The sequence below is a fragment of the Harmonia axyridis genome, chromosome 3 (genome assembly GCF_914767665.1).
Source record: "Harmonia axyridis chromosome 3, icHarAxyr1.1, whole genome shotgun sequence".
Taxonomy (NCBI): Eukaryota; Metazoa; Arthropoda; class Insecta; order Coleoptera; family Coccinellidae; genus Harmonia; species Harmonia axyridis.
The window spans coordinates 5,433,661-6,433,296 of record NC_059503.1 but is presented as its reverse complement, the minus strand read 5'-3'; the positions used below and the strand labels follow the sequence as shown (position 1 = coordinate 6,433,296).

The following is a 999,636-nucleotide window of genomic DNA, read 5'->3' as shown; positions in this document are numbered from 1 at the left end:
TCCTTTAAAGTCTCAAATTAATTCTCTAGGATTGTTCGCTGGATCGGAAAAGTCTTTTTTCTTTTCCGTGTGATTTTTTCGGAAATATTTAGTTGTATAAAACTTCTCATGACAGTGATGAACACAACTGAAAAAGAATAATCCAATTTGGCGCAGTCGTTTGGACGTGAAGCCTCTACATAATATACATAGAATAAGAGAACTTTTCATTTCTCGCCATTTTCCAATCTTCACTTTTTGCATTAAAACAGTTGAAGATATGAGGTTGAGGTTTTCAACCAAATTAATTATCTCAAAACTCGAGCCCGAGAATGTGCCAATCATTCTTTTATAAAAAGGGATTTTGAGATCCCCTCACTAGACAACGAATTTGGGACACCCGATACAAAATTCTTAGAATTCAATTATAAATCAAAATAAACAGAAAATGCGAAAATAAATGCCAATTAATAGTTCTTTGATACGATTGAAAAAATTGAAGACAAATAATTATTCAATTGCTCTGTCTTTACTTAATGGAATAGTAATTTACGTAACAAGTCCGGAAAATAGGGTTTTTTTGGACGAATAGACAAAATTCCAGGACGAGCGTAAGCGAGTCCTGGAAGTCTGTGAGTCCAAAAAAACCATTTTCGGTCGTGTTGCGTACAATATTTTTTCGGCAACCATGTAAAATAACACTATCGCTGCTGCTTTCCATATTTTATTGCGATTGCGATAAAAAAACATGCAAATTTTTGACAACTAATTTCATATGAACTGTCAGCCGTTACCTCGGTTGCTATGGATTCTATCATTGTTTAAGGAGAAGATAGTTGGTTACTCGCCCTGCAAAGGGCATTGGATGTGCGTATGTGGCGGTACCTATTAGAATTATGTGGCAAACTCAGAATTTTTGGGGTCCATCCTAATGCGCCCTCTAGGCGGCTATTTCTATAATCATTTGTCGGTAAAGAGGTTTCTACATTGGGTACAAAACTTGACGTGAAGAGTAAATAATCGGAGCCAAGTAAAGTAGAAACACTTCGATGTTTATGACCCAGGTTTCGAGCTTGGGATTTTATTGCTTTGGTCGTAACGGGGTTTGTTTTTGTTATCGGATTTCGCTCATTCTTACATACAGTTAGAAGGCTTCAAAAACACGGATTTTCAAGAATTTTTTTCGCGCAGACTATTCAATTTATTAATTTGAAAATTGGTGTACATACCTATTATAATAACCTTATAATATATTAACATATTTTTTATTTGTCAAAATAATCTTCGCGAATGTTGCTATCGCCGATCTCCTAGAGCTCCGCAAAAAAAACCAATTTTGCGGTGATCACAATATCTCTGGACCGGATTATCTGAAATGAAAATCGTGAAGGGAATGTATGATCTGATTTGCGTTTGAAAAGAAATACTGTGATTGGAGAAAAATAAGTATAAGACTAGTTTTTAGTTTTTCGAAAAGAGAATTTTAAATTTAATTAATTGATTATGTAAAATTGTTATCAGTGAATAGTTTCATGTCAAGGTTATCTACCTCAAATAGGTAACTAAAATATTGGAATACTGCCAAAAGAAAAAGAAAATTTGATTTAAAAAAACTATTCTCTTTTTTGTGAAAATCTCATTTGTTTTGTGATAGGACGTGAATATTTAATTTATGAATATACATATAAGACTTTTTCAGCTGAATATTTGATTCAAATTATATCGAATTTTGGTTTGCAAAGAGATTTTTCATGAAAAATAAAATTATAAAATTCCATATAAGTTTCCCCTCTCAGATCGGCGTTAAGCATTGAATAATATTGCTCAGGGCCCCCGCAAGGGACATCAACGCCCGCGTGCGGAACATATTTTGGCGCCCCTCGAAGGGGGAGGTGGAGAAAAGTACTACTGTATAATCGGAAATTTTTTTTTAAAGTTTTGTTGAGAATTTAGTATAGAATGGTTGAAAATCTATCAGCAACCTTCATTGTCTTAAGAACTTTATGGTGTTATTTGTGACATAATACATTTCAAATGTGTTTCAAAACTTAAGCTGTATTCTTCTATAAATTATTCATAAAGGCATAAACATTTAATTAGGATCAATCCAGAAATTGAATGGATGTTTTTCTAGATTTGGCTGCTGCAAATTCTTTTATATTATCAATCAATCAATTTTATCGAGTATCTCTTGCTCTATATCTAATTAAGATTGCTAATCCAGAAAATCTTTCTTGAGACATGGTAGACTTCAAATAGTTTTTAAAAATTTTTAATTCAGTGAATGATCTCTCACCAGAAGCAACAGACACAGGACGCAGGTAAAGTGAGAAGGATTCTTGAGGCAATACTAAGATTCGGTAGAGAAGAAGTTAGATTATTTTCAAAAATATATTGTAGAATTTCAAGAGGATTTTCGCTTCAGATAATGAAAACAATCCTAGGGCTCTTATCTCGTTGAATAAATCATTTTCTTTCATTTCAGTCTCTTTTTTTCATGTCATCAGTTAGCTTTTGTTGAAGAGCATGACAGCATTTCAATAGATATTTGTCATTTAATTTAAGAATATCACAAATAAAACAAAAAACGTTAACGTTATCTACTATTTAAGGAACTAAGTGTTTGATCCATTATTTTCTAAAAGAAATTTATTTTAAAAGCGATTTTTGGATCTTCCGTCTGTTCATAATCGAACAATTTTGGTTTATACTTTCGTCTTACAGTATATAATGGAGAAAAATCTTGAGCTATCTCAAGAACAGCCGCTAGTTTTCCAGCTCCCGCAAGTTTTTCCTCGAGAACATTATCATCCCTACAATTTTTGAAATGATCAACTAAATTCTTCAAATGGTTTTGGCACACTTTAATGTCAATCGCTACACTTTGCATCATGTTGCTTACAATATTAATCTGGAATGAAAAGTCATAAGAAATTATGATACTTCAAATAAATTTAAAAGAATGAATATTTAATAAAAGAGAACTTGCTTTATGTCTAGTTTTTATGTTGAAAGTATCATTTTCTGTTATTTCTAAAAGGCTATCACATATTTGAATAAAATGAAACTTTAGCATCGATTCTACTCGACCATCTAGTATCACTTAGGGGTTTTAGACGTAACTGAGGCATGGGCGCCCGCAGAAATTTTTCTCAGGGGGGGCAAAATGAAAATTATTGAAAAACGACCAGGCGTCCATGATTGTCGTAGGCGACATCAGTATTCCGTTTCTTTCTATTTCTGTATTTATATTTATCACCAGCGTCTACTCTCAATTTCAAAAGATCATTAAAAGTGGTACAGGGTGGACAAAATACAATAGTTTCGTGTGTGCTCATTAAATAACGCATAACATTCTTTATTAGTTAAATTAACAATATTATTAAAACTTTTCACGAAATTTATCCGGCAAAAAAGTGACTATACTTTTTTCCCGGATATATGTATAATCTTTACACTCACTTTTTTCCCGGGAAAAAAAGTAATTTCGAGAAAGTTATATTTTGTTACCTGTCAACAGAGATAGAATGTCTAATTTTTTTCCCGTGCCAAATTTTTTTTTTATTTCAGTCTGAAGGTAGGGCGACGAAGCTTTTAAAACAATATTATGACCAAAAATACGATTCGAACAATAGCTCTACCCTCAGAGTAAGAAGTAAACAGTTTACTTCTTACTCTGAGGCTCTACCCTTTTTCATGCAGCTAGCCGGCATGCGGCAAGGGTAATAAAAATGTATTGCGGCCAAGAGAATTTCTTCCAATGCCTGCTCGACGACAGAAAGATGAATAAAGATTGAACAAGAAACGCACTAGAGACATCTGTTGTTCACCATACCCAAAAATTAATACTCGTCTGAATTTTCAACATTGCACATAGGCAACCCATCATGTTGGGCCTCTTCCGGAGTGGCGCCCTCTAACGATATTGCCCAATTTCCTCCAATGATATTTGAACCGAAGTAACTAACTATCTTCTCCTTAAACAATGATTCTATGATTCTTTTCCGGCCTAGTCCGGGAAGTACGTACTTTCCGGACTAGGCCGGGAAATGCTACTTTCTCAGAGAAAAAGCGTCCGGGAAGTAAGCACTTCCCGGACGGTTGCCGAAAAAAACATTATCGAATGAAATAAAGACAAAATTGATTTCAACAAATTAAATAATGATGCATCATCGTAAAGGTCCACGTACCCCTCAAGTTACGTTATCCCGAGTTATGAAACCGTATTCCCCAGTAGGAACACATAAAATCGAGGAGATCTCATCAAATAAAGAAAGAAGGCAACCTAACTTACATCATTCGAATTTATCCACCTACCGCCATCTATAAACGTTACCCCCTACTCTTTCGTTCAGCATGCATCCAATAGATGGCCAACATGCATCAAATCCAACTGTTGAATATAAATTATTGATTTTCAACTCTTCCTCTCTTATCAAACCACCCTCACAATCGATATCATCCATTACGTCACAAACAGCCTCCTTCGTTCCTGATAACATTTGGAAATTCGAGCCCTTCGCATCCCTTCTTGAGGAAAATTGAAAGGAAATCTACCCCCTCTTCCACGAAGAAGAGGAATTTTCCTCAGCGGGAAATTCGAAGGGTTGCCGAGGTATCTTCTGGGGAAATTTTTCGAATAGGATTGCAGGAGCTGTAAGAGGTGTAGGAAATTTCCACCCCAGCAGGATCGATAACAGCCCTTATCTATGAAATTGCTTGTTATCAAATTAACAAGCCGGAAAATAGGCGATCAAATTAGTTCACCTATTTAATCTACCTTTTAAATATATAATCCTTATGGCATGTGGTTTTTTTGTTATCGTGAACATTGTTCCAATTTGTAGGAATTTTTTGAGATATTTGTTCGATATATTGTCGATTTATTTTCAATTTTCGTAAACTTTATGCGTTTTTAATTGGGGGATTATCATGCTGATTGTTAACGCCTGTTGAACAGCAATTTCGCTTTAAATGGGATTTTAAACGTTCTCCCCGGAAGTTAGACAATAGCTTTGGGATAAGGGATACAGAAAATGGAAGAAGTTAGGGAAAACCTCCATCGATTTTCCCGCAAAAAGGAAAGCTGACAAAGGAAAGAGTGAGCCCATTTATCTCTCTCTTTCAAGTGAGAGCCTTTCAAAGTTGAAAGAAAATATTGTTGCCTTAACTTAAGTGTTTTAATATCTTGCAAATACCTCTGATTAATAAAATTGTAATTTTCATCAACTTGATTTAATCAAAAATCAATCCTGCACATCTTAACATCTTTTAATTTGTGTAAGTTGGACAGGCTATTATTTAACACAAATTTTCGAACTCTGATGACGATATTGAAGAAAATTGGAGGTCAAAATCAATTATGTTCGTCCGTCGGACTGCCGTGTACACTATAACTCTCCAACGGAAATACTAGATACAGAAAACTTTCAAGGTTCAAAATCCGAATATGTTGGTTGTTATTGGAAAAATCCGATATAAAGGCTGTTTTTTTTTAGAGCTATAGAACTTTAAATTGCAATAAAACAACGATGGATTATTCGATTGACATGAATTTTATATATCCGCAAGATTATCTTGTGGCATTACATTTTAAATATGATTTCGGGCATATGACCACCACGGTTGGCTCGGATGTAGTCCATTCTGGACGTCCAATTTTCGATGACTTTTTCCAACATTTGTGGCCGTATATCGGCAATAACACGGCGAATGTTGTCTTCCAAATAGTCAAGGGTTTGTGGCTTATCCGCATAGACCAATGACTTTACATAGCCCCAGAGAAAGTAGTCTAGCGGTGTTAAATCACAAGATCTTGGAGGTCAATTCACAGGTCCAAAACGTGAAATTGGGCGGTCACCAAAGATTTAGTGCCACACTTTCAATGAATCGATTGTGTCAGCTTAGAAAAAAGTTTTCGAGGACCTCCGAGTATTCACAAATGAGCAATAATTTCGATAAAAAAATTGTTGAAGCCTGTACCTTTCCATGATTAAATGACATAACCTACTGAACACAAATGACATAAGAAACGTCAAAAACAATACACAGTGTTGCCATTTAATTCCTATACGATAGAGAAACGAAAGAATTTAAAAACAATAAACTATCCTTCTATTTCAAAATTCTCCTATCAATGTATGAATCTTTTTCCGAGAAAAATAGTAAAAACGAAAATAAACTATTGTCATAGCCGTACACTCCCTAGATCTCGAGCACTTTATGTCTTCAACCTGAAGTAATTTCACTTTTGCACTCCACTAAATTGGCTCGTTCAATATTTGCTCACCTAATATACTACCTATATATCACAGAAAAATTCGATCCAATATTTCCATTCAGAGAGAACCGAGTCAGTTCATTCTCGTACTGTAATACAAGGGCTCGATAAATTTTGATCGAATTATTGGAGCCAATAAATTGTTTATTTTTCAAAGAACTCAAGCACTATGATAAGTGCTAAAAATGGTGGATGCACTATGCTTCTCTCGAATCGATGTGAAAATTTATAATGGAAACCACAACTTGAACTCATTTACTGTAACTGTAATAATCATTAAAGATTTTTCAATGATGAGTTCTTTCGGAAAATTCTTAGAAAAGTCTAATGTGATTATTTAAAAAAATATTCTCAAAAGGGTAAGTATAAAATATTCAAGAATTCTTATAATTTATTAACGACTGAGTACAATTTCTGCAAGATCAAAACTCTTCAGATATAATGCATATTTCAAATTGTTTTCGAAGTCTTTTCTCATTTCAAGATCAAAACTCTTCAGATATAATACATATCTCAAATTGTTATTGAAGTATTTCCTCATTCCAGAAAAAACTTAAATTCGATTTATGGTGGATGCGCTACTCAAGATTTTTCTCGCTTGGTTCTAAAATCTTAACCTATCCAACAGATTTGCACTTCTTTCTCGACCACAACTAAGTTGATATTCCGTGACTATTTCAACTATTATTACACCTGATAACGAACAATGGTAATATCGGGTCATTAAAATGTGGAAATTGCTTACACATCGAAAATTTTCCAATATTATTGTACATATCAAATGTTCTTTCGAGTTATCTTCAACATAAATTGGAGAAATCTGCTATGACTAGCGTTATTTTTCTCTTGTACAGTCATAATTGAAAGATATGGAAAAATGTGATATGTGAATGTTGGAGGGAATGTTTGATTTATTTCCATTTATGTGATTGAATCAGAGGTGAGAATTTCAATTTTTTTGGTTTTAGAACCAGCTTTCACTCACATCTTCAAATGAAGATAACTTTTCTTACATTCTTTACAGAGAAAATTTGACTAAAATAGTTCTTGTGATTTGTTATTTTTGACGCCTATTATATGGCTGAATTCCAATTATTTTGTCACCAAACCTTTTCGTGTGGATAAAATTCATAGCGCATAAAAAGTTACTTTTTCAATCGATCCCAATTAAAGATTAATGATCCGTGAAAATTTCAAATAAAATATCCCTGCTATATTTCCAGGTTTCAATGAACATTGCATTGATTTCATTTTCACGATCATTAAAATGAATTTGGTCTTTAAATTTGAGAACAATTATTAATTAACCGCATCTGAGTCTGAATTTGAGTGCTTAGCATTTCTGATGTATAAAATATAAACATTTATTGATAAGAACTGGCTATTACCGCAGAGAGTTTGTTTTTAGTTATCGTTGGTCAAGTGTAAACTTATTTCAAAATTCAGTTATGGATATCATCATAGCAGAAAAACATTTCTGTTACTATCAGTTCAGTATCAATGATGGGAACCAGTGACACACATAGGAAATCGGTCAGTGCAGATGAATCTGTGGAGTTCGATGAAGCCCTGGTGCTTACAGGTAAGTACCTTGTCAACATTTTCGGGAAAAATAAAAAAAAACCCTTTTTCCAAGTTAACAATATCTAAAGACCTATGCTTCAGTTTGATGAAAAGTTTGGTCACTATGTTTCTTATTTTGAAGAAATTTACCAATAGACATGAAGAAGGGTGTGTTAAAATATATTCCAATAATTATTTTGTTCTTAATTCTGCTGATAGTTTTTTTGTTTGAAATTTCAGTTTTGAAATATTTGAATATTATGAAATTTGCAAACACGTCATGAAGAAGATACGGTTGTGATTATCAAGTAGATTAATTTTAACATAAACTATTGTGAAATGTTAATTTCCTTAATGACTATCACTATCCATTGAAAAAAAGTGCAATTCGAATGTTTCCCAATTTGAATGTCAATTTTTCATCAATCTCTTATTAAATTTGAGTGTTTTATTTCATTTTAATCTATTTCCGAATTTTTTTTCAATTTTCATTATTATTATTATCGTTTTTCTAATAAAAAATTCTGAAAGTGCAATTTCGTTTAAACATCGATTATTATTGTCAACTTGTTAAGAAAAGTTTGAATCGAACCATGGACCCCTATAACTTCTTTTGCTCTTATCACATCGAGGTTATCTCTTAAATTATTTACATGACAACGGCAGTTGTTAAGGCCTTCAAAAATTCCACTCTAAGAGGAAATGCTGTTGATTCTCACGAATTTTGGCATTGACAAAGTGCCATTTCTTATCTAGCGTTCAGATAACCAGCTTCCGCTAACCTACCTACCTATATTTCCCTCCATTTTCGGGATTCTAATTCTATTTGAGGCAATTGAGGGCAATATTATTTTTCCAACTCGACCTCTAAATATATCGATAAATTTGGTAATCTTAACATGAATTAGTTTGGACAAATTACACACGTAAATAATTTTGTTTTGATTAGCTCTTATAGTGTCAATGAAAAGTTATGACTTAACACTATATTGCCCCAATTCACTACAATAAATACTTCAATAATCAGAAAGATGGATTGTTTTTCTGAGTTAAGAGAAAATATATCTTACTTGCTTCAAGGCAATACATACAGCCTATCATAGAGCTTCCCTATAGAAGGCAACATATAATTCCCTGAGGCAATATATTAACCATTCCCCAGATGATTCTTGTGTTGAATCAAGAGTAAATTTAATTCCTTTGCAATCCAGCAAGGCAATATAAAAAGCCTTATATATAGAGCGTCGTCCCTGTAGCAGGCAATGTATAAATGCCCTGAGGGAAGCTATTAACCATGCCCTAGATATATAAGAATCAAGTGAAAATATAATTTCCTATCATTCCAAAAAGGCAATATATAAACCCTATTATAGATCGTCCATGTAGCAGGCAACGTATAAATGCCTGATGTAATCTATTAAATCCCCTGATAGATGGATGTATCTACACGAATCAAGCGAAAATATAATTCCTTTCTCTTTATCATTCCAACAAGGCAATATATAAAGCACCCCTTTCGTTGGCAATATATTATTGCCTGAGGCAAGCCTCTAGCCACGCCCTATTTCCCAGGCACTCTATATGGCCACGCCTTCTCTGAAAACGTTTATTAGCAACCACATATTCTTACATTTTAAGGAGTATTTAATTGAAAATCATCTTTTTCAGGATATGGCAGGTTTCACATAGAATCCCTAGCTGCCTGTGCCCTTGGAATAATAATTGTGGGTTTCCAAAATGGCATAACGAGCTATATCTTTCCAGCAGCACAATGCGAGTTGGATCTAGCGTCTTCCCAGCTGGGATACCTCAATGTGGCTTTTCTTATTGGGGGAATGGGCAGTTGTTTTCTTTGGGGAAGCCTTGCAGACGCCATAGGAAGAAAATATGTCCTGATATTGAGCCTGCTGTTGGACTGTGTAGTGATATTAGTGCTGACAGTGTCTAATCACGTGCTGTGCTTGACGATTTGTCGATTTTTGAACGGTTTTTTTGCAGGTAATTATTAGGTATACAGGTTGTGAATTGGGTTGCGTTCCGTATCTCAAAAGCTGGGGTTTCGATGAATATTATTCATCGATCTTTTCTCATCGGCTTGAATTAGCTCTTATTCTTTTCCATAAATCTATAGGGCTATATTTCTTGTGCAACAATGTCCCATTTTTTTCAGTAAAACTCTATTGTGGTACGCCACTGGTAGTTTAAAAAAAAATTATAGCTATTATACCATTATTGATACGTCGAAATTCCCTCTAGCGGCTGTTATGTGATCCAGTTCTATTAGCGCATGAATAAAGAGCGCCCAAAAGCTCCCAACTTTTCGTCAGTGCATTCCTCTTTGTTTACGATATCCTGCTTGAACGGTCTACGATTCTGACGAAACTATCAACACGAAATTTTTTATGAAGCTTGAAGTTATAACTTCATACCTAAAATCGAAATTTTAACCTTATCGAAAATGTTATCACGGAAAGATTGGGTGTTTTATTTTCATTATTTTCATGAATTTATTATGGTTTTGGCGATGAGATCAGCTTTAAATTACGTACAAAGCTTGAAATTGTTGATTTGAAGAGTTTTCCAATGGGACGTTTCGTTTTGATATAGAAAAAAGTGATTATGTTCTAAGAGGAATCAATGGATGTTCATTTCATTGTGAAGAGGAAGGTATGTCATTAACGATGGAAAAAGATATGAGCCAAATTACGGTTGTAGCACCATATCCTATTTATGAAATTTTCCATGACAAATCCGCACATTTGCGGATGTAAAGGGTGTTTTTTTTAGAGCTATAGAACTTTAAATTGCAATAAAACAACGATGGATTATTCGATTGACATGAATTTTATTTATCCGCAAGATAATCTTGTGGCATTACATTTCAAATATGATTTCTGGCATATGACCGCCACGGCTGGATCGGATGTAGTCCAATCTGGACATCCAATTTTCCATTACTTTTTCCAACATTTGTGGCCGTATATCGGCAATAACACGGCGAATGTTGTCTTCCAAATGGTCAAGGGTTTGTGGCTTATCCGCATAGACCAATGACTTTACATAGCCCCAAAGAAAGTAGTCTAGCGGTGTTAAATCACAAGATCTTGGAGGCCAATTCACAGGTCCAAAACGTGAAATTAGGCGGTCACCAAACGTGTCTTTCAATAAATCGATTGTGGCACGAGCTGTGTGACATGTTGCGCCGTCTTGTTGGAACCACAGCTCCTGGACATCATGGTTGTTCAATTCAGGAATAAAAAAGTTAGTAATCATGGCTCTATACCGATCACCATTGACTGTAACGTTCTGGCCATCATCGTTTTTGAAGAAGTACGGACCAATGATTCCACCAGCCCATAAAGCGCACCAAACAGTCAGTTTTTCTGGATGTAACGGTGTTTCGACATACACTTGAAGCTTAGCTTCACTCCAAATGCGGCAGTTTTTTTTGTTGACGTAGCCAATCAACCAGAAGTGCGCTTCATCGCTAAACAAAATAAAATGGACGTAACTATTATTTTCGAAATAAAATTGCACTATTTGCGAGCGTTGTTCAGGCGTGAGTCTATTCATGATGAATTGCCAAACCAAACTGAGAATAAATCACTTGACGGCTGTTAAATCGGTCGCCATCTTGAACAGTAGTGCCAACTTAAAGTTATATACCTCGAAAAAAAAACACCCTATATATCCTAGTTACCGAATTCCATCATTAAGGTCTTTAAACGATTGTAAAACATTGACATATACCTTATCTTTCAGGTGACCCCAAATAAAAAGTCTAAAGGTGTTAAATCACAAGATCTCGGTGGCCAATTGCAATCACCACTTCGAGAATTAACACAGCCAGGAAACTTTTCTTACAAAATTTATATTGTTTGGTTGCTTGTGTGGGACGTAGCCCGTTTTGTTGAAAAAAAAAACGAAAACCACGTCAATATCTTCTATTTTCGTCCATAAAAAAAATTAATTATAGCCTTATTCCCAAGATCAAAGAGGAATTGTCAAACCTAGGTTTTCGTCAACACTACGGTCTACACCTACAGCATCAATTCTTAGTTGTTTTTGAGCGACGCACAATGTTTCGGTGCTTCACATCACTAACTTGTCCCAACAGCTCAAATTTACTTCCAGTTTCACTTCTGCTCACCGAGAAGGTGCTTCATGACGATTTTCACCATTTTTGTAGTGAATTTTAACAATTTCAGTGTGTTGTTGAAGCGTGTGTCGATCCATTTTTAGTAATGGCGTAGTTTTTCTTGTCAAATATCAAAAGATAACAGCCACTAAATTGGCAGCTGAAGCGGTCTATTCAAAGTGAAACCTCTTATTGGAAAACCCTGTATTTTTATATATTTCTTTTTATTTTATCTTATTCTGATGATGCGATCAACATGCAGTTCTGCATGAAGCTTGATATTGTTATCTTACATCTATGTAAATGCAATATTTCTCTCCGTAAATTTGTAAAACAAAAATATTGTTGTTTCTTTTAGGTGCTCCTGGTAGTGTGCTACTGTCCTACTTAGGTGAGTTCCAACCACCAAAACTAAGATCTGGAATTATATGTGGTGCTGGCTTATTCTTCACGTCCTCCTGGTTACTTCTACCGATCCTTGCTTGGTTCATTCTGCCTTTGAACATCCACGTGACCATAGGATCCTGGTTCATAATATCACCATGGAGGTTGTACCTTATTTTCCTGGCCATCCCTGAAGGTATCTTAGGATTATGGTTCATGAGACTGCCAGAAAGCCCGAAGTATCTTCTAGCTATAGGAAAGAAACACGAGGCTCTGGATATTCTCAGAAAAATGTTCGCCTTGAACAAAGGGAAGTGTCCAGAAGACTATCCTGTGAAAAGTTTGTACTGTCCAAGTGTTGCAAACGAAGGATTAGACGGGAAAACAGGATGTATGGGAAAATCATCAAGGATGCTGCGTGACATGAGATCCCAGATGAAGAGTCTCTTTAGAACGCCGCTGCTTTTTATTACGTTCTTATCCTGTACAATCATGTTTACAAATATGTTCGGGTGAGTTGAATATCTATACAACTAACGTAAGTCTCCACCAAATGCTCAAAAAGTGAAATTAGGTGTTCACCAAACGTGTCTTTCAATAAATCGATTGTGCCACGAGCTGTGTGACATGTTGCGCCGTCTTGTTGGGACCACAGCTCCTGGACATCATGGTTGTTCAATTCAGGAATAAAAAAGTTAGTAATCATGCCTCTATACCGATCACCATTGACTGTAACGTTCTGGCCATCATCGTTTTTGAAGAAGTACGGACCAATGATTCCACCAGCCCATAAAGCGCATCAAACAGTCAGTTTTTCTGGATGTAACGGTGTTTCGACATACACTTGAGGATTAGTTTCACTCCAAATGCGGCAGTTTTGTTTGTTGACGTAGCCATTTAACCAGAAGTGCGCTTCATCGCTAAACAAAATAAACTGGATGTAGTGCGCGATACGTATTCCGAACAGAACCATTATTTTCGAAATAAAATTGCACTATTTGCAAGCGTTGTTCAAGCGTGAGTCTATTCATGATGAATTGCCAAACCAAACTGAGAATAAATCACTTGACAGCTGTTAAATCGGTCTCCATCTTGAACAGTAATGCCAACTTAAAGTTATATACCTCGAAAAAAACACCCGTTACAAGAAAGAGTTTCAGGAGAAGGAAAAAGAAACACTCTGGAGGCATCTTCCTGTGTTTGATCATTCCAAATGTATCTTCGAAACTTACATTTAGAGATCCAAGAATTATCTAGATCTTAGCAAGAGTTTACTTCACCTCCTCACTGGATTTCCCACAGAGCACTGTCCTCATGAGATGGGTCTAGTAGAAAATAAAAGTGCAGATTCTGTGAGGAGGAGGAAGAAACTCCACTTGGTGACGGAATGCCTCACCATCACTAGCCAATGCAAAATCTGCTTGGACAAGAAACTTGTAGAAGGGAGGAATTAGCCTTCTTGAAGCCATCCCAGATACTGGAGTTCATTAGAACTCTGGAACTGGAAGGCGAGCTGTAGATGACGCTATGGCCAGAATATGAGATGAGGGCACAATAAACCATTAGATCGCAGTGAAACGGAATCTCCTTAATTAAATCTTAATCTTAACGGATGTCCCCACAAATTTCTTGATGAAGTTCTAAAAAGAAAACATACCTAGATCTAAAACTTTACAAGACAAGTATCATTTTTTGTTTTTTTTTCATCAAAGGATCTGAAAAAGTATCTCAATATTTAGTGCTTCGAACTCCTCATCCTTCTTTTACCTACTAATAAAAACCTAAACATTTTCTCTTTCTCAGGGCTTTTGGTCTTGGACTCTGGCTACCCGAGTTATTTGTACGCTTCAAGCAATATGTGGTACTCCACCCCAACGAAACCATATCCTTAGACAAACTGGTCGTTTTGACCGTCGTCAAGAACAAAACATGCGACTCAACCTTCGACATATCTGTGATACAAAACACAGTTGCCATGGGAATGACATCTTTGGTGACCAGCGTTTTCTGCGGATACATCTCCACCAAGGTGTCCATAAAGACAGTACCGCTAGTCTGCATGCTTTTAGGAGGGTTAGCAGCAGCTTCAATATACTGGTTGAGGTCGGCTGTCCAGTATTTGGTAGTGGCATCCACTTTTCAAGCCACCATGATCGTAGCAAATATGTCCCTCAGTGGTGTTGTGGTAGAGCTGTTCCCAACAAGTGTTGGAGCTACTGCAATCTGTTTGGCGATGTTCATGGGTAGAATGGGTGCTATGACTAGCAACATGGTCTTCGGACTCCTCATGGATGAACACCCAGAAATACCCATATTTGCCGTTGCTATAAACGTTCTTTTAGGTGCCCTTTTGTGTTGGGTTATTCCTATAAAACAAAGTGAGGAGAAATGCGATAGAAGCAGTTATGTGGCTGGTAAAACGGTTGAAATTTCATTGGTTTCCTTGCCCAAAAATGATTATAACCCAGGGATTTGAAGTTCTAGTCAATATTCAACAAGTGCCTCTTTATTTTATGTGCTGAAACAGTATCAAGCGATACTCCTTCAGAAGAGCACTCTAAACATATATTTTTGTACATAAATATTTCGAATTAGGTTATTTTAAGACTACGGAATGCATTTTTCATATGTTTTGATTCGTTTTGATTGAATTCAATTTAGTTGAATCGCAAATGAGTTATATTTGATAAAATCTATAATTGTGATAATAAAATATTACCAATAGTAACAGCTCATTTAATTATCATACCAATATCCAGAAGAATTACATCGAATGCATTTTGTCTTTCGATTTAATAGATAGTTCAATTTCCCGGCAAAAATCATACTGCGACACAACGTCATCCATCTATCAGGAGATACCTGAACTAACTAGTTCGATGTTTTATCTATAGATGTACGTCCTGGCGTATCAAAAAGGTACCTACTACTGTTTGTTTTGCCATCTTCGGTAGAACTCCTGAACTAACGTTCGTACGGTAACTCATTAATAGATGGCGCGACGATGGTCAGATTTTGGTGCTATCTTGTGAATAATTCCCAAACACCAATTTTTCAGCCATCAATAAATAAAGGCGATGTAGAGCTCTATCACCTGTTGATTAAAAATAGAACTGGTTTTTGCTGAGCAATACCACAAGATGGCACAAGAAAATGTATGATTCAATAATTAAAACAAGGTAAATTTTATGGTCAAATTGGCTATCACAAATTGAAATAAATAGTAAATACAAAAGTTCTCTATCAAATATCAAAAGGACCTCTTATCTATGATCAGATCCTTCGGATTATTTTTTTGCAATTACAGATTAAACGTATAATATTCAAATAAATCAATTCTTCATTGAGCAAATATAACATAGTACGGTCGAAATGAGTTGACAAGACCTATTAATATGTTATTATGTTACTTATAAATTTTCAAACAGGGATGTTGCCAATCACCATTGTTTATAGATAATCTAAATTATTCAATGATATGATCGATATATCTGAATCTCTACAAATGTAATAAAGTACCGGTAAAAGTGCAAAATCTATTTCGACATTTTTTAGAATTGAAAGTACACAGCAGAAGCAGACCAGCTGGTACACAACATTCACCACATGTCCACCGGGTACATATCAAATCATTTAACATTATTTATCTTTTATTCTTTTGTGTTGTAAGTTGATTTTATGTTTTACCATAGATTTTTTTATGTTAGGTTATAGGCTGAGGTGCAAACAATTTTCTTAACTCGAATTTAAATGGATTATTCATGTAGACCGAAAGATCAAGACTGTACAACTTCATTATTATCTCAAACTCCTTGTCAACTATCGGTAAAGCATTACACCTAACAAATAATATTGAATTGTACTGTATATACATATTTTCTTTTGTAGATAAATAATACCGAGTATATCCTGAAAACTCTTAGAGAACTCTATGAAGATCAGCGATTTTTCGATATTTTCTTAAAAGTTGGTAATAAAGAATATGGGGCTCATAAACTGATCCTCAGTGCGTCAAGCGATGTCTTTCAGGTTAATTTTTGAATGAATATTAGTCTAATTCAACTATTTACACTCATATTGGATTTATTTAGGTAATGCTAATGAATACTAATTGGAGTGAAAGCCATAAAAAAGAAATAAATCTCGTGGAAGAACCCCAATGTCAAAAATGTTTCCACTTATTTTTGAAATACATGTATACTGGACAATTGATGATAACACACACCAATGTACAGCCAATTTTATCTTTAGCTGATAAATATATGGTCAAGGTGAGAAAAATTGGACATACAAGTTGAACACATATTCCATCAATTTTTTAAAATAATGGAGATATGTAATAATTATTTCAAATAATGAATTTCATTGTTTTATTTTTATTATTTTTAGAGTTTATCCCGATTATGTTTGCAATATATGTACGATCATGTGTCACATGCACCATCTCACAATCAGTTGTTTTCCTGGCTACAATACCTTCAATCAAGTGGTCATGAACAAATGGCCAGTGTTTGCGAAGAATTTATCAAACTAAACTTTCAAGACGTTTCTGAATCAGCAGATTTTTCGAATTTGGACATTGAAAACATGATGTTACTTTTGAAAAAAGATGATTTGGTGATTCATGACGAAGCTGCACTCTACAACTGTGTCGTTAAATGGTTAAAATTGCAAAAATCAAAGTTGGAGGAAGAAAATATAAAATATGAGTTGGGAAATGAAGATCTAGAAATGAAAAAAGGCTTGGAAATTGCAGAATATATGAAATATTTAGCTGAACTGGTGATGCAATACATAAGATTTCCCATGATGAAACCAAGGGAGATTGCAAATGTACTGCGTTGTCCGTTAGTGAGAAAATATAAAGATTTTTTATTGGACAGGTTATCGATGGGAGCTGAATTGCATTGTGGAAATAGAGAAAATATCACCGATGCTTGGCTTGAAGAGAATAAAGAACTTATTCAACCTCGTTTATATACTTCTGAAAACTGCAGTGCTATTATATGGATTGAAGATTATACTCTCCTTCCTAAATTTCACAAGATATCTTCTCAGTTTCAGTCCGACTCTACAGTATTTGAAACTCGTCAGTTGCACAAAAATGGGTGGGAGGCGTTTTTTTATCCAAAAGGTGTTTTGTACGATCCCTGTTACCTACTCGTTTGGCAAGGACGATTTGAAGTACCAGAGAAGGCTGTGTCTACAGTAAGAATGAGGATATGTTGTACTAAATTGGTCAAGCCAGGGAAGTTCAAATTTTCAATTTTAGTTTTCGGAGTTAAAGAAAAGGTTGAACATATTATAAAAGTTAAAAGTGAAATCCACGATATAACTGATGTAGGTACAAGCATTAACATAGACGAAATCGTGCCATTTGAAGTGTTAAACCCTCCTAATAATGAAAAACAGAATAATCCCAGGGATTCATTCTTGATAGGTATGCAAAGTAAAACACTGAAGGTTCAGGTTATCGTGATGCCAGTTCATCCATTGAATTTTACAAAAGTTGTATAAATATTTGGAGCATTTAGACAAAATGTTGAACATCTCATTATTTACATTGAAGAAATTTGTTTATTATTTTTTGACTATATTGTATTTGATACAACAATAATTGTTTTTCATTTGAGGTTGTTTGAATTGATCAAAATTTGAAATCATCCTGTTGGAGCAACGTTCATTAAAATTTAATGCCGTCATTAAAATGTTAATCCTCCACTCGAAGTCTATTGGCTATCTGCATCACTTAATGGAGCATTGAAATTTTAATGAGCGTTTCTGCAACTTGGTGTTAATCAGTGCATTCTGGGTTGGGACAATTTCATAGAAAAACATTTCATTTTGAAGAATTTATTTATTGAGGAGCAATGCCTAATTTTTGCAAACATAATAAGGCCGCATTTGCTTTTGCTTCTTTCTTGTTTGGGCTGGCAAAACTTGGTTGGAATTCCATTCCATTGAGCGTTACCTGAAATTAACAAATTTCATTTAAAAAATGAATAAATTCGATAGCAATAATCATTCATATGAAGCAAGCATATTCACTAAGATCTATTTCACAGATCTCGAAAAATTTTCTCAAGTTATCCACATAAATATTTTTCAAAAACTAAATTCAAAAAGACCGCTATTATACGAACGTGACGTCACTTGGAAGTATAAACGATCTAGCGCAATTAACAGAAAAGCGTGGCCTCTAGCCCCAACAGAAAACAAATATGAAATACATTTTTTGTTAATTTGTGTCCATCTGAAAAAGGTCAACTACTACATTCAATTAAAGCAAATTGAAAGTCGATGTATGGTTCATTCATTTGAGCAATGGCATGACGTCAGCTATCTTAGGAAAATGTTCCCAAACTCAAAACAATCCTTTTACTGCTTACAAAACAAATTTTGAGATTATATTCCGTAAGTTCCATAGTATACTGGAAAATTGATTACGTATTATCCATTTGTATTCTTAAATTATTAGCAGATGAAAATTGAATTTGAATTCTAAACCAATTCAGAATAAATACATCAGGACATAGCAAAAGGTCGACAACACCAACTTTTAAAATTACCCGGTTTTCTTTGTTTTTATGGTTGATACAGTCGGCATCTCCGATTTGCTATCTCTGATGTCATGCCGTGCTAAAATAATGTTTTCAGTTAAGATATATCGAAAATCAAATCTACCAAATTTGAGTTTCAACGACTAAAAATTCCTAAAACGTTTAAAAACAACTCACTTTGAACAAAAAATTTTTTTTATGATCGGGACCGCATTCGAAGCACAGATTGTAGGAAGGCGCCCCCAATTTATTCTTGCAAGCATATTCACCCAACAGAGACACAGGATGCTTGTTATTGGGGTTTTGAAGTGGTTTCTGTACTTGCTTTTGTTTCTTTTTTCTTTGTGATTCTTCAGTGGCGACCAGACCTCTTTTATCCAGTTTGACCTCGAGGAGTAAGGGTTCCAGAGCACCTGTTTTTTCTTTACCTAAACCTTCACCGGGCTTCCAACCCATTTTTTGGAGTAAATGCATTCCCATACCGCCAGAAACAGGAGCGGCAACTTGTAGTTGATCCTAAGATATTTCGATGGTAAGTTGGACTTTCTTAACTTGGCGAAAAGAAGTGCAAACATTTTCAGTAAAATTAAGAAATAGGAATATACCTGATATTGATTGAAAGTAATAATTTTATTTCTGCATAATTTATTTGAAACAACAATTGTTCAATCAATTATCTTCTTCAGATGAGTATGGTTTTCTCAATCCCCATATAGGTAGAAAAAAAGTGACATTTTGGAAATTCCATGGTTTTATCAAAAAAAATTGAGTAACAATGATCTGTTCAAATTGAGTGTAAATAAATATGTAGAAAGAAAGGCATGTTTTGTTGACCTGAACAGATCATCATTACATATTTTTGAATAAAAGAAGTGAACTTATAGTTGACGAAACAATTGTTGTGTTGAATTAATTTTTTAGAAATATATTTATATTACTCTTAAAAATCAAATAACGAAATTTAATTGCCTTAAAGCAGAGGCTAAAATAATCAAACAATATACCTGTCTTGTACTATTCATAAATGCAAGTTTGAATTTTGCAGACACAACACACAGGAAAGAAATTGCCAAAATTTTCACGGGAAGAACAAACTTGGGGAAAATATAGAAGAATCTAGATCAATTTTGTTGGACTTGTGATTTATAATTTCACCAAATTATTTAAATATAAAGTTTTAACTCGAAGCTTTATTTCGAATATATTTTATAGTTCAAAAATTAAATTGCAATAAATGCATAATACTTTACCCATTGTTGTGTTAGTTTTCTCAACATCATCACTTAACTTACCAATTCCAATTACTCTATCCATTGAAACCGTCTTTCTCTTGAAACCTTGGCCCAACAAACTGTCACTGTTCGCCTGAAACAAATTCTCAGGTGACAGGGTCATCAGTTAAAGAATATATATGATCTTTAACTGAAGACACCTTAATGCTACTCAACTGTCAACAGATATCAACCAGAAAAACATTTCATGTTCTTATAATGAATTTTTCACCCCTTATCTCACAAACGAACATGTTTTTTATTAATTTTACTACTTGAATTCATGCAGATCAAACTACTCGAATATTGACGTTCAATCGGAAAACATCCTTTACATTCCAAAAGGAATTGATTCACGATGAACAAAAATTGTGGACTTCATTTTCTCAGAGAAATTTCAATTCACTAAATAACCTAATCTACATCTGTGACAAATGCAGTACCATCATCATCAACAGACACAGATTCCACCTCTAAACCCCTTATTGCACTATGCCTATTTTATGTCTATATCTGGGCTAAATTTCTTATAGATGGCTGAAAACCGTAAAAAAAAATTTGAGGTTATGTTAAGGTTACATTTTTGATAGATTAATATCAAATTTTCTGTTTAAAACAATTATACAAGCAACTAAACTGAAAATTGTAGAAAGCGTTTTTTATAACTGTTATTGACACTGTCCTTCCTAATTCCTATTGTGTCAAGTCGAACTGTTACAAATTATGTTGGTCAACCTGCATTTTGACATTTTATGCCTGATGGCGTCAAAAATAGGCATGAAGGCATGCGCATTTCAAATATGGAGCGTCAGACTGAGAAATAGACAGGAAAAAAGCTAAGTATAATATGGGGTTGATAATTAAGAAATGGTCTGAGCCTGCCCAGATTCATCGAATCTAACCTGAAAATTTGCTTCATTAGCACATTGTGAAATGTTTAAAATCTATAAGCTATACCAATCAGCAAACATGCTGTAAATGTCAAATTAAATATGTAATTACATTAATTCTAAAAGTCTTATGATAATTTTTCATTCAGGATTGATATTAAATAGCATTACTTTTAAGATGATGTATAGCATATATAGTTTTTAAATATCGTTGCGTTTCTCATTTATTGGATGAACAGAATTCTGACAGCCAATGAATGATAGTGAAGCTGAATAGTCTTACAAAAAAATGAACAAATTACCTTTTTAGCCCATGCTTGATACCCGGATGATAATTCCGAATGGGTCAGAAAATTTCCTTCAACCGCTCCAGTAAACTGACCTGGCTGCTGTTTACTTTCAGCCCAGGTTTGAACCTTGTGGAAAAAATTAATACAATAGAAACTTCACAGCTGTATTTCTATATTTTTACCTCTTTTGTAGACTGATACATTTGGGAAAGAGCTTGTACATCGTTGGGATTTTCTTGAAGTTTCCTCATTGCACTCAATCTTTGAGAAACGATTGCTCCAATGTCAATTTGTTGCTGTACCGACTGCAATGATAAAAAAAATAACGATTTTGTGTACATATGGTGGTTATTTCAAATTTAATCCATGATTTTTATTAAGTACATAAAAAGTCTATGTAAACTAAATTTTAATCCAATAACCCAATTGTTCAGTTATCGTAAGTTTTGTTCATCACGTAATAAGAGGTTAGGTTATGTTAGGTTATGCTATTCCAAATTCAAATACTTACTGGAGGTATAGGTACTGGCGCAGGTACTGTTGATAAAAACTGAGCACTACTAGTTGCAGGTACTAATGGCGTAATAGGAACCATTTCCTTGGTTAATGCAATCGATGGTTTTGGTGCAGGAGTCACATCTTTTTTAGATTCAACTGGAACCCACTCATTCTCATTTTTACGATGATGCTGACCACTGCTGACAGGAAACTGCATTCTCAGTTCTGTCGTTCTTTCCTGAGTACTTTTGACAGGTAGAGGAACAGAATTCTATGAAAATTCAGAGAGAGATATGAAAAATTAATATTTAAAAAATAAAGAAAGCTTGCTTACTTTTATATTCATTGTTATCGTAGTAGGCCTATCTTTGATCTGAAAAGGATGATTGAAAAGTTTGTCATTGTCGCTATCACTAGCCTTGTCATCTTCCACTTCTGATAATTGTCCTAAATCTTCTTTGGTAGCAAGGGTTTTACAGAAATCAGTCAATTCCTCTATCGTCTTACCACCAGCTTTGATAGCCGCAATTACTTTCTCCTGCGCCTGTGGTCCCAAACTCAAAGCTCCCGGTAAATTTCCTGATTTCATCATTTGTATGGCATTTTTTCTTGCAATCTCTAACAATTTTTTCTTGTCTATATATGAAGAATCATTGGTTGAAGAATATCTTCTGTCTCTATATTTACTGTCCCTACTGTGCTCCCTTGACCTGAAATTAACAAATAAAATATCTTAGTGTTTTTTTTGACAAAAAATCAACACCTACCTAAACCAACTATCATCCCTATTTCTGTCATTACTTCTACTTCGATAAAAATCATCCTTATTACTTCTATCATAAGATCTATCTTTATCACGAACTTTATAAAAATCATCATGCCTGCCAAGTCGATTAGACCTGTAATCTGTCTTATGACGTGAATCAGAATATCTGTGAGGTGAACTGCAACCATCTTTATGACTAGAACTAGAATGCTTATGTACATTTTCTTTAATTTTTTGTCTCAAATCAGAATATTTATGAGGGGACCGAGATCTGTTGCGTTCACTTCTAGAATCATCTTTATTTTTATAAAAATCATTCATTTCTTCCTTTTCTTTGGAACTTTTATGTCTTGAAGTACTCCTATGGTGGTGTTTTTGTTTAGAAGAATCAGAAATATCATCTGACAATTTATCTGAATACTTTTTTGTTTTTTCTTGTGATTTGTCTTTTTTATGTTTATGTCTTTTGCGTTTCTTATGCTTCGAATGATGTTTAACTTCATCATCAGAAGACAACTCACCATCTTCATTATCATTCTCCTTAGTTAACTCATCAATATGTGGTTTCACATCCACTTCCTCTTTTGGTTCTGTTTCATGTATTTTATCCAAACTCAAAGATAATTCAGTTCCTTCTATTTTAATTTTTTTTTCGGCAGACTGTTCTCGCTTAACAAGAAGTTTGGACAAATCAAAATCTAATTCACTAGAGCTGTTACTGCTACTACAACTTCTACTATGTTTCCTCTTCTTGCTTTTTTTCTTATGTTTTTTATCCTTACTTTTGTTCTTTGATTTCTTTTTATGTTTTTTGGTGCCATTTGATAATTCATCTTCGATTAAAACCGGTGGGTCAGCATCAAATGTGCTGAATAATTCAGAAAGTATTTCCATTGAGGACTTTGTTTCTACAACTGGTTTTGTGTCTTTTTCGTCCTGCTCCATTTTTTATTATTATTTCTAATATTCAGATCAATGACCACACTTTTAGTATAAGATAACTGATGTTTGAATATTTGATGTATTTTTGTTTTTATTTATTGAAGAAAATTTTCTAACCTAATTAAAATTTTTCATCAAATCTGTCGAAAACATAGATGTAAATAATTTAGTTTTATTCTTGGCCTTCGGACCAAAGTTCAACAAGAAATTCGCATTATTTCTTCAATTAACAGTGATATGTATTGAATCCCACTTATTTTTCCTAATACTTTTTTGATTACATCTAGAAAAGTGTTTGTTTCTTTGGAAATGTATCACTATTGGTTTTTTATCTTTTCAGAGTAATGAAATTCTGAATTTATATCTTCCAAGAATTCACTAGTAATATTCAATAACGCAGAAATATAATTCCAAACGATAACTCCATCCCAGAATTATATCTGCTTCCAAATTTCAAGAATTTTGACTTCCTCAAGCTCCACTATTTTTTATCTTTGTTCTGCGGTTGTGGCCTTGTTGCATTACTGTCGAATAACGAATACTGATAAGTGATAGGAGTTGTCTGGCAGTTTAAAAACCGGCCTTTAAGATAAATTTCATTGAAAATTTGAAATAAAAGATTCGAGTCTGAGAGAAATGCAGAAACCAAGAGTTTTGATTCTTGGAGGTAAGCTTTTGTTGCAAATTTTTTTTGAATTCCTCTTTAGGTGAAGAATTTCAGGATGTGGTTTTATTGGGAGGAATTTGGTATCATATTTGGTGCAGGAAGAGCTGACCAGTGCAATAAGAATAGTTGATAAGGTTCCTCCCCAAGTTGCGTGGCTAAATAAAGTTCATCAAGATTATCTCAACAATCCAATTGTTGAATTTAGAAGCGCTAATTTAATAAATTCAGGTAAATTCAAATCAATCTCACGAAAAATTATTTTATGTGCGATTTAATTTTAGATTCTTGTAAAAATGCGTTTTCAAGTGACGCATCTTGGGATTTTGTTGTTAACTGTGCTGGAGAAACAAAAGGTTCCCAAACTGATCCAATTTACAACGAAGGAATTCTCAAATTAAGCTTAAATTGCGCGAATGAATCTGCTCAAGGAAATGTTAAACATTATGTGGAATTGTCTTGTGGTAATATGAGTTCTTCAGAAAAGGTGCCTCACACAGAAGATGGCCCAATGGAGCCTTGGACTAATGTGGCTAAATTCAAAGCAAAGGTAACGTGATAAATTTCTGCTTAAATTGATATTTAATGAAATTTTTATTCAGGTTGAAAAAGAACTTAAAGATGTGCCCGGTTTAAAATTTACTGTGCTTAGACTACCTACAGTTTATGGATCTGGAGATAGGGGGTCAATGGTTCAAAGAATAATGGTAGCTGGTATATATAGGAAGTTGGGGGAAACTATGAAATTATTATGGAATGCTGGTTACAAAGTGAACACAGTCCATGTTGAAGATGTATGTCGTGCTATTTGGTTCGTGTTGAATAGGGATGATACAATTGGAGAAGTAAGTTATTTATCAATCATTTGGTATGTTTTTTCAATCTATTGTGATTTAACCCAATTTGGAGCAAGTCATTTTTACATATCCCAGATAATTGTAAATCTATGATGACATATGAGTCATATGACCCTAAAATTTATTATCAAATTGAACTCAGATTATGTTTCATATATGAACAATGAAATTGTTTATATAGAACAATTGGCTGAAGAGGACCTCTGTCCAATGAACGACACTTTTTAATTCTCCTCGAATTTATGATTAAGAAATTCAAAATTTTGTTATGTTAATTTTCACAGATTTACAATGTTGTGGATGACTCAAATTCAACTCAGGGCTCGATTTCCGAACTTCTACAAGAACTTTTTGATATTAAAATCGATTATTATGGAGTTATGCTGAGTGCAATGGTAGATTTAACAAATGCTGCAGATGAAGCAAACGATAAACATATGGACCCATGGGCGAAGGCTTGTCGCCAAGATGACGTCCAAAATACACCCCTTTCTCCCCATATGGATGCAGAGGTGCTTCTCAATAAACACTTGAACATAGACGGGACAAAGCTAAAGAATTTAGGTTTCGAATTGAAATATCCTAATCTTAACGCCCAAGTACTTAAAAACATTATGAATGAGTTTGTTGAAATGAAAGTATATCCTGCATCCTTGGCTCCTTAATGTATTTTGAGGGAGGTGGAACTGCTACTTAAAATATTAGTAAATTACAAGATGGAGTTTCTAGGTGCTTGAGAAAGAACATGTTGGCGTAAATGTATCAGTGTTACCAGTTTTTTTTAGATTAAAATTTCAGGTTTATTACTTGTATTTATAATTCTGAAATGTTTATGAAAAGGTGTTTTACAATTCCTATGTGCCATATTAGGGTGGAGATCCAAAAACACAGTTTCAGCTGCAGTGCAATATTTCGACTGTGCATTGATACATTTATCGAAATTTCTATTAAAATGAAATCAGTGTGCTTAAATAAATATTTTTCAGATGTACTTATTAATCTATTCATTAAGTAAAACAAGGAATTGGTCTTTTTGTCATGTTCCTAAAGTGCCTTGTTCTAGGTTTCTAATAGAGTTTCTACAGATCGAATTTTTGTATTTTATTTTCTGTGGTATTTACGAAAAATTGAATTTATACGAAGAAAAACAATGTTTATATATCTGATTTTCTGAACTTTATACTAAAAAAGTTTTTGAACTTAAACTTCCAACAAATAAGACTTGACTTCTGGAGTAACAAACAATTTAATTGTTTTCCAAGCACAATGATCTCTGTTTCTATTATGTTACTCATTTTACTATGTTGTATGTACTTATTACTGGCTTTTGCTATTCTTGTGCTTCTTTATGTCAAATATAAGACATAGGTGATATAATGGAACATTCCAATTGTTTATTGTAATCACTAAGATTTGTTATACTTTGCATTTTTTGATATGCTCAATCATTGAAGTGATGTGGATCATTTACTCGATATCCAATCGTTAATAAAGTATATGCTTACAAATCATTGTTTTTCTAACCTTAATCCAATTTGAAAGCCAAACACTATTTCTGTCTAGCTCCAAGTAGAACACGAATTTATTTTACTTATAACTAAGTAACAAGATAAAAATTATATCTACAAAATTTCACATACAAAATATTGTATGAATGTCTAATCATAAATATCCAATAAGATTTGGAGATTCAATATAACTTGAATATTCAAATTATAAATGCTTATTTTAATATTTGTTAAGAAATATACAGCTTTAAGGCTCTTTCCATGAATTATTGAAGTAGCGTAAGTCATTGCCAGTTTTGTTACGAAATAACTTTTGCAAATATTCAAGACACTGTTGGATTTGAAATAAGTTTATAATCTAATGGAATTGAACCAATTTTAAGGAGTGCACTGCTATGAGAATTTTTAGAAATGGAATTGTTATTTCAATATCAGATATGACAATCAGTAAAAATAAGATGCAAAAACAGTTGTCACACAGACAATGGTATCGTTCATGAAAATATCACTTGTATACCCATCAGTTTCAGAGTCCCAAACGCACCTAACAACAGACTTCACTCCAGCTCCTTTCAATTCTCCCAGAATAACTTGAGCAATGTGTTTATATCGTCGCATTTTCATTTCTCTGCATCTTTTATTCACTTCATTAACAATTTTTATACTCCACTTCTTTGCGTTATCTGCCGAGTATGACTTGCCAGTTAAAACTTCAGCTTGTACAGTTCGAATTATTTCTTTCACTGGTGTAGCTTTGAATCTTTCGAGGAGGGAAGGTTTGATTTGATAAGAATGAAGAGCTGGGATTGATTCATAACTTTGTTCTTTAAATATTTCCATTTCTTCAGTTTCATTTCCTTTAGTGAGATCTGTACCTTCAACAGATATAGCATCGCTTGCTTCTACGGATTCCCTTTCAGCCATATTTTCAATATCAATTTTCAAAATCTAAAATAATAAAAAATGTATTGTCATAATAATATTGGTATCCTTAGAAACAAAATTCAAATTAACCACGGCCACTGTCACTACTACAGAATATTTCATATAAATATTGTTTTTTTTTTTAGGAAACAGATTCTCTTGAAAATGAGTTCTTCCAACTGCAAATATTGGCTTTATAGTAAAATATTGCGCTTTTTTCCATCATTCATAAAAAATTAATTTCGTAGTTGAAATTGAATCGAAAATCATTATGGTTTCCCTAAGTTTGGAAAACAAAGAAGAAGACAATAGTCTCTGGTTGAGTGTTCTACGTCTATGTTACTTAACCTCTTTTAAGATGCATAGAAAATTCTATGCATCTATGATTCAATGCATCTTAACCTCTTTTCAGCTTAGATTTATTTTCGTGTATTGAGTGAGAATTGAAGTGAATATGGCTAAAAGAAAAAGGTCTTCGATAAATAAAAATAAGGCTTATGATGCAACACAGGCCAAAAAAAAGAAATTATCAAAGGATAGGAGTAATGAATATGAATTTGATCCCATACCAAGACATTTGGTAACGGCACATTTGAAGAATCAAGAGAAGCGCCTAATAGTTATATTGGAGAATGCACAATTGGAGACTGTAAAAGTGAGTAAACTGTTATTGAAATCGTAAAAATTATATTTATTGTCTTATTTATTTTCTAGATTGGTCAGAAATTTCATTTGTTGAATGGTGATGATCATACGAATATTTTGAGAAAAGAAGGAAGGGACGTAGGATCTTGTAGGCCAGACATTGCATATCAATGTTTACTGATGTTATTCAACAGCCCCTTGAATCGCGCTGGTCTGCTGCAAGTATATGTTCACACAAGTAGTAATGTGCTTATAGAAGTGGACCCTCAAACAAGAATACCTGATTATTTCCCACAGTTTGCTCGAATGATAGGTTAGTATCCAACTGGTATTTTCGTTATGGTTGATTATAAAATTATTAATTTTTTCAGTTCAATTACTACACAAATTCTCTGTCAGATCGAAAGAAGGAAAGAAACTCCTGAAAGTTATTAAAAATCCCGTCACAGATCATTTACCAATTGGTGTTAAAAAAATTTGTATGTCTTTCTCATCTCAAGAAGCAAAACCATGTAGCCAATTGGTGCCTAACAACGAAGAACCAATCGTTTTTGTGATTGGAGCAATGGCTAGAGGAAAATTAGATGTAGATTATGTAGAAGAAACTCATTCTATAAGTAATTTTCCATTATCTGCAGCCATTACTTGTGCAAAAGTTTGTTTTGCATTTGAAAAAGCATGGAGTGTTGTTTGATATTCATCTGATTATGAACGCTATGTTAGAGATCATATTCAAATATTGTATATAATGTATATAAAATAAATTTTTTATTTAAATTTTTGTGTATTTCATTTGGTGATTGGATATTGGGGAGAGTGGAAATATGATGAAAAATGTTGCACTTTAAAATAGTTTATTTCCTAACATTACTACTATCATTCAATGACTCGCTTCAAAAATATAAATCATACATGTCTTATAGTACACATCATTGAAAAATAAACATCGTTGGAAAATAAGAGTTCACAAATTGCAAAATTCTCAATGAACAATGCTAGTTTGGCTTTAATTCTTTAACCTGAAACACACCTGGATCCTTACATACAAAATTTTATACCAAAGAATTTCAAGCCAATGCACAAGTTTACACACTTAAAAATTTAATAACAGGTATTTAATCAGAATATAAATTCATCATTCATAAGAATATTGCTTGAAATAATGATTTTTTTTCTTTAAAATTTTTCCCTACAAATTTATTCACAATGTTTAATTTGATATCAATTAGAACATGATAGGAAAGTAGAAGATTATGGACAGAATTTATCGTTAAAATGTAAATTGGATCATTTCCGATTTTTGAATGTTATTAATTCAATTTGGAATTTAATGCCTCGAGTGTCCAAAAAGAACTCATCTTCTGCTTTCCAATTCAAATGAGCAGAATAAAACCAAGAGCTGTTCAAGTTTAGATGATTTAAATCTAGTTGTAGAAAAAGATCAATAGAAACATCAAAAAACGAACATTAACTTTTTCAAAACCCAAAAAGAAAAAATTTTCTACTATGAAACAAAATATTGAATATTTCTTTTCAAATTGTGCTGATTTTTACATTTATTGCTGAGAAGCGTCCTTTTGAACAGCTCTATGTATTAATTTATGAGCCACCCAATAGAAAGTTTGACAACAAAGAAACTCAAAGGAATTAATTAGTATACAATTTATTTTGGTGAAAACAATTAAACTTAATAAGTTTATACAATCACTTCAATATAAAAATTATTCCATTGCATGAAGTAGACACAACTTTTTTGTACAATTCATATATTTTTTTTTTATAAATATCTATACATTATAATTTACAATAATCAACATATTATTAAACAGATTTTAACTAAAAATCATCAGGAACCAATCTCATCAATAAAGAAAGATCGATTTTCACTGTTAAAAAAATTGAGTACTTTCAGAGCACATCAAAGATATTGGGTATTTTGTAAAAAGTGGACAGTATAAAATTATTACTAAGTAGAAATAATTTGATCTTCTTTATTTAATACCCAAAAAACTATTTATATATACATTAAATTCAAATATCACTAAAATTGGTAATTCATTTTCACGGCAAAGAAATATGTGGACCATTCAAAGTTAACTGAATGGAAGAGAAAATCTCACATACTTGAGTTCCTAAAAGTGAGGAAGACTAAAAATTATGCAACTAAAAGAAAGAAATGTGGAAGCAAATTTTAGAATGATAGATATACACAGCGAAAACATCAATTAAATGCGACACCATTGCAAAAATTTCAACTCTGAATTAATTTCAGAAATAAATCGTAAAATATTATCCATAGGAATATAAAATCGAACAAACTGTAAAATGATTCTTTTTTGCTGAGGTAATAATTTCAAAAATTCATTCAATTACAATAACAAAAATTTCAATTAAGTTAATAAATAATTTGAGTGAAATTAATGAAAATATAATTTTAATATGAAAAGAATCGTCATAAAAGATTCACTTAGTAGTTAGGAAAAAAGAATTGCTAATACCTTAAGAAGGTTCAAAAATTTCCCGAAAATAATTCTGAAATAGTTAATTTAATGATGCACTTACATCATTTTAAATAGATTTTGTTGAATATCGATTAAATTAATAGTTTCCCAAGAAACTAAATTATATTATTAGAAATGAAGTCTATGTACATATAATTATAATCTACAATAAGTTATATACATAAACTTAGAGTAATGAAACTACAGTTTTATAAAGAAAAACATGAGCTACATTACATTTACTAATCAGTTATATTCCAACTTCTGAATAGTAGGTCAATGTTGGAAGCGTCAACGTAATTTTTTTTTTGAGCGATCAAATTTCTTTGTAGTTTTTCTGTTTTGGTAGAACTGAACTGCAACACCTTTAATACAAGTTCTTTTTTACATTCGTTACTGCAAGTCATCTATCTCAAACACACTTCTCACAGTTCTTATTATAATGAGCCTTCGAATGCAGCCATCAAATCACTTTGCATATTCATGTCTATTTTATTCGCCATCTGAAAAGAAAGAGATTATTTGAAAATGCCGATTAAAAAGTAGAATATTATAATCATTGTTCTGGTTCTGAACTATACAGGGTGGTATATCAAAAGAGGTGCAAGGTTGGAAATATCTATACTATTCAATATTTGGTATTTAATTGAATAAAATGTCAAAATTTGCACCTCAACACTGAACAAAAATGCGAATGACATGTGTTTTTACTTCAAATTGACGTCATCGAAAGTTTGCCTAATCCATTTCGTTTCTAATCACGTGATAATAGGTTTGAATTATTTTTATAGCTTTTCTTCTGCATAGTGAATAATATATTTTTTGTCAAATTAATGAAAAAGATTTTACAATATGAGGCGTCATTTTGAATAGGGAAATATCTGGGCTGCTGTCACTTTTGAAGCTGTCACCTCTGGAAATTTGACAAGTAAAAACTACGCAATCACTAAAACTAAAAATGGAAATTTTGGTGGTGATGTGTTTAGACCAAACTCATTTGAAAATGAGACTGGTGCATTTGTTGCAGTGAATGGATTGCGCTACCGAGCTATGATTAATAATTTTTTATGGCCGGAATTGGAAGATATTGATGTTGACGAAGTTTATTTTCAACAAGATGGCACTACGTACCAAACAAGTAACAAAACAACAAAACAATGGCAATTTTGCAAGAAAACTGCCTTGTCGTTTTATTTCTCGAAGAGATGATCACAATTGGCCATCGAGATATTGTAATTTAACACCTTTAGACTTTTTTCTTTGGGACCACGTGAAAGATAAGGTCTATCTCTATGTCAATGCTTCGCAATCAATTGAAGACCTTAAAGATGGAATTCAACAGGAGCAGTTGATTTTTTAAGAGTAGGCTTGTAGGTATTGATGATACTCGACTGCGCAGGACAACTTTATGGAAACTTACCACTTCTCTACGTCTTCTTTCTTGTTCAAGCAATCTTTGTCTTTCCCTATCTATATTTCCTGACACTGTAGCTTGTGCCCCAGGAGATAGGTTTCCGTCAGCAGGAGAGGAAGCAGACCTCAATTCTTCTACCCTAGCTACAGGAATGGGCTGTTCTGCTACAGCTTTCCTATAAATTGAAAAGATGTTCAGAGATCAATTTTCAATCAAAAATTCGAAATAGGGTTTCAAATTGAGCCATAAGAGTACTAGAAAGGGGTGGGAGGTACAACTATCCTACCCTTGGATACTTTCTGTATAGGCGAGTTTTAAAGTTGGAAGTTAAATTCAACTGTAGATTCCTCTCAAAAATTGATATTTGAAATTTTTCCAGATTTGGTTCATGTTAAAAGTTACAGGCTGTTGAATTTACAAAAAAATTGTTTTAAACTGGTCATTTTTTTTCCAAGATCTCGTAAGGATATATTTTTTCAATGAGAGTTTTTTGTAGGGTTCGAAAACCATTAAACCCAATTCAAAACTCACCTTGCTTTCTCTAACGCATCCTCCTCTTCTCTCTCTTTCCTTCTTTCGAGTTCAGCCCTTTGCCTTTCCCTCTCCGCCTGTTCCTTCTGCTGTTTTTTCAATTCCAAGTTCTCTAGACGTTGCTGTTTCTCTTTGGCCTTATTCTGGAACGCCTTAAAGCTATCTATAACGGCCGATTGCTGCTTGCTATTACCTGCGGCGTTCTGAGGAGAGTTCACCTTGCCTAAACTGCACCAAGAACTGGCGTTCTTGATATTCTGGTCCTGTTTGGCCTTGAAGCTCTGCCCGTACACCGGAGCTTTCAGCTCCATCGGCTTCTTGTCAGCGGCCATCTGAGCCGACATGGCGTTGACATAGTCCTCGTGCTTCATCTGGTCTTGCTGCTCCTTCTTGTGCGGCATGCTGTTCGGCTGCGGCAGTGGATCAAACATAGAGGGCATCACCATGCCCATGGAAGCCATACCGTTGTTGTTGGTCTGCATATAGTCGTGCTTCATACCATAGCCGTTGTTGCTGGCGTGCATCATGTTCGACTGTGTGGTGATTGGATGGATCATCGAGGTGGGCGGGAGATCGGACTGGTGGTGGGGATCGTGGAGCTGCGACATTGGGTACAGTGCATTGCTCATAGCCTGGAGCTGCTTGGGTTCCATTTGTTGCTGCTGCAACATAGGAGGGTTAGGAACTTGGGGGATATTTGGTTTCATCATGGGGTTGCTAAGGGAGGGTGGCATTTGCGCGATGCCAGCTGCCATGCTGGCGGTCGGTTGGTTGCCGGCTATGATATCATGCTCAAGGCTGGCCAACGATTGCTCCAGCGGGTCGGTGTAGGTGTTTGGCATTGGGTCCAAAGCCATTTTGGGCTTATCGGGAGATGGCGTTGGCATAGGTACAGTCTTAGGACCCTGCGGGGCTGCCGTCAACATTGTATTCTGTATCGGCACGTTGGTTACAGCGGTAACCGGTGGTTTGTCGTTTTGGACCTGTTGCTGGTTGCGGTGAATGCCGATGTCACTCGGTTTACCGTTGGTTTGGTTCAGCATGTTGGTCGGTGGCACGCTAGAATTTTCTATGGACTGTGGTGGTACCGGCGCCGTCAGTGGTTTCACTATGTTCTAATTTGGAGAGAATAAGCAATGAGTTCCGCATCTTTCATAATAGAACAATAGATACTACTAATTAATGAATGGTGTATACTTAGTCCTCTTACTTTTCGAACACTATTCGATATAGCTTCTAAAATTTACACGAATCGATAACTAAATCGATTTAGGAAAATTCAAAAGGGGGTACTTTACAGGGTGTTCTGGATTCAATATATTGTAGCAATGAGATGTTGAACGCAACATTTGGTAGATTATGGAAATCATGAAATCTAGTTGCGTTTTGAAGAAAAAATGAAAATAGCACAAAATTTAAAGGGAGAAACACGTTGAAGTACTCAAAAGTGATAATGACGACCCATTCTGAATTTTCCAATTTTATTTGGTTATGCATGAAATATATTTCACTTATAATAGTAACTATTAGGTACCTCTCGAATATGAGAGTCTACTTCTTGTTATTATTCAATTAATTACTACTGCTTATGAGAGAAAAATAAAAAATCCCTGGTTAGTACTGAAATCTTCTTTTGCCTTTTACTTCCTAAAGAACTGTCCGATTTCTTTTAGAGACCACTGTTTCAATATTATCTGATATTTATCTGCTCTTTATTTCAATACCGCTCAACCATCTAGTGAGTTTGAGTACAGTTGATACCTCAACAACTAAAAGAATTTTGACAGTCCCTCCAAATTGGTTTTTCGAATCATCAGTGTCCGGAATAAGCTTGAAAAACTGACATCTGTCTCAATTTTCTTATTAAAATGTGACTTGCTGCAGGCTTTTTGGCAGTATATTTCTTGATAGTGTACTTCAGATTTGATATTATACATTAAATATGATATCATACTACATAAAGTTTAATCTACAATTGTTACTTTGAACTATTCTGCTATAAGTTTCTCAACTATACTGTTGATGAATGCCCAAACTAATGGCACTTTTATACTGCTCTATTATGTCTCTTTTTCAATAAATGAAAGACTACCCCGCTTGTAAATTACTGTACTCACCATGGGGTTTGTTACGATATTTCCAGCAGATGGATTAGGGGATTTCTTACTTTTCTTTTTGGGAGGTCGACCTGGTGTACCTATAAAAACTCTCACGCTAAGTAACTTGAATGACGCTTAAACTTTAACCTTGAGTGCATTAATTATGTAGGAGAGGTCTTACCGAATGAACAATCAAAATACAATAAATTCATATTCAATTTATTCGACATCAGTAATTATACTAACATCATTCATATACTTTGATCAAAACTTTACAGCAAAGGTGAAAAAAAAAAAATTAGAGTGGAAAACAGGGCGACACCAACTACAGAAAGGCATGAATGAATCATAATCACTTATGTCCTTCAGAAAAAAATATATATTGTGTCTTTCTATTTACAAGTTTTTTTTTTAGCGTTTGTGCATTATTATTTACATATTTTCATTTGCTTTTCATCAAACTCTAAAAATAATGGGAAAGCAATGCCCTTTTTAGTTTATAGAAGTGTCATTAAAGAATAAATAAAACTGAAATGCGAAAAATATATATATGTATATATATTATTAAAATTATATCAGTTACAAAAAAAAACAAAAATATAGGTCTATCATATAACTCAAAAAAAGTTAAACAGTGCACAATATAATTTATAGAGTGCCGGTATGTACAACCATACCATAAAAATAACTAAACTTATCACTTTCATATAGCAAAAATCTGGTTTGTCTTTAAGTAAATGATAAAACCATATATTTCTCGAAAAATATCAATTGTCTTTGTGAATATACACTGGAATTAATCACAATGTTTGAAATACGCACTTAATTTCTACATTTAATCTCAATGAGACCTAACCTGACTCGATTCCTACATTATGTCTGATAAAATTAAACAATAAAGCAGTTTCACCTGAGTGCAAACAATGTGATTGGAGGCCAGCAGATTGTTCAAACGATAAATTATCATCATCAAGTTATGACCAATCGTAAACCATACAATACTACCATACCATAAATAATGTCATACTTTTCAAACCTGCTACATTTTAATTTATTGTAGACTTTTGCAGGGTGGAATCAACACTTATTTTTTTTTTTTTTAATTCAAAATTAATTAAACTAATAAAGCTTTTTCCTACGGTTTAGAGCCCTGAAGAAGGGTGTTCCGATGGGGTTGAGTCCAAAAACGCAACCGTTACAACACTGTTTGCACCCACTTATTAAATATAACTACTTGATAAATTTAAGAATGTACCAGGCTAAAAACTTACGGCAAAAAAATTGAATGGCATCAATCCTTCTGGATAGATGGGGAACCCAACCAATCAGGCGATGCCATTCAATTTTTACGAACAATGAGAAATGTTTACTTGCCACCACACACATTGTCTGCATCAGATGTAGTAGCGCTCATAGAGAGAAAAAGAAAAAATAACGAACGTAAAACTTTAAAACTATATCACCAACGATTACAACAATTATTTATTGGTGTGGTAAGACCCCCCATGTATGGTTTGTCCGCAGCTGGCAGACTCCACACAAAGTACTGCACTCAAGGCTAAAATACTGATAATTCACTCCAGATAAAAATGTTCTCGAAGAGATAAAGGTTGAAATAAAAAAAAAAGAAGATTAGGCGCGCATCAAAGAGTATGCAAAGAATTTCTTGTTTTCAACAAGGATAGGTAAAGGCAAACCGATTATAAACTGTCGACCAGATTGTACACTTCTTCCAATGTCTATCAATTTTATGCGAATTCCTTTGAAAGAATTTTTATTACTTTGAAATATATTGCTATTTGAATATATCCAGCGTTAATTCCAAAAAGCGGAATGTTAAGCGTAATTTTGTTCAATTGAATTCGAAATTTTATAGCTTTAGACATAACTTTTTTTGGCAAAGCCATTACTAAAAGGATTTAGGCCGTAATATCTTAATTGAACATTAGATATGCGATATCAATATCATTTTTGGTACTCATGCTGGAAAGCTGAAGTAACCACATTCTTATTTCCTTCAATTCGCTTTAGACACACGATTCGACAACAAAGCTTACATCATCACGAATTATAGGTTACTAATTAAACTACAGAAACATACAAAAAGGTTATGGTGCCACACTTAGCAGAGATTCTAATCTACCTTACCGTTGGCTAAAACTTTTGTCAAAATTGTTGTTGTATAAAATTTTAATGGCAATAATGACATAACCTCTATTGAAAAATAATCAAGCATATGTAGTTGTAGTAATAGTAGCATAGGTCTTAATTACTGGTGGGGGTAGCAGCACTCTTACCATTTTAAATGTTTTAGCAATTTAGTTTCTAACCTGTAGTTTTTGGTGATCAACTTTGTTGTCAAAAAGTGCGTCAAAAGCAAATTAAAAAATTCCGTCAACAAGCGTCTGGTTAATTCAATTCTCAAGTAGAGTACCAAGTCCACAGATATTATTATATTTTCGTTACTTATATTCATAATAAGAGTATAAAAAGGTTGAATAACAAATGGATGAGTAGTAGGAATTCGCATTTTCAACAGGTCGACGTTTTTGCCATATTGCAACGGATATTTTGAGTCATTTTTTCTAGTTCTTTACAGCACAAAAGAACAGACGAATCATATAAACAATCATAAATAATCTAAAAACAATTACAAACGTTTTGAACTGTAATTTCACTATTTACAATTTATACTTTCATCAATTTCGTTATATTCAAAATACTGAGTCCATTGCTCGTCTAGAATTTCACTTGAAAACACTTCACGATAAATAATTACTTCATATAATGAACCAACATATTGAAATGATGACTTTCTATCATTACATCGTTTAAATGATCTGTTATTTAATTTAATCGAATGGAAGATCATGTTTAGGAAACTGTATGAAAAGAATTCAAACTTCTTTTAGTAATCGTGAGAACAGCACTTTTGCCTGTTGCACTCCGATGTTAATGCACTTTTGTTTACATAATTATTTACAAAAAAAATTCATCCTTAATTACTAGTGAAGATGAAACGAATCCATCTCGGGAGATATTAACCCCTCACAGGGTCTCAGATCGGGCCTGATATCCTGAAGTCATGGCACATTTGATCAAATGCAAAGGCCGAATGACGGTGACGATTTTCGAGAATTTATTTCTCCTTCGAAAATTATATACCTGACCATTTTACCGATATCTATCTACTTCTCTGAGTACTCGCAGTACCGAATCTACAAACGTTTATTTTTTTTAAATATTTCTAAGCCGCGTTTTCGAAGTCAATAAAAAGCTAACCTGCTTCGCTGTCACTTGAATCGCTGGAGCTGCTCGTCAAACTAGAACTGCTGCTGTCAGAATCTGAGCTGCTGGAGCTCGATGAGAGCCTACCGGATGGCCCACCAGCACTCGAATCCATCTTGCCAGCATCTTCTGGAACAAAGGTGAAATCGGGATCAATTAATGTAGATATAAAATAAAATTGATAAAGAGAAAGTAAAAGATATACACTCGGTCAGAAAGTACAGGGAATTGGGGGAAAAAACCGACATGAAATCAGGAATTCACTTTTAGTTTCTGAAGATAACAACAACGTTATTGAAACGGAACGAAAAAAACAGGCCGAAGTCCAAGATAGATGTAAATTTTTTTTTTATTGCAAAGGTGAGCTTTCGGAATTCTTGCCAGGTGAGAAACGGTTAAGAAAGAATGTCATTCCAGAATATCCCGTTACTTTTTTGACAAAGTTGAAAAAAAAAATCAAAGATGATAAACCAACCTTTTTTGCCTCCCTTCTTAGAGTTTCCAATTTTATCATTAACATCTAACAGTCTTTTCTCCAATTCCTGTTTCTTTTCAGCAATTTGTTCGTCTTTCGACTTGCCAGGCATCTTTTTATCTGCAAAAAAAATTTATATCTAAGCCTAAATATTCAAACTTCAATGCCTGAAAAGTCCCCACTATTTAATTTAAACCACATACCAAATTATATAAAAAAGCAAAATTTGTATAAAAAAAAATTAACCATAAGCTACATCTAAATTCTTGAAAATTTTAATAAGAATTAAACTAAAGAGAAAATCATTACTAATATAACTAATAACTATTTTAATACCCTACCACCAAAAATTCAGCGTTGATAATTGTAATCGCCATTTGAATTACACCTTAGATGGTAGAACATGCTGCTAGTAAGTAAAAGAAGTTCAATAATAATACTACAACATGAAGAAATTTTAATCAAAATACAGAAGAAAATTGAAATACAGAATATAGAAAACGAAGGTCAAAATTGTGTAGAAAAAAGAAGGAACAGGGAAATTAATTCACTGATGTTAATGTTTATAAGTTATATCGGAATGTAAGGGTTAGTAACGGGTGTTTTTGTCGAGGTATATAACTTTAAGTTGGTATTACTGTTCAAGATGGCGACCGATTTAACAGCTGTCAAGTGATTTATTCTCAGTTTGGTTTGGCAATTCATCATGAATAGACTCATAATTGAACAACGCTTGCAAATAGTGAAATTTTATTTCGAAAATAATGGTTCTGTGCGGAATACGAATCGCGCACTACGTCCATTTTATTTTGTTTAGCGATGAGGCGTACTTCTGGTTGAATAGCTGCGTCAACAAACAAATCTGCCGCATTTGGAGTGAAGCTAATCCTCAAGTGTATGTCGAAACACCGTTACATCCAGAAAAACTGACTGGTGTCATGTAATGCCACAAGATTATCTTGCAGATAAATAAAATTCATGTCAATCGAATAATCCATCGTAGTTTTATTGCAATTTAAAGTTCTATAGCTCTAAAAAAAAAACACCCTTTATAAATTCCAAAGCGAAGATATTAAGAGCAGACAAAAATTTTTTTTAATGAACTTAATTTGGAAAATAATTGTAACATATAGAGGCTACAAATGAAAACTTGACGTTGAAGTTTTATAGGTTATCCAAGCCACGTTTTCATTAAGTTCACCACACAATTATATGACATGTTTCAACAATTGACGTAGAATACTGTTTCAACAGGTAATCCACTTTCATTTGAAACTTCTTGCACTTACAAAAATTAGATAAAACACAAAGCTCATTCCAGAAAACCTCAAGAACCAAAGCTAAAAAAAGACCTGAAAACACCAGCAACTTCTACCATGCTTAAAAAAAAAAATGTGTAGTTCCAATTACAAACGCCACATAGCAGAGCTCCCACTGATATTTTGGGGTTATCTGCTACTTTTCGGTGGTCTGGTGCATTTGCCAACCGTTAGACGTTGAGTAACGGAACTTACAGTAGGGCTTACGTGGCTTTTTACGTAGACATGAGGCAACATAGCTTTCCAATTCCCTGAGCGTGGAAGGTTTCAAAGTCTCGAAGTCTATCTCTATTTCATCTGGATTCGAATCCCTGAGTGAGGGTTCCCTTGACTGGATTATATGTACAACTCTACCTAATTTATCGCCTATAACAATAAGATATAGTTAACTACGGAGTAAATGAAGTATTTCTAATGTATACGGGAGGGAATATAATGGGAAGTATTATTTTTTTTCGACAGAAGCTGGAACTCGTCATTTCACCAAAAACTGCCTTTATAAAATAAACAAAGATAAGCGTCAACAAATTTTTTATAAATAATATAAATAATGAAACTTTGGTATATCGCAAAGGTGAATACTGATGATTGAGACATCTCACTGAACTAGACTGTGAAGTTAGTCGTGGATAAACAGATTTTAATGTTGCTGCTTGTAATTACTCATTTAGCACTCCAGGCAACATGAAACTAACAATGAACACTTTCAACAACATTTGGAAAGATAGGATATGCAACAATCAAAACCTATGCGTTATCGAATAAACAAGTGTTCTCTTTCAATGTCCAAGTGGGGATAGTCACAGCACGGCCTGTGCTAGCGCTTGAATATTTGTTTCTCCAACCGTGATATGGATTATAACAATTTTCTTCCGTTGTATACAAGAAATATAATTGCGACAATTACAATTAACGACACAAATAATTTCTCCTGTAAAAATGAGTACTTAGATTCTTTTTCGCCATAACTGATTTGAGAATAGAACAAATTCTACAGTTGGAGAGCGACTAATATTCAATCTGCAGCGCTAACGCAGGCCGTAACTCTGACCCTCCCCACTTTGCCATTGAAAAAAAACACTCGTTAATTCAATATCGAATGACTCAGATATTTTGATTGTAGCATTATTCCACCAGAAATAAAGTATATAAGAACTAAAAAAAACTTTAATATTAAGCTCAAGTTGTACCTGAAAGATTTATTTTGTTTAGTTTAACTTTGTTGTTGTTTTGAATATTATATAGTATTAATTTTTTGTATATTGTTAAATAGGCCTTGTCACCAGTACTTGTACTGTATTAGAGGTCAAGAATAAAGAAGTAAATAAATAAAAATAAATAAAATAAAATAAATTCCACTAGTCCCGAAATAACGTTGAATATCGTTTCTTTCCGAGTACCTGTTTATTCCAGGACATTTGAGAATAATTTATCTGAATAATGAAAACAGGACTCACCTGGCAATTTATTAATATCCAGAGACAGCTGGCGTTTCTCATCGTAAGACATTGGCTTGGCATTATCCTCGTCTTCTGAATCGAAAGGCAAGGCTACTGCCGGAGCCGCATTCTTCTTCCTTCCAGCACCAGTCTTGTTATTAGCCTTAGTTCTCTTATTTGGTGCATTCGGGGCCGCAGCCGGTTTGGCACCACGCAATCCTTTGCTCTTGGGCGGTTTCGCGTTGGCATTCGGAGCTGGTGCAGCGTTGTGATGCATGTTAAGCGACGACTTGCCAGCGGAGTGATGAGCTTCACCAGCCATCTTAAGATCGGCACCGGATACAACACTGGCTATGCTATCATCCACGCTGTCCGACATCACAGAATTTGATTTGTTAGCGTGAGATGATGGTTTACCCATACCACTGCTGCTACTGTTTGGAAGAACCTTCTTATTAGGTTTCTCCTTCGCCTTCTTCTTCTCTTTTTTCTTTTTCGAACTTTCTTCTTCAAGACTCTTTATTTTCTCTTGTATAGCGAGAACCTGTAAGCGAATTGAAAATTACTATTATTTCCTCTTTTAAAGCGTGTAACGAAGAAAATTGGGTTTTTTAATTCATTAATTTTGAATTTTTTCCTACAAACAATTCCAAAACCAAGGGCCCACTGACCTGTTTCTCCAATAGCTTAAGCTTTTTCCTCCGATCTTCCTCTGAATCGTCTGTATCACTCGAAGAATCAGAGCCAGATCCAGAAGAGCTAGACTCAGATTTCGTAGACATTCTACCTATGGGCTCATCAGGTACCTTGGCAAATCTACAAAAAAAAAAAAAAAAAATAGACAAAGAACTAATGCAAAAAAGCTCTGACCAAAAATGTTGATTGCTCAGAATATGATTACTAACCTTGTTTCAAAAATTTCCTGTAGGACCTTCGCCATGGCAACAACGTCGTGGTCTTCAGGGTTGTATTTATAGCAATTTGTAAAAATCAGTCTAATATCGCCGGCAAATTCTTGGGCCGTTCTATATTCCCTGTTATCCATTTTTTGTTTGACAGTGCCTAGATCCATCGGTTTTTTGATTATGTCGTGGTAGTCGTGAAGGCCCAACAGTTGTGCATCTACTGGTTTGTAAAAAGGCCATGCGTAACTCTGTAGAAACCACCGCAAAAGTTAGTCGGCGTATCAATTTCGTTTATTTCCAATTGGATTGAGAAGAATGAATCAGTGTTAAAAAGCTCATTTTTGTCAACCAACATGAGTTTTCTGGACAATAAGATTTCATCATGAAATAAGTATTATGTTATATTCAAAGTCAATTATGTCGAATGGCATGCTAGTGGTTCCCATGTCACTCTGTATACAGGGTAGGTGTAGTGAACTGATGACAACCAAGATAGACAACTCTAATGAATATAAGAACAAATTTCCTGCAAACTCAACCTTATTTATTATGGGTCTCATTCCTGATTTTTTCATATCACCTACAGAAGCTTGTTAATGGTTAAATAACTTTGTTACGGCAGCACAAAGTGGCAACAGCGCCTAATAGCATAATTTGTTCAATCAAACATAAAATATGATATGACAGATATAGAATCTGTGCTTTTCTCTTAGTATTCCTTGATTGTTGGTTTCTACTTCAACAAGTGCAAAAAGTGAATGTTTATTGCACTCGACATGATGTTGGACAACACGTCGAGTGCAATAAACAATTTTTGCACGAGTTGCATACAACATTTTTTCTACGTTCATGCAAAAAGCAAAAAATGATTTATTGAGGTGCGGCACTAGATGTAGGAAAATGAAAAGCGCAACTTGAATACTTTATTATTAATATCGATTTGCATTGAAACAGGAACTAATACTTTACGAACAATTTAACTCGAACTTTATTTTTACCCTCAATGTTGTGAATGAACAATTGGTGCAATTTTCAATATGAATATTTCGTAGTGAAGTACTTTTCAAATCCATTTCTTGATTTGTTACTGCTGTAAATGTACTAGTACTAGGTAACTGTACATCGTTATTTCCTTCAGGCTGAAATATTTGTTTGTCATGATGACAGCATGTTCAAGTAGAATGACAGATGAGTGCAATAAAAACTTTATTGCACTAGTGCAATAAAAAACTTCTTTTTCCACTAAATATAGTTCAATAAAGTTTTGCTTTTTGCATGAATGTAGAAAAATCAAATTACAACTCTCTTTGTTTACCTAATCCACATAACAGATTTAATGTTCTTTTTTACCCATGTGATCTGGAGATGATGTTGCCATATTGTGCAAATTTAAATTGTGACGTTTTAATAATATTCCATAACAAATTCATAATTTTCGTTGGAAGGAGAACTCCCCATTTCAATTCAGTCAAAAAATTAATGAAAATGGTGTTCAAGTTGGGAATAGCCGTTTTATCTAATATACCTAAAATGTTTAGGCAAGAAGTGTTAAAAGTTTACTTTTAACAAGCAGTGTGGATGTCTTGAATCGCATCGAAACATTTCCTGCCATTTTCATATTATTGCAAAAAACTAGTTATTCTTTCGATCTTTAACACCCTCAGTCTTAGAAATGAAAAGAGTTAGGACCCATTTTTGCAGGAAAGCCATTCTTATTTTCATTTGAATGTACTATCCATCAACACAGAGAGTGAAATTGACTCTGAATACAGTGGCGCAAGTCTTGTCAGTTCCCAATTTATTTATAATAAAACATTTCAGGAGAATCTGAAATAATTTAGTTCAGTACTTACAGAATGCTTCTTCGAGAACAACTCCTTGAGGATTTCACTACAGGCCTTCATCGATTCCGACAATTTGCCACGAGACTTGTGGGATGCATGTTGCGGTACAACCTGAGCGTTAGCGATGATTGGTGGAATGCCAGGCTGATGATATGGCACCATGCCATCTAATTCGGGCCTAGTGGGCTTTTTGATCTGTCTGCCAGATTCCCTCCTAGTTGCAACTTTGGCAGGTGAAGGTTCAAGGGCGGGGTTGTAGTCATAAGCAGTTGCAGAGGGCGTTGTTGTATCCGCCTTTCTTTTCACACCTTTTTTCACCTAAGATAAATCTCAGTTGAAAAACAAAGGATTCGAAAGTACTCAGTTTAAAATACCTATGTTTACTTAAAACTGAAAAATATCACCGTATACTTTAATTTGGAAAGTTATATTCGAAATCAGGAACACTCAAGGTGAATCTGATTTCGGTGGTTAGTAAATTCAATTTTGACCCAAGTATTAGTAAATTTACATAAATATAAAAATTTCTTTGAAAAAAAAAAAGGAATCCAATTCCACTTGCTTTAAATTCGTATTAGAATTAGAGCTTTTGGTATATGCAAGACGACTTTATTCATTTTGTAAAGAAATAGATGTCTAGAAAACAGATTTTGCAAAACATCAGTTTCGTTCACGAGTAACGCGAAGATTTTAATGAACAATAAATAAAAAATTATAAATTCTAGTTTATTAATGCAACAGGTATTTATATACATAACTTTAGCTACATCCTAACTTTCCTTTGATATCTCAATCTACCGTGTGGTTAATAAAATAAAATATTGTAAACTACAATTTTTGAATTAATAAAAAAAATATCCAGTTGAAGCTAAAATAGGCTATTTGACAAGTTTAAAAAAAATGAGATGTATATAACAATTTTATTATTTAAAAGTATTTCATTGTAAGAATTACTTTGATTCATTACATTCTTACTACAGCAATCTTTTTTCAGTAAGAATTCAATGTTGTTTTAAATGCCATTATATTTTATCCAAAAATATTTAGAAATTTGCAGCGAAAAACTGAACGTGAAAGAATTAAAATATAAACACACATGTTCATCGCAAATTGACGTCATCGAAATTTTTTTTTGTCAAATTAATAGAGATCGTTTTTGAATTTTCAATCTATAAAAATGTTAGGATAAAGAACAGTATTTCTCTAATTCTGTTCATTCTTCCACATCTTGTAGAACAAAATCGTGCGAGAATATATCAGAAACGCACAGTTTTCATGGTTATATTTTATTATTCTATGTTGGTACTCCGAACTTTCCGCCACGTCTTTATCTGTCAATTCATCAATTTGCCTTAAAGAAATCAGTTCTGCCAACCAACATTTTTCAATGCAAAAATCACTAAAATATATTTATGGAAATATTTCATTAATTTCAATGAAAATGCAATGAAATAGAGAAAATAATGTATAATACTCGTACAGAAGGCTCATTCTACCACTCGTTCATTCCAAAACTCGCCACTTCGTGGCTCGTTTTTGAATTTTGAACTCGTGGAAGAATATCAATGCCTTCTGCACTTGTATTATAAATAACTATTTCAATACTCTCAAATAGCCTATTTAGTCTGTAACTGAAATTAACGATTATCTAATTTTTACAATAAAAGAAAATATAAATAAATGTATTAAGTTAATTTTTTCTAGATATGCTATTTATCGATGACTACAGATACTACAAGGATTAAATGTTAATAGCCCTCAAAAGTACAAATTCAGAAAGATGAAGTTGTTGAATAATTTTGATAAAACCTTGATTGAAAAACGATATGAAAAACTTCAAAAACATTTTTATGTATATTTTATCTTTGGATTAAAAATAATTTACCGTATTTCAAACAGATATCAATTTTTTTTCTTATTGCATACATTATTTGTAGAATGTTTAAATCTCTCTTTCAACTTGTTTAAAACAAATTTGATTGAAATCGAGCCCCACGTGCATTTAATTTCTCAACATTAAAGTACACTTTTGAGCTTTTGGATGAAGAATAGCCGATGAATCAAAAATTTATTATCAACAAATAATAAACCTGAACAAATTCAATATTTCTCTACTGAACTTTAGTTCAGATAACTTCCAAAATAATGCCGATGTTTATGCATTCAGAGCGCAATAAAAAAAATATCGAGTTACTTTATCAATCAGTTTAAAACAATGGATTTACAAATTGTTATCACAGCACAAAGCTTATCTTCGAGATTAAAATGACAATATTTGATTTTCCAAGAAATTCAACTGGAAGATAACGTTCCCAGAAGTAAAAATGCAAGGTATCAAAAACAGTCAAAACAACATTCACCTTCGCAGGTTGTGAGGGAGGAACTACGTTGGGCAATACAGAATTATTGCCATCTAGGTTGTTTACCGGCAAAGCAGCAGCATGATGCCCTGCAGCCGAAGGTGCTTGAGATTGAAGAGAGCTAGAATTTACCGAGGGTATTGTGGGGGTTGCTGTGCTTCCAGGAACAGACGCGCTTTGGCTCAATGGCAGTCCGGACGAACCTAAGAGAAGTGAAAATCCATTAAAAATCATTACCATATCATTCTTTCCCTTTCTACTTATAATATATGAAAAAAAAAAAAAATTTTTTTTTTAAATTTTTTCCAAATATGAGTTAAGTACAAAAATTTTTCATATCCCCTCAAATTAAGTCTTTACTTCAAATTGACGTCATCATTAATTCGCCCAATACAATTAATTGAATTTGTTGAGTTTTCAGAAATTCAATAACATGGTTTTTTGTCAAATTCTCAAAAGTCTAACCTATGAGAATGTCAATGAATAGGAATAATTTATATTGTCAATTAACCCAGTGCTATGTTGGGTTAGAAAGACAGAGTTACAATTAGAGTTTAATTCATGAAGATGTTGAAAAATTGAAGGGAAAACTAGAAAGTGTGGTATGATTTCGTAGGTGATGATAATACATGTTGGATTCTGAATCTTACCTGTGGTAGTACCAACTGGAGTTGGAACAGTTGATGAGACAGCAGCCGGGGGCCTACCTCGCCCTTGGCCGGTGGCACCAGCAGCGTTCTTCTTTCCTTTAGGACCTTTGACTGGGGGCGTTATAACTATTTCTTCTTTTGGCATGTTCGCAACTTCAGTCAGAAATACCTTTTCCAGCGATTGAGCCATCAGAACGACATCTTCACCTGGTTTATTATATACATAGCAATTCGTAAACATTGTGTTGAAATCCTGAATGCATTCTTTTCCTGAATAGTAATAATTGTTTTCCAGTCTTTTCTTTATTGTGGTCAAATCCATAGGAGTTTTGATAATTTTGTGATAGTCCTAAGTAGAAAAATTTTTAATTATAAATGAATCATGCTATTCCCCTCCAAGTAATATAAAGAATTACATTGTGCTCGCGATTTTGTTCGCTTGAAGAACTATATAATTTAGGATAACAAACACTGTATAGTTTTGATGAGTTTTGAAAATGAAGCATTTCTTATATTATATCACTCACATTAAATTTCTGACTGAAATAATGATAGGTGAAGAAATCATCTTGATCAAAATTTTTTTGAAGTATGAAAAAAATTACGAGACCAGCATAATTTTAGTAACCTACTTATGAGACCCATTATTTTTACATATTTAATGGATTCAATCCATTCTTGATGAAAATTCATTATTAAATGAATTAGAGCAAACTGAATTTCCACAAATATTACATTTGTGAAAATTAATTTTGTTTCATTCCATTCATTATTTTAACAATGCCAATATCTATTTGTTAGTAACATTTAAGTCTCAATCAACCAGATTTCATCACCAGAGAAGCTCGGACGCAAAATCCATTGAGATTTGTGTTTTAAGGATAATGAAGGAACCCTTCTTCAGAAAAGAGTGATCTACATTTCTAAAAACGATCTAGTATGAATACAATACTTCAAATTGAAAAACATATCAAATATAACAAAATTATTTACTTCCTCAATTATATTGTTTTATTATTATTACTATGAATTTTCATTCAAGTAAGGATGGATCAAATCCATTGAATACTTAGAATTTATGTATAATTCGAAAAGAAGTTTTCTAATAAACAAAAAAAAATTATTTAAGGCATAATATAAATTATTCTTCACTGAAATTTTAGTTTCGCCACTCCAAAAGAGAAAAAGTAGAGCATATTTCTTATGCTATCAAAGTATAGCTAACTTTTTTATCTGATCAATATCAATCAACATTAAACTTGTTCTTGGAGATTACACCAAGAACATTTTGATATTTATCAAAACACTTCCAATTTTAAATTAGAATATTTTTTAGTACTTGATATTCCTTTTCTGGGAAAAAAATTTTGATCTTCTTGTTTTCATGCAAGCAAACTTATTTATATAGACAATATTATCAATGTAATTCTTATGAATTTATCATTCAAAATAATTTTGAATGTCACTAACCGGTAATCCAAGTTTTTTGGCATCCACAGGATGCTGGAATGGCCACGAAAACCGATGCTTCCATACTGCTTTGAAAACGGTCTTTTGCAAAAATTGCAGCTGGTTTGTCACCGGCCCTGGCTTATCCTGAGGCGGCTGAACTGGGGGTTGCACTACTCCGTTTATAGGCTCCATTGCTTCAATTCTTGATGTTTGTTGGTTACTGTCCAGAGACTATAAAACAAATTGTTCAAATGAATCATTTGAAATTTGTAGACGTTATTCATTAAAACATGCATATACTATGCAAAGCTCTGAACTTCTGGAAGCTTTTATGAGAATGCAGAAATATCAAAAATAAGACAGTGAATAAATCATGAAAAATTGTTTCAGACAGAGAATATTTTGATCATGATAAAACATGATCAGAGAATTTCTAAAGAAATACATCAAACCCCAAATACACTTCCAAGCATCTATATAAAAGCAGGTGAAATCAATTGAAATACCAAAGAGTCATATGAATGGAGTACTGCGAGTAGTATCAAACTCAATGCTTGAGGATATAATCATGTAGATGAAAGAAGCAGTTTCATAGATTGCATACCGTTTTACTTTGGACAGAGGCTTCACCTTGCTGCATTGTCACCCTTAAGCCTACGGAATATTACAATATATGATTTTAACGAACTTTAATCTATTTTTTTCTTACCAGTAGAGAAAAAATCTCATGTGACCCAGGCCTAATAATCAGCTGGACCAAAAACAGCAGTCTTCAAAATGAAACCCCATTATTAGGGAATCCATTTTAGAGTGCAAAACGCATTGTATTGTATCCCCGATCTACAAAAAAAATAAGTATCCTTAGATACATGCTTTTGATGCTCATTAATAATGGATTGTTTATGCATTTATATTTTGAGTATAACAATCGCAAAATACCGCCACACCCTCGATTTGTAAAGAGCGGGGTGTTTGAGAATCCTCCACCAAATAGTTTACTCAAAAAACATCAAAATAAAGGCAGACCTAGATTGTCCTCTTTATTTATGAAGGAAGGAGGTCAATGTGATAAGTTGATATAATCGTGTTTTCGATTTTCACCTGGTCACATCTAATAATTAATAATAATAAAGTATTGCACAAGTTAAACTACGAGATTCTCTAAATTGTGAAACGACTCTATTCGCAGCCGCGGATTATTTCTCGATTACGATAGACAACGGACGCTTTGGAATGCCTCGAGACATATATCCAACCGTTAAACGCGGGAAAAACATGAAATAACCTAAAATACTCATAATTTTAACATTTCGGTGTTGAAAAATACAGAAATACTCATTCAAACATCATTTCAGAACGTTAAAATCGAATAAATCGCTTATTTTACAACATGGCGGTATACTCGATCAGTTCACTAGTGAAGCCAAGATTTCATTCAAGTTATCTGAATTAAATCTCGTATATACGTCCTAAAATATATTTCTGATATCTTTCCCAAGTTTTAAACTAAATTTTACAACTTACTTTGTTATTTTGATGTTTAATCCACACCAGCAGAGTTAAAAAATTTGGATCAACACAACACACAGCACCTAGCACAAACCCGCTTGCCAAGCTAGGCGCATCTTGTGATGATGGCCGACTTCATGTAGAACTTGCTGGCGATTTCAACATTTGCTCTTCTTTATTTTACTTCACAATTGCTTCCAGTAATGAAAAAACGTTACTACCGTATTCGAAAATTGAGAATTGTTGATTGTCTCGACTTAGAAATTCGAAAATTCTAAGAAAAAGTGAAAATTCTTGATAAACAATGCGTCATATATACGAATCCAAAATGGCTGCTTCAGTTTCTATTTCGGATCTTCATTCACTGTTGTATTCCAACTTCCAAAGAGATTTTAGGTATCAATTTCTCGTCGAAAACTTGTATGTGAATAGTAAACACAATAATATAAAAATGCTTACTGAATGTTTATTATTTATATGTTCTTTAATTTTAGGAGATAGACTTGATTTTCATCAAACGTCATTGATTAACCATTTTTGCCCGCATTACGCTTGCGTTGCGCAGACTAACATGTGTAATCAAATCTAAACATGAAGTTTAATTTAGTGTAATAAATATATTGCAACTTTCTACAAAACACATCACTCTTTATTCAGACAATAATGATACGTACACCACATACTAATTGAAATTTCGTCACAAAATATTTCGAAAATACTCGACCATTTTCGAAAGACTTGTCCTTAATTCCACGTCATGTGACTAACTAACATCAAATTTTTGGTAGAAGCATAGAACTTTTAGTCTTATTTATTTTATTCTTGGCCTGCTACATATTGATTTTTTTTCAGAATAATAACTTTTTGATAAATTTTCCTTAACTTTGACTAAAAACGTTATACGTTCATCCAATTATTCTGTTCTCACTTTTATTGATTACAATTTCAAGAAATATTCAAAAAATTTGAAATAAATAGCCGAAGGGCAAAAAAGAGTGTCATCCATTCAAATTCCATTGGCGATTCAAAGATGTCACAATTAAGATACATCTTATGGTGGATTTATGCACCGTACCTAAGAACTATGAATTAAGAATAAAACCTGAGAATTCAGTGGCGTTTATGCACTCTTTTGTTAATTCTTATTTATTGTGAAAAAATTAAATCAAATTTTTTCAAATATACCTTATAATTTTCATCAATAAACACGAATAAAAAACATAAAATGATAGAAACTGGTACTCCTTAATATTGAAATTCTATGCAGCGCACGCGCATTTCTATATTTTACCTGAGCCCTTAGTTCTTAGAATGCACAATGAGTCACTTCACAATAGAAATATTTAAGCTGTACTCGATAACGGAAATTCCTAGGAGCATTCAATTAGGGCTTATCTTCAACTCCAATCGACAATCATAAATCAAACTTTCTAATAGATCTCTGCCAGACAATTGTTGTCTTGTCTCTGAGTAGTCTGTCAGTTGAAACCTACCTCATAAATAATGTCGTTGAAGAGAAAATCTGCAGAATGACTAATCCTATGCTGAGTCCTAAACTAATGGGATGTTTTCAAGTAAAACTGTTATTTTTATATCCCTTTTATGTTGAATATATTTCTGTTCGTATTTCCAGTTTAGAGGGACCCTCTATATTAGACCTAGGGATGGGCAAAAATATCGATATTTTTTCAGAGAATGTTTGATAAATATCATCGATATTTTCAATACTGATATTATCCATATATGTATATATTTCAGAGTATCAAATTCCATATTTTTTAATTTTTCGCATTATGATTTCGACCTCACGAAACATATTACCTCCTAGTTCCATTAGTCGAAATTCCTGATTTAGCAGACTCTAAAATAAAATTGAATATTTTCGATATGTAGCAGTTTTGAAATTCTACACATCGAAAATAAAAAGTTATGACTCAACCTTGCTAAAACCTCAAGAAATAAATAGACACAATAAAATTGGAATATAATTAAACCGCCGTTTTCAAATATCTTTCTGTACTCTGAGTCCTAAACCATTTATTGCTAGAATTCCCAAGATCCCTTATACCCACCCCATATTAACCAATACAATAAGTAGTATTTTCAGTTTTGAAATTATACATAATAAAAATATGCACACTACTAAATATCTTGTTTTTGTGCTAAAGGACCTTGGTCGATTGCCCTTTGATAATTAGTTATCAATAAAGATCAGTTATTATTGTTATTACCTTGTTTTCAACTAAATCTGGAATTTCGACTAATGGAACTAGAGCCTAATATGTTTCGTGTGGTCGAAATCATAATGCGAAATATTAAAAAATATCGAATTAGATACCCTAAAATAAATATCGACATGTAGAAACTGAAATTCTGCATATAGAAAATATTCCATAAAAATGGAAATAAACTACAAAATATGTCGTTTTTAACTAAATTTGGTCACAATAAATCAGGATTTTGGACTAATGGAACTATAGGGCATAATATTTTTCGTGTGGTCGAAATTATAATGCGAAATATTAAAGAATATCGAATTTGATACTGAAATAAATATCGAATATTTTCGATATGTAGTAGTTTTGAATTTCTACACATCGAAAATGAAAAGTTATGACTCAATATTTCTGAAAGCTCCAGAAATAAATAGACACAATAAAATTGAAATATTATTTAACAGCCGCTTTCAAACATCTTTCTGTGCCTAAAAGTCCTAAACCATTTAATGGTTATTGCTGGAATTCCCAAGATACCTTGTACCATAGTATAAAGATTCTTGCTTCGATATGTGACAATGAATGAAATATGGCTCCATTTCACTCCGGAGTCCAACCGACAGTCAGCTGAGTGGACTGCACACGATGAACCGAATCCAAAGCGGGAAAAAACACAACAGTCAGCTGGCAAGGTTATGGAATCAGTATTCTGGGATGTGCAAGGTATAATATTCATTGATTAACTCCAAAAGGGCCAGACCATCAAAAGCGATTATTATGTAGCGTTATTGGATCGTTTAAAAGACGAAATCGTTAAAAAACGGCTTCATTTGAAGAAAAAAAGGTGCTGTTGCATGAATTGGACTTAGAATTGGTTCTGCAACCACCGTCTCTTCGCCAGATCTGGCCCCCAGCGACTTTTTCCTGTTCTCAGACCTCAAAAGAATGCTCGGTGGAAAGAAATTTAGCGCCAATAAAGAAGCAATCGCCGAAATTGAGGCCTATTTTGAAGCGAAAGACAAATCGTACTACAAAAATGGTATAGAAAAGTTGGAAGATCCCTGTATCACCCTCGAAGGCAACTATGAATAATAAAATCGAATTTTGCCAAAAAAATGTGTTTTACTATGGTAGACCGAGGATTTTTCAATTGGCCTGTTAAACTTGCTTGTAGCTTTATTTCAACTTCAATACTTGGATCACACTCAAACCTAATTTTTGTATGAAGTTTCAATTTGAAATATTTCAGCCAATATTCACACAGGACATTTTCTGCATATAGTGTAACAGACACTTTTACACATCAAATTGTTTAATGAACAACTCATTCCAGATTATTCAGCGATAATTGTTAATTTCATTATAATGTATGAATTTTTATTTTGATAGAAATTTAAAAATAAAACTCATTTCATTTATTGATTCAAAAAAATATAAAATTAAAAACATTTTTTATCAATTTTTCTTAACATGTTCACTGCAACAATAGATTTTGCCCATTTCAAATAATATGTGGCACATGACCCCGGCGGAATGTCACAGTTCATGATTACTGAGCGGCAATGACCCGGTGATACATGTGTAAAAATTTTTTCCCATTGACTTTGAGGCACTACTCATGCTGCAAGAGATAGGTGTCGTAGTGAACATGTTAATTGAGACTTGATAGTGAAATAAAAAATTAATCAGTTTAGGTGATCTAGAATTCATCATTCTCAAATGGATGATGCTTATGCCCTTTTCCTCTGAAAACACCAAAGAAACAAATATTAGAACATGAACCGATCAGAAATAAACTCCAATAATATACATTTTCACAAAAAAATGAATATTTGAGCAGAATAGAACTTTTCTTACCCAGTCATGGGGCAAAATCGTCCATTGCAATCCAATGAATCTAGGTACTGCATATCTTTTGGTGTCAACTGAAAGTCCCATATATCAAAGTTTTGAGCAATTCTTGTTCTTGTCACTGATTTCGGAATTGTAATAACACCTCTCTGCACTTGATATCGAAGGAGAATTTGGGCAGTGGTTTTTTTGTGTGCTTCAGCGAGGGTGATCAGTTTGGGGTCATTCAATAGTTGAGGATCTTCAGGTTTCGCCCAAGGTCTATCTGGAGATCCTAGAGGACTATAACCAGTCACACTGATATCTTTGGATTTGCAAAAATCTATCAATTTCTTCTGGTTCAAATAAGGATGACATTCAATCTTGAAAGAAAAATATATTATTAATTTGCACAATTTAATCAAATAGTATTGTTTCACCTGAAGATTGGCTGGTTTTATTGTTGCAATTTCTAAAACTCTTTCAATCTGCCTCTTGTTGAAGTTGGATAAACCAATGGATTTGGTTAGCCCTTTTCTTGAAACCGCTTCTAGAGCTTTCCAAGTATCCACATAGTCTACGTCACTGAATACTAATTTTCCATGTTCATCGGTTGGAAATACAGCGCCTCCCTCCTTCAAATAATTTCTGGGTTATAAATGAAATACTTAGAAAATTAGTTTTACCTTATAACCCAGGGGCCAATGGATGAGATATAAATTGACATAATCAACACCCAAATTATTCAGTGTTTCTTTCAGAGCACTCTCAACAAGCTCAGGTTTATGGAATGTGTTCCACAGTTTGCTGGTAATGAAGAGATCTTCTCTCTTCACCACTCCTTCTGCTATTTTAGCTTTTATGGCTTCTCCTACCTCCTTTTCATTGCCGTAAATATAGGCACAATCTATATGCCGATATCCTAAGTCAATGGCATCTTTCACAGCTTGAGTTACTTCACCAGGTTTCGACTGAAATTTAAATTAATTTCTGTTCTCATATTAATGAACAATATAATCGACCTCAAGGTCATTGTAATAAAGCGCATGTTTACCAGGTATCATTTTTTATATTACAAAATATACTCACTTTCCATGTCCCTAAACCAAACACAGGAATTTCTTGTCCATCATTGAATTTGACTGTAGGAACTTGCGGAGTCATGTTACAAAACTATATTTGTTCAATTCTTCCTGAATGACTGAATTACAATGGCTCGACCTCTAGAGATACTTGTTCAGATCAACAATTTTATCTCTGGTTGCAGCGATAAATTACGTACATTATGTATACAATTAATTGTTTAGAAGTTTCCATTCATGATAAGAAGGAAAGATTGACAGGATTCTTGAATATCAAATGTTTTCATATCCAGTGTAATGCAATTTATAGCATTCATTCAAAAGATTAACATTATAATCAATAAATATTATTTTTTTCATGGCTATTTTTTATTCTGACAATTTTCAAATTTGAAATTTGCAAAATCACAGATAGTAAAGAGAGTGATTATATTTTGAATTTTGCTTAAAATATAATTATATCCTCTATGGATAAAAATTAAACGTCAAAGTGACAGATCACATAAATAAAAACAAAATTTCAGTTAAAAAAAATAGATTTCTCAGTTATTGATCCGATTTTTCATTCATTGTACAATTCCCGAAAAGTATGATAATAAATTGAAAGAACGAATCATAAAGAAACTTATGAAGTCCAATTTTTATGGTGAATTTCCTTGAATGGTGACTTAAAAATGGAAAAGGGTTATACTAATTTTGAGTTTGAATGGGCAGAACATGCGAACGTATCCTGGTGTTTAAAGGATTGTGATTCTATCGCAAGTAGAGATTCCGTTCAATATTTGTTTGATATATTAGTTCAAAATAAAGAAGTCCGCCTGATTCCTAACAATGCTGTAACCTGCAATGATTTCCAAACACTTCCATGCTTTCAGTATGAAAGTCCTTCCAATGCAGACCTCAATCAGTATATAATCAGCTTGTTAACTTCTCAACTTGAATTAGCTAAAGAGACATGCACAACAACAAGTTTCGCAATTACCCTCCGACAAAGGGTTTTGATTTTAAAGAGGATTTATCATGCAATTACAAGAAAATATCACAACTCTGATAATTTGGAACTTCAAAAATCTGAACCCATTGTGGGAATACTGCCAAAAGATGATAATTTTACGGCTTCAAATGCTATTTTAGAAATTGGACTGAAAACTGGTTTGAGTTTAATATTTTCTCTTCTGAGACGAGATTGGCAAGTCAGCAGTTTATTGAAAATGCCTTCCATATCAGAGACAATGCTGCAGACTGCTTTCGATTTGGTAAAAGGCTTACCACCTCTATGTATGTCAAATGACACTGAATTAACACAATTAGGAATCTCATCTATTGAACAAACTTGTGTATTTCTCAAAGATGCTGTATTAAATGAACTAAATGTAGATATACGCTCAAAGAAGTTATCGTGTGAATTATTATTAGGGATAGCAATGCAAAGGGGCTCTTTGAGATATTTATTAGAATGGATTGAAATGGCTCTTGAAGGCGCAACGAAAGATGGTGAATTAATTTCCAGTTATTATTTCAAAAAAGTAATGTGGCAGTTGGAAACTACTAAAACAAGAATGAAATTAGAAAACAGTGATGATCAAATGAATATATATGATACAGCTTTACTGTTGATGGAATTGGTATCATCTATGGCTGTTGATTTTGGAGGTGCTTGTACTTCAATTGAAACTTCAACATCTGATTTAGATTCAGGGGTTTTACAAAAAGGTGATGTTTATGTTTGGGGTAGTAACTCTGCCAACCAGCTAGCAGAGCCTAGGAGCCTAGAAAAAATATACCGTCCTATTTTATCCAAAGTATTCACGCAAGTTAAACAAGTGAGTTGGCAGAATTCGAATATCTTCTTTGGTACTAATTTATCTCATGAATTTTATAGATCGAAGCGGGGCAATATTGTACTTTCATTATACATTGGGATGGACATGTTAGTGCTTGTGGTAAAGGTACTTATGGCAGGTTAGGTCTTGGAGAGTCATCAAATCAAAGTTCTCCAAAACGTATCGCATTAGAAAGCATCATCACAAAACTCTCCAGTTCTAGAGGGAGTGATGGACATACATTGGCTTTGACAGATAAGGGAGAGGTTTACAGTTGGGGTGACGGAGATTACGGTAAATTAGGACATGGAAATTTGGCAACACATAAACAACCAGAAAGAATCACTGGACCTTTCCTGGGGAAAAAAATCAAATATGTGAATGCAGGTTCGTTTTCTCTCAGGATTACCTAGGGAATCTAAGTGTCAATTGTCAATATTTTTAGGTTATAGGCATAGTGCAGCTATTACAGAAGATGGCAAACTCTACACTTGGGGTGAAGGCGATCATGGAAGGTTAGGGCATGGTGATGGTAATGGTAGACAGATACCGACTCTTGTCACTAGTTTGAACGAAGTAGGATCTGTGGCCTGTGGCAGTTGTCATACACTTGTCGTTTCTCAAGACGGAAAAAACGTTTGGTCTTTCGGTTCTGGCGAGCATGGAAAATTGGGACATGGCGAAATTGCGAAAGTGTTCAAACCGAAACTCATAGAGGCTTTACAAGGATTGAAAATACTGAAAGTTTGTGCTGGTACCACTTTCTCTTTGGCACTTACAACAAGCGGCCGAGTAAGCATACAGTTTTGATTTGATATCAATTATATCAGTATAAAAATAGTTATTTGTCTAATACTGTAGCAAATCCGTTCATTCTATCAAACCTTGTAGAATGAAATCGTGCGGGAATATCTCAGATTTGCCACATAACTAGAGATTTATTTTTTTTCTATAGAAATGTCATTGAAAACTTAGGGTCAATATTGAATTCTAACCTGAAATATATTGCTTTATAAGAATGTAATGAACCAATGCGAATTGCTCAATAAATATCGCTGTGAAGATTTGAACGATTTGCTCAGTGTATCGCCTACATTTTAGGTGTACGCTTGGGGTAGCGGTCCAATTCTTGGTATCGGTTCTGGCGATGCAACATATCTCCAACCTATCCTTGTTGAAGATTTGGCACAACATAGAGTAATCGATATATCAGCAGGGGATGCACATTGTTTGGCGCTCACAGAGGATTATGAAGTATATGCGTGGGGTTTAAACACTATGGGACAATGTGGTCAGAGTCATTCTTCTATACCTGTTACTAGACCCACAAAGGTGATGGGACTAGAGGGCATTAAAATTAGACAAATAAGCGCAGGTAGGTGAAAAACAGAACAGAAACAGAAACAAGATCAATTCTAATTTGAATTGATTAATTAAATCAATTTTTTAAATTAATATTAATTAATTAATCAATTCAATTTATTCCAAATTATTTTTACAAATCAATTAAATTCTTTCAATTTGATTGAAATTTAATGTAATTGAAAATATATTTTTTCAAATATTCAATCTGATTCAGATTAATTCAATTAATCAATATCAAATTTATCAATTTTATTAATCTAGTTTATTTTTCAGATTAAGTTTATTAGGTTAAATAGATTCTTCTATTTCAAAGATCTAATTTGATTTTTACTAATTCGAATGAATCAATTAATCATCATTGTATTTATTGAATTCCTCTAATTTAATTTAATTTTAATCAATTAAACATATAATTTTTCAAATATTCAATCTGATACAAATTCATTGAAATGAATTTAACAATTTCATTAATTAGTTACAAATAGATTTGATCAATGAATCGATTTAATTAATTTTTTAAAATTTACATTCCAATTTTAATTCAATTAAAATTTTTCAAATATTCTACTCGATTCAAATTCATTAGAATTTAATTCAGAATTTCAATTCATTTTTCAAATTAATTTAATTACTTCAAAAAGAGTTTTTTCCATTTCAAATATTCAATATAATTCGAATTAATTTTCGAGGTACTTCTCATTCGATTGCATGGACGTCAATACCCAGTGAATGCCCCATGATATTGAGACACAAAATCTTCTGCTTGGATCTGCATGAGAACACATTCAAACTCTTCAACAAATTCCTGGAGAAGTATACAAACACTTTCAAGTACGAAATGCCACCAGTACCTTTCAAGACAACATCGGACCATCAGAGATTTGTATTGTTGTGTCTTCGACTTCTTTGCAACCATTTGAGTCTGTGCTTCAACGGAAATTTAGGACATAATATGTTGAGGAAACACTCGAAATCGCTGAGAACAGTTTTATTTAGGTAATTCAGCTTTGAGATGAGGTATTATATCGGGTAGGCTCACTTCACAATAAAAAATAAATAAACCGTGAATTTTATAGAATTTTCAAGACCAACTCGTATTTTTCAGGAAAGCTCAAGCAAGATGTCTGTTTCAGGTTGGTTGATATAGAATCTCCGCCAGAAATTCATTCTGCTGTCACTGAGCTCATCAACGTCGGAGCTTGTCTTCTTCTACCTCAACTACACGAACGTCTGGAACTTCTTGACATATACCTAACCAGAGGTTCTAATCTAACGCAAGGGGAACAGATGCTGCTCAGAATTATGCTGAACAGTTTGGAAGATCCAACGCACATAGCGACCCTACTTGGCTACAGAAATACTACCGAAAAAATTAATCCAGCCGATTGGAATCTCACCGGAAATTTGATGAATACGTTGTTGGTTACTTTCACGAAACACACGGTAAGTTCTGGGAAGAGTGTGAACCTGTAAGTTACATTTGTGTTTTGCGCGCTCGTTCCAAATGCGTGTAACTTTTGAATTTGGTCCCAAAATGGTCTTTAATAAGTGTGTTCGTGTCGATGATGAAGGTATCTCAGAATATATTCGACAGATTTCACTGAAATTTTGTGTGTACATGAAGTTCATCCATAAAGGGATGCTAAATTCAGCTGTGTAGCTTCTACATGGAAAAAAACATCAAGTTTTTCAAATTCGATGACCCTTTGAACCAAAAAATTTCTTTTGGAGAATAGACAAATCTATTCATTTTTTTTTGGTAATTTGAAAATAGGTTCGAAGAAATGACTTGAGAAAAGATGCAAGAAGATACAAGAAGAATTGGTTAGAATTCTTTTTTTCAAAAATATGTAAACTACAATGAAAAGATCGATTCAATCAGAAATAGAATAGATCGATTCAATCTAAAATAGACAACTTCAAGACTCGGCATGTACCATCTATCAAGGTCCTCTCTGTGGTTCCCCAGGGATCTCATATGGGGCCGGTGTTGTTTAATGTGTTTGTTAATGACCTTCCAAATGTTATTACCAATAGTTCCTTTCTGTTGTTTGCTGATTTTTTGAAGATGTTTAGAACGGTTCAATCCATATCTGATGCTGGGAGTTTGCAGTCTGATTTAGATAACCTTTCAAGATGGTGTGACATTAACTTGCTAAAACTGAACTTGGCTAAGTGTCAAAAAATAACTTTTTCACGTAATTTTGAGACTATTGATTACAGTTACCAAATAAAAGGCACCAATTTATCAGTGTGCAATAAAGTCAACGATTTGGGGGTTATTTTCGACTCAAAGATGACCTTTAAGAATCACATAGTTGAAACCTCATCTCGTGCGCGAAAAATGTTAGGCTTTTCTCTCCGTTCAGCAAGAGATCTGTCTGTCAACTCTCTCAAGATTATCTATGGTGCACAAGTGAGGTCCATACTTGAATATAACTCTGTCATTTGGTCGCCACTTTATAAAGTTGATATTGAACTCTTAGAGAGTACCCAAAATAAGTTCTTGAGGTACTGTGGCTATAGCTTGAGAGTGAATAGAGATGAATGTTTTTACCCACGAATGCTAGAAACTCTGAACTTGAACACCTTAACACATAGAAGATTGGAGATCGGTCTGGTGTTCCTCCATAAGATTATCGATGGCTGTATCGATTGTCCTCAAATTGTTGAACTTGTCCCGCTATCAGTAAATGTTAGAAGAAATAGAAATAGTGAAATTTTCAAGATTCCTTTCTGCAGAACAAATTATGGACAAAATGAGTCTCTCAATAAAGCAATGAGATCAGCAAACGCTCACAGCAACAAGCTTGAGCTGTTTGATTCACCCTTGGCTTCCTTTAGAAAAGCTCTTGGAAGGCTGTAATTGTTGTTTTTGGTTTTTTTTTTTTCATCCTATGATTACATTAATGTGTGCACGTGTATTTTACTTTGTATCTTTCTGTTTAATTGTAAATTGGCTTGCCGTTTAATAAATAAAAAAAAATATCAGCACCAAATTGTGGAAGAAGATTATTATACATTCAAAGTTGTCTATTTAGACGAAATTTCTTAAAAAAAATTACACACATTCAAATTTGAACACTGCTTTCCTAATTTTTTTTTTTGGTTACTCTAGGAGGAAACCCTGATCGACATTACGGACCACCTGAGCTCTCAGAAAGAGGTCAAATGGCAAAACGTTGAAGATCCACATATAACAGATCTTCGCAAATTACTGTCCTCTTTTCAAAACCATCTTCTTGCAAACCTGGCCATTCCCAGAGACGAATGTCAATATGGCCTCGATGACACAATATTGAAAGATCATCTCACGCAGTTAATTCCTTTAGCAATCGATATTTTGACAAAGAGCTCTGCCGTTGTCGAGGCTCATCCTTCTAGTTTGGAGTTACTTTATAACGTGCTGTTGGAATCCGCTACTGGCTCTATGTTGTTCAAGATACTGAATTCTTTGTTGTTGTTGCCTTCATACTTTGTGAGGAGCATTTTGACGTTTCTGGTTGATTTGCTGGACCCTTTGGAGGACTTCAACAAACTTTTACCGTTAGTTATTCGTGATAATGAGAAGGAATCGAGCAGTGAGTATTTTATGATTTAAGGAATTTCTTTATTGTATTTTTTGATATAGGATTATAGCCCATATTGCGTTTGCACACCTATTTTGACACAACCTATCAAATCTATCTATAATTATGGAAATTATATTAGGAACCTTTATTTCGTTTGACAGTATGAAACAAAATAATAATAATTATAATTATTTGAAAAATCTGTCAATTGGTCTATTGTTAGTTAATGGATAAAAAAAAAGGTTTTTCATGACTACCATGGTACCAAAATATAGAGATGATTCGGTCAAAATTTTTCATTTATTCGAAACCATTTCGTAGTTAATTTGCAATTTTTTTTACTCCCTCTATTTCTATTCTTTATTTTTAAGTTTTTTAGGATTTTTGCACAAAGTCAACTTGAAACACATTGAGAATTCCCAAAAAGGTAAAAACATACTAGGTGTACCATTTGAAAAAGGAAGTGCTACTATCACTCTGAATATTCCGGATATTCAATTTTTAGGTTTTGATTGGATACCCCATATATGTTATAATAATTTGGAATAACTGAAATATTTTTCATGCTTTTAGGTTAGTCTGTAAAAATAACTTAATTTATGTTCTATCAAAGCACAGAATTTCGATGATATTACACTAATTTTTTCAGGATCAGAAACTCCAACATTTTCCGAGCTTGCCGACCGATCTTGGATTTGGTTGGTAGAACTGCAAAAAACTTGCTCTCTACTCATCGGACAGTGCTTGGGTGAGATGCTGATTGGTCATCCGTTAACCGACAAAGAGATATCTAGTAGACACTGGCTTTCCAACGAATTATTTTCCAATGGAATCGAGAGCAACACCCCAGACATAATATGCCTTATGCAGGCGTCTTTGGTTGTCTGTTCCAACATGCTGAAAAACCCGATAAAGGAAAGTTGTTTCACCAGGGGCAACATCAAACTGTTCAAACTGGCCTTCAACGTCCAAGACGATCTGGGCGAGACTTCTAGTTCTTGCTCCGACCAAAAAAAAGATTTCTACGGAACTATGATGTCCACCAACTGTGATAATTGGGAGTTTGAGAACGAAGACGGCAAATTAGTTGAGAGGGTGATTAGATGCTTCCTCATAACGATACTTAAACATACCGGTTACATAAACGAATCTCCGAATCATGAAGCGGTTAAGGAGCTTTACAAATGTGCACATAGACTCAGGCGGAAACTTATAAACTTGATGTGCTACACGTTGGAGAACACCCCTAAGAACTGTCCGGGTACTGTAACTGAAGAGTTCGCTAAACAGAATGATTTCTTTGGTTTATTGAACAATTTGAATGAGGAGAATAAGTTTTTGGAGTGTTGCGAGATGGTGATACAGAGGTGTCTCTATCTGATGGAGTTTGTGAAAGGTGAGTTTTTGTGCTTGCAAGAAATTTTTTTTCAGTTCATTCAATATTTCGGGGAATATCTACAGATAAATCAAATAATTTTTGGGAGTGAAAGATTCATTTTTGTAGTGAATTTTAACAATTTTAATGCGTTGTTGAAGCGTGTATCGTTCCATTTTTAGTAATGGCGTAGTTTTCACTTGTCAAATGTCAAAATATGACAGCTTCAAAAGTGACAGCTGCCAAATTGGGTCTTATTTAAAATGAAAGCTCATATTGGAAAACCCTCACTATAATACAATCTTTTTACATATTTTCTGTTTTATGCTATCTACGAATATAATTTTGGTGGGTTTATTTCGCATTTCTCATTACATTTTGTCCGGAATAGTGACCTAACCTAACCAAACTGGAAGTCACCTCCCTTTTCCAACCTAATCGAACTGAGTATCAACCCTATTCTCCTCTTATTTCAGAGATAGACGTCGAAATGTACGAGAGCAAAAACAGCGGCTGCGAAGAAGAAATAGAGGACGAAAAACAATACGTAGACGCCTACGAAAACGAACAGATCACGCGATTCGTTGTACTTAAAAAAATCGGCAACGCCTGCCTGAACTTCGTGTGTAACGAAACGACAGGCAACGCCACCTGTCTGCATAAAGCCAATCCGAAGGACGGATGGAACACTGAACCTCTAGTCATAAATGCTGCCCTCTTGAGTCAGAAGAGGAGGGCGGAGTGTAGATTGGAAGCGTTGGAACACCTTCTAGTCTTGCTCAAGAAGGAAAACGGGGACTTGTTGTTGAACTGCATGCACCAACAGGTTTTGGCAGGTTGTTTCGGGTTCTTCTCCGCGAAATACGGCGATAATGTCACCTACTTACAGCATTACTTGGACGATATCAAATCTGCTCCGTCCGGTTTGCAGGAGAAAATTAGGACAGTTGTGTACAGCATAAGGGAACACCTTGCCAAGTCCTTGAGTAAACAGATCAGTCTCAATTCCGACAACAACTTGTTACTTCTCATAACGATTTTTTCACTGACCACCCAGTTTCAGCCAAACGATCTGAGTTTAGCTATTAAGGACAACCTATTCTCTATGCTGCTGACTTTGATGCAGTCTGTACCTAGAGGCCACACCAAATGTCACTTAGTGAACATCTCCGTCTCAAGGCTGGTCAACATAATGTCGATTTCATGTTCTCTCCACGCTAAAAAACTAGATTCATCAGCCTTAAAGACGGTAGTTAGTAAACTGCAAGACAGACTGTGGTACTTAACCACAATTTACAACGTCTGTTACGGTGGGTCTCAAGTGAGCTGTTACACTTATACCGAGAGAATTTTGGGAGACTTTCTTTTAGTCCTTAGGATTATATCTTCGAACCAAGCCATACGGAAGCTGCTAGCAACGAAAAAGTGGATATTTGCCTTGTTGTCGGTGATGGATACACATGACGCCAAACTTAGCGTGACTGCACAACTGTCCTTGCTTAGGCCGAAAATGTTGGTGTTACAGATTCTCCAAGGTATACTTCCCAAGTTGAAACCCGATGACATCGACGATGAGCTGCGCAAACATATAATCAATAGGCTCTTTGAGCAGCTTGGGAAGACTGTGTGGTATCTATCGAGTACAGTGGAGTTACTACCTCAAATAAATTTCAACGAGAATAAAGAAGCAATAGATAAAATGAAGGAAATTATGGATAAAATCTGCGAAAGCGACATACCAATCCATGATATGGGTTTCGATTCGGAGAAATGTATGAATTGTAGCGTTGAGAGCAGCTTGACTCTGGTCCATGGCATCGGTGGCAGAGGTTATGGTCTCGTCAACCAAGTCATCAAAACTGGTTGTTACCAGTGGAAAATATTGATTGTTAAAGAAAACAGAGGCAATGAAGGCTGTTGTATTGGTGTATCTAAGTTCCCGATTAAAGATTTTAGTCATCGATCCACCAAAGATATGTGGTTGTATAGGGCTTATAGTGGAAGTTTATACCATAACGGAGAAAAGGATAATATACCCAATTTTCCAAGTTACACTCAGGGGGATTATATTACGGTGGTGCTGGATATGGAGCTTAAGACTTTGAGTTTTGGAAAAAATGGCGAGGAACCTAGAGTGGCCTTTGAAGGTATCGATGCTACGGAGCTATATCCTTGTGTTATGTTTTATAGCACAAATCCTGGAGAGAAAATCAAAATTACAGACATGAAGGTGGGTGAATTTGAAAATGATTGATGGTCTAGTTTTAATAAAAATAACAAAAAAAATACTTTGAGTAATGCTAGGTTTTTTTCTCAATAAATTCAATTCAGCTCAACTATTCAGGAATTTTGATTAATTTTTCTTGGATTCTCTAGGTCCATGGAGCACAGAGAGAACTACAACCAGGAGAGCCAAATTTGGCACCACTGGGTGCAGTATTGAGTGAATCATTCCTCACTTTGTTGAGAAAACTGCACGATTCAGATACTTGGACATCAGAGGTAAATAAATTATACAGGATGCGCCAAAAAAATTTATTTAGAAGGTAAAACTTTTATTTCAAGATTTGCAGTCGTAAAAAGTATTTCAGACCATCAGAATAACTTTGGTTCTGTTTCTATCTATCAATCTGTGTCAGTTAGTATAATATTTATTATTATTATTAGGTGAACGGGGCCCTGGTTGCAAGACTACAAAGGATAGAAAAGCTTTTCCCTGTAGTGCAGTCGCACAATAACGACTTGATGGTTAATCTTGAGAATCCTGAAAACCACAACGAAAAGAACACAATCAACACCGACGAGTTGTGTTTGAACGTTTGGCCAGCACTGGTAGTTATTGGAGGTTAGCCCAAGATCACTTAGTTTGTCCTCCTTTTTACATCGAATGTTTTTAGGCTTGGACCGAGGCTTGAAAATGGGAGGCTATTGCAGGCATAGGACTACCGGTAAGAAGGGAGTTGTGATGGGCGTTTTGAAAAAGGGTATCACAACTGTTAATGTGCAATGGGAAGGTGAGGCAGAAGTTGGTGAGGTTTCTGTGCCGAATTTGGAAAGTGTAGAAGCTCAACCGTTTAATACGGGTAAATTTATGGGTAAGTATACCGTTTTTTGGTTTCTGTTTGTTAAAATTGATGCTATAGCGGTGCGTGCCATCGTTAAGCTGTTGAGGTTGTAGTGAGGTGGGCGTGTTCTCATCCGAGAAGGGCGGGTCTAACGTTTTGGTCCCGCCTTTGCTTGTTACTGTATTTTGAAACAGTCAGAAACGAGCGTTGTTGCCACGTATAGGGTTCGAAATATTGGAGAATTCCAGAACCTTCACTTTTTATACAGGGTGTGCCACGGTCGATGCTAACCAAGGTACGATTTTATTGAAGATTTGGTTACTTGAGTGGGAAAAACTGCTCTATCGATCTAGAATATTTTCAGGTCTGGGATGTTACCGTTTGTATAAATAAGTACTAACAACTTCGATATTTCCTGGAACACCCTGTATATTATAACAAAATTTATTTTTCCAGGATTGACATCCACCTTACTCTACCACGTAACCAGACTATCAGGCATATCGGACGAGATCAAATTCCCCAACCACAACCTAACCGAAGACGAAGAGTACCTCCTGAACAACGAAGCGTCCAAAACCAAAAAACCCCAAAGGAAGACCAACCTCACTAGTCCGGAGTCTCTTAGGTCCTGTTCCGATTCCCAAATATCGCATCAGAGCAACGTGGACGCCCAACACGCCACGCCCAGGACTATGGAAGCCCTCACCAATGACATGGTGTCCAGGATCATGGGGGAGGTGACACGTATTAGCACAGAGAAGATCCTTGGTTCACAGAGCGACTCCACCCTGAAGGAGATGAACGAAAACGATAACGGACCCGGTGGCAACAGCTTCCAGCTGAAGCTGTTGGAGAAGAAGCTGTCGGAGATGGAGGGCTTGTGCCTGAAGTTGACGTCGTTGCAGTTCGCGGCGCTCAAGGCGCTTGGAGTCCTCTTGACTTCCAGCACCTATTCGGAGATCTTCTTGATCAACTACGACACGGACAAAAAACAGAGTGAGACGGAGATAAAACACGTCATCCAGTTCCTTGCGGAGAAGAGCGTGGACAAATGCAAGTTGAAGACCATCCTGAGCCTGAGCGAGATAGAGAGGGTGGAGGGGATATTGCATTTGAACTACATCAAGAGTAGGTCTGTTGTGAATAGCAATCAGTCTTTGGGTTTTGAAGTCAGTGAGGTTTCGAATGAGTGTGAGATTTCTAATGTGGATTCTTCGCTGCAATCGGATGCTGGAGCTAGCAGTTCCAGGAATAATTACCCTCCGCGTATATCGAATTCTTTGTTCACTCCTTATGGACTGGGAATGCAATCAGGTGAGTGCAATTTTTTATTTTTGGTACAGTAGATTCGGCCAAACTGAAAATAGTCTTCATTGAGAACAATAGCTTTCTAGTGTCCTAAAGTATCTGGGATCTGACAGACAACTGATGTTATGCCTTGTTGAACTACACAAAACTCCAGTATTGTAGCAGTTGCCCATTGCAGTTTTTATTTTTTCAGATTCAGAAGCCAACCTGATCCAGAACAGAAGGGCCCCTCTGCCCCCTGTGATAACTCATCTCTTAGAAATGGGTTTTACAGAGGACCAAATCTTTCGAGCGGTTTTAGAAACTAGAACCGTTGCCGAACTAAACGCTGCTACTACCATAAACACTCTGGCCTCTTGGATGCTGGAGAACCCTCAACCGGACAGCAGTGAAGATCTCACCTTAAACGCTTCAGGCTCTAGGGTGATTGATGGGAGTGATCTAATAAGACAGCAGGTAATGAATATAAAAAAACCCGCTTTTTTCAATTTGACCATTTCGGCCAAGGTTGCCCTTTTATGTAATTTTTGCCCATTTATTTTGCCCACATAACCAACCTAACCTAATTTTGACTATGTGTAGAGTCTGGAGAGTACCAGCGGTGAGTTTGACAACCTAAGCAGAAGATCTTCGTTCAATCCAAGAAGAAGGGCCCATTCTGAACTGAGATACCTAATTGTCTCACAAGCATGGAATGATATACATGAAAGGAGAGAGAGGCAAGCAAGAGAAATGAGGCACAGACTCCGTGTTAGAGGAGACACCCGCGCTATGCTGAATGTACTATCTGAAAGGGAAAGAGAAGAGTCTGAAATGTTTTTTAGTGAAAATGATTTGTTCGATGACAACGAAGAAGGAACCATGCCTGTCGATTTCATATTCAGTGCTGGATATACGAATGTAAGAAGGCTTTTTTCACTATCCGTTATACAGACTGGTCCACATAAAACTCAAAATTTGACGTTTTTATCCTACAAATGGGTACATAATTTCCCTTGAATCTCATTATTCAATTTTCTCAGGTAACCAAGCAGCTGGCTGTTTGTTCTTACTGTGGTATTATGTCACCTAACCTATTGGACCACATGTTAGGTTATCATGTAGGATGTAATGCACCAGTTGGTAGAGGCTTTTGTGGTGCAACGTTAGGTAAGGTTTTGTTAACTAAAAAAAGACCAAAATAGCATTGTTTGTTTTTAGGAGATTATTATATCTTATGCAAGCTCTGCAAGAAGAAGTACACTAAAAAATATTTGAAACTCATTGCTCCAGATATCATTTTTGATGAGAATGGTAAGGAATTTTTACAATCGATATAATATGCATTATTAATTTTGAGATGATACGTAAGGAAAATCTAGATTATTGTTATATTTTACTTAGCTCTCATATCATCACAGTTGTACACAGTTGTTACCTCAGGGTGAATAACTCACAGCTTTATTTTCTGTAGTTTATTTTGTATTTGTACTAAATAAACTCTATTCTATTCTATTTTATTCTATTCTATCAAAATAAACTCTTCATTACTGGTTATTATCTCACTTATATAGAATAAGATATATTCAACTTCTTGATTTTTGTATTTTTAGATACCACCGAATCTAATGTGCGAATCATAGATGTCTCGAATTACAACGATTTGGAAAAATTGAAAAACCTCACCAGCTTGCAATCTATGGATCCTGAAGTGGAGAGTATATCGATGAGTCCACATGACCCCTTAGGCAGGGCTGCGGTTCCACAAGTCCCTCTCGAGAACTCCTCAGAAGTCGATCAACAACTCCGTTTCGTAACCAACCAAGCAATGTTCCTGACCACTTCCTTGGACAGGATAACCGCTCTGAAGTATATGACAACAAGTATCCACATATTGCTGTCCAGGACCATAATACTCAATATCCTGTCGCTTTTGTCGATCAACACGAATTCCATCAGTCTCGTGAGCTGTTTGGAACACATAGGTTTATCGGATATAAGAAAATTCATCCAGTTGATGACGTTGGTAGCAATGAACCGGGTGGAGTTGTCTCATGTGCCCACCGTTGGGGAAATCCCTAGTTACCAGTTGCCGAAGGACTTCTTCCAATTGGTCAGCAACTTGCCGACAGCTTCCACAGCTTGCCTGAACTATCTCAGTGTGATAATAGCTGCCCTGGCTCAAAATGACGTCGAGTCCTCCAATCTAGTGGTTAATCTGTGCACCAAAGACCTTTTAGAGTCGGCCAGCGGGGTCAACATACCTACATCTGCCTTTCCAGTCACTCAAGCGTTGATAAACATTCTGTCCACCCACGGAGGTTGTTCCATGTTGGATATACCTAAAGACGAGTCTTCTTTGAACTCCAGTTTCGATTTCGACCAATTGACAGTCGGTCCTCTAACGTTAGTGAACGCTTTGTCGGCTTACATAATGTCGAGAAGGATAGATTCGACGTACAAGGAGTGGGCCGCCCAGAAACTGTTCAAGAGCTTGGCCACCAAAGTCCAGATGATGTCCGGTCCCCATTTGGAGCAAGTGAACTTCGCTGATCTCTCCAGCTTCCTTAGAATCAAGAACGTATCGGTTCCGGTGCCATGTCACAACGAAAGGGTGACTTGTGTTTGCTGGATCGATGGAGAGAGGACGCTGGCCACTGCTGGTAATGACGGTAGCATGCGATTCTGGCGCTTGGACGAGGACAGCGAGCTAGTTCTTGCGTCTCTAGCTGTGTTCCGTTCTTCATCGTCTCAGTTTTGTAGGCTAATGATGGACAGGCCCATCGAGCACTTTGTATCGTCACCGTATGGAAGATTGGTAGCAGCTAGCGTGGGCAATACGATCAACGTCTTACGTTATATAGAAGTAGAGGGCAATCCCATGTATTCGGAGTGGGCGATTGAACGACAAACTAATTTTGTTACTGCTTTGGCTTTCCCGAAGTTTAAAGATCGCGCCAAGTGCGATGTTAATCACTTGCTCATAGGAAAGATCGATGGATCTGTTACCAAGTTTTCCAATAATAACAAAGAGAAGAATGTGGAACAGATGGTGAATCTGTCTATGTCACATTGTGAGTACTATTACTAATTATTTATTAATTGCAAAAACATTCTCGGAGATAAAACGATGTTATACGATAGCATCTTTTTAGCTTTTTTTTTATTGTAAATGAATGTTGAAGTATCCACTCAGCTTCTAATTTTTTTCCAGCTGTCACCCATATCGACTGGCATCACGAAGAAGAAGCCTTCGCTATAGCATACAGAGACGGCACCTTAAAACTAGGCTGGCTCGATCCCGACCTCAGCATCATAACGTTGAAAGCGCACGAGACGTCGATATGCGGCGTCGAATGGAATAGCACCGGCGAACTGTTGGCAACCCTGTCCACCGACTCGACCTGTAAAGTGTGGATGTTCGAGGACAAAGAACTCAAACTCCTCCTAACCTTATCCCAACCTTACGAACCGGTGACCTTGAAATGGTCCCCTTTGATTGGAGACAGCGACACGCCCCACCTACTGGCCGTAGGAACCGTCTACGGAACGGTGGCGGTGTGGACGTTTTCCGTGATGGACGTCGAGGATAAGGAGCCTCAGTTGGTCATGCATTGCCAAGGTCACTCTTACAACCCGGTGACAGCGCTGGCTTTCAATAACAGCGGCCTCCTTTTGGCCTCAGGCTGTTCCAAAGAACCGACAGGAGTCGTCAACATTTGGTCCATGCACAACGGTACCTTGGTGTACAGTTGTTTGGGTAAAGGAGGTTTGAACCCTAAGGGAATACGGTGGTATGGCAATAAGTTGATGTCCACCTTTTCACGATCCGAATACGTGCACATCACCGACTTCACCATGGAGCATCTGAAGAAGATAAGCGCGTTAAGTGCCGCCAGGTGCGCCCTGATGAAGAGGGGAATCAGAAACTTCAACAACGTGCAATCTTTCAAGCAACTGATATGCCTACTACCGACCATAATTCTCGACCAGTACAACAACCGGGAGAAGATGCTCGTACAGACTGGTTACCAACTGATGCATTCCGCCTACCTGAAGTCCCTGGCCTCCTTGGCCATCCTGTTGGACATCGACAGCGTGCTCTGCTACCCGCTCCTCCCGTTCAACAACAAAAACGACAAGTTCGAGCCCCAGTACCACTGGTTGTACACGTTCAGCGTGGGCGCCATGATGGCCGACAGTCTGATCAAGAGGACCGAGCTACCTGCCCAAATAATCAAGCAGGCGCGCGTGGTAGACGGCGACGTCAAACCGTCGGCGGTGCAGAACATCTTCTGGACGCTCAAACAGGACGAGCAGATCATGCAGTGGGTGGTGCAGCGCCCTCAGGATTGGCAGATCGGCGGGAAGTGCGACACCTACCTGTGGGGCTCGGATCGGCACGGTCAGCTGGCCGAAGTGGGCTACAACGCGCCGTCGCCGGTGCTGGTGAGGTCGTTCGAGTCTGCGCGCAAGATAGTGTGCGGTCAGAACTGCACGTTCGTGATCCAGGGCAACGGCACGGTATTGGCTTGCGGCGAGGGGAGTTACGGTAGGTTGGGCCAGGGCAACTCGGACGATCTGCACAGTCTGACCGTGATCTCGTGTCTTCAAGGGTTCGTTATTACCGATATGGCGTCGTCGGTCGGTTCGGACGGGCACAGTTTGGCCTTGGCCGAGAGTGGAGAGGTGTTCTCGTGGGGCGATGGAGATTTCGGCAAGTTGGGGCATGGTAATAGCGACAGACAACGTAGGCCTAGGCAGATAGAGGCGTTGCAGGGTGAGGAGGTGGTACAGGTGGCTTGTGGATTCAAGCATAGCGGTGTGGTGACTGCGGATGGAAAGCTGTTCATGTTTGGAAACGGCGACTACGGGAGATTGGGACTGGGATCTACGTCCAATAAGAAGCTTCCTGAGAGGGTATGTCATGGTGGTAGGATAGTTGTGTGAAGGCAGCACATCAAATCCTTTTTTCTAATTACAGGTGACCGCCCTGGAGAACTACAAGATCGGCCAGGTGGCCTGCGGCCTCAACCACACGGCCTGCGTGTCCCAAGACGGCATGAGAGTGTGGACCTTCGGCGAAGGCGACTACGGAAAGCTGGGACTTGGCCACACCACCGCCAAATCTCAGCCGCAGAAGGTGTCGACGATGTGCAACATAGGGGTGAAGAAGGTGGGCTGCGGTACCAACCTGACCGTGTTCTTGACCAAGGATGGCAGGGTGTTCGTCTGCGGCGTGGACAGAGTGCCGTGGCAGGCCCACTCGAGGGAGAGGACGGACCTCAGGCCGCACCAGCTGATGTCGCTTGCCGAGTACAACATCGAGGACTTCGCCATGGGCACGGAACACGTGCTGTTCCTCAGCGCGTGCGGCAAGGTGTTTGGCTGGGGCATGAACAGCGAGGGACAACTGGGCGTGCCTTACGGGTTGGTTATAGCTCCTCCTACTTTGATATTATCATTATTTTTTAATTCTACTTATATCATAGCCTTTTTTTGGTTCAAATAAAAATGTTTTGATCATTAAATTGAACCGACGTTGATATATTCCATATTGATTGAATGTGATAGTAAAAATTGAAATGTTTGTTCCAGTAGTTCATCTATAAATCCTAATTCTGTATTCCATCATCGCAGATCGTTTGTGAGGGAGCCTGAAATTATACAGGAACTGAGCAACAGGGGTATTAGGCAGATATCGACCGGACGCACCCACAGCGCTGCCTGGACTGCGCCACCGTTGCCACCGAGAGAACCGGGCGTGACCAGATCTCTTTCTTTCGGCACGCCTACCGAGATACCCGCCCAGTACGATCATCTGGCCGGCCTGCCCATACAGAACTTGCGGGCTCGTCTTAAATTCCTGTACAACTTTTCGGACATGCTGTATTCCTGCTGGACGTTCATGCCGCTCAGCGACCAGCAGGGCGAGATGCAGATGCCTCCGCTAGAGGGACTGGTGTCGGCCAAGCTGAGACCTTTGCTGGCTCCGAAGGTGTATACTTTGCCGTTCGTCAGATGCATAGGCAAGACGATGGTGCAAGGGAGAAATTACGGACCGTTGATCGTGGTGAAGAGGATTTCAAATGAAAGTGAGTGTGATGCATGTTTATGTGGGAGAAAACCTCGTTGAAAAAAAATATCTACTACGATATGGGATTACAATCCAATATCTTTTCTTAATACTTGAATTAAAGTTCCTTATTTGTTTTCAGACCGAAGATGCAAGCCCATCTTTGTACAGATAGCAAAACAAATAGTTAAATTCCCTCCAATCGAGGTGAGATTACCGTCCAGAGCTTGGAAGGTGAAATTAGTAGGCGAAGGTGCAGATGACGCTGGTGGAGTCTTCGACGACACCATCACCGAGATGTGCCAGGAGCTAACAACCGGTGTAGTTCCTCTACTTATCCCCACCCCTAACTCGGTGAATGACGATGGCTTTCAAAGGGATAAATACTTGTTGAATCCGCAGCTGAATTCACCGCAACACATGACGTGGTTTAAATTTTTAGGTTAAATCAGAATAATATGGAAATGTTTTCGGTTTTGACATAATTTATTTGCAGGTATTTTATTTGGTGTAGCAATTAGGACCAAGAAACCCTTAGCGATACCTCTGGCTCCCATCATATGGAAATTGTTGGTTGGCGAACCTGTGTCTGTTGAAGATTTAGAAGAGGTCGACTGTATGTACGTGCAAAGTTTGAGAAGTATTAGAGACATTCACATGTCGGGAGTCACTGCTGAAAACTTCCATGAAGTTATACCTTTAGAGAACTTCGAGGGTACTAGTTGTACAGGAAAGGTATGTTGGTACACATTGTTGACTAATTATTAAAGCAATATCATTACATTAAGCCTTTTCCATGTCTTTTTTGACGTCTATTTTCACTCTGGCTTGTTTTCCGACACCTGTTTTACGTCTTATTGGAGCTTCAAACTTATAAATATTTGAAACATTAATGCCACATAGAAGTTGTGTTGGTAGACTTGCAATTTGACAATTGGGAAAAGAGTTGCATACATCAAGCATGGACTGTCAGACTCAGAAATAGACATGCAAAAGGCCTAATTCAATGCGGGATTCAGAGCTATCAATTGATATTCTATTATTATTTTTATTTTAGACTGTTCCTATTATTTACGGGGGAAAGAATATACCTCTAACTTTCGAGAATCGAAATCAATATTATGAGCAGGCTATCAAATTTAGGATTCAAGAATTTAATGCTCAAATAGTAGCAGTTAGAGATGGTATGGCAGGAGTGATCCCAGTGCCTTTGTTATCTCTTATGACTGCCGAACATTTAGAAAAATTAGTTTGTGGCATCTCGCATATATCCATTCCATTGCTGAAGAAAATAGTTAGGTGAGTAAAAAATGTACAGAGTGTTTGATGAAGATATGTCAATAATTCTGAAGGAGATTCCTTGTTAATATTGAGGTCTTGTGTTCCACAAGTTCCATGAACCTTTTTTGACTTCGCCATCCTCTTTCCCTATAAAATGATGGATAATTCTTACTTATCTTTTAAGGACTGTAACTTTGAAAGGATGTGGAAAAATTTTAATCAAGGAATCACCTATTGAATTTCACAAAACACCCTATATATACTCTTTACATAGTACTCTGGCATTGAAAACTTTTTAATTAATTGTTCCAGATATCGAGAAGTGGAAGAAACCCATCAGTTGGTTCAATGGTTATGGAATATTTTAGAAGGATTTTCAGATAACGAGAGAGTTTTGTTTATGAGATTTGTCTCAGGCCGTTCTAGATTGCCAGCCAATTTGGCCGATTTGTCACAACGTTTTCAGGTATTAATCTCAATCTTGTATTACACCATGCTTTTCTCGTATCTATTTCTGGAACTGACAATCCATGCTTGAAATATGCATGTCTTCATGCTTATTTTTGACACTTGAAATGTCAAAATGCAGGTTGACCAACACAATTTGTGACAGTCTGATTTGCTAGTGTCAGTCATGTATCAGAAATAGAAAATAAGCGCCAAAATAGACGCGAGGAAAGCTTGATGTGATTAGGAATCAACAATCTTTGGAAATGAAAATTTTTCAATGACAATTTTTTCTTAGATAATGAAAGTGGACAAAGCGGTCAATGGTTTACCTACTGCCCAGACCTGTTTCTTCCAGTTGAGATTACCACCGTACACCTCTCAAGAAATAATGGCTGAGAGACTTTTGTATTCAATTAATAACTGCAGGTCCATCGATATGGATAATTATATGTTGATAAGAAATGTTGATAACGGAGTTGGATCTGATGAAGAATACTAATGAAGAGATCAAAGTGATATAGTTAGGTTATTTCTGATAAATAATTGTGATTAAGAAGGCGATTAAATCGTGTGATTTTTATATTTTACGACATAAGGCTAGGATTTCGAATAATTGAACAAATGTATCTCGGTTAATAAATAAAGACTTTTAAATTAGCATCAAAAGAGCTACTGTGTTTTAATTTTTGAGGAGACCTCAACTATCCCATATTTTTTGTTGATAAAAAAAATTATGTACTGAAGTGAAGTAGAGATACTTGCTTGAATTTTTGCATGTACATTTCAATTTTATCGGATGAAATTTAAAAATTGCAGTTATTTGGGCAAAAACAGAACATCGTAGGGAAAGTAGAATGAGTAATCACAAAGCATACTTTATTTTCTCAGGATACCAGGATTACAGATATAAATAATATATTTTATTAATTTCTAATTGTAAAAGTATCAGATCAATTTGATTATTTGATTACCTAAACGTGCATAAGTGTCATCAGTGTGATCCGACTTTACTTTCTGAATTGAGGGTGCCGACCTTGGTGTTTTTGGACATTTCCATTCTGATTTATTAAATTTTGGAAAAGAAAACATAGCTTCAATCTATACTCAACGTTCTAAAAGAACCTTCCATTCCAAATGACGGTTTTTTGCTTTCATTGTGAGCAGAGCGTTTTGACTCATTTACAGACCATCTGGATTCATCTGTGAGGTATTCTTTGTGTTCCATAACCCTTTTCAACCACATTTCCTTCAAATCTTTCATTTTTCCTATAGATCCACCATATTCTTCTGGTAACAACTCTTTTGGAACATAATCGAAGAGTGTTGTAGAATTTGGAGGGTGAGTGTGTATCTACAAAAGAAAAATTAATTTCTTCTCTGGTACACAATGTAATGTAGCATACCATGGACAGTATCTCGCTTTTGATGAAGGGCCTCATCATAGCCATAGCTCTGTCCAGAAAATTCGGAGCATTTACAAGGTGAATTTCTTTAAGTTTGATCGGATGGGCTTCCTAAAATAGTGTCAATTGATTTTTCTTGTAGAATTGAAACTGAGTTGTCTTACTTGTGAATAAACCATATATTTCTTGACTATAGGCAGGGGCATTTTGGTCATGTGTTTCCAGCTCATTCCAGCCATGTCAAAAATGGGCACTTCACCTTCGGGAAACTCCTTTTCAACTAACATTCGAACATCTGAGACCATGTAAAACGACTTGACAGAGTCTGCATACATGAATTTTTCAGGATCTGTGTCTACAAATCGGTACAAGAGTAACTTGTAGTTTTTTCCAGTCAGTTTGGGTAAAGGCACCATATCTCTAAAACAATGCAAATGAAAATTTTGATTATGTTAGCAAAGAATTTTTTTATCTTCTAATTAATTTTTTGAAGTATAATTTTCGACTAAAAACTTTCGCATTTAATTGGTAACACCCTGTGTAATGAACAGAATATATATATAAATGAATATAAAAGGTGTCATCAGCGGGACTCTCTCCCGATTCGAATCTATATCGAAGATATTTGTAAGTAATTAATTTTACTGGCCGATGAACTTTTAAAATCGAAAAATGAGGATATGCAACTCACATTGCTTTGAAACAGTCTTGAAGTGCAGATTGTGTAGGATCTCTATTGGAAAAAAGTTCTGGTGCTTGTGAACGAATTGTATAAAATAGTTCAATTAATGTCTTAGTCTGCTCAATACTGTAGTTACATGTATGTAAAAATCTCAACAGCATCGTATCGTCTGAAACAAAAATTCAAAATTTGAAAACCCCTAAAATTATACAACACGAAGGTAAAAAATTAGGAAAATATTTACCTAAAGTCAGAAGCTTTTGAGCGCTCGTAGACAATTGCGCCCTTGGAGACCACATAACTATAGGAAAAGCTCCTGACTACACTTCCTTACAGTGTCATAATGCTCATTATGTTTCTATATTCTCCTTCAATTTTTTATTATTATGATTGCGCTATTTCAAGTTTTTAGATCTTTCCGTTCGAAAGTTATCGTATATACGGCCGGACAGAATCGAATTTGAGAGCGAATTCGTCATTTTTTTTCTATTCCTTAGGAATTAATGAGGTAAGTTGACGAGGTTTTTATAGTAAATCATCAAAAGAAGTTGAGGAATGTGAAAGGTGTCTAGTGAAATTACAAAGCCTAGAACCTCGATAATGTTTGTATTTTCATAGCAGGTATGTCTCGGGATGAAAAAGAAATACTGGGAGTGTTGAAATTCTTTTCGTCAGTAAGTTGAAATCATCCTATCCTTCATGAATTTGTTTCCGGTGATTCATTCAGACAGATTATTTGTATTTTTCGAACTATCACCAACAAACTTGAAATTTTTGAAGTACGTTTGAATACGCCACTTATAGGCAAGTTAATTTTTCTCGTTTTTCACAGATCTGAAAATTTACATAAAACTTGAAACTGTTATTTTACATATAGGTAATTTCAAAATTTTATCTCCATCAAATATCTGTAGTTTTGAAATTATTTGGAGAACACACAATTTTGCACCTACTCTGAAAATTTCAAGTATCTAGAGACTTTTTGTAATCTATCTTGAATTTTTAACCTTTGAAATCAATTGATCTAATTCTCGAATAACGAACGGATGCTTTTTATTTTTTGAATTTAAGCGAAATGAAAAAACTAAAACTATGAAAATTGTTATGGAAAATGTTTCTTTTTTGAATGGTTACACAGGTTTAAATTTGAAAATAAGAAACATTGATTGATGCTGTTTCCTTCAGTTATAGATGACAACGATGAAACTTAATTGTGGAGTACAACTTGAGTAAAATGTATTTTCAATGTACACCAGAAGAAGTGTAAAATGTTTCAATCTTCACGGAAAATCTTTTTGAATAAAACTTGATGAATTTTCGTTTTTATCAAAAATTGTGTTACTTACGAATATTTTGTGGAAGATGAGGTTGTTTCGTAATCCATTCTCTGAGAATTTTAACATCTTCTTCCTTCATGGCTACTCTTCACAATATTCAACTCTCTTGTACTGCGCTTTGTTCAATGATAATCAACACTGATCGTTAGAATCGCTTTAACGTTCTACTTTCACAGTTTACTTTCACAAAAGAAGCCAAATAGAACCTCTAGAAAACTGGTATTAGCTTTAATGAAGTAAATCATTGTTTTTTGCAATGGAATTAGAGAATTTTATTTTGATAATTTCCTAGAAGACTTTTTCAATGTACATATATTAAGGGAGTGCATCATGAAGGTCGATTTTGAGATTATAAACGATAGTTTAGACAGAAGGACAGCGGAAGCTTCATTTTTTTAAAATTTTCTATTATATTGCAACCATTGTAACGTACGAAAGATTTGAAAGTTTATTTTTATAAAGCAGGGAAAATGAAACCCTGATCTAAAATAATTTTTAACCGCGCATCCACCATTTACTATAAAATTTCAATGACATGAGTTTATTTCACATTTGGGAAACAAATGATTGAATTTCAAAAACTTTGTTGGAGAAATGAATGTTTTCCTTCGGGATGTATACATTTTCTGTATCATTTATCATTTTTATACATAAGACCCAAGAATCTAAGAAAAAGAAGACTCTTTGTAGCTTAACCTCAGAATCAAATGTCAGCTATCTTCAAAATATTCAAAATTAGTGATGTCTAATGATGTCTATACAGGTAGTAGGAACTATTTTGAAGTTAACGAGAACGAGTAGAAAAAGTATTCCTCAGTTTCTCAGGAATTTTTCTAAGAAAAATGACAATGAAGACCCATACCAATACGTGAAACGTAAACGTTTCGGTAGAGATGGCAAGTTATCAACATTGCAATCAAATTGATAATTACATCAGTCTTTTATTTCAGGACAGGCTTTGGTCTGGAAAGATCCAAATTTTGAATTATTAGCTTCAACTTCAACCGTTGATTTTCCATTTTATCTTCCTGGTAACATTGGTTTAGCATGGTTCGATAAACAAACTACTTTGCGTACTCCTAATCATAAATTTGTGATGAAACAGGTCAATGGAGTGAGTTGAAGAATGCAAGATTTTGTAGATACGCTCTCAATCAATGAATACAATAATATAAAGCTTTTTATCTTTTAGAAAGATATAAGTGGTGATGTTCTGTGTAGTATTCAAGAGTGTCCTAAAGTTCTGCGTCAAACCGTATCCGATTTATTTCCTACTCGTAACTTCGAAACATCGGATTTATCTATAGTAACATTATCTTTGAAGACTAATTTGAAACTCATGAGACAAAATAAAGAAGAAGAAACTGAAAAATTAGCTCAAACTGTGAGTAGAATAAGCATTCATGGATTTTGTCTGAAGTTGATGTTTTCATTTCAGTTCATTATAGCTGCCAGAACAATTTGTGATAAAATAAGGAAAGCAGGATACTGGGCGGATTTCGTCAATCCCTTCTCTGGTTTGCCTTATTTATCTAGAGAGAGAATAAACAATGCTAAACTATATGAATCTAATGAGAAATTCAGGTGTTTGGACTTCCAAATTTTTGAAATTGAGCAATGCAAAATAATTTCAAATGAACATGAAGGAAATGGAAAACGATTCATAGGTGAATTTGATTCATTGATTTTTTATCAATTTTTCGGTGTCCAATGAAATGTATTATTTAATTATTATTTTTTTCAGGAAGTCTGTTCACTACTGCGCCCTGCATGGAAGAAAATATAGTCTCTATCTTTGTATAATAACTACTTCATTTCATTATTGGTGAAGTGGAAAGAAATAGAGAAATATTATTTAATTTCAGACATTTGATTGCTTTTTATTTCCCATCCCATCATCATTTTTACGAAATCTATTCAATTGAATTGAATGAAAAAGTAATTTTTCAGAGGACAGTTTTTGAAAATATCCTCTCTCCATCTTTTGAATAGTTCAATAGATGGCTCACGGGTATAGAGATTGAAGAAAATTTCTATAATACCGACTCCTAAAAAAATATTAGTTTCTAGACATGACCATAGATGGCCAAATGGAATTAAAGTAGGATTCTTTTCTTGGTCTCAGTTTCTATAATACCGACTTCTAAAAATATATAAGTTTGTAGACATGACCATAGATGGCCAAATTGAAATTAGAGTAGGATTCTTTTCTTGTTTTCAATATTGAGGGAATGGAATCAATGAGTAAATTGAGTTTTTATTTACGATATAAAAAATTCATCAATATAGAATTCAATAAATGTTATAATTTTATGCAAATCTACTGAAGAATAGATTTAATTTTGTTGATCAGAGGGTATTTTCCACCTCCACAGATTCCATTGAAGTCATCTGTGTCAAGGGACCAAACTGCTGCACCACCAAGACCCAACTCCTTGACCAGCTTGGCTTTTTCTTCAACAGAATTCACGTCCTCCATTCCAATCCATTGATTGCCATTTATTATATGTGGCACTCTTGTTTCCTGGTCAAAAACTCGTGGCCAGAGGCTGTCGAACTCACATGCCTGGAAAAAAAATAAGAATTAAATTCAGTTTTTATCACTTACGAGTTATTAATAGTGCTATCATTGTTTGAATAGAAACAAATGGTGTTAATTAAGAATAGAAATATTGGTTTGTCCAGCTGTACTTCCTATATTTCCGTAGATAGCGCTTTATAACAAAATTAACTATGGAACATAGATTGTTTACATCTATGTTATGGAAACAAATGGTCATAGATGTAAACATATCTATGTTCCATAGTTTATTTTGTTATATAGCGCTACCTACGGAAGTAATGGGAAGTTCAGCTGGACAAACCAACATTACTCTATGCTTTATATCTATGCAAACGAAAGGCTAGCGCCATAGAAAATGATAAGGGAATTTAACTGAAGCAAAATGAATAAAAATAATCCAAGAGTAAACACTTTTTGAATTTAAGACGGCTGGTCACTACAAAATTCGGCAGTCTGATTTAAATCTTTTTAGGAATTGGAAAAAATCAAAGGAGCATGAAGAAAATTGACAGAATAACTGATATTCTATGACAAATATTCATAGTTGTCAAAGATGCGTAAAATTGATAGCTTCTGTTTTCAAATTTGAAACGGTGCACATCTTCATTTACCTCATTGTATCCCATCATACCAGGTTCTTGTGTGTAGGGTCCAGCAGCAGATGGTCCTTGGGTCGGTGCATATAGATCAGTTTGAGCAGCATCTCTTAGGGTGAACCCCCTTCCGTAGGTGACAATGCCCATGTTCAGTTTTGAGGCTGGAGCTCCCTTTTCAAGCCAGTGGTGTATGGTAGCGTTCTGTTTGAAAGAAACGGGGATATGTTAGAATTCTTCAATTCAAACTCTACCGGTGTAATGAAGAATTATACTTACTACATTCAAACCTAGAGCTGTGATTGTGACGTCCTTGGATGAAGCATAGAGAGAAGATGCATGGCCGACAAAACCATCGTAGGAACCGCGGTAATCGTAGGACATAAGGTTGATCATGTCTACGGTACTGAAACATTGAATAAAATAATTATCCTAAGAAAACCTCACAGATTTTATATTTTAGAGGTGGATTTCAAAGGATTTGGAAAGACGAACATGCTACATCTCCTTACTGGCATTGTCGTCTCAAAAGAATAGGGTGATCAGTAACTAAAGAGTGCAGATTCTGTGAAGGGAAGGAAGAAACTCCTGATCATCTGGTGAGAGTATGCCTGGACATCGCAAGCTCACACAAAAATATTTTGGACGAATTACTAGCATGATTGAGGATGTAAGCTCTTTGGAGATATTACAAAACTGGAAGGTAACCTCTAGATGGTGTGATGGCGTAATAGATCTCAACCCTTACACAATTAATTCAGGTGAGTTTTGGTTTAGATTTTTTGATTGAAATAGTGGCATGCGGATAATGCGACCAAGCTACCTATACTCTGCCTCTTTCTGCTATATATTAATGTGCAATTGGAAATCGTAATTCAAGCAGAAAACATTTTGTGCCATAAATTGTAACACTTCAGGCCATGAGTCCTAGGCTTAACCAGTGGGAACACATTTTTTTCTTGAAAATTGGACTTTATTGGTCAACATATTCATCTTCCAAGATTAGAGCCAAATTCCTTCCTAGGGAGTAGGTATTCTTTTGAGGTTTCGAAGAAGCAGTAACCACTTGGGACTAGATCTGGAGAATAAGCTGGGTGGTCCAGTAGTTGAAAGAGAAATTTGTTCAATTGGAACATTTTTTCTTTGATAACTGAGGACTTTTTTCCTAATTTCTATCCATGGTACTTCGACCACATTTAAAGTCATCAAACCACCTTTCAATCGTTGTTGCCAATGTATCGGAGTTTGAATAACATTCATGAAGACATAACTCTGTTTGTACAATATTTTTCCCATAAAAAACAGTGCTTTATCAATACACGAAACTCGTTTTTAATCATTTTTCGAACAACAACAAATGTAGCGTCACTTAATCTTCAATATATCGTTCTAGACTTAACTCTACGTTCCCAAAAGTTGACAACCATCTTTCGAAGATTGGTACTATCGAAAACAAAAGGGTGGTATGGCACTGGCTGAACCATATCTGTGCTAGGCCCGAACTTATTGAGTTCTCATTGGCTGTTGGGTAAAATATTAACAGTGATGTGACTAAAGTGACCATGAGACACTGTAACAAAGCCTACTGAGAACACAAGTGGTTCTACTAGCTCGTATAGTCTCTAAGCTTCTGAGATGTCCCTCAGAGGCCTAAGAGAATCGGGATAGAAAACATAAAATATTTTGGCAAGTCTTTCTCGAGCCAAGTTACGAGGTGCACCCTCTCCCAGGGCGGACTCTTCAATACGCTCTATTAGTGATGTCGTCACACACCGCCATTTTAGTTCTCCTGTCAGTGTTCGGAATCCAAACAAACAAATTGTCATTCAAATTAGTAGGTAGTCGTTGAAGAAATTGGCTGATTTCAATAAATAAGATTATTTAAGGAACGATTTTACATTAATTGATATACAGAAGGCACGAGATTAATTCCAGTAAGTTCGAACTTGAAGTTCAACTAATAATCACGGCTTATTACAAAATCTGGGGAATGATACAGGATTCAAACTTACTGGTATTAACCTTGTTCCTTCTGTCTATCAATTAATACTGAAATCGTTCCTCAAATACTCTTATTTATGAAAATAAGCCAATTCCTCCAACGACACCGTACTAATTTGAATGACAATTTATTTGTTTGGATTCCGAACACTGACAGGAGAACCAAAAATGGCGGTGTGTGACGTCACACTAATAGAGCGTTGAGCGTATTAGGAAATTCAGCCTCTCACACCATCGTGGAGAGGTGACTCTGTAGCAACGCTATGACCTCTATAAATCCGCCGGGGCGAAAGTATGTGTGGCGCGAAAACCCATAGCGCCATCTGTGAGCAGACAGAGTCACTACAACAAAAACCCCTCGCTTGTCACTCTTTGTTTTTGACGAAACGACGTAAAGAATTGCTTTTTTGACGTGACCCACCGACAACAAAATTTGTTATCTTCTTTCTTCAAATTTTATTCAAACAGTTACGTTAAATTCATTCCCGTTTGTGGAATTACCATCCAGAACACATAAAATGTCGCTAAACTTCCAAATTTCCACCCGAGGTCCAGACGGACGTGAGTCAAACGTCCTCAGATCCCCAGGGATCTATTTCGAATCGAAATTGGGGCGATAAGTGTGGAACTTCCGAAATTTAATAAACAGTCGGCTGTGTTCGAAGTGGCCAGATCGCAAATCGAATACGTAAACGTTGTTGTAAACCAACCTGAACACGGCAGGCGAACATATTTGTCGGCAACGTGCCCCAGGGTTCCATCTGAACCCTTTTTTTTATTGATATAGCTCCCCGTCTAATCTGGAGGCCGAGAGGATATGTCTGGATCGAGGCAAGTCTAGCGTTCTGCGTTACATCTTCGCCCAACGTGAATTTCGTGTTTCCGGATGTTTATGTTGGCATGCCTGCGCCTCCGTTTTGTCCGTAGGTATTTATTGTGTAGGGATACTTTGGGGATTTCTCGTTCTGCTTGCATTATTCGAGGTTAGGTCGGTCAGTCTGCACTGTTATTAATTGATTTGCCGTTGTTTTATCACTTTGAAGATCTGCACTCTTGGGAGAATGAAGATAAAGGGTCTAATGTTAGGTGTAGTAAAAAGAAATCCATTATTTTTGCAATAGATGGCTTTAGTTATCTATATCTCTCATTGTCGGAGTTGATGTATTAAAATTATATTTCAATTTTCAATAGACGGTTGAGGCCAGCCAAAAAGGAACAAGAAATCATTAATGTGTAAGTTCTGTGGTCTCAACTCGACCTCACCGATCGTTACCGTCACTCAATCCTCTTTCACATCCCTGATTTAATGGTAGTGTTGTATAGACAGCAATCAGCTGACATATCATAGAAATACAGTCCACTTTGGTTCATAACCTATTTCATTTTCATCGTTGTATACTGTTATTGTTCAAATATAAGTATAAAAACCCAAGTGTTTTATCAGAATCTAAGGGTATCCCAATCCGTGGTAGAAATAAGAACAAACTTTTGTATTCCACAAAGTTGGTGCTTTGATAAGCGTACCCTTATCACTCATTGTATAAGTAAAATCGGATTTTATTAGGTAGCGTTAGAAAGATGAGATTTCGTACTACGAAAACCTTTGTGACAGTTTTGTGATTAGCTGACTCAGTTTAGTTTGAGCGCGGGTCAAAGATGGACACTAGCAAAGAGAAAATGCTCGATATTTCACAGTTTTTCTTCTATAAAGGCGGAAATGCAAGCCAGCCGGCTGAAAATGTAAATATCACACGCAATTTTGGTTTCCTCGATTTCGTTCCGGTAATTTCGATGTTAAAGAAGCACCACGCATTGGAAGGCCATTTGTGGAAAAGTTCGATAAAACATTGGACATTGTCGGGTACGTTCATCATGTGAACACTGTTTCGATTATCCAAGAGCTGAAGATTGCTCAAAAACCGTTTGGAACCATTTGCATAAGACTGGTATCAAGGAGAAGCTCGATGTATGAGTACCACACGAATTAACGCAAAAAAACCTCTTGGACCGAATTTCCATCTGCGAATCGCTGCTGAATCGCAACAAAATCGACCCATTTTTGAAGCGGTTGGTGAATTTGATGAGAAGTGGATCATTCACGACAACGTCAAGCGAAAACGGTGACGGTGAACCAGCGGAAAAGATGGCCAAGCTAAGATTGACCGCCAGGCAGGTTTTGCTGTGTGTTCAGTAGGATTGGCAGGAAATTATCTACTATTAGCTACTCCTCTACGGCACAACTGATAACTTAGAACTGTACTGTCAACAATAGGATCGTCCGAAGGAAGCAATCGCCCAGAAGCAGCTAGCTTTGGCCAATAGGAGAGAAATTGTGTTCCATCAGGACAATGTCAGGCCACATACGTCCATAGACACTCGCCAGAAGCTCCGGGAGCTTTAGTTGGGAGGTTCTTATGCATCCACCTTATAGTCCAGACTTGGTACCAATTGATTACTATCTATTCCTGTCCATGGCGAGAAATTTTGCTGGTGAAAAATTCGCTTTAACAGATGCTTGCGAAAATTGTCTGTCTCAATTTTTTGCCAATGTGGACGAGGGCTTCTATCAGAGAGGCATAATGATATTAGCTTCAAAAAGCAGCAATTTATCGAACAAAACGGCGCATATTTGGCCTAAATCGGATCAATCTAACTATGGCAATTAAAGCCTTGTTTTGCATACAAAAATAATGGATATATTTTTACTACACTATAGTTCATGGAGACTTTTTCGATAATCCTAAATTTCTTGCAACTCAATGAAGGACACTTACTTGGCAACGCTTGGTACATCGTAAGAAAGGTCAATCTGCTGTATGAGACCTGAACCAGCAATAGATAAAGTAAGATTGCCCATGCTTGCTTTGAGCTCCTGAAGGAACAGCACCAGGTTTTGGGCATCGGAGGGTACTCCCCCTCTACCGTTGGGGTATTCCCAGCTGAGATCGAAACCGTCGAAGCCGTATTGCCTGATGAAGGCCACAATGTTTCGGACTAGGTTGGTTCTCAGAGTTGGGTTGCCTGGAAAAGTGTTATAAAAATATTATTTTGATACCCTATTTTATATATTTCAAGATTATTACAGAGGTATTGAGCTTTCTAAAAACGCATCTAGATACTAATGTATATTCCAGTGGCCTACCAACGCATTTTACTCACCGATAACATTGGAGTATGTGGTTGATCCTTCGTTCCAACCGCCCATGCTGACAAGAATTTTGAGGTCTTTGTTCTGTTGCTTAAGGTTGATGATGTCGCTGATTCCGTTCAGATTGATAGCTTCCCATTCGTCTAGGATTCGGACGTTGCCGTCAGTGGACAAACCAACGAAGGCGAATAACACATGAGAGCAGAGATTGGGGTCGACATTCTGTGGTACGAATTTACCATTTCCATTTCTGTAGACGGTCCAGCTGTTGAAGTAGCAGACCACATTCGCTGAAGAAGAATTTTTATGTCAATTATTGTTGTTCTGTGGTTTAGTTTAAACATATGCATAGAATATGTAATGAAGTACTTTGAAGTTAGTTGTAATAACACTTTACTGTTCTACCTAGGTACTATTCGCAAAGTTAGTATTCCTAAATTCTTTATCTTGTGATTTATCTTCTTAATTCATATTTTTCCAGAAAAAATGATGATTTCGATTGACATCTGAATATCTATGTTCAAAAATGTTGAAGTAAGATGTCAAAGTGACATCTTATTCATTCATTGAAAAAATTTATCAATTATTAGAACAATTGCTTCAGAAAACATCAAGCTGGAGTTGTTTAAGCGAAGCGAATAGGATTTCGTCGTGCTTTGTCATGCTGTAAAATCACTTTATCACGTTTCTCGTTGTATTGCGATCGTTTGTCTTTCAATGCTCGGCTCAAACGCATTAATTGCGTTCGATAATGATCGCCTGTGATTGTTTCAGTCGGTTTTAACAACTCATAATACACTACGCCGAGCTGGTCCTACCAAATACTGAGCATGACCTCGGAACCGTGAATATTCGGTTTGGCCGTCGACGTGGAAGCATGACCGGGATATCCCCATTATTTTCTGCGCTTGGAATTATCGTAATGAACCTATTTTCCGTCTCCAGTCACAATACGATGTAAAAACCCCTTCTGTCTTTGCCTTGCAAGCAGCTGTTCACAAGCAAAAAACGCCGTCCAACATCTCTCGGCTTCAACTCGTACGGCGCCCAATTTTTTTGTTTCTGAATCATTCCAAAGACTTTCAGGCGTTTTGAAATTGCTTGTTGCATCACTTCCGATGATCTTGCCAATTCTAATTGCGTTTGACACGAGTCTTGAACAAGTAATGCCTCCAATTCTGAATCTACGAAAACCATCTCTCTTCCACCGCCATGCTGGTCTTCTTGAAGAGTTGGAACCAATCTCGACACTTTCTTTCACTAATAGCGGCCACACCATTGGTATTTTAGAGCATTCGATGAGCCTCAGCCGAAGATTTCTTTATATTAAAGCAGAAAATTAAAACCTCACGCAAATGGGTAGAATATGGCTCGTAAGCTGACATGTTTAATCGAGAATAACTTTATGATGCAGACACAAATCGACAAATATTTCGATGGCGTTATGTTAACAAATACCTCAGCTTATTCTATGACATCTACGATCAATTTATTTCAACTACCAGCCATCTATTGCGAAACGGCGGAAGCAAAGTTGTACACCTAATAGTTTGGTCCGATATTTTTTTTGTGAAGTGTTATTTTGCAAATATAACTACAAAGTTTCTATTCGAGTTATTTGAGAAACTGTGTCGTACAGGAATGAGAGCAAGATTGGAATGATGGTTAGATAATTTCAGCATAACCACTTTGGGAATGAAATTGGAGCTTAAATTGAAATATAAAATCATCCACCCACCTGCGTAACTCTGGGCCACGAAGGCGAGCAAAGCACTCAAGCACAGAAAAACTCTCATTTTTGCGAGAAAAATAACTGAACTGACTCTTTTCGAAATCGAGGAAATATTTATATACGAGATGAAATGGATTATCTTCGATATCTTTATTGTTTCAGATAGCCGAGATTCAAAATTTGTTTATGAACAATCGCCGATCACTGGAAAATATGATAGGATTTCCCGAATTCAATATATTTTATTTTTAACTGGAATTGATTCCAATTTCCAATTCACTCACGAGGAGCACTCGTTTCCCGAACAGGTCATTCTTCGAACACTTTCTTAAGTAAATGTGAAGTTCTGGGAATCTCAATATTGCGCTTTCTTCTTTTTAATTTTGATTAGATATAGGTATACGAATTTGGATTTGAGGATTTTCACAGGAATTTCACATTTTGTAACATATCAGAATATCTATTTCTAAGGTTGAAAGATTATACGATAATAAATTGAAAAAAGAAAAGAAACTAAACATGAACAGATTTCATAATTCTGCCAATAAGTCAAAAATCTTATGGTCAATTATTAAGGAGAAAACAGGAAAAAATAAAAATCAATCAGACATTCGCATGTAAGAATCTTCAGATATTCTAGTTGAGAATTTTAGTTGTTATTTTTCCACCTGTAGCGGAAGCACCCCTTCTTCTGAGACTGCAAAAAAATGCTTTGGTTCTAGAAACAACAGTATTTTATTTTATTTTGATTTTGATGAGTTTGAAATTTTGAAAATTTTTAAAATAATAATAATAATAATAAATTTTTATTCCATTAAGACCATTTACATGATATTGGAAAAGTAAGCAGAGAAAAAATATACATAAAATATGTATATATAAATATAAAGTTTAACATGAACAAACATATAAGGAAGTATAAAAGTGTTAAAAGCTACATTCCATAAAATCATCTAGATCATAGAATGAGTATTAGCTTTCCCTAATAAGAAAAGTTCAGGTATTGATGATATAGCCATAAATGTGATAAAAAAATCAATTCAATTTATAGTTAAACAACTTGAATTCATAATTAATAACAGTTTTACAGAAGGGATTTTTCTTGACTTACTAAAAACTGCAATAATCAAGCCACTGTATAAGAAGGACGATCCTAGTGAACTGAAAAATTATCGTCCTATAAACATTCCAACCAATTTTCTAAGATCTTAGAAAAAATTTTGAGCGGCAGATTATTGAATTTCTTCAAGAAATTCAGTATATCAATGAAAGAAAGCACTGTTACGCCAAAGGCAGAAACACGGAGACTGCAATGTTTGAGCTTCTTGAGAATATCATCGACTCCTTTGAGGATGAGCCTATTCTATTGGGCATATTTAGAGATTTCACAAAAGCATTTGATTCAGTTGTACATGAAGTGTTACTCAATAAGTTGAAAAATTATGGCATTAGAGAAAAACAACTCGATCCCTCAGAAGTTATTTGAGGGATCGATCACAGATCGTCACTACAAATCATGGTGTTCCGCAGGGAAGCATTCTTGGACCCATTTTGTTTGTTATATATGTCAATGATTTGCCTAATGTCATTTCCTGCTGGCAAGAATTCTTCACCAATATTGCAGACGACACTAATGTCTTGATAAAGGCCAAATCTTCAGATTCATTGAAGATTCTTGCCCAAGATATCATTTTCTCAATGGATGAGTGGTGCTTAGCTCATGATTTGCGGATCAACATTACAAAGCCCAACCGAATTTTGTTTTCTCATTGCCGTTCTCGATCTGTCTGTCGACATGTCTGTTTTTTCCCCTGGGGAACTTACGAAACAGACCAGGTTTTTGGGCCAATCAAAATAGTCCATTCGTGGAATGATATCTAACGATTTCACTGAATTGCTCCCATAAATTCAAAATGCAGTTAGTTTGCAACACACTTATCTGATATATATCTTATCAGTGTCGAAAAATACTACCGTATCTAACCTTCCATGGGGGCAATTTGAGAGAGCACTCAAAATTTGACAATCTTTTTTGAGAGCGTTTTTCGAACTTTGATTTAAAAAATCTTAAAAAACATAAGAGCGTATACTTGTTTGGAAAAGTTGATAGGTATGGAAAATAATATGATTACTTCTAGATTCATCGCTTCTAATGACGTATGTTAATATTATTATTCATTGAGAGATTGAATAAGTAGAATGTGCTATCAGATATATATGTTTCCACTTCTGCTTTTTTTCCAATTTTCATTAAATACTCGAATTATCTCTGTTCATCTGGAATTTTTATTTTCTGGAGTTTTTTCGGACACTATTGTATCTTACTGAATGCAATTTTGTTCAAAAATCTATTTCTATGTGGTATTGTTTTTTCTGGTTTGAAATTTCAATATGTTTGTACACTATGTATATCTGAAAGAGCTGAAATTGATATGCTTAAATTATTTGGCAACTCTAACACTATAATCATACCAAGTTCAATCGAAATCTGGTAAGAATTGAAGAAGACAAGGCGGCTACAAGGATTTGCGGACACACAGGCAGACAAACACCAAACCAAAACCGTTCGATATGATTTTCGAAATGGATTTTGCGGTTGAAGATTTTCATAGTGTAATAAACATAGATAGAAGGAAGAACACGAAATTTTACATGTCCCCAACATGGTTAGATTACGTTGTCGGATTGTGATATATTTTCAAATCCACAATTTTACTATATCGTTATGAATGTGTATTATATTGAATGAAATATATTTATTTGAGTGATTCCCTATTAAATAAGCAAATTTGAATATTTGGAATCCGATATTTCTCCTAATTGTCGAATTCATAATAAACCGAATATTTATTATTTTCTGTATCTACCTGCTGAAATCCAAGGTTTGGCAACTTTTGCTCTCCTAGTGTCATCGGTTGTTTCACGTCGTTTGGCGAGTTTGAAGTTTGTTTTCTTAATTTCTCATATATTTAAGTATTTAATTCAATATATTTTGAGTTAATATGAAACGTTGATTCACTAAGGGACATAAGAAGTGCGTTCTTTGTGGAGAAATTCGCGAATTGAGTGAAATATCGTATCACTGATATGTTTTCAATTCCGCGCGCTTGATGTCAAATTTGAAAGTTCATGTTGGGGACAAAATTCGCTTACTGAAAATGACATATGCTCCCTCTATCTATGTTTATCACTCTGAGGAGGTATTGAAATCATAAATCGAACACTCGCAAGCAACATCGGACTTTCCCAATGAAAAATTAGGCCAGAATAATTCATTGAATTCTTACCGATAGAAGTTGAAGCAACGATATGTTACAAAACCCTCGGAAGCGATTACATCGAACGTCCAATATTTGCCGAATTGCGGTAAGCTCGCATAATCGATCTTACAATTTTTTTTTTCGCCACACCGCGATAGGTTTAATTTCTTCCACTGTGATTTCTCACGCGAATCTCAATTAGGACGGTAATTCGAAGTGCTCGTTCCTGCAATCGGACGGATTGAAGGTGCAGATGGAATACACGAAAGAGGTGATTAGCATAAAGTGCAATCGTCAAAGAGGCCTCCTATCTTCGCGCCAGTTGATGTTGGAAACGCATTAAGGGGGTTTCACGTGTTGCTTGATTGATTGATTTCGTCGGTGAAATGTTTGGCGTTGAGTGGAGAAATTGTTTATTTTCTTGTTGTTTGGAGTGCGATGGTGTATAGAGGTGTTTTTCAGTGGAGTTAGTTGGTGGCGTTTTGGGCCTTTTTTTGTGGTGTGTAGCGGGATGTTTTTGGTGAGTTTTTGGATTGGTATTTTGGCATCGAGCTCTGGATTTTGCTGTGTCTTTACAGTCCAGTTCACATGTTTAAAAATGTGATACCTACTCAATTTATGAATCTGCTCGTATAAATATGGAAAAAAATAGAAATTATTACGATCAGAATGAGTATATTCGAAAAATGTTTTCGAGTTTTTCTCTGTAGCGATCTATTTGGCAAATTTATTCGAGGGTTTCTCATTTCATCGGGAAGACTGGGAGAATAAGGAAATTTGTTGAAATCTGTCTGTCAGTGTGTTGTAATGTCTATGTTCGTTTTTGTAGAATGATATTTATTTTTTTTTCCCTTTCCTGATTCTGTTAAGAAAGGTGTAATGTATATTTCGTAAGTATTATCAATTTTTATTGAAAATTAAAATTTATAACCCTTGTTTTTTGGAGTATCTTTCTTCGGATAATTTTCTGGATTCTACCAATATTTGCTTCTGGAGTTTGGAAGATTTTCCTGGATTGAGACAAAGTTGTATTTACTCTGGTTGAATGAAGACATTGAAGTTGTTGAGTTCAAGGAACCATATGACGAATATCATCAGCCAGCACCCCAAACCAACTAGAGAAGAAACAACAAGAAGCTCCAGTTTTGTATATACATATGTGTATATATTTTCTAATTTTATCTGTGATAATATTTGCTCAAATTCATTCTGTTGCCAGATTGTGAAGAGTTTTCCAATAAGAGGTTTCATTTTGAATAGCCCGCTATTTAGGAAGCTGTCACATTTGAAGCTGTGGTCTCTTGACATTTAACAAGTGAAACTACGCTATTTCTGAAACTGGAACGATACACGCTTCTATAACCCAATGAAATTGTTAAAATTCAATCCCAAAATAATGGAAATTTTCCAGTCATAGTTCTCAAAACGTAAACACATTTGGGTCATCGTGAAGCAACTTCTCGGCCGGCATAGAAAATCTGGTGGAAAATTTTGAGCTGTTCGGACAAGTTAGTGATGTGAAGATTCTAAACCGCTCGAGAATAACTAAGAATATTGCTGCTGTAGCCCGTAATGTAGACAAAATCGATCTTGGAAATAGGCCATTGCCCAATCGACATAACACCGTCTTCTGCATAAAGATTCAGGTCTTAAGGCTCCCAAACTTCAGTTGAGAAGAGAACTCAAGTCGGTCGATCACCAGCAACGTCGTATCTTCGCTGATTGAATTCTTGAAATGTATCAAAATGATCAGGATTTCATCAAATAATCATCTTCAGTGATGAGGCCTATTTTTACCTAAGAAACTACGTTAATAAGCAGAATTGTCGCATTTCGGGCTCGGAAAGTCCAAGAATGATAGTTGAAAAGCCTCTTCATCCTCAATATGTTAGTGTTTAGTAACTGTGTGAATGGATTGAGCTACTGATTTTTTGTGGCCAGAATTAGAAGAGTGCCACACAAGAAACGAAATCGTAGTTTTTCAAGAAAAGTTTCCTGGTCGTGTTATTTCTCGAAGTTCTGGCCACCGAGATTTAGTGATTTAACACCTTTAGACTTTTTTCTTTGGAACCACTGAAATATAAGGTCTATGTCAATGCTCCACGTCTCATCGTTAATGGCATAAGTACTTTCTTCTTTACAATGAAATACACATTCAGAGATTCATCTTAAAATATACTCTTCTTCTTCCAGCGTCTTTTTATGTCAAAACGGAATATTTTATTGAAAAACCCTTTATTATTATTATAATTTTCTTACCCTGAAAATATCCAATATTATTGAGTATATTTTATGAAACCGAGATTATTTCTCAATGAATTATTTTCAAATTGAAAAATTGATAGAATTCATCGTTTGCTATTGGGCACGAGTTCCTTTCTCCAGAATGATCTTCCGTCTGGACCTCAGTGACTCTGGGAATTGATGTTATTGCAATTACTTCCAGAATGGCATTTCGTTTCGTGAACGATCTAATTGGAAAGCTCAATTGTTTTCGAGTTTCTCTCAGATTGCTGTTGTTCTCTTGGCCCCGATAGTCGGAGGAATTAATTTGGAAGTCTTGAGTGGGCCATTTTCCTACTGCATAGTGTCGTTTACTTTTATATCGCCATTATCGTTCGTTGTTTCGACTTTGGACCAAGGATGGGCTCGATGCGGTTTACTTTTCTTATTCTAATCAGTTCTGATAATTTCGTTTTGTAAATTGTGTGTTTTTTTAGAGCTATAGAACTTTAAATTGCAATAAAACAACGTTGGATTATTCGATTGACATGAATTTTATTTATCCGCAAGATAATCTTGTGGCATTACATTTTAAATATGATTTCTGGCATATGACCGCCACGGCTGGCTTGGATGTAGTCCAATCTGGACGTCCAATTTTCGATGACTTTTTCCAACATTTGTGGCCGTATATCGGCAATAACACGGCGAATGTTGTCTTCCAAATGGTCAAGGGTTTGTGGCTTATCCGCATAGACCAATCTTTAGTCTTTACATAGCCCCACAGAAAGTAGTCTAGCGGTGTTAAATCACAAGATCTTGGAGGCCAATTCACAGGTCCAAAACGTGAAATTAGGCGGTCACCAAACGTGTCTTTCAATAAATCGATTGTGGCACGAGCTGTGTGACATGTTGCGCCGTCTTGTTGGAACCACAGCTCCTGGACATCATGGTTGTTCAATTCAGGAATGAAAAAGTTAGTAATCATGGCTCTATACCGATCACCATTGACTGTAACGTTCTGGCCATCATCGTTTTTGAAGAAGTACGGACCAATGATTCCACCAGCCCATAAAGCGCACCAAACAGTCAGTTTTTCTGGATGTAACGGTGTTTCGACATACACTTGAGGATAAGCTCCACTCCAAATGCGGCAGTTTTGTTTGTTGACGTAGCCATTCAACCAGAAGTGCGCTTCATGGCTAATGGACGTAGTGTGCGATACGTATTCCGCACAGAATCATTATTTTCGAAATGAAATTGCACTATTTACAAGCGTTGTTGAATAAATCACTTGACCGCTGTTAAATCGGTCGCCATTTTGAACAGTAATGCCAACTTAAAGTTATATACCTCGAAAAAAAACACCCGTTACCAACGAAAAAAAAGTAGTATGGCGCGTTTTATGTGTAGATGTCGAAATGTCGACTCTCAAACCTTTCCAAATGAAAAACCACTCAATTTTCCACATCAGTCATAAACGAAACCGTCAAAATAGAGTGTGACATTCTATGTCGCGACGAACGATCATCGAAAATCTAGTCGGCAGCTTTCGATGAGCAATTTGTGGCCGTTAAAAGACATCTAATACGCGATCAATTGGACGCCACAGGGTATTATGCGTAATCACTTCGATTAATTAATACCAGAACGACTTCATTACCTGTTTCGTTCGCACGATCGTTCTGAATCTAACCGGAGGCTGATTCTCTGTTGTCGATTACAAAGATTCGAATGGTCTGCAATTTGGTTCCTTTTGTCCTGCATTTCGCCATAATTCCGGCTTGGATTTTCTGTGATCGATATTGCGTCATTGAGATCAGTTTCAGTACAATTTCGAAAAAATCCAGGAAGGCGAAAAGGAAAAAGAATTTTAGTTTTTTCTGTGATTCCCAGAAGTCACAGACTACTCCACACAGTTATAAATTGCTGTTTTCCTCATTTAAAGTTCTTCTTCGATAACTTTTAATGTATTCATTTCAGAATAAGGTTTACTCAAGTAACCCCAATATTTTTGTACGTAGAATCGACTAAAATAATAAAAAATATAGGTTCTAATTTGAAAATCTTGAGTTTTGATTAATTTGAGTTGTCCAAGTTCATGATTTAATACTAGGTATTTGTTAAATTGTTAGCGATGAAGCGCACTTCTAGTTGAATGGCTACGTCAACAAACAAAACTGCCGCATTTGGAGTGAAGCTAATCCTCAAGAGTATGTCGAAACACCGTTACATCCAGAAAAACTGACTGTTTGGTGCGCTTCATGGGCTGGTGGAATCATTGGTCCGTACTTTTTCAAAAATGATGGCCAGAACGTTACAGTCAATGGTGATCGGTATAGAGCCATGATTACTAACTTTTTCATTCCTGAATTGAACAACCATGATGTCCAGGAGCTGTGGTTCCAACAAGACGGCGCAACATGTCACACAGCTCGTGCCACAATTGATTTATTGAAAGACACGTTTGGTGACCGCCTAATTTCACGTTTTGGACCTGTGAATTGGCCTCCAAGATCTTGTGATTTAACACCGCTAGACTACTTTCTGTGGGGCTATGTAAAGTCATTGGTCTATGCGGATAAGCCACAAACCCTTGACCATTTGGAAGACAACATTCGCCGTGTTACTGCCGATATACGGCCACAAATGTTGGAAAAAGTCATCGAAAATTGGACGTCCAGATTGGACTACATCCGAGCCAGCCGTGGCGGTCTCATGCCAAAAATCATATTCAAAATGTAATGCCACAAGATTATCTTGCGGATGAATAAAATTCATGTCAATCGAATAATCCATCGTTGTTTTATTGCAATTTAAAGTTCTATAGCTCTAAAAAAAACACCCTTTATGTTTAGTATTCTATGCTCTACACCTATCTCCGAAAACTTCAGCATTAACGTCTGCTTCATTTCCACGACTGGGCGTTTTATCATATGGCAATTTTCTATTCAACAAGCCGTGAGGGCCGCACTACAAAACTTTCATGTTATCGTCCTGGGTAACTAGAGGAGGACCGATTTTCCGAGTTGATGGTAACAATGCACTTGTGCATCAGACACGAGAAAGCAATTTAAATTCGCGATTCCAGTGCTACATGAAATTTAAATTAGCCGTCAAATGGAGTTTTCACCGAGGTGTACCCCCCTTCCAGTAGGTTGAACGAGTCTTTATGGTTGTTTCATCTTGCACCGTTTCCCATGAGCGTGAAAAACCTCACTGGCCTATCAAACGCATCGGCGGAGGACAATTATTGAATAATTAAGTGTACATAATTAAATTGATGTGTACGTTGAATATTCTTCTACAATAGGGATGTTGCGCGATATAATAAAATCAAATGAATTTAGGTTTTCCACATTAAAGGCCGTTTTTAAAATACTAAAGTTGCATTTTCATTATCTTATTTCTCGAATTCAATTTAATAAAATTGATTTGAATTGTGCTAATTCTTATCGACTAGCACGTGACTGCGAACGCCAATCAGGGCAATTTGACATCAGGGCAATTTGACGTCATGGCACTGAAACGTTTAGAACATAGACAAACTAATCTTATCTAGAACTAGTTTCTCTATGGTTCAGAACGTCAGATGATATAATCAAACTGACTTGACTGTCAATATCAGCTGATATTAGTTCAGTTTGACTGACCGTTAGCACGTGGAGATCATAGATAAACTATTTTGTTTGTCTATGGTGGTGACTCTTTTATACAGTGACGTCACCATAATACCGTGACAGAATGGAGCGTTTCAGCGGGAATTTTGAAAACTTTTTTTATTTACGTATTTTTAATTGGTACTTTCTATATTTTTCCATGAGATTTTTTTTTCGTGGTTATATTGGGCTAATCTACAAATTAAAAGCAATATCAAAATATAGGCAACTTTTGACGAACATCCACACAAAGTTTGAAAAATGGGAAAAGCCCTGACTTGAAGTCCGGAAATTTTGAGCGCTCGTCCATTCATGCGTCAATTGTACCCTAATAAATAATCTAATATCTATATAATCTATCTATCTATATATAATCTATATAATCTGTAATAAATTCTGCTATGAGCGTTTCGAGCGAGTAGACGTGCTATTGAGTCGGCGCTTTGACGTGAACCATAATTGACCAGCAATTATCAATCAATTCATCAAATAAATTGATTTAAAATTTTTAGTATTGAAAATGGTATTTACAAAGGATCAAAGATCCGATATCAAGAAAATAATTTGCGAATGTTTCCAAGATAAAAAGTTCATGGAATCGATAGCTGACAAACTATCAGAATTGGTCTCAGAGAAGTTGTCTGAAAAAATCATCGAATTGGAAAGCAAAGTCGACATAGTGAAAATGGATATGTCACAATTAGCTGATGCAAATCGTAACTTGCAGTTGAAAGTCGATCAATTAACTGAAGAAAATCATAAATGCCAGGCTGAAATAGATGACCTTCATCAGGTTAAAAAATTGTCTAATTTGAGAATTTATGGAGTCGAGCAGGAAAAAGATGAAAATGTTGGAGAAATTGTTCGAAATTTATTCACACGAAAACTTTCACTACAACTGTCTGATTTTGAAATAAAAAACTGTTACCGAATAAATGCTAATAGTCAAATTGGAAATAAGAAGCATTGTCCAATTATTGTGAAGTTTTCATCGTCCGATGACTGTGTCAAGATCTTATCTAATAAGAAAAAGTTGAAGGGATCTAATATCACTATTACTGAGGATTTAACTAAGTCAAGATATGAAGTTTTCATCAAGGCAAGGGGGATCTGCGGAAGACAGAATGTTTGGTCTCAAGGTGGAAGAATATGTATATTATTTGATGGTAAAAAACATTATTTAAGAAGTTATGCTGAATTCAGAAAAATCCTTTCATTATAGATTATCGTCTCGTTGATTCATTTTGCACTGTTCAAATCTCAATTTTGAATACAAACTTGTTTGTTTATATAGAGTTTTAGGTTAAGTTTTCTATCATTTCATAAATTTTTGCGGGGAGGAAGAAAGAAACAAAGAGTATACTGTAAACGTTCTTATCTTTTACCATTTGTCATTGTTTTTTTGCCTACCATATTGTTTAGGAACGTTATCTAGTGTTTGTTTTTATACGTTAACTGGCTGTACATGTTGGGATATTGTATGATATTTGGTTGAAACATATTCAATTTGAAAATAAAATATAATTTGTTTTGTTAATATTTGTATCACTGCTACCTTCTTAGTATTTAAATTGGAATTCATTGTTTGGGGAGAAATTGTTACGGTTTACTAATCATTCATTATTTGATTTACGTTCATTATTAATTCTATTGTGGTAATTAGAAGATGTGGGATGGCTAGAAATTTTAAGTTGTGTCATTTGAATATCCGTTCACTTTTGGCTCATTTTGATGATTTCAGAACATTAATAGATGATTTCGATGTCGTGGGTGTTTCTGAGACGTGGTTGGGTGATGGGGTTGATGCGGAGGCCATAACCATCGATGGTTTCACTTTTTATAGACAAGATCGACAAACCAGAGGCGGAGGTGTCGGAATTTATGTATCAAATAAAATCAAATCCATATCATTAATTTCAAGTAGTATTAACAACCATTGCGAACAGATTTGGATCCGGATAAAGATAAAAAATACCTCCTTTGCGGTCGGTTGCGTCTATCGTCCCCCTAAGGGTAGTCTACCTTCTTTCATAGAGTCTCTTGACGATTCCTTGTCCTTAATTTTTCCCACTGTAGATGAGTTGATTTGTTTTGGGGATGTTAACATCGACTTGCTCTCAAACGGGATCTTGGTTAATTCTTTGGAGGCCTATGGTCTCGAACAGTTGATAAATGAACCGACAAGAATATGCGGACGCTCCATGACATTGTTGGATCCAATTTTTATAACTAACCCTGAATACGTATTAAGTTCTGGTGTCATGGATGCAAGCAATGTGTCTGATCATAATTTAGTTCATTGTGAACTCAGCTTTAGATCGTCAGTCACGGAGCCTAAAATACACTATTATAGAGATTTCAAAAACTTCGATGTTACCTTGTTTCAACAAGACTTAGTACAAGAATCGTTCAATGATATATTTGCTATAAATAATATCGATGAAAAAGTTGATTTTTTCTCCGGTTTGATTTGGTCCGTGTTCGAGAGGCATGCTCCTTTGAAAGCGTCTCGTGTGACGAAAAAACATGCACCGTGGTTGACCTTTCCCGTCAAAATGATGATGAAGGAGAGAGATTCAGCTCTAGCAAAATTTAAAATATCCAAAACGCCTGATGATTGGGATTGTTACAAGAAAATACGAAATTTCACTCTGTCGTCTATAAGACGAGAAAAAAAAGCTTATTACGATGGTATATTTCGGGCACGAGATTCTAGATTGTTGTGGAATAGTTTGAGGAGGATAAGTCCCCAAAAAAGTAATGTGCGTTTGCCGACCAACCTGGAGCGACCGGAGCTGGCTAATGATTATTTCAGTTCCGTTTTTGTTGATAAGCCAGTTGATGACAATCTCTTAAATTTTTACGCTACAGAAAAATTTCCTAACTTAACAAGTCCTGAAACTTCTTTTAAGTTTCGATTTATTACTGTCGATGAGGTCGGAAAGATTATTTCGAGCATAAAATCAAATGCTGTTGGTTTGGATGGTATAACGATCAACATGCTTAAATACTGTGGTTCTTCACTTGATAAATATATAACCCATATAGTTAATTGTTGCATTGAAAAGAATTATTTTCCACAATCATGGAAGGTTGCGGTGATAAGGCCGTTAAGTAAAATCAATGACCCCAAGCAGTTTTCAGACCTCAGACCTATTAGCATTTTGCCCGCGATGTCAAAAATACTTGAGAGGGCAATCCATCGACAGATAACATCATATGTCACTGACAACAATATTATTCCCAATTGTCAGGCTGGTTACAGGGCTGGACATAGTACTTCATCTGCATTGGTGAAGGTGGCTGATGACATCGCCAGGAATTTTGATGACGGAAATGTAACAGCTTTAATAACCTTAGATTTTTCAAAGGCATTCGATACCATCAATCACACATTACTTTGTCACAAGCTAAAATATTATGGGTTCTCTGAAGATGCACTTTCTTTCATCTTCTCTTATCTGAATAACCGTTCTCAAAAGGTACAAATTAACAATATTTTGTCTTCTTCGCGTTATGTTATCTCTGGTGTACCCCAGGGATCCGTTCTGGGACCTCTACTTTTTATTATATATTCAAGTGATATCCTAACATCAATTAAATATTGTAAGTGTCAGGCCTTTGCTGATGACACTCAGATATATTGTGACTTGAATGCGGGTAACTTTTTTCAAGCTCAGGATGGTGTAAATAGTGACCTCGAAACGGTAAATAGATTGGCTGGGAAACACAATTTGAAGTTAAATGAGAGTAAATGTCAGGTGATTTTATTCGGAAATAGGAGCTTGAGGGAGAATCTTTCACAGAGACTTCAGGTGAAGATTGATCGTTCAGTCTTGCCCATCGTTGATACCATCAAGAATTTGGGTATAACGTTTGATTCTGACTTGAAATTCACTTTTCATGTAAATACCCTGCTCAAGAAATCATTCTGTATTCTCAAGATGATATACTCGCACAGACATTGCCTTAACTCTTCTATTCGTAGGATTCTTGGTGAATCATTGGTTTTATCTTTATTCAATTACGGGGATGTTGTTTATGGAAATTATTTGACGAAATTTGAACAGCACCGTATTCAGAAAGTACAGAATTTTTGTTGTCGTTTCGTTTTCTCTCTTAGAAAGTTTGATCATGTTTCGCACAAAATAAGAGAGCTGGGTTGGCTTCCAATGCATATTCGAAGAAAATATAATTTTTGCTATTTTTTATACAAAATAATGAAGTACAAAATTCCCGTGGAACTCTATAGTAGACTTGTTCCTAGGTCGGCTGTCCATTCGGTCGCGGTAAGGGGTAGAAATCACTTGAGCATCCCTCGTCACTCCAGTGCTATGTTTCAGAAATCGTTCACCTATCAGGCCGCTAAGATGTTCAATACATTTCTCATTGATTACTTACATATCTCCGAATTTCGGATGAAGCGTGTTCTGAGAGCTAGACTTCTCGAATTATCGGGTTAGTATTTAATATGGACTCTTTTATTTTATCTGTCCTGTTATACCCTTCTTATCATATTGGGTATGTTGTTTTGATTTTTGTTTCATGAAACCTATTGACATGTTTTCTTTCTTTTCTTCTCCTCTCTAGAGTAAAAAACGCTATTGTAATATTTGTATGTATCGTGCTGCACAGGTTAAGTGTAAGAATAGCCTGAGGCTAAACTTCGCCTGTGTTGTACTGAAAAAGAAAAATAAAGACGTTTATTATTATTATTATTATTAATAGATTACATAACTGTTATTACACTTCAAGGGTGCAATTGGCGAATGAATAACCTTCACGTTGGCGCTTTTCGATGTTTTTCTCGAATTTTTAATAATTCTGATGACTGTATAGGAACGTAATTTTGCAAGAGGCTTGAAATTGTAAATTTTTATATGATCGCAAAATTTCAACTAGGTCAGGAATTCTCGTCATTTGCGGGAGGTCTTAATTTTTTGCTTTAATATGAATAAATCTGCGGCTGAGGCTCATCGAATGCCCTCAAATACCTATGGTGAGCATGTTAAATTTTCGTGAAATTTTCCGTACCTAATCCTTAGAAAATTGAAGAAAATTGAAAGTTCTTTCATGGAAGTATTGTATCATTTTGTTAATTGGTTCGATTATGAAGATCACGAAAATGCTTGCAATTGGGTAATCAGTACATTATTTCAGAAATTAGAGGTAAAAATCTGAAATTTCCAAGAAAAAAATTGATAACATTTCGTAGGCTGCAACTTCTCCTGGACGATAGATACGCCCTTGAAACGTCAATATGTCTTAGATGGCAACTTGATGTTTAGAAACGTTTTTATTTGAGGGATCTGTGACGAATAATTCAGGAGATATTACGATTTTTCCAGGAAAATTCAATTTTTTCCCAAATTTCGAGTTCAATTTTTTTTAAAACTGTAAGGTCTACGCAAAATCGGTGAGCGGTGCCAGAATTAATCTCTGATGAGTCAAATTTCGATCTCACCTAAAAAATTTTCTGTAAAAAAATTTTCGCAGAAATTTCCATATCCCCCTTAGAAAATTGAAAAAAAAAATAAAAGTTCCTACATGGAAATATTTTACCATTTTTTATTGATTCGACTATGTGGATCACGAATACTACATTATTTCAGAAGTTATAGGTAAAAATCTGAAATTTTCGAAAAAAAAAATGGATAATATTCCCAAGGCTGCAACTTCTCCTGGGCTTGAGCTACGCCCTTGAAACCTCACTATGTTTCAGATCAGAACTCGATGTTTGAAAAACGTTTGAATTTGAGGGGTCTGTGACAAATAATTTAGGTGATATAGCGATTTTTTCTGTTTTTTCTACATTTCGAGTTCGAATTTCCTCAAAACTATTAGGTCTACTTAAAGAAAACGCGGGATTCGTACGCTGTCCAAAAGATGGGGAGAAAGTAGTGACCAGCGATGAACAACACTTTGAATCATAAATTTATAACCAGTTTTTAACAATAGAGCCTCGAATTCCGGAAAAAAAACGAAACAATTTTATGAATTATTTTTTCTGCATGCAGTTTTATACATCCCCAAAAACATTCACATATTCTTATGGATGAGAACAAGTTGTCGAATTCTATTTGGAAACACTTGAAAAATCTTTAATTTCGAGATACAAGATCACCCAATACGCAGATCTCTCCACTCAAGACCAAGAAACGGAAAAAAGCCAGAGCAACTGGTGTCACAGACTAATCATGCCATCTCTTCCTGGACTACTAAGTGAAATGAGTCATTATTCAGAGCCTCCTAACGGCATCGGTTCTTGAGATGGGCCTGGCTTGCGCACGAGGACCCCTAAGGACAATTCGGGTCCAGAGCAGGACTCCGAAGCCAGTTGTATGGCGGCAGCAGACAGAGTGGCGTCACATCAAATTGCTGCCGCCACGTGAGATCAAGACGTGCTCTACTATGGCTGAGGAAGAGGACCTCGAAGATACCCGACGAATTTTCCGGATTGGTAATTCCAAATTTTCGCGAGACGAAGTTTAGTTTTTTTTTTCGGCTGAGTAAATTTTTGTGGTACGGTGGTTCGATGTGTGGTTGAGTTTTGGTTCAGGCTGGGGACCAGGATTTAGGAGTTACGAGGTTGGAAGTACTTTCGTCTGTTAAGGTATTTTTTGAGTTTTGTAGTTGGTAGAGAGATAAAGCACCCAAAAAAGTTGAGATCGGAAGATTTAGTGTAACAATGTTTCACCCAATTTTGAACAGATCGATGACCACCAGGTGAAATCCATTTAGAATGCTGGTGCACAACCAACCAGAAAATTTCGGGAGTTTGTAGGAAGCAGTGGGTTGGGGAATAGATATATAGCTTTTTATTTCAGTTGATACAAGGTTATTTATATTTTTTAACATTTTTTTTTGGGAATATCGGGTACCATAACTTCTACTATACACAACTTGCTCTTTCAATCATCATCAAGGCAAAGACTATTGAACATTTCACATCTTCAGTTTTCACAGTTCAGATTCGATACATTATGATTAAGAATAGATATACATTCTTTTAGACCAAACACTTCTGTCTTAATATGGCTCAAATTGATCAATTAAAGAGGGAGTTGGGTTTTTTGAAGGAGCAAAATTCTTGAGTTTGTATTCCATTAGACTCTTTCATTATTTCTTCATTGTCCAGTATCTAATTTGAAACCTATTATGCATATGGTTTTCTTCATGTAGTATATGACATTCACAACTTTCGTCTGAAAAGGTACACCCACAAAAACTGAGATCTGAAGGTATCCGAAAGACTCAGTGCAACAATGTTTCACACAATTTTGGACAGATCGATGACGACCAGATGGAACCCATTTAGAATGCTGGTGCTCACCCAACCAGAAAATATAATTTGGAGAGTTTGTAGGAAGCAATGGGCTAGGAAATAGATATTTAGCTTTTCATTCCAGTTTAGCCAGTATTCGATAAGCTGTGCATTCGTATTTTTGAACGTTAGTGGAAATTTTCGGGTACTATAACTTCTATTATGACTCCCACTGAACAAAACTTACTCTTTCTAACAACATTAAGGCCTTAATGAAGATTGATTTTGAGTTACCACAGTTCAGTTTCGTAACATTCTTCTAATATGGAGTAGATATAATTGATACATTCTTTTAGACCAAACACTTTTGCCTTAATATGGCTCAAATGTATCAATTGGAAGAGTTAGGGTTTTGTGAACATAACTTCTACTAAACATAAGCTCTTTCTTTCATCATTAGGGCGTATATTATTAGACAGTTTATCTTTAGTTATCTCTCTCAGTTCCGATTAATTACAATATGGGGTATTAAAGAGATTCTTTCCTTTCAAACAAGATAGAGTTAAGTTTTTGTGAAAAAACAGAATGGTGGTTTTGAACTTCAGTAGACTTTTTAATTATTCCCTCATAATCTACTAGTCTGAGTTACGGGGTGAAGAGGTCAGGGTCAAGGTCACAAAATGTGTTTTTGAATTGTGATCATAATCTTTTCACTAAGATGATGATTGTGTATATGGTCTTCTCCATCAGTAGAAGTTGAATTGACATACACTATTATGGCTAAGGAAGAGTTCAGCGAAGCTTTATTTTTGATTGAAAATTACAAAATTTTGATGATGAAGATCTAAAGATAATCGAAAGACTTGAACAACAATGGGTCACTCAATTCTAAATACAAAGATGATCACCAGATGAAACTCAATTTACGCATTAATATTCTTGAAGAATTTTTGAGAACATTTCAATGCTTCAAATCTTCTACCATGAACAGTTTGGAAAATATGATTTTTCCAAACCTATCTCTACATTGAAAAGTAATTAGAGGGGCGTTGATTAAGAATATGAGATCAGATATTTTTAAAAAAATCAGTTTTTCCCTTTATGACGGTTTGAAAAAATTAAAATTTGGACCTTCGCGGGAAAAATCATATTTTCCATACTGTTCATAGTAGAAGATCGAATGTTAGACCATTAGATTCACAAAAGATCAATCTATCTGTAAAAAATGAACAAACAACTATCTAGGATTATTATTTAAGAGATACAGCAGCTCAAAGTAGTGCGAAATTCACGAAAATTTGCCAAAAAAGTTGATTTGGTGACAAACTACTGGTGGAAAAAACTCCTACTAAACATAACTTTTTCTTCATATCCTCAATTGAGGCGTAGATGTTAAACATTAATCTTCAGCTACCATCATTAGTCATAAATAAAGTGGAGTATATTACGCGTAGAATGGCTATATGTTAGATTTATAGGTTCAGCAGAGGATTCACTAATACACAGTTAATGTTTTAATAGTTTAATATAATATCTAGAATGTCTCTCTTCGAGCAAGCTCGATGTCGAATAGACTCATATCTTAGTTAGACCTCTGTCATTCGCTCTAGATCATTGAAGATCTATTCTTGTTCTTTGCCTCGATGGCCTTGTCACTCGCTTTACGCTCGCAGCGCCGCAGTGACGATATGAGGTAATACTATAATTGGGTAGGGTGTAATGTTGGTTGTCTCTCTCGTAATTTGTTCGGATGAAGTAATATTCTAACACTATATTCAACTTGTAACTTTACTCATCTTTATACTACTGGTATAGTGTATTACATATTATAGTTATTTGAACTCTCAAAGGCCATAAATACTTTTTGTATCATAACCTACAAAATAATGAATAAACGCGTTTGTGATTTTGTTCACTTACGAATCTCATCGTTCCCTTCGGAAAAGCTGTCCTCAAAAGCCCCCCGAAAGAAACCTTCTAATATCTCGTAAACTTTGTAATTGGACAACCCTGCGGCAACTTCCTTGTGCGAGGAACGCCTCGCTCTATCTGATACACCCTCTACTCCCTTAAGACCCAACTTCTCATAATCACCTAGGTTTAATTTCATAACATTGGACCGCAGCTCTGCGAGACAATAATCCGTCAAATTTTCGACTCCCAGCATAAACGGTCTCAAGGGTGTTTCATCAAAGGAAATTGCTAACAACCCCCCGGTTATCGGGGGAAGACCCCCCTCTGTGTCGGTATCCAACAGCGAATTCCACATTATATGAAGATAACTGGAATGGATGGCTATTGAAGAAAATTGAGTGCACTCGAAAGAGATTAATCTTATTTCGTTTATGAGAATTGTCTGAAAACTGTATTAGATTGAATGCGGGGGTTGATTTACTGGAAAGCAGGATACTTTCATAATTTTTTTCGTTTTTTCCTTGCTCAACAATTCTAAGTTCTTGTTTGTCACTTCGCGATGATTTTGAATTGGCTATTCCAGAAGTGCACTTCTTAGGCACAATCTGTTTTTAGCTCTTTCAATATTTTCTTTGTTGGGACTGCAAATTTCATCTGACGCCTTATGCCATACAGAAGGTACTTATACCAAAAATGCCTGTCAGTAATTTCCATATTTAGAAGCTGAGCTCGTAGCAACTGTATAAGCTTCTTTATGTATGATGGAGAAAACTCCTCGAATCTTTTCTCCAGAGGATTCTCCTATTTCTAAGTCTCCGTTGCTGACTTGCTGCCCTGTAGTAGAAATGGTCAGACTAGATGCTTTTTATGTTCTCTCCGCAATTTCATTGCTTTTGTACTTCAATGCCCTGGAATCCATAGCAGTCACTTTGTTATCTATAGCCATATATTCCTTGGTATTACGGGTGTCCAATGGTAGCAAACAGCATAACTTAATCTCAGTGTTCAAAGCACTCAAAGACGTCTTTGACTGTTCATTGAGTCGCATGGACCAAGGTTTTGCAGATTCAATTACTTTTCTGGCGAGGGAAATTTAGACTAAGAGATTAGAAAAAACAGATGACTTCTTTGAAAGAAGAAACTGCTGCATTTAGGTAAACAATATGGTAACATGTCAATTGTAGACAGTCTAGTTACTACTACGCCTTGGTTCTGTTCGCCAGCTACATTCTTTGAGATAGTGAACTTGAACCTGTTCTCTTCTAGTGTCCTTTTTTTTATCGATGGTGTCAATCCTGGCTGGACTGAAGTCTCGTAGCCTATTGTACTTCTTCATGACATTAGAGAGACTCAAATCAGAAGATAATAGGCGCACAGATGTCACCGCCAACGCTATATCGCTTTTTGTTGTTTGTACCAAGCGTCAAAGGATGCGTATCAAATTTCGAATCATGGAGTTTCGATAGAGATCAAGATATTGAAGATCAAAGATGTTACATTGTTATTCAGACTATCTTCCATGGACAACAACAGTTAAAAGGGGCTCCAGAGAAAGACATTAGGCTTTAATGAAGAAGGGATTGCCGAGGTTGGAGCCTATTTCGAAAAGAAAGACGAATCATCCTACAAAAAAATAAGCATTGAAAAGCTAGAGGGAGCGTTGGATGCCATGTATCGCTCTTGGAGGTGACTATGTTTTTAGGTTAGTCCTGGAACTCGTTGAATGAAGTGTTACATCGACAAGAAAGAAAGAGTTTTCTATGGTGAAAGAGACCGCCTTCCACCAAAGGAATCGCTGTTTGGTTTCCTAGGTGTATTGTCCTTAACTCAGTAAGGTTAGCACTGTCGAGCAGTAAAGGTTCAATAGTTTCAACTGTACTTCTACACCAACGTTGCTTAATAAAGCAACTAGTTATTCCCATTCGGAAAACTAAAACCCACTGACCTATTTTATATCTTCCGAATTGTAGAGGAATAAATCGCAATTGTCATTTACAATTCGGCCATAAACTTGAATCCGTTACCTACACTAACCCTGCAGCCTGCATATAGGTTAATCTAGCTCGTATGTGTATTTTCCAGCCCATAATTCTAGAGAAACGACCGTATACGTGTCATCTAAAAGAGAATAATTCCCTTGCATTGAAAGCTTCGTTTCGAATATTGTTATCGAAGTCATATTCTAGTTCTGCACATGGAACGTGAGACTCGTTAGGGTCGTGGAAAGCCAGTTTGAATTATTTATATTTTTACCGGGCTCTTTAGGGGATGTACATTTTTATAGAGTTTTTTATTTTATTTACCCTTTCAGCTTGTTTTCTCGTAGAAGAATCTTCGTTAGAGTTCTGAAGATCAGTAAAACAGATATTCAGAAAACTCGGCAGTTGAGTATTCTATCTTACCTCTGACCCATTGAAAAACATAAACAAATTAATAATAGGAATAATATTTCTCCAGATCTGGTTTCCAGTGACTTTTGGTGCATTGCAGACCTCAAATGAATGCTCCAGAAAAATAAATTTGGCCCTAATGAAGAAGTTATTGTCGAGGTTGAGGCCTATTTCGGAAGCAAAGACGAATCTTTTCACAGTAAAAACATATTAAAAAGTTGGAGTACACTCGAAAAGTCTAACTTGGAAAGGGTTAGGCCGCTGTCTGAGTGTCTTTCAGGTAGAGCTACTTGCAATAGAAAGAAAACCTAGAAAACCTAGCGAGAAACTATCAGAAATGTGATAAAGAGATACATTCTGATAGTCAGGCTGCAATTGAAGCACTGAGCTTACATATAATCGATTCTAAGATGGTATTGGAGTGCCGAAAAAAACTCAATGAAATAGGCAAGAAAAACAAGGTCTTTTTGGTCTGAGTTTCTGGCCACTCTTTAATCAGAAGGAATGAAGGGGCCAACACACTTGCCAGGAAAGGAGCACAAACCCCTTGCATCAGCCCAGAACCTTTTTGTGGTATAGGCAAATGTACCTACAAGATTCGTCACAGGGTATTGTCGCCTTAGGAAACGCCTCATAGAGTGAGTCTTGCAGAAAACGACGAGTGCAGAATGCCTCACCCATCACTAGACAACGAAAAATCTGTTTTGGACAAGAAACTTGCAGAAGTGAGGAATTAGCCTCCTTGAAGCAATCCCAGATACTGGAGTTCATTAGAACTCTGGAACTGGAAGGCGAGCTGTAGATCACGTTATGGGGAGAATAGCTTTGATATGGGGCATTAGGTCGCAGTGAAACGGAACCTCCTTAATTCAATCTTAACCTCTGGGCCCGTAACTTATTGTGCAAAATGTTATCACATTATAATTCACTTCTTTCGTCCTTTGTACAACAGTTTCACATCATCATATTATTCAAATAATTCTGACCCAGTGGGGCCCCTATGATAACAAAATCAACATAGCTGCATAAATCCGGTTAAAACATGAATGCAGGCCTCCATCCCTGATGGCAGCCCCTTTTGTCGTTTAATTAACAAAACAGGAATAAATCAAAACATAATAATGTTCCTGCAGATTATGAAAACAATGTTCATCCACTTATTCGATTATGGCCCCTGAAGCGTCAAAACCTCAGCTTTGATTATTGCCGTTTTGGCGATATTTCCTGTTTGTGGAACGCCCCCGTTTTATTTTGCGAGCGGAGGGTGAAACGGAAGCTGCGAAATGAAGTCGAGATTTGGTTTATTTAGCCCCGAATCGTTTGACCTTGAGAAAAGTCGAAGAAAGTGACGAGATAGGTGGCAGGTTTAATTTTGAAATGAATTTTCATTCGATTCAGATAAAAAAAACACTCCAAAATTCACATTATGGTTCATCAAGCAGTTACAACAATAGTGTTGTTACAGATACCGCTCGACAGATGGCACATCACGTAACAGTGTACTCGAAGGGTTCTCCTCTGAATGAACCTTATAGAAAATTCAGAATTTCATTTCATTCGAATAGCGGAAGGAACTGAGTATACGAAGGAAATAATGACATTTTCAAACTGCATCCAGTGTCTCGACCTGGGGTTAAGGAACTCGAACAGATTAATCTATTTCAGCGTGATGGCTGGCTTAACTCAGAATAGTTTGCCCAAGTTTAAACGTACTTCACGATGTTATTCAGAATTTGTCTCTTCGAAACAGTGAGAAGAAATAAAGCCGAAAGATATTTAAAGTTCGTTGCTGGGGATACAACTCTAATTGGATCTTACGATAGTATCAAGGGGTTTCAGTTATTCTCTTCGTTGGAATACATTTCGTACCACGATATTCGATTACGTCTTTTACGAAAAAAAAAAGTATGGAATTTTGTGGTGACACAATAATAAATAAAACGGTTGATATTTGGAAATGAATGATGAAAAGAGAAAGAAGTACAATTTCCAATAGTGTAATGATATCATACGATATTAATTATCTATCTGGTTAATGTATCAGCAAAATGCCATCAACATAACCATTGTCAGACAGAAGATCACCACGCTATTACGTAGGAATCATAATCGAAAGTAACCCAAGGAGAATGCATGTCATCAAGGGAGAATAGCGATATATCGATTTCATCCTTATTAGGGATCATCAGTACCGCATAACTCTACCCAAGATGACAAACAAACGAAATAGCAGGTACCTTATTGAACGCGTGGAGGAAGTAGTTAGGTTTTTGTCCGCTGGGTGGCGCACCGCAGTAATTCATAGCGTTTGCCAGCGTTCAATAAGGTACCTGCTATTTCGTTTGTTTGTCATCTTGGGTAGAGTTATGCGGTACTGATGATCCCTAAAAAGGGTGAAACCGGTATATCGCTATTCTCCCTTGATGACATGCATTCTCCTTGGGTTACTTTCGATTATGAATCCTACGTAATAGCGTGGAGATCTTCTGTCTGACAATGGTTATGTTGATGGCATTTTGCTGATACATTAACCAGATAGATAATTAATATCGTATGATATTATTACACTATTGGAAATTGTACTTCCTTTTCTTTTGTGGTGACACCTTCTTCAGCACCATAAAATATTCAAGAAGAATATTGAAAAATGCTAAGGAAAAACCTGACTTGAATTCATGTGTTTTTGTTCGCTCGTCTGTAATCTCCAAGGGTGCAATTGTCGCATCAAGGTGCTCGTGCCAGCAACGAAAATTGGAAAGAGAATGCGCCCCTTGCATCCTTGTTATTGATACCTCCTTCATGAATTCGGATACATGTGTTAGTTTAAATTTGGCGTCACGAAAAAAAATCGGATATTCTGTGTGCCTTCGTGGGTGGAAGAATGAAACGGGAGATTTAGTATTCTGCCATCAGCTCGCCTCTAAAACCGGAAACAATAACCTCAGGCTGGCAAAAGCACCTCGTCACCGGTTGATTGAAATTCATTGGACCTTTCAAATATAATCCAACGTCCTCCAGTTCATTTATCCAGTTCAGGACGAGAGCAACTTTGAAGATAAAGTTACACACACTGTCGGCTTTGACAACGCCAAAGCGATATTTTTATCTCGCAAACGAATCACGTTCGGTTTTCGACGTTGAAAAAAAGGTATTTCATCAACGTTTTGCGTGATTGGATTTGTCGTTCGTACAGAAATGATTTTCCTACTTTCGACGGCCTAGAGGGAAGAATTTCAAATGTGAAATTGAATCTACTAATCCACTTTAATTTCAGTGTGGTGATAGATCTCTTGATGAATGAATTGAATATTTTTAGCGCTCATTATAATAATAACGGGTGTTTTTTTTCGAGGTACATAACTTTAAGTTGGCATCACTGTTCAAGATGGCGACCGATTCAACAGCTGTCAGGTGATTCATTCTCAGTTTGGTTTGGAAATTCATCATGAATAGACTCACGCCTGAACAACGCTTGCAAATAGTGCAATTTTATTTCGAAAATAATGGTTCTGTGCGGAATACGAATCGCGCACTACGTCCATTTTATTTTGTTTAGCGATGAAGCGCACTTCTGGTTGAATGGCTGCGTCAACAAACAAATCTGCCGCATTTGGAGTGAAGCTAACTCTCAAGTGTATGTCGAAACACCGTTGCATCCAGAAAAACTGACTGTTTGGTGCGCTTTATGGTCTGGTGGAATCATTGGTCCGTACTTCTTCAAAAACGAGGATGGCCAGAACGTTACAGTCAATGGTGATCGGTATAGAACCATGATTACTAAATTTTTCATTCCTGAATTGAACAACCATGATGTCCAGGAGCTGTTATTCCAACAAGACGGCGCAACATGTCACACAGCTCGTGCCACAATTGATTTATTGAAAGACACGTTTGGTGACCGCCCATAATTTCACGTTTTGGACCTGTGAATTAGCCTCCAAGATCTTGTGATTTAACACCGCTAGACTACTTTCCGTGGGGCTATGTAAAGTCATTGGTCTATACGGATAAGCCACAAACCCTTGACCATTTGGAAGACAACATTCGCCGTGTTATTGCCGATATACGGCCACAAATGTTGGAAAAAGTAATCGAAAATTGGACGTCCAGATTGGACTACATCCGAGCCAGCCGTGACGGTCATATGCCAGAAATCATATTTAACATGTAATGCCACAAGATTATCTTGCGGATTAATAAAATGAATGTCAATCGAATAATCCATCGCTGTTTTATTGCAATTTAAAGTTGTATAGCTCTAAAAAAAACACCCTTTACTAATCCACTTCAATTGTAGAGTGGTAATAGATCCCTTGGCTATTAGACAGACAAAGATGAGGAAAGCAATGACTTGGATATTTTCAGCGCTCATAATAATAATATAATATTAACTGCCTATCTCAATTTTTACTGTTTGTCAATAGATGTTTCCAGTTTTAAGTAATGGTCTATTTTGACATATCCGAAACGTCATGATGCAAGCTAAAGGTATGTTTTCGTCGTACAGATTCCGTCGACCGCGCCGCGTTGTGACGTCTTAATCTGGCCAATCGCAATTCTTGCAATCGCGTAGCTGGGCGGAGCTAAGCATTTGCGATTGGTTAGATTGAGTCGTCGAAACGTGGCGGTCGACGGAAACTGTTGTGGTAAACAAACGAACAAAACGGCGGCTGAAGCGCATCGACAGCTCCCAAAAGTTTACGGAGATATTGCTCTAAGTGCACCAATGTGCTGTGATCAGTTCCATCGCTTGAAATACGGTGATTTCGATGTTGTCTACATGAAGGAAGGCCAAAAACCTTCGAAGACGTTGAATTGGAGGTATTGCTCGATAGGATCCATGCCAAACGCAAGGAGAACTTTCTTCAGCATTAGAAGTTACCCTCCAAGCTATCTTAAAGCGACTTCATGCGTTGGAAATGAATCAAACACAGGATACTTGGATATCTTATGAATTGAAGCTAAAAGACTTGGAACGACGTTTTTTCGACTGTGAAACACTGCCTCAGCGGCAAAAAAGGGAAGGTTTTCTTCATCGAATCATATGATAAAAAATGGAACTGTTACAGCAACCCAAAGAAAAGAAAATCATGGGGACTGCCAGGTCATGCACATGGTCTGGCTCATCAGCAGTTCCACTCATATGAAGACATCAAAAAATGGCTTGATTCGTAGAGAGTCTCGAAAGATGAACACTTTTACCCTAACGCTATTCGAGATCTACCAGAAAGATTGGAAAAAGTTGTAGCCTACAATGGGCAATTGGCAATACTTTGAATGATTAATTTCTAACCATTTTTCACAATGAATTTGCATTTTCATCAACTTAGTTGCGCACTTTATAATTTCGGTAGAAGGTTTGTTCAGATGAGCCTAACTTCGAATATTTTAGAATCAAATTTTGCAGATTCTAGATAATCCGATATTGGGGCAGGTGAGTTGGGTGGGGACCTGGAACCCAGAAGTTTATAATCCAAAGGGCTGAATAATGGAAAGCAGCCATAGAGGGACAATAGTACACCTAGTACATTAGTGGTTAAGCCGCGGTTAGGTACGTAATCAATTTGTGGGGGAAAAGTTTGAATTGGCTAATCCCGAAATGTATACGTGTGATCTCCTGTAATAAATAGGAATGTTAGTTTGCACTCGGTGATTATGTGGTTTCTGTTAGTTTGCCGTTGAAGCTGTCGTTGTGTAGTGCTTGCAGAAGGACTTGAAGGATTTCGTTCATCATAGAGAAGGGAAGATGAGATACAGATAAGGTTGGATTTTGAGTACATATTTCATTTTAGTAAACTCTGCGTTGAAATTGAATTTTGATGTCGTTCCTGTAGCACAATTGATTTCGAAAATGATGAACATGTATCATCACATAATTCCATTTTTGAAAAATTCACATTTTGTTAATTATCTGTTGAAATGTCATAATTATATGAAATTCATAAGACTCTTGAATTTCGAAATCCCAAAATTTTATATAATTATTATAATTCACAATTTTTTTCGAATATAGAATAACCTTTGAGGATCTGTTCTATGATCGATAGCTATCATAATAACTGACCTCATCTTATTTAAGAGGCCAATTGAAAAGTCCCCGCTCTACCATAGTAAAACACATTTTTTTGGCAAAATTCCATTTTATTATTCAACATAGTTGTAGGGCGATACAGCGATTATAGCGATCTTCCAACTTTTCGATACAATTTTTGTAGTACTATTTGTCTTTCGCTTCGAGATAGGCCTCAGTTTCGGCGATTACTTCTTCATTGGCGCTAAATTTCTTTCCAGCGAGCATTCTTATGAGGTCTGACAACAGGAAGAAGTCGCTGGAGGCCAGATCTGGCAAATACGGTGGATGCAGAAGCAATTCAAAGCCCAATTCATGCAATTTTGCCAATATTTTCATTGATTCGTGACACGGCGCATTGTCTTGAAGAAACACCAGCTTTATTTCTTCAAATGGCTCTGTTTTTTAACGACTTCATCCTTCAAACGATTCAATAACGCTATATAATAATCGCTGTTGATGGTCGGACCCTATTAGAGGTAATCAATGAATTCTATAACCTTGCGCATCCCAGAATACTAATGCCATAACATTGCCAGTTGACTGTTGTGTTTTTCCTCGCTTTGGATTCGGTTCATCGTGTGCAGTCCACTCAGCTGACTGTCGATTGGACTCCGGATGAAGCCATGTTTCATCCATTGTCACATATCGACACAAAAATTCAGGTTTATTGCAGTTAAACATCTTCAAACAATGCTCTGAATCATTAACACGTTGTTGCTTTCGATCGATTGTGAGCTCACGCGGCACCTATTTAGCACACAGCTTTCTCATGTACAAATAATCGTGAATGATATGATGTATACGTTCAGATGATATCTTCACAAATCTGCTATCTCGATCAACTTCACTTGACGGTCATTTAATATTATTTTGTGAACTTTTTCGATTTTTTCGTCGGTGTCAGACTCTTTTGGGCGTCCACTGCGTTCGCCGCCTTTGGTGCTCATTTCACCACGTTTAAACTTAGCATACCAATCGATAATGGTTGATTTTCCTGGTGCAGCTCTCATCTGAACTCTTCATCAAACCAAGATTTTGCTTCAACTGTATTTTTAACTTCAAAAAGCAATATCAATTTTTTTTCCATCTTTTTCAAATAACAAAAGTGGCTACACTCACAACGCAATATCTCACAATCTAAAGGTTGGACTTTCCCCAGAGGAGGAGGGACAAACATAATCAGCTACGTTGTCAGAACGATTGAATGGGCAGTAGAAGTTAGGAATATTACAATAGATTCAACTTTACGAGCATTTTTATGAATTTTCACAAAATAAGTGTAGTTGTTATAATATTTATTTTTCTTCATTCGCAAGTTGAAAATATTGAAAAACTACTTGGTAGATTATTGTTTAAAGAAATCATGTAAAAACCCCATACAAATCGGTGATTTGTAAGAAGAAACATCGTTTAGAGCTGAGAAGCCACGCGGTGGTGTTCCCTCTTAAACGCCACAACTGAAATAACCGCGATGCTGCTGAAACGCACGAATTGATTCTCGCCCCATTAGGCTGGGGGGATGAAAACGTAGCCCCTTGGGGGATACCAGCCCCCACCTGCCCCATATATGATGAATAAAATTGAAGTGGCGGTCCAATTTGGGAACGTTTATGGCCGTTCATTTGAAAAATGGTACAAGCTACCAGAATTAGCAGCCTCGGGGTCGCATAAATCAGCCTGGCAAGGGTGACCGTTTTCGAACAACCCCCCCACCCCTTCTCCCACTCTAACCGACAGTTAACTCTGTCGGAGAGATTCATTCGTTGTTCTCATTCACATGTTGATTCGACCGGAGGGGATGTAGGTCGGATTCCGAACGGTTTTTGGGGGTTTGTGCAACCCCCAGGGGGTTGGGACGTCGAAAAGTTTACGGTGGAACAATTAGCGAAACAATCTGTACAGGGTGGGCAAATAAGCGAGGTAAGCGGCTATATTTCAGGATCCACTCATCGTAGAGACTTGCGGTAAAAATTTTACCACGAAAGTGTAAATAAAATACACTGGAAATTGTTTTGAAGTTCATACCTCTACCGCTAGGGGGCGTAATAGCTATCGTCGAGTAGAAAAATGAATTTTACTCGAAAATGTTTCATATGAAGTTGAAGAAAAAATATCATCACTGTAATCCTTGGGAAATTCTCTGTCTTTTTGAATTGTCACTTTCGATTTTACGACATCAAATAAGGGTAGGTGGAAGGGAGAAATCTGACTGATTGAAATGTCTGTAACTTCAGTTTGGCTCAACATTTTTGAGCAAATTAGATCTCGTCTGAAAGATAATATCTTGTTGATTGAGGACAAAATATACTCATGACAAATTTGTTTTTGCTGCTTTCGATAGGGGGCGCTAAGTCAGAAGTCATTGTTTTGTTCATTTTACTCCGAAATGTCAAATGTAATGAAAGGATTTTCTTAACAGAAACAGAAATTCCATCAAATTTGCATGAAAAAACCTAAAGGTCGCAAAGCGATAGTTTCAGGCGTTCTGGAGCTATGGCCGAAAGAAGATATTCTTCAACTGATGCACTGCGAAAAACCAAATTGTGTCCCCCCCACCTGCTTTTGATCGATTGTGAGCTCGCGTGACACTCATTCTGCATACAGCTTTCTCATATACAAATATTCGTGAATGATATGATGTACACGTTCAGATGATAACTTCACAATGTCTGCTATCTCGATCAACTTCACTTTACGGTTGTTCAAAATTATTTTGTGAACTTTTTTGAATTTTTTCGTCGGTGATAGGCTCTTTTGGGCGTCCACTGCGTTCGCCGTCTTCGGTGCTCATTTCACAACGGTTAAACTCAGCATACCAATCAATGCTAGTTGATTTTCCAGGTGCAGACCTCGGAAACTCTTCATCAAGCCAATCGTTTGAACGTTGGTACTAACTAAAAATCATATGAATTTAATACTAGCACCGCCATCAGTAGATCAGACCGGGGAGTTGGCCTAATATTATTTTCAGAGCAGATCAAATTGAATTCTTTGATATACTACAACAAATTCTTTCCAATACAAATATTATTTAATAGGGGAATATAGTTCGTATTTTTTGTTTGTTTTCCTTTCAGTGAGAAATACCCATCCTGTTTGTATCGAAAATTTAATTTTAAATTGAATCCCTCAAATCAGAAGATTCTATATGGATCCCAACGCAGGTAAATACAAATAACGTTTCGTGAAAGTTGAAATCCTAACTTTTTCGATTCGAATGTTTACATTTCGAACTACCAATCTCGTTTCATTTTATATCAAACGGGCTCTGCTATAAACGTTTATCTATCATATTCCTCACTATCAAGAGGAAGCCCGATAGAAATATTCAGGTGTAATAAGCCAGTTTATCTTTGCCATTCTGGATTTAACGGAGTTTATGTGAAAACATTCGAAGGATGAAAAGTCGTTAAATTTCAGGAACGTATCTGATATGGAAGACTCTCTGAAAACAGTTCATTTTTTCTGGGAAATAGAGAAATTCGTGTGGTTTTTCTCACACAGATTGCTTTTTGAAGGAAAAAAATACAGTTGGAGCAAAATCTTGAGTTTCCAGGGTCTGCACCAAGAAAATCAACTATCAATGATTGGTATGCTGGGTGTAAACGTGGTGAAATGAGTACCGAAGACGGCTAACGCAGTGGACAACTAAAAGAGGCTGTCACCGACGAAAAAATCAAAAAAGTTTACAAAATAATGACTGTAAAGTGAAGTTGATCGAGATAGCAGACTTTGTGAAGATATCATCTGAACGTGTATATCATATCAGTGTTTGAAGCTGTTTTAGTTCGATGAACCTGAATTTTTGCGTCTATGTGTAACAATGGATGAAACATGGATCCACCATTCCACTCTGGAGTCCAATCGGTAGTCAGCTGAGTGGACTGCATACGATGAACCGAATCCAAAGCGAGGAAAAACACAACAGTCAGCTGGCAAGGTTATGGCATCAGTATTCTGGGATGCGCAAGGTATAATATTCATTGATTACCTCCAAAAGGCCAGACCATCAACAGCGATTATTATATTGCGGTATTGGATCGTTTAAAGGATGAAACCGTTAAAAAATGGCCCCATTTGAAAAAAAGGTGCTGTTTCATAAGGACAATGCGTCGTGCTTCGAATTGGTTCTACATCCACCGTATTCGCCATATTTGGCCCCCAGTGAGTTTTAACTGTTCTCAGACCTCAAAAGAATGCTCGCTGGAAAGAAATTTAGCGCCAATGAAGAAGTTATCGCCGAAACTGAGGCCTTTTTTGAAGCGAAAGATAAATCGTAGTACAAAGATGTTATCGAAAAGTTGGGATATCGCTATAATCGCTGTATTGCTCTCGAAGGCAACTATGTTGAATTATAAAATCGAATTTGGCCAAAAAAATGTGTTTTACTATGGTAGACCGGGGATTTTTCAGTTGGCCTGTTACGTACCTGATTTATTAAGTGGATAATATTGAACAGCTTGTTTATTTCGAGAATCCGTCAATATCCCCTAAATTAGTTGATTGGTTATCGCATCACTGAAATTGCAACCCGGCCGATGGAAAATAACCAGGCCTACGCCAATGGCGATAATAAACCTGATACATAAAATATAATTCCATGGAGAATGATGAACGAGAAGGAAACTTCTTGAGTGACATTTGATATTTCCCCAGTGTAATCTGGTCATAACTAATAAACTTCGGCGTGAATAAGTATCCTTAGGTCTCGTTTGGGATAGGCAACCCCCAAGAAAACTCCCTGAAATTACCCACACCCTGGTCAAATTTCCTGGGTTCATTATAGGTTTACGAAAATTCGAAGGTCTCCCCTTTCAGGATCAGTAAATGAAGAAAACTTTTGATTGAGTCCTGTAATGAGTTCGAGACACTGACACTGAGATGAAACGAAAATTCATCTCCTTTTCGCCAGTACGTCGATTTCTGTTAATTGAATTGTGTTGTTCGTCGATGAATGAGAGATGGCTCTCTTTTGAAATGAGCAGACGCCAATCTTTTCTCTGTCGCCTGCCTGCAGAGCACCTTTATGGAGGTGTTTCACCTGACCTAGATGAATTTGAAAATTACGTTAAGATTCCATTAAAACTCGGTTCTTTATCATGGAACGATTTGAATTGAAACAGTTTTAAATGCTAGTTGAGGATAATGGAGAACAATTGTTAGAGAACTGCTATCAGTTAACTGTCTTTTTTTTAGTCTAGGCCTTTATTTGTTCATGCAGAAAAGTTAGAAGAAAAGTTGAGTTGAGATAATTATTTTCTCTAATTCTGTGGTTATTCCGTTCATTCTTCCACATCTTGTAGAACAAAATCGTGCGAGAATATATCAGAAACGCACAGTTTTCATGGTTATATTTTATTATTCTATGTTGGCACTCCGAACTTTCCGCTACGGCTTTATCTGTCAATTCATCAATTTGCCTTAAAGAAATCAGTTCTGCCAACCAACATTTTTCAATGCAAAAATCACTAAATTATATTTATGGAAATATTTCATCAATTTCAATGAAAATGCAATGAATTAGAGAAAATAATGTATAATACTCGTACAGAAGGCTCATTCTACCACTCGTTCATTCCAAAACTCGCCACTTCGTGGCTCGTTTTTGAATTTTGAACTCGTGGAAGAATATCAATGCCTTCTGCACTTGTATTATAAATAACTATTCATACACTATACGCTCTATTACTATGACAACACACACCGCCATTTTTGGTTCTCCTTCAGTGTTCGGAATCCAAACAAATAAATTGTCATTCAAATTAGTACGGTGTCGTTGAAGGAATTGGCTTATTTTCATAAATAAGAGTATTTGAGGAACGATTTCAGTATTAATTGATAGACAGAAGGAACGAGGTTAATACCAGTAAGTTTGAATCCTGTATCATTTTGTGAAAAGCTGTGTTTATTAGTTGAACTTCAAGTTAGAACTTACTGGCATTAATCTCGTGCCTTCTGTCTATCAATTGGTAATAAAATCGTTCTTCGAATAATCTTATTTATCAAAGAAGCCAATTTCTTCAACGACAACGTACTAATTTGAATGACAATTCGTTTGTTTGGATTCCGAACACTGAGAGGAGAACTAAAATGGCGGTTTGTGACGTCATCACTAATAGATAGTATTCCTACCAATATACATAGATGTCGATACCAATATTCCCAGTTGACCTTGAGCGACGCACACGATTAAGAATGTTTACATCACTAACTTGTTCCAGCAGCTTGAATTTTTCCACCAGTCTCACTTTTGCTGGCTGGGAAGGTGCTTCACGACTAGGGATTCACGGCTTGGCTTGATATTCAAGCTACTTGGCTCAAGCTCAAGTTGCTTTAGCTTGACCTGAAACCAACTCAAGTTCAAGTCAAGTAGTAGTTTTTCAATCTCATGTCAAGTACTTAATAAATAAATACTTGACTTGACATTGCATAACTACTACTTGACCTGAACTTGAGTTGATTTCAAGTCATGTTCAAGCTACTGGAGCTTGCAGTCGCAGTTCTCAAAACTATAACACTTTTGGGTAGTCGTAAATAGGGATCCATGGATTGACTTGGTATTCAAATTCCTTGGCCCAAGCTTAAGTAGCTCGAGCTTGACTTGAAATCAACTCAAGTTCAAATCAAGTGGAAATTTTTCAATATTAAGTCAAGTATTCATTCAAATAAATAGGTACTTGACTTGACATTGAAAAACTACTTCTTGACTTGAACTTGAGTTGATTTCAAGTCGAGCTTAAGCCAAGTAGCTTGAATATCAAGCCAAGCCGTGAATACCTTTTCACGACTACCCAAAAGTGTTTTGAGAACTGTGACTGCAAAATAAATCAAAAGTGGAGGTTCCATTATTGTTCGCTCCCTACGCTATCGAAACATTTTTAACTGATTCTGGTACCTCTTTTTGGATATATGCCAATGGCAAGTTTGTGAAAACCCACCCTTTAAGTAGCTTCCTACAGAAACAACTCAGAGACCTCTATTTAGTGGAGTATATTTCCAGTGGAAATAGATGAAAATGCAAATATTTTCTTTCCATACACTCCGTTCCACTTAGCAAAAACAGAGTCCTCCTTTTAACGGCTTACGTACCAGACCAAGTTGTCCACTAGATCCACCAGCTTCGCGAAAACAAAATTCTTCCCAACCTTTAAAAAAATTCCTTTCGACCTCAGTTATTTCAAGTCATCCGTTCCCCGTCAAAAAACGGCCGAGCCCAGGATGAACCGGATGGAAAAACTTCCCATAAACAATCCAATTTTCCAGGGCATTAACAGAGCCGCCGAAACTTCAGGCGAAACTAATTAATAAACCCCGAAAAACGAAGCTTCATAATCTACCCTTTCTCCATCATCGTCAGATCGAAGGATGCGTTAAAAAAAGCGGCAGAAAAAACCCCTGAGCGAACGCCCACCCTGTTCGGTATAAGTTGCGATTAAATTATGCACATCCCGTTCATAAATTTAAATTTGGCACCAGGGAAGGGACGGAGAGTTGGTGGGGGTGGGGGGTAGTTTTGAAATTGGCCAATGGGTCATGCATAATGAACAAGTACACTGGGGAGAAGCGTTACAGTTTGAAAGGATGAATTTAACTCATTTCAGCACCTGGAAAATTCATTTCCGGGGCGCAAGTGCCAATTACGCAGGACCTTGGGGTTCCGTTTCTCGTTTTGAGAGGCGATTTGGTGAGTAGGTTGTAGATCACACCGGTACCCTTTGAATAATTAATTTATAATTGGCATTGATACTCATTTAGAATACGGATATTAGTTCTGAAATCAGCTCACTGGAGCCATTGGTTATTCTCAACATTTTTTCCACTTCCTTTTATGGGAAATTTTCTTTTCAATAAAGTCTTCCAAATTCAATGAAAGATCAGATGATCCGCTAAGAAACGATGAACATATTTCTGTTCACGTAATCGAATAATACTCTCTAGATGCTCTCGGCATTCATATATAAAGGGTGTTTTTTTAGAGCTATAGAACTTTAAATTGCAATAAAACAACGATGGATTATTCGATTGACATGAATTTTATTTGTCCGCAAGATAATTTTGTGGCATTACATTTTAAATATGATTTCTGGCATATGACCGCCACGGCTGGCTTGGATGTAGTCCAATCTGGACGTCCAATTTTCCATGACTTTTTCCAACATTTGTGGCCGTATATCGGTAATAACATGGCGAATGTTGTCTTCCAAATGGTCAAGGGTTTGTGGCTTATCCGCATAGACCAATGACTTTACATAGCCCCACTGAAAGTAGTCTAGCGGTGTTAAATCACAAGATCTTGGAGGCCAATACACAGGTCCAAAACGTAAAATTAGGCGGTCACCAAACGTGTTTTTCAATAAATCGTTTGTGGCACGAGCTGTGTGACATGTTGCGCCGTCTTGTTGGAACCACTGCTCCTGGACATCATGGTTGTTCAATTCAGGAATGAAAAAGTTTATAATCATGGCTCTATACCGATCACCATTGAACGTTCTGGCCATCATCGTTTTTGAAGAAGTACGGACCAATGATTCCACCAGCCCATAAAGCGCACCAAACAGTGAGTTTTTCTGGATGTAACGGTGTTTCGACATACACTTGAGGATTAGCTTCACTCCAAATCGGCAGTTTTGTTTGTTGACGTAGCCATTCAACCAGAAGTGCGCTTCTTTGCTAAACAAAATAAAATGGACGCAGTGCGCGATACGTATTCCGCACAGAACCATTATTTTCGAGTCTATTCATGATGAATTGCCAAACCAAACTGAGAATGAATCACTTGACAGCTGTTAAATTGGTAGCCATCTCGAACAGTAATGCCAACTCAAAATTATATACGTCTAAAAAAAAAACACCCATTATTAAATTCGCAACGTATTCGTCACTTCAAGTTCTCGGTCCGCACACCACAGAAAAGAGCCAATTACATCTACTCCGCCATTTTGCAACCCGCTAAATGCTAGGGCCATTAAAGCCGAACCTAGTTTTCGAGGTCGAAATGTGGAAAGTGGAAAACGGAAACAGAGATAAAAACAAACAAAGACATGATTTAACGGCGTTTAAAACAAACGCGGAAGAATGTTTTTCAAACCGGAAATCGAATGGGTGGCCGAGGTCCAGTCGGAAAATGATCTCGATTCGGTGCTCGGGCCAAGGACAAAGCTGCTAATTCACAAAGAATATCCGGACTACAAAGAGGGCAATCTAGGATTTATGGCTTTGGCATATAGGCTTTTACGCCATTGTTGGACTGGGCTAATAAGTGAAGATGGAGTTCGATTGTAGTCCACATGTGGTGACCCGGAGACAATAATATTTCGAGGCAATTTTTCGATGGTGGTTTTCAAATATCTATTTGTATGACAACTACAAGTGGAAAACTTTTCAGGAATTCATATTGATTTACAGAATGAGCTTCATCTATTTCCAAACAGAATCTTTTTCACCCTTCCTTTTCACCAAAAGGAGTAATACATGTTACAGTTTCCATTACATTGATTTAAATGAAGCAGTGCTTTCAAAAAAAAGAATCTGAAACTGAATGGATAGCTTGGAACTCAGTTTGGGGTATGGCGTTTTTGTGGGATTATTAAAACACTGATGGATGACAGATGAGAACTTTATTGTGGTACAGAACTTGGAAACATCCTTGAACACTCTACTAACTAAACTGGTCATCACCTCGTAACTTACTCCACTGAACTCTCCTTTTCCTAGTTTTATACCTAGGTTGTAAACATAAAATCATATTGTGCATCGTGAATTTCTTCTTCCTTTTCTTATTCTCTAAGTTGTATGCCTGCGCCACACCAGCAGTATTCACCATGTGGTCAATGGTTTCTTTTACGCTACACTTTCATAGTGGGCTTTCAATAGAATGCCAGTTGAAGAGCATAACATTGTAACGACCATGACCAGTCCTAAGTCGATTTATAATATTCCAAATTTTCCTAAGGAGATTGAAACCTGGAACTTTCTCTGAAGGATCAACGATAAGACCCTCGTTGAAGACATTACAAGAACTCCATTCCGAACGCCAACTTTCTTTGTCACTTTCATTAGATTGAAGGAAGGTATTAATCCATAATGGACGTGACTTTAATCTGGCAGTTCTAGTATCTAGGAGGTAAGATACAATTGGAAATGAGTTTGGGTAGAAATGAAATTTATCCCAAGATTTCTTGACTTGTCTACGAATATGAGGCGGAAGTATATGTGTTAGCACTGGTAACCAATGTTAAGGTGTAGATCTAACCGTTCCAATGATAATTCTCATAGGAACGTTAAGTTTCGCATCAATCTTATGAACATGAACATTATTAAACCAAACAGAATAACCGAATTCAGCAGCAGAAGAAACCAAGGCCGTAGCTGTCATACGAAGTGTGATGGCATCAGCACCTTATGAAGAACCTACTTCAATGTCATACGCAATTTCTCTAATGGACCTTGAATTTCAAAGAAGAATCAAGTTGAACTCCAAGATATTCAGCAGTAGAATTAGTATTCAAGACGAAATTATCGAAAGTTTATTTCAATTTGAGATTTATCTTTAAAGTAACTTGTTGCGGATATCTTGGGTGCAATAAGTGACGAATGAGGAAATACTTACCTTAATGCGTAAACCACTTGCGCTCCTCTTTAACATCAAAGACAGAAAGACCAGATACATAGGGCCTCTGAGATGGGGTGCGAAATATGAGCTTCTGAGGTTGATAATAGAAGGTAAGATACAGGACAGAAGATCGGTGGGTAGAAGAAAAAATTCTTGGCTGAAAGATTTGAGAATATGGTTCGGTTGCACCTCCACCGACAGTTTTAAGGCAGCTTTATCTAGAATTTTGATTGGCAGATATATCGCCAACCTTCGTTAGGAGACGGCATACTTAGAAGAAGATATTTTCTTGATTATTTAGCCTGAAGAAGGGGATATAATTCGCGTTGCTATTGAATAAAGTTTATATTATAATTATAATTGTTCTTGGTGACTGAAAATCATCCATCTTACTAATAAAAGAAACGATAAGAGCCATAGTGATCTGCTTCTGATGTGAATCTCATCTGCGATATAATGCAGCAACTGGCGCGCACAATGTTTGCTGCCCAAATCTGGATTGCCCGTACATAGGAAAATGTGACAAAAAAAAAGGTAACATTACGATTAATTCTTACGTGACGATTTCTGAGGATCAATACATACTGTAAGCCGTGTTACAATAGATTGAGAGCATAAAATTGATTCACCCTATTTAGGTGTGGTTTGCCACATTCGGATCAACCAAAGCTATAGGTTTCCCACGTTTCTCCACACAAATATTGACCAGAATTCGCGACAGAGTAACGTGGCAGAGCAGCAAGGCACGTGCGGTCAGATCGATCCAATCGCTTCATGACGCATACCACACAGACAGATTCCACCTTTTCCGTTTTGATAAAGCTGCGGTCCACGCGTCCAAACTTCAAAACGACACTGTCGATACAGGAATAGATTCGGCAGAACAAAGCCGTGGCGGCTCTTTTGTAGTTTGGGGCTTGCGGATAACAATATTACAGCTCTTGGCACACGGTCATCCATCAGGGAATTGTTGTTTCTGCTGCGCGCTGGAACAAACGATGGATTGTTTCCAGTTTGAGGGAAGTCTTGGTGGTCTCCATAGGGCGGTTTGTGTCGAACGCGCTTCGGTAACTGAGGGCGTTGATAGAGAATTCTACTTTGGTTAGGTCGCTTTGGTTGCATTGTGTGAGGTTTGTGTCGCTTTGTTTCTATGGCTTGCTAAATAATTCTTCATCTCATCAGTATATTGTGTAGGAGCATAGTACTAGGCATTGAACGCATGGAAAGACCTTTTAGTGGGCATTCAAGGGTGCGTTACCTCAAAATTGACTCGTTCCATTTATAAAAGTTTAAATAAAGGAGGGATATCCTGGCCATGCTTCCACGAATATTTACAGTTCCAAGGTCATGCTCAGGATTTGATGGGATCAGCTCGGCGTAGTGTATTATGAGTTAATAAAACCGACTGAAACAATCACAGGCGATCGTTATCAACCTCAATTAATGCGTTTGAGCCAAGCAATGAAAGACAAATGGGTGCAATACAACGACATGTTTATGTTTCATTAAACCTTGGAACCCTACACTTCTATTCGAAATTTAGGGGTTGTCTATAGCCCTAGGTTGAACTCTGCAAACTGAATACATATTATGTATAATAATCCAAGTTTTCGAATGACAATTCAGTTCTAGACAGTTCTACAGAACATAACCATCCAGTCTCGGAAGTGTCCGTTTCTTCTTCTTCCCCCTAATGTAATTTCCATGTCGCTGAATTCATAACGTTCTCATAACAATAACGGAAACTATTAAACTCGAACCATCAGTTCTATGAGGCGTGCACATTCGAAATGAAACGCCGACTGTCAAAAACGTACCAAACTTATTCCAAGTCAAACACTGCCTCGTATGCATTCCAGTTCACTCTGGCAAAGTTATCAGTTCATCGCTAACAGGAACCCCAGGTGGTATTTGCAGGCTTAGTTGTCTAACGTTCCATTGAAGCTGGTTTGAACCCTGATGGAAAACATGAGCTGTCTTCAGCAAACCCCATGATGTATAATATCATATGTAGGAGTGTTTGAGCATTGATCGAATAATACATAGATGAGCCCTTAGGCGATCATGCGATATATACATATGTTTTTTTGAGATAGAGAAATACATGAAGTAATGAACATAGATAGAGGGAGTATACGCAATTTTTACATCTCCCCAACATAGTTAGATTACGTTTTTGGATTGTGATATATTTTCAAATCCACAATTTTACCTTATCGTGATGAATTTATATTATATTGAAAGAATTATATTTATTTAAGTGAATATGCAAATTTCACAATTTGGGATCCGATATTTCTCCTAATTGTCGAATTTATATCAAGCAGAATATTTATTATTTTCTGTATCTACTTGCTGAAATCCAAGGTTTGACAAACTTTCTCTCGACGATCACGATTAGACATCACAAGAACTCCATTCCGAACGCCAAATTTCCTTGTCATTTTCATTCGATTGAAGGAAATTATTAATCCATAAAGGTTTCCCTGACTTTAATCTGGCAGTTCTAGTATCTGGGAGGTAGAATACAATTGGAATTGAGGTCAGGTAAAAATGGGATTTATCTCAATATTTCCTTCAACCTGTCTACAGATATTAGGCGGAAGTATATGCAACCAATGTAAAGGTGTAGATCTAATAGTTCCACTGATAATATGTTGTAGCTGATTCCAATCTCTCTTCGATTTTTACATGTTATTCGATCATTGAGTTTGAGGGCTGCGACATTTATTTCCAACTTCAATCTAACTCGGACATATTATTACCTTTTGAAAAATAAGTTATTAGCTGATACGAGTAAGCTACTAGATATTCTCGAGGATTAGCTAAACCGCTTGAAAAGGAAATCAGCACATCCAGATCGTGAAATCTCCATTATTTATTTTTCATTTGAAGAACGTGTAGTTCTGCTGATTCTTGAGTATTATCTGAGTTAATCCGTTCGGATTGTGAGGGCTGTTAATGTGGCACTATTGGTTGGGTTCTGGGCTTTTCGAGAACACACGGTCAGATTATCCTGAACACATGTGGGGACTTATAGAGCAGAATCCAATCAAAATAACAATATTGCTTATTGCTAGGGTGAGTTGTTATCTTTTGTCTTAGGAGAATTGTATCTGTATGTTATGTTTTATAATTATTGATTTTAGTTGATTCTTGTATTTTGTTGTTTATTTATTCATATGTCGAGCTAGAAATTGGTATGCTATAGCATTATATTTGATAACAAACGTTTGGACTCAGTATACGCTTCAGAGTTTTTAAAACGACAGAAAAATGCATCAATTAAAAATTGATTTCAATAGTTTGATTAGGACGATGCTTCTAGCTTCGATAATTTTGGAGATCAAAAAGTTCATTGAGATTTTGGAACCTAAAACATGATAAAACAGATTTTTTTATATTCTTCGGAGTATGAGTCATTTGTTGTGTATCCTTCTATTTCAATCATTTTTATTCCAATACCAACATTCCTAACTTTTCGTGCATTAGATATCTAGAAAGATTTCGTTTTTGTCCCTGCTATGAAGGTTGACAGCCATGAGAGCGATTTCCTCAAGTTTGCTCCCATTTCAACGTTTCCAAGTATGTTTTGTCTACTTTGGCAACATAGAGTCGAGCATTGTCATGCTGTAAAATCACTTTATCTTGTCTCTCGTAGTATTGCGGCCGTTTATCTTCCAATGCTCGGCTCAAATGCATTATTTGCGTTTGATAATGACCACCTGTGATTGTTTCAGTCGGTTTTGACAACTCATAATAGACTACGGCGAGCCAACCAAATACTAGGCATGACCTTGGAACCGTGAATATTCAGTTTGGCCGTCGACATGGAAGCATGGCCGGGATATCCCCATGATTTTGGGGTTATCGTAATGAACCCATTTTTCATCTCCAGTCACAATGCGATGCAGAAATCCTCTCTGTCTTTGCCTTGCAAGCAGCTGTCCACAAGCAAACAACATCTCTCGGCATCAACTCGTACGGTACCCAATTTCCTTGTTTCCAAATCATTCCCATGACTTTCAAATGTTTTGAAATGGCTTGTTGCGTCAAGTTCTTGTTGCGTTTGACACGAGTCTTGATCAAGTAATGCCTTAAATCAGCATCCTCGAAAACCTTCCGTCTTCCACCACCATGCTTGTCTTCGACGTCAAATTCACCGTTCTTGAATAGTTGAAACCACTCTCGGCACGTTCTTTCACTAATATATATATATATTTAATCATATTTAAGCAGAAAATTAAAACCTCCTGCAAATGACGAGAATTTGGCTCGTAAGCTGTCATGTTCAATCAAGAATAACTTTATGATGCAGACACAAATCGACTAATATTTCCATGGCGTTATGTTTACAAATACTTCAGCTTATTGTATGACATCTACGATTTATTTATTTCGACTACCACTCACCCCTACAGCCATCTATTGCAAAACGGCAGAAGCAAAGTTGTGCCCCTAATGTAATATTTCACCCTGCGCGAAGTTATATCTCACGTTCTTCTTGCAATGCATAAATTCCAGCCTCGTAAAATCCAGCATCAATCGAGGGGTAGTTCTCAGGTCGTCTTCCAAATCGTATGGCCCGGATTCCTACGTCGATACGGGTATATACGAAGGGGGATGATAATACGCCACGTTTTGGGTCACGTGCCAGTGTATAATCCTCACAGAATTGATACATTGTACGGAATATACATATTCAGTGAGAGATTTCGAACATTGGACGTTTCTGCGTCCAATTTGGATGGGAAATTCGAATTGAATTATAATTCGTGAAGTTTTGTAATATTCCTGGAGTGTCTGATCGATTTCGGGTCTTGTGGGACTTGAAAAAGGATCCTGCTCGAAGTTGAAAAGATCTCTTGGTCGGATTGAGGTGAATAATTTGGGGAAATTTATGCGAGGAAAATTCTTTCGAATCGGAAATTTTTATCTTACTTTGGGCACCAACGAAACGAATCTGAAGCGTCTTCATCAAGCAATGTATTGTTTGAAAAACGACAAAAAAATTTAGTGAGGCATTGTATATCAGCCAGCAATTTTGACAATCCAATGACGGTAGATTTTTTGATGTATTCGTATTCTTGGTACAATATAATTTTTGATATTGAAGTATAATTTCAGTTTGATTTAATTATTCTAGATTTTTGTGGTTTCGAATATTTCACCGAGAGTATTTCAAAGATGGAAGTTTACAAGCTTGTTGATAATAATGATAATAATGTTGATTCGATAATATAATTTATTTAGGTATGCTATGATTATAAAAGTTTCTTCAATAGAAATTATACAATTTTAAATGGTTATAAAAGGAACACTGCCTAATTGAAATTTTTTTTTGTCATTTGTGTTCGCTTCAAAAACATTTAGAAATTTTTGAATTGTTTTATCTACATTATTGCCTATTTACGAATTTGTCTACAATACCAAGAATAGTGAGTCGATTAACTGAAAAATATTGCCCATGAATTAATTTTATTTCTTTTTTCTGTTGTAACTACGGTTTTTCACTAAATAAAGAGTTATTATTTTTATTCACAAATAACCACTGATTTTGATAACACAATCCAACACTTTCCAAACTCAGTGGAATCGTACAATAACCAAAACTAATAATTGTGGAATGGCATAACCTGAACTCAAATGACATGAGAAATGTTAAAAATTAATACACAGTGTTGCCATTATAACCATCTTAAATTGTATCATTTCTATTGAAATGCGATTAACTGAATTATAAATCGATATAATGCGAAATAAAAAAAAACAAGATCTCCTCGTATAATCCAATTCCGCCAAGGGTTCTAAACGAGGCTCACAGACATGATTGACGAAAGTGAAGAAGAAAAAGAATACGCAGAGAGAGAGCGTGCTTGGCCTCATGATGTTATTTTTCTGTTCCTCGGTAAATATAAGAAGGATAGCAATTTAACATTTTCGAATGAACGCCTACCCTTTTTAAATCAAAGAAAAACAGGGAATGATGATTCATTATTCTCTTAATCTCAATTTCAACAGTTTTTTTTCTGAGAGAGTTGAGCATCTGAAAAATTCATTGTCTGAGGGGATTACATAGAATAATATCAGATAATGATGATCAGATAATATTATCTGAACTTCATTTCTTGGGAATTTATCAATGGAACTTTACTAGATGAGGGAAGCACTGACGCTAAGTTCATTCATATGTCAATTGTACCCTTGGATACACTCATAAACAATTGGAACTTCAGTGTCTTTCTGTTTCTTGTTTTTGATATTCTGAATTTTTTATGATTCTGATGACGCGCCCAACATGAAAATTTGGATAAAACTGACAATTTTTCTTACAAAATCTCAACTCAGTAGGATCCCGCCTAAAACAATAACAAAAAAAAAATTGAATACATTGGTCCTGCCATTATTCAGTGAGATTTAATCGAGTCTAAAAGGAGAATAGAACAGTGAAATTTGATAGTCCTGAATCAGGAAATCACGATATAGACAAAAAATGAAATTTATGACTTCTAGTTGATCCTAGCACCAAAAAATTCATTCTTGGTGAGTGTGGTAGGTTTTACAATAATAGGAAACTTCTGAAGAGCACTCTGAATACAATACTGTTATCAGTGATAGATGTTTCCCTAATAAAATTGAAAAATCATATTATTCAAACTTGATTTTCAATTTATCAAGTGCTACCAACACAACGTGCCGATAAATCAAATAACCTCAACGTACTGTTACATAATCATTTGGCACCTTCAGCTCAGAGATATGTTATCTAAGTCCTAGATTCCTTCGAAGGTGCCCAAACTAAGACTGCGGAAATCCATCTCCATTTCCCAATTCCCACCGAGACACGTGTTCCTTCCGGAACAATGGACGTTTTTCCGTTAACAGAGCGCCTAGCGGAAAGGAAGTTCGACGAAGGTTCATGAAATCCTCGTCCTCCTCCTCGGTTTAGCGATTCTTGGCGTGGTGGCATTATCGCCTTGTCGACCGAGGCATCTAACTAGGGTGGATTACAGGGAGTAAACCCGAAAAACAAAGTAGTGCAGCCTCCTATGTTAGAGGGAGCAGTGGCGGCTCGTTAGTTAGTCGTTAGTGTTTGTCCAAAGTGAGAATCATTAGAAATATGTTAGTGTTTTGGTTGAGAAGGTCTCAGTGATATTTATCACTGATGATTCAGAGTTTCAGATGTTAATTACGAATTTAATGAATATCCAAACTTTGTGTTCTCGCTAAAAATGAATGTGCTGCTCTTATCGACGTTATTTGCTCCAACTCTTACTCTTTTTTACATTCTTCATATTTATTTATGAGGAAAAATCTCAGGGATTTGATTTGATGATTGTTAAGTTTTGAAGCAAGCACTTTATCTGAGGGGGGAGTATTGAATAATTTCACGATTAGCAACTGTGTATTTTATATTGCATTTTCATAGGTATTATTCATTCCATGTTGGGAACACTATAGTTGCTTCGGAAAAGGAATGAATATAAGAAAAACAAATTGAAAATATGTATTCGAAGAGATATTTATCGGATAGAAAATGTCCCATTCCCCCACCTGCTGATAATACAGAGTTTCAGATGTTATTTATGAATTCATCGAATATCCAAACTTTGTGATCTCACTAAAAATGAATGTGTCAGTGCTTGGATTAGCTTGAACCCCTCGTGACGTTATTTGCTCCAACTCATCCTCTTTTTTACATTCTTCATATTCATTTATGAGGAAAAAATCTCAGGGATTTGATTTGATGATTGTTAAGTTTTGAAGGAAGCACTTTATCTGGGGGGGAAGAATTGCGATTTCACGATTGGTGAGTGTGTATTTTATATTGATTTTTCATGGGTATTATTCATTTCATGTTGGGAACACTATAGTTGCTTCGGAAAGGAAATGAATATATGTTGTTTACGAATGCAATGAATATCCAAACTTTGTGTTCTCCCTAAAAATGATTAGATCAGTGCTTGGTTCAGCTAGAACCTCTCGTTCGTGAACATGGTCTCGGGATTTGGGACTACTGATCCTACTGACATTTTTTGCTCCAACTCTTCCTCTCTTTAACATTCTTCATAGTAATTTATGAGGGAAAAATCTCAGGGATTCGATATGAATTTTGAAGCAAGCACTTTATCTGAGGGGGAAGGAGTTGTATGATTTCACGATTATATATTGCATTTTCATGGGTATTATTCATTTCATATTGATTACAATATAGTTGCTTCGGCAAGGAAATGAATATATGAAAAACAAATTGTAAAAATGCATTCGAAGAGATATTCATCGGATGGAAAATGCCCCATTTTCCCACCTGCCGCAGCCAGCACTGGAGTAGGGCGAGGGAGTTTTCTGTAGTAAAACGCGTTAGACCGAATCCTGAAACTGGGTCGGTCCAACAGGATGTTGAGAATTGGGTCAGGAAGCTGCGTTGGGAAGTTGCCGTTCCAACGCGCGCTCCTCTAATTTTCTGCGTTGGATGAATTGTTGGTTAGGTGGTTGGAAGAACGGGGGGGTTATCGAATTAGAGGTTCTTAGGTTGGTTACCTTGAGGGGCTTGTGAGATGGCGGATATGCCTGTCACGTGGAGGCTACTTTATTATTTCAGTACGATTTGAGGAGTGTTGTATATGCAAGCCTAGATGACGGTTCGTGTATGATGACCTTTATTAAAATCTGTTCATATGTCATATAGATATAAGCAATAAATAGTTCATCTCGAGTCTTGAAGATGTGCATTTCATTTCACTAATGTCTCACGACCTAACTTATCAAGAATTTACGAAAGTCGAATCGAACAATATAACAAGAAGCAATTCAGGATTTTGAAAAAATGATCATTCTGTCTTTCTTCTCGTAGTAAAGGGTGTTTTTTTAGAGCTATATAACTTTAAATTGCAATAAAACAACGATGGATTATTCGATAGACATGAATTTTATTTATCCGCAAGATAATCTTGTGGCATTACATTTTAAATATGATTTCTGGCATATGACCGCCACGGCTGGCTCGGATGTAGTCCAATCTGGACGTCCAATTTTCGATGACTTTTTCCAACATTTGTGGCCGTATATCGGCAATAACACGGCGAATGTTGTCTTCCAAATGGTCAAGGGTTTGTGGCTTATCCGCATAGACCAATGACTTTACATAGCCCCACAGAAAATAGTCTAGCGGTGTTAAATCATAAGATCTTGGAGGCCAATTCACAGGTCCACAACGTGAAATTAGGCGGTCACCAAACGTGTCTTTCGATAAATCGATTGTGGCACGAGCTATGTGACATGTTGCGCCGTCTTGTTGGAACCACAGCTTCTGGAAATCATGATTGTTCAATTCAGGAATGAAAAAGTTAGTGATCATGGCTCTATACCGATCACCATTGACTGTAACGTTCTGGCCATCATCGTTTTTGAAGAAGTACTTACGGACCAATGATTCCACCAGCCCATAAAGCGCACCAAACAGTCAGTTTTTCTGGATGTAACGGTGTTTCGACATACACTTGAGGATTAGCTTCACTCCAAATGCGGCAGTTTTGTTTGTTGACGTAGCCATTCAACCAGAAGTGCGCTTCATCGCTAAACAAAATAAAATGGACGTAGTGCGCGATACGTATTCCGCACAGAACCATTATTTTCGAAATAAAATTGCACTACTTGCAAGCTTTGTTCATACGTGAGTCTATTCATGATGAATTGCCAAACCAAACTGAGAATAAATCACTCGACAGCTGTTAAATCGGTCGCCATCTTGAACAGTAATGCCAACTTAAAGTTATATACCTCGAAAAAAAAACACCCGATAGTAGTATAATTCAACTGTTGACTATGTTGTTGAGCTGGCTAACTAATAACTTCCTCTCCTATATGTAGTCCCCATGCGGCATGGAATTCACAGCGCAAAAGCGAATCATCACGATTTCCAACGTTTTTCCAGGATATCCTGGAAATTGGATATCTCACCGAATTGCCCAGTACATCTTCGATTTTCCTCCAAGGCCTCCTCGAAACTCACGGGTTAATCTGTATAAAAAACGGGCGGAAAGTCCTCAAATATTTGCTGTACATCTCAGACGTGACTCCAAATGGAACTAGTTCGAACCATCGATCAAGGTGGGGAACGTCTTCAGCCCCAAACTTCCCGCTCGGTCCATATCTGCCGAGCTCATCCTTGGGGATGCTCGCCATTTGTGTCTCTCTCAGGAGAAATAATTGAATTGGTTTGAAGTTGCGGCACACCCGTAATTGGATAACGTCTGAGAGGGTGCTGTTCGGTTGGGCTTAACTTCAAGTGTTCTTGAACGATAGTTGTTGATAAGTTGGTGTCCAGGAATTTGCTACGGAAGAGCGGTAAGAGGCTTTGTGAAAATAAACGGTTTCGTTCTTCTGCAATTGTTCATTTCCAGGTTTATCTGGTGTATTCCACCGTTCTTTTCGTCTGAGATATGATGAGGATGATCCTGTTTCAACACGTACGAGCTTCAGAAAGGTCTCACAGATGTCTTAAAGATCGGGGACGACAGACGAGAACTTCATTGTGGTACAGCACTTGGAAACATCCTTGAATACTCTACTAACTCTACTGGTCATCACCTCGTAAATTACTCTACTGAAATCTCCTCTTTCCAGTTTTATACCTGGGTTGTAAACATAAAATCACATTGTGCATCGTGAATTTCTTCTTCTTTTTCTTATTCTCTAAGTTGTATGCCTGCACAATGATATCATGGTGCCTGCAGGGTAGGGAAAAGATATTATCTATTGTATCTTTCTGAGAACCCTATTAATGAGAAATTTGTATGCAAAAGTTCAACGAAAGACCATTGTTACACTAATGCAGGTACATTTATATTAAGTATTGTGACGACAATTTCGGCTAGACACAGACATTGTGTCTTATTGCTTTTTGTCGCCACATGAGAAATCGCCAATAAGAGGATTTCAATGTAAGAATTCCACTAAACTGTAGCATTCGACAATAGTTCTTTATTACAGAAATCTCGAAATAGACGAGATATCAAAAACAACGATTTGCTTACAATTTGTCAATTTAATAGTGATAAAATAAAGGTGCACCAGTTTTCACCACAAAAGAATCTCTCAAGCTTAAATTCAAGGTCATGTTTTTAGGCACTGAGCAACATAATATATTGCTATCGTTAATTTGAGATTATATGATCAAGAAATAAGCCGATTTGGCTTCGTGGATTCAATAGGATAAATATCACTCGATCTTCTCCTGAGATCGGATTATCCTCGATTGTTTTTCAGCAATTCAACTCGAATAAACGGATGTTAGATAAAAATACTTCATCTTCACTGTTGTGTTTTTATAAATCTAGTTCAATGTCCAAGTAATGAAAGTTAATCGATAAAAGTGTTTAAATTTTGTGCTTTTGAGTATAACATATTCCTCTCTCTCAAATTTAAGTAGACCATGTTTTCCGTTTATGAGCAATTCAACATATTAGTTATATCAAATTTGCTATCACATTATCAATGTGATAATGATTATCATCTAGCTCAAACAGCTGAATCTTAGTACGAGAATGGATAACTTCCAATTTTCAACTCTAACTAGATTTGATCTAAGCAGTTCAACTCGAAAAACTGTAATATATAGAAACACTCCAGATAACTCAATAATGTAGTCCATGAATTCTTCTTAAATCTCTCTCAGTATTCACAAATGAGCACTGATATTGATGATACAATTTCAGAATTCCATAACGTTGTTAAAAAGTATATTTTTCTATGATTGAATGACATAACCTACTGAACATATATAACATAAGACTCCAGATAACTCAATAATGTAGTCCATGAATTCTTCTTAAATCTCTCTCAGTATTCACAAATGAGCACTGATATTGATGATACAATTTCAGAATTCCATAACGTTGTTAAAAAGTATATTTTTCTATGATTGAATGACATAACCTACTGAACATATATAACATAAGAAATGTCGAAATTTAATAAACCGTGTTGCCTTTATAACCGTTTCAATTAAATCATTCCTATTGGAAACCCCTTCGCAAACACCAACAAACAGCAAGATTTCAGCAGAAACTCCAAAGCTTAGCTGGCTTTCACCCAAGGAATATGAACACGTCAACTGGTTAGTTGGTATGGCAGCAAACACAGAGATATATCTAACCCTCTCTCCATAATTGAAAGTTCTAGACAAGTTAATCCGGAGGAACTTTGAGAGGTAAATGATTTCATTTCAGGGAAGAACGGTTCATACTAATTTGTTCACTCATTATAGAAGTTGTGATGATCATTGTCCTACTTTCTTCTGTCAAATTAGTCTTTTGAGGTAGGTTAATCGTTTGAATCTCGCGAGGTTCGTAATAAAGTTGTTGAGAGCGATGAGATTAACTTCAGTCATTTCTGCAACGTTTTGCGAGTATATAGAGGTGTTTACACGTTTGAATTAATTAGTGGTGCGAGTGAGGAAAGATTAACGACAGGCAAACAGAAGTCTTTTATTAGCAATTTAGAACGTTAATAAATGGAACTACATTAACTCAAATGTATCTCATCAATGTATTTCAAAAAACTTACTGAATTTACAATGTTAAAAGTTGTATATTCATTTCACAAAATTGCATTTCAGGAAGCGTAGGCTAACTGGAAAAATATATAGAAAGACAACAATCTCAACAGGTAGAAATAGCTCTTGTATCTTACTGTTTTGTGAAATGAGTATACAAATATATATATATATATATATATATATATATATATATATTCTTTTGAGAAAGAGCAATACAAAATATTAATTTCAAACAATCAAGCATATGTGTCGATGAATCTCAGTATTAGCAGAGGAAATGTAACGGGGCATCATACATTTCAACGTATGATACAAGAGAACAGATAAAAACCTCAGCAAAAACTCTGTCTCCCCGTATCGGTGTAGTGACTGGTTTGTGTAAACGTTTACAGAATAAGCTGACATAATTTATATTGAAGGACTTCCTCTTCAACCAAAACAAAATTTCCTTTATCCTCTCTTTTCGGTTGACGACTCTATAATTTCCAATTGGATCCTAAAACAAAAAGAAAAAAGAAGCAGAAAGGAGTACTAAATATTAGTTTTCATTATATCGATTTGAAGTTAACTACCCATTCCAAAAAAGAATCTGAAACCGAATGGATAGCTTGGAAACCATCATGAAATTTATAAATCGGACAATCATTCACCAAGTGGTCAATGGTCTCTTCTACACCACACTCACATAGTGGGCTATCAATAGAACGCCATTTGAAGAGGGTACTATTACAACGACCATGACCAGTTCTAAGTCTATTCAAAATACACCAAATTTTCCTAGGAAGATTGAAACCTAGAACTTTTTCTGAGGGATCAATAATAAGACTTTTGTTGAAAACGTTAGAAGAAGTCCATCCCGAACGCCAAATTTCCTTGTCGCTTTCATTGAATTCAAGGAAGGTGTTAGTCCATAAAGGTTTGCGTGATTTCAATCTAGCAGTTCTAGAATCTGGGAAATAGGATAAAATAGGAAATGAGTTCGGATAGAAATTAAATTTATCCCAAGATTTCTTGACTGCAACCTGTCTACGAATATGAGGTGGAACTATATGTGATAGCACCGGTAACCAAACTAAAGGAGTAGATCTAATAGTCCCACTAATAATTCTCATCGAAACATTAAGCTGTGCATCAATTTTATGAACATGAGCACTATTAAACCAAACAGAACAACAGTATTCAGCAGCAGAAAAAAACAAGGCCAAAGCTGCTGTACGAAGAGTGTTGGCATCAGCACCCCATGAAGATCCTGCTAATTTTTGGAGGATATTATTCCTCGACTTCAATTTCAAACGCAAATTTTCTAAGTGAACCTTGAAATTCAAAGAAGAATCAAGTTTAACTCCAAGATATTTGGGGGCAAAATTATGATTCAAGACGGAATTATTGAAAGTTACTCTCAATTTTCTGTGTTTTTGTTGATTATTCAAATGGCAACAGGAGACTTCTGTTTTATTTGGATTAGGGCATAAGAGAGTATCAGAGGAACTATTATCTTCCGATCAGCCTACGGTTCCCAAAATTAAATTTTGTTAAATGAATTAACAAGTTTTAAGTAAGTAAGTTCAGTAAGTTTTTTGAACTGTAAAAAGCTGATGACGAAAAATTGTATTATTAATACAACAATTTCGAATCTTCCACATGCAGTCAAATATATTTTACCAACTAGTAATCAGATCCAATCTAATGGCTCAATTCCCAAACTTTCCCCAATGGCAACTCTAAACTCGTCCGTTATTTCCACCGGCAGGATCAACTCTTTCCGCCCCCAAAGTTCATCTTGGACAGCGTCAAGCTCCCGGAAGGTAATAATTTACTATAAGCCCGCCTCCCTCGGCCTAGCAATATGTCTCTAAGTAACGTAGTTAGACTTTATGAATTATTTCCTAGATCTCCATTGGAATATTAATTGGGAAATTAAATGGAGGCGGTATCCCCCGAGGGATTTTCTTGTATCGTGAATCGGGTAAAGAAACGTGACTGCTTTAGAGGCGGTTAGAGCGTTCTACTGGTTCTAGACACGTTTTGAGTCGACCTGGAAGGATTATATTCATTACCTGCGCCTCATTAATAATAATAATAATAATTTTATTTAATCCTTTAAGACACTACATGGTGTATAGGACAGGTCACAATAAGAAAACTAAACAACTAAGGAGTCACATAAATACTCATTTACAGAATAAAAACCTTTTTTTAAGAGAAGGTTCTTGATTTCTTTTTTGAACAATTTTAAATTCAAAGACTTCACAGATGGTGGCAAATGATTGTATAACTTAATACTTCGGTACAATGGAGAGCATTCAAATTTATGGGTCCTATGTTTAGGTAATAGAAAAATTTGCGTATTTCTAGTTACATAATTATGATGACTTGATAATTTCATCCATTTGTCTTCATTTTCCTTTGCGTATAGTAAGCATTTGAAAATGTATATCGAGGGTAGGGTTAAGATTCCATTCCCAATAAAGACTGGCTTACAAGACGCTAACATATTGAGGTTGAATATTGTACGTAATACTCGTTTCTGAGCTACAAAAACTCTGGACAAGTCAGGGCTACTTCCCCAGAGCAAAATGTTATAAGACAGATGGCTATATACCAGGCTGTAGTATACACTCATTACAGAGGACCTAGGTAAAACATTCCTAATTCTAGCGATTGCAAACACTGAATTGTTTAATTTTTTACATAACACGTCAATATGAGTAGTCCATCTTAAATTTCTGTCCACATGGATTCCAAGAAATTTAGTTGTTTCTGATGTTGTGATAGTGTTATCCCCACATTTCAAACTAAAGGTACTAACTTCATTATTTTTTATAGAGAAGTAAACGCATACAGTTTTATCAACGTTCACCATCAAATTGTTAGAGCGGCACCAGTTTACAAATTCCCACATAATAAATTCACAGGTGCTCCGAAGTTCCTCAGGATTCCCGCCAGAAACCACTACAGACGCATCATCAGCAAATAGCGTTATTAAGAAAGAAGCTAATTTTATAGGCAAATCATTTATGAATAATATAAATAAAAGGGGTCCTAGCACGGATCCCTGAGGAACTCCAAGACCAATATCGTGATTTTCAGAATAAGTAGATCCTACTTTAACAGACATAGTTCTTTCATTTAGGTAACTATGCAACCAGTCCAGGAATACGCCCCTAAAGCCCAAATTATAGCACTTTTCGAGTATGAACTCGAAAGAAAGTGTATCAAAAGCCGAAGATAAGTCAAAAAATAGACCTGCCACGGACAGGTTCCTATCCAAACACTCGTAAACGGATTCGAAAAAATTTACAGCAGCTGATTGGGTTGAATGACCGCTCCTGAAACCGTGCTGAGCAGGATGGATTATGTTAAATCTATTCAGAAAACACATCATCCTGGTGAAAACTATTTTTTCGAATACTTTGGAAAACACGCTCAAAATGGATATTGGTCTATAATTCATTATGTCATTCAGATTGCTCTTTTTTAATACTGGGATTACTATGGATTTCTTAAGAACATTTGGGAACCTTCCCGTTGTGATTGAAGCATTGATGAGATATGCAAAGTATTCACTAATAATTTGGCTTGCGACCTTCAAAACTTTAGCAGATATGAAATCGATACCAACGCTTTTTTTATTTTTTAAAACTTTAATGGCATCCTCAACTTCGATTTTAGAAACAGGATTGAAGAAAAAACTACTGTTCACCAAAGGAGTCAATGTGCAAGATTGTGATAACTGATCTCCATAACGAACCATCAATTTCGAAGCAGCAATTGTGGAAAAATGTTTAGCAAAAATACTAGCTAACTGACTTGAATCGCTACACATAATCTCATTTAGATGTACGGTGACATCATTTTGGCCACCACTTGATCTCCCAGTAAGATTATTTACAATATTCCAAACCGTCTTATTTTTATTTAGGGAAGAATCAATAGTTGAACTATAAAACTTATATTTCGAGGTCTTTATTAGTGCCTTATGTTGATGTTTGGCCTTTTTGTAATTATTATATGTGAGAGAGGAACCAATATGCCTATGCAGCCAATGAAGATTTGACAAGTTGCATTTACTTTGGACTATCTCAGGTGATATCCATCTTTTCACTGGACTGGCCGACGATAGTTTACATATAGGACAGGATTGTTCAAAATAGTATTGAATATTATCTACAAATGCTTCAAAGCACCTATCAATATCACTATAATAATAGAGATCAGCAAAATTGCATTTAGACAGAGAGGCCGCAAATTTATCTAAATTATCCTGACTAACATTTCTGAATGAGTACGTTTCTAACTTTTTTTTGTTTTCCGGTTTGAAATCTACCTCAAGTAATATTGCTTTATGATCACTAAGATGGGGTTCGAATACCACAACTCTATAGTTATTTGGATAGACATCAGTTAATATGTAATCCACTTTTGAAATACTAGTATGACCATTTATGTTAGTGAACTCTCTAGTAGCATGCTGAGACGTCACCTTCAAACCGAAACAATCTAGTACATCTTTCAATAATTTAAAATTTTTACAATTACCTTTTAAATAATCTATGTTCAAATCTCCACATAGAAAAATATGATCAACGTTTACAAAACATGACTGTAGTGCAGAAAATAGTCTATCAAGAAACAGTTCCAAGTTACCATTACACGGTCGATAAACACTAATGATACCTAGACGAATGCCTCGATCCGAAATCACAACACCACAAATCTCGATGTGCATTTTCACGGAGAACCTTGAAACTTTCAATTTATTGAATTTTAAATTTTCTTTAATATATAAAACACATCCACCATGTTCCCTGGGTTCATTATTCAATCTTGAGCATGCACGCGATGCGCCCAATTACCGGAAACTACTTTAATGGAGGGTTTTCGAATAAGAGGTTACATCTTCCTATCCAGGCAGCTATCGTCTTTCGGCATTCGACAGGTAAAACTTCACTTTGACTAGAAAAGAAACAACATACATTTCTCAAGGTTTTTTTTTTCTATAAGAACTTTTGTATCATAATGAAGCATCTTTATCGCAAATGGTATAGCAGGAACGTTTCTTTCAGATTCTCACTTTAGGTATATAACTTTAAGTTTGCATTACTGTTCAAGATGGCGACCGATTTGACAGCTGTCAAGTGATTTATTCTCAGTTTGGTTTGGCAATTTATCCTGAATAGACTCACGCCTGAACAACGATTGCAAATATTGCAATTTTATTTCGAAAATAATGGTTCTGTACGGAATACGTATCACGCACTACGTCCATTTTATTTTGTTTAGCGATGAAGCGTACTTCTGGTTGAATGGCTACTTCAACAAACAAAACTGTCGCAAGTGTATGTCGAAACACCGTTACATCCAGAAAAACTGACTGTTTGGTGCGCTTTATGGGCTGGTGGAGTCATTGGTCCGTACTTCTTCAAAAACGATGATGGCCAGAACGTTACAGTCAATGGTGATCGGTATAGAGACATGATTACTAACTTTTTCATTCCTGAATTGAACAAACATGTTGTCCAGGAGCTGTGGTTCCAACAAGACGGCGCAACATGTCACACAGCTCGTGCCACAATCGATTTATTGAAAGACACGTTTGGTGACCCCCTAATTTCACGTTTTGGACCTGTGAATTGGCCTCCAAGATCTTTTGATTTAACACCGCTAGTCTACTTTCAGTGGGGCTATGTAAAGTCATTGGTCTATGTAGCTAAGCCACAAACCCTCGACCATTTGGAAGACAACATTCGCCGTGTTATTGCCGATATACGGTCACAAATGTTGGGAAAAGTAATCGAAAATTGGACGTCCAGATTGGACTACATCCGAGCCAGCCGTGGCGGTCATATGCCAGAAATCATATTTAAAATGTAATGCCACAAGATTATCTTGCGAATAAATAAAATTCATGTCAATCGAAAAATTCATCGTTGTTTTATTGCAATTTAAAGTTCTATAGCTCTAAAAAAAAACACCCTTTACTACAAGATCAACAAGATCAGTAGATCAATAGAGTCTAACGTAAAGTAATGAGCATAGATAGGAGGAGTATACGCATTTTTTACATGCCCCCAACATGGTTAGGTTACGTTGTCGGATTGTGATATATTTTCAAATCCACATATTAACTATATCATTATGATGTTTATTACATTGAATGCAATAAATTTATTTGAGCGATCCCCGATTAATTATGCAAATTTGAATATTTGGAATCCGATATTTTCCTAATTGTCGAATTAATAATAAGCAGAATACTTCTTATTCTCTGTATGTACCTGCTGAAATCCAAGAATTGTCAATTTTTGCTCTCCTTGTGTCATCCGTTGTTTCACGTCGTTTGGCGCGCTTGAAGTTTGTTTTCTGAATTCCTGATATATTTAGGTAATCATCTCAATATATTTTGAGTTCATAGAAACGTTGATTCACTATGGGACATAAGAATTGCGTTCTCTGTGGAGAAACTCGGATTGAGTGAAATATCGTATAGTACTGATATGTTTTCATTTCCGCGCGCTTCATGTCAAATTTGATTACTGAAAATGACCCTCTATCTATGGTTATTACCAATGTTACGCATAGATTCACATCTTAGGAGGATGCTCTTAAAGGATCCCAAAAAATACGTGATTTATAGAACCTCAATATTATTGCAATCGATACAAATTGCAAGCGCATTCGCCATTTTGAATTATACCTCGTGTTCCTGAATTGCTGAAACCAAAATGACAGATTCCTCGGATCAATGAAAAAAGCCACATAAATATGAACTCATGAGCGCTTAGTTTTCGTGATACAGGGTGTTTAAGTTTGATTTTCTTTTTTTCTCATAGCACCTTCCTTTCACGAAATATTCAACTTAAATTTGGCATAGACATTTTAATTAGTTGGTTGTGATGAACAAATTAATTATTAGTTTTGGTACTTATTTACCAAATCTGTAGCGAAGATCAATAAAGATTCGATAAAATGGAATAATAATAAAAAAGAGGACTACAAGAAACACCCTGCCTATTGAAAACAAAGTGTTTGCGGTTCCATGTTCATAGGACATGTCCAGGGAATCTATCATTTTCCATTTACGTCTTATTTAGGACACAAGAAATAACTGTGCTTGAAACACACTGACTACTGAATATTAACCAACTTTCGATACAACCTTACTCTACAACAGTTCAAAACAGAAGAGTAAGGATTATAGAAAATCAAATAGATCACAGAGATCATAGATATATTGCTCATGTCACACATAGAATATAAAATTTTTCTTCGATTTGCGTACGAGGTATATATTTCAACACTCCACAAGTAAAATTGTAAATATTATCCTCAAAATTTCTTCTCAATGATGTATATCACTTTAAACTACATAGCCCGTTTCATTAAACCCAATTTGAAGACACCATAAATAAGCAAACAACATCAAACACTAACCGAATGAACTCCAACTAAAGGTACAGCTGTGAAATACCGACGCGATGAATAATATTCCCAGTATATTCAGCAGAACATCTGAATACGGTAACGTAAGTGATATATATTCCCCATCGTTCTCGACTCGTACAACAGATCCTCAGGAATAACATTACCAAGACAAACAAGTAACAGGTTCGGCAATCCCAAAGTTGGAGTATTTGAAGTGAATATTTCAGCAAGCACTGTGCTTTGATAGAATTTCCTGTTGAGCGAATGAAGTTTCGAAACTCTTTCACATTTCGTTTCGATGATCATTTGACATTTGTTGAATTCATTGTGATCAGGATTAGGATATTACTAACAGGCCAATTGAAAAGTTACCGGTCTACCGTAGTAAAACACATTTTTTTGACAAAATTAGATTTTACTATTCAACATAGTTGCCTTCGAGGGCGATACAGCGATTATAGCGATCTTCCAACTTTTCGATACCATTTTTGTAGTACGATTTGTCTTTCGCTTCAAAATAGGCCTCACTTTCGGCGATTACTTCTTCATTGGCGCTAAATTTCTTTCCAGTGAGCTTTCCTTTGAGGTTTGAGAACAGGAAAAAGTCGCTGGGGGCCATATCTGGCGAATACGGTGGATGCAGACGCAATTCGGAGCCCAATTCATGCAATTTTGCCATTGTTTTCATTGATTTGTGACACGGCGCACGTCTTGATGAAACAGCACCTTTTTTTTTTAAATGGGGCCGTTTTTTAACGATTTCATTCTTTAAACGTCCCAATGATGCTATATAATAATCGCTGTTGATGGTTTGGCCCTTTTGGAGGTAATAAATGAATATTATATCTTGCGCATTCCGGAATACTGATACTATAACCTTGCCAGCTGACTGTTGTGTTTTTTCTTCGCTTTGGATTCGGTTCATCGTGTGCAGTCCACTCAGCTGACTGTCGATTGGACTCCGGAGTGAAATGATGGAGCCATGTTTCATCCATTGTCACATATCGACGCAAAAATTCAGGTTTATTGCACTTAAATAGCTCCAAACACTGCTCAGAATCATTAACACGTTGTTGCTTTTGATCGATTGTGAGTTAGCGCGGCACCCATTTTGCACACAGCTTTCTCATGTACAAATATTCGTGAATGATATGATGTACACGTTCGGATGATATCTTTACAATGTCTGCTATCTTGATCAACTTCACTTACGATCATTCAACAACAATAAGCTACTTTTGAGCGTCTACTCTTCGGTGCTCATTTCACCATGTTTAAACTTAGTATATCAATCAATGATGATCAATTGATTTTCCTGTTGCAGACCCCGAAGACTCTCCATCAAGCCAAGATTTTGCTTCAACTGTATTTTTCCCCTCAAAAAGCAATATTTCTTCAGCAAAAGAAATTCTTTTTTCAAATAACAAAATTAGCCACACCCACAGCGCAATATCTCACAAACTAATGGTCGGACTGCTGTAAAATTTTGACATGTATCATTTGAAGGTTGGTACTAACTAAAAATTGGATTTAATAACATGGATTTAATACTGGCACCACTATCTGTGCATCAGATCGGGGTCTTTTCGATTGGCCTAATTTCATTCAAAAATGTTACAATTTGGCATTTTGTATGGGAATATTATAGAAAAGTAATGAGTGATTTTCGAGGACCATTATGAGGCAAGCGTTTGAATCCTTATTAATAAAATTTACATAATCGTGAAGGTAATTTCATGAAGGTGAACTTTGTCTTTACAAGTTTTTCATTTGGACGCATACTTTGAGGGGTAATGTGAAATTAAGACAATCACTATTACCATCGTCTATTACTATGAGTGAAGTGGATGTGGCGTGACCACTGGTTAGTGTATAAATACCAGACTACGCTCATCTTCATCCATTAGACGTAACATAAACAATGAACAAATGAATTTTCCCAAAACCCACCAGGAATACCGACATCTCAAAGCCACATCATATCGAATGAATTCAACAACACTTATCGACGTCGGAGCTTTCGAATTCGCATCCCGAACACCTTGAAAACTCATATTCGCCCCCTCGAAACCTCTAGCCGAAGGAAAAGCCGCAAGATCGGCGGAAAATCACGTTGTTTAGTGCGGTTAGGAAGTCGATAGACCAGTTTTCCACTGAATATTCGATTGTGCCATTTCAAGCATCGTTCTCTCGTTTGCCTTTGATGCCCGCCGATGAAAGAAGTCCATGGAGGCCTTGTCGGAACCCTTGGCTTGCCCATCCAAGTCAGGCCTCTTCCCCATCGATTTTATCCCGGTTTCTTTGTCGTCGTTCGGGATCGACAAAGTGGGGAAAGTGGCAGATTCGAGGCGTTTGGCATTTTGTAGCGACGCCATCGGATTGAATTATGAAGGGGTAAATGGGATCAAGGCTTGTTTGGAATGGCAGTTTAGGAATACATTCGGTATTTGCTTAGTGGAGGAGGAATATTGAACTTGGAAGAATGGTTATGTTCATAAATTATAAAATTGACAAAAGTGGTAAAGCCTTGAAGTAGAATCTGAAGTTTTTGACGGCTTGTTACATTTTTCTGTTAATTAAATCGGTACTTTTTACTAACACTTATTTATTTCAGATACACAACCATAAACAGATGATTTATTTTCACTACTACATTAATTCATTTCCACAACTTATATCAACTTGAGTGTAAGGCACTGACTGTCGTTTACGTCGACACTGCTCTCCTCTGCGGCTTCCATTAGTGATATACTGCTGGCATCTCTCTCCAGAAGGGACTTGATCTTTCTATCGAGCTCTCGGTGCGTCAGGTACCTTCTGGAAAGAGACAGTGGCTTAGGGTGTTACAATATGTCATTAGCGCTTTTGAAGACCACAATATACAGTATAACTAACGGATTGCGGGGTATCCAAATGGATCCTGTTATTGGAAAACCCTTTATGTGATAATTATGAAGTATGAAGGAAAGAGAAATTGGATAATTTTAAGAAGAAAAAGTGCTATAAACATGAGCTCGCAAACGCTTTGTTTTCGAGTTATAGGATGGTTCTTCTAGTCCTTTTTTGATCTTTTTTTGTGATGATTATACCAGTTCATCGAATTTTCATTAATTTCCATAGAGATTGAGGAAATAAGTAACAAAACTTATATTTAATTTATTCATCACAGCTTACTATCTGGATCTTTATAATGACTTGGATTTTCCTGATGATTACTAGAGAATTGTCTGAAATTTGTGTATCGAAATCAGTAATAGTTACAACTCAACTACATGAAACCAAAAATGTACTACTGAAACAGAGTTATTTCTCATATTTTTCTAAATTACCAGTGGTCCATTAAAAAAGTTCTGGAAGAAACAAGCGGGCACTGTTCTAGAAAATATATCACCCTGTAGAATTGCAATCAAAATTTTCATATGACTTTATGAAATCTGTATTGGAAAATATATGCCAAATTCAAGTTAGAAAGATGCTTGAGGAAAAACTTAAAATTTTTTTTATCTTGAACACCCTGTATCTCTCGGGCCCATGTTTATAGGCCTTTTTTTAATTATCCGATGAATCTGTCATTGTTGTTTGTACCTCCAATCAAAGAACACCCTTTATAGAAATACCAAATTAGATAACTCACTTCAAATCGATCGAACATTTTCAACCGATGTGGAAAAAATATAAATTTCACTCCCGACATCGACATCTGCATTTTCCCGGAAATAACGTAATGGAACAAGATAACTCTCATTGTTATATTCCGTAAAATACATCATAAGTTACCTCAGCCCGGGAAAATATCTTGCCCTCATCATCTACCGCTCAACCTACAGTATTGTGGAATTCCAACCTCGTTGGAAACGGACAAAAAATTCCTGGCGTAGCTTTGAAGGGTGCTCTCATCGAGATTTCAGTCATTTTAATAGGTATAATGAAATATCGAGGCACAAAGAATTTTTTTGAGGGGAAACGGTGGATGATACGTAGCAAAAACATGAGGATCGTAACAGTACAACTTGTTTTGTCGAGTTTGTGTCGATAAAGACTACGTAGTCACCATTTACTTTTTCAGTTGTTGATTTCAAAAGCTTTTCGTTGAATTCTTGTAGTAATACCACTCAGAATTATGAGGTTTTCGAATTGATGTTTTTGAGATTTTGGATACCGTTGATGCAATAGATTCTTATAATTGAATTTAATTTTCTAGTAATGATTATACAGGTTGGTTCACATGAAACAGAACAGCCGATTATTTCCGTAAGTGGACAAAATAAGGGTCGAGGAACACATGATTTTTACAAGCTACAAGCAAAAAATTTGCAAATTCAACATCTAAACGTAAAGTAAGCATAAACAAAATCTGCGACTGCCCAGTTCTTACATACGTCCTAGAATCGAGAGCAGAAACCAGCAAAACAAATCAAATGATAAGAACAACTGAGATGAGAACATTGACAGCTATTAAAGGAACTACCTTGTACGATAGGATAAGGAGTGATTTCATAAGGCAAAAAATGGAAGTCCAGGACGTCGTTAGATGGTCGAGCTCAAAGCGGACATACTTGATTGAGCACGTGGAGCGCATGTGTCCCAATCTAACTGCTGAATAGTTAAAAAACAGCCTCCCAACAAAATACTTCCCAAGCAACAGGGCAGCCATCAAAGAGATGGAGAAAATGATGGAATGATGGAGGTTCAAAGTCACAGAAGACCTATCATACAGAATGAGGAGTAGATAAACATCTGAATTCTTAGTATTCATTTAGAAATTCAACCAACGAGTGTTTTAAACGGATGCCAAAACAATTTGCTTGTCCATAAACTGTTTTGAACAATTTGCAGAAGGCTGGACTAAAAAAAAAGGTCGAATTTTGGGAGCCACACCTTCTGACGCAGAAAAAACTCATGGACAGAATTTACATCGGTGTATCTCTGCTAGAATCGCAACAAAATAGACCTATTCCTGAACTGGACATGAAAAATGGGTCACTTACGACAATGCCAAGCGACAAAGCTCGTGGTTGACAGCTAAAGAAGGTTGGCGGACTGTGACCAAGTCAGGATTGGTGTCCAGAAAAGTGTTACAGTGTGCTTGGTGGTATTCTAGTGGTATTCTACCGCTAGAATTGAGCGTTTGGCCATAAGAGAGCAGTTCATAGTAGAGTATTTCCTGACAATACCACTAAACACACAGCAACACCTTTCTGGACATCATTCCTGACTTTGTCACAGTCTGCACTACTTTTTTAGCTTTCAACCACGATCTCTAATACTCTGGAAAACTAGATTGTGAATGAAGTGGCCAGCATTGGTGAATAAGAGAGGTAGCTCGTTTCATCAAGACAAAGCTAGGGTGCACACAACTTTGATGACGTGCCAGAAGCTTCAGGAGCTTGGATGGAAAATTCTGGAAAAGTTGGATTATCGTTGGCAACTAGTTTTGGAACAGAACGTCGAACATTTCACTCAAATTGGAGGATTGTCACCTTTTTTGTGAAGCATTGAAATGAAGGGTTAAATATAGAATTACTTCATCCCTTATCTGATATGATGCCAGTCATGCCACTGTCTGAACCTTAAATTCAATGTTTTTTTATTCGGATTATATTGAATGGTTTGCTAGAATTCACATATCACAGGTGATATTCCAGTTATTCTAAGGTTGTTACCAAAGCTTTACATTGAAAAAATAGCTCTATTATCTCTATATTGCAATCACCGTTGTAGATATGCGTTAGTGTTCAATGTATGTTGTGATATTTTGATTAGACTATTGAAAACTAATGTTCTGGAAATTCTCAAGAAAGTCAACTGAATATTATCAATGTTTCACAGTTTTCTAAGATCGTTGGCTTTACTTCACCCAAGAATGAATGTGTCAATGCTTGTGTTAGCTAAAAGTACTCAATTAAGTGTAGCTTCAAAAAAGTAAGGTCTTCAATTCTTCTCAATTCAATGAGGTGTTTCTTAGTTATCGTATAGTATATCCAAAGTCACTTGGAGGAAGCTGAATATTTCGATTTTAGAAGGGTTGTCCAAGTTTCCAGAAATTCTTTCGGGGCCAGTGAATTTATTGCTTAAAAATATTTTTTAATAAACCCCGAAATTTAGTAGATCGCGGTATCCACTTCAAAGGGACATCTATCGCCAAATGTTTTTATAGAATAGTTCAAGTGACTTTGGATATACTATAGTACAATTCTACTGTGAGTTTGTCATCCATAGTTTATTAACAGCATTCATTTCCCAAAATTAATCAAATCCACCACTCCATCTTCCAAGGTGACGTCTAAAGTTAACTCCTGAGTTAGTAACACCTCTTATGAAGTTTTTCATCCAAATTCTCTCAACAGCGTCTAAGTCCTGTCGCATCAAAGGCTTGAATTAATTCAAAAGCAACCCTCTGACAGTGTCGTTCAATCAGTCGTTAGGTACATTGCGGGAGGGTGATAAGAAGATGGGGTTTTCCCTACCCTTAATGGTGATTAAAGATTACTGTCGACATTTTGATTAAAGATTGCGGGTTACTGGGACATGCTGATGCATTGTCCGCAAGTCTAAGGAGCGAACACTGGAGAAAATTAGAAGATTGGTCTCTGAAATGAGGGGGTCTCAGTTGCGAGAACAAGAAGGAATTTTTTGGGAGGATGGAAATGATGAAGGAAAGATTCTGTGAAGATTGTCGTTTTGATTTTTGATATCTGGTTTTTCTTTTGAATCTTTTGTGGAAATTATTACAGAACCGTGTGAAAGCATTTCCTTTTTGTGTTATAATATAATTGTGTGTTTGATTCAGAAAATCTTGCTTTTGAAAAAAAATTATTTCGAATACAGACAATGGTTGACTAACACGTCTAAGCTCTGATTCAACATCTAATCAATCTTACTGGACAAATAGATTCAGTCCCCTTTAGATATATTCTTACAACTTATCAATATATCAATACATTGTTATAAGCAGGACTTATGAAAAGAAGGAAATGATCTATTTATTCAGTAGGGGTTCACATTATATAATTTTATAGGGTGTTGACTCCGAATACTAAACATAGATAGAGGAAGCGTACTTCAGGAAATGCAATTTTGGAATTGATTTATTCACCTCGTGGTGTTATCATTTTGAGCACTGCTTTTTTTATTGATAATACTGTTGGGGAACTGTAGGCAACTTTTATTTTTCCAACAAGTGTTGAGTGTTTGGCATCCTATTATTTCTTAATTATGAAAATGAACAAATCTTCTATGTACATTGTTCATTTTTAACCGCTTTGAGAAATAATGAACAACAATTTTTTTTTCATCAGTGCTTTTCGGAATTTTTTATTTTTTTGCGTTTTGACTTCTAAACAGCTCCAAAATCGAATATCATAATTTTCGGAGAATCATTCAGTTTTAATTGGAGGCAAAACTCATCAAAATGATATCTATCGATCTGTAGGATCTGTCGTCATTCAAATATCAAAAGTTTTCACCCTTTCAAGCCGTCAGATGAATATTAAAAGGTTTTTCTGTTTCTGCTTCCCCTTTCTACACCTTGATTTCCAGAGGGCCCTGAAACAGGATTGATTTGCTGTCTAAATTATGGAGCAATTAATGACTCATTTCAGAGAACACCCCTGCTTCAGGGTACACTGAATATTAATCAAAATTCACCGATTGATTTTCCAAATTATAATGAATCCCGTGTAAAATGAAAACAAATTAGCCAATAAGAAACAGAGGCAAGTAATTGATGAACATTCTTCGAGATGAAGAGGTTAATTGATATTTCAGTATTTCAGTACAACAAAAATTTGAAACAAATCAATCCGTGTTCTAAATATATTCTGTGACTCAAAGGGAATAACATTCAAAATTTATTTCCATGAACGATTCTGGCCTTAGGAGTTGAAATGATCAAATCTAGTCAAAGAGAATGAAACTACTGGATCACGCTACCGAAGAGAATTTCAATTAACTCCATATTCTGAGCTATATGTTCGTATTATACAGCACCCTGCTCGGCTCTTTAATTTTCAGGAAATATCGTATTTTCCACGGAGAAACAGCAACATGGCGTGAAGAGACTTTGTTTCAGGCACCATCTGTTGTAGAATTTTCCTGATTAGATTGTGTAACTCGTCAAGGTTCCTTCATTTTTCTAATTTGACGTTACAGTAGAGTTGCTTAGTTGAAATGAACCGATGAGAATAAGTGAAGTTATTTGAAACGATGCGATGGGTGTTATTAAATGGAAGAATATGGATGATTACTTCGATGATTTAAAAAAAGTCTTAGTTTCTCGTATCATTGGGCAAAATCACACTACAAGGTCTACATCTAGAAAATTGGAAATAACCAAAACTGTATGTACAAATAATAAAGGGATTTTTTTTTAGAGCTATAGAACTTTTAATTGCAATAAAACAAGGATGGATTATTTGATTGACATGAATTTTATTTATCCGCAAGATAATCTTGTGGCATTACATTTTAAATATGATTTCTGGCATATGACCGCCATGACTGGCTTGGATGTAGTCCAATCTGGACGTCCAATTTTCGATGACTTTTTCCAACATTTGTGGCCGTATATCGGCAATAACACGGCGAATGTTTTATTCCAAATGGTCAAGGGTTTGTGGCTTATCCGCATAGACCAATGACTTTACATAGCCCCACAGAAAGTAGTCTTGCGGTGTTAAATCACAAGATCTTGGAGGCCAATTTACAGGTCCAAAACGTGAAATTAGGCGGTCACCAAACGTGTCTTTCAATAAATCGATTGTGGCACGAGCTGTGTGACATGTTGCGCCGTCTTGTTGGAACCACAGCTCCTGGACATCATGGTTGTACAATTCAGGAATGAAAAAGTTAGTAATCATGGCTCTATACCGATCACCATTGACTGTAACGTTCAGGCCATAATCGTTTTTGAAGAAGTACGGACCAATGATTCCATCAGCCCATAAAGCGCACCAAACAGTAGGTTTTTATGGATTTAACTGTGTTTCGACATACACTTGAGGATTAGCTTCACTCCAAATGCGACAGTTTTGTTTGTTGACGTAGCCAATCAACCAGAAGTGCGCTTCATTGCTAAACAAAATAAAATGGACGAAGTGCGCGATACGTATTCCGCACAGAACCATTATTTTCGAAATAAAATTGCACTATTTGCAAGCGTTGTTAAGGCATGAGTCTATCCATGATGAATTGCCAAACCCAACCGAGAATAAATCACTTGACAGCTGTTGAATCGGTCGCCATCTTGAACAGTAATGCCAACTTAAAGTTATATACCTCGAAAACAAACGCCCTTTATAATAATAAATTAACATGAAGACAGACGTTAGTTTCAGAATTTTTATATTTTATAATACATTATTTCCTCATCAGTACGTTGTAGTTTAAATTTTGCCAACTTACAACTTGTATATCTACTTCACATTCTTGTACGGCACTGATGAGGAAAAATTGTATTCTTGAATACAAAAATTCCGAAACGTACGTCTGTCTATACGCTAATTTTGTTATTCAATTTGTTAACCGTTTACTCTATTTGTACAGATTTGTTTATTTTGGAATTTCTTTCGATTGGTTATTAATATTTTGTCATTATTGGAATTGTATTTCAAGACAAAAACCTGAATATATTATAAAGATATATTAAATGGACAATATGTTCACAATTTTTCAATATTTGTATTGCAATTCGCCCTCATAAGAATGTCAATAAATAGTAATTCATTTTTTGTACTATCAAATAGTCTAATGCAATAATCATGTCAGAACAAGTAGCTCCTCTATCGAAGTTGGCCGCCGTAAAATTCAATACCCCTAATTTTTCACCTGAACCCACCTCAGACCTAATTCACTCCGCCTGACAGAAAAAGCTGCGATCTCGGAAAACTTTACCTCGGAAACTTCCAGCGTTGTTCCAGATCCTTGGAAAATTCGAAGTTGAGAATTATCGTCGTCCTACATCCAGCCTCAGCCCAGTTTGGGTCAGTTTGAATGTAGCGCGGTTGAATTACTTTGAGAATGATCAAAAAGAGCCTTTTATGCGGCCCCTTTGTGAGGGCCGGGAAATTTGTTTGAAGCGAAAAAAGAGGATTTTCGGTTTTCTATGGGAGATGTCACCGGAGGTTGTCTGCTTTTGGATGGAAATTAATATTTTCTATGCGATTTTTCTATGGGGAAAATGAGTTTTGACGTTTGTACGTTTTATGAGCCTATGGAAACTTGATGAGCAAAGGAATAAAACGTTTATTGTAATGTTACATTTTTGATGATTACATGTGTATACAAGAATTCCTATTTAATTTTTGAAAAGTTTCCGAAATTTAGTATATTCCAGCAAATTTCGAACAATAAAACTAGTTTTGCTTCCACATCAATCCACCTGGAGCCAAAAGTATTTCTGCTAGAAGATACGGTAGTTAATTTTCTAAAATATCCAGAGATCCGGATTGAAAAAGCCTAAAGGATTTTAAAGTTAAAGTTTAAACCTAAATTGAATTTGAAGTAGAAGCATGGGTTAAAGCAAAAGTTCAAACAAAAAGAGAAGCAAAAATTATAGCAGAAGATGAAGCAAACGTTGATGCTAATGCTATAGCAAATGCTAATGCAAATAGTTAAGCAAATGCTATATCAAATGCTGAAGGAAATGCTGAAGCATATGCTAATGAAAATACTAAAGGAAATGTAAAAGCATATGCTAAAGCAAATGCTATAGCAAATTTTGAAGCAAATGCTAAAGCATATTGCATTTCCTACAGCATTTGCTTTTGCATTCATTTTAGCATTTCTTTCAGCATTTGCTTTAGCATTTCTTTCCGCATTTCCTTCAACATTTGCTATAGCATTTGCTTTAGTATCTCTCTCTGCCACTAACTACGTTGAAAAATTTAGGGTGTGTCATTTGACAAACCCTTACTCCGCTTAAAAATGGTAATTAATTACTATGATTTGTTTTGAGTATCATATAAACCATAAAGATCAATGAAAAATCGTTTTAAATTTTTTCGAATATCTCGAACAGAAACCAAGATATAGCGAAATATTTGAAACATTCATTTTTCAGAAATGCCCTGTAACTTAAAAACGAATCAAGATATCTCGATCTGCTTTCTGATGTTTTTATTTCTAAAAAAGACACCGTGGTCCTTGGAAATTTTTTCTTCAAGTCTTATAGTTATTGAGATGCTTTCAGTGAGCATCGAATTTGGGACAGTCTGTACATAAATGTCTAAAACTCAATAAACGTTCTATAATGTTCTACCACAAGCACGTCATCTGCAAATCCTCAGCATATCTTTTGAGACAATCTGTGTAACCAAGTAAAACAGCATGAAGTTCCCAGTTTACCCGATATAATAAGAAACACTAAAACCAAAAGCGAAATTTCCCCCACATTTTCAAGTAGCATCATTATCCCTCACAATGTCTTCGTCCAAAGAACCGCAACATTATTCTACCATACTCACCTCCATAGACAAAACGACGTTATCCTGAGCAAACGAATGTTTTTGGGAACAAACAGCCGATTATATGCCGTGTCAACAAGGGTTTTAGCAAATTGTGCCCTGAGTCTCATCAAGAATTGATTCCTTTAGAAATCGACGTCAAGACATAAATACAATGAAGACGAAAGACCCGCGCTCTAAGGCCCCTTGGGGAGCTCGTATTCTCAATTTATGATATTGGCTGCTGAACGGAGTGGGAAGGAATTTTTTATTTTAGGGTTCCCCAGCGAGAGGATTCGTTGATTGGAACCGTGAATATTCGGGATGATCTCATGATAATCCAGTGCTCCAGGGGTATTTTTATCGATTTGAGATGGATTAATTAGGAAAAAAGTCTCGGACCTGGCGCACAGATCCAGATGGCACCTGCCTCTCAAAATTTCATGAAAACGAGAATCGCATATTGATCAAACACTGGTTTTTGATGGAAAAAATACTGTACACGCAAAGCAATGGTTTCAGGTGAAACTTTAGTCCTAATGAAGAAATACTTGCTGATTATATTACATTTAATTCATTGGTGCTGCCCACATCAGAGCAATTCTCATCATAACGTGATCTACAGCTCGCCTTACAGTTCCAATAAACTCCAGTATCTGTGATGGCTTCAAAGATGCTACCTCCTCACTTCTACAAGATTCTTGTCCAAAGAAGATTTTACGTTGGCTAGTGATGACGAGGTTTTCCATCACCAGGTGATCTGGAGTTTCTTCCTCCTGCCCCAAAGATCTGCACTCATCGTTTTCTTCTAGACTCATTCTAATGAGGTGTTTCCTAAGGCGACAATGCCCTGTGAGGAATCCAGTGAGGAGGTGTAGCATATTCTTACTAAGATCCAGATTCTTCTTGGATCTTGTAGAGTCAAAGTTTCGAAGAAACTTTTTGGAGTGATCCAGACCAGGAAGATTTCGCCAGAGTTTGTCTCTTTCGGTTACCTTCTTTTCCTGAAACTCTTTCTTGCAGTTGCATTTGTCTACACCACAGAAAGGTTCCGGGTCGATGAAAGGAGTTTGTGCTTCTTTTCTGGCAAGTGGGTTGGACTTCTCATGCCCTCTGATTCCCGAGTGGCCGGGAACCCAGACCAAAAAGACCCTGTTATTCTTTCCCATTTCATTAAGTTTCCTTCGGCACTCCAATACCATTTTAGAATCGACGGAATGTGAGCTCAGTGCTTTAATTGTAGCTTGACTATCGGAATGTATAGCTATGTCACATTTGTGATAGTTTCTTGCTAATTTAATTTCTACACATCTTTCTATTGCAAGTATCTCTGCCTGAAAGAAATTTAGACAGCGGCATCATTTCTGAGTAGCCAGGAACCTAGACAAATTATACCTTGTTATTCTTGCCTATTTCATTGAGTTTTTTTCGGCATTCCAATACCATCTTATGAAGACAAATGGACAAAGTCGTTCTTTGTATTGTTCATCTATTACTATTGTAGAATAGGACTCAAACCTTATTCCGAAACCAAAACACTCTAAAATTTCATACTGCGTACGTTTCTCTCATTATCAGCGAGGACCGAGAACGAAGCGAGATAAAAACCCTCCACTCAGACATCCGAAAAAATTACATTTCAAAGTAAACCTCGTCTAGACTTCCACCCATATCCAGAGATATGATTCCACGCCGGAGCTCAGATATCAAAAACGGAGCAAAAACGCGGCTAGCCACGAAAAAAAAAATCACATTCGCAGAAACACAATGGAAAATAGCACGAGCGTAAAAATGGACTGTCAGATCCACCGCAGCAGCGCCTTTTGTGATGTACGAAATCGGGGTCGGTAAAGAAGGAACCTACGTGGCGTGGGCGCTCTGCCGGAAAACTGCTAACATGTGGAAACTTCCGAGGGGGGTCAAGCGGTCCCCAGAAATAGAACGCTGACCTGTCTTGCCTTGATGAATCGATGATGATGTTTGGGGGCCGGACACGTGCTGTATCGGTGCAAAATTAACCGGTGCTATCTCTTGCAATCATCATCTATCAATTTATGTTAGTGATTCCTCGGTGACGAGATTAGCGAATGAACACAGAGCATAATTGAGGGCCAGGTTTGGAATTTCTGGGGTGGGATGAAATACGTCGTTGTTCAGATTGGAATTCTATGTTTGAAGGATAATTATGAAGTGGTTGGTATATTGTATTTCATGTCAAATGGGGAATTAACCAGCTTTATTTAATCATTTATGTTATCTGTACTATGTATCGATTGAGTGGATATTGAATGTAATCAAATTTATTTCCGTATTTGAAATTTGACATGTAGGGTGCGCCACAGCCAGGTTAAATGAAATGCGGAGAATTTTAAATAATGAATTCACCACAAAAGTTTTTTGATTAAGTGTAAGAATGGCCTTGGTAATTTACATATTTAGCCTACAGCTAAGAATCACTTTCCTTATCACTTAACCTTCAATATCTCGTCAACTGTATGCTCTGAAATTATGTACGCACATTGCATAGAGCATTTTGTGTCAGCGACCATGTATATATCAAGCAGCTCTATGAAAGCACATAGCTCTTGTAGTATTTCACATATGCTTACTTATGCGTTTCGTCCCTGGCATACACACCGGACTCATCAGTTTGACTTTGGTATATTTGTGTGTGCCGTGTCACAGACGCTTGGGGAATTTATTATTGTCGGGAGCTGCCGGGACTCGAACCCGGGACCTTGTCGCATCTCGGTGCGTGAGTCTACCTCTTAACGTCTAGGCTACCGAATGCTGTGTATATTGTTGCTATGTGGAGCTTTATGAGGAGTCGCCACACTCTCAAAACCTACTCGAAGTTTTATGGCATGCAACAAGAATATGGGTTTGAATATGCGAATAGTCCAGATTGAGTATATTCTACAAATATCGTTGTGAGTTCAAGGAGAAGAAAAGTCGAGTTAAAGTTAATCATAAGAACTTTCAGAGAATAGTGCTCGACGGCAAGAGAATAGTTCTTAACGAAAAGAACAGGTGAAGGTTGAAGGAAAGTAAAACCTCAAGACTTTCCACTCAAGAAATAAATTTGCTTGTTTGTTTATTTTTTGAGCTTGACTTACTTCCCCATTCTTAGTTCACTTTTGGTTTCGGAAATGCTCAAAATGATAGGTTCGAAAAACTCCTTACTCTGAATGTTTTCCAATCAACAAAATTAAAAGCAATCTAATCTCTCTCGTTTTCAGATGAAGTCAGAACTGGAAGGCCAATCCATACAGATGGGTCAACGAATGTAATATGTACAGGGAAGGAATGCGACTCAGAGATCGTCCCATCATGCTTGACAATACAGGTCCCCACCGTCCCTTCAACGTCAAAAGGAAATCTACCCTTCCCAAACAACCCTCTAGGTAAGTATGTTATAATAGGACCATAGAAATGATTATCCGATGACATTCCTCCTCTCTTTTTTCTTTAAAACTGATTCAGTGGTATTCGTGTGATAAAATTGATTTTGTCTAAAAATTCAGGAGGACCTATTCTCATCATGTTATTTCGAGTTTTTTTTTATCAACTAACTACACATCGAAACAGAAAGGTTATCGGGTATGTAGTCAAAATTGAACAATTTTAGCTTTTTATTGCTTCAGCCAAGCTTTCGGACAATACTTGTCCTTCTGAAAATTACAAAAAGTTGTAAAAAACACACAGAAATCAATACAGCAGAACTTACATCAATGTGAGTCTTAAATGTTAAAATTATTTCAATGTCCATATATAATATGTAACTTGCAAGGAATAACTATACTTTTCTCAATCTTAACAACAGAATTAAACAACTAGTCAAATCTTAAAAGACATATGAACGAATAATGTCAAAGGTTAAAAATATAGAAAAAACACTAAGACAAGAGACACAGAGAGGAATGACAACAGAGGACGAGTGACGTCACAAAATCAGGAATCATAAGGCGTTTTATAGTGAGGGAATTATCTGTAATGCATAATCATCTAATTTGACTCATATTAATCAATTGAACGATGTTGCAATAAATGGAATTAATACCATTAAAATCTGAATAGATATTTAAATTTGTTTCATGGCTCATGATTTCAACCGCCTCCAAAAACTCTCGTTTATATTTATTTCGCTCAGATCTTAAGCACCTAGACTCTGAGAACTTCATAGTATGCCCGGTTTCATATATACACTGTGCAAAAGAATTAACACACATTATGGAAATCTCAAATTTATTCTACAACTGAAGGTGTTCTCAATGATAATTATTTTTATCAGAATAAGGCATGCATATGTTATCCCCTTCAACGTTTTTCTTCAATACAGATGTTTTTTCCCAGCAGGAATAAAAAAAGATGAGATTATCAGATTTTGAATGTATTGGCTCCATTCTGAAATCAGTTGTTCTCGATCAATTCTAGTGATCAATAGTTTTTCTTTCGTTTGATTTTCTACACTCGATCGTTATGCAACGCGAAACACGCAATTTGACCCAAGAGGAATGTGCCCAAGCGGTAGTTTTGCGAGAAGAAGGGTGGACATACACAAGAATTGCAGAAAGGTTTGGAGTTTCCCATACAAGTGTGTCCAGAATGTTGCAGCGATTCAGGGAGACAGGTATGAATGTCCGAAGACCAGGACAGGGTAGACCACGGGTAACAATTGCCATTCAAGAACGTTACTTGAGAGTTTCTTCGTTGAGACAACGGTTTGCAACCGCTCGCCTCCTTCTGAATCAGCTTGAGCAAACTCATGGGGTGCAAATTAGCACTCAGACAATAAGAAATCGCCTCTGAGAATATGATTTAACGCCTCGTGTCGTGGCAAGTAGCCCAACTTCTATGCTATCGAATTTAAGCACTGAGATATTCATTCTTGGTGAGAGTGAAAGTTGACACATAGGAACAGCAGACAGTAAAAGATGAAGATAGCTGTGCAATACATCCTGAATTCTAGGAAAGTGACGATTTGAGAAACGAAAACTGAGGAAGGTAGTGATAACTGAGGAAGATTGGGTGTGGCAACCGCAAACTTCTAATGTTGGCTACCCTTCATATCCATGTACGTGCATGGAATGCCCAAATCCCTGCTCTGTTTGTTGACTGAACTGAAATATGGATTTTTCAGCCGTGCCCGAAAATTATCACGAGATTGTTTAACATAAATTGTTTTTTTGCGAGGTTGGATTGCTCCGATGGGATAGTGAAGCTGTCAAATCGAAACAACCATGATTTGTGTTGGCAGAATCGATAATTTCGCCAATAATTGAAATGTGGGCTGGTTTGATTATTCAGAAGTAGTCTTTTTGGATGCTGCGTGGCCTTCATGCTCGTTCAACAAAAGATAATTTGTTGAATCCGTTTCGAATAGGAAGGTAGGGTAGTTAATTCAAGGGGATGAAAGGAAAGAGGAAATTATTAATTCTTGTTGTTTTCCTTTTCAGAGTAGTGGGGGTTGGTTACGTTCTTGTTTCTGGAGGGTTTCTGGTGTTTGGTGAAGGCATTATTCTGAGGATTTGGTTGTAATAATTGAGGAATAAGAGGAGAGTTGCTTAAAGATTCGTACAAGTACCTATTTAGCGGGATGAAGAGAATTTTTCATCAGATTTTCTTAAATTACCACTTTATGATACTGGTTTCGAATGCCATGTCTATATCAAGTGGTATTAATAACTGACAAAAAACTGCAACACCTAGAAGGAACTGTTCAAATTTAAATTTTTTTTGGTGAAACATAGTATACCAAGGAGTAAATTATTGAAATTTGGAGAAAAAAACGAAGGGTTCACAATTTCTTTTAATACATTTTTCAATGATTTGTTTATCCACCGCCATTATCTATACACTACCTAACACGTCTCGGCATTGATGCAATAATATGGTATATTTCTTCTTGAGGGATACTATCCCAAGCTACCTGTACTTCATGTCTCAGAGCAGTCACAGTCCGTAGGGGCTGGGGTAAATTTCCAAGCCTTCTACCCATGATGTCCCATACATGCTCTATGGGCGAAAGATCGGGGGATCTGGGCGGGCATGGCAAAATATTCACATGGGTAGCTTTGAAAAAGTTTGACCTAACTCTGGCAACATGAGGTCGGGCATTATTTTGCTGAAATATTGGATTCTCAAGCCGGTTAAGGTGAGGGAGAACATATGGCTCCACTATTTCTCGAAGGTAACGCAGCGCTGTCATGTTACCTTGAATAAATACTAGAGGTGATCTACTTGCATGTGCAAAAGCAAAAGCACCCCATGCTCAATCGTCAGAGGTAACAGAAGATGGGGTCAGTTAGTATATATTGGTTATATTGAAAGTATAATTTTGGGGTTGGAAATTGATGATGCAGTCATTCATTTGGTACACGAATTAATCAAAATCAAATAAGTACACTGTTTTAAGAATTCTTTTTTTCACAGACAGTAACCTTAATTGCCTGAATTACTCATCAGTGAGTTACACCTTATTGGATGAGACCATTCCCATGTCAAAATTAAAAAATCACAGACCTTGTGACGAAATGATCTGTCTGGAAAATGAACGAACAAATTGATTAGAGTTTCGAAAAGCATTTTTCTACCCAATCGACCTTCACATGTTATCCAATTTGAGTGGATCTGTTCTTCAACGATCTAATCACGCTCACTATCTTTCTAGGACAGGATCAACCAAACTCACGATGCAGGACTTCGTGAGGATGGATCCTGGTTACACTCCAAACATAGAGCATCTTGTGTTTCCCACTCGAAAACGGAACCCTCAGCAAGTAGCACCCATCAACCCACCTGTCCAGAAGACAAGGTCTAGGCTGGCTGAGATGTTCGCCCTTAGCCGCCACCTTCAACAGAGGTCAGCAGACAGAGAGTCGAAAAATAGAGTTCCTGTGATCAACGTAAGTAAAAGAAGTTCGTACATTTAGTTTCTACATTTTTTGGAAAGTCAATACTTAGGTTTCGACCTTGCTCTTGGGGATTGAACCCAATTGAGTGTTACCTTGAAATCGAATACCCAAAGTTCCCTGCTGCTTTGGGGATGATGTTGTAACGGGTGTTTTTTTCGAGGTATATAACTTTATGTTGGCATTACTGTTCAAGATGGCGACCGGTTTAACAGCTGTCGAGTGATTTATTCTCAGTTTGGTTTGTTAATTCATCATGAATAGACTCACATCTAAAAAGCGCTAGCAAATAGTGCAATTTTCTTTCGAAAATAATGGTTCTGTGCGGAATACGTATCGCGCACTACGTACATTTTATTTTGTTTAGCGATGAAGCGCACTTCTGGTTGAATGGCTACGTCAACAAACAAAACTGCCGCATTTGGAGTGAAGCTAATCCTCAAGTGTATGTCGTAACACCGTTACATCCAGAAAAACTGACTGTTTAGTGCGCTTTATGGGCTGGTGGAATCATTGGTCCGTACTTCTTCAAAAACGATGATGTCCAGAACGTTACTACATGATTACTAACTTTTTCATTCCTGAATTGAACAACCATGATGTCCAGGAGCTGTGGTTCCAACAAGACGGCGCAACATGTCACACAGCTCGTGCCAAACCAAACTGGGAATAAATCATTTGACAGCTGCTAAATCGGTCGCCATCTTGAACAGTAATGCCAACTTGAAGTTATATACCTCGAAAAAAACACCCGTTAGAAAGAAAAACACCTAGTAATAATGAATTTGCTGAGTGTGTATTGGAGATGGGGAGGTGAAAGGTGAGATTCTCAATTTGCTATGGAAAAACAGAGAGATCTGCTCCCAAGTCATTACTGAAGTTTTACAGACGTTAAAAGAATGCTTAAGGAAATTTGGCTCTAATTCGGAAGCAAAGATGAATCTTTCTATAGAAAAGGTATTGAGAACTAGAAGGTGACTATGATGACGAATAAGGTGATATTCTTATTAACAAAAAGTGTGTTTTTACTGGTTAGGCCTGCGATTTATTAGGTGAATTTGGGAACACCCTGTAATATGTGCTGATTAGACATATCTCATAGTAATCACATTGAACGTTATGCATTTTCCTATGAAATTTAAATTGTAAATCATGCAAGATGATATGCGCAGTTTCTGTTCAAACTTTTTATCTAAAAACGCGACATATCGGCATTAAGAGAGTCAAAACATACATTCGCAATTTTATTGCTCAGCATGACCCGGGATTTTCATTCGAACAATTTTCAGCTTTGAATCGAATATTGTGACTTAATTGGAATGAGAATAATCCTAACTGGCTAATTTGGTGCTGAAAAGCAACCGTGAAAAATTGTGTACTCGGAAAGCCTTGTTGCGTTTTTTAAACGAACAAAAGGATTTTGTCGATGAAAAATCAGTCTCGATGTTTTGTTTTCAGTTTTTAGCGCGCTCTGGGGGATTTGCATATTCGTTGAATTTCATGCGACTTTTATTCGAGTGGGACGTAACGAATCTTTCAACTTTTTAGGTGTAGGTTTACATTTTTCATCAATTATTTTTATGAATGATGTATCAAACTCCCTTCCAATTGAGTCCATTGGGTACTCCACGTAGTAACAGTATAGGGTGTTTCCAAATTGGAGATACAGGGTGTTCTCTGAAAGAGACTCAGACAATGGTTTGAGCGTTTGGTGCCAGTAGCAGTAATAATGGGTGTTTTTTTTAGAGGTATATAACTTTAAAATGGCATTACTGTTCAAGATGGCGACCGATGTAACTGCTGTCAAGTGATTTATTCCCATTTTGGTTTGGCAATTCATCATGAATAAACTCACGCCTGAACAAATCTTGAAAATAGTGCAATTTCATTTCGAAAATAATGGTTGTGTGCGGAATACGTATCGCGCATTACGTCCATTTTATTTTGTTTAGCGATGAAGCGCACTTCTGGTTGAATGGCTACATCAACAAACAAAACTGCCGCATTTGGAGTGAAGTTAATCCTCAAGTGTATTTCGAAACATCGTTACATCCACAAAAACTGACTGTTTGGTGCGCTTTATGGGCTGGTGGAATCATTGGTCCATACTCCTTCAAAAACGATGATGGCCAGAACGTTATACAGTCAATGGTGATCGATATAGATCCATGATTACTAACTTTTTCATTCCTGAATTGAACAACCATGATGTCCAGAAGCTGTGGTTCCAACAAGACGGCGCAACATGTAACACAGCTCGTGCCACAATCGATTTATTGAAAGACACGTTTGGTGACCGCCTAATTTCACGTTTTGGACCTGTGAGTTGGCCTCCAAGATCTTGTGATTCAACACCGCTAGACTACTATCTGTGGGGCTATGTAAAGTCATTGGTCTATGCGGATAAGCCACAAACCCTTGACCATTTGGAAGACAACATTCGCCGTGTTATTGCCGATACACGGCCACAAATGTTGGAAAAAGTAATCGAAAATTGGACGTCCAGATTGTACTACATCCGAGCCAGCCGTGGCGGTCATATGCCAGAAATCATATTTAAAATGTAATGCCACAAGATTATCTTGCGGATAAATAAAATTCATGTCAATCGAATAATCCATCATTGTTTTATTGCAATTTAAAATTCTATAGCTCTAAAAAAAAACACCCTTTAGTAGGTTTTTTTTCATTTTGAAGACATAAACCAACAGATGATTATCATCGTCGGGTTCAAATACAGCCAGCTATCCGTAGATAAATTAAAACCCTGTAAAATTTGCAAGAAGCACCGTTCGGAGGTGGAACGCTCCCATCACATCCAAATGACCAACCCTAATCAATCAATCAGGGGCTGTGTGCAAACGACTCATCCCCAAAGCCCAAAGATAAACCCCCAACAGCTCGGAACACCGAAGGAACTCGGAATATTTCAAAAAAGTTGAAAACGCCGTACAACGAGTCCGTATTTTCACAACCTTTTTCAAGCCAGTTTCAAACTCCCATTACCGTAATACAATAAAATCCTTCCCCTCGGCCTTAAGGCGCTCAAGTCAACTCGGAATGGAACATTTAGAGGAGGACGAAACGACGAATAATATTTGAGTAGCGTTAACTGTGACCGCCATTGGGAAAAGATGTTGGCTCAGCTTGTTTGAGAAGGTTGAACTATCAAAGAAATACCAATTAGTATGTCAGTTCAACGAACAACGCAGGTGGAACGTAGCCGTGTTATGAAAATAGATAATGTAGGTTGAGCGACGTCTTTGTCGAGTCCAGTGACATTTAGAAGCAGAGGGAAGTAAAGGGTGTTCGGATAAAAGGTTTCATTTTGATATTGAAACAAAAAATCGTGTATTTCAAGAGAAATCGATGGTTGTTTATTTCATCGTAAAGAGAAAGGTATCAAGAGGGAACACCACCACGTGGCTTTCCGTGATCTGTCAATACTTGTCAAGAGGTAGGAAAATAATGTGCGGTGTTGCCAGAACTATTATATGATCAATAGAAGTTGGGAATAGGTCCAACTTTCGTCGAGAGGAAGTACTTCAAGAGTCTTTTTAAAAATCTCCACAAAATCCGGATTTTACCTCTTTTATAAAAATTTTTTTCAATGAATATTTTTTGTAAGAAATTATGTTAAAAGCCCATAAAAATCGGTGATTTGTTAGAAGAAATATCTCTAATTTTGCGTCCATGTTTATAGGACATTTTTTCCTGAAATTATTCAAGGAATATCCAATTTTCATTTGTACAGGGTGTTTCACGTAAGCTGGTCACTGGATTTTGTGCCTTATCCTTTGAGCAATATTGAAAAGTGACCCATCACAATGATAGTATTCTTCACAGGATATCCATATATGTTATGGAAAAAATATCGAAAGGCATGGAAAGTTATTGAGGAAAAGCCGTTTTTTCAAATCAAAATTTTTTGCAAATTTGACTGGTTCTCGAAATGAGAAGGTCTAGAGACAATTTCTCATCAATCGTTTCTTCATTTGGACTACTTCATCAAATTTCATTTTCTATTCTATTTTCTGAATGCTCAATCGATTCTGAATCCGAATATGTTAATATAGTGGTAGTTTTATATTTATTTGAAGTAATTCCAGTCAAAATCAACATATAGATATAACTATTTTTGTATGGAGATTGAATTTTCACTGTTTTTTTTCCAAAACTACAAATTCAGTTTTTTATTAAACTGTGAGGATTACGGAAAATCGGTGAGCGGTGTTAGAATTGACGATCCCTATTAGTAGTAGAAGTAGAGTGTAGCATCAAAAAAAGGAGCAGGAGAAACTACGCATTAAAGGGGTTAGTTCCAAAAATAATTTATAACATTTCATTTCTCAAAAAAAGAAATATATATTATCTGTTATTAACCGATACTAAGGTTACATTTGATGAACAGAGTGAGAGTAATTCAGAAATATTTTTCTTCAAAACTATGTATCAAAACCTATATTGTCTAAATAATAGCTATAGACGAGAAATCACACCAAACTCTTACTTTTAAGCTGATGAGAGGTCTTTGGTGTTGCACTTATCAAAACATTGCGAGTAATGCAAGTGAGCTTCATCACAAGTGTACAAAATTGCAGCCGAAGGAATATAAACAACACGCTACCCCATGTACTTGGTGCTCTCTTGATCATAGTTTTATGAGGATTTAAAAATATATGATCTACTCCCTAGAATGACATCACCCCCACTCCTCTGGTATCTCCCGTTCTCTTAACGTGATTTTTAAAATTCTTGGTCCTTCCCATGGCACGTCTAAGTATCTTTGAATACGAAATAAAAGCCTTCTGGGAGATATCTCTTACGTAAAGCCTGCGGTTGACGACTTTATTTTATGTTTCATGAGTTTTATGAATGCACATGATAAACACCTAGTATCTAAGGATTTATGACCTTATTTAATAACCTTCTAAAGCACCTGAAAATGCTACGTTATCAATTTCAATCAATGTGCCTCTGAATTCTATACAGCCCAAAACGTAAAAGAGGTGGGTTAACAATTAGTTTCCTGCTTGATCGATTCCAACGAAAATAATTAACATTGATAAAGGTTAATTAATGAAAATAATAAACCTATAATAGTAGCCATAGAAGCGTGGGCCATTACTTCCCCTAGGCCAACCCATTGCAAGGCTGCCAATCGCACACGCAAAACTTCCCCAAGTTGCGATCTCGACGTTTCGACCTTGACGTTCATCTTCACGGTATAATAATCGAGTATTCGTGGAAATTCGAGTTTCCGACAACGTCGCATCTCCTTCTACCGGAAATTCGCCGCTTGAAGAGGGTTAGGAGGTGGAGGAACATCCGTTACGTCATACGGAGGGTCCTCGATCACTCCAGTAAACAATGTTACCAATTGATAAGTCTGGATTCGAGACCCACGTTCGAAGTTCGAAACTTTGTACTGCTTTAGAATTATGTCGGTCTATAGAGTCGTATGGGAGGCTGTTCGAGCTGGAGTCAATGAATATAGGGGAAAAGTTAGTCTCGAATGGTAATAATTATGGACAGGTAGTTCGGAAATGGATTTTTGAGCGCTCGTTCTCCGAGTAAATCGCTCTTTTGCTTCGTCAAGAATTATTTCCAATGCAGTATTATTTGAGAATATTAAATATTCTAGGATGCAATTACGCTCTGTTGCAATCTACCAAATGTGCACAGGTACGTTGATATAACGTTGAGGAATAGTTTGGTCACCAAACATTCATTATTAGTAAAAATGTCGTGTGAAATAAATTTCATTTGCTCGTAGTATTAGGTGTACAACTTTGCTTCTGCCGTTTTGCAATAGATGGCTGTAGCGGTGAGTGGTAGTCGAAATAAATAGATCGTAGATGTCATACAATAAGCTTAGGTATTTGTAAACCTAACGCCATCGAAATATTAGTCGATTTGTGTCTGGATCATAAAGTTATTCTCGATTGAACATGTCAGATTTTGAATTTCTGCTTCAATATGGAGAAATCTGCGGCTGAGGCTCATCGAATGCTCTCAAATACCTGTGGTGAGGCTGCAATTAGTGGAAGAATGTGCCGAGAGTGGTTTCAACGCTTCAAGATCGGTGATTTTGACGTTGAAGACCAGCATGGTGGTGGAAGAGAGAAGATTTTCGAAGATGCTGAATTGTAGGCATTACTTGATCAAGACTATTGTCAAGCTTAACAAGAATTGGCATGATTATTGGGAGTGCCGCAACAAACCATTTCAAAACGCTTGAAAGTCATGGAAATGATTCAGAAACAAGAAAAATGGGTGCCGTACGAGTTGAAGCCGATATATGTTGAAAGGCGTTTATTTGCTTGTGAACAGTTGCTTGCAAGGCAAAGACGGGAGGCATTACTGCATCGAATTGTGACTGGAGACGGAAAATGGGTTCATAACTATAGTCCCAAGCGCAGAAAATCATGGGGATATCCCGGCCGTGCTTCCACTTCGACAGCCAAACCGAATATTCACGGTTCCAAGGTCATGCTCATTATTTGGTGGGGCCAGCTCGGCGTAGTGTATTATGAGATGTTAAAACCGACTGAAAAAATCACAGGACATTGTTATCGAATGCAATTAATGCGTTTGAGCCGAGCATCGAAAGAAAGACGACCGAAATAAAACGAGAGAGAGAGAGAGAGAGAGAGAGAGAGAGTGATTTTACAGCATGACAATGCTCGACCCCATGGTGCGAAAGTGGTCATAACATACTTGGAAACGTTGAAATGGGAAGTCCTACCCCACCTGCCGTATTCTCCAGACGTTGTTCCCTCGAATTGTCACTTGTTTCGATCGATGGCACACGGCCTGGCTGACTAGCACTTCCGGTCTTATGTAGAAGTGACAAATTGGATCGATTCGTGGACCGCTTCAAAAGATGAGCAGTTTTTTCAACGCGGGATTCGAACGATTCCCGAAAGATTGGAGAAAGTAGTGGCCAGCGATGGAAAATACTTTGAATCATAAATGTATAACCAGTTTTTCACAATATAGCTTCGAATTTCGGAAAAAAACGGCGGAAGCAAAGTTGTACGCCTATGTATTTGCTCGCACAAACTATTAAACTTATTATTCCAGCCCTGCATTCCTTGTCTTGAAATTCAGCTCCAACGCAGCTCAGATTCTTTAATAAAGGTGCTTCATAGGCGGATACACACAGAAAGAACGGCTACGTCAAAACATTCGCAATTCTCGTTTCACCGGTCTGTGTGTCTCTTCTCAACTCTTAATTTAATTACATGCCCGATCTGGCTAAAACACGAGGCTTCGAAATAAAACCATCTCATCGAGCAAATAAAACGAAAATCAGCCAACCCTTGAAACACAGGTTGCACACAAGAATTTCGCTATACATCTCAACTTGTCAACGGTAAAAAAGGAGTTCGGTTGAATATTTCTCTAATTCTGTGGTTATTCCGTTCATTCTTCCACATCTTGTAGAACAAAATCGTGCGAGAATATATCAGAAACGCACAGTTTTTATGGTTATATTTTATTATTATATGTTGGTACTCCGAACTTTCCGCTACCGCTTTATCTGTCAATTCATTTGAAATTTGCCTTAGAGAAATCAGTTCTGCCAACCAACATTTTTCAATGCAAAAATCTCTAAATGGTATTTATGGAAATATTTCATTAATTCCAATAAAAATCCTATGAATTAGGGAAAATGTTGGAATGAATTTATTATTATTATGATCTGGTCTATAATTTCATGGTTTTTATTTTTTAAATACCATTTCCGGCATTTGTCTGCCGTGGCTTTGAGTTACATACATCGTCCATACCATTAGTCCAGTTTTTCACTACTTTTTCCAATAAATCTGGCCGTATGTCGTCAACGGTGGCTTGGATATTGGCTTTCAATGATTCAAGGGTTGCTAGTTTGTCGGAATAAACCAATGACTTAACGTAGTCCCATAAAAAAAAAGTTTATTGGTGTTAAGTCGCACGAACTAGAGGGCCAGTTGACAAAACCTCTTCTGGAAAGTTATCACCGAATTGATTTTGCAATAAATTGATGGTTAAGCAAGTTGTACCGATTTGTTAGTACCATAGAGTAATAAACGTAGATACAGGGAGTATACGCAATTTTTACATGTCCCCAACATGGTAAGAACATAGTCGGATTGTGATATATTTTCAAATCTACAATTTTACTATATCGTTATGAATGTATATTATATTGAATGAAATATATTTATTTGAGTGAGTCCCGATTAAATATGCAAATTTGAATATTTGGAATCCGATATTTTTCCTAATTGTCGAGTTTATAATAAGCAGAATATTTATTATTTTCTGTATCTATCTGCTGAAATCCAAGGTTTGGCAACTTTGGCTCTCCTAGTGTCATTGGTTGTTTCATGTCGTTTGGACGCGCTTGAAGTTTGTTTTCTGAATTTCTGATATATTTCGGTATTTATTTCAATATATTTTGAGTTAGTATGAACGTTAATTCAATATGGGACATAAGAAATGTGTTCTTTGTGGAGAAACGCGCTAATTGAGTGAAATATCGTATCACTGATATGTTGTCATTTCCGCGCGCTTCATGTCAAATTTGATAGTTCATGTTGGGGACAAAATTTGCTTTCTGAAAATTACATATGCTCCCGGTATCTATGTTTATTCCTCTGAGATAATATTAATAACCATCGGAACTTCTCATACAGCTAAAAAAATTACTGCAGGACCACCCTGTATACACGGCGGCCGGACGAATTGAATTAAATTTGAGTCGATCTCAATCATTTTAGACCAGTCAAGGCTTAAAATTGAAAAAAAACGCATTATACAAGCCCTTGCAACGCTTGTTGCACCCAAGGACCTCACTATACATCTCAACTTGTCAACGGTAAAAAGGAGTTCCACAGAACCAATGACAGTCTGTTATTATACCCATAAATCCATACCCTGGAGCATTCCTAGAGTTTACATACTCGAATAAGAAAGCGCGGGAAACATTTCGCAATTTAACAGTAGCAATTTTTCAACGTCCCAGGCGTACGCATATTGATAGAGCCGTACTGTACTTTTTGCGGGACCTTTTTTCAATTGTGTTAATTGATTCTGTTATTTTTCGAGAATGCCTTTAATGGGTTGCTTTTGTGAGGTGTTGGTGGTAGTTGCTGTTGAACTGTACCAGAGAACTGGTCAATTCAAGTGCTTCATTGTGAACATTTTTAGGAATTTTAAGTTCGAGAATTTGGTCCTTTGGGTTGTGTTGCTAGTTGTTGAGGTTATGACAGTGCTGATTTGTATTCAGGAAGATGGGGTGAGTCATTGGATTTCTTTTTCAAAATCAAGCACTATTGGGTCATATTTTGTAGTCCAAAAAGTTCAAATAAATTTTCTACTAACTCTTACATAAAGATGAATCTGGTAACAGGCCAATTGAAAAATCCCCGGTTCACCATAGTAAAACACATTTTTTTTGGCAGAATTCGATTTTATAATTCAACATAGTTGCCTTCGAGGGCGATTCAGCGATTATAGGGATCTTCCAACTTTTCGATACCATTTTCGTAGTATGATTTGTCTTTCGCTTCAAAATAGGCCTCAGTTTCGGCGATAACTTCTTCATTGGCGCTAAATTTCTTTCCTGCGAACATTCTTTTGAGGTCTGAGAACAGGAAAAAGTCGCTGGGGGCCAGATCTGGCGGATACGGTGGATGCAGAAGCTATTCGAAGCCCGTTCATGCAATTTTGCCATTGTTTTCATTGATTTGTGACACGGCGTATTGTTTTGATGATACAGCACCTTTTTTTTCTTCAAATGAGGTCGTTTTTTAACGATTTCATCCTTCAAACGATCAAATAACGCTAAATAATAATCGCTGTTGATGATCTGACCCTTTTGGAGGTAATCAATGAATATTATACCTTGCGCATTCCAGAAAACTGATGCCCTAACCTTACCAGCTGACTGTTGTGTTTTTCCCCGCTTTGGATTCGGTTCATCGTGTGCAGTCCACTCAGCTGACTGTCGATTGGACTCCGGTGTGAAATGATGGAACCATGTTTCATCCATTGTCACATATCGACGCAAAAATTCAGGTTTATTGCACTTAAACAGCTTCAAACACTGCTCAGAATCATTAACACGTTGTTACTTTTGGTCGATTGTGCAAGTTCTGGAGTTATGGCCGAAAGAAGACAAAATTTAGTTTTTCAGTGCATCAGTTGAAGAATATCTTTTTTCTTCAATAACTCCAGAACGCCTGAAGCTATCGCTTTGCGACCTTTTGGTTTTTTCATACAAATTTGATGGGATTTCTGTTTCTGTCAAAACTTAAAACACAATTTGATTTTTGCAGTGCATCAGTTGAAGAATATCTTCTTTCGGCCATAACTTCAGAACGTATGAAATTATCGCTTTGCGACCTTCAGGTGTTTTCATGCAAATTTGATGTAATTTCTGTTTTTGTTGAGAAAATCCTATCATTATATTTGAAATTTCGGAGTAAAATGAACAAAACAATGAACTTCTGACTTAGCGCCCCCTACCGAAAGCAGCAAAAACAAATTCATCATGACTATATTTTGTCCTCAATCAACAAGATATTATCTTTCAGACGAGATCTAATTTGCTCAAAAATGTTGAGCCAAACTGAAGTTAAAGGCATTTCAATCAGTCAGATTTCTCCCTTTCACCTACCCTTATTTGATGTCGTGAAATCGAAAGTGACAATTCAAAAAGATAGAGAATTTTCCAAGGATTACAGTGATGATATTTTTTCTACAACTTCATATGAAACATTTTCGAGTAAAATTCATTTTTTTACTCGACGGTAGCTATTACACCCCCTAGCGGTAGAGGTATGAACTTCAAAACAATTTCCAGTGTGTTCTCTTTATCAGTGGTAAAATTTTTTACCGCAAATCTCCACGATGAGTGGATCCTGAGATATAGCCGCTTACCTCGCTTATTTGCTCACCCTGTACAAATATTCGTGAATGATATGATGTACACGTTCAGATGATATCTTGCCAATGTCTGCTATCTCGATCAACTTCACTTTACGGTCATCCAAAATTATTTGGTAAATTTTTTTGATTTTGTCGTTGGTGACAGACTCTTTTGGGCTTCCACTGCGTTCGCCGTCTTGAGAACTACAAACTTCATCCGTTACCCCAATTTTGTCGGGGTGTAAATGTTCGTAATGCTATCGTCTGGATGTTTGTGTAATAAATAATATGTTTCATTCGGAAGTCCTTCTTGTGGTAGACCGAGTCTTTCAAAGAATCAACCCCAACAATCACACTCGTAACAACGAATTAATATTCTACCTGAATTCAACTCTGAAAGAGAAAAAGACAAAAGGAGAATACGGTCCAGCAAATTGGCTAATTTTCACGCTTCGTAAACCCTCTCATACTCACATAAATCTCCGAAACTGATTCCTTTCCTGCAGAAAACTTTCTCTTCCAATCTACTGTCAAATTTTAAAATACCCCCTATCGCCATCCTTCAGGCTAAGGATCTCCAATCACGTCGTCCTAATAAAACAGGACGCTGATCGTTTGTTTGACAAATCTTCAAATTCAATTATAGACCAACCGGAAATTCCATCCTGCCCTTCCAGGATGCCTCCAGAACTCCATATAGATAAGGCGAATTCAATATCTATCTCGACGACAATTCTGTCCTCGTTTTATTGGTAAATCGAAGCAATCTGGGATATTTTGCTGTTGAAAATGGAAAGATGGGGTGGATTTGGGATAGATGGAGTATAGAAGGTGAAACAGTCGAAGCTTGAAACTTTGCCCCCGTGGAGAGGGGGATACATAGATGACACTTATGGATATTGGGGGTGTTAAGACATAACAGGTGTTTTTTTTCGAGGTATATAACTTTGAGTTGACATTACTGTTCAAGATGCCGACCGATTTGACAGCTGTCAAGTGATTTATTCTCAGTTTGGTTTGGCAATTCATCATGAATAGACTCACGCCTGAACAACGATTGCGAATAGTGCAATTTCATTTCGAAAATAATGGTTCTGTGCGGAATACGTATCGCGCACTACGTCCATTTTATTTTATTTAGCGATGAAGCGCACTTCTGGTTGAATGGCTACGTCAACAAACAAAACTGCCGCATTTTGAGTGAAGCTAATTCTCAAGTGTATGTCGAAACACCGTTACATCCAGAAAAACTGACTGTTTGGTGCGCTTTATGGGCTGGTGGAATCATTGGTCCGTACTTCTTCAAAAACGATGATGGCCAGAACGTTACAGTCAATGGTGATGGGTATAGAGCCATGATTACTAACTTTTTCATTCCTGAATTGAACAACCATGATGTCCAGGAGCTGTGGTTCCAACAAGACGGCGCAACATGTCACACAGCTCGTGCCATAATCGATTTATTGAAAGACACGTTTGGTGACCGCCAATTTCACGTTTTGGTCCTGTGAATTGGCCTCCAAGATCTTGTGATTTAACACCGCTAGACTACTTTCTGTGGGGCTATGTGAAGTCATTGGTCTATGCGGATAAGCCACAAACCCTTGACCATTTGGAAAACAACATTCGCCATGTTATTGCCGATATAGGGCCACAAATGTTGGAAAAAGTCATCGAAAATTGGACGTCCAGATTGGCCTACATCCGAGCCAGCCGTGGCGGTCATATGCCAGAAATCATATTTAAAATGTAATGCCACAAGATTATCTTGCGGATAAATAAAATTCATGTCAATCGAATAATCCATCGTTGTTTTATTGCAATTTAAAGTTCTATAGCTCTAAAAAAACACCCTTTACAATCATAACCAATACCAACTCGAGCATAGACGATATATTTCGATTATATGAACCTCTTCACTCGACGTAGTTCGCGAAACACCAATCGAGCTGGGCTCTCGTGATGTGTATAATCGAATATTGTTAGTCTTGTGATATTATAACTGAACTTAACAATATTTTCACACTAATTGAAAACCTATCGAGCACGTATTCAGAAATGTTCTTCGACCCGATATTCCCATAATTTTTTTCAACTCCCAGCATCCGAAGTATAGAACCTTCATCTCCCTAACGTCGTATTCGAATGAAACATCCCAATTACCATGGAAACATCCCAATTACCTTAACTCCAAAGAGAAAGCATGGGTTTCTCATTGCCTCGAAGAAATCAATAATGACCAACGTCGCCAATTAAAAAAAAATGACAAATTTCCAGGCTCGTGGAATCCTCGAGTTTCTCTTTCGACGGGGTGTCTCTAACTCAAAGGAATATGGCGTTAACGAGAAGCTGAAAAGGGGGTGCGAATCCACCCCCCAGAATCGCCGGGGGGTGGGACTGGCTTGGGAATCAACTCTCGGACCTGAGCGTGTAGAAATTTGTCAGTTAAAGTACGCGTTTTCCAGGATTCAGGCACACGGAACGTTAAACAAGATTGCATCCATTTGAGCCACAAGCACGGTGTGGTTTTAATATTTCATATTCGATATTTTATCCCTTTTTTCCCTTTTTCGATTATTCCGACTCTGGGTTAGCTAGTAGGCGGGTACTGTTGTGCTTTACATTCGAATGAAAAATCAATAAATAATTTCTTTTGTACGAAAGAAAGACTTTTGTAAGTTACTGCATTTGTTGCATGATCGGTAGAATATTTTTACTGGTTGCTCAGATGAACAGAACAGTACACTTACCGTTCAACGAACGGTAAGTTAGAATTACTTAATATTCATTGAAATAATGACATAATTCACAAACAATTTGAATTTAATTAAATTAACAGTCCAAACCGCAAACAGTTTTATAATTCTACGCATTTGCACAATCGAAAAAAAAAATTAGAAAAAAAAAGCTTTTTCTTCCGAAATATTAAAAAAAATCCTCATCGCCACCATTTTCTTTATAAGAATTCCATTAACTCATGAACCGTTGAGTTTTTGCCCAAGGTATGGCATACTGCCGAAATCATCGTCAAAATAGCTATCTAATAATGCAATAATATACTGGGTGTGCCATTTGATATAAGGTAGTACTAGTCTTTTTCCGATATAACCGGAAGTTGTAGATATCTGAAAATATTTTAGGGGGAAAGATCATTGTCTGAAACCCAACGTGCAAATTTTCAGCAGAAAATTTTATCATTAGTTTTCCATAAATGTCTAATAGGACATATCCTGGTGAATCACCCTGTATAAAGCGATCTGCGAACGTAGACGATGTCAACTATCTATTGAAGAAGAAATAGGAAATCAAGGAACTATCAGCGTTGCCTTGAAAAACCGATCATACACCGGTGAAAGTGTATTTTTTTTCATACACCAGTCGGCCAAGAAATGAAAAGATCCTCTTTCACTATCAACTAATTACCAATCAATATTCACACGTACAATAATAACTGTTTTTCTATATTATGGATGTAAATCAGATGAAGAATTCCTATAGCGAATTCCATTCTTGACCTTCGCTGATAGCTGCACCTACAACTCCTACAGATACAATGATTGATATTCTAATAACACAATACCAATAGACTGTACGTTGACTTTTTACTTTAACAAGGTCGTTCGTTGTCTCTCCTACTTGACCAGCATAAAATTAAGTGGAGAACGAAGAGGGATATCTTAATATGAAATCTGCATTTGATCAATTTTTGTCGAATGAGTTTGAAAAAATTCAAATGAAGGGCCATTCAACCAGAAGTGCGCTTCATCGCTCAACAAAATAAAATGGACGTGGTGCGCGATACGTATTCCGCACAGAACCATTATTTTCGAAATAAAATTGCACTATTTGCAAGCGTTGTTCAGGCGTGAGTCTATTCATGATAAATTGCCAAACCAAACTGAAAATAAATCACTTGACAGCTGTTAAATCAGTCGCCATCTTGAATAGTAATGCCAACTTAAAGTTATATACCTCGAAAAAAACACCCGTTATAACGAATAATTTCAATAAATATAACCAAAGCACTGCATTTTGATAATTCAATGATATTTCACTGAGCTTGACTCCTATTTTTTTGGCGAACGTCCAAGAATGTCACTATGGCCCAATATGGCAGAAGGCAATTATATCTCGTCGTCAAGGGTATATCCACTTATCAATACGCCGTAACGATGAGAAATTTACGGATTCTATTGGTTCATCAGAACATGAGCATTTGATCCTCTCAAGTGAAGAACTCAATCCCTGAATGCGGAAGATGAAATTAAATAGGTGCCCATCATAAAAAAAAATTGTGAATAATCATTCTAATTCTCCAAACATTTTTCGTCTAAAATATCGAGGGAACTCAATTCACTTGTTGGCTCCACGAAATATTCTTATAAACCCACTCGAATAATTCTTTTGTATAATCAGATTAAATTTCGGCTCGATTATGTCGTATTATTTTCCTACGCAAAAAAAAATTGTAGTCCGTAGGCTGAGATACGAAGACTCGCCATATACAGGAGTTCTGAAATTGCGTAACAACATTCCATCGTTTCCTTTTAGAGTTGACAGTCAAATTATTCAATTCAATTAGTAGAACTTAGGATAACATCAATCTGAAGTAAACAGATGAGCCTTTTGCATGATCGTTCCTTGACATTTAATTTTTTGCTACGAATCAGAATCGGCTTGAATTCTAGATCGATCACGAAATACTGCAGGACTATACGCAGACCATAAGCTGATAGTTTCGTTTGATCATCTCTAAAATTCAATGATACTCATAAAAGTAATACCTGTCTATAAAAATCATGATTTATTTCGAATTTATTGCATTGCCAGATATCCCAAGCTAGGGTTATTCACCGATAGTCCAAATGAACTAAAAAACCATCAGCGGATATTTCACTACCCCTTTATTCAAATATCATTAAATTTGAGAAACGCCAAGAAATTCAGTCTGATTGAATGTTGTCACTTTTTTATACTTGTACTTGAGAAAGATTGATGGTTTTGCTAAGATAACATCTGATAAAACCTAAATAGATAAATGGACTATCAGCTGATTACTGTACTTATAATCTGCTTATAGTATTATACCATATAACAATTCAATCTGATTTAATGATGTCACTTAGTCATAGTTCTTCTTAAGAAACGATCGATAGTTACCTAGGGAACACCTGATAAGACTTAGAAGTAAAAGAACTATAAGCTTACTACTGTACTTATAACTTGCTTATAGTACTATATTATATATCAATTCAGCTTGATCGATTGAAGTTTTATCATACTATTGTGTCGAGCTGAAGAACTGTAAAAGTCTATCAGGCTAAATTATCCCTAGTCAGCTGATAGTTCAGCTTATAGTGTCTAACTATAAAATGCTGATCAAGCTAAATTATAACAGTGGAATGCTAGTTCAGCTTATAGCCTCTAACCCTGAGTCAGTAAGATCGCTATACGTTGTGACCACGCTCTATCAATTGTTACACAGTACGTTCAACCCGTCCATGCCAAAAATGACCATCGCCCAATTTTTTTTTTTTTATTGTTGCAGAGGAGTGTCGATAGTGCCTTGGAAGGTCGCCCCGTCGGTGGCGCTTCCTCGGTGCCGGGGCCGCCCCAGCGGTCCGGTACCATCACCGGCGACCCACGGAGGTGGCTGCAGCAGCACCAGCAGTCCGAAGAACCGGTCCGCCAGAGGATCAGTCCGATCGCGGATGCCGACATGACGGCTGGAAGGTAAGAGAGATCTCGATCAGTTCTTTTTCGCGCGGTTTTGTCGAGCTCTTTGTTTCTCGTTCTTGTGTTGGTGTTATAGCTCTTGGATTAGGCGTGTTTTGGACGCGGTGTTGTTGAAGGTGAGAATTTGTTTATGGGTGTTTGAGTTGAATTTAAGCAGTTTAAGTGTCACAGATTCGTGTAGATATTTGATTTTGGCGCTTTTATGGTGAAAGAACGTTGTTCAAAATATTATTAGGTGTACCACTTTGCTTCCGCCGTTTTGCAATAGATGACTGTAGCGGTAAGTGGTTAATGTCGAAATAAATAAATCGTAGATGTCATAAAATAAGCTTAGGTATATATAAACATTACGCCTACGAATATTAGTCAATTTGCGTCTGCATCAAAAAGTTATTTTCGATTAAACATGTTAGTTTACGAGCCAAATTCTCGTCATTTGCGGGGGGTTTCAATATTCTGCTTCAATATGAAGAAATCTGTGGCTGAGGCTCATCAAATGTTCTCAAATACCTATGGTGAGGCCGCTGTTAATGAAAGAATGTGCCGAGAGTGGTTTCACCGCTTCAGGAACAGTGATTTTGACGTCTACGACCAGCATGGCAGTGGAAGAGAGAAGGTTTTCGAAGATGCAGAATTGGAGGCATTACTTAATCAAGACTCGTGTCAAACGCAACAAGCATTGGTAGGATCATTGGGGGTGACGCCACAAGCCATTTCAAAACGCCTGAAAGTCATGGGAATGATTCAGAAACAAGGAAATTGGGTGCCGTACGAGTTGAAGCCGAGATATATTGAACGGCGTTTGTTTGCTTGTGAACAGCTGCTTGCAAGGTAAATACGGAAGGGATTTGTGCATCGTATTGTGACCCATGTTGCGAAAGTGGTCAAAACATACTTGGAAACGTTGAAATGGGAAGTGCTACCCCATCCGCAGTATTCTTCAGACATTGATCCTCGGACTATCACTTGTTTCGATCAATGACACACGGCCTGGCTGACCAGCACTTTTTATGAAGAAGTAAAAAATTGGATCAATTTGTGGATAGCTTCAAAAGATGACCAGTTTCTTCAACGCGGGATTCGTACGCTGTTCGAAAGATGGGAGAAAGTAGTGGTCAGCGATAGACAATACTTTGAATCATAAATGTTTAACTAGTTTTTACAATAAAGCCTCGAATTTCGGAAAAAAACGGCAGCAGCAAAGTCTATGTATAAATAGTTTTTCAAGTTCATCGGGGCAATAGTATTCCAATAAAGTTGTAGTAACCACCTTATAATCCACAGAATCTTCACCAACGCTGAAAGAACTTTCTGACAGCAAAATTGTCATCTTCAAAAATAAATGTTGCTGTAACTGTACCAAAATACAGTAAAGTTACTTTCTGAAGATGATTATTTCATTATCCAAACCTTGTAAACATTCTGTGAAATACTGTTAGGTTACTAATATTCAAGTGACCTGATCAATGATATATTATTATTGATATAACAACAAATTTGGTCCGAATATTCATAATTTACATAATCAAATTCTACCCTGGACATATCTGTTGTTACAGAAAGTCCAGAAAGTTCAAATAACTGCCAAATTTCATGCAATTAACATTTTTATTGTCGCAAAAATATTCTGGATCTCACCCAAAGTTGCAACGATCTGTTAAACTTGAAATTTATGATCAACCATTCATTATCTGAAATAATCAAGTAGGATTCATAAACCATGAACAAATGGTCTGTTGAAACACTCAGTTCTTGACCTGTCACATATATAATAGGTAATGTATACACAGGAAATGTCCTTTACGATCAGATTTCGCAAGCTCCATGGCGAAAATGTTATTGATTTAATCCTACGAGTACACTTCCTTACATTCGCTTCCAGTTCCTGTGAACTGATATGCGGATATGCAATTCATAATAATGAACGTTGTTATGCGATATTCGGAAATGTAGTTCGTACATGTATTATGTCTCGTGTGTTCGGTGCTTGTTGGAGTTATCCGTCTTTGGCCCAATTGGCCTAAATTCGGATTATTGGGACATCAAGGATTTGATTCGAGGAATACCGACATTCTGAGATTTGATGAGAAGACGTGTCAATTAAATGATTCTTGTAATACAGGGTGTTCCACCATTGAGGCGACTCTCTATTACGGTCAAACGTCATTCACACTTTTTTGGTACACCCTGTGTATTTTCAAACAATGTGTGAATGTTGCTCTGAAGAATGAAACCTCATGTCGAAAAAAAAAATCATTTAAATAATAATTTAGCGTTAGGTACATTCAATTTTCTTTCATAATGAAAATCAAGATATATAGAGAGATCAAATAGAGACGACACCAGATTTCCATAGCAACCAATATCAATTTCACGCATAGTTACCGAAAGGAACAGTTTTCAATTTCCTTTGAGAAGAACTTCTTCCACCTTTATGAACCTAAAGATTCATAAGAACAGTGGATTAGGAATTCAGAAAAGCTCTTCTCTGTCGAGTTCAATATGACTCAATTTATTGAAACTGAAGTGATTCTTAGTTACTTTCACCTTTGCACTGTTTCTTTCGATCGATTGATGGAGAATCTCAAGGGAATAGAAATTGATTACTCTATTGGAGTAGCTTCGAACTCAGGTCAGGATTAAGGGGAAGTTTGAATTCAACATCTTAATATAAATGTAGTTTTTATTTTCGAATATTATAATAAGAACAGAAAGAATAAGGAAGACAGGATATCAAATTAAGAATCCTTTCATGCTTATTTCTGCAATATGAGTTAGATGGATAGGTATTATACAACAATATTATTGAGGTTATCTCAAAAAGAAAGCAAAAGTCCTGCCGATCTGCAATTATTCTCATGTACCTTTCAAAACGCTGCGCTGTAGGCATTTCATTCCTGCTACAATTTGATTGTTATTGTAATATCAATACCAGGTCTAATTTTTAAGGAAAAAAAAATGGTTTTTACTGGTTAGGTCTGGGACTGAGTGTTGAGAAACTTTGATGTTCTCATAGTTTGGCGCGGTATTTTCTGGCAAAAGTACGATGTAGAATTGCAGTTCCATCCAGGGACTATACTGGTTGACTCATCAGCAAGGCTATCCCTTCTGTAACAGAGAAATAGTCATTATGTCAAGCGAACAATAGGGTTGTAGTGACTCTGTCTGCCCGAGAGGTGGCGTTATGGCCATCGCGCCACGCATTATTAGGGCCCCGGCAGGTTAAAGGAAGCCGCTGCGTTGCAGCAGAGTCACCTCTCCTAGATGGTGCGAGAGGATGTCTAAAGCAGAGATCTCTGGACAGCCCAACGATGAGTCCACCAGTGATCTCGAGACAAAACACCGTAATTCCTAGTAGGAGGGCGCACCTTCGACATTTGGCTCGAAAAAGACTCGCCAATATCGAGAGGAGCTAAGCCAGTTCTCGTATAGCACAGCGTGTCACTCAGTTAGCCCATGGACTCTCGAAGAATCGAAATTGTAGTTTTTATAGCCATTATAACTCATTAAGACATGTTTTGTTGAATAAGTGATGTCTGATCAACTGGTATCTTCCACGAATAAAAACAAACTCATGATTCTCTACGCGTTCTGCTTTGTCCAGCTCAAATGGCGCAAACATTTCCGCGTAAAAACGCCAACGTGAACAAATCCGGAAATCTCCCTTCAAAAACCAAACCACGGCCGACTGCTGGATGAGATACGGCCCGGAATCGAAACGTGGCTGCCATATCTTCATCTCGAACCTTCGGAAAACCCGTGTTCGGCCCTTTTCCCATAGCCAGAGGCCGGTGCGCCGTTGATACCCCCTTTTCCCGGGTTTTCCTCGACCGGAAACTGCCCCATTTCGGGGCTTGATTTATGATGGATCGTTCCTGCTGACGAGCCGACCCGAAATGGGCCTACGTTTCCGCCAACGCATCACAGGATTCTTCTGGAAGTTCGGGCTTGATATCCTGCTGGGGTATTTCAACAGGTTGCTGATTGATATAGATTGGGGTATTAATAAGATAGCGTGTCGGTTTATGCCAGGTTGAAAAGGGGTTTACGTCAAATTGTATGAGATGCTGGAAGCTCGTCCAATGGAGGCAGCAGGAATGGAAATTTTGGAGAAGGAAAACATGATGCAGTCCGACCGAGTTTTGATATTGATGTTGCCATTATATCAAGTTCTGCCTATATTCTTTATTTCTCTATGCAAAAAGAGATCCAAAAGATGTAGGGTACGCTTCATGGGGTTTTTCTGCAATGGCGAACTTGATACCCTGCTAGAATTCATCAACAGGTTGATGATTGATTCAGGTTGGTGGATTTTAGGGCAGTGTATCGATTTATGTCAGTTTGGAAAAGGAGTTTACGTCAAATTGTATGAAATGTTGGAAGTTCGTCCAATGGAGGCAGCAGGAATGCAAATTTTGGAGAAGGAAAACAGAATTCTGATGCAGTCCGACCGAGTTTTGATATTGATATTGCCATTATATCAAGTTCTGCTTATATTCTTCATTTCTCTATGCAAAAAGAGATCCAAAAGATGTTGGGTACGCTTCATGGGATTTTTCTGGAATGGCGGACTTGATACCCTGCTAGAATTCATCAACAGGTTGATGATTGATTCAGGTTGGTGGATTTTAGGGCAGTGTATCGATTTATGTCAGTTTGGAAAAGGGGTTTACGTCAAATTGTATGAGATGCTGGAAGTTCGTCCAATGGAGGCAGCAGGAATGGAAATTTTGGAGAAGGAAAATAGAATTCTAATGCAGTCCGACCGAGTTTTGATATTGATATTGCCATTACATCAAGTTCTGCCTATATTTTTTATTTCTCTGTGTAAAAAGAGATCCAAAAGATGTTGGGTACGCTTCATGGGGTTTTTCTGGAATGGCGGACTTGATACCCTGCTAGAATTCATCAACAGGTTGATGATTGATTCAGGTTGGTGGATTTTAGGGCAGTGTATCGATTTATGTCAGTTTGGAAAAGGGGTTTACGTCAAATTGTATGAGATTCCGGAAGATCGTCCAATGGTGGCAGCAGGAATGGGAATTTTGGAGAAGGAAAACAGAATTCTAATGCAGTCCGATCGAGTTTTGATATTGATATTGCCATTATATCAAGTTCTGCCTATATTCTTTATTTCTCTATGCAAAGAGAGATCCAAAAGATGTTGGGTACGCTTCATGGGGTTTTTCTGGAATGGCGGACTTGATACCCTGCTAGAATTCATCAACAGGTTGATGATTGATTCAGGTTGGTGGATTTTAGGGCAGTGTATCGATTTATGTCAGTTTGGAAAAGGGGTTTACGTCAAATTGTATGAGATTCCGGAAGATCGTCCAATGGTGGCAGCAGGAATGGAAATTTTGGAGAAGGAAAACAGAATTCTAATGCAGTCCGACCGAGTTTTGATATTGATATTCCCATTACATCAAGTTCTGTCTATATTCTTTATTTCTCTATGCTTAAAGAGATCCAAAAGATGTTGGGTACGCTTCATGGGGTTTTTCTGGAATGGCGAACTTGATACCCTACTAGAATTCATCAACAGGTTGATGATTGATTCAGGTTGGTGGATTTTAGAGCAGTGTATCGATTTATGGCAGTTCGGAAAAGGGGTTTACGTCAAATTGTACGAGATGTTGGAAGCTCGTCCAATGGAGGCAGCAGGAATGGAAATTTTGGAGAATGAAAACAGAATTCTAATGCAGTCCGACCGAGTTTTAATATTGATATTGTCTTTATATCAAGTTCTGCCTATATTCTTTATTTCTCTATGCAAAAAGAGATCCAAAAGATGTTGGGTACGCTTCATGGGGTTTTTCTGGAATGGCGAACTCGATACCCTGCTAGAATTCATCAACAGGTTGATGATTGATTCAGGTTGGTGGATTTTAGGGTAGTGTATCGATTTATGTCAGTTTGGAAAAGGGGTTTACGCCAAATTGTATGAGATGCTGGAAGTTCGTCCAATGGAGGCAGCAGGAATGGAAATTTTGGAGAAGGAAAACAGAATTCTAATGCAGTCCGACCGAGTTTTGATATTGAAATTGCCATTATATCAAGTTCTGCCTATATTCTTTATTTCTCTAAGCAAAAAGAGATCCAAAAGATGTTGGGTACGCTTCATGGGGTTTTTTCTGGAATGGTGGACTTGATACCCTACTAGAATTCATCAACAGGTTGATGATTGATTCAGGTTGGTGGATTTTAGGGCAGTGTATTGATTTATGTCAGTTTGGAAAAGGGGTTTACGCCAAATTGTATGAGATGCTGGAAGTTCGTCCAATGGAGGCAGCAGGAATGGAAATTTTGGAGAAGGAAAACAGAATTCTAATGCAGTCCGACCGAGTTTTGATATTGAAATTGCCATTATATCAAGTTCTGCCTATATTCTTTATTTCTCTAAGCAAAAAGAGATCCAAAAGATGTTGGGTACGCTTCATGGGGTTTTTTCTGGAATGGTGGACTTGATACCCTACTAGAATTCATCAACAGGTTGATGATTGATTCAGGTTGGTGGATTTTAGGGCAGTGTAACGATTTATGTCAGTTTGGAAAAGGGGTTTACGTCAAATTGTATGAGATTCTGGAAGATCGTCCAATGGTGGCAGCAGGAATGGGAATTTTGGAGAAGGAAAACAGAATTCTAATGCAGTCCGACCGAGTTTTGATATTGATATTGCCATTATATCAAGTTCTGCCTATATTCTTTATTTCTCTATGCAAAGAGAGATTCAAAAGATGTTGGGTACGCTTCATGGGGTTTTTCTGGAATGGCGGACTTGATACCCTGCTAGAATTCATCAACAGGTTGATGATTGATTCAGGTTGGTGGATTTTAGGGCAGTGTATCGATTTATGCCAGTTTGGAAAAGGGGTTTACGTCAAATTGTATGAGATGCTGGAAGCTCGTCCAATGGAGGCAGCAGGAATGAAAATTTTTGAGAAGAAAAAAAGAATTCTAATGCAGTACGACCAAGTTTTGATATTGATATTGCCATTATATCAAGTTCTGCCTATATTCTTTATTTCTCTATGCAAAAAGAGATCCAAAAGATGTTGTGTACGCTTCATGGGGTTTTTTCTGGAATGGCGAACTTGATACCCTGCTAGAATTCATCAACAGGTTGATGATTGATTCAGGTTGGTGGATTTTAGGGCAGTGTATCGATTTATGCCAGTTTGGAAAAGGGGTTTACGTCAAATTGTATGAGATGCTGGAAGCTCGTCCAATGGAGGCAGCAGGAATGGAAATTTTGGAGAAGGAAAACAGAATTCTAATGCAGTCCGACCGAGTTTTGATATTGATATTGCCATTACATCAAGTTCTGTATATATTCTTTATTTCTCTATGCTTAAAGAGATCCAAAAGATGTTGGGTACGCTTCATGGGGTTTTTCTGGAATGGCGAACTTGATACCCTGCTAGAATTCATCAACAGGTTGATGATTGATTCAGGTTGGTGGATTTTAGGGCGGTGTAACGATTTATGTCAGTTTGGAAAAGGGGTTTACGTCAATGGTGACAGCAAGAAATGTTGGAATGGGGACATCAAGATTCTTACTCAGTTCGACTGAGTTTTGATATTGATGTTGCCATTTTAGTGACTTGTAGCAGGAGTAGACAAAAAAACGATTGGTATATTACGAGAAGAGCGTGTAAAGTTACTCTTGTTCACAACATTCCAATTCGAGTTCAACTCCCTTTACTCCAAGCAGTTGACACAATTTCAGAGTGACAAGATCATTGACGTCATTCGATGGCAGAAATGAACTCAATCTTCAACAAAATGAAGAGTATACTGTAAACTCGAAATATTTCATAATTAGACAGAATTCAAAAAAAAAATTGCAAATTGTGAAGAAGTAGTCGAATTTCAAGAATCGTAAACGAAGAAATAACGATCGAAGTCACTTACCGAACTTCTCACTCCAAAAATTCCTTCGCGAAAAATAAAAAAAAAAACCGGAGATAAAAGAATATAAGCTCATTTTCTCTCCCGGCACTTCAAACTTCCCTAATAAACAAGTAACTCCCGTAGACTCTGCCCGTTAGGCTGGAGTCACTTGATCAGGATTTGTTCTTGGGGCTAACTCTCGCCAACGAAGTTATTGGGAAAAGTTGGAATCTGGCCGAAAATCCCTCTTAAATAAATAAAGGCGCTCGGGACATTGATTCTGCTTAGAGACAAGACCTGGACAGGATGTAATGTCGGACATTCCTTCCCTGTATCGCGTTCCCTGGGGATTACATTGATTCAAAACCTGGGGTTTACGGAATAAGACGTTTTCGGGAATCATTGGATGTTGTCTCTTGAGCATTATATCAGGTGTAGTAAAAAGGAATACATTATTTTTACAATAGATGGCTTTAGTTATCTGCATCTCGCGTTGTATAAGACTGATCAGGTTCCACTATATGACATTAGAAAGATGAGATTTCGTACTACAAAACCTTCAATGACAGTTTTGTGATTAATTGACTCGGTTTAGCTAGAAAAAATTAATACGCTATATTGCGTCATGTCATGTAAGCACTGTTTCGATTTCCCAAGAGCTACAGATTGCACAAAAAACTGGTTGGAACCATTTGTATTAGGCTGGTCTCAAGAAAAGCTCAATGTATGGGTACTACACGAGTTAATGCAAAAAACCTCACGGACCGAATTTCCATCTGCGAATCGCAACAAAATCGACCCATTTTCGAGGCGGTTAATTGGTGATGAAAAGTGGATCACTTACGACACCGTCAAGTAAAAACGGTCGTGGTCGAAACACGGTGAGTCGGCGGAAACAGCCAGAAAGGTTTTGCTGTGTGTTTGGTGGGATTGGCAGGAATTATCTACTATGAGCTGCTCTCCTACAGCACAACTTTTAACTAGAAACTCTACTGTCAACAATTGAACCTTGTGAAGGAAGTAATTGCCAAGAAGCGGTCATCTCTTCCCAATAAGAGGGAAATTGGGTTCTATCAGGTTAACGCCAGGCCACACACATCGAAAGTGACTCGCCAGAAGCTCCAGGTGCTTGGTTGGGAGGTTCTTATGCATCCACCTCATTGTCCGGACCTGGCACCAAGTGATTACTATCTGTTCCAGTTCATGGCGCACAGTTTTGCTTGTAAAAATTTGCTTCAACAGAGGCTTGTGAAAACTGTTCCAATTTTTTGTCAATACGGACGAGGACTTCTATTTGATAGATAATGATATTACCTTGAAATTAGCAAGAAGTTTTCGAACAAAATGGCGCATCTTTGACCTAAATAGGATCCAGTGTGAAATATATAGCGTATTTTCTCTTTTCTAGTGTCCATCTTTGACGCGCGCCCAAACTAAACTGAATCTCAAAACTGTCATAGAAGTTTTTGTAGAACAAAATCTTTGCAACATCATCTGGAACTCGATCGGACCTATACAACGCGAGACACAGATAACTAAAGCCATCAATTGTGAAAATAATGGATTTCTTTTTACTACACCTAATAAATTGGCGAAGTTGGAACATAGAGAATTGTATTACTTTATAGATAGGAATGAAAAACGTATTCGTTCTTTCTTTTCTTGGAACAGTCCGTTAGAGATCAACACGACATCATCCGTTTTTACAGTTCCAAAACGTTACGATGAAATTATGGCTGCATGAAATTGTAAACGACGATATAAAAAGGGAAATCTGAATATATATTGCATTTTCCAGGAAAACTTACTGAAAGCTTCGAAGAAACGATTTCATACACCATTTCGCTTCATATATGTTCCTTCAGATAAATGGCTTCGTTTTTTTGTACGAGTTAGGCGAAGAACTTTGCCGGTAAGCTGCATTTTCTAAAAGCACCTCTTTTCTCGATATACAGAGTGGAAAACAGGAACGTTTTTCGAATAATCGTTACTCAGTTATTCACATAGAAAAGTGATATATTTCATTACATATTTTTCGATGGCATTCAAATGAACTGAATCATAAATGATGGCATGTCAGTATCGATTTGTGGAATGTCTAGGGGATAAATACATATTGCATCAAAGCTTTTATGCCTGTTTCATTAACTTTTCGAATCGAACGTTTTTGTAGATCAATCATTATGAATTCATATTTTTGTGATTTCATTATAGATTTGGATGTGACGTGCATTAAATTATATGTGTTGGTGTATTTATTGTGGAAGGATGACGAACAAATAAACTACTGATTGATTATATTCCAAATTTGACAAAAAAAAATGCTTGCGTTTGCTTATGTTGATATGATCAATTTGTGTCACAGACAGACAGTGATAACAGCCATGTTTGCAACAGAAGGAATGTCAGTGTCATCTGCGTGAAACATGGTTTGACAATTCATATTATTATACAGGGTTAGAACTATTTAGAGGGACACTACAGGAATATCGAAAACCGTTAGAAATACAGGTTGGCTTAAATCGCGAAAATGTTGCGTTATTTGGGATGAGTGGGTTGGTGTGAACCTCAGAGTAATAAACATAGATAGAGGGAGCATGTGTCATTTTCAGTAAGCAAATTTTGTCGCCAACATGAACTATCACATTTGACATGAAGCGCGCGGAAATGAAATCATATCAGTGATACGATATTTCACTCAATTCGCGAGTTTCTCCACAAAGAAGGCACTTCTTATGTCCCATAGTGAATCAACGTTTCATATTAATTCAAAATATATTGAAATAAATACCTAAATATATCAGAAATTCAGATAACAAACTTCAAGCGCGTCAAACGACGTGAAACAACCGATGACACTAGGAGAGCAAAAGTTGCCAAACCTTGTATTTCAGCAAGTAGATACAAAAAATAATTAATATTCTGTTTATTATAAATTCGACAATTAGAAAAAATTCGTATTCCAAATATTCAAATTTGCATATTTAATCGGGAATCACTCAAATAATTATATTTCATTCAATATAATATACATTCATAACGATATAGTGAAATTGTGGATTTGCAAATATATCACAATCCGACAACGTAATCTAACCATGTTAGGGAGATGTGAAAATTGCGTATACTCCCTCCATATATGTTTATTCCTCTATGGTGTAAACAGATCCAAAATATCTTCAATGATTCTTAAGATATCTCTAAAAAACTAAAAATAGAGATTTGCTCTTGCACTGGTGACAACTGAAAATTTGATATTTTTTCAAAATGAAGCACCTTTTGATGAATACAAACATTCTTTCAAATTTGATTGAAAAATTTTGGAAGCTGTGGAAGTTATGAAAAAAATTTACTTTTAATTTTTAGTATTTAACCTGCATCTCCGTAACGAATGATATTTGAGAAGAAAATGATCGGGAAAGTCTTATTTATTTTTCATTACGAATACTCTGTTTCAATTTGGAACTATAATTTCGAGACACCCTGTATATATGTTTTATCTAACACCACACTATTTAGTAATTCGTTTCTTTATAGAATCTGAATAAAATGACTTGTCGTATGTCCCAGAACAAAGTGCGTGCACTCCCTCAAAAAAGAGGAAGAAATTAATTTCAAAGCAGACAAGTACCACTCTGAACACCTCAGGAAACTCAAGTTTTTCATGAGAATAGATTCCACACTTTTTTCCCAGAAAAGACTTCCGAAAGTTCTCATTGAAGCAATACAAAGGGGCTATTCCACCTCAAATTTTTAAGTAGGCCTCGAATTCCATGTTCGTATAAAGCAAGGACATGCGTTAAGCTTTTTCCTTTTTGTTCCTTTTCTGCAGGGAGCTCATTGTGAAGCATTCTTTCGACTATCGGAACGAATGATAAATTTCATTATGAAATATATTTCGCAGGTATTGGTTCACCAGACACCCGATTGGGTGAAAATGGATATACCCAGTTCCAAAAATCGTTCCATTATGGTTGCTCTTTATCCGATCAATCAATATGTGTATTGCATTTCTGCCTAGTTAGTTTGGATTGAAAATGAACGACACGTCGGAATTGATTCTGATTCTGAAATGTTTAATCGAGAATAACTTTATGATGGAGACACAAATCGACTAATATTTTGATGGCGTTATGTTTACAAATCCCTTAACTTATTGTATGACATCTATGATCTATTTTTTTCGACTACCACTTACCGCTACATCCATCTATCGCAAAAGGACGAAAGCAAAGTTGAACACCTGATAGATTCTAAGATTACTCAAAAAAATAATCAGATTTCTAACTCATACCCAACTAAAGAAATGGTGCTCCGCGCCACTGTTGCAACATCCAACAGAAAATAATAACCAAAAATCAAAACAGAACGCCGATAACCGTATTTCCACGTTTTTCAATCCACGACGAATTCACACGTTTGAACACCTTCGATATTTCACCCTTCTCGCATGTTTTTTTCTTTTCAATCGAATCAATTTGCGTATCGTATCGCTTGAAAAGAGCCCTTCCCGACCCGTAGAAAGGGGCGCAAGTGTAAAATCGTGGGCGCACAAAAGAAATTAAAACAATTTTCGTATCGTATATTTCGGCGCCACCCGCCGAGTTTCGATAACATGTCGTTTTTTTTTTTTTTGTTCAAGACGTCGAAAACTGCTGGGGTAGAAATTTCAATTTCCTTGAGAGGCTGGCTGGTGAAACGTGAGTATCCGACTTTGCCGTCAGATGGAGATGGAGCGGACGCGTCCAGTGCTGTAGTATCGTGAATTTTTAAAGGGGCACTTCGGCGCTTTTTTTTTGTATTCCGGTGATTTGAATGGGGTTGAATTTAATTTTTCGACGTTGCCGTTTTCTTCAGGTGGATTTTATTCATTAGGGGACTTGAGGAGATTTGTTTTCAATTTTCTTCTTCGATTTCAATTGGAACGAATGATGGAGATATTTAGATGAGTGTCCGAATTCAATGAAATATAAATTGAGGGGATATTGCTTATAAAAAGGTTTCTTTTTACACAGGATATTTCTGAATTGGAGGTATGAAAAGAGAAGAACAAAGGCCTTTAAACAAAGGGATAACTTATAAACGACAATTAGGAAAAATATCCGATTTCAAATATTCAAATTTGCTTATTTAATTGAGAATCACTCAAATAAATATAAAGGGTGTTTTTTTTAGAGCTATAGAACTTTAAATTGCAATAAAACAATGATGGATTATTCGATTGACATGAATTTTATTTATCCGCAAGATAATCTTGTGGCATTACATTTTAAAAATGATTTCTGGCATATGACCTCCACGGCTGGCTCGGATGTAGTCCAATCTCGACGTCCAATTTTCGATGACTTTTTCCAACATTTGTGGCCGTATATCGGCAATAACACGGCGAATGTTGTCTTCCAAATGGTCAAGGGTTTGTGGCTTATCCGCATAGACCAATGACTCTACATAGCCTCATAGAAAGTAGTCTAGCGGTGTTAAATCACAAGAGCTTGGAGGCCAATTCACAGTTCCACAACGTGAAATTAGGTGGTCACCATGGTTGTTCAATTCAGGAATGAAAAAGTTAGTAATCATGGCTCTATACCGATCACCATTGACTGTAACGTTCTGGCCATCATCGTTTTTGAAGAAGTACGGACCAATGATTCCACCAGCCCATAAAGCGCACCAAACAGTCAGTTTTTCTGGATGTAACGGTGTTTCGACATACACTTGAGGATCAGCTTCACTCCAAATGCGGCAGTTTTGTTTGTTGACGTAGCCATTCAACCAGAAGTGCGCTTCATCGCTAAACAAAATAAAATGGACGTAGTGCGCGATACTTATTCCGCACAGAACCATTATTTTCGAAATAAAATTGCACTATTTACAAACGTTGTTCAGGCGTGAGTCTATGCATGATGAATTGCCAAACCAAACTGAGAATAAATCACTTGACAGCTGTTAAATCGGTTGCCATCTTGAACAGTAACGCCAACTAAAGTTATATACCTCGAAAAAAAACACCCGTTATTTCAAATTGTGGATTTGAAAATATATCACAATCCAACAACGTAATCTAACCATGTTGGGGTCATGTAAAAATTGAGTATACTCCCTTTATCTATGTTTATTACTCTATGCTTCCACTGAACGGTCTCCCATTCAGACGCTGACTACTGTCAAAACCTGCTCAATTTTCAGATCATATAAACTCAATTTTCCAATTCGTAGGACAAAATTGAATTTCTACAAATTCGGCGCACCAAATTTCAATTACTATTATAACAACAAGAGAGATTCAATACCCATATATTCATCTGCAAACCGCCCAATGTTTCCTAACACACTTTGAGCTATGGAAATTCAAAACTGTAGTTGAAAGGACCCTAGTATAACCAGTTACAATTTGTGGATTTGCGGTATAATTGAGAATTGATTGGAATCAATCGTTTATGAAATAATCCGCCTCGTGTTGAACGCCCCTTAGTTCATGCGTATGTGAGGGGTCGAATTTTGAACAAACAGAATCAATGATAGTAATTGTAATTAATTATTAATTTTATTTGAAATTATTTCGGTTAATATTTGGAAGAATTCTGAATATTTCGATGATTACATTAATGAAATTATGGTTACAATAGTACCCCTTTTGTTTTTCGTGAATATTTGTTGGCTTATAGTTGAGTTATGAGGGGTTTATACAGTTTTTGGTTTACTCCAGTCAAATGTGTGAATGAAATCATAAATGATTGTGTTTGTGAATGGATGTTGAATGTTGTAGGTGATGATAATTTCCAATAATCTACATTATTCAGCTACAGAATATACATTACCATTAATAATAATAATAACTTTTTTCGAAAGAACAGTCCGTATTTTTCTTCGAATGTGATGTAGAATAAGGTATAGAAAGGATATATGAACATTTGTAGATCACTAAGGCGATTTTTAATCATTTTCGAATAATTAAACTTTAAAAATTGATAGCTGGACCAAATGTAACAACACCAAAGAACAATGCTTTTAATATAGTAACAGACCAATTAAAAAGTCCCCGGTCTACCATAGTAAAACACATTTGTTTGTCAAAATTCGATTTTATTATTCAACATAGTTGCCTTCGAGGGCGATACAGCGATTATAGCGATCTTCCAACTTTTCGATACCATTTTTGTAGTACGATTTGTCATTCGCTTCAAAATAGGCCTCATTTTCGGCGATTACTTCTTCATTGGCGCTAAATTTCTTGTCAGCGAGCATTCTATTGAGGTCTGAGAACAGGAAAAAATTGCTGGGGCCAGAACTGGCGAATACGGTGGATGCAGAAGTAATCCGAAGCCCAATTCATGCAAATTTACCATTGTTTCCATTGATTTGGGACACGGCGCATTGTCTTGATGAAACAGCACCTTTTTTTTTTTCGAATGGGACCGTTTCTTGACGATATCATCCTTTAAACGATCCAATAACGCTATATTATAATCGCTGTTGATGGTCTGACCCTTTTAGAGGTAATCAATGAATATTAAACCTTGCGCATCCCAGAATACTGATGCCATAATTTTGCCAGCTGACTGTTGTGTTTTTCCTCACTTTGCATTCGGTTCATCGTGTGCAGTGCACTCAGCTAATAATATCTCATATCAATGATGATTATCCTGGATAACGTTTTGTATTGTTTAACAATGAAGAACAAATGAATGTTTTCAGAGGCCTCTAGCGTCAAAACTATCCTATAGAAAAAGTTGCACCTATTGAACTTTTTGTTGTTATGTTATGACTTGGACTATAACATATCAAAAATTCGGCCACTTTATCTAATTATGTGTGTAGTATCTTTTAAGAAGAATTTATGTTCGACATTATTCAGTGAATCGACTCACTATTCGTCGTATTGTAAACAAATTTTAAAGTGAATAGGTACCAGTCTCATTACTGAGCCAAAATATTTTTCTGTTAAAACGAACAAACATCAATGAAGTCGACGTATATGCAAAATAATGAAATGTTGGGAGTGAGTACTTTGTCCCAAAGTTCTCGACGCCAATAATGCGAGAAATGCCAAAACAAAAGCAATACATTCAGACGAATCAACAATCCCCTAGGACACAATGAAAAATATGCCCCAACCCGGCAACATATAAAGCCGTTCCACCCAAAAACTTTTAATTCAACTCCAACCGGGAACAGTCCTAGAGATAGCTCGGCAATATTCAACAATTTCAAATCTTGTTATTGTGATCCCGACTACAAAGCCTTCAGCCTATGAAGTGCTCCTCCATTCAGACCCTGTTTTCCATTTATTTCATCTCCACGACCTAATATGCCTGTCTGTATCGTGTTCCATATTTCTTGCTTCTCCTCTATTATATTTCCACTCGAGATAAATTCTATTATCTCTACTGATCCCTCGGTGTCGCAGCATCAGGAGCTCCCTTCTTGGCATTGATTCCATCCTCCTGCCTGGAGCTATGTCCGGTTCTCCTGTTTCTCTGCTCGAGGTTTGGCAGGTTTTTTTATTGGATGAGGTCATGACCTGCACCGTAGGATATCTAGTGAGATGGGATCGATAACTGAGGAAATGTGAAACATAACGTAAAGTAAATTTATTGATCCAACGATTGTTCAATACCATATAGGATAAATCAAAATAAACAACAATAATAAACACTCCTCCGTTATTTTAAAGAAATTCATCATCTTATAATTCCTTAACACTATAATATCCTTTTTTTAAAAGTAACAACTTCGCGGCAAGAGGCCCAGCTCTTACTCCAGCCCATCGAAGGGCGCGTTTGGATTTGGCGAGAGAGCATATCCATTGGGAAGAGGCTGATTGGGAAAGAGTTCTCTTCAGAGATGAGTCTAGATTCTGTCTCTACCATTTTGATCGACGTTCCCTTGTATACAGACGTCCACATGAAAGATATGCTCAGTGCAATTTCCTGAATACTACTGGTTTCGGGGGAGGATCGATTATGGTATGTGGTGGAATATCTTTGTCTGCTCGCACAGACCTAGTGGTCGTTGATAATGGAGCTATAAATGCTGATTGGTATATAAGGAACATTCTTGAAGAGCATGTAGTGCCATTTGCCCCATACATTGGTGAAAATTTCATTTTTATGGACCATAATGCCAGACCCCATCGTGCGCGCATCGTTCAGGAGTACCTTGAAGAGATTGAAGTCTCTCGAATGGAATGGCCAGCAAGAAGTCCAGATCACAATCCGATTGAGCAGGTTTGAGACAACCTCAATAGAAGGCTGAGAAGTTCAGAAAATCATCCAGCTACTCTTAATGACTTAGGAATCCAACTCAGAGAAATCTGGGAAGGATTAGATCAGAACATCTTAAGATCACTCATTTTGAGTATGAACCGTCATTGCCGAGCTCTAATTAACGCAAGGGGTGGAAATACCAAGTATTGAATCACTTATCAGCATTCCAGTATTTTGAAAATTGTTTATTTCTCTTCTTTCGCATAAGATTCGGTGAAATCCTGAATTTTTCTTCCATTTAATGTGTCTTGTTTCGTTCAAAACCTTCCCGAGAGAACATAAAAAATAAGTTATAAAGTCAATGTAGAGTTGACTCTCATTAAAATTGAGATTTTCAGAATGTGCGTTAATTTTTTTGCGCAGTGTAGATCGTAGGTGTCATACAATATGCTTAGGTATTTGTAAACATAACGCAATCGAAATATTAGTCGATTTGTGTATGGATTTTGCAGGAGGTTTTAATTTTCTGCTTTGATATGAAGAAATCTGCGGATGAGGCTCTTCGAATGCTCTCAAATACCTATGGTGAGGCCGCTATTAGTGAAAAAACGTGCCGAATGTGGTTCCAATGCTTCAAGAACGGTGATTCGTGACGGCCGAAGACCAGCAGAGGGAAGGTTTTCGAAGATGCAGAATTAGAGGCATTATACTTGATCAAGACTCGTGTCAAACGCAACAAGAATTGGCAGGATCATTGGGAGTGGCGCAACAAGCCATTTCAAAACGTCTGAAAGTCATGGGAATGAAACAACGAAATCAGTTGCCGTACGAGTTGAAGCCGATAGTTGTTGAGCGGCGTTTGTTTGCTTGTGAACAGCTGCTTGCAATGTAAATACGAAAGGAATTTCTGCATCGCATTGTGACTGGAGACGAAAGATAGACAAGAACTCAAGCGCAGAAACTCATGGGGATATCCTGGCCATGCTTCTACGTCGACGGCCAAACCAAATATTCACGCAATTAATGCGTTTGAGTCGAGCATATAGTTGCTCCCTCGGACTATCACTTGTTTCGATCAATGGCTTGGCTGACCAGCACTTCTGGTCTTATGATGAAGTAAAATATTGGATCGATCCGTAGGTCGCTTCAAAAAATGACCAGTTTTTTCAACGTGGTATTCGTAAGCTGCCTGAAAGATGGGAGAAAATAGTGGCCAGCGATGGACAATACTTTGAATCATAAATGTAAAACCAGTTTTTTACAATGAAGCCTCGAATTTCGGAAAAAAAGGCGGATGCAAAGTTGTTGTCCTATGTATTTTTCACTCTACAGACTGGTCCGACAATTTTTTTTTTGAAAATTATCTTTAAAAAAGGAAAAATAAGTCCATTTATTCAAATGACATGCCCTGATTTCTGTTTTGCACGTAGAAAACCTTAGTGAGTAGCCTAATACTTCTTTTGATACACAATATAAATGAAACTCTAACGCCTTCGCTTATCCATCATTTTTCTAGATTCCACCATCCCACACACAATCCAATTTATTGGCGAACTTGTGGACATTGATCTCACTGTTTGAAGTACGCGTGGGTTAGCAATCCAATGTTGCCATAAGTAACCCACGTCTGCTGACCAAACGAAGGATTTAATGACTCCAAATTGTTTCATGAACATGCATAACCTCATGTTACGAATCCAACCATTCTCAATTCAGAGGCTGTGTAGAAAATATTGAAATAATAAATGAATAAATATGTCTATCAATTGACATGTTTTTTACTCTTTTTATACGTCAACCTCACATTTAATTTTCAATCAGAGGTTTCATTTTGAATAGACCACTATCTGGGCAGCTGTCCTTTTTCGACAGTTAAAACTACGCCATTACTAAAAATGGAACGATACACGCTTCAACAATGCATTAAAATTGTGAAAATTTTGTAGTCACAGTTCGCAAAACTAAAGCACTTTGCGGCCATTTGGCTGATATCGTTTTTCATCGTTAATATCTTCTACTTCACAATGAAATGAACATCCAATGATTTCTCTTAAAGTATACTCTTTCATTAAAGTATCAAAATCAAACATCTAATTGGAAACTACTATTGATATAGATTGTTCTGCATTCCAAACGATTTGAAAGGGGTGAAATATATAAAAATATAATTTTATTTATTACTGCCAAAAATCAAACTTTGGATTGTTTTTCCATTCCTTTGGAACAACTTCAACATCAAAACTGCAACTCACAAGTTTTTCTCGAAGATTGAAAAACTTCACTTTCTTTCCACTTCTTCGTCAGTCCACAAACATACTACTTTATTCATAAGCGAACATAATATATGACTGTTTCGAAGCAACAGTTCTTCCTGTATGTAATATCCATGAGGTTTATAACCTATTGACGACTTTTCCACCGGTATACAAGCTTTCCCGCGATGATTTATTCATGGAAAATCTTGGAGGTGGGTGAAAACGTAGAAACGGCCGGAAGATTTTATGTATGCCCCTTTTTGAGGCCATTCGGCCATCAACATTCAGGAATTCATGAATTGAATTGCCTGACTGATTTTTTTTTTCGCGATGAGATGAGCATTTCTGGAATTATATTATGTGAGAAGTTCTGGATGAATCAGGGAATGGGATGTGAGCAGAAGGGATGCCTTCTTTCCGTGAAGACGGGAGCTCTTTCATCCAAAAATTGGCCCATCTCAACGCTGGCCTTGAGAAAAACAAATTGTTACCAGGGGAGTGAGCAGGCGTTATCTTGATAGAGCATTCATCAATCACCATAACATATTTCTCCATGGTTTCCTTATTTTTTCAGTAGTATATTTTCAATAGTGTCGAATCTCAGTGTAATAAACATAGATACAGGGAGTATATGTCATTTTCAGTAAGCAAATTTTGTCCCCAACCTGATCAAATTTGACATGAAGCGCGCAGAAATGAAAACATATCAGTGATACTATATTTCACTCAGTTAGCGAGTTTCTCCACAAAGAACGCACTTCTTATGTCAGATAGTGAATCAATATTCTATATTAACTCAAAATATATTGAAATAAATACCTAAATATATCATAAATTCTGAAAACAAACTACAAGCGCGCCAAATGCCGTTAAACAACCGATGACACTAGGAGAGCAAAAGTTGCCAAACCTTGTATTTCAGCAGGTATATACAGAAAATAATAAGTATTCTGCTCATTATAAATTCGACAATCAGGATAAATATCGGATTCTAAATATTCAACTTTGCATATTTAATCGGGAATCTCTCGAATAAATATATTTCATTCGATAATATACATTCATAAGGATATAGTAACATTGTGGATTTGAAAATATATCACAATCCGACAACGTAATCTTAGAATCTTACCATGTTGGGGACATGTAAAAATTGCGTATACTCCCTCTATCTATGTTTATTACACTATGTGTCGAATCTACTAGATTTGAAAAATATTGAGATGAAGATCTTATATACTTATACATATAATGTCAAAAACCTTGAAGAAATTCTCTTAAAAAAATTAACATTTACTGATAAATACATATTCATTGCATAACCCAATATTCCAGCTTTATTATTTCTTCACATTCAATCAGCATGTTCAACAACAGTTTGAACTAGCAGATGGTCGTCACAAATTTGTCTAGTGATGTGTAATATCTATTTCTCAAGTTGGACGTGCAAGTTTTCGGTTGTGAAAATATTTTCATTGGGTAACAACTAGAACCTGTTGGTATTATGAGTTTGAAGAATGCGATTATATCTAACTAGTTCTTTGGTTACCGATGAAACGAGTTCTTCCATACATTTCATTCTGATGCTGATAAAAAGTATAGATTTTCATCAGATTCGGTAAAAAAAAATCATGTTGTCTAATTCTATTGCAAATTCATTCACTCTTTCTTGTAGAACAAGACCTCTACTGAATTTTCTACTAGACGTTTAGTGAAATAAATCAATGCAATATCCCCGAAACTCAATTTTTCCAATACATCTTTCAACGCCTCGTAAAAGCAACAATAAACCATATTGCTAATGCCAATTCGCCACTAAAACCCGTCTACTATCAGGAAAACTAAGGAAAATTACCAATCTTTCATATCCACCATAAAATTCCAAACTTTCCGACGAAGTAATGGATGCAAACAGAACCGTCAATATCAAAAAATGGCAATTTTCGACACTGGAAACTTTTATTTTTCCTAATGGTAATTCGACTGCTCAATTTATCAAATTGGGACAGCAGTTGCCGGAGTACGAATTTTTCGTTAGGATATAATTCGTTTTTTTTTGGGGAGCTGCCGCATGTAACCCTGTTTCGAGGTAGCAGACAGATCCATCACAAAATTGGATAAATTACGTTCAGGGGATTTTCTGTTATTAGAATACAGAGGCAGAGTTTGCGAAGGGTTGTGAGGAGAAATCTCGAATAAATACTTACTTAAATACATAAGTATGTATGCGAAATAATTTTTTGAGCACTCACTTCAATTAGAAATATACCAAAACATTTTTGTTGCAATTTCTCATAGTTTATTCTCCCCAATTTATAAATATATATTTCAACTCAAAAAAAAAAAGAGGAGAGAACTGACATCAGAAGATTCAGCGCAATATTCGAGCCATAAAGAAAGAAAGAAATAATAAGAATAAAAAGAAATAAAAAAAAGAAAAAGAAATGAAGAAAAGGAATAAATACAAATATTCACATAATCAACCTTGAATCGTACTGAATACAATATTTTTCACCAACAATTTTCTATCCTTTATATTTCGGAATGAATTACTTCAATTTTTTTTTACAATTTCATAATACTTGACATACCCATTAGTGGTAGTCCTTAGCTCAGTCAAAAAAAGAATGAAACCAAAATGAAAGTGGCATACAACCATCTATAATGCTAATTTCAATGTTATCGTCCTCTGGGGTGCCACTGGATTCAACAAATCAATTCAAAATATATTCGAAGAAGTTTCCCATTACCACAAATAAGGTGTTAAGTTTTATCAGAATCACTCAAACGATTTTTGGGAAATTAACAGAAATCTGATTTTTTTCTGATAATTTTTACATCGGATTTTCACCTGACGTTTGTCGGTGGTAGTTTGATACCCGACACTGGTTCTCTCCGATTATTAAATGAAAAAACGACTAGACTACGGGTAAAAAGTCTGGAATTAGCTAACTTTATTAAAGTTTTCAGAATCAAACGAATTTTTAACTTTCATTGGCAAGTAATCCTAACATAAAATTTCAAATTGTGAGCAATATCACTCATATATCGCCTTGAACTTCACGAAAATATAATAATTATCTCGATCAAATATTCCCAAATCAGAATCTCCCTGAAAAAATATCAGTATTTTCCACTCCTCTAACAACGCGAAAGAAATAATCTCTCAATGTCAAAACACTCTGAACTGGTAGAACAACCGCGTAGGATAAAACATAACCTTCACCTCTCCCATTTAAGGCAACCTGTTCTCTATCTTTCATCTTCGCTATGCGACAATCTAAACAGATCATTTTTTTTTCAGGGCCCCTAACGTGTCAGTCCTCCATCTCCGCAACTCCACCGATAGCTGGGAGAACAACGCCAAACTACCCACCGCCAACTCCAGAATCTACCCCAGCAGCAGAAAACCAGCAGGAGTACACTGCTTGACGAAACACCAGTCGCTAGGAGGAATAGAATCGAAGTTCAGGTGGACCGGTAAATCAATCGAAACCAGCGACATGAATAGCTCAGAAGCCTTCCTTGACAATCAATACAACAGGGAATTGTCACCAGTGCGTTGGTGCAATAGGGAAGTCGATGGAGTCTATTTGGGAAGATCTGGATGGGTGCAAGTTCAACATAAATCCCTGGACGACAGGAAGATCAGCAATTTCAGGACGACAGCTAAGGTCACGCAGGCACAAGACTCGAAAAGGGTTGCTCTGAAACTGTCTCAGTACCACTACAAAAGCGAACCAGGAAGATGTCCCAGTTCTCCTACAAAACTCTTGCAACAACCGCAAAAACCTCTGTACCTGTCCATAAAGGAACCTGTGAAGTTTGATGAAATCAAGAAGAAATCCCCACAAAATAACACAGATTCCTTTTCGCCACCACCACACACTCCAATCATATCCCCACCACCAGCATTCCAGGATAAAGCCACCACGAAGACGTCGCCCAAACGTACTTTCTTCGGTAAGAGTCATTTTCTACCACGTTCAAACGCCATAGACAGAGATGTGAGCCCTCCAGTTTCACCGTCAAAAGAAGTATTCAAAACTTGCGCGCCCATGGCCACCATTATACCAAAACCTAGAGTGTCACCCAAGACATCTCCTTCAAACGAAAAACAACAGAATAAGAAGCCAGAGAAGAAGAACATCCTTCAAGCTAAATCACTGGAGGAAACGTCAGCGACCAGAAGATCCAAATTTTTTCAAAAACATGCCGAGTCTTCTTCTTCATCTTCAGCATCTTCGATGGGTTTCAGAAGCTTGGACAGCTGCGTATCCAGACCGACTATGCCTCGTCTTTCAGAGATTACAGATTCATCTTTGGATGTATACGAAGATGCGGATGATGAAGATAACAACAGTTCTTCTATCAACATGAGCATCACGGGAATAGACCAAAAAGCTTCTTTCGAAGTACTCAGGAACAGAGAGAAAATGCTGGCGAACATACAGAACTCCAAGCAGAATCAATACAGAAATCCTCTAAGAAGATCACCAGCTGGTTCAGAATGTAACAAACAACTGAATTGCAGTTCGTCTTCAACGGAAAGCATCGACTTACCTACACGAAACTCTAACGCAGCTACTCCACAGAATAGAAGGAGCCCATTGAATCGGTACATCCAAAGCAGGTCACCTCAAGAAGAAATAGCGCAGAAAGTAAGACGCTCAAAAAGTTTGCAATTACCTGAGAGAAAACCTGGAAGCACTATAGATCGAGGGGGTAGGAGGGTTTCACCACAACCACCTCCTGGTAGGAACAACGATAGGAATAGAATTTACAACAATATTACACCACTCAAACCACAGTCTTTCGAAGGTATGATAAGCGAAGATGTACGAAGAGAAGCTGAAGTTGTAACGGAGTATATCTACGGTAATAGAAGCAGAGCGGCTGCTCAAGCCTTGATGATGCACAGACTTAACAACGGTGTATCTGCTGAAGAAGCTGTAGAAGCTAGAAGGCCTACTGCTGAGGGTATCACCGTCTATTACATTGGAAAACAAAGGAATGACAATTCTAGAGGGTTCCAGAGGGATAAGACACTACCATCGGCAACAAACCACACAAGGATAAGCCCACAAAGCCGACAAGAATCTAGTTCGTACGGCGCCAACATCTGTGACTACTGGACACATTGTGGTAATCGCGATTCTTCCCTTACCAGAGATTCGCAGTTTGTTATGAGATCTTCTCAGAGTTACCCGATACAGCATCACGTTTCCTTGGATTCCGCGAATGTTAGGATGGATAGGGTGATACCTGACAACCTCAAGAGAAGATCGGGTGGTGTTATAACCGAAAGGAGGGTGTTACCTCCTCAGTTCAGTGTTAGGAATACGCTGACTCCTACGGACTTCCTCAGAAACGGTAGGAGCGACCAAGAAGTGACTGATATAATGGATAGGTTGAGTCCTAGCGGTAGGACCACCAACGAAAGTCAAGAAAGGAAGAGTTCACCGTCCAACTCGAGGAACCAATCGAACAGATCCCTGGATAACGCCAGCAACTCCTCTTCCAGCGACGATATATGGTTAGCTTCTGATCGTACTGTCACCAAATGTCCGAGAAATGCGAAAAGTTCAGGTGCCTCGACTCCTCTGGAAGACCTGCCGCCGGAGAAGGAGCACCACGTCCGGGAAATGATACTGACGAGGCCTGGAAGCGCTCCGTCGCAGGATAGACAGGAGAGCTTCCTGGAATCGCAGCAGAGGTCAATGTCCCTGCCTAAATCTTTCCAGTCTACGGGTTATCAGCAGAGGTGAGTGACTTTCTGAATGTAACGTCGACACTGTGTTTGAAATTGGAGAGGGTCATTTGCTGGGAGTGGTTTCGGCTTTATGGAGATAGTTTTCAAGTTCTCCATTTCGTAAAATTCAGCTGGGGTTAGGACGGCGGCGTGGAAATGTAGAGGAATGAAGTAGGGAACGGATGTAAAGAGAGTATTGCATTCGTTTATGGCCGCGCGAGAAACAATATGTTGAGAATTCGTTGGATTCTTTTTCGACGGATGTTTCGTATTGGGGATACAAGGTGATTCCTCTTTTAGAGTGAACATCCACTGATAGATTAGATATGCAATTTTAAGCAGGGGTTGTTTTTGTGCACTCCTCAGTCTCATTCATTTCATTGAAGCCAGTTTTTTGATATTTATCATAGAAACAAATATTGTCTGAGATCGATAGTTCTCAATACTCATAGCACTGTCAGATAACCTTTTGCATTCATTTGAATGAATTTATTTATTTCTTATTACTTCAAATTAAAACTGACGTTCATATGAAAATAACGTATTAGCTACATCAGTTTCAGTGTATACCATGAAGTATACGCAATTTTTACATGTCCCCAACAACATGGTTAGATTACGTTGTCGGATTGTGATATATTTTCAAATTCACAATTTTACTATATCGTTATGAATGTATATTATATTGAATGAAATAAATTTTATTCGAGTGTTTCCCGATTGAATATGCAAATTTGAATATTTGGAATCAGATATTTTTCCTAATTGTTGAATTTATAATAAGTAGAATATTTATTATTTACTGTATCTACCTGAAATCCAAGGTTTGGCAACTTTTGCTCTCCTAGTGTCATTCGTTGTTTCACGTCGTTTGGCGCGCTTGAAATTTGTTTTCTGAATTTTTGATGTATTTAGATATTCATCTCAATATATTTTGAGTTGATATGAATCGTTGATTTACTATGGGACATAAGAAGTTCGTACTTTGTGGAGAAACTCGCGAATTGAGTGAAATATCGTATCGCTGATATGTTTTCATTTCCGCGCGCTTCATGTCAAATTTGATAGTTCATGTTGAAGACAAAATTTGCTTACTGAAAATGACATAAGCTCCCTCCATCTATGTTTATTACTCTGAAGCGTATACTAATTTCACTGGTATACGAGTATTTACCATTAACAATTGTATATATAACGATGAAAGCTTTCACGGCTGTATTATTCAACAGAATTGGAAAAATCCGGGCTTTACAGCCGTAGCCTAATCGGTTTTTCACCTGTTTTTTTTTGCGGTGTTCGTATAATCTATTACTGGTAACAGGGAGCTATGAACTTTTGGTGTTTTTTTTCCTACTATGGATGTTTTTCAAGTATCTGTATATTTCGAAGGCTTCATTCAGGTTTAATAGTTTTGAGTAGAATTTCTTTCATTATCATCAATCTTTTGACTGAATGTTTTTTCATCAATTACTTTGTTACTAATAAATATATCAAATATTTCATATTTTCGAATTCTGAAGAGTAAGCAAGACCTACTGATCTGCCAACAGATACCATCAATAATACTTTTTCTTGAAATTTTGACGAATTGTTAGATGCTTGATGCTAATAAGAAAAGAGTGGTATGACACAGCGAGTGATATTTGTGTGCCAAGCCCGAGACTTATTGTTAATCCAGAAAACTGGATGGTGCAAAAATTCAAATTAATTCGATCTTCCCTAGACATCGATTCAGGTTTTTTCTACCTTCAAATAGCAAACAGATAATGTCCATTAATTATTTACTAGATAGTGCTGTCTCCAGGGTATCTAGGCAATGAGTTGTAACCACTGATTGCCTTGTAGCCTAAGTGGAAAATGGAATAGGTCATTAACGTTCAGAAGACCATTTCCAACCAACTACAATATCCAACTAATTGCATTGTTTTGACAGGAACTTCATTCAATTTGAGGATATTAAAATAAACTGCTGCATCTTAATGAGGTTAGTTTTCGCTCCATATACCTCGGGAAGATCGATAATTAAAATAATTTCATAATAGATTTCTATATCGAGTTGGTTGCTGGACAACAGACTCACTGCAGGTAACGAATTGTTATGAAATTATAGAGCATATATATCGATGTCCGAGAGTTATGTTTGAGGAAATTTAAAACAAGTATAGAGAAAGTGCTAACTTGAGTGAGAACTATGTTAACTAAACCCTACATGTGGATTTTGCACTTAACTTCACCCTTATTCACTTCTAATAACAAAAATTTCCCAGAATGCCTACTGCAGCATGCATTCATGTTTCATTTTCTGGTTATCAAGTTTCTGTAGAAAACAACAAGTCTGAAAAGGCATCCAACAAGAATTCTTGAAACCTTCAGCAACAGACTTACTCTTCAGCGTCTGGCTCCAATTTCTGCCAGAAAATTGGTGAGACAGTGATAAGTTGAGGATGGAGAGGCGTTTCAAGAATTATTCTTGAATTTTCCGAGACCCAGATGAAACAATTTTGTTCAATAACGATTGCCTGTGATTGCTTCAGTCGGTTTTAACAACTCATAATACACTACGCCGAGCTGGTCCCAGCAAATACAGAGCATGACCTTAGAACCGCGAATATTCGGTTTGGCCGTCGACGTGGAAGCATGGCCGGGATATCCCTTTGATTTTTTGTGCTGGGGATTATCGTAATGATCCCATTTTTCGTCATCAGTCACAATGCGATGCAGAAATCCCTTCCATATTTGCCTTGCAAGCAGCTGTTCACAAGCAAACAAACGCCGTTCAACATCTCTCGACTTCAACTCGTACGGCACCCAATTTCCTTATTTCTGAATCATTTCCATGACTTCCAGGCGTTTTGAAATGGCTTGTTGCGTAACTCCCAATGATCTTGCCAATTCTTGTTGCGTTTGACACGAGTCTTGATCAAGTAATGCCTCCGATTCTGCACCTTCGAAAACATTCTCTCTTCCTCCGCCATGCTGGTCTTCGAAGTCAAATTTACCGTTCTTGAAGCGTTGCAATCACTTTTGGCAAGTTCTTTTACTACTAGCGGTATCACCATAGGTATTCAGAAAATTTGATGAGCCTCAGCCGCAGATTTCTTCATATTGAAGCAGAAAATTAAAACCTCTCGCAAATGACGAGAATTTGGCTCGTAAGCTGACATGTCTAATCGAGAATAACCTTATGATGGAGACACAAATCGACTGATATTTTGATGGAGTTATATTTACAAATAACGGGTGTTTTTTTTCGAGGTATATTACTTTGAGTTGGTATTACTGTTCAGTTTAGTTTGGAAATTTATCATGAATAGACTCACGCCTGAACAACGCTTGCAAATAGTGAATTTTATTTCGAAAATAATGATTCTGTGCGAAATACGTATCGCGCACTACGTCCATTAGCGATGAAGCGCACTTCTGGTTGAATGGCTACGTCAACAAACAAAACTGCCGCATTTGGAGTGAAGCTAATCCTCAAGTGTATGTCGAAACACCGTTACTTCCAGAAAAAATGACTGTTTGGTGCGCTTTATGGACTGGTGGAATCATTGGTCCGTACTTCTTCAAAAACGATGATGGCCAGAACGTTACAGTCAAAGGTGATCGGTATAGAGCCATGATTACTAACTTTTTCATTCCTGAATTGAACAACCATGATGTCCAGGACCTATGGTTCTAACAAGACGGCGCAACATGTCACACAGCTCGTGCCACAACCGATTTATTGAAAGACACGTTTGGTGACCGCCTAATTTCACGTTTTGGACCCGTGAATTGGCCTCCAAGATCTTGTGATTTAACACCGCTAGACTACTTTCTATGGGGCTATGTAAAGTCATTGGTCTAAGCGGATAAGCCACGAACCCTTGACCATTTGGGAGACAACATTCGCCGTGTTATTGCCGATGTAATGCCACAAGATTATCTTGCGGATAAATAAAATTCATGTCAATCGAATAATCCATCGTTGTTTTATTGCAATTTAAAGTTCTATAGCTCTAAAAAAACACCCTCTACCTGAGCTTATTATATGACATCTACGATATAATTATTTCGACTACCACTTACCACTACAGCCACCTATTGCAAACCGGCGGAAGCAAAGTTGTACACCTAATATTATCCGCCTACTAAAGGCAGGCAAACGTTAACTACAAAAGCAACAAAAGTATCAAACACAATACAACAAAAAAATCGATACAATGGACAAAACATCCCACCGGCCTCAATTTTTTTTTTGCTCTATCTTCTATCCATTCTGCCCCGTCCGAATCCAATATCGGGGGCCTGGAATTACATAAACTGGCGGGAATAAAGCCAGAATTGTAATCGGCAGAATTCAATTCGTCCAGTCGACCGGAAGGGGTTGATGGTTCAATTTTTGCGCCGATGGAAGGCGATGATGTGACAGGGAAAAAAATGATGAAAATGGACAACGGGATTCGCGAACCTTGTTTTTGCTGGCCCAAAGTGCGTTTTTCGCTCCGCCGGTTTGGGGTTTTGACGTGGGTCACTATCTCGGCCGTTTCCGTAATACTGTTTTTTTTGTTTCCGGTTGGGGTTTTAGGTGTCTCGCCGGAAATATATGGAGTGGTATCGAATATTCTTGTACTGTTATTTTTTGTAGAGATTTTCTTGGAATTTTAGGGAAAAGATCAGAATTTCTGGTTGGAAAATATCTCGGAAACTGAAGCATTTGCGGACAAAAATTATACACTGCGTCCGTAAAGTATGGAACAAATTCATTTTCAGCTAAACAGACCATTTTAAGAAATAATCCTGAAACACGTCGATTTTTTATTTTAATTTACCGTATTTTAAAATAATAAGATAATATACAGGGTGAATTTCTTCCGAGTAATGACGTAACCGTCATTTTTTTTTAAATGGAACACCCCCATTTTGTCTCAATTTTCCGATTACTGTAGCTGAGCTGATTACAAAAATGTATCACATGTTGATTCCAATTGGTACAGGCTGGACAAAAATACAATAGTTTTGTGTGTGCCCATAAAGTAACGCGTAACATTCTTTATAAGTTTAATTAACAATATTATCAAAAATATTATTGTGTAGCTGCAATTGGTTTGAATGTAACACCCTGTAGTTTGTTACATTTTCAGATATAGAGAAATAAATACCTAAATATATCAGAAATTCAGAAAACAAACTTCAAGCGCGCCAAACGACTTGAAACAACTGATGACACTAGGAGAGCAAAAGTTGCCAAACCTTGGATTTCAGCAGGTAGATACAGAAAATATTAATTATTCTGCTTATTATAAATTCGACAATTAGGAAAAATATCGGATTCCAAATATTCAAATTTGCATATTCAATCGGGAATCGCTCAAATAAATATATTTTATTCGATATAATATACATTCATGAGGATATAGTAGAATTATGGATTTGAAAATATATCACAATCCGACAACATAATCTAACCATGTTGGGGACAAATTGTGTTAACTCCCTTTATCTATGTTTATGACTCTATGATATTGTTAAATCGCTAACATTCTACTGAAAATATGATAACAGTTGTCTTTCAAATTGGAACAGTGCTGTCAAATCCGGACATGGATAGCCCAGCACCACAGAATATTGAATGAACTCTAATATCCCAATTATTGCAGGGTTATGGTGGGGCTCAACCCCTTTAATTATCATTGAATAAACATCCTGTAAAACATTGATATCGCAACTCCAAATATTCCCAATGCATCCAAACACTCTAATTACTTTCTCCAGCGTCGGATCCGGACAAATTAACATCGAAATAACCCGATTCCCGATTCCCGAACTAGGGGAGGGGGGCCTCGATAATGTCGTTACTTTTGGATTGTACACCCTCCCCCTACCAAAACCATTAGAAACGAAGCGCCAACTTTCGCCCGTTTCGAAATTGGAAATATGAAATATTGAAGAGGAAAGGTGCAGGGGGATCGATCCTTGCCGACTTTTGCCGAGGCAATTTCGAGGGCTGCATGAATGGCCCTCCAGTGCTTGTGTCTTCTACAGACGGAATTCCCGAAGCTCGCGAGTCTGAGCCGTATGTAGAGGGGTCATAGGGGCAGCGGCGTCTAATAGGACAGGGCCGGATTTAGTAGAATCATGTAGTCCGGGAGCCAGGTGCAAATCTGGTTGATTATTTCCTCTCGAGAGATACTTGGTGAGATGCATCAGAAAATAGTAATAAAAAGCCTCGTGAACGTCAGCTACCACTCGGTTGGGGGGGAGAGCGGCGGCAGCCCCCCCAAACACGAAGAAAAAAATACATTCAGTCATTTCCTCCCAACTGAAAATTTGTCAAATTGTAGCTAACCGAATATCTAGACGAAAAAATACAATCAGCTGACTATAGCATGGTGGATTATACGTCAGCTGGTGCCTCAAACATGAAAAAAAAAATTATATTTTCAATGACAGCTCTGACAGCGACTCTGATACTGAATCAGAGAGTGGAAGTAAATAAATATTATTGTGCAACATGTGGAGAAAGTCCTTTTCTCGCAAGTGTGGCACTCTCTGATTCATTATCAGAGTCGCTGTCAGAGCTGTCATTGAAAATATAATTTTTTTTCATGTTTGAGGCACCAGCTGACGTATAATCCACCATGCTATAGCCAGCTGATTGTATGTTTTCGTCTAGATATTGGGTTAGCTACAATTTGACAAATTTTCAGTTGGGAGGAAATGACTGAATTTTTTTTTTCTCGTGTTTGGGGAGCTGCCGCTGCTCTCCCCCCAGCAGAGTCGCAGCTGACGTTCATGAGGCTTTTTATTACTATTACCTGATGCATTCTACTAATTACCGTTTGAGAGGAACTTGGTCATGTATATCTGTTACTGGCTCCCGGACTAATGGCAAAATCGCCAGATTTTGGTTTTTATTAGGTGTGCAACTTTGCTTCCGCCGTTTTGCAATAGATGGCTGTAGGGGTAAGTGGTAGTCGAAATTAATAGATCGTAAAAGTCATACAATAAGCTTATGTATTTGTTAACATAACGCCATCGAAATATTAGTCGATTTTTGTCTGCATCTTGAAGTTATTCTCGATAAAACATGTCAGCTTTCGAGTCAAATTCTCGTCATTCGCGGGAGGTTTTAATTTTCTGCTTTAATATGGAGAAATCTGCGGCTGAGGATCATCGAATGCTCTCAAATACCTCAAACACCTATGGTGAGGCCGCTATTAGTGAAAGAACGTGCCGAGAGTGGTTTCAACGCTTCAAGAACGGTGATTTTGATGTCGAAGGCCAGAATGGCGGTGGAAGAGAGAAGGTTTTCGAAGATGCAGAATTGGAGGCATTACTTGATCAAGACTCGTGTCAAACGCAACAAGAATTGGCAGGATCATTGGGAGTGATGCAACAAGCCATTTCAAAACACCTGAAAGTCATGGGAATGATTCAGAAACAAGGTAATTAAGTGCCGTATACAAGTTGAAGCCGAGAGATGTTGAACGGCGTTTGTTTGCTTGTGAACAGCTGCTTGCAAGGCAAAGACGGGGGGGATTTCTATATCGCATTGTGACTGGAGACGAAAAATAGATAAAATTCGATCATTCCAAGCGCAGAAAAATCATGAGAATATCCCAGCCATGCTTCCACGTTGACGTTCTAACTGAAAATTCACGGTTCCAAGGTCATGCTCAGTATTTTGTGGTACTATCTCGGCGTAGTGTATTATGAGTTGTTAAAACCAACTGAAACAATCACAAGAGATCGAATACAATTAATGCGTTTGAGCCGAGCATTGAAAGACAAACAGCCGCAATACAACAAGAGACATGATAAAGTGATTTAACAGCACGACAATGCTCGATCCCATGTTGCGAAAGTGGTCAAGATATACTTGGAAACTTTTAAATAATGTTTTCGAAGCGTGTAACTTTCCATGATTAAATGACATCAGAATTGTCAAAAATTAATACACAGTGTTGCCATTATAACTAATTTAAATTATAGCATTTCTATTGAAGAACAAATTGCAATGATACACTTTTCTCAGAGCACATCATTCTCAGTATTCATTGATGTGCGCCTTATTTTGATAAGAGAAAAAAACTAATTTTCTTTCTTTTCAATTCAATGAATATAATATAGCGACCAATATTTCTATCAATCTCCGAGGAAACGTCTCTTATATGCATAAAATGAAAATATAAATGTAAAAAAAGTGATTGTATCTTCCGCGCATAGAAGAGAATGCAATCATGTTCTTTCCAGTTTCGACCCATGATTTCCTTATTAACCAAATCATCCCAGTGTTGAGCGCTATGAACCGAAAACGAAAAAAATAACGCTGAAACTCCTCTCATAAAGTTTCATCAACCTAATCTCGAACTCGGATGCTGAGCGTGGCGCTCAAAAGCAACTGGCACTCCTTTCAACAGAATAAATACATGTTTAACATTAACCGGAGAGATTTATCATCGGCAATTTGAATATTTCTTCATGTTTAATTACCCAGTTGGGAATTCAGAGATAGAAGATGTTAATTTTCACTTTATGATGAGCTGGATGAAAAATTGGCCGTTTCTGCAATTTTCGCATATTAAAATTAGCGGTACGAAGTTTTCCGCTCGAAATTGGAGAATTTTTTTTGTTTTGTTTTTTCGCTATGCTTTTCGAACGCTCGTTAACTGAACAGATCGCAGTTTTGCCGCAATGTTCGCAATTTTATGTTGATGGCTTATCCAGAACCATAGAAACTTCAAGAAGAATATCGACAAAAAATTATCCGATATTTTTGTGACCACCAAATCATCGGATTTGAAATTTTGAAGGTCAGTAAGCAATAATGATTTCAAGCTGATCATATAATTAGAACTAAACAAAATTCAATGCGCTTTATGGGCTGGTGGAATAATTGGTCCGTACTTCTTCAAAAACGATGATGGCCAGAACGTTACAGCCAATGGTAATCGGTATAGAGCCATGATTACTAACTTTTTCATTCCTGAATTGAACAACCATGATGTCCAGGAGCTGTGATTACAACAAGACGGCGCAACATGTCACACAGCTCGTGCCACAATCGATTTATTGAAAGGCAGGTTTGGTGACCGCCTAATTTCACGTTTTGGTCTTGTGAATTGGCCTCCAAGATCTTGTGATTTAACACCGCTAGACTACTTTCTGTGGGGCTATGTAAAGTCATTGCTCTATGCGGATAAGCCACAAACATTTGACCATTTGAAAGACAACATTCGTCGTGTTATTGCCGATATACGGCCACAAATGTTGGAAAAAGTCATCGAAAATTGGACGTCCAGATTGGACTACATCCGAGCCAGCCGTGACGGTCATATGCCAGAAATCATATTTAAAATGTAATGTCACAAGATTATCTTGCGGATAAATAAAATTCATGCCAATCGAATAATCCATCGTTGTTTTATTGCAATTTAAAGTTCTATAGCTCTAAAAAAAACCCTTTATAAAATATCGAAAAAAATTAAAAAAGCAATAACTTAAAGTCAGCACTTGTGAATGCTTGTTTGTTACACACTTCTATCTCGTAGAATAATGAAATGAAAAAATTTTAGGCTACCTCATCTCTGTAGAAATTAATCACATTCCAATAGGTTATAAAAGGGAAACACCCTGTATCTGAAGAAAAAAGTGTTTGCGGACCCATGTTTATTGGACTTTTTTTCTTAAATTTTTTATGTACCTACAACTTAGGAACACCCTATATATTCAGCCTTCATCAACACTACAGAGAAAACATACAAAATAGTATAAGTTGAAGTTACAAATATAATAATAATAAAGGTCTTTTATAATAAAAGGTAACAGAGTCAATGTTCAAAATATTTGCTTACCATCATTTAATCGAATGAAGATTATTCTTTTGGGTTCGTAGAATATCGAAAATTAACAGTAAAGTAATGAAATATAAGAATGAACATTAAATGTCTGTATGTAGTCCTTTTTTAAATTTTGTTTATTCAACAGAGTGTTACTATTAATTTCCAATAAACTTGATCAGCAAATATTTCAAACTTTGACTCTGTTACTGTATTTGTATTTATTATATTGTTGTTACTTCAACTTATACCTATTTTATTTGTTCTTTCTATAGCCTTGATGAGTCAAAATATATAGGCGAAACGTTGGCTTTCAATAGTCCTAACCCTGTCATTTGAACGTGAAACAACGAATCCAATTTTTTTTGTTCATCCCGAAAATGATGCTTCATTTACCTCTCCGCTAGAATCAGATGCAAAATAAGACATTCTGTAAAGTTCCTTCAACTGAACAATTCAACGGACTATACTTCCATCAATTGTCGGAACATTATCTGATTGTTTTCGAAAATATTTTCCCATTCGAAACATTGATGAAGGTGCATGTCGATATCCAAAGCGTGCTAGCAGCGTCGACAACGTTTTTCGCAGTTGCAAACGAAGTTCCAAGCGAATAAAACTGATTTTCGCTAGTCAGCGTTAACTAACGAACTCCGATAAATCGCTTTACGTTAACTCACCTTCAATTTAGACTCTCGCTAGGTCCACAGTGCCGATTCATGGAGGGTATGATGGCGTTAATTTTCGTTATAGATCCGTTTTGCATTTTTCCCTACGATATTTTTTGTTTGATGTTTTTCGCGCAGCTATCACTTCGAAGCAATGTTGTAACCTGTGTTACTAACACGCCACTCAATAGGTTATGGGCCAGTACCATATCACTTTTTTCTCGTTAATATGGAGTCTATTCCTAATTAGCACAATTTCAAATTAACCTGAAAATTTTTTCGTCAAAAATTTTAGTAAACTTTTCCATAGCTATTTCTTGGAAAATTGAGGAAAATTAAAAGCTCCTTCATGGGAGCATTGTACCATCTCATTGACATATTCGTTTACTTGGGTCACGAAAATGCTTGCAGTTGTGCCATTAATTCATAAATTATGGGCAAAAATCTGAAATTTTCCAAGAAAAAATTGATAATTTTCCCGAAGCTGCCAATTCTTCTGGACGTGGGCTACGTACTTGAAACCTCACTATGTTTTAGAGCGTAACTTGACGTTTGAAAAACGTTTTTATCTGAGGGGTGTTTGACGAATAATTCAGGAGATATAACGATTTCTAGAGGGAAATTCAATTTTTCACAAATTTCGAGTTCAAATTTCCTCGAAACCGGAGCTCTTCGAAGAATCGGTGAGCGGTGTCATAATTGACGATCTCTGATTAGCCGAATTTCGATCTCACCTGAAAAATTTGCTGTCGAAAAATTTTCCATACCTTACCCTTAGAAAATTGAAAAAAAAAATAAAAGTTTCTTCATGGGAATATTGGCAAAAATCTGATATTTTAGAAGAAAAAATTGATAATATTCCCGAAGGTGTCACTTCTTCTGGACGTGGGCTACGCACTTGAAACCTCACTATGTTTTAGAGCGTAACTTGAAGTTTGAAAAACGCTTCATTTGAGGGGTCTGTGACGAATAATTTAGGATATATAACGATTTTTAGAGGGAAATCCAATTTTTTCCCAAATTTCGAGTTCAAATTTCCTTGAAACCGGGAGCTGAAAAATTTTTTGTCAAAAATTTTCGTAAAATTTTTCAACCCTTAGAAATTTTTAAAAAAATTAAAGTTCCTTCATGGAAATATTGTATCATTTTATTGATTGTTTCGACTATGTTGATTACGAAAATGTTTGCAGTTGGGCGATCAGTACATTTTTTCATAAATTATAGGCAAAAATCTGAAATTTTCAAAGAAAAAATTAATTGATAATTTTTCCGAAGCTGCCACTTCTTCTGGACGTGAGCTACGCACTTGAAACCTCACTATGTCTTAGATCAGAACTCGATCTTTAAAAACGTTTTTATTTGTGGGGTCTGCGATGAATATTTTAGAAAACATAACCATTTTAGGATAGAGATTCAATTTTTAGTGTTTTTTCCCAAATTTCGAGTTCGAATTTCCTTACAACAGTGAGTTCTACAAAAATTCGGTCAGCGGTGTCAGAATTGACTATCCCAAATTGGCCCAATTTCGAACTAACCTGAAAATTTTTTCATCAAAAATTTTCGTAAATCATATGGCCAAAATTGTCATCAAAAAAGCTATCTGATGATGCAATAATATACTTGGTGTGCCATTTGAAATAGGGAAGAAGTAGTCTGTTTCCGATATAACCAGGATTTGAAGAGATCTGTAAATATTTTTTTCGAGAAAGATCATTGTCTTAAACCCCAAAATGCAAATTTTCTGAACAAAATTAACATTAGTTTTCCATGAACGTCTAATAGGCCATCCCGGTGAATCACCCTGTATTTAACCGTTTTTCATACAACTCGAGAAAATTTTACGACCATAGAATAAAATCATAAGCCATAATCCAAATTTTCGATTTTTTTCCGATCCGGCCCACCTTTGTAAAAATCCAGACCTAATCTCACGCCGCCAGTCCGTCCCTGAGCGGCGGGGTCGATCGCTAGGACGGTTTCCCCCCATGGATATCACGCTGTCGCAGTCGCGCACCGGGCCGCGTGCACGTTGGAACCGTTCTTGTCGGTGGAGAAGGCCACCACGCCGAAAAGTGTAAGCGAATCGGTTTTCCGCGGATTTTCCCCGCGTTTTCCGCAGTGCAACCCGTTCCTCTTTCGCGGAAATGATCGAGAGTCGCGAGACCGCCGTAAGATGTCGCTGAAACGTAAAGTAAACAAACGGCACACTTGGCACTTCCAGTCGGTGGAGGATTTGGGCGGCTTTAGGATCTGCGTTCCTTCAAAATCCTGGGAGACCGTCCTTTTCTGTGGACGGACCGTTGGCAGACATCGGACCGACCACCGAGATTGTTTCAAGTAAGAACAAGAAGAAAATTCTATGTTTTTTTTGTCTTTACACGCCAGCAAAAGGCTCAAATAGGGATTTCTCCCTTCAAATAACCTCACTTCAGACGTCTAGACAGTTAATAAATGAGTAAACAACGAAGCTTAAAGCATCCTACCCTCCCAATCAATGATTCAACGCTGTTTATCAGCTGTTCCAACCTGTCAGATATCATTTGAGGTTACAAATTCTTCTGTGAATCAATTACAATCAAAGAAGTTACGTATTTCTGGTTGAAACGATATCTATGTCTCTAAATACTTCAATGCTCCTTGAATTTTCTATGTTTATTTACTTCAGTTAGTGTATGAAGACTTGTATGTGAATATAATCGTAGGTAATTGCACAAGTGCATCAAAATTACCGATAATTTTGCATGACAGCGTGTTGTCATAAAAACTGCATGAGTTCATTTTCATTTTTGGAGAAAGAGCCCGACACCGAAGGTGGAGGGCTCTTTCTCCAAAAATGAAAATGACCGAATGCAGTTTTTCAAAGAAAACACGCTGGAATGCGAAATTATCCGGTAATTTTGATGCACGAGTGTAATTCGGGGGAATATTTCCCGAATAAACTGTTACATTACCTGTCAAACTGATTTAGAATGGAATTTCCATAGATTCGAACTGTGTAAGATGCATAGAAACTAAACATCTATGAACAGAACAATTATCGCAGTGCAGTTTCGCTTCCTACAATGCAATTATCGCTGTAATTTTCGATAATTGTTCTCCAGATACATAGAATTTTTGACAGGAGGGAAATATTCGACCAAACATCCTTGATTTAGACGTCTAGACTGTTAAAAAATGAGGAAATAATGGAGAGAAAGGTTTCCTACCCTCTCAATCAATGATTCAACAAGCTACAAGAGGGGCGCTGCTTGCCAGCTGTTGCAGGGTCTTCATACCGGTTGGTTTTCATTTGAGGTTAGAAATTCTTTTATGGATCAATTTCATTCGTGCAAAACATGTTTCAGTTACTGGAATAATATCTATGTTGCAAATAGTTCTATCTCCGGATATTATTCCAGTTTATGTTAGGAATTTGATATCAATTTAATAATTATCATAAATTTGCCATAAGAACTAACTTCTTTCTAATTTAGAAAGTTGAGTTACTGACTCCATAACAACTCGAAATCTTATTTCGTATTTATTTTAAGCATTGTACTGTTATGAATGTGAAACCATTGCATCGAAATGTTTTCTACCCCCTCAATCAATAATACAATAAGCTACAAGAGGGGCACTGCTAGTCAGCTGTTTCAAAGCTTTTGTGGTTCATCCGGTGGCTTGGTTCATCCGATGGTATATTGGAAATTCTTCTGGGGAGTAATTTATTTCGTTCATATCGTTGTGTCTGTTGCAAGAAGGTTCAATGTTTTCGTAAGTAGTAATTTCCTCTTAAAAAATATTTTTTAATTATTTTCAATATTCGCCTGCAATTATATTTACGATTTGTTTATTGAATTTCTTTCGTTCCTTGAATTGAAGAGAAAATGGAAAAATTACAATTTACGGAATAATCCTTTTAAAATATGAAATACTTCTAATGAAAACAAAAGATAATAATGAAAAATGAAATGACTGTTCTCAATGTGAGGAAATTTTTTTGAACATATTGAATTCAGATTCGTATTACAGGAAAATTACGTAGATATAAACATTTTAGTTGTGACATGCTCAAAAATTTTAAAAAATTGTGATCTTATTTCTAACAAATAGATTGTTCCAATAAAAAAAGAAAAGATAGCCAAATCGAAGTGTTCAAAATAAAAAAAATAACAATAAAGATGGGTACAGATGCTTGAATGGATCTACGAACTTAGTTCTCGATTTCAATCATGATCTAAAGTGGAAAATATGAGTATTTATTGTACAATTAACGACAGTTCATCTGTAATCATATCCCATCATGTATATAAATAAATAAATTTTCATCTTTCACGATAAAGAATGTTCCACTTACCTTGAAATTTTTTATCTTTATCAGATGTTCATGACGCGTTGTGTTGAAATCGATAAGAAGCAATCATCAAATCGATTGGGAAAGTGCATTTCGAAGTGAATAAAATAGTAATGTATGATATGGCATACACAAATTATCATGAGTAATTAAAAATATATCAACTACAGAGCTTGAGTTCGTCTGAGATGAAGACATTTTCTAGATTCTCCAAAACTTTTTAAGTAAATATCGTACATCATTTATGGCAACAAGAAGCTGAATATTATTTGGATTGAATCTCAATTTGCGTAATAACTGCATTCTAATGATTGAAAACACTGAAATAAGTTTTCAAAAATGTAATTTCATAATTAATTCTAACGTAGATACACGACTTGTGATTTTAGAAATCTCAGAATTTCAAATCAAAATTATAATTTTCACTGTTTTTCGAATGCAGAGGATCAATCTAATCCCACCTCATTCTATGATTGACAGATGACATAATGTCTGTCAAACTAACTTAAACTATATTCTGGAAACTTCTATTGGAATTAAGGTAACATTTCCGGAACTCAAGAGATTCCAAATCTGGGATGGAGGTAACCCCTGTCTGTCATTGTCAATTTCTGTCAAATTCACCCTTATCTACCACAACTTGATGGGAACTTCGTTATGAAGGGCCCTGATTCCTGTCATTTGCTGAGAGATCAATATTTTCCACTAGTAATAAAGAATAATCCTCTTCATTACTGATAAATATGACACATAAGACACATTTCGAACGAATCTGCAGTTTTGAAATTGACAGAAAAACGTAATTTAGCCATGTTTACACCCGTAATCGGATTAAACCCAATAACAAACTCCACTCGGAAAATTTTAAGTTTCTAGGTATTTCCTTCATCATTTTTAATTTTTGCGTAGAATCTTATCGTTTCAGACCATTCCCGGCTCAAAATTCAAAAATAACAGATAAACAGAGTTGCTATTGAGGCAACAATTTGGAAATATTATAATTTATGCATTCATCATACTTATGTTGAATCTTATCGTTTGAGACCACTCTCGGTTCAAAATTCGAAAACTACAGACATTGTAATGAAATAATAGAGCGATCTTTTCGTCTCAGTGAGAAAACCAATACCCAATAAAGATCGATATGAAAATAAATTTCATTGGAATAATTTTTATACTTTCTATGTTTTTACTACCAATAAAAGGGGATATTAACAATATGAGGGTTACCTTACATTGTTTAAACGTGCAGTTTCGAATTTATTTTAATATCAGCTTCAGAAACTGAAGATTCTACTGAAGTATACCATGTATATTTTTAAACAATTTGAAAATTTTGCTTTAATAGATCGGAATGATACTGTGTCAAAAAAAAAATCGAAAATTTCAGCGCTTAACCGTATTAGAGTAAAGTCAATAGTGGAACACCCTGTATACAGCTTATTTTAATCATGATCAACTACCAAATAGTAACGGCTGAAAAGTTCATTCATTAATTGAGTATGTTTTCAACAACTGTTAAAAGATTGAAATAACCTGAATTTAATCAAATTAAATTCAATTCTCATTGGCCAATTTCTCCTTTTCAAATTCACTTATCCCAATCCTCAAAACGTATATTTTAACAGGTGATTCACCTGATTAATTCAATTCGATATCTACGAATCTGCCTAGAAGCTTTTTCCTAATTCCTAAATACTCATTCGATCCGAATTCGAGAATGGAGGAATCGGTTATGTATGGGTTACATCAGCTAATGAAATAGCTATAAATAATCTGATTGATACCTACACAAGCCGACCTCGAAATTGAATTTCAACGATCCCTGAGATAACACTATTCTCGAGTATTTGTTGACTCGGGCGTAACTCAAACAATCAGAGCGCACTCAAGAAACGATCGTTGAGACTGTTTGTATACGAGGTGAACACGAGAAATGTCAAGATCGAGGTCTTTTGATCGTTTAGGTTTTGTATTTCCGAAAATATACATAGGCGTACAACTTTGCTTCCGCCGTTTTTTTTCCGAAATTCGAGGCCTAATTGTGAAGAACTAGTTTTACATTTATGATTCAAAGTATTGTCCATCGCTGGCCACCACTTTCTCCCATTTATCTGGCAGCGGACGAATCCCGCGTTGAGAAAACTGGTCAACTTTTGAAGCGATCCACGAATCGATCCAATTTTTTACTTCTTCATAAGACCGGAAGTGCTGGTCAGCCAGACCATGTCCAATTTATCGAAACAAGTGATAGTCCGAGGTAGCAACATCTTGGGAATACGGTGGGTGGGGTAGGACGTCCCATTTCAACGTTTCCAAGTATGTCTTGACCACTTTCGCAACATGGGGTCGAGCATTGTCATGTTGTGAAATCACTTTATCATGTCTCTTGTTGTATTGCGACCGTTTATCTTTCAATGCTCGGCTCAAACGCATTAATTGCGTTTGATAACGATCGCCTGTAATTTTTTCAGTCGGTTTGAACAACTCCTAATACACTACGCCGAGGTGGTCCAACCAAATTCTGAGCATGACCTTGGAACCGTGAATATTCGGTTTGGCCGTCGACGTGGAAGCATTGCCGGGATATCCCCATGATTTTCTGCGCTAGAGATTATCGTGAGGAACCCATTTTTCGTCTCCAGTCACAATGCAATGCAGAAATCTCTTCATTCTTTGCCTTGCAAGCAGCTGTTCACTAGCAAACAAACGCCGTTCAATATTTCTCTGCTTTAACTCGTACGACTCCCTTGTTTCTGAATTATTCCTTTGACTTTCAAGCGTTTTGAAATGGCTTGTTGCGTCACTCTCAATGATCCTGCAAATTCTTGTTACGTTTGAAAAGAGTCTTGAACAAATAATGCCTTCAATTCTGCATTTTCGGAAACAATCTCTCTTCCTGGTTTTCGACATCAAAATCACCGTTCTTGAAGCATTGAAACTTGAAACCACTCTCGGCACGTTCTTTCACTGATAGCGGCCTCACAATAGGTGTTTGAGAGCATTCGATGAGCCTCAGCCGCAGATTTCTCCATATTGAAGCAGAAAATTGAAATCTCCCGCAAATGACGAGAATTTGGCTCGTAAGCTGACATGTTTAATCGAGAATAACTTTTTGATGCAGACACAAATCGACTAATATTCCGATAGCGTTATGTTTACAAATACCTGAGCTTATTGTATGACATCTACGATCTATTTATTTCGATTCGACTACCATTTATTGCTACAGCGATCTTTTGCAAAACGGCGGAATCAAAGTTGTACACCTAATAGCATAGTATAAGGAAAGGATAGTAAGCCAGTGTAGTGCTTTTTTCGATTTTGTTGATGTTGAGCGCCATCTAGTTGTACTCACTTTTTACTCGAATTTTACTGTCAAAAATTGGTACGTAAAGTGGAGCCCTCTGAAAAAATCGGTGTTATTTTGAAGAACTAAAATATTTGAAATAGAGTGGTCAGAAGATTTCTATATTTTGAAATTTTTTCTGCTCTGTAATGAGCATTTACGCCAGTGGCGTGAATTTGTGATAACTTAATAATAACATAAAAATTGTTGGCAATGTCATGCGACCCCTTTTCAACCACGCCACTGAATGAATTATCATATTATTTCTGCGCCATCTATAGCTCATGATTCAGCGCTATCGCCGCTATCTATTATCGAGTTACTTCTCCAAATCCAAATCCAACTACAGTAGCGACCCCTGGTGACTATTTCCTTGCCGTCAAACGGCGGTTGGCTTACTATCCTTTCCTTATAATATGCTAATAGTATCCGCCTAACATATGCATATTATTATTGACATATTATTATAACCTAGGAACATCTGAAATAAAACTAATTATGATTTTCTTCAATATTTACTAAAAAAAATCCTGGCGGCACCACTGTATCTTTTGAAGGTTAGGACCAACCTAAAATCATACGGATTCGATACTAGTAGCGGCATCTATGCGTTAGTCTACGAACTTTTCAACCTACCTAATCGGCGTCGCCGACTCGTGACGATCACGTGGATCGTTCTCCCCCCCCCTAGACCAGCCCGAGGCACATCAAAATCAAACTCAATTTTCCGGCGCTACCCGGAAAATTATTCGATTTTCCTCCACTTATCCGGGGCGCTCCGAATTCCGCGCGCTCGAAACATCTGACAAACAGTCATGATATTCATGAATTATTAATCGGGAAACGAGCGCACTGTGTGTGCGCTTTCCGCCTGTCAATTAGCTAATTCGGGACTCGTGGCGGGGAGTCGCCTAGGTTGGGAGTGACGGGATGGAGTGAATTAATTATTGGAGCCTGGCCAGGAGGAGATCGTAGGCGGCGCTGGAGCCGGAGTCTTGTTTGCCGTTCGAGATGACTTATCTCTTATCTGCGTTTAGGACTTCACAGCTCGGTGTCAAGTGATAATGAGCAATTTAGAGATCAAGGGTTCGAATCCCGCAAGAACCACGATTTATTTTTGCGGAAAATATTGAGTTATCGGTGCATGACCAGTAAGCCCACATCCAAAACACCTCTAAGATGTTAATTAGTCGTAAATGGAACCATTATACAACGAGTGATGAAGTTTAATTACTTGGGCCTAGAAATATCTAGTTATGGTGACAGGCCAAATGTAAGATCACAAGTGGTTATTATTGTTAGCCTGCCAGGAACTGCGACCAAGTTGATCTTCTGTTCTTAATCCTACCTATTCATACAAACGCAAGTAGGCCGACATCCTTAGGAGCCCTGGCCATTACTTCGTGAATATCCAGAACTGACTTTCCCATGTGAGTGGATCTTAGGCCTGTCAGCTCCAGGCATTTGCACACTAAGTGCTCGGCTGTTTTTACCTCCTTTCCATAGAGTCTGCAGATCTCATCTGCTTATTTACCCATGCGGTACAAAAGGATTTGCACCAACAGTGTTCTGTACGCAATCCCACCATTACTGAAGCTACCACGAGCTGAGCTTCGATCAGCTCGTGGTAGCTTCAGACGCTTTCTGGTATAGGTCGATGAAAGCAGCTCGCCCTCCAGTTCCAGAGTTCTAATGAACTCCAGTTTCTGGGATGGCCCCAAGCAGGTTACTTCCTCACTTCTACAAATCTCTGGTCTAAAGTAGTTTTTACGTTGGCTACCGATAGGGAGGCATTCCTTCACCAGGTGATCCGGTTTTCTGGTGCACTCTTTTTCATGAGGTGTTTCCTGAGGCAGCATTATTCTGCAAGGAAGCTAGGTGTAGCATATTCTTGCTAAGATCCAGATACTTCTTGGATCTCACAGTATCAAAGTTTCAAGGAAACTTTTAGGTATGTTCCAATCCAGCAAGATTCCGCCAGAGTATTTAGTTTTCGGTTTTTCCCTTCTCCTGACACTCTTTCTTGTAGGTACACTTCTTTACTGTTTTTTCCCAAATTTCGAGTTCAAATTTACTCAAAACTGATAGGTCTACGAAATATCGGTGTGGAGTGTCAGAATTGACGACCCCTAATCAACCGAATTTCGAGTTTACCCTATATCACAGATAGGTTCTAGGACAATGAAAGAAGTTCGTGCTCCTTTTCTGGCAAGTGTCTTGGTCTCTATAGTCCTTGACCGAGAACTTAGACCAAGACGACCTTGTGATCCTTGTCTATTTCGTAAAGTTTTTTTTTACACTCCAGTACCATCTTTATATGATGATATGTGAGCTCAATGCTTCGATTGCAGCCTGATTGACATAATATATCACATATATGAAAGACACTTGGACAGCAGCCTCAGGATATTGAGAATTTGGTGCCACCCATCTATACTCATTTATTTTATTATAGACAATGATTGAAGGACAAGGTGAAGTACAAAATAATAACTGTTAAGTGAAAAACTCTCCAACTACTCCATTCGAGCATTCCAACATCTCAACCCTGACAGAAAACATGACACCATTCCAATATCTCATAACTCCAAGGTCATGCTCTTTCAACAACCTTCCCACTCTAATCTGCCACTCATTCATCTCAAATTTCCACACTTATCCGACCTGGAATTTTCCGCTCGCTAAATAATTAATGCCCTCTCCGCCCATCAAAATCAAATTTCCATGTCGCTATAACGCAGCTTAATAATTCATCAATCATAACAACCCCCAAAACGCCGGGGTGTTATTATTTACCATGCAGCAGGAGAATTTCCTGCTGGAAAACTCCTGACGTCTTGGCTTCTGTTCTGTGGAAATTTTAAATTCTTGTGTAGGAGTGTAACGCCAGGCTAGCACGAAGTTTTTTCATTCTTCTATCTCTTCCGTCTATGTGTAGGTAAATTTGCTTGTTTTCTTTCGATTGTTTGCTCCTGTTACCCATCGTAACCTTTAGAGTTGGTGCGCATTCGCCATTTTGGATCTATTGGATCACTTGACTTTATCATGCCTCGAGTGGTATTAGAGCCGGTTGTCTTTCAATGCTCGGCTCAAACGCATTAATTCTTTCGCCTGTGATTGTTTCAGTCAGTTTTAACAACTCATAAAATACTACGCCGAAATGGTCCCACCAAATACTGAGCATAACCTTGGAACCGTGAATATTCGGTTTGATCGTCGACGTGGAAGCATGGCCGGGACATCCACATGATTTTCTGTACTTGGGATTATTGTTATGAACCCATTTTTCGTCTCCAGTAACAATGCGATGCAGAAATCTCTTCCGTCTTTGCCTTGCAAGCAGTTGTTCACAAGCAAACAAACGCAGTTCAACATCTCTCTGCTTCAAATCGTACGACACCCAATTTCCTTGTTTCTGAATCATTCCCATGACTTTCAAGCGTTTTGAAATGACTTGTTGCGTCATTGACATTTCTTGTTGCGTTTGATACGAGTCTTGATCAAGTAATGCCCCCAATTCCGCATCTTCGGAAACCTTCTCTCTTCCACCAACATTCTGGTCTTCGATGTCAAAATCACCGTTCTGGAAACATTGAAACCTATCTCGTCACGTTGTTTCACTGATAGCGACCTCACTTTAGGTATGTAAGAGCATTCGATGAGTCTCAGCCGCTGATTTCTTCATATTAAAGCCGAAAATTAAAACCTCCTGCAAATGACGAGAATTTGCCTAGTAAGCACAAATCGACTTATATTTCGATGGCGTTATGTTCACAAATACCTAAGCTTATTATATGGCATCTACGATCTCTTTATTTCGACTACCACTTACCGCTACATCAATTTATTACAAAACGGCGGAAGCAAAGTTGTACACTACTAATACTGATATAGAAAGTTACTTGTTATTAACTTTACAGAACCATAAATAATTCAAGTAGTATATCGAAAAAAAATTGTTTATGCATACACCAATCGCGCCCTTGAAGACCACATACATCATTCTACAGTTCTGTGGTCTCCAAGGGCGCTGTTAACTTCAACGTCAGTGCTTCCTTCATTTCCTCCCCCAAACCAACGAATACGAAACTCGCATCCATAGATGAATCAGAACGGAACTCAGCAAGACCCTCCCGATGCACTTCCACGTCCATGCCCGGCACCAGCGAACGCCAAATCAATCGTATCTCGACATGTAGCACCCCGTTAGGCGAGAACAGCGGGTTGCGACCCCATATTTCCTCCCGATTCGGACAGAAAATCACATTAGGGGCCCTCGACCTTGCTCCCGGTTCCGAACGCGCTCGCAGATTGCGTCATTAGCCGACAGACGGCCTAATTCCCGATATCAGTTGTAGTGCGGTGGGTAACGCTGGAAAATTTACGGCTGGCGTTGCAGCGCAGCCGATGCAAACGACTATGGTCCTTCGGATCCGGATTTCGATGCCAGACTGTGTCGCGTTCCGCGGAATTAAGTGAAATGCGAATTTATGGAAGTGTTTCTGACGCTCGCCGGTGCAGTTTGCGAATACAAAGCGGATTTCCGTATATGTTCGTCTCTGGGCAATATTGGTCCTCGCTGATATTGAGCCTATTCTCTTCGGCAGTTCCTCGTACGCTATTTCTTCGAGACAAAATCGACTCGTATTTGCCTTGTCGGGCATCAGAGCATAAATTGAAACGTCTTTTCATTCACTTCATTGTATATATACGTACAACTTTGCTTCCGCCATTTTTTCCGAAATTCGTGGCTTTATTGTAAAGGGTGTTTTTTTTAGAGCTATAGAACTTTAAATTGCAATAAAACAACGATGGATTATTCGATTGACATGAATTTTATTTATCCGCAAGATAATCTTGTGGCATTGCATGTTTTACTTCTTCATAAGACCGGAAACGCTGGTCAGCCAGGCCGTGTTCCATTGATCGAAACAAGTGATAGTCCGAGAAAGCAACGTCTGGAGAATACGGCGGGTGTTGTAGGATTTCCCATTTCAACGTTTCCAAGTATGTCTTGACCACTTTCGCAACATGGGATCGAGCATTGGCATGCTGTAAAATCACTTTATCATGTATTTCGTTGTATGGCGGCCGTTCGTCTTTCAACGCTCGGCTCGAACGCATTACTTGAGTTCGATAGCAATCGCCCGTAATTATTAGTCGGTGTCAACAACTCATAATACCCTATGCCGAGCTGGTTCCACCAAATACTGAGCATGACCTTGGAACCGTGAATATTCAGTTTGCGCGTCGACGTGGATGCATGGCCGGGATATCCTCATCATTTTCTGCACTTGGGATTATCGTAATGAACCCATTTTCCTTCTCCAATCACAATGCGATGAAGACATCCCTTCCGTCTTTGCCTTGCATGCAGTTGTTCACAAGCAAACAAACGCCATTCAACATCTCTCGGCTTCAACTCGTACGGAACCCAATTTCCTTTTTTTCTGAATCATTCATTCATGACTTTCGGGCGTTTTTAAATGGCTTGTTGCTTCCAATGATCCTGCCAATTATTGTTGCGTTTGACACGAGTCTTAATCAAAATCAACGTTCTGGAAGGTTGAAACCACTGTCGGCGCGTTCTTTCACTAATAGTGGCCTCACCAAAATGATTTAATATATATTTGAGAGCATTCGATGAGCATCAGCCACATATTTCTTCATATCAAAGCTGAAAATTGAACTTTCTTACTTGAAAGAGTGAAATACTCATTAATAAGAAATTTCCCGACATGAAAATGAAACAGGCTGTAAATGCATATAATCATTGTTGTAATCAATCACTTGGCCTTTAGAGAAACCGTATGGCTGACGACGAGCGCAGACAAATGACCCAACCGAATTGAAATTGAGCCGTGAATTGGCGATGTTTTTGATCTTTCCAACACTGATGAGCTGGGGGGTTGCCAGGGTTTTAACTCGCTTTGGATTCCGTCTAGACCGTCTAGATTTCAGAATTTCCCGAATCGATTTCAACAGTGAAAAAATCTCTAAAAAAGTACTGACTTGTTTTTCACCTGCAAAGGAAAGTTTAAGGGGTTGTTTTCTCAAAAAAATTTATAATGCATAAAACTCTGGTTTACTATTTTTTCTGAGATTGAGAAATTACGACAATTCCTTCTAAAAACCCGATAACTTTTACGTAAAAAATGTATCTTGTGTTTTTTCATTGGGATGAGTAGTTCCCGAGATATATAGGCTTCTAAATTTATTATGCTGAAGTAATTAACATTGTTATTTATCTACTAAGATAAATTCTCGGATATTTTTGACCAACTTCTTTAGTGAATTGAAAATGACATTACATGCCTATATCTCCAGAACACACGACACATTTTTCCTTAAAAAAATTGCATTTTTAGGAAAAACTGTCGAAATTTACGAGTTATATGCATTACCCCTCCAATTTTTTTCGAGAAAACTACCCCTAGAACATTTTTGTGCGGAAAATATCTTCATCATAAGATTTTCCATGAAAATTTTCTCCAAAATTAATTGAAGCTTTCAAACGTTATCGCAGAAAATGTATGATTAAAATGGGGACTATAGGTGACTGTAATTCTAAGAGGAAACATTTTCGGCCATATGTTTATAGGAACTTTTTTCTCATTTAATTGATATTATCACCTCCTGAAGTCTTGCCCCACAATAAAGAAACATCCTGTGTATTCGAGTGTGTGGAAAATTATAAGATTCGAAATGAAAAATTGATATTTTTCAAGTTATATGCAAAAAACCGCCAACACATGAGATTTTTCATTTTTTTCGCATTATTTTCAATGTCCGTCACGAAATTCCGGTGGAAAACCTGATATTCGGATTAAGAACTCCAAAAAACATCTAAAATCGAAGAAAACAAAACTACCCCAAAAAAGGGGTTTTTGCAGACAGATAAAATACGCCAATTTTCAACTATCGTTTGAGCCAGAACGGTTTATCGAACAAAAAAACTCAATTGAAGGGATTTGTGGGAAATTTTTTATATTTCATTTTTGTATGGGTAGATCATTCACGAAAAATTGATATTTTCCGAGTTATATGCAAAAAAACGCCAAAAAATGAAATTTTTCACTTTTTTTTTCGCATTATTTTCAATATTCCGTCACGAAATTTCGGTGCAGAACCTCAGATTCAGAACATCGAAAAAGATATGGAATCAAATAAATCAGAACTACCCCAAAAAGGGGGTTTTTGCAGAATTGATATTTTACGAGTTATATGCAAAAACCGCCAAAAAATGATATTTTACCTTTTTTTTTGCATTTTTTTCATTGTTCAGTCACGAAATTTTGGTAGCAAACCTCAGATTCGGATTCAGCGTCCCAAAAACATATAAAACCGCAGAAATCAAAACTACCCCAAAACTTGCCCTTTTGAGCATAAATTGACTGTACTATGTGTTCACCCTCAGATTAAACATTCAACGTTTCTGCCCAGAGAAACTGAAGTAAAGTTAACCGATCAATCACCCCTCCGCCAATAACTTCCGGACTAATCAATTGGCGTAAAGAATTACGCTATACCTCCGACGATCCGGCAAAACCTACCCCTTTTTTTTTTCTTTCAATTCTATCCATTAGAGACCGAAACAGCCCGCAATTCGATCTCTCTCGGCCATCGTTTTATTACCGTTTTTTCGCGAGCAGACGTAATAGCATTAAATTTCGGATCGACCGCCGTTGAAGAGGGAGTCTCGCATTCCTCCCTCTCTCGTGCCACCCCATTGTAAAATTCCCTTCGGGGGGTTTGCACGCGAACAGCGGGCTCTTGGCTGCGGTAAATTTCTCCCGTGGGCTGTATCTTAATTGTGCAAAAAATAAATTCTCGTGACTGGACATCATCGTGATGGAAACGACACGGAATATAGTCGGGTGGTATTATCATACCCGAGTGGACATACCTGGAATTCTCGACTATACTAACTGACAAAGAAACCACAACTCCCAGAAGGAGATGTTTCAATTTTAATTTTTTTCTTTTTTGAAACATAGATAGTATTGCAAGGAGTAAATGATTGAAATTTGGAGAAAAAAACGAAGGGTTTTCAATTTTTTTTAATAAATTTGTTAGTTATGTGTTTGTCCACCCCGATTATCTATACACTCCCCGACACATCTCGGCATTGATGCAATAAGATGGTCCATTTCTTCTTGAGGGATACTATCCCAAGCTACCTGTACTTCATGTCTCAGAGCCACCAGGCTGGGGTAAGTTTCCATCCCTTCTACCATGTACCTTTCCCAATCTGCCTCTTCCCAATGGATATGTTCTCTCGCAAAATCTAAACGCCCCCTTCGATGGGCTGCGGTAAAAGCTGGGCCTCTTGCCACGACACGAGGCCTTAAATCATATTCTCTGAGGCGATTTCTTATTGTCTGAGTGCTAATTTGCACCCCATGAGTTTGCTCAAGCTGATTTTGAAGGAGGCGAGCGGTTGCAAACCGTTGTCTCAACGAAGAAACTCTCAAGTAACGTTCTTGAATGGCAGTTGTTACCCGTGGTCTACCCTGTCCTGGTCTTCGGACATTCATACCTGTCTCCCTGAATCGCTGCAACATTCTGGACACACTTGTATGGGAAACTCCAAACCTTTCTGCAATTCTTGTGTATGTCCACCCTTCTTCTCGCATAACTACCGCTTGGCACATTCCTCTTGGGTCAAATTGCGTGTTTCGCGTTGTATAGCGATCGAGTGTAGAAAATCAAACGAAAGAAAAACTATTGATCATTAAAATTGATCGAGAACAACTGATTTCAAAATGGAGTCAATACATTCAAAATTTGATAATCTCATCTTTTTTTATTCCTGCTGGGAAAAACATCTGTATTGAAGGAAAACGTTGAAAGTGGATAACATATGCATGCATAATTCTTATGAAAATAATTATCATTGAGAACACCTTCAGTTGTAGAATAAATTTGAGATTTCCATAATGTGCGTTAATTCTTTTGCGCAGTGTATCAAAACATCGAGTTCAAATCTATCATCTTCCACGGGAAAACATCAGTAAAAGTTTTTCTTAAAATTTTTCGAAAATGAGAGGATTTTCGAAAAAAGTAAAATAATGACAAAATGATACAGATAGCACTCTGTTAGGGGAACGAGCTCTCAAAAAGAATTATCTTACGTTCAAAGAAACAAAATGATTGTATAATCTGCACCAATTCAACCAATAAATTGGAAAATGAGTTATACCGCTTCTGCTCCTGGGCTTGTCCACTGAGCCGAGAAAATTTAACGATCTGCAACAGATTCAAAACGATGAAAGCTCCTCCTCCGATGTTCAGAATAATTTCCATCCACCAGAGCATCATCTGACGTCATAACTTGGTGGTAAACACGATTAGTCGAGTGTAGATCGTTAGTGAATTACCTAAATTGATGTAAAATGGGACGTGGTGAAAATCATCTCTGGAAGCTATATGGTTCGTATGGTATGTGTTTTCATTCGTGATACAGATGAAGCTGAAACACATTGTGGGATGCTGGGAATTTGTGTAATTGGAAGAATATTCAGCATAACGTCGAAACAATTCAATTTGGAATGTTAATTACTCTATTCGTGTTATTAATATCTACGTAAAGTTTGGGTTTGTTGCTTCCTATGATGAACTTAGAGTGATGGAAAAACTTAAGATGCTCCTTCGATGTTTAGGAAGAACAATAACACGATCTCTCAACCTTCCAACGGCTGTTTTTTTCGAAGTATATAACTTTAAGTTGGCATTACTGTTCAAGATGGCGACCGATTTAACAGCTGTCAAGTGATTTATTCTCAGTTTGGTTTGGCAATTCATCATGAATAGACTCACGCCTGAACAACGCTTGCAAATAGTGCAATTTTATTTCGAAGATAATAGTTCTGTGAGGAATACGTATCGCGCACTTCGTCCATTTTATTTTGTTTAGCGATGAAGCGCACTTCTGGTTGAATAGCTACGTCAACAAACTAAACTGCCGCATTTGGAGTGAAGCTAATCCTCAAGTGTATGTCGAAACACCGTTGCATCCAGAAAAGCTGACTGTTTGGTGCGCTTTATGGGCTGGTGGAATCATTGGTCCGTACTTCTTCAAAAACGATGATGACCAGAACGTTACAGTCAATGGTGATCGGTATAGAGCCATGATTACAATTTTTTTCATTCCTGAATTGAACAACCATGATGTCCAGGAGCTGTGGTTCCAACAAGACGGCGCAACATGTCACACAGCTCGTGCCACAATCGATTTATTGAAAGACACGTTTGGTGACCGCCTAATTTCACGTTTTGGACCTGTGAATTGGCCTCCAAGATCTTGTGATTTAACACCGCTAGACCACTTTCTGTGGGGCTATGCAAAGTAATTGGTCTATGCGGATGAGCCACAAACCCTTGACCATTTGGAAGACAACATTCGCCGTTTTATTGCCGATATACGGCCACAAATGTTGGAAAAAGTCATCGAAAATTGGACGTCCAGATTGGACTACATCCGAGCCAGCCGTGGCGGTCATATGCCAGAAATCATATTCATAATGTAATGCCACAAGATTATCTTGCGGTTAAATAAAATTCATGTCAATCGAATAATCCATCGTTGTTTTATTGCAATTTAAAGTTCTATATCTCTAAAAAAAACACCCTCTAGTTACATTCACCTCTATCAAAGAAAAGTTCTGAGCCAATGAAGGAGTTTGGACTCCTTTTGTGGCAAATTTGTTGACCTTTTCATCTTCTTCAATTCCATCAACCATTAAGGGCTTCGTGCAAAATTACGTAATGATAGTTCGATCTGCACTATAGAATATTAACCAGAATATTGAGGAAAAAAGTTCCAACAATTGCGTTAACAGATTCGACATACTTCAGCCTTAAAAGTCCCTGACTTTTTTTTTTCGTAGAGCTCAAATTTATTTCTTTCACTGGAAGATCCCGAATATTCATAACTGAAAATAATGGGCCAAAATCAATATAATCTGGCTGATTTCTTCCGGAAATGTTCTCGTCCATGCTACCAAACCGATTGCGAAAAGTTTTTAACAGATTTCATTCCCGAGGCGACAAAATAAGGACTGAACTCGGTGAAGTTCGTGGGAAGATTATTTCTGATCTTCCCTTTATCGCCTTCAGTTGAAAAAAGTTCTGGAAAGTTTCTCAGGAGTGGCATACGGCAGTTTAGGCTTTTATTTTCTACATTCGTTCGTTATTCACTATTCTTTTAGTTTCGGAGGATTAAAATTATGTAAATCATTTCCTTTCTTAGTCATTATTTGGCTGTCGATGAGATCTCGAGCAATAATGAAATGTGTATCGAAGATACACCATCAAGGTATTCATTGTACCTATCGATGAAAACCAGGATCAAATTGATTGTGCTTTCAACTGCTTGACCGATGATCACCCAGCTTATTCTCCAGATTTGACCCCTGGCTTCTTGCACACCTCAAAATAATGCTCAAGAGGAAGAAATTTGGCTCTAATGAAGAACTGATTGCCGAGGTTTAAGCCTATTTTGGAAGCAAAGATGAAAAGAAAGGTATTGAAGAATAGAGCAGCGTTGGAGTACATGTATCACTCTTGAATTTGTTCCAGGCAGAAACCCTTGCCAAAAGGGAATGCTTTGCGCTCTGTACAAGGCGCAACTACCAAAGAGCAAAAATATATATAGCATCCGACAGCAGAACAGCCCTGCTAGCACTCGACTCCCCACAAGTAAAGTCAAAATTAGTCTAGGAATGTAAAACTTCCCTCGATGTACTTGGAGAAAAAACCAGATCAACCTTATTTGAGTGCCTGACCACTTCGTTATATCTGGCAATCAAACAGCAGATCGACTGGCCAGGAAAGGAGGTATCTATCTCCTTCACTAGGCCAGAGCCATTTTGTGGCTATCCAGCCAGTCATCAAGCAATGGCAGTTGAGGAATGGGAACAAAAGAGGAAGCTTGAGTTCTGGTGGACAATCAATGATCAAAGACAGGCCAAGTCACTCCTCACTTACTCGAAGAGCTGGACTAAAAAGTTCTCTCACTCAGTAAAGAGGAGGAAACTGGTAGGCACACTCACAGGACATTGTCCTGTAAGGTATCATCTGAAAAACTTAGGAGAAGCATCTGAGGACACATTTCGCTTCTGTCAAGAAGCCATACTGAAATAGCCAAACACTTGCTATGTGAATGTGAAAGCTGTTTACCGGAAAAGGTTAAAACTCCTTGGCTCTTGGTCTTTAAAGCCAGAACAAGTGATTAATGTAGCTCCCAAAGAGGTAATTAAGTTCATTTAGACATTACTGCCGGACTGGTAAACAGTGCGTGGATGCAAAATAGATCTTCAGGTCAAGGAGCTTGCTAGGTTGGATGATTTTTCGCCTCTCCCTTAATCTAATCACTCTTGAAGATATCTATGTTGATGTTAATAGAACAATATCTTCTATACTGTAAATTATCCTATTGGAAGAGGTGTTGTTTCATTATATAACACTCCATGTTTACCAACTCCTATCCATCTGCCATGACATAATCAATATTTCATTATGATAACCCTTATTAATAGACTCTTTATCACATTTTGTATTTTCTTGAGTTCCAATTCTCATAAAAGCGACAGAAACAGTTAATATCTTAAAATTTTCAGACGAAAACCTTTCTAAGCGATCCCCGAAGACCAAACGGATTAAGAACAGAAGGAAATAAATGAAGAAGACTTCCATTTAGTGCTATTTATCATCGGAGCAATTCTTTCGTGAGAAGTCGCTGCAGTTGACAGCCCCAATATCGATTCGTCGTTGTTTTCTTCCTCTCAAAGCGAAATTAATTGAGGACATCAGGGTCCTATTGCAGCGGGGTTTTATCGCCTGAGAATAATTACAATTGAACGACGAAACTTCTAAGGCAGTAATGGGAGAAAATGAGAATTTAATTCGAAAAATTATATCCGGCATTGAGATTTTAGGGCGCTTCACTGTATTTTGCAAGTAGTTCTTCGGGAACTTGTTGGGAAGGACAATACATTTTGTTGGTCTTAGTTTATCGTTCTTGGGAATAAGTTTTCGAAATTGTTCGGAGTAAAATAAAAAAAAAATAAAATTAAGCCACCCTGAAATTTTCAAAGTTCAATTATGGTATTTAACAGGCCAATTGAAAAGCCCCCGGTCTACCATAGTAAAACACGTTTTTTTTGGCAAAATTCGATTTTATTATTCAACATAGTTGCCTTCGAGGGCGATACAGCGATTGTAGCGATCTTCCAACTTTTCGATACCATTTTTGTAGTACGATTTGTCTTTCGCATCTAAATAGGCCTCAGTTTCGGCGATTACTTCTTCACTGGCGCTAAATTTCTTTCCAGCGAGCATTCTTTTGAGGTCTGAGGACAGAAAAAAGTCGCTGGAGGCCAGATTTGGCAAATACGGTGGATGCAGAAGCAATTTGAAGCCTAATTCATGCATTTTTGCCATTATTTTCATTGATTTGTGACACAGCGCATTGTCTTGATGAAACAGTACCTTTTTTTTTTCAAATGGGGTCGTTTTTAACGATTTCATTTTTCAAACGATCCAATAATGCTATATAATGATCGCTGTTGATGGTCTGGCCCTTTTTGAGGTAATCAATCAATATTATACCTTGCGCATCCCAGAATACTGTTACCATAACCTTGCCAGCTGACTATTGTGTTTTTCCTCACTTTGGATTCGGTTCATCGTGTGCAGTCCACTCAACTGACTCGATTGGACTCCGGAGTGGAATGATGAAGCCATGTTTCATCCATTGTCACATATCGACGCAAATTTAGGTTTATTGCACTTAAACAGCTTCAAACACTGCTCAGAATCATTAACACGTTGTAGCTATTGATCGATTGTGAGCTCGCGCGGCAACCATTTTGCACACAGCTTTCTCAAGTACAAATATTTGTGATTGATATGATGTACTCGTTCAGATGATATCTTCACAATGTCTACTATCTCGATCAAATTTACTTCATTTTCAAAATTATTTTTTAGTCGGTGACAGCCTCTTTTTGGCGTTTTTCGCCGTGTTTGCTCATTTCACCACGTTTAAACTCAGCATACCAATCAATGATGATTGATTTTCCTGGTGCAGACCCCAGAAACTCTTCATCAAGCCAAGATTTTGCTTCAACTGAATTTTTTCCCTTCAAAAAACAATATTTTATCGGCACACGAAATTTTTTTTTCCATCTTTTTCAAAATAACAAAAATAGCTACACTCACAACGCTATATCTCACAAACTAATGGTCGGACTGCTGTCGAATAGTACTAGCACCGCTATCTGTGCATCAGACCGGGGACTTTTCAATTGGCCTAATATTCTATACAAGCAATAAAGCAAAAAAAGTGTGTTTGTACATGGTAATCTTTAAAACTACTAGGAGGATTTCTTTTGGAATTCACGATTAAATTGAGTTCAATATGGAGCGAATTTAAAGCTATGATTCATGTAAATCGGATCAAAATGAAAAAAGTTATAGTTATTTGCAGTTCCATGAATTTTGCAATTCCAAAAAGTCAATACAGAAGCCATTATTTTCACCACAATATGAGCTCGATTAACAACAACTTTCAACCAGTTCGTTCAGACGCATCCGCCGACACAATTTCGCCATCTAGTGATCAATCTACGAACTAATCATAGAGATGGCCCATTTCGTCCTACACCCACCGCAACCCGGACAAGTTTCAGATAAATTGCTGACGATTAATCGATACAACAGATGAATCTAGTCGGCATGTACAATACTGTTCCTCGGGCAAACTTTCCAGAAGTTTGACGGCGGCATACCAACAACACAACATGGCTGGTTCTGCCTCGCACAGATATATATATTCCCCATTGTTCCATCGTTACGTTTCTGCCAGAAAGAACTTTCCATTTGCATCTCAGCGAAACGGAGTTAATTGAAAATTTCTGGCTTTGTCTGCGCCTTTCAACTGTAGGTAGAGTTGCTGTTGGGATAATCTTCACGCTGATAGGCCGCGTTGTGAGAACACCTAGCGATATAGGAGCTTTTTTTTTATTTTTACGCACTGTAGGTTGTAGTCAAGTCAATTGGTAGTTTTACCTGGAAAGTTTCGAAAATTGGTAATTTCATAGATTTCGATTTGGTCTCTCCGAATTTAGACTTTGCCACTCCGTATCTTGTAAGTTAGACTAATCAAATCACTGAGCTCACATATCATCGATTCTAAGATGGTATTGAAGGAAAAAGGAAAACTCAATGAAAGGCAAAAATAATAACCTAACCAATAACAGACTGGGTTCCTGGCCACTCGGGAATTAGAGGGAATGAAGAGGACAACACACTTGCCAGAAAACGAGCACAAGCTCCTGTCATTGGCCAAGAACCTTGCTGTGGTATAGGCAAATGTATCCACAAAAAAAAAAGTTCAGGAGGAGGAAAAAACCGAAAGAGAAACACGCTGGCGGAATCTTCCTGGCTTGGATCACTCCAAAAAGTTTCTCCAAAACTTCAACACTGCGAGATCCAAGAAGTATCTGGATCTTAGAAGAGCTCTCGTTCACCAAACACACTTGCCAGAAAAGGAGCACGAACTCCTTTCATCGGGCCAGAACCTTTCTGTGGTGTAGACAAATGTACCTACAAGAAAAACTTTCAGGAAAAGGAGGTAACCGATAAAGAAAAACTCTGGCGGAATCTTCCTGGTTTGGATCACTCCAAAAAGTTTCTTCGAAACTTTGACTCGACAAGATCCAAGAAGTTTCTGGATCTTAGTAAGAATATGCTACACCTCCTCACTAGATTCCTCACAGGGCATTGTCGCCTAAGGAAACACCTAATGAGAATAGGTCTAGCAGAAAATGCCTAGTGCAGATTCTATGAGGAGAAGAAAGAACCTCTGGATCACCTGGGGACGGAATGCCTCGTCATCACTAGCCAACGCAAAATCTGCTTTGAACAAGAAACTTGTAGAAGTGAGGAATTAGGCCGCTTGAAGCCATGCCATATACTGGAGTTCATTAGAACTCTGGAACCCTATTTGTCATTTACAAGAAATGAGTTTCAACAAGGTTTCTGCAGCTGGAATAAGAACATTTTTTGTTTCTGTCCCATCCCTATTGCTCTGCATTTTATACCAGTGCTGAACCTGGTGATAGAGATTTTCTTTTTTTGCACATTTTGGGCTCTATGAGTGTGTAGATGCGTTATGCCATCAGAACCATTTTTAAGTTACTTTTATGCAATCACTATCGCCACAAAAAGTGTCACCTTTACTGCCAATAAAAATAGTAATTTACGTAACAAGTCCGGAAAATAGGGTTTTTGTGGACGAATAGACAAAATTACAGGACGAGCGTAAGCGAGTCCTGGAAGTCTGTGAGTCCAAAAAAACCATTTTCGGGCGTGTTGCGTACAATATTTTTTCGGCAACCATGTAAAATAACACTATCGCTGCTGCTTTCCATATTTTATTGCGATTGCGATCAAAAAACATGGAAATTTTGACAACTAATTTCATATGAACTGTCAGCCGTTATCTCGGTTGCTATGGATTCCATGATTCTTTTCCGGCCTAGTCCGGGAAGTACGTACTTTCCGGACTAGGCCGGGAAATGCTACTCAGAGAAAAAGCGTCCGGGAAGTGAGCACTTCCCGGAAGGTTGCCGAAAAAATAAATTTTTCGTCGAAAAATCTTGCATTCTTTCATACTTTTTTCAATTTTCTTGATTAAAATCAGAGGTCATAATGAAATAATTCACACTTTTTCAATGCCACTATCGACATAAAATAATATGGAGTTCTCTCTCAAGAATTCGTAGTAATAAAAAGTTCGAACTTAGTTCGAAAGTATAAAATTCACAACCATCTGAAACATTCCAAATGGAAATGTTCCGCGAAATATATGGAAATATCATAACTCTCAAGATCGTAAAACTTATATTCCTCTCGGCCGACTATTATTGGAAATAACAAACCAGACAAGCTGCAAAAACGCATGACCGGAAAACTTTTGACAGATGCAAAATTCCCATGATAATATCACAAAAGAATCGGACCATTCTATGTGTCTAACTTTTATGACATATCTACTTCTGCAGTTTTCTGGCTATGCAGGCATTCTATAAAGGTTTTTCCACATTCATTTCGCCACACTCTCTGAAATATGCAACGACAGATCTGCAAAATGGGTTGTGTATCCTGTTTGGAGACAAAGAAAAATAATGAAATCTTCCAGAGAACCCTGCCAGATGTGAACAATTACAAGGATATATTGTTCGGAGCGTTGCGGTCTTTGCTTCCACTTTTTCCACCTGTTTCGTTTTCAGGGGGAAATATACTGCTGCATCTTACGCAGAATGAGACAAGAATCTCCTTCATTGGGGCTGTTGGAGTGTACCAGAAAACGTATAAATTAGGTCAACAATCTATAGAGGGGCGGATTTGTAAGAGCATCGCTACCAAGAGGATGATGGTTTCTATGAAAAGGGAGGCTACGTATCGCATGAGGAAAAATAAGATTGAAAATTCTATGGTCTGAATACTACTTTCTGTCTGAGGCTCGTAAGTTGTGGTGATATTCAGAAAGTGGGGTCTTTTCATTCGTATCATGAGATAGTGTAAATATAGAGTGTCGAATTATAGCCCTTTTTCAGTAATTCTTTCGTTCGTTCGAGTAAAATTTCGACGAGATATACCAGGTGATTTTTTCAAGTTGAATCAGACATAAATTTGAAAAGGAATCATTTCATGGAAAAATATTTCGAAAAGGTTAATAGTACATGTATCTTTAACTCTTGAAGGTACTTATGTTGACGAATGAAGTCAAATGAATGTTTTAAAGGCGAAATGATTACTGATTAATACCTACTTTATAATTTGAACTATTCATTTAACGATTAGAATCACCATAAACCAAAAGATTGAATTAAATTCTCTAAAATAATTATTTCAATTGTGAATTGATGATTGGTACATCCATTTCACAGAAGAGTAAGAAATGAAATCTATGGCATTACTTGTTGAAATCGCCACCTCTATAATTTTGCCAAGGTAGCTTTCATTTCAGTTTGTCTACGGTTTTCTCAATTGTAAGTTGGTTAAATGAATATTCACTTTATGAGTTTGTTAATTCAAAACTTACGTCTTTTTTGTTAATTTATTCATTAATTCATTAGCTATTTTCTCAATTGAACAGTTTTGAATATCTTTTTTGTTGGTTTGAATATTCTATCAGTTAGAATTGTATTTTCAGGCAAAAAAGAATATATCAAAAGATATATCTGATAGGGATGATGAAGATTTAGTGATTAGTATCGAGATTTGTTGAAGTGTCATTATGACCTACAAAATAGTTTGCCATTTTAAAATCTTGCCAAGATCATTTCTTTAATATGTCATGATGACACTTATTTCAATTGTAGTAAACGAAAGAATCAAAAAATAAATCCATTCTTCCAAATAACATCAACCAAACTCTTCCATCAAGCTCAAAAAGACTGAAACGGTAAAAACACAATTTCCTGGCCCTGAATCCAAATTTGTATGCTACACAAACTTATCGAGGAAGAGCTGCCTATTCCACTGTTTGCATTATGCAAATACCAATTTCTCAGTTTCATATTCTCCGTCTTTTCCAATCAGCAGACAATTTTCGGAGCCAATTTATCACGATCGCAGACTACGCTGACAACGGTCTCTGAGAGATGCCTCAACGGCTCCTTTTTCTGCTGCTGCAGACAGATTTGACCCAGACCGCGGTAAGCTCGATGGCCTGGTTTGCAGGGTCATTTATTTCGGTCCTTTTTCAACCCCAATTCGTATGTTATGGGGGGAAAAATGCAGGATTTCGGTCCCAGATGTTGTCAGGTTGTCACAGTTTAATTTGGTGCTTTAGTTTGTGTTGCAGAATTGATAACATAGTTTTTTCACTCGTTCCTTTTTTTTTTAATGTTTCGTATCGAAAATTTTTCGAGCGCTCGTTCCCCAAAACAGATAAAATCCAACTAGGGGTTTATTTCAGATCGAAATGAAAATATGCACTTTGTTGTGAAAAGTTTTTCAGTAAGAGGTTTGATTTTGAATAGCTCGCTATTTGGGCAGCTGTCACTTTTGAAGCTATCCTTGATATTTGACAAGTTGAAACTAAGTCATTACTAAAAATGGAATTCTCTCCAACAAAGTATCGAAATTGTTAAGATTAACCACAAAAATGGTGACAATTTCAAGCCTCTTTCAGAAAGATAGATTGTCGTATAACCCCTTTTTCGAGAATGGTTGAATTACGAGGAATTCTTCTTAAAAAGTTTCCCTTGAAAACGGACTATGTATTGGTGTACACCTTTGCTTCCACCGTTTTTAAATGGATGACTGTGGTGGTCAAAATAAATAGATCGTAGATGTCATACAATAAGCTTAGGTATTTGCAAACATAACGCCATCGAAATATTAGTCGATTTGTGATTGCATCATCAAGTAATTGTCGATTAAACATGTCAGCTTATGAGCCAAATCCTCGTCATTTGTGGGAGGTTTTAATTTTCTGCTTTAATATGAAGAAATCTGCGGCTGAGGCTCATCGAATTATCTCAAATACCTATGGTGAGGCCGCTATTAGTGAAAGAACGTGCCGAGAGTGGTTTCAACGCTTCAAAAATGGTGATTTTGACATCGAAGACCGGCATGGCGGTGAAAGAGAGAAGGTTTTCGAAAATGCAGAATTGATTTGAAGACCCTCAACATAACCCTATCTGTTTTGTCTTTAAGGTCTTCCCTTGACTTTGACTTATTCATCAGTCCAACATCGACGGATATAAAATATTTTTTCGGTTGCGACGTTGTCATAAATGTCGTTCATAAAAAGTATGAATAAAACACGCCCTAAAATAGAGCCTTGCGGTACACCAAGCATCAACTACAACTTTCTTGAGATGTTATTTGATGGCCTGGAATCTATTTGTCAGAAAAGACCTGAATATGGCATAAGCTTTTTCCCTGATGCTGCAGCTCTGTAATTGCTAGAGCAGAGATTCATGACAAATACTTTCGAAAGCTTTGCTCAGATCTTTGCTTATAGAATTTTCCATGATGAATTACTGTTCATGAGTTCCATAATAATTATCTACACTGAGATAAGCTTATATAAAACCTAACGCTCTTATTAATAATCACTCAATATTTTACATCCTTATAGAGCTCTTCCTGAACGGCACACAGTATATGCATCAGCGTTTAAAATTACAATAACCCTCAGCTGAAAAAAAAACTCTAATCTAATATGAAATATCCCTTAGCTCCAAGATCACAAGCATTGTTGAGCTTTCTTGCGAACACCGCCCCAGATTTAATACCCTTGATTAATTGATCAAGACTCGTGTCAAACGCAACTAGAATAGGCAGGATCATTGGGAATGACGCAAAAAGCCATTTCAAATCGCCTGAAAGTCATGGGAATGATTCAGAAACAAGGAAATTAGATGCCGTACGAGTTGAAACCGAGAGATGTTGAACGGCTTTTGGTTGCTTGTGAATAGCTGCTCACAAGGCAAAGACGAAAAGGATTCCTGCATGGCATTGTGACTGGAGACGAAAAATGGGTTCCTCACGATAATTCCAAGCGCAGAAACTCATGGGGATCCCAGCCATGCTTCCACGTCGACAGCCAAACCGAATATTCACGGTTCCAAGGTCATGCTCAATATTTGGTGGGGCCAGCTCGGAGTAGTGTATTATGAGTTGTTAAAACCGACTGAAACAATCACAGGCGATCGTTATCGAACGCAATTAATGTGTTTGTGCCGAGAATTTGAAGACAAACGGCTGCAATACAACCAGAGACATAATAAAGTGATTTTACAGCATGACAAAGATCGACTCCATATTTCGAAAATGTTCAAGACATACTTGGAAACGTTGAAATGGGAAATCCTACCCCACCCGCCGTATTCTCCAGACGTTGCTCCCTCGGACTATCACTATTTTTCATGACATGTCACTCAATTATGAACTCAACAAATTACATACCGAGAACCTATTGTCCTCTGGAAGCACGAAACAATCATGCATACAATTTGAATAAGGGCACCAGCTGATGGAAGAGAAAAAAGGAAAGATTGAACATTACCGTCATTGCCAATTAGACTCAATTACACTCATTCAATCCGATTATGAAGACAAGTTGAAGTTAATCCCAATTAACATCTCAAGTAGTCGCTATTGACTTCCAGCTTCTCTACCTGAATGTCGAATTTGAATTAAGAAGTTTACTTTGTTGAATCAGCGCCGTCTCCAATTATCATTCCTTATGTTAACCTCTTCTTTCACGGCTTCTCTCATGAAATATTAATTTTTTTGAACAATGTGAACTCTGTTTTTATGGATTTACGATTTCGAAATGAAGTCTTTTATGCATATTTTTCTTATTTCTTCATGGCTCATCATTTCGTCATGAATATTGTTCAGTTATTGCCGTATATATTAACGATAGATTATTCGATTGACATGAATTTAATTTATCCGCAAGATAATCTTGTGGCATTACATTTTAAATATGATTTCTGGCATATGAGCGCCACGGCTGCCTCGGATGTAGTCCAATCTGGACGTCCAATTTTCGATTACTTTTTCCAACATTTGTGGCCGTGTATCGGCAATAACACGGCGAATGTTGTCTTCCAAATGGTCAAGGGTTTGTGGCTTATCCGAATAGACCAATGACTTTACATAGCCCCACAGAAAGTAGTCTAGCGGTGTTGAATCACAAGATCTTGGAGGCCAATTCACAGGTCCAAAACGTGAAATTAGGCGGTCACCAAACGTGTCTTTCAATAAATCGATTGTGGCACGAGCTTTGTGACATGTTGCGCCGTCTTATTGGAACCACAGCTCCTGGACATCATGGTTGTTCAATTCAGGAATGAAAAAGTTAGTAATCATGGCTCTATACCGATCACCATTGACTGTAACGTTCTGGCCATCATCGTTTTTGAAGAAGTACGGACCAATGATTCCACCAGCCCATAAAGCGCACCAAACAGTCAGTTTTTCTGGAAGTAACGGTTTTTCGACATACACTTGAGGATTAGCTTCACTCAAAATGCGGCAGTTTTGTTTGTTGACGTAGCCATTCAACCAGAAGTGCACTTCATCGCTAAACAAAATAAAATGGACGTAGTGCGCGATACGTATTCCGCACAGAACTATTATTTTCGAAATAGAATTGCACTATTTGCAAGCGTTGTTCAGGCGTGAGTCTATTCGTGATGAATTGCCAAACCAAACTGAGAATAAATCACTTGACAGCTGTTAAATCGGTCGCCATCTTGAACAGTAATGTCAACTTAAAGTTATATACCTCGAAAAAAAACACCCGTTAGTTATTAGTTTCCGGAAAGCTGAAAATTCGTTTTTCAATAAAAAACAAACCAAAACTTTCCAGGTTCGACTTCCGGTCTCTCCACAACAAAACACCCACCTAGCAACACCCAACCTCGAATTCCAATAAATGCGAGAATACTCCTGCAGCTCAAAACCCCAATATTACCCAGATCACAGTTCTCCTTCCCTTACAATCCCTTTTCCCAATCCCCAGTATCCAAGTTTCCCGAAAATCCTGGCCTGATTCCATATTTCCGTAAACTTTTTCACCTAATCGAATAACCGATATCGACGTATCAGTTTGGAAAGGCTCTAACGATTCTTGTTTTGTTCCAGCGAGGAGTTCCCCAGTTCCAATCCTGGTGCTGACAGTCTGGGATCTTCCCCGAACTCCCGAAGGAAGCTGCTTCCTGTCGAAGTGTCGCACACAGCTCCAGTAACGGTAAGAACTTCTGGATGTTCTTCATTAAGGGGCGGGGAGGAATATTAAATACTTGGAGATCTCTGAGGACTCACCATCATATCGAGCGTTCCAACCTGTAAGTCAAAAATGGACGTGTGGTCCAAGGTTTATAGATTTAGACAGATTGTCTCGTAACTTTCAACCAATCAGCGTCAATCATTCGTGATGTCACTCAGTTTACCATTCAAATAAATGTGGGATCCGAATTCTTAACCAACCCAAACGAATGATACGCTACTGACTTGACGATACGTAAACTACGCGATCAATCCTAAAACGGTGGACCATGCAGATTTATCGATATAGGGAGACGTAAGGGGAAGAGTTTGTAGCCTATCCTAAATAGTCTTTAATATCTCCAATCATAAAATAGCTACGATAAAATATCTATTAATGATGGCCAATGGCGATACAGACACTCTATAGACCTTGACAGACACCGGATGACGCGTTACCCCACTCTTCAACCCAAGTTACGAGACAACCTGTGTAATCTACAGACCTTGCGTGTGGTCAAGAATTTTAGACAACACATGTCAATTGGTGTTTCTAGAGGCTCAAATTTTGATATGAAATTCGAAAAGAAATTTAATTTCCTTGCGGTCAGCAGCTGCACCTCCTGTTTTTTTTAAAGGCATGTGAGCCCTTTCAAACGATGTATTACTCGACCCCCCATGTCTTCAAAGAAAAAGGTGATTTTACTGCTGACTGTAAAGGAATAAAGTTTCGTTATGAATTTTATAACAATGTTGAACCCCATAGAAACATGAATTGAATTTTTTGACTTACAGGTAGGATAAACTATTCGTTGGAACACAGTGTAGTTTAAGTAACTATCATATAATCCTGTCGATGAAATTTTTACATTTCGATAACGATTTTGTCATATTCAGGAACTAAAGATTTCAAAAATAATTTTGATAACTCTCTCGAGGGTGCAAGATACAGACTTGAAACCTCATCTTGTTGTAGATCTGAGTTCGATCTTCAAAAAACGTTTATTTGAGGGTTCTGTGATAAATATTTCAGGAGGATTTTTGTATGGAGATTCAGTTTTTTCTGATTTTTTCCCAAATTTCTAGTTCAAAATTTCTCAAACTGTGAGGTCTACGGAAAATCGGTGCGCTGCTTTAGAATTGACGATCTCTACTTAGCCGAATTTGGAGCTCATTCGAAAATTTTTTCATCGAAAAATTTTAGTCAAATTTTTCATACTTAGAAAATTGAAAAAAAAATGAAAGTTCCTTCATGGGAATATTGTACCTCTTCATTGATTGATTTCATTACGTAGATCACTAAAATGCTTATATTGAGACGATAACTCTATTATTTCAGAAATTATAGCTTGTAAACTGAAATTTTCAAAAAGAAATTCGATAATTCTCTCGAGGCTGCCACTATTGGATGCAAGATACAGACTCGAAACCTCATCTTGATCTAGATCAGTGTTCGATCTTCAAAAAACCTTTTCATTTGAGGGGTCTGTGACAAATATTTTAGGAGTTATAACGATTTTTGTATAGATTTTCAGTTGTTTCTGATTTTTCCCAAATTTCGAGTTCAAAAGTTTTTAAATTGTGAGGTCTACGAAAAATCGGCGAGCGGCGTTAGAATTGACGATCTCTACTCAGCCAAATTTGGAGCTCACCCGAAAAATGTTTTATCGAGAAAAAAAATATCGACTATGACCATCCCCACTCAGCCATTGAAAGTGAGCACTATTGGTACCCTAAACCTACCTTGAAAACTTCGAGTCTCTAGTACAATCCGTTGGGGAGTCTTCATGTACACTCCAGCCGGACAGAACTGATTTCGACCTCGAATTCTACATCAGTAGATCAAACTCAATGGGTTAAAAATTCAAAAATTTCACAACATATAAACAGAATGATAACTACTAGAACAAGCGACAATCCAATATCAGATTCTCATTTCTCTCAGTAAAAACTAGTTTCGTTAGAAAAAAAAAACGAAGTGTGGTCCTGAAATGACTTTTATTCTCCATTGTAACCCCCGTCCAATTCCTTTTCCTATCAAAGACTGAAAACGGGAAAAAGAAGAACACTTGATATTCAGTGAGACTCATCTCTCTCAAACACAGAAGAAATGAAAGACGGGCCGCAAACACAGAAGTGGCACGATAAGATGAAATATATGGGGCAAATGTACGTCACGTGATATTCTCCGCAGCAAACAATGCGGCTATTCGAGCCATACTTTGCGAGGAGTAAACATATCGACATATCGGCCGGATTTTTTTTCACGACGATCTGGAATTGCGGTCTGTTGGTTTACGGTGTTGTCTTTCAATGCGTGCTCTTATTACGTCTGTCTGCGATCTGTGGATCTCTGTGGTGCTCTTCTGGAGTAATTCTGCAGATTTTATTTGATGGTTTTTCACGAAGAATATCGCAGATCCAAAGATTTTTCATTAAATAGCTAATCAAAAAATAAGATATGAGGAAAACACTGGTGTGAAGTGAGCGCTCGATCCATTCATGCGCCTATTGAACCCTTGGATACCATATAATTGTGTATGGGCTAACTGCGAAGTGATGGCTCTTGTTAAATTAAAAAGTTGTTTCAAGTATTTTTTTTCTATCTCGAATACCTCCGGAGATATAGGCTCCTGAACTTAATTTTCTTTTTTTCAATTATTTCAATAATATATTGACGGAGAAGACACATTAAGAAGAAGAAGAAGAGATGACAAGCATTTGAATTTTGGTAGATGTTGTACTCAGAGGATTTCCAATATTTTGAGATCATTATTGAGTTCCTCAGTGAAGGAGTTTTTTTTGTATGGGGTCCTTAGTCGACTCTAAAGTCTACGCCAATGAGAACAGGGACTATTCAGAGCCATTTCTTGATTTTTTCGACTTTTCTCCACAAAAAAGGTTTCCTTCCTAAATGCCGCATTTATTTTTTTGCTGGTGGCAACGAACATTTTTGCTTCTGCACGAATACTCTCTGTTGAAAAACTATTACCATAGTATAAGGAATATAAGGATTCCTTATACTATGCTATTACTTTGAATTCTGTTTTTTCGATTTTTTTCACTGAAAAAATTAAATGCCCGAATAGTATTTTCTAAGACCATTGCTTGAGGCAATAATTGATATCAAAGGTATTATATTTTTGGTGATAACAGCTGTTTTGCCGCGACTAAACCTGAAAAAACTGCTGACAGGTGCTGTCATGCAGTTTTCCATATAGAAACCATTTTTAATTCGGAATTGAGCGTTTGAAATTGGTGGAAATCGAAACGAGGGTTTGTTCTACAAGATGAGGCAGAATCTCATATATAGAGGGAACATATGTTATCTTTTTCGTAGGTACATTTGTCTACACCACCGAAAGGTTCCGGACCGATGAAAGGAGTTAGTGCTCCTTTTCTGGCAAGTGTGTTCGGTGAACGAGAGCTCATAAAAGGACCTTGCTATTTGTACAGGTGCCTGCTATTTCGTTTGTTCGTCATCTTGGGTTGAGTTATGCGGTACTGATGATCCCTGACAAGGGTGAAACCGGTATATCGCTACTCTCCTTCGATTGCGTGCATTCTCCTTGGGGTACTTTCGATTTTGATTCCTACGTAATAACGTGGAAATCTGTTTGACAATGGTTATGTGCATAGCATTTTTGCCGAAACATTAACCAGATAAGTAATATCTTTTGATATTTATATACAGTTGGAAATCTTCCTTTTTCCATTTTCCTTCATTCGTTACCATAGCATCCTCCGATGGCTAAGCCACTGCCAAATTTCTAATCATCACACGGCTCATTTCGAGCACTAATCATCCCATCGCAAGGATCCTATACAGCTTTCTTGCTCAATCAGGGCGGTCCTAATCAGTATTCCCACAGAGAGACGTCGTTAATCGTAAATCCATCACGTGGTCATCTGTTCTCTCTTCCACGACAAAATGGAGGGACGGCACCATTAAACGATCTGTCCCCGTATAAAACAAGTGCTGAATACGTAATGAAATCGGACAACAGCGATTGTAATTAGAAACTCCGTTCGTCCGTCATGCTTCGGGCGTGAATAACAGCAGCGTATCAAAGCTATTCCACGTTTAATGTGATGTTTCAGTGGCGCCTATTCAGATGCAAATGCCGGTGCCGGCGGAATCAGTGGCGCGTGTATCGTCAAAGACATTTTCAGCCAGAGGCAGAAGGTAGAAATATGTTGCGGACATTCTTTGATTGCAATTGGTGTTGCTAGACTGAAAAATCTACCTTCTGCGGGTTTTCTACGTGATTATTCATTGAATAATGCTGTTTCCGATAGGTAGATGGCAGCACACGTTAGACTACACGCTAGCTACATCACCCCCTCCTGCAACCAAACTTTCAAAAGAAATACCATGAAATGGTACTGAAAGACACTTCAGGCAGAAATACTGAAAATCGAAAGATGCGTGGACACGAATCCAGAAAGAAACTAACGTATTAGGCCAATTGAAAAGTTACCGGTCTGATGCACAGATGGCGGTGCTAGTATTAAATCCATATGATTTTTAGTTAGTACTAACCTTTCGTGTCAAAATTTGACAGCAGTCCTACCATTAGTTTGAGAAATATTGTGTTGTGAGTGTAGCTACTTCTGTTATTTGAAAATTGATAGAAAAAAAAAGAAATATTGCTTCTTCAAGGAAAAAATACAATTGAAGCATAATCTTGGCTTGATTAAATCAACCATCATTGATTGGTATGCTAAGTTTAAACGTGGTGAAATAAGCACAGAAGACAGCAAACGCAGTGGACGCCCAAAAGGGGCTGAAATCAAAAAGTTCACAAAATTATTCTTAATGACCGTAAAGTGAAGTTCATCGAGATAGCAGACATTGTGAAGCTGGGTGCAAAATGGGTGCCACGCGAGCTCACAATCGATCAAAAGCAACAACGTGTTAATGATTCTAAGCAGTGTTTGAAGCTGTTTAAGTGCAATAAACCTGAATTTTTGCGTCGATATGTGATAATGGATGAAACAGTCAGCTGAGTGGATTGCACACGAAGAACCGAATCCAAAGCGAGGAAAAACACAACAGTCAGCTGGCAAGGTTATGGCATCAGTATTCTGGGATGCGAAAGGTATAATATTCATTGATTATCTCTGAAACGGCCAGACCGTCAACAGCGATTATCATATAGCGTTATTGGATCGTTTAAAGCATGGAATCGTTTAAAAAATGCCCCCATTTGAAGAAAAAAAGGTTGTTGTTTCATCAAGACAATGCGCCGTGTCACAAATAAATGAGAGCAAAATTGCATGAATACCGTATTCGCCAGATCTGGCCCCCAGCGACTTTTTCCTGTTCTCAGACCTCAAAAGAATGCTCGCTGGAAAGAAATTTAGCGCCGATGAAGAAGTAATCGCCGAAACTGAGGCCTATTTTGAAGCGAAAGACAAATCGTACTACAAAAATGGTATCAAAAAGTTGGAAGATCGCTATAATCGCCGTATCGCCCTTAAAGGCAACTAAGTTGAATAATAAAATCGAATTTTGCCAAAAAAATGTGTAGACCGGGGACTTTTCAATTGGATTGTTACACTCATAAAAAATAGGACTACATAAAACACCTTGTATGTCGTAAACAAAGCGACCCCTATTTATCGGGCTTTTTTCTCTTAGAATTCACCATGAAATATCTCATATTCCTTTGTATCTCCAATTTAGGAACACACCGTGTACAGGCTATTATTTATGAGAGAGAAAGAATCCAGACAAGAACCCTTTCTTCTTTTTTAGATTCTGAAATAATAGCGCATAAAAATCATAAATCATAAAAATGGGAACACTCAGTCATCCCATCATCGTTCACCACCGAACAAAGACAAATCGAAACTTTGTAGCGATACGGACGTGACCCACTCGTATATACGCCATATACATCATCGATAGCTCGGCGTCCGTCAAATCGGCCAATCCGCTGATCTCTCGACGCACTCGTCGAACCCCTCATAAACAGGCATTTGGCAGCCTGTATTCCGTGTCGTTTAGGCCCTCAACAATGGCGATAACTTCCATACATAACTCTATCATCCTCACAAAGCGACATTTATTCGGTAATCCGTCCTCTGCGCCTTGTCATCTGCAGATACCGCCATGTAGAGGGTATGTTGAACGGGATGGGGCTAATGTTTAGCAAACAGGGTCGCCAGAGTTCGATTTTGTAGGTCTAGGGGCGGATAGGAGAATTTGGCTGATTTGGAAAGTGAGGTGTTCTTGGAGAACGTACAAGACTTGACGTGTATGGAATGCTTTATTGTGTTTTAAATTGGAGGTCGTTACGAATTTATATTCGAACGTAACAAAATGTCGAATGCGCTAGTTTTAAACATAGATAGAGGGAGTGAACGCAATTTTTACATGTCCCCAACATGGTTAGATTACGTTGTCGGATTTGATATGTTTTCAAATCCACAATTTCACTATATAGTCATGAATGTATATTATATTGAATGGAATATAATATTTATTTGAGTGATTCCCCATTAAATAAGCAAATTTGAATATGTGGAATCCGATATTTTTCCTAATTGTCGAATTTATAATAAGCAGAATATATATTATTCTCTATATCTACCTGCAGAAATCCAAGATTTTGCAACGTTTGGTCTCCTTGTGTCATCGTTTGTTTCACGTCGTCTGGCGCGCTTGAAGTTTGCTTTCTGAATTTCTAATATATTTAGGTATTTATTTCAATATATTCTGAGTTAATATGAAACGTTGATTCACTTTGGGACATAAGAAGTGCATACTTTCTGGAGAAGCTCACGTATTGAATGAAATATCGTATCACTGATATGTTTTCATTCCCGCGCGCTTCATGTCAAATTTGATAGTTTATGTTGGGGACAAAATGTGCTTACTGAAAATGACATATGATCCCTCTTTCTATGTTCATTACTCCGAGGTCTCTTAAAATATTCTGTTTTTTTTTAATCCAAATACAACCTTTCAACAGAAAACTCTCTAGTGCGCCATGGCGCACTATGAATGCATACACCTATAGTGGAAACTGATTCTACAGAATATTTCCCTCCTGTCAAAAATTCTATGTATATGGAGAACAATTATCGAAAATTACAGCGATAATTGCATTGTAGGAAGCGAAACTGCACTGTGATAATTGTTCTGTTCATAGATGCCTACTTTCTATGCATCTTACATAGTTCGAATCTATGGCAATTCCATTCTAAATCAGTTTGACAAGTAATGTAACAGTTTATTCGGGAAATATTCCCCCGAATTACACTCGTGCATCAAAATGACCGGATAATTTCGCATTCCAGCGTGTTTTCTTTGAAAAACTGCATTCGGTCATTTTCATTTTTGGAGAAAGAGCCCTCCACCTTCGGTGTCGGGCTCTTTCTCCAAAAATGAAAATGAACTCATGCAGTTTTTATGACAACACGCTGTCATGCAAAATTATCGGTAATTTTGATGCACTTGTGCAATTACCTACGATAATAGCTTCCCTCTCCGGACCCTGCCTAGCAAACAGCAGGTAACGTATTAATTAAACTTGAGAAATTTCAATAAAGTCCCAGCAAAGTTTCGAGTAATTCAGGTGGCTCTTCAGGTCCCTAAAAAAATTGTGATCCCTTGAAAGAGAAAGGTCGTCGTTTTATGTCGATTCCTGGAGATATGCGCCCCCCTTTTACTGTTTTTCAGAGCGGTGGAGGTTGTTTCCTGCGGAATTTCTCATTTAGGAGCGCTGCATTTTACCCTGTTATAATGAAACTCTGTAAGGAGTTCGTAATATCAAAGCGAATTATGTAGGACGTAACCGAGACATTTTTGACATTTTTTTCACCATTGATGTATGAGCCAACATCTGCTCACGGTACTGGGCCATCAATTTTCATTTAAAACTGGCGTCGGGTTCATTTTTCACGGTTGTTCAGGGGCGGGGAGTCTCTTTTTCGAAAGTGGTTTTGTGTTCATTATTTCCTCTAATAAAACTTTGGTAGTCTTACACAGGAAAAAGAAGAATTTCTCTGTGGTTCAACTCTGTGATCACTCGTACCGTGCGTAGAGTTAACAGTGGATCTTCTACTAGTCGATCAAATTAACACCCAAGCATACTTTGATTGTATCTTATATACTCACTATATATATATATATTCTTTTGAGAAAGAGCAAATACAAAATATTAATTTCAAACAATCAAGCATATGTGTCGATGAATCTCAGTATTAGCAGAGGAAATGTAACGGGGCATCATACATTTCAACGTATGATACAAGAGAACAGATAAAAACCTCAGCAAAAACTCTGTCTCTCCGTATCGGTGTAGTGACTGGTTTGTGTAAACGTTTACAGAATAAGCTGACATAATTTATATTGAAGGACTTCCTCTTCAACCAAAACAAAATTTCCTTTATCCTCTCTTTTCGGTTGACGACTCTATAATTTCCAATTGGATCCTAAAACAAAAAGAAAAGAAGCAGAAAGGAGTACTAAATATTAGTTTTCATTATATCGATTCGAAGTTAACTACCCATTCTAAAAAAGAATCTGAAACTGAATGGATAGCTTGGAAACCATCATGAAATTTATAAATCGGACAATCATTCACCAAGTGGTCAATGGTCTCTTCTACACCACACTCACATAGTGGGCTATCAATAGAACACCATTTGAAGAGGGTACTATTACAACGACCATGACCAGTTCTAAGTCTATTCAAAATACACCAAATTTTCCTAGGAAGATTGAAACCTAGAACTTTCTCTGAGGGATCAACAATAAGACTTTTGTTGAAAACGTTAGAAGAAGTCCATCCCGAACGCCAAATTTCCTTGTCGCTTTCATTGAATTCAAGGAAGGTGTTAGTCCATAAAGGTTTGCGTGATTTCAATCTAGCAGTTCTAGAATCTGGGAAATAGGATAAAATAGTTTTATTGTTGGAATTCAGCTTGAAATACACTAAATTTTGTTAACTATTCAGCAATTATTCATCTAAAACTTACACATGCATAAGTAAATGAACTTATCTCTATATTAGGGACATAAATTAAAATTCTGTTCACTACTTCACCTTAACTGAATAGTGAATGAACCTATGGAATGGTTCTGAAGTGGTTGAATGGAAAATATCTCGGTCGTTAGAAATTAGAGAAATTGAAGATGTGTGGCGATAAAAATATCTACGAATCAAATGATTCTTTAGCATGTACCCCAAAGAATTTTAATTGCTAATGCTAATGAGGAAACTATCTGCTATTGGTGCAGCACCACCTAACACCTATTCGTTTAAACTTGCTTATCATCGTTTTTAGAAAATAGTTTTGCATCACTACCAAAAATCAATTTTTATTGGGATAGTAAAGGGTGTTTTTTTAGAGCAATAGAACTTTCAATTGCAATAAAACAACGATGGATTATTCGATTGACATGAATTTTATTTATCCGCAAGATAATCTTGTGGCATTACATTTTAAATATGATTTCTGGCATATGACCGCCACGGCTGGCTCGGATGTAGTCCAATCTGGACGTCTAATTTTCGATGACTTTTTCCAACATTTGTGGCCGTATATCCACAATAACACGGCGAATGTTGTCTTCCAAATGATCAAGGGTTTGTAGCTTATCCGCATAGACCAATGACTTTACATAGCCCCACAGAAAGTAGTCTATCGGTGTCAAATCACAAGATCTTGGAGGCCAATTCACAGGTCCAAAACGTGAAATTAGGGGGTCACCAAACGTGTCTTTCAATAAATCGAAATAAATCGAATAAACGAGCTGTGTAACATGTCGCGCCGTCTTGTTGGAACCACAGCTCCTGGACATCATAGTTTTTCAATTCAGGAATGAAAAAGTTAGTAATCATGGTTCTATACCGATCACCATTGACTGTAATGTTCTGGCCATCATCGTTTTTGAAGAAGTACGGACCAATGTCCGTTTTTCTGGATGTAACGGTGTTTCGACATACACTTGAGGATTAGCTTCACTCCAAATGCGGCACTTTTGTTTGTTTACGTAGCCATTCAACCAGAAGTGCGCTTCATCGATAAAATGAACGTAGTGGGCGATACGTATTCCGCACAGAACCATTATTTTCGAAATAAAATTGCACTATCTGCAAGCGTTTTTCAGGCATGAGTCTATTCATGATAAATTGCCAAACCAAACTGATAATAAATCACTTGACAGCTGTTAAATCGGTCGCCATCTTGAACAGTAATGCCAACTCAAAGTTATATACCTCGAAAAAAACACCCGTTACAAACTAATTCCTGCCAATGGATTTGACACTCTGGCACTACTCTGCAGTGCGTTATTTGGGACTTGTAACACCAACATTCCAGTAATAAGTACCAGGTCTAACCATTAAAAACAGATTTGATTTTCAGTACGATTTTATTTGTCAACATTGTCGCCTAACCTAAACCCAAACTAACCAGTAAATACAGTTTTTTTTAATACGACTTTATTCGTCAACATTCAAAACTCCAACGTTTCTCTAATGTTGACACCAATTTTCGTCCCAAAAGCTATCTTAAAGCTTCCGCAACCTTCGTTTGGACTCCCAACACGCAACCTCCTCCAAAAATCCATGAAAACGATCGAAAGATAACCTACTACCTCTGTCAGATCGAACGCCAAGATGTCCCCTGTCTTCAAAACATCCAGTTTCCGAGTTTACCGACCTTGAGCCAAATTCGTCAAGTGCCACACATGCCAGCGATGATAACGATTAACTATGCATCGACATCCTGCACGTCTTCACTTTCGACCACACACATCCTTCCGGTACTTCAAGGATGTACCCCGTACAATTACTTATCGTAATGCATCAACCGTCTGGGATACCTGTGATCGAAGGACCAACAGCGATAGACGATAGTTATTACTTGCGATGGTAGTTGAACGTTCGGCTGAGTTAGGTTAAGTCGGTCAGTCACTTTCAGTAGTACCAACCTATGCGATAATACTCATTGTGAACCGATAGACAATAAGTTCGATATCGGCGGTTCTTGCGCGCTGTTGTGTGGTCTTCGTTGGAATTTTCGCGCGTTCCGCGTGTGTCAGTGGATAGTTGGCTGTGTGATGGGTGCTTGTTGGATCAGCTATGGTCGTTTTTTATATTGTATGTATTGTTTGTTTTGGTGTTTAGTCGGTTCGATGGGTTGTCTTTGTACTTTTGGACTTTGGCGTGTATATATGACGAACTGTTGATAATTGATGTTTTGAAGCGATTGTTTCGAAGAATGTTCCATGTTGTGGGTAGCTGATGATTTAAATGAACGTTTACTCAGTGGTTTTACAGCCTATCGCTTTGAGTTTTTAAATTCGAGTTTTAGACGGAGAATACCGAACAGAATATGCTAGAGTCTTGATTTTTTTTGTGGTTTGTTCAGGGTTCGAATAACTGGGTTGAGTTCGTTGATGGGCAAATACTTTGAGTGGTTAAGGAATTTAATCTATATGAAATTTAGTTTTTTCAAAAATTGGAAAAATAACCATAGTATCGAACTGGAATTCAGAAATCAGTCGCAAAATTCCGTGGGTACGTTCCGTATTTTCTAGAAATTCTAGAAAAAAAAAATTGTGAAATTTTGGTATGTCATAATCTATCCATGAGATTTCATTTTATCTGTATAAAAAGTTTATCGATGTTGTGAGTTGAAATTTAGTTAAGTAACTTCTATACGATATCTTCCGAAAAAGGGACTGACTGGTTTAGATTTTTTTCGAGTATTTACAGGGGGGGTCAGAAAATTCAATATGCAAAAAGCGAGGTAAAAAGATACAATGACGACGAAATTTCTGTCGTCTGTAGAGCTCATGCCGATAAACACAAAATCCATTCTTCGAAAATATGTAGATTTTCCTAAACATATCCATTTCGTACGAAATAGACAAATTCAATGTAGAAATATATAGATAGAAATATAAAAAGAAAAAGTACTGCATAACGTTTGCTATCAAATTTTCATTTTACGAGATACGGGGTATTCATTTTCCTCTTTTCTTGTTCTTGTATCATAAAATTTAAATTTTTCCACTGCAATATGAAAATGTATGAAACTGTGAATCAGTCGGATCGCGAGGTATTTATTTTCATTTTTTTTTTTTCATATCAATGGAAATACCAAACCTTTGTGTGCAAATTCTGGGATATTTTCTGGAACAAAATAGCTCATTATCATGAGGAATCCTCACCTTCGCTTAACCACTATTGAAATTAGTACAAGGGAGTGAGATCATTCAAAATGGATGAATAAATAACGTCTTGTTTGATTGACAACCGATAACGATTTTATTTGGACAGTCCTATTGTTGAAAAACGTTCTCAAAGTCATTTTCGTTTACAGCTTATATCGTCCAATGATTTCGGTTATCGTTTGGACTGCAATATCAAAGTTATTTCATTTAATCTCCTAGATTAAAATGGAAATTACTATTTGTGTCTTAAATCAAACACCCAGTATTGATTTATCAATTAGGCTTTGTCTTAGGAAGATGTCATATTGTTTGGCATGTTCTACTACTCGATTTATCGTTTGAAAACAATCAGTAGTTTGGTATTTCGTCTTAGAAATATTACGTGGAATTGTGAAATGCATTTTTCACATAATTTCTTCTAATTAACTACCTACACAATAGTAGAATTCTATTCTTTATCAGTCGTTTACAGGTTTTTTGATTTCGTATTGGATAGTTGGTTGATAATGATATTTCTGAATGGAATCCTATTTTTAACCTTAAAAAAATTCTGTTATCGCATTATGGACTATATAATGAAGCAGTTATTTATACGTCTATGTTACAGCGTATATTTCGCTCAAAAACCTATATCTAACTGGAGCCTGCAATAGTCTCATACCAATTTAAATATTTTTAAGCGAATTGATTAATCGATCCAGTGAATTATCTTTGAAAATTTGTAAATTTCAATGAAAATATCGTAGTCATAAATGACGACGAATTTGAACTTTAGCGCCTTTCTAATTTTTTATTGCTTTACACTGGAAGAATTTAATCAAATTATCGAGTCATATGATATATTCAAGTAATTATCTAGTTATCAAAAACCGCCTATATCTCAATCATTTCATGTTTTTTGAGTTTATCATAATTATGTCTCGAGACCTTCATTAGATTGTTCTTCCATTATTATTTTATGCTTTGAATCATTGAACTTCTAGTATTTCTATTTTCTAAGACAAGTAAGTGGTCTTGGGTGGCATCAGTATCTGAATCTGGAAGATCGGGTTGTTACACATATATGTAATGGATTTTCTGATAGCGCCAATACAATTCGAATATTTTGAAAAATTCAGTCAGATAATTTTTTTATTGCAAAGATTACATTATCCATGAAAAATAACATTATTCAAATGACCACCAAGACTCTTCTCTACGTAAATAAATCGAATGTTAACATAGCTGTGTGGCAGGTGACACCGTCTTGTTGAAACCAACTATCCTCCAGATGATTCTCAACAACGGCAGGAAAAAATTTCAAATTCTTCAAAAATTAGCTGTTTCTTCCTGGTTCTTTTTATTTTTGTTTCCAGATTTAATTATAATATTTACGTCGTCAACTTTTGGTCAGAAGAAAGGGATGGAAAAATTTTTTTTTGGAAGAACAAGAAGCCCTTTAATATAAATATGTCAGCTTATTCTGTTAACAAATACACAAACCAATCACTAAACCTATACGGGAAGACAAAGTTTTTGCTGAGGTTTTTCTATGTGCTCTTGTACAGGGTGTTTTTTTTAGAGCTATAGAACTTCAAATTGCAATAAAACAACGATGGATTATTATTTTAAATATGATTTCTGGCATATGACCGCCACGGCTGGCTCGGATGTAGTCCAATCTGGACGTCCAATTTTCGATGACTTTTTCCAACATTTGTGGCCGTATATCGGCAATAACACGGCGAATGTTGTCTTCCAAATGGTTTGTGGCTTATCCGCATAGACCAATGACTTTACGTAGCCCCACAGAAAGTAGTTTAACGGTGTTAAATCACAAGATCTTGGAGGCCAATTCACAGGTCCAAAACGTGAAATTAGGCGGTCACCAAACGTGTCTTTCAATAGATCGATTGTGGCACGAGCTGTGTGACATGTTGCGCCGTCTTGTTGGAATCACAGCTCCTGGACATCATGGTTGTTCAATTCAGGAATGAAAAAGTTAGTAATCATGGCTCTATACCGATCAACATTGACTGTAACGTTCTGGCCATCATCGTTTTTGAAGAAGTACGGACCATTGATTCCACCAACCCATAAAGCGCACCAAACAGTTAGTTTTTCTGGATGTAACGGTGTTTCGACATACACTTGAGGATTAGCTTCACTCCAAATGCGGCAGTTTTGTTTGTTGACGTAGATATTCAACCAGAAGTGCGCTTCATCGCTAAACAAAATAAAATGGACGTAGTGCGCGATACGTATTCCTCACAGAACCAAAAATAATACAGTGTTGCCATAATAACAATTTCAAATTGTATAATTCATATTAGAAAACCTGTAAAACGTAACATTTTAAGGAGGAGTGTTATTGACACATTTTACGATTTCCAATCTCCCCATATATCGAATTCCGAAAAGGGAATTCGCAGGGTAAAACTTTTCGCAGATTTTACGATCGCTTTGTTCGCCGCAAAAAAAATCTATTACGTTCTCGATTACGTTGCGCAACACGATATCCATCCATGGTCGATCGTTCACGTTGAAAAGCCAGCCGATAAAAAGTTTCAAATTAGCCAGTATATATCTTTATCGTGCATTCAGTTAGAATTTAACATCCATTGATCTGATCTGAAGCGTAAATAAGTACAGTTTCACATTGTTCTTCAATATGTGAGAGTATGAAAAAGCGATCGACTGAGGTCAGGCGAGATTTTCGCCAATTTGGATTCGAAACTCTGCAGAATTTCATTTTCGAAAGGGAATAGACGTGCCTATCGCTTCATTGGATCTCTAGTGTGTTCGATAACAATTAAGGTGCGTAATTAAGAGAGTCATCGGAATGTTGTTGCGGGAAACACGTTCAAGGTTCTTCGCTACTTTCGAAATTTCGGTTTATATCCGCAATTTATACAGGGTGATAATAAATACACTGCGCAAAAAAATTAACGCACATTTTGAAAATCTAAATTTTAATGAAAGTTAACTCTACATTGACTTTATAACTTATTTTTTATGTTCTCTCGGGAAGGTTTTGAACGAAACAAGACACATTAAATGGAAGAAAAATTCAGGATTTCACCGAATCTTATGTGAAAGATGAGAAATAAACAATTTTCAAAATACTGGAATGCTGATAAGTGATTTAATACTTGGTATTTCCACCCCTTGCGTTAATTACAGCTCGGCAACGACGGTTCATACTCAAAATGAGTGATCTTAAAATGTTCTGATCTAATCCTTCCCAGATTTCTCTGAGTTGGATTCCTAAGTCATTAAGAGTAGTTGGATGATTTTCTGAACTTCTCAGCCTTCTCTTGAGGTTGTCCCAAACCTGTCAATCGGATTGAAATCTGGACTTCTTGCTGGCCATTCCATTCGAGAGACTTCAACCTCTTCAAGGTACTCCTGAACGATGCGCGCACGATGGGGTCTGGCATTATCGTCCATAAAAATGAAATTTTCACCAATATATGGGGCAAATGGCACTACATGCTCTTCAAGAATGTTCCTTATATACCTATCAGCATTCATAGCTCCATTATCAACGACCACTAGGTCTGTGCGAGCTGTCAAAGATATTCCACCCCATACCATAATCGATCCTCCTCCGAAACCAGTAGTATTCAGGAAATTGCACTGAGCATATCTTTCATGTGGACGTCTTTATACAAGGGAACGTCGATCACAATGGTAGAGGCAGAATCTAGACTCATCTGTGAAGAGAACTCTTTCCCAATCAGCCACTTCCCAATGGATATGCTCTCTCGCAAAATCCAAACACGCCCTTCGATGGGCTGGCTTAAGAGGTGGGCCTCTTGCCGCGACACGAGGCATTATATCATATTCTCTGAGGCGATTTCTTATTTGTATTGTATTGGATAGAAATTCATTTTCAGGCTACCAAAAGAATTTTCATTATTGAATCTGGAATGCCACAAGGCTCCACCTTTGGCCCACCGCAGTTCTCTAATGAACTGCATTTCAGATACGTATACTTTCAACACGTATGATATAATTTGAATTTACACTTGAATCAAATGAACCGCATTCTCAGTAATTCTCTCATAAGCGCATAAGCGTGAGAAATGATTGAGTGAAATCCTTCTAATTGAGCAATATAATATTGCAATACTACGCGATCGAGAGTAATAAATTTATTAATTCTTTTTTATGGTGAAAGTGTGGAGGAATCAAACCGATATTGACCTGTACGTTCTGTTGATATTTCAGGAAGGTGTTAGTTACATAACATCGTTTATATTGTGGACTGAAAATCACAAAATTCACTTGGAATTAATTGAACCATCAAAACAAATCGAAATGTCCACAACCATTGTATAAACAGAAACGGTTTTATTTTAATTGAATTTGGAAATTTATTGATGAACCTTCTATTTTCCATTATATATAGTCATCGACAAAAATATATCACAGAATATGTGTATTTCATATTGTTTTTTCGGTAGGTATGTTGTTTGAATTGAATTTCTGGAATTGTCCGGAACGGTAAAATGCATTTTCCACTTGTAACAATTTACATACGAGTGATAACGATTGAAATATTTATTTGAATTATTATTGCATTATGAAAGTTTCCAATATTATAATAATAAAGAGAAAATTTTCCAAGAAGAATTAGGCAAGCACAGACATGAAGTCAGGAGCACTTGAGCGCTCGTTCGTTCATGCTCCAATTGCTCCCTTAAATACCACAGGAGTGTTTAGGTATTAATCACATCCTGATTTCATGTCGTTGTATTTTTTCGATAATCTGCTTGATTTTTTTATGGTTCAGGTCTATGAACAAGTTTGAAGCGCTAAATCTCAGCACGATTGGATGTTTTGTCTCAGAAATACTGTTTTTTTTTTAATATTCTTGTTGAAATTTTTATAGTTCTAATGATGGGATCAGCTTGAAATTCTACAAAAAGTTTGGTATCGTTATCTTATATATTCAAATAAAATATAAACGTTGTCGGTTTCGTGATCATGGAAATATTTTTTTCGATGAATTATTCGATTTTTCTGTGGTTCTGATAATGCGATCAGATTAATATTTCACATCTCTGTCATATCAAAGACGTCTAGACGGACGGACAGAATCGAATTCAAAGACAGATTCGTCATCAATGAGTCGAACCTTTTCTTGGGTCAAATATTCTTTCATCATGAGAAATGGGAAATAAGGCTTGGGCTCCACTACGACACTTTTTTTCGGAAAATGAAAATTTTTAACCCAAGATTATTCCTACTTACTTAAGGTGAGTGAATAACCTTAGGTGAAAATTTCCCGAAAAAAACGTGTGGTAGTGGAGCCAGACCTTTATTACAATCCCCAATTAAATTGGTCGTCTAGATGCTGGTGGGTGGTAAACTCATCTCAAATCGTAAAACAAACCTTTCTCGACAATGATTGACGTCTGAAACCTCCTAAAAACAGCGGTCGAGACATCTACGTCACTTGAAAAACTACCTCGTCGTTGGGGATGCTTCGATGGATCTGATAAAGATACCGATGCGCAAGCCACATGCATTTTCCACCCTCAGACGTATTCGCGTGTTTTTAACGAGGAGAATCTAATTTGAACCAGTGGTATCTTTTTTTCGTTTTTGTGCTGTGTAAATACCTTCATTAGTTCTCATCGCAATTAAAAGGATGTTTTATCTTTTTCATGTCTCAATTCGTGAGCTATCTCGTTAATAACCCGTTAGAGTGTGCTATTCAACTTTTGGAGAGGTTTTACTATCTCATTCGACATATACATCCTTTAGAAATATTCCGCGAATTTTAGCGTTACAGTATTTTTCACCATTTACATGAATATATGACAGTTTAAAGAGTTTTATCCTATTTATTGACGTCCTCATTGACTACCCCATATACAGGGTGGCCATTTGAAAACGAAACAGACGAGATTACAGACGAAATAAAGTTTTTCGATAGAAATGCTCGGACAGATCGATTTCTGTTTCGAAGGGGAACAACTTAAGATGTAGGTTACGGACGCATAGCGCTTCAACCCTTGCTGCTACAACCCCCACCCCCAATTTTTGAATAGGGAAGATGGGGTGAGTGATACCTCAATTTAAAGGTATTTTTATACTGATTTCAGCACAGTAATTGTTTTTTCATTTTATGCATTAGTTCTCGAAATATTCATGCGTTAGTTAGTTAGGAAGCAAGCCACAGTCATGGTTGTTTTGAAGCTCAAAATGTCGATTTTTCACAAAACACTACAAGTGCCATGAAAACACTACTTCATTTTCAAATACTTAGTTAAGAATATTTCGAGAACTAATGCATAAAATGAAAAAACAATTACTGTGCTGAAATCAGTATAAAAATACCTTTCAAATGAGGTATCACTCACCCCATCTTCCCTATTCAAAATTTGGGGGTGAGTGTTGTAGTAGCAAGGGTTGAAGCGCTATGTGTCCGTAACCTACATCTTAAGTTGTCCCCCTCGAAACAGAAATCGACCTGTCCGAGCATTTCTATCGAAAAACTTTATTTCGTCTGTAATCTCGTCTGTTTCGTTTTCAAATGGCCACCCTGTATAACGATCATAGAGTAATTAACATAGATAGAGGGAGTATACGCAATTTTCACATGTCCCCAACATGGTTAGATTACGTTGCTGGATTGTGATATATTTTCAAATCCAAAATTTTACAATATCGTTATGAATGTATATTATATTGAATGAAATATATTTATTTGATTGATCCCCGATTAAATATGCAAATTTGAATATTTTTCCTAATTGTCGAATTTAGGTATAGTTTGCAGAATATTAATTATTTTTTGTATCTACCTGCTGAAATCCAAGGTTTGGCAACTTTTGCTCTCCTAATGTCATCCTTCGTTTTACGTCGTTTGGCGTGCTTGAAGTTTGTTTTCTGAATTTCAGATATATTTAGGTATTTATTTCAATATATTTTGAGTTAATATGAAACGTTGATTTACTATGGGACATAAGAAGTGCGTTCTTTGTGGAGAAACTCGCGAATTGAGTGAAATATCGTATCACTCATATGTTTTCATTTCCGCCCGCTTCATGTCAAATTTGATAATTAATGTTGGGGACAAAATTTGCTCACTGAGAATGACATATGCTCCCTCTATCTGTGTTTATTACTCTGATATTACGATATATTAATTCGAAGAAAAAATATTATCCAATATACGAAAAAAAATCGTGAAAAGCACTTGGTATCAGGAACTTTTTTTTTGGACCATATAGGGTTTTTCAATGAGAATTATACAATTTAAAATGGTTATAATGGCAACACTGTATATTATTTTGACATTCCTTATGTCATTTATGTTCAGTAGGTTCTATATCATAAATGTCTGTTATTTACCTCTACCTCCATGTCAAATTTTCAAAAAATTTTGAACAAGAATCTTATACCTACTAAATTTCCGTCAGAATTATCAGGTAAACCCCGTGAAATATTGTATTTTTTCTCGAAAACAATTAACCGAAAAAAGATTCAACATGCCGAACAAACTAATGCTCATCTTCCAAAGTTTCTGAACGAAATTGATAAGGTACAATTTGTCATAAATTCCTTGAGATGGTTAAAAAAAATCCGGAACTTCTGATCTCATTTATCAACAAAAGTTTCGAGATCATCGAACTTTGAAAAGGGGTATTTGTTGACAAGACATCGAGTTGTTCCTGCTCTTAAAAGTGACATTTCCCGTTTATGTTCCCTCTTTCAAGGGCCTTTGATGGTTCTGCAGCTCCTTCGGATTTAAATTTCCATAATAATAGCTTCGGAAGTATATATCGCAACCCAGATCCAGTGGCGGCTCGTCAAAGTTGATAGGCATTTTGAACGGGAGTGTTCTGTTGGCTCTGTCATTCAAGTTATTGGTGCATCAATGGTGTGTCATTTTGTCTGTCATAGTTGGTGACAGACATATGATATAACGTCAAGAATTCAAGGTGATTATAACATCATAGGATTCATTTTCCACCAAACTTGATTCAAACATTTTGGACCTGTTCAGTATCTTATATTCTTCATCCAGGAGTGTTTTCTCCTTCCTGGTCATCATTTTCGCTCTATTTTGACCTTTATGGTCCTCTGGAGCAATTGATACTGATCATGTATAGGAAGTAAGTCGTTTTTCGTCTTTCAGTAGATGTAAATAGCACTCCATATGCATTAATATAACCAACACCTTCTCATTCGACACTTTATCCGTCCAAGAAGTCCTGAACATGTTGCGGAAGACCTACTTTTCAAATGTTTCGATTCGCCTGATAGTTGTCAACCTTAGGATCCAGGCTTCTATCCCATATAAACAGAGTATAGCATTTAACCATTTGATGACATAGTTTTATGTTCAAGAATGCGTTACTCATTCACTCAAATACTTATCTAGATCTTATTTCGATGTCTGGGTCTATCTAGATTGTCAGTTATCCAGCATTCCAAGTATTTGATTTTGTTCACTCATTCTAGGTAGTGGTCCTAATAATCATGCTAGCTGTTGGTATATTTGGTCTTCGTGATTACCATGAGCTTTGTCTCTTCTAGATTAATCAATATGTTGTATTCTCGTTCTCTCTCCCAGATAGCATCTATATGTTACGGGTATTTTTTTCGAGGTATATAACTTTAAGTTGGCGTTACTATTCAAGATGGAGACCGATTTAACAGCTGTCAAGTGATTTATTCTCAGTTTGGTTTGGCAATTCATCATGAATAGACTCACGCCTGAACAACGCTTGCAAATAGTGCAATTTTATTTCGAAAATAATGGTTCTGTGCGGAATACGTATCGCGCACTACGTCCATTAGCGATGAAGCGCACTTCTGGTTGAATGGCTACGTCAACAAACAAAACTGCCGCATTTGGAGTGAAGCTAATCCTCAAGTGTATGTCGAAACACCCTTACATCCAGAAAAACTGACTGTTTGGTGCGCTTTATGGGCTGGTGGAATCATTGGTCCGTACTTCTTCAAAAACGATAATGGCCAGAACGTTACAGTCAATGGTGATCGGTATAGAGCCATGATTACTAACGTTTTCATTCCTGAATTGAACAACCATGATGTCCAGGTGCTGTGGTTCCAACAAGACGGCGCAACATGTCACACAGCTCATGCCACAATCGATTTATTGAAAGACACATTTGGTGATCGCCTAATTTCACGTTTTGGACCTGTGAATTGGCCTCCAAGATCTTGTGATTTAACACCGCTAGACTACTTTCTGTGGGGCTATGAAGAGTCATTGGTCTATGCGGATAAGCCACAAACCCTTGACCATTTGGAAGACAACATTCACCGTGTTATTGCCGATATACGGCTACAAATGTTGGAAAAAGTCATAGAAAATTGGACGTCCAGATTGGACTAGATCCAAGCCAGCCGTGGCGGTCATATGCCAGAAATCATATTTAAAATGTAATGCTACAAGATTATCTTGCGGATAAATAAAATTCATGTCAATCGAATAATCCATCGTTGTTTTATAGCAATTTAAAGTTTTATAGCTCTAAAAAAAACACCCTTTATTATATCAATGTCTGTGAGACTAACAATGTAGACAGTGTCAAGATATCCTATATCGTTCAGTATTATCCTATTAACCTTGATACCCTCTTCAATATCCTTCAGGGTTTTATTGAATATCTCCTCAGAGTAGGTGAGATAATACAACCTTAACTGACTCCTCTCTGAATTTCAACCTTCTCCGATATGTTCTATTCTGTCTGGATGTTGCTTGATGTTGGTTCCAATAGAAATTTCTGAAGATGTTGATTTCGTTGATGTCTAAACCCTTTTTTCCCCAGACATTCTAATATTTTTGGGTGTTGTTGCACTTCATCGCCTGGAAAAGAAAAATGATAAGGATCTAGTCACGTTCAAATTCTTCCTCTTCCCAAGAACATTCATTCTCACCTGCCCTCACTGCAATAATTAGAATATCTCCAAATTGTTGTTTCAACGAAACCAATTTGAAATTTTCAGGGTAGATTCGGATATTGACAGTTAAATCAGCTGATGACATTACATACAAAAGTCAATAAAAATATTGAAAGAGAAATACCTCTCATAAAGAGAAAAATCCATTTAGTTCGTCAGAAACACCTGAAGATGGCTTTATATTATTTGAATGGATTCGTTCCGTTCCGCCACTGCCTGTATAAATAAAACGTTGTACCTGAAATGTACCTTCCAAAATTGATGGGCCAACACCTGGCGTAGCAAGAAATCTAACATACCTCCATATCCGGTAGTAAGTCATTGTCATGACGATGATTTTACATACATTTTCTATCGGTAGCTGCGCGGATTTCGAGGCGGTAAAAGTTGAAGTTCGTTAATATGCAGGTCTTTGCGGCGGAAACCCAGTTTCCTACATTTACCTCGAGCCCTGCCCGTGGCACTTGACTATGAATACCATTATTTCCACGATGTCTTAGAGAAAAGCGATATTGCACGTACTCGATCAGTCACTGTCTTCTAGGGACTTTTTTTCGACCTCGTTCGGTCCTGGATAACATTCGAACAAAGAGTAGGTTAGAGCAGGCGGTGGACGTGCGGTTTAACTTGCGAACATGTCATTCTATGGTCAATATAACCTCTAATTTGTGTTGTGTTTTATTCACAAGCAAACAAACGCCAAACATCTCTCGGCTTCAACTCGTAAGGCACCCAATACGCTCTATTAGTGTGACGTCACACACCGCCATTTTTGTTTCTCCTGTCAGTGTTCGGAATCCAAACAAATAAACTGTCATTCAAATTAGTATGTAGGATTTCACGTATGCCTACTTATGCGTTTCGTCCCTGGCACACACACCGGACTCATCTGTGTGACTTTGGTATATTTGTGTGTGCCGTGTCACAGACGCTTGGGGAAGTTATTATTATCGGGAGCCGCCGGGACTCGAACCCGGCACCTTGTCGCATCTCGGTGAGTCTACACTCTTAACCTCTAGGCCACCGAGTGCTGTGTTTATTGTTGCTATGTGGAGCTTTATGAGAAGCCGCCACAAGTACGTTGTCGTTGAAGAAATTGGCTTATTTTGATAAATAAGATTATTTGAGCAACGATTTCAGTATTAATTGATAGACAGAAGGAACGAGGTTAATACCAGTAAGTTTGAATCCTGTATCATTCCCCAGATTTTGTAAAAAGCCGTGTTCATTAGTTGAACTTCAAGCTTACTGGCATTAATCTCGTGCCGTCTATCTATCAATTAATAGTAAAATCGTTCCTTAAATAATCTTATTTATCAAAATAAGCAAATTTCTTCAACGACAACGTACTAATTTGAATGACAATTTGTTTGTTTGGATTCCGAACACTGACAGAAGAACCAAAAATGGCGGTGTGTGACGTATTCACTAATAGAGCGTATTTCCTTGTTTCTGGATCATTCCCATGATTTTCAGGCGTTTTGAAATGGCTTGTTGCGTCACTCCCAATAAATTTGCCAATTCTTGTTGCGTTTGACACGATTCCCTATCAAGTAATGCCTCCAATTCTGCATCTTCCAAAACCTTCTCTCTTCCACCGTCATGCTGGTCTTCGACGTCAAAATCACCGTTCTTGAAGTGTTTAAACCACTCTCGGCACGTTCTTTCACTTATAGTGGCCTCACCATATTGGAGAGCATTCGATGAGCCTCAGCCGCAGATTTGTCCATATCAAAGCAGAAAATTAAAACCTCCCGCAAATGACGAGAATTTGGCTCGTGAACTGACATGTTTGATCGAGAATAACTTTATGAAGCAGACACAAATCGTCTAATATTTCGATGGCATTATGTTTACAAATACCTAAGCTTATTGTATGACATCTACGATCTACTTATTTTGACTACTCCTTACCGCTACAGCCATCTATTGCGAAATTTTAAGTTGAGCACTCTATCATAACCATAGAATATTCAAATTTTGACACACATGTTTTGGAGCATGGTACTAACAAAAAAAAAGTGATACGGTACTGGCCAGTCCTGGAACTTATCAAGTGTTATGTTGACTTATATGTTTCTCTTTTTTGGTAACAATAATCTGATTTTTTTTTTTTTCAGCCCTTACATGAGGGAAATCTCAGACGATCTCCTCTCAGAGGATCAGGAGATAGATGTGCTAAGGCGTCTTCAACTCCGGAACTACTAGAATCAACCGAAACAGACAGCAGGTAAGACTCGCCTCTAGTTATCAAAAATTAAAGCTCAAAATAATAATTGTTTAATGCACCCTGGTTTGTTTTTGGATTTTGCAACCTCCCTTATTTCTTGGAAGACATCAGAGTAGGAATCTAGCATTTCATCATTCAGAATATGAAAAATATATCATTCGAAACATTTCATTTCATCAAAAATCCTGTTAAAATGATGGCTCCATACCAAATCTGATGTCGAGAAGCTTTTCAAGTATCTCCACTTGTGTCTCTCTCCTAATGTTATTTGTTTCTCTCCCTTACAACTTGAAAAAATCTGTACACAGTTGGCTATTGGACTATTTGGGTAAGAGAGTAGTTCTATGTATCTTGTCATGTGAAATTTATAGCCCTAGTTGTGCCCTGTATTTTTTAGAGCTTTTCCTTTGATCGCGCCTATGAAAGTACTGATGATGGTCAATTTTTCAGAGACTGGGATAAGCAAGACTCGAAAGACGGCGAGATTGTAAGCAGTAGATCAGGGAGTAAGGATCTAGGAAGGAGAAATATTCCAGGTAAGAAGATATCTCTTTATAAATATCCACTAATATGCATTTTGAGATAATAGATTGAGTATGAAAAATAATATTAGGTATAACAGAATGAAAAACATCAAGGTATATCAGAATGAAAGGGTTTGCCACAGGATTATCTATAGTTATACAGGGTGGCCACTTTTTCAATGGGATTGTATTGGGAACTTTTAATCCATAAGAGTTAGAAGGTCGGTCAAATGGAGAAAAAGTTGCATTCATAGGAGCATTGTCAAGCAGTTCAAACAAATCGAGATTATCAGGGCCGGTTATTGAGATATCATAAGAAAAGTAAATTATGTCATTTTGATTTTTCTTTTTTTCCCACTTTATTTCAAATATTTTCGAAAAATGTTATAGGAATTTTTTATTCGACAGTAAATTATCCTCAATTTGAAGTAATCAGATTTCGTATCTAATGTTTCGTACTTCCTGGGCCACCCTGAACCTCATTATTTTCAAAACGGACCTGCATATTTTATGACACTTTTCGAAATAACTTCTAACGCTGAATTCAACGATATATCATACGATGTCATTCAAAGTTGATTTTCAGGTGATTTTGACCCTTAGCCAAATTTCTTTGGGTCGGATCTGTATTACATTTAGGTACTTTTAGTTTAATTAACAACATGCATTACATTTCGATAAGAAAATCAACTAACTCATCTTGAACTAAATGGAACATATTTGAATCAAAGCAAGAAACAAGTAAAAATTATTTACATATTTCAGTTCATACTAATTAAACGGAACTATCATTTAATCCAAGATAAATCAAATTTTTATTCGAAAGTAACTACCTAAATGAAAATTAATGATATCTCAAAAATAAAATTTATAATACTACGAACCCGAGATTCTTCGCGAGAAGATTGAGAATGTATTGGAAGGTATTCAAGGAGATGAAATAAGCAAATGTATAAGAAGTATGGGTTCCAGAACCTTAAAGTGCATTTTACAAAATGATGGGCATTTCGGACAATTACTTCATTAATTTTCATTTACTTCCGAATAATCATTTGATTTTTCTTTGATTAAATGATAGTTCCGTATAATTAGTATGAACTGAAATATGTAAATAATTTTTACTTGTTTCTTGCTTTGACTCTAATATGTTCCATTTAGTTCAAGAAGAATTAGTTGATTTTCTTATCGAAATGTATTGCATGTTGTTAATTAAACTAAAAGTACCTAAATGTAATACAGATCCGACCCAAAGAAATTTGGATAAGGGTCAAAATCACCTGAAAATCAACTTTGAATGACATCGTATGATATATCGTTGAATTCAGCGTTAAAAGTTATTCCGAAAAGTGTCATGAAATATGCAGGTCCGTATTGAAAAAAATGAGGTTGAGGGTGGTCTAGAGAGTACGAAACGTCGGATACGAAATCTGATTACGTCAAATTGAGGATAATTTACTGTCGAATAAAAAATTCCTGTAACATTTTTTGATAATATTTGAAATAAAGTGGGAAAAAAAGAAGAATCAAAATGACATAATTTACTTTTCTTATGATATCTCAATAACCGGCCTGATAATCTCGATTTGTTTGAACTGCTTGACAATGCTCCTATGCATGCAACTTTTTCTCCATTTGACCGACCTTCTAACTCTTATGGTTTAAAAGTTACCAATACAATCCCATTGAAAAAGTGGCCACCCTGTATATGATATAGGTCAAAATAAAAAGTTGAATACTAGACGTGTTCTTATCTTTGGTTTAGCACAGTGTTAAGTCCATAGATCCAGGATTTTGTTACAGGTATAATAAAAAAAAACTTTTTCGCGTTTCCCATTGAAGGTGAAACAACATCCCAAAACAAAACCTGATAGTTTCCGCTCAGATCAAACAAAGTTCCCAAATCTTTCCACATATCGATTTTCTCATAAACGCGTCGTCGGTCTCAACCTTCATCTTCGGCCACAGCTCAGGGGAAATACTCCAAAAATACACCTCTGTTAGGGCATCCGGAGTCGTAGTTACATTTCCAGGATATCACATGAGGCACACAAGGTGTGCAAAGTGCTCTTTTATCGTCACAGCTGCTCCTCTCCCGATCTTAAGGAATAACAAATCCCGAAGAATGGAAGAAAAGGTCGAAACAAGCTGCAGCAGCTGTTGCGACGGCATGAACCCAAGAACGTCTGCCATCTGCACCCGTAAATCTCGGAAGACTCATTAGCTTAAGCCAAGTGCACGAGGCGCGCTGGTCCACCCGTCTCGGATAGAATATCCGGGCGCCAGTGGCGGCGCTAGGCGTCAGCAATGTCTGAGTCACATGAGAGGCCCAACAAAATACTGAATAATGCTATTAATATTCAGTGGCGGTGCTAGACCGAATATGGACGTCAACCAGTGGCTTACCTTTAGTGAGGCAGGGCTGAAAAAACTCCATTATTTTTATATTGCAACATAATAAAACCTGTTTTTCGTAATTCTATCTGCTAGGACAAACAACATCGGTTTAATTTTTCACTATAATGGACTAGTTTTCATTTTTTTGTTAAGGAATATTTCTGAAAATTCAAGTAAAATGAAACAAAAATGTGGAAGAATCATTGAAATATCTCTAGAAATGAAAAACTTATGGGACTTTGAAGTTGCGCTTGGAAGAATAATTTCATAGTACGTGTAAGTGGCGTGACGTCACACACTAGACGACTGGTATTCGCAGAGTGCTTACGAATTCATTGGTGTACAATCACTTGTGCCGTTCGTGTCGTGTTTTGTTCGTTACACGATGGCTGAAATAACTTACTATATACATACATAAAAATTTCTTTTTTCTCTTTTTACTTTTTACTCCTCTCATAAATATGTTTTGCCATTGATAGACTTCAACAACCAGTGCTCAACTACAAACTGTTTATGAAACGTTTTTTAAATAAATCATCGTTATAAGTTGAACCATGATGAAGCAAAATCAAAAGTAGACACTTACTTGAAAAGTTTAACTCCTTTTATTTCAGCACTGACATAAGATGGATTTGAAGAAAAAAAATCCATCTCTGCGAATATATCTATTTTAGGCACTATTGTCACTATATCCTTTCACGAAGCCTTCTTCCATTATGGTGACATAAAAACAAAACTCCAGTTAAAACTACACTGTACAACTAGAAACGGCGCGAGAGCCTTGGCGCGGCTAAGTATTTAAACGTAATTTATGGTGTAGCGATCACAGGCAAGTGCCGTGACGTCACAGACCAAAGACGTTCCGCGCTAAAATACGTAAATTTAAATAATCTATTTCTCAGTCATTTATTGATGGATTTTCACTGATTTATCAGTTTTGCTCTATATTTTAATTCTATCGTGTCAAATATAGTATTATCAACATCACTAAACTAGTCCATTGTAACACAAACGAACTGAGCAAAGGATAGCGAAGATACTGAATAAACAGAGTCTAGTGAATTGGATTTCGAAAGTTGGATTTCTTCATACAGTTCACAAGTTTGTATGTCGCTGTTTCCTTGTTTTGTACCATATCCATTGCAATTATTGAGTAGCGCCGCCACTGTCGTTCGCTGCGTTTATGAACACCCTAGCAAAATAATGACCGAATTCATTGGAGGTTTGAAAATCTGAAAATATTGTCGATATTGGGTTACGGTTTGAACCAATTAAAACCTTATTTATGTTCAACAATATTCGATAATTTTCTGTTGATTATGGTATTCCTGAAAAATTATAGTTTAACATGCGATAGTTTGTAAACAGGCCTGGACAACAAAGGGTCATAGGTATAGAACTGAAATTACGATCGATTTTATCACTAATTGTTGTAGTAACTAATAATGAAAATAATTTATCTTGCCATAGAAGAGGAATCTAATCACTTGAACAACTGTTTCCAGTTTTATTCTGCATTGAAGCGTTTACACAGTATGGTCAGTATGTGATTATATTTTTGCATTTGAGCTTGGTGGAATGAAAAAATGTTAGTTTCCTATTCGCAAATTCTCTCTCCCAAATTGCATCTCAAAGCATTCTCAACAATTCTTCAAAATCTTTCAATTGCGGCCATAAAATATCAATAATCATAGCTCGATAGCGCAATCCATTCACCGTGACAGTTGCACTATCTTCACTTTCGAATAAGTAAGGTACATCAGCATTATTCTCAATTTTTTTAACAATTTCAATTTGTTGAAGCGTTTATGGTTCCATTTTTACTGTAATGGCGTAGTTTCTGCGTGTCTACTGTCAATGAATGACAGCTTCAAAGGTGACAGTTGCCATCAGATAGCCTGCTGTTCAAAATGAAACCTCTTATTGGAAAACTCTTCATAATCTACAATCAATAGTTTTGGGTTTATCGAATTTCGAATATTTGAGTCGGAATTCGTAACAACCCAACCCAAGGGTTCCTTTTCAGATTTTTTTCAGTAATTTAAGATAGAAAGATTGATTGTTTGATGGGGTGCGATAATAAATAATTAATAATGACCGGTTGTCACAGCCTGTAGCTTGGCACGCTTCCTGCCTCGCATCCCTACCCCAGACAGGTGGCCATAAACGTTGATTTAACACAAAAACTCAATAAGCAACACGTGGTTTCTACCTGAGCCTGTTCTGCCACCAGTTTTGAGTCTGGCCAAAGTACCCAACCTCTTCAGTCTACTCGAGTGCTCTTTCGTGGTAGTACCTACAAGCCGAAATTCAGATGGAACACTCTGGAACGGCAACACCGCCCTAAAGAACCGCATACGCATCGTTTCGTGCCCGTGTAACCTCATCAGGGTCGGATGACAATTGTTGACGTACTTGGTCGGGAATTTGTGTTATTTGGTTGTTTGGCTGTGATTTTGTTGGTTTGAAATGGTGGAGAGTGTTAAGAGTGACAGAAAGATGGCTGGTAATTCTAAGAGTGCTGGATTGAAATCTCGTAAGTCGGTGTTTTCGATGAGGTTGATTGCCTGAAGATGTTATTTGCTAGTTATGTTTGTGTGTAAACGTTGGAATTACTTCGTTTTTATCAAAGCTGAGAAAGTATTTCTGTGATAGTATTATCGTACACATTTCTTTGTTAGGAGCAGTCCAATTGATACCAAACAGACAAAAAATGACAAGAATTCAGTTACGTTACTCAAACAACTTTAACTTAGACTTATACAGACTGTTTTCTCACGGAATATTAACGAGGAGATGTGGACTGTTTTCGGGGTATCCCTGATATACAGGTTGTTCATATTAATCTCGGAATTCTAATTATCATCCAGTTGTTATAACGTAGATTCTCATCAATTATTCATGAAATGTCAAATTTAGTTATCGAAACATCGACTGTGTTTTCCGGAAGTCACAGACTGACCCACTCAGTTAAAAATTGAGGTTTTTCCTCGATAACTCTTGAAGTTTAAATTTTGGGTATAGGTTTTGCTTGAGTAACCCCCCTCTTTCTATACGTAGAATTGACTGAAAAAATAAAAAATATAGGTTCTAATTTGAAAATCTTGAGTTTTGATGAATTTGAGTTGTCCACGTTCAAGATCTTCCCATAAACACCCTGTGTATTTGTGGTCTAATTCGCAAACTGTCTTATAATACTACATATTACCAGAATCGAAAATGAAAAAGTTTGTTTCGAAAAAATTTTTTCTCCAGAAATATTCAAAAAAATGTGATGCATCGTTGCAAAATTTTTTTTCATAAGAATCTCATTAACTTGTGAACCGTTGAATAGCTTATTGCTGAAATTGTCATCAAATAAGCTATCTAATGATGTAATAATATATTGGGTGTGCCATTTGAAATAAGAAAGTAGTAGTCTGTTTCCGATATAACCGGAAGTTATAGAGGTCTGAAAATATTTTAGGGGGGAAGATCATTGTCTCAAACCCCAAATTTCCAAATTCTCAGAACAAAATCATCAATATTTTTCCATAAACTTCTAATAGGCCATCGCGGTGGATTTATATACTAAATAATGCAATTGATTCACTTACATCTTTTTTAGTATTAGCGGTGATTACAATATTAATATAAATTAAAATATGATAAAATAATCTGAATTGATTGTTGAATTTGAGTTGCCTATGTTTTTAGTAATTGCTTATCATACACTAGTCGTGCAAAAATGGCATTAGAAAATAAATGTATGAATTTGCAATCACAAATTTTTCCGGGAACATGGATGAAAAGATCCATCTTCATTTTTTCATTATTCAAAATACTAAATAACACTAGAGATCTCTTTCATTACGATATTAAGAACCACTCGAAATTTCAATTTCAACTTATAAAGTTCAAATTTAGGAACTGTTACAAACTCAAATGTTGATATTTGAGTAATGAGGATTCCTTTTCACTTGAGTAAGTTTGTTATGAATTAAAGTCCATTGCAGCAAAACAGAGTTTATTGGTGATAAACCGTAATTATGACCTCACCTTATTTTCTTCATTAGTCATAAATACCAAATAGCTGACTGTTCAGGGAATTCGCGATATATTCCTTAGAAACTATAAGTATACTATAGCTGAAGTTGAATTTTTCGTTTATTTTTTTCGGTGATAAATATTATTAAGTATTAAAGCAACGTTATAAGAGCTATTCGCAAATATATTTTTTGAAATAAGATTTTGGCAAGGTCCTCTCAGCCTGTAATTTATAAGATGCGCCGTCTCTCAGAGGATTGCGGGAACACTGGTGTTGCCTGCCATATACACCATGCATCTCCCTAGCAGTTCTTCTGTTAGATACACAGCCCAAGAAGCCATCTCCCGAACAAGCAACAACTTAAAGATAATAATATCGCTTACAATTCAATACTAATATACCATCTCGTATCTCCGTCACCAACAGATGAATTGATACAGTGTTTCCTCTATTTTCCGTAGCTTCTTCGACAGAAAGCGTCTTACAGAAGTTCAAGAAATCAATTTCACTCCGATTCCAAAAGAAGAGCAGCAAGGACAGCTTCGAACAAGGGCTCTCCATTGCTCCTTCGATATCGAAAGAACCATCAGAAGACGACAACGCCACCCAATCGTCCTCTGTACAAATTGAAGAGAAGGAGGAGGTTCCAGAACATAAACCAAGGTGAGAAAATTACCATAAACATGTCAGATTTTAAATTTCTGCATTAATATGAACAAATCTGCGGCTGAGGCTCATCGTATGCTCTCAAATACCTGTGGTGAGGCTGCTATTAGTGAAATAGATCTCCAAGGTAGATTAGTATATATTAATAGTTACATTTAATCTCTCAATCTCCGGGCCCAACACATTTTTCCTACAAATTTCACTATCGTCAACTTTCAACGTTTTTGTAACTTTTTAATGTTTTGAGAAGCATCTATTGAACTCCGTGTCCAACACATTTATTTTGTAAATTTGAATCCAACGCTCCTCTAACGTTTTAATGTTTTGACGCTCATCTATTGAAGCTTGGTTTTAAGGGAAAAAAAGTTTCGTAAGTCTCATTTTGAGGTCTCATTTTTCGATTTTTGTTGCAGATTTGGCTCCCTGATATGGCGATCTAGCAAGGAAAGGAAACGGATGAATAAAGCTGCCAGAAATGCCAAATGTAACAGCGGGGACAGTGGCATTCAGATCGAGGTAAGATTAAACAATTCCTCCTTCAGACTATCGCTTAATAAAACACTAAAATACTTGAAGTGCCTTACTATGACTAAGGCGCCTCATTTAAAGCAGAATATTGTCTTAATTGCACACTAATCCTGTAAATTTTTGCTAGACGGCAGCTAGAATAGCTTGGTAAGAATCAACATTTACACGTACTCCTCTAAAAAAATTTTTTTATTTAAATCATTCTCTCCTCATCCCATCACAATCTGTCAGAACATTTTTCTTTGTCTCTTCTCACTTGTGTCGACTGACCCAGTTTTGAATGCGTAATTTAAACATGTGCACATTTGTAGTCGATACAATCCGAATGATCTTTCGTACCATTTTCATAGTTTGTTTACACTTTTATGATTTCGTTTATTTCCTTTCGTTGGGTTTCTGGAAACAGGAATTGTTTGGATGTTGTGCAATGTTTTCATTGGATTCCGATAAAATCTTAAAGTATTCTCGGCATACAGGAAGTCTACATGCAAACGCAATTTGAAGAAACTGAGTGTTTCATAATCAATCTTAAGAATTTGGTGCATTCTTGTCTTTCGATAAATTAAATTGTTAGAATCACACTAACGATCGAAAGCAACAACGTGTTAATGATTCTAAGCAGTGTTTGAAGCTGTTCAAGTACAATAAACCTGAGTTTTCGCGTCGATATGTGAAAATGGATGAAACGTGGCTCCATCATCTCACTCCGGAGTCCAATCGACAGTCAGCTGAGTGGACTGCACACGATTAACCGAATCCAAAGCGAGGAAAAACTGAACAGTCAGCTGGCAAGGTTATGGCATCAGTATTCTGGGATGCGCAAGGTATAATATTCATTGATTACCTCCAAAAGGGATAGACCATCAACAGCGATTATTATATAGCGTTATTGGATAGTTTAAAGGATGAAATCGTTGAAAAACGGCCCCATTTGAAGAAAAAAAGGTGCTGTTTCATCAAGGCAATGTGCCGTGTAACAAATCAATGAAAACAATGGGAAAATTGCATGAATTGGGCTTCGAATTGCTTCTGCATCCAACGTATTCGCCAGATCTGGCCCCCAGCGACTTTTTCCTGTTCTCAGACCTCAAAAGAATGCTCGCTTGAAAAAAATTTAGCGGCAATGAAGAAGTAATCGCCGAAACTGAGGCCGATTTTGAAGCGAAAGACAAATCGTACTACAAAAATGGTATCGAAAAGTTGGAAGATCGCTATAATCGCTGTATCGCCCTCGAAGGCAACTGTGTTGAATAATAAAATCGAATTTTGCAGAAAAAATGTGTTTTTTTTTTTTTTTTTTTTTTTTTTTTTTTTTTTTATACGCATCTCTCGGGAAAAGACTGAGCTTATAACGCCCTTTCAAGCGCCCCGAGATGAATTTAGAATAAATCGGTTTGTGCGTGTCTTAAACTGCTGCAAGTTGTAACCCAGGGGGAATACATCTTGAGGTAGGGTATTCCATAGCCTTGCAGTTCGGTTTACTATGGTAGGCCGGAGACTTTTCAATTGGCCTGTAATAATTATATCAATACACTCTATTAGTGTGACGTCACACACCGCCATTTTAGGTTCTCCTGTCAATTTTCGGAATCCAAATAAATAAATTGTCATTCAAATTAGTACGGTGTCGTTGAATGAATTGCCTTATTTTCATAAATAAGAGTATATCAGGAACGATTTCAGTATTAATTGATAGACAGAAGGAACGAGGTTAATACCAGTAAGTTTGAATCCTGTATCATTCCCCAGATTTTGTAAAAAGCCGTGTTTATTAGTTGCACTTCAAGTTCGAACTTACTGGCATTAATCTCGTTCCTTCTGTCTATCAATTAATAGTAAAATCATTCCTTAAATGATCTTATTTATCAAAATAAGCCAATTTCTTCAACGACAACTTACTAATTTGAATGACAATTTGTTTGTTTGGATTCCGAACACTGACAGGAGAACTACAATGGCGGTGTGTGACGTCATCACTAATAGAGCGTATACCGAAAGAGTTAGCCTCAAAACAGACATCGAAAAGGCATAGTGCTATTGTGCTAAATATCTGCCAGAAATATGCCCAGAAATAAAAACGAAAAAGACCTAGTGTTATAAAGGATTTATACTTCAAATTTCCTATCAGTTGGCCATCGTTTCTAATCAAAATTTGATATACCAGCCTGTCGGTCAACAGCACGGCATCAGGTTATACAAACAAAGATTAGCGGTCAAATCAGAAACTGAGCCGAGCCATTAGACACAGCATCTGATACTGATCCAGATCTGCAGCTGCTGTTAAATTAGACCTTGCAATTTCATTATCAATCTCGACCACATGCATAGATGGCTATCCAAAGCAGTGCCAAGCAATTTGCATAGAACAGCCGAGGCGCTTAGTTTCAAACTGCAGATATTAAATTCGAATTATGCAAAAACTGGCCAATTAATTATTCCTTTAGAAAAAGGGAAGAGTTCCCTGGAGTTTAATTAGGGGTGAAATGGAGCTTGAACCGTTGGATAGAAGAACTGTTTCACCTTGGGGAGAACGTTTTTCGAAGACACCACCTGTTTAAATGACACCTGTAGATGAGCAGGTGGAGGGAATTTTGCCATATATCGTTAACTTCTTCGGATATTCTGTTTCTGCATCAGAGTAATAAACATAGATAGAGGGAGCATATGTCATTCTCAGTAAGCAAATTTTGTCCCCAACATCAACTATCAAATTTGACATGAAGCGCGCGGAAATGAAAACATATCAATGATACGATATTTCACTCAATTCGCGAGTTTCCCCACAAAGAACGCACTTCTTATGTCCCATAGTAAATCAAAGTTTCATATCAACTCAAAATATATTGAGATGAATACCTAAATATATCAGAAATTCATAAAACGACGTGAAACAACAGATGACACTAGGAGAGATCAATGATACGATATTTCACTCAATTCGCGAGTTTCCCCACAAAGAACGCACTTCTTATGTCCCATAGTAAATCAAAGTTTCATATCAACTCAAAATATATTGAGATGAATACCTAAATATATCAGAAATTCATAAAACGACGTGAAACAACAGATGACACTAGGAGAGCAATAGTTGCCAAATCTTGGGTTTAAGAAGGTAGATACAGAAAATATTAAATATTCTGCATACTATAAATTCGACAATTAGGAAAAATATCGGATTCCAAATATTCAAATTTGCTTATTTAATTGAGAATCACTCAAATAAATATATTTCATCCAATATAATATACATTCATAACGATAAAGTAAAATTGTGGATTTGAAAATATATCACAATCCGACAATGTAATCTAACCATGTTGGGGACATGTTAATATTGAAGAGGAGCTTATAGGAACTCGATTTTTTTTGCTTCTTTCAGCATTCAACGCTGCATATCGGTATTAAAATACCGATATTATCTAAAGATAATACTATCTCAAATTTGGCGCTAATATGCGATTTCATTGTTCCCAGTGTTTCGATTTCATTTGCTATAAAGCATTTTTCAACCGGCTCTAGTTCAGATTGGTAAGAAGAGTAGCCGTATAACATAAAGTTTGCGAAGTTGCCACATCTATCGAAAATACGAAGAATCAGGAATTTTGAGAATTTCTTGGAATTTATCTCAACTTTCTTTGTGCTAGATTTACATTGGCGCTTGTTAGCCCTCTGGGTCGCTGCCAGTGCTCCTATCCACTTGAAAGATAGATCGGCGATAGTTTTTTCAGTTAGTTGCATTATACGATATGAAAATGGTATTTTTTGGAACCCGAAATCCCCCAATTCAATTATTTTGTTTTATCTTCAATTGTGTGAGAAGAAAGACAAGTATCCTGGACTAAACTCATGTGCTCCATCACTGCATTAGTTTGTTTTTTTGTTTGGAAATAACACTTTGGGTACACATTTATGTTTTTTCACAATGTAAGAAGTCGGTATTGTTGATCCATTGTCACACAGGTGGTTCAAAAGTAAGTTGTCAGTATTGATGCTCTTCTTTTATTTTTCTCTTTCTTATATCTCTTTTGAAATGAGTAAATATAATGCTTTTTGAATAAAATCGCAAACTTTGATTATCGTGAAGATAATATACTCATTAGAATGTTAAAACTTATTCTACAAAAACTCCAATGTTATTATCAGAAAAATTGATCGTAATAGTTCTATTATAATCCACATTCATATCAGCCACTTCTTTAAATTTCACAAAAAGTCTTCATGCTTCTACATGCCTAAAAATCCAAAAATCACCCATTTGTATCTTCAGGATACAATATTTTCGAAACTAAGCTACATTTTTAAAACTTGATTTTTATTGCAAAATAAGGAAAACACTGAAAATTTCGAACTATCTTATTCTATTCTTGAATATTTTGTCTTGAACGATTCCAACATTTCATCATTGAAAATATTAAACTAAAATTGATAAAACGCAGAAAATATTCAGTGGACGAACTTTTGAACCATCCTGTGATTAATCATCAGTAATTTTTGTCTCATAAGTAGCTAGGCGATACTGCAAATTTTTGAATGCTGTATAAATCCTTATTATAACTCCCTCTAATCAAAGTACAGCGTGAATCATTTCGAAAGATTGGTCAGTGAATCATTTCAAACACAATTTTTCATTCGATCAAATTTTTAGGATATTCACGAGATTTATTGCCATATAATCAGAAATCTCAAAGTTGCATATCAAAAAACACGAAAATATGGAGAAAATATCGAGTGGAAACAATGATTGAATTTCATTTGTTTTATCAATCATTTATCTTATCATGTGATTCACTTCAGAACAGTTTTCTTGTGTTTATTCATTTTCCTCATGATCATTTCTAATGCTCGTTTAAACTATACAGGCTGGCTCACATAAAACGGTCTTTAATCTTCCAGACTAAGAAGACTCATCTTTTTTATATGGATAATCCCTCTAAGCAAAGTGACAAACCCTTGAGAATCTTGAGTGACACATAAGTTTGAAAGTTTTGCAATTCTAACTTAGGAATATGCTGAAAATTGTCGGTTTGGCGTTTGTTTTGGGTGTGAAAAACTCGTTGAAAATTATGGATGAAGAGCATTGAGTTGTTGAGGTTCTGAACGAACCCTAAGTATTGAGATGTCGAAATTTCTCATCATTCGCTTAGAGGCAGTTTTTAAATTCTTATTCAATGTTTTTTATGCACCAATCCCTATCACCGAGATTTTAACGCTGAAATGAACGCCATACAGGAAATATGTTTCAGCATAACGATAAATAGATTTTCAAAACCTTCAAAATGACTCCCGATGTCACTCAAAATTCCTGATGGGTTTTGCAATCACAAGACGTACCCTTCCAGATGAAAATTGACCCTCTATGTTTTCCTAAAAAAAATCATACTCAATTAATAAATTCACCATCCTTAAGGCAGATCCCGTCGTGTGTGGCTTCTTTAAAATTCTCGGTACGCCACTGGATCCGCCCGCATGGACGGGCCAACTGACCCGCTATCTAGAGAAGATTCACGCTGTACCATTCACCTGGTCCTACCACTACTGCTTAGATGTTGACCCCTTTGATATAACGAGATGAAAAATGTTCTCTAAACGCTGATTTTCAGATGGTGCCGGGCTGCGGGGGCATTGGCGGAGACAGTTCCGAGTCTCATGACACCGACGTTCCCGCCGACGACTTTGACAGTCCTCCTGTGGTGAGGAGGAGACCAGCACATGGGAGGATGCATAGGCCCAATTCGGAGCTATTCAATCAGGTGCTCATAGATAAGTTCAAGGTGAGTGGATTTAAAAAAAGTCTGACGATGCCGTATCGGGGATGCGAGATGGCTGCGGAGGTGGTTTTAAGGAATAGTATATTTTGCAAGTTTAAGATCGTTTTAAATCTTGAATCTGCTCCTCAGAGATTATGAGGCTACCTGAATTTTATCCCCATTGCTGATAATTTTGAATAAACGCTGAAAAAAGGCCTTCGATGAATATATCCTGAATCGAGTCAATTTGAATATTTTTAAAATTAATAAGCATCGATTGAGAAATTCAAATGAATTATGGTTGATTCTCAATACTTGAAGGGACCAAGAAAAATCTAAATAATTTGAATTTCCGATAAATAAGGACATTCATAAATTAAATAAATTTTTTAAGTTCTCAGTCTTTGCTTGAAGACAATGAAAAAATTGCTCCTTGCAGCATATTTTATATGTGTTTCTACTCAAGAAAATCACGTTAAATTGTTTCTTAACTTATTATTTTGTCCATATTTTTTTTTGTAAAAAAGTTTGAAATCTTCAAAAAAAACGAAAATTATTTATATGTTTATATACAGGGTGTTTTTAAATTACACGTGAACCTTGGAGGATGTGATAGTATTACACATTAGCTGTCGTTTGAGCTATATTTACTGATAACAAAAAATCTACAGTTTACGAAATATTTGAGTTCTTGTCATTTTTAAAAGATTTCTCACCTTACTTCATTTTTCGTCAATTTTTTATACGTTGACCAAATTCGATTATAATTTATGAATATTTTCGTGGCCAGCAAGAAGTCCGGATCTAACACCGTTAGAATAGACGAAGCAGCGAGAGAATTGAGAGTGATTTCAGGCGGAAAGTAACAACTGAAGATATAAGAAAGAGGGTACGTGTTTGTAATTTCAAACATAACTTATGAATACATTTCCTTTTGAAATTTCGAGTTCAATTGGAATAAAAAATATTTAATTCGTTCATCAAAATCTGCTGAAACAAAACTAGTGCCTGCATTCTGACGAGAACTCTTTTTGGAAAAAAAGAAGGAATTTGCCAATTCTAATAATTTTGTCATACATAAATTATAGAATTTGAAAGTTGCAGGCATATTAGAAATTCACTAGTATTTCTTCATAGACCAACTTTCAAATCATACTAACTCTTCTTCAACATCTAATACAGCATAGTTTTGCTTTTTTCATACATATCATATCCTTTTTCGATGGAAATAATCCAAAATTAAAATCAAACTTGGTCAACGTGAAGAAAACTGACGAAAAATGAAGTGAGGTGAAAATTGTTTTGAAAAACACAAGAACTCAAATATCTTTTCTATTTCCTATTGGAAAACATTTCATGGAATAAGACAGGGTAATGATTTTGAATAATATATATTTTTGGAAACAAATATAAAGATCATTTACTTCAATTGAAAATATATGAATGTTTGTGTTTAATTTAGAAAAACTGAATGTTTTAATTCATTTCCATTTGTTTATTTCAAAAATAATTAGAAATATAAGGAAACCCCCTGTATATCAATAATAAATAATTGACAACTCGCAGCACCTAAAGCATTAACTAAAAAATTCGAAGATTCATTTCAAATGTAAGGAAGGAATTAATGACGCGAAAAAAACAAAATCGATACGGCAATTTTCACTGAATTTCCCAATATAGCCGTATCCCCTTTCAAAGCGACTGATAATTTATAAGATCAATAATTCATGGCAATTATGCCGTTAATCCATCTTCTCATCCAATTTCATCAATTAGCAAACCTTCTCTATTGGATAATGTCGAAATGGAAGCGATTACTGATTATGATCCGCTACTGTTATATTCAAAGGGTTAATGTAACAATTATATATCGCATTTCATGGTTATTACACACCGCTCTGTGGGTTTTCTGATTGGCAAACATTTACTCCGAATTCAGCCTAAATTTGTATAAAGGAATTCCTAATGCGAAAAATTTCGTCGACGTACACGATATCGATATTATGCGAGGTGTTCCACAAACTTTGACATATGACCTGCACCTGAACATTTTTTTGACTCTATGAACGATTTCGTTCAGTAGTTAAAAAATGATGAAGTATGTTCAAACTCCAATCATTGTATCAACCTCCCTCAACAATTAAAATTTTTCAACTATTACCTGTCAAAGTTTATTATAGAACTTTTAGAACCCTCAAAGTAATAATCATAGATTGAGGGAGCATATATCATTTTCAGTAAGCAAATTTTGTCCCCAACATGAACTATCAAATTTGACATGAAGCGCGCAAAACTGAAATATATCAGTGACACGATATTTCACTCAATTCGCGAGTTTCTCCACAAAGAACCCACTTCTTATGTCCCATAGTGAATCAACGTTTCATATCAACTCAAAATATATTGATATAAATACCTAAATATATCAGAAATTCAGAAAACAAACTTTAAAAGCGCCAAACGACGTGAAACAACTGATGACACTAGGAGAGCAATAGTTGCCAAACCTTGGGTTTCAGCAGGTAGATACAGATAATAATAAATATTCTGCATACTATAAATTCGACAATTTGGAAAAATATCGGATTCCAAATATTCAAATTTGCATATTTAATCAGGAATCACTCTAATAAATATATTTCATTCAATATAATATACATTCATAACGATATAGTAAAATTGTGGATTTGAAAATATATCACAATCCGATAACGTAATCTAACCATGTTAAAAAATTGCATATACTCCCTCATCTATGTTTACTACTCTATGTTAGAACCCCTTGTAATATACAGGGTGTTTCCTAAACATGCGGCAAAAATTCAGGGGGTTGTTCCTTGGACTATTTTAAGCATGTTTTGTCCTTGGATGATTTTTGAAAAACCTCTTTGTTTCGAAGATACAGGGCGAACAACATTTTTCATATTTTTAAAATTAATAATAGTTTAAATAAAAATGCGTACATACGGAGATCGCTGGATTGGAAGAGGTGGACCTCATTTATGGCCTGCTCGTTCCCCGGACTTAAACCCCTTAGATTATTTCCTATGGGGCCATCTAAAATCATTAGTTTATACCACTCCAGTAGAAAATGTGGAAGACTTGCGAAATCGGATCATTGCTGGGTGTAACTTAATAAGAAATGATCCTGGTGTTTTTGAAAGGGTTCGGCAGTCAATGAGGAGAAGATTGGATGCTTGTATGCTGGCTAGAGGTGGTCATTTTCAACAGTTTTTGTAGGTTGAGTTGAATTTTCATGTAATTTTTCATAATAAAATGTTATTATCTGAAATTTTGTTTCCCCTTTATCTTCGAAACAAATAGGTTTTTCAAAAATCATCAAAGGACAAAATATTCTTAGAATAGTCCAAGGAACAACCCCCTGAATTTTTGCCGCATGTTTAGGAAACACCCTGTATATACGGAAATCCTAGGATGGGACCGTGTCTTTAGATTTTTATTTCATTGAAAATTCGAGTTTCTGGGTAAACTTATAGTGGTAATTATTAAACTTACGTCAAACTTTCTGAAATAAACCATGAAATATGTGTGGGCCAAAAAATAAATCAAGAATGAATTTTCTACTTGGGAAGTTCTCAAATAAATTTTAAATATATTGTGTTTTGTTAATTGAGATAGGAAGTACAAGTTCACGATAACAATTGCTTCATCTTTGTGGACGAAAGAAGGTTACATTCATTGATAAAATTCGTTGAGGACTTCAAGAGCTTATACGTTTGTTCAAATTCGTGTTCAATATTCAAAATTCACTCAGTATATGCACAAAGTAGAAAGGTAAAAACAGGAAACAGTGAAATTGAAAACAGGTTATAAAATTATAACAGATACATCGAGGTTTTGCCTCCTGTTATTTCAACTTTTATTACTTAATACCATTAAATGAAAATAGCTATCCTAATATAATAATGTAAGAAGTATATTCTGTATCATCATTTTCTGATTTTTTTGCGCGTATTTTTCCGATTTTTCGGTGAAGCACCAAGTGTAAAACTGACTTGTCCAATTCTGTTCAAATATGCGTCACTGCACTGAAAGTCAGCATGATTATAATAAACAAATCAGTCCGCGAATCCTCAATTACCGTTTACATTGCTCTAAACTGCTCAGATGATGACTCAAGATATGCTCCTCACCTCACCCAAAACGTTCAGTGTGAGGAAGGAAGTAGATGGAACCAAGTCGGACATAGGCAGTTGATAAGATAAGAGGCTTAGAGGAGTATCTGCTTGGCATTCGTAAAGTGTGTGCTTTCAGTGCGTTGACATAAGACTATTTTAAGGTCGTTTTGATGTTGACTTCGTCTACGGTGCCAGAGTCGTTTTGTATCTTCGTTAGACTGTGTTTTTGTTTCTATACGAAATGACGCTCGATTTTTGAGTAAATGGGTAAAGTGACGGTCCGCGGTGCAGTTTGAATCGAGACGTGGTTTTGACACTGTTATCGATCGTACGAAAAGGTGATATCGAGTGAAGTTTTGGATTTCCTTTGTTGGTGAGCGTTGTAACGATATTTTAGAATCTTTTTGTTTTCGAAATAATGCGAAATAGTAAAGTAAAAACTGGTAAACCTCTACAACTATTAAAATACACCTACCGCTTTCAACAAAATTCAATAGCTATGTCTTAAATTATATTGCAATGGTCCAATTTAAATTTAAAAAAAATGTAAAGATGCTCTTGCTATATTTTGACTGGAAAGTTTCAATTTGTCATATTCTACTTAATCTGAAAATATTGAAAGAAAGAGTTTTCCAACAAGAGGTTCTATTTTGATATAAGTAGTACCTATATTTTAAGAGAAAACAATGGATGTTTATTTCATTGTGAAGAGGAAGGTATGCCATTAACGATAAAAAATGAGTCAAGTGGCCGCCACGGCTACGGTTGCAGCACCATATCCTTTTCATTAAATTTTCCTTGACCAATTCGCACATTTGTGGCTGTATGTCCTCGATAACTGCACAAATTTCATCTTTAAGGTCTTGAATCGTTTGTAAAGCATCAGTATAGAACTTATATCTTTCTTGTGGCTCCAAAGAAAAAAATAAGTCTAAAGGTGTTGAATCACACGATCTCGGTGGCCAATTGTGATCACCTCTTCGAAAAATAACACGGCCAAGAAAGTTTTTTCCTAAATTGCAATTGTTTAGTTGCTTATCTGAAACGTAGCGCCGTCTTGTTGAAAATAAATGACGTTCACATCAATATCTTATGTGTATAACTTTAGAACGTATGGATTTTGCCCATAAACGAACTTAGAAAAAAAATCACGTAGTCTGAACATTTCTAACAGGCCAATTGAAAAGTCCTCGATCTACTATTTAGTAAAACACGATTTGGCGAAATTCGATTTTATTATTCAACATAATTGCCTTCCAGGGTGATACAGCGATTATAGCGATCTTCCAGCATTTCGATACCATTTTTGTAGTACGATTTGTCTTTCGCTTAAAAATAGCCCTCAGTTTCTCTATATCTTCTTCATTGGAGCTAAATTCCTGTCCAACGAGTATTCTTTTGAGGTCTAAGAAAAGGAAAAAGTCGCTGGGGGCCAGATCTGGCGAATACGGTGGATGCAGAAGCAATTCGAAGCCCAATTCATGCAATTTTACCATTGTTTTCATTGATTTGTGACACGACGCATTGTCTTGATGAAACAGCACTTTTTTTTTCTTCAAATAGGGCCGTTTTTTAACGATTTCGTCCTTTAAACGATCCAATAACGCTATATAATAATCGCTATTGATGGTCTGGTCTTTTTGGAGGTAATCAATGAATATTATACCTTGCGCATCCCAGAATACTGATGCCATAACTTTGCCAGCTGACTGTTGTGTTTTTCCTCGCTTTGGATTCGGTTCATCGTGTGCAGTCCACTCTGCTGACTGTCGATTGGACTCCGGAGTGAAATGATGGAGCCATGCTTCATCCATTGTCACATATCGACGCAAAAATTCAGGTTAATTGCTCTTAAACAGCTTGCAACACTGCTCACAATCATTAACACGTTGTTGCTTTTGATCGATTGTGAGCTCGCGCGGCACCCAATTTGCACACAGCTTTCTCATGTACAAATATTCGTGAATGATATGATGTACACGTTCAGATGATATCTTCACAATGTCTGCTATCTCGATCAACTTCACTTTACGATCATTCAAAATTATTTTGTGAATTTTTTTTATATTTTCGTCGGTCACAGCCTCTTTTGGGCGTCCAATGCGTTTGCCGTCTTCGGTGCTCATTTCACCACGTTTAAACTCAGCATACCAATCAATGATGGTTGATTTTCCTGGTGCAGACCCCGGAAACTGTTCATCAAGCCAAGATTTTGCTTCAACTGTATTTTTCCCTTCAAAAAGCAATATTTTATCAGCACACGAAATTTTTTTTTCCATCTTTTTTCAAATAACAAAAGTAGCTACACTCACAACGCAATATTTCACAAACTAATGGTCGGACTGGTGTCAAATTTTGACACGTATCGTTTGAAGGTTGGTTCTAACTAAAAATCATATGGATTTAATACTAGCACCGCCTACTGTGCACGAGACCGGGGACTTTTCAATAGGCCTAATAGTCTCTAACGGTCAGAATTGACATCGACCTCGAATTCCTCATCTGCCACCAAGCCAATCACAAACTTCAGAACAAACTCATAGCCCACGCATACTACACGACTCCGAACCTCCGATACAACAAACCCAAACACCTCAATCAACCCAGTCCGCTTCTGTGCGCGACGTATACTTCTCCCCGCGTCCCTTACACCCTCAGCAAGGCGCCGTAAGTCGGGAAGAACGTATCGCACCCCCCCCCTCTTCCGGGTAATTCCCGCGATTCTAACTTCCCTGCGAACGGAGCAGGTGCGAGCGATCGATTAAAAACTATCGCTCACCTAGGTGGCTTAGTTCGACGTCGGTTTTTCTATTTTCCGCGTCCGCTGCACCCGGGAAAGTTTGACGTCCGCGAAAACCGCAGATGGAACCTAGCAGTTCGCTGCCATGGGCGTTGAGTAAGTTTTTTTTCTCATCCGCGAGACGTGTATATATCGATTTGTAACGTCTGTAACGGCTATATACAGTGAGGGCTTGTGTATATTTGTTATAGATCGGAAGGAGGGTTCTGCGTCCCTGTGAACAGCTATATACGGCTCCTTACGGATATATACGGCTCGTGTATATTTGTCTTGGATCGGAACGACGTTTCTGCATCCTTGTGAACGTTTGTTACGGCTGTATACAGTGAGAGTTCGTGTATATTTATCTTGGATCGGAAGAAGGTTTCTGCGTCCTTGTGAACGGCTACATACAGCTCCTCATGGACAAATACGGCTCCTCACGGATACATACGGCTCGTGTATATATGTCTTGGATCGGAAGAAGGTTTCTGCGTCCTTGTGAACGTTTGTTACGGCTATATACGGCTCATTACGGATATATACGGCTCGTGTATATTTGTCTTGGATCGGAAGGACGTTTCTGCGTGCTTGTGAACGTTTGTTACGGCTGTATACAGTGAGAGCTCGTGTATATGTATCTTAAATCGAAAAGAGGTTCCTGCGTCCTTGTGAATGTTTGGAACGGCTATATACAGTGAGGGCTCATGTATATTTCTCGTGTATCGGATGGTATTTTCTGCGTCCTTGTTCTGATATGGGTTAACCTGCAATATTTCAAGTTAGAGCTCAAGTGGTTGGAAGAAAATATTGATTTGTTTATACAGGATGATCAGCATGAAGCGGTCCAGCCCTATATTCCCGTGAGAATAAGATTTTCTTGAGAACGCCTAGACAGGTCAATGTTGATTTGGAGAAGGCTTTCTGTGAGATCAAAATTTGCCAGTGTGCGATCATCCCGTTGATCAAGGTGCAATTCCGTGAACAATCTTGAATGCCAATAAAGGGTTTTCCAATGAAAAGTTTCAGCTATCTGGGCAGCTATCACTTTTGACTTTAGACAAGTGAAAACTACGTCATTACTGAAAATTGAATGATTCACGCTCAAAAATTGTTAAAATTCACTACAAAAATGGTGAAACTTTTGAAGTTAGAAAAAAGAACGAGAATCTGGTATCAGATTTTGTCTATCTCTCTGATTCAAAAGCTAAAACATCGAAATTTGCCCACCCTGTACAATTGATCCCTAGGCTATAATATTGTAGAACAGAATCGACGTCAACTAACATCAGATATTATCTACGCTGTTTCATTTTGCAAACCGCCCGATCTCATTATAGTTCTCCATCATAACGAGCTACCAAATATTTATCCCTCCATAATGAGGACTTAGAAACTCATCTGACTGAATTGAATTATACTTAGGGAACGCATTAAATCTATATTACGTTTCAAGGCAACGCGGCACGTCAAATATTTGGAGATAATGTGGTTGAATCAATGGATCCTTTGTTGATTAATTCATAAAATCACTCGGCTACGATACGAGAAATAATCTGGGCAAACACGGTAGATGTGAACAAACGTTCGAGATGAAACAAGCAGCCTCCTATTTGTCCAATTAAGATCCTGCGGCACTTCAGAGTGGACGTAACGCGCTAGAAAACTCGCCGGAGGCTGCTATGATTATGGCGCCCGAGCAGGGACCTAACACTAGAGGGCACCAAGCCCGGCTAGACTTTTAACCATAGAAAAATCCACATTTATTTAATTCATGCTTGTGAAACAATTAGTAGTATGAAAAATATCGAAGCAATCTCAAGAGGGAACACCACCACGTGGCTAATCAGTTCAAAACGAAATTAGAGATATTTTTTCTTACAAATCATCGAATTTTATGGGGTTTTCATATATTGGGTGTACAACTTGGCTTCCGTCGTTTCGCTATAGATGGCTGTAGACGTAGATAGTTGAAATAAAAAGATTGTAGATGTCATACGATTAGCTTAGGTATTTGTTAACGTACCGCCATCGAAATATTAGTCGATTTGTGTCTGCATCATAAAGTTCTCTCGATTAAACATGTCAGCTTACAAGCCAAATTCTCTTCATTCGCGGGAGGTTTCAATTTTCTGTTCTAATATGGAGAAATCTGCGGCTAAAGGCTCATCGAATGCTCTCAAATAATGGTGAGGCCGCTATTAGTTGAAGAACGTACCGAAAGTGGTTTCAAAACTTCAAAAACGGTGATTTTGACGTTGAAGACCAGGTTGGTGGTGGAAGAGAAAAGGATTTCTAAGATGCAGAATTGGAGGCATTACTTGAATCAGACTCGTGTCAAACGCAACAAGAATTGGCAGGATCATTGGGAGTGACGCAACAAGCCATTTCAAAACGCCTGATAGTCACGGTAATGATTAAGAAACAAGGAAATTGGGTGTTGAAGCCGAGATATGTTGAACGGCGTTTGTTTGCTTGTGAACAGCTGCTTGCAACTCAAAGACGGAAGGGATCTCTGCATCGCATTGTGACTGGAGACGAAAGATCGACGAGAATTCGACAAACCTAGCTTTTGGTCAACACTACGCTCTTTAGCAGCTATATTCTCAGTTGTCTTCAGGGACGCACACGGTTTCGATTCTTCACATCACCAATTTATATCAACAGCTAAAAACAGTGATTTGCGAACTGTGACTGCAAATTTTTCGCCATTTATATAGAGAATTTTAGCAATTTCGATGGGTTTTGAAGTATGTATCGTTCTATTTTTGTTACAGCCGTAGTTTCTACTTGTCAAATGCCAAGAGATGACAGCTGCTCAGATAGTGCTATTCAAAATTGAAACCTCTTATTGGAAAACCCTGTATATAAACTCATTTCAGAAACAATTCTAGATGAATATACCGCATTTTACGATAAAATTCCACATATTACATAACTCGAAGATATCTCGGCTTAAGAATTTTAATCATCATGCACCACCGACTGGAAATGTATTTATAAAACAGGGAAATGCTGGTCTTCTTGGACTTCTTCGGCGTCTATAGTCATAAATCTAGGTAACTTCACCGGTTTACGTAACTTTATCAGCAGAGTTTGGCTGAAAACGTAGAATGAAGAGCACGGGAGGATTATTTCCTGCCTGAGGCGAAATACTGTACCTGCAAATACCGCTGCCTGAGGTCATCATGCAAAACACACCGGAGGTTTGGATTTGAAGCGGACTGTGTTGTTTGGTATTCGTAGATTATACAGATTGGCGCCAAGGACAGTTTTTACGACTTCGTAGGATTTTATTCCCTCTCAGGAGGCAAACTTAACCAGTGGAATATTCATGTATCATCGATCGAAAAAATGTTGAATCAAAAAAGAAATGAGAAGAGCACCAGCGTAAAATCAAGAGCTTATGAGCGTTCGTTCATGCGCCCTTGGAGACCACAGAACTTTATAGAATATTTATAGAATTTTTTGGTTCCTCTTTGAAATCACTTTTTTTAAAAAACTCAAGAATCTTCTGAAGCAAATTTATTGTTCGAAAGTCTAGTTTACAATGAATCTAACATTCCTATCTCTAAGCGAACTCTCCTAGGAGCATAAATGCTGACGTTGAGCTATCTCATATTACTTCTTAAGGAATTCTAGCGTTACTATTGCGTAATAATATACAGGCTTTTCCAATACGCTCTATTAGTGTGACGTCACACACCGCCATTTTTGGTTCTCCTGTCAGTGTTCGGAATCCAAACAAATAAATTGTCGTTCAAATTAGTACGGTGTCGTTGAAGGAATTGGCTTATTTTCATAAATAAGAGTATTTTAGGAACGATTTCAGTATTAATCGATAGACAGAAGGAACGAGGTTAATACCAGTAAGTTTGAATCCTGTATCATTCCCCAGATTTTGTAAAAAGCCGTGTTTATTAGTTGAACTTCAAGTTCGAACTTACTGGCATTAATCTCGTTCCTTCTGTCTATCAATTAATAGTAAAATCGTTCCTTAAATAATCTTATTTATCAAAATAAGCCAATTCCTTCAACGACAACGTACTTATTTGAATGACAATTTGTTTGTTTGGATTCCGAACACTGACAGGAGTACCAAAAATGGCGGTGTGTGACGTCACACTAATAGAGCGTATAAGAGATTTCATTTTGAGTAACCAGCTATCACCTTTTGACATTTGACAAGTAAAAACTGCGCCATTGATAAAAATAAGCGAAACGTGGTAAAAATGAGCTTAGCACAGAGGAGTAATAACTCCTCTGTGCAAGAGAAGTTACGTTTTCGAGTTGACGACAACTCCTAAGAATGCACCGGCCCTACCTTACCATACCTGTCGACGAGGTGAAGGAATCGAAAGTTGGTCGAACTGATTTGGTATTCTGCACGTCCGTCCGCTTATTCGAATTTTTTTCGAAAAGGAGATGCGAGTAGTCGCACAATGAATTACAATTGAATTCGTGGATTGGAAAAACGATGGGAATTTTACGTGAACTTTTATTATTTCCACTCCTTCACAATCGACCTCACGACAGAATTTTATTGTGAAAGGTGAGGTTAGGTAGGTATGCTCGAATCTCAGGTGGTTGATATCTGTTTACATAATAAATCAGTATTGTTTAGAATTCGGAATATACACGTTTTGATTGAAATAAGTCGAAATTCTTTAGTCTTGTGGCGTTTAAAATTACAGTAGCATTGGACAACGAAAGTCAGTTTTTTATTCCTTATTCTTTTAATGTTTATTTTCTCCTACCCACCTGTTATTTGACTGCCACCTGACAGGACGCTTGACCAACCTATTTGAACTTGACATGTCGTAGGTTAACCTAGCTAAAAACTATCACAGAACCCCCCACAACTGCAATTGGTTGTTGAAACTTTGAGGTTAGGTAGGTATGCTCCACTCTCAGGAGGTTGATGGAAATCATCTCTTTGAATTCGTCAAAATGTCTTAGTCTTGTGCCTTTGTGAATTGCATTAGCTTTGTACTACAGTTTTTTTTCGTGTTCTTTCAATGATTTCTTCTAACCATCTGGGATTTGACAGCCAACTGACAGAACGCTTGACTACCCTATTTGTACTTGACATTTCGTTGGTTTACCTACACAAAAATTATCATAACACCTCTACAAGTGCAAGTGGTTCTTGAATCATCAAAGGTTAACCCGTAGCAACAAGGATGCCAAAACTATCTGCCGATCTATGACAAATATACACATATATCACTGTATAAGTTCACAAATCGATATATAGGGCGGCCTGCATAATACAATCCAGTCGAGTATTTTCAAATTTTCATTTGAAGAGGAACATCCTGTAATCGCCAAAAACCTGGGTTTACGGTCAACCCTTAAGAGGGGTAGCTACCCTCTCAGGGCTCAGCTGCAATAATGGTTTCAAATAATAATTTTTGTTTAAAATGCTATTCATGAATATACATACTGAAAGATTTCTTTTTGACATTCGTTTCAGTGTAAAAAAAAATAACATAAAAAACTAGTTGCAAACGATAGAGGTTAGAACATTAAGTGGTTGAGCTTTTGAACTAATTCCAAAAGACAGAGGTACTTATGGGAGTCCATTAGAAATACTTGATGATTGCATAAACTTAATATCTTAATCAATTGTGCTGGCTCCACTAGTATACCTTTATCACAAGTTTCATCTCTACTCGGTTCTTAATCACATTACCCTCTTCCAGGCTGACCTTAAGCAGAGAGCCCACAAGCACCAACGCGTGAGGAGGTCGAGGTCCGACTTGGGTGGACACAGGATACTGCACTGGGATTCCAAGGGATCGCACATGCGCAACATGTCTCCGCTCAGGAACAGACCGAAGAGCCCGCAGAGGAAGCCGCCGGACGCACCTGAGATGAGACCGCCAGGGGCAAACAGAAGGAGGGGGCACCTGAGGAGGTCCCTGAGTCAGCCCCTGGACATCAACAAGTTGTCGCCTTTGATGAGGACGAAGACTGCAGGTGAGAAAAATGGATAATAACTCTTCAAGATTATTATTTGGACACAAAAGGACACATTTATTGTGTTGGCGGACCTGTGGGTGATATGGGAGTTGGTAATCAGGTTTTACATGATAGAACATCGCAACCAACAAGATCCTAAGCATTAACCGCCCTTGGAAGGTATGGTTGAATAACTGCTAACAGTTGGATTTATTCTGTTGGTGTTCGATCCATTTTTGAATCATTTTATGATATTTTGTCTTCTGTAGGTCTGAGGCTCGTAGGTCAAGAACTCGGCGAGAACGAATTAGTTTTCAAACCATTTTATGATATTTGGAATTTTCTAGGTAGAAAGTTTAAAGTTGAGATCCTTAGCAAGAATTAGCAATGTTTTAATAGTTTCATGATATTTTGTCTTCTCTAGGTCTGAGACTCGTAGGTCAAGTCCTCAGCGAAGATCAGTTAGCAATTTTTGAACCATTTGGCGATATTTTGTCCACTATAAGTCTGCGGCTCGGAGGTCAAGTCCTCAGCATAGCCATTTGTGAATCATTTTATGATATTTTATCTTCGCTTGGTCTGAGAAGTCATATTCCCAGCGAGTATAAGTTACCAATTTCTGAACCACTTCATGATATTCTATCTTCTGCAGGTTTGCGGCTCGGAGGTCAGGTCCTCAGCGAGGACGAGCACGACGGTAGACTAGGCGGATCCGACGACGAAATGATGTCCGACTCCGAATCCTCAGTGGCGTCCCTGAACGACCGCAAGAAGTCGCTGGAGATGAACATGGACGAGGAGATGATAGTCCTGGCCGAGGCGGTCTTCGACCATGTGGCCATCGAGGCGGAAGAGCTCGCCTTCAGGGCGGGCGACGTGATCGAGGTCCTGGAGACGACCAACAAGGACTGGTGGTGGGGCTCGACCAACGGCAAAACAGGCTGGTTTCCCGCCGAGTTCGTCCGTCTGAGGGTGAGCCAGGAGGACACGGTCGAGGACTGCCTGGCGGCCATGGCCTCTGGCCAATCGGTAACCTCGCATCTCCGTCGAAGAACCAGCATATCCCTGCTGTCCAACGACCAAGTGCGGACTAGTGTGGTGCGCGAGTTGGTGCAAACTGAGAGAGACTTCGTCAAAGCCCTTGAAGACGTCGCCGAAGGCTACATCGCGGAGTGCAGGAAGCGAGTGGACATGTTCACCGAGGAACAGATCGGCACGATTTTCATTAACCTCGAAGACATCTTGCGGTTTCAATCGGCCTTTCTCAAGGACCTCGAATCGTGCGTTAACTGGGATGCGCCACATAAGAGTCGTGTCGGTGACTGTTTCCTAAGGTACAAGAGTGGGTTCGAGATATACTCTGACTACTGCAACAGCCATCCGATGGCTACGGTGTTGCTCCAGGAACTGTATCAGTTCAATAATTATTGTAAATTTTTCGAGGCCTGTAGGCTGATGAGAGGACTCATTGAAATTCCCCTAGACGGTTATTTATTGACGCCGGTGCAAAGAATTTGTAAATATCCATTACAGTTGGCCGAGTTACTGAAGTACACGAGGGCCGATCACGAGGATCATGACAATATCAAGGAAGCCTTGGAAGCCATGAGGGGCGTTGCCGTGCTCATCAACGAGAGGAAGAGGAGGATGGAGAGTTTGGAGAAGTTGTGCACGTGGCAACAGAGGGTGGATGATTGGGAGGTGAGTTTTCGCTCTCTTTCTTAGGGTTACTGGTCTTCAAAGGTGGGTTCTACGTTGTCTGAAGCTACAAGTGTAGTTTCGAGCACTAACCTTACCTATCTAAGGCAATATGGTAATGGGGATTCTTGTCATTTGACTGTCAAATCCAAGCAGTGCACTTAGTGAATCATTTTGAATTGCAGTAGGACAATAAAGTACGTTGATTTCAGAAAAGATACTGCAGATCCTAGATCTTTCGAAATTCCACTATATTTTTTATTTTTTTGCGTCAAAGACTTCTATGGTCGTTGGCACAATAAAACTACAAAACGTCTTCAAAAAACCTTTGTTTTCATCCAGCCACCACTTTCAGGATAGAACGCTTTATCTCTTCACTGAATTCTAGTGAGATCAGAACTTTCCTAATTAATAGTTTTTACACACTAAGTTCTTGTCTGGAAAAATTAGTGAATATAGAACATCTAGGAAATAACCAAGAATTGAATCTATCTTAAATTAAACAAGCTTTTCCTCTCTTATATTTTAGGGTGAAGATTTGATAGAGATTAGCTCACAACTGCTCTATCAAGGAGATGTTATCAGGGTTAAATCAGCCATGTGGACCAGCAGTATCACTCTCTTCCTCTTCGACCATCAAATTATTTATTGTAAGAAGGTAAGGATCCTTACTCTGTTGAAAAAAAAATGATAACTTACTATTAAATTAGGAATTGATCAATGATACTCAAAATTTATATTATTCTTACAAATGCATTGTAATGTAAGTGTAATTGATCCATAAAAAAAATTTTTTTTAACGCATTTTCTTTAATCTAATTTCTCTTCAAATACTGTCATCTCCGCTTGAAATGAACAGCACAATGAATCTCTAAGCACTGGCGCAGCCAAGGGTAGATTTGGAACTGCAGCCCCCAAAGATACTTACAATTTCTATTTTTTCCAATGTTCATTACCGTACACTGAAGATTAGTTAGTAATAATTTTTTTCGTTGATTCTTCGTTTAATTTTTTCCTCATCAACCGTTTAGTTCAAACCAAAATCATTTTGGCTGTGCTACTGTCTCTAAATTAATTTATTGTTGACAGATATGCTCAAATTCTAGTATAGAGCATAATTGTACCAACTTCACAACAATTTATCTGTGCTTCCTTGAAAAAATGTATCATGTTATTTGATTTTACTAATTATATGTATGTTTTTTTTTTTTCAGGATATTCTTAAACGAAATACTTATATCTATAAAGGAAGGATAGATTTAGACACGACTGAAGTTATCGATATTCCAGATGGCAAAGGTACTTACTCATTTCACATTTAAAATTTTTTTTTACCTATTTATTACTATCATTTTGGCGAGGAGTCCTCAGCCAATTTTGAATATGCACCCCCTCTCTGAGCATTGTGGTGTTTCATCCCGGGAACACCGATGAAGACATTCAGTGTTCCCTGCCTTATACACCTTCCATCTTCATAGCGGAGCATGGTGACTTTTTGTCAATGGACTAGTTTTCATTTTTTTGTTAAGGATTAATTCTAAAAATTTAAGTAAAATGGAACAAAAATGAGGAAAAATCATTGAAATATCTCCTGAAATGAAAAAGTTATGGAACCTCTGAGAGATGCGCAATATTTTGACAAATATTTATGGAAATAGAAAATAACAACTTTTTCAAACTCCAACATAACTTGATTTAATTTTTTTTTGCAGATATTCACATTGGGGTAACAGTAAGACACGCCATTAAATTGTATAGTGTTATTCGTGATAAATGGTTGTTGTTCTGTTGTCGATCCTCAAGTGATAAAGAAAAGTGGCTCAAGGCTTTCAATGACGAAAGAAGATTAGTTGCTCAGGACAAAAGTGAAGGTCTGGAATTCACTTCCACTGCCAAGCAACTTGCCAGGTTATCTGCCAAATGCAAGAGGAGAAGGCCCCCACACAAACCTAGAGGTAATTTATTTTAATGAAATAATTAGCAAATATCGTTCCCTTTTTTTATCTCTGAAATTGCTTTTCAAAATGTGCAGAATCGACCGGTAACCTTGCCACTTTGTACAACCATAACAAAGCGATTCAAGTAATTGAAAATTATAATATATAATCAATTTTAAATTTCCCTGTTATAAAATTATTGGATGGAATGAGATTATATCTTGCAAAATTATACATCACGACGTGTATATTTCTGTAAAACGGAAGAATTACTTGAAGCACTACAAATTTGTAATGTATTTCAAATCAAAAGTTTCTTGTGTTGTATTGAAATTATTATCTCTTTCAGCAAGCAAAAATTTCAAACATGACTCAGCATACATGGGATCAATGCTACAGTTGAATACTGGGACCCAGAGTTCCCATTCCTTAGGCAGAAAAATGGGTAATTGGTTTACCTTCGGAGGCAATAAAAAAAGTCGTCATCAAACATTTGAGACTTCTTGAGATAAAGATACTTTACTGTAATCAAACATGTTCATATCAAGTCTTAGTCAATAATAAATTAATGTTTACGAAAGGATCATGGAAGTGCCAAAAAGCGACTTGTGTCAATGTGTTAGACTGCAGTAATATTTTGTTATGATGTTGTTGTTGAAATAATTTAATAATTATATTGTACAGTGATTGATAAGATTGTGAAAGAACTGAGTAAGGTACACTAAATCTAGTGGGTAATGCTTCGATGGCGAGTCAAGTTTCGAGTATTTGTTGAATCTCTTTTCATCGCAAGGATGCAACAATATATTTTTGTACCACAAGGCACAAAAATATATTGTTCTCATCGTGATCGGTTTGACTTTCTGTCAAACGACCTCACAATTGTCAAAGTTACTAATGTAGCTCTAATCTAGTCAGTTTTGTTTTTATAAGATTTTAATTTTGTATATTGTGGAATCCACGTTGGATGACCTTAGATGTTATGTTTTTCCAGATGAATGCTTGATCTGTTCTTTTCGAGTAGAAGTACATTAACTACTAGCCTTAGTGACTGTACTAGTATTAGAAAACGGCTATTGCCAAATAGACCCTGCTGTTGTTGATGATTAGGCCTACTGTACATATCGTTGGCCCTTTAATTAACTTGTTGCTCTTCCTTAGGTTGTATCTCATCTATCAACGACTGAACTTTCTACATATTTTACTCCATGTCTATGCACAAAAATCCTGCATTTGAACTGTGAATGCACAGGGTAACATTTTTCTATCTCCTTGTAAAACGGTTCTGACCGCCAATCGATTAAATTTATCTGTTAAGGACCAAAAAATGTGAAATCATTTTTAGAAATGTAATATATACACCTGCTGTTCTTTTTATTTTAATAAACAGATTATAAGTTGTTCATTCATTTTATTCGTTTCACCTACAATTGAAAGTGGAGCTAAAAAATAAGGAAAGCACTAACATGAAGTCAGGAGCTTTTGAGCGCTTTTTCAAATTCGCATTTATGTGATTTTTTTACGGAAGTTGGACGAAACAAGCACGCAAAAAGGTTCCATGAGAATTAACAACAATTTCTTTTGTACTGTTAAATAAGACTTCTTTAATGACACACATTAAATAATTTTATTCCCTAAAAAATATAAATTGTGAAGTTTCTCTTTCGGATAAACATATGTATATATATGTAGTTATTTTAAAATAAATACAAAATTTTGGAATTGCACAAAATTCTATTGTACAAATAACTTTACACTATACAATTTCGATTTCTATCTAAATATTCATATTCCATAAGGTTTGGACAACATTTAAAAACTATCAAGTTTCACATAATCTGAGAACACAATACAGTTATTATCAGAAACTATAGGTAATTCTAAATATATACAATTATGTACAAATATAATTAAATAAAAAAATGTTTTTACATAGTACAAAATTTCGAGTTCACTTGTCTTCCATATAAAATTGAAAGAATAAACTTCAACACTGGAAAACTTCATCGGAACTGTCGGTTAAGCTTAAGCTCCGCCTACTTGGCACACTTGACCCTCCCTCTTCAGTAACCGAAGTTAGGAAGCTCCGCCTTCCTGGCAATAATTTGGAATTCTGCTTTCTCAAAAAGTAGGAACAATTTCAAACTTTGAATATTCGAATTTGTAAGCCATTTGGAATAATAAAAGCGAAAAGAACTATATTTCTCGCGATAAAATCCTGCCAAGTAATACTGATAACTTCAGATGAGCCCATGAAAGAAATACCGCACCTATTGCTCAAGCTCATCCCCCATACTGATTGAAGAAAGTCTCCTATTGCTCCAGCTCGTCCTCATGCTGACTGGAGAAATAAGATACCAATCCTCCAAACTCCCCGCTGGGCTCTTCCTCCATATTCTTCACACTAGTGTCCAGATTGGTTGAAGTGGAATCATACTGATCAGGATAGGTGGAAGGGTTGTCATAATTAGGCGACACGCGCTCATCTCCCATAACAGGGGGTGGTACATTGTAATCGTAGTTATACCCCGGATTGGTGTTGGGGTAGGGTGGTCGATGTGGAGGCATACCTTCGTAAGGCGACTTGGAAGGAGGGGGAGGTCCAGAGTACTGCCCCATGGAAGGCGGTGCTTCAGACATCCCTAGTGGGGGTTGATTCATTGGAGGTTGTTCCATTGGTGGCTGAGAATGATGAGGAGGATATGGATGCATTGGGGGCGGGGCTGGTCGCTGATGGTGATAGCTATGGGGAGGAGGCTGCTGTTGCCCCTCCTTCGGATAGTAGTTTGGTGGATACTGACCGGGTGGTGGACCTGTAATAATAAAATGATTCTTTAGTTTTATGTAGTTACAGAAGGAGGAAGTCTACTATCGTTTGATGCAAAAGTTTTTAGTGAAACATGTAAACACATATATACAGAGCGTTTCTCAACTATGGTAAGAAACTTCAGAGTGTTATTTGTTAAGTCGTTCTAGCAAATTATTTTCCTAATGAGCGTTACACTTTTTTTTTTGTGAGAGGCACACCATGTATTACTGGCTGTTCTAGTGTCAAACTTAAGAACTGACTCACCATAGTGCCCTTGAGGATGATTACCATGAGGCACTGGAGCAGGATGTGGTGAGATATCCTTCTCCTGAGTCTCGGCAGGCCTGGGACTCTCGTTGTCGTCGCTGTCCTGCATCATTGCAAACTGCTTAGGACGAATCCTACCAACCGGAAACGCTCCCTTGCCAGGGGAAGTCTGCAGCATCCTCGTGATGACAGAAGGAGCAGGCTGGCTCTGAGAGAAAGGCTGAGGTGGACTGGCTATCTCTATGTTGGCAGCTGGTGGAGGTTTATTGTTGCCAGTTTTAGCCGCTTCTGAAGCAGGAAGGCCGGCTGCTGCTGCTGCAGCAGCGGCAGCCTCAGCTGCCAAGGTCTTCTTGCCCTTTCCTGAAATTCGAATCTGTGTTACAAGCGTCTCAACTTTAACCATACAAAAATTGAAAGATCAAGAGGGTTTGTTGATACTGAGCTGATTTTGAAAAGAGGTGGTCCAGAGTGCATCATAACATCTTGGCAGTCATAATGACATTGATTATGTCATAATTGAAATATTGATTGTATGAGAGTTATATAGTAGGACAACGCCGTTCAAATTTATTCGCGCAATCTAAGAAGGTGATTATGAAAGACTCTAATTTAGACAATGCAAGTTTCAGCAAGGAAGTAGACTATCAGTATTCGGATTATGAAACAAATGTTTCCATTCTGGAACTTATATCATAAAATTCGAGAAGAATCATTTGTCAGTTGCGTTATCATTGTCAGCATTGCCCTATTATTTTATCGTCATTCAATGGTGTTAGTATAATTTCTTTAGGATTAGTATACTACCATCGTGTGCACCGAAGAATTTAATGCAAGATTATTTTTCAACTAGAGTTAAATCTTTCATTTCTGTTGCACCGCACATTAATTTTTCCTCATTAACTGATTCCTCAAAATAGATGGATCATTTGCGGCTTAAAATATAACTCTACTTTTATAACCTGAAATATGTAATGATAAATATATAACTCTTATATCCTATGAATTTGAAATTCATTTCATATTCGCAGTCGTTTTTATTTTTAATTTGAAAGCAATCACTAATAATTATCGCAGGTGATATTAAAATTATGTTATATAAAGATATTCTCCACTGTGATCATAGTTCCGAGAGGAATACTAAGTGTACAGTGTTGTCGGTTATAACCAGGCATTTACTAATCTTCCATATGGAATACTCGGTGCACACGGAATACCCAGAATAATATTTAACCTGGTATTTCGTCCAAAAAAATTCTTAAAAAATAAATAAGTTTCTCTTATATAAAAATAAAACATCCTAACCTATTGAAATCGGTTTACCTCTTCCTCTGCGCTTTTTGGGGGTGCCATCTGGACTGTCGTTAATCGAGGAAGCTGGATTTGCTCCGTGCACGGGACCAGAACCGGCATTGGCATTCGAACTGCCACCACTAGCTCCGATATGAGCGTTCGAACCCATCGTCATGTTCAGACCGGCAGAAACTGAAGAAGACAATGCACTCATTGAAAGATTCGTACCCGAAGGGGCCATAGAACTTATGGGAACAGGCGCACTAGTTCCCATAGGTATGCTACTGCTGATCGAAGAACTAGAACTCATCGGAGGAAGATTCATATTTCTCCCGATATTAGGAATGTTTCCTGGCAAACTCACGCCCATTGAAGAGGCATTAATACTCTGATGGTTGGGGTCCATTGGGGGAATGGGCCCCCTCGACTCCATCGGGGGCATGGGCCCTCTAGACTCCATTGATGGCATAGGCCCTCTGGGCTCCATTGATGGCATAGGCCCTCTAGACTCCATGGATGGCATAGGCCCTCTAGACTCCATTGACGGCATAGGCCCTCTGGACTCCATGGATGACATAGGCCCTCTAGACTCCATGGATGGCATAGGCCCTCTAGATTCCATGGATGGCATAGGCCCTCTAGATTCCATTGATGGCATAGGCCCTCTAGACTCCATTGGTGGCATGGGCCCCCTAGACTCCATTGGTGGCATAGGCCCCCTAGACTCCATTGGTGGCATAGGCCCCCTAGACTCCATTGGTGGCATAGGCCCTCTAGACTCCATTGACGGCATAGGCCCTCTAGATTCCATTGACGACATAGGCCCTCTAGACTCCATTGATGACATAGGTCCCCTAGTTTCTATTGGGGGCATAGGGCCCCTAGACTCCATTGATGACATAGGCCCCCTAGACTCCATTGGTGGCATAGGCCCTCTAGACTCCATTGATGACATAGGTCCCCTAGTTTCTATTGAGGGCATAGGGCCCCTAGACTCCATTGATGACATAGGCCCCCTAGACTCCATTGGTGGCATAGGCCCCCTTGACTCCATTGGTGGCATAGGCCCCCTTGACTCCATTGGTGGCATAGGCTTCCTTGACTCCATTGGCGGCATTGGTCCCCTGGGATCCATTTGTCCCATAGGCATCCTGTGGTCCATTTGTCCCATAGACATTCTGGGATCCATCTGTCCCATAGGTATTCTGGCATCCATTGGCCCCATAGGCCCTCTAGGATCCATAGGTCCCCTGGGACCCATCATGGGGAGCATATTGCTCCCTCTCATTCCCATGGGACGATTTGGCCTCATCTGGTGCATCATACCGGGTGGTCTGTGAGATCCAAAAGAATTCGGAGGCATCATCGGAATGTTTCCTGATAAAGGATGGGACGGTCCCATAGGCATATTGTGCATAGACACTGGAACTGCCCTACTGGGACTCGACGGAGGAGGTGGTGTGTGATTCATAGGACTCCTGTTGGAATTGTTGGATTTAGAGAGGTTGTGGACTTTCATGGATCCGAGTTCTGAGAACATAGGTAGGGTTACACCTGGAGGTTCAGATAATTCGTCATTGTCGTCGTCGTTGTCCATAACGAGGGAGGAAGAACTGCCCAACATGGACTCCTGGGGCGGTTTCATGTTGAAGAATCTACCACTGCTCGGTTTCTTTTGTATATCAACCGGTTTTTTCAACATGGCTAGTGGCGGTTGAGAGGCATTCTTTTTTTCAAGTTCCTGTTTTAATCTTTTGGCCTCTCTGATCTGAATAGCGGCCAGTTCCAGTTGCCTGTTGGCGTATTCTTCGTTTTCCATCATTTCCTCCACTTCTTCTTCATCCAGTTCGTCCAATCTTTTGTCTATTTTTGTCAAGTTGACTGGAGTAAGAGTCCGACCGCTTCTTTGGTTTAAGATTGGTATCACTGGTTTAGCGCCGATCTCGATCAGCTTACCGGGCGTTTCTTTGTTGTCCGCACTGGGTGGCATACCAGCAATATCTTTAGCGACTTTTGTAACGGTGATACCGCAAGCTTTCAGCTTTTCTACATTCAGACCAGGGAGAACGGCTGGTTTCTGTAACTCATTGGGTTGCACCGCTGGTAATTTTGGCGAGATTTTTGGTTCTTCTGGTACTTCTTTCTCGACCTCTTTGTCTTCTTCAGGTTTTTTGCATTTTTCATCGTCGACTTCTTGCTTATTAACCGGTTCAGGAGATTCCACAGCCTTTTCAACCTCTTCTTCCTCTTCTTCTTCACTATCCATTATTGTTCTTTTCTTCTTCAATTTGATTTTTTTAATCACAAGGGCCTCATTTTCAGAATCAGAATCTTCTGAACAACGTTTCTTGTTGTTTATTTCATCTTCTTCTTCGTCATCATCACCACTAGGCTTCTCGACCTCAGCTTCTTCTTCACTTTCTTTTTCGTCATCATCCTCTGCTACATACTCGTCATCACTCTTGTCCTTTATTTTTTTCTTCAGAGTTTCCTGAGGAAAATTTACAGTTTTAAAAGTTATGATTACATTTCAACATACATAACCTAATTTGAATTATGTTTCACCGTATCAAATAGCTATTGAAAAAAATCACTGATCATCGTCCAAGAGACTAAATAACAAGTATGTATACAACTTATCTTGCGACAAGAAATAAAACGCTATTCTCTATACAAGTGATGAGGCTCATTTTAACTTAAGCAAGGAAGTGAAGAAGCAAAACTTTCGATGTTGCGATTAGAGGGTAGAATCAACAGAGAAATATGTTGGGTCAAATTATGGAAAATTTTGTCCTACGAGAGCATTCAACAGAATGACTGTTACCAGCCGTTGTTATTTTTCATTCTTGAAGTCAAGTATCTCAAATGCATATAGGCAGCAACATTTTGATGAAAAAAAAATGAGTTATTGTTTACAAAATTTCAAGTTTCAGTAGGTCATCCTATAATGTTGAAACTTGGTGGATATCATTCAGTTTAGAATATTTGAAAATGATATTTTATTTAGAATTTTTATTTCGTTGCTGCTTAAAAGACAGGAATAAATGAATAATTGAAATAAAAAAAAATCTTCACTCACTTCTTCACTATCTGATCCCAACGTATCCAAATAGCTTGTCTTCTTTCCTCTTGTTCTTCTTCCTTTTGTGTCATCTTCACTATCCATACCGTACTTAATTTTTGGTTTCTTCTTCCTGTAATTTTCCAAATCTGAATCATCGAAAACCTTTTTTTTCTTGGATTTCTTGTGGAATGACCTCTTGTTCGACCTAAAATTAACACAACGTTAATCTTTCGATCAATTGAAACACGAGAAGACTTACTTCTTCTTCTTTCCCCTCCAGTCGTCACTGATGGAAGATTCAGAATCAGAGAAATACCTCTTCTTTTTCTTTTTCTTCGAAGATTTATCATCGCTGTCATCATCGTTGACTGGAAAAATTATTCGATAACCGTGTGAATTGGATTTTCAATGGTTTAAACAATTATTATTATCATTATTAGTTTGGCAATGTTAATAGAATATATTTATGGGATAACTTACTGAAATCAGCGTCATATCTTGTTGTCCTTGCTCTTGTGGAGCGTCTTACTGGTCGAGAACTTTTCTTTCCGACAAAACTATCATCCGAATCTTCAGTGTAGTCTTCCTCCTCGGTACCTTCAGAGCTAACAAAAATGAAAACGTCAGAAAATAATGGCACAGATGGCCTTGCAGATGGCTGTCAATACAGTGACTTAATAAAACACAGTGGCGACAAGAGTGGTCCCGTTTTTGATTGGCTGCCACAATCAAATTGGGATAATCAAATTCTAATTGGGACAACATTAATTTCTATGCGAATTCGTTACTTCACTTTTTCTATCTGTAAAAAACATTCAATAATGTTATTTTGAAAATATTCTGGATCTTTCATTTTGATATAGAGCATTTTTTCTCAAACTTTGGTGTAGATTCGTTTAGTCCCAATTTGAATTTGATTATCCCCAATTTGAAATTGAAATATGAAATTTTGAAATATATTTGGACAATTTGATTTTGTTTAGTCTCCATTTGAAGTTGAGGGTATAGTATAGGGTATTTCTTTTCTTTCTCCAGGTGGCGCCATATTAAGAATTGACCAATCAACAGCATCAATATGAAATTTTCATTTCTGTCAAATGTCGTTTATCCGATTTTTCATTCTTTATTTAACCTCAAAACGACATTGACAGAAAAACGACATGAGCAACATAAACGGAAGATGCGGAGTTCAAGTAGAGCATCAGCAATACCATTAAAATCCAAGAAAGCTGACCACTTCTAAAATCTCCAATTTTAGACATCTCACTTCAAAGTTACAGTGACGTCCGCTGACAAATTGTCATGCAAAGACCTACCTGGATCCCTTGAAATCCTCATCAGAATCATCAGCCTCATCATCGCTGTTGACCTCCAAGTTGTTCAATCTCTTCGGTTTCTTCCTGTAGCTCATCGCCTTCTTCCTGCTTTCTTCGGGATCCCTTGGTACGACAGGTGGCAGATCTTCGAAACCGTTCCTCTCTTCTTCTTCTTTGGCAGCGTTCACTATTGTTGCGATGTCTTTACCACGACCCAAGGTATGGGTCTTTTCTACTTCTGGTGGAGGCTCCTCCTGAAAAAAATAATTAGCTTTCATTTAAAACTCTTCCTCTTCATTATTGTCTGCCTGGAGGAGGCATAACGCTTTTTCCTTACGTGACGAGTTCTGCCGGCTCACAGCAAGCCGCGTTGAGGAACTTCCCTCCATAGAATTCGGATTTCTGAATGAAATTACAACATAAATGATTTCTCTTTCTTACCTGCAAAGCAGAGTTGATGAGATCGTCATAATCCTGGAATTTGTAGCTGTGAGCCTGTCGCCTCTGCCGAAGCTGATAAATTGGCTCATCACTGTCGCTTTCCTCAGAAGCGGATGGTGTGTTACCCCTAGAGCTTTCATCGGATTCTGAAGATTTGTGAGATTTCTTCTCTTTCTTGTCTTTGGCAGGAAGCACGTTGTTCAAACTTATACCGACGTAGGCCAACCTTTCTTTTCGGCGATCTTCCATCTCCTTCTTCACCATCAGCTTGTCATACTCGATCAGCTTCTGGCTGAGATTCTCTTTCAGAGTTTCCTGTCATGAAAAAACAATGTGGGTTTTGAACAGGTAAAACAGATTGTTTAGGGATTTAACAAAAGCTTCGAAATGAAAAATTATTCTTTACTCTGATTTAAAAAAAAACTTGCTAAATGCATTTAAGTCTATCCTGAGCAGCTTGGTTTTGTGTCTATCGATTCTTTACTTCTACAATTGTTATCCGATTTTAATGAAATTTGTTGTGAGTACAACTTACAGCAGTTTAAGACACGCACAAACCGATTTCTTCTAAATTCATCTCGGGGCGCTTGAAAGGGCGTTATAAGCTCAGTCTTTTCCCGAGAGATGCGTATAAAAAAAAAAAAATTCGGTTTGGGCCGTAGATGGTCCCAAACGAATTTCAAATTTTCCAGATTAAGAGTGCACGTTGAGCATGAGCTATGAAATTAAGTGATCTCCAGTCTCGATTTTCATGATCAAGATGTATCGTTGCCAATACTGTGTATGTAATATTTGTTACTTACGTGTTGGCAACTGGGACAGTACCAATCTCCTTCGGGAATGACAAATAGTGCTGGTCTCAAACAGGAACAGTGCCATCCATTGTCGCACTTATCGCAAAGAAGTATCCATTCTGGGTGATCTGATTTACCGCATTTTTGACATGGAAACTCTTCATCTGGCTCATCGTCTGATTCTTCTACAAACCCAAAATTGTTATAATTGAGTTAGAAAATTCCGGTTTTTATTCTGACAATTCGCATATAATTGTGGTAGGAAACTTCAGAGGTTTTCTGGGTTGTAGATTGTAATTGGACACTAAGCTTATTGTTATTGTCTGGATACTGTGTTATACATTAGTTGGGGTTAGGTTAGGTGGTTCATACTCTCCACTTCTGGCTGATTGGATTTGAGTGCTGTTAAACAAGCGCTATGGACGATTGGTGTCTCTTCTGTCCTGCTAATGTTGTTTGAATCTTTCGATAGATTTGAACTTTTCCAGTCTTAAGATATCCTCTACCTTCTGGTTACCACCAATAGGTCGCATTTGAACTAAATCACTCATAAGTGGAGGAGATTAACTACCTATCCTCGTCCCACCTAATGGGTAGAGTTTAAATTCCCAGACTTACCCAGACCTAGGCAAGAACAATAAGTTCGACGTAATCCAGTGCCGGTTTACAATCTACAACTTAGAAAGCCATGAAGATGCCTACTGCAGTTGGAGGCGAAACGTCGGTAGAAAAACGACTAGACTACTGCTAGAAAGTCCGAAATTTCCTAGCTAATTTTTTTTTCTATTGGCCATCACTTCGAAGATTCAAAGATAATTTCAGAAACCTATTGATATTACAATACAGATTAACCTCGTCTTCTAGTGTGTCATTGAGAATGCCAGATTCGTTGAAACATTGAATAAGTGTATGATTTTGAATAGATTAGATGAGAAGCTAGACAAGATCAAGCAATACAGAGCGTACAAACGAAAATAACCAATTACTTAAATCATTTTTAGAAAAATAAGTTCTATAAACAAACGCTTTGTTTTCAAGATACAGGGTGTTAGAGCTTGATTATTTTTCAAATTTTTTTCTCATAGCACCTTCCCTTCACAAGATACTTACTTTGAATTCGACATAGATATTGCAATTCAAAGTATTCATCATGTTATTTGCTAATTTTGAATGCAAATTTACAGGGTGATATTTTTTTCTGGAACAGAACCCGCTTCTTTTCTCCAGAACTTTTTTTTAGTGGGCCATTGTAGTTTAGAAAAATGTAAAAAGAAACTTTGGACTAGTGCTACAATTTTTGGTTTTTTGTAGTTTTGTCGTATCTGCTACCGTTTTTGAGGGAAAAATTTCAAAGAATTCTTTAGTAATCCTCAGGAAAATTCAAATTATGACAAAGATCCATTTGGTTAGCTGTGATGAATAAATTAATTATAAGTTTTGGTACCTATTAACCCAATCTGTAGTGAAGTATGATTCGATAAACTGGTACAATCATCACAAAAAAAGTAGGAACACAAGAAACAACCTGTACCTCGGAAACAAAGCGTTTGCGGATACATGTTTATAGAACTTTTTCCTTAAAATCATGCAAGGAATCTCTTCTTTTCCTTTGTACCTCCATATTAGGAACACCCTGTATACTCTGCAGAAAGTTTTTCATTAAAATTTGGATTGAAATCATCTTCTGGTATTATTCTTACCGAGTCAGTAACATGCTAAATAGCTCACTAACTTACCTTTTCTCACTGTTCTAGCCCTCTTAAGTGGCAAAGGTTCATCGCACTCCAAATCACTCTCGGGTGAAAATTCATGATCGGATTTAAACTGAAGGGGCTCCTCCTCATGATGTTCTTCATACTCACTCACTTCCTCTTCATCCTGACACGAATAGTCACAACTATCTTCGCTGCTCGATTTCCAACCTATCGATATCTTTTGATGTTTGTTCTTCTTCTTTCTCTTTTTTTCGACGACCATCGGTGGCGTAGGAGCTGGCTTCACTTCCTCTTCTATTCGTTTTCTCTTGCCCACTTTAAAATCCTACGGATAGAATGATTCAGTTTGACTTTTGAAGGACACTACTAATGATTCAACAAAAAAAATTTAAGGTTATGTGCATTACAAACAAAATTTATTACAATATACAGATGTGTTACAATATACAAGTCCATTTTTTTTTTTTTTATAGAATAGACATAAGTGTAGCCAACCCCCACAGCACCAAATCACTACCAACACCGGCACATATATTTCAACCGTTTCTATTGATACGAAGTACATGTATTTCTAATCGACTATTGACTATGGCGTTTTCTAAATTTAATTCTATTATCAGCAATTCTATTATACAGCACTGTTGTGATTATTCAAGATTGGAACTATTCCAGATAAACTAAACTCTATTGAACACAAAAAACAGATTCAACCTGTTTTTCATTCACTTCTAACACCCTTTGCAAAGAAACTCCATATTTTTTTCAGAAAACAACTTTTATTTCTAAATAAATCAGTAATTTATAAAAGAGTATGAATTCTTATCAAGACAAACACAAATAATAAACTTTATTTCAAAATTAACTACATCTTCTTTACCTTATCATCTGATTTCTTCTTTTTCTTTTTAGAAGAACCATCATCATCGTCCACACGTCTTCTTGTCGCTTCCTCTTTAATCTTGATTTGGGCAATACGTCTAGACTGTCGAACAGGAGCTGTTGAGTCAGCAATTGAAGACATATCTTCATCTTTCACCCCCAGATTTTTGAGTAAACGAGCTGTAAAAATGATGAAATTTAAATAAGTTGAACAGATATATTAAAATCCTAAATATAAGAATGACAATAAATACAAATATAGGGTATTTTCGAAGGTCTTGATTTTAAGATGGTGTAACTCATTGAAAAAAAACCCCTTAAGTAGAATAACATTGTTGCAACTTCTTTGAATAATTTGATTCGAAATTAGTGATTATTAAACTACGCATAGTTTAAATAGGTGATCTTCGGTAAAATGGTGAACCTGAGATATGACAGAATGAACGGAGGAGCCACAGAATTAGAAAAAGAAAATTATTTTTAGAGAGAAAAGTTTATTGATGGCCATCGACCTGAATTATTTTTATTTTTTCTTGAAATTGTATTTTATGAGCACGTTCTACCAATAAAGAAAACGTTACAGCCTCATAGAATTTTTCGATTCCATTCACAGAATATATATTCATGCACAACCCCCTTTAATTTTCATCACCCCCAAAAACTTTCACACTTTATATTTATTTAAATTACAATACTCACTAGTTTTAGTTCCCCTCTTCACCTTAGCCTCAGACTTCTGAGAAGCGTTGTCACTATCCGACACAGACGGCGTTGACATCTTTTTCTTGGCTGGTGCCTTCTTGAGACCCTTCGCCTTCGTCCCCTTTTTAGGCAAATCATTCTCGTCGCTACTTGCTTCTCCAACTTGCTGCCTTCGTTCTTCCACACTCTTTCTCAGGGTCTGACCCAACAATCTCTTTCCCTTCGTTTTAGGCCTCTTGATTTCCTTCTCTGGCGCTTCCACTTCCAAGCTCTCCCTACCCCGTTTGCGAAGACTTCTTTTAGGCTCCTCAACGGCGGGACTGCTCGGATTGTAGTCGAACGAAAAGCCGGTTATGGATGGAGTGGCCTGCTGGGCATTGTCTGCCTCTTCTTCAGACACGGCTAGAGGATCTTTCTCAGGGTTTTCTCCAGCCGTGTTACTGTTATCTGTATCGATTATCGTCACGGATTCCAAAGGTGCAGGAGAATCAGCTTCGTCACTCTTGGTTGCCTTCGCAGTAACTTTTTTAGGTCTTCCTTTAGGCCGAGGGGCTACAACAGGTGTTGGAACAGCAGCGGATCTTGTATTTCTCGTCTGTCTGATTGAACGTGTTTCGGTCACTTCTTTCTTATCATTACCCTCTATATCGTCATCCTTTTCTTCGGCGGCTTTTTGCGGTCCCGTTTTCTTTTTCTCCACCGGTATCTTTTTTCGAGGATGCATGTCTTCTTCAATAATCGAGTCATTGGAGGCTGCGGTTTTGCGAGCCCCCCTTTTTCTTTTCGAAGGTGGACCTTGAGTTTTCGATTTCTCCTCTTCTTTTTCTTCAACTGGTTCAGTTACTTTAATTTCTTCCTTGTCTTCATCATCCTTCTTCTCTTTATCGACTTCTGTTTGTTCAATCTTATCTCCTGCTCCTTCTGTTTCGTCAGATGCATCTTCTGTATCACCGATGTTTTTTTGTGTTTCTTGAATTCCGAATGTTTTATCATCGGTTGCTTCACTTTCGCCGCCTTTTTTGAGTTCTTTACTCTCATCTTCTTTATCTTCAACAGTGACATCACCAGTTACTGATTTACACTCTTCAACATCTTTTTTATCTTTAGTTGATTCATCCACCTCGTCTTTTTGTGGACTCTCTTCTGTTTTTTCTGGTTCTGTTATTTTGTCCTCTTCCTTTTCACTTCCTTCAGTATTATCTCCTTCAGTACTGTTAGTTTTTTGTTGAACATTTTCTTCAGATGATTCCACTTCTTTTAGTGTCTCTGCTTCTTTTGAAGTTTGTTCATCTTCCTTTGAATTTTCCTGCTTCAAGCTCAACTCGTTCGTTTGTGATGACTCAATTGTTTCAGAGTTAGCTTCTTCTGATTTGTCATTTTCAGATTCTTCCACAATTTTCGCATTTATTAATTCTTCCCTTACGTTAGCTTCATCCTCTTCGGGTTCATCTTTTTCACCAACAGTCTCAACTTGCTCTTTGAAAGACGAGTTCTCTTCTTCGATTTCCTCATGCACCGAATCATTTTTATTTGTTTCTTCTGTTTTATTATTTTCGGTTTTCTGTTCTGTATCCGGAGATTCAGAACATTTGGACGAAGGCACTTTATTTTCTTCTTGTCCTGAAATGTCCCCTACTTTTTCTTCGATTTCCACATTATCACCTGCACCTTGATATTCACCATTTGCCTCTTTTTTCTCTTTGTTTTCTTCCAGAACTGAACCGTTGTTGCTATCAGGTTTTTCAGTTTCGTCTTCAGATGCACTTGTGTTCAATAACGGATTTGGTTTGATGTTTAGAGAACCGGGACCAAAGAAAAATTGCATCTTAACAGGAGAAGCATTCTCCTCCTTTTGTTTTTCACTTTTATCGGGGATTTCACTCTCAGTCTTAGAATCTATTATTGTATCTATATTAACGCTATCTATAGGAACTTTGTGTGGGGCTTCACTGGTGTTCAATTTAGAAGTTTGCAAGGTGCAAGCATCACTATTTTTAGATTTATCAGTTTCCGGTGTTGTAGTCTGTTCCTTTTCATTTCCTGTCTGTGAATCGCAACCTGAACCTTCTCCGTAGATGTACATAACCTCTTCCTCGATTTCTTCACTCACAATGATTTCTTCATAAGTTTCTTTACCTGCAAGACAATGTTCTCCAGAACCTTCTCCAAAAATGTACATTACAGGTTCTTCAATTTCTTCGTCAACTATAGGATTGATTTCTACTTCTTGTTCCGCAGATTTGTTTTCATTGCCTGATTGACAGTCATTGCCAGAACCGCTGCCTGAGACATACATTACAGGTTCTTCAATTTCCTGGCTCACAATGATATTACAACTCTTGTTGTCGGCTCCAGAGCCACTTCCTTTTATTATCATAACGGGAGACTCAATGGCTGGAGAAACTTTAATCTCCTTCTGCATTGGAGGGCCTTTTGGTACTTTTGTGATTGTAATTTGAGATGAATCCAACTTTGGCTTCTTAATGATTGTCAATTCAGGAAAATCTGGGAGAAAATTAGCTTTTCTAGATTCCTTGGGCTTCTCCATAAGCTCACTCAGTGCTTTTATCCTTAGAATAGGTCTTTTAACTTCTTCTTTTATATCTGCTTCACCTGGTTCTTCCTCTTCTTCATCTTCATACTCCTCCTCTTCTTCATCTACGTCATCACAAAACTCTTCATCTTTGTCTGTCATAACAGCTGCTTTATTAGCTTGTACGTCTTCATTATGAAGTGTTTCTTGTCTGAATTCTGTATTTTTACAATCGTCTTTGTCAGATTTCTGTTCAGAATTTGGAACATCTTTTTCTTCACTTTTAATGCCATCAGAATTATCATTATCTTTTGACTTGGTTTCATTCGAGTTATCAGATTGGCCAGTATCAAGGAAAGGTTTTTCTGACAGGCTGTTGCTATCTTCATTCAAGGCAGAGTCTGAACTGAGTTTAGAATCTCCATCTGCTAACTCATTAATGAGTGATAATAAACCTTCCCTGTCCCTATAAATAATATTCAATTAGTAATCAGAAAAAAAAAACATATCAATAATCATATGTTGAATCAACTTACTTTGCTATTAAATGCCATGTCTCTTCATCAGGATCTTCTTTATAAATCCTAATTTGATAATTGTTGTCTGTCTGAAACCAATATGCTCTGCCTAACTTGTCTCTACCCAAAGGCTGGGCACGTAATGACCCTGCACTCATTTTATTTACTTCATTTTTGAATTTTGTATTGTAATCAAACTGCATCTCAAGTAGTTCCTAAAAAAAAAATTGTGAAAATGCAACTGAATAATTAATTATTCTGACAGAGACTTCATTATATTCATAATATATATTTTATATGGATGGACTTTAATAAATTTTTACCTTGAGTGCTCTTAGCTTAACTTGCAATCTAGTTTTCTTGTAACCAAATCTTTCAATCTCCCATGCATCTTTTGAAGAATAACTATGACACATATTTACAAGTGCTCTTTCCCATCTCTCAACTGTTACATTTTTCTTGGTTTTCCTTAGAAGTTTGATATGTAAGTTCATTAATTCCAGAGGAACTGAAATAAAACATCAGAAATCAAAACAACTCAGTACACACAAAAATAAATGATAAACTTCAATATGACTACTAGAAAATAATAGTAATCAAGTAGGCTGCTTTATTTCAATGAAACAGTTCATATTTTCATAGGAATTATTTTATCAATATGTCAAATACTATACGAATGTTTGCTTGCCTTATGCAGAAATAGGGATACATAAAAAATTGAAAAATATTGATAGGAACTTTGTCGGCATTATTGCAGTTTTCATCCATCTTATATGGGAAGCAAAGTACAATCATACAACTGCAGAAATATTACCTTCAAGATTATTCTCCAGCATATTTTGAAGCTCAATGAAATCTATAGTCCCAATTCCACATAATTCACCGAATTTCTCCAAAAATGCACAAATTATCGCGAAGTTTGGATCACTTTCACAAGAAGCTTCGGCCTCCGACGCCATTATATACAAATGACAGCATTAGGCGTACAAAGTCTGTTTAATACATAATAATCGTTTGATTAATAAATAATGGACTGAAATTTATTTACACAGTTCCATGAATACATATACCGTATAAATTATTAGTTTTAAGGAATAAATTATTTTGCAAGGTGGATTAGGACAACAAACATGACGGCATTCTACAAATCAAACCATAGAATATTAAATAAAACAAAGACGATTATAATTAAGGAAATTTTCATATTTTGCACTTTATTGATATCAAATAGGGTAATTTTTGAACAAAATAAAAAAAAGAATGGTGTTTTCGGTAACGGATTAAAAAAATTAAATATTTCATTTGAAAATATTAGAATTAACCTGTATTCCACTTGAAGGGTAATGTCATAATATAAATACAAAAGTAATAATATAAAACTGATATTAATCAAATAAAAAAGGATTAACAAATCAAGCAAATATGAGTACTTATGAAATAAGTAAATCATCTGTGAGTGTAAAATGCTGTAAGTTGCAAGATTAATTATTAACTAGATTTTGTTTACAGCTCTTGAGTTTGAAAGCGGAAATCCTTAGAAAGCAAGAAGAATTAAAAAACAAGGTATATAAGAAAGAAAAAACAAAAGCACCTTTAACAAAAAATAAGGGTGTAGATGAAAGAAATGAAAGAGATTCTGCGGAGGATTTGGAATTGTTAGAAAAATCTAGGTACATGATGAAAAATCAAAATAACTTTTCACTTGAGTATAATTAATTTATTATTTTTTAGAAAAGCATTAGAACAAAAAGCTAAGCTTTATGATAAATTATCAAAATCGAATGTAGTTGATGATGATCCTGCTAGTTTCCAAAATAGATTTCTTGTTCGTTTCAAAGATAAAAATGAAAAAGAAGATCTTATACAGGATGATAGTGAGGATGATTTGCCTGAGAAATATGATGATCCACAAAATTCTGATGATGAATGGTGAGTAGCTAATATCAGTGCTGTTTTTTTTTATTAAGACATAATTATTTAAGGGTTGAATACATCGATTCTCTTGGAAGAACTAGGACATGCCTGAAAAAAGATTTGAATTATTTCAAATCAAAAGATAAAGAATATAAACGAGAAGAATCACCAGATGCAGAAAATGAAAAAAGTAAAAATAATGAAAAAGGAGAAGATATAAGTGATGATATCCCAGAGGATCCACAATTACTTTCTGATGATATGAGAAGAGAAATGCTGAGAGAACAATGGGAAAAAGAGGAAATGGAATTAAGAGATAAACATAACGTACATTATCAAGACGTATTATTCAATGGTATGGTTTCTTATTCTATAACCATGTAGATATGTGAAATTTTATTATCTTTTTTCAGAGGCTAGAAGCCATGGTGTTGGTTATTACAGTTTTTCTAAGGATGAAGAAGAGAGGAGAAAACAGCAGGAATCTTTAGAAAAACTTAGGGAAGAAACACGACAAAAGCAACAAAAATCACAAGAACTGAAGGCTACAAGAGAAAAACAATTGGCCGCACGAATAAAAGCTGCTAAAATGAGAAAACGTGCAAGGTTGGGATTACCACTTGAGGACGATGAAGAAGATGGTAAGATAAATTGTCAAACCTTATTTGTTCCGAGTTTAAAGACGATAGAAGAAGTTAAGATCACTTTTCCGAAGGAAAAAATGTTCTATGATTTCAAAATTTTGGCCAAATGCATTTCAGACCATTCAGCTTTTTCAAATATAGAAATATATTACACATACATGAATTAGAACTTCACGAAAGGTAATCGTGTTATGAGATAAAAAAATTAAGTACTTTGTAAGTTATTTTTTTGTGTAACATATTCTTGTAGTTTGTATTCAATCATTTTTATCTTTGCGTGTTTCTAACACAATTTCCATAGTTCAAGCTGAATTTTTGAGTTTGAAACCAGCTTTTTCTTTCATTTTAGAAGCTGAAATAGGTCCACCTGTTCCTCAGTCGATAGAAGAGCCAAGAACCAATGAAGAAGACGCTTTTAAAGAAAAGTTATTAGAAGAAGCTAGAAGGAATCATGTTAGACCGTGGGACATTGGCAAAAAATCAACTAAAGAATTTTACGAGTACAGTCAGAATGAATGGGTAGAGAAGAAGCGTAAGGAGAGAGATAATGAGTTTGCACCCCCAACCACATTCAGGAGAGACTTCAGAGCAGCACCAGCTGAAATTGAGGCTTCTGAAGTACAGTCAAGTCTCAAGTTCACAACTATAAAATCCACCAAAACTAGCAGAAGTACAGGATATCTCAATCCTTATAAAAATAGCAACGATGAGCTTCAAGATCCTTACAACGAAGAAACCAAAACATTTTCACCATACAAGTTACCTGACAATATTGCTAAAAAGAGGAAATACAACACGGAAGAAACAAATAAACCTGCAGCTCAAGGACAGCAGTATGAGAGTACAAATGAAGCTCTCGGTAGTAATCCGCAATTTTCTAATACTACATCAAATAATTATCAGAATATTGAGGCTTCAATCGAGGCAGGTTTAGAATATTTGTGGAAACAGACAGAGAAGCGTAAGAATATTCGTGATAAAGGAAATGATGATATGTTCAGTTCTTGAGAAAGTGATAACTGGCTTGGGTCCAAAAATTGTATGGAATATTCTCTTGAGTGACTAAAGAAAATTTTTGAAATATCTGTCGGATTGGCAAAGAAAATTTGAGATGAATAAATACTTTGACTTGGATTGTTTCACTCAACAGCAGGAGAAAATGAAAAAAAACTATGGATTCAGTTTAATGTTATTATTGGCACTAAATTTCACAAATTATATCTCGTGACAATAGAGAAATTGAAAATAAATTATAAAAAAGAATACAAATCATTAATGAATCTATACAACCAAAAAATATCTATGTATCAAACCAATACATCGGAAAATAAATACTCTATTGATGAAAATTCCTTTTTTTTTTTTCATAAATATAATTTCATCATATCACAAATTCTCTCCACCCAGAGACTAAACAGCAGTGATTCTACACCCTCCATAAAATTTTTTTCACTAGAATATTTTCTTTCCATGTCGAACATTCCTCAAAAATTGAGCAACAACAGTTTGGTCACAAGTTTCATGAAATTTTATGGATAAATATCAGATTACATTGTTCGATATAAATATAAAAGATGAAATTGTATGTGTTTACGATTATCATTTTTTTCAAATATGGATGGGTAACTAGAACTCTTACACATCTAATTATGGGATACAAAAATTATATCAATAAATATGAAACAGTCCTCGATAAAATTTTGATTAGAACAGATGAGGGAAAATGAACTAATATAAGTAACTCGTTGTGAACACAAAGTGGCGCAGATTTCTAAGGAATTCCTAATACAAATGTTGGAGATTCTCATTAGTAAAAAACCATTACTTATAATTTGAAATCTGAACCTACTCTTCCTTTACATTAATTCACTTTTCGAACTCACTGTTTTGTCCTATATTCCTCTTCAGTTGAGTGGAACATAACCTAAACGTAACTATACTCTAACAATTATAACACGATCATTAAACTTCAATTAGGTCTCTTATCAGTCCATTTTTCAAGGCATTTCGTTTTTAATTGATCCAGATTTAAGTCTGTCTCTCCACGGCAAAAGAATAACTGTACTCTTTCAGAATTTGTTGCATTGACTTCGCTTTAATGGTTGGTAAAGTAACCTGAAACAGTCAAATTTACTTGATTGAAAAAATCACTTGTAATATCAATAAATTTAAATGTAACATTAAAACTAAAAAAATCACCTACCTTAGTTGCATTAGCGCTAGTTAAAAAGTTTGGATTAATGATGAATGGCACTCCTTCCATAGCGCTGTATGAATTAGAAATGTTCAAGGTATTAGTGTTATTTTGTGATGTAGGCAAAGGATTTGGAGCAGGTTGATTGGGTCTAGGATATGATGGCAGTAAAATTTCATAATCATGATCATCATCTTGAAGATTAGGATAAGTGGGGTTAGCTATTGGCGGTGGAGGTGCTGGGCGAGGAGGTCTAATAGGAGCAGTCTGAGGTTGGCTAGCTTGAGGAGCTTCAGAATCCTGCACATTACCCATCTTGTAGCAAATTGTCACACCGTTTATTTCACTGAAATTAAAAAGAAATTATTTGAGTATCAAACTAAAACAGCCAAAATTGATATTTCGATAAGACTTGTGACCTACCCTGCAAAATCAAAACCTTCAGGAGCTTTCTTCAAACGACTACAAACTATTATATCAGTAATAGCAACTTTGCAATTCTTCAAATTCACCAAACGATAAGTTAACTGCTTTTTCCTCCAAGCTTTATGTTCAGTATCAGTTGTCCTATTCAATAAACTGTAACCTATTGGGGGAAAATCTTTCTCATTTGACACTTGAAGATCGTTAATAACAAAATTTGGTAATCCTACAAATTATTAAATTATACTTGAGAATCAAAATATTTTCTGGCATATGAACCTTCAGTTTTTGACAAACATAAATATCTTGACTGTGAGCTCTTGAAGATAGAACTCTCCTTCAAATCTGCGTCTTGATCTTGATCAAATGTTCTACTAACAGGATAAAAACCTGGTGGACACTTACAGATGTTCTCGACTATCTAGAAAGAGAGAAATAGAAATGGTTTAGACTATTTAGAAATTATGAGCTTACTGTAATAGCTGTTATTGGTCGGTCATCTGGTAAGTAAGAGTAGGTAGATCTACGAGCAGCAGACAATGATTTTATCATTGTAGGTTGGCACAACAGCCTCTACCTAAAAATTAAAGGATTTTCAGTTGAAGAGCTATTAGAAAACTACAAATATAAAATTATTTCATATTATGAAATTAACCCAAACAGTACAGAATTTCAAGGCAATATTCTACAAACAATAATAATGGCTCGATATTAATACACTTATGACGTATGAATAAAGGTTATACTTATAATTACGAAATAAGGACATTAACTTCCTACCTCAAAGAAAACTTGACCCTTGAAAATAGTTGAAAATCATACAGGTAACGTTGGGTTATTATATTTGAATAAACCAATGAGTTTTAACGATAAAATGGTGAAATGTATAGAATGAATTGGGTAATAATGATTTCATTTGGCTACTAACATGTATTAATCATCTCTGAGAATAAATTATTCGAAAGATAAAGACGAAGTCTACATAAAACCACGAAGAGTTGAGACGGATGGATAGTGTTATTACTTTGTTCAAGAATGAATCACTCCTTCGCCTTCCTCAACAAACTATCATCTCTGAATTATTGACATCAGTCAGTGGCAGTTAAGTGGCATTTGGTTTGACAACAATGAAAGCAGTATCAATAAAAATACCTAAAACTGGCTATTACATTACAGATTACCTGCAGGAATATAATTCTATTCAAAATAAAGGGCTTCTGAAATAAATTATGGACAGAAAATCTTCCAGAAGTACCAAATTCTGACTAGTAGGAAATGTAGTTTTCTTAATCAAAATATGTTATGTGATGGGGAAAATCATTATTATCTGTAGATATTCTAATTTTGTATCTTACATTTATAAAATTATTGAATATTGCAATAATACGTAATGAATTCATATAGAGAAATAAATATAAAAAATAACTGCGGTAAATTTTTATTCCTTATGAAGTGATGCCTGTGATTTATTTCCTGTGATCTTTTTTCAAAAAAAATTAGAAATCCAATTTTTGATGTCTTATTCACAAATAAACAGTAATTTATATTTATTAGGGAGAATTTCTATTCATGATCTACTGGTCATCTATATTTTAGCCATGGAAGTATAGATTGCATTGTGAAGATAACTTTTTTATTTTGGTAGGATACTTCTAGCTGACAAAGGAAAATTAAGGCACTTCCGACCCTCAAGGGTAGATGGCCTGAATATCATCAATACAGAACTCTTGAATTTAGACAGCTACGACTCGAACTTTTTCTATGCGTGTATAGATGGCACAACAGATCAAATAAATGACACTTTCAAAATTAGGTTATATTATTATTTGTTCACTAATTTTGAAGTAATAACTACGATTTACTTAAAAATTTTATACAACAATAGACCCTCGCCAAATTTCTGAATAAAGTAATTTAGACAAAAATTCTGACCAAAAATGGGTGAAAGGAAAGGTACGAATAAATATTATCCCCCTGATTACAATCCTAAAGTCGGGGGATTGAATAAATTTTTGGGAACTCATGCCCTTCGTGAAAGAGCTAGGAAAATAAGTCAAGGTATAATCATTATCAGATTTGAAATGCCCTATAATATATGGTGTGAGGGTTGTAACAACCACATTGGTATGGGTGTACGGTACAATGCCGAAAAGACAAAGGTTGGAATGTATTACACCACTCCGGTGTACCAATTCAAAATGAAATGTCATCTGTGTGATAACCATTTTATTATTAAAACGGATCCTGGAGTAAGTTTTCCAATTGCTTCGCATTACTTTTTAGTATATAGTTGATGTTTCTGTTCTAGAATCTTGATTACTTGATACTTTCTGGAGCTCGAAGACAGGAAAATCGTTGGGATCCCCTGCAAAATGAACAAGTCGTACCAGAAACCAAAGAGACACAAAAAAGACTATTTGATGATTCCATGTTCAAATTAGAACATGGTTCAAAAGATGTAAGCACAGCAGAATCTGCTAAACCAAGATTATTACAACTTTTGGATAGAAATGAATCTGTGTGGGCAGATTCTTATAGTGCCAACCAGAGACTGAGACAGGTTTTTAGAGTGAGTTGAAGTGAATCTCTAATTTATTCATTCTTTTAATTGATTTTCGTTCTGTAGGAAAAAAGCAAAGAGTTGAAAAGTTCAGCAGCTGAAGATAAGGCACTTCTTGAAAAATCCAGCTTGGATATAAGACTAGTTGCTGAAACAGCAGAAGACAGAAAACTAGCTTCATTGCTCAGTAAAAAATATGATAGCATTAATGCAAATGAAAAAACAGAGTTAATAAGACAAAAGTTGATCTCTAGTGCTTGTTTGCCTAGTAATTTCACTCCCGCTAAAGAGAAAAAAGCTTTGAAAGTACTGACAGATGGAAAATTAAATATTTCTAACTTGGTGAAAAGGAAAAATGATTCAAAAGTGAATGAGCAAAATTCATCTGGGAATATAACAACAAATGGTGAAGATATTTCACATGGTAAGGAGACCGTCACTGATAATGGTGAAATATCTGAAGTTGAGAACAAAAAAGCCAAATTAACTTCTCTTGTTGGGGATTATGGTTCTAGCACAGACTCAGACTAAATGAGTTTTTACCATACACTGCAACATTGAATTGATAGAAAGAGGCTGTGAACAAAAATGAAGATCAATAGATTATTTTACAGAAATCTGATTGTAATCTTTGATCTTGATGTCACAGATGAGTTTTGGAAAGAAGGATCTTCTGGTCCTCACAGTTGTATTTATTCCAAGTATATCTTTTACATTAGGAAATAACAAGAATCTATGTTCTTAATTATTTTGTATTATAAATTTGTTTATATGTAAATTGGAATGTGTCACTAAAATAAAATGTTGAAGAATTTTAACTTTTATATTTGAATAAATTATTTGTTATCATTTTATTATTTTTTCATAACTGATGGAGTAAAGTCTTTCCAAAATGGTCTCTTGTTAAAAGCACTATTCTCTCTAATATTTATTATTCCTCTGAAACATAATGGGTATGGGAATTCTTCAAAACAACTTCTGGGTATATATAATTATTGAGTAGTGAGAAACTTTAATGCTGAAAAAATTTATACTACTAATTTTATAAGAAATTATAAATTTTATAAATTTTGGTTTGTTTTTTCCCACTTTATACAATTAATATTGTTATATTGATTAGAGTTTGAAATCTGGGTTCTATTTCACAAAATCTCAACCAAATTTTCAGAAACCTATAAAACTATGAAGGCCACTTTATAAAAATTTTGTGTTCAATGTAATCTTACCAATATTGTTCAATTTCATGTTTATATGTGGCGAAGTTTTCAAGATATACAATTTTCAAAAATTGATTCCTTGATTTTTAGCCTTCAAAATAAATGGATTATTATATTCTCGATCTCGGGAATCATACTTTGAGAAGTTAGATATAAATATTATTCCCAAGGTTTATAACAAATTAGAAACATGAAAACCAACCAATAATATACACGTATATACTCAACAATTCACAAAAGGTTATTATACTTATCCTATAATATAATAAGTATACATATATCTACATCGTTTATTGAATTTCTGTTGAATTCCCCTGGAGCCATAACAAATGAAGGTCAATGTTTGGAAGAAAAGATTATTAATCGCCAAATTAATGTTGGCCAATATTTCAAATAAGCCTACAAGTTATAATATGAAAAATTTCATGAGAAACATGACCTACATACCTACAACCGAAAGAATGCAGTCTCTTTCTTCTATTCAAAATATCTCGAATAATTATAATTTGAATCAAAATCGATTAATTGTTTCATAATAGTAAACCTCACCTTTTTTAACGATTTGAATATTTAACAAATTTCATAACGTTGTTTGTTTATTGAAAACAACTGTTTGAGAAATAGAAAATGGTAAATTTGTAAATATATTGGAATAGATCTTTTTTATTGATTTTTTTGGCGCCATTCCCAGAACATTTTCGAATATTGAGCCGAGAACGGTCGCAAATGATAAATTCTGTCTGTCTTGACAACATATAACCAACCATATATATTGCGTAAAATATTTTCTACCGCATCCTAGCAATTGTAGTTTCGAAGTTATGAATTTTCCAAATTTTCATTCTAATTTCTGAACGATTGTCCCAGGTTCGAATCCCGCCGCTAGATATTCATTGAAAAATTGTTGTTATATTATATTCTTTTTTTCACGTTGAAAGGGAAAAAACAAATCAAACTGTAGGTAAAATTCGAGGTGGTTTTCAATTTGTAGGCAATTACTTCTAACGTAGGTAATAATAATTTTTCATTTATGTATATAAAGAATAATAGCTATAATTATCAGATGAAGTACATCCCCAATTCAGCAGGTAATCATGTAAAGTGGTCATTTGAGAGTTTCCTTCAACAAAAGGAAATTTCCCCCTTAACACTCACTAATTCTAAGATTTGCACTTGAAGTTTCAACTTGACATTGCAAATGAAGTGATGATCACCGTTGTGCAATGCACAATCGTAGCGTATAAACACATTGTGTAATACTATTCTAATTGGTCATTCATGGAGATTTCAAATGGTTATCGATATTTTTTCAAACAAGGACAGGTGTAACATTCAAATAAAGACCGCTTATAAATAATAGTGGTTTAACACAATTCGGTTCATACCTTAAGAAGAAACTAGTTACAACATCTGACGGGTTGTAATCCTTGATGAAAAAAAGCTGCCCCAGTTACCAGCATTCCTAAAATGTGCCACTTCCAGATTAAAATCGAACTTGAAATGGTCAACTAGTTTACCATCACCACAAAACATAGATTATCCTCCGTTGACAATTCATCGGCTTTAGTTTTGGGCAGGGTCTTCACAAGCGGTATTTCTCGCACTCATTCGAAATGATAATGATGAGGGAGTTCTTCCTAATCATATCGAGCATCATCTCCTTAATCCATTGCCAAAACTACGGCAGGTTCTTCAACAGTTTCCAAAGGATTCGGGATCTCAGTGACATTTCGGACAGTTACGATTTTATAGTGATAGGTGCAGGTTCAGGTGGTAGTGTTGTGGCTAACAGACTAACAGAGAACCCATCTTGGAACGTCCTACTCCTAGAAGCTGGTGGGGACGAAGCATTCATCACTGATGTACCCTTAACAGCATCCCTTCAGTCTTTAACAGGGTACAACTGGGGATATAAAGGACGCAAGATAAAATCAGCTTGCCTTGGAGCGGTCCAACAAAGATGCAACCTACCTAGAGGCAAAACCCTTGGTGGAACATCAGTCATCAACTTCTTGATCTACACCAGAGGAAATAGGCACGATTACGATAGCTGGGAAAGACTTGGTAACCAAGGTTGGGGTTTCAAAGATGTCCTACCCCACTTCATCAAATCTGAAAACTGCTCTTCCTGCATGGAAGTGGAGGAGAAATACCACGGTTATGATGGCTACCTCAGCGTAGAACATCCAGGGTACGAGTCGCCTTTGGTTAAACCTTTCATCAAGTCAGGAATTGAAATGGGATATAAAAACGTAGATATAAATGGCCACAGTGGGTTAGGATTCTCCAGGGTTCAAGCTACGATGAAACATGGAACTAGGTGTAGCGCTTCCAAGGCCTTCTTGAAACCAATAAGCTACAGGACCAACCTACACATCTCCATCAACTCCCAAGTGACTAAAATACTGATAAATCCTAACACTAAGACAGCTTATGGTGTGGAATTTGTGAAGAATAACGTCGGTTATAGAGTCATGGCTAAAAAAGAGGTTATCTTATCAGCTGGTACCTTCAACAGCCCACAGCTGCTAATGCTGTCTGGTATAGGACCTAGACAACACCTTGAAAGTCTTGGTATTCCTGTAGTGCAAGACTTGAAGGTAGGTTTCAACCTGCAAGACCACGCTGCTTTGTCAACCCTGGCCTTTTTGGTGAATCAGAGCATCACTGTATCAGATCTTGGTGTCCAGAATCCTTTGCACATCTTCGATTATCTTTGGAATGGAAGAGGACCTTATACGATTCCAGGAGGTGCAGAAGCCTTGGGTTTCGTGAAAACCAAGCTGAACAAGAGGGTGGAGGACGATCCTGATATTGAGCTTGTTTTGGGAAGTGGAGCTTTGAATGGAGATATTTTCGGAGCATTCAGAAGTTTGTTGGGAATTCCGAATGACGTTTTCCATAAGGTTTACAGGCCTGTGGTTGGTAAGCCTGCTTTTGGAATAGCTACAGTGTTGATGAGGCCTAAGAGTAGGGGAAGGGTGTTTTTGAAATCGAAGAACCCGATGAGTTGGCCGGTAATTTACCCTAATTATTTTCAAGAAGAAGAAGATCTCTGGACTATGGTTGAAGGAATCAAAATTGTAAGTATTTACAAATGTTGAGTTGACATCAGTAGGAATTATGAATTAAAAAAAAATGATTGGGATTTTGGAATGAATAACCTTAAGTTTAAATTCCACAACATGATAATAACATATTATTCAGGATGTTCCAAATTAGAGATGAGATATTCCTTGGATATTATAAAGAAAAAAAAGGCAGAGTGTTAAAATTAAACAATTCTGTCGAAATCCTAAGTAAATCTAAATTGTTTCAAAAATCCTGTTAGTGAGCTGTGATCTTTTTGAAGAAATGATAGAACTATATACATTACCTGTTTGGGGAACGACCGCTCAAAAAAGAATAAAATACACACAGTTAATTAAAATTCTTTTTGTTATGCGATCGAGCTGAAATGAAAAGATTTTGCACAATGCTAACAGTATTTTATTGCTATTTCTTTAATTATATGTCCAAAAGGTCCCTAGTATTAAAAATTCCAATAAAAGGCCATCTATATATAGAGAGGAAAATCGTAAACCTGGTTAGATCATAAATCTGCAAATGTTCTGTAATGGAAATGGAATTTGAATCGTAAATTTAGACAAAAAATATTGCATAATAGTCTCGCTTCTAATTTTTTCTAATGGTTAACTGCATTGGCATAATTCTCCCATTTAGTTACCTAGCATTGAAAACCTACAATACTCGTTTAAAATATGTTAATAGTGGACATTGACACCAAAGCAATAGGTTGTTGGAAACCTTTAAAAATAATGAACAAACATAATCAATTAATGTTTGAACGAAATTTTAGGAATCTACTTCATCTGTACTCTCCATAAATTATATTTCATGTCTTCAATACACCGACAACAAATGAATAAAAATGATAATTTCAGTTTTGAAAAGAATTGTGTGAAATTCTGAGAATTTTCATTTGAAATGATTTTTCTTGCACAATTAGAAAAAAATTCCATGTTCGATATTATTATATTCTGCATGGATCACAGAATACACATGAGATAAACATCCAGAATGAAATTTACATATCATTCTGATTTTATGGAATATGCATAATTTCGTCATTATAGACAGTGGTATCCATCACTTCAGAATAATTGAGAACATAATTTATATTAGTCTCGAATTACGCAAAGGTGGAATGTCTTCAGGATTTGCAAAAAACAAGACCTGACACCAAACCTTTAACATTATTCAAAAACTAATCTTTATGCAATTCCTCTGATTATAACATCATATTGGTGGATGCGACTAGTAAGTTCAATGAATTATTTTGGTGGATGCGATAAAAACAATTCGAATTAGCCAATTTTCGAGGCTTTCTCATAGTCATAGATAACTTCTTCAAATCAGTCCTATCTGATAAAGAATTGGAAATATTACGCACAACCAGAATGTCCATTTTTCTCAATTAGATTCGAAGTTGTTTTGAAATTAATCATGCTTATTATCAAGATATACACGTCCCAACAAATAATCCAATTGTAATCGGTTGTGTGACGCAAAAATCATTAAAATTACTAACATGTTAGTTGGGATGGTTGAGAACAATTTGCATGTATAATTTATGGAAGTACCTATTAGAAAATGTGAATGGAAACGGTGCAAGGTATAAAGTGAAAATAATAGTTAGACTTCTCAGAATTCCTAACAAGTCACTGCCCAAAAGAAACATTTTGGTGTGTAATCTTGTCTACAGGCACCATAAGGCTTTACTTTTTTGAAGAGGCAAATTATAAAAAATTGAGAGTACATCTTTCCCTATCTCTGCATATAAGAATTCAGATAAACTATACAGAATCATTTCGAACAAATCTACGTGTACCCCTCTTCCCTCAAAGAGATGCTGGAAAGGGAATTGATCAAATGACTACATCTACTATCTTTATTTAACTAATGACGAAAGTCTTGCTTCCAAAGAATTCAATACTGCTGAATAAATAGCCATGTTGATGGTATTATTATTTCTGGATTCAACACTTCTGAAGAATATTTTATTTACATAGGCGTACAACTTTGGTTCCACCATTTTTTTTCCGAAATTCGAGGCTTTATTGTGAAAAACTGGTTATACATTTAGGATTCAAAGTATTGTCCATCGCTGGCCACTACTTTCTCCCATTTTTCGGACAGCGTACGAATACCGCGTTGAAAAAATTTGTAGTCTTTTGAAGGAGTCCACGAATCGGTCCAATTTTTACTTCTTCATAAGACCGGAAGTGCTGGTCAGCCAGGCCGTGTGATATTGATCGAAACAAGTGATAGTCTGAGGAAGCAACGTCTTGAGAATACGACGGGTGGGATAGCACTTTCCATTTCAACGTTTGTCTTGACCACTTTCGCAACATAAGGTCGAGCATTGTCATGCTGTGAAATCACTTTATCGTGTTTCTCGTTGTATTGCAGCCGTTTATCTTTCAATGCTCGGCTCATACGCATTAATTGCGTTCGATAACGATCGTCTGTGATTGTTTCAGTCGGTTTTAACAACTCATAATACACTACGCCGAGCTGGTCTCATCAAATAATCAGCATGACTTTGGAACCGTGAATATTCAGTTTGGCCGTCGACGTGGAAGCATGGCCGGGATATCCCCATCATTTTCTGAGCTTGGTATTAACGTAATTAACTCATTTTACGTCTCCAGTTACAATGCGATGCAGAAATCCCTTCCATTTTTGCCTTGCAAGCAGCTGTTTACAAGCAAACAAACGCCGTTCAACATCGCTAGCCTTCAACTCGTATGGCAGCCAATTTTCTTGTTTCTGAATCATTCCCATGACTTTCAGGCGTTTTGAAATGGCTTGTTGCGTGATTCCCAATTATCCTGACAATTTTTGTTGCGTTTGACACGAGTTTTGATCAAGTAATGCCTCCAATTCTGCATCTTCGACAACCTTCTCTCTTCCACCACCATGATGGTCTTAGGCCGTCACGAATCACCGTTCTTGAAGCGTTGAAATCACACTCGGCACGTTCTTTCACTAATAGCGGCATCACCATAGGTATTTGAGAGCATTCGATGATCCTCAGTCACACATTTCTTCATATTAAAGCAGAAAATTAGAACCTCCCGAAAATTATGAGAATTTGGCTCGTAAGCTGGTATGTTCAATCAGGAATAACTTCATTATGCAGACACAAATGACAAATATTTCGATAACGTTATGTTTTCAAATACCTAAGCTCATTGTATGACATCTACGATCTATTCGATTATTTCGACTACCACTTACCGCTACAGCCATCTATTGCGAAACTAATATATTTTCATCAACTAAATTTCTAACACCTGATCTCTCTTCTAGGCCATCAACCTGACCAAGTCTGAGCATTTCCAGAAATATTCCGCAAGACTTCACAAAATCCCAATGCCAAATTGTGAAAAAAACTCCTTTGGTTCTGATGGGTACTGGGCTTGCGTTCTTAGAAACTATGGTACCTCTTTGGGTCATCAAGTTGGGACTTGCAAGATGGGTCCAGCTACTGACAGTGACGCTGTTGTAGATCCAGAACTGAAAGTACATGGTGTTGGTGGCTTAAGAGTGGTCGATGGATCTATAATGCCCAATGTAGTTGCGGGACACACCAACGCTGTTGTCTTTATGATTGGCGAAAAAGCAAGTGATATGATAAAAAGACAATGGGGATTTTTTGAAGGTTGACGACGGCAACTCTTCAAGAAATACTTGAATCTGTGATAGAAGATGGTTACCAGAATCTGTAGATCAATTGCTGGTAGTTCAATTGACCTGTAGTTCAAGAGATGAGAAATTATCGTAGATCTACGGATCAATGTAACTACAGACTGGAAGTTCTACTGAACGCCTAAAAGGAATCTTTAAATATATTCACGAATATGAATGCTTAAATTTTCAATGTGTCACTCGACTCCTATTGCTATTTTATATTTTTGAGGGCTTCTTTTAGAACTTCTTTCAGTTTCACAAATGAGCACTGATTTGATGAAACAATCCAAAATTTTATAAACGTTCTTGAAGCGTGTAGCTTTCCATGAATAAATGTCAGGACCTACTGTGCACGAATGACATAAGAAATGTCAAAAAATAATACACAGTGTTGCCATTATAAATTATAACATTCCTATTGAGAAACCTGTTTTTATAAGTAGATCAATGAAGCTGGTTGGTCTGCTAATTGAAAAGATCTTTTGAACAATGGCATTGAATCATAGACAAAACGTAAAATCCAACAAATATCATATTGAATATCGAAATTGAAGATACTTAGATGTTACGAAGTTGTAGATTTTCAAAATCTACAGTTTCACTTAGGAAAATAGTAATATGACATGAAATATCTGTGATAATAACTAACTTAAATTGAGTTGATAAAAACAAAATATTTTTCGATGTAAAGTATTTACAGAACTTAATATTTGTATTATGTACTCATGTTTTTCTAGTAATAAACAATATTCTTAGAGGCCCTATCGCTTGTAATATTTGAATGTAACGATTTTTTTATGATGTGTAAATATTCATATAGGCTAATTAGTTCCCAACTAGATAATGAAATCGATTCAATTATATAAAATTAGAACTTAATTATTTAACGTGACTTTCCTTGTATTGACTTTATTTGTTTTTCCTGCCATGAGTAAATTCCTGGGAAAATTTATATGGGTGCTGTGAAATGTAGAATTAAGTGAATAATACCGACTAATATTGAGTATTAAATTTCATTTGCATTTGCAGGAGGATGTGTAACAGATATGCCATTGCTGGTATATGATAAAGTCACAGACAATGTATTTGTGTCTAAATATAAAAACAAATGATTTGGCATTCCCAAAAGGTGCAAAAACTCCTTACGTTTCAGTTATAAAGAATAAGGCCAATATTTGTTTTTAAAGAGTTACATTTTTCTGGGTAACATAAGGTAGGAAGTAAACTCCACACTGATTAATATAAAATGTATGTTGTAGAATAAGGGCATGAACACTGTTTCATATCACTTCCTACTCTATTTCATTCAGATAATATTGTGGCTTTTGTTTTCAGGAAATAAGATATGATATTAGTGAATACCGAATTATCAGAGTTTCTGTTGTTATGAGAAATAGATGTACAACTATGAGTAGGCGCTGTTATGAAATAGAAATTAGCATTGAAAAAAGAATGACTAATTCAGAGTGTTAGTGAGCGATTTACTAACTAAAACACACAGGTAGATATTGTGTTCGAAGAAAAATATTCCTAATGACTTTGAAAATGGATAATACTAATAAAGAAAAATTTTTCTGACCTCGAATTCTTCATCAGTATGTTTCAGACAACTCTTTGTTCAAAATTGAAAAATAATAGACATTGTGGCAAAATGGTAGCTCGTCGTTTATTTAAAACAATCTCGCAAAAAGTTTCAATAGTTATTTACAACCACAGAACAACAAAAGCCATAGAGTTCTTGCGACACTTGCCGGGAGTATTTTTGGCCACTTCAAAAACACGCATAACCAAAGTAACGCAAAACTTTGAGCGCACAGGTAAACGTAAACAGAGTTCGACAAAAACAATGCCTATGAATAATTCAGACATGTTTTGGTCCCATTTACGGTTTTATTTGTCGTTTCGCACATTGTGCTGTTCGGTTTAGACTTTGCAACGTACGATTTTTCTTTTGTGTGATATGTACGAATGAGTCAACCGGATAAAAAAGTATAGGTTTCCGCAATTCTGAAAATACTGTAATAAAATCTGATGTTATGTTCGGTTTTTGTTGATATTTCGCGTTAGTTTGATTCAAGGTAAGATTCAGCCGTATCATTCTGAATTAATGTAAGTTATGGGGTGCGCTAGAAAAGTAAACTACCAGACGTAGTTGATAGTTACAGAATGAGCGATTTTTTGTTAACCATAGAGTAATAAACATAGATAGAAGGAGTATACGCCATTTTCACATGTCCCCAACATGGTTAGATTACGTTGTCGGATTGTGATATATTTTCAAATCCACAATTTTACCATATCGTTATGAATGTATATTATATTGAATGGAATACATTTATTTGAGTGATTCCCGATTAAATATGCAAATTTGAATATTTGGAATCCGATATTTTGCCTAATTGTCGAATTTATAATGAGCAGAATATTTATAATTTTTGTATCTAACTTCTGAAATCCAAGGTTTGGCAACTTTTGTTCTTCTAGTGTCATCGGTTGTTTGACGTCGTTAGGAGCGATGGAATTTTGTTTTCTGATTTTCTGATATATTTAGGTATTCATTTCAATATATTTTGAGTTGATATGAAACGTTGATTTACTATGGGACATAAGAAGTGCATTCTTTGTGGAGAAACTCGCGAATTGAGTGAAATATCGTATCACTTATATGTTTTCATTTCCGAGCGCTTAATGTCAAATTTGATAGTTCATGTTGGGGACAAAATTTGCTTATTGAAAATGACGTATGCTCTATCTATATTTGTTACTCTGAGGTGTAAACTATAAAAATTGAAGAAAAATCGTCAGCTATTGAAAAAATTGACTTTATGTCATTTTGTTCACATATGTATGTAGATAATAATTGCTAGGTTCAGCGAGTGTGAAAGACTATCACGAAATCACGATAACTTTGTGCCTATATATGTTGCTGCAAGCTAATCTTAGTTTAACTGAGAAAAACTAAATCAAATCTGCGTAGTTGTTTCTGAGATAAGCGTGTACAGACAGAAATACAGACGGGTGGGCAAAATTTAACGAAAAAATATTCTTTTGTTCTGTATTATTGTATTCTTATCGCACATGTTTATTTTTGTCAATTGACGAAATGTACAGACCTATCGTATTCTTCTGCTTCATTACACAGACTTTGCAAACGATTGTAACATCGTAGTGACCTTTTCTTTGAAATGTTTTTAGTTTACTTATCGCGGATTCAGAAATAGGCAACCCACAAAATTCGAACAAGAATTGATAATACACAATTTATGATTTTGTCAATTTCAATATTTTACATGAGAACATAATCAAAGATAACTTTATAAAGACTCTGTAAGTATAGATTTTTTCAAATATCGAAATATCAATTTGATGTTGGTTCAGAAACTACCAACATTTGACAGGGGTAATTTCGAACAACCCCCGTACAAAATACTCCGTAATATTCGTAATCACTCAGGTAGAACTGGTTTTCTTGAATCGCGCTACTCGTATTGGCATCTCAGTTTGGCCTTCATTGAGCGATTGCCTTTCCTTGTATCGTCCCAACACATGTTTCATGTCATCAAACAAACATATGCATAAAGATATCGAAAATATAGAGCGAATTTCTGCGACTTTGTTTGTTGACTCGCCTCGTATAATATAGAGCGAACTATGCATGATATATGATATTTCAAAACCTCAACGGTTCTGCTTCATGTAACTTGGTAGTTTCGTGCTGAACCTGTTGACGTTTGTCTGAACTCAGCAGATCTGTTCTTGAATGTAGAAACCGTTACTTTGCTGTGCAGTGTCATCTTCCAAAAGTTCAAGATTGTGGAATGGTTATTGTCAAATCTTTGTCGTGCAGGTACAGTGAATTGGGATTTTAACAGGAAGTAAGTGGATGTTTTCGTTTTTTCTTTGCTAGTTCACTATTAGGAGTCTGTAGCATTCTGCGTAACTTTTTGCGAAAAATCAAGTAGAGTGGTCCAGATTTCAGTGAAATAACTTTGGCGTCGGATAGAACAACTATTTTCATGACAGAAAGTTCATAAAAACATATATCCTAAAAAGCTTCGTTTTCAAGATACAAGGTGTTAATGTTTGAAAAAAAAACCAGTTTTTTACTTATAACAGTAGTATTATTACATTCATTGTTTTAATTTTTAGGTATTAAAGTCTACATAATGTAATGTTTCGAATTCGATGAGTGTCTCTTGCCAAAATTATCCACTGGCGTAGATTCTATCGAATATCTACACCACTGTCTTTTTCGAGAAAATTAATTTACTTATGAAAACAGCGTTTTACTAAAAAAGGAATAATAGATTTTTTTTGTCACAAATTGAACGAGTACTTCAAAAATGATTCTTATTTTGAAATATTCCAGTGGCGTACCTTTTTCTCCTTTCAAAAAATTAAGAGCAATAAATAAACTCCAACACCCTTTATCTCGGAATATAAAGCATTTTCGAACTGAAGTTATATGGCAACATGTCATTTTTTTCATGTAGAATCACCCCCTGAAGTTTGTGGCACATATTCACTAACACCCTGTATATAACATGACAATTTTGAGAATAATGCAAAATTTCGTGTTGATCAGAATTATAAAAATATAAAGTTTAAGCATAATATCAAAGAAGAATTAAAAAGAAAGCACCGACATGAATTCAGGGACTTTTGAGCTCACGTTCATTCATGCGCCAATACGCTCTATTAGTGTGATGTCACACACCGCCATTTTTGGTTCTTCTGTCAGTGTTCGGAATCCAAACAAATAAATTGTCATTCAAGTTAGTACGGTGTCGTTGAAGGAATTGGCTTATTTTCATAAATAAGAGTATTTGAAGAACGATTTCAGTATTAATTGATAGACAAAAGGAACGACGTTAATACCAGAAAGTTTAAATCCTGTATCATTCCCCAGATTTTGTAAAAAGCCGTGTTTATTAGTTGAACTTTAAGTTCGAACTTATTGGCATTAATCTCGTGCCTTCTGTCTATCAATTAATAGTAAAATCGTTGCTTAAGTAATCTTATTTATCAAAATAAGCCAATTTCTTCAACGACAACGTACTAATTCGAATGACAATTTGTTTGTTTGGATTCCGAACACTGACAGGAGAATTAAAATGGCGGTGTATGACGTCATCACTAATAGAGCGTATCGCTACCCCCCAAACACTCATATAATACCAAATTTCACCGAAACAGTACTAGTAGAACGTGAGATAATTCCAGGAATGTCACTTTTACGCATGCGCTACGCGCACTTATCTAGAATAGATCCATTCTGTTTGGGAAAATCTACGTCCCGATGTGAATATCCAAATCAAATTTTATTGAAATCGGAGAACAATTGTAGAAATTGTAGAACGTCTTTTACAAGAATGTGCGAACACACAGACCGACATACTACGATGACACAAAATACCATATTTTTTACCGTAAAATACCTACTTTCATTGTTTAAGATGTTCATTCATATTTCACTAGTTATTTATGATAGTTATTAATTGTTTTCTTCACGTGTTAAGAAATTTTACGTAAATCTTGGGAATAACAAGTTTACAAGTAAACGTGATTTTTTTTTTATATTCGTCCAACTTTGAAATATTAGTTTAACGGTTTTTGGGATCTAAACTATTAAGTATTCCATATAATCTTTATTAGTTCTTAGAATATCTTCGAAAAAGCTTTCCGTATGCCCTTAAGTGAATATATCCCCTCCAATACCAATGGTGGGCTTGTAAACAGACGAAGGAATGAATGTTGTCTAGGGTGAGTTCAGAATTTAGGGTACAGGTAGTAGAAACAGATGTTCCGGGCTCCGGCATCAGTTTACACTGAACTGCGTTGACTTGTGAGTGAGAATAACTTGTTTTGAGTGCACTGGAAGTTTCTATAAAGGTCTAAATAAGGATTTACGAGTCATATACTTGTTTTAGAAGTTTGCAGGTATGTGTTGTTATCCTAATATTCTTATGGTGAACACTGAAAAGCTATTATTTCATAGAACTTGTCGTTTATTTGAAAACTGCAGATAGAATTCGATTGTAGGCTTATGATATCTGTAACGTCTTTGGTCGTTCATGAATTTAATTGCACGATATAAGTTTATAGCTCACATAAACATACCCTTAGGTATGTTTATGGTAGTTCAAAGTTTGAGGTTATTGAAAATGCGTTAGTAGAATATGCCGTGGAATATCAAATGTGTTTTACTCTTGATGAAATATTGTTAAACTACTCACAATTAAGGGGTTCGCGTGTAATACAAAATAACTAGGAAATCTATTCCTTACCTTATATCGCGGACTGCACTGGTTATGTTTTGTATACCTCCGCGATGTGTAATAGTTTATTAGGTAAAAAATAAACTTTTTTCTTCTTCTTCGATCCGTTCTTCGTTTATAATTTTTAGCCTCAATTTCTTAAGAAATGTTGTATTTTACATTGAATCCCGAATGACAGTAGGTGTCTAGAATAGAATAGAAAAAAATTGCCAACAAATAAGAGATAGGTACGACATACTTTTAACGTTAAGCGATAAACTAAAGAATATATTTTCCGAATTTTGTTTCAAGCAATGGATAACTGTTTATTAAATTTAAATATCTTGGAACCCTACATATAGGTAGTGGCTTAATAGGTATTTCTTTCTGTCTCATAGACTAACTCGAAACACTAAACAAAAATGTGGACATAGTTTTGAACCCAGTGTTACATTTGTTGCTTTAGAATTAATTTTTCATCAGTTTCCTTAATTGCAAATATAAAAATAAACTGTCACAGCACTGTTACTTTTGATGGACAAACTCTTACGTTTTCGGTTCAGTTCGAAGGTGTCATTCCAACTCTTTCAGACTTGGATGACTATTTTCTATCACCCTTCACTTCAGCGGTGTTAATTTCTGTTTAAATAACGATTGCTTCGCTTCGTCATCTTTTGTCAACGGAAATTTATCATTTATCCTTATCAGGTGTGGGTCAAATAATTTTAATTTGGCAAATCTTTTGACAACCTTGATTTTTTCCGCTATCTCCCCTCTGGTCAAGAAATCCACACTACCACGTTCGTAAAACGCAGAATATCACCCTAGTTTAGTCTCCCCATTCATAAATAAAATCGATATTCTCAATCATATATACAGGCTGCTCTCGTAGTAATTTTTTATCACAGCCATTACGAGCAGTTATTTGAATATATTTTTGAGATCATCTGTGTAACGTTTTGTAGGACATCAGTGAAATATGTTTGCTTATACAGGGTGTTCCAATATTTCTATGGTACGCATCTTACTGAAATGAAGAAGGAGCTGTTTAAATTTTATTTTTTTTGTTTGTAAAAAGTATAGCAAGGAGTAAATGATTGAAATTTTGAGAAAAAAAGAGTTGGAATTTTTTTTAATAAATTTGTTAATGATGTGTTTGTCCACCGTACGTATCCGCATTGATACAATAAGATACTCTATTTCTTCTTGAGGGATACTATCCCTAGCTACCTGTACTTCATGTCTCAGAGCCGCCAAAGTCTGTGGGGGCTTGGGTAAATTTCTAAGCCTCCTACCCATGATGTCCCAAACATGCTCTATGGGCGAAAGATCGGGGGATCTAGGCGGCCAGGGCAAAATATTCACATGGGTCGCTTCGAAAAAGTTTGAACTAATTCTGGCAACATGAGGCAGAGCGTTATGTTGCTGAAATATTGAATTCTTGAGCCGGTTAAGGTAAGGGAGAACATATGGCTCCACTATTTCTTGAAGGTAACGCAGCGTTGTCGTGTTAACTCGAATAAAAACTTAAGGTGACCTACTTGTATGTGCAATAGCAAGCCATACCATAACGCCTACTGTCCGGTGTACATGACGCTCAACATCAAACTGAAGTTCACGTTTTTCTCCCCGACGTCGTCTAACCCTTCTTCAGCCATTATGTGCTCCTGGGGGAATCGAGATTCATCAGGAAACACGACTTGATGTCATTCCACATTCCAATGTTGAAGTTCTCTGTACCATTGTAATCGTTGCCGGCGATGCTCAACCGTCAGAGCTAACACAAGATGGGGTCGATAACGCTGCAGTCCAAAAGACCTTATCCGGCGGTAAACCGTTCGGACAGTTACAGGATGGCCTTGTTCTCCTAACCACTCATCGGCCAAAGATCAAGTTGTAGCAAAACGGTCTCTAATGGCCATAAGTCTTAGACGTCGATCTTGAACTTCATTTGTGCTCTTTCGACGTCCGGTGCCTACCCTTCTTCTATTATGGGCATTATCAAACCACGCTTGACAACATCTCATAACAGTAGTTGCATTTCTGTTCGTACGGTTAGCGATTTCTCGAAATGACAACCCCGCTTTCTGTAGACCAATAATTCGACCTCTTTCAAAATCTCTTAGCTGGCGATAAATTCCGCGTACACGTGCTCTAGGCATTTCAACAACTAAACATCGACTTTGGATCCCCTCGAACATCAGGTTTGTTGTAAAATTTAAAAAACTTGCAAAAAACGACTACAATATTTAAGTAACAAAAATTGTTTACATGGAAAATCTTTCACGATTTGTTTCTCCAAATTCAATCCTTTACTCCTTGCTATACCTAAGTTTTACCCAAAAAAAATTGAAATTCGAACAGCTCCTTCTGGGTGTTGCAGTTTCTTTGTCAGTTAGTATATTAGGAAAGTCCTATGAATTTTTTAAGAGAATGTTCTTTTTCAATTTGGCACCATAGTCTCGTGCACTCTGTATACAGAGTGGCCACTTTTTTAATGGGATTGTATTGGCAACTTTTAAACCATAAGAGTTAGAATGTCGGTCAAATGGAGAAAAAGTTGCATGCATAGAAGCATTGTCAAGCAGTTCAAACAAATCGAGATTATCAGGGCCGGTTATTGAGATATCATAAGAAAAGTAAATTTTGTCATTTTGATTTTTCTCTTTTTCCTACTTTATTTCAAATATTATCGAAAAATGTTACTGGAATTTTTTATTCGACAGTAAATTATCCTCAATTTGACGTAATCAGATTTCGCATCCAACGTTTCGTACTCTATGGGCCACCCTCAACCTCAATATTTTCAATACGGACATTCAATTTTATGACACTTTTCGAAATAATTTTTAACGCTGAATTCAACGATATATAATACAATGTCATTCAAAGTTGATTTTCGGGTGATTTTGACCCTTATCGAATTTTCTTTGGGTCGGATCTGAATTACATTTAGGTACCTTTAGTTTAATTAACAACATGCAATACATTTCGATAAGAAAATCAACTTACCCATCTTGAACTAAATGGAACATATCAGAATCAAAGCAAGAATCCAGTAATAATTATTTACATATTTCAATTCATAATAATTTAACGAAAGTATCATTTAATGAAAGAAAAATCAAATGATTATTCGAAAGTAAATGAAAATTGATGAAGTAAGTGTCCATAATTTTGTAAAATGCACTTCACGGTTTTGGAACCCATACTTCTTATACATTTGCTTGTTTCGTCTCCTTGAATACCTTCCAATACATTCTCAATCTTCTCGAGAGGAATCACTATTGTTGGATTTGTCATTTGTTCCGTTGAAACAAATTACTGAATAGAACTTTATTTTGAGATCATTACGATATAATTTTTGCAAGGCTTGGTATTTAAATTTAAAATCATTGTATTCGCGTCTATTGACTATTTTATTAACAGTAGTTTTTGATAAATTCCATTCACTGGCCACAGTTCTCGATTTTTTTTCTGGGTTCAATTGAATTTGGTTCAGAACATTGATATCGTTTTGAGACTTGTTTTTTCTTACATACACACCAGTAAATTTGGATAACAGTCAAAATCACCTGAAAATCAACTTTGAATGACATTGTATGATATATCGTTGAATTCAGCGTTAAAAGTTATTTCGAAAAGTGTCATCAAATATGCAGGTCCGTTTTGAAAAAAATGAGGTTGAGGGTGGCCCAGAGAGTACGAAACGTTGGATACGAAATCTGATTACGTCAAATTGAGGATCATTAACTGTCGAATAAAAAATTCCTGTAACATTTTTCGATAATATTTGAAATAAAGTGGGAAAAAAAGAAAAATCAAAATGACAAAATTTACTTTTCTTATGATATCTCAATAACCGGCCCTGATAATCTCGATTTGTTTGAACTGCTTGACAATGCTTCTATGCATGCAACTTTTTCTCCATTTGATCGACCTTCTAACTCTTAGGCCCGGTGCACACATCCGATTTTTGCAGTTACGACACCGTTGCTGTGTCGTACTTGCGGCCTGTGGTACAAAGAATCAAATGGGAGCATGCACACTACCGGCCGTGCAGTTGCGACGTCGTAACTGCCAGCATACGGTCGTTTTTTGGTAGCATGTCCCTCTAGGCCGCAACTGTGCCGCAGTCGTACATGCGATCTCTCAGTACTCTATTCCAAATTGGCCTGCGCACACATACGACGTTTGTCGTGAGTTCGCACAATGGCAGAGAGGGAATTGGATATTGAGCTCTTCATTGAAGTGAATTGATCCGGCTCCGCAACCACGACGGTATCGTATGTAGTGTGCATTGAATAGGTACGACACCGCAACGGGTGTCGTAACTGCAAAAGTCGGATGTGTGCACCGGGCCTTATGGTTTTAAAGTTACCAATACAATTCCATTTAAAAAGTGGTCACTTTGTTGTATTTCAATCCCCTACTTGATACAGAATTTTAAAACAACTAATAACTTGCGTCGGTAGTCTTAAGATCAAGCCAAGTTTGTAGAATTGCCGTACCAGCTGTATTATTAATTCTGTTAACGGTTTTCCCAAAGGTGGATCTTGCAATGGACGATACCAGGAACCCAAGCGAGTAAGCTGACGACATTCAGTACATCGATTGCTTATCGATCAAACTTCGCGAGACTGGTGACGCTGATTGTACGGAAAACTGTGGTGAATTTCCCGGTCGAAAACTAGGAAAACCTCCTTGCCGCAATGAACTACTTCAACGCAAGCATCGTTGGACTTTTCACCATTCTTCTGACATGGATTTGTACCAGCGCAAACGAAGATGAACGTGAGTACATAACTGTTTCTTTTATTTTCCTCATTGTTAAATGAAGCATTCATAGAACAACATTCAACACGATTAAATTCTGTGGTGAAGGCACAGAATGTTTTTCATCGCTGATTGTTTTATGTTTGTTTTACGTAGCGGTTTTCATTTTGACTTTTATCAGTTATTTTAATGATTATTGCCGATATTCCGCTGCTTTGGGTTGGGAGCTTTCGGCGCTCGTTCATTCTTGCGCCATTGACGACCATACAGGGTGTCCTGGGAAGAATGCGACAAACGAATACCATAAATTAAGGTCCCGTATCAAGATGTTTCAATCGCCTGAGTGCCTTCGTTGGGGATATACAGGGTGATGTTCATCTTATGAGTGAAATTTTACAGTTCGATAACTCTTACTCTAATCGACCGAATACTTTCAAATTTTGAAGTTTTGTCACCCTTTCCTATCGCCTTCCGTCAATATTTCTGAATTCGATTAAATCTGATCCGGACTAGGAAAATTTCAGACTTTTCCTATTTTCGTGAATATTGGATCACCCTGTACATGAACATTATGATTTTTTTCCGTTTTTGGAAACACAAAGAATCAATTCATTATAAAAATTCTAAATGTCTGTTTGGCACGGTCATACAGAGTGATCAACATACATTCCCTTATGAGTGAACTTTTTTTAGTTCAATAACTCTTCCCCAAATCCACCGAATAATTTCAATTTTTCAAGTTTTGTCGCCCTTTACTATCGCCCTCCTTCAATATTTCTGAAATCGAATAAATCAGATCCGGACTAACAAAATTTTAGACTTTTTCTATTTTCGTGAATATTGGATCACTCTGTACGTCAATATCATAATTTTTTTCGTTTTCGTAACCACAACGAATTAATTCATAATCAACCTTCTAAAACTCAACTTGCCACCGCCATACAGGGTGTCCAATAATCATTCCCTCATGAAAGAAGTACAACCGATTCAACCGAGTAAGATAGCGAAATCTGTGAAACAACTATATCATATCAACGTGCTCAAAAATGTATTAAAATGGAGGAAATTCATTTTGAACAATATCTGCTGGACTGAAAATATTCTATTTTTGATTCATTGTTTTCAAGATCAAATATTTTCAATTCATTTGCTGTTTTTGTTCTATTCTTTATCCAGTTTGTTGATTGAATGTTTTCTAAAATAATTTGAGGAAAATTTAGGTGAGACATTCGTGAAGGGTGAAACAACTTCAATTTTCGAAATAATTCTACCGATAAATTCAAGATATCTTGAACTATGAAATTTTTTTCATGAAGAAATGTTTATTGATCACCTTGAATGATGGCGCCAAGCAGAGATTTAAAATTTTTTTCATGAATTAATTCTTTGTGGTTACGAAAACGAAAAAGAATCATGATATCAACATACAGGGTGATTCAATATTCAAAAAAATAGAAAAGGTCTGAAATTTTCCTAGTCCGGATCTGATCTACTCGAATTCAGAAATATTGAAGGAAGGCGATAATAAAGGGCGACAAAACTTGAAAAATTGAAATTATTCGGTAGATTTCTTGAAGAGTTATTGAACTAAAAAATTTTCACTCATAAGGGAATGTTTATTGATCACGCTGTATGATCGGGTCAAGCAGAGATTTAAAATTTTTATTATGAATTGATTCTTTGTGGTTCCGAAAACGGAAAAAAAAATCATAATGTTCACGTACAGGGTGATCCAATATTCACGAAAATAGATAATGTCTGAAATTTTCCTAGTCCGGATCTGATCTACTCGAATTCAGAAATATTGAAGGAAGGCGATAGGAAAGGGTGACAAAACTTCAAAATTTGAAATTATTCGGTCGATTAGTTAAAGAGTTATTCAACAGTGAAATTTCACTCATAAGATGAACATCACCCTGTATATCCCAAACGAAGGCTCTCAGGCGATTGAAACCTCTTGATACGGGTCCTCCATGATGACTTTAGTTCATGGTATTCGCTTGTCGCATTCTTCCCGGGACACCCTGTATACAGGGTCGTTCAAAAGTTCAGGTCATAACTTATGAAGAGATAGTCCTAGTTGAAATGAGAAGTTATTTCAAGTAATTTTTTTTTATATCACGAACCCTTCCGGAGATACAGGCTGTTGAACTCGAATTTTTCTTCAACAGCCTGTATGAGATGAAATATAATAAATCAAAATTGCACCTTTTTGGTGAGAATTCTCAACGTCATTGAGTATAACATTACAAAAATTCAAGATATAAAACATTTAATTGATATGGGATAAGCTTGAAAAAGAGAACTTTTTCCTATTATGTATATTCATGCTGTGAATCTCTTTCCACATAGTTTACTTTTTATTTGAAATCAGAGAAGATATTCCCACGTATTGTTATATAAAATTTAAACCAGTTTTGTGTATCTATGCATAAAAGTACGATATTCTGTTATGTGTACTTTTTTCTCAGAACAATGTATATTGGAACGCATCAACATTTTTATGTACTCCCATTGAATTATATATTCATTATTCAACTGCTTTTGAGCAATTAATAGTATCTATTAACAAACATCGTGAGTTATAATAACTCACTATAATGAATCGGAAAATATGGATCTGTGCTTCTATACTTCTCTGCTTCTATTCGATTGGCCGAAAGGGAACATTCCATTATTGTTATTGAGGGGAGGAATGTCCGAGGGAGTGTCACTTTAATAATTTTGACGTTTTCAAATTAAGTTGATATCTAAATATTGTGAATGTTTTGCTGAAAACGATTAATTCAGATAGTGAAGATGAAATATTATATGTATAGGTATTTCCAAAAGACAGACAGCCAAATGTTACCATACAGAATTACTTGCCCGAAAAAAATATAAAGGAGTTTGTAGCAGTAAGGTCATTAAGTCGTCGTTTACAGGGAATGTTTTCTGGTATATTTTAATGCATTTTTATAGGCAACTATTAAGGGTTTTCAATAAAGTTCTATGTCTGTATTCTGTACTGGATTCGAGCTAGCCGAAGCTAGTTCGATTGTGATTGGTGACACTAAGTTTCCATCTCTCTTGTAGTGGGGATCGAGCACATATGTTTATTTCCCTTTCTTTCTGTCTATATTCTAAGTCTGTATTATTTTCTTAGTATTTATTGATATAGTCGTAGATAAAGTATAGTATTCAACTTGCGTTAATGGTCATAACTTCATCTGCGTGAGTTATGACCTACATTACCGCTCGTTGAATAATATACTATTTTTCTCGATAGAAGAACGTAATTTTGGTGAGTCGTCTGTGGATTATGTAGTTATGTAATATTATCAGATGTAACATTCCTTTTTATACCTACATGTGAAAATCAAAATAATATTTATCAATGTGTAATTGTCAAACGTTTTGTCTACTTTAGAGCGCTCGTTTCCTGAACAGGAGGATACCTATGTATATCATTTCGTTACGATGTTTGTATATCTAGAATTTTGAACCGAGAATGGTCTCAAACGATAAGGTTTACACGATAATTTATGAACGATAGGACCTAGAACTTTGAAATTTTCAGGGTATGTTCGGATCTCGAATGCCGATATATAAGTTCGTTGAAAATTTTGTTTTCCTAATTTTTTCAAAACTTTCTATTCGATGGTATTGAAATATTGTATTAAGATGTGAAATACAAGCTTATTACAAAAATTTTTTGTTGATCACGTTACCAGAAACACAGAAAATTCAAGAGGAATATCGAAAAAAAATAACCTTGTTGATATTTTCGATGAAGATATAAAATAATAATTTCAAGCTGATCACCACATCAGAAGTACAGGATATTCAAGCATAATATTAAAAATACCGAAAATTTCTGTGAATAATATCAATTTCAAACTTGAGCCAAATTTTATGTTGATCGCTCGAAGAGTACTATAGAAAATTGTAGAATATAAAAAAGCCTAATATTTTCATAGCGACAGACCGGACAAAGTTGAAATATAGTTTTTTTTATGTGAAATGATGAATAATCATTGGAATGTTTATACCGAATTTCAGAATTAAGAAAGATCTTATCATTAGAATCTCTCATTCACAGATACCGACAACAATGACATAATAATATTATCTATGATGTGGTCTCCAAGAATTCGAATGTTCTTTATAGTTTCGTGAAGATTTCTATAAAACGTTTTCACGCCTATTTCCCTAGCTAAATATAGTTTTTCCAACAAAGCTGAATCAAAACGAAACTTCATTCCTTGATGGAATTTTTAATTAAAATTAATAACATACCTTGAATGAAATAACAAACCCCTATACACTACAAATAATAATGGATTCGCCCGCATTTTGGAGGTCATTTATCATGTCTTTCATTGAAAAAGTTCCTTTTTCCTGAGTTATAATACGTTGGAATTTCCAAATTGACTTCTACAGAATGAGTCAATAGTGCACGATCGGTATATAACTCTTGGAAATTTTAGGCTAGGAGAATGATGCACCCTGTATGTAAAGGGTGTTTTTTTTTAGAGCTATAGAACTTTAAATTGCAATAAAACAACGATGGATTATTCGATTGACATGAATTTTATTTATCCGCAAAATAATCTTGTGGAATTACATTTTAAATATGATTTCTGGCATATGACCACCACGGCTGGCTCGGATATAGTCCAATCTGGACGTCCAATTTTCGATGACACGGCGAATGTTGTCTTCCAAATGGTCAAGGGTTTGTGGCTTATCCGCATAGACCAATGACTTTACATAGCCCCACAGAAAGTAGTCTAGCAGTGTTAAATCATAAGATCCTGGAGGCCAATTCACAGGTCCAAAACGTGAAATTAGGCGGTCACCAAACGTGTCTTTCAATAAATCGATTGTGGCACGAGCTGTGGGACATGTTGCGCCGTCTTGTTGGAACCACAGCTCCTGGACATCATGGTTGTTCAATTCAGGAATGAAAAAGTTAGAAATCATGGCTCTATACCGATCACCATTGACTGTAACGTTCTGGCCATCATCGTTTTTGAAGAAATACGGACGAATGATTCCACCAGCCCATAAAGCGCACCAAACAGTCAGTTTTTCTGGATGTAACGGTGTTTCGACATACACTTGAGGATTAGCTTCACTCCAAATGCGGCAGTTTTGTTTGTTGACGTAGCCATTCAACCAGAAGTGTGCTTCATCGCTAAACAAAATAAAATGTACGTAGTGCGCGATACGTATTCCGCACAGAACCTTTATTTTCGAAATGAAATTGTACTATTTGCAAGCGTTGTTCAGGCGTGAGTCTATTCATGATGAATTGCCAAACCAAACTGAGAATAAATCACTTGACAGCTGTTAAATCAGTCGCCATCTTGAACAGTAATGCCAACTTAAAGTTATATACCTCGAAAAAAAAACACCCATTATATACTAGCGAAATCTCATCCCTATCGGACAGAAATATTTGGTATTTACTTTTCTATGGTTTTAACTATGTTATCTGCTTGAAATTTCGCACAAAGCTCCGAAATACTAGTAGATTTTCTCTCGATATTCTTTTTGAATTTTAATAGACAAAGGCTTCAAAATAGTCCTAAAAAAAGGCCTATTGAAGTACTGGCTTAAGTCGAACTGTGAATTATTCGAGGTCATGTTTATACGAATTGAAGTTACGATTTGAAAATCCTCTTTTTTTTTATTTTATCGAAATGAAATTGTTATCTATTATGCCAAAACGTGGTAGATTTAAACAGTACATGGGATTTTTTCGAATTTCAGCTAACGACCTTGGAAGATCTTGCCGAATGAAAACTGATTGTCCAGAGTTTGGCTATTGGTGTAATGTAAATCGTACTTGCCAATGTTTGGGATTGTATATCGCAAACAAAGAAGAAACAAGATGTTTGGGAGGTGAGTGAGAAAAATACCTGAGTAAATTTTGAATTTATTTGTAGATATCGATATTGGCTATATTTGTATCAAAATTTTCGGTATTTCACTTTTTTTGGTGTTTTATCACTACATAAATCTCGTTTTTATCCATTTTTAAAACACCACCACGGATGTGGAGTAACTTAACCTTCAATATCTCTACGTTCCGAAATTTTGACAAACATTTTTTGAAGCTTGATACTAACAAGATAAAAATTGCTTGGCGAATTCACCATGGGAGTAGAACTTGAACTTCCAATGATTTTAAACTCATGAGAGTTTTTATCCTTGGTTCCTTGTGAAGTTCAAGCAATCGCCTAAAACTAATTCAAACACATCACAAAGTACACATTCACATCAGGGTAGATAACGTTTAATATTTCCAGGTGTGAGACAGAAATGTATGTACGATGATGATTGCATCAAAAATGCTTTCTGTGAAAATCAAACAATGTGCAGATGCAAAAAGAAATATCATCAGTCAGATGGAGGCCTGTCTTGTATCAGTAAGTATATAAAATAGATAACAATTTGGTAAACACGTAATAAACAATCCTAGTTTCTAGTTCCGGCTTGCTAAATTCATCGACTAGGTTCCTATTTTGCTCCCGAGTCTACCTAAGAAAATTGTTGGTCTCCTATTTCAAAATTTCTACGTTTCCACTAGTCAAATATATTTCAGAATTAACAGGTCAATTGAAAAATCCCCGGTCTATCATAGTAAAACACATTTTTTTGGCAAAATTTGATTTTATTATTCAACATAGTTGCCTTCGAGGGCGATACAGCGATAATAGCGATCTTCCAACTTCTCGATACCATTTTTATAGTACGATTTGTCTTTCGCTTCGAAATAGGCCTCAGTTTCGGCGATTAATTCTTCATTGGCGCTAAATTTCTTTCCAGCGAGCATTCTTTTGAGGTCTGAGAACAGGAAAAAGTCGTTGGGGGCCAGATCTGGCGAATACGGTGGATTCAGAAGCAATTAGAAGCCCAGTTCATGCAATTTTGCCATTGTTTTCATTGATTTGTGACACGGCGCATTGTCTTGATGAAATAGCACCTTTTTTTCTTCAAATGGTGTCGTTTTTTAACGATTCCATCCTTTAAATTAAACGATCCAATAATGCCATATAATAATCGCTGTTGATGGTCTGGCCCTCTTGGAGGTAATCAATGAATATTATACCTTGCGCATCCCATAATACTGATGCCATAACCTTGCCAGCTGACTGTTGTGTTTTTCATCGCTTTGGATTCGGTTAATCGTGTGCAGTCCACTCAGCTGAATGTCGATTGGACTCCGTAGTGAAATGATGGAGCCATGTTTCATCCATTGCCACATATCGACGCAAAAATTCAGGTTTATTGCACTCAAACAGCTTCAAACACTGCTCAGAATCATTAACACGTTGTTGCTTTTGATCGATTGTGAGCTCACGCGGCACCCATTTTGCACACAGCTTTCTCATATTCAAATATTCGTGAATTATATGATGTACACGTTCAGATAATATCTTCACAAGGCCTGCTTTCTCGATCAACTTCACTTTACGGTTATTCAAAATTATTTTGTGAATTTTTTTATTTTTTCATCAGTGACAGCCTCTTTTGGGGGTCTACTGCGTTCGCCGTCTTCAGTACTCATTCACCACGTTTAAACTTAGCATACCAATCAATGATGGTTGATTTTTCTGGTGCAGACCCCGGAAACTCTTCATCAAGCCAAGATTTTGCTTCAACTGTATTTTTTCCCTTCAACAAGCAATATTTTATCAGCACACGAATTTTTTTTTTCCATCTTTTTTTCAAATAACAAAAGTAGCTACACTCACTACGCAATATCTCACAAATTAATGGTCGGACTGCTGTCAAATTTTGACACGTATCGTTTGAAGGTTGGTACTAACCAAAAATCATATGGATTTAATTCTAGCACCGCCTTCGCATCAGACCGGGCACTTTTCAATTGGCCTAATAATCTGTCAGTCTGTCGGTATGTGTGAAATATGCAAACCTTTGTAACAGCCTTAGCTTCTTATATCCGATTTTAATGGAATATGTAATATGTTGTGTGTATCTTGTTTGGACTGTAGATAGTCCTATACAATTATATACAGGGTGATTCACCGCGGTGGCCTATCAGGCGTTTTTGGAAAACTAATCATAATTTTGTGCTGAAAATTTGCATGTTGGGGTTTGAGACAATGATTTTTCTCTCTAAAATATTTTCAGATCTCTACACCTTCCGGTTATACTGAGAACTGGCAAATACTTTCTCATTTCAAATGGCACATTCTGTATATTATTGCATCATTAGATTAATTCTTTTTTTTTCTTCCAGAAAATTCTGCTAGCAGAAGCATATTCCCAGTTTTTCTCATCCCAACACTCCTGATTCTCCTCAGGATAACTTGATCGAGATCGTTTTTCCAAAGTTGATCGGAACCTGAAAGAAAATTGTGTTACAGAGTTGTACTTAAACATGTAAATATTTAATTTTAATCAATACATACATTCACGTTACATCAGATGAATCGCAGATGTTTGTATAAAAGCTCCATTTCACAGTCTTCTTGGTTCCTGTTTCAAAGGGAACCGAATTTTTCAAATATTAACGATGAAAGACGTTGTGACCATGTGGTCAAACTAGGCCAGTGGCGTGCCGATTAAAGTTTTCGAATGTATATTCGAAATGTAAATATTTTCTGGAATGGACAAGTATTAAAGCTGTGAATTTCTTTTCTAATATTTAGGTAGAGTTTATACGATTTCATTGAACAACCACAATTTTGGTTCATTTCGAATTTGGCAGGTTTATTTTCGCAAGTACAACGAAAATTTTAAAATTGTAGTTGTTCCATGAATTTGTATACTTTATGCAACAATGAATTATTATGTAATATATTTATTGCTGTTAATGGTATGTAGATTTTTGTAAAAAAAAATGGTTTCAATTAGAGTTCCAATAAAAAAGCACTGCAAATTTCTTACAATGTATTTTTATTTCCTCCTATCTTCATGGCATATCTTGTGAAAAATGATCAAAAAAGTGATTTGAAATCGAGTTTTTTCTTCTGAATGCTGAATTTAGTTTTCAAAAATTTAAATCTGCGAAATATCAGATTTTGTGATGAAATTATTGTACAATAAAAAATATTCTCAAAATTTCTTATTGTTTTAGCGTCTAACAAATATTTTTTCTAAAATGTTCAATTAAATGCCATCTGAAAGCGTTATAACATACAACGTCAATTTTTGTACTTTCATTTATCCTTCCTACGACGCTGTTCGAGCATCAGTTATTTATGAACTATATTCTGTTATATGATGAATAGATGTCTGGTTTATATCCTTTATGTTCATTCAAGATATGGGAAGCATAACACGTGGGTTGTTTTGATCTAGAAACTCCGGACTGGATCTAAATTGAGTTGTAATATGGGGGAACCATCTCAATAAATAAGGCTAAACAAATATATAATTTTATCGTTCATTCAAATAAGAGCCTGCTTATCAAATTTTCAGGTTTTCAAAGCTGAATGAATATTTCATTTTGTGTTGTTCCCAAACCCAACGCAAAAAAGGGGGAATGTGAGATTATAATGTTTGTGCTATGAAATAGGGTGACAGGCCAATTGTCCACCGTAAAACACATATTTTTGGCAAAATTCGATTTTATTATTCAAGATAGCTGCCTTCGAGGAATATGCGATCTTCCAACTTTTCTCTTCCATTTTCGTAGTACGATTTGTCTTTCGCTTCAAAATAGGTCTCAGTTTCGGCGATTACTTCTTCGTTGGCGGTAACTTTCTTTCCAGGGAGCATTCTTTTGAGGTCTGAGAACAAGAAAAAGTCGCTAGGGGTCAGATCTAACGAATACGGTGCATGCAGAAGCAATTCGAAGCCCAATTCATGCAATTTTGCCATTGTTTTCATTGATTTGTGACACGGCGCATTGTCTTGATGAAACAGCACCTTCTTTCTTCAAATGGGACCGTTTTTCAACAATATCATCTTTTAGACGATCCAATAATCGCTGTTGATGGTCTGGCCCTTTTGGAGATAATCAATGAATATTACCTCGAGCATCCCAGAATACTGATGCCATAACCTTGCCAACTGACTGTTGTATTTTTCTTCGCTTTTGATTCGGTTAATCGTGTGCAGTCCACTCAGCTGACTGTCGATTGGAATCCGGAGTGAAATGATGGAGCCATGTTTCATCCATTGTCTCATATCGACGCAAAAATTCAGGTTTATTGCACAGCTTCAAACACTGCTCATAATGATGTACAAATATTGGTATGGTATCTTCACAATGTCTGCTATCTCGATCAACTTCAGTTAATGGTCATTCAAAATTATTTTGTGAATTTTTTTGATTTTTTGTCGGAGACAGCCTCGGTGCTCATTTCACCACGTTTAAACTTAGCATACCAATCAATGATGGTTGATTTTCCTGGTGCAGACCCCTGAAACTCTTCATCAAGCCAAGATTTTGCTTCAACTGTATTTTTCATGGTCATGGAGAATTTCCTGTGTGTCAGCAACACACAACAGGATACGATGACTTCACTTTATAAATAGTATTCGCAAATCGCAGTTGTTTACAAGATTAGGTACGAGTCGGTTCACAACTAAAGATAATTTTCTGTTATAATTTCTACCGAATTGTTTTAGTTTTTACTCTTAAGTGGCCGTACAAGTACATTTTAAGGTAGGTACAGGAAATTCACAACAATTCTTGAACAGTTCAATTTTATCTAATGTTTTTCTCTCTACGGTTGGACAACTTTTTACGTAAATTGAAACCTAAGAATAATAAACATAGAGATAGATATGCTAATTTGACAGATGGATAGGAATCAAACCGCAATTGAGGGACCAACCTGTAATATTTGACTCTCTCTTTTAAATCTCAAATAAAAGTTTTGTAATAACTCAAAAAGTAGATTGAAAAGAAAAGTGAAGTAAAAGAATGAAAATGTTAACGGGATTTTAAAAAATGATTCTGTTTTAATATAAACATTGAGGTTAATAGGATTTTCATTACAATAAAAGAATGAAATAGGTACAGCAATCTGCGAATGACGTCACAACTAAGTGTAACCCATAGATATATGGGTATATCATTCTTTTTGAATGATGGGCATCCTCGGATAGAAATACTCGGTTAACCGATTTTTAAAATGCTCGGTTACATTCGAGCTTCGAAATGTTCACATCGCTAAATACTCGGCACGCTATTTTCAGTGTGGAGACTCTCATCTCTGAAGTCTTCGTTTGATTTCGTTAATAGAGAGTTATTGCAACGCACAAATAAGCGATCTTTTATTACAGGATCTCTTATTTTGACATGTACTCATGCGCATTGAGTCAGATATTAAGGATTGTTTAAATCTAAATACAGGCCTCCCTTACTTTATTTAAATACAGGCGACCAACTTTTATTTAAGGATCTTTTATTTTGACAGATATATGTTTATGCCGAATATTTACCGTCGTTATTCAGCAAGAACTAACCTATAAATATTTGTAGCTGTTTAGGTAAACAAAGTAATGAAGTAAACTTTTTGAGAAATTTGCATTTTATTTCTTGATTTTGGGCATCTGTGGGAACCATTTCATTCGAGAAAAAAAATGTGCTCTCAATAACGAATTTTCAAGAACTCATACGATTCTCAACGAAACATATTCAATTTGAACCTACTAGAGAATTAAAAATAATACTGATAAATCCTGAATTTTATTAGAAATAAGAATTTTCCTATATGTGTAATGTAGTATTGTTAAAGCATAGTATAAGGATAACCATACTATGGTTAAAGAATGCTACTGCATACTGAATATTATTTTTTTTATATTGAATATAAATAATTCATTCTGTAATATGGACACACCAATGGGATTGTTTTGAAAGAAAAATAATAAACTTGTTACCTAAGTACTTTTTCATATATTGAATCAACATAGCATAAAAAAAGCAAATCACAATGCAGAACCAAATTAATTATCAGTAATGTTATTATAAAATTATACGTTAAGTACATTTTTTTCAAAATTATTGTAGGAAAAAGTACAAAAATACATAACATAATTCTGTTAAACAAAATAATCTTCCAATACTGGTGGTTTCACATAAAAAGAAATACTTGATTGACTTCCATTCAAACTTGATGATACTTCGTCAACAAATTTCTCTAATAGTTCCATCGATAAAACCCCAGTAGTTTGGTACAGCTCCTCCCATATTACGAATTGGTAGACTAAAAACGAATTAAGGTAATATAATATATAATAATTTAAGTTTAATTCAGCTAATAGCTTACCTGTACATATAGCTGATAACTATTTCTATAAAGCCACTTATGTGCATTCAAATTATCTTAGAAGTGTCCATGATTTTCCACAAAGAAGATTGCAGTTATAAAAATAAACTTCGATAATGATTGCGGTACTTGTAGTAAAAATTTTCCAAGTCAACTAGTCGATTTGTTTGAATTGGTTTTGATATATTTTCTACACCAACTGTATCTATTATGAAAAATCAATTCCTCAATAATGGTCCCAGCTAAAATTGCTAACGCTATTTGTTCTTTGATTTTCGATTTTGAACTTTTACCAAATGAATTATTTTATTTATCAGAATACAAAATAAAGGTGACAAGATATAAATATGTCAAATTTAAAGATCTGTCACTTTACTGACTTTCGTTAAAAGCACCTTGCAATAGTTCACTTTTAACGTCCATGATAGAGGATCCTTTATTACAGGATCCTTTGATAAAAGATCGCTTATTTGTGCGTTGCAATAACTCTCTATTCATATTCTGTATCATAGTATAAGGATACTACTTTGGCTGTATCTACTCGTACTCGACGAGGAATCCTCGTGTACATTTCCGATTATTTAATTTCCGATTCTCGTGCTCGTAAATTAAATCGTGATAAGAAAGAATTAGGATTTAGGAATAACGAATAACAAAATAACTTGGACTTGATCAGCGAAGAATATGTGTGTAGGTGATCTTTTTTTTTGGGAATATTTCGCAGCACCTTACTGAAAACTGAGGTGTAGTATATTTGAATTTATCGGCGTTGAATGGTTGAAACTGAAACGGAAAAATGAAGATTAGTTAGTTCCTCCAGAATATTTGGAAATTTTTTCACAAAATAGACACACAGCAACTTCATTATCAGCTTTGCTGCAGTATTTCCAAACATATGACTTTTTGGCTCCAGGACGCATTTTTATTTTCGGAAATAATTAATCGTTCCAAGATGAAATTACTTTCGTTGGAACATTCGAACTGAAATGTATGAGAGCTATCCCCTTTTATTTTATAGGAATATGGGTTTCTAATAATTCTATAATGGCTTCGTTCTTTTCTGACTTCAAATCAGAAAATGTATTATTTTGTTGAGATCACTCTGACATGCCAAATGCATATTATTTACAATTTATGAAACTTCAACTCCAATTTCAAATAAATTTGGAATAGAAACTCTAGTTATTCCCTAATTATTGGTGTGAATGGAATAAAAAATTTAAAGATTTCATAATGACATAAATCTCAGGCATCAGAGTGATTTCCCGAAGACGCATATTCAGCTGAGTAATGAATTGTTCCCGGTGACTGAATGATCGAATATGTCTACCAAGTGATAAAATGTGTAGTTTATTACTTAGCCCAACGTATTCGGGAATCTTTGGCTATTGCCGACGATATTTAAACATTTTTAACGCATTGAAGGTCATATCGCATACGAGGATTTTTATTCGAATAATAATCCGATTTTTGAAATGCTCGGTTGTCGAATAACCGATTATTGAAAACATCCGATTATGCCCAACACTGAATTTTGTTATTTTATTACTGGTGGTGTTTTGATTATTATTGGCATTATTTTCGTTTGCCGTTTATTCGTGTTTAAAGATCCAGCGACCATTTTATTGATTTTCTTCGTTCAGCATAGAGACAAAATACACAATGAAAGAACATGGAAAGATTTACTTAACTGTTATGTCATAAGCGGATGCCATAAAAACTATGAGCGTTTTGGCGCTAGACGGTTAGACTCAAATTAGATACAGATAAACCCTGTAAGATAATTTTCCTTAATATTGAGTTTATTGCCGAAAAAGGTTTTTCAGAAAATGAAAGACTATTGTTTCGATAGGTAAAATGGCTGCATTCAGCTGACACAACAGTTGTAAAACAGTTGGAAGAAGTTTCGCTGAACAAATCTGATCAGTGAGTGCATATACTCAACATATATGTATAGTGAGCCATTTTTCTGAGCGAATTTGAATTACGCTCACTAAGCTCAACACGTTGTGAGAACTGTCAAAACAGAGGTTTTAGAGGTTAGGTATTTTTTAACCGTTCAGAAAACCGCTCTCTGATCACTTTAGGATCTGTGAGCGCTCAGTGATTAGATTTGCAACTGCTCTTTCCGCTGAGCCAATGTTATCGTGGTTGATAGCATACTTATAATATTTGATGCAAACATAATCAGAAGATCTCCCTTGAGGGAAAATAATTTTTCTAAGAATCAGCTCTATATTGTTGCATTCCTCATGAATATTCTTGTGTTTCAGGTTCTTCAATCCAATTAAAATACAGTTATCATGAATTCAGAGCCAGCTAAATAATCAGACAATGAGCCTTCTGAACTCACTACTTCAGAAATGAATGCAACTCAGAAAATATGGAATCAACTGAATCTGTCAAATCCTCTCTATCAAGAAGAGATTTCAACATACACCATACCAATATCGCTTTGTGCCCTTCCAATGTATATCGATGAAATATGGTTGTCAATGAAAAAAGACTTGAAGGAATATTCAGATTATAAATATAAAATGACCTTGAAAAAGGTTTTGTTAATATTAGCAGAGGCAAAAGTATGTTGTGCTCAAAAAACCATTCAGTTGAAAAGAAATTTAAATAAGCTTCCACAAAGAGATCTATATTTTCACGAAGAATTGCTCGAATTGACTTCTCTAGTTGAAGACTTACCTTACCCTCTTGCCGCTTATCTAGAGTGCATTGGCGTTGTAGAAGAAGAATATAGAACCTTAATCCCAGTGTTAGCTGAGTCTCAAGATATAAAACAATCGAGATTAATTTCTTACGGTCCACGTTATATGTTTTCTTCGTGTCGAGATATCGCTAAAGAATCCACAGATATTCTCAAAGGTTTTCCAAACATTAATTTCGATCTTAACAAAAAACTGTCCAATTCCTTCTATTCGTTTTGGTTTGTTGATGATGTAATTTTTCTATCTTCTAGCGATAAAGACATATTTCGAGAAATTGTATCGAATTTTTCTGGTTTGAAAGTTCGAATAGATCTTTTTAATGGACGTGGCAACCTTGCTCAGATCATACAAACACCGAAATGGACCATCAACAACCCAATTGCATTTTATTCAATGGTTAAATGTCCTGACTTGTACTTGAATTTAGGAGCAGCCTTTGGTTTCACCTTTACCCAAAGTCACAAAGTTCAACATTCAAGATATCAGTGTGATGATAAAACTGCTCAAAAGATTGCTGAAGTCACACCTTCAAAAGTTATAAGATGTATTTTGAATCATCCGAATAAAAATGATGAATAATTAACATCTGTACGTCGAATTTTTATTGTAATTCGTTTTAATTTTAATTTTATGCCTGTATGTCGAACTTTAATTGTTATTTTATGTGAATCATTAGGCGTTTGTCCAAACTGTTTTGTTATTTCGAAAATAAAGTAATTCAAGCATTTGCTTTTGATTGGGACTGAAAGTCTCAGGTTTGATTCACCATAGAGTAATAAACATAGGTAGAGGGAGAATATGCAAGTTTTACATGTCCCCAATATGATAAGATTACATTGTCGGATTGTGATATATTTTCAAATCCACAATTATACTATATCGTTATGAATGTATGATACACTGAATGGAATATATTTATTTGTGTGATTCCCGATTAGATATGCAAATTTGAATATTTGGAATCCGATATTTTTCCTAATTGTTGAATTTATAATAAGCAGAATATTTATTATGTTCTGTATCTACCTGCTGAAATCCAAGGTTCGGCAACGTTTGTTCTTTTAGTGTTTTCGGTTATTTCACGTCCTTTGGCGCGCTTGAAGGTTGTTTTCTGAATTTCTGATAAATTTAAGTATTTATTTCGATATATTTTGAGTTAATATGAAACATACATATATCGGGTGTCCCAAGGTGAGTGGCCTATTAGATTATTATGGAAACTATTGATGGTAAAAATTTCAAATTTTGTGGATAGATATTTGGCCATGTTAGGTACATTTTTAAAATAATTTCACATTTCCAGTGTTGCCGGATGTACCACAATTTGGCAACAACTTTGTTATTTTGAATAGGACATCCGGTATTTCTATTTTTTTATGATACTCCATAAAATATTAAATCTATTCACTCTTACTTTTCCATCCCTATCTTCAACGGTTTTTGAGTTATTAATTATTTTTCGAAATTTTTGATCAAATTGGCGTATTACGAAAATGACTCTAGTTCGTTCAATATTTGAGATTTAAGTCAGAAATTTTGCAAGTCGTTAGATATAGATCTGATCTGTGTCACTGTTCTTGAATTATGGTTGTCAATAATACAGGACGGACCAAAAAAATTCATCATTTGCCAAGTTACAAAATTGTGAAAAAGTCTATTTTTTCAAATTAGACACCTAGCATATTTTTCAATTTTTGGAATCAATACAACACACTCTACAATTTTTCTATTCACGTCCCTATACCTATCTCAACTGGATTCCGAGTTATATGCGTTTATTAGATTTCACATTGATTCAATAAGTGTTAATATTTTCTGTATTGTTATGTTCTCTAAGTGGTTCATAGATCGATATATCAATGAATCAGTTCAATCCATAAATGTCAAAATAAACAATAATTGCCTAACAGGTGTTTTGTTCCGAGGTTTTTCTATAAATAATGGCTCAAGAAAGATATACACATATAACGCATATAACTCGGAATCCAGTTGGGATAGGTATAGGGACGTGAATAGAAAAATTGTAGAGTGTGTTGTACTGATTCCAAAAATTGAAAAATATACTAGGTGTCTTATTTGAGAAAATAGACTTTTTTACAATTTTGTAACTTGGCAAATGATGATTTTTTTTGGTCCGTCCTGTATTATTGACAACCATAATTCAAGAGCAGTGACACAGATCAGATCAATATCTAACGACTTGCAAAATTTCTGACTTAAATCTCAAATATTGAACGAACTAGAGCCATTTTCGTAAAACGCCAATTTGATCAATAATTTCGAAGAATAATTAATAACTCAAAAACCGTTGAAGATAGGGATGGACAAGTAAGAGTGAATAGATTCAATATTTTATGGAGTATCATAAAAAAAATAAAAATACCGGATGTCCTATTCAAAATAACAAAGTTGTTGCCAAATTTTCGTACATCCGGCAACACTGGAAATGTGAAATTATTTTAAAAATGTACCTTACATGGCCAAATATCTATCCACAAAATTTGAAATCTTTAACATCAATAGTTTCCATAATAATCTAATAGGCCACTCACCTTGGGACACCCGATATACACTATGTGTATTTCGATATCTTTGACTTTAGTATATTATAAGCATCCATAGATTTTTCTTGGAATATATTTCTTTTTATCAACATGTAAATTCTTAATAAAAAACCTTTTACAATAAAAATTATCTTCAGTAGAAAAAGTTGAAAGAAGCTTTCAACAGGAAGAAAAAACATTCAAATAAAATGTTACGATTAAAGTTTTCTAGAGTTTTGGACTGAATAAGATAATGCTGTAAGTTAAATTGAATGTTTTGTTGTGTGTTGATGATCTGTCATCCTGATCTTACGATAACTTCATTTCATAAGAAGTGTTCGCAGGTGTTGACAAGATTAGGTACCAGTCGGTTCCCAACTAAAAACAGTTTTCTCTGATAATTTTTACCTGATTGTTTTTATTTGTACTCTTGCGTGGCTGCACAAAAGCATATCAAGGTAAGTACAAGAAATTCATTACATTTTTTGTACAGTTCTATGGCTACTAATATTTTCTTTTCGTTGGCTCGATTCACGGGTTTTTTTACAAAGCGTAGATTTTTCATTTCATTTCAAATGAAAATTTTGTAATAAGTCAAAGAACAAAGTAGAATGAATAAAAGTACAGCAATCGGCCATGATTTCTATCTGAAACAGCAATTAGATCTAATGACCAAGGGAGTAGATCTTTTTTTTTCTTGGGGGGGTAATCGAAAATAAAATTTTTGACGACATTGTTGACTTATATCTATAATGTAAGAAAAATATTTGATAACGAAGTTTGAACCAAATTACCCGAAATAATTTTTTTTTATTAAAAATTTGACTGTTCTTATCTTATACTGGGTGTTCCTGAATTTAAATCACGAAGGAAAATGAGAGATTCCTTGGATAAGTTCAAAATAAAATGGCCCCTAAACATGAGCCCGCAAACGCTTTGTTTTCGAGTTAAAAATTGTTTCTTGTAGTCCTACTGTTTTGTTATGCTCAACCAGTTTATCGAATCTTTATTAATCTTCGCTACAAAGTTGGTAAATAAATACCAAAACTTATAATTAATTTATTTATCACAGCTACCTAACTGGATCTTTATAATAAATTTTGATTTTCCTCACAATTACTAAAGAGAGCTACTAGAGATTTTTTTCTCGAAATCGGTTGCAGATACGACAAAACTACAACAAACCAAAAAGTGTAGTACTGAACCAGAGTTTCTTTTTAAATTTTTCTAAACTACCAGTGGTTCACAAAAAAATAATTCTGGAGGAAAGAAGCGGGCACCCTTCCAGAAAAAATTCACCCTGTAGATTTGCATTCAAAATTAGGATATCACATGATGAAAACTTTAAATTGGAATATCTATGCCAATTCAAGTTGAATATCTTGTGAAGGGAGGATGCTATGAGAGAAAAACTTGAACATTAACACCTGTATGTCCAAAACAAAGGTTTGCGGACTCATGTTATAGGACTTTTTTTTTAATGATCCAAGAAATCTGTCATTTTTATTTGTACCTCCAATTTAGGAACACCCTGTAGATATAGTCAATTCAAAACTGATGTCTTCACAAATAAATTGAATAAAACACAATGAATTGTACATCATAGCCCAGACAATTTTTCGATGCGCATTACTCAGTTCAGTTCTTTGATAACTACGGATTGAAATTTTGTGAAGATAACGATACAAAAAACCGATAACAACGGGTATACCGGGGTATACCGCTGACGAATGCAAAAATCACAGATGGCAAATAAGGGGTGATGCCGAAAAAGCGGAAAGATCTTTAAAGTAAAATAATAAACCTCGGACAAAGACGAGCTCGTAGTGCAATAAAAGTACTCATCTTGAAAGATATAATAAACTCATAAACCGTAAAGGGGCCCGATTTTTTACTGACGTGTCGATTTCAAAGGAAAGTAAAATGATCATTATTGATCCATTTGATGGAGAAATTTTCGTTCTTCGTCTTTGCGAGATTTCTGAAATTTTATATCTTGAAAAAATTGGGGAGGGTAATTACCCCCAGTAACCCCCCCTCCATTCTACGCCCTTACGATGACGTTACACCTAACCCATAGACATATTATGTTGGTAGTTATCTACTTCATTCATGTAAAAGATTTAAAAATTGATTACTTTCTGATTTCTCTTAAGAGAAATCAGAAAGTTACAAATGTTTAGGCAAATGGTGCAACTGGCCATACAAATCAGACCTTTATTGATGCATTCCTCATAAATATTCTTGTGTTTCAGCATCTTCATTCCTATTAAAATACAGTTACCTACCATGAATACGCCGCCAGTTAAAAAATCAGACAAAAAGGATGCTGAAAATACTAGCTTAAAAATGAATGCAACTCAAAACATATGGAATCAACTGAAGCTGTCAAATCCTCTATATCAAGAAGTGGTTTCAACATACACCATACCAATAACGTTTTGTGTACTTCCAGCGTATATCGATGAAATATGGATGTCAATAAAAAACGATCAATCGGAAATATATCAAATGTACACAGAAGATAGCTGTAGAGATGTCTTGAAAAAGGTTATGTTAATATTAGCAGAGGCAAAAGTATGTTGTGCTCAAAGAACCATTCCTTTAGAAAGACATTTAGGTGAGCTCCCTCAAAAACATCTGTACTTTCACGAAGAATTACTCGAGTTGAATTCTCTAGTTGAAGACTTACCTTACCCTCTTGCCGCTTATCTAGAGTGCATTGGCGTTTTCCCAGAAGGAAATAGAACTTTGATACCAGTGTTAGCTAAGTCGCAAGATGGTCGTTTAGAAGAATCTAGATTAATATCTTATGCTCCACGTTACATGGAGACTTCATGGCCTGATATCGAAAGAAAATCGACGTCAGCTATTCTTCAAGATTTTCCAAGCATCATCTTCGACAAAAACGATAGGTTGTCACCATCCTTTTATTCGTTTTGGTTCGTTTGTGATAAAATTTGTCTATCCGAAAGTGATAAGAGAATATTTCGAGGGATTGCATCGGATTTTACTGGTTTGAAGACTCAAATAAACCTTCTAAATGGACGTGGAAACCTTTCTCAGATCGTACAAACTCCAGAATGGTCCATCGATAGCCCAATTGAATTTTATTCAACGATTAGCTGTTCTGAATTTTATCTGAAATTAGGCGCAGCCTTTGGTTTCACTTACACCCAAAGCCGCAAAGTGCAACAGTCAAGATATTACTGTAATGATATAACTGCCCACAGGATAGCTGAAGTTACACCTACAAATGTTATAAAATGTATTTTGAAACATTCAAAAAAAATTGAAGCATAGTTAACAATCTGGATGTCGAACTTTAATTGTAATTTGCTGTTATTGTTATTTTATGTGAATTATTAAAGGCCTTTGTCCTAACTATTTTGTTATTTCGAAGATAAAGTATTTCAAGCATTTGCTATTGTTTGGGACTGAAGTCTCAGGTTGGAATTCAACGATCAGTATAGGAATTGTTTGACTCGAGATGTACCGTTTTAACATTCCTAGGTTATATAATGACTACAAATCTTACTCTATGGTTCATCATTTTCTCGTTCATCCGAAATGATGGCTTTACAGGAATAAAAAAATTATCTAAAATTGACACTTCTATACAGGGTGTTTCAGGTTCGACGGCCTATTAGACGTTTCTGGATAACGGGGCTGATTTGAAATCTGAATATTCGGAATATGACATTGTTCATGATCTCTATTCAGCTAAAATATTTTCGAAGTTCTGGCACTTCCGGTTGAACAAAAATTAAAAAAAGATAGATAATTAGATTTTATTTTTCATGAACCTTGGAAATCTCAATGAGAAAAGTAGAAAAAGTGGAAATTATAATATATCCAAGGTGAATTCATATACACTGTGTTCCATCTCGTATATTTCTTATACCATAGTGATTGGAACAACTTCCCGAAACACGTCGTATGATTTTTTTTGGGGGACATCTTTTGACGTATATTTGAGGGTTGAACGAGCAACGCAATAAGAGGGGACCCTTAAACCCCTCAAAATTGAATAGGGAAGAGGGGATGGGAGATACTTCATTTGGAAGTCTCTTTACAACGGTGTATGAACGTAATTTTGATGAACTGTTTTCGCCGTTTTTCGAAGAGAATCCAAGATCTAGCGAAATATTTGAAACGGAAATTGTTCAGAAACGCTCTGTAACTTGAGAACGAATCAACATATCTATGATCTGCTTTCTGATATCTAATTTTTTCGCAGAAACTATCTAATTTTTTCGCAGAAACTATCTAATTTTTTCGCAGAAACTCGGGGGTTGCGAATAATAGCTTCTTCTCTCAATGTTATCATCGGTTTTTGATGCATTGTTGTGCAATCACAGATCACTGATAATATATAGTTATCTGTAATATGTGTGTGAAATTCGCATTATATAAACTGGCTTATGATATATAAGTTAAAACTGTTTAGGTACTCATGATTTAGTGAGAGTGATCCAGCATCCTGTATATATTTTGGTTTTCTTTATATGGTAAAAATTTTTTATGTTTATATTATATATGCATGGCCAGTTTAACCGTTTACCTAAAGGTTGATTAATAATTTGAACGTCTGCAAGGGTGTATATCTTTTTTTTGTGGGGGGTAATCGAGAAAAAGTTTTTGACTACAGCGTTTACTTATACCTGTAGGGTGAGATAAGGAGGTGTGATAAAGAAACAAAATTACTCGAAATAATAGCATATTTTTGATGAACGATTCTATTATTCTTACCTTATACAGGGTGATCCTAAATTGGAGGTACGAAATAAAATGAGAGATTCCTTGGATAATTTTGAGAATAAAAAGTCCTATAAACTGTGGCCAACAAATGTTTTGTTCACGAGATACAGGGTGTTTTCTGTAGTCCTTGTTTTTTGTGATACTTATACAGTTTATGGAATATTCATTAATCTTCGCTACAGATTGGGTAAATGAGTACCAAAACTTAAAATTAATTCATTCATCACCTTAAAACTTGACTTTCTTGCCGAAATATTAGGTGTACAACTTTGCTTCCGCCGTTTTGCAATAGATGGCTGCAGTGGTAAGTGGTAGTCGAAATAAATAGATCGTTGATATCATACAATAAGCTTATAGGTATTTTCAAACATAACGCCATCGAAATATTTTTCGAAGAATCAGCTTTATATTGTACATTCCTGATGAATATTCTTGTGTTTCAGCTTCTTCATTCCCATTAAAATACAGTTACCATGAATTCAGAGCCAGCTAAAGAATCAGACAATGAGCCTTCTGAAATGAATGCAACTCAGAACATATGGAATCAACTGAATCTGTCAAATCCTCTCTATGAAGAAGATATTTCAACATACACCATACCAATATCGCTTTGTGCCCTTCCAATGTATATCGATGAAATATGGTTGTCAATAAGAAAAGACTGGAAAGATTATAAGGAAGAGTTTAAATATAAAATGACCTTGAAAAAGGTTTTGTTAATATTAGCAGAGGCAAAAGTATGTTGTGCTCAAAAAACCATTCAGTTGGAAAGAAATTTAAATGAGCTTCCACAAAGAGATCTATATTTTCACGAAGAATTGCTCGAATTGAATTCTCTAGTTGAAGACTTACCTTACCCTCTTGCCGCTTATCTAGAGTGCATTGGAGTTGTAGAAGAAGAAAATAGAACCTTAATCCCAGTGTTAGCTGAGTCTCAAGATATAAAAATATCGAGATTAATTTCTTACGGTCCACGTTATATGTTTTCTTCGTGTCGAGATATCGCTAAAGAATCCACAGATATTCTCAAAGGTTTTCCAAACATTAATTTCGATCTTAACAAAAAACTGTCCAATTCCTTCTATTCGTTTTGGTTTGTTGATGATGTAATTTTTCTATCTTCTAGCGATAAAGCCATATTTCGAGAAATTGTATCGAATTTTTCTGGTTTGAAAGTTCGAATAGATCTTTTTAATGGACGATGCAACCTTGCTCAGTTCATACAAACACCGAAATGGACCATCAACAACCCAATGACATTTTATTCAATGGTTAAATGTCCTGACTTGTACTTGAATTTCGGAGCAGCCTTTGGTTTCACCTCTACCCAAAGCCACAAAGTTCAAAATTCAAGATATCAGTGTGATGATAAAAACTGCCCAAAAGATTGCTGAAGTCACATCACCTTCAAAAGTTATAAGATGTATTTTGAATCCCACAAACAGATTTTGATAATAGTTGACAAACTGTATGTCGAAATTTTTTTGTAATTCGTTTTAATTTCAATTTTATGCCTGTATGTCAAACTTTAATTGTAATTTGATTAAATTGTTATTTTATGTGATTAGACGATTATCCAAACTGTTTTGTTATCTCGAAGATAAAGTATTTCAAGCATTTGCTTTTGATTGGGACTGAAAGTCTCAGGTTTGATTTCACCATAGAGTAATAAACATAGGTAGAGGGAGAATACGCAAGTTTCACATGTCCCCAATATGATTAGATTACATTGTCGGATTGTGATATATTTTCAAATCCACAATTATACTATATCGTTATGAATGTATGATATACCGAATGAAATATATTTATGTGAGTGATTCCCGATTGAATATGCGAATTTGAATATTTGGAATCCGATATTTTTTCTAATTGTCAAATTTATAATAAGCAGAATATTTATTATTTTCTGTATCTACCTGCTGTAATCCAAGGTTTGGCAACTTTTGTTCTTCTAGTGTCATCGCTTATTTCACGTCCTTTGGCGCGCTTGAAGTTTGTTTTCTGAATTTCTGATAAATTTAAGTATTTATTTCGATATATTTTGAGTTAATATGAAACATACATATATACACTATGTGTATTTCGATATTTTTGACTTATGTATATTATAAGCATCCATAGATTTTTCTTGGAATATATTTCTTTTTATCAACATATAAATTCTCAATAAAATACCTTTTACAATAAAAATTATCTTCAGTAGAAAAAGTTGAAAGAAGCTTTCAACAAGAAGAAAAAACATTCAAATGAAATGTTACGATTTAAATTTTCTACCCAAGAAACCAGTACACTGGTTTCTTGGTTCTTCTTTTATAATAATCATTTAAATATTTCAATTCATGAAAATTAAATGAAAGTATAATTTAATGAAAGAAAAATCAAATGATTATTCGAAAGTAAATGAAAATTAATGAAGTAAGTGTTGAAATGTCCACCATTCTGTAAAATGCACTTTACGGTTCTGGAACCCATACTTCTTTTCTTATACATTTGCTTGTTTGGTCTCCTTGAATACCTTCCAAAACATTCTCAATTTTCTCGCGAGGTATCACTATTGTTGTATTTGTCATTTGTTCCATTGAAACAAATTACAGAATCGAACTTCGTTTTGAGATCATTACGATATAATTTTTGCAAGGCTTGGTTTTCAAATTTAAAATCATTGTATTCGCGTCTCTTGACTATTTTATTAACAGCAGTTTTTGAAAAATTCCATTCACTGGCCACAGTTTTTTTCTGGGTTCGATTGAATTTGGGTCAGAACATTGATATCGTTAATAGACTTGTTTTTTCTTACATACACACCATTAAATTTGGATGAGGGTCAGAATCACCTGAAAATCAACTTTGAATGACATTGTATGATATATCGTTGAATTCAGCATTAAAAGTTATTTCGAAAAATGTCATAAAATATGCAGGTCCGTATTGAAAAAAATGAGGTTGAGGGTGGCCCAGAGAGTACGTCAAATTGGGGATAATTTACTGTCGAATAAAAATTTCCTGTAACATTTTTTGATAATATTTGAAATAAAGTGGAAAAAAGAGAAAAATCAAAATGACATAATTTACTTTCCTTATGATATCTCAATAACCGGCCCTGATAATCTCGATTTGTTTGAACTGCTTGATAATGCTTCTATGCATGCAACATATTCTCTATTTGACCGTCCTTCTAACTCTTATGGTGTAAAAGTTACCAATACAATCCCATTAAATAAGTGGTCAACCTGTATAATGACTACAAATCTTACTCTATGGTTCATCATTTTCTCGTTCATCCGAAATTATGGCTTTACAGGATTAAAAAATATTCCTATCTAGAATTGACACATCTATATACATGAATAGATAATTAGATTACCTATATTTTTATGAACCTTCGAAATAATCTCAATGAGAAAAGTAGAAAAAGTGGAAATTATAATATATCCAAGGTGAATTCATATACACTGTGTTCCATCTCGTATATTTCTTATCCCATAGTGATTGGAACAACTTCCCGAAACACGTCGTATGATTTTTTTTGGGGGACATCTTTTGACGTATATTTGAGGGTTGAACGAGCAACTCAATAAGAGGGGGCGCTTCAACCCCTCAAAATTGAATAGGGAAGAGGGGATGAGAGATACTTCATTTGGAAGTCTCTTTACAACGGTGTATGAACGTAATTTTGATGAACCGTTTTTCGAAGAGACTCCAAGATATAGCGAAATATTTGAAACGGTAATTTTTCAGAAACGCCCTGTCACTTGAGAACGAATCAAGATATCTATGATCTGCTTTCTGATATCTGATTTTTTCGCAGAAACAGCTCGGGGGTCGCGAATAATAGCTTCTTCTCTCAATGATATCATCGGTTTTTATGCATTGTTTTGCAATCACAGATCACTGATATGAGATAGTTATCTGTAATCTGTGTGTGAAATTCACACTTGCATAAACTGGCTTATATTAATTTGTTAATTTTTGTTGACTGTTTACTCATGATTTAATGAAAGTGATCCAGCATCCTGAATATATCTTGGTTTTGTTTATATGGTAACAAGTTTTGATGTTTATATTTTATACTGGGTGGCCATTTGAAAACGAAACAGACGAGATTACAGACGAAATAAAGTTTTTCGATAGAAATGCTCGGACAGGTCGATTTCTGTTTCGAGGGGGACAACTTAAGATGTAGGTTACGGACGCATAGCGCTTCAACCCTTGCTGCTACAACCCCCACCCCCAATTTTTGAATAGGGAAGATGGGGTGAGTGATACCTCAATTTAAAGGTATTTTTATACTGATTTCAGCACAGTAATTGTTTTTTCATTTTATGCATTAGTTCTCGAAATATTCTTAACTAAGTATTTGAAAATGAAGTGGTGTTTTCATGGCACTTGTAGTGTTCGACATTTTGAGCTTCAAAACAACCATGACTGTGGCTTCCTTCCTAACTAACTAACGCATGAATATTTCGAGAACTAATGCATAAAATGAAAAAACAATTACTGTGCTGAAATCAGTATAAAAATACCTTTAAATTGAGGTATCACTCACTCCATCTTCCCTATTCAAAAATTGGGGGTGGGGGTTGTAGCAGCAAGGGTTGAAGCGCTATGCGTCCGTAACCTACATCTTAAGTTGTCCCCCTCGAAACAGAAATCGACCTGTCCGAGCATTTCTATCGAAAAACTTTATTTCGTCTGTAATCTCGTCTGTTTCGTTTTCAAATGGCCACTCTGTATATATGGCCAGTTACACCGTTTACCTAAAGGTTGATTAATAATTTGAACGTCTGCAAGGGCGTTTATCTTTTTTTTGGGGGGTAATCGAAAAAAAATTTTTGACCACAGCGTTTACTTATACCTCTAATGTGAGAAAAGAGGTGTGATAAGTTTGAACCAAATTCGAATCAAAATGAGAGATTTCTTGGATAATTTTAAGAATAAAAAGTTCCATAAACTGTGGCTTACAAATGTTTTGTTCACGAGATACAGGGTGTTTTCTGTAGTCCTTGTTTTTTGTGATACTTATACAGTTTATGGAATCTTTATTAATCTTCGCTACATATTGGGTGAATGAGTACCAAAACTTAAAATTAATTCATTCATCACCTTAAAACTTGACTTTATTGCCGAAATATTGGGTGTACAACTCTGCTTCCGCCGTTTTGCAATAGATGGCTGTAGCGGTAAGTGGTAGTGGAACTAAATAGATCGTTGATGTCATACAATAAGCTTATAAGTTCTTTCAAACATAACACCATCGAAATATTAGTCGATTTGTGTCTACATCATAAAGTTATTCTCCATTAAACATGTCAGCTTAAGAGCCAAATTTTCGTCATTTGCGGGAGGCTTTTTAATTTTCTGCTTTAATATGAAGAAATCTGCTGCTGAAGCTCATCGAATGCTCTCAAATAACTATGGTGAGGCCGCTATTAGTGGAAGAACGTGCAGAAAGTGGTGTCAACGCTTTAAAAATGGCGATTTTGACGTCGAAGACCTGCAGGGCGGTGGAAGAGAGAAGGTTTTCGAAGTTGCAGAATTGGAAGCCTTACTTGATCAAGACTCGTGTCAAATGCAACAATAATTGGCAGGATCATTGGTGTGACGCAATAAGCCATTTCAAAACGCCATAGAAATTATTCAGAAACACAGAAATTAGTTGCCGTGCGAGTTGAAGCCGAGAGATGTCGAACGGCGTTTCTTTGATTGTGAACAGCTGCTTGCAAGACAAAGACTGAAAGGATTTCTGCATCGCATTGTGAATGGACACGAGAAATGGGTTTATTACGATAATCCCAAGTGCAGAAAATCATGGGGATGTCTCGGTCAAGCTTCCACGTCGACAGTCAAACCGAATATTCACGGTTTCAAGGTCATGCTCAGTATTTGGTGGGACAAGCTCGGTATATTGTATTATGAGTTGTTAAAACAGATTCAAACAATCACAAGCGATCGTTACAGAACGAAATTAATACGTTTGAGCCTAGCATTGAAAGACAAACGGCCGCAATACAACGAGGGACATGAAAAAGGATTTTACATCATGACATTATCCAGAAGTTGCTCCCTCTGATTCTAATAAAAAATTGGATCGATTTGTACGCTGGAATAGAGTAGTGGCCAGCGATGGACAATACTTTGAATCATAAATGTATAGCCAGTTTCTTACAATAAAGCCTCGAATTTCGGAAAAAAAAACGGAGGAAGCAAAGTTGTACGCCTATGTATGAGATTTTAGGGAAAAGTTAGACTATTGTATTCGATAAGTAAAACCGTTCTTAATACTTAACATATCATATATATAGGTTATATTTGATACAGAAAATATAATTAGAAAATACCTTGGGGAAATTAATTCTTGTAAGAATCAGCAATTTATAGATGGATTCCTCATAAATATTCTTGTATTTCAGCATCTTCATTTCATGAAAACAAAGTTAGCATGAATTCACATTCAGCTGAAGATCCAGACATATGGAATCAACTAGAGCTGTCCAATCATCTCTCTTATGAAGAGATTTCAACATACACCATACCAATAACGTTTTGTGCTCTTCCAGCGTATATCGATAAAATATGGATGACGGTAAAAAACGACGCACTGGAGTACTCAGATTCTACATGTAAAATTGTCTTGAAAAAGGTTATGTTAATTTTAGCAGAGGCAAAAGTTTGCTTTGCTCAAAAAACTGTTCCTTCAGAAAGACATTTAAATGAGCTTCGGCAAAAATATCTATACTCGAACGAAGAATTTATCCAGTTGAATTCTCTTCTAGTTGAAGACTTACCTTACCCTCTTGCCGCTTATCTAGAGTGCATTGGCGTTGCCAAAGAAGGAAATAAAACCTTGATTCCAGTGTTAGCTGAGTCTCAAGATATGTATCAATCGAGATTAATTTCTTACGGTCCACGTTATATGTTTTCTTCGTGGCAAGAAATCTATAAAGAATCGACAAATATTCTCAAATGTTTTCCACGCATTAATTACGATACAAACAAAAAGTTGAAAAAGTCCTTCCATTCGTTTTGGTTTGTTGATGATAAAATTTTTCTGTCTGATAGAGATAAGAAGATATTTCGAAGTATTGTATCAAATTTTACTGGTTTGAAAACTCAAATGAACCTTCTTAATGGACGTGGAAACCTTGCTCAGATTATACAAACTCCAAAATGGACCATCAATACCCCAATTGTATTTTATTCAATGATTAAATGTTCTGACTTTTATATGAAGTTGGGGGCAGCCTTTGGTTTCACTTACACACATAGCCACGAAGTCCAACTGTCACGATACCATTGTAATGATCAAACTGCCTACATGATTGCTAAAGTTAAACCATCAAATGTTATAGATTGTATTTTGAATCACACATTTTTATTTTGATAATAGTTGACAAACTGTATGTCGAAATTTTTTTGTAATTTGTTTAAAATGCAAGATCATGTGAATAATTAAAGGCATATTTCCAAACGATTTTGTTATTTCAAAGTTATAGGATCGCGCACATGTGCTTTTGCTTGGGACTAGAGGTCTAGCTCAGGTTCGATTTTACCGATCAGGATGTGATAATAATAATAATTTTGGAGCTATAACATTATCTAATACTAAGTACTGCATGGACGGTGAGAAAATTCGACGAGGACCAGAAGGACCACAAGGACCGGACACGATCGAGCTCTATCCTTCTGATATTTTAAATATCTATAGGATTGAGTGAATTTTCCTCTATTCGTCCTCCAGAAAAATACTCCAATTTCAGTATTTCAAATATTTTTGATTTTCAAGGAAAATCGGACGAAATATAGGTAGCACCCTTCTTGATGGAATCAGGAACGGAAAAAAAAAAGAATAACTCTCTTTCAACACATACGCAAGCACACATGACAATACATTGTCATACAGATTTAAATTTTTTTTTTCATTCTCCGGTTTTCTCGATTAAATAAAACCAATGAATAAATTCTCCATGTATTCAAAATGTAATACTTATATTTATGGATTACACCTAAACGTGACGTCATCACTCTGATTGGTGATAACATCGTACATACATTTCCCTAATTCTGTGGTTATTCCGTTCATTCTTCCACATCTTGTAGAACAAAATCGTGCGAGAATATATCAGAAACGCACTGTTTTCATGGTTATATTTTATTATTCTATGTTGGCACTCCGAACTTTCCGCCACGGCTTTATCTGTCAATTCATCAATTTGCCTTAAAGAAATCAGTTCTGCCAACCAACATTTTTCAATGCAAAAATCACTAAATGATATTTATGGAAATATTTCATTAATTTCAATGAAAATGCAATTAATTAGAGAAAATAATGTATAATACTCGTACAGAAGGCTCATTCTACCACTCGTTCATTCCAAAACTCGCCACTTCGTGGCTCGTTTTTGAATTTTGAACTCGTGGAAGAATATCAATGCCTTCTGCACTTGTATTATAGATAACTATTCTGTATCAAATTGTTTTTCTATTAATCTCAACGTTTGAATTAAAACAGTCATCAAAACTTTTTGTTGGTGAGAGCTTTAATACACAGGGACGTCGCTAGGGGGTAGGGCGGCAAAATTCAAGGGCGGCATTTCAAGCTTGATCTCATGTGTAGAAATTCAAAGTACCAAATGAGATTTAATTCAGTCAGCAACAACAGGAAGGAATACCGACAAATTTTAATAACATCAAAAACCATAAAAGGTCCGCATTATACATCATACTCATAAATATCCAGATGTGGCGTGATCCCCTCATAGTGCTATTTACGAGTTATTGACGCTAAAAAAACACATGCACTTGTCGGCGTTCCCTTTACGTTGCCGAATTTTATGGCCACTTGGGGTTCTGGATTATTTTCTTTTCAATTCCCTAATCAGAATGTTGATTCCTCAGAATGGAATGCAAAATATAAGAAAACGGTTCCATTTCATCACTTCCAACTGATACTTCTCAAGAAATATAAGAAGTTTTATTATTTCATACAAAATTTCATTATTTTATATTATTCTTCATTTTTTATATCAAATTAACTAGTATTGGGCGTGGGCGCATTCGAAGTAGATACTAGTTCATCCCCATCATCCGATTGTTTTACTCGATAATCTTAAACAAAAAAAAACAAATTTTCAAGCTTTTTTTTAAATCGAAACTGCAGGGCCCACTCTAGAGGGGCGGCAAATAATGGAGGGCGACATTATCTACATTTACTGGAAGAACGAATTAAATAATTTTTTTTTTTAACGAATTTCACTAATGATTTTTTTTCAAATTTACTAATATTAAACATCTTTGCATCGTGAATAAATATTCATCATATCAAAGAAAAAAAAACGAAGGATCTGAAACCTGAACTCAATTAATATATTTTATCCATTATTCATTAGAATTCAGTTGAGCACGTTTATTGTTTATTACATTCCACTTATCCTAAATCATCTTTTGAATTAAAATTTGAATCCATAAAAACTAGAACGGTAGAAACGCTGATCTCGATGATCTCGATCATCCAATACCCATTCTGCGCAGTTAGCTTTTGTTAGGGCGGCAAAATGAGGCTCTGTCTAGGGCGGCAAAATGGGTCTCCGCCTAGGGCGGTAGTTACAGCCATCTAGCCAATTATCCAGGAATAAATGAAAGTAAGTACGTTAATACAAAAAGTTTAATTTTTAAAGTGTATATCTGTAAAAGTTTCAAAATATTCGAACAAATTTTACATCTAAAGAATGACTGATCTAACACTCAGTGAATAGATAAAGTCATAAACAAAACAACAAAGACAGATATCACTGTTATGCCTTTATTTCCTAATAGTCCAGAAGATCCACCAGATAGACAAATGTTATCATCATAAGATTTTCCGTAAAGACATGTACAAACTCCCCTGGCACAAGCAACTTTGTCCTTCAACTCTTTGAAGATGAGACAATCGCCGATGTCGAAACAAGCATTACCAGGTAAGGCATCTGCTCTACACTTGACTAGATAGCCATGGAAGTTTTGAGGGCATGAACATCTCTTCTGTACACAGATTGAATCTTCCAGATGAGCAGAACACTGAGCATCTTCTGTGCAAGGATCGTCGAATTTTAGAGCAGCTGAAATTCAGTTGGAAATTACGACAATTAACTAAGATATTTTTGCCTTTGTTTTCTAAATCATCTCAATATTGCATGGATTCTTTCTGAATATGGTTCTTATCTCGAAACATTTTCATTTTCAACAAACTGTGTGGCTGTTTTGAATCGAATCGCTAGTTTGGAGTTTTTGCAAAAAGTCTAGTTATTTTTCCCAACTACATATAATAAACTGTATCTTGCAAGTGAAAAGAGTAAGGACCCATGTTTGCAAGAAATTTGTTTTTATTTTTATTCGTAATATCTACCTCATCAGTTGGTTACACTTAAAATTCATAGAAAACCTGGTGTGTCTACTTATACCTGTAAAACTTTCAGACGAAACGAAAGATTTTTCAGAGTTATACCTACTTGATTTCGAGGGATTATATTTGACATTTCTCTGGATTCTCGGCTCTCGTGACTTTTGAGTATAAGAACAATATTTTATATTCTATGTTCGTAACAATCATCAAAACTTTGTCATTATATTCCATTCATTTCATTGAAAATTCGATAGGAACTGAATTTTAATTTATTGTGTAAGTTTGTAAAGTCTAAAATCAGTATTTCATTTTTAAACGGCGCCAGGCAGATAGTGGGAATTCGAAAATATCTGAAGAGCGCCACAGAACTCTGGTGAAACAGAACACCAAAGTAACAAGTGGGTCTCTCAAAAAGTCTGAAACAAAATCGAATCAGTGCACACACCAGGGATTCTATGCATAGTTACACCTACTTTGGGACACCCTGTATAGGTAAATCTCCCTTAGTTTTCGACTCATTTACCTTTCAGACATGTGTTGAGGTTCCAAGATCGAACATAGCCCGCTTCACACGTGCAGGTCTCTCTACAAACTGTGTTGCTAGTCTTTAATTGACACTGAATGTCATTTTCACACCTCTGTCCCAATTTTCTGTACTCGAGACATCGTTTCTTGCTTTGGGACGGTGTCATACCAATTGGGCATGTGCATTTCGACTCGCATATTGCAAATTTGTACTCTTCTATGGGACTCTCCGGTAGCAGGCAGTTTTCGTCCACCTGACAAAATTCGTCCAAATCTGAAAAAAGAAGAAGAATATTTCAACTGAATCATAGAATAACTAGCATTAAGTAACGAGTGTTTATTTGAATTCGTGGTCAAGAGTGCTGTGGAGAAATTGGAGTTGATTTTCTGTTACTATATTTACATTTGTTTACATACTTCGAATCTGGGAAGAATATGGTACAAGCCAAGCGCTAGTTGTAATCACAGAAAATCAACTGTAATTTCTCCACAGCACTCTTGACCACGAATTTAAATGAACGCTGGTTATGAAGAGAACTGTCAACAATTTTGAATCCGCCAGCTGATGAAGGGACAATTAAGCCTATTTTCCACTACGACTTAGATTTATGAATTTTTGATACGTATTAATTCTTCATTATTGACCCACTTTGTTCGGTTTCAAATTGATAAATTGTTTTTAAAAACGATTTGGACAATCAGATATTCATAATTATAGACAGGAAGGAAGGTACTATTTTATTGAAATTTTGATTTCTTCGGTAGGAACAACTGTTTTAACGTTCTAAAATATTGTCAGCGCCGTTATGTTGCCGCTTGTATCAAAAAGTACTAAAAACTTCGATATTTCAAATCGAACATCCTGTATATTATTACATACTCTATATGACAACAAGTTGAAATTGCCTCTATAGTTTACGAACAGTTGAAATAATCACCTTACTAACCTCAATTTTATTGGTACTCACATTTGGTTTCATAACATCGGTTTTTGACTCGATGTGATACTGATCCATCGCAAGAACAGAATTTATCGATGTCATCGCCAGCACATACAGCCAAGGCACCAGCCAAAACTTTGCACTGGACATCCTTTTCGCACTTCTGGCCCAATTGCAATTCTGTGGGAATAAATTATGTAACTGGTTAAAAAAAATATTTGAAAGAGACGGTGATGTGAAGACACTAGTCTACTTGTCCATTCATACTTGAAATTAGAGATATTTATTCTTACAAATCACCGATTTTTATGGGGTTTTCATATAATTTCCTTAAACAATAATCTACATGGAAGAAAGTGAATATTTTTTGCGAAGAAATTATTGATATGTACTTTGTAGAGAGGACTAATATATTTTTAAAATATTCGTGAAAAAAAATCTACCAAAAATCATCACAATAGAGGTAAAATTTTAATTTCGTGATAATCATTGTATAGAGCTGCCCTCTACTTCTTCGCTTCGAAAAAAGAAAGATTATGAAGTGAATGTACAGGGCAAATAAGCGGGGTAAGCGCCTATATCTCAGGATCCATTCATCGTAGAGACTTGCGGTAAAAAATTTTACCACTAAAGTGTACAAGAGAACACACTGGAAATTGTTTTGAAGTTCATACCTCTACCGCTAGGGGGCGTTATAGCTACCGTCGAGTAGAAAAATTAATTTTACTCGAAAATGTTCCATATGAAGATGAAGAAAAAATATCATCACTGTAATCCTTGGAAAATTCTTTATCTTTTTGAATTGTCACTTTCAATTTTACGACATCAAATAAGGGTAGGTGAAAGGGAATAATCTGACTGATTGAAATGCCTGTAACTTCAGTTTGGCTCGACATTTTTGAGCAAATTAGATCTCGTCTGAAAGATAATATCTTGTTGATTGAGGACAAAATATAGTGATGATTAATTTGTTTTTTGCTGCTTTCGATAGGGGGCGCTTAGTCAGAAGTTCATTGTTTTGTTCATTTTACTGCGAAATTTCAAATGTAATGAATTTTCTCAACAGAAACAGAAATTCCTTCAAATTTGCATGAAAACACCTGAAGGTCGCAAAGCGATAATTTCATGCGTTCTGAAGTTATGGCCGAAAGAAGATATTCTCCAACTGATGCACTGCGAAAAATCAAATTGTGTTTTAAATTTTGACAGAAACAGAAATCCCATCAAATTTGTATGAAAAAACCAAAAGGTCGCAAAGCGCTAGTTTCAGGCATTCTGGAGTTATGGACGAAAAAAGATATTTTTCAACTGATCCACTGAAAAACTAAATTGTGTCTTCTTTCGGCCATAACTCCAGAACGCCTGAAGCTATCGCTTTGCGACCTTTTGGTTTTTTCATACAAATTGGATGGGATTTCTGTTTCTGTTAGAAATTAAAGACAGGTTTTTCGCAGTGCATCAATTGCCTTCAGGTTTTTTCATGCAAATTTTATGGAACTTCTGTTTCTGTTAAGAAAATCCTATCATTACATTTGAAATTTCGGAGTGAAATGAACAAAACAATGAACTTCTGACTTAGCGCCTCCTATCGAAAGCAGCAAAAACAAATTTATCATGACTATATTTTGTCTTCAATCGACAAGATATTATCTTTCAGACGAGATCTAATTTGCTCAAAAATGTTGAGCCAAACTTAAGTTACAGGCGTTTCAATCAGTCAGATTTCTCCCTTTCACCTACCCTTATTTGATGTCGTAAAATCGAAAGTGACAATTCAAAAAGATAGATAATTTTCCAAGGATTATAGTGATGATATTTTTTCTCCAACTTCATATGAAACATTTTCGAGTAAAATTCATTTTTCTACTCGACGCTAGCTATTACGCCCCTAGCGGTAGAGGTATGAACTTCAAAACAATTTCCAGTGTGTTCTCTTGTACACTTTAGTGGTAAAATGTTTACCGCAAGTCTCTACGATGAGTGGATCCTGAGATATAGCCGCCTACCTCGCTTATTTGCCCACCCTGTACATTCGTACTCCGTATAGTAAAACCTAATCCTTAGAAAATTGAAAAAAAATAAAAGATCCTTCATGGGAATATTGTATCATTTTATTGATTGATTCGACTATGTAGATCACGAAAATGCTTGCAGTTGGGCGATCATTACATTATTTCAGAAATAATAAGTAAAAATCTGAAATTGATAATATTCCGGAGGCTGCAACTTCTCCTGGACGTAAGCTACACTCTTGAAACCTCAGTATGTTTTAGATCGGAACTTGATGTTTGAAAAACGTTTCTATTTGAGGAGTCTGTGACGAATAATTCGGGAGATATAACGATTTTTGTAGGAAAATTCAATTTTTTCCCAAATTTCGAGTTCAAATTTCCTCAAGTCCTCTATACCTAAGTTAGTATAGTTATTTATAATACAAGTGTAGAAGGCATTGATATTCTTCCACGAGCTCAAAATTCAAAAACGAGCCACGAAGTGGCGAGTTTTGAAATGAACGAGTGGTAGAATGAGCCTTCTGTACGAGTATTATACATTATTTTCTCTAATTCATTGCATTTTCATTGAAACTAATGAAATATTTCCATAAATATATCTTAGTGATTTTTGCATTGAAAAATGTTGGTTGGCAGAACTGATTTCTTCAAGGCAAATTGATGAATTGACAGATAAAGCCGTGGCGGAAAGTTCGGAGTACCAACATAGAATAATAAAATATAACCATGAAAACTGTGCGTTTCTGATATATTCTCGCACGATTTTGTTCTACAAGATGTGGAAGAATGAACGGAATAACCACAGAATTAGAGAAAATAAATTATACTAACACGTTCTCCAATGTTCACCCCGAATTTTGAAACACCCTGTATAATAATAATAATAATAATAATAATAATAAACTTTATTTGCAGATAATATACAACAGAAATAACCAATCAATCAAAAAACATACTTCTATATATCCTATAATTTTATCTGCAAAAAGGAGACTTACGACAGTAAGACTGTTTATATGTAAGCTCCCAAAAGTTCACCAAGAACAAAAAAAAGATTCCAGCACTGAGCATATAGTTGGATACATTGAGAAAAAAAAATTTTCTTTCGTACATTTAGTGAACTTAAATAGAAAACTTGAAGAGAAAAAAAAAACCATCGGAGATCAAGCCTGCGTCCACATAGCTTAGGACCTAAGCCTAAAGTGAACCTGTCAACAAAAATTGTGTGTATGACTTTTTGAATTTATATAAACTAAGGGATTTCAGAGGAAGAGGCAAACCATTATAGAGAGAAACAATATTGAACGTGAACGACCTAGTAAAAGTGGTTGTAGAATGGGTGGGCGCGGAGAGGAGACCACGGTGTCTGAGATTCAAAGTATGAACATCCGAGCGCAATTTAATTTTATTGAAAAGATATGGTGGAGTTTTATAAAGAATGATCGAGTGAAAAAGAATCATCGAGTGGAGCCTCCTACGCTTTTCCATATCTATCCAGTTACAGTCCTTGAGTTTGTGAATGACTGGTTCGAACTTCCGGATCCCATATATAAACCTCAGGCATGATCTCTGTACCTTCTGTATCTTCTTACTGTACTCTCTGGTTAAACAAGGACCATAAACTGCGTCGCAAAAGTTGAAATGACTAAGAACCAGAGACTCCGTCAGCAAAATTTTTAATTTTGTTGTCAGATAATGCCTGTGAGGGTATAATCTTTTTAGGTTTGCATAAGCCCTTTGAATGCACATTATTACATGTTCCTTAAATCTCAATTCTGAGTCCATCAAAAGTCCTAAGTTCCTCGCAGAGCTGACGCAAGTCAGCTTAACATCATCCAATACAATACTCAGTCGCGATTGAACCTGTTCCTTATGTCTGCCAAATACAATCATCTTGGTTTTAGACGAGTTCAAATTCAAGTGATGCCGACGAGAAAAGCAAGCGAGAGCTCTCAGATCATCATTCACTTTCTCACATGCGCTTTCCACCTCTGATGACAAAAAAGTATGGAGTATCTGGGTGTCATCTGCATAACGGAAATCGATACAGTATTTCAAGCCGTTCGTGAGGAAGAATGTATAAATGCAAAAGAGCAGGGGACCAAGCACGGACCCCTGCGGTACACCGCAATGAACTGGTTCCGGCGTCGAAGAACCCTTATCTGTTTCGACGTATTGAGTACGACCAATCAAATAGCTGCGAATGAGCTCAACCGCCGAAGGTGCAAACCCAATATGCCCAAGAATTGCCAATAGGAGAACGTGATCAATTTGATCGAACGCCTTCGAATAATCCAACAGAACAAGAATGCACGTTTTACCTGAATCAATTGCGCGTAAGATCTCATCAACCACATCCAGGAGTGTAGTACCACAGCTATAACCCTTGCGAAATCCCGACTGCCGCTGAGGTAGAATGTTGTATTTCTCCAAATGTGCCCTTATTTGAGAAGCAATTATTTTTTCGAAAATCTTAGAGCAAGTGGGCAAAATAGCTACAGGGCGGAGATCATTCAGATTGTGTATTTCAGTTTTCTTAGGCAAAGGCATCACTCGGGCTATTTTCCAAGAGTCAGGAAACACTGATTTCAGTAAACACGAATTAAAAATATTGAGTAGGAACGGCACAACTCGAGGACAGCACAATTTTATCATTTCCATACTCACTCGATCTGATCCAACAGCATTTGATTTCATTGATGAAATTATAGAGATTACCTCCTCCTCAACAACAAGGGTGAAAGTAAGTTCCTCCTCAACAAGTCTCAAGGGCATGGTAGAATAAAAGTTCAACAAATCTCGATCAGGAGTCCCCAGTCTCTGAAATTGTAGGAAAAAGTTGTTGATAGAGGTAGGGTCATTCAAAGCTTCGGGCAAGGCTGCTGAACTCGTCTTTTTGCTATATACTCCCACCTCGTTCAATTGCCTCCAAACATGTTTCATACCGGATTTTATTGTGGAGCAGCTGAGGTACGATCTTTTTTCTGCATTTATTGCATTGGTAGTAGCATTTCTCATCTGCTTGTAGAACTGCCAGTCCTGAGGGGAACTAGTCCTCCTGAATTTTTTATAAGCTTTGTCCTTCTGCCTTTTCATCAGTCTGATAGCCTCAGTGAACCATGGCTTACATTTATTGTTTATGGTTATCAACTTCTCTGGTGCGATGTGATCGTAAAGATCACATAGAAGTTTGGTGAATGTTGCTTCCTTCAGATTGACATCCTCAACATAAAGTAAACTGTCAAACGGAGTGACCGAAAATAATTGGTCAAGAACATCACGATCCACTCTACGTAATGATCTGGATTTCAAAGTACGGTTCTCTAGTACTTTCCGATCGAAGTTCAACCTAACATAAACCAAAGAATGGTCGGACAACTGTCCCACAGTATCCACTCCATGGATGAGATCCTCACTCTCAGATGAAGTCAAAATGATATCAATCAGCGTAGCAGACCTGTTCGTAATTCTTGTGGCAGAATCAATAATTTGTGCCAAATTAAACTGAACGAACAGTTCAGACAATCTCCGGACCCTAAAGTCATCAACTCTTAAAAAGTCCACATTTACATCACCACCGATAACGATATCACTACTCGAAGGATGATATCTTAAAACAAGGTCCTCAAAAGAACTAAAAAATTCTGAAAAACTACCGGATGGAGGTCGATACATAACGCAGATAATTACCGACTTACCATTAATCCCAATTTTTATCCACATTTGTTCGAGACAACTAGTAATTCCCCCATGCAAAATCTCATAACCTAAACTATCGCGTATAAAAAAACCAATGCCTCCCCCTCTGGATCCTCTGTCTTTTCTTATAAAATTATAACCAGGTATGTTAACCAGGCGCGCAGGCACACCATCGGCCAGCCAAGTCTCGCATAACCCGACTATATCAAAATCATTATTATGGAGAAAACTCCGAAAATCATCAAAACGTGCGAGTAAAGATTGTACATTGTAAAACGCTATGCTCAAACTCCTCATAATCTATGAACTTATCAAATTAGAATTTAAAATAAATGTATCCAACCAATTAACATTTCAATAAATAAAGCAATACAAAAATTGGAATAAAGGCAAAAAAAAAATTTTAACAAAAAAATAAATTTCTATAATCCCTTTATACAGCAAGGGTTGTTGAGTTACTCCACTCACAATACTCAACTTTTTATAATACCTTCCATTTCTTCAGTGGATCCGACGATGTGTTTTTTACCCTTCCATTTAATGAAGATTCTGCCATCAAGAGACCAAACTTCCCTTCTTCCCACTCTTTCTTTAGCACTTTTGAGTAATTCGTAGTTTAGTTTACTGAGTTCTTCGACTAATAATAGTTGGGAATTCTTTAAATTTCTTTTATTACGGAAAACTTCATTCTTAGATGATACCGATGTAAACTTTATAACAACAGGTCTAGGGCGATCTTGACTGATATTCTTCTGTCCAATTCTATGGCAATTCGAAATTACTGACTTTTCCATCTTAAATTTTGAAACCAAGATTTCCTGCACCGAATCTTCCAAGCTCTCTTCAGTTGTCTCCTTCAACCCCAACAGTCTCAATTGTTTACGTTTACCATTTTGTTCCATCTTATTCAGTCTTAAATTTAATTCGCTTATCTTTACTTCATTATCTATGGATTTCCCTTCGAGTTCACGAACACGTTCTTCAAGGCGGTCCAGATGTTGTTGGACAGTGGATGTTACCTTATCGGCTACTTTTATCGCCAGGTTTGATAAGAATTCCTTATCTGACAGGCATTCGAGAATGCATTGTTTTATATTTTCTTGTTGTTGTTTTGAAATTGGCATTTTCTTTATTAATTTGATGAACGAAATATTACAGAGTAGGCAGAAGAAATAAAAGTTCTATGAATTACCCTAATAGGCAGATATGTACTTCCAAACTTATTTTCACCACTGAATTCAACCATAAAACTCGGGAGCTCAACAAAATGTGTCTACTCAGTGCGGAGCATCACACATTAATAATATATATAATATAATAAACAGGTAACTTCATTTTTTCCATCTTACCTTCTAAGCATTCGTAATTCTTGCCCTCACTGAACATTTCAAAACCATCTTTACATTTACAATGCCCTGGCAAGTAGTTGTCATTTCCAAAACAGAATGCATTTGCTTTGCAGTCTTTATCAACGCTACATCTAGGCCTTATAACTGAAAAAAATCTCATATTTATTTATTTATTATATTTAAATATTCATAGAAAATAAGAGAAAAAAGGTCTAACGTGAAATCAGGAGTTTTTTAACGCTCGTTGATTTATGCGCCAATTGCGCCCTTGAAGATCACACAATATAGGTATATATGAATGAACGAGCGTTTCCTGAGTTTCCTCATTTTTAAATTCTTCTTGAACTTTCTATGGTTCTGGCTACGCGATCAATATGAAATTTCGAAAGAAGTTTGAAATTAGATTATTTGACATATTATAAATTCAGAATTTTATCTCAATTGAATCAGCAAGTTTGAAATAATCCCTAAAACAAAATTTTGACTAGTTCCATTTACAGATTGTCCGTTTACAAACTTCTACAGCATTTGGGATCCGAACTTATTCTGGATTTTTCAAATGTCTAGGTCTATCCGTTCAAGAGTTATAGTGTTTACGACCGGACATCGTGGCGGTATATTTTCGGGATATAAACACACGAAAAAATATTGAAAAAATCAGTTGTTAACAGTTGTTTTCAGGTAATAGTATATTCTGAAAAAAAGTTGCCGAATGGGCTCCTATTCCAACACGAATGCGAAATTCGAAAACGAGCGACGAAGGAGCGAGTTTTGGAACGCATGAGTGTTGGAATTGTCTTCTGCAACTAGTACTAGACGATATTTTCTCTATTTCAGTCAAGTTTTGTGAAATGTTGTCGAAATTCGATAAAAAATTCATATTATATATCCTAGTGACATTTATATTGTAGGTATCTTAGCAGTTGGTGTGACTGTTACGAAAATTGACAGATTACGGAATTTGAATCCTAGGTAAGTTTCGAATTTTGAAATACTTTACAATACGCATTAAATTCGTGAATTATATCTGACAATATAAATTTAACGCCACCAGAATTAAGAAAAATTGCATTTAATGCTGCAAATCATTCCACTATATCCAAATTATTATTATTATATCGACAATTATTGACGTTTGTTGAAATTTAACAGGATTGGAAGTCAGTATAGACAACCACAAAACGAAAAATATAACTGAAAACGATGCTGTAATGAGTTCATTACAGCACTGTTTTTAAAACTGTAATGAACTCATTACGATACTGAAATAGAGAAACATGATATTTAGCGAAGCCTAAATATGTTTCGACTCACTTCTAGCAGAGGTTATGGGTTCTTCTTCACATGAAGCGTAACAAAAAATAAATAACACTAGCCAAGAATGCGAAACAATACCCGTAAGCATTTTAAAAAGGAGGCCTAAAGGCCCTTTACACTTTGACACTCAACTCTTTTCAGGTATACTATTGAGATTTAGATAATTAGAGACTACAATCTTATCATTTTGTTTATTTACCGATAATAGGTTCTGTCTTGTTAGCTCATCGTTAGATATCATTTGTGATTCATTTTCTAAAAGTAAAAGTAGTCAGACGACTTCCATGTTTTGTAACTTTGCTTTTTTGTAGAATTAAACATTTTTGGAAACATTGAAAAATACCAAAAAATTTGTTTATCTAGTTGTAAAGTTTGGAGAGTAGGTAATTTATATTAGGATTTTTGAGGAATGTATCATTTCTCTATCGTATAACATTTTTTTCATTATCAAAATAATAGGGAAAGCAATGTTGTCGTGATTTTTTTTTATAATCGAAGTCAATTGGATAATAAGGAATATGTGAAATATAAGATTATTTCGATGACAGCTACAGAATCAATGATTCTAAATTGGGATTTCATCACAAAATGGTAACTTTCTATCACTTGATATAGAACAATAAAACTTCGTATCAAATGCATTTCGTCTGAACATACATCAATTGATACAAAATCATTTTTCTGAAATACATATATACGCTCTATTAGTGATGACGTCAAACACCCCCATTTTTGGTTCTCCTGTCAGTGTTTGGAATCCAAACAAACAAATTGTCATTCAAATTAGTACGTTGTCGTTGAAGAAATTGGCTTATTTTGATAAATAAGATTATTCAAAGAACGATTTTACTGTTAATTGATAGACAGAAGGCACGAGATTAATGCAAGTAAGTTCGAACTTGAAGTTCAACTAATAAACACGGCTTTTTACAAAATCTAGGGAATGATACATTATTCAAACTTACTGGTATTAACCTCGTTCCTTCTGTCTATCAATTAATACTGAAATCGTTCCTAAAATACTCTTATTTATGGAAATAAGTCAATTCCTTCAACGACACCGTACTAATTTGAATGACAATTTATTTGTTTGGATTCCGAACACTGACAGGAGAACCAAAAATGGCGGTGTGTGACGTCACACTAATAGAGTGTATTCCTTACGGACCCCCAATGAAAATCATCATAAGGTATTTTACTTCGAAACAAACGATAAAATAAAAGCTCACTCGTTGGATTATGAAGTAATCACAGCCGTGCACAGCAAGTGCACTTCCTCTTGGTTTATAATAACACAGACTAGTAATCTGTGATAATAATATGCAAAATATGATCTACTACAAATTCAACCTCATTATTCGTGGATCTGGCAACGTCCGTCCAAATAAATAATATAATTCAAAGAACTTCTATGTTCACAATGATTGAGTTCTGTTTTACTCAGTGGTGCAAAAGTCGAAAGGACAGTAGTGCATTAGCCCATTCTGCAACCACCATAAATGCTAATAACATTCTATCTGAACCCAATCTGGAATCTAAATTTCAGTTCAATCGGATGAGTATTTCCTCAATAATTGGGTAAACAAAATTTCATATCATATAAATAACTCCAAAACCTTTGGATGGATTGCTCAGTAACGAAATTAACCGTGATATTCTCAGGCCCTCAAATTAACCCAAAAATTCAAAGTTATTAGCAAATTTCGTTCGAGAGTTATTGTGTACAAGGCGGCTGAGATGACGGAAAGAATTTTTTCGACTTAGAATTCTCCATCGGTGAAGCGAACCGCATCTTTCGACAATTAAAGATATTTTCGCAAAATGATGGCCTGATGTTTCTTGTTCAAGTGCGGCAATATTTATATTTTTGAAGCAAAACTCTCGAAAATATCTAAATATGATCATCACTTTTCTGATAAACGCCGTATAGAAATTCAATCATAAGATTTACAATGAATAATTATTATCATATTTACATAAATTTTCTCATTTCCCGTTGAACGAAATATTTGATCTGTTGAGTATTACTGTAAACAGTGAGCGGATTCCATTTTTAATACTGCTCGTTAACTATTATAAATTATGCAAATATTGGTCATTCCTATAGAAATCTATATTTGTTTTTCAAATTGAGTTAAATTGGAAGAATTCAATACAATCTTTTAATACAACATTTATAGAAAAAAAAAGTGTCCACTAAAAAAATTTTCCAAAATAAAAAAAATATATATTTCTTATCAGACATACCTCAATAATAATATAGTACATGAATTAATTTCATGTTGAGTAATTAAAAATTACATTATCTCTATGTAAATTCGAATTTCCCGCGTTTTATCCTGGGAAGATAACCAACGGCTTATCAACAAGACAAATCACTCTGTCGTTTGTATTCTATGATTTCTGTGGGTTAACCTCAACTCTGAAAAAACTTTAACGGACAATAATGCGGTTCAAAAGATAACATGATTTTATATGATTCATCATAACTTATCATGATAATATATTTTAATTGAACAGGTTACAATAGGACAAAGTTCTTACTTGGATAAGTTCCTCTAACTTATAAACTCACAATGAGTAAATTGAATACAAATTTCGATATAATATCCATTGAAAAAAAATTACAAATCGAAGTGAGGTAAAGTTGTGGCAAACACTCAGCAACTACAAGACTTTTTCATTATGATTTTTCAGACCTAATGCCAGCAATGGATTGTGGTTGTCATTTCTTCTACCTATTGCTCTTATAATTTCTGCATTGAAACACTATGTGGTGTTGAGTGATACATACAAGTCGTTACTGATTTTTTCAATCGGTATAATTTTCACCAATATCTTTATACTCCAAGCATTAAAAAGAAAACATTATGTATCAGTGTTTCACTTATGGATATTTATTCCGTTGTCAATATTATTTATTTCTTTAAATCAAGGTAATCAAGAGTTTATTCATAATATGTTATGGAATTCACATTAAAACATTACCTTATTTCTAGGGACTGTTTTTGCTATCTATAGTGGATTTTTTTGTACCATCTTATATAGTAGGATTTACTTAATGGTGCTCAGAATGTTTCCCAAATCTTTTACTTTAGGAGAGGCTGCTTTAACAGCACAAAGTGTAGCGATATTGTTATATACAACACTGCCACATTTTTATTATTCTATTGGAGAACCAATTACTAAAACTGGCAGATCATCTACTATTATTATACAGGTAAAATATAAATTATTTTCAACTGTTTGGAAGTTATGGTCACTGTAATATGATTTTCAGATGGAACTCTTGGGAATTATGATACTAGGAGGGTTTTTATATTATTTCAGCATTAAAAACATTGCTGTTTACTTTTGGGGTTTTCTGATCTTATTAACTACTTTTCTGTTTCCGTTGCATATTTTTCTACAGAGAAGCCCTATTCTATGGATATTGAGTTTGCTTTTAGAGGATCTAGCCACAGTATGTTTAAAAGCCTATCTTAATGTAAAAGAAACTTTTTAAATTGTCTAGTAAAAATATTGCAGATTAGAATGGTCTCATATTGGGTAATATGTGTTTGTATAGCTACATTAGCAATAATAAAACAAAGGAACACAGGTAATAAGGCATCATCCTCAAAAAGAAAAATTTTCCACATTTTGGCTGTCGCAGTTTATATACCAGGATTGATGTATAAGTGTAACCTCTTGTATCTTGGTAGTGGCGTGTTACTTGGGATATTTTTTTTACTAGAGGTAACTTATAAGCTACATTGGTCTCATGTACCTAATTTTCAATTTCTTCGACAGATTTTACGTAATCTAGCTATACCTCCACTTGGTAGACTTCTACAAGAGAGTTTCATGACTCTAAGTGATGAAAAGGATGCAGGATTACTTGCTGTTACCCCTATCTATCTCTTAACAGGATTCACAACTCCTATTTGGATACATCCTTCTCCTTGTGACATTACAGATTCGGCTTACTTTGAGTTTCTACCACTTATCAGTGGTGTACTATCTGTTGGTATAGGGGACACAGTAGCGAGTGCTTTCGGATCTAAGTATGGCAAACATTTTTATCATGGTAATTAATGAAATTGATATTCAAATAGTAGAATCTTTCACCTAGGATATTAATTTTTTTAAATTGTAGATTCAAAGAAGACTATCGAAGGAACTCTGGCTTCTATTATCTCCCAACTATTAACAGTATTTGCTCTATATGAAATAGGTGAGTTCCAGAAAATATTTGTAATTTTTATTTGAGGGAAAATGGAAAAAGTGTCTTCTTTCAACTTACATTTGTTGGTTCAAGGGATTATCAGATCAGAAAATATTTCCTCTTGTGAAGAAAATCATAGCTATCTTTTTGGATAACTTGCTTTATCAATGAACTTCACATGCACACAAAATTTCAGGAAAAAATAACAGATAAATTCTGAAATGTAATCTTTAATTGTTTTTTGTATATAGATGTAATGTGTAAATTTTGATTCAGGATTTATCGCTAATATGGACCAGTTCAATTGTGCAAGAATAACAATGGCTGTTATACTTACGTCTTTCATTGAAGCTAAGACGGATCAAATTGATAATGCAATACTCCCTCTGATTATGTATATAATATTAATATAAAAATTTGTGGATGATGCGTAAAGGCTAAAAAGTGATATATTCACGCCTCTGTGATTATATGTCTATACCCTGTATCTTACAGAATAAGTCATATTATTATTAATCAAAAATCTGATATGTATATTTTGTATAAAACAGTATTTATTTGAATAAAACTTTTGTCGTAGTTTCAGAATTTTCAATTCATTAAAAATTTTAAATTGCAAAAGTATTATTTGCTGGGAATGCCATTTATACAAAAGTCAATAAATGGACTCGCCTTCACGTGGCTTCTACTCGCATTGCTTTGCAGACTATCAAAGAGAGGTGTTGTGAAGGATGGAGTTATTAATGGCAATACATGCGAATTTACTATGGGAATAACACGGTTTTAATTTTTTTTTAAGAAAAACATTGAGATTTTCGGATGAGAATAGTATTGAAATAGCTAAATAAATCACATTTAGGAACTGTATGGTATAGATTTTCATGATATCTAAAATTTCTTTCAGAAAAAGGTGAATTTCATTGAGTGCTATCTGAAGGAAAATATTTTTTAATTTCTATCCAGAGTTTTTATAGATAGTTCAGTATATCAATAATATTATAGATAATTAAATTTATATTCGATATATTGTAGCTACAAGTGTAACTGAACTTTAGGGAATTCCAAAATTGTGATAAATAAAAACACAAAAGAAAATTTATGAAATTTTTAAATTTTATGTCAGTTGTCTCCAGAAAAAAATAGCCCAAATATTTTTGAAAAATGGACTGAGAAAATAGTGAGTGTTATTGGGGATGAAAGTGCTATATTTTTCCTTTCAAATCAAGGACAATTCAGCCTTACATTCCTAAAGTTTATATCTTTCTTTACTCTAACAGTTTAAAGAAATACCGCAAATTTTATACAAGGGTTTATTATATTACCTGTTATGATCAAATATGCAAGCACATATGGAAAAAAACATATAATAAATATCAATTTCAAAAAATTATAATTAACATCTGACCGAGAGATTCGAATCAGGGCTTCAAAACTCGAATAACATAGTCAAAAATTCATAACTCTGGATCTATAAAGGGTAGGAATTTGCTGTATAGCATTATTGTAGTAACACATGTTCTCGTTCCTTCAAAACTTTGGTTCCATATAGGGATCGACATAATAGTCCTCTGTTTTGAAGTGATTACTTCATATCACGGCTGTGGCAGAAGGTTTTTTGTCTGTAGTCTATATTGCCATCACCCATTTCATTCAATTTCTCGGAAACCTGTGAAAACATTCAATAAAATAAAGGATAAATCACTTCTTGTTTTCTTACCTATCGAATGTCACGTTCAACCTTTTTTTGGATCTAACAACACGAATATAAGCTACACACGAAGCAGAGATACTTAAAATTGTTTATCAGTACTAAAATAAGCAGAAAAATTACAACAAACACTTAGTAAATCGTTGAGGAATCCGTTATCTTTACAAGAAAACACAAACAATCAAATTCACGAAACCAATGTTTTGCCATTTCTTTCCTTGTCACAATTCAGCGATATCAATGGTCTCTCTAACGCCCAGGCTATGTTATTTAGGTCTATAGTAACATGTTACAAATTATTCCAGATACAATTAATCAAGTCACTATAATTCTAGATGAAACTTGAAGATACACTGCTCAACAATTGATAGGGATCACTTACTTGTTCTAAATTTATTTCTGAAATATTCGCTCCAAGATTATAAATTAAGTCAGATATCAGAGTATTTTCAGTTGATAATATGGTTCACTTGAGAAAAGAATGAAAAAATGGAAAGTTGGAGAGAAAAAAAGACTTTATTAGGAACACTCAAAATTCTGTGTTTGAATAACATAAAAATTTTATGATGAAACCACAAGAAGGCTGAAGTTTCGGTTAAGCTAGTACCTAGTTGGTCCCCCACGAGCTCGTCTCAAGCATTCTACCCTACGAGGCATACTTTCGATAGAACGATTTATAAAATTTTGGGGCAAATTCGTCCAATTGTCCCGTAAAGCATTAGAAAGGTCCTCCAGGTTATTGATCGGTTGTTCTAAGGTTGACAATTGTCTAGACATCTCAGACCAGACATGTTCGATGCAATTCATGTCTGGAGAGCGACATGGCCAGTCCATCCTATCAATAGCATGAGTTTCTAGCGCTTCATTAACCAGACGACTACGGTGTGGACGGGCATTATCGTCAATTAAAATGAAATTCTCGCCCACGGCAGCCGCAAACGGAACAATTATGGGTTCAATAATCATATCGTGATATCTCTGGCTGGTCATGGTGGTGTTGTGCAGAACAACCAACTCTGTGCGTTGGTTCAAACAAATGCCTTCCCATACACATATAGAACCTCCGCCAAAAGCTGTTGTGGGTACCATAAACTGTTCTGCATACCTTCGACCTCTTTCCCTCCAAGCAAGAATACGTCCATCGGAGTTGACCAAACGAAATCTAGACTCATCCGTAAATAAACATCGGCTCCAATCTTCAAGTGTCCAATTGCGGTGCTCCTCAGCCCATTGCCGTCGATGAAACCGGTGTTCCCTATTCAAACGGGGATGTTGTACCCTCCTACGTGCTCTCAAACCACGAACATGTAGTCGTCGTCTTACAGTCTGGTTCGAAATTAGAACTCCTGTTGCAACTCTCAGTGATCTATTGAGCCGCGACGCCGGGTAAGTGGGATTTCTCCTAGCATTGAGGATCAAAAGACGATCTTGGGCAGCTGTTGTACTGCGCTGCCGACCTCCCCCATGAACATAAGCTACTGAGTCGTTTTGGATGAACCTATTCCAAGCCCGACTCACGACACTTTGCGAAACATTCAACCGCCGGGACAAACCTTCCTGTATCCACCGTATGATTTGGTCCAGTCGCACAGGAGCCAAACGTCTTTTCGGCATGACTGATAAGCTGATATTGTTCTCATTTCTTCAATTATTGTCACCTTATGTATTTGAACGAGAGAAAAAAACAGAGAGAGAGAGAAGAAAAACTTTATTGAAACAATGTTTCAAAGGGCTAGCGACCTAGGTCTTCCTGCCCATATACAAAGTCTTATTTTACAAAGTATAAAAATGTAAATTAAAAAAAAAAAAAAAAAAAAAAGAATTTAGTTTTTGAGGTGAGTGAATTCATTGTATGTATATTAAAAGAGAGTGTGTTGCGTTCTTCATCTTTGGTTCAGCAAGTGTTCGAATAGAGGTAGTTCAGGTAGTTTTCTTTTGGAGACCTGCAGGGGGGACATCTGATGTACAAGTGGCTCAATTATATTTAGGTTGTGTTGTTGTTTAATAAATTTCTTATTCAGTCTATGTATCCTGTCGGCTATTGGTTCTATTTGGGTTTTTTGATATAAGTACTGGTTGGACGGATTGTGGAGTGGATTGTTGGGATGTCTCAACTTGGTTATTTTCCGTAGACTGTTTCGTTCCGCCACCTCAATAATTCTCATGGTAGTTTTGTTGCATGAACCTAGAATCTGATGGCCATATTCAAGAAGAGGTCTGCAGATCATTTTGTAGATGTTTGACGCTGTTTTTGTGTCTATGCCTTGATCTTTATAAGTGAGTGACCTGAAGTGACTGGCTCTCGTGATAGTGTTTTGTTTGGTGGAGTTGATGTGCATCTTAAAGTTGAGTTTACTATCAATTATCATGCCGAGGTATCTACAGTTTGTTACAGGCTTCAATGTAGTATTTTCCAGAGTAATTGTGGGCGAGTTATGGTGGATCTTGTGATAAAATAGAATGAATTTTGTCTTCTTGGGGTTTGTTTTTATTCTCCACTTGTTCATCCATTGGGTCATCTTCTCCTTGATCTCTTCCAGTCTTTTCATCGTGTCCGATATAGTTTTACCGTGTGCAATTAGGGTGGTATCATCGGCAAACTGTAAAATATATGAACTCATCCTGGTCGCGCGTTCTGTGTCGTTGATATCTGAGCAATATAAATTATACAGGTATGGTGACAGTGGAGAGCCTTGCGGAAGTCCTTGCTTTGGGGAGAATTCGTTGGACAATGCGTTTTTTATTTTAACTTGTATAGACCTATTGCTAAGGAAGTCGTTTATTATTCTCAGCATATATACTGGGCATCCAAGCTTATGGAGTTTGTATATGAGTCCTGAGTGCCAAGTGCTGTCGAAAGCTTTTTGTATGTCCATAAATATTGCCGCAGAATGATGACCCTGTTTTCTCTTGCTCTGAACATTTTGAGTAAGTATGATCAATGGGTGGATAGTCGATGTTTTCTGTTTGAAACCAAATTGGAAATTGGGAATCTTGTGGCTTAGTATTTTCATCATCCTAGATTTGATTATTTTCTCAAGGTTCTTTCCAATTACTGGGAGTAGGGTTATTGGTCTGTAGTTTTCGAGCCTCCTGGTGTCTGCCTTTGATTTAGAGATTGTGATTAATAGTCCCCTTTTCCAAATTTTGTGAAAACAAGACTCCTGAATACAATAGTTGTAGATTCGGATTATTTCAAGATGTATTGATAGATCTAGCCTTTTTAGGATGCTTCTGGGAATATTGTCATATCCTGGAGCAGTGTTTTTACCATGATTTAGGGCTTCGAAGTATTCATTTTGATCTATAGGTGTGATATCATCATCAATTCTTAGGGTAGGAAAAATATTTTTGTACCAATCCTCAATTTGTTCCCTGTGGTTGACCTCGAATGTCGGATCTTCACATACTTCAAAAATTTTCTGGAAGTAGGTTGAGAAGGCATCGGCGATTTCCTGATCTTTGGTAACTGGTTTTCCATTAACTTCAATTGGTTCCGTGATTTTGTGCGAGTTATACTTTGAAAGTTTTTTTATTGATCTCCAGTAAGTTCTTCCCTTCTGGTATTCAATTTCCTTACATGCCTCCAAATATTTATGAGATCGATAGTTGCCTATGAGTTTATGGATATCTTTATTTAGGGCATTAAATTTTCTTTTTAGGTTGGGGTCGCTGTTTTCGCGAATTTCTCTATATAATTGTTTTTTGATCTTTATAAGCCTCAAAATATATGGTGGAATTTTCTGGTTGTGATATCCGACTGTGATTATTGGAGTTTGTGCTAGGATTGTGTCTGACAGTTGTTCTGTGAACCATGAAATATAATCTGGAGTTATAGGTGTTTCTGGTTTTATCATTCCGCACATTTTTTCATTTACCTTCTTGATTTTACAAGCTGAGAAGTTATATTTTGTTTCCATGGGGTATGTCATAGGGCTACATTCCAGGTCCAGGGAGAATTCTACTGCCAGGTGGTCGGGAAAAAAACAGATTTAATAACAAATACCACATTGCTTTTCACTCCACCTGTAACAGCCTACAGATAATAATCGATTTTGTGAACAAGAGCCGATGAAGTGAGGAAGACTTTGATATAATCAACTCAAAACATCTTACTTTTTCCTTAGAGAACATATAATGTACAGATATTCACGAGATAACTTGAAAAAAATACAAATGAAGAGAAGTTCATACGTGATCCCTAGCAATTGTTGATCAGTGTAGTTATAGGTAACTGTTCGATTTCTTTTCTTAGATGTTCGTAATTCTGAGTAATAAAGGTTCAATTCTTGAGTATTTTATTTCATTTTTCAACACAATGGAAGAATTCTTAGGATATATGGCAACTCATGCCAGTGAAACAATTTCATTAAGGAAGAATTTATTACTACGTGTTAAAATTGTACATTCTCTCATTACAATATATCAAGTCAAATATTCGACGGAATTTCTGCATTTCGATGATAGATAAATTAAAATATTTCATTATCACCATAAGAAGATAAAATATCATCTCCTCACATTAATTTATCTCATATTTGAAAATCAATGTCGATAGTAATATTAAATTCGTTGAAAATTCAAAATTTTTTTCATTCGAATGGACGTAAACTTATGTTCAGATATCATCTGGGTATGGAATCATGCAGATTTTGTTGTGGAGGTTTATCAGTTCTAAAAAATTGAATTCTATGAAATCTACGAAGCTTATCTATAATGGATTGACTAGAATTGTTTTAATATCCTCCTGAGTCCCGATGTCCAATATGTTGGACATCCAGATTCAAGCGTATTATTAATATTGTAGTGAATTTACGACAGTAAATCCTTCGGTCCAACGTATTGGATGAATTTACGAACGCGTTGCATGCCCAGCTGTTTTGCTGTTATGCCACAGTGCGCTGTTATTTGTTTATGAAAAATTTGTTTATGAAAATTTTGTTCATGATGGCCGCCTTTCGTCCTACAACTATTGACTGTAAGTATTGATTTTTTCCTATTTTATGTGTGATGTTTGTTTGTGTCACTGCATTAGTATTCTAAGAATGTAATCAAATCATTTTTTTTTTACTACAAGTGTTATTGAACAAACAATGACTATTTTTGTACCTGTCCATCCAGTTGGACAGTAGGTCATACTCAAACTTTTTGCACATAACGATAATTTCTCTTTCAGCGATTTTCGGGACGAAAAAACGACTGAGATTTGGAGTAGACGATGAAAAAATCGAACAACTTCTGGATGCCGACTGTTCATACTTAGAATTAGATGATTTTTCTAATGATGAAGTTGATTTCGAGATTCAGCAAGATATCCAGGAAATTGAGGACGCTCCTGAGGACATTTTGTCTGAAGAAGATTCTGATGACGAGCCGCTAAGTGTGATTAGAGAAAGGATAACTACTGAACGGGTTTATAACAGAAACCGCATGAATTGGAAAATATTGAAAAACTTTATTCCACCAAACTTCGTGTTTGAAGAACCTGTTGACAACGTCGAATCTCGCAGAGATTGGAAAGTTCAGGACTATTTAAAAATGTATCTGGATGATGAGATTCTCCAGAATATTTGTGATTGCACGAATGTGGAATTTTTGGAAGAGAAGGGAAAATCAATGAATCTGATATTACCAGAAATTAAAAAGTTTATAGCTATTACAATTTTGATGTCATGTTTGAAATATCCCCAAGTAAGAATGTACTGGGCAAAAACAACTAGAGTAAGTGCAATAGCTACTGCAATGACCAGGGATCGATATTTCTTGATTAGGAATAATCTGAAAGTAGTGATCGATAACAATGTCACACCTCAAGAAAAACGCTCGACCGCTTGTACAAGATTCGTTAGGTGACAGATCTGCAGAAATTTCGAAATTTCTCGATTTCAAGATTTCTTATGCAAATTATCTATTTGAAATTGCGAACCTGGAGAGTGCCACTGAAAATGATTTACCATCAATAATAACCAGGAACAGTTTCCACATGTCTGTTTCGCAAGTTTCCTCCCCATCTGCTTCAAAAGGGAAAAATCTACATCTACCAATTGTGGCGAGTGAACTCAAGAACGCAGTCAGATGTAAAAATCCAGGTTGCAAATTGAAAACTAAATTTTATTGTGGGAAATGTACCCTATTTTTGTGCTTGACAGGTAGCAATAATTGCTTCAGAAATTTTCATTTGCATAATAATCTATAATGATATCGTCCTGATGTCCATCTCATTGGACATTATTTTTTTTGTACTTCCCCTTGAATAAAATTTTTCAAAAAAATTTTGTGACGTTTTCAGTGTTAAATGAACCGAAATCCCAAATATCACCTTTATATCACCTTTAATATTATGTCGGGACTCAGGAGGATATAGCAAAAAAAAATTATTCATTGTATTGAATACATCTCAATATTGAGAGAGATAAACAATTATGATTAATACGCAGCGATTCCCTATATTTCGTGTCACTTTGAAAATAACAGTAGATTACATGGATTGCCTCTATTGCGAAAAAAAAATTGCTGGCAAAGTTCATTATTCTGAAGAATATCTCATCTCTATTTATTGCCTATTTAAAATGCTTTCAAATAATTCCTGGAAGTTAGATAACGGTCAAAAATGTTCGTTATCTACCAAATTTTAAAGCCTCTTCCCTGGTTTTCCCAAGCACCACCTTTCTTGTACCTGTTTTACATAAATGCTCTGTACAATTTGTAGAATCTTCACAGTGCCTGAAGATGAACAAGAATAAGTTCGAAACTGCGGTGACACAATGTAATCCTTAAATTGTTATTTCATTTTGATAGGTAGTAAAACTTATTAGTAATAAAAACTTGTTTTAATCATGATGAACTACCAAATAGTAACGGCGGAAAAAGTTCAATATTGCCTATTTGCCAAAATGAAATTTACCCCTGGTATAAATAACTATTCGTCAAAAGGAATGATCATAATGATTGGAAAAATCACGATCAGAAAGATTTCATACTTCAGATCACAAAATCAATACATTTCTTTTTGTATCAAAACAGTCTCCATTCTAACTTCATTATCGGAAGACCAACAACTATTTCGACAAGTGTAAATCAATGCTGTTCCGAATTCTAGACGACTACAAGTTTTATGATCAATTGTCAACTTCAATTTTGGAATTATGGTAGACAGAATTTGGAATTCAAATATCCTTTCCTCTTGACAATAGGGACATTTTGGAACGATTTCCTGTAGAGGACGCAGCAACAGAGGACCTTCACATTCACGACTATATCTAAAAAAAAAAAAGTATATTGATACAGCATGTCTGGCAACGAGTGGAACAATGCTCAGCTGTAGATAGGGGACATTTTTGTGAGTTCGGAAATAATATTTAAAGTTAGCTCAGAAATCTCATTTACGAGATAATGATACAAATATTAAGAAATTTTAAATGGAAATAGGAAAAACAATTTTTTTTCTACTTTAACAGTATGTATCTTTTCATGGAAAAATGATTTCTGAAAAAATTGTTTTATTCAGTGAGAGGATTCTACGAATAAATTAAATATTAGAGAGTTGTTAGATAAGAGAAATATGAAAACTGCAGACATTTCGAAAAAATAATAGTCCCAAGAACAAGCCTATGTTACAAAAATATATTGAGAATACTTTGCCTTAAAATTTGTCCAGGATTTTTCTGCATTCTGGAAACGAAATAGTGAAACGTCTTATCCCCATGAGCGGGCACACTTTTCTCATAGCTCTCATGCCCTTCACTCTGTCTTCCATCATTGGTTTCAATATTGATATCATTGAACTCTTCCTTCTGCTGGTACTCCTGCAACAACTCCTTTACATGAATATCGTTAAAGTTGGGGGCAGTGTTCGATTCTTCCCAGACGCTCATGAAAAATGAAGAGAAATACAGTGAAGGACACCGACTTAAATTGCTTGCACCGCATATTTCGGAAGGTAATGGTGCTGTCTCGTGAAGCATAGCTCTGATATCTCTTTGGGGCATTATTGGACTATCGATAGTTATGATTTCTCCTTCATCTCCTTCTATCTCTGCTGAAGCTCCTGGAGAATTCTGCCTTCCGACTGCACCCCCTAAAAAATAGAAGGCTATGCGGAATTTCTCGTATTAAGTACTAAATTTCTAAATCATATAAATCACCCAGCCCAAATAATCAAAATAAATAATCATTCATAGAAAATGATACTTGATATCTATATCTATGACCATAAAAATCTAACCTATAATCGCTTAACCTAGTTGGATCGATCAATCTTTGACACGATATTTCGAATTTTAAATGGATTTGGATTCATGTCATAATTATTCAAATGACCACCCTGACAAAAAACGACGGTAATTCAACTTCGAAAACAGATGAAATAAGTTTTATACGTCACATCAAATATGAACATCTTCTAGCTGGTATCAGTGGAGGAGTTGTTTCGACGTTAATATTACACCCTCTGGATTTACTTAAAATTCGATTCGAAGTTAACAATGGGCTGAATTATGATCCAAAATATAAAGGTATAATAAATGGTATAAGTACCATATTCAAACATGAAGGTATAACTGGTTTATACAGAGGTGCTATTCCGAGTACAATAGGAGCTGGCACCTCCTGGGGTTTGTATTTTTGGTTTTACACTGCCTTGAAAACTTTCAAACAAGATGGTGATGTAAATAGCCCCTTGACACCTGGTCAGCACATGATAGCTGCAACACAAGCAGGTGCCTTGACCATTGTCTTAACCAATCCAATTTGGGTAAGTAAGACAAGATTATGTCTTCAAAGCAGAGCACCATCACAAGTGGAACAGTATAGTGGAATGGTTGATACTTTAGTGAAGTTGTATAAGGCTGAGGGACTGCAAGGTTGGTATCGTGGCATCTTCCCAGGACTTTTGGGAGTATCTCATGGTGCTATACAATTCATGGCTTACGAGGAAATGAAAAACTCTTACAACAAACATTATGATATGCCCATTACATCGAAACTAGGTGTTGTCGAATATCTTGTGTTTGCAGCAGTATCAAAGTTTGTTGCCGTTTCCATAACATATCCTTATCAAGTGGTTAGGGCAAGATTGCAAAACCAGTTTTATTCGTACAAGGGAAATGTTGACTGTGTGAAAAAAACATGGCAAAATGAGGGTTGGAGAGGATTTTACAAAGGTTTAGGAACAAACTTGTTAAGAGTAGTTCCTGCTACAATGTTGACTTTTGTTGTATATGAAAATACATCCTATTATTTGATTTCTGCGAGTCAAAAACAATGATTTTCAAGTGTACTCTTTACTATTTTAATTGTATAGATGTTTTACAAGATGCAACTAATAATAGGTGAATGTTTTTAGGTAAATTTGTATTGCCAAATATACAAAAATTGTTTTGTATTCTAATAATCTGTGATTAACAGCTGTTGATTGTTTTTAGTTTGTTAGTCATTTGATGAGAAATAAATCATTGAGTTTGTGTTCATTATCTCTAAAAAAATTGAAGTTACATACCTTGTGCTCCAATATTAGCGTTCCTATCATCAACAGAAAGATTTTCAAAGATAGATCTTACAGAATCATCGAAACTAAAGCTTTCTTCATCTTCATCTGATATCCTCTCAGAACTGATTATGTTACCATTTTCTTCATTTTCATTGGCATTTTTATCATCGCCCCAATCATCAGCATCATTACACCAATTCATAGAGTTAGTTTTTGAAACAAACTGAGTGCTCTCATCAGGAATAGATTCTTGTGACTGAATACGAAGACAAGTCCAGCTTTCATTTTGATTCCAGCAGTTTGGGTTTATGCAGGCAAAAACATAAAGAGTCCTATGGTATCTTGAATTATCTAGGGGTGCATAAATTTGAACCACAAGAGGTTTCGGAAGCTGACACAATGAACACTTTGGAGAATCCCATTCAATATTACTTGGAAGTTCCTTGAATAACGAAATGAAGAAGATATTATCAACTATTTCAAATGGTTCAAAAATGGATAACACTTACGGGTTTTCCTCCAATTTTGTTGGTTTTAAAATTTACCAAGTGTTTATTTTTATCATTAACGATTTCATCTTCGAAACCTAAGAGTACTTGAATTTTATTTTTGGCCATTGTGTAGTGTGTTATTTAGCTGGAGCAATGGTCTATCAAAGTTTCCTTCAAACCCTCCTTTTATTTGAATGAAAATAATTCAAATTATGTGAGCCTTCTGAAGAAGTTTGACCTTAGAACATAGAATTAGTCTATACCACAGATAACAGAGTAGATCTGTACCACAGAATACCTCTCTATTCTATGTCCGTACCACAGAATACTAAATACTCCGTACTCTAGCAGTTTGACACATGTCAAATAGAGTAGGTAATAGACACATGTCTATTACCTAATCTCATTGACCTAATAGAGAGTTATTGCAACGCACAAATAAGCGATTTTTTATTACAGGATCTCTTATTTTGACATGTACGCATGCGCATTGTGTCAGATATTAAGGCTTGTCTAAATCTAAAATACAGGCCTCCCTTACTTTATTTAAATACAGGCGACCAACTTTTATTTAAGGATCCTTTATTTTGACAGATATCTGTTTATGTCGAATATTTGCCGTCGTTATTCAGCAAGAACTAACCTATAAATATTTGTAGCTGTTTAGGTAAACAAAGTGATGAAGTAAACTTTTTGAGAAATTTGCATTTTATTTCTTGATTTTGGGTATCTGTGGGAACCATTTCATTCGAGGAAAAAAATGTGCTCTTAATAACGAATTTTTCAAGAACTTATACGATTCTCAACAAAACACCATATTTAATTTGATCCTATTGAGAGAATTAAAAATAATAGTGATAAATCCTGAATTTTATTAGAAATAAGAATTTACCTATATGTATAATGTAGTATTGTTACAGAATGCTACTGCATACTGAATATTATTTTTTTTTATATTGAATATAAGTAATTTATTCTGTAATATGGACACACCAATGGGATTGTTTTGTAAGAAAAATAATAAACTTGTTACCTAAGTACTTTTTTATATATTGGATCAATATAGCATAAAAAAAACAAATCACAATGCAGAACCAAATTAATTATCAGTAATGTTATTATAAAATTATACATATTTGATTGATTCGGTCTTCACTTGATGGAAATTCATTTTAAATAAATAATAATACACTGCTGATTTCCACAAAATTTTGTGGAAATCAGCAATGTATTATTATTTATTTATAAAATTATACGTTAAGTACACTTTTTTCAAAATCATTGTAGGAAAAGGTACAAAAATACATAATTCTGTTAAACAAAATAATCTTCCAATACTGGTGGTTTTACATAAAAAGAAATACTTGATTACTTCCATTCAAACAGGTACATAAAGTAGACTGATATTTTACATAGTGATGATACTTTGTCAACAAGTTTCTCTAATAGTTCCATCGATAAAACCCCAGTTGTTTGGTACAGCTCCTCCCATATAACGAATTGGTAGACTAAAAACGAATTAAGGTAATATATAATTTAAGTTCAATTCAGCTAATAGCTTACCTGTACATATAGCTGATAACTATTTTTATAAAGCCACTTATGTGCATTCAAATTATCTTAGAAGTGTCCATGATTTTCCACAATGAAGTTTGCAGTTATAAAAATAAACTTCGATAATGATTGCGAGACTTGCAGTAAAAATTTTCCGAGTCAACTAGTCGATTTGTATCAATTGTTTTTGATATATTTTCTACACCAACTGTATCTATTATGAAAAATCAATTCCTCTATAATGGTCCCAGCTAAAATTGCTAACGCTATTTGTTCTTTCATTTTCGATTATGAACTTTTACCAAATGAATCATTCAATCATTTGATTTATCAGAATACAAAATAAAGGTGAATAAATATAAATATGTCAAATTTAAAGATCTGTCACTTTACTGACTTTCGTTAAAAGCATCTTGCAATTAGCGATTCAAGTTCATCCCCAAGCCACCTATCGGAAGAAACTGTAATATCGGCTTAAGGTACGGTAGGAGTGAAAGCTTTGACGGCGTGCATTTCTGCAGGTTAAATTTTTATATTTTAGTGTTCGAGGAGTTATAATAAGCATTTTGAAGAGTCTGATTTTCATACACAAAGTAAGTTGTAAAAATATCAGTATCAATGGAGCTCCATGTGTAGTAATATTTTTCAATATTCAGGTAAGGAGCTGAGACACGCAGATTTGTGTTTGAGACCGAGAAAAACTAACTTGAGACGCCGAAATTTGAAAAAAAATGCAGTCCCAACAAAAAACCTTCCTACAGGTACTCATGAGAACATAAAGAAGAAAGAAAGACGGAATTTAACTAGATATGATCCTGTACAACAACCAATTGTAATTATATAATGATCCTTTTAAATGAAAATAAATCTAATATTTACAAAATTTTCAGTTGAAATCTGACTGTGAAGTAATGACACAAAATCAAGATGAAAGTGAACTTCATGCTCAGGTAAAGTATTGAGATATTCTAGTTGAATCAAATGATGATATTGAAATTTCAGGAAATGATTCACAGGCCTGATGAATTGTTGGCTGCTGAAGCTCTATGTGCTTTTATCAATAAGGACAATTTGTGACAGTATTACTACAAATCAAAAGCTTAACAGCTTGACAGGGTTGAATTCTTTCGAAATGCTGAAAACTATTGAAATTTTAGTATTAAGAATAAAAAGAGAAAATTTTGTTTCATCCCTCAATATTAGGGAAAAAATACATTTACAAAACTAAAGAATGACACGAGCTATGTTGTATTGTCTTTACTCTTTGGAAACATCAGTTCCCAAAGTATAAAAGAAATTTTTTATGACATGCTAACTGTGTTAGCGACAGTATTGAAACCTGCGAGCTATCTTCCACCTATTGAGGAAATTCGTAATAATTTGCCACAACACTTTGAGCAATTTACTGATGTGAGAGTCATTCTTGATTGTACAGAAATCTCTGTTCAGAGAACTAAATGCCTGCATTGTAGAGTAAGATGTTATTCTAACTATAAAGGGAATAACACTGTAAAATTCATGGTGGCCGTGACGCCTGCAGGATTGATCAGTTTTGTCAGTGAAGCTTATGGGGGAAGAGCATCTGACAAAATAATTTTTGAGCAGAGTGGTCTCATATCCTCCCTGAAGCCTAATGAGGATGCCATTATGGTGGATCGAAGTTTTCTAATTGATGAAATTTTTCCGGAAAACGGAATAAAACTGATTCGCCCACCATTCATGCGAAACAGAAAACAAATGTCTCTTCAGGAGGTTGAACAAAATATATTCATAGCTAGAGCAAGAGTCCATATCAAACGTGTGAACCAGAGAATAAAAATTTTGAGTAATGTTTTACCGTGGAACCTGGTTCCTTAAATAGAAGAAATAATGACTATATGTTGTGCGATTGTAAACCTGTCCAGCCCCATTTTTTCTGAAGATAATTTCTGAATATTTTTGTATTTTGCCTTTATTTCGAGTAGCAATATAGATGTTAAATCTAAAGCTTCTGTGTAGCGAAACAGTTGTTATTTATATATATATATATATATAATCTGTATCCCATTTGTTACCTTTCGGTCTATGGGTTAGTTGTTATTTAAATAATAAATAAGTGGAAATAGAATAACTGTAATTTTATTTCAAAAAATATATTAATTTTTCAATTATTCATTACAAATATGGTGTAACATTTTCTCAATATATTTTTTTTTTTTTGTTTTTTAGATAATGGACGATTATTCTTAAATTAGAATGAATTCACCTTCTATCACATTCCTATTATTTGGAGTTGCTTCCAAATACCGGAAATATTCAGTTAAACTGAGGAATACACTATTTTCTTTGTCCATCATATTTCTTTCTTCACAAATAACACTCAAAATATTTTTGTTTACAATATCTTACCTTTAGCCGAAAAAGCATGCTGAAGAGGGCGCTGCCTACCCTTGAATCGGGAATAGTTCACTTTTAACGTCCACGATAGAGGATCCTTTATTACAGGATCCTTTAATAAAAGATCGCTTATTTGTGCGTTGCAATAACTCTCTAATAACACAGACTATGAAGGAGTCTATGTTTTGCCCCTTCTTTTTCTCTTTTTGCTCCATCTCGATCTTATTCACGTAACCGTAAGTCTCTCTCTAGACTCCTTCCATGGTGTTATTAATTCTATGGTTTGTTCTGAAATAATCAAGAAAATCTATGCTTTAACCCTAAAAGAAGAGGAACTGAAAAATAATATTCTATGGAACAATTATAACCATGAAAAATATAACACTTCAATATTTATTATTTTATTATTCATCAACTTAGGTTTATTAACAACCGTAGAGCTATTTTATACTTGTAGTTTTTTCAGAGGTGAAATAAATAAAAACTTTCCATCATGGAATTCCAACAAAGATTATTAATGAGAAAAATTAGGAAAACAGAAGACCATAAGATCGGTTTATACAAACTCAAAAAAAAGAAGGAACAAGGTTTGTACGAAAATACGACTCATTTCCCTGTTAAGTTTACCGTTTTTTTTTCTAGATTCTAAAACTGAACAACTACTCAAGGAAGGTGCACAAGTGCCTGATAAAATTGATGTTAAAAGGAAAACAGAGGTTGATGATGCACCTCAACCAAGTAAGTTGGATCAAATATTCCGATACCTTGAATTGAATTAAATTTTTCATATTTCTTTTCCAGAAAAAAGAAAACTGAATGAAGAAGAAACTAGCGATAATGAACATATTCCATTTGATTCACTGAATATTTCAGATCATACAAAGAAGGCCATTGCTGAGATGGGGTTTACTCATATGACTGAAATTCAATCGAAAACTGTGCCCATACTTTTGACTGGAAAACATCTTGTGGGAGAAGCTAAAACTGGTTCAGGAAAAACACTAGCTTTTCTCATACGAGCTGTAGAATTGATGTATGAGCTCAGTTTTAAGCCTAGAAATGGTAAGAAAGTATTTGAATTTTAATTTATATTCATTGAATATTTTGCAAGAAAATTTTGAGCATGTTGATACTTTCTAGGTACTGGAGTTATTATTTTATCACCTACAAGAGAATTGGCGATGCAAATATTTGGAGTATTGAAAGCACTTATGAAATATCATAGTCAGACACAGGCTCTTATTATTGGAGGTGCTAATAAGAAATTAGAAGCTGAAAAGTTATTTAATGGTGTCAATATCCTGGTTGCAACACCAGGAAGATTGCTGTATCATATGGAGAACACCAAAAACTTCAATTTCGAAAATGTAATTTGTTTGATTGTTGATGAGATGGATAAAATACTGAACATCGGTTTTATGAAAGAAATGAATCAAATTGTTAGTTTACTACCAAGTAAGTACATTTTTCCGGTATCGAGAAAGTTCTTTGTAGACAATAAAATTTTATTTGGCTAAATCCTCTCTATTTTTCAGAATCTAGGCAAACGATCCTATTCAGTGCCACAACAACGCAACAAACTGAGGCACTGAAAAATCTCCTAGTGAAAGAAGCCATCTATGTATCGACTAATGTTGTAGGTATTGCAGAGAATATTAGACAACGTTTTATGATATGCCCTTCTGAAGATAGACTTGTCAAATTGTTCACATTCTTGAAACAAAAAAGAAAGATGAAAATAATGGTATTTTTCAGCTCTTGTGCATCTGTTATATTTCACCATGCCCTCTTTAATTTTCTGGATTTGGAAGTAATGTGTATACATGTAAGATATTAAATTCTCGACTCATCAAAAATTTTAATTAATTTTTTTTCTTTTAGGGAGATCTCAAACAAGATAAAAGAACGAGAATATTCTTTCAATTTTGTCGGGCAGAAAAAGGTATTTTGTTTGGTACAGATATAGTATCAAGGGGACTTGATTTTCCGGCAGTAGATTGGATCATCCAGTATGATCCGCCAAATGATATTAAGGATTATATTCATCGTATTGGTAGGACGGCTAGAGGAGAAGGAAGCAGTGGTAATGCTCTGATGATGATAAGAGAAGAGGAATTGAGTTTTGGCAATGTGTTGAAAAAAGCTCTGAATGATATAACTATTTTTGAATTACGTCTAGATAGGATACTCCCTGATATAAGGACAACTGTAAGTAGGTCAATTTGTTTGAATTTCATGCTCTACTTGATTGAAACCTCAAACATTGATGTTAAAACTGGAAGTATCCTGTTTTTGGGGTTACATAAGTATCACGATTATATTTTTTTTGAAGAAAAACAATTCAACTCATTTTCATGTAAATAAAATCAGCTATCACCTTGAACATTTTGATTTACAGGTTGAAACATTAGTTGGAAGGAATTTCAAATTGAAGAGTATGGCAAAAGAAGCTTTTAGAGGGTATATAAGATCATATGGATCACAGTCTTCGTTGAAGTCAATATTTGATATAAACAAATTGGATCGCAAGTTAGTTGCTAGATCTTTTGGTCTACGGTTTATTCCCGATATGGATGGTGCAGGTATTATCTGTGTATTATTCTATTTAGGAATATTAGAAAGTGAATTATTTTTCCTTTTTTTTTTGACTTGTCCTATACATACTTTGTTATGTCCCAAAGTATCAATAAAATTATTATTATTATTGTATTGATGAAATTGTCCATTTTTAGCTGCTCACAGAACAGTGCCTAATAGAAGAGAAAGAAGGCAAAAAGAACGCGAAGATGCTGAATACTCTAATAAATCTAAAGAAAATGGAAGACGACCACAGCATAACAGCGAACAAAATGGTACAGAAAATCTGAATAGACCTAATAGAAAGGAAAGAAGGAGACAGCAATTTGGATATAGGGATTGATTGTTTTGAAGAGAACTATCTCAAATTTCCAATAATTTAAAATTTGTTTACTATAAATAAACCGTTTCATTAAAATAAAAGTTATTGTTGATTAAATGTCTATATACATATCTTGATTCCCTTATTTCCATATCCGAATAATTTCAATGAAATCATGAATAGATTCCAACATATCGAAATAAAGAAAATCAATGATATGATCTTCTCGAACTTTTGTTTCTACATTGTGCACGTATTTTTTTTTACTGACTCCTAAATTTTGATTCGGTCAGAAAGATATGTTTTCAAATATTGAGAAAATAAAATTTTATATGACCTATTTAGACCTATTGATATTCAGAGATGAAATATCAAGTTTCTAGAACAGTCTATTCAAAAGTTATAGTTTAGGTGGCAGCCAGACAGAATTGATTTTTCACCTCGAACACAATCATTTAAGACCACTCGCTCTTTAAATTTATAGACATTGTGATGACGATGACAATCTTGAATTGAATTTAAAATTTATCATTGGTGGATCTGTGATGATCATAGAATTAATAAAACCGACAATTAGTTCAATGGTGATGATGATGAATAAAAGAACATCACCATAGACAGACTAGTTTATCTATGAACACCACTATCAAAGTCAAGAGCACCACAAAATTAAATTAATGTCATCTGTCACTACTGTCAGTTTCAATGGCAATAATACAGATGTTTCTGTCTTCGGTTTGTTCATATTCATTATTAGGCTAGGTAGTATTTAAAAAATAATATGAAGGGATACAATAAAAGTAATTGAGTAATTTTATTTTAAATCTTTTGTTTCGTCCATTTTGGTGTTTCGAAGTATGAATATATTCGAGCGATAGTATTTTAATAAAACCTAAAATGTTGAAGGTACACACAGTTATTCATTTATCATTAGAATTTCTGATCGACTTTTTTATAGGAAAAGGGACAACTTAAGTTTGAAGATAAGTGGTTGTATATGCGACCAACTGTCTTGAAACTACTCAAGCAAGAAGGAGTTAATCCTGCTGAATGGCAGGAATTATTTTATGATGTACATTTAGTTTGTTTGTGGGATGAAAAAGGCCCACTGAAGTTGAGGGATGCTCTCCATGAAGATATTATACAATTTATCAAACAAGCCCAAGGTAGGGTGATGGCTCAAAGACAAGAGGAGGCTCTGTTAAAAGCATATATAGTTGAATGGCGGAAATTTTTTACCCAGTGTAATTATTTACCAACACCTTTCAGACAGTTAGAAACTTCTCTTCAGGGTAAAACAACAGGTAGCTCGAATATTCAGAGCACTAGTCTCAAAAAAGGCCAGAATAATGAAAATAGCATTGTTAGGAAACTAATGTTAGATTGCTGGAATGAAAGTATATTCAATGATATTAAGGATAGACTGCAAGATAGTGCTATGAAATTGATATATGCCGAAAGAAATGGAGAGGCATTTGATTCACAATTGGTTACCGGTGTGTTTTTCTTTTCATTGAGCAACTTTTGTATTTTGAAATAAATTAGCATCTAAACTGAAAAGAACCTCCAATATTGATTATAATTATTTTTTCTCAGGAGTTAGGGAGTCGTATGTTAACCTTTGCTTAAATCCTGATGACCATTTAAAAATCTATAGGGAAAATTTTGAAGCAGCCTATATAGATAGTACAACCATGTTTTACAAAATGAAAGTTGGTGAACAACTCAACCAAAATGGGGTGATAGCTTATATGAGATTTGCTGAACAAAAATTGAAGGAAGAAGAAGCTCGTGCTAAAAAATATCTAGAGGCAGGCAGTAACCGAGTTGTGGATTGCTGTGTCAAAGTACTTGTCCAAGAGCCTATCGTTATTTTATTGAATGAATGTAGGCCATTAATAAAGGCAGGAGAGACAGAAAGACTTCAATTACTATATCAGTAAGAGGAAATTTTCATTTTATATAGTTATAAGTTTCGGACCTCAAAGACTGTCTCGAAAAAATCTGTTTGAGTTTGAGAAACTAATAGGAAATTAAAAAGTTTGAAGTGAAATAGCCACATACAATTTGTTAGGAGGTGTTTACTTGAGGAATGCTAGATCTGCTTCTGTGGGGGATAATCTCGATTATATGGTTAATTTTTTCTAGAAAGTTTCTTCTTTTCAGTCTTCTAGGTAGAGTGGAAGAAGGCATTGTTCCAATGCAAAGAGAGCTGGAATCTCATATCGAACAAGCCGGATTGGCAGAAATGGTGGCGGCGGCCGACGTAATTACTCAGGACTCCGAGAAATACGTGGAGCGCCTCCTCGATCTGTACAAAAAATTCACCCAGTTAGTCCACGAAGCTTTCTCAGACGATCCCAGGTTCCTCACATCCCGAGACAAGGCTTTCAAGATGGTAGTGAACGATACCAAGGTCTTCTCCTTGGACCTGAACACGGGCAGATCCGCAGGAGGCAAGTCTGTGGCCCCAGAGAGCAAGTGCCCCGAACTACTCGCCAATTATTGTGATATGTTACTGAGGAGGACTCCTTTGTCGAAGAGGCTGACCTCTGAAGAGATCGATACGAGGCTCAAGGATGTATTGCTGTTGTTGAAATACGTGAACAACAAGGATGTCTTCATGAGGTATCACAAGGCTCATTTAACAAGGAGGTTGATTGTAGATGCCAGGTGAGTTCAGTCCACTACATAAGTCTAAGTCATAGCGTTTTATCAAATTTGGCATCTTGGTGCTATCCTGCGAGTATTTATTATGTGTTACCTTGGATGGTAATAATGGATAATGGTTGAATAATAGAATATTTAAAATATAATAATGCAACTTTTATCAACAGAAAACAGAGAAAAAATTTCAAATTAAAAAAAAGCAATATTATTTTAGTTGTTATTTCCCACAATGCCATCTAATATATGAGTTATTTTTAGTCTTGCATTTTTAGGTTTGTTTAAGTTCTTTCGTTCTCTAACAATCTCTTTACTTTTTTGGAATCCTCGAGTGCTTTCTGTGTAGACTTTTGATCCCAATCTTGAATTGACAACGAAAATAATCGTTGTTTTCAGTATCGATAGTGAAAAGGAGGAGGATATGGTGGAGTGGCTAAGAGAAGTGGGTATGCCTGCAGATTATGTAAATAAGTTGGCAAGAATGTTCCAAGATATTAAAGTGAGCGAAGACTTGAATTCCCAATTCAGAACGTCCACCACTAAACACGATGCCATCAATATCAAGATATTGAATGCTGGAGCTTGGGCGAGATTCTCAGAAAGAGTTACCGTTAGTTTACCTGTAGAGCTAGAGGATTACATTCCTGAAATTGAGGAGTTTTATAGAAAGAAGCATTCTGGTAGAAAATTACTATGGTGAGTAATAGAATTGAAATTTTATTTACTCAAGATTTAACAGCAATTTAACAAACCAATGGGGAATTCTCCTTAATTTCGATTATTACTGCAAATACAAATTTTAAAATTAGAAGTTGGAATGGTATATTTGAAATGTTTTTTTTTATATTCCATAACAAATATTTAATTTTCGTTTGAAGGAGCGTTTCCCACTGTTTCATCAACTACCAAAGGGTTCAATCTATTGCCTTTCTTTCAACGTGGAGAACTGAATGTTTCAGGTATCATCACATGAGCAACGGAACCATAAATTTTGGAGTCAACGGCGGAAAATTCGATCTAGATGTCACCACTTTCCAAATGGCTGTTCTTTTTGCCTGGAATCAGAGGCCAAACGATAAAATCACTTACGAAAACCTTCGACTTGCCACAGAGCTGCCTAATGGAGAATTGAGGAGGACCCTCTGGTCTTTGGTTGCTTTTCCCAAATTGAAAAGGCAACTTTTGTTGTTTTCACCCGCCGTGAGCAGCGCCAAGGAGTTCAACGAGGACACAGTTTTTTGGGTGAATCAAGATTTTGCATTGATCAAAAATGGAAAACCACAGAAGAGAGGAAAGGTAAGGCTAATGTAGATTATTTTAGTGGCTGATGCAGAAAGGGCTCTAAACAATCAAATAATTCATGCCTATTATCACGTGATGATGAACCTATATTGATAAACTTATGATTTCTATACTTCAACCCAGTGTTTTGCTGCGAATTTTGACATTTTCTACAATACAATACGCTAATTATTATGATGGTTTGAACAGATCCATATTTCTTATGGAAGGGTTATTGAAAACAGCATTGAATTCTAACCTCAATCATTGCTATATTTCGAATGTAATGAATCAAAGTAATCTTTACAATGATATACTATTGAATAATAATCAATTCATCACTTATATTGGAATGATTTTCACAAAATAAGACAGTTGAATCAATATTTAATGATTAAGTCTATGGTGCTTGTTTATTCATACTTCCAAGTGACATCACTATATTTTACTTTTTTTATTTCTATTTTTCGAGAAATATTTATGCGAACTGAGAATATCCAGTTTTAATGTGTTTAATAAATATCACTTATAATTTGAGAGCATTTAAATTAACTCTTCAATATCTTATTATAGTTTTATAAAGAGGTAGTTATAATATTGCCAAATGGTACTTTGTCGGAGTGTAAAATCCATGATTTTTATTATAACCAACAGTTTGTTATTGTTTCTTTCCAGGTGAATCTCATAGGACGTTTACAATTAAGTACGGAGAGTTCTCAGATTGAGGACAATCAATCTATTGTGCAATTGAGAATATTTAGAACACAAGAAGCGATAATTAAGATTTTGAAGATGCGTAAGAAGATAACTAACGCAGCATTACAGACTGAATTAGTGGATATTCTGAAAAACATGTTTATTCCTACAAAGAAAATGATCAAAGAACAATTAGAATGGTTAATAGAACACAAATACATGAAAAGAGATGATGATGATATCAACACGTTTATTTATATGGCATGATGTTGCTGAGACTAAATGAGTTGTTGCATACATTTTTGAAAGAATGATTCAGGATTTCGAATCGAGTAACTCATCAGATCTTATGAAGTTTGGATTTGAATTTAATATATATATATATAGGTTGTTTTTTGTTCGATAATCTTTTTGGTATCTATTTTTATTTTATTTGACTGGAAACATAATCAACAGATATTCTTATATGGTAATATTTCATTTTATATTATCACAGATCAGTTGAAATCGAGTAATACCAAATATACTTAAGATTAAAACGTAATTGACAAATAGTACAAACATTTTCTCTGATTAATGGATTATAGGAATTATATCTATTTACAAAATTGGAATATTAGCATGAGCTTTCATCCTTATTTATGATTCAATATTTTTTCATTTGGTAAAATTTGGTACTCCCCAAAAAGATGAAAATTAAAGAATGTCAACTCAAAACGTATTTTCTTTATTTGCAAATGTTATTTTAGTACAGAGAATCTCTTTATATTGACTTCACTTTGTTCTGTCGTCATAGCAAAATAGATACATATGTAAGAACACATCTGAGTAAGATGTCCAAAAATACTGATGTGTCCAGTAATAAGATTTTGCTTGAAACAATTCAGGCGATGCGAACTCGTTATTGCCGGTACTTCCTTTTCCTTCCATAGGTGGCGCTATTCAACGACAGCGAAAAACTTCTCTTTCATTCTGTAGGTGGCGTTATAATTGTATAGCGCCAACTACAGAGCGAAAGAGAAGTTTTTCGCTATCGTTGCCATATTATGGAGAATGTAAACAAAAAACCGCCATATTTAGGCTCAGCCAATAAAGGGTATGGTCTTTATATCACCTTGGTTACTATGGTTAGTAATTTGTTGGTCCGTATATGTCAAATTCCTCAAAAACCTGTGACTATTTCCTCAAACTTCAGTGAGTTTCTGTCACCAGAGCAACCGTACTTTTATTCTGGTTAGATTCAGTAACCACGCCCACTCCGGTTGGCAGTTGTCATTTTAATTTTCAGATTATTGTTTATGAATATTTTCCATGACATCTACACTCAAAAACTTAATTTTTTTAATTATGAAACAAATATCCTTCAGAGCCATTAAGAGCTATTAGTTATTTACAAAAAAGAGATCAACCATTTATAACCTCCAAAATTGTGTCATGAAAAAATTAGTTGATTAGTGTCAAGCGGTCCGGAAATACGAAGCAGGTTGGTCACTGTAAGCGAAATTTGATGCCAGTGCCATAGGAAACGATGCGGAAATCAAATGAAGTACCGGCAATCTCCTTAAAATCCAAGAATGCTGTTTCATTCAAAAATTGACTATTTTATCTTAAAATTTTTCAAGATTAAATGAGTACACCAGTATTTATAGACATCTTAAATAAATGTAACTGAATGTCAGTTGCAATTTCAGAATGATGTGGTTATGGTCTGATTTACTAAAGATAAGCATTTTAATTTGGTTTTGGTTGGAATTTATATGGCAAGCTTATCTGAATAGAAGGCAAGTATGTACTGATTTTCAATTTTAATTCAGAAACATCAGAATAAGAATTTGATATCACTTTCTGTAACAAGCTAACAATATTTAAAATGTAGGGCTTTACTAATGGAATAGTTATTGAAACAGTCCTATTTTTCCAGTTCAACAAAGTCCTTAACACCCATGAACTTCCAAGAGAAATACGTTTTATTATGCCCCCCCCAATATTGATGGTGTCTCGAAAATACACCTTGGAAAACTTGGATTTTATTCTTGCCAAGAGCATGGTTTCCCTTATATTTTCTTCAGTAATAATATACAGTGACTATATGGTGAAAATATGGAACTTCGCTTATACAATAGATCCCTACAAAAGCGAAATCTTTACAGGATGTGTTTGGTTTGCTATCCTATACACCTTGACCTCCATAATAGACCTACTTTTCGAATTGTACCATAACTTCGTTTTAGAAAAAAACCTTGAAATGCCTATCATGACCTTCAAACAGCTATTCATACAATTCCTCACAGATTTCATTATAATACAGGTCTTCTCTATGGTAATTGCAGCATTGGTTGTTAAAGTAATACAGTTAGCTGGGTGTTATTTTTTTGTCATGATGTGGATACTCTGCAGCATTCTTCTCTCAGTGTTCACTAGTTTGATACAGTTGCTTGACTATCCGGAAAATCCAAGCCTGGTAGATTTTCCTCAAAGTGATCTGAAGCGTCAAATTGAAAATTTGTGTAGAGAATTAGAATTTCCTCTTGAAAAGATCGAACTGTTGCTTCAGAGCCACTCCATGGAAGAACATAGTTGTGTATACTACTACGGCATGTTCAAGAAACATCTGGTAATTTCTGTTAATATTTTACCCCTCACCGAAATAGATGACAGTTTGGAGGATGAAGAAATTCTGGCTCTGATTATACATCAACTTGGACATTGGTACAAAAATCACGATATCAAAAAGTTTTTCATTTTACAAGCAGCACTTCTGATTTGGTTTTTCCTTTTCATCTATGCATTTGAGAGAAAAGTTGTCTATGAAGCGGTTGGCTTTTATGAATCCAAGCCAATACTAGTTGGGATTTTGATCACTCTACAGTATGTTACGATGCCATACAATGTTTTGATGACTTTTACGTTGATATCTTGGTCTCGAACTTTTGAATATGAAGCCGATAGATTTGCTGTGCATTTGGGTATGAAAAGTGCTCTACAGAGAGCTCTCATCAAAATATACGTCGTAAGTTTCCAATTTCCTGTTTTAGATCCTTTGTATAGCCAACATAACTTTCACCACCCTTCTTTATTTGAAAGAATACAACATTTAAATGAGGGTTCTTTAATAGGGATGTAATTTGAATAAAATTGAAAATATTCCCATCGCCAACAGACATATTGGAGGATTATCAGAGTTCGAAATGGAACGGAGAATATTAGTAGTGCTCTAAACATTTTTGGTGAAAAGTATCCACAAACATAATCCAAATTTAATTGAATTTTTTCATTAGGCTTGAATTAGCCACGTTAGTTTTAAGAAGTGCTCACCTGGCCTAAATGAATATTAAAATATTTCTGTTTTCAAATGATCATCCCTGTATCAGAGAGTATTTCATTCAATAAACATACTATTTTGTTATGTTGAACTGTTTTTCATAAGGAAAACATTTTTACCGGGATTTATTCAAGTTGGAAATGTTTTCTCTGGATAATTTTTTATTAACACCTAACAAAAATGTTTTGTTGTTTCGAATGGGCAATGGGCATCCTTGCCACTTATTAATATTCTGTGGGAATTAGATTATTCTGTGTTCTGACTTCTGATTCTTGACTTTTTATTGATTTTCCCATGGGATTTGGAAAATCATATTTGTCTATGGGGAAAATGAAGTGAAGTAGTGAAGATTTATTGAATCGTCAAATTTATATAAACCCTGTTCAAAATGATACTAATCGATCCATTATTATTGAAATATATTTTCATTTCATTTACTTGGATTACATTTATATGGGAACTATACCTTTCTATCAGACAGGTACGAAATAAAATGTTAAGCAGAAGAAAGGTTATCCTGTTTTCAATTTTTTTTTTTTCAGAGAAAGAAAGTTCTTCAGACCAAGGAAGTACCAAAAGAGCTCAAAGATGTAATGAATGAAGAGACTTTTCGAAAAGCAAAATTATATACGCTGGCAAAGAATCGGTTTGGTATTTGCAAAGAAGTGTTTTCTATTATAGTTACTACATTCGTTTTATATAAAGATTTGCTATCTGGATTTTGGGATGCATCTGTCATTCTAAGTCCATATGACAATGAATTGGCTGTAAGTTGTGTATGGTTCTTCATCCTGACAAGTCTTTCAACATTAATTGATTTACCGTTTACAATTTATTACACTTTTGTATTGGAAGACAAATTTGGATTCAATAAGCAAACATCTGGATTCTTCATATGGGATAAGCTGAAAAGTTACTTGATTGCTCAAGTGTTCAGTATGATTATAGTTTCGATTGTTATTGTGGTTGTGAAAAGAGGTGGAGACTATTTCTTTGTTTGGTTATGGGCTGTAGTTTGCATAATCACATTGATCGTGCTTACTATTTATCCATCAGTGATAGCCCCATTGTTTGATACTTTTGTACCCTTGCCAGAAGGAGAGCTTAGGACTAATATAGAAAAACTTGCCTCTAAACTTGAATTTCCTCTTACCAACATTTACGTAGTTGAAGGTTCCAAGAGATCCACACACAGCAATGCTTATTTCTATGGATTATTCAAGTCAAAACGCATAGTTTTATTTGACACTCTACTAGCAAAAGATGATGGTAGTGGTTGTGGAGATGCAGAAATTCTTGCTGTTTTATCTCATGAATTAGGACATTGGAAGCACAATCACATAACAAAGAATATTCTAGTATTTCAAGTAAACTTATTCTTGTTATTTTATATCTTCGCATTCATGTTCAAGTACCCACCAGTGTACAAAGCACTTGGGTTTTTCAATTCTCAACCAGTTTTAGTTGGTTTACTAGTGGTGGTCCAGTACATTATGATGCCATACAATACTCTAGTCTCATTTTTGATGACTTGCCTTTCTAGAAAATTCGAATTTCAAGCAGACGAATTTGCAGCAAAATTAGGAAAAGCTGAATATTTAGAAAAAGCTTTAGTACAATTGAATAAGGACAACCTAGGATTCCCAATTTATGATAAGGTCTTTTCTGCTTGGCATCACTCTCATCCACCTCTATTGGAACGTTTAGAAGCTCTCAAACATGGGAAGGAAGAATAAAATTTTGTATTTTTTTATTTATTCATGATGAGAATCTTGAATCAATCAAGTAACTATCCATATTGAAGTCAATTTCTAAAAATATTACAGACTTAATTCTTTTCTATTTCAAAAATATTTTCTGAATATATTTATATCTTTTGTAATATGAATTTGATACAGGATAATTTTATGACTTTTTATAAATAATTCAAGACTAAATGCCATTTGATTTGATGTCTGATTTGATTTTGTATGTTTTGTGATTGTTCAAAGTGAACTGAAAAAGAAACAAAATTTTTCAATGATGTGTTTAACTGATTTATATTACTCCTCTTATAATAAAAAGAGAGCATTATTGCGAAATCTTTTGGTTTATTTTTTCCTTAAATAACCTTTGAAATGGCCCGAGAAAATGTTCGACACTTGAAAACAGTAATTAACAAAGAGGCCGCAGGCCAGGCATATCCGTAGATAAACTCAAACATAGACAAACCAAAGTTTATCTATGCTCTTTAAGATTAGTTAGTCTATGGGCATATCTATCGCATAGACATAGAATAAAATTATTAATATTATTATATGTCTATGATCCATAACATATATTGACATTTTGCAATCGGGGAACGAATCTGTGTTCTTTCAGTGTTTTTCTAACCTTGAAAAATTTGAAATTTTCAAAGGATTATTGATATTGCAAAATATTAACTAAAATGGGTAAGACTCAATTTAAAATATATCCTGATCAACCTGATCTGTTGAAGAATGTATTATTTTGAAGAAGTCTTAATGTTGGGCAATTCGAAAAATTAATGTATTCATTATAATATATTAATATATAAATTATAATGTTATTCCTTCTCAATTATCAGATTTACTGAATGAAGCCAGGGTCCAATTAGAGTCAGTAGTAGGAGAAGATCTTCTCAAGGAATATTTTGCGATCTTGAGACAATGGTTCCTCCTCAATTCGCCTGTAAACAAGGAAGAATTCGATAGACAGGCCCGAAAATTATTGCTAAATGAAGAACAGATTGTGGCACATAACAGATTCCTTAGGGCACTTCTGGAAAAAACAAGCTCAGACACCTCTAAAATAACTAAAACTATTGATTCTGAACCTCCAAAGAATAAGAGTAGTAAAGGGGAGACAGAGAGAGGAAAGACTTCAAAGTCAAAGAGAGGTCATTTTCAACCTATGGAGTTTGCAGAATGTGTGCAGCCTCAGGATATTTCCAAAATAATGCCTAATGACTTTTCTGTCAGGTATGCTGCTAATGAATTGTTTATGCCAGACCAAGCATTCTTTTCTGTACGGATAGCATTGGCAGCATGGGAAAATGGCTTACAGGGGGCTGAAGGGAATGTAACTGATCTGATGGTTACTTGTTGTCAGGTAATTGCTTTGTTTTTTATTATTAATTGAATTTAATTAAAATTTCCAGACGTTTGTCAGAAATATTCTGACTGCATTAATCTCCAGAAAAAAGGGTTTCAAAGTCCGAGATGGAATGTTCCAATATGGTTTTAACCAACCTATACCAGATCCCTTTCTCAGAAACTATAACAACATAGTGGATGACTCGGATGAACCCCGGATAGATGTTCCAGACGATGATGATAGCTTTGTTCCCAGGCAGAAACCGTCGTTAGAAAGGGTGGAACAACAATTGGCATTCTCCTATGCTAGTTCGAGGAAAAGGAAAATGAATGATACACTATCTGTTCAGCTTCTACATGATACTCTTAGAGAGAATCCAAAATTGCTGGGCTTTGGTGCAAGTTCCCAAGTAAATTTATTGAAATTGGATCTGCAATCTGAGTAATTCAATTTTCACATAATCGTTTGGATTCCCATACAAGTGAGTTAGGTCAACCATTATTTCTGGATTATGGATCTGAATTGTTACTGTTGATAATTTTTGAAAATGTACATAATAACAATTTCTCAAGTGTGTATAATAAGGACAACTCATTGTTTGATTTGAAATTATTTATTGGTGTACAATAGGTAAATAAAGAGAATGCACTGTCAAGCTTTCAATTTGATTTTTGATGCTCAATTTTTCGAAAACTACATTGATCAGAGTTACTAAATAAATTCTGGACTCTTTAATTGAAGTCCCATTGGTTTTTCACCTAATATTTAGCTGACAACTGCCATAGATATTTCCAAAGTTTCTCCACTCCACTTAATGGAGAAAATAAAAATACCATCAGTTTGTAAAAATCCATTGTGGATTTATAATCTAAAACTGCAAAGGTGCATTAAAAAACATATGATTGATCCCTAAACTTGGAAGGGTAGATAAATGAAGAAGAGGAATCTGATGATAGTAAAATAAAACACTTCAATAAAAACAACTGATCTATTTATAGAACAATAATATAATTTCTCCATTACTAAGTAGCATAACATTTGATTATAATTCATACAATTATAATCAATTTCAGGTTTTGCTGCATAAAACACAATCTCAATGAGTTTGATACTAAAAATTTGACGAAATTCTCATATAATTGTTCCCTCTAAATAGATTATCATTTGTTAAAATCTTCAAATAAAATTTATATCAACTCAAACAACATCTATTTTGGAGATAATCTTATAAGATAGGTGATTAAAAATGAGACAGACTATCATCACATAAAATAGGCGTTCTCATTTTTCGCATAATGATTGAAATACTGAAACGAAAAATGTAGAGTCCAGCTCGTTAAATTTACAAATTCGTAATTATTGTTATATTACGCACAGAACATTTTGTTCTTCATTATTAAGTATATATCAAATATTCTACGTTAACATTGTTCTAATCCTACGGATTTTATACAATTCATTTGGTTTTTACTTTTCATTACCTAATTTTATTCCCAAGTGATTAGGCCTTTATTCTTTTAATCGTACAATTTTAGTTCTGAAAGTGCAGTCATTTCTGTCACTTCTCACATACTTGAGGAGACTTTGAATCAATATAAAACGTTACTCGAATTTGGACCACATCAACAGTATGTTCTATTCCACTTACTTGCAGAATAAAATTAGATATTGTTCAAGAGTTGATATTTAACAAGATGTATATAGGAAAAATAAGGAGGAAGACACTTGAAATTAATTATTTACTAACTAATTCACAATTACTTTTGGATAACAACTGAATTCTAGAGTTGAATCTTTAAATGAAAAATGTCACGCATGAAACATGCAGAAATATTGAAGAAGCCCTAAAGAGAAAAATATTCTGTAATCAATTTTTCTACTTGCATCTTATCAGAATTCAAAGTGCAAGCTATTGATTTCCATTCAAGGCCAGCCTTGATAAGCGAAAAATATTTTCGCAGCAGAATTCAGTTGAAACCGATATAAATTAGAGTAAAATTATAGAGCTTATTGTCTTCCAATATTTTTCTTTACAAAAAGAAATATATTATATATTTACATCAACTATATGACCCGTTCACAATTATGGGTCTTATTTACATATATCGTTAATACTAGAAAAATATAAATCAAAAGTATCCATTGAAAACTAAAGATGAATCTAGAAAAGTACAAAATCAATTGTGTAGCTCAATTGAGAGGTTAACAGTTTAAAGTCATTTGTTGATGTCTATATTCTAATTTACAGGAATTCGAAATGTATAATTCTCATATCTATGCAGCAATGATAAGAGCATGCTCAAGTAATTGTTTGATCTTTGCTGGGAAGGCTTTATATAGAATATTTGAATATTTCTGCATCTTAATCCACTTCGAATTAACAATATCCTCAGATCATAACAAGTTTTTTCAGATACTCATCTTTTAGAATATATCAGAGAGACTGCAGTCGAATACAGGAGGGGAACAACAAAGTACGTGTGGTACTTCATCAGGTTCAAGTGCAGAAAACTGTGCTCTGTTAAACAGTGACGACAAAAGTCTAAAATAGAAATTTCATCTCTTTCTCAATACCGATTAGAGTATCACATTTCATGTTAAGATCAATTTTACAATAATGCCCAATCCACTAGTTTTCGCCAAAAAACAATTGACACTAGCTGATTAAATTAATCTCCGTTTCAATGTATTTCGTTATACAAGTCTTCAATTTGAAAAAGTGATTGAAGATCTTATCTAGTGGATGGGAAGATTTTTTTTTAATTATTAATAAGTCTTATGAGGAATTCAAGTGAAGATTAAACAAAGGATATAGTAACATTTTTTCTGAAGAAAATAAGAAGTGAGAAAGAGTAGGATATAGCCGTCAGAAAGCAATTTTTTTCTATATATTTCTTGCCTATTACATATTAAGGAGGTCTAATCCCTTTATAAAACCGAATAGTGGAGTAAAAATATGAAGATGTGCAGGCAAATCAAATATTCCAACAATGTAGTCTCTTTGGAAATCAAACACTGTCAACGTGTCATCAAAACTGGAATAATAAAACATAGAAACTCACCAAAAAGTCATTTCACAACCACTGCTAGAACCAGTCATGTATGAGCATTGTTACAAAATGGCCGCCGACATAAAATGAGGTTAAGTTAGGTTAGGTTCTTTTGGTGGAAGGAATCCAATCACGTTGAACTGTTGTTTCCAAGCAATCAGATCAGATTATAGCATTTCGTGATTGTTTGGCGAATGAGAGATTAAAAATTAGATCCCATAAAATTGTTTCTAGTTTGGAGGAATAGTTTGATATATGTATATATCGCACCGCACCCTTCCTTCTGCAAATTCTGGCGAAAACTAGTCGTCAGGCGGTATTCATTGACTACTAAGTGTACATTCAGACTAGACTGGGGAAATATACAGGTGAGAACCGTTCACAATTGGTACCATTTCTTATCCCTGTATTTGAGCATCACCTCGTGTGCAGAAGAGGAGAAGTTCTCTGCTTCGTTGCGCATTCTCTCTGCGCTCTCTTCAAGGCGGTTCAACCGCTCACCCCTCTCTAACATTAGCTTATGGGCCCTGTTGACCTCGCCGGTTGCGCAGGTAACCCTGCCACCCATGTCTTGTAGGTTACTGCCAGGTATATGTTTTGCCACAGATTTGTTAGCCTTTCCACTGGATTCTCCAACTGAAACATTTCAACTTTTATACTATATTTTATATATAATAAGGTCCTAATTTTATGCATCTCAATCACCAGCTACCTATCAAAGCCATGTTGATTTCAATTTTTTAGTGGTCATTTTTACTTAGTTATTTGTTCTCAGATTTGAGATGAAAATATTGAAAAAACTCACATAGCTCCTCCCTGTCCAACTGTCTCACTCCTCCTCCGAAAAGACCTTTGAAAAATCCCTCCTTGGGTGGTTCAGGCATATCCATTGGCAGAAATAGTTCACCAATCATATCATTGAAAGTTGAGCTGCAAAATATTAACATTTAAGCAAAATTTAAATCTAACAAAATTGGATACTAACCAAAATTCGGTACAAATAGTGAATTTTTGAAGTTCCGATGGAGTTGCTAAGTATAAACCGTGCCCTCTATTACTGAAGCAAAAAGTCCTAGCGATCCTAAAAATAGTTTAGATAAAATTAGTTAGCTATAAATGATTTGAAATAGATGTGTCTGTTCAAACTTATTTTTTATAAGTACAGTAAATGTTGGAATGTTGGTGGAAAATTGGAATTGTGACAAAAATCAATTTCACTCTGAGCCATAGTACTTACTGCCTCCAAAATTCTAAACTACCTACCTAATTAACAGAATCAATCAAGAATGACTTATTTCTTGTTCTTTTAAACGTCTGTGTAAGTTCATGGTTAACGATGGAATGATATTTTAGTGGTTATTTTCGGGAAATGTAGTATAGTACAATGCTATAAATTATTCTTAACATGCATAATTTATTCGAATTCAAAACGAATTGAGAAAAATTTCAAACACCATGCTGAGAACCCCAAAATGCAGTGCCTGAACAATTGTGCCAAATAGCCGATTATTAAAAAGTGAGTCCAGTTTTGTGCTTGTAAGTGGTCATTCTGGGAAGGATAAGTAACAAATTTTCAAAATTTAAAGTTTACCTGGAAGAATATTTTAACTTTATTTATGAATCCAATAAATATTTTTTGATAGCATTTTAATAATTAGTTCATCAGCCAAATTGTTAAAATTTCTATGTTAATGCTGAATTTGGCATAGTAGAACAAAATATGAAACTGCAATTACAAATTTTGTGAAAATTGTTTCAACTCTGTAATTTTTCCCTCAAAAAATTTGCAACAATCTTGATTTATTCACTGTCTTAACAATATTATTATGTAATCGATATCACTGATATTCCTCATATTTTATAATGAACACAAACTTGCATTCAAAATGTTAATAATGAAGAATATTTTTTCAACATTGAATAAGAGAAGAAAATTATTTCATAAATTGACATAAACATGACATGACAGTGGTTTCTACATTATCAGAATTTAATATTCAACATATGCTTGTAGAAATATAAGGGTTGAAGAATAGATAAATAAAAAAAAAATAATAGATGAAAAATGAAATTATCTTTGTGATATTGGTAGTTCACAGAGAAACTTTTGATGCCAATGGAAGTAATGAATCGTTTATAATGTAGAAACCTCTTAAAGTTTTATTTAAAAAAAAACACTTATGATTTCCATTCTTTTGACGATGAAAAAAACGTTTACTGAATTTTATGTAGTACCCGGAATGAACTTACTGGTCAGTATCCTCGTTAACTATTAGTTGTTGGCCCCAAATTGACAACATTGGGTCTACTATGCCTTTGTTAGTTTGTGTCTGGAAACTAGTACAGCAAGGTAGATTAGAAGCAAACTAGGGCATAAATGGAAATATAATACAACTACACTGAAAGTTGTGCACCACACCATATGTTGATGAACTTCATAAAAAGGAATGAACATATAATTAAACATGTTGAAGCAATTGCTTCAACTCTGAATTACACTCAGTCAAAAAAAAATTAACTTTGAAATATCGATTATATATCACAAATGAATTTGAATGTTGATGAGATAGCATACTGAACAATGAAAAAATTTTTTAATGAGATTCTACACATATTTACAGAATAAAATGAAATGTAAGATCATATTGTGAAAATGTCAATCTGAATGAAATTTTCTAGATATTTCTTGAAACGAACTGAAACTAGCAATATGAAGAAAAAATTAAATACAAGATCATATCGAAAGAGGAGAAGAAGATAATTGGAGCATGCAAAATAGAATGATCAGGAATGCTGAAAATAGTGCTGCACAGCGACAGTGAATGTGTAACAGTGATGTTAAGGTATCAGAAACGACCTTAAACAATACTTACCTTAGTTCTGACAACGGCAAAAAGTCAATATCCATCAATGGCCTTAAGCTCGGTAAACTATATGTGGCAAGATGGCCATTTGAAATATAACATATCAAACAAACACTATCTGTGAAAGAGAGAATTATGAATAAATATTGGATTTTTTTTCTTTTCCTAAATCTGTTTAACCACTCACCTTTAAAGGTAATAGTTTCCGCTTTAACTACAAAATCGCCATCAGTGATTTGTTGTCTGTAAATACAAGTTTGCGAAGGTAATGCTACGACTCTAGCTTGCTTTTCGCTAGTGATAATGACGAATTGACGATCGCCCACTGGATCTCCCTTGCTCTCGCTTAAAGTTGGACTCATTCTTACTGAACCTTGACTACGAGTTGGTGTTCCTAAAAAGATGTTAAAGGTAACGTTGAAGGTAAGATTATTGTTAAAGAATAATAATCTTCCATTGTTGTTTGTATTAAAAAATTTCCATCATTTCTTGAAAGAGCGCATCCGCCAATTGTATACAACCGTTGTGGCGCATTCTAGTCCGGAATAGCCATAATTAGGAATTTAAATTATTGGATTCTTCAAATTTTCAATCAAATAAAATCTGCATTAAAAATTCTACTCGAACATAGAGGGCGAAACTATAGATAAAATAAAAAGCTTCGCATAGATTACACTTATGGATTGGACGTGATTAACTCAATTTTGTGCCCCTCAAATAGAGTGAGACAAACTCATTCTTAATGAACTTTGACTACGAGCTGGTGTTCCTGAAAGACGTTACCTCAACAAAAATCTATGTTTGTAATAAAAAAATGTTCATAATTACTTGAAAGCGCATCCACCAATTTAATTCCACCGTTGTGGCGCACCCTAGTTCGGTCTAGCCATTATTAACAATTTAGATTATCTGATTCTGTAATTTTCAATCAATTGAACTGACAGAACTAAGCACTCAAAAGTTTCATAGAGGCGAAACTATCGATAAACTGAACAGATTCACATAGATGACACTTATGGAATGGACGTGATCGATTCTAAACTCAATTTTGAACGTTTCGAACGAATCAACTCACTTTCTCTTTTTTCCTTATTATCATCTCTCCACGATTCATATGGAAAGGGTAACAAGGACCCATTACAGTCCAGAAAAGACAGACCTATAATGCCACCCTTAAGCCTGAATATCGTTGTACCCATCAAAGATACCACAACCGGTTGAGAGGATCTACTGTCTGCATCGGGAGGAATAATGGTGATGGCAAGGACCGATCCCAGACTGGTACCTACCCATAACGAAGGTACCAAAGACAGTGGATCTGAAATCATCAAAATACTTGAGAAACAACACAAAAATTGTTCTGAAGGAATAGTTCTATAATAAAATCAAATACTGGAGGATCTTCTCTATTGTGAAGTGAATATTATATCTAATACATCTGTTGTTGTCCTTTTGACACAAATAATGTGCAATGTTTCTGTTGAATCTTTTGATATTAGATAAAAAAAATTAAAAATCAATCTTACCAGATCTTTTGGTGAAAGAATCGGTGAATGCCAATACTTGAATAGCTTCTGAAGTAATATTTTCTAGAGAACTCATGGAACTTGATCTTGATCTTGAGAAGGAGTTGTCCAATTTATCTACGCGACCCATAAAACGAAAAAAACCGTTAGTTTCTGACTTTCAGTCCATTAAAAATCTAGTTTTATAAATGCACTACACATGCGCTTTCAAGCATATGCTCTACCTTCATTTACAAGTATTCAAAATAGGTAAAACAATTCTCGAAATGGGAATATTTTTAGTTTTGTGAATAATTGGAATGATTATAATGAAAGTAATCATTTAAGAAAGAAAATGAGGAAAAAAAAAGAGGAATCAGTTACATGAGTACTTGTATATGAATTTTCAGTGATTCAAATACTATGAGTATGTTACTTCTTTGATCAATTCAAAAAAAGATAACTGAAATGTGATTTTGTTGATAGTAATGAATTTCAATTTGTTAAAACGTTTATCTTTAGAAGAAATCGGAGCACTGTTATAGACGACAGTTAATCAAATTTTATAAAAACAGATCAATAAGAGATAAAAAAAAGTATGTCGATATAAAATTCAACAACAATAATCAACATCTTTTGCAGGGCATGAGAAGTAATCGATATTAGGTGTCAGATAATTTAACAATCAATTGATAAATTTCGAATGATTTCCATTTCATGTCATGAAAAATCAAAGTGTTCGGCCTTAAATTAACCGAATGAATTATCATGCCCTACAGGTTTCTGTTAATAAAGATGATGTGGGGTGTATATATCATGCACAGGTCTACTTCAGCAATAGCAGTAACTTGCTACTGAATGTGGCATCACCTTTGATTCGTTACATAACCTAACTATTAAAATATCCATGCACATACAATCTTTTCTTGTTGCAAACATAAATTTAACCAGGCCAGATAATAAAAAGATGGATTCTTCGTAAATATGCCAATGTTTATTTTAAATCTTAAACATTTCTCCTAGGTCTCGATGACATCTGTTAGAAGCCCACTAGCTTGTTCAAGTTACGATATTGGATGTGTTCTGTACCCTTACACCACTTCAGGAGGAGGGCTACCAGTCGTTCATAATCTTTCATGAAAAAATCAAAGCTATGCTAGTTAATTCTTAAAATATAATGGTAAGTTTATATTATTATTAGGATTTAGAATTGGAATTCATCTTTTTATTTAAGTGTTGCCTACATTATGCAAAGGTTACTATTCATTTATTTCAAGAAATTCCAACAGAAAACACACAACCTAATATTATAATATTCCAAATAGTTGAAACTATCGATTGGTTCTTGTTCAAACTTTGACTTATATAAATCGGGTAGAAAAAATAGACTCATTTCAGATATTGGAGATTTTCATTGCATAATGTTACAACAACTCAGCATGCGCAGCTTTCAGTTAAAAAGTTTTCTGTGTTTGAATGAAAGTAAAAACACAAATAAAACAGATATAAACGAGATAATAAGAGTACTGTGTGAGACATTTAGTGCATAGATCGCACAGTTACATCGAAAAACAACAAAAAGCGAAAAATTAAGAAACATTTAAGTATAGTTTTTTATCCAATTTAGTAGTAAATCTGTGTTCAAGGTACTGATACTTTTCAATCGAGAAAATTTACAGATTTTCCTCACATTGAGAACACAGATTAAGTACACATAGTGATCACATTTAGATAAGGCAAAAAGTATACAGGTTTGGATAGTACAAGTCACCTGAATGACATGCTTCTAATGAGGAATAAGAAAATGTAGAAAAGAAATTTGAAAGTAGGAATTCGTAAAAAAGGAAATATATACACTAGAATTTTTTGGATTTTTTTTGAAGGTACTATACAAGTAAGAAGACAAAAAATTCATGCACTTTGCTAGAAACAAGTCTCTTGATTTTTCATATTTGAGATTTTAATCTGAAACTGACAAACTAAATTTCAATTTTTTGATCAGCCTCAGAAAATCATCTTAAATCTCTCAACTTGAAAGCAACTTTGAAATTGATTTTTTTTTGTTATGTACAAGCGATGAAAAACTTGTTGAAGGGAATTTTCATTGTTCATTGAGATATATTTTTGTGAAATGGCAAAGTACAGTGAATTGTTCCAAGACATCTTGTTTCTCATTTAGAATTTTATGACACGAAGTCCTGAAAATATAAAAAAGATTAGAAAACCGGTCAAGTGTGAACTTCAAGGAAGAATAGTGAAGCAAAAAGGGCTCTCTCAAAACTACTGTGAAGTGACGAACAACTACTGTGTGATCAAAAACTACTGACCAACATTACTCGGCTTTCAGAAAAATATAATACTGCTATTGCTTGTAAGAGTAAATTCACTACCACTATAAGGAAAATGCACAGTTTTTACTACTTCCGAAGAAAAATTAGGGAAAGCTTTATTTTATGAGAAGTTTGTGAAAAATGATTTCAGTTTTCATATCAGGTGATTATGCATTCTGTTTTTAAATGACTATTTCATATTGTGTCATAGATTCACTGAAACTAGAGGGATTATGCAACAATATACAAACCGAATTATGTGCTAGTGTAAGCACATTTCCAATTTCTTTTTTTGAAATGAATGTTGTGGTACCTACCGCGAAAAATTTGATCAAATCATTTAAAGTCCATTTTTTTAGTCTATGTCTATTGGATATCCCTTCATTATTAGCATTACCCAGGAGATTTATTACAGAGAAATTAAATTTTTACGATTGCATTTGTGAGTGGTGTAATTATTTTAGCTATGGTTATCCCTCATACCGGTAGAACTTTTTTTAATCGTATTAAACAAGAGATTCAATGTCACCAAATTTTCAGAAGCAGAATGCATAACACCGATTGTACTAGAAAGACTTAAAAAAAAAAACTAAATAATATGAAAGGAGAAAAATATCAATGAAGTTTGAAACTATCTAACGAAGACAGAAGAAAACAATGAAGAGAAAAAATTGAAGAGACTAATTATCTGTTTAATCAAAATCGAAAACTGCCGAGATTTGTTCAATTCTCGGTAGTTTTCGGTTATCTCAGTGGAGATATAGATTGTGTATGATTGAACAACCAAACAGGCGAACTGTGGGGCGACCGTATCAGAGCAATTAGTTCAACAGTTGACAATTATTTTGAGAGTTGACAGATATTTTGACAGTTGACAGATAATTTGACAGTTGACAGATAATTTGACAGTTGACAGATAATTTGACAGTTGACAGATATATTGACAGATGACATATAATTTGACAGTTGATAGATATTTTGACAGTTTTCAAGTATTTTGACAGTTGCGGTCATTTTTGGTCGCCCGCAGCTCGCCCGGCGATGGGTAAAACTCGAGGAGCTCTAAATAAAAATTCATTTTCGGGTGACTGTACTACCAAAACTGCAATATTGACGGGCAACCATCAGCTGCTGCCGCTGTGTACCCGGGGCAGTGCTTGGGTTGTGGCTGACACAGTCCTCCGAGTAGCTAGCCGTCGACAGGCACTTGTGAAGTTTGCGAGTACCTTGCGATCTAGAACGACGGGGTGGGTCGGGTCGCCCCCTGGCCCCACTGCTGCTGGCGCCGCTGACGCTCGGATGGCCTGAGGCCGGGCTGGTCATCCCGTTCATCTGTCCACGAAACCCAGTACTTACACTACTCCGACACGGGGTCAGACAACGACAGTGGTCGGTGCAATGGGCGACACAGCCAAGGAGGTCATCTGAGGGAGGTCGCTTGGCTCAAATGGCTATTTCGCAGTGTCAACTGAGGGGTTAGTGTGTGTGTGTTCTACGGGTTAGGTTAGGTTATGTCGGGTGCGCTACTGAATTTACTGTTATCCGGCTCGAAGGACCAACGATGCTCACGGTATTTTGAGCTAAAAATTTGCATATCAGCGTTTGAGGCAATGATCTTTCTCCCTAAACTATTTTCAGATCTCTACAACTTCCGGTTATACCGGAAACAGAGTACTACTTCCTCATTGCAAACGGCACACCCAGTATATTATTGCATCATTAGATAGCTTCTTTAATTTTGCCAATATCCATACCTTGGGTGAAAACTCAACGGTTCATGAGTTAATGGGATTCTTATGGAAAAAATTTCCGCATCGCCACCATTTTTTTATTAAGAATTCCATTAATTCATGAACCGTTTAGTTTTTACCCGGTGTCCTTGAAATTCACTGTCCAGTTCAATCCAAATGTTCCTTGCGAAACACCTTGTATACAAGGTGATTCACCGGGATGGCCTATTATATTAGACGTTTATGGAAAACTAACCATAATGCTGTGCTGAAAATTTGCATATAGGGGTTTGAGACAATGATCTTTCTCCCTAAAATATTTTCAGATCTACAACTTCCGGTTATACCGGAAACAGACTACTACCTCCTTATTTCTAATGACACACCCAGTATATTATTGCATCCTTAGATAGCTTTTTTTATGACAATTTTTGGCAATATGCCATACCTTGGGTAAAAACTAAACGATTCATGAGTTAATGGAATTCTTAATAAAGAAATGGTGGCGATGCGGAAATTTTTTCCATAAGAATCCCATTAACTCATAAACCGTTGAGTTTTTACCCAAGGTATGGCATATTGCCAAAAATTGTCATAAAATATGCTATCTAAGGATGCAATAATATACTGGGTGTGTCATTTGAAATAAGGAGGTAGTAGTCTGTTTCCGGTATAACCGGAAGTTGTAGAGATCTGAAAATATTTTAGGGAGAAAGATCATTGTCTCAAACCCCTATATGCAAATTTTCAGCACAGCATTATGGTTAGTTTTCCATAAACGTCTAATAATAGGCCATCCCGGTGAATCACCTTGTATACAAGGTGTTTCGCAAGGAACATTTTGGATTGAACTGGACAGTGAATTTCAAGGACACCGTTCGTTTTCGTCGTTCAGAATATTGAAATGGAAACAAAATACGAATAGAACTTTAGGTGTAGTACGTTCATATTGCCTTCACTGTTGTCAAACCTGTATTTCAAAAAATAAATTTTCTTGAATTTGATTCCACGATTTTTACCTTTTTCTATTTCTTATGTCAACTATATTCAGTAGATTATCTCATTTAATCATGAAATGATAACAACTTTTAAAAATTGCTTGCCTACTTGTAAGTACCTACTGAAAGAAATTCAAGAAGAATTTATGGATAACATTGATTAACTAAATAATGTCGTCCATGAATTTTTAACAACATAACCTAGTGAACACGATTGACATAAGAAACGTCAAAAATAATACACATTATTGTCGTTATATACATTTTAAATTGTATTATTTCAATTGGAAAACTTTATATATTTTATGGCTGGTATTGTAAACATTACTAGGTAAGTTGGTATGGCTGTTGTAAGTCATTGATAAATAAACAATGATAATAACCATGTCGTTAAAAAATATGGTGAATATCTTGAAAAATTTCAATTTTATAAGTGACCTAAGTAAGTTACTATAACGCAGTAGACCTAAACCTTAATATTTTTTTTGGAAATTTGAGGTTCATTTTAATAACTTTCTATGCCACATGCATATGCTATATACATAATGGTTTATCATTTTTTTCTATATCACAGAATTATTAAATCATTTTATCCAGTTATATGAAAAGAATTACATATTTTCAATTAGATATGTTTATAGGGTGGTTCACATAAAGCAGCCCATCCGAATATTTTCAGTAGTATCTCTTCAAGAATATTTAGTGGAAGTACTTACAGGAAATGCTATTAGTTTCAAGTATAAGGTAGAAAGAATTGTTATCACGCAACCAAAAAAGTAAAGCTCTTTTTCTTATGCATATTATCATAGATATTTACAGCATATTTTTTATGTACTTTCTTCTCTAACGAATAACGAGGATTTTAAAGAAGTTGAACAAGAATATAATCACAGATTGTGGTGTGAGGTTCAATGTGAGTAAAGTGACATAACCATTTCAAAGATACCCAGTTGGACATCTCTCAGATGACCTCCATATAGAGTGATGTCGCCCTAAGACCAACAAATCTGATGAATTTTTGTGTTATGGATGAACAAATGGGTGATTCTAGACGAGTACAAGCAGCGGCACATAACACTATCACCATATGGGCAAGCTCTAAAGGGGGGACTAAAAGTTGCAGTGACTTTTTTGACTTCACCTGTTCGAATGAATGCATCTCGAACCATAGAACGAAAATGAACGCTGCACCGAAAAGAAGTCACCACAATCTTACGGAGGTTATGTGTTTCATGGCCGATAGAGTTGATTTTGGAAAAGGTCTTCAGGTACTATTCAGGTAAACTCACATTAGAATCAAATAGTTTAAAGCTAGAATACCCTACATTAATCTCGTGAGAGTATCAGGAATAACTCGGTTTTTGAGTTTTTACGATCTTCTTCCTCTCAATGGGCACAGGTACGTTAATATAACGTTGTGAAATGGTTGTGCTTATGTGTTATATTTTCCTCCAGAGTTTTCTCGCAGCTCCGTTATTTTTCCTTGGCGGTGGCTCTATGGGAAATATGAGAGATGTATATGGCAGGAGCCACTGAGTTGCTATACTCCAGACTCCATCATTGGTCTTGGGATGAAACACCGCAATCCTCTTAGATAGAACGCACCATAAAAATTGGTCTCGCCAAATCTCCATTCGAATTTTTTTCCCTCTTTGGTTTTTTTTTTCACTTTTATTTTCATTATGTTCCCCCAACCCAGTTTTATCCCCAATAAAATTTTCTTCTTGCCTGGTTTTCCCCAAAACTATGTTCCCCATATATGTTTTCCCTAAGCTGGGTTTTTCTCCTAGTTCATGTTTTCCCTTGTCCCTAACCTAGTTAGGGAAACTGAGTACTATTTGAACAATAAAGAATTCCGGAGTAAAAGTTCTTCAACAATTCTATCCTAATGTGAGTGATACTGTTCGTTGATAAACAATATATTTTTTATGTACCTTTTCGATGATGGATAGTTTTTACGATCGGCAGATGTGACACCCAACCTCCCCGATCTATTCTAGACTAAAGGTCCTACCCAATAGTTTACTCAACAGAGGTATGAGACAGCTGCCTTCCTCGTCTGTTAACATATACCAAAGCCATTTTGAACACAGTCTCATACTAACCAGTGCCTGCTGAAAGTTCAGAGCAACAATTTAAGCGTATATACTCAGAAAAGATACAGTGCATCCAACCTATCTGAATCTGAATGAGGTAGAACACGGTTTCAAGGTGAGGACTAAGCACGTTAATCTTGCTGGTAGATCAACTAATCAGTAGGTCAATTACTTGACAGAGACGGTAGGTCAATTGAACTGATAGACATGTAGATCCACAGAGCTCTATAGTCGGTAGATTCATAAAATGAGATTCGATGATGTTAAATCTAGATCCAATCAGTATATATCATAAAAAAATCTTTGATTTGGTAACCGATCTTACATTTCATACACATTTAGGACGAATCGATGATAAGAAAATTTGAAATGGCAGACTTATCGATTACTGATCATTTTTCATCAAGCAAGATGAGACAGTGTTGTTTCAGTTGAATGAAAAAAAGAGAATGATTTTTCGGTTCTAAAATAGATCTGTGTGGTATTTAAACTCAAGCATAGGATATTTACAGCTCCGCAAAGTCATAAGTAGGTTATTTAAGGATGGATGCATTGTAATTTTCGAAACTAGTAAATTTTCTTATATGCATTTTCTGGTATAGGTGGACTATGTTCCTTTTTAATAGCAAAAAGATCTCATATATACATCTATACAGAGCGGTCCATCAGAAATTAATTCATGAAAGATTAAGGTGTAATGCCTAGTTTCAAAAAAACTTTAACTAATACGTGCTTTTTAAATATAAAGTGTAACTTCCTCTGCTTGATCAGCCTCAACTTATTGCTCCAAATTGACGTCTATGATTTTATTATTATTAGATAGACAGGCGAATAAATCGACCCTTGATCTTCATGTGAATGTTTCAGTGAACCGCCCTGTATACGAACGGGTCGTAAATGTTAAACACGTAGAAAAGAACATCATCAAATATCAAAAAACAACAAATAAAGCACCCAATGAAAAATCCGTCAATAATACAATGTTAAATGATAAGGTGAAGCTTGAGGTGATGGTAACAACTGTTATTGGTGGCTAGAGAACAAAGAAACAACAAAGCAACTTAGCGAACAAGCGAACACACCAAAGGTAACTGATTTGCGCATCAATAATAAGGTGTTCAAATATCTCCTTCTCAATAATCTACCTCCAACGGTCGTATATACTGCCATTCCGTAAAAAAGAACTACTCTCAAATAACCTACCACTATGTTTTTAGTTCAAATAACTCAACCATCCAATTACGCAGGCATCTAGAGTATAAAATTCGATTTATAATAAAAGAAAACTGTAAGAATAAAATCGGGACAGGACTCTTAGGTCGGGACTAGTACAGAGTTGAAACTTACTGAAACGTCTCATCAGGTTTCCAGTAAAGGTGGGTTGCGGGCTGACAAGCACATCATCCTTGTCCCTCAGGTCTCTAACGGCTACGTCGGCCCGTTGGAGCTTAACGTTGGGCACAGATAAAAGTCTCTGGTCGCCACAATCCGTTCTTTTCTTCTGTCCCCTGGGTGGTCTGACCGGGACATCGTCTTCCTCCAAGTCTAAGTTGTCCGGTCTCTGTCCGACCTTTTTGTTATCATCTTCAGGAGACCCGACTAAAGCGTCTCCATCCACTGGCGACATCTGTGAGTCCGATAGGTACTCGAAACTGTCGTCTGTGTTCCTAGGCACAGTTATAGTGCCCTGGCTATCCACTAGAGTGTTCTCGTCTGAATCAGGGGACAGTTTCACCTCCTCGTGGTGGTTCGGATATACGTCGCAGTGAAACACAGAGTTTCGCTTCTCTTTCAGCGAATTGTTCTTCTTCATCATCACGTCGACTCTGGACAATTGCCGTTTGAAATTGAACGTGCGCCAGCTGGAGGATTTCCTTCTTGTGGCCGCTGGCGGAGGCTGGACCACTTCCTCTTCGAGGGCCTCGCAGGCCTGTTCAACAGGGGTGGGGCATGGGCATGAGGATTGGGGATATTCCGGGGACCGTCCCATCTATAATCATGCAATTATGGATCCAACAAAAGCAAGGGTCGTCGTGAGCAAATAATTCTAACGGCAAAATAGAATTTAAATGAGGATTTTAAGGCGGGGGTTACTGGTACCGAGCGTGGTGGTGCAATGTGCTACAGCGCCATCTGGTCGTTCGCTCGACGGCGGCTCTAACAAGGATCCGATGGGGTAACCTTGAATATGGTTGTATGAACGACACAATCTATAACTACCAAGGGTACCAAGGTGGATGAGAAATGATTGGGTGGTATATTTGATTCACTTGTGTTGGCAACCGTGCATATCCATTATTTTTGTGGCATTTTTATATTTTTCCATTGACATACGTGAATGTTACCATACGTATTGAAGGCAATGAAAAAATAGTCTTTGGACCTGAACCCGTCTTCTAGTCATTTGCTGCATAGATGGATCAAAATCAGATTGAGTATTGAGGTTATTTATACCATTGAGTGAGGAACTCTCTATCGAGCAGGTAGATAGGTGTATGTATGTAAGCTCAAGAGAATAAAGAGAAGAAACTTCTAAATAGAGCGCACATATATAATATAGGGTATTTTTTTCGAGGTATAAAACTTTAAGTTGGCATTACTGTTCACGATGGCAACCGATTTAACAGCTGTCAAGTGATTTATTCTCAGTTCGGTTTGGCAATTCATCATGAATAGAGTCACGCCTGAACAACGCTTGCAAATAGTGCAATTTTATTTCGAAAATAATGGTTCTGTGCGGAATACGTATCGCGCACTACGTCCATTAGCGATGAAGCGCACTTCTGGTTGAATGGCTACGTCAACAAACAAAACTGCCGCATTTGGAGTGAAGCTAATCCTCAAGTGTATGTCGAAACACAGTTACATCCAGAAAAATTGACTGTTTGGTGCGCGTCTATGGGCTGGTGGAATTATTGGTCTGTGCTTCTTCAAAAACGATGATGGCCAGAACGTAACAGTCAATGGTGATCGGTATAGAGCCATGATTACTAACTTTTTCATTCCTGAATTGAACAACCATGATGTCCAGGAGCTGTGGTTCCAAAAAGACGGCGCAACATGTCACACAGCTCGTGCCACAATCGATTTATTGAAAGACACGTTTGGTGACCGCCTAATTTCACGTTTTGGACCTGTGAATTGGCCTCCAAGATCTTGTGATTTAACACCGCTAGACTACTTTCTGTGGTGCTATGTAAAGTCATTGGTCTATGCGGATAAGCCACAAACCCTTGGCCATTTGGAAGACAACATTCGCCGGGTTATTGCCGATATACGCCCACAAATGTTGGAAAAAGTCATCGAAAATTGGACGTCCAGATTGGACTACATCCGAGCCAGCCGTGGCGGTCATATGCCAGAAATCACATTTATAATGTAAAGCCACAAGATTATCTTGCGGATAAATAAAATTCATGTCAATCGAATACTCCATCGTTGTTTTATTGCAATTTAAAGTTCTATAGCTCTAAAAAAAACACCCTTTACAATGTGTAGTCAGGCTACGCTGGGGAACATGAAATTTCATCAATTTAATAAAATCATTAAGAGACAATTTAATTGATTAGCAAACCGACACTAATGACAGATGTTCACGGATACCAACACAAATAAATTGAACATGCCTCTTACTCTCTTCTCTACTATAAAGTCAATTGTTCTCCTCCAAAGTGAGTAAACACAAGGCTGAAATTGACATAAAAATACCGATATGAAATATACCGAAGTTATTCAATTCTATATCTTTATTCAAGGTTACCCTGAAATCTCGAGCCATCATTTCACTCTGTATTAAATGAAAATTCGAACAGTTGATCGCATCAGGTGTCATGCTAAAAAAATGATTGACGGAATAATCGATAATCGAGTGGTTTTCCATTTAGCTCTTTCCTGGTCGTGTTTTACTGGCTTACCTGGTCTATACTTGGACTGCGTGGTTGTCTTTCTTCTCTGTCGATGTTCACCGGTAGAGTGTCCCCGCAGTGGTTTCTCTTGGGGCTCCTGGGCACCCTGGAGTAGGGGTCTTGGGCACCGTACAGGTCCGGACTGCCGATGTTCAGAAGGCAAACTTTCTGTTCTATATCTACTATCACAATTCCTGCTTCGTTTCCATAAGCCATACTGTAGACGACAAAGAGAAATTAAGGGATTAAAAGTAATGGAGAATTGGGAATAACACACATGAAAGATATCCAGCTATTTCACAAACGATATAGACAAACAAATTTATGGAAATCAATGAAAGAATTATTAGAAATAAAAATGAAAATAAATAATACATACTATAGAGCCCAACACCAATGGAAGATATTAATTAAAAGGATAAAAGCATAAGAATTGATAACGGAAACGAAGGAGGAGAATTTAAGAATAAATATGAAAAGGCAAGCAAATGCCGGATAAATGGAAGGAATGACAATCATAACTAAGTTTTTATAAAGATGAAAAAGTGAAGAATGAAGAAAGAATAAAAATGAATGAAATAATTGGAAGGATCGAATATGAATAAATGAATATTTTTAGAGGGATCAGGAGTACCACAAGTACTATAATTAAATAAAACACATGTCATAAAAAAAGGAAGAGAAAATATACTCACAGCCCATAGCAACTATTGATGGTGAGTGCCGTTATATGACTAGGGGGTTCCCCATTATTCCAAGGTGTTAGGCATACCATTTGGGCTTGAAATCCAGGAGGTTTCCTTTGTACACCAGGCCTAACTTTGAGGGTACAGTTATCCTGTAAGATCGAAAAATCAAGTGAATGAACAATCATTTTCTCAAGTCTAATTCGTTGATGACTAGATGAAAATCGAACCGATATAAATTGAATTAACTTCATTTTCAGCACCACTGGAATTTCAAAACACTATACCTATTCCACCATTACAGTTGAATGTTAAAGATTGAGTGCTCATAGAGATTTTATTGCTTATTTCGTAGAATGAAAGAAGGATACTCACTTTTTTATTGTCTACATCCAGAATGTCTAGTTTATTTCCAGATCCTGCGCTTCCAGGTCCCGAAAATTGACAGTCCGGTGACGTTTCACCCTCATCTGGGACTTCATACACAATCGGTATTTCCAAGGTCTGAAAGATGATTTTATTACAAAGGTACTCATGAGTACTTCAAAAGTGGGGTACTCATGAATGAGTTCGTGAGTCTTAGTGGAGTATCCATGAGTACTGACGTGAAGGACTCATGAGTACCTGAGCGGAGTACTTGTGAGTCCTTAAGTGAAGGGCTTATATGCCCTAGGTAGAGTATCCATTAACATTGAAGTGGAGAACTCATAAGCCTTGAGTGAAGTATCCAAGAGTACTCATGAACCCTAAGTGGAGATCTCATGAGTACCTGAGTGAAGTTCTTGCGAGTCCTAAGGCAAAGTACTTGACTTAAATCTGCTTACCGTTATTTCCTCGTTCGTCTCCGTCTTCTTAAAGGTGAATAGGATCACATGACTGGAAGCTCCAGCAACACACAGCTTTCTAGATTCCGCACACAAAGATATAAGTTCTATCGCGAAAGGTTCGTCCTCGCTGTCCATAGACCTGGCCTTGGGCTTCTCGAAGACCTTGGACGTCTTTAGTTTGTACAACACTTGAAGGGCACCTGCACTCGAGTCCCAAAATTTTATGGTGCCGTCCGAATGCCTATAACAATTCGATTTTATTTTTTTTTTTGCTTTCGGGTCTATCTGAGGTAAAGGAAAAATTATCGCCAGCAAAATGCATTTGTGACAATCATGGACTACTTTAATTCCGTCTTTCGTTCTGTGTGTTTCACTGTGTATTTAACTACAACACACTACAATAACTGGAATGACTGGACCTCTTTGAAGTGAAAGCTTGGTACCTAACCTAACCCAACCTAACCTAACTTTTTTATTTTTGACGTTTACAAACAAAGACAGTGTTAGGTGGAAGTATCAACGATTGTAAATGACACCATTTCAGTAAACATATATTTAGGGCAAAAAAGTATTGCTTTTTTGATCAAAAACAGAGCGAAAAACTACTGGAAAAAAAACGACTATTCTAATGAGATTATCATTTATCATTATAGACAGGATCGCCGACATTTTAAAAAGCCAAACCTGTATTAAACTTCAATTAGAACAATCGTTAATATCCATCACAAATAAACGTAAAGAGCAATCTGCGCCACTGTGACATTTTCGATTTCGTCCGCCATTACAGGATAATGGAATGAAAGTCGATTTCCATATTCAAATTATCCAACAACGAGGAATTAAATTAGCGTAGCACAAAACTGGCGATACCGCTCTATAGAAGTTCTACACTGAATCCAATTAGCAATTTCTATCAAGGTTTCTTAGAAAACTTCAGTTGTACCTCAGAGTACAGAGATTGAAAAATAAAGTAACACTCGATTTATGAAAAAAAAATTGTCGGATTTAATGGGAAACTGTCCTTTAAGGTAACAAAAAAACTCTGAAAGCTTTGAAGTTCTCTCAGAAGTTGAAGTCCTCTTTAAATATAAAACAGTGATATTTACAGGAAATTTTTCACTATGAATTTGTATGTAACTTCACTAATGCAATTTATTTTATATTTCCATATGTTATTATTGAATTAAATTTGAAAAACAACGATGGATTTTGATATTCATTTCCATACTGAAAGAAACAATTAGGGATTTTAGATTGAATTGAATAATAATATAATTATTATTCCACTAAAATTTATTATTTTTGGAAGTGAATGATAAATTGTTGCAATTCAATTACAAACTGGATTCTTATGACGCTCAAAATTAATTTTTTATATATCATTCACATAAGTGACACTAATGGATCTTTTACAAAATCCCAGTCTATACTTATTTTTCTTTATGACTCCATAATTTTATTCATTACTTTTCTTATTCCAACCTGAAATCCTGAGCGAAAAGTGTTAAAAAGGCTATTTAGAGTTCAAATAACATATTCGGAGGTCTGTCTTGGGATTTTCCAACACGTAAGCGTTTCACTGCAATTTCCAGACCGACCACGCGGGATTTTCTCGAGTCGGAAAAGCCAAGACGCCAGAGAAATCCATCGGTGTCGCAAGATATCAACACTGATACGAGGTCGACGGCCAAGCAAAGAAACATCGTTAGGATATAAGCGCCCGGGAAACTCGTTTTCTCTGCAAAATGTCGTCTCGCCTGAAATTGGATTTTCCGAGGAAAAGACTGGAGCGTTTTTCTCGTTTCCGCATTTCACTCGGATTCTCGATCATTTTTCCGAAGGCCCAGATGAACTCCGACACATTCCAGTAGTTCAATTAATCAGTAGGCTCGATTTGATCAAAAGATAGGATGAATCACAACCATAGAATTGATGTAATTATAAAATCCCGACCAATTTCTGTAGTAGTTCAGTTGATCGGAAGATAGAATATTTCGCAACTATAGATGGTGTAATTATAAAATCAGTAGTTCAATCGAATGGAATATTAGATTTATAAGTGCGTCAGATGAACTACTGGAATCCTGGCGATCCGTATGAAAAATATCATATAATAGTTCAGATGGAACCGAATCACAATTGAACATGAAAAGAATACTGTTGATCAACTGTATTAGGTTATAAGTGTAAATAGAGGGATGTAGTTTTCGCTACATCATGCTACTCTTCAATGAAACTAAAAACACCAAACATATTTGCTCTAGCTATTAAAACTTCTATGTTACAGAGTGATTCTCAAGTTATCTCTTTTTCAGACACCTAAAATTCTATCCCCTGCATAGAGCACGTAGTTTTATCAACCAGTAGGCCAGATATATCGCTAAGACAGAAAAAACCGATAGTTCAAAGAACTAGTAGGCCCATAGGCCAGTAGCTCCACCAAACGATCCGGTAGTTCTACATGCGCAATCTGTTGACTTACCCGGTGAGTATGACCTCGCTGTAGCTGCAAGACTGCGCTGACCAAGTGCCGCCCCCTATGGGCCAGCTCATTTCTGAGAAGCCCTGTTTTTTGCCTGATCCCGCCCTTCCCAGTAGGTAGAATGCTGGTATAAGATCGGCTGGACAGTCGGCTAGGAATGTACAGCTAGTCACTGTCGATTCGTGGATGTCCATGGGATAAGGGTTCTCCAGTGGTGGGAATCCAGGGGTCTGAAGGTCCATCACCACCAGGTCGTTCTGGAGTAGGGCTATTATGGCGTAGGGGTCCTGCAGATCTGAGAAGAAAAACAGTTGGAAGGACTATTTGTGTAATTCGACCAGAGGGTGCTATAATATCAAAGGGAGTTGGTAAATAGCATTTGGTATGACATGTTTCGGAGAAGATTTCTTGACTTGAGTCGAAGATAATCGTAGTACAGTTTAAAACGAATAATGTTTTTCTTCTCTCTTCTTGTATAACTCTATATTCTCTTATTCATACATATGTTTCCCCCAGTTCAGTTTACTGTCCAGGATAACACCTAGATATTTACACTCACTAGAGAAGTGCAGAGTCTGGCCATTTAAGACCAGAGCTCTGAGGTCGAGATTCCTTCTTCTAGTAAACGGAATTATTGATGTTTTCGAGGGGTTGACAGTAAGCCCCTCTTCTCCGCACCAATTTTCAATAATTCTGAGAGCAAGTTGCATTTGGCTACTTAGTGGGCCCTCATGCTTGCCTCTAACAGTCACCACTATGTCGTCGGCGTAAGCCTGGACATTAAAGGAACTGATCGGTAAGTAAGAGTTATTTCTCTGCAACAAGTTAACTCTTTCTAAAGGTATAACTTACCACTGGGATATGGCGACTCACAGAGCGTGATGAAATCGATTACAGTGTGTTCCATTTCCAAAACGGTGGTGGTCTTGTTGTGAACGACGGTTATACAGGGCGTCTTTCCCGCTTGGTCTTTGGGGGTTCCTCCAGAGAAAATCACAAAAGCTTCTCTGTGGACAAAAAAAAACATGAATATTCTCGATGTTGTTCCTTTGACCTTTACCTACCCTGTTTTGGAAGTCTTCCATTCCACCTTGTTGATCGGTTTGCAAGGTTCTGCCTTTCCGTCTTTGATTTTAGCTGAAGGGAGTAAACATGGATTCAATGGGCATTTCCGATAATGTATTTTGTAATATCAACGGTCAAAAATGGTTATGTACTCGCAATAATAAGTTATGAATATAAAACTGAGCTCAAGTCTCGAAAAATGAAATACTTCATCTCGGTTTACTGCTATTTTGGATGCTGAGGACAAAACATTCTCCAAAAAAGGAGCACAATCTCCTTTCATTGGCCCACAATCTTTTTATGGTATGATAAATGTACCTACAAGAAAGAGTTTCAGGAGCAGGAAAAACTAGAAAGAAAAATAGTCTGGGGGAATCTTCTTGCGTTGAATCATTCAAAAAAGTTTCTTGGATACTGCAAGATCCAAGAAGTATCTGGATCTAAGCAAGAATACTTCCTCACTGGATTCCTTACAGGATGTACCTCATGAGAATGATTCTAGCAGGAAACGACGTATGCAGATTCTGCAGGGAGGAGGAAGAAACTTCAGATCACCTGGTGACGGAAGGCCTCGTCATCGCTAGTCAAAGCAAAAATGCTTTGGACTTGTAGAATTGAAGAAGTAACCTCTTGAAGCCATCCCCGATACTGGAGTTCCTCAGAAATATCTACCTGGAGGGCGAGCTGTAGACTACAACGACCAATATCGAGAATAGCTCTGATGGGGGCACAATAGACTATGAGGTCGCAGGAGGTTGCAATCCCCCTTGTCTGAATCTAATCTGATCTAATTGTGATTTGAAAATGAAAAAAAGAAATATATGAATATCATCTTTTATTAAACCTCACTAGTAAAGAACTAGGAAAAAATCTTGTTATCGAGATACAGCCGAAAATAAGCGAATAGGCCATAGAAAATTCCATGAAAAGGATATGGTGCTGCAACCCTAACTGCAGCAGCCATTAGGCTGATATCCTTTCCATCATTAATGGCATACCTTTCTAAAGATATGTGGAGAGGATATCGAGGGTCAAATTATAGAGCAAGGGAAAAAATATTGGATATGCCCTCAGGAGAAGTGCTAACCGTAGACACGTGTTTCGGGCTTTCGGCTCTCATCGGCTGGCTTTTTTTGTGAACTCCGTTTGTTTGTTGTTTTTCTTCAAGTGTTGCTCATCTAACATCTTTTCACCGTACTGATGAGGGCCGAAAGACCGAAACACGTGTCTACGGTTAGCACCTGAGGGCATATCCAATATTTTTTTCCTTGGCATACCTTTCTCTTCAGAACGAAACAAAAATCCATCGATTCCTCTTAAAATATACTCGTTTTTTTTTCAACATCAAAATGAAACTTCTTATTGGAAAACCCTTCACTTGACGATGCAAATCACTCACCTAGGGGTTGGGATATATGGGTATATTTGATGTTCGATCGCAGACTCCACGTGGTTAAGGTTCCGTCTGTGTGCGAGCACATGAACTGCTTCCCCTCGTGATGCCACGTGATCGACCTGAGCTCGTACGTGCTCCATCGCATCTCCGGGACCTTGCTTCTCAGATCCCACAGGACCACGAGTCCGGACTCGAAGCCAATCAACAGCTGGAAAGGGACGATATCGACGGTAACTTTACTAAATCGATAGGTGCATGTGTTTCTCCAAATTAGTTTAAGAAAGTGTCAAATTGTATTACCTTAGTTGATTTTGAATTTACTGGTTATTAGAGGTTTACAGAAACACTGATAGTATGTAGTGCGAAGCTGACTAGACATTCTGAATTTTTAAAATCTTACAGTTGAAATTTGTGCCAAAACTATTGAGACATAATTAATGAGATCTTAAACTTGCTCCGATCATTGTTCAACATTTTCTTTTAAATTCTGTGTTTTATATCATGAAAAATAAGAACTCTTACGTTGATACATTTGTTTTTATTGTTGATCATTTGATTACACCTGCATGGCAGAAAATTGCTGCTTACAATCGAATGAAAAATAATTACAACTTCTCAATTGTTAGACTTTATTCAGAAACTGGACGACATCATATATATTTTAAACTCGTAGGATTTTACTCAAAAACCGCCTATACCACCATAACAGTTTTCCAATAGTATTGTAATAATCACAAATTAATTAGGACTCAGAGGAGTCCTCTGTGGAACACCCAAATCAACATCCATAATCAAAATTCATAATTCATACAATCTGGAAGCTTTCTTCGTAGTATCCTGCTAATACTATTTGAGGTGTTTTATTTCTACGAGAAAAAATTGACCTTGTTTCGATGATTTAGTTATTGAACTGTTTCAGTCGTTACTATTTGATAGTTGATCATGATTGAAACAAGTTTTATACTTTAAATATTTTCACTACCAATAAAATTTGATATTAACTTATATCGAGTTTATCTTCAGATATTGAAGATTCTACAAATCTTCTGATCACATGTAGATTGTAGATTAAGGGTTGGTTTGGTTGCAAAATAGACCTTATGGTCTATTTTGCCCTCCATCAGTGCTATTCTCGCTAATAGTTGTCTTTAGCTTGTCCTCCAATCCCAGAGTTCTAATCAACTCCAGTATCTGGGATGGGTTCAAAGAGGTTACTTCCTCACTTATACAAGTCTGTAATCCAAAACAGTTTTTGCGTTGGCGAGGAATTCCGTCACCAGATGATACGCAGCTTCTTTCTCCTTCCCACAGCACTCGTCATTTTCTGCTAGACTCATTCTCATGAGTTTCTTTCTGAGGCAGCAATGCCTTGTAAGGAATCCAGTGAGAAGGTGTAGCATATACTTGTTAGGATCCAGATACTTCTTAGATCTGGCAGTATCAAAGATTCCAAGAAACTTTTTGGAATGATTCAACTCTCAAAAACTCAAAAATTCCGCCAGAGTGTTTATATTTCATTGTCCTGAAACTCTTTCTTGTAGAAACATTTACACATACCATAGGAAGGTTCTGGGTCAATTGAAGGAGTTAGTGCTCTTTTTCTTGCAAGTATGTTGTCCTCTTTATTTCTTTTGATTCCCGAGTGACCGGAAATCAAGACTAAGCAGACCTTCAGTGTCTGAAGCTGAATTCAAATTAGTAAGAACTAAGTATCTTAGGAGGATGTAGAGGATTGAACAGGACCTGATCCTATTGAAATAGGATGACAAAGAACTGTGCTGTTACACAATGTAATCCTCAAATTGTTGATATCCAATCTTATTGGTAGTGAAAACTTAGAAAGTATAAAACTTTTAATCAATAATGAATGAAGGAGAACTCTTACCTTACTGGCGTCCAAAGGATTGTCGCTGAGATGAACTATGGACCCAGGCCTCGTCTTCCTCGTCCTGCAACAATTCCCAGAGTGACAACTCACGTGATCATTCGCTAACAAGAGAAAGCGCAGCATCCATCTAGCCGTACATCTCGCCAAAAATACGACCACGAATTTTCCAACCTGGCGGGGTGAAAAGCGGAAAAATTAATCTACGAAACGCCCGACAGCGCTCTTTGTTCTCATTCGGATCCATTATTCCTCATATCTGTCATTTTCCAACCCCTTACCCGACGCCATTTTTCATTTGCTAGACCTCGTTATTATCACGGCCAGGAGAACATTTGTCGGGGGTTGAAAAAAAAAGGAAGATTTTGGGATTGATGGCGAGTGTTCCAACCCTCTTCAGGGGGTGTAACTTTGCTGGCGGCTCGTGCGGTGAGGTAAGTCATCAATCTTTAGCCTTGTTATCTCGGCGATATCGAAAACGTAGAAAGCAAACGCCGAAATATCGGCACCATTGCCAATTCCGTTATTATTGATGCTACGATTTCGGATAAACGGGCAAACTGGTAACATTTTTAGTGGTCTTCTCGATGCCGAAAACAAAAACAAAAATTGTCAGTCGCGTTGTCATAATATTTCATGAAATGATATTTTTTTCAATGGATCACCCTATATTTTTTCATGCATTTCGATTCGTAATAACATTCTCAACAACAAAGCTCATAACACGTTTCTTCCTAAAGTGGAAAATGAGCGACTTATTTTGAAATATTATTTATTTCTTTCACCAGTACAAGAAAATTTTATTTGTTATTGCAAATAAAACCTCATGATTGTCCAAACAACCATTTTTTGTACTTATACGAATGACAATATTTTGTTACTAATAGCAAAATAAGACAATTAACACACACAACAATTAATTGCCTCACCAGACTCATTTGCACGAACCGCCACTGGTTTCCGTACTTGATACAACACATGCCCGACAATCCGGTACATAAATTTCAAAAACCGAAAAAAACCAATAAGATCGGTGCGGAAATAACGAACCTTTTGAAACTTGCAACGTTTTCATCGTGCCATCGAATTTTCATAGAACGTTCCGAAATTACCAACACGCCCGACCTGGTGCGTACTCTATGGACGAATTAGCAGACTCCCATTTGCAAATTCGACCGATACACCTCGCCGACTTCAACATAAATACACGTCAAAAAAAGAGTCACATATCCACTGTTCCACACCACCAAAAGCGTAATATACTCACGCCTCGATGGCCTTGTTCCAGTTTATGACGTAGCCAGATAAATGGAAATTTTCTATTTGCACCACGTGGACGTTCCCCTTCTCCGTGCCCACGTAGATCCATTTAGATTGCAACGGCAGATGCACGCAGGTTATCCTGAAAAATAACACATCCTGAAAATTTACAGCCAGCAGTGAGAGGATTAAAAGTTTTCAACGGTCACAGGTACTCCGAATGGCGTGAGAGATATGGGAAAAGCAAACAAAAGGCTTTCGATCATGCAGATATTCGTGAAAATTGTTTGTTCAGTCTCTGTGCATTTCAGGAAAAATGGATTGACTTGAAGGATGTGGGTATTTTCATTTCATTGGAACTAGTTCCCACAAACCATATATCCATATTTTGCCAACAGAGTAGAAAACAGCTATACTTTACAGAAGTAAAGAATTATATCGAACCTCAATTACGACCTTGAGGAACTCCTAAGAGGAATGCATAATTTGTTATACACTACGACATTTCATCGATGTTTCTCGAGGTTCTATGAGAGGTTAGCTATAATTCTTCTCATATACCAAATTAAAAAAACGCTGGTTTCGCTGAAAATACATCCTGAAAGTTGCTAGCTCCAGTTAGAGAATTTAAAGTTACTCTGATGGTTTTCACCGATCACATGTAGTCCGAATGGCGTGGGAGATATGGGAAAAGCAAACAAAAGGCTTTCGATCATGCAGATATTCGTGAAAATTGTTTGTTCGGTCTCTGTGTATTTTAGGAAAAATGGATTGACTTGAAGTATGTGGGTATTTTCATTTCATTGGAACTGTTTTCCACAAACCGCATTCCCATATATTCATATTTTGTCAATAGAGTAGAAAACAGCTATACTTTGTAGAAGTGAAGAATTATCTCGAACCTCATTTACGACCTTGGGGAATTCCTGTGGAAAAATGCATAATTTTTTATACTCTACGACATTTCTCGAAGTTTTACGAGAATAAAGCGATAATTCTTCTCATATACCAAAACATAATAACGCTGGTTTCGCTGAAAATACACCCTTAAAATTGCTAGCTCCAGTTAGAGGATTTAAAGTTACTTCGATGGATTTCACCGGTCACATGTAGTCCGAATGGTGTGAGAGATATGGGAAAAACAAACAAAGGCTTTCGATTATGCAGATATTCATGGAAATTGTTTGCTCATTCTCAGTGTATTTTAAAATGGATTGAATTAATGGGTGTGGGCATTTACATTTCATTGTAACTGTTTTCCAGAAACAACGTTGCCAAATTTCAATTCATCTTTCGTGTACAAAGTAGAAAACAGCTATACTTTGGGGTTTTGAAGAATTGTATCGAACCTCATTCACGGCCTTGAGGAACTCCGGCGGAACTGAGATGGCTCATTAAATTGAAGCTAACGATAATTAATAATTATGGAGCTCATCTTTAAATGACACGATAAAATTCTTATTTTATCAACCCATTATTGTATTAATGGAAGTTGATAGTATATTTTAAGATTCAACCATCATTATTTTTATGTATGAAGACTAGTAAAACATAAATAATAATAAATTTAGTGAACATTAACGACAATCGTTCATAAAAAGCTAAAAACAAAAGCCCTATAAAGTTCACGTCTTCGAATCAATCCTGCAAGTCTATTTCTACCCATAAACTTCAGCAGGATATAATATCGTTCGAAAATGAGCAGTCCAAACCTGGCACCGAACTTTTGAAATTATCGTCCAGCTAATCGATAATCCAATAGTGCAATTACCATTTTCTGAAAATTTCAGTAGCTGCAATTTCATATATACGTGCGTTTGAATCCTCTGGCTATTGCTGTTATTGTCGACAAATGATGATGAATGTTTACGACAGATCGAGGCTGGATTACGGACAGAATTGCACTTTGTTTGTAACCCATATGGCTGATAATGTCTATGTGATCTGATTGCGAAAATCAGTGCGGATTATTAGATGTATTATCCAGATTCGAATATCGAATTGATTGGACGGTGCTTGACGTAATCCAGGAGCTATATTATCAACTGAATTAAATGATGCCTACTAAGCGTATTTTGCTATGATAATTGCATAATCAGGTGGATAGAAGTGAACTAGATGGTTTTCGTAAGTATTTTAATATACAAGGTGTTTCCAAAGGTGAATCTTTTTTTTAGCAGTTGGTAGAACTCATTGAAACAAGATGACAAACAGAGACACTTCATACTCAGAGCCCCAAAATTGAAAATTCTGCTTTTTAAAGTAGCCTCCAAGGTTGAAATAGGTCTCTACGAGCTACAACAGTTGTTTTTGAGTTACGCCCACTGCAAATTTTCACTATGACTGCAGATTTTCACCATTTGTAGTGAATTTTAACAATTTCAATACTAGTCAAGCGTGTATCGTTCCATTTTTAATAATGGCTTAGCTCTACTTGTGAAATGTCGATGGCACCTTCAAAAGTCACAGCTGCTCAGATAACGGGTTATTCAAAATGAAACATGTTATTGGAAAACTCTGTATAATGCTGAATATGATTGTTCAACACCTGATGCTTCGCTCAATTCAGCGATATGGATCTTCAGAGGATTCTAAGTGGTAGATTGTAACTCGACGCTGGATTTCTACCAAATGAATTAATTCATATCTTCAATTTCCTTCATTGGAAACCACATAATACAGATAAAACATGGTCTTTTCTGTTATTTTTTTGTCTTCAACAAAAGTCTAAGTTTCAATCTTTCTAGGAAAACTTGGTGTATTCTAAATCGACTTAGGACTGGTCATGGTCGTTGCAATAGTAAGCTCTTCAAATGGCATCTTATTGAAAGTGAGTGTGGTGTAGAAGAAAGCTTTGACCACTTGGTGAATATTTGTCCAATTTATAAATTTCATGGTGGTTTCCAAGCTATCCATACAGTTTCAAATTCTTCTTCAGAATGGATCGCTGGTTATTTCCTTTTTTGTTTTCAGATTTAATTATAAAGTTGTCAACCGTTGGTGAAGAGAAACGCTAGAGAAGATTCTGTTTGGATGAAGAGGAAGTCTTTCAATATTAATATGTCAGCTTATTCTTTAAACAAATACACAAACTAGTCACTGCACCTATACGAGAAGGCAGAGTTTTTGCTGAGGTTTTTATTTGTGCTTTTGTATCATACGTTGAAAAGTATGATACTGAGATTACATCTACACATGCTCTGTTGTTTGAAATTGATAAAGAATACATATAACGGGTGTTTTTTTCGAGGTATATGACTTTAAGTTGGTATTATTGTTCAAGATGGCGACCGATTTAACAGCTGTCAAGTGATTTATTCTCAGTTCGGTTTGGCAATTCATCATTTAACACCGCTAGACTACTTTCTGAGGGGCTATGTAAAGTCATTGGTCTATGCGGATAAGCCTTAAACCCTTGAACATTTGGAAGACACCATTCGCCGTGTTATTGCCGATATACGGCCACAAATGTTGTAAAAAGTAATCGAAAATTGGACGTCCAGATTGGACTACATCCGAGCCAGCCGTGGCGGTCATATGCCAGAAATCATATTTAAAATGTAATGCCACAAGATTATCTCACGGATAAATAAAATTAATGTCAATCGAATAATCCATCGTTGTTTTATTGCAATTTAAAGTTCTATAGCTCTAAAAAAACACCCTTCAGAAATGGAGTTAAAAATGCTATTGTTAGGGATGTCATTTCTGTGATCGAAGGCAAACATCTTAAGCCATCTAGTTTAGGTTACTACTCAAATCTCCTAAACTTGATTGATAACGAGGAACAAACCTCACAGAATTCCTATATAGATGTCTGTCAATCTCTATTACCGAGGAAACAACCCACCAAACTGACCCCATCTGACCCAAATCGAAAATTTATCGGTATACTCACTTCTCCTTCTGAAACTTGAGGCTCTGCACCACCTGGGGCACCTTCTGTCGGAAGTTCCACAGATGAAGGGTGTCGTCGGCGGTGGCAGATAAGAGCGCCCCTTCGTTGACCAGGAACTGGAGATGGAGGACTGCTGCAGACCCTGGGGGACCTTCCATGTCGTGGCGGACGTGGATGTCGACGCCTGGTTGCCCTAATCTACGGCCGTTTGTCAAGGAAATTGACGTGCAATTTGCATTCCGGAATAGGGTGGAGGGGGTTGCCCCCCATAACTGAGCTCGTCGCTGAGGGTGGGTAGGAGTTTGGCAAGGTCTATAGATTTAGACAGGTGGTCTCGTAACTTTCAACCAATCAGCGTCAACCATTCGTGACGTCATTCGGATTACACATTCAAATGAATAGCATTTGATTGCAATGAAATCGTGGGTTTTCACGGTCGTTTGTAGCCTATCCTAAATAGTCTTTAATATCTTCAATCATAAAATAGCTACGATAAAATGTCTGTCAATGATGGCCAATTGCGATACAGACACTCTATAGACCTTGACAGACACCGGATGACGCGTTACCCCACTCTTCAACTTAAGTTACGAGACAACCTGTGTAATCTACACCCCTGGAGTTTGAGCTTTGGGGAAGGTTGTTGGTTTGGACTATTAAATGTGCAAATTGAAATACTTATTTCTGCATGATCCAGATTTCTAGATTACTTACGGTATCTGTCGGAAAAACGGTAGGTTCACTTTTTCAATGGATAGGACAAAGGTGACGGTAGGTGATTTATCCCAATTATATAAATTACTCATTGACGTCTTTGGTTTACCAAAAACTAAGAACCAGATATAATAAATAAAATATAATAACCATGATAATGATAAAAGTAATAATGACTTAGACACATAAAATATAAACGTTTAGTTTTAGTAAATTATATAAATTACTTATTGACGTCTTTAATTTACCAAAAAAATAAGAACCAGATATAATAGAAAAAAATAACAAAGATTATGATAATAGTAATAATGACTCAGACACATAAAATATAAACGTTTAGTTTGAGTACATGCATTCAGTTCATCCTAATGGCAATACTAAGACACATTTGTTTCAGATATTCATGAAATGTCGTAGAACTTGTAAAATATTGTTGAATTCTATTAAGTGTACAATTTTGCTTCCGCCGTTTTGAAATAGAAGGCTGTAGTAGTCGAAATAAATAGATCGTAGATGTCATACAATAAGCTCAGGTATTTGTAAATATAACGCTATCGAAATATTAGTCGATTTGTGTCTGCATCATGAGGTTATTCTCGATTAAACATGTCAGCTTACGAGCCAAATTCTCGTCATTTGCGGGAGGATTCAATTTTCTGCTTCAATATGAAGAAATCTGCGACTGAGGCTCATCGAATGCTCTCAAATACCTATGGTGAGGCCGCTTGGTAATTCCTCGTCTATGCGCGGTATGCTTGCATTTATTTCTGTGGACATTTCAGATGAGTTCCACAAATCCTAGATTCATGGTGGTGAGCGGACAGCGGCTAAAATCTGGCCTGCATATTAGAAAAGCCCCAATCTCCCGAATTGAAGAATTAAACATTAAACTTCGTTCGATAAGTAGTCCAGTCAACCTTGGAATTTGACATAACCAGCAAGAAACTTGTATAAACTTGTATTTTGACATCCTAAAAATTGTCTAAAAACCTACATATGATAGGGTGGGTGTCCCCGTATATCAAAATCTAACAACAATCTAACAGATAATTTTTTAATTCTGGAAAAAGTAGCTCTTCGAACGGGACTTGAACCGGCAACCTCCGAACCACTAGTCCAGCGCTCTCAACAACTGAGCTACCGAGGAAGTTGAAAGTTCCATTTGCATATCGAGGTACCGCTTCTCCCAGAAACAAACGTTATTAATATCCCTTACAAACTATGTAATACGCAAAAAATACTACTGACATTTGATACCGGTAGTTTTTCCTAGAGAACATTATCATCCCCATAATTTTTGAAATGATCAACAAAATTCTTCAAATAGTTTTGGCACATTTTAATGTCAATCGCTACACTTTGCATCATTTTGCTTACAATATTAATCTGGAATGAAACATCATAAGAAATTATTATACTTCAAATAAATTCAATAGAATGAATATTTAATAAAAGAGAACTTGCTTTATGTCTAGTTCCTATGTTAAAAGTATCATTTTCTGCTATTTATAAAAGGCTATCACATATTTGAATGAAATGAAATTACAGCATCAATTCTACTTGACCATCTAGTATCACTTAGTGGTTTTAGATGTAACTGAGGATCATGCTTTTTTATAACATTCCAATCTTTTTTGTGGATGAAGAGAAATATATATATAAAGTTCTTGTCATATATCAAAAGAGTTCACTGTTTCATTTGAAACCTTAGCAGCATCATTTTCAGTTAAATTTAAGCTGTGTGCAGCACATAGCGCAGAAAATGCCCTAGGATTAGCATCGAGCATGCGTTTTTGTAAACCAATATCTAGATATTTCATGCCGATTGCGACGTTCAGAAACTTGTATAAATTGCAAGAAAAAAGTTTGGAAAAAAAAAATTGTTGAAAAATTTGAAAGAATCTTTTTCGAAAACCTTTGGTCCATCGATTCTTCACCTCTATAAGAGGTTTTGGCGCCCTTTTAGAGTGGCGCCCGCGTGCGGTGCACGCGTTGCACGCGCGGTTGCGGGGGCCCTGTTTAGTCTTAGTTTTTAGGAACGCTGCATAAACCCAACATTAATCCACTTGCAAGGAGTTGTTCAACATCTGGTCATTGAAAACCGGAACAGAGGCAGAATTCCGAATCAGTGTATTCACTGTAAGCACACCGCAAAGCGGTTTATATCGAGCACATCTCTTCCACCTACGTGTCGAACACATTACCTGTAACTGGGTACGTCCTAATGAACAGCTCCGCTTGGAGGCAACGTTGTTTTGTTATAAACAATAAAGGGCCTTTGTAAACAGAGATATGCCATTCGCAGAGATCCATTGTTCGGTAGCATTATGCCTTGCACCCCTTCCCCCTCGGAAAATAGCCCGAGCAGGCCAAGTCTGCAGACGCTTTAACCTCTCTGTTCGACGGAACGGACGCACAATGGAATTGTAATAATACATATATTAGCTGGAGGAGATGAAGACCGCAATTTCAGAATGGATGGCGAGCCCAGCTTTGAAGCGGTGGTCAGGATAACTGTGAAGTAGTGAAGGGAATAATAGGTTAGGTATTTGTCAACTTTGTGTAGTTACATTTGAGAATTTTGTATGATTTTAAGTATGTATATTGCGTCCTCGTAACATTGGTCACTTAATTACTATTAGGCCAATTGAAAAGTCCGCGGTTTGATGCACAGATGGCAGTGCTAGTATCAAATCCATATGATTTTTAGTCAGTACCAACCTTCAAACGATACGTGTCAAAATTTGACAGCAATCCGACCGTTAGTTTGTGAGATATTGCGTTTTGAGTGTAGCAAGTTTTGTTATTTGAAAAACGATGGAAAAACAAAATTTCGTGTGCTGATAAAATATTGCTTTTTGAAGGGATAAAATACAGTTCAGGCAAAATCTTGGCTTGATGAAGAGTTTCCGGAGTCTGTACCAGGAAAATCCAGCATCATTGATTGGTATGCTGAGTTCAAACGTGGTGAACTAAGCACAGAAGACGGCGAACGAAGTGGACGCCCAAAAGAGGCTGTCACCGACGAAAAAATTCAGAAATGCTATCTGATCGAGATAGCAGACATTGTGAAGATATCATCTGAACGTGTACATCATATCATTAACGAATATTTGTACATGAGAAAGCTGTGTGCATAATGAGTGCCGCGCGAGCTCACAATCGATCAAAAGCCACAATGTGTTAATGATTCTGAGCAGTGTTTGAAGCTGTTTAAGTGCAATAAAACTGAATTTTTGCGTCGATATATGACCATGACTCCCTCATTTCACTCCGGAGTTCAATCGATATTCAGCTGAGTGGACTGCACATGATGAACCGAATCCAAAGCGAGGAAAAACACAACAGTCAGCTGGCAATTTTATGGCATCAGTATTCTGGGATGCGCAAGGTATAATATTCATTAATTACCTCCAAAAGGGCCAAACCATCAACATCGATTACTATATAGCGTTATTGGATCATTTGAAGGATGAAATCGTTAAAAAACGGCCCCATTTGAAGAAAAAAAGGTGCTGTTTCATCAAGACAATGCGCCGTGTCACATCTATGAAAACAATTGCAAAATTGCATGAATTGGGCTTCGAATTGCTTTTGCATCCACCGTATTCGCCAGATCTGGCCCCCAGCGACTTTTTCCTGTTCTCAGACCTCAAAAACATGCTCGCTGGAAAGAAATTCAGCGCCAATGAAGAAGTAATCACCGAAACTGAGGCCTATTTTGAAGCGTAAGACAAATCGTACTACCAAAATGGAATCGAAAATTTGGAAGATCGCTATAATCGATAGTATACAGCTTTAAAAAGGCAAACCAATGTAAAAATAAATTGAAAAGTAATCTTGGAATAATTATGGATTCAATATTTTTGATTATTCATATATAAAAGTCACTTCAAACCACTTTCAGGTATCCAAGTTCTTACAAACTTCATTTTTACGTTGAAAATTTGTGCAGTAAATCTGTCTGCGCAAAAATTTGAAGTACACGTCGCAGTTTAGTTTTTATTGGTTTTCCGAATATTAAAACAAATTTTCAAAATTACGATGTACAGGGTGTTGTTACGAGGATTCAAACGATTCATAATTTTTTGTAAACCCGGACCTGGATTTTCAAGGCGGTTATTGCATTATACGTTTGGGCTCTCAATTAGGAACATATTTTCCAAATATGAAGAAAATATACCGGATAGTTTGTTTGATATGGTCTCAGAAAGAAACGGGCAAAATTCATAAAACACCCTGTATCTCGGCAACTATCTTGATTTATAAAATAGAATTCTGCCTAAATTGTGTTTTACTATGGTAGACCGGGGACTTTTCAATTGGCCTGTTATATTAGCTCATGTCGCAAAAGAGGAGGAAAAATGACAGTGGAAGAATTTGAAGGTTTACTAAAAGCTACGCTCTCGTGATGTTTCGCGAACTACATCTCGTGACTCAGTGTATAATCGAATATTTTCTATGCTCTTGTGATATCATAACTGATGATGTGAAAACTCTGGTTAAACTATTCATTCTACGTTGTCGAACCCCAAACCACACGAACTTTTTTGATCATTCGATAATTGGTATCCGTCCAGGAAGAATGCCTCAAAATTGAAGGGTCCTCGCGAAGTTCGAAGCCACTTTCGACTGAGTCAGCCTGGTTACTACCTGAATAGTTGGCGTAGGTTTATTGAAGTTTGCCTCCGCTAGAGAACCTTATTTGTAAGAGCGTATGGAAGTTCGATGGAGCTAGTTGGGTTTTCTTGATAATGGAAACGATTCGTTCTCTCGGAAACTTGGAACATTTTCCAGAAACTGACGGGGTGGGAGAACCTTTCATCTCTTCAAAGTTTACACTTGAGCGTTTTCTCCAAGCTTGAAATATTCGTAGCAACATGTGGAGATGGCTTTTTCACTCACACGCTGATTAAATAGTCAAAGGATGAACATTTCACTCCCGTTTTGACGTAGAGGGTTTCGTCAGGAGAATGCTAGACACAAACTATGAAGGTGTACAGGGTGTCCCAAATTCGATGCTTCAGCCGGGCGAAACTGAAACTTTTGATGATTTTTATAGTTTGATGAGAAATACATTCATCATGTTAAATATTTTTGAAAAGGGAAAAATTGAGTGATTTTATTCGTTATAGATAATGGTTTACATTAAAAAATTTAAGTTTGTATTATAACTAATGGCATTAAAAGAGAGAAGTGCCTCTACGATGTTTTTGTTTCATGTTTATAGGCTTTGTGTTCGTCCAGACTCCAGATACATCATTGTTAATTTCATTTCCAAAAGAGAAAGGGGTTTTTTAATGAAAATAATGAAGCAAATGTGACGTCTGTGGAATCGAACTTCGAGAATAAAAATTTTATACGTTTCCTTTAATTATAACAAATGCGCCGTTGCCAATCACTAGTGGATTTGACTTATAGAGTAATAAACATAGATAGAGGGAGTATACATAATTTTTAGATGTCCCCAACATGGTTAGATTACGTTATCGGATTGGATTCAAACCCACAATTTTATTATATCGTTAAGAATGTATATTATATTGAATGCAATATATTTATTTGAGTGATTTCCGATTAAATATGCAACTTTGAATATTTGGAATCCGATATTTTTCCTAATTGTCGAATTTGTAATAAGCAGAATATTTATTATTTTCTGTATCTATCTGCTGAAATCCAAGGTTTGGCAACTTTTGCTCTCCTAGTGTCATCGGTTGTTTCACGTCGTTTGGCGCGAATAAGTTTGTTTTCTGAATTTCTGATATATTTAGGTATTTATCTCAATATATTTTGAGTTGATATGAAACGTTGATTCACAATGGTACATAAGAAGTGTGTTCTTTGTGGAGAAACTCGCGACTTGAGTGGAATATCGTATCACTGATATGTTTTCATTTCCGTGCGCTTCATGTCAAATTTGATAGTTCATGTTGGGGACAAAATTTGTTTACTGAAAATGACAAAAGCTCCCTCTATATCTATGTTTATAACTCTGAGATTCCAACCTGTAGGTATATCGATTTTAACGGCCTATCGCGTTTCCGTAGATGAAGGAATTCTTGCACAAAGGAACCGTAAACTATTTCCGGTGTTGTAGCTTGTGCGTCGAGGCTTAGGAGAGCCCTAATCCGAGACTTGAGGGCTCAGCTCGTGATCTGAAACATAATACGGTCACGGGGGTGAAGGAGGAGATCTCTAGGGGGGGTAGATATAGGTTTTCGTTATTATTAGAACGGCAAGGAGTTTGGAGGCTGGAGCACAGCCTCCCCAGGTTCGTTATTTCTGATAACGTTAAAGGAATGGGGGAAGGATTACATGCTTGGTTGTTTTGCACCTTTTGCGTTTATGCTCGGAGATTATTAGAGAGATTCAATTTTTCTCCTCATTAAGACCATCGGAGATATACAGGTGGTTCGCAGAAAATAGTCTAGTCGAATATATTTTCAGGTCAATTTTAGTTGGGGGAGAGTTTACATTTGATATTTTTTTATTACAAATTTAGTGGTTAGCATAACTTTGAGTTGAAGAGAATTTTATCTGATAAAAGAAAAGCTCGAGTTTTTTTGGGCGAGATAAATTAACAACAGAATATATGGATGAACAACAACAATAATTATATCAACAAAGTTAAATAATTACCACACCGATTCAATATAAAAGCACTATATGTTTAAAATTCAAAAATCTGACAGACTAATTGACAGTTTTACTAGATATTGAGGAAGAGAAGTTTTTATCCGATAAAAAAGGATGCACCTTTTTCATCGAATGCAAAGTGACAATAACATTTCCAGGTATATGACATTTTAACATTGGAGATAATTTATCAATATGAAATTGAATTTCTAGGCATTCTAGTATATATCAGAAATTCATATCGAATAGTAAAGGTTTTGATACAACGATGCCATCATTTTGGTATTTACATCTTTATACTGCTGAGTTATGAAAGAATGCATTGTTATTTAAAACGCACCCCAAATGTCAAATGGATTATCAAAATAAGACTAGATGCCATATCAATTAGGATTTTTGTTTGTGGGTCTACTTTTGATTCGTGAAAAATTTTTTTTCAACGTCTTGCAACATCAATAAAAAAGCCTTTATCTTTAGATGAATCCCTTTGAAACTCAAAGTTCTAAACTTACAGTTCTACCAACTTTGTTGAAAAAATTCCATCGCCTTCTTGATGTAGCATTTCTTACATCACAGACTATATTTTGGTCATGCCCCAAAAAGACGATTCCATAAGACATCTATAATCTCCACAACCCAGAACCATCCCTATTTCCGATTTCAACCCTGGACCCTGGCATCACGTGTCTCGCCACCATTCCAAAGATAAAAATTAACTCGGGTTCCGTAAGCCTCCTAATGGGCTTTCCACGCCATTTGTCCCTTAATATAGAATTACAAGGACGGCCGGCTATATTCTTCAATTAGGGGGGTGGCCCCCGGGGGGTGGTGCGTGAAGAGCGTGACTACGATGATGTTACGACTGCAAGCCGAGAGTTGAACGGCTGATAAAAGGGTACGTTCCCGAATGGGGTCGTTATAACAGGAATCGACGTTGTAACCGGAGAATTTCAGGTGGAATATGATGTCGGGGGTTGTTTTTAGACGCCAAAAGCTTTGATGTAGGTATGGGGGAGGGGGAGAGATGGAAGGAAGCTGTAGACGTGCTCGGGGTTTTATTATATTCGCGTTATTTCGTTTTATTCGAATTGTAGATGGGAATGGGGTTCCTAATTTTGAATGAACAGCGAGGCGGTTGGAGACAGGGTTGAGGGATGAGGCAGTTTCAGTATTTTGAAGATGACGGCAACATTGTTGAAAGACTTTCATTGCAAATAAAAATTCCGTAACTCCCCATCAGAGCTATTCTCCCCAGAACGTGATTTACAGCTCGCCTTCCAGTTCCAGAGTTCAGATGAACTCCAATATCTGGGATTGCTTCAAGGAGGCTAATTCCTCACTTCTATAAGTTTCGTGTCCAATGCAGGTTTTGCGTTGGCTAGCGATGGCGAGGAATTCCGTCACCAGATGATTTGGAGTTTCTTCCTCCTCCCCACAGAATCTGCACTCGTCATTTTCTGTTAGACCCATTCTTATGAGGTGTTTCCTAAGGCAGCAATGCCCTGTGAGGAATCCAGTGAGGAGGTGTAGCATATTCTTACTAAGATCCAGATACTTTTTGGATCATGTAGAGTCAAAGTTTCGAAGAAACTTTTTGGAGTGATCCAGACCAGGAATATTCCGCCAGAGTTTTTCTCTTTCGGTTAACTCTTTTTCCTGAAACTCTTTCTTGTAGGTGCATTTGTCTATACCACAGAAAGGTTCCAGGCCGATGAAGGAGTTTGTGCTCCTTTTCTGGCAAGTGTGTTAGCCTCCTCATTCCCTCTGATTCCCGAGTGGCCGGGAACCCAGACTAAACAGACCCTGTTACTCTTACCCATTATATTCGAAGTTATCGGTTTTTGTTAAGGCTTATACAGAAAAAACAAGAATTTTTCTGTGGTTCAACTCTATGCTTACTCACACCATGTTATCTCCTGTATCGAGTACTTTCATGATAGTATTTTTACAATTACAGTTCTATTCGATGTTTGTGTTCTCTCGCTCAACAAGGTATACTAAACAAGTTGAAATCATTATCGGATTCTCCTTCATTCACAATCAACATTATAGAGTCCGTCGAACAAGAAGCAACAGTTTTAGTACTTCGAGCCAAATAATATCAATCATTTTTGGTCCTTCGAGCCGGATCAGGATGAATCATTGGAAATATATCGGGTAAACAAGTGATCAAATAAAATCACACAGTTGTTGAGTTTTAGGCTCTACCTACTTTGGGACCGTTATCTCCCAATCCTATCTATTAATTAAAATTTTAATTTAACTATAGCCGTCAATGGAGATAAAATGATATTTTATTTTTGCTTCTAGTTTCCTAAAGATTTTCCAACAAGACGTTTCATTTTGTTATTGAAAACAACGAGGATTTTCTAGAGAAATCAATAGATGTTTATATGCCACTTAAAAGTGTTCAATGCTGAGGAATTCACCGGATATTCTCGATTAAAAATATTTCCTGCAAATGCAAGAACGTATTTTACATGCTGGATGACTTCTGATACAATCAAATACCATATTGCAGTTTTAGGAGAATATTATTGGAAATACCTCTCCAATCAGAATCGATTAGGTTTGGCACTCTATTTCCCTATTCGTGTTTAATATTGGGGATGTAGAATAATATTTTAACGGAGAACGAAAACAATACGTCATCTAATTCATATTGAAATTATCCGAATCCTTGCAGTCAAAATAAACACTATGAATAATTGAACATAAACTGAATAGTTATTGAAAAAATAATTCGCCTACTTGTTATTCTGTTATTCTACCATATTATTATTGATTCGCTGATGGAATGTTTTTCGCTTTCATCCCCTGTTGATTGGTTGGTATTGACGTGTATCCTCACAAGTATTATCCTATTGGCAGAACAATAACACTAGTTAACAATTCTACCCTGTCAAATTTCAGGCTGAATTTTGTTTAACTTGACAGTAGTCCACTTATTTCTGGAGCTCTATTTTCTTGTGGTTGACGGAATTTTTGACATCTGTCGATTAATAATAATGATAATAATAACATTTCTTTATTACCCAACAGGAATATCCCAATTACAGGATAAAAATAATATACAATATACAGTGCAGAATACACAAAAATAATTCAACACATCAACATGATGCATTACCCACTTGAAAATTCACTTCCCGAAACTCAACCAAAAACATTAACTTTTAGTTTATCAGCACTTTTACAAATACGGTTAACTGGAGATCGTTCAGAAATATTAGTCCGAGCCGTAGGTAAATAGAAAACTGGTGTCGACCTCGCTGCTAGTCTCGGCACATTGAAAGACAATTGATTGATAGCATTGTTGAAATAAATACATAGGCTTCAACTTGTACGGCACCAAATTTTCTTGTTTATGAATCATTCCCATGACTTTCAGGCGTTTTGAAATGGCTTGTTGCGTCCCAATGATCCTGTAAATTTTTGTTGCGTTTGACACGAGTCTTGATCAAGAAATGCTTCCAATTCTGCATCTTCGAAAAACTTCTCTCTTCCACCACCATGCAGGTCTTCGACGTCCAAAAACACCGTTCTTGAAGAGTTGAAACCACTCTCGGCACGTTCTTTCACTAATAGCGGCCTATCCATAGGTATTTGAGAGCATTCGAAGAGCCTCAGTCGCAGATTTCTTCATAGTAAATCAGAAAATTAAGACCTCCCGCAAATGACGAGAATTTGGCTCGTAATCGAGAATAACTTTAAGATACAGATACAAATCGACTTATATTTCGATGGCGTCATGTTTACAAATACCTAAGCTTATGATATAGCACCTACGATCTATGTATTTCGAATAGCACTTACCGCTAGAGCCATCTAAAGCAAAACGGCGGTAGCAAGGTGGTACACCTAATATAATGACTACATGTTACGGACCCAGCACGTTTCCACTGCGTATTGATATAATAACTACAAGCATGTTTTAAAGTTATCATTTTGATGAAAAAAAATCAACTTGAAGACTATATTTTTTTTTGTGCGAAGCACTTTTACTGCCACCGAGTATGTCAACGATCCAACGCGAACATATTTCAAACAATAAACGAGCGTGCATTCCTCCACAATGAAAAAACCGTCTGTTTTCAATTTGTTAACCTACCATTTATATAATTTCCGGTCTCGGTCTTTTCCCGGACACAAAGGCGAGTCGGCATATCCTCATAAATATGCGAGTGCCACGCATGTTGCGGCTTTGGCCGTAAACCTCCCAAATTACTCTAAAATCCCCACACCGTACACGATAATCTGAGAATACCAGTTTTAGACCGGGCGATGGATCCACCGAACCTCTTGTGAGGAGCGTAAGTCCCTTTCGCACAGTTTTAGGCCATTAAGTTGGATCTTCATTGGATCCGATCTTATACGTTGGAAAGGGTACAAAACCATCGAAAGAAGTAAGTATTTTGGACCTGCTTCTCAGAACCAACTAGTTCTGGTAACTCTTTTTGCATTAACTCGAGTGGTACCCATACATCGAGCTTCTTCTTGACATCAGTCTTATGCAATTGGTTCCAAACGGGTTTTGTGCAATCTTTAGCCCACTTGGGCATTCGAAACAGTGCTCACATGACGGTCGGACTAGACAAGATTCATGATGATGATGATGATATTTACATTTTCAGCAGCCTGGCATGCATTTTCGCTTTTATTGGAGAAAAATTGTAAAATATAATAAAATATAATCCTGCTATGAATAAAATAGTTATTTATTTATATAGCGTATTTTCTCTTTGCTGGTGTCCATCTTTGGCACGCGCTCAATCTGAACTGAGTCAACAAATCACAAAACTGTCACAGAAGTTTTTGTAAAACGAAACCTCATCTTTCCAACGCCATCTAGTGAAACCAGGAAAAAACTACATAGTCACAATAAATATTGATTGTATTGGGTGTTTTTTTTCGAGGTATATAACTTTAAGTTGGTATTACTGTTCAAGATAACGACCGATTTAACAGCTGTCAAGTGATTTATTCTCAGTTTGGTTTGGCAATTCATCATGAATAGATTCACGCCTGAACAACGCTTGCAAATAGTGCAATTTCATTTCGAAAATAATGGTTCTGTGCGGAATACGTATCGCGCACTGCGTCCATTTTAGCGATGAAGCGCACTTCTGGTTGAATGACTACGTCGACAAACAAAACTGCCGCATTTGGAGTGAAGCTTATCCTCAAATGTATGTCGAAACACCGTTACATCCAGAAAAACTGACTGTTTGGTGCGCTTTATGGGCTGGTGGAATCATTGGTCCGTATTTCTTCGAAAACGATGATGGCCAGAACGTTACAGTCAATGGTGATCGGTATAGAGTCATGATTACTAACTTTTTCATTCCTGAATTGAACAACCATGATGTCCAGGAGCTGTGGTTCCAACAAGACGGCGCAACATATCACACAGCTCGTGCCACAATCGATTTATCGAAAGACACGTTTGGTGACCACCTAATTTCACGTTTTGGACCTGTGAATTGGCCTCCAAGATCTTGTGATTTAACACCGCTAGACTACTTTCTGTGGGGCTATGTAAAGTTATTGGTCTATGCGGATAAGCCACAAACCCTTGGCCATTTGGAAGACAATATTCGCCGTGTTATTGCCGATATACGGCCACAAATGTTGGAAAAAGACATCGAAAATTGGACGTCCAGATTGGACTACCATCCGAGCCAGCAGTGGCGGTCATATGCCAGAAATCATATTTAAAATGTAATGCCACAAGATTATCTTGCGGATAAATAAAATTCATGTCAATCGAATGATCCATCGTCGTTTCATTGCAATTTAAAGTTCTATAGCTCTAAAAAATCACCCTTTATTAACCAAAAGACGGACGCAATCGCACTTCAACATATAGGGTGAAAACGCAAGAAACAGCTCTGTTCCCTCTTCACTACTCGGAACAAATCCCGGCCGTGTGAAAGAGGCCTAACGCGCGTTGTATTTTCGAAATTCAATTTCCGGCAGCGTCGAGTAATGAACCGGAGCCATCCAATGAGGACAAAGCTCCGGGCTTCGAATGGGACGGCCTGAGAACGTAAGCCCGGAGTTTTGATTGCCACGTACAGACGGTTATTCATGTAGAAATACTCATTTGGGATTTTGTTTCTGGGACAAACGTTCCTCTGTATCGACGTTGGAGCGTTACGGTTCACTGGATTTAATTTTTTTTTTTTAGCATGGTGGCAGCAATTCGTCGATAAAACGAGGAAGAATTGGAATATTTGATGGTGCCATATTTTGGGATGATATTCGATGATTTTTTTTGGGTGGTTTTTTCATACAGATTGAGTTCAATTGCACCATATGGCAACATCGACTGAAGATTTAATGATTATTATTCAAATGTACAACTTTGCTTTCGCCGTTTTGCAATAGATGGCTGTAGCGTTAAGTGGTAGTCGAAATAAATGGTCGATTTGTGTCTGCATATTAAAGTTATTCTCGATTAAACATGCCAGTTTACGAGCCAAATTCTCGTCATTTGCGGAAGGTTTTAATTTTCAGCTTTAATATGAAGAAATCTGCGGCTGAGGCTCATCGAATGCTCTCAAATACCTATGATGAGGCCGCTATTAGTAAAAAAAAGTACCAAAAGTGGTTTCAACTCTTCAAGAACGGTGATTTTGCCGTCGAAGACCAGGTGGAAGAGAGAAGGTTTTCGAAGATGCAAAATTGGAGGTATTACTTGATCACGACTCGTGTCAAACGCAACAAAAATTCGCAGGATTTTTGAGAGAGATGCAATAAGCCATTTCATAGAGCCTGAAAGTTATGGGAATGAATCAGAAACAAGGAAATTGGGTGCCGTACGAGTTGAGGCCGAGAAATGTTGAACGGTTTTTGTTTGCTTGTGAACAGATGCTTGCAAGGCAAAGACGGAAGGGATTTCTGCATCGCATTGTGACTGGAGACGAAAAAAAGTTCATTTCTATAATCCCAAGCGCAGAAAATCATAGGGATATCCCGGCCATGCTTCCACGTTGACAGCCAAACTGAATATTCACGGTTCCAAGGTCAAGCTTAGTATTTGGTGGGACCAGTTCGGCGTAGTGTATTATGAGTTATTAAAACCGACTGAAAAAATCACAGGCGATCGTTATAGAACGCAATTAAAGCGTCTGAGCCGAGCATTGAAATTCGAACGGCCGCAATACAACGAGTGACATGATAAAGTGATTTTACAGCATGACAATGCTCGATCCCGTGTTGCGAAAACGGTAAAGACATACAAGACTACCCCACCCGCCGTATTCTCTAGACGTTGCTTCCTAGGACTATCACTTGTTTCGATCAATGTAAGAAAGTAAAAAATTTGATCGATTCGTGGATCGCTTCAAAAGATGATCAGTTTTTTCAAAGCGGGATTCGTACGCTGCCCGAAGGATGGGAGAGAGTAGTGGCCAGCGATGGACAATACTTTGAATCATAAATGTTCAACCAGTTTTTTACAATAAAGTCTCGAATTTCGGAAAAAGGGGCGGAAGCAAAGTTGTACGCCTATGTAGAAAAGGGCATCAAATTTGTTACGTTGATTAGTTGAACGAAGGAAGCTATAAATTAGAGTTAGTGTAGTAGCCAACGACCGAGGAATAGAAAAGGAAGAGCACATACTTCATATTTGTCATGTCATATTTTGCATTAGATTGGTTCCACAAAATATCTTAATAGGCGTTGTTGCCACTTTGTGCAATCGTAACGAAACGATTCAGCCAGAGATAAAGACATTATGAACAGACATCAATAAAGTGAATGACAAAACCTACTGATCACAAATTACATTAGAAATATCAAAAAATAATACACGATGTTGCCATTATAACCATTTTAAATTCCTATTGGAATACCCTTTATAACCCTTTTCACGGCTGCTTCGCTGATACAAAAAAAAAACTGCACCGTTTTCATCGAATCAACTTCGCTCCCTCCCATAAATGTGAATTTTCCGTCGTCAAATCCAATTCTGTGTACCTGAGAGAGGAGATAGAACGACGTCAGTGGTGGAAAATCGTGTCATCGTATGGAAATTCGGAAAATTCGTGGCCCTGGCGTCTAGATTATGCCGTTACTACGGACGAGGAGTGAAAGCGAGACGTGGCATGTCTCGCTCAACGGTTTCGGAATGAAAAAGGATCGAAAAATTCACATTGAGGGAGAGTTCATAGGTTTCTAATCCGACCAACTACAGCCTTCGGTGATGAATATTGTATGATTTTTAAAGTTCGTAGGAAGATGAAGGTGTACAACTTTGATTTTGCTGTGCATTCAATTCGATTAAATCGATATGCAGGCATGTCGGAAAATAATAGGCAGTGTTGCCATAATGATCATTTTAAATTGTATCTTTTATAAGCTCTATTAGTGATGACGCCACACACCGCCATTTTAGTTCTCCTGTCAGTGTTCGGAATCCAAACAAACAAATTAACATTCGAATTAGTACGTTGTCGTTGGTGGAATTGGCTTATTTTGATAAATAAGATTATTTAAGGAACGATTTTACTATTAATTGATAGACAGAAGGCACGAGATTAATGCCAGTAAGTTCGAACTAGAAGTTCGAACTTACTGGCGGACTATCTATCCCATCTGCCCCTGGTGGAGGGTGTTGGCGGGGCTTAATTCGGTTCTTGTCGGACGAGAAGCAGGTCCTCTTTTTATCTTTATCCGGGTAGAGATGAAGTTAATAACTGTGCGTGGTTGAAGTCGTTTCAAAGCGCAAAAAGTCGTATGGCTCACAGGCAATTTTTTTTTATTTTCCTTTAATTTGCTTTGTAGAGAGTTTGTCGGGAAATCTCGGAAGAATTAATTGAGATATGGCCTGAAGGGATGGCTGGTCTGTTCTAGGGAATGATTTATGTGGATGAGGAAGCTTTCTTTGATCGTTAAAATTATTCAGATACGAATTGTTCTGTGTTTTTCGTGCTTCAATAAAGTGAGTGGGGATATTTGACTAAAACAAAATTAATTCATTTCATTTGATGATGAACTTCCAATTAATGGGTCAAAAGGATCTGAAAAGATAGGACGGTTTTCAGGGAAGTTGTTCAGTTGTTGATATTTTCGAATTAGACACCCAGTAGTTTTACAGAAATGCCAAAAGTAAATTAATTCAATATGAAGTTCGAGAACTGGTTACATTTAGATTTATGGGGAGTTTCATTGTAACCTCTTGTGACCTTTCGATGACTTTATTTTCACAAATATCTAGATCTATTATATGACATCTACGATCTATTTATATCGACTACCACTTACCGCTACAGCCATCTATTATAGGATAAAAGGACTACAAGAAACATCCTGTATCTAAAGGGTGTTTTTTTTTTAGAGCTATAGAACTTTAAATTGCAATAAAGCAACGATGGATTATTCGATTGACATGAATTTTATTTATCCGCAAGATAATCTTGTGGCATTACATTTTAAATATGATTTCTGGCATATGACCGCCACGGCTGGCTTGGATGTAGCCCAATCTGGACGTCCAATTTTTGATGAATTTTTCCAACATTTGTGGCCGTATATAGGCAATAACACGGCGAAAGTTGTCTTCCAAATGGTCAAGGGTTTGTGGCTTATCCGCATAGACCAATGACTTTACATAGCCCCACAGAAAGTAGTCTAGCGGTGTTAAATCACAAAATCTTGGAGGCCAATTCACAGGTCCAAAACGTGAAATTAGGCGGTCACCAAACGTGTCTCTCAATAAATCGATTGTGGCACGAGCTGTGTGACATGTTGCGCCGTCTTGTTGGAACCACAGCTCCTGGACATCATGGTTGTTCAATTCAGGAATGAAAAAGTTAGTGATCATGGCTTTATACCGATCACTATTGACTGTAACGTTCTGGCCATCATCGTTTTTGAAGAAGTACGGACCAATGATTCCACCAGCCCATAAAGCGCACCAAACAGTCAGTTTTTCTGGATGTAACGGTGTTTCGACATTAACTTGAGGATTAGCTTCACTCCAAATGCGGCAGTTTTGTTTGTTGACGTAGCCATTCAACCAGAAGTGCGCTTCATCGCTAAACAAAATAAAATGGACGTAGTGCGCGATACGTATTCCACACAGAACCATTATTTTCCAAATGAAATTGCACTATTTGCAAGCGTTGTTTAGGCGTGAGTCTATTCATGATGAATTGCCAATCCAAACTGAGAATAAATCATTTGACAGCTGTTAAATCGGTCGCCATCTTGAACAGTAATGCCAACTTAAAGTTGCATACCTTGAAAAAAACACCCTATAGAAAACAAAGTGTTTGATCAATGGACTTTTTTTCATAAATTATCTGAGGAATATCTCATTTTCCTGTACCTCCAATTCAGAAACACCCTGTTCATCTGTTTTCTACGCTAAAATAATGATTTGGCCCACCCTGTATCTCCTGGGAGTACGCAATCAACAAAACTGGAGAGGGATTGACTCCCCTATCTACCTGGGATGGGATTCCAGAAGTCGGACGTCATAAATTCCTGGATTTGGCCCGCAGATCCGGTTATAAAGGGATTTTTATTTCCCCACGAGGTCAAAACGGATAGAAAATGCAGATTTTCCGTTTCTCGACGTTTATCCGCTTTTTTTTTCCTGCCTCTGCTCGTACGCTTCAAACTGGAGTCGGATACATCTCTCTTAATGATTGATGCAATACCTTGGAGAGGACATCTCCTCTTGTTGTTGACGATACGATGGAAAGAATCGCATTGTTGTAGATTGGAAATAAGGATATTAAGAGGAAGGAAACAAATTCAGGAAATTTCCACACTAGAAATGCCGAAAAAAAAACTACTGGCCAGTTACACCATTAAAAATATAATAGTCCGGGAGCCAGGTGCAAATTTGTTTGATTATTTCCTCTCGAGAGGTACTTGGTGAGATGCATCAGATAATAGTAATAAAAAGCCTCGTGAACGTCAGCTACGACTCGGTTGGGGGGGAGAGCGACGGCAGCCCCTCGAACACGAAGAAAAAAAAATACATTGTCATTTCCTCCCAACTGAAAATTTATAAAATTTTAGCTAACCCAATATCTAGACGAAAAAATACAATCAGCTGGCTATAGCATGGTGGATTATACGTCAGGAAAATATCAAATGACTTACCTTGGGTTTTCCGCTTTTGTCGACTGAAATATTTTTTTTGAAAGATGAAAACCTTTTACGCAATAATCTTTTCCTTCCCTTATTTTTCTTCGTGATTCTATCAGTAAATAAATTGAATGAATTTTGTCCATATTGACGGGTATTGATTCGAACCATTAATTTCAGATGAAGTCAAGCTAGAAATTGAAATCTTCGACCAAAATTGGTGTAGGCATTTCAAAAGGATACATTCTTAGAGAGCCACATTTTGATCCAATCGCTAGGAGTTTCTGGACAGGATCAAAGGCCATCGACGTCGGTTGAAATGGAAAGCCATGCCGGAAAGTCTGAAAAGAAAAAAAATTGAAGAATCGTTTAGAAGAAACCATGAACTTTAAAATATAGTCATTTATAATTGTTAAAATTCTATCGAGGAAATAGTCCTGTAATTTCTCTTTGTTTTCTGTTGTACACAAGGATTTTGTTTATTTTAGTCTGTTCGTTAGGTATCATATTGGAAATATGGAGACTTAAGCTTATTACATCTAAATCCAATGGCCCAAGATAGCTCCTCCAGTGTTAAGGATAAAATATTGCTGAATAGGTTTTCTTCACGACTTCTTCAGAATTTGATAACAACATGTTAGTAATCCATCACTTGATATATGTATAATAATAATAATAATGTAACACCTTGTAACGTAAGCATTTTGACTCCATTTTTTATTTCATCACTTTTTATGGAATGTATATTCTGTGTCAAGATCCGAATGACAATCCTTCGATTGAATGTAGTAAACTTTCGGTTATTGTATGAGCAGATTCAATAATTTCAGTTGGATTTTTCGAAAATCTAGATCTGATTCACTTGATGCATTCATATTTACTTCTTTCAACGCTAAATTAATTGAAAAATGAATATGACGTTTCGAAAACTGCAATAAATATCAATTCGGATCACAGATTTTATTCTCTATGTAATCGAAATAATTTCATAATATATTATTCCAACTTTGTGGTTGTGTCAATATTCTATGTGTTAACCTAAGCTATGAAAGTACCAACTAATGTATTCGAAATTCGCAACATTGTTGCTGACCACAGATTACAGATACCTGCAATCTGTTTTGCTGACATTATCTCTGAAAGCACTGATTGGATCACATTTATAATCACTTTATTATAGTGACGAGATGTTCTGCCTCTTACTCAAGACATTTGAATTTTCCCCTGAGAAAATTTCAAAGCAGAGTAAAGAAAGCAACCTCGTTATTTCGAATCTCCAAGTCAGAAATAAGAAAAGAATCAATCTGAATAAAATATGAATGCAATGCCGCAAACGTAACGAGAATGATTCTCATAACGAGAAACCGAAAAAAACCTGGAACATAATTCAATACGGTGCCGCCCTCTGGAATGATCCTCAGTTGATGGAACTCCAACTTTCCCAGGTTTTTTTTATCCCCGTTTAATAATGAAAATGCGAACGCACAAAATCTGGGCCTTTTCAATTGCTCCCCATCTCGACTTTTGTTCCTCGGTTAATGCATTCATGGCTCTTCGAAATTTAATGTTTAATTAAAAAGGTTATTTCGTATCCAGTCACCTGAATAAAAACGCTACAATTTTCTCGTTCATTCTCTATGGTCTTCGTTATAGAAACGATCGTATTTGGCAGCTTTATTCATGAAGGAATGGTCTGTTGCTGATTAAGAAGAGGGAACAGCAGGTGTTGCTGTTGCCGAAGAAATGGAAGATTCGAATGAGATGGTTCAACCTGATAACAGTGCCTTCCTGGTTTGGAAGGAATCGATTAAAGGAGAGTAGAAAGAAGGTAACAATTGTACAGGGTGGGCAAATAAGCGAGGTAAGCGGCTATATCTCAGGAACCACTCATCGTAGAGACTTGCGGTAAAAAATTTTACCACTAAAGTAAACAAAAGAAATCACTGGAAATTGTTTTGAAGTTCATACCTCCACCGCTAGGGGGCGTAATAGCTATCGTCGAGTAGAAAAATGCATTTTACTCGAAAAATTTTCATATTAAGTTGGAAAAAAAATATCATCACTGTAAACCTTGGAAAATTCTCTATCTGTTTGAATTGTCACTTTCGATTTTGCGACATCAAATAAGGGTGGGGCAAAGATAGAAATCTGACTGATTGAAATGTCTGTAACTTCAGTTTGGCTCAACATTTTTGAGCAAATTAGATCTTATTTGAGAGACAACATCTTGTTGATTAAGGAAAAAATATACTCATGATGAATTCGATTCAGCTGCTTCCGATAGGGAGCGCTGAGTCAGAAGTTCATTGTTTTGTTCATTTTTCTCTGAAATTTCAAATGTAATGATAAGATTTACTTAACAGAAACAAAAATTTCATTGAATTTGCATGAAAAAACCTGAAGGTCGCAAAGCGATAATTTCAGGCGTTCTGAAGTTATGGCCGAAAGAAGATATTCTTCAACTGATGCACTGCGAAAAACCAAATTGAGTCTTCAAGTTCTAACAGAAACAGAAATCCCATCAAATTTGTATGAAAAAACCAAAAGGTCGCAAAGCGATAGCTTCAGGGGTTCTCTAGTTATGGACGAAAAAAGATATTCTTCAACTGATGCACTGAAAAACTAAATTGTGTCTTCTTTCGGCCATAACTCCAGAACCCCTGAAGCTATCGCTTTGCGACCTTTTGGTTTTTTCATACAAATTTGATGGGATTTCTGTTTCTGTTAGAACTTGAAGACTCAATTTTGTTGTTCGCAGTGCATCAGTTGAAGAATATCTTCTTTCGGTCATAACTTCAGAACGCCTGAAATTATCGCTTTGCGATCTTTAGGTTTTTTCATGCAAATTTAATGAAATTTTTGTTTCTGTTAAGAAAATCCTATCATTACATTTGAAATTTCAGAGAAAAATGAACAAAACAATGAACTTCTGACTCAGCGCTCCCTATCGGAAGCAGCTGAATCGAATTCATCATGAGTATATTTTTTCCTTAATCAACAAGATGTTGTCTCTCAAATAAGATCTAATTTGCTCAAAAATGTTGAGCCAAACTGAAGTTACAGACATTTCAATCAGTCAGATTTCTATCTTTGCCCCACCCTTATTTGATGTTGCAAAATCGAAAGTGACAATTCAAACAGATAGAGAATTTTCCAAGGTTTACAGTGATGATATTTTTTTTCCAACTTAATATGAAAATTTTTCGAGTAAAATGCATTTTTCTACTCGACGATAGCCATTACGCCCCCTAGCGGTGGAGGTATGAACTTCAAAACAATTTCCAGTGTTTTCTTTTGTTTACTTTAGTGGTAAAAATTTTTACCGCAAGTCTCTACGATGAGTGGATCCTGAGATATAGCCGCTTACCTCGCTTATTTGCCCACCCTGTACATTGTGTATTAAAGTGATATTTTCTCGGAGGAAAATGTAAACTGAGATGCAAACCAAAAAAAGAAAATTTTTCGTGGGATGAACAATTTTGGGTTTTCCAACAACAGGTTTCATTTTTACATTGAAGAAAAAACTAGTATATTTTTTCTCTAATTCTGTGGTTATTCCGTTCATTCTTCCACATCTTGTAGAACAAAATCGTGCGAGAATATATCAGAAACGCACAGTTTTCATGGTTATATTTTATTATTCTATGTTGGTACTCCGAATTTTCCGCCACGGCTTTATCTGTCAATTCATCAATTTGCCTTAAAGAAATCAGTTCTGCCAACCAACATTTTTCAATGCAAAAATCACTAAAATATATTTATGGAAATATTTCATTAATTTCAATGAAAATGCAATGAATTAGAGAAAATAATGTATAATACTCGTACAGAAGGCTCATTCTACCACTCGTTCATTCCAAAACTCGCCACTTCGTGGCTCGTTTTTGAATTTTGAACTCGTGGAAGAATATCAATGCCTTCTGCACTTGTATTATAAATAACTATAACGAAATCAATGTATTTCATTACGAAGAGGAAAGTAGGTTTCCTAATTAATACAAAAAAAAATGACAACTTTGTGTCAATTCCGTCACAATAATATATATATATCTTTATGATATATTTGGTTTATTTTTGTCTTGGAATATAATTCCAATTCTGAAAAAGACAAGAGTAATAATCCTTCATCAAGTTGACTCAATAAACCTTCATTATTTAAGCCTTTATAAGGTGTCCTATTCACGATGAAAATCGATATTAGCCAAATGACGGCCACAGCTACGGTTGCAGCACAATTATCCTTTTCATGAAATTTTCCATGACCACTTCGAACATTTGCTCAAATTTTTCACCAGTTTCACCATTGCCAGCCATGAAGGTGCTTCACGCCGGTCCAAAAATGCTTTAGTTTTGTGTAAATGCAAAATTTTCACAATTTTTGTGATGAATTTTTCAATTTAGATGCATTCTTAGTAAGACTTTATTTCCAAATATAGAGCGTTTAGATAAAAAATAATGACGTTTCAGGTATAGTTCAACATCTATTTAATAATTCTACTACAAGCTATAGTTTTTGCCGAAAAATAAAAGGATCTAAAATACAACAACTCGCAAGAATCTTCAAAATATAACTATTTCGACAATTTTGGTCCTGAAAAAGCTTTGCACGCCTTTGTATGATTCTCCATATTAATTGTATCCTACAAATAATCATTGGATCCACCATAAATTTCCAACAAACAAAAACCATCTGAAATGCCGATCAAAGCTTTGTGCGAAATACTCATTAGACCTAAGACGAAACGATTAAAACATCATAATTAAAATTAACAAGAACCCCTATATAGGCCGAAAATAATTTCGGCAATCTCCCCTCCATTATCTTTCAGAGGGTAGAGACCACCCCATCGATCTTACTTGTTGACTTCCCGATCTCCGACGAAACTAGGTCAATCGATCGACCACCCCCTCCCCCAAGAAAACTACCCCAAAGGTCCACGACAGAATCCTGATGAGAAGGACCAATCTCTGCGCAAATAATGGGTAATAACTGACTGTTGAAAAATAAGCGAGGGAGAGAGAACTCTCATACTACAAATATTGACAGTAAATGGGGTTGTTATTTACGGAACGAATTGCTGGTTTCCTCCCCACAAGGACGGACACGTGATTGGCGTGTTCACGTGACCGCGGAACGTCCTAATGGGATATACCTGCACATTGTTTCAAGGACGGACTATCTGGGGCTTTGAGCCTCTTGAAATTCACCCCTACGTAGACTGCTTTCGTGTTTGGAATCGTCAACGGTCATTCTTTAGTGAAGGAAACGTTTTGTTGCGATACGGTTGGCGACACTGATAGCTGTCGGGGCGTTGACAGGAGGAATGTCGGTTTGACAGATAGGTGTTTTTCTATAACTGGAAAAGATATGATGATAATTATTTATGTATTCGATGTTTTTTAGCTGCATGAGAAGTTTTGATGGTTGTTGTCTATGGTTTGACACTTGAGAATGTCAATCTATGTTGACATCTCGGATCAGTAAGATTTGGCAATTCATCATGATTCGTTTAACGTCAGGAAAATGCTCCCAAATTGTGGAAATTCCATAAAGCACTTTGTCCATTTTACGATCAATATAATTGACCCAGTGAACAAGCAATTCCTGCAGTTTTTGTTCGTTTCGCACTAAGTTTACTCTTCTCGATTCAAAACTATCAACACGACAAATGAATGTGCGTACCGAAGAGAATATTGTAGAAGACGCCCAAATGTAACGGGTGTTTTTTTTCGAGGTATATAACTTTAAGTTGGCATTTCTGTTCAAGATGGCGACCGATTTAACAGCTGTCAAGTGATTTATTTTCAGTTTGGATTGGCAATTCATCATGAATAAACTCATAATTGAACAATGCTTGCAAATAGTGAAATTTTATTTCGAAAATAATGGTTCTGTGCGGAATACGTATCGCACACTGCGTCCATTTTAGCGATGAAGAGCACTTCTGGTTGAATGGATACGTCAACAAACAAAACTGCCGCATTTGGAGTGAAGCTTATCCTCAAGTGTATGTCGAAACTCCGTTACATCCAGAAAAACTGACTGTTTGGTGCGCTTTATGGGCTGGTGGAATCATTGGTCCGTACTTCTTCAAAAACGATGAAGGCCAGTTGGTTACAGTCAATCGTGATCGGTATAGAGCCATGATTACTAACTTTTCATTCCTGAATTGAACAACCATGATGTCCAGGAGCTGTGGTTCCAACAAGACGGCGCAACATGTCACACAGCTCGTGCCACAATCGATTTATTGAAAGATACGTTTGGCGACCGCCTAATTTCCCGTTTTGGACCTGTGAATTGGCCTCCAAGATCTTGGGATTTAACACCGCTAGACTACTTTCTGTGGGGCTATGTAAAGTCATTGGTCTATGCGGATAAGCCACAGACCCTTGACCATTTGGAAGACAACATTCGCCGTGTTATTGCCGATATACGGTCACAAATGTTGGAGAAAGTCATCGAAAATTGGACGTCCAGATTGGACTACATCCGAGCCAGCCTTGGCGGTCATATGCCAGAAATCATATTTGAAATGTAATGCCACAAGATTATCTTGCGGATAAATAAAATTCATGTCAATCGAATAATCCATCGTTGTTTCATTGCAATTTAAAGTTTTATTGCTCTAAAAAAAAACCCTTCAGATACGTCTCCATTCTCAACTTGTTGGCCTTTGTCCTTCGACTACGTGAGAATCATGGCTTATACAAAATTGTCGTATATGGAGAAAGACAATCCTCGAGCCATCAACGAATCTTGGGCTGTGAGCTTCTTGAAATTCATCGCTTTGTGGGCTGCTTTCATGCTAGAAATCGTCAACAGTAATTCTTCAGTAGCGTAAACGTTCTGCTGCATACGGTTGGCGACACTGATAACTGCTAGGGCGCTGACACTTCCAAAAATCCCCACCACCCATGCAAGCGATTGCCAGCCAGATTCTCATGCCAGATTAAATAAACCTAATGGCTTCATATCTCGAGAGATTGGAGCTGAAAGTCTTCCGTTGACAGAAGAGCAATTATTCATATCCCTCATCCTCCATGTTCTCTTTTGAGATGCGGCCCTGTACAGATGCATAGATAAGTTATCGGTATGGTGTACGTCTGGTGAAAGTGACATGGAAAGCCGGAAAATGGAACACTCAGTTGGTTTTCCATGTCGTTCAAAAGGGAGAGATTGGGGTGATTAGGGCATGTCCTGAAGGAACACGAAAATCCTTTGAAAATTATGTTGCACCTGGTGAAGTCTCGAAGAGTTGTGGCATAGGGGACTGAATGATTTTGTTTATGGGAAGTAAGGTTAGAGACAGACGGTTGATAGTTATATGGGATTCTAAGAAAGAAGAAGTGATAAGTCAATAAGCTTTGCAATATTCTATGAATATATAAAGGGTGTTTCTTTTAGAGTTATAGAACTTTAAATTGCAATAAAAAAACGATGGATTATTCGATTGACATGAATTTCATTTATCCGCAAGATAATCTTGTGGCATTACATTTTAAATATGATTTCTGGCATGACCGCCACGGCTGGCTCGGATGTAGTCCAATCTGGACGTCCAATTTTCGATGACTTTTTCCAACATTTGTGGACGTATATGAGCAATAACACGACGAATGTTATCTTCCAAATGGTCAAGGGTTTGTGGCTTATCCGCATGGACTAATGACTTTACATAGCCCCACAGAAAGTAGTCTAGCGGTGTTAAATCACAAGATCTTGGAGGCCAATTCACAGGTGTAAAACGTGAAATTAGGCGGTCACCAAACGTGTCTTTCAATAAATCGATTGTGGTACTAGCTGTGTGACATGTTGCGCCGTCTTGTTGGAACCACAGCTCCTGGACATCATGGTTGTTCAATTCAGGAATGAAAAAGTTAGTAATCATGGCTCTATACCGATTACCATTGACTGTAACGTTCTGGCCATTATCGTTTTTGAAGAAGTACGGACCAATGATTCCACCAGCCCATAAAGCGCACCAAACAGTCAGTTTTTCTGGATGTAACAGTGTTTCGACATACACTTGAGGATTAGCTTCACTCCAAATGCGGCAGTATTGTTTGTTGACGTAGCCATTCAACCAGAAGTGCGCTTCATCGCTAAACAAAATAAAATGGACGTAGTGTGCGATACGTATTCCGCACAGAACTATTATTTTCGAAATGAAATTGCAATATTTGCAAGCGGTATTCAGGCTTGATTCTATTCATGATGAATTGCCGAACCAAACTGAGAATAAATCACTTGACAGCTGTTAAATCGGTCGCCATCTTGAACAGTAATGCCAACTTAAAGTTATATACCTCGAAAAAAAACACCCGTTATTATCGTTTTACAATCTTCCCAGGAACGAATATGTCAGTGTTTTATGGATGTTCGAAGTTGAAGTTTGAAGATTCTCTAAGATTTCAAGCTCTGGAATATTTTCTTGAATATAAATTCAAACGCTTCCTTTAGAAATGAATCAAGAAAAACACCAACATCCACTTTTGAAGAGCAGATCACCTCCAACTCACTTTTACTAGTTGTTTACAGCTCGTAAAAGGTTTGCATTAACGAACGTCCATAAAAATAAAAATAAAAATTCTCTTTCCGCTTCAAGTGTGAAATGCGTTTTAGAAGGCTGGGAGAACTCGTATATTCAGTTTTTACGGTTTGATGGTAAACCGGACTGACACTCCTCTTTCACAGATTAGTTTAACCTTTTTGAGTCTCAAATAAATTCCAAGTTTTATACCGCAGTGCTGAGATAATTTGGAGGTAACTCCGGTCTTTTTCTGCGTTTGGGGAACGTGTTTTCTTGGTTTATGGGTTGGAGGAAGCGGTAAATTCAATCAATGAAGTTGGGTAATGATGAGAATTCTTGTTCATTCGTGAAGGTAGAACGTTTGATCGTTTATTGGTGGTTGGGACAAGCTGAGGCATTTCCACTATTGTTATTGGTGTATTGATGGAAAGTTCACATTTCATTGAAGTTCAGTTCTTAGAATGTAAACTGGATTTGTTCAATGCATGTTTGTTAACCTAAAATTTTCATTTGCGAGCAGGTAAACAATGGTTAACCATTTCGTTACAATGGAAATAAAATACATCCTTTATTTGCCCATTCGAAAGTTCCTTTTAAAATGCTATTACCCTATTTTTCAGTCAGAAACTGCCTTTTTTTCAGACCAAAATGCATGTATATGATAGACTTCAAGTACAAAATGGTGAATGCGCTGGTATCTAATTGACCCATTTGAACGTTCAAACAAAGATGTGTTAAACTTCGTTTTGAAGAGTGAAATGGCCAAATAAAGGATAATTACTCTCACTAAGGTTTCGTGTGTGTTATGACAATTAGTTCCAGATAAGGATGTGCTGTTATTGAAACCTGCAAGTTATCTTCGGTGAGTACAAAATGGTGAAGGTGCCAGTATCCGATTTCTCAAATGTCCACTTGTGTCGAGACGTTGAATTGATGAAGTCGATAAGGTCTTCCAGTAATAGCCGCGTGTGTCTTATGATAGCCATTATTCACACTATCAGTACGACATACGCAAGGCTGTCACTAGAAAACAGTTGAAATCTTCTTCAATACGAATCCATTCGGGAAAAGTTTCGTTTCTAGAAACTCCTGGAGTCATACCATTTCACTGTGATCCTTTTGTTATCAGGATGGTGAAGAAACTATTCTAGAATTCTGGGTTACAATTAAACTTGAATTTTTTTTTCGTTAGAACATAAATGTGCCTATAATATTGAAATAGTTTTTACTTTTCAAATATGGATTTACGGCTTGACTTGTTATTGAAGTTACTTGACTTGAAATCAACTCAAGTGATGTACTTGATAAATAAATACTTGACTTGACATTGGAAAACTACTGCTTGACTTTAACTTGAGTTGATTTCAAGTTAAACTCAAGTAAACTAGCTTGAGTATCAAGTCAAGCCTTGAATTATCAAATGTTAAACGTAGTATTTGTTCTGATAGAAGGCTATTAGAAATAAAACATCTTATCGGAAAACCCTGTAGGTACGTCTATGTATTCTATAAAGTTAACGTCTCAGACATATTTTTCATTCTGAATAGGATTTCACTTCAAAGAAAGACCTGCCGACATTGCTGTTGATTCTCTTTCATTTCCATAAACTCCAATTATATTTACTCGTTGCATTAAGAAACATTCGATATCGCCAGATATTCCAAACTGACAAGAAATAAAACATTGTTACGTACACAATGTTGTGGTCGCTCACAATGTTCAGTTGTTGGTATTGATAACAGAGCAAGTTGCTCCGTTTGAAAAGCGCCTTTGTTCTCTTAAACTTTGTTTACATTGTTGGGATCACGTAGCTGGCATTTTGGAAGTGGTTGTGTGTAGGGTATGCATCGGAATGGGATCTTATAGAATGCTATTTCTATTGTGTTAGACTCAGAAACAGAAACGGAGGTCTTTTTGGTAGAAAACTACGATATTGCGATCATCATATCATTTTCAACGTTTACGTTATAAAATAAACCTTTGAAATTGAATTAGGAGGAGAGGTATTCGATGTATTGAAGATGAGCTTCTTTTCTCGGAGGTGGAAATTTTCGATGATATTGTAGAACCCTTGTCTACCGAATTCAATTTTGAGGGGTTGGTGTAACCGGTTAAAGGTGAGAATTTATATAGTGGTTCGAATGAAATTGAGGGGAAGTGAGATTCGAAATGTATCTAGGTCCCAGTGAGTCGAACTTTGGCATCATTCCTGGCATATTATCCTGAAATGACAGAGCGATCTTTGCGGAGAACTATTCTCGTCTGATATACCAACTTGTTAATTCATTATATGACGGATAAATGAATGCGAAAAAGTCTACATATTCGTGATGTCACATCAAACTGCAAAGGTCGTCGCAAAAAAACACTTATTTGTTTGCATTTTATGACTAATCATACTCTATGACAACCTAGAATGTTAAGGTGTTTTTGTGCGACGAATTTCCGCCTGGAGGTAATTCAATCACAGTCTTACAGTGTTAGTCGCAATTAAACGCCTTATTATTTATATTCTATGACTCGGCATTGATATCTTAGGCGTTTTTTCGCGATGAAATTTCCTTTTAAATGTTACACTATTGAATCCTGGTTTTGCAGAGTCCTTCGCAATAAAACGCCTTATTATTAATATTCTTTGATTCTATTCATCTTAGGCGTTTTTTCGAGATGATGAAATATTTGAGAAGTACAATAAGCATTAGGATATGCTGCATTTGTTCAGTCAAAAACCGATGTAGTTTCAAATGAAGACGTATCGAAATGTAATTATGTAATCTTCGATTGCAAAATGGTGAATGCACCGGTACTGAATTGATCAAAATGAGACATTGAAACGAGGATGTGTTTATAATCATTTCGAAGAGAGAATTGGCTGAATGAAGGAGTATTATAACGTCTTCAAGGTCTTCCAGTGAAAGCTGCGTGTATTTTATGACAATGAAGTTTCAGATAACGACGTGCTGTAATCGAACCCCGCAATTGTTCTTTTTATGTATTATACCAAATGGCGAAAGCACCACTATCCACTTGTGTCGCTATGTTGACTCGAAAAAGTATTATTAATGATTTTAGGAATCGGTTATAAGGTATACAACTTTGCTAACGCCGTTTTGCAATAGATGGCTGTAGCGGTAAGTGATAGTCGAAATAAATAGATCGTAGATGTGATACAATTAGCTCAGGTATTTATTAACATAACGCCATCGAAATATTAGTCGATTTGTGTCTGCATCATAAAGTCATTCTCGATTACACGTGACAGCTTACGAGCCAAATTCTCGTCATTTGCGGGAGGTTTTAATTTTCTGATTTGATATGAAGAAATCTGAGGCTGAGGCTCATCGAATGCTCTCAAATACATATGGTGAGGCCGCTATCAGTAGAAGAGAAAACCAAAAGTGGTTTTAACGCTTCAAGAACGATGATTTTGACGTCAAAGACCAGCATGGCGGTAGGAGAGACAAGGTTTTCTAAGATGCAGAATTGAAGGCATTACTTGATAAAAACTTGTGTCAAACGCAACAAGGATTGATGGGATCTTTGGGAGTGATACAACAAGACATTCCAAAACGCCTGAGAGTTATAGGAATGATCCAGAAACAAGGAAATTGGATGCCGTACGGTTTGAACCCGAGAGATGTTGAACGGCGGTTGTTTGCTATTGAAAAGCTTCTTGCAAGGCAAAGACAGAAGTGATTTCTGCATCGAATTGTGACTGGAGACGAAAAAGTAGTGGGCAGCGATGGTTAATACTTTGAATCATGAATGGATAACCAGTTTTTCACAATAAAACCTCGAATTTCGGAGAAAAAAAAAACGGCAGAAGCAAAGTTGTATATACACAGAGAAACCCTGGACAGGGTGGGCAAATTTCGATGTTTTAGCACAACTTTTGAACCAGAGTAGATAGACAAAATCTGACACCCACTTTTTTGTCTCTTTTTCTGAGAAACTAACAAGGGTAGTATTCATTTTTGGTCACCTTCTTTTGTTTTCGAGTAATTAGCGAAAATTGGAAAAATGACGATATCGAAAAGCATTTATATCTCTGATGATAGAGCTCTGAAATAAAAGCATCATACAGGCACTTTTTTACGTAAAATCCAGTGGCGTGCTCGTCTTTCCAAAAGAGTTTTCAATTTCGAAGCTATGACCCAAAGTTATGTTTTTTCAAATGGGAACACTAGATTTCTGTGCTATTTTTAGTTTTTTTTTTAGTCGTAGTGCTAAAACATCGAAATTTGCCCATCCTGTACACTATTATCTAGCATCTACAGCCTCCGACGCCATACACGTAATACGAAGACATCGTATCAAAACAAGGATTACCAACCTCCATCTCTCCCCAGTGCATAAGAGACCTCCAACCCCGTATTAACAAAAGGTATTACCGAACATTAAGGCAGACGACACAGCGGTTCCCCTCTCATCCCTTCTGGCACATAGAACAAAGAGGAGGTTTGCGTAGATCCTGCATTATAGCGTGTCGTCACGGTATAATAGAAATGTTTGTCCGATAACTTTGTCTAGCTGTTTGCGAATGAGGACGCGACAAATGTCTCAATGTCGTTGCTGCACGCAGTTTGGGCACTTCGAGAATGGATTACATGCAGTAGAATCGGTTTCCGGTCGAATGGATGGCAGATTTAACGACGAAAGTTTCACAGATATGTTCGAGTTTGGTGTTGACACTGACGGGAGGTTGGTGTATACGAAGGTGATGTGGGAATAGATACATTTCATCCATCGGTATGATTCGTACTGGAGTTTAAAGTATAACTTATATCGAACTTGAAAATATAACTTGCAATTATGTATCTAAATTTAAAAGATTCTTTTAGTTTTAACCGAAGTTCAAAGTATGTCTTATACCAGAGTTCAGAGTATGACTTATACCGTAGTTCACAGCTTGACTTATACCATAGAGTAACAAACATAGAAAGAGGGAGTATACGCAATTTTTAGATGGTTAGATTACGTTGTCGGATTGTGATATATTATCAAATCCACAATTTTACTATATCATTATGAACGGATATTATATTGAATGAAATATATTTATTTGAGTGATTCCCGATTAAATATCTAAATTCAAATATTTTTAATTGGATATTTTTCCTAATTGTTGAATTTATAATAAAAGGAATATTTGTCATTTTCTGTAACTTCCTGCTGAAATCCAAGGTTTGGCAACATTTGCTCTCCTAGTGTCTTCGGTTGTTTCACGTCGTTTGGCGCGCTTGAGGTTTGTTTTCTGAATTTCTGATATATTTGGGTATTTATTTCAATATATTTTGGGTTAATATGAAACGTTGATTCACAGTGGAACATGAGAAGGGCATTCTTCGTAGAGAAACGCTTGAATTGGGTGAGATATCGAATCACTGATATGTTTTCATTTCCGCGCGCTTCATGTCAAATTTGATAGTTCATGTTGGGGACAAAATTTGCTCACAAAAAATTACATATGCTCCCTCTATCTATCTTTATTATTCTGAGACTTACACCAAAGTTTAAATTACGGCCTATACCGAGGTTCGAAGTGTAACTAAAACGTACGAGAATATAAAACGCAAAATGGCGAATGCACTCTTGCCATTTTGTAATAATTATGAGGGTTATTCAGTATTTATTCGAATTTATCTATTGGATTTCATGAAATGATCATCCTTATCTCTTTTGGAAGGTGGTATTTAATTATATTTGCTGTCAAAGCTGTTCAAACAATATATTTATCTGAAGCTTTTGTTTCTTGAAGTTTAAAATTTCGTGAGAAACACTATTGTGAAATCTGGAAATTTTTAGTGATAATTTTTAACCCATTCACTTCATTGTTTGGTTCACAATCTCCTTAATTATTAAAAAAAAAATGGTTCAATCGCCGTGCATAGCCTTTTCGAACATTATTATTCATTTTCATAAATTTTGGTACAAAAATTGATAGTTGCAATTTACTCGACTTTCAAGTAGGCTAAAAATGGCAAAATTGAGGAAAACTATTATTACTGCTGAGATGATAATGACTTGAAACAACTCGAATTCTCTTTAGACTCGGTACCAAACTTCTTAGACAAAAGTTTGGTTATTGCAGCTTTCAAGAATGATTTACCATCATACCTACCTAAATAGTATTGGATTTTTACATTTTAGAATATTTTCATCAGTTTCTGCGTCGAAATTTAAGAAAATCCCTTTGGGATCAGAACAAATAATGAACCCTATTCTCAGTGCAGATCTTCATCATTTAAAGTTTAAAGTCTATCACACGCATCAATATTATACCACCTCCATTTAAAGTCCCCCACACACGTGAATATTTATCGACGCCACCCTAAATCTAAAGCCCTCCACACACGGGAATATTTATCGACGCTACCCCAAATCTAAAGTCCGCCACCCACGTGAATATTTATCGAGGCCACACGAGCGGATTCGCAGGCTCAATCGTGACCGGAAAGAATAGCCGCGCGAAATTTATTCGTGATTTAACCGGGAGACGTTCCAATCGCCAACTTTCAATTTCGGGATTTTCGGGTGCATCGAACCGGGTTTGGGGAAACGTTGAATAAATGATCCGGACCGTGCACGTCCTCTGCGGTGCGGGGCACCGGAAGACTCCAGGTGTCTGGTTCCGTCTACATCAAAAGCGTTTCAGCAGGAAGGTGCGTCGGGTCATAAAATATTAAGGGTTTCGTTCTGATGGCTTTCCGGGGGTGGGTAGAGGAGGCATTACACGAGGTATAAACATTTAACTGGCAGACAGGCTGTTGGCCGGATGGAGATTTATCGTATGACAAGCTCGGAGGGGGGTGGATGTTTCGACCTTTTTTTTATGCGGTCTTGTTTTCTGTTTAGTTCAGCTAGTCGGAATTTTGTGTCGTGGTTTTGGAACCATCTGTGTACCATTTGATGGTATTCTTTTTGAGACCTGGAATTGTGGATTCACTTTCCCAATCTTCTTTTCTACTTTGTATCGTAATGATGGCTTTTTTATGCTAATTTTCTTTATCATCACGTCACTGGAAAGGTTCTCTGATAGTATTTATTTATTCATTCAATCCCTTCTCCCAAACAGCAGAATCTGTTGGTATCAGAGACAAAGGTCATATAATAGATTTCAAACAACAATATTTTTTTTTCAACAAAAATAAAACAACAATTCAAAATACATTTTTGAAGTTTAAGGTACTCTTTGAGTTTATGACACATTTTCTTGATTCTTCTGTTGAAGACTATTTCAACAGGTATAGTATATCCAACGTCAGGAGGAAGCCAGAATATTACGATTATACAAAGTTGTCCAAAATTTCAGAAATTGTTTTGGGATCAGTGAATTCATTACCTAACAATACTTTCAAATAAACTTTTCAAATTTAGCGGATAGCGGTATCCACTTCATATATGGACTTTAGTTCAAATTACTTTGAATATACTATACATAATTGAAGACATCGATACTATGATAAATTGAGGAATTCAGACAGACACATGTTCTCCTTAAATAATTTTTGTTTCTAATATTGTAGTAATGTTTTTCGCTAACTAAGCACATAGAAGTCTATGTCTCCAATAAATTATTCTTCATTTTGTAAATTGATGAATTTTCCACCTAAAACTCACTCTGTATAATTAGTCTGATATTCTCAAATTTCAATACCTGCACAAATGCCAATACTGATGACTCTGTTACTATATCCCCTCTTCTAATTGAATTTTTTCAACGCGTGCATGGCAGAAACTAATAATTGGTGACGACGAAAAGTAATGACAGACCACTGAAATTACGAAATTTCCATTTCGGTTATGTCGAAAGCCTCTAACGAGAAATTCGGTTTAACGTTTTTCGTTTTGTAATTGAATCGACAAACGTGCAAGAATATTAAATTTGGACCCTTTGTTTTTCATCGATTATTCATTTGGTTGGACGTGTAGCTGGAAATTGAATTCAATTTTGTACTGCCATGATGGTTTTTCATCAAAAGGCAGCTGGGGGAATTCATCTGAAAGAATTTATAATAACATATGTTGAATTCAAGGATTAATTCGATCTTGAAAATGTTCTGGTACCAATCTAGGTCATCAGGGACTACCACAGGGAAACGCGCTGTCATAGAAGGTGGGTAGCAATAAATAGGTCTATATAGGACATTTTTGTTCCTCGGAGGACACTTTCAGTTAAAGCCTTATTCCTTATTGTTTCAATATCTCTTAAACATTTATTGCCAAGGTGTATCAATTTTTCAGAACACATCACGATATATCACAAAATTCTCCATTTTTCTCTTTGTCTGTGAATTGTATTTATTGATTGAGCTCTATAACCAAAATGGTTTTCTCAATATCTATGAAAAATTCAAAGTTCATTGACAGTTATTTCAATAAGTCAGATTTCAGAATATCATCGAATAGTCGTACTAAACATACCATGTTCTCATTGGAGAACTGTGCGAATAAAAATCAATAATTAAAATGGTAAATATACCGGAAAAATCAGGAATAATTTCTACAATTTTCCGTAGCAAGAGAAAACATATTCGGTTCTTCAACTTTTCAGTATTCAACTAAAATTTATAAAGAGTAAAATGTAAAGAAAAAAAGGATATTGAAATGTAGAGGAAGAAATATTCAGAAAATCAGAAACAATGGAATATTAGATTAATTCATAATCTATTGGATGGACATTTTGATGCATTCGATAAAGACATGACATGAATTGAATCGTAAACACTCAATTGTTAGAGTTTCTCATTAAGAAAACAAGGAGAATTTGGTATTTAGCAACATCAAAATTTATATTCAATGCAAAATTCAAGACAGATCCTTTGTTTGATATTCTCATTCATTATAAAAACACACTTGAATGAACGAATTAAATGGGATACCTAAATAATAAATAAAACTCAAACTCCGTTCCTGTTCAGAAAATTATGGCAACAGAAATTTTGAACGTACATAATGCACGATTGGATTCTCAATGATTTTTTAACCGTATCCTTTAAAAATACAATTCAATACAAATACATAAAACTGTGCAAATTTTAAAACGTGGTCAGAAGAAAAACACCATAGGGGCGTATATCCTTCAACTCATCTATACATTCGCTAACAGAAAAGCTTCCTCAATTTTGAAAGAGTAGAACGTTGAAAAATGAATATTCATCCTCTCAAGGGTGCGATACTTCCACTAGCACCCTTGAGGCAACCTACACCCCTTCAAATTTATAAGACACTCAACTCCACTTTTCTTTTCCAGAACATTGTCTGAAAAATCAGCCGTTGTCGTATCGTGCATCTGGAAATGGTCGAATTGGCCCATAGCGACCCATTAGCACCCTCCACCAGCAGCAGTGGCGTGGGACTGAGGGAGGAAAACTCGAGAGGGTCTAACGTGACCTTGGTATCTTCAGCCACTCTGAACGAAAGGGGGATGAGCCTTCATTCCTTCGCAGTGGAAAGCGAGGTATTCATGGGAAAAGCACAGTTTTGCATCGAGACCGTTCTCCAGGACAGTTTCGTACGTTTTTCCACAAATAAACGGGCCATGACCATCCATAGTTTTCTTACTGAAATACCTCCAGTAGACAAGAAGAACCGTTTCATTATTACTACATTCTACTACGAGATAAAGCCACGAAAAGTAGAATTATCGAATTTTTCGAGCGATACCACTGAAATCCATAGCGTGGAGAAAGATGTCAGATCTCTTGGAGCCAATACAATCCAAAGAACCAGTTTATTTCGTATCACAAACGCCGAAGTTGTGACAGTCACCAAATCCATGGATATGTCCCTGGAAACTTTCCACCAAGAGATCCCCCCTAAAGAAACATACGCAGAATCCTCAGAAAACCTCAAAAGACTTGACGAACACATCAAGTCCCTCCAGAGCGTCTTCGATAAGGTTAGAGTATCTCGAGAGCTCAATCATTCCAACGATACGAACAGAGCGAAGGACCTAGGTTACTTAGATATTAAATTATTCTTGGAAAACGCCAGTACTCAAACGCAGGAAGCATCTAAACCTCCCACGGATCTTTCTTGGGTGAAGATAGAATCGCTAATTTTGGAATGCGAGTATGCCAGAGCCACAGCCAACATGATGAGACGCTATCCGTTCTATTACGATTTCCTGAAGAGGTGTTATGCTGATAGACACTTCTGTCGTGAGGGTGAGTTGAGGCATCTCAGGCCGAAGCAGAAGAATCTTAAGAGGGCGATCATACACGCTTATGGCTGTAATAGAAGTTATCTAGAAGCTATCGACTCTCTTCTGTTGGAAACTTACAACAATCAGAGGAATAGATCTAGGTTTTGATTAAATTTTTGTTGAAGGATTTTGTTGTGTTTGTTATTACTTAAGTCTACTTTGTATCTGATAGATTACTCAATCATCAGGACGTTGGCGTTGGGTAGAAAATATCGAATCTTTACAATTGAGAATTCAAATTGAAACTGTGTTCATCACGAAATTGACAATAATCATCAAGAAGTTCAATTGTATTAAAATCTTCCTAGCCTAACAGCATAACAAAAGTTGATCATTTAACTCTTGAACGATTTGAACGACAAAAGGATGAATCTGCATTTGTTTGCGGTAGAAAGCGGAGTTTTCTCGCAAAAGGCACAGTTTTCCATTCGAGCGGTTTTTCAAGACAGCTTCTTTTGTTCTTTAACAAACAAAAGAGATATGGCCGTTGATAGTTTCTTCGCGGAAATACCTCCAGTTGATAAGGAGACTTGCTTCATCATAACCACATTCAACTGTGAGATAAAGCCACGAACAGTGGAATTTTCAATAGAAATACCACTAGTGATTACTTTTTGAGATAACTCTGTCTTTCATTTCCTAACGAAACTGAGTTGGAGAACAGTTGACATTGATATTTTTTTATTCACATAAAAACAGATATGTACAAGTTGGGTTGAGAGTTTGTGTATCACAATAAGGTCTAGTCTACAATAGTTGCTTTAAAAGTTTTTGAAGCAACTCGCAGAAAAACGCCTAATTGTTCATATTCTATGGCTTTTCTCATGAAAAGCAACTCGCAAAAAATGCTTAGAGATCATAGACATCATTGTCTATGATAACTGAATGTTTAGGTGTTCTTGTGCGACGAATTTACGTCTGGATGTAATTCAATTATGGTCTTTCAGAGTTCGTCGCAATAAAACGCCTTATTATTGATATTCTATGATTCAAGTCCATCTAGGCCTTTTTTTCGCGTCGAACTTCCCATTTGAATGTGACAATTCTCAATCTTGTACTGACACGAAGTGTGATTATGATCATGTAGACTTCTTCGAATTCATTTATCCTTCATAATAGATTAACGCGCTGGTATCAAATGAGAATATTTCTCCGAAGAGATCGCTCTGTTATTTCGGGACAATATATTCTCGAATTATGAGCAAGATAAACGAGAGCTCAAATGCTCCTGAGTGTGTTGTGTTGTCTCATATATCATGTTCACGTTCATTGTCCACTTTTCAATATGGCGAAGGGTATAATTTCATCTAGAGGTGAACCTGTCATTCTTGACACCGTATCCTGTTGAATTACAAGTCTATGGAAAAGTTCAAAATGAAATTTCCACCACATGTCACATCCTTCAGTTTAGAACTCGTAGCGTTCCTACATAACACGTTAATGCATTCTTTTGGATATTCATTCTTCCGCGTTATGCCATAAAAATTTCAAATTGTGTCCCGGAAACCTAGTCGTAAATGTTAACGACTGTGAGCGTTTCCAGCTTCATAGTAAGATGTTAAAGGGAAACTTTGAAAATACGTTTGCTTACAAATCCCTCTTATCCCTATGCATACGGCAGTTATTGGTGGATTACTGCTTCGGATCACGTTATCTTGGAATTTATTCTGTCATAAATGGTTTTCGTGTTCGTGTATTTTTTCTCATAAGGATTACCTACCCAGGTTTTTATTTTTTACTGGCGGTACATGCTTAAATCCATGAATTCATGACACTTTGGCTTTTATTTCGCTTCAATGGTTTAATTCCCTTCTCGAAATTTTGTACTGTTACTTGATAACTTCAATCATATCAAAATTTTGACTCTATCTGACCATAGAGTAATAAACATAGATGAGAGGAAGTTTGCGCAATTTTTACATGTCTCCAACATGGTTGGATTATGTTGTCGGATTGTGATATATTTTCAAATCCACAATTTTACTAAAGGGTGTTTTTTTTAGAGCTATAGAACTTGTTAAAACAACAATGGATTATTCGATTGACATGAATTTTATTTATCCGCAAAATAATCTTGTGGCTTTACATTTTAAATATGATTTCTGGCATATGACCGCCACGGCTGGCTCGGATGTAGTCCAATCTGGACGTCCAATTTTCGATGACTTTTTCCAACATTTGTGGCCGTATATCGGCAATAACACGGCGAATGTTGTCTTCCAAATGGTCAAGGGTTTGTGGCTTATCCGCATAGACCAATGACTTTACATAGCCCCACAGAAAGTAGTCTAGCGGTGTTAAATCACAAGATCTTGAAGGCCAATTCACAGATCCAAAACTTGAAATTGGGCGGTCACCAAACGTGTCTTTCAATAAATCGATTGTGGCACGAGCTGTGTGACATGTTGCGTCGTCTTGTTGGAACCACAGCTCCTGGACATCATGGTTGTTCAATTCAGGAATGAAAAAGTTAGTAATCATGGCTCTATACCGTTCACCATTGACTGTAACGTTCTGGCCATCATCGTTTTTGAAGAAGTACGGACCAATGATTCCACCAGCCCATAAAGCGCACCAAACAGTCAGTTTTTCTGGATGTAACGGTGTTTCGACATACACTGGAGGATGAGCTTCACTCCAAATGCGGCAGTTTTATTTGTTAACGTAGCCATTCAACCAGAAGTGCGCTTGATTGCTAAACAAAATAAAATGGACATAGTGCGCGATACGTATTCCGCACAGAACCATTATTTTCGAAATGAAATTGTACTAATTGCAAGCGTTGTTCAGGCGTGGGTCTATTCATAATGAATTGCCAAACCAAACTGAGAATAAATCACTTGACAGCTGTTAAATCGGTCGCCATCTTGAACAGTAATGCCAACTTAAAGTTATATACCTTGAAAAAAAAAACACCCGTTATATCATTATGAATGGATATTATAATGAATGAAATATATTTATTTGAGTGATTCCCGATTAAATATGCAAATTTGAATATTTGCAATCCGATATTTTTCCTAATTGTCGAATTTATAGTATACAAAATATTTTTTATTTTCTGTATCTACCTGCTGAAATCCAAGGTTTGGAAACTTTTGCTCTCCTAGTGTCATCCGGTGTTTCATGTCGTTTGGCGCGCTTGAAGTTTGTTTTCTGAATCTCTGATATATTTAGGTATTTATTTCAATAAATTTTGAGTTCATGTGAAACGTTGATTCACTATGGGACAAGAATTGCGTTTTTTGTGGAGAATCCCGCGAAATATCGTATCATTGATATGTTTTATTTCCGCGCGCTTCTTGTCAAATTTGATAGTTCATGTTGGGGACGAATTTGCTGACATATGATCCCTCTATCTATGTTTATTACTCTGAGCGTTAATCACATTGTTAATTCTCCGTAACATGAACATTTTCCGAATATGTATACCAAAATGTCTCAAGCAAAATCGTTGAATTATCGAATGGAAACCAAATATATCAATCGCCCTTTATATTTCGATAAGAACCATCCCGATTATCCCGTATTTTCCCGTTAGTTGACGTCGCACGAACTTTTTTTTATAACGAGGTCTTTCGTATTCCGGCCGTATACAAAATTACGCATCTCCAATTTTAGAACGGCGCTCATTAAGTCGAATTTATGTTGTTTAATTAGCGGAAGGAGGCAGGGGTGGGGGAACGTAACTATTACGGCGGGATGAACGCGTATTCGGAAAATATCGAAACAGGCGCCGTTGTTACCCTCCCCCTCGTGCGTTCGAAATTAATTTCCACAATTAGGGACTCGCTACGCCATGGCGTTCGTGATGAAAAATACGCGCGACACAACAGATGTGCCGGTTTTCCTTTCATACGCGACCTGAATAGGCGCTGTGTAGGAAACTCGCACAGAGAGCTTCTTTTCAAATTTCGAACGAGAAATCGAATTTTGCACGTTTTTCCTTCTATGATATTACTTAACGCAGTTTGGGAGCGCGTAGTAGATAGAGCAGAGAGAGCAGACAGATCGAGAGATCAGAGGCAGCATAGAGACCAGAGAGAGCATAGAGATCAGAGAGAGCAGATAGAGAGCAGAGAGATCAGAGAGAACAGATAGAGAGCTGAGAGAGCAGAGAGAGTGAAAGAGAGAAGAAAGGCGAGACATACGATATTTACACCTCGTGACCCAGGGCTCGACCAACCAATAAATTGATCGGTTGAACATATTGTACCAACCGATCATTGAATGATTTGGCTTATCTTATAATTAGTTGAAATACGAACATACTCATACCAACTCTCGCGTTCACGTTATCCAAGGAATAATTTTTTTCTCTCTAATGTTGGAATCAATGCTCTGCACTGCACGAACGATCTATTTATTACTGGATTATTATTATTGGTACAGACAAAGATGTCTAAAACACTGGCGTGTTCTCTCACTATTGAAAAACTTCAAGATAAAAGGCTGGGGCTCATTGCATGCTCTCAAATTCCTATGGTAAGGCCGCTATTATTGAAAGAACGTGCCGAGAGTGGTTTCAACGCTTCAAGAACGGTGATTTTTACGTCGAAAATTAGGATGGCAATGGAATACAGAAAGTTTTCGAAGATGCAGAATTGGGGACATTTCTTGCTCAAAACTTGTTTCAAACGCAGCAAGAATTGGCAGGATCAGTGGGAGTGATGCAACAAGCCATTTCAAAACGCCTGAAAGTAATGAGAATGATTCAGAAACAAGGAAATTGGGTGCCGTACGAGTTGAAGCCAAGAGTTGTTGAACGGCGTTTGTTTGATTGTGAACAGCTGCTTGCAAGGCAAAGACGGAAGGAATTTCTGCATCATATTGTGCCTGGAGACAAAAAATGGGTTCATTACGATAATCCCAAGCGCAGAAAATCATGGGGATAGCCCGGCCATGCTTTCACGTCGATGGCCAAAGCAAATATTCACGGTTCCAAGGTCATGCTTAGTATTTGGTTGTACCAGCTCGGCGTAGTGTACTATAAGTTGCTAAAACCGACTGGAACAATCGCAGGCGATCGTTATCGAACGCATTTGATGCGTTTGACCCGAGGATTGAAAGATAAACGGCCGCAATACAACGAGAAACATGATAAAGTGATTCTACAGCATGACAATGCTCGACCATGTTGCGAAAGTGGTTAAGACGAGGGTTAAGCCATACTTGAAAACTTTAAAATCAGAAGTCCTAGACCACCTGCCGTATTTTCCAGACGTTGCTCACTCAGACTATCACTTGTTTCGATCAATGGCACACAGCCTGGTTGACCAGGACTTACGGCCTTATGAAGAAGTAAAAAATTGGATCGATTCGTGAATCGCTTCAAAAGATGACCAGTTTTTTTAACGCGAGATTCGTACGCTGCCTGAAAGATGGGAGAAAGTAGTGGCCAGCGATGGACAATACCTTAAATCATAAATGTATAACTAGTTTCTTTCAATAAAGCCTCGAATTTTGGAAAAAACGACAAAAGCAAAGTTGTACGCCCATGTTTATATCCTTATTAAAATCATGGAAACTCCTCATAAATAAAGTCCATCATTTTAAACTCAACTCTACAGTATTATAGAGTTTATTTATGTAATATTCTGAATAAACTCTCTCTCATTATTATTATTATCGACCCAAGTTGAATTTCCAAATTCTTACCACGTATACACAAATGATCGTTCTAAACATTCTTTCTATTAACCGTAATTCCTCAACCAATCGACGATGCTTCGATCTCTCACAACCATACCCGGAAACATGATTTATGCGAAACCCAAACCCCGATTCGATTAATCCTGAATCCAGTCCATCGGTATTTCAATGCCTTCCCAGGAAACCGAGTCCCCTGAACCATAAAAAATCGCACGTCCATCCCAACAGCACGCACACAAGACCCTCACGCACAAAAGCCTAATAGCACATGAACGGACTTGGGTCCCATACATTTCTAGGGGGATTATCAGTGGCGTGTCCCAACCTGTATAGCTAGGGAAGCTATTCCAAGTTTTTTCAACTTATATTAAGTCGTTCAATCTTATTTTCACTTATCACCTCATTAGGTTGTTGTACAGCTAAATTTTTGTTGGATTCTTTTTTCGTTTTTTATAATAGTCTGTCAATTCGCTACACTTTGTCCCCAACATGAATTATCACATTCGACATGAAGCGCGCGGAAGTGAAAACATATCAGTGATACGATTGCAATAAGTTGATAGAAACGAACCTAGAAAGACTCTTTCATAAATGTGACTTAGCAATCTATTCTTATAGTGAAGCTTCCATGTTAGCGATTCAAAGCTGACATGGCAGTGCCGAAAGAAAGAATAAGAAAGGCTTTTTAATCTGGGTTCATAGTCACTAGAGAATCAAAAGAAACGAAGAGCGCAATGCACTAGACAGAAAAGCAGTATAAACGTCTTCTACTGACAAAGAACTTTTCTGTGGGTTAGGAAAATGCTTCTAAAAGAAAGATAATCTAGGGGAAAAAAACCGAGAGAGGGAAACTCTAGCAAAATCTTCCACGCATGCATCACTCAAGAAATTACCTTCGGAACTTCAATACTGCAACATTAGAAAAGTATTTGGATCTCAGAAAAAACATACTACACCACCTCACTGGCTTACTCACAGGGCATTACCTCATTCTTATCATTACCTTATTCTCTAATGAGAATCGATTTATCCAAAACTGACAAATGCAGATTCTGTTGGAAGAAAGGAGGAACTCCTGATCATAGCATGCTACACCATTGATAGCCAACGCATAAAATGCTTTGGGCCAACTTTTAGTATTGGGAATGTAACTTCCTTGAAGTCATCCCAGATACTGGACTAGAATACGAGCTGTAGGTGATGTAGGTCTATTCCCATCAGATATACCGGCTTGTTGATCTATTATAAAGGATGAATGAATGCAAAGAAGTCTATATTATCGTAATGTCATATCAACAAGCAAACTTCATCGCAAAAAACGCCTATCTGTTCGTATTTTACGACTAAGCATACTCTATGATAAAATAGAATGTTAAGGCGTTTTAGTGTGACGAATTTCCGACTGGATGTAATTCAATCAGGATCTTGCAGAGTAGGTCGCAATAAAGCGCCTTATTATTCATATTCTATGATTAGACATTGATATCTTAGGCGTTTTTTCGCGACTAACTTTTCTTTTGAGTGATTGTCCATAAACTGCAACTGCAAGGCTGAAGGTGGTGAGAACAGTTCTGATAACGCACATAATAGACCTCAAGATGATCCATTATCTGGAAGTAAACTTATCTAACCTAACCAGTAGTATCTGATGATGACAACTTAGTTCTGTGGACACAAGAGCGTAGTTACTTCAGCTTTCAAGTCAAGTACCGAGGCCAAAGAGCACATGAATTATTCCACTGTTAGAATTTGTTGAGGAAGCTGTGCTTCCCCAAATTTCCATAATAAAAACGCCACTGGCATTATTATCGAGACCGGCCAAAATAAAATCCGCCTGAACTTAATTCGAAATCGATACTTCTGTCGCAAATCTGTTGCGTCCCTTCCTCATGGGAGTCCTGGCGTAGTCCTGGAAGAGCGTCATTAAGTCCTTTGTGTGGCGGGTTTGCCGTCTGCGGGTCAAGGTTTCACACAGCGAGACTGCGAGCGGTAAAAAAGGCAGCCATACGGCCGAAAGTTCAAGGGGGATCTTGTGTTGCTACGGGAATAGTTGCCGCCTGGAAGTATTGGAGTACAACTTTGCTTCCGCCGTTTTGCAATAGATGGCTGTAGCGGTAAGAGGTAGTCGAAATAAATAGATCCTAGATGTCATACAATAAGCTTAGGTATTTGTGAACATAACGCCATCGAAATTTTAGTCGACTTGTGTCTACATCATAAAGTTATTCTCGATTAAACATGTCAGTTAACGAGCCAAATTCTCGTCATTTGCAGGAGGTTTTAATTTTCTTCTTTGATATGATAAAATCTGCAGCTGAGGCTCATTGAATGCCCTCAAATGCCTATGGTAAGGAGCTATTAGTGTAAGAACGTGCGGAGAATGGTTTCAACGCTTCAAGAACGGCGATTTTGACGTCGAAGACCAGCGGTGGAAGAGTGAAGGCTTTCGAAGATGCAGAATTGGGGGCATTACTTGATCAAGACTCAAACGCAACAAGAATTAGCAGGATCATTGGGAGTGACGCAACAAGTCATTTCAAAACGCCTGAAAGTCATGGGAATGATTCGGAAACAAGGAAATTGGGTGATGTACGAGTTGAAGCCGAAAGATGTTGAACGGCGTTTGGTTGTTTGTGAACAGCTGCTTGCAAAGAAAAAACTGAAGGGATTTCTGCATCGAATTGTGACTGGAGACGAAAAATGGGTTCATTACGATCATCCCAAGCGCAGAAAATCATGGGGATATTCCGGCCATGCTTCTACGTCGACGGCCAAACCGAATTTTCAAAGTCCAAGGTCATGTTCAGTATTTGATGGGGCCAACTCAGCCTAGTGTATTATGAGTCGTTGAAACCAATCACAGGCGATCGTCATCGAACGCATTTAATGCGTTTGAGCCGAGCTTTGAAAGAAAAACTGATGCAATACAACGAAAGACATGATAAAGTGATTTTACAGCATGACAATGCTCGACCCCATGTTGCGGAAGTGGTCTAGACATATTTGGAAACTTTGAAATGGGAAGGCCTACCTCACCCACAATCCATTGTTTTTTTTTTTAGATTCACTCGTGTTTTGAATATCTAAATGAAGCATTCTATTGGGAAACTTTGTATATGTTCACAAATTGCTCATATCATGATTTCAATAAAAATTAAAGATCTCGACTAGCTCATCCAGAATCAGTTCCGTCAATGAAGAATTACATGATCTCATACCAAGTCTCGAAACACCTCAGCTATACACTGTGTCCGTAAAGTATGGAACAAATTCATTTTTAGCTACACAGACCATTTTAAGAAATAATCCTGAAACACGTCGATTTTTTATTTTAAATTACCGTATTTTAAAATAATAATCTAATACACAGGGTGAATTACTTTCGAGTAATGACGTCACCGTCATTCTTTTAAAATCGAACACCCCCATTTTGTCTCAATTTCTCGATTACTCTAGCTGAGCTGATTCCAAAAATGTATCACATGTTGATTCCAATTGGTACAGGGTGGACAAAAATACAATAGTTTTGTGTGTGCTCATAAAGTAACGCGTAACATTCTTTATTAGTTAAATTAACATTATTATCAAAAATACTTATTGCCTAGCGACAATTGGTTTGAATATGACACCCTGTAACTAATGAAGAATGTTACGCGTTACTTTATGAGTACACACAAAACTATTGTATTTTTGTCCACCCTGTACCAATTGGAATCAACATGTGATACATTTTTGGAATCAGCTCAGCTAGAGTAATCGGAAAATTGTGACAAAATGGGGGTGTTCCATTAAAAAAAAAATGACGGTGATGTCATTACTCGAAAGTAATTCACCCTGTATATTAGATTATTATTTTAAAATACGGTAAATCAAAATCAAAAATGTGTTTCAGGATTATTTCTTAAAATGGTCTGTTAAGCTAAAAATGAATTTGTTTCATACTTTACGGACACAGTGTATGTGGCATCGTAAATCTTTCACAATTGAAAGCAAGTACATCAAGATCGAACTCACTTCTTCCTTCCATTAGCTCAATGGATGTCGATAAGAGCGTCATTTATACATGAAATTGGATTTATTCGAGATATGCATTTCCAGAATGGGTTAGGTCTAACAGGTGGGTAATTTTGATGTGGCATTGTCAATTGAGGCACAACAGGTATCCCATACCTCAATCGATAAGATAATAATGACTTAGGAGTGAACGAACCCTTAGCTCGTATTTATTCAATGTCGTTGGAGTAACGACTTGTAGATAGGAAGTGTTTGGAGTGTTGATAGATCAGGACATCGTTAGGGTAAAGTACATTTGGGGGTTTCTCTTCGGGAATATTATTGTTGAGTCAAGATTCATTATAGAGATTCTTCTTTCTTCTTCAGCTCTCTTTCATCCAAAGTCGGTCATAGGCCTCTTCCAGTTGTTTCCATGCTTCTCTGTCTTTTGCTGTTCTCATCCATTGCTTGCCGGCTACATCGACTATGCCGTCTATCCATCTTTTTGTCGTCTATCCATCTTTTCGCCTCTCGAGCTCTCCAAAATGTCACTTTGTGTGACCATCTCTCCCCACTCTGCCTTGAAACATGTGCCACCCACTGCCTCTTAAGTTTCGCTATTCTACTCATGATGTCAGTTAATCTGGTCTTTTTTCGTATTTCGGTGTTCGGAATTCGGTCCCTCAAGCTTATACCCAGCATAATCCTTTCCGTGGCCCTTTCAGTTACTCTTAGTTGTTATACCACTTTTTTTGTTATTGCCACAGTTTCTAGACCATATGTTGCTGCATATGTATACAGCTGTCGTAGGTTTTACGTTTTAAGTGTAGAGGAATATTTTTGTCCTTGAAGATGAAACTCAGTTTCATGCTAAGCTCATTCTTCTCCCAATTTCCAATATTTGATTTTCTTTTCCATGTTTAATAATATGCCCCAAATATAAAGGGTGTTTTTTTAGAGCAATAAAACTTCAAATTGCAATAAAACAACGATGGATTATTCGATTGACATGAATTTTATTTATCCGCAAGATAATTTTGTGGCATTACATTTTAAATATGATTTCTGGCATATGACCGCCACGGCTGGCTCGGATGTAGTCCAATCTGGACGTCCAATTTTCGATGACTTTTTCCAACATTTGTGGCCGTATATAGGCAATAACACGGCGAATGTTGTCTTCCAAATGGTCAAGGGTTTGTGGCTTATCTGCATAGACCAATGACTTTACATAGCCCCACAGAAAGTAGTCTAGCGGTGTTAAATCACAAGATCTTGGAGACGAATTCACAGGTCCAAAACGTGAAATTAGGCGGTCACCAAACGTGTCTTTCAATAAATCGATTGTGGCACGAGCTGTGTGACATGTTGCGCCGTCTTGTTGGAACCACAGTTCCTGGACATCATGGTTGTTCAATTCACGAATGAAAAAGTTAGCTCTATACCGATTACCATTGACTGTAACGTTATGGCCATCATCGTTTTTGAAGAAGTACGGACCAATGATTCCACCAGCCCATAAAGCGCACCAAACAGTCAGTTTATCTGCATGTAACGGTGTTTCGACATACACTTGAGGATTAGCTTCACTCCAAATGCGGCAGTTTCGTTTGTTGACGTAGCCATTCAATCAGAAGTGCGCTTCATCGCTAAACAAAATTCGCTTATGAAAATCGGGAACAATGGCGATACGTATTCCGCACAGAACCATTATTTTCGAAATGAAATTGCACTATTTGCAAGCGTTGTTCTGGCGTGAGTCTATTCATGATGAATTGCCAAATCAAACTGAGAATAAATCACTTGACAGCTGTTAAATCGGTCGCCATCTTGAACAGTAATGCCAACTTAAAGTTATATACCTCGAAAAAAAACACCCGTTACATATGGTTTCACCTTTTCTATGCTTATGTTATCTATACTGATATCTTCCTGACTATGGCTCATTATCTTCGTTTCGTCAAGATTCATCTTTAGTCCTATTTCCTTTGACATTTCGTTCAGGTCGTGTAGCATCGATTTCATATAGAGATTACTAAAAAAAAAAAAAACTCTGATGCAATAAACTGAAAACAGTCAAAATTTACCACTATCTTATAAAATATTAAAATAATTGATAAGGGACTATAAGAAGGCTTATACATTTTGTGTTTCCGAAAACTTATTGGACAACCCATCATATAATTTGAATAAGGATTAAACAGCCAATAAAACCCCGCTGGTTCCTATTTAAAAAATTAACCTCAGCATTTTCACCACCCTTCACATCGAAGATATCAAACAATTCCTCCCCGGCTGAAAGTTAGTTGTTTTATCCGCTGAGGCGGGATGCTTACGTCTACCACTCAACAACATCAGTCTTCACTCAAAACTAATAACCGACTCGCCCCAACGGTTTTACCACCACCCCAAAAACTTCCGGACATATTGAAACAGATGAGATGAAATTTTAATTCTATCCCGGAACTTTTGAGCAACTTGGTTATCTGAAGCCAGATGGTTTTGGGTGAGGGTACAAATCGAGTTTCCGGATATTCAGATGAAACTTGCGAAACGCGGTATTGGAAATCTGAGGAAAATTGGAAAGGAATATCTTTCATAACTTTAGGAAGGAACAGAGGTCTTTTATGTTGGCAGAAATGTAACGGTTCCAAACTATCAGAGGGATCAGTAGGGAATCCTCTTCAAATTGATTCGATACTCATTTTAGATTTGCAGAAAACACTTCTGAAATCAAGTTAAGTGTTTATTTAATTTAAATTCCAGTTCTTCATCAGATCTCAATCTGAAACAGTTCTTCTTGAAAATCAAATCAATTTTGTCAATCAAATGAATATGCTAACTATTCGTTATAGGGATTCATGGCTTGACTTGATATTCAAGCTACTTGACTTGATATTCAAGCTTCTTGACTTGATATTCAAGCTACTTGATTGGGCTTGAGTACTTGATAGTTGAGCCCAAGTCAAGTAGCTTGAATATCAAGTCAAGTCGTGAACACCTAATTCCTAACATTGTAAAATAAGAGACCATTGCAAGATGAATAGAATTCGGACAAATTCTAATGAAGCACTGCCATATTCCGTCTGAAACCATCTGGTCCCCTTGTCTCTTGAGATAATTCTCAATCACCAAAAGCTCCAACGCTGAAAGAATATTGAGAAAAAATAATTCTTTTCATGACGTTGAAAAATCCCATCTTGTGGTGCAGCCGCCACTGATGCCATGGCAACCTGGTATTAAGAATCCAAGAACAAAGAGAAAGGGGAAGCTTGATTCTTTGTGAGTGATACAAATCGTTCAAAGAAACCAACGAACATTTCACATAAAATTTTAATGCGATAACTGTTCTAACTCTCTGGCTTAATCCGCTGGAAATTCTTTTGAAGATCCTTGAATTATGAACATCTGTAACGGCGAGGGTCAGCAGTCTATCTCATACTTGTTTTTGTTAGGAAAGCTCTAAAGGGTATCATAAACCCAAAGGTAATGAGAAACATCTTTCTGCTCTATGTTATTCCTCCTTCTTGCAGTAGCAGTAATGGTAAAAATAATAAAGATACCGTTCCAGGAAACGTAGCTTCAAATTATTTCACATAAAAGTTTAATGCTGTATAATTTCCAGATATTGCCTTAATTCGCAGAAAACGTTCCACGTAAACCCTGAAATAATATGATTATTTGATATAATTCTTATTTTGAGTCCATACGAATTGAATTTTTTACCTTATCTGAACGGAATAAGACGCATAAGGCTATACGCTCTATTAGTGTGACGTCACACACCACCATTTTTGGTTCTCCTGTCAGTGTTCGGAATCCAAACAAATAAATTGTCGTTCAAATTAGTACGGTGTCGTTGAAAGAATTGGCTTATTTTCATAAATAAGAGAATTTGAGGAACGATTTCAGTATTAATTGATAGACAGAAGGAACGAGGTTAATACCAGTAAGTTTGAATCCTGTGTCATTCCCCAGGTTTTGTAAAAAGCCGTGTTTATTAGTTGAACTTCAAGTTCGAACTTACTGACATTAATCTCATTCCTTCTGTCTATAAATTAATGGTAAAATCGTTCCTTAAATAATCTAATTCATCAAAATAAGCCAATTTCTTTAACGACAACGTACTAATTTGAACGACAATTTGTTTGTTTGGATTCCGAACATTGACAGGAGAACTAAAATGGCGGTGTGTAACGTCATCACTAATAGAGCGTATTGATATAATGGACATAGAAGAGAATTGTACGCAGGATTTTCTCCCTGTATCTACGATTTCTGTAGGCCATATTTCATTAAATACCAGATTTTGACACTTTGTTTATTTATGCATAAATATCTAGTTTTTATAAAGGAACATGAAGACTTGATGATAAAATTGTAACTTTACAATTGCCCATGAGACTCGAAGACGGATTTCTAGAGGTTGTTTGGCTTATTTGGAACAAAACTCCTACCCAGGTTTTTACAAATTTAATAGAATTAAAATATACAAAGATCGATCCTTTTCACTCTAAACAAATAATATTGAAATAAGAACTTAACCTAAATCAGTTTTTAATGAATTACTGCGCTATTAGGATTGAACCTCTTTTGTAGATTATTCTGTAGATAATTCTCTCTGTTTCTTTCTCTAGATACACACATCCGTTGGCGCTTCATCGACGATCAACCACACACGACGAATCGACAAACCACCGCGTCTTTGAATATTCCAGTAGCGTAACATGAATTGAAAAATGCAAAATCGTTGCAAAATTATCTAGGTTTCATTTAAGGCAACAACCTTGAGCATACCATTCCATGAAACTTCTTATATGAAATTTCCTAAGTGTACCACGCCAAACTATTGTAGAATCATTTGCCTAGCAATGTCAAGTTGCGTAATAAAATAAAGTTGAAAAAAAACCATCAAATCTATATCAAATCTACATTAAAAAGCTATTAGGTGTTAAGAAATATCTAGATGATAGTTGTATTATTGTAGATTAAATTTCGAAATTTTTTTTTCAATTGACTTGTCTATTGTGTATGTCTCAAGAGGTAAATAAAGATATTATTATTATCATCAAAAAGTTCCTCAACATTAAGTTATCTCCATGAATACGTGTTAACTTTCCCCTTGTACACACTGCTACAAGACAATAATTAATTCCGATACTCCCCTAATTATGTACACACACGCCTCAACATATCCAACATAACAACCAAGATCACCAGCATCCCAACGATGATGCGGAACGTTAAAGATAAACATCCGCAATCCCAACAATCACAGTCCGGTCACTTCTGACATAATCGACATAAACCAATCAGCGTCGGGCGTCCACGTGGCGTCGATACGCGAATCACGACGACGGATCTAATCCAGAAGGCCATGCAGCATAACAAATACAGATCCTAGCTTAGGTCACAGTGATGCAATGATTCAACGAGGACGCAAAATTAATTTAAGCGACGTGATGGGATCATGACGGCCATTTAGCTGGGAATAATGAGATGTGTCGACGTCATAGCGGCCAATTTCCCGAATGGGGTATAGGAAGAGGATATGGCTGTTGACTGGGGTTTGATTTTCGAATAAAGATTTTCTGGGTTGCTATAGAAGGTACTCCTTGATTGGAGGTACAAAAGAAGATAAGTGATTAATGAAATCGATCGATGTAATAGCGGCCAATTTCCCAGATGGGATGAAATATGGCCGTTGAACGAATACAAGGTATTCCTTAATTGGAGGTACAAAAGGAGATGAGTGATTTATGAAATCAATCGACGTAATAGCGGCCAATTTCCCGGAGGAGATGAAATATGGCCGTTGAACTAGAGATACACTTTCTAAGAAACATTCTTTGAAAAAGGCCCGTCGCGAAGGGCGGGAATCGAAAGCTATCTACTTTTTCCTTATAAATGTTCATTTATCTAAGTTCTCTGGACCACTAGATTTGTTGTTATTTGAACCATTTTAAGGAAAAAAGTATCATTAACATGATTTGGCAGACTTCATCTTAGAGATTCAAGGTGTTGAAGTTTTAATGTTTTTCTTCAGCGTCTACCAACATATGTCAACATATTCAGCTGAAATTTAACGACTTAATGGGATTATGACGGCCATAGGTGGAGCATTGAACACATTTACCGCGTGACTCATTCTCAGAAGTAGGCTGTTATAATTTGACCTTTCATTCATACCGAATTTCCCGATTCCGCCTAACCCGTGGCCTTCCTTGTCTGTCTTGAGTCTTCCTTAAGGGCCCAAGGAAGTGAAGTTTGTCCTCCTGATATCCTTCTTTTTGTGTTGGGGGTATTACAGCGGTGCGGTTGATCACAGAGTCAATTTTTGGATAAATATTTATTAAGGACTATGGATGAAAAAGCAGTTAAGCACATATTGGAAAAAATTGATAAAGTAAAGAACGAATTAAAAAACAGTTTTCAGGAAAAAATAAATAACGTGAAGATCGAATTGAAAAACATAATTCAGGCAACCGAAGCTAACATATTATTAGAGTTCGAGGATTTGAAGTTCCGATTTCGTCAGCTCGAGACCGAGAATGAACATCTAAAAGATAGCATTGAACAGTTAGAAAGGAAATCTAGAAAAAATAACATCATTGTTTTTGGATGGACTGCGTCAAATGAGGATATCAATTCGGACTTCATTTGTACTGAACTCAATAGGCTACTGGGGGTTGAAGTTCACGGCATAGATATAAACGATTTCTTCTGTTTGGGTAATAAATCAGGGCGACCGGTGAAAGTGGAGTTCGTATCATACCTCAGGAAAATTGATGTTATAAAGAATACTAAAAAACTTAAAGGAACTGGCATTACAATTGCGAATGATTTAACAGAAAAACAGCGTAACCAATATCAGGTGTTAAGGAAATTTTTAATTGAGGAAAGGAAGAAGGGTAGGACGTGCTACATAAAAGGCGCTAAACTGGTGGTCAACGGTGAGGAGTTTACTATTCAAGAACTGCAGCAATCCCAAGGTGAAGACAACAAAATCAGTAGTACTCCGGCGACACCTACGCAAGCCCTTGTTGTGCGGCCGGAAAAAACAGAGGGGCAGATCCGAGTTCACCGGGCTGAGGCACGGCCGGTTATTTCGGAAGTTGGTCCACTGAACAATACGCCAATAGCGAATACAAAAATAGCTGAAAATACACCAAAGGTTGATAAAGGTCTCGATAAATATATAAATATAGGAAAGAACACACGGCTGCGCTCAAATTCACAAAAAAAATAATTGTGGGATACGTATTGTCCTTTACCTTGTTTGTTTTGTTGCTGTCAAAATAGTGGATAAGGGTTTAGTGTGGTGTATATATGGTATTATATCTTACATATGGTCATGGTTTTGATGATTTGTGCGATGAATTGGTATAATAATCCATAAGATATGGATCGCTTTATTAGGGAATACGAGAGCGAGTATTTCGATACTAAACTAATACAGATCACAAAAGATTTCGGGAAATGTATTTTAGAAAACGATTTCAGTGTTATGCATATGAATGTGAGAAGTATGTCGATGAATTTTGAGGAGTTTCGTCTGTATCTCTTGTATATGGCAGTGAAATTCGATGTAATAGTCTTGACGGAAACATACAAAGTCGCAAGCTTGGAAATGTTTCATATTGACGGATATACGATTATCTACAATGAGGGAGACTACAATAAGAATGATGGTGTTGTGGTGTATTTGAGGCAATATATGAAGTTTAATGCTAAAACAGTGCAAATAGCTGATACGAAGGTGCTGGACATAGATATTTGCGAGAAAGAAAAACTTAAAATTACGGCTATTTACAGGTCTCCACATAGTTGTCCAAATGTCTTCAATGTTGGTCTTTTAGAATATTTAAAAAAAAATGAAAATGTACAGAGCCATCATATCATCACAGGGGATATAAATCTTGACCTCTTGTCCGAGGATTCATTTGTTGAAGAATATAAAAACATATTGAGTACTTTCGGTTTCATGTCGGTGATAAATGGTTGCACTCGTCCAGAAAGTGGAAGCTGTTTAGACCACTTTTTTATCAGAAACTGGAGACAGGGTGGAAATATTGATTTAAATGGTTATATTTTACAGTATTTGATTACTGATCACTACCCGATAGTCCTTACTTTGAATATGAAAACAAAAATAAAAAAAGAAAACTCAAATCTTAGAAGCAAAGAATTCATTGATTATGACTCGTTGAAGACAAAATTGGCAGGTGAAACATGGCTTCGGATGTATGAAAAAAATGATGCTGATTCTATAACGGAAACGTTCATTCAAATTCTGAAGGATTATATTGCGTCAAGTAAGACTACAGTTCACAGAAGGAAGGAGCAAGTGATCAGGAAGAATTGGATTACAAAAACACTACTCAAAGCAATCAACAAAAAAAATGAACTTTATTTGAAACTAAAAAATGACAGCAGGGATGAACAATTAAAACATCAATATAATCATCACAAAAATGAAGTACATAAATTAATCAAACAAGCCAAAAAAAACTACCTGGAAAAATGTATAAAAAAGAATCAGTCGGAGTCCAAGGGCATGTGGGACTTTCTGAAGGAAACATGTAATGCTTCTAAACTGGAAAAAAAAGAAAGAATTAATATAAAAGATCTAGAGGGAAATATCATTGAAAATGAAAAAAAAATTGCCAATATATTCAATAAATACTTCAATACTGTCGGAGAAATATATGCAAATCAATTAAATGCACCGGTTGATTATATTGAGGAAGATGTTCATCAAAAAAAAAAATTTTATTTAGAACCAACAACACCCAGTGAGATAGAGAAAGCAATTGATGAATTGAAACCACGGAAAGCACCGGGGCATGATGGGCTGAAGGTAGAGACACTAAAAAATATAAAAAAAGAAATCTCCCATCCCTTGGCATATTTAGTCAACCATTGTTTCGAAACTGGATGTTTTCCAAGCATACTAAAATTAGCAGTCGTTAAACCACTATACAAAAAAGGAGATAAGTTCCAAGTTAACAATTATCGACCAATCTCGCTCATATCGAACCTGGCCAAAATCATAGAGAAAGTTATCAAGGTCAGAATTGTGAGATTCCTGGATAGATATAAGATTATATCGGAGCGACAGTTTGGATTCAGACAGGGTAGATCAACTGAGGATGCTATAGGAGAATTGACGAAGAACATATATAAATTCCTGGATGAAGCGGTGCCATCTTTGTGTGTGTTTCTCGACCTATCAAAAGCATTTGATACGGTTTGTCACGATAGATTGCTGAGAAAGCTAGAAAATTATGGATTTAGGGGAAGAATACATCAACTTCTAGGGAGTTACCTGAAAGATCGTAAGCATCTAACAGAAATAAATGGAATTAGGAGTCATGAGGACATAGTTTCTTACGGAGTACCCCAGGGCACAGTTCTTGGGCCTGTTTTATTTATATTATATATGAATAGCCTCTTCCATCAAAAAAATGAAGGAAACATAATTAGCTTCGCAGACGATACTGTTGTCCAATATCATGCTGAGTCCTGGGATGCCTTGAAGGAAAAGGTAGAAAGAGAATTTGTCGACATCAAAAGATGGTTTGATTATAATGGACTCACCTTAAACCTGGACAAAACAAAATATATGCCATTCTCCTCATATAGCTCTGGACTTCCCTCACTGGAGAATATAACTGTGAATGATGTAGAGATCCCTGAAACACATACAATAAAATACCTTGGTATAGAAATAGATGGACACCTGAAATGGAAAGAACATATAAATAACCTAGTAAAGAAACTCCGGGGGTTTCTATATCAGTTTAGAATAATGGCTAGATATGTGACGAGTACGAAGCACCTTAAGATAATATATTGTGCTTTGGTAGAATCGCAGATAAATTACGGGATCATTGGATGGGGCGGTGTTTATAGTAGTCACCTGCAGAAGCTTCAAGTTGTGCAAAAATGGATTTTAAAAATTATATTCAAGAAGAAACTAACTTTTCCAACTGAGCAGATATATTCCTTGTCGGGTGTGTTTGATCCTAGACAATTATATACTCAGAAGATTTTACATCGTGTGTTTATGAACAAAATTGAAATCAAATTGCCGGAACATGAACACAATACGCGAAATAGGGAAAGAAATTATAGGACACACAGGAGTCAGAAGAGAATAGGACAAAGAAGTTTCATGTATTTGGCGCCAAGGTTATATAAACGTTTACCTGATGATCTGAGAATTATTGACAAAACAAGGACCTTCAAAATAAAACTTAAAATATGGATCACTGAAAACAAAGATTTGATAAAAACAATAATAGATTAGTTATGAAAAATTATAAAACAAAGATCTAATAAAGATAAATTAAGTTAATAAATTGATTAATTAGTTAAGAAATAATGAAATTGAAAAAGGGAACTTACCTGAGAAGAAAATAAAAGTGAAAAATTTTTAAAACTCACCGATTTGGAATAAAACACGATGATGACACTATTTTCACTATTTAAGGATCTGAAACCTATTAAAGAAAGAACTTGAAACAACAGATGAAAAAAATGGTTACACATATTGGCAGGATTCTAATTATAGCAGAGTGCACAAGAATAACAAATATTTAATTTATGTAAATAATAATTGTTCATGTATATTAGAATAAGTTTTGAGTTCGAATGAATATAGGCACCACGCACAGGTAATTTTTTAGAAATAAATTATTACCTCTGTGGTAAACATGTTTATTAATGTTACTGTATTGAATCATGAATAAACTTTATTATTATTATTATTATTATTATTATTAGCTAAAAATAATGGATGAATACACGTCACAGCGGCCAATTTCTCAAATGCGGCTGGGAGGCTAGCTTAGGAATAAGGCCTTCGATTGAGGATAAGTAATTTCTGGACCGCTATCAAGATATTCTTTAATTGAAGGTGTAAAGAAAGATGGCGAACTATTTGGTTGGTTTCAAGAGAAAAAGACTTTTGTTATCTATAAAGAAGCTGTTGAAATTTTGATTGATTCGAAGTTTTTTCCTCCTAGCATCTGAATTTGTCAAGATATTCAGGTGGAATTACATCAAGGTGATGTGATAGCGATGGCCATTAGCTGAGAATATTCAGATCAGTCGACGTAATAGCGGCCAATTTTCTGGATTGGCTGCTATGAAGGGAATATGGCTGTTGAATGAGAAATATATGCTTGACGAAAAATTTGCTGGAGTATAGGGACAACGAATCAAGGAATAGAAAGCGATATGGTTTTTTTGGTTGAATGTTCATTTTACTTTCCAGTTGTCTGGACCACTATACAGAATGTTCATAATTTGAAGGTATGAGCACATAGGTATGGTTATTTGGATGATTTCAAGGAAAAAAGTCTCATGGACATGTTTCGGTAAACACTTTTTGTTCAAGATTCAGGATGCCAAAGTATTTCTTCAAGTATCTGTATATATATATATATATATATATATATATATATATGTCGACATATTCAGCTGACATTTCATTGACGTGATAGAGTCAAGACCATACTAAGATTGATCGATCTCACAGCGGCCAATTTCCAAGATGAAATGCTAAGAATAGAATATGGCCATTAAATGAAAGATACATTTTGGAATTTCAAAAGATTTTCCGTTGAGGCCTTGGAAGTCATCTTATAGTCCGGAAAAAGCTTTTCACATCGAATTTTAATGCTGTAACTCATCAACGTTGCTTACTGGTCCCAAATCCATAGAATAATGAACTTTACATGTATGCATCCTTGAAAGGAAAGGTCAGCAGTCCCTTTTTGCTTGTTTGGGCAACATATGCCCAAAAGGGTATCCCAAACCAAAAGGTAATGGGGTAAAAAGGATCTTTAATGTACGCACATATTAGGATTTGAGTTTTGTTTACACAAATAAGCCAGATCCCAAATTAGTAGAGGTCTAAAAGGTATTATATTATATTTACCTACAACTAATATATGATGTAAGTATTACGCTTGTGGTTTACGCAATTCAATACCATATATGTACCTTTAGTCGTCCTTGAACTTTAATTAATTGTAACGGGTGTTTTTTTTTTCGAGGTATATAACTTTAAGTTGGCATTACTGTTCAATATGGCGACCGATTTAACAGCTATCAAGTGATTTATTCTCAGTTTGGTTTGGCAATTCATCATGAATACACTCACGCCTGAACAACGCTTGCAAATAGTGCAATTTTATTTCGAAAATATTGGTTCTGTGCGGAATACGTATCGCGCACTACGTCCATTTTATTTTATCGATGGTGATCGATGATTACTAACTTTTTCATTCCTGAATTGAACAACCATGATGTCCAGGAGCTGTGGTTCCAACAAGACGGCGCAACATGTCACACAGCTCGTGCCACAATCGATTTATTGAAAGACACGTTTGGTGACCGCCTAATTTCGCGTTTTGGACCTGTGAATTGGCCTCCAAGATCTTGTGATTCAACACCGCTAGACTACTTTCTGTGGGGCAATGTAAAGTCATTGGTCTATGCGGATAAGCCACAAACCCTTGACCATTCGAAAGACAACATTCGCTGTATTATTGCCGATATGATGAATTCCACAAATAAATCATTTTTGAAATAAACAAATGAACCACTAAGGCTAAAAAGCCAGCGCGTGGTTGTAAAGTGTTTTTTTTACATAATAAAATTTAACAAATATTTCAACAATGTATACTGCTTAAATAACAATAGGATGACAATGATACTAATACTCTGTGAACAACTTATTAAAATTTTGGGATAATGTCATTAGTGTGCTGTTTTCAGTGATAAGCACTATATGGAACTTTATTCGTGTCTATGAGACTATGTATTATTCCTCTATCTGTTTCATGAAGGTACTGTTTTGTATGTTTTCTGAATGATATTACTGATGTTGAGTCCTTGATTTTCCTAGGGATGTTGTTGAATATTCGTGTGCTAAGATAAGTATATCCTCTCTGCCCAATAGTTTTGGATGAATATTCCGTGCGCACCATGTTTTCTTTTTTTGCCCTGGTACTGTAGTTGTGGTCAATATTCTTTAGGCTACTTTTGTTTTTGAATTGATCTATCGCTACACGTAGGAAGTAGATTTGTCTGAGGTCCAATATTTTACTCTCAGAATAAAGCAAGGTCGATGAATACGTTCGAGATTTATTGAAACAAATCTTCAGGAATTTTTTCTGTAAAATATCCAGATGTGATAAGTAACTGCTGGCAACACCTCCCCAACCTAGGATTCCATACGATAATCTAGACTCGACCAATGCATGGTACAGGATTTTCATTTGGTGAGTATTCAATATATCTTTGAAATATAGAAATTTAAAAATGATGCTTCTCAAAGTACCTACAGTTTTCTTTATGTGCACATCCCATCTAATGTGTCTGTCAATATGAACACCTAGATATTTGACAAACTCTGAGGACTTCAATTGAATAATTTCATCAGCATTTTTTATTTCCAGGTGATTGAAATCGGGGAGATGAGATGAGTAACAAGAAAAAGGTAAAAACGAAGTTTTTTCAAAGTTTAGTGTTAACTTTTTTTGCTTGAAACGATCTATGATTTGACTCATATCACATTCGACTTTCTTTTTCAGGTTTTTCCAGGATGTGTCTTCATAGAATATTGCCGTGTCATCCGCAAAACTAATGATTTCTCCATTGGTCTGAGAGGTGAGTATGTTATTCATGTAAATGACAAATAATACCGGTGCCAATACTGTCCCCTGTGGCACCCCACATTGTACTGTTTTTTCTTCACTAAGGACATCTTCGATTGCTACACGTTGCTTTCTGTTACCCAGGTAGTTTTCAAATAATTTAAGTACGTTTCCCCTGAATCCTATATCCCGCAAATCCCTCAAAAGCTGTATATGGTCAACAGTGTCGAAGGCCTTTGCGAGATCCAAAAAAACAGCCAGAGAATGTTTCTTCCTATCCAGGCTATTATATATTTTGGATGTCAGTGAACAAATCGCGTCATTGGTGGATTTTCCTTCAATGAATCCAAATTGTTTTTCAGATAGAAGTTTATTTTTATCGATATAACTGACTATTCTGGCCTTTAAAAGTTTTTCAAATACTTTTGCAATGTTACTGATCAGAGTAATGGGTCGGTAGTTGAGGATTTCGTCATTTTTTCCACTCTTGAATAGTGGCTTTATTATACCAAGTTTGAGTGTTTCAGGCCACTCTCCACACTCAATTATTTTATTAATCAAAAACGTGAGGGGTTGTGAAACTTCGTTTCTGATTTCTTTTAGTAACTCTGCCCTTATTCCATCAAATCCGGGAGCTTTTTTGTCTTTTAAATTATTTATAGTAGAGATTAATTCATTTTCTGTTACAGGTGAAAGAAATATTGATGATTGTGTCCGAACTCCCTTCAGTGGTGGAATTGCAGGTGCCTGAATTTTATCAGCAAATTTCTTCCCTAGCAATGTAAAATGTTCATTGAATAAGTTAGCTATTTCAACTCTATCAGTGATTGTTCTATTTTCGTATTGTATCCGGTTTACAGTATTCTGTTTTTTGGCAGCTGATAATTCTTTCACAGTATTCCAAATTATTTTACTATCACCTTTACTAAGGTCAATTTGTTTTTTATAATATGAGGTTTTAGCATTTTTTATCAATGTATTAACTGTATTTCGGTATCTCAAATATTCTTTTTTTAGGATGTCATCATTTTTGTTCACTTTGTACTGTTGGAAAAGCTCGTTTCTGTGATTTATACTCTTGATTAAACCTTTTGTTATCCAGTTTTTTCTTTTAATTTCGTTATGTTATATACGGCCACAAATATTGGAAAAAGTCATCGAAAATTGGACGTCCAAATTGGACTACATCCGAGCCAGCCGTGGCGGTCATATGCCAGAAATCATATTTAAAATGTAATGCCAGAAGATTATCTTGCGGATAAATAAAATTCATGTCAATCGAATGATCCATTGTTGTTTTATTGCAATTTAAAGTTCTATAGCTCTAAAAAACCACCCTTCACCTTTAGTCATCCCTGAACTTTCTTCAATTAATTGTACAATGGGAATAAAATGAACCAAATCAATAATGTCACTGAGCAAAGGTAGTGCTTTTCCCTTACTTAAATACTGAATTTTAAAAGCTGAAAACAAAGATGAAACTTGGAAAAATTCGAATTATTTTCAATTGGGAACCATCGAATATTTTAAAATTGAATTCCATTGAGCAAAGACCCAAATAATCGAATATCAGTCATGGAATCATGTAATTTCGAACGGAATGCAATAATAATTTTTCAAATTCCTGACTATGTAATAATTGAGTTGAATAGCAACCACTCGTCAATATGAAATATTCAATAACATTTGATTGTCAATTTTAAATCGCCCATTTGATGTTATGACGGTCGAAATACAGAGCAATCATGAAATTGTACAAATTTTAACGTTGGGAACGTAATCGATTTCGTCGTGATGAATACGATTCATAATTGGATATTCGTTTGGCTATCGAATAGTTGCGCTGCTATTTCAACTTCAAAGGAATTTTTTAATTATATCTCCCTCATATTTCACATTTTTCGGGTATTTGTCACAATTTTTGTGACATCAACGTTCATAGAGATGATTTGAATGGTAAATTATTTATTGATATCAATGCGTATTTGTTTGTTAGTTGTTTTTTATTTCAGGAAATAACGGAAAATATTGAATAGCGACTAACCGATAAACACTGAATTTAACATTACAATTTATTATTTTCTTCTATGCAAAAGAATATTCTGTTATCAACTCGTACATACGATAAATCAACCATCCCAAAAACCGCACCAAACAGTGACACGTTAAAAATGGCCAGGTTTTTCAACAAAAATTCTTGGATTTTCCCCAAATGCGGCAATTCTGATTATTGACGTAGCCTCCAAGGTAAAAATGGACGTCATCACCGAAGATCATTTTTCGATGAAAATTCATATCATTTTGATGCATGTCAATGACGCAATCAGCGAAGATACGACGTTGCTGGTGATCGAACAGCTTCAGTTCTTGTGTTGACTGAATTTAGAAAGCCTTAAGAGCTAAGTATTTATGAAAAATACAGTTTTCAGTGCATTAACTCTGTTTTATTGCATTAATGTTGTTTTCTTTATGATCATTTTCATGTTCCATAAAACTCTATCGTCTAGAATGTCTAGATGAAAAAAAGATTAAGATAATTACTCAATTCACAATGTGTATACCGCGTATACTGAGAATTATCAAATAAAACTGAAATGAGGAATATTAGGGGTTATAGTTATTTTAATGGGTCTTCAGGAAAATTCATATATATGAAATATCTGTACAAGGTTGTTCAAATTAGATGTTTAATGTTGGGGTATCCAGAACTACAATAGTTAAAGAAAAAACTGTATGGCACGCAAGAAACTGAAAACTGCATTTTCCGAGATATGAGAGGAAATTGGAATTTTCCATTTTTCATCACACCATCATAACTTCCACGTTTTTTATGATATCGCTTTGAGAAAAAAGAACATGATTGAAGTGAAATGTTTCATAGATTCTGATGATTAAGATGAAGAAATCAATTCTACAAAATTTTGAGTTATGTTGTGATGTCGAAATGAAGGTTTACATTTGAAAAAATATAATTCATAAGAATATAATTTTATTAGTGAAAAACTGTTTTTATTTCTGTATAAGCATTACATTTTTAGAAAAAAGTCATTTCTTAAAATTTCTAGGCGAACAGAAATGATAATTGATTTCCTCTATTTCAGTATCGTAATGAGTTCATTACAGTTCTAAAAACAGTGTTGTAATGAACTCATTACAGCATCGTTTTCAGTTATATTTTTCGTTTTGTGGTTGTCTCTTCTGGCTCCCAATCAAATTTCAACAAATGTCAATATAATGTATAATTTGGATAAAGTGAACTGATTTGCAACATTATTCGCAATTTCTCTTAATTCTGGTGGCGTTAAATCGATTTCGTCGGACATCATTCATGAATTCAATGCGTAATTTTAAATCATTTCAAAATTCGAAACGTACGATTTGAATCCAAATTCCGTAATCTGTCAATTTTGTAACAGTCACACCAACTGCCAAGATACAATATCTACAAAAGTCACTAAGATGCATAAATTGAATTTTTTATTGAATTTCGACAATATTTCACAAAGCTTGACTGAAATAGAGAAAATATCGTCTAATACTCGTTGCAGAAGGCAATTCCAACACTTCGCATTCGTGTTGGAATAGGAGCTCATTCTGCAACTTGTTTTAGAATATACTATTGATAAAACGATTTGACAATTTGTAAACTTTCTTGAAGTGTCTCTTTCCATAATGAATGACATAACCTCCTAAAAACAAACGACATAAGTAATGTCAAAAAATAATACACAGTGTTATAACCATTTTAAATTCCTATTGGGAAATTCTATACAATTTTTTCATTGTAAAGCACTACAACCCCGATTTCAGATAACTCTGATGATTCAATTTGAGTCTAAAAGCTTTCAATTCGATATTCATGTTAACTGCAAAGTATCATTTCACGATATTCCATATATTCTATGGCACGAATCGATGCGAACTGTCAACTCGGCTTTGAATTGATCCTAACCACCTTTAGGCGTAGCAACCTATGATTTATGCAGGACAGATTAGTCTTCATCATTAATGGAACATCGGTTTCATGTCCGACCAAAATTCGAATCGAATTAATTATCTATGATGAAAGCTTTTCATCACGATTCGAATATAATGCCCTGATTATACGGTAGTTCCCCCGTGACAGTGGGAAATGGCCTTTAGATCCGATGAAAAAGTTTCAACTCAATTTGCTGTCGATACGGGATATATGACCGGAAGTTTATTATTCGATGTTGGCTCTTTTGAAGCATCGATTTGTATGAAGCGATATCAGTTATTTATAATAAAAGTGCCAGAGGCATTGATACCCTTCCACGAGTTAAAAGTTTTTGAATGAACGAGTGTTAGAATGAGCCCTCTATGAGAGTATTAAACTTTTTTTTTCTCTATTCCACTGAATTCTTATTGAAATATTTCCAAAAATATCGTTTAGTGATTTCTGTATTGAAAAATGTGTTGAAAAAATTTCAAATAACCTATTGATGCTAAAACCAATAACTCCTCATTCGATTCTGTGGTTGTCCAAACTCTAAACACTGATTCAACTCCAAATGGAACGCAATATCGAACCACTGAATAAAATATATGCCCATTTAACAGGAAATTGTGTGGTGGCATCCAATATGTCGTGGTCACATTAACTTCTCTGGCTAGTTGAACTATGAATCAGCGAGGTAGAATTTAGAATTGTGGTGAACAAAAAGCTGTTTATATCAGCTAACTTCCTGTCCAAACACAGAGGTGTTTTCTCACCCCTGAAATAGATTTGGAGCTCTCATCAACAAAACAGATCATTTCATCACAAAGTCTGTATTTTCAAATTTTTAGCTATAATTTCACCGAAATTTTGTGCGTATTCAAAGTTTGTCGACAATCACTCAAAAGTTCCTCATTTCGCGTCAGTGTTTTTATTGGAAGTTGAAAAATGTCACATTCAAAAGGAAAGATCGTCATAATAAGGCGTTTTATAGCAACCGAACTCTGTAAGACCATGATTGCAGTACATCCAGTCGGAAACTCGTCGCAAAAAAACGCCTATATATTCTAAGTTAACATAGAGTCATAGAATATGAACAAATAGGCGTTTTTTCGCGACGAACTGTGGTGTTTGATGTGACATTACGTTAATTTTAAAACTGCATATTCCACCATTATAATAGAGTAACAATTTCCCCTTTGAGATCACATATAGCCCTATGCAGGTATGAAGTCGTAAAATTGTAGGGTGCAATTAGTACATCAATGATTGAGCGCTCCTTACTTCATTTCTGTGCTTTCCTAATACGATGAAGACCAACATCACATTCTATGCCTCTTGTAACTACAAATACGGTGCTATTGACAATGACAACAACTTCGTCGCAAACTCAAACAAATCAAACTTTCATACCACTTGCACAAGTTTGCAACTGCTGTGCATCGTTCATATAAGCAAATTCCAGGCCAGCAATCCAAAATACTTGCTCGTACATCCCCTAAAATCCAAAATTCCCGAACCTCCCTCCATCCTAGCATTATACGAACGTCATAACTCTATGGTTATCGTTCCGGAATCTGCGCGCCCTTCCAGCCTGGAGGGGATTTTCCAGGGGGGCCAACCCAGCCGTTCCATATCCAACTTCCTCCAATAAACCAAACCGGAAGCTACGCGAAGAGCTCGGTCAGATTGGATTATGGTGAAGTGGTTTTGATTAAATTCAAATTCGAATATCAACCGGCAAGACCGGAACCCTAATTACAAGTGGTAAACAATTTATATTTCGGATGTGAGGGGCTTGATTAATCTTTAATTTGGATTCGAGACGGTTGCCATTGGCGGCAAGAGGAAGTCTGTTTTATATTTAGACCTTGGGATGGTTGAGGAAAAGGTTTTCGGCCACTTAGCGAATTTCCGTTATGAAATAGAAATCTTGAGACTGTTCCAGTTACTACACAGTTCAATGGATTTTTTAGAATCACTGGAAATCTGTGACTATTCCAGTAGGTAAACAGTTCAATTGATTTTCTTAGAATCACTGGAAGTCTGTGACCATTCCAGTTACTACAGAGTTCCATGGATTTTCTTAGAACCACTGAAACTCTGTGACCATTAGTTACTACACAGTTCAATGGATTTTTTAGAACCCCTAAAAATCTGTGACCATTCCAATTACTACACACTTCGATGGATCTCCTTAGAACTACTGAAAATCTGTGACCATTCCAGTTACTATAAAGTTCAATGGATTTTCTTAGAACCACTGAAAATCTGTGACCATTCCAGTTACTATAAAGTTCAATGATTTTCTTAGAAACACTGAAAATCTGGTGTCGCGCAGTTCGATGGACCTTCTCGATCATAGAGTTGTATGATTTGATCACAGAGATTTCAGGTCCTGCAATTGTCTTTTGAAATACATAAATTTACGAAGTTAATCAGCTATCCTGAAACCCACAGTATTAATTATTTTTAGGTATCAACCACTCCAGCTGACGTTTCAAGGTCCACAGTTAATTACAGTATTTCTTGTTACAATTATACCCCTTTTGCGTTCGATGGGGAGGTTCCCAAAACTAACAAAACCCGAAGGGCAGCTCTATCTTTAGAAAACCGGGGAAACTGCACGCGCAGCAGAACGTATAACTTTCCTACTTTGTCCCCATTGGGATTCAGATGGGATGCTGGAACTTTCAACTGGGGATGATTATGCACAATTTGATTACAGAGTGCTGATCGCATCGCTTTGACGTCCCTTCCATTTGACTCGACTCAATCAAAGAATAATATTTGATGTTGAAACCATTTTAATATAATGAATATACAGATTGAGTCTTCAAGCTGGATATTGGTTCGTTTTTTGTTCACATAGAATAAGACACAATGAGGCCATTTTATATTCAAGGCTCACTTTTCATCATCAAAAGCAAAATTCGTCGCAAAAAAACGCCTATTTGTTCATATTATTTGACTGATCATACTCTATGACAACTAAAAATAATTAGGTGTTTTTGTGCGACGAATTTCCGACTGGATGCAATTCAATCATGGTCTTGCAGAGTTCGTCGCAATAAAACGCCTTGTTATTGATATTCTATGATTCTAGTCCATTTAGGCGTTTTTTCGCTACGAACTTTCCTTTTGATTGTGGCAATTCTCAATCTTGTAAAGCACTGACACGAAGTGAGGAGCTTTGGAGTGGTTTTCGATGAACTATAAATACATACACAATTCCAGAGAAATCTGAAATTTGATTTTGATTTTTCGATAGGAATTATATTATTTCAAATGAAGTTCCTTATGCATTTTTTTGAAACATTTATATTACCATCCCAGCACATTTATATTACCATCCTTGCCAGCACTGATTGAATAATTATGTATTTCATATTTCCCTTCAACGTCAATATAATGTTCAAGCTTCAACGAATGCAAGCTGATAGAAAAATAGGCAGGATCAACATCTGCCCTCTCCCACACGTCCTTCGAATCGAAAACCATCAAAAAGCCAGCATCTATACCATATTTTTCACCCTAACCCCTCGAAAAAAATATGTTTCTCTCCACCCCAAAAAACACATTTTCCGCATTGATGCCTTGGTCCCAGCAGGAATGAAACAACACATAATAAAGCGGTTTAGAGCTCCGGTTCATCTTTCCCTTCGCACAGAATAAGACACAATGAGGCCATTTGATATTCAAGGCTCACTCCGTTACGTGGCAAGAAAAACTTTCCAGAATTTATGAACACGTGTCGAAGAAGTGCAGAAACTTTTCCGATCGATTTCTACGTCCTTCGGGGGAGGTTTTTGGGGCGAAATAAAAACCGAGGCGGGCTCTAAACTCCGAGAGGGATTTGGAGAAACATTCAGTAGAGGAATTGGAAGGTCCCGATGCTTGCAGTTGAGGGTGAAAAATTCGAGAAAAGTACTGACTTTGCGTCAAGGGGTTTTCAGCGCTTGTTTATTCATTTGCCTATTGTGTTCAAATCTATCGAGATCGCTTGTTTGTCTGTCATTAGCGTCATTTATCAAATATTTCAAGGTAAGGTCCAAAATCTACAGAATTTAGCTCATTCACTGGTTTTAAGGAAACATTGATTTGGCGTCAGGCGCAAGGGAAAATTACTCGCAAAAAAAAACGCTTCGTTTATATTCCATGACTAATCACACTCTATGATAACTGAACTTAATTCAATCAGGATCTTGCAGAGTTCGTCGCAAAAAAACGCCTTATTGGTGCCTTATTCATATTCTATATGATTCGGCACAAATGTCTCAGGCGTTTTTTTGTGACGAACTTTTTTTTTTTTTGAATGTGACAATTTTCAACCTTGATTGATTTTCTGAATGAACTTTAAATAAACACAAAATTTCAGTGGAATATGAGGTTTTTTGCCCTTAAATTCTTCTTTAGTAATTCGAAAGTTATCGTGTTCACGGACAGAATCGAATTTAAGGACGGGCTATGTCATCATTGAGTTTGGGAAACGAGCGTTTAAAAATAAGAAGGATGATAAAGTAACGTTCATATATCATCCGTTCTCGATTGAGGGTGGAGTTTACCCAGAAAATATTCCTCCTTGAGGGATCCATAAGAATGGATCGTTTGTCAAGATTTTCTAGACGTCGAATGGAAGTTTACTAAATCTGTTCCACAATATAACGGGAGTATTATTATGTGATTTATAACGGTCGAGGCATTTTATAGCTCACTAAACTCCTATAATCCTAGTTCCTTCTATCCAATACACAATCTCCGAATATTTCAGAATTCAGTGAAACATTTTTATCTCAAATGTTTGCCTACACCAAGTAGGACTAGATAGTTCTATGGAATTCCTTCACTATAACGCTCTTTCATGCTATCAAAGAAATCGTGGGACCCTTTATGGTATTATTTAGTTCACTGGTCTTCCACCGAACACCATTTCAATAGAATCATAGAAACTTTTTGACATTTCCAGCTTAAATATCAAATAGTTATGAACTACTGGTGTGTTCACTCACTCCTAAAAAATTCAATATGAAACTGGCTACATTTGAAGGGACTAAACTTATTGGATTTCAAGGCGATTATCGGTAATTCGTTTCCATGGAAATGTAATCGATTCATTTTATGTATAGCGCCCCCTACGGAAGAAAAGAGAAGTACCATCAATCCATAGTTGTATCAACATCTTAAAAATTCACTAGTTGAATTGTGTGCAGAAATTTTATATAGATTTGCTTGGATTCTTTTGCTTTAACGTAATAAGACGTCGTAACTGGAACTTTCCTACTCAAACAATCATCGAAATGTTTGAAAATCGTCTTTGATAATTGAAGTAAATGCAAGTTTGACATACAACACAACGTTTATATATTCCAAAGCAATTTAAAAAGAGAATATGGAACCATAAAAGCGAAAGCTCTCATAGCAATCACATGTAGTTACTTGCAAGCAGAGCACTCAACTTAAATGTACTCTCATAACTTTGTGTGTGGAAGTTGACGACTGTGGCAGGTAATATAAAGTGTGAGGAAACTGGCATAGTGAATTGCAGGGTGTTATTGAGCCATAAAATTAGCCAGCGTCTGAAAACACTTCATCATTCGATGCATTTAAGTAAGGGTATTAAGAGTGGATCGAAGGATAATTTACCCCAACCAGTAAAGATTTTATCACGTTCATGATTCTGTTGTTGGACATTAAATCACAGTATTTTTAAGTGCTCGTTTTGCAACCGAGCGTTCTATCATTTCGTCACAAAATCTGACGAATCTTTTTTGATATTGACTTCAAATTAACAAAAAAAACATAATTTTGAACGGCCATATTCATGGAACCCTTAGTCGGATTTTGCACATTAGAAACTCAACCAATATTCCGTAAATTTCAAGTACCTAGGTCCCAGTAGGTTGAAACTTATTATTCGACATCATTCCCGGTGCAGAATTCGAGAATTGAAGATATTGTCAAGGAACGATAGAGCGATCTGTTCAGACAATTCTCAACAGATAAACCGCAAAGTTCATCGCGAAAAAACGCTTATTTGTTATGTTCTATGACCAATCATACTCTATGATAACTCTGGTCTTGCAGGGTTGGGTCGCAATCAAACGCCTTATTATTCATATTCTATGATTCGATATAACAGCCTCAGGCGTTTTTTCGCGATGAACTATCTTTTGAATGTGAAAATTTTCAACCTTGAAAAGAAATGACGCGAAGTGAGTAACTTTTGAGTGGTTGTAAACAATTAAGTGAAATCTAAGGTTTGATTTGCCCTTAAATTTTTGTTTAGGGATTTCAACCCAATTATTCAAGACTAATCACAATTCAATTTTCGATGAAAAAACTCTTAAAGTTAATTTTGTTATTTATCCTATTCGATTCGATCGATATACAGATTCGGTATATCATTTTTTCAACATAGGAGAATGAATAGAAGAATATTTCATCCCAACCAGTAACTATACAGATTTATGTGGTTTTTAAGGCAGCAACTACCATGAATGAGGAGTGCTCAAAATCCAATGACTTTCCCCATTTTTGTATAGAATAATGGAGATTTTCCTGATAAAACTGCTTCCATTGGAATACAGGATTTTACAGGGAACATTTCTCAGGATTAGTCTCCTGTTTTTCGATTACAGAATGAAAAAGCTTACTTCTTTGAGCTCCACTAAAAAAAAAACCCAAATCTCTTCCCTCACAATCCATGTCATTCTAGCGGAAGCAAGGTAATCCTGCATTAAAAATACAGGACGGATTTTAACCCAATTCCGAAAGTTCCAACAAATGGGGACCGACTAGCTATCTTGCTTGTTACAACCTTTATAACTACTCTTCTTTTCCTTTTATCGTTGGCGGGATGAACAGAAAACTTTTCTCTGGCAATATGTTTCTTTGGTCGAGGCCAATTTCGCTGTGAAGTAATCCTGAATGGCGGAGGAGGAAATAAAGAAGATGAATTCTGTGGTTGATGAAAATTCGGAAAGAGAAGGCTGACTCAAGGGTAAATATTCTTTTGTTAGGAAGGAGTATCTTGAATTCTATCCCAATAGGATAGCTAGAATGATTTTAATGGGAACACTGTGCATTATTTCATGACATTTATTATGCCATTAATTTTCAACCATAAGAGGTTGGAAATTGTTACATTCTCAGAGTAATAAACATAGATAGAGGCAGCATATATCATTTTCAGTAAGCAAATTTTGTCACCAACATGAACTATCAAATTTGAAATGAAGCGCGCGGAAATGAAAACATATCAGTGATACGATATTTCACTCAATTCGAGAGTTTCTCCACAAAGAATGCACTTCTTATGTCCCATAGTGGATCAACGTTTCATATTAATTCAAGATATATTGAAATAGATATCTAAATATATCAGAAATTCAGAAAACAAACTAGCCAAACGACGTGTAACAACCGATGACACTAGGAGGCAAAAGTTGCCATACCTTTGATTTCAGCAGGTAGATACAGAAAATAATAAATATTCTGCTTATTATGAATTCGAAAATTAGGTAAAATATCGGATTCCAAATATTCAAATTTGAATATTTAATTGGTAATTACTCAAATAAATATTTCATTCAATATAATATATATTCATAATGACAAAGTAAAATTGTAGAGTTCAAAATATATCACAATGGGACAACGTAATCTAACCATGTTGGGGACATGGAAAAATTGCGTATACTTTCTATCTATGTTTATTACTCTATGGTCACATTCAAAAGGAAAGTTCGTTGCGAAAAAACGCCTAAGACATTTATGCCAAATCATAGAATAGGCATGATAAGGCGTTTTATTGCGACTGAACTCTCCATGACCATAGTTGCAAATATCCATACAGAAATTCGTCGCACAAAAACACCTAAACATTCTAAGTTATCATAGAGTAGGATTAGAGATAGAATATGAAAAAATAGGCATTTTTTTGCGACGAACTTTTCTGTTCGATGTGACATCTCGATTATGTAAACTTCTTCGCATTCATTCATCCTTTATAATAGATTAACAAGCTAATATAAAATAATAGAAGCATGATCCCAAAAGTCAACGTTAGTTTGTCGTCCAAGAAAGTATCTCTTTTACCATTAATATAACCACTCGAATGTTCATGCCAAATTTCTTTATTATACATGCTTATATACAGTTTTATGTCCTTAAAACGCGATGAAAACTGTCAGCAAGTTAGCACTCTACTTATATTTTCATTCAAAGCTAAAATAATGAAATTTTCATCAATATAACGCTCTCAAACACCTTAATCGGCAAACAAAAATTGAGAGATTAACAACCAAAATCCCATTTTCCAAACTCACTCCTCAAAGGGAAATTAAACATATCCTCCGCCCCCTCTTTTTTTTCCGTTATTAACTTCATGCCATAACAAATTAAACTCGGGCGAAGAGAGAACAAGATTCGAAGCGCTTTTGATCTGATATTCAGGCAATTTCACCTCTCTGGATATCTAATGATGATCACCTTCCCATTAGAAACTAGAGCGCAACGTCTCTAGCAGCCACTTCAAAGGATCCGGTGTAATCTCCACATATGCATATACGACCGCGTGTGCTACCCCTTAGAAGAGGGGATGAGGAACGGTGAAGACGAATACATACCGGGATTAGGTTATAAGCCAGTGTAAACTAGGATGGAATACCGCAGATTCCAAATGGAATGAACTGTCTTGATATACAGGAGGAATGTAAATTGTACCTTGAAATATTTCTCTCTTTTCGTTACTGAAATGTACGTTAGGTGATTTGTTTTTAATTCCCACTATTCTAGCCCTCTTTGTGATCCGTCGCTGCAAAGCGACAAATGTTATTTTGATGATTTTTATTCATCTACTTCAAGCTCCACATGCTCCAGGTATGTTGGACGACGTTCGAAGAAATTTGAGGTAATCTTATGAAAAAATCAAGCGACTAAAATCTGGGGAGCAGAAAGGCCACCAAAGAGGAGAGCAAAGAGAAAATCTATGGCACATGGGGACAATCCCTGAGCAACCATGACCTCGTATATGTCCATCTTGAAGCCTGTCCCACAAAAGTGACTTAGAAGAGATTGAGCATGTTTTCGTACAAAACGAGTTGAAGAATGTTCTACAACGTCCTAAATCTTGCACTGTGCTCGGGAGTAAATTGTCATTCTACATACAAATGCAAAATTTCATCTTGATCGAAACTGCAGTTTTAAAATGAATTCGAAGTCAAAATTTAAATGCAATAACGTGTCTCTTCAGTTTATGAGGGTAACTGAAGTTTCGAAGGTAATGAAAAAGGAGATGAATTAGAGAGAGAAGCATCAAGGATGAGACCTATCGGACCAGAACCCATCAGTGGGAACTGGGAGAGAAGAGACCCTCTGGAGAAACACACCTAGACTTTCGCAGACCGAAATATTTATGCAATGTTTGCCATCTTACACCCTGAAGCTTCAGAAGCCGCTAAGAACTGAAAGCTTCAAGTCACAGAAGGACTGCTGACAGAGTACTAGAATTAACCTGTCGGCAGACGGCAGATGGAATCTATAGTGTCTGTAAATCAGGGAACAAAACAGCTGAACACTTATGTCCAGAACTAGCTGCTCTAGGGTGAACTCCTTGGCGAGTCAGTTCTCAATCCTCACGATGTGACAGCTAAGGCTCTTGAGGATTTTATCAGATTTTCCAACATTATAGAAGGTGTAGTGGCTGTGTTGCTCGATAACTCGTTAAAAAGCAATTGAAAGATCAAAATGATCGCGGTTCTGAAAGATTGAGCTCTAGCCAAACGATTCTTACGATAATCTTTTTTACAATAAAGCCTGGAATTTCAGAAAAAAACGGAGGAAGCAAAGTTGTACGCCTATAATGAACAATATGGAACCTTGTGGCACTCCTGTATTAATTTCTTTTACTGTAGACATTTTATTTTTCCGAAAAACAACTTGTTTGCCGTTCATTAGGATATGATTTTAAGATTGTCAGATATTCCAAGCCAACCAATCAAGACACAGTAACAAATACTCCCCCAAAAGAAAAACAACACCAACTGAATTCCCTCCAGACCACCAATTCTTACTAACCGTCAACTACCCTCTAAGATCTTCGTTCGAAAGTTCCAAACCTCCATCTAACTTCATGCACGAAGTTCAAACCGACGAGGACTCGAGATAGCGTTATCTATCTTCGCGAAACGAGCGCGGACATTTTCAACGTGTATATTTCATAAAGCGTAGTCCCCACGGAAATAACGTCCCACGTCATGTGACCAGGCAACTTCTCCAAAGCTATCTGCGGCCCGGAAAACGAGAACTGGTCGTCCGGGGAGCCGTTCGGCAAACATCAAAGAAAGCCGACATACGCCGGCGGTTCCCTTTCAAGTCGGTAACGTCTTGATTGAATCGAACCGCTGATTGCCTATAAACTCCGAAACGGGGAAGAAGGTGGAAGGGGAAACAAGGGACGTGCAGACGTCTGACGGTAAATCGTTTAGGGGCGAGTTTTTGGTGATTGTTTTTGAGGATTAATGGTCGATACTGTTTTTCCACAAACGTAGAAAAATATCGACTTTATACGGTAGTGCATTTTGCTTTTATAAATTTTGTAGGTGTTGTGTGCTTTGAATGAAGAGGAAATGAACATTAATGATGAAAATAATTTTTCTCTAATTCTGTGGTTATTCCGTTCATTCTTCCACATCTTGTAGAACAAAATCGTGCGAGAATATATCAGAAACGCACAGTTTTCATGGTTATATTTCATTATTCTATGTTGGGACTCCGAACTTTCCGCCACGGCTTTATCTGTCAATTCATCAATTTGCCTTAAAGAAATCAGTTCTGCCAACCAACATTTTTCAATGCAAAATCACCAAAATATATTTATGGAAATATTTCATTAATTTCAATGAAAATGCAATGAATTAGAGAAAATAATGTATAATACTCGTACAGAAGGCTCATTCTACGACTCGTTCATTCCAAAACTCGCCACTTCGTGGCTCGTTTTTGAATTTTGAACTCGTGGAAGAATATCAATGCCTTCTGCACTTGTATTATAAATAACTATTTCCATCGTACAATAACATCGTCATATTCTAACTTCTGTGAAACCTATGAGTACCATATTAAGCCTAATTGAGGATGTGAACTAAACATACTCCTTTCTTGTTGAACCAGATTCATTAACTATGACGACATGTTTCGATATAAAAATATCATCTTGAGGTCCAAACAGTTCTGGACATGTGTATACAATAAATAAAACAATTTGTACATAGTAAGTTTGAAATTAAGTAGGTTGCCTGAATATTTCTCATTTAAGCTTTTATATAGATTTAAGATTACTAAATTTCCAATAAAGAGGGATTTCCACCACGTGGCTTTCCGTGTATCAGTTTAACATTAGGTACGCTACGAAGTTATACATTCACTTTATCTTCTTTCTCTTTACGAAGCATATGAGTAGGGAGCAGCACTGTACCACGGACGATGATTTTTTCACGATTAATTTGAAAATATATCAGTGCTTTATACATTGAACATATCATCAATTCTTTTGCGAAAAACGAAAATTCATCAACATTTGTTTCCATTTTCAAATTGAAACTATTGTCATTCTACAAGTTAGATAGACTATTGTTTAAAAAAAATATGTGAAAACCCCATTAAAGTCAGAGGTTGTAAGAGAAAAAATTCCGTTTTGAATTCAGCAGTCACGTAGTCGTATTTCCTCTTAAATGCTTGATCTTTATGGACAAATTTGTGATAAAATGTAGATCTATTTCTTGAAATTTTTGATCGATTACTTAAAACTTCGACTAGTTAAACATTTCTGCCAAGATTGGTCGAAAAACTTCGAAGCCTTCTTGATGTTGTATTTTTTTATGTCATAAAGTATGTTTTTTGAATAAGGAGAACTAATCAATCTCAGTCATTCGAATTCATCATTGTTATAGAGATTTCGTTCGAATCCATCGACATTCCATATTCAACAAAACCTATTCTTCTCATAACCATTCAGATTCATCCATTACAGGAATCTAGAATTCCGTTTCTGCTTCACCTAGCTCCAATCTGTTCATAGATCGCATTACGTCGACGTTCAATTAATCTTTACATCTCAAATATTCAAGAGGAATAGTTCCTCATTACATTCTCTCATAAATGATTTGTCCTGAATCTCTGCTTCTGCTATATTCCAAGAAATCCCTTACGTATTAGGGAACAATGCTGTATGGAATGAATGGCGACAAGGGTAAACCTCAGGTCCAAGTTGGGATCAAGTTCTTCCAACGACTTATTCTCAGCTATCTCTCAATGGGGATATCAATGGAATATATGAAGAGGATGGTATATTTACAGAAGGCAGATCTTGGAGTCGAATACAATGGAAATGATTGAGATTGAGACAGCATGATAGAATTGCTGTTTATAAAAATGTAGAATAAAATCATAGAGTAATAAACATAGAAATAGGAAGTGTACGTAGATTACGTTGTCGGATTGTGATATATTTTCGAATCCAGAATTTTACTATATCCTTAGGAATGTATATTATATTGAATGAATTATATTTATTCGAGTGATTCCCGATTAAATATACAAATTTGAATATTTGGAATCCGATATTTTTCCTAATTTTCGAATTTATAATAAGCAAAATATACATCATTTTCTGTATCTACCTGCAGAAATCCAAGGTTTGGCAACTTTTACTCTCCTAGTGTCATCGGTTGTTTCACGTCGTTTGGCGCGCTTGAAGTTTGTTTTCTTAATTTCTGATATATTTAGGTATTTATTTCAATATATTTTGAGTTAATATGAAACGTTAATTCACTATGGGACATAAGAAGTGCGTTCTTTGTGGAGAAACTCGCGAATTGAGTGAAATATCGTATCACTGATATGTTTTCATTTCCGCGCGCTTCATTTCAAATTTGATAGTTCATGTTGGGGACAAAATTTGCTTACTGAAAATAATATATGCTCCCTCTATCTATGTTTATTACTCTGAGAATAAAATGAAATAATTTTGATGTTCCTCTTCCAAAGTGACGAAACGAGAAGACAACAGAGTTGCTCCATCAAAATGAGAAATTGATGCAGTTGCGAATTCAAAACATATACTCAATGTAGTCTGTCAATAGAAGTTAATTGACAATTAAGTAATTGGATCCATCAAAATAGAATACAGTTCAATTTATGGTATCCGCTTTATTGGAAAACAATGTCGAAATAAACCAGTTTACATTTACCTATTGATATTGTTTCAGTGAAACGCGTCTAGTGATTTGATTTCCCAAACTCTATACGATGAAAACCCGCAATTTAGTTTATAATAAGTTCAATCATGGCTTTCCATCGATTATCAACCAACTCAATTTGGTATTCAAAACATTACCGGTATAATATTATGATTACCTCTGATGGCTAACCAATCAGCAAATTACCATTATATTACAACCTTGCTCCCATAGGACTCAAACGTTTCCACGCCAACTCGTCAATCAATCAGTATATCCCAAGAAGATAACAATCCTGGAAACCATCAATTTTAGATAGGACCACAAATTTCGCAGTCAAATAATTAGCGAACCAATCAAAATACCTCCAATCAACCGAGACTCCCACAAAAACAAATTCGATTTGAGCAGCTTTCCGGCAAAAACGATTTTCATTTCGTGAAATTGAAGAGGGCGCTTCGAGCAACTCCAAGTCGTTTCTCAGTTATTCATTACCTTGGCAACCAAAGCAATCAAATCGTAATTGATGCGAATTATAAGAACGAAACAGTCCAAGTTTCTCAATTAATGAAGTAATGGAACTCACTGGTTGTATTTCGTCTTTGAGTGGGCTTCCTCGTACCTTTTAGGGACCGTTTGGAAGGGAGATGTTTCCAGTTTTGGAATATCGAAAAATTGAGTAATGAAGTTGATTCTCTAATTAGGAAAAACGTGGGAAGGGAAACAATTTTGGGAGGAAGTTTGCTGTTTTGTGTTTATCATGGAATAACATCAACTTAACTTTACTGAAGAGTCTTTTATGGTAGTATCACTTACCACGTTGAGTTTATCGCGGTATTCATTAAATCTGAATAATGGATTATATTCCCTGCAAGTTTTGGACTGCTGAATGGATGTTGAGACTTAGTATATTAATTTATCCAATGTCAGGACTGCGTTTGAAACAACTCCCAATATTTTAAGATTGAACGTTGAACTTTTGTCCAGGTTATTTTTCGATTGACGTTTGGTGCGAGTTTAAATAACATTTCTCCGAATGAAAAATGCTATTCTATTCGCAAGAGAGATAATAATATTTGAAGAAAAAAAATCATAACTCTTATAAAGTTCTTCACTTTCTATCTACCAAATGCAGGTACATTAACATTCATAATTAATATTGTAATTAGTTACATTTTATGTATTCATTCATACACTATTTTGCGACAGTAATTTCTATTGCGTGAAACACTATCTCGAAATGACCATAACATTTTTAATTTCTATTCATTTTCGATTAAACAAATTCTGAATGTTGCTTCAAGTTGTGATCATTCCAACAATTAAAAATCGCAATAAAATCTCTCTTCAGAAATTAGTGCGTGCAGACATATAACAATTTGAAAGAAGGTATTTTTGTGTTTTCATTTCTTATAGCTAGCGTCGATTTGTTTTTTCTACTGCTTGAATATATTTATTGATTTAAATATTCATTTATTCGTTTATATATATTCAAATATTTTGTTGTTTATTGGCTAATAACCTAAGTATGCCTCTGAATTCCACATAAAAATATCTTTTACTACTCATTTCAACAATTTCAATATTCAATAAAATTTAAAATTTGAAAATAATCCTGTAGCATTTTTTTGATTTAATGAAAAAAACACAAGGCCACATCGCTCTACCTGAAAAATATCGCAAAACTTTCGAATTCAAGACGAACTGAAGGGTGTTTTTTTTAGATCTATAGAACTTTGAATTGCAATAAAACTACGATGGATTATTCGATTGACATGATTCTTATTTATCCACAAGATAATCTTGTGGCATTACATTTCAAATATGATTTCTGGCATATGACCGCCACGGCTGGCTCGGATGTAGTCTAATCTGGACGTCCACTTTTCGATGACTTTTTCCAACATTTCTGGCCGTATATCGGCAATAACACGGCGAATGTTGTCTTCCAAATGGTCAAGGGTTTGTGGCTTATCCGAATAGACCAATGACTTTACATAGCCCCACAGAAAGTAGTCTAACGGTGTTAAATCACAAGATCTTGGAAGCCAATTCACAGGTCCAAAACGTAAAATTAGGCGGTCACCAAACGTGCCTTTCAATAAATCGATTGTGGCACGAGCTGTGTGACATGTTGCGCCGTCTTTTTCGAACCACAGCTCCTGGACATCATGGTTGTTCAATTCAGGAATGAAAAAGTTAGTAATCATGGCTCTATACCGATCACCATTGACTGTAACGTTCTGGCCATCATCGTTTTTGAAGAAGTACGGACCAATGATTCCACCAGCCCATAAAGCGCACCAAACAGTCAGTTTTTCTGAATGTAACGGTGTTTCGACATACACTTGAGGATTAGCTCCACTCCAAATGCGGCAGTTTTGTTTGTTGACGTAGCCATTCAACCAGAAGTGCGCTTGATCGCTAAACAAAATAAAATGCACGTAGTGCGCGATACGTATTTCGAACAGAACCATTATTTTCGAAATAAAATTGCACTATTTGCAAGCGTTGTTCAGGCGTGAGTCTATTCATGATAAATTGCCAGATCAAACTGAGAATAAATCACTTGACAGCTGTTGAATCGGTCGCCATTTTGAACAGTAATGCCAACTTAAAGTTATATATCTCGAAAAAAAACACCCGTTATATATTGTTTCCAATCCGAAAAATATTCATAACATTTTCGAAGTTATCCGATGTGAAGGACCAGGACGTCCACCGTCCGTGCGTCGTTTTTCGGCGTCGAACATCCATCCGCCGGGGTGTACACAGCGTAAAATCACGAAATATGGTAATCGCGCATCGAAAACGTGATATTTCATGAATATTTTCTGACCCATCGCTCTCCCTGTACGCTTTTCGGATCGACGTCGGCATTAAAAATTTTCCGGCGAAATCCCTGAACCAACAAGGTGAAATTGGGTCAGGCTGGGATTGTGTCGTTAAATTGTCATCGACAGAGATATTTTTGTGCCCGTCAACTGAATTTTTTTTTGCGTATTTGGCGATTGACCTGGGCTGGATTTAAGGGGTGAGGGATCAGAATTTTTATGTTTAGAGAATTTATGGCCTACTGATAGATTGAATGTAAAGGGTGTTTTTTTTTCGAGGTATATAACTCTAAGTTGGCATTACTGTTAAAGATGGCGACCGATTCAACAGCTGTCAAGTGATTTATTCTCAGTTTGGTTTGGCAATTCATCATGAATAGACTCACGCCTGAACAACGCTTGCAAATAGTGCAATTTTATTTCGAAAATAATGGTTCTGTGCGGAATACGTATCGCGCACTATGTCCATTAGCGATTAAGCGCACTTCTGGTTGAATGGCTACGTCAACAAACAAAACTGCCGCATTTGGAGTGAAGCTAATCCTCAAGTGTATGTCGAAACACCGTTACATCCAGAAAACTGACTGTTTGGTGCGCTTTATGGGCTGGTGGAATTATTGGTCCGTACTTCTTCAAAAACGATGATAGCCAGAACGTTACAGTCAATGGTGATCGGTATAGAGCCATGATTACTAACTTTTTCATTCCTGAATTGAACAACCATGATGTCCAGGAGCTGTGGTTCCAACAAGACGGCGCAACATGTCACACAGCTCGTGCCACAATCGATTTATTGAAAGACACGTTTGATGACCTCCTAATTTCACGTTTTGGACCTGTGAAATGGCCTCCAAGATCTTGTGATTTAACACCGCTAGACTACTTTCTGTGGGGCTATGTAAAGTCATTGGTCTATGCGGATAAGCCACAAACCCTTGACCATTTGGAAGACAACATTCGCCGTGTTATTGCCGATATACGGCCACAAATGTTGGAAAAAGTCATTGAAATTGGAAGATTGGATTACATCCAAGCCAGCCGTGGCGGTCATATGCCAGAAATCATATTTGAAATGTAATGCCACAAGATTATCTTGCGGATAAATAAAATGCATGTCAATCGAATAATCCATCGTTGTTTAATTGCAATTTAAAGTTCTATAGCTCTAAAAAAAACACCCTTCATATTTACTCTCCAGAAAGGTGAGTGAGTACCCTATATGCTATTTGAGATCCAGTAGTTCTTAACGTTAAAAATACTCATAGCTTTTTTTGTACGATGCCATTATTTTTTCAGTCAAAATTCTCTACGATGTTAAGTAGAGAAGAAGATTGGAAAAGGGAGTCCAGATCTCAAAAAAAATGGTACCTACACAAACTATTCTCAAATGGCACCAAACCTCACTATCGTTAGGCCACTGTCAAATTGTCTTTCAGGAATCTTTGGGTGGTATATAGGTAAATAAACCTAGTAGAGAGAGTTTCAGGAGAAGGAAAAAACACTCTGGCAGAATCTTTTTGAGTTGGATCATTCCGAAAACTGCGAGATCTAAGTTTCAGGATCTTGTCCAGCATATGCTAAACCTCTTCATTGTATTCCTTACAGGGCATTGCTGCTTCAGAAAGTACCTCATAAGAATGTGTCAAGCAAAAAACCAAGAGTGCAGATTCTACGAGGAGGGCGAAGAGACTCCTGATCACCTGGTGACGGAATTTTGAACCCCAATGATTATTTTTCATTCTGGATAATTGAAAAGTAAAAGGTAGAAATGGTTAGTATGAAATATAACTTTTTAACGATATTTCATAACAAATAATCAATTTTCGTTCGCAGGAGAATTTTGATAGAAAAAGTTGGAATTCCTACAGCCAAAAGTTGTTCCTCCTGTGTATTAACATATTAAATTAATTTCACGGCATTCAGACAATTTTTCTATTCTAGATTGCGGAGAATCTTCCGCTTCCTTGATGGCTGAAATGGCTAGAGTGTCGGACTAGTTATTCGGAGGTTGCGGGTTCGAGTCCCGCTCGGGGAGGTACTTTTTCCAGAAATGAAAAATTGTCTGAATGCCGTGAAATTAATTTAATAAGTTGTTCCTTTTATTTTCAAAAGGAATTGCAACAAAAATCGAATTGTCCGGCAGGATCACATCCAATAGTGAGAAATCTATCGAAAAGTCGAAACTTACAGGAACTTCCCCAGTATTTCAAACTGAGACCTGCAGGAAAGAAACGGTTATGGGAGAGAGAGACTAGAAATACAGTAGATTTATACGGGCACAATCACAATTTTATCGTGCCATTAGGTACATGCGATTTCTGCTACATTCGGAACATAAATCTAACCCCGACGTTTAAAAAGTAAAGGGAATATTTCAGCCTCTGGAAAATTTACGAAGATATGCACTTTCCACGTCTCTATCTCAGGTGGCGCCATTTCGAGAGAAATGAAGCGATGAAAATGAATCGGTGGAAATATATTGGCAATTTTTGTCTTGAAATTGAGAATTTTCCATCACAATTTATTTGTTAGATCTAAATGAACGGTTGAAATACAGCATCTACACTGTGTCCGTAAAGTATGGAACAAATTCATTTTTAGCTAAACAGACCATTTTGAGAAATGATCCTGAAACACGTCGTATTTTAAAATAATAATCTAATATACAGGGTGAATTACTTTCGAGTGATGACGTCACCGTAATTTTTTTTAAATGGAACACCCCCATTTTGTCTCAATTTTACGATTACTCTAGCTGAGCTGATTCCAAAAATGTATCACATATTGATTCCAATTGGTACAGGGTGGACAAAAATACAATAGTTTTGTGTGTGCTCATAAAGTAACGCGTAACATTCTTTATTAGTTAAATCAACAATACTATCGAAAATACTTATTGTCCAGCGGCAATTGGTTTGAATGAAAAACCCTGTAGTTTGTTACATTTTTAGATTAATAAAAATGAGCTGTTTCCAAACATGTTTGGTACTTGTGGTTTAGCCGACAGAATATGAAAGAATTTATTTCTTAGTTTTATACATTTTTATTAAACTTAAAATGTAATAAACTACAGGGTGCCACCATTTGCCGCTAGACAATAAGTATTTTTGATAATATTGTTAATTTAACTAATAAAGAATGTTACGCGTTACTTTATGAGCACAAAACTATTGTATTTTTGTCCATCCTGTAACAATTGGAATCGACATGTGATAAATTTTTGGAATCAGCTCAGCTAGAGTAATCGGAAAATTGAGACAAAATGGGAGTGTTCCATTTAAAAAAATTACGGTGACGTCATTACTCGAAAGTAATTCACCCCCTGTATATTAGATTATTATTTCAAAATACAGTAAATTAAAATCAAAAATCGACGTGTTTCAGGATTATTTCTTAAAATGGTCTGTTCAGCTAAAATGAATTTGCTCCATACTTTACGGACACAGTGTATATGTTTTTACTGAGATCCAGATAAATATATTTCCCTTACCCTACAAATTTTTCCTTCAGGTACTCTTTTTCTATACCACAAAAGAATTACAAGTTTCCCGCTTTTCTGTTAGAAACATTCAATATAAATTCCATGATATCTACTTATCACGTGAACATTCGTAGTGAAAACGATCAGTGAATAAACATAATAACACTGTGTGAGTAAAGAGAAAAATTGTGCCAACTCAGCAAGGCAAAAATAATTTCTACAATACCTTCTAGCTTTTTTTTTTGAATTATCAAGTCCCGGTGCCTTCTTGAGCGAATGTAAATATGACTCCAACCTAATATTTGATATACATATTGACTCCATAGCAAACATCGCTTCGAGAATATGGAATATATTGGTGTTTGTGTAGTTCAATGAGTGAAACGAAGATAGAGGGCGGAGGAAGAAGGATGGAAGATAGATTGTTCAGATGAAAGTGCAAGCAACTAATCGGAAAGACAAACACGTCTAGGAAACAGCGGCTTGGAATTTTCCACAGATGAATCTTGACGTGGGTCTGGAATTTCTGGAGTGATTGATCCGTTTTTGGATTCCCTAGGGATATTATTCTACGTCTTCCTTGTTCTAGGGCATCAATTACAACGAATTCAGATTTTTTGTATCTTTCAGAATGTTACACACAAAAACAAGGATTGTGAACTTATAACAATGAGATTTCAAAGATGAGGACCATGGTCTCTAAGTGCTCTCCACAAACAATGAAAAATTCTATTGAAAAAAGTCTTATAACAGTACAAGAGGTTTCTCAACAAAATTTCTCATCGTTTGTAGAGTAGTCCTTAATATCTACTACTCCACTATGAGTATCGATTTTTTTCTTCTATAATGAGATTTTTTGAAATTTTTGGCAACATTGTAATGGTAGGGTGCGAATATTCTACCTGAAGATGCCCAATCGTCGATAATAATCGAGCTTAAGTTTCGAATCACCAGAATGAAACATTCATCTCGTATTATTACTGAATTGGATACTGCTCTTGATTCTTCAAGTAAATATTTATCAGAAAATAAAAAAATTATGTGCAATATCTTGTTATTAAACTCTCACAAATGAAGAAGTAGAATATATCAATTAAAGGTTTCCTAAATTTTTTTCTGTCCAAATTCCTATGACAAATTGCTTAATTTTTCTTAATTTTTTTATTATTGTATATTACAATAAAAATCTTGGTGCAAAATGGGATTCTAACGTAACAATTCTTCAGAATTGAGTTTCTACTGGAAATAAACATTATAAAGATTTGTTGAAAAATTCGAATAAAATTATGACAGTCCATCGATTGAATTAAAATTCCAGAGCCAAAAGTCTTATAGAACAACGACCGCTGGGTTCACTGATAATCCAATAATTATTGGTATAAAACAACGTCTTATCAAACTTTTGCATTTTACACTCTTATCGAATAATATTTCCTTCAGTATATTCAGTTTTCAGATATTTCAAGCTTTGGTTCGGTAGATATTCATGATTCAGAGATTTTTATTTCATCTAACATTGAACGAAAAAAGTATATGAAATTCGACAGCATAGTTTGACACTCAGAGTAATAAACATACATACAGATACAGGGATCATATATCATTTTCAGTAAGCAAATTTTGTCCCTAACATGACCTATAAAATTTGGAATGAAATAAGCAGAAATGAAAACATGTCAGTGATACGATATTTCACTCAATTCGCGAGTTTCTCCACAAAGAACTCACTTCTTATGCCCCAAAGTGAATCAACGTTTCATATTAAGTCAAAGTATATCAGAAATTCAGAAAACAAACTTCAAGCGCGTCAAACGACGTGAAACAACCGATGACACTAGGAGAGCAAAAGTTGCCAGACCTTGGATTTCAGCAGGTGTACACAAAAAATAAAAAATACTCTGCTTATTACAAATACGACAATTAGAAAAAATATCGGATTCCAAATATTGCAATTTCCAACGAAACTCTAGACGCCTATTCCCATGACGTGCAATACGTGCTCCTTGGTCTGCCGCGGTATAGCGGACCTGAATAGGTGGCATTCACCGTCCGCACGATGCCGCAAGGTGCAGCTCTGATTAGGCGGCAATCACCCGGCTGCACCGATGACCTCGTAACACGCATAAAATTTCGTTCCTCCGTCACTGGGGAGGGAGTCATGTGGCGGCTTCTCATAAAGCTCCACATAGCAACAATAAACACAGCACTCGGTGGCCTAGAGGTTAAGAGTGTAGACTCACTCACCGAGATGCGACAAGGTGCCGGGTTCGAGTCCCGGCGGCTCCCGATAATAATAAATTCCCCAAGCGTCTGTGACACGGCACACACAAATAAACCAAAGTCACACTGATGAGTCCGGTGTGTGTGTGCCAGGGACGAAACGCATAAGTAGGCATATGTGAAATCCTACATATCTATTACTCTATGGTTTGACATAATGTATAAAAACTGAATTGTGACGCAAAATTCACGTCCGCCAACGTTAAAACGTCGAACACTTCCCCAAAGCGATCCGATACGCCAAATTCCCTTAGTTATTGCCTAGTCCGATACCAAAATATTGAATTTTTTACGACCCCTAATAACAGGGTCAAATTGTAACTTGGCCATTCTCCTCAGCCTTCCTTACGTAAAATGCGGGGCTGCTTTATTGAGCGTGACGTGTATATAAAAAAAATCGGGCTTTCGGGAAGTGAATTACCATCGGGAAATGTGATCTGGCAATAATGCGATGATCGAATAATCATGTCGGGGGTAGAGAAACCCTCCAACCCTTAATTTTGATCAGGGCCGGCAGGGCAGGGGTGAAACAGTGAAGCGACTGTTTCAGGCGCCTCTTTTCGATGGGAGGCAATTTAGCCCAGTTTGTGACCGCTCTTTCATATTTCTGGAAAAATATAGTCTTGATTCTCAAAAACAACATGAGGTTAGTCCGCTTTCCTGCGTTTATCAACATTCCCTGCAATAAAAATCTCCAAACCGTCTTTACTAAGCCGCCTGTTCAATAAATAACACATGGCAACCCAACCAATATAAGCAGCATTGCCTATCACCCTAATTGAATGAGGGATGGAATGTATTTCACAAAGACGAAAAACAACACTTCGAATTACGTGGAAGTTGTTTACATATTCAGCATATGGAAAATTCCTACGATTCTGCATTCGAAACTAGTTACTGATTAATGCTAAATGTTTTCAGCGGAACATCTGTTTTTGATCCCATTTAGTTTTCGAAGCTTTGCATGCCTTACCGCCCTATGTATCTTGTGGTGTGATAGGTAATTTTCATCGATCGTACGTAGTTTCTTGTGAATGTGAGAATCAGATATATTACTTACGCATTGTTTATCGGCGTCGAAGAAATCCAGGAATTCATTGTAGGTAAAAAATGTCCGAAAAACAAGAAACCCAGTGGAAACGACTTTAGAAAGGAACGATTAGCAAAAACGCTAGAGAAATCAAAAATAGCGAATTATCATCGGAGCAGGTGATGATTTTTGTTGGGGGAGAGGGGGTGTTTATTGATTCTTTTTCAGCAGAGGCGCCAAAAAATTCTTTGCTTCAGGCGCCAAAATTGCTGGCACCGGCCCTGATTTCGATCGTGTCGTTCCGAACTTTACGACCTAATTGCGTTTTGATATCGGCAGGCGGCGCTGCGTTTGTCGTCATTCAAAACAGCATCATTTGTTGATAAGGCGATTTTGTAATGATCAGCTTTATAGCCGACTGCGCGAGCTCTGATTTGTGGCATATCGTTAAATTTTAAGTTTCCGGTTTTGGGTGGTTGGCTTTCGCACTTCCCGCAACTCAAATTTGCGTTTTATTGGCGAATAGTGACATCGAAACCTTACACGTGAGACTTCACTGAATAAATCACGGTTGAAATTATTTTTCTTGAGAATTCGACTATATTTATCAACATAGTCACCTACAAGAGTGACTCCAACGTTCCTCTAACATTTCAATACCTTTTCTGTAGAAAAATTCGTCTTGGCTTTTGATAAAGGCTTCAACCTCGGCAAGCACTTCTTTTTTAGAGCCAAATTTCTTTCCTTGGAGCCTTTTTTTGAGATCTGCAAAAAGCCAGATATCACTGGGGACTAGATCTGAATAATAAACTGAGTGTTCAAGATGTTGGAAGCGCAATTCGTTCAATTTGATCATTAGTCCAGTGAATATAGTGTTTTTCCAAGAAAGTTTTGCGGTAGTTTTGATTTGATTTTGATATCTTCGAGAGATTTCACTTTAACGTATTAGATTAGATTCAATTAAGGAGGTTCCGTTTCACTGCAACCTGATGGTCTATTGTGCCCCCCAATCAGAGCTATTATCTCCATAACGTGATCTACAGCTCGCCTTCCAGTTCCAGAGTTCTGATGAACTCCAGTATCTGGGATGGCTTCAAGGAGGCAACTTCCTCACTTCTACAAGTATCTTGTCCAAAGCAAATTTTGCGTTGGATAGTGATGGCGAGGCATTCCGTCACCAAGTGATCAGGAGTTTCTTCTTCTTCCCCACAGAATCTGCTCCCATCATTTTTTGCTAGACTCATTCTAATGAGGCTTTTCCTAAGGCGACAATGCCCCGTGAGGAATCCAGCGAGGAGGTGTAGGATATTTTGCTAAGAACCAGATACTTCTTGTCAGTGTCAATGTTTCGAAGAAACTTTTTGGAGTGATCAAAGCCAGGAAGATTCTGCCAGAGTGTTTCTTTTTCGGTTTTTTCCTTCTCCTGAAACTCTTTCTTGTAAGTACATTTGTCTACGCCACAGAAAGGTTCCGGGCCGATGAAAAGAGTTTGTGATCCTTTTCTAGCAAGTGTGTTGGCCTCTTCATTCCTTTTAATTCCCGAGTGGCCGGGCAAACAGACTAAAAAGACCTTGTTATCATTGACTATTTCATTAAGTTGGCACTCCATTACCATCTTAGAAACGATGATATTTGAGCTCAGTTCTTTGATTGCAGCCTGACTATCAGAATGTATCGCTATATCACATTTCTGAAAGTTTCTTGCTAGGTTAATTTCTACACATTTCTCTATTGCAAGTATCTCTGCCTGAAAGACACTTAGACAGCGATATGGAGCATATGGTATTAGTCCCAAATACTCCAGCGCCAGTTTTGGAACCATCTATGTACCATTTGATGGTATTCTTTTTAAGAACTGGGATTGTGGACTCCTTTTCTACTTAGTATCTTAATGAAGGTTTTTTCAATGCTAATTTTCTCATTTATTTACGATATGGAGCATATGGTATTAGTCCCAAATACTCCAGCGCCAGTTTTGGAACCATCTATGTACCATTTGATGGTATTCTTTTTAAGAACTGGGATTGTGGACTCCTTTTCTACTTAGTATCTTAATGAAAGTTTTTTCAATGCTAATTTTCTCATCACTGGAAAGGTTCGTTGATGGTATGTAATTAGTTAATTAGTTAGGGGGGACCAGGCATTCTTATTCCTCATTGTCGGTACCTTCCTTAGATAGAGAGTGGCCACTCTCTCTATCACTAGATGAAGAGGTGTGAGATCTGTAATGATCTCCAATGCTCTAGTTGGGCACGTTCTTATAGCTCATAGCTTCATTAAACTAGAATCAAAATTTCTTGACGAAATTTCTTATAATCTCGATAAGGCAGCAATAATAATTAAAATGAAGTATCTTGAATGAAACATAAATAGGACTCGTAATGAAGTAAAGGAAAAATTTAAATAAACAGTCATGCAAGCTGAGAACATTCATAATCCTTTATTATATTTCTTTCATTCATTTAAAGCTAATACAAGGAATAAAATGAAAGCTAAATAAGTGTGCTAAACGTCAGAAAATAAAACGACGATAAAATAAACATTTCCATATACTAGATATTCATGAAAAAGAGGGATAAAGTAAATAGTCAGATATCCCAAAGTCATTTGAATGAACTCGTCTCCAAAGTAAATTCCTTAATTTCGGCACTCCTGTATATTATTTCTGTGTGTGATTAACCAGAAAAGGAAAGCGTAATTTCATTCGGAGAATAATCAACACAACCGTAATCGGCATAAAACGACAAAAAGACAAAGAAGGTTACATCTCTTTGAACTGTACCACAGAGGGCTATTATAGCAGGGACGAAATAGACTGGAAAATCTATGTTTCAGTTTTTGGACTATGCCATTCGAAAAACGCCAGCAAATAGATGGATATCTCAACATTGGATATTACACGAAAATTCCATCAGTCCAATTAAATTTGTTCGATGTCCCCTCTACACTGAAAATGTTGACGTCTCTCACAAAGTACTCTCAAAGCGTACAACATTTCCACTTCCCACAAAAAACTTGTTCGCGTGTCTCTCGATGCATTTCGCGAACGGAACGTCCCAATAAAAAAAAGGGCAGGAAATCCCCGGATTTTTGTTGGTCACGGCAGGGGAGAATGAAACATGAACATGAAAAGTGCGCTGCAAGAATTGGAAATATGATATTTTTGCTTTTTTCAGATTGTGGATATTGAAATATGTTTCTCTGGGTGAGATGATTATTTTGCTGTTTTGGAGCCAGTTCTACGAACGAGCATTGAGCATGAAGCCATACAAATCTATAACTATATTCCTGAATGTCTGGAAATGATGAATAAATAAAGCTGAAAAATGAAATAAATGAAAAACTACTACACTTTTATGTATTCATCTAGTAGAAGGATTTCGAATCTGATTCGTCAAATTAGATTTCTTCCCAGAATCGTAATGTATACAACAGCCGCCGATAAACTACACAGCTAGATGGAGCTTGTACCAACCATAGAGTAATTGACATAAATAGTGGTACTATACGTAATTTTTACATGTCCCCAACATGGTTAGATTACGTTGTCGGATTGTGATATATTTTCAAATCCACAATTTTACTATATCGTTTTGAATGTATGTTATATCGAATGGAATATATTTATTTGAGTGATTCCCGAATAAATATGCAAATTTGAATATTTGGAATTCGATGTTTTTCCTAATTGTCGAATTTATAAAAGCAGAATATTTATAATTTTCTGTATATACCTGCTGAAATCCAAGGTTTGGCAACTTTTGTTCTCCTAGTGTCATCGGTTGTTTCACGTCGTTTGACGCGCTTGAAGTTTGTTTTCTGAATTTCTGATAATTTAGGTATTCATTTCAATATATTTTGAATTAATATGAAACGTTGATTCGCTATTGGACATAAGAAGTGTATTCTTTGTGGAGAAACTCGCGAATTGAGTGAAATATCGTATCACTGATATGTTTTCATTTCCGCGCGCTTCATGTCAAACTTGATAGTTCATGTTGGGGACAAAATTTGATAACTGAAAATGACAGATGCTCCCTTTATCTATGTTTATTACTTTGAGGTTATTACCATTGTTACCAAATCGTGATCTGGACAACTGAAGCATTAAATATTACACTCATGTCCAGATCTGGCTCTTAAACGATTCGTCGATAAAAATAACCAAATTCCAGCCTGACATCGAATACCTTCTAAAAGCTCTCAGAGCGGAATTCGCATAATATAAATACGATAAATCGTTGCATTTTCATTCGTATCGATGAAGACGCCCAAAAATAATATCGTATCTGTCATCTTCACAGAGGATTACCTTCTTGAATGAAAAGTGTGCACAGCCTGCATATTGCACGCTTCATGTCAAATTGGATAGTTCATGTTGGGGACAAAATTTGCTTACTGAAAATTACATCTTCTCCTTCTATCAATGTTTATTACTCTGAGGTACCAACTGATAGTTGCAGTAATTTTTTGATCACCCCCGTACATCAAAAGCGTCCGTAATTCAACAGAAGCCTTAACGAAATGATCACAGACCGATCTATTAAAAGAACCTCATCTGAACGGATAAGAACAGCTACTCTAAAAAAACTGATAACAAAATCCAATTCCATCAAGTAAAGCGTGGAGAAAATCGCTCCTAATTTTATCGGCTGTTTGCAGCGCTAATGCAATATTTTCATGTGGACTAGAAATTAACGAAGTCGGAAATTGAAAAGGCCGGGACTGAGAAGAGGAATTATCCAGAACTTTTTCCATTCGGTCCCCTTTTACGCTAAGTCGAAAAAGTTCTTACGTTCTGAATGGACTTCTGATGAGGATTGGAGTTGGCGAGGAAGTTCATCGGGCCATCGAACGAATTGGAGTATTATTGTAGTTTTCTCAGAGAAAATTGAACTTGTTACTCCATTGGCTGGACCTGAAGTCCTTAAAGTAGAGAGAGAGTTTGATGGAAATTTCGTTATACACGTAACAACGTATAGATTTTACTCACAATGAATCAGTTAAAGGAATGAGCAGTTCAAATTTCAAATTGTTTTTGGTAAAACATAATATATAGTATAACAAGGAGTAAATAACTGAAATTTGAAGAAAAAAACGAAGGATTTACAAATTTTTTCAATAAATTTGTCAATAATGTGTTTGTCCACCACGATTATCTATACACTTCCCAACACTTCTCGGCATTGATGCTATAAGATGGTCTATTTCTTTTTGGGGGATACTATATCAAGCTATCTGTACTTCATGTCTCAGAGCCGCCAAAGTCCGTAGGGGCTGGGGTAAATTTCCAAACCTTCTACCCATGATGTCTCAAACATGCTCTATGGGAGAAGGATCGAGGGATCTAGGCAGCCATTTCAAAAGATTCACATGGGTCGCTTCGAAAAAGTTTAAACTAATTCTGGCAATATGAGGTCGGGCATTATCTTGCTTAAATATCGGATTCTCGAGCCGGTTAAGGTAAAGGAGAACATATGGCTCCACTATTTCTTGAAGGTAACGCAGCGCTGTCATGATACCTCGAATAAAGAATAAAAGTGACCTACTCGCATGTGCAATAGCACCGCATACCATAACGCCCACTGTCCGGTATACATGACGCTCAACATAAAACTGAAGTTCACGTTTTTCTCCCCAACGTCGTCTAACCCTTCTTCGGCCATCATGTGCACCCAAGAAGAATCGAGATTCATCAGAAAAAACGACCTGATGCCATTCCACATTTCAATATTGTCGTTCTCTGCACCACTGTAATCATTGCCGGCGATGCTCAACACAAGATGGGGTCGATAATGCTGCAGTCCAAAAGACCTTATCCGGTGGTAAACTGTTCGGACACTTACAGGATGGCCTTGTTCTCCTAACAACTCATCAGCCGAAAATCAAGTTGTCGCAACTCGGTCTCTAATGGCCATAAGTCTTAGACGTCGATCTTGAACTTCATTTGTACCCCTTCGACGTCCGGTGCCTATTCTTCTTCGATTTTGGGCATTATCAAACCACGCTTGACAACATCTCATAACAGTAGTTTGATTTCTGTTTGTGCGGTTAGCGATTTCTCGAAATGACAACCCCGCTTTCCGTAGATGAATAATTTCATTTCTTTCAAATTCACTTAGCTGGTGATAAATTCCGCGTACATGTGCTCTAGGCATTTTAACAACAACTAAACATCGACTTTGGATTTAAAAATTTGCAAAAAACGACTACAATATTTAAGTAACGAAAATTGTTTACATGAAAAAACCTTCAAATTTAAGCAGCTTCTTCTGGGTGTTGCAGTTTTTTTTTTATCAGTAAGGATATTTCAACGAGCATTTAACCATCACCAACTACAGTCGACGTAAAAGAGATAAGTCCCAAATGTCACCGTCTGATATTTCCTGAAAACTCCACGACATCTCAAATAAAAGACACTAAGTCTTGTTTTCACAGCCCCACAGTCGAAAACAACAGCGGCAAGAAATGGCTCCAGACTCGAATGAAGACTAAGTATCCCACAACCTCGAAACAAAACAGAGTGACAGCCTTTTGCCATTGTTAAACCGTCCTGTTGCCGGAACTTGCCGCAAAGTTAATTTCTCCGATGCAAAACCCCTTCATTTCGAGTTCAAAGGGTGCCTCAAAGTTGCTCAAACTTTAACTGGAGAACCGTCGGCAAACGAATGGTCAGCGACTTCTCAAGTCACCACAAAGTGGAAAGTTTAGATTGCGTCTCGGAACGTTCTCGCTAATACTCTGTTTAATTTGCGGCTGTTTATTCTCGATTTCTGGCGTTTTTCTTTCGTCGACAGTGTGAAGTTTCAGCGGATTCGATAGGAAATTCAATACGATAGTAATTAGGAACTGTCGTTCGCCGTGTAGCAGCTGTGTGTGAGGTTATTTTGTTGGAAACTATTATGTAGTGGTTGTTTCGGCCGAATTGTGAATTGGAGGGTTTGGAATAGTGAATTCCTTGCCACGTGCAAGAGAAGAGTTCAAAGTTTGACCTTTGTGAGTTAGGTAAGGTTGGATTTGCTGGAAACCGACAAAGAGATGAATAACATTATACTTCATTAGATGTAGATTTAATTTAAGGACGTTGCGTTGCATTGCGACCTTATGGTATATTGTGTCTCCTATTCTCTAGAGCTATGCTCAGCATAACGTGATCTACAGCTTGCCTTCCAGTTCCAGAGTTCTAATGAACCCACAGGAGTTCCAGAGTTCTAATGAACTCACTGGAGTTCATTGAAACTCTGAAACTGGGCTGGAGATCCCGTAATAGTGAGAATAGCTCTGATAGGGGGCACAGTAGACCTTGATACTGTTCTGGGATGACTCACTCCTAAAAATTTCTTGTCCAAAGCAGATTTTGCGTTAGCTAAATTCCATCACCAGGTGATCCGGAGTTTCTTCCTCCTCTCCACAGAGTCTGCACTCATCGTTTTCTGGTAGACTCATTCTTATTAGATGCTTCGTGAGGCTACAATGCTTAGTGAAGAGGTGTAACATTTTCTTACTGAAACCCAGAAACTCTTGGATCTTGCAGTATCAGGTAGTATATTCTTGCTAAGATCCAGATACTGCTTGCAGTGACAAAGTTTTAAAGAACATTTTTGGAATTATTCAACCCAGGAAGATTCCGTCAGAGTGTTTCTTTTTAGGTTTTTCCTTCTCCCGAAACTCTTTCTTGTAGGCACATTTGCTAAACTACAGAAGGGTTCGGGGCCAAGGAAAGGATTTTGTGCTCCTTTACTAGGAAGTGTGTTGGTCTCTTCATTTCCTTCAATTCCCAAGTGACCGGTAACACAAGACTAAAAAGGCCTTGTTATTCTTCTCGATTTCGTTGAGTTTTCTTCGACACTCTAATACTATCTAAGAATCAATGTTATGTGAGCTCAGTGCTTTGATTGCAGCCTGGCTATCAAAATGTATCGCTATATCACATTCTTACAAGGTTAATTTCCTCAATTATTGGTTATTGTGATTTCTGTTATGAATGCGATGCATCTATACAACCCCAACATTTTGAAGAGCTCTTGATGAACTCTTTATATCCGATATGCAAGTCTCAAGTGATTCTTTATGTAACGGGTGTTTTTTTTTGGAGGTATATAACTTTAAGTTGGCATTACTGTTCAAGATGGCGACCGATTTTACAGCTGTCAAGTGATTTATTCTCAGTTTGGTTTGGCAATTCATCATGAATAGACTCACGCCGGAATAACACTGGCCAATAGTACAATTCTATTTCAAAAATAATGGTTCTGTGCGGAATACGTCCATTTTATTTTGTTTAACGATGAAGCGCACTTCTGGTTGAATGGCTACGTCAACAAACAAAACTGTCTCATTTGGAGTGAAGCTAATCCTCAAGTGTATGTCGACACACCGTTACGTCCAGAAAAACTGACTGTTTGGTGCGCTTTATGGGCTGGTGAAATCATTGGTCCGTACTTCTTCAAAAACGATGATGGCCAGAACGTTACAGTCAATGGTGATCGGTATAGAGCCATGATTACTAACTTTTTCATTCCTGAATTGAACTACCATGACGTCCTGGAGCTATGTAAAGTCATTGTTCTATGCGGATAAGCCACAAACCCTTGACAACATTCGCCGTGTTATTGCCAATATACGGCCAGAAATGTTGGAAAAAGTCATCGAAATTGGACGTCCAGATTGGACTACATCCGAGCCAGCCGTGGCGGTCATATGCCAGAAATCATATTTGAAATGTAATGCCACAAGATTGTCTTGCGGATAAATAAAATTCATGTCAATCGAATAATCCATCGTTGTTTTATTGCAAGTTAAAGTTCTATAGCTCTAAAAAAACACCCTTTACAACGTGTGTTTAGACTATTACTTAGATTATCAGTAAGCCTATATATCATGACTCAATAAGGTTTGACCCGGTTCTAATAGTTGGTCTTAAAATTTCGTAGGTTGACACATAGATGGCGCATATAATAATAAGTTAGCCATAACCTTCGTAAGATACGTCTATTTGACAACTCGAACTATTAATTTGTGAGATACAGCAATTGGGGTGAAGCTTTTTTTTCAGTTCGAAAAAAAAGGTAAAAATCGACCCATAAGAGGTAATTTGCTAAGTTTAAACGAGACAAAATGAGCACCGAGGATGATGCACCCAATGGACGTCTCAAAGAGGCTCTTACCTTCGAAAACATTAAAAAATCCCACAAAATAATTTTAGATTACCGTGAAGTGGAGTTGAACGAGATAACTGAGACTCTAAAGATATAAAAGGAAGGTATTGAACTTATGATAGTTGATTTTTTATCGAAATAATTAGTATGTGTCGATTTGGTCACTTTCATTGCTCGAGAAGTAGGTATACTTGCTGCCACTCGAAAATTTGGTCGCTCTTATTGATGATATTGTATGGTGGTCGAAAGCAACTACATTGAAAAATAAAATAAAATTGTGTGTCGACTTCATTCGAAATCAACTTCCAGCGCATCCGCCGAGCACCCTGTACACAAACCAACCAAAATATCACATAAATTCAACCTGCGAACAGCCCCGTTCTCTATCACACACTTCTCGCGTCTCCATGGCGACAGCTTAATGGTAATTACTTTACCTTCATTAGGCATGATTTACACAAGACAAATCACTCCATATTTCATCCCAATCTGCGTTTCCTCCCCGGGAACGGCGGGACTCACCTGGAACAAAAAAAGACAGAAATGAACAGGACGAATTCCCAGAAAAGTTGGCCGATGAATTACAGTGAGGGGGGGTGAGATAGACGCCATACGCCGCAGGGTTGGCAGCCTGTTTGGGGGAAAAACCCGAGTTTTTCGATTCGATAACGTCGGGAGTATTCGGGATAGGGGGTGGACAACCGGAAGTTAGGTAGGTAGGGGGGATGGTTAGATATTGCCGGAACCCTGCAGGTTTATGAAGCTCGGTGTAGGAAAATCAATTCTTTAATAGGTGGTATCCAGGATTTTACAGTAACTCATTTCCGTTCAGTTTGACTATCTGGATGATGAATAGACTATTTGACATATTTTTCAAATCCTTTCAAATAATTCAGTGGTATTTAGTGAACTCATAAAAAGTGGATGTATCCAATTCGCATGAATATTTTTCGAAAGAATGTTGCATTTTCCCTAATTTTTTTTTTAGCTGCAGACCCTCTTACTGAGATACCAACAATTAAGAGAAAGTTTGTCAATGGAAAGACCATTATGTCTTTAATGGACTTTCGTTTAATATTTGTAACAATAGAAAAATAAACATAGATAGAGGAAGTATATGCAATTTTTACATGTCCCCGACATGGTTAGTTCTCCTAGTGTCATCGGTTGTTTCACGTCGTAGACGCGCTTGAAGTTTGTTTTCTGAATTTCTGATATATTTAGGTATTCATTTCAATATATTTTGAATTAATATGAAACGTTGATTCACTATTGGACATAAAAAGCGCATTCTTTGTGGAGAAACTCGCGAATTGAGTGAAATATCGTATCACTGATATGTTTTCATTTCCGCGCGCTTCATGTCAAATTTGATAGTTCATTTTGGGGACAAAATTCGTTTGCTGAAATAGTGCAATATTCATTCTTTCGAAATGAAGTTATTCACTAACATATTTATAACACTCAAGATATTTTGTACGTTATCAGTATCAACAGCTACGTCCGAAAGAACTTATTCTACACTTAAAAGACTGAAAAAGAGATTTAATAAGTACAATGTGAAGTGAGAGATGGACTGGAATCACTCTGTTGAATATTTATTATGATTTTGGATTGGATATTGAGAATGTATCAGAAATCTTAGGAACATCTGAAGGAAAAATGATTAATTAAAATGATTTATTTTACTTCATCCGCTCCATCTCACAAAATCGCCCTATCAGAGAGACAGTTTCAACTTCAAGGCCATTCAAGCCACTTGCCAAACCGCAAGAATAATATAGCGTCCAAGTTTTATATTTTTCTATGATTAATATTGAATTTTTTTATGAAATTCGATGGATATTTTTTTAACGATAGGTTTGTGCCAGCCTCATTTTACCTCATTTGGTCCACCTCACAAAATCGCGCCACTAGACTCAGAGAGCCGGCATTCAAGCCACTTGCCAAACCGTAATATATTAAAGCCCGAAAATCCAACGGGTTGATTTTTCCAAATCCAATCTCGCTTCAACGCGAAACGGTCGCCCGTTCAGAATCGACTCCCTTAATGAGAAAAATTGGATTCAGCAATGGCCCTAGAGTAACTCTCTGTTCAGCGCGGATATTGAAAATTCCCGGATATTAGTACGTGCTCCCTTGATTGATCGTTTTTCGATCAAGATGTGTGGAATTGAAGGGGTGGAATGCGTGGGATCGCAGAATTTTTTACGATATGACGGGAAATTACGTTGAAAACTTCGTTTTACGTGTTCAGAACGATAAGAATTTGCAATTTGATATTATCTTTGAAAGGAGCAGGAGCTTGCCGAAAATGTTCATCAATCCCTATGCTCTCTATGGAATGCAAGAGATAGTATGAGGATTTACGTACCAATCAAAAAATGATTTGAAATGAAAGAAGAAAACCATTGAAAACGCTATAATAATATTGAATTCAAGAAATTAAAAAATACCTATAAATTTGAAATATGTTGTGAAAAACATTCGAAATTCCATCTAACCATTGATACCTGCTCAGTTTGCCATTTATAAAATGAAAAAGTAGCAAAACACCATATTGCATGACATTGGAACAGAAATCTTTCAATAAAAAATGACGTATTGAAAGTTTTCGCCCGTTTCTTTAAATTCTTGTACAAATTGGTATATAATCGTCATGAAATACTGCATAGTCAAGAATCTTTTCGTTATTCCACATCACAGCACAAGACCCGGAAAGAGTAGGAAACAACCCAATATAAGGATGCTGTAAGATATGATGAATGGTTCAACTAACATAACATAAACTAATAAATCAACAAAAACATATAAACATACTAATATCAAGATAAATTCAACTCAACATGGATTTATGCAGTGGAAACCAACTTTCAGTAGTCTGTGCACTTTCACATGTAAACCATGAAGAATGGTCTTCATCTCAACATAATTTATGCTGATTGCGAAAAGGCATTGCGTCACTGTGTGAATTAACGTAAACTTGGCGAGTTTACAAAGTTTTCAGAGGACATAGGGTGTGCCGCAGGGCTACATACTGTACCCGTTGTTATTCTTTATATTTACAAATGATCTTCCGAACAGTGTTCAATTCTGGATCGTACAAATTTTCGAAAAATCTGAATTAATTTAAAAACTCTATTTTAGGCTGTTTTGGTTGACAAACATACGAATACCTCTCCTTCTCTAAGTGAACTTGATAATGGTGTTCATTCAATTTTTGGTCGATGAAAGCTGGTACTTGCACCAAGGTAATAGTAATTCGACAACTGCATAAAGTACTTCGAAAACCAACCTAGAGTGAGCGCATTCTAAAAGATTGTATCCAACTGGACGATAACTGAAATAGCCAGTGGTGTTTTTGCTTTTCAATGCTTTCCGGTGCACTTTTATAGCTAATAACATAAAACAAACGTCACGGAGGCGTTGAAACCTCTGAAATAAATTGGATTGGAATGAGTCTCGCGTCATATTCGTTTAAATATAATAAAATTAATGCTGTATAAGCCGCTACGCTTCGAATACATCTGGTTTTTCTCGCTTTCCGCTAACTGGAAATTACTGAAAATGAAAACTGATATCGCTAGAGGGCCCTTTGTGTTGCCGACGTGTTGAAAATGCCATTTTCTTCTGGAAATTAGTTTTAGAATTGTAGGGAGGTATATTTTCATTTTCGTACATGAAAGCGTACGGATTTCGACTTGTTAATTGAGTTAGTTTTTTTTTTTTGTTAGGGTGTTATATACGTTCGTTTGAATATTACGTGAACAAAGCGTGTGTAACTTCGATTCCTTTGTGAAATGAGAATTAATTTTTAGTACTTTGAATTGAGTTCCGTTTGAAGTGGTTCATTGAGCGACTGAGCTCATAAAAGGGTCGTACATCCAGGCAGTGTAAAAAATATAAGGTGTGTGAATAAGTCTTTCCCGTTTTTTGTAAGAGATGGCGCCACCAATACTGTGCGAGTATTTAATGGTTACATATGTCATAATCAAAGCTTATTCATCTGTCAACAATTCCACACTAACACATTAGTTGAAATTTTTTCGCATCATAAATTTTTGAAATCGTGAAAATGTCGAAATTTGAGCCGAGTCGACGTCATTTGCGGGAAGTTTCACTTTATTGGTTCAATTTGAAGAAATCTGCTGCCGAGGCGCATCGGTTGCTTCAGGAAGCTTATGGAGAAGGTTGTGTCGATGATTCAAGTGTTCGCGGATGGTTTCGACGCTTCAAAAGTGGCGATTTCGACGTGGAAGACAAGGAGCGTTCCGGGCGGCCGCAAATCTTTGAAGATCAAGAATTGGCGACTTTGCTTGATGAAGATTCGTGTCAAACGCAAGAAGAACTTGCTGAAGCATTGGGAGTTGACCGAACAACCATTTCCAAGCGTTTGAAAGCCATGGGAATGATCCAAAAGCAAGGAAATTGGGTGCCGTACGAACTGAAGCTGAGAGACGTCGAACGGCGTTTTTTCACTTGCGAACAGCTGCTTCAGCGACATAAAAATCATGGGGACTACCCGGCCATGCATCATCATCGACGGCCAAGCCAAATATTCATGGCGCCAAGCTCATGCTCTGTATATGGTGGGACCAGCTAGGTGTGGTTTACTATGAGCTTCTGAAACCGAATGAAAGGATTACAGGCGAGGTCTATCGACGACAATTGATGCGTTTGAGCCGCGCACTGCGAGAAAAACGGCCACAATACTCCGACAGGCACGACAAAGTTATTTTGCAACATGACAATGCTCGCCCACATGTTGCACAGCCGGTGAAAACATACTTAGAAACGCTCAAATGGGAAGTCCTACCCCATCCGCCTTATAGTCCAGACATTGCTCCGTCTGATTACCATCTCTTCAGATCGATGACGCATGGCCTGGCTGACCAGCACTTCCATTCCTACGAGGAAGCCAAAAAATGGGTGGATGACTGGATAGAGGCCAAACTGGTCGAATTTTTTCGCAACGGGATTCGTATGTTGCCAGAAAGATGGGGAAAAGTTGTAGCTAGCGATGGCCAATACTTTCAATAATTCATTTGTAACCATTTTTTCACAATAAAGGCTCAAAATTTGAAAAAAAACGGGAAAGACTTATTCACACACCTTATATAATGAAATGAAATGCTCGATTTCAACTTCGTTTTGAATATTTACAAAAAATCAAGCGAAATGTTCAATATTATTCACTTATATCAAACTGTTGGTTCAAATTCGATGTCTGATGGTGATATTTAAGGAATGAGAGCAGTAAGAGAAAAATGGATGGGACTGAAAATCGCTTGTAAATATTTCCTTCAATTTTCGAGGTAATGTAAATTGAAATTCACCATTTTCGAATCAACATGATTTCCACATCTTTGATTCTATCGCTAAGAAACTAAAACATATATGGAGTGGAATTTTCTATAGATGGTATGATGATAAAATCATTTTCTCAACAGTTTTCGATCTTTAATGAGGAATTTCCCAGAAAAAGGTTGGAGAGGCTTTACAAAAATCATTCTTGGATTTTCCGAGACCGAAATGTGAACATTTTATTTATTAATTGAGTGACGTACACTATCTCGACTCTACACACCTTCAACAGTGATGCATGTTTTCCAACGTTCCTCTAAATCTTCAATACCTTTTCTAAATCGTCTTTGCAATAACATTGGCAAAGACTTCTTCAACTTTAACCAATGAAGCACAGTACAAATAACAATTATAAAACTATCCCTCTGTTTGCACAGAATATTTTACATCAAAATGCACTTTTTGATCAAAACACCAAACTATTTTCCATTCATTTTACCAAACAACAACAAAATAAAGTTACTCAACCTTCAATATATCAATCCAGACTCAACTCAGTATTTCAAAATTTTCACACGAATCTTTTGAAGTTGGATACCTACTAACGAAAAAAGTGGCATTGCTAGTGCCATCTGTACGCCAAGCCCAAGACTTGTTGAGCAACGTGCTAAGTGTGAAAAGTGGAAAGCACAATCTAATAATGCAAACACGGCTATCGAACCAAATCAAAGAATTTTCCTTAAGTAATGCCAGCTTGATTGAGGCAAATAAAAGTGCCATTATTACAGTGGAAATGATCGACAAATATTTACACCGCACTATCAGTTTTCCAACGAGAACATTGGTAATGAAACAAATATTGACCGTCTCGAGTTTTCCCCCCTTCAAGCCACGCAACGCTTTCCCGAGAAATGGCTTTCCCGCGTTGACTTTCCAAATGTCACCGTTCTTTCTCCCTTTGTTTCTACATCTTGAACAAACAGGAAAAGTATTCGAACTCAACGCCGTCTGATCTTTGATGAAATGTGAGACTTCACTTTTTATTGGGTTCACATGTCGACAATCCTGTGATATCTCGATTTAGGTTAACTTATATGTCCCAGTTTTTCAAGGATGTTTTCTGATATAATTCCATATTAAATCACATCCTTTGAAATCTTTGTGAATCTGATATTATATTCTCTCATGATTTTGTGTGGAAGAATGAACGGATTAGCCACAGAATTAGAGAAAAATCGTAACTACTATATATTTTAGTGAAAAAAGGAAATGTTATTATGTACACTGCGCAAAAAAATTAACGCACATTCTGAAAGTCTCAATTTTAATGGAAGTTAACTCTACATTGACTTTATAACTCATTTTTTATGTTCTCTCGGTTTTGAACGAAACAAGACACATTAAATGGAAGAAAAATTCAGGATTTCACCGAATCTTATGTGAAAGAAGAAAAATGAACAATTTTCAAAATACTGGAATGCTGATAAGTGATTTAATACTTGGTATTCCACCCCTTGCGTTAATTACAGCTCGGCAACGACGGTTCATACTCAAAATGAGTGATCTTAAAATGTTCTGATCTAATCCTTCTCAGATTTCTATGAGTTGGATTCCAAGTCATTAAGAGTAGCTGGATGATTTTCTGAACTTCTCAGCCTTCTATTGAGGTTGACCCAAACCTGCTCAATCGGATTGAGATCTGGACTTCTTGCTGGCCATTCCATTCGAGAGACTTCAACCTTTTCAAGGTACTCCTGAACGATGCGCGCACGATAGGGGTCTCGCATTATCGTCCATAAAAATAAAATTTTCACCAATGTATGGGGCAAATGGCACTACATGATCTTCAAGAATGTTCCTTATATACCTATCGGCATTCATAGCTCCATTATCAACGACCACTAGGTCGAGCAGTCAAAGATATTCCACCCCATACCATAATCGATCCTCCCGCGAAACCAGTAGTATTCAGGAAATTGCACTGAGCATATCTTTCATGTGGACGTCTGTATACAAGGGAACGTCGATCACAATGGTAGAGGCAGAATCTAGACTCATCTGTGAAGAGAACTCTTTCCCAATCAGCCTCTTCCCAATGGATATGCTCTCTCGCAAAATCCAAACGCGCCCTTCGATGGGCTGGGGTACCCTTCCTCTTGGGTCAAATTGCGTGTTTCGCGTTGTATAGCGACTGAGTGTAAAAAATCAAACGAAAGAAAAACTATTGATCACTAGAATTGATCGAGAACAACTGATTTCAGAATGGAGCCAATACATTCAAAATCTGATAATCTCATCTTTTTTTATTCCTGCTGGGAAAAAACATCTGTATTGAAGAGAAACGTTGAAAGTGGATAACATATGCATGCATAATTCTGATAAAAATAAGTATCATTGAGAACACCTTCAGTTGTAGAATAAATTTGAGATTTCCATAATGTGCGTTAATTTTTTTGCGCAGTGTATTTCTCACAATGTTAGCCGATAGTGGAAGAGATTCAGACCACAGCGGTTTGTACAACATTGATTTTATTATATTCAAACGAATGTGACGTGAGAAACATTTCAATCCAATTCATTTCACAGGTTTCAACACCTACGTGACGTTAGTTTTATGTTATTAGCTATGAAAGTGCACCTAATAAGACATCGAAAACCAAAAATCATCGTTCGCTATTTTCTGTTATCGCCCAGATGGATACAATCTTTTCGAATGCGCTCACTCAATGTCAGATTTCGAAGTATTTCTAGAAGTTGAAGACTATTATTGCCAAGCACTAGCTCTTATCGACCAAAGAGTCACTTGATCCGATTGAAGGACGAAATAAATTTACATGTTTGTCACACGACCTTTCAAAACGCCTTCATGATTTATTTATCGAATCGTTTCAAATATTACCTCTAGTATTGCAGGAAGTAGCCTACAATCCTACTATCAAGCTTTCAAATCATTCTATCACTTCATTGAATCGACCTCTAAAAAATTACAAACTTGTAAATTATGATATTTCTAAATAACAAAAGATACGATAACGAACTGAAGGCTGACTGGTAGATCAAATAAATATTAAATAAAAAAAATAAGTAAATATTAAGAATATCAATGAAACCAGTATGTAGCCTTGCAGCACATCCGATGTCCTCTAAAAACGGTTTTTCTGTAGTAAATACGAATTTATGGAACTAAATGGATTCATCTAGAATTCATACTCGGCAAGTTCACCATTATTCACACAGTGATGCAAAAGCCTTTTCGCAATCAGCATAAATTATGTTGAGCTGAAAGCAAGTCTCTATGGCTTTCACTTCTAGTTCCGTTAACTTACACAGATTGCTGAAAGTTGGTTTCCACTGCATAAATCCATGTTGAGTTGAATTTATCCTGATATTAGTATGTTAAGATGTTTTTGTTGGTTTATTAGTTCATATATTCTAGTTGAACTATACAGGGTGTTTCCTAAATATGCGGCAAAAATTCAGGGGGTTGTTCCTTGGACTATTCTAAGAATATTTTGTCCTTTGATGATTTTTGAAAAACCTATTTGTTTCGAAGATATAGGGGAAACAAAATTTCAGATAATAACATTTTATTATGAAAAATTACATGAAAATTCAACTCAACCTACAAAAACTGTTGAAAATGACCACCTCTAGCCAGCATACAAGCATCCAATCTTCTCCTCATTGACTGCCGAACCCTTTCAAAAACACCAGGATCATTTCTTATTAAGTTACACCCAGCAATGATGTGTTTAATCTGTATTCCTTTACCATCTGCACTTATCAATTTTTAGTCAAAAAACTGGCCGTTTTTAGTAATTGGAATGTTGTTAAACAAATTTAAAAATAAATTGTACCTACTTAGTAAACACAGTGCGGTACGCATTTTTATTTAAACTATTATTAATTTTAAAAATATGAAAAATGTTGTTCGCCCTGTATCTTCGAAACAAAGAGGTTTTTCAAAAATCATCCAAGGACAAAACATGCTTAAAATAGTCCAAGGAACAACCCCCTGAATTTTTGCCGCATGTTTAGGAAACACCCTGTATATTATACCTTACAGCATCCTTATCCTGGGCTGTTTCTTACTCTGTCGAATATTTTGATCTTTAAAGGTGAAATGATGAAAAAATCCTTTCCTACGTAGTGTTTCATAACGATTATATACCCAATTGTACAAGAATCCAAAGAAACTAGCGAAAGCTTGCAATATGTCATTTTTGATTAAGAGATTTCTGTTCCAATGTCATGCAATATGGTGTTTTGGTACTCTTTCATTTTATAAATGACAAACTGAGTAAGAATCGATGGTTAGATGAAATTACGAATTTTGTTCACTTCCAACATATTTGAATTTTATGGGTATTTTTAAATTTTGTGCTCAGAGCTGCATTTAATATTATTATAGCTTTTTCAATGGTTTTCTTTCTTTGTTTTCTTTTTTGATTTCAAATCATTCTTTGTTTTTTAGGTAAATCCCTATACTATATCTTGCATTTCATCTAGAGCATAGGGATTGATGAAAATTTTCGGCAAGCTCCTGCTCCTTTCGAAGATAATATCAAATTGCAAATTCTTATCGTTCCGAAAACGTAAAACGGAGTTTTCAACGTAATTTCCCGTCATATCGTAAAAAATTCTGCGATCCCACGCATTCCACCCCTTCAATTCCACACATCTTGATCGAAAAACGATCAATCAAGGGAGCACGTACTAATATCCGGGAATTTTCAATATCCGCGCTGAACAGAGAGTTACTCTTGGGCCATTCCTGAATCCAATTTTTCTCATTAAGGGAGTCGATTCTGAACGGGCGACCGTTTCGCGTTGAAGCGAGATTGGATTTGGAAAAATCAACCCGTTGGATTTTCGGGCTTTAATATATTACGGTTTGGCAAGTGGCTTGAATGCCGGCTCTCTAGAGTCTAGTGGCGCTATTTTGTGAGGTGGAGCGAAGAGGTAAAATGAGGCTGACACAGACCTATCGATAAATAAATATCCATCGAATTTCATGAAAAATTTTCAATTTTCATCATAGAAAAATATATAACTTGCACGCTATAATATTCTATTGAATTAATTGAAGTTCAGAATGGTTTAATAATTTCCATTTAATACACATTCATTATTATAAGTTGTTCAATCTTATATCACTATCTTGAACAGACATGATAAAGCTTATCGTTAATACACCTATCTTATTTTGATGAATGAACACTCGAAAACCAAAACATAATAGGGATGTTGCCTTTATTTTGAAATTGCTTTCAATTTGTAGATAAGCCCTATATAAACCCTAAAAAAAATATTTTCATGGAAAAATATAGAAAGAACCAATAAAAAATACGTAAATTAAAAAAAGGTTTTCAAAATTCCCTCTGAAACGCTGCATTCTTTCACGGCCATGGTGACGTCACTGCATAAAAGAGTCACCACCATAGACAAACTATGTAATTAGTTTATCTATGATCACCACGTGCTAATGGTCTGTCAAACGTAACTGAAATCAGCTGATAATGACAGTCAAGTCAGTTTGATTAAATCATCTGACGTTCTAAACCATAGATAAACTAGTTCTAGATAAGATTAGTTTGTCTATGTTCTAAACGTTTCAGTGCTATGACGTCAAATTGCCCTGATTGACGTTCGCAGTCATGTGCTAGACGATAAAATGAAAGAAATAAGATAATGAAAGTGCTATTTTACTATTTTAAAAACGGTCTTTAGTGTGGAAAATCTAAATTCATTTGATTTTTTTATATGACGCAACATCCCTATTCAAAATAAAGGCGAGAAATGATAAAAAAATCATAAGAATTCACGTCAAGAACCAACGCTCCCAAATAAAATCAACTATCCCCCTCGAAGGACCAAATTCTCGATTTCCGTCTCTTCCTGATGCGATTCGCGACGAGGCGTGCGCTTCTTAGAGAATCCGACGTACGTCTCCAGCGAGGCCGGAACCCACAATAAACCAACGCGCGAACACAATGCGGGGTTGAAACATCTTGGCGGCAGTCCAACGTGCATCTCGGATATGCGGTAAAAGAGATATCAAAATGGAGCAATCAATACTCACCTCCGCGGGTGTGAAGATCGGGAGTTCACAGGGTCGATGAGGATTTCCTGGATGGCCTACCTCCAGACGTGGAGTTTCCGCGAGAAAACCGCTGATCTGACCTCCTTTTGCGCGCTGGAAGCGACACTGAAATATCGCCTGTTACGTTCGACACGTAAGGGTCTCCACACGCGAAGGTAGACTCGGCGATATTACATTTTTTAAAATGCGCGCCAGTCCCGACACAGTTCAGTCGCCATCATGGGTTGAAACAATGATGATCCCATGAGACCATTCTTAGAATATCTATGGAAGGTGCGGGTTATGACAGAATCGAATGTTGGAGAGCCTGGTTATAGCCAGGGGTCTCTACTGACATGGGAGTGACGTGATACCATAAAATAACTATCCAGAGAGACTCTACTATGTGTACTGAGTCATTGTGGTATTGAAGCAAACGGAAAAGCCGATTAATTTGCAAAAAAGGCATCAAGGTTAACACCTGTTGGTCCTGAGCCTTCCTGTAGGCCTGGAAAATACCAATATAAGGTAGCGGTCCAACAATGGGAGTGGGACAATAGAAAAACCCTCTGGATAAACACTCCGGGTCTTGCTCAGACGAAGAAATTTGTGGTGCTCTCATCAACCTATACCAGGAAGCTTCTGAAGTTACCAGCTGAGCTTCGGGTAAGGGTGGGACGGCTGACAGGATTCTGTCGGCGCAAATAACTTTTGTACCTTATAGGTAAGTCAGCAGATAAGATCTGCAGGCTTTGTGGAAAGGAGGTGGAAACAGCCGAACACATAGTGTGCAAATGTCCGGGGATGACTGGCCTAAGAATTGTAGCATGCTACATTGCAAATTTAATTTTTTCAACAAAACAGGAAAGTTGATGAATATCTGGGGGTACGCCAATGCGTATCTTCGTGCATATGTACGCGATACAGTGAAACTGTGATATAATTTCTTTTCCTGGTTTCTTTGAATGAATGTCGGTAATTATCGCAGCGAAATTTATATAATTCTTTTTCGGTATTATATTCGTAAAACCCTCAAAAAAGATTTTTTTTTGGTATTTTTTTTTCACAAAATTCCTGATTGGTGTTTCTGATAAACGTTGAAAGTTTAATTATTACATTGAGAGTCCTTCATAAAAAGGCAGCCCAACATCATTGTCAATTGTCAGCTTACAAGCGAAAGTATTTTACTCTCCTTACTATGGAAGTTCTTATCAACTTCAGTGGAGGAAGACTGGATCAGTATAGAGCTAGGACTTATCTCTTCAGGGAAGAAATTTGTAAATTTGAAAAATTCTTGTACATTTTTAAATGTCGGATTCACTTATATATATTTCCATTTTGTAAAAAATTGTATGTCAATTTTTCAGGTACCAGATATTTTAAAGATTTAGATTGTGAAATACTTGTGTAAATATAAGAGGTGTTTGATCGACCTGGGTTTTTGTCCCTTCCATTTGGTGAATTCAGAGATCTGAACCACGACTCAAACAAACGACTGTTCTCGGGCATTTTGAGTTGTAACAAAGAGGTTACAGAACCACTCACATGGGAAAGTCAGGTCTGGATACTCACGAAGTAATAGCCAAGGCTCCTAAGGATTTTATCGGTTTCGTTAACGATATAGACGGCTTCCCTGGGTTTGTATGAAAAGAACAAAAATCAAATTGGTCACGGAAGGCTAACAGAGGTGCACCGACCCCGATTCAGAGAATAGAGAGCCTGGTTCTCTCCAACCAAGTACATCTTATCAACAAATCGACCAAACACGAAATGATCAGGAAAGTAAGCATCAAATAAGCTGCACTATGATCCTAAGTAGGAAGAAACTGGAAAGGGGAAGGCACTACTCAAACTTTTGGAAGAAAATCCATCAAATGATACACAGATGGTTCAAAAGCCAAAACAGTTTAGGTAAGGATGGATCAAACTTCATGCTGCAAGATCCAAAAAAAGAACATACTCACCTCCTCACTGTCCCTTCAGGAGTAAGTTATTAACTAGTGTCAAAGTTAAAGCAGCAAAGCTGAGAGGACATCAGTAGGTAAAACCCCTCCAAAGCTAGCAAAATCTCAAATATCAGCTGACAAAGTTATTTTGAGACGTGCATGGTATATTGTTCATTGACAATCTTGAGAAAGGTATAACCTCCCCACTGTTCCTTCAGGAGTAAGTTATTAACTAATGTCAAAGTTAAAGCAGCAAAGCTGAGAGGACAGCAGTAGGTTGAAGCTCTCCAAAGCTAGCAAAATCTCAAACATCAGCTGACCATAAATATAATATAACATTAATGGATAGACTGCATAGTTTAGACTCATTGTAAATCGTATGTTCCAAAAGTGATTTACCGAAACTGTGTTGTCTGCATGGAATTGCAAATTCCTCGAACACTATTTCCTTGAACAACCCTCACATGCTGCGTTCCATTATCCAGTGCTACCCTTGACATCCGCTGCTGAAACTCGTGGCACATATTTCATTCCTTCTGCTCCCCAGCCGACTCATATTTTTATTTACCGTCGGCACCAGTATTTGATATACCCACTTCACCTTTCGTGAAGGTGGAGGCGAGGGGGTTGAAAACATCCCCGACCCGACGGAAATGTTGGGTGCACTCTTCGTTGCCAGAATTTGAATTAGGTTCGGACGATGTTTCAGGGACTACAACGTTATCGAGTACATTTTGGGCGGTTAGGCTTATTCGGACGTTGTTTCGTGTAATTAAACAAGGGACTTTTGGGATTGACCGGAAAGAGGAGAGGGGGAAGGGTTGATTCGACCCGAACGGAAGTTCAACACCAATAACATGTTAGTAGTAATAGTGCCATACTACTTTTTTTTCCTGTAAAACAAAGCTTTAAAACATACGTGTCAAAATTTTGGAGCATACAGATAAAGTGTGGATCGAGATATTGAGGGTTAAGAGATAACATTTGTTGTTGTTTGGAAAATAGATAAAACGAGTTTCATGATGAGTCATATTCCAGGAGTTTGGATAGTGCCTTCCCTTTGTCGGTGTTTCTTCCTATTTAGTAGCATCCTAGTAAAGTTTTTTCGATGTTTACTTCCTTGATCGTTTGATTTGCTGATAAGATGCACTTTGTTGGAGAGAACCAGGCTCTCTAACATTTAATTCCGTCATTACCTATTCCATCCGCAAAGATTATAAGGATATCATCATATCATATAACCAAATAGAGACTTGTAAGATCTCTTAGATATACTTCCAACTGCCATAGTAGGGCACGTCCTCATGTTCACACTACACTGATGTTCACATAGGCTAGTCTTTGTACTACACCTCCATAGGTTATAATTGATCTCACAATCATGTCCTACAACCATCACATTATTTTATGATTATATCTCCACGTGTTAATAGTTAGACTTCTGCGCCCCATAAAGCTGTCACCTTTACTAGCAATGTGACATGCTTATTCATTAGAGGTTATTCCTAAATATTTAACTTCAGACTTACTTCTATCCAATGGTGGGAGATCATATAGCTATAAATACTCTTCACAGAGTAAACGAGTTTTTGAGTTTACGATTATATATCACTGTTGGATAGTTATTTGGGTTGTTTCCATCATCTGTGAGGATAACAGTGAAATTCTTATCCCCCATCTGTATTCCTCAGAGTTCTCCGGATCTTATATCCTTCGCACTGATTCCTCCACCGCTAATATCGTTTTAATTTTTGGAAGTTGTTTAGGTACTATGGCGAACTTTAGACCCTTGTTGAGTAGGTAGTTCTTGACGTGCACTATTGGAGATTCTGTCTGCCCTTGCTCATCTTATTACATATCACTCATATAATGTCAAAGTGGTTAAAGACAGAAAGAATTGAACGCAAAGAAATACCGTCAGACACAACACCACACGATGTTCTGAGAACCTACTATACCCTATTAGTAACACTTACCAATCCAAACCTTCTGAATATCGATTAGCCGCCACTGTCTCTCATATACGTGCAGGACAGGACAAGGTTTCAACGGTCAGATCGACGTGGTCTTCAAGGGATGACACGAACGAATAGGGGTGTTTACATTTAATGCGATTCGAAGCGTCGAACGTTGTTCAAATGCAATGGGAGCCGGAAGAGAAACAAGACCGGAAATGGGTTGGATGTCCGTGTTGGGAGAAATATGATGATGGTTTCTTCTTTAGAATCACTCTTTCAGGAGACGCGAACGTGAGTGGGTTACCTAACAAACGGATATTTTGATGTTGTGTTTCTGTTTGAAGGTAATGGTTGAATTTCTCGATTATTCCGAAGCAACGCCCAACGTGGCAGCTGTGGGCAATAGAATACAATTTCGGTTGAAACATTTACTATATTCGTAGACAGGTCTCAGTAAAGAAATCTTTCATTTCTACCCAAACTTATTTCCAATTGTATCTAACCTCCCAAATACCAGAGCTGCCAGATTAAAGTCACGCAAACCTTGATGGATTTAAACCTTCCTTCAATTCAATGAAAGTGACAAGGAAATTTGGCATTTGGAATGGAGTTCTTGTAATGTCTTCAACAAAAGTCTAATCGTTGATTCTTCATAGAAAGTTCAGGGTTTTAATCATCCTAGGAAAATTTGGTGAGTTTTGAATCAACTTAGGACTGGTCATGGTCGTTGCAATAGCATGCTCTTCAAATGGCATTCTATATTGAAAGTTCACCCTGAAAGTGTGGTGTAGAAGAAACCATTGACCACTTGGTCAATACTTGCCCAAATCATAAATGCCATGATGGTTTCCAAGTTATCCATTCAGTTTCAGATTCTTTTTTAGAATGGGTCACTAACATCAAATGAACATAATGGAAACTAACATTTATTACTCCTTCCTGGTTCTTTCCTTTTTTGTTTTCAGATTTAATTATAGTCGTCAACCGTTGGTGAAGAGAAGATTTTATTTGGATGAAGAGGAAGCCCTGAAATATCAATGTGTCAGCTTATTCTGTAAACAAATGCACACACCAGTCACTGCAAACAGAGTTTTTGCTGAAGTTTTCATCTGTGCTCTTGTATCATACGTTGAAATGTATGATGCCCCGTTTATATTACCTCTGCTCCTCTTAATTTAAGACGCGGTAGTTGGATACAACTTGGTGAAGCCTCTCCACATTTTGAAGTCAATAATAATTATTCGCAGTGTTGTATAGTCCAGCTGGTCAATGGTTAATGGAATTGTAACAGTGGTTTGGCCACCTAGGGGACTGGATCTGAATTCTCTGGACTTCTACGCCTGTGGAGATATAAAAGTTGAAGTGTACCAAAGGAAAAATGATTTGATATTTAGAATTCAGCAAACAGTATAAAATTTATATCGATTTTCTAGGTGGTTTGATTCGAGAGTTATGGTGTTTACGATATGTTCAATAAAAACCTACTTCATTACCATCTAAACGAACATTTCCCATTTCGACAGACACGCTCACCTTTCAGAATGACGTAAAGGGCAATTAATGAGACAACAGACGTACGATGTTGCCATCGTCGACAAAAAAGGCCATTTACGTCGAGCACCGATAGACATCTCAATTACAGGATTCGACGTTTCCTCGTTAGCACGACCATCGATTTACGCTCACCCTTTGGAGCACTCATTCTCCGAATCAATTCTTTCGTTACAGTGCCTGTATTAAAAACACAACATAGTCACCTGTGAGAAGAAAGTTGAATATTTAAGGAAATAGTATATTGTGCAACAAGTGGGGAAGTTCCAACTTTTCTCGCGAGTGTGGAAGTTTGCTACACGAGCCTGAAAGGCGAGTGCTGCGAACACACGAGCGAGAAAAGGACTTTCTCCACATGTTGGACACTATACTTTTCCTACAACTGCACAAATTTTAATAATTCAAGTAATCGACTTGATTCAAATCAAAATGGCCTTCGTTGACAGTATGTGCTAATTTATTGCGTTTCTATAGAAACGATTCAAAAGCCCAATTTCATTGGTCTACCAAGCGAGGTGTGGGCAAAGTGCCATGAGAAATAATATTTCCCACAGTATGAGCAATACACAGTTTTGAAATTTGAGGAAGCTATGAAGAATACTTTTCATAGCAGTTTTAGGAAAAATGTGTTTTCACAGGTTAGGCTCAAGACTTATGGAATTAAGTGTTACTTTTATTCTTTATTCACTAAATAATGGCATAGCTGCTGTTCTGTTAGCCTTCCGGGAACCCAAGCAATTGTCCAAGCAATTCTCGAAGTTCATTGCACTGAAACGGTCATCAATGACCTTTTCAAAAGGTACTTCGAAATCGAAAATAGTTGGCATCATATCCTAGGGTTTTGCTAAGAGGTTTGAATCTAATTGATTAAATATCCCCATATGTCCAATACAGTTTCCTGGACGGAGAGAGTTGAGTGTTAAAGTCAGATGGCTCATGAAGTGCTATCTTTTGAGCAGCGAATAACGAAGTAGCATTGTACAACACCCCTTGTCACAGTTTTAAGAAAGCTCTCAATTAGCAGAATTACCTCAAGACTCCGAAGGATCCGAAAAACCAATCTCTCTTCGCACACGAAAGAGAGAATCGAAACCTACCCCAAACAACATCCCCCTCTCCATTTAATCGAAAACCCCCAAGTGAAATTCTCACCCATTACCGAAATAGCGAGAATGAGAATCAACCCTTCCAAAATCCCAAATCTCAATCCCCATTCATCGGCGTTGAATACACCCCAAAGGCCCAAACCCGGATTAGGTAAACATCGCCGTAATAAATCAGCGATAAAAATACCACCCCCCACCCCTTCCGATTGAAAATAACGATCCAACAGGCTGAACGTGAAACATTCCCGATTAAGCTGAAGGAGGCGATTCAATTAATATCGGAGGGTGGGATTTTATCACTCGGAGAACAAATGGCGCCTTCCGGGCATCTGATTATGCACCCCCTTGAAAACCCCACCCCCTATCTGTGACGAGAGGGGCGCAGCTGGATAATGAGTCTGTTCGCGGGAATTATCTTCTTTGTTTCGTCTCGCTGTTGAGCATGATTGCGAAATATCCGACTAAGAGGGTGTCGAGTCTGAGAAATGGACCGGAACTGGTGAAAAATGGGCTTTAGTGGCGGTGCGCGCTTTTGGTGCAAAATGGCGAATGCGTTGGTTGTTAAATATTTTGTTGCGAAATGGCGAATGCGCGAGTATTTGTTTGAATCTGAAATGGTGGATGCGCCACTTCTTAATTGAAGTTCTCTTGCGTTCGAAAACGAGCGACGAATTACGCATTCGTGTTGGAAAAGGAGCCCATTCTGCAACTTGTTTTAGAATATACTATCATTTCATTTTTTCACCCATAATTTATGAAATAATGGACTAATTTCCCAACTGTAATAATCATTTTTGGTGAGAGTGGAGAGTGGAGAGAGTGAATATTTGGTAGAACGTAATTATGGCAGTCTTCAGTAATTAAATTTGTGATAATTAAAATTATATTTTCCACATTTCGCCACTAAAACCAAAACCTAATTTTCAGCAGGACAATGCCCACTAATGTTCAATAGAACAGAATGAAACTTTCTGGTCTAATTGGAACCGAAACAAACATTTCTCATTGTTTTCCGGTACAGGAAAACCAATAAAGCCGTAATATTGTAATATTCACCAATATCAACAGAAACTGTAATCAAACACAAAAACCAAAATGATTGAAATCTGTACGTCAGTCGATTCAATTTCGTTACATCCCATTTTCAATATTGAATTAATACGTCATTACCATCATATTTTGCATAACAGAATTCATCCAAGAGGCAAAATTGCTTCCCCGTCGAGTTTTCGATTAAAAATTCCAATTGCCAATAGTTCGATTTGTGTTTTTTTTTTATCGGTTTTGCGGACGGAATAAAATGCTGTAATGGGAGTATTTTACTTTGAATTCCTTCCTTTTCAGCCTGTTTCCGTAAAAGTCAATCTGAAAGGGATCCTACGGGATTGGTTTGCAGATTGGATTCGGTGCAAACTTAGTTAGGATACTTTTAGATTGAAACCGAACACCGTCGGAATTTTAGCGATTGATTTTCAGTGTCAAATTTCGGGCAGAGAGTTTGATCGGAACAAAGAAGGCACACTTAGGTTTGTACTTTAAAAACAAAGCGGGTTTTTAACCCCTAAATCAATAATTCCCAGGCTTTGTCAGTAAAATAGTTATTTGTTTTACTAGACTAGTAAAGTAAAGGGTGTTTTTTTTTTAGAGCTATAGAACTTTAAATTGCAATAAAACAACATAAAACATTCGATTGACATGAATTTTATTTACCCGCAAGATAATCAATCTTGTGGCATTACATTTTAAATATGATTTCTGGCATATGACCGCCACGGCTGGCTCGGATGCGGTCCAATCTGGACGTCCAATTTTCGATGACTTTTTCCAACATTTGTGGCCGTATATCGGCAATAACACGGCGAATGTTGTCTTCCAAATGGTCAAGGGTTTGTAGTTTATCCGCATAGACCAATGACTTTACATAGCCCCACAGAAAGTAGTCTAGCGGTGTTAAATCACAAGATCTTGGAGGCCAATTCACAGGTCCAAAACGTGAAATTAGGCGGTCACCAAACGTGCCTTTCAATAAATCGATTGTGGCAAGAGCTGTGTGACAGATTGCGCCGTCTTATTGGAACCACAGCTTCTGGACATCGTGATTTTTCAATTCAGAAATGAAAAAGTTAGTAATCATGGCTCTATACCGATCAACATTGACTGTAACGTTCTGGCCATCATCGTTTTTGAAGAAGTACGGACCAATGATTCCACCAGCCCATAAAGCGCACCAAACAGTCAGTTTTTCTGGATGTAACGGTGTTTCGACATACACTTGAGGATAAGCTTCACTCCAAATGCAGCAGTTTTGTTTGTTGACGTAGCCATTCAACCAGAAGTGCGCTTCATCGCTAAACAAAATGAAATTCACGTAGTGCGCGGTACGTATTCCGCACAGAACCATTATTTTCGAAATAAAATTGCACTATTTGCAAGTATTGTTCAGGCGTGAGTCTATTCATGATGAATTGCCAAACCGTACTGAGAATAAATCACTTGACAGCTGTTAAATCGGTCGCTATCTTGGACAGTAATGCCAACTTAAAGTTATATACCTCGAAAAAAACACCCTATATCTCTTAACATATTGGTCACAGGACCCTCAAATGAATACGTTGTTCAGAGATCGAGTCCTGATCTAAAACATCGCGAGGTTTCATATCTTATGAATGCATATGCGACAATTCATCTAATACAAACCTTCAAACCGAAAAAAAAACGCCAGTTACCTCTTGATGAACCTTTAGCGTGAAACAGTCATAAACAAAGAACGCCAGACCGAACACATAATTTCTCGAGGACTTCCTGCGAGCAGCCAATTAAGTCGAGGGTGGTCTCAGCCGAGGCGATATCCATTGTAACGACCGCAATCAACGCTCAAACTTCCAAAGATGCCACCACTCATCTCGTTACGGTAACTGAATGCGAAATCGGCTTTTGTCGGTCTCCTGTCTAAGCCAACTTTACGTTTTCACTTATGCGCCCGTGTCAAATTAATTTGCTACTGCCGGTAGAATCTGGAAGCGATGGGAAAGTCTCTGGCATCGGATGAAGATCGCTGGATCTTTATTAATGACGGTCTCGTTGCTCTTTGATGCAAATTGGGCGACGTTCTTTTGTTGGTTCACTTGTTGGTATCGTTAGGGAGGAGGTATTGTTCAAAGACGATAAGGAAGCTCCAACGAAGGCCGAACGTAGACAAATTGAAATATCGGCCAGACAGAAATCTTCGTTGAAAAATAATCAGAACTCAACTTGTTGTCATCAGAGGTGAGTAGCGATAGACCTAACCTAACCCAACCAAGACAACCAGAAATACAGGTCACTTGAAAAGTGTGAAAAGTTTCTTGTGCTTTTGGGATAGTAGGGATAAAACACACCATTGGGTTAGAAAAGATTGGCCTCAGAGAGACAACATGCAAGTTGGGAAAAAGAATGTCATTAACGAAAAAGAAAAAATCATACTTCCTCCGTTACATATAAAGTTGGGCTTAATGAAGCGATTTGTAAAGGCGCTTGATAAGAATGGGTCATTTTTTGCATATATATATATATATATATATATATATATATATATATATATATATATATATAGGGGTAAAATGCATCAGTTGAGCACAGAAAAACTCAAAGCAGGGATATTTAACGGCCCACAAATAACACAATAAATTAAGGATCCTACCTTCATAAATTGAATGAATCAAGTCGAACGAGAAGCCTGGACATCATTTGTTGCAGTTGTAGACAATTTTCTAGGCAAACATAAAGCTCAAAACTATGTAGATAAATTGAAATATCGGTCTGGCAGACATCTTGGTTGAATGTTAATCAGAACCACCAAAAAGAGAGGTCATACAAGAAAAATACGAGGTCACTTAAAAAATTGTGTAAACTTTGGGGTCACAGTTCGCAGACTTCTGGAGAGTTGTGAACATCTTCTCGGCCGGCAATAGTGGAGCACGTGGAAAAATTTGAGCTATCGAAACCGTGTTCATCGTTCAAGAACAATTGAAAAAACCCAGGTTTGTCGATTTCTCGATCTTGGGAATCTCAGAAAGGTACAATAGAGAATATCGTTTCCCTACCCTAATTAGTGTGCAGGTACCATGATACCATTGCTCAGGCATACAACTTAGAGAATAAGAAAAGGAAGAAGAAATTCACGGTCCACAATATGTTTTTATGTTTGTGACCCAGGTATAAAACTGGGAAAAATAGAGTTCAGTGGACTAAGTTACGAGGTGATGACCATTGATTTAGTAGAGTGTTCAAGGATGTTTCCAAGAGCTATACCACAATAAAATTCTCGTCTGTCGTCCATCAGTGTTTTAATAATCCTCACGTGATACCCCAAAGTACTTTGCATAAAAACCCTGATACCTATAATTAAGAAGATTTTCCAAATTCTCGAATCAATTAAGGAAATTCATTCAGCCATATCAATATCCTTATCAACTTCATGTTGAAACAAAATTTTGTTGGAAATATGCTAACTCGAACCATTGCCGTGTATTTAAAATTTCCTAGAATAAAATCAGAACTCAACGTGATGTCATCAGAGGTGAGTAGCGATAGACCTAACCCAACTCAACCAACTAAGACAACCAGAAAGGAAGGTCACTCAAAAATTGTTAAAAGTTTTTTTGTGCCTCTGGTATAGTAGGGACAAAACACACCATTGGGTTAGAAAAGATTGGCCTCAGAGAGTCAACATGGACGTTGGAAAAAAGAATGTCATTAACTATTCTGTACTATTCACGTCCATGTTCAAAATCGAGCAATTTATCACAGGGATTTGGACAGAAATAACAAATAATCAATTATGATTTTGCCAACGTCCCGGAACGACTTGTTCCTTTTTCAAGGCTCATCATACAATTAATAAAATATATATTTGAAATAGTCAAAGTGGAGAATAAACAAAACGGTTTCGACGTATGTCAGTCAATAGATTAAAAACATTAACTATTTGGGCTCCTAGGTAAAAATTAAAACGTTACACATCATCAAATTGATATAGAATCACCTCAAAACACATCGACACCAATACAGCTGTTCCCCTGTGTAGTTAAGAAGATTATTCAATCCTTCAAATCAATTAAGGAAATTCATTCAGTCATATCAATATCCTTATCAGCTTCATGTTGAAACCGAAATAAAATTTTGTTGTGAAGATGCTAATTCAAACCATTACCTTTAATTTAACCTACAGCATGTCCTAGAATCATCTAGGTAATCTCACTGCACAAAATTCCAGCATACAACCAGGGTGGTCCATGTCCTACTCGTATGGTTTTATAATTCGCAGCGGTAAATCCTTTACATGCGTTGATACTTATCTGTCGTTATTTAATTCATTCATAAGAAGCAAACTGGAGTACGCCAGTATGATATGGAGACCTATTTATCAATGCCATATACATCGTTTGGAGGCGGTGCAGAGGAAGTTTTTAATGTTCTTGGTTTGGAAACAGGATGCTGAATATCCTCCTATTGGATATGATCATGGATTACTGCTTGGTAGATTTGAATGCAAAAGTTTGGAAACTAGAAGGGGTATGCTAGCGTTGAGTTTCATTTATAAACTTGTAAATAATGGGATAGACTGTCCAGCATTGTTGGAGAATTTACCAATACTTGTTCCACGTTTAGAGAGCAGAAACAATTTATTTTTTTATTTGAGAGCAGGAAAAACAAATTTAAGTTTAAGGTCACCAATTCACTACATGTGTAGTACTTATATTAAGATAGCTCATAGATGTGACGTTAACATTGATCCTCTGTATAAATTACTCCAAGTTTATGTAGAATTGGATAGGTAGTTCCTAGATTTAATTCTGTAATTTTTGGTTTTTTCTATGTATACCCATTTTGAGTATGACTTTGTGTTGTTGTGTTTATTATTGTAATTGAACATTTTTTTTTTCTGTAATTGGGTTGTAAACCTGTTGGAGAATAAAGGCTTATTATTATTATTATTATATATCCTTTATTAAAATCATTACGCTAACATAAATTTCAATTCTCCCTCATACGCCGAATTCTTCCAAATTTTAACATTTCACCTGGATTGTTGGATCGAGGGTGCTGCGTAGATTCCATCCAACCCGAAATTCCATTAAATTCCACAAGCAAACAAGTAGCAGCCTCACCTTCTTCAATGACCCAATTTCTAGGGATCGTTAAGCCTAGATCCCAAGTTATTGGTTGACCGGTCAGCCATTTATGTAAGTAGGGTTATTTGGGGGTAATAAAAGCGAACCAGGATCCGGTAAAATAACGGCACACGTGACCATCGTAATGAGGAAACCCCAATTAGATCATGAATCTTAGTTGACAGCGTTTCATTAATTTCTCCACTGTCAACCCTTCAATTTTTCTGATTTTCAGTGGTTAGTGCTCTGAACCTTTGATTAACTTGAATCAGAAAACGCATAAAGAAGATTCAGAAATAATAGCCAAGAATATGTCTTTTTATGGCCTATTCTATGATCCAAAAAAAAAAAATTTTAGAAATATGAAAATCATCAAAGTTCCCATACCAGGAAAAATGAGGTTTTTCTGGAACATAAATAGAGGAAGCATATGTCATTTTCAGTAGGCAAATTGTGTCCCCAACATGAACTATCAAATTCGACATGAAGCGCGCGGAAATGAAATCATGTCAGTGATACGATATTTCATTAAATTCGCGGGTTTCTCCACAAAGAACGCACATCTTATGTCCCATAGTGAATGAACGTTTTATATCAACTCAAAATATATTAGAATAATTACCTAAATATATAAAGAAATTCAGAAAAAAAACTTCAAACGCGCCAAACGAGTTGAAACAACCGATGACACTAGGGGAGCAAATATTGCCAAACCTTGGATTTCAGCAGGTAGATACAGAAAATAATGAATATTCTGCTCATTATAAATTCGACAATTAGGAAAAATATCGGATTCCAAATATTCAAATTTCCATATTTAATCAGGAATCAGTCAAATAAATATATTTCATTCAATATAATATACGATAAATTAAAATTGTGGATTTGAAAATATATCACAAAACTACAACGTAATCTAACCATGTTGGGGACATGTAAAAGTTTCGTATACTCCCTCTATCTATGTTTATTACTCTATTCAACTAAGACATATTGGAGTACAAAACATCCCAATTGAAACAAAGAGAAACCACATTTCCTCGAATTTCCTTTGATTCAATCAGTTCATATTCATTCAACTATGCAATTTCGACATATGTACCAACCAACCAACCAGAAGAATTCTTTGACATCCACCTCTTCGATATTAAATTTCTATGGAATTTTATGAATCCTTGATCAAATCCGAAACACAGCCTGAGATTCCAAAAGAAATTCATTAGATACTCCTTATTTCCTATAATTTCCCTCAGTAAAATATTCTTCAAAAGAATTCTATACGGTATTAGAAATTTTACGGTTTCTTTCATCAGAAACTTCAGAGAGCAACGTTGATTAAAACTAACTTCATAATGGAAATATCTCATCAAAGGACTGTGAGGCATCCTAATTAACTGTTGGATACGTATTCCTCTGGAAATATGTTCCGGTAACAACGGATTTCCCGGAAAATCTCTTCTGCGAATAATCTGTATGCATTTTCAACATTTCGTGGAATCATTAGGTTCTAGAAAACATGTGACAGGGTTTATTAAATATTTCTGGGTTAACAATCAACAAATATGAAAGTGCCAACGGCAATATGAGAATGTTGGAGGTACAAACAACAAGGGTATATATGGATATTGTAGTGGATGGAACTCTTTAGTTTGAATTTCGCCTCGGTTTGGAAATTACGCCAATGAAGTAATGGAAGGTTTATTATTTCCTTTATTTCACTGCGTTATCTCAAATTATACACTGCGCAAAAAAATTAACGCACATTATGGAAATCTCAAATTTCTTCTACAACTGAAGGTGTTCTTAATGATAATTATTTTTATCAGAATTATGCATGCATATGTTATCCACTTTCAACGTTTTTCTTCAATACAGATGTTTTTTCCAGCAGGAATAAAAAAAGATGAGATTATCAGATTTTGAATGTATTGGCTCCATTCTGAAATCAGTTGTTCTCGATCAATTCTAGTGATCAATAGTTTTTCTTTCGTTTGATTTTCTACACTCGATCGCTATGCAACGCGAAACACGCAATTTGACCCAAGTGGAAGTTTTGCGAGAAGAAGGGTGGACATACACAAGAATTCCCATACAAGTGTGTCCAGAATGTTGTTAATTTTTTTGCGCAGTATATTTGAGAAATATTGTGAGTACTAAAAATTAAGTAGGGGCATGTTATATTGAAACTTTGTATGGGTTACAAAATGGCGGATGCGCATTTCTGAAATGAAGACTACAGTCTGAATGAAAGTACGAGGGACAATTTCTAGAATTATTTCAAGAGAAAAGTCTCATAAACATGAAAATACCAGTAGCACACCACAAAAAAATCGATCGAATAGGAGAAGCATCATCTGGACAACGCCAGGAACCAGAAGATCCGGATGGGAAGTTCTTATACATCCACCGTATAGTCCGGACCAGCCACCAAGCGATTTCCATCAGTTTCTCTCTATGACCAACTCGTTTGGGGGAAAAATTTAGTCCTTGAAAATTGGTTGAACGGGTTTTTTGGCGACGAATGGAAGGAATTTTGAAAAATCGAATTGTAACACTTTGCCTCTTGGAGATCCTTTTCGGACCAGTGTTAATTATATTTTTCCTCTCAAAATAATTCAGGTGATAAACCCTCTTCGTTCGTAGCTTCAATTCAGAAGCACCTGTACTGCGCATCCACCATTTCTTAAATCGAACTGAAAAGATCTCCTCAATTTCAGTACAAATTTTTCCAAAAATAAATCCAGAGGCACAGCGAAATGAAAGAGAAAATAAACTTTCCGTTGATCTGTTGTAAGTCAAAGTTTCCGTCGAAATTTTCAATCCAATACGAAATTCGAACTAAAGCATTCCATCCACTACAATGTCCATAAACTGTCAAACAAGTCTGTGTCAAGCTAGCTGCCTAAACGCTTCAGAAAAACTTCTTCAATTCTAACGAACTCAATCCCTAAACTAACAACCGCTCTCATAGAACCCATTTCAACAAACCCCCTTCACAATTCAACCAAAATCGATAGACGGTCGAATTCTGAAAATTCGCGCAGAGAACTGTGCGCTAATTGCGATTGGAGAAGGCCCGCGTCAACGTTGCCGTACGTCTATCCAGGCCGGAGGATCAAACTCTGACTAGGAAATCGACCTCTTTGTCCAGTAATTCCGATTTACGAGGTTCAATGTGGAGACGAGGTAGTGCTTGAATACGCGGATCGAAAGCTCTGTGAACTTAATTTGGTTTGAGCAATGTATTTCTGGCTTACTGCTCACACCTGATAGATAGCTGTGGGGTTCTGTTCAGATGACGATATTTTATTAAGTGGATTTGTGGAAAGGGGGGTTCTTTAAACGATATCGATGCCAAAAGTATACAGACTAACCTATGAACGAATGACTTTGTGAGTAAATTCGAACTAATACATCTAACGCTCATTTTTGTTTAAATAGTTGGGTAAACAAATAGAATTGCAGAATTTCGAGTGTTGAGTATTCACACCGAAGTGTTGGGACACCATTACATCCAGATGAAGTCACTAATTCATGCTGGAGGTCCATATTTCTTTGAAGAGAATGGTCGAATAGGGTAATAGTCAATGAAGAACGACACAGGACAAAGTTAAATGATTTTTTTTGCTTTTGTTGAAAATAATCTGAAAGATATGAGGTTTCAATAAGACCTGTCATCAGCCACCTGAACAATCGATTTATTGAAAACAAAATATGGTGAAATGATCATTATCAGCTATAACGACATATTCGTTGCATAAAATCATAAGCGCACAAAAGATTTTTAGATTAACTTGAAAATGTTCTGTCTAAAATTAATACAAGAATAAAATGGAAATTTAATGATTAATCTGACCTTTTCTTCGGTGGTATGACGGATCTCAGAATGCGATTAAATTTTCTTCAGATATATTTGATCCCAAAGTATTCATCTTCAGTTGTTTTAACATGTGTCAGAGAATTTCGCTAAACATCATCGTCGGAATCATCAAAAACCTCTTTCATTTTCAAGATCATTGTAAAATCCTTCGTCGGTGTTTTATTTAATTTCCTTAAACGGCTCTCAATGACTCCCCAAACTAGTTCTATAGAAGATGAGCCCAACTACCATCAATAAGGATTATCAAATTGCCACCCGGCAGCTCGTGTACTATTTCGAGCAATGAAAGTAACCAAATCGACACATACTATTTCATATGACGATCAACTGGCATACTTGGATCTATTCAAAAAGACTGGTAAGACTATTAATTCCCTGCTGACTGTGCTCTCAATGAATTTCTGGAAACTTGGAAAACTATCGAATATTAGAACTATTCTGACCTACTTCAAGTGACTTTGAGCATACTTTATCCAAGTAAAAAGAAAATCCGGTCACACGACTAACTAAAACCGAGTAAAAATTATTTTATAAATCATAAGAAAGATAATAAAGAAGGGATAGATGCGCGTAGCTGCAGCCAATGAAAGTAACCAAATCGGCATGAGGTGGAACAGGGACTTTTTAATCAATAGAAACCAGATCGACACATTTTGGTTCCACAAACGATCCGCTAAATACCTGAGTTCATTTGAAATTACTGTTAGCCAATAAATCCTCTGGTCCCTAGTGGATTGCTTGGAACTTGGACAGTCCTACACAACAAAAATGCAGTGGCGGGGTTGCAAAGCGTGTCTGACCTTTCAGTCGCGCCAAGACCGTCTGTAACCTCAATTCGCAACCAGCTCAAGAAAAAAGCCGGCAGAACTCTCATAATATCGACCGTAAACAACAACAACATATTTAATTAAGTAATTCGAATGTACTCCAAACAGCGGACTTCTTTTTCATCAACCCGAAGATATAACTTGGTGCAGATTTCTCGGCGCCATACTTGAATTATTATTAAATTTCCAACATACCGTTCCGACGCCGTTCGTCGTCCAATTCCATCGGCGATGCCGGTTTATTACGCTTGGATTATTTGCATATTCATGCCTTCCCTCATTACCGGGGACACTGGCACTGAGTAAATTACACCACAGGCTGTATTGAATCATGGGCGACTTTTCGTAGCTGACGGTATGTTAGAATGATAATATTTAAGAATAGAAAAACTACTAAAATATACTAACTGACAAAGAAACTGCAACACCAGGAAAGTTCTGTTTGAATTTTAAAATTAAAACATACACTGCGCAAAAAAATTAACGCACATTCTGAAAATCTCAATTTTAATGAAAGTTATCTCTACATTGACTTTATAACATATTTTTTATGTTCTCTCGGTTTTGAACGAAACAAGACACATTAAATGGAAGAAAAATTCAGGATTTCACCGAATCTTATGTGGAAGAAGAGAAATAAACAATTTTCAAAATACTGGAATGCTGATAAGTGATTTAATACTTGGTATTTCCACCCCTTGCGTTAATTACAGCTCGGCAACGACGGTTCATACTCAAAATGAGTGATCTTGAAATGTTCTGATCTTATCCTTCCCAGATTTCTCTGAGTTGGATTCCTAAGTCATTGAGAGTAGCTGGATGATTTTCTGAACTTCTCATCCTTCTATTGAGGTTGTCCCAAACCTGCTCAATCGGATTGAAAACTGGACTTCTTGCTGGCCATTCCATTCGAAAAACTTCAACCTCTTCAAGGTACTCCTGAACGATGCGCGCACGATGGGGTCTGGCATTATCGTCCATAAAAATGAAATTTTCACCAATGTATGGGGCAAATGGCACTACATGCTCTTCAAGAATGTTCCTTATATACCTATCAGCATTCATAGCGCCATTATCAACCATCACTAGGTCTATGCGAGCAATTCCTGTGCTAACTTCACGGACATATTTCTAGGTCCTTCAGTTCAAAAGATATCGTGTTAAGTACTAAGAAAATCTCAGATAGGTATAATATTTCTTTCAATTTTGCTGTTTGATGCTGGCTAACACATCACAAAGTGCGATTAAAGTGAGTTAATAATTAATTGAGCGAGAATAAGAGCGATAGTTGTAAAATAGCAAAACGAGACGTTCCTAATGGTGAAGGCTCCGAACCACTTAAGACGAAACAGTCTTTTAGACGGGCAATTTCGCATAATGCTGCCTCAAAATTGAATATCGTTGTAATTTTACCCGGCCTGAATAGATTCCGACTCCATTGTCTGATTCAATTTGAGGCTATGGAAGGCCGTTTTCCATTCTGAATGAATTAATACAGTCACGGTCTTGGAGATTGCTATGAATTGCAAATTATCTCGCTGTCAACCAACCGATTTTGAATAAACGCTCGTTCTTGGCTTTTTCTGACATCGTAACTGACGGGGGTTTAGAGAAGTATGAATATGATATTTTTTAATGCATAAGGAGTGTTCAATGATATTCATTCTACACTGTGTCTGTAAAGTATGGAAGAAATTCATTTTTAGCTGAACAGACCATTTTAAGAAATAATCCTGAAACACGTCGATTTTTCATTTCAATTTACCGTATTTTAAATTAATGATCTAATATACAGGGTGAATAACTTTCGAGTTATGACGTCACCGTTATTTTTTTTAAATGTAACACCCATGTCTCCATTTTCCTATTACTCTAGCTGAGCTGATTCCAAAAATGTATCACATGTTGATTCCAATTGGTAGAGGGTGGACAAAATACAATAGTATTGTGTGTGCTCATAAAGTAACGCGTAACATTTTTTATTAGTTATCTAGAGTAATCGGAAAATTGAGACAAAATGGGGGTGTTCCATTCAAAAAAAAATTACGGTGACGTCATTACTCAAAAGTAATTGTATATTAGATTATTATTTTAAAATACGGTAAATTAAAATCAAAATTCGACGTGTTTCAGGATTATTTCTTAAAATGGTCTGTTTAGCTAAAAATGAATTAGTTCCATACTTTACGGACACAGTGTATATTAATTATATTTTTATTAGTGGTTCATTGTTTAGTCGTTGTCATTATCTGATTAGCTGGTTCTTCATGGGGTGCTGATGCAGCACTCTTCGTACAGCAGCTTTGGCCTTGGTTTTTCTGCTGTTGTGATGAACAGCTTGAAGTTTCTATAAGAATTATCAGTAGAACTGTTAGATCTACACATTTACATTGGTTACCAGCACTATCACATATACTTCCGCCTCATATTCATAGACAGGTGTCAGTAAAAATCTTGGAAAATATTTGATTTCAACTAGAACTTATTTCCAATTGTATCCTACTACCCAGTTACTAGAACTGCTAGATTAAAGTCACGCAAACCTTGATGGATTAATACCTTTCTCCAATCTAATAAAAATGACAAGGAAACTTGGCATTCGGAATGGAATTCTTGTAGAAGTCTAATCGTTGATCCTTCAGAGAAGGTTTCAACCGTCCTAGAAAAACTTGGTGTATTTTAAATCGACTTAGGACTGGTCATGGCCGATGCAATAGAATGCTTTTCAAATGGCATTCTAACCAGTTTTAAAAAACAAACTGTAATCATTTTTTCCGTACTTGCTCACTAACACCCTGCATTTATGTTGTGAATTGGGGGCATGGAATATTCATGAGACGAAAGCTAAGCCCTGCCCTGGAAAACCCTTTGCCTTTTCGAACTTGTTCCTACCCCAACCCCGATATATCTAGGAGCCTTATCACCCAAGATCTTTCAAAACACTATCGCGTTTCCATATACAATCCTCAGACCCTTATCTACTCTTGTTATTGTAATTAAGTCACATCTGGTACCAGGATTAACCGCAAGGGGGAGCTTGTCGGGAATTTCAGATAGGAACAGGGATAAATTGCTACTTGTTGCCGGAAGAGACTCGTCTTCAAATTGGGCACGAGAAGAAACTTCGTATCTATTCGAGATTGTGAGTGGAATTCTCAATTATCTAATGGATCTTCTCCAACAAAGATATTCTCGATTCACACAATGATGACATAACAAAACATGTCTCCACTACTGGGGATGTTTTGTCTGGATGTTTCCAGAAAAGAAGATTGGAAGCCATAAAGTTGATAAGATGGCATTCTCGGATTCACTACATTTATTCCATTCCCCACTTATCCTTTTTTTTGGGGAAATATACCATTAGAGCTTTAGGAATGGTGGCAATCACAGGGTGTCTGATGACTAGTGGCTCAGGTGAAGGTAAAGGACATCGGTGTGAATTTGGAAATGATATTTGAAGTCACCTCAGGACTGTTGTTTCCCAAAATTTGGGGCAATTTCAAACGGCTCTTGGTAATTTTCAGTATGATAGAACACATTAGAGAAAGCGAAAAATGACTGTAGAAAACTCATTGCCAAAAAGGAAGTGGATGGCAAAAAACTTTGTGCTGCTGGGATACTTTATCAATCTTTCTGAAACATTTTCTCCAAGTCTCTTATCTTCATGTTCTTCATCTTTTCGAAAGTCAAAGGCTTGTATCGAGTCTTACGTGGCCTCTTGAGATGCTGATTACCAGCTATCCTTCCATCTCTTCGGAGGGTCTTCTATAGGGTGTTTTTTTTTCGAGGTAAGATATAACTTCGAGTTGGCATTACTGTTCCAGATGGCGACCGATTTAACAGCTGTCAAGTGATTTATTCTCAGTTTGGTTTGGTAATTCATCATGAATGCTTGCAAATAGTGCAATTTCATTTCGAAAATAATGGTTCTGTGCGTAATACGTATCGCGCACTACGTCTATCTTATCGTCGACAAAATCGTCCATCAGAACAGTTGAATGGCTACGTCAACAAACAAAACTGCCGCATTTGGTGTGAAGCTAATCCTCAAGTGTATGTCGAAACACCGTTACATCCAGAAAAACTGACTGTTTGGTGCGCTTTATGGGCTGGTGCAATCATTGGTCCGTACTTCTTCAAAAACGATGATGGCCAGAACGTTACAGTCAATGGTGATCGGTATAGAGCCATGATTACTAACTTTTTCATTCCTGAATTGAACAACCATGATGTCCAGGAGCTGTGGTTCCAACAAGACGGCGCAAAATGTCACACAGCTCGTGCCACAATCGATTTATTGAAAGACACGTTTGGTGACCGCCTAATTTCACGTTTTGTACCTGTGAATTGGCCTCCAAGATTTGTGATTTAACACCGCTAGACTACTTTCTGTGGGGCTATGTAAAGTCATTGGTCTATGCGGATAAGCCACAAACCTTTGGCCATTTGGAAGACAACATTCGCCGTGTTATTGCCGATAAACGGCCACAAATGTTGGAAAAAGTCATCGAAAATTGGACGTCCAGATTGGACTACATCCGAGCCAGCCGTGGCGGTCTTATGCCAAAAATCATATTTAAAATGTAATGCCACAAAATTATCTTGCGGATAAATAAAATTCATGTCAATCGAATAATCCATTGTTGTTTTATTGCAATTTAAAGTTCAATAGCTCTAAAAAAAAACACCCTTCAGTAGCTGGCTTACCATTTCGTGCAATCTCATCGGTCATTCTGGAAACATGCCCGTTCCAGTATCTTCTTCTTGCACGTGATCTCATCACATCCAATATTTAACACTCCTCTCGGTCCAAGTACTTGATAGCGAATCAGAAGTTTAACATCGTTAAATGCCTTAAGTTGGTCGAATATTTCAAGCAAGGATCGAAATTATATCAGCCAAAAAAGTCAAGACTAGAGGAGATGACAATTTCAAGATCCATGCAAAAAATCTAGCTGATCATATGATAGAAAATTCAAGAAGATCAATGAATAAAATACTCGTTAGAGGTTAAGTCAATGTCATAGAAGGAAATGTAGAGTCTGACCCCATCCCAACCAGATAAACATTTTCTCACCGTGTATATCTGATCGCACCGCGTCGAGGTACCAAACGTAATGGAACGAGTGCACGCAAACCAATGAACCAATAAAAATGCAAGACGTTATTCCAGCAAGTGAACTAACCCTCCACGGAATTCGAAGTTGTCTTCTATTTTCCGAAATAACGGATAAGGAGAATCGACCACGCGAAAACTCGTAGGAAAACGCTTTCCATAAATGAAAGAGGGCACTGGAGTGTAAATGGGATAGTCCGATCGGAGAGGTAGAGAAATCGGAGGAATATCTAATGATGACTGAAATATTGGTAAATGTTCCGAAAGGAATCTCAAAGAGCAAGCATTTCACGATTGAACTTTGATATTCGATTCGAAGCTGACAGGCAGATAGATACCCCCTCAGGAGAACAAGGGCCTATAAATGTCAGAGAGGTTGAGTAGTGAATAGTTTGTTGGAAAACTCCTCGAATGGAAACAAAAGGAAATACATTTATAATGGAACTGGAGATCTATACATGATGGAAGTATGCCTTATTAGGAATTACATAATTATCTTATTGAATAAAAATTAGATTATTTAGAAGGACAACGCCGTTTAAATGTTATTTAAAAGTTGATCATTGTCATCTAGAAAAAAAGAGCGATTATCTCCATTTGGAGTAACCTCTTTTGAGAATTTTATAACTAACTGGGAAAGCACAAGGACGGATTGATGCTGGTTTGTTAACTGAATTAAAGAAAAAATTCCATGAACATTTGATCTTAACTCAACTGAATTAAATTCTAGCTGGTGCTTGCTGTGGGATCGATTGACATAATTATTTTGGATACTAGTTCCTTCTTTCGGTTTCTCCCATATTTTCTCTCTTTTTTGATCTCACACACTCCTTCCTTTCTCTCTCTCTCTCTCTCTCTCTCTCTCTTTCTCATTCTGAATTTCCCCTCTCTCCCTTTCTCTTTCTTTCAATTTATCTTCTCAATTATATCAGTATATCTTCTCACCTATATATTTTTCTATCTCTATCTAACGAGGATCTCCAGATCCCTGGGAAGTGAGCCCTCTATCTTGCAAACCGAGACACACTAGCTGTCTATACTTGTGTCCAATAGTGTCTCGAAAGAAACCTCAAAGGGGAGCGTATTTACATCCCTGGAATCATACAGACAGGGGTCACTACAGACATGGGAGTGCCTTAAAACCATAAAGATACTGGCCAGAGGCAAAAAAGTAACTCTACTTCGAATAACGGGGCATTGTGGTATTGAAGGAAACGAAAAATCTGATGAACTTGCAAAAAGTGTTGGTCCTGAGCTTTTATATGGTCTTGGAAAAGACCAATAAAAGGCTGCGGTCCAACAATGGGAGTGGAAAAACCATCTGGAGAACATTCCGGGTCTTGCTCAGGCCAAGAAATTTGTGGTGCTTTCATCGACCTATACCAAGAAGCTTCTGAAGCTACCACGAGCTGAGCTTCGCGTAAAGGTGGGACTGCTGACAGGTGCAAATACCTTTTATACCTCATGGGTAAGTCAGCAGATAAAATTTGCAGACTCTGAAGAAAGGAAGTAGAAACAGCTGACCAGTGTGCAAATATCCGGGGCTGACTGACTTAAGAATAAGAACTACTGACATGGGAAAGTCAGTTCTGGATACTCACGAAGTAACAGCCAAGGCTCCTTAGGTTGTCGTCGGTTTCGTTAACCGTATCGACGGCCTCCCTGGGTTTATATGAATAGGTAGGGTTAAGAACAAAAGATCAAATTGTTCGCAGTTCCCGGAAGGCTAACAGAGCCACAAGGACCCTAATTCAGTGAATAATAATAATCTCTATCTATATTTATCTCTTACCATACCTATCTCTTCCTATCTCTTTTCATCTCTATCTCTTTCTATATCTATCTCTTTCTATATCTATCTCTTTCTATATCTATCTCTTTCTATATCTATCCCTTTCTATCTCTTTCTATCTCTATCTCTTTTTATCTCTATCTCTTTTATCTCTAACTCTTTTTTATCTCCATTTCTTTATATCTCTTTCTCGTCCTATCTCTATCTCTTCCTATTTCAATCTCTTTCTAACCATATACATTTGATCTCTTTCTCGTCATCTCTTAGTCTAACAACGACCAACGGAGCAACACGAAAAAACCAAACGAAATAAAACAAATATATTTAAACTTTACAACAAAATATCGACCTGAAGTCGTCGCCTGACGCCACCGCTGAGCCTCCGGCGTCAGCCTCCTCCCTGAGGAACTTCCGCAGCCGCTCCAGGAACACCGTCCGGAACTCCAGGTCATTGTGACCTCCACCGTCCACCCAGAGAGGCTCCACGGCCGCCGGGCACTTCTCGTGCAGCCCGACGCCGTGCGAGAAGTCGATTATCTCGTCGTCAGTGCCGTGGATCACCAGGGTGGGCGAGCGTATCTTCCGCACGCGGTCCACGCTGGGGAAGGGGTCGCAGCAGAGGGTGGTGCGCATGCTGGGGAAGGCGACCCGCAGGCCGGACATGAGGCCGGAGTGGATGACGACGCCGGCCACCCGTTCCTTGGCAGCCAGATGGATGGTGGGCACGGTTCCGATGCTGTAGCCGTAGAGGATGACGGTGTCCGGCGTCACGTTGTACCTTTAAGTGGAAAGAGGTGGAGGTGGGTTGGTTCTATGGATCTAACAAAGGGAACGCGAAAAAAAAAAGTACTAACAACTCCGATATTTCAGATGGAACTCCCTGTATATCATGACTCTTTTCTGTTCGCCTTATCCTCTTGATTATTCATGAATTCTATAATGAATATTTCGAGGAAAGAGGTTCAAATGGAAGGCAAAAAACAATTATATACGTGAAGTTTTGTTGAAAATGTTTATTCTCTACTGTAAGTGCCTTCAAATTACAGCAAGAACATGCAGAAAGTTGGAAATAGAAGTTCTGGCTACGCCTGAATCTTTTTAGGCACTGGAAGCATGAGGATTTGCGTTAAAATAAGTTGATGCATTCAAAATTTTATTTTCTTTTAAAGTCACAGGCTTCGGCATTGTTCGTTTCACTTTAAGTTTTGACCCATAAAGGATGAAATTATTCTGATATACAAATACCCTCTTGTTCGTCAGTTCTAATTCAGGATACACATCATTAAACATGCTGCAGATACTCGGTAGAATTCGATAGCATCGGCCGTGAGAATTTTATAAAAACCTTCCATTTGAATCATCTTTCAATCAAATCTCCGTTAATGAATTCAACTTTACAATCGATGCAGGTTATCAGATTATCATAATTTTATGTTCTATACTTCATGGATACCTAATACAAATGTACCTTGATATTACCATAAAGATGTTTTGCAGGAAAAAATTAATTGAATCAATTACTGGAAAACCACTAGAGATATGGATGAGGATGTTGATACAGGATTAAATATCAAAAGGATACTGTTTCACAGCAATATGCTTCAAGAAATACTGGAACCTATTGAACCAAACTAATTTTCAACTTTTCCTCGACTTTTCATATCGCATTGTTCAACTCAGGATGTTCTGGTGTAACGTAATTCATTTTCAAAGTAAACAGTTGCAAAGTAGTTCGATGTGACAGGCCCCAGATCTATGGATAAAGATTTTGCAATTTCAACAGCAGCTGCTTAGTGATGCTACCAGAGAACGAAATCAAGAAAACAATTGTATGTAGAAAATAAGCTTAATTCTCGTCCATCAGCAAAGCTTAAGCTGACAAAAAACTCCCAACAATTCAACCGAACTTTCAACATCAGAAGCAACGCGTCCATACCTCAACTTCATAGCTCTCCAAACGGCCGCTATGTCCGAGTACAGATTGCACTCGTAGGGGGAGCCACCGCTCAGTCCATAACCCGAATAGTCGTAACTCAAAACGTCGCAGTTCAGGTGACCGCCAAGCCACACAAAGTAGCTGCTGCACAGTCCCAAATCGACAGCGTTGCCATGCGAGAACAGCACGGTAAACTTGGGCTTACTTGCGCACTTCACGTACAAACAGGCAATCTTGTTGTGCCTCGTGGTGCGCACGTAAAACCCCTCCAACTTCTGGAGTTCAGAGCGAGGATACACCCAGTGTGCCCCCTCCTTAAGTTCCATACTGTACTTATCGGTCGACTCGATCCTGTTGAACTCGTAAGAGGGCGCTGGCGGCATGAAGGCCAGCTTTGCGGCTATGCTGCTCGGCCATGGGGGGCAGCAGAATAATTGACATAGTTTTTTGAAGGTCGTATTGCCCATCGGAAAAATTCAAATCGATTGATTGCTCACGTTTGTCTCGCTTCGCATCTGAGGATTGTTGACTTACCTGAAACAAAGAGAGAAATGGTCAATTATTTAATAGCTTGGAACGATTTGGGTGTACCTTACATGTTTCAACAAGTAAAACCATCAAAAACTTAGGTTACTATCGTTCAATCAACCATAATTTCTGATCAACTGTGAGTAGTAAATTTTGCTCTTCAGTAAATAATTGTAAATGAGAAATAGACACTTCGAATTTTTATGGATGTGGAAATGACAAGCCCTGTCACTATAACGCGCATAGATGAGGAGAAAATCCTCTTTAAACTGAAGCAATCGGACGTTTATCAAATCGCAAACAACATTTCAGGTATCGTCTCAGATAACAGTGTTATCTAAACGAGGTTTTAAATTAGACAGCATCATCGATGATTTATAATATTCATGTTTCATATTCGTGTTTCATGAATGGGAAATCATCTGCTTGTTCATACTTGAAAACTTGAAAATCTTATTGACTTAAATCTTAGGATAGCTACATAGGTAAAATTGAAAAGTCATCGTTGCAAATACTCATCACGTCAATATTGTATTGAGCACTCGTTCATTTATACCCCAACTGTAGCGTTGGAGACCACATATACCAATATATAGTGCTGGGGTGCCTTAGAGCGAAATTGGCGTCAGAATCATCTGAGTCATTCATGCACCAATTACGCTCTTCCAGACTAATTAACTATACCTATATAAAGGGAATTCCTGAATTGAATATAAAGCGTGTTTTTTTAGAGCTATAGAACTTTAAATTGCAATAAAACAACGATGGATTATTCGATTGACATGAATATTATTTATCCGCAAGATGATCTTGTAGCATTACATTTTAGATATGATTTCTGGCATATGACCGCCATGGCTGGCCCGGATGTGGTCCAATCTGGACGTCCAATTTTCGATGACTTTTTCCAACATTTGTGGCCGTATATCGGCAATAACAAGGCGAATGTTGTCTTCCAAATGATCAAGGGTTTGTGGCTCATCCGCATAGACCAATGACTTTACATAGCCCCACAGAAAGTAGTCTATCGGTGTTAAATCACAAGATCTTGGAGGCCAATTCACAGGTCCAAAACGTGAAATTAGGCGGTCACCAAACGTGTCTTTCAATGAATTGATTGTGGCACGAGCTGTGTGACATGTTGCGCCGTCTTGTTGGAACCACAGCTCCTGGACATCATGGTTGTTCAATTCAGGAATGAAAAGTTAGTAATCATTGCTCTATACCGATCACCATTGACTGTAACGTTCTGGCCATCATCGTTTTTGAAGAAGTATGGACCAATGATTCCACCAGCCCATAAAGCGCACCAAACAGTCAGTTTTTCTGGATGTAAAGGTGTTTCGACATACACTTGAGGATTAGCTTCACTCCAAATTCGGCAGTTTTGTTTTTTGACGTAGCCATTCAACCAGAAGTGCGCTTCATCGCTAAACAAAATTCTCTCATGAAAATCGGGAACAACGGCAATCTCATTTTGGGCCCATTCGACGAATCTACGCCTTACTTGATGATCGTTTGGCTTCAATTCTTGCACGAGTTGGATATTGTAAGCACGCAAACAAAGATCCTTCCGCAAAATCTTCCATGAAGTGGATGGACACAGATCCAATTCCTGTGCTCGATGGCGGATAGACTGATAGCCCAGTCATATTAGGTAAAAAAAGGGGTCAACCTCGGAATGAAAGATAATAAGCTGCAAATTGGTATGAACCTTTGTTTTGTCATTCTAAATGTTGTCTCAAAAGTCACAATCGTTATCGTGTCCGCGTCTCAAGATATTCAAGGTCAAAGGTCACAAAAATCGGTTTTTCGCGAATATCTGGCTTCCTATCGGTTAAATGAGATTTGCATATATTATAAAAGTTGTAGGCTATAAAATTCCCTACAACTTTTGTTTAAACTTTTTTTTCATACGACCAACCGTTTTGAAGGTAGAGCGCGAAGAGTGCACATCGTACAGTCATATACGGCCTAATGCAAGGTCAAGCGTGAGTTATGGTTATCAGTACGTTATAAAGTCAATTATTTACTTGGAAATTATAATTATTAAACAATGCCTATTATTTATGTACTAACTATTAATTATTTATTTTTAATTGAAGTAAGTAACTTGATTATTTATATATAATTATTCATATTTAACTATTTAAGTATAAAATATTATTAATTCTATTGCCTTATCAGAACATCAAAAGACTGCTGTCATCATAGGAGAAGATATCGATTTGCTCGTTATTTTAATTGGACGTACTCAGTCACATCATCAGGAAATTTTTTTGAAAAAAGTTGGCAAAGGCAATGTCAAAACACAAATATATTCTACTAAAAGTTTTGACCAATATCCTCGTACTAAAAAGCACATTTTATTTTTACACGCATTCAGTGGCTGTGACACGACTTCTGCGCTATTTAAAAAAGGAAAAAAAACTGCTACTAGAGCATTGGAAAAAATTCCTGATTTAGATAAACTGGTGGAAGTATTTCAACAAGAAAACTGCCCAAAACAAACATTATTAGAAAATGGAGTGCGCATCTTGTTGGCATTATATAATGCTCCAAAATCTGAGGACAACATTGATCATTTCCGCTACACGCAATTCATCAAATTTACAAAACTAAATAAACCTGTACAACTGTCAAAACTTCCACCAACAAGTGTAGCAGCTCATCAACACATAAAACGTGTCTACTACCAGATTCAAACGTGGTTAGGGAAGGACTTAGAACCTCAAGAATGGGGCTGGATGCTTGAAAATGAAATCCTGGAGCCCATACGAACGTTATTACCTCCAGCACCAGCCGAACTACTAAACGTAATATTTTGCAATTGCAAAAATGGTTGTGGTTCCCGCTGTGGATGCAGAAAATCAGGGCTACAATGTTCTTTAGCTTGCGGCCAGTGCAACGGACAAGCTTGCCTCAACGCTTCACTGTATCCAAGTAATCCCGATGAAGAAAATACATATGATCCCGATATTCTGGAAGGTTTGGAGATGAACATGACAGATAATGAGGATGATGACAATGAATCGAACATTTTTGAGCGACAAGAAGAAGAAGACGACGAAGAAGAAGAAGATAATTAGCTTCCATTTCCAATTTCATTACATTTAAAATCAACAAAGATACTTTTGATATTTGAACTCACATTTTGATAAATGTATATTATGCCGTATTTAATAATAAATAAAAATATGTGTAAAATATATACTCTTACTATCATTTTAACTTAAAATAAAACTAAAATATATAATCCAGAATTAATAATATTTTATACTTAAATAGTTAAATATGAATAATTATATATAAATAATCAAGTTACTTACTTTAATTAAATATAAATAATTAATAGTTAGTACATAAATAATAGGCATTGTTTAATAATTATAATTTCCAAGTAAATAATTGACTTTATAACGTACTGATAACCATAACTCACGCTTGACCTTGCATTAGGCCGTATATGACTGTACGATGTGCACTCTTCGCGCTCTACCTTCAAAACGGTTGGTCGTATGAAAAAAAAGTTCAAACAAAAGTTGTAGGGAATTTTATAGCCTACAACTTTTATAATAAATGCAAATCTCATTTAACCGATAGGAAGCCAGATATTCGCGAAAAACCGATTTTTGTGACCTTTGACCTTGAATATCTTGAGACGCGGACACGATAACGATTGTGACTTTTGAGACAACATTTAGAATGACAAAACAAAGGTTCATACCAATTTGCAGCTTATTATCTTTCATTCCGAGGTGAAAGCCCTAATATGACTGGGCTATGATTCGGGTCTTCCTCAATGCTACGCTCTACAGCGGCAATAGCTTCTTCTGTACGCACCGTACGGCGTCTCTGAGGATGCGAGTTATCAATAAGAGTAAATGTGGTGCGAAAACGTTCCATGGTTAATCGAATTAACTGCTCTGATGGACGATTTTGTCGACAATAAAATGGACGTAGTGCGCGATACGTATTCCGCACAGAACCATTATTTTCGAAATAAAATTGCACTATTTTCAAGCATTGTTCAGGCGTGAGTCTATTCATGATGAATTGCCAAACCAAACTGAGAATAAAGCACTCGACAGCTGTTAAATCGGTCGCCATCTTGAACAGTAGTGCCAACTTAAAGTTATATACCTCGAAAAAACACACCCGATACAAAGGAAAATGAGAGATTCCTTGGCTGATTTTAAGAAAAAGAGTCTTTGTGAAGATTACTCCAGTTAATCAAATTTTTATTGATCTTCGCCAGATTGAGTAAATGAGTACCAAAACTTATAATTAATTTATTCATCACTTGACCTAATTTGGATTTTCCCGAGGATTTTCCTGAGGATTACTAGAGAATTGACTGAATTTTTTCTCGAAATCGGTAGCAGTTACGACGAAACTACAAGAAACCCAAAAGTGCAGTACTCAACCAAGGTTTATTTTTACATTTACTAAATAAATACCAGTGTTCCACCAAAAAAAAATTCTGGAGAGATGAAGCTTACTATTTCAGAAAAAATATTCTGTATCAGAAAAAATATTCTGTTCCAAAAAAAAATATTCTGTTCCAGAAAAAAATATTCTGATTCAGAAAAAATATTCTGTTCCAGGAAAAATATTCTGTTCCGAAAAAAATATTCTGTTCCTTAAAAAAATATTCTGTTCCAGAACAATATTCAAATTAGCATTTCACATGATAAAATTTTCAAATTGGAATACTCTGCGTCCGTATAATTTAGTATATTCCGATCTGCTCCCGTATAATGTAGTATATTTCGATCTGCTTCCATATACAGGGTGTTTCCTAAACATGCGGCAAAAATTCAGGGGGTTGTTCCTTGGACTATTTTAAGCATGTTTTGTCCTTGGATGATTTTTGAAAAACCTCTTTGTTTCGAAGATACAGGGCGAACAACATTTTTCATATTTTTAAAATTAATAATAGTTTAAATAAAAATGCGTACCGCACTGTGTTTACTAAGTAGGTTCAATTTATTTTTAAATTTGTTTAACAACATTCCAATTACTAAAAACGGCCAGGTTTTTGACTAAAAATTGATAAGTGCAGATGGTAAAGGAATACAGATTAAACACGGTTTTCATTTGATCATTGCTGGGTGTAACTTAATAAGAAATGATCCTGGTGTTTTTGAAAGGGTTCGGCAGTCAATGAGGAGAAGATTGGATGCTTGTATGCTGGCTAGAGGTGGTCATTTTCAACAGTTTTTGTAGGTTGAGTTGAATTTTCATGTAATTTTTCATAATAAAATGTTATTATCTGAAATTTTGTTTCCCCTATATCTTCGAAACAAATAGGTTTTTCAAAAATCATCAAAGGACGAAATATTCTTAGAATAGGAACAACCCCCTGAATTTTTGCCGCATGTTTAGGAAACACCCTGTATAGCTCGGAGACTGGAAACCCTGGTGAGAATTCTGTTGGTACGAACCTGCCTGGTCATGATTCCATTGACTCAATCGACCTAACAACTCATTTCCCTTGTACGGGAATCGAAGACACGTTTGTCGTTTGTTCGATGTCCGATTGGTGGGCGTTCCTGCAGGTACATCATTCCCGGCGATCCGGATCAGGACTCCGGGGGATAATAAAATGGCGTTTGTTGGCGTGAATATACGGCGTCGGGTTTCGTTCCGATAGGAACATGGTCGGAACATGCTGATATATTGGGGTTGTTATTTCATAATTAAATGGAAGTGAGTTCACCTTTGATTTTGGTTATTAATTTTGATACTAAACATTTGGACTTATTTTAGTGAAAAACTTTTTCGAAAACTGTTAGAATATTACTTCATCCGAACAGATTACGAGAGAGACAACCAACCCTACACTTGATAGTATTATGTCAGGTCGTACGGTGGCGCTACGAGTCTGCGCGTGGCGAGGCCATCGAGGGCCATCGAGAGAGAAAACAAGAATAGATCTTCGATGATCGAGAGCGAACGTCAACGACATAACCTGAGTGTTTTGAAGTCTCTTCTGTTCTGCCTTGTGAGCTATACTTGTATAGAGATAGAGTTTAGACTTACTAGAGTTGTCTTGAGAATAAACGATTATTATCATCATCTGTGTATTAGTGAATACTCTGTATTTATATAACCCAAATATATATAATCCAATAGGTTATAGGCTCAGTGCACGCTTTAAACTGCGCAACAAGGTAAACTTCTGAAAATATGTTGTGTAAACAACAAGAAAAACATTGAGGTAAGTTGAATTTCAACTTAATTATGAGGCTAGAGATATTTTAGTTAGTTCAGTGAATGGAAATGATTTATTTCATATTCATTCCTGAAATAGAGAATTCCTGTTATACAGTATATACTATATTTGGTTAATGTGTTTACCTATCTATTAGACAAGGAATCAACTTTGATTCTTAACGGTTATTGACAGTTGATGTTTAGAGAAACGAGATATTTTGCTATACACATGTTTTATAGATTTAGATGATTAAGATTCAGTTTAGAGAAACGAGATATTTTGCTATACACATGTTTTATAGATTTAGATGATTAAGATTCAGATTAGAGAAACGAGATATTTTGCTATACACAAGTTTTATAGATTTAAATGAGAGATCCAGATTTGAGAAATGAGATATTTTAATATACACATGTTTTATAGATTTAGATTATGCAGATGTAGATTTTGCATACTCATTGTATCAAATTGATTTAGATGTTTGTAAATTTAGAGATTTCACATTCATCATTTGAGAAAGTAATATTATGTGAATTTAGAGTATTTTTCAGAGTCATAATTTGAGAGATGTACATACATCATTCGAGAGGTTTACATGAGGAAATTTTATAGTGTTTATTGAAACCTTTCAGAGCCTGAGATTATGTAAACTTTAGGAATTGTGCTAACATACTTTCTGTTTTAGATTGGATAATTTTATAGAATTTACATACCACACCTAGAGAATTGGATCATGTAGATTTGAAGATTCTACATACATTGCTTGGAGCATGTAAAATTAGATGTTTCACATTCCATAAACATAATCCAGAGATGGAGATATTTTGAGACTATATATATTGATGAAAAATTTGGGGAATTATTTATTTCACTAAACTACAAAAACTGCAGTATGGTAAGATTAGTGATAACTATTATTTCAGGGCTTCTTTCATACAATGCTTGCTGTGCTGTGTTGTTTGTTTGTAAGCTAGGGATATTATAGGATTCAAGTATTCATCCCGTATTTGTAAAATGGCCATACCTAACTCAACAGGTTTTCATTGCAGTGCGTGATACCGCTTTTGTAGTAAGGTTTACAAATATGAGGTGGTGATATTTGAAAACTTGATAATTCCGTTTCGAATTGTATCAGATTGCTGTGCGTCTGAGGCAATTCAGAAGCACGAAACAAAATTTTATATCTTATACCTGGTAGTAGATGTATTAAGAGAGCATATAATGCACAAAAATCTTAGAATACATAATATAAATATTTTGTTTCATAAATCCTGAAATAGATGGCAGCCAAAGGAAATCAAGGAAAACCATTGGTGGATTATCATAGCGATTCCACCATTTCCGTAAGTGCAGAAGATATAGGTTTCATGCATTACGAGGAAAGAGAGAATTGTCAAAACCAATGTAAGTTTTTCATGCAATTAATAATTGCCCATTTCCTTGATTTTAGCTGACTAGAGCAGTATCAACGAGTGATACGTAAGAGACTAGGGAGATGCTAGAGAAATGTTAGAGTCATTACACAAAACCCCTTTTGAGATATTAGAGATTTGAGAGAGGAGGAATTGTCGACAATAGAGAGAGTAGAGTTATGAGAATATAAGAGTATTAGAAAACCCAGGTATATAAAAATTATTAATTCATGTTACAGAGGTAACTAAAGTTATGAGAATAATTTTTATTAAACTCTAGAGAGAGTAGAGTTATGAGAATTTAAGAGTTTGAGAAAACCCAGCTGTATTTAATAAAAATTAATTCATTTCACAGAGGTGATTAGAATTGAGAGAATAATTTTTGGGGTTAAATTCTAGAATACGAGAAAACCCAGGTATATAAAAATTATTCATGTTACAGAGGTAATGAGAATATTTTTGAGATTAAATCTTAGAGATTTAAGAGTTTGAGAAAACCCAGCTGTATTTAATAAAAATTAATTCATTTCACAGAGGTGATTAGAATTGAGAGAATAATTTTTGGGGTTAAAATTCTAGAGTACTAGAAAACCCAGGTATTTAAAATTAATCTATGTTGCAGAGCAGAATTCAAATTTTAAGATCTGGATGGACAGTCTATGATCAGAGCTTTTTGACAAACGATTTGTTGGACGTCATAGAGCCAAGTACGAGTAACCAAATTTTTTCAGAGGCTAACAAATCCAAGAGAAGTAATTGAGTATGAGATATTATCATAAACATAATTGAGGAGAATTACTTAAAAGAAAACTTTCAATATCCTAAGACCCTGTTGAAGTAAGTAGAGGTTTGAGGTTCTCCAGGAAGTGCAAGTCAAATGCGACACACACACTTCAGGTAAGAGCTCACTCGTACTCCACTAAAATGGAGAAACACGAATCGGTCGATGATTTCTGTGAAAGATTCGACTCGATAGTATGAGAGTATGAAGCTTTTGAGGTGTGATTGAGCTAACTGCTCAAAAAGATAAGATCTGCACTTTATCAGGCTGCATTACCAGGCATATCCGAGTTACGAGATACAGATCTGACCAGGAGACAGACCCCAAACCAAGAAGGTAATTTAGACGAGATCAGAGAGATTAGAGGTTAAGAAAAGGTCTGAAATTGAAGAGGAGATTCCAAAAGTTCAACGGGTACTTGAATTAAAATGCTTCCGTTGTAACAAAGAGAGACACTGGTCAACTGATTGCAATTTGAGGCAACAGAGTAAGTAAGTGATTCTGTTTCGATTGTGGGACAATCGAGTGAGAGGATTGCATTAACAATGGTGGCACGAACGAAACGTTAAATTTAAAGGATCGAGTAGAGGTAGGTTGAACAAGCCAAGTTTCAACACTAAGAACGAAGCCACGTAGACCAGAGAAGAATGAGAGAGAGTAAGAGATTCAACAAAGAGGGTCGCTCCAAGGCAAGAAGGGTTGGAAGTATAAAGCATAGAGAAACTAAAACAGGTAAACTTGATTCAATCATTAACTTCTTTGCAGATTCTGTAGCAACAGACCATATCGTAAATGATTGTCTGACTCGAGAAACTTTGAGAGATGTCAAAATATGAGTATAGAGAGCGAATAAAACGAGATAGCAGTCATTGTAATCGATAGTAAGGAGAGTCGAGCAACGATAAGCGAAGAAGATGAGATGAGCTTGCAATCGCAGACACATTCCAATAACGAGTTATTAGGTTCGGAGGGAGAACCAGAATCTGCGATTGGGAGGGAGAAATAATATAATCTCATCGTTTCAACTAAAGAGAAAGTTCACAAGTTTCAACTGACAAAACACATGAAACACAATCTGAGCAACAAGAAAAATTGGGATTGCAGTCATATCAGTAGAGAGGTAATTTAGATCGATAACTTGGAATCACTCCAAAACTTAGAACGTGAAGTATGTATCATATCGACAATGGAAAAATTACATTTTAAAGAGACAGAATGAGAGCTGAGAAACAACCAGTTGACGCACACTGACACGATGGGACTTATTAAACCACCATCTCATCCAGGTCAGTAAAGATTCATTAATGTCTACATAGAAGACTATTGGAGACTTGCTAAAGCATATCCATTAAAACAGAAGATGAGTTGGCTGAAGCATTAAAGAAATTCTTAATATCAACAAGAAACTTGTTGGAGAAAAATGAGAAGGTATATTATATCAGGTCAGATTAAGGTACAGATTTACCGAAAGGAAATTCCCAGAAGTACTGAGTAGAGAAAATATAGAGAATGAGAGAGCGGAGAGGTTTAACTTGACGATCCGAAAGAAGGTTCGTACATACATTTTTGATTCCAGACTACCTAAGAGTATGTGGGAGATTGGTATTGATGCATCTATAGATGTGTACAACAGAACACACAAGTCTATCAGATATCAAACACCGTTGACAAAGTATGCACCAAATGCAAAATGCCACTTTGATCAAATTGAGAGATTTTGGATGTATTGGAAGTATTTGTAAGTATTATTATGTATTGCGATGTTCGCATACATTAAGATTCCAAAACCCAGCTTGAAATTTGGATAATGTGCCCTGAAAGCTGTCCTAGTGGGTTACACCGCTACAGGATACTTGACGTGGCATTCAAGCTCGAGCTACATGTGAGATTTAACAAGAAACTTGCCTACAAAGATGTTTATAGAAATAAACAACTTGATGACACTAAAGAAAAATTACAGACCCAGGAAAATATAATCGACTGGGATTGGATGAAAAACTCGAAAGAGCCAAAATAAGGGAACTGCCGATCAAAAGGCCAATACCCTGCTACACTTAAAGAAAATCGTAAAGGACGTAAGCTATGCAAGGTTTCTTAATTACTCAGAGAATAATATTTTAGAAATTGGGCTGAACGACCTCGGTCGATTGCCTTTGGATAACTAGTTATCAATAAAGATCAAACTATTAATATTATTATTTTAGGTAAATATGAGAAACCTGATAGAGAAGAAGATATGAGGCTTTGTCTTATTTCTTCATTAAATCGAGAACCGATTAAATTCGAGGAAGCTATAAATTCTAGAGAAGGTCACTTATGGAAGAAAGCTATAAAAGAAGAAATTGATTCCATGATACAAAATAAGGTTTGGATATTGGTAGATAAAGAGTATCTTCAAATATCTGGAAAACGGGCAAACATTATAGACTCGAAATGGTATTCGAGAGAAAATTAGAGGCAAATGGTCTTATACGATACAAAGTAAGATTAGTCATACGAGGCTTTAAGGTCAAAAATATCTATGACATTAGACTTCCTGTAATTAGAGCTACATTTGCAATAATAAATAAATATGATTTACATGCTTGTCAATCAGAAGAAAAAAAAACCTGCCTTTTTAAATGGCACTATAGAGGGGTTCTATATGGAGATTCTTGATGGAGTAGACATTGACAATGAGATCAAACGATCTTATGTATATAAACTCCAGAAAGCCCTATATGGACTGAAGATAAGTCCAAAGAGATGTAATAAGAGATTCACTGAAGAGATCTAGAAACTTGGTTCAGAGAATGATATACATGGACCTTGTTTATATACATGGAGGAGAAATGATATAAATATAAAGAGAAACCGAGAAGAGAGGTATATAAATCAATCAATCAAATTATACCATGAATATATTAGATAGATTAAATATGAATGACTGCAATGCTCAAAATACTCCTATGGTAACCAGACAGATTGAAAATAGGATTAGGAGAAATCAATCAGAGAAGCTACAAGATGACTCAGATAAACTAGAGATGAAAAGAGTTCCGTATAGAGATGAGAAGAGTTCCTTATAGAGAAGCGATTGGTAGCTTAATGTATCCATCAAATGGTAGACACTACGTTTGCTGTTAACTATTTAACGAGAAAACAAATGAAGCCGACCGAAGCTGATTGGAAAGGTGTAAAGAGAATCGTCAGGTATATAAAAGGTACTGTGAATTTAAGTCTTAAATTCACCGCTCAAACTGAATACTAAGAGGCATTTACCGATGCAACATTTAGAGACCATACCGACTTGTCATCAACTGAAAGGTATGTTATTAGATTGTTTGAAGATGTAATAGCTTGGAGGAGCCATAATCAAACCTATGTCACATTGTCCACTTGTAGAGCCGAATACCTAGCCATGAATAATGCCTATCAAGAATTAATAACTCTTGACAAGGTACTTAGATTTGTGATAGGAAAACTGATGTTTCCTATAACAGTCTGGGGTGATAACAAATCCGCTGGAGACTGCACCAAGAGAGATGGTGATCACAAACTAAAGGTATTTGATGATCGTTTAGATGACGACCTAATACATAGAGAGAAATCTGGACTTAGAAGACATATGGCTGAAACACATGGTGATTTCATAAAGCAATGTGTTGAAGAAAAGAAAATCACAGTGAGATGGATTCCAACCAAGGAGAATGTGGCTGACATAATGACAAAACCTTTAATCATCAGACGGTCATAAGAGATTAACTCAAAAACTAATGATTTAATACTAACTCATTGAATTTTTGTTTTCAGAGTATTTCTAGGGACTAGAGTATAAACTAATTGAGTTCTGTTTATAGATTAGACTTGGAGTGGAGAATGCTGGTTGTAGTTCGACGATGAAGGGAGGGAGTGTTAGAATATTACTTCATCCGAACAGATTACGAGAGAGACAACCAACCCTACACTTGATAGTATTATGTCAGGTCGTACGGTGGCGCTACGAGTCTGCGCGTGGCGAGGCCATCGAGGGCCATCGAGAGAGAAAACAAGAATAGATCTTCGATGATCGAGAGCGAACGTCAACGACATAACCTGAGTGTTTTGAAGTCTCTTCTGTTCTGCCTTGTGAGCTATACTTGTATAGAGATAGAGTTTAGACTTACTAGAGTTGTCTTGAGAATAAACGATTATTATCATCATCTGTGTATTAGTGAATACTCTGTATTTATATAACCCAAATATATATAATCCAATAAAAACACTTAAAACTGATTTTAAGTCACCTATAAAGATGGAATTAAACATAAGAGAAGCTATGTCTTGAATTTGCCAGTTGCAGCCAGATGAAAAAATAATAATTTCTTGTGCTGATAAAATATTGCTTTTTGAAGGAAAAAAACAGTTGAAGCAAAATCTTGGCTTGATGAAGAGTTTCCGGGGTCTGCACCAGGAAAATAAACCATCATTGATTGGTATGCTTAGTTTAAAAGTGGTGAAATGAGCACCAAAGACGGCGAATGCAGTCGACGCCCAAAAGAGGCTGACATCGACGAAAAAATCAAAAATATTCACAGAATGATTTTGAATGACCGTAAAGTCAAGTTGATCGAGATAGCAGACATTGTGAAACGACATTGTGAACGTGTACATCATATCATTCACGAATATTTGTACATGAGAAAGCTGTGTGCAAAATGGGGCCGCGCGAGCTTACAACCGATCAAAAGCAACAACGTGTTAATAATTCTGAGCAGTGTTTAAAGCTGTTTAAGTGCAATAAACCTGATTTGCCTCGATATGTCACAATGGATGAAACATGGCTCCATCATTTCACTCCGGAGTCCAATCGACAGTCAGCTGAGTGGACTGCACACGATGAATCGAAACCAAAGCGGGGAAAACACAACAGTCAGCTGGCAAGGTTATGGCATCAGTATTTTGGGATGCGCATTGTATAATATTCATTGATTACCTCCGAAAGGGTCAGACCATCAACAGCGATTATTATATAGCGTTATTGGATCGTGTAAAAGATGAAATCGTTAAAAAACAGCCCCATTTGAAGAAAAAGAAGGTTCTGTTTCATCATGACAATGCGCCGTGTCACGGATCAATGAAAACGATGGCAAAATTGCATGAATTGGGCTTCGAATTGCTTCAACATCCACCGCTTTCGCCAGATCTGGCCCCCAGCGACTTTTTCCTGTTCTCAGACTTCGAAAGAATGCTTGCTGGAAAGAAATTAAGCGCCAATGAAGAATTTATCGCCGCAACTGAGGCCTAATTTGAAGCGAAAGACAAATCGTACAACAAAAATGGTATCGAAAAGTTGGAAGACTGCTATAATCGCTGAATCGCCATCGAAGACAACTATGTTGAATAATAAAATCGAATTTCGCCAAAAAAAAACGTGTTTTACAATGGTAGACCGGGGACTTTTCAATTGGCCTGTTATATACCCAATTACCAGCCTCGTCAAAAGTTCCCAACATAAAAAACGAAACCTATAAACGAAAAAGAACGATAGAAATCGTCTGAAACCAAAAGGTCAGCGGAGGTAACAACTGACGGAGTCGAATCAACCGAACTGCCGTATATTTTCAATACCGTCGACCTCATATACGCGTCCTCTGAAGTGTCCCGGGTCCGCAGCCAACTTTCGGTCCTTTTCACGGTGGAATTTCGGCCCTCGCTCGGCTGAAATAACAGTGGAGGGGTATTATTTATAGCCTACGGGCAAATCGCATGGGCCGAGACTAAATCATGCACAAAGTCGGCTCGGTTGACCGTGATGCTGGACGGTCTTACGGCCGGTTGGGTCCGCGCGGATACGTTGCACGTCTGGGCGGGTATCGGAATCGGTAATCGACTACTCGGGTCGCTTTAATTACGACGTCAGCGGAAAGCAAACTGACTAGGTCGCTATGCAAATTTTGTACGATGTTATCATTTGGTTCTGTATCAGAGAATATTTGGATTGGTACGGAGGGATGTTGTAATGAATATTGATATATTGATATAAAATACAGGGTGGTTCCGGAGGAGACCGTCAGATTTTAGGGGAAGTTTACACTTGTCAAGGCAGTTTCGAAACAATGTGAGTCTACAGGATGATCAATATTGATGAACTTTTCAGTGTAGTTCAATATGATTGTCTTCTTTCAATAATTACAACACTTTCTCAAAAATACACGAAAACTGGACGTGTGCAAAAAAAAATGAAAACGCTCCAGTAATGTAAACTTATAGTAGAATCTTGAGCAGGTAACGAATTTTTGAAAACGGAATGTACAGGGTGTTTTTTCAACCAGCAAATTTATTCTGAATTTATCCTAATTCCCACCCTGTATTTTTGAAAATGTTTTTGAATTATTGAAAGTAGACAATCATATCGTTCTACACTGAAAATTTCATCAATATTGATTAAACCATACCAAAGTTATGACTAAAAAAAAATCGGTCGAATCGGACAAATCACCCTGTAGACTCTCAATAAAAGCCTCCAACCATAAACCAAACATTGATTCGAAACTGCCTTGACTAGTGTAAACTTCTGCTAAATCTGACGGTCTCCTCCGAAATCACCCTGTATAACTAGAGATGAAGTGATTTTGACCATCAGAACTCTCAGAAATAAAAAAAGTTCAGGTATCCGTGTTAATGTGATAAAAAGTATCTCAATAATGTTTCGGTTGATAGGGGAAAAGTCCTACTTTGTAAAAAATGGCTTCTGTAATACCTTTTCATAAAAAAGAAGATCCTCATAATATAGCTAATTCCGACCCATTTCAATTTTGAGCGTTTTTTACAAAGTATTTGAGAAAATTGTATATGGCCGAATAATTTCTTTTTTGTCCCGTTTTAAGATACAAAGGCGTACAACTTGCTTCCGCCGTTTCTTTTCCGAAATTCAAGGCTTTATTGTAAAAAACTGGACATACATTCATGATTCAAAGTATTGTTCATCGCTGGCCACTACTTCCGTCTTTGCCTTGCAAGCAGCTGTTCACAAGCAGACAAACGCCGTTCAACATCTCTCGACTTCAACTCGTACGGCACCCAATTTCCTTGTTTCTGAATCATTCCCATGACTTTCAGGTGTTTTGAAATGGCTTTTTGTATCACTCCCGATGATCCTGCCAATTATTTTTGCATTTGACACGAGTTTTGATCAAGTAATGCCATCAATTCTGCATCTTCGAAAACCTTCTCTCTTCCACGTCTTCGACGTCAAAATCACCGTTCGTGAAGTATTGAAACACGATACGAGCCTTGATAATGCCTCCAATTCTGCATCTTCAAAACCATTCCTGCTGGTCTTCGAGGTCGAAATGACCGTTCTTGAAGCGTTGAAACCACCCTCGGCGCGTTCTTTCACTAATATCGACCTCACCATAGTTATTTAAGAGCATTCGATGAGCCTCAGCCGAAAATTTCTCCATAATTAAGCAGAAAATTATAACCTCCCGCAAATGACGAGAATTTGGCTCGTAAGCTGACAATTTTAATCGAGAATAACTTTAAGATGCAGACAAAAATCGACTAATATTTCGATGGCGTTATGTTAACAAATCCCTAAGCTTATTGTATGACATGTACGATCTCTTTATTTCGACTACCACTTACCGCTACAGCCATCCATTCCAGAACGGCGGAAGCAAAGTTGTAAACCGTTACTGATAACCAGCATGGTTTCAAAGGAGGCAGGTCCACTCAAATGGCTGCTTTTTTATCAACTTTATTTATAAAAAATTTTACAAGAGGCTTTTCGTTGCAGGCCTCTTTTTCGATTTTTCACGTGCTTTCGATGTTCTCTCATGTGAGTTCATTGAGAGTAAGCTATATAAAATGGGTTTTCGTGGGATATTTCTTGAGTGGATGACTTGTTTCATTACAAATGGTAATATGTCTGTTAGAGTACGTACTGCTTCCTCACCTACATGTGAAATCAATTTAGGAGTTCCCCAGGGCTCTGTGCTGGGAACACTTCTATTTATTTTGTTCATAAACGTTCTACCGGATTATATTGATCCAGTTACCCTGTCTATATTCGCTGTCTCAGGACAGAGTCCAGTTGAACTCACAGCCATATGTAATGAACATATTTTAAAGCTTGTACATGGAGTGCATGTCTTTTAAAGTTGACTATGCTGACGAATAAAGTCGAATTTCTGAGAGAAAAACGTCTTTTCACTTTTTAACCTGGGTAAAGCTGGTCTATCTTTTCATTTCATTTCTACTTGGCAGCATCAAAGGGAACTCTGATCGTATCTACACACATATCAATTTGAAGTGCTCCATCAGAAATGGCAACGTCGTTTTCATCCTCTTCGATAGGAAATGAAACTGTTGAATTCGCCCTTAGGGAGGCAATGATTATGGGGAATGCCTCAAAGCTCTCAGTATTACAGGAGTTCGAAAGCATTACCTAATTTCCAGAAGTGGGTGATTACCGAAAGTAGCTTCGATTTTACTCTTCTGAATCGAAGTCTTGCTCTTGAAGTCCTATCTCGAAAGTTTTCACCGATAACACTTGAAAGTTTCAGGACACGTGCTTTAAAACGAGCAAAATAATTCACTGGAAGAATTTTTCCAGTTTCCAAGAATGTCCTATCGATAATGAAGGGTATTTTTTTAGAGCTATAGAAATTGCAATAAAACAACGATGGATTATTCGATTGACATGAATTTTATTTATCCGCAAGATAATCTTGTGGCATTACATTTTAAATATGATTTCTGGCATATGACCGCCACGGCTGGCCCGGATGTAGTCCAATCTGGACGTCCAATTTCCGATGACTTTTTCCAACATTTGTGGCCGTATATCGGCAATAACACGGCAAATGTTGTCTTCCAAATGGTCAAGGGTTTGTGGCTTATCCGCATAGAACAATGACTTTACATAGCCCCGCAGAAAGTAGTCTAGCGGTGTTAAATCACTAGATCTTGGAGGCCAATTCACAGGTCCGAAACGTGAAATAAGGCGGTCACCAAACGTGTCTTTCAATAAATCGATTGTGGCACGAGCTGTGTGACATGTTGCGCCGTCTTGTTGGAACCACAGCTCCTGGACATCATGGTTGTTCAATTCAGGAATGAAAAAGTTAGTAATCATGGCTTTATACCGATCACCATTGACTGTAACGTTCTGGCCATCATCGTTTTTGAAGAAGTACGGACCAATGATTCCATCATCACATAAAGCGCACCAAACAGTCAGTTTTTATGGATGTAACGGTGTTTTGACATACACTTGAGGATTAGCTTCACTCCAAATGCGGCAGTTTTATTTGTTGACGTAGCCATTCAACCAGAATGCGCTTTATCGCTAAACAAAATAAAATGGACGTAGTGCGCGATACGTATTCCGCACAGAACCATTATTTTCGAAATAAAATTGCACTATTTGCAAGCGTTGTTCAGGCGTGAGTCTATTCATGATGAATTGCCAAACCAAACTGAGAATAAATCACTCGACAGCTGTTAAATCGGTCGCCATCTTGAACAGTAATGCCAACTTAAAGTTATATACCTCGAAAAAAAACACCCGTTATATGAATTCCAAAGAAATATTAAACCCGAATATTTCTGTTTATTGGTTTTCGAGAACATAATTTGAAAAGTTTGAGGATTGCATGTGAATATTAGAGACCACAGAACCGTATATTGTATGAGATGTGATTCATTATGTCAATGTCGTTAGTGATTTATACCCGATGAGGATTCATGAGGAAATCGACTGTTATTTCGATGGTATTTTGTTCACGAATACCTAAGCTTTTTTGTATAACATCTACGATCTATTTATTTCGACTACCACTTACCGCTACATCCATCTATTGCGAAACGGAGGAAGCAAATTTGTACACCTTAAAAAAAGTCCACTGTCCGGCGCATCCATCATTTTGTACCAACAAGTTATCCACATTTTTATCCTGATTGAATCGAAGAGTACCAATTCCCTACTCCATCCAATGGAATAACGATCGAATCAACGCCGACTAGACGATATTCCCTAGCGCTACGATATTACGGGATAAATGGAAAAATATACGAGGAGCACTTAATGCGAATAGGGTCATGCAATATTCTATGGCCGTAATAATTTTTATGCACACCGTCATTCATAGAGCAGTTCGAATCTCGGAAATCGAATAATGAAGATTGGGTCGCCTTTGGGGAAGAAACATCGTTAAAACGAAATTAACGTGCATCTCAAATCCCCAGCAATCTGAGTACTGGGCTTAGCTGGGTAGTTTTAAGGGATGGCGGTGCATATAGAAATGTAAAATAGGCCTTAGCGGATATCATTGATGTCGGGAGCAGAGCACAGAAAGTAAATTTAACGAGTTTGACTTATTGAGAGGTTAGAGACGTCAGGAACAGGTTCGTTATTTTAAAAGTTGAAATGGCGTGGGAGTTCCGAGTTGCTCTTCAACTGGCAAGATATGCTTATTGTATTAGGTGTACAACTTTGCTTCCGCCATTTTGCAATAGATGGCTGTGACGGTAAGTGGCAGTCGAAATAAATAGATCGTAGATGTCACACAATAAGCTTGAGTATTTGTAAACATAACGCCATCGAAATATTAGTCGATTTGTGTCTGCATCATAAAGTTATTCTCGATTAAACATGTCAGCTTACGAGCCAAATTCTCGTCATTTGCGGAAGGTTTTAATTTTCTGCTTCAATATGAAGAAGTCTGCGGCTGAGGCTCATCGAATGCTCCAAATACCTAAGGTGAGGCTGCTATTAGTGAAAGAATGTGCCGAGGGTGGTTTCAACGCTTCAAGAACGGTCATTTCGACCTCGAAGACCAGCAGGAATGGTTTTGAAGATGCAGAATTGGAGGCATTATCAAGGCTCGTGTCAAACTCAACAAGAATTGGCAGGATCATTGGGAATGACGCAACAAACCATTGAACGCTTGAAAGTCATGGGAATGATTCAAAAACAAGGAAATAGGGTGCCGTACGAGTTGAAGCCGAGAGTTGTTGAACGGCGTTTGTTTGCTTGTGAACAGCTACTTGCAAGGCAAAGATGAAAAGGATTTCGGCATCGTATTGTGACTGGAGACGAAAAGTGAGTTCATTACGATACTCATGAGCGCAGAAAATCATGGGGATATCCCGGCCATGCTTCCTCGTCGACGGCCAAACCGAATATTCACGGTTTCAAGATCATGCTCAGTATTTGGTGGAACCAGCTCGGCGTAGTGTATTATGAGTTGTTATGCTGTTGTTGTTATGAAAATAATTTTAAATTGTACCTCTGACGTCCCTATAGACATCCCAAAAAAAGATTCACTAAATACCTTCATTTACACCTCTGAAATGAGACCATCCTCTATGATGAGCCACCCGATATACTCCTAAGTAAATATTTCCTGCCGAAACGTATCAAAGTAGGTTTTTTCCAAAATCCAACCTCTGAAAAATCGCAATAAATCTTCAGGGTTTTCCCGGGAAATTCGTTATCTATATCGAGATTGGAACGATCGCGGAAAATCACGTACTGAATTCCAACAGCTGCAGTCATCAGATCGTCGTCGGAAGATCCTTTGTCAGCAGCAATCGTAGAAACTGATAGGCTCATCTGACGTTGAAACGTTCGAATTATCGTCGAGGGAAATTTCTATTGATGCCTGAGCGATAGATGCCGAGGAAATGATCGGAGAAATTTGTCGGGAAACTGAATTCCCTCCGGAAGTTTTATGATTGATGGGTAGATACATGTTCTTGGTTATCTGTCAATTGTGTGTAGTAGTTTTCAGAATTGTAGATCATAGAAGTGATAAAATTGAGAACTGCGAATTGGAAATATCGTTCTCCTACAACTGCTATGGAAAGTAGCGTATTCTACACAGCTCACTCAATTTCAAAACTATGTATTGCTCATACTGTGGGAAATATTATTTCTCACGGCACTTTGCCCACACCTCGCTTGGTAGACCAATGAAATTGGGTTTTGAGTCGTTTCTATGGAAACGTAATAAATTAGCACATACTGTCTACGAAGGCCATTTTGATTTGAATCAAGTTCATTACTTGAATTATTGAAATTAGTGCAGTTGTAGGAAAAGAATAGTGTGCAACATGTATAGAATAGTATATTGTGTAACAAGTGGGGAAAGTCCAACTTTCCTCGCGAGTGTGGAAGATTGTGGCACGAGCCTGTGCCGCAAACACACGAGCGAGAAGAGGACTTTCTCCACATGTTGCACACTATTCTTTTCCTACAACTGCACAAATTTCAATAATTCAAGTAATGGACTTGATTCAAATAAAAATGGCCTTCGTTGACATTATGTGCTAATTTATTGCGTTTCCGTAGAAACGACTCAAAAGCCCAATTTCATTGGTCTACCAAGCGAGGTGTGGGCAAAGTGCCGTGGGGAATAATATTTCCCACAGTATGAGCAAAACATAGTTTTGAAATTGAGTAAGCTGTGTAGAATACGCTACTTTCCATAGCAGTTGTAGGAAAAGTCCTTTTCTCGCTCGTGTGTTTGCGGCACTCGCCTTTCAGGCTCGTGCCACAAACTTCCACACTCGCGAGAAAAGTTGGACTTACCCCACTTAACGTATCACATGTTGATTCCAATTGGTACAGGGGGGCAAAAATACAATAGTTTTGTGTGTGCTCATAAAGTAACGCGTAACATTCTTTATTAGTTAAATTAACAATATTATCAAAAATACTTATTGTCTAGCAGCAATTGGTTTGAATGTAACACTCTGTAGTTGTAGTTGTTACATTTTTAAATTAATAAAAATGTATAAAAATAAGAAATAATTTCTTTCATATTCTGTCTGCTAGACCACATGTACCAAACATGTTTGGAAACAGCTCATTTTTATTAATCTAAAAATGTAACAAACTACAGGGTGTTACATTCAAACTAATTGCCTCTAGACAATAAGTATTTTTGATAATATTGTTAATTTAACTAATAAAGAATGTTGCGCGTCACTTTATGAGCACACACAAAACTATTGTATTTTTGTTCATCCAGTACCAATTGGAATCAACATGTGATACATTTTTGGAATCAGTTCACCCTGTATATTAGATTATTATTTTAAAATACGGTGTTTTAAAATAAAAAATCAATGTGTTTCAGGATTATTCTTTAAAATGGTCTGTTTAGCTAAAAATGAATTTGTTCCATACTTTAAGAACACAGTGTATAATAAAATCAGAAAACTCTCGCTACACGCCCAGGTGAAACACAGAACCCATACTTCCGCACATAGAACCCATAAGGCTCCAAACCAACTAAAATTCCGCTGTCTAGCCACTACCTCAAATGTTTGAATAGCGAAACTCAAAATTGAAACTCGCCCTCCAAATATCCAAACAAGACCTCTACCTGCAAAAGCCAGAGAATCACGTTTCACGCACTTCTAAACGCGCGATCTATCGCCGATAAGGACGCAGCTTGTTGAATCAGGCTAATCAGTCTGTTGATTTTCATTTCATTAAACTACCTCACATCCGAAACAACCTACCCCGGACCCGATTAAACTTGCAGAGTTCGAAGAAGGGAACAAAACGAAACGAATTGCGGACTCGGTTAAACTATTGGGCAGAGTTTGAATTTGAAACAGGCTTTGAGTTAATTTCGAGCTGGTATCGGAGCTGGAATGGCCTAATGAGATTCACGATCTCGATTCATCGCTTTTGAAGCGTTTTGGTGGAGTTTTTTCAAGGTTTGGTATCGGAATCGGATGATGTATAGATTGGATTTGTGTTTGAAGATGTGGTTTCCATATTAGAGCAGGATATCAGAGATCGCTCTATTTTTATTTAGATAGAAAATATGTAATTTCGAATAGTATATATGAAACCATAGAGTAATAAACGTAGATAGAGGAAGTATACGCAATTTTGACATGTCCCCAACGTGGTTAGATTACGTTGTCGGATTGTGATATATTTTCAAATCCACAATTTTACTATATCGTCATCAATGTATATTATATTTAATGAAATAAATTTATTTGAGTGTTTCCCTATTAAATATGCAAATTTGAATATTTGGAATCCGGTATTTTTCCTCATTGTCGAATTTATAATAAGCAGAATATTTATTATTTTCTGTATGTACCTGCTGAAATCCAAAGTTTGGCAACTTTTGCTCTCCTAGTGTCATCGGTTGTTCCACGTAGTTTGGCGCGCTTGAAGTTTGTTTTCTGAATTCCTGATATATTTAGGTATTCATTTCAATATATTTTGGGTTGATATGAAACGTTGATTCACTATGGAATATAGGAAGTGCGTTCTTTGTGGAGAAACTCGCGAATTGAGTGAAATATCGTATCACTGATATGTTTTCATTTCCGCGCGCTTCATGTCAAATTTGATAGTTCATGTTTGGGACAAAATTTGCTTAGTGAAAATGACATATGCTCCCTCTATCTTTGTTTATTACTCTGAGCTTGAAACCTTTACTACTATACGTCTTTATTTACCTAGAAATCATCCAAAACGATATAACAGGAAATGAATCGATTACGGAATACGTTCCAGATTTTAGCATTTTTTAATACAAATTTTCCTCTGGCGTATCTCATAGTTCAAAAACTCACTGAATTGAAATTTTGTCTTGCATTTGATACCTAACTGGAACTGAATGAAGTATGTTACTATAATATTGTCGAAAGAGATTACCTGTCATAATTTTCAAGGCATAAATAATCCCTCTTACTCTTCTGTGAAACGAATATGCACATCATTATTTACAGATTGAAATAACAATTTAATTTTATCTGAATATTGAAGAGTACTGGTATACATATTCGGAAAATACTTCTTGGAATATTAGAAAATATTAGTCGAGTACATACATAAATACCAATGTATGTATTGCAGTATTTTGTAAAACCTACACTTTCGAATATGTCTATTTGAGGTTACTTCCTTTTCTTTTACAAGTAACTTGTCCATAGCATTTCTGCGTTGGCTAATGATGGCGAGGCATTCCTTCACCAGTTGATCTGAAGTTTCTTCCTCCTCCCCACAGAATCTGCACTCGTCGTTTTTCGCTTGACACATACTCATGAGGTGCTTTCTGAGGCAGCAACTTTACCACAGAAAGGTTCCCCATGAGTTTGTGCTCATTTTCTGTTAAGTGTGTTGGCCTCTTCATTTCCTTTAATTCCTGAGTGACCGAGAACCCAAACGAATCAGACAGATCTTGTTATTCTTGCCTATTGGCAGTCCAATACTATCTTAGAATCGATATATGCGATCTCAATGCTTTGAGCCTGACTATCAGAATTATCTATTTGATATAAACACATTCATTTCTCATATACAATTTCAATTATCAGTTCAAGTGCCCGAAAAACGTCTCGTAGAGCTAGTGGTATGAATCATCTGCATAATACTGTATCGCACTCAAGAAACACACCCTAGATCGATTGGTTGGACAACTTCTATACGTTACGTACAAAAATTTCCTTTGTGTCGATTTTCCACAGCTTGAGTTGAGGAATTTTCTGGGAAATAGACGAGGGAAGGGCTTTGCCGTACTCGAGTTAGACGTTGTGCAAAATCTGATAGATGAAAAGGAATGGGTTGAGGAAAACAGGCATTAAAAAGTTCCGCAGTTTCAGACCTAAATCAATGGAGCTTTGCGCCGAGGTGAATTGAAATATTAGGTGCGCTAATAGAAAAGCCCCGTTTTCTTCGAAGTTTAAAGCTTCAGTGTGGGAAGATGCGTTGTTTAAAATATCGTTCGGTGCTAAAGCATCGTTCAAACGTCTTACGAATAATACAATCATGGCCCTGTTTAGGAAGTTGTGTTCGACCCAGCAATTTATTATAGATAGTAATAATAATTATTCTCAGAAATTATCAAAAGTGCCGAATTGAAATATTAGAAGTGCTGAATTGAAAATACTAAACGCATTTTTAAATTTTTCAGTCAAGTTTTGCGAAATATTGTCGAAATTCAATGAAAAATTCAGATTATAATATCCTAGAGACTTTTGTATTATATCTTGACAGTTGGTGTGACTGTTACGAAAATTGACAGATTACGGAATTTGAATATGAATCGTACGTTTCGAGTTTTGAAATAACTTACAATTACGCATTAAATTCGTGAATTATGTCTGACGAAGTCGATTTATCATCACCAGAATTAAGAAAAATTGCAAGTAATGTTACAATTCATTTCACTTTATACAAATTATATTATATTGACAATTATTGACGTTTGTTGAAATTTGATAGGATTGGAAGTCAGTATAAGTATAGACAACCACGAAACGAAAAATATAATTGAAAACGATGTTCTAATGAATTAATTACAGCACTGTATTTAAAACTGAACTCAGTACGATACTGAAATAGAGATTTTTTAATTGTAGATCGCTAAGGAGATTTGCAACCATTTTCGAATAATTGAACTTAAAAAATTGTAAGTAGCTGGAACATGATGTATAATTGACCAAATGTAACACCAAAGAACAATGTCTTTAATAGTATCTCAAAATAATGACTGTTCACATCTTGATTACACAAAATAATGATGATTATCCAGGATAACGTTCTGTATTGTTTAACAATAGCGCCAAAACTAGACTATAGAAAAACTTTGACCTATTGAACTTTTTGTTTGGAATGACTTGGACTATAACATATCAAAAATTCAGTCAATTTGACAGGAGGTGGCTTTTCCTAATAAAATCCTTTCGATTGCTTCTATAGTTGGCTAAAAAAAATTCTCATAAATTCGAGTATGTACTCGTAGTGACACACTGTAATGTTCTAAAGGATCACGATCTTTCTTAACGTTCTCTAGAGCACCCCCACCCTGAACTTCCGGTATTTACTAATAATTAATTCACAAGGATATCGGAGAAGCTTCCGAGCTATTGCTTTCGAGGCTATTAATTTTGCGAATGTCAGTCGTCCCTGATAAAGTTTCACGTCCCTTTAAATTCGCAAATACCTCATTAAACTACAGGGAAAATCGACGCTACGTTCCAGAATTGATGGATTGTCTTTTTACCCCCATTTCTAAGACTTAATTGAATGCCTACCAACGAATTTGAGCCGAGAACACTGCAAATTACGTCCGAAAATCAATTATTGTTATTTCGCATTAGTGGAACTGAAATCGACTAAATCAAAACCTATGAGGTTAAAAAAAAAACGAAATTGAGAAACATAAAGGCTGTTTTTTTTAGAGCTATAGAACTTCAAATTGCAATAAAACAACGATTGACATGAATTTTATTTATCCGCAAGATAATCTTGTGGCATTACATTTTAAATATGATTTCTGGCATATGACCGCCACGGCTGGCTCGGATGTAGTCCAATCTGGACGTCCAATTTTCGATTACTTTTTCCTACATTTGTGGCCGTATATCGGCAATAACACGGCGAATGTTGTCTTTCAAATGGTCAAGGGTTTGTGGCTTATCCGCATAGACCATAGCCCCGCAGAAAGTAGTCGAGCGGTGTTAATTCACAAGATCTTGGAGGCCAATTCACAGGTCCAAAACGTGAAATTAGGCGGTCACCAAACGTGTCTTTCAATAAATCGATTGTGGCACGAGCTGTGTGACAGGTTGCGCCGTCTTGTTGGAACCATAGCTCCTGGATATCATGGTTGTTCAATTCAGGAATGAAAAAGTTAGTAATCATGGCTCTATATCGATCACCATTGACTGTAACGTTCTGGCCATCATCGTTTTTGAAGAAGTGCGGACCAATGATTCCACCAGCCCATAAAGCGCACCAAACATTCAGTTTTTCTGGATGTAACGGTGTTTCGACATACACTCGAGGATTAGCTTCACTCCAAATGCGGCAGCTTTGTTTTTTGACGTAGCCATTCAACCAGAAGTGCGCTTCATTGCTAAACAAAATAAAATGGTCGTAGTGCGCGATACGTATTCCGCACAGAACCATTATTTTCGAAATAAAATTGCACTATTTGCAAGCGTTGTTCAGGCGTGAATCGATTCACGATGAATTGCCAACCCAAACTGAGAATAAATCACTTGACAGCTGTTAAATCGGTCGCCATGTTGAACAGTAATGCCAACTTAAAGTTGTATACCTCGAAAAAAAACACCCGTTATATTATGAATAAATAATTGATACTTGTGAAAATTAAATTCGAATGAAATAATGAGAAGAGATTTTGAAGCAACCAAAGGGTTTTTCAATTACCTAGAATGATTCGATTTAAAATGGTTATAACAGCAATAATATTTATTTTTTTTTAATTTCTTGTATCATTTGTATTCAATAAATTTTGGCATTTTACGAAGGAGCAATGTCACTCAAGATAGAATTTATAATCCAATTCCAATTTATAATAGAGAAATTTTACCGCCAAAATTTCATGTCTAATGGGATTACACATTATTAATTTCTAAGTCCAATTATTTATAATAATGATTCAAAGAACCTCGCTCTTCATAATCCTGTAACGAATCCTTGTAGATAATTGGGGATATCGCTTCAAGGATGCTGCTTCACTTTGTGATCCTCCATTCCAAGTTAAATTTCAATTTATTTGCTGAAGACTTTTTCAGTGTTGTGAAGGGGAAAATGATTAAAATACAAGTCGAACAATTCTGAACCCCTCTGCTTTCCAATTGTTGCTCGTAAGAGAAGTTAACAGAAAGGAAACTTTCTCAGCATCAGATTGAAAATGCAACTCCATTGACATCTATTTACTCGAACGTTTCAACAAGAAAGGTCAAAACGGAGTTGCTTCTAGGCGAACAGAGGACAATTGGTATTGGAAACAAGTTTGAAGGTCAAAAACTGGATTTAACGATATTTACTGAACTTGGAAATCGGCAAATTCTGTGCTACAAAATAAAATAATAGAAAAGAAAATAATTGTGAGGCAATAAATTGTTTCTGAGATAAATAGATACCTACAGGTTTTCGTCACTTTTCCACTAAAGCTATTCGTCATTTCATGTTTATTTCAGTATGTAACCGACGGTGTCGCTACAGTCGATTTCTCAATAGAGTAATATCACTTGTTTATAGGTGATAATTAAGATATCTTAAAGACTGGAAAAACCTTAAGATGAAATTGGCGATGAAATGGCAACTTTTTTTCTTGAAAAGGGGCCATTTTTTAACGATTTCATCCTTTGAACGAGGTAATCAATGGATATTATACCTTGCGCATCCCAGAATACTGATGCCTCAACCTTGCCAGCTGACTGTTGTATTTTTACTCGCTTTGGATTCGGTTCATCGTGTGCAGTCCACTCAGCTGACTGTCAATTGGACTTCGGAGTGAAATGATGGAACCATGTTTCATCCATTGTCACATATCAACTCAAAAATTCAGGTTTATTTCACTTAAACAGCTTCAAACACTGCTCAGAATCATTATTGTTCTCAAAATGTCTGCTATCTCGATGAACTCCACTTTACGGTCATTCGAAATTATTTTGTGAACTTTTTTGATTTTTTCGTCGGTGACAGCCGTTTTTGGGCGCCCACTGTGTCCGCCGTCTTCGGTGCTCATTTCACCACGTTTCAACTTAGCATACCAATCAATGATGGTTGATTTTCCTGGTGCAGACCCCGGAAACTCTTCATCAAGCCGAGATTTTGCTTCAACTGTATTTTTTCCTTCAAAAAACAATATTTTATCAGGACACGAAATTCTTTTTGTTACATATTTTTTCAAATAACAAAAGTAGCTACACTCACAACGTAATATCTTACAAACTAATAGTCAGACTGACACGTATCGTTTGAAGGTTGGTACTAACTAAAAATCATATAGATTTAATACTAGCACCACCATCTGTACATCAGACCGAGGATTTTCAATTGGCCTAAAACATCTATTGGCCATAACGTCTTTTTTTTTGGAAGTTCCAAGCCACTTCTTCTAGACAAAGTTATGTCAACAAGTGTCCACATTACGTAATCAATGCTTCGTAACTGAAAATCTACCGTGTCTATGACCAAAAACCTGACGCGCTGTCAAACTAATCCGAAACGCGTATGAAAGAGGCCTACTCGATGACTTGTCAATGCCAACGTGAAAAAGCCAATATCATAACGCAACGTTATCGGAGAAAAGGGTTATTCCGATGTTCGACATTGCCTGTCGAAAATAACATTCGAGCAGCATGAAATCCCCCCATAGAAAGGTGCGTTTATCGCCATTGCATAAAGGCCATTCTATGTCGGATACGGCACGTCAAACAAAGTATGAATTATAATACTGGTTATTGTCTAGTAACGCAATCGACTTTGATTGAAGCTGGCAACGATTACATTCATGGTTGGATTTATGGAGAGATGGTATTTAATAATGGCCAGAATGTTTGCATAGAACGGAACGATAGAGGCATGACGGTCCACCTCAAATGATGTATGGAGGACGTTTTGGCGTTGGAATGGTTGTATACAGGACAGGGGTGGAAAGGCTTAGCACGGGAGCATATTTTTAGGCCAATTGAAAAGTCCCCAGTCTGATGCACAGATGGCGGTGCTAGTATTAAATCCATATGATTTTTAGTTAGTACCAAGCTTCAAACGATACGTGTCAAAATTTGACAGCAATCCGAACATTAGTTTATGATATATTGCGTTGTGAGTGTAGCTACTTTTGTTATTTAAAAAAAGAATTTCGTGAGCTGATGAAATATTGCTTTTCGGATGAAAAACATACAGTTGAAGCAAAATCTTCGCTTGATGAAGAGTTTTCGGGGACTGCACCAGGAAAATCAACCATCATTGATTGCAAAGTTTAAGCGTGGTGAAATGAGCACCGAAGACGGCGAACGCAGTGGACGCCCAAAAGAGGCTGTCACCGACGAAAAATCAAAAAAGTTCACAAAATTATTTTGAATGACCGTAAAGTGAAGTTGATCGAGATAGCAGACATTGTGAAGATATCATCTGAACGTGTACATCATATCATTCAGTGTTTGAAGCTGTTTAAGTGCAATAAACCTGAATTTTTGCGTCGATATGTGACAATGGATGAAACATGGCTACATCATTTCACTCCGGAGTCCAATCGACAGTCAGCTGGGTGGACTGCACACGATGAACCGAATCCAAAGCGAGGAAAAACACAACAGTCAGCTGGCAAGGTTATGGCATCAGTATTCTAGGATGGGCAAGGTAAAATATTCATTGATTACCTCCAAAAGGGCTAGACCATCAACAGCGATTATAATATAGCGTTATTGGATCGTTTAAAGGATGAAATCGTTAAAAAACGGTACCATTTTAAGAAAAAAAAGGTGCTCTTTTATCAAGGCTATCCGCCGTGTCGCAAATTAATGAAAACAATGGCAAAATTGAATGAATTGGGCTTCGAAGTGCTTCTGCTTTCACCGTATTTGCCAGATCTGGCCCCCTTGACTTTTTCCTCTTCTCAGACCTCAAAAGAATGCTCGCTGGAAATAAATTTAGCGCCAATGAAGAAGTGAACGCAGAAACTGAGGCCTATTTTGACGAGAAAGACATATCGTACTACAAAAATGGTATCGAAAAGTTGGAAGACTGCTATAATCGCTGTATCGCCATCGAAGACAACTATGTTGAATAATAAAATCGAATTCTGCCAAAAAAATGTGTTTTACTATGGTAGACCGGAGAGTGGTTGAGTTTGAATAGCTTAGCTAGACTTCGCCACGTCTTAGTAGTTTTTTTTCTCCAATTATGATATTTTATTTATAATTTTTGTAACAATAAAGGCGATTTATTATTATTATTATTATTATTTCAATTGGCCTGTTACAACACGCATAGTAAGTTCGCATATTGGAGGATTTTATTCTAAAAAGTTTTCCACAATTTAAAATGGTTATATTTGGAAAAACGGTTTTTCCTGAATAATTTTCTATGCCTTGGTTCGATAGTTTTCCGTTAACATATTTCGATAGCCCGTGAAAAATACAATCATTGGATGGGTCACTTTTCAATAGTGCTTGAAGGATAAGCCACAAAATCCAGTGACCCGCTAACGTGAAACTACCCTGTACTCCTGAAACCCGATCAAATAACTCCTTAGAAAATAGGCACTCATTCCAACTTCATATTTTCCGTTTTCTACCTCTCTGACAACTTCATAACATACGCCGTACGTAAACGACGCCCCGCGTCTACTTGAGGCGCCGCGACGTCGACGGCGTGCTGGAAACGCTCGTCCTGAATATTTAATTGACTGCAGGACATTCAATTCGGTCTCAGAGTGTTGCCTAGGTCGCGCCAGTTCATTCCTCCCTCAACTATGTGACCATTAAAATCCAAGAATAAAGGGTGTTTTTTTTAGAGCTATAGAACTTTAAATTGCAATTCGATTGACATGAATTTTATTTATCCGCAAGATAATCTTGTGGGATTACATTTTGAATATGATCTCTGGCATATGACTGCCACGGCTGGCTCGGATGTAGTCCAATCTGGATGTCCAATTTTCGATGACTTTTTCCAACATTTGTGGCCGTATATCGGCAATAACACAGCCAATGTTGTCTTCCAAATGGTCAAGGGTTTGTGGCTTATCCGCATAGACCAATGACTTTACATAGCCCCACAGAAAGAAGTCTAGCGATGTTAAATCGCATGATCCTGGAGGCCAATTTACAGGTCCAAAACGTGAAATTAGGCGGTCACCAAACGTGTCTTTCAATAAATCGATTGTGGCACGAGCTGTGTGACATGTTGCGCCGTCTTGTTGGAACCACAGCTCCTGGACATCATGGTTGTTCAATTCAAGAATAAAAAAGTTAGTACTCATCGCTCTATACCGATCACCATTGACTGTAACATTCTGGCCATCATCGTTTTTGAAGAAGTACGGACCAATGATTCCACCAGGCCATAAAGCACACCAAACAGTCAGTTTTTCTGGATGTAATGGTGTTTCGACATACACTTGAGGATAAGCTTCACTCCAAATGGGGCAGTTTTGTTTGTTGACGTAGGCATTTAACCAGAAGTGCGCTTCATCGCTAAACAAAATAAAATGGACGTAGTGCGCGATACGTATTCCGCACAGAACCATTATTTTCGAAATAAAATTGCACTATTAGCAAGAGTTGTTCAGGCGTGAGTCTATTCATGATGAATTGCCAAACCAAACTGAGAATAAATCACTTGACAGCTGTTAAATCGGTCGCCATCTTGAACAGTTATGCCAACTTAAAGTTATATACTTCGAAAAAAGACACCCTATATAAAACCGACTTGTCCCTCTCTTATGTCATTGGAGTTCAGTAGGTTATGTCATTTAATCATGGAGAGATACACAATTCAACAACGTTTAGCAATTATCAAATTGTTTTATCAAAATCTGTGATCATTTGTGAATACTATGAGATGTTTAAGAATAATTCAAGGAAGACATTATTCAGTTAATCGACCCACTATTCGTCGTATTGTAGACAAATTTCAAAGTCAACGTCCGGTGCTTACTCTTCTTTGATTTTGAGAATTAACAAACCACGCTTGACAACATAACTGTAGTTGGATTTCTGTTCGTACGGTTGGCGATTTCTCGAAATGACAACCCTGCCTCCCGTAGACCAATAATTCGACTTATTTCAAATTCACTTAGCTGGCAATAAATTCCGTGTACACATGCTCTAGGCATTTTAACAGCAACCTATCGATCTCCTCGAACAGTTGGTTTGTTGTAAAATTTATAAAACTTGCAAAAAACGACTATAATATTCAAGTAACAAAAATTGTTTGCATGAAAAAACCTTCACGATTTTTTTTCTTCAAATTCAATCATTCACTACTTGCTATACTATCTATGTTTTACCAACAAAAAAAATTGAAATTTGAACAGCTCCTTCTGGGTGTTGCAGTTTCTTTGTCAGTTAGTATACATAGCCACTACGTTGTTACTTCCCTATTTACGACTGCAAAACATATCGATTATTCAACAGGCCTAATTGTTCGCAAACCACTGCCGAAATGTATGGCCCAACCAGACCCAGGCCAGCCTGATGTTGTTGCGACGATGGTCAGATGTCAAATCAGTTGCAACTCCAGAAGTTCAAAGGGAAGATAATTTCAGACGTTCTGAAGTTATGGTCGAAAGAAGATAATATTCTTCATCTGATGCACTGCGAAAAACCAAATTGTGTCTTCAAGTTCTGACAAACAGAAATCCCATCAAATTTATATGAAAAAACCAAAAGGTCGCAAAGCGATAGCTTCAGGCGTTCTGGAGTTATGGCCGAAAAAATATATTCTTCAACTGATGCACTGAAAAACTGAATTGTGTCTTCTTTCGGCCATAACTCCAGAACGCCTGAAGCTATCGCTTTGCTACCTGCAGGTTTTTTCATACAAATTTGATGGGATTTCTGTTTCTGTCAGAACTTGAAGACACAATTTGGTTTTTCGCAGTGCTTCAGTTGAAGAATATCTTCTTTTTGCCATAACTTCAGAACGCCTGAAACTATCGCTTTGCGACCTTCAGGGTTTTTCATACAAATTTGATGGAATTTCTGTTTCTGTTAAGAAAATCCTATCATTACATTTGAAATTTCGGAGTGAAATGAACAAAACAATAAACTTCTGACTTAGCGCTCCCTATCGAAAGCAGCAAAAACAAATTTATCATGAGTATATTTTGTCCTCAATCAACAAGATATTAACTTTCAGATGAGATCTAATTTGCTCAAAAATGTTGAGCCAAACTGAAGTTTCAGGCATTTCAATCAGTCAGATTTCTCCCTTTCACCTACCCTTATTTGATGCCGTAAAATCGAAAGTGACAATTCAAAGATATAGAGAATTTTCCAAGGATTACGGTGATGATATTTTTTCTTTAACTTCATATGAAACATTTTCGAGTAAAATTCATTTTTCTACTCGACGGTAGCTATTACGCCCCCTAGCGGTAGAGGTATGAACTTCAAAACAAATTGTTTGCATGAAAAAACCTTCACGATTTTTTTTTCTTCAAATTCAATCATTCACTCCTTGCTATACTATCTATGTTTTACCAACAAAAAAAAATTGAAATTTGAACAGCTCCTTCTGGGTGTTGCAGTTTCTTGTCAGTTAGTATACATAGCCACTACGTTGTTACTTCCCTATTTACGACTGCAAAACATATCGATTATTCAACAGGCCTAATTGTTCGCGAACCACTGCCGAAATTTATGGTCTGGTTGGGACCAAACCCAGGCCGGCCTGATGTTGTTGCGACGATGGTCGGATGTCAAATTAGTTGCAACTCCAGAAGTTCAAAGGGAGCTCAGTGTGTGGCTAACTGTTCTAATTGCGCGAATTCCTGCAAAGTCACGAATTGTACTGGATAAATTATTGACGCGAATAACAGTAATTTTCGGACGTAATAGGGAGTTGAAGCAGGGAATGCAAGTTGCTCCATTACATTCGGTTAATTGAAGAAAAGGAGAAGCTGGTGGAACGATATGGACGAGACTAGTTTTGGGGGTAGCGCTTGAGTTTGAGCTGAAATTTTGTTTTTTGGTGAGTCGTCATTGAATAATATACATAGGCGTACAATTTTGCTTCCACTGTTTTTTTTCAGAAATTCTAGGCTTTTTACATTTATGATTCAAAGTATTGTCTATCGCTGGACACTACTCCCTCCCATCTTTCGGACAGCCTACCAATCCCGCGTTGAAAAAACTGGTCATCTTTTGAAGCGATCCACGAATCGATCCAATTTTTTACTTCTCCATAAGACCGGAAGTGCTGGTTATCCAAGCCGTGCGCCATTGTTCGAAACAAGTGATAGTCCGAGGGAGCAACATCTGTAGAATACGGCGGGTGAGTAAGACTTCCCATTTCAACGTTTGCAAGTATGACTTGACCACTTTCGCAACATGGGGGCGAGCATTTTTATCATTGTAAAATCACTGTTTTAAGTATCTCGTTGTATTGCGACCGTTTGCCTTTCAATGCTCGGCTCGAAAGCATTAATTGCGTTCGATAACGATCGCCTGTGATTGTTTCAGTCGGTTTCAACAATCCATAATACACTACTCTGAGCTGGTCCAACCAAATACTGAGCGTGACCTTGAAACCGTGCATATTCAGTTTGGCTGTCGACGTGGAAGCATGGCCGGGATCCCCATGAGTTTTTGCGCTTGGTATTATCGTAATGAACCCATTTTTCGTCTCCAGTCACAATGCGATGCAGAAATACCTTCCGTCTTTGCCTTGCAAGCAGCTGTTCACGAGCAAACAAACGCTGTTCAACATCTCTCGGCTTCACCCAATTTCTTTGTTTCTGAATCATTCCCATGACTTTTGACGTTTTGAAATGGCTTGTTGCGTCACTCCCAATTATCCTGCAAATTATTGTTGCGTTTGACAAGAGTCTTGATTTTTGATTTTTTCTACTCGACGGTAGCTATTACGCCCCCTAGCGGTAGAGGTATGAACTTCAAAACAATTTCCAGTGTGTTTTCTTGTACACTTTAGTGATAAAATTTTTTATCACAAGTCTCTACGATGAGTGGATCCTGAGATATAGCCGCTTACCTCGCTTATTTGCCCACCCTGTACATGTATCACTCTTGAAGGTGACTATGTTGATGAGTATGTGAAAAATGTGTTTTTCAGGGATTTGTCCCAGGACTTATTGAATGAAGTGTTCTTATTACGAATAATAACTACCGGCGCATCCGCCAATTTGAATCGCAACATGTAATCTTAAAAAACTCAACGCAACTTTTTTGAAGTTCATCCTTGCCGAAAAAAATCTTGGGCGTCCTCGAAGTGAACCCTCACTCCGAGAAAAGAGCCTGGAATGAATAATAAAAGCATCCTGTCTAAATCATGTCCGTGCCAGCACCTTTGTGGATGGTCAGGATTTACTGATCCTTTCAGGAACCTTGAAGAGGGAGGCCGAGTATAGTTTTCGGTCTTTAGATAAGCGGCAACGCTGAAGCAGGCGAATTTTCGGCCTGTCAACGTCATGGAAGGGGTTTTTTATTCTCCCAGACAAGCTTTGTTGGGAAAAGTGTCAATTTGGTGTTTGGGTTTTTCATCCTTTCATGTTGGATGTGGTTTTCTTAGAAAAACATCGCGATGATACATTTAAACCACAATGAATAATATATCTTTTTAAATCACCGTAAAAATCCATAATTATAAAAGCGATTTCGTAGAAATTTTGAATTAGAATTGTTAATTTCACATTCTTTCGAATCCTTTGTGGTCTAATTTTAATCCCATCCCGTTTTAAGATCGTCATCCAGCAACATGATGTCTGTTGAACTGACGTTAACCTACATCCTGCAACTTGACATCGATTGTCAAAGCCTCATAACCTTAATCGTATTGCAGAATTCTGTTCAGAGTTCAGAGTTTTCATTCAACGTCAAAATTGACAATCCACAAAATTTGCATTTTTCTGCCAACCCATAGAAAAATCGCGATTCTAGAACATAGATAAATACCGGTGAGGATGTCATCAATCGATTCGACCTCTTAGGGCACAAAGAAATATCACCCATGAAAAGGCAATTCGTAAACTTTGGATCTGATAAATGTCCCTACCAATAAATCGTTATGTCGAACAAACCCCAATAGATAGTGGAATCGATAAGAAGACCAATTTTCAACTGGTTAAACATATAGGTTGAATTGTTTTGTCGTTATCTTTGACATTTTGATATTGGCAAATAGGAAATCCTATAAAGTTGAATCATTTCTATGACAAAACAGATTTCTTTATTTTATTGGGATCGCAAAATGGCGAATGCGATATTCCTCACTGCTTGAATTAGTTTAGGAAAGAAAACAAATTAATGAATTTGTTGAACCCTTAGAGTAATAAACATAGATAGAGGAAGTATACGCAATTTTTACATGTCTCCAATATGGTTAGATTACGTTATCGGATTTTGATATATTTTCAAATCCACAATTTTATCGAAAAAAAGTTTTTTGATGACATTGTTTACTCATATCTATAATGTGAGAAAAAGAGGTATGTTAACGAAGTTTGAACCAAATTACTCGAAATAATTTTTTTTTATTAAAAAATGCGACTGTTATTATCTTATACTGGGTGTTCCTGAATTGGAAAATGAGAGATTTCTTGGATGAATTCTAAAATAAAATGGCCCATAAAACATGAGCCCGCAAACGCTTTATTTTCGAGATGCAGGGTGTTTCATGTAGTTCTACTTTTTTGTGATGCTTCACCAGTTTATCGAATCTTTATTAATCTTCGCTACAGAGTTGGTAAATAAGTACCAGAACTTATAATTGATTTATTTATCACAGCTACTTAACTGGATCTTTAAAATAATTTGGATTTTCCTAAGAATAACTCTAGAGAGCTGTTTGAATTTTTTTCCCGAAATCGATAGCAGAGTTTCTTTTTAAATTTTTCTAAACTACCAGTTGTTCACAAAAAAATAATTCTGGAGGAAATAAGCTGGCACCCTTTCAGAAAAAAATTCATCCTGTAGATTTGCATTTAAAATTAGGATAACACATGATGAAAACTTCAAATTGGAATATATTTATGCCAATTCAAGTTAAATATCTTGTGGAGGAAATGTGCTATTAGAGAAAAACTTGAACTTTAACACCTGTATCTCAAAAACAAAGCGTTTGCGGACTCATGTTATAGGATTTTTTTAAATGATCCGAGAAATCTATCATTTTCATTTGTACCTCCAATTTAGGAACATCCTGTAGATATAGTCAAGTCAAAACTGATGTCTTCACGAATAAATTGCAATTTGAATGAAACACAATAAATTGTACAACACAGCCCAGACAATTTTTCGATGCGAATTACTCAGTTCAGTTCTTTGATAACTACATATTGAAATTTTGTGACGAGAATGATAAAAAAACCGAAAACAACAGGTAAGTTTGTACCGATGACGAATACAAAAATCACATATGGTAAATAAGAGGCGAAGCCGAGAAAGCGGATAGATAAGGGGAAATAAGAAACCTCGGACAAAGACGAGCTCGTGGTGCAATAAAAGTACTCATCTTGAAAGTAATAATAAACTCATAAACCGTAAAGGGGTCCGATTTTTTAATGACGTGTCGATTTCAAAGGAAAGTAAAATGATTATTATTGGTTCATTTTTTGGACAAATTTTCGTTCTTCGTCTTTGCGAGATTACTGAAATTTAATATTTTTAAATTCTTGGGTTGGGATAGTTACCCCCAGTACCCTCTCATTCTTCAACTATTGCTGAACGACAAGCGAAAGCTTCTGCGGCGTCAAAGCTCCTCTGATTATTTTTTTGAATAGTCGATTCCCGTTACTTGACAGAACGTTTATCATTCCCGGCTCCAATAAAGATTCCCAATAGCCGTCTACTGAAAGACACAGAACCGCATGAATCGAAATAATCCACCAATCTTGCCACGACAATCCTACGACTTTCGCAAGACAGACAAAAAACAGGACTCTTCGTCAATCCGTCAGAAGAGTTTTCGTCCCATTTTCCGTCGATTGTTCCGATAAAATCTAGCTCTTCCGAATGAAAGAACTGAAAAACCTCGGCTTTGTATAATCTGTCCATTTTTCAGCGTCTTATTGGGAGAACAAGCTGGGTGACGTGGGTAGGTCCATCTGTCCCTATCGAAATCTCATGTTTCATATCGGATGACGGCGGTATATGAGATCGACAAAAAATTGAAGTCGTACAGGGTCTAATCACCGATAATAAATGTCTTCTCTTGACATCACAATTCCAGAACAGCCAACTGTCAATCTCCACTCTATGATCCACCCTGACTACACTCTAACACTACTCTAACTAATCTGACAGTATAACTGCTCCGATTGCCCCGTCTACTCCGACTATATCATTTACTTCAGCGACTCCGCTTGCTCTATATGTATCAGAAGACCAATTTTTGGGAGAAACTGACGCGCGGAAGTTGAAAAAGTTTCTCACGTTCTAAATTTCATCAGAAAATTTGTTGGAACGGTCCGAACCGGGAGTGTGTGCGGATAATGAATTTTCTAGCGACTTTTACGTTCAATTTCGAGCGGGTAATAAAACCGCGGGTGAAAACTAATTATAACTTGTGGGGAATCCTATCGCGGTTGCCAGCCGTCCCATCTTACATGCTACCGGTCGATTTTAATCCTACCACAATGACCTGCTCGCTCTCCCTGAAGATGCCGCTCTGCCAATTTTTTTCTGCTAGAACCTAGGGATGATCCTCGGAGCGAAGGAAAAATATAGCCTCTTCTTTTAGTTCAATCAAAAATTTAACAATTGAGTGTTTTTTGGGTAGATATGGTTGTAAAATATTATTCCTGATCAAGTTTTTCCAATATTCCAAATATCTTTTTTAAAAGTAAAAAAAGGATATTATTCAAAATGAGAATCATAAATAGATCGATGGAATATCAGTGCTTTGTTGTTTCATTTAAATTGTCTATGGAAAATGTAGGGAAAAATTTCATAAAATATAATGCAAACTAAGAATGTGTCGTAAACCTTATTACATAGAAATCTATTAGACTTTAATTCAATACTTGAAACAGAGTTGCTAGAACATAGACATAGGATAACGTGTCTCTTGTCTATGTACCAAAGTGAAATTTGAATGAAATGTTTCTCTTCTGAAATAGTGCGCTTTACATAACAAGAAAATTTATTTCAATGAGGACAAAAAAAATTCGAAATTGATAACATATAGCTTGGATGTACACAACAAACAACAATGATTTTTTTGTGTATAGATGATCCTCTCTGATTAAGTTATTCCTGCATTTGGTGAACTCGATAGAATTGAAGACCAAATATTCCATTTTGGTTACTCAGATAATAATGATTGAACAAGTTGAGAGAATTACAAAAGAAAAGGTTTATAAATAATTACCCACTGTATAAATTTGTTTAGGTTAATATGGAAGTTGGAAAAATAGCAAAGTAGATGAAAAATTCAGTTTATTATTTTGATTATTATAAAAGAAAGGATTACATCGAATGCTTGGTATTTTCACTACTTACTTTTGATTGATTTCGTCTCATGGTCAAATAGTTGGAAAAATATTTATTATTTGTTAGAACAGGAACAATTTCTTTTCAAGAACAAAAATATCATCAGAATCACGGAACAAGTACCTAGTATTTTGCAGTTTATTATTATCTAAATAAATGTTCATACAATAAATGTGTTTTGATAATTTTATCCAATTGTTATACTTCTTTAAAAATCTATCCTAACGGTACTTTGACGACTCAATCAATTTTATACATACATGTATTCTGAACTTGCAATCAGAATATTTAAATTAAAATGCCTCGAAGTATGATATCCAAAGCAAAATAATACATCCTGTAATTTTGTAGGAAAGTCAGAAATAGAAATATAATTTTCTATGTGCTCAATCAATCATTCACTGAAAATAAACATTACCTAGTTATTATTTACTTCAATTTGACAAAAAGAGAAACAATATCAAAGGTGAGAAAATAGCTTGATCGTATGCAACAACAGGATATTTCATTCATTACGTAATAAAACATCCATAACAACATAACAATTATCTTCGACATCAATGGTTGTCTATAATTGCAATTATGAACCAAATTATCATTCAATTATAAATTTTGGTTGCTCGTTGAATGAATGTAACAGGTAGAGTTACGAAAGATAGCAAGTAAGAAAGTGTGGGAAACGCTCATATATATAACATAATCGGAAACTGATAAAACTATTGATAACATTATTCCAGAATCAATGATTGAAGAAGGTTTGCTATGCTCGAAAAAACTACTTTAATGAAGGCTTCAACAGCTTTTCTTCCGACATGCAAATATTGGATATAGAAGGAAATTGAAAGAACATTGTTTTCCTCGTGTTATAACTAGAAATACAAACTTCCTTGTAAGTTGCGAATAGATCATAGAAAAATGTAAGCGATATATTCAAATGAACTTACCCTTTTAACTTGAAAATGTTCTGGACGAAGAGTTTCCTGGATTTCCTGGTCAGGCCTACTTTGTTGGGCAACAGAAGTGCGAAAATTGTCCAAAACGCCTTTAAAAGTAAACTTCTTCATGACTTCTCGTCTATCGGAGTCTCTATCCCGTTTCATCGCACCATCATCCTAACATGAAAACCGAAATTCGTAAATGAAAATCCCGATCAAAATTTTGAGGTCATAACAAGCAAATACAGGAATATCGACTGGAATACGTATCACTCTGAAGGAACGGAACCTTCTGAAATGCGCTGACCTGCCTGGAAATTCAGCAAAATAAGCATACGCCTCCCGAAGCACCTTGCTCGATTAGCCCTCTTCTCACCGAACCTATGAAACCGCCCCAAAAGTTCACTGCAGGGAGATCTTTGCTAGAGCCGTACGGTAACTGTTCTGCGCTATGGGGTGTTGAACAACCGCGCAAGCCGAAATGTTTCGTGGATATTTTTTGCCAAAATTCAATTGCAAACACGGAATGTTTCACGAAATATACGGTAAACGACTTCAAATTCGTCGACGACAATCAAAATATCCACTTATTATTGACAGATCGATAGTAAACGAACACATGTTGCTTTGCGCACTATACTCAAAGACTTACTGCAATCAATTTTTCCCGAACGTCGTTTGATGGGGGAAAAAGATAGAAAAAACACGATTGATTGATAAACAAGTCGATTTTTACGAACAGCTGATTGCAACTCCCGTTATAACCAACAAAAATAGGTGTTCGTCATCACTAACCAAAACTGCAATCAAGCATCCGAATTCGTTATTAGCTATTATTCAATGTCAAAACCTTTATTTGAAAAATGTTCTTCAAAGTAATAATCAAGAATTGCACACTTATTTATTATCAAAGACAGCGTGAATTGTCAAAACTGAGGTAAGTTTTAGGTTATAGCAGATACGTTCAATAGTGGAAATTCGAAATAAATACTGTTATCCATTAAAACCTGTTTCAAAGTCCACATATTCGTTATCTCCAAAGTTGTATATAGAAGAGATGAAAACACTTCTTATCATTCCTTTAACACTAACTTTAACCCTCACTAGTTACATTATAATTGTTTAATATTTTTCTAGCAAATATGGTACCATATTCACAGCCGGCTTCTCTTTATTCTCCTCAAAACCATCTATTGACACCAGCTCCTTCATGGCAGAACCGGTGAGTTCAGTGGAACACCTTGCAAACAACGAGGATGATATGAAAACGAAGGTTGAACTCATGATTCTCCGGGTCCAAGCAGAATTCTGCAGAGCCCTTGAAAAGGAAGAGGAATCAGGTATTAAGTTCGTAGTAGACAAATGGCAGAGAAAAGAGGGTGGTGGAGGCATAACTTGTATAATGCAAGATGGGAAGGTGTTTGAGAAAGCAGGAGTTAATATTTCGGTTATTTCTGGCATGTTGCCACAAGCTGCCATTGCTCGAATGAGGTCTCAAGGCAAGAAGTTGAGTGATGGAGAGTTGCCATTTTTTGCAGCAGGTGTTAGCTCAGTTATACATCCTAGAAATCCATTGGTGCCAACGATTCATTTCAATTATCGTTATTTTGAGGTCAGGGATGGGGATACTGTGCACTGGTGGTTTGGTGGTGGTACCGATTTAACCCCATATTATTTAAATGCAGCTGATGCTGTTCATTTTCACACGGTACTTAAAGAAACATTAGATAAACATGACAAACAGTATTACCCTAAGTTCAAGAAATGGTGCGACGAATATTTTTACATACCACATAGGTACGAAACTAGAGGAATTGGAGGAATTTTCTTTGATGATCTGGATACTCCAAATCAAGAAAAATGTTTTAAATTCGTATCAGACTGTGCTGATGCTGTGAAATATTCATATATTCCTTTAGGTAATGAAGATTGTACCCCTTACAAATGAATTTCCAACAAATAAATGTTAATTTATAGTGCAGAGACACAAAGATGCTAGTTACAGTAAGCAAGAAAGAGATTGGCAACTTTTAAGAAGAGGACGTTATGTTGAATTTAACCTTATTTATGATAGAGGAACAAAGTTTGGATTGCTTACTCCAGGAGCAAGATATGAAAGTATTTTGATGTCTCTACCTTTAAAAGCAGTAAGTTTAAAAACTAATCAATATCAACGTAATGGCAGTTGATTTTTAAATAAATCTCCTAGTTATACATCGGATATTTTTTTCAGAAATGGGAATACATGCACCAACCAGGTCCAGAGACTCCTGAAGGGGAGTTGCTGGAAATTTTAAGAAATCCAAGGGAATGGGCAGTGAATCCGTAGATAGAAATGTTTTTCTTTTTTTTTTTGTTATTAGGTGAAATATTTTTAATAAAACAAAGAATAAAATACTAAAAGCCATTTCAGAAACAAATTCAAATGCAATAATTCAATTTGGATTATATCCGCAGTTCTATGTTTTCTTTGATATTTCATTAAATCAGAAAAAACCTGAGGTGCAGTTGAAACCAGCTCTTGACATTCGTAAATAAATTTCGAATTCAGTTCAAGATTGTCATCACATCTCAACAGTTTTTCAACGCATTGTACCAATCATGTTTTTGGGAGCTGTTCCAGGGGAACCTTTTTATGTTACCTGTAATTGTTGGAATAATTGGTTGCTATTGAAATGTATATGTCCATAATTAGTTTGAAAACTTATAAAATGTTTTATTCCCATTGAGATTAATCATTTTTCTGCCTAGGCAGGAAAGTCCTTATTTTTTTCGCATCATCTTAACATACAATAGGTATATCGGGTGTCCCAAGGTGAGTGGCCTATTAGATTATTATGGAAACTATTGATGGTAAAGATTTCAAATTTTGTGGATAGATATTTGGCCAGTTAAGGTACATTTTTAAAATAATTTCACATTTCCAGTGTTGCCGGATGTACCACAATTTGGCAACAACTTTGTTATTTTGAATGGGACATCCGGTATTTCTATTTTTTTTATGATACTCCATAAAATATTAACTCTATTCACTCTTACTTTTCCATCCCTATCTTTAACGGTTTTTGAGTTATTAATTATTTTTCGAAATTTTAGATCAAATTGGCGTATTACGAAAATGACTCTAGTTTGCTCAATATTTGAGATTTAAGTCAGAAATTTTGCAAGTCGTTAGATATTGATCTGATCTGTGTCACTGCTTTTGAATTATGGTTGTCAATAATACAGGACGGACCAAAAAAAATCATCATTTGCCAAGTTACAAAATTGTAAAAAAGTTTATTTTTTCAAATTAGACACCTAGTATATTTTTCAATTTTTGGAATCAGTACAACACATTCTACAATTTTTCTATTCACTTACACAGACTTTTTTACTATTTTGTAACTTGGTAAATGATGATTTTTTTTGGTCCGTCCTGTATTATTGACAACCATAATTCAAAAGCAGTGACACAGATCAGATCAATATCTAACGACTTGCAAAATTTCTGACTTAAATCTCAAATATTGAGCAAACTAGAGTCATTTTCGTAATACGCCAATTTGATCTAAAATTTCGAAAAATAATTAATAACTCAAAAACCGTTGAAGATAGGGATGGAAAAGTAAGAGTGAATAGATTTAATATTTTATGGAGTATCATAAAAAAAATAGAAATACCGGATGTCCTATTCAAAATAACAAAGTTGTTGCCAAATTGTCTTACATCCGGCAACACTGGAAATGTGAAATTATTTTAAAAATGTACCTTAACTGGCCAAATATCTATCCACAAAATTTGAAATCTTTACCATCAATAGTTTCCATAATAATCTAATAGGCCACTCACCTTGGGACACCCGATATATAATCACTTCTACTTCACTTTGGAAAGGTTTAATTTATTTAGTTTATTTTTAATATTGATTTTATCTTTCCATCCAGTATAATTCTGATTTGTTACTAGAGAAACGAAGGGAATTATATAACAATTTTCATTATAACAATATATTCTCAATATGTATAAAATATTTACAACAATGATTTATCTTCCTAATTATCACCATAAATTTTATCAGGATCAGGAAGCCAAGATAAATCTACATCATCCTCTGATTCACTCTCTCCAAAGTCATCTACGTTTTCAGCTCCTACGCGGTCTTGCTTGTTTTGCTCTTTCAGTTTCCTCTTCTGTTCCTTATGTTTCTGTTTATTTTTCTCCCTCTCCCTTTTTTTATCTTCAGCATCAATTTTTGGGAAAATCTTTTTCAAATATTCTATATCTATCCCAGGCATTTGAGAGAAGTCTGGAATATCTGAATGAATATCGTTTCCATTTCCAAGTGCATCTCCCTCTTCATTGAATTTAATTTTTTTATTGGTAACATGGTTTTTAATCATTTTTTTCGCTAAAGCTGCCTTTGTAATAGGCTTCTTCTGGGGTGCTGAGAATGTGTCCTGAAGAATTTCTCCCGAAATTGAAGTCAAATCACTGTCAAATTTCATTTCTACTTCTTCATATAGCTCATCTTCCTCAATATCAGAGTCATCTTTTTCCTTCTTGACTCTAATTGGATTTCCATCATCATCATAGACAATATTATTTTGGTTTATTTGATTTTCTTCAAACTTCACATTTTTGATTGGATTACCATCATCATCGAAGTAAATTTTGTTTGGATTTGTGGTTTCGTCTTTTGGTTGGTTGTTACCAACTGGATTACCATCATCATTGAAAACAATCTTATTTGGATTAGTGACAACCTTTTTGTTCTTTTCATTTTCTTCTTTCTTTTTCAAGAATCTTAGTCGTGGAGTTGTCGCCAATCCATAAGAATGTGCAAAGGCGTCATAATTCAAAGCCTCAACATTGAATATATCTTTTTTCTTTTTCATTTTGAAAATTGATTTCAGGTAAGTAACAAAAGCTCGTTTGGCAGTATTTTGTAGTTCAGTATCATTTGCAATATATGCTTCCATTTTACTGAATGGGTCATGGATTTTAGTTCGATTTATTCTGAAAAAAAGAAAATTTAAACATGAGGAAAATGAAATGATGACAGAATATTAATAATATTCTTACTCTTACGTTACTCTTGATCTCATGTAAATTATTTATACTTTCAAATAACATATTGTCAAGTGAACTTACTCTATTTTATTGATAGGTATCTTCTTCTTCTCAAGATCTTCTAGCATCTTCAACTCTGAGGGCATCAAAAGTAACAAGCTCTCGCCCCCTTCATGATACCTTGCTGTTCTCCCAACCCTGTGTATATAAGTATCTGCATCTTCAGGACAATCTACTTGTACCACCCAATGCACTTCTGGGAAATCCAGACCTCTAGCGACTATATCAGTTGCAAAAAGAACAGCTGAAGTTTTCCTTGTAAATTCTTCATATATTTTCATTCTTCTCATTTGATGCAGTCTTCCATGTAGCGCCATGAGCGGAACACCAGGTCTCATCCTTTAAAAGAAAGGTAAAATATTGAATAACAACTCATTATTCTTTACTTCTATTTACTGCCATTTGCATTTTACATAAAATCAACAATATTAAATCAATACTTACTTCGAGAATATTTCAGAAATGAACTTGACTTGTTTACAAGTAGATAAAAATATTATACATTTTTTTTTCAAATGATTCTTGATAAAACTCCACAATATAGCAACCTTATCCTGCAACTCACACACAGTGTAACTTTGTTCAAGTTTATCTGGTGTACTATGTGTTGCATGTTCATGTACAGATACATAAGATGCATCGCTAAGGTTAAGCCTGGCCAAATCCTTGACAGATTTTGTTTGGGTGGCAGAGAAAAGCAAAGTTTGTCTTTCTAAAGGTAGATTAGCTATAATGGCATTCATAGTTTCTTTGAAACCCATGTCAAGACAACGATCAGCCTCGTCAAGAATCAAAATCTGAAAAATTAATTAGATTATCAAAATGATATGAACTCCAAGAAGAAAGGCAATCTATTTTTTGAAATACAAACCTGTAAATTCACAGCATCAAAGAGAGGGTTTTCATCCATATGTTGTAACAACCTACCAGGTGTACATATAATAATATTACACTGATCCATCCTATTTCTCTCAAATTTCAAATCTTTTCCTCCGATAATCAAACCACATGAAAAATCATGGTAAGTTCCAATTTTTTTCAAAGTTTCAAAAATCTGAAGTGCCAATTCTCTTGTGGGTGTTATTATTAAAGCTCCTAATTTATCAAGATGAGTCCATTGTTCACAAAACAACTTTTCCAGCAATGGTATTAAAAAAGCTAGTGTTTTACCAGATCCTGTTTGAGCGGCACCTAATATATCATTTCCTCTGAGAGCTAGCATTAAAGTTTCTTTTTGAATTTCTGTTGGAACTTTATAACCTGCATCTCTGAGACCTTTCAATGTTTTAGCACTTAATGGAAAATCTTTAAATGATTTAATTTTTGACGAGTCAACCTGAAATCAGAAAGATTATTATTAGCTTATTCATATATTTTGAATAAGATGATTTATCAAACTCACTTTTTCGTTATACTTTGCTCGTAATTCCTGAATATATTCAATTTCAGACCTGGTTGGTTGTTGCTTCTTCGTGAAAATCTTCACTTTACTTTTTTTTCGTTGAACTTTAGGCATTGTTCCAGTTTAAATGTAAATAAATAAATTGAAAATTCTTCGAACAAATTAATAACAGCTACTTCTACATTACACAAGAAACACGATTCTGGGTACCGATTCTTAAAGATTATGAAAAGATTATGAGGTTATGAGGTTCTGGCATAGAATGTTAGTATCATTCATAGACAAACTAGACTAGTTTATCTATGGTATCATTCTTTTTCTCTTCTTCTTCTTTCAGGGGTTCCTTCTATCAGAGATTGAAAATTCTTATTTTATTCACAGCTACCTGTTGACACGAGCTCAGATTGAATCATTTCTCAAGTTTCTCTATCATTTTCGAGTTCAATAAATTAACATAAGTAACGTCATATTGGTAATACTGATAAAGACATAGATACTAGATAGACTATTCTGTTGGTGAACGTGATAGAATCCAGATATTTTGTTGTTTTCCTAAAATTTTAAAAAATCATTCAAAATGGGAGATTTTAAAGTTATTACATCCGATTTCGTAAATTTACAAATTTCAACTTCCAAAAATGATATATCGTTTTCTGAAAAACGATTTCCAAAAGGAATTACCATAACAGAACTTAAGGTGTGTTGTATTTCCAAATTGAAAAAAAAAAATTTCCACTTTTTGTCGCGCAGAAACAAATATATGGATAGTTTGATGAGTAAAGAACACTTCTGGTGTTATTTTATTCACAAAATTTCAATTCATCTAGCGATACAACACAAACAATTCACAGATGATGGAGATTAATCAAACCTCTTTAGAAATATTTTGACTAAATAAATTTTTTCAGTCGAAATTAGAACTATTGACTGGAGGTAGCTGTTCAACAATGCAATTAGAGGTTTTCGATAAAGATGATAAATTTGTCTGCAATCTAAATGAGGATAATCAATTATTAGGAGCATATCCTGTAGATTGTGGAATGAGATTGCATGTAATAGATAAGTTTTTGTTGAAGAATGAATTAGAATCTGGAGATATAGAAAAATTCGAGTTGAGTGAAGAAGAATACTCTAAAAAATCAGATACTGTTAGAGCATTCTTGCAGAGAAATAAATTGGGTAAATTTAAAATAGTCATGCTTTCCATTAAATAAATATGAGTTTGTTTCGTTGCAGGTCAGTATAATGCAGACATCAAGCAGAAAAAGGAAAAACTTGAAGCCGAAGAAAAGACACAAGCTGAAAAATTAATTTGTAACTCAAGATGTAAAGTAACAATACCAAACGCTTCCCCAAGGCTTGGTACTATTAAGTATGTAGGAAAAGTAGATGGCTTACAAGGTTTTTGGGTTGGTATTCATTATGATGAACCTCTTGGAAAACATAATGGGATGTGAGTACACATTTTAAAATTTACGAGATCATATTGTGATCTCTTTTTTTTAGGTATAATGGAAAACAATACTTCGAGTGTCCAGATAAATATGGAGCCTTCATCAAACCCTTCAATGTTACAATGGGAGATTTTCCTGAAGAAGATTATGATTTAAATCAGGAGCTTTAAATTGTCAAAAAATATTACTATTACTGTTGTATCTAAAAATTGCTTGAATTAATATAGAGTTCAAAATCAAATGACATTGCATTTATTTTAAATTAATTACGAATTATAAGTTTTGAAAATAAATCAGCAAAAAATAATTTTTGATTCTATTAATGTATTACTTTGATCTCTTAGCAATTCTATTAATTTCTTCATGAATTATCTCCTGAAATTTTTTTTTATGGGAAATCAATTGATGTTATAGATCTAATATCAATTGATATTATTATATATAAGAACCCTGGGCCATATACAAACTAATCTAATTAGTTTATCTACACTTTCCTCACCATAGTATAAGGAAAGGAATTCCTTATACTATGTCCTTACCTATGCAGGGGCGTGAAACCGCTAGTGCTAGCATTGGCAACAGATGTGACGTCACAAACACTCAGCATACTCGGTATACATCATGCATACATATCACGATGTAAAAATTTTATTCTCATAATAAGCCAATCAGCGTTCGAGTTTTTCAATATGATTTTATAACCAACAATAAATTGTGTTTGTCTTTGTAATTCTTGTATGGTAGAAACTTAGAATATAGATAGATTATTAATGTTCTAAGGGTAGCAATGAACAGATAAAGTAGTTTTTATTGTCACTTATTTATTACAAGTTCTGTTTTAGGTTTCAGGTAAGATAAGGTCAGGTAATCCATGAGAAAATAAATTGAGAACAAAATAAGACCGGGTTTTTCTTCATATTGTATTTCAATGTTCTAATATATTTGAGATCCTTACTTGTGATTATCCTTCAATACCAACTATATTAAAGTTAAATTCTGTTCCTCGGCATTTACTGAAGTATCAAATTTATAATCATCAGCCCTATGATTGTAGAACTTCCCCAAATGTTTCTTGTATGGAAAATATTAATGATTCTAACAATAACCATCTACGTGATCCAGAATTATCATATCAAATTAAAATGAATTACCTACTAATTGATCGCTATTTATAAGAGAGATGGAATTTTAGTGTCACCAATCACAATCGAGCTAGCCGATTGTGTGTGCGACTCATAGGCGTGGAGAATCCTGATTTGGTTGGTGAATGCTTAATCAGGAATCTTTTTTCATAACTTCACAATAGCTAAATCATTAAACTGAGAAAAACATTTACCCTCTTCAAACACGAAAGAATTATTTATGAATAAATCACATTGTAAACTATTTTTGAGCATGAATTGATCATTTCGAAATTAATCAAATTATGTTACGCTACTGCTATAGTGTCCCGTCAGACAAGGAGTGACGAATGTTGGCATCAAAACAAATACATCAGTTACAAGACGATTTCCGTTCCTTTTTTATGTTCTAAGGTGCTATCAATATCAATATATTTCCTCATTCCTATCGTTTTTCTTTTCAGGTGAAATGGTTTTTTTGTGACATTTCAATTCTTTTTTAGGTATTTTAAACATATTCGGAAAGTTGTCAAACAGATTGAAACGTGGAAACACTGGAAACTTACAATTTTTGTTCATTTTACATATTATTCTTTGGTCATATTGTTCTGTGTTCAATGTGGGGATTTTCCGATTTTCTTAACTGTGACCTGTGTTGTCCATAGAACAAGTATATACTTACTCAATGGTGTTGTCTTGTCTCCAATCTGTGGTACATTGTGTCAATTTTAGAGAAGACTCCTTCAAACATCCTAAATATTCGCGGTAAAAATGGCAGCCGTAGAAAACAGTGGAGTTACAACTCTCCAACCTAATTTGCAAAAACAAGATTTATCTAAATTAGTAAGTGTATCTCTATTATTCCCCATCGGTCAAAATAGACCAACACAAAAATTGAAACAATTTTGATGATCTAACCTAAGAATTTCAATATGCTTTATTAACCCTTTTATTTATAGGATGTTTCCAAGCTCACCGCATTATCGCCAGAAGTTATTAGTAGGCAAGCTACTATAAACATTGGCACCATCGGTCATGTAGCCCATGGTAAATCTACCGTAGTAAAGGCTATATCTGGAGTTCAGACTGTCAGATTCAAAAATGAGCTGGAAAGAAATATTACAATTAAGCTAGGTATGATTTATCATTTAATAAGTAGAAAATGATATATTCTTCATAAATTAATAAGATTAAAGCCGGAAAGAGAGATATTTTTCGAACTCTGATCTGATTTACTTTGAAGAATTTTCTGTTCCCAAAACAGCTGTAAATAGAACCGACACCAAGATCTACACAATATATAAACACTACAAATATTTCATTAATTATTAAAAATATTGAAAACACAAGTATTTCGATTGAAGTGACTGCACTATTTTACTTGTGTTCAACTAAAAATTTTCAACTACTGACCCTTGGTTCATAAAGAGGGTTGTTAAAAAGTTTCTAAACACAAGTAGAAATTGCATGCACAGGTGTAGTTACTTCAACTTTGGATAAGCACCCACAACTGCACACCACTCATAGCCCTGCACCAAAAAAATAATCTTTGTTTCCAAATAAAAGCTTCCGCTACATGAACCAAACAGTAGGGTTCTTTGTTGAAGACATACACAAAAAATAATATCGAATTTAATCAATAAAACTATATTTAATTTTGTGAATTGTGAAAAAGTGAAGTGTTAAATGTTTTTCAACGTTAATTAAAAAGTGAATATCATATTCTATGAAGAAATCAAAGCAACAATGCTTTTAAACTGCCATAGTAGTTTTACATCGAACTGAAAACTTCTTCATAAAGTTGCCAAATATAAATCCCCCTTTTATTGTGTCTATTGTTTTTTGTAATTCGGGAACTTTCTCACTTTATAGAGAGGCTCCAGTTCGATGTAAAAGGCACTCTCAGATGGCCTTGTGAGACAGAAATCAGAGTCAACAGAGTCTCGTTCGAGAAATTCAGAGAAGACATGGACAGAAGAGGCGTGAAGAGGAAACGTAGCATTTCATTGAAGTCATCAAGACCGGATCCCAAAAAGCCCACCTACAAAAAAGAATACATTGTGGAGAGACTTGAGAATTGTGACATAATCGACGGAATATTGCATTTCATGGTTAAATGGATGGACTATGATGAAGAGAGCAACACTTGGGAACCTTCAGAGCATCTAGAACATTGCCCTAAAATCGTGGAAAGCTACTTGTCGGATTTACTGGACGATGTCGTTTTGGATATACTCGCCGAAAAGTTGAACACCAAAAGAGGTCTGGGTGTTGACGAGATATCGACGATGTTTCCCAAATTTGATCTTAATAATCTACCTCCAAAACTTACACTCATGCTAGAACTAGTTGTAGTGCATTTAAATTTCCCACTGAAGCATCATACTGTTAAGATGGAGAATGCTTTGAAAAGTTTTGTGCTGTACGATCTGTCTATCAGACGTGGAAAGCAGTTGGCCATACTGGAAGAGTGGTCCACTAGGGTGAATATGTCTAGAGAAGATGCACCTTTGCTGGTCGAAAACAAGGTGGACCTTGAAATCTTGCCTACAGACTTCGTCTACATAACCGAGAACATATCCGGTGAAAACGTCAAGATGCCCCAGCATGTCATTTCCGGTTGTGAATGCAAAGAGTGCGGCCCCAAGATCAAAGCCTGCTGTGGCAGACAGGATTATAACGGGTTCACCTACACGAAACGTGGCAGAATCAACGTCAATCCGGGTGTGCCAGTATTCGAGTGCAATTCATTGTGCAAGTGCGGCCCTGACTGTAGGAACCGCGTCGTGCAAAATGGGCGTCACATACCACTGTGCATTTTTCGAACGGACAACGGTAGGGGTTGGGGAGTGAAAGCAACGCGTAAAATCGCGTGTGGCGAGTTCATCTGCGAATACGTCGGTGAGATCATAACACATGAGGAGGCGGAGATCAGGGGGCGGAACTACGACGTCGATGGGCGTACCTATCTGTTCGACCTTGACTACAACACCAAGGACAACCCGTACACCATCGACGCGGCCAAGTACGGCAACGTTTCGCACTTTGTAAACCATTCTTGCGATCCAAACTGTGCCATTTGGGCTATTTGGATTAACACCTTGGATCCTAACTTGCCAAGGTTGGCGCTGTTCTCCCTGAAGGAGATCGAAAAGGACGAAGAGATTACTTTCGATTATATGTGTACTCCCGATTCTCCGGTGAACACGCCGGAGAAGAACAGACCACGTTTGGAGACCCCCGACAAGTCCAAGGAGAAGAATAATGCTGGTAGATCGATGTGCAAATGTTACGCTGACAAGTGTCGCAGATATCTGTTCTGATGTTTTTGATGAGATGAAATCAGTATTTGAACGGACTAATTGTTATAAACTGAGAATTGTTAATTCATTTTCAACTGGCAATTTTACTGCTGGATACTTAGGAGTGAATAACGTTTAAATTTTATAATCTTGAGAGTTTTATAAGAATTTTCCTTAGCATGTTCAGTTTTTTTAATTGTTATATTATTGTGGAGATAGTCTCCAAGAATGTTTCTACATTAGTAGGATAATAATAATGTTGATATTGGCTTGAATGAAAGCACTGTGTAGGACTGAATTTAATGTTTTTGATATTTAATTATTCCAGAAAGCATTGAGATTTGTAACAGTGAAGAATCTCATATGATTTCTGAGGAAATAAAAGATGAATATATAATTGGGATGTATTTACGTGCTCCCAAATATTTTTTTCCATTTTTAAGAGCGTCCGTAAGCTTTTTATTCTACTTGACGATACTTTTATTTTGGAAACCCGTTTTTCCTATTTATTTTACATGTTTCTTTTTTTGATTAAATAAAGAATTAAAATAGTACAGTTGAGTTATTCCAAACTTTCACTACTACAATTCAATATTTAGACCAATTTTTCATTATTTTTTACTGTAGTTTTATTAATTTGGAATATGAAAATAAAGTATTTTTCTGATCGATTGATGTTTAATTTTTTCTAGCATCTTCTTCATAGTGGAGTTCATTTCTTCATTAATTTCCTAATTTTGTATCTAATAAAGATATATATATAACGGAAATTTATTGATGAACATTAAAATTTGAAGAAAACTTTCTTATAAGATGATTAACAATATTCAAAACTTGAAAATTATCGAAAAATTAATAGAAAAAAATAACTATTACATAATGAGGGCCTTTTTTTTCAATGTAAACAATTCTCAAAGAAATTGAAAGTATATACTTCCGAGCAAAATACTCTGACTTCTGCTCATATCTTCAATGTATGTTAAATATCAAAATTCCTGATTGAATTCTCTAACAGCAAATTTGAAGTAAGGTCAGGATTGATCCTGGCGTACAAGTTAAGGTTTAATACCCTTAACTTTATAAAAATAATTTAAAAATTTCACTGTTCCATGATAGATTAATTGTTGATATGAATAATTTTTATATTTGTCCTTTTCAGTTGGAGTAATATTTTTTTGTAATACTAAATTCTTCAAATATTCTTTTGACACATTAAACTCTGGAATCAGCAAAGACTACTATGATATGGATCAACCAGTTTCTTTAACACCCATGTAATCCTGTTTTTTTTTTTCAGGTTATGCAAACGCAAAAATTTACAAATGTGACAACCCGAAATGTCCTAGGCCAGCCTGTTACATATCCGGGGGATCTTCGAAAGACGACTCTTTTCCCTGTTTGAGAACCTCGTGCAGTGGCAAGTTTCAACTGGTGCGCCATGTTAGTTTTGTCGATTGCCCCGGTCACGACATTCTTATGGCTACAATGCTTAACGGCGCTGCAGTGATGGACGCTGCCCTATTGCTTATTGCAGGTAAATCCAATGATTTTATAATAAAAAAAAAAAAAAGATGGAACCTGTGCACCAAATTTCGAATGAAAAGCCTTTATATAGTGGACAGAAGGATATTATAAGGATTTGTTGATTTTGTTCATCCCAAAAGTTATCACAAAGAGAAAGTAAAAGAGTATGCTGCTATATCAAGAAAAGTATCCGGAATTGTTCAATGAAACACAAAGTATGTATGTTTTGATGTTTTCTTTTCAGGTAATGAATCATGTCCCCAACCTCAGACGAGCGAGCATCTTGCCGCCATTGAAATCATGAAACTGAAGCACATCATCATTCTCCAGAATAAGATCGATCTGGTGAAGGAAGGTCAGGCCAAGGAACAACAGGAGCAGATCGTTAAATTCGTTCAGGGAACAGTTGCCGAAGGTGCCCCCATTATTCCCATATCTGCTCAGCTTAAGTACAATATTGAGGTGAGTCTTGGAGAGAACTGCAGTTAAATTATCTGCTGAAAAAAAAATGTTTTACTATAAACAACAGGTCTAATTATAAAATATATCGTCCTATTTATCAACACTGTGAAACACATTAGCATTAATTTTAATATGTTCTTTCTATTTCTACGACATATTCCAGGTGCTATGCGAGTACATAACGAAGAAAATTCCAATTCCGATGAGAGATTTCACCTCCGAGCCCCATTTGATTGTCATCAGGAGTTTTGACGTTAACAAGCCAGGATGCGAGGTCCACGATCTCAAAGGGGGCGTGGCCGGTGGTAGTATCCTAAGGGGAGTACTGAAGGTCGGACAGGAAATCGAAGTAAGCTCCTAAATACAATGGCTTAAGCGCAGGGCGCTCAGAAGTCTTATTTTTCAGGTCAGACCGGGACTCGTTAGCAAAGACTCCGAAGGAAAACTGACTTGCAGGCCTATATTCTCGAGGATCGTCTCTCTGTACACCGAACAGAACGAGCTTCAATTTGCGGTACCTGGGGGTCTCATTGGTGTTGGTACCAAGATTGAACCCACACTTTGCAGAGCTGATCGACTTGTGGGTCAAGTGCTTGGTGCCGTAGGAGCCCTGCCAAGTATCTTTATTGAGCTTGAGGTAATGTATTATTACTATAGGGGATTTTTTTTCGAGGTATATAACTTTAAGTTGGCATTACTGTTCAAGATGGCGACCGATTTAACAGCTGTCAAGTGATTCATTCTCAGTTTGGTTTGGCAATTCATCATGAATAGACTCACGCCTGAACAACGCTTGCAAATAGTGCAATTTTATTTCGAAAATAATGGTTCTGTGCGGAATACGTATCGCGCACTACGTCCGTTAGCGATGAAGCGCACTTCTGGTTGAATGGCTACGTCAACAAACAAAACTGCCGCATTTAGAGTGAATCTAATCCTCAAGTGTATGTCAAAACACCGTTACATCCAGAAAAACTGACTGTTTGGTGCGCTTTATGGGCTGGTGGAATCATTGGTCCGTACTTCTTCAAAAACGAAGATGGCCAGAACATTACAGTCAACGGTGATCGCTATAGAGCCATGATCACTAACTTTTTCATTCCTGAATTGAACAACCATGATGTCCAGAAGCTGTGGTTCCAACAAGACGGCGCAACATGTCACACAGCTCGTGCCACAATCGATTTATTGAAAGACACGTTTGGTGACAGCCTAATTTCACGTTTTGGACCTGTGAATTGGCCTCCAAGATCTTGTGATTTAACACCGCTAGACTACTTTCTGGGGGGCTATGTAAAGTCATTGGTCTATGCGGATAAGCCACAAACCCTTGACCTTTTGGAAGACAACATTCGCCGTGTTATTGCCCATATACGGCCACAAATGTTGGAAAAAGTCATCGAAAATTGGACTACATCCGAGCCAGCCATGGCGGTCATATGCCAGAAATCATATCGTCGGCTAAGAGTATAAATCTGCTAAAAAAAAAAAACCGTACAGTACAGTGTTATAATAATAATAATAAGAGAGTTTATTCATGAAAATACATTCAATAAACTCCATTGAATGTATTTTCATGAATAAACTCTCTTATTATTATAACACTGTACTGTACGGTTTTTTTGGTCTCCTGTGAAATTGTTCAAAATGGACTTAGCAGATTTACACTCTTAGCCGACGATATTTAAAATGTAATGCCACAAGATTATCTTGCGGATGAATAAAATTCATGTCAATCGAATAATCCATCCTTGTTTTATTGTAATTTAAAGTTCTATAACTCTAAAAAAACATCCTTTACAACAGGTTAAGTCTATTTGGACTATTGATGGGGTAGTATCACAAAATTTTGATAGACTAATTAACTTGTTGGTTATTTGTAAAATAATTACAGTTTTCTGGGGACTCGGTATTATACTTTAATAAGAGTTGCTTTTGGTTGTTTTTGATTTAATTTTCATGTTTCGTGTTTACCAACATTTATATAAAATATTGATTTCATAATAATTTGAATGAATTATATTCAATCTTTCGGTATAAATTGAAACATTTGGAATTATTATCTCAAAATTTGTTTTGTAAGAAGTAAATTAATTGTTTTCTATCGATCTCTGGCTTTATAACATTGCTAAAATAAATGGACTCTAATTCAAAATAATACTCAAAGATATCGGCTTGATCTAGGAAAAGATTCAACAAAAACGGAGAAAGAGGGTTACCCAATGCCATACCAAAAGTTTATATATTTTTTCCAGGTGAGTTACTATCTCTTAAAGCGTCTTCTCGGTGTACGTGTTGAAGGCGACAAGAAGGGTGCCAAGGTTCAAAAACTGACCAAGAACGAGGTGCTACTGGTGAATATTGGTTCACTGAGCACAGGAGGACGAGTGGTGGCTACCAAAGCCGATTTAGTCAAGATTGGTCTGACCAATCCTGTGTGTACAGAAGTGGGAGAGAAGATTGCACTCAGTCGTCGTGTGGAAAAGCATTGGCGTCTGATTGGTTGGGGTCAAATCCGCGGAGGGGAGACCATAGAACCCATCAACAACTAAACGTTCCAAGGAACCGTCTGGAATAACTTTTTATTTCGAAGTTTCCATTCGTTGAGTTTTTATCTCAGTTTTATCATATCCCTTCTATTAATAGGTGTTTAGTGGACTTTACTATTTGGTTAATATACTATTCACACTTTATGGTTGTACTTATTTGAATTTATACCCTTGAGTATATACAGGATGTGTGTTTTTTTTTGCAGTTGATAGGACTTGCACAAAAAAAAATAATTTCACCAAAAATCGCCTATATGGGATTTGCAATATGATGAGGTTGAAAGAGTAAGGTGTTTTCTTGGAATTGGTTGAAACTTTGAATAATCATTTATAATTTATACAAGATGAGCTTTCCTAAAATCTTTCAATTTTAGTTCTAATAGAAAACAAATAAAAAAATTGGAAATAATAAGAGCTTAAATTCTCGCCAATTATTCACTAGTCTTTACATTAGTTTCTTGTGCCTGTTTTAATAATCAGTTCAATTCTCAGAAATGCCCATAATTTTGCTGATTCACATTCATTCATATCCTGTTTATTACTAACGTCCTCTCTCAGTAAAGTTTGTATACGCTTGTTTAAGAATTGAGTTTTAAATAGTGGAAATTCAATTCGCTCTACGCTTTTAATAACTTTTAACAAATAGTGAATTCAATCAAAAAAGAAATGAATTTTAATATGGATCATAAGGCTCGTAACATTTTTGATGATAGTGTTAGACCCATTGGTCAAAAACTGAAATAAAACTAGAAGTTAGAACTAAGGTATATTTGCTAGTTTACGAATTAACAAAACTATTGAATTAAACAGTGGCACTGATCAGATCGGTGTACTTCTTGAGTTTTCTAGCAACGCTCATATCTGCATATCTATCGCCTATGCTCACAATCATTCCTCCAATAATGGAAGGATCTACTTTAGCTGTAAGGTGAATGGTTTCATTAGGTTTCACAAATGATTTCAAAACACCCTCAAGCTTTGATTTTTGGGAAGCATCAAGAGCTTTAGCAGTTACAACTTCACATGTAACCTGAAATTAAAAATTGCTCATCACCACTTTTTTTATTAACAAAAGAAGGGTAATTTTAACTTACTTCACCCCTGTGGGCAGCCATGATCGTTTTGAACGCGTTGATAACACCACCCAAATTCTTCATATGACCATTCTCGGCCAAAACTTGTAATAAAATTGAAGATTGTGGGGCAAGAGATATATCTTTACTAATTGCCTTCACAATATCAGCTTTAACATTCCTTTCAATGATGGGGTTTAGAACAAATTCCTTGAATTTAGGCTCGTTTTTCAAGGCATCCTGCAATTTGGTCAAATCTTTTTCAACTGCAGGAAGGGCTTTTTGTTTGGTTGCTGCTGAATAAAGAGCTGTTGCATAACGACCTTCAGTACCAAAAATTTGTATTGGAGGTTTTACCATTTGGTTAAGAGAACTGGATGAACTGAAATTACGAACCTACAAAATAAAGTTATGTAATTTCATTCGGAAATCTCATTATGGAAATATATTATTTTACTCACTATTAAACCTAATTTGCTTGAAGCCATTTTCGTGTTGTGAGTTGTTTTTTCGTTCCAAATATAAATTGAAGAAAATGGAATTTCCCAAAAATTCCTATAAATTGGAAAACTCACAGATCCTCCACCGTTCTATTAGATAAATCGAAATGGCTATGATCACTGACTGAAGGTCATTTTATTCTATGTATTTGATAGTGTCAAAAATTATAAATGTATTCATTTGATTGAAATTCATTTTACATCGTTCAATATTTGAGAATATTCAATATTGCAGAATATTGTACCAAGATTACAAATATTTAGAAATTGTTCGTAGATCTTATAGTCATTAGGTCTACGGACATTGTGATTGAGGTTACATATGATTTGAAGTTTTTCAAATAAATACATAAATTAAATAATTTAGAATCTGCAAGAAAATGTTATTTGGAGAAATTGTCGAACCCTCAACTAGGGCATTAATAGATGAGGATGATTATCCGGAATATGTACCGTAAGTTGATGAAAAAATTAACTGTCAATTTTTAATATTTAAATTTACAGCCCTACGATTAAATGGACTGGAGACGAAAAAACATTTTCAGATGCAGAAATTCTGATATTTATAGAAACTAAAAGAATACAAGACATATTCAAAAAATTCATATTACAAGATTTGAAACCTATATGTTCACTTAACAACAATGTCTTAATTTATAAAAAAGGCAAAAATTTTATTATTTCATACACCGAATCATATGATAACAAAGATGAGTTGACAACAGGAGAGGTAAAACGAATTTGTATTTAATATCGCTGAAATTATCAACTTCTTAATTTCAGATAGTGGTAGTGTTAGAAAATCACCTTATGAGAGCAAAGGAAATTTACACAATAACTTCATCCTCATTGTATTCTTATCAGGGTGACTTAAATAGAGACGAAGTGGAGTGCCTGTTCAAGTCCATATGCACGAAAAATTCCAAAAATTTTGATTGTGACAGATTAAGTTCTCCTAATTTCATTACAGGTTTAGGGGCTGACATTTCGTCTTACTGTGTTTATAAAAGAATGCAATGTTCATCCTTCATTCTTTATCATAAAAATACAGATATAGACACTATGAGCTCAAGTCCTGTTTTAGAATTGACAAAAAAATTAACACTATCACCAAGTCATCATCGTTCAAAAATGACGGTACCGTTAAGTAATCTTTACATGTGAAATAAACTTTTGTAAAATCAATTGTATATTATTATTTCTGAGTAATATTTGTTGTGTGGTCTTCATATGTTGGAAAGCAAAAATTGAAAAGAAATATTTAAAAAAATAATATATTTACTTCAATAAATAAATTACAATAATTAATATTTACACACTATAAGATGCATGGCATTTAAAATTAAACGCAATCATTTTGACTAAAAACCCAGTTTAAGTCCAAGTGTATGTTTTATTATCACTGTCATACTTAATACACTCTACATTTGCAATATTTTTAGAATCCACTGCACAAAACTTTTCTAAAACCGTGTCATTCAAGCCACAATCTGACAAATTTTCTTTGACGAAAACAATTCCGTCTTTCACTTTACTTTTATCATTTGGTTCTGTTTTACTGAAGGCTGATGTAGATGCTAAATTATGAAAGGTCGCAGTCATATCGTATTCAGGTGGATGAATGCTGAAAATATTATGTATGGTTGAGGGCAAAATAGGTCCACATAATTCTATGGAATAGTAACTCAAATCGTCAACTTTTACTTTGTTCTCCCTCACTTTTAATGCATTCAAAGTAGCCCCATTGAATGCAACAGGGGCTAACAGTGTAGGTGGGACTCCTGCTAATGAACCACTGATTGACACTGCACTCTTACAATTCAAGAGGAAGTTGTAAAAAGAATGTACTTCTGAACCCTCTATCAATACTAGACTCTGCTCGCTATTGTCTACTTCACATTCTGCTTTAAGCACAATTTTTTGCTGAAAGAATCAATACTTCAGAAAAAGTTATTCATACAATGATTAGAAAAATTTCCTTACCTGTGTGTATTTAATCTGTTTGATATCGTCCGAATTTATTCCCATGTTTTTCAGCCAAATGTCGTCATTCGCACCATCATCATCATCGTCGTCATCTACAATAACCTGTTCAGAATCTTGAGTTGTGTCACATGTAGTATCCATTGTGTCATAGCCTTGATCCGACATCCTTTTCTTTTTAAGAGGCATTTGATATTCAATATCTTCGGCTTTGAGCAATCGTCTAAGACCTCTTGTAGTAGGACTGATAAGTGCATGTACATCACTATATCCAGATATTCCAGCAGCTCTGAACAATACCGTGAAGTTATTTGCACAAACATAGAAGTACGGACATTGTCGTGTTCTGATGAGTTGAAATAGAGAACGTAAACCATCAAACCAAGCACTCTGTAATCCGTCACGTACTTCAGCACTGCTAGCTAAACTGATCCCACCTCCTGAGGATTTATTTGTACTTCTAGGGAATAGTTTAACCCAGGGTAAAGAAGGTTGTTGCCAAAACAAACAGCACTGATGGAATTTTGCATTTGGTGATGTGTCCAAATAAGTATTACTATTAGCTCCTAGACATCGGGTGAAACCGGTAATACCTGAAGCTTCTTCACTCAACTTCAGTTTTTGGTTCCAAGGAAAAGGTTTGAAAGATAACAACCTTAACTTTGTTTTCAGAGTCCAATCTATGGGTAACCATTTTTCACCATGAGCCTTCACAACTTCAACAGTCTCCTCTGGACAACTTAATTTATTCAGAATATTATCAAAGGAGATCAGTTTTGGTTTACCATTGGTGATTGATGAAGTAGAACCATGAATTAATTTAAAGAGTGTTCCATCACTTGATTCTTCCAAACCGAGGGAAGAATCGGTCTTACTCTTTTTGCAGCTTTCTTCTTTGGCAAAGGGATTCTTTCGTTTTTGATTTGATAATACATTTTCGAATGGGTTTTTCTCATCACTTGTAACTGGTTTGATGTTAGATTTATTTATTCTTTTTTGTAAATTTCGTTTTTTTATTTTGAGTTGCTGGAGCTTCAATACTTCAGCAGGATTTCGCCATTGGTATGTAGATTTCGAAGGACTTTCGGGCATTTTGAAACAAGAATTTCAATAAAAAGTAATTTCAGTCTAACCACATAAATCCAAACTTTTAAAACTTTTTCATCCCCCGACCCCCAACGAAAATAAAAACAACAAAAAAATTAGTTCGTTGAGACCATAGAGCATAAAATTGGCTACGTACACAGATAACAGAGTTATCTACGTATTAAAATGATGGTGTGTGAATTTAGCTGGCACGCATTCCACTACCAGAGTTGCCGAAGATATCCGATGGAGTTTTTGGGCCCAGTGGCGTGCATTATATTTTACGCAGCAATTGAAATTTATTTTCGGAATATTCAGATGTAAAAAAAGGATATCATATTTAAATTGATTTGGCGTTTTTAAAGCAAGTTGATGTTAAGATGAGATTATCATAAGGATGATTGTACACATACTGAGATTTTGTCAATACCTTGCTATAAGAACAACAATTAAAATACGAATTAATATAAAATTATAAATATTAGAGGCGAATACTCAACCAATTTCAACATCAGAAATAGCATTTATGAAATATTTTGAGAATGAATTTCAATCAATACGTCAAAGGTGACTTTTCATAACGGGAAATTGTATATTATATCCTAAGATAAGTTAATGTATATCGCTCACTGGGCTTTCCAATAGCGCCGTTCTCATGACAGTTATGAAAAACACAGTGAGCAATATGAATTCATTTCTCGGGATATAATATACTTATTTCCCGTAATGAAACTTTGGTGCACGTCACTGGTCTTAGCCATTCGTTCGGGTATCTTCGACGACTCTGCAGCGAGTCAAACTGATACAACTTCATTGCGCTAAATGATGAATGAACAAAGCAAGATACTGAATGACCTCATGTTCATAATTTCGTACAATTCAATATTATTTAGGATAATTTGAGTCGAGGTTAATTCTTTCTTCAACTAATTTTGATTTTCAAAATATTTTTTTTAGAAAAAGAACAGTAATATTCTATGGAAACTTTGTGATAACTCTATGACTAGTGATAATTAACTTCAACCTGAAAAAAAATTGCGGTTAACATCGCATGTGTAAAGAATCGAAAGATAACCTTAATAATTTCGTTAGTGTTTTGAAAATAATTCAGATAAAGTTATGTTTAAAACAGATATTTTTAAATAATAATGTCGTCCAGTAAAGCTTTTGCGCCCTGTAGGGCTCTAGGATTCGTTAGTAACCACATACCATTACAAGTGAGATATATCAGGAGCAGACAAGAAAACTTAATAGTGACCTGTGTTGGAAAATCTTTTCATACTTACGGAATTTCACATTTTAGTTTACTGAGTGTCAATGGTTTGCATCCTCAAGATATAGAATGCATGGCAGCAGATTCTTACCATGTATATACCGGTGCAGGACCTAATATTTACGCTTGGAGAAGAGGAACAGAATTAAAACATACCTACAAGGGACATGAACATAATGTTAAATTGTTGCTTCCATTTGGAATTCACCTTATTTCTGTGGATGAAGAAAATAATTTAAAAGTGTGGGATATTAAGGAAGAAAGTGTTTATTTAGAACTTAGTTTTGAAAAGGAAAATTTTTCTATAACTACACTTTTCCATCCTAATACTTATGTAAACAAGATATTGTTAGGCAGCGAGCAAGGTGAACTACATCTATGGAATATAAACAAATCAAGACTGATTTATGTATTCAGGGGTTGGGACAGTCCAGTTACTTGTATTGCCCAAGCACCAGCCGTTAATGTTGCAGCCATTGGTTTGAAAAATGGGGATATTGTTGTGCACAACCTAGAATGCGACATGACTATCATGAAATTTACCCAGGAATGGGGTTCTGTTTCATCGATATCTTTCAGATGGGATGATAAGCCTATTATGGCTTCGGCAAGTGAATCCGGTCATATCGTTTTATGGGATTTGGAAAAGAGGAGAGTTGCAAGTCAGGTTCTTAAAGCACACGAAGCATCTGTAACTGGTATGGTTTGTTTGCAAAGTGAACCACTTATGTTAACTTCATCACCTGATAATAGATTAAAATTGTGGATTTTTGATATGCCGGATGATGGACCTAGATTGCTTAGGATCAGAGAAGGTAAAGTTCATTGTTTTGATGATTATTTTCGTTTTTTTTTAAGGTTTATGACAAATATATGAATAATCGAAATTGATGTTTCCAGGTCATTCTGCTCCTCCATCGTACATTAGATTTCACGACCCACATGGTCATAATATTTTAAGTGCAGCCAGTGATTCAACATTGAGAATTTTCAATACTAGAACAGAACAATTCAACAAAAGTTTAGGAAAAGCTTCTTACAACAGAAAAGCCAGTAAGAAGAAGAAGGGTACTGTAGAAGATACCCTTATAATGCCCCCAATTGTACAATTTACTTCTGAAACAACCAGAGAAAAAGACTGGGACAACATTGCCTCAATACATTTGGGATTATCCATGGTTACGACTTGGTCCTACAATAATCTGAAAATGGGAGAATTGAAATTACTTCCAGAACGATTCTACAAAAAAAATTACAAAGGAACGATAGACAGTGTTGCTACTTGCCTGTGTATGACAAGATGTGGAAATTTTGTTCTTATTGGCTACAATACTGGACATGTTGACAGGTAAATTAGTAATTATATTTTGAGATTATACTGGGCGAGTCTTAAAGTGGTACATTAATTTCTTTGAACTGTGTTATTCTGGTATAGAAAGCTAATGTTAATTTTTTTTTTCTTCAGATTTAATATTCAGTCTGGAATCTGGCAAGAACATTACGGTGAAAAGTATGCTCATGAGTGTCCTGTTAGAGGTGTTGCAGTAGATCAGTTGAATCAAGTTACAGTAACAGGATCTATGCGAGGTGAAGTCAGCTTTTGGAGGTTTAAGTGTAAAGGTAAGAATATGAAAATTAATTCTGTTTGGAGATCCAGTGTTTCTTTGTTAATAGGACTAAACATAAATGAAACATGTTCTTAATTTTGTTTTTTACAGGTTCACAGCCTCTGAAAACGCTAGACTTGGAAGATTCCATCAACTTCTTCAGAATAAACCACGAGAGCTCATTATTGGCGATTGCAATGGAAGATTTCAGCATATGTATTATAGATGTGGATATTAAGAGACTCATAAGAAAGCTGGAAGGCCACATTGGTAAAATCACAGATGCAACTTTCAGTCCTGACTCTAGATGGCTTATAACCTCATCCATGGATTCTTCGATAAAGATCTGGGACATCCCGTCATCTACTTTGGTTGACCAATTTGCAACTCACTCTCCTTGTGTGTCTCTAGACATGTCGCCAACCGGTGAAACATTAGCGACAAGCCACATCGATTACTTGGGCATGTTCTTGTGGTCTAACAGAACCCTTTATTCAAGGATAACTTTGACAGCTATAGATCCGACACAAAAAGCACAATTGGTTACTTTACCGGAATGTGCACAAGAAGTAACCCAAGAAGAAGCTCCTATAGAAGAGGACGATTTCGAATTCAAGTCGAAGGATCAAATAAGTCAAGACTTGATTACCCTGTCCGGTCTATCAACGTCTTTGTGGTTGAACCTGCTGGATATAGAACTGATAAAACAGAGGAACAAGCCGATACAGCCACCGAAGACGCCAAAAGCAGCACCGTTTTTCTTGCCAACAGTAGCCGGTTTGGAATTGAAGTTCGATGTGGCTACCCAAAAAGAAGAGCAGGTGAAAACCAAATTGATCTGTCCGAAGAACTTCCAGAATTACACGGAGTTTGGACATTTATTACAAAAAACGGTAAAAAGCAACGACTTTAGTCCAATTGTGGAAAAGTTGAAATCTTATGGACCCACTAAGATCGACTTCGAAATAAGGTCTTTGGATGGAGACAGCGGTGGTTCAGTTGACATTATGGTGCAGTTCTTGAAAACTATAGAGTGGATGTTTAACTCTAAAGCGAACTATGAATTAGCATCGGCTTATTTTGCAGTTTTTATTAAGTGTCATACAGAAATCATTGCTAATGATAGTAGGTTAAGTGAATTGTTTAAAATAGTAGAAAAGAAGCAAACTGAATGCTGGGATGCATTACAAGACAGTTTACTGTCTATCTTAGCTCATTTTGACTTTTTACATTCTGTATAGTATATAAATAATTTTTTTAAAAACCACTAAAATTTTTATTTACCCACATAATTTGAATGTAAGCATTTCTTCAAATTTCCTTATTATGCAGTTCTCACGAATTTTGTGACTAAATCTCAATTTTTTTGGGTGAGTATTTGTTCAATTATTTAGAACACGAAATTTTATGCCTGTCAAACTCAATCATTTAAGACGATTTTCTGGCAAAGCACACTTTCGATTTAATACTATTTTCGCTGAACTATTGAATTAAGAAATCTTCAAGGTCACAGGTCAAAAATATTTAGGTGGAGGACAAATGTGATTTGAATTGAAACAAATGGAGACATTTAAATATACATGTTTTATTTGAAAATTAAATATAATAAAACTTTTGAGACAAAGCTTATGTTACATCATATTATATCAGTTATATAGAAAGAGTTACAAAGATTGAAATAAGAAAACTTAATAGAAGAGTACACAATGTACACCTAATTTCAGCTTCATTTCAGAGAAACTACCCCGAAACACCTACAAATTCTCAAACTAGCACCACAATTATATACATACAACTGTTTTTGTTATTCCAATCAAATCAAGTTATATTTAATTTTTTTTTATGGAAAACGGGGTTAACTCTCATGAAATTATTATTTTATTTTCAAAGATATTTCAACCAAAACTATGGAAAACTGTACACAGAAAACAATATTGATTAAATATTTATTTAGTATGAATTTCCATTAACTACCTCTTACAACTTTTCTGCTGAAGCTAAATTATTATTAGTGGAAAATGCTATTCCAACTTTTCAAAAGACCAGAAAAAAAGAACCAAATTATTTTACTGTATGTAGCTCAAAAAGGAATAACACGTCTGAACAAAATGAAACTAATTTCTTGTTCTCCATTAAAATCACATGCTTCAAGCATAAATTTTGCTTTGAATATTTTAATATAAACACTATCTAATTATAGAGCCTATTACATACCAAAAATATAAATATGAACTTAAACAAAATATAAACAAAACAGTATGTAAAAAATCTCGAAAACTGATGTGCAACAAGTACTCGAGAACTTTAGATGCTGGTTGCTTCTCAGCAACATTTATATCAAGAATTTTCAATAAAAAAATAACACAAATAGCCACTGGTGAATGGTACAGAAATCACTACTATATATATGCAGAATCTGAAAAAAGTTGGGAAAATACAGTCAAAAAACATCTTTACAAACTCTATTGACACTATTTTAATTAGTTTCTTTTTGAATATTAGGTGCACAAATATGTTATCTTAATGAGAAAAATGAATATGTTAAGATAAGGTCCATTGAAAAAATAGTTTTAAGTTTTATTGATGTAAAATTGAAAAAGACACTAACTTTTACACAATGGTTGATTTCTATAAAAAATATTACGAATCCAATAATTTTTTAATAAATAGTGACTGGTAAAAGAGAGAAAAGCACTAATGTAAAGTCAAAGAGTTTTTGAGTCATGTACAATTTTACTTACAGCATAACCTCAAACTTTGGAAGATTTGTACATCCAATAATTCATGAAGAAAACCATTTGCAATTAAAAAATGCAAAAGTTGCTCACCTGTGTTTGAATAGTTGTTCAATATATTGCTAAAAAAGTGTGTTACTGGCAACACTGTTTACGAACTCCATCGCTATTCATTGTAGGCTTAACATCTATTGGTTCTACGTTTACTGCCCGAATGGTATCGCCTTCTGGTGGATCCCTGATCTGCTTCTGTGATACAATTCTATAAATTTCTGCAAAAAAAATTCATTATTAGGAAGTTATTGCATGTTTTTAGTATATAATTGTCTTTGCTATCGTACTAGGCGATGTTGCCATTTTCTACAGCCGTGACGAAGAAATTAAAGCATTTTTGAAAACCGAATTTAAACAGTTTCTGTGTAATTTCTAATTTGGGGTACTAACCCAAATTGAAGATAATTCCCCATTCTGGTAGTCAAGGGCATAGTGTTAGTTAAATTTAGACAATCGGAGGTGAAAGTACTGGACCTAACATCGCGGTTCTTCTTAACCCAAATCGAAGAGAATTCTCTCAGCCAAGTTCACACTGTCAGTTAAATTAAATCACGGAGTTGAACGTACCTGATTTAAATACCTCAAAGGGCTATTACGGTTGTTCTCAACTTAAACCAAGGACAATTCATTGTTCAGGCAGCTAAATTCAACCGTCAGTTAAATCTAGCCAACCGGAGGTGAAAGTATCAGACTTTTATTTGTTTATTTAATACTTAAAAATCTCATAGGGCTATTATAGTTCTTCTCAATCCAAATTGATTGGACAATTTCCAATTCTAGCAGCTAAGTTTACATTGTCAGTTAAATCTAGCCAACTGGAGGTGAAAGTATTCGACTTTAAAACCACATAGGGCTATTGGGGTTCTTCTCAAACCAAATCGAGGACAATTCTCCATTTTGGCAGCTAACACTGTCAGTTAAATCTTATCAACCAGAGGTGAAAGTTTCAGATTTAAAAACCTCAAAGGGCTATTACTTTTCAACCTAAATCAAGAACAATTCCCTATTCTGGCAGCTGTATTCACACTGTCAGTTGAATCTAGCCAACCGGAGGTGAAAGTATCCGACTTAAAAACCTCATAAGGCTATTAAGGTTCTTCTCTTCCCAAATTAAGGACGATTCTGAATTGTAGCAGCCAAGTTCACACTGTCAGTTAAATCGAGCCAACTGGAGGTGAAAGAATCCTACTAAAAAACCTCATAGGGCTGTTACGGTTCTTCTCAAGCTAAATCGAGGAGAATTCTCCATTCTGGCAGCTAAGTTCACACTGTCAGTTAAAACTAGACAACCGGAGGTGAGAGTATCGGACTTTAAAAACCTCGCAGGGTCCAACAGACCCCTGGAAGGGTGTTCCCTTACCTGACAATATGTTCTGGAAGGCCATATCGACGTTCGTCGAGTCCAACGCCGACGTTTCGATGAAGGAGAGACCGTTGCGCTCGGCGAACGTCTTCGCCTCCTCCGTTGTAACGGCCCTTAGATGCCTGAGATCGGACTTGTTCCCGACCAGCATTATGACGATGTTCTGGTCGGCGTGGTCGCGCAACTCCCTCAACCAGCGTTCGACGTTCTCGTACGTCAGGTGCTTCGCTATGTCGTAGACCAGCAGCGCCCCCACGGCGCCCCTGTAGTAGGCGGCCGTGATGGCGCGGTACCGCTCCTGGCCGGCGGTGTCCCATATCTGGGCCTTTATCGTCTTGCCGTCCACCTGCAAAAAAAACGGGAGTGTGCAGAAATTTCTTAATTTCAGACGAGAAGGAAATACTTTTCCAACAATATATATACTCTTGGTACTCGACCTATTAAACATGCTCATAAAAAGGTCTTATGCTATTGAAAACATACTATAGTAAAGGGTGTTTTTTAGAGCTACGATGGATTATTCGATTGACATGAATTTTATTTATCCGCAAGATAATCTTGTGGCATTACATTTTAAACATGATTTCTGGCATATGACCGCCACGGCTGGCTCGGATGTAGTCCAATCTGGACGTCCAATTTTCGATTACTTTTTCCAATATTTGTGGCCGTATATCGGCAATAACACGGCGAATGTTGTCTTCTAAATGGTCAAGGGTTTGTGGCTTATCCGCATAGACCAATGACTTTACATAGCCCCACAGAAAGAAGTCTAGCGGTGTTAAATCACAAGATCTTGGAGGCCAATTCACAGGTCCAAAACGTGAAATTAGTCACCAAACGTGTCTTTCAATAAATCGATTGTGGCACGAGCTGTGTGACATGTTGCGCCGTCTTGTTGGAACTACAGCTTCTGGACATCATGGTTGTTCAATTCAGGAATGAAAAAGTTAGTGATCATGGCTCTATAGCGATCACCATTGACTGTAACGTTCTGGCCATCATCGTTTTTGAAGAAGTACGGACCAATGATTCCACCAGCCCATAAAGCGCACCAAACAGTCAGTTTTTCTGGATGTAACGGTGTTTCGACATACACTTGAGGATTAGCTTCACTCCAAATGAGACAGTTTTGTTTGTTGGAAAATCCTGCAAATTTGATCCCGCAGAATGTCAGAGGGATCCCGCATTTGCGCGATTGTTACGGGATTGGATTCCCTAGTTGTGACGTATGGAATTTTTTGTGCCCCAACCGAATATGGAAGTCCCGAGATGCCATGTTTGCGCATGTGTGAAATTGAAAGTATGGAACGCCTCATTTATCTCGGAAAAGGGTAGCAAGATTTTTATAGATTTTGGTGTGCAAGTACTTGTGATATGGTCGATATAATGGTGTTATTTACATTGTTGTCAGATCTTTCCTTTTAACGGAAAAATAATGAACTTTGTTAATTAATAAGTAAAAATCTGACAGCAATGTAAACACCGCTAAAATATCGGCCATAAAATTTAAGAGAATTTTTTTTTCTCGATATTGTTATTATTCATTATGAAAATCGTAAAATACTATCATATTAAACTGAAATAACTGAATAAAGACAATTTACTTCTTCATTATACTCTAAAGAACACTTTTATTTTCCGGAATCTTGACACATTTCATTTGAAGCTTGGTACAAACCAGAAAAAAGTTTTATGGCACTGGCCATGAATGATATAATAATAATATTCTTTATTTTGTGACCATAAATAGGTACAGGTATACTGCATTAATTTCTAAATTAACTAAAGCTGAATGAACGCCCATTTCTAATTTTTCTATCTAGATTGACACAAAGACCGAAAGAAACCAAAGTGGTTCAGAATGTAGACTAAAATGCATTTGGAAGTGTAAATTTTTAATTCAGAGACCAAAAATTTCTTTCATACCGAAAGATTAACTCTACCTTCGGTAGACCCGCAACAAGAACATTTGATACTTTATTATTAGTGCGCGTTAAGAAACTCCAACGGATAAAGATCAAACGTTGCCACGAACATTTCAGTCCCTTTGATCTTGCCGCTAATTGGGGAATTCGGATAACACACATTTGGAAGCGGCTTTGGGTTTTTATTTAGTGCTGGAGCTGTTGAAATGATGGATTGTTTCATCCATAAAAGCCCCTTCTCAGAAAAAAAAGTATTCCATTTATTTATAGTAATGGTGACTTGAAGTATTAAAGTAACTAGATCTAAATTTTGACAAAATCAGCTTTGAGAGTTTTGTGATAGGACTTCAAGACGGAAAATCTTGTATTCATAATGAATATCATGATAGTAACCCATGAAATTAAAAAAAAAATTATTTCTTTATTTCTAAATTCATTTGTTGTTGACTTGGATATTTCCTACAATTTTAAGATTTAGATATATCTGCCTTTGTGCATCTTATCTATCGATATTATTCAGGATGTTCAATTTGAGATGAGGAAAATTCTGAAAATTTTCATTTACAAAATTTGAGAAGCTATTTTTCAAACCCTGTATATCACTGGTCCATTTCCTATATACGTTTCAAGAAATTAGTTCATATGAACGTCTATCGTAAACGTGTTTACTTTTGAGATACAGGGTGTTAAGTTTCCAGAAACTTCATAAAATATCTACAATAGCATCATTGTGGTATAAACAACATTATTTTTTCCGGAAACTTTATCACCCTGGATCTCAAAGGTAACTTTATAAAAAGTTATATTTTCCACTCTTCCAAAACTAGAGAAATGGGAGTACCTGTATGTTGTATGCATCAATACTTTCGAACCGATATAAGTATCGATACTACACGATCCCGGTACCGGTACTTCGTTCAAAATCATACGCATAGTCGATTGGTCAGTTACTAACCAATCAGAGTCAAAGTGCCTCTTCTGTATCTCTATTTGCGGCAACACTGTACGTGTCAAAGTGACAGCTGTCACCTGACATTAGCCAATAAATTCTTATTGTCAAAACGAACAGCTGATTAGAAATTCGTAGGAATTATCTTAAAGTGCGACACACACGTACAGATTTGCTTCCTAAAAAAATTTCGGATGCAAGCTGATGCCATTCAATAAATAGATTTTTCGCTACTCAGTACCTAAGTTGCGACCAACGCAAATCAAACGCGATACAATTAAATAAAAAAATGTATGAGTTTTTTGTGCCGCACAACAAACTACTCCTTTATCTGGAGTAGAAAATTCCAATCGAACTTTATCCTTGAAAATTAGTCGCGTGAAAACTGCGATTGCGGTTTTCCCTCGGGCCTCAATTTTCTCTCTTCAGATAAGGTTGTGAACGCATGCAAAATTTAAACGGAAAATTTACAGGTCGATCCGTCTATCTAGGACAAATACGATCGATTTTCACGTAGATAATGTGTGAAGACACGTAAAACGAAATTGACTTGTTTAATCTCAACTAAAGGCAAACATTGACGATGAGATTGCTTATACAATGTAGGTCAATTTAACAAAATTAGTATTATTAATTTGAGTAGGCACCTTCCAAAATAAATAAAAACAATTTCGGTTTACTTTTTCAGGTAATCAATGCCCTATCATAATTAATTAATTGTGTTGCCAAAGCCTTAAAAACCTTTTTTTAACATATTCACTGATCAATCAATTATTCTCTTTCTTCATTTTCTGCAAGACTGAAAATCCACACCAGATCAAAAATCAACTATCTGTGAAACATAATAACATATTCTCAAATAAAAAGATCCTTGATTTAGCACTTTTTTTTTGAGACAGATATCAAGTTTCTCCAAAGTTTAAATTTCAGTTTGACTCAGTTAATTTTAGTATTAAGTTTCACAGGTAATCAAAAATTGGAAAGGTCTTGATATATCTTGTTCAGAAATAACAACAAGAAGATCATCAATAATAACATTCAAGACTGTATCAATTACATGAAAGATACAAACCTTCATACTACGTGTGGCAAACTCTACTCCTATTGTTGATTTAGACTCCAGGTTGAATTCATTTCTAGTAAATCTGGATAATAAGTTACTTTTTCCTACACCCGAATCTCCAATTAGGACCACTAAAAATAAATTTCTGTTAAAAACAAATACTTTTTGGTGTCAACAATCCAACTGAATTCAATTATACCAACTGACAGTTTACAATTGCCAAGGTCACAAAATACCCCCTAATATGATATTCCTTTGCCCCTATAGACTGATGAATTCAATTATTAGTTCTTGAATATATTGAGTATAATTGTTTTTTACTAAGAAAATGGAATATTTGAGAATATATAAACAGAGTGACCTTCCAATATAATTTGATATTTATAAATAGAAATCCATTATGAATAAAAAAACTTCCAACAAAGGATTGCTCCTTTGTTAGATAAATTGGCTTTTCTCATGATTAAATGGAGATGTTCCACTTCTGTCCACTTTCACAATAGAAATAGATCAATATTTGATATTATTATTGCATCAAGTTCAGGGGGAGGAATCATTGTAGAATTCTAGAAAAACTCGAAAACCCGAATTAGATTTTTGGTCTGATAAGAAATGAATCTCGGTAAGGAGTTGTCACTGATAATTAGACTAATTAGAGCGGATTCTGATAAGAATTGAAGAAAAGTTATAAAGAACTTGACAATTCCAAAAGAAGGCTCACGATGTATTCCTGATTTCGTTGAGATTTTCAGTAAACAATTGTAATTGACCTCTGACTGCTGACTTGTCTAGAATTTACATTTATCTTTATGATACGTCAACAAATGTCAGTCGGTACAAACAAATCCGGATTTTGTAAATTCTAACAATGTTATCACTATTCTCAACTTACCTTTGAAAAGATAATCGTATTCATCATCTTTGGAACTCATTTTTTCCACTCAACTCTTTTAATACTATATAACTATTGGATATATGAAGTACTAACAAAGCAACTCAACACATAATAAATACCGTTAGACAGACTGAATATTTCGTATCACAGACACATTTCAACGATATACTTCTTGAATTACTAATAGATGTTTTTAATAAATTCTGCTGAACCGATTAATTGATTCGAAATTACAAAATGGCGTCGGACTTTTTATTCCTCTGAATAACGAACAAACGCCCCTTCCTTACTTTAGCCAATTGTCAAAGTTCGTCAATCTGTAACATCTTCAGAACGCATGCGCACGTATCGGTGGTTACGTGCGCAAATATTATGATCCATAGATTCCAGTTTTTTTTATTATGATATCAATTAATTGAATAAATGCGTAAACTGACCAGTCACCCTTGAATTCTTGCCTGTAACATGCAAGTTCTGATTTTTATAGATCTTGTACAACCTCTACAAAGCCCAGGGCTTAGTTAGAACAAGTTAGAAGGACCAGCTGTATTTTGTGTAGGTTTTGTTACTGTGTCCTTCTGCCACCTCAGGCTGATTACTGTGAATTGTAGATTCGCAATACCAACCTCTTGCTCGCTGCACTCAACACTATTACTCCATTTTCGTTTTCTGGACGCTCTAGAAGATTATTTACTAGGGCAATGTTATTTTTGTCCTATTGAATTTAAATACCATTATGACAAACATAAACCAACGTAAAATATATGTTATTAATTCAGAAATTCAACAAATCTGGAAAAAACTAGTTGGAAATATTAAATTGGGGCATGTTGATTTTTTTTTATGATTTTAAAGTAAAATTACGATTGTTACGTATTGGTTTGTCGATCCCTTTTTTCATATGTTTAAGCTATATTTCACTAACTATTTACTGTTCAATGAGTTTTTTTAAACCCCTCGGATAGTTTAGAAAAATTTTGCTTTATATATCCCACCCGCCAAGTGAAATTCTCCAGAAGATCTTACTCTTAGTGGATGTAATGAATTGAGCAATTAGCTTCCTGATTGCCGAGCCAATTTGAAGCAGCATATATGGAAATATTTCTTTTGCAACCCATCTGGTTTACCTTCATCGTAATAGTTGACTATTCTTAAAAACTCTATGGAAGAAACTTGATTCTGGTAAAGTGCTTTTTGCGCTTAGAAACCCTAACCAAATGAGCTGATTTGAAAATTGAGCCCTGGAAGATCATTCTATCATATTCTTTAAAAAACTTTCCTTGAATCATCTGTGGTGTTCCATAAAGATTTCAGAATAGAGAAGGATATTTCTCTGTGACACAGTTTTTCTTCTTTATATTGAAAGCGTAATCTTCTAATATTCCTACAAGTTTTTATGGAATGTTTTAACGCTGATAAACATGCATCACTATGGGAACTTTGTGACTATAAATGGAAGGAAAGAATTAGTCAGTAAAAAATGAACCAAAATTGCAAAACATCAATATATTTATTTTTCGAAGAATAACATTTGATCATGGCAAAGGCGTTGGTGTTTTCAGTTCAAAGTATTTCTCAGAGCTTACATTCAAAGCAATCGACACATCAAATTCTAAGAGATTATAATAGATGTCACTTCTAGTTGCAAAACAATAATCTTGTCATATAAAGTAACAGAAATTCAACATTTTCTCTCAAATAAGATGGCAAAATAGTCAGAAAAATTTCTGACAGATCCCAAACAGGTTTCAACCTACTCGAGATTCAACCACTCAAAATCCTTCTCGAGGTTATATATTCCAGACCATTACCATATATAAAAAGATCTAAACGACCATTATTGAAGCAATCCATACCCTGCACATCAGCTATAGCGGTATGGAACATTGAAACACACCTGCATTTAAGTTTCTCCTCAATAATTTCCCATCCGAACAACAAAACTCTCTGGTCAACAGAAGTGGTAACAAAAAATTTATCACAGATAAAAGCTCCACTTATTAAAGCGCAATGTACCCCAACGTCCTTGAAAGTATCTACAACTTCAACTTTGAGATTTTCAGTAGCCGTTATATCGATCAAATTCAAGACAACGGCATTATCATCACCTCCCGTTAGTATCAACATTCTTGTGTCACTTAGAGTCTTTATGGAGTAACTGTTGATCCCAGATTGATGCGCTGGTACCGACTCAAAAAAGGTGGGGTTCTCGCTATTCAATATCTCGTTGAAGTTCCAAAATACAAGAAGACCATCAGTAGCCATAGTTAGCAGGAGTTTTATATTTCCCGTAACGAGACTAGTAATTTTCAATAGACATCTCATTTTGTACTTGAACGTCTTCATGAATTTCAAAACGTATTGGTCTGGATTTTCACCTCTTACAATTTTGAATAAGTGAATATTGCCGTTGGAGCAAGCGGCAAACAACAATATTCTCTTATTGTACTCGACGATGCTTAAATCCATTATTCTTGTCTCGACATCATTTGTATTGTTGTAGTAAGAATCTTGTTCTATGCAAGATATATCTAAAGAAGGATTATCGACCCCTATTTGAAGTTTGTACATCAAAATCTGCTCTCTACCTCCTCCGTAAAAAATTAAATACGATAGTTTGTCATCAGTCTCTTCAACTTTGTGGAATGCTATAGTTTTAATACTTGATAGGTGCGATTTGAACTTTTTTATACTACATAATTCGGGTCGTTCCTTAGTCAAATCGATTTTTTTCAAACGGAGGACTGTATCCTCCCCTCCCGATGCTAGTATATAGTACCCCCCAATTCTTAGTGCCTTGAGACAGTTTATTTCTTTGACGTGATAACCGGATATGAAATCAAGAGGAAGAACAGCACTTATATCAAAGTGTTTGATGTTTATAGATTTGCTTTTCAAGTAAACGAAGCCTTGGTCGCAGAAGTCCCAGGACCGATGTCCTCCGCCACAGGGAGACTTGATCAGGGTCCTCCTAGCTTTGATATCCCAAAGAACCAAATTTTCTCCCGAAAACCCAAGAAGATAGTTTTTATACAGAGACCCCAACCAGTTGAAAGGTAACTTGTCTGCGGATACCGGTGTTAAACGTAAGTCCTTCTCGAGCCTGTGCATTTTGAGGAGAGAATCTCTACCTAGAGATACCACAACATTAGATATACTGTACAACTTCGACACCCCCTGACTAGAGTGCACTTTCATCATGCTTCTAATGGGAAATTCTTTCTTGTCGTTGTAGACATGGAGATGACCTTTACGATCGCCTATAACAAGGCAATTTTTATGCAAACAAGCCGCTGTAAGACGTCTCTCTCCATTCCACGGTAGTGTGTATTGGTACTTCATTTCGACTGAGTTCTTCTGTACGTCCCAAGTGAACACTCTTCCTTCGTTCTCGTAAGTCAGGAAATTCTTGCAGTTCAACCAATAAGCTCCAGCGATTTTAGATTGGGTGTCCAATTTATATGAGCACTTTTTCACAACTGTGCCTTTTATTTCTTTGTAGAAATGCATCTCTCCGTGAAAGCCTGTAAACATCGAAATTAAGGTGTGATCAACTTGATGAAAATTCACCTATTACCTATAACAGCTAGACATTTCCTGCACGGTGATACTTCTAGCAGGGAGGACTGCTCCATTTCTTTGTGGTGATCGACTGATACCCATTTATTATTGCTGATGTTGTAGCAAAAAAGATGGCCGCTTTCAGACATCACAAGGATATTTCCACTGGCCAACATAATCAATTGTCTAGGTACCTCCATTTTCGGCATGTCGATTTTTTTTGCATCAACAGAAGTGAATGCACTGAAGGATGTCAAAGAGCCATCTTCACCACCTTAAAATAACTTAAAATTAAGATCGATTTTTCAACCAAAGTTTTGCCGAGGTTTTTAGGTATAACTTCATACTATATTTCTCCAAACTGGTTGTTCTTTTCTGGATATTCTAGAATTATACTAGCCAAGAATGAAAACAAGTTACATCAACATGCGAGAAGAGGCATCAATTGTTTGTAGCGCTTGGTTACTAGAAATAGTTCGCACTCCCAGAAGGGGATCAACCGCCTATCCAGAGTTCACTTAATGGAGAGTATAAAAACAGTATTCAGATAAGAACCACTTAATTTTGATTTATTACTCAGAAATCTTAATCTGTTGATAAAATTAAAATTCTGATGTAAATCCTGCACAAACAATTCAATGTTTGAGTGAATTATTAAATTATTTGGATTCACATACCAGATACTACATAGTTTCTATCTTCATGATAGCCAAGTGACCTGATAGCTCCTCCTTGATGAGGTTCAACACTTCTGAGCAGAGTGCCATCGAAATTCCATATATTCAATATTGAGTCTTCCCCAGCCGATATAAAGAAATTCGAGAGTACTTTACAACAGAATACTCTAGCCTGATGACCGTAAACTTTGCATTTTTTCTCGAATTTCTTGTGCTTTATACCTTCCTGTGCCCATAGAATTGAAGATCTGTCATCAGAAGTTGTGCAAACCATTTTGTGTTGCTCATTGAAATCAACAGAAAGAATCACACCCTGAAATCGAAGTAGATACAATAAGGACATCCCAATTTCTTCACATCATGGTCTATAATAATCTAATAATAATAAATAATCGTAAGAATTTTTTTGTAAATATCAGTTACCTTATGTCCCTTAAGAGTTTCTAAGACGGCACATTTTCTATCATTATGAACAGAAGGTTTCCATACAAGTAAATTACCAAAAGCTGTACCGGCAAATATAACCAGAACATCCCATAAGTCATAACCAATAGCAGCACTGTACAGCATAGACCTTTCATTACAAGAATATTCCTCTGTTACCTCTAGAGCCAAATTTCTAATCTGTACCAGGTTGTTCATGCTTACTGTGGCTATTCTAGAGTTATTGTCAATAAATTTGGCAGCTAGGATCCAGTCTTGTGCTAACGATGAAGGTTCTCTAGAAAATTTCTCAAAATCTCCTTCATATTTTATCAATTTCATTTTTTGGCCGCTATATATGAATATTTGTTTGTCCGTAAAATTGAATTCCAATCCATGGATTTTGCTCCCTTCAAATATCTTGAATCTTCTCAAAAAAGTTGTAGAAAGAACATTGTATATGTGTACATTTCCTCCTATTCCTAAGAGTAATAAATAAATAATCAATTACGTTCATTTTAAAAACTTTGATAGAAATTATTTTAGATGAGAAAGCTCTAGGAAAGGGTAAAAATGAAAACTGTTTTGAGCTCATTTTCAACAATTTGTTTATTTGAATATGCGTATATTTCCTGATAATTTTTAAGAAAAAGCAGTTGTATATAACGAGAAATATTTGCATCTTTACAGCGCTGCTGAAAAAATATTGTTTTAATTCAAATTAAAATAGGTCAGGCTACTTATTGATTTTGAGGGCAGTACATCATAATATATCAACAAAACACGGACCCTACCTGCTAGAATGTAATTATCTGTTATTCTTATACAAGTTATGCAAGCTTGAATCAACTTCGAGGTAAAAATTGGTTCCATTTCATTTATCATTTTTATTTATTCAAAATTTACACAATTTGAAAATCTACTACTTATGACATCTACAAAATTTAGGTTATGTTCAAAGTTTCTGTGATCAACTTCAGGAAAAGAAAAAACGCGCGTCTAGTGTTTATTTGAAAATATTCATTGATTCGCTAATTCTATTAGAAAACACAATTTAATAAATGTTTTCTTCATAATATATTTGAAATCCCAATTATTCTTTGTATTAATTATCTTGACTGAATTTGAATATATATTTAGCTAATAAGAATCACTTGAGTACACTTTTTATTTATCAGTATTTATTCGATATCTCATTGAATTAAGGATCACTAGAGTCGCTACACGTTAGTAGACACGAATACAATATTTTACAGTTTTGTATTACAAGAAGTCTAAATAATAATTTATACAGAATATTACAAATGTTAATAGACTGATTAATAAGCATAGTAAAGCTGATGCGTCAACATTACTGTTTTTTTCTTATTTATAAATAATATATCATATCAGGTGTTGATTGAATCTATGTTGAATCGAATGATATATATTTAGTGCACTTATATGATGATTTCATAATAATATCTTTTAATTCAATGTAGACAAGAGAAAAAATTACAGAGGACACCAGTTTGAATTCTTTATTTTTCAAAATATATACATGATACATCTATTTTATTTACAGAGTAAGAGAGTAGATAATTATTTATTAAAAAAATACTATTTCTCTTTCTTCTTGTTCAGAAATAATTATGTATCTCACTTTGAGCATAAGTACCACCAACAAAAGTAAAAGGAATAATTTCAATCACAATACTTAGAAGTTAGAAGCCATATTGTTAACTAACAATTAATTCAGCTTTGTCATTTTCAATTAATGAGACTAATTATTTTTTTCATCATTGTTGGTCTGCTATAATGTATGCAGGGGACGTACATTTTATGGTTGTTCTTTAGGACCATATCAGGTTACCCAAAGAATGCTCAAAGTAAGACCCACATCTAATATGAAAATCTTATTTTTTTATTAGGCCTTTTTTCACTTTCCTCACTTTCACTATTCAGCCCATGTTTGATGAATCTCTTTGCAGCTGGGAGATCTAATTTTGGTCTAATTGTTTGTCTTTCATGGGCCTGAAAAATATGAAATCAATATAAACGTTATATAGGTTGGACACACAGTAACTAATGGTGTATTTATGCACTGTACCTAAGAACTAAGGACTATGAACTAAGAACTAAACCTAAGAATTCAGTGGCGTTTATGCACTCTCTTGTTACTTCTTAGTTAAGGCATGCGCACATGCTCGAACTACTTTCTATTTGTTCTATATTTTGATGTTTGACGTTGATATTTATTGTGAAAAAATTTAATTTAATTTTTTTATATACACCTAATACTTTTTTCATCGATAAACACGAATAAAGAACATAAAATGATAGAAACTGGTACTCGTTAATATTGGAATTCTATGCAGCGCACGTGCACTTTTTTATTTTACCTGAGCCCTTAGTTCTTAGTTAACAGTTGGCCTGCTAGTGTTAGTACTTAGTTTTTAGGAAACGTGCATAAACTCCCTCATTGATTTGTTAGCGTTCAATTCTTAGGTTTAGTCTTAGTTCTTAGGACTGGTGCATAAATCCACCATAAAAGGTCCAAAGTTTAAATAGCAAAGATCTATAACTATAGATGCCTTCATCTAGATATTTGAATGTAAAAAATACCTCTTTAACTTTATTCATGAATTCTTTCACTCTTGCAAGCTGTTCCTTCACATCATGTTCAGCAGGGTTTTCTCCTATGGCATTTAGATGTAGCCAATATAACATGTTTAATGTCATAGCCATTAATAAATCAAAATCTGTTTTTTCTTTTGTAGTAATTTTTGCATATTCCTTTCTCATATTTTCACTTAGGGCAGTCTCCACCATTTTCTCTAATTTATCAATAGCATTGTGTAAATTGGCCACTTTTTGTTTTATATTACCAAATTCTCCTAGAGCTTCGAAATCCATATTTAAAGTTTGAAAACTTACCCAGGTTGAAGCTAAAAAAGATAAAAACAAACACAACTTAGTCAAATCAAAAACAATTCAGATAAAAACAAAAAATATCACCTATTCTAAAAAATTGTCACAAAATCTTAGAACACTAATAATCTATCTATATTCTAAGCACAAAATAATAAATATGAATGAGGTTAACTGATAATCATAAATAAATATTCATAGAAGTATGATTTTTGTGTTCTTCTTATTCGAATTGGTCTGAATGTAGAACAATGTGAGTTATACTGTTTTGCGTTGAATGAATTGGAAATTACTTGAACAGAATGAATTTGATTGGTAAAATTTCATATAAATGTAAACTTTATTAAGTATATGGTAATTGATTGATTTAATGAGATTCTATGACTTTTCTTGTAAGGTTACTCTGTGGTGGACGGTGACAGTTCTTCGAAGCATTAAAATTACATTCAGTTAATCGCTCACTTGTCTGTGATATAGTGTAAACAATCTGTAGAGAAAATTGTTCGTGTTTTCGTTCGGAAGATTTTTTTGCGAGTATTGAAATTGAAGTGGCTACAATTTTTTTTCATCCTTGAATTAAACATAGGTTTGTGCTTTAGGTTGAAGCAATTTCTGGCAATATCACCGCAATTTTTGCCTTTCTGTCCTTTGTTTTCTCTGAAGTCTGCTAGACTTTCTTTTTGCAAGCGTGAGAAAAATCGCAATATTTTGTAAATAATGAGAAGAATAGTTGCTTCCGGTAAGGTCTAATTACTTATGTAGTATGGAGTAGATTCTAATAGTGTTAATTTATTGTCGTCGTTTAAAAGTGTAGTGCCTAATGAAGTGATTATTTAAAACTGTAGTTACTATGATTAAAATATTTAGGAATACTTATTCATCGAATAGACGTAGTGCATTTTAGTTATATGAAATGATTACACCAACTGACATAATGGCTTCAGCTTCAGATATACAAGGATTCCTGAATGGACCTTTAGTATGCTGGGTAAGTTTTCGATTGAAAAAAAAAACGAGACATCATTTCAATAAAAAAATGTTTCAGCTGCGATCGTGTATCCCAGATATAGACAACAAACTAATTGCATACGAGAATTATTTTGATGGATTCCCTTTCCGTGATGTACTTCTCAAAATTGATCCAGATCCATCTGAACCTGTGCCTGCTTTAGCTTCGTTCCATGATAAGGATATCCTGAGTGCAAGAATCCAAATATTTCATGTTATACTCAGCAACATTCAGACAATATACTTGGTGAGTAATTTTCTTTAAAGGTACAATTTTCAGAATTTGCATTTTATTCATTTCTTTTTTTTTATGACATGACTTTCGAGTTTTTTTAAAGATAAGTTTTTTCTAATGTTTTGTTGTTATTTCGTTGTTGTTCTGTCAAAGCTATCGGCATTATGTAGATGGATGAAATGCAAATTCTCCCTTGCTATGACTACTTTCTGTTTGAAAACGAAATACTTATTACGGAAATATTCTTTTGATAATTTTTTTTTTTCAAATTTCTTGTGATGTAATGAAATCGGTCCGTATAAAACTCTAAGCGTGTTCGTTGAGTTATAAATTCAGAATGTTTTTATTTATAGAAGACGGTTTCCGTTTTCTGATGTGTTATTTTGGATATGCCATGTCGAATGGTATTTCTTGAATCCTACAGAATGTAAATTTGGATAAAAACTGTCACGCCAACACGTTGTTAATAGGATATCTTGAATGTTGAACCATTTATTAAAAGTGATTCATTCGAATAGCTTCCGTTTTTTTTTAAGACACCTACAGTGGATTGGGTGCTCCAAGCCGATTTAATATTCTTTTCCGTGTTTGGAATTATACTATTCAGTTGCCTCTGTTTATTGTCTTCGATTATGAAGCTTTGGAATTGTTCGAGAAAAAAATGGAAACCAGTTTTTGTCTTCTACCGTGTGGAGTAAAAAAAACTAACGAAGATTACATCAAATTTTACGGAACAGTCAACATTACCTTCATCTACAAAATATCATATTCCAATGAGGAATATATGAACATATAGAAGTTAGTTCAAATATTCGAAGGTTTCAGATGGAATTATTGGAACATTGTTAAAATATGCACTGTTTTTCTCTAAATTTTGAAAACGTATTTCCATTGTTTTTTTGTGGTTTGTTCGTTCATTCTTGTCGTAAGAAGTGTTGATTACCTTATCGATAAGTTGAATGCTTTTGAAACGCTGTCGTTAAAAGATCTTTATCAGAACCTACCGTCTTTTCGGCTGAGAAAATCTTTTGCATCTTCCTAAAACTTCATTAGACGGTTTTATATTTTTCATTGTCCTCTTACATAGAAAGATTTGTTCGAGTTGAAAACTCCTTTTGTTCTTGTTTTCTAATTGCTGTCATTAGAGGCTTACATACCCCAAGTAAATTGCGGTTAGCTTCAGGTAGGTGGCGCACTTTTTGGTCATTAATTTTCAGTTGTATAATAACATTTGAAGGCGTTTCAGGAAACCGCATCTGAGATAATGTTTATATTTTATTCAATGGGACCTTTAATATTATGTATGTAGATTTTTGGAATTGACATCTAGACTTTCTTGTCGCTTCAACGAGATCTAGACTTATATATCAGAAATTCAGAAAACAAACTTCAAGCGCGCCAAACGACGTGAAACAACCGATGACACAAAGTAGAGCAAAAGTTGGCAAACCTTGGATTTCAGCTGGTAGATACAGAAAATTATAAATATTCTGTTTATTATAAATTCGACAATCAGGAAAAATATCGCATTCCAAATATCCATATTCAATCGGAAATCACCCAAATAAATATATTTCATTCAATATAATATACATTCACAATGATATAGTAAAATTGTGGATTTGAAAATCCGACAACGTAATCTAACCATGTTGGGGACATGTAAAAATTGCGTATACTTCCTCTATTTATGTTTATTACTCTATAGGCAACTCAAAGCAGCATCTTGTAAATATTCAAAATTCATATTGAATTCACGAAATATTACGAAGTTACGTTTTGCTTTAAAATTAAAATAAATCATATAACAACAATATTTTTGGTGTTTAAAGTTTCAAGAAACGATTCTTTTGAGTTTGCAACTCTTAACTTCTCCTCTATATCAATAAATATATTTAATCTTTAACTGACAACGTCAAGGTTTGACAGGTGACAGTTTCAACGGTTTGTTATCTCATTGTCCGTTCGATTCCTAAGCCCCTTTTATTGGTGTTTTCTTGACTTGAACTCTCTAATTGCTGCCATAAATGGCTTAGTTACCCCAAGCGAATGTAAAGTCAGTTTACAGGTAGATTTATATGATAAGGGGTCATGAAATGTCATCACAAATATTGTGCTATTGTGTCAAGGCCTGTTATGATGCAGGTTCTTCTAAAGGAGGATCAGTGACTTTAGCGAGATGAACGAATAGAAAGTTTTGACAGTTATTTCAACAGATTTATTACGGTTATGTCACTTTTTTTCAACAACTTGACTTTTTCGTTAACAACGACGAGCACAAGAAGTGATAACAAGTTTGAGTGATGGTTAACGTATTTTTGGATATTTCAGGTTTAATGAAACAATTTTATTATGGAAAATATCACGAAGCGGTGTTCGAACCAAGATTACCAATATAAATTCATATTTTGGGTAAATAGTCGTTTTCAATATCATCGTTCAATATGATGCCAATTCTACAATAAAAAGCTCTGATCTATAATCCTTGAGAAAGCTACAACGTATACAGGGTGGTCCATCTGTTTTATTTGCTATATAGCTGTGTTATTGGATAATCCATTTCATGGATTCGCTATATGCACCCATTTTTTTTTTAGCGAAATCTGGGTAAAATATTTAGCCAAATTTCCACAAAGTGATACCTATTCGGCTAATTTTGATAATTAATGAACCCAAATGCCAGACAGAATATTGAAAGTATGTTTCGATTGTTTTATAGCGTAGAATCTCGTGTTTTTTCGCCGATTGAAGCTTCATGGTAAATTCCTACAATAAATAAAACGTGAATTTCTTCGAATAACATCAAACTCTCCATGAATGACACTTATTTAGCTGGAATTTCATAGTTTCAACACATAAAATATATGACGCCGATGGAAATTCTCAATTTTAACAATTATTAACAGCTGTTGTCGCATGAACAGATTCTCATTCCGTTTAATTTTATATCTTGCATTTTACTGTTGGCGCCACTCTGAAAATAGCGTTTTGACTTAATTGTTTGTTATAATAAACCACTATTAGTGGCGGGGAAATAAAAATTACCTACTTATATTTTTGATCAAACTTTCACATTTTATGTTTTGTGAGAGAAGGGTGTTGGTTTATTAGTTTTAATGAAGAATTCTTCGTGGAAAAAACTTGAATTTGATTTTCTGATTGAATCGAATGAATCCAAGTTTGTTCGAAGTTTCATATGCTTTAAACTAGTAGTTTTTGAGATATTTAGATTTTTTCCTCGATTTTTTCATGAATTGGAGGGTCTTTAGAAAAACCTAATAACTTTGAAATTAATGAATTCATTTGAATGAGATTTTGAAATGAATACTAGAGGAGATAAGTACTGACTTTTTGATTATCATTGAGTGAGTACTTTACTGGGTGTTCAAAATGAAACAATTCATTGATGACCCTTTCAAACGTAATATCGGGCTTATTCCAAACGGTACTCCTGTATTTAATATTTAGTTAGGTAGTAAATTTTACTATTTCCGAAAAAATTCTCTACCAGTATGCTCTCTATTAGTGATGACGTCACATACCGCCATTTTAGTTCTCCTGTCAGTGTTCGGAATCCAAACAAACAAATTGTCATTCAAATTAGTACGTTGTCGTTGAAGGAATTGGCTTATTTTGATAAATAGGATTATATAATGAACGATTTTACTATTAATTGATAGACAGAAGGAACGAGATTAATGCCAGTAAGTTCGAACTTGAAGTTCAACTAATAAACACGGCTTTTTACAAAATCTGCGGAATGATACAGGATTCAAACTTAGGTACTGGTATTAACCTCGTTCCTTCTGTCTATCAATAAATACTGAAATCGTTCCTCAAATACTCTTATTGATGAAAATAACCCAGTTTTTTCAACGACATTGTACTAATTTGAATGACAATTTATTTGTTTGGATTCCGAACACTGACAGGAGAACCAAAAGTGAAATTTTCTTACTTCCTCATTGAAATGGGCCTTATATTTTCAATGAATCCTAAAAATCAGGTAAACGAAGCATGTAAACAAATATCCGCCATTTTTTGGCTTTCAAAACCGGCAGCCAATCAAAAACGAGATCACTATTTTTTATCAAGTCACTCTACCTGAAATAACTTAATAAAACAGTGACGACAATACAAATTGTGCCTAAAAATGGCGAATGGGGCGGGGCTTAACCATAGAACTTAAGAATACGATTGACAGAACTCAACTGACAGTTCGTGTCGCCACTGTGTTTCATCTAGTCGCTGTACCTGAAATTGCGAAACACCGCCATCTAGCGAATGTCGTATCGTCTTACGCATCGGATGACCTCGCGATGGTCCAAATCCCTAATTGACGTTATTTACGAAAAAGAACGTTGAACTTGTTGATTGCAAACGGAAAGAGGCAAAAACAAAGAGAACCAGATAGATGCTATCTTTGAACGTGTGACACTCGAAGGAAATTGATACTTTTCGGTCACCTGTAGGTGATAAGCTCGTATCGGCAAGATGCGTCCTTGTCAATTATAAGCGAGTAGTTGAAATTGGATATACTCGATTCGGTTGAGGTGCTCTGTTGGGTTGGGAAATCAAGTTGTGGAGGGAATTGCGCCTAAGATGACACACTTTTGGTCTGTTAATTGTGGAGATGAACCGAGCACAGAAAAAATTTAACATCCCCTTTAATTTTTATGAGTTATGTTTTAGAATGTGTAGAATCGAATAGAAAACACTGAATTTAACACTATGGCTTGTTATTTCCTTGTAGAATATCACAAATCACTAAAGAGAGCGGTTGGAGGAAAGTAAAAAAAAAGATCAGATATATTCAAAAATGCATAACTCTGAAACTATAGTGCTAGGCCTTTGCGGTTTGAAACAGTGTGATTCCAATGTTTGTATCGTTTATTCTAGCACTCAGAATATTGTTGGTTCTCCAGATACCGGGTGTTTACATATGGATCTTGATTCTGGCAATAATTTTTCACGTTTTCACGATTTCTATTCGAAAATTGGCAATTTGTACTTTTAATTAATTTAGATGCTAGGTTCATAATGTTGTGTTTAGTAAATGAAATCAAATTTTTCTTGAAGTGTTTGAAGTAGAGGGTTGGCATTATGAAGTTTTTTTTGTACTTTATTTTGTTATTGTTACACGTTTAGAGAAGAAAATTTTAATTAAATTGTATTTATCGAATTTTTTTAAAAGCAAATGACTGCATAAAGGCTGGAGTTCATGAATCAATCAAGGTTAATTTTTTTTTGTAGAGTTCAACGCTTTTCAATATTTTCTTATTATTTTACTGATAGTTCAGCCGAATTGAAAATTTGCTGGGATATACTGAACACAACAAAGTGGAACTAGCACCCACTAATAGCAATGCTAAATTGTAGTCCAAATTGGTAATACTTATGTCAAAAATGTAAAATTGCCAATTTTAAAATAGACTTTGTAAAAACATGAAAATTTATTGTTGAAATCAAGATCCAATTGATATTCAGAAAGTAAAATCTGAAGAAGCTGATGTGTAGCAAAACAATTCCTATTTAGATGATTAAAAGTGCAAATAGAATAAGTGTGATTTAATTTTGATTTAAAAGAATTTCAAGTAAGCATCGAATCAATGAAAAATGTGTCGTAATCAGTAATTCATATACATAATGAGAGCTAGTTTGGACCGGTAGCCAATTTACAGGTACAAGCTGCTAATCTATATAATTATATACCTAAAATAAAGAGGGTCAGTTACATCATTGATTACTCAAGAACGGCCTTACCGATTTTTATATTTGATTTATTCGATCATTATCAGTCCCAAATAGCAGAATAACTATAGAAACATACACAAAGAAGAGATAACAACAAGAAATTAATATGAATTTGTTAAATATGCAAATTTAATAATGGGGTGCATTGGAATTAAATCTATAGCGGCGTTTATATCCTCTTCATATCTAGGAGCCAATTGAGCTACCGAAACGAAAACAGTATATTCGATAAGACAGATACAGGTGTTCCTAAATTGCATCTCAAACAAAAATGCGAGATTCCTGATTGAAAAAAAAAAGTTCTTCAAACAAACGTTTTGTTTTCGAGACACAGGGTATTAAATTTTGATTTTTTTAAAGTTTTATTCTCTTTCAAGATATTCAATTGGGATTTGGTTGGGATGTTACAGTTAACAGTTTGCATCACGTGATATGGCAATGTACCCTATACAATTCTATGGTAATCAGGTTTTCGATAATATATACAGGGTGAGTCTTTGACATATATTTCAACCGAAGATTCTTGAGGTCAAAAGAAATACTTTTTTCAAGTCAAAGTGGGGATTTACGGCTTGGCTTGATATTCAAGCTACTTGACTCAAGCTCAAGTAGCTTGAGCTTGACTTGAAATCAACTCAAGTATTGGTTTTTCAACATTGAGTCAAGTATTCATTCAAATAACTACTTGACTTGACATTTAAAAACTAATACCTGACTTGAACTTGAGTTGATTTCAAGTCAAGCTCAAGTTACTTGATCTTGAGCTTCAGTCAAGTAGCTTGAATATCAAGGCAAGCCGTGAATCCCTTTGATTTGAAAAATTATTTCTTTTGACCTCAATGTCAAGTCAAGTAGTTATTCGAATAAATACTTGACTTGATATTGAAAAATCAATACTTGACTTGAACTTGAGTTGATTTCAAGTCAAGCTCAAGCTACTTGAGCTTGAGCTTGAGTCAAGTAGCTTGAATATCAAGCCAAGCCGTGAATCTCTAAGCCAAAGACTATGCCAATTTCCATTTCAAATATCGATCACTTTCAAATGGCTTTTCGTGCGAGTCGCCGAGTCAGTAATCTTGAAGTCACGGGTTCGATTCCGAAGGGGTTGGATAATTTTTTTTCGCTTTTTTTTCCGGAAAACCTTCGGATTAGGAAAATTCTGCGATATACAAGGAGGAAATATTGAATAATTGTGTTTTTTTTTTCTTCGAAAAACGAAATTTGTGCGAACGACCTTCCGGCGTGACTTCCACGGGCGCCCCCGACCTACGGATGCGTGGGAGACGATAGGGCTCACCTCCACCGGGATGCGTCATGAGAGCTAGCACGCACGGCCATGAGGTAGGTCGAGCATCACCGAGCTAAGGGATCTACGCTCCGGTGGGCACCAGGTGTGCGCACTGAGCGTTGTTGCCAGGTGTGCGGATTTTTCTGCAGACCTGGAGAAATTCAATGTTGTTTTTTGGGACCGGGCTAAAATAAGCAAAATCTGGGTCAAATTAGAAATAGGCCTGCAAAAATTGTCTGATTTTTTTGATTATTTCAGACATATTTTTCACATGAAACAAAACTATTATTTATGATACATAATAATATCTCAACTTAACATAGTGAATGCTGAAGTGGTTTAATTTTTCTTATTACAAATTTGGAAATAGAGAGTTTAGAAAATTTGAAATGCGATTTGACAACAAGCAATTTAAACATACAATTTAAAATGGTTTTGATGGTAACACTGTATTTTTTTTGACATTTCTTATGTCATTTGTCTTAAGTAGGTTATGCCATTTAATCATGGGAATATACACGCTTCAACAACGTTAAGAAGTTGTTGAATTGTTTTATCTAAATCAGTGTACAGTTGTGAATACTGAGAGAAATTTCGGTAGAATTCATGAGTGATATTATTAAGTTAATCTACTCATTATTCGTGATATTGAAGACAAATTTGAAAGTGGTATCTAGTACGACTTAGTGATAGTGGTACTCTTGTATCGAGTTAGGAAAATGCACTTTTTTTTGATTGAATAGTGTCTTCCATGAATTCTTGAATTTCTCTTAGTATTCACAAATCAGCACTGATTTTGATAAAACAATTTGATAATTTCAAAACGTTGTAGAAGCATATATCTTTGAATGATCATAACCTGAACACAAATGACATAAGAAATGTCAAATATTGATACAGTGTTGCCACTATAATTATATCAAATTGTATCATTTTTCCGATTAGTAACTTAGCAACGTCAAGATGCTATTACGATATACATAATTCATATTTTCACTTCTCTCTGACAATTTGAAATTTTTTCTTTTAATTTAGAAAAATAGGTAGCATCGAAATCATGCCTTTACCACAATATATGTCTCTCATTTCTGCGAAAATGTGAAACAGAAATCTGTCAACTTTTGAGTACAGATTCTGGGGAAAATGATTTTTCGGACGTGGCAACCCTGATTAGTGGAGGTAGCCAAGCCTGACGAAGGGGTTGACGTGTCGGACGTTTATCAGGTTGGCCACCAGAAGCGATAGCCATGGAAATGAGGGCCTTATATGTTCTTCCTGCCGGGTCCGTAATGTGAAGGATTTTTTTCATGATGATGAGGTGAAAGTGGAAAGTGGAGTTTTCCGGGTTTGGTTTAGTTATTCAGGATTGGATTTACTGAAAATGGTGTTCACTTAACTTTTCTTGCTTTCCAGCCTGTCTTTCCGACTAAATAATTCTCAAAAATGTTTGTGCTTGTCATTTATTTAAAAAATTCTCAATTTATGATAACATTGATCGTGATTCAAGAAAATAGTGAAGGGTGTTTTTTTTAGAGCTATAGATCTTCAAATTGCAATAAAATCACGATGGATTATTCGATTGACATGAATTTTATTTATCCGCAAGATAATCTTGTGGCATTATATTTAAAATATGATTTCTGGCATATGACCGGCACGGCTGGCTCGGATGTAGTCCAATCTGGACATCCAATTTTCGATCACTTTTTCCAACATTTGTGGCCGTATATCGGCAATAACACGGCGAATGTTGTCTTCCAAATGGTCAAGGGTTTGTGGTTATCCGCATAGACCAATGACTTTACATAGCCCCACAGAAAGTAGTCTAGCGGTGTTGAATCACAAGATCTTGGAGGCCAATTTACGGGTCCAAAACGTGAAATTAGGCGGTCACCAAACGTGTTTTTCAATAAATCGATTGTGGCACAAGCTGTGTGACATGTTGCGCAGTCTTGTTGGAACCACAGCTCCTGGACATCATGGTTGTTCAATTCAGGAATGGAAAAGTTAGTAATCATGGCTCTATACCGATCACCATTGACGTAACGTTCTGGCCATCATCGTTTTTAAAGAAGTACGGACCAATGATTCTACCAGCCCATAAAGGGCACCAAACAGTCAGTTTTTCTGGATGTAACGGTGTTTCGACATACACTTGAGGATTAGCTTCACTCCAAATGCGGCAGTTTTGTTTGTTGACGTATCCATTCAACCAGAAGTGCGCTTCATCGCTGAAATGGACGTAGTGCGCGATACGTATTCCACACAGAACCATTATTTTCGAAATAAAATTGCACTATTTGCAAGCGTTGTTCAGGCGTGAGTCTATTCATTATAAATTGCCGAACCAAACTGAGAATAAATCACTTGACAGCTGTTGAATCGGTCGCCATCTCGAACAGTAATGCCAACTTAAACTTATAAACCTCGAAAAAAAAAAACACCCGTTATATGTACAGGGTGTTTTACGTGAAACACCCAGTACTTTGCAGTACAGTTCGCCATGCCGATGATATTTAGCTGCTTTCAAATTTACCATGAAAATTCGCGTTCATAACCAAAACATACCTTCTAGTTTTCATGGTCCTCATCAAAAACCATCTACATAGTAACGTAATCTTCTGAGAATCAACGCAGCTGCACCATAGCCTCATCTGAAAAAGGAAACAGACAACATCGACATTTTAATAACTTCATTTCCGTAAGATCTCACGTGACATAAGCCACTGTACAGAATTTGCATATTGAGATTGAGATATTATAATATTCAAGTGTGCGTTGAAAATACCGATTGCCCTCCTAATAGGGCCGAGATTATTCCGATTTGTACGTACACGAATCCATTAGTGGTCTATTAAAGACGCATGATGGTTATTGGCGTTTTGGGCACTTTAATTAACTGACGTTCAATACGATTACAAACGTCCTTGGAAAAAAAATACTGTGAAGGATTTCGTTGGGAGTATTTTTTTAATCGGTTGTGACCGGAGGCCGTGAAAATATAATTTGATTTGTAGGTGCGTGATTTAGTTTGTTGTTTTTGGTTGGGATCTTTCGTAATACATAGTTGGATAATTTGAATCCGACTGTAGAATTTCATCTGTAGTCATTTTCATTGATTTATTTTTGAATTATAACAAGAGTGGAAGAAGTTTTCGTTCAAGCCCGAAAGTGATATCGAAAAAAAATAAGAACTAGTTATCGCCTAAGATTTAATTACAATAAACACCCATAATTGCCTATGCTGTTCTTAACAACTCAATTAAACACTTAGTAGATGCAGTATCGTCATTTCGTGGTTCTTCTTTGAATTTTGAACTAACTTACTAACTTCCATTTTCGAGTAAACCATAAAACCATAAACCACAACCTACGCTAAATATATTCAGATCTAACTTAAGAAATTGTACAGTATTTTTTTTCTCTATTTCAGTATCGTAATGAGTTTTCTCTATTTCAGTATCGTAATGAGTTCATTACAGTTCTAAAAACAGTGCTGTAATGAACTCATTACAGCATCGTTTTCAGTTATATTTTTCGGTTTGTGGTTGTCTATACTGACTTCCAATCCTATCAAAATTCAACACACGTCAAATTGTCAATATAATTCATATAATTTGGATTTAGTGGAATGATCTCAATTTTTCATTGAATTTCGACAATATTTCACAAAACTTGACTGAAATAGAGAAAATATCGTCTAATACTCGTTGCAGAAAGCAATTCCAACACTCATGCGTTCTAAAACTCGCTCTTTCGTTGCTCGTTTTCGAATTTCGCATTCGTGTTGGAATAGGAGCCCATTCTGAAACTTGTTTTAGAATATAGTATTAACAGCAATGCTGTAATGAACTCATTACAGCATAGTTTTCAGTTATATTTTTTGTTCTGTGGTTGTCTACACAGACTTCCAATCCTATCAAAATTCAAAACACGCCAGTTGTTGTCAATATAATAAATTTGGATTTAGTGAAATGATTTGCAACTTTATTCGCAATTTCTCTCAATTCTGTTGGTGTTGAATCGATTTCGTCTGACATAATTCACGAATTTAATGCGTAATTATAAATTATTTCAAAATTCGAAACGTACGATTCAAATTGAAATTCCGTAATCTGTCAATTTTCGTAACAGTCACACCAACTGCCAAGATACAATACAAAAGTCACTAGGATGTATAATCTGAATTTTTCGTTGAATTTCGACAATATTCCACAAAACTTGACTGAAATAGAGAAATTATCGTCTGATACTCGTTGCAGAAGGCAATTCCAATACTCATGCGTTCCAAAACTCGCTCTTTCGTCGCTCGTTTTCGAATTTCGCATTCGTGTTGGAATAGGAGCCCATTCTGTAACTTGTTTCAAAATAGTTCTTTACAATACAAGTACATTAATATTCTTCCACGAGTTCAAAATTCAAAAACGAGCCACGAAGTGGCGAGTTTTGGAATGAACGAGTGGTAGAATGAGCCTTCTGTACGAGTATTATACATTATTTTCTCTAATTCATTGCATTTTCATTGAAATTAATGAAATATTTCCATAAATATAATTTAGTGATTTTTGCATTGAAAAATGTTGGTTGGCAGAACTGATTTCTTCAAGGCAAATTGATGAATTGACAGATAAAGCCGTGGCGGAAAGTTCGGAGTACCAACATAGAATAATAAAATATAACCATGAAAACTGTGCGTTTCTGATATATTCTCGCACGATTTTGTTCTACAAGATGTGGAAGAATGAACGGAATAACCACAGAATTAGAGAATATACTATTTCGATTCACTGATTCTAGTTCCCAAAAATCCCCAATGTTTTCAACACCAACCTCTTGCTCTATAAATATCGAAAATATCTATTAGAATCAAATAAGTGCATCCAGTCACAACCAAAACGGAAAAATAACCAAAGAGAAGGTTAAAGGTTTCTCTCCTCTGTAACATTCACCACTCGATTTCTATGGTCTTATTTAGATGAGATTCGAACCGCCAACTCAGAGAAATGTCGTTACGGAGAGGTCAACTAGCAAACAGATTGAAGAAGATTCGACGTTTGTTTTCTTATGTTTAATTCATCACGAAAAATATCCGTGATTTCTTTTTTACCCACACAATTAGATCTTCTGATTATAGTTGTGCATGTGGCAACAAGAAAAGTCCATGTTTGATATTTAATTGGATTGTGACGTGGATTTTATTCCTAGAGGCAATTTGAAATGGTAGGACCGAGTTTTAAAGGAAGTCGACGGAAATTATGACAGGTAGACGTGATGTTCGAAATTTGATACAATTACTTTGTGTTTGGTAGGTTTTTGGTGGAATAATTTCAACATTTCAATCTGATATACACTGTGTCCGTAAAGTATAGAACAAATTCATTTTTAGCTAAACAGACCATTTTAAGAAATAATCCTGAAACACGTCGATTCTCGATTTTAATCTAATATACAGGGTGAATTACTTTCGAGTAATGACGTCAACGTCATTTCTTTCAAATGGAACACCCCCATTTTGTCTCAATTTAGATTATTCTAGTTGAGCTGATTCCAAAAATGTATCACATGTTTATGGGCTGGTGGAATCATTGGTCCGTACTTCTTCAGAACGATGATGGCCATAACGTTACAGTCAATGGTGATCGGTATAGAGCCATAATTACTAACTTTTTCATTCCTGAATTGAACAACCATGATGTCCAGGAGCTGTGGTTCCAACAAGACGGCACAACATGTCACACAGTTCGTGTCACAATCGATTTATTGAAAGACACGTTTGGTGACCGCCTAATTTCACGTTTTGGACCTGTGAATTGGACTCCAAGATCTTGTGATTTAACACCGCTAGACTACTTTCTGTGGGGCTATGTAAAGTCATTGGTCTGTGCGGATAAGCCACAAACCCTTGACCATTTGGAAGACAACATTCGCCGTGTTATTGCCGATATACGGCCACAAATGTTGGAAAAAGTCATCGAAAATTGGACGTCCAGATTGGACTACATCCGAGTCTTGGCGGTCATATGCCAGAAATCATATTTAAAATGTAATGCCACAAGATTATCTTGCGGATAAAAAAATTCATGTCAATCGAATAATCCATCGTTGTTTTATTGCAATTCAAAGTTCTATAGCTCTAAAAAAAACACCCTTTACTTGTAGTAACCGAATAATCAATCGATTCTTTTTGGCCGAGGAGAAATTGACGGAGCGGAGGTGAAACGATAGATATTCGATATCTCCAGTTTTTTCAAACTGTTGAGATATCGATAGGCATCGCGATATGGCGTATTGTTTTACGACCAATCGCTTGAATGATCGTTGATGGTCTGGCGCGTTTGGGAAACGGGATAAATTCCTGGAATTCGGGTCGGTTCAAATGTTCCGGAAAGTCTGGAATCCATCGCCTTCCTGGTTCCACGATCCAAGAAAATATGGAAGTTAGTTATAGATATAGTTAATCTATATCGTTATAAATGTATATTATATTGATTGAAATATATTTATTTGAGTGATTCCCAATTAAATATGCAAATTTGAATATTTGGAATCCGATATTTTTCCTAACTGTCGAATTTATAATAAGCAGAATATTTATTATTTTCTGTATCTACCTGCTAAAATACAAGGTTTGGCAACTTTTGCTCTCCTAGTGTCATCGGTTGTTTCACGTCGTTTAGCGCGCTTGAAGTTTTTTTTTCTGAATTTCTGATATATTTAGGTATTCATTTCAATATATTTTGAGTTGATTCACTATGGGCCATACGTTCTTTCTGTGACGAATAATTCAGGAGATATAACGATTTTTGGGGGGAAATTCAATTTTTTCACAAACTTCGAGTTCAAATTTCCTCAAAACCGTGAGCCCTACGAAAAATCGGTGCCAGAATTGACGATCTCAATGATAAGTCGAATTTCGATCTTACCTGAAAAATTTTTTGTTCAAAAATTTTCGTAAAATTTTCCATACCTAACCCTTAGAAAATTGAAAAAAAAATAAAAGTTCCTTCATGGGAATATTGTATCATTTTATTGATTGCTACGACTATGAAGATCACAAAATTATTTGTAGTTGGGCGATCAGTACATTATTTCATAAATTATAGGTAAAAATCTGAAATTTTCTAGAAAAAAATTGATAATATTCCCGAGGCTGCAACTTCTGTTGGACGCAAGCTACGCCCTTGAAACCTCAGTATGTTTTAGATCGGAACTTGATGTTTGAAAAACGGTTTTATTTGAGCGTTCTTTGCGGAAAAACTCGCGAATTGAGTGAAATATCGTATCACTGATATGTTTTCATTTCAGCGCGCTGCATGTTAAATTTGATAGTTCATGTTGGGGACAAAATTTGCTTACGGAATATGACATATGCCCCCTCTATCTATGTTTATTACTCTGAATCGCATACCATATTGATGAGGCAAATTCAAAATTGACCTCCGCATTCGCCATTTCGTATTTTTTTTTTGCCTCCCCCCTCTTAATTTACAATGGAAACTTTAGTCAACATTATTTATCACACAATTGAAGGTTCAGCTTGGCGCGGGTGACCTGGGTTCAAGTCCACCGGCATAAAACATTTTTTTTACCACTTTTTTGATAATCCTACTGGAAAATATTAAAGCATACTGTTAAATACGTAATATTTTTTCGAAATGAAGGGTTTCTATGGAAATCTCTGAATTTCTCGAGCCTTTTGTTACTACTGGAGAGAGCGACCATACGCAGATCCACAATGCCATCCTCAATCATCGACTAATGAATTGTATTTGTTAACAACATCGCATTGGCACCATTGTCCATTGTATCACTTTAACGAACTAAGCTTTTATTCACCTCGTTGAGAAGAATACACACCAAAACAATGTCCGGGTAAAAGGCTGGCTTGCAATCGTGTTTTAATTGCCGATCCAAGGTGAGAACCTCGAAGTCGATTCGAGCTCTTTTTCCCTCTGTGAAAATGTGGGAAAGTTTGAACGAAATCTTCTACTTGGAAGGTTGTTTGGATAAATAACCAAGACTATTCGGTCAGTTGGGATACAAAATATGTATTACTTATCGAAATTTGTCGTGTGGTTTTCAATGGGAAGCGCGTGTCCCACCAGAAGACCTGATCTGTCTCCCATTAATCGATTGTGCTTGGACAGCTGTTTACCTAAAAGTTGGAGTAGCTTGGAGTGATAGGATGAGTGCTCGAATTGTTTAGCTTCACAGTAGCTTATGTGTAGCAGAACTATTGTTATATAGGGTGATTCAAAATTCAAGATTACGCATTTTTCACATGAATTTGCGTTTTTAGCCCAAACGCATATTTATGTATAATTTGCGATGCTCCTACTCCAAAACTCTTGATTTCACAAAAAAAAGTGTGAATATATAAATTGTGGGAAATATTCCTTCGTTTAATATTGTCGTAAAAGAATTATGACCAAAAAAACTCATTTTGAGCGTCAAATTTCTACGTTGGCGGCTCGAGCGGCGAAGATATGAGGTGGCAAAGTTGAAATTCGAAGAGGGTATATCAAAATTTATAAAATCACCAATTTTTAAAACTTTCTTCGCGCCAACTGGACTAACACTGCAATCAAAACGTCAATTTTTGGAGCCTTGGCGGCAAACCGAACATTTTGCCGAGACGCCAAATTTTAGGGGGGTGGTCATTTTATAAAACAAGACATATTTTTTGGCACAAGAATTTTTTCTTAGTGAAAATTCCACTAGTAGTAATATACCAAGAGCCATTTTTTTTAATCGAATAGGCGCTCTCAACTGTAGTTATGAAAATACAAATAGGTACTAAAATGCACTTACGTCGTCTTTTTACTATTGACTTATAGAGCGTCCTACTTTGAAACAATACAGGATGTGTTTCGATTAAGTCGACAAAACGTCCCTTGATAAATTTGACAAATGATTTTTAAGTTATAAATTACGATTTCATAGGATATTGGAAAGATGCCTGAGGAGAATTCACAGAAAATTAAGATCAGCTAGGCAGAGCAGGGCTGCAAAATTTTATTTTGCACAGGCGTCAAAATTTTATTTTGCCGAGGCGTCAAAATTTTATTTTGCCCAGGCGTCAAAATTTTATTTTGCCGAGGCGTCAAAATTTTATTTTGCCGAGGCGTCAAAATTTTATTGCGCCAAAATGTCTGGCGGCGGCTCATACCGAAAAAACGACACACATCGTCAGATTTGTAACTTTCGATCTACCCAAAGTACCAGCAGTCGCCCGAATCCGCGGTGACGTAAATTTGACATTTCCTTCCGTTTCACGGTGAACGTAAGATCGGCTCCTGGGTACAATACCAACATACTAGTTAGTTGAACTAGCGACATATCCACATATTATGTATACGCAACAACGCTAATGGTCTGATGTTAATTTGAGCAAGTTGGCCATGTTTGATGTTCGCGAGAGCCGATTTTGAGTCACGGAGCACGGTATTCTGCGATCGTACACCGTGACAAATTGCGTTATTATAAACCGAGTGTGTGTCACCGCTGTTGCTCTGCTCTCCGGTCTGAAAGTGAACAGAATGTGGAACGTAGTGTTGACGATTTTTTTTTTCTTTCTTTTAGATTCTTAAAATAGCTCGCGGTTTGGTCTCCGTTGGAAAGAATTCGATGAATTTGTAGGAGGCGCCGGTTACAACAATTTGTATAATGAATATTATTACACACTTGGAAATTGTACTTCTTTTTCTTTTCATAATTCATTTCCAAATATCAGCCGTTTTATTTATTGTGTGTTATTATTTGACATTTATTCAGGGCCGATGTTAGGGGTGAAACAGTGACGCGACTGTTTCAGGCGCCTCTTTTCGATGGGCGGCAATTTAGCCCAGTTTGTGGCCGCCCTTTCATATTTCTGAAAAAATATAGCCTCGATTCTTAAAAACAACATGAGCTTGGTCCGCTTAGCTGCGTTTATCAACATTCCCTGCAATAAAACTCTCCAAATCGTCTTAACTAAGCCGCCTGTTCAATAAATAACACATGGCAACTCAACCAATATAAGCAGCATTGCCTATTACCCTAATTGAATGAGGGATGGAATGTATTTCACAAAGACGAAAAACAACACTTCGAATTACGTGGAAGTTGTTTTACACATTCAACATTATGGAAAATTCCTACGATTCTGAATTCGAAACTAGTTACTGATACATGCTAAATGTTTTCAGCGGTACGTATGTCTTTAATCCCATTTAGTTTTCGAAGCTATGCATGTCTTACCGCCCTTTGTATCTTGTGGTGTGATAGGTAACCTTTCATCGATCGTATGTGATCGATTGTGAATGTGAGAATCAGATATAACGGGTGTTTTTTTTTCGAGGTATATAACTTTAAGTTGGCATAACTGTTCAAGATGGCGACCGATTCAACAGCTGTCAAGTGATTTATTCTCAGTTTGGTTTGGCAATTCATCATGAATAGACTCACGCCTGAACAACGCTTGCAAATAGTGCAATTTTATTTCGAAAATAATGGTTCTGTGCGGAATACGTATCGCGCACTACGTCCATTTTATCGTCGACAAAATCATCCATCAGAGCAGTTGAATGGCTACGCCAACAAACAAAACTGCCGCATTTGGAGTGAAGCTAATCCTCAAGTGTATGTCGAAACACCGTTACATCCAGAAAACTGACTGTTTGGTGCGCTTTATGGGCTGGTGGAATCATTGGTCCGAACTTCTTCAAAAACGATGATGGCCAGAACGTTACAGTCAATGGTGATCGGTATAGAGCCATGATTACCAACTTTTTCATTCCTGAATTGAACAACCATGATGTCCAGGAGCTGTGGTTCCAACAAGACGGCGCAACATTTCACACAGCTCGTGCCACAATCGATTTATTGAAAGACACGTTTGGTGACCGCCTAATTTCACGTTTCAGACCTGTGAATTAGCCTCCAAGATCTTGTGATTTAACACCGCTAGACTACTGTCTGTGGGGCTATGTGAAGTCATTGGTCTATGCGGATAAGCCACAAACCCTTGACGATTTGAAAAACAACATTCGCCGTGTTATTGCCGATATACGGCCACAAATGTTGGAAAAAGTCATCGAAAATTGGACGTCCAGATTGGACTACATCCGAGCCAGCCGTGGCGGTCATATGCCAGAAATCATATTTAAAATGTAATGTCACAAGATTATCTCGAGGATGTCAATCGAATAATCCATCGTTGTTTCATTGCAATTTAAAGTTCTATAGCTCTAAAAAAAAACACCCTTTATTACTTACGCTTTGTCATCGGCGTCGAAGAAATCCAGGAATTTATTTTAGGTAAATATGTCCGAAAAAAAACCCAGTGGAAAAGACTTTAGAAAGGAAACGATTAGCAAAATCTCTAGAGAAATAAGAAATGGCGAATTATCATCGAGGCAGGTGGTGTTTTTTGTTGGGAAGGGGTGTTTATTGATACTTTTTCAGCAGGGGCGGCAAAATTGCTCGCGCCGGCCCGTCATTTCTTATGTCATTTGTGCTCAATAGCTTATGCCATTTAATCATGGAAAGATACACGCTTCAAAATGTGATTTAGCGCTGAAAAAACCGAAGTGTAAAATCTGCAATATTTTTTCTAACAGGCCATGTGAAACCGTAAGAACTCCTTCAGATCTAGACGGCGTAAACAGGCGAAAGTCCCACACTTAACTCGAAACAAGCACAAATGCAACAAGGTCGCGTTGCGTTACATTCACCTTTATGAACGCATTAAATTCAAATTCCACGCCGAGTCGGCCGAGATAAGATCTCTACCTGTTGGGCGCATTGTTGTAAGAAAAATTAGATAAATAAACGTTCGCGATTTCTAATTCGGCAGGATTCGATACACAAGACGCATCTACTACGGTCGATGTGGGGTTATGTAATAGCGTACAGGTCGTTCTCTTTTGATCGCTTTATAAAACCCGCTGACGATGGGCTCGGCGGATGACCTCTTCTTCGGCGGTAATGAGCCGGCGTTTTGATAAATCGTCTGTTTTGTTCTTAATTCACTTTTCGTTTGGTCGAGTGGATCTCGCCCGATTTTACTTAGCCATCCGTGAGTTGAAGACAAAAAAAAAAATAAAAACATTACGTGGGATCTGAAGAGCGACAAAAAGAATTTCGGCAATAAACATAAGAGTCCAGTCAATATGTGTTCGAAAGGGCCTCTCACGGGAAAGTTTTGGGGTAATTTTGATTTCTTCGATTATATGTGTTTTTTGGGGTGCTGAATCTGAGGTTTGCCATCAAAATTTCTTGACGAAACATTGACAAAAATGCGGAAAAGACGAAAAATTTCATTTTTTTTTTGCGTTTTTTTGCATATTACTCGGAAAATATCACATTTTCGTGAATAAGCTTCCCATACAAAAACAGACTATATAAAATTTCCTACAAATTTTATCCACTAGATTTTTTTGTCCGATGAACCGTTCTGCCTCAAATGATAGTTGAAAATTGGCGTATTTTATCTGTCTCTGCAAAAACCCACTTTTTGGGGTAGTTTTGATGTCTTCGATTCAACATGTTTTTTGGGGTGAATCTGACGTTTGTCAACAAAATTTCGTGACGGAACATTAAAAAAAATGAAAAATTCCATTTTTTTCGGTTTTTTTGCATATAACTTGGAAAATTCAATTTTTCGTGGGTAATTGAGATAATTGAGGCGTTAAAACAAAACCTTTTCACTTACCATGGGTTTCCACCCGAAAATTTCGGATGTCCTAGAGGTCTCTCAGTTCAAGGATGAGCAGTTAGTTGGTGGACTGTTGTGGAAACGCCCCATCATTGTTTTCTTCACGGGTGTGTACCAAGACCGGAACTAAAATCTGGAAGCAATTTGAATAGATGCGTTACTCTGAAGTAAAGAATGGTGTCTGACCTCCCTCAACCAAATACCTCTAGAAGGATACTGTGTCGGTATTTGCCCAAAAAGGCTAACAATTTGTAGGTCATTACAGAGGCGTTTAAATGCGTTTGAAGTCTGAATATTTTACCATATTGTGAAGGAATCATATTTTAACGAGCCAGTTCACTATATTATATGAATTTTTACTTCAGAACGAAATTTTTCAGTGATATAATGTTATGTTGTAAATAGTAACGGGTGTTTTTTTCGAGGTATATAACTTTAAGTTGGCATTACTGTTCAAGATGGAGAACGATTTAACAGCTGTCAAGTGATTTATTCTCAGTTTGGTTTGGGAATGGCAATTCATCATGAATAGACTCGCGCCTGAACAACGCTTGCAAATAGTGCAATTTTATTTCGAAAATAATGGTTCTGTGCGGAATACGTATCGCGCACTACGTCCATTTCATTTTGTTTAGCGATGAAGCGCACTTCTGGTTGAATGGCTACGTCAACAAACAAAACTGCCGCATTTGGAGTGAAGCTAATCCTCAAGTGTATGTCGAAACACCGTTACATCCAGAAAAACTGACTGTTTGGTGCGCTTTATGGGCTGGTGGAATCATTGGTCCGTACTTCTTCAAAAACGATGACGTTACAGTCAATGGTGATCGGTATAGAGCCATGATTACTAACTTTTTCATTCCTGAAGTGAACAACCATGATGTCTAGGAGCTGTGGTTCCAACAAGACGGCGCAAAATGTCACACAGCTCGTGCCACAATCGATTTATTGAAAGACACGTTTGGTGACCGCCTAATTTCACGATTTGGACCTGTGAATTGGCCTCCAAGATCTTTTGATTTAACACCGCTAGCCTATTTTCTGTGGGGCTATGTAAAGTCATTGGTCTATGCGGATAAGCCACAAACCCTTGACCATTTTGAAGACAACATTCGCCGTGTTATTGCCGATATACGGCCACAAATGTTGGAAAAAGTCATCGAAAATTGGACGTCCAGATTGGACTACATCCGAGCCAGCCGTGGCGGTCATATGCCAGAAATCTTATTTAGAATGTAATGCCACAAGATTATCTTGCGGATAAATAAAATTCATGTCAATCGAATAATCCATCGTTGTTTTATTGCAATTTAAAGTTCTATAGCTCTAACAAACACCCTTTACAAGCTTCCTACTAGGCACTGTTGTCACTTTGTGCAGACGAAAATGAATTTTAGGAAATGAGCCTATATTTTTTATTGGAAAATTATCCCTTCATCTGCAATGATCTCAGATGCCATCAGAGACCCTACCGTTATGGATAGATAATAGAGTTGGCCGGGCATTAAAAATAGACATTCGATCGAACACACAACAAAGAACCTTTTATTCTAATGAATAGGGAAACAAACAATAGTATCTCGTGTCGTCGTAACTTCTTTTCGTTGTACCATTGTCTTTTTGTTGAAACGCCGTCCTATTCAGAATTTCGTGGTCCGACTATCGAATCTCTTATGAGCTTACGGTATTTCGGAACGGACATAAGAGTCCGGAAATAGATCTGGTTTGAATTAGCATCCACAAAATCACATTGTCGGTGTTTGCAAGGAAACTGTGAAGAAGAAACGAATATTTTCAACGCTTGCTGAGATAATATTTCGCAAATTCATTCATATTAAACAAAACCAGGTTACTTGAATTATTTTCAACTCGAAAACGGCTGAACCGTTTTTTATGATTTGTTGGAAATGTTTTCCAATAAAAGGTTGCATTTTGAAAGGCTCGCTATGTGGCCAGCTGTCATCTCAAGGCATTAATCAAGTAAAAACTACGCCGTTACTAAAAATGGCTGGTTAAAATTCACTTCAAAAATTTAGTAATGAACACAGATAAAGGAAGAATATGCAATTTTTACATGTCCCCAACATTGTAAGATTACGTTGTCGGATTGTGATATATTTTCAAATCCACGATTTTACTATATCATCAATATTCAAATTTGCATATTTAATTGAGAATCACTCAAATAAATATATTTCAGTCAATATAATATATATTCATAAGTGAAATTGTGAATTTGAAAATATATCACAATACGACAACGTAATCTAACCATGTTGGGGACATGTAAAAATTGCGTATATGTACTCCCTAGATGTATGTTTATTACTCTATGGAATAAAAAAAAATCTCTTAGGCCTTGCCACGAAAAGTTACTCTCTTTCAAGAATTACAAGAAACCAAAAACTGTAGTACTGGACCAAAGTCTCTTTTTATATTTCCCTAACTACCAGTGGTCCACCACTGTAGATTTGCATTAAAAATTACCATACCATATGATGAAAACTTTAAATTGGTATATCTATGCCAAATTTCAGTTAAATATCTTGTGCGGGAAGTTGCATGAGGAAAAACTTGAAAAAACACCTTTTATCTTGGAAACAACGCGTTTGCGGGCACACGCGGAGGAAATTTTTTCCTTAAAATAATCTATTTGTTTGTAGTTCCAATTCAGGAACACACTGTATAGAATTTCATATCAATTCCAATGAAAAAATGTTGGTAATGTTCTTAATTTGTTAGAATTTTGTTAATGAAACTTATTAAATAGGTATCAGATCATTCTTTTGTTTACATCATGCCCAAGGGCCAAAAAGTATTTGGATTATGCTCGGAGTCTTAAACTATTCAGATCATGCCCATAAAGTATTTACATTATGACGAAGGTCCATAAAGAATTTTTGGTATATTTTGCCAATGGCCCATAAGGTTTTGAAGTATTTAGATTGAGCTCATAGTCCATAAAGTATATAGATTATGCCCAAAGGCATAAAGTATTTAGAGTATGCCTAAGAGTAACAGAGTATTTAGATTATGCCTTCGGGCATAATAAAGTATTTAGAGTATGCCTAAGAGTAACAGTATTCAGATTATGCCCAGAGGCATGAAGTATTTAGAGTATGCCGAAGAGTAAAGGACTATTTAGATTATGCCCAGAGGCATAAAGTATTTAGATTTTGCCTAAGAGTAACAGAGTATTTAGATTATGCCTTTGGGCATAATAAAGTATTTAGAGTATGCCTAAGAGTTACAGTATTCAGATTATGCCCAGAGGCATAAAGTATTTAGAGTATGCCTAAGAGTAAAGGAGTATTCAGATTATGCCCAGAGGCATAAAGTATTTAGAGTATGCCTAAAAGTAACAGAGTATTTAGATTATGTTCATAGGCATAAATTATTTATAGTATGCCGAAGAGTAACTTAGTATTTAGATTATGCTCAGAGGCATAAAGTGTTTAGAGTATGCCCAAGTGTAACAAAGTATTTAGATTATGCCCAAACGCAGTACCCAATGAAGACATTAGTAACTAATCAATAAAATCGAAATAACAAATTGGTACGACCTCAAAAAAAAATCCCTACCCCTTCTCATGGTTGCAATTCTCAAGGCGCCGATCATATCAACTATTTTATATTCCGCAAAATCTGCCAATAAACAATCGATACATCGTGGGATCGGAATCCAATTACCACGGTAAGGGTAATGATGCCTGGCTTCTATTCTGTATCATTCCATATCTGGATTCCGTTACACAGACTTAATAATGATAGCATAAATTTCTATCAAACACACAGCCCCGTTCATTCATTGCTCTCCTCCGTACGAGAAACTAGACCCACCGCGTTTACGCTCAATCTTATGAAAGTTAGAAATATGGTGGGGGTAATAACACTTTTACTTTTTAACACTATAAAAAAGGATTTGCTTGGTTGTTAATCTACTTTACCACGCGTTCATTTGGGAAATGTAACAAGGCAATCCTTGAAAAAAAAAATTCCAAAAAAAAATCATTTATTAATCTGCGCCTTCATCTGTCGGCCTGTTGGACAAATGTCTTGTTTTAGATGATAACAATTCTTTGTTGTTCTTCGTTGATTTACTATTATTTTCAATTTTGATCCTACCACGCTATCTGATCGGCAGTTCACATAAACTATGTCAAACTGCGCAAGATATATTTTGAAATTCACATCGATTATCAAATCACCTGTACTGTTGTCTATTAATATTGAGTTTTCCAATAGGAATTATACAATTTAAAATGGTGATAATGGCAACACTGCGCACTATTTTTTGACATAACCTATGTCATTTATCATCATGGAAATGTAAACGTCCTAACAACGTTGAGAAATTGTTAAATCAAAATGATTATTTGTGAATACTGAGAGAATTTTGAAAAGGATATAGATAATATTACATGATCCGCCAAGGCCATGTCATAGAGTAATAAACATAGATAGAGGAAGTAAACGCAATTTTTACATGTCCCCCAACATGGTTAGATTACGTTGTCGGATTGTGATATATTTTAAAAGCCACAATTTTACTATATCCTTTTGAATGTATATTATATTGAATGAAATATATTTATTTGAGTGATTCCCGATTAAATATGCAAATTTGAATATTTGGAATTCGATATTTTGCCTAATTGTCGAATTTATAATAAGCAGAATATTCATTATTTTCTGTATCTACCTGCTGAAATCCAAGGTTTGGCAACTTTTGCTCTCCTAGTGTCTCATCTGTTGTTTCACGTCGTTTGGCGTGCTTGAAGTTTGTTTTCTGAATTTTAGATATATTTAGGTATTTATTTCAATATATTTTGAGTTCGATTCACTATGGGACATACGAAATGCGTTCTTTGTAGAGAAACTCGCGAATTGAGTGACATATCGTATCATTGATATGTTTTCATTTCCGCTCGCTATATGTCAAATTTGATAGTTCATGTTGGGGACAAAATTTTTTTACTGAAAATGACATATGCTCCCTCTGTCTATGTTCATTACTCTGAGGACCATGTTTTTAAGAATTTCTCTGGTTTTTGAAATTTACAGAATTCCCAGAAGATTCTAGTAATTCTTTGATAATTTCCTGACTTTCAAATTATTTCCCAAGAGTTTTATAGAACAACTAACCCAACGTTACTTTGTATATACACATTAAAAGTTTCTTATTCGCACAAAACAGCGTTTATCGAATTCCATAGAAGCTTTTATAAACTAAGTCACCACACAACCTCGCCATAAAATTTACTTTCCACTTTACCATTTCGCTTGTAAGAAAAATACGCAAACTCCTCCAGAAATCCTAATAAGGCGTACCTATACTGCATTTTTCGAATTCTAATTCCAATACGATCCCAACAAAAAAATTACATAAAAAGCTGCTTTAAACACGCCCCGAAATAAAACAAATTGCTTTCTTATTACCGAAGCACTTCGAGCGTTGCAGCCTGTGCACACTTTTCATTCAAGATGGCAATCCTCTGCGAAGATGACAGATACGATGTTATTTTTGGGCGTCTTCATCGATACGAATGAAAATGCAACGATTTATCGTATTTATATTATGTGAATTCCGCTCTGAGAGCTTTTAGAAGGTATTCGATGACAGGCTGGAATTTGGTTATTTTTATCGACGAATCGTTTCAAAGCCAGATCTGGACATGAGTGGAATATTTAAAGCTTCAGTTGTCCAGATCACGATTTGGTAACAATGGTAATAACATCAAAGTAATAAACATAGATAGAGGGAGCATCTGTCATTTTCAGTTAGCAAATTTTGTCCCCAACATGAACTATCAAATTTGAAATGAAGCGCGCGGAAATGAAAACATATCAGTGGTAGGATATTTTACACAATTCGCGAGTTTCTCCACAAAGAATGCACTTCTTATGTCCATAGTGAATCAACGTTTCATTATCAACTCAAAATATATTGAAATGAATACCTAAATATATCAGAAATTCAGAAAACAAACTTCAAGCGCGTCAAACGACGTGAAACAACCGATGACACTAGGAGAGCAAAAGTTGCCAAACCTTGGATTTCAGCAGGTAGATACAGAAAATAATAAATATTCTGCTTATATTATAAATTCGACAATTAGGAAAAATATCCCAAAATATCATGTGATTCGAAGGTGATTTTCCCCATATGTAGAGATATCACGCTATAAAAGAGGAGTTCGAAATTTATTGTTTTTTAATTCGCTGAAGCTACAAATATTCTATTTACGCGGTGAAAAGGAAGTAACGTTGAAATAATAACAACCTCTAACGAGAGGACGGCATGAAGGTTTCCTCATTCCTCGCTAAGATAAAAAAAAGACAACAATCAAAGGACAAAGTTCCGATAAATCTACCAATATGCCGTATACCCGTACAGTGCACCTCGTTTGCGACACACCGACGATTATTTTCAATAACCAATTTAATTTGCCATATAACATGCTATATTATTTGGACAAGGACGATGCTAGACAATCGATGAACGGCGGAGCTGTCAAAATTGCCGTTAACTCCGTGCAATTAGCTGCATTCGTTCCAGGTTTCGACCGAAACTGCATCGTTTCGAAGGGCTTTTGGATTCTAATCGTTTAGATTTCCATGAGAATCGCTCGATTTTTCCTAACGGGAAATTGTTTTAACGTTCGTGGTTCGTTTGCTGCGTTTATCGCATCTAATTTTGCGTGAATGTGTTCGGCTTTGTATTCTATTGTGTATTTTTGTTCTTCCTGTCATTTGAATTTGTCGATTTTACTTTTTTATGCGTTTTTACGACCATGAACTTTATATTTGCCCAACAAGGCAAAATTGTATTTTATTTTATTTTCTTTCATTTTATAATTTTTCCTGTAATTCTTTCTGTTTTTCGTTTTAAAATTGAACTAGATATTTCATATCGTTTTGGAGTGAGAATATTTCCGTTGCATCACAATACAGAAGTTTCAATCAATAATTCGAAGAGAACTCATCGATTAGATAGAATTGAAATCGATACAACAGAATTCTATCTACTAATAACGGGTGTTTTTTTTCGAGGTATATAACTTTAAGTTGGCATTACTGTTCGAGATGGCGACTGATTTAACAGCTGTCAAGTGATTCATTCTCAGTTCGGTTTGGCAATTCTTCATGAATAGACTCACGCCTGAACAACGCTTGCAAATAGTGCAATTCTTACTTCTTCAAAAACGATGATGGCCAGAATGTTACAGTCAATGGTGATCAGTATAGAGCCATGATTAATAACTTTTTCATTCCTGAATTGAACGACCATGATGTCCAGGAGCTGTGGTTCCAACAAGACGGCGCAACATGTCACACAGCTCGTGCCACAATCGATTTATTGAAATACACGTTTGGTGACCGCCTAATTTCACGTTTTGGACCTGTGAATCGGCCTCCAAGATCTTGTGATTCAACACCGCTAGACTACTTTCTGTGGGACTATGTAAAGTCATTGGTCTATGCGGATAAGCCACAAACCCTTGACCATTTGGAAGACAACATTCGCCGTGTTATTGCCGATATCCGGCCACAAATATTGGAAAAAGTAGTAACAGATAGATGATAGACAAGCCGCTTCATACGCCTGTATAAATAAAAATCTAAAGGATTGATATCCGGTGTACGAGGTGGCCACTACGCGGTACATATCTAAATTTCTAGAGATATTTTTTGTATGCCCATATTCTACTATTTCGTCTTTGTTTCAGACCGAGCTGAATCAAGTGGTGGTGAAATTGCCGGATATCATTGTCATGGCAACGGAACCGTCTTCACTACTTGGCCTACAGCAGCTGGAGCTCATGCTCCTGCTTCTGTTGGGAATTGCTGTTCAAGGACCCACGAGGGATTTCTTCGTGAATCGAATTCAACAGCTGGGGAATGATGATCAAGTTGCCATAGCACACGCCATAACACAGGTGAGTTTGAATGAAGACAGTCAGTCTTATATGAATAATTTTGAAGAGATGTAAACTTTGTATCGTAGGGGAACATTTTATGCTGTTGGTTCTAATCGTTTTGTGTCAACCCTGTTTCTGTTAGTACTCCCGAAAAAATGTAGAATTGAAAAAAAAAAGATTGGTATCAACCGTATAAAATGCCCCCTTACGGACAATTTTTAAACCTTGTTGAGGCATAATCATTGATGTTGCATATTGGACTTTAAGATCCCCTCAGAACGAGATCAACCCCATCTATCTGGGATTCTCCGTTCCACCTCAGTGATTTTTTCAAATTTGGGACTTTTATGAGTTTTGTGCCATATCCACCATATAACGTATAAAACCTTCATTACGATACTAAGTAGAAAAGAATAAAGCAACTGGCCAGAGAAAATAAGGTGACTCTACTATGGGTACCAGGGCACTGTGGGGTTGAAGAAAATGAAAGAGCTGATGAACTTGCAAAAAGTGCATCAAGGTTAACACCTGCTGGACCTGAGCCTTTCTGTGGTATTGGAAAAGACCAATATAAAGCTGTGGTCCAGCTATGGGAGTTGAACAACAGGACAATCCACTGGACTAACACTCCTAGACTTGTTCAGGCAAAGAAATTCGTGAAGATTTCACCTACCTACGCCAAAAAGCTCCTGAAGCTCTCGCGAGTAGAGCTTCGGGTGATGGTGGGACTGCTGACGGGACACTGTCGGTACATCATTTGTACTGTATGGGAAAGTCAGCAGACGAGATTTGCAGGCTCTGTGGATCGGAAGCAGTAACAGCCGAACACTTGATATGCGAGTGTCCGGAGCTGGCTGGCCTAAGAACCATTCACATGGGTAAGCCGGTCTTGGATACCAGAGAGGTAACGGCCAAGGCCCCTAAGGAGGTTGTCAATTTTATTAACGTCATTGACGACCTCCCTGGGTTTCTATGAATGAATAGGGTAGAGAACGAAAGATCTGCATGGTCGCAGTTCCCGGAAGGCTTACCGAACAAAAACGACCCCAGTTCAAATAATATTAATAAGTAGAAAAGAAGATTGGGAAATAGAGTCCAAAATCCCAGTTCTCAAAAAGAAAACCATCAAATGGTACACATATGGTTCCAAAACCACGACGGGGACTGGTGTTGGAGTATTTCGGACTGGTACCAAATGCTCAATATCGTTTGGACGCTGTCTGAGTGTCTTTGAGGCATAGATACTTGCAATAGGGAGATGCGTAGAAATTAACCTAGCAAGAAACTATCAGAAATGTGATATAACGATGCATTTTGATAGGTTGCAATCAAAGCATTGAGCTCACATATAATCGATTATAAGTTGGTATTAGAGTGCCGAAGAATACTCAATGAAATAGGGAGAATAACAAGGTCTTTTTAGTCCCGGCCACTCGGGAATTAGAGGGAATGAAGAAGCCAACACACTCGCCAGAAAAGGAGCAAACTCCTTTCATCGGCCTGGAACCTTTCTGTGGTATAGGCAAATGTACCTACAAGAAAGAGTTTCAGGAGGAGGAAAACACCGGAAGAGACATTCTCTGGTGGAATCTTCCTGGTTTGGATCATACCAAAACGTTTCTTTGGAACTTTGACACTGCGAGATCCAAGAAATATCTGGATCTTAGCAAGAATATACTATACCTCCTCACTGGATTCCTCACAGGACATTGTCGCCTTAGGAAACAACTCATGAGAATGGGTCTAACGGAAAATGACAGAGTGCAGATTCTGTGGGGAGGAGGAAGAAACTCCGGGCCACCTGGTGACGGAATGCCTCGCCATGACGAGCCAATGCAAAATCTGCTTTGGACAAGAAACTTGTAAAAGTGAGAAATTAGCCTCCTTGAAGTCATCCCAGATACTGGAGTTGATTAGAACTCTAGAACTGGAAGGCGAGCTGTAGATCACGTTATGGAGTGAATAGCTCTGATGGGGGGCACAATAGACCATAAGGTCGCAGTGTTACGGAACCTCCTTAATTTAATCTAAACTAACTTTTTCCTTCTTCAGGTAACCGAAGGCAATAACCTAACAGTCTCCTTCGACGTGGACGAAGCTCGTCCGATGGAGTGCTACCTCATCTACCTCAAGACCGTAATTGAGGACAGGAACATCATGCTGAGCCGTTGGGTGGAGGAGTTCAGGAGGAGAATCGAAGGAAACAGTTCAGGACAAGGAGATTGCACGGCTACCGAGGCTAGCCATTATGGTGTGGAGATCGTCGACCTGAAGTCCCAGATCAGGAGACTTCGCCAGTCCGCGTGAGTAAACATTTTTTTTAGCTTTCGAGTCTGCCCAAGATAGGGAAAGCTCTGTGATCACCTTTGGTAACGCTGGCAAGTTGCATCTCGTACCGTTCTGGAGACTATTTTGGTTTCGGGTCTCTGGCGGTTTGTGTGTTCGAATCTTATTAGAACAGATTAATTAACTTGTTATTATCCCACAGTAACAAAGCCTACTCAGTACACAACTCAGACTAGCTTCTAATGGGTGTTTTTTTTTCGAGGTATATAACTTTAAGTTGGCATTACTGTTCAAGATGGCGACCGATTCAACAGCTGTCGAGTGATTTATTCTCAGTTTGGTTTGGCAATTCATCATGAATAGACTCACGCCTAAACTACGCTTGCAAATAGTGCAATTTTATTTCTAAAATAATGGTTCTGTGCGGAATACGTATCGCGCACTACGTCCATTATAGCGATGAAGCGCACTTCTGGTTGAATGGCTACGTCAACAAACAAAACTGCCGCATTTGGAGTGAAGCTAATCGTCAAGTGTATGTCGAAACACCGTTACATCCAGAAAAACTGACAGTTTGGTGCGCTTTATGGGCTAGTGGAATCATTGGTCCGTACTTCTTCAAAAACGATGATGGCCAGAACGTTACTACAGTCAATGGTGATCGGTATAGAGCCATGATTACTAACTTTTTCATTCCTGAATTGAACAACCATGATGTCCAGGAGCTGTGGTTCCAAGAAGACGGCGCAACGTGTCACACAGCTGGTGCCACAATCGATTTATTGAAAGACACGTTTGGTGAACGCCTAATTTCACGTTTTGGACCTGTGAATTGGTCTCCAAGATCTTGTGATTTAACACCGCTAGACTACTTTCTGTGGGGCTATGTAAAGTCATTGGTCTATGTGGATTAGCCACAAACCCTTGACCATTTGGAAGACAACATTCGCCGTGTTATTGCCGATATACGGCCACAAATGTAGGTAAAAGTCATCGAAAATTGGACGTCCAGATTGGACTACATCCGAGCCAGCCATGGCGGTCATATGTCAGAAATCATATTTAAAATGTAATGCCACAAGATTATCTTGCGGATGAATAAAATTTATGTCAATCGAATAATCCATCGTTGTTTTATTGCAATTTAAAGTTCTATAGCTCTAAAAAAAAAACACCCTTTAGCTTCAGGGAGGTCTAGTAATGTCGATATAAAAAACTTTAAAGAAACAAACATAACATCCATAAATGTCACCTTCTACCGATTTAATTTGAATCTCAATTATCGTCATGACTTAATTATTTTATATTCCTGGCAGTTCACTGCTATCCACATATTTGTGGCATATCCGTGAGAGCGGAAGTGAAGTTCAACCATGCCATAAGTTATCGATAGGAACAGGTGATGATCGAATGGGGTGATACACTGTTTTCAGGTACGTTCCAAAACGACAGTTACCTGCATGTGGCTGAATATTTTCGTGCTCCAAAATCACTGTGTTAGGTTCTGCACGAATTGTTGTTGTTGTTTTGTCATTAGTTGATAAAAAGATTTCATTTGGTCGTATCGAGGTTTCAAATATACAACATTAGTTTTAAACTTTATGTGTTGAGCTTGGTTGTCAATGTTAACTGTGTGCTTTGCACTGTTAGATTCAGGAACTGTTCATCTTCTACCATTGGACCAGCAATTAGTCTGATATTGGCTCTAATTCATGAATATCAAATTATATGTTTTTAAATTTTCATAAAGTTATCAAACGACGAAATATGAACTTTTGGGGCGCCACTTTTGAATTTGAAGCATTAGCAAGGATTATAATTGGATCGATTGTTTCATTTTTTTATTGGGTGGCTTACACCAAGCTTTGAATGATTCGCTTTCATTGAACGATGCCATCAGAAGTTGTCCTGTCAGAAATTGGGCACAATTGATTTTGAAATAATGAAGAACATTTAATCATGAAGAATTTAATTCAATTGGTCTCCTTTAATTCGAACTTTCGAATGCAGAATAATCTTTCAGGGCCAATACGTTCTATTGGTGATGACGTCACACACCGCCATTTTTGGTTATCCTGTCAGTGTTTGGAATCCAAACAAACAAATTGTCGTTCAAATTAGTACGTTGTCGTTGAAGAAATTGGCTTATTTTGATGAATAAGATTATTTAAGGAACGATTTTACTGTTAATTTATAAACAGAAGGCACGAGATTAATGCCAGTAAGTTCGAACTTGAAGTTCAACTAATAAACACGGCTTCATACAAAATCTGGGGAATGATACAGGATTCAAACTTACTGGTATTAACCTCGTTCCTTCTGTCTATCAATTAATACTGAAATCGTTCCTCAAATACTCTTATTTATGAAAATAAGCTAATTCCTTCAACGACACCGTACTAATTTGAATGACAATTTATTTGTTTGGATTCCGAACACTGACAGGAGAACCAAAAATGGCGGTGTGTGACGTCACACTAATAGAGCGTATTGTCATCCCTTCCAGTTTTTATGGAAATACATCACTCATATGTCAAACTGACGTCAACCTATAATCAGCAACTTGACATCGATTGTCAAAGTCTCATAACCTCTAAAAACTTGTCTATCCCGACGTCTACTGTCAGATAATAATAAAGAAACCGAGTTAGATGTGTGGTTTTTGGAACTGTAAAGATTTTTGGAAAACGTACTTGAATCGAATTGTTTTACATTGTATGATTTATGAAATATGGTCTCATTGAGCGATAAAAAAAATATTCGTCAACGAAATTGAAATTATTATATTCAAATAAATTTGAAAATGGTCATATTATAGTCGATCGAATCAAACTTACCTGATTCTGTAGAAAAATCCACAACGAGCTCACAGTAGAACAGCACATCTTGAACTGAACTATTTCCTAGAAATCGTTCTTTATTATGCGGCGATTATTACCAGGGGCTTTTTAATTTTTTTTAATTAAAATCATTACGGCAATTCTACATAAAACTACGTTTGGCTGCTCGCCAATTATCTTGGTTGATCGATATGACGAAATGGTTCTAAATGAATTCATTAGAACGTGTGTTCAACGACTCATACAAAATTATGATACTGATTTGGACTGTACAAATTGGAATTTTTTATGAGAAACCCTTGGGGTCGTTAAAAAACAAGTAAAATCAATTCAACAAATTTTTCAAATGTTCCCAAATTATTGTTTAACTAATCCATAAAAATTTGATATTTTCAACTCGCGTAATTATTTCAAAAAAAAAAAAAAAAAAATTGCACTCAAAAAAGTGAACATCCAAATTTATTTTACACAACGTAGTGTCAGTAATGTCACTAGGAAGTATAAATAATCGAGTGTATAGTCTTTGTCGTCTCAATATTATTTCATTGTAAAGACAACATGGATTCATTACATTCTTAGTTTAGCAATCTGTATGAGATTAGAAATCAATGTTGTTTCAAATGTCCTAAGTTTCCAATAACCTTCCTATAGAAAAAATTGATTTGTTCATACATAAATATAATATTTTATTGTACAAAAAGTCGAAATTCCACTTCACTTTGATGTTTTATCTGTTGACGCTAAGAAGTTACTTAAGATGCTGAAGCTGCTGTTAAGGCTGCTCCTCTTCCACTACCGTCTTCAGACAGCATCAGGTCGAACTGAAAAAAAGTTCAATATTTAACCAACATTTGAGTAAAAAAATATTTTTTTCGTTGTTTTCTTGGACACCAATCATTTGAAAACTTCACTCACCACCACACCTGGTGTGACCAATTGCTTCATCTTTTCCATCATCAAATTGTGGAAGTGTGGGTGGTACCTATACACCGAACCGTCAATACCAACAGTAACTCTTTTCTCTTCAGTCTTCTTTATCAACGTCGCCAATCCAGCCGAACACATAAACGCCGCCCTTCTGCTAACGCACTCACAGATGTACCTGACGTTTTGAAAATCCGTTTCCGTTATGTTCTTAAGTCCTGGAAAGCAAAAAATTCATTGTAACATCAAAACGTAAAGTTTTCCTGGTCTTTAGAGAAAACTAGGCAAGAAACTGGCGTGGCAACATCGCAATTGTATGCTAGACAAGGAAATCGCGGCGTTGCCTCGCCCAGTTTTTCCTGGTTTTGCAGATTTTTTTTTACCCAGTGATTCCAGTATGGCCTTGCTCTTGTCGTATGTTCCTAGTTTTTCTGATTCTATGTCTGAGACGTATTTCGTCAGGAACTTGTCCTTCTGGTTCAGCTCGCTGGAGGATTTGCCGCCGAAAATGGCGCCCCCTTTGACGCACTTCAGTATCAGGAGTCTGACCAGTTCGCCCATGTACATTCCTGATATCATTTTTTCGTGCCTGGAATGTTTCCATAGGTGGAGAAAGATTCAAAGAGTCTACTAAATTGAGATATAGCTAAGACACTGCACAGAAGATCTTCTGGTAGAACTGTTAGAGATCTAGATCCTCATAAAAAATCTTTGAATACCCAGATGGTGCAATTTGAAGGGGACCACACCCGTGAGGTTCTTGCAGATCTTACCTTACTCTTTACCAAGACTAGAGAAGAGATTTCCCCACTTACAACTGCTTTCCGGGATTGATCGACGCCTTGTCTATGTCGATGTCCTCCGGCTTCCTGAGGTAGTTCAAGCAGCCGTCGTCTCCGAAGGCTCCCCACTCGCAGTTGATGAGCACCAGCCCTGATCCGTGATTGGCTCCGTCGAACATTTCTGCGTTCTGTTGCTTCTCTACGTAGCACGCGTTGGTTCCGGTTCCTGGTTGGGAAATTTAAGGGTAAAAAAAAGGTGGTACAAAGAGATTTGCCGGTCTAAAGGCACTCACCCACTATAAGTCCTACCTTGCAGTACGGGCTCTTCCATGCGCAGGCTATTAGGGTACCAGCCGTGTCGTTTATTACTGCTTTGACAATGACGTTCTTGTTTATCTGCAAGGAGAACGGTGTGGTTTCAAATGCTCGGAGAGTTCCAAGAGTCCATCACTAGCTTACCCCTTTCCTGACCAGAGCCTCCTGTAGCACTTTGACCACATCTTCGCCTATGATATCGTCGCACTTGAAACCTTTTGTCCACCGCTCGATTATACCCCGATCTATGGCCTTCTGGATGAGAGGAAAGCTGTAGGTGAAACCTAGTGGTAAACACTCGTCGTTCAGCTTCTGTTCCATGATGAAGAGGTGGAGGCAGGCGGCCACGTGGTCGAAAAGGTCTTTCCCCGATCCCAACATCTTCTCGTTGGGTATGACGAAGGTTCTGGAAGTCATCTCGAAATGGTTCTTCTGGAGATCCACCATGATGACCCTGAAGTTGGTGCCGCCAAGGTCTAGGGCGAGGTATCTACCCACCTCTGTAACGTTTTGGTCGAATCAGACCTGGATACTTTCAGGATTTTTTTTCTAACGGGTGTTTTTTTTTCGAGGTATATAACTTTAAGTTGGCATTACTGTTCAAGATGGCGACCGATTTAACAGCTGTCAAGTGATTTATTCTCGTTTTGGTTTGGCAATTCATCATGATTAGATTCACGCCTGAACAACGCTTGCAAATAGTGCAATTTTATTTCGAAAATAATGGTTCTGTGCGGAATACGTATCGCGTACTACGTCCATTTTATTTTGTTTAGCGATGAAGCGCACTTCTGGTTGAATGGCTACGTCAACAAACAAAACTGCTGCATCTGGAGTGAAGCTAATCCTCAAGTGTATGTCGAAACACAGAAAAACTGACTGTTTGGTGCGCTTTATGGGCTGGTGGAATCATTGGTCCGTACTTCTTCAAAAACGATGATGGCCAGAACGTTACAGTCAATGGTGATCGGTATAGAGCCATGATTACTAACTTTTTCATTCCTGAATTGAACAACCATGATGTCCAGGAGCTGTAGTTCCAACAAGACGGCGCAGCATGTCACACAGCTCTTGCCACAATCGATTTATTGAAAGACACGTTTGGTGACCGCCTAATTTCACGTTTTGGACCTGTGAATTGGCCTCCAAGATCTTGTTATTTAACACCGCTAGACTACTTTCTGTGGGGCTGTGTAAAGTCATTGGTCTATGCGGATGAGCCACAAACCCTTGACCATTTGGAAGACAACATTCGCCTTGTTATTGCCGATATACGGCCACAAATGTTGGAAAAAGTCATCGAAAATTCGACGTCCAGATTGGACTACATCCGAGCCAGCCGTGGCGGTCATATGCCAGAAATCATATTTAAAATGTAATGCCACAACATTATTTTGTGGATTAATAAAATTCATGTCAATCGAATAATTCATCGTTGTTTTATTGCAATTTAAAGTTCTATAGCTCTAAAAAAAAACACCCTTTATTTACCTTGTCCGGAGGGCAGGTCTTGTATGTACGTAGGGTAGCATTTTACTATTGATTTGGCGTGGGTTGCCTTGGCTAGACCTTTGTGCAAATCTGCCATCAACAATTTCATGTATTTCTTCAAATCGTCGTCCGTCACGTTAAAATCTTTCATTATGGAGTAAACCTGGAAGAATTGTAGAATGGTAGAGAACTTTTTGTTTTGGATAATTCCAACACAATTAATTTATACATAGAGTATTTCGGGGTTCCTTCAGACTAGAATGATACTCTTTCAAGTCCATTCAATCTTTGAAAATATTCGATTTCTTCGAATGTAGAAATGCGTGGACTGATCCTTGGGGTACTCCAAAAGTACGTATTTATAGGCTCCAGGAGTGCTATTTGCTATGAAAACATTACCTCGTTTGTGGGTTTAGTCCTTGGTATGTTCAGAGGTCGACACATGCAAGATCTTTTGTGAGAGGGATGCAGCGTAGATTCGTCTGCCATTTTTCTACTATAATTTTGCGAAGGATCGAAATGTTCAGCTCCCAGTATTATACGACAAAGTTGACAGATGTTGTCATTTTGCATTTCGTTAATGCCTACTGGGTCATCTTTTATCATAGAAACCATAGAGTAATACTTCGAGATTGAAACGCAGCAAAATCTTTGAAATTTTGTGACTCGTTATTAATTTTAAGGAAATTCCGCAGACTTGCTGAATTTATTTCTTGGAATCGCTCAGTATTTTGTAACATTTCCTGGTTTCCTTCCTCCGATGTTTTACTGCACCACCCTATATTGATGGTCTTCTTATGAAATGGCAAAATTACCAAAAAAATCTCAACTTTACTTTTTATTCATAAACATCTTTACAAGCGTCACCATCGTGATTTTTACATTTTAAATTGAATAGACGACATTCTCATTCGTATTTAGCAGCAACTGCCGCAGCCAGGGCTGCTCCTCTTCCACTACCATCTATAGACACCATCAGTTGGAACTGAAAAAAAAATCTTAACCTTCAGATGATCGGAAACATACCACTAGCTTACCTGAACACCTGGAATAATAAGCTCTTGGATCTTTTCCATCATCAGTCGATGCACGTGAGGATGATGGAGATATACCGAGCCATCGATACCAACGGCCACATTCTTCTCTCCCATTTTCTTGATAAGACCACATATTCCTGCTGAAACCATGTAGGCTGCTCTGGAAGAAACGCACTCGCAGATATATCTCACGTTTAGACAGTCCTCATCAGTTATATGTGGCAAACCTGCAGGAGATTGAATTAGAGTTTAAGATGATCAGATTTGAAAGGAACTGGTATCTTCCTTCATTAATTCATTTGGTCGTTAAAAGAACTAGTCCGCGAAAGAACTGGAATATAACTTTGAAAATATAGATACCCAGTTCTCCAAATATCTGCATGCACTTCCCATGGGACCCAGTTCGCTGTGCTTCTATCTGCGACACGTACTTGGTCAGGAACATGTTTCTGGTGAAGAGGGAATTGGAACCTTTACCACCAAACAGTTGACCATCTCTTACAGCTTGGACCAGGAGAACTCGAACTATTTCACCCATATACATACCGGATATCATTTTCTCATGCCTTCAAGGATACGATAATTATTTTTCACAATATTAAACCAGGTTAAGAGTAACTTGAAGAAAACATTAGTCCAAGAATTGTTGTTTTAGTTACAACAAAAACATTGCTTATGAAATAAAGACCGAATTCCAAATTAAATTTGGTAGGTTTTTTGGTAGCCCAAGAATATATCCTTGTGGCCACCCATCCCACTCACAATTTGAATCGAGGAAACTTCAATCTTTCACATACTTCTGTCTACCTTTGCAAGAAATTGAACTTCAGTTGATTTGAAAGATAAAATTAGAAGTGTGATGTTCCAGAAAGAAAAATGTGGGCCCAAGGATCGAACCCTGCGGACCACCTTCTTCATTATTTTCTAAAATCCTGAAAAATAGTGGAAAGTTGAGTTGCAATCATTCACGTACACCTGTCTGCCTGGGTTGATAGTTTGCGCGTCTAGCTCCAAGTCGAACTTGGTCCTGATGAAGTCGAGGCTGCCGTCGTCGCCGAAAGCGCCCCACTCGGTATTGATGAGAACGTTGCCGGAGCCGCGGTTCTTGACGTCGAACAACTGGGCGCATTTCTGTTTCTCGACGTAGCAGGCATTGGTACCGGTACCTGGGGATCGTGAACAAGAGATTTGAAGGAGATATGGATAATGAGATTGTTAGGTTTACCGATGATCAGGCCTATTTTGCATTCGGGGTTCTTCCAGGCTCCCGATATCAGAGTTCCTGTGGTGTCGTTGATCACTACTTTTATCTTGATGTTTTTCATCTGGAAATATGTTATTTTAAATATGAGAATTGAGTTAGGTTGTGTCCGATTGTAGTCAACTCTCTGATCGTCTGAGCCTCGTTTACATTGCTTGCAATGAAGTGATTAGAGAACTGCATGAAGCTCCATCCAGGTGAGGATGGACTCAACAACCAAACATTAAGTTTATACCAGTTAAGAGATGCAGAGTGATCTGCTCTTGCTACATGATGATGACCGTAAAACTGCTCAAAAAATTAAGATCTCACCCCCTTCCTCACAATGGCGTCCTGCAGCAGTTTACCAACGTCGTGTCCCACCACGTCGGTGCAGTTGAAACCCTTGGTCCATCTCTCTATCAAGGCCTTGTTCAGACTCTTCTGTCCCAGGGGGAAGCTGAAGGTGAAGCCCATGGAGTAAGATCCAGTCTTGAGGTTGTACTTATCGACGAACATCTGGACACAGTCGGCCAGGTAGGAGAACAGGTTTTCGCCGGTGCCCAACATCTTCTCCTGTGGCACCGCGAACTGCATGGACGTCATCTTCAGGTGGTCAGCGCCCCCAAGCTCCACCATTAGCACCCTGAAGTTGGTGCCGCCAAGGTCAACGGCCAGATAGGTGCCGGTTTCTGGAAGAGGTGATTTGGGTGTTATTTTGAAGATATAAAATTTGTGGTTCCAGTGGATCTTCAGGAACGATGATTCATCAGTATGTTTGTATTGCTATATTACTTGGTGTTATGGAGACAAAAAGGAAGAAAAGGAGAGGTAATGTCGCCCTGAGTTTACTCAGCCTTAAGCCGTGTTAAGGAACTTCGCTCCAAAGGGAATACACTGGCTACTGCCATTTGTTGGTTGAGAATTTTTGTGAGTTACCTTTTCCAGTAGGTAAGTCTTGGATGTAGGTCACGAAGCATTTAACGATGGAAGTGTTGTGGGTCTGCTTGTTCAGCCCTTTCCTCAGATCGATAATGAGCCTTCTTTCATATTCCCTGAGTTGATCATTGGTCACTAAGAACTTCTTCATGAGATTTCTGATCTGCAAAAACCCAGCTTTAGTGACTGTTACCAAGACTCCGTGTTAGGGAGAAAAACACTGGGATCGCTGAATAACCTGTGGTCGGACGCTAGAATGGGCGCATTCCTTGGGGTTATCCTCTAGTTGGATGGGAGGCGGTCTAGAAGAATCGTAGAAGTCGTCCATTCTGGAATAATCTGGAAGAATCGGGAGTATGGGAAATTTTGAATTATCGCGTTCAATTCGGTTTACCATCGTCGTCTGAAGTCTTTTCTGGCTTTTTGGGTTTTGGAGTTTTGCAAATTAGGGTGCCGAAAATGAAAAAAATCACTAGAATTCTGAGCAAGGGACTCATGTTTGATACTGACTGGAATTTTCCGAGTAAAAGGTCGAAATGTGTCTAGAAGAAAAAACGTCTTTTTGACTTATGTCTGGATGACAATTGGAAGGATGATCTGTGTTTTTTGTGATTTTGGTGATTTGAAAATGGCGGATGTTGTGTTCATTTTTATTTCATGTTAAACTAGTTATTGTGTTTTCTTTTGTTTCTGCTTATTATTTTCTATTATCAAACTTGGGAATCGTATAAATTTAACTTCAATATCACATAATCTGTAGAATTGAAAAATAGAGCAGGCTATTTATTGAATCTCATTAAACAATGTATAATTTGAGACATATTCTTTTTTCGATATGTTTATTATTTATTACGAAAATCGTGAAGTACCATTGAGATGAATCAACAAAATGAGTGATGAGTTGACGATCTAATGCGAGTTAGTAGAACCTGTAGGCTTAGTTACTGTGTCCTTACACCCCCAGGGTTAACCATGGTGGTTCTCCATGTAAAGGGTGTTTTTTTCCGAAGTATATAACTTTAAGTTGGCATTACTGTTCAAGATGACGACCGATTTAACAGCTGTCAAGTGATTTATTCTCAGTTTGGTTTGACAATTCATCAAATTCAGCCAAACGATCATTCGTCGGATGGGCCCAAAATGAGATTGCCGTTGTTCCCGATTTTCATAAGCGAATTTTGTTTAGCGATGACGCGCACTTCTGGTTGAATGGCTACGTCAACAAACAAAACTGCCGCATTTGGAGTGAAGCTAATCCTCAAGTGTATATCGAAACACCGTTACATCCATAAAAACTGACTGTTTGGTGCGCTTTATGGGCTGGTGGAATCATTGGTCCGCACTTTTTCAAAAACGATGATGGCCAGAACGTTACAGTCAATGGTGATCGGTATAGAGCCATGATTACTAACTTTTTCATTCCTGAATTGAACAACCATGATGTCCAGGAGCTGTGGTTCCAACAAGACGGCGCAACATGTCACACAGCTCGTGCCACAATCGATTTATTGAAAGACACGTTTGGTGACCGCCTTATTTCACGTTTTGGACCTGTGAATTCGTCTCCAAGATCTTGTGATTTAACACCGCTAGACTACTTTCTGTGGGGCTATGTAAAGTCATTGGTCTATGCGGATAAGCCACAAATCCTTGACCATTTGGAAGACAACATTCGCCGTGTTATTGCCGATATACGGCCACGAATGTTGGAAAAAGTCATCGAAAATTGGACGTCCAGATTGGACTACATCCAAGCCAGCCGTGGTGGTCATATGCCTGGAATCATATTCAAAATGTAATGCCACAAGATTATCTTGCGGATAAATAAAATTCATGTCAATCGAATAATCCATCCTTGTTTTATTGCAATTTAAAGTTCTATAGCTCTGAAAAAAACACCCTTTATAAGACTCCATGAGTATTTTTTCTGAATCCTTTAGATAAATTAACGCGATATTTGAAGGCCATATCTTTTACGTGCCGCCGTGTATATAGAACGATCGTTTTTAATCCGGTGAAACCCGGTAAGTTTTAATCTAGTCCCGCTCGATATATCTCGTTAATATCAGATCCGTAACTTTTCACATCGCGTTTGTGGAAAATAGCACATTACGCTTTGACGTCTATGTCTACGTTAGAGTCTATACACTTCTGCGTTTTTGAGATAGAGGTTATCTTGGCCTGTTTGCTGATTCTAGCTACAGCCTTGGTTTTAATATTCAACATCTTTTTCAGAGACGAGAAAAGTGACCATATAATAGAGCTTGAAGCTGAGTTGCGGAGGCTAACGGACCTGAACACTAAAGTACAAACCGATGTAAGTAGATTTGAAATTCGTAGTCAGTTATTTATTATTAATTTTTAAACGTTGTTGAATCATGTATATTTCCATGATTAAATGACATAACCTACTGAACACGAATGACATAAGAAACGTCAAAAAATAATACAGGGTTGCTATTATAACCATCTTAAATTATATCGACCCAATGGACTAGTTTTCATTTTTTTGTTAAGGATTCATTCTAAAAATTTAAGTAAAATGAAACAAAAATGTGGAAGAATCATTGAAATATCTCTAGAAATGAAAAAGTTATGGGACTTTGAAGTTGCGCTTGGAAGAATAATTTCATAGTACGTGTAAGTGTCGTGACGTCACACACTAGACGACTGGTATTCGCAGAGTGCTTATGAATTCATTGGTGTACAATCACTGGTGCCGTTCGTGTCGTGTTTTGTTCGTTACACGATGGCTGAAATAACTTACTATATACATACATATAAATTACTTTTTTCTCTTTTTACTTTTTACTCCTCTCATAAATATGTTTTGCCATTGATAGACTTCAACAACCAGAACTCAACTACAAACTGTTTATGAAACGTTTTTTAAATAAATCATCGTTATAAGTTGAACCATGATGAAGCAAACTCAAAAGTAGATACTTACTTGAAAAGTTTAACTCCTTTTATTTCAGCACTGACATAAGATGGATTTGAAGAAAAAAACTCCATCACTGCGAATATATCTATTTCAGGCAAATTGTCACTTTGTCCTTTTACGAAGCCTTCTTCCATTATGGTGACATAATAACAAAACTCGAGTTAAAACTACACTGTACAACTACAAACGGCGCGAGAGCCTTGGCGCGGCTAAGTATTTAAACGTAATTTATGGTGTAGCGATCACAGGCAAGTGCCGTGACGTCACAGACCAAAGACGTTCCGCGCTAAAATACGTAAATTTAAATAATCTATTTCTCAGTCATTTATTGATGGATTTTCAAAATTTTTTCACTGATTTATCAGTTTTGCTCTATATTTTAATTCTATCGTGTCAAATATCAACATCACTAAACTAGTCCATTAGGAAAATCTTCTATTTAGTATATTTTGTAATGTTTTACAATGTGCAATGAGCAATAATTACCTTTTTTTTTTCAGAACAACAAACTCATTATCGAAAAAATCAAAGCTGACAGGTCTCAAGACGAATGGGATGCCCTCACAGAGAAGGTCAAAGAAGTAGAAGAGCTCCAAAACGAAATTGGTACCTTGAGGAAGAATTTGATTGACGCCAAATGTACCAAGCTTAGATTAGATGAACTTTTTTCCGACAATAAGCTCCTTGAGCGTAGTATTGAGGCTATGGAAGTCCAGATGGAAGAAGCTAGGAAGAAGGCGATGAGGATCTTCGAAGTAGAAGGAAAACTCTTATCCGCTCAAAAGACCATAGATATCCAAGAGTTGGTAAGTTACTCATTATTTTCTTTTCTATTTCATTTATTCACTTAGCCTTTTTAAAATAGCAGAACTATGGCATAATTTTTAATTAACAGTTAAAGCTATTATAGTTAAATTCAGCTTCATACTTTAATAAACAACGTTAAACAATTGTTCAAATGTCCTTTTCTGTTTTAGGATCTCAACGCTGCCAAAGCCAAAATCCAAGAACTAGAAGAACGCAATGCCGAACTCCAACTGTTGTACAAAAACAAAGTCCTCGAGAGTGAGATAGTAGAGGGAGAAGATGATGAGGACGTTCCCAACACAACAACAAGGTTTCAGGAGTTCGACTTCTGCAACAGCACAAGCATAGGTGAAGAGTTGAACAACAACGCACGTAGGAAGGCTCTAGAATTGCAGATTGAGAATCAACAGCTCCAAGCTGCCCTCGACGATATCAAGCACAAGGACTTTTATGAGAATAGAGACAAGGTGCGCGAACTCGAAAAGGACAAGAAGATGTTGAGCATGGAATTGGAGAAGGTCAAACCACAACTCGAGAATCTTAAAAAGTATGCTGAAGATATAGAGGCGGTGATGAAGAAAGCCGTCCAGGAGAGCGTTGAGATGCAAAGGGAGATCAAGGAATTGAAGGATCTCAACGAAAAACAGAATGAGCTTTTACAGTTCGAGAAGTCAAGGAATGAGGAACTTCGGGATGCTCTAAAACACTGCACTGCTGAGAGAGATAGAAATAACTTGCTTCTTCAGTCCTTTAAATTTAAGACTGAGAGAACTGATAAGTGGACTTCTGAACTTCGTGAGTCAATAGTTGACCTCAAAAGGGAACTTGAGATGGGTAAGATGGTGGAAAAGGAAAAACAAGATTTAATATGGAAAAAAGGATGCCTAGAGAAAGATATTGTTAATTTACATAAAGAAGTGGAAAACCTCAAGGAATTATTGGAGGTAAGTAAGATCTTTAATATGGGGAATTCTCCTCATTCTACAAATGAATATTCGGGTTTAATGCTCTATAAAAGCCTATTGAGCCTGTTGAAAACCATAACAGGAAACGAGAGGGAGTTCACTATGGGCGTACCTTAACTCTGTATAACCGCGTTTTTGGCTTTTTGGCGCTTTGGTAAAAGGACGAAAAGAATTTAATTCAATTTTCACTTTACAGATGAAGAGTATGGACGTTGATCAAAGAACAGATAAGATAACCATACTAGAGCGACAAGTGGAAACTCTAATAAAGCAAAAAAGAGAGTTGATGGAACAGGTAGGGAAGTTGCAGGATTGCGAGAGAAAAGCTCAGGAACTGTTGTCTCAGGCAGCTGTACACTCCGAGACTATAACTACCTTGCAGAGAGACTTGGTCACCGAAAAAGTTACGAACGAAAAATTCAGAACCAACATGGAAAAACTTGGCCTCACCTTGGATGTCCTGGACAATGACATCAACGTAATTTTGGAAACGATGTTGGAGAATTCGGAGGTGTTCAGAACTCTGACCGACATTTATAAGACCAAGGAGGGTGACGTTCTAGACGTGGACAAGCATTTGGAGGAGATGGCTAGTTCTTTAACGGAGGAGTGGAGGCAGCAAGTTGAGAAGTTGGAGGAAGAGATTTCAGTTTTGCAAGGCTCAAATAAAACTTTGCAAACAGAGAATGCCAGCCTGAAGGTTGATATTTCCACTTTCAAATCCCAGTTGCAAAGTTTGCAGATGCAACAGACTGCTTTGCAGTTGGCAAACAGTCAATTGGTGGCCGAGAAGGAAGATGTAAGTACATCATAATTTACTCCTCTAGAGTTTCTTATTTTCAGAAATGATATGTTACTATGTGTTATTATATGTTATTTGGACAAATTATTTGTGCAAAGCATTTTGTGATCAGGGATTTCTTCCTCCTCCTCACAGAATCTACTGTCAAAAGTTTCTGATAACTCTATTATCATTAGGTCCTTCCTGACCTAACCTAACCTAACCCTATTATCATTAGGTCCTTAGAATAAAATGTAATTTGAAGACTCGCAAAACCAATCTCGACTCTCTTTCCAGTTGTCTCGTTTGAATCTCGTTCAACAGAATCAGCACAGGACACTGTCTCAGGACCAAAGTCTACTCCGTAACATCCATGCCGAACTAACTGCTGAATACGAGAAGTTGCTCGAAGAGAAAGAAAGCCTAAAGAAGAACAACAGGGACTTGAAGACTGAAGCGCGAACATACAACGAGAAATTGGAAAGTTTGGAAAGTAAGATTAAAACGGTGGAACAAGAAAGAGATCTAGCCAAAGATGATTCCAAGCACCTTTCGTTCTTGAGGTCAGAACATTCGAAACTCAAGGTAAGCTTGGAATTTTTTCGATGAATCTTCGTAAATGATACGAATTTTTTTTTTCAGGCTGACTTCAGAACTTTGCTGTCGACTAGCGAAAGGTTCAAAGTGGAATGTAAGACGTCACGTGAAGAACTGCATACTCTACGAGCGGAATTCAGGGAAATGAGGTCGACCAACACTGAGATGAAATCCGAACTGCTTAATAAGACTGATGCGATAACAAACCTGCAGTTGGAAAATGCAGTGTTGCAGCAAAAATGCGAGGTGAGTTGCTTCAAATTTTACTTATAATAATAGTATATTTCTTGTACAAAGATGGTAATCATTATTTTTTATTCATTTTACAACACCTCATGTTTATTTATTGTCATTTATGTTGTTATGAATGAGATATTCTACTCAATTCGGGATATTGATTCAAATGAAAATTCGAACTCCATGATTTTTCCAAATCACCTGCAGATACCATTCAAATACAGTTTTCAAAAGCGGTTAAATAGCTTCGTTACGGCTGCACAAAGTGGCAACGGCGCCTAGTATAGCTTGTAAATCCTACCCATTCCAAAATATAATATGACAACGGCTGGAATTTTATTTATTATTATGATTAATTCTTGTCGTAGATGCTGCAGGACAATCTGAACAAGCTGGATGCAACTAGGATCAATCTACTGGAAAGTTATTCCGAATTGTGTAGACAAAGTTTAACTTGTATGGCTGAGTCCATGGACAGACAGAGTCTTTCTCAAATGGAAGCCAAGCGTCACTGGGAACAATATAACAACATCCTAAGACAAAAAGACAAGTTGGAGGAGAAAATCTTCGATTTCTACAAGAATCTTGGAAATGCGAACCAAAAGAAGTAAGTGGAAAAACTTTCGTGTTATAAAGAGGAGAAAAGAAATTTTCTATTTCTATTTCTATCTATCACAAAAAGCTCTAAAAACTCAAATAATTTATACTTTGAGCGAACTTACAGTGACGTCAATTTGAAGTTAATACCTGTACCGTTTAGGTTTTTGTTCCTTTGGGCTTGGTATTTTCTTGCCAGTTTCTATATTTTCTACATTAAAACATATTTATTATATTCAGAGTCTGAATAGATTCATTTTTCCTATAGAAAAGCCATTAACAACAACATTGAATTCTAACCTCAAACAGATTGATGTATAATGAAAATCTTTACAGAGAAATAAAATCTACTTATAACATTTACTAATTACTATACAGGGTGTTTCCTAAACATGCGGCAAAAATTCAGGGGGTTGTTCCTTGGACTATTCTAAGAATATTTTGTCCTTTGATGATTTTTGAAAAACCTATTTGTTTCGAAGATATAGGGGAAACAAAATTTCAGATAATAACATTTTATTATGAAAAATTACATGAAAATTCAACTCAACCTACAAAAACTGTTGAAAATGACCACCTCTAGCCAGCATACAAGCATCCAATCTTCTCCTCATTGACTGCCGAACCCTTTCAAAAACACCAGGATCATTTCTTATTAAGTTACACCCAGCAATGATCCGATTTCGCAAGTCTTCCACATTTTCTACTGGAGTGGTATAAACTAATGATTTTAGATGGCCCCATAGGAAATAATCTAAGGGGTTTAAGTCCGGGGAACGAGCAGGCCATAAATGAGGTCCACCTCTTCCAATCCAAATTATTATTAATTATTGAACTATTATTAATTTTAAAAATATGAAAAATGTTGTTCGCCCTGTATCTTCGAAACAAAGAGGTTTTTCAAAAATCATCCAAGGACAAAACATGCTTAAAATAGTCCAAGGAACAACCCCCTGAATTTTTGCCGTATGTTTAGGAAACACCCTGTATAAGTAGATTGTAAATATGCAATAAACAGTTAATAAAAAAAAATAGTAATAAGTGTATCAGTTACAAAATGATCTTGACAACAGAAAACGGTTGATTCAATAATAAAAACAAATGCTTTGGTTTATGGAACTTTGCATATACTTCCAAGTGACGTCACTTCATCGCTATAGGTAGACCATATTGGTGAGGTTAGGCTGGAATTTTCAAATTCCATTCGAATTAGGCGAGTCTTTCTAACCTCATCGATATGGAGTGAGAATTTTTTAAACCGAAAGAATTTACTAATTGAATTTTTCAGGAGTGGGTTCGCTTCTCTGGTTCGAAGGGTCCGTAAAGCCGGATCTGGGATAATGAACCGCAGTAGAAGTGTAAGTATGGCGTTGTTAAGAAGAAGGAGTAATGTAAGTACCAACAAATTTTTCGTCGAAGGAGAATTCGTAGCTTTTATAGTCGAATCGACGTACAAACAATTAGTTAGTTGGTTAGTATATTACTTTTAATTAGCTTAAATAGTTTTTCGAAGAAAATTCCACACGGTTTAGTTAGATGGTTTGAAAACCACCAAGACTGATTGGATTTTGGGGCTCAGATGCTGAATACTCATAATAGTCACATTCTTGAGTGGAAGTTCACTGAATATATTGTACTCAATTTCATGCAAAGATTAGTCTTTTCATGTTATTTTATTTGACTTTCTACTATGTAAAAAATTACCTAGAATCGATCAATGAAAAATGAAAATCCAAACTTATTGTATCACATCTCAACTTTTCTTGAAAACATTTTAGCCAGCTTTTTGAATTCTACCTATTAATTGTGGATTGAAAATATCCAATTTTATTCGCTCAATAAAAGTTACTGAACGATTTGAAAAATTATGTCACAAAATAAACTATTTCGACTTTCTCCTTAAGCGGAATGTTTGAATGATAAATTACTGGTACTTTGATAAAATACTTTATATTTGGGATTTTTCATTACTTTTAGTTCATTGGACCATTTTATTCAATAATTATTTATTTTTATTTTAATTACACTTATTAATATTATTATAGACTTATAACTTGAGATATACAGGGCGAGTCCTAAAGTTTACATAAAATTCAACTGCAGATTCATCTCATCGAATAAAACACTTTTTTAATTTATCATTTTCCAAAATTCAACTCAAGTGAAAAGTTATAAGCATTTCATTGTTTCACAATGGCTTATGCACTCCTGTCTCTTCGATTTTTACACCACCGCGATAACACAGAATTCAATAATTGTGAACATAGAACGATATTATTTATTTGGATGGATGTTGCCAGATCTAGGCACATAATGTTGAAGTTGCAGTAGATCATATATCAGATATAATTATAAACTTAGAAGTTGCTTAGGTGCATTTGCTCAAATATCTGTGATCATATTATAATTCATCGAGCCAGCCTCTATTTCATCATTTGCATCAAAGTTTTCATTGAGGAACAGTTAGAGAAATTATTTGAAAATGAAAAGAGTGTTATATGTAATGAGATATATCTCTAGTTGAATTTAATGTACAGTGCATCCCATTTTGGGTGAGACAGCCAGGTTTCTCGCTTGTTATTTAAGATAACGCCTTGCGGTTTTCACGTTCCTGTCCTACTTTTTCGTGTAACTCAAGTTGGTCTAATCAGATTTTGCATAACTGTTTCCGTTCAAGAGATACAGGGCGATTTTGGAAATTGATACTTTTCGGACCCCTCCTTTATCTCCGAAGTTAGTAGAAATAATGCTGAGGTGAAAACTACGTCTGAATAAGAATTTTGCGTAGAATCCAGTGGCGTACTCATTATTTTTTTTCGGGGTATGGTTTAGAAGATTCAACACAAACTTATGTTTTTTTTAATGGAACACTATGTGTATCATTACTTCGTTGAATTCGTAATTTTTTTCCCTTCAAAATGATACATGACACTATGTAGGTAGGATGTTCAGAAATGTTAAAAAAACACTAAAACATCAAATAATGATGATTTTTTGTTAATGGGCAATGGATTTCCCATAGAAAAGGAGAATCAATAATGATAACAATAATTTATAGCGATGACAGCTAGATCAGATTGGTTTTTTCCCTCCAATGCCTACTTGATAAAACAATGCTCCCAAATGTATAGTAGCCATAATAACAACAAGGATGTTTGTGTCATCAATGACCTACTACTTTTAAAAATCGAAAGTAATAATCCTCTTATTGAAACATAGAAAATTCATGGCCCATTCACAAAAAATCATAATTATTTGATTTATATTAAATATCCTTCATCAAGAAGACTCATTACACTTTTATAATTATTTGACGTTTTAGTGTTTTTTTTGACATCCTACCTACATAGTATCATATATTATTTTGAAGGGAAAAAAATAACGAATTCAACGAAGTAATGATATATAGGGTGTTTCATTAAAAAAAATATAGGTTTGTGTTGAATCTTCAAAACCATACCCCGAAAAAAAATATTGAGTACGCCACTGGATTCTACGTAGAATTCTGATTCAGGCGTAGTTTTCAGCTCAGCATTATTTCTAATAATTTCGGAGATAAAGGAGGGGTCCGAAAAGTATCAATTTCCAAAATCACCCTGTATCTTTTGAACGGAAACAGTTATGCAAAATCTGATTAGACCAACTTGAGTTTCACGAAAAAGTAGGACAGGAACGTGAAAACCGCAAGGCTCTATCTTAAATAACAAGCGAGGAACCTGGCTGTCTCACCCAAAATGGGATGCACTGTACAACTTCAAGACTTATCCCGCATAAACTCCTATGAAAATAACCTTAGTATTGAAACATTATTGATGAATTAGATCAATACATTTTACATTGCTAACAATATTATTTCGAAAGAATTCTCCCACTCAATTTTCCACTGAATACCTCCAACATCGGTCTCCGATAAATGTCATTTTAACGTTGGTTTGCTTTTTAGAACCGAAGGTCTTCCGAAGAAGAGACCACTCCCACGAAAACCATCCAGGCCGAGCCTCAGGTGGCAGGTCCCAGCGGCAGCGCCTCCGCCGAATCTAACAACAGTTCCAACGGCAACGAGTCCGACAATAGCATAGAAGAGTTCCAAAGCGGTTTGGAACGTTCCAGGACCCCAAGGAGCAGTCTCCACGGTCAGCGACCAAGGGACGAGATCGAGCTCAGGAGGTCGTTGAGACACTCGACAAAGAGGAGCAGCGTAGCAAGTAGGTTATCCCGTAGAGAAAAACTCGCGGAAATAAACAGAGGCATATCGTTGAAGAATACCGCGGAAGAAAACAGTGACGGATCGTCGAAGAATACCGCGGAAGAAAACAGTGGAAGATCGTCGAAGAATACCACGGAAGAAAACGGTGAGGGATCATCGAAGGATACCGCTGAAGAAATCAGTGACGGATCGTCGAAGAATACCGCGGAAGAAATCGGTAGCGGATCGTCGAAGGATACCGCTGAAGAAATTAGTGACGGATCGTTGGAGAATAGCGCGGTTCAGATTCAGAAAGCTCTAATGACCACCACTGTCGTTGAGGTTCAACGCAAACCTAAGAAAAAATGCCGATTCGGATTGAAAAGTTGTTACGGATCGTCGAAGAATACCGTGGAAGGAAACGGTGAGGGATCGTCGAAGAATACCGCGGAAGGAAACGGTGAGGGATCGTCGAAGAATACCGCGGAAGGAAACGGTGAGGGATCGTCGAAGAATACCGCGGAAGAAAATGGTCAGGGATCGTCGAAGAATACCGCGGAAGAAATCAGTGACGGATCGTTGGGGAATAGCGCGGTTCAGATTCAGAAAGTCCTAATGACCACCACTGTCGTTGAAGTTCAACGCAAACCTAAGAAAAAATCCCGATGCGGCTTGAAAAGTTGTTGTTAGGGACACAAGTTTTCTGGGTGGAGTTTTTTTGGTCAGTTTGTGTTTTCGAAGGAGCTCTTAGTCGATTTTAGATGGTTACATGCCAGTAGTTAGTTGTCGGGTGTTTGTTTGGTTGTGATCGATAAATGATTGCCTTTTCATTCAAACATGGCGAACAGTCTTATTTCGTTATAAGTTTAAACAGGGTGTCTCAGAGTGGATGTGACAAACTGATAGGGTTGAATTCAACTACTGTCACTTAAGTCAAAGAGGATGTTGAAGTTAGAGAAACGTCAGTTAGCTGTCGCTTATGGATAATTTATGAACTTTCATAGAATATCCACGGATTTCATGGTTATATTTCAATATTGTATGTTGGTACTCTGAACTCTCCTGTGATACATAAAACAGTTCTGCTTACCAACATTTTGCAATGCAAAAATTACTAAACGATATTTATATTCCTTTAATTTCAATAAAAATTCAGTGTGTTAGAGAAAATAATGTAGAATACTTGTACAATCTAACAATTGTTCATTCAAAAACTTTCATTTCGTGGTTTGTTTTTGAATTTTGAACTTGTGGAAGAAAATCAACCCCTTCTGCACTTGAATTATAAACTATTTATTATATCAAGTGAAAAGAGTTAGGACTCATGTTTGCTAGGAATTTGTTCTTATTTTCATCGGTACTATCTACCCTATCAGTTTTCTAGTCTTACAATGGGACACCTTGTTAAACTAGTTATTTGTTGGTAGATATCCTTATATGGAATATTCATTCTAGTTTAGTGCGAATTTAGAATTACCCTGTGACAAGTGCTGATTCTTTTAGTGAATAAGACTTCCACTGATTTAATCGGATTTATACTCATCGGCTTCGACTAATTTAGATATTTACAGAGACGATATTCTATCGTGTGTCACTACATGTTTACTAACTATTATATGTTATAGGTTCATTCTTATAGCAGTAAGAAACAAGTTCTATCTCTCACTAAGCACACATTTTTGCCTTCAATTAATTCAGTTTAATTTGATCAATTATAGCGATTAAACAACAAATAAAACAATAATCACTTTAAGGTTAAAGTAGGTTAGGTCAAGAATTCACTTTTAGCACAGATAGTTTGAAATCAATCAGAAAGCAAAATATTTGATACATGCAAATTCAAATTTGTTTGGTAACTCTCACAATCTTGTTGAAGATTTGTTGTAAGAACGAACCTATTATGAAAACCAATAGCCGAGCACTTGAAATCTTGCGCTCTTCAGTAATAACTATTTCTTCAAGTGTTGCCGATTACGATCTTTCTAATAGACTTATTTAATTTCACAGGTGAAGAGCTACTTTTAAGGGATAGTCCTAGCTTGGGGTCCATAGGATCTCGGAGAACAGTGTATATATCGGAGGACGAGCCTGCTCCTTCCCCATCGCCTATTCAATCGACTCCTCTGAGAGACGCCAATCCCCCTCTTTTAGTATACAATAGGATTTCGACTGTGATAGGTGGCGACACACTCTGTACTTTAGGCAACCAAACTAATCTACCGGAAATCCCACGTGAAAACTCAGATGGGAAAAAGCCAGTTAATCCAAAAGAGACTGCTGTGTGGTACGAGTATGGTTGTGTTTAGTTCGTTAACGTTTCACAATGACGAACAATAAAATTCATCACGTAGATATTAATTCTTCCAATTACGCTTGAAAACTAAATCCTTATATTCAAGTAATCGATGTATGCATTATTAGATCAGTATTATATTGTATTTATCGTATTGTATTGTATTCACGATTTGCTCGAAAGTTAAATATTCGGAGTTTTTTTTTCATGATTTATTGTCGGAACGTAAAATATGGAAGAATACTTTTCGTTCTAGGAAAGTGTGTTGTTTTGCGTGTGAATTTCATTGTTTAAGTATTTCACTACGTGTTCCTTAAATGTATATAAAGTAATTTTATTTTTGCTATTCGTACTTATAAATCAGCACAACTTTATTGATTATATTAAGGTTTTAACTTCTGATGATTGTTTTGATTCTACTGTTGACTGAGATTTGTTGCATTTTTCCTATTTGAAGATTTTTATACTTAGTTTTGATAAGAAAAGTTAACCATATGATTTTCGAGCGGAATCAATAAGATATTCATAAGTTATTGCCTTTTAAAAGTGTATATACATATATATCAGTTGTCTGAGGAAATTTTTATCCTCTTTTTTTTATACATTGATCTGTTAATAATTCTTACAACTATATATTGATAGGTTACCAATTCTGTTAATATATGCTTTGTATAAAATAATTTTTTAATGTCTTCAGCTGAAATTGTGATTAAGGGTTCATCATTTATGATGGACTCAAATAAACGAATTTATTTAAATTTTTTTGTAATTATTTTCTCATTCTTCATTGCAATATTCTTGATAGTTTTTCTAAAAAAATTCAAATTTCATAGTTATTTGGAGTTTTGGCAATGATTGATTGTTTGTCAGATGTTTCGATACTTTATTCATTGCATATGCAATACCGTTACAAAATAAATAATTTTTCTAATAAAATTGATTTTTTTTTCAAAATCATTTGGGGTTTTCAGCAAAAATGAGTTTCAAAAATCTATTTTATTTTCTCTATTCTGTGGCTAATCCGTTCATTCTGCCTCATATATTGCGGGAATAACTCAGTTTCACAGATTTCTGCACTTTTGTTATAAATAACTTTAATTTTTTTCATTCCTCCTGAGATGCGTCCACTGTATCGAATTTGAAATCTTCAGTGTGTTTTTAAATAAAATAAGTAACTATAAACAAAGGTTTCTGAAATGATATATAAGATTGTTATGAACGGTATTTGAACGAATTTCAGCCAAATAATAAATACAGAAACAAAGTGAAGTTTCATTGAAAATCGATAGAATTAGAATGTAGAATGATTTTTCCTCCAAATTCATAATTCAAAATAAAATTTTTATCCATAAATTACAGCGATCTTCTCTTGTATGATTCATGCGACATCTGTGTGTTTCAAAGAAAAATATAATAAATTGAAAGAAAATCCCTGTTATTCAGAAAGACGTAAACAATAGATGGAAGTATGATTTGTTTACAGAAATCTTTTCAGAAAACATTTGATTGACATCTATGTGAGGTAGATTCAAACAATAACTATAATATGGTTACAGCAATCTTCTCGGAAAGTCCTGGAGATTTTACATAGATTACATATCAATATATGTCTATGAGATTTTAGGACATAAAAATCAGGTTGAATATCGGTATTTATGTGTTTTATTTCTGTTTGAACACTAATTTAATATAAAACCAATCGAATGGTTGAACTATTAAAATTTTTAGAGAAAAAACAAAAAGGAACATATTCTTTGTGATTTGTGATGCACATGAAAGATTCTGTGGTTAAGAAATTCAAATAAGAAAACGTTATAAGTTGAATGTTGATAATTAATTAAAAGTCAAATAAACAATTGAAAAAGCTGTGAAAGAATGAATACTCCACGTTCAACACCGTTTCTTTCAAGAAAACTAAGAAGGGAAAAAACCAACCTTTCTGATGATGGTTCTGAAAAAACAAAAGAGCCGGTCCGAGTCTTTTGTAGATTACGTCCTTTGAAAGACAACGTACAAGATGAATCGTGCATTACATTGGTTTCTCCCACAGCATTATCTCTTAATTCTCCTGTTGATCCCAAATATGTTGCACAAAAAGAAATTCACTGTCATTTTAAACAAATATTCACTTCCTATGCCACCCAGAGAGAAGTATTTGATTTTGTTGCTATGCCCCTGCTTCAAGATTTGTTTAAGGGTAAAAATTCTTTATTGCTCAGCTATGGCGTAACTGGTTCTGGAAAAACTTACACTTTGTCTGGAGCATCATCTGATCCAGGAATTGTACCACGTAGTATTCACACAATATTCAATACGATAGAAGGAATTCAAGCACCTAAGTTCACTATTAAGCCTGATAAAATGAATGGTTTTTCAATTCAGTCTGAAGATGAGGCTGCTCAAGACAGATTATTAGAAAGCAAAATCAAGTCCAAGAGTCTGAGAGATAAAACTTCCAGGAGGGTAATTGGGGATGAATATCAGTATGTAAATGATGCAAAAAATATATTTGACATTGATGAAAGTTGCTCTTATGCTGTGTTCGTTAGCTATACAGAAATATACAACAACACTGTATATGATTTATTAGAGGAATCAAACACTAAGAGTTTACAACCAAAGATATTAAGGGAGGATGCACAGAAGAACATGTATGTTATTGGAGTCACTGAAGTTGAAGTTAAATCTGCCGATGAAGCATTTGAAGTTCTTAGTACAGGTATGAAGAAGAAAAGAATGGGTTTTACCCTCCTTAACTCAGAGTCTAGTCGCTCTCATTCAGTTTTCAATATTCGTTTAGTTCAAATAGAGCAAATTGCTCATAATAGTGATGGTGTAGCTATTATTCCAGATTCTAATCTTATAAAAGTGTCTCAATTGAGTTTAGTTGATTTGGCTGGTTCCGAAAGAACAAATCGTACCCAGACTACAGGAATGAGATTGAAAGAAGCTAGCAGGATAAATAACTCTCTTATGAACTTGAGGAACTGTTTGGAAGTTCTAAGGGAAAATCAGCTTACAGGTTCTAATAAACTGGTACCATATAGAGATAGTCGGTTGACTTTCCTCTTCAAAAGCTTCTTCGAAGGATCTGGAAAGGTTGAAATGATTGTTTGTGTGAATCCTTCTATTAATGATTATGAAGAGAACTTACAAGTAATGAAGTTCGCTGAAATGACTCAAGATGTCAAAATTAAACAATCTATACGTAAAGATACTCCATATCCAAGTAAAAAAGGCAAAAAAATATTTAATACACCTGGATCAATAAGTAAGACTAAAATTACTTCATCCTTTGTATTGCAGAAAATACCAATGTTCAGTTTCGATCCCAATCATTTCATTGAGATGGGAGAGACAATAGATGATATTGGAAAAATCCTGAAACTAAGAAGCTCAAAAATTGAAACTTACTTTTCGGAATTGAATAATAAAGAGAAACATTTCAGGAAAAGACTGTGTGGTTTGAACGAAGGCAACATCTTGAATATCACTGAATTAAAGAGTACAAGAGTAATAATCAAAAAACTCGAAGAACAGTCTACCAATTTGAAGAATAAAATGTGCGACTTGGAGATTACGAAAAATAAACTGGCTTCAAAAAATGTTGAATTGCAGGATGTTATCAGATCTTTGAAGCAAACAATAGAGGAAAAAGATCTGAGAATAAATCAGAAAATATTGGAAAAAGAAAAAGAGAAGGAAAAGTTCTTTATAGCTAATGAAAAGATGTCTCAGGAACTAGACAACAAACTGAGGAAGCAACGAGAACATTTGCATGCATCAATGCAAGCTAAGGATAATAAATTGAAAAGAGTCAGAGAAATTTTGGAGAGCGATGAACAATTAGCAGCACAGGAAGAAAAAGAGAACAAAGCAAAAGAAGTTGAACCAGAGATTTGCACTCGGGACGTACATCAGATCTATTCCCCGCCCAAACAAGATATCCAAAGGAAAAACTTACAAACACCTGGAGGAAGACACAGACGTTCTAGATCAGCAGGAGAGGTGTGGCTTGAACATAACTCCATAAAACCTGTACCGCTTGGTACAGTTTTGCAGCCTTCTGTGAAGAAACGCAAATCTCTTTCAAAACTCACCAAAGCCAGTGATATAACAAATCCTAATCAGAGTAAATATTGTCTTATTGCTCAAGACCAAGATACAGAAGGAGAAATCGAAACCAAAGTGTACAAAGGTGATATAGTTCCTACTTGCGGCGGGGGTGCTCAGGTCATTTTTAATGATGTAGAACTTTTGAAACAAAAGAGTCCAACGGCTACACCATAGATTTTTTTTTAAGTGTTATATTGTTTATGGCTTTAGCATATTGTTCCTTTATTTGATAGTCTAATTTAATACATTTATAGTTTATTCAATCCAAAATGATTGGTTTATATGCATTGTATTTTTTATTTGACTCATTTTGACAAATATTCCAACATTTGATATTAAAAGTGTGTGATAATGTAGGAAACAGAACTTCAACTGTTTTTATTTAGAAAAGAAATTTTATTTATCTCTAGAATTAACATTGAGTAGTATATTTTTAGTTGGAATCGGGTCTCAAACTATAGCAATTATATATTTATATTTGCTTGGAATTGTGTTATTTCTTCATATACCTTCTTTTCTCTTCCTAGTGATAATACCCAGATTACACCAGAGACAACAATTGTTGTGTCTGATTATACTTTTTATCTCTACATTTTTTCTATCTCATTTCCGTTACGGAGAGGAATTTTTAGTGGTAAAACGAGATTTTTGTCTTAAGTTCTTTATATAAATCATTTATTTTCCAGCAGGGTATCTCGGCTCTGAAGGAAAATAAATAATTAATCTTTTTTCCTCTTTACGCAATTTCAATCTTTTCAGAGAAGATCGTTGACATTTTTTTTTTGTATGTGTTACAATCTTCAATAGTGTGCTAGACATCTGTGCGATATAGGGATAAATACTAACAATCAAAAGAAGATCTCTGTATTTTATGTATAATAACAGCGATCTTCTCGAAATATAGATATTTCGTGAAACATTGCTTAGATGTCGCCTATGTCGTTTTAAAAAAGATCGCTGTGTTCTCGTAGTGAGCCTCATAAATCGCCATCTATTGAATGAAGTGCTGTGTATTTCGAGCTTCAGAAATCTTCATTGACTTATCATTCAACAAGCGAAATTACTATGTCCCGCTACAACCCGTAATGTTCCCATTCTCTTCGCCTCTCTTTCGTCATCTTCTTACTCTTTACTATGAAACTCAGTTTGCGTTTATAACTGCTTTAGGACGTGCGTTTGCAGTGCTCGCTCGTAGTGTTTATGTTTATTTTTTTTCGAAGTGACAGTGCTCGAGATCAAGTGTTTTCGAGTGATATTTCGAGGCAAAAATCATTGCTCAGTGTTGTAACAATGTGTAATAGTTGTTTTTGCGATACTAAGGAACATATGACAACAGAGTTTTCTTTTTAAAAAATAAGGTGTGTGTTTTTTAAATTTTTCCATAGTTTTTGCGTATATTAGGTATGAGAAATGGGTGGTGGATAACCAAAATTCATCGGTTTCTTGTGCGTCCGGTTGGTAACGTGGAAACTGAAGGAGCGCTTCTGATGCTAAAATTTCTACTTTTCATGTTTAACGTTTAAAAAACCAACGAGGTGGTAGATTTGATCCCAACGCCTCTTTAGCGGAATAAAATTAATCACATTTGCATAAAGGTTGAATTCTTTCAACTTACGCCCCATTTGAGAGAGTTTCACCTGGCCAGTTGGCAGTATTAAAGTGTTTTATTCAAATTTACCAGTGCGTCGCATGACTAATTGTTTTTGCGGTGTCGTATACATCTAAATGAGTGTGGGAGGATGTAATGCTTAATTGTGTATCCATTTCAAGCGTTCTTCACTTTTCATTCTAAGATACGTCAATCAATATGAATTTTCTGCGCTTATCTCACAAATTTTTTTTATTGTTGTACAGGTGGCTCATATAAGAAGAACAGTGTAGTCAGACATTTTCGTGGGTAAATATTTTTCCTGGAAACACCTGGACAGGTTAATTTTATTTGGAGGGAGTTATCTTGAGATTGCATATTAATATGCAATCTCAAGGACGATAGTACATCCACCAATTGGTGGATGTACTATCGTCCTCTAAAGCAGGGTTGCAGCCTCATGACATCCCCAGACACATAGTCTGAAGGTTTTGCGAAGCTCTTCATGAAATATTTTTTTGGCTTTTGTTTCTGTGTAAAAACTCTTTGGAACTAATGGGCGTAGTGCATTGAGGAGTGGTCAAGTTTCTGAAGGAATTTTAATTAATAGTACGTTCGAATTGCCTAGCGTCCAATTCTAATAGAATTAGTTTCTTGTTCAACATTTTTTCTTACTTTCTATTGTAGCATTATGCAAAACACTTCTTGCAGTTGATAAGTTTGTTGTTGTTGGTCCTTTAATCATACACGTGTGCTGCAAAATGATGATTAAAACATTGAATAATAATTTAATTACTGCCTTGAAACAAACGACCAACGATTACAACATCTCAATACTTAAGAGTTTGTTCAGAAACTCAACTACTTAATGCTCTTCTAACGGGTTTTTTACACCAAAACGAACGACAAAAAAGGATGTTCAGCTATTCATACATAAAGGGTTTTCCAATAAGAGGTTTCATTTCGAACTGCCCGCTATCTGGGGAGCTGTCACTTTTGGAGCCGTCATCTTCTGACATTTTAATTACTAAAAATGGAACGATACACGCTTTAACAACGGATTGAAATTGATAAAATGCCCTACAAAATTGGTGAGAATTTTGTTCTTTTGGGTCGTCGTGAGAGGCTAGTGCTGTGAAGAATCGAAATCGTGTGCGTCGCTCAAGAACAACTAAGAATTTTGCTGCTCTATGTGCGTAGCCGTGACAGCCATTTGTCTGGATTTTTCTCAAAATATGCTCTTTTTTTTATTATCAAAATAAAACCTCTTACTGGAAAACCCTGTAGAATTGCAAAACCTTCAATATGAACCTCGCTCAAGCGAGCCATCGTACACCCAGGAATTTCAAATCACAGATGAATTTCCCTCCAAATAAAAGTTGACTTTTCTGGAAAACTCATTCTTTCGGAAATATTCAGCTGGACTGTTTTATGTAGGCCATCCTGTATTTCACTTATATTTTACGGTTTCTATAGAAACCATATTTCTGAAGCTAAAGAAGCTTTGGTGGAAGCTTTCATAAATTCTCAAATCTCGTTTTTACTTCCAGAGGTAAAGGAAATGGCTTCTGTACAATTTAAAGCTGAAAGCAGCTGAATCAGGATATATTATACATATATTATAGGTTGTCTGCTGCAAGAGGTTTTCTGCATTTTATTGTGACTGCAGATGAAAAGGAGGTCCATTATAATAAGTTATGCGAAAAAAAAATCCAAACATTTTTCATTCGTCTAAAAATGGGTGAGATAGGTGAAATTTTTCTCTTCCTGAAAGAAATAATTGATAATACATATCTCGATTCCTCCCAAAGATTGAGATTTCGTCAACAAATAAGGATTTTTGCAATTTCCAAACATTCTGGAGTTAACCGGACTTCGATGGAAAAGATTCATCAATCATTTAATTCGATTCCACTCATTTTCAACAGACTGTATCTTTTCAACCGAGCCGAATCAGAAAAAATGGTAAAGGAAAAAGGTGTTACCCTTGACCTCAGAAATCTTCGGTTGAAATATATGTACAAGTTGAAGACTCACCCTGTATAGGTTCTACCTCGGGATCTACTATTTTTGAAAATAATTTTGTCTTTACAAAAATATAACTATTTTTCACAGTAGCTTTTGTAAATTCAACACAATAGAAAAATACGTTTTCAAATCTTTCTGTCTGTCTGTATATTATGATCTCAGAAACTACTGTAGGGATATTATTGCGATTTCCACAGTTGGATTGAGATAATTTTGGAGCAACATTTAGGCTGTGTCTTGTTGAAATAGATTGGACATAAAAACAGTTATCTTCATTTCAAGATAGTCTTGGTTATAAAAAACCATGCCAGAATAATCTTACAGAATCTACGTGAACAAACTGCCTTGTGAAAATCTGAAAAATTGAATAACACTTCGAACTAATGAACTCCGTTAGACCGGATGTTGAAACTCTATTGTCTTGTAATAATTCTTCACAACCTTGAGCGGGTCAATTTGTTGTAATACTCGGTAGCACCAAGAACCCCACTTACAGGCGCTTGTTGCTAATGAGGCTGTGAATGCTCATGTCACTTTCACTGCCGCATATTCAAGAACTCTTATGAACTTATAAATGACGGAACTTTCTTTTATGCGACTGTTATCCACGTTTGTATACTAGATTTCCAGATTGTCGATAAAGATCGGTAAATTATGGAGATTACGTTGAATATTAATGTGCGTTTTGTACTTTCGATTTTACGGTATTTGTTTTATTGAAAAAGAGTTGTTACTCGCTTATTGGATTTTATTTGAGTAGATTAATATTAATTTCATGAAATAAATATTACGAAATGAGATATCTTTTGTTGATGATGATGAAACCGACTTTAAATCAGGATCTTTTGCCACAACGCTTTGTTTTAGAGATAGAGCAGCTATGAGAAAAAAAACTTGAACAAAAAAAAACAAACTGTCAAAGATATTGTAATTTAAAGTTTACATCACGTGATATGGCAATTTAGATTGTCCGCTTTTGTCCTTCAGAACTTTTTTTTTTGGTGGACCACTGGTAGTTTGAAAAAATGTAAAAACTTTCATTTGATGGTACTAAACTTTTTGGTTTATTTACTTTTGTCGTATATTCTACCGATTTCGAGAAAAACATTTCAAACAATTCTCTCGAAATCCATATTATCATAAAAATCCAGTTAGTAAGCTGTGATGAATTGATTAATCATTAGTTTCAGTGCTTATTTTCCGATCTCAAGAAATGATCCATGAACATTCGGGTAATCATCACAAAAAAAAAGTAGGACTACAAGAAACACTCTGTATTCCGAAAACAGAGTATGTTCATAGGATTTTTTCCACTCAAAATCAACCTTTTTAACGAATTTCACAAATTTCTCAAAAATAAATGCTTGAACTGTTAAATTCAGATCTTCTTGTATTTTCTTCAACCTTTCCTCCAAATTCGAAAATAAATTAGATTGTGTTCGAGAGATATTCAGTGGTTCAGTGAATTATAAGTTTTTTTTCTTGTGAAAGCGAGTATGAAAGCTATTATACATTGCTTTATTGAAAACAAATTTGAAGCAAAGTATTGCTCAGTTCTTGACATCGATACTCTTATATTTTGTTAAAAAAAAATTAACTAGTGATTTTCGCATTGAAAAATATTTGTTGGCAGAACTGTTGTATCGCAAATATGACAGATAATAGATGAATCCGCGACATGACAGTTGCGATTACCAACATATAACTAAGAAATATAACCATGAAAACTGTGTGAAACTGATATATTCCCGTACGATTTTGTTCTAAAAGGTATGGCAGAATGAACATATTTGCCACAGAATAATAAAAAGATAATTCAACTATTTCTAAAAGTTTTTGAAGCGTGTATCTTTCCAAAGTATGCCCAACCACTAATTTTTTCGATCCTCACGGACAGTATAGATTTTGATCTCGTATTCTCCAAGAATAAGTCGAACCCCATCACTCAATACCATTTTTTACAGACGTTTCGGCAACATGAACAATATAAAAAATAATTTATTACTTGAGGTCAATCTCCGCTAGAGGGAGTCCCAACTATATTAAATCATCTGTAAGGTTACGTTTTGTCAATACCAGACAAATTCCACACGATTTAATCCATGCATTTCGGTCTCCACCTTTTCCAGTTCCATAAAATCCATTTATGAATTCTCGAACATTCTTTCGATCGACGGGAGACGGTCTGTCAACCCCTCTTTAACCCCCTCAATTTGGGTGGAATCCGCCACCCCGGCTGCCGGACGAATTTGCGGCAAGTTGCCGCCTCACCTGCGCCCCCAATGCCCCCGGAAACTTCAATCGAACTTCCGCGATTCGACATGGAATGCGGAAATTTCATTAGGAAATGACGGGCTTGCTGGCGACGAGCAGTCGGGTAAAACGGTTGGTGCGTGTCGACCTTTAGATGCGAATATCGACCGAGAATTTCGCGATAATTATTATGAATAGAAAAAAGAAGAATAGGTCGGTAGGTGTGTGTCTACCTTTAGCGCGTATGTACGGGGGATGCTAGATAAATTAGTCATGAGAAATAGGAATTTTGATTATACATAAACATTGATATCTAATTTACTGACATTATCATTGATTAGACTTTCGAGAACAATATAAAATGGGAATTCTCCTCAATTAGGGTTATTACAGCAAATGCAGATTCAAACTTAATTATCATGAGTATCTTGATTTGTATAAATCACTTCCATAAATAAAATATCTTTTCATAAAATTTTCCATGACCAATTCTCATATTTACGGCTGTATATTCTTGATAACTTCACGAAATCAATCTTTGAGGTCTTGAATCGATTGTGGAGCTTTGACGTAGACCTTATCTTTCACGTGGCCCCAAAGAAAAAAGTCTAAAGGTGTTAAATCACAAGAACTCTGTGGCCAGTTGTAATCACATCTTCGAGAAATAAAAAGGTCAGAAAAATTTTCTTGTGAAATCAGAAATTGGTTCTTCGTCTACAATCCAATCTTTCAAAATTTATCTATGGTCCAACGAGAATAACATAATAACTAACTCACCAGTTTTTTACCAATTTAGGCACTAGATCGAAGATTACAGTATGATAGCTAAAATCGATAGGAAATGATCAGTGTTTGTCCACCTTTAGCATGTAGGTACGGGGGATACCCGACAAATCGTAGGCAAAAATTTTCAGAATCTTAATCGAAAGAAAAGCAGATTTGACTACATTTACCTTCTTTTTATTGTTTCAGTCTCGGACACCACTTGAGTGATGCTTCTTCAGGCGGCTCCTGTTGAGTCGGGAGTCAAGCCATCTGAAGAGGCTCATAGTGAACCAGAAGGATTCACGCATGTCTTGGATTACGCTCCAGCACCAGGATGGACAGTCCACATCAGCAAAGAGGGAAGATTATACTATTGCAAGTGAGTATGATTTTTACTTTTTAAAAATCTTGCCTTGAGGAAGAGTTTCCGGGGTCTTCATCAGAAAAATCAACCATCATTAATTGGTATGCTAAGTTTAAACGTGGTGAAATGAGCTCCGAAGACGGCGAACGCAGTGGACGCCTGAAAGAGGCTGTCACCGACGAAAAAATAAAAAAAGTTCACAAAATAATTTTGAAGGACCGTAAAGTGACGTTGATCGAGATAGCAGACATTGTGTAGATATCATCTGAACGTGGAAATCATATAATTCACGAATATTTGTACATGAGAAAGCTGTGTGCAAAATGGGTGCCGCGCGAGCTCACAACCGATCAAAAGCAACATCAAAAATGTGTTGATGATACTGAGCAGTGTTTAAAGCTGTTTAAGTGCAATAAACCTGAATTTTTGCGTCGATATGTGTCATTGGATGAAACATGGCTCCATCATTTCACTTCGGAGTCCAATCGACAGTCAGCTGAGTGGACTGCGCACGACGGACCGAATCCAAAGCGAGGAAAAACACAACAGTCAGCTGGCAAGGTTATGGTATCAGTATTCTGGGATGCGCAAGGTATAATATTCATTGATTACCTCCAAATGGGCCAGACCATCAGCATCGATTATTATATAGCGTTATTGGATCGTTTAAAGTATGAAATCGTTAAAAAACAGATTCATTTGAAGAAAAAGAAGTGCTGGTTCATCAAGATAATGCGCCGTGTCACAAATCAATGAAAACAATGACAAAATTGCATGAATTGGGCTCCAAATTGCTTCTTCATCCACCTTATTCGCCAGATCTGGCCCCAGCGACTTTTTCCTGTTCTCAGACCTCAAAAGAATGCTCCCTGGAAAGAAATTTAGCGCCAATGAAGAATTAATCGCCGAAACTGAGGCCCATTTTGAAGCGGAAGACAAATCGTACTACAAAAATGGTATCGAAAAGTTGGAAGATCGCTATAATCGCTCTCGAAATCAACTTTGTTGAATAATAAAATGGAATTTTGCCAAAAAAATGTGTTTTATATTGAAGACCGAGGACTTTTCACTTGGCCTGTTACTCAACAGTCCTGTTAAATAGAGAGAGAGAGAGAGAGAGAATAACTTTATTGAAAACTTTTCAAAGGGCTATCGACCGAGGTCTTTCTGCCCATTTTTAAAAATTTTCTTCGTTGTTGTGAAATGATCATTTCAAGAGATCAAGCGCGAGACAATATTAAACCTTCAGGTGAATTTGCAGCATCCTCAATTGTATTGCCCTCGAACTACTATGTTGAATACTAAAATGGAATTTTGCCAAAAAATGTGTTTTACTATTGAAGACCGAGGACTTTTCACTTGGCCTGTTACTCAACATACTCATTTAGACACCAAACATCAACATTTTTAAATATTTTCTTCGTTATTGTGAAATAATCATTTGAAGAGATCAAGCGCGAGACAATATTAAACCTTCAGGTGAATTTGCAGCATCCTCAATTGTATTGCCCTCGAAGGCAACTATGTTGAATAATATAATCGAATTTTTCCGAAAAAATATGTTTTACTATGGTAGACCGTGGATTTTTCAATTGGCCTGTTATTTGCCGGAATCCTCTAATTCAATATTTGAAAGGCATCTCTAATTTTCGTGGATTTCGGTCTGTAATTTGCCAGACTTAATTCAAGAATCGAATTCCGTGTCTTTTTCCATCTTTTCAGTCTCAGTCTTCTCTTCTTCCTTCGGTTTCCACTCAGGGCTCTTAGATGGGATCTAAATTTCTCGAATTTATTCATGAGGCTTCCGGAAAAACGACTCTTAGAAGAAACTTATTGGCGGGTCTCGGAGAACTCTAATTTTTTTGGCCCTAACTTCCGACAAGACTTGAAGCGAACCGCACTATCCTTGATAAAAGGAATGGGGTAAATTTACAGGGTCCTTTCTCAGCTCGGCCTCCAATTAAAAGTTTCGTACACGTTGGATTCTCAAGGCAGCTGCGATTTTTGACGCGATCGTAATTGAGGATACTGCAAATTCACCTGAAGGTTTAATATTGTCTCGCGCTTGATCTCTTGAAATGATTATTTCACAACAACGAAGAAAATATTTGAAAATTTCAATGTTTGGTGTCTAAATGCGTATGTTGAGTAACAGGCCAATTGAGAAGTCCCCGGTCTTCAATAGTAAAACACATTTCTTTGGCAAAATTCGATTTTATTATTCAACATAGTTGCCTCCGAGAGCGATACAGCGATTAAAATGATCTTCCAACTTTTCGATACCATTTTTGTAGTACGATTCTCTTTCGCTTCAAAATAGGCCTCAGTTTCGGCGATTAATTCTTCATTGGCGCTGAATTTCTTTCAAGCGAGCATTCTTTTGAAGTTTGAGAACAGGAAAAAGTCGCTGGGGGCCAGATCTGGCGAATACGGTGTATGCAGAAACAATTCGAAGCCCAATTCATGCAATTTTGCCATTGTTTTCATTGATTTGTGACACAGCACATTGTCTTGATGAAACAGCCCTTTTTTTTTCTTCAAATGGGGCCGTTTTTTAACGATTTCATCCTTTAAACGATCCAATAACGCTATATAATAATCGCTGTTGATGATCTGGCCTTTTGGAGGTAATCAATGAATATTATACCTTGCGCATCCCAGAATACTGATGCCATAACCTTGCCAGCTGACTGTTTTGTTTTTCCTCGCTTTGGATTCGGTTCATCGTGTGCAGTCCACTCAGCTGACTATCGATTGGACTCCGGAGTGAAATGATGAAGCCATGTTTCATCCATTGTCATATATCAACGCAAAAATTCAGTTTTATTGCACTTAAACAGCTTCAAACACTGCTCAGAATCATTAACACGTCGTTGTTCTTGATCGATTGTGAGCTCGCGCGGCACCCATTTTGCACACAGCTTCCTCACGTACAAATATTCGTGAATGATATGATGTACACGTTCGGATGATATCTTCACAATGTCTGCTATCTCGATCAACTTCACTTTACGGTCATTCCAAATTATTTTCTAAACTGTTTTGATTTTTTCGTCGGTGACAGCATCTTTTGGACATCCACTGCGTTCGCCGTCCTCGGTGCTCTTTTCACCACGTTTAAACTCAGCATACCAATCAATAATGGTTGATTTTTCTAGTGCAGACACCGGAAAATCTTCATCAAGCCAAGATTTTGCTTCAACTGTATTTTTTCCTTCAAAACGAATATTCTTGGTTTGAATCCTCCGCCAAATATTAGGTTATTGAAATTATTTTACATCGACTTGTTTTTATAAAATTGTCATATTTTGCATTGAAACCATACTGTGAAATTTGCAGTGGAATTTCCTTGAAAAAAATTGCATTTATTATTTTCAACGTTTATCCTTTAACTGTATGCATATGAGGAGTTGTACAAAAGCCTTTTCCACCCGTTAACAATGATCGATGATCCGAAAGTGAAGGACCAAATTGAAAAGTTGAAAATTCCGCTTGTTTCGGCAGGCCTTAAACCATAACTTCGACACGTCTCAGTTTGATGGATTTTCGACAGCAATCCGTAGAGAAAAGATTGTCGCGTAAGCTCCTCGATCAGGGCAGGGGTAGAGTGAGAAAAATGAGGAAAAACCGGAAGGACGTGACACGAAACAAGATCTAGAAGCCTGTCCTATTGTCTTGGCGCAAAAGCTGTCAATGACGCTTCAAACGATGGATGGTTTACGTCCAGTTTTGTGATTTTGCGATACTAGAGAGAAATCGAGAAGAGCAATGAGCTTTGGAGCGCTCGACGATTCTAATACTTGAATGAATTTGCCAATTTGCATATATTAAAAAATTTTACATATTTTTTTTCGTTGAAATCTTTTACTCATATTGATTTATATCCATAGAGTAATAAACATAGATAGAGGGAAAATACGCAATTTTTACATGTCCCCAACATGGTTAGATTACGTTGTCGGATTGTGATATATTTTCAAATCCACGATTTTACTATATCGTTATGAATGCATATTATATTGAATGAAATATATTTATTCGAGTAATTCTCAATGGACTAGTTTAGTGATGTTGATAATACTATATTTGACACGATATAATTAAAATATAGAGCAAAACTGATAAATCAGTGAAAAAATTTCGAAAATCCATCAATAAATGACTGAGAAATAGATTATTTAAATTTACGTATTTTAGCGCGAAACGTCTTTGGTCTGTGACGTCACGGCACTTACCTGTGATCGCTACACCATAAATTACGTTTAAATACTTAGCCGCGCCAAGGCTCTCGCGCCGTTTGTAGTTGTACAGTGTAGTTTTAACTCGAGTTTTGTTTTCATGACACCATAATGGAAGAAGGCTTCGTGGAAGGAAAAAGTGACAATTCGCCTAAAATAGATATATTCGCAGTGACGGAGTTTTTTTCTTCAAATCCATCTTATGTCAGTGCTGAAATAAAAATTAAAACTTTTCAAGTAAGTATCTACTTTTGAGTTTGCCTCATCATGGTTCAACTGATGATTTATTTAAAAAACGTTTCATAAACAGTTTGTAGTTGAGTACTGGATGTTGAAGTCTATCAATGGCAAAACATATTTATGTGAGGAGTAAAAAGTAAAAACAGAAAAAAGTAATTTATATGTATGTATATAGTAAGTTATTTCAGCCATCGTGTAACGAACAAAACACGACACGAACGGCACAAGTGATTGTACACCAATGAATTCGTAAGCACTCTGCGAATACCAGTCGTCTAGTGTGTGACGTCACGCCACTTACATGTACTATGAAATTATTCTTCCAAGCGCAACTTCAAAGTCCCATAACTTTTTCATTTCTAGAGATATTTCAATGATTCTTCCACATTTTTGTTTCATTTTACTTAAATTTTTAGAATTAATCCTTAACAAAAAAATGAAAACTAGTCCATTCAATATGCAAATTTTAATATTTGGATCCGATATTTTTCCTAATTGTCGAATTTATAGTCTGCAGAATATTTATTATTTTCTGTATCTACTTGCTGAAATCCAAGGTTTGGCAACTTTTGCTCTCCTAGTGTCATCGGTTGTTTCACGTAGCTTGGCGCGGTTGAAGTTTGTTTTCTGAAAATCTTATATATTTAGGTCTTCATCTGAATATATTTTGCGTTGATATGAAACGTTGATTCACTATGGCACAATAAAAGTGCGTTCTTTGTGGAGAAACTCGCGAATTGATTGAAATATCGAATCACTGATATATTTTCATTTCCGCGCGCTTCATATCAAATTTGATACTTCATGTTGGGGACAAAATTTGCTTACTGAAAATGACATATACTCCCTCTATCTATGTTTATTACTCCGAGTTTCTATCGTATGCAGAAAATCATATCAAAATGCCGGACAGTACATTTCTCGCACGATCGTACGAAAAACTGGAATATCATAACTTTTGAAACTTCAAAACGAAATAAATCTGATTGTAATGACACCGTGGAAAAATATTTGCCTTTCCGAGAAGTCTACAAAGTTTTCTTGGCGTGTCAAATGGCCTTTGGGACGTAATTGGTGCCATGACGTTGGCGATACCAATTTGCATGAGACGTCATTAACAGTCCCCTTCAAAAGGAGGGATTCCCGGAAAACAACGTCGTTTTCCAAACCTGGAAACGGATTACATCGCCCTCTAGGATCTGCTGGATTTGCGGTCTCGTTATCGATCTTTCGTGAGAATTGAATATACACTCAATTATACAGGGTGTTTCAAAAAAATATATAGGTGCAGGATTTTCCAATAAGAGGTTTCATTTTGAATAGCTCGCTACCTGGGCAGCTGTCACTTCTGAAGCTGTCATCTTTTGATATTTTACAATTGAAAACTACGCCATTACTAAAAATGGAATGATACATGCGTCAACAAAGCACTTAAATCGTTAGAATTCACTGCAACATAATGAACATTTTTCAGTCATAGTTCGCAAAACTAAAGCACTTTTGGGTCTCTCGTTGTATTGCGGCCGTTTGTCTTTCAATGCTCGCCTCAAACGCTCAAATTGCGTTCGATAACGATCGCCTGTGATTTTAGTCGGTTTTAACAACTCATAATACACTACGCCGAGCTGGTCTCACCACATACTGAGCATGACTTTGGAACCGTGAATATTCGGTTTGGCCGTCGACGTAGAAGCATGGTCGGGATATCCCCATGATTTTCTGCGCTTGCGATTATCGTAATGAGCCCAATTTTCGTCTCTAGTATCAATGCGATGCAGAAATCCTTTCCGTATTTGCCTTGCAAGCTGCTGTTCATAAACAAACAAACGCCGTTCAACATCTCTCAGTTTCAACTCGTACGGCACCCAATTTTCTTGTTTCTGAATCATTCCCACGACTTTCAAGCTTTTTTAAATGATTTGTTGCGTCACTCCCAATGATCCTGCCAATTCTTGTTGCGTTTGATACGAGTCTTGATCAAGTAATGCCTCCATTCTGCATCTTTGAATACCTTCTCTCTTCCACTGCCATGTTAGTCTTCGACATCAAAATCACCGTTTTTGAAGCGTTGAAACCACTCTGCTCACGTTCTTCAAGTAATAGCGGCCTCACCATAGGTATATGAGAGTATTTGATGAGCCTCAGCCGCAGACTTCTTCATATTAAAGCAGAAAATTAAAACCTTCCACAAATGACGAGAATTTGGCTCATAAGCTGACAAGTTTAATCAAGAATAACTTTATGATGCAGACACAAATCGACTAATATTTCGATGGCGTCATGTTTACAAACACCTAAGCTTATTGTATGATATCAACGATCTATTTATTTCGACTACCATCTACCGTTACAGCCACCTATTGCAAAACGGCGAAAGCGAAGTTGTACAGTGCATCCCATTTTGGGTGAGACAGCCAGGTTTCTCGCTTGTTATTTAAGATAGAGCCTTGCGGTTTTCACGTTCCTGTCCTACTTTTTAGTGAAACTCAAGTTGGTCTGATCAGATTTTGCATAACTGTTTCCGTTCAAGAGATACAGGGCGATTTTGGAAATTGATACTTTTCGGACCCCTCCTTTATCTCCGAAGTTATTAGAAATAATGCTGATGTAAAAACTACGTCTGAATCAGAATTTTGCGTAGAATACAATGGCATACTCAATTTTTTTTTTCGGGGTAATGTTTTGAAGATTCAACACAAACCTATATCTTCTTTAATGGAACACGATGTATATCATTAGTTCGTTGAATTCGTTATTTTTGTCTCTTCTAAATGATATAATATGATACTATATAGGTAGGATGTCCAGAAATGTTAAAAAAACACTAAAACATCAGATAATGATGATTTTTTGTGAATGGGCAATGGATAAAAAAAGAATCAATAATAATAACAATAATTCATAGCGATTACAGCTAAATCAGATTGGTTTTTTTCTCTTCAATGCCTACTTGATAAAACAATGCTCCCAAATGCATAGTAGCCATAATAACAACAAGGATGTTTGTATCATCAACGACCTACTACTTTAAAAAATCAAAAGTAATAATCCTCCTATTGAAACTTAGGAAATTCATGGCCTATTTACAAAAAATCATCATTATTTGATGTTTTAGGGTTTTTTAACATTTTTGAACATCCTACCTACATAGCATCATACATCATTTTGAAGGACAAAAAATAACGAATTCAACGAAATAATGAAATAGGTACATGGAGTTCCATTAAAAAAAATATAGCTTTGTGTTGAATCTTCAAAACCATACCCCGAAAAATAAATTGAGTACTCCACTGGATTCTCCGCAGAATTCTGATTCAGACGTAGTTTTTACCTCAGCATTATTTCTAATAATTTCGGAGATAAAGGAGGGGTCCGAAAAGTATCAATTTCCAAATTCGCCCTGTATCTCTTGAACGGAAACAGTTATGCAAAATCTGATTAGACCAACTTGAGTTTCACGAAAAAGTAGGACAGGAACGTGAAAACCGCAAGGCTCTATCTTAAATAACAAGCGAGAAACCTGGCTGTCTCACCCAAAATGGGATGCACTGTACGTACACCTAATAGAAATAGGATGCATTCAAAATTGTCCAATTTGGCCCACCCCTTACAGACATCGTTTGAAGCATAAACAAGATTAAAACCTTCCAATAACAAAACTCCTTATCCCAATAAACCGATATCCTCCGAAAATTATCTTATTCCGAGCGATTTCACGAAGCAAAATCGGTCTTTGCACACTTGAGAAATTCGCTACGGATCTCAACGAAAGAAAGAAGTAACCAGATGCAAATTAAATGAATGCCTTTCCACGAGAAACTTTCTCGTTCGGTGTAGAGATCGAAGTTCGGTTAAAGCCAGTAGAATTATTCGAATTTGATCCGGACAAACATGCCTGCTGAGATCGTTACGGTACGGTTAGAATCACTTGCACTTTCTACGTTTCCGCTGGATCCCACGTGGGAACTTTGGACGGTACCGCTAGGCTAATTTGTTGAAAAATTACGGAGAATCATTTTGCAAGGTGAGTCGACAACGTTCGATCGGTCGATGACTAACACAGGCCAATTGAAAAGTCCCCGGTCTACCATAGTAAAACACATTTTTTTTTGCATAACTCGATTTTATTATTCAACATAGTTGCCTTCGAGGGCGATACAGTGATTATAGCGATCTTCCAACTTTTCGATACCATTTTTGTAGTACGTTTTGTCTTTCGCTTCCAAATAGGCCTCAGTTTCGGCGATTACTTCATCATTAGCGCTAAATTTCTTTCCAGCGAGCATTCTGTCGAGGTCTGAGAACAGAAAAAGTTGCTAGGGGCCAAATCTGGCGAATACGGTGGATGCAGAAGCAATTCGAAGCCCAATTCATGCAATTTTGCCATTGTTTTCATTGATTTATGACACGGCGCATTGTCTTGATGAAACAGTACCTTTTTTTCTTCAGATGGGGACTTTTTTTAACGATTTCATTATTTAAACGATTCAATAACGCTATATAATAATCGCTGTTGTTGGTCTGGACCTTTTGGAGGTAATTAATGAATATTATACCTTGCGCATCCCAAAATAATGATGCCATAACCTTGCCAGCTGACTGTTGCGTTTTTCTCGCTTTGGATTCGGTTCATCGTGTGCAGTCCACTCAGCTCACTGTCGATTGGACTCCGGAATGAAATGATGAAGTCATCCATTGCCACATACCGACGAAAAAATTCAGGTTTATTGCACTTAAACAGCTTCAAACACTGCTCAGAATCATTAACACGTTGTTGCTTTTGATCGATTGTGACCTCGCGCGGCACCCATTTTGTACTCAGCTTTATCATGTACAAATATTCGTGAATGATAAGATATACATATACGTTCAGATGATATCTTCACAATGTCTGCTATACCGATCAACTTCACTTCACGGTCATTCAAAATTATTTTGTGAACTTTTTCTATTTTTTCGTCGGTGACAGCCTCTTTTGGGCGTCCACTGCGTTCGCCGTCTTCGGTGCTCATTTCACCACGTTTAAACTTAGCACACCAATCAATGATGGTTGATTTTCTTGGTGCAGACCCGGGAAACTCTTCATCAAGCCAAGATTTTGCTTCCACTGTATTTTTTCCCTTCGAAAAGCAATATTTATCTGCACACGAAATTCTTTTTTTTCTATCTTTTTTCAAATAGCAAAAGTAGCTACACTTACAACGCAATATCTAACGAAATAATGGCCGGACTGTGGTCAAATTTTGACACGTTTTGTTTGAAGGTTGGTACTAACTAAAAACCACATGGATTTAATACTAGCACCGCCGAGAGCACCGTCATCTGGCATCAGACCAGGGACTTTTCATTCGGTCCAATATGTTTATAGCAATTTTTCTTCATAAGAAGAGTTGTTCTATTCGATGCCAAAGTTATTGCACCAAAATCTGAATTATTAATCTATTTGAATTGAATGATTCATATTGAATGAAAAAAATCGAATAAAAAAACATAATTTTCTTAAGGTACCTAGGCAAATTCCATTATTCAATTCTTCGTATTCCAGTCGATATCTGCAGTAGAAGGTGCTTCCATTAAAATAACTTAGTGAAGCGCATCTAATTATTTCGTTGCCAGCGAATAATTAGTCAACTAGACTGAATATAATTCGATCGAAATGATTCGAAGAGTACGAAGTCTTTCAATTAGTCGTTCAACACTAGCCATATTTCCATAGCCGACTCGTTTCAAAGCAGAAGTCGCAATTAATAAATTTGACAGATGAAAGACATCAGTCTCTCCGCATGAAACAATATGGAAATGCACGGCACCCTATACTTCATCCCTTTTCCCTTTATTCGTTATTCCGAGAAAATTTCGACTCGCAATTTATTTCCTTTTGTTCTTTGGGAAAAATTAAATGATCGTTTTTGTTCTTGGTCGGCTTCATCTGCAATGAAAGTTTTCGACTGCAATTTTGTCTTAATCTCCGAGACTAGAATGGTATTTATTAAACGCGATTGCATTAAGGTTGAAAAATAGGTATTGTAAAGGGTGTTTTTTTTCGAGGTATATAACTTTAAGTTGGCAATACTGTTCAACATGGCGACTGATTTGACACTTGTCAATTGATTTATTCTCAGTTTGGTTTGGCAATTCATCATGAATAGACTCACGCCTGAACAACGCTTGCAAATAGTGCAATTTTATTTCGAAAATAATGGTTCTGTGGGGAATACGTATCGCGCACTACGTCCATTTCAGCGACGAAGCGCACTTCTGGTTGAATGGCTACGTCAACAAACAAAACTGCCGCATTTGGAGTGAAGCTAATTCTCAAGTGTATGTCGAAACACCATTACATCCGGAAAAACTAACTGTTTGGTGCGCTTTATGGGCTGGTGGAATCATTGGTCCGTACTTCTTCAAAAACGATGATGGCCAGAACGTTACAGTCAATGGTGATCGGTATAGAGCCATGATTACTAACTTTTCCATTCCTGAATTGAACAACCATGATGTCCAGGAGCTGTGGTTCCAACAAGACGGCGCAACATGTCACACAGCTCGTGCCACAATCGATTTATTGAAAGACACGTTTGGTGACCGCCTAATTTCACGTTTTGGACCTGTGAATTGCCTCCAAGATCTTGTGATTTAACACCGCTATACTACTTTCTGTGGGGCTATGTAAAGTCTATGCGGATAAGCCACAAACCCTCGACCATTTGGAAGACAACATTCGCCGTGTTATTGCCGATATACGGCCACAAATGTTAGAAAAAGTAATCGAAAATTGGACGTCCAGATTGGACTACATCCGAGCCAGCCGTGGCGGTCATATGCCAGAAATCGTATTTGAAATGTAAAGCCACAAGATTATCTTGCGGATAAATAAAAGTCATGTCAATCGAATAATCCATCGTTGTTTTATTGCAATTTAAAGTTCTATAGCTCTAAAAAAAACACCCTTTAGAAGTGAGGAAGTAAACTTCTTGAAGCCATCCTAGATACTGGAGGTAACTGGAACTGAAAGACGAGCTGTAGACTACGACGACCAATAGCGAGAACATCTCTGATTGGTATGGAAAGTCACACACTAGGAAATTTCGATTTGTACTTAGAATACTGAGAATTGTAATCCTCCAAAATTTTTGGAATGTGCACTTGGCAATTTATTTTATCAGGTCTACTGGAAAGATTTGGCCGTTTTTGGTATGAAACAAAATACAAATTCTTCTTACTGTCAATTAACAGTACAGACTTCTTGCCAGCATTTGGTCAATTTGAATATCCTTTTTTTAGGAAATATTTCATCAGGGATTTTCAGTTTTATTGAAGTAGAAACTGATCCCCCAACCTGGCCAATTTTTCACATGGAGCTCGTTATACGCTCTATTAGTGTGACACATCGCCATTTTTGGTTCTCCTGTCAGTGTTCGGAATCCAAACAACTAAATTGTCATTCTAATTAGTACGGTGTCGTTGAAGGAATTGGCTTATTTTCATAAATAAGAGTATTTGAGCAACGATTTCAGTATTAATTGATAGACAGAAGGAACGAGTTTAATACCAGTAAGTTTGAATCCTGTATCATTCCCAGATTCTGTAAAAAGCCGTGTTTATTAGTTGAACTTCAAGTTCGAACTTACTGGCATTAATCTCGTTCCTTCTGTCTATCAATTAATAGTAAAAACGTTCCTTAAATAATCTTATTTATCAAGCAAATTTCTTCAACGACACCGTACTAATTTGAATGACAATTTGTTTGTTTGGATTCCGAACACTGACAGGAGAACTAAAATGGCGGTGTGTGACGTCATCACTAATAAATCGTATTGCAGTTCGTGTTGTCGCACATCCATTGTCACCGACAATTCCAGGGAGAGAGATGTCGACATAAACATTCCAAATAATGGAAATTCACCTCTCCTCTCTTTATCTGTATCAACCGACGAAATACAGCCACTTATAACTTGGCAACCGTGGGAGGCAACAGTTGCAGAGTTGAAAATCTGGTTTACAAGCCATTACGGCAGAACGACGTCGCATATATCACAGAAATACGTCGTTTTCGGTAACATTACCGGGGATACCGCAGTCGTGTGAACGCTACCTAATGACAACACAACAAAAGCACCTATTTTCACGGGGCACTTCACCAGAGACAATTGCTATGTGCGTTACGTCTTTACATGCCCGATTTGATTTATATAACACTTCTGCAAGATGGGTTACCATTACTTTTGCGTTAGGCTGGGACAACACGTCGAATATGCTTGAAAAAACGAGCAAACTGCATCAAAAAATTGGACTTAATACAGGGTTTCTCAATAAGGGGATTTATTTTGAACGGCCCGCTATCTGGGCAGCTGTCACTATTAGAGCTGTCATCTTTTGACGTTTGACAAGTGAAAGCTATGCCATACGCTCCCTATTAGTGATGACGTCACACATCGCCATTTTAGTTCTCCTGTCAGTGTTCGGAATCCAAACAAACAAATTGTCATTAAAATTAGTACGTTGTCGTTGAAGAAATTGGCTTATTTTGATAAACAAGATTATTTAAGGAACGATTTTACTATTAATTAATATACAGAAGGCACGAGATTAATGCCGGTAAGTTCGAACCTGAAGTTCAACTGATAAACACGGCTTTATACAAAATCTGGGGAATGATACAGGATTCAAATTTACTGGTATTAACCTCGTTCCTTCTGTCTATCAATTAATGCTGAAATCGTTCCTCAAATACTCTTATTTATGAAAATAAGCCAATTCCTTCAACGACACCGTACTAATTTGAATGACAATTTATTTGTTTGGATTCCGAACACTGACAGGAGAACCAAAAATGGCGGTGTGTGACGTCACACTAATAGAGCGTATTACCGAAAATGGAATGATACATGCTTGAATAACGTAATAACGAAATAACGTAATAATTGTTAAAATTCACTACAGAAATGGTGAAAATTTTACAGACACAGTTGGCAAAACTAAGACACTTTTGGATCGTCGTAAAGCACCTTCTCGGTCAATAATAGTGAAATTGGTGGAAACATTTGAGCTGTTGGGACAAGTTGGTGATGTGTTGAATCGAAATCATGTGCGTCGCTCAAGAACTACTCAGAATATTGCTGATGTAGCCCGTAATGTTGACGAAAACAATTGGAAGATATTGATGTGGAAGAAGTTTTTCAATAAGACGGCGCTACGTGCCACACAAGCAACGAAACAATCGCAATTCTGGAAGAAAAGTTTCCCGGTCGTGTTATTTCTTGAAGAGGTTATCACAATTGGCCACCGAGATCTTGTGATTTAACACCTTTAGATTTTTTTCTTTGGGGCTATGTGGAAGATTAGGTTTATGCTAATACTCCACAATCGATTCAAGAACTTATAGAAGGACTCGTGAAGTTATCGAGGACAAACAGCCGTAAATATGTGAATTGTCCATGAAAAATTGCATAAAAGGGATATGCTGCTAACCGTAGATGATTCAAATTTTCAGCTGAAAATATGCCATCATTTCGTGAGGTTGAAGGCAGGCCGAATATAATTGAATTTGAGGATATATTCGTCATCACTGAGAATCAATTTTTCGCTTCTGAATAGTTTTCTGGTTATTTCTCTCGAATGCATTTCTGTCAAAATTTCGTTATCATCGTAATATCCTTAGAGCACAACCTTTCAAAGAGCATTTGTTGACATCACACATCGGCTATCATATTACTAGGCACAGCACTCTAAGAGCATTTATGCATAGGAAAACCCAATTTTCTGCATTATGAGCTTATTGAAGTTCACTCAGTCGAAGCTCAAGTTTACAATTTCATTTCTGACAATAAAGAACGATTTCCGCTTCCATGTCAGCGTTCATTTCAAGGAACTCCGGTTTGCCCTAGTTTGCTATAATTATGGTTCATAGAATAAGGAGGTATTATTGTTTCTTATTTTATTCAATATTTCAAATAATTTAATGATGAAGATTAGATGATAGGTATTTTAAGGAGTTACTCTTCAATGTACCAAATTAACGTCATTTTGTGTCGAAATCGAGTTATTGTATTTTCTATGGTTGTGGTGCCACAAAAAATATGAAATGAAGCACATGTTTTCGAGGGGTGACTGTTATCATACGTGCAAAGTTCCATCCTCAGAGTAATGAACATAGATAGATGGAGCATATGTCATTTGCAGTAAGCAAATTTTGCCCCCAACATGACTTTCAAATTTGACATGAAGCGCGCGGAAATGAAAAAACGACGTGAAACAACCGATGACACTAGGAGAGCAGAAGTTGCCAAACCTTGGATTTCAGCAGGTAGATACAGAGAAAAATAAATATTATGCTTATTATAAACTCGATATTTAGGAAGAATATCCTTCCAAACATTCAAATTTGCATATTAAATCGGGAATCACTCAAATAAATTTATTTCAATATATATTATACATTCATAACGATGTAGTAAAATTGTGGATTTGAAAATATATCACAATCCGACAACGTAATCTAACCTCGTTGGGGACATGTAAAAATTGAGTATACTTCCTCTATCTATGTTTATTATCTATGGTTTCATCCCAATAGGATAAGTAATTGCGGAGATTCAGAACATTTTCTGTCAAAATAGATTTATTGTATTTCTTTTTTATTTATTTTTGATGTGTTGCATAAAATCGTCATTTTACATCCAAATGCTAATTTTCATCTCAATCGAACCTGCAGTTTCGAAATTGACAGGAAATCAAAATTTCGGAAAGCTATATATACGGAACCCTCAGTGGGATTCTGAGACAACTCTCTGCTCAAAATTAAAAAACTATAGACATTGTGACAAAATGATACATCGATCTGTTCGGAGAACGAGCGCCCAAGGAACGATAAAACAAAGAACAACCCTCGGAGAGGGGGCCGAGATGAAAATTTGAAAGATCAAATTTCCATCTCGACGTCGATTTTTCCCAGCAAGCGTCGCTCGAATTGTCGAGACATATAGAATTCAAGAAGATTAAGCTGTAAAATAAACAAACAACAGGACTTTCCAGGAATAATTAAAGGGGGATGAGGCTTATAAAGGGACTCGACTAGGCCCTTGGGGGCGACCACGGACCCCTGACTTGACTGAACAGACGGTAGGTCAGGTGAACTTAAGCGGGACATATTGGATTTGGGAGGCCGACACGTTTGGAATTGGTAATTTTGTGAATTAGGGATCAGACGAGACTGCTAAGCGGTCATAAGACGATGTTCGATGGCTTTAGGGGTGGAATACTGATTTTAGGGGATTCTGGGAAGGGGTGTGAAGCTTAATTTTCAATTTGGGATGTAAGGGGCAGGTTGGAGAGTGTTTTGAATCAATTGAGGATATTTAATCCACTCTTGGGCATAAGTATTGGTGTACAACTTTGCTTAGATCGAAGATGTCATACAATGAGCTTTGTTATTTGTAAACATAACGCCATCGAAATATTAGTCGATTTGTGTCTGCATCATAAATTTATTCTCGATTAAACTTGTCAGTTTACCAGCCAAACTTCCGTCATGTGCAGGAGATTTTAATTTTCTGCTTTAATATGAAAGAATCTGTGGCTGCAGATCATCGAATGCTCTCAAATACCTATGGTGAGGCCGCTAATAGTGAAAGAACGTGCCGAAAATGATTTCAATGTTTCAAGAACGGTGATTTTAAACGTCGAAGAACAGCAAGGCGGTGGAAGAGAGAAGGTTTTCGAAGATGCAGAAGTGAGGCCATTACTTGACTCGTGTCAAACGCAACAAGAATTGGCAGAATTATCGGAAGTGACGCAACAAGTCATTTCAAAAAGTCTGAAAGTCATGGGAATCATTCAGAAACAAGGAAATTGGGTGCCGTACGAGTTGAAGCCGAGAGATGTTGAACGACGTTTGTTTGCTCGTGAATAGCTGCTTGTAAGGCAAAGACGAAAGGGATTTCTGCACCGCATTGTGACTGGGGACGAAAAATGGGGTCAATACGATAATCCCGAGCGCAGAAAATCATGAGGATATCCTGGTCATGCTTCCACGTCGACGGCCAAACCGAATATTCACGGTTCCACGGTCATGCTCAGTATTTGGTGAGTCCAGCTCGGCGTAGCGTATTATAAGTTGTTAAAACCGAGTGAAACAATCTCAGGCGATCGTTATTGAGCGTAATTAATATGTTTCAGCCGACCATTGAAAGACAAACGGCCACAATATAATGAGGGACATAATAAACTGATTTGACAGCATGACAATACTCGACCCCATGTTGCGAAAGTGGTATACTTGGAAACGTTGAAATGGGAAGTCCTTCCACACCCGCCGTATTCTCCAGACGTTGCTCCCTCGGAATATCATTTGTTTCGATCAATGGTACACGGCCTGGCTGACCAGCTTCTGCGGTCTTATGAAGATGTAAAAAATTGGATCGATTCGTGGATTGCTTCAAAAGATGACTAGTTTTTTGGGATTCGTACGCTGCCCGAAAACATGGGAAAGAGTAGATGGACAATACTTTGAATCATAAATGTAAAGGGTGTTTTTTTAGAGCTATAGAACTTTAAATTGCAATAAAACAACGATGGATTATTCGATTGACATGAATTTTATTTATCCGCAAGATAATCTTGTGGCATTACATTTTAAATATGATTTCTGGCATATGATCGCCACGGCTGGCTCGGATGTAGTCCAATCTGGACGTCCAATTGTCGATGACTTTTTCCAACATTTGTGGCCGTATATCGGTTATAACACGGCGAATGAGGTCTTCCGAATGGTCAAGGGTTTGTGGCTTATCCGCATAGACCAATGACTTTACATAGCCCCACAGAAAGTAGTCTAGCGGTGTTAAATCACAAGATCTTGGAGGCCAATTCACAGGTCCAAAAAGTGAAATTAGGCGGTCACCAAACGTGTCTTTCAATAAATCGATTGTGGCACGAGCTGTGTGACATATTGCGCCGTCCTGTTGGAACCACAGCTCCTGGACATCATGGTTGTTCAATTCAGGAATGAAAAAGTTAGTAATCATGGCTCTATATCGATCACCATTGACTGTAACTTTCTGGCTATCATCGTTTTTGAAGAAGTACGGACCAATGACTCCACCAGCCCATAAAGCGCACCAAACTGTCAGTTTTTCGGGATGTAACGGTGTTTCGACATACACTTGAGGATTAGCTTCACTCCAAATGCGGCAGTTTTGTTTGTGGACGTAGCCATTCAACCAAAAGTGCGCTTCATCGCTAAACAAAATAAAATTGACGTAGTGCGCGATACGTATTCCGCACAGAACCATTATTTTTGAAATAAAATTACAATATTTGCAAGCGTTGTTCAGGCGTGAGACTATTCATGATGAATTGCCAAACCAAACTGAGAATAAATCACTTGACAGCTGTTAAATCGGTCGCCATCTTGTACAGTAATGCCAACTTAAAGTTATATATCTCGAAAGAAACACCCGTTATAACCAGTGTTTTACAATGAAGCTTCGAATTTCGGAAAAAAACGGTGGATGCAAAGTTCAAAAGAATGCTCCAGAGAAAGAGTGATAAGATATTGAAGCTTATTCCGAAAGCAAAGACGAATCTTTGTACAGATAAGTTATTTGAAAGTTAGGTTAGGGAGTATAGAGGAAGGCTTTGAAAAGTTGTATGAGCATTGGAGTACATGTTTCCCTCTTGGAAGTGGCTATGTTGACGAATAATTCGAATATTCAAGAAAATATATGTTTTTTCTGGTTAGACTTTTTGACTGAAGTGTTTCATGTGATGCGAAACGCTCTGGATTGATCGAATTTTCTATGACCCCAATTTGACGTAAACACGTGCAAAATTCACATCCTATAATTGGAGAATATTCATCAACTGTCTCCTCTGATACGTTCAAACTCTTCAAATAAACCCCCCTGTCAATCGCTATCGATGTTGGATAATTTGCAAGTCCAGAAATGGGTTTCTCATCAATATACAGCCAGTATGATTTGGATTGTTCAAATCGAGATTCAGATTCATCACGGCACACTTGATATGCGCAATAGAAAGCGGGTGCTACACAAATAAATCCTGACGATCCAATCAAATAATCACAGCTCTTCTGTTTGTTGTTGGCCGATCGTCATTTCATTATAGAGGCTCCTTTCTCTATTTGCTCCAAGCTGATAAGATCGATAAAATGGTTATGTATCGTTGAAATTGGTTGACACGATTGAAACAAGTAAAGAGAATAGGAAGAAAGATTGTATGCAGGTAGGTACTTTACTTCACACTTTATTCAACAACACAGTCACCTTCAAGAGTGCTAAAGGGTGTTTTTTTAGAGCTATAGAACTTCAAATTGCAATAAAACAACGATGGATTATTCGATTGACTGAATTTCATTTATCCGCAAGATAATCTTGTGGCATTACATTTTGAATATGATTTCTGGCATATGACCGCCACAGCTGGCTCGGATGTAGTCAAATTGGGACGTCCAATTTTCGATGACTTTTTCCAACATTTGTGGCCGTATATCGGCTATAACACGGCGAATGTTGTCTTCCAAATGGTCAAGGGTTTGTGGCTTATCAGCATAGACCAATGACTTTACACAACCCCACAGAAAGTAGTCTAGCGGTGTTAAATCACAAGATCTTGGAGGCCAATTCACAGGTCCAAAACGTGAAATTAGGCGGTCACCAAACGTGTCTTTCAATAAATCGATTGTGGCACGAGCTGTGTGACATATTGCGCCGTCTTGTTAGAACCAAAGCTCCTGCACATCATGGTTGTTCAATTTAGAAATGAAAAAGTTAGTAATCATGGCTCTATACCGATCATCATTGACTGTAACGTTAGGGCCATCATCGTTTTTGAAGAAGTACGGACCAATGATTCCACCAGCCCATAAAGCGCACCAAACTGTCAGTTTTTCTGGATGTTACGGTGTTTCGACATATACTTGAGGATTAGCTTCACTCCAAATGCGGCAGTTTTGTTTGTTGACGTAGCCATTCAACCAGAAGTGCGCTTCATCGCTAAACAAATTTGCTTATGAAAATCGGGAACAACGGCAATCTCATTTTGGGCCCATTCGACGAATCTACGCCTTACTTGATGATCGTTTGGCTTCAATTCTTGCACGAGTTGGATTTTGTAAGCACGCAAACCAAGATCCTTCCGCAAAATCTTCCATAAAGTGGATGGACACAGATCCAATTCCTGTGCTCCATGGCGGATAGACTCATTCGGGTCTTCCTCAATGCTACGCTCTACAGCAGCATTAGCTTCTTCTGTACGCACCGTACGAGAAAGAGCCCTCCACCAAAAATGAAAATGAACTCATGCAGTTTTTATGACAACACGCTGTCATGCAAAATTATCGGTAATTTTGATGCACTTGTGCAATTACTTACGATAATAGCTCTGATAGGGGCACAATTAGGAATTCACGGCTTGACTTAATATTTAAGCTTTATGACTTGATATTCAAGCTACTTGACTTGGGCTTGTCTTGAAATCAACTCAAGTCAATTCAAGCCGTGAATCCCCAATTGTGCCCCTATCAGAGCTATTATTGCCATAACCTGATCTACAGCTCGCCTTCCAGTTTCAGATTTCTAATGAACTCCAGTATCTGGGATGGCTTCAAAGAGGTCTCTTCCTCATTTTTACAAGATTCTTGTCCAAAGCGATGTTGCGAATTGAAATTTTCCTGAAATCCATACATTCTCCGTATTATCGACTGATATGCTTTCAGATACGTCGGAAAGAACACTCAACGTTCAACTTTAAAGTTCCCATTAGCTTTCATGCTATCGCGATAAAAAAAAACAGTTACAACGATTAGTCTTACCACGAGGTGTACAAGGAATACATAATGTGCGGGTGTATTATCGATTTTCATGTACCTATCTATTTGCGAATATGTTAGCAAACCAAGGCTGGAACACCATGGTACATGTTCGATTAAACACTGAAGTTCACTGCCCCCGTAACATTTCGTAATAAGTATAACCCTTCGGCATGAATAGCTATTCATTTCGATAACTGCATGTTCCATCGTTTTGAGGCAGAATTATAGCGATACGATTTGAATTGAAGTGAATTATATTGGCGAAAATCATTCTAAATATTAGATATTTCGAGTGGAATTAAGTTCCCTAACGTGGCTTGGCTAGGATTGAACTGGATGAAATCGTCACGTAAGGAAAAATCGTTATGCCACGTTATTTCTATTTTTTCAGTGTTGATTCTATGACCAGATAATTTGGTTACAAATGTGGACGAATTCAAGTATGTCCGTCCGGCCGTGAACACGATAATTCTCAAATGGAAGGTCCTAGAACTTTGAATTTTCAGGGTATGTTCGTATCTTAATGAGCACAATTCAGCTAGGGGTTCCGTGAATAAAGCCGTTTGAAATTTTGGCTTGGCTAGGATTGAGCTGGATGAAATCGTCACGTAAGGAAAAATCGTTATGCCACGCTATTTCTATTTTTTTGAGTGTTGATTCTATGACCAGATAATTTGCTTACAAATGTGGACGAATTCAAGTATGTCCGTCCGGCCGTGAACACGATAATTCTCGAATGGAAGGACCTAGAACTTTAAATTTTCAGGGTATGTTCGGATCTTAATGAGCACAATTCAGCTAAGGGTTCCGTGAATATAGCCGTTTGAAATTTTGTGAAAATTTGTATTTAGTTATACAGGCTGTTCCTAAATTCTAGGTACAAAGGAAAATGAGGGATTCCTTGGATTATTTCAAGAATAAAAGTCCTATAAATAAAAGCCCGCAAAGGCTTTATTTTCAAGATATAGGGTTTTCTTGTAGTCTTACTTTTTTGTGATGATTACCTAGGTATACTAATTTATCGAATCCTTAATAATTTTATTTACATATTGGGTAAATAAGTACAAAACTCATCATTAATTTCTTCTTCACAGCTTACTAACTGGATCTATACAATAATTTGAATTTTCCTGAGGATTACTAGAATATTCTTTCAAATTTTTTTCTAGAAATCGGTAGTAGATAGATATGACAAAACTACAAGAAACCAAGGACCAAAGTTTCTTTTTTCCACCAAAAAAAGTTTTAGAACAAAGAAGTGGACACTGTTCCAGAAAAATTACCACCCTGTAGTTGAACATTCAAAATTAGCATAACACATGATGAAAACTTCAAATTGGAATATCTATGCCAACTTTTAGTTAAATATCTTGTGAAGGGAAGGTGCTATGAGAAAAAAAGGTGAAAAACATAAAACTTAAACACCCTGTATCTCGAAAAAAAACTGCTTGCTGGCCGATTTTTATAGGACTAATTTTTCTTAAAATGATTACAGGGATCTGTCATTTTCGTTTGTACTTCCAATTTGGAACACCCTGTAAAATAGCAATTCAAAAATTCAAAAATAATTCGAATTTCATAGTGATCGCTCAACCAGAAACATAAAATTAAAAAAAAATAGTCTGGAGTTTATGAGCTCTAGCCATTCATGTGGCAATTGCACTCTGGGATATTCTTCTATTGCTTGGTCTCCAAGGGCGTAATTGGCGCATGAATGACGAGCGCTCAAGAGCTTCAGATTTTACGTCAGCGCTCTGATTTTTTGTTATCAAGGTGTTGATCATATTTTCCAGAATGTGGTTCAGTAAATTAGAATTATTATCTCAGTGTATGCTGTGTTTGACAGAGAAAATCGTTGACAAAACCAGATAAATATAAAAAGAAAAAATTGATAAAAAGAAAGAAGTAAGAAATATGTAGTATAATCTATATCCGAGTTACACATTATGGTTTCTCCTCAACTGATTAAATAAATAAAAAAGAATACATACGTTTATTTTCATCAAGGAACAACAGGAATCCAAAAATATATCTCAAACGTCAAAACCTATTTGACAATTATTGAAATTGAAAACTGGAGCTACGATATTTCGTGAAGAATTCTTTATAACATGATTAGTCAGAAATTATATTTCCATTTCCACGTCTTCCAAGGAAGAATCTGTGTCTTCTGTGCTTCTTTTCAGACCATAAAACGAGTGTAATATTTTTCATAACAATATATCCTCTGATTTCTGAAGTAGTATTATCGAGAGAGGCAGTTCAATAATTTATTTAGTATTTCAAACTCCCAGATCTGATTCACTTGATGTATTCCTTTGTTTCAACGCTAAATATTGAATCATGTCATTCAGAAATGAATATGACGTAAGTATTCAAAGTGAGAATCAATTCGGATCACAGATAGATGTTATTCTCTATGTTATCCTTATAATCAAAACAAGTGATGGAATGAAATTCAGTCAATATGCTCACAAAACCAGGTGTTACAGTATTATTATTATATCAAGTGATGGAATACTAACATGTTGTGAACAAATTTGAGATAAGAAGAGCTATATTCTTTATACCAGTGGTGGAAAAATGGGAATTCTGGTACGTTTTATCAATTACAGCGTTCTATACTATTGTCAGTATTCTTTTCTTCAATGTTTTCAACCCCTCGATTTAACCTCAATTTCTGTTTTGTTTCAGGTGAGTACCAAAGTTGCCTCAATGTATCTATATACATAAAGACGAAATTGGTAAGTTCACCATTAGGACTAAATGAGCGAATTCCAACTGAGTTGAAATTCAGTATGCGAAACTTTTCGAATAACTTTCCCGATTTTCATACCTTCGCTTGTTCAAGAAGTCCTATAGCACTCCTGAGTATTCTATATTCTTGAATTGTGCCCTTGTACGCTGGAAGTCGTTGACAAAATCCCATAACATCTTGTCGTATTATTATGCAACGAAACGGTTCCACCATTACCATATTATTATCGTATATGTGCCTTCCGAATCCTCGCTAGTGCTCCAGAAAGGGCATTAAATTTCTGTTAAAGCCTGTACAAGAATCGATAGGTTGCACCTGCTTCGATAGAGGATGCAATAATCTCGTGAAATATGCTGCTATGTGTATTCAGAAGGGATAATTTGTTAAAAATAATTTTTGACAACAAAATAACTTTATTTGAAGCATAGTCCGATGACACTAGGAGAGCAAACGTTGCCAAACTTTGGATTTCAGCAGTTAGATACAGAAAATAAAAAATATTCTGCTCATTATAAATCCGACAATCAGGAAAAATATCGGATTCCAAATATTCAAATTTGCTTATTGAATTGAGAATCACTCAAATAAATATATTTCATTCAATATAATATACATTCATAACGATGTAGTAAAATTGTGGATTTTAAAATATATCGCAATCCGACAATGTTGGGGACATGTAGAAATTGCGTATATTTCTTCTATCTATGTTTATTACTCTATGGTTTTATCATATGTAAAAGTATTAGAGAATTTTTTTTATAGAATTGGTAGGGTCATTATTTTTTTTTGGTTGATGATCCAGTTGTTGTTTGAACCAGTTTTTGGGATTGTCAAATACATAGTAGTAGTAACTATTGTTTATTGCCTCCAAACAAATGGCTATCGACCTAGGGAAAATTTTTCATTACTAGTAGATGTGTTTGTATTCATAAAAGTGCAATTATCTTGAAAACGGTTAGTTTTTCGGATTCAAACTACATATTTTCAAAATTGAATGGGAATGCGAAAAATGCATAATATTTATGATGCTACCAGTGGCGTAGAAAATTTGGGAGAAAAGGGACTATGATGCCCTTCTTGTACGCCACTGTTGGCAACTGAAAATGGGATTTCTTTCCGAAATGAACACAAATATTCTTTTTGATTCGATTGAAAAATTTTGGAAACTGTGGAAGTTATGAATAAAAATTACTTTTGATTTTTTATATTCAACAGCTTGTAACTCTGGAACGAACGACGTTTGAGGAAAGAAATATTAGGAGAGTTCGATTTGTTTTTTAAAGAGAATGTTCTGTTTCAATTTGGCACCTAACTCCGTAGGATCTGCTATGATTAAAATATAAAATTTTTTGTTATTCAATATTTTTCTTGAATTTTCTATAATTCTGATTATCCATACAAAATCGAGCACGAAGCATGAAAAATGGTTACCTATTCTCTTCATACACGCGAAATCTCAACCCGATCGAATTTTCGATTACAGAAATTTTGTGTGTTTCTTTTCCAACCTTATATTCGAATTTTTTATGGTCTAGTTCCTAACGGGTGTTTTTTTTTCGAGGTATATAACTTTAAGTTGGCATTACTGTTCAAGATGGCGACCGATTTAACAGCTGTCAAGTGATTTATTCTCAGTTTGGTTTGGCAATTCATCATGAATAGACTCACGCCTGAACAACGCTTGCAAATAGTGCAATTTTATTTCGAAAATAATGGTTCTGTGCGGAATACGTATCGCGCATTCCTGAATTGAACAACCATGATGTTCAGGAGCTGTGGTTCCAACAAGACGGCGCAACATGTCACACAGCTCGTGCCACAATCGATTTATTGAAAGACACGTTTGGTGACCGCCTAATTTCACGTTTTGGACCTGTGAATTGGCCTCCAAGATCTTGTGATTTAACACCGCTAGACTACCTTCTGTGGGGCTATGTGAAGTCATTAGTCTATGCGGATAAGCCACAAACCCTTGACCATTTGGAAGACAACATTCGCCGTGTTATTGCCGATATACGGCCACAAATGTTGGAAAAAGTCATCGAAAATTGGACGTCCAGATTGGACTACATCCGAGACTGCCGTGGCGGTCACATGCCAGAAATCATATTTAAAATGTAATGCCACAAGATTATATTGCGGATAAATAAAATTCATGTCAATCGAATAATCCATCGTTGTTTTATTGCAATTTAAAGTTCTATAGCTCCAAAAAAAACACCCTTTATAGTTCTGATGATGTGATTAGCTTGAAATTTCGCACTGAGTTCGGGATTATTATTTCATTTGAACACCTAAAATTTCAACTCCGTCGGTATTGTGGTCCCAAAAATATTTGGTAATTTTTTTTTACTATTCTTCTTCAATTTTCTGTAGAAAAAGAATATTGCCTCCACGAAAACGATGTATTCCACCTCTTGAAGCATCTAAGCGAAAACAATAATCCGAAAAGTGGAACATTTCATCCATCATTCGTCTGTTCCAGCGACCTCTATATTTCTTAATGGATTCCTGGAACCGCCTACTTGTCGAAAAACAACTTCGATCGGAAAACCCGCCTGGGAAATCGCAGTTTTCGCTCGGGCGATGCTTGTTGGGAAATGCATTCTGCCGCATTAATTTTGAAGTTTCTGCCTTCAGATCCAGCGAAATATTATTTAATTTCTCGTATTCTGGAGAAGTTGCAGAACTGTAATAGTTTTACGAGGACGGCTGGTATTTTTTATTCTAGTGATGGATGCAGTTCGATTATTTGTAGTTGACGAACTTTGGAATTCGACTATATTTCGAAATTTGAAATGGTTCATAACATATTCCAGAAATATGCACCATTATTTTGTGAGATATTGCGTTTTGAGTGTAGGTACTTTTGTTCTTTGAAAAAGGATGAAAAACAAAGAACAGTTGAAGCAAAATCTTGGCTTGATGAAGAGTGTCCGGGGTCTGCACCAGTTAGATCAACCATCATTGATTGGTGTGCTGAGTTTGAACGTGGTGAAATGAGCACCGAAGACGGCGAACGCAGTGGACGCCCAAAAGAGGCTGTCACCGATGAAAAAATCGAAAAAGTTCACAAAATAGTTTTGAATGACCGTAAAGTGAAGTTGATCGAGATAGCAGACATTGTGAAGATATCATCGGAACGTCTACATCATATCGTTCACGAATATTTGTACATGAGAAAGCTGGGTGCCGCGCGAGCTCACAATCGATCAAAAGCAACAACGTGTTGATGATACTGAGCAGTGTTTGAAGCTGTTTAAGTGCAATAAACCTGAATTTTTGCGTCGATATGTGACAATGGATGAAACATGGCTCCATCATTTCACTCCGGAGTCCAATCGACAGTCAACTGAATGGACTGCACACGATGAACCGAATCCAAAGCGAGGAAAAACACAGCTGGCAAGGTTATGGCATCAGTATTCTGGGATGCGCAAGGATTATATTCATTGATTACCTCCAAAAGGGCCAGACCATCAACAGCGATTATTATATAGCGTTATTGGATCGTTTAAAGGATGAAATCGTTATAAAACGGCCCCATTTGAAAAGAAATATGCTGTTTCATCAAGACAATGCAATGAGAACAATGGCAAAATTGCATGAATTGGGCTTCGAATTGCTTCTGCATCCACCGTATTCGCCAGATCTGACCCCCAGCGACTTTTTCCTATTCTCAGACCTCAAAAGAATGCTGGCTGGAAAGAAATTTAGCGCCAATGAAGAAGTAACCGCCGAAACTGAGGCCTACTTCGAAGCGAAAGACAAATCGTATTCCAAAAATGGTATCGAAAAGTTGGAAGATCGCTACAATCGCTGTATCGTCCTAGAAGGCCACTATGTTGAATAATAAAATCGAATTTTGCCAAAAAAAATGTGTTTTACTATGGTAGACCGGGGACTTTTCAATTGGCCTATTATATCTAAAACGATAATTGATTTCTAAGTGAATGGAACACTCTCTATATGACTTGATTACAATTATGCTTTTCGACAGGTCTGAGGCCATAACTGCGTTAAAAAATATAGAAGGTCATATTTAAGAAACATCAACTTTCCTCTATATTTACATATCTCCAAAATGGTAATTGGTTTCTTTAATCTGTTATAAATATAAAATATAAAAATACTGGAGAAACATTTTAGAATTTTAAAATATCCGAAACAGTCATCCATCAGAAACGCCCTGTAACTCGAGAATGAATCAAGATATCTATGAACTGCTTTCTGATATCTTATTATTTCGGAAAGAGAGGTAGAGGATCCTCGAAGATTTTTTTCTATGAGTCTTATAGTTCTCGAGATGCTTTCATTTGGGACACCCTGTACCTCTCCCCTGAAAAATAAACCAATTATCAATTATATTTCCGCTTTAAATTGCGAAAATAACTAAACTGCCAATCCATTAAAATTTCAAGAAGAAAAACGGCAACAACCAGAATCAACCCAATGTTAGATGAATAATAGACCAATCGCGTCATCCGCTTGAATGTGAAACCCTGAAGGGGGCCAAATTGAAATATCAAACCGCGAATGCGACCAACGTTGCGTGAGTAATCGATCAATCGGTTCGTGGATGAATTTTCATGATCATCGATGTGAACAAGTTAGACGACACGAATTTTCCACATATTGAGCACCGCCACCACTGTTTGGAACCCCTAATATCGATCCCCCGTCTTGTCAGCCATGGAATATTGTATTCTCGGCGACAGCGCGTTATTGCATTTAAGTATTGGCTGCAGTTCTTAGCCTTTTCAATATTTTTACATTTATAACCTCAAACTGATGTTAATCTATCTTTATTTCACTTAAAGAGGAAACCTGACGGTTCAGCATCTTTGGGGACACCAGTATCTGGATGGGTGTTCAATTCAATCAATCATTTTGTTACTATTCAAGGTATTCAGTGCTTACTTGATGGAAATTTAAAAAAAAACTGCGTAAATAAATATCATAAGATTCACAAAATAGACAAGATTGTACTACCAGATATATTTGGTGTATAGTGTGCAACAATGAGGTTTAAATATACAAGTACCCATCTCCAGAATGTTGTCCCTATTTCAAGTACATCAGTCCAGTTTGGTTGACATCAGGACTTTTTAAAATAAAGCACACAAATAACTACTATTACCAGTATGACTATTCCAAGCACAACGATTGTAACAATACAATTCACAATGCCTCTGATGATACAACACATTTTGGATTATCAACTATTTCATTGGGTCTTCTTCGATTTTTCCACTATTCTTGAAAATACAGGACGTCTAAAACAATGTCACGCTGCTTGTTCTGAAGGTTTCTCTTGAAAATGAAGAACTAGGATGACAATACAAAAAGTTACCAATATAATTATAAGAAGACCAATAACCCATCTCCAAAGACAGTTCAGGAGACAACACATCAGATTACTCTGAACCTTGCGTCATAGCTTTCAACTTGAGATTCGACATTTCAAAATGAGTGACAATTTTCCAGTTGACGTGAATATTATCTGAAAATCAGCTGTTTGTATTAGTGAAGTATGGGATTTTCTCAAAAGTACTCTGCCAATGAATTTAACACTATGGTCCCTCATTCTTTGGTCCGAAAATCAGCAATCATGGAGAACAAACACCGTATATTCTAAATAAAAGAAATTCTCATGCAGCCTCTTATGATCTAATCCAGATACCCATACAAAATTTCAATAAAATTAGATTAGTACAACGCCAAATCTCAGGAAATTCGTTTGGGACCATCTGAAGCCTAAACAGACAACCATCACTAAACTTCAATGAGATTTTAGAAGAATTGAAGAAGTTAATGTTGTTGCTTATTCCTGAATATCTTCATTTCAACTTGAAGAATGCTTTCAATCTGTTTGTTGGGTTCAATAAAGTTGAAAAGAGAAATACTGCAGCCATATTTCTACTACATCTCTAGAGGGTCATTTACAAATCTGAAACTGCAATAATATATTTTCTTGAAATGTCTTTGGGGTCATATAAATACTCAATCTCGTTCACAAAACCCATTCCATTAATATCTTGCTTGAATTGGCTCCATGAGAAATGGAAGCTACTGATGAAAAGAAGACTTTTTAGATAGCAAACTGCAGACATGAGAAAACGGAGATTTTTAGAGATGTTAATACTCGATATAAAAAGGACATTGATAAGAATAATATAAACTGTATTTCACCGTTCTTATTCATTTTATTCTCTTGGTAGTAATTTGAAAATAAGACTATATCGAATGAGAAAGTAATTTTAAGTAAACTGAGTGAAACTATGTCGTAGGTGGTGAAGTGTTAAAGATAACTCAAAAGAAGAAGTTTTTTTACTTCAAGAAGGTTGGTTCATTCGCGCTTGCTAGAGCCAACCACGTTGCCTAAAATATGTACAATATGTTCCACAGTAAATCCAAAAGCTTTCAAAGAAATAAGTGACCAACTTTTCAGGCGAATCATTTATTCACTCCCGAGTTGAATTTACCCTTCAGTAAAACAATAATATTTAATTCCAGATGATAATTAGATTCAGATTTTCATGAAGTATCACGAACTGTAGATAATTTCCATAAAAAATCCGATCTGTTACTGCTCATAGTCTCGTTCATTGCTAGATCCTCTGACAGGCTGTATAATAGGTATATACCAAACAACACACAGACATACCCCGCTATAATTATGGCCATCATAACAATGCAGACAAGCCTGCATCTAGGAGTCAAGTAACACATACGTAAGATTTAGCTTCGAGGATACAGCTCAATTTAGTATTCTTCATAACAAACCCTCTTATTTCGACATTTAGGGTGGTTTCTCGAGATCAAATGACATTTATTGGCTACATAATCATTATGACATTCCTGACAGTTCCTCTCGACCTAGACGAATTTTATACCTTCAATTTGGTCAAGAGGCTCTTTGGATTTGGGGTGACAATGTTTGAGGGTAGTTCTTCCTTGTCGTAGTCTTCGTCATCAGCTAGATATACGGCGTAAAAGAAGGCAACGTAGACGATGAGCAAGATGGAGAGAAGCACCAGGACTACAGCTTTCCATTTGGGGGTTAAAATGCACATCTGGTTCTTCCTCTTGCTTCTGGGACACCGAGGACTGTGTCTGAGGATGTTGGTCATGCTTCTAGGTGCGATGGGAAGAGAAAAAATTGGCATAAGGGGACAGAACATAAAAAATCAATGTTTTGAAGAAATACTCAGTGTACAACCCAGTATGACAGATTTCCAGAAATTCTGACAATACCAGGAACCATAGATCTTATCACCAACATGGCTGAGTAATAGTGAAGGGTGTTTTTTTAGAGCTATAGAACTTTAAATTGCAATAAAACAACGATGGATTATTCGATTGACATGAATTTTATTTATCCGCAAGATAATCTTGTGGCTTTACATTTTAAATATGATTTCTGGCATATGACCGCCACGGCTGGCTCGGATGTAGTCCAATCTGGACGTCCAATTTTCGATGTCTTTTTACAACATTTGTGGCCGTATATCGGCAATAACACGGCGAATGTTGTCTTCCAAGTGGTCAAGGGTTTGTGGCTTATCCGCATAGACCAATGACTTTACATAGCCCCACAGAAAGTAGTCTAGCGGTGTTAAATCACAAGATCTTGAAGATCAATTCACAGGTCCAAAACGTGAAATTAGGCGGTCACCAAACGTGTCTTTCAATAAATCGATTGTGGCACGAGCTGTGCGACATGTTGCGCCGTCTTGTTGAAACCACAGCTCCTGGACATCATGGTTGTTCAATTCAGGAATAAAAAAAGTTAGTAATCATGGCTCTATACCGATCGCCATTGTTTGAAACGTTCTGGCCATCATCGTTTTTGAAGAAGTATGGACCAAACAGTCAGTTTTTCTTGATGTAACGTTGTTTCGACATACACTTGAGGATTAGCTTCACTCCAAATGCGGCAGTTTTGTTTGTTGACGTAGCCATTCAACCAGAAGTGCGCTTCATCGCTGAACAAAATTCGCTTATGAAAATCGGGAACAACGGCAATCTCATTTTGGGCCCATTCGACGAATCTACGCCTTACTTGATGATCGTTCGGCTTCAATTCTTGCACGAGTTGGATTTTGTAAGCACGCAAACCAAGATCCTTCCGCAAAATCGTCCATAAAGTGGATGGACACAGATCCACTTCCTGTGCTCGATGGCGGATAGACTCATTCGGGTCTTCCTCAATGCTACGCTCTACAGCAGCAATAGCTTCTTCTGTACGCACCGTACGGCGTCTCTGGGGATGCGAGTTATCGATAAGAGTAAACTTGGTGCGAAAACGTTCCATGGTTAATCGAATTAACTGCTCTGATGGACGATTTTGTCGACGATAAATTGGACGCAGTGCGCGATACGTATTCTGCACAGAATCATTATTTACGAAATGAAATTGAACTATTTGCAAGCGTTATTTAGGCGTGAGTCTATTCATGATGAATTGCCAAACCAAACTGAGAATAAATCACCTGACAGCTGTGAAATCGGTCGCCATCTTGAACAGTAATGCCAACTTAAATTTATATACCTCGAAAAAAAACACCCTTTATATGACGGTTAGGTTCAATAAAAACCTGAATGACGAACAAGAATTTCATACGAATTATGAATTACACGAGAACTAAAACATCAAAAAAATATGAGCTAGGTTTTATTCGTACAATTTCAAATGTTTATTTTTAGAAATGTTAAAACGGCTCCATAAAATCCAGAAATAACGCTCGCAAATTCAGAAAATAAAACACAAGCGCAACACCCCCCATATCCGCATTCCGTTGATTTCAATTAAACTGTTGAGTTTGCAGTAACGGTTTCCAGTTTCCTGTTGTTTTTCATCAACAACAGAAATAATGGAAAAGTCTTGTATACATCCAGTATCCTTTCCGTTTCCGCATTGCGAAAGAAGCTGAAGAAATGGCAAGATGAGACAAATACGTAACTAGCACTCAAGACAGCAAACGATCCTAAAGTACGGTATGCACTACGGGTTTTCACCGTCGAAATTATAAAGGTGACACACAAAACCCGACTTTGGGAATGGTGCGTAATAGGCCGTTAAATTCAAAGCGGTTGTCAATATTTCATCTTACCCGCTTCGTGTAGAAGAGCCCCTTGTCATAAGAGAGAATTTTTCGACGCAACAGCAGTTTAGAATTTAATGTTTTCAACTTTTATCTCCCAAAAATTGTATAGCATATGTGTATAAGTTTTACAACAAACTACCAAAAAAACACCCGGACGATATTTGATGGAAAAAATCAAAGATGCTGTAAGAACTTTCTGGATAAGACTTCAACCGTATTCAATAATGAGTATTTTAACTGTGATTTTCAAGGCTGATCGGTTTCTTTGGAGCATTTCTCATTTCATTTCTATATTTATTTAACTTGACTCGTTTAATTTTCGAATAATTTCAAAATAAATTATCTTCAATAATATAATTCATTTTCCTAAAGGTTCCCATACACCCTCCCGTCCAACCTGCGTCGAAATGATTTATTATTTAAGTTTGATGCAGGTCGGACGGAGAGGTGTACGGCCACCTTTAGGAAAATTCGAATTGTGTTTTAGTGCGACAAATTCCGGCTATAAATCACCATCACCGGAAAACGCAGACGGAAAGTATTCATTTAAATTCGCAGCGGTGGTAAGGGCATCAATCTGGCTGGCTATTTGTCAGGAGGAATTTTTTTCAAGAGCGAAATTTCCGTCGTTCGGGATGCGAATCATCGATCGAGAAAATCCTTTTATTCTTCAGTTAAAAATGATGTTCTCATTAATCATCGAAAAGGTTTCCCTGTTTTCCTGTGGTTATTTCCATTTTCACCAATTTAGAAACCGGAATATTCCAAAGTTGCCTCTAAAAAGAGAATCTGGCGTCTGAATGTACGAAAAATGGTTACCGAGTAACTTCAAATGTCAATTGATCACTAAGTTTTTTAAAATTTTTAGATGTCTAAAAACATGGTATAAGCTCTCGTCAATTTTTGAATGCAATGACATTCAACCAAATTGAGAATATTAGATTTAGTTCGTGGCGGCGCCGCAGTGTCATACTTGTCATTTCGATCTTTTTTTCGTTGATTATGATTTGAATTTGATTGATATATTGAATATCAAATCAACAGATGAACTCCAAGGATCAGTTTCCTATGTATAATAAACGTTTGTAATATGTATTTCATTAACTTCTCGTTATAAGAAAAATGTGCAGAATGTCACTTCGGCAAAAGAAAATATAAAAACCACTAATGACAGGAAAAATGCGATAGCACTAAAGCTTTTCAAGATTTTCTCATGTAAGGTCTTTATCTAAGAGAACAAAGATTAGTGAATTTCAATGAAATAGTGGTTCCTTTATTGTATCTTGTATAAATTGAAGTGCATCGTGTCCAAAGAAAAGTGCAAGGAATGATCATCTTACGAATATTTGTATTTCCTAGGAATTTCAAGAAGAGAACAGTGAACAGTCATCTCCATTTGGTACATCTGCAGTGAAATATCAACAAAACGTTTACTAGAATGAATTCAAATATTTGAAATTACAAGAATCTGTCATAATTTGTTAATAGCGCTACCTAGAGTTGACTTAACGAAGCTTAACTAATATCCTCAAAATTGGCAAAACAAAATCTAATCAGTGCATTCACCAGGTTTTTAGACATCTTAGTGTTTAGGAGTATTTACCGTTTTTGCTTATGAGTTCCATGATTAGGCGAAAAACGTATCTGCTTAGCTCTTTTGCTTATATGTATCATACAATATTTTGTTTTTATTATTCGTTTATTATTTTGCTTTTTTTTTCGGAATATTAGAGGCAAAAAAATATAATAATAACATTTTTGAATGGCACACTATCCAGAAAGTCTCTGCTCTGAATCGGAATAAAGAGTTTGTCTAATTTATCTAACTTCATAGCAAACTCAACCTTACCTTCTTATAGAAACATTCGTATTTTTCAATTGAACATTCGCATACATACATCATTTATAATTGGGTATCTTTTCCCACATAACTTGTCTTATTATGTGTTCCTTTGTATCTCACTTAAAAGCATTTCCAGCAATCCTATATAACCACTTTCACTCCTTTTGAGCGAGATATGAGCAAACGAATTCCGCAATGTTTATTTAACTCCAATTTAACGCTCACTTTCAGTTACACTCAGTGAAAATACAAGTGTCACAACCAGAAGTAGTAATTTGATGTTTATTACTTAATTACCCATGTCATAATTGAGTATTTTATGAACTTGATGGGTATAATCTGAATACGTTGGGGTCTTAGGCATAATATAAACAGAGAAATAATTTTATATCTATTTTTGGCCTCTTCGGGAATTCGATAATTTGTTTTTATTTCTTCAGCGTTTTACATTTTTCGAATGTAGAACATCCTTTTTAGACCAATATTCACGCCCATTCTAAGAACGGTAGCCAAGATAATGCCTCTAAGACCAATGTTAACCTTATATACTTCAACTGGCATCATTGACTGTAAAATGCCCCATAACCTTTAAAAAAATCCCGTATACCAACGTCTACTGCCATACAATATTTCATATCTATCATAGAGTAATAAACATAGATAGTGGGAGTATACGCAATTTTTACATGTCCCCAACATGGTTAGATTACGTTGTCGGATTGTGATATATTTTCAAATCCACAATTTTACTATATCGTTATGAATGTATATTATATTGAATGAAATATATTTATTTGAATGATTCCCGATTAAATATGCAAATTTTAATATTTGGAATCCGATATTTTTCCAAATTGTCGAATTTATAATAAGCAGAATATTAATTATTTTCTGTATCTACCTGCTGAAATCCAAGGTTTGGCAACTTTTGCTCTCCTAGTGTCATCGGTTGTTTCACGTCGTGTGGCGCTCTTGAAGTTTGTTTTCTGAATTTCTGATATATTTGGGTATTTATTTCAATATATTTTGAGTTAATATGAAACGTTGATTCACTATGGGACATAAGAAGTGCGTTCTTTGTGGAGAAACTCGCGAATTGAGTCAAATATCGTATTACTGAAACTGATATGTGGGGTCAAAATATGCTTACTGAAAATGATATATGCTCCCTCTATCTATGTTCAACACTGAGATATCTATTTACGGATTTCACCTTAAAACCCTGACAATTGAGTCACAACATGCGTTATTCCATTCATGGCAGATTAGCAATATAAGTACGTTATTTGCTCATGTAAAAAGGACACCCAACAAGTTCCAATCGGCGATAAATCAATCAAAACGTAAATTCCTCAGAATAAAGAAACTAATGCGCGATTGGAATGAGAAATCGATCCAATCTGTTCGACTGCAACCTGTTAATCTTGTTTTGCTTTGAGGAGATATAGATTATATCTGCCAAATGGCTCCTCTCTCAATTTTCATACAATCAACTAAGATTACATCGGACAAGGATTCATTGAATCGGGAAAATTGGAAATGGGGTTTTCGCGTGACGTGGATCACGAAACGTATTGGGGCCATTTCCACGGGATGTTCCATAGATCCTAGAATTCAGCGGTTGATAGATAACAGGCCGATTGAAAAGTCCCCGGTCTTCCATAGTAGTATTTTTTTAGCGATTTTCCAACTTTTCGATACCATTTTTATAGTACGATTTGTCTCTCGCTCCGAAATTGGTCTCAGTTTCGGCGAATACTTCTTCATTGGCGCTAAATTTCTATCCAGTGAGCATTCTTTTGCCGTCTGAGAACAGGAAAAATTCGCTGGGGGCCAAATCTGGAGAATACGGTGGATGCAGAAGCAATTCGAAGCCCAATTCATTCAATTTTGCCATTGTTTTCATTGATTTGTGACACGGCTCATTGTCTTGATGAAACAGCTCCTTTTTTCGTTCAAATCGTGCCGTTTTTTAACGATTTCATCCTTCAAACGATCCAATAACGCTGAATGATAATCGCTGTTGATGGTTCGGCCCTTTTGGAGGTAATCAATGAATATAATACCTTGCGTATCCCAGAATACCGATGCCATAACCTTGCCAGCTGACTGTTGTGTTTTTCCTAGCTTTGGATTCGGTTCATCGTGTGCAGTCCACTCAGCTGACTGTCGATTGGACTCCGGAGTGAAATGATGGAGCCATGTTTCATCCATTGTCACATATCGACGCAAAAATTTAGGTTTATTGCACTCAAATAGCTCCAAACACTGCTCAGAATCATTAACACGTTGTTGCTTTTGATCGATTGTGAGCTCGCGCGGCACCCATTTTGCACATAGCTTTCTCATGTGCAAATATTGGTGAATGATATGATTAACACGTTCAGATGATATCTACACAATGTCTGCTATCTTCACTTTACGCTCATTCAAAATTATTTTGTGAACTTTTTTGATTTTTTCGTCGGTGACAACCTCTTTCGGGCGTCCACTGCGTTCGTCGTCTTCGGTGCTCATTTCACCACGTTTTAATTTAGCATATCAATCAATTATGGTTGATTTTCCTGGTGCAGACCCCGGAAAGTCTTCATCAAGCCAAGATTTTGCTTCAACTGTAGTTTTTCCTTCAAAAAACAATATTTTATCAGCACACGAAATCCTTTTTTTTTCATTTCTTTTCAAATGACAAAAGTAGCTACACTCACAATGCTCGGACTGCTGTCAAATTTTGACACGTATCGTTTGATGGTTGGATTCAAAACTATCACCGCCATTTGTGCACCAGACCGAGGACTGAGTGTAAATGATTAAACATTGGAATACAATGTATTTTGAATAGACTATATTTTCACCAGGTTCTGTTTCACGAAAACCTGAATACCATTCAACAATTACCGATCAAGTGGAGTGTTTTCGTAGAACCAATTCTCGATATAGAACAGGATCAACTCGTGAAAGCATAAACGTCGAAAGAAAAGTTGTATGATTTGCCTCAGCGGCTCGGAATCAGGTCTACCGCATTAGGCATTATCACTTCCGAAAAAATCCAAGGATAACCTGAACGGACTTGCGGGAAAGTTGGAGAAATAGATAAGGCCTGGGCAAAAACTGGACCTACTTACGCTTAATTAAACACTTCGGCATCTAGGTATTTCTCAAAAGCGACGGAGAGCCGTTAGAACGATTAAATTGTGCATGGTGAGATCATTAAATGACGGGCTCTGAGCTGCAATAGTGCCAATTACGTATTGTGAGTGCGTACAATGTGTATCAAGAGATAATGGCCTAGCGCACGGAAAAACTAGCGAAATTGGCGTTTTACATCAATTTTTGTATAATATTTTTTTTTAATGCTGGCAGAAATTTTTTTTTGGAATTTCAAGTGTTTACGAGAATGGAATGTAAACGCCAGAAATTCCTTAAAAAAAAGAAAGAAGTACTGACTCACGGTCGGGATCGTTTGATTAGAGTGCTTATTTATTCATTACGTATAGGGCTTTTTAGGGAAATTTTGATATATTGGTTTTTTTTTCAATATATTAGGTGTGCAACTTTGCTTCCGCCGTTGTGTAATAAAGGGTGTTTTTCTTTAGAGCTATAGAACTTTAAATTGCAATGAAACAACGATGGATAATTCGATTGACATGAATTTTATTTATCCGCAAGATAATCTTGTGGCATTACATTTTAAATATAATTTCTGGCATATGACCGCCACGGCTGGCTCGGATGCGGTCCAATCTGGACGTCCAATTTTCGATGACTTTTTCCAACATTTGTGACCGTATATCGGCAATAACACGGCAAGTCTGTAATGATACGTTGAGTTCTGAAGAAAATCAGTAGAGAAGAGATTTTTGGTGGAATACGAAAAGTACTAGTGAGATCAATAAAATTTCCACTTCATTTGCCGATCAATGTTATTACTAGTTTGTTTTATCTTCAGACAGATCATTTTCAAGTTCATCTGTAACATCGTGAACTCATAATTTTATGAAACGATTATGCTATCATAGTTGATAATGTTCTTTGCTAAATAAAAGTAAAGTAACAATAAATAAAGTAAAAATTTCAAGAAGAAATCCCTTGATGTAACCTTCTTACAATGGTGAATAGTAACTAGGAAAACACCTACACACTCTTCCTTTGCAACTCCAAATCCAATACGAATCGAGATAAAATCGAATTTATCAAATCCTATCGAGAACGTCGCATATTTCCCGAACGTATTGGAAAAATTCACACGATCGACGTAACAAACTTCCGCCAAGACGTTCGCGTTTTCTGAAACGCAGACATTTTCATGGCCCTTTCCACGTTTCAGGATTTTCCTTCAGGGGTGAAGCAATCATAATGCCCCGTCTGGAAAACGCTCCGTTGACAATTTTCCCACGGCCGTCAAATCTTTCGATGCTGTCACACCCACGTTCAGACTTCCACGACAGATCCGAGTTGAGTTCAACGCGCGTGAAGTTAGTCGATAAAAACAAAACAGAGGAGGGAACAGTATGAGAAGCTGCCTGGGGGATTTGGAGAGATCCCTCCCGAGACAGAAGGGGATACGACGGAGTTCGCAAGAGTGATTTTCGACAACTGGAACGTAGACTAATAAAAATGTCGATCTTTGTCGAAGTTCGAGAGTTTTCTGTGGAAGAATGATCAAATTTTAATCATAGTATAGTCTCGGAAGTTCTACAATACTCGCAATGATATCTTGAAGTTTTCTTTCATTTAGAATATGACTGCACGAAGTTGAACAAAATACATAGGCGTACAACTTTGTTTCCGCCGGTTTTTTCTTCCGAAATTCGAGGCTTTGTTGAAAAAAACTGGTTATAGATTTATGATTCAAAGTATTGTCCATTGCTGGTCACTACTTTCTTCCCATCTTTCGGGCAACGTAGGAATTCCGCGTTGGAAAAACTGATCATCTTTTGAAGCGATCCACGAATCGATCAAATTTTTTACTTCTTCATAAGACCGGAAGTACTGGTCAGTCAGGTCGTGATCGATACAAGTGATAGTCCAAAGGAGTAACGTCTGGAGAAAACGGCAGGTGAGGTAGGACTTTCCTTTTCAACGTTTCCAAGTATGTCTTGACCACTTTCGCAACATATACATTTTTTGAAAAATTTTAGTTTACAACATATCATCATACTTCAACAAACAAAACTGCCGCTTTTGGAGTGAATGCCAAACGTCATCGTCGAAATCATTGAAAACCTCTCATTTTATCGATAACTGTAGAATCCTTCGCCATGTTTTTTTGAACAGCTCTAAATAACCCCCAAACCAATTCTATTGATGAGATATGAAAGATGAGCACATTTCCCACCAATAAAAGCGGCCAAATTGCCAGGCGGCAGCACATTACTATTTCCAGCAATGAAAGTGATCAAATCGGCACATTTTATTTCGATAGAGAATCGACTTGCATACTGGAATTTATTCATGGAATTAATTTCATGATCCATTGAATACATTTCTGGAAACTATGCGAATCATAAGAAAGATAATTAAGAAGTGTAGCTGCAGCCGATGAAAGTAACCAAATCGGCATCCGGCAGGAACGTGGACTTTTTTAGCCAATAGACACAACCAAATAGACACATTCTGGTTCCAGCTTCCTCCTAGTGACTTTGGAAATACTATACAGCTGTTTACATAAAAATTACTCATTTAACGTATACAAACGAATAACAATTGTACATTCCTCTTGTCAAATGGAAAATGGTATAAATGAAAAAAACGTTTCATTTATCGCCGGCCTGTCCTATAAATTACTCGGAAAATCATCCGGACTACTCCGGAAAAAGAATGGAATTTTCAGCAACAAATTGAATCCGCTGCAATCGAACAAATGCATTGATGTAATTTCTGCCCATCTGCTAGAACGGGAATTGGATAAAGCAGCCTTACCACTGGTTTCGTAATATTCCTTCATTAAAATGCGGGAGCGAGAGGATCATAGAACTGATACCTGCCCATCTCTATGATCCGAAGTTGCGATGCAACTAGTTGAAATTAAAAAATCGACGTCAATCGTCGAATTTCGCATGATTTATTTCATTAGTTTTAATGAGAACGTGAACGATACATGGTAGGAAAATCCGATATGCGAATTTTGATTTGTACGTGAATTTTTATCGCGTCATCTACTACTACGACCTTTTTGCGTGTTTGTGTCGTGAAAATAGGCGTTATAATTTTACTGGAATGTCTGTAATTTGTTAATTCTGATCCAAGATTTTTTCCAACGATTAGGTTACATTTACATCCTCTCAAGAAAGTACCGGAAGTTGGTCATTTGAAAAGCCTGCTTGGAAGGAAAATAATTTCTCTCTTGTTGGCACAACTGACCTTTCAATCGCTGAACTAGTATGTTTACAGCGATCCATTCAGTCAGTTTATATCTGAAACGTGTGCGTATGAATGGCATTGTTTATGAGGTACACATCTGGTCAGTCAGTATCTTGACTTGAGTATGGGCATCGCTTGTAAAACATTGTTTAATTCAATTTGAAGTTGAAAAGGTATAGAACCTACAATGAAGTGATTGGACATTTATAAAGAATCACCTAGTATAGTTTATTCAAAGTCACTTGAACTATTCCATAAAAACTCTTGGCCATAGATGTCCCTTTGAAGTGGATACCGCGATCTGCAAAATACCGAGGTTTATCTAAAAGTATTGTTAGGCAATAAATTCACTAGGCTCAAAGGAATTTCTGGAAACTTGGAAAACCTTGTATAATTGAAATATTCATCTTCCTCCAAGTGACTTTGGATATACTATACATTGCTATTATGTGTAGGTGGACATAAAGGGTGTTTTTTTAGGGCAATAAAACTTTAAATTGCAAAAAAACAACGATGGATTATTCGATTGACATGAATTTTATTTATACGCAAGATAATCTTGTGGCATTACATTTTAAATATGATTTCTGGCATATGACCGCCACGGCTGGCTCGGATGTAGTCCAATCTGGACGTCCAATTTTCGATGACTTTTTCCAACATTTGTGGCCGTATATCGGCAATAACACGGCGAATGTTGTCTTCCAAATGGTCAAGGGTTTGTGGCTTATCCGTATAGACCAATGACTTTACATAGCCCCACAGAAAGTGGTCAAGCGGTGTTAAATCACAAGATCTTGGAGGCCAATTCACAGGTCCAAAACGTGAAATTAGGCGGTCACCAAACGTGTCTTTCAATAAATCGATTGTGGCACGAGCTGTGTGACATGTTGCGCCGTCTTGTTGGAACCACAGCTCCTGGACATCATGGTTGTTCAATTCAGGAATGAAAAAGTTAGTAATCATGGCTTTATAACGATCACCATTGACTGTAACGTTCTGGCTATCATCGTTTTTGAAGAAGTACGGACCAATGATTCCACCAGCCCATAAAGCGCACCAAACAGTCAGTTTTTCTGGATGTAACGGTGTTTCGATATACTCTTGAGGATGAGCTTCACTCCAAATGCGGTAGTTTTGTTTGTTGACGTAGCCATTCAACCAGAAGTGCGCTTCATCGCTAAACAAAATTCGCGCGATACGTATTCCGCACAGAACTATTATTTTCGAAATGAAATTGCACTTTTTGCAAGCGTTGTTCAGGCGTGAGTCTATTCATGATGAATTGCCAAACCAAACTGAGAATGAATCACTTGACAGCTGTTAAATCGGTTGCCACCTTGAACAGTTATGCCAACTTAAAATTATATACCTCGAAAAAAAACACCCGTTACAAACATTGAGTTTAAGTTTAACACAATCTGGCAACACAAATTTCGAGAATAACAGACATTTTTATGAAATGATAGCCCGATTTCCCTCAGGAACAAAGTCGACAACAGATTCCCAAAGAGAACCTTCACCATCAATTGATCGACATTGACTGATCAAATTTCAACCTTACCATCGATACCTCAGAGGAAAGAAAAGATAGAGGTGCCCTTAGAAGTAAATAGCGTTGTATTGTAATCAATTGCAACAGTATGATGATAAAGTGAGATAGGACAACAACAAACCTGCAAAATTGACAACTAGAGGGTCGGTAAACATTTCAGTGGCGTAGTCAATGGTTCTCTTACTGCCTCTTATTAAGTTTTCGGTGCTGAAATGTTTGGAACAAACATATGTATATTTGGGCGAATTGTTCATTTGCAATATTAATACGTGGCACCATATTTTGCTAAATTCTCTATTTGAAGAAAACCTACAAATGTTAGCATTGAATTAAGTTTTCGATATCTCACAAATACTACGCCATAGACGAGATATATTCTACGCCTATGGACTCAAAACGTGAACTTACCTATGATAGGTTAGGTTTTCATTTCCAATGTTTTACACACTATACATGTTTTTCGAGTATTTTCCATGATTAAAATTAACAATATGTAACTTAAAATTCACAAACTTGTATGAAATAACGCCGATTACAAACGTGAAATTAAAATGAACAGTTAACCCTTAACGCACCTCTAGTTGACAGGTGCAATAACAACAACAGAACCGTGTTGCTAAATCCTCAGAATATTCGCGAAACGTCTATGCCACAGAACGGAGAAAAGATTACTTCTTCCTCAGAATGGCAACGCAGTACATTATGAGTGTTTGTAAACAAAAATGTTATAGCGATGTCAACAAATGCTATAAGGCACCTCTATCTTTTCTTTCCTCTGAGATTTCAACCTTACCATCGATACCTTTCGCAGAATATCAATCTTATCTTATCTGCCACCGGAGGATTATGACTTAGGCCTCCCAACGTCTACGTCAATTTCGATTCGAATGGAAAATCGATGGAAAAACGATTTATTCAATTTGTCACCAGGGATAAGGAGGCTGATTTCTGTCTCGGCCCCCCTTTCTGCAAACGATGAGGAATTCTGCCAGAGCTTCTTTCGCACATTCCACGACGACCATCTTATTCGGATTCGTTTCGTCGTTTCTGAGCAGACTAGATTTAATTTGAGATAGGAATTCGATTCATTCGATTTTGATGAATTGAAATTCGCGAGGCGCTGTCGCGTACTTCCGGGCCAATTGGATTTTTTCTTTATTTTTGGAGTGCCGTTTGGAAAACCAGTGGCGAATTTTTCACAACGATTAATTGAAGAATTATTACTCGGAAAGGACGGAAAAGATAAATTATGGTTTTACGTCTGTATATTACATACATATTAAATTAATGTCACGGCATTCAGACTATTTTTTAATTCCGGAAAAAGTACCTCCCCGAGCGGGATTCGAACCCGCAACCTCCGAATTACTAGTCCGATGCTCTCGCCTTTGAGCTATCGAGGAAATTGAAGATTCTCCGCAATGAAGAACCACTAATCCCAGAATTGAGTGTTAATATGCCTTACGAACCATATAAAGGGTGTTTTTTTAGAGCTATAGAACTTTAAATTGCAATAAAACAACGTTGGATTATTCGATTGACATGAATTTTATTTATCCGCAAGATAATCTTGTAGCGTTACATTTTAAATATGATTTCTGGCATATGACCGCCACGTCTGGCTCGGATGTAGTCCAATCTGGACGTCCGATTTTCGATGAATTTTTCCAACATTTGTGGCCGTATATCGGCAATAACACGGCGAATGTTGTCTTCCAAATGGTCAAGGGTTTGTGGCTTATCCGCGTAGACCAATGACATAACTGTCATGGCGACCGATTTAACAGCTGTTAAGTGATTTATTCTCAGTTTGGTTTGGCAATTCATCATGAATAAACTCACGCCTGAATAACGCTTGGAAATGGTGCAATTTTATTTCGAAAATAATAGTTCTGTGCGGAATACGTATGTCGCGCACTACGTCCATTTTATTTTGTTTAGCGATGAAGCGCACTTCTGGTTGAATGGCTACGTCAACAAACAAAACTGCCGCATTTGGAGTGAAGCTTATCCTCAAGTGTATGTCGAAACACCGTTACATCCAGAAAAACTGACTGTTTGGTGCGCTTTATGGGCTGGTGGAATCATTGGTCCGTACTTCTTCAAAAACGATGATGGCCAGAACGTTACAGTCAATGGTGATCGGTGTAGATAGAGCCATGATTACTAACTTTTTCATTCCTGAATTGAACAACCATGATGTCCAGGAGCTGTGGTTCCAACAAGACGGCGCAACATGTCACACAGCTCGTGCCACAATCGATTTATTGAAAGACACGTTTGGTGATCGCCTTATTTCAACATTTGGACCTGTGAATTGGCCCCCAAGATCTTGTGATTTAACACCGCTAGACTACTTTCTGTGGGGCTATGTAAAGTCATTGGTCTATGCGGATAAGCCACAAACCCTTGACCATTTCGAAGACAACATTCGCTGTGTTATTGCCGATATATGGCCACAAATGTTGGAAAAAGTAATCCAAAATTGGACGTCCAGATTGGACTACATCCGAGCCAGCCATAGCGGTCATAAGGCAGAAATCATATTTAAAATGTAATGCCACAAGGTTATCTTGCGGATAAATAAAATTCATGTCAATTGAATGATCCATCGTTGTTTTATTGCAATTTAAAGTTCTATAGTTCTAAAAAAAAACAACGTTTACTTGGTTAAAATATTGATTCAAAAGAAACCATTCATAAGAATTGCTGACAACGATTTCCTCTCAACACAAAACTACTGCAATTTCTAACCATATAAGACAAAAGCCGAGCATTTACTGTGAATGCAGTACGATTATTAGTTTTGCCATTAAGTCTGGATGGCTTTTCATCTTCCCCGAATGCCAGCTAAGGAACAATGGTTTCTGAAAACAGGATACATGAATAAGAGAATCCGTACATCACCTCATCTCCTCTAATTGCAACATGGAGCCCTCTTGCAGTTTAATCAGCTTGTTCCATCGAGGAGAGGCTAATTCGAATCGGTATCTTCAGCTTGGAGCTAATTAACGGGCTCACTCTATGTATTTTTCGCATATTTATTTTCGTACGTTTTGGATTCTCCAGGGTTTCGGGAGTAACAAGGGAATATGCTTCGTTAATTTCGATAATGAGTGAAAAAAAGAATAAATATGTACCAAGCTTCGTTATAACATGTTTACAACGATTAGAATTGAAAAAAATATATGACGAGTGAAAAAGCTAGAAAACAGTTTATTTTTTTAATGTTTAGTCATTTAGAAAACGTCACAAATTTTACACTATGTTTAATCATTTCATTTCTCCATAGATCATCTCAAATAATCAAACAAACAAAAATTTTGAATCTAGAGGTTCACTTACGGTTTTTCCAATAGGTATGATACAATTTGAAATGATCTCAGAGTAAAATACATAGAAAGAGGGAGCATATGCAATTTCAAGTGAGCAAATTTTGTCCCCAACATGAACTATCAAATTTGACATGAAGCGCGTGGAAATGAAAACATATCAGTGATACGATATTTCACTCAACTCGCGAGTTTCTCCACAAATAAAGCACTTCTTATGTCCCATAGTGAACCAACTTTTCATATTAACTCAAAATATATTGAAATAAATACCTGAATATGTCAGAAATTCAGAAAACAAACTTCAAGCGCGCTAAGCGACGACGTGAAACAACCGATGACACTAGGAGAGCAAAAGTTGCCCAACCTTGGATTTCAGCAGGTAGATACAGAAAATAATAAATATTCTGCTTATTATAAATTCGACAATTAGGAAAAATATCGGATTCCAAATAATCAAATTTGCATATTCAATTGGGAATCACTCAAATAAAAATATTTCATTCAATATAATATACAGTCATAACGATAGAGTAAAATTGTGGATTTGAAAATATATCACAATCCGACAACGTAATCTAACCATGTTGGGGACATGTAAAAATTGCGTGATCTCTCTCTATCTATGTTTATTTCTCTATGGAAATGGTTGTAATGGTAACAATGTGTATTATTTTTTGGCATTTCTTATGTCATTTGTAATCAGTAAGTTTTATATCATTGTGAAATAACCATTTGAATTTTATTAATTTCTGGAGAAATGTGTCATCAGAATTTTAGTATTAAGAAGTGCTCAAAATCTCCCGTCAACGATTTTTTGAGTTTTTGTGGTGTGGCATATTCTTTGAGAAAGGATTAATTAACAAATTGCATAGTAAAATTTTCAGTATTCTCTCAATGCAATCCTTCCATACCATTCCAAACAGTAAACTATGAAAATTCTATGAGTGGTTGAGAATTTCTTTCCTCTACCGACTCCACAGTTTTATTATAGGGGACAATAAACTAAAAAGAAAATACACTCGTAAAGCTTTCACGGACTTCCGGGTTTCCCGTATCCGACTCGGAAAAAAAAAATAGAAGCTATTTCCGTCTGCAATCGCAGTGAGGCAGTTTGGAATTCAATTAAAGCCCTAGTGCAGGCAAGAAAGGGTTGAAACAATTCAATCGCAGCACTCAAGTCATCAGATTAACTGTGTTATCGCCAGGCCCTGCCGGCTGCGCAGGAATGGTTAATATCACGACATGTCAAGTCTGAAATATGCCTTTTAGGCAGTTGATGCTAATGGAGTTCATATAACGTATGGCCGTTATATATTTCAGCCGGTGTTTAGCCAGCTTTGTTTGTTTTTGGATACGTTTCTCTCTGATCGATAAAAAATGCGACAGCGTTTTTATCGAATCTTTTTCTTACGTGTGCTGTTTGCTGTTTTATGATCACGTTGTGTTGGTTTATTTTTTCTAGAAACAGACCAATTGAAAAGTCCCCAGTCTACCATAATAAAACATGATTTTACTATTCAACATAGTTGCCTTCGAGGGCGATACAGCGATTATAGCGATCTTCTAACTTTTCGATACCATTTTTGTAGTACGATTTGTCTTTCGCTTCAAAATATGCCTCAGTTTCGACGATTACTTCTTCATTGGCGCTGAATTTCTTTCCATCGAACATTCTTTTGAGGTATGAAAACAGGAAAAAGTCGCCGGGGGCCAGATCTGGCGAAAACGGTGGATGCAGAAGCAATTCGAAGCCCAATTCATGCAATTTTGCCATTGTTTTCATTGTTTTTTGACACAGCGCATTGTCTTGATGAAACAGCACCTTCTTCTTTTCAAATGGGGCCGTTTTTTAACGAATTCATCCTTTAAACGATCCAATAACGCTATATAATGATCGCTGTTGATGGTCTGGCCCTGTTGGAGGTAATCAATGAATATTATACCTTGCGCATCCCAGAATACTGATGCCATAATCTTTCGCCGTCTTCGGTGCTCACTTCACCACGTTTAAACTTAGCATACTAATCAATGATGGTTGATTTTCCTGGTGCAGACCCCGAAAACTCTTCATCAAGCCAAGATTTTGCTTCAACTGTTTTTTTTCCTTCAAAAACCAATTATTTATCAGCACACGAAATTGTTTTTTTTTCCATCATTTCTCAAATAACAAAAGTAGCTACACTCAACGAAATATCTCATGAACTAATGGCCGGACTGCTGTCAAATTTTGACACGTATCGTTTGAAGGTTGGTACAAACTAAAAATCATATGAATTTAATACTAGCACCGTCATCTGTGCATCAGACCGGGAACTTTTCAATTGGCCCAATATGTTAATTAATGGACAAAATCCGACATGAGGTTCCATAAAAAATCGCAATTTTGTTTTATTTTGAATTGCAAAACTGCAATTTGGAGCGAGATGAAAATGTATTTGGATGTAGAATGTCCAATTCAAGTAAAATCCAAAATTTCATAGCCACAAAACCAACGAAGTTAAGTTTTTGTTGCTATATAGAATAACATTTTCAAGCTCTGTACAAAATTTCTAGCTGAAAACATAATCGAGAGCATACAAAATTGGAAAAGAAGTAAACAATATTTCCCTCATCACAGATATTTTTATTTCATTCAATTTATCATAAATAACATTTTTTTTTTCAGGTGAGTAATGAAGTTGTCTTGATATTACACTTACATAACAAGGATATGGGTAAGTTAATGAATCAAACTTCAGTAAACTCCAAATGAACTTTAGTCAAAGATCAGAAAGACACACTTTTTGAAAATATTTTCCGATTATACCAAAACTTTTCGGATCTTTTCATATCTGAGGTAGTTGAGTTTTTTACAATTAGACAAGAGAATTTCTTCATGTCTGAGTTAGTTAGGTACCTCAATATTATCGAATACGTGGACCGTATTTATAGTGAAAAATTATAAAAAAAAATCCAAGCCATATTGGATTGTGATTATAAATGCGGATTGGGATTACAAATACTTGGTTGTTCTGCATTCGAAAATTATAATTCCGATATCAAATGTTGCTGGGACAACACCCGCTGAGTCCACAAGTTTTTAAAATATTTTTTATGGATTGAAAGAGATATTTTAATATAAAAGCATTTTGATGAATGCTAAGAGTTTTTTTGAAGTATACCCTGAACTATAAATTTCCTATGATCACGATGATTACTCTTCAATTACTGATAGAAAATGTTCATTTAAAATAGAAATTACATGAATAATAGAAAGAAAAGTATACTGCTAAGAAATATAAGTGAATATACCACTTAAAATCGTTTCTAATTGGAAAAGTTACAGTTGATTCCGAATAAAGAATTGATAGATAACCGATTCAGCCAAAAATCAATACCCTCTGAGACCATAGATTGAGAACTACAACCCAAAAAGGAAAACAAGTGTAAAAATGACGAGCCTTCGCGTCAAATTTGCAGCGCTATCGAGAGATGATGGATCTATATCTGAACCCGAGCATCGAGAGTTCCCGACATTTCATTCAACCCGAACTTCCGTCCAACAACGCCTTCATTCGATGTTCCATCCATCCTTTCTTTTCTTGAAACAATGGCCTCTTCATTTGTGAAAAGCACTCACGTATTATCGTCAGCGCTGAATGTCAATCGGCGGAGAATGAAAGGCAAGACAACCGGCAGAGGTGTGGATGCAGATTAGAAGGAGCGCACTTTCGGATTGTATCGATTCTTTTCGTACGACCCGCGTAGATCTGTACGGGGGTTGCTCAATAATTTCGACCTCGCTAGCTGAGAATAGTAAGAAAGTTTTTACACGAGTTATGTGAAGGTTTATCAATTCTGAGGTTTTTGAAATAAACGTAAATAAAACACACTTTTATTCAGAATATCGATCAAGGCCAATTCTTAGGTCAAAAACTTCTGTAAGTGTCTAAATACTTTTCATGAAATGGAGCAATGTTGAACTCGATATTCTTGTTTTTATACTAGACATTGATTGTTGTATATGACAACGTAAAGTCATCATAGGGTCATGTGGATGTAATTACTTCCTGACTGTTCGATTCATTAGTCCAGTTTCATCAAGCTTGCCTTGGATTTCGAATTACATTCGAAATTCTTCGATTTGACGAGTTGTTGCAATAGCGGATGTACTAATCTTGTTTCTATGAGGATTTCAGTAACTCTGAGGACTACAAACTCGACTAGAGAACACTATGATTCGAAGTGAACAAAAATTTATTGGGAGCTTTCAAATTATCAATAATCCAATTGGTATGATTGGCTTGTTAAGCTCGGCTTGTTCAAATATGTGTTTGTAAAAGTTTAGGGTTCAATTTAAATGATTTTTTCGAATTCCCGATTTTTAAGTATAACTTTGTGAAATAGTATGATAGAATACCACTTGTGATTCAATTTGTCTCGTAATTCAGTCTATTATTTCATAACTCAAGTTGCTTGAAGAATCACGTGTGGTTTTATTACTGGCAATTAAATCAATTATAAATGAATAATTTCAAGAATGTACTTCAATGTCATTGCATATTGAATGTATTGTTTTGTTCGATACGACTTCAACGACTAATCAACTATACTGGGTGTTTATAGTAAATATAGGTTAGAAATTCAGCAATATCAACAATTAAATAGAATTCAAACCATCTCATAAGACAAATTGAAAATTACGATTAATTGATAGGTCAATTTATTCCCCCAAAATGTAAACATCAATGAATAAATGAACAGTTAAGTTCAGAGGGATGTTGAACGTTTCATCCCTCTAAAACTGATTATTATTGGAAATAATGGACCAAAATTAATTCGTTTTTAACGAGGAGTTGCTTGATTTTATATTCAATAAAATATCTCGCATGACCCGTCATATTCATCAAGAAAATTGCCTAATCGACTTAACCTTGTCGACTGTATCTGGCCGAGAAGATCAAATGAATCATCCTGATTGAATCAAATCGAGTTATAACGGTTATAATTCAATTGTTTTAGAGACGTTCTTAGAACCTCGCCTGTTCTCATGATACTGACTTGTTTTTGCGGGCTTGTCCCAGAGGAAGATCAAGTTATAATTAAGCCAAAATATTTGTATTTTTTCATTTTTGAGCAGAGAATATATTTAAATCATTGGGTTCGACCCGCTGATGATGAATTTGAGGTTAAAATCGATTTTCTTTGTCTGTGTGGCTCCCGTGTACTCTAAAAGGGAACGTACTAGAGAAAATTCCAATAATTGAAAAATTGTATACCTATCCAATCGAACTGAAACTAGTTACAAAATACATAGGCGCACAACTTTGCTTCCACCGTTTTTTTCTCGAAATCCGAGAGCTTTATCATGTCTCCCGTTGTATTGCAGCCGTTTGTCTTTCAATGCTTGGCTCAAACGCATTAATTGCGTTCGATAACGATCGCCTGTGATTGTTTCAGTCGGTTTAAACAACTCATAATACACTACGCCGATCTGGTCCCACCAAATACTCAGCATGACCTTGGAACCGTGAATATTCGGTTTGACCGTCGACGTGGAAGCATGGCCGGAATATCCCCACAATTTTCTGCGCTTGGGATTAAAGTAATGAACCCATTTTTCGTCTCGATACACAATGCGATGCATAAATTCCTTCTGTCTTTGTCTTGCAAACAGCTGTTCAAAAGCAGACAAACGCCGTTCAACTTCTCTCGACTTCTACTCGTACGGCACCCAATTTCCTTGTTTCTGAATCATTTCCATGACTTTCAGGCGTTTCGAAATGGCTTGATGCATCACTCATAATAATCCTGCCAATTCTTGTTGCGTTTGACACGAGTCTTGATCAAGTAATGCCTTCAGTTCTGTATCTTCGAAAACCTTCTCTCTGCCACCGCTGGTCTTCGACGTCGAACTTATTATTCTTTAAACCACTCTCAGCACTTTCTCTCACTAAAAGCGGCCTCACCATATGTATTTGAGAGCATTCGATGAGCCTCAGCCACAGATTCCGTGATATTGAAGCAGAAAATCGAAATCTCCCGCAAAGGACGAGAATTTGGCTCGTAAGCTGACATGTTTAATCGAGAATAGCTTTATGATGCAGACACAAATCAACTAATATTTCAATGGCGTTATGTTAACTGATACCTAAGCTATTGTATGACATCTACGATCTATATGTTTCGACTACCACTTACCGCTACAGTCATCTATTGCAAAACGGCGCAAGTTCTACACTTAATATGAAAAATTTGGAAGTGAATTTTTTTACACTGTAGATAATTAACTGGATAATGTCATCCATGAATTCTTCCTAAATTTCTCCCAGTACCTACACAAATAACATAAGAAATGTCAAATAATGACTATATATTATTACCATTATAACTATATTAAATTGTATCATTTTTATTGGAAAGTACTTCAAAAGCATTAATACTTCCATTTGTTAACATCAATATTTTTTAAAAGTAACCAATATCCCCCAGACTCATTCTCTGGGTGCGCCAATGCTTCGCGTCGATTCTCTCCACATTTTTTCAGTAGTAGAACACATTATGTGACGAAACCATACATCGCATTGTTTCTAGTTCAGCATTGTTTTAGGCTGAGGCGATTTGGCGAGTTATTTGGACCATAAGTGAAATGTGACTCGTTTCAGTGACATAACTACGTGAAGGAATTCGTAAGAGAGGACGTTAGGAGTCTTGCTCTAACGGTAATACGAAAATGAAGACGATTCTTTTGTGTGGGTAATTCACCAAATGACGTAGAAAATGTTGTCGGGAACAATAACTTTAGGTGTACCTACACCGCGGTTGATTTACCATATGGGCAGATTGGATCTTTATTTTTTCTGGGAACATGTCGATTGTGTGAATTCTAGGAAAACACAAAGGTTTTTATTGTTTTCTATGACGAATCATTGAGGTTATGGGTGGATGAGGGTTTATTTGTTGAGATAGACAAAAAGTTACGTATTGTCTTGAACTGTAATTATGGTTTTTTATTTTCATTCAGATAAGTCATTTGATAAAAGTAGGTGAAGTGAGTCTGGTAAAAGGAATATGTCAATTTCATCAGTGAAATGATATGCTATATAAAAGGTTTTATTTTGAATTCTTTCATATGCACAAGTAACATTTTTACATCCTTTGACATCCTATATCGATTTTTGATCTCCACATCTTTGTAGAATTCAAAAGTTTTCATTATTTTCCTAAAAGTTTGCTGTTTTTAGTTTTCATCTCAGTAAAATGATGTTCAGCAAGGGTAGTTGTATTCTTCTTATCTCTGATTCTCTCATCGGAATCTTATTTATGTTATTTGATTCGCATATTTAAGAGTTGTTTAGATTGCCCTATGTAGCATTTTTGAGCATCCCAGGCAAGGTAAGTGGTGTTTTTTTAGAGCTATAGAACTTTAAATTGCAATATAACAACGTCAACTTATTCGATTGACATGAATTTTATTTATCCGCAAGATAATCTTGTGGCATTACATTTTAAATATGATTTCTGGCATATGACCGCCACGGCTGGTTCGGATGTAGTCCAATCTGGACGTCCAATTTTCGATGACTTTTTTCAACATTTGTGGCCGTATATCGGCAATAACACGGCGAATGTTGTCTTCCAAATGGTCAAGGGTTTGTGGCTCATCCGCATAGACCATTGACTTTACATAGCCCCACAGAAAGTAGTCTAGCGGTGTTAAATCACAAGATCTTGGAGGCCAATTCACGTCCAAAACGTGAAATTAGGCGGTCACCAAACGTGTCTTTCAATAAATCGATTGTGGTACGAGCTGTGTGACATGTTGCGCCGTCTTGTTGGAACCACAGCTCCTGGACATCATGGTTGTTCAATTCAGGAATGAAAAGGTTAGTAATCATGGCTCTATACCGATCACCATTGACTGTAACGTTCTGGCCATCATCGTTTTTGAAGAAGTACGGATCAATGATTCCACCAACCCATAAAGCGCACCAAACAGTCAGTTTTTCTGGATGTAACGGTGTTTCGACATACACTTGAGGATTAGCTTCACTCCAAATGCGGCAGTTTTGTTTATTGACGTAGTCATTCAACCAGAAGTGCGCTTCATCGCTAAACAAATTAAAATGGACGTAGTGCGCGATACGTATTCCGCACAGAACCATTATTTTCGAAATAAAATTGCACTATTTGCAAACGTTGTTCAGGCGTGAGTCTGTTTATGATGAATTGCTAAACCAAACTGAGAATAAATCACTCGACAGCTGTTCAATCGGTCGCCATCTTGAACAATAATGCCAACTTAAAGTTATATACCTCGAAAAAAAACACCTGTTATTTTCTATATCAAATTGAATTGATTATCTGAAGGTGTTGCATCTCTTAATTTAATGAATAGACTACGTGTGGTTTTCATATTGTAAAATGACAATTTTGTTGTTGTTGTTCATTTCATTTCGAGGGTTTGAACGATATTATGACTGAGATACGAAATAAAGGTAATCGAAAGTATCGATCTCTCATGTCTTCTGGGCGATTTGTATCTTCAGTGTTAGTTTAAACCAAAAAAAAAATTATTGCTTGGGCCCGTTACCTATTAACTGAAGTGTTAATTATTACAACAACTGGGTCGGCCATGTTAGTGATAAATCCCCTGGTTCTTGATATAACTCTCATCCAACACAAATTATATTCAAAAGAATAAAAGCCCCCAGGAAGCACATACATCACAATAAATTTCTCATGTACACTCCACCGGCAGCAGGCTCTTGTACCAACAACCTAACTGCCCCTTATCCTAATCGAAACAACGCCATATTTATGCTGGACCAACAAACCGTCCGATTAGTTCCGGTGGTTGACGTCAGATAGCGCTCAGAGCAAGCAGAAGCCGAGGACATGCAAGCGTGATAATCGTAGGAGGCGGACAATCAGAGCTTCAGACCCTTCCAGACGATCCGACAAATCGAAATTAACGATTGTATCGACAATAATTACTCTGCAGGTCCGTTGTGAGCAATTTCCGAGACATCTCTCAGCCTCCAGCGTCGGCCAGGGGATAATTTGCGGGATGGTCTGGGTCAATATGGACAGGAATCGGCATGTTGAGTTCGATTTATCATTCTAGAAGTTTGTGTCTTGTGGTTCGGTTCTAGAAAAAAATATAAATTTGAAAAAACGGGAAATCCTCTCCTTGAAATAACTTTGATGAGAAAAAACTTGTGGTAGATTGGTGTAGAAGAGATGCGACTTGGTTTCAGATCATAATCAGGAATGTTTGAAAGTGCAGATACCAAAAAGTAAGATAACGTCTTTACCTACTGCTATCAGCCTTCGAGCAGTCCCGATTTAACCCCTATAGACTATTTTCTGGAGCGTTTTCTCGACTCCAAGGACATTTTTATGAATCTCCAATCTGTAAACAAAAGCATGGTATGTTTCTACGGGAAATTTTTCCCGATTACTTAAGTATTATTGTTGCTTCTAGTGAATTAAGTTCAAGCTTTATTGTCCAATTGAATATTTAGAGACATATCTAGCGTGACAAACCAACTGGCTGGTATGAATCGTGTTAAAAATAGAATATTCTTGGAGCCACACATGGTCCAAAAAGCAAGGAATAAAGACGTGGACCAATTATAGCCCTGGATTATGCTTTGACTACGTTAGGAAAAATCCAAGCAACCCTAACACATCCCCATGAAATTTGAGTATTAAGGCAAACCTGGAGAATTTTGGAATAGAATTTATGTTTTCACCAATAAAACTCTCGTGGAACACCATGTAGAAATACATTCTTTCGAATCTGTTTCCAGGTAATCTCTCTGAAGAAAGATAAACCATCTAGAGAACTAACAAGACCTCTTTTGTGTACCCACCCTAAGCCTATCTTCCGCCGAAATTCTGGAGTACATTTTAATAATATATGACAGTATATCGTTCAAAATCCAAAGTTTTTGATTGATTGATAAACTCGTAGATTGAAGTTAGAAATCTCTGGTGGAACTTAAAATGAACTGACACTGATATTGAATACAGAAAGGATTTGATACTTTTAATCACTACTAAAAACGTGAAATATGAAGTGGGTATACACATAAATAGTATATTGTTTCATTATGAATAACAACAGCGGACTATCGCTACTCACCTTATATGACAGCACGTTTCCGGTAGTTAACTCTCAACTAAGTTTTGTGTCAATCTGATAATCTTATTCGTTATTTTTGTTTTATTATATTCTGATAGTTAACGCAAGTGGTTATTTGAAGGTATATTGATGGAGGAGAATGAAAAGTGACGTGAAATCGAAATTCAACACTACTACTGAAAATTAACAGAGCTGCATTGATAAAATAGACTACCTGTTTAAGAAGGTCGACGAAAAATTTTTTTGTAACAGTCTGTTTCTCGGTAAATATAGGGTTTTTTTTTTCGAGATATATAACTTTACGTTGGCATTACTGTTCAAGAAGGCGACCGATTTAACAGCTGTCAAGTGATTTATTCTAAGTTTGGTTTGGCAATTCATCATGAATAGACTCACGCCTAAACAACGCTTGCAAATAGTGCAATTTTATTTCGAAAATAATGGTTCTGTGCGGAATACGCATCGCGTACTACGTTCATTTTATTTTGTTTAGCGATGAAGCGCACTTCTTGAATGGCTACGTCAACAAACAAAACTGCCGCATTTGAAGTAAAGCTAATCCTCAAGTGTATGTCGAAACACCGTTACATCCAGAAAAACTGACTGTTTGGTGCGCTTTATGGGCTGGTGGAGTCGTTGGTCCGTACTTCTTCAAAAACGATGATGGCCAGAACGTTACAGTCAATGGTGATCGGTATAGAGCCATGATTACTAACTTGTTCATTTCTGAATTGAACAACCATGATGTCCAGGAGCTGTGGTTCCAACAAGACGGCGCAACATGTCAGACAGCTCGTGCCACAATCGATTTATTGAAAGACACGTTTGGTGACCGTCTAATTTCACGTTTTGGACCTGTGAATTGGCATCCAAGATCTTGTGATTTAACACCGCTAGACTACTTTCAATGGGGCTATGTAAAGTCATTGGTCTATGCGGATAAGCCACAAACCCTTGAATTTGGAAGACAACATTCGCCGTGTTATTGCCGATATACGGCCACAAATGTTGGAAAAAGTCATCGAAAATTGGACGTCCAGATTGGTTACATCCGAGCCATCCGTGGCGGTCATATGCCAGGAATCATATTTAAAATGTAATGCCACAAGATTATCTTGCGGATAAATAAAATTCATGTCAATCGAATAATCCATCGTTGTTTTATTGCAATTTAAAGTTCTATAGCTCTAAAAAAAAACCCTTTAGTTTCAATTTCAATCATCAAGTCCTTAACAAGGGTGACCATCCAAGAGCAGATCCAGCTAACAACTATTGTCGTTAATGAAGTAGCCTCCTTCAACATTTGTGGAAATGACTCCTCACACTCAGCTAGACGAAAAGCACTCTGTATACACCAACGGAAATAATTCCCCAGATTTATCTTCCAAGCACGCTTCCAGCCTAAAGTAACCCTCCAACGAAAGACACACCGTCTATAGAGAACCAATAAAACCTCTATTGCGTACCGACCCTAAGCTTCTCTCCTCCAGCATCCCAATCCTGGAAGCCATTGAATGCAATTCTGCCGAGTGGGATCGGGTCGACACACAAAGCAATTTCGCTCTCCCCGTGGAGGAAAAACTTTGTTCTCCCGACGATGCCTGGAGAACGAACGTCTCGGTGATGAAGTCGATGAGATATCCGGTGATATTTTCCAGACAGGCATGGGAAGTTACTGTAGCGATAAACTCGATGAAAACTTGATCCGACTATTCACGGTCACCCCGGCTGGAGTGTTGAAGGGGTTGGGAAAGATATATGAAGGATTTTAGGGACGTAATTTGGGACCGTTTGTCTTGTTTTTGAACATAAATTTGTAGGAATTGGAGCTCTTGTGAGGTTCTTTTCACTTAAAACCTACTCTATTATATAGACGTACAATTTTGCTTCCGCCGTTTTTTTTCCCGAAATTCTGGTTATACATTTATGATTAAAAGCATTGTCCATCGCTATCCACTACTTTCTCTCATCTTTCGGGCAGCGTACGAATCCCGCGTTGAAAAAGGTGGTCATTTTTTGAAGCGATCCACGAATCGATCCAATTTTTTACTTCTTCATAAGACCGGAAGTGCTGGTCAGCCAGGCCATTGATCGAAACAAGTGACAGTCCAAGGGGTGGGTCTTATTATTTCAATGTTTCCAAGTATGTCTTGACCACTTTTGCAACATGAAGTAGAGCATTGTCATGCTGTAAAATCACTTTATTATGTCTCTCGTTGTATTGCGGTCGTTTGTTCTTCAATGCTCGGCTCAAACGCATTAATTTTCAATTATTAATGAGTTTTAACAACTCATGATACACTACGCCGAGCGCTGGTCCCACAAAATACTGAGCATGACCTTGGAACCATGAATATTCGGTTTGGCCGTCGACGTGGAAGCATGGCCGGAATATTCTCTTGATTTTCTGCGCTTGCGATTATCGTAATGAATCCATTTTTCGTTTCCAGTCACGATGCGCTGCAAAAATCTCTTCAGTTATTGCCTTGCAAGCAGCTGTTCACAAGCAAACAAACGCCCGTAACATCTCTCGGCTTCAACTCGTACGGCACCCAATTTCCTTGTTTTTGAATAATTCCCATGACTTTCAGGCGTTTTGAAATGACTTGTTGCATTACTCATAATGATCCCACCAATTCTTGTTGCGTTTGACACGAGTCTTGATCAAGTAATGCCTCCAATTCTGCATCTTCGAAAACCTTCTCTCTTTCACCTCCATGCTGGTCTTCGACGTCAAAATCGCCGTTCTTGAAGCGTTGAAACCACTCTCGGCACGTTCTTTCACTAATAGCGGCCCGACAATAGGCATTTGACAGCATTCGACAGCATTCGATGAGCCTCAGCCGCAGATTTATTCATATTTAAGCAGAAAATTAAAACCTTCCGCTAATGACTAGAATTTGGCTCTTAAGCTGACATGTACAATCGGGAATAACGTTATGATGCAGACACAAATAGCACAATAAAGCACTGATTTTGATAAAACAATTTCTAAACCTAATCGAAGCGTGTGTCTTTCTGTGATTGAATGTCAAAACCTACTGAACAAAAATGAAGAAATGTCAACAAATGATAAAGTGATGCTATTATAACTATTTATAATTGTATCATTCCTAATGGAAAATACTATACACTGTCACTGCAACATCAGGTTTTTTTCCATATTCTGCCGACTTTTCTATCAACGAAAAATTTCGTACGAAGCTTGAAATAGTTATTTTATATCTTCATATAAATTTGTCTTCGCTCAAGATCATGCTGACATCGTAACGAAGTAAAATAGCGATCTGTTCGTGGAACGAGTGCCTAAAAATCTAAAACTCTTTCAACTAAAATAAATCCAGCAAAATATCACCATAATCACTTCTAGAATTTATACTAAATCTCCCGATTCCATCCAGCCTCCTCTCTTATCGGCACTCAAAAAGCAACGCCCCCCCCCCTTCTCTATCTAATTAATTCCCGAACGCCATCTATGAATGATTAATCGACCCTCTACCCTGACCTCGCGAACGTCCTCACGTACTGGCCTCTTACGAAAACCCATCAGATCCGTTCAATCCATAAGCAACACTCTCCCCAACGACACGTTCCCATGAATATTCATCCAGCCTCCAAATGGACCATGCGGAGCTCCAGAGCAGACTAGCAATTGATGGCGGACATTGTCGATGACAGCGTGCGGAAAGAGGATACTGGGGCTGTAAGGGGGGGTGTGTGGGAGCACCCCAACTGCTGTTGGAGGATTTATGGCGCGCCAGATATAGGTTAGGTGTTGTAGCTTCCGTTGGTAGTATATTCCTGGAGTGGTTTAATCTCTCGAGTGGTATACGGGCGTCGGAATCAATTTATTGGGGATGAATATTCGAGTGGGTCGTAAAAAAAATCCTTTTTTTTATTTAGAAGTACTTGAAATACAACTAAACGTGGAACCGAACCTAGAATGAAGATATCAAAAATGAGTCGTAGCTCGTAGTCAAGCTGCTATTCAAAGTCTGAGATCCCATGTTATAGATGAAAGTTGATAAGAGAAAACAGAAGAAAAACCAGCAAAGGATCCGTTAAAAAGATTTGGAGGGTGGTGAGGTTCAGGCAATGCTGATTCTTGACTCAGCACAATATTGATTCATGAACTCAACACCTTCGGAATCAGAGATGAACAACTCGATTTTAGAAAGAGATTTTGAAATCGATGGTGCTGTGTTGCGATGAAATACTGAGTATTGGTGTACTTCTTCTTCTTCGAAACTTCGACACTGCGAAATCCAAGATCTATCTGGACCTTAGCAAGAATATACTACACCTCCTCACCGGATTCCTCAAAGGGCATTGTCGCCTTTGGAAACACCTCAATGGAATAGGCAAGAATAACAAGGTCTTTTCAATCTGGGTTCTCGGCCACTCGGGAAGGAAAGGCCAACACACTTGCCAGAAAAGGAGTACAAACTCCTTTCATAGGCCCGGAACCTTTCTGTTGGTTAGACAAATGTACCTACAAGAAAGAGTTTGAGGAGCAGGAAGAAAGCGAAAGAGAAAAAATCTGGCAGAATCCTTCTGGTTTGGATCACTTCAAAAGGTTTCTTCGAGAGTTTGACTCTACGAGATCCAAGAAGTATCTGGATCTTAGCAAAAATATGCTACGCCTCTTCACTAGATTCCTCAAAGGGCATTGTCGCCTTAGAAAACACCTCATGAGTAAGGGTGTAGCAGAAAATGACGAGTGCAGATTCTGTGGGGAGGTGAAAGAAACTCCAGATCACCTGGTGATACAATGCTTCTCTATCAGTAGCCAACGCAAAATCTGCTTCGGATGAGAAACTTGTAGAGGTGACAAAGTAGCCTCCTCGATGCCGTCCCAGATACTGAAGTTCATTAGAACTCTGAAACTGAAAGGCGAGCTGTAGATCACGTATTGGTTAGAATAGCTCTGATGGAAGGCACAATAGACCATTAGGTTGGATTGGCTCGAAATAAATTTCTCATAATCACTAACTGTGAATCTGTGTTATTCTCCACTTTGTACAGCAAGATACAAAACTCAGGAACAAGGTACAATTCCTCATTGGGTTCCTCAAGGGGCATTGCTGCCGATGTTAAAAGGACTTTTTTCGTTAAAATGTTCCGAAAAATCTACCATGTTCGTTTGTACTTCCAATTGGGTGCAATTTTTTTTTTCAATATCTCCCACACTTTCTTCTAGAAAGCTCTTCGAAAAGAGGGATTTAGCCTTAGTATATTCCGTATGAGGTCAAATAAACGTATAATACCTCCTGAAAAGTCTTGACCCTACCACCAAAATTTTCTCAGACACATCTCTGAAGTTCTCCACAATTTACGGGAATTTTTCCATACCCTTAGACAAACCCGGACCTAACTCCCCCCCATAAACTTAGATCGTGAGTCTCGCCGACTCCCTGAATAGTTAGAGGATTCCCCCCCAACTTTACAACGTCGTAAAACATCTCTGGCGGTGAGAACAGAAGAAACAACAGACGTAAACTTCTAACCTGATAACTCACCCTGCGGTCCCCGGGGCGAACTCGGGAGGGGGTTGGGGTGCGGCACGTTCCACCCCCACCCCCATATCATTCCCTCCAACCCCCCGCCACCCTTCCTTCGTCGGGGGGTATTGTCGGCATCGAGATCCTCCGAACGAGATGAATTTATGGATCTGACGCAGATGTTTGCGTTTTATTTTACAACTTTACGGCAGTCTAAGGGGGCGGTTGGTTTGTTTGAATTCAACAGGTAGTTTTGATGGTGATACGTTGATTGAGACGGTAGAGTTTTCGTAGTTTTAGGAAATTTCCGAGATTTACGGATTTTTTATCCATGCGGCAACGTCGCAATTTTTCAAGTCGCGTAATCATCAGATTTTTTTCTTAAATGGCAACATTGCATTTTTTCCTTAAAACGACCTAACGAATCACCCTCAAAAGTTTCGTATCATTTCTAGGAATCGCCCTGTCTACAATTATATGATATGTTATCCAAGGGCACACACTATCTACCAAGCGCTCAAAAGTGAATGTTTTTCCAATTTTTTTAGATACGAGAAGATCTCCAACCTATCTCTGTACCACACTCTATATTCAGAGGGACCAAATTTTCCGAGTCCTCATTTCCAACGAATTTCCTCTTGTCATATATAGGTATGTGTTGAAGCGTCGTGAAAACTCATCTGCGTCGGAATTTACGTATATGCCGTCATTTCAGGATGTCTGCGGCCAGAAAATATGGGGTTCTTTTCACGAGAAACGCCAGAGATGGCCCAAGGGCTTACAATTGCTCCGAATACGTATTAAGCGAATGAGTTTCTGAATGTGCCTAGATAGCCTTTGTCCAGAAACATGGGGCAGGAGAGAACTGGCGAAAATATCATAATAAAGATGGCCATTGTTATGTTATATTCGATTTTCTCGGGAATGTGGTGTGGAGAAATGGAAATATGAAAATAGGGAGCAACAATTGGATGGAAAACCAAGTTCGAGGTGTTTTAGATAGCAGCTTTATTTTTCAAGATGTAAATAGATTTAGATTTAATGGAATTCGGAGATTAGATCTACTGGTACATTGATCTACCGGAAATTATATCTACTGGTACATTGATCTACCGGAAATTATATCGACTGGTACATTGATCTATCGGAAATTAGATCTACTCGTACATTGATCTACCGGAAATTAGATCTACTGGTACACTGATCTAGCGGCTAGTTAAATGTTCATACGTAAACAAGTCCCTTTCCTTCAATCTCGAATCCAAAATGAGCCTGGGGCCATAAAACCGAACTTTCCAGAAGTGACACGCATAAAAAACAGAACGGAAAACTACAATGGCCGTTTGTTAATCCAAACTCTTTGCTTTTCGGAGCACAGGCGAATTACATAAATTCACACAAACGGTCCTATTAATTCTCGCTAGGATGTGGGAGAATTGAAATGAACTCGGCATATCCAAGCTATAAATTCGACCCGTGTCTAGCGTTTTCCGGAATCTATTCATCGATGGTATTTTGACTGGAGCCGATCCATTAATAGAACGTGAATATCGGCGTTTTGGGCTATTTCTACAATCGATGGTTTTGTGTGGCCGTTAGGACAATGGTGCATTCTCCTCTATTTGTATTATAAGAGATGATATAATTTTCAAATGGAGGTCAATAATCATCAATCGAATAAATATGTTTTTCGAAAAGATATATGGCAATTGATTGAGTTAAAATAACAATGTGTGGCTCTTTTTCCTTCTTTCCTACAGCTAATCTTCCAGTTACTGGGTTCTAATGAAGTCCAGTATTCGGAATGGTTTCAAGAAGGTTACCTCCTTGTTTCTACTAGTTCCTCAACCAAAGAACTTTTTGCTTTGGCTTGCAATTGAATTTTTTCTCGATCGGGGCTTTTAACGCTTTGTTTTCAAGATAGAGGGTGTTTCTTGGAGTTAGACTTTTTCGTGAAGATTCATACCAGTTTATCGAACCTTCATTAATCTTCGCTAGAGATGGGTAAATGAGTACCACGGAACCCCCTTTTCCAATCCGGCGGCGGTGGATCGATCCCAGCGAGACAAATGACCCGTTAACCGTCTCTCGGATTTCCTTCAGCGATGGAGCGTTCCCTAATGAGCGACTTTGGCCCGGTTGAGATTCCCCACTTTTCAGCTCAACGGCTCAAACGCAGCGAGGGAAAAACTCCTCGCCGGGAAATTTATACCCTTCCCGGAAGTTTTCTGGAACGGAGGAACACGGCGTCAAGTTGATATTATTCCTGTTTCAGGGAGGAAATTAACGTTTTGGAGTGTTCGAAGATAATAGGTTTTGGGATTAGGGCGATGTATTGGGAAGTTTGGATAAGGTTAGCGTTCTGATAAAGGGGAATTGATCAGTTGAAGATCACGCTGTGAGGAATTGTTGATGAAGCGGTACAGGGTGGGCAAAATTGGTGCTAACTGAACTCTTCTTTCTCTTCTTCTTTATCAGTCACCTATTGTCCACTTCTGGACGAAGGCCTCTTTCAAATTTCTCTATGCTGTCCTATCCTGTGCCGTCTGAAACTATCTGTTCCCTGCTTTTGCCATCTCATTCGTGGTCTACCTGTGCTTCGCTTTGACAGTCTTGGTCGCCAGTGTGTCATGCTAACTCAACTAGAACTTAACTATTGTACCATTTTATTGATTGATTCGACTATGTAGATTACGAAAATGCTCTCAGTTGGGTGATCAGTACATTATTCCATAAATTATAGGCAAAAATCTGAAATTTTCGAAGGAAAAATTTATAATATTCCCGAAGCTGCAACTTCTTCTGCACGTGGGCTACGCGCTTGAAACCTCACTATGTTTTAGAGCGTGACTCGAAGTTTGAAAAACGCTTTATTTGAGGGATCTGTGACGAATAATTCAGGAGATATAACGATTTTTAGAGGGAAATTCCATTTTTTCCCAAATTTCGAGTTCAAATTTCCTGGAAACCGGTAGCTTCACGAAGAATCGGTGAGCGGTGCCATAATTGACGATCTCTGATTAGCCGAATTTCGATTTCACCCGAAAAATTTTTTGTCCAAAAATTTTCGTAAAATTTTCCATACCTAACCCTTAGAAAATTTTCAAAAAAATAAAAGTTCCTTCATGACACTATTGTACCATTTTATTGATTGATTCGACTATGTAGATTACGAAAATGCTCTCAGTTGGGTGATCAGTACATTATTCCATAAATTATAGGCAAAAATCTGAAATTTTCGAAGGAAAAATTTATAATATTCCCGAAGCTGCAACTTCTTCTGCACGTGGGCTACGCGCTTGAAACCTCACTATGTTTTAGAGCGTGACTCGAAGTTTGAAAAACGCTTCATTTGAGGGATCTGTGACGAATAATTCAGGAGATATAACGATTTTTAGAGGGAAATTCCATTTTTTCCCAAATTTCGAGTTCAAATTTCCTGGAAACCGGTAGCTTCACGAAGAATCGGTGAGCAGTGCCATAATTGACGATCTCTGATTAGCCGAATTTCGATTTCACCCGAAAAATTTTTTGTCCAAAAATTTTCGTAAAATTTTCCATACCTAACCCTTAGAAAATTTTCAAAAAAATAAAAGTTCCTTCATGAGACTATTGTACCATTTTATTGATTGATTCGACTATGTAGATTACGAAAATGCTCTCAGTTGGGTGATCAGTACATTATTCCATAAATTATAGGCAAAAATCTGAAATTTTCGAAGGAAAAATTTATAATATTCCCGAAGCTGCAACTTCTTCTGCACGTGGGCTACGCGCTTGAAACCTCACTATGTTTTAGAGCGTGACTCGAAGTTTGAAAAACGCTTTATTTGAGGGATCTGTGACGAATAATTCAGGAGATATAACGATTTTTAGAGGGAAATTCCATTTTTTCCCAAATTTCGAGTTCAAATTTCCTGGAAACCGGTAGCTTCACGAAGAATCGGTGAGCGGTGCCATAATTGACGATCTCTGATTAGCCGAATTTCGATTTCACCCGAAAAATTTTTTGTCCAAAAATTTTCGTAAAATTTTCCATACCTAACCCTTAGAAAATTTTCAAAAAAATAAAAGTTCCTTCATGACACTATTGTACCATTTTATTGATTGATTCGACTATGTAGATTACGAAAATGCTCTCAGTTGGGTGATCAGTACATTATTCCATAAATTATAGGCAAAAATCTGAAATTTTCGAAGGAAAAATTTATAATATTCCCGAAGCTGCAACTTCTTCTGCACGTGGGCTACGCGCTTGAAACCTCACTATGTTTTAGAGCGTGACTCGAAGTTTGAAAAACGCTTCATTTGAGGGATCTGTGACGAATAATTCAGGAGATATAACGATTTTTAGAGGGAAATTCCATTTTTTCCCAAATTTCGAGTTCAAATTTCCTGGAAACCGGTAGCTTCACGAAGAATCGGTGAGCAGTGCCATAATTGACGATCTCTGATTAGCCGAATTTCGATTTCACCCGAAAAATTTTTTGTCCAAAAATTTTCGTAAAATTTTCCATACCTAACCCTTAGAAAATTTTCAAAAAAATAAAAGTTCCTTCATGAGACTATTGTACCATTTTATTGATTGATTCGACTATGTAGATTACGAAAATGCTCTCAGTTGGGTGATCAGTACATTATTCCATAAATTATAGGCAAAAATCTGAAATTTTCGAAGGAAAAATTTATAATATTCCCGAAGCTGCAACTTCTTCTGCACGTGGGGTACGCGCTTGAAACCTCACTATGTTTTAGAGCGTGACTCGAAGTTTGAAAAACGCTTTATTTGAGGGATCTGTGACGAATAATTCAGGAGATATAACGATTTTTAGAGGGAAATTCCATTTTTTCCCAAATTTCGAGTTCAAATTTCCTGGAAACCGGTAGCTTCACGAAGAATCGGTGAGCGGTGCCATAATTGACGATCTCTGATTAGCCGAATTTCGATTTCACCCGAAAAATTTTTTGTCCAAAAATTTTCGTAAAATTTTCCATACCTAACCCTTAGAAAATTTTCAAAAAAATAAAAGTTCCTTCATGACACTATTGTACCATTTTATTGATTGATTCGACTATGTAGATTACGAAAATGCTCTCAGTTGGGTGATCAGTACATTATTCCATAAATTATAGGCAAAAATCTGAAATTTTCGAAGGAAAAATTTATAATATTCCCGAAGCTGCAACTTCTTCTGCACGTGGGCTACGCGCTTGAAACCTCACTATGTTTTAGAGCGTGACTCGAAGTTTGAAAAACGCTTCATTTGAGGGATCTGTGACGAATAATTCAGGAGATATAACGATTTTTAGAGGGAAATTCCATTTTTTCCCAAATTTCGAGTTCAAATTTCCTGGAAACCGGTAGCTTCACGAAGAATCGGTGAGCAGTGCCATAATTGACGATCTCTGATTAGCCGAATTTCGATTTCACCCGAAAAATTTTTTGTCCAAAAATTTTCGTAAAATTTTCCATACCTAACCCTTAGAAAATTTTCAAAAAAATAAAAGTTCCTTCATGAGACTATTGTACCATTTTATTGATTGATTCGACTATGTAGATTACGAAAATGCTCTCAGTTGGGTGATCAGTACATTATTCCATAAATTATAGGCAAAAATCTGAAATTTTCGAAGGAAAAATTTATAATATTCCCGAAGCTGCAACTTCTTCTGCACGTGGGCTACGCGCTTGAAACCTCACTATGTTTTAGAGCGTGACTCGAAGTTTGAAAAACGCTTCATTTGAGGGATCTGTGACGAATAATTCAGGAGATATAACGATTTTTAGAGGGAAATTCCATTTTTTCCCAAATTTCGAGTTCAAATTTCCTGGAAACCGGTAGCTTCACGAAGAATCGGTGAGCAGTGCCATAATTGACGATCTCTGATTAGCCGAATTTCGATTTCACCCGAAAAATTTTTTCGTCCAAAAATTTTCGTAAAATTTTCCATACCTAACCCTTAGAAAATTTTCAAAAAAATAAAAGTTCCTTCATGAGACTATTGTACCATTTTATTGATTGATTCGACTATGTAGATTACGAAAATGCTCTCAGTTGGGTGATCAGTACATTATTCCATAAATTATAGGCAAAAATCTGAAATTTTCGAAGGAAAAATTTATAATATTCCCGAAGCTGCAACTTCTTCTGCACGTGGGCTACGCGCTTGAAACCTCACTATGTTTTAGAGCGTGACTCGAAGTTTGAAAAACGCTTTATTTGAGGGATCTGTGACGAATAATTCAGGAGATATAACGATTTTTAGAGGGAAATTCCATTTTTTCCCAAATTTCGAGTTCAAATTTCCTGGAAACCGGTAGCTTCACGAAGAATCGGTGAGCAGTGCCATAATTGACGATCTCTGATTAGCCGAATTTCGATTTCACCCGAAAAATTTTTTGTCCAAAAATTTTCGTAAATTTTTCCATACCTAACCCTTAGAAAATTTTCAAAAAAATAAAAGTTCCTTCATGAGACTATTGTACCATTTTATTGATTGATTCGACTATGTAGATTACGAAAATGCTCTCAGTTGGGTGATCAGTACATTATTCCATAAATTATAGGCAAAAATCTGAAATTTTCGAAGGAAAAATTTATAATATTCCCGAAGCTGCAACTTCTTCTGCACGTGGGCTACGCGCTTGAAACCTCACTATGTTTTAGAGCGTGACTCGAAGTTTGAAAAACGCTTTATTTGAGGGATCTGTGACGAATAATTCAGGAGATATAACGATTTTTAGAGGGAAATTCCATTTTTTCCCAAATTTCGAGTTCAAATTTCCTGGAAACCGGTAGCTTCACGAAGAATCGGTGAGCGGTGCCATAATTGACGATCTCTGATTAGCCGAATTTCGATTTCACCCGAAAAATTTTTTGTCCAAAAATTTTCGTAAAATTTTCCATACCTAACCCTTAGAAAATTTTCAAAAAAATAAAAGTTCCTTCATGACACTATTGTACCATTTTATTGATTGATTCGACTATGTAGATTACGAAAATGCTCTCAGTTGGGTGATCAGTACATTATTCCATAAATTATAGGCAAAAATCTGAAATTTTCGAAGGAAAAATTTATAATATTCCCGAAGCTGCAACTTCTTCTGCACGTGGGCTACGCGCTTGAAACCTCACTATGTTTTAGAGCGTGACTCGAAGTTTGAAAAACGCTTCATTTGAGGGATCTGTGACGAATAATTCAGGAGATATAACGATTTTTAGAGGGAAATTCCATTTTTTCCCAAATTTCGAGTTCAAATTTCCTGGAAACCGGTAGCTTCACGAAGAATCGGTGAGCAGTGCCATAATTGACGATCTCTGATTAGCCGAATTTCGATTTCACCCGAAAAATTTTTTGTCCAAAAATTTTCGTAAAATTTTCCATACCTAACCCTTAGAAAATTTTCAAAAAAATAAAAGTTCCTTCATGAGACTATTGTACCATTTTATTGATTGATTCGACTATGTAGATTACGAAAATGCTCTCAGTTGGGTGATCAGTACATTATTCCATAAATTATAGGCAAAAATCTGAAATTTTCGAAGGAAAAATTTATAATATTCCCGAAGCTGCAACTTCTTCTGCACGTGGGGTACGCGCTTGAAACCTCACTATGTTTTAGAGCGTGACTCGAAGTTTGAAAAACGCTTTATTTGAGGGATCTGTGACGAATAATTCAGGAGATATAACGATTTTTAGAGGGAAATTCCATTTTTTCCCAAATTTCGAGTTCAAATTTCCTGGAAACCGGTAGCTTCACGAAGAATCGGTGAGCGGTGCCATAATTGACGATCTCTGATTAGCCGAATTTCGATTTCACCCGAAAAATTTTTTGTCCAAAAATTTTCGTAAAATTTTCCATACCTAACCCTTAGAAAATTTTCAAAAAAATAAAAGTTCCTTCATGACACTATTGTACCATTTTATTGATTGATTCGACTATGTAGATTACGAAAATGCTCTCAGTTGGGTGATCAGTACATTATTCCATAAATTATAGGCAAAAATCTGAAATTTTCGAAGGAAAAATTTATAATATTCCCGAAGCTGCAACTTCTTCTGCACGTGGGCTACGCGCTTGAAACCTCACTATGTTTTAGAGCGTGACTCGAAGTTTGAAAAACGCTTCATTTGAGGGATCTGTGACGAATAATTCAGGAGATATAACGATTTTTAGAGGGAAATTCCATTTTTTCCCAAATTTCGAGTTCAAATTTCCTGGAAACCGGTAGCTTCACGAAGAATCGGTGAGCAGTGCCATAATTGACGATCTCTGATTAGCCGAATTTCGATTTCACCCGAAAAATTTTTTGTCCAAAAATTTTCGTAAAATTTTCCATACCTAACCCTTAGAAAATTTTCAAAAAAATAAAAGTTCCTTCATGAGACTATTGTACCATTTTATTGATTGATTCGACTATGTAGATTACGAAAATGCTCTCAGTTGGGTGATCAGTACATTATTCCATAAATTATAGGCAAAAATCTGAAATTTTCGAAGGAAAAATTTATAATATTCCCGAAGCTGCAACTTCTTCTGCACGTGGGCTACGCGCTTGAAACCTCACTATGTTTTAGAGCGTGACTCGAAGTTTGAAAAACGCTTCATTTGAGGGATCTGTGACGAATAATTCAGGAGATATAACGATTTTTAGAGGGAAATTCCATTTTTTCCCAAATTTCGAGTTCAAATTTCCTGGAAACCGGTAGCTTCACGAAGAATCGGTGAGCAGTGCCATAATTGACGATCTCTGATTAGCCGAATTTCGATTTCACCCGAAAAATTTTTCGTCCAAAAATTTTCGTAAAATTTTCCATACCTAACCCTTAGAAAATTTTCAAAAAAATAAAAGTTCCTTCATGAGACTATTGTACCATTTTATTGATTGATTCGACTATGTAGATTACGAAAATGCTCTCAGTTGGGTGATCAGTACATTATTCCATAAATTATAGGCAAAAATCTGAAATTTGCGAAGGAAAAATTTATAATATTCCTGAAGCTGCAACTTCTTCTGCACGTGGGCTACGCGCTTGAAACCTCACTATGTTTTAGAGCGTGACTCGAAGTTTGAAAAACGCTTTATTTGAGGGATCTGTGACGAATAATTCAGGAGATATAACGATTTTTAGAGGGAAATTCCATTTTTTCCCAAATTTCGAGTTCAAATTTCCTGGAAACCGGTAGCTTCACGAAGAATCGGTGAGCAGTGCCATAATTGACGATCTCTGATTAGCCGAATTTCGATTTCACCCGAAAAATTTTTTGTCCAAAAATTTTCGTAAAATTTTCCATACCTAACCCTTAGAAAATTTTCAAAAAAATAAAAGTTCCTTCATGAGACTATTGTACCATTTTATTGATTGATTCGACTATGTAGATTACGAAAATGCTCTCAGTTGGGTGATCAGTACATTATTCCATAAATTATAGGCAAAAATCTGAAATTTTCGAAGGAAAAATTTATAATATTCCCGAAGCTGCAACTTCTTCTGCACGTGGGCTACGCGCTTGAAACCTCACTATGTTTTAGAGCGTGACTCGAAGTTTGAAAAACGCTTTATTTGAGGGATCTGTGACGAATAATTCAGGAGATATAACGATTTTTAGAGGGAAATTCCATTTTTTCCCAAATTTCGAGTTCAAATTTCCTGGAAACCGGTAGCTTCACGAAGAATCGGTGAGCGGTGCCATAATTGACGATCTCTGATTAGCCGAATTTCGATTTCACCCGAAAAATTTTTTGTCCAAAAATTTTCGTAAAATTTTCCATACCTAACCCTTAGAAAATTTTCAAAAAAATAAAAGTTCCTTCATGAGACTATTGTACCATTTTATTGATTGATTCGACTATGTAGATTACGAAAATGCTCTCAGTTGGGTGATCAGTACATTATTCCATAAATTATAGGCAAAAATCTGAAATTTTCGAAGGAAAAATTTATAATATTCCCGAAGCTGCAACTTCTTCTGCACGTGGGCTACGCGCTTGAAACCTCACTATGTTTTAGAGCGTGACTCGAAGTTTGAAAAACGCTTCATTTGAGGGATCTGTGACGAATAATTCAGGAGATATAACGATTTTTAGAGGGAAATTCCATTTTTTCCCAAATTTCGAGTTCAAATTTCCTGGAAACCGGTAGCTTCACGAAGAATCGGTGAGCAGTGCCATAATTGACGATCTCTGATTAGCCGAATTTCGATTTCACCCGAAAAATTTTTCGTCCAAAAATTTTCGTAAAATTTTCCATACCTAACCCTTAGAAAATTTTCAAAAAAATAAAAGTTCCTTCATGAGACTATTGTACCATTTTATTGATTGATTCGACTATGTAGATTACGAAAATGCTCTCAGTTGGGTGATCAGTACATTATTCCATAAATTATAGGCAAAAATCTGAAATTTGCGAAGGAAAAATTTATAATATTCCTGAAGCTGCAACTTCTTCTGCACGTGGGCTACGCGCTTGAAACCTCACTATGTTTTAGAGCGTGACTCGAAGTTTGAAAAACGCTTTATTTGAGGGATCTGTGACGAATAATTCAGGAGATATAACGATTTTTAGAGGGAAATTCCATTTTTTCCCAAATTTCGAGTTCAAATTTCCTGGAAACCGGTAGCTTCACGAAGAATCGGTGAGCAGTGCCATAATTGACGATCTCTGATTAGCCGAATTTCGATTTCACCCGAAAAATTTTTTGTCCAAAAATTTTCGTAAAATTTTCCATACCTAACCCTTAGAAAATTTTCAAAAAAATAAAAGTTCCTTCATGAGACTATTGTACCATTTTATTGATTGATTCGACTATGTAGATTACGAAAATGCTCTCAGTTGGGTGATCAGTACATTATTCCATAAATTATAGGCAAAAATCTGAAATTTTCGAAGGAAAAATTTATAATATTCCCGAAGCTGCAACTTCTTCTGCACGTGGGCTACGCGCTTGAAACCTCACTATGTTTTAGAGCGTGACTCGAAGTTTGAAAAACGCTTTATTTGAGGGATCTGTGACGAATAATTCAGGAGATATAACGATTTTTAGAGGGAAATTCCATTTTTTCCCAAATTTCGAGTTCAAATTTCCTGGAAACCGGTAGCTTCACGAAGAATCGGTGAGCGGTGCCATAATTGACGATCTCTGATTAGCCGAATTTCGATTTCACCCGAAAAATTTTTTGTCCAAAAATTTTCGTAAAATTTTCCATACCTAACCCTTAGAAAATTTTCAAAAAAATAAAAGTTCCTTCATGACACTATTGTACCATTTTATTGATTGATTCGACTATGTAGATTACGAAAATGCTCTCAGTTGGGTGATCAGTACATTATTCCATAAATTATAGGCAAAAATCTGAAATTTTCGAAGGAAAAATTTATAATATTCCCGAAGCTGCAACTTCTTCTGCACGTGGGCTACGCGCTTGAAACCTCACTATGTTTTAGAGCGTGACTCGAAGTTTGAAAAACGCTTCATTTGAGGGATCTGTGACGAATAATTCAGGAGATATAACGATTTTTAGAGGGAAATTCCATTTTTTCCCAAATTTCGAGTTCAAATTTCCTGGAAACCGGTAGCTTCACGAAGAATCGGTGAGCAGTGCCATAATTGACGATCTCTGATTAGCCGAATTTCGATTTCACCCGAAAAATTTTTTGTCCAAAAATTTTCGTAAAATTTTCCATACCTAACCCTTAGAAAATTTTCAAAAAAATAAAAGTTCCTTCATGAGACTATTGTACCATTTTATTGATTGATTCGACTATGTAGATTACGAAAATGCTCTCAGTTGGGTGATCAGTACATTATTCCATAAATTATAGGCAAAAATCTGAAATTTTCGAAGGAAAAATTTATAATATTCCCGAAGCTGCAACTTCTTCTGCACGTGGGGTACGCGCTTGAAACCTCACTATGTTTTAGAGCGTGACTCGAAGTTTGAAAAACGCTTTATTTGAGGGATCTGTGACGAATAATTCAGGAGATATAACGATTTTTAGAGGGAAATTCCATTTTTTCCCAAATTTCGAGTTCAAATTTCCTGGAAACCGGTAGCTTCACGAAGAATCGGTGAGCGGTGCCATAATTGACGATCTCTGATTAGCCGAATTTCGATTTCACCCGAAAAATTTTTTGTCCAAAAATTTTCGTAAAATTTTCCATACCTAACCCTTAGAAAATTTTCAAAAAAATAAAAGTTCCTTCATGACACTATTGTACCATTTTATTGATTGATTCGACTATGTAGATTACGAAAATGCTCTCAGTTGGGTGATCAGTACATTATTCCATAAATTATAGGCAAAAATCTGAAATTTTCGAAGGAAAAATTTATAATATTCCCGAAGCTGCAACTTCTTCTGCACGTGGGCTACGCGCTTGAAACCTCACTATGTTTTAGAGCGTGACTCGAAGTTTGAAAAACGCTTCATTTGAGGGATCTGTGACGAATAATTCAGGAGATATAACGATTTTTAGAGGGAAATTCCATTTTCTCCCAAATTTCGAGTTCAAATTTCCTGGAAACCGGTAGCTTCACGAAGAATCGGTGAGCAGTGCCATAATTGACGATCTCTGATTAGCCGAATTTCGATTTCACCCGAAAAATTTTTTGTCCAAAAATTTTCGTAAAATTTTCCATACCTAACCCTTAGAAAATTTTCAAAAAAATAAAAGTTCCTTCATGAGACTATTGTACCATTTTATTGATTGATTCGACTATGTAGATTACGAAAATGCTCTCAGTTGGGTGATCAGTACATTATTCCATAAATTATAGGCAAAAATCTGAAATTTTCGAAGGAAAAATTTATAATATTCCCGAAGCTGCAACTTCTTCTGCACGTGGGCTACGCGCTTGAAACCTCACTATGTTTTAGAGCGTGACTCGAAGTTTGAAAAACGCTTCATTTGAGGGATCTGTGACGAATAATTCAGGAGATATAACGATTTTTAGAGGGAAATTCCATTTTTTCCCAAATTTCGAGTTCAAATTTCCTGGAAACCGGTAGCTTCACGAAGAATCGGTGAGCAGTGCCATAATTGACGATCTCTGATTAGCCGAATTTCGATTTCACCCGAAAAATTTTTTGTCCAAAAATTTTCGTAAAATTTTCCATACCTAACCCTTAGAAAATTTTCAAAAAAATAAAAGTTCCTTCATGAGACTATTGTACCATTTTATTGATTGATTCGACTATGTAGATTACGAAAATGCTCTCAGTTGGGTGATCAGTACATTATTCCATAAATTATAGGCAAAAATCTGAAATTTTCGAAGGAAAAATTTATAATATTCCCGAAGCTGCAACTTCTTCTGCACGTGGGCTACGCGCTTGAAACCTCACTATGTTTTAGAGCGTGACTCGAAGTTTGAAAAACGCTTTATTTGAGGGATCTGTGACGAATAATTCAGGAGATATAACGATTTTTAGAGGGAAATTCCATTTTTTCCCAAATTTCGAGTTCAAATTTCCTGGAAACCGGTAGCTTCACGAAGAATCGGTGAGCGGTGCCATAATTGACGATCTCTGATTAGCCGAATTTCGATTTCACCCGAAAAATTTTTTGTCCAAAAATTTTCGTAAAATTTTCCATACCTAACCCTTAGAAAATTTTCAAAAAAATAAAAGTTCCTTCATGACACTATTGTACCATTTTATTGATTGATTCGACTATGTAGATTACGAAAATGCTCTCAGTTGGGTGATCAGTACATTATTCCATAAATTATAGGCAAAAATCTGAAATTTTCGAAGGAAAAATTTATAATATTCCCGAAGCTGCAACTTCTTCTGCACGTGGGCTACGCGCTTGAAACCTCACTATGTTTTAGAGCGTGACTCGAAGTTTGAAAAACGCTTCATTTGAGGGATCTGTGACGAATAATTCAGGAGATATAACGATTTTTAGAGGGAAATTCCATTTTTTCCCAAATTTCGAGTTCAAATTTCCTGGAAACCGGTAGCTTCACGAAGAATCGGTGAGCAGTGCCATAATTGACGATCTCTGATTAGCCGAATTTCGATTTCACCCGAAAAATTTTTTGTCCAAAAATTTTCGTAAAATTTTCCATACCTAACCCTTAGAAAATTTTCAAAAAAATAAAAGTTCCTTCATGAGACTATTGTACCATTTTATTGATTGATTCGACTATGTAGATTACGAAAATGCTCTCAGTTGGGTGATCAGTACATTATTCCATAAATTATAGGCAAAAATCTGAAATTTTCGAAGGAAAAATTTATAATATTCCCGAAGCTGCAACTTCTTCTGCACGTGGGGTACGCGCTTGAAACCTCACTATGTTTTAGAGCGTGACTCGAAGTTTGAAAAACGCTTTATTTGAGGGATCTGTGACGAATAATTCAGGAGATATAACGATTTTTAGAGGGAAATTCCATTTTTTCCCAAATTTCGAGTTCAAATTTCCTGGAAACCGGTAGCTTCACGAAGAATCGGTGAGCGGTGCCATAATTGACGATCTCTGATTAGCCGAATTTCGATTTCACCCGAAAAATTTTTTGTCCAAAAATTTTCGTAAAATTTTCCATACCTAACCCTTAGAAAATTTTCAAAAAAATAAAAGTTCCTTCATGACACTATTGTACCATTTTATTGATTGATTCGACTATGTAGATTACGAAAATGCTCTCAGTTGGGTGATCAGTACATTATTCCATAAATTATAGGCAAAAATCTGAAATTTTCGAAGGAAAAATTTATAATATTCCCGAAGCTGCAACTTCTTCTGCACGTGGGCTACGCGCTTGAAACCTCACTATGTTTTAGAGCGTGACTCGAAGTTTGAAAAACGCTTCATTTGAGGGATCTGTGACGAATAATTCAGGAGATATAACGATTTTTAGAGGGAAATTCCATTTTTTCCCAAATTTCGAGTTCAAATTTCCTGGAAACCGGTAGCTTCACGAAGAATCGGTGAGCAGTGCCATAATTGACGATCTCTGATTAGCCGAATTTCGATTTCACCCGAAAAATTTTTTGTCCAAAAATTTTCGTAAAATTTTCCATACCTAACCCTTAGAAAATTTTCAAAAAAATAAAAGTTCCTTCATGAGACTATTGTACCATTTTATTGATTGATTCGACTATGTAGATTACGAAAATGCTCTCAGTTGGGTGATCAGTACATTATTCCATAAATTATAGGCAAAAATCTGAAATTTTCGAAGGAAAAATTTATAATATTCCCGAAGCTGCAACTTCTTCTGCACGTGGGCTACGCGCTTGAAACCTCACTATGTTTTAGAGCGTGACTCGAAGTTTGAAAAACGCTTTATTTGAGGGATCTGTGACGAATAATTCAGGAGATATAACGATTTTTAGAGGGAAATTCCATTTTTTCCCAAATTTCGAGTTCAAATTTCCTGGAAACCGGTAGCTTCACGAAGAATCGGTGAGCGGTGCCATAATTGACGATCTCTGATTAGCCGAATTTCGATTTCACCCGAAAAATTTTTTGTCCAAAAATTTTCGTAAAATTTTCCATACCTAACCCTTAGAAAATTTTCAAAAAAATAAAAGTTCCTTCATGACACTATTGTACCATTTTATTGATTGATTCGACTATGTAGATTACGAAAATGCTCTCAGTTGGGTGATCAGTACATTATTCCATAAATTATAGGCAAAAATCTGAAATTTTCGAAGGAAAAATTTATAATATTCCCGAAGCTGCAACTTCTTCTGCACGTGGGCTACGCGCTTGAAACCTCACTATGTTTTAGAGCGTGACTCGAAGTTTGAAAAACGCTTCATTTGAGGGATCTGTGACGAATAATTCAGGAGATATAACGATTTTTAGAGGGAAATTCCATTTTTTCCCAAATTTCGAGTTCAAATTTCCTGGAAACCGGTAGCTTCACGAAGAATCGGTGAGCAGTGCCATAATTGACGATCTCTGATTAGCCGAATTTCGATTTCACCCGAAAAATTTTTTGTCCAAAAATTTTCGTAAAATTTTCCATACCTAACCCTTAGAAAATTTTCAAAAAAATAAAAGTTCCTTCATGAGACTATTGTACCATTTTATTGATTGATTCGACTATGTAGATTACGAAAATGCTCTCAGTTGGGTGATCAGTACATTATTCCATAAATTATAGGCAAAAATCTGAAATTTTCGAAGGAAAAATTTATAATATTCCCGAAGCTGCAACTTCTTCTGCACGTGGGGTACGCGCTTGAAACCTCACTATGTTTTAGAGCGTGACTCGAAGTTTGAAAAACGCTTTATTTGAGGGATCTGTGACGAATAATTCAGGAGATATAACGATTTTTAGAGGGAAATTCCATTTTTTCCCAAATTTCGAGTTCAAATTTCCTGGAAACCGGTAGCTTCACGAAGAATCGGTGAGCGGTGCCATAATTGACGATCTCTGATTAGCCGAATTTCGATTTCACCCGAAAAATTTTTTGTCCAAAAATTTTCGTAAAATTTTCCATACCTAACCCTTAGAAAATTTTCAAAAAAATAAAAGTTCCTTCATGACACTATTGTACCATTTTATTGATTGATTCGACTATGTAGATTACGAAAATGCTCTCAGTTGGGTGATCAGTACATTATTCCATAAATTATAGGCAAAAATCTGAAATTTTCGAAGGAAAAATTTATAATATTCCCGAAGCTGCAACTTCTTCTGCACGTGGGCTACGCGCTTGAAACCTCACTATGTTTTAGAGCGTGACTCGAAGTTTGAAAAACGCTTCATTTGAGGGATCTGTGACGAATAATTCAGGAGATATAACGATTTTTAGAGGGAAATTCCATTTTTTCCCAAATTTCGAGTTCAAATTTCCTGGAAACCGGTAGCTTCACGAAGAATCGGTGAGCAGTGCCATAATTGACGATCTCTGATTAGCCGAATTTCGATTTCACCCGAAAAATTTTTTGTCCAAAAATTTTCGTAAAATTTTCCATACCTAACCCTTAGAAAATTTTCAAAAAAATAAAAGTTCCTTCATGAGACTATTGTACCATTTTATTGATTGATTCGACTATGTAGATTACGAAAATGCTCTCAGTTGGGTGATCAGTACATTATTCCATAAATTATAGGCAAAAATCTGAAATTTTCGAAGGAAAAATTTATAATATTCCCGAAGCTGCAACTTCTTCTGCACGTGGGCTACGCGCTTGAAACCTCACTATGTTTTAGAGCGTGACTCGAAGTTTGAAAAACGCTTCATTTGAGGGATCTGTGACGAATAATTCAGGAGATATAACGATTTTTAGAGGGAAATTCCATTTTTTCCCAAATTTCGAGTTCAAATTTCCTGGAAACCGGTAGCTTCACGAAGAATCGGTGAGCAGTGCCATAATTGACGATCTCTGATTAGCCGAATTTCGATTTCGCCCGAAAAATTTTTCGTCCAAAAATTTTCGTAAAATTTTCCATACCTAACCCTTAGAAAATTTTCAAAAAAATAAAAGTTCCTTCATGAGACTATTGTACCATTTTATTGATTGATTCGACTATGTAGATTACGAAAATGCTCTCAGTTGGGTGATCAGTACATTATTCCATAAATTATAGGCAAAAATCTGAAATTTGCGAAGGAAAAATTTATAATATTCCTGAAGCTGCAACTTCTTCTGCACGTGGGCTACGCGCTTGAAACCTCACTATGTTTTAGAGCGTGACTCGAAGTTTGAAAAACGCTTTATTTGAGGGATCTGTGACGAATAATTCAGGAGATATAACGATTTTTAGAGGGAGTCAACGAGTCTCGGCAATTTTTCGTTCAAGCAATAGAAAGGTGCAGGCACCATATATCCAAAAAAGCTGAAACTCCTTTGAGACCATTATCTACTCAAGCCTATTATCTAAACCAATTTTGTTCAACGTTTCGAAACCTAGTGAAATAAGGGCACTATTCTATTTGTGAGAACTAAATAACATCCTCTGATCAGCACTATCCAACCTCTCTCATCCAGAGGAGAAAATAACTCATCCAAGAAAAGCCTCCAACTTCTACAAATACAGAAAAGTTCCTATCCATTAAGAACGGATGCGACATGCATGTCCTGATACATTTTACATCATCTATTTTCGTGTCAGACTGCCGAAGTGAGCCATGCATCCAAAAGGAAATCATTCGATGCGTGACTGAAATGGGAAATGACTCTATGAATGGCCATTATGAGTAGATAATGTACTGTCGGGACCAGGTATTCACTGCGTGCATGAATAACCGAATATCCCAGGTGATTTTCACCATTCCTGTAACCATAAACGTCACTGTTTAACCACCTTCATAACTGCATGGGAATTGTCCTCACCAGTACGAGCGTTTCAATTAATGCAACACTATGAATGGTTCGAGAAGTTCTTCTTCTTCTTTATGTACCGTCTCCTTTAAGAAGGTTGGCTATCATCATGGCGATTTTTATCTTTGAAGTTGCGGATCTGAACAACTCAACAGAGCTACTGTTGTACCACTGCCTTAGGTTGTTCAACCAGGAGATGCGTCTTCTTCCTATACTTCTTTTACCCTGTATTTTTCCTTGTATAATAGTTTGCAACAGCGTATACCTCTCCTCTCTCATCACGTGGCCCAGATACTGCAATTTTCTGATCTTGACTGTGTCGACTATTTCCTTCTCCTTTCCCATTCTTCTCAATACCTCCTTGTTCGTTATTCTGCTCACCCAGCTTATTCTGAGGATTCTTCGATATGTCCACATCTCGAATGCTTCCAGCTTGTTGGTGTCGCATTTCTTAAGCGTCCAGGCTTCCATTCCATATAGTAGTACTGGAAATACGTAGCATTTAGGCATTCTGATTTTAAGATGTAGACTAAGATCTGTTCTGGTTAATGCATTTCCTCATTTTATTAAACACTGTTTTAGCCATTCCGATCCTTGATATTATTTCCTGTGAATAATCATTATTGTCATTTACAATTGTTCCCAAATACCTGTATTTGCAGACTTTTTCCACTGGCTCCCCTTTGATCCATAATATTTCTCGCTGTTGTTAGTGTTTTGCGATCGTCATGATTTTAGTCTTATTTGTGTTAAGTGTGAGCCCCCTTTCTTCACTGATCTGTACTACTAGATCTATTAGCCTTTGTAGTTCTTCCAGGGTTTCTGCTATTAGTACTGTGTCATCCGCGTATCTGATGTTGTTTATAACCTTTCCATTAACTTTCACTCCCGTTGTTTTTTGATTTTTCAGTGCTTCTTGTACTATATCTTCTGAATACAAATTGAAGAGTAACGGTGAATACAAATTGAAGAGTAACGAGAAGTTCTATGATCCTTTTTTAAATTAACATGTAGTTGTAGATGAAGAGGAAATATTAAGCCAATTGAAAAGTCCCTGATCTGATGCTCAAATGGCGGTGCTAGTATTAAATCCATATGATTTTTAGTTAGTATCAATCTTCAAACGATACGAGTCAAAATTTGACAGCAGTCCGACCATTAGTTTGTGAGATATTGCGTTGTGAGTGTAGCTACTTTTGTAATTTGTGAAAGATGGAAAAAAACACTTTCGTGTGCTGAAAAAATATTGCTTTTTGAAGAGAAAAAATACAGTTGAAGCAAAATCTTGGCTTGATCAAGAGTTTTCGGGGTCTGCACCAGGAAAATCAACCATCATTGATTGGTATGCTAAGTTCAAACGTGGTGAAATTTGCACCGAAAACGGTGAACACAGTGGACGCCCAAAAGAGGCTGTCACCGACGAAAAAATCAAAAAATTCACAAAATAATTTCGAATGACCGTAAAGTGAAGTTGATCGAGATAGCAGACATTGTGAAGATATCATCTGAACGTGTACATCATATCATTCACGAATATTTGTACATGAGAAAGCTTTGTACTAAATGGGTGCCGCGCGAGCTCACAATCGATCAAAAGCAACAGCGTGTTAATGATTCTGAGCAGTGTTTGAAGCTGTTTAAGTGCAATAAATCTGAATTTTTGCGTCAATATGGGACAGTGGATGAACATGGCTACATCATTTCACTCCGTAGTCTAATCGACAGTCAGCTGAGTGGACTACACACGATGAACCGAATCCATAGCGAGGAAAAACACAACAGTCAGCTGGCAAGGTTATGGCATCGGAATTCTGGGATGCGCAAGGTATAATATTCATTGATTACCTCCAAAAGGGCCAGACTATCAACAGCGATTATAATATAGCGTTATTGTGTAGTTTAAAAGATGGAATTGTTAAAAACGGCACCATTTGAAGAGAAAAAGGTGGTGGTTCATCAAGAGAATGCACCGTGTCACAAATCAATGAAACAATGGTAAAATTCGAATTACTTCTCCATTCACCGTATTCGCCAGATCTGGCTCCCAGCGATTTTTTCCTGTTCTCAGACCTCAAAAGAATGTTCGCTGGAAAGAAATTTAGCGCCAATGAAGGAGTAATCGCCGAAACTGAGGCCTATTGACAAATCGTACTACAAAAATGGTATCGAAAAGTAAATATTGAATAATAAAATCGAATTTTGTCAAAAAAAATGTGTTTTACTGTGGTAGACCAGGGACTTTTCAATTGGCCTGTTAAATAACCAATGGGAAAAAAGCTCAGGAAGACCTCGAAATTGATGGATGGCTAATCTATCTATATGAGACAATGTGGAACAGGCATTATGTATATTTGGACGCTGGAAGAAGGAGCATAAAAAATGCTCAATCCTAGTGTTAGGTTCTGAACGATTATGATAACAGTATTTTGATTTAATGACGTTACTATATCATCAACATCTTCTGATTGCGGTTGCGGTTAACCGCAACTGCACAGTGCGTGAGTACCCTTAGAAAATAAGGCAATAAGGCAAAACGCATAAATTGTAAATTCCCAGAATCTTTCCAAATCGCCAAGATCTACATTATCGAAGATGAGCCTCGGCTCCACAAATCGAATGTAAATTCCGCGTTAGATTCCGTTACACGAAATTCATTTCCTTGGAAAAAGCCATTTCCGTCTATCTCGAACGAAGGCGTCGCAGGCATTCTTTTCCTCATTTCCCATATATATATATATATATATATATATACGCGAGAAAACCTTTCCCTACAAGCTATCTTCTGCCGGATCTCGTGTATATCGTTGCCAAGGTCTATTATGTTGATGTAATACGGGCTTTACACGGATTTATTTCGATCTCTACTTTATTGAATTTATGGAGCTGTTGCGTGAAACCGTGTAAGTTATACCGGTTTCTCAGGATTTCTGCCGGTTTGGAGTCTTTTTGGGAGTTTTTTGTTCGTTAACGGTTATTGTTCAAAGAAAATTTAATGCGGTGGTTCATTATTTTCTCGGAAATTTCAAGATGTATCCACTTAAAATTTGAAAACATTGCAGTAGTCCATTGTTTTCTCGGAAACTCTACTGGGGGACAAATAAGAAATTATGAAAGTCTGTAGTAGAGTTTTTTAAGAGCTCGTTAACTCGGATATAAAATTTTATTTCCTGTTGAAATTTAGCATGAATATTCGTGTTGTTATTTTACATGAGCAAACTGAATTTAAACCTAATGGGATTAGGTATTTTGTTTTCGATATTCTGCTTGAATTTCCTATAATTATGATACTACCAGCATAACATTTTGCATGAAGCTCAAACTTGTTATTTTGCACAACTCATATACTAGTTGAATCAGTCAAAAATATAGAAAAGTAATCATCTTACGGAAAAATGTTTCAAATAAAATTTTCATCGTTTTAAGGAAAGAAACCACTAAAGCTTTCATCACTGGTAGGGAATTCATATATTTCTTTCATCAAAAACCAACCAGAAATCTTTTTGAAGGGCTTTTCATAAATTTTCTATAATTTTTGTGGCAATAAATCCTCCACTATTTTTGCAACAGTTTCTTCAAAAGTTTGATCCCACATTTTTGAAATATTTATTCATAAAATGTAGGAAAACCACTCAGGCAATGCGAGAACACTTTTACTGCTTCACAAAAGCAATTTGAAGGTATTTATCAATAGTCATGGTAACCAAATTAAGTTTTGTATGCCATCGAGATTATTGTGTTCTTAAATTCGGAATATACTGTGATCATGATGAGTTAAGAAAAAAGCACTTGTATAAGTAAAACTCAACAGATACTTATTGATTGAATTTCATAGGTCTTTTAAATACCACGGAGATATATGCAAGTGTGCCCACTCGTCGTTTCTCTATTTGGTATTTTATATACCAAGCAAATTATCGCCTCTAGACAATTTTTGATTATAATCATGAAGAAATGTCAGGTTTGAAGAAGATTCATGTGGGTTACCTCATGGGTCAAGGCTGGGTTCAACCGGAGGTTCAACCTAAGGCCCGGTACACACATCCGACTTTTGCAGTTACGACACCGTTGCTGTGTCGTACTTGCGGCCTGTGGTACAAAGAATCAAATGGGAGCATGCACACTACCCGACGTGCAGTTGCGACGTCGTAACTGCCAGCATACGATCGTTTTTTCGTAGCATGTCCCTCTAGGCCGCAACTGGGCCGCAGTCGTACATGCGATCTCTCAGTACTCTTTTCTATATTGGCCTGTGCACACATACGACTTTTGTCGTGAGTTCGCACAATGGCAGAGAGGGAATTGGATATCGATTTCTTCATTGAAGAAACTAAAATGAGATGATGTCATCAGAAGAATTTATTGGGTAGTAGTATGTTGTTCTCATCAATTCTTCGAACAACACGATTTTCAACAATTCATCTCTATTTCTCATGATCGGTGAGTCCGCTGGTAGCCTATATATTTTCTTCCGAACGATTTTATCATTGTCTATAGTTATTGCGAAAGTAATATAGTGTCTTATTCAAACTCTTATTGATAAAAATTTAAATTTAATTTTTGAAAAGGCTAGAGATTTCAAGATCATATGAGTGACAGTTTCGTAGAAATCATGAAAAACTGAAAAAGTTTTAAATTTTAATGATCCAACAAATACATTGCGTACTAGTTTCCCATTCACGATGCTGAATGGGAAACTAGTGCACATTGAATTGATCCGGCTCCGCAACCACGCCGGTGTAGTATGTAGTGTGCATTGAATAGGTACGACACCGCAACGGGTGTCGTAACTGCAAAAGTCGGATGTGTGCACCGGGCCTAAGATTCTGCCTACGACCGTGAAACAGATGTTAACCTTAATTTGATTTGTTAGTTTTCGGCTAATTACTCGCAAATGAATTACTCCAAAACTAAAAACATTATTTTCTTCAACAATGTGATTTTTTTCTTTCAATTCACACCCAGATATAATGACTCATATTCCAGAAAGGCACCCTGTGGAAATACCAGCGGTAGAAAGATTGAATTTTACAGGAGCATTCCCTGTTGATGAACAAATTCCGTCCAAAAAAGGTTTTATTTGGTAGTCTGGAGACCTTCCTAACCATACGTTATATCAACCATTTCGTTTCGTTCCCGCGTAAGTATGGGGCATTGTATTCCCGACGTAGAAGCCCAACTGCCGAGAAGACTACATAAATATGCATATTGTGACATTCTGCGCTCGCCTCTACTGAAATTAAAAGGCATGCTGTGTATTTTCACTTGGGATGAAAATTGGGTTTTGGGAGGGGGGAGTGTATTAAAGAAGACGAATATTAATGGTAACGACAAATGAGATGTCTACTATGGAAGATTCCACTCATAATATGATAGAAAAGATAGATGAAAAATAGGTGCATAGATAGAAAGTATACTAACTCACAAAGAAACTGCTACAACCAGAAGGAGCTGTTTAAATTAATTTTTTTTTCGATAAAAAATAGGAAGTATATGAGATGTTGTCAAGCGTGGTTTGATAATGCCAAAATCGAAGAAGAGTAGGCACCAGACGTCGAAATGACACAAATGAAGACGACTTATGGCCATTAGAGACCGATTTGCGACAACTCGATCTTTGGCTGATGAGTAGTCAGGAGAACAAGGCCATCCTGTAACTGTCTGAAGGGTTAACCGCCGTATAAGGTCTTTTGGACTGCAGCATTATCGACCCCATCTTGTGTTACCTCTGACGGTTGAGCATCGCCGGCAACGATTACAGTGGCGCAGAGAACATTGGAATGTGGAATGGCAACAGATCGTCTTTTCTGATGAATCTCGATTCTTCTTGGGTTCACACGATGGCCGAAGAAGGTTTAGACGACGTTGGGGAGTAAGAAGTGAACCCCAGTTTGATGTTGAGCGTCATGTACACCAGACATTAGGCGTTATGGTATGGGGTGCTATTGCAAGTAGGTAATCTTCAGTCTTTATTCGAGGTAACATGACAGCGTTGCGTTACCTTTAAGAAATAGTGGAGCTATATGTTCTCCCTTACTTTAACTGGCTCGAGAATCCAATATTTCAGCAACATAACGCCCTGCCTCATGTTGCCAGAGTTAGTTTAAACTTTTTCGGAGCGGCCCATGTGAATTCTTTGCCATAGCCGCTTAGATTCCCCGATCTTTCGCCCATAGAGCATGTTTGGGATATCATGGGTAGAAGGCTTGGAAATTTATCCCAGCCCCCAAGGACTTTGGCGGCTCTGAGACATGAAGTACATGTAGCTTGGGATAGTATTCCTCAAGAAGAATTAGAGCATCTCATTGCATCAATGCCGAGACGTGTTGGGGAGTGTACAGATTATCGCGGTGGACAAACACATTATTAGCAAATTTATTGAAAAAAATGTAAACCCTTCGTATTTTTCTCCAAATTTCAAACATTTACTTCTTGCTATACTATCTATGTTTTACAAAAGAAAAAAAATTAAAATTGAACAGCTCCTTCTGGGTGTTGCAGTTTCTTTGTTAGTTAGTGTAATTCAAAATGATTTAATGGGACTTTAAATTCTGTCCTTTCTGGAAATTTCAAAATTGTTAGGATATCAAACATCATAAAACTGACAAAATACAGCACAGCAAATAAATCTTCGCAGACTCCTCTTCTGCTCTATCTCAGACTCTTTCACTCATCTGACATTAACACCCACCAGATCGCAATCAACCCTGAGCCACCGACACAAAAACTCACTTAGCGCATTCCAAAGCCCAAATTACCAATTCAACCCTACAGATTCGAGCACCGCAGTTCCGGATGCTGTTATACACAACATATACACGTCATTCATCCAGGAGATCATTAAGCGCACCTCCGGTCTAATTAACAGCCATTCAAGAATCGAGCAAGGTGCAGAGCAAACATCAACTACTCCATCTCCATCCCCTTCGATCCAAAACTTCCACACTAATTCAATTCATCAGAGTTATATAAATGGAAAGTTGCGAGCAGCCTGGTCTAACCCTGCACTCTGGATCCAGACTGACGCATAAAGCTTCATCGTTACGGCGCAAGAAGTATGGGACCTCGTTACCAGATTAATTGCGAATAATTGTTCGAAGTTGAGACCGTCTGAAAAGTTTGATGGTGATCGAATTTATGATGCAGGATGCATAGCGTGATTATCTAAAAGCTCGTAGAAGCCTTGTTTATGTCATGGTTATGCCGGGTGTTGTTTTAGGTTAAATGGGAAGCTTCGATGGTTGTTGTCTATGGTTGAGAATGTCAAACTATGTTAACATTTCGGTTCAGTAAGGTTTGGCAATTCATCATGAATCATTTAACGCTAGGACAACAGAAATTCAGCATGAGTAAAATCTGGATTCTCTTCATCATATTTTTTTTAAAATCTGGTGTTGTCCCTAAAGTTCAGAGCTACAGGAAGCCCATTGTAGAGTCTGATTGATGTTCAGGCAGAATAAGGTGTGATGACGTTCTTGTACAGTGCGGTGTGAACATCCTTTCCTCTCATCAGATGATCCCTATTTTGGTGAATGTGACATACGTAAGTGAGCATGTAACATCAAGTGGTTGTAAGTGAGCCATATTGTTCGAATATACTCTTTCAGCTTGTGCTAAGTGGTACTTCAGCTATAGCTCTCAGCGCCTTCTTCTGCTTTAGGAAGACTTTATGGGCATCCATCGAATTTCCCCATATAATGAAGCCATATGTCACGATATAGTGAAATTTTGCATGGTATGTGAGTATAGCGTCCTGCTGTCCAACTATCTGGGCATAAAATAGCTGTCGAAAGTCTACCACTTAGTAAACTCAATATGTTTTCTCCAGGCAAGAAGACCATCCATTGTGAATCCTAGCAATAACAAACGGTCAGAACTGTGGAGTTTCTTCCTATGGAAAGACAGTCCCTGTTTATTTTAAAGTGGTGTGTTCCAAGCTATTTTGCCGCACTTCTCAAAGCATCTCCTGAGATTCAGCTCTGTTAATAATAGTCATCATAGCATCATCTGCATACCTCACTACCTTTCCTCGCTGACTGTTTTGGATCAGGTTATTTAGGTATATAATGAAGAGCACCGGACCAAGTACAGAACCCTACGGTACTCCCTAATAATAGGCCTGGTGATAGAGCAATTCTTGGAGTTATTGATCATTTTAGAACTGACTCTACTCTTCTCGATTTGAAACCATCAACAAGACAAATATATTAGCGTACCGAAGAGGATATTGTCACGAGAAGTTTTTTGAATTGTATCATCGCTATTGAAATGCTTCCCCAAACTGATCCTTCACCTCGTTAAGCTCCGTTTACAGGCATTTGAGGAAGCATAGTTACGGAAACACCGTATGTTGTGCTTTGGAAGAATCATTAGACTATTTCTGATAGAAGGCGAACTCTCTAAAGTGCAATAATGATATGACAAGTTGCGCCTTCTCTCTAAGAACCTTAATAAGCTCCCGTGTAAGCTCCTTTGCTTCTGTGTTGATCCAGAGTCTGTCCCATCCAGCCACTTCCCTTTCATAGACTCATTCTCATTCCAGAACCGGCTCCTCCTGAATATTCATGATCCAGATAAAAAAGCGATAACTCAAACCACCCCGTCAATCTGAAACGGAAAATAAGCTCCAAATCCCCCCGGTGTAAGACTAACAAGCAACAATCGACTATTTGAGAGTCCCGTAAACACGGCTTAACTGCCCACTTGAAAATGAACCCTGGATCTGTTTGGGACGGAGGGGAATCCAACAAAAGCCCGGTGTTTCTATTTGTTTCTGTCACTCAGTATCTCACTTGGGTCCCAATTATAAACAGTCTCAATGCGGGTGATGAGGACTGTCAGGGGTTGAAGCAAGGACGGATATTTGTCCGAGGAGAGGGTGCTAAAAGTGGGGCAATTGACGTTATTTCTTCCAACTGACACGCTGGACGAAAAGTGGCGAGACTGTATTATTTTGTTATAAGGATCGATGATACCAGCAGCGTGTAAACCGCACCAAACAGTAAATTTTAATGGATGTAATGGTGATACGTTAATGGCTTGAGAATTATCTTTGATCTATTTAAGGCAAATTTCCTTATTGATGAAGACGTTGACGTTTCACTAAACACAATTCTTCGCTAAAAATGCTTCTTCTTCAAAAGAGAGCAAAAATGCAACGTGAACTCTAGTCATTTGGCTTTAATACTTGCACGAAGGACAAAGGCCAACAAGTTGAGAACATCGACGTTACGACATATCGACGTCTTCTTCAATACTAGCAGCAGAATTCTCTTAGGTACGCACATTTCTTTGTCATGTTGGTGATTTTGAATCGAGAATAGTCAAATAGGTGTGAAAACGATCAATAAATGCTTACCCACTAGGCCGATTATGTTGAACGTAAAATAGACGTGGTGCTCTATGAACTTCGCAAACAGATTTATTTTTTAAAAGTAATTTTCCCTAATTTTTTAACCTTTCTGAACAGAAATGCCAACACAATTTGACATTTTCAACTGTCAAATCATAGAAAACAACCATAAGAACAGTACTCAGGGTTTTTTTTAAAGACGTGAATCAAGAAATTCGTTAGTGGGTTCAAAAATGAGCTTGAAATTATGATGTAAGCAGGTTGTCCATAAAAAATCGCTTGCCTGTTGGTTCTGCCAGCTGAAGGTACGGTTTTCTCGGTCAATATCCGTCAACCTTCGCATTTCGACGACTTTATCCAACCAATCGCAACTTTAGCAAGCGCATAGCTCCGCCCAGCTACACGATTCCGAGAATTGCGATTTGTTCAAGTCGTCGAAACGCGGCGGTCGACGGAGAATGTCCAACCTGTTTCGATTTCCTACGCTGCAGAAAATCGTTCGACTGTATTCTCCCCATCCTATTCACCAAATAATCCAGTGGCTCGATTGTTTTCATCACAAACGTTCCATCGAACGAAAACCTACCCATTGTCCATAGAAATCCAAAAACCGCCAGCGCATTTAATTGTAGTGGAGATAAACCCTTATCGCCCTCGAACACTTTTCACCAACAGCGCACCCCATTTTCCGAAATTGTCCGGTCCAGAGAGTGCCCTTCTGCAACCGCATTATGTTTATCGCAGCACGCCTGATGTTTCACTGTGGCTGACGAGTCGCGTCCGTTTCAGAGTCCATTTACAGACGGCCGGCACGGCTGGTCGGCTCACGTACCATGCGGAAAATTAACAAAATCAATCCGCATAGTTTACGAGGTGTTTTGCAGTATGAAAATCTGGGTGAATCTGCGGTTATCGATCCCTCTGCGTATACGTTGGCGTGGTCCGTTGACAAGAAGCGCCACCAATCTTTTAAGAGGGATTACCACCATGTGGCTTTCCGCGTATCGGTCAAACTTTGGTACGTATTCATTTCCCCTCTGGCGCTCCTACGATGATCAATCTTTATATGGTTATAATTCTCTTGCGAAAAACGATAAGTTACCAATTTGTTTTTTTCAAATTCTCAAATTAAAAATGTTTGCTTTTCACAATGGAGATTATTGTTTGTGAAAACCCCATAAAAAACGGTGATTTGTAGGAAGAAATATCTCTGATTTCTTTTTGAACTGAGCAGCCACGTGGTGTTGTTCCCTCTTAAGTGGTATTGAATTTGACGTAAATCCGGCATATAAAAGGATCTGACAGCGAGACAGAGAACTGAAGAGCTTAAATGCATATTGAGCTATTATTTAGCGCTCAACCATTCAAAACTGTATGTGACTAACTATATGTGGCACCCCAAGAGTGGCACAATAAGCATACGAAAGATGAGCTCTCAAAATCTCTGGACTCCACGTCCTCATTTTTTTTTTTTGATAATGTGCTTGAATTTTCTATATATCTGACGCTGTTATTAATACTAAATAATTATAAATACTACATTACCACCATTCAGAAACGTTAATAAAAATCCAATGCCATCATCAAAATTTTAATCCTCCAATATGAATAATATGTTTAATGGAGGATTAAAACTTTGATGGCGGCATTAATTTTAATGAACGTCCCTGCAACTGGGTGTATGTCTCTGTAACCCACAATGCTTAGTAAAAGACGTAGAAGTCCCCTCTTGAGCTGCATCGTCAGAGGTCACAGCGTATACCTGGTGTACCGCCAGACAGACAGACAGCTGTGTCAATTTCTGGAACGGTTTGATGATCTGCACATCCCAGTTTCGTAACTGGGCGACACGCGTCTTCCTTCTCCTGTTGGAATCAGAACGATTCTCCTTTTAAAACGGTTCGCACGTACTTTTGACTACGATTTTCGCTAAAGCTCGCACGGACGGCAGGTTTTGTGCTTACGTACAAGTGTTTTTCGTGTGCCAGGGGTGGTGGTTCAGGATGATAACGTGATAACGATTAGTGATGGTGTTTGCACGTGTTCGACCGGCATTTATTTACGGAAAAGGCTGAGATGTGTGTCAGATGCGGTTAGTATATCCACTTGGTGGGTTCTATTTTTAAGACTGGTGCATTTATAGGCTATCTGTTCGGTTGTCAAGTAGAGTTAGATGTCGGAAGGTGGGAAGATTGAAGAATTCAACCAGAGGATTATCGATTTTTATGAGTTTTTTGAACTAGAACATATGATCTTAGGATTGTTTGAATTGTTGACTACCTTAGCGGGACTATCTTGGTAGGAAGTAGTATAGAATGAAATTTTCCAGAGGTTGAGCATGAGAAGTTAACTTTAGATTGCCAATATGCAAGTTGTTGATTGAGTAGATGCATAAATTTTTAGGGTAATCAGAAAATTTTGAAATGACTTTGTACCTATGTCTCAATTTCCACCAATCACAAACGCTCTAGATGAAAAAACTGTATGACAGCACCTGTCAGAATTTTTTTCGAGTTTGCACGCGACCTCAGAGTGATAAGCATACATAGAGGGAGCGTATGTCATTTTCTGTGAGCAAATTTGTCCCCAACATAAACTATCAAATTTGTCATGAAGCGCGCGGAAATGAAAACATATCAGTGATACGATATTTCACTCAATTCGCGAGTTTCTCCACAAAGAACGCACTTCTTATGTCCCATAGGGAATCAACGTTTCATATAAACTCAAAATATAATGAAATAAATACCTAAATATATCAGAAATTCAGAAAACAAACTTCAAGCGCGCCAAACGATATGGAACAATCGATGACACTAGGAGAGCAAAAGTTGCCAAACCTTGGGTTTCAGCGGGTAGATACAGAAAATAATAAATATTCTGCTTATTATAAGTTCGAGAGTTAGGAAAAATATCGGATTCCAAATATTCAAATTTGCATATTTAATCGAGAATCACTCAAATAAATATATGTTGGGGACATGTAAATATTGCGTACACGTCCTCTATCTATGTTTATTACTGTATGGAGTTTACATGCGGCAAAACTTGACAGATTGAATTCCAATTCTCCAATAGGTCCCTTCCATTGGCTACCTTCACCGTTTAATGGAGGATTAAAATTGTAATGTTGAATTAAATTTTAATTAACGTTCCTGCAACTGGGTGTAAGTCCCATATTCAAATGAAAATGATTAAAGAAATCTTGAGGCACAAAAACTATCAGATAGATTGGAGCCTTCCCGATGTTTATTTTGGCCCTTTCTATATAAATTTCGAGAGATGATCAAAACTCGATATGCATGTATTCCGCCATATTGAATCATCAAACTTTACCTTCCCGTTTGTCGTGATAACCTCAAAGAGATCGTATCCCATCACAGAAGCCACAAATGAACAAACCCAACGTTATCGTTAAGTATAACTTTGAGGTACATGAAACACGAGCATTCCCGATTGCTCTATAGAGATAGCAGTGAGGCGAAATATCATATTTCAACACTTCATAGAATGAACATCCTTGGTGAGTGGCAAAGAGTTTGATGTTTGCGTTCTTTACAAAGCGTTTTCTGTGTGAAGGGCTCCTTTCACGAAGAAGATGTATGAAATTCGAGATTAATTGAGGGATGTAGTAGAAGGGGGATTTATAACCATCGAAAAAGTGTTGCAGGAAAGCTGAAATTGCTTGTGAATTTATGAAAAGAAGAGAGCTACAGAATATTTAGGAATAAATGAATAAATATCGAAGAAATTACAGGGAAATAACAAGGGGAATGCTTCCATCAAAATTTCAGATTTTGACGTTTATAATAAGATTTCCAATAGAAGTAGTTGACGAAAACATCCAGTATCTTCACAATTTTCAACTTTCCGGACCTTCATCTTTTGAGGGTAGCTGAAGACATCCTAAAATGATTTTATTCTGGATCGACATCCATAATATTCCTTTCAGCTGTCATGCAAAAAAATATAAAGAAAAATTCTGGTCCAGTACTACACTTTTTGGTTTCTTGTAATTCTTGAGAGAGTGTAACTTTTCGTTGCAAGGCCTAAGAAATTTTGCTTATTCCATAGAGTTATGAACATAGATAGAGGGAGTATACGCAATTTTCACATGTCCCCAACATGGTTAGATTACGTTGTCGTATTGTGATATATTTTATATTTATTTATTTATTTTTTATATTTTATTTTATATTTTCAAATTCACAATTTCAGTATATCGTTACGAATGTATATTATATTGAATGAAATATATTTATTCGAGATATTGAGTGATAGTTTTGTCGTAACTACTACTGATTTCGATAAAAAATTTCAAAATACAGGGTGATATTATTTCTGAAATAGTGCCCGCTTCTTTTCTCCAGAACTTTTTTTTTTGAGGGCCACTGGTAGTTTGGAGAAATGTAAAAGGAAACTTTGGTCCAGTAACGGATTTTTTGGTTTCTTGTAGTTTTGCCGTATCGGATACCGATTTGGGCGATGAGTCCATTACTTCTGTAGTTCTATGTAATAATCTGAAATTTTCAAAAAAAAATTGTTAATATTCCCGAAGCTGCCACACCTCCTGGACGTGAGGTACACACTTAAAACCTTACTGTGCTTTAGGAGTCGATCTTTAGAAAACGTTCTTATTCGTGGGGTCTGTGATCCATAATAAGGAGATATAACGGTTTTTGGAGGAAAATTCAAATTCTTCCCAAATTTCGAGTTCAAATTTCCTCAAAACTGTGAGCTCTACGAAAAATCGGTGAGCGATTAGAATTAACGATCTCTGATCAGCCGAATTTCGATCTCACATGAAAAAATTTTTGTCCAAAAATTTTCCTAAAATTTTCCATACCTAACCCTAAAATTATTCAGGAGATATTACACTTTTTGGAGGCAAATTCAATTTTTTCCCAAATTTCTAGTTCAAATTTCCTCGCAACCGTGAGCTCTACAAAGAATCGGTGAGCGTTGCCAGAATAAACGATCTCTGACTAGCCGAATTTCTATCTCACCTGAAAAATTTTATGTCCTAAAATTTTTCATACCTACCCCCTTAGAAATTTAAAAAAAAATCGAAAATTCCTTCATGGGGATATTGTACCACAATTGATTGGATTATGTAGATCAAGAAAATGTTTGCAGTTGATCTATTATTAGTCCATTATTTCTGATATTATAGGTGATAATCTGAAATTTCCAAAAAAAAATTGTTAATATTCTCGAAGCTGCCACTTCTCCTGGAGCTACGCACTTGAAACCTTCGAAACTACGAACTTCGAAATTTGAAAAGATCTATTTAATAATAAAATTGGAAAACCATACTAAAGGTTGGTTTAGCCAGTCGAAACTCCAAGCTTCTGAGAGGTCTCACATAGACCTAGTAAAAATTGCATAAAATCGAAATTTCCAGTTTACAGCGTTTCCAGACTTTCACAAAATACGTTGATATTCCTCGATATCGCCTTCAACCTCACCTAACCTAATATATGGGTCTTCTATATCTACCAGCCTACATCCGGCGAGTCATTCCGGATTCCTAGCCACGCAGTGATAAATCTCATTCCAAAAAACTTCCCGAGGCAAGACGTGGATTCCTATGTGACCGGAATTGACGATTCTACCCTTCCAATTTTTTTGCGGTCACCCCTTGCTACATCTATTCCTGTTATATCCAACGAAGGGGTTATTTATATTGGAGGCTGTCGATGAAGCAGGGTTTATCTGTTGCCCTTTTCAAACAAAGCGGAGGATATTGATGAGGCTCAAAAGAGCGCTAAACGTGAGATGCTCGGTTTTTAATCGGACGTGGCGGAATTGCTACAGGTGTGCCAACATGACAGCCATTGCGTCGATTGGTATTTCCGTTTATACTTCCGTTTTTGTTGGGTGTTTTTCCGCCAACTGTGTGGGGAAATGTATATTTTCATTTGGCGTGTTGGTGCTGTTGAAACCATAGCTGGAATAGACTTGGTTTTGAGTTGATAGTTGATGTGATGGCTTTCTGGAATGATTACAAAGAGAACAACGTTGGTACAGCTGAATTTGGTTGTTTGTTCGTTTATTATTCGAAGCTCCTAGGAATCAGTGAAACCTCTCAGAAGATTAGAGCTTCTAGAAGTTGATAGAATCGGTTGTGTTCTGGGTAGGTTTTGTAAATGTGTCCCATCGCCACTTTAGGTAGAGCATTGATATTTTTTTCACCCAACAGTGAATCTATAAACGATTCACGAAAACTAGAAAATTTGGCAGGGCAAAAAAAAGCTAGAGAAAGGATTTGTTCTAATAGTTTTGTTTTTTTAACGTTCGTTAGTAAGGCTGCTTTCAAAACATTGAGCTCACATATAATCGACCCTGAGATGGAATTGAAATACCGAAGAAAACTCAACGAAATAGGCAAGAATAACAGAGTCAGTTAATTCTGGGTTTTGGTTTATCGGGAACTAAAGGAAAATAAGTGGCCAACACACTTGCCCGACAGAGAGCATAAACTTTTTTCATTGGTCCAGAACCTTTATGCGATATAGAAAGACTTTCAAGAGAAGGAATAAAAAAAGAGAAACACTCTAGTGGAACCTTCATGGTTTGGATCATTCCAAAAAGTTTCTTCTCAACTTTGATACTGCAAGAGCTAGAAAGTATATCGATCTTAGCAGGAATATGTTACACCTCCTCACTGGATTTCTCACAGGGCATTGTCGCCTTGGGAAATACTTCATGAGAATGGGTCTAGTAAACTGCAGATTCTGTGGGGAGGATTAAGAAACTCCGGAACACCTGGTGACGGAATGCCTCACCATCGATATCCAACGCAAAAAATGCTTTGGACAAGTGACTTGTGGAAGTGAGGAAGTCACCACCTTGAAGCCATCCCAGATACTGGAGTTCATTAGAACTCTGGAACTGGAAGGCGAGCTGTAGACTATGACGATTAAAAGCGAAGACAGTTTCGATGATAGAGGGCCTTTTTTTTTCTTTTTCTTCTTCAGCCCTCTTTCATCTCATCCAGTGTCGGACATAGGCCTCTTCCAGTTTTTACCATGCTTCTCTGTCTTTTGCTATTCTCATCCATTGCTTGCCGGCTACATCGACTATGTCGTCTATCCATTTTATTCTCGGTCTTCCTATACTTCTTTTTGTCTCTCGAGGTCTCCAAAACGTCACTTTCTGTGACCATCTCTCCACACTCTGCCTTTGTAACATGTGCCACCCACTGCCACTTAAGTTTCGCTATTCTACTCATGATGTCAGTTACCCTGGTCTTTCGTATTTCGGTGTTCGGAATTCTGTCCCTCAAGCTTATACCCAACATAATCCTTTCCATGGTCCTTTGAGTTACTCTCAGTTGTTCTGCCACTTTTTTCGTTATTGCCATAGTTTCTAGACCATAAGTTGGCACTGGTAATATACAGCTGTCTTAGGTTTTGCGTTTCAAGTGTAGAGGAATATTTTTGTCCTTAAAGATGAAACTCAATTCGCCGTAGGCTGCTCAATAGCAGATGAGGACCCCCTTAATCTCAATTTATATGGAAATATGAAGATATATTCTTCTGCTTCTGACATCATACGTGAGGGATTACGCCATTTAAGGATCTGTAGCAGCTTTAATAAGGTCCTCAAAGTTAAAGCTGCCCAGTTTATGATATTCCGCATTCATGATAGTTTCGTTCTGTCAATTCCACTTATTTTTCCTTGAATTTAAGGTGTAATAGATTATAATTCTTTACCGTTTTCTGCATAAATACACCTTTTAGCAGATATACTGAATCAAATTGGCGTTATCAGGTGTCAATTGCATTCTGAAAACGACAGAGATACTCCGAAATCCTCTAATCCCGGAAAACTCCCACCCAGATAGATTTCCGAAACCCACACTCTCCCTCTTCACACCCCCTATAGTTCGACGAGAGAGGGTTGGTGGCACGGCTCGTTACGTCCGATACGCGGTCGAATAACAAGCGTTCTCCAGTTCCTGCAGTCCGGTCGAGGAACCCGGCCATAGTCCGCCTAATTACGGAAGTTTCGTATACAACCGATGATATATTAGACCGGCTATACGGCTCCGGGGCCGAGGATAAATCGGATTTGGAAGCCGAGAAACCAAACACGTCCGGGTATATACGAAAAGTATATGAATCCTAACAACGCAAGCTTTCTGCCTCCCTTCATTCGTCAGGCTGTGCAGCGGGGATTATGCCGCGGTTTTCTACCCGTGTAGGGGTTTCCTTCGGTCTAGGGGGTTGGTGAAAAACGATGCGGAAGCCGTAGGAGAGGATGTTGTAGATGAATGGTTGAGAGAAGTATCACATTTTTTTGTTCCTGGGGGATTCGAACATTATACCTTCAATGAAATTAATTTCACGGCAATCAGGCAATTTATCAATTTTGAAAGAAGTACCTCCTCGAGCCGGACTCGAACCCGCAACCTCCGAATAACTAGTCCGACGCTCTAACCACTAAGCCGCCGAGGTAGCTCATTATAGCTTCACTTCACATTATTTCCCCTAAAACAAACAAAAATTTGTGTAGGGTTACACCAAAAATAATGAACTCATTCTAAAATCGTTTAATAGCGAAATCTGAAATACACTGGGCAAAAAAATTAACGCACATTCTGAAAATCTCAATTTTGAACGAAACAAGACACATTAAATGGAAGAAAAATTCAGGATTTCACCGAATCTTATGTGAAAGAAGAGAAATAAACAATTTTCAAAATACTGGAATGCTGATGAGTGATTTAATACTTGGTATTTCCACCTCTTGCGTTAATTACAGCTCGGCAACGACGGTTCATACTCAAAATGAGTGATCTTAAAATGTTCTGATCTAATCCTTCCCAGATTTCTCTGAGTTGGATTCCTAAGTCATTAAGAGTAGCTGAATGATTTTCTGAACTTCTCAGCCTTCTATTGAGGTTGTCCCAAACCTGCTCAATCGGATTGAGATCTGGACTTCTTGCTGGCCATTCCATTCGAGAGACTTCAACCTCTTCAAGGTACTCCTGAACGATGCGCGCACGATGGGGTCTGGCATTATCGTCCATAAAAATGAAATTTTCACCAATGTATGGGGCAAATTACACTACATGCTTTTCAAGAATGTTCCTTCAGCATTCATAGCTCCATAATCAACGACCACTAGGTCTAGGCGAGCAGTCAAAGATATTCCACCCCATACCATAATCGATCCTCCCCCGAAACCAGTAGTATTCATGAAATTTCACTTAGAATATATTTCATGTGGACGTCTGTATACAAGGGAACATCGATCACAATGGTAGAGGCAGAATCTAGACTCATCTGTGAAGAGAACTCTTTTCCAATCAGCCTCTTCCCATGGATATGCTCTCTCGCAAAATCCAAACGCGCCCTTCGATGGGCTGGGGTAAGAGCTGGGCCTCTTGCCGCGACACGAGGCCTTAAATCATATTCTCTGAGGCGATTTCTTATTGTCTGAGTGCTAATTTGCAACCTATGAGTTTGCTCAAGCTGATTTTGAAGGAGGCGAGCGGTTGCAAACCGTTGTCTCAACGGAGAAACTCTCAAGTAACGTTCTTGAATGGCAGTTGTTACCCGTGGTCTACCCTGTCCTGGTCTTCGGACATTCATACCTGTCTCCCTGAATCGCTGCAACATTCTGGACATACTTGTATGGGAAACTCCAAACCTTTCTGCAATTCTTGTGTATGTCCACCCTTCTTCTCGCGAAACTACCGCTTGGGCACATTCCTCTTAGATCAAATTGCGTGTTTCGCGTTGCATAGCGATCGAGTGTAGAAAATCAAACGAAAGAAAAACTATTGACCACTAGAATTGATCGAGAACAATTGATTTCAGAATGAAGGCAATACATTCAAAATCTGATAATCTCATCTTTTTTTATTCCTGCTGGGGAAAAACATCTGTATTGAAGAAAAACGTTGAAAGTGGATAACATATGCATGCATAATTCTGATAAAAATAATTACCTTCAGTTGTAGAATAAATTTGAGATTTCCATAATGTGCGTTAATTTTTTTGCGCAGTGTATTTTTGCCTGAAAGACTCTTGGACAGCGACTTAACGATAGAGAGCATTTGGTATCAGCGTGTATCGTTCCATTTTCAGTAATGCCTTAGTTTTACTTGTCAAATGTCGAAAGATAACAATTTTAAAAGTAAGAACTGCTCAGATAGTGCAGTTCAAAACGAAACCTCTCATTGGAAAACCTTCACACTAATTTCAAGCTCATCTATCTACCGACAACAACGACATTATAAAAATCCCATCTCACAAATAACCAAAACAACATATCAAGCAAGAACAAACGACAGCTCAAAAGCACCTGCTGCCAAGTCATCAACAAGACTTCAACTTCATAAATTTTTCAAAATCAGGTAAACAACCTCATAACTGTATCACCTTCGATCGCAGTTGGCGGAAATGGAAGCTTGGCGGAAGTTGCGTCAAAATGTGCATCGAAATATAGATCGGAGACCGATGGATGGCTATTTATATACATTCAGCCTGACGGTATATACGGACGCCATGTTGCGGTCGCCACAACAACAGGTAGAATAACAAAGAGAGAAGTCCGTTGAATCAACACGCTCCTGATCTCTCTGGTGCTATCGGATGCTGATGCTGGACCGATACGCTCGCTCTCTTTCGGTAAGAGGAAGGTGCGAGAGAGCTTCTTTTTTTGGACAGTGGCTGTATTCGTGTGTCCATAATTTCACCGTATTACGTCGATGTCATGACAGTGGGGAATTATGTGAGCCTTTCAGACCTATTTTAATCCCAGTTAAAGTGGATCTCTTTATATCCGAGTGAGCTGTATTTTTGGGGAGGTTGAAAGGTATACGTCGTCTGGAAAGGTGTCGCAATATTGTTTGTTGCTTTTTTCTAAATGGGTTCTGGAGGTAGCAGACGTTTTGGGTTAGTTAATGATGTGCTATCTATCGTTCAAACCTTGTTGGTTTGTTGATGTAAAGAGTATTTTTTTTTAGAGCTATAGAACTTTAAATTGCAATGAAACAACGATGGATTATTCGATTGACATGAATTTTAGGTAAGATAATCTTGTGGCATTACATTTTAAATATGATTTCTGGCATATGACCGCCACGGCTGGCTCGGATATAGTCCAATCTGGACGTCCAATTTTCGATGACTTTTTTCAACATTTGTGGCCGTATATCGGCAATAACACGGCGAATGTTGTCTTCCAAATGGTCAAGGGTTTGTGGCTTATCCGCATAGACCAATGACTTTACATAGCCTCACAGAAAGTAGTCTAGCGGTGTTAAATCAGAAGATCTTGGAGGCCAATTCACAGATCCAAAACGTGAAATAAGGCGGTCACCAAACGTGTCTTTCAATAAATCGATTGTGGCACGAGCTTTGTGACATGTTGCGCCGTCTTGTTGGAACCACAGCTCCTGGACATCATGGTTGGTCAATTCAGGAATGAAAAAGTTGAAGAAGTACGGACCAATGATTCCACCAGCCCATAAAGCGCACCAAACAGTCAGTTTTTCTGGATGTAACGGTGTTTCGACGTACACTTGAGGATTAGCTTCACTCCAAAAGCGGCAGTTCTGTTTGTTGACGTAGCCATTCAACCAGAAGTGCGCTTCATCGCTAAACAAAATAAAATGGACGTAGTGCGCGATACGTATTCCGCGCAGAACCATTATTTTCGAAATGAAATTGCACTATTTGCAAGCGTTGTTCAGAAGTGAGTCTATTCATGATAAATTGCCAAACCAAATTCATAATAAATCACTTGACAGCTGTTAAATCGGTAGCTATCTTGAACAGTAATGCCAACTTGAAGTTATATACCTCAAAAAAAATCACCCGTTAAAAGTATAAATTTGAAATCTATTCTGTTTCGACAAAATTGTCTGAGATTAAATATTTCAGACAATCCTTCGGGTACAAGTATCTACATTGATTGTATGCATACGAAAAATTTGTCATTTTCGCCATCATTCACTGAATTTAACTGAGGCGTATCTCAAGGGTCAGTTTCAGTCCAACATCTTTCTGATAATCACATCCAGATTCGTAATTTGCCTGAAACTATTCTAAATTCACTTTGTTCAAGTAGAAGTTCAACCCGTCTCCATGAAAATTCTTCACTTTCCCCCCAATACAGCTAGTATTTCTCCCCTTCAGGAACGTTATTCATTCGCGTTATTAACCCAAATTTCAGCGCCAGAGAGCTCGAATTTCAGCTGATAAATCATTTTGAGATAAAGCAGTCGTTCACACAAAGCAAGTACGTCGCCGACACACTCAAAGAGTCCTTCACTGTTTTCCTTTCATCCCATAAGGTTTTCCGCATCGTCTGATTTTCATATGAACCTCGTAAAAGTTTATTAAAGAAACGAAACCGATACTAGATCTCTGTCGCATCGATGATCAAAATAATAAACCCTCGATTGAGGTATGCAGCTTGTGGAAAAGTGGATTGTAGGTTGGTTTGGTGGGTAAGAGAAAATTTGGAAGAAATTTTCTTGAGGTTTTCCCTGTACACCATTTCGAAAACTATAAGGATTAGAGAAAAAATATAAAGACTCTTTTTTCGAAATAATAAGATGTCAGAAAGCAGATCATAGATAACGTAATGCGTTCTCGAGTTACAGGGCGTTTCTTAAATTGGAAGGTCTTTGAAAAAACCTAATGACTCCGAAATAAATGAATTTATTTAAGTGAGATTTTGGGAGTGCATACTAGAAGAATGACTTTTTGATAATCATTGAGAACTCTACTGGAAGTTCATTGATGGCTTATTCAAACGTTCAAACGAAATATCTCAAAAAAGTTTAGTTTTAAGCATATAACGGGTGTTTTTTTTCGAGGTATATAACTTTAAGATGGCATTACTGTTCAAGATGGCTACCGATTTGACAGCTGTTAAGTGATTTATTCTCAGTTTGGTTTGGCAATTCATTATGAATAGACTCACGCCTGAACAACGCTTACAAATAGTGCAATTTTATTTCGAAAATAATGGTTCTGTGCGGAATACGTATCGAGCACTACGTCCATTAGCGATGAAGCGCACTGCTGATTGAATGGCTACGTCAACAAACAAAATTGGAGTGGAGCAAATCCTTAAGTGTATGTCGAAACACCGTTACATCCAGAAAAACTGACTGTTTGGTGCGCTTTATGGGCTGATGGAATCATTGGTCCGTACTTCTTCAAAAACGATGATGGCCAGAACGTTACAGTCAATGGTGATCAGTCTAGAGCCATGATTACTAACTTTTTCATTCCTGAATTGAACAACCATGATGTCCAGGAGCTGTGGTTCCAACAAGACGGCGCAACATGTCACACAGCTCGTGCCACAATCGATTAATTGAAAGACACGTTTGGTGACCGCTTAATTTCACATTTTGGACCTGTGAATTGGCCTCCAAGATCTTGTGATTTAACACCGCTAGACTACTTTATGTGGGGCTATGTAAAGTCATTGGTCTATACTCTATGCGGATAAGCCACAAACCCTTGACCATTTGGAAGACAACATTCGCCGTGTTATTGCCGATATACGGCCACAAATGTTGGAAAAAGTCATCGAAAATTGGACGTCCAGATTGGACTACATCCTAGCCAGCCGTGGCGGTCATATGCCAGAAATCATTTTTAAAATGTAATGCCACAAGATTATCTTGCGGATAAATAAAATTCATGTCAATCGAATAATCCATCGTTGTTTTATTGCAATTTAAAGTTCTATAGCTTTAAAAAAAACACCCTTTACCTCCACAGGAGCCTTATGTTAGTGTGTCAAGAATAAAATCGAAAATTTTCAGCGCTTAACCGTACTAGAGCGTCGAGTCAATGTTTGAACACCCTGTATATGTGAAATAAAAAATCAAAGTTATGAAATTCCATTATGAATAAAGTCGACAAAAATGTGCTATTCTGTACTCTCAAGTTCGGAAATAAAAGTATTTTCCAAGCGCAGTACTCCAAAAATGTTATTTAACATTTCCATCAACCTTTAACTAACCTACTACGATAATCAATCAATTATGCAGAACGACGCTCCATAAACAAAAACGAACCGACCGTTGTCGAGTAAATTGAATCGTTTAATGTTTTTTTTTTCACGCCCTCTATCTACGTTCATTGATTCACGGATGCCAACCGTAAATAGTATCAATTTCAGGCTGCAGTGTTCACGTCGTAGGATGATGAAGAACGCAATTAAAATATACATAATTAATTCATAAACTAAGCTTGTCAGCCCCAGCCCACAACTCATTTTGTCACAATAATGTTCTGTGCAGGACCGGAACTCAGTCTAATAACAAGTGTCGAAGACAGGCCAAGTATATTCGTCCCAGTTTCTTGATAGATCTTGCAGATGGTGCTGGTTATCTGTTAAGCATGCAGAAAAGAAAATATTTCTTAAAAACATTACTGGCAGGAAATGAGTCATGATCTGATGGGGAAACATGGAATTTTTTTCATTCCGAAGATGCATTAAAACCTTTTTGGGAGCTCAATCATGTGCTCCTCTCGTTTCGATACAATACATATCGAAAAATGGTGATGTATCATTGGTGCAAATATAATTACTTTCCAAAAAATCTAGTTCCTCGAAATTTTAAACTCAAAACTCATAAGATTCGATCGAACAGAAACTTTATACTTAGTTGCGATCATACATTATTCCAGATCATACCGAGTTCTTCACGAGAAACTCCCACATTTGAAAAGGACATAGCCCTCATGATGTGATGGGTAAAACAGCTTGGTTTTTATTGAAAAAGGTAATTCTAACGGATGTTTTTTTTCGAGGTATATAACTTTAAGTTGGCATTACTGTTCAAGATGGTGACCGATTCAACAGCTGTCAAGTGATTTATTCTCATTTTGGTTTGGCAATTCATCATGAATATACTCACGCCTGAACAACCCTTGCAAATAGTGCAATTTCATTTCCAAAATAATGGTTCTGTGCGGAATACATATCGCGCACTACGTCCATTTTATTTTGTTCAGCGATGAAGCGCACTTCTGGTTGAATGGCTACGTTAACAAACAAAACTGCCGCATTTGGAGTGAAGCTTATCCTCAAGTGTATGTCGAAATACCGTTACATCCAGAAAAACTGACTGTTTGGTGCGCTTTATGGGCTGGTGGAATCATTTATTATTATTATTAATTACATGATATGATGATTTGTCAGTACTTCTTCAAAAACGATGATGGCCAGAACGTTACAGTCAATGGTAATCGGTATAAAGCCATGATTACTAACTTTTTAATTCCTGAATTGAACAACCATGACGTCCAGAAGCTGTGGTTCCAACAAGACGGCGTAACATCTCACACAGCTCGTGCCACAATCGATTTATTGAAAGACACGTTTGGTGACCGCCTAATTTTACGTTTTGGACCTGTGAATAGGCCTCCAAGATGTTGTGATTTAACACCGCTAGACTACTTTCTGTGGGGCTATGTAATGTCATTGGTCTATGCGGATAAGCCCCAAACCCTTGACCATTTGGAAGACAACATTCGCCGTGTCATTGCCGATATACGGCCACAAATGTTGGAAAAAGTCATCGAAAATTGGACGTCCAGATTGGATTACATCCGAGCCAGCCGTGGCGGTCATATGCCAGAAATCATATTTAAAATGTAATGCCACAAGATTATCTTGCGGATAAATAAAATTCATGTCAATCGAATAATCCATCGTTGTTTTATTGCAATTTAAATTTCTATAGCTCTAAAAAAAACACCCTTTATAAATGCCACACACAGAAATGTTTCATCTTGGTGTGAGTTCATTTCCCAGAAGTCTGTTTGGTGTGCTATCTTGTGTATAGGAATGATTGAGTCTTATTCTTTTAAAACAGTGGCGTTACCGTAACGTGAACTCTGACCTGTCTGTAATATACTGGGGAGTTTTTTTTAGGTGAATTGCTTGTTTCAGGGAGCTTCTTGTTCTAGCAAGATGGTGCAACAGCTCGATGTCAAAAAGTTTTTCTATAAGAAATAGCTCTTGTTTGGGTAATCTCTTTGCATGAGTAGCTTCATTGGTCCTGATTTGAGCCTCTTGTGATTGCGCCTGTGGGATGACCACCAGATCATCAAGCATTGTCGAACGATTCTGGACAATCAAAAGATTGAAATTTGAGATGAAATCGTCCAAATGTCCTCTGCCCAAATCTTAGTTGGCATTAGGAATTTCTACGAAAGGTTCAATATGCCTATGGACCAGCGAAACCATCATTAGGATTGTGTTATTTACAGAACATATCTTTGAAAAGACAATCTTTCTGACAAATCACTTCTACAATATCTGTTGAAATTTTTACGAGCCTTTCGATATGTGGGATTTAGCCGTGGTGCACCCTCTATATTGGAAGCTATTTGTGGAAAACAACTAACTCTATGAAACTTTTTATTTCTCTGCAATCAGATCAAAGATGCAAAACAAAATTCGTAAAATCCCATCAAAAATCATCTCATAACGTAAATGTAAGGAAGTCTGAACAATTTCAAAGAGCCATTTCCTCTCTGACTCACCCCTGGATCGATTACCGGAGCAAGAGGGCATTGTTTTCATGTGTTACGAAAGCATCACCATCGAATAATTGGATAATTAACAATTGCGATGAAGATTCAACACCAACGTCTGATGTTGCAGCATCAGCATCCGTAGAAGCGGGGTGATAATTGAATTTCCCATTTGGGAATGAAAAACGAGGGCGATGCGAGCTCATTTGCCAAGTTTCCCAACGTTTAATGATTGCTTCATTTCCATAAGCATCCATTATTACATATTTCGAACGGTTTATGATGGATTCGTTCGAGAAAAAGGAAGTAGGGTGTTTTCCTTCCGTCGTTGAGCTAGTTTAACCAGTTCATGTGAATCAATCTGTATATTCTATCATTTTTGGTTAACTTTCATCAATAATAATAATCTTTGGAAATGGTTGTGGAATTTTTTTGATCTCATCATTTGTTGGACTAAACAACGCCTCACAAAAATCATAAGACGATACAAAATCTTTGGAGTTCACACTGGATTCAATATTAAAAAGCCTTGTAAACACTTCTTTCAAGACATTAATGTATTTTCACCCTGTTGGTGGTTTTTTCATTATTTATGTCTTGTTATTGAAGCTAAAGATTGAAAAATCATTCGACATAAGGGGTGTTTCTTTTAGAGCTATAGAACTTTAAATTAAATAAAACAACGATGGATTATTCGATTGACATGAATTTTATTTATCCGCAAGATAATCTTGTGGCTGGCTCGGATGTGGTCCAATTTGGACGTCCAATTTTCGATGACTTTTTCCAACATTTGTGGCCGTATATCGGCAATAACACGGCGAATGTTGTCTTCCAAATGGTCAAGGGTTTTTGGCTTATCCGCATAGACCAATGACTTTACATAGCCCCACAGAAAGTAGTCTGGCGGTGTCAAATCACAAGATCTTGGAGGCCAATTCACAGGTCCAAAACGTGAAATTAGGCGGTCACCAAACGTGTCTTTCAATAAATCGATTGTGGCACGAGCTGTGTGACATGTTGCGCCGTCTCGTTGGAACCACAGCTCCTGGACATCATGGTTGTTCATGAAAAAGTTAGTAATCATGGCTCTATACCGATCACCACTGACTGTAACGTTCTGGCCATCATCATTTTTGAAGAAGTACGGACCAATGATTCCACCAGCCCCTAAAGCGCACCAAACAGTCAGTTTTTCTGGATGTAACGGTGTTTCGGCATACACTTGAGGATAAGCTTCACTCCAAATGCGGCAGTTTTGTTTGTTGACGTAGCCATTCAACCAGAAGTGCGCTTCATCGCTAAACAAAATGAAATGAACGTAGTGCGCGATACGTATTCCGCACAGAACCATTATTTTCGAAATAAAATTGCACTATATGCAAGCATTGTTCAGGCGTGAGTCTATTCATGATGAATTGCCAAACCATAGTGGGAATAAATCACTCGACAGCTGTTGAATCGGTCGCGATCTGGAACAGTAATGCCAACTTAAACTTATATACCTCGAAAAAAAACACCCGTTATTTGAGATATGAGCTCATTTGGTCTTCTTCCCGACTCGCACAACAAAGTGATAGCAATTCACTTAATTACCTTAGAGTAAATTAGCATTCCCTTTCAACCCAACCCTTAATGAGAGACCCAACCAGACACCGAGAAACGCAAGTTTCTCGTTTCTCCGGAACAAAACGAAATTCGCCCCGTTAAATAACAACCCTCATTACTACCCCCGGACCAAATCGGCCCAACAATACGACAAATTGGAAAGTTTAAAAGACGCCCCATGCACCCCTAAAATTGAAACTTAATAGGCGAATATGCACGCAAAGTTTCGACGCTCCAAACTTCCCCTACTGCCGATAAAAAGTTCGTAAAAGTCGGCGAGGGGGTGCTGTTATTCCGAAATGGGGGTAGTTGGGGTTAACTTTAGGGGTGGGGGTTGGTTTGAGGTCGGTGTTGGGGTTTTGTCGCGCCGTTCAGGGGTCAGGGAGATTATCGGGGAAGATTAAACGTGTATTTGTGGCGGTTGGGTTGTGGGGGTGGGGGGGTGAAAACGAGGACATTTCTCGCTGCAAATGCGTGTTCTTTTAATGGTCGTTGGATTGTTTTTTTTTCGTTCTATTTTGTTCGGGCTTTTCGCGCTGATTAAATCAGGGGTTGTTTGTGTAACTGTTAGATTTTTATACTCGTAAACAATCATTTTCTTTTATGTAACGTCAAGCTTAATTGTGAATTGTGGTAGAATTGTGTTACCTTGCAGGGCAATTGAATATATTGAGCCAATACCCTCTATTAATGTGACGTCACACACCGCCATTTTTGGTTCTTCTGTCAGTGTTCGGAATCCAAACAAATAAATTGTCATTCAAATTAGTACGGTGTCGTTGAAGGAATTGGCTTATTTTCATAAATAAGAGTATTTGAAGAACGATTTCAGTATTAATTGATAGACAGAAGAAACGAGGTTGATACCAGTAAGTTTGAATCCTGTATCATTCCCCAGATTTTATAAAATGCCGTGTTTATTAGTTGAACTTCAAGTTCGAACTTACTGTATGTATTATATTATTTAAAAAAGGAAGAGTTAACCATAGTAGAGAATTTTCCTAAATAAAAACAGACATACGACAAGATGCAAAAAAGTTGCATATTGAATTTGTCTCCTTAAATTGCTTTTTGAATAGGAAAAATGCTGCAGCATCAAAAAGTTCTGATGCGAAATATTGTAGGAGTTGTTTTACCAACACCTTCACGTTGAAACATAGGAAAGGAAAAACTGTCAAAGTGACATTAAAAGCGTTAGCTGATAGTGATACTAGATTCTTCTTACTCTTCAATATAGGAGATATTCAATGAAACTAAAAAATCTTTCCCTCAATTTCAAGTGGCAATAACTTGAAGGAAGAATAAATATTCTTTTAAATCCCCCTTTATTATCTTCAAATTATCACTCCGTAAAACATTATACATCAATTTACAAACTGTATATAAATTTCCCCAGATCAAAACACGTGTTCTCCCTCCCTCAGCAATCAATCCTTCCCTACCGTTCTTCCAGAGGGGTTAAAAACTCGGCTACGAGACCCCCAAATTAATTTACTACCCCCACCCCTCCCAACGTCGAGACGCGACATAAGGACGCGCGTTTCCCGGGACGCCGGGCGTCTCCAATGAAGCGTTTCGGTCTGCCGGTGGGACTCTTCGGGGTCTTTCATCCCTCCAAATTGGGGGTGGGGGTATGATGTTGGGGTGGCTTTATCGCGTTCTCTGGTTCGTTGACTTCTGGAGCCCGTGAGGATTAATTCTATGGTCGGGAAATTGAATCGGCGAGCGAGATGTTATTGTTTTTTTTTGTGCTGGGGGGGGGTTGTCCAATTTTCTCGGGATTAATTCATCGTTTAACCAGGTGGTTATTGTTTGTAGTTTGTCACAATTCGTTTGATTTTTATGTTGGGGTAGTGGATTTTACAAGAGATTTTTTTCTTTGTTATGTTGTTGTTATGTAATGATTTATAACTTTGTACCGGGTTTTTCATAATGTGGCCCCCTTTTAACTTTGTTACTAAAAGAGGTACAAAAAATGTTTTCTACAAAAGTTTCACGAAATCCACTAGTGTTTTTTAAAATGATTTCACAAAACGAAATATATACAGAGTGGGCAACATATTGATAGCAACTTTATTTTTTCAAATGGAACACCCTGTATATATTTCTATATTTGACTAGCTCTTTTTCCCCTAACTTCGAATATATAACATATGTTTGGTCTATCTCTCTTATTCTGAGTACCAAAGAGTTTCAAATTTTAAGAAACATGGCATGCTCAGTAATCAGTTTTCAAGTGGTAGGCTGCGATAACTCAAAATGCCCTTTTTTGAGTTATCTCGTTGGCAACGTATTGACATACGTTTTTCACTATAAATTGGATGATTTGGATGCAACTCCATATGTTCCTTCCTCGTAGCTTTCTTATTTTTATTGTTGTTCACATAAAGTTAGAATATTTCTAATTTTTCCGCTTCTGTGTAATGCATATTCGATGAATAGTTTCATTCATAACAAACGTATGTCATATTATATCGTTGCCAACGAGATAACTCAAAAAAAGGCATTTTGTATTGTTGCAGTCTTCCACTTAAAAACTGATTACTTAGCTTGCCAGGTGGTTCTTAAAATTTGGAACTCTACTGGTACTCAGAATAAGAGAGATAGGCCAAACATATGTTATATTTTCGAAATCAGGGGAAAAGGAACTAGTCAAATATAGAAAAATATACAGGGGAAAAAATGAAGTTGCTATCAATATGTTGCCCACTCTGTATATATTTCGTTTTGTGAAAAAAACACTAGTCGATTTCGTGAAACTTTTGTAGAAAACATTCTTTGTACCTCTTTTATCAGAATCAGAATCATGAATCAGAATCTGAAAGATTTTGTTTCAAGAGAATATTCGTCGTATAAATGAAAATCTACATTCCAAAAATCATTTCCTTCGATTGGCTCATTTGAGAGTTATAACTGAAAATAATTTTTTATGGATTTTCAAAATCCTATATCTTTTCAATCGAGCCAAATCGGAAAAAATGCTAAAGGATAATAGTTTCTACGTCAGCAGTTGAATCCTCGATACAATATAAATTCAACATATGACTCATACGACTTTGAACTATTATATTATTCAAATGATAATTAGCATTGATTTAATATTCATAAGCCTGAAGAAGGAAATTGAAGTCATCACTCTGTAGATATATTCTAAGATCATCTGTCGCTCAAAGCGCTCCAACTCATATAAAACAATAATTCATCTCTTTGGTGCAGAAATCCCATTGAACATCCCCAACCCGTTTCGGAACCATTTTTTTTTTATTTTCTTCATACACCAAACCAGGATCCAATACGAATTCCCATAAAACGTGAATTCATTTCAAAAGAGGATCTGCCGGTCTTCTTGTATATAAAAAAAACTACCGTGTTTTTGCCCCAGACCGTGATTTATCCTGCTCCCTCTCACGAAACCAATCCCAGGCGAATTCTGAGCATCTTCGTCTCGAAAAAAAATACTGCTTTCGCGAGTTGTTTCTCGGAACGACTTAATTGCAAAGAAAACTGGCAAGGAGTGAGGAAGATCTGAGGAAAACTCGTGGTTCTGACCGCCTTCGTCGGTTCGAATTATGCAGATTGTTTTCTTTCCTTTTCCCCCGTATTCGGCCTTATCAAAGGAGGAATTTTCATGAGTAGAAATTAATTCCGAGCGGTGTAAGTGAAATTGTGTGCCGGGGGAAAAGACGTTATCTTGTTGATTAAAACTTCGGTTCGAGGATGGTGTGAAGATAGGATTTGAATGGGAGAAAAATTCGAAGACGACGATATGAGATTTCGTTTGAGAATAGAAAATATTAGACAGACAGACTTACAAGAGAACTAGATGGACGAATAAGTAAAATTATTCAATTAATTAATTTCTCTAATTCTGTGGTTATTCCGTTCATTCTTCCACAACTTGTGAAACAAAATCGTGCGAGAATATATATTCTCGCACGGTTTTCATGGTTATATTTTATTATTATATGTTGGTACTCCGAACTTTCCGCAACGGCTTTATATGTCAATTCATCAATTTGCCTTAAAGAAATCAGTTCTGCCAACCAACATTTTTCAATGCAAAAATCACTTAATGATATTTAAGGAAATATTTCATTAATTTCGATAAGAATGCAATGAATCAGAGAAAATAATGTATAATAGGCTCATTCTACCACTCGTTCATTCAAAAACTCGCCACTTCGTGGCTCGTTTTTGAATTTTGAACTCGTGGAAGAATATCAATGCTTTCTGCACTTGTATTATAAATAATTCTATTCTATTCTATTCTCTATTTCAGTATCGTAATGAGTTCATTACAGTTCGAAAAACAGTGCTGTGATGAAGTCATTACAGCATCGTTTTCAGTTATATTTTTCATTTTGTGGTTGTCTCTACTGCCTTCCAATCCTATCAAATTTCAACAAACTTCAATAATTGTCAATATAATGTATAATTTGGATATAATGAAGTGATTTGCAACATTATTCGCAATTTCTCTTAATTCTGGTGTTGTTAAATCGATTTCGTCAGACATAATTCACGAATTCAATGAAACTATTTAAAAATTCGAAACGTACGATTCAAATTCAAATTCCGTAATCTGTCAATTTTCGTAACAGTCACACCAACTGCCAAGATACAATGCAAGAGTCACTAGATTTTCAATTTGCATTTTTCATTGCATTTCGACAATATTTCACTAAGCTTGACTGAAATAGAGAAAATATCGTCTAATACTCGTTGCAGAAGGCAATTTCAACACTCTTGTGTTTTGCATTCGTGTTGGAATAGGAGCCCATTCTGCAACTTGTTTTAGAATATACTATTGTAATGTCATAATACATAGGCGTACAACTTTGCTTTCGCCGATTTTTCCCGAAATTTGAGGCTTTATCCTAAAAAACTGGTTATACATTTATGATTCAAAGTATTGTCCATCGCTGGCCAATACTTCCTCCCATTTTCCGGGCAGCGTACGAATCCCGCTGGCCGTGTGCCATTGATCGAAGCAAGTGTGAGTCCGAGGTAGCAAGTCTGGAGAAATGGTGGGTGGGGTACGACTTCCAATTTCAACGTTTCCAAGTATGTCTTTTTTGTATCCACTCAATTTTTTTAGGAAAAAATTCAGAGTGCAGGTTTCCGGGGGTGGCATTGCTCATTATGAAAATTCAAAATAGGCCAAATAGAAAAAATGCTAAAGGAAGAAGTATGCCTTTCGACCTCAATAATCTACTGTTAAAATATATGTACAAGTCACAGACTAACCCTGTAGTTTTGTTAGGTTCATCAGCTGTTGAACTCCTGACCTTCGACTTGGAAGTACGGTGTTCTAACCACTAAACCACCACCCCTAAAAGGTCCAGAGTTCTCCCTATAGCGTCCGGTGGCATACTTTTTCATTCCTCTCGAAAAACTACCCTCAGCCCACCACCGCATCTACCTCCGCACTCAATTTAATCTCTTCGGAACCCCGTTGATGCGGAATTTCGAGCCACTTGAGACGTTGAGGGATAGATTTCCGAAGGGATGAAATATTCAGAGGGCATTTCTTTCCACTGGGGCAGGTATTGGTTGCAGTTTGGGTTCTAACAGGCGAATTGACCCTTTTTCGAGGAACTTCACTCTTGGAAATCTGGACGAGACTTCCAAACATCGGCTTATCAGGGTTGGTCCTTCAAGGGGTTGTATCGGCATTTCTCGGTCTATCAGAAAATGGGAGATTGAACAAAACAACTATTATTACCATGTTTTTTTGTTGTTTTCGTGAATTTTGTTTATAGAGACTAATTTTAATATGAATTTCATATTCGGAACTTCATCCCCTTTTGGTCATCAGTTACCACCCATATTTTTTTCGCTGCCATGGGGGGTCGAGTGATACATCATTTGAAAGGTCTGTTGTTCCTCTATTACCTATGTAATTGTAATTCGAAATTGGTTTGTTTGTTATCGATTAATTCGAATTTTGACGTTAGGTCTATGGAAAAAACTAAAAATTTGGTGTCAGAGTATGTTTCTTTAATTCTGAGGCAAATCTGTGCATTCTGTCATACTTTGTAGAACAAAATCGTTCGCGAATATCTAGGTTACTCACAGATTTCATGGTTTTATTTCATTATTATAACGGGTGTTTTTTTTCGAGGTATATAACTTTAAAGACTCACGCCTGAACAACGCTTGCAAATAGTGCAATTTTATTTCGAAAATAATGGTTCTGTGCGGAATACGTATCGCGCACTACGTCCATTATATTTTGTTTAGCGATGAAGCTCACTTCTGGTTGAATGGCTACGTCAACAAACAAAACTGCCGCATTTGGAGTGAAGCTAATCCTCGAGTGTATGTCGAAACACCGTTACATCCAGAAAAACTGACTGTTTGGTGCGCTTTATGGGCTGGTGGAATCATTGGTCCGTACTTCTTCAAAAACTATGATGGCCAGAACGTTACAGTCAACGGTGATCGGTATAGAGCCATGATTATTAATTTTTTCATTCCTGAATTGAACAACCACGATGTCCAGGAGCTGTGGTTCCAACAAGACAGCGCAACACGTCACACAGATTGTGCCACAATCGATTTATTGAAAGACACGTTTGGTGACCGCCTAATTTCACGTTTTGGACCTGTGAATTGGCCTCTAAGATCTTGTGATTTAACACCGCTAGACTACTTTCTTTGGGACTATGTAAAGTCATTGGTGTATGCGGATAAGCCACAAACCCTTGACCATTTGGAAGACAACATTCGCCGTGTTATTGCCGATATAAGGCCACAAATGTTGGAAAAAGTCATCGAAAATTGGACGTCCAGATTGGACTACATCCGAGCCAGCCGTGGTGGTCATATGCCAGAAATCATATTTAAAATGTAATGCCACAAGATTATCTTGCGGATAAATAAAATTCGTGTCAATCGAATAATCCATCGTTGGTTTATTGCAATTTAAAGTTTTATAGCTCTAAAAAAAACACCCTTTATATTAGTACTCGGAATTTCCCTCAAATGATATGATATTTACGGAAATATTCTTTTTAATTTCAATGAAAATTCAGTGAATTAAAGAAAATAATGTATAATCTTTATAACGAAGGCGCTTTCTTGGACTTTTTCATTCAAAATCTCAAAACTTTGTGGCTCCATAGGATATTTTTCTGTTTTGTTTTAAATTTTTGCAACAAATCACCAATACCAGTACAAATTCATCTTTCAATTAGGACCAACTAACAAGAGAATACATGGTTAAACATCCTACTGTTGCAATTATTACTGGATCCCAGTTCTATACATCACAAAGTTTCATATCATCGAAGGAAATAATAAAATACGAGAAAACAAAAATTCCTTTGATAACGAGGAGCAGACCAGACCGAAACTGCAGACAAACGGAACAATGGGTTCAGTTTCCGTTGCATTATCGGGAAACCCGCTTTTCACGGTCTCTCTCATATTTCTACCTTAACAGGATTTGAAAGGACCAAAAAATGTACGGTTCCAACGTTTCCAGACTTATCTTCCTTTGGAAGATGGTTATTTTTCTTGCCTAATCCAATTTTGTTCTTTATAATCGAGGTATATTCTAAGCTTTCGAGAATTCAAAATGGCGATTACCATGAGGAAATTTATCATTCAATGAAGAATATTTTCACCATAAAATGAATTTTAATCTTCGTTATGTTTATGAAAATTTTTGAATACCTCGCTTTCTGGTCATTTGTCGACTCTCAAGCTGTCATATTGGAAAACCTTCATCAGAGTAAAATGTTGATTATAGATCTCTGGGGATGATTTTAAAATAAAATCGAAACTATGCTGCGTTGTACCTAGAAATGGGTCTATTTTAATCACCTCAGCTTCTTTCTGTTCATAAACTCAATTATTTGAAAAAAAGATAAGGGGTGTTTTTTTAGAGCTATAGAACTTTAAATTGCAATAAAAACACCGATAGATTATTCGATTGACATTAATTTCATTTACCCGCTAGATAATCTTGTCGCATTACATTTTGAATATGATTTCTGCCCTATGACCGCCACGGCTGGCTCGGATGTAGTTCAATCTGGACGTCCAATTTTCGATGACTTTTTCCAATATTTGTGGCCGTATATCGGCAATAACACGGCGAATGTTGTCTTCCAAATGGTCAAGGGTTTGTGGCTTATCCGCATAGACCAATGACTTCACATAGACCCACAGAAAGTAGTCTAGCGGTGTTAAATCACAAGATCTTGGAGGCCAATTCACAAGTCCAAAACGTGAAATTAGGCGGTCACCAAACGTGTCTTTCAATAAATCGATTGTGGCACGAGCTGTGTGACATGTTGCGCCGTCTTGTTGGAACCACAGCTCCTGAACATCATGGTTGTTCAATTCAGGAATGAAAAAGTTAGTAATCATGGCTCTATACCGATCACCATTGACTGTAACGTTCTGGCCATCATCGTTATTGAAGAAGTACGGACCAATGATTCCACCAGCCCATAAAGCGCACCAAACAGTCAGTTTTTCTGGATGTAACGGTGTTTCGACATACACTTGAGGATTAGCTTCATGGATGACATACACTTGAGGCAGTTTTGTTTGTTGACGTAGCCATTCAACCAGAAGTGCGCTTCATCGCTGAACAGAATAAAATGGACGAAGTGCGCGATACGTATTCCGCACAGAACCATTATTTTCGAAATGAAATTGCACAATTTGCAAGCGTTGTTCAGGCGTGGGTCTATTCATGATGAATTGCCAAACCAAACTGAGAATAAATCACTTGGCAGCTGATAAATCGTTCCCAATCTTGAACAGTAATGCCAACTTAAAGTTATATACCTCGAAAAAAAACACCCGTTACATATTCCACCATTATTAAAAAAAAAATTTCCAAGAATCTTTTCCAAAAGTTAATAACAAACGGAAATATTATCAAACCTCAACAAAACAACAATCATCATAATAAATCACTATGCTAGGCTTTTGTACTCCCATCCAGACATAAACCCGAATGATATATTTATATTTTTTTCAGTCACGTGACACGTACTGCCGGCTGGTTGCCACCGGCCGAAGCTTGGCGCAGCGGGGAGAATGCCCTCCCCTATGGATGGGAGCGAGCTCTGGACGATTCGGGCAGAACCTACTACATCAAGTGAGTACATCTGGAACCCCTGTTTTATTCATTTCCCGAAACGATGCAGTCTACGCGCTGCCTGAATCCATTCAGAGATCAAAGAGCGTGGCGTTTGAACTTGATTTATTTCAAACCTCCACCGAAAGTCATTAATTTTTAGGTATAAATAGAAGAATGTTGAAAAACAGAAATTATTATGACCGGCTCCTTCGCCATTTTGAACATTATAAAATTATTTCAACTGCATTTTCAGTTACGTAGGTTTTATCGAGATAATTTGTTCATTTTTGTCTGAAGCTTCCTTCTAAATGATATTCGATTCGAAATATCGCATTCCAAAACGAAACCAACTAATGAAACAAGTAATAATTATTTTTCAGTGCATTCGCCATTTTGTAACTTCCTCATTGAAAAACGATATGCTTCAATTTGAAGAAGCAACAAGAGCAGGTTAAGCTACTCGAATAATTCATACTATATTTTAGAGAATAAGTGTGATTTTACTCTCTTTGTGTTAGGAATTCTGCTGCAAATTTCATCATTACTATTTGAATATTGGTACACTCTTAGCACCTTTGTGAATTTACTCCATTCGATAAAAGTTAACTAATTGATAAAAATGAACCTTTTCTTATATAGGGCGGTTTTTTTCGAGGTATATAACTTCAAGTTGGCATTACTGTTCAAGATGGCGACCGATTTAACAGCTGTTAAATGATTTATTCTCAGTTTGGTTTGGCAATTCATCATGAATAGACTCACGCCTGAACAACGCTTGCAAATAGTGCAATTTTATTTCGAAAATTTCGGTTCTGTGCGGAATACGTATCGCGCACTATGTCTATTTTATTTTGTTTAGCGATGAAGCGCACTTCTGGTTGAATGGTTACGTCAACAAACAAAACTGCCGCATTTGGAGTGAAGCTTATCCTCAAGTGTATGTCGAAACAATGTTACATCCAGAAAAACTGACTGTTTGGTGTGCTTTAAGGGCTGGTGGAATCATTGGTCAGTACTTCTTCAAAAACGATGATGGTCAGAACGTTACAGTCAATGGTGATCGGTATAGAGCCATGATTACTAAAGTGATGATCGGTATAGAGCCATGATTACTATCTTTTTCATTCCTGAATTGAACAACCATGGTTTCCAGGAGCTGTGGTTCCAACAAGACTACTTTCTGTGGGGCTATGTAAAGTCATTGGTCTATGCGGATAAGCCAAACCCTTGACCATTTGGAAGACAACATTCGCCGTGTTATTGCCGATATACGGCCACAAATGTTGGAAAAAGTCATCGAAAATTGTTCGTCCAGATTGGACTACATCCGAGCCAGCCCTGGCGGTCATATGCCAGAAATCATATTTAAAATGTAATGCCACAAGATTATCTTGAGGATTAATAAAATTCATGTCAATCGAATAATCCAGCATTGTTTTATTGCAATTTAAAGTTCTATAGCTCTAAATAAACCACCCTTTATTTGAATATTGGTACACTCTTAGCACCTTCTTGAATTTCCTCCATTCGATAATAGTTAACTAATTGATGAAAATTAACCTTCTCTTATATGACAGTTGGTTATTTTAATTCAATGTTACTTCACTGACAACGCTTGTAAGAAATTACATTCCCTATTTTAATTAAATTTTTGATGATTGCTTACTCTTCTAATTTTTTTAATCAATTGCACCAAACGAAGGCCGAATTCACTATTTTACTGCAAAATAGTTAGCATCACACCCTCTTCTAGAAATAATAAAAATCAGGCATTACTTCTTAGGTATACCGGATCCTTCACCATTTTGCAACATCCATTGTTCTTGCTGGTGCAATGATGACAGTCCATTGGAATCAAATTCAAAGATGTTCTGCAGATTTTCGAAATCAATTATGTCACCACAATAAAAACATATTTCTAGTGGACCACGCCTGCTGGTGTTAGTTAAAAGTTTAATGAATCGTCACCTGTTCTTTCACCATTTAGCAACCTAATCTCACCCATTTCTCTTCATCACTCTTTTCAACCACAACAAACCCTTCTAAGAACCCTAGGTCTACTTGTTTACTGCGGAACAATTAGCATCACACCCTCTTTCAAGAAAGAATAAAAAAACAGGCATTACTTCTAAGGTATACCGGATCCTCAACCATTTTGCAACCTCGATTTTAGTTCATAGTGCAATTATGGTACTTGATTGAAATCAAATATTCGGCATAAGCTGTTCTTCGAATTTCCGAAATCTATTATGCCACCACAACGAAAACAAATTCCTAGTGGACCACGCCTGCCTATATTAGTTAAAAGTTTAATGAATCGTCACCTGCTCCTCCGCCATTTAGCAACCTAATCTCGCCCATTCCTCTTCATCACTCAACTTCAACAAACCCATCTGAGAACCCTATCAACCCTCCATCCTCAGACACGACCACAGCGCCCCTTCTGTTCTGCCGACAATTCCTCACCCTTAAGTAGGTCCTCCGTCTCGCTGATATGCGACTACTTCTGGATTATCCCTCTCTCCGCGTTATTTTGTTTAACTCCTTAACGCTTGGTAAAACAATCGAATTTCACGCTCAACGAGTCGCGAACGAAAATAAGGGACGTTATCTGCAAGGGTGGCCGTCGAGAAGCGCGACCGCGACGTCGTTAGGGGTAGGAGGGTGGCGAGAACAAAGTGAGCGCCGCCCCTGTTTGCCTAGGCCACACACTGGCAGATCTTGCGGGGATATTCATTACTTTTGTGGGGTGGCATCTTTATCGCGAGGCAATTAAAGAGACTCGGTAGGATTGGGGTGGTTTTTTTTTTGAGAGGGAGAATCCAGTTGGAGTGCTTTTGTGGGTTCTTGATGCGATTAGTGGTGGTACAGTCACGTACAAAGACTTAGAGAGGGGTACTGATGGATGAATGAAGTTGTAGCGCGGTTAGTTTTCGTTTTTCTGCAACATTGATTGGCAGATCGAAGGTAGTTGATTAAGTTGCAAATTGGTGGATGTGCCGGGATTTTTAAAACGCGTTACTTGCTTTTTTCTTGTTTGTGGAGAGTATTTATAGTAGTGATGCTAACTAACTAGTAACTATCATAGATAGAGGGAGTATACGCAATTTTTACATGTCCACAACATGGTTAGATTACGTTGTCGAATTGTGATATGTTTTCAAATCCACAATTTTACTGAAGGGTGTTTTTTTTAGAGCTATAGAACTTTAAATTGCAATAAAACAACGATGGATTGTTCGATTGCATTGAATTTCATTTATCCGCAAGATAATCTTGTGGCATTACATTTTAAATATGATTTCTGGCATATGATCGCCACGGCTGGCTCGGATGTAGTCCAATCTGGACGTCCAATTTTCGATGACTTTTTCCAACATTTGTGGCCGTATATCGGCAAACACACGGCGAATGTTGTCTTCCAAATGGTCAAGGGTTTGTGGCTTATCCGAATAGACCGATGATTTCATTAAGCCCACAGAAAGTAGTCTAGCGTTGTTAAATCACAAGATCTTGGAGGCCAATTCACAGGTCGAAAACGTGAAATTAGGCGGTCACCAAACGTGTCTTTCAATAAATCGATTGTGGCACGAGCTGTGTGACATGTTGCGCCGTCTTGTTGGAACCACAGCTCCAGAACATCATGGTTGTTCAATTCAGGAATGAAAAATTTAGTAATCATGGCTCTATACGATCACGATTGACTGTAACGTTCTAGCCATCATCGTTTTTGAAGAAGTACGGACCAATGATTCCACCACCCCATAAAGCGCACCAAACAGTCAGTTTTTCTGGATGTAACTGTGTTTTGACATAATCTTGAGGATAAGCTTCACTCCAAATGCGGCAGTTTTGTTTGTTGACGTAGCCATTCAACCAGAAGTGGGCTTCATCGCTAAACAAAATCAAATTGCACTATTTGCAAGCATTGTTCAGGCGTGAGTCTATTCATGATGAATTGTCAAACCAAACTGAGAATAAATCACTTGACAGCTGTTAAATCGGTCGCCATCTTGAATAGTAATGCCAACTTAAATATATTTATTTGAGTGATTCCCGATTAAATATGCAAATTTGAATATTTGAAATCCGATGTTTTTCCCTAATGTCGAATTTATAATAAGTAGAATATTCATTATTTTCTGTATCTACCTGTTGATCTCCAAGGTTTGGCAACTTTTGCTCTCCTAGTGTCATCGGTTGTTTCACGTCGTTTGGCGCGCTTGAAGTTTGTTTTCTGAATTTTTGATATAATTAGATATTTATTTCAATATATTTTGAGTTAATATGTAACGTTGATTCACTATGGGACATAAGAAGTTCGTTCTTTTTGGAGAAACTCGCGAATTGAGTGAAATATCGAACACTTATATGTTTTAATTTCCGCGTGCTTCATGTCAAATTTGATAGTTCATGTTGGGGACAGAATGAAAATGATATATGCTCTCTCTATCTATGTTTAATACTCTGAGGTCAATGTTTATCCTATGAAATGTTCTCTGTCAATTCACAGAATTGCAATTCGTGAGAAATAGACTTCGTCTAATGAACGTATCCAACATTAAACTGAAATAATCGAGACAAACTATAAACGAATATATAACCCGAGAAATATCTATGTTGATTCCGTGGAATTGGCGCAAAAGCGTTCCATAAATTTTGCTTATGTTCCTTTCCATGATATGTTTTCACATTATACGTTTTATGATCAGCAAACGTCAATAGCAGTAATAAACTCTCATGCTCATTATTGAATTGTTTTATGTATATGGAATTTAATTATCTATAGCAGTTTATTTCAATATACTAATAAATTGTGTATTTAATATGAACAATGTTATTGAAAAACACTTACGCTTTTTATTTATATACTAGTGGATCAAGCTGACTATTCAGCCAGAAATATGAATGAAAAGCATATTAATGTCACAAATTGAATTCGAAAGGACTCCCATAATAACATTTGTATTTTTGATAAAATTTCATCATCCATAATTTCAGTTGGTATTTCAAAACTGAATTCAAACGCAAGTATGCATACGACTATAAAATTATAACCCAAATTCTGTAATTTGACATTTATACGCTCTATTAGTGTGACGTCACACACCGTCATTTTTGATATTCCTGTCAGTGTTCGGAATCCAAACAAATAAATTTTCATTCAAATTAGTACGGTGTCGTTGAAGGAATTGGCTTATTTTCATAAATAAGAGTATTTGAGGAACGATTTCAGTATTAATTGATAGACAGAAGGAACGAGGTTAATATCAGTAAGTTTGAATCCTGTATCATTCCCCAGATTTTGTAAAAAGCCGTGTTTATTAGTTGAACTTCAAGTTCGAACTTACTGGCATTTATCTCGTGACTTATGTCTATCAATTAATAGTAAAATCTTTCCTTAAATAATCTTATTTATCAAAATAAGCCAATTTCTTCAACGACAACGTACTAATTTGAATGACAATTTGTTTGTTTGGATTCCGAACACTGACAGGAGAACCAAAAATGGCGGTGTGTGACGTCATCACTAATAGAGCGTATTTTTTCTTCTTCTTCTTCAACCACGACAGTGGCTACTATGGTATCAAAGTTCCTTATCTCGGTTTTCTCGTCTTTTATTTTTCAGTAAATTTCCAATTTTCACTTTGGGATTGTTTTCAATGTTTTTATTATTATTCCAAGATCATTCAGATCTGTCCAACCGTTCACTAGTTATAGTGTCGCCCGGTCCTCGTCGCCAATCTGGACCTCATCCTCGGTTGACGATCCCCTCAGTTCGATATTTTTGATATTGTATTTCTTATTCTGAATGCGACAACTTTCGTTTCAAGTATTTCAAACTTTTGACATTTCATTGCATTTTTCAGCCATGTAAACAAAACGACAACCTACGAAACACCAATAGTAAGATACACCGAACCCTTGCCTATGCCAGAGCCTCGGACTGTACAATTGGATAGATCTCCCTCCTTAGGTTTTGGCTTCGTTGCAGGTTCGGAGAAGCCAGTTATAGTTAGATTCGTTACAGAAGGTGGACCTAGTGTAGATAAGGTGAGTTCTGCACGGTCAGTTTCAGATTCACAGAACATGAATCTGGCAAAATTCTTTTATATGATAAAATGTTTTATTTCGATGCATTCAACCACCTATCAAAATAGACTGCCAACTCTGAAAACATTCTTAAACTAAAAACTAAAAGTTTTTCTGAAAGTGAAACTAATATGAGAATAATGGAAAGTTCACTCAAAGTGGTATAGTATATTATCCAAAGTCACTTGGAGGAAGCCTGAATATTTCAATTATACAAAGGTTGTCCAAGTTTTCAGAAATTTCTTTGGAATTTATGAAAATATTGCTATCAATACTCTCAAATAAACCCCGGTATTTAGCAAATCGTCTTGCAAACAAGAATGCCCCGATTAAATTGATCTTATTGGCTGAATATTTCCCCTCGTATTCCCCTTTCCACTTTGAGAGCGTTTTTGGTTACACTCATTGGCTGCATCTATCACTTCTTAATTACTTTCTAATAATTCGCATAGACCAGTGTGGTCCTTAGGTGTATTATTGAAATGCATTTTTACGTAGTTTTAGTTCGTTTTGTGACTGATGCTTTTAATGATTTCGACTATGATATTCGGCACAATTCTATGGCTCATGTAAAAAAAGATGAATATTTCGCAATCAAATCTATTCCTCCGTTTACTTTCAAAGTCAGAATTGATATATGACGGGTTCTGAAGAAAATGATTTCGCATCCTAAATATCTTCATTCCACTGAAGGAAGAATTAACCAACAAAATTTCCATTACATTTTCTGATTTTAGCAATGTTAATACTGGTTTGAGAAATCATGTAGAATAGGCATATGATGTTGAGGCTCTTAGTACGTCAAATTAGCAGCTACGTAGCCAGATCGAAAAATCAATCAAGTATTTTATAGGAAATAGAAATATTTCACCATTTCCCGCCATCAGTCAGAACAGTTTTAATAATAGGTTACATTTATCTTTGAATATTTATTCTGATTCTGAATACGAAAAATTTAAGAGTTATCGAGGAAAAACATGAACTGAGGAAATACTACAATTTCTAACTGAGTGGAGTAGTCTATGACTCGGTCTATGACTTCCGGAAAACATAAAAACTAAAATCGAAATTTGGATAACTAAATTAGACATTTCATGAAATGTCATTAATTATTCGTAATTGAAAATTTTATTGGTTTATGGATTTTCAACCTATTGGATTTTATATATTTGGGTTATATAAATACAGAGTATTCACTAATACACATATGATGATATTAATCGTTTATTCTCAAGACAACTAACTCTATCTCAAAAGCAAGTAAAGTTCACAAGGCAGAACCAAAGGACCTGACAGAAGCCAGGTTAGAAGAGACTGTCACTCTAAAGTCTTATCCCCGACCTTCGCTCTCGACCACCGAAGGTCCATTCTTGTTTTCTCTCTCGATGGCCCTCGATGGCCTCGCCACGCGCAGACTCGTAGCGCCACCGCACGACATGCAATAACACTATCAAGTGTAGGGTTGGTTGTCTCTCTCGTAATCTGTTCGGATGAAGTAATATTCTAACACTCCCTCCCTTCATCATCGAACTACAACCAGCATTCTCCACTCCAAGTCTAATCTATAAACAGAACTCAATTAGCTTATACTCTAGTCCCTAGAAATACTCTGAAAACAAAAATTCAATGAGTTAGTATTAAATTATTAGTTTTTGAGTTAATCCCTTATGACCGTCTGATGGTTAAAGGTTTTGTAATTATGTCAGCCACATTCTCCTTGGTTGGAATCCATCTCACTGTGATTTTCTTTTCTTCAACACATTGTTTTATGAAATCACCATGTGTTTCAGCCATATGTCTTCTAAGTCCAGATTTCTCTCTATGTATTAGGTCGTCATCTAAACGATCATCAAATACCTTTAGTTTGTGATCACCATCTCTCTTGGTGCAGTCTCCAGCGGATTTGTTATCACACCAGACTGTTATAGGAAACATCAGTTTTCCTATCACAAATCTAAGTACCTTGTCAAGAGTTATTAATTCTTGATAGGCATTATTCATGGCTAGGTATTCGGCTCTACAAGTGGACAATGTGACATAGGTTTGATTATGGCTCCTTCAAGCTATTACATCTTCAAACAATCTAATAACATACCTTTCAGTTGATGACAAGTCGGTATGGTCTCTAAATGTTGCATCGGTAAATGCCTCTTAGTTTCCAGTTTGAGCGGTGAATTTAAGACTTAAATTCACAGTACCTTTCATATACCTGACGATTCTCTTTACACCTTTCCAATCAGCTTCGGTCGGCTTCAATTGTTTTCTCGTTAAATAGTTAACAGCAAACGTAGTGTCTACCATTTGATGGATACATTAAGCTACCAATAGCTTCTCTATAAGGAACTCTTTTCATCTCTATAAGGAACTCTTTTCATCTCTATAAGGAACTCTTTTCATCTCCATAAGGAACTCTTTTCATCTCTATAAGGAACTCTTTTCATCTTTAGTTTATCTGAGTCATCTTGTAGATTCTCCGATTGATTTCTCTTAATCCTATTTTCAATCTGTCTGGTTTCCATAGGAGTATTTTGAGCATTGCAGTCATTCATATTTAATCTATCTAATATATTCATGGTATAATTTGATTTATTGATTTATATACCTCTCTTCTCGGTTTCTCTTTATATTTATATCATTTCTCCTCCATGTATATAAACAAGTCCATGTATATCATTCTCTGAACCAAGTTTCTGGATCTCTTCAGTGAATCTCTTATTACATCTCTTTGGACTTATCTTCAGTCCATATAGGGCTTTCTGGAGTTTATATACATAAGATCGTTTGATCTCATTGTCAATGTCTACTCCATCAAGGATCTTCATATAGATCTCCTCTATAGTGCCATTTAAAAAGGCAGGTTTTTACTTCTGATTGACAAGCATGTAAATCATACTTATTTATTATTGCAAATGTAGCTCTAATTACAGGAAGTCTAATGTCATAGATATTTTTGACCTTAAAGCCTCGTATGACTAATCTTACTTTGTATCGTATAAGACCATTTGCCTCTAATTTTCTCTCGAATACCATTTCGAGTCTATAATGTTTGCCCGTTTTCCAGATATTTGAAGATTCCTTTTATCTACCAAAATCCAAACCTTATTTTGTATCATGGAATCAATTTCTTCTTTTTATAGCTTTCTTCCATAAGTGGCCTTCTCTAGAATTTATAGCTTCCTTGAATTTTATTGATTCTCTATTTAATGAAGAAATAAGACAAAGCCTCATATCTTCTTCTCTATCAGGTTTCTCATATTTACCTAAAATAATAATATTAATAGTTTGATCTTTATTGATAACTAGTTATCCAAAGGCAATCGACCGAGGTCGTTCAGCCCAATTTCTAAAATATTATTCTCTGAGTAATTAAGAAACCTTGCATAGCTTACGTCCTTTACGATTTTCTTTAAGTGTAGCAGGGTATTGGCCTTTTGATCGGCAGTTCCCTTATTTTGGCTCTTTCGAGTTTTTCATCCAATCCCAGTCGATTATATTTTCCTGGGTCTGTAATTTTTCTTTAGTGTCATCAAGTTGTTTATTTCTATAAACATCTTTGTAGGCAAGTTTCTTGTTAAATCTCACATGTAGCTCGAGCTTGAATGCCACGTCAAGTATCCTGTAGCGGTATAACCCACTAGGACAGCTTTCAGGGCACATTATCCAAATTTCAAGCTGGGTTTTGGAATCTTAATGTATGCGAACATCGCAATACATAATAATACTTACAAATACTTCCAATACATCCAAAATCTCTCAATTTGATCAAAGTGGCATTTTGCATTTGGTGCAAACTTTGTCAACGGTGTTTGATATCTGATAGACTTGTGTGTTCTGTTGTACACATCTATAGATGCATCAATACCAATCTCCCACATACTCTTAGGTAGTCTGGAATCAAAAATGTATGTACGAACCTTCTTTTGGATCGTCAAGTTAAACCTTTCCGCTCTCTCATTCTCTATATTTTCTCTACTCAGTACTTCTGGGAATTTCCTTTCGGTAAATCTGTACCTTAATCTGACCTGATATAATATACCTTCTCATTTTTCTCCAACAAGTTTCTTGTTGATATTAAGAATTTCTTTAATGCTTCAGCCAACTCATCTTCTGTTTTAATGGATATGCTTTAGCAAGTCTCCAATAGTCTTCTATGTAGACATTAATGAATCTTTACTGACCTGGATGAGATGGTGGTTTAATAAGTTCCATCGTGTCAGTGTGTGTCAACTTGTTGTTTCTCAGCTCTCATTCTGTCTCTTTAAAATGTAATTTTTCCATTGTCGATATGATACATACTTCACGTTCTAAGTTTTGGAGTGATTCCAAGTTATCGATCTAAATTACCTCTCTACTGATATGACTGCAATCCCAATTTTTCTTGTTGCTCAGATTGTGTTTCATGTGTTTTGTCAGTTGAAACTTGTGAACTTTCTCTTTAGGTGAAAAGATGAGATTATATTACTTCTCCCTCCCAATCGCAGATTCTGGTTCTCCCTCCGAACCTAATAACTCGTTATTGGAATGTGTCTGCGATTGCAAGCTCATCTCATCTTCTTCGCTTATCGTTGCTCAACTCTCTAAAACAATCTCATGATTAATCTTATTGTAAACACTTAGGATTTGGAATTGTCCTCTAAAACAATTTCATTATTAACCTCATTATTAACCTCATTATAAACTCTTAGGACTTGTTCTCTAAAACAAATTCATTATTAATCTTATTGTAAACACTTAGGACTTGGACTTCTAAGTAAATATTGAACCCAGAGTCTGCGAGTTTACGTAAGGGAAGTAAATTCTCAGAAATCTCTTTCTCTGCAAATACGTTTTGCAATTTCTTAGTATTCTCATTTCTAGAATCTAAATATAAGATTAACTCACCCTTACTATCGATTACAATGACTGCTATCTCGTTTTATTCGCTCTCTATACTCATATTTTGACATCTCTCAAAGTTTCTCAAAATCAGACAATCATTTACGATATGGTCTGTTGCTACAGAATCTGCAAAGAAGTTAATGATTGGATCAAGTTTACCTGTTTTAGTTTCTCTATGCTTTATACTTCCAACCCTTCTTGCCTTGGAGCGACCCTCTTTGTTGAATCTCTTACTCTCTCTCATTCTTCTCTGGTCTACGTGGCTTCGTTCTTAGTGTTGAGACGTGGCTTGTTCATCCTACCTCTACTCGATCCTCTAAATTGAACGTTTCGTTCATGCCACCATTGTTAATTCAATCCTCTTACTTGATTGTCCCACAACCGAAGCAGAATCACTTACTTACTCTGTTGCCTCAAATTGGAATCAGTTGACCAGTGTCTCTCTTTGTTACAACGGAAGCATTTTAATTTATGTACCCGTTGAACTTTTGGAATTTCCTCTTCAATTTCAGACCTCTTTTCAACCTCTAATTTCTCTGATCTCGTCTAAATTACCTTCTTGGTTTGGGGTCTGTCTCCTGGTCAGATCTGTATTTCGTAACTCGGATATGACTGGTAATACAGCCTGATAAAGTGCAGATCTTATCTTTTTGAGCAGTTAGCTCAATCACACCTCGAAAGCTTCATACTCTCATACTATCGAGTCGAATCTTTCACAGAAATCATCGACCGATTCGTATTTCTCCATTTTAATGGAGTACAAGTAAGCTCTTACCTGAAGTGTGAGTGTCGCATTTGACTTGCACTTCCTGGAGAACCTCAAACCTCTACTTACTTCAACAGGGTCTCGGATATTGAAAGTTTTCTTTTAATAATTCTCCTCAATTCTGTTTATGATAATATCTCATACTCAACTACTTCTCTTGGATTTGTTGGCCTCTGAAAAAGTTTGGTTACTCGTACTTGGCTCTATGACGTCCAACAAATCGTTTGTCAAAAAGCTCTGATCATAGACTGTCCATCCAGATCTTAAAATTTGAATTCTGCTCTGCAACATAGATTAATTTTTAAATACCTGGGTTTTCTAATATTCTAGAATTTAACCCCAAAAATTATTCTTTTAACTCTAATCACCTCTGTGAAATGAATTAATTTTTGTTAAATACAGCTGGGTTTTCTCAAACTCTTAAATCTCTAAAATTTAATCTCAAAAATATTCTCATAACTAATTACCTCTGTTACATGAATAAATTTTAAATATAGCTGGGTTTTCTCGTACTCTGACCTCTAAAATTCCACCAAAAATTTTCTTACAAATCTAATTACCTTCTGTAACATGAATAAATTTTTGTATACCTGGGTTTTCTCGCACTCTAATCTCTAATATTCTCTACTCTACTCTACTCTATTGTCGACAATTTCTACTCTCTCAAATCTCTAAATCTCTAATATCTCAAAAGGGGGTTTTGTGTAATGACTAAAATTTCTCTAGCATTTCTCATCCATCTCTTACGTATCACTCGTTGATACTGCTCTAGTCAGCTAAAATCAAGGAAATGGGCAATTATTAATTGCATGAAAAACTTACATTGGTTCTGACAATTCTCTCTTTCCTCGTAATGCATGAAACCTATATCTTCTGCACTTACGGAAATGGTGGAATCGCTACGATAATCCACCAATGGTTTTCCTTGATTTCCTTTGGCTGCCATCTATTTCAGGATTTATGAAACAAAATATTTATATTATGTATCTTAAGATTTTTGTGCATTATATGCTCTCTTAGTACATCTATTACCAGGTATAAGATATAAAATTTTGTTTCGTGCTTCTGAATTGCCTCAGACGCACAGCAATCTGATACAATCCGAAACGGAATTATCAAGTTTTCAAATATCACCACCTCATATTTGTAAACCTTACTACAAAAGCGGTATCACGCACTGCAATGAAAACCTGTTGAGTTAGGTATGGCCATTTTACAAATACGGGATGAATACTTGAATCCTATAATATCCCTAGCTTACAAACAAACAACACAGCACAGCAAGCATTGTATGAAAGAAGCCCTGAAATAATAGTTATCACTAATCTTACCATACTGCAGTTTTTGTAGTTTAGTGAAATAAATAATTCCCCAAATTTTTCATCAATATATATAGTCTCAAAAACATCTCAATCTCTGGATTATGGTTATGGAATATGAAACATCCAATTTTACATGCTCCAAGCAATGTATGTAGAATCTTCAAATCTACATGATCCAATTCTCTAGTTGTGGTATGTAAATTCTATAATATTATCCAATCTAAAACAGAAAGTATGTTAGCACAATTTCTAAAGTTTACATAATCTCAGGCTCTGAAAGGTTTCAATAAACACTATAAAATTTCCTCATGTAAACCTCTCGAATGATGTATGTACATCTCTCAAATTATGGCTCTGAAAAATACTCTAAATTCACATAATATAACTTTCTCAAATGATGAATGTGAAATCTCTAAATTTACAAACATCTAAATCAATTTGATACAATGAGTATGCAGAATCTACATCTGCATCTATAAAACATGTGTATAGTAAAATATCTCATTTCACTAATCTGAATATCTATCATCTAAATCTATAAAACATGTGTATATTAAAATATCTCGTTTTTCTAATCTGAATCTCTATCATCTGAATCTATAAAACATGTGTATAGTAAAATATCTCATTTCACTAATCTGAATATCTATCATCTAAATCTATAAAACATGTGTATAGTAAAATATCTCATTTCACTAATCTGAATATCTATCATCTAAATCTATAAAACATGTGTATAGCAAAAATATCTCATTTCTCTAATCTGAATCTATCATTTAAATCTATAAAACTTGTGTATAGCAAAATATCTCGTTTCTCTAAACATCAACTGTCAATAACCGTTAAGAATCAAAGTTGATTCCTTGTCTAATAGATAAGTAAACACATTAACCAAATATAGTATATACTGTATAACAGGAATTCTCTATTTCAGGAATGAATATGAAATAAATCATTTCCATTCACCGAACTAACTAAAATATCTCTAGCCTCATAATTAAGTTGAAATTCAACTTACCTCAATGTTTTTCTCGTTGTTTACACAACATATTTTCAGAATAAGTGTTTACCTCGTTACAGCGCAGTTTAAAGCGTGCACTGAGCCTATAACCTATTGGATTTTATATATTTGGGTTATATAAATACAGAGTATTCACTAATACACATATGATGATATTAATCGTTTATTCTCAAGACAACTAACTCTATCTCAAAAGCAAGTAAAGTTCACAAGGCAGAACCAAAGGACCTGACAGAAGCCAGGTTAGAAGAGACTGTCACTCTAAAGTCTTATCCCCGACCTTCGCTCTCGACCACCGAAGGTCCATTCTTGTTTTCTCTCTCGATGGCCCTCGATGGCCTCGCCACGCGCAGACTCGTAGCGCCACCGCACGACATGCAATAACACTATCAAGTGTAGGGTTGGTTGTCTCTCTCGTAATCTGTTCGGATGAAGTAATATTCTAACACAACCATCTTAAAGAATAATTTATTACAATTAATGAAATTTCGACTTTATAGTTTCTTTTTATGTTTTCTGGAAGTCATAGACTACTCTATTCAATGACAAATTGCAGTTTTCCTTAGTTCGAGTTTTTCCTCAATAACTCTTTGAGTATAGGATTTGCTTGAGACCCCTCTCTCTTTATACCTACGTAAAATTTACTGAATGAATAAAAAATATAGGTTTTTTCCAAAAAACTTTTTGAGTGACTTGATGTCACTCAAGGACCTCAAGGTCATGCACCTATTCTACCCTAGTTTGTCTTATCTTCAGACAGAACATTTCCGAATTAATCTCAAACATCGTGCTCTTATAATTCTATGCAACGATCAGTTCATCATCGTTGATAACGTTCCTTGATAGTATATTACAGGTCGAGAATAAAGAATAATCAAATTATAACACCGTAGAATGACATAGTATCATTTTTGATGTAACAGCGAAAGATACTCACGTCACAATTTTTCTGAAAGAATCGACATCTGAGTCCCATACATACGCAAAAATATTATTTTTTTCTGATCGAACCAATATTGAGCTATATCGCCTTAGTTACCATGTGTCATAACACACTCATATTTCCCAAGGGAAATATGAAACGTCAGTTCATATTTCCCTAGGGAAATATGAAACTATTTCTTTATTTAGTAACAAAATGGAAACTGCAATTGTTGAAATTTCCACTAAAAGTATTTCCACCAGATACAAAGGAAGAAGAAATATCTTGTTCATAATTATTCGACGACGAGACTACAGTTTTCTTGAGAACATTCCTTGCAGCAGCAGTCTCGGACGATTCTCCCAAAACGGTCTTCAAAGATTGTGATGCTGCAGATGGCTCACCCTCCACACCTGCTATCATCTTCGCTACCTTATTTTTGTGCAGCATACTGTCCGCCAGATAGCCTTCTGCAACAGACGAACTTTTCCAACCACCATGTCTCTTGAGTGTTGTCATTGAGGCTCCCGCATCGGCAACCAATGTCGCGGATGTTCGTCTTCCACAATGACCTGTATAGGTTTTCGGATTATCTAAACCCAACCATTCAGCAATCTTACTCGGAATTTTTCCGAAGGTATTTTTGCCGACAGGCTGAAGAGTACACTTCTTATTCCTATAAGCTACGAAGAACCTAAGAACGCCTTGCGGGCGCAACGCTGAATACTCCCTCACCAAACGAGCAGCACCCAGATCTTCTTCATCAATTATAGTGAATATTCTGTTTATATCATTCTTAGTCTTTGAGACTTTTATTATGATTACCGAACCACGATCTTCGATATCTGAAGATAGCATATTCACCAACTCTCGTGTTCTGCAGGCGCCAAAGATTTCCATTATTAAAACAACCTTCAAAATTATGAATGTAAAAATCTTATCAACAGAGGAAATCAAAATGAAACTTTTACCTTATACATCAAAAAAACGTCATTAGGAGCTTCACTCAAGAATGTCTTGAGCTGCTCCCGGGACAACACTGATGATTTTTTAGGAACGTATCCTTTATTTTTGTTCTTAACAAATGCTTCGACTTCATCGAATAATTTGACATCAGTTTTTTCCTTCAAATGTAGCATTGATCTTAACATCGATAGTTTCGGCCATAACGTGTTTGGAGAATATTTCTGGGACTGGGGATCGAATGAATTAATCATACATCAAGAATAACAAGAATCAGAGCAACATACCAAATCTTGGAAATATGCTAACAAAATACTATCGCTCACACCGTCCACCAATTTTTTTCTTTTCCACTCCTGAAAGCATTCGTACTCTTTACTGTAGGCAGCTTGAGATTTGGCTGGAACCAAAGATTCACGGGCCTTTGCCGCTTGAGTTTCGACGTAGTTCGACATTTTTTCATTAATTTTATTTTTGACAAGACGTCAAAATGAAACCAGTCAACCAAGATTCTCAGAAACATGGCCCATAGCAACGTTAAAAATTTAATTATTACAAAAATATACAATCTAATAATAATTTTTCCTTATCAGATTGTTTCAATCAGAAAAAAACTATTGATTACACCACGGGAAATATGAATACATTTCCCTCGGTTGTCTATACATCCCTCGGGCTCCGCCCTCGGGATGTAACTTTGACAACCTCGGGAAATATACTATTCATATTTCCCTAGTTGTAATAATAGCTATTTCAACTCAAGGGTTTGAAAAGTGTGCGCCTATGGTTTATGACTGTTTTGCAATTATCTCTGGCCAAGCGTTTTTACAGACTACTTCAAGTGACTTTGGATGTACTATAACCAAGATTATCTGCTGTTGTAGCTTCTCCCCGGCGACCAGATTTTGGCTGTGAACGACGAAGACGTCAAGGGTGCACCTAGAGAGCACGTGATATCCCTGGTGCGGGCCTGTACGAAGACCGTGAAGCTCACTGTTTGCCAGCCTCCGGAGCAGCAGGGTGCTAGGAAATCAACCCTCTTGTCGGCCAGCAAAAAGGCCAGGCTCAGAAATAAACCCTCCAGAGTGAGATTCGCGGAAAGTGTTTGCGTTAATGGCGCCCCACTGTTTCCGGTAAGCTACTCGAGAATATCAATTGATTTTGCTAGTAATCCTGCATATTTAGTTAATCTGTAAAAAGACCAGGCACTGGTTAATGTTAGTATTGTTTGATAAATAAAACGGCTGATATTTGGAAATGAATGATGAAACGAAAAAGAAGTACAGTTTCCAATAGTGTAATAATATCATACGATATTAATTATTTATCTGGTTAATGTATCAGCAGAATGCCATCAACATAACCATTGTCAGGCAGTAGGTCTCCACGCTATTACGTAGGAATCATAATCGAAAGTAACCCAAGGAGAATGCATGTCATCGAGGGAGAATAGCGATATACCGGTTTCACCCTTATTAGTGATCATCAGTACCGCATAACTCCACCCAAAATGATAAACAAACGAAATAGCAGGTATATCGCTATTCTCCCTCGATGACATGCATTCTCCTTGGGTTACTTTCGATTATGATTCCTACGTAATAGCGTGGAGACCTTCTGTCTGACAATGGTTATGTTGATGACATTTTGCTCATACATTAACCAGATAAATAATTAATATCGTATGATATTACACTATTGGAAATTGTACTTCTTTTTCTTTTCGTTAGTATTGTTTCTTTAGAATTTCATGCCCTTGATAGGAAAAGCTAATCATGAGACTCTGGTCAACGCTGGTTCCCCAGTTATAGGGTGTTCAAAGTAGACATTACAATAAAAGCAACTGATGTAATATTATCATAACTTTTGAATCACTTCTTGAAGAGATTTTTTGATACTTTCCAGCTGAAAGGCTATCATTAATTGATACCTAAGGTTTTTAATTTTTTAATATATTTATCGTCTTTACTTACGAGTAACATGACTAGGAGAAAAACGTATCTGCTTAGCTGTTCTGTCCATACAATTTTTTTTTTATTTTTTTTATTTACTTCTTTAGTCTTGACCTCTAATACAGAACAAGTACTGGTGACAAGGCCTATCTAACAATATACAAAAAAATAATACTATAAAATATTCAAAACAACAACAAAGTTAAACTAAACAAAATAAATCTTTCAGGTACAACTTAAGCTTTTTTTTAGTTCTTATATACTTTATTTCTGGTGGTATTTGGTTAAATACTTCTATTGCTCGGTAAATTAGGGAGTCCTGGGCTTTCCTTGTAAACCTGAGTTCACTTCTGATGGTACCTCTATCTCGGGTGTTATGGCTATGCACATCCTGTACTAGCGTAAATCTATAATTTGACTTTATATAATTTTTCGTCATGCCATGTATCAGTTTAACTTGTTCCAATTTCTTTAGGTTATGAATGTCCAAAAGTTTAGTGTCCTTATATAATATTGATGTAGGTGTTAACATGCCATAGTTGTAAAATATTTTTATAGTTCTATTATGGAACACTTGTAGCCTTGTTAATAATGTATTTGAGGCATTTCCCTAACAATTAATAAGATACCTCAGTCTGGAGGAGATCAAGCTGTGGTAGATCATTTTTTTGTGTTGTGTACTGATCATAAATGAGCATCTTCTCAGTGAACCCACCACAGGAGACATTTTATTTATATTAATCGTTCATTTTCAATTTTAATTTGAAATTGATTATTTTCTTATTGTCATCGAAATATTTAAGCCATAAGAATATAATAACAGCTCTCCGGAATAACACCTTATCCAGCAAATCTCTCTCCTCTGAAGCTCCTCTGAATGGGTAACTATGTTCTTTTTTGATCATTTATTTTGGCCATCAACTCGAAGGTCTTGCACATCCTAATCTTACTTGAACTTCCATAGACGAAATCTTTAATGCAATGTTACAAATAGTTGTTATTTTTATTATTTCAGGCTTCAGCGTTCTCCCTGGGCGATCTGTGTGTTGCACCGATGGCCAATGTCCTGAAGGTGTTCCTGGAGAACGGCCAGACCAAATCCTTCAAATACGATGCCTGGACTACTGTCCACGACGTGATGTCCTCGCTAGAGACGAAGTTGCAACTGCAGGCCACGGAACACTTCAGTCTAGTCGTTGAACACATCAAATCGGTCAAGAGGAACAAGCTGACTCTTCTGGATCCCCAGGATACTTTGGCGAGGGTAAGACATCCTAGTCTTGGTACTTTGCATTCGATCGCAATGAGTAGCACAGATAAAATAGACAAAAGTGGTATAAATTGAAGTAACAAAGACCAATGTTTGCAGGATATTTGTTCTAATATTCCTCAGTACTACCTATCCTATTCCTCAAGCTTCTTCCTGGAAACTGGGTTGGACATATGAGGATACTGAATCAACTAGATTCAAACCTCCTCGCAAAACCATCTAAATAAACCATAAATGACCGTCCTAGTGCAATAAGTCTCGTAAATCGTCTGGACAAAAAGTCATCCATATGGTTCACAGATGGATCAAAAACAGAGAAGGGCACCGACATTGGGATATACGGACCTAAACTGAGGATCTCTAAAGCCCTGGGAAGTGAGCCCTCGATTCTGCAGACCGAGATAATGGCTGTTTATGTATGCGCCCAGGAGTGTCTCAAAATGAACCTCAAGGGGGCGCATATCTACATCACCACGGACAGCCAAACCACGCTGAGATCTCTGGAATCGTATTGTCAGGGGTCTTTGCTGACTTGGGAGTGCCGTAACATCATAAAGCAACTGGCCAGAGGAAATAAGGTGACTCTACTATGGGTACCAGGGCACTGTGGAGTTGAAGGAAATGAAAGAGCGGATGAACTTGCAAAAAGTGCATCAAGGTTAAGACCTGCTGGACCTGAGCTTTTCTGTGGGATAGGAAAAGACCAACATAAAGCTGCGGTCCAGCTATGGGAGTTGAACAGTAGGACAATCCACTGGACTAACACTCCTAGACTTGTTCAGGCAAAGAAATTCGTGAAGATTTCACCTACCTACGCCAAAAAGCTCCTGAAGCTGACGCGAGCCGAGCTTCGGGTGATGGTGGGACTGCTGACGGGGCACTGTCTGTACAAACATCATTTGTACCGTATGGGAAAGTCAGCAGACGAGATTTGCAGGCTCTGTGCATCGGAAGCAGAAACAGCCGAACACTTGATATGCAAGTGTCCGGAGCTGGCTGGCCTAAGAACCATTCACATGGGTAAGCCGGTCCTGGATACCAGGATACCAGGGGGCCAAGGCCCCCAAGGAGGTTGTCAATTTTATTAACGTCGTTGACGATCTCCCTGGGTTTCTATCAATGAGTAGGGTAGTGAACAAAAGATCTGCATGGTCGCAGTTCCCGGAAGGCTTACCGAACCAAAACGACCTCAGTTCAAATAAATAATAATAATAATAATAGCCTATTCCTCTGCTACACCCTGAAGAATCCAATAATACCCACTTATCTTAACCATTCTGAACATTTCATAGAATACAAATGATTTCTAATGGTGTGAACTAGTTCATACAATTCCATGACCGCACATTATCGTCCCAAACTTAATCAAAGCTCCATAGACGTGCTATTTATTGCAATCCCCCAATTTCCTACTGCGCCACCGTCTCTTTGTTGTCTTTCAATATGCGCATTTCGAAGTGGTTAATTTGCTGCTCTAAATCCTGTTTACTCTTGGGATCAAACGAAAGTTTGTCGAAGTTTTTACAGTTTAATTATCCGCGCTAATCCTGGATACGATCAAAGGGTTGAAATTAACGAAATTTCCAGGACTAAACTTATTGTTGTTCTTTTAGAGATTTTCATTATGAAAATTAGTGTGGAATTTGTGGAATCTTTGAATTCCTGTCTTGTACTCTGAATATCATCAGTATTTTTCTCCAAATTCATTCATTAATCACGTCGACTTTTTGACACTGGATCAAACGTTAGCTTAATAAACGTGAAAGGAGAATTATCTTATTGATGGTCCTAATTTTCTCCTTTTTTTTAAATTCCTAACTTCCGAAAGCTACAAGATCTGAACTGAACGTGTCTGAACGATCGCAGTCTTCAGGTTTGGTCTTTCAACTCAACTGCTTTTCAGATTTTCTTTATCAGATCAAATCGGCAGTTCAGATCGACAGTTCTAATCAACAGTTCGTGTGTACAGTGCATCCCATTTTGGGTGAGACACCCAGGTTTCTCGCTTGTTATTTAAGATAGAGCCTTGCGGTTTTCACGTTCCTACTTTTGAAACTCAAGTTGGTCTAATCAGATTTTGCATAACTGTTTCCGTTCAAGAGGTACAGGGTGATTTTGGAAATTGATACTTTTCGGACCCCTCCTTTATCTCTGAAGTTATTAGAAATAATGCTGAGATACAACACAAACCTATATTTTTTTTAATGGAACACTCTATATATCATTACTTCGTTGAATTCGTTATTTTTTTCCTTGTATGTATGATACTATGTAGGTAGGATGTTCAGAAATGTTAAAAAAAACACTAAAGCATCAAATAATAATGATTTTTTGTAAATGGGCCATGAATTTTCTATGTTTCGATAAGAGGATTATTACTTTTGATTTTTAAAAGTAGTGAGTCATTGATGATACAAACATCCTTGTTGTTATTATGGCTACTATGCATTTGGGAGCATTGTTTCATCAAGTAGGCATTGGAGGGAAAAAAACCAATCTGATCTAGGCTGTTATCACTATGAATTATTGTTAGTATTATTGATTCTTCTTTTATATGGGAAATCCATTGTCCATTAACAAAAAATCATCATTATTTGATGTTTTAGTTTTTTTTTTTTAATTTCTGAACATCCTACCTACATAGTATCATATATCATTTTGAAGAAAAAAATAACGAATTCAACGAAGTAATGATATACATGGTATTCCATTGAAAAAATTCAGGTTTGTGTTGAATCTTCAAAAACAAACCCCGAAAAAAAAATTGAGTACTCCACTGGATTCTACGCAGAATTCTGATTCAGACATAGTTTTCAGATCAGCATTATTTCTAATAACTTCGGAGATAAAGGAGGGTTCCGAAAAGTATCAATTTCCAAAATCACCCTGTATCACTCGAACGGAAACAGTTACGCAAAATCTGATCAGACCAACTTGAGTTTCACGAAAAAGTAGGACAGGAACGTGAAAACCGCAAGGCTCTATCTCAAATAACAAGCTAGAAACCTGGCTGTCTCACCCAAAATGGGATGCACTCTACAGGGTGGACAAATAAGCGAGGTAAGCGGCTATATCTCAGGATCCACTAATCGTATAGACTTGCGGTAAAATTTTTTACCACTAAAATGTACAAGAAAACACACTGAAAATTGTTTTGAAGTTCATACCTGTAACGCTAGGGGGCGTAATAGCTATCGTCGAGTAGAAAAATGAATTTTACTCGAAAATGTTTCATATGAAGTTGAAGAAAGAATATAATCACTGTAATCCTTGGAAAATTCTCTATCATTTTGAATTGTCACTTTCGATTTTACGTCATCCAATAAGGGTAGGGGGGAGGGAGAAATCTGTCTGATTGAAATGCCTGTAACTTCAGTTTGGCTTCAGTTTTGAGCAAATTAGATCTCGTCTGGAAGATAATATTTTGTTGATTGAGGACAAAATATATTCATGATAAATTTGATTTTGCTGCTTTCTATAGGGGGCGCTAAGTCAGAAGTTCATTGTTTTGTTCATTTTACTCCGAAATTTCAAATGTAATGATTGGATTTTCTTAACAGAAATATAAATTCCATCAAATTTGCATGAAAAAACCTACAGATCGCAAAGCGATAGTTTCAGGCGTTCTGAAGTTATGGCCGAAAGAAGATATTCTTCAACTGATGCACTGCGAAAAACCAAATTGTGTCTTTAGGTTCTGACAAAAACAATTTGAATTGATTTGAAGCCAACTGTGTGTGCCAAAACCTGTTTAATTCATCACACTATCTTTTTCAGATAGCTTCCAGGCCTGGGGCTTACAAGTTGAGATGCCTGTACCGGGTAGCTTTTGTACCCCCTTCGGCTGCTGCATTAGCTCAAAGAGATCTCAACGCCCTCGATTACCTATACACGCAGTGCTGCAACGACGTGATACAGGAACGTTTCGCACCTGAACTCCAGTACGACACCGCCCTCAGGTTGGCAGCATTGCACATATACCAACATGCGTTGGCGAACAACATAGGCTCTGGAAAATTGACGATGAAGACCATAGAGTGAGTTAAATAGTTTCTGTGAATGCAAAATGTGATAAAATCTTATATTTTCCAATGTGTCTTCACACTTAACATAACCTCAACTAACCTATAACTCGTTTAATGAGAACTCGAAGTTATTGATGTGCATTTCAGAAGGGATTTCGGCTTGGAACGGTTCGTGCCGGCCTCTCTGCTCGAAAACATGAAACGGAAGGAGCTGAGGAAGTTGATAGCGCACTTCCTGAAGCTCCATTCGAGCATGGCCGGTCCTGGAAAACAGCTGACGGCGCTCCAGGCGAAGCTGCACTATCTGGACATAGTTGGCCAGCTGCCTAGCTACGGCGCCAAGTGCTTCTCTGCAGGACCCAGGGGCGACTCGATGGAGAGGGTGATTTTGGTCAGTCCAAAGTTCGGTATCAGTCAGATAACAGGAACGAGGAATTCTATAGTGAGTTTATATACACAAGAATTTTATCAATTCTTATTTTTATAATCGAAGAAATAGAGGATTTGATGCGTTGATTTTGAAAGAATTTATTTTCTTTAGTTTAAAATATAACACAGGGTTTGAGTGGCAGAACAGAGGCATTATAGAATGCCATCTGAACTTCGCCCTGGGATTGTTTTGCTTTTCTGTTCATTTGTAACGAATTTAAATCAATAAAGTCCTATTATAATAACATACAAAACAAAATATAATAACATACAAAGAAATACAAATAAATAAAAAGAAAGAAAATAAAAAGAAATGAAAAAATAACTTACTAACCTGAAAGAAATCAAAAACAATGCTATATCTTCGAGATTCTTAATTCACACTTCCAACAGCTGACTAAATATAACATGAACATAGAGATACGAAGTTTTGTTTTCTCTGAAAATAACAGATTTATTTTCACATATTTATATTCAGAGAATTGATCGGGTCTTTACCTGATGGAAATCCATTAAACTCAGAATTTAATTGAAGACAATGATTCTGTATCCTCTTTGTATTATATTATTTTCACATTTTACATTTCGAATAACTGAAATTTTAAAATGTTTCTGCACTTCTGTCATGTCTCAGCAGAAGCTTTACTGATGTATTGTACCCTATCTTAATCTAAATTCAAAATTAGATTCTCAAATATATGAGTAGATTCCTGCAAGTAACATCAATATTTAGAGAAAAAATCAAATTTGATAAGTTCTGAGTATAATATTTCCAGTGTCACTGGCCTATTTCGTTAGATGTTGTAGTTTTGATGAACGTTGACAATTATCTCGAATTAGTTTTGACAAATGTTGAAGAACTGAATCGTATAATGTTGTGCAACACATAATACATCTGACCTTCGTGAATCATTCTAAGGTGTGTTATTAGAGATGTATTTTCAGTTGCTTTTTATTTTTGGATGGCCTTTTTCTCTTGGACAGAATTGAATTTTTTATTTTCATCTGGACTAGCATCGATATTTTCCAGTTTTTGACGGAGAAATCATTCGTCACGTCCGAAAAAAGTTCATATTTTTCCTAAAAAATGATTAATATATTTTATATATAGCTCAATAATTCTTTCGAAGTGCAGCATAAATACAATTTAAGATTTTAGTAACTTGACGGGATGAAATTCTATGAATCGCACTCTTCCGCTACTCTATGGTACCTATTGTAGGGGGATTGTTGTCTGGGCATAGAATTTCAACTTGTTGCCGCCAGATATGATGAAATTTGTTATTCCTTTTAAATGGGCAATTAAATTTTTGATACCATATATATATAAAAAAATTATAGGTCATGTTCAGGAATAAAACTAATGGTGGATTCATGCACCGTACCTAAGAACTAAGGACTAAGAACTTTGAATTAAGAACTTAACCTAAGAATTCAGTGGCGTTTATGCACTCTCTTTTTAGATCTTAGTTAAGGAATGCGCACGTGCTCGAACTACTTTCTATTTGTTCTATACTTTGATGTTTGACATTGATATTGATTGTGAAAAAATTAAATTTAATTTTTTAATTTTCATTGATATACGCGAATAACGGAACATAAAATGATAGAAACTGGTACTTGTTAATATTGAAATTCTATGAGGCGCAGACGCACTTCTATATTTTACCTGAGCCCTTAGTTCTTAGTAAAAAGTTGGCCTGCTAATGTTAGTTCTTAGTTCTTAGGAAACGTGCATTGATTTGTTAGCGTTCAATTCTTAGTTCTTAGGTTTAGTCTTAGTTCTTAGGACTGGTGTATAAACCCACCATAAGTTGAAACGAAACTAATAGTAGCGTGCTTTTAGCCCGTCCCTATCGCCAACATAGAGGAGATGCGAAGGATAGAGGTGAGGAGCGACGACGAGATCAGTCGTAGCGTACTCATCCGCTTACAAAACGACAAGATGGTGTCGATCTGTCTGGAAGAGAGAGACGCGAGCGAGCTGGTTCTTGTGCTCAGGGGCTATTTCAGATTGACCACCGGCCAGAACCTACCGGTGGACCAAGAGGAAGCTGCTCCAATGGACGATCTGGCACCTCCCTATCTCTCCCAGCACAAGGTGGTACCCGAGAAATGGAGCTACATCAACAACAACTCGATGAAGACGGCGTGTTTCTCCATGCAGCCGGTCTACCAGGTCATCAACCGCAAGACCAACGGCCTCTATAATACGATAGGTATGTAATAAACATGCATGTTCGTTTAAGAATCCTAAAAACATTGTATACTTTTGAATATTTCAAACTTCTGTCTGCATTATGCATCTCCTAAAATGGTCCAACAGCTCTTCAATGAAATGGCTTTCCATCCCAAAAGCAATGACTCACTTTTCTCTACCTTACCACTCTGAGGAACTTGAAATTATATAGCCCTGTTCATTAATATCCCAAGAATGCCCTAACACCATTAAGCAATTGACTAGAGACAACAACGTCCACTCCTGTGGTTGCCAAGACACTGTGGTCAATGAAGGTTTAAAGGGTGTCAACTTACGGAACTCACCCTTCTGTGGCCTTCGAAAAGTACACTACACAGTGGCGATCTGGCAATGGGATGCAGAAGCAAAGAAACTCCTCTAGGGAAATACATGCGGACTTGAGGAAGCAAAAATTATTTATCAACTTATTGCTGTATTAAACCTAGAAGCTTCTGAAGCTATCACAGTCTGAGCTTCAGGTCATTGTCGGAGAACTGACAGGACACAGTCGATAAAGATATTATTTGTGTCGAATGAGCCTTAAGCAGATGAAGTTTGCAGATTTTGCAAATCGAGAAATAAGAAGCCTATCACATGTTGTGAAAATTTCTTTATCTGGCTAACCTAAACGATATATTGTCAGATTTAACATTATAGAAGTCCTTCTCAGGGCTGATTCAGCTTAATATTAGAACAAGTGATTGCTGTTCTGAAAGATTGTTCTCTAACCAATCGACCCCAAAAATAATTCGGTGTAATCATCTTTCCTGTACTGCTCTTTCCTAAAACGTCAGGTTCCCGTGGACTAACCAATTCATTTCCTTTAAGCATCTTATGACCTTCACGCCCCCACCAAAATGACACAAGACAAAACTAGCAGTCATAATTCATTTACTGTCTAATTGCTTCATTATCATACCTTTCATTACAGGTCGACAGAGCAAAACACCACTTATGCTAGGAGCTTACAGCTTGGACAGCAACATGAATAACTCAATGCCGAACAGAAACCACCACTATGGAGGCAGAGTTGACCAGAACTACGAGCTGCAAACTGTGCTCAACATGGAGATAATGGACGGAGGATCGATGGAGGCTAGAAATGGGGAGGTACTTAGGAGGGTACAAGAGATGCAAATGATGGTGGAGGACTCACAAAAGTACTTGACGGAACAGGAGAACCTCGAAAGGTAGGCATAAAAATCATATTGGAAATTTCAAATATCATCTACATTGGTTTTCCACATGAGTCGGGAATAAAATTAGTGTGTGATATATCTTGATATTTTATCATTTTTTTTTAATCAATGGAAATGAATATTTTATTATCATTATTACAACTAAGGGAAAGTCAGTTCTGGATACTCACAAAGTGATAACCAAATGATGGCTTCTAATGATGTCGTATGTCGTCGGTTTCTTTAACCGTATCGACGACCTCCCTGAGTTCGTATGAATAGGTAGGGTTAAGAACAAAATATCAAATTGGTCGCAGTTCCCGGAGGGCTAACAGAGCCGCAACGGCTCCGATTCAGTGAATAATAATGATAATAATCACAACTAAAGCGTCCATACTCAAAAACCTACTTCCAGACTGAACGCCCTGGCCGAATGGCAAGAGACCAGCGTTGACATCGAGAGCGACAACGACAGTCAGCTGACGGACGACGCACCCGGCAAGCTGAAGCACAGCGACTCCCTCCTACTTCTTGCCAGAGACCACCAAGCCCAGAACCAGTCGAAGAACGTGTTCGCGAATGCCGCAATAGAGATGCTGCGCTCCGAGATCTCCAACAACCAATCGGAGAGCGACAATGATTCGGTGATAGCCTCACCGCACAATTCGCCTCGGCGCCTCGCAGAGATCAAGCAGCAGAGCGGACGAGTGAGCTTTGGTCTCAGGAGTCCGGATACTGGAAAGGATGGAGATTTCCAGGTAGGTTGGAGAGAACTAGTTTGTTTCATTTTCGTTAGTTCTTTCAGTTCAACGGTAAGCTTGTGTGTGCGGGGAACTAGGACGAAATAGGTAATCTGCAAGTTCTCAGTCATTTCGATAGTTCTCCAGCGAGAACTAAGTCCTATCCTTGTTCCGTTAGTTCGTCAGTTCTTTTGGTTCATCTGTAGACTTGAACAGGTCGTGAACAATGGTTTGAAAGAGCTAATCTCCTTGTGTTCGAGGAAGAACTAAGACGAAATAATGAATGTACAAGTTTTCAGTCATTTATATAGATCTCCAGTTTTTATACTTGGTAGGTTCAAGAAATAATTTGTTCGGAGTATGTCGCTGAACAGTGAAAACTAAGACCTATCCTTGTTCCGTTAGTTTATCAGTTCTTTTGGTTCATCTGTAAACTTGAACAGATCGTGAGCAATAGTTTGAAAGAGCTTATCTCCTTGAAGAACTGTGAGAACTGCGAGGTCTATCTAGATGTATGTTGAGTTAGTTCTTTCAGTTCAAAGGTAAGCTTGTGTGTTCGAAGAAGAACTAGGACGAAAGAGTGAATCTACAAATACTCAGTCATTTCGATAGTTCTTCAATTTTTATACTTGGTAGGTTCAAGAAGGAATATGTTCAGAGTATGTCGTAGAATAGCGAGAACTAAGTCCGAACCTTGTTCCGTTAGTTAGTCAGTTCTTTTGGTTCATCTGCAGACCGGTCGTGAACTGTTTGAAAGAGCTTATCTTCTTGAAGAACTGCGAGATTCAGGTCTTAGTTGAGTTAGGTCGTCAGTTCTTTCAGTTCAACTCTAAGCTTCGATATTTTTTGAACAAAGTAGTTCTGAAAATCTGTTCTCTTTGATAAACTACAAGAATTAGGTCGTCTTTTATCCGTTTACAGTTTGAAACAAACCAGTCATTATTTTATTATCTTTACAAATGCCCCAGCCCGTTGTTGGTGTTTTGTTTTTTACAGTAAACTGATCAAAAAGTCCGAAAAAATCATGAAACCGCTTTAATATTTTGTGAGAGAACTACCGAACTATATGACGGAACTGATTTCAAGCGTTGGAACCTGTTCTGATCGATACTACATAATCTAATTTTGACTTCCAGGAGTACCTGAAGAAGGTTCGGGAAGCGTCGAGGAACAGCAGGGAGGAGGAGGAAGAGGAGATGTACGTATTCGACTCGGACATAATCGATTTGACGCTCCTGCCTCCACCCGCCACCCCTGACGAGCTCGACTGTGCCTTACCGACGCCCATAAGCGTGCCGCCCATGTCTTTCGCCGATTCGGTGGAGAGACTGGATAAGCTGTGCGCCCTGGCCGAAGAACAGGACCTGGAGAAGTTTCTGGCCAGCGTCACGGTGCCTCCGCCGACGCTGAAGGTGACGCCGTCTGTTGAGTTGACGCCAGAGGAGATAAACTCTTTCATAATACCTCCACCGCCCATTTTGGGCGATGGAGACTCTGGTGAGTTCTTTAATTGGTAAATTTGGTACTTCAACTGAACTTCACCCAGTGTCCTCTTCGACTGGTGACTGTGGTGGTCCTTAACACTTCTTTGTTACCTCTTTTTTTGTAACCGTCGTTATATAGCTAGCTGTGTTGTACAAAGCTTAACGCGCTAAACATACAATATAATAAAATCAAAGCGGTCACCTAGAATTATCTCGTACTATATATAATTCTCTTTTGTGTATTTCTCAGAAGCATCCACGTCAGACAAACATCTGGAACAACAAGAAACACCTTGCTACCAGAACAGGAGAGAAGTCGAGAACTATCCAGACCATGACAAAACCAGCAGCCCAAAACAGACTGTGATAGAATACGCCACCATTGACAGGAGGGGTCCTTTCTCCTGCTGCTCAAAAGGCAAGTCCGAAAAGCCCAAGGATGTACCCAACGACAGCGAGTGTATCCAGCCACCTCCAAGAAGATGCTCGGATGAAAAACCTCCCGAACGACCTCCCAAAATATCACCGCAGGAGAGGGCGAGGTCGCATTCGCTCACCAACAGCACGCTCAAGACATTCGGCGAGTTTCCACCCAAGCTGCCACCCAGGAGCGACAACAATCACCAGGTGAGTTAGTTCACTGAAGAACTAGTTCAGAGCAAGGAATCATACGACGGAACTGCGGGTTCTTCTATAGTTCTATACCGATCTTGGTTCGGTGAGCGAATCATAACGATGATATGTGAGAACTTAGTCGTCCACAATAAGTCTCAGTTCACTGGGTCGTTAGTTCCTTCAGTTCAACTGGCAGCTTGTCTAGATCGTTGGTTCAAAAGATCATATCGTACCAATGAACTGTGAGAACTAGATCCTAGTTAAGTTGGTTCGTTAGTTCCTTGAGTTCTCTCGGAAGCTCGAGTAGTTTGCGAACTGAGTCATCTCCAATACGATCTTAGTTAACTGGGTCACAAGTTCCTCCAGTTTACCCGGTAGTGCTCGCGAACGAATTGGTTAAAGTTCAAGTTCGGATCGTACCCAAGAACTGTAAGAACTAAATCCTAGTTAAGTGGGTTCGTTAGTTCTTTAAGTTCGCCTGCGATCTGTGTTTGCAAACAAATCAAAAGAGATCTCCTAGGAACTGAAATAATCAGGTTTTCTTTAATCAAATAACGGAACTACGTTCAGTTAATTCAGTTCCTCTGTAGTCTTGGGCAATTTGTGAACACTATATCAAAAGAATGGATCCTACCGATGAACTGAAAGAACTAGATTGCCTCATACTTAGTTCATGGGCAGTTTCGTCCTCTAGCTCTTTCAACCTGATATTAGTGTAAGGTGAAAAATATTATTTGATCCCTTTTTCTAATGCACGATTTTACCCATTAGGCTCCTCCACATCTATTTCTGCCCCCAAAGAAGCCACCACTGCCTCCGGTGCCGCCTTTAGACGTTCTGCGATCCAAAAAGAACGTCCCTGCTCAAACCAAACAGGTACCGGAGATCAGGACTGCCGGCATAGGTTCTCCGCATCTCCAAAGGAGCAAAAACGTTTATAACGAACTGGAGGGTAATTTTAGCGAAAAGACAACCCTCAAGCACGCCACTGCCGTCAGCACTCCTACATCTCCACATTTGGGTAAGTAGATAATACCTTCCTCTTTTCTATTACGCACACCCTTTAGACACAATTTACTAATTTTCCTGCTTGGTGATTGAAATTGGGATGATGAGATTGTATAAAAGATGGGGGCTTAATAGAGCGATTCGTTTACAGGGTGTGCAAACAACAAACCGCATTAATTTAAAGATGAGTAAGGATTTATATCTAATAATGGAAACAACTTTTGTCACGTAAGTTTCAAAGTAGGCACCCATCTAGCCAGACTTAGTACCCTTAGCTCAAAACTTGACCAATCGGCATGGTATTGTCTGCCAATTTCTTCCAAGTTAGTAAAAATAGTTTTAAGAGGATATGTGTATTGGATGCTAGCTTTTCGGATAAAGGTTATCGTGAAGAGAGATAAACTGAAAGCGAATGTCTACATTGGAAAATACGAAAAATTAATCCTAATCTAGAAATAGAAATTGTTGTTTTTGATTTGAGTTATGTTTGATGATATAAACTGAATATTAAAGGCTAGTAGGATGAGAAAAAATACTGACCAGAATAGGTTTGATGGTGTTCTTCAATGACAAGATGATCTTTCTGTCTAGGTCTGTCTATTCGCACTCGAAATTGTCGCAGAAGAATCTCTAGTTTCTGGGCTATTCACCAAGAAAGCGTATTTACCACATAGCGGTAACCTATCCAAATATTAACCCTGTACAATGTTGCTTGGCTTCCATAATTCGGTAGAAAAAATAAACATTTAAATAAACAATTTTATCGATCAGTTGGAGCTATACACCAAGAGTGATTGTATTTAAATATAAGCAGACAGAATGAATAACATATGGGTAAAATGATAGCACGAAAGTATAACATAATGAAGAGTTTTCCAATAAGAGGTTTCATTTTGATATTTAGAAATTTTCATCATTGCCCAGATGGCGGGATAATCAAAATGATACCTCCTATTGGAAAACCCTTTGAAATATCCTTGCCCTCCTCTAATGCAGTTCTGATTGCTTCCAGGTAGGGGTTTCCAATTCTCCACAGTAACAAAATCGAGGGATTCTCCGCCCCTTACCACTAACCCAATGCAGCAGTGCAGCCATCTGAGATCGAACAGTTACAACCACTACGACATCAAGAGTAGAATAGCATGTTTCGAATCGAAACGCAGGGAAGCTGAAGGCATCAGCAATGGTGGTACTTCGCATTCTTCGCCTGTAAGGAACGGATGTACCTCGAGCGGTGAGAATCTCATAGCCAAGACAGACGTTGCCATGGCCAGCTTGTTGGTTAGGTTGGACCAAGTAGCTGCTCAGTGCAGTGCCGCGCAGACTCAAGGGGGCGGCAGGTTGATCTGCGAAGAGAAATTTCAAGTAAGAACTCATTTTACCAAACTCTTTCGAATTCAAAATGTCGAGTCGGCTTCGAACTGTCTTTTCGAGAAACTTTCATTGCGTTTTCTCTTTGCCCAGGCTGCTAAGGAAGAGTTGATCTCCCAATCCCTACATCTTGTGTCGTCCAGTAAGATGTTGGTCATAGCGATGTCCGATCTAACTCTTCCAGATCTTCCAGAAAACTTGGCCATTTGTCTGACCATACTCAGGAGACTCACCGAGGTCTGTCAAGACTTGGCTAATCATACAACGGCCCCCTTACAGACCAGAAACTTGATACTGAAGGTGCACGACGTGACAGCAGCCTTCAGGAAGCTAATAACTTCGGACATAGACCGAAGCTCCCAACAGATCATAGAAGAGCAGCTGGCAGCTCAGGCTGAAGGCTTGGCCAACGTACTGGCAACCTTACTAAGGATCTTGAGGGTATTCTCCCCCTAAAAACTGTAGTTGTAATTCATAAAACTAAGATCAAAAGGGGGTTCGATGCTTCCAGAATTCGATTCGAAATATGATACTAGTCGAATTTTAGTATATTTTTTGTAAAGAAGTGGAGTCGTGTTCCTTTGGTGACAATGCAAGACCACATTCCTTCCATATTTGATGTCATGTGTCGAAAAGGGTGAATTTTTCTCCTCTGAATGATTGTTGTCGTTGAATCAATGAAGATATAATGCTAGGATACCAATATTGGTGAATTTTACCGCGATTAGCTAGAAGGTGAACCAGCCTAAATCAAAAAAGTGTTGATAATAGATGTACGGTTATTTTGGACGCCTTATCCAATAGGACAAGTGTCAGAAAGTCGTGTACAGTGCATCTCATTTTGGGTGAGACAGCCAGGTTTCTCGCTTGTTATTTAAGATAGAGCCTTGCGGTTTTCACGTTCCTGTCCTACTTTTTCGTGAAACTCAAGTTGGTCCGATCAGATTTTGCATAACTGTTTCCGTTCAAGAGATACAGGGTGATTTTGGACCCCTCCTTTATCTCCGAAGTTATTAGAAATAATGCTGATGTAAAAACTACGTCTGAATCAGAATTCTGCATAGAATCCAGTGGCGTACTCAATTTTTTTTTTCGGGCTATGGTTTTGAAGATTCAACACAAACCTATATTTTTTTTAATGGAGCACCGTATATATCATTACTTCGTTGAATTTGTTATTTTTTCTCTTCAAAATGATTTATGAAACCATGTAGGTAGGATGTTCAGAAATGTTGAAAAAACACTAAAACATCAAAAGTAATTATGATTTTTTGTTAATGGACAATGGATTTCCCATATAAAAAAGAATCAATTGGATAATTTTCATTTGTGATTTTTATTTATAGTAGAGTAAGCAAACAAAGATAATACACTCATCACTAACATGAAAAACAAAACGTAGGTACCTACCTAATAGCAACAAATAAATAATACAAAAATTCATAAACATTGCATAATATCTTACAGATTAAACTGTTCAAATTGCTATCCATTTTCCCTAATACATATAATATACTACAGTAAAAGACACAGTCCCGAAGAACTTCGTGCATCAACAGAGGCAGTTTTCCAGGATTTACAAAACCGCCCTTTTATAATATTAAATGCACTCAGGCGTATTGAAAAGTTTTGTCAATTATGTATTATGGGAAAATGGACAGCAATTTGAACAGTTTAATCTGTAAGATATTATGCAATGTTTATGAGTTTTTGTATTATTTATTTGTTGCTATTAGGTAGGTACCTACGTTTTGTTTTTCATGTTAGTGATGAGGTTATTATCTTTGTTTGCTTACTCTACTACAAATAAAAATCACAAATGAAAATTATCCAATTGATTCTTTTTTTATATGGGAAATCCATTGCCCATCAACAAAAAAATCACCATTATTTGATGTTTTAGTATTTTTCAACATTTCTGAACATCCTACCTACATGATATCATAAATCATTTTGAAGGGAAAAAAATAACGAATTCAACGAAGTAATGATATATAGGGTGTTCCATTAAAAAAAATATAGGTTTGTGTTGAATCTTCAAAACCAGTAAGACAGGAATATGTGAAAACCGCAAGGCTCTATCTTAAAAAACAAGCGAGAAACCTGGCTGTCTCGCCCAAAATGGGATGCACTGTACATTTCTACATGTATCCAATTCAAAGATGTCCCAAAGCAGAATTGCCACTTTCACTAGAGAATTTTAGCCTTCATCAAAATGGAATGATATCGTAGAAGATTTCAATACTGGAATAAGTTCGAAGGATTCACCAACGTTATATTTTAATTTTTCCCTATGAATAAGACAAGCGTTCTACGTTTTGTACCTCTCTAAGTTATATTTTCTAGTCAATGAAGCAATTATAATTATTTATATACAAAAAAAGTAATATAATTTTTTTTTATGAAACGCCCAATGCATGAAGACAACAACCAAGACCAAAATGTGTAGATATGCAATATAGTTTTGAATAAGTCTGAATAGGAAAATACTCTAAGTATGTGATATAACTTCAAACGTTGAGACAAGTATTATTGTAAACGATGATAATTGATTATATGTTGCAGTAACCAATGATTATGTCCATAAGGTAGTGTAGAAATATTAAACACGTTTTGAATGTTTGGTTTGGATAAATTATAAGCAGAAAATCAACTAATATCGAAAGACTGTAATCGAATATTAATTGGAAAGACTATACCTGGTGAGCCAAGAAATGGTTCAAGTAAATAAATGAAGTGAAACAAAATAAAATACAACTTATTTTAATTTAATTTCACTTTTTATTAATTCAGTAAATTACCATTTCGTGAATAATTATTTTGAGCGTCAGATATAAAAATCTAGGTAATTCGACACTTTCTATTGTTGACCTTTCACACTCATACAAAAAGATGAATAGTACAGATAAAGACCAAAAAATATTTCAGTTATATTTTTCTTCTTCAATGATTTTCTTAATTTTAGAAGTTATCACAATTCAAATTCAACTGTATTTTTAAGAACAGACTAAAATATTTTCAGTTACCACTTAGAATACATTTTGTATTAATATTTATTGTCTTTTCAATGAGATGAGTTGGATTATGATCTATAGTTGTTGATAGTCTACGTTAAAATTCTTATGGAGTTTATATTATATGATTGTTTCTTTTTGAATCTTGTTCAGTAAGTTGTTTTTCTTGTTATTTTTGACATCTAATATTTTTTAATGAAGAAATTAATATGTTAATGTTGAACATATCCTGAGTATATGTGACATAATAAACTATGATATTATTATGCTATTTCATTCCTGTTAACCAGAAAATTAATTCCTTTTTCGCCAAATGAAAAATTTAAATAAAGGGACCATTTAATATTTGCATGTCATAGTAATCTGTTAGGGTGGGTTTATGCACCAGTCCTAAGAACTAAGACTTAACCTAAGAACTTAGACTAAACCTAAGAACTAAGAATTGAACGCTAATGGTGGATTTATGCACGAGTCCTAAGAACTAAGACTAAACCTAAGATCTAAGAATTGAACGCTAATGGTGGATTTATGCACCAGTCCTAAGAACTACGACTGAACCTAAGAACTAAGAATTGAACGCTAATGGTGAATTTATGCACCAGTCCTAAGAACTAAGACTAAACCTAAGAACTAAGAATTGAACGCTTATGGTGGATTTATGCACCAGTCCTAAGAACTAAGACTAAACCTAAGAACTAAGAATTGAACGCTTATGGTGGATTTATGCACCAGTCCTAAGAACTAAGACTAAACCTAAGAACTAAGAATTGAACGCTTATGGTGGATTTATGCACCAGTCCTAAGAACTAAGACTGAACCTAAGAACTAAGAATTGAACGCTCATGGTGGATTTATGCACCAGTCCTAAGAACTAAGACTAAACCTAAGAACTAAGAATTGAACGCTTATGGTGGATTTATGCACCAGTCCTAAGAACTAAGACTAAACCTAAGAACTAAGAATTGAACGCTTATGGTGGATTTATGCACCAGTCCTATGAACTAAGACTAAACCTAAAAACTAAGAATTGAACGCTAATGGTGGATTTATGCACGAGTCCTAAGAACTAAGACTAAACCTAAGATCTAAGAATTGAACGCTAATGGTGGATTTATGCACCAGTCCTAAGAACTAAGACTAAACCTAAGAACTAAGAATTGAACGCTCATGGTGGATTTATGCACCAGTCCTAAGAACTAAGACTAAACCTAAGGACTAATAATTGAACGCTAATGGTGGATTTATGCACCAGTCCTAAGAACTAAGACTAAACCTAAGATCTAAGAATTGAACGCTAATGGTGGATTTATGCACCAGTCCTATGAACTAAGACTAAACCTAAAAACTAAGAATTGAACGCTAATGGTGGATTTATGCACCAGTCCTAAGAACTAAGACTAAACCTAAGAACTAAGAATTGAACGCTAATGGTGGATTTATGCACCAGTCCTAAGAACTAAGACTAAACCTAAGAACTAAGAATTGAACGCTAATGGTGGATTTATGCACCAGTCCTAAGAACTAAGACTAAACCTAAGAACTAAGAATTGAACGCTCATGGTGGATTTATGCACCAGTCCTAACCACTAAGACTAAACCTAAGAACTAAGAATTGAACGCTAATGGTGGATTTCTGCACCAGTCCTAAGAATTGAACGCTAATGGTGGATTTATGCACGAGTCCTAAGAATTGAACGCTAATGGTGGATTTATGCACCAGTCCTAAGAACTAAGAATTGAACGCTAATGGTGGATTTATGCACCAGTCCTAAGAACTAAGACTAAACCTAAGAACTAAGAATTGAACGCTAATGGTGGATTTATGCACCAGTCCTAAGAACTAAGATTAAACCTAAGAACTAAGAATTGAACGCTAACAAGTCAATGAGGGCGTTTATGCACGTTTCCTAAGAACTAGCACTAGCAGGCCAACTATTAACTAAGGGTTCAGGTAAAATATAGAAGTGCGCGTGTCCGCATAGAATTTCAATATTAACGAGTACCAGTTTCTATCATTTTATTTCCGTTATTCGTATCCATCGATGAAAAGCATTAGGTGTATCTGAAAAAATTAAATTTAATTTTTCACAATCAATATCAATGTCAAACAACAAAGTATAGAATAAATAGAAAGTAGTTCGAGCACGTGCGCATGCCTTAACTAAGAACTAACAAGAGAGTGCATAAACGCCACTGAATTCTTAGGTTTAATTCTTAGATCGTCATTTTAAGTCTTCTTAGGAAAAGCCACAATTACTGACAAAAAATACTAGGGCGAGTTCGGAAAGTCGGCGCTGTTGAATGCGCAGGACAGCTGCTGAACCAGCAAAATGCTGGAGAAAGAGCGCTGCATTTTATGCTGAATAATAGATTTACGTTGTGTTTACGAACGCTGTTTCAAGGAAATAATGGTTTTTATTTCTGTGAATTATTATGAGAAGACTAATTGTCTGCATGCCGTGATATTATTTTCTTATGCTTTTGTAATGCTGTAATCTGTGCATCGAATGCAGCAGGGAATCCACGTAACCGTTCCTTTTCTTCCCTTGACCACAATATGGTCTAATTGTTCTCTATAAGTGTCATAGACCTATAATAACATATATTATATTATTATAGGTCTATGATAAGAGTTTTTCTATAGGCCGCTAGAAAGACTCATTGTCCTCCATACACGAGTTAGTCTATTCACCGCTTGATGAACACATTGTCCTCTATATCAAGTTCATTTAGCAGCCGCTAGATGGACTAATCGTCCTCTATAATCAAGTTAATCTAGCAGCCGTGAGATGGACTGATCGATATTTAGTGTTGATATGGTGTAGGCACGTTTAAAAAAAGTTGCACAGGGTACACTCTTACAACACTTATTGCGCATTTGACAGAACTGACTTTGCGAACTCGCCCCTAATAACCGGTTTTAAATTATATCGTTATCTCTAAAAAGACAAAAGCTCCTTCTATGGTTTCTCAGTTTTTCAGTGCGTCCTTGTCAGTTGACCTTAACCACAGAATACAGAGGTATTAACAATTAACATTAACACATATTACCTCAGAATATAGATAGATTATTATTAATTTATTATTATTATTATTATTATTAATGTTCTAAGCATATTACTGAGTCTATGGTATTAATACCTCTCTATTCTGTGCCTTAACCTCAATTTATGAATGAATAACGAAGTGTTGTCTACTAATCTAAAGGTAGAGATAAAATTATGACTAATTGGTAAGCAGTGTTTTACTTAAATTATTCTTGTGATCAAGATAAAAGAAATATTTTCAATCATGCTCGTGATGTTGAAGAATTGAATAGAAATTTTCTCTTTTATCTTCAGACATTCATAAGTAGATTTTATTTGTGATATATTGACTAACAGACTACATCTTAACAATAACATATTTATTTTCAGAGGTCTATGAAATTTAGTAAATTTTTATGTAAGAAATGGAAACAGACTCAAAAATATTCAAAGATTTACATGGAAAAGTTGAGAATAATCAGGAAACAGAAAAGATTGCAGAGGGAGAAGATGAGATTAAGGATTACGAGGAGGAAAAATCATCATTTGACTTTGAGTAAGTATTCATTGCTTCTCTTCAGTTTCAAGGAGAAATTTTAGAAATTATTTGATTCCTTCTACATTCTAGTGTTCAATTTACAACTGATGGAGAGAATATCGAAGATATAAAGACAGAAAGCATAGATATCGTTGATCAGTATATTGATGAAAATACTGTCCATTTGAATAACAGAGATCTTAAATGCCACTTATGTGAATATGCATCCAAAAAGGAATCTATACTCGAAAAGCATATAGATTCTGTCCCTTTGAAAAAAAAAGATTTTCAATGTCCATTATGTGAGTTTACTTCAGCTAGAAATGAAAACCTTGAAGTTCATATAAATTCTCTCCATTTGAATAAAAAAGAACATGAATGTCACTTATGTGAATATGCAGCCAACGATAAATATCAACTCAAAAAGCATATAGATTCTGTCCATTTGAAAAAAAAAGAATTTCAATGTCCATTATGTGAGTTTACTTCAGCTAGAAATGAAAACCTTAAAGTTCATATAAATTCTGTCCATTTGAATAACAAAGATCATAAATGCCACTTATGTGAATATGCAGCCAACACTAAATATATACTCAAAAGGCATATAGATTCTGTCCATTTGAATAAAAAAGATCATAAATGTCACTTATGTGAATATGCAGCCAACACTAAATATAGACTCAAAAAGCATATAGATTCTGTCCATTTGAAAAAAAAAGAATTTCAATGTACATTATTTACGTTTACTTCAGCTAGAAATGAAAACCTTAAATTTCATATAAATTCTGCCCATTTGAAAAAAAAAAATCATAAATGCCACTTATGTGAATATGCAGCCAACACTAAATATGGACTCAAAGAGCATATAGATTGTGTCCATTTGAATAAAAAAGATCATAAATGCCACTTATGTGGATATGCAGCCTACACTAAATATCATCTCAAGAAGCATATAGATTCTCTCCATTTGAATAAAAAAGAACATGAATGTCACTTATGTGAATATGCAGCCAACGATAAATATCAACTCAAAAAGCATATAGATTCTGTCCATTTGAAAAAAAAAGAATTTCAATGTCCATTATGTGAGTTTACTTCAGCTAGAAATGAAAACCTTAAAGTTCATATAGATTCTGTCCATTTGAAAAACAAAGATCATAAATGCCACTTATGTGAATATGCAGCCAACACTAAATATATACTCAAAAAGCATATAGATTCTGTCCATTTGAATGAAAAAGATCATAAATGCCACTTCTGTGAATATGCAGCCAACACTAAATATATACTCAAAAAGCATATAGATTCTGTCCATTTGAATAAAAAAGATCATAAATGCCACTTATGTGTATATGCAGCCAAGACTAAATATAGACTCAAAGAGCATATAGATTCTGTTCATTTGAATGAAAAAGAACATAAATGTTACTTATGTGAATATGCAGCCAACAAAAAATATCATCTCAAAAAGCATATAGATTCTGTCCATTTGAATAAAAAAGATCATAAATGCCACTAATGTGTATATGCAGCCAACGATAAATATCATCCCAAAAAGCATATAGATTCTTTCCATTTGAATAAAAAAGAACATAAAGGTCACTTATGTGAATATGCAGCCAACCATAAATCACAACTCAAAAAGTATATAGATTCTGTCCATTTGAATAACAAAGATCATAAATGCCATTTATGTGTATATGCAGCCAACGATAAATATCATCTCAAAAAGCATATAGATTCTGTCCATTTGAATAAAAAAGAACATAAATGTCACTTATGTGAATATTCAGCAAACAATAAAATTCAACTCCAGAAGCATATAGATTCTGTCCATTTGAATAAAAAAGATCATAAATGCCACTTATGTGAATATGCAGCCAACTATAAATCTCAACTCAAAAAGCATGTAGATTCTGTCTATTTAAATAAAAAAAGAAGATAAATGTCACTTATGTGATTATGCAGACAATCAGAAAGTTTACCTCAAAAAGCCTATGGACTGTGTCATTTGAACAAAAAGAATTCAAATGTCATTTATGCGAGTTTGTTACAGCTGGTAAAGGAAGGCATGTAGATTATATTCATTTGAATAAAAAAGAACATAAATGTCAGATATTTTTGAAATGTAATATTTTTTTATGAAGAAATTAATATGTTAATGTTGAACATATCCTGAGTATATGTGACATAATAAACTATGATATTATTATGCTATTTCATTCCTGTTAACCAGAAAATTCTGTCCTTTTTTGCCGAATGAAAAATTTTAGTAAAAACGTAAGCAAAAAGGGACCATTTAATATTTGCATGTCGTAGTAGGCTGTTATGGTGGTTTATGCACCATTCCTAAGAACTAAGAATTGAACGCTAACAAATCAATGAGGGCGTTTATGCACGTTTCCTAAGAACCAACACTAGCAGGCAGCGTTGCCAACCCAAAATCTTGAGATTACCGTATCAGGGACGAGAAATTACCGTATTTGGGACACTTTTACCGTACACAGAACCACAGAAGTACAAAGAGAAAGAGATAAACAATTCTTTCTATTCTATGGCCATACCTAACCTACAAATTGTAATTTAAACTTGTCAAAATTCAACTAAGCCCTAAATAGAATCGAGACAACAGGATGTATCTAAAATGAACTATATATATATATATATATATATATATATATATATATATATATATATATATATATATATATATATATATATATATATATATATATATGTATGGTGTAGGAATACGAGATCCGTATACAGCCAAGTTATCAACGCTACGAGATCATGAGATCCGATGGCCGGATCTCGTAACGTATTTCGTTCATTTTCGGTATCCTGAGGTAGTATATATCATTCTGGCGAAGTTTGAGATGGAGCTCATAGCGGTCACTAATTACATGCAAATTGTACAAATGAAGTTCGGGAAAATTGGCGCTGGCATCGAAAATGTATATCGTCCTAGAGGTGTCGTGCGTACTTTGGGAGATCCTTGAATTGCAACACTGTGTGGATCTCGGAAAGTCGAAACTCTTTATCAATTTGATGAATTAAATACATACCTATTATTCATGTCATGACTCGTGGTGATTTATCTAAGTGGAATGACGAGAAGGGTTTGGGAATGCATTTATTTCGCTTTCTGATACTCGAATTCCTGACAACGCTTGAAAGTCTAGCTAGGGCAGTTTGAACTGTTATTTCGATAAGTGTATAGGATGGTCTTTGTTGGAAATTTTCAACTTTTTAATGTAGGTGTTCGAATATACATAAGTAAAATTGAACGAAATGAATAAGAGCGAGTTTTATCTAATGAATAAATGATATTCATCGAAGTATTTCATATTTATGAGGAAAAATTTATCTCTTCTTCAATACTATAAATGAAATCATTCGAGACGTACGTTTCCTTTCCTAATTTAATGTACTCGAGACAAAAAAATATTGAGTACTCGTACCTTTGCATAATGTTGTTCTAGGCTTTGATCATAAAATTTTTATTGATAGAGCTCAAATTCAAGAGCCAATATGTTGAATTGATTTTATAAACCATAAATCAATTCATGGAAATTTTTGGAGTATCTTCTTGAAAATCGGTCAATAGATATTTCTTTGGAATTTTGTTATTGTCAATTTATAATTCTAAGAACGGATATCATTATGTCGGATCGCAGATCAATTAGTTTTAGGCTGAAAGTGACGTCGCTGAATAATTAAAAAAAAAAATTGTTGGAGGAAAAGTTTCGTTACATTTTCCCAAGAAAAATTTTCTATGAAAATTGATATGTTACACCAGCCTACTGAATCGGATTTTGTATCCAACAATAAACAGAAGTACCTACTGAAGATTAATGTAGGGTGGAATGCAAAATATCATATCTGGGACACGTACCAAATGATTTCGAATTATACTAGGCGGATTGTAGGTATCATTGACAAGCTTCAATATTTTCTACAATTTCTCGTATATACCGAATATTCGTCTATGGCTTTTTTTGGAAAAACTTAGGTATTGTTGAATGTAATTTCCTTTGCTCTGTTGTATTTGTCAATCAGTAATATGTAAGGGAATAAGATTTCTTCTTATAGGGTATTCCCCGAAAACTCTCATTTCCTTTTGAAAAATGAATTTTTTGCTAGAAGACTAATGATAATATAACTTAATTCATTGCAAACATAGGTGCTAACTCTTTTTACTAAATGAAAACATTTATAACAAGTAACTATGAATTTGAGGTCAATACTCCTATCTAAAACATCATTTTTAATTAGAACATCTTATTCGAATTGCTTGAATTCCAATTTCAGAAAGAATCAAATCTTAAAATTTCTGTTGATTATTCTCTCGAAAATGGATAAGTTCAGAGCCTTCGACGATGAGTACCGTTTTTCAAATTGTGATATAAAAGAGGCGAAGCTATTTTGTTACCATAATACAAGAGCGCTCACATAATTTTGCGATTTAATAACTGTTGGTTATTTAAAAGGTAGCACCTGCTTGTTATTTTTTCAGTGGGAACAAACATGAGGAAGGTATCCAATTATTTATAACAAATTATTTATTAAATGAACAATTTGAGTTTGAATGCGAATATTATTCTTTAACATGAAATAGCAGGATAAACTATGAAAATTGGTTAGTACATATGAATAATAAGTCGAATAAAATTATTGTATATCAAAAAAGACTACACCTACAACTCAATTTCGAAAATTTTAAATTAAAACCGATTTTTGCACCAAAGGTCTCAAATTGAATCTGCTGATTGAAGAGATTTATATTGGAATCTACTAAGAATGATGTAATAAGAAATATGCTTTTGCTTGTGTGTTTCTCACACCATTCCACTCTAAATCCCGTAGCTCTAAGCTGACATTAAATTCCACCTCAGATTCCACTAGTTAATATGCGAGTTTAACAAAAAGGTTTTTTATGATTCCAGGTTATTTTCCATCAAATTGCACCGCACATTTGTGTTTTCTAGAATAGAACCTTTACAAAAAAGATTTTACACGAGAAATAAACCACAAAATTTCATTCAATATCAAGGAAATTTGATGTGGAAAGTTGACATAATATATAATAGGAATTCCTTCGGAATTCGAAAAATTCTTAAACGATTTTTTTCAGTAGTTTTTATGGTTTAAAGAATACTCTTAACAGATCATAGAAATTAATTAACGTGTCAGAGACATAAAGCAAAGTTGGTGTTTCATGAATGGGACACTCTAAATATGTAGAGTTCCATTTAAAAAACAAGAAACTGCGTTGAAAAGTTTTTCAACCTCAGAATTGTCGAAAAGTGTACCGTTATCGATTTTTCAAAAATGTCATCTGTTTCAAAGATTGAGTAATTTGTCTTTATTATTTGATGGGACGCCTCATATATAAATATTTTTCGATGATTAAAAAGTAAAATAACTTATTTCCGCTTTATATAATATAAAGCGGAATTTCCGACAAGTAAAGACTGAAACAATCAAACACTAAATATTTCTCATTTATCTGCACATTTAATTCATTTTGTGTTCATCGTAGAATTGTAATCCAGTCATTAAAGTGTCCAATTTTCAAAATACCAACACTCCTCTATATCTCTGAATCGATATTTGATTTCTAATTAAGTGGGAACACCCTATATATAACTCAATTACAATAATACGAAGAATACAAAATGAATTGATCTCGAAATTGATGAAAAATATGTATATATGAGGTGTGCCATCAAAACGGTGTCCTATGTTTGAAACGGATAACAGAAATTTTTTTTTGATTGGATATATTTAAATATGTTTCATTTCTTTCGGGATCTAACTGATGAATTAGATCTCGAAATAAGTGAAACATTTTTACACAAAATGTTGTGTCCATTGTATAATTTCAATCGAATATTATGTAGGGTGTCCCATTTAAATGAGACCAATTCCCGTCTATATTTCTAAAACGATTATTAATTCCTATGCTGTGTTATTCTTAAAATATTGACCATTAAAATTACTGGAATAACGGGAAAAAAAAATTGAATCTCAAGATAAATGAAAAATATTTATATACGAGGTGTCCCATCGAAACAACGAAGTCAAAAATACAATATCTTTGAAACAGATAACATTTTTTAAAAAGCGATAACGGGATGCTTTTCGACAAATCTGCGGACAAAAACCTGCGTCGAAAAATATATGGTGTACCATTTGAGAAACATCAATTTTACTCTTTATTTTTTTAACGGTAGGTAATGATTTCTATGATGTGTTATCAGTATCATATGAAACATAAAAATTACTGAAGACAATATTTTAGAATGTATTGAATATCTTGAATATAAGATATATATATTGAAATATTTGAAACAGTAATTTTTCATGAATGTCTTGTAACTTGAGAACTGAGCAAGATATCTATGATCAGCTTTCTGATCTTGGTTTATTTCGAAAGAAGAGCTCAGGAGTCCTTGAAGATTTTTTCATCTTGTCTTATGAGTCTCGAGATATTGAATTTAGCTCATCCTGTACATACAGAGTGTCCGGAAACTATTACGCCGAATTGAAAAAGAACAAACTTCTTTGAACAATTTCGGAAAATGTGGAATTAACGAATAAAAATTACATTCAATTTTTTATAATCTCTGCAACGAATGATTTTTGGGAAAAAAATGAAGTCTTATTGATTTTTCAAGAGAAATGTTCTGTTTTGGCATCATAGTTTCGGGACACATTGTATATTAAAACCATCGTTGGTTTGGGTGATTAAATTTGTTCCACTCGAAATGAAAAATTTTCCTTGTGTTCACGACTAATTGATAAAAATATTTTTTCACATTATCTTAGAAATATGTTAGTTTCACATATACCAGAAAGGGTTATTAGCAATAAGTTTGAATTACGTCTTGAACATTTATTAGAATTCGAAGGTTATGTATTAGTAATAGAATATCAAACCATAATAATCATCCTGTGGCTTGAAAGTTATTGCTTTTCAATATTTTCGTATTTGCCGGAGAATATCCTGCATCTTCGGAACAAAAAATAAACAAAACGTTTGATGGTTCGTTCGGAAGTAATATTAATTGTATTGGTTCCTAAGAGCTATTCTGTTATTTCAAGCGATACTGAAAAATTGATGAACGCTCTGTATATGACCGTTTCAGAAAAAGAAACAAACGTTAGAGTTATGCATAATATCGACGTTCCTTCATTCTACCACGACGGCCCGTCATCTGGTGTCATCTGGAAGAGGAGACCGATATGCAGGGGGCACTTCAAGCGTTGACAGGTATAATTTGCCCAGACGAAGATAATTTTTAACGCATTCATATCAGTTTTCTAAACCAACACTGTATCGATATAAGTCTGTAAAATTTTTGTGTTCAACGCTGTCTTGACACATAATTTGAACTAAAGAGAAAATAGCGATGTTTAATCGAATTGCCGTAAATGTACTTTATGTTCTACGACCTCCTCATTTTTGAGCTATTGGACCACATAATTTGATTCATTCGCGTTACGTAGTAGAATTCACTACACAACTCAAACTTCATTAAGTTACATATTTTTCGGAAAAGAATTCACTCTAAAGAACTTAAACTCTACCAATAGCCGTAACTGTTTTTTTATAAAGGGTGTTTCATTGGGCAACAGAAATATTTCACAGGTGCATAGGTGACAAACAACCAATGTAGAAATGAATTACAAAGTAATCTTGAAATAATTAAGAATTCAATATTTTTCATGATTTATTGTTAGAAGTCATTTCAAACCACTTTCAGGTATCGAAGTTTAAAAACTTCACTTTTACGTTGAAAATTTGTGCAGTAAAACTGTCTGCGCTAAAATTTGAAGTACACCTCCCAGTTCAGTTTTTAGTTCAGATTTTCAAAATTCCGATCTACAGGGTGTTGTTACGAGGATTCAAACGATTCATAATTTTTTGTTAACCCAGACATAGATTTTCGAAGCGGTTATTGCATGATACGTTTGGGCTCTCAATCAGGAATATATTTGCCAAATATGAAGAAAATATACCGGGTGGTTCGTTCGATATGGCTTCAGAAAGAAACGGGTGAAATTCATAAAACACCCTGTATCTCGACTATGAAGACAGTAAGACCCAATAAATGGGGTATCCCCAGAACCGCCTTGGTGCCACCTATGCACCAGGAAGTATTTCCGTTTTCGAATGAAACACCCTGTATAATGTGGAAGTCTTTTTGAATAACTCATTTGGACCAAACACATTGAATACCAGCTGAATATTTTTCTAAAAAGGCGTTGTTTGCAAACCAACTTGTTTGACGTCAAGTAGTCATCAATGTAATAAACATATTCTTATGATTTCGAGGGAAATGATATCAACAACAGTACAATGTTGTGCTATATTTTGTTCATTATAGGCAGTCGTAGATTAATCGTCGTACTATATAAATGTTTGATAATGCATCATTATTTATTGATATATTCGTGTGCTTACATAACTCGTGCTACGCACTCGTTTTCAACATACACACTCATATAATAATAATAATTTTATCCCACTTGTATAGAAAATAACTATCATCCACGACTGCTTGATTTTGAAGCTCTAATGCCAATAATTGTGGTTCATTTGCGTTGCGTAAGAATACTAATCAGGCAATTCATCACGAAATGAACGAATTCAGAAACAGACTCATGAATAACCAGCACTGCTTCTTATATACAGAGTGTAATTGAATGTCAATATCCATGGAGGTGATTATGGTGCCCATTTTAAGAAAAAAACTTCATATGAACATATGTCCTAACCTTTTCAGGGTGGTAAAGTTTTCGAAAATAATTAATTCATTTTTAATATCTCCAATAACACTTCCGATATTTCAATGAAAGTTGTCATTCATGTACTATGAATCAAGAGGCATTCTTTAATCTATCACCTTTTTTTTTTATTTCCACCAGTGGGTAAATAGGCCGGAAATAGGCAGGTCAAATGACTTGCCTATTTCGGTAGACATTGATAGTATACCACATATTTTTCCTCAAATAAAAATTATTCTCGAAATTCCCAATCATTTTTCACCAAAGTTGATAATCTAACTTTTTTCAATTCGATGCACGGTTTTCGTTAAAAAACTAAAAACTGTTTCTCTGCATGATCATAACAATATCGTTGATTTGACAATATCATCATACAGAGACATAAGTAGATTTTATTATTTCAGACGAAACCCGTGCGTCATCCAAAAAAAATTCAAAATATCAAATTTAAAATATCCGAAGTGGTATTGTACATATAAAAAATAAATGATTTATTTTTGAAAAATTCATCAAATACCAAGGCAATTTATTTTAATCAATATATTGTGGTAAGTGATAATTTAACGGCATTTTATTTTTTCGAAAAAACGCATTGCTGAATAATATTTCAACAAAAAACATGAGTGCTGGTGGCAACAAAAATCTGAGTTCAAGACAAGGATCTTTCACGAATGCTTCTCGTTAGAAACACATTATTTTGGTTTGTGTTTTTTATAATTTTTCACAGGAAAAATGAGATTCCGAAATAGTAATCGACAGGACTATTCCATGAAACCATAAATTCTTTTTATCAAAGGTATTTTGATTTTGGTGACAAGAGCTGTCGAGTTTTACAACGGGTAAACTCGAAAAAACTGATGAAAGATATCATACAGTTTTCCATCAAGGTAATTATTTGTAATTCAAAATCGAGCGTTTCAGATTGGTGGAAATCAAGAAGGGGAAAAGTGTAATTTCACAATATTCAATCAAAACAATGTACAGGGTGGGCAAATCTCGATGTTTTAGCACTACAACTTTTGAACCAGAGGAAATAGACAAAATCTGATACCCACTTCTCGATCTCTTTTTCTGAGAAACTAACAAGGGTAGTATTCATTTTTGGCCACCTTCTTTTGTTTTCGAGTTAAAAGCGAAAATTGGAAAAATGGCGATATCGAAAAACATTTATATCTCCGCTAATACTGAGGATAGAGCTCTCAAATTAAAACATTATACAGGTACTTTTTTACGTAGAATCCAGTGGCGTTCTCGTATTTTCAAAAGGGTTTTTAATTACGAAGCTATGACCCAAAGTTATGTTTTTTCAAATGGGAACACTAGATTTTTGTGCCATTTTCTGGAAGCTTAATTTTTCCTGATTTCAAAAATATATAACATCGTATGATTCGTATCAAAATAAATAACAGAAAATGGTCAAAAACCTTTTTTTACTTAAGAGTCTCAATATTTCTATGGTTTCAACTGTTGATGAGCCTTTCTATAACAAGAGCAGTGTCCTTCCGTCAATCTGATTATTTCTATGCTTTTCACTTATTTCTACAAAATTCGAATCTATATTTATTTTATACCAATAGTTTCGAAAAGATAAACGAACTTGGAAAAAGTTTCCTAGGTAGCTTGAACACAGTTTCAAATATTCATCTATTGAAATATCGAGAAGAGGTGTCGACTGTGCATTGTGCATTTGTTATCATTATTAGGTTAAATATTATTTCTTGTTTGTCCCTTCGTAATTAAAAGTTCAATCATATATGCATTGTTTCATATGCTGTTTAAAATGGATTGGTACTTGTGCGTATTGATTCTGGAGACCTATGTAAATAATCTCCTGATACATGCATCTCAATACAACTCTTTCGATTGAAAAATTCGATCTTGTGGTTATTTCCAAATCAATTTTTACATAAAAAAATTTATAAAACATATCTAGATTCGAATTTTGTAGAAATAAGTGAAAAGCATAGAAATAATCAGATTGACGGAAGGACACTGCTCTTGTTATAGAAAGCTCAATTTTTCTGTGTTCATCAACAGTTGAAACCATAGAAATATTGAGACTCTTAGGTGAAAAGAGGTTTTTGGCCATTTTCTATTATTTATATTGATCCGAATCATACGATGTTATATATTTTTGAAATAAGAAAAAATAAAGCTTTCAGAAAATGACACAGAAATCTAGTGTTCCCATTTGAAAAAACATAACTTTGGGTCATAGCTTCGTAATTAAAAACCCTTTTTGAAATACGAGCACGCCACTGGATTTTACGTTAAAAAGTGCCTGTATAATGTTTTAATTTCAGAGCTCTATCATCAGTATTAGCGGAGATATAAATGTTTTTCGATATCGCCATTTTTCCAATTTTCGCTTTTAACTCGAAAACAAAATAAGGTGGCCAAAAATGAATACTACCCTTGTTAGTTTCTCAGAAAAAGAGATCGAGAAGTGGGTATCAGATTTTGTCTATCTCCTCTGGTTCAAAAGTTGTAGTGCTAAAACATCGAAATTTGCCCACCCTGTACAGCAATGTACAGTCTTAGATAAAACGATGTAAGTACTATATATGTATCTGTGTGAATATTAAAATATTCGTGTGTACTTACACGATAAAGTATATAGATATTAACGATGCATTGATCCCATGTTTATATATATAGGAAAATACAATTATTTGTTCGAAGTGTTTTATCTTTTAATAAGTAACTCATGTTATTTCGATGAAATGTATTACCTGATGCGCAAGTGGTGCACATCTTTCTTGAGATTTGATACCTGCATTCTATTTTCTATATCGATGAAAGCAATATCACCTGCTTATACATATATAAAACTTTGGAGTTAAATTTTTATAATCTCTAATCATCTATAATATTTAGTCGAAGTTGTAGGCAGAGATCCAAATATAAGCAGAAACGAGTCATATTAAAATGATGTATTATATTATAGTATGATTCAAATGAATCGAAATATTTGCTCATATAACCTCCACTTTCAGGACATTAGCACACAATATCAATATATATTATAGTTCGAAAACAATATCAATTTTAATATGAAGACAATAGGACATAAAACGTTCAACTTGGTGTTCATTGTCTTGGAACTTTATATTTTATAACAACAATGTCCTAGAAGTAGAGGTATATTTTGATTGGTTCTTCATGATACAGTTGGGGTAGAAAATATATCAAAACCAATTGAACCTGCTTTTGACAGCGAAACAATTTCCCTCGTCAATTTTTATACATGTTAAGAAAATAATACTGATAAATCCTTAATTTTATCAGAAAAAAAATTTACCTATATAATGTATGAGAATCAGACATAAAAAACATAAAGTGTTTCTCATTCTCGTTAATTTTTCTTGTATTTCATTTCTTTCTCGGACTCTATATTCCATTTTTTTTTGTGCATTGCCTGAAATTTAGTCAATAGCATATAACACGTATTTCCACAAAACGTTTTCAATTATCACATAAATAAGAAAACAAACAGAAATTATTGTTATTGTTTTACAGGATCAATAAAGTATGTTATGTTATGTTATTAAAATGAAATTTATCTTCTGAGGAATATTTCTGAATTATCGAAAAAATATGTTGATTAAAAACTCCTCTCTGAATATAATATTTTTGAGAGAATATGCATGAGTATTACTCAAGTAGAAATATAAGGACAATTTGAATTGTATCCTGGGTTGAGTGAATCCCATGCGGATAATTGGAATACTTGGTAACATTGACCAGCCGACCAAGATGCGAATCGCTAGTTAGAATAACGTGTTAAAATGAGAGAAAGTTTGGGATGCACAAATTTTTTGTTTTCTTTGTTTCATTTCGTTAAATCTGAGTGAATTCTGAATTTCTTGATCGGTCAATTTGAGTAATCGAGTGATTTCTAACATAAGGGGGTTGTGTCAAGTAACCGTGCAAGTAACGGTGACTGTGTTAGCTTTTCATTATTATTGTGCCCTTTCAAAAACCATTCACGAAAAACTCATTTGGTTAACCGGTAACGAAATTCAAAACAAACTTTTCTGTTGATACTGCCTGCTACATTTCAATCAAAAAGCCCTTTCGTTTCGACTGGATACGATAACTTGAAATTCCTTGTTTTACGAGTAAACATGAAATTTCCAAAAAACATATTCATCCGGCTATAAAATCTGAATTGTTCGTGAAACAAAATATTGTAAATATCTACTATGTACAGTGCTCAAGCAAATTCATAACAGTGTTAATAATGAGGTTAGGGAAAATCGTAAAATGATAAAGTATCTAGTGAACATGATCATTTTCCTATCGACACAAGAGCATTTAGGGGAATCAATGAAAGTGTTAATACTGACATTCGAGGAAATTTGGAGAAGCTTGTTGAAGTCGCCATGACGTCAGACGTTATTAGAATATATTTCCGTTCCGTCTGTATTTTGCAAATTATATCGAAAACCTTTCAGAATGATTAAATTGATTCGGTGACCAAAATTTTGAGGCAAATAACATTTATAACGAAATGGACAGTGTTTTTACTAGGAATAATGTATTCATTATTCATTAAAAACTCATACTGTTGTAGATTATTATCTGTTTAATTTCCATAAAATGAATGTTTTGTTACTGAAATATATGTTTTTAGTTATGTTCAATATACGGCCTAATAAAAAGCGTCACTTCCACTTCTGATAATAACATTTTTAAATCTGATTGATAAGTGAGAGGAACTATTCGATCTATAATGTTCCTTGAAACTCAAAATGTTGAATTTTCACCTAAATTCAATACTGAAATTCGATTCAAACCAAAATTATTGAATTAATCAAACTACAATTCAGTTATTGGAAAACCCTACATATAAGTGTTGGCAAGAAATCGTGGAGGAAAAACTACTTTTATCAATTATTCTTCAAATTAATTGAAATGAGTATGACTACTTCAAACCTTATTCTAGCAAGGCACTCGAAATTTTGCAACAAGTTTGAAATGCTTATTTCATATATATGCGTAAAAATGCAACCCGTTCGAAAGATCAATTACCGAAATTCTCATTATGGCATCTTCCATATTTTTCTTGAATTATCCTTGGTCTATATTTGATTATACTGATGATATGATCAGCTTTATATTTCGCACAGTTCCGGGCTGTGTTTTAGTTAAAGCCTCTGAAAACTCGATCCTATCGGTTCTGTGGTATCAGAGATATTTGATAGTCGCCTTTCGATATCCTTTTCAATTGCTCTATGGTTCTGGTTCACTGAGCAACATGAAATTTCACGGAAGGCTTCAAATTGTCGTATTTCAAGGGAGTGCGTAATTTCATTCAAGTCAAACTCATAGTTTTGAAATATATAGAAACTCAACATTTCTAAAAGACATATTCACTAAAATCTTGGTCAGATTTTACCAGTTAACGAACTTCGCGATACGAAACCACCCAAGTACACTGTCCTTCATCTCGAATGTTTCGTGTATACAAACACGCAAACAGATTTACATTTGAAGACGAATTCATCAACAGGGAGTCGAAACTTAAATTTCGACCACTCAAAAATCGGTGAGATTATGACAGAGTTCAGCCCTAAAAATGATGAAATAGGAACACCTGCTACAATGATTGACTCTGGCGTTGGCATAAATACATATTCCAAGTACACGACATGTTCTGCATCTTGCGAGATCCGACGAATATGCGATTTTGACCCTTATCGATATACAAAGATTTTGATACTTATCTCGCATCTAACGAGATCCGTCTTAGTGGCAACGTTGAACGGATCTCATTGCCACGCGGTATACAATGTATATAGGGTATATAGGAAAGGATCTCGGATTGTTGGTTTATAAGACATGGACCTCGTAGCGTTGAAATTTTACAGGGATCTCGTAATCACATTTTCGAAGTATATATATATATATATATATATATATATATATATATATATATGTGTGATGATCAGGTATATTTATTCTATAAAAAAAATTTATATTTCAACCGTCTATGACAAATTCATCTTCATCAACTTCGATACTAGAACTGGAAGAATACATATCCATTTTGTTCATTCTTGCATACATATTCTGAGTAGGTGTAAAATCTACGCAGTTACCATCTTTTTTCACACACTGAGACGTTAATAAACAACCATTGATTGTATTAGTTATTAACTTATTTCTTGATTTTGTTTTAACCAAGTTTATTTTACTGAAGACTCTTTCGCATTCAGCATTTGAGTGCGGAAGGGATAATATATTCAGTACGAACTGTGACAAATTCTGGAATTCAAATACACCCATTTCATTTGTATATTTTTGGAGTTTTCCCCAGAATATGTCAATGTCCTCGTTGATGTCTATTTTTTTTTCTTTATCAACATTTTTCTTTGGTAAAAACCAAGTTTTGTTAGACGGATCTATTTCAGATATTGCAGTTTTTGTTACGTATTGTCTTTCCATGTAGCATAATAGAAAATTTCTATAAGCTTCCTCCATCATTTTATGCAAATACGGCAGTACTACCTTATCTGACTGAAAATTTTGATTCAAATTTGATATTTTCGGTAAAATATAATTGAGGAAAAGGTAATATAACTTTACAAAATATACGTTACAGATAAGCTTGCCGAGCATTTTTCTAGTTCTGGGTCTCGCTACGAGATGGCACTAGTTAATGAATTACATTTTTAAGGGTTTGTCTTGAATAGAATACATTGAGATGCATTAGAAAAATCGCAATTGAAATTACCGTATTTCGGCGTACGGTAGCCCATTCGGACCGTATACCGTATTTGGCATCAATTTACCGTACATATACGGTAATTACCGTACGGTTGGCAACGCTGCTAGCAGGCCAAGTTTCAACTAAGAACCAAGGGCTCAGGTAAAATATAGAAGTGCGCGTGCGCCGCATAGAATTTCAATATTAACAAGTGCCAGTTTCTGTCTTTTTATGTCCCGTTATTCGTGTTTATCTATGAAAAGTATTAGATGTATCTGAAAAAATTCAATTTAATTTTTCACAATCAATAGCAATGTCAAACATCAAAGTATAGAACAAAAAGAAAGTAGTTCGACCACGTGCGCATGCCTTAACTAAGAACTAACAAAAGAGAGCATAAACGCCACTGAATTCTTAGGTCTAATTCTTAGTTCGTAGTTCTTAGGAAAACCCACCATTACTGACAAAAAATACTAGGGCGAGTTCGGAAAGTCGGCGCTGTTGAATGCGCAGGACAGCTGCTGAACCAGCAAAATGCTGGAGAAAGAGCGCTGCATTTTATGCTTAATTATAGATTTACGTTGTGTTTACGAACGCTGTTTCAAGGAAATAATGGTTTTTATGTCTGTGAATTATTATGAGAAGACTAATTGTCTGCATGCCGTGATATTATTTTCTTATGCTTTTGTAATGCTGTAATCTGTGCATCGAATGCAGCAGGGAATCCACGTAACAGTTCCTTTTCTTCCCTTGACCACAATATGGTCTAATTGTCCTCTATAAGAGTCATAGACCTATAATAACATATATTATATACCTATAATACCTTATTATACACCTATAATAACATATATTATATACATTATAGATGAACACATTGTCCTCTTTAATCAAGTTCATCTAGCAGCCGCTAGATGGACTGATCGATATTTGGTGTAGGCCATAGACCAATAATAAAATTTTTATATTATTATTATAGGTCTATGGTGTAGGCACGTTTAAAAAAAGTTGCACCCTGTCAGTGCTCACCTCGATCAAAATAATCATCATCGATAAAATGCAGGGAACATACTTTCATATTTCTTGTCACTGGTTTATCGATTTTTAGTTTCAGTTGCCAAGCTTTTTGTCGATCCATCAGCACTTTACTCCCCAATTTTCCTTCCACCCAAACACTATATTTATTACCAGTTTGAGGGAAAGCATGGAACTTGATATTTGTACTTTTTTCCCAGGAAGAACACTGAGGAACTGAACAGTAGCGATTCGAACGACTCATAACTATTAAAATAATTAAAGAAAAATATAAATATTTGTAGAATATCACACAAAAACACAGCAGAATGCAAGAACCTCAGAGGAATGAAAAGGACTGACTACCTCTCAGGTAAGAACCATAGCAAACCATAACAACATTTATAGTTACTCTGATTGTCACCAGGTGGCGTAGCGCTTATCTTGATTCGCCTATGGTGTAGGCACGTTTCAAAAAAGTTGCACATGGTACACTCTAACAACACTTATTGCGCTTTTGACAGAACTGACTTTCCGAACTCGCCCCTAATAACCGGTTTTAAATTATATCGTTATCTCTAAAAAGACAAAAGCTCCTTCTATGGTTTCTCAGTTTTTCAGTGCGTCCTTGTCAGTTGACCTTAACCACAGAATACAGAGGAATTAACAATTAACACAGATTACCTAGTCTATGGTATTAATACCTCTCTATTCTGTGCCTTAACCTCAATTTATGAATGATTAACGAAGTGTTGTCTACTAATCTAAAGGTAGAGATAAAATTATGACTAATTGGTAAGCAGTGTTTCACTTAAATTATTCTTGTAATCAAAATAAAAGAAATATTTTCAATCATGCTCGTGATGTTGAAGAATTGAATAGAAATTTTCTGTTTTATCTTCAGACATTCATAAGTAGATTTTGTTTGTGATATATTGACTAACAGACTACATCTTAACAATAACATATTTATTTTCAGAGGTCTATGAAATTTAGGAAATTTTTCTGTAAAGGATGGAAACAGACTCAAAAATGTTCAAAGATTCATATGGAAAAGATGAGAATAATCAGGAAACAGAAAAGATTGCAACGGGAGAAGATGAGATCAAGGATTACGAGGAGGAAAAATCATCATTTGACTTTTAGTAAGTATTCATTGCTTTTCTTCAGTTTCAAGGAGAATTTTTAGACATTATTCGATTCCTTCTACGTTCTAGTGTTCAGTGTACAACTAATGGAGAGAATATCGAAGATATAAAGACAGAAAGCATAGATATCGTTGATCAGTATATTGATGAAAATACTGTCCATTTGAATAACAAAGATCATAAATGCCACTTATGTGAATATGCAGCCAAAAAGGAATCTATACTCGAAAAGCATATAGATTCTGTCCATTTGAAAAAAAAAGAATTTCAATGTCCATTATGTGAGTTTACTTCAGCTAGAAATGAAAACCTTAAAGTTCATATAAATTCTGTCCATTTGAATAACAAGGCTCATAAATGCCACTTATGTGAATATGCAGCCAACGATAAATATCAACTCAAAAGGCATATAGATTCTGTCCATTTGAATAAAAAAGAACATAAATGTCACTTATGTGAATTTGCAACCAACCATAAATCTCAACTCAAAAAACATATAGATTCTGTCCATTTGAAAAAAAAAGAATTTCAATGTCCATTATGTGAGTTTACTTCAGCTAGAAATGAAAGGCTTAAAGTTCATATAAATTCTGTCCATTTGAATAACAAAAATCATAAATGCCACTTATGTGAATATGCAGCCAACTATAAATATCAACTCAAAAAGCATATAAATGCTGTCCATTTGAATAAAAAAGATCATAAATGCCACTTATGTGAATATGCAGCCAACTATAAATGTCAACTCAAAAAGCATATAGATTCTGTCCATTTGAATAAAAAAGATCATAAATGCCACTTATGTGAATATGCAGCCAACCAGAAATCTCAACTCAAAAAGCATATAGATTCTGTCCATTTGAAAAAAAAAGAATTTCAATGTCCCTTATGTGAGTTTACTTCAGCTAGAAATGAAAAGCTTAAATTTCATATAAATTCTGTCCATTTTAATAAAAAAGATCATGAATGCCACTTATGTGAATATGCATCCAACACTAAATATCATCTCAAAAAGCATATAGATTCTTTCCATTTGAATAAAAAAGAACATAAATGTCACTTATGTGAATATGCATCCACCCAGAAATATAAAATTAAAACGCATATAGATTCTGTCCATTTGAATAAAAAAGAATTTCAATGTCCATTTTGTGAGTTTACTTCAGCTAGAAATGAACACCTTAAAGTTCATATAAATGCTGTCCATTTGAATAAAAAAGATCATAAATGCCACTTATGTGAATATGCAGCCAACTATAAATGTCAACTCAAAAAGCATATAGATTCTGTTCATTTGAATAAAAAAGATCATAAATGCCACTTATGTGAATATGCAGCCAACCAGAAATCTCAACTCAAAAAGCATATAGATTCATTCCATTTGAATAAAAAAAAAACAAGAAAAATGTCACTTATGTGAGTTTGCTTCAGCTAGTAAAGTAAACCTCAAAAAGCATATAGATCCTGTCTGTTACTTTGACACATTATATGCTAACATATTTCGGTTAATACAATTATTTATGATAATGCCTTGTATATTAGTGAAACAGGTGTCACTTTTATAAGCAACAAAATCATAGGATTGTACAAACATTGCTTAAAACTTCAAGAACTTTGAGAACTGCCCTTCTCACATAACGATTGCAACCATTGTCTGGGATCAGTAAAATATGGTTACAGTTTTTGATGATTATTATACTATTTGAATGTTTAACTTTGTTCACATTATTTTTATTAAAATATAGATTATTTATGTCAGGTTTGATTTTAGTGGTAAAAAAGTCAATAGAGTAAAGTTTGAAATATTTAATATTTATTCCTGGAAAAATTAAGCTATAAATATTGTGGCTTCACTTTGGATTAAGGATGGTTATCACATTTGTTCATTTATATAAATGTTTATTCATATTTATGTTCTTTTAAATAAAAAAAAACAATAAATACCACATCTTTATGTGTAATTATTACGTACTTAATTCACCCTTTGGTGAATCAAGTACGAGTGGCCATTTTTTCAGTCTTCGACTCATGAAGAAAAAAATAAAATGAGAAGTTTCCATAACTTCTTGTTTATTGGTGCTATAAACATCAAACATTCTATCAGTTAATTCATTGTTGTAATCATTTGTTCTTTAATGCAATTAGTTTCGAAGTTATTTTACAAAGCTGTGTTTTCTCAAATGTAAACAATAAAAATTACTATAACAAATGGAATCGTTTTTTTTCCTTCTTCAAAAATATTTAACATAATATATAAATTACTTATTGAACTATGAAAGTCATCAAAAGCTCCAGTTTCACACGGTTAATCATCCAAGTGCCTACCTGTGATAATCTGTGAGCATCAGAAAATTAAAATATTCAATGGCCTCCAAATAGTCTAAAAATAAAGCGCAACTTTTCTCTGTTCGAGCAAATCATTGTCCCCATTTCCTGTGAAAAATCATCACCCAATAACGCGAACCAACCAATGGAATACATAATAATTAAATTATCTGTCAATCGGTGTGGCGGTTGCTTCTTTTATTCAATTTGCCAAAACTAGAGAAAGGAACAAAGAAGTAAATAATCAAGAGGCTAAGGCAAACTGAAAAGAGTAATAATATACAGGGTATACTATTTGAAATAATAATAATAATAATCAGTTTATTGTTGAAAAATTAATAAATAAATACAATTAGTCTCAAATTCAAATATCTCAACAAATACAATAAACTGTAGGAAAAAATGGTAAATACAATTTCACAAATATTGAAAACTTGACAGCCTATAAATTTGTGCTAAATATACACTGAAAAAAATGCAAAGATCCGATTTTGTCCAAATATATGCAATCATTTTACTGAAGCGATAAATATTATTCAAGCAATTTTAAATTATTCATATATTCATCCAAACATATAATACTACATATGAACTGAACCTAACGATCATGTAAACAATCAATAACTTATTCTATACAGGGTGTTCCTAAATTGAACGTACAAACGAAAAGGGGAGATTCCTTAAGTGAGTTTAAGAAAAAAAAGTCCCATAAACACGGGGTCGCAAACGTTTCGTTTTCGAGATACAGAGTGTTGAAGTTTGAATTTTTTTCAAGTTTTTTTCTCATAGTATCTACACTTCACAAGATATTCAACTGAAATTTGGCATAGATATTACATTTGAGAGTTCTCATCACGTGATATGGCAATTTCGATAGAAGATCTACAGGGTGATATTTTTTCTGGAACACTGCCACCTGTTCTTCTGCAGAACTTTTTTTTGGTGAGCAACTGTTAATTTGAAAAAATGTAAAAAGAAGCTTTGTTCTTATACTAAACTTTTCGGTTTCTTGTAGTTTTGTCGTATCTACCAACGATTTCGTGAAAAAAAATTTTGAACGATTCTCTCGAAATCCTCGTTAAAATCCAAATTATGATGGTAAGGCCACTTTGTAAGCTGTGGTGAATGAATTCAGTGTCAGTTTTTATGTAAATTTTCCTGATCTGTAGCGATGATTCATAAAGATTCGATAAACTCGTATAATCAACACAAAAAATGTATTACAACAAGAAACGTAAAACTAAAAAAAAAAATCATAACAAGAAAACTGAGTAACCGCAAAGGACTGAACTACAGCAAATGTTGAAAATGTCCTCCCCCAACTCTTATACAAGCTTCTGTTCTTCGTCTCATAGACGATCGAACTCTTTCAAACACTCCCGGAGTATTCCTAACTGTATCAAATGCGCCTATTATACGATTTCTCAGTTCTTCTACGGTGTTCACGGGTGTCGAGTATACTAGAGATTTCAGGTGGCCCCATAAAAAGAAATCTAAACTATTTAAGTCTGGGGATCTGGCGGGCCATGACTGAGGACCCCCCCGTCCAATCCACCTGTTTTCATCATTTTCGTCCGAATACTCCCTTGCCAAAACTGAAAAATGAGCAGGAGCACCTTCATGCATGAACCACATTTCTCGTCGTAGCATAAGAGGTATATCTTCCAATAACAAGGGAAAATCGTTTTCTAAAAAATGTCTGTATGATTGACCTGTTAGTCGACCTGACAAGAAGAAAGGAAAAATCAAATCATCACCAATATTACCACCCCACACATTTAGTGAAAATTGCTCTTGAAAATGGGTTTCTACATATCCATGCGGATTCTCCTCAGCCCATACGTGTTCATTATGAAAATTGATAATTGAAGTCCTTGAGAAGCAGGCTCTCAAATGTAATATCTATGCCAAATTTCAGTTAGATATCTTATGAAGTGTAGATACTATGAGAAAAAAACTTGAAAAAAATTCAAACTTCAACACTCTGTATCTCGAAAACGAAACGTTTGCGAACCCATGTTTATGGGACTTTTTTTCTTAAACTCACTTATGGAATCTCCCCTTTTCGTTTGTACGTTCAATTTAGGAACACCCTGTATAGGCACTAGATTATCCCATGGAAAGGAAATTCCTTGTGGATGGCAATGAAAAATAGACTAAAAACCAAAAGACGTGCAGAGCACTGTATTATATGCAATGATCGATGAAAAAAAAAACATTTGGCAAATTGCTAACATAACTACAAAAGTGGCCCCAAGACAGTACCCTGAGGAACACCACATTGCACGTTTTTTTTGCGCCTCGACACCCCTCTATTTCTACAATCTGATCCCTACCCCTCAAATAATTCTCTAATAATAAATAAGCTTTACCTCTAATACTAATATTCTCTAGGGTTTCCAACAGCTTGCAGTCAGAAACAGTGTCGAAAGCGTTTTGCAAATCAACAAAAATACACAGAGAGATGGTAAACTCTGATCAATCGCTTCATTAACATTATTAAATAGTTTTAACATTGCATCCTCAGTTGAAAGACCCTTCTTGAAACCGAATTGTCTATCAGATATCAATTTGAACTTTTCCAAAAACTTAAGGAGATTTTGAAAAACTTTACCAAAAACTGATATGATCGATATGGGCCTATTTCGTTCCCCGTGAAAGTCTAGGTTATCATCGGGGGTGGCCCACCCTCTATTCTTCGAGATAAAAATTTTATCCCAAAAGTGGTAATGCTTCCAATACCTTCGCTAGAATGAATCAACAAATGCAGCATATCAATGTATAGAAATACACCTAAATCCGGCTCTGTAGTACCTTTTAATTTATTTATAGTTATTCGAATTCGAAATAATGATATTTTATATTCAAATTATATTCGTTGAACATGGTATATGTACGAACGTTGTAAAGATAGATGTTCAACAATAACAATCGTATATTGTGTAATGAAGATAAGACAAGCAATCGTCATCTGGTAAGTGTGTCTCTAAAGAGTACGTTTTCGCCTAGTTACAATCAAGTATGGCCACATACCGGTATCGATGTTTCAAACTAGTTTTTAGCGGAAGCATCAGAAGGAAATTTAGCAATCAGGTAAGTGACTTCAATGCTTACTATCTAACCTAAAATTTCAATGGGCTAAGAAGTATTAAAGTGACTTAAGTCATCTTGGAATGGAACTTTTAAATGAAAAGTAAAAGTAGTGAAAGTACTCATTGAGCGTTGATCGATTGGTGTCAGAGATTTATAATTTATTTTTCTGAAGATCATTAATTTCTGACTTCTTATCAGAATAGATTTAGTTTTATTTACAAACTAGTTCCCCTTCATATATTTACACTAAAAATCATTCCTGAGTTTTTCAAGGTCGGAGTTACTCCTTGAGATAGATACTTTATTTGTCAACAATCGATCTCCCATCCAGATAATGGAATCGTCCAATGCTGGTGGAGAAATAATGTCCAAACTCATCATATATTAGCAGTTTTTATCACCATTACAAGCATCATATTAATAAGCATTACTTATATTAAATTTTCTAGATGTTTTAACATTTTTCTAACTCACATATCAAATTCGAAAACACATTTTTTGGCGATCGTTCAATAAAATCAACATTGGAGAAGCTAAACGAGTAAAGCATGAAATTATTTTATTTTTTGAAACTTCCTTTAGAATGAATAATCACTCGAAAAGAAGTAGACAGTATTGATTTTGATATAGAATTCTCGACGCGAAATTCTCCTTTATGTTTTCTATTGATTAAACTGGTAGTCTGAGAAAAACGTCACCGGGAGGCATATCAGGCGAATACGGTGGTTGTCTGATAAAATTTGTTACAGTTTCGATGAGAGATTCATTTTTGTCCACAAACCTGATCCATAATGAAAATCCAAAAACATACTTTAAACGATCTGACAAAATAACTACTGTGAACAAACTGATTATCACATGTGACTTAACTACGCGTGAGTATAGAGGAGGCACTTATGTCAACTTAACAACAAAAATAATTTCGATCACACTAAAAGGGCTTTGCAAATGACCAATTCTTGGTACTGTTTTAGTATTTTTGTCATTACTACTGTTTTTAGTTTTCATTTGATGGTTGGTTTTTCAGGTATCTCAACTTCCAAGTGAAACAACAGCGCCACCTCTCTTTCCAGGTGCTAAGACAACATGGACCGAACAACTGACTTTCACCGGCAAGGACAGCTACGATCCTATACCCGTATACAGGGTGATGGATGAACAAGGTCGTATCATCGAAGAGTCAGAAAATCCAAATTTGCCCGATGATATTATTGTGAGGATGTACGAGAAGATGCTGTATGTATCAGTTATGGATAAGATTTTGTACGAGTCTCAAAGACAAGGAAGAATATCGTTCTATATGACCAACAGTGGAGAGGAAGCTACCCAGATTGGTGAGTGAAATATTCCTATGAATTACAGTTGATGTTAAGGACTTCATGCTCATGAGTCGAAGGTCTGGAGTTCGAGCCCCGGGAAGGGAAAGAAATTTTCTGGGTATCAGACCGTCCAACGATTGGCTGTTGGGTAAAAATTAACGTTGATATGTCTGCAGTAGCGATGGGACACAATAACAGATCCTACACAAAGCACAACGGGTTCTTTTAAATTGTTAAAGCTCTAAGCTTTTGAGATGTCTAAAGAGGTATAGGAGGGTTAGGATGGAAAATGAAAACATTGATATAAATTATACATACATTCAGACACAATAGTCTATTAGAGCTGTCAGAAAAAATTTCTCAATAATATCTAATATTAATATTAGTTATTAATATCTAATTTGGGTGCTTACTTTGAATTCTTCTTCTTCATCAGCCACCAACTATCCACTCCTGGACTCACTTTGAATTATCGAATGTTGATTTTTTGGACGAAACTGAAATAAGTATCTCAGATACTTAGTTTCCTTTCCTCTCACCTAATATTTTAGAAAAGTACCATTCATTTTATGAAGTAAAACTAAAAATTTTTCTTACCGATCACGATAAATATATTAAACTTTCCTACTACATATTTCAACTTGAACTTAACACCAAGGTGGTGTAAACTGTGATTCGACAAATATTTATTGCATTCTCAGCGCTCAGGTTAAATGCTTTGTGAATATTTTAGGTAGTGCAGCAGCCCTCAATATTTCGGATGTTATTTATGGCCAATACAGGGAAGTAGGTGTTCTCGTTTGGAGAGGTTTCAGTCTTCAAAATATATCCGATCAATGTTATGGTAATTCCGATGATGTTGGTTTGGGGAAACAAATGCCTGTCCATTACGGAAGCAAGCAACTTAATTTTGTGACAATTTCAAGTCCTTTGACTACTCAAATGCCTCAAGCGGCAGGGGCTGCATATGCACTCAAAGGAACAAACAGGTGAGAGCTTTTGTCAAGATATTCCAGGATGAATGAATAGAGTGCAATGCTAGAAAGACTACACAATCGTGATGTAACATCAAACAATTAAGTTCGTCGCAAAAAACGCCTATTTGTTCATATTCTATGATTAAATATACTCTGTGGTAACTAGAATATTAAGGTGTTTTTGTGCGAAGAATTTCCGTATGAATCCAATTCAATCTGAGTCTTGCAGAGTTCATCGCAATAAAACGCCTTAACATTCCGAGTTATCACAGAGCATAGTTAGTCATGGAAATGAATAATTATTCTATGATTCATCATGAATGTCTTAGGCGTTTTTTCGCGATCAACTTTCATTTAGAATGTCCTAATTTTCAAACTTACAGAGTGCGTCGCGAAAAGAACATCTTAGAGTATCATAGGCGTTTTTTTCCAACGAACTTTCCGTTTGGATATGCTATCACATTTCGAAGTCTTGTAAAGGCAAAATATAAATATAAAAATACATTTTATGAGAGAAAAATCATCATTTAAAAGGATCGTCCGCATTGTTCAAGGGTCGTTATGTGTTATTTCGGAGATGGTGCAGCTTCTGAAGGAGATGCCCATGCAGGGTTCAACTTCGCAGCAACCTTAGACTGTCCAGTAATATTCTTCTGCAGAAACAACGGTTTTGCTATATCTACGCCAACAGACGAGCAATATAGAGGAGATGGTATAGCTGCTCGTGGTCCTTCTTATGGCATAAACTCTATAAGGGTTGACGGTAATGACGTATTTGCCGTTTACAACGCTACAAAATTTGCCAAATCGTACTGTCTCAAAGAGAACAAACCTGTGATAATCGAAGCAATGACCTATAGGTAAGGCACACTGTAAAATTTTCACTTGTATTTAAATGGAGTAATCATAATTCGTCAATTTCGTTTTGTAGGGTTGGCCATCATTCTACGTCAGATGATAGCACTGCTTATAGATCTGCTGAAGAAATCAAATCCTGGTCGAGTGAAAGTCCTATTTATAAACTTCAAACGCACATGAAAGAAAGAAATTTATGGAATGAAGAAAAAGAACAGCAAACGTTAGAACAAGCAAAGAAAGATGTTCTTAAGGCTTTCTACGCCGCTGAAGCGAAATTGAAGCCAAAGTGGACTGAAATGTTCGGTGGAGTGTATGCTACCATGCCTAAACATTTACAAAAACAAATGAATGAAATGAAATTGCATGTAGAGAAATATAAAGAACATTATCCCCTTAATAAATTCGCTAAAGAATAAAAGTTATATTGGATCATGGTTTTATTAGTCAAGTTAATTAAATTGAAGTTTGATGGGGCGATGCTTTAATATATATTGGTTTTGGATTTACAATTATGCTATTCGAAAATATCGAGGAATCTTTTTCAAAAAAAAAAAAAAATTATATTTTGGTATATTCACCTCAAGATTTTATATAGTATAGTAGTATAGTTATCAATATTACAGGAATTACCTTATTAAGTAGCGTTTTCATAAACATTTAAGAACGAAATATATGAATTTGATATAAAAATATTATTGAATATGTAAAAAAAAATTTGAATAAATCATGAGAGATTGAGCGAACTTACGATAATATCATTTTGAAGTAGATGCACGGGTCATTTACATTATAATTCAGTATTTTGATGGAAATTTCTATATCATCTACAATAAAATTTGTTATTTTGAATGTACATATTCATAGTTATTGAAAATTGAGGGCATTCGTCATTCAAAACAATGAATTCTAACCTGAAAGTATTGCTATAGTAAGCATGTAATGAATCAAAATAGTATTAAATAATGAGTTTATCACTTTCATTTTCCCAAAAAAAAAAACTGTTGAGTCAATGATGAAAACAAACGTTTTTGTATGTGTCATTTAATATTTATACTGTCAAGTGACGTCACTGATGACACCTTTTGTCACCTCCTTAAATTGTACTTTTTTTTTTATGGTATTTTGTAAGAAATATTTATATGTACTTCTTATGTGTACAATAAACATGTATGAGATGATTTAAAAAATTAATCAGAAAGTATATTTGTAAAGATAGGAATGTGAAACAAGGGGGGAATATAAATTCACAACTATCAAAACAAAACCATTTTAATAAATTAATCTATTGAATATGTATAAACATATAATTAATAAATCTACATACTAAGAACAAAATGTGACAAACATTAGTGATGTTTGAGTAATATCAAATAGATCAATACTTTAAAGATCCAACACTCAGTTAACAACTACATCATTTCAAAAATAATCTGATCTGTTTGCAAGAAGTAGGAGCCATTTCAAACGCCTCATACAAAAAAGGAACTTTGTGGTACAAAAACTACTCTAACTACCTCAGAAAAAGTACATCTGGCAATCCACACAGCATATATCAAATGAATATGCTAAAAAAAATGATGAACATTATTGAAATTTGCATGAATACAAAAAAATTCAAGTTGACTTCTCAACAAATATTCAATTTATGTATGTGTATGTGAAAAAATATATTTTAGAACAATGCAACAAAATTTCTGCCACAATTGCACAAAAATATAATGCGCAAAAACCAATAATGACAAATCAATAGAGCTGTTTTATGGCAGTACAAATCTTGCTTAGTCTCGAAAGTTCTTGATGATAATTCAACCAAAATACGAAAAAAATAATGAATAGTTAAACTGAAAGTGAGCTTTTCGTTAATTAAATATTACTCAAGAGTACTCATTCATCGAAGAAATGGAATGGTAATCTAATGCGGCATTTTGTTAATCCTCACAGCAAATTTGAATCTTGTTCATCATTTCAAACCCAAACACTCGAATCACATTATGCTAAATACACAAACCTACCTGGAATCCAATACACAATAACAATTCAACAGAATTAGAAAATTCGGGCTATCTAGCGATGGTCTAATCGATTTTTCTCTTTGCGCTTCTTCTACAACAGCGGTGAGCATCTTCAGAAGTTTCTCAATAGTGCTCCACATAGTTTTTCTGCAAACTGGGTTCTTCTTGTCTACTTGTGTGCATTTTTTCCACAAGGTGTAGTGAAATGGTTGCTTCATCCCTTCCACTTCTGGCTGTTTTAGTTCTAGTGCGATCTAATTCTGTAAACAGGAGCTATGAACTATTGGTGTCCCATCTCTGCGATTATTCTTAGCCTCTGGCTAGTAGATAGATCGCACTCGAATTGAACCAGCCAGAAGTGGAGGGGATGAACGGTGGAAAGTTACAATCTACAACCATGAAATCTCTGAAGATGATTAACGTAGCTGTAGGCGAAACATAAGGTTAAAAATCGATCAGACCAAGGGATTTTTTAATTCTGTCGAACAATCCGGCTTTGAAAGCCTTCAGCATCATACAAAAACATTTTTTCAAGAAATTTTGAGTTTCAACCGACCGCTGTCCAAAATTTAATAACACACAAAAAAATGCCGAATGATCAATCGTTTCAGAATACTGACCGAACAAATTGACACATTGGAGACTCAACCTGTCTCGACTAAACTTCAAGGATCATTTTATAAATTCACACGCTGAATTGCATATTACCTCAACAAGAACGAAAATATTCACAACATTACAGGAATATACAATTTGACAAACGATGTATAATAATAAATAGTATAAATAAATAGAGTAAATATATATATGTTCAATAATAATTTAAATATAAGTGAATTGAACTTGTATGAAATAAATAACTAATTTACAGTCAACATTCGGAAACGATTCGATTTTAAATTTACAATTATTGCAATAATCAAACTATAAAAATAGAACCTCTCCTTGAGAGCAGGTAAAAAGATGGGCATGAATTGAAACTCAAAAATAACACAACTGGAAATACATAGTAGTTGTTAACAATTATTACAGCACATCTCTCCAAAAAGGTTCAGAAATGTGCGGACTCATTCAATTATTACGAAATATTTTTTTATTAACAGTTAAAATCTACGTTTTTTAGTAACCGTACGAGATGTCATAATGGACACAACCGTTCCACTCATTGATAAACATACAAAAATAAGTTTCGGGACAAAAACAACCGTTAACAGAAAAACAACAAAGTTCTATACACAGTCCAAGTTGTTTAAAACATGTTTTAAATTTTAAATAAATAAAATTATTAAAGCCCATATATCGAAGGAGACTCTTTCGGTAATATTTAAAAAATTTGTACCTTTCAGTCCGATTTCATGCGAGTGAGAGAGAGAGAGAGAGCAGACGGAGTAAATTACTCCCCAACGTGATGAACTTAAATATTTACCATTCAAGAAATATTCCTAATATTCGATTACCCTATCTATTTTTACAGAGTTTTATCGCCTTTACTATCGCTTCATCGACCTGACGGAACATTGGCACGTTCTTCCGCCTTGCTAAATCTGTTAAGTAGGCCCTGCCCCTATTGTAATCCTTCACCGCTTGATCTGATAACTGGAAAAAAAAAGTTCATAATTCTATATTGAATCATATTGTTTCGCAATCAACTTTTTAACTGATTTTTAAATCTCTAAAATTATTTTGGATATTTTCATTTCGCATAAATATCAAACTGTAGAATTTTGAGAGGTCGCCAAATTACAATTTTACACAAAGTTACGTCATACGTGACGTCAATTTGAAGTGAATACGAATATAATTACTATAGTTCTTATATCTAGTAGTTTGTTTCTAATCAAACAATGATAGGTATGGTTATTCGACTTTTTCTCGAATTAATGTATATTGTTCTTAAAAAACAAATACTTTTAATACTATCAAATAGCCTATTGAAAATTAAGTGAACTTTTGATTCAAGACAATGATTCATAAAGTAGGATAAAGGTTAGATAAGCTGTAGTTGTTAAACAATAAGGAACTCTAGAAACACTCACCACTTCATTATTTATGATACAATTGGACGGTAAATCTTGTATGCACAGAACAACCTTTTCATTGAGACCGATATAATAAGCTGCCAATATCATACTAGATAAAGATCTTGTATCGTTGCTAATCACGAAAATCGCCACATAACTTTCATCTATGACTTGCTTCCATTCCAAGATCTTCTCATCAGGGAAGGCTGAAATAAATATTGACAAGTGACATCTGACAATTTGACAGGTGAAGTATACGAACGTAACCTTATATATCTAGTGCAACTTACCTTCGATAGTATTTCCATTCTGATAAATCCTATTCACAGTCATGTTATCAAGGATTTCGATATTTTCTCTGATGGCTGGATTGTAATAACTCAAACCGTGTTTCTTCAATAGAGGAATGGCAACGTCGCTTCTCCAGTTGGACTTTGTAGACAGGGAACCTCCTAAGTACACATCGTAGCTGCAGTTCTTTGAGGAATTGATTGGGTGGAATTCTATGTTGCAACTGTTGTTGTTGGTAGAGACTTGTCGTTGAAAAGGCTTCGTCACCCATTCTAGAATAAGATCGGTTGAAGGTGAGTGGACAATGTAAATCCCTGTCATCCCTCATATCAAAGGTGAAATGATAACAAGATGCAAATAAATAAAACTAGCATTTGATCAAAGTGACGAAAAATTCTCATAGAATATTATAGTGTTTTTGGGCAAGATTACAGTGTTTTAGCAAAGAAACACAAGCAGGAGTGATGCAGTAGGGCATGAATTTCCAGAAAATAGTGCAGATTTTACTGAAATTTTTTAAATGTATAAAGTTCACAGAGGAAGTGAGTTATACACAAATTAAGATATAGCTTTTACACAGGGAAAACTAATCAAATACCTTTTGGAGAATTAATTGGTTTTCTCAATTTTTACGATTTTTTTGCAGCGAGGAAAGAGGAAATGTAAATGAGCAAGAAGATACAAAAACAGGAAATTTTCTTGGGACATCGAGTTCACTGCAGTAGGAAGCAGCATTTAATCTTAAAAAAAATTGTGAATAACAATGAAGAGATCAATTTTATCTGGAATGACACAGGAAGTTTTGATTTCAAATTCAGTTCAGAAGTGTATTGAAGCAAAAATTAATATGAGAAAAAAAAGATTACAAATTTGAACAAGCGCGAAAAATTGCGGAATTTTTTTTGACATATGTAATAATATATGTATTCCACATTGAAACATAAATCCGATTAAGCCACAAATTGGAAATCATGAAGTTTTTCATTAAATTATTGAATAATAATTGCGAACGCTATTTGAAGGCCTTCCAGATCCTAACTGCTGTTGCCAATTTTCTGACATAGCAAAAAAAATCAATTCAAATTTAAAAATCCCATATTTGACAATACTACAGTGAATTCCAAATTTAAATTCACTCTAAAACCCCAAAATGAAAAGAAGTTTATGAATGGTACTTTACTGCTAGCGCCATCTATTCTATGCGTACAACCAATAGGCGACGGTTACCAAATCATAGAAGAGATAAACTCCGCCCACAAACTGGGCGTCACCATCATGCGAGCTTCAAGCTGTGCATACGACGAAAACAAACAAAAAAATACCACAGCCAACTTTACAACGAAAAAACAGAAGCCGTTCGCATCCCGTGCGGTTAGTAGAAAATACCTAGGACGTTAGTGACAGGCCGCACAAGGTAACATTTGAGCAAATGCGTAGTCTTCACGTATGCGCAAGTCCAATAGCAAGGGTCTAGCAAGAATCTACCATTTCTGCAGGAATCGCAGCCGTCTGAAGAAAACTCCGCCACCAGAGCGCAGAATTTGTCGAAGCTTATCCGCGCGTCCATCGTGAAGTTGCCTGCGTTGGTCTTGGACAGGAGGTAGTTGTGAAGCTGGCTGGGCTGCAGGTTGCGCTGCGTAAGCTCCTCGTACGCCTCCAGGGCCTTCAGCAGGCTTATGTCTCCGCTTTGACCGCCGTAGGAATCGAACACTTCTCGAAGCCTCCTGCAATAAAAAAAGAAGTGTTATAAGAGTAGGATTTGGTTGAAAACTGCGTTTTATGGGGTCCCACATTTGAAGAAACCATTGTGAGAAAACGGAATGTCCCACATGGACGAGGATAGTCTCGTTCAGTGGAGTGGATAGTGCAGTTTTCAGTCCCCATCATGCAGTGGTTTTGTTGTTACGACTTCTATTGAAGTTTGTAGCTGTCGCACAGAAGTCTTCGGCTTGAACAGTTACATTAAATATTTTCTCTTTCCATATCTCTTTCACTTTCTCTTGAAATTTCTTGAAATGTGGGAAATAGCCGTGGCACACCTTGTATAAATGAGCCGAATATGGACGCACAAGGCCAAGTTACATTACGTACGCCGACACAAAAAAAAATTTACCACTTTTTCTCAGCACACCCATAAGTGAAGCTCCTTCAAAAGTTTATTTTACTCATTCACCTATGTTTTTGGCCCATTGTTAATTCTATTTTATATACAATTACTATTGACATGTTGTATTCTGGTTATAAAATCTTCAATGAACAAAACAATTAATATAAGATGGAAATATTAGAGTTTTCTAAAGGGTTTTTCAATAAGAAAAATACAATTTGAAATTTGAACAGGTACTCTTGTATCGTGAAAAGAAAATTCACTTTCAAATTTGTCTCCAATACGACGAATAGCGAGTCGATTAACTGAATAATGTCTTTCATGAATTCTTCTTAAATTCCTTCCATATTCATAAATAAACACCGATTTTGATAAAATAATTCAATTTATCAATTTCTAAGCCTTGTTGGAGCGTGTATCCATCATTGAATATCATAACCTACTGACCACAAATGACATAAGAAATGTCAAAAAATAATACACAGTGTTGCCATTTGTGTGTAACCATTTCGAATTGTATCAATCCTATTGGAAAATTCAACATGGTTCTCAAGAGTATTTCTTCGAAAACAAAAAAAATCAAATCAACTGATAGAATAAGAACAGTAGTGGAAAGGGATTAACGAATAATCACTTCATAATTGTAAGATAATTATCAATAGCAATTTCAGATAGATAAATCACTAAAAAAAAAATTAATTTTTGCTCATTCAAGTACCATAGACATCTGAATCCACTCGAAAGAAATTACACTACATTCTATTTCCAGAACTGATGTCAGCGAGCGCCTCTTTGCGACCAAATCAGCATGAAATCGACGATAGCTTATCCTTAAAATTTCGAAAATTATCAACAGAACATATTATTTTTCGTCCCATATCAGTCGAATGTAAATTGAATAGTTTTTGCAGATAATTGATCGTTACATGAACAATTTCGTCATTTCCAGGAAATATTTACCTCCAAATAATTATAGGTCATTACTGATCTCATGACTAATGTTTCCAGGATGAGATTAAGGTATAATTTTTTATACCAACCCTAATTATGAGCGCGTCAACTCAATTCTTCTATGAATCATCTTTATTTCAATTTTACATTTATTATGAATGTGTTTGTTTTTGTTCTTTCTGCTTATAATTTTTCATTTAAATATATCATTGAATATTTCACAGACAAAGCTTCCTCAATTTCGTAAAATTTGTCATTTTATGTTTGTTTTTTCAATATCCTTGCGATGAATCTATCTTCAACACTTATTGATATTTAGTCATAAACATACTGAGCCTGCAAGGTATATTTGAGGAAAACGTCATACTTCTTGTATGCACAATCTAAAAATGTGGGTTATCTACACTACTATTACTTGCATGCATTTTGTGTGTTATCAGTCCTCTTCACAGAGCACACAGTGATTCAAGAAGAAAAAAGGGATTTCATGTCACGTAAACAAAGAATGATAATTTATTCAATTAAATATTTGCTTTAGTCACTTCAGTTGTGGGGTTTTGAGATATCATCAAGAACTTCAAGCTTCCGTTGGACTCGTGTTTTAAAAACAGCTTGTTACAACTTCCTTGATACATTTATTCGATCATTAAATTTTAACCTTTAAAATTCATGGATCAGATTTTATATCTATAGGATCTTATGTGGCATAACTACTTATTGTTCTATATCATTTTATACATCTAATTCTATCTTTCATGGCATTTTCAATAGGACTATTTGAACTAAAAATTTCATACCAGTGAAATGTAAAGAATGAAGCCTGACAATATAAAACTAGGAAAATTTTGTTTTAATAAAAAAAAAATTATTCTGAAAGAGACTTACCTGAGTTTATTCATAATTTGCTGTTCTGGCTTGACTCCATTACTTGAAGAATTCCTTAAAATGTTCGCTGTGCACTGCAATGCCGTTGAGAGATTTTTGTGTACTTTAATTCCCCTACTTTTCACTAGCATGAGTAAATTAGACTGACCGTCCACCAGATCTTTGTATTCCCTACAAAAAAAAATTAAAATTAAAATGTTGAATAGTTGGTAAACTTAAGAATATTATTCAAATAATATTTACTTATGCGATATGGCTTCTCCCATTATTTTCTGATTCGGATGATAAGGATATGCAACTACAATAACACATCTGCCAGATGCTATCAAATCAGCAACTTCGATCATCCCCCCTATACTTCTTGTCTGAGAATCCACTACAAAGAACAAGATGGACGCAGATTCTTTAGCGTTGTACTCTTCAACCAAAAGCTCAGGGGCCCACATAGACACTTGCTGAAATAAAAAATCATTTAGTCACTTGATAAACTTTATACTGAAGCAAATACTCACAGGATTATAAAAAGAAATCCCTTCTCTCTGAAGAGCAGGAATGGCTGTATCGGCCCTCCATGTGGTAGGATTACAAGAGCCCCCTAGAAATACTTCGCACTGTTTCTTGCATTCTGAAAAGTAAGGGCAAGTTACAACGAATGTCATTGTGAAGAACAAATGTAAATCATAGTCGTAAATCTTTTTGATGCACTTCAATTGAGCATACATTGAATAAATGGATGTAATGCTTGCGAAAATTGAAATATATGGTAATATATTAATTCCAATTTGTCAAGTGCAACAATAATTCCTCCCAATTCGTTAACGAACAATTTTACAGCCGCAAATTGATGTGAGTATTGAAATGCTGAGTTCAATTAGTTTATTGAAAACAATAACAATAACTTTAAGACTCAGAGAGAACCATACGAGACAGCCTGTCTCTAGAAACAGCTTGTGATTTAATTCGTTTTGAGTTGTACTCACTTGTATAGTTATTAACTTGACTGTTTCTTTGTTGTTTGGGGCTCTGTTTTTGCATTTCCTTGACGAGAACACAAAATTCTCCAAACGTAACGTAGTTTCCATTTCTTTTACTACACTGTCTTGCACACTGAAGCATTGCTGAGACTGTAAGTGAAGAACATACACATAATTATAAATGAAAAAAGTTTAAGTTTTGTTTTCTATATTTTAAATAATAACAGGAAAAACTTTTGCAAGCAACGGCATTTAGCAGTTGCGAGTAAGGTTATGTTGTTATTGATTTCTTTGACAGGATCGAAAATATTTGTAGAATCCTGTAATATTTTTCGGAGGTTGTATTTACAGGTGTTCCGAAATATTATCCGCTGAAATTCAAAAAATGGGGATCTCGAATCACGTAGATGAATGCGGTAGTATTTTTTTAGTTTTATAACGAAACATTTGAATGAATGGTTGAAATTGATCAGCACACGAAACGGTAAAATATTGAGTTTCCTTTCAAGTTTCAAGATAGTTATTATTACAACTATTACATCCTACGTTGTCTTGAACTCTGTAGTAAACGCAGGTCTAGGTCAAGGTGATGGGTAAAGTTCATTGAATTCCTTACGGAGTTTATTATAAAGGCTGAAATTGCATCGTTTTGTGAACTACATTACGTTATTTCGGAAAAGTTTAATGAAAATTCTCGAATTGAAATGGTCGAAATGAAAATAATTAACTTTGCGCGTTAGTTCCTGAAGTTTTAAACATAGGCACTTCATACTCACGGATATTTTTCAATGTAGACGATTCTGCATTTCGTTGAATTTTTTCACCAATTCTTTCCTAGATCACGAAAACAATAGATGTCCGAAAAAAATACATTGATTTATAGGTTGAAACGATATCCCGAACAAAGATAACAGGTGGATGACAAAAAGTTATAAATAACATGCTGAAACAATCAGGAACTGAGTGATTGTCTGATTACGTGGTCCATATCCAGGTTTCAGTAAATGAAACATCTCTGTATCATCAGTTCTCAGGTGAGACAATACTAGAATATTATCATGACCACTTATTTTTGACAGCGGGTAGGTCAGGTAGTTAGGAAGTTCCACAGAAAAAAATGTTTCATGTTCATCTCATAATATTTTATTTGTAAGTTTGGATTTCAATGAAGTATGTATAAATTTTAATCCTTCAATGAAAATATAGTTATTTGGATCTACTGCGCTGTGACTCATTTCTTCGTCTAACACAGGCTATCATTTTCTTCTTTTGGTCATTTTATCACCTGAACCTCTGTGGTTATGGAAAAAGTTGAAAAAACCAATTCAAGGTAATCATTTTCTCATTAGTAGACGTGATTCAGCCTACAATCTCTTTGTATAGTCCAAGGTAAGGTTAGACCGGCAATGATTTCATATGAAAACACATTTTTCCTCATTTAAACATTTTTTCGTTCGATAGTAGCACCAGATTGGAGATTACAGTCTACTTTTGTTCTGTATGATGAGTCATTGTTTCTTTAATTAGTCTCCATTGAGTGGTACTATTGAAAACATAGGTTCCTTTGTGAATTACTTTCTTTTCGTTTTTCTTGGCAGTGTTCAGTCTATTTTGAGTGACAGCTCATAACAATATTATTTGGTAGATGGGAAAACATTAAAAATGGGATTTTTACAAAGACATAATTAGTATATTATATTAATATCGTTTTTATTTGATGTTTTTGAATTGGATGAAATATGTTTCTGAGATATTTACATTTTACGTTTTTAGTTGTGACTTTTATTTATTTTTCTTCTATTATAATATACCTCAAGTTGGGAAAAGAAAGGAATCTCATATTTTCTAAAATTACCTTATTGTTGAGGCACTACGTTATAAAAATAAAGGGTGTTTTTTTTAGAGCTATAGAACTTTAAATTGCAATAAAACAACGATGGATTATTCGATTGACATGAATTTTATTTATCCGCAAGATAATATTGTGGCATTACATTTTAAATAATATGATTTCTGGCATATGACCGCCACGGCTAGCTCGGATGTAGTCCAATCTGGACGTCACCTGAAAATCTACTTTGAATGACATTGTATGATATATCGTTGAATTCAGCGTTAAAAGTTATTTCGAAAAATGTCATAAAAAAAGCAGGTCCGTATTGAAAAAAATGAGGTTGAGGGTGGCCCAGAGAGTATGAAACGTTGGATACGAAATCTGATTACGTCAAATTGAGGATAATTTACTGTCGAATAAAAAATTCCTGTAACATTTTTTGATGATATTTGAAATAAAGTGGGAAAAAAAGAAAAATCAAAATGACATTATTTACTTTTCTTATGATATCTCAATAACCGGCCCTGATAATCTCGATTTGTTTGAACTGCTAGATAATGCTTCTATGCATGCAACTTTTTCTCCATTTGACCGACCTTCTAACTCTTATGGTTTAAAAGTTACCAATACAATCCCATTAAAAAAGTAGCCACCCTTTATATGTATAGTGTTCAAGCAATAAGGTAAGTTTATAAAAACAGTAAATTCCTATCTGTTTCCCAACTAGAGATATAATTTACCACGCCACTGTTGTTAGACTTTTTAAGCGTTTTTCTACTATTTATTATCGGGTAAATTTGAAAATGATTATTGCTTGACCTTCAGAAGTGACCATCATTGTTTCAAACTAATTAATATTAATAATTCAGTTCATCCATTAAAAACAATACAATATGTAGAACAGAACCCACTAGGAGCCTCTGAAATGTGTAAATTTTCATTATCAAATCGAAAAACACGATAATATCTGGACATATATTCTCCAATTGTCAACACTTAAAATACATTACACATCGCACAAGCTGATACTAGACATTTTCAGGATCATTGTGGATCTGAACTCAATATTTTCCTATATCGTAATTTTTCTATTTCGGGTTTTAGATTTTTGTGAAATTAAACTGTATCTAAGTAATTTCGGCGAAATCATTTTGGCAGCATATACTGGATCATACAATGGTACAATAAATAATTTTAAATACGTCTGAACAACGCTTGCAAATAGTGCAATTTTATTTCGAAAATAATGGTTTTGTGCGGAATACGTATCGCGCACTACGTCCATTTTATTTAGTTTAGCGATGAAGCGCACTTCTAGTTGAATGGCTACGTCAACAAACAAAACTGCCGCATTTGGAGTGAAGCTAATCCTCAAGTGTATGTCTAAACACCGTTACATCCAGAAAAACTGACTGTTTGGTGCGCTTTATGGGCTGGTGGAATCATTGGTCCGTACTTCTTCAAAAACGATGATGGCCAGAACGTTACAGTCAATGGTGATCGGTATAGAGCCATGATTACTAACTGTTTCATTCCTGAATTGAACAATCATGATGCCCAGGTTGGTGACCGCCTAATTTCACGTTTTGGACCTGTGAATTGGCCTCCGAGATCTTGTGATTTAACACCGCTAGACTACTTTCTGTAGGGCTATGTAAAGTCATTGATCTATGCGGATAAGCCACAAATCCTTAACCATTTGGAAGACAACATTTGCCGTGTTATTGCCGATATACGGCAACAAATGTTGGAAATATTCATCGAAAATTGGACGTCCAGATTGGACTACATCCAAGCCAGCCGTGGCGGTCATATGCCAGAAATCATATTTAAAATGTAATGCCACAAGATTATCTTGCGGATAAATAAAATTCATGTCAATCGAATAATCCATCGTTGTTTTATTGCAATTTAAAGTTCTATAGCTCTAAAAAAAACACCCTTTACAAGGGGTCTAAAAAAAGTTTATATTTGCATATGCGAATTTTACAAAAATTGTAATTAAGGTGCTGAAGCGCGAAAAAAATTCTTCAATATTCAAGATTTTGGTCTCTTGAATGATTATTTCATTCGAAAATGGGTAAAAATTTTAGGAGAACACTATGCTCTACATGCATAGAGTTCACATTTATAAAACCGACCATCTGCGATGTTACATTCATTTATAAAGACTCTGTATAATAGAGTACACTAAATGTAATGATAACCATTCGCTCAATCGATAAAAACATGCGTATATGTTAATGATTTACTCAACAATTAATATTGTATTGTTGTCCTAACCGTCACGTTATATGGATGACAATGGCAATAAAAATAAACAGCTGATAGGATGTAAACAGGAGATGAGATTAATTCCTTAGCAGTCACGTAGAGCCAGTGAGGACGTAGAGGGGGGTCAAGATGTCCATCACAGGGAGGAACTTAAGATTCTGAGCAACGATAAAGATCAAGATTAACCTGAAAAGCAGGCAGGTAATTTTTAAAAATAGAATTTTCGTCATACCGTCCATTGTTTTCACTTCAATCATTATTTCCGTTCGTGGGAATTTTCGCGAAAATATAAGAAATTTTCAAGAAATGATGTTTGTCAAATAATTCTGTGGTTTTCGAATCAAGCAAGACCAGTCTTGGACGAGACTGATATCTGGATGGGTGACCGCTCCGTTGTAACGGGTGTTTTTTTTCGAGATATATAACTTTAAGTTGGCATTACTGTTCAAGATGACGACCGATTTAACAGCTGTCAAGTGATTTATTCTCAGTTTGGTTTGGCAATTCATCATGAATACTTCTGGTTGAATGGCTACGTCAACAAACAAAACTGCCGCATTTGGAGTGAAGATAATCCTCAAGTGTAGGTCGAAACACCGTTACATCCAGAAAAACTGATTGTTTGGTGCGCTTTATGAGCTGGTGGAATCATTGGTCCGTACTCCTTCAAAAACGATGATGGCCAGAACGTTACAGTCAATGGTGATCGGTATAGAACCATGATTACTAACTTTCTCATTCCTGAATTGCACAACCATGATGCCAAGGAGCTGTGGTTCCAACAAGACGGCGCAACATGTCACACAGCTCGTGCCAGAATCGATTTATTGAAAGACACGTTTGTTGACCGCCTAATTTCACGTTTTGGACCTGTGAATTGGCCTCCAAGATCTTGTGATTTAACACCGCTAGACTACTTTCTGTGGGGCTATGTAAAGTCGTTGGTCTATGCGGATAAGCCTCAAACCTTTGACCATTTGGAAGACAACATTCGCCGTGTTATTGCCGACATACGGCCACAAATGTTGGAAAAAAAATGAAGGAAAAATTGGACGTCCAGATTGGACTACATCCGAGCCAGCCGTGGCGGTCCTATGCCAGAAATCATATTTAAAATGTAATGCCACAAAATTATCTTGCGGATAAATAAAATTCATGTCAATCGAATAATCCATCGTTGTTTTATTGGAATTTAAAGTTCTATAGCTCTAAAAAAAACACCCTTTATAACATTCTCAGGGAATTACTTAGAGTACTGAAATTTTCAAGGTGAATTTGATATATTCTAATGTATATGATTTTAATAGTACTCCATTATATTTTTGAGGCATTAGATATGATAGCCTTTTCTGATCTACTACAATATTAAAAAAAATATTTACCTTGAGCTTTGGACGGATATAACTGCATCTCATTGAAGACAGTTTCTAGAGAATGCTCAGGAATGTGAACTGTGTGTCCTAAACGGACACAAATTGCATTGAAAACCTCCCTGAAACACAGAAAAAAAATTGATTAAACAACTCATATTGCAAATTAATCAAATAAATCATCAGATGTGTTTCAACCTTATTTTTTCTATTTTTGTAACCATGTTTCTATGCTATAGAATAATCCATGACCGTGAAAAATGCTAGCATTGGAATTTTAATCAGGCCTTCTTTTTTATAACTGCTTTAATGGAGCATGAGGTGAACTTCAAACTAGAACCTTTTTTTTCGATAAGAATGTTGGATAATTATTTGGTTTCATTGGTATGCTGTATGATGAATATGAAAATCAGAAGTCGAGTTTTTATTTTGCTCATTCAATTTCTGAGAAATGGCGATTGAATTCCAAAAAACACAGTGAATGAGTTGCATAAGAGAAAAACAATTTTTCTATTCATTAAGTATGTCTCTCTCATATTGACGTATACCTTTGGCAAGCCGCCCCAAGTTGATATTCATTTCTTTTCTAAGGTCACTATTTTTATCCAATTAGATTATTCGACAAGCTACAAAAAGAAATGACAATTTTTTTCTTCAAAAATAGGGATGCTATAAATATAATATCGATGTATATGTTCATTTGGAAGGCTATTATTTTTGTAGTGAGTAACATGCACATATTATTTTTGATGGATCTTGCCAACTTGTCATATCAGGTTGAACAGAAAGTAACTTTTTGTGTCAGCGACTTTTGAAATGGAAAAGACGAATTAAATTTTAGAATTCTTATGCTTTTCTTATGAAATTATTCTTTGATTGTTGTTATTTATTTTTAGTTACAAATTTCAACGTTCATTCGTTGAGAGAATCACAATCACAGATTGATGTTGCCAAAATTCTATTTAGAAAGTCTTTCAAATTATATTTTTGTTGAGGAATCGGTGTTCTTGACGATAAAAAGCAATTAATCATTGTTAATTCTTTGTGGATTCACCATGTCACTCAAAAAGTTGCGTGTTAAAATTTCGGCTATCTGGATCGAGATATTGAAGGTTAAATTAAGCTACATTCGTTGTTGTTTGAAATACGGATAAAAACGAGTTTCAACTGCTTTTTTTATGGGAAGAAACACCGTATAAGCAAAAAATGGCTTGTCAAAGTGTTATTCAACATCTGCTCCTTCAATAACAATATCTAAAACGTGTTATGCAGACTTTACTAGTTAGATTTATTGAGTGAAGTGTTATTAGAATGATGATTTCTTCAAATTTTATAATTCTAGGGTGGGTAAACAATTTGAACTGAAATATTTTCTTCTTTCTACTGTTTTTGTTCGATATTATTCTCGAATTTTTTTTTTGTATTTTAATTCAAATGTACTAATTTTTTAACCAAAGTAGTAGTAACTTATGTTTAGTTTGGATATGTAGTATGTATCGTGTATAACAGTCGAAAATAGTGATCTATCAAATATTATATTTGTTAATGATAATTTTAGTATTTATAGCTATACAACCAGATGAATAACGATGTGATATTGATTGTTGAGTTAGGGATACCCATAGTGAATCACATTTCACTATCGAAAAGTCAGACTGATACGTGACGGATTCTCTACTACAATTCTTATTCATCTTCTTCAAATATTGTCTGAGAAATCAACACAATAACGGCGTCTAGAACAGTTTGTTATCGTCTTCCATAACCAGTGGCTCTTGGAAATGATTTCATGTAGATTCTGTATGGAGCCTTTCTATTTTCATTCATTCATTCAAACTTCCTTGTGGAAAATTTGAAAACATATTTTTCAAGTATGCAAATAATCCGTTTTATTTACTTTTTTATTTCCTACAGAAAATTGTACCAAAAAAGTGATGAATGATATTGTTTTGAAATTTCACTTCATTCTTTGCTTTAATGGCATGTTACAGAACAGGAAGTTTTGAATTTCAGGTTTGTTTTTAGACGGCTGAATTGAATATATTTAAGCAAAAATCTTCATGTGAAATTTCGTTAAAAACTAACATGAATACTATATTTTGAATAGGCACTCAAAAGTTCTGAAATTTCACGTCAGTGCTTTTTTAATAACTTTATATTGTTGTTGAATGAATATCTGTTTCAGTTACTTCATAATCTAATTGTGTGAAATATTGGCACGTTTTGAATTTTGAGTTCGATTTCGATAAACTGTGAAATTTGCAATGGGTTGCATACTGTAAATTATTCGAATGATTAAACCAAACCAATTTTAAGAGAATGAAAAGAAACCACCATGGAGAAGGACAAGTAACCGCTTGGTTAAATAAAATTTCCCGAATGAATGGTAAATCAAGGGGGACTAATGCCATGGCCATCTCGTTCACCTGATCTTAATCGGTTAGATATTTATTTATGGGGACATATGAACAGCTTGTCTATCATGTTGAAATCACATTTCATCAACAATTACTTGAAATTGAGTAGTGATGCAGCGAATCAAATAGAAAATTACTCTAATCCGATCCACTGAGTAACAGAATCTTCAATTCATCGCACGTGAACATTTCAAACAATCTTTTGTTTTGGAGAAGGTTGATAGTTTTGCTTTTAACAAGGAACTTTTTTTTCTTTCAACTTTTAAACGAAAACGATTCAGACTAGGGATTCACGTCTTGGCTTGATATTCAAGCTACTTGGCTCAAGCTCAAGCCAAGTATGTAGCTTGAATATCAAGCCAAGCCGTGAATCCCTAATTCAGACCTATATTCATAGGAAGAAAAAATATCAGGATGGGTGCACCTTTCGTCTGACAAAGTTAGTCAGATATTATTTTCGCGCAGTTCTTTATACTCGAGACTAGGGAATCATGAATGAATGATTTGAATATTCGAATATTCAATGAATATTTATTCGAATAATTGCGTTTTGCTTAATTCGAATATTCATGAATATTCACTGAATAGTTGAATATTCAGTGAATAGTGAAGTATTCACTGAATAGTTGAATATTCAATGAATCCTTTTCTATTCATGAATAATCAGTGAATAGTTGAATATTGAATGACTAATTTTCTATTCATGAATAATCAGTGAATACTCGACTATGCACTGATTATTCAGTAAATAGTTTTGTATTCAGTGAGTATAGTTGGATATTTACTTTGGAGATTGTGTGAAAGAAAACAAATCATTTGAACTGATGAACCTTTTCGGACATGCACATTTAGTGGAACTCAAATTACCAGCTCTAGAAAACGCGCGTTCTGACGAAGTTGATATTGATGGTATTAAAACATGAGTTTAATCACTGAATAACTACTGAGTTCTATTTTTTTTATTTATTGAATAATCACTGAGTATTCATTGAATAATCACTGAATATTCATTGAATAATCATTGAATATTTATTGAATACTCATTGAATACTTATTGAATATTCATTGAATATTTAACGAATAGTTGAATATTCATGAATAATCAAGCATGAATATTTGTTCGAATGATTTATTCGAATAATCGAATAAATTTAAGAATGAATATTCCCGTATATCGAAATTAGACTGTGGGACTTCCTGTATATAAATCTGACCGCTCTGAACTTTGAAGTCGATGTCGTCAACCTGGAAAATTTCCACATCTCTTTGAAGACACCGTGTGAACCTCTATTTCCGCCAATAAAGCTGCCATTACTCATTTTTCACGGTTGCTTGACAACCGCAGATTGAGAAGAATCGCAATTAACCGTTTATCCTATAATGATTGTTTTATTTTGAGTAGGTTGAGCAATGATGTCATGATCCCAAATGGAGTTTGCATCATTGATGGATGTGGGAACAAGAAAATTGTTTTCTAAAGTTCGACACGCAGCGTTGTTATTTTGAAAATCGATTGAAGTTCAACGAGCACTGCTATAATTAACACAACACATTGGTTGTAATAATAATAAAAGGTTTTCCAATAAGAGGTTATAAACATAGATAGAGGGAGCATATGTCATTTTCAATAAGCAAATTTTGTCCCCAACATGAACTATCAAATTTGGCATGAAGTGCGCGGAAATAAATAGATCAGTGTTACGATATTTCACTCAATTCGCGAGTTTCTCCACAAAGAACGCACTTCTTATGTCCCATTGTGAATCAACGTTTCATATTAACTCAAAATATCTTGAAATAAATATCTAAATATATCAGAAATTCAGAAAACAATCTTCAAGCGCGCCAAACGACGTGAAACAACCGATGACACTAGGAGAGCAAAAGTTGCCAAACCTTGGATTTCAGCAGGTAGATACAGAAAATAATAAATATACTGCTTATTATAAATTAGACAATAAGGAAAAATATAGGATTCCAATTATTCAAATTTGCATTATAAATACTATTATTATAATCTATTATTATTATGACCTAGGAGCATGAGAAATATTGGAGTTCAGAACTAGCAATGTCAACTAGATGTGATCTATCTATTAAATGATTCAAACTTTGAATAAATTGCCGAGTCATCCGCTATTACAGTGATTGATCAATTCCGACAACATTAAAAAGTTTACAACTTCATTGATTCGATAAATTGATGGATTCAAGGGGTAAATTGCATTAAGCTAGTGAAAACAAACATAAAGATGTCAGATATGTCATTTCATTTCCTGAGTTTATTCCACTTGCAATTGGGATCAATAAAATTCGAATATGAGACTTGGGAGTACCACAGGTCTTGGTTTAACTTTTTGGTCCTTCTCATTCGGATAAGTATTAAAGATATTGAGGGAAATCGAATAACTAAAACACTGGAAATTTCCAAGTGTCGTTTGTTATATCCTCGTATCTCAAAAAAAAAACGAATAAACAAAACTTATGAAAAAAATCTTTCTTTCGGATTTCTACACTACCTACCCGTCGAACGGTTTATTTGAAACTGTCATAACTTCGAAACAATTAGTATTACATTTTTCTGCGTGTCGCTATCGGTAGTTTTGAAAAATTAGACGTTCCATAAATAAACTTTTCGATTAAAGAATGAAATCGTTAAAAAACGGTCCCATTTGAAGAAAAAAAGAAGCTGTTTCATCAAGACAAAGCGCCGTGTCACAAATCAATGAAAACAATGGCAAAATTGCTTGAATTGGGCTTCGAATTGCTTCTGCATCCACCGTATTGGCCAGATCTGGCCCCCACCCACTTTTTCTGTTCTCAGACCTCAAAAGAATGCTCGCTGGAAAGAAATTTAGCGCTAATGAAGAAGTAATCGCCGAAACTGAGGCCTATTTTGAAGCGAAAGAGAAATCGCACTAAAAAAATGGTATCGAAAAGTTGGAAGATCGCTATAATCGCTGTATCGCCCTCGAAGGCAATTATGTTGAATAATAAAATCGAATTTTGCCAAAAAAATGTGTTTTACGATGGTAGACCGGGGACTTTCCAATTGTCCTGTTATGTATAGAATAACCATGTCAAGTTTGTTGCAAAATCAAGTATTAATTCCTTCATCAGAACCACAAAAAGTTAAAACAGAATATATAAAAAAAACCTAATAATACAGGGAGAACAGATCTGATAGAGTTGAAATTTTGAGTTTATATAAAAAAATAGCAATTACAAGCCTTCTGCTAAACTTCCTGTTGATAGCTTTATCAGAATCATAAAAAATCGAAGAAGAATATCGAAGAAGTACACTCTCGAATATACGCATTTTTTTTTGTCTCCAAGAGTGCAATTGGCGCGAGAAAGAGTGAGTGATCCCAAGCAGAAAGAATGATCCTTCTGTTTTCCATTCTCACGCCAACTTATCATAATCATTATCAACACTTCGTTATCACCCAGTTCATCCGATCGTACAAAACAAGCCAATTTACAATGTATTAAATATCTACTCACGTCCAAAAAAGCAAAGCACGCAGATTTAACTGCATACCGCCAAGTTCTTCTCGACGTACACCTCAAAATCTTCAATAGTACCACTATCAAGTCCAAAAATACACACACCGATAGAAATTACAAGCCTTGCATTAACTATAAACAGTCACATTACGAAAGACTCCAGTGTTTCCGAATATCTTTCACTACAACATTTTATCTTCGACTAACCATTTTAATTAAGCATACTAACGGTTTTGTTTATACGATAGCGATTTTTAAAGATGACGAAGTATCTATTGCTGGAGTCGATGCAGATCTCTCTCTTCGTTCTTGTTTTGTAAATTGGCGATTGATCGGTTTGAAATGTTTATTTACCTGTTTCGCATGGCAGGTGATTCGGGTTAGGTTATTGTATGTTAATTGTGCCTTGTTTCCTTATTTTTTATACGAGGTGTTTCGAAAAAAATAATAAAAGTGTTTTCTAATAACGGGTGTTTTTTTTAGAGGTATATAACTTTAAGTTGGCATTACTGATCAAGATGGCGACCGATTTAACAGCAGTCAAGTGATTTATTCTCAGTTTGGTTTGGCAATTCATCATGAATAGACTCACGCCTGAACAACGCTTGCAAATAGTGCAATTTCATTTCGAGAATAATAGTTCTGTGCGGAATACGTATCGCACACTACGTCCATTTTATTTTGTTTAGCGATGAAGCGCACTTCTGATTGAATGGCTACGTCAACAAACAAAACTGCCGCATTTGGAGTGAAGCTAATCCTCAAGTGTATGTCGAAACACCGTTACATCCAGAAAAACTGACTGTTTGGTGCGCTTTATGGGCTGGTGGAATCATTGGTCCGTACTTCTTCAAAAACGATGATGGCCAAAACGTTACAGTCAATGGTGATCGGTATAGAGCTATGATTACTAACTTTTTCATTCCTGAATTGAACAACCATGATGTCTAGGAGCTGTGGTTCCAACAAGACGGCGCAACATGTCACACAGCTCGTGCCACAATCGATTTATTGAAAGACACGTTTGTTGACCGCCTAATTTCACGTTTTGGACCTGTGAATTGGCGTCCAAGATCTTGTGATTTAACACCGCTTGACTACTTTCTGTGGGGCTATGTAAAGTCATTGGTCTATGCGGATAAGCCACAAACCCTTGACCATTTGGAAGACAACATTCGCCGTGTTAATGCCGATATACGGCCACAAATGTTGGAAAAAGTTATCGAAAATTGGACGTCCAGATTGGACTACATCCGAGCCAGCCCTGGCGGTCATTTGCCAGAAATCATATTTCAAATGTAATGCCACAAGATGAACTTGCGGATAAATAAAATTCAAGTCAATCGAATAATCCATCGTTGTTTTATTGCAATTTAAAGTTCTATAGCTCTAAAAAAACACCCTTTAGTACCACATCTTTCTCATGAAATTTTCCTTGACCAATTTGCAGCTGTATGTCCTCGATAACTTCACGAATTTCATCTTTAAGGTATTTAATCGATTGTGCAGCATCGTAAAAGACCTTATCCTTCACATGTTCCCAAGAAAAAAGTCTAAAAGTGTTAAATCGCGAGATCTCGGTGGCCAATTGTGATCACCTCTTCGAAAAATAACACAGCCCAAATTGCTATTGTGCTTGTGTGGTACGTATCGCCGCCGAAAACCAATTTGAGAGTTGACTCATATGTTATTATATCACAGCTTTTTTTTGTTATCGGATAGGATTTTATTAAAAAAACAAAAACTAGATTGCTTAGAACAATCGCGACTGATAAAAACATGACAGCGAAAGTGGAGTGTTTTTATCTTTTACTTTTTTTTCAAATTTCTAAAAAGAAATTCAGTTCGAGTTAAAAAACAAATGTTCAACTTCGAACAATTTTAATAAGGAAACAAAAAATCATATATAGGTTGTTTTTTTCGAGGTATTTAACTTTAAGTTGGCATTACTGTTCAAGATGGCGACCGATTCAACAGCTGTCAAGTGATTTATTCTCAGTTTGGTTTGACAATTCATCATGAATAGACTCACGCCTGAACAACGCTTGCAAATAGTGCAATTTTATTTTGAAAATAATGGTTCTGTACGGAATACGTATCGCGCACTACGTCCGTTTTATTTTGTTTAGCGATAAAGCGCACTTCTGGTAAAATGGCTACGTCAACAAACAAAACTGCCGCATTTGGAGTGAAGCTAATCCTCAAGTGTATGTCGAAACACCGTTACATCCAGAAAAACTGACTGTTTGGTGCGCTTTATGGACTGGTGGAATCATTGGTCCGTACTTCTTCAAAAACGATGATGGCCAGAACGTTACAGTCAATGGTGATCGGTATAGAGCCATGATTACTAACTTTTTCATTTCTGAATTGAACAACCATGATGTCCAGGAGCTGTGGTTTCAACAAGACGGCGCAACATGTCACACAGCTCGTGCCACAATCGATTTATTGAAAGACACGTTTGTTGACCGCCTAATTTCACGTTTTGGACCTGTGAATTGGCCTCCAAGATCTTGTGATTTAAAAACGCTTGACTACTTTCTGTGGGGCTATGTAAAGTCATTGGTCTATGCAGATAAGCCACAAACCCTTGACCATTTGGAAGACAACATTCGTCGTGTTATTGCCGATATACGGCCACAAATGTTGGAAAAAGTCATCGAAAATTGGACGTCCTGATTGGACTACATCCGAGCCAGCCGTGGCGGTCATATGCCAGAAATCACATTTAAAATGAAATGCCACAAGATTATCTTGCGGATAAATAAAATTCATGTCAATCGAATAATCCATCGTTGTTTTATTGCAATTTAAAGTTCTATAGCTCTAAAAAAACACCCTTTAGTACCACATCTTTTTCATGACCAATTTGCGGCTGTATGTCCTCGATAACTTCACGAATTTCATCTTTAAGGTCTTTAATCAATTTGAGAGTTGACTCATATGTTATTATATCACAGCTTTTTTTTTGTTATCGGATAGGATTTTATTTTTTGAAAAAACTAGATTGCTTAGAACAATCGCAACTGATAAAAGCATGACAGCGAAAGTGGAGTGTTTTTATCTTTAACTATTTTTTTAAAATTTCTAAAAAGAAATTCAGTTCGAGTTAAAAATCAATGTTTAACTTTGAACAATTTTCCTAAGAAACCAAAAAACCATATATAATAAGAAATTTTTTGCGCCGCTTACGAAAAAAGGCATGGAGAATTTCAAACTAATTTTCAGCTTAAAATATCCCAGTGGTGTACTTTTATTTTGTTAAAAAAAAGATCATTACTCGTATGCGCGTATCAACATTAAATTCTTAATTTAACTGCATAAATTAAGAACCCAACTAAATGACAAACTTCACGTGAGTGGTATGATCCCTAGTAAGCCTTTTTGTGCTGTTTACAATCGAAAACATAACATTTAACCAAATATTTACATGTTAAGTGAGAAAATCTTCTAGATAAGAAAAACTAATCAAACATTGCCTAAAATTTTCAGTGAAGGTGGGGTGCAATAAATCAACCCACGTGACTTCTGCCAACAGCGTAATAGGAAAACAAAACAAACTCACCCAAAACTAAGTCAACAAACGTCAAACCTCAGCAAATAGACGCAAAACTCACTACGATCTGTTTTGTATGAATGAATTGACTTTCCCAGAAGCCACAACACGGGACACTGACAATCTTTTACGTGGAATTCGATGATTTTAAGGAATTTCATTGAAGCGCCAATTTGTACGCGTGACTTTTTTATAAACATCCCAATGATAGTAAATACAAGAAATAATAGAAATTGTTTTCGATTACGAAACATTTTCTGCAAACTTGGGGCCGACCTTGACCGTCAATTCAGCTGCAAATGTTTGCTCAATATGTTTCTTACGTGCGCGTGGCTGATTTGGACTTATGGACCAACTATGTATGTTTCCAAGAATTTTAATTATGGGTGGTTTATTTTTTAGATTTTGTGTACAAAAGAAACCTGCCTTTTTCAATTGAAAGCCTAAAACAACCTTCTACAGAAGTAACAACAAAATTATAGAAACATTAGACCCACCAGAAGTGATTGTGTGGGTGGCAATGTTAGCCTATGCATATGGCTAACATTGCCACTTCTGGTGGGTCTAATGTTTCTATAATTTACTTAGTTTTACGGTTCTGAAAGAAGCGTTATTCGAATTTTCAAGCTCTTTGTTTCAACAAGATCGGGCTATACGTCATACCTCCGATGATTTTCTCCATGAATTGACATATGCTTGACTTAAAATTTTAGGGTCTAAGTTCTAAGAAAAACTTTTTTCTCGACATCTGAAAATGATCCTAATAACCTCAGTCCAAGTCTAGATAAGTATTGATTATCGGAGAGCGTAGCTCGGTATTTATACCCTTACTAGCGGTCACTCCACGTCCACTTCATTCTTAGTAATAGACAATGGTAATAGTAATTTCTTCATTTCCCATTATCTCTCAAAGTGTGACTCCAAATGGAAAACTTTGAGAGACAAAGTTCATCTTTATGAAGTTACCTTTACGATTATGTGAATTTCATTAGTGAGGATTCAAACGCTTGCCTTATGATGATGCTCGAAAATCACCTTTTAATTTTCTCTATTATTTTCATACAAAATGCCAAAAAAATGAGCACCGAAGACGGCGAACGCAGTGGAGGCCCAAAAGAGACTGTCACCGACGAAAAAATCAAAAACTTCGCAAAATAATTTTGAATGACCGTGAAGTAAAGTTGAACGAGATAGCAGGCTTTGTGAAGATATCATCTGATCGTGTACATTATATCATTCACGAATATTTGTACATGAGAAAGCTGTGTGTGAAATGAAATGGGTGCCGCGCGAGCTCACAATCGATCAGAAGCAACAACGTGTTAATGATTCTGAGCAGTGTTTGAAGCTGTTTAAGTGCAATAAACCTGAAATTTTCCGTCGATATGTGACAATGGATGAAACATGGCTCCATCATTTCACTCCGGAGTCCAATCGACAGTCAGCTGAGTGGTCTACACACGATGAACCGATGAACCAAAGAGAGGAAAAACACAACAGTCAGCTGGCAAGGTAATGGCATCAGTATTCTGGGATGCGCAAGGTATAATACACATTGATTACCTCCAAAAGTGCCAGACCATCAACAGCGATTATTATATAGCGTTATTGGATCGTTTAAAGAATGAAATCGTTAAAAAACGGACCCACTTGAAGAAAAGAAGGTGCTGTTTCATCAAGACAATGCGCCGTGCCACAAATCAATGAAAACAATGGCAAAATTGCATGAAATGGGTTTCGAATTGCTTCTGCATCCACCGTATTCGCCATATCTGGCCCCCAGCGACTTTTTCCTGTTTTCAGACCTCAAAAGAATGCTCGCTGAAAATTAATTTGGCACCAATGAAGAAGTAATCGCCGAAACTGAGGCCTACTTTGAAGCGAAAGACAAATCGTTCTACAAAAATGGTATCGAAAAGTTGGAAGATCGCTATAATCGCTGTATCGACCTCGAAAGCAACAATGTTGAATAATAGAATAAAATTTTGCTAAAAAAATGTGTTTTATTATGGTAGACCGAGGACTTTTCAATTGGCCTGTTATGATATTAGTATAGATAACTTTCCAAAGGTTCATGCGAAATTTTCTGTGCGTAAAAACAACTTCAAGGACACAAACGATGGATCTTCTTCTTCTTCTTGAATATAGCCGTCGGTCTATAAAAAAACGGCCCCACTTGAAGAAAAGAAGGTGCTGTTTCATCAAGACAATGCGCCGTGTCACAAGTCAATGAAAACAATGGCAAAATTGCATGAATTGGGCTTCTGCATCCACCGTATTCGCCAGATCTGGCCCCCAGCGACTTTTTCCTGTTCTCAGACCTCAAAAAAATGCTCGCTGTAAAGAAATTTAGCGCCAATGAAGTAGTAATCGCCGGAACTGAGGCCTATTTTGAAGCGAAAGACAAATCGTTCTACAAAAATGGTATAGTAAAGTTGGAAGATCGCTATAATCGCTGTATCGCCCTCCAAGGCAACTATGTTGAATAATAAAATCGAATTTTGCGAGAAAAAAAATGTGTTTTACAATGGTAGACCAGGGACTTTTCAATATTCCCAGATATATGGGAATTAAGTTGTTCAATTCCCTTCCAAAGAGCTTTAGGGATATTGAAAGTGTACAAAGTTTCAGAAGGGCAGTTAATGATTTCTTAATGTCTCAATGTTTCTATACCCTAACTGAATATTATGATTGTTGTAAGCATATCAGGTTAGGAAGTTGATATACTTAATATGTTTTAAATAATGGCTAGTATGTGAAATTTTTCATTCTATTGTTGTTTTATTGACTTATCCAATACGTATTTGTAATATGTCGCTATGGATGAATAAATTATTATTATTATTATTATTATTATTATTATTATAATTGGCCAATGTTCATGCGAAATTTCCTGTGCGTAAAAACAACTTCAAGGACACAAACGATGGATCTTCTTCTTCTTGAAAATAGCCGGCGTTCTATAATAAGCCGGCTCCAATTGTCAACGACTAATTGCAGCAGCGTCATTTTTAAAACGACTGTTGTATGTAACGATAATAAACGAGTGTTTGCATCCCACATCACGGCGATCGGTCGAACAAAAGCTTGTTATCCCGTTGGTTTGTCGACGGCCCACGCAAAGACGTTACGTCTGAATCAGATCGTAAACATCGTACACACAATTTAATAAAAAATTCGCCGAGAATCCAGAAAAGCGTCGTTTTTTTATTGCGGTCATCCTGTATGCGAACTGGCGAATTGATAGCTTGCGTACGAAGATGACGATGACGGATTCGTGTCCTCCTTTCTCTTTGGCAACATCATTTTTCGCACGTCTTGAGGAAATGGTGAGGGAAAATTGAATTGTTGCTCGGATTTGCGTTCGGTTAAATATAGACCTTTTGCATCGATATTTTTTCCGTTTTTTTATTATATTAATCTTCGAGTAAGTAACGGATGTTTTTTTCGAGGTATATAACTTTAAGTTGGCATTACTGTTCAAGATGACGACCGGTTTAACAGCTGTCAAGTGATTTATTCTCAGTTTGGTTTGGTAATTCATCATGAATAGACTCACGCCTGAACAACGCTTGCAAATAGTGCAATTTCATTTCGAAAATAATGGTTCTGTGCGGAATACGTATCGCGCACTACGTCCATTTTATTTTGTTTAGCGATGAAGCGCACTTCTGGTTGAATGGCTAAGTCAACAAACAATACTGCCGCATTTGGAGTGAAGCTAATCCTTAAGTGTATGTCGAAACACCGTTACATCCAGAAAAACTGACTTTTCGGTGCGGTTTATGGGCTGGTGGAATCATTGGTCCGTACTTCTTCAAAAACGATGATGGCCAGAACGTTACAGTCGATGGTGATCGGTATAGAGCCATGATTACTAACTTTTTCTATCCTGAATTGAACAACCATGATGTCCAGGAGCAGTGGTTCCAACAAGACGGCGCAACATGTCACACAGCTCTAGCCACAATCGATTTATTGAAAGACACGTTTGGTGACTGCCTAATTTCACGTTTTGGACCTGTGAATTGGCCTCCAAGATCTTGTGTTTTAGCACCGCTAGACTACTTTCTGTGGGGCTATGTAAAGTCATTGGTGTATGCGGATGAGCCACAAACCATTGACCATTTGGAAGACAACATTCGCCGTGTTATTGCCGATATACGGCCACAAATGTTGGAAAAAGTCATCGAAAATTGGACGTCCAGATTGGACTACATCCGAGCCAGCCGTGGCGGTCATATGCCAGAAATCATATTTAAAATGTAATGCCACAAGATTATCTTGCGGATGAATAAAATTCATGTCAATCGAATAATCCATCGTTGTTTTATTGCAATTTAAAGTTCTATAGCTCTAAAAAAAACACCCTTTACTTAATACCTATACAGGGTGAGCCTTCGACCGGGACGGCGCGAGCTATTTTGGCGCCCATGCTGGAAAATTATCAATAAACAGAACCCCCCCCCCCCCCCAACAAATAACATCACCTGCTCCGAATATAATTCGCCATTTTTGATTTCTCTAGCGTTTTTGCTAATCGTTCCTTTCTAAAGTCGTTTCCACTTAGTTTATTTTTTTTCTTGGAAATTTTTACCTACAATAAATTCCTGGATTTCTTCGACGCCGATGAATAATGCGTAAGTAATATATCTGATTCTCACATTCACAAGACACTGTGTACGATCGATGAAAGATTACCTATCACACCACAAAATACAAAGGGCGGTAAGGCATGCAAAGCTTCTAAAACTAAATGGGATTAAAAACATATGTTCCGCTGAAAACATTTAGCATTTATCGTAACTAGTTTCGAATGCAGAATCGTATGAATTTTCCATATGTTGTGTTGTTTTTCGTTTTTGTGAAATACATTCCATCCCCCATTCAATTAGGGTAATAGGCAATGCTGCTTATTTTGGTTTGGTTGCCATGTGTTATTTATTGAACAGGCGGCATAGTAAATACGGTTTGGAGATTTTTATTGCATATTGAATGTTGATAAACGCAGCAAAGCGGATCAACCTCATGTTTTTTCAAGACTATAATTTTCAGAAATATCTATTCAAGAATATCATCAGTTTCGAAGATATTGAGTTTTTCGACTTAATTTTTGAAATGGGGCACCTTATATGCATTTGAATATATATTTCGAGATTTATTTCATTCTGTGTCTATTGCATAATTGTAATCAAGTCACATATAGGGTGTCCCATTTAAAAAACATCAACTCTCCTCTGTTTTGGAAGTATTTGATAATCAAGAAGATCGATTTTGAAAAAACTGAAAATATTTGGGGCCGTCTCTTTTGTTTAATAAATCAACAACAAACAATGTAAATGGAAACAAATTTCGAGAGCGAATGTTCAGTTTTTCCAAACAAAATGCTGAACATCGGAATTATCGGTAATGAATACTCACATCAATTTCGAAAAAAATCATAAAAGAAAATAAATGTTCCAATGAAACATACTTTTATAGCAACTTATGAATTTCAATGGCATATTAATCAAATAGATCTAAATTATCAAGGTAGGTTGGCTTTGAAACAATCAAGTTTTTATGTCAACAAGCAACTGACAAAACACACAGTTACAACGTGAATCTATTAAATTGTAAACTTTTCTCTGAACTTGATACCTACATTGTATCTCTATTGTGAAGCGGAGTAGGATAGAGAATATTGTGTTCACATGATTTGAGTAAAATTGTATTGACAGTCAATCAGTGTAATTTGCCTATAAAAATCCTTTTATTCTTTTAAATAAAATTCCAAAAATATTCAGAAAAAAAAATTTTTTTTATCAAAACTATATTTTCTATAACAAAAAATTGCATCTAAATTGAATATATTTTTCATATAAAAAAAGTTGAAATATAGAATATATTTGGTAATATTTTTTGATGGAATGTCTTAGGGTGAAATATGATATAAAATATTAATTTTTCATAAAAATTGAGAACATTCAACGATTTATATTTCCGGTCCACAAACTTACCGAACAATATTGAAGACAAACCGTAAAGTGATAAGACACGTCGAGAACAAAACCACTTCATTCACAAACATCTTAACTACTACTACACTACGACCACAATATACCAATGTAAAAAAGAATTGGAGAGTACCGAGTATTTCAAATTTTGCAACTAAGTGTCATTGGATATCTACCTGAACGATAGTGGGATTAGGCCTGAATCACACTCCTTGGGTTGTGAGCAACCTTTTTCACGCCACTCAGAAAGGGTTCAGGAAAATAACAAAGGCAGATATCAAGAATCTATGATATTGAAGTGTTGGGAGAACACACATCATTTAGTGTTTTCTGTTTTCCACAGAGCCAGCATTCGACGAGTTTAACATCTGAATAGGTGACCGCTTTTTTCTGCATATGAAGCTTTCTAAAGGACTAAATCTAGACTAAATCTTCTAGATCAAAAGTCGATCTTCAAAAAACGTTTTCATTTGAGAGGTCTGTGAATAATATTTTAGGAGATATAACGATTTTTGTCTAGGGATTCAATTTTCAGGTATCATGTTTTGAATGAAGGAAATTATATTGCTGTACCTAATATCTTAAGTCTGCATATTATACTCTTTTCTCTTTGTATCTTAAGCTGTAATGAATACAATTTCCAGTTCAAACGTTAATAAATGGAGTTATGTTTTTTGGATAATTTTTAGCATAAAAATTCTAATCTTCTTTACAAATCCTCTTACCTGGAAAATCTGATCTAATGGTATTTGGAAGCAAAGAATTAGGGAATCAAATTTGGTTGATTTCTAAACAGAATTTTTTACAAAGAGTTATGAAACTCTTTGTGCAAAATTGAACAATGAAAATGCCTCAGCAACATCAACACCGTTGACTTCATTCAACCAGTGTAAAGCCAGCTTTAGCTGGTTAAAGAAAGATATACCTCTCTATATATTTATGAATCGAGTCCCTACTAAAGGAAATGGATACACCATCGATGCAAAAAATACAGTGTGTGGGTGTGGTGGGAAGCTCCCATGAGTCTGGTATCCACAAAGATGTATAAAACAACAGGAGAATGTAATTAGAGACTAGATAGATAACGTATTTATCTCGAAGTGTGAAGTAAAGTTGTGACATTAAATTTCCGATGATGATTTGATGTGACTACCTCGAAAATGATACGAAAGATTTCTCTGAAATCTTTTGGGTGACTCATAGAATTGATTTTTGTTTATTATTGGCAATAGTGACCCCTATATTTCGAGATATTCGGGGAAAATTTTGCACTTATCGGAAATAAGTTGTTTTGAACGTTTCTGAATTCATTTAAATGGATAATACTTCAAAGGAAAAATTTCTTTGAAAATTCAAAGACTCATTAAGGGTTTTCCAATAAGAGGTTTCATTTTGAATAGCCCGCTATCTGGGCAGATGTCACTTTCGGAGCTGTCATTTTTTGACATTTGACGAGTAAAAACTACGCCATTGTTAAAAATAGAACGATAGACGCTTCAATAACGCATTGAAATTGTTGAAATTTACTACAAAAATGTTGGGACAAGTTAGTGATAATTTTGAATTGTATCAATCCTATTGGAAGTTAATATGCTATATTTAAGTAAAACTCTTGACTCCACGTGAGTATTTTACTAATTTCTTTTTAAAAATATTTTCCAGTAGTAAAAAAGTGTTTTACTTCAAATTCCTTCTTATAAGATCTTTCCGCACAGTTACGATGTAGTGGAATATTAGCTTTCTTTCTGTCGGTAGAAGATGCAAATACATTCCAACTACCAGTCTTTTCCTCCTTGTAACCAAACCTGTTTCCGTCTCATCCGATAAGGAAAAAAAAATGCCTTTCGCAGAACCACAGGAAATTCATGAATGGAGAAAGACAAGAGCCAACGACAATTTACTACAGTTACAGGAAAGATAATCTGACTACTGTTGGCGAAACTGGAAACTCTAACTTTTTTTTGACAATAATTTTTCAGTGGTAAAAAAGTGTTTCACTTCAAATTCCTTCTAATAAAATCTTTCCACACAGATACGATGGAGTGGAATATTAGCTTTCTTTCTGTCGGTAGAAGATGCAAATACATTCCAACTACCAGTCTTTTCCTCCTTGTAACCAAACCTGTTTCCGTCTCATCCGATAAGGAAAAAAAATGCCTTTCGCAGAACCACAGGAAATTCATGAATGGAGAAAGACAAGAGCCAACGACAATTTACTACAGTTACAGGAAAGATAATCTGACTATTGTTGGCGAAACTGGAAACTCTAACTTCCTCAGAAATAAATGAGCTACTCAGATTACCTAGGCAATATTTAAATAGTTGAAATAGGAATCGGCAAAATTGAATTTCAGTTCTATAAGTGATACGTTTATTTGTTGCTAAAGGAAGCTATTACTATGAAGGTCAAGAAATTTGATGAGGATCGATTAAAATTGTAAATGTCGGTGTCTTTGGTTTTGGGAACGGCTTTGGCTATACGGAATTGAAGTATTGATTGAGAATATTTGAAAGATTGGACCAATTTCATACCACTGGCTAGCACGTTTACTTTTCTCTTAAGGGTTTTCCATTTTCTTCGAAAAAAAACCGAGTCTTATATTTTGAGAGAAATCAATGGATGCTTCTTCAATTGTGAAGAGGAAGGTAGGAAAATAACGATCAACCAAATCAATGCAGAACTATATCATTTTTGCTAGTATTTGATCAATATTATTTTTAGTTAGTACCACCCTTCAAACGATACGTGTCAAAATTTGACAGCAGTCCGACCATTAGTTTGTTTGATATTGCGTTGTGAGTGTGGCTACTTTTGTTATTTGAAAAATTTTGATGAACAGTTTCTGGGGTCTGCACCAGGAAAATCAACCATCATTGATTGGTATGCTAAGTTTAAATGTGGTGAAATGAGCACCAAAGACAGCAAACGTAGTAGACGCCCAAAAGAGGCTGTCACCAACGAAAAAATAAAAAAATTCCACAAAATAATTTTGAATGACCGTGAAGTGAAGTTGATCAAGATAGCAGACATTGTGAAGATATCATCTGAATGTGTAAATTATATCATTCACAAATATTTGTACATGAGAAAGCTGTGTGCAAAATGGGTGCCGGGCGAGCTCTCAATCGATCGAAAGCAACAACGTGTTAATGATTCTGAGCAGTGTTTGAAGCTGTTTAAGTGCAAGAAACCTGCATTTTTGCGTTGATATGTAACAATGGATGAAACATGGCTTTATCATTTCACTACGGAGCCCAATAGACAGTCAGCTGAGTGGACTGCACACGATGAACCGAACCCAAAGCGAGGAAATACACAACAGTCAGCTTGCAAGGTTATGGCATCAGTATTCTGGGATGCGCAAGGTATAATATTCACTGATTACCTCCAAAAGGGCCAGACCATCAACAAAGATTGTTATGTAGCGTTATTGGATCGTTTTAAGGACCAAATCTTTAAAAAACGGCCCCATTTGAAGAAAAAGAAGGTGCTGTTTCATCAAGACAATGCGCCGTGTCACAAATCAATGAAAACAATGGCAAAATTGCATGAATTGGGCTTCGAATTGCTTTCGTATCCACCGTATTCGCCAGATCTGGCCACCAGCGACTTTTTCCTGTTCTCTGACCTCAAAAGAATGCTCGCTGGTGAGAAATTCAGCGACAATGAAGAAGTAATCGCCGAAACTGAGGCCTTTTTTGAAGCGAAAGACAAATCGTATTAGAAAAATAGTATCGAAAAGTTGGAAGATCGCTATAATCGCTGTATCGCTCTCGAAAAAATATGTTGAATAATAAAATCGAATTTTGCCAAAAGAATATGTTTTACTATGGTAGATCGGGGACTTTTCAATTGGCCTGTTAGTACCTAAATAGAAAATCGTATTTTTGAAAATTCACCAACACGTTATAAACTTTGACATATCGACCGAACGGCGTAAACTCACGAACTGTTGCCAAATGGCAGATTCGCACCTAAAGGTACCCATAGACGTGACGCTTCGATAAAAAAAAATCGTCAGTCCGGTTACCACGTCAACCTGTGCCAAATCCACGTCCAAAACGATAACCCACACTGTGGGCGTCTAGTGTCGCTCTACTATTCCTAGAATTGAGGCAGAATTCCGAGAAAAGAGGCCGATATACCGCTATCTCAAGGCGAGAGGCGATGAAAAGGGAAAACGAAACGCGAGAAAACAATGGAAAATTACGAAGTGGTGGGACTTGACGACCGATAAAACAATCGAGTACCGAACAATATACAGGCTAGTTCAAAAGCGTAGCAAGATATCGGTCCGATGAATTCTTTTTAATTTTTTTCATAGCATTTGTGACGGGTGTTTTTTTTCGAGGTATATAACTTTAAGTTGGCATTCGAGATGGCAAACGATTTAACAGCTGTAAAGTGATTTATTCTCAGTTTGGTTTGGCAATTCATCATGAATAGACTCACGCCTGAACAACGCTTGCAAATAGTGCAATTTTATTTCGAAAATAATGGTTCTGTGCGGAATACGTATCGCGCACTACGTCCATTTTATTTTGTTTAGCGATGAAGCGCACTTCTGGTTGAATGGCTACCTCAACAAACAAAACTGCCGCATTTGGAGTGAAGCTAATCCTCAAGTATATGTCGAAATACCGTTACATCCAGAAAAACTGACTGTTTGGTGCGCTTTATGGGCTGGTGGAATCATTGGTCTGTACCTCTTCAAAAACGATGATGGCCAGAACGTTACAGTCAATGGTGATCGGTATAGAGCCATGATTACTAACTTTTTCATACCTGAATTGAGCAACCATGATGTCCAGGAGCTGTGGTTCCAACAAGACGGCGCAACATGTCACACAGCTCGTGCCACAATCGATTCATTGAAAGACACTTTTGGTGACCGCCTAATTTCATGTTTTGGACCTGTTAATTGGCCTCCAAGATCTTGTGATTTAACACCGCTAGACTACTTTCTGTGGGGCTATGTAAAATCATTGGTCTATGCGGACACAAACCCTTGACCATTTGGAAGACAACATTCGCCGTGTTATTGCCGATATACGGCCACAAATGTTGGAAAAAGTCATCGAAAACTGGACGTCCAGATTGGACTACATCCGAGCCAACCGTGGCGGTCCTATGCCAGAAATCATATTTAAAAAGTAATGCCACAATTATTATCTTGCGGATAAATAAAATTCATGTCAATCGAATAATCCATCGTTGTTTCATTGCAAATTAAAGTTCTATAGCTCTAAAAAAAACACCCTATAATTGTTTTTATTAAAAAGGTAACCCATTATTGCATTGAAAACAACCTAACTTATTATGTCTCAAATTTGAACTTGACATCTACTAAAAGACAATTTTGACTTTCTGTAGATTGGTGACGAGGCGTTTGCAGACACACGTTCAAGAAAAAAAAGTAAAGTGAATTGAAAAATACGCTCCTGATACGTTGATATCGAATTTTGAAACAACCTGTAGAGGCGGTTCCGAAATAACTCTTTATTCTTGCAATATTTTTAGGCGTAGATTTCGAGGTTAAACCATTCCGATTCGAAAGATCTGTTGTAGGATGCTGTTTGGCACAATTTCATTCTTCGACGGCCTTGACCTCCTTGAATTTGCGAATTTTTTTGGCAGGAACGATTTGTATTTAATATTGCAAATTCCTGTGGCGTCCAGCAGAGTTTTGAGTGGTTTTCCTGGAAAATTCGAGGTTAGAATCCGTTTATAGAATTAGGGGAAAAAGATGAATGAATACTGTTCATGCCACTATGTGAAAATAGTCTAAGGAATTCGTTAATGAAACACAAAATATGTATGAATCATCTAACCTATTATAACTAAGTTAAGGTTTTTTGGAAGAGAAAAATGGTACGCCACTTATTTCAATGTTGTGGATTTTTATTTAGGTATCATTAAACTCAAAACTTATAATTATCACTTAGTTCCGAAATAAAAAACGACAACAATTCTAAAAGTTGGCGAAATAGCCATTCGTGACTGTCAAAAATGTCCCTGACATTTGATAGAAAGGAACTTCTAAATAACGATCTATTTCACTATTTGAACGTAGCTGGTTTCAATGAATGTTTCTTTTGTTTCGCAAGCAAATCTTGTCAAGTCGCTGCAACAATCTGAAATTATTCGGGATAGATCTGAACAAAATTCCCATACCTAAGAAGCAGATCTTTGAATTTGAAGTATGAAAAACTAAGAATTAAACTGAAATTGATTTTATTTTTTGGTATATCTGCTGTAATATTACACCTTTAACAACAATAACATTCCTGATAAAGAATCTATTCATCAGATTTCACTGAAATTTGTTGGAAGTAAAAAATAATAGTTCAAACGCTTATCATACGAGTATACAGGGTGTTTTGGTACTTATTTATCCAATCTGAAGCGAAGATTAATAAAGATTCAATAAAATGATATTATCACCACAAAAAAGGACTATAAGAAACAGACTGTATATCGAAAACAAAGTACATGCAGGCCCATGTTTATAGATTTTTTTTCTTAAAATTATCTAAGGAATCTCTCATTTTCCTCTATAGATATTTTGTAAAATATTTTTCGGGGAACGAACAAATTTGTTTAGATGTTTTCGGTTATTCACGAAAAAGTTCGTGAAAATGTCAAGGTGAGAAAAAATACAAAAAATATGATATTTTCGTTATATGTTCCCAATTCATGACATTTCGAATGTAGACAGTCCTTTTCACATGATTTGATGCAGATATACATATTAATGGCTAAAATCAAAAAGAAACAATGGATAATTCATTGCTTCTGATTTTCCGTTTGTTGTATCGAAAGTATCATATCTTTCAGAAGACTTATATTGAAGCAAAAACGTTCACGTGATATTCTGAAGAAAGTACATACATAACTACGAGTTTGACAAGTGCTCAAACAATCCTAACTTCACGTAGATTGTTTTCTCATTTTTCTCTTACTCCAGATGTAAAGAACATTAAAACCTGTTTGCTGAAAAACCTCGCTAAGTACAAAAAAATTCCGATTTTCAACAAACCAGGTTTATCTTTAATTTTGCTTCAAGTCTCCCAGCAAGCCAGCGTCGGACCGGTTCAGTATCTGGATGGAAGACCGCCCATTTAACAATATCTACAGGAAAATTTCAGCCAGAATCGCATTTCTGCATTTTTCATCACTTTCCGATATCCGAACTATCCCAAACCAACTTCGCAACCCAGCGAGCAATGTACCAATCGCGATTGTACGTAAATAAAGATGACATCACCTCTATATCTGGCACCTAGAAGGCTGCGGTGTACGCTGGCGGTTCCGTCAGATAATAGCCTGTCTGCAGGCCACGGCGACGCTCCACAGACGTCCGCAAAGGTCGACCCGACCGACGCTTAGACGACGTGCCGATGGAATGCCATGCCACGGAAGACTTCCGCAAGTTGACACATACCAAACTGTACTCGAAAAAAAATTAACTGTATTTTTTTTATTTAGGCGTGATATAAATATCGACGTGTATGTTTTGCATACCAGACCATTGGTGCGGTCTACATCTAGATAATGTAGGGAATTCGCCTAATGGTTTTTGAGTCATCTGAATTCAGCTTAGTTGAAACTTACCTGAAATTCTGAAGAATTCATTTCACAAGGAAATCAAATTGAGGAAGTCAGGACTCCCCTTTTATAATTAAATATTCTAATCTAGTACTTTGTGCAAATTTGCCCATTCAAAAATTTCAAATCTCCGAGGTACTCGATAAGAAAGCTTATTTTACTGAATTTCGTACAAAAGAAGAAGAAATTAACGAATTTTATTGTTTGCCCATTTACATCTTAAGCTAGCAATCTAGAGCTTTTGTGTACAAGTAAATTTGCCCATTCAAGTAAAAATCTATGCTAAAAATTCAAAATGTCTGAGTAACTTTATAAGAAAGTTTATTTCACTATAAGTCATACAAATGAAGAAGAAAGTCACATGCTTTTGTTATTTGTCTATTCAAATCTAAAGTTCTGAAGCTTGCAATGTAATTCTTTTGTGTACAAGTTAATTTGCCCATTCAAATGAAAATCTAAGCTACATAAGAAAGCTTATTTCGTAGAAAAAGAGGAAGAAAGTCAAGAGCGGTTTTTTTCTACCCATTTACAATTAAAGATTTTATTGTAGAGCTTTTGTTCTCTAGTAAGTTTGCCCATTCAAATAGAAATCTAAGCTAAAATTGGAAATCTCTGACTTACCCTATAAGAAAACTTATTTCACTAAATTCCGTAGGAAAAGGCAAAGAAAGTCACGAGTTTTTGTTAGTGGCCCATTTACATCTAGAGATTCTAATCTGAAGCTTTTGTGTGACTAGCCTATCCAAATAAAAATCTAAGCTCAAAATTGAAAATCTCAAATTTACTCCATAAGAAAGTTTATTTCACTAATTTCTTTCAAAAAGGCGAAAAAAGTGATTGTCTGATATTCAGCCCATTTATCCTTGAAAATTCAAATCAGAAGCACATTTTGCCCAATCAATTTAAATCTAACCTAAAAGCTTCAAATCTTCGAGTTACGCGATAAGAAAGCTTATTCCATTGAATTTCTTTTCAAAAACACTATAAACCATTTTTATCTTCCTATTTAAACTCATACAATAAACTGGAGATCTTTTACGTACTAAAGCATATGCCCATTCAAATTGAAATCTAACCTGAAATGTTCAAGTATCCAAGTTATTATTATTAAAAAAGCTTATTTCAGTGGATTTCGTTCAAGAACACCAAGATAATGAGAAGCTTATTCGTGCTAGTTAATTGGCTTATTTACATCGGAAAGTTGTAGTGTTTACGACCGGATGGACAGAATTGACTCTTTTAACGGGCAATAGTTTGCTGTCCTATTTACGTTGTTTTATTTAGTAAAGAATCAAAGCCACAATAAACAGACACATAGTATTTGTTTCTTAGCACGTTATTAGGAGATTTTCGATACGAATGTCACACTAAAATAATACACTTCTCAGCTGGCTTTAATGAGGTTTAATCGTCCTTATGTTTATGCTACATTCTCATTAAAAGAACAATAGTTGTATGATAAAAAAGTAATTATTTGAAATGGATAATGATAATATCCTTGGATCCATATCGCTTTATCACCGATGAAGCGAAAGTTCATTTGCAATTTACGGTTAATAATGAGAACAAACAATTGATTACCTGATACAAGGTATTTGTTGATCGTGCTTATATGTTTTCGTTCCCAGAATAATCGATTTGGCCTAAAACTCATTTTGCATTTTATCGGATAGTCTAAATCTTCTGATTACGATGACCAAAATTCAACGAATTGAATGGGCAAATTAACTAGTATACAGAAGCTCTTGATTGGGCAATCCAGGTGTGAATGGGCAAATAGCAAAAGCCTTCTTCGGTGTTTTTGAAGGACATTTAGCGGAATATGGTCTTAAAAGGAATCATTTGGAATAACTATTTTGATTTAAATGGGCAAGAACTAGGAAGCAGAAGCTCTTGATGAGCAGATAACGAGAGCTTTTGATTTCGTTCAGTGATTTCAAATGAATTTTCGTAGAATAAGTTTTCTTCAAGTATAACTAAGAGATTTTGAATATAATTTAAAGTATATGAGCTATTTATTTCACGTCAGTTCCTCTGATTAAAAAGATAAGTCAGAGACTTGAAATGTTTCAAATGTTCCGTGTATATGATGAATTGATTGGGCAAATAAAGTAGTAGCTGACTTGAACCTTTAGGTGTAAATGGACAGGTATCACAGATTTGTAAACGCAAATAGCCAAAAGTCTATTCCTATATGTTCCTAAATCGAATTATTAGAAGTAGAAGAACATAGTCTTTTGGTGACTTTCACTTTTAGAATGCTACATTTCCACTTCTTCACCTTATCACTTTATCTAGAGTACACTTGATTCAGTTCATTTCCAGCAAGAAATTCGAAAGGTTTGACAATATTTATGTTGGAACGGTAAACAAGATGAATCATAAATCTGAGACTTTTTGGCACCTACATCCATTATCGTTCCGTTTAACGAAACAATTAAGTTGCGCTTGTTTACAGTTAGCGATAAAAATTAACCTGAAAATCAACTGTCGAAAGGTCGGAATTTTTTGAGTGAAAATCATTCGTGAACGCGGAAATGATAGCACAGATAAGGTATGGGAAAACATGATATTAATGGCATGTAAATGATATGAAAAAAGAACGATGTTTACGAGATATCCGATGTGGTCCTTGGTTTTAAGTTTAGCATTTCCTTGCATAAGCCAAGTTTCGAATTTCGCACAACACCTACACTTTGGAGGTTGGTGAAGTTGTGGGAAAATTGTATGAGAATTTGGATTCAGTGCTGTAGCAATGATAATTTTCGTTTCTTTTTATCAATAAGTTTTTATTTATTTAGTTAGTCACTTTTTTGTGTTAGCGAAGTATCTTTTTGCCTAATGTCTGGCTTTTTCGATTTGGGATGTTAAACTTTTTTTTGTGAATTTTCGAAATTTTTTTTTTGCGTCAGTGCTTCTCTCATTTTGTTATCCGGTATTGATGATTCACCTCTTTTCAATAAATCTCTTATTGCCTAGCATTGTAAATCGATAAAATAGGTGTTTTCTAGTTTGTAGCGTGACGCGAACGATTTAAAATCGCTTTATACAAGTCGTTAGTTATCCCACGGGTTTCATTGACGTGTGTGGCAATAATAAGAGTGTTGAAATCCGCAAATTGATAATGCTACTTGTTCATTCGCATGGAATTGGTCAACTGGGTCTGCTTCCCACGTATTTCATCATCATCGCAGATGAGGTAATAATCCTAATCAAAATTGAATAGTGTTAACTCTCTTATTTTCTCAGGAGCAATAGATAGGAGAAGGACTTTCTTCATTTGATTCTCAGATCATAACACGTCACTCAATAAGAACTGGGCCTGGCGCACAGTTTGAACTGACACTGTCATACCACATAGAGATGTGTCTGGGTCGAGATCTTGGAAGCTGAAGCTATATTTGTTTTATTCAAGAAATGAATGAAAATTAGTTCCCACGTATTTCATCATCACGTATTTCATCTTCGCGTATTTCACCACCATCGCAACAGAGGTAATAATCCTAATCAAAATTGAATATTCTTAACTCTCATATTTTCTCTGGAGCAATGGATATGAGAAGGACTTTCTTCATTTGATTCTCAGATCATAACACGACACTCAATAAGAACTGGGCCTGGTGCACTGTTGGCACTGATGCTGTCATACCATAAGTCTGGGTCGAGAAATTGAAAGCTCAAGTGTTTTTATTCAAGAAATGGATAAAAATAATTCTCACGTGTTTCATCAACACGCATTTCATCATCACGTATTTCGTCATCATGTATTTCATCTTCGCGTATTTCACCATCACCACAGATGAGGTAATAATCCTAATCAAAATTGAATAGTGTTAACTCTCATCTTTTCTCTGGAGCAATGGAGAGGACTTTCTTTATTTGATTATCAGATCATAACACGTCACTCAATAAGAACTGGGCCTGGCCTGTCAGTTGTCACTGACACTGCCATACCATATAGAGGTAAGTCTGGTGTTGAGATATTGGAAGCTTGAGTGATGCTACACTTGTTTTTATTCAAGAAATAAACTAAAACTAGTTTCGTGTATTATCAAAACACTGTTTTTCGAGGGAAAAATACAGTGCAAGCAAAGAAATGGCTTGATAAGAGTTATTATTATTATTAAGAAAGAATTCAATCAACAACAGTGAATAAAAGGTAGTAAACTAACTTAAAACAGAAAAAAAAATCTAAATTGAAAAGTTTGATTCCAAAAAGGCGCCTGAATGCAAATTTAAGCAACGTGGCGCCAGTGACGTCATTCGGAAGTAAAATAAATCAAGTGCAAGATACGAAAGCGTTTAATTCTATAAAAAATTCAATCAGTTAACCATTATCAAATAAGGAAAATTTGGAATCTGGTTTTTACACCAATCGACGAGTTGTTCAAACTAGTCTCATTTCAGAGCTATCTAACCACTTACATCTTCATGATGTTTATATTCTTTCAAACTGGATTCCTTGAAACATGAATAAAGCTGCCAAAAATCACTTGAAAATAATCATTGTTAAAACAAATAGTACAAACTTTTCGTCTAGTCAAAACCACAGAAACTATAACAAAACAAAGTGATAACAACAACAAAACAAGCGATAAGAAGAGAAAATCAACCAACAACGCGAAAATTTCAAACAGACACGAAATCCAGTGTGCTAACTCACTGAAACCGGAAACCACACTGACAATTCCTTCCTATCCAATCTTATCCCTTATTTGACACTTTCCAAATTTCCGGAAACCGTCAACAAACATACCCGACCTTGGTCGACGAAAAAACACTCCGATCAAAATAATTCCCAAGGATTTCCCACACTTGTAAACTTCCTTCTCATTTCTGTAAACAAAGAACTAACTGCAGACGCCCACAACAAGATGATTTATCATCTCGGACGGCTCCTATATGATCAATTAGCCTCATGTAAATCTGAATCGAGACGAAAATGAAGAAATTCCTTGGATTTCCTTATATTGAATGTTTAATGATCGTCTGAACACGTACCACACCCTGAGAAGTTAGCTATTCATATCCTGGTGGGGCTTCTAAAGGTAAAAGGTGTGAATCTCAGCGTGTTACTTTAAATATCCGTAGTGGAGGGACCAAAAAAGGAGAGATAAGTCTCTATGATGAACGCGAACGATTCGATGGTCTCAAGGATGATGGTAATGACACCTGGTGAACCTTCTTCATTGGGTTCTTTTGGAGATTGAAGCTTCATACCTTACTCACTTGACTTGGGATTCATCAAGCCAAGTAGCTTGACATTTCAACCAATTACTTAACTTGAAAATCAAGCTCGTAAAAAATTACATACTTGAGCTTGACTTGACTTAATTTGGGATATTTATTGCTTGACTTGATATCAAGCTACTTGATATTACTTGAGCTTGATATGCAAGCATCGCATGGCATATATTTCTGCAATCTCGTGCGCGTTTAAAGTGAATAAGGAGATTCCTCGAGCGCCGAGAGACTGAAGCATTTGCCAGAGTGACTTTTTTAGAGTTTTCTCACATTTCTATGAAATCTATTGGTAGATTTTGGTAGTTTCAGAAATATCTTTACAAACTTGGCCAAATTGGCCAAGGATTATCATCAACTCCAGCATCCTGTTGAAAGACAATTTTCCAGAGATGTTCTTACAGTTACAAAAATCCGCAATAAGTTAGGTGACAAATCTATAAGATGCCTTATGTGTCTTAGATCCTGAATGGAAAATTATGAAATCAAACAAAGCCTGAAGGTTTCCCAATATCGAGAAACTTTATTTTTTTATTATTTTGTTATTTATAGTGATTTAATTTATGTTTCTTTTTCAAAAAAGTGGATATTTTCGGTTCTTTCATACAATAAGTTTAATAAATGAAAGTGTTTTTGCAAGGTTCCTTCTCATTTAATCATTTTTTCATTAATGTGACACTACACAATAAAACTGCCAAAAATCAAGTAGCTTGATATCATTCAAGTACTTGATAAACAAATACTTGACTTGAGATTGAAAAACTACTACTTGACTTGAGCTTGACTTGAAATCAAGTCATTTAGCTTGAAACTCAAGCCAAGCCGTGAATCCCTACACTTTACCCATATTAAATATGATCTTTTTGAGCGCTCGTTTTCCAAGCAGATCGTTTTATCATTTCGTCAAAATGGCTGTATTTTTAGGAGCTTGAGCTGGGGATGAACTCAATGAAGACGAAATTGTTCTTGAAAATACTGGCGTGAACTCAGGAGCTTTTGATCGCTTATTATACGTCAATTCCAAGCTTAGTGCAAAATATCATAGCTGAAATTCAAAGACTATTTGAAAAAAGGTTCGCTGAGAATTCGAATGTCCATAAACTGACCCATGAGGAACATTTTACACTCTACTCAACGCCTCCAATTCAAAGTTTAAAGCTCCAGAATCAGAAATAATAGGTATACCTGGACAAGTCTAAATGTTAAGCCGAATTCCTTCCATTTGATACTACTAGCACATTGCCATTCCTAGAACGAAACAACATTCGATACTGCATTTTTTTGGCTGGTAGTCATCAAGAACTCCATAACAAGTTCCAAAAAAATCTAGTCATTCCCCTCATTAAAGATGATGTCATCGTCCACAATTTCATTTTGATGATAGTGATGTGATTGTAAGAGATGTGTGAATACATTTCCATACAATTTAAATATGTGAATTGTTATGAGAACATCTTTGTCGGTTTGTATTTTTTCTAGTTATGGTTGCAGATTGCTATGATTGGAATAAACATCGTATGTTTTCGTTGAGAATTTTCACTTTCATGAAATAATTTTCGGAGGAATTGTTTATTTCACAATGAATTTTTCCGGTAATTGAATTATTAAATATCATTTAGCACATTTTAGAAAAAAATGGAAATAAAAATAATCGCACCATTTTTATTTTCCTGAAAAAAATTGTAAGTTATGTTGAAAATAACTCGAATTAATTTTATAATGCCACTTTTCATTGATTGTGTTATTTTAACGAAATTCCTTAAATAAAATTCAGGAAAATGATTTTCGAAAGCATCCAAAAATTCATTGCTTTTCTCATATTTCATCACTAGGGACTTAATTGAACTAAAACGACATTTCTACCATTTCAGTTTCATTCAAAGTTGTTTTGTAAACAGATCGTGTCCATTGGAAATCCTGTAGCGTATAATATAAAAATGGAGATTCAAAGTTGGCCAAGACTCGTTCCTTCAAACGCAATTGAACGTGTTCGTCAATTGTTTCACCTTTTCCGACCACTTGGATGAACTTGAAAACGACTTGAAAACTGGTGAAAAGTGGGGTCTCCTTATTTGTTGTCTTCGATCATCGATAAAAATAATCACGAACTGTTTATGTAACTAGAATTAATAAATATATTTATAGGTGATATCATTGGCGATTGTGGGAAATGTGTTAAGAATCACTTTTTGCTTTTTGTTATCGAATTGCATGCATGATTGAAATTTTAGCTGAGATTTGCGCTTGGAACCAATCAACATTCCATCTAATTGATGTAATACCTATTATAATATTATTAACCTTTCACGATATTTTTTTTTTTACTTGAAATTGATACGTTGTTTACTCTTGAAGAAAAATATACAGTGAATCGATAACTTTCACTGCATACACTGCGCAAAAAAATTAACGCACATTCTGAAAATCTCAATTTTAATGAAAGTTAACTCTACATTGACTTTATAACTTATTTTTTATGTTCTCTCGGGAAGGTTTTGAACGAAACAAGACATATTAAATGGAAAAAAATCAGGATTTCATCGAATCTTATGTGAAAGAAGAGAAATAAACAATTTTCAAAATAGTGGAATGCTGATAAGTGATTTAATACTTGGTATTTCCACCCCTTGCGTTAATTACAGCTCGGCAACGACGGTTCATACTCAAAATGAGTGATCTTAAAATGTTCTGATCTAATCCTTCCCAGATTTCTCTGAGTTGGATTCCTAAGTCATTAAGAGTAGTTGGATGATTTTCTGAACTTCTCAGCCTTCTATTGAGGTTGTCCCAAACCTGCTCAATCGGACTGAGATCTGGACTTCTTGCTGGCCATTCCATTCGAGAGACTTCAACCTCTTCAAGGTACTCCTGAACGATGCGCGCACGATGGGGTCTGGCATTATCGTCCATAAAAATTAAATTTTCACCAATGTATGCGGCAAATGGCACTACATGCTCTTCAAGAATGTTCCTTATATACCTATCAGCATTCATAGCTCCATTATCAACGACCACTAGGTCTGTGCGAGCAGTCAAAGATATTCCACCTCATACCATAATCGATCCTCCCCCGAAACCAGTAGTATTCAGGAAAAATTGCACTGAGCATATCTTTCATGTGGACGTCTGTATACAAGGGAACGTCGATCACAATGGTAGAGGCAGAATCTAGACTCATCTGTGAAGAGAACTCTTTTCCAATCAGCCTCTTCCCAATGGATATGCTCTCTCGCAAAATCCTGGTCAGATAATTTCTCGAAGAGGTGATCACAATTGGCCACCGAAATCTTCTGATTTAACACCTTTAGACTTTTTTCTGTAGTAGCTATTGTTGATATACAAGTCCTCCAAAATCGAGTCCAAAATGCCCTTTGCCCATAAAACTTCCACAAACTAACGGAAACCATTTCTCTTCACGTATAAACACATATTTCTATGAATTTCGAGTGATTTATGGAGCCTACGTCAAGAAAACCTTGTTAATTTGCCAAAGGTCAGATGGCGCTAGTAGATATTTACGTTCGGGATGCGTATCAGAGTGACCCCGTATACAGGGGTCATCCGATTCAATATCGCCATGTTGATCTGTCTGTTCCATTGAATCTATCAGGATGACCTCACTTCCACACGTCGTGATTCTGTAGCTAAATCATCTGTGACAATGAAGCCGAGAGGGGAAAGCAAGCGCTTTAATACGGTTGATCTCGTTTGAATGCTGGTTTATTAATAAATCGAAACGGAAGTTGTTGGGCACATGAACGTGCAGGAGAGTATGGTTACCTTGAGGGACGTTTCTCGTTTTCGCAAGAATATCTATTAGGTGTCAATCCATATGAGTGTCGTTGAGGTTGTTTTGAAAATGACAGATAGGAAGCAGAATGGAGTTGGAAAAAATTATTGTGTTTCATTGGCCCCAATGGTTTGTTGTTTTTGAGAGCTAGATAAAGGGTGTTTTTTTAGAGCTATAGAACTTTAAATTGCAATAAAACAACGATGGATTGTTCGATTGACATGAAATTTATTTATCCGCAAGATAATCTTGTGGCAATACATTTTAAATATGGTTTCTGGCATATGACCGCCACGGCTGGCTCGGATGTAGTCCAAACTGGACGTCCAATTTTCGATGACTTTTTCCAGCATTTGTGGCCGTATAACGGCAATAACATGGCGAATGTTGTCTTCCAAATGGTCAAGGGTTTGTGGCTTATCCGCATAGACCAATGACTTTACATAGCCCCACAGAAAGTAGTCTAGCGGTGTTAAATCACAAGATCTTGGAGGCCAATTCACAGGTCCAAAACGTGGAATTAGGCGGTCACCAAACGTCTCTTTCAATAAATCGCTTGTGGCACGAGCTGTGTGACATGTTGCGCCGTCTTGTTGGAACCACAGCTCCTGGACATCATGGTTGTTCAATTCAGGAATGAAAAAGTTAGTAATCAAGGCTCTATACTGATCACCATTGACTGTAACGTTTTGGCCATCATCGTTTTTGAAGAAGTACGGATCAATGATTCCACCAGCCCATAAAGCGCACCAAACAGTTAGTTTTTCTGGATGTAACGGTGTTTCGACATACACTTGAGGATTAGCTTCACTCCAAATGCGGCAGTTTTGTTTGTTGACGTAGTCATTCAACCAGAAGTGCGCTTCATCGGTAATGGACGTAGTACGCGATATGTATTCCGCGCAGAACCATTATTTTCGAAATAAAATTGCACTATTTGCAAGCGTTGTTCAGGCGTGAGTCTATTCATGATGAATTGCCAAACCAAACTGAGAATAAATCACTTGACAGCTGTTAAATCGGTCGCCATCTTGAACAGTAATGCCAACTTAAAGTTATATACCTCGAAAAAAAACACCCTGTATATCGTTTCGTCAAGATGTTTGTATTTTTCAAATCTTCGATATTCTATCCATCTGAAAATGGCCGTTTGAAATATTGATTTCTTTGTATAATTTAAAGCTTTCTACAAAATTTCAGGTTTATCGCATCACCGGAAGCAGAAAACATTCAAGAAAAATATCAGACAAATAATATTCAATATCTCAGTGACTATTTCTCTCGTCTCAATTTCCACCAATCACAAACGCGCAATTTTGGATTACATTGTTTTATGTCACAAATGGTTTCTAGTAAGGTGGATAGAAAACCTGGTGTGTCTACCTATACCTGTAAAACATTCAGACAAAACGGGAGATTTTTCTAATTTATACTACTTGATTTCAAGAGATCGCGTCTTCTTCATATCGTTCATCGTTCATATTTGACATTTCTCTCGATTCTCGGCTCTCGTGACTTTTGAGTATTGAACAATAATTTATTAATTCTATGCTCGTAACAATCTTCTATACTGTCATTATATTCCATTCATTTCATTAAAAATTCGATAGGAGCTGAATTGCAATGTATTGTGAAAGTTTGTAAGGTCTAAAATCAGAATTTCAATTTTAAACGGCGCCAGGCAGATAGCGGGAATTCGAAAATTTCTGAAGAGCCACCTTACAGAACTCTGGTGAAGCAGAACACCAAAGCAATAGATGGATATCTCTAAAAAATCCGAAACAAAATCAAATAAGCACACACACCAGGTGTTCGATGCATCCTAAAAGGGAACAATATACCATTAAAATCTAAGAAGGCTAGTACCTTCAAAAGTCTTGAGGTTTTTCAAGAGTAAGTGAGCACACCATTATTTTAGACATATTACAGTGAACACATCATATTTTAGTCATCTTACAAGTAAGTAACTATGGTCTCATGATATCTGGTGGCCTTGTCAAATACCGTTGAAGCATCTAATTTTTCCTGTGAAAAAAATAGGAAAAACATAATGCAAAATATTTTTAACAGATAGCATTCGTAAAGGTGCAAAAATTCTCGTCTTCGACTAGGATTTTTGTTGTCACCAGCACTCAAGCTTCTTGCTAAAATATCGCTTAGCAACGTGTTCTTTCAATATTTTTGGAAAAATTAGATGCCCTTATGATATTACTTATTGAACTGTACACATTCCAAAATTTCTTCTTCTTCTTTATGTGCCGTCTCCTTTAAGAAGGTTGGCTATCATCATGGCGATTTTTGCTTTTCTTTGACTAATTCTAAAGGTTCATTAAAATAAAACAAACATTACGTCGAATCGATTGAAAGTGAAGGTTATGTTGACAATGTTTTTTGCTTATTACCTTCTTCATCTGACAGTATATAAACAATAATTTCTGAGCCTTATGGCGCGTTAATAAAATGGAATTTTCGACTTGAAACTCGTTTAATAAATGTTCTGATTATTATATTCTTTGCCATAATATCATTATTTCTGTTCATCCTTCAACGATAATAACGATAATTGTTTCGGCTATCCTACATATTTTGTTACTTTTTAGACATCCTAGTATCTGTATTTACATATTGTTAGTGGATACTTCTAAGAGATTAATATGTTTGTAATCTTCTTTCGGCGATAAATAAATAAATCAAGAACTTATTCATCACAATTTACATGATTGAACATCAACAAAACTTCGATCTTAACTTCATCTAATCCGAAAATTTGTAGTTTTTAGACCTGGAAACCTAACAGCTTCCGGCGAGGTCAGTATCTGAATGGGCGACCGCCCTGTTTTACATTACTCACCTAGTGAAGGGTCCATAAACATACTCCGATTCGGAGATGCCATTTCCTCTAAGCCTAAACTCCTTCTGCACCCCATTCTCATTCACCAGCTTGTTGATGTTAAAACCACCCCCTTGGTGTCTCTCTCTCACTCCCCTCGCCCTCGTCAGGCTCCTGTTAGCCCTGCTGCTGCTCCTGCAAAGGATCGGCCTGCTCTTCAAACTCCTGTTGCGCATGCGCGTCTTCATACGAGCATCCGCGGTTGTGGACACTATGACACCTTCCATTTTTTTCAATTTTTTCGATTATTTCTCAAAAAAAAAAATTCAACACGGCACAAACATGGAACTAACCTACACACGAAGAAGTAATAATAATAATGAACATTTTGAACAATCACGCACCATCGTCCTTCGTTCAGAAGGCGCTTAAAAATAAACGGAGCATAATTTTCTTGTTTTTTTTTTAAGGTAAAACTAAGGGCGACGTTTCGGCGCCGTGGGCGTCTTCAGGCTCATGGTTGACGCGCGCGGTTGTGACAGGACTGTCAGCGTGCGCTGTGCGAGCCGGAGACACGTGCCATGTTGCGCGTTACGCGACTGGGACGCACGGTATTGGGTTAGAGAACGTACAACGATCGCTCGGTTTGTAGATTTGGTTCTGACGGTGCTGGGAGATCGGAACCTCGCTCGGGCCGGTGTGCAGCCAGTTTAGAGGCGGGGGAGTGCTGTAAAGGGGCGGCGATGGGGCAGAGTAGTGCTGTGATCTTCGAGCCAGAGGTCTGAATTGTTTTAATTCGTATGGAGATTGATAGGCGATTCTTATCGGCAACAGTAACAGATTTTGTATGAAACTGTGTATCTTTGGGTTTGTTGGAGATGTTTAGAAATGCTATTGTGCCGTCATTTCGTTCTTGAAAAAGTTTAAACCCTGGAAAGGATGTATACATATATATACGTCCAAGAATTCGCGAAGAGACTTTTTAAAACTAATATTTCTTTGCTAGTTTTTCAAATTCTATCAAAATTAAACTCTTGATAACAGATTTTCTATAAAACTGTAAATCTTTAGGTGTGTTTAAGACGTCGAGAAATACTGGTGTTCTCACTTGTTTCTGAAGAAGTTTAAATATGTAAAGGCTGAATATACGTTAAGGGTAACCATTTTTTTAAATCGAAATGAAACTTTTATGACCAATTAACCTTGATTATACAATAATTAAGGAAAATTCATACATTGAATTGTTCATCATGGTTAAAACAGGTTTTATACTTTCTTTGTGTTCATTTTAAAAAATATGTAATTAACAATTTGGAGATAACACTGCGCAATTTCGAACTGAGTTCATCTTCAGATCCTGAATATTCTGCAAGTGGTACAGAGTATTTGAATCTTTTGCATTGATTAATAACAATGATATTTTATTTATTGGTTTGAAGGCAATATTCAGGTTTTATTAGGAATAACAGCCTTGGAACCGTGAATATTCGGTTTGGCCGTCGAAGTGGAAGCATGGCCGGGATATCCCCATGATTTTCTGCGCTTGGGATTATCGTAATGACCCCATTTTCCGTCTCCAGGCACAACGTGATGCAGAAATCCCTTCCGTCTTTGCCTTGCAAGCAGCTGTTCACAAGCAAACAAACGCCGTTCAACATCTCTCGGCTTCAACTCGTACTGTACGGCATCCAATTTCCTTGTTTCTGAATCATTTCCATGATTTTCAGGCGTTTTTAAATGGCTTGTTGCGTCACTCCCAATAATCCTCCCAATTATTCTTGCGTTTGACACGAGTCTTGATCAAGTATAGCCTCCAATTCTGCATTTTCGAAAAACATCTCTCTTCCACCGCTTTGCTGGTCTTAGACGTCAAAATCACCGTTCTAGAAGCGTTGAAACCACTCTCGACACGTTCTTTCACTAATAGCGGTCTCACTATAAGTATTTGAGAGCATTTGATGAGCCTCACCAGCAGATTTCTTCATATTATAGAAGAAAATTAAAACCTCCCGCAAATGACGAGAATTTGGCTCATAAGCTGACATCTTCAATCGTTTATGATGCAGACACAAATCGACTAATATTCCGATGGCGGTATGTTTACAAATACCTAATCTTATTGTATGACATCTACGATATATTTATTTCGACTACCACTAACCGCTACAGCCATCTATTGCAAAACGGCGGAAGCAAAGTTGTACACTTAATATTTTCAAAATATTCAAATTTTCCAACCACTAGAGGGATGCAAGATCTCCAGATCCAAACCCTTTGGACTTTTTCGCGAAACCAACATAGAAAATTGCGACTAGTTCGCCTTACGAGATAATTCGTTACAGCATCCGTTAGAGAATCAACAAGCAGTGGGTAGATAACGTCATAAATATAAACTTTCGTGTGTACCTACCTATAGGCGGAAAACTAATAAAGAAACGATCAAGAGGTGAAGTAATTGCTTTTTGTTTCGCGGTATCCCACTTTTCGCTGATGTACGATCGCATGTTTAACACAGGCAATGAAAGGTAATTTTGCGGTTTCACCTTTTCAATTTCAAAATTTACAATGACTAAGGTGGAATGAAAAATGTGTAATGAATAATGCTGCTGTAAAAATCATTATAAAGGCAGTTCTAACTTCATTATCTGAACAATGCTGAATTGAATTGATCGGTATTCATGTTTCTCATGTTTTTCTTATAAAATTAACGGCTTTCATTCGAATTTTGCTATAAAAGACATGATGAAAAACTTTTATTTGAATTTGTAATTTTCACATTTATCAGATGCAGATCTTCAGAATTCAATCAGAACTAGAACTACAGTCTATTGAAATCTTATTAACAAATGCTTCATTCAAATCCGATTACGCTCCTATTTATATTTGTTTACTAAAATTACAGAATCAGCCACAACTCAAAACTTTCATTTCAATTGATATAAGTACTCGTATCTACTCTTTAACAAAATATACACTACCAAATATTGAAATTTAAGACAATCCTGGACGTTTTTTAAGAGCGATAATACAAAAAAGAAATAATTTTGGAATTAATTTTTTTTAATTATAATCTGGTAGATAAATTCATGGAATATATTTGTTGAATATGATTTCAGGCTTATGTCCAATTTTTCACTACTTTTTCCAATAAATCTAGCCGTATGGCGTCAATGGTGACATGAATATTAGCTTCCAATGCTTCAAGTGTTGCTGATTTGTCGGCATAAACCAATGACTTAACATAGCACCATAAAAAGTAATCGAGGGGTGCTAAGTCGCAAGAATGAGTGGGCCAGCTAACAGGGCCATTTCTGGAAATAAAGTTGTCACCAAATTGATTTTGCAATTAATTGATGGTTATAAGGCCGATTAGAAATTTGCTCCATATACCGAAATTTTGGTTATTGACAAATCTTCGGTAGTTTCAAATCAGCCAATCAACCAAAATGCGACGTAGACGATAGACATTTGGCATTAATTCTTGTACGAGTTGCATTTTATTGACACGTAAGCCCAGGACAAAGGCCAACAAGCTGGTAACGGCGACGTACCGACATTTCATGAAAATCGGTGCTGATTGGTAAATACTGAGAGAAATATTGAAAAAAAGCATTTTTTTTTTAACTAAATACTGTGAATTAAAATGCAAATGCAACTATGGGATTCCAACAGTATTAAACTTGTGTTGATTACAAGATCCTCATAATTTTGACATCAATGTATCAAGCTAAATAGATGCCTAATTTCTGGCAAGACCGCGTCTGTTGCATCCACTTGTTGAAAATAAATCAGCAATGCTAATGAAAATGTTTATCAAAACAAGGAGAAAGATAGCCCACTATATAATGACAAGCTTCAGTGAACTCCCATAAAATTATTAAAAGCCAAAAATTTAAGGAAACCCATTTCCCCAAAAGTTCATTTACATTATCGCAAACAACGCGTCATCGTTCGGCCATGAATTCTCTAAAAATAACAATGACAGGTGGTCTATAAAACAAACGAAATGTCGAAATTATTGTGGGTACTACGACGAAAAATAATTTATGACAAGACGTACGTAAAATGCAAGCTGATGGGAGACATAATGATGTTGGTCACTGTAGATAAGTATGATGAATATATTGTGGCTTTGATTACATAATTCGGCGATAAAAATAAATTGGATTGGGCAGGTATGAATTTTTAATGTTGGGGTCCCTGAAGGATCCGACCTTGGGCCGATATTATTTCCTCATAAGGGTGTAGGTATTTATAGGAGATTGACAAATCGGTGAATTGTGAATTCACAATTCACAGGTCCAAAACGTGAAATTAGGCAGTCACCAATCGATTGTGGCACGAGCTGTGTGATATGTTGCGCCGTCTTGTTGGAACCACAGCTCCTGGACATCATAGTTGTTCAATTCAGGAATGAAAAAGTTAGTAATCATGGCTCTATACCGATCACCATTGACTGTAACGTTCTGGCCATCATCGTTTAAGAAGAAGTACGGACCAACGATGCCACCAGCCCATAAAGCGCACCAAACAGTCAGTTTTTCTGGATGTAACGATGTTTCGACATACACTTGAGGATTAGCTTCACTCCAAATGCGGCAGTTTTGTTTGATGACGTAGCCATTCAACCAGAAGTGCGCTTCATCGCTAAACAAAATAAAATGGACGTAGTGCGCGATACGTATTCCGCACAGAACCATTATTTTCGTAATGAAATTGCTCTATTTGCAAGCGTTCTTTAGGCGTGAGTCTATTCATGATGAATTGCCAAACCAAACTGAGAGTAAATCACTTGACAGCTGTTTAATCGGTCGCCATCTTGAACAGTAATGCCAACTTAAAGTTATATACATCGAAAAAAAACACCCGTTATATGATGTTGCAATCTTAGCCATGGCGGCTATTTGGTTGATATCGTTTTCTATTGTGGATGGCATACCTCCCTCTCTACAATGAAATAAACATCTATTGATTTCTCTTAAATTATACTTTTTCATTTCAAAATGAGACCCCTATTTGGAAAACTCTTCGATGGATCATCAGCAATGGCATCAGAAATGTTGTTAATGAATACCAGAAAGAGCAATGGACCTAGTACGGATCCTTGGGGTACACCACACTTAATATCGAGTAAAGATATTTTTATGCTTGTTACTAAAACGAACATAGGAGTGTCTACTCGCCTAACTCATAATAAATAAATCAATCTTTCCGAAATATGGCGGATGCGCTTAAAATCGAATCTCTCATCGCTGTAGTCTGCAAATCAGTCATGTACCAATCTCCACTTCCTGCCACACGCGTTCCACTACTTCTTAAATTTCAACACGAGAAATGATCGTACAGCGTCTTGTTATTCAATCCAACTTATTGGAAAGGATCGACGCAAATGTAGTCAATTGAAAATAGGTATGACTTCATGCGTCCATACCTAAATAAATAAAAGCCGATCGGCTATCTCGACAGCGAAAACAAAAAAAAGTCGCAATTCACCATGGCTAGCTAGAGATGCGGAGAGCCATTACATTATTGTATTTTTTTATTGGTAAAATTTGATGTTGATGTCATGGTTGAGTGCAGTGGCGGCGCTAGAAGAGTCAGGTGGTTTTGAGCGCACGTTTTTCATGCGCCTTTAGAGACCACAGAAATATATGTAGATACTTCCAAGAGCGCATGAATGAACAAGAATTCAAAAGCTTCTAATATCACGTCGGTAAATTTGTTGACGATAATTTGCATGAATTTTTTATTCTTGTAACGACGTATTCAACAAGAAATTTTTGCGCAAAGCTTCGTTTATTGTCTTTGTATACAGGGTGTTTCAAGAATAATCTGAAATAATCTTGAGAGTGGGTTTTCAATCAATTTTAAGACGAGAACATGAAAAAGTACACGCTTCATCAATGTTTAATAATTGATAAATTGTTTTATTAAAATTAGTACTTATTTGTGAATTCTGAGCAAATTTTAAGAATAATGCATGGACGACATCCTGATAAAATTCAACTGGTTCAAGAAGTCTTGTCCTCCAAAAACGTCTTTATTTTCTGATTTTGCTCTTGAAAAACTTGAAAACAGAATTGCAGAATTTGGAGTGATAAAAATTCAGAAAGAACTGTGGAGGCAACACTATATCCACTGAGTGGTGGACAATTCATTCTGGCAGACTGATTGGTCTATATTTCTTTGAAGAAAATGATTGAAGATTAACAATATCAAAATAAAAGTAATCAGTCAATAGCTACTTTCATCTTCTCTTGTAGCGATTCTCTCGTAAAAGCAGTTAGATAATGAATATTACGCTGTAAAGAGGTGTGAGAGAGTGCAAATTTCATAAGCGGTATATTAACATGAAAAACTCTTGGATTCTTCGAGCCGCGAATGTAGTATCGCTCAAGATACACAAAGTATTAACTACTTGGAGGGATTCCCCAAGTCTTGCAAACTCTGCTGTCTACTTTCTTAGTGCTTCCAGACTACACTGCATCTTTAGACAAATCCAACTCATACATAAGGTTATATATAAGAATAACTAAACTTAATAAGTTTAGACCCCTAGCTCCACCACTGGTTGGGTCTATGAATAGAAGAAGCTTTGGGAATCGTGAGATGTGCAACACTGGGCACTTTGAGGTCTGTTGCGAGGTCACCTGCCTGTCAATCTTCGACGTGAAGATCTCGCATATTTTTTTTTGAAGAAGCATTCGTTTTATAATTAATTTGAGAGTGAGGTTCTTCAACCATTATCATTATTTAATGTGGATTAAGGAAGATGGGTTTTCCATGTAACTCAATTATCTCTTGTTATAACAAGATACATGTTCTCTCTTCTTCATCTATCCTTAGATTTGAGTTGATCTCTTGTCTCCTTTTCTGCAGGAGAATAGCTTGGCTTTTTTTACCGTTCATTTGAATTTTTCGTTTAATTAACTATTCGTCTATATCTTCTAGTCTTCTTGCAGTCATCTATATCTGACGTCTCTTTGTTGATGTCTGACAGCTATCTGCATGTAGGTAAAAAAGTAAAGTACAGTAAAGGACCTAGAACTGAGCCTTGAGGCACTCCTACTTCTACTTATCTGTTAGTAGGTACTGTATCGTCTATTTTGACACAGAAATTCCTACCTCTCACGTAGTTTTTTATTATATTGGAGCTTTTGCTAGTATCTATGTCCTGTCATTCTCATCTTGTTTTCTGAATATAGCCAGTCTCTCCAAAACTACGACAAATTTATTCATAACAATATTTCGGTAATCAATTGATTTATTATATCAGTTTGATGAAAAACTAAAAGTAGCGTGGGATACGGTGATGAAGCCTACATAAAAGGTGAACGATTCTTCAGTTGAACAAAAAAACAGAGTCTTTTTAGAATTGAGCTTACGAAATTTCTTCAATAATAAATGGTGCGGCTGACCAATTTGACTTTATAACTTTAGGTACTATAGTTGTAGATATTTTAGAATTTGAAACCAGAAAACAAGATATTTGAAACGATCATGTTTCACAAACACCCTGTAACTCGAGAACGAAGTAAAAGATGTTTACGATCTGATTTCTGATATGCTATTATCAAAGATCGGGGGTCCTTGAAGATTTTTTTCTCTGAATTTTGAAATAACTTACAATGCGCTCTATTAGTGTGACGTCACACACCGCCATTTTTGGTTCTCCTGTCAGTGTTCGGAATCCAAACAAATAAATTGTCATTCAAATTAGTACGGTGTTGTTGAAGGAATTGGCTTATTTTCATAAATAAGAGTATTTGAGGAAATATTTCAGTATTAATTGATAGACAGAAGGAACGAGGTTAATACCAGTAAGTTTGAATCCTGTATCATTCCCCAGATTTTGTAAAAAGCCGTGTTTATTAGTTGAACTTCAAGTTCGAACCTACTGGCATTAATCTCGTGCCTTCTGTCTATCAATTAATAGTAAAATCGTTCCTTAAATAATCTTATTTATCAAAATAAGCCAATTTCTTCAACGACAACGTACTAATTTGAATGACAATTTGTTTGCTTGGATTCCGAATACTGACAGGAGAACTGAAATGGCGGTGTGTGACGTCATCACTAATAGAACGGATTGCGATTGAATTAGTGAATTATGTCTGACGAAATCGATTAAACATCACCAGAATGAAGAGAAATAGCGAAAAATGTTGCAAATCATTTAACTTTATCCAATTTATATTATATTGACAATTATTGACGTTTTTTGAAATTTGATAGAATTGGAAGTCACTATAGACAACTACAAAATGAAAAATATAACTCAAAACGATGCTGCAATGAGTTCATTACGTTTTTTTTCATTATGTTTTTAGAACTGTAATGATCACATTACGATACTGAAATAGAGAAACACCCTTCCAAATGCACCTACAGCGTTACCAACATTAAAAACGTATCCGCAATTTTTTCGAATGCTAATTCCCATCGATAAATATGGCGTGCAGAGTGACCTACGATTGGGAAACAGCGTTCAACTCGATAGGTATAGGTGTCTTTCATCATCGTTAAATATAGAACGATTATTTCACTATTTTTCTACCTGTCCACCAGCGTCGAAAGAATCGATATCGATGTATCTAATAAAATCGAGATTATCTATAAATTGCACGTTATCTCTTCAATGCGGATACGTGATCGAAATGTCATCGCTGTTAGAATCGACGTCCCAAAGTCAATCGTGACATTACGGGTACAAACAACGTGAGGCCAGCCTTCCTCTTCCTTTAACAACATTTTTATTTGGAGGTGAAATATGAAACTGATGCATTTCGCATCGAGTTGAGTTGGCGCGTCAACAAACAACGAATTGAGAGCCATAAACATGATATTATGTTGTAGATTGATAGGATCACTTGAAAAGAGTGTTGCAACACTTGATTCTCGCTTATTTTGGTCGATTTATAGCAGATAGATTGAGGAAATTTGAAATCTCTTGGAGTTGACACACGAATCATCACTGCATTGGTCTTCTTGATCGATGATCCAAGTTTTGAATTTCATAGAGAAGAATAGATTGTTCCCTGCCGAATACACCTTCCTGGAGCAACTTTAAGCTATTTTATCTGAATAACCAGGGCCGGCGCGAATAATTTTGGCGCCAGAAGCAGAGAATTTTTTGGCTCACCTGCTGAAAAAGTATCAACACAAGATACAAAGGGTGGTAAGGCATGCAAAGCGTTATTTATTGAACAGACGGCTTAGTAAAGACGGTTTGGAGATTTTTATTGAGTGGAATATTGATAAACGCAGCGAAGCGGACCAACCTTATGTTGTTTTTAAGAATCAAGACTATATTCTTTCAGAAATATGAAAGGACGGACACAAACTGGGCTAAATTGCCGCCCTTCGAGAAGAGGCGCCTGAAACAGTCGCTTCACTGTTTCACCCCTAACGCCGGCCCTGTGAACAACACAAGCCATATAGGCATCTCTTTCAGAAGCTGCACCATCTTCAAAATTTTATAGTTCTCAACAGAATATGAATAATGGGAAAACATAGGATCTTTATACAACAAGAAGTGCAAGTGAATATTAAATCACTCTCATTGATGATTCTCCTCTCAAAAAAATCATCGATTCATTAATTTCGAGGTCATCATATAAATATCGTCATTCGTCGCGAAAAACCTCTCAGACATTTATGCCTAATCGCAGAAAATCATGGGGATATCCCGGCCATGCTTCCACGTCGACGGCCAAACCGAATATTTACGGTTCCAAGGTCATGCTCAGTATTTGATGGGACCAGCTCGGCGTAGTGTATTATGAGTTGTTAAAACCGACTGAAACAATTACAGGCGATCGTTATCGAACGCAATTAATGCGTTTGAGCATTGAAGGACAAACGGCCGCAATACAACGAGAGACATGATAAAGTGATTTAAAAGCATGACAATGCTCAACCCCATCTTGCGAAAGTGGTCAAGACATACTTGGACACGTTAAAATGAGAAATCCTACCTCACCCAAGTCGCCTCAAGAACTCGCTACCTCTGGAGGGTTTGCTTGCCGTCTATTACGCCCTGGTTTTTGCCCATTTGAAGTATAATGTTGTCCTTTGGGGTAATTCAGCATCGAGTAGCAGAATTTTCATAACTCAAAAAAGGTGTATTCGACTTATATTCAACCTAAGACCACGAGAATCATGCAGGCCGATCTTCATCCAGCGTAGAATCCTTCCATTGCCTTGCATTTATATTTTGAACTGTCTGCTGTTTGTTCACAGTAAGTTGCCGGAGCTGGATACAACTTCTGGTTTCCATGAATACAACACACGGCACAATTTCATCATCTGTATTCCGACCCATAAGACATCCAGATTTGAATCGTCTCCAACTTATGTGGGGATCAAGCTGTTCAACCATCTACCAAACCGGATCAAGTCCTTGAATCCATCGAAATTCAAGAAGGAAGTTACCAAAATTATGTTTCTTAATTGTTTCTATAACCTGGATGAATATTTTTCAACTGAAATCAGTTAATTTAGTATTGCATTGTATTAAGTATTGACGTGTCCTATACATTAATGTAATGTCATTCAGGATAAATATATTATCTATCTATCTATCTATCTATCTATTCTCCAGATGTTGCTCCATCGAACTATCACTTGTTTCGATCAATGGCACACGGCCTGTCTGACCACCACTTCCGGTCTTATAAAGAAGTAAAAACTTGGATCGATTCGTAGATAGCATCAAAAGATAGCCAGTTTTTCCGTACGCTGGCCGAAAGATGGGACAAAGTAGTGGCCAGCGATGGACAATACTTTGAACCATAAACGTATAACAAGTTTTTCACAATAAAGCCTCGAATTTCGGAAAAAACGGTAGAAGCAAAGTAGTTTTTAGTAGCGAAGAAAAAGGAAACATATTAGCACAACCAAGGTACTTTAGATGAGGAAAATGCAAAAAAACAAAGTGCCTCTGAATATTCAAACATACTAGGTTTATAAAAGGTGTATCCAATAAAAGTTCAAGTTATGATTTTTGCATAGCCAAAGCCTTAAGGTCGCTATTAGAGAAATCTACATGAAATTTGGAACAAAAATCATTCATTATGGTGATTGATATCTCATTCTTCACAACCATTTTTAGTTAGTTACATTTAATGTTCACAAGAGGGAGCCCTATTGCTCCTCTCATATACCTTTCAATGATGCTGTGTCCTACATTTAAATGAAACTCATCAGGATGATTGGAGGCATTCTCAAAAGATTGAGAGCCTTTTATTCAAATTTCCTGCACACATCATTGTAATCCTTCATATCATATTCTGTGAGGAGGGATCAGACAATATAAGCCCATTAAAAAGACAATAACCCAATCCAAAAGATGCCGTTAAACATCAAGCTGCCAATCTCTGTGCCGACAGACAAGAGATAATTTATAATGGATTTTTCCTTGAGTTACAATCATGTAGATTCATTTTTTCTTTGTATGTGAAACTCTTTATACAATTTATTCAGTACGAAAGACAAAACACTCATTGTGACGATTGTCACTATCAATTTCAGTTCATTTTGGGATCAAACTGAAATCTACGATATCTTATGATATACACAAGGTGTCTTATAAGAAGTTAATGGCTCATTTTAGGTTCATTTTCGAACACAGTTATGTTACACCCTATATTTATTTATTTTTCGCATAATACTATTTCCTCAAAGTCAAAAACTATTAACTCATCGCGAATTCGTCCAGAATTCAAGTTAGGGCTCATATTCAAGTCGATGAAGATGGTGTAAAATTTCAATTTTGAGCAAAAAATATTTGTTAACGGAAAGAAACGCAAAATATTTCAAAGTAGGTTTGAAATTTGAATGCACAAGAATTCGTTATTAGGCTGAATCCGCTCAATGGTTTCGGATGTATATATTTATTTGAAATTTTGTTTTTCCGATAATTCTAAAATACCGAAATAATTGAAATTGAAAGTGCCCGTTAACAAAATTAACCGCGGTATTTGAAATCAAAACACAATCTGGAAAATTTCGAGTTTCTAGGTTTCTGCGTTCTTCGGTTGTTATATTTACGGCCGAACATAATTGAATTTGATCTCGAATTTATCGTCAGTGAGATCCTTTCCGACTCAAAATTTGAGAACAACGGACATCGTGACTAAACTGCTCTGTTCAGGGAACGAACTCCCAAAATCATTTCAAAAATATTTAGAGAAATTCTGTACACCTTTCCAATGATAAATCTTTCGAAATATCTATCTTCTTATTCAGAAATACTTTTCCTTTTTATGACAAAAATTATTGTTTATATCGACTAGAAGAAAAATTCAAACAATGTCTAAATGAAAACAAAGACTAACGTACAAATATTCCTCAACGTACATGTGTCTTAAAATTCTTTCAGTTATTGTATTTGTGAGGTATTTTCTTGAAATTTGTAGTTTTACGTTTCAAATTATTTTTTCTTGGGGGCCAAAAAAATAATTTCTGACATTGAAAGAAGTAGCATTTGCAGACAAAGAAATAAATAAATATGTATATCATTGTGAAAGTAAACACTGTGTCTGTAAAGTATGGAACAAATTCATTTTTATCTAAACAGACCATTTCAAGAAATAATCCTGAAATACGTCGATTTTTTATTTTAATTTACCGTATTTTAAAATAATAATCTGATATACAGGGTGAATTACTATCGAGTAATGAAGTCACCGTAATTTTTTTGAAATGGAACACCCCCATTTTATCTCAATTTTCCGATTACTCTAACTGAGCTGATTCCAAAAATGTATCACATGTTGATTCCAATTGGTACAGGGTGGACAAAAATACAATAGTTTTGCGTGTGCTCATAATACAACACGTAACATTCTTTATTAGTTGAATTAACAATATTATCAAAAATAATTATTGTCTAGCTGCAATAAACAAATAATGACATTTCACAAAAAACTAGACGACTATGTTCTTTTTTTAAATTGATAAGAAATAATTTCTTTCATATTCTGTCTGCTAGACCACAAGTACCTAACATGTTTGGAATTAGCTCATTCTTATTAATCTAAAAATGTAAAAACTACAGGGTGTTACATTCAAACCAATTGCCGCTAGACAAAAAGTATTTTTGATAATATTGTTAATTTAATTGTTAAATCTAAGTAAGCTGCTGTGAAGCTAAACAATTGTAATTTTTTTAATTGAACAGTTGAGAAAAACACAGCAGCTCCTTTAGACATTACATTTTGAATAAAATGTAAAATCGCTACACTATAGTTCTTTCAGATTTTACATTTTATTCAAAATGTAAAGCCTTAAGAAGCCGCTCTTTAGAGAAACAACTGCTTTTTCATAATTAAAAACCGGAAATAGAATAACAATTGTCATTCAAATAATCACAAAGTGTAAATAGAGAATACCTGTCATTTAAAAATTTTTAAAAAATTACCAAACGCTGAACTTCTCGACTCACCTCGTTTTCTGGTCCTCTCCGCACCCTTCCATCCCATAATCAATTCGCAAAAAATCAAAAGTCTCCAATAGCACCACCTTTATCCGATTCTGACGTCATCGCACTACCTTTTGTTTACGCCAGTCCTCCTGGGATGGCGACCTGAGCAATCTAAACTGGCCCCATGCGACTTGAGGACGAATAATAAACGGAGTAAGCCGCGTAATAATTTAATTGTCTGCTAGACCACGTGACCAGAAGGCGGCAAAACGTTCACCTCGACAGACGTCGAACAGGTGATTCGAACGACGGATTATATTATGAGCTTTATGACGTTACGTTGTGCTTGACACTAGAAGGGGTCAACAGCGAAGAGCTTCACAGGGGTCTGATCTGGGTCTCGGCTGGTTCGTGGTGGTTGGGTAGGGCTTACATAGGTGGCAGCACGGTGGAAAGACCTATTCGAGCTTTTTACCAGTCTAAACGTGGATAGAAGAAAGCGAGCTCTTTAGTCTGTTTTCATCATGAAAAGAAAGGAATGGAGAGTTTCTCACTGATAAAGGGTGTTTTTTTAGAGCTATAGAACTTTAAATTGCAATAAAACACCAATGGATTATTCGATTGACATGAATTTTATTTATCCGCAAGATACTCTTATGGCATTACATTTTAAATATGATTTCTAGCATATGACCGCCACGGCTGACTCGGATGTAGTCCAATCTGGACGTTCAATTTTCGATTACTTTTTCCAACATTTGTGGCCGTATATCGGCAATAACACGGCGAATGTTGTCTTCCAAATGGTCAAGGGTTTGTGGCTTATCCGCATAGAACAATGACTTTACATAGCCCCACAGAAAGTAGTCTAGCGGTGTTAAATCACAAGATCTTGGAGGCCAATTCACAGGTCCAAAACGTGAAATTAGGCGGTCACCAAACGCGTCTTTCAATAAATCGATTGTGGCACGAGCTGTGTTTATGTTGCGCCATCTTGTTGGAATCACAGCTCCTGGACATCATGGTTGTTCAATTCAGGAATGAAAAAGTTAGTAATCATGGCTCTATACCGATCACGATTGACTGTAATGTTCTGGCCATCATCGTTTTTGAAGAAGTACGGACCAATGATTCCACCAGCCCATAAAGCGCACCAAACAGACAGTTTTTCTGGATGTAACGGTTTTTCGACATACACTTGAGGATTAGCTTCACTCCAAATGCGGCAGTTTTGTTTGTTGACGTAGCCATTCAACCAGAAGGGCGCTTCATCGCTAAACAAAATAAAATGGACGTAGTGCGCGATACGTATTCCGCACAGAACCATAATTTTCGAAATAAAATTGCACTATTTGCAACCGTTGTTCAGGCGTGAGTCTATTCATGATGAATTGCCGAACCAAACTGAGAATAAATTATATGACAGCTGTTGAATCGGTCGCCATCTTGAATAGTAATGCCAACTTAAAGTTATATACCTCGAAAAAAAAACACCCGTTATAAGTATGCGATATGATCACACCATTTGAAATTTCCGTCAATAATAATAACACTGAAAAATCTTTTAGAATTTTTAATATAATAAATCACTTGACAGCTGTTAAATCGGCCGCCATCTTGAACATGCCAACTCGAAAAAAAAAACCCGTTAGTATTGGACTTCAACTTAAATTAGACTGATTTAAGATTTTTCATGGTTTTCTCCGTCAAATCAAGTTAAAAAGCATCGATAATAAGTTTACATAAATTCAAAAATGCATCTGAAGCCATAAAATCAAAAGAGCAAAATATGCCCTGTAAATTTTTAATCGAAGAATACATTTTTTCTTGATGCCAATCGAACTGAATGAAGACGTAAACATCCGAAAGATAAGTACTTTGTTCACGCTACATTTATAAGAAACGCAATGAAGATATTTCCTTCCAAACACCAACATCAACTTAGGGTTACGATATTTGTTAATTGGTTCATATCTGCAATAGCAATGCTAATATTATGAATGATCTAATTTATTTCGATTGATAACATTTTTAATTAGGTATGATCATCATATATATGAGTACATATTGTAAAATATTTGGTAAATATTCATTCGCTCTCGTTGAGATATGTTTTGGTTCATGAATCTGATGAACAGAAGCTCCAAATCTGTAAAAATCGAAAAATCGAAAAATCAAGATTTTCAGAAATTTGAAAATGCATATTCTTACGTCATATCTATAGCTGGGATGTTTTTGAATGAAATGACACTTGGTTAGATAAGTTTGTGTGAGTTTGTAATACACTGTGTCTCAAAAAAAAAGGTTTACATAAGAAAAAGCGATAAAAATAAGACGTTTGTCGAAAAAATATATATTAATTAGGAAAATACACTTTTTGGGAATTTATATTTCAAAAAGAATATCGTCCAAATGTCTCAATCTAACCTCAGAGTAATAAACATAGATAGAGGGAGCATATGTCATTTTCAGTAAACACATTTTGTCCTCAACATGAACTATCAAATTTGACATGAAGAGCGCGGAAATGAAAACATATCAGTGATACGATATTTCACTCAATTCGCGAATTTCTCCAGCAAAAAAGAACGCATTTCTTATGTCCCATAGGGAATCAACGTTATATATTACCCCAAAATATTTCGAAATAAATATCTAAATATATCAGAAATTCAGAAAACAAACTTCAATCGCGCCAAACGACGTGAAACAACCGATGACACTAGGAGAGCAAAAGTTGCCAAACCTTGGATTTCAGCAGGTAGATTCAGAAAACAATAAATATTCTGCTTATTTTAAATTGGTCAATCAGGAAAAATATCGGATTCCAAATATTCAAATTTGCTTATTCAATCGGAGATCACTCAAATAAATATATTTCATTCAATATCATATGCATTCATAACGATATAGTAAAATTGTGTATTTGAAAATATATCACAATCCGACAATGTAATCTAACCATGTTGGGGACATTTAAAAATTGCGTATACTCCCTCTCTCTATGTTTATTACTCTATGAATCTAACACAAAAATTCCTGATGACAGCTTGTCAAGAAAGTTCGGTGAATATTTCGTTTACACTGTGCTCTTTGGTTAGATTTAGATTATATTCAATTAGGGAGATTCTATTTCACTGCGTTCATAAATTCTTCATGTTCTTCATAAATTTACGACAACTAAAGGGTGTTTTTTTTAGAGCTATATAACTTTAAACTGCAATAAAACAACGATGGATTATTCGATTGACATGAATTTTATTTATCCGCAAGATAATCTTGTGGCATTACATTTTAAATATGATTTCTGGCATATGACCGCCACAGCTCGCTCGGATGTAGTCCAATCTGGACGTCCAATTTACAATGACTTTTTCCAACATTTGTGGCCGTATACCGGCAATAACTCGGCGAATGTTGTCTTCCAAATGGTCAAGGGTTTGTGGCTTATCCGCATAGACCAATGACTTTACATAGCCCCACAGAAGGTAGTCTAGTCGTGTTAAATCACAAGATCTTGGAGGCCAATTCACAGGTCCAAAACGTGAAATTAGGCGGTCACCAAACGTGTCTTTCAATAAATCGATTGTGGGACGAGCTGTGTGACATGTTGCGCCGTCTTTTTGGAACCACAGCACCTGGACATCATGGTTGTTCAATTCAGGAATGAAAAAGTTAGTAATCATGGCTCTATACCGATCACCATTGACAGTAACGTTCTGGCCATCATCGTTTTTGAAGAAGTACGGACCAATGATTCCACCAGCCCATAAAGCGCAACAAACAGTCAGTTTTTCTGGATGTAACGGTGTTTCGACATACACTTGAGGATTAGCTTCACTCCAAATGCGGCAGTTTTGTTTGTTGACGTAGCCATTCAACCAGAAGGGCGCTTCATCGCTAAACAAAATAAAATGGACGTAGTGCGCGATACGTATTCCGCACAGAACCATTATTTTCGAAATAAAATTGCACTATTTGCAAGCATTGTTCAGGCGTGAGTCTATTCATGATGAATTGCCAAACCAAACTGAGAACAAATCACTTGACAGCTGTTAAATCGGTCGCCATCTTGAACAGTAATGCCAACTAAAGTTATATACCTCAAAAAAAACACCCGTTATTATGAGATGAATCGATTAACAACAAAATCAAAACCACTGTGGTGGACAGAAAAGTTATTCAAATAATCTGGTGCAATCTCCACTCATTTGTGTGATTTATTAAAAAAACTGTGGTGTTTTATCGGTCAATTTAACAATGAGGTAAATAATCAGTAGGATCACAATAGAAACCTCATCAGATCATCTACAACATCTGACACCACTATTTATAGATTGATGACATTTCCACGAATCAAAATTGTAATCATTGCACGAATTACCGAGAAACCCCAGGTTTGCGTGCAAAGTCAATCGAATCAAAACCCAGCAGAGCGAATAATAATAATAGATTTCGAAGACGATAATTATAAGTAATATCATCTTGGTACTCACGTGAATCACCTAACAACCGTAACTATGGGATTTCTTAACAGCTACAGCTTCAGGCGATGACAAATTGATTGGAGATCTTTCATAATTGCAGGTGGAGAGATTGTAATTGAGGATGATATATGTATGGCTGAAACTCAAGATTATAGAGTACAGGGTGACATAAATCTTGTGGCTGTCATATGTGATGTGGTGAGGCGCAGAAATGGTTTGAGTGAATATTTTGAAAACATTTTATAATAATTCAATGCAATGTCCTTATAGTTTGTGAAAGAAAACGTTTCGTGTGTGGCACCTTTGGATCTGGTGGTTGCAAAATGGCGCAGGCGCCAATTACTCAATTTTTTTATGATAGCATTAATTTTACCTTTCATACATCGACTTTAATTATTAAATTCTTCATTGAATTGAATAAGATGGTAGTTTACATCTCAGCTTATATATTATTTATTATCAACTCCAAACAACAAAGCATGTGTAGATGTAATCTCAGTATCTATTAGCAGAGGAAATGTAAAAGGCATCATACATTTCAACGTATGAAACAAGAGCACAGATAAAAACCTTAGCAAAAACTCTCTATTACCGTATAGTGACTGGTTTGTGTATTTGTTTAAGGAATAAGCTGTCACGTCACATCAAACAGCAAAGTTCGTTGCAAAAAAACGCCTTGGTATTTTTATTCTATGGCTAATCATACTCTATGGTAAGAATAATACGACGCTTTTGTGCGAGGAATTTCCGTCGGGATCTTATATCATGGTCTTGGAAAGTTCGTCGCAATAAAACGCCTTATTATAATATTCTATGATCAGGAGTGTAAGACATTTTTTTGCGACAAACTTTCATTTTCAATGTAACAATACGCTCTATTAGTGATGACGTCACACACCGTCATTTTAGTTATCCTGTCAGTGTTCGAAATCCAAACAAACAAATTGTCATTCAAATTAGTACGTTGTCGTTGAAGAAATTGGCTGATTTTGATGAATAAGATTATTCAAGGAACGATTCTACTATTAATTGATAGACAGAAGGAACGAGATTAATGCCAGTAAGTTCTAACTTGAAGTTCAACTAATAATCACGGCTTTTTACAAAATCTGCGGAATGATACAGGATTCAAACTTACTGGTATTAACCTCGTTCCTTCTGTCTATCACTTAATACTGAAATCGTTCCTCAAATACTCTTATTTATGAAAATAAGCCAATTCCTTCAACGACACCGTACTAATTTGAATGACAATTTATTTGTTTGGATTCCGAACACTGACAGGAGAACCGAAAATGGCGGTGTGTGAAGGTCACATTAATAGAGCGTATTTTCAACCTTGCAGAGAGTATCGCCTTGGTGGATTCAAAGAGGAATCATAGAATATGAATTTTAAGGCGTTTTTTTGCAACAGACTTTCCGTAAAGATATGCTATCACATTTTCGATGTGAGCTTTGGAAGGAGATGCGCATTGCTTGATTAGTGTTCTTCAGACTCTTCTCCATCGACAACAATGGCCAAAAGCTACTCCAGGAAAAGAAATTCAGCTTTAATGAAGAAGTGATTGTCGAGGTTGAAGCCTATTTCGAAAGTTAAGATGAATCTTATTGAAATGATGCCAGTATTTCTATTGAAGGTGAGAATGCTGACGAATTTGAAAATAAATGTGTTTTTTTTTGGTCGATCTACATCAGACAATTTTCTCACCAGATAAGCCTAGCAATTCCACAAATATCTATCGCCATTATCTCACGCTGTCCTATTGGCTGCCCACGCCGAAGCCGTGAACCTTATCCAGCCGCCTCATCAAAAGGAAGGCAATGCGAAAAAAGATAAAATTCTCTCTCAACGCGACCACAAGAGACACAAATCATAAACTGGATTTGATTCGGCTTTGGTTAATGTATAACAAATTACGTAATTGTCGTAGGAAGTTGTTTTCGATGGAAATTGACACTGCCAAATAAAGAGTTCCACGTACAACTGTCATGCTTAATACTATTGCGCGTAGGGTGCACAAATCTCGTATTCAACTTCTCCTTTCATTTATGTATCATGCCAGCAAATATACACCTGGTGAGAGTGATCTCATTGTAGATATACTACTCTACAAGATTTAGGGATGTTAAGATCAGCAAAATAGTTTCAAAGTTATATAAAAATGATGCTTTCCTGATAACTCGAAAAATATAAAATCGATCGAAATGAAATTTAGCAATATGTTGTAAAATAATTTGTATCATGAAGTCTAGTTCAAACATTTGTGAGGATCGTCATACTGAAAGATCTAAAAAAATCTTTTTTGAATATATTATTATGGTAAAATTCTGTATCAACCTACAGCGTCTTTTATATGATAGTTACATCGTAGTGACCTTTCAAATATGCTTCAAGACATTTAACTAATACTAACAGACATTCTTCATAATGAAATTTCAAAAATGATAATCATAAAATCTGAATTATCAATCCTCATACAACTATTGTATTATATTTCTAAATTAAAGATCTTTTAAATACTAGAACGATGTTGAAATTATTCATAAATACCTTATAGAAGCAGGGCATCAAAAATATAATCCCATATCTAATTGAATTTACAGTTATGAATAAAGCTACACAATTTGTAGATATATTCAATTAAAATATCAAACTTGAGTAGTATTCTCATTTAACTGTTGAATATCAACCCCAGAATTTCATATCAAAATTATAATTTTCACTTTTTTCGAATGCAGAACAACTTTTGTGTACCAATCATACAGTTTTATGATCGCCAGTCAATATAATGTCTGTAAGACTGACGTTCTGCAACTTAACTTCGATTGTCAAAGTCTCATAACTTTTATGGTTATTATCTATCCTGACGTCTCTTGTCAGAGAATATTACAGGACCTTAGGCGGACCGAAGCATCTAAAAATAGAGGAAACATTAGATTAATTTTTAGTTCCATGAGATTGAAATTCATGGAACATAAACTATCAATTCCTTACATTTTCTTGACAGACAGTATATTCCATAATTTAATTACAATTTAGAAACCGATTTTTGATGAATCAATTATTTGTATCCATGTCACAATTTACCTAGAATCATTTCTATGATTCATCTTCTACAAAATCAATATTGTTATATTGACCTCAAATACATATATTCTATCTAAATTTTTCTTGGAAAAAAAAACTGTTAGGAACTCCATGATGATTAAGAAATATCGACATACTACTACTAACATCAGAGGAACTCAAATGTGACACATTTACAAAGCTCGAACGCTATAATTAATCATTCAAGATATACTATACACAAATCAACATGATGAATTATTCCTTAATACATAAACATGTACTCCTCTGTTTCATGTTTTATTTAAGATGAACGACGTATCGAATAACCAACAATAAAAAACGAGGTGATGAGAATGATTTATTTTTTACAGCTCAAAATTGAAAATGTAAATGAGGATGAACTGATTCAATAAATAACAAGATGAATAAAATTAAAATTAAGCGTCTCATATACTGATAAGTGTCTCTATCTAAACTGTAGAAGGTTTAATGATTGGAATTTTAAAAGTCTTATCTTTGTTGAAAACGATCTGTACTCCTTTGGATTTGTCCTCACAAATGATGGCAGGATATACGACTGTCACATTCCTATCTTCGACGAAATTCTTCACCCTTATCAGACAAGCACAATCGAAAGAAGTGTTATCTTCGAACGTCAACTCAGTCAGGGTGCTGTTGAAGAATTCTTCAGGGAAGCATTGGAGCTTGTTGGTGTCAACCTGAAGGCTTTTTATGGTTTTATTGACGAAGAGTTGTCCAGGCAGTTCTCTGATCCTGTTTCCACCTAATTTGAGCATGTCAATGATACCTGCACCTTCTAAAGCCATTGGGTCGATCTCTTCGATCCTATTGGCTGATAGGCGTATCTTTAAAGGTCTCGACTTGGTCATGTTAACAAATGCATAGGCTGGAATTTTGGTCATCTCGTTATAGATAGCACTGATCTTGTAAACATTAGGGGTTTTGGTAAACCAGTTAGGATCGAACTCTTTGATGAAGTTGTGGTTGAGCTTAATGATCTCCAGGTAGGTGTTGTTCTCCAAGGCGTCAGCTTCAATGACTGCTATGTTGTTGTAGGAGAGGTCCAACTCCTTGGTTCTAACCTCGTTAAAAACTCCTTTTTTGATGGTGTTCAAAGGGTTTTCAGATATCTTGAGCAGGGCAAGGGTGGCGCTGATGTTGAAGGCTGAAGGCGATATGTCTTCGATGCTGTTGTTGAGAAGTTGCAGCACCGTGAGCTCGTTGTTGATGATGACATAGTTCTGGCACAGCTTCTTGATCGTCTGGTTCGCCACCAGGACCTGAAACACATCCTGGTGCAGGGTGATGGCACCTTGAGCCGTCAAATTCTTGATATCTCCGTTCACGTCATCGCTCACTAGAATCTCCACATTGTAGGGCTTTTCACAATTTTCACAAAACACTGTTAGGGGGAGGAGGAGCGAGATGAGGAGAGCTGGGATGGCCAGCGTGTGCATCGTGTACAAATGTCACTTCTGTCTGCACGAAGTTATTGCGTTAAATTTAGAACCGTGTTTTAGAATGTTCTCGACGTCACTAAGTCGAAGTTCATGTGTGATAACCCGAAAGATTGTTTTATCAGGAGGCTATTTATAATTATTACCAACTGTGGCGGCTGTATTGTTGTCTTCTCGCCGGATTGATGGTGTTTTGGAGCTCTGCTGATGCGAATATTCGCGACGTGCTGGCAGAGGCGTCGCGTTGGGAAGGTGAAAAGGGTGGTTGCCCAGAAGAACGCACTCGTTGAAAAAAAATTGCCAAACTATAATTTAGGAATCGTTGAAGGGAATTACATTTGTTTATTATTTATTCTCTCATCTTAAAAAGGGTGTTTTTTTAGAGCTATAGAACTTTGAATTGCAATAAAACAACGATGGATTATTCGATTGACATGAATTTTATTAATCCGCAAGATAATCTTGTGGCATTACATTTTAAATATCATTTCTGGCATATGACCGCCACGGCTGGCTCGGATGTAGTCCAATCTGGACGTCTAATTTTCGATGACTTTTTCCAACATTTGTGGCCGTATATCGGCAATAACACGGCGAATGTTGTCTTCCAAACGGTCAAGGGTTTGTGGCTTATCCGCATAGACCAATGACTTTACATAGCCCCACAGAAAGTAGTCTAGCGTTGTTAAATCACAAGATCTTGGAGGCCAATTCACAGGTCCAAAACGTGAAATTAGGCGGTCACCAAACGTGTCTTTCAATAAATCGATTGTGGCACGAGCTGTGTGACATGTTGCGCCGTCTTGTTGGAACCACAGCTCCTGGACATCATGGTTGTTCAATTCAGAAATGAAAAAGTTAGTAATCATGACTCTATGTCTCTATACCGATCACCATTGACTATAACGTTCTGGCCATCATCGTTTTTGAAGAAGTAGGGACCAATGATTCCACCAGCCCATGAAGCGCATCAAACATTCAGTTTTTCTGGATGTAACGGTGTTTGGACATACACCTGAGGATTAGCTTCACTCCAAATGCGGCAGTTTTGTTTGTTGACGTAGCCATTCAACCAGAAGTGCACTTCATCGCTAAACAAAATAAAATGGACGTAGTGCGCGATACGTATTCCGCACAGAACCATTATTTTCGAAATAAAATTGCACTATTTGCAAGCCTTGTTCAGGCGTGAGTCTATTCATGATGAATTGCCAAACCAAACTGAGAATAAATCACTTAACAGCTAATAAATCGGTCGCCATCTTGAACAGTAATGACTTAATATTCCCCAATGTTCCCAGTTTTTCTTGAGCGATGAACACGGTTTCGATTCTTCACATCACTAACTTGTCCCAACAGCTCGAATTTTTACACCAGTATCAATATTACTGACCAAGATGGTGCTTCACAACGTCCCAGTAGTGCTTTAGTTTCGCGACCTATTACTGAAAAATTTTCACATTTTTCTACTGAATTTTAATATCTTCAGTGTGTTTTTGAAGCGTGTATCGTTCCATTTTTAGTAGTGGTGGATAGTGAGGCTATTCGAAATGAAAATCTTGTATATAAATTTTGTTTGCCAAAATTAAGGTAACAAATTTGAAGAAAAAACAATCGTTACTGATCTTCCTTTTTTTCTTGAGCCATAGCTGCACTGTCTGATCACTTGTAACGCCATCTTCGAATGCAATGTTTAAATATGAAAATTTCTACCTTCAATCCTTAAATCAAACGCGTTTATGCAATATTGGTTGTTGACATTGTCGATAAAATTTCATCATAACTACACCAATTAATTCATTCACTTCAAGTAAGTTACAAAACTTCATTACATTCCAGATAAATATACAAGTGACGTGAAAATATTTCATGGAAATATTTCAGTAATGTATTCTTCTAAATTGAAGAATTTTAATCATATTCGATATGATGGCCCAAATGATCGATATCCAAATCTAGCTTCTGATTTCGTTAGTCATCCTATCTACTACTCCACTCTATAAATAAAGAAGGGGAGGAGGTCAGAACACAGAAGTGTGTCTATTGAACTCTTCGAACAATAAAATTTCGAATCATTTCCTTATTGTGAACTAATAAAGTTCTATAAATAGATGGAAAAGAACACAAAGATATGTGGTGGTCTTGGAGTCTTTAATTATAGCGATGGATTTGTTGATAAACGTGCTCATTAATGAGAGAAATGTCTAATTCAAAAATAACACGTAGTGAGGGCATAAGGCATGATCAAGAATCGGTAGATCGAACTTCAGTCAAAGATGAACATATCAACACGAATTTCAAGATTCGTAGATGCACGATTATAAAAGGAAAAGTGGAAATGGGAAAATCAAAGTCTTATTGTCAGGAGCATCTGAATGTTCGTTCATTTTTGTGACTACAGATCTTATCATTTGAGATCATTCCAGGCTCAGAATTCGAGAATTGAAGACATTGTCACGAAATGTGCACAACTTTGATTCTACCGTTTTGCAATAGATGGATATAGCGGTAAGTGGTACAATAAGCTTAGGTCTTTGTAAACATAACGCCATCGAAATATTAGTCGATTTGTGTCTGCATCATCAAGTTATTCTCGATTAAACATGTCAGATTACGAGCTGAATTCTCCTCATTTGCGGGAGGTTTTAATTTTCTCCTTTAATATGAAGAAATCTGCGGCTGAGGCTAATCGAATGCTCTTAAATACCAATGGTGAGGCCGCTATTAGTGAAAGAACGTGCCGATGGTGGTTTCAACGCTTCAAGAACGGTGATTTTGACGTCGAAAACCAGCATGGCGGTGGAAGAGAGAAGGTTTTCGAAGATGCAGAATTGAAGGCAATACTTGATTAAGACTCGTGTTAAACGCAACAAGAATTGGCAGGATCATTGGAAGTGACGCAACAAGCCATTTAAAAACGCATGAAAGTCATGGGAATGATTCAGACACAAGGAAATTGGGTGCCGTACGAGTTGAAGCCGAGAGATGTTGAACGGCGTTTGTTTGCTTGTGAACAGCTGCTTGCAAGGCAAAGACGGAAGGGATATCTGCATCGCATTGTGACTGGAGACAAAAAATAGGTTCATTACGATAATCCCAAGCGCAGAAAATCATGATGATATCCCGGCCATGCTTCCACGTCGACAGACAAACCGAATATTCACGGTTCCAAGGTCACGCTCAGTATTTGGTGGGACCAGCTCGGCGTAGTGTATTATGAGTTGTTAAAACCAACTGAAACAATCACAGACGTTCGTCATTGAACGCAATTAATGCGTTTGAGCCAAACATTGAAAGAAAAACGGCTGCAATACAACGAGAGACATGATGAAGTGATTTTACAACATGATACGATGGAAAAGTTGAAATGGAAAGTCCTACCCCACTTGCAGTATTGTTCAGACGTTATTCTCTCAGTCTAACACTTGTTTCGATCAATGGCACAGGGCCTTGCTGACCAGCACTTATGAAGAAGTAAAATATTGCATCGATTCGTGGATCGCTTCAAAAGATGACCAGTTTTTTCAACGCTGGCCGAAAGATGGGAAAAAGTTGTGGCCAACGATGGACAATACTTTGAACCATAAATGCATAACCAGTTTTTTGCAATAAAGCCTCGAATTTCGGAAAAAACTGCGGAAGCAAAGTTTTGCGCCTAAGTATGTAAATCATTATGGCATGTCACTAGGCAGGTTGATCGAGTAATTATGAATTTTTTTTCGGGAACACATCAAAAAAACATGAATTTGAACAAGCGCACAAAAGCTCACGACTTCATCTTTATCAGCCTCAATTTTTTCCAGATGAGATAAATTTCCCTTTCAATTCTCCACTATGTTCGCACCCAACTAAACTCCCACCTCCAATCTTCCCGAGTCACATGTTCCCCCTCCCCTCCCCTCCCGAACTACCCCAAATCTGCCCTAATGGAACTTTTCCTCCAAAAACCGCCCAATTACACAAACATAATACAGGGAAACGTAGGGTGCTCTGCATCCCTGACGGGATCAGAAAAACAACCCTGTCCGTCGTAAAGGCCGGAGGCGTGGCCTGCTAACCCGAGGGCGGGGCCAGGGGTGAAGAAAATGGGGGTGAGAACATCGCTTAGGCAAATCCTTCTCATTTTGCGACAGTTATCGCAAATTTCCGTGCTGTCTCGAATATACGCGTTAGGATCAGAGCGGAAGTTCCACGTGGTGGCGAGTTTTAAGGGTTGAAAGTTGAAGGGATGGCTTTGGCGGTGGTTTGAACGAGTTTTGTGGGTGAAAATGCAGGAGCCGAAGTCCTTCCTGATCAGGGATCTGCTTGGAGATGTTCTGACTGCTAGGGATGAAGGTAGACGATTTGATGAATTTTTATTGAAGTCAAAACTATAGAAAATTCAAGCCAAAATGAGGAAAGTCTAGAGCTTTTGAGCGATCCTTCATTCATGCACCAATTGCGCCCTAAGAGATCAAAGAACCTAAATGAGATGGATGTATTATTTGCTCATTCACTCATTTTTTAGATATTCAGCTTAAATTTTCTATGGTTATGAGGACGCAATCAACACGAAGTTTTGCACGATACTTGATATTTGTTTTTCCATATATGCAAGAGGTTCCTAAATTGAGGGTATGAAGGAAAATAAGAGATTCCTCGAATATTTTCAAGAAAAAAAGCCCTTACATATGGACCCTCAAATGCTTTGTTTTCAAGATACAGGGTGTTTCTTGTAGTCTAATTTTTTGTGATGCTTATAAAGGGTGTTATTTTAGAGCTATAGAACTTCAAATTGCAATAAAACAACGATGGATTATTCGATTGACATGAATTTTATTTATCCGCAGGATAATCTTGTGGCATTACATTTTAAATATGATTTCTGGCATATGACCGCCACGGTTGGCTCGGATGTAGTCCAATCTGGAAGTCCAATTTTCGATGACTTTTTCCATCATTTGTGGCCGTATATCGGCAATAACACGGCGAATGTTGTCTTCTTAATGATCAAGGGTTTGTGGCTTATCCGCATAGACCAATGACTTTACATAGCCCCACAGAAAGTAGTCTAGCGGTGTTGAATCACAAGATCTTGGAGACCAATTCACAGGTCCAAAACGTGAAATTAGGCGGTCACCAAACGTGTCTTTCAATAAATCGATTGTGGCACGAGCTGTGTGACATGTTGCGCGCCGTCTTGTTGGAACTGCAGCTCCTGGACATCATGGTTGTTCAATTCAGGAATGAAAAAGTTAGTAATCGTGGCTCTATACCGATCACCATTGACTGTAACGTTCTGGCCATCATCGTTTTTGAAGAAGTACGGACCAATGATTCCACCAGCCCATAAAGCGCACCAAACAGTCAGTTTTTCTGGATGTAACGGTGTTTCGACATACACTTGAGGATAAGCTTCACTCCAAATGCGGCAGTTTTGTTTGTTGAAGTAGCCATTCAACCAGAAGTGCGCTTCATCGCTAATGGACGTAGTGCGCGATACGTATTCCGCATAGAACCATTATTTTCGAAATAAAATTGCACTATTTGCAAGCGTTGTTCAAGCATGAGGCTATTCATGATAAATTGCCAAACCAAACTGAGAATAAATCACTTGACAGCTGTTGAATCGGTAGCCATCTTGAACAGTAATGCCAACTCAAAGTTATATACCTCGAAAAAAAACTCCCCAGTTTTCTAACTGGTTCTTTATAATAATTTGGATATTTATGAGGATTACTTACTAGAGAATTGTTTGGAATTTTTCCCTCGAAATCTGTAGCAGGTGCGCCAAAACAACAAAAAAGGGTAGTACAGGGCCTAAGTTTCTTTTAGCTTTTTCCAAACTACCAGTGGTCTACCAAAAAAAAGTTCAGGGGGAAAGAATTGGGCACAAGAAAAAATACATATCCACCTTGTATATTTGCGTAAAAATTAGCATATCACATGATGAAAACTTTGAATTGGAATATCTATGCAAAATTTGAGTTGATTAGGTGTCTTGTGAAGAAAAGGTGCTATGAGAAAAAAACTTAGAAAAAAATACAAACTTTATCACCTTTTATCTGAAAAACAGCATTTGCGTTGACATATTTTAAAATGATCTAAGGAATCTCTCATTTTCAGTTATACCCCCAATTTAGGAACACATAAACCTCATCTTATCTGTTGTCACGGAAATATTGGGTACTTATTGAAATTTCAATATTCTTCTTGAATTTTCTATGGTTATGATAATGTGAATGGTTAAGGATTTGAGTTTCTCCATCTCAATCATTCGAAAGTTTATTTATTGGTTTGTTCATGCCAAACTGCACCAAAGAGAATCATGTTGATGTTATTGACTTGTGTAGATCTCAAGAAAATCCAATCTTGCGATCTTCACGATACAACCACCTCAACAAAAAAAATGGTCTAAACAATATGCGTGTATATCAAGTGTCCTATTCATTCCGGCATTGTGTTAAAAACAAGGAACATATCTACACACCCTAATGCATTCAGTCTGAAGGTTTGGAGTGTCACCGAAGGCTATAATTAAAAATCTTGTTGTTTGTGGAAACTTCATTTGACAAAACATTCTCTACAAGAGCCAGACCACTCAACTCCTGGAGTTTTCCAGACTGTTTATATTTCCTGCTCTTGGTGAAGATCAGACTTTTTCAATCTGAACAGTAGCCTGCAGGCAAGTCTTCCCTCTCACCCCTACCCTTATCCGATAAAATGGATTTCAGGAATTGACAAGGGTACCAGTCAGAACCGTATCAAAAGGGAACCTCTCTCAAATTATTTTGCCAAGTATTGTATTCAGTATATTTCACTTGATAAGTGAAGTATCTGGTTGATAACCAGAGAAAAACACATTTTTTCTTGAAAATTCGACTTTATTCGTCCACATTGTCACCTCTTAGAGTAACACATATACTCTCCTCTAATTAAAAAAAAAATATGCGTACTAAATTTAACAACATCATTGATCTATTCTTCTATCGTTCTATTTGTTAGTAATGGCATAGTTCTAACTTGTCAAATGTCAAAAGATGACAGCTTCAAAAATAACAGCTGCTCAGATAGTAGGCTATTCAAAATTAAACCTCTTATTGGAAAACCCTTTATCTTAACAACATCTTATTAGTTACGCCATTTCAAAATCAAGGAAAGCTTACCCTAGAAGAATTAAAACATAAGAAAAATCCAGGAGAAAATAGAAAATAACAAATAGGTGGAAAATAAAAATGTTGAATCTTCAAAAAAAAATTAATCTGACAGTTGACGTCTGGATAGGCAATTTTTCAATTTCAATTACGTTGATAATCGATGTCAAAATGCAGAATATAGGTTGACGTCAGTTTGAAATGTATCAGAAATAAAATTTAGTTTGAAATTTCAATTGATAATAAACATTATGTAATTATAATTATGGGAGTCCATTGAAATATTTTTGCCATTCTAACGAAAGCCAAATATCTGGTTGGGAAACGTCTGATGCTGGATGTTGGGTCTACTAGTAGCAAATGAATAGTGTATATATCTACTTTTATATTAATAAAGCATGTTCTTTGAAGAAATCGAATGCCATTACTGTCAGTTCAGCTTCCAGGATAAATCTGATATGGAAAATATCAATTCCACAACATAGGAAATCAAACTGCCTCAAGATTTAGATGGCAAACTTTGAAAAAGTTGAATTGTTTCCTAAGAGATGGTAAATGGAGAAAAACTCTTTCACTTTGAAATGTATCCCCAATCCAAAGTTTTTCTTCTCTCGAAAATCCATCACAAATTACCTAGAGATTTCGCAAGCAAAATTTTCTGGATAAACATTGATATGATTCGAGAATCTGATAGAAATTGTACTGGTAGTTTTCTTCAATAGAATCAAACTTTACTTGAATGAAAGCAGGATTATAAATGGACAAACAACTATTACAATTCCAAACAATTTATTTGTCTCATTACTAGCGGTACCTAAAAAAGCTTCCCTTTAATTATTTTATATTATTACATCAAAAAAGTGTTTTTCAACTCATTACTTCGATATACAGCCAAATCGTGTTCTTTCAGTTTTGTTTCGACAACTCTTTAGTATTATGTGGCAACATTAAACATTCCCCCCACTACAGAGGTGTGGAAGCTGTATAAGGCAGGGACCACAGATCAGCCATCATCTGATCTAGGAACTCCTCATCAAACCTATATTATACTGTATATTTCATTGCAGAATCCGAAGATGCTGATTCAACCAGAAGTCCAGAAATCTGTGACGTCCAACTTCCTGTCGACGGCTCAACAAGCCTGTCTATTCCCGATAACAACTCCAACTCTCTGGAAGGGTCTAAAGGTCGAAAGCCACGTCGACGTCGTACCGCCTTCACACACGCACAACTGGCCTTTTTGGAGAGGAAATTCAGGTGTCAAAAATACCTGAGCGTCGCTGATAGGAGCGACGTTGCCGACGCTCTCAACTTGAGCGAGACGCAGGTCAAGACGTGGTATCAGAACAGACGGTAAGAAAAGTTTTAAAGCTCTTGTTGTGCTAAGTGATCCCTGTCTTATACACCTTCTCCTTAGTGGAGTGCATGATGACTGCTAAATATCCAGTATGAATTTCCATCTACAGCACAATATAATGCATGTTGCAAATTCACTAAATATCATTTGGATTTTCTGTAGAGGCCATTGAAAAATCAACATATCGAAAGAAACTCTTCTTTTAGGACTAAATGGAAACGACAAAACCAGCTCCGTTTAGAGCAGCTGAGACACCAGACAACCATGGAAAAGGAGCTGATGAACCCGAGATCTCTGAGGAATCCATCACCTACGGAACCCACAGCTTGCTGTCCAACGTCCGGTATATCCAGATTTGGCAGTCAGTCACCCTGTAGCTTTTTTTCTTCTGCTGCAGCGGCTATTTTTCACAACGTCACCTACGTGCACGGTTGCCAGTTATAATGAAAATTCTTCAAGGGAAGGAACAATGGTTTCATTTAGTTTTGTGTCTTGATTCGAAAACATGAAGGACATATTGTATAAATTGTGATTCAATGGTGTACTGAAATAAACTGAATTTCGCTCGCCAGATCGATAATATATGTTATGAAATATTATTTTTAAAATTCTTTCTAGTCTTTTGTTTATATGGAATAGTTATCAACATGTAGTTTCATAGGAATGTTATGTGAATTTGTTGATGCTGTATATGTCTAATTATATTATTTATTTAATTATAGATTTTTCGTTAAAAAAATGACTTATTTGTTTTATTTGCACTGATATTTTGATTCCTTATGTTTGACCAGAGGACTAAATTTCATAACAATCGTGGAATATACAGCTATTTTTCAATATTAATTCTTGATTCTAAAAAATAAGGAACAAAAATACTAAAAAGAAGAATTAAACAGAGTATGTCAATGAATAAGTGCGATGCACTTGAGGGGGTAATTCTGCATAATTACAGTTTGCTTTTATTCGCTTCGTATTCCGAGATACAGGGTGTCAAAGTTCTTCTTGAAAACTGACTATTTTAGTATTCCTCTGAAATCAATTCAAATGAAATTTGGTGGGTTTCAAGAGATATCTATCGAGCTTTTATTGACATGGAATATGCTCATCATTGGCGCACAAACACGCAATGATCCCTTTTGTTTTAAGAAAAACATGGTACACCACTGAGCAAAAATTGAGAGCAATAAATAATTGAAATAAACCTCACTGACTTCAAGCAATAAGGATGTTTTCCAAGCAAAGAGTTCCAAGTTTGAATGAAGTTCAAATGTTTATTCTTCCTGTTAGAAATTCTCTCCAAGCCACAAAAACCACGCTTCGCTCAATTGGGGTGGAAGAAATTCAATGAAATCAACTGGACGCCCTTAAAGAGGGTAGGTCCTTAGTGTATATTGAACAAATGTTTCTACCCAGTTAACTACATATTCATCTATTCCAGGAGGCCAATTAATGCCTAATTTGCTACTTCTTTCCATTCAGAACCACAACTGTACTTTATTTGGCTATACAAGGGTGGTATAATCCCTAATCCTGATTTCCTACACGTGGCGTTTGCATCAATGAGTATTCGATACTTTGGAATTAGTTTTAATAGGGCACTTTGTGAATTACCTTTTGAATGAGTGATTCTTCATCTGGAGACTGTTTCTGTATCGGTTTTAGGCACATTGCACTTTTTTCTGTGAGTTCTGACTGCTGCCGATTTTACTTTATGTTAGAAACGATATTTTTAGAATTTTTTCATCTGTCCGGCCGCAGTGGTCCTATACGATAACCGCCTAACATAATGTTTTAGACTCATTATAGCGGGTGTTTTTTTTCGAGGTATATAACTTTAAGTTGGAATTACTGTTCAAGATAGTGATTTATTCTGAGTTTGATAAGGCAATTCTACATAAATAGACTCACGCCTGAACAACTCTTGCAAATAGTGCAATTTTATTTCGAAAAAAAATGGTTCTGTGCGGAATACGTATCGCGCACTACGTCCATTTTATATTTTTCAGCGATGAAGCGCACTACTGGTTGAATGGCTACGTCAACAAACAAAACTGCCGCATTTGGAGTGAAGCTAATCCTCAAGTGTATGTCGAAACACCGTTACATCCAGAAAAACCGACTGTTTGGTGCGCTTTATGGGCTGGTGGAATCATCGGTCCGTACTTCTTCAAAAACGATGATGGCCAGAACGTTACAGTCAATGGTGATCGGTATAGAGCCATGATTACTAACTTTTTCATTCTTGAATTGAACAACCATAATGTCCAGGAGCTGTGCTTCCAACAAGAAGGCGCAACATGTCACACAGCTCGAGCCACAATCGATTTATTGAAAGACACGTTTGGTGACCGCCTAATTTCAAGTTTTGGACTTGTGAATTGGCCTCCAAGATCTTGTGATTTAACACCGCTAGACTACTTTCTGTGAGGCTATGTAAAGTCATTGGTCTATGCGGATAAGCCACAAACCCTTGACCATTTGGAAGACAACATTCGCCGTGTTATTGCTGATATACGGCCACAAATGTTGGAAAAAGTCATCGAAAATTGGACGTCCAGATTGGACTACATCCTAGCCAGCCGTGGCGGTAATATGCCAGAAATCATATTTAAAATGTAATGCCACAGGATTATCTTGCGGATAAATAAAATTAATGTCAATCGAATAATCCATCGTTGTTTTATTGCAATTTAAAGTTCTATAGCTCTAAAAAAAACCCCCTTTATAACCATGAAATCTATGTGAAACTGAGATATTCCCGCACGATTTTGTTCAGAATGAACGGATTTGCCACAGAATTTATTTTCTTATTTTCGAAAATCCCCATGTCCTATTATGTCTTCATAAAACTATAAACATCCCCTATAAATAGGACATCGACATCGTTTAAATTCTCACTTGAATACAAACCGAACACAAAGGCGACATAATGCCCTATGATTTACTCTACAAATAGGACGTTGATTGACACTAATTCAAAGAGGGATGACGCTCAAATCAACCCCTAGCTAACACAGGGGGTGTTCGTCTCAAATTGGTATAAATTAGACCCCCAATGAGACCATTAGAGGACTACATTGATTTTGCAGAAAGAGGGAAGATAATTACTGATCCAAGGAAAATAATAACATCAAAAATGAAGAAAGGAGTTATTATTTCACTGATTTGTAGATGATTTTCTTGAAAAGCTGGTCCACTTTATAGTGTCGGTTTTTTTCTGAGAGAAAATTCATGCAAAATATCGAAAAAAAAAGTAGAAAGTTCCACATTTTTTCGATATTGTGTTTGAATATTCTATGGTTGTGACGGTTGAAACGAAATTTTGCACGAAGCTAGGAACTGCTATTATAAATAATAGTAGTAGTTTTTCGTATTCCGCTTGAATTTTTTCTTATTCTGTGGCAAATCCGTTCATTCTGCCAAACCTTGTAAACCAAAATCGTGCGAGAATATCTCAGATTCAAATAGATATGGTTATATTTCATTATTAGGGATATGTT

The 999,636-nt window shown here is 36.3% G+C and overlaps 57 protein-coding genes, 4 long non-coding RNA genes and 2 other non-coding genes across 107 annotated transcripts; 38 read left to right on the top strand and 25 right to left on the bottom strand.

Moving 5' to 3' along the window:
- Nucleotides 1-7,079: 7,079 nt before the first annotated feature.
- Nucleotides 7,080-15,072, top strand: LOC123675961 (organic cation/carnitine transporter 7-like). 2 transcript variants are annotated; one of them, XM_045611563.1, is made up of 5 exons: nt 7,080-7,199; nt 7,668-7,841; nt 9,491-9,820; nt 12,319-12,856; nt 14,148-15,072. In XM_045611563.1, the coding sequence occupies exons 2-5, from the start codon at nt 7,760-7,762 to the stop codon at nt 14,818-14,820; spliced, it is 1,623 nt and encodes a 540-aa protein (XP_045467519.1). In that variant the 5' UTR covers nt 7,080-7,199; nt 7,668-7,759; the 3' UTR covers nt 14,821-15,072. The 2 variants fall into 2 exon arrangements, with proteins under 2 accessions (XP_045467519.1, XP_045467520.1); XM_045611564.1 differs by lacking the exon at nt 7,080-7,199 and having other exon boundaries at nt 7,656-7,841.
- Nucleotides 15,073-15,385: 313 nt separating this feature from the next.
- Nucleotides 15,386-17,973, top strand: LOC123675962 (BTB/POZ domain-containing protein 17). Of its 3 annotated transcripts, none has more exons than XM_045611567.1 (5): nt 15,386-15,523; nt 16,052-16,169; nt 16,233-16,373; nt 16,436-16,615; nt 16,734-17,973. In XM_045611567.1, the coding sequence occupies exons 2-5, from the start codon at nt 16,095-16,097 to the stop codon at nt 17,859-17,861; spliced, it is 1,524 nt and encodes a 507-aa protein (XP_045467523.1). In that variant the 5' UTR covers nt 15,386-15,523; nt 16,052-16,094; the 3' UTR covers nt 17,862-17,973. The 3 variants fall into 3 exon arrangements, with proteins under 3 accessions (XP_045467523.1, XP_045467521.1, XP_045467522.1); XM_045611565.1 differs by lacking the exon at nt 15,386-15,523 and adding an exon at nt 15,676-15,961; XM_045611566.1 differs by lacking the exon at nt 15,386-15,523 and adding an exon at nt 15,676-15,961 and having other exon boundaries at nt 16,037-16,169.
- Nucleotides 17,974-18,185: 212 nt separating this feature from the next.
- On the bottom strand, nt 18,186-23,872 carry LOC123675960 (protein Son). Of its 2 annotated transcripts, none has more exons than XM_045611561.1 (7): nt 22,621-23,865; nt 22,188-22,563; nt 21,867-22,124; nt 21,538-21,660; nt 21,368-21,481; nt 19,082-19,420; nt 18,186-18,315 (listed from the first exon to the last, which is right to left on the bottom strand). In XM_045611561.1, exons 1-7 carry the CDS (start codon nt 23,562-23,564, stop codon nt 18,202-18,204), a joined length of 2,268 nt encoding a protein of 755 aa, XP_045467517.1. In that variant the 5' UTR covers nt 23,565-23,865; the 3' UTR covers nt 18,186-18,201. The 2 variants fall into 2 exon arrangements, with proteins under 2 accessions (XP_045467517.1, XP_045467518.1); XM_045611562.1 differs by lacking the exon at nt 18,186-18,315 and adding an exon at nt 20,197-20,269 and having other exon boundaries at nt 19,122-19,420; nt 22,621-23,872.
- LOC123675965 lies at nt 19,297-20,153 on the top strand. Its single transcript, XR_006746835.1, has 2 exons — nt 19,297-19,436; nt 19,950-20,153. It is a non-coding gene; the product is annotated as an uncharacterized LOC123675965 (long non-coding RNA).
- A 29-nt stretch (nt 23,873-23,901) lies between the features above and the next one.
- LOC123675963 lies at nt 23,902-26,590 on the top strand. Its single transcript, XM_045611569.1, has 5 exons — nt 23,902-24,228; nt 24,283-24,456; nt 24,510-24,775; nt 24,828-25,070; nt 25,367-26,590. Exons 1-5 carry the CDS (start codon nt 24,198-24,200, stop codon nt 25,745-25,747), a joined length of 1,095 nt encoding a protein of 364 aa, XP_045467525.1. The 5' UTR covers nt 23,902-24,197; the 3' UTR covers nt 25,748-26,590.
- Nucleotides 25,895-27,612, bottom strand: LOC123675964 (dynein light chain Tctex-type protein 2B-like). The gene has a single exon (XM_045611570.1). The coding sequence runs from the start codon at nt 27,512-27,514 to the stop codon at nt 27,035-27,037; it is 480 nt and encodes a 159-aa protein (XP_045467526.1). The 5' UTR covers nt 27,515-27,612; the 3' UTR covers nt 25,895-27,034.
- Nucleotides 27,613-27,893: 281 nt separating this feature from the next.
- LOC123675959 (ribosomal RNA small subunit methyltransferase NEP1-like) lies at nt 27,894-28,936 on the top strand. Its single transcript, XM_045611560.1, has 3 exons — nt 27,894-28,169; nt 28,229-28,472; nt 28,531-28,936. The coding sequence occupies exons 1-3, from the start codon at nt 27,969-27,971 to the stop codon at nt 28,851-28,853; spliced, it is 768 nt and encodes a 255-aa protein (XP_045467516.1). The 5' UTR covers nt 27,894-27,968; the 3' UTR covers nt 28,854-28,936.
- A 60-nt stretch (nt 28,937-28,996) lies between these two features.
- LOC123675958 (bromodomain-containing protein 3-like) lies at nt 28,997-50,710 on the bottom strand. 7 transcript variants are annotated; one of them, XM_045611553.1, is made up of 17 exons: nt 50,620-50,710; nt 49,146-49,276; nt 49,041-49,090; nt 48,455-48,667; nt 46,985-47,333; nt 46,335-46,537; nt 43,984-44,292; nt 42,131-42,378; nt 41,897-42,041; nt 41,244-41,769; nt 39,982-40,152; nt 38,468-38,587; nt 37,987-38,121; nt 34,723-34,802; nt 32,606-33,720; nt 32,081-32,249; nt 28,997-31,163 (listed from the first exon to the last, which is right to left on the bottom strand). In XM_045611553.1, exons 3-17 carry the CDS (start codon nt 49,074-49,076, stop codon nt 31,098-31,100), a joined length of 3,885 nt encoding a protein of 1,294 aa, XP_045467509.1. In that variant the 5' UTR covers nt 49,077-49,090; nt 49,146-49,276; nt 50,620-50,710; the 3' UTR covers nt 28,997-31,097. The 7 variants fall into 7 exon arrangements, with proteins under 7 accessions (XP_045467509.1, XP_045467508.1, XP_045467510.1 ...); XM_045611552.1 differs by lacking the exon at nt 50,620-50,710 and adding an exon at nt 49,961-50,613; XM_045611554.1 differs by lacking the exon at nt 50,620-50,710 and adding an exon at nt 49,961-50,613 and having other exon boundaries at nt 37,987-38,118.
- On the bottom strand, nt 42,445-42,519 carry LOC123677213. Its single transcript, XR_006747081.1, has one exon. It is a non-coding gene; the product is annotated as a small nucleolar RNA SNORD36 (small nucleolar RNA).
- Nucleotides 50,711-53,561: 2,851 nt separating the features above from the next.
- Nucleotides 53,562-55,267, bottom strand: LOC123675957 (aldo-keto reductase family 1 member B1-like). The gene is made up of 5 exons (XM_045611551.1): nt 55,081-55,267; nt 54,678-54,962; nt 54,432-54,626; nt 54,019-54,374; nt 53,562-53,906 (listed from the first exon to the last, which is right to left on the bottom strand). The coding sequence occupies exons 1-5, from the start codon at nt 55,153-55,155 to the stop codon at nt 53,861-53,863; spliced, it is 957 nt and encodes a 318-aa protein (XP_045467507.1). The 5' UTR covers nt 55,156-55,267; the 3' UTR covers nt 53,562-53,860.
- Nucleotides 55,268-55,560: 293 nt separating this feature from the next.
- Nucleotides 55,561-76,038, top strand: LOC123675956 (probable E3 ubiquitin-protein ligase HERC1). 3 transcript variants are annotated; one of them, XM_045611548.1, is made up of 26 exons: nt 55,561-56,896; nt 56,956-57,283; nt 57,342-57,688; nt 57,998-58,271; nt 58,951-59,257; nt 59,395-59,704; nt 61,380-61,842; nt 62,483-63,229; nt 63,685-65,438; nt 65,585-65,710; nt 65,876-66,053; nt 66,106-66,303; nt 66,730-67,590; nt 67,778-68,040; nt 68,167-68,484; nt 68,607-68,733; nt 68,785-68,877; nt 69,177-70,637; nt 70,778-72,483; nt 72,548-72,993; nt 73,165-73,658; nt 73,782-74,081; nt 74,136-74,374; nt 74,697-74,938; nt 75,233-75,386; nt 75,666-76,038. In XM_045611548.1, the coding sequence occupies exons 1-26, from the start codon at nt 55,748-55,750 to the stop codon at nt 75,867-75,869; spliced, it is 13,089 nt and encodes a 4,362-aa protein (XP_045467504.1). In that variant the 5' UTR covers nt 55,561-55,747; the 3' UTR covers nt 75,870-76,038. The 3 variants fall into 3 exon arrangements, with proteins under 3 accessions (XP_045467504.1, XP_045467503.1, XP_045467506.1); XM_045611547.1 differs by having other exon boundaries at nt 73,162-73,658; XM_045611550.1 differs by having other exon boundaries at nt 55,562-56,896; nt 73,204-73,658.
- Nucleotides 76,039-76,232: 194 nt separating this feature from the next.
- On the bottom strand, nt 76,233-78,956 carry LOC123675955 (alpha-tocopherol transfer protein-like). Its single transcript, XM_045611546.1, has 5 exons — nt 78,802-78,956; nt 77,465-77,624; nt 76,938-77,193; nt 76,774-76,884; nt 76,233-76,721 (listed from the first exon to the last, which is right to left on the bottom strand). Exons 1-5 carry the CDS (start codon nt 78,869-78,871, stop codon nt 76,464-76,466), a joined length of 855 nt encoding a protein of 284 aa, XP_045467502.1. The 5' UTR covers nt 78,872-78,956; the 3' UTR covers nt 76,233-76,463.
- Nucleotides 78,957-79,502: 546 nt separating this feature from the next.
- LOC123675954 (methylmalonic aciduria and homocystinuria type D homolog, mitochondrial) lies at nt 79,503-80,660 on the top strand. The gene is made up of 5 exons (XM_045611545.1): nt 79,503-79,688; nt 79,743-79,906; nt 79,985-80,176; nt 80,231-80,459; nt 80,537-80,660. The coding sequence occupies exons 1-5, from the start codon at nt 79,541-79,543 to the stop codon at nt 80,593-80,595; spliced, it is 792 nt and encodes a 263-aa protein (XP_045467501.1). The 5' UTR covers nt 79,503-79,540; the 3' UTR covers nt 80,596-80,660.
- A 369-nt stretch (nt 80,661-81,029) lies between these two features.
- On the bottom strand, nt 81,030-88,992 carry LOC123675953 (chitotriosidase-1-like). Its single transcript, XM_045611544.1, has 6 exons — nt 88,836-88,992; nt 87,109-87,387; nt 86,724-86,970; nt 82,228-82,354; nt 81,967-82,152; nt 81,030-81,358 (listed from the first exon to the last, which is right to left on the bottom strand). Exons 1-6 carry the CDS (start codon nt 88,891-88,893, stop codon nt 81,113-81,115), a joined length of 1,143 nt encoding a protein of 380 aa, XP_045467500.1. The 5' UTR covers nt 88,894-88,992; the 3' UTR covers nt 81,030-81,112.
- A 71,897-nt stretch (nt 88,993-160,889) lies between these two features.
- Nucleotides 160,890-303,463, top strand: LOC123675950. 3 transcript variants are annotated; one of them, XM_045611535.1, is made up of 16 exons: nt 160,890-161,053; nt 164,320-164,554; nt 181,029-181,213; nt 203,876-206,335; nt 247,178-247,283; nt 271,550-271,659; nt 272,110-272,195; nt 279,066-279,267; nt 279,684-279,786; nt 285,399-285,569; nt 298,169-298,445; nt 299,080-300,128; nt 300,655-300,783; nt 301,340-301,424; nt 301,838-302,080; nt 302,412-303,463. In XM_045611535.1, exons 1-16 carry the CDS (start codon nt 160,941-160,943, stop codon nt 302,567-302,569), a joined length of 5,712 nt encoding a protein of 1,903 aa, XP_045467491.1. In that variant the 5' UTR covers nt 160,890-160,940; the 3' UTR covers nt 302,570-303,463. The 3 variants fall into 3 exon arrangements, with proteins under 3 accessions (XP_045467491.1, XP_045467492.1, XP_045467493.1); XM_045611536.1 differs by lacking the exons at nt 160,890-161,053; nt 164,320-164,554 and adding an exon at nt 173,643-173,846; XM_045611537.1 differs by lacking the exons at nt 160,890-161,053; nt 164,320-164,554 and having other exon boundaries at nt 181,173-181,332.
- A 313-nt stretch (nt 303,464-303,776) lies between these two features.
- LOC123675949 (titin-like) lies at nt 303,777-319,547 on the bottom strand. 3 transcript variants are annotated; one of them, XM_045611534.1, is made up of 16 exons: nt 319,205-319,547; nt 318,714-318,898; nt 318,409-318,605; nt 315,337-318,338; nt 314,636-314,817; nt 313,780-314,083; nt 312,053-312,228; nt 311,250-311,564; nt 310,809-311,062; nt 309,973-310,097; nt 309,752-309,860; nt 309,508-309,697; nt 307,416-308,919; nt 306,441-307,361; nt 305,136-305,498; nt 303,777-304,875 (listed from the first exon to the last, which is right to left on the bottom strand). In XM_045611534.1, the coding sequence occupies exons 1-16, from the start codon at nt 319,347-319,349 to the stop codon at nt 304,376-304,378; spliced, it is 8,472 nt and encodes a 2,823-aa protein (XP_045467490.1). In that variant the 5' UTR covers nt 319,350-319,547; the 3' UTR covers nt 303,777-304,375. The 3 variants fall into 3 exon arrangements, with proteins under 3 accessions (XP_045467490.1, XP_045467488.1, XP_045467489.1); XM_045611532.1 differs by having other exon boundaries at nt 306,441-308,919; XM_045611533.1 differs by having other exon boundaries at nt 306,459-308,919.
- A 33-nt stretch (nt 319,548-319,580) lies between these two features.
- LOC123675951 (coiled-coil domain-containing protein 174) lies at nt 319,581-322,521 on the top strand. Its single transcript, XM_045611538.1, has 6 exons — nt 319,581-319,842; nt 319,900-320,060; nt 320,122-320,319; nt 320,373-320,659; nt 320,718-320,945; nt 321,298-322,521. The coding sequence occupies exons 1-6, from the start codon at nt 319,813-319,815 to the stop codon at nt 321,954-321,956; spliced, it is 1,563 nt and encodes a 520-aa protein (XP_045467494.1). The 5' UTR covers nt 319,581-319,812; the 3' UTR covers nt 321,957-322,521.
- LOC123675952 (multivesicular body subunit 12B) lies at nt 322,126-324,853 on the bottom strand. 4 transcript variants are annotated; one of them, XM_045611543.1, is made up of 6 exons: nt 324,747-324,853; nt 324,040-324,142; nt 323,845-323,986; nt 323,566-323,791; nt 323,152-323,488; nt 322,126-323,063 (listed from the first exon to the last, which is right to left on the bottom strand). In XM_045611543.1, exons 2-6 carry the CDS (start codon nt 324,115-324,117, stop codon nt 322,977-322,979), a joined length of 870 nt encoding a protein of 289 aa, XP_045467499.1. In that variant the 5' UTR covers nt 324,118-324,142; nt 324,747-324,853; the 3' UTR covers nt 322,126-322,976. The 4 variants fall into 4 exon arrangements, with proteins under 4 accessions (XP_045467499.1, XP_045467498.1, XP_045467495.1 ...); XM_045611542.1 differs by lacking the exon at nt 324,747-324,853 and adding an exon at nt 324,590-324,724; XM_045611539.1 differs by lacking the exon at nt 324,747-324,853 and adding an exon at nt 324,494-324,660.
- A 521-nt stretch (nt 324,854-325,374) lies between these two features.
- Nucleotides 325,375-326,949, top strand: LOC123675947 (coiled-coil domain-containing protein 130 homolog). Its single transcript, XM_045611527.1, has 3 exons — nt 325,375-325,814; nt 325,874-326,134; nt 326,192-326,949. Exons 1-3 carry the CDS (start codon nt 325,503-325,505, stop codon nt 326,654-326,656), a joined length of 1,038 nt encoding a protein of 345 aa, XP_045467483.1. The 5' UTR covers nt 325,375-325,502; the 3' UTR covers nt 326,657-326,949.
- Nucleotides 326,950-327,072: 123 nt separating this feature from the next.
- On the top strand, nt 327,073-335,312 carry LOC123675946 (glucose dehydrogenase [FAD, quinone]-like). The gene is made up of 2 exons (XM_045611526.1): nt 327,073-330,425; nt 333,718-335,312. The coding sequence occupies exons 1-2, from the start codon at nt 328,956-328,958 to the stop codon at nt 334,072-334,074; spliced, it is 1,827 nt and encodes a 608-aa protein (XP_045467482.1). The 5' UTR covers nt 327,073-328,955; the 3' UTR covers nt 334,075-335,312.
- A 671-nt stretch (nt 335,313-335,983) lies between these two features.
- On the top strand, nt 335,984-354,034 carry LOC123675948. 3 transcript variants are annotated; one of them, XM_045611529.1, is made up of 5 exons: nt 335,984-336,176; nt 344,905-345,149; nt 350,889-351,020; nt 351,428-351,547; nt 353,386-354,034. In XM_045611529.1, exons 2-5 carry the CDS (start codon nt 345,068-345,070, stop codon nt 353,457-353,459), a joined length of 408 nt encoding a protein of 135 aa, XP_045467485.1. In that variant the 5' UTR covers nt 335,984-336,176; nt 344,905-345,067; the 3' UTR covers nt 353,460-354,034. The 3 variants fall into 3 exon arrangements, with proteins under 3 accessions (XP_045467485.1, XP_045467484.1, XP_045467486.1); XM_045611528.1 differs by lacking the exon at nt 335,984-336,176 and adding an exon at nt 337,600-337,973; XM_045611530.1 differs by lacking the exon at nt 335,984-336,176 and adding an exon at nt 339,886-340,038.
- Nucleotides 354,035-355,608: 1,574 nt separating this feature from the next.
- Nucleotides 355,609-360,817, top strand: LOC123675944. Its single transcript, XM_045611524.1, has 2 exons — nt 355,609-355,761; nt 359,647-360,817. The coding sequence occupies exon 2, from the start codon at nt 359,737-359,739 to the stop codon at nt 360,667-360,669; it is 933 nt and encodes a 310-aa protein (XP_045467480.1). The 5' UTR covers nt 355,609-355,761; nt 359,647-359,736; the 3' UTR covers nt 360,670-360,817.
- A 2,116-nt stretch (nt 360,818-362,933) lies between these two features.
- Nucleotides 362,934-366,017, top strand: LOC123675941. Its single transcript, XM_045611519.1, has 2 exons — nt 362,934-363,091; nt 364,889-366,017. The coding sequence occupies exon 2, from the start codon at nt 364,923-364,925 to the stop codon at nt 365,934-365,936; it is 1,014 nt and encodes a 337-aa protein (XP_045467475.1). The 5' UTR covers nt 362,934-363,091; nt 364,889-364,922; the 3' UTR covers nt 365,937-366,017.
- Nucleotides 366,018-367,047: 1,030 nt separating this feature from the next.
- On the top strand, nt 367,048-374,865 carry LOC123675943. 2 transcript variants are annotated; one of them, XM_045611522.1, is made up of 2 exons: nt 367,048-367,144; nt 373,808-374,865. In XM_045611522.1, the coding sequence occupies exon 2, from the start codon at nt 373,837-373,839 to the stop codon at nt 374,776-374,778; it is 942 nt and encodes a 313-aa protein (XP_045467478.1). In that variant the 5' UTR covers nt 367,048-367,144; nt 373,808-373,836; the 3' UTR covers nt 374,779-374,865. The 2 variants fall into 2 exon arrangements, with proteins under 2 accessions (XP_045467478.1, XP_045467477.1); XM_045611521.1 differs by lacking the exon at nt 367,048-367,144 and adding an exon at nt 371,283-371,438.
- Nucleotides 374,866-377,044: 2,179 nt separating this feature from the next.
- LOC123675940 (stabilin-1-like) lies at nt 377,045-387,783 on the bottom strand. Its single transcript, XM_045611518.1, has 5 exons — nt 387,619-387,783; nt 386,305-386,448; nt 379,272-379,424; nt 378,302-378,577; nt 377,045-377,494 (listed from the first exon to the last, which is right to left on the bottom strand). The coding sequence occupies exons 1-5, from the start codon at nt 387,707-387,709 to the stop codon at nt 377,139-377,141; spliced, it is 1,020 nt and encodes a 339-aa protein (XP_045467474.1). The 5' UTR covers nt 387,710-387,783; the 3' UTR covers nt 377,045-377,138.
- A 2,105-nt stretch (nt 387,784-389,888) lies between these two features.
- Nucleotides 389,889-392,407, top strand: LOC123675938 (dolichol kinase). The gene is made up of 8 exons (XM_045611516.1): nt 389,889-390,262; nt 390,319-390,557; nt 390,621-390,841; nt 390,902-391,084; nt 391,150-391,359; nt 391,414-391,690; nt 391,760-391,837; nt 392,105-392,407. The coding sequence occupies exons 1-8, from the start codon at nt 390,198-390,200 to the stop codon at nt 392,239-392,241; spliced, it is 1,410 nt and encodes a 469-aa protein (XP_045467472.1). The 5' UTR covers nt 389,889-390,197; the 3' UTR covers nt 392,242-392,407.
- Nucleotides 392,408-400,044: 7,637 nt separating this feature from the next.
- Nucleotides 400,045-403,786, bottom strand: LOC123675939 (programmed cell death protein 2-like). The gene is made up of 4 exons (XM_045611517.1): nt 403,533-403,786; nt 403,033-403,465; nt 401,178-401,613; nt 400,045-400,795 (listed from the first exon to the last, which is right to left on the bottom strand). The coding sequence occupies exons 1-4, from the start codon at nt 403,638-403,640 to the stop codon at nt 400,531-400,533; spliced, it is 1,242 nt and encodes a 413-aa protein (XP_045467473.1). The 5' UTR covers nt 403,641-403,786; the 3' UTR covers nt 400,045-400,530.
- Nucleotides 401,755-402,997, top strand: LOC123675942 (mitochondrial folate transporter/carrier). Its single transcript, XM_045611520.1, has one exon. It carries the CDS (start codon nt 401,851-401,853, stop codon nt 402,799-402,801), a length of 951 nt encoding a protein of 316 aa, XP_045467476.1. The 5' UTR covers nt 401,755-401,850; the 3' UTR covers nt 402,802-402,997.
- Nucleotides 403,787-405,579: 1,793 nt separating the features above from the next.
- Nucleotides 405,580-407,175, top strand: LOC123675945. 2 transcript variants are annotated; one of them, XR_006746834.1, is made up of 4 exons: nt 405,580-405,661; nt 405,725-405,900; nt 405,959-406,018; nt 406,071-407,175. XR_006746834.1 is itself a non-coding variant. In XM_045611525.1 (3 exons), the coding sequence occupies exons 1-3, from the start codon at nt 405,697-405,699 to the stop codon at nt 406,143-406,145; spliced, it is 339 nt and encodes a 112-aa protein (XP_045467481.1). In that variant the 5' UTR covers nt 405,610-405,696; the 3' UTR covers nt 406,146-407,175. The 2 variants fall into 2 exon arrangements, 1 of the variants encoding a protein (XP_045467481.1); XM_045611525.1 differs by having other exon boundaries at nt 405,610-405,900.
- Nucleotides 407,176-407,782: 607 nt separating this feature from the next.
- On the top strand, nt 407,783-410,460 carry LOC123675937 (ATP-dependent RNA helicase HAS1-like). Its single transcript, XM_045611514.1, has 8 exons — nt 407,783-408,031; nt 408,087-408,182; nt 408,246-408,506; nt 408,585-408,899; nt 408,980-409,269; nt 409,326-409,652; nt 409,843-410,026; nt 410,177-410,460. The coding sequence occupies exons 1-8, from the start codon at nt 407,938-407,940 to the stop codon at nt 410,362-410,364; spliced, it is 1,755 nt and encodes a 584-aa protein (XP_045467470.1). The 5' UTR covers nt 407,783-407,937; the 3' UTR covers nt 410,365-410,460.
- Nucleotides 410,461-411,026: 566 nt separating this feature from the next.
- Nucleotides 411,027-418,790, top strand: LOC123675927 (cullin-5). The gene is made up of 7 exons (XM_045611505.1): nt 411,027-411,249; nt 411,302-411,839; nt 411,940-412,282; nt 412,510-413,016; nt 413,407-413,706; nt 413,970-414,306; nt 414,967-418,790. Exons 1-7 carry the CDS (start codon nt 411,241-411,243, stop codon nt 415,252-415,254), a joined length of 2,322 nt encoding a protein of 773 aa, XP_045467461.1. The 5' UTR covers nt 411,027-411,240; the 3' UTR covers nt 415,255-418,790.
- LOC123675928 (CAAX prenyl protease 1 homolog) lies at nt 416,369-418,790 on the top strand. The gene is made up of 3 exons (XM_045611506.1): nt 416,369-416,470; nt 416,679-416,772; nt 416,909-418,790. The coding sequence occupies exons 2-3, from the start codon at nt 416,680-416,682 to the stop codon at nt 418,109-418,111; spliced, it is 1,296 nt and encodes a 431-aa protein (XP_045467462.1). The 5' UTR covers nt 416,369-416,470; nt 416,679; the 3' UTR covers nt 418,112-418,790.
- LOC123675929 (CAAX prenyl protease 1 homolog) lies at nt 418,652-420,390 on the top strand. The gene is made up of 2 exons (XM_045611507.1): nt 418,652-418,790; nt 418,852-420,390. Exons 1-2 carry the CDS (start codon nt 418,698-418,700, stop codon nt 420,043-420,045), a joined length of 1,287 nt encoding a protein of 428 aa, XP_045467463.1. The 5' UTR covers nt 418,652-418,697; the 3' UTR covers nt 420,046-420,390.
- A 208-nt stretch (nt 420,391-420,598) lies between these two features.
- On the top strand, nt 420,599-422,068 carry LOC123675933 (transcriptional adapter 1-like). The gene is made up of 3 exons (XM_045611513.1): nt 420,599-420,741; nt 420,897-421,420; nt 421,470-422,068. The coding sequence occupies exons 1-3, from the start codon at nt 420,738-420,740 to the stop codon at nt 421,848-421,850; spliced, it is 909 nt and encodes a 302-aa protein (XP_045467469.1). The 5' UTR covers nt 420,599-420,737; the 3' UTR covers nt 421,851-422,068.
- Nucleotides 422,069-422,379: 311 nt separating this feature from the next.
- LOC123675926 (syntaxin-binding protein 5) lies at nt 422,380-628,823 on the bottom strand. Of its 11 annotated transcripts, none has more exons than XM_045611493.1 (23): nt 628,357-628,823; nt 472,085-472,182; nt 453,383-453,580; nt 449,492-449,626; nt 448,225-448,288; nt 446,343-446,547; nt 444,943-445,015; nt 444,731-444,885; nt 443,879-444,173; nt 441,394-441,637; nt 440,945-441,073; nt 440,579-440,721; nt 439,893-440,100; nt 437,326-437,968; nt 432,252-432,578; nt 428,846-428,962; nt 428,395-428,637; nt 427,507-427,713; nt 427,329-427,437; nt 426,706-426,792; nt 425,441-425,536; nt 425,261-425,385; nt 422,380-425,091 (listed from the first exon to the last, which is right to left on the bottom strand). In XM_045611493.1, exons 1-23 carry the CDS (start codon nt 628,510-628,512, stop codon nt 424,835-424,837), a joined length of 4,314 nt encoding a protein of 1,437 aa, XP_045467449.1. In that variant the 5' UTR covers nt 628,513-628,823; the 3' UTR covers nt 422,380-424,834. The 11 variants fall into 11 exon arrangements, with proteins under 11 accessions (XP_045467449.1, XP_045467451.1, XP_045467452.1 ...); XM_045611495.1 differs by having other exon boundaries at nt 432,381-432,578; XM_045611496.1 differs by lacking the exon at nt 628,357-628,823 and adding an exon at nt 472,529-472,642.
- LOC123675936 lies at nt 425,691-472,113 on the top strand. The gene is made up of 3 exons (XR_006746833.1): nt 425,691-425,971; nt 429,848-430,004; nt 472,022-472,113. It is a non-coding gene; the product is annotated as an uncharacterized LOC123675936 (long non-coding RNA).
- Nucleotides 488,765-490,709, top strand: LOC123675931. Its single transcript, XM_045611510.1, has 2 exons — nt 488,765-488,847; nt 489,629-490,709. The coding sequence occupies exon 2, from the start codon at nt 489,674-489,676 to the stop codon at nt 490,688-490,690; it is 1,017 nt and encodes a 338-aa protein (XP_045467466.1). The 5' UTR covers nt 488,765-488,847; nt 489,629-489,673; the 3' UTR covers nt 490,691-490,709.
- On the top strand, nt 513,052-514,992 carry LOC123675934. The gene is made up of 4 exons (XR_006746831.1): nt 513,052-513,522; nt 513,700-513,740; nt 513,835-513,910; nt 514,587-514,992. It is a non-coding gene; the product is annotated as an uncharacterized LOC123675934 (long non-coding RNA).
- On the bottom strand, nt 585,900-588,279 carry LOC123675932 (alpha/beta hydrolase domain-containing protein 17B-like). Its single transcript, XM_045611511.1, has 3 exons — nt 588,126-588,279; nt 587,530-588,063; nt 585,900-586,371 (listed from the first exon to the last, which is right to left on the bottom strand). The coding sequence occupies exons 2-3, from the start codon at nt 587,994-587,996 to the stop codon at nt 585,918-585,920; spliced, it is 921 nt and encodes a 306-aa protein (XP_045467467.1). The 5' UTR covers nt 587,997-588,063; nt 588,126-588,279; the 3' UTR covers nt 585,900-585,917.
- On the top strand, nt 595,631-600,648 carry LOC123675935. Its single transcript, XR_006746832.1, has 2 exons — nt 595,631-595,898; nt 600,310-600,648. It is a non-coding gene; the product is annotated as an uncharacterized LOC123675935 (long non-coding RNA).
- A 318-nt stretch (nt 628,824-629,141) lies between the features above and the next one.
- On the top strand, nt 629,142-630,754 carry LOC123675930 (oxygen-dependent coproporphyrinogen-III oxidase). Its single transcript, XM_045611509.1, has 4 exons — nt 629,142-629,284; nt 629,485-630,266; nt 630,325-630,494; nt 630,581-630,754. Exons 1-4 carry the CDS (start codon nt 629,211-629,213, stop codon nt 630,674-630,676), a joined length of 1,122 nt encoding a protein of 373 aa, XP_045467465.1. The 5' UTR covers nt 629,142-629,210; the 3' UTR covers nt 630,677-630,754.
- Nucleotides 630,755-632,320: 1,566 nt separating this feature from the next.
- On the bottom strand, nt 632,321-635,122 carry LOC123675924 (probable ATP-dependent RNA helicase DDX10). Its single transcript, XM_045611491.1, has 5 exons — nt 634,862-635,122; nt 634,331-634,795; nt 633,904-634,256; nt 633,481-633,798; nt 632,321-633,345 (listed from the first exon to the last, which is right to left on the bottom strand). The coding sequence occupies exons 1-5, from the start codon at nt 634,973-634,975 to the stop codon at nt 632,382-632,384; spliced, it is 2,214 nt and encodes a 737-aa protein (XP_045467447.1). The 5' UTR covers nt 634,976-635,122; the 3' UTR covers nt 632,321-632,381.
- Nucleotides 635,123-635,364: 242 nt separating this feature from the next.
- On the top strand, nt 635,365-636,556 carry LOC123675925 (tubulin-folding cofactor B). The gene is made up of 4 exons (XM_045611492.1): nt 635,365-635,558; nt 635,770-636,040; nt 636,098-636,314; nt 636,368-636,556. Exons 1-4 carry the CDS (start codon nt 635,439-635,441, stop codon nt 636,483-636,485), a joined length of 726 nt encoding a protein of 241 aa, XP_045467448.1. The 5' UTR covers nt 635,365-635,438; the 3' UTR covers nt 636,486-636,556.
- Nucleotides 636,557-638,118: 1,562 nt separating this feature from the next.
- Nucleotides 638,119-645,415, top strand: LOC123675923 (histone-lysine N-methyltransferase Su(var)3-9-like). Its single transcript, XM_045611490.1, has 8 exons — nt 638,119-638,279; nt 638,396-638,570; nt 639,309-640,739; nt 642,036-642,272; nt 642,507-642,724; nt 642,888-643,073; nt 643,131-643,361; nt 644,980-645,415. The coding sequence occupies exons 1-8, from the start codon at nt 638,208-638,210 to the stop codon at nt 645,274-645,276; spliced, it is 2,847 nt and encodes a 948-aa protein (XP_045467446.1). The 5' UTR covers nt 638,119-638,207; the 3' UTR covers nt 645,277-645,415.
- Nucleotides 645,416-646,026: 611 nt separating this feature from the next.
- LOC123675922 (ATP synthase subunit O, mitochondrial) lies at nt 646,027-646,968 on the bottom strand. The gene is made up of 3 exons (XM_045611488.1): nt 646,808-646,968; nt 646,368-646,742; nt 646,027-646,303 (listed from the first exon to the last, which is right to left on the bottom strand). The coding sequence occupies exons 1-3, from the start codon at nt 646,832-646,834 to the stop codon at nt 646,076-646,078; spliced, it is 630 nt and encodes a 209-aa protein (XP_045467444.1). The 5' UTR covers nt 646,835-646,968; the 3' UTR covers nt 646,027-646,075.
- Nucleotides 646,969-647,066: 98 nt separating this feature from the next.
- Nucleotides 647,067-648,031, top strand: LOC123675921. Its single transcript, XM_045611487.1, has 3 exons — nt 647,067-647,300; nt 647,351-647,576; nt 647,630-648,031. Exons 1-3 carry the CDS (start codon nt 647,227-647,229, stop codon nt 648,008-648,010), a joined length of 681 nt encoding a protein of 226 aa, XP_045467443.1. The 5' UTR covers nt 647,067-647,226; the 3' UTR covers nt 648,011-648,031.
- Nucleotides 648,032-648,106: 75 nt separating this feature from the next.
- LOC123675920 (protein downstream neighbor of son homolog) lies at nt 648,107-650,074 on the bottom strand. Its single transcript, XM_045611486.1, has 2 exons — nt 648,830-650,074; nt 648,107-648,769 (listed from the first exon to the last, which is right to left on the bottom strand). The coding sequence occupies exons 1-2, from the start codon at nt 649,919-649,921 to the stop codon at nt 648,221-648,223; spliced, it is 1,641 nt and encodes a 546-aa protein (XP_045467442.1). The 5' UTR covers nt 649,922-650,074; the 3' UTR covers nt 648,107-648,220.
- Nucleotides 650,075-650,937: 863 nt separating this feature from the next.
- LOC123675917 (WD repeat-containing protein 36) lies at nt 650,938-655,139 on the top strand. The gene is made up of 4 exons (XM_045611484.1): nt 650,938-652,003; nt 652,089-652,536; nt 652,654-652,808; nt 652,907-655,139. Exons 1-4 carry the CDS (start codon nt 651,064-651,066, stop codon nt 654,034-654,036), a joined length of 2,673 nt encoding a protein of 890 aa, XP_045467440.1. The 5' UTR covers nt 650,938-651,063; the 3' UTR covers nt 654,037-655,139.
- LOC123675918 (ras-related protein Rab-11A) lies at nt 654,361-662,101 on the bottom strand. The gene is made up of 5 exons (XM_045611485.1): nt 661,780-662,101; nt 660,897-661,018; nt 656,945-657,293; nt 655,624-655,802; nt 654,361-655,211 (listed from the first exon to the last, which is right to left on the bottom strand). The coding sequence occupies exons 1-4, from the start codon at nt 661,817-661,819 to the stop codon at nt 655,666-655,668; spliced, it is 648 nt and encodes a 215-aa protein (XP_045467441.1). The 5' UTR covers nt 661,820-662,101; the 3' UTR covers nt 654,361-655,211; nt 655,624-655,665.
- Nucleotides 662,102-663,273: 1,172 nt separating this feature from the next.
- On the bottom strand, nt 663,274-667,405 carry LOC123675916 (WD repeat-containing protein 6). The gene is made up of 5 exons (XM_045611483.1): nt 667,238-667,405; nt 666,444-666,925; nt 666,021-666,333; nt 665,360-665,617; nt 663,274-665,306 (listed from the first exon to the last, which is right to left on the bottom strand). Exons 1-5 carry the CDS (start codon nt 667,326-667,328, stop codon nt 663,547-663,549), a joined length of 2,904 nt encoding a protein of 967 aa, XP_045467439.1. The 5' UTR covers nt 667,329-667,405; the 3' UTR covers nt 663,274-663,546.
- A 544-nt stretch (nt 667,406-667,949) lies between these two features.
- On the bottom strand, nt 667,950-669,528 carry LOC123675915 (nuclear nucleic acid-binding protein C1D). Its single transcript, XM_045611482.1, has 3 exons — nt 669,441-669,528; nt 669,048-669,370; nt 667,950-668,456 (listed from the first exon to the last, which is right to left on the bottom strand). The coding sequence occupies exons 2-3, from the start codon at nt 669,336-669,338 to the stop codon at nt 668,325-668,327; spliced, it is 423 nt and encodes a 140-aa protein (XP_045467438.1). The 5' UTR covers nt 669,339-669,370; nt 669,441-669,528; the 3' UTR covers nt 667,950-668,324.
- Nucleotides 669,529-669,793: 265 nt separating this feature from the next.
- Nucleotides 669,794-724,276, top strand: LOC123675912 (girdin-like). The gene is made up of 14 exons (XM_045611479.1): nt 669,794-670,341; nt 670,399-670,608; nt 698,066-698,275; nt 700,310-700,560; nt 712,347-712,428; nt 713,556-713,861; nt 714,033-714,806; nt 715,024-715,626; nt 715,906-716,193; nt 716,251-716,451; nt 716,811-717,049; nt 718,328-718,397; nt 720,983-721,244; nt 723,233-724,276. Exons 1-14 carry the CDS (start codon nt 670,267-670,269, stop codon nt 723,529-723,531), a joined length of 3,870 nt encoding a protein of 1,289 aa, XP_045467435.1. The 5' UTR covers nt 669,794-670,266; the 3' UTR covers nt 723,532-724,276.
- Nucleotides 704,057-707,450, bottom strand: LOC123675914 (hexokinase type 2-like). Its single transcript, XM_045611481.1, has 8 exons — nt 707,295-707,450; nt 706,896-707,058; nt 705,549-705,904; nt 705,383-705,485; nt 705,123-705,315; nt 704,691-704,896; nt 704,299-704,525; nt 704,057-704,204 (listed from the first exon to the last, which is right to left on the bottom strand). The coding sequence occupies exons 1-8, from the start codon at nt 707,382-707,384 to the stop codon at nt 704,136-704,138; spliced, it is 1,407 nt and encodes a 468-aa protein (XP_045467437.1). The 5' UTR covers nt 707,385-707,450; the 3' UTR covers nt 704,057-704,135.
- LOC123675913 (hexokinase type 2-like) lies at nt 707,721-710,691 on the bottom strand. Its single transcript, XM_045611480.1, has 9 exons — nt 710,506-710,691; nt 710,350-710,450; nt 710,112-710,274; nt 709,506-709,864; nt 709,158-709,257; nt 708,906-709,098; nt 708,293-708,498; nt 707,933-708,159; nt 707,721-707,880 (listed from the first exon to the last, which is right to left on the bottom strand). Exons 1-9 carry the CDS (start codon nt 710,606-710,608, stop codon nt 707,803-707,805), a joined length of 1,530 nt encoding a protein of 509 aa, XP_045467436.1. The 5' UTR covers nt 710,609-710,691; the 3' UTR covers nt 707,721-707,802.
- A 940-nt stretch (nt 724,277-725,216) lies between the features above and the next one.
- On the top strand, nt 725,217-728,122 carry LOC123675911 (kinesin-like protein KIF23). Its single transcript, XM_045611477.1, has one exon. It carries the CDS (start codon nt 725,394-725,396, stop codon nt 727,806-727,808), a length of 2,415 nt encoding a protein of 804 aa, XP_045467433.1. The 5' UTR covers nt 725,217-725,393; the 3' UTR covers nt 727,809-728,122.
- A 602-nt stretch (nt 728,123-728,724) lies between these two features.
- Nucleotides 728,725-885,975, top strand: LOC123675910. Of its 4 annotated transcripts, none has more exons than XM_045611475.1 (16): nt 728,725-728,992; nt 734,476-734,647; nt 850,320-850,439; nt 856,292-856,475; nt 867,271-867,519; nt 869,354-869,602; nt 873,386-873,645; nt 873,781-874,075; nt 875,909-876,281; nt 877,233-877,491; nt 877,895-878,237; nt 879,356-879,716; nt 879,957-880,330; nt 881,090-881,339; nt 882,339-882,691; nt 882,791-883,177. In XM_045611475.1, the coding sequence occupies exons 2-16, from the start codon at nt 734,496-734,498 to the stop codon at nt 883,151-883,153; spliced, it is 4,185 nt and encodes a 1,394-aa protein (XP_045467431.1). In that variant the 5' UTR covers nt 728,725-728,992; nt 734,476-734,495; the 3' UTR covers nt 883,154-883,177. The 4 variants fall into 4 exon arrangements, 3 of the variants coding, with proteins under 3 accessions (XP_045467431.1, XP_045467430.1, XP_045467432.1); XR_006746830.1 differs by lacking the exon at nt 882,791-883,177 and adding an exon at nt 881,478-881,554 and having other exon boundaries at nt 728,726-728,992; nt 879,954-880,330; nt 882,339-882,471; XM_045611474.1 differs by having other exon boundaries at nt 728,726-728,992; nt 879,954-880,330; nt 882,791-885,975.
- Nucleotides 777,902-777,974, bottom strand: Trnat-agu. The gene has a single exon. It is a non-coding gene; the product is annotated as a tRNA-Thr (tRNA).
- A 2,756-nt stretch (nt 885,976-888,731) lies between the features above and the next one.
- On the top strand, nt 888,732-891,485 carry LOC123676519 (zinc finger Y-chromosomal protein-like). 4 transcript variants are annotated; one of them, XM_045612445.1, is made up of 4 exons: nt 888,732-888,943; nt 889,128-889,293; nt 889,366-889,633; nt 890,243-891,485. In XM_045612445.1, the coding sequence occupies exons 2-4, from the start codon at nt 889,163-889,165 to the stop codon at nt 890,792-890,794; spliced, it is 951 nt and encodes a 316-aa protein (XP_045468401.1). In that variant the 5' UTR covers nt 888,732-888,943; nt 889,128-889,162; the 3' UTR covers nt 890,795-891,485. The 4 variants fall into 4 exon arrangements, with proteins under 4 accessions (XP_045468401.1, XP_045468399.1, XP_045468400.1 ...); XM_045612443.1 differs by having other exon boundaries at nt 888,733-888,943; nt 889,366-889,535; nt 889,710-891,485; XM_045612444.1 differs by having other exon boundaries at nt 888,733-888,943; nt 889,366-889,622; nt 890,232-891,485.
- Nucleotides 891,486-904,043: 12,558 nt separating this feature from the next.
- Nucleotides 904,044-904,893, bottom strand: LOC123676520. Of its 2 annotated transcripts, none has more exons than XR_006746959.1 (2): nt 904,142-904,893; nt 904,044-904,096 (listed from the first exon to the last, which is right to left on the bottom strand). XR_006746959.1 is itself a non-coding variant. In XM_045612446.1 (2 exons), the coding sequence occupies exons 1-2, from the start codon at nt 904,693-904,695 to the stop codon at nt 904,057-904,059; spliced, it is 600 nt and encodes a 199-aa protein (XP_045468402.1). In that variant the 5' UTR covers nt 904,696-904,893; the 3' UTR covers nt 904,044-904,056. The 2 variants fall into 2 exon arrangements, 1 of the variants encoding a protein (XP_045468402.1); XM_045612446.1 differs by having other exon boundaries at nt 904,044-904,102.
- A 7,244-nt stretch (nt 904,894-912,137) lies between these two features.
- On the top strand, nt 912,138-915,946 carry LOC123676518 (2-oxoisovalerate dehydrogenase subunit alpha, mitochondrial). 2 transcript variants are annotated; one of them, XM_045612440.1, is made up of 5 exons: nt 912,138-912,244; nt 913,391-913,697; nt 914,416-914,671; nt 915,214-915,519; nt 915,591-915,946. In XM_045612440.1, exons 1-5 carry the CDS (start codon nt 912,185-912,187, stop codon nt 915,931-915,933), a joined length of 1,272 nt encoding a protein of 423 aa, XP_045468396.1. In that variant the 5' UTR covers nt 912,138-912,184; the 3' UTR covers nt 915,934-915,946. The 2 variants fall into 2 exon arrangements, with proteins under 2 accessions (XP_045468396.1, XP_045468395.1); XM_045612439.1 differs by having other exon boundaries at nt 912,149-912,363.
- An 822-nt stretch (nt 915,947-916,768) lies between these two features.
- LOC123676517 lies at nt 916,769-978,799 on the bottom strand. Of its 4 annotated transcripts, none has more exons than XM_045612437.1 (10): nt 978,633-978,799; nt 930,249-930,358; nt 924,765-924,908; nt 924,297-924,409; nt 924,028-924,239; nt 923,785-923,955; nt 921,327-921,565; nt 919,841-920,113; nt 919,566-919,756; nt 916,769-919,125 (listed from the first exon to the last, which is right to left on the bottom strand). In XM_045612437.1, the coding sequence occupies exons 1-10, from the start codon at nt 978,662-978,664 to the stop codon at nt 918,988-918,990; spliced, it is 1,623 nt and encodes a 540-aa protein (XP_045468393.1). In that variant the 5' UTR covers nt 978,665-978,799; the 3' UTR covers nt 916,769-918,987. The 4 variants fall into 4 exon arrangements, with proteins under 4 accessions (XP_045468393.1, XP_045468391.1, XP_045468394.1 ...); XM_045612435.1 differs by lacking the exon at nt 978,633-978,799 and adding an exon at nt 965,207-965,857; XM_045612438.1 differs by lacking the exon at nt 978,633-978,799 and adding an exon at nt 957,750-957,772.
- Nucleotides 978,800-986,513: 7,714 nt separating this feature from the next.
- Nucleotides 986,514-987,738, bottom strand: LOC123676245 (leucine-rich repeat-containing protein 15-like). The gene has a single exon (XM_045612031.1). It carries the CDS (start codon nt 987,644-987,646, stop codon nt 986,639-986,641), a length of 1,008 nt encoding a protein of 335 aa, XP_045467987.1. The 5' UTR covers nt 987,647-987,738; the 3' UTR covers nt 986,514-986,638.
- Nucleotides 987,739-991,784: 4,046 nt separating this feature from the next.
- Nucleotides 991,785-996,878, top strand: LOC123675223 (homeobox protein ceh-9-like). Its single transcript, XM_045610548.1, has 3 exons — nt 991,785-991,981; nt 995,847-996,132; nt 996,343-996,878. The coding sequence occupies exons 1-3, from the start codon at nt 991,915-991,917 to the stop codon at nt 996,578-996,580; spliced, it is 591 nt and encodes a 196-aa protein (XP_045466504.1). The 5' UTR covers nt 991,785-991,914; the 3' UTR covers nt 996,581-996,878.
- Nucleotides 996,879-999,636: the final 2,758 nt, after the last annotated feature.

What these genes read in the sequence shown, in the direction of transcription:
- LOC123675961 (XM_045611563.1), top strand. Translation starts at nt 7,760, where the DNA reads ATGATGGGAACCAGTGACACACATAGGAAATCGGTCAGTGCAGATGAA. An exon ending in TGAAGCCCTGGTGCTTACAG is followed by an intron (nt 7,842 to 9,490) that starts GTAAGTACCTTG and finishes CATCTTTTTCAG; the next exon opens with GATATGGCAGGTTTCACATA. An exon ending in TTTGAACGGTTTTTTTGCAG is followed by an intron (nt 9,821 to 12,318) that starts GTAATTATTAGG and finishes TGTTTCTTTTAG; the next exon opens with GTGCTCCTGGTAGTGTGCTA.
- LOC123675962 (XM_045611567.1), top strand. Translation starts at nt 16,095, where the DNA reads ATGGATTATTCATGTAGACCGAAAGATCAAGACTGTACAACTTCATTA. An exon ending in AAACTCCTTGTCAACTATCG is followed by an intron (nt 16,170 to 16,232) that starts GTAAAGCATTAC and finishes TTTCTTTTGTAG; the next exon opens with ATAAATAATACCGAGTATAT. An exon ending in CTGATAAATATATGGTCAAG is followed by an intron (nt 16,616 to 16,733) that starts GTGAGAAAAATT and finishes TATTATTTTTAG; the next exon opens with AGTTTATCCCGATTATGTTT.
- LOC123675960 (XM_045611561.1), bottom strand. Translation starts at nt 23,564, where the DNA reads ATGGAGCAGGACGAAAAAGACACAAAACCAGTTGTAGAAACAAAGTCC. An exon ending in TGTATCAGTCTACAAAAGAG is followed by an intron (nt 21,482 to 21,537) that starts GTAAAAATATAG and finishes TTTTTCCACAAG; the next exon opens with GTTCAAACCTGGGCTGAAAG. An exon ending in AAAAAAATTTTTTGTTCAAA is followed by an intron (nt 18,316 to 19,081) that starts GTGAGTTGTTTT and finishes TGTTAATTTCAG; the next exon opens with GTAACGCTCAATGGAATGGA.
- LOC123675963 (XM_045611569.1), top strand. Translation starts at nt 24,198, where the DNA reads ATGCAGAAACCAAGAGTTTTGATTCTTGGAG. An exon ending in AAGAGTTTTGATTCTTGGAG is followed by an intron (nt 24,229 to 24,282) that starts GTAAGCTTTTGT and finishes GAAGAATTTCAG; the next exon opens with GATGTGGTTTTATTGGGAGG. An exon ending in TGGCTAAATTCAAAGCAAAG is followed by an intron (nt 24,776 to 24,827) that starts GTAACGTGATAA and finishes ATTTTTATTCAG; the next exon opens with GTTGAAAAAGAACTTAAAGA.
- LOC123675964 (XM_045611570.1), bottom strand. Translation starts at nt 27,514, where the DNA reads ATGGCTGAAAGGGAATCCGTAGAAGCAAGCGATGCTATATCTGTTGAA.
- LOC123675959 (XM_045611560.1), top strand. Translation starts at nt 27,969, where the DNA reads ATGGCTAAAAGAAAAAGGTCTTCGATAAATAAAAATAAGGCTTATGAT. An exon ending in CACAATTGGAGACTGTAAAA is followed by an intron (nt 28,170 to 28,228) that starts GTGAGTAAACTG and finishes TTTATTTTCTAG; the next exon opens with ATTGGTCAGAAATTTCATTT. An exon ending in ACAGTTTGCTCGAATGATAG is followed by an intron (nt 28,473 to 28,530) that starts GTTAGTATCCAA and finishes TAATTTTTTCAG; the next exon opens with TTCAATTACTACACAAATTC.
- LOC123675958 (XM_045611553.1), bottom strand. Translation starts at nt 49,076, where the DNA reads ATGCAGCAAGGTGAAGCCTCTGTCCAAAGTAAAACG. An exon ending in TGTTCTCGAAGAAGCATTCT is followed by an intron (nt 42,379 to 43,983) that starts GTAAGTACTGAA and finishes TGGTTTCTACAG; the next exon opens with AGTTACGCATGGCCTTTTTA. An exon ending in ATATCGTAACAAACCCCATG is followed by an intron (nt 33,721 to 34,722) that starts GTGAGTACAGTA and finishes TCTCCAAATTAG; the next exon opens with AACATAGTGAAACCACTGAC.
- LOC123675957 (XM_045611551.1), bottom strand. Translation starts at nt 55,155, where the DNA reads ATGACTCCGCAAGTTCCTACAGTCAAATTCAATGATGGACAAGAAATT. An exon ending in TTGGTTTAGGGACATGGAAA is followed by an intron (nt 54,963 to 55,080) that starts GTGAGTATATTT and finishes TTTAAATTTCAG; the next exon opens with TCGAAACCTGGTGAAGTAAC. An exon ending in CGATTTTGCCCCATGACTGG is followed by an intron (nt 53,907 to 54,018) that starts GTAAGAAAAGTT and finishes TGGTGTTTTCAG; the next exon opens with AGGAAAAGGGCATAAGCATC.
- LOC123675956 (XM_045611547.1), top strand. Translation starts at nt 55,748, where the DNA reads ATGGAAAAGGGTTATACTAATTTTGAGTTTGAATGGGCAGAACATGCG. An exon ending in TTACTTTCACGAAACACACG is followed by an intron (nt 59,705 to 61,379) that starts GTAAGTTCTGGG and finishes TGGTTACTCTAG; the next exon opens with GAGGAAACCCTGATCGACAT. An exon ending in ATAAGAAGCTTCCTGAGAGG is followed by an intron (nt 72,484 to 72,547) that starts GTATGTCATGGT and finishes TTCTAATTACAG; the next exon opens with GTGACCGCCCTGGAGAACTA.
- LOC123675955 (XM_045611546.1), bottom strand. Translation starts at nt 78,871, where the DNA reads ATGAAGGAAGAAGATGTTAAAATTCTCAGAGAATGGATTACGAAACAA. An exon ending in CAAGACTGTTTCAAAGCAAT is followed by an intron (nt 77,194 to 77,464) that starts GTGAGTTGCATA and finishes GCATTGTTTTAG; the next exon opens with AGATATGGTGCCTTTACCCA. An exon ending in AAAGCGAGATACTGTCCATG is followed by an intron (nt 76,722 to 76,773) that starts GTATGCTACATT and finishes TTTCTTTTGTAG; the next exon opens with ATACACACTCACCCTCCAAA.
- LOC123675954 (XM_045611545.1), top strand. Translation starts at nt 79,541, where the DNA reads ATGATGTCTATACAGGTAGTAGGAACTATTTTGAAGTTAACGAGAACG. An exon ending in TAAACGTTTCGGTAGAGATG is followed by an intron (nt 79,689 to 79,742) that starts GCAAGTTATCAA and finishes CTTTTATTTCAG; the next exon opens with GACAGGCTTTGGTCTGGAAA. An exon ending in TGATGAAACAGGTCAATGGA is followed by an intron (nt 79,907 to 79,984) that starts GTGAGTTGAAGA and finishes TTTATCTTTTAG; the next exon opens with AAAGATATAAGTGGTGATGT.
- LOC123675953 (XM_045611544.1), bottom strand. Translation starts at nt 88,893, where the DNA reads ATGAGAGTTTTTCTGTGCTTGAGTGCTTTGCTCGCCTTCGTGGCCCAG. An exon ending in CGTGGCCCAGAGTTACGCAG is followed by an intron (nt 87,388 to 88,835) that starts GTGGGTGGATGA and finishes ATTCTTCTTCAG; the next exon opens with CGAATGTGGTCTGCTACTTC. An exon ending in CAGCTCTAGGTTTGAATGTA is followed by an intron (nt 82,153 to 82,227) that starts GTAAGTATAATT and finishes TCTTTCAAACAG; the next exon opens with AACGCTACCATACACCACTG.
- LOC123675950 (XM_045611535.1), top strand. Translation starts at nt 160,941, where the DNA reads ATGTACAGGGAAGGAATGCGACTCAGAGATCGTCCCATCATGCTTGAC. An exon ending in TCTACGGGTTATCAGCAGAG is followed by an intron (nt 206,336 to 247,177) that starts GTGAGTGACTTT and finishes GTTTTGTTCCAG; the next exon opens with CGAGGAGTTCCCCAGTTCCA. An exon ending in GTTCCAGAACATAAACCAAG is followed by an intron (nt 279,268 to 279,683) that starts GTGAGAAAATTA and finishes TTTTTGTTGCAG; the next exon opens with ATTTGGCTCCCTGATATGGC.
- LOC123675949 (XM_045611532.1), bottom strand. Translation starts at nt 319,349, where the DNA reads ATGGCGTCGGAGGCCGAAGCTTCTTGTGAAAGTGATCCAAACTTCGCG. An exon ending in GAGGATTTCAAGGGATCCAG is followed by an intron (nt 310,098 to 310,808) that starts GTAGGTCTTTGC and finishes CATTTTTGTTAG; the next exon opens with CTCTGAAGGTACCGAGGAGG. An exon ending in TGGGATCAGATAGTGAAGAA is followed by an intron (nt 308,920 to 309,507) that starts GTGAGTGAAGAT and finishes AATTTTCCTCAG; the next exon opens with GAAACTCTGAAGAAAAAAAT.
- LOC123675951 (XM_045611538.1), top strand. Translation starts at nt 319,813, where the DNA reads ATGAGTACTTATGAAATAAGTAAATCATCT. An exon ending in GAATTGTTAGAAAAATCTAG is followed by an intron (nt 320,061 to 320,121) that starts GTACATGATGAA and finishes ATTATTTTTTAG; the next exon opens with AAAAGCATTAGAACAAAAAG. An exon ending in TGAGGACGATGAAGAAGATG is followed by an intron (nt 320,946 to 321,297) that starts GTAAGATAAATT and finishes CTTTCATTTTAG; the next exon opens with AAGCTGAAATAGGTCCACCT.
- LOC123675952 (XM_045611543.1), bottom strand. Translation starts at nt 324,117, where the DNA reads ATGATAAAATCATTGTCTGCTGCTCGTAGATCTACCTACTCTTACTTA. An exon ending in GAAGGTTTTGATTTTGCAGG is followed by an intron (nt 323,489 to 323,565) that starts GTAGGTCACAAG and finishes TTTTAATTTCAG; the next exon opens with TGAAATAAACGGTGTGACAA. An exon ending in CTAGCGCTAATGCAACTAAG is followed by an intron (nt 323,064 to 323,151) that starts GTAGGTGATTTT and finishes TGACTGTTTCAG; the next exon opens with GTTACTTTACCAACCATTAA.
- LOC123675947 (XM_045611527.1), top strand. Translation starts at nt 325,503, where the DNA reads ATGGGTGAAAGGAAAGGTACGAATAAATATTATCCCCCTGATTACAAT. An exon ending in TTATTAAAACGGATCCTGGA is followed by an intron (nt 325,815 to 325,873) that starts GTAAGTTTTCCA and finishes TTTCTGTTCTAG; the next exon opens with AATCTTGATTACTTGATACT. An exon ending in GACTGAGACAGGTTTTTAGA is followed by an intron (nt 326,135 to 326,191) that starts GTGAGTTGAAGT and finishes TTCGTTCTGTAG; the next exon opens with GAAAAAAGCAAAGAGTTGAA.
- LOC123675946 (XM_045611526.1), top strand. Translation starts at nt 328,956, where the DNA reads ATGATAATGATGAGGGAGTTCTTCCTAATCATATCGAGCATCATCTCC. An exon ending in TGGTTGAAGGAATCAAAATT is followed by an intron (nt 330,426 to 333,717) that starts GTAAGTATTTAC and finishes TCTCTCTTCTAG; the next exon opens with GCCATCAACCTGACCAAGTC.
- LOC123675948 (XM_045611529.1), top strand. Translation starts at nt 345,068, where the DNA reads ATGAACTACTTCAACGCAAGCATCGTTGGACTTTTCACCATTCTTCTG. An exon ending in AGAAACAAGATGTTTGGGAG is followed by an intron (nt 351,021 to 351,427) that starts GTGAGTGAGAAA and finishes TAATATTTCCAG; the next exon opens with GTGTGAGACAGAAATGTATG. An exon ending in TGGAGGCCTGTCTTGTATCA is followed by an intron (nt 351,548 to 353,385) that starts GTAAGTATATAA and finishes TTTTTCTTCCAG; the next exon opens with AAAATTCTGCTAGCAGAAGC.
- LOC123675944 (XM_045611524.1), top strand. Translation starts at nt 359,737, where the DNA reads ATGAATGCAACTCAGAAAATATGGAATCAACTGAATCTGTCAAATCCT.
- LOC123675941 (XM_045611519.1), top strand. Translation starts at nt 364,923, where the DNA reads ATGAATACGCCGCCAGTTAAAAAATCAGACAAAAAGGATGCTGAAAAT.
- LOC123675943 (XM_045611522.1), top strand. Translation starts at nt 373,837, where the DNA reads ATGAATTCACATTCAGCTGAAGATCCAGACATATGGAATCAACTAGAG.
- LOC123675940 (XM_045611518.1), bottom strand. Translation starts at nt 387,709, where the DNA reads ATGCTTACGGGTATTGTTTCGCATTCTTGGCTAGTGTTATTTATTTTT. An exon ending in ACCCATAACCTCTGCTAGAA is followed by an intron (nt 386,449 to 387,618) that starts GTGAGTCGAAAC and finishes GATTTTTTTCAG; the next exon opens with TTATAAGGCCTAGATGTAGC. An exon ending in GAATTACGAATGCTTAGAAG is followed by an intron (nt 379,425 to 386,304) that starts GTAAGATGGAAA and finishes TTATTCCCACAG; the next exon opens with AATTGCAATTGGGCCAGAAG.
- LOC123675938 (XM_045611516.1), top strand. Translation starts at nt 390,198, where the DNA reads ATGAGTAAATTGAATACAAATTTCGATATAATATCCATTGAAAAAAAA. An exon ending in CATCTACTATTATTATACAG is followed by an intron (nt 390,842 to 390,901) that starts GTAAAATATAAA and finishes TATGATTTTCAG; the next exon opens with ATGGAACTCTTGGGAATTAT. An exon ending in TGGCAAACATTTTTATCATG is followed by an intron (nt 391,691 to 391,759) that starts GTAATTAATGAA and finishes TTTAAATTGTAG; the next exon opens with ATTCAAAGAAGACTATCGAA.
- LOC123675942 (XM_045611520.1), top strand. Translation starts at nt 401,851, where the DNA reads ATGACCACCCTGACAAAAAACGACGGTAATTCAACTTCGAAAACAGAT.
- LOC123675939 (XM_045611517.1), bottom strand. Translation starts at nt 403,640, where the DNA reads ATGGCCAAAAATAAAATTCAAGTACTCTTAGGTTTCGAAGATGAAATC. An exon ending in CGCTAATATTGGAGCACAAG is followed by an intron (nt 401,614 to 403,032) that starts GTATGTAACTTC and finishes TCTATTTTTTAG; the next exon opens with GGGGTGCAGTCGGAAGGCAG. An exon ending in AATCCTGGACAAATTTTAAG is followed by an intron (nt 400,796 to 401,177) that starts GCAAAGTATTCT and finishes TTTTTTTTTTAG; the next exon opens with ATATAGTCGTGAATGTGAAG.
- LOC123675945 (XM_045611525.1), top strand. Translation starts at nt 405,697, where the DNA reads ATGTGTAGTAATATTTTTCAATATTCAGGTAAGGAGCTGAGACACGCA. An exon ending in ATCCTGTACAACAACCAATT is followed by an intron (nt 405,901 to 405,958) that starts GTAATTATATAA and finishes CAAAATTTTCAG; the next exon opens with TTGAAATCTGACTGTGAAGT. An exon ending in AAAGTGAACTTCATGCTCAG is followed by an intron (nt 406,019 to 406,070) that starts GTAAAGTATTGA and finishes TTGAAATTTCAG; the next exon opens with GAAATGATTCACAGGCCTGA.
- LOC123675937 (XM_045611514.1), top strand. Translation starts at nt 407,938, where the DNA reads ATGGAATTCCAACAAAGATTATTAATGAGAAAAATTAGGAAAACAGAA. An exon ending in TGATGATGCACCTCAACCAA is followed by an intron (nt 408,183 to 408,245) that starts GTAAGTTGGATC and finishes TTTCTTTTCCAG; the next exon opens with AAAAAAGAAAACTGAATGAA. An exon ending in TCCCTGATATAAGGACAACT is followed by an intron (nt 409,653 to 409,842) that starts GTAAGTAGGTCA and finishes TTTGATTTACAG; the next exon opens with GTTGAAACATTAGTTGGAAG.
- LOC123675927 (XM_045611505.1), top strand. An exon ending in AGACTTCAATTACTATATCA is followed by an intron (nt 412,283 to 412,509) that starts GTAAGAGGAAAT and finishes TCTTCTTTTCAG; the next exon opens with TCTTCTAGGTAGAGTGGAAG. An exon ending in AACCACAGAAGAGAGGAAAG is followed by an intron (nt 414,307 to 414,966) that starts GTAAGGCTAATG and finishes GTTTCTTTCCAG; the next exon opens with GTGAATCTCATAGGACGTTT.
- LOC123675928 (XM_045611506.1), top strand. Translation starts at nt 416,680, where the DNA reads ATGATGTGGTTATGGTCTGATTTACTAAAGATAAGCATTTTAATTTGG. An exon ending in CTTATCTGAATAGAAGGCAA is followed by an intron (nt 416,773 to 416,908) that starts GTATGTACTGAT and finishes CTATTTTTCCAG; the next exon opens with TTCAACAAAGTCCTTAACAC.
- LOC123675929 (XM_045611507.1), top strand. Translation starts at nt 418,698, where the DNA reads ATGATACTAATCGATCCATTATTATTGAAATATATTTTCATTTCATTT. An exon ending in TATACCTTTCTATCAGACAG is followed by an intron (nt 418,791 to 418,851) that starts GTACGAAATAAA and finishes TTTTTTTTTCAG; the next exon opens with AGAAAGAAAGTTCTTCAGAC.
- LOC123675933 (XM_045611513.1), top strand. An exon ending in TGATGGTTACTTGTTGTCAG is followed by an intron (nt 421,421 to 421,469) that starts GTAATTGCTTTG and finishes TAAAATTTCCAG; the next exon opens with ACGTTTGTCAGAAATATTCT.
- LOC123675931 (XM_045611510.1), top strand. Translation starts at nt 489,674, where the DNA reads ATGGTCGAATTGGCCCATAGCGACCCATTAGCACCCTCCACCAGCAGC.
- LOC123675932 (XM_045611511.1), bottom strand. Translation starts at nt 587,996, where the DNA reads ATGGGCAATACGACCTTCAAAAAACTATGTCAATTATTCTGCTGCCCC. An exon ending in TGGAGAGCTATGAAGTTGAG is followed by an intron (nt 586,372 to 587,529) that starts GTATGGACGCGT and finishes TTCCACTTAAAG; the next exon opens with GTACAACGTGACGCCGGACA.
- LOC123675926 (XM_045611493.1), bottom strand. Translation starts at nt 628,512, where the DNA reads ATGAAACGGGATAGAGACTCCGATAGACGAGAAGTCATGAAGAAGTTT. An exon ending in AGACGAACGAGGAAATAACG is followed by an intron (nt 441,074 to 441,393) that starts GTAAGCAGATTT and finishes ATCATCTTTCAG; the next exon opens with ACCTTGGAAATACCGATTGT. An exon ending in TGGATGTAGACAATAAAAAA is followed by an intron (nt 440,722 to 440,944) that starts GTGAGTATCCTT and finishes TCGATCTTACAG; the next exon opens with GATAACTGTACCCTCAAAGT.
- LOC123675930 (XM_045611509.1), top strand. Translation starts at nt 629,211, where the DNA reads ATGTTCTTCAAAGTAATAATCAAGAATTGCACACTTATTTATTATCAA. An exon ending in CGTGAATTGTCAAAACTGAG is followed by an intron (nt 629,285 to 629,484) that starts GTAAGTTTTAGG and finishes ATATTTTTCTAG; the next exon opens with CAAATATGGTACCATATTCA. An exon ending in TGTCTCTACCTTTAAAAGCA is followed by an intron (nt 630,495 to 630,580) that starts GTAAGTTTAAAA and finishes TATTTTTTTCAG; the next exon opens with AAATGGGAATACATGCACCA.
- LOC123675924 (XM_045611491.1), bottom strand. Translation starts at nt 634,975, where the DNA reads ATGCCTAAAGTTCAACGAAAAAAAAGTAAAGTGAAGATTTTCACGAAG. An exon ending in GAGCAAAGTATAACGAAAAA is followed by an intron (nt 634,796 to 634,861) that starts GTGAGTTTGATA and finishes TTCTGATTTCAG; the next exon opens with GTTGACTCGTCAAAAATTAA. An exon ending in ATACCTATCAATAAAATAGA is followed by an intron (nt 633,346 to 633,480) that starts GTAAGTTCACTT and finishes TCTTTTTTTCAG; the next exon opens with AATAAATCGAACTAAAATCC.
- LOC123675925 (XM_045611492.1), top strand. Translation starts at nt 635,439, where the DNA reads ATGGGAGATTTTAAAGTTATTACATCCGATTTCGTAAATTTACAAATT. An exon ending in TTACCATAACAGAACTTAAG is followed by an intron (nt 635,559 to 635,769) that starts GTGTGTTGTATT and finishes AAATTTTTTCAG; the next exon opens with TCGAAATTAGAACTATTGAC. An exon ending in CTTGCAGAGAAATAAATTGG is followed by an intron (nt 636,041 to 636,097) that starts GTAAATTTAAAA and finishes GTTTCGTTGCAG; the next exon opens with GTCAGTATAATGCAGACATC.
- LOC123675923 (XM_045611490.1), top strand. Translation starts at nt 638,208, where the DNA reads ATGGCAGCCGTAGAAAACAGTGGAGTTACAACTCTCCAACCTAATTTG. An exon ending in AACAAGATTTATCTAAATTA is followed by an intron (nt 638,280 to 638,395) that starts GTAAGTGTATCT and finishes TTTTATTTATAG; the next exon opens with GATGTTTCCAAGCTCACCGC. An exon ending in AGCTTAAGTACAATATTGAG is followed by an intron (nt 642,725 to 642,887) that starts GTGAGTCTTGGA and finishes GACATATTCCAG; the next exon opens with GTGCTATGCGAGTACATAAC.
- LOC123675922 (XM_045611488.1), bottom strand. Translation starts at nt 646,834, where the DNA reads ATGGCTTCAAGCAAATTAGGTTTAATA. An exon ending in CAAGCAAATTAGGTTTAATA is followed by an intron (nt 646,743 to 646,807) that starts GTGAGTAAAATA and finishes TTTATTTTGTAG; the next exon opens with GTTCGTAATTTCAGTTCATC. An exon ending in TGGCTGCCCACAGGGGTGAA is followed by an intron (nt 646,304 to 646,367) that starts GTAAGTTAAAAT and finishes TTTTAATTTCAG; the next exon opens with GTTACATGTGAAGTTGTAAC.
- LOC123675921 (XM_045611487.1), top strand. Translation starts at nt 647,227, where the DNA reads ATGTTATTTGGAGAAATTGTCGAACCCTCAACTAGGGCATTAATAGAT. An exon ending in GATTATCCGGAATATGTACC is followed by an intron (nt 647,301 to 647,350) that starts GTAAGTTGATGA and finishes TTAAATTTACAG; the next exon opens with CCCTACGATTAAATGGACTG. An exon ending in ATGAGTTGACAACAGGAGAG is followed by an intron (nt 647,577 to 647,629) that starts GTAAAACGAATT and finishes TCTTAATTTCAG; the next exon opens with ATAGTGGTAGTGTTAGAAAA.
- LOC123675920 (XM_045611486.1), bottom strand. Translation starts at nt 649,921, where the DNA reads ATGCCCGAAAGTCCTTCGAAATCTACATACCAATGGCGAAATCCTGCT. An exon ending in AACAGATTAAATACACACAG is followed by an intron (nt 648,770 to 648,829) that starts GTAAGGAAATTT and finishes TGATTCTTTCAG; the next exon opens with CAAAAAATTGTGCTTAAAGC.
- LOC123675917 (XM_045611484.1), top strand. Translation starts at nt 651,064, where the DNA reads ATGTCGTCCAGTAAAGCTTTTGCGCCCTGTAGGGCTCTAGGATTCGTT. An exon ending in AATACTGGACATGTTGACAG is followed by an intron (nt 652,537 to 652,653) that starts GTAAATTAGTAA and finishes TTTTTTCTTCAG; the next exon opens with ATTTAATATTCAGTCTGGAA. An exon ending in TTGGAGGTTTAAGTGTAAAG is followed by an intron (nt 652,809 to 652,906) that starts GTAAGAATATGA and finishes TGTTTTTTACAG; the next exon opens with GTTCACAGCCTCTGAAAACG.
- LOC123675918 (XM_045611485.1), bottom strand. Translation starts at nt 661,819, where the DNA reads ATGAGTTCCAAAGATGATGAATACGATTATCTTTTCAAAG. An exon ending in TTGCCACACGTAGTATGAAG is followed by an intron (nt 657,294 to 660,896) that starts GTTTGTATCTTT and finishes TTTTTTTTGCAG; the next exon opens with GTGGACGGCAAGACGATAAA. An exon ending in CTTCCAGAACATATTGTCAG is followed by an intron (nt 655,803 to 656,944) that starts GTAAGGGAACAC and finishes TTTTTTTTGCAG; the next exon opens with AAATTTATAGAATTGTATCA.
- LOC123675916 (XM_045611483.1), bottom strand. Translation starts at nt 667,328, where the DNA reads ATGATAAATGAAATGGAACCAATTTTTACCTCGAAGTTGATTCAAGCT. An exon ending in AGATAATTACATTCTAGCAG is followed by an intron (nt 666,926 to 667,237) that starts GTAGGGTCCGTG and finishes TATTACTCTTAG; the next exon opens with GAATAGGAGGAAATGTACAC. An exon ending in AAACTCTTAAGGGACATAAG is followed by an intron (nt 666,334 to 666,443) that starts GTAACTGATATT and finishes CTTCGATTTCAG; the next exon opens with GGTGTGATTCTTTCTGTTGA.
- LOC123675915 (XM_045611482.1), bottom strand. Translation starts at nt 669,338, where the DNA reads ATGGATTTCGAAGCTCTAGGAGAATTTGGTAATATAAAACAAAAAGTG. An exon ending in TCATGAATAAAGTTAAAGAG is followed by an intron (nt 668,457 to 669,047) that starts GTATTTTTTACA and finishes CATATTTTTCAG; the next exon opens with GCCCATGAAAGACAAACAAT.
- LOC123675912 (XM_045611479.1), top strand. Translation starts at nt 670,267, where the DNA reads ATGATTACACCAACTGACATAATGGCTTCAGCTTCAGATATACAAGGA. An exon ending in TGTTGCAGCAAAAATGCGAG is followed by an intron (nt 716,452 to 716,810) that starts GTGAGTTGCTTC and finishes TTCTTGTCGTAG; the next exon opens with ATGCTGCAGGACAATCTGAA. An exon ending in GGAAATGCGAACCAAAAGAA is followed by an intron (nt 717,050 to 718,327) that starts GTAAGTGGAAAA and finishes TGAATTTTTCAG; the next exon opens with GAGTGGGTTCGCTTCTCTGG.
- LOC123675914 (XM_045611481.1), bottom strand. Translation starts at nt 707,384, where the DNA reads ATGGCAGACGAATCTACGCTGCATCCCTCTCACAAAAGATCTTGCATG. An exon ending in AGGCTCTGGTCAGGAAAGGG is followed by an intron (nt 705,486 to 705,548) that starts GTAAGCTAGTGA and finishes TTCTCCTTGCAG; the next exon opens with ATAAACAAGAACGTCATTGT. An exon ending in TGGTCACACCAGGTGTGGTG is followed by an intron (nt 704,205 to 704,298) that starts GTGAGTGAAGTT and finishes ACTTTTTTTCAG; the next exon opens with TTCGACCTGATGCTGTCTGA.
- LOC123675913 (XM_045611480.1), bottom strand. Translation starts at nt 710,608, where the DNA reads ATGAGTCCCTTGCTCAGAATTCTAGTGATTTTTTTCATTTTCGGCACC. An exon ending in ATCAACCCAGGCAGACAGGT is followed by an intron (nt 708,499 to 708,905) that starts GTACGTGAATGA and finishes GTATCCTTGAAG; the next exon opens with GCATGAGAAAATGATATCCG. An exon ending in TTATTATTCCAGGTGTTCAG is followed by an intron (nt 707,881 to 707,932) that starts GTAAGCTAGTGG and finishes TTTTTTTTTCAG; the next exon opens with TTCCAACTGATGGTGTCTAT.
- LOC123675911 (XM_045611477.1), top strand. Translation starts at nt 725,394, where the DNA reads ATGAATACTCCACGTTCAACACCGTTTCTTTCAAGAAAACTAAGAAGG.
- LOC123675910 (XM_045611474.1), top strand. Translation starts at nt 734,496, where the DNA reads ATGCTTCTTCAGGCGGCTCCTGTTGAGTCGGGAGTCAAGCCATCTGAA. An exon ending in CGGCCTCTATAATACGATAG is followed by an intron (nt 876,282 to 877,232) that starts GTATGTAATAAA and finishes CTTTCATTACAG; the next exon opens with GTCGACAGAGCAAAACACCA. An exon ending in TTTGGGCGATGGAGACTCTG is followed by an intron (nt 879,717 to 879,953) that starts GTGAGTTCTTTA and finishes TGTATTTCTCAG; the next exon opens with AAGCATCCACGTCAGACAAA.
- LOC123676519 (XM_045612442.1), top strand. Translation starts at nt 889,163, where the DNA reads ATGGAAACAGACTCAAAAATATTCAAAGATTTACATGGAAAAGTTGAG. An exon ending in AAATCATCATTTGACTTTGA is followed by an intron (nt 889,294 to 889,365) that starts GTAAGTATTCAT and finishes TCTACATTCTAG; the next exon opens with TGTTCAATTTACAACTGATG.
- LOC123676520 (XM_045612446.1), bottom strand. Translation starts at nt 904,695, where the DNA reads ATGCTCGGCAAGCTTATCTGTAACGTATATTTTGTAAAGTTATATTAC. An exon ending in TTTACACCTACTCAGAATAT is followed by an intron (nt 904,103 to 904,141) that starts GTATGCAAGAAT and finishes GTATTCTTCCAG; the next exon opens with TTCTAGTATCGAAGTTGATG.
- LOC123676518 (XM_045612439.1), top strand. Translation starts at nt 912,292, where the DNA reads ATGGCCACATACCGGTATCGATGTTTCAAACTAGTTTTTAGCGGAAGC. An exon ending in AGAGGAAGCTACCCAGATTG is followed by an intron (nt 913,698 to 914,415) that starts GTGAGTGAAATA and finishes TGAATATTTTAG; the next exon opens with GTAGTGCAGCAGCCCTCAAT. An exon ending in GCACTCAAAGGAACAAACAG is followed by an intron (nt 914,672 to 915,213) that starts GTGAGAGCTTTT and finishes GCATTGTTCAAG; the next exon opens with GGTCGTTATGTGTTATTTCG.
- LOC123676517 (XM_045612435.1), bottom strand. Translation starts at nt 965,472, where the DNA reads ATGGAAGGTGTCATAGTGTCCACAACCGCGGATGCTCGTATGAAGACG. An exon ending in GAATGGAAATACTATCGAAG is followed by an intron (nt 919,757 to 919,840) that starts GTAAGTTGCACT and finishes TATTTATTTCAG; the next exon opens with CCTTCCCTGATGAGAAGATC. An exon ending in GTATCATAAATAATGAAGTG is followed by an intron (nt 919,126 to 919,565) that starts GTGAGTGTTTCT and finishes TTTTTTTTCCAG; the next exon opens with TTATCAGATCAAGCGGTGAA.
- LOC123676245 (XM_045612031.1), bottom strand. Translation starts at nt 987,646, where the DNA reads ATGCACACGCTGGCCATCCCAGCTCTCCTCATCTCGCTCCTCCTCCCC.
- LOC123675223 (XM_045610548.1), top strand. Translation starts at nt 991,915, where the DNA reads ATGCAGGAGCCGAAGTCCTTCCTGATCAGGGATCTGCTTGGAGATGTT. An exon ending in TCTGACTGCTAGGGATGAAG is followed by an intron (nt 991,982 to 995,846) that starts GTAGACGATTTG and finishes ATTTCATTGCAG; the next exon opens with AATCCGAAGATGCTGATTCA. An exon ending in ACGTGGTATCAGAACAGACG is followed by an intron (nt 996,133 to 996,342) that starts GTAAGAAAAGTT and finishes CTCTTCTTTTAG; the next exon opens with GACTAAATGGAAACGACAAA.